Here is a 1131394-nt window from a genome sequence, read left to right as displayed (position 1 = left end):
TGAGAATTTCGCACTTAAACGACCAAACGCTTGTTTTCCTAATTATAAAAATCCAAACAAAGGGTACTTGTTTCTCAAAGTCGGTCGAAACAAGCTCTAAAAATCACTCTGACATATCTAAATATTTTGCGATGTCGAGTGAACAGGCTGGATTATATTACATTTAGGCAATTGGCAAAGGCATTAGGCGAGGTGAGCTGCACTACTTTGAGGATCCAAAAAGACGGAGTGTCTTCAATTCTTCGTCTGCACCACGAATACATCTGTCAGACACGAAAATTTTTACGCCCACGCAGGCAAAGGATAAGAGTATCTTAGTTTTGTAGAGCAACTATTCGTGTCTATAAGATGTTTCCATAGTACAAACGAAGAATTGAAAGAAACTCTATCTTTTTGGATCCTTGCGGTGAAACTCGCTATGGACGTCGCGCCGCGGGTGAAGTGATGAGTGCCGGGACAGTCAAAACGCCTTCTCTTTTGTGCGTATGCAATACGGACATCCATTAAGCCCGAATAGTTGCATCCAGGAGTTAAACTGAGAGTATGATGTTCGTTGCATTAGACACTAACTGAAGGAGCTTTAATTGTTTGCTTGTTGCTCTTACACCGTAACTTAACCAGTGTTGTCTAGTGCCGCTACATTAAACTATTACTGATTTTTATCGCGACATTGTCAATTTTCCGAATAATGTATTGATTGTTTAAATTAACAACGTTGCCGTCCTGAAATAAGGGTTTCCGCTCCTAATTTTTCTGATCTAAGATTTAAGAATGTCGCAAAGTTGTTTCATGGTCACCGCAAGAATACCTTCAGCGCACATCTCAACATATTTGCACTTTTTTTCGCTGAAGAGTTCGAAAAAAAAACCAGTCAGAGATGTAAATCAACCTACGCTTGATTTAGAGCCTGGCGAGGTAAGACAAACAGTTCGTAGAAAGTAAATCTTACGTTGCTGATTGCCTCAGAACATTGGATCGGAGCATCAGTGGACTGAGTCCATAAAAAAAAAATAAAAATAAATAAAGATAAAAAAAAGGCTTCAATGATGAGGTATCTAAAGGAAGCTATTCTAAAGTTCACACATTAAATCTTAGGTAAGACACTGACAAAAATCAAGTAAACGTTCCTTCTCAAGTTTCTCTTTACTTAGGTATTTTTGCTATCAAACAACCCTCACAAACATATTCACTAAAATGATATACAGCCAAGCTTGAAGAATTCCTCACTGGAAAATATAAGATCGGTCGAGAATGTGAGTTACTTATTAAAACCCAAAAGTGTATTTCATGAGGCCTCAAAAATATTGGGAGGCGGCCCGAGAAAATTTTACGACTTCGACGGGAACTGGGGCGGGCGCTATGGGGGTGAATAACCGCGCTAAGCAACAAAGAGAAAACCGGACCACAGCACTGCCGTGCCAAGGAAGAACGCCGTATGAGCCATCAGACGCTGCCATATTTCCTTCAATAAAAACCTAAGTTACAAGGAAAATCGTTAATATTTTTTTTTCAATTTTTTCAGACAGTTTTGTTCGCAATTTCATCTAGAAGGTTTGAAAATTTCAAGAAAAAATACTCACAATTTTCTTTGAAGATACATGTTTTATCTAGGGCAATTTAGCAACTCTCGAATGTTCATACGGTGTTCTTCCTTAGCAGGGCAGAGCACCTATACGTAGATGAAACCCTCCTTATGTTTTGAAAGATTGATGGATTTCAAAGGCTCAAATCTAATCGAATTTTGCAAATCTACAGACGCATCGCTACACTCGAAAAAATACTCATTCAGAGTCGTCCTGCAGTGGCGTGGCGTGAATTGCGATGTATCGATTGTTATGCCATTTAAACCCATGATAAAGAATCGATTATTAAGGTGTTCACTTCGAACACTCTGTTTATCGATCATTTTCCATAGGTTTAAATGGGAGAACAATCGATACATCGCAATTCACGCCACGCCACTGTCGTCCTGCGATAGATCTCCACACCCCACTGGTGAACAATTGATAATTTGTTTTAATGTCTGATCATGTCTTTCTATCTCTCAAAAAAAAAAAATAATAATAAATAAAACAAAACAAGAAAACTAGATACAATACATTAAGGGCCATGAAATATATCTATGGATTTTGCGAGGCATTTTCCTTATTTTTAGATCCTTTCTTCCTCCAAAGGCATCCCTTGACCTTCCTTCCTAAATTATTACATAGGGCTAGCCTCGTAGCCACCCTGGCAATACATTGATTTTGGTGACACTAGCGCAGCATTGATTGACGTCAGTACTATTTGAGGTACATGCAACCCTCGGAAAACTTCTGTGTTTCGATTTCAGTAACCTTTTCATTTTTACACCTTCCCAACGACAAAAAGCCAACTCGATATTAGGTCGTCATTTTACATTGATTATTAACCCATTGATTTTTTCGTCTGTTCACAGGTAAAAACTTCCGTAATATTTATCAACCTTCGTTGTCGTTGATACGTAAGTAAATACATCTTTTAACTGTAAGTAGTACAACTGATACATACGCTCCCCAGAGCCGAGGCGTGAATGATCGATTATCGATATTTCCCCCATCTGAAGCTAAGGTAAATAATCGATTATTAGGGCGTTCGTTGCGAACACCCTGTTTTTCGATCCTTTTCCACAGGTTTATATGGCGGATCAATCAATATATCGCAAAGCACGCCGCGCTATTGACGCTCCCCCTTGTCCCCTCACATAGCGCCTAAATTAATCTTGTACGAGGTTGAAATGTTTCCAAATAAGTATGTCATTGAAACCGAGTCACGTACAAACCATATGTGTCTTTAGTTCGTATATGAGTCTATTCGATGTTCCGTTTATCAAGAGTATGTATCTCAGCATTCTGGCAGAGGTAGCACTAGCAATTGGGCCGTTCATGTATTACGTTAAGCCTCTTAGGAAGAAAAGGGGTCTGAGCTTGGCTTACGGCGGGGTTTTACATGGTTAGAAGGGGGAGAAGTTAGGTCGAATCTTACACAAAGCCCCCACTTTAAAAAGATTATATATTACACTGAAATTGGCCGTATTTCTGCCAAACGGAACCGGAGACAGGTGGGAAAGAAGGAGTGTGCTCGTTAGTCGAAGGGCATAAGAATGAATGGGAATTATAAAGCACCAGTGACGTCAGCAGTGACGGAATCAGGGATAGGTCTCTTTAACTCATGAGCCCTGTCCACAACGCTCTTAATTATCACAGCACGGCCCATGATTCATGAGTGCTGCATTCAGTTGGCACATAGTTTCGTTCGACAGAATGTAAAATCCCGCTTTTCCATTTCTCCAAAGGGGAAACACGCCCGCTTTAACATTGTTTCTTATTTAGCTTTCTAGAGCACACTCCATCTTCCCCACTCATCTAAGTTTCGTTCGGCAGAAATACGTCCAATCATTCTTTCCACCAATTTTACAGGTTTTATTCTGAGTGTTTTTAGACATATTTAGAGTTGAGGGAATGTCAAACCAGGTTCATGTAATTCAAAAGAGGAGGGTGAGGGCTTGACTTACAGGTGACTCATAGGGAGATGGAGGGGGGGGGGAGGACGGTCAAAAAGTCGGCCAAAATGGTTTACGTGATATTTGAGTGGCCCCCAATATGGCAACAACCTCGATTGATTAAGCGGAACCTTATCTTAATGACGCCTTGTGTTTACACCCTCTTTCAAAATGGGTTAAGTTTAACTCTTAATGAATTCCACAGCCAAATTGGGCATCTAATCTCTTCTCCTCCCTTCCCGTCATGAGACTAGCCAGAAGTAAATCTTTTCTCTTTTGCCTTGTCTTTAATCGCTGTTATACGCTTGAGATATCACAGTCGGACTGCGCTCTTTAGCTTGAGCTCCATAACGGCAATGAGACATATATCAATGGCCAAAGTGTGAGACCAAGTATCTCCGTTTGCGACGTTGCAGATATTCTGCTATGCCTTATTTTTTCTCCGGAAAACTATTCAACATAATTTCTTGAAAAACTTCTTTGATTTTTATTCCCTTGTCGCATAAAATTCTGTATAAATTTCAAGCTATAAAGTTGGATTGTTTCTCCTCAAAAAAAAAAAAAAAAAAAAAAAAAAATAGAAGCGGAAATTTTGAAACATCGCATGAGGATACTTGGTTTTGCACTTTGGCCATCAACTTACAAATTTTTGCGAGGCTCAGCAGCTATCTGATATGAGTTAACGGCAGCGCTGAGAATAAAAATCGACGAATCCCAACGCTTGGCTTGATGACCAAAAATTGTTTTAAGATGATGTGAAGTGTAGCCAAGTGCTAGAAATAATGTAACATTTTTCTAAAAAACTTACATTTCATCAATAAAATTTGACCGAAGCTTTTTGAAGCAAGCGCATCATCGTCAGGGTCACAAAGTATAAATAACAAAGGCCGTAACTTAATTTCAGACAAGGTAACAGATTTCAGTGGTAACAGTTCGTAACAAATCAACAGATCGAAACCAAATTTTAAAAAATTTTAATGAGTGAAGACAGAACTTTGAGAGGAGTTATTTGGTATCATCTATTGCGGATTTCATAAATTGATAATCCGATGGAGCAATTTGACAAAATTCATACAATTGTAAAATTGACGTTAGAAATTTCATTTCTGAAAACTCTGTATTATACATTGTGATCGGAGCCCTATTTAAACCTCGCGTTTTGTAGATGGAGTTTTGCTATAGCCGATGTATGTTTGAGGCTAGCAAAAAGTGTATCAAGTGAGGCTTCCTTATCATTATTTGGACGTATTTCTACCAAACAGACCTATGTGGCGATGAGAAATGTGGGGTGTGCTCTAGAAATCTGCATAAGAAGCAATGTAAAAGTGGGCGTGGTTCCTTTTGAAGAATTGGAAAAGCGGGATATTGCATTCTATCAAACAGACCTATGTGCAGCTGAGTGCGGAACTCATGAGCCGCGGGCATAGCAAGAGAGCGTTGTGGACAGGGCTCATGAGTTAAAGCGCCCCGACGACCATCTCCCCCTCGCTCGCGGGCGTCATCATTGCCGCTGACGTCACTGGCGCTTTATTATTCTCATTCACTCTTACGGCCAGAGACTAACGAGCACACCCCATATTTCTCACTTCCACATAGGTCTGTTTGGTAGAACTACGTCCATTTTATTTTCTCTCTCATCATTTTCTACCATGAAGGATGGTTCTCAAATTCACCGCTAAAAGATTAATTTTCTTGAAACAGCAAGACCAGAAATAATCAATTTTTGACAATAACTATACTAGAATTTGATGCTACTAATAGACATTTATTGAACATCCTACTTGAATCGTCCATAAACTCCCAAACCACGTTTTTCGTTTGCTGTGTGTAGAAATATCCACTCCCGGATGAATTTTTTTTACAGGTGAACGAATCAACATCATTACAGACTTGAAGTTTGCACAGAATGTTCTTCGCACAGGGAAGAAAAATCATGGCAGTTTTTATAAATTGCCGTCGATGCAGTTTTCAATTTAAACAATAAAATATGACAGGAAGTCTGCAACGCCATAAACAGAGATACGTGGTTTGGGAGGTTGTCGTCCATATTTAATTTGAAATTTGACTGTGATGAGTGATATTTCAATATAACTGAAATTAAAAACTCGCCAGCTCTATGCTGCCGTGTTAAGGAAGAACGCCGTATGAACATTCGGGAGTTGCCAAATTTCCTTTGATAAAATGTTCATTTATGAGGAAAGTCATGAATATTTTTCCTTAAAATTTTCACATCAAACTACGAACAAAATCCTGTGAAAAATTGACGGAGAAAATCTACAGATTTTCATGAAAATTCGAAATTTGTATAAGGGAAATTTGGCAACGCCTGCTGGTTCATACGGCGTTTTGCCTTAGCAGTGCCGTAAAGTCATCATGCCATGTTTACTCACATGCTCATATACTTCCTTCTTTTCATATATTTCGTTCGTTCGCGAAGAACAAACGCATTTGTTTCAACTACCGACGCCGAACATTGCCTAACGAGAGCCCGTTTCAGATAACGTTTCCTCTTTCGCTGTATGGACGGAATACGAACTCCGCGCATACGCCGGAAAAGGAAAAGTTATCCGAAACGGGATTTAGGAACGAGGCACACGAGGCATGTCCAGTGGCGTGGCGTGAATTACGATATATCGATTGTTATGCCATTTAAACCCATGGAAAAGGATCGATATATAGGGTGTTCGCAGCGAACACCTTAATAATCGATTCTTTACCATAGGTTTAAATGGCATGACAATCGATATATCGCAATTCACGCCACGCCACTGGGCATGTCCGGTTTTCAGTAGCAGCGGCGAGGCGTGAATGATCGATCATCGATATCTTTCCATTTGAAGCTATGGTAAAGAATCGATTATTCAGGTGCTCCTCGCGAACATCCCGTTAATCGATCCTTCTCTATAGGTTTAAATGACAGATCAATCGATATATCGGAAAGCAGCCGCGCGACCCGAAACCCCTACACCGAACCCAGCCCTCCCCCCCCCCCCCCCACCAAAACACGAGGGTCGGCTTTTCTCCCAGCGAGATTTCCCACCTACAAAGTCGGTCATAATGTTTCTCCCGCGGGATACAAGGCCGTTAGTGAATAAACCACCCCATAAAAACCGCGGTCACATAGAACTTCATCATGAGGGTCTGCACGAAGAGCAACTAGTATGACCCAAGGGAACTTCTTGGGCCGGAGCGAATCACTTTTTTTTTTTTTGTTCTGACCGTAATGGCGAAAAACAAGCGTACGGTGTGATCACTGAAAAATATAATATGCTTTTTTAGCACGTAGAATGTCAAAAATGTGTCTGGCGATCCCAAAATGCTACCTCTACGGCCCCGCAGTCAACTTTAGAGCCTGTGAATACAAATTTAACCGCGTGGGAGGCAAGGCAGCATTCTGGGATCCGCAGACACATTTTTGACATCCAGGTGCTACAACATACAATATTTTTCATACGTATAGAAAATTTCAGCCCTCTACGCCATTTCTAACATAAAGTCACTTTTAGGGATGGAAATCAAATTATGTTAATTCCAAAAAATTCAAATCTCAATTCGCAAGGAATTGAACGAGCTGCGGCCTTTTTAGCAAAAATACCAACCGTTTTTACAGAGCATAAATATGTAGGGCACTTGTATTAACATCAGGAAGCTGTTGTGATAGGCGGAGGGGATGGAAGGCTGGCTTACGGGTGGCCTACAAACGGGGAGCGAGGGGAGGGGTCAAAAGGTCGGCCAAAATGGCGCTTACGTAGTTCTTGAATAGTCATAAAGTATTTTCTGAGGAGGATCCAGCAATTTGGCAACACCGGATTCCACCATTTGAACTTATGTTAAATAATCGATTCTTGTCGGAGCACCTGGCCCTACAAGAATCGATATATTTCCATAGGTTTAAATGGAGAAAAACAATGTTGCCAAATTACTGGATCCGCCGATGAGTATTTTCGGAGCTCCTCTCCGACACTAGTCTTGCATACAATGAAAATTCTTTATTTTCAGACAGTTTGAGAGTATATTTCTAAGATTCCTCGGAGCAAGCTCAGTGTATATTCTTTGCTCTCCAAACATTAACTTACGTTGTAGACCTTTCCGCTTGTTTATTTCGTTTTATCGCACCTTCATTTCCTGGAATTTCTACGTCTTTCAAAGTGTCAGTCTGCGAATAAATTTTTAAACATTCGTAAATACAGTGGTGTCAAAATGAGCTGCTAAGATCAAGTGAATAAAATTTATGTAATTTAAAAATGCAAAAAAGTATAGAAGCCATTTCTTTAAATAATAGGAAAACCTACCTCAAAACAGAAAAATATGCATTATGTAAGTTCTGAAAAGAGTGTAAAGAAGCGCAACAGTCATTCGACGGAGAACTCTAGGTTACCGGCACAATTTGGTGCGCTGGGAAGGGAATAATCTAGGTTGCGAGGTGGGTTGCGTATGCCGAGCTGCAGGTTGTAAGTTCATCGTCCCACCGCGTCACCTGTTGCGAAGTTGGGGCAATCGATGCATTCTGACTTTTCATCCCCCTCAACCCCTCCGTGACGCCTCCGTATCCGAGCATCACGATTTGCATACTCACAGCCTCCTCTTTCTTGATGCAACTCGTTGAAAACTGGCGTTTATCATTCCTTCACGAATTCTGTCCGGCCGATTCTCTCAAAATCTAAGTTTCTCATTTACCTACATTATAGTGCTGCTCTTACAAGGATTATATAGCTGCTCTTTTGAAAGAGAACAGCTCTATTCAAGAACACTGGACTGGATCTTGCATTGAAACTCCCTCTTTCATAAGAGCAGCTAGGTACATAATAATTGGATTGCATTTGGATGCATCCATGCTAAAAGGAACTATGTTACACACAAACCCTAAACACATAGTTCCTTTTAGCATAAATACGTCCATTTAGCAAAATGGAACCAGCGCAATTACAGTATATTGTAATAATGTTGCTTCCTCATAACTATCTAAAAAGTATCCAAGAAGAGCAAATAGTTTTTGCTCCCCTCCAAAGAATTGTTAATTTGAAAGGAAAATAATCCGTGAATCCTGTAATCCTGGAAGTTTTTTTTACCGACGTTGTCATGACTGTTCCAAAGCGTCAAATGCTCATGCAAATTGGGCTTTAAGGACAATAATTCAGCGTACTCTTAATTTTATACATATGGTTTTAAATGACATTTTTTCATGGAGAGGCGGTGGGAAACATCTGCGCACTTAAAATGGCTCGAACTTATGAACCGATAAAAACCATTTAGAAACCGCAACATTTTGAGAGAATAATAAGGTCGACAGGAAGTTTTATGGATGGGAAATTTCTTAATCGCGGGGTGAAAAATGAGACCATCTTCCCAAAGCCCCTGGGCGATGGGCATTAGGGAATCTTTCAGTCACATGCTGATTACCCCTATGCTCGATTTTACCTCCCTGACCCGCTCCATATGTTTGCCGATTATCGACGGGTTTTTTGGCGTTTTCGACCACTTCTTGCGGGTTACGCACAAGTTTACAAAATCCACCCGCATGTCAAGCATGAACTCGAGCTAGTTGGAAAATAATGGTTCGGTTACGCTGATCACCAAAACGTGTTATGATGCTTGATTATCGTAGCTTAGCTAAAAATTATTTGATCCGTCCAAACAGCAACATTCTACCTTCAATATTAATTAAGATATCGCGTTTTGAAAAGTTCGGTTATGGACCTCATCAACCACGGGAGTGACACCCTTAATTGGTTTCTTCCACCTTGCTTCATCAGAGTTTTAAATCGAGTAAGCATTGAAAATTTGTATCTCCCTGACTGATGAAAGCATGGTGGAAGAAACCAAGGGTATCACTACCGCGGTGGATGACGTCATAAACCGACTTTTTCAAAGCGTGATATCTCCGGGCCATATTCAACGTAGAAAGTTGCTGTTTGGACGGATCGTATCATTTTTGCTAATCTACATGAATCAAGCATTAAAACACGATTCTGCGACCAGCGCAACTGACCCATGACCTGGCCTCTCTCCCAACTTCCTTCTTAACTTTTAATCAATACAAGTTAAGCCGACATAGGTCTTGGTGACATTCTGTTCGAACCTAAAACTTGCATATTTTCAACAACGATGCTGATACTGTAGGCTTGGTGGTGGCTTACAACACCCGCTTAAAAAAAAATACAAAATGCGCTTTTGCACATATTAGTGGGATATCAAGACGCGAAATTTTCCCTTGTACAATGTCGAAATTTGGAAATCAATGGTATTTGACCCCCCCCTCCCCCCTTGGGGACGGAAGGTAGGGGACAGCATAACTTCGACTGCCTAAGGGCGGTAAATACACCGACCATGGCAAATCTTGTCCAAATAGATAGTTGGAAAGAAAATATTCAAGTTACATTTACCACGAATATGACCATATGTTGTTCATTACTTTATAGGACGTGCGCCATCTTCAAACATCTCATGTTATCGAAATATAAGATGCTTCGGAGAGGAAATCGATTCCTCCTTTATTTCCTTTTTTCGCAGCGATTTTGCACTCGTGGGGCGCTCAAAGCTGTGATAAAAAACTTCCACTTTCTTTCGAGAAGTCAATTGAGGGATTAAACACTAGCTCAAGCTTTCAGGTCCAAGTTTAGTTCCGATACCACCCGGCACCACTGAACCCAGCGTCGGGAACATTTATCACAGTGCAGTTGTCAAAAGCGCGACCTAAGTGATGGGCACCAGAAAGAGATTAATGATGTCTGCCAGTGGTAGTGGCTGCTAATGAACGGCCACAGCTTCAACCCCCAACCCTCCCCTCCCCTCCTCTAAACAAATGAGCTGAATTTGAAAAACCAGCTCCTCGTCCTAGCCCTGAGTGACCAAGCGTGAGAAATACATCGTTTGTTTGCCCGAAAAGTCAGACACAGCTCAGCCTCCTCTTCCCTCTCTTCATAGGCGTATTCAGACAAATTTTATTGCGGAGGCGGGGTGGAGGTACATTTAATCTAAACGGGCGTCTTTTGGTAGTGAGTGGCAACATGCGCGATCACAACTTTCGTTGGGGAGGGCTACCAGCCTCATGAGGGCACCAGCCCCCCCCCCCTCCCTCCGAGAATCCCCTAGCAGCACTCATGCCCTCTCCTTCCACCCCGGCTCCCGTCAAGATGGCGTCGTCGGCCACCTGTTGCTTCTGGACTTAATATCCCTATTTTCGGCTATTTTCAGCCATTATTAGCAATATTTACCTTAAAGTACTCATTTTTTTGGGGTCAAAGTACGTGCGTCTACTTTCCAAGTTTTCATATTCTTCCAATGGAGAATTTGCGAGCACATTCGTTATAGCTTCACCTGAAAGTGCTAAAATAGCGAATTTCGCTGTATTTTTATATATTTTTTCTGATATGGGAAAATGTATAAGAATATACTTAAAAGTGAGAAAATGCGCCGCCTAGTGATGTCATCTCGCGGAATTTCCAATTTAATAAACACAAGTATTTTAGCAGATCGGGTCATTATGTCATATCTCATCCAATAGTTGTTCAATTTGTTAATCAAGGGTATACTCGTGTTTTGTTCACATGGTGGTTTGCACTTAAACATGAGATTCATTTAATTTCACTGCAAATTCTTCATTACCTTCATTGTCAATCAAATTTCATCTTTTGATTTGTGTTTTATTTGTTTCAGGTTGCATGTTCCTTGTTTCTCGGGCTCGTTTCTGCGAGTGATTCCGACTGAGAACTCATAGCCCTAGGATAAAGGTTATGTAAATCGACCCAATATCGTATTGCATGACTCCAAACTTAGCTCTGATAAATATGGTGGAAATCTTCATTGTACTACCGTTGGAATTTGTTTGCAACAGATGCTAAATTGACTCCCAAGATCGAAAACTTAGCCCTCTAAGGAGCCTTAGTCTCTCTAATTTTATTATAAGGAACTTAAATTCTTAAATTCAATTACTTTATGAATAATACCCTGAGATACCGAAATTCTATCTGAAGATACGGGAGGGCCAAGGAGGGATTCTTGTGGTATCTCTTGAATAGATTCCAGTAAATTTGACAACACTGTATCATCTCCTTGATTTATTTGCTATAAGATGCTTTTGGCATCGCAAATAAGATTGCAACACGGTGACGCCTTAATACGGTAGCTTTTTTAGTAAAAATTTATGATTAACAAGTTAAAATGCCTTAAGAAATCTAACAACTAGCTGACAAAAGATTTGTCAGGATTGTTACAATCTGGCCCTGGTAAAAATTGGCAGTAAAATCTGTGTTCCAAAATACCATAGACCTACAGCCGGCTGTTAGATTTCCTTTAGCTTCATAGCCGGCTACACAATTCCTTATAGCCTTTTATAGCCGATGGCGATTAAGCAACAGCCAAGCGATAAAGTGTATGCTAAACGTTACTAATTACGGATGCTAGGACTGAGTGAGTTTTTGGACTACTGCTCTCTTTTTGGACCGTAGTATCTTGATTTATTTTGCGAGAAAAGCTCCGTATTTTTGATGGATGCCTGCCATTCGTAATATATTAGAGCGCCTTCAGTTTCGTATGATACTGTGCAATACCTCTGGTGTGAAATAGTTACTTCAAGCGCCGTGGCACGCTGCGGCGCGGAAGGCGGGCAGCCAGCGCTGAACGCGCATCGGCGCCTACAAACCCAACAGGGATACTTCACGCATAGCGTGGCACGCGCATCGGCGCCTACAAACCTAACAGGGATACTTCACGCGTTGCGCAATGCGTGAAGTATCCCTGTTAGGTTTGTAGGCGCCAGTGCGTCGCCGCTCCGCTTTGTGTTAGGCTCTAATATTTAATCTGGCGGAGTCAGCGTTATTCAACTCATGATTTTGAAAGGTTTGCACATCCTGTATGGATTATTCTCATTTTAATTGATGAAAAAAAAATGTATTATAGGAAAATATAATGTGTGTTTTGTAAATATTAAGGTTGTTCCGTATCAAACTTGATGATTTCCAAAGCACACGAATCTCTACACAATTTCTTAGAGCCTTTTATAATCGATGGCGAAAAAGCAACAGCCAGGCGATAAAGTGTAAAGCCCGGCGATAGGAACTATAGCCCGGCTTCATAATTTGTTATCGCTTCGTATAGCCCGGCCGTATGACTTTCTCCGCATTCTACAGCCAGCTGGATGATTTTCTGTAGCCTTCTTTAGCCGGCTATAAGAATTCCAATGGTATTTTGAAACACAGCTCCTATCGACAATTTTTACCCGGGGGCGATTTGTGAAAAATACCGTTTAATTTAATGCGACTCACAATTAGTGGGTGCTCTACATAACTTTTTAAAACACCTAGACACAGAGGGTAGGGTAAAGATGGAGCTGTGACTGTCCATTACTGATTTTGATTCTTTATATTTGAGAATTGGAATCCTTTCGGCAATTTTGAGTAGATGCGAAAGAACTGCTCATGAGGAAAATGCTGATAACTACACGAAGAGTTCCTAACAGATTATCGAAGCCAATTGTGTTTAGAATAGTAGGGGACGTAATGCTCTAGGGTAGTGAGGAGGGTGGTCAGGGAGAGCGTCATGCCATACAAAATCGTTACAAGGTGGGGGGGGGCGGGTAAAAATCCGGAATTTATCGTCACGTATTTTATGAGCGGCCGACCGCCGACCCCTAAGGTATGCAGACAGCACCATAATTAAGTACTGCGTGAAACTTGTATTCGAGGTCTATTTTTGGTAATGTCACCCAGATATTCTAATATATCTAAAGATATCATGTCTCAAAATAGGAAAATGTTAATTGAAGAAAATACTTTAAAGAAACGTTTTATTTTAAAATATGCTGATCACTAGCAAGAACGAAATGAAACCATTCAAGACTGTATTTTGTATAATTTAAGAAATTATTAAAATTTTACGCATTAAAAGTTTTGTTAATATTTTCCGTTTTCAAAATTAACTTCGCCAATTTTTCCTTAATTCACTTTCTCCACGTGGTTTGAGCGCGTGAGCATGCTGGTCATTCTCCTCAACTGCGTGACGTTGGGCATGTATCAGCCCTGCGTAGACGACGAGTGCGTCACAAACCGCTGTCAAATATTGCAGGTTCGTATTTCACTTAATTTGATTTTTTGAACTTTTCGTTATTTTTCGTTTCCATTTTTTTTACATTTTCTTAAATCAAAGGCGAAGGAAAACCCATACAACGTGGCTTTCATGATGAAGAAATGGCATCATAGGAAAATGGATTTCGACTTGATAAAGTTCGCACTATCATAGCAGAATGAGACTGTTCCCAAAATGCAAATTTTGCTCCCAGTCTTCTCCCATATTTTGGGACCAAAACTTTACTCAGATGTCGTGCTAAATGTACTAGATGCCGGGGCTACATTCTAGCCCCCTTGGATCATTCGGTGGAAGGGGTAGGGGGAGCTAGGTTCCCATTTTGGCAAAACTCTACAAAACTAAAGTAAGATAAGCATATATTCTGCTTGATTCAAGAGGGATTTTTCTCGAGTGGCATCAGTGGCGTGGCGTGCTTTGCGATCTATCGATTGATCTGCCATTTAAACCTGTGGAAAAGGATCGATTATCAGGGTGTTCGCAACGAACACCTTAATAATCGATTCTTTACCATAGCTTCAAATGGGGAAATATCGATATATATCGAAGTGCGCCTACACCACTGAGTGGTATATTTCAATAATACCTCGTTTAACTTAAGTGATACATTTTGCCAGTCGACCTATGCACTTTGCATGGCATGCTATGAATTGGAATTGTTAGACAGTTTAATTGCAGAGTGTTGCAATTCATACGACTCTCCTTTGAGAGTAAATTTAATCCTGACTTCCTGTATCCTACAAAACTTTAGACAGAGTATATACCTACACTTAAATATATTTAAATAAATGATCATAAGATAAAAATGTAACAAACATTAGTAAGTAGAGAGATAGAAGGATATATTCAGAATGACTGATGAGAGGATTATTATCATATCATAATGTATGTAGTTTCAATGCTACTTCTGAGATGTGTAAGCTAAGCTTTAGCTATTGGACTCATATCTCAATTATAAACTTCCTAACTCTCTTATCTAATTAGATATATAACATGTTTAAAATTTACCTTGTATCTAGAATAAGGTTTGTTCAACAAACATGATGAAACATATAACAAACCTTGCTTTCATCTCTATATTCTTTTTCATTCAATTTTAACTATTCACGTTCGATATCATTGCTTTCTGCTTTCTTTACATGATTTCAGCTATTTGATGACTTCATTTTCGCTTTCTTCGCACTAGAAATGGCCATCAAGATGATTGCCATGGGTGTTTATGGCAAAGGCACCTACTTAGCTGATTCTTGGAATCGGCTTGACTTTTTTATAATCCTTGCTGGGTAAGTCGACACTCTTAAGCATGGTGCACTCGCTGAGCATGATATTACAGTAAGCGGAATAGTCAAGGTGTACTGATGAATTTTTGGGGCAAAATAGTATTCAAGCCAATCGCTTTCCTTAAAAATGTCAGAAACACGATTGGGACCAGCACTATACAAAGATCCATTTGTTTAAGAAACTTAACAAATACGCAGAAAAGCAATATTTAGTATTAAGGGAGTATTGGGGGAGAAAATTCGTGGTTTCACTGAAGAAAAGTGCTCTGAAGCGGGAAATGTATGTTATATGGGAACTTCCGACAGCAATTTGTCAATAAGTATGTTCATAATTCATGTGTATTGGGGGGGGGGGGGGGGCTGAATTTCTTTTTGACCTTCACATTGCTCGTTAGGAGCACAAAAACGATCATCTCCAAAATATTTTATCCTAAATCAGGGCTTAGCACGGGAATTTCGACCGAATTGATCTTATTGGCGTAAGTAGTTAGCTCACAAAAGGTAACAACCCCCTTACACTTACCGAAAAACAAACATATTTTCTCTTAATTTGCCATAAAAATAGACAATAGAGGAACTTTATTAAATTGTTGATGTCCGTCGCAATTGCGTTCGTGGCATTTCCAGAGGCACTCGGAGGACAATTTTTTTTTTTTTTTTTTGGGGGGGGGGGAGGAGGTCCCAGAACTACTAATAAATTAGAAATCAGACTTCGGGAGAGAAGGCTCTGAAAAGAAAGCTATGTCTCGCTGGGCACTATAAAATCGGCGAAAGTTCAACGCTAAGAAATCGTATCGAGCCATCTCAGGTATAATTCCTTTGCAATTAGCAATTTTTTCTAATGAACCGTTAGATTTTCTATGACACTTCAAAAGGTTCCGTAAGCATTAGAAAACTTTATCAAAAAACATCCTCAAATTTCAACGGATCAGCGTATTCATTGAAAAGGATCTACGCAAATCGTCTCGTTTATTTTTAAGAGGTTCTCCATCTCATCTGGTGGTTTGTGTTACAGGGCACTCGAGTACTGTCTCAACATTGAGAACGTGAACCTAACAGCGATTCGTACCATTCGGGTGCTTCGGCCACTCCGAGCTATCAACAGGATACCAAGTGAGTTCTTAATTTGCTCCTTTTAAAAACTCTACTCTGGAAAACAGCGATAAAAAGTTATTATTTTTTTACGTTCGAAAATTACGATGTCACTATACAAATCATCAATAATTACTTCATTAGCACAACAGGTAATGGTGAAATTAAGTCAAGTCGTGAGAGCAAGAAGTAAAATGCCCTCTGTTAGTATCGCGTGCAATGAACACTGAACGAAATTCATTATAGCGCCTGGATACAACTATTCGAGCTCTACGGATGTCCGTGTTGCATACGCACGGATTTGAAGGCGTTTTGACACTCCAGGTATCTGTCACTTCATTCTCGCCGCGCCGCAACGCGCGACTGCGGGCATTGCTGCGACACTGCGAGGATCGTAAGTAACGGAGCTCCTTCGATGGGTCACTAAACTTAGTGTCTGTTATTTAGTATTCTGAAAGTACTAGGAGAGTAGATGACGTCGTGATTTACTGCGTATTTTTGGTGCCAAAATCCTGGACAAGCCCGCTTCTAAAACGCTCAAAAATTCGAGGGAATTTCAAACGCGCCGAAATGGCGGAAAAATGATGGAAATAATGTACTACGACAGTCAATGACGACTGAAAACCCCCCTCCCCCTAAGTGAGTTACGTAATACTTGAATGACCCCTTTGCGCTTATAATTCCACCCCGACACTTTGTTTATGCATCGTCCGATAAAATCTATTATCAATGAAAATAGAGATGAATCCACATGTAATCTATAAATGTTTAGTTTCATGCGTTGTTTTATTTGTTTGTCAGGTATGCGAATCTTGGTCATGCTACTTCTAGACACATTGCCGATGCTTGGGAACGTTCTTATCCTCTGTTTTTTTGTATTTTTTATATTTGGTATTATCGGCGTCCAACTGTGGGGAGGAATACTTCGTCAGCGATGTTTCCTCAAGCCAGACCCCAATATCTCTTATCCCAAGTAAGTTCTTCTTGATTGATTGCAACTGTCCTTGTCTCGCGCGCATTGCGATATTCATCTTTTGAACTACAAACTTCAAGTCTGTGAGGTTAATAGAGCGGTGAGATACCAAACCTCGTGTTACAACTATTTCGACTTCTGGGTGGCTAAAATTGCATAACCATTGAATTGAAGGATAACTAAGTTTTCTCACTAGGTTTTCACAATAATTTCGCGTTGCGATATTATATTTTGATCCCTTGAAGTATGCGTGTCATAACGAGGAAATCTGAGTTTATTCCCGGTAATTCTATCCCCTCAGACAAGGCCATGGTATATAAAGAGGTGTAACCAAAAATTTGGTCAGGGGCGACGGGCGATAGATGGGAGCATACATGCAGACATATGAATGGTTGAAGTGGATACATTTTTTAAAATTTAGTCAAAACCGGATCCACACTGAAAAAAATACAATCCCTCGAAATTGCCAGGGTCGTTTTGAGTCAAATGAAATGATTTTCCTCAAGCTAGACCCCAATATCTCCTATCCTAAATAAGTTCAATCAGCTCCGTTGCCAACCGGTTCTGAAAAGTGCCTTTTTAGAAAGATAGAGTTTGGATAAAGTGAGAGAAAAAATACTAAGAAATGGCCCGAACTGTACGTAATAAGGTGGAGAAATGGTGCTAAGTCCACACCATTTCGCGTGGAAGACAAAGCCAAGAAGTTCCAAAAATTATTACTTTATTTTTGACTCTAATCATAATTTTTGGAACTTTTCGGTTTTGTCTTCTTCGCGAAATGGTGTGGACCCAGCACCATTTCTCCGCTTTATTTCGATAAAGTATATCAGAAAACTACTGCAGTGAGAGCGCTTCAGTCGTGAAATATTAAAAGAAAATACGGAAAGAACTTAGGAATGACCTTCTTTCACAATCGCGCGTCACTTTGAGATAGTTTTAGACAGTTCCATTAAGTTTCAGGAACAACCGCGTTATTGCAACTCCAGAAAATCTGAGAAAATCCTGATGAAGAGGACGAGAGGGAGAGGGTTTCTCTCCCGAAGCTGCCGCGCCGCACAATGGAACGAGATAATAGAAGAGGTCGGACATGAAATTGGCAAAAATTTCAAATTTTAATGTTTATTATGACACAAATTCAATTTCATGGGGGTGTGCTTGAAAGAAAATTTCACGAGAAAACCAATGAAACCACTCTTAAACTTTACTGCCTTATAGTTTCGATAATATAACTTTTCAAAGTGTCCAGATTTTTTTCGACTTTTTCTATCGACATGTTCCTCTGTGCGCCGCACGGCTGAGCTGAGCGCAGTTAGTTGTGTCTGCACGGTAGGGATGAGGAGCAAAGCTGTTTAGGGGGATGTGCATCACAACGGGAGCGGAGGGCGGCGTGGGGAGGGGTAGGAAGTTGCCGCAGGGCCGTGATAGGAGGCGTACTGTGCGGTGAAGCATGCGGAGGAGGGAATCAACGGTATGCTAATTTTCAGCCGCGCGACCTTGCAACAAGTTTTCTATTATGATTTATTTCAACTTTCAACGTGCAGTAATGACAGAAAAAATATCCAAAGAAGGGGTATCGATAGGGGTCGTTTTTGAGCCCACCCTCGATTTCGCCCCTGGACGATTTTTTGCTCACTGAAGGTCTATATTTTTCGGAATGCATCATGATTTGTTCATTTTTTATCTGTTTTTGCACTGAAAAAAAATATCTCGGTGTATTTACTAAGAAAAGGGTAAAATTACCAAGAATTTAGGGATCTATTTGATCCCAGTTTTTTCTTGGTAAAATTACCACTTATGCGGAATTGGTAATTTTACCGAGAAATCTCGGTAAAATTATTGAACTTTCTCGGTAATTTGACTGGACCTTGGTAAAAACGCCAATATTTTTTATCGACCGTGGTGGAATTACCGAGATAAAATGGCAAAGTTACCGGGAATTGATTACCAATAAAAGTGGTATTCTTACCTGGAAAAAACAGTAAAAATACCAGTTTTTAGGTAAGCTTACCAGTCTGTCTTGGTAAAATTACCATTAATTGGTAAAAAAAGTGAGATGGCAAAGGTACCAACGGACCTTGGTAAAAACGCCGAGAATTTTTTTTCAGTGTGGGTCCAAAACTGGCAGATTTTGGCGAAAAATGGGAGTATGAGGTTGAATGCCCAAGAAGCCGCAGTTATCGACAAAATCTGCCTACAGACGCATGATTTGATCAGTTTACTGCCGCGCTAAGGAAGAACACCGTATGAACATCCGAAAGTTGCCAAACTTCTCCTCTAAAAACATTAATGTTTGCGGCAAATAATGAAAATTTCTACCTGAAACTCTCTGATACTTTAGATCACATTGCGACGGAAATTTCCTGAAAAATTGGACGGAAAATTTTGACAAGTTTTCCTAAAAATTCGTATTTTACCAAGAGAAATTTGACAATGCAAGAAGATTCGTACGGTGTTCTTCCTCAGCACGGTAGTATAAGACCTACAGAGAGACCGGAAATGATCAAATACTCATGCACTCTGTAAATTCTAGACTTCCAATATGAATACGCAAAAAATCGTAAACTTGAGGAAAAGTAAAAATCGAGCTGCATTCGTTCGTTCGTACTGAAATAGGCCGTGTGCATACAAGTTTTCTCCCGGCAAATGTTTTGTATTGATATCATGGTACATACTCCCTCTATTTTTATACAGCCCTCTTTGGAGAGTTCTCAACTCGACAACGGTGCCATCAAAGCAGTCTCGGTTTGATAACTTGATTCGATTGAGTTCCCAAATTAATGTTCTCGCCTATTTGGCGTCGAGCCATCATCCCCCAGCCCTCCTATCAACCCCCCCCCCCCCTCGTATCAATCGTCTCACCGCACTTCTAGTCCCCCCGTGCCGATTCGTCGCCTTCCGTGGAATATAGAGTTTAAGACTAGCATCATAATCCGCATTCTATTTTTCTAGAATTCTAGAATTAAGACTTAGTCTAGAGCTTTGCCGCTGGCTAAGCTCTCTCAACTTGGTAGGGATTGAAAGTAAAGTAAGTGGTATCGATCCGCTCGGCCGCAACAAGCATTCATATTTTAAGATTTGCGGAAGTTGGAAGTAGCATCACAACAAATGAAACTTCATTGGAGGAGTTTATTCATAGCATAAAAACTTCTCAATCTATATAACAACATAAAACAATCTTTTAAACTGATGCATTTTTTTCACTTGACTGTAGCTGTTTTATTTTAAAGACTAAAAGTAAATAGGCTGTGCGTCATTCAATTTCTTATTAATGCTTAAAATAATGCACTCACCCTTTAAATTGTGCGAGGTACGCAACGATGAGGCAATAGCAAAATATTTAAGTCGGCAAGAATATTCTATACTTAGGTGAGCCTCATTATCGCACTTCAAATTACAATATTGAATTAAACAATTATACGCATAATAAATATTAATAAATTGCCGTTGAGAAACCACTAGGCCCATAGAATCCAAAATTAGTCGTTTGTTACAAAATATTGCGATTGTTTTATTTAATGAAAAAGCTGAAATATGAAAGATCTATTGTTGTCCAAGGTCGCGTTAAATCACTGAGCGCCATTCTCTACCCGGTTCGCACCCCGAAACAATAATGCGGGGGCCTCACTCGGACTGAACCGAGTTTATATTTATGTGGTGTCGCGAAAGTAATGTGGAGGGCTGTGGCTCGGTTGGGCAGGCTCCCGACTCGGGGGCAAATTGTTTAGGGACTAAATCCATGGGCGAACGGTAAATTTTTAATGTCCGTCATTTACATTTTTGAGCGATCATCAATTAAGTATTTTACATGAAATGTTCAATTAGGTTTAATATGTTAATGAACAATTTATTTGTTGTGCCGTACATTTCGTTGTTTTGGAAATTACCCCGAGTTGATTATTCACATTCACCCATTCATCACTATTTCCACGGTGAAACTACCAAACGACGTATCTCGGTTGACGTTCTGATCACAATTTATTTCTTAAATGGAAAACTACTCAACGTCAATTCTCAATAACTTTCGCGACTTTTCTTTTCTGAGCAAGGAAGATTCTGTAAAAACTCCAAGTATCCTTATCCTTCCTAAAAAAAAAATAGGAGCAGAGATTTTAAAACACCGCAAACGAGATACGTGGTTTGGGAGTTTTGCCGTCAATTTGTTCTACAGCCTCGCGTTAGAATCTAAAACTCCAAACTGGACAGCAGAGCATTTCTCCTTATGATTCATTCCTCCTCTTATATTTAATGCAAATTCAAACTCATAACCTTCATACATGAACTAATGACGCTCCTTATCAACACACGGTGTTGAAGTTCACTGCTTGTTTTATGTTCCATTTAAGTATTATATATTCGAAGTTAAACATTTAAATTTAACCAGTATTATATTTGAACGCTTTCAGTCCTCATGAAATATATGTTTTTTCTTATTTTGAATTAGTTTAGCTGTATTAGGTTCCTTCATTATTTGTGTTTATACTCTCCATTTCCGGACAGCGTGTTGGGCACGAATGGGGCACCTTCGCAATTGGTCTCCAGGCGCGATTATCTTGTGCGACCATACCAATAAATCTGAGATGCTGAGGGTAATAATTTCTGTCCTATCTTACGTTCCATGTCAAATATGCAGCAGAAACGATAAAAAATGCATGAGGCCAAGAGTCACGTATCAAAAGCAGTATCTCAGCTTTATGGGTTTAGCCATTAAATAAGAATTACCGGAAGGGTTATAGTCGGCCATGTTAGCTCCGATTTTTGAAATCTCCGCCGCGGCCCCATGTGTTTAAGCCCGTATCCCTCTATCAAATGAACTCATCAAATGCAGGATGGCGGAGATGCGTACTGGTTTTCGCGCAGGTTATTTCCACGGTGAAACTACCAAACGACGTATCTCGGTTGACGTTCTGATCACAATTTATTTCTTAAATGGAAAACTACTCAACGTCAATTCTCAATAACTTTCGCGACTTTTCTTTTCTGAGCAAGGAAGATTCTGTAAAAACTCCAAGTATCCTTATCCTTCCTAAAAAAAAAATAGGAGCAGAGATTTTAAAACACCGCAAACGAGATACGTGGTTTGGGAGTTTTGCCGTCAATTTGTTCTACAGCCTCGCGTTAGAATCTAAAACTCCAAACTGGACAGCAGAGCATTTCTCCTTATGATTCATTCCTCCTCTTATATTTAATGCAAATTCAAACTCATAACCTTCATACATGAACTAATGACGCTCCTTATCAACACACGGTGTTGAAGTTCACTGCTTGTTTTATGTTCCATTTAAGTATTATATATTCGAAGTTAAACATTTAAATTTAACCAGTATTATATTTGAACGCTTTCAGTCCTCATGAAATATATGTTTTTTCTTATTTTGAATTAGTTTAGCTGTATTAGGTTCCTTCATTATTTGTGTTTATACTCTCCATTTCCGGACAGCGTGTTGGGCACGAATGGGGCACCTTCGCAATTGGTCTCCAGGCGCGATTATCTTGTGCGACCATACCAATAAATCTGAGATGCTGAGGGTAATAATTTCTGTCCTATCTTACGTTCCATGTCAAATATGCAGCAGAAACGATAAAAAATGCATGAGGCCAAGAGTCACGTATCAAAAGCAGTATCTCAGCTTTATGGGTTTAGCCATTAAATAAGAATTACCGGAAGGGTTATAGTCGGCCATGTTAGCTCCGATTTTTGAAATCTCCGCCGCGGCCCCATGTGTTTAAGCCCGTATCCCTCTATCAAATGAACTCATCAAATGCAGGATGGCGGAGATGCGTACTGGTTTTCGCGCAGGTCCGCTATCAAAAGTTGGCGGGCCGTCAAATGTTGACGAACAATTGAAAGCGATCCGCCATCTTGCATTTGATAAGTTCATTTGATAGTGAGACACGGGCTTCACCGCCAAAACTGTTTGAAAATAATGGATCGTATTTTATACATCAAACAGCAGGTAAGACTGTATCGATATCGATTGTTTCTACATGTAAACATAGACTCAAGAGTCACTTTAGAGGCCTGAGTTAACGGGATTCTTGTGATATAGGTTTATGATTCTTATGGGTATAACATGGTAGCAAAAGTGAAATTCTTAGGAATTTTCCCATTTTTAGCTTTTCCCACTTAAGTTGATTCGATCAACGCCATATTTTGTGTCAGAGCGACATGCGATGTATCGTATCGATTTGTTACATTTTTTTAGCTACTCGTCATTTTTCTCGAATTTTAAGATCGTACTTCCGTTTTCACGAGACTAAAGAATTCTTGTACCAAATTTGACAAAGAAATTCAACGTAATAAAGGCGTCGTTTTTTAAGGGGAAAAATATCGCATTCGGGCGCAGTTTCGATATCAATATCGAGTAGCTGAAAAAATGGAACTAATAGATACGATATATCGCATGTCGTTCTGACACAAAATCAGGCCCGCCACATCCCATCTCCGGCCCTGGTACCAGTTTTCCTGGCCCGGACCCCTAGCACAGAGAGGGGTCCGGGGGGCCTTCCCCGGGAAATTTTTGAAGTTTTAAATCTATTTGGACGTTTTGAAGCTCTTATGATGGAGATTTTCCATCAATTTCTGTAGAACAATTACGCCTTTTTTTTTACTTTCAGCACCAAATACTTTCGAATTGTTGCATTCAAAACATCTATAAATTTTTTTTGAGGGGGGCAGATGATACTTTTCAATTCTAGGGGGAGCCGGGCCCCCCTGGACTCCCCTTTCGTACGTCTATGGCGAGGGAGTTGAGCCATTGAAGTCGAGGACGCCCAGACAGGAGGCTCTTAGCATCCGACAACGGAAGAAAATGAAACGCAGTTACTAAAAATATCATTCTACATATACTCAAAATCTTGAAAATAGAAAGAAATCTCTAAAAAAGTAAGAAACATTTTATAGTGCCCTAGCGTGTTTTTGAAACTTTATTCACCTTTTGCGGAATTTTTAGGGTAATTTTTTCACTTTTCCCTACGAGACAAGGGTTACACATGTATTCGTAGTGGTTTGTCACCTGCGTCACGGGCCCCTCCAGGACCCGGGCCCCGGTACCAGGGACCCAGTATCCCCCCCCCCCCTTTGTGGCGGGCCTGCACAAAATGTAGCGTCCATCGAATCACCTCAGAACGTTGTAACCACTCGTCAAAATGTCGTCACAATGGAAGCTCAAAGTGAATCAATTTCAAAAATAAGTGGCTTAAAGTCGGGACTTAATGTGATTGATGAGTGTTGCAACTCAATATAGAGCGGCGTGACTCTTTTTTGATCAACAATCTCGAACAGATCGTATTTATCGATTCACTTTGAGCTTCCACGCTATTTTGACACAGGGCTTAAATCAGAGACAAGAGACCCTCCACTCGTATCTCGGCTATTGTGGAAGCTACTCTGGCAGCTATTACTTTCGGGACTTCAGCATTCCACTGTTAACTTACCTACATGGTTGATGTTTAACAACGTGTTGGTAGTTTCGTTTTGCAAACAAGTCGAAAATGGCCGAAGTTTGTGAAACTTGTTTGGCTCATGACGTCACCCGGAGCTCACCGTCGACCATGTAGGTAGGTCAACACCCAAAATTAGGGTGATGACTGATGCTCCCTAATAATTGTCCATTAGGAACTGTTGAATCCCCGAAAGTAAAATCTTCCACCTGTCGCTAGGAGGCCAGTGGAGGGTCTCTTGTCTCTGGCTTAAATACTGAAATTTTGGTTTGAGGTTATTTTGAACCAAACGATACATCGAACTACAATCGAATACGATCTATTTCCGCTTTACCCTGATTGATATGGTTGTTGCAGGGATCTGGCGGCGTACTACGAGTATCCAGATGAGGAGAAGGACTACATCTGCTCACGGCCTGACGACTCGGGTATGCATCTCTGCAGCGATCTCCCCCCGACCAAGCTCGGGAACCTCGTTTGCACTGAGCCAGCACTCCCGTTCTCCAAGAACGCCCCGACCAACACCTCTTGCGTCAACTGGAACCAGTACTACTCCGAGTGCAAACCTCAGGGTCAGAACCCTTTCCAAGGCACCATCTCTTTCGACAATATCGGCCTCGCTTGGGTCACCATTTTTCTGGTCAGTATTCTGCCGGCTGTTTGGTTAGGTTTTTTGACATTGTATATTTTTTAAAAGAAAACAAAAGGAAGGATCTACAACGCGATTGTCGAGAGCATAGTAATCTACGGGTGTGAAGTATGGCCGATGAAACAGCGGACCCGGGAGGTTTTAGAGGCTACAGAGATGGACTTCTGGCGTAGATCCGCTGGTATTTCTAGAAAGGATCGCGTCAGGAATGAGACGGTACGGGAGATCATGGATGCTTGGACGCCATATGATCAAGGATCATATGGCGAGGCATGAATGATCGATTATCGATATTTCCCCATTTGAAGCTATGGTAAAGAATCGAATATTAAGGTGTTCCTTAATCCTTACATCCTGCTTATCAATTTTTTCCATGGGTTTAAATGGCAGATTAATCGATACATCGCAAAGCACGCCATGCCACTGGACAGCGTGTTGTGTTTTGAATACAGTTCGCCCGAGAGCGAGATGGAGAATGAAAATGGAGATTTCAGAAATAAAGATTTTAATTGAGACTTTTTAAAGAGATGGAATTAGAAATGAACTCTCAATTAGTGACGTATTCAGTCACAAAAAAGGATTTTGGTAAAAAGTGAAAAACTCACAATATTACTTAGGGCTTGATACGACTTAATAATTTTTTTTCTCTGTTTTTTCACCCTTTTTCATTATCCCATTTTTTCACGCAGGTCATCAGTCTGGAGGGTTGGACCGACATTATGTACTACGTCCAGGATGCACATTCCTTTTGGGATTGGATATATTTTGTACTACTTATTGTTGTAAGTGCAATGTGTAATTCAAGTATAAGTCTTTTTCTTTTTGTCAGTAAGACTCACCACCGAACCGATAGTCACATTTCACTATCAGGGCTGGAGAATAACAATTTTCAACCGATAGTTTCTCTTACTACACAGCCTGGTCTAAGTTCTAAATTGGGGTCGGTCATACAATGCACGATGCGGTAAACTAGATGTTTTATTTACCCCGTGCCGTCGCAGGGATGCAGAGATGGGAGCAACGGAGCCAGGAGCCGAAGGCGCCAAAATAAAAAATAAAGGGTAGAGGAAGGAATAAAGAGGAAAGGAAATGGGAGAAAAAGGAAAAAAGGGAGGAGGAAAACAGTGAAAGTAATCGAGGGCAAAAGAGAAAAAAGAGGGGAATTAGGGACAGGAAAAATGTAGACGACGATGAAGAGGCATTGATATAGGGGCAACAGGCGCCTCTTCAAATAGATAATCACCCTTCAGAGCTTAATTATGAAACAAGAGGGCGCTCTTATTGGCGCCTCTTCCTAACATGAGGCATAATTAGAGACTCTGCGTGTCCTTAGAGGCCGAATAGTAGCATTAATTAAAATCCCAATTAACAATGAATATAGCACTGTAGCAGTTTAGATTAGCGAGCAATGCGGTTGCCTGATATAATTATTTGGTGAAGAGTGTCGACGCATAGGGAACGCCTTCATTAAGAAACGATACTTCCTAGCATGGCCTCAGAGGCCCAATAGTTGCATCTATTAATATCTCATCAACAACGCAGCACTAATAGCAGCATAGATTGGTAGGTAATGTGATTGTTTGAGATAATTATTTGATGAGGTGTGTCAACGAATAAGTAATGCCTTCATTGTGAAAAGATACTTCCAAATGGCCGTGGCGGCCAAATATTTGAATGAACTAAAAATGCAAAAATTATACAATATCAAACAAGCTCATTTTATAAAAAGACAATTCCAAGGAAGCTGGCATTAGTGCGCAAATGCAATTTTATTTTATTTTAAGAGAACTATTTCTGTCAAGTTGAATAGCGATTATATGAGGGGCTTGGAGGACAAGGCTCACAAGTGCAGTTCTTATCATATTTCAAGAAATACGTCTTTGAAATTTCAAAATTAAACGGATCCTCACGGCGGAGAGTAAGTTTAAACTGACGTTTTGATGCTTAAGTATTGGAATTTGGAGGCGAATTTTTCACAGATTATGCATTAAGACTAGTTTTACTTGAAATCATTAATATCTCAATTTTTCAAAAACTGCACTCATGCGCCTTGTCCTCCAAGCCCCTCATACAAGTTTTTATTCCAAATTGACAGCCAAGAAATTGAATCCGAACATCATGCATGTGGCTTTATCGATGAAGAATGAGCAATATCAAGAACTCTGTCCTTTGTTTCTAGGCATAATTCGAAACCAATACTATAATGTAGATATTTGTTTTTTACCCTCCTCTCTCTTAAATGGCCTATTATTAAATTTGTGTTCATTTTTTCCGATGATTTTGCAGATCGGATCCTTCTTTATGATCAACCTGTGTCTCGTCGTTATTGCCACCCAATTCTCGGAGACGAAAAAGCGTGAGATGGAGCGCATGCGACTGGAACGGGCACGATATCACTCGACCAGCACTTTGGCCTCTTCCACCAACAACTCTGAGCCCACCTCTTGCTATGCTGAGCTCATCAAGTGAGACACAATTTATTTTTTCATCATTACTAGAGTCCTTTTATACTGAGAGTCAAGAGACAACACCCCCTCATGGAGACACAAACGGACGTTTTTCACGTTGTCGCCCTCTAGGGCCCTAAAAGCTACATAAATCGAGTTGTCCATACTCTCCTTATGAAGGTTTCCCAAGTACTATTAGCTCTCTGACCCCCTAAAATTTTATTTTTTGTCGCCTATCGGTGGCTGAAGTGCGAAGCCACGTATCCTCGTTTGCGGCATTGCAGGCGTCCTGTCATACTTTACTTTTTCTTTGGAAAACTAGTGAATGTAATTTCTCAAAAGCGTCCTTGATTTTTCTTATCTGCAGGCAAAATATCCTGGAGATTACCAGACTCATATCACTGTGTACCTCAAATCATAATTAGGGGCTTGGAGAACAAGGGGCATAAGGGCAGTTTGTCTTTTTGAAAAATTTGGGATATTATTTTTTTTTTTTTCTGTAAAAATAGTCTCAATGCATATTCCGTAAAAAATTCGCTACCAAATTTCAATTTTTAAGCATCAAAAATTCAGTTTGAACTTTCTTTCTGCCGCCACAAGGCTCCATGTAATTTCAAAACTTCAAACACATATTTCTCGAAATACTAATAACTGTACCTACTTATGCGCCTTTTCCTCCAAGCCCTTCAATTTTTCCTCTCTATCCGGGCTTAGTACCATAATTTCGAATTTTTCCATACAATCCCTCCCTAATTAAACAACTTAATATATAAATTTAATTGAGTCTTTCCTTTTTTTTTTTTTTTTTTTTTTTTTTTTTTTTTTTTGGTCATTTCCATTGATCTCGCCTCTCTTAGGTGTTAATCACAATGCAATGTTAAGGCACTTGTGAATAAATAGATTAACCATCCAACCAAACTTATCTTCAATGAGTGTTTCGAGTTCCCTCTGTTTTCCTTTATTACTGCATTTTTATACATTTTCTCCTTGTTATTTGCTGATTTTCTTCTTCTTTTCATTGTTTTCTATTCTTCTATTGTTAATTTTTTCGTTTATTTTTTATGTCTGTCTGCTTATTGTCGCCATTGCCTGAGATAATTGCATAAATGCTACAATATCATGTTTTTTGCGAGCAGCACCGCACCGCGCCATATCATCAGCGAAAACCTCGTATAGTACTGAGATGTTGCTTTTTCTCTTGCAGATACCTGGCTCACTTGTACAGGCGGGGAAAACGACGTTTGATTAAGAAGTACCGTCTATTCATGTGCAGACGACAGGAGCAACGCGAGGCGAAGGAACAGAGGCAGCAACTTGAGCGAACACAACAACTTGAGCAACAAAGGCAACTGGAGGCAGCCGCTAACTTGTCTGCTCCTGCCTCTTTCGCTGTAATCACAGAAGCCCCATCGGCGCTCGCGAAAATCTACCCTCGTTCGCATCCCTGCATTTCCGCTGATGGTTTGTACCGTAATCAACAATGGGTCAGTTGCGCTAGTCATAGAATCGTGTTTTGATGCTTGATTCTTGTGGGTCGGCTAAAAATGATAAGATCCGTCCAAACAGCGACTTTCTACGTTCAATATTAACCGAAATCCAAGCCCTTTGAAAAGTCGGGATTTTGACGTCAGCCACCCGCGGTAGTGACAACCTTGGTTTCTTCCACCTCTCTTTCATCCGAGTTTCGCGTTGAGTAACCAGTGCAAATGTGCGTCACACTGACTGATGAAAGCAAGGTGGAAGAAACCAAGGGTATCACTACCGCAGATGATGACTCTTTTATTCTCGTGGAAATTTTTTTCGACGTGGTGTCTCTTTTATTGTGCACCGGACTTTTGGTACATTTAGATCTCATTATCCTCAATTATCCATTAAACCATTGAACTTGTTCAATACACATACACACACTGCTCCCGTTAATTAAAATACAAATGGTGTACGAAAGTATGTGTCTGTAATTTGATGCACTTCATGTTAAAAATGGGAAATGTCGCCAGATGACGCCACTAAGCGATGCATTTTTTCGCTTTTAAATCTATTTTTGTACTGTTTCCCATATCAGAAAAAAATTATTAAAAAAAATACTATGAAATGAGCAGTCTCAGATGAAGTAATAAAAAATTCATTGTGAATTATCCATTCTCTGGGTTTAGTAATCAATCGAAGTTTCCTAAATTTATCGATGCGTAAGTACACGGAAAAACTGGATTTCTGATTTACAATTCAATTATAAAAAACAGAGACTGACATGTTTCAAATGTACATCTAACAATAGTGGAAAGCTAATTTAACCACGGGGATGGTTAAATTAGCATTTTTCAATGTAAAACCTACATTGAAACATGCCGGTCACTTTTTTTAACTACAAAATGGTTAAATCGGCGATTTAATTATTCCCGTATATAGGTACTCAAAGAATGGCTAGGGCAATTTTTTACCTATTTCGAATTTTTTTTCCAGAAAAAGTTTCGAATGTTTCGAGTTTCTGGGGCGCAGACTCCTCCTCGCGGTGCGGATCTCCGGTAGCGTCAGCTGGCGCCGAGCAGCTTGATTCGCGCCAACAGTCGACTGTCGTGCCCGGCATGCTTAAACTCCCCTCCATCAACACGCCCGCCTCATTTTCGCCTAAAAACGAAAAAGAAAGCAGCGAGGTGAGTCCCTTAACTGCCGTACAGTGGATCGAGTCAACCAGAGAGGTCGAACATGACATTTTTGACTAAAACTGCAAATTTTGATGTTTAATTCGTCACAGTCTAAATTTTAAGCGATGCATCTAGAAGCAAATTTAAGTTTTGCAAAAACGGAATTATAAGCGGTTAAAATTTCAAAATTCTGTCCGACCTCTCCTATAGACCCGATTCACTGTGTGCCGTTTGGTTTTTTCCTGGTTCCCGGTATATAATAGCTGTCACGCAAAATTTAAATATATTAAATTCCTGAATAAAAGAATAACAGATATAAGGACAAATGGACCGCGTTTAGTAGAAAGGAACCAAAGCCACACCTACTATTGTCAAATATAATTGTATTATTTAATTGTGTAATATTAATTAATTGTGTAATATTTAATTTTTCACATGAAAACGGTTGTGCGGATTTTTGTGCAAATTGCAGTGAATTTTCTGCAAAGTACGAAAAGAATTCCTTGGAATTTTCAAAGAAATACTCACAAACGTTCTGTTATATAAAGAATAAAATTGCCCCATTAAATTTAGCAATCACGGATGTGGCTTGGTTCCTTTATACTAAACGCGGTCCAAATAGGAACATTCATTTCTCGTTTGCGTTATGTATGTGTTATATATGTGTATATAATAACCTATGTTATTGTTATGTATCCTGCATAATGACATCAGCTATCAGGTGAGTTCACTGAGTGACATGCATTAAGCTTTTCTCGCCAGCTTGCTTGAATTAAAAACAGAGTGTAAGAATTATTATGTTTAAATAATACAAATTACTATGGAGTATTGTCATTGGTTGCAGAGAGCTAGCAATATGCTATCACCCCCGGGAACGAACCACCTGCAGCGGCGACGCAGCTCTGTTATGTTCAGTGACATGGTACTCTTGCACGACACGGGCCGAAACATCTGTTCAAGTGAGAAGATGACACAAACTTCCGGGGGCAACATATGGAATTCTTTGACGTTCCATCAGGTACTTATTTGAACCGGAATCATTAAAATGAGCGCCGTATCCAAGAGTGCAACCCCTAAAATTGAAAAACGCATAGCCACTGGCGGATCTAGCAAATTGGCAACATTGTCTTCACTCAATTGAAACCTATGGAAATGTATTGGTATCCTTGGAGGGATTAGGTGCTCCGACAAGAATCGATTATATAGCATAGGTTTAATTGGAGGAAATCCGGTGTTGCCAAATTGCTGGATCCGCCTCTGCATAGCTCGAAATAAGTGCAACGGAACAGTGTCGACGAGACTCGCCCTCACCCGAAAAGCTCAAATTCCTAAAAAGAAGGAACATTTGAGAATAGACAAATCCATGCATTTAATCAACCCCCTGGTAAAAATTGTCATTAAGAGGTGCGTTTCGAAATACCATAGGAATTTTTATATCTATAGTATTTTGGAACACAGATCCTACTGCCAATTTTTACCAGGGACGCTTTACCTACTATGTTAAGCTAGGAATTTTTGGCCGGATTCCATTCAATACTTCTTCATTGATTCGTTTTTTATATACGCAGTCTGCTGCATGGCGATCAGTTTTAATAGCTCCGGAGCAATAGATGACGTAAGACACTTTATCTGTAAATTTTGGGTCCTGCCTAACCGGGTTCTGAACTGATCGTAGGTTGATGTACATTTCGGACTCGACTTTTTGAACTAGATATTAGACGAAATCAATGATAACGCCTTGATACAACTATTCGAGCTCAACGGATGTCCGTATTGCATACGCACAGATGTGAAGGCGTTTTGATTCTCCACGCACATTTATTACTTCACCAGCGTCAAGCCACCACGCAGCGCGACGGTGGGGACCATTGCGTGGTTCCAAAGTGACGGAGCGTAATCAGTTTACAGAATTTATGATTCATGAAACCTTTTTTTGGGTGTTTTTAAGTAAAATTGAAGATAAGTAAATTTAAGTAGAACATGTTAAAAACTATTAAAAGATTTTGGTGCGGTTTTTTAACAATGTTTTAAAAAAATGTTACAGGGCTTTTATAAAAGTAAACCTTATCGGTAAAAGGTTTTTTCACGAAAATTTAATTTTAAAAAAGCATAAAAAAGTTTTCTTGTTAAACCGTTTTTAACGATTTTGAAGTGCTTTTTGAATGTTATCGCGCAACTTGGATAGCCATCCTCAGGCAAAAATTAATACAATTTGCTATCCAAGGGAAATTTTGAAATTTTGCACTTACGCGTCCATATTGTTTGTGGCTTACTGCAGGGTTTCAAATTATTCTAACTTCATTCAGCATGAAAAATACTTAGAAATTATCAAGAGATTTCAAATGGGCCGTAACTTCTACGCACGACGATGTTGAGGCTTGGTGCCTCGATGTTTTTCAAAATACAGATAATTTTCCTCAATGGCGTAATCTTTTCTTTTAGGATGTAACCTCCGGTCAAACCAGCAAACTTTTTTCTGAGTAAATGCACACTCTGACTAAAAAGAACAGACGTAGATATCTCACATCAGACTTGCGAATACTACAAGTGTTTCACCAGTATTTCCTTGACGTTTTACAGGATACTGAGGTTAATTTGGTGGCAAGCTACAAAAGTATGACCTGCCAGGAGCTGTTGGCGTTGAGTGGAGCTTTAATTGCAACGTTGCCAACGGGTCAAATAGCTCTGGATTCTTTGTACAACGCTCTGAGTAAGACCAACCAGACAACCTGGGTTCCTAGCACTTCCTTTGTAGAGGCCACCAACAAAGACTGGGTCCTGAAAGGTGAGCGGCTACTCATTTCCAAAATAGTTTTCTCGATAACGCTAGACTAATTCGTTCGCATATTCGCCTGTCTGCGGATTTCTTTACGGATCATTTGTCACCTCAAAACATGAGATTACCACTTTTGGCGCGTATACGTAGTATACCGCCTTTGCGATCGTTTCGAACCCTGCTCGATACAATAACCGAGTCCTTAGTTCCTTACCGAAAAGTGACTACCGCGAACTTTTGAGATTTTCCAAAGCGTGTAAAAAGTTTATTTATCCATCAATAATTATGATTTAAAGTTGTTTCTCATTCTGGGGGTCGCTAGTTTATGTGCAGTGAATACCAAGAGTCTACGTTACTTGGTTTTTTAAAAAAAGCCTAAGAATGGGGCGCGCTGATTTAAAATATGCATATATAAGCAGAATCAAGCGAATTGATTCGAGGATGGCTGAGCAGGTCGGCACTCTCGGAATGAGAATCTAACTCCTCCGTTTTGTTCAAAACGTTGCTTTGACAGATCTGTAACCTCGGTTATACTTTCAAAAGTTGGTACCCGTGCTCTGAAAAACCCAAATAAGCCAAGTTCGTGTAACTATGGTGTCATTGCCTCGACGGGCTGTGCTGTGTTGCCAATTGTTGGAGGATAGGTTACTTGCACGGTGGTGGCTACGCCACTCATGATAGTGCAATCTGTGTAAGTGCAATCTGTGATGAGCCTCGAGACTCATTAGACCATTAGCTAAACGTGGCTCATACAGGAATCCACTTACCCCTCTCTTCCCCACGCTCCTGATCACTGCGTCGGCGTCTCGACGAACAATAGCTAATGACGGTCGCCAAGCGAGGCCGGGATCCTCAGCCCTCGCCCAATTACTTACGCTTCATTAACCATTTCACCGTCACGCTAGGATTCGTCCAATTTTCAAAAAAATTGTTTCGCGAGTTTTTTAGCAATTTTTTCCTTCCTCTCCGTTAAAACACGAGTTAAAAGAGGTCTCATTCATAAAAATCGGCCAAATAGAAGAGAAGTTACAGTATTCGAAATCCGAAGAAATCAACAAAACTTCTCCAAACAAAAAATAAAATGAAGGGGGAAAAAAAGAAATGTATAAATTACAATTTAATATGATTGACCTCAGAATGTGACAAGCAATTCAATTATAAAAAGGAGAAAAAATTGAGTGACATTACAAAAAATTAGCCTCTTGCAAGGGGCTTTCTTGTATGAGTTTTGACCTGAAGACAAGTAAATCCCGTTATATTATTAAAACGAAATTGACTCCATAGTTTAATGCCTTAGTTTCTTGAATACGATTATTTTAAGCACTCGAAAATTTTATACCAGCAATTTTACCCATGGGGGTGATTTCCTGAGAGCTGATAATATCACGAATTTCTCATAGAGCCCTTCAAAAATGGCTTGCTTTTTGGGCAGCCGATTCGGCCATCAATCCGGGGTTTAAATGGAAGCTGATAATAACACAAAGCTCTGAGAAAAATTTTGAGATGAGTATAGGAACGGTTTGTAAATTACGAGGAGAGGCGGGCATTCTGTTCAGCATATCGATACATAAGTATTTTCACACGTAGAATTTAATTTTCACGGCAGGGAGTCGACATATTTTGATTTTTTTAATTTTATACGGAAAATTTATGGTTTTTCGGGATTGAAATTACTTACAATTGTTTCATGAAAAATGAATGCACCCAAAATGACTATAGCATTTGACTTTCACATACGTGCACTCACTAAATTGATTGGTAAATTCAAAGAGTGGGTACATCGACCTGGTATATCAAGTTTCTGCGATTTTTTACGGCAAATCGGTAGATTTTCGGGATGTGGATTGCTTACTTTCAATTCATGAATGAATAAAGCATGGACATGGTTGAGCTTCTTTGCATGAAAACGGGATTTATAAACACAATATAAAAACAATATAACGGGATTTATAATACCGGTGATTTGGGTATTTTAGCCCCAAAATACCTTTAAATCGACTTTATCTTCTAGGAGTTCGACAGAATTTTTCCTTTCTTCGCTTAAATTTTTCCGTAGCACTTTTCTTCAAGAATCTGAAAAGATTTTGCTTGAGGCAGATCAAAAAACTTAAATTTGTTCGAATAGCTTTCTAGATTACAATACACGGTCTCGTGAAGGTGCGTCGCTGACCTTGCAGTGTTGGATCGTGAATTCTCTTGTTGTGCTGCTTGCCTTTTTTGAAATCTCTGTAAATGAAAACTAAAGGGGTTGATATGTGCGAGTTAATGACGCGCCTTATCAACACATTGTGTTGGAGTTCACTGCTTGTTTTTCTTTACTTTCAATAATAATTCTGTTTCATAAAGCAGATGTCTGATAGGCTCTGTCGGAAATGTTTGCTTTTTTTTATTCACATTTGTTCTTTGGAGATCCAGAAGGCTGATTGTTGAAATTGGTAGACAAAGCGGTAGACAAAGAAGACAAAAAGGATACAGAGGGATCCTGTTGGTAAGCGTGTGGTTGTAATGGACATCGGATATCGGAAATAGACTAACCAACGGCAACCCACGAGAAACCCGATAATTAATCCATCATTTACCTCCTTAGTCTATGAAAGCCACCCTTTTCAACCAATAGGATCGCTCCATACTCCTTATCGACGGTGAAAGTCGGCAATCACATAACTTGTTTGCGGTGTCTGAAAATCTCCGCCTCTACGTCATTTTTTTAAAGGATAACAAATTGATATTATTTCTTGAAGTATTTGCAGAATTTTCTTCGCATTGAGAAGAAAAATCATGACAGTTTTAAAGAATTGCCGTTGAGTAGTTTTCCATTTAAAAAATAAAGTATGACAGGAAGTCTGCGACGTCGCAAACCGAGTTATGTGATTGCCGACTTTCACCGTCGTTATGTCTTCTATGTCTATTGCTTTGTCTATCAACTTTAATAATCAGCCCGCAGGTGCCTAATGAAGTTTTGTCAGAAGTTAAGTACTCTAAAAGAAGTAGGCGAAAAAGAGACGAAAATAATCTATGGTGCTACAAAAGTATCCAGTACACTGAAATGTTATCTCTTTGCAGGACGCGGCCATAATATTCGCGAAGCTAAAGAAGAGAAAGAACATCACTCCTGCTTTCGTAATGTCATATGTTGCTTCCGCATTGGATGCTCCAACTGCCTATCTAACTCCAGATGCTACATCAAAGTGATCGTCAACCACAAATATTTCAGCCAGGGCATTCTCCTCGCCATCCTCATTAACACCCTTAGTATGGGCATCGAGTACCACAATCAGGTAAATTACATGCTTCTCCTAAAATTAATATAATTACAATAAATAATGCAATTAAAATAAGTTTCGAATTGAGTTTGAAAGCTAGGTATAACCGGTAGTTCTATGTAGAGTACCTATATTGAGAGAGTATGGGCACTGGGCCCCATGGACAGGCTTAGGACCCAAAAATGGCGGTGCTTTGTTTTGGTTTTTGTGGATGGGAGGGGGATCATTGCCAACTTTTGACGGTTTTCATTAACCGCACTTGCCGCCAACCTTACTACATCCAAGATAATTTTTCTCAAAAATTGCACACGATTAGCCTTAAAAATATGTAAAGAAGTCGCAATAAAGCATTTGAGTAAATTTTTCGTTACGATAAGCAAAGAAAACTATACATTCTGAGTCATTTTGCATTTCATTAATTTATGGCGTCCGCCATTTTTGCGTCCTAAGGGCTCCATTCAGCCTAAGATGGCTGAGCCAATCAGAGGTGGTAACACCAGTGGCCATACTCTCTCAATGTAGGTACTCTAGTTCTATGTAAACGAATTGCAATCGACACTTTCCATTACTGAACACTCCTTGCCATAACTGCGGCTGTTTCACTTGCAACTTTATCGATTATTTTTAAGATTGTGTTAACTTGAGCATTGTCTACGAATATCAAAATACGCACTCGTCTCAATAAATTATTTCTTCTTCCATTCCTCATTCATAAATTCAAACATTTACGACCCTTTTAAAATAATTAATAAATAATCACCAACCTTCACGCAGGAACATTGAAATCCGTTCATTGTCCAAATAATATGCCACTGTTTATCGTGATGAAGCCTATGGCACCTGAGAGTGGTTAGTCATACTTTTTTTACATTTTCAGGGAGTATGACTTTAAAGCTTGGAAATTACATTGCATCGGCTCGAGGAACCCGTCGGAGGGGGGGGGGGGGGGTGAATATGTCGCTATAAGATGCTGTAGCCCTTTAATTTGTGTATGGGGCCATCTTGTAAATCTCTAGTATTAATATTATTTTTTCTTATTTTTCAATGATAGCCTCCGGAATTGACAGTGATAGTTGAAATCAGTAATGTGGTTTTTTCTGGGATTTTTGCCGTTGAGATGCTGCTTAAAATCATTGCTGAAGGCCCTTTTGGATACATCTCAAACGGTTTTAACGTTTTCGATGGTATCATCGTTGTTCTCAGGTAAGAGTACCATGCTAATTCAAGCGTCCTGTCACTTACAAGGGTCATCCGTAATATCAGTGAAGTAATACAGAATAACTCACACTTTTTAAGGTCTCACATTTGACGAATGTGTTTTTTCATACCACGGTTATCTCAAGCCAAGCTCATCTTCATGTACTGTCAACGAAACAAAATCTTTTGCGGCATTTGTAAAATTATAACCCAGATTCGAGACCTTAAAAAGTGTAAGTCATTCTCGATCATGAGACCTAGAATTTTTTGCGAGAAACTTTAAGCCAGCCTTCACTAAACACTCTGTCTTTAATTCGTTTTTTATGAGCCTAGTCCACTCTCTTTAGGTAGCGCTTGCGACAAACTCCATATGAGCGCCTGAACTTCATTATAACACCCAGATGCAACTATTCGAGCTCTACGGATGTCCGTATTGCATACGCACGGAGTTGAAGGCGTTTTGACCCTCTGGGCACTCAACGCACTGCTTCACTCGCGGCGCAATGAGCCAGCGCAGCGACGAGTACTGTTATGATCCAAAAAGACAGATAGCAGCATTCTTCGTTTATAGAACAAGAAAATCTCTTAATGCACAAATATTTGCCCTGAAGATTATGCCTAGCAAATTGTGACCTTAAAATTAAGCACAGAAGATACTCACACCTATACTTTCATGTAAAAGCGTTACAAGTTAACAGAATATTTTCTAGTTACAGCAACAGGACTTTCCCAATTGGCATGACTGAAAATAATTTAAGTAGCATGTCCATGTTATTCTAATGGGACGTGCTTTTCATATCAAGTACTGTTACTATAAAACAACAATACGAGTATTTCGTGTTGGAGCAAGGTAAAACAATTCAAAGTGAACATTACGACGGTGTAAGTCGGCAATCACAGAACTCGGTTTGCGACGTCGCAGACTTCCTGTCATACTTTATTTTTTAAACGGAAAACTACTCAACGGCAATTCTTTAAAATACTCTTTTTCATGTCGACGGTGTGAGTCGGCAATCACAGAACTCGGTTTGCGACGTCACAGACGTCTTGTCATACTTTATTTTTGAAACGGAAAACTACTCAACGGAAACGGAAATCCTTTAAAACTGCCGTGATTTTTCTTCTCTGCGCGAAGAAAAGTCTGCAAAAACTTCAAGGAATGATGTCAATTTTTTCTCCTTCAAAATAAAAACATAGATGCGGAGATTTTCAGACACCGCAAACGAGATATTATGTGATTGCGGATTTACGCCGTCGATTATCGTTATATTAAAAGTACCTACTGTTCTTCTCAGTGAGTTGCAAGAAACATAGAAATTGTATTTATATATCGATTGTTTTTCTCTCTCTCCTTCAGTGTTGTTGAGTTGGGTCAGTTTTACTTAGGCAAAGGAGAAGGAAACTCAGGTCTTAGCGTTTTGCGAACTTTCCGTCTTCTCAGAATCCTGAAACTAGTGCGATTTATGCCAAACTTGCGTCGTCAGCTCTTCGTCATGCTTCGAACAATGGACAATGTGGCTGTGTTCTTTTCTCTACTCATCCTCTTCATTTTCATATTCAGGTAGTAGCTCTCAGCTTTTTTCTTTCATTTATTGCTTCCATCACTAAGTTGTCAATGAGCAAAGGCCCAATGGTTAGCCCCTTTTAAATGCATATCCTTGCACTTAGGACGAATCATAAGTTTGGGGAAATATGCGCATTGTATTTTCACCCTATTCCTCATTCCTTTAAATTGACATGCATTCATTAAAATAAGTTGGTGGCTTTAACTGTCGAAGTTCGGCTCTACATCTTTCGCAAATCAAATAAAGAGATGTACCGCATAAGCAATGGTAAAAATTAGAGTCCCTTTATACCCAGAGTTACGACAACTCACTTTTGGTTGGGCCAGGGTTGGGCTGAAAGTGGCCTAAAAAAAAATCCAATTCTGATTGGTTCTCGCTCATGGAGGCCGAAACGAGTGCACCAAGATGGCGGTACCTCGAATGTGAACAAGAATAATGAAAATATTACCTAATTGTGGTTTATCAAGAGTAATTGTTATTTCCATCGGTCCAAAATGAAAATAGATTAAGAAATTATTCACAAACCAATCTCATTTATTTTTAATTGATCAGTTTGTTGATGTTGTTGTTTTTGTGTGACAGACATCGCAGGATTCCTGATCCTTATCCCTCAATATCGTTCGTTTGGGTGCACTCGTTTCGGCCTCCATGGCCAGCCAAGGCCGGCTGTCAGTCAGCTGATAATCGAGTTGTCGTAACTCTGGGTATAAAGGGACTCTAGTAAAAATTGATAACCACTTTATCACCTGCCCCTGCGATTGATATTATGCATCACGAATAGTACATCGAATTTCTAATTTTTGCAAGGGCAAGTAGGTCAACTTGATATTTTTCCCATAATTGCAGTAAATTTCAAAAGACCTTGAGACAAAAGGGGGCAGTTTATTGTGTTTTGTGGTATTTAGCAAGTTCAAAGCGACTAAAACAGCCGTACATTCTATTTCTCTTGAAAAAAGAGACGTAACTTATTATTTCCTTTCATTAAACAACATATTACAGACTTAGGTACTTTTTATAGGATAACTGAGTGTTCTTAAGTTACAGGAGTGTAAATATTTTTTTTTTTTTTGTTTCTCCACGACACAAGTTCAGTGAGTGAGAATTCCGTCGTACAGTGCTGCTGGCTATAGCATTGGAAGTCTCGTACATTTAGGCTCGCCAAGAAAGTTTATTAAGTCTAACTCACTTTCATCCCCTCCCCGCCCCCCTTGCATGAGTTGTATTACATTTCCAACATCATGTGTAGTATTATTGGAATCGAAGAACACCGAAATAAGTTTTCAACATTTATTTTAAAAAACATTCTTTATTTCCAAGACCTTTGAAATAATCTTTAGTGCTGCTCATTTTTTTTTAATTTCGTTAAATTTTATAAAATAACCACAGTTCTGTGGCCAAGCCCTTCGACGAAAATCCTTGCCTTTCCTGGGTCATGTCTTAAAAATTTAAAAACATCGCTTTAAATTTGAGAGTAGCAAAAATCATAGAAATCGGTCCGGTAAATCACTAAAACGAAATATCGGTTTTTTTTTTTTTTTTTTTTTTTTTTTTTTTTTTTAAATCACAATTTCACCACGTAATATTGAAATCTGAGTCATATTTCCAAAATTTAAAGAGAGCGGGCTCATCGGAAGGTTTCAAATCTACATTACTTACATCGATAGATAAGATCATGAAGCATCATCTGCAAAAAGAATAAAGTTTGACGCAGTAGGTCTTTGGAGCGATGACCAAGATGAAAATTTGAGGGGTCAGGAAGCTCATACCTAGAAAATTGCAAAAAACTGAGAAAGGTGATTTTCCAGGCCTACTAAAAGCTCTTTCAGATTACCCATGAGCTCAATGCGACATTCAACTCTGCGAGATCACAAATATCATGAGCCATCTTTCAAAATGTGGACACGATGCCAACTCGGAGGCCGCAGGGGGTGAAAGCCATGAAACATTCAGGATATTCTCTTTCCAATGTCTCCAAGTTGGCCAAGAGCTAGAATGAATTAAAATCTGCTGTGTTTTTTAGTATCTTGGGGATGAACTTATTCGGATGCAAGTTTTGCTCGAAAGAGGACCGTGACTCAGATGACGTTCAGTGCGATAGGAAGAATTTCGATTCATTGCTTTGGGCGTTAGTCACAGTGTTTCAGGTATTCCTCTCTCGACTAGTGGCTAATATCCCTGTTAGTGACTCCATGTCACCACTCCTATTAGCTCTGTGTTTACTAACCCTACGTAGAATAGTCTCTCACGCGGAGAGAAAAAGGATCGTTCTCTTTCAGTCCTCTTGGTGGATCTACACTGAAAAAAAATTCTCGGCGTTTTTACCAAGGTCCGTTGGTACCATTACCATCTCACTTTTTTTACCAATTATTGGCAATTTTATCAAGACAGACTGGTAAGCTTACCTAAAAACTGGTATTTTTACTGTTTTTTTTTTCAGGTAAGAATACCACTTTTATTGGTGATCAATTCCCGGTAACTTTGCCATTTTATCTCGGTAATTCTACCGCAGTCGATAAAAAATATTGGTGTTCTTACCAAGGTCCAGTAAAATTACCGAGAAAGTTCGATAATTTTACCGAGATTCTCGGTAAAATTACCAATTCCATAAATAGTAATTTTATCAAGAAAAAACTGGGATCAAATAGAACCCTGAATTCTTGGTAATTTTACCCTTTTCTTAGTAAATACACCGAGATTTTTTCTTCAGTGTAGTCGTCGTTACAATCTTATCTTGAGGTCCTGCTAACAATGCAGCATAGTTATCGGGGCCGAATTTTTTGTTACCACAAACGTAATATTGTAACTACGACTGGAAAAGTAGACTGGACCTGGGATCCTTTTTGAGCATTGTAAGGGAAACGATTCTTCTATCACCGCTCAGACGCATCCCAGCAAAGCACGTTCATACGTTTCCGGGACTGTTTCGAAGGTTACAGTTTTTGTGGCGCAATTTTGTTATATTTCACGAAATATATTCACCTTTCCAGCTTTTTATGAATTATGGGAAAGTTCGGATGCTTCACATAGTGCTTGCGAGATTAGGTCCATAGCAGCTAGGTTAATGAGCTTTATATGAGTGTGCGTAAGTAATTCAGTATCACTGGAATCTCTGAAAGTTCTGAAAAATAAATTAGAGAGAAACTCTAAACGCTCAAATTCATTTTTCACCTTTTATTTCACCAGATATTGACTTTTTGTAGGGCTTATGGGCTGGGGAAAAAAAAGATGCACCCATATCTGGAGGAAAGCCTAGGTGCATTAAGGATTTCCGTAACAACGTCTTTATAAGTTTAGACTATAGAAAAGACAGGAAAAATTTTGAATTTTTACAAAATAAATATATTAAAATATTATTGAAAAGTACCTCCAATACGCCAGGTCTCAAAGCCACCTAACACTAATTCGGGTATTAGATAAAATTTTGACGAACCTCCAATTTTTTTCTTTTTATTACATAACTCAGTCTATATTTTTATAGATAGAAACTATATAAGTTTAATTATGTTTGTTGCATATAGAGGCAGTTTACGTTTAAGTTGTCCTCTTCATAGAATTGTGATAAATGAAAAAGTTAAGGCATTTAAATATAACATTTTGAATTAGTAAGCTAAATCACAGACAATAGGAAATTTTCACAATGATGTAGAAAATAATTTATGATCGTTTTGATCTAACTGAGTTTGAGCTTTACTTTATTTCCAAGGGTATATTGCAAATTCATCTATGCTGATACTCATGTGACTCCTCATCATGTTGTGTCAGTGCGCTTTGTGTATGTATATATGGTTTAAATGCCTACTTCAAGCCTCATGAGCTATAATTTCAAAGAATGTTGTAAAGTCTTCCTCGGGAATTATTTTTCTATTAAACTTAACTTAGTGACCCTATACAGATTTTCTTAATCTCACAATCAGCTGATTCCAATTTCTTTGTTACCGCGGCCAATCTCGACTTATTGTTTGAACCTTACGTGTTTTAGAACTACTATTGGAAGCCTATATCCCTCTAAAAATTAAATAACGTACCAAAAAAAGTTGATTCGTTCTCATAACAAATGTAAGCATGACGTCAACAAATGTCTCTGCCTTCTTAACCAAAAAGCCATCGAGGACCAGCTACTCTGTTCTATTCCGCAATTTTTTTGTTATTTTCGTCCGTTAGTAGTAAATTCTTCAACTGATGTGGATCCGTATTTGTGCTCAAAGTTTTAAATATCCTCATATCAATTCTATGAATCCGCACGTAATTTATCCAGATGTGAGCTCAGCTTATTTTTAAAGTTCCCGTCTATTCTTCGTATCAATCTATTCTTTTCATTTATACCGGCCCGAGGCCCATATTTTCTCGGCACTTTTTCACAGAAATGCAACATCCATCGATGAGTCCGAACTGCACCACCAGCCAACCGAAGGCACTAGGACGTACTTTAATCCATATGTAATTCGTCTAAAATATATTTGATGCCGGTGGAAGGACCGGACAAATTCGGTCCCGCCCCGCGCTGAGCGAGATCAGCTCAGAGCGGGCCGATTATTGAAACTGATAGACAAAGCGATAGACAAAGAAGACATAGGGAGTATAGAGAAATCCTATTGGTTGACATGGTTGGTTCTTATAGACTAAGGAAGAAAATGATGGACTAACTGTCGGGTCTTTGGTGGGTTGCCGTTAGTTAATCCATTACCTACCTCCTGTGTCCATTGCCACCACCCGCTTCCACCAATAGGATCCTTCAAATCCCTTTTGTCGTCTTTGTCTATAGCTTTGTCTATCAGTTTCAATAATCGGCCTCTGGTAGATCGCAATGGTCAAAAATTGGTATTGATCCGTAACATGGAGCACTACCTAACCAGTGGTAACAAACTCGCTGACGAGGAGCCAAATAATTAGAGTAGGCTACTTACTGCCACACTTTTCTAGGCTTAAGCATTAGGAAAAATTGGTTGTTCCGAAATGCAATTTTACTTAAGCGTGTTGAATAGTTATCGGAAGGACGTTTCCGTTTTCCAAAAAAAGGCCAAAAAAAAATAAACTTGTTCCATTCATCCTCAATAGATCTCTGGGCAAGGTTTGGAAGCAACACTACAGAATATTAAAAAAAAAAAAAAAAAAAAAAAAAAAAAAAAAAAAAAAAAAAAAAAAAAAACGAATCAAACGTCGGAAAGTCTGTTAATCTATTTTTGAACATAATATCAGTATTTATCAACAACATTAGCTGAGTGGTAAAAATACAGATGACGTTTTATATAATATGACATCCATTAGGTCTGCTAAAAATAGTTGTTAATATTTCGTTCAGGAATTAATTTCTGAATTTCCTGTCGCAAAAATCATTTTTTACGTAAAATTTCGAGGAAAAACCATATGCACCAGTTTACTCTAGCTCAAACTTTGTCTATTGGTTCATTGTTTACCCTTGTATTGTTCTTAATAGCCACACCTATTTGTATTTTTGTTTAAAGAAATAAAAATAAAATAAAAGCACTCCAGTGTGTGAGATTGATCAAGTAAGCACATTGAAAATGAAAGAAAGAGGGAAGGAAGGAGGAAAGAGAAAAAAACTAATAACCTGAGAAACTGATCCCTTTGATCCTTTTCTGTCTGTTGCTTTTATCTAAAAATTTGACTTTACGCTATTCCTTGAAAGTATTCTGACCTCTCCGTCTAAAATAAGTCGGCGCAATTTTCCGGTCAGGTACTGTGTAATTAGATTTTTTCTCTTTTTCTTCTTTAATTAATTTTTTACGCCCCTGAACCCTTATTGGCTGGAATTGATGCTTTATACCCAACATCCTAACTATGCATCTCCTAATTGCTATTGTTTTTCCCTTGCTCTTAATTGTTGCTCCAAACGATGTTTCATTAACAATCAATATGACTCTTTTTGATTTTTCCTCGGGTGGATATTTTTAGCGAAGAGATGATAATGCCACCTGGAGTTTAAGCAATGCATGTTGCACATTTTGGTGCCGCAAATCTCACATAGAGTGACGAATTTTTCATTGACCTCACCCAGTTTTAAACGCATCGATGCGAAGGGGGTCTGCCTACCATGTTAGAAAAGACGTCTACGCTGCGATTGTATGCTATAGGTACACAGTGGTGATTTTGCAAGTTGGCAACACTGTTCATCCTTTATCAAGTAAATCCATTAAAAATATCGATTTAAGGTCAGGCAAGCTGCTTCACTAAGAATCGATTGTTTTACATACATTTAAACGGAGGAAAAATAGTGTTACCAACTTTCACAAATCGCCACTGCAGGTGCATATCATAGTCGAGCACACACTCATGTAAGCATTTGGAGCGTGGTAATAGGGCTCAAGTACAGACTATACTTACTGAGGCGGCTACGATGAATATTGAAGATGAAACTAAAAAACTTTGTAGGTATCTCGATTTTTGACGGTTTTGTGTTAATTGCATAAATGAACTGAGGGACTGTCTTCTGTCAATCATAAAATTAATTCACTCGAAAAAAATTGGGGAAGTTGCCGAAAAAATTTAATTAAATTACAAAGTATCTCGGCGCTGATTCCTAGAGCACATTTATAGACTGCAGAATATTCCCAAAAACCTGGATCCACTCGTGATTGGTTCACAGCAATCTTAGGCTTTAAAGAGATCTTAGGACCCCAAAAATGGCGGACGTTGCAAGTAGATGATTCGACAGTGCAAATGATGTGAGGTCGTTCTTGGTTGTATTACGTTGAACTCTACACGCATCAGATATTTAGACGTGTTTACGTAAATTTGAAAACCAGAAGATGAAAAAAAATTAAACTAAGACCTTTAAATTGACAAAGCTGCTGACAAGTGCAGCAAGTGATAACGGTAGTCACTATAGACAGAGCTATACAGAACACTATATACATACAGAACTCTATTGACAGATCTCTAATGCTCATGGGCAACTGCCACCACCATGTTTTGGAAGTCCAACACAGAAGGTTTTCACCAAGCCTCCGTGTCACGCACATGTCTCCATCGTACGAAAGGGTGTTCTAAACGTATTCGTGTATTGGCGCAAACAAACGTAGTCGTCTTTTCTACAAGGATTCATTTGAAGTTCTAAGAAAGAGCCTATTTCCTTAAAGAATTAATTAGATTCTAAGATTGGAGCTTGAAGACATAATCGGAGGAAAAGATGCTTAAACGTGCTGCTGTTAACAGCTGACCGACCGGTAAAAAAACATGGCTTGGGTTAAATGAGTAACATGATTTTTTTATAAACTCCAATACAACAGATTTGTCTCGCGTAATTTTCAAAATTAGAGTTACGTCATTAGGAAACTTATTTTATATTTAAGAGAGTGCAGACACATAACTGGCTCTTCTTTGTACCGGAGTCATGGCTGGTTTCCACAAATGCTTCTTCTTCCACTATAATCTTTCCTCTTTTAATGACATCCGCATTACTGTCAAATATACATTATAGTCTTTAATTTTTGCACGTGCGTCTCTTTTCAGAGCTTCGAATGTAGATAGACCCCTTTCGTTGAAATGCATCCAACTTTTTTCATTCATCGTGTTGGCAAGGTTTACTTTCTTTCACGTTTTCTTCTATTTTGCGCGTTCACCATCTCACACCAGCTTCTCCCCCTAGGTTTACATTTTTGAGCCAATTCATCCCTATTAATATTAACTCGTACGTTTTTGTTACAACCACTGTTGATGAATATCTTCCAGATGCTCGTAAGATTTAAAATAACTTATGTAAGTTAGCTTTAGATTAAATTAGAAATAAACACGTATTATAGAATAGTTCATTTCATTAAAGTTGACACATTAAAAGAGACTATTCATCGAGAGACATTAAAAGGCGAACTTAAATTTGTAGAAAATAGAAACTTGGTATAATAGTAGGTTTAGTATACTTACCTTTACCCTCATTTTACAGAATCGCTTAAATTGTAGGCAAAATAAACTCGTAGGAATTTCATTTCTCCCTTCCCCTCTCCCTCTCCCCCTCCGTGAATTCGGACTTAAACTATTGGAATATCATGAATAATGGAATAATACAACTATTCAAGCTTCCGTGTGTTGTGCAGTATCATTCCCAATTGAAGGCGTTTCCCTTTCCCAGAATAAGTTCCTGACCTCACTCTTTACTCCTTTGCTCCCTCCCCCCTCCCCCTTCCACCCCCTCCCACCCCCTCCCTCTCCCCCTCCCTCCCCCTCCTTCCCTTCCCTCTCTATCCCACTCCCTCCCCCTCCTCCTTACCCTAGCTTTCCTGCAGCAAACTGCACAGACTGTGCACATAGGATGGAGGTAATTGAAGATTCTTTCGGTTCTTCAAAAAATGATCCAAGTATGTGAGCCGGATAATCTGTAGGATTTCATAAGTCATAAAATTGTAAAGGGATCGGAAGACGTCCTAAAAGATTTTGTGAAGCTGCTTTAAGAGTTCAGAATGATTTACACGCTAAACACTTCGAGCACTGAACAGCTCTCTATTTCTTAGCCTTAGAAAGAACCCTATATGGAATTATTCTTGGATTTTACGCAACTCCGATATTGATTATATAATCATCCTGAATACCATGGTTGAAGAACAAAGTTCAAAACTTGCAATAAATAACGACTGTAGTTCTACACCTGGGTGAGTGTCAAAAAAGCCTTATTCGTTCGAAAGTTATTCCAAATTATTCGCTTGGTTATGACAGTCAGAACTGGTCCTGACACACGCCATAAACGAGTCAATAAATTCTAAGAGATCTTTATTGACACTAATGTATAGTTCCCGCGTTAGGAGCCCTTAGAGTGTGGGTTGTAATACTTTAGCTTGATATTGTCGTGCGATCTAGTAACTTATTTTTTCCACCAGACCTTTTTGCACTAGGATCAATAAATGATTTTCTTCGCAGCTGTGTGAAATGCCAGATTTTTTTATGGAACCAATGTGATGTGAATCATCATATGTAACGGAATAAAAAAACTTTGAACGAAAATATTTATACTTCAGTGATGACTGATTGCCGCTACTCTCTTTACCCACACGCGCGTAAGCGGAGGCCCTCCCTTTCTTAACCCTTTCGTTCACACGCTGTGCGAGTGAGTGGCTTATGCTTAAACAGGGCTAAATATTATTGTGTGTGAAATTTAAGACACTTGTAGCGAATCAGAAAAAAAAACTCACGGTTATTCCATCAACCGCGGCTAGAAAGTATCCGTCTCGATGCAAACAGAAAGCTGATTGCATAGCTCACACTCATTCAACTCCCGCGAAACAACTTGCACAACATTGAACCTTCGCTAAAAATTAGGAGGATAAGTAACTGCAGTAAATCAGCAGTGGTCAAGGGATAGACCTGTTAGTAGAGCCCGTTTGCATGTAGAACTTTTATAAACCCTGAGAATTCCCCCCCCCCAGATAGTTTAACGCTTTACACTCTGATGATTATGGAGCCTACAGCCACCAATAGACAAGTTGGGGTACTTAAGGGGTTTTGAAAAGAATATCGATTCCCTACGAATAACGCGAGATAGCTGTAACGACCATTTGCATCTACTCTCAATTTGGGGTAAATTGGATCTAGGATTCAGAGCAGGTCGGAAAAACAGGTGTTACGGGATAAAAAAAGGACCTAGGATTGCGTTGAAAAGAAAGAGTTTGATAGGTGTAAAATAGTAAATTTAGGACGAAAAACTTTAGATTTCCTGAGATTTAAAGACCCATTTAGAGCGAGTATTCACGCGAGACTGAGCTGGAATTTTTCCCTGGGTGAAATTCTTCAGTTTCGTATTTTTCGGCTCATTTAGACACCATTGGAACAAAAAACCCAAAAAATAACTCATGCAGGGGCCTTCTGAATCAATCACCGATACAGTCGACCCATACGGATTTTATTACTTACCTCAAAAACTGGCAGGGTGCATTAGTAGGACTACGCACGGTGGGTGTCTATTTGTCTGCTCTTTTTGTGGGATATTCGATTCCCCTTCCTCCTCGGTTGAATTTTTTGATTACTAATAACTAGGTGAATTATTTTAAATTTTTTTTAAAAAAAGTCTATTGTTTTGTCAGGAAGAAACTTGTCTTATTCCAAAGTTTTGGTGATTAAGAGTTCACCGTGTCGTAATTTTACCCTTACACATTCTTATTCACTCATACGTCTTTGATTATTTGTTTCGCAGAGATTGTTTTTGCCCAGTTGAATTTGAAAAATAGCTCATGTCACAAGTTTTGATTGAGATGTTTCACCCTGTTTTTTTTTTTTATTTTGAAAGTAGAATTAGGTCTGATTTGAAAAACCTTCGGGTAAAGTAGGAAACAGGAACATTTACTTAGCTCGTAAGTACTTAGACATTACTCGATAAAATTATTAAAAAGTATCATTATGATTATAGTCAAATTTTAGCACTACACTTCTGAAAATTTTATCCATCCACCTCTAAATTTTTTCAGCATTACTCCTCAATAATTGAATAATTTTTCACAGTGTATATAAGATGTATGGATTTACTTTTCCGCCCTCTTTCACTTAATTGTTTGCTTCATATTCAGCTTAACCACCTGCAAGCCTGGCTTCTACTTGTACCCCTCTCCTTTGCTTTAAACCAATAACTGTCTGATCGTAATTCCCTTCTCCAAGTGTACCCACTACTTTATAATCCAATCAATTTAAAGGAAAAAATATAAAAGAAACTTGGTAACAAAACGTATAAACCAGGAAATGACCGATGCTCATTTTTTTGGGGAAATTGCGTTATGTAGGAATTTTCTTGCGGTGAACTCGTCAGTTTATGGTTTTTACCAAGTGATTAATGAATCAAGAAACTTCGCGCTATTTTTGGAGATCGTGAGATTTAATTTTTGATTTGTGTGTAATTTTTTCCATTTTTACATTTTCCAACAAGACGTTAATTATTTTTCTTAGAGTTATATTTTCTAAGATTTCGCATTCGATTGGATATCGCAGATGTTTGATATTCTTGAAACTGAACGAAGAGTCATGAAATTCGTACAATTTTGTAAATCCGATGTGTGTGTGTGTTTTTTTTTTCTTTTTTTCTTTTTTTTTTCTTGTATCAAGTTGTCAAAGCACAACTACTCAGACCGCCGACCGCGCAAAACAGAGCGCTAATGTAGAGAGTGTTACCAAGTCTGTACAGAATGAATTAGCATGGTTACTCAATTATATCAAAAGTTTTTCATGAGGATCTGGAGGACCACTATGTGAACAAATCAGATCAAGGAGAATCAATAAGAGATCCGAATTAGGGTGATTTTCCGTTGTTTTTTTCATCAATCGGAAAAATAAAAATTTATCGCATTGTAATTTCTAATAATGCAATTTTCCCAGAATATGTAAACTTGGTCACGGTTTTTCCCTTAAACTCAAATAAAGCATTAAATAGCTCAGTCATTAGAGACAAAAAATCAGTTACTATGGGAAATAAAGAATGCGATAGAATGTTTCATGAGTGATTTCGATGTAAGTTGTAGTCCTGAGTTAGAATATAAACTTATTTCCAAAAACCTCAAGAACGTTCCAATTTTTGCAAAAGAGCGTTTCTTCGGGCTATATTTCACATTTTGCTCTGAAACTCCTTAAAAATGCATTTTTTTTTTACATGCATTTCCATCGATGAACAATTCAAAATCAAAATTTCATACTCTGCAGATTTTCGTATGAGTCACCAAAGCAAACATCAAAATTTGGGCGGAAAAAAACGAAATCTTCATTGGAACAGCAAAGTTCCAGGGGGAAATTTTGGTCGGAGGTTGAAACTTAGAGCTCGGGCCTAAAAATTACATAAGAATAAAGGAACACTGCCGTGCTGCGGAAACGCCGTATGAACATTCGGGAGCTGCCGAATTTCCTTCGATAAATTGTTCATTTTTGAGGAAACAAATGAATATTTTTCCTTGAATATTTCGAAAACTCTCGGTAAAATTACGAACAAAAGTATCCGAGAAATTGATAGAAAAGCATTCATGAGTTTTCTCTGAAATGGACCACTAGACAAGGTATAAATTTAAGCATTGTGATACAAGTTTCCTAACCAGAATTTCACGTTGAACACGATTCGCGTAACGAAAATCACTGAAACCAACCCGTAACGGAAATATTAACATTTTTATTTCACATTAGTTACGAGGAATTTTAACTGCCCCCTCACAATGAAACTCAATGCTCTACGCGAGTCAAATCGTGCACCACCACGGTTTCAGAAAGCTTCTCAATCGAGCAATGTTCATTTCCCACCTTATGTTTTTCAAACTATGAGTAATTTGCTATAGCTAAGCCAAAGCGTCAAGATTGAGGTTGCCAGATTTTTTTTATCGCAGAGACGTTCATGGAAACGTTTAGCGAGCGATGTGAATCACGTAGAGCATTGAGTTTTCATGAGCGGGTGGTTTCAATTCACGCACCAATAATCATTAAATGTCTTCGGAAGGAGTTGATTTCGGTAATTTTCGTTGTGCGCATCCTGTTTTACGTTAAATTTTGGTGAAGAGACATGAATCAGAATGCTGAAATTCGTACCTTGTCTAGTGGTCCATTCGTGTTTTATTAGAAGAAATTTGGCAACGTCTGAAGGTTCATACCACGTTTTTCCTTAGCACGGTAGTATATTTACCTTCTATCGCATGTTTCGCAGAGTAGACCTCCCTAATGACTGAGCTACAGGGTCGTACAATTGAGAGCCAAGTATGAGCGAGGCGTGCTTGTGGCTGAAGGTAAGTGGTGAGCGTTTTGATTACAGCATCCTCGGCATGTACCTTTTCGGCGGTAAGTTCTGCATGTTGGTCGATGGCTCGCGCGAGTGCAACTGCTTCGAGATCGTGAACAAACTCCCGACGTGCAGGTGTGATCGCAAACACTTTAATAATATCCTCTGGGCCACTGTCACCGTTTTCCAAGTAATTCTTTTTCTTTGTCATTTTTACCTCTCGCTCACACCCATTAACGACCAAGTGAAGTCAGTTTTTCAGTTGAAAGTAGTGGTGGACCTAGGGTAGATGCACGGAAAAAAAAATGCTGATTCAACAATTCAATTGCTAAAAACAGTGCGTGCAATGTTTCAACGAATATTTTACAACAAAAAAATGATACTTTAACCACCCCCATGGTTAAATTAGTTTACAATGCGGTTAAAGTAGCATTTTTTTGTTGTAAAATCTGCGTTGAAACATTGCACTCACTGTTTTTTTTCCGTGTGGTGACGTGGCGTGCCCTCCACCCATTTTTCGAAGAAAAGAAGAAATCGAAGAAAAGAAGGGAGAAGAGGAATCAAGCGGAAAGGAGAAACGATCACAGTAGAAAAGCACAATTTATTAGTGTAGCCTACATGGAATAAAAGAGATTGACCACTAAATATTGGTATTTTTATTTTTCTGTAGGCCAAAAACATTGACAGACTAATTTCTACTGTCTTTTAAACGCGTTTTCGCCTTTTCCGCCTCTCCTCCTCTCCAAAACTAACATTCTTGGTATAATCTTATGAAGTTATAAAATTCGTCAATTTTCACGTTAAAATCAAAGTTGAGAACTGAATTTCCATGATTGGCAGTCCGTAAAAGTTAATTCTCTTCAATTAACTGAGGGGAGGGGGGAGGAGCTCCAAACCCTTCCTTTGCCCGGAGGGTGGAGGGGGGGGGGGCTGTCTCAAGTGGCCCCCTTTCTCAAGCATCTATGGATTCGCCACTTAAATTAATTAAATTGTGAATAATATTTTATAACTCAATGCCCTAAACGCTGGGAGGCTAAACATTAGCACTTCAATCATGATTTTCAAGCTGACCAGGAATAGAGAATGAGTTTGACTCCTGTTTTAATGCTCACATTTCTTTTCTTTGAATTTTTCTTGTTCAATGGAAGCTTGATTACACATGCAAGCATACCTACGACTTCACTTGGTTTCTTTTTGGTCTAACCCCTCTCCCCTAGTCGATGTTTATCCCTAGGAGCACCAATTACTGGTGTCTTTTTGTTTCATTCAAGTGATTAATAATATTTCTCAGTAAATGCCAATTTACCGTATAAATGATTTTTATTTTTGCAAGTCTTTCTGTCTAGTTTTTTTTTTATTATTAACTATAGAGACAATCTAGTATAGTATATAGTTTCTGAATCTTAGAAAGGACCCATATGTAAGTAGGTAGTGATAAAAACCAGCACCTAAGTTCACGGGTCCAGCATTGAGAACTGTAATCTAAAAATGTATTCAAATTAAATTTACTCTTTGAAACCGGAGGAGCTTGTACCTCCACAATCTCTCGATGAAAATTTTTTTGTTGATTAATCTTTGAATATTATTTTGCTTTTTTTTTAATATTCAGAGATTACTCTCTGCATATTTATGAAAAATTCCAGATTCGCTGAAAAATATTCAATGACTATTTTCTGAATATTGCTCCACTGTCTGAGGAATAATATGCTACATTTCTGTTTGTAACCGCAAGGTTACAAACTGACACAACACGCATATAATGAAATTTATTTGTGAGGCCTTGCAACTGAAACAAATTTTTTTTCGGTCATGTGATGTGATTGTTGAATTTTTTTGGAAAAAAGTATTATTATTAAGAATTTACTCGTATTGGAGACTTGGACTCAGCTTTAGCCTTAGCCTCAAGCTAAGGTCAAGCGTTATGAGAGAATCAAATTTTAATAAAGCTTCATGGCAGCCCATCCTCAAACAAAAGTGAAACTAAAAGTCTTATTGGATTTTGGGTTTAGGTCATTTTGCAAGCTTTAGAGACTTATTCAACGTCCAATGAAAGTTATAAGAAGCTCTTTTAAGCGCTTATCGTGGTTCAAATTAAAAGTCGGAAATTTGAATGAAAAGTAGTTTTCACATCTATAGAACTGAAATTTATTGAAAAATTAAAGAAAGGATTGAAATTCAAGACTCATATTCTTGCAATTTTGAAAATTATATCATCTTAGTATTACGGAAGCAATGCTTTTTTATTGGTCTTTAACCAACCGAATTCATTTGCAGATTTTGACCCAAGAGGATTGGAACACTGTTCTATTCAACGGGATGGAGAAGACAAGTCATTGGGCTGCGTTGTACTTTGTTGCTCTCATGACCTTCGGGAATTACGTTTTATTCAACCTCTTAGTTGCCATCTTGGTTGAAGGTTTTTCATCAGAGGTAAAGATGTAAATGTATCTTTTAAGGAACCTTCCTCATCTCCGATAAACCCTGAAAAAACCTCGATCCTTTAAAATGAGTGTTTTATTAATTAAAACTCCGCAGTTTTCTTCTCCCAACTATTAAACATCCAAAAGTCACATTACGTTAAATTTATGTTATTAAGAAAAACACATAGAGTGTGGCCCAAACTGTAAATAACAGAATGGTAGAATACTGCTAGGTTAAGTCTACATTATTCCGCGAGGAAATCAAGGCCAAAAAACCCATCAGATTGAAAATTTGATTTTCTGTAATATCGATGGTTGAAGTTCAAAACGACATATCATTATTACGGTGTTTTAAAAATTTTGCTCCTATCTTTTTACGAAAGGAGATACAAGCCAACTTATTAGCTTGAAAAAATGTGTACAAAATATTCTGCTGATAGAAAAGAAAAATCAAAGACGTTTTAAAAAATATACGTTGACAGATTTTCCAATGAAAACATTAAGTTTGACAGAAACTCTGCAACGTCGCAAACGGAGATACGCGGTTTCACACTTTGACCATGGCTATGCTTTTGACACGAAAGTTAAGTAGTAATATATCAACGGTGTAAGTCGGCAATCACATAACTCGGTTTGCGACGTCGCAGACTTCCTGTCATACTTTATTTTTAAAGAGAAAACAACTCAACGGCAATTCTTTAAAATTGTCATGATTTTTTCCAAGAAAATTCTGCATAATCTTCAAGGAATACTTTCAATTTGTTCTCCTTTAAAAAAATAGCACACATGCGGAGCTTTTCAGACACCGCAAACGAGATATGCGATTGCGGACTTACGCCATCGATATAAGTAATATTCATTAGCCAGGCGTGCTTTGCGATATCTAGATTGATCTGCCCTTTAAACGCACATGGAAAAGGATACGTTTGTGTGGAAAGGATGAATCAGTTTGTGTACAAGGAAAAGGATCGATGGACGGGGTGTTTGCAACGAAAATTCTAATAATAATCGGTTCTTTACCACAGCTTCAAATGGGGAGAAATCTATAATCGATCATTGACACCTCGCCTCTGCCACTGGTAATAATGATGTATTAGTGTTTACTGACGTTAATTTTCAACGGTTGTCTTTTTTGTGTTGTTTGCTACATAACTGATTTTTTTTTTTTTTTTTTTTTTTTTTTTTTTTTTTTAACAGCGGCATGAAAGGAGAGAGCGAGAGCAAAGAGAAGCGGCTCGACGAAGAAGGAGGAAGTTCTCACAATGTTACAGTGATGATTTGTGTCGCAGCTCTTGTACAGCTAGCTTAGAAAGCGAAAGTTGTGTTCAAGTAAGTACCTCTCATTAGTAAGGCTATTGGACAGGCAGGAATTGCGACACAACATGGAAATAGGACAAGGAGAACGCGCGTCGACGACGGCGCAGAGATACAACTATTCGTGCATGAGGGATGTCCGTGTCGTATCTGCAAAATTGAAGGCGCGATAGCGTGATCGCTAGGCTGTCAATGTAATGTCGCTCAGATTCGGAAAAAAAGCTTTAAAAAAACCAGGCCTGATTACGTCTCTCAGTTATGGTTGTGTTGACACTCAATTTATTTCCTTTTATTCAATTTGATGCCTGATTCTCTTTTTTAGGATGTATTTGTAGATCTATATCGAAATTTTGTGTATGTACCGCACAATAACTTCCCCGTCAATTTGAGCCGGCTTGGAATTTTTGGGGGTGGTTGCTTCTTTTCCTTCCTTTTCAATTTGACGTATGACTCTTTTTTTACGGTGGATTCGTAGATCTATAATACATAATATATCAGAAACAATTACATTTGACGGAAATATTGAAAGACGAATGTTTGATTACCCTGTTTAATTCAGGAACGATGTGAGTCGGACCGAAAACTCGAGGAAAACGAAGAAACCCGAAGGCATAACAACTGGCGGAGGAGAAATAAATGCAACCTAAAAAAAGGTAATTTTCAACTTTCTCAAAACATTATTTTGTACTCACATTAAATGATGGTTTTTTTCCAACCTTCCCACGACGTAGCATTTGGTATATACCTACACAATTTCAGCCTGCATTTGGGTCCCTACCACTTAAGCCCACTTTACCCTGTAAAGTGGCCTTTGCTGAACGGTCCAATATGTGCAACATCCCAGTTTGCTTTTTACTTTTACTTATTTATTATTTATTTGTTTACTTGTGACCAGCTTCTCTGGAATCGTTGTATTGATAAGTCACTTATGCTTCGGTTTAGCTGTGAAAGAGCATTCTGCAAGAATGACCTCCCCCCCCCCCCTCCAGCCATTTTTTTACAAATTTTGGGTATTGATAACTCATATTTGAGTCTTCCTTTTCCTAAATGGTTCAGAACCGAAAAAAACATTAAGGCAAAACCTTTACGACTCCATATCTTTCGAACAAAAAGGATACCGACGTGATATTGGTGGTATCGTTATATGGTCATGATCAACTAAGAATATCAGAAACATCGAAAAGAATCAATTAATCAATACCATTTGACCATAAATCGGACCTACCATTGTTTACAGCTTTATTAACTCGGTATCAACTTAAGGTGTTGGTTTACTGATTTCACAGATAATGAAATGTTGTGCCCCATCATTACCCACACCGCAGCAACACCGCAGGATTCACCGAACACAACTTTGGACTCCCGTGAATTCAGGGCATTGAACAACCACTTCATGACACAGTCCCCTAGCCTTTCCATAGATTCCTTGAATTGCTCGCTGGTAAGTTTTTATATAAAGGATTTTTTTTTTTAGATAATAAAGGGGAAGCAAATAATATGTAATACAGTAATCTCTTTCTACAGCGAGAACCCAAGGGAACGGCTGATTTCCTCCCTCAGGAGAGGTTCTCACTTTAACAATAGTCGATCAGAAAAAAAACGTACGAGCTTCGACATCAGTGCCTCAATAGACTAAAATACCATTCAGCGGTGCAAATTCTCTACAATCCCGCGATCCTAGAATTGCAGGCTCGGGGTGCATACTGGTTGGAAATAGTGTAGACCGCGATAGGTCCGGCACCGAGATAATACTTTTCAACGATCAACGCGTAATGCGTGAAGTATTCGTTCAGTCTTGTAGGCGCTAATTTATGCGTCTCACGAGCCGACCAGCGAGGCAGCGACCGCACTGTGTTTAGTGCAATGCGTGAAGTATTCCTGCACTCTTGTAGGCGCTAAAATGCTTTCCGCGCCGGCAGGCGGCCGCACAACGTTTGGCGAGATTAGAAACTATGATGCAGCATTAGATTTGAGAGAAACCGTAAAAACAGGGGAGAGATAATGCGTTTGAAGAATGGCCGGGTAAAATTGATGAAAAGGTTCATGCAGCGTGCAGACAAAACTATTTGTAAATAAAGAGTATCAAAAATTAAACGAAAACAAGAACAAGAAGCTGACGCAAGTAAATTTTCACCCGAGAAAAAGAGACTTACATCGGAGGAAAATTTTGACGTAAAAAGACAGCGTTTATTTTTCCAATAAAGAATTGCTCTGAAGAGTTTGAAAAGGAAAAGGCCGATTTCCGCAAACAAGTGAATAAGTAAAGAAGAAAAAATAGGTTAGAATTAAACAGAAATGAACAAATAAAAAAAAAACCCTGGAATAAAAATTATACCAGGAGGTAACCATAAAGTTTTTTTCCCCGCTTTTTTGCATGATGTACTCATTATGGTTCGATATTAATTGACTTCCTCATTTGTTTCAGTCGGTTCCTGGTCTATTGAAACCCCCTCAAATGACAGTGAACAATCTATCCTCTCAGTCCCTCTCCAGAAAAAGTAGTATAAGTTTCAACCAGAGCAATAAAGAAAAAGAACTACAGTTAAGGTCAGTTGTGTCTGTATTCGTTTTAATTAACTTCAATAGGTCTGTTGCACGCAAGAGATACAGCAACTATTGGCGTGGCGTGAATGATCGATTATTGATATCTCGCCATTTAAACCTATGGTAAAGAATCGATTACTTAGGTGTTCGCTGCGAACACCCCAATAATCGATCTTTTTTCATAGGTTTGAGTGGCGTATCAATCGATATATTGCAAAGCACGCCACGCCATTGCTAAATAAACGTACTCATAACGAGTAAAATTGCACGAAAATCACGTCGGGCACGTCAAAAAAGTCTAAATTCTATTCCTCAGCGCGCAATCTGCGATGTTTGTAATACGCTTTTCTAAGTTTCTCGCGTCTGCGGGCAGTTTTTCTCGGTCATCATGTTTGCAGGCAGAGGAGTAAGAAAAACTAATCTGAGTTAACGGAAAGGATTTTTCTAATTTTCCTAATCTACAATCTCAATTGTTTTCAAGCGAGTGTTTCCTTTTTTCCTCTTTATTTTGCACACACAAAAGGTTTGATTCAATTGAAACCTTACGAAAGGCAAGTTTATGGCGGTTCCCGAGATTGTTTGTTTATTAAAGTTATAAATCTCTCTGGGCAAATCTGACTGCCGGCCACCGAAAAATCTGCCCGCACACGCGGTAAATTCGAAAAATCTTATTACAAAATACGTAGATTGCGCGCTAATGAGTGGATTTCAGACTTTTTTGATGTGCCTAACGTGATTTTTGAGCAAATTTACCGACACAAAATGTATTCATTTGGCTGTATCTTATGCGTGCAATAGACCCATTGTAATTTTTGTCTTTGATATGTTTATGCTTTTCAGTATATTTGCTGTGTTTCCTGTTTTGAGTGTTCAATGATGCTTTCGGTGCGTTTCATATGTTTTCTGGGTTTTATGGTTCGTTTTGTTTGATGTTTTCGGTGTGTCCGCTATATTCGTTTCATCCAACTCCAATTTTCTTCGTGTCCTTGTTCTGTGTGTTGTGATTAATGCGTCTAATTTGTTCGTCGCTTTCAATGTTTGATGTGTTTGTCAATAAATGAAAAATGTTCAATTTAAAATGCATATCTTGCTTCAAATTATTGCAGTTCAGCAAGATGAGCTAAATCCGATTTTCTTCTATTTTCATAAATATTTAAATTTTTCAAAAACATTTCCACTATTGATTGATGGCCGCGAAGCGGTTATAGACCCGGTTTATCGGGACGCTGGCGGTCAATTCTGATGATCCCGCAGAGCAATTTTTACATACCTCTGAGGTACCTCAATTTTATCACACTCTCAAAATTTCACCACAACTTTTCTCGGAGAAAGGCGTAAACGCCTCATCGCGCATATTTCATAACCAAACTTCGAGGGGCCACGCTCAAAATTAGACTCCTTTACCTTTTCTGACGTAGACATGTAGAATAAAAACAAGAGACAATTGTATTACGTAATACCAGTATCAAGATGAACTTGAATACCCTTGGCTATACTTGAATACTTCTAGGTGTTTTTTTTAGTACCTATTGTAAACAAATTCGTTTTTCAGGTGTTAATATTTTCATACAATTTGAATACGTTGTCCGAGCTGCCCAGCAAAGCGTACATCTACGTAGTCACCGCCTATGCTTAATACGTCGATAGACAAAGTGCAAAATTACGTATCTCCGTTTGCGAAGTTGTAGACTTCCTGTCACACTCCGTATTTTCTTTGGAAAAGTAGTCAACGCGATTTCCTGCAATCGTCCCCGATTTTTCTTCTCTGTCAGCAGAATACCTTGTAAAAATTTCAAGCTAATTAATTGGCTTGTTTCTCTCCGAAAAAATAGAATAGAAGCGGAAATTTTGAAACACTGTAGAAAGCTTCGCATTTTAGCCATCGAAATGCCACGTCTAGCTTGGCAACTTAGGGACCAATACTGCCGTGCTAAGGAAAAACGCCGTATGAGCCTGCAGGCGTTGCCAAATTTCCTTTGGCAAATCATGAATTTAAGGGAAAATTTGTCATATTTTTCCTCCAATTTTTCAGATAATTTTGTTCGAAATTTTACCTGAAGTTCCTGAAAATTTCAAGGAAAAATATTCCTAGCTCTCCTCAAAAATAAGCATTTTATCGAAGGAAATTTGGCAACTCTCGAATGTACATACGGCGTTTTTCCTCAGCACGGCAGAATGTCTCCAGATACTCTTTGACTGTTTTTGGAAAAATCGGAATGAACAGGGATGGATCCGTATGAAGTTGGAGCCGTCCACTTGTTCTTTTATTCTTATTATTGTTTTTTCTAAATGTTACACTCTCCGCAGGTTCCATGGGGGCCTATCATGGAAACTAAACAGAGCGTCATTGAGGAAAAGGGTCAAAACTGGCATTGGAGATACAGAGGAAGTCAACGGTAAAATTCCACTGAACAATAACAACCACCTGCTTGTCAGCCCATTGTAAGTTGAGCCAAATTTTCTTACAGACGTTACCAATAGTGTGATCAAGCATATATTATTATCAACCAATTATTCTTTGTTTGTTTGCTGCGACTTAATTGAAAAATTTGGTTTTAAATAGTCGAAAAAATACAGCAAGAAAAACTCGAAAATAATTTTGTAGCTGTGAGCCGCAGAATCCCTTCCTATGTTTAGTATGTGTCCCTTCCTAACATATTTCAGCAGTTCTGAACTATTTCAATCGTGTCTTTTTTCAAACTTCCCGCTATGCAGATAAGACGTTTCTCGTTCAAAATGCGTTCATTTGGTAGTATAATGAATTTTGAAATTTGGTTTTACTATATTCTTTCAAGTTGATATTTTTTGTTCATTTTTCAGTCATTCTGGAGATCATATTTCCTGTAACGGCGTTGCAGTTGCAACTAAATGCAACAACACGCGAATCGAAAACATGAGTAATCCTCAGTTCTCTTACAACGATGCTCTCCCAGTGAGTACTTTTAATGAATATTGATTTTCTTTTATTTCGCATAACGAGGGTGTATTTTGAAACAAACTATTAAAAAGAGTAATGTGTAGCCTAAAAAGCAAAAGACCGGTTAGGACTCTGAAACAACCAGTAACGTAAGACATTTTTTCTAAAGGCTCTGGATCCTACCTTACCGGACTCTGAACTGACCAGTGGTGTGGCGTGCTTCGCGATATATCGATTGCTTTTTCATTCAAATCTATGAGAAAGGATCGATAAACAGGGTGTTCGCAGCGAACACCTTAATAATAGATTCTTTACCATAGCTTCAAATGGTGAGATATCGATAATCGATCATTCACGCCACGCCACTGGAACTGACCGCAAGTTGATGTACACTGCTGACTAGACTTTTTTTTAACTCTTGCGGATAACAAATACCGTGTTTGATCGCAATTGGTTTAAATGGAATTCGGTGGTGGACACTTTCATATCAACATTCAGAAGCATATCGAAAGAAAACATGAACTGGTCGCTATTCAGCACTCATTAAATCCATAAAAAGGAAGACTCCTTACACTCTTTTGAAGAGAACTCTAAAATGCATGCGCGGACACCTAAATTGTTTGGCATTTTGAGGAATGGCACTGTTGTATTACATTTAAATGCCAATTCATTTTTCGGAAAAGTAGGTAATAATGTCGCCTTACAAATCAGGAATAGTTTAGTTCAATATCACAATAGACAGTGCTGGAATTAAGTTAAGGCGTGAGAGGAACACGCAAAGTGCCTTTTGTTGTATCGCATGCAACGAGCGTTAAACGAAATTCATTATAACGCACGGATACAACTATTCGAGCTCTACGGATGTCCGTGTTGCCTACGCACGAATTTGAAGGCGTTTTGACACTCCAAACACTCGTCCGTGCGATTTGTATTATTAGTTAAATATTTTTTAGCGAAACGAATAAATAAGAGAAATGGTATGTATACAAATAAAAGTGAGACTGTTTTTCAATTTTAAAACTAAGCTTGCGCAATCAATATCAAAAGACGTGTTAGAGAATTATTTGTGCTGAAAAAATAATAAGATGCGAGGAATATTTTCCAGGCACATGCCATTTTTTAGTAATATCGTCATAACATTTTATGCAAAAAGATACGTTCTTGGCATTAAATTTAACCCTTATTCACATTTTTTGCAGTACTCCTTTGTAACAAGTGCGAGGAGAAGGAATTCAACGTGTGAAGCTAATGATTCTCACACCCTCTACTTAAGGAAGGTAAAAAAAATATATTTGTTGAAATCTTAAAAAACCTTTCAGAATTTTTTTTAATTCATATTTTGAAAGCACTTACGAAATGAGGAAATTTTTATTTTCCCACTTTTCTTTATTATAAAATTTTAGACTGAATAATTGATAACGAAAGAAAAAATCTACGAGTCTCAATGGTATCGATACAGAAGCGGAATTCCAAAGTTCAATGGATTATTTTCTTGAGAAAAGACGCTCTTCCCTACTTCTCTCTTCCCCTCTCCCTATCTCAATTGTTTTCTTGCTATTTTAACATCAGCTAATTCAAGTATAATTTGTTTTTTTCTGTAGATGAATCCATCAAAAATGAGTGCTTTAGCCGTTCCTCCTGAAATGAATCAAGTGAATCGGATCGAATCACCGTTACCCAAAGTGAAACATTTTCCTGAACCAAAAGACGCTTATGATTCTGCGGCGGAAAATGATGGAAATGATTTGCCCCCAGAAATCATAAGAAAAGTTTTCTATTTTTTTGAAGAAACTGGTTGCCTTAAAGATAAAGTTAATTATTCCCTGTATATATTTCCTCCCAAAAACAAGTAAGTTAAACTTTTATAAGTGGTTAAAAACTCTTAGAATAATAGACTTAATTATATAAAACAAGAATGTATGGAAATGTCTGCACCCATCAGCTTTAAGCTATTAACAGTTAATAGCAATGCATGAAATACCATTTTAAAAGAGTGTCAGTCTCAAGTTAACCTTTAAAAAATATCATGACTAGTTTGCGGTTTAGAGTCTTGGCTACCAGCAACGAGATTCCGTTCCTAAGTTTTACCATTATCCTAGCCATGATTATGAGATGATCTCTTCTTGACCTTTTTAATTAAAAGACAAAAGTGTAAATGAACCTCGAAGCGCACATTCCTTTCGCACATATCTTTAGAAAAATTCAATGTATAAGTATTCCCGGACCTCACCTGAATCTAACAGGTATTATTCACCTCGAGGCCTTCAAGCGGTTCTGATGTCATATTTTGACTTCGAGATAATGAGTATGGAACATTTCTACAAGTATTTCAGGGGACATTCAAGTAATACATAAGACCTTTTTGCCAACTTTTTGACCCCCTCCTTTCCCCTTGGAAGGTAACCGTAAGATAACACCTCACCCTTCATTTGTTCATTACGTAGACTGGAAAAACCCCTCCCCCAATTTTTCAGAAAACAACGAAGGAAGCCTGAACAATAGCCAAAAAAATTATTATGATTAGAAATTTTGTTTAATATTTTTTCTAATGTATGAGAAGTTTACGCAAGACTATTCTTGAGACACCTTTATAAGACACAAAGGCAAGCTTAAACTGCTCAATTTTTAAATAGCTAATAATGATATTTGAGAGGCCCTTTTCGTCATTGATCACTGTTACGAATGTGGGGATGAAATCAGCAACAGTGCGCCCTTTTTTATTTTTTTGAAAAATTTCTGAGCGCTGTGATTTTTCTTACTAATGTGTGGTGACGTTAAACAGCAAGAAGATATTTTCAAACTAAGAAAAAGTAGTTATGGCGCCGCAATATGCGAAGACAAGGACATCTCGGACTCTTCAGTCGATCTAAAGCGTCGGGCGAGTCTTTGTCGGATAACTCGTCGCTCCTTGGACCTAAGGGCGTATTTCGATATCCGCATGACCCCCCAAAAACACGAATTTATATGGAAAACAGGGCTCACAAGGAAATTGAGATAGGCGTTTACGTCAGAGGGGTAACAAAATAATTAGCGCAGCCATTCGAATATTTGAGCACTCGTCGTGCCAAATGATACAGGATCAATCCCCCTGATCTGTGGTGTAATGGCTCTAATTTTCCTTCTTTTCCACCTTAAGGGTCCTTCCGCTTGGCTCCCTCTCAAATCCATAGGTGTTTCTTATCCTCTTTGGAGTATGTCTTACCAGCTCATTTATATTTCATGCCCCATTGTCTTTTTATTAAGATGAGTATGTTCTTTGTTACAGATTTAGATTAATGTGTGTAAAATTTGTAAGTCAGAAATGGTTTGACAACCTTGTATTATTTTTCATCGCTCTCAACTGTATAACGCTTGCGATGGAGCGGCCGAACATTCCGCCGGACAGCGTGGAGAGATTTTTTCTGTCGACTGCAAACTACGTGTTTACCGTTGTATTTGGCCTAGAAATGTTCATTAAAGTAAGAAACCTTGGTGCTACTAACATTCTTTCCCCTTGCAAAGTTTTGTTCTACTTTCTAACCTAAAATAAGGATAACAGCCTGCTGCCTAACTTCTAATTTTGCAGTGGGCCTACTTTCTGACGTTTTAAAAACCTAAAAATAGGACAATGGTAGGGGAGGGAATGGAAAATTGAAAATCTATCCGAAAATCCACCTATTTTGAGGCAGGGAGAATCTGAACGAAAAGGCCCGAACTCGGGGAAAAAAAAGATGGCTGGACTTTAGAAAAAAAGTGGAGAAGGCATCGCAATGCAACCCCCTTCCCGTTCTTTGAGAAGGTTCTGAAAAGGTCGATCGGAATCTAGGGCCATCTAAAATCAGACTGTTTAGACATATAAACGCTAGTAGGCCAAAAATGAGGTTGCGAACAGCCTCCAACCATAAAAATTATGTGTTTACCGTTGTATTTGGCCTAAAAATGTTCATTAAAGTAAGGAACCTTGGTGCTACTAACATTCTTTTCCCTTGCAAAACAGAAATACATGATGTGCGAGATGGAAATATAAGAAATAACATATTACAAAAGTGATAGTACTCCAACAATGCAACTCCTTTACACACCTATGAGTTTTCATTATATGGAATATGCGAGTAAAAATTATTTGAAAACGCCAAGTATGGCATTTGTGTTATCAGGTGGTTGGAATACCTGTATTTAAATACATCGGTACATCTCTATCATACATCATCAATAGTACTGAGTATTTTCCGTAATTTTTAAAGTTTCCATTTCCAAAAAATAGAGAATGCACTCAGTGCACGAAAATTCTCTCAAATTTTTTCGAACCATACCAACTCACGAGAAGCGAGTTTAAATTTGTGCAGCTCGAGCTCTCGTTTCAATACGCATCACCGCACAGTGGTTCGAGTCAATTAGAGAGATCGGACATGAAATTTTTGACTTATACTGCAAGTTTTGATGTTTATTTTGTCACGTTTTACATTTCAAGGAGTGCTTTAAGAAGAAAAGTTTACGAGGAAACCAATGAAACCACTTTTAGAACCTCAAAGTTTTGTATGAACGGAGTTATGAGCGTTTAAAGTTTCCAAATCTTGTCCGACCTTTTCTGTTGACTCGATCCACTGTGCGCCGTCGTAACCGCACGTCGATAATGACAACTGCACGGACCATAAACTGCGGCAGAAGTGTAGCGCGGTCAAGTGCACCCTAGGGTACGGCTTAAAATGATGAATTTCAAAATAAACCAAGGCACCCCTCCAAACGTTCCGATCTATGTGTGATGTAAAAACAAGTGTTGGAGAACGAGTTTGCATTCGGTCAATATTTAAACGTTCCGACGGACCGGTTATAGGACATTTTGTCAACGATTTTTTGTCCGCGCACCTGTTTTTCCCAGTGGTTTACGTCCACACGTTTTTTGGGAAGGAGAGTTTCGGTCCACTTACCACTTGAGACCCAAAGTTAATTGGTCCACGTGTAAATACAAACGACAATTGCTTATGACGTTTTTGGATGAAAATGTTTAATGTCTTGGGAGAGTGTAGAGTTGATTTTTTTTTGTTTGCTACAACGGAGAAAAATATATAATTGAGATTTTTGGTAAAAATGAGGGAGCGTCATCTCCATTTCTCCATGAGAGAAAATTCACTAAGACTCTCAACACCTCTTTGGTACAACAGGACTTAATTATCTTTTAAGAAAATCCCATCTTGTTATACCTGAACTGGAAAACCTTTTGATTTGCCTCCGTTAAAGGCTCTTATATTTTTCCTATGTAAGATAACTTCGCGACGGCACCGGCATGCCGCAGCGTTTTGAGCTACTATTTCGCCACGGAGGTGTTGCGCAGTATCATATGAGATTGAAGGCACCCCATCGTATTCATGGCGTCTTGCAAAAGCACGAAGTTCCCTCGCAAATTAAATCGAGTGACGGCAACAAAAAGAGAGCGTTGGTCGAAAAACTTTTTTTCCTAGTTTCTGAATCTAATAACGTTTAGCATGATTTTTTAACTCCATTAGAGAAAAAAGTGACCTGATCCAAAGAGAAATATCCTCAAATTTACCGCCGAGAAGATTTCCTTATGAGTCAATAAAGAAAATAATGCTTTTTAAACGAAAAAAAGATGCTTTTATAAGAAGGAAAGTCACTTACATCAAGCAAAAATCCGCTTTTGTACACCTATTTTATTATTGATCAAAATAAAATCTTCTTGACGGCATACCCAAGAATGTTTCTGTACCTCTTTTATCTCAATTCATTTTGCAAGGTAAGTTCCTTACTCTTAATGGATGCCTGTCATTCTTAATATGTTGGGGCTTCTTCAATTTCATATGATACTGTACAACACCTCTATTGTGAAATAGTGAATCGTAGTGGCACGCTGCGGCGCGGCGCGGCGCGGCACGGCCAGCCAACCAGCACGGAACGCGCATTGGCGCCTACAAACCTAAGGGATACCTCAATCATTGCGCAATGCGTGAAGTATCTGCTTAGGTTTGTAGGTGCCAGTGTGCGTTTCGTCCTGGCAGCACGCCGCGTCACTCCGCTTTATGTTAGGCCCTATTATTGAAACTTGCGGGGTCAGCGTTTTCCAACTCGTGATTTTTGCATGGATTACTCTCATTTAAATGATAAAAAAAAAAAAAAAAAAAAAAAAAAAAAAAAAAATATATGCATGAAAGGAAAATATAATGTATGTTTTGTAAATATTAAGGTAGTTCCTTGTAAAATTTAATGATTTCCAAAGCTTATGAATTATTTCTTTTATTTATTGTGCTTTTACTGTGCTAAATTGTGGTGCACGCCCAACCATAAACGCTTAAAATAGGATGTATTTGACTCTAATAGATCGATGTACAAATGGGCTAAAACCAAAAATTGTGTGCTTCTTGGTTAATTTCCCCTGTTATTCATTTTTTATAGTTTCTTTCAACACAACTACTGCTCATTGACTTTAATATCGATACCAACGCTCGGATTAGGTTGTATAAATATTTGCCACGTTTTAAAAATGTAAATGTTTTTAAAATAAAGTAATATTTTCATTAAAAAAAGTTTATATAAGGTTAACTTTATTACGAAAATTTTAAAGATAGAAAAAAAACCAAGTATTCACCCATGCCCATTTAAAATAATAAATCAGAAGAAGAGAGTAACATTTCATTTAAAAAGCGAGTTACCGCAACAACTCCTCCTTCTCTCTCAATTTTTTCATTTCAATATTGTCAATATAATTTTATATACGCAATAAAATAAAACACTTGGACCAAGTCACTGTTGCTTATTTTACGCGTGGACGTAAACTATTGAAAAAAAACAGGTGTGCGGACAAAAAATCGTTGACGGAATGTCCTGAAACCGATGGACCTACAAATGGCTGAGTTTTACTCCGAAATATCACGTTTTATGATAAGTCGCCTCTGTAGAAAATTATTGATGAGCAGTCTACACGGAGAAAAAAAACACGGTTATTCGACGGTTACCACGGTAAGAATGTCACACTGGATTCCGCGGTAGTGCACGGCGAAGAAATCTTCGTGCATGGGACCCGAAGTTGAGGTCATATGGATCTCTGAAGTTTTCTGATCACGCATCCGAAAACTTGAGGTCGAGCTGCCGAAGTTCGGGTCAGACATCGAGGCACTTCGGTATGTACCGGAGTACCTCAGATGTGTGACCCGAACCCTTCGGTAGACATTGAAGTACTTCAGATGTCTGGCCCAAACTTCGGCAGCTGGACCTCAAGTTTTTAGATACGTGATCCGAAAACTTCAGAGATCCATATGACCTCAACTTCGGGTCCCACCCACGAAATTTTTTTCACCGTGTGGAACTGTGGATTTTGGTAATATCATTGATGAGCACAGTAGCATAACCATGCTCATAATAGTATGTCTGTGCCCACAGTAATATTACAGTGATCACCGTGCTCATCGTTACAAGAATCAAAATCCACGGTTTTACTACCGTGGAATCCCGTGTGACATTACTTCCGTTGTAACGGTAGAATAATTGTGTTTTTTTTCTCGGTTTATAGATGTGTGTCTCATCATATTTCCTGTACGTTTTAGCTAACATTTAAAATTGCTTTTGGTCACAGGTTGTTGCGGCTGGGATGTTTTATGGCACTGAACCCTATTTCTCCTCCGGCTGGAACATCATGGATGGACTCTTAGTCATTATTTCAATTATAGATTTACTCATGTCTTTAATTAGTGATTCTAGTCCGAAAATATTTGGTATTTTAAGGGTGAGTATATTTACTGAGGAGATGTTTTTCTTTTTCGTCCTGCATGTTACACCCTTATCACTTTATCACTGAGAGGGATTATGATCGAACAGAGTATGTAATGTGATCATTAATAAACAACATGGTATTGAGGTATAACAACATTAACGCGGTATTGAGAGTTCTGCGTCATTTAGGTATGACGTAAAGATACGAAACATTCGTGTTGCACAGAAGATTTGAAATTTTTATTTCTGTCAGAAATGTACCGCATTACAGCAAAGAAAGGAACAAAATGATGAAACTTGCTGATTTAACACTTTAATTGTTAAATCAGCAATCCATTTTTTTCCGTGAACGAATGAGACTAATTATTTGTTTTCTTTCCTAGGTTTTTCGTTTGCTGCGATCATTACGCCCGTTGCGGGTGATAAACAGGGCACCGGGATTGAAACTTGTTGTTCAGACGCTTCTCTCCTCACTCCGTCCTATTGGCAACATTGTTTTGATTTGTTGCACATTTTTTATAATTTTTGGCATTCTTGGAGTTCAAGTAAGTGTATAGAATTACGAATCTCTACAATAAAACAACATCTTCTATTTGCGTTGAAAAGGGAGGAGATAGGGTTTGCACAAAAAATGCATTTTTTAAAACTGCGTGTTAAATGTAGTAATAAGGTCAAGTTATGAACCAAAATATGGTAACTTTCTTTAACTGTATCTTCGAACAAAAATCGCACTTTAAATCCCGCTTGGGGGTGCGCGGCATTGTTGCCAGAATGTGTGAAAAACCGTTAATATTTTACATTGAGTTAAATGGGGGAATGTGCTGGATTTCAGCACAATCTGGCACAGTGGTGCGGGGTCATGTCGTCGCGTCGCCGCCTCTGCAGCATACCCATAATTTTTATTCACTTTTCTATAATGGATTCTAAAATATATGCATTGGCTCCGTCTCTATTTGAGATTTTTTCTATTTTTTCTCGTTCTTTTTTATTTCCAATATTTAACGTTTCCCATGTTCTTTGGTCGATTTCAGCTATTCAAGGGGACCTTCTTTTATTGCGAGGGGCCTAATATCAAGCACGTGAGAAATAAAACAGACTGTATAGCGGATCGAAGGAACGTTTGGATCAACCGGAAGTACAATTTTGATGATCTGGGCAAAGCCTTGATGTCTTTATTCGTTCTTTCCTCTCGGGACGGTTGGGTGAACATTATGTACACAGGCCTTGATGCTGTTGGGGTCGACTTACAAGTGAGTCCATTAGGGTAATATTACCTACGTATTTTTATCCAGAACCGGGGTTTTTTTTCGGGGGGGAGGGGGGTAGGAATGGGGGATGGAAGTTGGAACTTTCGTGAGAACATTCTCTGGAATTCCGGGTAAAATTTTACTTACACACTAAACACATTCATTCATACTAGGGGCAATTCAGATCTGTAAAATTAACTTCTGAAGCTCAATTTTGACACTTTTTGGTCTGTAACTCTAAAAAACCCACACGCATAAATACGTAGATTTGCATTGCACCTTATACTCTAAGAGTCGTAAGGATCATCCCCGGGATGTTCTGCCGTGCTAAGGAAAAACGCTGTATGAGTCTTCATGCGTTGCCAAATGTCCTTTGATAAATCACGAACTTCCTGCTAAATAAATGAATATTTTTCTCCTAATTTTTCAGATAATTTTGCTTGTATTTTCAACTAAAGTTCCTGAAAATTTCCAAGAAAAATATTCATAAGTTTCCTAAATATTAAACATTTTATTGAAAGAATTTTGGCAACCTTCGTAATGTTCATACGACATTCTTCCTTAGCACGGCAGTATTGTGATCCGTAAGTAAATATGCAGGATGAGAAAATGAGAAAGACAAAACTTTTCAAAACAACTTTTCCTCGATTATTTTCTGAATGCATTGTAATACAGCCATCATCGTTAGCTAACTTCAGAGCCTCTAATGATTCCATTGCCACCTATTATTTGTCTGCGTTCATTTGCTAACTGTTGTAGTTACTGTTGTTTGTTTGTTTTTTTTTTTTTTTTTAGCCGATTGAAAATTATTCTGAGTGGAGGCTACTTTATTTCATATCATTCATCCTGTTAGTTGGATTCTTTGTCTTAAATATGTTTGTTGGAGTGGTCGTAGAAAATTTTCACCGTTGCCGAGAAGAACAAGAAAAAGAAGAAAGAGTTAGAAGACTCGCCAAGAAAGCGAAGCAAATGGAAAAGAAGAGAAGAAGTAAGTGTACAAATCGAATATAGCTTACGATTCTGACACGATGTCGTAGCATACTAGTGTTTTCCTATGTATTTTTCTCCATCTCGCGGGAAAAGCACTCTTAGATAAAAGAGCGACGGTAGGCTGTACGTGGTTTAAGGTAGTGCAATATTATCATAACAGACAAGTGATTTAACTCAGTCATCCTTCAATTCAGCGGTTATGCAATGCGAGTCACCCAAGAGTTAAAATAGTTGTATCCAGCAATTTAGAACCGCTGTGCTCCATTTAAAGTCGCACTCCTAACAGTCTGTGAATTAATTAGATAATTATTATAATTCGCGTACATTAAAGGGCATATTCAGTCAAGTTAACGCCAACTTGCTAACAACAGGATCACATCATTAAGGAGATATCTGCTCGGCATTAACATGTTATCATGTTGGCCACAAGACCCATTAAGATATTGAAATGTTAACACTCTGATCTGGTATTGTAACAATATAGTTTTTCGGCCACGTTGAAATTATGTGGAGGATAAAAATAAATTGATGCCATAATGGTAACATATTGGTATCATAGTCTGTGAAGAAATTGTATAGTATGTTGGTGGTCGTTCCTAAAAAAATGAGTCGCAGATTTGGATTCAGGAGTATCGATGTTGAATGCACTTCGTGCTCTTACTTTACAGAATTATGTAACTAAAGTCATTTTTCATGCGTATGTCATTGTTTTTTTGTTTATTTTAGAAATGATGGAGCCTCCATATTACAGCGATTACTCGAAATCCCGATTACTTGTACATAGTGTGGTTACGTCCAAGTACTTCGACCTTGCTATAGCTGCTGTCATAGGTTTAAATGTCATCACGATGGCAATGGAATTTTATATGATGCCTAAGGTAACTAAATTTACAGAGAACTAACTCTAGTACTTAAAATGTTGGTTTGATAATAAATAAAAAATAGAAAAAATTAAATCTTGTCTAAAAAGGATCTGAAGATTGGAAATTTTCCCGGAATGGCTATCGTCTAACTAAAGAAATATAGAAAAACCAGGAGATCAGGAAACAGAAAAGGTAACATTTTCAAAGAATTATCCATAACAAACCAACCTTTTTCGGAAACGTTCGTATATAATGCCAAACATGCCTACCTGCATGTTCTATTTAACAGTGACAAAAATTATGATTATACATTGTGTTATTGTGTATATTTGCAATTTGGCCCATCTGAAACTAATTTATCTGTGTTTTTTCCAGAGTCTGGCTTATACGCTTAGAATTTTCAATTACTTTTTTACGGCTGTCTTTATTCTAGAATCAATTATGAAACTAATTGCCTTAGGAATCCAACTTTATCTTAAAGACAAGTAAGTCTTATCTTATGTTTTTATTGATTCCTCATTGAAATGCAACTTGCATTGCAGTTGTTTCCTCGTTTGCAGTTCATCATAAATTAAACAAGAAGGAAAGAACAAAAATAAATAATAGAATAATTTATAAGATTAAAAAAATTAAAATCAAACTCTACATAAAATCACAAATGTAAGATTTTTTATGTCAAAAACATTGCAGAAAAAGTAAGACTGCAAGGGAGAAAATATGTCCAACTAGTTGTTAAAAACTAAATATAGGTTAACAAGCAAGTCAAAGTTGCTTCAAAAACCAAGAAACAAAGTCATATTTAAGCTTAAAAATTCACCGATTGAAAGTTGTACCAATGATTCACTTCAAATTGTTTCCTTATTAATTTTAAATTATTCACATCACCTATCTTCATACTTATAAATCTATCGTATCCAATGTCAACCTGATACATATTCCGTAAAATATTTTGAACGAGCCCCTGTTCAAAAATAAAATAAAAAATATCATCCCTTTGTTATAGCGACAGTGATGTCCTGCCCTATGACCTATTCATCACAGGTTTGGTATTACCACCACAAAGGCCCAGGCTTTTAGACTGAATGAGACAGTCATTTTTAAAGCATTGTAACTGGTCGTCAATGTACTGGAACTCAGCATAATGCAATGCGGTCCAGGCACAACCCGAGTTGAAGTCTGTCCCATTGACCAGGAATCACCATTTCATTCAAACAAATTTTAGGGGGCCTAGTTTTTTAAGGATGACTTATTTCTTTTCGGTGTTTAAGAATACATAACTGAACTTACAATGCACTTACTTTTTCAGGTGGAACCAACTTGATATAGGGATCGTGATTGCTTCTATCGTTGGGATTGCTCTTGAGGAAGTGGAATCAAAAATTATTCCAATCAATCCAACTATAATTCGAGTCATGCGTGTCTTAAGAATCGCTAGAGGTATTTCTATTATCTTTTTCTGGTCTCCTCTTTTTCTCCTCTAAGTTTTTGTTTGTTTCTGGATTATCTGTCATGTATTGCTTTGTTTTCATAACTGTAAAGGAAACAAGTAAAAAGATACGAGAATATCTCAACCAGAAAATGATGTTTTTTTGTTTTTTTTGTTTTGTTTTTTTTTTTTTATCCACGACTATAGTTGATTACGCAAAACTACAAAAATCGTCATTTTTACCATACTTTCAGCTGTAAAACGAGGGATTTTTTTTAAATTCAATTCAAAGGTATAGCCAAGATGTTCAAATTTTTTCGCTCTCATCTCCTCTCGCCGCGAATCAGATTCCTAGAAGTAGTTAAGGCATTACATTGTAATACATTTAAACAAAAATCAATACTTTTTTGGAAAATAAACAGTACCACGATAAAAGTTACTTTATTAGCACAAAAAACATCGCTGGAATTAAGTTAAGTCATGAGAGAAACGAGCTAACTGCCCTCGGCGGGTGCCGCATGCAACGAACGCTTAACGAAATTCATTAAAACGCCTGGATACAAGTGATACAACTATTCGGGCTCCACGGATGGCCGTGTTGCATACACACGGGATTGAAGGCGTTTTGATTCTCCAGGCACTTACCGCTTCACCCGCGCCGTGGCAGCACTAAAGTGGGCACTACTGCAAGGATCCAAAAAGACAAAGCGTCTTCGATTCTTCGTTTGTTCCTCGAAGACATACCTTAGACAAGAAAACTTGAGCTCGGGCATTACGTAGGTATCTTTTGTGCTTCACTTTTGATGTCACAATGTGCTGAGCATAAGTATCTCTGATTGATCAATGTTGTACCTCTTTTCATTTCAGTGCTGAAACTTTTAAAAATGGCAAAAGGGATCCGAGCTTTACTGGATACTGTAATGCAAGCTCTACCTCAAGTCGGAAATCTTGGTTTATTATTTTTTCTACTATTTTTCATATTTGCTGCATTAGGAGTCGAACTCTTCGGCCGCTTAGGTTTGTATTTATTTTTTCTTAAATTTTTAACTTTGTCTAACTTAACATAAGTGTCTAATTACACATATTCAATTTATCGAATGCACTTGCACAAAACTCTTACTGTTTTGGTTTTTTCTCTTCTTTTCATTTGGTGATAAACTAAAAGTTAGCATGTGGTGTGGTTTTTCTTTTTATTATATTTTTCGACAAACTTGATGAACAAATTATAACAATATAGCTAAAATTCAAGGTCTAAGATGTTATTACTCAGGAGCAAAAAAACACGAAACTCGCCGTGGAGGACTCTGAACAAAAACTATCTGTCAGCCAAGCTAAAGGGGGTCAAGCCAAGCTTACGTATTCAAATTGGGGTGAGAGGTTGGCTTACGAGTGGCTTACAGGGAGGGGGATGTCAAGGAGTCCGCCAAAACGGCTTAAGTAATGATTGAACGGCATCTCGTTGCTGGCGTCGCGTCGAGTTGGGTTCGAGATACTGTCTAAGATTGGCTGGTATGGGATAACCTCCCCTCTTAAATCAAGCAAAGGGGATGTTTCGTCGAGTCGATGACTGATACCTGAATGACTGAAAATTGGATCATACATTTGGACATATTTCTACCAAACAGAATTAGAGACAGGTGGAAAAGAAAGGGTGTGCTTGTTAGTCGAGGGTCGTAAGAATGAATGGGAATTATGAAGCGCCAGTGACGTCAGCAGCGAAGAAGCCGTCGCCCTTGTCGCTCCTAAAGTCTCTTTGTACTGAGAGTCAAGACAATAAGAATCCATTTCTGATTGGTTAACCGGATTTTAGGCCTTCACAGTGTCACAAACGGGAATAAAGATTACATTTTCACCAATTGCAAAGATTATAATCTGGAATGGACCGAGGAATTTCGGGTTCGACAAGGAACAAACGGAATGAGAGAAGGAACGGAGAAAGGAATTTAAGAATGAGCCGATCAAAGATTACGAAAAACGTTCAATTTGTGTAATCTTTATTCCCGTTTGTGACTCCATGAGGGGTGTTGTCTTGACTCTCAGTATGAAGGGACTCTAGTCGCTCCCGATCCGCATTAACTCATGAGCTCTGTCTAGGACGCTCTTTTGCCATGCCCACGGCTCATGAGTGCCGTATGCAGTTGGCACATAGTTCTGTTTGATAGAATGTATAATCCTGCTTTTCAATTTCTCCAAAGGGAATCTCGCCCACTTTTACAGTGTTTCTTATCCAGGTCTCTAGAGCACATCTCATCTTTTTCACTCACACATAGTTCTGTTCGGCAGAAATACGTCCATTTTGAATGAGGAACTACTATTTCATGCTCATTTTAGAGACAAGCTATGTTCCAATAGTTTTTCTTTTTTTTAAACAGGAAGATGATATTCCAGTTAAGCCACCTAGGCAGGAATTCATAGTGATTCTCCTCCCCATTGAAAAACGTAGTCCAACCGATGTATCAATAAAAATGTTTATTTCTACGCTGCAGTGAATTGAATTTTCACTTCACCCCATCCACTTTAAAGTATATATAGTGACAAATTTATCTCCACATTTACATAATGAAATAACAAGTACTTGTATAAGTAAAAAACAACAGTGGGAATTTACGGGAAATTACCTTTCAACTCAATAATGCACGAATATCTGTAGTAATGCGATCAGCGTTATGATGGCCCACTATGTTCGGACACGATGGGTGTCAAAATTCTCTGCTCGAAAGTTTTTTTCTATTGATTTAATTTAAAGAAAGGCTTATGTGGGCAGTAAAACGTCTGACCGCTGGGGTAATTTCGGCGCGCCAGATTCTTTTTAATAAAAAAGACGATTCAGTTGTCCAATTTACAAGACAAAATGCATGTTTATAGAATTGCTCTCACTGACTTGTATCCAACCACATTCCGAGTAAGGCTGACTTTATTCTACGGGTGAAAAATTTCATAATCACGATTACTTGTTCACAGAGTGCAGTGATGAAAACAAATGTCAAGGCCTGGGGGAACATGCTCACTTCAGTAACTTCGGAATGGCGTTTTTGACACTCTTCCGCGTGGCAACAGGTGACAACTGGAATGGGATCATGAAAGATACTTTACGCGATAACTGTGACGAGAGTGCTGATTGTGTTCGCAACTGCTGTGTTCACTCGGGCATAGCCCCTATGTTTTTTGTCATTTTTGTTCTTATGGCACAATTTGTACTCGTCAATGTTGTCGTAGCAGTACTTATGAAGCACTTAGAAGAGTCTCATAAACAGGTAATTGGACTTTTCTGGTTTGTATTCTACCAATCCTTACAACAGATTATTCCTATTGCTGGGACCAACATTTTGTTAATATAGGATTGGAAACTTCGGTTTGTAGTTCAAGCATATATAAAGATGAGGTGCAGGATTAAAAACCCACACGGAGACGGAATAAATATATATGAAGGGCTTAGAGGACGAGGCACATAAGTTCAGTTTTGCTATTTATAGAAATACGTGTTTGAACTCTCGAGATTACGTGGATCCTCATGGCGGAGAGGAAGTTCAAACTGACTTTTTGATGCTTAAAAATTGGGGTTTGGGAGCAAATTCTGTCATAGACTATGCATAATTTACTTGAAATTGATGATCTCGAAACTTTGAATACTAGTACACTAGCAGGTTAAAGCTGAAATATGCGTATCTCTACACCAAAGTTTAAAAATCTTGCTAATGTCATTTTTTTCGTATTAAAATCAAATAATACTGAGCTGAATAAAAAAGGCACAAAAACCAAATAGCACGCAATTTTTGGTTTTAACCAATTCGTACATCGATCTTTTAGAGTCAAATACGTTCAATTTTGAGCGTTTGGTTGCGCATACGCACCACGCTGCAGCACAGTCAAAGCACAAAATATAAAATGAAAAATTAAAGTGCGTTGGAAATCATTAAATTTGACACGGAACCACCTTAATATTTACGAAACATATTTACATTTTCCTTTAACACGTATTTTTTCCTTTAATACATATATTTTTTCATCAATTTAAATGAGAATAATCCATGCAGAGTGTGCAAAGATTTTGAAAATATGAGTTGAAAAATGCTGACTCCGCGCGTTTAAATATTAAAGCCAGACTCAGCGCAGCGGCTTGCTGCCAGCACGATACGCGCATTGGCTCCTACAAACCTAACAGGAATACTTCACGCATTGCGCAATGCGTGAAGTATCCACGTTAGGTTTGTAGGTGCCGATGCACGTGTCGCGCTATGCGTGAAGTATCCCTGTTAGGTTCGTAGGCGCCGATGCGCGTGTCGCGCTATGCGTGAAGTATCCCTGTTAGGTTTGTAGGCGCCGATGCGCGCGTCGCCCTCGCCCGCCGCAATGCGCGCCACAGCACTTCAAGCAAGTCTTTCGCGACAGAGGTGTTGCACAGTATCATACGAAATTGAAGGTGCTCCAACGTATCAAGAATGACAGGCATCCTTTAAGAGTGCGGAGCTTCCCTCGCAAAATGAAGGAAGATACTACGGCACAAAAAGAGAGCAGTGGTCCAAAAACTCACCAAGTCCTAGCATCCGTATTTAATAACGTTTAGCATAACTTTTGAATTTCATCAGAGAAAAAATGACTCGATTTAAGCAGAAATATTCTTAAGTGTGCTGTCAAGAAGATCTTATTTTAAATCAAGAATAAATTTGCTGAATAAAAGCGGGTTTCTGCTGGATGTAAGTGACTTTTCTTTGAATAAAATCATCTTTTTTTCTTTAAACAAGCATTGTTTTTTTGATTAATTTAAAAGGAAATCGTCTCTGTTGTAAATCGGATCATATTTTTGCTTGAATCAAGTCACTTTTTCCTCTAATGAAGTTCAAAAATCATGCGAAACATTATTGAATACGGATACTAGGACTTCGTAAGTATTTCCACTACCGCTCTCATTTTTTCGTCGTCACTCGATTTAATTCGCGAGGGAACTTCGTACTTTCGATGGCATCAATCATGATACGTTAGGGTGCCTTCAATCTCGTATGATACTGTGTGTCCCTCCGTGGCGATATAGTATAGCTCGAGGCGCCTTTCTAAATCTAAAAACCTTCAGCTGAGGCAAATCAAAAGATTTATCCGGTTCAGGTATAACACAATGGGATTTTCTTGAAAGGAAATTAAGTCCTGTTGCACCAAAGAGGTGTAGAGAGTTTTAGTGATTTCCCCCTAATGAAATGGACGCTCCTCCATTTTTACCAAAAATATCACTCATATATTTTTCTTCGTTGGACCGAACAAACAAAAAAAACAAGCAAATCCTCATTCTTCCAATACATCATACATTTCATCCAAAAACGTCGTGAGCAATTGTCGTCACATGTGGACCAATTAACTTTGGGTCTTAATTGATAAAATGACCAAAACTCCCCTACCGAAATAACGAGTTGATGGAAACTACCAGAAAAGCAGGGGTCAAAAAATCGTTGACGAAATGATCTATAACTAAGAAAGCGTGAAAAGAGAGATACAAGAGATAAGTTTATGAAAGCGGAATACACCTCTCGTGCGAGGTTGCAAGATTTAGCAGATTCCGCTACGACACAATGGTGCGAACACCACCAGGGCCGCTAAAACCATACGACCGATACACGAACCCTCTTGGAAATAAAAAAAAAAATTGTCCATTTTGAGGAGAGTCTTCTGTTTTGATATATTTGCTGATGGATGTTACCCTCTATCATTTAAAATTTTCCGCATTTTTTTTTCAGATGGAGGAAGAAGCAGACATGGAAGTTGAACTAGAAAGAGAACTAGCTGCAGAAATAGCACTTGAGAAAGGAGAGGAGCAGGCTGAAGACATTTGGTTTCAACACGCCTTGGAGCAAGATGCGGCAATGTCAAATAAGAGACCCTTGGCCAAAGTGCTTTCATTACCAGCCGATTTCACCTTCCACAGTGTATCACAACCAAAAAGTACGGCTCATCTTCAAGTTTAAAATAACTTATCGTTTCCTCTCTTTTTTGACATAGGGACTGTGTTCGTCTATTTTACACCCAGCAAAAGATGGCATGCTGATTTTTACTGATCATCTTGCATCTGATTATGTTATCAGTTTACGATTTTGATGACGTCATGAAATGAATTACTCTTAAAATTGCACTTAAATCATAAACTTTGACATGGATATGATGACCATCCGTAATATATTTTTTTTTTCCTGCATAGGCAATAAACGTCGCAGGAGTTCAGTAAATTCCTGGAGCAAATGGAGTGACGGTTACAAGACCCGGAGGAGAAAAACTATTCAAGATTCCTCCTCTCTGATGCCTCATGTCTACACAACACAGCACGACCAAGCTGTAAGTGTCATGTGTTCAGTTCCATTATCATAGACTTCTGTGAAAAATCTAATCGAATGGAATCGTTGCACCAATTTTATGCAGCGCTTTCATCAATCATTGGTGTCATGAAAGCTTGGATATTCACAGGGAAAAGTCTAGTGAATACACCAAGATGCAGACTTTCAGGTGAAAGTAATCTAAGTCCTGGTAGAATTTACCATGCTCTTGCGTAATAATTAAGGACTCATTTTACAATAGGGAACTCATATTCCGGCTCGCCTACAAAAGCATCTATCTGCATGTTGGAACTACAGTCTCATCTCGTTGTAACGTTTTCGAAGGAGATTCAGGAATGTTGTTTCCGATAGAACATTATTGCGAGAAACGTAACGAGGTACGAATGTAATATACTTGAACATGCGGTGTTTCTGAAAGAAGCCAGAAATGTTTCTTCTCGATTGTAAAATTTAGTCCAGTCAAGTTGTGGTTCAGCAAGGTACCAGTACCAAAACTTACCGCACTGCCCTAAGGTTTACCGGTGCAAAATCAGGTAGACATGTGGTTATACACACCATACGCTTATCATTGATACTCTTTTTCATATCGACGGTGTAAGTCAGCAATCGTAGAACTCGGTTTGCGACGTCGCAGACTTCCTGTCATACTTTATTTTTTAAACGGGAAACTGCTCAACGGCAATTGTTTAAAACTGCCGTGATTTTTCTTCTCTGGGCGAAGAAAATTCTGCAAAAACTTCAAGGAATGGCGTCGATTTGTTCTCCTTTAAAAAAATAACACAGAGGCGGAGATTTTCAGACACCGCAAACGAGATATGTGATTGCGGACTCACGCCGTCGATATACAGTCTGCCACGTGAAGAAAATTCATGAATGGATATTAAACTTGCGTGAAAAATAGGTTTAAAAACTAATGATCAAACGGATATGACTTGAATCGGTCTAACTGCATTTCGCGATGCAATTTTTTGAACATTCTGATACATGTTTCCTGACAAGAATTTCACGTAAAACACGATTCGTACAACGAAAATTACTGAAACCAACTCCTAACGAGGATATGAACGATTTTATTTCACATTGGTTACGAGGAATTTGAACTGCCCGCTCACAAGAAACTCAAAGCTCTAAGTGAGTCAAATCGCGCACTACAAAGGTTTCAGCAAGCTCCTCAATCGAACAATGTTCATTTCCCACCATGTGTTGTTCAAACTATAAGCTATTTGTAATAGCTGAGCCAAAGCGTCTAGATTGAGGTTGCCAGATTTTTATATCGCAGAAACTGTCATGATAACGTTTAGTGCGCGATGTGAGTCACGTAGAGCATTGAGTTTTCATGAGCGGGTAGTTTGAATTCACGCATCAAGAATCATTAAATATCTTCGTAAGGAGTTGATTTCGGTAACTTTCGTTGTGCCATCGTGTTTTACGTGAAATTTTGGTTAAGAAACATGTATCAGAATGTTGAAATTCGTACTTGTCTAGTGGTCCATTATTCGTGAGTAAAGTTTGATTTTGTTGGTCATGCGAGAGAGAGGCAAAGGAAGTGCCCTCAACTAGTATCACGTGCGACGAACACTAAATATAATTCATTATACCGCCTGCATGCAACTATTCGAGCTCAACGGATGTCTGTGTTGCGTACACACGGAGTGAAGGCGTTTTGACTCTTCAGACACTTATTGCTTCACCCGCACCGCGCGATGGTGTACACTAATCGTTGCGTGGCCTCTTTGACGTAAGGGCGTATCTGAATTTCCACGTGAGACTTGCTGTCCATGGTACCCCATATTTTCTGGGGCTCAAGTGAAAATAGAGATACGCCCTTACGTCAGAGGAGCGCGTAATGTGAGGATCCAAAAGGACGGAACGTCTTCAATGGAGATGTTGCATGTGTGAGGGATTTGCGATTTGACTGCTGTTTCTTATGTAAAAGTTCGCAAGAAACACGATGGTGCCACTGGTTTTCTCTGAAATTATCTCCCAAGCTCAAAAAAAGCTCTCAAAGTGAGGCCAAAATGGAGGATATATCCCACCCTACCCTGAGAGTCCACCTCTACATCAAAAGAAACTCTCTAAGCAAAGATAGGGAGCAAATACATTAGCAGGGTTGCCGTGTTTTCAGTTTTGGAGTCCCCAAATAAAGTGGCAGCCCTGTCAATGTATTCGCTCCCTATCTTTGCACGGAGAGATTGTTTTGATGTAGAGGTGGACTCTCAGGGTAGGGTGGGATATCCCCTCCATTTTGGCCTCACTTTGAGAGCTTTTTTGAGCTTGGGAGACGATTTCAGAGAAAACCAGTGGCACCATTGTGTTTCTCGCGAACTTTTATACAAGAATCAACAGTCAAATTGCAAATTCCTCACACATGCAACATCTCCATTCTCCGTTTGTACTGCGAATGCATCTTTTAGACACGAAAATTTGTACGCAGGCATCGGATAGGCAAATTATTCAATTTAGAGAATTTTCATAGGAATCAATCGCTCTGCATCTCTTTCTCGAGACATAAATCGTATTGTTACCAAATCTACAGCTTATACAGAGTCAACAGATGCAGAGCACATCCTAATCGGTTAGACAATTCGTCAAGAAATAGTGTCTCCGAGGATTCGACTTGTAGCTGTATACTATTGTTGATTGCTACACATCAGTGCCCCAGAGCCAAAATGTACACACACATGTTTGAAAAAATCGATTTAGTGTCGTTTTGGAAATCTCCAAAAACGGTTCCGTGTGTGCGGAAAATTTGGTAACCCTATCTTATGCCGGTTATGAGGTACGGAATACCAAAAAATGCGATTTACATTTGAATTAATGGGGCCGTTTTCCCTGATAACTCGGAATTACTAAAATGGAGTGGGCTACCTTTTGACTCTTGGGCACTGACATGTAGTTCCCTCTCTTCCCATGTGCCACTCTTTGTCCCCTTCCGCCGAAGAATTTTAAGTGAAAATTTTGAAAAGCATATTTTGGAAGTCTTGAAAGAAAGTGTCAGTGTGCTCCATACTATACAGACGAATTTCATTATCAAAGTGACGTAATCACGATTCGGTATATCTTCTTGTTATATTTGAATTTTTAGATTTTGTTTCTTTAATTGATGATTTTCTGGAATTTTCAGCTTCTGTCGAAAAAAATAGCGGTCAGAAGAGTTAGGTCAGACTTTAGCGCTTACAAAACAGCACAAAAACCTCCTCTTGAAGATTATCACTGCCATTCTGTAATAGCGGTTCCAAAAGCCTATTTAAGCTCACCTTTCGACACCAAACAGCCGTCTAAATTTCATCCAGCACTCTATTACACGTCACCAGAGGAAGATGTCTCCCCTGAGTGCGTCTCACCGTCTGCACTTCTGGTACCTCCGTCATATCCTGAAGCATCAACGTCCATTCAGTCGTTCAATTTTGAAGAACCACCTTCAGTCAAGCTTTTGTCACAGCAAAGGCTCAACGAAGCGTTGGGAGCGGTAGTTTCAACGCACAGCTTCTCGGACACGGTTTTAATGACCAACGACAAAAAAATCGTCGTGAAAAATTCAAATTGGAAAAAAGACCATGTTTCACGACAAGACTCTCGAGATGTAAATAGTGCGGTCGATGAAAATGAAAGGCTAATTAGCAATCAAAGTCGACACACGAGTCTATGATAATCACCTACCGATTTTCAATCATATCTGACACCTTCTCTGATAAAATTATTTTTTGGGTGCTAATTTTATGATTTCCTATACTCGTGGGTAGAATTTATTCATTCCTGCCTTGTTGTATTTGTTGATTCGAAAATCAAAATATAAAAACAGCCTCGGATTGAATAACTAACGTTTTCATTCGGGAGAAAAAGTTGACGCAAGACAGCAATAAGCAGAAAGTAGGTAAGACTTTTAACGGTCGGCGCGGGGAGTTTCTTGAAGAGTAGGACAAATGGATTCTGCGGATGAAGTATTTTGGTCAATTGCAGTGGCGTGGCGTGCTTTGCGATATATCGATTGATACGCCACTCAAACCTATGAAAAAAGATCGATTATCAGGGTGTTCGCAGCGAACACCTTAGTGATCGATTCTTTACCATAGCTTCAAATGGCGAGATATCGATAGTCGCTCATTCACGCCAAGCCACTGTGTTCATTTCAGCATTAAATGTACACGATCCATTTCACTCTTTCAAAAACGGGGCATAAAAAGGAGAGCAAAGATCTTTTGTTTTTGTTTTTTTAAAAAAAAATATAATTAAGTTGTATTTCATTCTGGTGAATCGTACTTTGAGATTCAACTTCAGCTACCTAAACTAAACCTCGGTTCGTGATGAACACCGGACTTTTTCAGTTCGGATAACAACGGGTTTCAGATATAGGAATTGAATTTTACTCCCTGTGTATATTTACTTCAATTGAAACATTTATTTCAAAAATCACTCTAGGACACTTTTGGCTATGTGTCAGGAATTTCAGAGTCAATGCGCCTTCCCATGGAGTTTTCATTTCCGCTCAAAAATCAATTTTGACCAAAAGTGAAGATATGCCCTTTTCGAAATGATTGTTTCAATTTTCTCAATGAATTAAAAAAGGAGAGAAAAGAAATAGAGAGATAGAGAATAGAGCGCCGCCCCCCCCCCCCATTGGGAGTAGAGGGAGAGTAGTTACTACGTTAAAGAACGAAAAAAAAAATAATAGTAAGGACGGTGAGGATATGCACTTTACAATGAGTTATTTGGTACTTTTTAAACCTTTTTTGTAATGCCTGAAAAATTTAGGGACAATTTCTCTTTACTGAGGGCCCGTGTAATAATGGTTAGGTTCCCACATTTTTGTACTATTTGATTACATTTTACAAACGTGGGATTAGAGAGTACAGACCTGCGAAATAAATTTGAAACATTTTTTTTTTCAATTTCGTAAATCCTACCAACTGTGGAATGGAGCGTGAGCATGGTTAATACTGAGAAATTAACTTTGGTACCTGCGCTGAACATGGATCAGGCAATCTGGTGTGTGTTCATTATTATAGATCTTGCCGCGTCGCACAGTGGATCGAGTCAATAAGGAGAGGTCGGAAAAAATTTGGAAACTTTAGATGCTTATAACTCCGTTTATACCAAACTTTGAGGTTCTCAAAGTGGTTTTATTAGTTTACCCGTGAAATTTTTTTCCAGAAACACCCCTCAAAGTTCTAAATGTGACGAAATAAACATTAAAATTTGCAATTTTAGTCAAAAATTTCATTTCCGACCTCTCTAATTGACTCACTTCACTGTGCGACTCTGTCAATTTTTGCAATAGTAGGAGTAACGCAGGGACCAAGGGACCTTCCTAAGCGTGGCCCTTGTGCGTCTGAAGCTTGTACAAGCTTGGCTGTACTGACAAATCATCCTACGGGAGGTTTCAACTATCTAATTTTTGGTAGGTGATTCTTGTCGTATCACATTCTTTAGTCTCGTTGCTTTAAACCCACTTGAAGTAAGAATAATGCAATTTGCACGAATTTCATATCATGAAACATGTTACGTTTTCCATTATTAAACTAATTTCACAGCTCATTGCGTTTTAATGTGTTCTTATTTAGGGTCTGTGGGCTACTTTCTGCGTAAAAACGGCAATGAGCTTATTTAGGGAGTGAAAAACACTCTGCAGCGGGAACATGCCCCTTGCCTTATTGTTACATTGGTGGTGTGTGTTTGGGGGGGGGGGGGGGCAACCGGTTCCTTGCTTTCTTTCCTCTAATTTTGTACTCTTGCTTGAAATATCAATGACAGTGTTGGTATCCGGTAAAATCCGGTGCTAAGTCTCGTATGAAAGTCTTTTGGATTGTTTGACAAGGAGACATACAAATTTTCCCTATTATTAAGGACTGATCCGAGAATGATAACGAGATTTCTTCCCTTCGGAATCTCAAGAAAAAAGGAGAGATAGTGATATTTTACCACGAAGACAGCAAATCCCTAATTGCGTTCTGTCTAGTTGCGATACTGATATTTCAAAATTTTCCCGAGGAAAGACCCCTGTCTCATTTTTTTAAAAATTCCCCTAACCCAAAAGGTTCAGTCCACACGCCGCCACCGACACCGACTTGTTAAGAAACTGAATCTAGATCTCCGCCTCGGCATATTTAAAGTCGATAACTATTATAAAAAACAAAATTATAAAGAACACATCGACCAAAATAAAGAAAGAGAATGAAAATGGATCATACTATAAGAGAGAAGAGGGAAATAGAAAAACATGAACCGATGTTAACTTTGTATGTCAATTTTCTTCTTCATTTTATTTCCTTTATTTAATTCTTAGGTTCATTTATTTCTTCATTTTTAGATATTTTTTTTGGTAAAATATTTGCCTTGCATTTCTGTCCTACGATACCAAAGTAATCATTAATGTGAAAATGTAAAATGTAGAATTGTATGACGCTATATTTTAAACTATTTAAGATTTCTTCCGTAGATTTCTATGAATTCTCTCCGATGCATATAAACTCTTGTGATTTCTCTAGTTCCTAACATCTGTCAGCAATGATGACCTTCGCAAGATGGCAACAGTAGGTATGTTTGTATATTTAAATTTAAATTAAATAATTGATTTTTATCAATTACATAATTATAATGCAGTAGGTTCATGATGGGTTTAAATCGAGGGAGTTGCCAGTTTGCGTAAATCGTGCCTGGCAGTAATCTGTCAGTCATTTTGATCTGTTGAAACGAAATCATATATTTTACTGCAAGTAGGCATGTATATTGTAGGCATTCAATTATTTTCAACACTAAATGATAGCAAACTGATGGCGTAGTGTAATCTTTTACGCAAACAAAGTTTATAACTGCTCTTCCATTAATTTGCATCAGTAGTCAATTAATTAAATTTTTTATACGCATAGAGTCTTGAATTTTATCATTGTAATACTGTTTTTAAGCAATTTTAGATAAGTTTGCCCAAAATGGAACACATTTTCTGTCGACATCGAAATCCAAATGAGGTCCGTTTGAAAAACAAAAAAACTTGTAGACCAACGGGGTTTACCCCCTGGCCGCTAGGTAGGCAATTTGACCTCCGGAGGGCGGTTTGCAGCCATTTTCAAGAAACCGGGAAATTCACACTTTCAAAGCAATGTTTTTTCCTTCTTTTTTTAAAAAAAAAAAAATCTGAACGATTTTGCGTAATTTCAACCAGGCAAATCATTCACAGAGAGGCACTCATTCTTGAATAGGTAATACAAGAGTTGAAATTATTCGTACTTTATGACTTAGGTCGTTGCATCTCTACATACTTGAATGTATGTAACTTACCTTACCTACATGAATACATGGTAGATCGCGGTAATATTATTGAACGTGTTCATGCTGAAAATAATATTGTGAGAATGAATAAAATCCAAAAGAACTATCATTCACGCAAATCTCATGCACATATAGTTCCCTTTGGCTAATTGATTCCTCACATATTTAGTTCATTTTGGCTTGAAAACGTCCAAATTTTGATCCATAGATGTATTTCCATACCCTTCGCTCCCTCCCTGCGGGCCGGTCTAAAACTAGGCATCCACTCTCAAGCGTTTCTGACACACCTCCATTTGAAGTATCGACCAGAGGCAGCCTAACAACATTCCACGTTGCATAATTTCCTCTCATGTTTCATTTTTTAAAAAGAGATGTAGGTATCATAGTGTCTGAGAACTTTCTGTGGATATATCCTAAATTACAAACAATACCTGTACTCACGAATCAAGTCAGAGTGTTCTTAGCTTCCTGAGGAGGATTATAGCACGAGAAGAAATGAGGCAAATTATGAAGATAGGCTGATTTTAGGTGAATTCGTTCAGATGTTAGGTCCTTCTCGACGCTAATAATTGTAAGTTGTAACCAAACTGAACCAATGTCTTGAACTGCAACTGAACTGACCGTGCTCCGCTGGCCAGTCGCGTGTCCCGCCTATGCCGACGATGATCATAGTTGCCAGATTTTGGCTGATAATTAGGATTGATCCCGTAAGACTCAATGTAAACGAATTTTTCTTTTGCAGCACAATCTGGCAACCATGCCCACTCCTCGATTGCACTTCTCTCGCCGTGCTCGAGAGAGAGCGGAGCATCATAGGTGCTTTAAGTTTTAAACCAAATTTGTTATTTCACTTTGTTACGATATTGTGATAACTCCAGGATGAGTTTGTAGTCCGATAAAAGAAATAATAATGATAAGTAGTATTATTTTTTTTCTCTGTAAATAAGATGTATCTATACGTAGAAATCACGGGAGATTGGTGACTGGAAGCCCACCTATTTGAGGTAGATGCTCTGACTTCATGTCGGTGTAACCTCCTTGCCATTTCCACAAAAATCGTCTGAGTTTCAAAAACTTATGGTATTTGGAAGGCTTAAGATACCCAACAGGTTCGCTTAAACTATAATTTGCTCCTGAATGCGAGGCGTATGTTTACTTGTACAAGTCGCCCATTGAGTGCTCTCTGGCGCTCTGCAACACTCAAACGCCGCGTGTAGCCGAATTCCCAAAGATCTTGGGGCAACTGACATCTCTGAATTTCTTCATTGATACCTTGCCGCCGTTGCATTGAGACGAGCTAGAAATTGTGATGATTTTTACCCTCAATTTTTAAGTAAAGTTATAAACCACGCCAAGCTCGAATAATATGAGGTGTCAATAATGTGGGAAATTCCTGCTTCTATCCTGCCTCATCCACCATATAGAGAAATCAATTGTAAAATGCAACGATTGTTCTCATGGCCTGTAGACTCAACTCTTAATTATTAAAAAAAGGAAGGAAGAAAGAAAGACAGAAAATAAAAGTGTAAGAGTTAAAATTTTAACTCTCAAATTATAACTCTCTTTTGAGCCCAATATCTTCTCAAACTGAATTCTCCTGTGCCTATTGTTCTTCGTAGTTTTTTCAGTCCTTATTCGACTTTTAGAGATTTAGCTTTAGAGTTTTCTTTTGACAATCCTTTTTCGAATTTTTGCCTTTTTTCTATTGCCTTTGACCAAAATAAAAAAATTATACAATAACTTCTTGATTTTTTTCGACCCGTTTTTGTACCCCTCGGATTCTGTTTCGCCATAACATTCTATCAGTGCGTTATTTCAGTCTTCAAATGGCACAACATTTTTAAACACTATTTCGCGCTACTTTATTCACTTTCCACCATTTAAGGAGGAGAGGGGACGAGGAAGTTTTGGTCAGCCTATGCCGTAATTTATGGACGGCCCCATATCTTGAAAACATTTCAATGACAGCCAACATTCTCCCATTAACTCGATCCACCGTGCGCCGCACAGTGGATCGAGTCAATAGGAGAGGTCGGACATAATTTGGAAACTTTAAACGCTTAAAACTCCGTTTATACAAAACTTTGAGGTTTTAAAAGTGGCTCCATTGGTTTTCTCGTGAAATTTTCTTCTCGAAGCACCCCTAAACATTTAAAATATGACGAAAATAACATCAAAATTTGCAGTTTTGGTCAAAAATTTCATGTCCGACCTCTCGAATTGACTCGATCCACTGTGCGCCGCCGCGCCGGGTCGGAAATTATTTCGGAGAGGAATCACTAGAATGTAATTCTGCTGAAATCGGAAAAATGTTCTCGTCGAGGTTTCAGATGCTGAGCACAGCAGCAGCGCAGCGACCCGAGGCTAGATAATGCATCGATAAACAATAAACAACTGCTAACTAGGTCCATCGTGTGTAAACATGGTGTCTCGTGCTGTTCATCACTCAATGTTTTCTCGGGTGTCAGAAATGTCTTGCTCTTGATCTTGATGGAGAAGTGCGTATAGCAGTATCAGTTTTCCTCACTTTGTCCATCGTCTGACGTAAGGGCGTATCGAAATTTCCACATGAGCCCCAGAAAGCATAGAGGTATATGGAAGACGAGGCTCACGTGTAAATTGAGATACGCCCTTACGTCATTTCAAAGGAGCGACGATTTGTCAAGCAATCTCAAAATTGGCATGCAAAATAACTGATCCTTTGCTCGTCTTTGCTAGCGACCCAGAACTATTCCCAGTGAATATATCAATGGAGATGTTGCATGTGTGAGGGATTTGCGATTTGATCATTGATTCTTATGTAAAAGTTCGCAAGAAACACGATGATGCCACTGGTTTTCTCTGAAATCATATCCCAAGCTCAAAAAAGCTCTGAAGTCCAACTCACTCAAAAAGCTCTCAAGTGAGCCAAAATGGAGGGATATCCACCCTACCCTGAGAGTCCACCTCTACATCAAAACAAACTCTCCATACATAGATAGGGAGTAAATACATTAGCAGAGTTGCCACTTTATTTGGGGACTCCAAAACTGAAAACACGGCATCACTGCTAATGTATTTGCTCCCTATCTTTGCATGGAGAGTTTCTTTTGATGTAGAGGTGGACTCTCAGGGTAGGGTGGGATATACCCTCCATTTTTGCCTCACTTTGAGAGCTTTTCTTGAGCTTGGGAGATGATTTCAGAGAAAACCAGTAGCACCATCGTGTTTCTCGCGAACTTCCACATAAGAAACAACAGTCAAATCGCAAATCCCTCACACATGCAACATCTCCATTGAAATTTCATTCTTTCATAGGTACTTAAATACTCCTCCAATGAATCGGTCCTTCTAAAAAATACCTAGCGCTAACAATGGAAATACGAGGAAAGCAGTAAAAACTGATTGAGCGATCCGTTTTAAATTTTAGATTTTATAGTATTGTGATCAATTGATGAATAGCTGTAATATTTTAGCGGTCTGGAATTCAGAACGGGTTATTTAAAACTGTTTTCACTGGTTTTCTCGTATATTCTAAGTACAGGCGCTTAAGTTTTTTGTGAACGACCGAATCAGCTGGAAGTTAATGGTCAAACTTTTTTCATCTGCTTTGATTGAGGGCATCAATTGATGCATCAAAACTTGTTAGTCAATACTGCTATCGAAAGAACGTTTTCCCATGACTTCTTCGACACCCGCCAAAAAATAGAGAGAAATAAATGTATAAAATAAAAAATTGAGGGGATTTCTAAATTTGAAAGTCAGAGGTCAAATTTTTCTCAAATATTTTTAAAAAGGAACCAAACTAAATAAAATTGAAAAAAAAAACTTTAAAAAAGTGATACATAAGGCATTTTGGCAAGAGCTTTGACTCTTCTCTTTCCTCTTAAGAAACACTCGTTAGACAACATCTTAAACCTCTTTTTTTAAATATATGAGACAAGCCCGACCTTTTTTTTATTATTTTCTTTAAATAAAAGAATAATCTCCCCGTTTAAAGGAAGACTCTTTCGTAGGGCTTGACCCCTCTCCTTTTCTTGGAAGAAACCGCAGGGCAAGTTCAGATATCCTTTCCATCGTTATACTTGAACGGCCCTTAATACAAATAACAACCATGATTAAAGAAATTCAAATTCTTCCAAATTTTATCAAGTCTCCTTTGGGCGTAAAGATAAATGAAACACTACGGTCTTTGTAGTAGTTTTGTGATGCGTAACTTTCTAAAATATGTTACGGAATTAAGTCCTCATCCGATATAAAATAAATTCATATGATTATGAATAAAAACACAGACATACATAAATACGCATAAACAAAATTGTATTCACATTGAATGTACAAAATTCAAAACAAAGTATAAATTATAATGTAATGTATAGGTATGTACTTACACACTTGATTTATAAGGCATAAATGTACTTGGTTTTCATTGTGTACTATGAATGTACATTTACAGGGTATAATTTGCAAAAATTGATGCAATATGACGATATGGAGCGTCACAAATTAAAAACTAGTCTTGTTTTCTTCCACCTCGAGGGGAAAAAAAAGTTCTATTTCGAAACTAAATACCGCAATCCGTCAAAAAATGTCGTTTAAATCGAATTGAAGAGAATCGAAATTTCAAATAAAAAGGTTTCTAATCAAAAACATAGCTAAACTTTGTTGAGTTTGGCCGAAAGAGAGAGCATTGGTTCTTTCATTTTAAGTTCTGCCAGCGTCTCATTCACAGGTTTCAGCGGAAAAATCCGGCTTGCGTTCAGTGGTAAGCTCTGAAGTGACGAGAATTTGGTCTTAGCTTCTCCAGAAGTAGTGCCCAATTCTTGCCTCAAGTTTTTCATGACGTTCTTTCGCACCTCCAAATTCGTGCTTATCTTTTCCATCAAAGCAGCTTTGTTCTCCTTCCACTCGCTGACCGGAAGTTGTAGCTGGCGATCGGAGGCTCCTCCAAAAAGACCAGAGGTAGAAAGACCAGCAACTTTCGGTTTTGGTACACCCATCATGCCTGACCTCATTTCGGCCGAAGAAGATTTCTCAACATTGGCTGGTATGGATTTAGGTGCTTCAGTTACAGGAGATTTTTGCGTTTTGGGTTTTGGTTTTTCCGTATTGGTGGTTGTAGCTCCTGGTGTTTCAGCCAAATTGATTGCTTGAGTCTCAACAGATTTGGACTTTTGAGTCTCCGTTGATTTCGTGCTCGAAATTATAGCCGGCTGATTTTTTGGTGTTTCTATAGACTTGGGTTTTGGCGTTCCAACGGGTTTAGATTTTGAAGTTTCAACAGATTTTAACTTTGGTGATTCTGAAAGTCCAGCTTGTTGCGCTTCCGTGGGCAGATTGGTGACATCCTTTCTTAAACTGGAGGACCCAACAGGAAGATTCACTTTTTCAGGTTTCTCATCAACTGGTTTTGTAGATTCCTGATGGGTGAATTCTTGTTCCTGAGCAGTTGCGGCTTCAGTGTTTCTTATTTTTGATTCTAGCCTAGATTTTAATGTAGCTCCAGTGTCTTTCTTGGCAAGATTTTTAATCAAAGATGTATCGAAATCATCGCTATCGACGTCATAAAACGTAAATCTGTCAAAATTCCCAGTGATTTTCTGCAGACCTTCCTCGGCACTTTTTGGTGAAGAACTCTCAGTCAGCGATTCCGGGCCTTTACCTGAATTACTGCCTTCAAAGTTGCTGATAAAATGGTCTAAACTTTCCTCCACCTCCGTCTTCGGCTCTTTGGTAGCTCCATCCTTGACTGTTCCTACGGTCTCGTGTGCACCTGTATACCTGGTTGCGTCATTATTTTTTTCAGGCGTTTTTTGTGGCTCTGCCGCACTATGAGAGATTTCGTCGTTTTTTGAATCTGTGGAGTTACTACTAGACTCCTCTCCACCGGGGGTCCTCACCAACCGATTTTTATTGCACTCGATGTCTTCATAGCACTTGCTTTCATCGGATATCAAGCAGTTCTCCATCTCCAAAAATTTCAGGAAAAAGTTATCAAAAGGATTTTTAAAAGAGGCAGTCGGGACGTTGTTCTGTAAACCCTGTAAATATCCGTACATTGTTCTCGTCAACGGATCTTCGTAAGATTCATTTATCATAGAGTCACTGCTGACGTCACTTGAGTCGTCTGATGAAAATTCGCTGGCATCCATCGGATATCCGTTGAACCCCGGGAATCCGCTCAAGCTCGGGAACTTGGGTGCGTGCCGTTTTTCTTGGGCGAAGGAATTCGATGACTCCTCAGAGCAGCTTTCGTCCAACCAAGAATCAGCACCTAGACCCACATTTTCCTCAGCCGGCGCTTGCATTCCCCGGACATTGTCGCGTTTGGATCGGGAGCTTCCTTTAGACTCGTTGGGGTAGCCATCCCAGCTGGGGTAGCTGAACCCAGAACCGGGTAAAATAAGTGGCGCTGGCTCGTCAATTTGCCCAGATGACTCGGGCATATCCAAGTCGAGAAATCGCCTCCATCTGGGACTCCGTTCTTGCGAATCGATGGAAACGTCTTCAAGCGAATCAGGTCGATAATTCGCCATCGGTTTCAGTACTCGTTCCAGAGGAAACCCGGATTTCATCGGAATGCGTGTTTCTGGTCGGGGTGCCTCAACTTTTGGTGCGTCCAATTTTGGTGCATCCGATTCCTTCCGCCTGTATGAAACACCTACAGCCCTGGGGAGCTGTGGTGGTGCTGGTGTTGTCGTTGCCGATATGCGGTTCATTAAGGACTTCCGCTGCGGTGGAAAGGTCGACCTCTCCTCCTCAGACTCGTTTTTTATCTTCGTCTTCACCTCACTCGTGCTTTCGAGTAAATCACTGATCAGCTTCAGGACTTCAAAATCTTCGGGTTTGAATTCGTCATCGAATACGACACTAGGTTCATGTTTCCTAATGGGTTGTTTGTTCATTTCCCCTTTTTCAAAGGAAAAGTCAAATTCTCGGGAGTCTTTTTCTAAGTTTTTGTCCGAACGTCTGTTCACGTTTAAGTTTTTCTTAAGCTGAGGATGTGATTCCAGGAAATTATGAATGAGATTTTCTCTTCTTGAATCCGCTTTGAGTTTATCAATGTTGAGGGACGCGCCGGTCTGTAGCGCATTCATCAGGTTTGGAAACCGTGATACCATTTTTTCTCTGCCGTTCGGAAACTCCAAGATTTTGTCCATGCTTTTCTCTCTCACTTTTCTATCGTAATCTAGTTCCGGCTCGTTCTTGAACATAAGAGCTTCCAGATCGTGCCCAATTTTTTGGGAGGTCAAGCTTGAGAACTCACCTTTTCTTGAGCTCTGAGAGTGTCTTTCTTGAGGTGAAATTTTGGAATCTCTGGAATATTTTTCTTCAAGAAAACCGTCTTCAGAAGAACTGAAAAGGTTGAAATCGGTGGAGAGTTTTTCTTTCGTGCGTGTCTCTGAAATTCTGTCATAAGGAGCGTATTCGTAGGAATCGTCTCGATGTTCATGGCCCCTTGAATGATTTGTCTTGCCGTCGATTGAGGTTTTCCAAATCTTTCCTCCGCAGGAAAATCTATCGAGCTCTTGAATTTTCTTTCCTGAGGGGCGTAATTTTTGGAGGGCCGATCTTGAGAGGATAGTCGCAGCTGCCTATCTTGAGAGCTGGATGTAGTTCTTGTCTCCTGAGGGGCAGATGCCTGCAGTTTTGACTTTTGCGGAACAGAATTTCGCTGTACCGTCTCTTCTGCTAATTTTGCGTCCAGGTATATTTCCTGTGGTGACTTCAACCGGAACTCCGGCAATTCGTAATCCGGGACATCACTGAGGTGGTTTGGCATTGCTGTGGTCATTTTGAAAGGTCTTCTCATTTCCGGTTGATGTGTGCTGGTTTCTGAGCCTTGTCGATTCGTCTCCTGATTATTCTTGGTCATTCCGAACTGGTTTCCACTCGTTATTCGTTGACTTTTTGCTGCAGGTTGAACATTCCTCGTCTCCTGGTCATATGTCGTTTCAGAATTATGCTTGCTCTTTCCCGATAACCACCCCCAACCTTTATCACCGCTGCTTCTTGTGCCTGAGAAGTCCTCCTCGAACATGTGTTGAGAGGTCCTATGACTTGGGTTGCTGACTACGTCCAGGAAATTGCTGAGCGTTGAGTGCGTCGTTGCAGGGTCGTGTGACCTTAACTGACCAGACGCCTGACCGCTCAACTTCCGTTGCTTTTCAGTGAGCTGCTGGTCGATGATTGCCATCGGGAAGGATAAAATAGATCTCCTCACTCTTTCACCATTTTCAGGACTCTTCAGATCCTGATTAGCTTTAGATTTCAAACTACTTTTTGTGTTCGGGTGAGCCTCTTCATTTTTCTGAGCATACAAGAGGTCATAAACATCTTTAAGGTAGGCGCGTACTTCTGAGTCGGTCCGGAGATCATCGATATCAATATTATCTGCTACCTTATTGGCTACTGGTCCATTTTCATGGGTCGCGTTGATCTTTGTTGCATTTAAGTTTTTGTTCTGAACCGGAGACTCCTGGAGCTTTCCTTCACGCAGAGGAAGCCCAGAGAGGATATCGGAAATCATTTCGAAAAGCTCGGAGTCGTAAGGGATGCTCTTTTTACTTTTGATCTCTTCAACGAGGGTTTTGAGTTCATCGGCCATTTCACTTTTTGCAAGTTTCAACGTGTGCTTGTTAGGTGTGTCTGGAGGTGGGATATTATCAACAGATCGCCCACAGCGTTTTTTGTTGAACGTGTTACCGTTGTACCAGCAACAAAGACGAGGCAGAGCTCCGTAGTATTCTTCATCTGTAATGATCTCCTCTGAAGAGGAATCAGTCTCGTCTGAATCAGTCTGTAAACAGAAATAAATTATTTAGAAAAAAGAAAATAACTGAATCGCAATAACTATATCGCAAGACATTTTTGCTAATTGGCTCGTATTTGAATTTATTGCTGAAATAGGAACCGGTGTGGCTAAGGTAGCATTTCTGTATTGCTAAAGATGAAACTTGCAATTGAAGTGGAAAATTAGTAGAAAAAATTTTGCTAAAAAAGCAAAGTAATAACTTGCGAGAATTGCAAAATGAGATTGCTAACTTCTCTACAATTTTGCGAAAATCGCAAAATGAGATTGATAAATTTCTAAAATTTTGCGATTTTTGCGAGATTGCAATATTTATACATCATTTGGCCAGTAATTACCGATTTTAAACAACCAATAAAATATTCTATAAGTCAGAAAAGTAGGCAATTCACAATGCAAAAAATTGCGACTTCTTTAAATATTTTTGCAATAAATTTCAACGAGAGTAACCCCTTCAATTGATGAATTCATAACTTTTTGATACAATAGCAATAATTTTACCATCGAACTGCAATTTTGAAACCTGCTCTATTTGAGATTTTTTGAAAGAACCCCTTCGAACTTTATATTGTGGATGAAAATTGCCCATAAAAATCGAAAAAAATTTCTGTGATCGATGAGCAATTGAGCACTCTCAAGCGCCAAAAATGCAAGACTTCAAAATTGTTGTGCGTGTATTCATCTCATCAAGACGTTTTTCACTCCGAGCGCACTATCTGACCGAAACGCGTTTTGGAATTGTAACCCAGGAAGGCTTAAGACAGCTTTTCAATAAGGTTGCTTTTTACGTAAATATTAAGCTCATAGTTAGAAAAAAAAACAAAAAAAAACTTTTCTGCGAAATGAACTGCTCTGAGTCATATTTTAAAAATTTGCGAGAAACATGACTTCTGAGCTTTTAGTCCGTAACGCAAATTTGAAGGGTCAGCGAGCTTACTTTCCATACCAAGTGAAGGCTTCTTCACGTTTTTGTCTCATGAAATGACTTTTTTCTTTATGATCTTTTAAAAAGCGTCTGTAAGTTGAAAATTCCGTATTTTTGGAATGATTAGCGGAAAATTCTGTTTGAAGAAACAAAACGTAAAATAGTCTTCACTTGAAATGAGTATAAGGCTTGCTGACTCCTACGACTGATTTACGTAACGTACACCAGAGCTCAAAAATTATCTTTCCCGCTGATTTTTAAATTATCTCAGAATAATTCTTCTCTTAATAAAGATTTCTTTCCACTATGAGCGCATCATTTAACTGAAAAAAAAAACCAGCATTGAAAAAATGTCTTAAGCCCCTCTTGATAACATATTCACTGCTCGTCTAGTATTAGACAATGTGCTCGGTGTGAAACACTTGATGGAATACCGTCAGGTTTGGGTAAAATACGCCCTCAGGCCTAAGTTTAGGCAATACAACCTTTGATTACGTAGCAAGAGTCTTACTGCCAAAATCATGATTATTCTCGTTAATTGCATAGGCTCAGCTCATAGTCCATGCAGTAATTGCCAGATTTCAGAGGGGGTCCAACAACGGCCCTTATCGCTACCCCTGCTGTCAATTGTGTTGTATTTTCAAGAGAACAGAGAATTAATTACCTCATCGCTAGATTTTTCTTTTTTCGTTTTCGGTCTCGGTGTAGTTGTGTGTGGAACATCTAGTTTTAGATTTTGTTTAGTAATTTTTGCTTGTGGATTAACGAGGAATGTCTGGAACACACAGAAAAATATTAAATTAAGACAGCAACTCCATGAAAGTTAACTAGTAACTAATTGCCATGATTTTGAAAAAACCTAAATAGAAATTGCCAAGCTAATTTACGGTGCCTTAAAACAGTTTTGTTCCAATATCAGGAAAAATTGTTGTCGCTGCAGGCAGAGGCAGATCCAGCACTTTGGCAACACCGGATTCCCTCCATTTAAAACGGTTTCAGGGCATTCCGTCAACGATTTTTTGTCCGCACACCTGTTTTGTCCAGTAGTTTACGTCCACGCGTGAAATAGGCAACAGTGAATTGGTCCAAGTGTCATATTTTAGTCCGTATGTAAAATTATATTGACAATAATAAAATGAGAAAATTGAGAGAGACGGAAGAGTTGTTGTGGTAACTCATTTTTAAATGAAATGTTACTTCCTTCTTTTGATCAATCTTTTTAAATTGTCATGGGTGAATATTTGGTTTTATTTCCATCCTTAAAATTTTCGATGAAAAATAAACCTTATAAATACTTTTTTTAATGAAAATATTACTTTATTTTAAAAACATTTACATTTTTAAAACGTGGCAAATATTTGTAAAACCTTTTCCAAGCGATGGCATCGATATTAAAGTCAATGAGCAGTAGTTGTGTCGAAAGAAACTATGCACAAATGAATAAAAGAGGGAAAAACCGAGAAGCACGCAATCTTCGGTTTTAGCCCATTTGTACATCGATCTTTCAGAGTGAAATACGTCCTATTTTGAACGTTTGGTTGCGCTCACACCACGCTGCAGCACAGTAAAAGCACAAAATATAAAACAAAAAATTAATGTGCTTTGAAAATCATTAAATACGACAAGGAAACACCTTAATATTTACAAAACACACATTAAATTTTCCTTTCATATATATATTTTTTTTATCAATTTAAATTAAAGTAATCCATGCAGAGTGTGCAAACATATAAAAATCATGAGTTGAAAAACGCTGACTCCGCGAGTTTAAATAATAGGCCCTAGCATAAAGTGGAGTGATGCGACGCGACGTGCTGCCAGCACGAAACGCGCACTGGCGCCTACAAACCTAAGCAGATACTTCACGCATTGCGCAATGATTGAGGTATCCCTTAGGTTTGTAGGCGCCAATGCGCGTTCCGTGCTGGCTGGCTGGCCGCGCCGCGCCGCAGCGTGCCACGTGCCACGGCGATTCACTATTTCACAATAGAGGTGTTGTACAGTATTATACGAAATTGAAGGCACTCCAACATACCAACAATAAGAATGACAGGCATCCTTTAAGAGTACGGAACTTTCCTTGCAAAATAAGTGGAGATAAGAGAGATAAAGGAACATTCTTGAGTATGCCGTCAAGAAGATTTTATTTTGAATCAAGAATAAAAATTGGTGAACAAAAGCGGGTTTCTGCTTGATGTAAGTGACTTTCCTTTTTATAAAAGCATCTTCTCTTCTTTAAGAAAACATTATTTTCTTTATTAACTCATAAGGAAATCTTCTCGGCGGTAAATTTGAGGATATTTCTCCTTAAATTAGGTCACTTGTTCCTCTAATGAAGTTAAAAATCATACTAAACGTTATTAAATACAGATACTAGGACGGTAAGTTTTTCGACTACCGCTCTCTTTTTGTTGTCGTCACTCGATTTAATTTGCGAGGGAACTTTGTGCTTTTGAAAGGTGCCATCAATCATGATACGTTGGGGTGCCTTCGATCTCATATGATACTGTGCAACACCTCCGTGGCGAAATAGTAGCTCGAAGCGCTGCGGCAAACCAGTGCCGAAGCGAAGTTATCATGCACAGGAAAAATATGAGATCCTTTAGCCGAGACAAATCAAAAGGTTTTCCTATTCAGGTATAAAAATATGGGATTTTCTTGAAAGATAATTAAGTCCTGTTGCACCAAAGAGGTGTAGAGAGTTTTAGTGAATTTTCTCTCATGGAAATGACGCAATAGCAAATAGCACAGCATACACGTCCACGAGTAAGTAGCAATACCCTTAAAATCAACAATCTCAATTTCTGAACACCAAAATGTCATTTTATTTACATTATTCAAAGCGCAACGATTGTAAGCCTCGGTGTACAAGAATCGCTGGGGAAAGCTAATTGTAATCTATTACCTACGTAATTTTTGTGTAGAATCCGAACTTTGTTTTGAATATTTCTCTGCAAAAAGCTGTCAAATAGCGCAAAACTGCCGCAAAGTAAGCTTCCTCGCGCAATTTGACAACTTTGGCTGGGAAAACTTTTCAAAACAAAATGCAAATTCGAATTCCTCGTGACAAACATCTAGCTAACTTCCTTTATAGAGGGTTCTGTAGCCATTGTAAAGGCCCTCATTTCTTTTTTCCTGGATTGGCTGCCGACCGGTCGCGCGCTTTAGAAGTGCTGTAACTCGTGATAAAATCATTTCCCCCAGGTCAAATTAAGTGAGGTAACTGCAGAATTTTGTGCTAAAAACTGTTGCGATCACAGGATAGACACTGGTTCCCCATAAAAATTATAGATGCACGTATTTTTGCCAAACGAAACTATGTTCATTATGACGTGAGCCCTGTTATGCATACATTCTTATGGGTCTCAGGGCTCTAGTCTTCATGCACATAGTTCCGTTTGGCAGAGATACGTCCAGATTCGCAATGGGGCCGGCACTAGTCACGTGTTATGATGAGAGAACTCTTACATGCGCCAGGAATTTTTAATTTAAGTACTGGTGACTATGTAAAATTTTGCGAGAAACACGATGATGCCAGTGATTATCTCTGAAATCAATTTCCAAGCTCAAAAAGCTCTCAAAGTTGAGGCCGTAATGGAGGGAATATCCCGCGCTCTCCTGAGAGTCATCTCTACATCAAGTCAAACTCTTCATGCAAAGATGGTGTACAAATACATTAAAATGGTTGCCTTTTTGTTTGGGGACTCCAAAACTAAAAACTCTGTAAACTTGCCAATGTATTTGCCCCTCCCTATCTTATTTGCATGCGGCGAGTTTGACTTGATCTACAGGTGGACTTTCAGGATAGCGTGCGATATTCTCTCCATCACGGCCTCAACTTTGAGCCCTGAGTTTTGGAGTTCGTTTCAGAGATAACCAGCGGCACCATCCTGTTTCTCGCGAAATTTTACATGTACCAAAATACTTAAATCGCAAATCCCCACACATGAACTCCATTAACGCCGAAGTTCGTGATAGCTGAACTGCGTTTAAGGGAGTTTTTCAGTTTTTTTTTTTCGAATTTAGTATTTTGATGGTAGATGAATCTTAAAACTCATTTATGCGGCCAAATCAAAGTAGTCAAGAATCGAGATATGAGTATTATTTGTTTCGCGGTCATTTTTCAGTGATGCAGTGAAAATAGATTGAAGTTTACCTGGATTGATTCTCCATCCTTAACCGTGAGCACCAAAACATAGCAAATTGTTGTCACACACACTCCGAAAAATTGCGTCCTCATCGTTGGAAGGCACGGATTCTATCTGACTACCTGAGAAACACAATACTACAATTGCACATACTTAATCGACTGTAACTCTTGGCGCCAAAAACTAGTTGCATCGACTCAAAAACGGTTCCGTTTTCGGGCTTCGTAATCAGCCACGGCCGGAATTCTTCGGGTTCCGGAAAACGGTCTCTTTGGGCCAAATTTTTCCATAAAAGCTCTAATTGCCAGGAGATGGAAACGGAAAAATCGAATTATTATGCTGATTTGGCGACTGTCGTCGCTTTTCCGAGGTATATTTGTAAGATAAGGCGATGTTTAGTTTTCCGGACTGAGCGTTGGTCACGGCGCGGCCTCGGCCACTTGAATTATCTGCTTTTTTTTGAATGGTCACATCTCAGACAACTTCCGATTCACATCATTCTTATCAATTGAAGCAGAATTTTCGGGGATTCATTCTTTATTTCTACCAAAATCTTCTCAGAAGCTATGGGAATTCTCAACATTTCTTACGCTACAAACGCTATCTGGCAAATCTACGGCTAAGGTCGGAAAATGTGCGTCTCCGATTCTTGCTCATGCTCTGTTACTTTAAACGTTTCACATATTTTCCTTGAGATTTTCTGAGCATTTTTTCGTCCTTCCTAAAATACATCCACAAAGAATTTGAAGGAGATATTTTGCTATTTTCTTTTAAACAAATACAACATTATTGGGAATTTTCCAATGCTGCTCTAGAGACACATGCATTCTTTTAATTTAGCCATCGAAGTTCACATTTGCGGAGAACATAATATAGAATTTGAGTTGAGACTTGCAAAAAGCAGTATCAGGTCTACCAACTTTTGCAAAAACGTATGCTGTTACCCAACATAGTACAAAGAGAATTATAAATTTCACCTTGTTTTTAAGTTGGGAGTCTCTGTGATAGGATTTTTCGATGGAAAAATAAAAAAGAAATTAAGTAAAATCACAACAAAAAAAAAAAAAAAAAAATTATGACTAGGTCAAAATAGTTTTTTTGTGATTATTCTTCAATGAAGAGAGATTTTACGAAGGTCACGTGAAACTTTCAATACTTTTTAATATTCCTGAATGTTATTGTCTCAAAGTATTGACAGACATGCAAAATATATTGGCGCTACGAATTCCTGATGATTCTTCTTTAATTCATTGAGAGTAAACCTATCAATGGCTAACGACGGAACCGATTGCCTTTCTCATTTAATTTTCCATTAAGGGTTTATTATTTCGATTTTATAATACTTATTTTATTTTTCACTTCACTAATGTCTGTTTGTATGTGTTTTGCAAGCTCAATTGTTGATCAGTTTAGAGGCCAGGGTGCGTTTCCCCTTGTGCGTCCTGTAAACATACTGAAAAAATTCTGAAATTTTGTTTTCAAAAGAGTTTTTCCCTGAAACGTCTTGGAAAAGTAAAAATCAGTTTTGAAGTGACATTTTCTTGGAAAAATTGCTAGTCCGTATTAGGACGTAACAACAATATGTATAACATACCAAGACCGGAGATTTTGGTGGTAATTACCTACTTTCTTCCTCTTTGACGATTGGAAGCATTAAGTTCTATGGAAAAACAGTTGTTGCAAACGGATTTTTCTCCCATAAAAAGAGGGGAAAATGATTTAAATATAATTTTCTTTACATTTATTCTAAAATAAATATATGCACTTAAGGCGTGGGGAAGAAATCAAGTCAAAACGGTAAATATTCCATAAAGTATATTCAATAATAACTAATTAATTCAAAGTATAAAAGTAAAAAATTGAAATTATCAAAACCCATAAGGTGAGAGTACTTTTGCGAGTTTTTTTCTTCGTCTGATGAACTCCCAGTTTTAGCAGGTGCAGAATTTTCATGATCAATCCTATAAATAGACTTAAGTGTTCATAGGGTCATTATCATAGTCGTTCCTGAAACGCTAAAGTCCCTTCAGCCATTGCGACTCCTACGGCTTAAGGAGGGTTTAACATTTCAGGAGCGAGTATGAATACGACCCATACCTTAGGATTTTAGAATGAAGAAATTGCATGCCGTATTGATTGCGATGCGTTTATATTTTCCCATATAATATTTCGTGACAGACACAATGGTGCCACACATTTGTTTCTGAAACGATCCCTCAAGCTCAAAAAAAGCTTGCGAAGTTGAGACCGTATTTGAGGGAATCGCTTACCTTGTGAGAGAGTACCACCTCTGTATCCATGCATAGTTATGGAACGAATACATTAGCAGGTTTGCCATGGTTACAGCCTTCGGGTCGCCTTTCTAAAGCGGCAACCCTTCTCTTGTATTTGCTTCCTATCTGTGCATGGATAGTTTGACTAAATGTAGAAAAGGACTCCTCTCGTAACGGAAGCAATCCGCTTAAATATGGCCTCAACTTTGAAAGCTTTTTTTGAGTTCGGGAGTTCATTTTAAAGAAATCCAATGGCACCATTGGGTTTTTTTTAATGTTGGCTCAAATACATGTCTTAATGCTGCTACCAACATTGCTAAGACGCTCACGAAATTTTACACATGATAAGGTGCTAAAACCTCAAATCCTCGTGGCTTACAAAAGCTCCATCTCCTAAGTTCCCAAACCATTTTTTATAACATACTGGTAGTAGAACTTAATCAACTTGATAGATGGAAATGTAACAAAAGTGCTAAAAAATGTGCAAGAGTTAACTTACATAGAAATAGTTTGATTTAATTGCAATTTTTGGTCGAAGCTTTTCGGCGCTATTGCCATAGTCAGGACCTTCAGAGTCAAAACAAAAAATATTTGAATACTTTCTTCAATTAATAATAACAACTTCGGTACGCACTTCGTTGACTAGGTAGGAGGGTTTGGAAAAAAAGAAAAAAAGTACATTCCTACCTAGTCAACACAGTGTCTACCAAAGTTGTCATTGTTAATTGAAAAATTTATTTAAATATAGTTTTCCGACTCTGAACATCCTGACGATGCAATTGTGCCGAAAAGCTTCGATCAAAAATTGCAATTAAATAAAACAGTTTTTATGTAAGTTTATTCTTGCACATTGTTTAGCCCTTTGCCTACATTCCCGCTTATTAAGTTCCCGAAGGTGGAGGGTGGAAGACGTCTCAGATAACCTCCTACATCATCTCCCTAAAATCCCATCAAATTTGCCTCACCCAAAAATTCTCGTTTAATTCTTCCGGCGAGGGGCGGATAGGCGTGGAGCTCCTATGTAAATTCTTGAAAAAAGTTGCGGGGCTTTCAAGACGCTCTTCCACCTCGGCTCCCGCCATCCCTCGCGGTTTCCTGTCAGGGTGTAACGCCAAGTTAGCGCTCGGTGAATCCACAAGCGGCTTTTTCAAAGAGTAGAATAGGTCCTCTGGGATCGCGTTAGTTTTCAGGCGCTGAAGTTTCTTCCTCGCCTCCAGGCTGCTCCCCGGGATGGCCCGTTGTTTCCGCTGCTGGAATCCCGTTGCCGGTTCGTGACTCCGATGGAAATTCGAGAGGGAGGCCACATCGACGCCGGGATTTTCCAACAAATTCAGGGCCTCGTTCACACTCCTCTTCCCTATCGCAACTTTGACTCCTCTAAAATCATTCTCCCAAACACGATGCTGAAGATCACTTCCTACGCTTCGTCTAGCCCGTTTTACCACCGGGTCATAGACAAGTTCGTTAAAAGGATGATTCCAGGCGTAAAGGAGCTCCCCTGGAGATGCTTCGATGCTTTTCTTGAATCTTTTACCTGGAGTTTCGGCAGGTGTAATGACCCGAAATTGGCTCAACTTTGGTTGCGCTGCGACTTGTCTCCCCACCGCACGCTTATCATGATGATACCTCTGGTATGGTCTTTTTTCGTTCGACTTTTTCACTCTTTTGACTGGTTTTGACTGCGTAGATTTTGAGCCTGCCATTTGGGTGGCGGTGTGTGTTGGTGAGCCTCCAGGGATTGGACTCCTAGGCACGATATTTTTAGAGTTGGTCTTACCATTTAAATTATTTTTTCTCGGACCGGAGAAATATTTGTCGTCACTGGATCGCTTGACTGGGCTTGTCTTTGGCTGTGGAGGTTTTGCAGCTACCGTGCGAGAATTTTGAGGATTTTGAATGATGGCGGCTTTAGTTTGGCCATTTTTGACGGCTGTGTTTTTTATACTCTGTGCATGCGGATTTTGAGCAGCAAGATTGGGTCTTACAGCACTAGAGCTGACAAGATTTTGCGATGCAGCTGCGTTAGGTTTTGCGGCTAATGTTTGTGCGCCACTTCCATCCACTTTTTTACCCTCAGGAGGAGGGGTAATTTTTGAATTTAAAGTTTTTGAAGTGCTTCCATTCGTTAGTCCATGGGATGAAGCAGTTTGCATGGGTGAGGCGGTTTTGGGACTTGTCAAATTCTCCGATTTGTTAGAACTTTGAGCTTGTTTTGGTTTGGAGTTCAAGTTATTTTTGTCGCTCTGATCACCCAAAACATGATTTGTTGGTTTCACTGTTGGTATACTTTTAAAGCCTGTAGAGTTGAATGGTTTCCCTGCTTGTTCGGATTTTTGGGACACATTTTCAATACCAACCAAAGTTTTATTCTTGGGCGGACTTGTTTGCTTAGCTTCGGCGGGCGACTGCAGGACAGCTTTCATTGGTTTGTCTCTTACTGCTGATTGCGTCATCTTTTGAACCGGAGCTTTTGGTGGGACCGATCTTTTGAGATTTTTGCCGCTGGTTTTCGGGGCTTGAAACGATTTACTCGAATGCGGATCTTTTGGGCCAGCCATTTTAGAGGTAGCCACGTCCTTGGAAACTTTGCCAGTCTGTGACTGCTTCGGTGGTGAATTTGCGACATTGGCTTGATTTTGACTGCCTTTCTGCGGTTGTTTCGAGGGAGAACCTTTTGCGTTTGCTGGTTCCGTGTGTTTTTGATTCGCTGTATGCGTAACTTTTGACGGGGCGTTTTTAGAGGCCTCAACGTTTGCCAAGTGTTTTTGATCTGCTTTTTGGCTGTTATTCTGTTGAATTTTTTGACTAGAATTCGCCGAATTGAAATTTGACTCCCTTAAATTTTGAGGATTCTTGCCCCCTTGATGATTGTTATCACTTTTTGTGTGAGGAGAGAAACACAATGTATTGTCGGCAGGGATTGGGGGTTTAATTGGAGGGGGCGGAGGGGTTGAGGGCGCAGTTTTTGCTTTGTCCACGACGGCGCTGCCAACTTGACCACTCTTTAATGCATTTGAAGGCTTGTGATCATGGTGCGTTGACACAATACTAGAGCCCTTTAATGTTGGTTTTTGGGTCGGAATACCAGGTTTCGCCTCCAGATGGTCCTGCAACAAGGTTTAAAAGAAAAAATTAATAAACCGTTGCGTTCTCTTGCCGGATCTTCCCTAACTAAACGTGCATTTATACATAAGAGTCGTCCCTATATTGCGTTGTACAAGACATCGGATTTTCGGACCCTTCTCTCCGTCCAATCATTCACCCGTAGCAGAAACCTATAAACCCTCTAAAAAATAGACGTCACCGGCACACAGCGGATCGAGTCAATAGGAGAGATCGGACAAAATTTGAAACTTTAAAAGCTCATAACTCCCGTTTAAACAAAACTTTGAGGTTCTAATAGTGGTTCCACTGATTACCTCGTGAAATCTTCCACTAGGAGCACCCCTAAAAATTTAAAATATGACAATATGAACATCAAAATTTGCAGTTTTGGTCAAAAATTTCATGCCTGACTTCTGTGATGGACTCGATCCACTGTGCGGCAGTGCAGTGGTGGTGGTGGTTATCTTGGATTGCAGGAGGGCGCAAGGGTCTCTAATTTTTAAAGTAAAAAAGTTGACATTTTTTTAAGAGCGAATTCGTCTCAAACGCAGCTCCGGAAGAAAATAATTTGGTGAACATTTTTCGGGATTTCACTTCACAAAAGTAAGCTAAGAGATATGGATTGTATCCATGAGAAAGACAAGTGGTAAGGAGATATAGGCGTGCTCCATGCCGGAGCGGAGAAAAATTGGATGTATTTCTATCAAACGGAACTATGTGCATTATGACGTGAGCCTTATTATGCACATATTCTTATGGATCTCAGGGCTCATGTCTTAATATACATAGTTCCGGTTGACAGAAATACGTCCAATTGACAAAACTACTGCGCGCAACTATTCGTGCTCCAAAGCCGCGCATATTGCCATCACAGTTATTGAAGGCGAACTCGATAAGATGACATACACGCAGTGAGGGGATTGACGTGTATCCCTTGCCAGATGAAATGACTTAACTACTGCGCGCAACTAGTTTTACTCCCAAATGAAACACCGCGAGCATAATTTCGTAGCATCCACTACAATAAGCCGGGTCGTGCTAGGAGTAGAGGACAATTTAAATCTGAAAATGATGAATTTGTATGGTATTGTAACAGTAAAATATATTCACGATTTTTCGACACAAATCATCTACCAGAACCGATCAATTTTGTTAGTCATTATTAAATAAAGAAAACTTGTATACACTTACTTGATAACACAAAAAAATGTAGAAAACTACAATTGCTTTCATTTTTGTAATATTATTTTTATTTTCCAATAGTATGAGCTGGAGATTTCTTAGGATTTTTCACGATTTATTCACATTAAAGTTATTAAATATCTATGACGTCTCCACAGAACAATGACTTCAAACTTTTAAGCATAATGTCACTAACCACCAAAAGAAAGATTTTTTTAAAACAGAAAATGCATTCACTGAATTAAACTGAACATAAATTCTAAGCGAGGACAACGAAGTCCTGACGGTTGAATTCTCAAACAGGATTTCATCTTTGACTGATTCAGATCAGCTATCTTCCAAGAGAGTGTATATTCACCATGTAAAGTTTATTTGTCTCCGGGGAAATCAAAACAATAATATTGAGGGTGACTAGCCTCATTGGCAATACAATTCCTATTTTCTGTGACACAAAATTTGTTTTAAAATTCCATTATTTGGTTTCAAGTCTTTTCTCTCGTGGTTGTCCTCGTTGCTGTTGTCCAAATTTTGATTTCAAAGCATTTTGATTCGCTCAATGAACTCCTTCTGTGGTAGCGTGGTAGCAAAGCCATCCCTAATGATCTGGGCTGTGTAGGTTCGCACTGTCGTGTCGAAATGACTGTCAAAAATGTGTCCATCATTTTGACGACGCATTCCTTTGTCTAAATCCAAAATGTCAAATGTCTGATGGTTCTGGAATGATCCTGGTTCATAACTGAGCAGTTTATTGGAGGAAAAATTATTTTAATGCATGATTTCAAGTAGAATTAAGTGGTGAAGTAGAAAGGGAAGTTTGTCACCGAAATGGCAAAAGCCCACATTTTCGCACCAACATCCTTCTGAATCCAATATAAGGTAAATAGCTTGCTACAAGTATGAAAATTGAACTCTACTAGGTTTTTCGTTTAGAAAATGTTTGAATCAATCTCGTTTGTAAAACTTCGGAAGAAAACTATAAATAAATATGACAAAAAATAAAAATGGCGACAAAACTTATCTCAACAACTATCTCTTCAGCTGAAAACGACCCTTGAGTGCAGTCATGGCTCGTCTTAAATACACATATTAAAGTACCTACCGGTGGAAGGACCGAGAAAAATTCAGCCCAGGACTTTTAGGAAACCATCATTCCAGGCTACTGATGGTGGCTGACAAGAGCGCTGAAAATGGTTTCGAGTTCCAAAACGCATTTATTATCATAATATTTTCAATCATAATGATACCTACCCAGGTCTGATCCACACCGGGATATCACTGCACACAAAACCAGAGATTGTACCTGGTCAAATTCACGGGTTCACCTTTGTTGGGCATGTTTTCCTGATGATTGTCAATTCCAGTCAACCAGAGCCCGTGTCAGGTAGCTCTGCTCGACGTATCTCATTGATCGCGTTCAAGGCGACGAGTAAACGTCCATAATTCATAAATATGGAGCCCAAAAAGTAAATCATTTCATTTCCGTAATGACCCGAAATATTGTAACGCTAGTTAAGAAAGTAGTGGCAGAGTTCAGTGTTTGGTAGTGCTGAGGAAAGTCAAAGTGCAGCTAGCCCACCCCCCCCCCCTTTTTTTTAATTGGTTGGTGACTATTATGGCCGCAAATGGCGAGCACAGTGGTCACAAGAAATTAAACCCGCAAATTCACTTAAACTGAGTGTTTTTTTTTAATTCGAGGAGTAATTTACCATTTTTTTATATAATACATAATAATAATTAAAAAATATCCATATACAAAAAGAGGAATCAAATTAAGCATTTAAATTTGACGCACATGGCTCTTATAAATATGATTTTTTTGATCAAGGTACATCATCAACGTTGATCAAAACCTAAGAGTTATTAGGGGTATTACTAAGTCAATTTGGTAATTCTTGATAATTGAAAGTTGATGATATAGGAGGCGAAGAGATTTCACCTTCACAAAGAGTTGGATTTCGAATGTTAAAATGATAGAATTTAGACTTGAATCTTATCTCATCAAAACCTGATCAAGGAAACTAAACAGGACTTGTGCTTTCCTGATTGATATTTTCATTTCACTACTGAGTATAATCATCTAAAAAGTTAAGCTTTTCAGCGGTTCGTTCTATAATGATTCTTCGCGGACCCTCCTATCGACTTAATATCTAGAACTTTAAAGGGTAAAACAAGCTACCGAAGATGATCTCTGTCAAACTGAAGTGTGTGTGCCTGATATGGTACATGGGGATAGCTGCAGTAATTCAGGGTCAGGTGAGCAATTTTATACATTTGATTTGTTCTCTATTAACATTCATTCAACTAAAACGCGATTAATTCTTAATTCTTAGTTCTTGACCATTACATTGTCTTTGCGTGGAAAATTAAGTATCTATTATTTATTTTAATTATTCATTTATTTTTAATCAGATTTCCAACGTTACGAGGAAATCGAGAGATTCTTAGTGGGAGTTAGACGACGCTATTACTACCTCACATAAAGCGGAATTCAGCTCCTGATTTTAGCGGCTCTGGTGCTTGCACTAGAGCTGCTATTCCGGACGGTCCCAGCTGGGGAGTATCAACGGACCATGTTACATTGGAGAGACCGCGTGTTGGTTGATGGGAATCGGCGCCATTTTCTGCTGTTTAGGGGGGACTGATTTTATTTTAATTGATATCTTTTTCCTGTGAGCGAATGCTATGTTGTGTAGTGTATTTTTGGAATCATGGTGATACTGTCAATAATTCAAAACGGGTCTGTGCTTTAATCTCGCACTGGAAAAAATGTACTTTACGTTTAAAATTTGAAAATTCAAATCTATAAGTTTTCGCGCTTTTTTCGAAGAATGCCGTGGTTGGAGCTTCCTAGTCATACTACTCGACATCAGCTGATAGCAAACAAAGGTTACCAAGGAAACCGTAAACGCGTAACAACTACCTACCGTCGCCAGAGCCGCTTTCCGACGCGAATGCGTTGGAGCTTTCTGCTTGTTTTCTGATGAAAACAGAGTGATTCAACATTTTAAAACGCCAGGCCAGGCTGTAGGAGCGTGTTCTATTGGTCAAAACAAGACTTTTTTCCATTAATTGGTTTCCAGATGTTGCTTTTTAGAGAGACTACAGCCACCCCCTCCCAGTTTTTTTTAACAAAGTCTTCTTTCCTATATTTTGGGAAAGGTAATGCACCAATTCTCAAAAGAATAGGTAAAATTCCATAATTTGATACGCTGAATTCATTCTTGACTTTAAAAAAATATCGAAATATCAGTTAAAACTGGGGTTTCGGAGGATCGATAAAAAATACTTTAATCTCACTATCATTGTTTACTGCATCCCTCGTAAAAATTGGCAGTAGAATCTGTGTTCCAAAATACCATAGACCTACAGCCGGCTATAAGATTTCCAATAGCTTCTATAGCCGGCTACACAATTTCTTATAGCCTTTTATAGCCAATGACGATTAAGCAACAGCCTGGCGATAAAGTGTATGCTAAACGTTACTAATTACGAATGTCAGGACTTAGTGAGTTTTTGGACTACCGCTCTCTTTTTGGGCCGCAGTATCTTGATTTAATTTGCGAGGAAAGCTCCGTACTTTTGAGGGATGCCTGCCATTCCTAATATGTTGGAGTGCCTTCAATTTTGTATGATACTGTGCAATATGTACCTCTGGTGTGAAATAGTTGCTTCAAGCGCCGCGGTACGCTGCAGCGCGGCGCGGCGGGCGGGCAGCCAGCGCTGAACGCGCATTGGCGCCTACAAACCTAACAGGGATACTTCACGCATTGCGCAATGCGTGAAGTATCCCTGTTAGGTTTGTAGGCGCCAGTGCGCCGCTGCTCCGCTTTGTGTTAGGCTCTAATATTTAATCTCGCTGAGTCAGCGTTTTTCAACTCATGACTTTGAAATGTTTGCACACTCTGTATGGATTATTCTCATTTTAATTGATGAAAAAAAAATATGTAGTAAAGGAAAATATAATGTGCGTTTTGTAGATATTAAGGTGATTCCGTACAAACTTAAGGATTTACAAAGCACAAGAATTTCTACACAATTTCTTATAGCCTTTTATAGCCGATGGCGAAAAAGCAACAGCCAGGCTCCTACGGTATTTTGAAACGCAGCTCCTATCGCCAATTTTTACCGGGGATAATGTAAAATGGTGGAGCTTGGAGGACGAGGCGCATAAGTGCAGTTTTTGCTGTTTCGAGAAATAAGTGTTTGAAGGTTCGAAATTATATGGATCCTTATGGAGGAAAGATAGTCCAAACTGACTTTTTAATGCTTAAACAATTGTAATTTGGAAGCGAATTTTTATAGAATATGCATTAAGACTAGTTTTACTTGAAATTATTAATATCTCACATTTTCAAAAACTGCACGTATGTGCCTTCGCCTGCAAGTTCCGTAATGGAAATTCTCTTCCATACCAAAGGTATAAGATATAATGTCATTTTTATTTTTATTTTTCAGTCAGTATCAGACTTTCCCACGTCAAAAAAGTGTGTCAATCCAAGGGAACACAGTAACGAAGTGAGCTCCTGGCAGTCCTTAAAAAGCTTCGAAAACTCGTTGCGCTCAGAAAATGATCTAATTTCATCCTCCGAATCCTCGAATGCACACAGCCTTATGATCGCCTTAAGTAAGAGGATTCCCTCTCAAGAAAAACCGATTTCGCGGCTTCGGCTTGGAAAATTACCCCACAAAAGACCAAAGACAGCTCAAACATGTAAAACTGCGCTGTCTCTACCACTCAGAACTCAACAACTCATGCTGATCGAGATTCCTGATCAAACAAATCAACATCTCTCCAAAAATACGCACGGAGCTTTTAATGAGCCGATGAAATACGATATTCCTTTGAAAGGTTCCCAAGGCTTTGAATCGGATGATAAGAAAGCTCAGAGATCAGAGAGCTCAAGTACAGGAGCCAACGAGATACCAACCGTTGAAGAGCCTCCAAAACGTTTACACCGAAGATGGGAAGCAACGCCAAAAACCAATTTCGATAGAACCACCGTCGGAAACTACTTCCTCGAACTGTGTTCGGAAAAAAAAGCTGAAGGGGACGTAATTCATACGGTGGTCAACACTCCACACTCTAGAGATGTGGACAGGTCAGAGGTGGGTCCTGAATGTGATTTGAAAGCATGGAATCCAGAAGTACATCCAGATCAAAATTCTTTTAAAATCCCAATTACGAATTATGGCATTTGTCAAACTATCGATCCCCAAAATTCTTATGAAGATGTGCGAAAGTGCGGCACCCCTTTTCAAAACTTACTAAACTCTCAAAAGGAAAATATACCGAGCCACACACCTCTGTCAGATACTGTGGGTCGTGTGTTCGCTCCACGCGATATCGGATGGAAAGTCAGCCTTTTACTTTCAATAAGCAGACCTTTTGCGATTCCATTTTGAAGCTTGAAGGAACTGACCCTCTAGAGGGCCCTACGCTTAAACTTCAGCGCTCCAGCCAGTTTATCCCGATCTGTCCGGAAGTACACAACATCACAGAGATATATTGGGAGCTGTGCAAAGACTGCGTGAGTGACGATGAGTTTTTCGAGGAGCTGAAGAAACAAAACTGGACGGAGGATATTTTGAAGCTACAAGGTTTTTCCCAAAATCCCACTTTCCAATCCCGAGACCCTATCTCAACGAGCAGTCGGGAGCCTCTTTGGCATCGACCATCAGAAGCTGTGAAACCTCTTCCCCATGAGGCGTGGCAACCATCGTCCGTGGTAACTTAACCGGTCGGGAACGAGATTAAACCGTTGTCACATGGATGGAGTCAGCTTCCGACCAGTGTCAGTGCCCAAGATGTAACCGATCTGAATAACTATTTTATTCCACTTGAATCGCGAACCTACCCCCCTGGTTCGTGCGTTCCGGCCAACCCGAACAACATTAACATCAACATAAACAACAACAACAACAACAACAACACAATCCTCGCCAGGAAGTCAAGCCTTTCCCTGTCAGGAGTATGTGCCAGCCAGCAAAAGGGTTTGACCATGCTCGCGGTGACCTCGACAACACCATTAACCGACAACTGGCAACCACTCCAGAAGTTATCATTCCCTCGGCTATTCGTATGCCAAAGATCAAAACTATGACATCGAATTTTTCCCGGATGCCTACACAAGTGAAAAGCAGAATGTGTGCGAAAAACACGAGAAGGGAGGGAAAATAAGCCCAGAGGAGGAACCTGTGATCGGGGTAGAGTTTTTTTCGGCGTTCAACCAGGTGATGAAAACGAAAATCCTTCAGGCGCAGAAAGTCGAGAGGGATGGAGACATCATCTTGCTGCCAAAAACCAGGAGTCAGGAAGGCAAAGGTGGGAAGGAGGAGCTACGAGAAGTGGAGGTGCATGTGACGACTTTTAATTGCACAAAACGGGACACTCCAGAGAACCTGCGGATGGAAAAGGTCAACCTGAAAGAGCTACACAAGGGCGAGACGTGGCCTCACCTCACTTATCTTAAGCTCATACCACTATCAAAGTCCTTTGATCAGGAGCCCCTGCAGCGAGATAAGTCCGAGGAGGTGGCAGAGCTTCTCAAAACCAGTATCACCGCCGACATCAAGCCCATCAATCAGACGGAAGCTGGAGAGTAGTGTAAACTTATAAATATATTAATTTGTTCCAGAAATGCCTCTGGTTTTTGCTCATTTGCCCTCTCCTGAAAATTTGTCTCATCCTAAGGATATGAGGGCACAAGCATGTCAAGACACCCCCGTTCACAGATTTTTATGTTAATCGTAAATGGTAGGCATCCCAAAACTGGATATTTTGGTGATTTTGACACCTTTTACCACACCAACTTCCCTTTAAAGCCCCCAAAACCCTTTTTCGCGCCTATATGGAGTATTTTCAGTTTCTTATCTCATATCATCTGTGATTTAGACAACACTAAACAAAATTAAATAAAAAAGTGTGAGTTTTTTTTTAAAAAAAATATTCTCAGTTATTAGAGACGATTAGGGGTCCAGAATGCACATACATTAGCAGGATTTAAGAAAGGAAATACCTAACTCTCATTCTATAGGACCAAATCAAATGGGTTGCATTTATTACGTTTTGTAAGTATTTCTGGTTCGTGTTTTTAAAATGAGCCAGAAATTTCCGAAGTAAAGTCTCGATTTCACATTTCATATTATATCCAATTACTTACTCAGGATCAGGGCCGGATTAAGGGGTGGCCACATGGGCCGCGGCCCATGGCGGCAAATCTAAGGGGCGGCAAAAATTTGCAATTTTTTGAAGTGTAGGTATAAAAAAAATTCAGATTTATAAAAAAAAAATTACAAACGAGAAAAGGCGACAAAATCTCTCATTTCCTGAGAGTACAGTAATTTCTAATTTTATCGTCTCTTAGTGATACAAGTGACAGCACCCTCAATAAGTCGAGTTACGAAAGAAACCAAACACGCAATTTGGCCTCGAACGGCGCGACTTAGAGAGAAATGATGACGAGGACTTGAGATGAAAGGGATAACGAGGACTTGAGATGAAAAGGAGAAGCCCTCGGCGCGGCGATCGGCATGTAACTCGTATTAGCGCCTACAAGACTGCACGAATACTTCACGCATTGCATCAAACACAGTGCGGCCATTGCGGTCAGCGTGAAACGGATAGCGCCTACAAGAATGCATGAATACTTCACGCATTGCGCCAAACACAGTGCGGTCAGCGTGAAACGCATAGCGCCTACAAGACTGCGTGAATACTTCACGCATTGCGTCCAACGCGGTGCGGCCTGCGTGGCGCGGTGGCGGAAGTTAAAATCATTGAACCACATTTATGTTTGTTCTTTCATAATTTTTTCGTTCATTTCTTATGAATGGAAGGCCTTGTCCACACAGAGATAGGTTTACGGAACTTAACTTTCGCGCAAAGTTTCGTAAACTTTTGCTAGTAGTGTTGACAGGGCTCTTCCAAAAATGTGTTCAACACGAGTAAATGCGTCTTATGCACCCCGCCTCCGCTGGCACGTTCATTTGATGGTTTTTATCGAGTTTCCAAACGAATGAGAAGGGGGCGGCAAAATATAGGCGGCCCATGGGCGGCAAATAGGTGAATCAGGTCCTGCTCAGGATACCGTACTTTCTCTGTTGGCAATAATTATTGATACTCGCGTCAAAAAAAGAACGCAACTTAACAGAGGCCTCCTCTTCAAGGTGTTGAAAACTTTTCACCGCTGCAAATAGATGGATCATATTTCACCAGCGATTAATTGTCCTCTGTCGGTTGATAGAGTGAGAAATAGGTAACGTGCCGTATTTGGCAACAAAATCTGTGCACGAAAAATAAATACAGTTTACTTTTCACGAAAACAAACTTCAAAGAGTGTACCTGCCCAACGCTGCATGTCAAGTTCGTCCAATGTTTACGTCGCGTGCACTAATGCAGCACCATGCAGGAGGTGTTTTAGAAAAGTTAAGGTCAGTAAATCAAGTGCTCCGACTTGCTTCATCTTCCGATAAGTGTGATGTGTCTTTTCGGGAAAAATGTGCGTGCGGTGTTTTATCAGACTGCTGGTCTTAAGTGTTATTATAATCTCCAGGGTAAGTTTTTGTAGATTACTTTAATCATCATAATTGTTGCGATTGATTTTCCAAAAACTGGCAAAAGTGCAACCTCAAACTACTCAAAACTGTCATTACTAAGCAAAAACTCTAACACTGAATATTTTTCATGTTAAATGAAGGAAGTCTTACTTAAAAGCTTCATTTTTACGTCGCAATTCATAATCTTGGGGGCAGCAAATTACTACCGCCACAAGCTTTGCATTTTCCGGGCAAAGGGTTTCACCGGAAGTCGCTTCTGGTATTTTAAAATATCACAAAGTTAGGTGAGGCAACAGGGCAGTGTGTCGAAAAAATCTAAAGGCCGCAACTCGAGGATTTTGATATGATAATTTTTACATTGAAAAAAGATGCTGACGTTAATCTTGAATTTATCCCAGGGATCTTCATTCATTTTATAAGTACACTGGAAAAAAACTGGTTGTAGAAGCCATGCTTACATGCTATATAGACATACCGTCCACGGACCGGACTCAGAGACCGAAAGTTCCGAGTGTAGCACTCAGAGCAGTCGAAGCGACGGCTTCAGCACCCGGAACTTTCGGTTTCTGAGCCCGGAACAGACGGCATGTCTATGAAGCCCGTAAATATTTTTGTTTTTAGTGCGCACGGAAAAAAAAGGTACGGGCTATATAGACATACTGTCCGTTCCGAATTCAGAGGCCAGAAGTTCTGGGTGCTGGAGCCGTAGCTTTGATTGCTCCGGCTGCTCTGCCCGACAATCTTGGGCTCTGAGCCCAGAGCGTGGACAGTATGTCTATACATAGTCCGTAAGTACGGCTTCCACGGCCGGAATTTTTTTCAGTGTACCATTTATAATTGAGCTACAAAATGAACTCTAATTAGTTTAAGTGTAGAGCGGGAAGGGGGGCGGAGACTCTTGTAATCAATACTCATTATATATAAACATACATATAAAATACGATCAATCAAGATACGGAGCAAAATAAGTATCCAAAAACAAATAAAACAAATTGGTCAGGTGGATGACGCGATCAGACACTAGAAACCGGATTTCCGGGTAGATGTCTTGTTCTGATGCCATTTTTAGGGATTCCGGATGCAGCTAGATAGATGTGATGGCCGGACACCCGGAACCGGAAATCGATCTCACAGATGACGCAATCGGATACTAACCGGATATTGTCTAGATTGATGTCGACGTCGGACACAAATTTTAATGAAACCGGAAATCTGCCTTTTCAGAAAGTTTTGGCAAAGGGTAGGCTATCCCAGGAACAGACGCAAGCCTGTCTGGGCCTCGAGCAAAATCTCAATCAACAAAATTATTTTACTTTTGCCGGCAGGAAGGTAATACAAATGGACACTTTTGTGATTCTGGGAGGCCCTACTGGGCCCCTCCAGACCCCGAGCCCCGGGGCTGGAGTCCCGGCAACCCCCCCCCCCCCCCTATGTAGGAGGCCTGATCTACATGCATATCCTGTTTCACTCTTTGGAATAATTCTGCGTCCAGCCGTAGTGTAGATCCGACCAAGATCCGGTTTCCAGTATCTGACCACTGTTACCCGACCGATATTCGGTATCCATCAAATTATGTATTTTCCAGTGGCATCTTTCTAGACAATATCCGGTTTACAGTAACCTATCGCGTCACCGTGAGATCGATTTCCGGCTGCCACATGTATCAAACCAATATCCGGAAACCCAAAAAAATCGACACCAGGCTGCGACATCTATCCAGACAATATCCGGTTCCCGGTGTCTGATCGCGTCATGCATGAGGCCGATTTCCGGTTTTCACTATCCGATCGTCATCAGTAAGACCAATTTCTGATTTATGGAATCCAGCCGCTTTTGAGGCCGGAAATGGCCCCGGTATTTTTTCATTTCATTTCCATTTTCAGGAGCTTGAATTTTCCAAAATACGCGTTTTCAGTTCGGAAAAACCCCTGTTTTGAAAAACTTGATTTTTCGAAGGTGCTGGAAAAAAATGAAGTTCATTAGCTTTGGTTGCAAACATCGGGCAGAAGTTATCCCATTAAACACCTGAGAGAATTTTTTCCCCTTCCTTCTCCGAAGAAAAACATTTAGATGAGCTTTGCATGATGGTTTATCGGCGGAAGGGGTCATTTGACTGGAAAAACTTCGATGTCAGATACAGAGGAGAAAATTCAATAGACATACAATAAAGGATTTCCCATAAATTTTAGCTAATCCATCCAAAAATGTCCTTGCATTTCCTGTATCATGTAAATACATCCCTAAAAAATGAATTTTCTCTGATTTATATGCTTAATTGGACGTATTTCTGCCAAATGGACCTATGTGCATTGAGACATGAGCCCTGAGACCCATAAGAATATATGCATAACAGGGCTCACGTCATATTGCACATAGTTCCGTTTGACAGAAATACGTCCAATTGATAGGGAAAATTTCAATTTATTGGGGTGAAAAAATGCCAATCAGGCTAGTTAAGGTCCGACTGAGTGATTAGCATTGGTGTTTGCTCTCATTTGAACTAATTAGCGAGTCAAGTGCGTCGCAAGACCCTAGACTAAAGTACACGCCGAAAAAAGGGGAAGTTGGTTTAACATTCTTGATGTAAAGAAACTGTGCGAGAACTTATAGCATGCTGAATTACCCACCATAGACGTTAGCTTTACACCTTCGCATTGCTAAAGTAACTGCTGTAGCGGGTAATTCAGCATTTTATAAGTTCTCGCACACGTTTTTTACATCTAGAATGTGAAATCAACTTCACTTTTTTACCGGTGCATTTATAGGGAGTGTAAGGTCAGTGGGTCTCACAAAGACTCTTAGGTTTAAAAAAATGGCGGCCAGTTTAGGCGAGAGTAGGTGGGGGCGGGTGTGAAAGCGTTATTGCCAACCTTTGACGTTCACTACTTGTTACCAACCTTTGAATTATCTACACACGTGTGGATCCTTCAGTTGCCATACTCTGTCTGTAAGGTACTCATAGAGTACATGGAGTCGTAATGTAAATGGGAGAGCTGGCGCCATGTTCTGCTCGACGAATTCCGAGCCCGGTGTGCGCCGAGTTCGGGTCGCTTTTTCGATACATTTTGATCCAAAATGGCGGTGTGGAATACGTGGTAATTCCTATCTCCTTTGTTGTTGTTGTTTTTGTTGTCATCAGATGACCGGGTACCCGTGTATCGCAAACAATCGATTATGTATCGAAAAAGTGACCCGGCGTCACACAGGAGTCTCGGAATTCGGGACATGGAAAATGCTTAAAAGTGGCGCCAGCTCTCTCAATTACATTACGACTCTATGTACTCTATGAAGGTACTTTACCCTAGACGACATGAAAACGCTGTCTGAATGTATGAGGGAGGCATGGGCATGGCACCGAAGAGTAATCCTCGTGCTATCTGCCATCTGCAGCCGCAGCTGAGCAACAGCTAAGATGAAATAAAAAACACAGCCGAAAGATTGGATAATCAAGCAGTCGAAGAGTTAAAAAATAATCTGGATGTAACTACCCGTTTCAAGGAAAACGCTCGAAAAAATTGATTATTGGGCAGTATTGGAGATGTACACTCATCCAGACGCAACTACTCGCGAAAAAGAAAACAGCTGAGAAAAAATTGACTACACAGCAAGTTTTGGTCGCCGAGTATTAGTCACTCATTTACTGAAAAAAATCATGTCTGTAATTGATTAGCTGTAATGGGAAAACTTCTTTCACTGTTTCTTAACTTCACATTTTTTGTCTTGAAAATGAATTTGAGGCCGTTCTCATTTATGGCCGGATTTTTCGCAGCCTATGTCATGAGGTTGCCTCATTTTAATTGCGATTCCCTATGCTCTGTGCGGCCCGTATTATGCACATTAATCAGACAAGTCTCTGCCAAACGGAAGTATGTGCATTATAACGTGAGCCCTGTTATGTTCATATTCTTATGGGTCTCAGGGCTCTTTTCTCCATGCACATAGTTCCGTTTGGCAGAGATGCGTCCAATCACTTTGTTCGTTAAAGCAGACCGATCATTAAAAACTAGTAAGAAAGCTTCGTCTAGTTGTCTTATCGGTTCGACAAAAAGTCAACTAGGCCTTAAATTTGTTGTAAGCGTTAATCTTAAACTTTATTATCAATGAAAAAGCTAATTAAAAATATTTAATAGCAATTATATTTGGACTGCATTTTGCAATTTGGACTTATAAATTCTGGCTCATCTGAATAAACACTTATGTACATAGGGAAACTAATGGCACATACGTTGTTTTTAAACCGGGCCGGAACTTATAGTTCCTAATTGCAAAATGTAGTCCATTTTTCCTTTCAGCAATCGTAGGGGCCAGGGGGCAAAGGAACCTCCCTCGGAAAATTTTTAAATCTTAGCCCCTAAAGACAGCCCATTTTAGCACATGTAATATAAATTGGACGTATTTCTGCCAAACGAAACCATGTGCATTAAGACACGAGCGCTGAGACCCATGAGAGTATATGCCTAGAACAGGGCTCACGTCATAATGCACATAGCTCCGTTTGGCAGAAATACATGCATGTGGACCTATAGTAGAAAGGAATACCATGCCATATTCTCGGAAAATCAGGAGCAATTTGAAATGAGGCTATTTCTGAAGTTAGATTTGTGATGAAACTATGACCCAAAATTGTCAGTACTATTTTAAATTATTCGTCACCTCAAAGAGTCCTGTTCATTTTTCAAACTTCAAGCTTTTCAAAGCTAAATCAAGCTTTAAAAGGTACTAAAAGGCTTTTAGAGATGCGAATATGAGAAAAAATTAGTATATCTTGCGCATCTGTTCATCTGAGTTTATTAAGATTTTAGTCGATTTGAATGAGGTTTGTGGTCATGATGTTCATAGTCGTTTACTGAAACGTTAATACCTACTTACCCTCAGCCGTAAGACTTGCATTGGTTAAGGAAGTCTTGAGGAAAGACTGTGAATACGGCCCTTAAAACCTCCATATTGTAATGGAATTCCTGATTACTGCTCTGGGAGAATTTGGATGTAATACATCTAAAAATGCCAAATTTTGCTTTGAAAGCCTGAGCTGGTGAAGGATATTGATACTTCATTAACTGACTACAGTTTCTCCACATGCACTGATTTTAAAGTAGAGTACACGGACTTTATTTCCACTTTTTTTACGTCCACAGACTTTCCGTCCACAATTTTTACGTCCACAGTTCTAAAGCCCACACTATTGTTAAGTCCATTACTTAAACGTCTACTAAGTTAAGTTCACAAATGTAAAGTCCACTAAAATCAAATTCAAGCGTCATATTTTAGTCCGTGTTCAAAATTATATTGACAATATCGAAATGAGAAAATTAAGAGAGAATGAGGTGTTGTTATCGTAACTCATATTTTAAATGAAATGTTAATTTCTTCTTTTGATTCATCTTTTCAAATTGTCTTTGGTAAATACTTGGTTTCATCCTGTTCTTGAAATTTCCGATATAAAATATGCCGCAAATGTACTTTTTTTTTAAATGAAATTGATTACTTCATTTTAAGACCATTTACATTTTTAAAACGTGGTATATATTTATAAAACCTTTTCCAAGCAATGGCATCGATATGAATCTCAATGAGCCGTTAGTTGTGATGAAAGAAACTATACAAAAATTAATAAAAGAGGAAAAAAACTAAGAAGCACGCAATTTTTTGTTTTTAACTTATTTGTACATCGACCCTCTTGAGTCGAATACGTCCAATTTTGAGCGTTTAGTTGCGCTTACACCACGCTGCAGCACAGTGAAAAGCCCAAAACATAAAAGAATAAATTTGAATGCTTTGGAAATAATTAAATTTGACACGGAGCCACTATTATATTTACAAAAAAACACATTATATTTTCCAGTAGTACATATTTCTTTTGCAGATAGTGCAAACATTTCAAAATCATGAGTTGAAAAACGCTGACTCTGTGAGTTTAAATATTAGAGCCGAACACAGAGCGGAGCGGCGTGATAGCAGCGCAGAACGCGCACTGGCGCCTACAAACCAAACGGGATACTTCACGCGTTGCGCGACGCGGGAAGTATCCCGTTAGGTTTGTAGGCGCCTATGCGCGTGTCACGCTGGTTGCCTGCCGCGCCGCAACGCTTTAAGCAACTATTTCGCGTCAGAGGCGTTGCACGTATCCTACAAGATTGAAGGCGCACGAAATAACTAGTTAAAAAGGACTTTCAATTTTGACTGCATCTGTTACTGAAAAATGTTTAATTTGGCATTGGAGCGTTTCTTAGGCTCCCGCTTTGGTTTTCATCTTATCATATCCGTACAGTGTACACATGAACATATGTTTTTATCTGCTCTTAGAGTCTGTTCTCTTTCATGACTTGATTATTCATGAATGAAATGTTTTTAAGAATGAGGGAACTCTTCACCTCTCTTAATTTAAAAATCTAAATTTTCGTATATACTCCCATTTTCAAAATTCTCTGTAAAGATGTTAATAGCCTGTGACGTTGAACGTCTTAAAATATACTAACTAACTAACTAGTAGTAGTATGCATTTATTTTTGAGGTGTTTCCTGTCATTTAAATGAGAAGAAAAAAATGTGGACATAACATGTCCACAATTTGGACAATTTTGGACGTATTCATGGTTGGACATTAAATCATGTGGACTTAATAAAGACTGGACTTAACGTTTAGTGGACATAAATAGCGGTGGACATTTATTTAATGGACGAAAGGTAGGTGGACATAAAGTCCTAGAAGCTAAAAAAAGGCTTAGAGGATAAGGCGCATAAGTGCATTTTTTGAAGGAATTGAGATATTTTATGATTTCAAGTAAAACTAAGTATCATCATGCATATTTTGTGTGAGATTCGCTACCAAATTCCAATTTTCAAGCATTAAAAATCAGTTTGAACTTTAATTCCGCCATGAGGATCCATGTAATTTTGAAACTTTAAACACGTATTTCTCGAAATAAAAAACTGCACTTATGCACCTTGTACTCCAAGCCCTTCAAATGGGTAAACTAAATTGAAAAAATGCGGTTATGAATTTTTACATACACGGAAAAAAATGTCAGGGGTTATCCCCTAAAATTATGGTACTACCCCAATTTGTTGGATGATATGGACATTTCTAATCAATTGTACTATAGCCGCAACTCAAGTTTGGGTAGTACCGCAACATTTGGGTTAGTTACCTAATTTATCGGGCGGTAAGACTACCATAATTAATTGGGGTACTGGTACTACCATAATTAACTGGGGCACTACCACAATTAATTGGAAATTTCCAAATCATCCAACAACCTCATGCTCTTTTTTTCCGTGTATATTTGGATTATATCTTGCAAAAAGGAACCGAGAACATTCTAATGTTGCTAGGATTGTGCAAATTACATTCGTTGCAGTAAACTTACCAAAATCACGCAACAAATCAAATTCACAAAGGTAATTTTCGTCTTGAATTCATAGTTTATTGGGAGTAAATCTAAAATTGTTTTCGATGACCAGCTTACGTTTGCAAGGGGGAAAAAGTTGCACAATCTTAGCAACATTGGAATGCTCTCGGTTCCTTGTTGAAAAATGCAATCCATTTTAACCTTAGGACGAAACTAATGGTGAAAAAATATTTTTGTTCACAGAATCAAGCATGCAGTCACTGCACATCGAAACATCTCGCTTCAGCGAACCCGAAATACGCTTTGAGTTCCAAGTCGATGCCCGGAAAAGATCTTGGCGTGAGCTATCAGAAGAAGTACGCAGATAATGGAAAGTATCTGACCGGTAGTAAATCACCTTTGACTAAACTCAACAAATTTAACACCGACTTGGATTATGAGCACGACGATTTGCGAGGAATGCGACGAGAAAATGTTGTGGGACGCAAAAGGAGCTCGACTGAGTGGAGTGGATACGGTTCGAACGAGGCTCATTCAGACTCATTTTCCAGTGCGAAAAAATTGCAGAAAAGTCGTTCTAGTGGTGATTCTGGGATTGGTATAGATAAGATTCGTTCCTACCTCCTGGAGCAACAAAAAAATCGTTTGGGGCCCGTGTCCGTTGAAACCAGTCGAGAAAAGACCGGTCCATACGTTGGGGCGGATCGAAATAGAGACCATTCCTACTGGGAAACATCTCGCTCACGCACTGAAGCGAACCCGGACAGGATTGCCTCCAATTTGGAACCGGTTAAGGTTGGTCAAAAAAAGAGTGGATATGGAACCGTCGATCAAATGGGTAGTCGGACACAGATGAGTAAAGACAAGAATTTCAAAATCACATTTGCCGATTCTGAAGAGTACCAGCCTCCTGTAAAAAATAAACAGTATCAAAATGGTTTTGATCAAGAGTTGGGTCAGAAAAAGTATCGAATATCGGAAGGGTCGGATGAGCAGGATGAGAATATATGGCAAACGCTGGGCGAGAAAGAATATAAAGGTTATAGGAAATCGGATGGCATGGAGAAAGCCACTCTTGGTAAGTCATCTCGCCAATATGAATCCAAGCAAAGGCAATTAGAAGCAGAACTCAACAAAGAATTGAATTATAGAAAGAGTTTAGCCGATGAGTCCATTGAGAGGGAGGACACCTTTGAGGATAATATACTAGGAGCGATTCCTAAGAAATCTACGGCTGCACCTCTAGAAGATGTAGATGATTATTTAACCGACTCGGAGGCCGAAAACATTTTAGACAATTTAGAATACGATCCGCACGATGTGAGGAGTCCAAACGAACATTTGCCAGTTCGAGAATCCAAAGGGAGCGGTGAAATAAATTACAGAGACTTTCTGCAGCAAGTCGAGAAAGTTTACAAGATTTTGAGAAATTCAGTCGCACGTGAAGCCAAAAATTCGGACGACCCTGATCCCTACATTTCGAGCCCGGGGAACAGAGTCAACCTCCCCTACTCTAAGGACCAACTTGAAACTCAAAGTCTGCAGAGCTCAGTTTCCAAACGTCCTACCGGTGACAAAAGACGGGGAAATTATTATGATTATGAATTAGAGGAATACTCTGATAAGCCAAAGAAACTAGGATCGGACTGGGAGGCAGGATCAGGATCTGATTTCAGGAAACAAGGCGATATCCGGAATTCTAGGCCCAATCCCGAAAGTTACTATTCGAACCCGGAAATAGACACAGACTTGAGGTACACCAATAGCAACCATCGAAAATCTGAAGTTAGTCGTGAGCCGCCTCTGATCAAAAGCTCAAAGCGCAGACCGGTAGCTCAGGAATACTCAGGGCCCAGGGCAGAATACAGTTCTCAACGGGGTCCTAAGTATAGTACAAGCCCCGAATCCCTACAAGCAACAGGTTTGTCACGCCAAGTTGCCACGGGGAAAGAGTATTCAGAATCGGACTATCCGGAACATACCAGGAGGGGATATCCGCACCAGGACAACCTAGCTTCTCCGAGATGCAAATTTGAGGACTTGAACCCTTCGAAGGAGGCTGTTTCCGACGAGGAGGACCGAAATATTCAGTTCCGGAGTTCTCAGCGGAAGTCTGGCAACAAAGCAGGCACTTATGACCTCGGCGCCACCGGAAACCAAAACATCAACAAGTACGTAAACGCCGCCAGACAAGACCAAAACATTGCTGACGAAGAAAGCTTGAAACCGGCGATGTACGAAGGCCAGCGTAATGAAATGACCGAGCCGACACGCGTGGGCACATCAAAGCAGGACCCAAATTCGCCAGACTCGAATACGAAATCTGAAAATGTGTATGGCATCACAGGCAGCAAATCACCTGTTGATTCTACGAGTAACATACATTCAGAACCTAATGAAAAAATGTCGTATAGTTCAACTGATAAAAAAGCAACGGGGGAAACATTAAATCAAGGGGACTATTCTCAAACTTCGTCAGATAATACCGCGCACCCCCGCATTTCATCGAATCTTCATGATGATTCGAAGTTAACAGAAATTCAAAGCTCTCTCAAAGCGGATTGGGAGGAAATTACGGGTGAAGCTCAGTGCAAAACAGGAACGTGTGCGAAGTCCAAAGCGGTTGTCACCCCTGATCAATTCCAAGACGGAAAAACGGAAAAAAATGATACTGAAGGAGAAAGCGAGACTGGTGCTTCCGATAAAGCAGGATGTGGTGACCTCTTCCGCTGCCTGGCGGAAATGGGTCAGACGTGGATCACGAAGAGCAAACCGGAAACGGAAACGAAAGCGACGGATGAAGTTGGTGCTGTTAAGCGAGTTTTGCAGACAAGCCCAGTCATAGAAACCAAAAATGAAGCCCCGAATAGTCATGGTTTTGCAAGGGATGCTGCCAGCAGTGGGACCAGCGATGTCAGTTTAATCGGAAGTCCAAATGCTGCGAAAGCATCTGCTTCGAACTACGTTCAGGATCATCCGTTTTACGAATTGGTCACCAGCATTATAGACGCAGCACAAGAAGCGACTAAACGACGTCTTGTGGAAGAAAAGCGTGCCAAGTTGACGTATCATCCTGAGAAGACGGTCCAGGCTCCGCATGTCCCGACCGAAAGTCAGAGACCGCCAGAAATTCCGAGTGCGGCTCAAAAAGTTGGCGCAGGGATGAAACTTGCCAGTGCGCCGGGAAATCAAAAATCAGTGGCAAAGTCGATTCCTTCAGTTGGGAATGGGAGGGGGGCTACCTCCGAAAAACGAATGATCGGGAACGGGAAAACGAAAAACATCATCGGAAATCCTAAACTCGGCAAGTCTGGGGCTGTCGGAAATGACTTCTGGAGCAAGCTGAAGATGTCTGTGCCGCAAAAAAGTTCAAACGTGGCACAGGGAAAGAAATCAGTGAAACCGGAAATCACCGGCAAAGCTAAGAGTGTCGGTAGCCCTGGACCGAGTAAGGACACGGGGTCGTCATCGAAAAGCGATAAAAATGTGGGGAAAGTTGGAGCTGTAAGAAAAGTTACTTTTACACCGGTGAGCTTAAAAGCACCGGTTACCCAAGTTGCAGCTGCCCCAACTTCCAGTCCAAAAGTCGAGCAGAAAAGTCAAGCCGATTCTAACGCCCAGAGTCAGAAGAATGACCCTAAAACTGTCGGAGTGCCATCGAAGAGTCGAAGTCCTGTGTCAAAAGTACAAAATGCGTCTCCCACCACGTCATCTTCGGGCTCTAACGTTAAACGATACCCTGCTAGCGGATGAATGCAACAAGCCAATCATCTCAGACGATAGGCGATACAACGAAAAGGTAGGTCATGCATGCCGTAGAGTCTAGATTTTAAAATGCTCAATCTGCTGTACTGCATATTACTGAATTTTTTTAAAAATATTGGAGGAGCTTGGAGTACAGGGCACACAAATGCAGTTTTTAAAAAATCAAGATATTAATCGTTTCAATTAAAAAGTTGAAGAAAAATTCACTCCGAAATTCCAATTTTTAAGCACCGAAAAGTGAGCTTGAACTTTCTTTCCGTCATAATGCTTCATCATAATTTTCGGACTTTAAGCACGTATTTCTTAAAGTAACAAAAACTGCATTCATGCAGCCTGTCCTCCAAACCCCTTAATTGATCGTACTTAAAAAACAATTATAAATCAATGCGTTCGTCTTGATACTCGGAGAGCAACTCAAATCAAATCATAGTTTTAAAAAAAAAATCATATGTAGGTAGTTTTTCTCAAAATAAACGCGTTATTTTTACCTTGGAGTTTCCATAAACTCATTTTTTTTACAATTGATCATTTAATTGCCTCCGTAGTAAGGAGTCGATTAATGTTACCCAGGCAATTTTCAACTGTTGAAACATCCCTCGCCTTCACTCAACTTTACGAAATATTCTTATCCAAAATTGGCAATTTTGAACCTCAGGAACGAATAAGACGGTATTCGGTGCTCGTATCACAGTTTTGGAGTTTCTAATTTTGAAAATGGGACTGTAAATTCGGATTTTCCATTTAAAAATACTTCAGAATGCCAGTTTGCATACAAATCGGTTCGAGATCAAAATAGTGTTTTGGGCCACATCTGTCATTTTGGATTTTCGAATTTTTAAAAGAACCTGTCTGAAAAAAGTTATTCTTGTGCTCTTTTTGGAGAATCAAATTTGTTCAAATGAGTTTTAACAAAACCTCATCGATGGCCAACGTGCGAAGCCACGTACATTCACTGCGGTGTTTCAAAATTCCCGCTCCAATTTTATTATTTCGAGGTGAAACTAGTCAACCTCGTAGCTTAAAATTTTGAACAAAGATTCTGCCAACAGAGAGAAAGAGTCGAGGAAACTTTCTAGAAATGACGTTGGCTAGTCTTTTTTGGAATCAATAAAGCATGACAGGAAGTCTGCAGCGTCTCAAAGAAAGATATACGTTCGGTTTTACACTTTGGTCATCGTTACGATGAGTTAATCCCTCATTGAAATTTTCAAATTTAACAAAAAATTCTTCTTGGCAGTATACAGCATTGCAAATTTTACATTTTTATCATTAAAAAATGGTAAAAATGGTAAAAATTTAAGGTTCATCAGTTGGACTGCATTTTGCAATTTGGAACTAGAAATTCTGGCTTCTCTGAAAAAACACTTATGTGCATAGGGAAACTAATGGCACATACGTTGTTTTTAAACCGGGAATAGAATTTATAGTTCCGAATAGCAAAATGTAGTCCAGTTATAAAAAACAACTTTAATTAATCCCTTCGCATTTTCTAAGGCGAAGTATTAACAGTTGATGTGACTCGGCATTGAGTCTTGTTTTTGAATCAACGATTTAACAAATGATTGCGATTCAGCGTTGCAAAGTTTACACTATGTGTCCCCGACTACTGGTACCAGGTTTTTTTCTCGGTTATTTTTGGTCGGACGAAGTTGGAGGTTGAATGAGGAATTGGCCCCGCAGGATGCTGAAATAACTCAGAAAAAAGCGTAGGATCTGGGGCACCGGACACCCTGCATAAAAACTTTGCAACGCTGCTCCCTGTAACTCACCCATTCTCTTGATCTCTATGTCAATAATGGTCTTCACGTCAAGGAACATTAGCTGATGATACTGTCTCTTAGAAAAAGAAAAGGCATCACTAAAGTGTTTTTTTTTTCCTTCTTTTTTTTACTGAGAAACCTAAAATATAAGTATTTTTCAGTGGTAAAAAAGTAAATTTTGAAACGCTTTTTCGCTCAATCAAAAAATTTTGGTGGATGATTGTCTCATTAAAAGGCTTTGGCTAGGACACCTTTTAATGAAATTCCTAAGGCTCCAAAATAGGCAGCTTTTGGACTGTCGATGTGTTTAGGCGGAGGGAGGATACTATCAAAGTAAGAGAAATTTGGTTCTTGTTTTCATTCTTTTTCACACAGATCCTGCTGCCATGGAGTAAAATGCATGCGGAAAAGACAAATGAAATCCCAAATAAGCTCCGAAAAATTCCAGCATATCCCTACTCTTTCGTGACTACAGCCTTGCCATATTCGTAATGTGAGCGCAATGTAAAGTTGTTTATATTTTTGTTTGCAGTGTGGTCTAGGAACAAGCTGAGCAAGTACCCAGACAAGCATAAGGAGTTTGCATCAATGCACAGACAAGGTTGTTCTTTATCATTTGGAGAAAATATCGTTACTCGCCGCCGTTTTGGTAAATCGGTAAATGTACTTTACAGTAAGTTTGCAACAAGATGTCGAGGCAAGTTTGCAGCAAAGTGGTGTATCAACCTCACTAAATATTGTCGTAAGCTTACTGCACCCTTGCTATAAAATTCTTATTCGAAACTATTCTTTATGTAATGGTAAGCTAGCAGCAAGAATTAATTTGCCTGGGGCAAACCAAAAATTACCTTGTTTTACAGCTGAAAATTGAGCGTAGAAATTCTTTGCATCCAGCTTCAAGCATTATTTGAGTAAAAATTGCATCGATGTCTCATTGGGAGTTTGACGTTGGTTGCTTGTCAAACATAAATCCAACTATCTTGTTGCAAGGTTGCAAGAACAAGGAAAATTTGCCCGCTTTTGGTAAAATTGCAGGAAACTTGCAGGAAACTAACGACTGCAAACTTATTCGCTAAGCTGTTTGAAATATTCTAACAAGATGCATTTTTGTTCAGCAAACTCTCTGCAAGTTTTATGTACCTACCTACGTTGCGTATTTTGTAAGATTGCAAAACACTTCGAGTGAGATTCCAATCTAACCCTAAAAATCGTCTCTCTCCCAATCTTTTTATTCTATTGAGAAATGCAGTTTAATGGTGAGACCTCAATCATACAGGAACCTAGCTGCAAGTCAGTGTGCTAACTAGGTTTCAGCATTGTATCTCACAGTCATGATTAACACAAATTGATAATCACAGTGTATTAGGACGTAGACGTTATCGCTTTCATAGACAGTTATCTAGTGCGAAGTAACGAAATTTTCTAATTTTTATATCAGTACCTACATAAATTTCATTGGACAAAACCATTATTGGGCCTTATTCTCGCTGGTGAAATTATGTATGCCCCGATATGACTTCTGGATGCAATGCAGACCAATCATTGACGCTATTTAGAAAAGCCAAAAACTAAATAATTAGAAACTGTAACTGCGCTCGAGAGGCTTAACCTGCCCCTACCCTCACTTGACTCTGGGACAGTCGGTCGAAAAAACCGATTACCACACCACTTAGTTTATATTATAATTGGATTTTTTTTTTGGATCAGAAATAACAAATAGGACTGAATTAAGTTATTTTGGATCTATTGTCCATATCTTTTCTACTTTTTTATTAATAAATTTTGTAAAAACTTTTCACGATGTTGTTTGTCTTTTTTTGCTGCACCAATTCTATCCAACATAGATATTTATCCATCCCGATCCCAAAATTGAAGCAATGCAAAGTAGATAAGTGTGTAATCTCGGAGAAACACGAAAATTTAAAGTGTATAGTTCCTTGTGATGTAAATACGCTCGATTGTGGTTCTCAATTGCGTGCTCTGTCTGTCTAGTGTTGTATTTTAAAGAAAACCTGATAATATGAAGAAAGATTTTATAATCACATAGAAAAATTATGAATATTACTTTAGACATTGCAAAAATACTAAACAGAATTAACTTCCGAGTCGCTGATTTCCGTTGTTACGAAAAAGTAGTAGTTCCTAAATTCCATTCCCCAAGAAGTATATTGCAAAACGAATATTAAAATAGAGCACCAACTTATTGTAGAGAAAATTTCAATTTCTTACCATAAAATCACGATATTTTTACATAATTTGGTCAATTAATTCCAAATTTAAACGAGCAATAAAATAAGTCCCTCATGCCAGCAAGTGGAAACTTTGCAATGCACAGAACATTTTAGTTATTTCAATTTGATCGTGATAAATATCAATTAGAGGAGCTCCTTCAATTAATAGATACGCAACAAACATAGCATCTCGATGCAATTGTAATAATCTTACGATGTAATCGCAATTTTTCGAAAACTATGCAGCCAGAGGTAAGAGTGCAATACATACCCAGTTCTATTCTGTTAAACTCAATAGCCAAAAGATACTTTGGAATTGAATAGATTCTATGTACTACTACTTTAATAAGTTTAGCAGTGTAAAATTATTTCTACATCATTTAAAAAACAGATCTTACGTCATCTAGGTTAATCAGAGACGGAGTAGAGAATTATTTAAATTTTATTCGGAACTTAACATCTGAACATGCAATGGTAACATGTCTGCGTTTCAGAAAATGTTTGGCTTACCTCTACCTTTCATGGTTATTCTAAATTTGCGTAAAACTCCAGCCACCCTATAGCTACCTACGTACGAGTATTATTCGCTATTTCTGCTGATTTGGTATGATACTTAGATTAATTTTCTATAAGTCGGCATCGACATGAATGAGCTCCAAAAATATTACACCATTGATAACGAATACTCAGAAACTTTCTTAAGTAAAAATTCTAATTACTGTTGGGTCATGCGCAACCGCGAAACATTCAGTGTTTTGTTTGCTTCTCGTTTTTATTTTTCTTATGTATATATTTTTTTTATGAATTTAATTTTTTGACAATGCAAGCGTCGATTGTGAGTTTGTTACGGCATCAAGCAATACAAATTATTCGCAAAACACTACGTTCGATCAACCTTTGGGGGCACCTAAACCTTTAATGAAGAACAACTTCATCAGCCTATTAAAGCACACAATAAAATAACAACTTAATTTATGGAAAGGCTGCACAACAAAACAAAAGATTTGTTGTAAAACGAGTTTTTAAAAAATATCCCGGAACGCTTCTATAAATTTTTGACAATTCCATCTCTGAAGAATCAGGTCAAAGTACATGATTCTGTTAAATTCTATTTTGAACCTTAATTTCATATAAATCTGCAAATAACAGATTTAAAACAGTAATTCTAAAACCATGGATCTCAAAGTTCAGTGTTAACTCTTAATGCTCCCGAGACACGAATTTCGGTCATTTTTCGACCATCTTTCCTGACAGATCAAACATTTGATTTTGGCTGTCATTTATAAAAGATACAGTTTTTTAACGAGGTATCAGCCATTAATTTTTTTAGATGTGGATTTTCTTCTGTACCGATGAAGACAGGCCTGATTTCTTTGCTGATGGTCCCTTTTGAGATGAAAACATTCCCAGAAACATTCCCAAAGTTTTGTTTTTCTCTCTCTAACCGTTCAAAAGTTACCAGAGGGGGTACGGACTTCTGAGACACCCTGTATTAATAGTATCTTGTTAATTACAACGTTGGCTAGACTTTCAAACAAAAACCCGGTTCGAGTCCCGATAGGAGACCTTAATTTCACTGTAAATGCCTTTAGGGATTTGTTTCCTATATAATATCAAGAAAATAATTCAGAATAACATCTTTATTTAAATTAAAATATTAATTATGTGTCTTTTAATGCAGAAAATGTACTAATAGACGTTACTTACATTTCTAAGCAGCGTGAACCTCAATTGTAAAATAAAACAAGGACCTATCACATTCAAATTAATTTAACGCAGCATTTTCTTACACTTAAGATAGAAGAAAAAATTCAGAAGAAATTATCCAGTTATTGAAACCGTTGTAGATCTGTGCCTGGTCAAAGTCAATACTTATTAATCGATTTAAAAACATGGTATATTTCTTGGATCATTTATCAATGACGCACCAAATCACCATATTGTTTTGAAATATACTATACTTATTTCATTTTTATTCCTAACATGGTGATGGAACTTTCAGTGACAATTCTACCATTGACCATGTTTACAAAATTTTTCGTCATCCTTATCTGGCTCATGTCAAGGTGGATTATCAAACTCTACATTACAATTATTTAAGCACTGTATTTACATTATATTACAACGAATCTGTTCATTATTCCAAATGAAAGTAATCACAATATTAAACATTAAATACAAAAATTACATTTTCTTCGAGATCATCAACAACGTTATTTGGAACAATCGGTTGATCTGTATTGTGGTCTTATTGTGAACATTACCAATCGATGACATCATTATCTGAAGCCGACATTTAGGTATTCTAGGGTTTTTGGAACCAACCTCCCAAATGATTTTTAATTAGAAAGATTAGACCTGGATTGCATGAAAAAATTCAGCAAAGTCGATTATGCTCACCGTCTTCAGTGCCTACTCTACCAAAAAATCAAGGAGTCAGTTAAAAGTTGATGGGTGCAGTAAGACAGAATTTTCTTGAAATGTTATTATGACTTAAAGCGTCGTTAATGGAGTTGTTGCATGTGTGAGGGATTTGCGATTTGACTGTTGATTCTTATGTAAAAGTTCGCGAGAAACACGATGTGGCCACTGGTTTTCTCTGAAATTAACTCCCAAGCTCAAAAAAAGCTCTCAAGTTAATGCCAAAATGGAGGTGATATCCCACGCTATTCTGAGAGTCCACCTCTACATCAAGACAAACTCTCCATGCAAAGAAAGGGAGCAAATAAATTGACAAAGCTGCCACTTTATTTAGGGACTCCACAACTGAAAACACGGCAACCCTGCTAATGTATTTGCTCCCTATCTTTGCATGGAGAGTTTGTTTTGATGTAGAGGTGGACTCTCAGAGTGGGTGAGATATCCCCTCCATTTTGGCCTCACTTTGAGAGCTTTTTTTGAGCTTGGGAGTTGATTTCAGAGAAAACCAGTGGTACCATCGTGTGTCTCGCGAACTTTTACGTAAGACTCAATGGTCAAATTGCAAATCCCTCACACATGCAACATCTCCATTGTCGACAAAACTTTTTTTTTTACAGGTAAATCCGTGCGGATTTAAATTAAAGTCAGTGTTTTTTCTTTAGAAACACGTTGCTTTGTTACCGTTAAGTTTAAGTCTAAAAAACTTCTGCAAAATTGAAGTATCGCATATTTGAAGAATTATACAAAGTTTAAAAAAGTAATGCTCATAAAACATGGATATGTAAATCCGCACTGATTTAACAAAAAAAAAAACCTAAATTTTTGTTGATCAGAAACGACACTTTAAGTCAAAATAATATCTCAAGTAAAACAATTTCCGTATATTCTTTGGCGGCGGCAGCGGCGGCGGCGGGGGAGGGGGGATAAACCCACCCATATATGGGCATACCTCAGCCAAAAGCTAAAAACAGTTTTAATCATGGAGTCCACTCAACCATATATCAAATATTCTGTAGATTTGACAAAGACCGCACTTCTCGCAAGGTAACCGAGCACTCTCTCAGACTCATTTACTTTCCATTCAAATGAGCACTACTTCCAGCACTAAATGATACATACGAACATTAGCTTCATGATTGGAGCTCCCATAAGACATGCAAATGATAACTTCACCCACATCGTGTTGTATCTCATAATGACATAAAACGTATCGTAAATTTTGTAATAATGAAGCAAGCATGCATTCGTTTTCGAAACTACCTTTCATTCTTCAAAGAAGGAGACGAAGGAAAGATAGTACGAAACTTTTACTGTATACATTAAAAACTCTCGACATTAGAAGTGTCAATTGCTTGACGAAAGCAATAAATATGGCTGACGTAACAGAGCCCCCGGTTCCCATCCCAATTTCATTAGGAAACTCCAAATATCACACGTTCCTTAATGCATTAATACAGACCTGTTCTTTAGGTGATATTACTTGATATTGTATGCTTTAGTGGTCGTTGCCCCTGTAGTTGTTGCCACCGTCTTTGTTGCCTCGGTGGTGGTTGCCTCGGTGGTGGTTGCTTCAGTGGTGGTTGCCTCGGTCGTGGTTGCCCCGGTTGTGGTTGTCTCTGTCGTTGTTGCCTCGGTGGTGGTTGCCTCAGTGGTTGTTGCCTCAGTGGTGGTTGCCTCGGTAGTGGTTGCCTCTGTCGTAGTTGCCTCGGTGGTGGTTGCCTCGGTAGTGGTTGCCTCAGTCGTAGTTGCCTCGGTCGTGGTTGACTCAGTGGTGGTTGCCTCAGTTGTTGTCGCCTCAGTAGTTGTTGCCTCTGTGGTGGTTGCTTCGGTCGTGGTTGCCTCAGTCGTTGTTGCCTCAGTAGTTGTTGCCTCAGTGGTTGTTGCCTCTGTGGTGGTTGCTTCGGTCGTGGTTGCCTCAGTCGTTGTTGCCTCAGTGGTTGTGGCCTCGGTGGTGGTTGCTTCGGTAGTGGTTGCCTCGGTGGTGGTTGCCTCAGTGGTTGTTGCCTCGGTGGTTGTTGCCTCGGTGGTGGTTGCCTCGGTAGTGGTTGCCTCGGTGGTGGTTGCCTCAGTGGTTGTTGCCTCGGTGGTGGTTGCCTCGGTAGTAGTTGCCTCGGTCGTGGTTGCCTCGGTCGTGGTTGCCTCGGTCGTGGTTGCCTCGGTCGTGGTTGCCTCGGTCGTGGTTGCCTCGGTCGTGGTTGCCTCGGTCGTTGTTGCCTCAGTAGTTGTTGCCTCAGTGGTTGTTGCCTCAGTCGTTGTTGCCTCAGTAGTTGTTGCCTCAGTGGTTGTTGCCTCAGTGGTTGTGGCCTCAGTAGTTGTTGCCTCAGTAGTTGTTGCCTCTGTGGTGGTTGCTTCGGTCGTGGTTGCCTCAGTCGTTGTTGCCTCAGTGGTTGTTGCCTCAGTGGTTGTGGCCTCAGTAGTTGTTGCCTCAGTAGTTGTTGCCTCTGTGGTTGTTGCCTCAGTGGTGGTTGCCTCAGTGGTTGTTGCCTCGGTGGTGGTTGCCTCGGTAGTGGTTGCCTCGGTGGTGTTTACCTCAGTGGTTGTTGCCTCAGTGGTTGTTGCCTCGGTGGTGGTTGCCTCGGTAGTGGTTGCCTCAGTCGTGTTGCTCGGTCGTGGTTGCCTCAGTGGTGTTGCCTCGGTCGTGGTTGCCTCGGTAGTGGTTGCCTCGGTGGTGGTTGCCTCAGTGGTTGTTGCCTCGGTCGTGGTTGCCTCGGTCGTGGTTGCCTCGGTAGTGGTTGCCTCGGTGGTGGTTGCCTCGGTGGTGGTTGCCTCAGTGGTTGTTGCCTCGGTGGTGGTTGCCTCAGTTGTTGTTGCCTCAGTCGTTGTTGCCTCGTTCGTGGTTGCCTCGGTCGTAGATGCCTCGGTCGTGGTTGCCTCAGTTGTTGTCGCCTCAGTAGTTGTTGCCTCTGTGGTGGTTGCTTCGGTCGTGGTTGCCTCAGTCGTTGTTGCCTCAGTGGTTGTGGCCTCAGTAGTTGTGGCCTCAGTAGTTGTTGCCTCAGTAGTTGTTGCCTCTGTGGTTGTTGCCTCAGTGGTGGTTGCCTCAGTGGTTGTTGCCTCGGTGGTTGTTGCCTCGGTGGTGGTTGCCTCGGTAGTGGTTGCCTCGGTGGTGGTTGCCTCAGTGGTTGTTGCCTCGGTGGTGGTTGCCTCGGTAGTGGTTGCCTCACTCGTAGTTGTCTCGGTGGTGGTTGCCTCGGTGGTGGTTGCCTCGGTGGTGGTTGCCTCGGTCGTGGTTGCCTCGGTCGTGGTTGCCTCGGTCGTGGTTGCCACGGTCGTGGTTGCCTCGGTAGTTGTTGCCTCGGTGGTGGTTGCTTTGGTCGTGGTTGCCTCACTCGTAGTTGTCTCGGTGGTGGTTGCCTCGGTGGTGGTTGCCTCGGTAGTGGTTGCCTCGGTCGTAGTTGCCTCGGTCGTGGTTGACTCAATGGTGGTTGCCTCAGTTGTTGTGGCCTCAGTTGTTGTGGCCTCAGTTGTTGTGGCCTCATTGGTTGTTGCCTCAGTAGTTGTGGCCTCAGTTGTTGTGGCCTCAGTTGATGTGGCCTCAGTCGTAGTTGCATCGGTGGTGGTTGCCTCGGTGGTGGTTGACTCGGTGGTGGTTGCCTCAGTCTGGTTGCCTCGGTGGTGGTTGCCTCGGAGGTGGTTGCTTCGGTCGTGGTTGCCTCAGTCGTTGTTGCTTCAGTGGTTGTTGCCTCGGTGGTGGTTGCCTCGGTAGTGGTTGCCTCAGTCGTAGTTGCCTCGGTCGTGGTTGCCTCGGAAGTGGTTGCCTCAGTCGTAGTTGCCTCGGTCGTGGTTGCATCGGTAGTTGTTGCCTCGGTGGTGGTTGCTTCGGTCGTGGTTGCCTCAGTAGTAGTTGCCTCTGTGGTTGTTGCCTCGGTGGTGGTTGCCTCAGTGGTTGTGGCCTCGGTAGTTGTTGCCTCAGTGGTTGATGCCTCGGAGGTGGTTGCCTCGGTAGTGGTTGCCTCGGTGGTGGTTGCCTCAGTGGTTGTTGCTTCGGTCGTGGTTGCCTCAGTCGTGGTTGCCTCGGTGGTGGTTTCCTCGGTAGTTGTTGCCTCAGTTGTTGTGGCCTCAGTTGTTGTGGCCTCAGTGGTTGTTGCCTCAGTAGTTGTTGCCTCAGTAGTTGTTGCCTCAGTGGTTGTTGCCTCGGTGGTAGTTGCCTCAGTCGTGGTTTCCTCGGTAGTTGTTGCCTTAGTTGTTGTTGCCTCAGTTGTTGTTGCCTGAGTAGTTGTTGCCTCCGTCGTTGTTGGCTCGGTGGTGGTTGCCTCAGTCGTGGCTGCCTTGGTGGTGGTTGCCTCGGTAGTTGTTGCCTCAGTTGTTGTGGCCTCAGTTGTTGTGGCCTCAGTAGTTGTTGCCTCAGTAGTTGTTGCCTCTGTGGTTGTTGCCTCGGTGGTGGTTGCCGCAGTCGTGGTTTCCTCGGTGGTGGTTGCCTCGGTAGTTGTTGCCTCAGTGGTTGTAGCCTCAGTAGTTGTTGCCTCAGTAGTAGTTGCCTCTGTGGTGTTGCCTCGTGGTGGTGCCTCGTGTGGCCTGTGTGTTGCCTCAGTGGTTGCCTCGTGGTTGCCTCGGTAGTTGTTGCCTCGTGGTGTGCTTGGTCGTGTTGCCTCGTAGTGTCTCGTGGTGGTTGCCTCGGTGGTGGTTGCCTCGGTAGTGGTTGCCTCGTGTGTTGCCTCGTCGTGTTGCTCAGTGGTTGCCTCAGTTGTTGTGGCCTCAGTTGTTGTGGCCTCAGTTGTTGTGGCCTCAGTGGTTGTTGCCTCAGTGGTGGCCTCAGTGTTGTGGCCTCAGTTGTGTGGCCTCAGTCGTGTTGCATCGGTGTGGTTGCCTCGGTGGTGGTTGCTCGGTGTGGTTGCCTCAGTCGTGGTTGCCTCAGTCGTTGTTGCTTCAGTGGTTGTTGCCTCGGTGTGGTTGCCTCAGTAGTTGTTGCCTCAGTAGTTGTTGCCTCTGTGGTTGTTGCCTCGGTGGTGGTTGCCGCAGTCGTGGTTTCCTCGGTGGTGGTTGCCTCGGTAGTTGTTGCCTCAGTGGTTGTAGCCTCAGTAGTTGTTGCCTCAGTAGTAGTTGCCTCTGTGGTTGTTGCCTCGGTGGTGGTTGCCTCAGTGGTTGTGGCCTTGGTAGTTGTTGCCTCAGTGGTTGATGCCTCGGAGGTGGTTGCCTCGGTAGTGGTTCCCTTGGTGGTGGTTGCCTCAGTGGTTGTTGCTTCGGTCGTGGTTGCCTCAGTCGTGGTTGCCTCGGTGGTGGTTTCCTCGGTAGTTGTTGCCTCAGTTGTTGTGGCCTCAGTTGTTGTGGCCTCAGTAGTCGTTGCCTCAGTAGTTGTTGCCTCTGTGGTTGTTGCCTCGGTAGTGGTTGCCTCAGTCGTATCTGCCTTGGTGGTGGTTGCCTCAGTAGTTGTTGCCTCAGTAGTTGTTCCATTGGTCGTAGTTGCCTGGGTGGGGGTTGCCTCAGAGGTAGTTACGGTAGATGTCGTTGGCCCGGTGGTGGGTACTTCAGAGGTCCTTTCCTCAGTGGTCGTTGCCTCAGTGATCGTTGCATCAGTGCATGGTGGCTCATTTGTTGTTATCCCGGTCGTCGTTGCACTAGTGGTCGTTGCTTCAGTAATACATGTGGTAGTTTGTAAGGAATTAGGCGTCGTAGTGGTGGTAATGCAGGACCATTCGTGTTGATTCTTGCGGCAATCCTGTAACTGTTGCTGAATACAATGAATAGCTTCTTTGGCGTCCAGAAATGTTGACAGTGACACAATACATGTGTCAGGCAATACCACAGTGGTTTCAACGGTCAGACTGCACCCATTTAGCTTGGTTTTATTTAAATACATGTCAAATACCGTAAACGGAACTTCCGTGTTTGCATCCAAGATAACGGTAACGTCTTGCAACTGGGAGAGGCTTGCGTTGATTTTTAGGAACGTTTCGACATCAACTGTACATGTTCGGAGGTTTAGCATCACAGTCTTAGGGTCAATCTTCCGTTTACAGTGATTAGTGTAATCAGAATGGATCATGACTTTTTTGTACGCATCAAAGGGTACAAAAAGATTTTCAAAAACTCTCACTACCGTCAAGTTTTTAAGGGGGGCAAGATACTCTTCAAGGACTGAGTAATAAAGTTCAAAAGGCCCGCAAAGGAGGTTGCTCGTAATCAGATGTACATCATTCAAATTACAAAAACTGGCTTGAAGTATCTTCACTTGCTCTGAAGGCAACATTTCCCCGTCTATCATAACTTTGGTTGAGTTTGAAGGAAAACAAGAATATCCAAAAAAATTTATCACGGCATCAAAGACGCAAAATGAAACGTCAAGGTACGGCCCCAAGACAACTGTCAGTTCCTTGACAGGCATGGATGGGTACCGACATAGCAGCTCCTTGAATTCGCAGTATGGCATTTTATCACCGCAAGTGAACTTGACGTATGCGCAGGCAATGTTCTCAGCGGACCGAATGATCAGCTTCAATTCTGGCACCGGGATTGGTGTACCATCTGGTAGCACGATCGTGTTGAGCTGAGATTCTGTGATCTTCTTCGAGACGTCATTTCCTGCGCACTTTGAAATTACCGAGCTTATTTTACAAGGGTATTGTACAGAGCTTTGACAGATGACATTTTTGTGAGGCGTCAAGGATAGCGCTCCGCTTTGGACTTCTTTGGGTCGGAGTGGAAGTTGCTTGCGGTTCGATGACTTGCACTGAGACTGCGTTCCTCCGATATTTGACTCCAGGAACTGAGGACGGAGAACTCGACGGCTGGGACAATACTCGTAATTTGCATTCGAGGACTGAAATAAAGTCAGAGTTAGGTCAATTAGGTGCAAACGTTGATTCCATTTGGAAGTTTTTGCAAATATCTGAATGAGCCAGATTTTTTTTAATTAAAATAAATGTTAAAAATAGTGGACTGGGGATCACGTTATTGATGGGCATTTGATCATATTGGAAGATCTGAAATCAGTACCCATATTTCAGTCTATTCTACCTGTGAAAATAATAAGTTACAAGTGCAATACAAGTGCTCATCTTAGTATATTACCTCCATAGGTAATAATATACTCGGTAAATTATAACAGCTCCTTTATATTTTAGAAAGTATGGAAATAAGGAGAGCAGTTCTCTGATCAAGGAAAGGGCAAAGCACTAAAATACATTTACAATGTAAGTATCTGTCCAACCGTAGTAAACTGTTCTGATGTATCGCAATAAATAAAATTACCATCATAATGCGCGTGCATCAGTATGTCACCTTAATTTTATTTATTTTGTTTCCCCGTTTTAGATGCGATCATTCAGTCACGCGCACCGCGCCACAAAACCAGCTGTAAAATGGCCCACACGTCTATCCTATTGGTCCGAAGTAGGATTTTCTCGTTCAAAACAGGCACAAAGAGGCTTGCTTTGGAAATGGCTCAAGTTTTTTCATTGATTTCGTTTCTCTTTTTGTCTTTCCTCTTAGTTAAGGTACATTTTCTTGCCGAAAAATGCATCCCCGCTGTTCAAAGAAGATTCCCGTTTCACAAAACCTCTAAAATAGTTAATGCAAGACTTAAAAATGCGAATTATGTATCGATGCTCAAATGGATATATTTCTACCAAACGGAACTATGTGCATCAAGACATGAGCTCTGAGACCCATAAGAATATATACTTAACAGGGCTCACGTCATCATGCACATAGTTCCGTTGGGCAGAAATACGTCCAAATTAGGAACGTCTTGATTTCAACTTGCAATTTTTTAAACTTTTCGCAAATGGAGGCGCTTTCAATGAAGAATGGTACCTATTCAATTATTTTCAATTTGTAAAGCTTTCTTTACGACTTTTGCGCGTTTCGCAACATATCGACGATTCGACGGTAAAATTCTCAAACCACGTATTTCGTTTGCGGTGTGCAAAAATCTCCACTCCTATTATAATTTTTTAGAAGAGAACAAATCAACATTATTCCTTAAAGTTTCCTTAGAATTTGCTTTGCACGGAGAAGAAAAAGCAGGGAAGATTTCAAGAAAAGACGTTGAGTGGTGCTCCACGTAGAAAATAAAGTACTCATGACATGAGTCTGTAACGTCGCGGAGACCGAGGTACACAGTTTAGGAGTTTTACCGTTGATACTCTCTATGAGCTAAGCTTCGTATAAGCTGTAAGCTAAATTGCCACTCCACCCACTTTCCGCGCAAAAAACAAGCGAGATAATTTACTGTGAAATGTGGCAATCGCAAATAGTAATTATTTTGTATCAGCATCGATGTAGAGGCTTGTGAGGTAAAAAATCAAGGCAAATCAAGGGGGCGGCAAATTTTGCAATTTTTAAAAAAAATTGAATTTTGAAAAAAAAATTACGGACGAGAAAAGGCGACAATGTCTCTCATTTCCTGAGAGTATAGTCATTTCTAATTTTGTTGTTTTTTAGTGATAAAAGAGACAGCACCTTTCATTAATCGAGTTAAGAGAGAAACCAAACACGCAATTTAGCCTGGAACGGTGCGACTTAGAGAGAAATGATGACGAGGACTTGAGATGAAAAAGAGACGCCCTCGGCACGGCGGTCGGCATGTAACAGATATTAGCGCCTACAAGACTACACGAATACTTCACGCCTTGCGCCAAACACAGTGCGGTCACTGCGGTCAGCGTGAAACGGATAGCGCCTACAAGAATGCATGAATACTTCACGCATTGCGCCAAAGACAGTGCGGTCAGCGTGAAACGCTTAGCGCCTACAAGACTGCGTGAATACTTCACGAATTGCGTCAAACACAGTGCAGTCTGCGCGGCGCGGCGCGGCGGCGGAAGTTAAAATCATTAAACTACATCTATGTTTGTTCTTTCATAATTTGTTCGTTCATTTCTTATGAATGGAAGGCCTTGTCCACACAGAGATAGGTTTACGGAACTTAACTTTCGCGCAAAGTTCCGTGAAATTTTGCTAGCAGTGTTAACAGGGCTTTCCCAAAAAATATGTCCAACACGAGTAAACGATTCTTATGCACCCTTCCCCCGCTGGCACGCTTACTTGATGGTTTTTATTGGTATTTCAAAATGGACGAGGAGGGGGCGGCAAAATAAAGGCGGCCCATGGGCGGCAAGTAGGTGAATCCGGCCCTGCCATCACGTTAAATTTTGCTATATTTACTCTACAAGATTGATCGACTTTGGACCAGGAAATATTGAAAAATTGCGCTTAGGGGGGGGGGGGGGTCTGATTTTTCAAAGTTTTCCGGACCTCTCTTCTTGCAGGAGTGTAGGGGATATTCTTCTTGCCAGGTGATATATCATATCGGTGCCCCTTAACCAAAAGGCACCTAACATTTTTGAAAAAAAAAATCGAGATAAAGTCGCTTGGGAAATCTCCAAAAACGGCTCCGTGTGTGTGAAAAACTTGGTAGCCTTATTTTACGCCGGTTATGAGATAAAGAATTCAAAAAATTTCGATTTAAATTAAAGTTAATAGGGCCGGCACGCGGTTTTCCTATGATATCTCGGAATGGCTATAGAATGGAGTTAAGCACCTCCTGGCTGTCGGATCCTAAAAGAATCTATAACCACAGAAGTGCGAGCTGCTCCAGCCTTGAAAAGTTTCATTAGGCACCGAACAAAAGGTTAGGGGGGAACATTATTTTAAAATGAGGGAGTTTACTTACCAATAGTAGACTAGCAAAAAAAATTCCAACTAGTATGAGACGTTTGAGCACCATTTTTGATCGTATTAAAAAAAAAGGCCAAGATACTGCAACCTCCGCGGGTTGCTGTATTTTTCTTTGTTTTCGAGTGCAAGAACGTGTATTATAAACAAAATCACAGGAATTCGTCCTCACTTCTGTCCATCGTATTCGCCCATTAAAACTGATTGTAAAGGTTTAATGGTTGTATTTATAACCGTTATGCTTCACAAACCCCTAAACTTATCGCGAGGATGACTGCCAACGATTATAAATTCGCTTGCAATGTGTCTTCTAAGAGGCTCCAGAAGTCACTCATCTCGCATAAAAATTAGCAAAAACTAGCTTCATTGTTTCCAAGGGGGACGATCAACATCAAAAGACAGGTTCGCAGAACTAAAGATCGGGTTGTATTAAATCAATTACTCAGTATCTTATCAATTTGCAAAGCGTGGGATCTCGTTGATCAACAAACATTAATGGAAAAAATTATCAAGCCAGCAGGATGGTGATTCTGGACTGAGCGCCCCGCAAATTTTTACCGTCAGATTCTTTTGGACGGCACGAGGAAAGTTGCAGTTTCGAGTGGTAGTGGATATCACATGCAGCTGTAAAGAAAGACTTTTGTACATCTTAGATATATACGCTGGCGTAGAAAAAATATTTATCGTGAACATGAACTTCGTCGATGCAAGTGTTCCGATCTTGCAACAGCGCAGGTGCACCCGAGGAGGGATGCTGTGGGTGACTGACGTCATTATCAACAAATTGATGGACAAGTGTGAGAACTATCCGTAGATAAGTTAAGGAGATTTGAACGCAAATCAACGGGAGATCAAAACTGCTCCTCTTTATACGTTAAGCAATTTGAAGTAATTTTAGGTCAACTTTAAACGTTGTTGTACGTTTTATGTGTATCTTAAATTCTGATTTATTTTTATCTGCATCTTATTGTCCTGGAGATTATTCTTAAGCACTCGCAACAGCTTAGACATGGATGAAAAAAATTGCAGGTGCATTACAAGTCTGGAGAATAACCACGATGGCATCTTATCTTGAGAGATAATTCCAAAAAACCCTCCGACATCCTATTTTCCCGACCAACCAGACTGTCACGTGCTGACCAAGTCTTAGCTCGCGTCTATGTTTTTGCCACAAATCGACGGTGAAACTCCCAAACCACGTATCTCTTTTGCGGTGTTTAAAAATCTCCGCTCTTATTATTACTTTTTTTCTGGAAGCGAATCAACATCATTTCGTGAAGTTTTCACAGAATTGTCTTCGCACAGAGCAGAAAAACCACAGATATTTTAGAGAGTGTACGTTGAGTGGTACCACCGTGGTGGTGGTGGAGGGGGAGATCAGACGGTGTAATCTGCCCGATGATTTGTGGGAGGATCGATTCCGATGGCGATTTGGAGTCGCAGAGCGCTCTAGTGCGCTGAGGTAGCGGCTTGATATGTATATGTATGTACGTTGAGTGGTTTTTCTCTCAAAGAATAAAGTATGACAGTAAGTCTGCAACGTTGCAAACCGAGATACGTGGTTTGGGAATTTCACCGTCGAAATGCTACATTTCTCTCGAGCATCAATATCTCACCCAGGAACCCCCCCCCCCCTCCTCTCACTTGCCTACCTTTTCCCCCCAAATTTTTCCCACCATTTTCTGACAATTTACAGTACAAGCAAACTAATTTATTTGAGGTAAAAGCAGAATGACTCGTTTTCTTTTATTTTAGGCAAAAGAGAAAATAATTAACTCTTAATTGATACAAAATAATTTTATTTTATAGCAAATCCGAAATGGTGCTAGGTGAGAGCTAGTGATAAATTCAATGGCGGATTGATGAATTTTTATTTAACTATTGCGAGCTTGATTTAAGCGCCCGTCGAAGGTCTTGAGGACTCCCCAAAGCTGAGAGAGGATACCCATAACAGAAAATAGAAAGAGGTAAAAATTACCAACTCAGATTTTGAAAAATCGTAATTTACGAACAAAAAATTGTTTGGATGGGAATTTTGCTATCTAGAGTAATGAGCAATGATGATGCAAGAAGTATTTGAAAAAAAGACTGCTTGCAGACAGAAAAGCTTAGCAAGACGAATTTAATCATTCAGCGTATGTAAGTATGTTCGTTAAGCGCGACACAAAAATTAGAGAATAAAATTGTGGCATAGAAAGATAATGACAAAAAGTACAGCTTGTCATGAAACATGGGGTTAAAACTAAAAAAATAAATTGATCAAACGGAAAAATCACTTAAAAGTTTTCTAACCGAGTAATTGCATACCTACAGCTCTGTTCCATCGAAGCAAATTCAAAACCTTAAGGTGATTCGATGGAGGCCATGTTTTATGTCAGAGCGACGTGCAATATATCGCATCGATTTGTTCCATAATTTCAGCTACTTGTCATTTGTTTCGAATTTTGAGATCGCACTTCTGTTGTCATGAGACTGAAAAATTCATGTACCAAAGACAGAGAAATTCAACGAATTAAATGCGTGGTTTTTTTTAGAGAAAAAATATCGCATTCGAGTGCAGTTTCAATATCAGTTTCGAATGCGATATTTTTCCTCTAAAAAAACCACGCCTTTGTTACGTAGAAACTCTTTGTCAAATTTGGTACATGAGTTCTTCAATCTCATGACAACAGTAGTGCGATCTTGAATTTTGAAACAAACGACAAGTAGCTGAAATTATGGAGCTAATCGATGCGATATATCGCACGTCACTCTGACACAAAAAACGGCCTCCATCGAATCACCTTAGCTGCGAGATAAATGTGTGTTTATCAAATAGATAACTATTCGCGCTCCCTAGTATGTTTCTTGCCTATAGGCAGAATTGAAGGCGAACCGATGTCTATCAATAGGCTCACGAAATCTAGTATTTATTATGGAGGGATCCACCCAATTTTGAGGTTTATGATGGACTTTTCATTCCCTTTATTTGCTCTCTCAGGTAGATTTATTGTTTGTTCATTCAATTTAAATATGAAAGTGGTCAATTACATATTTTTTGAATAGCTCACTTTTCGTATTCTCCTGGGGATTTTCTCTCACGAGGGGATTCAATGAATCCATTCCCTATTCATCCAAACATTTGAACAGGGGCCTGGGGGTATTTTAATGAATAATTTGGAAACCACATTGAATATTACGATGTGCTTACGTTTCCTTTTGAATAATTTCTTTCTAGCTTCCGGCGAAAAAGACCCTAAATTTTGGACCTCTGGGTTCTTTGAATATCTGGTTGAAATTTCAATGTTTTAAAGTATGTTAACTGGGGGTTTATTGGAACGCTAACAAATCAGAGAAGTGGCTTGCCTTATGCAACTTACTAATAAAAAAAATAAAAAAAAAAAATCCTCATGGTTGCTCCCACTTAGCTACGTTCCTGGAAATCCACCTTGCGGAACAAATACGTAAATGGACGTAATTCTATCAAACGGAACTATGTACATTAAGACATGATCCCTGAGACCCATAAGAATACATGCATAACAGGGCTCACGTCATAAAGCACATAGTTCCGTTTGACAGAAATACGTCCAAATAAAAAATGTATTCATGAATGGATCACTAAAGTTCATGTTCAGCTGTAGGAACTTCCGTGAAATAAAGGACTTGAACCAGTAAATTCTTTATAGAATCACTACTAAATTTTGAAATACCTGATTAAGCTATTCAATTTCAAATATCCACTTTTTCCCTCAATAAATTAAGCAATGAAATGAAGATTGCATTGAAGGAGTTGGCGTAATAGGTTCAGATATTCCCCCACCCTCAATTATTTACGGCAGAATTGCGAATACGTGTGATGCAAGCAGCCTGTCCTGCCGTGCTAAGGAAGAACCTCGTACGAACATTCGAGAGTTGCCAAATTTTCTTCGATAAAATGTATATTTTTGAGGAAATTTATGAATATTTTTCCTTGAAATTTTCAGGAACTTCAGGTGAAGTTGCGAACAAAATTATCTACAAAATTGAAGGGAAAATATTTATAAATTCTCCCAAAAGTTCGTGATTTACCAAAGGAAATTTGGCATCGCCTGAAGGTTCATACGACGTTTTCCCTTAGCACGGTAGTGCTGTAGTCTGATTGTCCAGGTAAGTATGTGGATTTTTCTCAATCTGACATGACACATACCGACGACTCATAGTCGTGCTAAATCTTCACAGCAAATGAAGTCAAGTTTAAATTAGTCAAGTGATCTCCATTTGCAAAATGCCTCCATTTTGCAAAACCACGTGATCCGTGCAAATGAGGTGAAAAAATATTGACGAGATAACGTGCCATCTGCTTGTGAGACTGATTATCTAGACTTTGCATCCAGCATTGCAGTTATGCCGCTTAAATTACATAATAATAAGTGAGCCTACTTACGCGAGGATGAATGATCTACAAATGAGCAGTTCTGTCCTAGAAAACCACTTACAAGATATCTTGAAGGGGAAAAAACTTTTGAGCGCACAGCACCGGCTCACAGTGAATCGAGTCAATTAGAGAGGTCGGACATGAAATTTTTTACTAAAACTGCAAATTTTGATGTTTATTTCGTCACAATTTAAATTTCAAGGCATTCTTGCACAGGAAAATTTCACGAGGAAACAAATACAGCCACTTTTAGAACCGCATATTTTGTATAAACGGAGTTATAAGCGTTTTAAGTTTTCCAATTTTGTCCGACCTCTCCTATTGACTCGATCCACTGTGCGGCTGCAGCCGTTTTTCCAAAGTTTCTCTGCCCTCGGATATCACTAAACTTTGAAAGTCTAACGAAATATACCTGGCTCATCATACATATATATCAAATCTTTTTTTACCATGTTGCCTATTTTTTGACAAAGATTAAACACAAAGATGAGAGGCTAACATTGAATCGGTCAGTTACAAAAGGGATCAAACGCCAAAAATGAGAGTTTGAGGAAAATGGAAATAACCGTTTTAATTGGCCCCTTCTAAATCCCATAGCTCTAAAGTATTAAAGCGATGGGTTACTTAGTCACATTATTAATTAATCAGCAATTTAAAACGAGTTGGTTCATACAGTTTCTACCGTTTTTCCGTGTTTTTATATCTGGCGCTTGAGCCGTGTTGTAACTGACCGATTCAATTTCGGGAGCTTCTAAGCCTGCCTGTCCCGAACCGTACGCTATGAAGGGACGTCAGTAACCATCTAGATGAACGTGTATCTATACTTAAAGCTGGGATCTCCCCAAAAACTGGAAAATCTGAAACCAAGGTAATTAAAACTTCTTTGAACGAACTATCAACTTTTTCAACAGATGGGCTGCCTTTGACGGAGACAAACTCGTTCCACATACTCTCATACTGGAGTACACAGATGCTTCCCTGGGAAGAAATCCTGCTTCAAACCTATTGATGAATCGATGTTTCTTAACTTGAACTACATGCCTCTGATGCCACATGCGTTTTTCTCGCTCTCGAGATGACCTACTTTAAGAAGCCAACTGCCCAAATGCCGCATGCCCAAATTTACCTTTACCGCTGAGATATCCTCCCTCCTCAAAAACATGGTCTGTTAGGCGCAATCTTGCCGCACCAGTGGCGAGGCATGAATGATCGATTATCGATATTCCCCCATTTAAGTTATGGTAAAAAATCGATTATTCAGGTGTTCGTTGCAAACACCCTGTTTATCGATCCTTTTCCATAGGTTTAAATGGCAGATTAATCGATGTATCGCAAAGCACTCGACGCTACTGCTTGCCGCTAGTCAAGAACACGGGGAAGGAGAGTGGCTCCTTTTCGTAACGGTCAGTATGCACCTCTCTATCCTGTATTAACTCCTGTTAAGCATGATGTAGTGCAGGGCCAGATTCACCTATTTACCGCCCCCCTCTCATTCGTTTTGAGACTCGATAAAAACCATCAAATGAACGTGCCAGCGGGGGAGGGGTGCATAAGACGCATTTACTCGTGTTGAACTCATGTTTTGGGAAAGCCCTAGCTGTCAACACTACTAGCAAAAGTTCACGAAACTTTGCGCGAAAGTTAAGTTCCGTAAACCTATTTCTGAGTGGACAAGACCCTCCATTCATAAGAAATGAACGAAAAAATTATGAAAGAACAAACATAAATGTGGCTCAATGATTTTAACTTCCGCCGCCGCGCCGCGCAGACCGCATTGTGTTGGACGCAATGCGTGAAGTATTCACACAGTCTTGTAGGCGCTATGCATTTTGTGCTGACCTCATTGTGTTAGACGCAATGCGTGAAGTATTCATGCAGTCTTGTAGGCGCTAATATGTGTTACATGCCGATCGCCGCGCCGAAGGCTTGTCCTTTTCATCTCAAGTCCTCGTTATCATTTCTCTCTAAGTGGCACCGCGCTGTTCTAGGCCAAATTGCGTGTTTGGTATCTTTCGTAACTCGACTTATTGAGGGTGCTGTCTCTTGTATCACTAGGAGACGACAAAATTAGAAATTACTATACTCTCAGGAAATGAGAGATTTTGTCGCCTTTTCTCATTTGTAATTTTTTTTTCAAAATTCAATTTTTTTTATACCTACACTTTAAAAAATTGCAAATTTTTGCCGCCCCTTAGATTTGCCGCCATGGGCCGCGGCCCGTGTGGCCACCCCCTTAATCCGGCCCTGATGTAGTGGCCCGAAATTAAACGTGATAATATGAGTGATTGGCTTCAAGTAAAATTTTATATTTTACCTATATTTTTTAACTTTTTCCAGTCACCCATTTCAAGATTTGTTGGTAAAGCGCTGACTTATGGCTTACTTTCGAAAATCTCGGTTGAGGAGAGTTTGACATCGGTGAAGATTATAATTCATAAGTTTAATTAAAGCTCCGACGTCGAAATGAGGGGCTTGGAGGACAAGGCGCACAAGTGCAGTTTTTCCGATTTCGAGAAATACGTGTTTGAAGTTCCGAAATCACACAGAGCTTTATGGTGGAAAAAAAGTTCAAACTGACTTTTTGATGCTTAAAAATTGGAATTTGGGTACGAATTTGTTACAGAATATGCATTCAGGACTAGTATTACTTGAAATTTTTTATATCTCAATTTTTTCAGAAACTGCACTTATAAATGCCTTGTTCTGGAAGCCCTCAAATACAGTTTGCTAGATCAAACGTGTTTGCACTCAGATGCTTACAGGATTTTTATTTTTGTTTACTGCGAAAGGTTCAACAAGAATTACTTTGGGTAAATTCCCCTGTTGAAGTTTATTTGCATAATACTTATTTTTTCATTCCCGTTATGTTTATGCAAGGAGACGATATTTGCCACATTGGAGGTATTTATATTTATTAATTTCAGTTAGTTTTGGGAATAAAAAAAATAGGTCACTTTTTCTCTTTAAATTACTATGTTTATAGATGTAAATTAAACGTTTTTTCTCCAACATTTTCTCGGTCTTGGGGATTAGGTACCCCGTCCTTGTTCTCGCCATACCAATCGTTTTTTTAAATTGAAGTAAAATTTCGTTTGCTGGAAGAAATTCAAGTTTAATGTCGATTACCATAAAATACTGTATTATCCGCATCAGCAGTTTTCACCGCATATTTCAACGTTCATCATCATCTTCATTATCGTCACCATCATACTTCTGGTGTCGAGCACGATAAGGGCCCTTTTCGCAAAAACCTCGAATTCAGGTATCCGCAGTTATTCTAATGATACCCGCCTACCTTTCAATTGCCTTCATAAAGGAAATTGTCAACGTCATAAATTGGAGTGGCGCCCTCTTGTCGCTATTGACCGTCGAAAAATGTATTAATTTTAAAAATATATAAAATCCTAATTTTACATGTTTAGAATTTTAATTGTTTTTAGACAGCCCCGCTTGGCAAAACTGGAGTGAGTGAGTCTTTGACATGGGTGGCCGGAATCTCAATTTTGAAGTAAGATCAGAGCCAGAGGTCAAAGAATCCAAAGGTTAAAGATAAGCGAGAGGTGATCAACAAGAGTCCATCCTACTTTCATTAACTCGATCATTCAGTCAAAACCCAACGACGCAGCTACCAACTCTGAGTGATCAGTTTCTTTTTTAAATTGTTTAAGTTTCTCATTTTTGTTTATCAATATTAAACTATAAACATGAGTTTCAGCCGGAAACACGTCTCCCTCTTGGTGCTCGCCGCCACCGTTGCTGTTCTTGCCTTGGTAAGTAATCGCTTCTTGTGAAGTACTGTTCTCGAACAAGATGAAGCAAAAAAGAAAGTATTAATGTCATTGTGGAGAGTCCCAGATAAAGTGATTCTATCTCACATTTTTCTCAAAATCAAGAAATGGTAGGGTGGAAAAGCCCTCAGAATTAGCAGGGTACCTACGTGTTATTCCATAAATTGCAGGAGTTGAGGAGTTTGCATTTACCAGTCTATGACAATTGATACAATAGGTCAGTTGCGCTGGTCACAAAATCGTGTTTTGATGCTTAATTCTTGCAGATTACCTAGAAATAATACGATCCGTCCAAACCGATATTTTCTGCGTTCAATATTAACCGAGATACCGCGCTTTGAAAAGAAGGGTTTTTGACGTCATCCATCCGCGGTAGTGACACCCTTGGTTTCTTCCATCAAAAGAAACCGCGTGAAGAAACCGTCATCCACCGCGGTTGAGTACCGCGGTGGATGACGTACCGCGGTGGATGACGTACCGCGGTGGATGACGTACCGCGGTGGATGACGTACCGCGGTGGATGACGTACCGCGGTGGATGACGTACCGCGGTGGATGACGTTATAAACCGAATTTTTCAAAGCGTGATATCTCGGTTAATATTGAACGTAGAAAGTTGCGGTTTGGACGAATATTTTTGGCTAATCTACAAGAATCAAGCATCAATATACGATTTTGTGACCAGGCAACTGACCCATTTACGATAAACATCACATTTTCCCTGATGAAACTTGCCGTTTAATTTGATTAGTATACAATTAGTAATCAAATTAAGTAGCAAGTTTTATCAAGGAAAATGTGATGCATATCGTAAATGGGTCAGTTGCGCTTGCCCTTGACACTTTAAGTTCTGATCATTAACATGAGGCTGGTGTGAATGGACCACATTTTGCAACAAAGAAACACTATTTCTGGCTCATTTTAGAACAACATATATGCCATTGGTTTCCCTATGTAGAAAAGTGATTTTATGGAAGAGCCGGATATAGTGATTCCTTATATTGCAAAATGTAATCCAAATAATACATACTTTGATACTAAAGACCTCTTTTTGATACCGCTCGGGTCCAAAAATCAATGTGAAATTCAATTATTCTTTCAGAATGGGGGGGGGGGGGGCTATTGAAGTTATGGCTTTTAAGGAAACTTGATTATTAACTAGGTATAAGTGAACTTTATTTTGCAACTATAGGAACCACAAATTCTGGCTCAGCCGTAAAACATTTGATGTACATATCAGGAAACTTATGGCACATACCTACGTCGTTTCTCGATTGAGTCAGCGACTGTTCTTCCGAATTGCAAAATGTAGGCCAATTGTCCTCGTGTAGCATGAAAAATTAATTGTTGGTTAAAAGAAAATTGAAAGTTCAGTAACAATTCAGTAGAATATGACTATCAGTATAGCTATTTATTAACGGTTAGCCTACTGGACTGTTTGGTTAATGAACGGTTATTGATTGGCATTGAATCATTAAGGAACGGCGAGTTGACAGTTCGTTGTTTTTCGGTCACGCCTACTGCCGAACAATATTCCATGGTTCTTTACCTTTTAAATAGTTCTTATTCATGACTGAAGTAAAAACATAGAGTACATAGAGTTGTAATGCAAGCGTCGAGAGAGCTGGCGCCATGTTCTGGTCGACGAGTTCCGAGCACGGTGTGCGCCGAGCTTCGGTCACTTTTTCGATACATGCTCGATCCAAAATGGCGGTGTAGAATACGTAGGAATTCCTATCTTCTATTACATCGGATGGCCGGGTCCTCGTGCATCGAAAATAATCGATTATGTATCGAAAAAGTTACCCGGCGTGACACGGGAGTATCGGAATTCGGGACCTGGAATATGCTTAAAAGTGGCGCCAGCTCTCCCACTTACATTACGACTCTATGTACTCTATGAGTAAAAGCAAAAATGCGTGATTTGGATTGCGTATTCACCTATCTACGTACGTGTTTCATCTTTTGAAAGGAAAACTATATTACCAGCAGTCTATTTTGTAAACTGCTGTCTACCATGCAGATTTTCGATTTAGTTTTTATCTCCTTTCCTTCAAAAATATTTGCCGAAAAAATACGAGGGTTCGTTAAGAGGTATATGTTTACTAGGGGGCTACGCCCCCTGGCCGCTACGCGGCCCAACCCCCTGAAGGCGCTCCGCGCCATCAATGGGCCGCTTCGCGGCCCTATTTTTACCCTCCTATCAGTGTTATATAGTTTTATTTTTACCCTAAAAAATTACGATATAAGGTATATTTTAATTTTAAACTTTACTTAAAATTACTTTAAAATTAAAAGGACGCGTTTTGGAATGACTGCTTGATGAAATATTGCAGTAAAACAATGAACAATGGTAAAGTCAAGTAATAATTTAGATTTCATGAGTCGGGGATCGAACCCACACTGAGTTCACAGAGGACGCATTCGACGTCTTAGACGACTCAGCCACCTCTCTACATGAGACCGTAGGTGCGAATCTTGTGTACATAAGTGTAGAGCTGATCCGCAGGCTACACAGCTACCTACTGCGCAACCTCCTTAACCACTGCGCATCCTCCCGCGCATAGCGGTAGCAGTACCAGAGCATTCTGTAAACTCAGTCACTTTTATAACGTGATTTTAAAAAAACCTGGGTCATTTTTCCAAAATCTGATTAAAGCGGGCTCATCTAGGGCCAATTACCTGTCGATTTACGCAAAAATCATGGAAATCGGCCCGGTAGAACGCTCAAACGAACTATGACAAAAAGTATAAATTTACATTGTTTAAATGGGAGAATTCGCAACTTTACCACGAAATATAAAAAAACCTAGGCCATATTTTGAAAATCTGAAAAGAGTTGGCTTATCTAGAGACAATTGTCCGTCGATAGCCGCAAAAATCATGAAAATCGGCCCGGTAGAACGCTGGAACTAAGCGTTACCAGTTTCGCAAAATTAGGAGGTCTTGGAGCTTATAGTATAGATGTGATCCATATCTGATACACTAAACCTACTTAGATACATCAAATCTATATTAGAATCTCAGGCCGTGGTAGCTTGCATCGGGACATGAATGTTTTTTTTTTTTATGAAATGGCAAAAGTACTGGTGCAACCTGCCACGCAAAATTGAGCTTTAAGTTTACCATGGACTGATTTTCAAGTTCCGTAAACAATCATTCTCCTCAAATGTTTTAAAAAACGGCTTTTTGAAAAGTACCAGACTAGGTCAAAGGTTAAAACATAAAATTTAAGAAACTCACTTGTCAGAAAATTTTAACAATCCGACGCGTTTCGACCATGAGGATCGATTAATTATCCTAGCCTTGATTAAACTGAAAGTAAACAGATCAAAGAGAGCAATGCGTTCCATTGCACGATTGCCTATCGCCTGGCTTGTAGGCGCCTCACGCGATTGGCTTTAACTCGTGCCGACCTGGACATGACCTAGTTTGACCGTATCTAAGCAAACAGTCCTGAGCATTGCTGGTTATTTTAGATTAATTTAGGTTAGTTTTTTTCATGAGCACTAACGATCAACAATGAACTGTATGGCTATTTTGTTTAATCATTGATTTGTGATGCCAATCGCTTTGTTGCACTTGAGAGGCACAAACAAATTAATTGCATTTCAGCAGGTAAAACTACCCAAAAATAACGATGAGCTCGTCGAAAATGTCTGAATTCAGTGAATTCCACCCCTGAACCCATAATTTTGGTTTTCTTTACGTAATTCAAAATTTCCTAAGCTTGAGGACACTGTTTTCTACGTCGTTTGCAACAAGATTTGCAAATGTATTGGTGTTCATCTCTCTCACGTGTAATTCCTGCAGTCTTAGTTTGTTTCCTCCTCAACTACAAAATGAGGCAAAATTTTGCGTTAAGGAGTAGATTTTAGAATTTTTGACGTGCTTACTCATATTACATTTTGGACAGTATTACCTCCTGTAAATTAATTCATTTATGTGTGTGCAACGATACTCGTGGACGAAATGATCGATTTCCTTGGCTCAATTGTGGGCAGGACAGCCATAGTTCGATGTCGTCTTTGCGGTTTGCTTCAAAAATTTCCCAGTCTTTTACTGTAATTGCTGAGCCCTTCAAAACCATGAATTTACAAAAAAATTTACTTTCACTTTTCTTTAATTTTTTTTTTTTTTTCATTTGGGTTCTCAGGTCATGCCTCAAGCAGCCGGTGAAGATCAAGTTCATCAAGGCCTGGATAAGCTTGGTGAGGACACGAAGAAATTTTTGGATGGTGTTCAGAAGCAACTTAAAGACGCTTATGATGGACTGAGTCCAGAGACAAAGCAAAATATCGCTAGTGTCCATAAGACCCTCGAGGATACAGCTAAGTCAATCAAGGAGAAGACTACATCTGCCCTTGAGAGCGCTAAGGTCGACGAAAATGTTAAGGCTTTCCAGGCCAAAATAGGTGAACTCTATGAAAATGCCAAGAAAGGTTTGGAGCCACCCAAGAGCAAATAGATTAATCTCCTTAAATAAAAAAATAATACAAATAAGAATACCATTTTTGAGAAAACCACTGTAATCCCTAGTAGCATAACGTCGCAGTTAAAAAGAAAAAAGGAGAGGATGAGAACTTAAAAAACTCGTCAATTTTAAAAACTGAACCTATAAAAAACCGGTAAAGTTTATATTTTAGGAAACCCTCTTGTGGAATTTCTTAAAGTAAACCTTGAGTAAACAAGTGTTGAAAAACAGTTTGAAGATCCTATGTGGCTATTTACCGCTTAAAATATTTTGAAACATGTTAAGAGAAGAAAACGCACAGAGTAGGTAAATGGTGGTATTTTATTCAGATGTGTCTACGCAAATGTTGCCGAGAGGTGAATTTCACTTTGAAAAAATAACAAAAAAGAGTTTCCCGAGAAAAAATTTAGAGCAAATATTTTAAGAGTTTTTGAAAATTGTTTTCTCAATATCATTGCTACTGATGAATTTTCTCTATACATTATCGATCAGCTAAAAAAATAATGATGCTAGTATTAAAATTGTGATAAAGTGAAACAATTTATGCTCATAATTTCTAGACCTCATATTTATTGTACCTTGAACATGTAATAAAAAATGAGTCACTGTTATCATCCGTTGCCTTCTTTTCTACGAATACACTTAAAAGAAACAAATAATAATTTGGCCCGAATACTGTGAGTAATGGGCTGGTAGAATTAGTGTCGGGCATATAAAACGTTATTTTAGCGGAAGACTAAGTCAAAAATTCTTAGATCTTAGTTCGAGACTTAGCCGCAGGTCCGAAGGCCAAAATTCACAAAAATTGGCGTTTTCTAGTGTCTCATACATAAGATTTCATGCTGAGTCCCAAGGTGATGCTTGACCATCTGCACATATTTTATCTCTGATGATCTTAAATAACAGATTCAAAGCTCATGAGCCGTCACACTGAAGCAAAGCATGGAATCTGATTAGGGACACTGGAATACACTAATTTTTGTGAAAGTTGGCCTTTATGTTGCGTGAACTTCTATCAGTTTGCCGGCTTCCAGGACTTTATGCCCACCTACCTTTCGTCCATTAAATAAATGTCCATCGCTATTTATGTCCACTAAGCGTTTAGTCCAGTCTTTATTAAGTCCACATGATTTAATGTCCAACCATGAATAAGTCCAAAATTGTCCAAATTGTGGACATGTTATGTCCACATTTTTTTCCTCTCATTCAAATGACAGGAACCACCTCAAAAATAAATGCATACTACTACTACCTTCTTTCTTAAAAACATTTCACTCATGAATCAAGTCATGAAAGAGAACAGACTCTAAGAGCAGATAAAAGCATATGTTCATGTGTACACTGTGCGGATATGATAAGATGAAAACCAAAGCGGGAGCCAAGGAAACGCCCGAATGACAAATTAAACATTTTTCAGTAACAGATGCAGTCAAAATTGAAAGTCCTCTTTTACTAGTTATTTCGTGCGCCTTCACTCTTGTAGGATACTATGCAACGCCTCTGACGCGAAATAGTTGCTTAAAGCGTTGCGGCGCGGCAGGCAACCAGCGTGACACGCGCATAGGCGCCTACAAACCTAACGGGATACTTCACGCGTCGCGCAACGCGTAAAGTATCCCGTTAGGTTTGTAGGCGCCAGTGCGCGTTCTGCGCTGCTATCACGCCGCTCCGCTCTGTGTTTGGCTCTAATATTTAAACTCACAGAGTCAGCGTTTTTCATCTCATGATTTTGAAATGTTTGCACTATCTGCATTGATTATTCCCTTTTAAACTGATGCAAAAGAAATATGTACTACTGAAAAATATAATGTGATATTTAATATATTAAATATACTACAACTGCACCTGTTACCCCCATGGCGTGACGTGAACAATCGATTATCGATATTTCCCCATTTGAAGCTATAGCAAAGGATCGACTATTAAGGATTTGTCACGAAAACCCTGTTTATCGATTCTTTTCCATAGGTTTAAATGGCAGATCAATCGATGTATCGCAAAGCACGCCACGCCACTGCTGTACCCTATCGCGCGAGCCGTGGGCACTTGGGCAGATCTCAGATTGCGCCCAAAAAATCGAGCATATGCAACCCGACCCATCGCAAGGTTAAAATAGTTGCATGCTAGGTTTGAACCCAACTTCGAAAATTCCTCCATTGTTTCACACTCCGCCGAGTTTATGTTTTGAAAAGGCATTTCAGTCGGTTTATTTTGCTTTAATTTGTTTGTAATGTTTTTATCTATTCACTAATAAAAGTTATACGACATATTCCAAGATAATTCCAATATCAAATGGGGTAATGGAAAATGACAAAATTAATTTTGAGCTGAAACTTGTGTTTTTTAAATTAATTTCTTAATAGGTGGAAAGACTGGGATAATACTTTCCTCGCTTCATTCGAAAATGACAAGAGTCTAAAATATTAGTACCTTATAGGATAATGTAGTCAAATTATTCAACCCTCTCCTTGTAATCATTCCATTATGCTTTCAATTTTTTGCTGAATTGCATACTTACAAGCTCTCTTGATAATTCTTATCAGAATGGCAGTGACACAAATCGCCAGGGGATGGGCCGTGGAGCTGCCAGGGAGGGAGACCCCATAAGTATCTGTTGAAAGTCTGAAAGCAATGACCTTTCAATCGTTCATTAAGAAATATTTTACCTTAAATACGAAGCTTTTAAATTTAGGAGAGGGGCAAAGAAACAAACAAATGATATTCGAGGAAGCAGGCGTGAGAAAATTACCAAAAATAGCAGTTTTACACATGTATTCTCCTTTTAATTACAAATATTGATAAAGAGGACAAAAGCGAGAAAAAGGTACAGTAATGTTTTTGACCGTCCGTAAGAAAAGAGATGCTTCACTACCGAAAACTTAAATCAAACCAAAACCGTGCAGGTTTAAATGACGAGTCATGAGAACGAGAACACGTTTTTGGGAAGAATCATGTTTACTTTCTCGCTACCCTAGGGTAGAGGAAGTATTGTCATCCTGCAAGGGGGGGGGGGGGCGTTGAAATTTCACTGGGAAAAATAAAGTCATTAAGTTGGCTTGTTTCTCCTTGAAAAGATAAAATAGGGGTGGAAATTTTGAAACACCGCAATGGAAATACATGGTTTCGCACTTTGGCCATCGATGTGTAGGAGCTCGGAGTGGTAATGGAATGAACTCCCAGCAGCCTGATTATTGAAATTTATGTCGGCACGACAAGAATCGGACATCGATATATTACACGGCGCAGATAGGGCTATGTCTTGTCTATCTTGCCGACAACTGGTTAAAGTTTCAACAATCCGGCTGCTGATTTTGAACAGTGTTCGTCTCTTCTGTCTAATTTTTTCATCTTTCTTCTTACAAAATGTTCACTCAGAGCGCATTCGGTTCATGGATTCCCATCACATCTCGTCTCATGGAGCGGGTGATTGACGACACTACTTGGTTGACGGTCTCAGTAACTCGGTTCACCACACTCCTCACTGTTTCCATAACGTTCGCAAAAGGTCCATTCGGGTTGTTTGGATCCGGGCTTACCACGTAGGGCACGACCTGAAACAAATCAAATTCGTTCTCCTTTCGTTGGCAGTGCTGTAGAGCCTCAATTATCTTCAGGTTTTTTAGCCCGAGGTAGTGTCAAATACCGCTGATAATAATTTAACAAAATGGATTAAAATATGTAAAGATATGCAATCGAAAAAGTTTATTCACAGCAAAAAAAGGCTGGCGTCGTTGACACAAGACGAGGAGGTCAATTGAGGGGCTTGGAGGACAAGGTGCATAAGTGCAGTTTTTGCTGTTTCGAGAAATACGTGTTTGAAGTTTCGAAATTACATGGATCCTCGTGGTGAAAAGAAAGTTAAAAATGTCTTTCGACACTTAATAGTTGGAATTTGGGAGCGAATTTTTCACAGCATATGAATTAAGACAATAAGTTGTACTTAAAATCATTAATATCTCAACTTTTTCGAAAACTGAAATTATGCGCCTTGTCCTCCAAGCCCCTCAATTAGTGTTACCAAAATTTTTCGCGTCCCGCACCTGTTGTTTTAGGGCCGCATCGTACCCTGTTTGGGTCTCCGCCCTCAACCGTCACGTGTGGGACGCAAAAAAGTTTAGCACCGCGCCGATTGGTCTGCATTTTGGAATCAGGAACTACATACGTTGTTTGTAAACTGATTCAGAATTTATAGTTCCTAACTGCAAAATGTAGTCCAATGGATCTACAGCTGTCTTGTGTCTCCGACGCAAACTACTTTTTTTTTAAAAAAAAATGTTCACCTTTTTGGTAACATACTAGTATTCTTTCAAACCCCCCCCCCCCTCATCCGCCATATTTAACTCTCCCAGAAGAGACAGTCGGGTCGACTTGACCCGGCTTGAAATGGCGCGAGGCGTGAACTCGTAATGCTCCGTTCTATGCTGCCGATGAGGTGTCGCTCAGATTCGGAAGAAAATTTTAAAAAAAAGGGCAGATTATGTCTTTTTTGTCTTCGGCTATATTTTCAAATGGACCGCGTTAAACAGAAAGGAACCAAGCCACATCAGCTATTGCCAAATTTAATTTGGAAATTTAATTTTTTACATGAAAACGTTTGTGCGGATTTTTGTGCAAATTTCAGCGAATTTCCTCCATTGTACGAAGTAAATTCCTAAAAATTTTCAAAGGAATCCACAGAAACGCTCTCTCGTAAAAAATTAAATTGCCCAGTTTTGGCAATAGCCGATGTGGCTTGGTTACTTTCTGTTAAACACGGTCCAAATAGCCTTTGAGGCAGCTCTACAAACGCATGACAAACGGAACGCACGCAACATGGAAATAGAACAAGGGAAAGGACGCTCATTGACGACGGAGCAGAGATACAACTATTCGTGCTTGATGGATGTCCATGTTGCATCTGCCAAATTGAAGGCGCTACGTCGCGAGGCGTGAACTCGTATTGCTTCGCTCTATGCTGTCAATGAGGTGTCACTCAGATTAGAGAGAAAAGTTTAAAAAAACGAGGCTCGAATACGTCTCTCCTATCTTCTGCAATTTTGACACTCGATTTTTTTTTTCTTTTTTTCAATTTCATGTTTGATTCTTCTTTAGGGTGTATTTGTATATCCACACCTGAGGCTTGCATGCACCGGCCCCATAACTCCTCAAGATGAGATACTCAGGTCAATTTGACCCGGCTTGAAATTTTTAGAATTTGTCGTCAAAAAAATGTCCTAACGCTCATTAATTACCAGCGAAAATTTTTTCATTCCGGTGTCGGAGCTTTTTCAGGATTTTTAGGCTATGTACATTTCGTGCTTTTGCCCATCTTCAGGCTGTTGGTTGGGCTATGGGCTAACACTGCTGCGCTGTGCGCGTCAAGTAACTAGAAACAACACTAAAATATTTTCTTGTTACTTGACGCGCAACAATCAGGCTGCTGGTGAAAGACGCATCGCATTCTTAATCATGTTTTGCCACGTGTATGAAGGGTTTACTGCATTCCATCGGTGTTTCACCGTTCGATTATGGCTACTGAAAATCGAAAGTAACTTTTATGCGTTTCGATAGGCTTTTAATGGATTTTTATGAGCGGATAATGGAATTTATCACTTCAGATGAAGCAATAATGTTCTCGACCTTCAAATTTGGCTCAATGAGATCGCGAAGCAACCGAGCAGTTGCAGCTATCCGAAATGAGCTGTGACTAATTTCCGCAAAAATGCCATTCGACAGATGAAATTGCGTAGTTTAAGCCAGGTTGGAAGATTGCTATTTCATCATAATTTAAATGAAAAAGTTTTTTTTTTTTACTTTATACTGAATATAACGTCTAAATTAGGTTAAGACCACGTAAAAATACTTACTTATTCTGTACTTCCTTGTCTGCAGTTTGAGCTTTTTTATTTTCCACCAGAAAATCAGGTGCTTCCTTCACTCTCACTAAACCTAATTTTGTTTATCAGATATTAAATGAGAAAACTATTAAAACCGCGTCTGGCATTGGAAATTTTGATCAAATAAGCTAAGTCGGCACTGCCACTACAGCATTACTGCATCAAGATAACTACGATTCTACCTGATGTAGAAGAGCATCTTCTCATTTTTGTAGGCGTCAATGGTAACTTCTTTCGAACTCGACAATTTCGACTTATTTTAACTGCTAAAAAGTGACTTTCGAGTTTAAAGGAAATCGTCATATTTACAGTGCTTGAGTGAGCTAATGAGCTATATACCAAGTATTGAGAATATAGTTTTGGCTGTAATAAACGCTACGTAAAAGCCTCAAAGATTCGCCAATTTTCTATTAAGGTAAGGAGCAGGGTCGGAATTGCTCGCATCTGAGGGCGTAGACCCTTAGCTGGTTAAAGGGGCGTAATGTGATATTTCCTGATGGGGCATCCCCTTCGTGGAGCGGAGTTCAGAAAATTTTGGCAAAGCAGCACAAGTTTACGCTACTTTCAGGTTCAAAGTTTATTAATCGTACAGAGTAAAAATTGTAAAATTGAACTATTGAAGTGACCGACAGACTTCTGAAATTAAAAAAAAAAAACAAAAAAATTAAAGCCATTAGACGCATCCAAGCACCATTATTTCCATAAGAACCCAGTCAATGCTGCGGTTTACACAAGCTTAAGACGTGGATCTAAAAATCCATCGTAAAAAAGAATCAGACAAGAACCTGGAAAAAGAAGAAAGAACGAGTATCAACACAGCCGACGACAAGAAAGACGTATTCGGGCCTCTTTTTTAACTTTTCTCCCGAATCTGAGCGACACCTCATTGGCAGCATATAGCAGGGCGTTGAGAACTCACGCTTCGCGGCATCGCGCCTTCAATTTTTCAGATGCAGCACGGACGTCCATCAAGTACGAATAGTTGTATCTCTGCGCCGTCGTTAACGCGCATCCTTTCCCTCGCTTTATTTCCATGTTGTGTTTGTTTCCGTTTGTCTTATTTGTAATGTTGCTTTAAACTAGAGCAGAGCATTGCGAGTTCACGACTCACGCCATCGCAACTTACATTTTTCATATGCAATGTGAACATCCATCTTGCGAGAATAGTTGTATCGTGTTTACACTTTAGATGTCTCTAACTTTTGAATTTCGAAATAAATTAAGGTTAAGTTTGCCCGAGATATGCTATGATATGTCCAAATCAATAGTCATTTTGAAAAGGAAGAAATATGTTTAAAGGTCTCTCAAGAGGTCTATAAAGTGTGCGTATGTCTAAAAATCGAACTGGCTATCGCTTCTACGGGAGTTACACATAGAGAATGAAGGAGGGGGATGATAAAGCGCCTGTATGTTAACAAAAAGGTGACAATTTCACAGAAAAGTGTTTACGCTTCAGAAAGTAGTTCTTGGACCTCTGTTCACCACTATGCGTAAAAGCACCTCTCTTCACTCCCAACTTTCTTTTCTTCCGTTCATTTAAGAAATTTTCCGCATATATTCTCGGTCGTAATTTTTTTCTCTTCTTATTTTGCTATCTGTCAGAGGGGCTCGTTTTTGGCGCGCCAAGGGGGCGTATCTGCCAGTGGCAGATTGGCCTTATGGCCAGTCCGAGCCTGGTAATGAGTGAGTTTTAGAATCTCTTGTAAGGGCTAACGCTATCGTAATGTCTTATTGATTTTCTATGGAAGTTTACTTTATAAATCAGTTCTCTTGTAGATACCTTAGCTAAATTTCACCGAAGGCTGATTGGCCTCGCTCAGCTGATGAATAATGCTGGTCTGAGAAAGCCAAAGTTTTCGAGCCTAAAATAATTGCGGTTCGAAACTAATTCGAAGTCATATGACAGCTATAGACTGTTTGTAGCAGGAAATCAATCTGCCATCTGTTAAAAGTTATAAATTTTAGAAGTTTAGTGTTAGAAGTTTGTCGGGGTTAACCAATTTTACGTGAAAAAATAGATTCCTCTGAAATTTTCAGTATCACGAAATATATGTCCCCTCAATTTATACTTTTGGATCACACATACCTACATGTTATTAGGAACAGAGAAGATGAATTTTTTTTTTTTTCATTTTCCGAGATTTTTTTCATACTATCCCACGGTGCACATCAAAAGTTGAGAGTACTTACGCAAGCAAGAAGTATAACTATAGTGAACGTAAAGATGGGTCTACAGAACCAACTCATTGTAGCTGCAGAGGGGATGAAACAACAAAAACAAACAAAAAAATGGAACGAACCCAAATTTTAAATAAAGAGACTGAAGCAAGTACTAAAAACAAAAGCAAAATAAACACTAAAAATTTTTTAGATTTTCTTTTTCTTTAAAAAATAAACCAAAAAACTAAACAACGACGTGATTAGCAGGTTCCAATCTGCCTTTATGGAAACACAGACCGCGATTGGCACGAGGCATTCTAATCACACCTCTACTTGAATTACCGGAGTAAGTTCCCAATTAATGATGATTCCATTCCAGCTGCCCGCGCTGCACAGCGGTGCCTAATTGTGTTTGTAATCATTTAAAAAAAATTGATTGACACGAGAGACCAAAAAAGGTGTGAATAATACTGTCACGGCTTGAAAAGAACAAATACCATGAGCGGGAAGGGGTCAGAGTGAGCTGTCTCGCCGCCCGCCATTTTCATCCACTTCATTTTTTCGACTCCTTGTCAAAATATAATTTCCATCCATTTTTATTATTATTGCTATTTTTTCTGGCAACAGCGCTTTGGGCACTGAGACGTAATTCACAGGTAGCTCATTGGATGGGTGTAATGCTTTTAACAGATTTTTCGGTGCACGAACACACTTCGTCCATGAAGTCAATACGCTGGCAGTGATAATGGAAAAGTTTTAAGTGAACCAAATGACAACGGACACTTTTAAACATTTTCAGACGTTCAACCGGTGACACTCGCAACGTACAGTGTCAAGAGAGAGAAAAATGGCAAAATCCAAAGAACTTGGACGAAGCCTTTAATCAAATGGCCGATCCAAAAACTTGCGTTGATAGAAACACCAACGAACGCAACCGGTGGTAAAACGTAAGAGAGTTTAAGAAAAGAGAGACAAAATGAAAAACTTAATCACTATGATTTATTTTACTTAACATTAAGGATTCGTCTTATTTGAGGTATCATCGGTCACATACAGGAATAAGTCAAGAGGAAAACACTTCGTTGGAGGTCACAAGTGGTAACTTAACTGGGTGACGTCTAGGGGCGATTGTCCACGTGTGCAATGGTAACTTGATGAATGATGATACTGATTGAAATATTTTGGATGAGTTTAAGCTTTGTGGTGCTTTGCGTGGTCTGGATGATTATTGTGGCCGACAGTCTCGTGCACTTGAGTCTGAAAATGAAAATGGAGAAAATGAAAGACTACATAAGTATGAATTCACTGGAACGAGGATTCTGAGAATGCATAGAGGACAGGAGTTTTTTAGGCGCTGTCCAATGACGCCCGAAATGGAAATCTACTTTGAAAACAATCGACGTTTAAAAGAGTGATTTGATACGTTTTAATCAATAACCGGACTAAAAGGACAGGTGCCCATAAAACCTATCCTGGCCTTGAAATTGGTCAAAAATTTTAACTTCGCAATAAATGTTTCTACGTGACAAATTTTCCCTTTTAATGTCATTACTTTATAAGACACCGACTAAGTTTTCAAGTTGTATTGCATGTAATAAGTGTAGGTATATTTTCGTTGAGGTAAAGGTTATATTTGATGTCCAAAGAAGGGTCCTCTCCTGTTTCTCCGCTTAAATAGCTAAAAAAATATAGTATTTTTATGCATTTGCGATAATTTAGAGTCCAAACCAAATCAAACAAGTTTAGGTGCCGGAACAGAATATCCACCATTTTAATTCTTGCATTTACTTTCAAACGTAATTGGAAAATTTGCAAGGGTCTGAAATTTGATGAATTTCGTATTTAAGTGGAATCTACTGAGTGAACTGAACACGAGGATACCCTTGATTCATAAATTGAGCAATTATTAGAGGAGATAGGACAAAATAATTGATTCTGCTAAGATACATGTGTTGAAATGGGAAATGTCGCCAGATAACGCGTCATAAGCCGACACATTTTCTCACTTTCAAATCAATTTTTCTCCAATTACCTACCCATGTCAGAAAAAACACTTTGAAAAATACCGCGAACTCAGCTCATCAGGCACTTTCAGATGAAGCAATAAAATTTTTGTGTGCTAATTCTTGACGTCACATGACCTTCTGTCGCAGTCTAAAGATGCTTAAACTTATTTAGCGTGGACTTTACCTATGAGCAAAAAGTTGCTTGTTTTTTTCCTTTGAATGTGTCATTGAGTACATCATGAGAAATAACAAATTCAAACCAAAGAAGCGGGCAACTCTTTGCTAGTAGCTGATGGCAACTTATTTGAAGAATTAGCTACCATTAGGTGTTTTCGAGGGAAAACATGAGAAAATCAAAATTTAGACACCAAATACTACCCGCAGCAATTGTAGCATGTATACAACTTCAAAACTAAACAGGATTTCATAGTAATGATATTAAAAGGTATTATTCACCGCAAGGAAACTCTTTCTAGGCACTCTGAATTTCAAGGCCAAAAAAGTCCAAAGTGGCAATATTAGTGGTGGGTGGTTATAGGGATAAGCTTAGTTAGACTTGAAATTACACGAGAGGCAACGTACCTTCCTTTTAGGTTTAGCGTCAATACTGAAATTCAGCGCAAAAGGGGAGAGCGGAAACGCGTTCGGGGTTCCCACCCTCAAAGGCCCTCCCCCTCAACCCCTCCTACCCCTAGAAAACTCTATTGTTTGTCAGGGTACAGGATTTTGTAAAATTGCTCTCCCTGAAAACAAAAGACAAATCAGGCGGAACAATTTTAAGTGAAATTTCATCAATTCGACCACGAGACAAGGCACGAAGTTAAGCATTCTGATACGTGTTTCCTGGCCAAAATTTCACGTAGAACACGATTTATGCAACAAAAATTACTGAAATTAACTCCTAACTAGGATATTTGGATTGCATTTTGCAAAAAGGGACCACTAGCATTGCAATGTTGCTAAGATTGTGCAACTTCTTTTGTCTTGGAGAAAAAACCCGATTATCTCTTAATAGTTCCTATTTTACTCGCTAAAAACTGTAAATCTAAGACAAAAATTACCATCTAAACTTCATAGCTTTTCACAATTTCTGCAATTTTATTGCAAAGGATGAAGTTGCAAAATCTTAGCATCATTGCAATGCTAGTGGTTCCTTTTTGCAAAATGCAATCCATTTAACGTTTCATGCGTGAATTCAAACCTCCCGCCCATAAAAACATAATGGTCTACGTGGGTCAAATCGCACACTAAACTTTACCATGACAGTCTCTGCGGTATGGAATCTTGACGCTTTTGCTTAGCAATAGCAAGTTGTTTATATTTGAACAATAAAAAGTGGGACTGGGACAATGCTTGATTGAAAAACCTACCGAAACCGTTGTAGTGCGCGACTGGACTCACGTGTAGTATTGAGTTTCCTGTGAGCGGGCAATTCAAATTTTCCGTTACCAACGACGTAATATAAAAACTTTATTATCTTAATTATTAGTTAATGTCAGTAATTTTTGATGCAAGAATCGTGTTTTACGTGGAATTCTAATTACGAAACATGTATCAGAATGCTTCAATTCGTACCTTGTCCAGTGGTCCATTGGTGCTTGCTGGTGGAATAGATTGATTAACGCCTCCTTCATCAATCAGCAGTGGCAAAAAATAGCTTTTTTTTTTTTTTTTTCATTTTCAGATGCACTTACTTAATGCACATTTTTTTTTATCAGAATCCCCCGACTAAAGCCTCTAAAATACTTAATTCTAGGTTGCTGCCAGGAAATATTTAAAAAGTTATGATTTTCCTTCTGTGTTCTTTGGTTCGTGTTTCGTATGATATTGAGCTTTCTTCCTTAAACCTTGAGAATGTCGCAGGCAAATAGTAAAACCAGGCATTTTGTAAAATGCCTTAGGCGCATAATGAAATATTTTTACTTAGATTGAAATTCTGATTATTTACCTAATTTAAGACAAAACAATTCATTGCTCCTACAAGAAGGAATTATTCTTAAAAATATGCATAATACAATAGCATTTTAAACGATGTTCGGCTCTTGAACGAACACTTATCTTGAAATTTTCAGACTGTCATACAATTCAGAATGTTTTAAAATTTTAACATTTAAATATTTAAGACGCACTCGAAGAGGAACAAAGAAGACAAAATTGTGGGTCTGATGAGTTATTTTTTCAAAAAAGTTGAAAATTCGTGAGATATTCGCCTTAAATTTACGACATTTCGTACATTGTCAAACTTTGACTATCTACCTAGGCATTTGATAAAATGCCTAATTTGACTAATTGCCTGCGACATTAATATAACTATGTAATTTCACTCACAGCGAATGAATTTGCAGCCTTGACAGCGCTGTCAATAATGTTCTGGGCAGCCTTGGTCAAACTTTCTTGCGCATGAGGTGCTTCCTTTTCCAGGGCAGCTCTCAACTTGCTTCCTTCCTCGACGATGCTGCTGAGTGACTTGGTGAAGACCTTCTCGACATCCGCCGACTGAAGTTCTGGCACCTTCTTGGCCAACTCAGTCGCCGTCTTGTTCACTTCGGAATAAAACTTTTGGAAAGCAGCAGCTGCTGCTTTGGCATTTGGATCAACCTGCAAAAGAGCAAAATAGAGGTTAGAAACTTAGTAAATTGCTTTCTAATTTTACAAAACATGGAAAACGGGAAATTTTTCGTGCACTGAGAAAACTCTGGTGGTTTTTAGGGGGAAAAATGGACGGAGAGAAAAAAAATCTGTAGATTAATTTATTTTCCCTCATTTTCGGGAAATCTTACCCGATGGCTGACACGCTCGACAATATACCTCAATTACATCTATTCAACCAAATTTAAAAAACCAGCTCAACGTTACTTGCACAGAACAGATAGAGAAAAATAAATAATGGTTTCCCCGAAAACGACGAGCCCCTCCCCCCCCACCCCCGCCCCAGCCCATGGCGCCATTCTGGAATCCAACCTGAGAATCATATCAGCACCCCAGAGTTTTTGAAAAAATCGAGTCCGTGTCGTTTTGGAATCCTCCAATAACTGTTCCGTGGGTGTGGAAAATTTGGTAGCGCTAGATTTTACACCGGTTGTGCGGTAAGGGCTTTCAAAAATTGCGATTTACGTCGAAATCAAAGAGACTGGAATGTGTCTTTCTCCTAACTCGGAACGTCAAAAATAGAGTTAAGCGCCTTTTGACTTTCGAGTACTGATATCATTACCGGTTCCTATACGCAATAAAGCTTCGTTATCCGTTGTCAATAGCGATTTTGTAAATCGGCAACACTAAATTTCCTCCATTTAAATCCTTAGAAAATATCGATTTTAGGTGAGGCAGGCTGCCTCATCAAGAATCGATTGAATTGCATACATTTAAATGGAAAACGGTGTTGCCAACTATCAAGAATCGCCACTGTCCGTAGTAATCCTTACGGCTAAAAAGCCTTAAGGTTCAAAAAGCTACTATGAATACCGGCCCTCTTATTGGGCGGGTGGGCCCCCGAGACCACCCCCAAGAGGAACCGAAATTTCGGGGATCTAAAGTTTGAGCATGAAAAAGGCAGGTTAATGCGGGTACGATATTCTTTGAATGGGTAGGAGTAGTAGCCAGGATTATTTTTTACTTATCAAAAAATTATCAAAATAAGATATTTATTTAAACAATTTTTTTAGATTTGATTAAATAATATTATCAATTTTTTTATTTTTTTTATTTTATTACATATCGACTTCTTTATACAGAAATATGATACATTGTTATAGCATTAATTAGTAATTAGCTTTTATCGACTAAAAATATTTACAATTGTACAGTATTTTTTCTAAATTGGAATATTATCAAAATAGAGCTTTAAATATCGCCCAATAATAAACTATTGAATTTAAATCAATTTTTTTTTTTTTTTTTTTTTTTTTTTTTTTTTTTTTTTTTTGTGACGAGGGGAAAAATTCGCTACAGTGCCCCCATCATGAGGGTCGCCAAATACCGGGACGGCAACGACCATCAGCTGGTGAAGAGCCGCCGAAGCGACCCCTAACCGATCCGAAATGCTGATAGATTATGGGGTAAAATGTACCATCAGTGGGGTCTCATTCAGAAACAGGGGTTAAAAAACACCGTGCCTTAAGCATCGAAAATAATCCTTTCGGCTTTCCCTACCCATTCAGAAAAAACCTTACCATAGACTTTGTAACTAACGGCCTGAACTATCTCTTTTTGTACGAGATACATAAAAGATAAAATGAAACGACATATTTGAAATAGAGGCTGAAAAAAAATATCCTGGTTGAATCCATCGTTGATTTCCACGCTCTCCTCATGAGCGAGGGCAATGAACTCTCTGATATCATATCCGCACGGAAGCGAAGATTAAAGAACATTCGTACAGATGGATACAATCATAAGATGACGTGACGTAATCTTACCGAACAAATTTATTTAATGCGCAAAACGGGAGGGCATTGCCCTCAGAGCTTGGAACGATTTGTGGGTATGTGAGTGTTCCTATTTTTTTAAAGACGGCTCAAATGGATAATAATGAGCATCATGCATGGAACTACATACGAAAGCTAGTTACTGAGTTAGTAGTCTGTCATGCGGAAGTAAGGAGGAAAAATTGTGGAACCTATCTTTTTTAATAACCAATACAAAGGCTGCGCAGTCTTGCACTATATTAAAGTGGATGAAAAAAAAAAACCCCAAGCAAAAGTATAAGGAAGAAAAAAAGAACCCAGCGTACTTATAGATCCTTAAGTTATAAGTAGCGTATTAGCCGTTTTTTATTGATTTTTGAGTATGCTAAACGTTACGCCCAAGGTGGAAATCCTGAAAAGCAGGCCTTGTCCACACGAGTGCATTTTTAAAGGAATAAGTTCCGCAAACTAGGGATTCAAGGAGCAAGTTATGGGTGCATGAGTTATAACAAGTTCCTGGAACAAGTTCGCCTGTAGTTCCTCTAACCGCGCTCGAGTGGACAAGGAAAAACGCCGTTTTAACATTCGAGGGTTGTAACATTTCCTCCGATAAATTGTTTATTTTTGAGGAAACAAATGAATATTTTTCCTTGAAATTGTCGAGAACTTTCGGTAAAATTAGGTACAAAATTACCCGAAAAATTCAAAGGAAAGCATTCACGAGTTTCCTCTAAAATCCGTGTTTTATCAGAAGAAATTTGGCAGCGTCTGATGGTTCATATACGGCGTTTTTTTCTTGGCGCGGTTGTGCCCGGAGAAGAAAAGAACCGCGCTGAGCACCAACTTTGCTTTGCACTGGGGAAAAAAACACATTGGATCTAGAATCCAGACTCTTAAAAACATTGACAAGAAATAATACTCTTGATTCAATCGGATTTTTGCTTAAATCAAGAACCAAGCCTCTTAATTTGAGCGGATTTCCTTTTGATTTAAGCAAAAATCTGATTGAATCAAGAGTATTTTTTCTTGTCAATGTTTTCAAGAGTCTGGACTCTAGATCCAATGTGTGTTTTTTTTTGTTTTTTTTTCCAGTGTGGCTTCCACCGGATGTGTACAGGAAAATATGTCACCTAGTAGAGGAAGTATGTTTGAAAGCACAGCACAGGAGGAATGTACTGAAGACAGTCGCCGGCTGTGCCCAAGTGCGGATTGGAAGGGTGAAGCAAAATCATCATCCGCCGCATGTGCTGAGGTGCAGATTCTGGTGCTCAGCGCGGTTCTATTTTTCTCCGTGTGTAGAAAACATCCCTCAAGCCTGAAACCCCAGGGGATGCGGACTGAGCCGCGGGCCACGGTCGGGGTTGATTACCTTCTTCCTGAATTCATCGTAGGCCTTGACGCCCTGCTGGACGAGGTTGGCGGTGGTGTTGATAAGCATGTTGCGGAACTGTTTGAGCTCGATCCGCCCGAGGATCTGCTTCTCATACTCGAGCTGCTCCTGGATCTTGGCCACGTAGCCGTCCACGGTGGCCAGGAGGAGCTCTGCCCCGACCGTGGCGTTGTACTTGCTCAGGTCCTTCTTAATGTCCATCATCGACTGCGACAAATTCCGGAAAAGCGACTCGCTCCGCGTAAAGGTCGGCGTCAACGCCTACAAGCACACAAACAAGCCATGAACCGCCATGCACGTGCAAGTCTAGCCCCAGACCGCCCACCAACCCAAACCTGCTCCTTTTTCCTGGGGGGGAGAGGGGGAAGGTTTAGGGGGAGTGTTGAGGGGGAGTGTTGAGGGGGAGTGTTGAGGGGGAGTGTTGAGGGGAGTGTTGAGGGGGAGTGTTGAGGGGGAGTGTTGAGGGGGAGTGTTGAGGGGGAATTTTGAGGAGGAATGTTGAGGGGGAGGGTTGACGGGGAGGGTTGACGGGGCGGGATGGGGATGGGGGTTTGAAGAGAAGGGGGGAGGGGAAGGGGGAGGGAAGGGAAGGGGAGGGGAGGGGGAGGGGAAGGGGAGGGGGAGGGGGGGAGGGGGAGGGGAGGGGAGGGGGAGGGGAAGGGGAGGGGAGGGGAGGGGAAGGGGAGGGGGAAGGGGAGGGGAAGGGGAGGGGAAGGGGGTGTCTTACCCCTGGTGGTATACCCGAATGAAGCTCTTGCATGCGTGACGGACTTGCGATTTAAGTACATCCATTTAAGGTAAAAGCTCGCGAAAGACACGATGGCTTCACTGGTTTCCTCTAAAATCAACCTCAAAGCTCAAAAAAGCTCTTAAAGTTGAAGCCGAAATGGAGGGTATATCCATTGCCACCCTGAGAGTCCACCTCTACATCCAGCCAAACTCTCCATGCAAAGATTGGGAGCAAATACATTCAGGCAGGCTTTCCGGGTTTTCAGTTTTGGAGTCCCCGAATAAAGTGGCAACCCTGTCAATGTATTTGCTCCCTGTCTTTCCATAAGGAGGTGAACTCATTGATGTAGAGGTGGACTCTGAGGGGAGCGTGAGATATCCACCACATTACAGTCTCAAATTTGAGAGCTTTCTTTGAGCTTTGAAGTTGATCTCAAAGCAAACCAGTGGCATCATCGTGTTGCGCGCGAAATTCAACATGGGAATTAGTTCATAAATCGCAAATGTCTGACACATCCAAGAGCTCCACTTGTCGGAGTCTGCAACCCGCCTCACAACGAGGCACAAGAGAAAGCGGGAAAAGGGAGAATAAAGAGAAAGGAAAGAGAGAAAGTTCAGTTTATTCAAGACGAATCTTCAGCGGGTCGTAGTGACATTTTTTTCCGCGCAGGGGACGCCACCGCTGTGTTTTGATGTTTTTGCTCGCTAGAAACTGGGATCAAGTTTTATCCGTTATTGTTCAACTCTCAAAGCTTTTGTTTGTTTTTGAACATTTCAAACTGCATTTCATGCTGCTAGAACTTATACGAATTCAATATTTGTGTTGTGATGTTTAAATAATAATCACTGATTTCGGCGCCAGATTTTAGCTGCGCAATGTGGTGGGTTTTTTTCGGAACTGCAGCTGAAGATTCACCTTATTGATCTTTATGAAACCGAACCTGCTCATGCCACACAAAAAACAAGAAAGCTACATGCTGCAAATGCACATGAATCACACAAAAACATAAAAAAACATAAAAAACATAAAAGGAAAAAGCATCGCAGGCAATTTAGCGGGTCCCACAAAATCCTCATTTTCGATGAGTTGTTTTCGCTCGCAAGTTTCGTAGCTTACCCATATTACTCATACCATTCATGCCTAATCTCAAACTGGCTAAATTCAAAGCAGTGTATTTTATGGAATATAGTCATACTGTATAAAGTGTTTGAAATTATATTTTGAGTTTAAGTAGGCAAAAAACGAACGTTATGGTCCGTTTTTCATGCTGTGAATGTCGGATTTTGCTGGGATATCGATGCCATAATGTACCTATATATACCTATGTCAGAAGGTACAAAAATCCTCAAAATGCGACCATCTCTTTTTTTTATCCATTCCCTGCGCTTCAATGCTTAGGGTCCACCTCTGTATGGAGAACTCCATGCGAAGATAGGAAGCAAACACATTAGTAGGTTAGCCGTGATTGTAGCCTTAGAGCATCAAGGCTGCAACTCTACTGAAGTGTCTTCTCCCTATCCGTGCATAGAGAGTGTAAGTGGATGTGCAGGTGGACCCTCAGTGTATAGCGTTGTCGGAGATATCCTTCCTTATGGCCTTAACTTCGAAAGCTTCCTTTGGGTTTTGAGGTTCGCCGAGAGAAAACCAGTGGCTTCTTGTGTTTCTCACGAGAATTTTAAATCTTCAAGATTATTTAAACCCTGAGGCATGTAGAGCTCCAATCAGTTCAGTTCTAATTTATCAAGGTTTCATAGCGCATCCGCTTGCAAATCACGGTCTTAATCTGGCGTTAAGATGCGCTCAACGGATTGCTACGATGAACACGCGCGCGGATATTGGACTCTTAGCCAGCACGTAGCATGTAACATAATTGCCAATTTGGACCAAATGGACATGCAAACAGATTTCATGCCATAAATTGTCAGCAGTTACGTGTGCGTTAAGCGATGTGCGTTTCCTTAAATTAGCTGCAATTTTCGTTTTCGAGAATGATGTCACGAGGCACACTCTTTCAATTGTTCCAACACAACATATCGACAGTAAAACTGCCGAACCATGTACCTCGATTGTCGTTGTGCCTTGTCGCTCGTGAAAGTTAACATTGAAAAAAGCACGTAGGGTGACTCGATGGACGCCATATCGTCACCTTCCAGGCAAAGTATCACAAGCGCCATGCGACGTTTAAAAATTTCCGCCGACATTTTATTTTTTTACTGAGATTTTGTTGGTTGAATCTGTTCAAAAATTTCACTAAATTTTAACGGCAGCACAAAGAAAATTCGGTGTAATTTTCGGACAGGTTCGTTGAACAATCTCTCTGTAAAAAAATATAATGGCGGCGGAAATTTTTAAACGTCGCATGGCGCTTGTGATACTTTGCCTGGAAGGTGACGATATTGTGTGTCACGACGACATGCGATATATCGCACTGATTGGTTCCATTTTATCAGCCACTCGTCATTTTTCTCGAATTTTGAGATCGTAATTCTATTGTTATGAGACTAAAAAATTCACGCACCAATTTTAACAAAGTTTAAATTGCGTGGTTTTTAAGGGGAGATATCGCATTCGATACTGATTTTGAAACTGCCCTCGAATGCGATATTTTTCCTCTTAAAAACCCTGCTTTTATTATGTTGAAATCGTTCGTCAAATTTAGTACGTGAATTTTTTAGTCCCGTGGCAACAGACATGCAATTTCAAAATTGGAGAAAAATGACAAGTAGCTGAAAACATGCAGCATTGCAGCTAATTGATGCGTCATATCGCACATCGCTCTGACACAAAAAAATGGCTTCCGTCGGATCACCTCAAATCCCTGACGCATGCAAAAGCTCCAATGTGGCCATTTGGATGCCTTAGACATTTTCAAATCTCGCATTTTACTTCAAGAGAAGGAAAAATTATAGAAAGCATTATATTTCGGATTTTTTTTTTTTTTTTTTTTTTTGCCGGTTACTTGGCTTATATTTTATTCGAAACTAGACGTTAGCGCGATAGACACATCCATGCACTAGGCCTTCCAAATTGTCAAGAATCAAGGCCGAGTGGAGTCTGTTTCAGTAGATCCACACGTCAGTTCCGTGAAAATGTGCAGCCACCACCGGGATTCGAAGCCGGAACCTATTGACTTAGAGTCAGATCCGCTGACAACTAGGCCAACCCGGCCGGCTACAATTTATTAGGATCAATAAGCAGAATCCGATAAAAGTATGCGTCGAACATATTCAAAAAGCATCGCACATGCATACTGCGAATCAATCTTTTAAAACCACGGCAATTTTTTTCGATAGCATGTTTTTGAGAGTCAATACGATTTCTGCATGAGCCCTGAGCGCATCGTTGATCTCAAATGGCTGATGGAGAGAACTTGGTGGTTTGGTTTTATAATTGGACCCATTTCTACCAAACGGAACTCTGTGCATAATGACGTGAGCCCTGTTATGCATGTATTCTAATGGGTCTTAGAGCTCATGAGTTAATGCACATAATATCGAACCGCACCGGTGCGATCCAAACAACGCACAGTGGATCGAGTCAATCAAAGAGGTCGGACATGAAATGTTTTACTAAAACTGCAAATTTTTAATTTTTTTTCTCCGCATTTTAAATTTTAAGGGGTACATAGAATAGAAAATTTTACGAGGAAACCAATGGAACCACTTTTAGAACCTCAAAGTTTCGTATAAACGGAGTTACAAGCGTCTAAAGTTTCCAAATTTTGTCCGACCTCTCCTATTGACTCGATCCACAGTGCGTGACGTACTATTGATCCTCTCGGGCATCTTCGGGAAAAAATATTTGACATAAATCGTATTCGATACATCGAACGGGTGAGATTGCATCGATATCGATTGATTCAAAACATAAGCATAGCCTCAAAAGGCAATTGAGTAATGTGACGGAACGGGTTTTTTGCGATAGATTTTTTATTCGTATGAGTATTCATCGATATTTCTCATTTTCAGCTTTTCTGACAAATATCCTACAATTTTGGTTTGAGGTTGTTTCTATTGTTTTGAATCGAACGATACATCGAACCCCTATCGAATACGATCCACTGGATGGGTAATCGGTGAACTCACGTACCTCTGTTTTGACGGTTGTTAGAACGTCGTTGACTTTTTTGGTGAAGTCTACCGATGCGTTTTTCACGACGGCAACAATCTGGTCAACATTCTTGACTTCAGGCATGCCCAGCATATGTTGGATGTGAGAAGTAGCGTCATTGATGGATTTCTGGGCGTTGGCGACAACTTCTGCGAATGTCGGGAAGGCAAAAGGGGCAGGGGTAGTGGTTGGTCCAGCCAGGCAAACCTGTCCCCAAAATAACATATATTAAAAATGCTTCTCATCATGACGTTTCTGGTCAATTTTCAAAATAATTGCTGAGCCTAGAGCAAAAAAAGTGAGCTTGAAACAAGATATTATAACAAAGGGAAAATACAAATTGAAAATGTCACGTCTATGGTGACTTGCAATCTAGACTAGAGGGTCCGCTGTAGTTTTCAATTGAACCTATCTGATTAAATAATCAGTGATGAGGCGTGATTGGTCGATTATCGATATCTTCCCATTTGAAATTGTGGTGAAAAATCACACCGAAAAAAAGAGCTGATTTAACATTCGAGATGTAAAAAAGTGTGTGACAACTCACAAAACGCTTAATTAAACGCTACAACAGTTACTTTCGCGATGTCAAGATGTATAAATAACTGCTGTGGCGGGTTTATCCAGCATTTTGTGAGTTGTCGCATACTTTTTTTACATCTGGAATGTTTAATCAGCATCCTTTTTTTCGGTACAATTATTCAGGTGTTTGTCGCGAACACCCTGTTTATCGATCCTTCCCCTTAGGTTTAAATGGCATGCCAATCTATTCGTCGAAAAGTACGGCACGCCACCGCAAATAATGTAAAAAAACTGAATTTTATGCTCAACTTCCGATACGGTTTTCTACTAGAAGTCAAAGTAACTGAATCACCAGAGCTAAAGTCCAATTTTAATCATACGTGGAAAACTCAAGTATCTTTAGTGAAAGTAGTGGCGAAATTTCTAATGGGATTGCTAAAAATGAACAAGTAAAACCGCCGGTATAAAACTTACATATGCGTTCTGAATAAATTGAGTTTTTAGTATATAATTCAAAATAAGGGAAAAACTAAGATTTTTTTGGTGACAGCTTGTTCTAATTTTTAATAAGTTACGTTTTTGGACTAATTTTTTCAGTTATGTTATTATATTTTAATCATCTGAATTTACGAGTATAACGATAATAATCAAAAATTGCCAACTGAGAATATCTAAGCGTAAATTGCCGTTTAGGTATCACACAGGCCAATTTAGTTGACTTTTTGACCCTCTTCTTTCCTCCTCATGAGGCACCAACCTTAGACAACCTTTCACCCCCCCCCCCCCCGCATCCTTTTTAATTACGGCATAAAGTCCTGATCCCCCGATCTCTCCAATTTTCTAGAAAAACGGGGAAAAATTTGAAATATTTATCATCCCTCAACTTTTTATTAGTGAATAGCAAACGTGAGATCGGACTTGACCATCCCTCCTCTCTTGGAAACCCCCCTAAGACAAACTTAGGACCCCACCCCCCGGTTAAGTAGCTTGCAATATACTCGAACAGCTATAACTAAGTCTAATATTGCACCAAATGAGCTTAAAAAAATTGTAATCCAGTTCACCCCGCGGTATGAATTCAAGAGACTCCTAGACGAGTAACTTTCCATGCCTAGCTATCAATCAATAATTGATAGCAAAGTGCGGGAAATCCATGACTCGGCTGTCAAATTATTCAGCAGTATTCCTCCATTAAAGAGATAACGCTATCAATGACCCTTGTGTCAACTATTTACCTATACATTTCTTTTTGATGAACCATAATGTTCATTCATTTTATTCTGATAAAATTTACAGTCTGCAAGACAAACAAGAAATCCACATCCCTCGTCAGATAGGTTCAAGATGGACAAATAGGTGAATGATGAATCAGCTTGATTGCCGATATCATTTGCAGCATCGTTTTCCTGTGTCAGAGAATGATAATAAAATTCTCTGCAAAAATTATAACCTTTTCGAATGAAATATTTTATTTCCATCTTATTTTCAATCTAATTTCAAGACTTTCCTTCTTTTGCAACATTGATTAAAAATGTTCCAACATTTAATCCGTACAATAATGACATTTACATTTACACTTTTTTCTTGAAACAATTTAAATTCCTTCAATTCTTGTATGGAACAAATAACAAGAAAAGTAACCCCTGGTAAAAATTGGCAGTAGAATGTGTGTTCCAAAATACTATAGACCTAAAGCCGGTTGTAAGATTTCCAATAGCTTCTGTAGCCGGCTGTACAATTTCTTATAGCCTTTTATAGCCGATGGCGATTAAGCAACAGCCAGGCAATAAAATGTATGCTAAACGTCACTAATTACGGGTACTAGGACTAAGTTAGTTTTTGGACTACCTCTCTCTTTTTGTGCCGTAGTATCTTGATTTATTTTGCGAGGAAAGCTCCGTACTTTTGAAGGATGCCTGTCATTCTTAATATGTTGGAGCGCCTTCAATTTCGTATAATACTGTGCAATACCTCTGGTGTGAAATAGTCGCTTCAAGCGCCGTGGTACGCTGCGGCGCGGCGGGCGGGCAGCCAGCGCCTACAAACCTAACAGGGATACTTCACGCATTGCGCAATGCGTGAAGTATCCCTGTTAGGTTTGTAGGCGCCAGTGCGTCGCCGCTCCGCTTTGTGTTAGGCTCTAATATTTAATCTCACGGAGTCAACGTTTTTCAACTCATGATTTTGAAATGTTTGCACACTCTGTATGGACTATTCTCATTTTAATTGATGAAAAAAAAAAATATGTTTTAAAGGAAAATATAACGTGTGTTTTGTAAATATTAAGGTAGTTCCGTATCAAACTTAAGTAATGATTTCCAAAGCACACGAATTTCTACACAATTTCTTTTAGCCTTTTGTAGCCAATGGCGATAAAGTGTAAAGCCCGGCGATAAGAACTATAGCCCGACTGTATACTTTTTTATAGCTTTGTATAGCCCGGCTATATGATTTGCTCCGCTTTATACATGCAGTCAGCTATCAATAGCCTTCTTTAGTCGGCTATAAGAACTTCTATGGTATTTTGAAACGCAGCTCCCATCGCCAATTTTTACCAGGGACTCCGAGAAAAGGAGATAATTTGTTTTGCTCCCTTTCCTCTTTCGTAGTCATAAGTTGGGTCCGTTCATATTATATGTACTGATCTGGGGGGGGGGGGGCGAGGAGAGCGTTACACCCTTTTGCTTCTGCGTGTTTAAAGATAGAAATCTTTGATACAGAAGCGTTACGACTCATTTGACAATGAACTACCAGACACGGAAAGATATACAGCACCACATTACACGTATACATCCTTTTTCATGCATCAAAACTTCACGCAAAATCAGTTGAACATATCACAAATTTCAAAAATTAATGCAGAGAAATTAACGTTCGTAGTTTAGAAGAACATAAAACTGTGGATTTAAATTCCTCCCTCACAAAGAAATATCAATCAATGTATGCGCCTAGGTCAAATCCGCCATTGAAAACAGTCTATGCGTTAGGCAAATAACGCAGTTTCAAACGCATTTCCTGCCTTCTCGTATAGAGAGCACCTCTAATCTGCCCCCCTCCCCCACCCCCGAAAAAAAGTTAGGAGCGCACTCCATCTTTCCAACTCGCACATACTGCCGTGCTAAGGAAAATCGTCGCGCTGTATGAACCTTGAGGCGTTGCCAAATTTCATTTGCTAAAAAACTAAGTTTTTTAGGAAGTTTTAAATCGATACATTTTGCAATAAGGAACCACTATCTCTAACACTTCCATAAAAGCACCATTCTGCATAGGAAAACAGATGCCATATACACGTTGTTTCTAAAGTGAGCCAGAACTAGTGGTTCCTTCTTGCAAAATGTAATCCAAATGTTTTTTCTTCGAATTTCTCTGACGATTTTGTTCGCAGACTTGTTGAATCTATAACGACTGAAAATTTCAAGGAAAAATATGCATAACTTTTTTCTATAATACATGTTTTATCAGGGGAAATTTGACAACTATCGAATGTTCATACGGCGTTCTTCTTTAGGACGGCAGCATGATTGGCAGAAATACGCTACTTTTTTGCGTATTTCATTCATTCATAATTTCATTTCATTCATAATTTCCGACATTCCATCCCCGGACGCCTACCTGGAACCAATTTGAAGATTTTCGAGTGGGAGTCCTCTTCTTAGATACGCCGTTTAAGAGAGAGAGAGAGAGAGAGAGAGAGAAAAAAGAAAACTTTTAGCGCAAACTGGAAGTCTTTTTTGCTCTTCATTCGTGAGATTCGTTCCGTTCATAAGTTCTACACACGGTCAAAGTTCGAAATGAACATGTTTTCAAAAATTAATAGAGGTGACATTCAAAAAGTCAGAGAGGAACTAAAGGGGGGTTTAAATAGCTCATTGTAAAGAATACTTCTAGGGGGGAAACCATTAACTTTTAAATTTATTCAATCTTCAGACGACACTAGAGGCCTCAAAAATGTTGAATTTGAGCCCTAATGGGACAAAAAGCCCTTTCGAAACCTTCAGAAAAAACTCCGGATTGCCGATTCCGATTCGGAGACGAAGCCTGTTTTCTCTCGAGAGAGAGATTCTGGTAAAATTCCACTGTTCTTTGGGAAGAGGAGACTAAAACTTGGAAAATTCTCACTGATTTCTAGCGGTATAAGTGTCAATTATAAGTATGCCTAAATCTAATAACTTCATTAGCAAAGATCGCGTGCGTTGGAATTTTGAGTAGGTTAAATTTTCAAAATTTTCCAGAGAGCCATGCAGACTCCCTTATGCGCTGGATATTATTACAGAAACGGAATAGCCAAGAGGGAGACAATCCCCCGTAACTTTGGGGAAAAGGTCTCCGAATGCCGGATGGACCTCTTTTGGTAAATAAACGGACATTTTTATCCATCGGAATAACAGGAAACATTGTAATATAGAAACTTGAGACTAACGGACTCAATTCGGATACAATTCAGCGTATAATTTCGGTCGGGAATAATGATTGGAATATCGTGCTTAGACGTTGCCTGTGAGAAAAATGTAGCCCGAACAGCAAAATAAAATATTGTTCGGACTTACTCGCCTGGTCTCATTCAGGAGTTTTAGGTCGCGCCAAATCGGACGAGCGTTTCAAGAGATAGAGGAGATTTTTACAAGCCAGAAAATCTAGTGATACTTTCGGGGGGGGGGGGGGGGATTACTGAGCTACGGGACTGTCTAGGGCAGTAGCCCTCCCCAGAAATAAAGTAAAAATCAGCACCTATGCATGACCGCAGAGACAGAGAGGAATTAAGACACATCAGTTATTGCCAAATTTCATCAAACAATTTATTTGTTTACAGGAAAACAGTTGGACAAATTCTTTAGAAAATTTCAGGCAATATGGCTCACTTCATTCAAGGAATCCCCGAAAATTTTCAACAAAAAATCCACACCACCGTTCTTCGTTTAAAAAAAATGTACCGTTCAATGAAATTTGGCAATGACTGATGTCACTTGGTTCCTTAATGCTTAATTGTGCTTAATGCGTCCATTTGTGAGGTTAAGTCATTGAAGTGTTTGGATCAAAAGTGCATAAATCCTTTATGTATTTTGTATAATAGAAAAAAAGTCAGAATCAGAGAAGGCACATATTCATTTTTCTTTTCAGAAAATACTTAAAATGATAGATCGAATATTCCTCTTGAGTTGGTCAGGTCTAATCATACTAGTTCTGAAATTTAATTTAAGCTCAGCTCTAATGTATCATGCTAAAACAGTTAGGTTTTTGCAGACAGTTGAAAGAAGTGACTTTTTACCCTGTTGATCCTACGTGCTCTTTTTTTATGTTCTTTACGTCAAATGATGTAGAAAGATCCCTTCCGAGCTAATTTTATCCCCACCTTAAAGTACACTTTGTCCGACTTCGTCACATAAATTTTCTTTGATTAGAATAGGATCGGCTCAATCTGATTTTGGGATCGATGCATTGAATATATACATCGACGGTGAAACTATGCAAAAATGCGTATCTCGGTTGCGCTGTGTCGAAATATCTGCTCCTATTTTATTTTCTAAAAGGAAAACCGAACCAACAACATGACTTAAAGTTTCCACAGAATATATTTTATAAAAAAAAAAAAAAAAAAAAAAAAAAAAAAAAAAAATCACTGAAATTTTCAAAAAATAGCGTTCAGTAGTTTTTCATGCAGAAAATAAACTACGACTGGAAGTCTGCAAAGCCGCAAACCGAGTTACGTATTTCTGCGGTTTTGCCATCGATATATTCTTTGATTTTCAACCGGGGCACAGTGGATCGAGTCAACAGGAGAGGTCGGAAAAATTGTGGAAACTTCAAACGCTTATAACTCCGTTTATACAAAACTTTCAGGTTCTGAAAAGGGTTTCATTGGGTTCCTCGTGAAATTTTCTTTCATAAGCACCCCTTAAAATTTAAAATGTGACGAAATAAACATCAAAATGTACAGATTTAGTCAAAAAATTAATATCCGACCTCACTAATTGAATCGATCCACTGTGCGGGGACGGGGGGTCACAGAAAGATAAACTCCCTTACACACAAACAGGTACACCCTGGGCTCATAATGATCTACTTTGCAATGGACTATACCTATCACAGAGCTTAGTTTATTAAATTATAATTACATTGATAATTAATGCAATACGCTCAACAATGTTTTATTTCCAATAATCTTCAGAAGTAACTTGCATACCTGGACAGAGACCAAGAGGGTGAGGTACAAGGAGACGTGTTTGAAGGCCATGTCGTTGCTGATCGGAAGCGGGTACTGAAATGATCACTCCTGATTCAAGTTTTGATATCCCGTTGAAAAGCACACACCTCTGTTTACTGATTCCCCCGCGATCGGGGCAACCGCAAAAACACCCTGATCGAAGTCCAGCCCCCCCCCCTTCTTCCCCTTCCTCTCCTCTGACTTTCCCGGACTCCTAGACTCACACCACGCTCCCACCTATCGCTCGCTTGACCACGTCATGACATGTCGTGGGTCAGGTGCGTTTACACGATGTTGAGGTGTGAGTGAGGAGAGTAGCTCATCATTCCATCAGCCGATCAGATGCCATATCGTCACCTTCCGGGCAAAGTATCACAAGCGCCATGCGACGTTTCAAAATTTCCGCCGCCATTTTATTTTTTTACAGAGAAATTTTTGGTTGAAAAATTTCACTGAATTTTATTGGCAGCACAAAGAAAATTCAGTGAAATTTTTGGACAGCTTCGTTGAACAATTTCTCGGTAAAAAAATAAAATGGCGGCGGAAATTTTTAAACATCGCATGGCGCTTGTGATACTTTGCCCGGAAGGTGACGATATTCCGAATGATGGCTTCAATGTAATAGCGCGGGCGTTTAAATCAATGGGGGGGGGGGGGTGCAAAAATGGGAAAGATTTAAAATTGGCGCACTGAGCAGATAAAGGTTACGTTTTCTTAAATAAAGCAGTGTAATTGATACAGCTAATACTTCAGTTTAGCTTGACGACAGCTTTTAGGGAGTAGTTGTTTCCAGTTTTAAAAGTTTTATTCGTAACGTGTAGAGACCAAGAGACCAATAATAAACCTGTAGACGTAATTTTAACAGAGTAAACTTTACGAAAGTAATATTTTAAAAGGATATTCTAAAAAACATTTTTGAAGAATTTTTAAAAAGTGCTTTTACACGGATGTTGTTTCTAAGGTTTGGGTAATTTTGAAGGCAATTCTCCACGAGAATCAATTATATTTGAGCCTTTTATAGATAAAAAACTATGAAATATAACACAAAACAATTACTTTATTAACATGAGCAAGTATAACAATGCTGTTTAACAATTGGTGCCAAAAATTAGGAGCTAGAACAGTTAAAATATTTTTCCTTCATAGGGGTTTTCCCTTTTTCGTAAGCTTTATGTGTTGCAAGCAAGACAGCTTCAACACATTTTTTATATCACCATCTTTTAATCTTCAAAGCTTAGCACCATCCGCATCCTGCAACAAAATGAATGAGGTTAACATGTTTAATTAGTTAGAAAGTACGAAATAAATAAATTCAAATAAAATAGCCAACACCATGTCTAAAATTTTTACGGAATAGTTTTTAAGTGCATAAGGATAAAAATTACCGAAGTTTTCAAAACATGACGCTTAATAGTTTTTCAAACCGGACCGGAGTTTTCGTGGTTCAACTTTAGCAATTCAAAAAAAAAAGTCTTGGGTTGTCAATGGCCGGATTCACCTATTTGCCGCCCATGGGCCGCCTGTATGTTGCCGCCCCCTTCTCATTCGTTTTGAAACATCAATAAAAACCATAAAGTGAACGTGCCGGAGAGGGAGAGGTGCATAAGACGCATTCACTCGTGTCGGACACATTGTTTGCGAAAGTCCTGCCATCACTACCAGCAAAATTTCACGGAACTTTCCGTGAAAGTTAAGTTCCGTAAACCTATCTCTATGTGGACAAGGCCTTCCACTTATGAGAAATGATCGAAAAAATTAGGAAAGAACAAACATAAATGTGGTTTAATAATTTTAACTTCCGCCGCATCGCCGCGCTGACCGGACTGTGTTTGGCGCAATGTTTGAAGTATTCCTGCAGTCTTGTAGGCGCTATGCGTTTCCCGCCGACCGCTGCTGACCGCACTGTGTTTGACGCAATGCGTGAAGTATTCATTCAGTCTTGTAGGTGCTAATATGTGTTACATGCCAACAGCCGCACCGAGGGCTTCTTTAATCATCTGGAGTCCTCGTCAACATTGCTCTCTGCGCCACGCCGCTCCATGCGTGTTTGGTTTCTCTCTCATTTTGACTATATTAAGGTGCTGTCTCTTGTATCACCGAAAGACGGCCAAATTAGAAATTACTGTAACCTCAGGAAATGAGAGCTTTTGTCGCTTTTTCTCGTTTGTAATTTTTTTTCTGAATCCTATTTTTTTATACCTACATTTAAAGAAATTTGCAAAATTTCCCGTCCCCTAAATTTGCCACCATGGGCCGCGGCCCCTGTGGCCACCCCCTAAATCCGGCCCCGAAGAACAATTAAAAGTTCTGATCTGCTTCGTTTGGGATACAAATTGCAGGACTATTCTGCACTTTTACAAGCTCTACCGGCGCAAAAAAATTCACAAAACCTGTCGCAAACATTCTCCAGGCCATTCAAAAAAGTTCTCGGTCGAGATTCTATATCTAATTTTTCCATCTATTTCGATGAGAATTACTATAAACACTGAAAATTTGGCAAACTCCGACTAAGGTCTCTTTCCTTCTTGCGTGTAGTAACAGATATGTATAGATGTAGGTACCCAATGTAAACGTTGAAACAGTACCTCAGGATCAAATCTTGAGTTGAGTATGGACAGTAATTGATCAATTTAAGACACGCCAGACACGAGATTTCTAAAAAGCAGAGGTTGTAATGCATTGCAATTATATGATAACATTATTGCCATTTTGTCGGAGTGTCGTGAATCTTGCGTATTCGTATATTGAAGGGGCTCGCAACCTACTGCAGTAAAACTGAAATAAGTTGCAATTTTTCCTACATCGCGATCTGATCACACATGGGAGTTAAGCATTTATTTAGCAAATTATGTAAAAATATTGCAATTTCGTTGTGAAAAAATTGCAATTTTATTGCATCAAATTGAGAAATTGCTTCAATGCGTTCGTTGCTCCGTGTTACTAGATCGATTGTGAGAAACACCCAGATGCATTCAACCACCCGGAGATATTTATCTGTTTACATTGGAAACATTGCACAACGTTTTAGATTGAAGTACGTAGGAAGCCACTACATCAATCCATACAGCGGGTAGTGCAACGCTGTGGATGAAAGTTCTAGATTCATTACTGACCCATGTTAAATTCCTAGTTCACGGGGTTGAGTTTTTCAGAATCTACTTACAATGAGTATTTTATCCATTGTTGTGTTCTACTTGTCTCCTTTTTCCTGCACGATGAATTTACGGCTATTTTTTTTTTTTAAATTTTAGTATTAGAGAAATTATATTATTCGATGTTGGTATTAGTATTATATTTTAATCAGCGTTTTTAGAGAGTCACTGACAATGAGTGAATTTTTGGGATTTGGTAAAAAGAAACCCCAAACTTAATGTTCAAGAGCTTTTAAAATTTGAAAAATATTTTTTGAAAAATTAGACGAATAAATCATAGATGCAGCCGAAACACTGTATGTTCTGAGGTGACGCAAGACGCAAGGGTGGGCGGTCTAGTGGCACATATATCTATGTAAAATTGCAAAGACATGTGTCCTCGATTCGGTGCGTTTTAAAATCTCCATGTCGATCAAGTTTCCATGTCCACAACTTCCCTCAATTTTGAATTAACCTAAAATAGGTGGCACCAATCAAAGCACCCCCCCCCCCTTCTGGCCCATGAGGTATAACTTTTTTGTGAAAGGGTTCTCTGGAACTGTTTTCTTCAACTTCGGTAGAGGTCTATCTCAAATACTGTGCGTATTTCATACATTTGTTTTTTTTTCCTTTCGTGAGATTTTTTTTTTTTTCATCGTAAGTATCTTATGTATTTTGAGCAAACCAGATTCAGGTTGAGTGAAAAGCAAGAAAATACAAAGGTTGAAGCTAAGATCAACGGAAATGAGCATTGGTATACAGGCATAATCACAATAACATGATTTTTATCTTTCAGAACTAGTGCAGTTTTTCCTCTTTTCTCTCTCGGTACAATAAACAACAATAATGCAATTAAATGATCGCATGAGAATTATTAACTTTCATTTAAGCTTATTTATGCCATTTTAGAATGTATGCAAAGATAAACTCTTTTCTAGTAGGAGGTATTCAGATCAAGGTCTTGATCGTATGCTCATCTGAATGGATCTCACCTTTGCGGTATCAGAACTTAGCACTGTCAAAGACAATCACTGCTCATTGACTTCTGATCATTTATAAAAATCCTCTCGCTTAAAATCAAGAGCATTATGTAATTTTTTCAATCTTCCTTACTCGAGATAAGCTGAATGATTGCAGAAAGTAATTTCGAAACAAGCGTAGGTACCTTCATTCTAAAATCTTGAAGTATTTTCTTGTAATTTTTTTTAATAGAAGGAAACTTAACAGTATTTTAACCTTAAATTTTTGCTGTTCACTACTAACACAGAATCTCGGCAAATTACCTACATGAACAAATATTAGTTAGTTAGTTGTTATGTTTTAGTAACAAATACAGTCGCATGTTGAAAATCGAGAATCACATTTTCAAACTTTTTATTTATTTATTTTTTTTGGTAAATATTGGTAATTCATCCTGAAAGTTCTCATTCAACCCGCTCCTAGCAACACTGAAAATAGAAATTTTAAGATCAAGCTTAACTTATAAAAAAGCTATCGGACTCGTGGTATCGACGGACTGAAAGTATTTACAAAAAACTTTGCCTATTAAATAAAGCTCGAAGAAGTATTCAATTAGAAGGTATTCTCAAACCGCAGGGTCAAAAACCTGAGAAATAGATGAGCATAATTCTATTAGCGCTTAAAGCAGGAAGTGTTTTTTCGTGATGTTACGCATGCATTTGAATATTTCTGAGGAGAAAAAATCGAGAGGAGAAATTGCTGATAACTGAGGTCATGGGTTAAGTTCACTGAAGGTGGGACGGGAAAAACCAGAGAAAAAAACAAACAAAAAAGAGCTGTCAATAGGTATGTAAAAAAAAAGTGAGCGACTGAGAAACGCTAAGTCGCAATGAACTAGCCAACTTTCCTTTTTGGGGGAGAGTTTGGCTTTAAATTTCACGCATGGACTTTACGTACTCACTATCTCGTGCGATTATACACACAACTGGTACCGATCAATGAACTTAAGATCATACAGAAATGGATCAAGGTAGCTGATCAATTCTACCGTGCTGAAGAAAAACAGCGTATGAACATTCGAGAGTTGCCGAATTGCCTTCGATAAAATGTTTATTTATGAGAAAAGTCATTAATATTTTACCTTGAAATTTTCAGGAGCTTTAGGCGAAATTGCCAAAAAAATTTACTGTAAAACTGGAAGAAAAATATTCATAAGCTTACCAAGATATTCTTACTTCATCAAAGAAAATTTAGCAACGCCTGATGGCTCATACGGCGTTCACCCTTAGCATGGCAGAATTCCTACAGAAAAGACACTTAAGACATCGAGAGGGACCATCCCTCAGCCCCCCTCCCCCTTCACATTTAAGATTTCTTACTTTCTAAAATTTCCGCGAGAATCTTTAGAAGGTCAGTATCCACCTTAACCTTTTCCCCTCTCTCCTTTTTTTACCTTTGATTCGTGATTAAATGATTTTTAAGCGTTAATCTGTAGGACTGAGAATCATGAGTCAGAGCGAGATTAAAAAAATTCTTTAAGCAAATATTTCCTCTATTTATGTCTGCAATGCATGCTTCCTGCGGCAGTGCGTGGACTAAAATGATAATTAACCCAGCCATTGGAGCAAAAGAAAGAGAAAAAATGTATGCTGAAGCAAAAAATTACCTTGGTTTTTTTATCATTTACAAAATGTTTAAAAAATCCAGGAAACTCAGCCCAGCGATACTAGCGAATGAAACGGTGTTGAAAAGTGGGAAATACGAATAAAGTAACCTCATCATTATATGAGTAAGCAAACGGGATCCATGACTATGCTCGATTTCGAAGCCCCCCGTACATACCGCGAGACCATGCCGATAGGCAAACACTGCGAGAATAGAGCTGCCACTAGCCAAAATTCCATCTGTTTCTTGCAATTTGCGATACATAAAACGCCCGGAGTACTTCAGTACTTCAGATCAGATTCACAGACTTCTGAAGCATCTGTTTATATTTTCTTCGTGCGTTATTATTTTTCTTCCTCCTTTGAGTACGTTGCGAATGGAAATATCTTTAACTGAAAAATATATCTCTATAACTCTGGCCGTAGAAGCATCAGTTTCGTCACCTCGATTTAATCCTTAGTCTAGTCTACCCTCTTTGTGTTTTCTCAATTCTGTAACCTTTGCATTTCCACTCATTTGTAACTAAATTTGTATTATTAATAATTTGAGAAGCTTGGGGACGAGGCTCATAAGGGTAGTCTTTGAAAAAAAATATGTGCTCAAAAATATTGTACTTTGTACAGTAAATGCTTAATAATATGGATATCTAGGTCCGTTTAAAAAAATGTAGTTTTGGAGAAACACATTTGCCACGAAAATCTCAAACGTAGGCACGTCCTTCCCCGTTAAAAAAAATTTAATTAGATGGACCCCGTTTCCTTAATGCATCCATAAATAAATGACATGTTTGATAGTGCGGCGAGGCGTGAATGATCGAGTATCGATATTTCCCCATTTGAAGCTATGGTAAAGAATCGATTATATTGGTATTCGTTGCGAATACCCTATTCATTAGTAGCGAGGCGTGAATGGTCGATTATCGATATTTCCCCCATTTGAAGCTATGGCAAAGAATCGATTATTAAGGTGATCGTCTCGAACACTCTGTTTATCGATCTTCTTCCATAGGTTTGAATGGCAAATCGATCGATATATCGCAAAACACGCCACATTACTGCTGTTTATCGATCCTTTTCCATAGGTTTAAATCACAGGGCAATCGATTTATCGCAAAGCACGCCACGCCACTGAATTTGATACGCTCGCAATGGTAATCCTACCCGTTTGTCTAGGGTACGGTGTCCAGAGGAAAAACGATGTCCTGCTTAGCCGATTGAGAAGGTGTGCATCCAATACGTTGACGCATATGACTTGGACTTCAAGACGGACGTCACTAAGAGAAACTTAAAAGTAATTGGCTCAATATGTACTGAACTTGAATTCATACCAAGGGTTTCAGAGAGAAAGAAAGAAGAAATAACTCCTTGTAGTGAGGACGGAGGACAAGAAATTCACAGATGTTACTCTAAGGAGGGGGTGGAGAGGGGGTAGAAGAGGGGGATGGAAGAGGGGGTAGGAAGAGGGTGAAGGATTTCTGCATTTAAAGACCTTTGCTTGAGACTGGCGATATCGGTCGAAATCATAAGCAAAGCAACAATCTGCGTGGAATTTGACAAAGTGGTGTCTAGCATGGCCTCCAAGTTGCTGATTTTCAGAAGAACTGCGTATCGTCAAATGATAACTCGCAAAAGCGGAAAGTAGATTATTGAAAAAGGCACGGCTTTAAACCGAAAACTGAGCCGAGAATAAGAATCAATTATTCATAAATGTGCTTTACGTTAAATTTTAGATCCGTTATTTATTTCGTTCTCCAGTGTACCAAATGTTTTCTACTGTCAGCAATACTTGCTTGCCACCGTTGCATGAACACTTGAATTTAGCTTTAACATAGGCATGACTCTAAAATTACGGAAAACCGTCTGTATGAAAAAATATTTTTAAAGGGGGTTATTGTTTACACTGAATTTCCTCAACTCTACTCCTCCTAATGTTTCATTCATTGGTAGTCTATATTTTGCGGAATGCTGCATGTTTTGGTCATTTTTGGTCTCTATCACGGTGAAATATTTGCTTTCAAAGCCGATCTGGCAGTACGTATGGGTTTTGGGGTCAAATGCCGAAAAATGCGGATTTTTCGCCAAGAAAAGAATCGATTATTAAGGTGTTCGTCGCGAACACCCTGTTTATCCTTTTCCCAGAAGTTTAAATGACAGGTCGATAGATGCATCGCAAAGCACGCCACATTAATGCTGTTTATCGATCCTTTTTAATGAGTTTAAATTACAGGGCAATCGATATACCGCATCAGACCCATGTTTAGATCAATAATAAACTCGAAAAGAGACCGGACATGACTAAATCATGGTAAAAGATAGACCCTTAATGCGCAAAATCTTGTTAGGTTTCAGCTAGGTTAGGCTCAAAAACGGCCCTTATCAATACCTCTCCTTTTGGAGTAATCAATAAATTAAAGCCATTTACAAATGAGTATCAACTTGGCCTTATTAAACTTTCCATTTTTGCTGATTGGCTCCTCTAACATTAAGCCTCTCTACAGCAAATAATGAGGAGTGCAGGGCGCTGTTTGAGGAAGGGAGGATTGATGATATCGAGTCAGGGAGGGGGAAGGAGAGTGGAGGTGAGTTATAGGGCAAAGGGGAGTGAAAAGAGCCATTGGAGCCGTTGGAGCCTAGCTTGGAAATTACCTCCCCATCCACCGCAACCGCCGCAACCGCATCCACCCCAGCCATGTCCGTGCCCATGTCCGTGACCATGTCCGTGTCCGTGAGGACATCCCTGAAAAATCAAACGCAAAATTTCCATTTATAAACTGGACGAGCCACTGAAAGGACAAGAAAATAGCATTTTAGAGGCAGCCAGACTAATTGGTCCGTTGCGCTGGTCACAGCGTCGTGTTTTAATAATTGATTCTTGTTGATTAGCTAAAAATAATGAGATGCGTCCAAACCGCGACTTTTTACCTTCTATATTAACCAAGATATCGCGTTTTGAAAAGTCGGGTTTTCGACGTCATCCACCGTGGTAGTGACACCCATGGTTTCTTCCACCTTCCTTTCACCAGTAGTCGGTGTGACGCTTTACACTGGTTATTTAACGTTTGACTCGGATGAAAGCATGGTGGAGGAAACCAAGGGTGTCAATGCCGCGATGGATGACGTCAAAAACCCGACTTTTCAAAGGGCTATATCTCGGTTAATATTGAACGTAGAAAGTTTCGGTTTGAACGGATCATATTATTTTTGGCTAATCTACAAGAATTAAGCATCAAAACACGATTTTGTGACCAGCGCAACTGACCCATTATTTGCAATAACAATTTTAACCAGAGGACGTTGCACAATGCACATCGGTGGCAGTGGCGTGCGTGCTTTGCGATGTATCGATTGATCTGCCATTTAAACCTATGGAACACCTAATACACCTACGAACACCTTAATAATCGATTCTTTACCATAGCTTCAAGTGGGGGAATATCGATAATCGATCATTCACGCCTCACCACTGATCGATGGCCGTAATACTTGGCCATAGTGGCGAGGCGTGAATGATCGATTATCAATATTTTCTCATTTGAGGCTATGGTGAAGAATCGATTATTAAGGTTTTTGTTGCGAACACCCTGTTTATCGATCCTTTTCGGTAGGTTTATGTAACAGATCAATCGATATATCGCAAAGCATACCACACCACCGATTGGGCGGCCTCATAGTGCGTCAAACCTACGAAACCTGTAACACTTCAATCCGAGCTTGATTCCTACTTTTTCGTTTAAAACACTCCATAATCGTCTAAAGAAGTTTCTGGGTCAAAGGAAAAATATATTTTTTCACGCAAGGAATTTTCGCAGTCAGGTATGAAGCGAGTGTTACATCAAAATCATTTTAAGGCATTATCATATTATTTTTTATGGAAAAGCTTAATAACCATGAAGGCTTTCAGAAAATTTCGATACTCAAGGGAATGGTCGTCATTTGACGCTTTAAAAAATTAAGGTAAAAAAATAAATCTCACTTGTGCTAAATCGCTGAAAGCGAAGAAGAGAGACAAGCAAACCATCAAGCACACGACCCAGGATTCCATTTTCTTCTCTTGACAGTGAAACAAGTGAACACTTGAAAACAACGGTGCTGCAAAGAAGGGTGCTCTTTTGATGCTTTTAAAACACCGCAGTCAACTCGCAATAAAACTTTGTCGAGTGACAATTTTACGCAAAAAATTATACTTTCGAATCTGTTGACTCGTTCAACTGGACTATTTTCACACAGAACTTTATTTCTACCGTGACTTTTTCCGTAAGCAGTCCCAGCACTCAAGCCACGGTCTCACACAGTACGAAAAAACACTCGATGCAACGCAAAATCGAAAACTTACGAATTTTCAATGAGGTTTTGCTTTTATAGCGGGTTCAACTTTCCTCACAAAGACGTGCAGATCTCCAAAACACTGCTTATGCGGGTGGTCTTATCTTTTCTGATCACTGATCGCTGATAGCTGATCGCTGATCGCCAATAATCAAAGACTAATGACGCACTTTTCTGATCTATTGTTGATAGAAGAAGCATCATACGTACGTAGGTCCGTTGTAATGACGAATAACGGATGCGGAAAAATTTAATGGAAGATGGCAGGCTCGTCAACATGAACCATCACATGATTTTTAGGATTTTAACAGCGACACAGCACCAGTGGTAGATTCCTCCCCTTCTTGGACCAAAATCAGAGTGACGAAAGAGGAAAGGAAGAAAGAAAGAAATATTATAGCATACCTACAAAAGTACAATGATACTGCGCTACTGCATTTTCCTAGTTTACTACACATTTACGATGAAGTTCCCCAGGACAAATAAGACAAACTTGACCCATACAATATTGACGGTGAAACTACCAAACCACGTATCTCGGTTTGCGACGTCGCAGACTTCCTGTCATACTTCATTTTTTAAATGAAAAACTACTTAACTTCCAGTCTTGAAAATTTCTGTGATTTTTCCTCTTCGTGCGGAGAAAATTCTGTGAAAATTTCGAGGAATGATATTGATTTGGTCTACTTCAAAAAAATATAATGCGAGCGTAGATTTTTAAACACCGCAAACGAGATACGTGGTTTGGTAGTTTCACCGTCGATATGGAAATGAAGCAAGGGAAAGGACGCGCATTGACAACGGCGCAGAGATACAACTATTCGTGTTTGACGGATGTCCTTGTTGCATCTGCAAAACTGAAGGCGCCATGGCGTGAATTCGCTATACTCCGCTCTGTATGCTGCCGATGAGGTGTCGTTCAGATTAGAAAACGAGACCTGAATACGTCTTTCCTATCTTCGGCTGTATTAATACTCGATTTTTTTTTCAATTTGATGTCTGATTTTTTTCAGAGTGTAATTGGACTGCATTTTGCAATTTGAACCTATAAATTCCGGCCCGGTTTAAAAACAACGTATGTGCCATTAGTTTCCCTATGCACATAAGTGATTTTTCAGATGAGCCAGAATTTATAGGTCCAAATTGCAAAATGCAGTCCAATTGTAGATCTATATTTAAAGCTAGTATTTACCGGCACCATGACTCCCCCCGAGTAAAAAGGCGTTTCAATTTGACCCGACTTACGTATCTAAGAGCTGAGCTGTCAAAATTCAGTGAGTCAAGCCTACTCCAAGTGAATGAATACAGGAACGGCATATTTTCATGGCTGATGACAGTCTGTCACATGAAAAGAGAGTAACCCTTTGCCATCAGTGGTGCGTATATGCGTATTTGAAAGTGACTACGGGCGGATTATTGAAATTGATAGACAAAGCTATAGACAAAGAAGACAAAAGGGGTGAAAAGGGATCACCCCGCGTGGAGGCGAGTGGTTGCAATGGATAAAGGAGGTTATTAATAGACTATCTAACGGCACCCCGATAGAGAGACCCTATAGTGATAGTCCATCATTTTCGCCCTTAGTCTACTGGAACCACCCAGCTCAACCAATAGGATCGTTCCATATTCCTTATGTCTTCTTTTCCCATCGCTTTGACTATAAATTTCAATAATCAGCCTGCTGATCACTACGGGGAACCTCGCGGAAGGAGCTTTTGTCAATAATAATACTTTTGAAGGTGCCGGTTTCTTCTTCATTCATTCAATTTTGGGTCAGTGCAGTGCGATCATGAGATGTGAGTTATAGAATAGAGTCTATTAATCCACATTATCCGGAACACATGATGTTCAATCCAACTGTGAGACCAAATGAGGGGCTCGGAGGACAAGGCGCATTAATGCAGCTTTTGCTATTCTGAGAACAACGTGTTTGAAGTTCCAAAATTACATGGATCTGAGGCAGAAAGAAAATTCAAACGACTTTTTGAGGCTTAAAAATTGGATTTTAGGTGCTAATTTTTCACAGAATATGCAGTATGACTAGTTTCACTCGAACTCATTAATATCTCAATTTTTTTCAAAAACTGCACTCGTGTGCCTTGTCCTCCAAGCCCCTCAAATGAACTTTCTGAGAGGCGAATTAGAGTACACGGCCCTGTTAGACTCTACTTTGAGTCTTTGTATAATCAAAAACGGCAATAACAGGTTTGAAACAGTAATTCTCAAACCTCGCCTGCCTCTCGGAATTTAGTATAGGCCTGTAGTTCCAAAAACACATATCTCGGTTTTTCAGCCATTTCTCCTGACAAACGGAGAGATGATTCAAAATTCTGATGGTTTTAAAAAGCACCTTACTCTTGCTATCTTCAAGAATTATTTCCTCTCTACCTCAAAAGATGAGGAAATTAAGACAAAAATTGTTCTCGCTTCCCTGAAAAATCGGGTTTTCCAAGAAACGTGGTTGCGGACTTCCGCGGTCGATATGCTTTGACTGAACAAGTTTCACTGCGTTAGTAACTTTCCAGGGATTTTTCAGTTTGAAAACATTGTCTTGCAATTCAGAAGTAACATACCAAACTACTAAACTGCGATTATTAAGGGTAAATCATTCGTGCTTGAGCCGCTACCCTGGTAAAAAGTGGCGATAAGAGCTACGTTTCAAAATACCATAGGAATTCTTATAGCCGGCTAAAGGAGGGTACAGAAAATCATATAACTGGCTGTAGAATGCGGAGAAAATCATACGGCCGGGCTATACGAAGCGATAAAAAATTATGAAGCCGGGCTGTAGTTCCTATCGCCGGGCTTTAAGCTTTATCGCCTGGCTGTTGCTTTTTCGCTATCGATTATAAAAGGCTATAAGAAATTTTGTAGAAATTCGTGTGCTTTGGAAATCATTAAGTTTGATACGGAACTACCTTAATATTTACAAAACACACATTATATTTTCCTTTACTACATATTTTTTTTTTTCATCAATTACAATGAGAATAATCCATACAGGATGTGCAAACATTTCAAAATCATGAGTTGTATAACGCTGACTCCGCCAGATTAAATATTAGAGCCTAACACAACGTGGAGCGGCGACGCACTAGCGCCTACAAACCTAACAGGGATACTTCACGCATTGCGCAACGCGTGAAGTATCCCTGTTAGGTTTGTAGGCGCCAATGCGTGTTTTGCGCTGGCTGCCCGCCCGCCGCGCCGCAGCGTGCCACGGCGCTTGAAGCAACTATTTCACACCAGAAGTATTACACAGTATCATACAAAACTGTATAGGCGCTCTAATATATTAGGAATGGCAGGCATTCATCAAAAATACGGAGCTTTCCTCGCAAAATAAATCAAGATACTACGGCCCAAAAAGAGAGCAGTAATCCAAAAACTCACTGAGTCCTAGCATCCGTAATTAGAAACGTTTAGCATACACTTTATCGCCTGGCTGTTGCTTAATCCCCATCGGCTATAAAAGGCTATAAGATATTGTGTAGCCGGCTAAAGAAGCTATTAGAAATCTTACAGCTGGCTTTAGGTCTATAGTATTTTGGAACACAGATTCTACTGCCAATTTTTACCAGGGTTTGCTTAGATCAAGAACCAAGCCTCTTAATTTGAGCGGATTTCCTTTTGATTTAAGCTCAAATCTGATTCAATCAAGAGTATTTTTTCTTGTCAATGTTTTCAAGAGTCTGGACTCTATATCCAATGTCTTTTTTCCAGTGTTCCAAGGCATTTCGGATGACATTTTTAAAATAAACATTTTACATTAATCATTTTTTTTTATTTTATCATGAATTTCCCGCTCCAACATGTATGAATCCGAGATTTTTTCACGTGACACATCTTTGGGCCCAGCTTCCGTTCTCACAATCTCTGAACCTCGTGGCTGACGAATTTTCACGCGGACTTCTCGCACAGTTCCAAAAAATAAACAAATCTTCGTGGATGGTCAACAATCTGCGCGCACGGAGCATCGCGTCATCAAGGAATCACCGTGAGATATCCAAGAGTCTCCGTTCGTTTAGTTAGTGGTGCCCTTCACTGTTTTTTCGTCACTTATCACGAATTTTGAGCTTCAGTCCAAGAGCTCTAATCGTTTGTTTTCTTAATTGTGCACGCACTTTATCTGCCTCGCGTTGTGATAGAATATTTCTGGTGCGATGGGAGCTGTTAGCTGCTTTTTATCGTTATTGGTAAGTTAAACAGAGGTAATCTATATTTGCGCCTCTCATTGCATCATTTTTTAAACGATGGATCAAGTACGTTACTCGTTATCGCCATCTATCCGTCAATTCGAACCGTCTGGACACAAAATGTATATTCAACCCCCTGCGCAGGGGGTAAAAATAGGCACCACAACTAGGGGCTGGTTAAAAATGAATCAGCAAGAACAAAAACACACCAACTCAAAAAAATGAAAATAATCAAGACACACGCAAAACTGCACAATAGTTGAAGAGGTTAGCACAAGAAAAAGAGTTTTGGTACCGAAAGACAAGTACTTAAGGACACTTGAAAGGTCCAAGTTTGAACTGATGCATTCACTTCAATGACTTTTGTGAAAATTGACTCTCTTCAATGAAAATTGAGCATTCTTGAGTTACCGAGTTGGTGTGTTTTCGTTCCCACTGATTCAAATGTGCCAGCTACCATACGGTGGTTACGATAACTACCGTAGTGCATGAGAAAACTAACCCGGTAGTCACATTAAACACCATTGTAGTAGCCATATTAAACCGAGAACTACCGTAAGAGTTGATTTGCCCATCGTGGTGCCTGTGTTGTCTATCACGGCAGGTATGCTATCCATACCACATAGTAGCTGGTGCATGTTTAACCAGCCGCTGGTTTGGGCGATCATCATATCCGCGTATAATGAACCACCAGAGGTGGATCTAGCAATTTGGCTACACCGGATTTCCTCCATTTAAACCTATGCTAAGTAAGTATGTATGTAAGTTCTCGTCGGAGCACCTGGCCCCTCCAAGAATCGATACATTTCCATAGGTTTCGATGGAGAAAAGACAATGTTGCCAATTTGCTGGATCCGCCAATGTGAACCATCCAAGCTATTCGAAGCATGACCTGAAGTCTCCGAAAACGTACAATTATCTTATAGCATGAATTTGGCAGGCATGCTTACAGTGGGCCTGTATGCAAGGTGTGGGTACGAGCTGAGAGCTCTTGGATGTGTCAGAAATTTGCGATCGAAGCACTGATTCAGTGATTCCTACGTAAAATTGAATCATTTTGCGAGGAACACGATGGTGTCGCTGGTTTTCTCTGAAACTAACTCCAAAGCTCAAAAAAAGCTCTTAAAAAGGAGGCCGTAATGGAAGGGATATCCTGCGCTACCTTAGGGGTCCACCTCTATATAGCTAGTCAAACTCTCCATGCAAAAAAAAGGGAGCGGATACAATAGCAGGATTGCCGTGTTTTCAGTTTTAGAGTCCCCCAACAAAGTGGCAACCCTGTTAATGTATTTGACCCCTTTCTTTACATAGTGAGTTTGTCTTCATATAGAGGTGGACTCTCAGGGTACCTAGCGTGGGATATCCCCTACATTACGGCCTCAACTTTGAGCGCTTTTTTTGAGCTTCGGAGTTTGTTTCAGAGGGACAGTGGTGTGGTATCGTCGTGTTTCTCACGAAATTTTACATAGGAATCAGTTCTTAAATCAAGCTTTTTAATCTCAGCTTCTTAATTATTAGTTCTTAAGTAAATTTTAAAATAGCCTTAAAAGTCTGGTACCGCAATACGCTCATGAAATCTGAAATTGTTTAGCCTTTCGATTTGCGATCTTCACGAGGGACGTTAATTCAAACTGTGCGTCGCGGGAATATCTTGTGTACAAACACCTGACGCCCAAGAAGCACAGATTGCAACAAGTAGCAATTGCATAGTAAAAATATTGCAATTCCACTAAGTGTTGCGTATGTTGCCTGACTCGTATTTGAAGGGGCCCCATTTATTGAAACTTATTGCAGTAAAATCGAAATAAGTTGCAATTTTTCATTTCATTGCATATTGCCTATCTTTCTGACACATGAAGCTCATTTTGCTGGTTATTGAAGATCGGCATAAATCGATTAAATGATGTAAAAATATTTCAATAATTTTATGATAAAAAATTACAATTTTAGTGAAATCAAATTGCGATTCAATTTCAATATTTTCGTTGCACTGCTCTACTAGGGCGGTCCACAGCGTGATGTGGTGTTCGGAGATTTCGAGGAAATCTCCTAAAATCTAGAAACGTTCGATTGATCGATCGATTATCAAATCGTCCTCCAAAAACTGAAAATCCACCTTAATATAAGAAATGTTTATAATCTTTTGTCATCAGGTATGGAGCCACGGTGTTGATGTTTTGGTGCGTGGCGCGGCCATCGACATAGACACGACCGTCATCTCACACGGCAATGACATTCCGCGCCTCAGAACCCTGGACGAGCTCATCAGTTCGCGGAAGCCACAATCCCATGTCTCCAAAGTTGCCAAAAGTACGTATCATGGTATCCTATCTTTTTTGAGGCGTATATAACGTCTTAGCTTTTAAAAGGCAGGATGGAACCATAAAGTACGTAGAGTCGTAATGTAAGTGGGAGAGCTGGCGCTATTTTTAAGCATTTTCCAGGTCCCGAATTCCGAGACTCCTTGTGTGACGCCGGGTCGCTTTTTCGATACATGATCGATTGTTTCCGATACACGGGTACCCGACCATCCGATGTAAACAAAGAAGAAAGGAATTGCCACGTAAATCACACCGCCATTTTGGATCGAACATGTATCGAAAAAGTGACCGAAGCTCGGCGCACACCGGGCTCGGAAATCGTCGAGCAGAACATGGCGCCATCTCTCCAATTTACATTACGACTCTATGTACTCTATGGAAGGGACTTACCCCCTACTTTAAGTTTGAAATATTTCCTTATGCCCTCCTCCCTCCTAAAAATTTGGAGCTGGGATGAGACTCTTTGATATCCCTGCCACATGACAAAATACGAATATGACGCTAGGAAGCATCGAGCAATTATTATTTTTTTTTTTTTTTTTTTTTTTTTTTGGCCATTCCAAGTTAGGACTATAAGAATAAATCCTATTTTTATTTCCATCTTAAAAAATAATGATGAATAATTATAGGTAACCACGAGTTACTTAGAGCTTGGTTAGTTTTTCCTGCTAAAAATCAAAACTCAAACTAAATTCTCTTCTTATCTCTTGAAGAATTTAAGGCACTACATGGATGAGTTACTCTGCTACAGATTTTCTAGTAAGCAGCCCATCAGAAGGAGGATTGAAGAGGCCAAATCGATGGCCAAAGTGCGACAGTGGCCAAGTGGCCACATATCTCCGTTAGCGACGTTGCATACTTTCTATCATACTTCATTTTTTCTTTGGAAAGCTGATCAACGTAATGGAGATGTTGCATGTGTGAGGGATTTGCAATTTGACCATTGATTCTTATGTAAAAGTTTCGCAAGAAACACGATGGTGCCACTGGTTTTCTCTGAAATCATCTCCCAAGCTCAAAAAAGCCTTTAAAATGAGGCCAAAATGGAGGGGATATCCCATTCTACCCTGAGAGTCCACCTCTACATCAAAACAAACTCTCCATGCAAAGATAGGGAGCGAATACATTAGCAGGGTTGCCGTGTTTTCAGTTTTGGAGTCTCCAAATGAAGTGGCAGCCCTGTCAATGTATTTGCTCCCTATCTTTGCATGGAGAGTTTGTTTTGATGTAAAGGTGGACTCTCAGGGTAGGGCGGGATATCCCCTCTATTTTGGCCGCACTTTGAGAGCTTTTTTTGCGCTCGGGAGTTGATTTCAGAGAAAACCAGTGGCACCATCGTGTTCCTCGCGAACTTTTACAAAAGAAACAGCAGTCAAATCGCAAATCCCTCACACATGCAACATTTCCATTTCCTGATAACTATCGAAATTTTGAAACAACACAATGGAGATACGTGGTTTCGAACTTTAGCCATCGATATGGCTCTTATGGTTTTATGGTTTCTTTCAGATGACCGTATAGATCTGGTTAAATACAAAATCATGCGGCCGGCTATGAGAATCCTTGTAGCTAGATATAAGAAATCTTTTAGCTGGCCGTAAGACAAAATACCGTGCAGCGTACACCTCCAACAGCATTGAAGCTAATTTGAGGGGCTTGGAAGACAAGGCACATAAGTGCGGTTTTTGAAAAATTGAACTGAAACTAGTCTTAAACTATACTCTGTAAAAAATCGTTCCCAAATTCCAATTTTTAAACATCAAGAAGTCAGTTGGAACTTTCTTTTCGCCATAAGGATCCATGTAATGTCGAAATATCAAACACGCATTTCTTGAAATAGTAGAAACTGCACTTGTTCGCCTTTTCCTCCAAGCCCCTCAGTTGTACCAGGGTTATTGGCAAAAAGATGTTAATGATAACTTACCTCATGTTCATCATGCCCTCTTTCTCAGTCACATACGAAGACGAAGACAGGCCGTTGAACGTGGGCTCGGGGTTGAAGGACAACACCCCAAAATGGACCTCAGAGGACAATCGAAACGAGGAAATTGGAAAGGCCATTCAGTTCATGAAATTTATTAGCAACGTAGACAATTTCCTTGCCTCTAAAGCTAAAGAGCTTCTCCGCGGCATGCATAACATGATCAGTGATAAAGGAAACCTCGGCGCTATATTTTCCGGTAAGAATTATACGTTCAGCCAAAGAACTTGAACTCATGGACGAATACTGTGAGGTTTCGAAATCCAACATCTGAGCGGTCTCACGATAACTAGAATAGTTTCGTCGCCGTAACAAACAACACATTTTTCTGTCATATTTTTAGTAGAAATGATAATCACTCGAATTTTTTCGCATTAATCTTCATAGGGTTACGTATTATAACGCTTTCTAATGATTTATTGCTCTACTTCTCAATTAATATTTTGTAAATTCCAAAAATATGCTGTCTATTACGCTGAAAAAAGTCAGCGTAATAGACAGCACATTTTCGGCCATTTATATAAAAGTAAAGCGATAAATCTTTAAAACGTTATAACCCGGAACCCTGGGTACATTAATGCAAAAAAATTCGAGTGATTATCATTACTACGAAAAATATGCCCGAAAAATGTGTTGCTGTTACGCCGACAAAACTATTCCAGTTATCGTAAAACCACCCATCTGCACCTAATACTTTGGCATTTCGTGCAAAACTTCATGAAACCTCAAAATATGAAATTTCCCAGTGAGATCTCATTAAATTTCGTGAAATATTATTCTAATCTCTTCGTTTAACTAACGTTCAGTGAGCAAGTTCCTGAATTATGACCTTGATCGTGTAGGTATGGAGTAGTGAGGCTAACAAGGAAAGGATCACTATCAGACCCTCTTTTGAATATCTTGCAACCTTATTTCGATGGCCAAAGTGCGAATCCACGTACCTCCATTGCGGTGCAGGCCCGCCACAAGGGGGGGGGGGGATACTGGGTCCCTGGTACCGGGGCCCGGGCCCCGGAGGGGGCCCGTGTTACCCGTGAAAAACCACTACGAATTCATATGCAACCCTTGTTTCGTAAGAAAAAGTGAACAATTTACACTAAAAATTTCGCAAAAGGTGAATAGATTTTCAGAAACAAGCTGGGACACTGTAGAATTCTTCTTAAATTTTCAAAAAAGTATACTTCCTGGAAAATTTCTATCTATTTTCAAGATTTTCAGTACAGAGGGATATTTTTAGTAAATGCGTTCAAAAAAACATAATTATTCCGCAAAAATTGATGGAAAAATTATTTATGGAAGCTTCAAAATGCGTCCGATTAGTCGTATAAATTCTAAAATGTCTCGGAGGATGCCCCTCGGACCCCCCCCCCCCTCCGTGCTTGGGACCCGGACCTTAAAACTGGTACCAGGGCCCGAGATGGGATTCGGCAAGCCTGCATGAAGGCTACTTCCATTTAAATCTTCCGTCGCATCTCTAAGGCGCAATGATACAACTATTTGAACTCTCCGGAATGCGTGAGGTATCACGCCGCATTTGAAGGCGTTTTCAAATAAGCCAAGTTCCGATACCCGGATTATCGTTTTGCATAGTTCATATTCTTTTGTTATATTCCGTACCACTCGTTTATTTTTAATCCTCGTAGAAAATCCACCCATTTGCTAAATACAATTCTAGCTGGAGCGCACTTCAGCTATGCATTCGCCACTGCAAAAATGTCAAAGGAAATCGACACGCCAAGCGTGCATGGAGGCTATTTCCATTTAGATCTTCCGTCACATTCTTACGGCGCAATGATACAACTATTTGAACTCTTCGGAATGCGTGAGGTATCACGCCGCATTTGAAGGCGTTATCAAATCAGCCAAGTTCCGATACCCGGATTATCGTTTTGCATAGTTCATATTCTTTTGTTATATTCCGTGCCACTGGTTTATTTTTAATCCTCGTAGAAAAACCACCCATTTGCTAAATACAATTCTAGCTGGAGCGCACTTCAGCCATGCATTTACCTAATTGATTACCTAATTTAGGCTCTAATTGATATTTTAAAATTGATCACCAAACACAGTCACTATGTCACAGTGCGGTCACTGGTCGGCGCGGAGCACATATCAGCGCCTACAAGAGTGCAGGAATACTTCACGCATTGCGCCTTACACAGTGCAGTAACCGGTCGACGCGAGAAACACTGAGCGCCTACAAGACTGAATGAATACTTCACGCATTGCGCCTAACACAGTGCGCCGACCAGCGACTGCTGGTCGGCGTGAAACGCATGCCGATTTGACCGCTAAAAAATTAAAAATTCGACTTGATTATTTTGGTGTAGTATCAGGCCTAGTAATTTAATACGGGTTTTATCACTTTTTTTATCAGGCATCCCCCCCCCTTCTTTTACACACAAAATATCCTATGCGATGTGATGGTCGTGACAAATTTATACAAAAACGGCAAGTATACTCAACAGCAATGCAGCACAATCTCAAAAGTCGGTGGATACGCGTGCAATTGGTATTAAGAACTATGAAGTGGGCACAAAGATTTTTCAGAATACCACTCACTTTAAAAATAAAAATCGTGACGGCCGTGACACATAGAGAGGTTCAATGGAGTAAATTTGCGTTTTAAATCCTTCAAGAATATGCTGAATTATAACAGTGAATGCTATATGATCATATTTTGATGTGAACACTTCCCTCAACGGAATGAAAAATTTCGTAGCTATTTTGACTGCCCCTATAGTGGCCCCTTTGACGTACAAAAACATCTGTGACGTTTGTGCCGTTGAAACTTCATGACAGCATATTTTCGAATTATTTCGGGTGAAAAACGCATTTTTTCTAAAAAATCAAATGCATTTTTCGAATCAACAACAATTATTTTTGATGAAATTCCCCTCAACAAAACACGATTTTTTGAGGACAATAATTGTAAATATTTTCCCATCGATTTTTCAGAGAATTTCTTAGTAGGTAATATGATTTATAGTATCAGAAAAGTTCAAGGGAATATATTCATTACATACTTCACAAATAAATGTTTTCTGAGAGGAAATTTGGCAACATTCGTATGCTCATACTGCATTTTTCCTAGGAATGGCAGAAATGCAGGTAGGGTTGCCGATGCAAGCCATGTCCACAGAAGCAAAGTTCGCGGAACTCTTAGGCAAATTAGTTCAACGAACTGGCGCAGAGGCGGATCCAGCAACTTGGCAGCACCGAATTTTCTTCATTTAAACCCATGCTAAATAATCGGTTCTCGCCGGAGCATCTGGCCTCTCCAAGAATCGATACATTTCCATAGGTTTAAATAGAGAGAAGACAATGTTGCCAATTTTCTGGATCCGCCAATAGTCAACTGGGGTCCACTGGAATAAGTTACAGCTGAATTGAGTTATGATAAGTTCCCGTAACAAGTTCGCAGGGAGTTCCGCAAACGGCGCTTGTGCGGATAAGGGCTTAAGTGCAACCAGGAAGCCAAGTGTGATCGTCTGTATCCCCTAGTAGCAGAACAAATTTTTGTTTTTCCAAAAAAAGTATAAAAAAAACATACCTGTTACCTAAACGGTAGTTTTATATAAATAACGTGTAACGCTTTTATAAAAAAAAAATCAAAGTTCAGACCTGACCATAGTATATGAAAAATGATAAAAAATAGATAAGGAAAGTTTTTAACAGACAATTTTTTTATTTTTTTATATAACAGATGCATACGAAAGTGTTAAAAGTGAACATTTTTATGTAACTATTACATAAAAAAAGGTCATCATTTTCGTGAACTTTTCGAAAATTAGAAGATTAGTCTGTTTGCGAAAAGCTCACGAAAATTATGACTTTTTTTATATAATGGTTACATAAAAAAGTTCACTTTTAACACTTTCGTATGCATGCATTATATAAAACAAATTAACTTTCGTACATAATCTTTTTCTTTTCCTTCTATGGTTCTGCTACTAGGGTCGCCTTTTTTTATTTTTAATTATTGATTGCAGTTGACTCGGAGGATTCGCGCGACCATGGCCGAATGCCGCGACTGCTGATGGAGTCTTGGCCCGGATATGACGAAGACCGACATGGATGGGCGAAACGTGAAATCGGAAAACCGGACCCGGACCTCCAAGCCAAAAGAATCCAGGACCTTGAGAAGGCCAAGAAATTCATGCAAATCGTCGGACAGGTGGACGCATACGTATCCGATCGGGCCAAAACTCTTCTGAAAAGTCTGCACAATATCATCGACCATCGGCAAGGCTCCTCGTCAGGCTTCAGCAATAGGCTATGACCTCCACCTCATTTAATAAGTATTTATTGAAACAAGTATTATTTGAAGTATTTATTGAAACAAATAGAATAAATGACGAAAGCTCACTGTCCTAAAATAAATGCTCCCTTGGAAATTGTTTTTATGACTCCCAGCGCATCCCAACCAGCAACCAATCTATGGCTTGTAAACCAATGGAGATGTTGCATGTGTGAGGAATTTGCAATTTGACTGTTGATTCTGATGTAAAAGTTCGCTAGAAACACGATGGTGCCACTAGTTTTCTCTGAAATCAACTTCCAAGCTCAAAAAAACTCTCAAGTTGAAACCAAAATGGAGGGGATATCCCACCCTACCCTGAGAGTCCACCTCTACATCAAGATAAACACTCCATGCAAAGATAGGGAGCAAATACATTAGCAATGATGCCGTGTTTTCAGTTTTAGAGTCCCCAAATGAAGTGGCAGCCCTGTCAATGTATTTGCTCCCTACCTTTGCACGGAGAGTTTGTCTTGTTGTAGAGGTGGACTCTCAGGGTAGGGTGGGATATCCCCTCCATTTTGGCCTCACTTTGAGAACTTTTTTTGAGCTTGGGAAAGGATTTCAGAGAAAACCAGTGGCACCATCGTGTTTCTCGCGAACTTTTACATAAGAATCAATGGTCAAAACGCAAATCCCTCCCACATGCAACATCTCCATTAGTGATTCATATGGAACACCACTAACAGTAATGAAGGCAACATAATAATAGTACATATACCTTTATTATGGTATATATACCGTAATTATGGTATATATACCATACTATGGTACGAGCTACCACAGTATGATTCACAGACCGATTATCATTATTTCATATCGATGGTGAAACTCCCAAACCAAGTAGGTATCTCGGTTTGCGACGTTGTAAACTTCGTGTTACATTTTTTTTCTTTTGGATTGAGAACTACTCAACTTCAATTCTTGAAAACGTTCCTAATTTTTCCGTGCTGTGCGAAGAAAACTCTGTGAAAACTTCGAAAAATAATACTGATTTGGTGTCCTCCCGGAAGGCGACGGCGTGAACGACCTGTGAAAGGTTGGCGACAAGGGGTGGAGGAGGAGATCAGAAGGTGCCAATTGCCTGATGATCTCTGGGAGGATAGGGGGCAATGGCGATTGGGCGTCGCAGAGCGCGAGGCGGCGCGGCGCTATAAAAGCGACTTTATGTATGTATGTATGGTGTCCTTCAAAAAAAAAAATAAAATGGGAGTGGAGATTTTTAAACATCGTAAAGGAGATACGTGATCTGGCAGTTTCACCGTCGATATACAACTATTAATGGTGTTCCATACGAACCACTAATTGGTTTATAAGCCATAGCTTTTTCCTAGTGCGGGTGTAAATTGGCTGCTAGGCAAGGTCTAAAGTAGAAGAAAACATCGCATGTTTTCTCTTCAAAATCTTACTGAGCAGACAATTCACACAACGGGAGATTTTGAAATCAACCCGGGTAAAAATTGGCGATAAGAGCTGCGTTTCAAAATACCATAGAAATTCTTATATACGGCTAAAGATGGCTACAAAAAATCATAAAGCTGGCTGTAGAATGCGGAGAAAATCATACGGCCGGGCTATACGAAGCAATAAAAAATCATGAAGCCGGGCTGTAGTTCCTATCGCCGGGCTTTACTCTTTATCGCCTGGCTGTTGCTTTTTCGCCATCGATTACAAAAGGCTCTAAGAAATTGTGTAGAAATTCGTGTGCTGTGGAATCATTAAGTTTGAAACGGAACCACCTTAATATTTACAAAACACACATTTTATTTTCCTATTATACATATTTTTTTTTCATCAGTTAAAATAAGAATAATCCATACAGGATGAGCAAACATTTCAAAATCATGAGTTGAACAACGCTGACTCCGCAAGATTAAATATTAGAGCCTAACACTAAGCGGAGCGGCAACGCACTAGCGCCTACAAACCTAACAGGGATACTTCACGCATTGCGCAACTCGTGAAGTATCCCTGTTAGGTTTGTAGGCGCCAATGCGCGTTCCGCGCTAGCTGCCCGCTTGCCGCGCCGCAGCGTGCCACTGCTCTTGAAGTAACTATTTCACACCAGAGGTATTGCACAGTATCATACGAAACTGAAGGCGCTCTAATATATTCGTAATGGCAGGCATCCATCAAAAGTACGGAGCTTTCCCCGCAAAATAAATCAAGATACTACGGCCCAAAAAGAGAGCAGTAATCCAAAAACTCACTAAGTCCTAGCATCCGTAGGTAATTAGTGACGTTTAGCATACACTTTATCGCCTGGCTGTTGCTTAGTCGCCATCGGCTATAAAAGGCTATAAGAAATTGTGTAGCCGACTACAGAAACTATTGGAAATCGTACAGCCGCCTGTAGGTCTATGGTATTTTGGAACACAGATTCTACTGCCGATTTTTACCAGGGACCCCAGAAAGTGATATTAAAGACAGACCAAATGAAAGTTCGATTATACGAATTACGTATTTTGTATTTTTACCATTTAACCAATATTCATAGAAAACACGTATTTCTTCTCCAGGAGTTGATTTTCAGTCTTCTTGTTGTGTGATTCGATTTCCTTGTGGAATTTTGTAGGAAAAAAACAAGCAACATTATATGTTTTAAAATATGCCTTGGCTAGAGGTCCTGAAAAACTGACGGTTTACGGATGGAAACACACATATCTCAGGCACGAATGGTTGCTTTAGTATTCGGGGTTTGAACAAAAAAAGAATTCATTTTCGGAAACAATTCGATGTTTAAAAAATTATCTATCTAGGTACTAAGTCGATTAAAACCGAAGACGATTCCAGACGTTCGGTGTATGTTATCACTGAAACCGAATAAAATAGGCATGTAGAAGTATGCAATTAGGTATCTAAGTTCTTTGAAATGTCGCATTTATACTGTTCCTATAACCATTAGTACATTGCTGAGGCGGCAAATTCAAGATTTATCAGCTCAAATATCAATAGGTATCTCTATCTGTTCTCCCACGTTAGGCGCCGAGTACCTAGAGATGTTTTCATCTAAACTCGGCATGAACCGGTCTAATTCGTTCCCCGATTCGATATTTTTTTTTTTTTTTTTTTTTTTTTTTTTTTTTTTTTTTTTTTTTTTTTTTAAAAGTATACTTTATTGTTAGCTTCCAACAGGGGAAATATAAACAATTTGCTTAAATTACGAGGTAATTGTATAACAAAGCGACAACATGCTAATCGCTTATTAACATAAGATTAAGGGAAAAAAATAATAATTGTCTACATAGTAGAACAATTATATTAGCTTAAGAAACGATTCGATTGTGCAATCAAAAATTGATTTACACATTCAACTGAAATCAATTCGATTTTTCCAATACTTGATCTCAAAAAACTTGATCTGGATAAAAAATCGAGTGAACACAAAGTAGCTCTACAAATCACGAAATCAAAACTGAAGCAGCGACGACTCATCCAACTCCTGTGCGCATTCACGAATATGCTCGTGCCCAGGAGATGTCTGTGTAGTATAGACATAGAATTGAAGGCGTTTCGATGTTTTGGATAATCACTGTACATACAAGCGGGCTAGTTGTTCCTGCGAAAAGTAGTTACCCGTAACCCACCATACGAGGGGGGACCCAAAAAAAACCGGAATTTTGCTGTAACTTGGCAAGGATGGAAAACATTCGGGTTCCACCGCCAGGAGGTGTAACTAGGAGCTATGAAGAGTCTCTAGGCCAAATTTCAACATCGTAGCACATTTTCTTTCCATGTTGGCAAGGCTTGGCTTCAGGGGTGTTTGGCGACTTCGTAGTTTTTTAAGATAGGTGATTTTCATAGGCTATGTGCGGCTAAACTCCGTTAATTTTTGGAGTGAATGTTGCAGGGAGCATGATTTACTTATAACATAAGTGAACAAATGTTTTTCTTCGTTTTAAAGTGTGATTTATTGTTCCAACGTAGGCTGAACGCCAGGCGGCCGTCACCGGCTAGAGCGCCAGAATAGGGGCTCAATTCGGCAACAACGTGTTTTATGCCAATTTTTCACAGCGATGTTCTAAATATTTCTGTATTACATCCAAGTGATATCTGCTAGTAGACGAAACAATATTTAACCATGTTCATTCACAAAAACGAGATTTATTTCATGTTTTCATCTTCTAGCCGATGGCGAAGGCGGTTTAGAGCCGTACAGGAGTTTCGGGCGATACAGACCATTTTGAAACTGAAAAAACCGTACTTACACTGAACTTTTTGATAAGTTTGTCCTTCAGAAGCAGCACTTCAAAAGGTTAACAGAGAAAGCCGTATTTTTATCGAGCAAGAGAGAGAAATTTGAGCTCTAAGTGTTGTTACTGAAATTGACCCATCTTAAAAAACTACGAGGTCGCCAAATACCCTGAAGCCAAGTCTCGCAAAAATGGAAAGAAAATGTGCTACGATGTTGAAATTTGGCCTGGTGACTCTTCATAGCTCCTAGTTAGACCTCCTAGCGGTGGAACCCGAATATTTTCCATTGTTGCCAAGTTACAGCAAAAATTCCGGTTTTTTTTGGGTCCCCCCTCGTACACTACTCCAGTGACCACATAGGATGGTCGTGGTCCAGGCACGCACTCTTCAAGAAAAAAACCTGTCCCTCTTTGATATCCGTTAGTGGCGTGGCGTGAATGATCGATTATCGATATGTCCCTATTGAAGCTATGATAAAGAATCGATTATAAAGGTGTTCGCTGCGAACACCCTGTCTATCGATCCTTTTCTATAGGTTTAAATTGTAGATTAATCGAAATCGATGTATCGTCAAGTACGCCACGCCACTATGATCCGCTGCTTCTCGGCCCGCGTCTCGCATAGCCTCAATTTCTCTTCATTGCAGCTTGCATCGGATCGCGATTGCCCGAAGACTAGGGCTGCACGTCTTAAATATGGAAATAAAGATACATAAAGACATGAGAAGTGCTGGAAAAAAACAATTGAACAACAAACAATTAAAAGAAAAATGAAACAAAACAAAAACATCTTAATAAGTCAGAGCTTAAGTTAGTACAAAAAAATCTTATGACAATAGGAAATAATGGTTTATTATAATAGTCCGATAAATTTTAAGAATTTGAAATTTAAAAAAATATAATTAAAACTGAAAGAGAGTTGCGGTGGGTTTTAAAATGACCTACTTGCATGTAAGTAAAGTATACAAATGTAGTTACATATAAGTTTCATGTACCTAGTAAGTTGCATGTAAATCTTATAGCCGGGCTATACGAAGCTGTATAAAAGTATACAGTCGGGCTATAGTTCCTATCGCCGGGCTGCACACTTTATCGCCATTGGCTATAAAAGGCTATAAGAAATTGTGTAGAAATTCGTGTGCTTTGGAAATCATTAAGTTTGATACGGAACTACCTTAATATTTACAAAACACACATTATATTTTCCTTTAAAACATATTTTTTTTCATCAATTAAAATGATAATAGTCCATACAGAGTGTGCAAACATTTCAAAATCATGAGTTGAAAAACGCTGACCGAGATTAAATATTGGAGCCTAACACAAAGCGGAGCGGCGACGCACTGGCGCCTACAAACCTAACACGGATACTTCACGCATTGCGCATTGCGTGAAGTATCCCTGTTAGGTTTGTAGGCGTCAATGCGCGTTTCGCACTCTCTGCCCGCCGCGCCGTAGCGTACCACGGCGTCTGAACTTCTGAAGCAACAATTTCACACCAGAGGTATTGCACAGTATCATGAGAAATTAAAAGCGCTCCAACTTATTAAGAATGACAGGCATCCTTCAAAAGTACGGAGCTTTCCTCGCAAAATTAATCAAGATACTACGGCACAAAAAGAGAGCGGTAGGTAGTCCAAAAACTAACTAAGTCCTAGTATCCGTATTTTGTAACGTTTAGCATAAACTTTATCGTCTGGCTATTGCTTAATCGCCATCGGCTATAAAAGGCTATAAGAAATTGTACAGCCGGCTACAGAAGCTATTGAAAATCTTACAGCCGGCTTATGGTATTTTGGAACAGAGATTCTACTGCCAATTTTTACCTGGGAAGCTGAACTCCCACAAATCAGCGGTCTAATTTGAATAGGTACTTGAAATGAAAACGTAGGTAAGTTACATAGATTTATTTATCAAAAAAATAAATTAAAAATCGAAAAGTTCCAATGGAATACCTACCTATATGTATTTCAAATTTTTTGAAATTTCTTCGGCCCGTTAAAATTTTTCCTCAGGAGGCTAGCCCACCCCTATCTAAGACATGTTTCGTCGATGCTTACTGACTTACTGCCAATTCGACGAAGAATGTAGGATTACCACGATAAAATGTTACGCTAATTCGCCGCAAGGTCCATTTCATCAAAATAGTGTATTTAAATTTTTTCCTCTCGTCATGACACGAACTTTAAGGAGTATTCTGCTTTCGTGGAGGATGGGGAATAGATGCGGGTGACCTAACTTTCGCATCCTCGTGACGTCATTGGTTACGGCTTTGATTTCAAATATCTCAGAGACAGTTTATGTATTAAAAAAAATTTAGCTGAAGCAAAACAGTTGCTTAAAATTTAATTTTCACATTGCAACTTTGATGAAAGTGATTGTACATGCAATAACTCAGTTAATTTTCAAGTGTACATAGTGACGTCAATGGATACAAATCGTTAACTCGCAATCACCTTCACTTCTTTCTCCACATCCTTGTGTTGTTCTTGCTCTGGTTATTGGTTGGGAGCCTTGGTTTGGTCCCCCAACTCTCCTTATAGTGGTTGATATTGAACATCATTTTGCTTCGCTTCCGGAATCTGCACTTACTTGTGGTAATTCTGAAATACCAGGAAAGTTCTTGAGAGTCAGGGAGGACGGGTCATCCTTGTGTGTGAATTTGTCGTGCGAACATTAATATTTAGTAAATTTATTCTAGTGTAACTGTGCCTGTAAATATTGTTTCGAATGGACTATAACCTATTTTGCCAAAACCAGTTTAGGATTGATTTTGCCCTCTCTTTTGAAATTGCTCTAATTCCGACCGTAATGAAGTGACTATATAGCTCTTCAGATTGCTCCTGTAACGCATTGCACTCTCCCAAAGCATGATGAAGTCACAGATCTCTGTGGTATCATGACAACGTCTCAATGTGTCTCGCCAGGTTGAAAACAGCACTCAGGAAGGAAAACCTGTTGAGATTAAATGTCCAACAAGCACTAGATCGAAAGATGGGAAAGTATGAATACATCAAAATTCTTTCGCAAGTGCTGATCATTTGCCTTATCAGTTCACTAGTTATTTTCTGCTGCGTGATTGCAACGGAGAATGAGAAGCCAACTGCGATGTCAGATGTCGAGCGTGAAAGTTTGAAGTAAGTATGCAACAAACTATCAATTCCTCATGCACCTTTCAGAACTATTAACAGCTTATAATGGACCTTTCAAAAAGATTTGAGTCGATATTTCTTCTCAATATTCCACAGTGTAGACATTGCCATGATTTGTACGCATATTTGAAAACACTTGAAGCAAATAGACCCAAAGAGCACCAAGATACTATTCTTCAGGAATGACCCCATAGCACTCATATTTACTGCGATTTGAGCTGCATCCCAAGATACCATTGACCATAATAAATTCTGAGGGTCAACAGGGTGTATACTCACCGTAATCCTGAAAATATTCTAAAATAAGTTCAGAACCAAATAAATAAATCCTATCAGAGCTCTCTTATCAAACCTTTGATTGGTTTAGAGACAATCTCTGATTCGCTCAAGATCAGCATCACTTGTTCAGGCATTTACTACACCTTCAGATGGCATCATTGATGTGATTAGAGGTTACGAAACTAGACTTGAATGACCTTTTAAATTGGCAGCAAATTATACTTTATAAATGACTGATATAGTCCGCAAACTATTTGATCATGCTTTACCGATGAAATGTCTCATCTGTTAACAGCCCTTTGGCAAATAATGATGTGCAGATAGAAATGAAACATTGGCATAGCCAACGCAAGCAAACTCCACTCGAGCAGGACCGAGTGAGTGTGTGAGAAATTCAATATTTGTGTTGTATAAACAACTGTAAGTGATAAGTTTTTTTTCTTTTCAATTTCAGGGAGGAAGCTAGAGACATGTTTTACCATGCCTACCGAGCGTATATGGTGAGTTGTACCAATTATTCTTTTTAATTTCATTGCTTTATGTAACTAAGAAAGAAAACTTGCACTTATTTATACATTCTCTTTGGAATCAACAATTAACTCATGCCACTTGTTTTGAAACAAGAAAAAGAGGGATGAGATCTGTCATAGCAAATATTGAAAGGTATCCTAATAATAAATGGAAAATATATCAGCCACTATCTCACTTGCCAACTGATATGTCTCGTAATTCCAAATTAGCAGCTTAGGTTTTGAATCATGACCAATGGGTCACTCAACCTTGTGTTTTTTATTTAATATTCTGAAATTACCAAGTAAATATAGATTATGTGATGATTTATCCCATATTTTGCGAGCCAAAATCCTGGAAAGCCCGCTTTCAAAAAGTCCAAAGACTCAAAGGAATTTCAAATGCGCCGGAATGACGGGAAAATGATGGCAGTGAAGTAATGCGGCAGTCTAATCGCTATCTGCTTTCATTTCCACTGATGTTTGTTCAAAGAAAACTAATTTTTATGTGTAATTGTTGCTTGTTTACAACAGATAACATGAATGAGATTTGATTTTTTGATTGTAAAGATATAATTTGGACTTTCTTTTTGTTTTCATATGCCAAAAGTAGAAAGACTTTTGACAGAAGTCGTAGAAACCCCTGCTTGCTTCCGATTGGTGCCGGATGACACAATTTGGTTCAACTCGGAACCGGAGCGTTAATTTTGCAAAAAATTTGCGCTTTTTGAACTGCATGTACAACTCTCTGTAACAACATTTCACAAGGTACTTAAGGGCTGCGGTAGTGCGGTGTGAAAAAAAAGATTCCTATTTTTAGAAGGCTTCCAGGAATTTTGGGAGGTGAAAAAATAGCCTCTTTTGACTTAGAAATACCCTTTAAGTAGGTATCATTTTGATGGCTCAAATAGTGAAAAAATTATAGTATCACAATGTGATCAAAAAGAGAGTTTGTATTGTATGTGTTGTATTTCGGGCCATTGATTTTGCAAGTAGTTCTAGTAAATATGTTTTGTATCACCCATTGAAAACAATGTTCTTCTCTTGCAGGACAATGCTTATCCTGCCGATGAATTAATGCCCTTAAGTTGTCAGGGAAGGTATCGAGGAGTCCAACCTAGCAGAGGAGATATAGATGACACTTTGGGAAAGTAAGTCTTTCACTTAATGATATCTCACACTTTCCATTGAATAATGAAATTGAAACTTTTTTGAGTATTTAGTCTTAAAGAAAAAACTATGGATTATCTTTAATGGACTATGTAACAGCACAGGTCTACCAAAAATAAAGTGTTGAAAATCTCTAAGGCCTGTGAAATCTTACGCATTTGGAACCCCTGAACCCGAAACTGACATGCTTTTTCCATCTTTATTGTATGGACCACTACATTACTCCTCTGGTGGAAGCTCCTATCTTGAAGTTTTGCATGAGTTCCAGAGAGAATGGATTCATATGTAAAACAGGGCTCACATGAGGAATGCAATATGCCTTTATGTCAGACGGGCAATGATTAAACAGAGTAGATAGTAAAATTTCAAAAATTCACTCTCTCTTCCAAATTTCACTCAAAATATGTCACATATATCGGAAATTTAAAAAAATAACTCACAAATGAGAGGTAAACGCTCGTAGTTTACATTATAAACAGTAAATTCTAACTTTCTGTTAGCAAAAAACCACCATCAAGCTTGGCCAAATTAGGCATTGAAATTAATCTTTCAGCTAGGCAAATTACGAGACCTTGGATTCACACACATGTCTGTCCTTTTCTGATATAAGGTACCTTTAATTTTGTCCAAAAAAAAAGTTACCAGGTACAAAGGAAAATTATTTAATCATAAAATATACCGAGATTAGTTTAGGGCTTGATGGAACTCAAGTAGACTGATTTTTTTTGTGAGCAAGAAGTGTGAATTGATGCAGACAAAAATTGTTATTTTCAAACTTAGAAGTTGAATTCGGAAATTTTGAAAAAGAATCATACATTGTCGTACTTAATTTGTTGTCTATTCATTGGGATACTCAATATTTCTCTGATAAATGGATGTTTAAGGAATTTTCGGAGGTTTTGCACCTGTCTCCCTGCACTAAGTGAACCTAAAATTTTTGTGTGATTTAGGTTGGTCCATTTTTACGTATTTTAAGCTGCTAAATCTATCATTCCTGGATTTTTTTTCTTGATGTAAGTTTTATTCCTCAGCTCCCTTCAAAAATCTAGTAAGAAATCAAGTTAAAATATTTCTGTTTTTTTTACAGTTATTCTTTAACATTGATTGATACTTTGGATACCCTTGCTGTATTGGGAGACCTAGAAGAATTTGAACATGCTGTTCAGCTCATCATTCAAGATGTGTCTTTTGACAAGGACATTGTTGTTTCTGTTTTTGAAACAAACATCCGTGTTTTGGGGTTAGTATCGATCATGCTATCTCTCCTGTTGTAACACATAAATGCTGTTATTGTGAGTAAGTGCCACAGTATTTCGTCTGAAAAGGACACCCCCCCCCCCCCCAAAAAAAGGATATTCTTTAATCCTCCCTCTAATCCAAAAAAATTGCTCACATTTTTTACTTCCATCATTGGCCAGTGATACTGTGTGTAATTTTTTATGTTCCTTTGAACATTCTTGCCCTAGATCCTCTTCCCCCCCCCCTTTCCCCTAGCTAAGCTCATGATCCTGTTGGGTGTTGTTGAGTTAAAATCTGCTAATATTATAATAGAGTTTTACATAAATAAGTCAACATTCTAAAGAAATGAACCTTGCAGAAAGTGGTAACATGAGGAGGAAGATCAGAGTAGGGTATCATCGCAGGTTACGGTTACAGATACATACAGGCACAGTCTTGTGGAACATGACATCGGGCACATGCAACTTCAAAGCATCAAGCTTCAAGCATCGGAACTTCAAATAGTGGAGGAATGGAACGCAGCAATTCATTTCAAATATTTTTAAAAATATATGGATAACAACTATGTTTGATAAATATTAATTTGTTTATTTCTATTTTCTTTCCTCCTAGGGGACTTCTCTCAGGTCATGTTCTCTCAGAGTACTTACAACATAAAGCAGGGGTTATGCTGTGGTATAGGGGTGAATTATTGGAAATGGCCAGAGACCTTGGTTACCGACTTCTACCAGCGTTCAATACCACAACAGGCATCCTCATTCCAGGGTAATGAACAGTTGATACATTTGTTACATTTAGATGTATTATTTTTCTAATTCTTATTGAGTACCTAGTATCAATTCTCATTAATGCATCATTCGAAAGTATCAAGGGAGCTCCTGCATTAGTTCCTTTATTTATTTTGATGACAGCTTTTGGGAGTAAAGTTAATGGTAAAAAGCAAAAAATTAGGGTTGCTGCAAAAGCGGTTAGAGTTATATGCTTACGAATCTGACAAGTTGCGTCATGTGAACATAATCAAGGCAGAATCCATAGTAGAAAAATACTTAGTACAATGGCAGCATGTTACTTATTATCATGAGATTTGAGGATAGGTAGTGCAGTTTGAAGCCTAAACTCACCGCAGCCATCTTGCTTACTTGACAAAAATTGCCAGATTCACCAGCCTGCATGGCCGGCTCTGTTCAAACAAGCTGTGGGCGCTCCTGCTTTCATAAGCATAATATCTCCACAGAAACAACTTTTTTAAGGAGTCGTTCAGTGCCAAAACACTGAAACCAAGATATTTTAGTTTTGCGTAAGCATTTCCCAAGTACAAGATTATTAAAATCGAAGGCATAGCCATTGACCTCCTTTGTAAGACTGCACACTGTTAAATCATAACCCAAGAGTTACGACAGTATGGAGTTGAGCATTTGATCCTAAATGAATAGGACAATGTGGTAGCTGTTAATGTTAACGACATCTTAAATTTTGCAAAGTGGAGAATCCATGTTCTTAATAAATCGCTTATAATCATTATTTCATGCAGATCAACCTACGACATGGATTGAAATCAAAACAGCTGGAATGGTCTAAGGAGACATGCACAGCATGTGCGGGAACTATGGTGTTGGAAATGGCTGCACTATCCCGTCTCAGTGGTGATCCAATTTTTGAAGTAAGTTTTTGCTTTGACTTTAGTAAATCCTCTGAAAACAGATCATGATAACCTGTGTTTCTATTACCTGCAGCCTGTAAATTAAGTGCTGCTATTATTGAGCCAGAACACTCTTCAAAATATTGTTAGAGAAAGAAAATAATCTAGAATCAAGAGTTAAACTTCAGCACTACTTGCCGATAAGAAGCTGCGTTAATGAATGTATCAAATTCATTACTTTGACTCGGCACCGATTCTAAAGTAAGGAAAACGGAACAGGGTCCTTGTGCAGCTATGGCAATGAAAATGGAGGACCTCTCAAAAAGAAATACAAAGAAGTGGAGAGAGGAGAAAGATGCCATCGGGGGGGGGGAGCAGATCACTCTTTTACCAAATAAAAAACAAGCGGGAAAGCTCTAATAAGTAGGTATTAGAGAAGTCCTCAGCAGTTTGACAGGATTGAAAGAAAAAGACGCATTTCTATGATAATTGTAACAGAAAGAAAAACAGCTGTGTCATATGGAGGCGAATTTTAACAGGTTCAGAAGAAGTCATCACACCACCAGTGGCAAAAAGTTCAGATGAAAAGTACTCAATACCTGCACTTTCAGACATAATAATAAAATAACTATAAACTTCCCTAGGAATGTTATTTATTTCATCCGCTAATTTATATTTAATTATGTTAAAAGGGGTATTATTAGCTAGTAGGAAGAAAATTCTGAGAATCTCACCGGTCATGTTTTGTTGAGTTGGTGAGCCATTCAATCGCTTGAGCGCTCTACTATAGAAGAACTCTAGTGGCAAAGCGTAAACAAGAAGCGCCTGCCTATTGGCTGAGCGCTTTAAAAAAACCTGTGTAAAACGTAGGTTTTTACTATAAATTTTATAGCCCCTTGAATTTCAACTGTTAGCATAGATCCAGGCATGTTTATTTCAACCACTTGTAATCAGTAACTCTGACATTCTATTACTTTTTTCTCGTAGGAAAAAGCCCACCGAGCAATGGATGAACTTTGGAGACTTCGCCACCGGGGCTCTGATTTAATGGGGACAGTCTTGAATGTCCACTCAGGTGATTGGGTCCGTAGAGACTCTGGTGTTGGTGCTGGTATCGACTCTTACTATGAATATTGCTTGAAGGCATATATTCTCCTTGGAGATGACCGATACCTGAACCGTTTCAATAGGGTAAGTAGAAGAGATAGATAAAACAGAATGTTTTGAGAAGTTCTTATATATTTTCCTTACTTGTCACTTTGAAAAAAAAATAAATAAATAAATAAAAAAAAATTAATTTTATTATGTTAAGGTATATAAGTAAAATTTATACCAAAATTGTGAAACGCTATGGTAGCCCAATGTACACAATGAGAACAGAAACAGAATCTAGAACAGATCCAAACAGATTCCGCCGATCAGCTAATGCTACGCCATTTTTCCTTTAGTCGGTTCTTTGCATTGCTCTTCGCCAATCATCAATCTTGGTTCTGCTCGATTTTCAGACTATTTCTGTTCTCTATTTATATTCTGTCTCTGTGCTTGCTGATGAATAAATATATAGACCCTTTTAGTGCCCACGTCTAGAATGCAATAGAATATGACAGACATTGTCGGTGTCCTACCCGCACCTACCCACCATGTACATGGGGTTTCCCAAAGTAATGGGGAGCCAGTTTCCAAATGCTAATTTCGTTGGACAAGGTTTTCAGTTTCGGATCTAAAGACCATTTTGGCCAAATTTTTTTGCGATTATAAGTTCTTCAAACCCTGAAGTTTACACTTTTGTGTAAAGAAACTTTAATACCTTTCGAATTTTGAAGAGGAAAAATAAAGCAGAATGCTCTATAAACCTTGCCTAGGGGTCCATTTATTTTAATCTGAATTATTTTTGAGTCTTACAATAATTTTTCTAGCACTACTCAGCAGTGATGAAGTACATAAGTCAAGGGCCAATGCTGTTGGACGTTCACATGCACAGACCACACACAAACTCACGTAACTTCATGGATGCACTCCTAGCTTTCTGGCCGGGCTCCAAGTAAGTAACCTCTCAGTTAAAGGAAAATTTTAAGAACCATCTAAATTTTTGAGATTGTACTAGATTACAATTTTTCTGTTTGAAACACATATTTCAGATGCAAGTAGGTAGCTGCTATGCAAACTGATGTACTTAACATCTCGACGGTGTAAGTCGGCAATCACATAACTCGTTTGCGGTGTCTGAAAATCTCCGCCTCTATGTTATTTTTTTGAAGGAGAATAAATTGACATCATTCCTTGAAGTTTTTGCAGGATTTTCTTTGCACAGAGAAGAAAAATCACAGCAGTTTTAAAGAATTGCTGTTGAGTCGTTTTCCGCTTAAAAAATATAGTATGACACAAAGCCTGCAACGTCGCAAACCGAGTTATGCGATTCCCGACTTACACCGTCGATATATTATCTACCATTTGCAATATAATGTGGTAGTATTATATTTTCCTGTAATCTTTTTTCTAAACCAGCTCTTCTAATTGTCCTATTTCTTTTCATATCCAAAGTTTATTGAAACTTTCCTGTCATTAAGAATATTTTCGATAAAGAGAGTATTCCAGTATTTTTTTTTTTTTTATGAGATAATTTATTCTTCTTAACGATTCTCAGGTTTTAAATGGAGACCTGAAACCAGCAATTGAGACCCATGAAATGTTGTATCAGGTCATGCAGAGGCACAATTTCATTCCTGAGGCTTTCACCACAGACTTTCAGGTTGGTATTTTATCCTTATTTCTCAATCAGAAAATTTTAATTTTCTCTTTCATTATATTCTCTCTTTGCTCTCACCCTTCCTGCGGATTTCCTTAAAGGAAAAGTTGAACTAAAAAAATAAATTAACAAAAAAAAAAAATTAACGAATAAACTAAAAAACTATTAAAAATAACTAAAATAAAATTAACGAACTGGGCAAAGATCATCTGGTTTGCTCTGAATGCCCCCTCCTTTAAATAGAGGTTAGTAGCTGGATTTCCTCTTGTTCATTTTTTTCCTTATCCTGATTTGTGGTTGAAACTGCAAGTGTAACATTCAAGTTTCATTTAGTTATTTTCCAGTAATTTCTCTGACTTACGTAAATTATTTTTTATTCACCGCTTATGAATTCAATATTTATTTATCTTATTTTATGTGAAAAAAATGTAGTATTTTATTTTTAACTTTTCATTCAACGTCACAAATTCCAGTGAAAATTTTTGGAAATCTGTTGGATTAAACCCCAGTAGCAAATAATTAAAAACTTTATTTCATCTTAAAAATTTCTAGTTTTAATGTCACGCAAAAACTCGAACAGGATCTCTAATTCGCCCGATTTTCACCCTTTCAATTGATGGGGTCACATCTTTTTGTATAGAAAGGATGTATGCAGTTTCAAATCCTTGTGACTGATTAAGTATGCTTGCCAATTTTTTTATACTGCATTAGTGTGATTATAGCATGGAAACTTTTAAGATGTTATGAGTTGAACCAGTCAATCATCATTACCATACCTATACCTAATCCAATAGAGAGAAATTTGTCCTTACACATATTAATTTAAAATAGTGTATTTCCTTCGGAAAATACACTAATTAATTTGTCAGAGAAATTAATTTCTGTGTTTGTATGTTACAATTTACCACAGATTGTTTATTGTATTTTTTATTGTATTTTTATTTTTCTACATTGAGTAATAGTTGCATTTGATACATTTTTCTATTATTCATAAAAAGGTGCATTGGGGACAGCATCCACTACGACCTGAATTTCTGGAATCAACGTACTTTTTGTATAGAGCCACAGAAGATCCGCACTACCTACAAGTTGGCAAAAGTGTTCTTCAATCGCTTCAAAAGTTTGCCCGAGTACCTTGTGGTTATGCCACTGTCAAAGATGTGAGAACCGGTCTCCATGAAGATGGGTACGCCTATTTCTCAATCTTTACATTCTTTTAACAAGTCTTGACTACACAAGGCATCCTGGGACCTATCGATGATACTTTATTGGGTGATTTTTTTTAATGCCGAATCCAAATTTGCAAGAGAAAGTTGAAGGTGAAGATTTTTTTTCAGGAATCTTGCTGAAAATTGTACGAGACTGCCAACAGTTAAGACATTTTAGGAGGATTTATAGTTTGTAATGTTGAGAAGAGCTCTCACCCTTTGCAGTTGTCCATACGTGTATCTCAGTCTAATATATGTTGACATAAAATGAATAATCTCAGATTGCTAAATTTAAAATATAATGCATTTTTCTCAAAACAGGTAGGGTTTGCTACGGCCAGGAAAACCGAGAAATGTTAGGGAATTTTAAAGTCAGGGAAAACCTGGAAATGTCAGGGAAAATAACCAAAATGTTGGGGAAAAATTGTTTACTGTATAGAATGGGTTTGATGTTTCGTATAACAAATTTTGCCTGAAAACTATTTCTAATCATGTCTGTGGTGTCTTATGTCTGGCACACCGATTGCACCAAAATGTGTCGGGGAATCCATTTTCTAAATTCTGTGGCAACCCTGAACAGGGTACTTGTACAGAGGCTCTTCAAAAGACAAATTCTGTTCAGAGCAACCTTACTTTTCATTGAATCCTCATGAAATTAAAATTCATAGAAAAGTAAGAACACTACGTTCCCAAACTTATCTGTTTTACTTGTACCTAATCGCTCTCCTTTTTTATTTCCCAGGATGGATTCGTTCGTACTGGCAGAAACATTCAAGTACTTGTTCCTCCTCTTTGCCTCTCCAGATGATCTAGTAGTCAACCTCGATGAGTTTATCTTCACAACAGAAGCTCATCTTCTCCCACTTACTCTAGCTCACTCACGCACCAATTTCACCGTTTTTCCCATGCAAGATCAAGAAGATGAAGAGATAGGAGAGCTTGCGCAATCATGCCCTTCTTCTCTCCACCTTTTTCCAGAATCAGTGCGCAAGCCACTCAAGAACATGGTTGATGGAGTATGTCCACGTCATACGACGCAGCGCAAGCTTCTTGCATCTCAGTTTCAGTCAAACAATGTTGAACATATGCGATTGGTCAAGAACATGGGTATAACTGTCACAACACTTGCTGATGGAAGAATTCAACTCATGCACGCTTTTGATAATGTAAGGCAGTTGAAACTTATTTGCTTTCTGACTTAACATTAATTCCAACATTAATGAATAATTCAAACCAAAAATTAAATTTGAGATTATATGAGAATTTGTTAAAATAAGCACAAATAAAAAAAGTTAGAAAACACCGCTCAAATATTCCCAGCCAAACCAACACCTTTGTCAATGAATGACCCTTTCCTTTTGAATATAACATTTATCACACCAATTTTCTCTGAATGCTTTGTTCTTTACACACTCCGCATGTAAAAGTGAAAATAATGAGGGATGAAGTTTCAGTTAAATCCTCTGTACCTTTCAGTGTATTTTCTGTGTACCTCTCACACTTTCCTGGTTATCGGAAGTTTAAGTGTCAGACTGCAATGTTGTTACGATTAGGATGGCTTTGATGTAAATCTAGTTTATCAGTCTCATCAAAATTCCAATGCAAAAATCTATTTCTCTATGTGTTTCAAATTCCAACATCATAGCCAAAGATTTGAAATAAAATACACCCATGAAACAACACGAGTTCACTGTTAATACATCTAATTTGTTTTTAGGCTGTAAGTGTAGCAGAGGCAACAGAAGGCTTACTCTTTCTGCAAGAAATGATGGAACTGTCAAAAAATCAAGCTGCAGAAAATCTTCCTCAATCTGTGTCGTTTACCTCCACAACAGATCCCTCTAAAACTGTTGTTCTAACAGCGGGTCCTGCTCATTTTGGACGACAGTTACGAGGAGATGACAAGGTAGGTTCCCAGTCCTTACTTTGAATCCTCTCTCCCTCCATAATATTTCCCTCACCTCTTTCCTTTTCTAATTATTTCCTTTTATGGAGTGCACAAACACTCCTGTTTGCTTTTAAACCATTTTGACGTATCTGTCAACGTTTTGCCTAAGAAAGGCAACCTGGAGGGTTACCAGGTGAAAGGTTAACTAGTTTCTGCCATTTGCAGGAAAATTCTTTGGAAAGATCTGAAAATTGATAGCTCCGTGCCATTGCACTGCTTGCTAAATCCAGACTCAAGTGAATCGGCTTCTTTCAACTACAGATGAATAATATGATGAATCTAAAAAAAGTTAATACTTGAAATGATGAAATTTCCCATGTTATAAAGTTTGGTCTTGACCATGACGCTGTTAATTTCTTGTTGAGCTCCTAAGAAATTTCATCTGCTGTTTGGCTGCTGACAGGATTAGATCTTTGCTGAAAGTAAGAGAGTGAGATGATTCTTGGTCAACCGATGCGTTCAAAAAGAGTTCAGCAGCAAATTGGAGGTATATTTATTTTACAAAATTTTAATACATAATTATTATAAGAAAATGTAGGTTTAATAAATTAATAAAACTTCTGGTATCTGACTGAGTGTTTCTATCGTGCAGGTGACAGCTCGTTTAGGTGTTGCTTACCCTTTAACAGCGTGTAAGCCACTTCTTAATCCCGATCGGCTCAACGGAGTGATAGCCATTGTTGAACGCGGTGAATGCATGTTTGTCGAGAAAGCAAGACGGCTAGAGGCTGCAGGAGCAGTGGGAGTTATTGTTATAGACAACATGAGTGCAGTAATTTCAAATACTGGAGGCTCTTCTACAATATTCGCTATGTCAGGGGATGGGACAGATGATATCCATATTCCAGCTGTGTTCCTGATTTGGCAAGAGGCCTCAACGTTAATTAAGCATGCCATTAAACACCCATTAATGCAAGTTACCCTTGGGGATCACAAACCAGGTAGGAAATGATCTTTCAACGTTTTTCAATATTTCTGCTTTTATGAGAAGCCTAAATATTTACAGCATCGTTCTTGGCTCATTAACAAGCCAGTTGCATGTCAATTTGTTTGTATCAAAAGAATAGGACTTTTGATGTTACAGGGATTCTAAAGTGTTTTAACCGCCAGCAGCCCACTTAAAAGAAATTTAAAAGTGCCCCAAAATTTAGAATTCTAAAATGGTCACTTTTGGGCAGGAATGAGTGATGAGTTTTCGTGCGTCCCACCACTTGATTGTTTCGGTTTCGTCATCTTGTGCTATGTATTTATCCATGAGAATAAGAGTCGGTTTGCAGATGCAAAAATCGTGATGGATACTCTTTTTTTAGATTCAAATATTATGGCAACCAACAAAGTCTTTCACATGTTTTACCTCGGTGCAAGGAAGATATTGCAGGATAATGTCCTCATAGATGCAAAGAACAATAGGGTTGTTCGGAAAACTAGAATGTTTGAAATATTATGCTCCCCAGTCTTTTTAAATTTCTAAGGGTCCTAATAGACTAGCTTCTAACTTTCAGCCTCTTAGTTAAAGGTAACATGTACTGTACTTATATCTTCCTTTGAAGAGAAATACATTGCTTTATTGCTTTAAGAGGGAAAGTGGGCCTTGAACAAAAAATTCAGTTTTTGCATGTAAAATTCGGTCCAAGAAGCAACCTCCCCCCTTTCAGGTGGAAAAAGCATCATAGAGATTTTTGTAAATAAATGTATACTACATTTTGAAACAAGATATGGGGAGAAAGGGTCATGACATTGCTAACTTGGGGGCTAAAAAGATGGTCGCAACTTTGAAAATTGGGGTTCTTGTCATAATTTTGAAGAATATCAAATTCAAAGAACACATAAAAGTTTGACTGAAATTGATACTATGAAGTTCAAAACTGGTCCATCCCTATCAGAAATATTGACCCCTCAAGTCAGGTGACAGAGCTATTCTTGATAAAATGGTAAATAAGTCATTATATTTATGTAGCCGCGGGGAAAGAAGGTGTTTTAATGAATATTCGACCCCTAAGAAGCCAAATCTTATGGTCCTGAAGCCCATAGAGGCTCATGGATTAGAAAGGGGCCCTAACTTGAAACAATATCGAAAGTGTCCGTAAAGTTGTCATCATTCTGATTCTCTTTTTTTTTCAGAAGAAGCTAAGCAGAGTAATAAGTTAGACTTAAATACACTAGATAAAATTAAAGAAGCTGTTCAAGATTTCTGGTACAAAGACAGAAGTTCGGTGAGTAATCGTCTTTTTTTTCCCCCTCCTAACTTTAAATTTTCTGTTCATTTTATTTTTGCCTTGACATTAAACATAAACAATTGACCTTTTAAAAGAGACCTTTTGCCCCTATATAAATAGCAAGTACCCAGAGAAACTAAGCATTTGTTAGGGGAACATCAACTCAAAAACAAGTTTATCTTAATTGAAAGCCCAAGGTACCTAAGAATAAGCAGTGAAAGTTCCGTCATGTTACTTTGATATGGTCAATCCTAAAGTGAAGCTCATGATGTCATTCAGGAAACCACAATAATACAAGAAACTTAGTGTGAGAATGGTGAATATTTCTCTTATTAAGTTAAAGCAATTTTTAAAGTTTAAAGTATTCTATACACTGAATGAGCTGTGTGAGGATGTGTAATTCTGTGTAATTGTTACAATTGAGTTGGTCTAAACTTTTGTCAACAATACTTAGACCCTTACTACAGCCAGAAAGCTCCTATATTACAATCGAGCAAAATAAAAAAAAATTGCAGCTTTCAGGTTTCCCATACTTAGTTGGTTGGAACGACTCCTAAAAAAATCTGGCATCCAATTTCTGAAAATAAGATCATAATTTTAATAATATCCTAGGAAAACGTATTCGGTGAAATAAAATGATGAAGTAAAATGATGGCATTCACATTAAAGTTAATCTTAGTTCGTGACAGATCAGGCTTACATGGCAAGCTGTAAGTAGGGAGCAACTCAAAGGGAAGGACACACCGTCAATTAGATGCTTTTAATCACTATTCTTTAATGCTTACTTCGGAGTAAAATTCCATCGTCTCAGGATTTTTGCCTGCCTCTAATTCCTCTTTTTGCTTCAACCATTTCAGGAAACTGATGCTGAAACAGCTAAACTCTCGGACCCAAAAAGGAAAGACTCCGCAGAGTCAAGTGATAAAGAGTCAGAATACCCTCTCATGAAGCTGATCTATGAATTCCTAGCCACAAACCAGGCATCGACAAAGCAGCCTGAAGAGAAAATTGATCGATCGCTGAACACAGATGAGCTGATCCAAGTCTTTGAAAGTCCCCACATGGAGACACTTGAAAGAAAGGAGAAAGAGGAAAAAGAAAAAAGTAAAAAGGAGGAAAAAGAGGAAAAAGATGTGAGCACAAGTAGTCGTGCAAGCCTCAAATTTCTCGATGAGTTATAGTGATCTCTGTGAAACGCATCGAAGTCAGTCATGTCAGTCAAATGCAAAATTGTGAGTAGGCAAGTGCCTTTACTAGACTGAAGGCTTAGCAAATCTTTTGTGAGATCCAACATACATAAATGGGTAAGTTCTATGTGGGTCCTTAATGCTGTTAGTAAACTAGGCTGTGAATAGAGCCCAAAGTAGGCTCAAAATTTTTAAATCTATTCGGACCACTCAAAAACTATCTCATTCACTTCTTAGTCAACCTTGTGATTCGACCCTTTTCTCAATAGTTGAAATGCGGAACATTTCAGAAAGACAGCAATATTGGCTCAGCAAAAATTCACTCCAAAAATATTGAAGATAGCTTCTGCCTTTCTAATAATCAAAACTCTTCCTGCTTATTCCATTTTGTAGATATGAACATGATGCATAATCTCAACAGGGGTAAATTTGCATTTTGGCATATTAAATGTCTCTTCAAAGTGTTTTGTCTGTCTGACCCTATAGTTGTAAGATTTTAACCAAAGCTTAGCATTGCCTAAATGATTTCTTATCATTTCGTATGGAATTTCAGTTTTCATCAAGCTTATTCTCAGATCAGTAGAATTGACACTCATTCCCCTGAAAGAGATTTCTGAACGTCAAATGGTGAAGTATTTCAACCTACTCTCATCAACTTGACCTGTTACATGAGTGGTTAAAACGAAAGCTTATGATAATAAATTATATTACTGTCGTAATGTATCGACAAGAGAAATAAGAATGTCGCTGAAAATAAATTGAAGTCAACACAATTATTTGGAATCGGTATCTTGTAATTCGCACTCTTAAAACGTCTAATAGTGTTATTACATAGCTCACATTGGTTTCACATTTTCACATCAATTTCTAGAATAATCTCAAAACTCGCAAGGTCAGACAGAAAGGAGGCCAGGTTCCCTCCTTAAACGTAGAAACACATTTAGTCAGAACAACTCGGCAATCAAATAATTACGTTTTGAGCATTTATCGTTTCAGAGTTTTGTAGAACTCCGAACGCATAATTGTATCAGACCTAAATGTGCTATGCGCGACACTTTTTAATGCAAAGCTTTGTAAGTCACCATAATCATTGCCTTTCCCTTGCTTGAGCTCAAGCCTCTGGACCCTGCCAAAAAAATTTGGGGTCCCAGTCAGGGCTCTAAGCATAAATTGGACAACATTTTGCAATTTGGAACTACAATTTCTGGCTCAGTTAAGAAGCAACGTATGTACCATTAGTTTCCTAATTTACATAAGTGTTTTCAAGGATGAGCCAGAAACTGTAGTTCCTAATTGTGAAAAGAATTGCAATTGATGATAGGGTGCAAGTCTTGGTCCAGGCAATGGGTATAGACGACGGTTTTGGACTTTTTCCAAGAGGAGTTCAATTGGGCAACATTTTGCAATTGAAAACTACAATTTCTGGCTCAATTTCAGAGCGATATATGTACTGTTAGTTTTCCTATGCAGATAAGTGTTTTTACGGATGAACCAGAAATTACAGTCCCTAATTGCAAAATGCAGTCCAGTTGAGAAGTGAAGACGGAAGAGGGCGTCTCACCTGTGATTTCCGGAGAACAGTTCAGCATCACTTTGCAGAAGTAAAATTTTATTTACGTGTTTATTGTTGAGTCTCAGCTGGGTCAGGCGAAGCATTAATCTGAGCGCCTTGACAAATTAAGTTATGCCCACAAAAACTATTGTTTTCTTTGTCAGAGACTAGAGATTCCTTTTAATCACATTCTTGCGGCCCCTATTTGTTTTAAATCTTATTTCCAAAAATGGGAATAGTTTTTGTTTCAAACAAACAAAACTACGTACTGAAAATTCTAGCCAAGATGTTTTATGTATTTTAAAAATACTGCTTTGATATTGGATTTTGTGATGTACTTCCGTGACTTCTCAAAGTATTCTTAAAGTGAGATTGATTGCTCATCATTTGCTATGAGCTTAGTTTTTGAAATTTTCAGATTTTTCCTTCTCTTGATTTTCTTTATTCACGATGTCAACAGTTTCTCACTGTTCCAAAAGCATGTCTGACACTCTTCCTGCCTTTCTTTTCATTTGTCACAAACAATCATAAATTATTATTTTGTTAGAGCATTATCTAATCTGATGAAGAAATCTTGCATTCCATGAAGAAATATATAATGGTTTGTTTTCTGCATATTTATTTATGCCTCTGCTCTAAAAAAAAACCGGGTGTTTGATTCACCAAAAGAAACTTGCATGATTTTCATTCAATTCTACCAAATTCAATCATATTAACTCTTGAAACAAAAACATGTCATAATGCTCCAAGATGGGTTTCAGAAATTTATTATTTATCCTGTGAAGTATCATTCTTTTTTTTTTCTTTTAAAGGAATAGTTTAATGTAATCCTCTTACGTTTTGGAAACGATAATCACCTTTCAAGGCAAAATTATTGTCCGGGTTATTTTTAGCTCGATTTTTGGTCACTTGGACCACATTTTGCAATAGGGAACCACTTTTTCTGGCTCACTAATGGAAACTCCTAACTGCACCTATTGCTGGCCACTAATCTGATCACAATTTCTGGCTCATCGATAAAAGCACCTATCTACAGAGGGAAACTAATGACACAAATGATGTCTTTAGGACGAGCCAGAAATGGTGGCTCCGAATTGCAAAATGAAGTACGATTGTAAATTAGTTAAGTCCTGCCATTTTTCTGTATATCATGAAAAAGTAAAATTTTTCACTGTCCTTCTCACTTGCTCACAAAATGCTCGAAGTGCCGCTGGGTCTTGAAAAACTCAAAAATATAAAGGGGGAAGAAAAGCTGATTTTTTAAAAACTCAATACCTACCACGAATTTCACCTAGAAACTCAGAATTATTAATTCAAACAAAATAAAACATTGAAATTTCCTGGTGCCTTTGACTGAGACAAATGATGTATCACGAATTGGACGTATTTCTGCCAAACGGCTTTATGTGTATCATGATGTGAGCCCTGTTATGCATACATTCTTATGGGTCTCAGGACTCATACTTTAATGCACATGGTTTTGTTTGGCAGAAATACGTCCGGTTAGTATTCCTGTTCCAGTTTATCCAGACTTAAAGCACTTTCCTCTTATACGATAAATGGACTACATTTTGCAATTAGGAACTATAAATTCTGACTCAATATAAAAACAACGTATGAACCACTAGTTTCCTTATGCACGTACGTGTTTTTTCGGATGAGCCAGAATTTATAGTTCCTAATTGCAAAATTAAGTCCAAATGAGACACAGAAGGAAGAAGGGTGGGAGCAGTTTGAAACAATTAACATCAAGCTTAACATTTTCTCAGGATTTCATGCGCTATCATGAATTTTTCATTTATTTATGTCCTTCGAATGTGGCTACACGTGTGCATTCCTTTTACCTCTATCAATCCACTGGCAAACTGTCAAAGTTTTTCTTAAGTCAATCCCCAACGTTTACAAGGTTTAAAATTTTGAAAAACGCCTCGAACAAATGTTTGCAAATTTAAGTCTGATGTTCACCCTAATTTAGTGTCTGAAAAAAAAAATTTGCCATAAATTTTGAAGGCTCTGTATCCCCCCCCCCCCCCCAGCCTACAGAAAAAACTGGGCAAATTTCTGACATGTCCTTTTTAAAATGAACAAGTGAGAAGTTACATTAATTCATAAGCTCAATTGTGATAGATTGTGAATATTTTTCTATTCAATATTTGTACAAATGTATTATATATATTTATCGCATGTTTCTAGAATTGTAAAAAGCAACATTTTCTTGTGATGATTTCATAACCTAAAATGTGAATGATAGTGGGTGCACTCCTATAATTTTATCTCTTCCACTTCTTGGACGCTATTTTATTTTTTTGGGGAAGTATCAGTCAGCAGCAAGAAAGCTGCCCCAAAAATTAAACGTAGTTGGTCGTCAGAAAGAACCTACAGAGTAAGGATTTCAACCCAAGTAACAGTGTTTCATACCTTTTTCATCATTTACTAAAAAAGTTCAACGGTTTCTTTGTGTTGGGTTTTTACTTATTATTTTCTATTTATAGTAAAATTTCTTGAAATTGAATACTTTGTCCCTTGCCATAACCTTTTTCTGTTCTCTTGAGCAACTTTCTGGCAGACATACAGGATGTGTATAACTGTAGAAAATTTCCCTGGCTGTTACTGTTATTGAGTTGTACAACTTTTTTTCTGAGTAACATAAAATCGTTTCTGTTACATTTCTAGGTGAGGTGTTGGCCTTTTAGGCTACACTTCGGAGTCAGTATTAGGAATTGAATTTTTTTTTTTTTTTTTTTTGTGATCCTAAAAAAAGAAAATTTATCTTGAAAAACTGGAGTCATGGTTTTAAAACTCCAGTTTGTCCTTTGGCTTTTAAACTAGGCTCACTTTACATTATCTGATCATCCATCAAATGTTGCTCCTAACTTCTTTTTTGTATTATACAAATGTTGTGGTTTATCTAAGGTTTTGTGCAATTATTCGGCCAGCGGAATTGCCAATTTTCATGAAGGGACATCCTTTTTTGTAATTTGTTGCAAGGAAACATTTTATAATTCTTTTTGAAGGATTGAAACCCCAGCAGCAAGGAGTTCCATGAAGCTCTGTTAATTGTTAGCTTTCGATTAGCTACTAGCCGCCATTCATTCTGTAACTTAATTCCTCCAGTGACAATGCTGACAATTCGGCTTTTATGTTAATATGTTTTTACAAGTCAGAATTTTCACGAAGTCATGCTATCAACGGATTCAATGGAAATGTCTCTTAAAACGCTGCCCACTGTTAACTTGGTCCAATACTGTTTCCCCATCAAAGTCGTTGGATAGTATTAATTTCAAGCTGTCCGCTGAAAATCAGCACTTTTGTGTTCAGCCTCCCATCTCTCTTTTCTATTTTTGTCAGCTACTTGTAGCCAATAAAATCCCGTAACCAATCTATTTTCACGCCTGCCATTCACGTTAAATTAATATTGTCCATTCAAATTTTCACTGTTCATACTTAATCAATAGCCCGAAAAACAATTACTTTGTTTCGCCTGACAAAGGATAATTTGCTGCTTACGTATCAGCTCAATGCTGGTTGAATTGAAATTATTTCTGGACTTTTTCACAGCAGGGAACCTTTAGCAGCTGCGACAGGCTGAAGGATGTACAAGAGAGGGCAGTGCCATGCTTTGGGCACCATGCCTTTTTACTTCATTTCATTTTATTCTTTCTTTCTCCTCGGTTTGAAGACTTTTAGTCAATGGTGAGGGCATATTATCTGTGAGTGAGAGTATTGTTTAAATCATTGATAAAATCTTAATTCCAGGTTAATACCTCATTTTTAAGACAGTAATGAACTTTCACACAGCAAATTTATTGTTATATTTACTATGTAATATCTATACACTTTTTAATATTGACCCACGTGAAGTCAACTTGTTAACAATCTCAATCCTGCATGGTTTGAATGTTACCATTTTGTTCTATTTGCAGAATTTCACTACAAGTAAATTCAAAGTTCATAAATGCAACCATAAGCCTATTGTAAACTGTCGCTGAATGTAAACGTTTGGACTGTTAAAAATCATAAAAAAATTGTTGACTTGTACGAGTTAGTAAAATCTATTTGTGCTTTTCAAGTGAAATTCAGGTGACATGTATGTTGAAAAAAAAAAATGGAAAAAAATTGCCATCATAATTTTAAATACTCATATTGATGCTAAACCCAAACTATACTGCAAAATATGAAACAAAAACTACTATTTTAGGTAAAATTGGGTTAAAATTTACCAATATAAAGAAATGTAAAACTTTAAATGAGCAAGATAGCATTTTTATTCAGAAAAGAACAAGAAGGGTTCCCTTAAATAGGTATTTTAACAGTTTCTGAAGAGATTTCTCTTTAAAATTTACGAGGCTTTTTTATCAATTTTTTTTCAACAGCCAATATTAAGAGGGCAGCTTTAAATTAGCAAAATAATCTTCAAAGTTACATCACAATCAAGATAGTATCTCTGAAGTAATTTTGATACAGCTGTCGCCGAGTCAGATCCTTTTTTACTTCCACTTTTGTATGGTTTTGATTTTATTCCCTGACACTATTTCTCTTCTGTTTTCCTTGTTTCTTGTGACTGTCAGTTTGGTATTTGGTAAGGCTTTTGTTTTAACGTTGTACAGACCTTGATTGTTTTAAGTCATAATCAAGTATTTTAGTTTTAAAAGTTGTTGGTCAGAAATTTTTATGGAAGTTAAAAAATAAAACTGTTTTTACTTAAAATTTCATCTGTATCATTTTGTGTTTACTACATACCCTCACAGATGGCATAGCATTCATGAAAGCTGAGCTGAGGAAGCCGTGGTCCTGCCACCTTCAATGATACAGTGAATGAAAGACAATGTCCTAATAGATAATTGGCATCACTCGTTAGTCGTTGGTACAATACGGACAGCTACATCTTTATTTGTCAGTACCAACCTTTAATTTTTTTCTTTACTTATTTTTTTTTATTTATTTTCCTGGGTGAAGAAGAAGCCATGATTGATCAAAAATTGAAAAATATACTCAGATAATCTGCGAGGAACATTAATGTTCACAATTATTTATAAATGTGATGAAACCGCTCCACTATCTGTGATGCATCCAAGAAAAAAAGGACTCGAGGGGAGAAATAAAAATCAAGATAACTATATTTTGGCTTAAAAGAGTTAATTTTTAATCGTTTGCCACCAACAAAACACTAAAAAATTCCAATAAATAACTATTCTAGAGCATCCACAAGTTTGAGAAGGGAACACCACGATTTCTAGAAAAATGTTGTTTACGTTTTGAGACAATTTTACCCCAAGAGCCCGGGTTTTCAACATCCAGAATTGATTCCTGCTCATGTAATGACCACTATTGTGAAATGAACTTTAATTTTCACTAGGAAGCATTTGTTGCTTACTTGACTTAGATTCCCTTGCAGAATAGTGTGGATCTACCACTATTTCAATATCCTGCTACTGTTTTCAAGCCATATTTTTAGAGATTATCTAATGCTAAGTATTAATAAGTAACATCAGAACAATTGCTATTAACATGGTATTTATTTCTAACATGATTCAAATTTTACAAATATAATAAGAAACTTGAACGTCTGCTCAAGAAAAAAAAGAGTGAAAATTCTTCCCATCAACAATAGCTTTACTTTGGATCGTGCGGAAGTTTAAATCCAACTAAATTGGCAGTCTCTCCGATTGACATTTCTCCTTTGCCTCGATACAGCTCGTGCAACTCATTTTGTTTGCGAATGCTTTTTAGATAACAAGAATAAGTCTGTGCCAAAAATTGCATTTCTTCTTGAGCCTTACAATGCTGCAAATCTGTAATTTGGTACTTTCTGTATTGGCTCATTATGTACTTATAAATCGAAGAGTCTTTTCGCTTGACTTCAGAAGTTGCATGCCTGATTTCAGCTAACAAACTACGTAGCCCAGCTGTGAGTAATATCTTTTCTGCCATAGCTGCAAACGTAGCACCACAGTAGGACCTGATTACTTTTATTGAAGTACAGTTACCAATGAATCACAGGTAACCTTTGGATTCTAGGAATGGTAGTACATTGATCAAAAAGTTACTTGATTAGCTCTTTTTGCAAGTGATTGACGCCTATCTTAAAGCAAAGTTAGTAATGGTAGGCTGACCTCTGTCTGAAGATAGGTCTATGTTCAAATTTAGAAAAAGTTAACTTAAACAGATATTTAAACAAGAGTTTGATAAAACGTTTGAAATTTATTAAACCTAACTTCAAACTGTTGAAAAAATGTGAATTGATAGATCGTTGAATACGTCTTTGAATCGGAAATTGTTTGAAATTCTATATTCAGAATGAAAGTTAAAGGCTTGATAAAGGTGGTAGTAATTCTTCTGTAATATCAAGTCAAGATTATCTTCTCTAATTTTTGAGAAACTGTTGCAAAGGAGGTAACACTTTGACAAATTTCTTTGCCAATTGACTTGAAGAAAGTTCTCAATGAGTTCTTTGGGCACATGTGGAAATATTACCAGAGTTTCAGCATTAACCTCCGGTTTTACATTATTGGGTCCAGCGATGACGTGTAGATCAAATTTATTCAACAATACTTTATCAAGATCAGAAAATATTGGGTCGTAAACAGAAACGTTTGCCTGGAACCTGTGTGAACAAAAAATAAAATTAACACAAAGATTAGTTTCCAATGGAAGTCACTGTGCCAAACGTAATCATTTGTTTTTATTTGAAGAATAGTAGGGAGACTAGAAAAATGGGGTAGGGATGAATATTTACCTCTAGATTTTATTGAAAAATTAAAATCAAAAAACAAAAAGGAAGAAGAAAAACCTGTCTTCAGACTTCTACTCAACTTACCTAAGTAAAATTACTTAGACTCCAAGAATAAAAGTGTATATCGACGGTGAAAGTCGGCAACCACATAACTCGTTTGCGGTGTCTGAAAATTTCCGCCTCTACGTCATTTTTTCAAAGGAGAACAAATTGATATTATTTCTTGAAGTTTTTGCAGAATTTTCTTCGCATTGAGAAGAAAAATCATGACAGTTTTAAAGAACTGCCGTTGAGTAGTTTTCCATTTAAAAAATAAAGTATGACAGGAAGTCTGCGACGTCGCAAACAGAGTTATGTGATTGCCGACTTTCACCGTCGATATGTGTTTCATGATACCTGGGAGTTTTAGGATATAGGATAGGGGAAGAAATAAATAATACTCAACAAACCTCTTTTTTAGAAGTAGTACTAGCGCTAATTGAAACCGGCTTGTGACACTTGCAGCGATACTCCCAATTCCATAACACAGAATAACTTGAATGGTACTACCAACTTCATTTAGGCTCAAATTCAAAGAGTTCAGAAATGAGGAATAAAACACTGAGTGTTCAACCTCCTTTTCCGCTTCAATTACTCTCCTGAAAAAAAAAGGATCGATAAAATGTGTAAGACAGTTTTAGATGAAGCATATTGGAAGATTGGTTTGATAGATAAGACTGATGGGTCATCTGCGCCATTTGGGCAACCAAATTGGACACTTGTCGGGTTCAGTTGGACGTATTTCTGCCAAACGGAACTGTGCGCACTAAGACATGAGCCCTGAGACTCTTAAGAATATAAGCGTAATAGGACTCATGCCATAATGCACATAGTTCCGTTTGACAGAAATACGTCCAGTTGTAAACTGGTTACCAGCCAGCATGGAGGTGCCTTTGGCTGCTGGTCAATTATTCAGCACGATGAGCAGCCTCCCCAGTTACCCAAACAACACGGCTAAACAATCAAATAGCTCCATTTTAAATTAGTTTCATCTTATATACGTAACATTCCAAAATCAGTCTGCAGATAAAGTTTAATTCATCTGATACCTTATACCTAAGTCAATGGGATTCTGAGAGAGTTGTCAGCAAAACTAGGTGAACTAAATGAAACTCACTTTTCTATATAAGCAGCTGAATGCTGATGGGCATCAATTGAACCTTCTCCTGAACAAGAAAATACAGGTGTCTTCCTTCGTTTCCTGTTTTTCGATACAACTTTCAGCCAGACTTCGGCAGCACTGTCACCTTCGAGTGACATTTAGCGACATGCTCGAATTTAAGCGATTCAATGACATAGAACAATATACGATTTGATTGACTTTGATTCCACGTAATGACTACAGGGCGGTTAAACGCTGAAAATTCAGATTTATCCTTTAATCAAATGATGATGAAACTTTTCTTAATTGAATCCGACATCCGACTCAGACAATAACAATAACATAACCTAGAAAAATCATATGACATAACTCAACTGTGGACGGTGGCGCCCCCTGCACGAAGAAATTTTGAGGAAGATCTCGAGTCCGCGCCTCTCTCTGATTGGTTCATCAAAAAGTTTTCCATTGGGCCATGGGCCCTCGCGAGAGAAAAATGAATGCATTATATTTTCACAGTATCAGTGTAATTTTTAGCAGAAATTTCGAATAGTCTGTTTTTATTTCAGAATTTTCGCACAAGAAAAGGCACCAACACATTTTTCCAGACCAGAAAAAAATGGTGTTTTTAGACAAGTGTTTGCGAGATTATGAAATATTAGATACTTTAAACTCGGGAAAAAGGCAAAAAAGCATTTACAGTAATTTACAGGGCACAGGAAGCTTAAATAATTCATTAACGAAAAATATTCTCCGACTTCGCAACTTCTAGAGTCCTTCGAGCGAGCTATGCCATTTTGAAGATTTTAACTTGGCAACGCTGCTATACAAGAGGGGAAAATTTTTCCCGATGATGAACCCTTGAGTAAAAGGTTGGTCACAAGCAAAGGAACGAGATTACGTATACTTTGAGGAGAATCATCAGAGAGTAGATCCAAATCTATGTTTTAAAAGCCCATTTCTTGGGCCATTTCACTTCGTCATTTCGAAATTCGGTGGACTTTAAGAAATGTTTAATGCAACATTCACGTTTGATAGTGAGTAATCAGCAAAATGGGGGGGGGGGGGGGGGGCTTCAAGAATTGGGAATATAAAATATGGACGAGATTGATTACTTAGAAAAGCACAGGGTCGGACTGGCTCGCATCTGAGGGCGTAGACCCTTAGCTGGTTAAAGGGGCGTAATGTGATATTTCCTGATGGGGCATCCCCTTCGTGGAGCGGGGTTCAGAAAATTTTGGCAAAGCAGCACAAGTTTACGCTACTTTCAGGTTCAAGATTTATTAATCGTACAGAGTAAAAATTGTAAAATTGAACTATTGAAGTGACCGACAGACTTCTGAAATTAAAGAAAACAAAAAAAAAATTAAAGCCACTAGACGCATCCAAGCACCATTATTTCCATAAGAACCATGTCAGTGCTGCGGTTTACACGAGCTTAAGACGTGGGTCTAAAATCCATCCTAAAAAAGAATCATACATGAACCTGAAAAAAGAAGGAAGAACGAGTATCAACACAGCCGACGACACGAAAGACGCATTCGGGCCTCTTTTTTAACTTTTCTCCCGAATCTGAGCGACACCTCATCGGCAGCATATAGCAGGGCATTGAGAACTCACGCTTCGCGTCATCGCGCCTTCAATTTTTCAGATGCAGCACGGACGTCCATCAAGTACGAATAGTTGTATCTCTGCGCCGTCGTTAACGCGCATCTTTTTCCTCGCTTTATTTCCATATTGCGTTTTTTTCCGTTTGTCTTATTCGTAATGGTGCTTCAAGCACTACGTGAATAACACAGCCGAAGGAAGGAGAAATGTGTTCGGGCCTCTTTTTTAACTTTTCTCCCGAATCTGAGCGACACCTCATTGGCAGCATACAGCAGGGCGTTGAGAACTCACGCTTCGCGGCATCGCGCCTTCAATTTTTCAGATGCAGCACGGACGTCCATCAGGTACGAATAGTTGTATCTCTGCGCCGTCGTTAACGCGCATCCTTTCCCTCGCTTTATTTCCATGTTGTGTTTGTTTCCGTTTGTCTTATTCGTAATGGTGCTTCTTTTTGAGCTTCGGAGTTGATTTCAGAAGAAACCAGTGGCACCATCGTGTTTCTCGCGAACTTTTACATCAGAATCAATAGTCAAATCGCAAATTCCTCACACATACAACATCTCCATTTCAAAATTTTGACGGGACCTCATCTCTCAAGATCACGACGCCTCTTTTAGATACTTTCTGTGGGGGCCGGGGAAGGGGGCTTCGCTGCCGTGAAAGGATTTCCTGGGGTCGATACCCTATTTTTCCCCGCATAGTCTTCGGCTTTGTCTGGCCCATAAAGGAAGGGAGATAGAAACCTGGTTTCGTGGAATTTCATTAAATTTTCGCGAATAAATTTTATAAAATATAAAATATTCCCTCTCGATCCGGAGCCAAGGCCCAGGCCTAGGCGGTGTCGCGACTTTTCAGATGAATTTGCACTCGAATGGGACAGCGACGAATCTGAGTTTAACGTCGGGGTGACCTTGGGTTCCTTTTGACGCTACGCTTATCTATCTAGCTCACTTGCTTGACCCCTATGCAGGCAGGGGGAACTAGGCTCTAACCGTACCATGTATCATCATCATTCTGTTATTAATTTTCATTCTGACTCGCGGCGGCGTCAGGAGGATCTATTTTATACCAAGATTATATGGCAAATATTGACAACGGCAGCACGTGAACTGAAATTATGCAGGGGAAAACTTTAAAAAAAAAAAAAAAAAAAAAAAAAAAAACCATGATGAGAGGTTCTATCCCTAGTGGAGGGAGATTCAAAAGTCCTTCTCCAGAAAAATGGTGATAAGCAGGCAAACCTAGTATACGGTTTTTGATTGTTTTCAACAATTTCAATGGTAAAATGGATCGAGTTTATATTTCAAAATATTAATTTTTAAATATTACAAAAATATATACAAAATATTTTTAACATAATATTAAACAAATATTTTTAAACTAATATTTCTAAAATATTTTTTGTTAAATATTGCAGCAACATATATATTAAAATATTTTTGAAACATTTTTTTAATATACACATTTAAATATTTTAACAATATTGTAAATTAAATATTTTGTAAACACTGCTAAAATATTCAAACAATATTTTTGCAAAAACATTCTAAAAATGTTGTCAAAAAATGTTTTTCAATTATTGGACAAATATTTAAAGAGTGTTTTTTCAACAATATTGCGACAATATTGTCACGGAACATTGCGAAAATATTGCAGCATTATGTTATGTCGCGCGGGTCAGGAGGTTGGCCTTAGTGAGGTAGAAAATCAGAATACTTCACCAAGAGGAATTCGTGACACTCCTCAAACTCCAAAGGCATGTTCGAGGGATTCATTCGAGTGAGTCCCCTGACTTCCTCCCCCCCCCCCCCCCCCTCCCCTTTGCAGCTGAATGAATCCCTCGAGCATGGAAAATTTTGGAAAATAAAATCCTCTCAGGAGCAATTAATTTTGAACTGTTTTTATCGAAAAATTAATCGCTTTGCAATTTCCAAGATGAAAAATATGACATAAATACCCATCAAAAATCAAGGAAATGAACACGACACTTGATTTTTTTCAGAAACGTCAATTACGACCTTTAAGCAGTAAACTGATTTTAAGCGCTGATTTGGCAACACTGCGCGAGAAGCTGCGCGGCTTCTCTCAAGTTCAAGAGGGCCGGTCGTTCCAGCTCACCGCACTGCTCCTCGCTTTTTATCCGTCAGTCAGCTGCCAGCGGTCGCGTTAGCGCCAGCTTCGCCCATGGATACAGACCTGATGTCGCTGTTTACATTAGTCAGCTGTTGAGCTAGCTCACCCCGTGTTTACAATGAATTTCACGAACACCTAGTTTATTCACGCGTGTTTTGTTTTGTGTGATTACCTTCCTACGCTGTCCCAAGTGTTTTCGTGCGAATCTCTTTCCGTTTGTGTTCTGTATTTCTCATCAATTAGTGTTGTGTTTACCGTCTAACCTCCAAAATGCCATCTGTAGTATCAAAGTATGTTGATGATACCATCCAAAAGTACAGCATCCCTAAAGAAAAGCTGAGCCAAGGTGTCCTTGGGCTGGCAATCCTCTTGTACGGTTGTAAAATAGGGTACCCCTACTTGCAAAAAGCCTGCTCCAGAACAAATACAAAAAAGTCAAAAAAAGTGTATCGGATCAATTCAAATGGGGAGCTGTCAGGGTGCAGCGATTCGGACGAGGAGCGAAGGATGAATAATAACAACAACAAACTAGCTGTACCGAATGGTAATGTGTCAGAATTGCCGAATGGTAAAAAGAACGGGGTACCCAAAGCACCTGTCAAGATAAAAGAGCAAGGCAGTGTACCTGGAGTAAATAAAGAATTTTTGCTGCAGTTGCAAAAGTTAGTGAAAATTATGATTCCAGGGGCCTGGTCAACAGAGGGTGCCCTGCTCGCGATCCATACACTTACCCTCATAACCAGAACTTTCATGTCAATTTACGTGGCTACAATGGAAGGCAAAATGGTCAAGTTTATAGTGCAACGTGATATTAGAAATTTTTCTATTATGTTACTTAAGTGGCTAGGTGTCGCACTTCCGGCAACGTTTCTGAATTCCATGATTCGTTACCTAGAGAACAAATTGGCCTTGCAGTTTCGGTGAGTACTTCTATTATTTATATCTTTAGATAATTTTTGACAGCTAAGTTGATGGACCAGTTCTGCCCTCTTGTTTCTCTCTGACCAGGGTACAATTACTGGGTGTCAGCAATAATGATTTACCGTAATTATTTATGAGTGATGGCTGCTTTTTTTCCTCTTTCTTTAATGTGGGCAGTTATGTACACTATACCTCAAGTACAGTAAATGTTCAAAGTGACACTTTTCCAGAAGGTGGTATCATTACCCCTTTCTTTTTCCATTAGTGAGTAATTGTGCCTAGGGGCAGTTGATTTCCTGTGAATACCAAATTTCATTAAATACGAAAAAATTATTGCAGTACCTAGGTACATGTTTGGACTATTGCAAGTAACAGATTTTCACAAATACACCCTGTATTATGTAAGATAAAACCATGAGCTTTTTCTGGTATATAATCTGGAATAGGTATTTAATCGACTACAGCTCTAAGTGACTCGAGAATTTTTTTTTACAAAATGTCCTACCTATAGGTATACAAGCAATGATCAATACTTTTTCCACACGGAAAAAACAATTTAGGCAAAACAGTGTCAACTACAGGCTGGAGAGCTCAACCCCAAAACATGTAAGGCTCGACCCTTGAACTGTAGGGCTGGACCCGAAAGCTGTAAGACTCAGCTTTACTGCTTGTAGTTTGCGCTATTTCATCTAAAGTGTTTGGGCTCTGCGCTAAGTTGTTTTTTCCCCGCATTTCTAGAAAATCCATGGCAATCATGTCCGTATGATGCGGAAATTTTGACCATAGGTGACAGGAGAAATGATGAAGGAATTTGGAGAATGGACCATACCCACTACGTCAAGGACCTCTGTCCATGATTCTTTAAAGACAAACACCTTCTTGTATTTCTGTGTTAATGCTGTGGATCTGAATTCACCTCTGCCACACGGTAGATCGGGTCAATCAGAGAGGTCGGACATGAAATCTTTAACTAAAACTGTAAATTTTGATGTTAAATTAGTCACAATTTAAATTTTAAGGAGTATGCCTCTCAAAGAAAACACGAGAAAACCAATGGAACCACTTTTCAGACCTCAAAGTTTTGTATGAACAAAGTTTTGAGCTTTGAAAGGTTCCAAATTTTGTCCAACCTCTTACATTGACTCGATCCACTGTGTGCTGCTGTCGGAAATCGTTCACCGCGATCGCGCTTGAGCTCTATCAATTTTTCCGTGCTAAGGAAGAACACCGTATGAACATTCGAGAGTTATCAAATTTCCTTCGATAAAATTTTTATTTTTGAGGAAGATTATGAATATATTTCCTTGAAATTTTCAGACATACTTATGATCGAATTACCAACGAAATTATCTCAGAAATTGGCAGAAAAATATTCAAAAATTTTCCTAAAATTTCGTGGTTTGGCAGAAGAAATTTGGCAACGCCTGAAGGCTCATACGGCGTTTTTCTCTAGCACGGCAGAACAGCACGTACAAGTCACACGTAAGCACAGCGTGTTTATATATACCTCTCTCGCGAATTCTACGCTTCGCGTCAAAAAGCGAACAAAAAATCGTCGAAACCAAGGAAAATTCGAGGTGAGCGAAATGGCCTGGCGTGCTTGTCGAAGGCGACCAAAATGCGAGACCAACTTTCCTCGTCTGAGGAGCTTGACTCTTTTCTCGATTTCTTACTCAGATCTTATTTTTTTTCGTGGATCATGAATCTCCAGTCTCGCATGGGCGGATCCAGCAAACTGGCAAATTGGCAACTTGGCAACATTGTTTTTCTCCGTTTAAACTTATGGACCTGTATCGATTCTTGGAGGGGCCAGGTGCTCCGACAAGAATCGATTATTTAGCATAGGTTTAAATGGTGGAGATCCGGCGTTGCTGAATTGCTGGATCCGCCTCTGCAATCTCGGAGTTTCTCAGCGCCTTCTCAGATGCGACTTTAGACTTCTGGGTAGAGCTGAATAAATCAGTCATATTTACTTTGAGTTTTGAAAAACGACATTTGTGCGTAATTGCTTAGAACTCCCAAATACATAACGAGGACGAAACTGCCTGAAATGTTGGAATTTTTTAATGTAGGAGGACATTTTTCGAAAAAGAAACTTTTTTTTTATTTTTTGAATATTAAAATGCTCTACTTCAAAGGAATTTTAGTCATACAGCATGTGTTTGAACTGAAAAGGCATACTTTTTAGCTTTCCATCTGTATATATTTCACGATGTGCTCGCTGTGGGAACAATAAGTTGTAAAAATCATCAGGATCGCGTACTTCCGAATCAAAGCATGACATTTCTAGGGATTCAGTGCTATGTATGGATGGACTCGATTTAAATGTAGACCTCAAAAATCTATTGGACCCTAGGAAGGACAGAGGTGAAGAGCCCCCAAATTTTGAATTTCATATGATTTTAGAACAGTTACTGTTTTTTTTCTCTTTTTTTTAACTGAACCTAAGGAACCTAAAATTAAGGTGAAGCGCGGAAGAGTGGCGCGGTACTATGTCAAACACCGACAGAATAACCGCTCGATTTTTTTGCGTTGGTTTTTTTGTTTTTCTTATTTCAACTAGGTACGCAAAGTTTCGAGAATTTCAATTTCCTTTTCCCTGCCGCATGCCGACAAACTGTGTCCTCCAAGAATGAACCGTCGTTGTTCGTGACCACTATGTGTGAACAGTGAAAACTCGGCAACAGACAGGGATGGGTTGTGTGGCGGGGTTCAGAATCTGATTTCGCCGATGATTTAATCCATAGACTCGTCAAGTTTTAAAGCATGTGTGTTAACCTGCATGTAATAATAATATTCAGCATCAGTCGAATTGAATTAAATCTCACGCGCAGATGGCTTGCGCTGGGGCAAAATTATAAATCCTCCACGTATAGCTGTTGACCTATAACAAAATCAGTTCAAGGTTGCATCTTTTTTTTCCTTATTTGATGCTGCGTCACCAGGATGATAGCTAATTTTTTTCTTCACACGTTAAATTTCTCTGAAGACGGCCTCTGTATTTTTGACACGCGGAACTCAATTCCGAAGACGATTAAGAATACATACTGAAATAGGAGTACCTCAAGGGCTGTATTGGGGGGAAGTTAGTAGTCGATCCATTGCGTAAACATCAAAATCATATCGTCTTCAGAGCGTCTATACTAAGCAGTCGGGGCTTTGGGAAAATGTGTTGGTATATTTGAACCACGATTTTAATCAAATAAAGTCCAAAAAGAATGGGGGGTCGGTATATTTTTTATTTTGGGGAGGGGCGAGCAGGAGTGGTCATTGATCATGGAAGAATTTTCTATGAATTAAAGTCTTTCATTTTTGCATAATCCTCTTGCAAATTGTTTTTGTTTCGCACAGAGAACCATTTAAATTTGAAAAAAATTGAAAAATTAGGTATTATTTAGGTAATCAATCAATGTACAAAATTATTAGGTTCTTGGCTACTCATGATTGAAAGGAAACAAAGTATTGAGCTTTTAGCCGATTCAGTGGACGTGAAAAGTGTAAATTCAGGCCATGCTCGACAATAGATCAGTGTGCAATTCGGGAATAGGTCGATCAAAGATTACAAAAAACGTCCGATTTGTGTAATCTTTATTCCCGTTTGTGACATCCTTGAGCCGCGTTATCCTAACCAGTGTCCGACACTCACCTTTGAGTTCCAGGAGCCATGTGGCCAATAAAGCTCGATTTTTAGGGGCCAAATTGACGTTTGCCTATATATCAGGGTGCCTTAGTGAAAAGTTAGAATCCGGTGCCCGTGCGTCAAAATTTCAAGAAATCACTCCAGAGAAAAATTAGGATTGTTTGAAAGGGAGGGGGTGGGGGCAATTTTTAGAGGTCACGTTGGCGCAGAGCCTTCATGACCGATTTTTTAGGCGAATTTGGCGCGTTGTCGCCTGTGAATTTCGAAAACTGGTCCTTACTCTCTCTGTCAAGAGACTCTAACCTTAATTGGATTGCATTTTGCAAAAAGGAACAACTAGCATTGCAATGTTGCTAAGATTGTGCAACTTCTTTTGTCTTAGAGGAAAAACCCGATTATCCATTAATAGTTTCTATTTTACTCGCTAAAAACTGTAAATTTAAGACAAAAATTACCATCTAAATTTCATAGTTTTTCACGATTTCCGCAATTTTATTGCAAAAGATGAAGTTGCACAATCTTAGCATCATTGCAATGCTAGTGGTTCCTTTTTGCAAAATGCAATCCAATTATCGGGCTAAGTGCTTTCCTTGGACGTGAAATGATTTCAGTGCCACGAAAGGGAGTGCAATGACCCAGGCGTTGGATCTTGAATCCCGAGTCGCAAACCGCGGATGAAATCTCGTCGGGTCGATCAATTAACCAAAGCGCGCAAGGGCCGGAAGTCGTTAACCGGATTTTTGAGCCGTCGAAACGGCGGCGGCGCACTGTGGATCGAAGGATAGGGCGGCGCGGACATAGGGTTATCGTGTGACTGTCAACCGCCATATGATACACAAATATATGTTTTCTACGGTAATTTTTCACGAGAAAGCTGAATATCATATTGAAAAGGCGTTAAAGTCAGCGGTTTGTAGGAAAAATTGATTTTTTTTTCCTCTTTGAAACCCTTCAAAAAATAGTAAATGCTCTAATAATTATTGCGATTAATTATTCTTTTATTTGTTTCTGCTGAGCTACAAATATTTTGTTTTCTTCTTTTATTTTGCTGTAAACTCAATGTGAATATTTTTAAACAAGCAATGCCCCCCCCCCCCTTCCCCCGCTTCCAAAATTTACTAGCTGGATACGATGCGCGGTTAAGTGAGCTGTTCAGGTACAAAGCAAAACTTAATTAAAATAAAAAAGAGAGTTTATGACTCACAATGAAAACTGAGGGGGCAGAAATATTCCACTTATACAGGGTGCTCCAAGCACTGTTCCTTGACGAGCAGATCCAGAGCTTCCGGTAAAAGGAATTTTGACTTTTTCTTCACCGTAATTTGGGGTCGGAGGCTCGAAATAATAGGATCTGAGGAGACCAACAAAAAATGCATGATGCCTTCATTTGCAGTTTCGAGCAGCTTGCAGCTTTGAGACGTACTATCATCTTGATTCAGTTATCAGTATCGCTGATTGATCGCTTATCGTAGCGAAGTAGGAACAAACGCAAATCTGAGGATATGGTGACCGCTCAAATCGTCGCTCCTCTGACGTAAAGGCGTATCTCAATTTCAACGTGAACCCCGTTTTAGACATAAGTTCATCTTTCTGGGGCTCATGCGGAAATAGAGATACGCCCTCACGTTAGAAGAGCGACGAATTGTAAAAAACTCAAACCAACAATCAAGTCGAACGATTTTTCATGAAAACCAGAGGCATCATTTCTGCAGAATTGTAGGAGGTTGAGAGTAACATTTGTTTAAAAGAATAAAAATTACTGAAAGGGAGGGGAGAGTAAAATTTTATAAAGTCACAAATCCCTAAAATTGATGCATATATTGACCAAAATAGAAATCAAATTGCGCTACGATCAATTGACTTAGTGTTCCCTCCTTTTTTTCGATATAGAAAGAACAAGATTGTGGTGCAAGATGATATTATTGGCGTTGGAAGGGAGAGGGGGGGAGGGCATGACTAATTTATTCCGAAAGCCAATTCGAAACGGTGGTAAGTTATACCAACCCAATGGGAGCCTTCCAGCCTTCCTAGATGCAAAAAACTAGGACTTTTCATTTAAAATTCAAATATTGGTTTTTTCGAGGAGCGAGTTGTCATCACATTTATAGGCCTAACTTCTAAAAAGGCAAAAAAAGGCAAAACTTCTCAATTGATATTGGTTCCTAGGGATATAAGGAACATTCCTCTAGGTCGGTTTTCTTTGAAATGTTCTGAAACAATGTCGAAATCATTCACTGAATTTGGAAAACCGGGTTTTTTAGGGTACCATGTCTGTGCACTGATATTAGTATTAAAAATAAGGATGAAAAATATGGCAACGGGTGTTTCTCTCTCCCCATTGCATCAATAATAGAGGACAACCCCCAAAATTTGATACAAAAATGCAGGATAATTAAAATATAGGAGTAACGTCTAGGCTAAAAATGTACCCGAAATTCACCTCAATGTGGACACGGTGTATCACACGTCCGTTACATCGCTTTAAATTTTTTTTCAGATGTAATATTGGTATTTTATGTTCGGCTAAAGAGTCTACTTTAAGAAAATGCCAAGAAACATTATGTTCCTTCACTTTCATTTTTGGGCCTATGTCCGACCTTTACCATTGGCTCGATCCACTGTGCGGCGGCGCAACGACGAGGCGCCCGATCCCGATTTCACGGTCAAAATCGCGGAGCAGACAGCGCGCGACTCGACCTAAGTACACAATGCGCACCGCGATTCGGTGGCGCGGCGTCGAAGGAAGTCCGGATCCACTCAAAGAAAATGCATAAAGGAACCAAGCCACACCAGCTATTGCCAAATTTAATTGTGCAATTAAATATTTTCTCTGCCGTGATAGCGAAGAGAGCCGTAAGTGCAAAATTTTCGAAATCGAGTTTTCTTCAAAATTCGTTTAAACTCTTTTAGATGAAATTACTGAGACAGCTAAAACAGCAAAATTCATCCCAATTTAATGAAAACGAGACGTATGTAAAAGCCGTAAGTGCACAAAAAATGACACAGTTTTTTTTTCAAGACAGCCGTAGATGCACGAGAGCCAAAGAAAACGGTGCTTTCCAGTAAAGTGCCGCCCTCTTTTGCCAATTTCTAACCTGAAAATGTGTTTGTTGTGCGTCCAAAACGCAACTACGAAAGCATGCAGAAGATAGCACTTACGGCTGTCTTGCCTAACAATAACCTAGCATGAAAATGAAAAATACCCTTTATATGTAATGGAAATAAAATCGGTCGATTTTTAATCATCCATACGATTTCTAGGAGTCTTCCGGACGATTAGTGGCAATTTGACAAAGAACGGAGGCTTCTTTCCATAAAATGTTCTTGTCAGAAGCTTCTGAGCCCGTTTTCTCAAAACTTCATTTTTGCACTTACGGCTCTCTTCGCTATCACGGCAGTTCTGTGTAAACGGTTGTTCGGATTTTCGTGGGAATTTCAGTGAATTTTCGCCATAATGCGAGGCAAATTCCTTAAAATTTTCTAAAGGATCTGCACTAGAGGACCTGTATAATGAAGACTATTGCCATCTCTATTCAGCTCTCTGATCGGTTCATAAGTGTCCGGCTATCATGGAGCTCGAAAGTTGGACCATTGTAAAGAAACCCGACCCAGAGGAACACGTATTATCGGCTGAGAAATGAATGATCATACTCAAAGCTTAATTTTCGGCAAAAATATTCGTCAAAGTTCGATCCGAACTCAAGTCAGTAATTGGACACAAAAAAAATTTCTATCACACCCAAAATCACGTCTAGAACCTTTTTGAATTTTTCCGCTGTCTTGTTTGCTTACATTGGGCCAAACGCGGAGTGGAGGGGCTGGGGTTTGTTTACATTGGTCCAACTTTGGGGCTCCCTGATAGCCGACCAATCAGAGAGTGGCACTCTTTTTCTGTAGTAAAAGGATTGAGATGGCAATACTCTCCCGTATATAGGTACTCCAATCCGCGCAAACGTTCTCTTGTAACAAATTATATTTCCCGGTTAAAGTTGGCAATAACTGATGTGACGTGGTTCCTTTCCGTCGTACGCGGTCCAAGTAGGTCCGGTCCGAACCGTGATGGGGAAGTTGCATTTTGTTTTGTTAATATTTTTTTAATATTTCGGCGGTCGGTTACGCAAGCATTAGAATCAAGTTTTGACGTCCATGTTTCACGTCATCCAACGCAATTGAACATACCATGGTTCATACCGCCCTCTTCCTCTCATAAAGACGTAAGATTGGCCGTAACACCCCCCCCCCCCACACACACACACACACTCTATTCTTCAGAAAATTAAAGAGGAAGCCTGAATAATAGCTGAATAAATGTACTTTCGTCCGGGAGTATTGATTTTTTCTTTAATTGAAGACTCAAAAATCAAAATCCTGGTAAAAATTGACAGTAGAATCTGTGTTCCAAAATACCATAGACCTACAGCCGGCTGTAAGATTTCCAATAGCTTCTATAGCCGGCTACACAATTTCTTATAGCCTTTTATAGCCGATGGCGATTATTACGGATGCTAGGACTTGGTGAGTTTTTGGAATACTGCTCTCTTTTTGGGCCGTAGTATCTTGATTTATTTTGCGAGGAAAGCACCGTACTTTTGATGGATGCCTGCCATTACTAATATATTAGAGCGCCCTCAGTTTCGTATGATACTGTGCAATACCTCTGGTGTGAAATAGTTGCTTCAAGCGCCGTGGCAGACGGCCAGCCAGCGCGAAACACGCATTGGCGCCTACAAACCCAACAGGGATACTTCACGCGTTGCGCAATGCGTGAAGTATCCCTGTTAGGTTTGTAGGCGCCAGTGCGTCGCCGCTCCGCTTTGTGATAGGCTCTAATATTTAATCTGGCGGAGTCAGCGTTATTCAACTTATGATTTTGAAATGTTTGCACATCTTGTATGGATTATTCTCATTTTAATTGATGAAAAAAAATATGTACGAGGTAAAGGAAAATATAATGTGTGTTTTGTAAATATTAAGGTGGTTCCGTATCAAACTTAATGATTTCCAAAGCACACGAATCTCTACAAAATATCTTATAGTCTTTTATAATCGATGGCGAAAAAGCAACAGCCAGGCGATAAAGTGTAAAGCCCGGCGATAGGAACCAAAGCCCGGCTGCATAATTTTTTATCGCTTCGTATAGCCCGACCGTATGATTTTCTCCGCACTCTACAGCCAGCTATATGATTTTCTGTAGTCTTCTTTAGCCGGCTATAAGAATTCCTATGGTATTTTGAAACGCAGCTCTTATCGCCAATTTTTACCAGGGAGCGTTACGTAATGTAGGGACGGCCCTAAAGGCGAAAATTTGTAATATATGGCCGTATTTATGCTAAAAGGAATTATGTACATAGGGTTTGCGGTTAACATAGTTACTTTTAGCATCAATATTGCACAAAAGCTGCAGATCCAAGTTAACTGAGCTGCACAGTCAGTGCACCATGCCGCTGTGCTAAGGAAGAACGCCGTTTGAACATTCGAGAGTTGCCAAATTTCCTTCAATAAAATGTTTATTTTTAGGAAAATCTATGAATATTTTTTCTTCAAATTTTCAGGAACTATAGTTGAAATTGCGAACAAAATTATCTACAAAATTGGAAGGAAAATATTCATAAATTTACCAGGAAATACGTGGTTTATCAAAGGACATCTGGCAACGTCCAAAGGCTCATACGGCGTTGTTCCTTAGAACGGGAGCATGCCCATGGTCATTCGCGATCTCGTTTGAACATGGAGCCGCGTGAGCAATTATTTGTGTCCCTCGGTTGTTGAGTGCTTGTCGCACGTCGCTAGGTCGGTGCAATGGCGCCTCGCCGTCTGGCAGCTCCGAGTGGGCACCTATCGATATCTCCCAATTTGAAGCTATGCTAAAAGATCGATTATATAGGTGTTCGTTGCGAACGCCTTGTCCATCGATCTTTTTCCATAGGTTTAAATAGCAGATCAATCGATATATCGTAAAGCACGCCGCGGCACTTGGAATATAGTTCGATCGGATCGGTGTGATCAACCCGGGGATCACCATCGACAGAAGTAGGTCGCTTCAACCGATCGCTGACTCAGTGACTCGGTTTCTGAAGCTGGTTTCCCCCGGAGAACCGGATCGGCCGTTTTCAAGATTCAGGTGGCAGGAATTTCTCAAGTAAGCCGGTATAAATGGTAATGAGTTGTTACTATGTTAATGGGTCAGTTGCAAATACCCCAGGAATTAGAGCACGTATATGCATGGGGAGAGTACGGTCATCGAGTCTCATGGCGACCCTCAGGACCCAAAAAATGGCGATGACTCATACTGCTGTGCTGAGGGAAAACCTGTGCCGTATGAACGCCATATTGGTCGTTGCTAAATTTCCTTCGATATAAGACGAATTTCTTGTTAAAATATGAATGCTTTCTTCCAATTTTCAGATAATTTTGTTTACAATTTCACATAAAGTTCCTGGAAATTTCATGGAGAAATATTCGTAACTTTCATCAAAAATAAACGTTTAATCGGTTTGGCAACACTCGAATGTTCATACGGCGTTTTTCCTGAGCAACACGGAAAAAATTAAATTGCTGATTTAACAATTTAATCGCTAATTAAAGTGACCGCAATGTTTCAACGTAGATTATACCACAAAAAAATGCTACTCAACCACCCTCGGGTTAAATTAGCTTACAATAGTGGTTAAACTAGCATTTTTTTGTCGTAAAATGACACGCTGCAGTCATTTTTTTTCTAGTAATTGAATTGTTAAATCAGAAATTTAATTTTTTCCGTGAATGCACCATGGTGGGAGCGGGTGAGAACGGATTGTTGCCCATTGACAAGAGACCCTCCACCGGTATCTTGGCAATGGTGGAAGCTTTTACTCTCATGCCTCCAACATTCAACTGTTGACTTACCCACTTGGTAGATGTTGAACTACGTGTTGGGTACTTATTGTTTTGCAAACAAACAGAATTTGATAAACTTGTTTGCCTCATTACGTTACCCGGCGCTCATTATCCCTCTAGTGCATGTCGAACCAATCGATATCAGTGCAATTTCACCGTTTTAATGTATCGAATACGATCCGTATATCGAGCTTTTACCGAATGCGACATCAACAGCAGCATTGTTACGGGTAGAGTAGAGTCCCTTTATACTGAGAGTCAAGACAACACCCCCTCATGGAGTCACAAACGGGAATAAAGATTACAGAAATTGGACGTTTTTCGTAATCTTTGATCGGCCCACTCTCAAATTCCTTTCTCCGTTCCTTCTCTTACTCCGTTTGTTCCTTGCCGAACCCGTAATTCCCAGGTCCATTCCAGATTATAATCTTTGCAATCGGTGAAAATGTAATCTTTATTCCCGTTTGTGACACTGTGAAGGCCTAAAATGCGGGAACCAATCAGAAATGGATTCACATTGTCTTGACTCTCAGTATAAAGGGACTCTAGTTTAATGTATTGAATACGATCCATTTATGGAGCTTTTACCGAATGCAATATCAACAACGGCATTGTTACGGGCGGATTTTTTTTACAAGTTTCATCTCAACGGAGAGCGCAGCGCTGGAGCGTGGAGCCCCGCCTTTTCATAACTCGAGCTTGGCGGACGCAGCAGTCACCTCGACGGTGGCGTGCATCACTCGGTGCACTTACCGTTAGTCAGTAACGCGTCGTGTTACGTGTGACTTACGCAAGCTCAAGTAGATCATCCCACTCCGGCGAGGCCTGTTTCGTTGCGGGCCCGAGGCATCTTTGCCGGCACTCTTCCCGTAAAGATTTAATGATGCTGTGTACACTTGTGTATCCACCGGAGGGAGGTGTAAGCTCTTACTAGTTTCACTGCAGCGAATTTGATGACTCGAGTCTTTTGCGTAAGGATGAGGTCCAGCTTTTAACTTATATTGCTGCCTATCTCCGTTACAGCCGGTTACAACGGAGCTGTCCGTAAATTACGCAACGCTCTCACGGAGAAGAAAACTTCGTGCATAAGAGTCAGGACCCGAAGTGATCGCTCAAGTTTTCGGATCACGCATCCGAAAACTTGAGGTCCAGCTGCCGAAGTTCGAGGCAGACATTTATAGCACTTCGGTATACCGAAGGGCTCGGGTCACACCTGAAGTACTGCGGTACATACCGGAGTACTTTAGATGTCTAACCCGAACTTCGTCAGCTGGACCTCAAGTTTTCGGTTGCGTGATCCGAAAATTTCAGCGATTCATATGACCTCAACTTCGGGTCCCATGCACGAAGTTTCTTTCCATGCACGAAGGACTGGGGACACTTTTTGTCGAGAATAACGAGGCTCAGAGGCGGGTCCAGCAATTTGGCATTATTGTCTTTACTCCATTTAAACCTATGGACATGTATCGATTCTTGGAGGGGTCAGGTGCTCCGACAAGAATCGATTTTTTGGCATAGGTTTAAATGGAGGAAATCCGATGTTGCCAAATTGCTGGATGCGCCTCTGACGAGGAGTGCCTTAAAGAACTGCGGATGAGTCGCAACTGAACTTAAGTCCGTTCTATGGCTTCAGATTAGCCGGCAGTGCAGTTTCAGCTCATCGTCGGATGTTGCACTTCCGTGTTAGAGTGCCGGAGAAAATCGGCCCGAGAATTGAGCTCTTTTTTACCCGCACTGAAAAAAAATTCTCGGCGTTTTTACCACGGTCCGTTGGTACCTTTACCATCTCACTTTTTTTTACCAATTATTGGTAATTTTACCAAGACAGACTCATAAGCTTACCTAAAAACCGGGTTTTCACTGTTTTTTTAAGGTAAGAATACCACTTTTATTGGTAATCAATTCCCGGTAACTTTGCCATTTTATCTCGATAATTCTACCACAGTCGATAAAAAATATTGGCGTTTTTACCAAGGTCCAGTAAAATGACTGAGAAAGTTCAATAATTTTACCAATTCCATAAATGGTAATTTTACCAAGAAAAAACTGGGATCAAATAGAACCCTGAATTCTTGGTAATTTAACCCTTTTCTTAGTAAATACACCGAGATTTTAATTTCAGTGCGTCTATGACATTGTGTTACTCGTTCGACATTATGTTGCACATTTTTATCTATGTTTTCCTTTTTGAGAGAATGATCACCAGAAGTTTACAATTTTGAAGGGCATTCTTCGGACTTATTGTTTTTACAAATGCTACAGCATAGATTCGTGTCCTTCTGAGTCCGAGATTCAAAATTGGTTCATGCCATAGAGGGTGAGGATTACCTCGCGCTCTGACGTTTTTGCCGGCGCGTTTCGACCTTTCTTTCGTGATATATGCCCTCTCTAGATTTGCTACTCACCATTTAATGAGCGAAAATAATAAAAATCATCCCGTGCGCATCAATCAAGCAACTTGGTGGTTTTCTTCCACGAAATGACCGCGGTGCGACACACAGTGGATCGAGTCAATCAGAGAGCTCGGACACCTCTCTACCTCTCTTTGGTTTTAACTAAATTTGTACGAAGACACGAAGGCCTTAATTATTAAGCCGAAATTAATTGTAAATATTTTACTTCTGTACAATTTTAAGATAAAAACTAACTAGTTTATTTTACAATTGCAACTTATATGTTTTGTTAAACTCTTATCCTAAATCATTATATTACCCATTCGAATAACCCTGTTCATCATTCATAAAAAAAACCCTAGGATAATAAATAATATTCGTATGTAAATAATTAGAAATATATTTATCATATTAAATAATTTAAAACAAAATACAAATGGAAGAATTATTATTGTTTTTGACTAAAACTGCAAATTTTGATGTTTATTTCATCATATTTGAAATTATAAGGGGTGTTGCCAGAAGAAAATTTCAAGAGAAAATCAATGGAACCAATTTTGGAACCCCCAAAGTTTGTCTAAACGGAGTTATGAGCGTTTAAAGTTTCCAAATTATGTCCGACCTCTCCTATTGACTCGATCCACTGTGCGGCAGCCCTCCCCCCCCCCCCCTCCGTTGTTTCTCTGCCCCCGCTCGACCTCACTAATGTATTTTATGGTTGTCAAATCTCTCAAGTAATCAAGAGTGAAAATATTGGAATAGAGCTAGACTCATTAGGACGCGGTGCCACTTGTTTGTGCAAGGAAAAAAGTAAGATGAACGGATGTAGTTTTTTAGCAATACGGGCAGTTTATTATTCAGAGCTCTGTGAGGTGTATTTTCATTCTTTCAAACACAAGTTCATCAATCAAAACGACTTCTTATGTACTGAAAAAGAAAAACCTATAAAAAAGACATTTTTTTTTTTTTTTTTTTTTTCATAAATAAAGGAACACTAGACAGGGTACGAATGTAAGCGTTCAGATACGTGTTTTCGTACCAAAATTTCACGCAAAACACGATGCGCGCAATGAAAATCACCGAAATCAACTCCCAACGAAGATAATCAATGTTTCTTGATGCGTGGACTCGAACCTACCGCTCATGAAAACTCAATGCTCTATACGTGAGTCACATCGCGCGCTAAACGTTATCATGACAGTCTCTGCGATATAAAAATCTGGCAACCTCAATATTGACGCTTTGCAGCTATAGTAAATTGTTTATAGTTTGAACAACTCAGGGTGGGAAATTGACATTACTCGATTGAGAAGCTCGCCGAAACCGTTGTAGTGCGCGATTTGAATCACGTAGAGCTTTGAGTTTCTTGTGAGCGGGCAGTTCAAATTTGTTGGGAGTTGATTTTGGTGATTTTTGATGCACAAATCGTCTTCTAGAAGAAATTCTGGCTTAGAAATGTGTATCAGATTGCTCAAATTCGTACCATGTCTAGTACGGTCCATTATATAAATAATAATGATTATGTATTTATTTATCTATTTATTTATTTAAAAATGAAACAAAATTTGATATTTGAACGTGGTTTTCAATCATGTATGTATCTACACGGGTTGCATCCTCCCAAAGAGCGCACAAAATCCTCTCAAAATCAATTTCCTAACAATTCTCCCAGAAAGTACGGAGATTGTTTGTTTTGATCGTATGCGCTTCAACCGCAGGCAGTGTCGGTCTGGCTCGAAAATTCTTGGGTGCTGAAAGGTTTCGGAGTCCCTACTCTCGAGTGGGGCCCCCTGACTAACCCGAAGTTCTCCTTCGTGTGGGGTTTTCAAGTTTTAGGGGGCCTCGTGAGTCGCCCGTCAGAATTTTTGGGGTGCTGAAGCACCCTAGCACCCCTGATCAGACCGCCCCTCCCTGGTAAAATTGATCGCCAAAAAAATAGGCGACATCGCCAAAAAAATAGGCGACATCGCCAAAAAAATAGGCGACATCGCCAAAAAAATTGGCGACATCGCCTAGAAGGTTGGCGACATCGCCTAGAAGGTAGGCGACATCGCCTAGAAGGTTGGCGACATCGCCTAGAAGGTAGGCGACATCGCCTAGAAGGTAGGCGACATCGCCTAGAAGGTAGGCGACATCGCCTAGAAGGTTGGCGACATCGCCTAGAAGGTAGGTGACGTCGCCTAGACGGTAGGTGACGTCGCCTAGAAGGTAGGTGGCATCACCTAGAAGGAATAAGGACCTAAAAAAATAAGGACATCTAAGTGGGCCAAAGAGCTTTGGTTCTCCGAGGACGTATCTAGAAGACTCTATTGCATAGAGTGTAAAAAGTGCTAAAGAAATGGTCCACCAATACTAGAGCTAGAAAAGTTTTTATTCTTCTTTTTTTTATACCTAATGCAATGGTGTCCTTAAATTTGTGGACGGAAAAACTGCTTTGCGCCTGACCAACCTTCCTGCACTCTTATAAAAGCCCTCAGAAAATCCCTCTTAAAATGAAATCATTTTATAAATATGATATTTATATGGTCAAGAATGAAATCAAAATTATGGGGCACAGCAAATTTGCATGTACATTCCAGCAGCTGGTTTACACGGCAAGTTTTTATCATTGAGCGAATTCAGGTTTGGTTCTACCACCTTTTGTCACTCTACGGCCTCTGGTTTAAATTTTTTAAAGCTACATAGTATTTTACCAGAGTCAACAATTTGTTTTTTAAGTAACGAAATGTAATTTTAAGTCACATTAGGATAGGAACTAGGCTGTACTAAAATGGAAGGGGGCAAGTCGTAACCCACCGGGCATTTTTGGATTTTTTTGTAGCTTTATATACTGCGCCCATTTCCCGGAAATAGTTCCGAACTTCGGAACTTTTGAGATTTTCCTGAATTTTTCCCGGAACTTTTGAAACTCCCATAGTGTTCCGGATCGTTTGCATTATCGATATTTCTCCATTTGAAGCTATGAAAGAATCGATTGTTAAGGTGTTCGCTGCGAACACCCTGTTTATCGATCATTTTCCATAGGTTAGAATGACAGATCTATCGATATATCGCAAAGCACGCCACGCCACTGGCTTGCATTTTCCGGAACTTTTAAAAACATCTTTAAAAAACCCCCGAACTTTTGACGGGCATGGAATGGGAGCGCTCCTGACCGCAGGTAGATGAATGTTGTCGTCGAGTGAGCTTCATTAGATCCTAAAATAATATTTTAGTACGATGAGCGATGAGGTGTACTGATGGGGAAAACAACTATTAAAAAATTACGCCACGAGCGACGCGACGGAGAAGCGAGGACTAATAAATCGAAGATTTTCGCGATGCCAACGGTCTCTTCGGGTGCGGTTTGCTTATTAGCATGAGTCATATAACTCGTCTCTGATTAAGCTCGTCCGATTTTTTGATCGCTGGGACTGGCGCACAGTGGATCGAGTCAATGGAAGCAGTCGGACACAATTTGGAAACTTTAAACGCTTATAACCCCGTCTATATAAAACTATAAGATTTTAAAGTGCTTCCATTGGCCTCCCCGTTAAATTTTCCTCTAGAAGCAACCCTTTAAATTTAAAATGTGACCAATTAAACATCAAAATTTGCAGTTTTAGTTAAAAGTTTCATGTCCGATCACTCTGATTGACTCGATCCACAGTGCGGCGACGCGAAGACTAGTCGACACAGTCAAGCAATAACACTGCCGTGCTAAGGAAAAACGCCGTATGAACATTCGATAGTTGCCAAATTTCCCCGGATAAAATATTTATTCTTAAGGAAAGTTATAAATGCTTCCTCTTGAAACTTTCAGTTGATCTAGATCTGGTTGCGAATGAAATTCTCTGAAAAATTCGAAGAAAAATGTTCACAGAATTTCCTGAAAATATATATTTTATCAATGGAAATTAGGCAACGCCTGAAGGTTCATACGGCGTTTTTCCTTATAGCACTGCAGAACAGGAGACGCAACAACAAGTAGTAACAGATGAGCTGAGAGTATCTCTGCCGTGCTAAGGAAGAACGCCGTATGAACATTAGAAAGTTGCCAAATTTCCTTCAATAAAATGTTTATTTTTTAGGAAAGTTATGAATATTTTTCCTTGAAATTTTCAGGAACTTTAGTTGAAATTGCGAAGAAAATTTTTTGAAAAATTGTAGGAAAAATATTTACAAATTTCCCCAAAAGCTCGTGATTTACCAAAGGAAATTTGGCAACGCCTGAAGGTTCATACGGCGTTTTTCCTTAGCACGGCAGATCTGCACACGGTGATCCAGAAGTCCGTCACCATCCCTTTTCAGGTTGATCTTCTTAGAGAGGGTTGAGGGTCCCCTGGTCCCCTTTTGAGAGGTTTCAAAAGGGGTTGTGAGCATTTACGATATTTTAAGTCTCTATCTCAATTTGTTCAAAAGTCACAGGAGTGAAGAAGAAGCATTGGACTACATTTTGCAATTTGGAACTATAAATTCTGGCTCTTCTGGAAAAACACTTATGTGCATAGGGAAACTAATGGCACATACGTTGTTTTTAAAGCGGGCTAGAATTTATAGTTCCAAATTGCAAAATGTAGTCCAATTAATGTGTGTGACTCGCCAGGACCGTGTAGAAATAGCAAAGAACCGCGCGCGAATTTTTTTTGCAAAAATTACACCCAATAGGCTTGGGGTGTATTTTTGCATACTTAGTGCGTTATGCAGGGAAAACTAGCTGTGGAGAAGAATTGAGGGGTAAAAGGACAAGGCGCATTTATTCATGCAGTTTTTGAAATGTTAGAAAATCAATCCCTTTTTTTTAACTCTTCCAAAACGCTAGGTACATTTTATTTGCATCACGTTTTTGACCTCGTGCACGAAATCTATGATCCGAATTGTATTTGTATTTATTCTGTAAATGTTTTGACAGTCCTGTTCGCCAGTCGAGTTTTAATGTCCTGCCAATAAGCAGGAAACACAGAGACTTTACCTTTTTATTTTTACGACTTTTTTCTGTCTCCTCTCTTTTTACTCTGTCTTGCCTTGCCAACGAAACAGGTTCAGTGGCTTTTTCTCTACCTCGACTTGCCCCAATAACACGGTGCCAAGTATAACCGTACTTTTTGAAATTGACTCGCCGAGAAAACATATTTTGAAGACTTACATGCACGTTTACATCACACAATTAACTTCCCATAATGTGAAAGTTTATTCCGAGGATTGATATAATCTGCGTCTATTAATGATTGGTGATAAGCATGTTGAGCGATCCGCCGAAAAAACAAGAATTGATATACTTTCCAGGCGATTTATTCCAACTGTCACTTGTCGATTATGTTTTAGTGGCGGTAGGTAAGTTTCGCACTTAAAAAGGAAGTTTCGATTCTCTGGATGCAAATTTCATAATAATAATACGAATAATTTTTCAATTTGAATTGACTTCTTACGTAGTTTTATTGACCTGAACATATGGAGCTAAAACTTGCTAGAGCATCTTTCTTTTTAACCTAGGCAAAACTTATAATATTAAATATCAAGGGGTATCTCCCCGACCACTACGTGACGGCTGCGATTGGATTGCGCGAATGTCCCCTTTTTTTAACTTAATGGGGTGCTTACGGTTGTGCGAATATCTCGGGTACTGAAAAGTTACATATTGCGCGAATATTAATTATTCATCGAGGAAGCGCTTATCTGGCAACATTGGTAGTTGGTCCCGCTCATGTGGGATGGGATACTGAAGACTGAAGAAGCTCCGTGCTGGAATGTTGACGGTTAGTTTTCCTCCTTTCGAAGAAGTGAATTTTCTTTTGAAATCTTTATATCATCATTGAAGCATTGGCTGATCCAGCAAATTGGCAACATTGTTTTTCCCCCATTTAAATCCATGGAGATGTATCGATTCTTGGCGGGGCCAGGTGCTCCGACAACGATCGATTATTTAGTATAGGTTTAAATTGAGGAAACCCGGTGTTGCCAAATTTCTGCATCCGCCTCTACATGGGAAGCTTACACCAGTGCCAGGCGATGACTGATCACACAACCGAAAGAGCCAAATATGCGTAATAATGAAATAACTGATATATTTTGACATTATTGCCGCGTACTGCCGAACTTTTCTGATGTTGATGTGCTATCGGTGCTTGCCATCAAATCTGCAATGATCGTTCAATTTTACTCCTTGACACGGACCTTCTACACCCACGAGTACCATTCAATCCTTTCACTTCATTTCTCATGAGACGGTGAGAAATCGATGATTTGTCAACAAACTTTACACCATTAAACTTGCGTTAAAATCAAAATTCGTATATTTTCCGACTTCGCGCTGTTTTGCCAAACTTCTGTTTTATATCATGTAAATACAAAAATCGCTCGTTCTTCCAGCGATCTTAATCTTGTCATTCGCGCAACTTGAAATAAAATTCGCTTGGCGGAATAGCTCGGTGACGGGAGCCTCTTCTGGCGGGCGCTTGTTGATTTCAAGTTGACCTTTCCCATGGGCAAGTGGTGAAAAATATCTGGCCGGCAGTTTTCGTGACGTCAGGAGTTGATGAGTTCGTCGTCTCCAGACAAAGGAATACAGCTTTATTCCGAGGTGCGAATTTGACGCAAACAATTCGCATTATTACAAGAATGACAGTGCAAAATCTGTCAAAAATTCTGCAGATTGCTGCATGTAATCAGAAGAAAAATCAGTGCAAATAGCAATTAAAAGCGTTCAACAGTTTCCTAGTGATGGTGCAATTTTCAAAGAATGCTCAAGTGCCGAAAATTACCCGCAGACACGAGAAATTTGTAAATGCGCGAGACTGATGAGGTCCGTAAATAGTGCGTTAGGGTCTAGGTAGTAAATTTTGGACTATTTAAACGTGCCCACTGTAATTTTCAGACATTTCACCATCCTTTTAGCCTGTGAATGTATCTGTTCCTTCTTCTTGATGTGTGCAACAGGCCCATTGAACAAATGCAGAATTCGCGCGAAAATGCTTTATTGCTTCATCTGATAGTACTTAGCCAGCTGAGTTTGCAGTATTTTTCTTATTTTTTTTCTGCTATGGAAAATTATAGAAAAAAAATAGACGTGAAAGTGAGAAAATGCACCGCCCTGTGACGACATCTAGCGGCAATTCCCGCTTAAACACATGTATTTTAGCAGATTAGGTTATTTTGTCGTATTTCCTCCAAACATTTTTCAATTTTGAAACGTGGAATATTTATGTGCTCAGTTCTCATAGTAGTTTCATCTCAAACATGAAATTTACGAAATTTCAGACCCCTGCGCAAATCAGTACCCTTAGATCATCATGTCGTCACCTTCCGGCCAAAGTATCACAAGCGCCATGCGGCGTTTCAAAATTTCTGCCGCCATTTCGTTTTTTTCCAGAGAAATTGTTCAACGAAGCCGTCCGAAAATAACACTGAATTTTCTTTGCGCTACCGATGAAACTCAGTGAAATATCCATACAGTGTCAACATACAATGAAGATGTTGCATGTGTGAGGAATTTGCGATTTGACTATTGATTCTTATGTGAAAGTTGGCGAGAAACACGATGGTCCCACTGGTTTCCTCTGAAATCATCTCCCAAGCTCAAAAAAAGCTCTCAAGTTGAGGCCAAAATGGAGAGGATATCCCACGCTATCCTGAGAGTCCACCTCTACATCAAGACAAACTATCCATGCGAAGATAGGGAGCAAATACATTGACAGGGCTGCCACTTCATTTGGGGACTCTAAAACTGAAAACACGGCAACCTTGCTAATGTATTTGCTACGCTCTATCTTTGCATGGAGAGTTTATCTTCGTGTAGAGGTGGACTCTCAGAATAGCGTGGGATATCCCCTCCATTTTGGCCTAGACTTGAGAGCTTTTTTTGAGCTTGGGAGTTGATTTCAGAGGAAACCAGTGGCACCATCGTGCTTCTTGCGAACTTTTACATAAGAATCAATGGTCAAATCGCAGATTCCTGACACATGCAACAGCTCCATTTCTCAGTAAAAATATAAATTGACGGCGGAAATTTTGAAACGTGGCACAGCGCCTGTGATACTTTCGTCGGAAGGGACAAATTGTGAGCATCGTTCAAGCATCGTTTCGCTCGGGTTGGTAGCGCTCTTCAGGAGTTAAGTATGGCATTTAAGTTTCAACTCCACGAACGGCTCCGTTGTGCTTCTCGTAAAATTTACTGCGGAATCAGCGCGGCGCTTTAATGGCGGATCCCAAGGCTCCGCAAAGTCTCCGTCCAAACGACTGGATACGACGAAATTCCGTGATCCCCGCCGGTGCACCACCACGGACATCCACAGCTCCATTGCCGCACTGAAAAAAAAATCTCGGTGTATTTACTAAGAAAAGGGTAAAATTACCAAGAATTCAGGGTTCTATTTGATCCCAGTTTTTTTTTGGTAAAATTACCATTTATGGAATTGGTAATTTTACCGAGAAATCTCGGTAAAATTACTGAACTTTCTCGGTAATTTTACTGGACCTAGATAAAAACGCCGATATTTTTTATTGACTGTGGTAGAATTACCGAGATAAAATGGCAAAGTTACCGGGAATTGATTACCAATAAAAGTGGTATTCTTACCTGAAAAAACAATAAAAATACCGGTTTTTAGGTAAGCTTACCAGTCTGTCTTGGTAAAATTACCAATGATTGGTAAAAAAAGTGAGATGGTATAGGTACCAACGGACCTGGGTAAAAACGCCGAGAATTTTTTTTCAGTGCAGATCGCGAGCATCCTCGCCGGTTTCTCACCGAAAACTGGTCGCGGCAGTTTCCACTGGGAGCTTTGATGACGTCATCGCGTGAGTCACAGATGAGACCGTGAGATGGTGAGACAATGAATGGAACGATCGGTGATTGCGCTGGCTTCTCGCAGGCTCCTCGCTCAAATAACCCGAATTTTCCCTGTCGAGCTCCTTAACGGTCTGACCATGCCGTCCTCCATCTTCTCGCGGCGGATTGGACTTACGACCACCGTCTCGCCGCGTCGCTAATCGTCGCGCAGTGTGGCGAATCGCCGAATAGGGGACAAACCTGTAGTAGAGATCAGAGTACCTGTATAGCGAGAGTATGGACAGATCGCTTCATGGAGGGCTTAGGGCCCAAAAGTGCAGAACCAACTTTTAACGCACCAAATTTCACTGCCAGTCTGCAGAATCCAATTCTAACCAAGATGGCTAAGGATGTACATAAATGAGCGATCTTTGGCAAAAATGAGTAAATTTATGCAAAAACTAAGTGAAATACGTGCTTTATAAACGATGGTTCTCAACAATTGTATTAATAAATCGCTCTGAATAATTGAAATTCATAGGTTGGCTGCATTTCTGGGCCCTAACTTTATTCGTGGAGGCATTGGTGAAGGCCTGATGGATTTTCGGAGTTTCACATCTGTCTATACTCTCGCTATATAGGTACTCTAGTAGAGATCGGACGTGAAATTTTTTATTGAAACTGCAAATTTTAATGTTTGTTTCCGACATGATGCTTGTATGTTTCGATGTTGGTCACCCGACGACCACTTCTGAATTCCTCGTGGAAAATAATATAGGAAATCGAAACCATGTGTTTTTTGAAAATTCAGTCGATTTTTCGACAAATGTATTTTATCACTTTTGAATTCCCTCTGGAAAATAACATAGGAAATCGAAACTTTACGTGTTTTTTCAAATTCAGTCGATTGTTTGAAAGATATATTTTAAATTTTTAATGGAGCTTTCGGAGCTGACCTCTTGGGGATCTGGCGTTTAGATCGATGTATAATACATCCCTCTTCCTCCAAAAGATACCAAAGATCTATGGGTTCCTTATTTTGTCGTATCCATACTCTCTCTTCTCAGTTTCTCTGTCCGACCTTTTCCATTGACTTGCCCCATTGTGCGCCGCGCCGATCCCGCGGATCAAAAGTCTCTCCATTCCTCGAAGACATTGCACATTATCTTGAATCATGTAAAAGCTAACTGAAAGGTCTGCGCACGACTTTCAGTGGTTACACAGAATCACAACATTGTTGCCAGTCTTCCCAATAAAACCCTCTCATCTCTCAATTATAAATGCCGCGTGAGACCACTATTGACACTGCACTGTTTAGTTTTAATCCCGCTCTACGACAAGGAGTTTACTGTCATTCCTACCAGCCAGGTAGAAACATCTCCTTGCTGTCGAAATAGTCGCATAAACGTTCGATATTAAGTCGAACCATGCATACTTATGTTTCTCGCTTGAAATCCCGTTCAGCGGCGTGAAGCCCAATTCGCCTTCATTTCGACTTGGTAGGCAAAAACACCTCCCACGCGTTAAAATAGTCGCATCCTTAAAGACTGCTACACTGCCGTGCTAAGAAGAACGCCGTATGAACAATCGAGAGTTGCCAAATTTCCTTCCATAAAATGTTTATTTTTGCGGCACGTTATGAATATTTTTCCTTGACATTTTTAGGAACTTCAGGTGAAATTGCGAAACAAATTATCTGAAAAATTGGAAGGAAAATATTCATAAGTTTACCAGGATATTCGTGTTTTATCAAAGGGAATTTGGCGACGCCTGAAGGTTCATGCGGCGTTTTTCCTTTGCACGCAGTGGCGTGGCGTGAATTGCGATTCATCGATTATTATGCCATTTAAACCTATGGAAAAGGATCGATATACAGGGTGCTCGCAGCGAACACCTTAATAATCGATATACTTTACCATAGGTTTAAATGGCATAACAATCGATACATCGCAAAGCACGCCACGCCACTGTTTGCACGGCAGTAAAAACAAGGTAAGTTCTTCAGGTATCGACTGAATTGCATCGCGGAAGAATGAATAACTGTTCTTGTGTCATTCATAAAAGCGCGTATGTCTTTAGAGGAGCCAATATTAAGTACGCTCTTTCTAACATGAGCGAGTATGCCATGTTGAATTGCCAAGGCGCAATACCATCAGCTGATGTAACTCGAGGGTGAAGACTATTGTGAACACAACAATAGAGCGGTTGGTCGTGGTACAGCGTCGCAAGTTTGTATTCGAGAGTTTTGAAAAGTGAAACTTTTTTAAATGATCAATAATGTGACGCTTTGTTGCCAAAACGAACTTCAAACTCATAGGATTACACTTTAATTGGAGGGTTGTCTCATCATCGATGGACGTATTTGAATCAAAAGGAACTACGAGTACATCCATTATGACACGAGCCCAGTCATGCTGATTACTTCGATATTGAGATCCTGATTCCTTTGCTTATGTCAGGCAAAATTATTCATTGATCATGTAAGGAAGAATTCTCCGTAAAAGTGTGCATCATATAGAGTAGTAATTACACGGATTTTAGCTCCCAAACAAACAATTATCTTAAAATTTACAGCATATCACATAACACAGAATTTTTAAAATTTCAACATTTAAATGAATGAGGAGCATTTGAAAAGGAAGGAATAAGAAGAGCTCGCAGCTTTAATGAGTCTTTTTTTTAAAAAAAATATAAAAAACTCGAGAGCTCTTCGTCTTAAAACTAAATATTTTAAACGTTCAAAATTTGATTATCTGCCTAGGAATTTGATACAAAGCAGTGGCGTGGCGTGAATTGCGATGTATCGATTGTTTTGCCATTTAAACCTTTGGTAAATAATCGATTAGTAAAGTGTTCGCTGCGAACACCCTGTTTATCGATCCTTTTCCATTGGTTTAAATGGCAGATCATTCGATAATTCGCTAAGCACGCCACGCCACTGATACAAAGTCTGATTTCACAAATCACCTGCGACTAAGTCAACACTTAGAGCTCAACAGAGGAGCAGGTGTTGAAGGGAACGTTCTCAAAAATGACCAGAGATTCAATGAAAATTCAACTTTCCTGGCTTCTCAATGTCAAGATCGATCGGAAATAGATGGACATGGTAACAATTAGTGAGAACCGTTGCTGCTGTATGGGACGCTACTTATTACTTCGAAGCGACTGGATTGACGTCACGATGACGTACAAACGTCATGTGGACGACGCGACGACTGTTCCCCGCGGCCAAGGTCCACGCGGGGCACGCGCTTCGCAGGCGGAGATCCAACGATGAATGGGGGAGGGGGCAGGAGGGAGCGCAAATACCCACCGATACATTTCATCCTGGTCGCACTTCGCAATGCACACATTAAGAACTCATTCTCACCTCCGAGATGAAGTACCATAACACACATTCCCGCCACTTCTGGAGGTTCCTCTCCGATTGAAAATGGAGACACCCAAGGGCTCAACAGTTGCACCGATGCATCGGTGCAGCTTTTGGCTGTTCTGCCTTGCTTAGGAAGAGCGCCGTATAAGTATTCGAGAGTTGCCAAATTTCCCTCGATAAAACCTGTATTTTTGACAAATCCCTTGAAATTTTCAGATATTTTAGATTAAATTGTGAACGGCATTGTCTGAAAATTTGAGAAAATAATATTCAGGATTTTCCCAGTGAATTGGGTTTTTATCGGAGGAAACTAGGCAACGTCTGAAGGCTCATACGGCGTTCTTCCTTATAGCACGGCAGTGTAGCTTTGCTGAGTGTTTTGGTAGCGTCGTCTATACGAGTGATAGCGGAGAGCCCAGTGGCGTGGCGTGAATTGCGATATATCGATTGTTGTGCATTTTAAACCCATGAAAAAAGATCGATTATCAGGGTGTTCGCAGCGAACACCTTAGTAATCGATTCCTTACCATAGCTTCAAATGGCGAGATATCGATTATCGATTATTCACGCCACGCCACTGGGAGAGCCGTACCTATCATAAGTACAAAATTGAGTTCCCTCCTAAATTCATCAAATCCAGTTCAGATGAAATCTCTGATGCCGCTAAAACAGCGAAATTCGTCTTACCTGTATAGAAACGAGATATACGGACTCTCATTTTGCAGTCAGAAACTACAATTTCTGACTTAGTTTAGAAAACAACGTATGTACCATTAGTTTCCCTGCGCTTTTAATTGTTTTTACGAATGAGCCAGAAATCGTAGCTTCTAATTGCAAGATGAAGTTCATATATGAGAAAGCCGTAAGTGCGCAAAAATTGATGTTTTTTTATTGTCACAGTCGCCAGGGATATTATTTGGCCAGAGAGCCAGTCAGAGCTCTACTCTTAAGTGAAATATCGATTTGTCCCGTTTTATCCCTATCTATCTTGTTTTACCCTGATCTCTACCAAAACCCCTTTTATTAACCCTGGTAAAAATTGGTAGTAGAATCTGTGTTCCAAAATACCATAGACCTAAAGCCGGCTGTAAGATTTTCAATAGCTTCTATAGCCGGCTGCACAATTTCTTATAGCCTTATATAGCCGATGGCGATTGAGCAACAGCCAGGCGGTAAAGTGTATGCTACATGTTACTAATTACGGATGCTAGGACTTGGTGTGTTTTTGGACTACCGCTCTATTTTTGGGGCGTAGTATTTTGATTTATTTTGCGCGGAAAGCTCCGTACTGTTGAAGGATGCCTGCCATTCCTAATATGTTGGAGCGCCTTCAATTTTGTATGATACTGTGCAATACCTCTGGTGTGAAATAGTTGCTTCAAGCGCCGTGGCACGCTGCGGCGCGGCGGGCGGGCACCCAGCGCGAAAAGCGCCTTAGCGCCTACAAACCTAACAGGGATACTTCACGCATTGCGCCATGCGTGAAGTATCCCAGTTAGGTTTGTAGGCGCTGGTGCGCGCTTATCGCTGGCAGCACGCCGCTCCGCTCTGTGTTATGCTCCGCTCCAATACAATCTTGTGGGGTCAGCGTTTTTCAACTCATGATTTTGAAATGTTTGCACATCCTGTATGGATTATTCTCATTTTAATTGATGAAAAAAAATATGTATTAAAGGAAAATATAATGTGTGTTTTGTGAATATTACGTTGGCTCCGTATCAAACTTAATGATTTCCAAAGCACACGAATTTCTACACAATTTCTAATACCCTTTTACAGCCGATGGCGATAAAGTGTAAAGCCCGGCGATATGAACTATAGTCCAGCTGCATACTTTTTTATCGCTTCGTATAGCCCGGCTATATGATTTGCTCCGCTTTCCACAGCCAGCTATATGATTTTCTATTGCCTTCTTTAGCCGGCTATAAGAATTCCTATGGTATTTTGAAACGCAGCTCCTATCGCCAATTTTTACCAGGGAACCCATTACATGCAGATTCATCCCATTTCATCCCGATATACCGCGATACATCCCGATTTACACGAAAACCACGATGACCTGGAAAGAAAGTTATCAGGAAGCCAAAGTTGAGCAAAGGCAGTAACATTTTCTGTTTGGCTAACCGATCGACCAATCAGAATAAAGATAGTGACGCACACACGATAATCAGCTCAGGTTTTTTATACGACAGTAAGACGAGACTACCTGGAAGGTGGGAAATCCTGCGGAGAAAAGCTTAGTTTTTCCTGTGGATCTCTTCATCGGCACGACGAGAAAAATCATAGATAATTATGATAAACAGAGAAGCAATAAGGATCTTGCAATTACTCCAATTAGTCGATCTGTCAAATATTAAGTAACTACTCATTCTCAGCGCTCCGCTCCGCATCAATAGCGGCATCGACCGGAAGTCGTTGGCATATTAATGAGCCCATAGGCACCTTGCGGTTGAGTCACGTTTCTGGGTGCAGCACGCAGCGTCGCGTGATGCACTTCCCGATGCACTTCCCTTTGCTCTCCGCTCGGCGCTCCCGAAGAGCAGTCTTCATCTGCGAGACTCTTTGCATAATTCCCAGCGAGATAGTCGCACGTGAGAACGTAATTGCTACGGGAATACCCAGACCGATTTGTGGCTTCTTATTCTGCCGTCCTGAGGAAAAACGCCGTATGAACCTTCAGGCGTTGCCAAATTTCCTCCGATGTAATGTTTATTCTAGAGAAAAGTTATAAATATTTTTCCGGTAAATTTTCAAGATCCACAGGTAAAATCGCAAACGAAATTATCCGAAAAATTAGAAGAAAAATATTTACACATTTTCCCAGAAATTCGTGATTTGTCGAAGGAAATTTGGCAACGTCTAAAGGCTCATACGACGTTCCTCCTCAGCACGGCGGTATTCCTTCCATGTATTCGAAGGTTATTTCAACTCAAAAATAAAATATAACTTCAATCCTCTAACTCAAGGTGTTTGATTGCAGTGGCGGAGCCCCCCCCCCCCCCCCCCCCCGTCCTCTTTGCCCCTCGGGTCAGGGTTGTCACGGTCAGGAAATACCGGGAAATGCCACAGAATTCTTTAAAGTCAGGGAAAACCTGGAATTGTCGGGGGAAATGACAAAAGTGTCAGGGAAAGATTTTCAAGGCACCTCCGTTTGCTTTCTTTCTAGGATGGGTTCGACCGTTTCCAACAACAGATTTTGCGTGAGAATTATATCGAACTGCATTTTTATACCTCTGACGTATCTTCAATTTGCAGGGGATGTAACTAATAAGTGGCAAAGAATGTATGGGAATTCCAATTTCTAAATTCTGTGTCAACCCTGATTAAGTAAAGAGAGGACGGGAAGGCAGTAGAAGTAGGATACCTCAAAATTGACTACAATTTTTTTTAGAATTTACCTTTGTGGTTTTTTTTTATATTAATTTTGGATTTCGGGGTCAACAAAAGGTCGACATGTTTGAAAATATTCTTAACGCGCCGAAATGGCGGGAACACGATGGAACTGATGGAAGTGATGTCTTACAGCAGTCAAATCGCCATATTCTTCCAGTTTCCTCTGACGCTTGTTAAAATACCACTTATTTCCATGTGGAATTGTTGCTTGTTTACCACAGATAACATGAATTTGATTCGATTCCTCGATTCTGAAGACATATTCTTAACTTTCAATTTTTTTCATTCACGAAAAATAGAAGGTCATCGGACGGAAGTCGTAGTTTCCCGTGCTCGCTTTTGATTCGTGCCGGATGACATCATTCGGTTCGGCGCGAAACCGGGGCGCTTTATACGTTTCCAGAAAAGTTGCGCTTTTTGAACTGCGTATTTCTCGTTTTCTGAGATAGATGTTCTCGTTTCTAATGCACGCATCGTGTCGTACGTGTCTTTTACCTCCAGAAGAATCATTAGCAAGTCAAAATTTGTTTATGGTTTAGTGGCCCATTGTGATAGCAGTAGCTCGAGAGCACGAACAGAGTTGCGCGCAGTAGTTTTGCCGTTTCTGCACGCTGTGCAGTCTCGCCAAGGAACAGGAACATTGTATGATTACCGTGTGTATTTGCATGTGTTTACCGCAAAATTAGATTTTAACCAGGACCGTCCATAAATGTTTTTGAAAAGTCTCTACGTAGAGACTTTCAAACTACTAGACTACATGGAGACTATCTGCGTGTTTCTCAACCAGAATTTCACATAGAACACGATGCCCTCGTCGAAAATTACTGAGATCAACTATTAACTAAGATATTAAAATTTCTATATTACTTTGGTAAGTGGTTACTGGAAATTTGAATTGCCCGGCCACAAGAAGTGCAATGATCGTGGGTCACGTGGGTCAAATCGTGCCTTACAACGGTTTTGGCAGGCTTCTCAATCGAGGATTGTTCCTTTCCCACCCTTTATCGTTCAAAGTGTAATCGATTTGCTTCAACTGAGCCGAAGCGTCAAGATTGAGGTTGCCATATTTTCGTATTGTAGAGACTGCCGCAACCCGGGGGAAAAAGTGTTAGGGGTTACCCCCCAAAAATTGTAGCACTATACCCCAATTTGTTGGATGATATGAACATTTCCAATTAATTGTGTTAGTATCGCAACTCTAGTTAGGGTGGTGCTGCAACATTTGGGTTAGTAACCCAATTTATTTGGGTAGTACCACAATTAATCGGAAATGTCCATATCATCAGACAGTTTTGGGACTTATCCCATACCTCTTCTTTTTTTTTCATACACGGTAACGTTTAGTGTGCGATTTGACTCACGTAGACCATTGCGTTTTCATGAGCGGGAAGTTCGAATTCTCGCGTCAAGGAACATTGAATAGCTTGGTCAGAAGTTTATCTCAGTAATTTTCGTTGCGCACATCGTATTCTACGTAAAATTTCGGATAAGAAACATGTATCAAAATGCTAAACTTTGTACCTTGTCTGGTGGTCCATTATGTTATACAAAAAAAATGTGTGCATTATTCTGCCGTGAGAGCGAAGAGAGCAGCCAGTTGCAGTACGTGCATGCCGGGATGAACCTCGAGACACATGAAAGCACGTGCTAACTATGGCTCATACAAAAATGAATTTACTGCTCTCTTCGCTAACACGGCAGTATAGTGGAACGGTGGGAAGCTAATTAGTATTTTTTTATTGTAAAATCTACATTGAAACATGTCGGACATTTTTTTTCAATTACAAAATTGTTAAATCAGCAATATTATTTTTTTCCGTGTAATTGATGAAATCAGCGGTTAATTGGACGTATTTCTACCAAACAGACCTATGTGGAGGTGAGAAATATGAGGTGTGCTCGTTAGTTTTCTGGCCGTAAGAGTGAATGAGAATAATAACGCGCCAGTGACGTCAGCGGCGACGATGGAGACTCCGAGCCGCGGATCCGCATCTTTAACTCATGAGCCCTGTGCACAAGGCTCTCTTGCCATGCCCGCGGCTCATGAGTTCCGCATTCAGTTGGCACATAGGTCTGTTTGATAGAATGTAAAATCCCGCTTTTCCAATTCTACAAAAGGAATCACGCCCACTTTTACATTGCTTCTTATGCAGCTTTCTAGAGCACACCCCCATATTTCTCACCTCCACATAGGTCTCTTTGGTAGAAATACGTCCAATTAATTGTGTATTGCTTGTTCTGTTGCAGATCTCGGCTAGTAAACCACGCGTACGGGTTGTATTTCAAAGATCAAACGTATTACCGGGTGAGCAACATGGACGGGCGGGTTGAAAACGCGGACCATCGGCTCACCGACGACATCACAGCCTTCACGTCGTCGATAGCGCATCTCTACTCGCACCTCACCAAACCCCTCTTCGACTGCGCCCTCATCGGACTCGCCCTCGCCCACTCCACCAAGAAAATGGGCGCCGCAATCATACCAGGTAACAGAAACCCCGCTTTGCATGTCTTCCAAAAAAATCATCTTAAATCAGCGAATCAGCCAGTCACGAGAGTTACTTACGATCATTCGGGCTTTCACATAGTGCACCGGTAGGTGCATAGAGAAAAAAAGGAGGTGTTTGCATCTTGAGGTTTGTTTACCCTATGACGTAGGTCGGTACAACCTGGCCAGCGGAATCCGAAATTCGAAGTATGAAAAACGGACCATAATGCCCCCTTTTTTTGCTTAAATCAACTCATGATATAATTTCAAGCACTTTTTATAGAATGACTTTTTTCCATAAATTACACCATTTCCAAGAAAATCGACGATAAACGTCGCTGTACCGACCTACGTCATCAAAAAAATTCCAAGATGCCCGAAATGCAAACACCTCCTTTTTACTTTCTCGCTCCCATAGGGTAGAGAGGAAGTATTGTCATCCTCCAAAAAAAAAAAAAAAAAAAAAAGTTGAAATTTCATCATTTCTAGACGTTTTAAGGTCCCAGGAGTAAAAATAACCATACTTGAAAAAATGTGTGTCCGTCCGTGTGGCGTCCCCCAAATCTGTCTACAGCGATATCTCAGAATCTATCTGTTCGATTTCATTCAAAATTGGCACAGGACACCATATCTATGGTCTCCTTATGCACGTTCAACGATTTTGAGGTACGCTAAAATTTGGGGGGGCTACGCTCAATTGTCCATTTTTAGCAAAATCACACGGAAAGCTCATTTTGAAAGACTGTAAATTTTGAAAAATGTCTTTAATTCTTTAACAATGGGCATCAAGCACATCACCTGGGTCATTAATTTAAGTTCCAAAAAGATCTTTGGACTAAACTCAAAATTCAAGAGATACGAGGCCCAAAAGTAGGGCACTTTGCTCCGCGAAACAGCTCATTTTCAAGGACTGTAAATTTGAAAAAAAATAAAATAAAATGCCTTCAATTCTTCGAAAGTTGGCATCAGAGCACCACCTGGTTCATTAATTTAAGTTCCTACGAGGTCTTTGGACTAAACTAAAAATTGAAGGGTTACGCGTCATATAGCGAGGAGAGCACTTCGGTCACACGGAGAGCTCATGGACTGTAGATTTTGAAAAAATGCCTTTAATTCTTTGAAAGTTGGCTCAAAAGCACCATCTGAGTCATTAATTTAAGTTCCTAAAGGATTCATGGACTAATCTCATAATTGCAGAGGGGCCGATAGGAAACGCTCAATTCTCTGATAAATGAGTCGGAGCGCTTCTAGATAATAGCAGCAAACGCTTTGAGTCAGGTGAAACCTAGGAATTCAAATGCATTATATAATGCATCATATACTATTTCCAAAATTACTCCGTAGGTAATCACAAAGCAAAATTAGACAACTAATTAGATACATACTCACATTACAAAGGTACTATGAATCATCAAGCTAACGCCAAGAACTCACACTTAGATCTTTATTAAAAACTAATATGTTTGTTGTTAATGAATTTAGAATCCCGGCAGATTCCATCTTTTGCGGTTCCTTTTTACGAGGTACTAAGCACAAATATAATGTAATAATTCGGCACAAATATGACTGATTTAATGCTTGTTAATGAAGGAGGTTATAATTGTTATAACGTGACGTTTGTTGACTTGTCTCTCGTTGACGTTTGTCGATGGCGCTCTCTATTGTTTTCGCTTTGAGTTACGGGGATACGCGGTAAGGAGATGGCGCTCCTGGCGGGCGTGTCGTGAACCTTCCAGCAGGTAGATTCGCCCGCCAAATTTAAAATTTGGGAGATGCTAAGCGAAAACCGTTTAGTTTTAAGACTATTTGAACATCGAATAGTCATTCTACCCATTCAAGTAGATATTTGATGGCTTTTGACCGTGCTTAAGGAGAGATTATAATATAAAATCGTATCTGAAGTATGATGTCAATGAATCTAATGGATCCTAATGAATCGTAGAAAAGCTAAGATTTTTACGGATCGCCATCTTTGACAGGAGACTTAGTTAATCAATTACATATTTAATTGAAGATGCCTCATAAAATCAACAAGTCGAGTCCGAATATATGAATTCACCACATATCGCGAAGACATTTACAATGAAGTTCAATGGTTTGAATAAAAATTTCATAACTATTATCCTGTGATCAAAATTCCAATCAAACTTTATGATTTTGTAAAATTGGCAGTATTTTTCTAAATATTCCAGTAAAAGTGTCTATGCCGGCGCGAAGCGCCGGCTCGAGCGAGAAAGTCCCGTGCGGTCCCCGCACCAATCCGCTAAGCGGATGGGGGGGCGAAGCCCCCCAAATGCCGGCGCGTAGCGCCGGTACGCGGCGCGAAGCGCCGCGCATAAATTGGCCGGAGGCCAATTTTTTTCTCTATGCGGTAGGTACGGTGCGAGCTCGTAGATAGGCCGATTTTTATTTATTATATTTGTTTCTTTTTAAAAATGTGATACGAACTTTTGAAATATGCCCAATTTCGCGAGGACCATCGGTGGATTTTAATGTCGGCACTGAAGAAGCCCCATATGAGGGGCGAAAAGCGTTCGACATGACTTCCAATAACATAGAAAGCCAAAATGCTCGTAAGTAACTGTATGATTATTATTATTATTATACTGGCGAATTCAACGTTTATTGATAGACAAAGCTATAGGCAAAGATACATAGGGAGTATGGAGCAATCCTACTGGTTGAAATGAGGGGTTCGTATAGAACACCATGTTGTCCCTCATTTTATGGTTATGCGATTTAACTTCACGGCAGTCAAAATAAATGTATCACGTGTTTCGCCCCATCCAACTTTTCTACTCGTGCGTTAAAGTCTCTGAGTCAGCCGAGTAAAGTTCACGTTCTCCTTCATATCGTGGATATGCAATGTAATCGTCGTGGAAGTGGGAATGGTTGTATCAAGCGTCTCGCCCCATCCAACTTCTCTACTCTGCGTTAAAACTCTGTGCCAACGCAAAGGAAACCAAGCTCTTTTTCATTGTTGTAGGTATGCGAGAAAGTTTTTTACCTCATAAATGTGACCGGACTTTTATAAGGGGACCTTATCTACCGGAAGAAAATTTCCAAAACCTAAGACTCGAAGCAAAAAACGATCGCAGGAAGCGCCTGCAAAACTGTGAAGATACTTCAAGCATCGCACAATCTCAACCTGATCCTTAGACTCGCTCTCTACTCTTGAGACTCTTTACCCTCGAATCGCGTAAAGTTCCGAGATGCGCAGGGCAACTCTGTCGTGCTACGGAAAAGCGCCGGGTGAGCATTTGAGAGTTGCCAAATTTCCTTCGATAAAATGTTTATTTTTTATGAAAATTATGAATATTTTTAATCCTTAAAATTTTCGGATGATTTAGATTAAAATGCGGACAAACTTGTCTAAAAAATTGGAAGAACAATATCGGCAACTTTCCTCATAAATTCGTATTTACTATTTAATCAAAGGAAATTTGGCAACGCCTGAAACTTTATACGGCGTTTTTCCTTAGCACGGCAGAGCTCGCGTCAACAATTTTGGAAGGTTTATACGCAAATATTGAGCGCATTTTAATCACAACTTAGTGAATTTTATATAATCCATTATTCAAGGCTTTTGCAATTTTCCCACCTCTACCTAGCTCGCGAACGAACGTTGGTTTGTGAAAATTCTGCACCCCTGCTCAAAAGTAGCGTTATTTTATACGTGCGGTACATATATCGCGCAAGTCTGCAACCGGTCTGTATCAAGTTCCTTCGTTGGGACGCTGAGCCAACGACGCGACGCGACGTCGCGTCGGTCGTCCGTTTGCGCATCGGATTTGCGTGGTACGCTTTTACGGAATGAAATTTCATCTTGCTGAAAATTTCACTTTCCATGAATTTTCAACGATTTTTCCTGGAGATATAATGCATTCCGCAAAAATGTTCTGATAATTTGTTAAAAAACTTCGAAACTTCACCCATGATATTGTTTTTTCTCTCTAAAAATTAAGAGTTTACCGTTTACATGTGTTTTATGGTCCTTATACTGAGTCTATTGCAGTATAGTTTGGATAATGTTCATGAAATTTCATTTTCTGAAGTACATAAAACTTTGCATCTCTGTAGGTACACTGAAAAGAAAAACTTATTGGATCTAGAGTCCTGACTCTTAAAAACATCGACAAGAAAAAGTACTCTTGATTTAATCAGAATCTAGCTTAAATCAAGAACCAAGCCTCTTAATTTATGCGGATTTCGTTTTGATTTAAGCGAAAATCCGATTGAATCAAGAGTATTTTTTCTTGTCAATGTTATCAAGAGTCTGGACTCTAGATCCAATGTGTTTTTTTTTTTTTTCTCAGTGTATGTTCGGCAGATATGTGATAAACCCACTCAACAGAGTAGCCTCTCCCAATAAACTTTCAGTAATTGTAATGAAGAACACCAAAAATAAGGCCCAAGTATTGTAAGTAAGAGGGTGAAGAACAGTGCTAGGCGCTTTATTCTAAGGAAAAATCGAGGCTGGAAAAAGCCAAATATTATAAATTATTGGAGTTACAATGAACTCTAATGAGTCTCCATGCAGGACCGGCGGGGGAGAGGGGCAGTTCCTGGAAGTTGTCCAGCAGCTACAGCGGATGGCGCGAGGATCGCACTTCGGTGCTACGCCGCCATGTTTCGCGTCGTATTCATGATGCGGTGTTTTAATGCTGTCTATAAAATTCTGCAGGAGGCCTAGCTGGGCTCGTATTGAGTGTGACTGACTGACAACTGCAAATGAGAGCCAAACCGGTATTCAGTCTTAATACGACTCCAGCAAATCATCTCCAATGTGACTGCCCGAGCTGAACACTTCCCCCTGCCATGCCCTGAAGCTCATCATTGCTCATTGTAACTCTACTTCTAATTTTCGGGGTTTTTCGGTCTGTGATTCCCTCATGAAGAGTATGGGCCCAGCTTATTTCTACCATCATGATCGTAAACATTGCTTCGAATGATGGTCGCAATTATAACTGCGACAAGACCATAAAATATAAATGAATGTTTGTATACTTCAGTTACAAAGTTGCCGAATGTTTCTAAAAATATAATAACTAACTAACTTGCCGCTGCACATAACAAGTTGATGTATCTCTGATTTGTCAACTCTCTTTGAATTAACCAGGCGTTAGTTTAAAAGTGAATAGTTTGTTTCGAAAAGGACCCGAATCGGAACTAGGGGCGGTCCGCTAGGGGCGCTAGGGTGCTTCAGTACTCCAAAAATCTGACGGGTGGCTGAAGTAGCCCCAGCTGGACTCCTGTGGAGACACCCCAAAACTTGAAAAATCTACAAAAAGAAGGACTTTATGTTAAGTCAAGGAGGGCCTTACCCGAGATGAAGGACCTTCATAACGTATCAGCACCCCAGGAAGTCTCAAGACCGACTGATACTGATCAAAACGAAAAAATTATCTGGTTAACGAAAAAATTGAAGTTAGGTACAAATGTTCGATGAGTAGAAAATGCCGCAAGCACATATGGACGTATTTATGCTAAAAGGAACTATATGCATAGGGTTTGCATGAGACATAATTCCTTTTAGTATAAATAGGTCCATATTATCCAGTTCCCAATACCAAAAGTATGAAACTTATAGGTCCATTAGAGGTGCAGCACAATAACGTTTCAATCATCTTATTAGAGCTGAGTACTTTCCGAAACGAAAAAACATCGTACCCATTGTTTCTCTGTAACATGTAGATTTAAAAAAAGGAAAGAAAGAAAGAAAAGAGAGTGTTACCCTCAAATAACCATCAATTCTTGGCCATAAACTGAAATTTTCATTTTCTCCGAATAAGCTTTCCAACGCGTTCGATACTGAACCAATTGAAATGTCGTGCACTGCGCCTCTCGGTTCGCGGCGCGGACACTTTATTATCAAGGAAAGACTTTTTCTTCCGCTTTCGTAAATGAATTTCGCAAAATTGTTGTCCTCTCCGCCTGAGATCTCACAAAAGCGCGCGTTTTCCCCCTTTTCCTTCCTCGATCGCCTCGGAAGATGCTCGCTCTCTGGAGCCTCTCCCGTGTAAGATGCGCGTCATTGCAGTGGCGCACAGTGGATCGAGTCAATTAGAAGGGTCGGACATTAAATCTTGGACAAAAACTGCGAATTTTTATGTTTATTTCATCACATTTTAAAGTAAAAGAGGTGCTTCTAGATGTAAATTTCACGAGAAAACCAATGGAACCACTTTTAGAACCTCAAAGTTTTGTATAAACGGAACTTCATGCGTTTGAAGTTTTCAAATTTTGTCCGACCTCTCCTAATGACTCGATCCACTGTGTGGCGTGGCGTGCTCTGCGACAAATCGATTGATCTGCCATTTAAACCTATGGAAAAGGATCGATAAACAGGGTTTGCGCAACTAACACCTTAATAATCGCCCTAAAAGCTCCATGATCTAACTTCAAAATGACCGACTTATCCGTACTCTGCTTCTATAGGTACTCTAGTATATGCCTCGGCACCGTAAAAGCTCCATGACCTAACCTCAAAATTACCAACATGTCCGCACTCTGTCTCCATAGGTACTCTAGTATAGACCTCGGCACCGAATTTCACTCCTCGATTTTTCATAGCGTATAGTCAGGGTGTCTCGCATCAGGATTTTCCCGATTCTATCAGGATTTGAGGAATAGTCGGTCGTAAAATCAGGAATTTGAGAAAAGTCGGCCGTCCGATCGGATTTTTTTACCGGGCTATTTTGTGAAGTTTCATTCGTCTAATTTTTCTCGGCAAAATTAAGGATTTGGAAACATTATGAAATCAAGATTTAGCCCTCTTTGGAAACAAAACACATTGGATTTAGAGTCCAGACTCTGAAAAACATCGACAAGAAAAAGTACTCTCGATTCAATCAGAATCTAGCTTAAATCAAGAACCAAGCCTCTTAAGCGGATTTCGTTTTGATTCAAGCAAAAATCGGATTGAATCAAGAGTATTTTTTCTTGTCAATGTTTTCAAGAGTCTGGACTCTAGATCCAATGTGTGTTTTTTTTTTTTTTCCAGTGAACGTCTAGAAGCCCATTATAGTAGAGGAGGTATGAATCTCAGGTCTCTCCTGAATTTGAAAGGTATCTCTGCTTCAGAGTAAACCTTAAGTTCTATACGTATTTGTGAATTTGCTAAGAAAACTATCCATTAACAATCTCTAGATCCAAGAGCTACCTAACGACTCTAGATCCAATGTGTGTTTTTTTTTGTTTTTTTTTGTTTTTTTTTTTTCCAGTGCTCAAAAATCAGGATTTTCCATAATGATAGAAAAAACTAGGGACGCTGGTAGCGCTGCGGCAGATGGCTCCTTGAAATTTTGGGTGAAGTGAGGAGACTGTGAGGAGGCGCTGGAACGGCGCGGGCTCCTGGGTCGGCTTGAAAGTGGAATAATCTCGTCGGCCTCCGGTTTAGAGGTCGATCAGATCCGAGATCCGATCTCACGCGACCCCCCGCGCGGTCGGTCGGCCGCGCCGCGCAGCGGTCGTCATTTAGCCCAAGCCGGGATCCTGGGGTCGGTCGAACGCTGCGCGGCGGAGTCCGTCCGACCGGGCTGCCAGGCCAGCATCATCGGCGTAGATCATGGCCTTTCGTAACGCTGCTTGCGTAACCCCGAGCCCGCGCCGACCCGGCCCCGATCCCTGGCGGCCAGTCCACTCTGCGTCGTCCGCGCCCTCGCCGTCGCACAATGGAACAAATCAATGCGAGAATTCGGACAAAATTTGGAAACTTTGAAAGCTTGTAACTCCGCTTATACGAGACTTTGGTGTTCTGAAAGCGGTTCCATTAGTTTCCTCGTGAAATTTTCTTCTGGAAACACCCCTTGAAATTTAAAATATGACGAAATAAACATCAAAATTTGCAGTTTTAGTCAAACATTTCATATCCGACCTCTCTGATTGACTCGATTCACTGTGCGTCGCACCATTGACCCGCCGCCATCTCCAGCCGGCAAAAATCCACTTTGGTCCAGTCGCAATTTTCAAATGGGGACCTCTCATTAGCCTGTGTTACACTATCTAAATGCCCCTTCAAAATTTCGAGGTCGGGATGCGAGCGCAGCTTCTCAGGGTGTGGACCGCACGCTTTTGGAGAGCTATCGGACTCTGATTGGCTCCTCTATTTCATCGTATTTACGAAGCGAGGGATCAGGTTTGAGGTTAAGAGAGATTAGAGCCGCCAACTTCGAGAAAGCTTGTAACAGTTTTGAAACAAAAAATTAAATCGCCCGATTCAGTTTGGCAACAACTGATGTGGCTTGGATCATTTCTGTCCAACTGTCGCAGACCAGGTCGCAATCAGGTATTTTGTCAAATGTTTTGGCAGATACCTAGTCAAATTTTGACAGTTTACGAAATTTTTTAAATTTTTAGGGAAGAGCTAAAGGATTTTCATTGTTTTGGAAATAGTAACTCATCAAATCTACGAACTCTCCTTGTTCCTTCCTTTTCAAATGCTCCTCATTATATATTTAAATTTTAAATCGTAAAAGTTCTGTGTTCTATGACACGCTGAAATTTCAAGATTAGTGTTCGTTCCGGAGCTTAAAATCGTCGAGAATACAATTGTGTGATGCACATTTTTACAGAGAATTCTTTCGTACAGGAGCAAAATTATTATGTTCAAAATTAAGAAAAGAATCAGAATTTCAATCCAAGTACAAATACTTGACTATAGGCATTTGACAAAATGTTTGATTTTAGTATTTGTCTGCGACATAGTAATCACCAATACACTCTGTGGTAGAGTAGCAAAGACCGTGACTCCGATTGCATTCACCAAAATTATGGTAAATTCTACCGGAAGTCTGGTTATATGTACACTTTTTATTCAGTACTAATATCGATTTTTGGAGATTTTTGAGATGAGTGCGCGCGCTAAATAAAAAAATCACAAAATTTATCCCATTGTTATCAAAGTGCTGTTAAAAATGTCATCACTGAAAATATCACAAATCTTTGTTTTTTACCCATTTTCACTTACCATTATTGTGAGCACAGTTTCTCTCTGATTGACAAAAGGACACACTGTCTGACAGAGCACTTAATATAAATATATAATAACTTTTAAAATTTTTAGAGTGTGTTTCGAAATAAGATTTATACCTTAGGGTGGGCTTAGGACTATGTAAATGAGCACTGATCTCGAGTCGTAGATCACGAATGAACAATTACGCCTTTTATTTTCTGCGAGTTTCTGTCATTGAAAAAAAAAATGTTGTGCTGAATTAACATAGTTTTGTGTCAGCTCGACACAACAGTTATGCTTCTACTTGAATCATAAGTTCATCATGAGAATCCTTGTCTCAAACTTTCGACCTTACCTCGACTTTTCTGCCACTCTTGCGGAAAAACAAGAGGCAATAGCGAAACACAGGACCTTTCGAGGTGGCGCATGGCCCAAAGATAATCGATCAAACTTAAAATTTGGCAAAGTCGGACTAGCGTGAGGCAGCTGTTGGCCGCGCGTTGCAGTGAAGCGCGAGGCGGTCGAGAAGGGGGGGTAGGGGGAGGGAAGAGAGAAAGAGAGCTCACATCGCGGCGTTTGCAGGGGTCATAAAGTCTCTCGTGCCTCATTCCAAAAACGAGACAAGAAATTTAAATAAAAATATGAACAAGGAATGACGGATGGAGTTATGGTCAAATTTATTGGGATGCTACATTGTGCCCCCATTTTAAACATCTGATGAAGTAATGCAAGAACGCGAAAGATCGCGGATAGCTCATACATACTTGCGCCATCACATAAAAGGCAGGATCAGCCAGGACTTGAGTTGATTTCCACACACTGGATTTTTACCAATCGGCACAGCCTAGTTTTGTAAAACAGTACGGTTATGTATTCTTTTGGGGGGCCCGGCCCCGGCCCCCTGGCCGCGCCGCGACCTAACCCTCGCAGATTCGTGTTACCGCCAGCTTGATGAGAATTATTAAGTTCGGAGGAATACAATTTAGCAAAAAACTTAAAAGCACAATATCATGATTATGAGGAGACGCTTGAACAGTATTGGAGTGCATTTTCCGACAAGGAACTAATATCACAGGCTCTTGTCATATCCAATTAAACGAGGATAAGTATTATCCTAGTTTTTCTCTCCTTCAAAAAATTAATTTGAGTAACACGATTTTCAGTTTATAATTAATTTTGTCATATTCTATTACCCCTCTCGGAATCAGAATCATCCAAGTATATCTTGTATAACTTGCTCTATTTAGACTCTTTAGTTAATAGAGGGAAAAAAAACCTTACAAACAAAATTATGCTATACTAGCCGTTCTGGGCGCGCTTCGCGCGCCCGTCGCGCCTAGCCGGGGGCTACGCCCCCTGGACCCCCGGTCACTCGCTACGCGAGTGACATTCGGCTCGCTTCGCGAGCCGATTTTGTAGTAGTTGCAAATTTTTTATCACTATATTTTGAAGATTTCATAGAAAACATTATGAAATTCTCACTCCACAATTAACTTGTAGAATAATAATGGCAGGGCAAGAAATAGACTATATCTTAAAATGGACGGTTCCCACTTAGTAAAAACAGCCAACACCACGTGAAGGTAAGGAACCATCGTTAGCCACTTTTTTTTTTCTTTTTTTTCTTTACTTTTCTGAAAAAAATTTACTGAAATATTAGTTGCGTCCCCTAAAAGGAAACACGGAGAAAAAAATTTGTGCATGGAACCCGAAGCTGAGATCATATGGATCTCTGAAGTTTTCGGATCACGCATCCGAAAAGTTAAGGTCCATCTGCCGAAGTTCGGGTCAGACAATTGAAGTAGTTCGGTATATACCGAAGGTTTCAGGTCACACATCTGAAGTACTCGGTGCATACCGAAGCGCTTCAGATTTCTGACTCAGAGATTTAGGAAAAACACAGTAGAGAACCAAGGAAATCACAGTAGAACAGAGAAAAAAAATACGGTCGAATAAATAAAGAAAACTATTATCGAAGAAATTCTAATTATTAGAAAGTAATTAGCTGGCGTAATCAATGCGTAGCTGCATAGGAGCATGAGCGAGATTTATCAACAACTGACCGCTGGCCGCTAAGTACCTGGGTGGGCGAGCGACGATACGTAAGCGGTGGCATATGGTTCGATTGACAGAGGAGTGGGGAACGGTCAGACGTAGGGGAAAGGTTCAGGCTGAACCGTTCAGCACAGCAGCGCAGCGTCAGTCACCGGGTGGGGAAGAGAGTCCGGGAGGGGACACTTCCCCTCGAGTGAAATAGAAAAAGGCAGAATCCTTCGAAGTTTATATTAATGATAACCCTACTGAGATATTTTTTCGAAAGGTAAAATCGGCATTTGAATAATACGCGGAGCGTAAAGTAACGGAAGAATATTCGAAGTTGGGTTCAATTGGACTTAATTTCCCAATACAGAACTAATATTTTAAACTCATGTCGTGTCCAAGTGAGGCGGAATACAATTATCAATCCGAAAATTAATTTTAGTAACACGATTTTCAGTTGAAAATTAATGTCGGCATTTTCTTTTACCCCTTATCGAATAGGAATCATCCGAGAATATTCCGTACAGCTTTCCATGGATTCCTCAGTTTATATGCAGAGACGAAAAAATTCAAACAAAATAACGCGATATGAACTAATAGATATGCATTTTCGAAAGATAAACTCTACATTTGAATAAAGCGCGGAGCGTAAAACAACGGAAGAATATGGGAAGTTGGGTTCGAACTCCACATGCAACTATTTTAACTCCGCGGTAAGCTAGGTTGCATACGCTCGATTTTGCGGGCGAAATCTGAGGTTTGCCCACGGCTCACGCGGCAGGTCACGGGTGCAGTTAGTGTTTTTCCCGAGCGTGACGTCTATTTCGGTCAAATATTTGGACTCTGCTGCTGCCGCACAGATTTGTAACGCGATATCAACAAACTGAGATGCTTTCCGAAAGACAAACACGGCAGTTTAACAATGCGCTGAGGGTAAAAGGACGGAGGCAGATACGAAGTTGTGTCTGGGAGTTGCGTAGTTTGAACTTGGAAACTTTTTCAACGTTTTTCATTGAGAGATTATCTTGGCTTTAGATTTTAAAGAAGGCTTTTAGCTTTCAGCGAACATCAAAGAGCCTGGTCTTCCCAATATGTATATATCTTTATTGGCCAGAAACCCTCCCTTCGAAGATTGCCTTTATTGCGGTGCTCCAGTTGGATCGCATTTAGCAAAAAGGAACCAGTGCGATTAGTGTTGTAAAAATGGTGCTTCTTCATAATTATCTAAAAAATCTCCCAGTAATAGGAAATAGTTTTTGTTTCCCGACAAAAAATATTTCCTTTTAAGGGAAAATAAATGTGTAAATTTTAACACCGTACATATATTGAGTATTTTTAAAAGATAAGTAGTAGTCGCACGTCTTTGAAAACACTGTAATCGCGTAGGTTCCTTTTTGCGAATTGCGCTCCAGTTCATAGTAGCTCAAATGGATTATGTGTACTTCCCCGAGGCCCAATTTTCTAATTTTCCAGAGTTTCTCCAATGAGAATATGTCTCGAGTGGAAGCTCGAGCTTACCATTCGGAATGCTGAACTCCGGCGATATGATTGCTGAAACAGCCCGCCTCATGCCCTATACCGTCGAACCACTCTCATAGGTCTATTGCCTGTGGCCAGGCGAGAATTGCCTTTCTAACCGAGTTGATCCGAAGGATTCTAAACGTGCAAGTTTGGAGCAAATCCATGCACCAACGTTTTGCTCCACACGTCTCACGCTACAGCGCACAGTAGCCACAGTCCATACCAATTCGAATTTTTTCTGATGGCAGTCAATTGTTTTGAACTTTAAGTTTTTTTGAAGAGGTGTGCAATACTGAGTTTTCTCGTAAAATTTTTAATAATTATTCTGAAAGACTCAAGATTGATCAAGAATAGACGAATTTAACATTACATTTTGATTATCGAAGAAACTTATTCATTTCATATCAGACAGGGCAGCCATATGTGCTGCTTTTTCTATGCTCGCGCAACGTGACAAACTATAGTGAGAAACGAATTTTCTCCAACCAAACTCTCCCCTACCTTACCCTACCTTTTTGTATTTTAGTGTGTTTTTATTGTTCCCTACCTTACTTTACCCAACTTTAACCGTACGTAATCTGCCCTTACCTGTCCTAACCTAACCTAACCTAATCTAATTATACGTGACCCAAACCTCTCCTAGGGACTTAATGTTTTTGTATTACTTTTGAGGAAGATACTTTTCTGTTTGTTGACACTGTCATCTTTGACACCACGCTCAGGGTCCATTTTGACTCTTCATCGCCTGAGGACGACGTCAAAAATCGTTTACTCTCCGATCAGATTTTGGGTTTGTTGACACGATGATCGTTGACATCATGATTGTTGACACCATGATCGTTAACACCATGATCGTTGACACCATGATCGTTGACACCATGATCGTTGACACCATGATCGTTGACACCATGATCGTTGACACCATGATCGTTGACACCATGATCGTTGACACCATGATCGTCGACACCGTGATCGTTGACTTAATGCTCAGGGTCCATTTCGACTTTTTACTTCGTGAGCACGACGTCAACAATCTTTGACTCTATGATCAGATTTTGGGTTTGTTGACACCATGATCGTCGACACCATGATCGTCGACTCCATGCTCAGGGTCCATTTCGACTTTTTACTTCTTGAGCACGACGTCAACAATCGTTGACTCTACGATCAGATCTTGAGTTTTTTGACACCATGATCGTTGACACCATAATCAGGGCCCATTTTTACTTTTTACTTCTTGAGCACGACGTCAACAATCTTTGATTCTATGATCAGATTTTTAGTTTGTTGACAACATGATCGTTGACACCATGATCATTGACACCATGCTCGTCGACACCATGATCGTCGACACCATGATAGTTAACACCATGATCGTTGACCTAATGCTCAGGGTCGTTCTAACTTTTCACTTTCTGAGCGAGACGTCAAGAATCGTTGACTCCACGATCAGATTTTGAGTTTGTTAACAACATGATCGTTGTGACCATGATCGTTGACACCATGATCGTCGACACCAAGATCGTCGACACCATGATCGTCGACACTATGATCGTCGACACCATGATCGTCGACACCATTATCGTTGACACCATGATCGTTGACACCATGATCGTTGACACCACGAACGTTACCCTGCGAAGTTGCCCCGGCGGATTCCGCATCTTATCATTCGCTGTAACTCGAAGGAACTTTCATCGTTTCAAGAGGCTGAGAAAGTGCGCGGGGCTCGCGATGACATTTAACTCGGAACGTAACGGAGACGGATTTCACGGCGATTTGGCGACGATCGCATCGGATCCGATCGTGACCACATCGCATCCCGCATCTCGCGAGCAGCTGCAACGACCATCGATTCGGTTGCGTCACGCCGATTCTCGATCAATGAGCATTATCGCAACCGCGCCGCGGAGCGCGGAGGGCCCCGCCGTCTGCGCCGCGCACCGTCGGAAGCTGCGGCTCCATAGGGAGACCCGGCCTCGCAGATATGGAAAGTGAAACACGTCTCGAAATTCCGCAAGAGGCCGAATCCATGTCACAAAATTTGATTGATCGCACTCAGATATCCTCCTGCTGATGCGGCAGTATACAGGGTGATCCAAGGTTGAACCCCCAGACTGCTTCAGCGTGCTCTACAGAGTTATAGAGACCTTTAACTGAGAGTCAAGACAATGTGAATCCATTTCTGATTGGTTCCTGTATTTTAGGCCTCCACAGTGTCACAAACGGGAATAAAGATTACATTTTCACCGATTGCAAAGATTATAATCTGGAATGGACTGGGGAATTACAGGTTCGGCAAGAAACAAACGGAATGAGAGAAGGAACGGAGAAAGGAATTTGAGAATGGGCCGATCAAAGATTACGAAAAACGTTCAATTTGTGTAATCTTTATTCCCGTTTGTGACTCCATGAGGGGTGTTGTCTTGACTCTCAGTATAAAGGGACTCGCAGATATGGAAAGTGAAACACGTCTTGAAATTCCGCAAGAGGCCGAATCCATGTCACAAAATTTGATTGATCGCACTCAGATATCCTCCTGCTGATGCGGCAGTATACAGGGTGATCCAAGGTTGAACCCCCAGACTGCTTCAGCGTGTTCTACAGAGACATAGAGGCCTTTAACTAAGGCCTCTTGGCGACAAGTGGAAGCTTTTACTTTCGGGGATTCAACAACACTTTCTCATGGACAATTGGATTGCATTTTGCAAAAAGGAACCAGTAGCATTGCAATGATGCTAAAATTGCGCAACTTCATCTTTTGCAATAAAATTGCGGAAATCGCGAAAACATATGAAGTTTAGATGGTAATTTTTGTCTTAAATTTACAGTTTTCAGCGAGTAAAATAGAAACTATTAATGGATAATCGGGTTTTTCCTCCAAGACAAAAGAAGTTGCACAATCTTAGCAACATTGCAATGCTAGTGGTTCCTTTTTGCAAAATGCAATCCAATCATAAGGGAGCAACAGCCATCCCTCTTTTTTCGGCTGTTGACGGATACTTTGAAAACTGAGTCGTCAGAAGTGTGAGGCGAGGAAGGACACACAAAAAAATCAAAATTGAGATACCCCTGTTTTTAGGCGTTTTTCGACTCTCTGAGCACATCGTCAGGACATTCAAAAAATTTCACGCGAATAAATTTCATGAATCCTTTAATCCCTAGACGCGCAACCAGATGGAATGGTTTTAAACCTGCCTCTTGCACCTGATAAGGGAATTTACATCATCAACCAGTAGTGCCGGCAGGCGCCTCTGCCGCACAGTGGAGCAATAAGTCATTAAAAAAGGTTGGACAGGATGTGGAAACTAAAAAACCATCTTCTTTAATACAAAACATGGAGGTTTGAGAGTGGTTTCATAGGGTTTCTCGCTAAATTTCCTCCACGTAGCACCCCTTAAAATGTATCATGTGACGTTATAGCACGTCAAAATTTGTAATTTTAGTCAAGAATATCTCGTCTCGACCCATCCCAATGTAATGACTCGTTCCACTCTGTGCCGCCTTGCATGGCGCACTCCCGGAAGTCTTGTGCCCCATCCCCGGGCAGGGCGAACGGGTGCAGTGTAGGGATAGGATAATCGATTATTTAACCACGCGATTAATCTTAATCGGTATTCCGCCGAGTTCTCTGCCATGCTAAGAGTCCATATTTTGCTACAAACCCACTAATAGAAATATAATTGGGCCCCCTGTAGCAGAAAGGAACCAAGCCTCATCAGATATTGCCAAATTTAACTGGGCTATTCGAGTTTTTACAAGAGAACGATTGTGCGGATCCCTTTCAAAATTTTCCTCGTACCGTCTAGAAAATTTACTGAAAGTACCAAAATCCGCATGAACATTTTTGCGTAAAAAATTGAATTGAGAATTTGCAGGTGTCTGAAATTTGATGAATTCAGTGTTCAAGCGGACGCTACCAAGTGATCTGAGCACGAGGATACCCTTGGTTCATAAATTGAACAATTATTGGAGAAGATTTGACAAAATAATCTAATCTGCTAAAATACATGCATTTAAATGGGAAATGCTGCCATATGACGTCACACTCGGCGGTGCATTTTCTCACTTTTAAATCTATTTTTATACTATTTCCCATTTCAGAAAAAAATTATTAAAAATACTGCTTAATCAGCTCTTTAAGCACTTTCAGATGAAGCAACAAAAAATTTGCGTGCAAATTCTCTATTGCCCAATTTTTGGCAATAGCTGATGTCGCTTGGTTCCTTTCTGGTTAACGCGGTGCAATTTTGCTTGTTTCAAGCATAGGATAAACTTTACAGAAAAGTCAAAATTGATTTTACGCCTATGATTACGGATAAAGTTGTGACCTTTCCATAAAACTTATTATATACAACATACTGCATTTGCGATTTTTTGTAAGTTGGAAATTCTGCCCTTCTGCTGACTGACTTATAGCACGGCAATTTCGGCCATAAATTGAAATTCACCCAAGCGCGCAGCCAATTTCCTATCACGCACTGCCCGTGGAACCGTAACGTAGCTCTATTCATCTGAACCAGCCATAGACTGGAAGGTTTGAAACCTGAAACCTCTTTTCAAAGACAATGATATCGATGCGGTATAGAGTTTTCAATGATATCGAGGATGTTGTTCAGTCGGAACGGTCTGATTCCGTCAGCATGTGATGCATGGACGTGGAATTTTAAAACTTCTAGTTTCAGAATATCTAATCTATAGGTTCATTCACACAATTTCACCTTACTATCTGCACTTCCGAATTATTTGAATGCAACGTCCACCATTTTTTCATCCTAATAACTCCGTGAAGCCTGAGATGGCTGATCCCACCAGAAGTGAATCCTCCAGTTGCCATACTCTCCCTTTAAAAGCATTCAACAATTTTCCAGCTCAGATATGACTTGCCTCTTCTTCGGCAACAATTACGTAAGATACGCAGGAGAACAGAAGGAAAACCCGTCCAAATATAAACCTGGATGGTTTTATGAAGCGTAATTGCTGAAGTGTAATTTTTCAAGTGAAGACACGAAAGATGTTAATTAACATTGAGAGAAATCCGTGTCTTTTACAAATATACTAAGTGTACAACAGTCATTAAACTGCACTGTCATTCTTCGTTTTTTTATTATTTCTTTCTTCTTTTTTCCTTTGTCTACCAAGTAACAAACGTTAATTACATCCAATCATAAATAAATCTCCTTGCAGTCAGCGATCCATTCTTATGGCTTGAATTTTATTTCTGTTCCAGGTAATGTTCGAATACTTTATAATTGATGGAAACTTTTTGCTTTCCTGAACCGCTCAGCTTTGCAAGCGTGTGAAAAATGGTTTTCGTGAGTATTGATTAGGCAAAAAGTAATTCTGACTTCAGTCAATTTGGGTTTGTTCTCACGAGTCAGAGGTAAATCAAACGGTATGTGTTCAGCTTGTCCATTATTTTTAAAATTACTCGTTACTGCTCATTGAAGCCGACATTTTTATTCGAATGCCGTCGGTTGTATTGAGTGCGTTACAATAATCAGCCGCGAAATTAATTAACCCGCATCGGTGTATTTGATGATTAATTTCACAGTTTTTTTCATACAATTCTTGGACCAACACTTCGCGATAACTTGAAATTAATCAGGGTGAATCATGATGTATTCATCAAATCAAATCGTCCTAAGCGCATCGAAAAAGTCTGAACTACACTCCTAACTTCAACACCCCGGTTGATGAAACCCCGTCTCATCACGTGTGTTTTGTCCAGTTGGCGTCGGTCATGTTGAATATTGCATAGCATCCTCGTGTGCAAGGGTTGGATAGCACGATTTTTCTTACGAAAATGTTCACCTGTGCCTTAGTATCGTTTTAGAAGCGGTTAACTTTGAAAAACGCAATTATTGCGCAGATTTTGAAGTTAGGAGTGTATTTCAGACTTTTCCGATGCGCTTACCGTGATTTTTGAGCCATATTCTGTAAGTCACGACTCCCCTTGTTGCGCCAGCTAAAGTTTGCAACAGGCCCATTCAAATAGAATTTATTTTCTTCTCGCGTGCGTGATACCGGCTAGCTCACTCGCGAATGCGGATAAAGAAGTTCGTGACCATAGTTGGGTTTAATTTGGTTAAGCAACAAAACTAACTGTCCGGCGAAGCTGAGAGTATCGCCGAGATTTGAAGGCGCTCCAAGCCGTGATCGCGCTTTTGAAGTTTTTACCAATGAAACTTCTACCAAGTCGATGCGGATTTATGCAATTTCACGAATTAAATCTTATGCCGCTCTTGCCGGCGATTGCTGACTGTCTGCGACATATCGATAAAACCGTAGTTGATCGTTTTCGATGTTCTGTGGCGTCATTTTTATATTTTTGTACAATTGCTCAGTCAGTCAATTATAAAATTATTCTGTGAAAAGGGATGTAGAACCGTGACACATCGATAGTTAGATATATCGTCATCTTCTGGCCAAAGTATCACAACTATCACAAGCGTCATGCGACGTTTAAAAATGTCCGCTGCCATTTTATTTTCAACAGAGAAATTGCTCAACAAAGCTGTCCGAAAATTTCACTGAATTTTCTTTGTGCTGCCTTTCAAATTCAGTGCAATTTTTAAACAGATTCAACCAAAAATTTCTCCTTAAAAAAATAAAATGGCGGCTGAAATTTTTGAACGTCGCATGCCGTTTGTGATCCTTTGCTGACGATATGTGTTAGAGATATGCTGTACACAGCCAATGACATTCTCATAATAATAATGGCTATGGCAGGAGAGCTCTCCGATTTTTCGCAACCGTCTCCCTCGCACGTGAAATTTCAGTTTGGTTGGTTGCTATGCCAACGTAGGAAGTGCGGGCTCTAAAACGCAAATCCACCGATGAGCCAGATGAGGAAACGGGTGATTGACAGCGTGAGTGGGTCAATGTTAACGACTGGTACCGCACGACGCACCATGGTCCTCTGACCGGATTGAACGGAACTCAATGCGGAAAAGCCATGCATCCTTTCAAACTTGTTCTCGTCAATGATTTTTGGGTCGCTCGTTTTGTTTTTCATCTCAGTTCAACAACATTTTTACATCCTGCCCCCGGAAGTAGACATAAATTATGATATTTGAGTGGAATGACACATTCAGAATTGTTTTTCTGACTCCCAGCAACCAGGAACGTGCAAAAGTAAATTGGGAAAGACGTGCATAGGAATAATTAAAGCAGCAAGTGAGATTGATTCATAAAGTGTTTTGAAAGGGGGAAGACTGAGCAAGGGATTGTAAATTATCGTCCTTATCGAAGTGCAAAAAGGCACCACACATTCGTTATGATGAATGTCGTAACATTCTTCGATCTAGGATTTGTAGTTTTGTTTACTATTTATTTTTCATTCAGTTGCGGACGTCATGATTACGTCAATCGTAGACATTTTTGTCGGCGATTTTGATGGATCAACAACGCATTTTATCAAAATATATCACTACATTGAGATGCACTCATGAATTCACGAATAAATCGATTTCAACGAAAGACGACAGTTAAATCTTCCTGGATTTGAACCTAAGGTTATGCAAAACAAAATTCTGTATCTTTCTGAGTTACAACTATCAATAAAAAAAGCGTGAAGACTTTTGAAAGTCATAAACGCGAATCTTTTTTGGGGGGGGGGGGGGCGTATGTCGGCAGCGTTTGAATTCATACAATATTCGGTCCAAAATTATTGTAACTAGGAAGTAAGGACTTTGCTTCCCATCGAATGAATCCATGGTACCCATAAATTCTCGTAGTACAAGCGTAACTAAGTGAAATAGGTAACCTGGTAACTTATGCTGCAGGCCGATTATTGAAAATTAAACAGCCCGATAAGACATCGAATTGCGATATATTGCATGGTTAAGATAGGGCTATGTCTTGTTGTGTTTGGCTGACATAATTTCAATAATGCGGCCGCTTGACGACGGACTCCTCACTCAGCTATGGAGACTTGTCTCGCCGTGTTGTCAAAGCCTACCTCAGTCTTACAAATCATTAGTTGGTGAAAATTCATGATTCGATCCCTGGATGTATTTATGGTTAAATGATAGTGCCATCAAAATTGGAATCAATCAGTGTTGGTACAAAGTAAACATTAAAGAACAGTGCCCTATCTGCAATCTATGCCGTCTGGAAAAACTAGAACATATCCTCTTTGAATGTCCAATGTGCACCAGCGTTAGGAACTTCTATTTTAAAAATGTACCAAGTTCAATGTCAATCCTAAAAAAATCAGCAAAAATTGAGCACATTTCTGCACTATATATGTTTTTGTCATCAGCAATGAAAATTAGATCTTTTATCCTAAACGAGTAGAACTAGTAGACGAGTAGACCCTATATTTTTACACTTTTATACTTTTATACCTGGCTTATGATGCTTTTGTTTTTTTTTCCTTTTTAATGAACCTTATATAATTGTCAAGAACCTCTTTTTATAAACCCGTTATTTTGGGTAAAATAAAATACTATTCTATTCTATTCTATAAATGATAGCGCCAAGTTTTAATTTTCGCACCTTACGTACTTGAAAGTATGACTTAAGATTTAGTAAATTCGATTTGTGGACCAGTGTGCGACGCAAGGCGCAACGATCTAATGAACGAGAGTGACAAAAATCATTTACTCTCTCTCGGATCGACGTTGTAACGTGAAATGTGGTGCGGTATTTTCGTCGTAGAAAATCTTCAGTTTTTCATTCCTTCCAAGAATTTGCATGTAAAATCGTGCCACCAAGTTAAAAATAAGACTTTCACTGAAAAAAAATTCTCGGCGTTTTTACCAAGGTCCGTTGGTACCTTTACCATCTCACTTTTTTACCAATTATTGGTAATTTGACCAAGACAGACTGGTAAGCTTACCTAAAAACCGGTATTTTTACTGTTTTTTCCAAGTAAGAATACCTTTTTTATTGGTAATCAATTCCCGGTAACTTAGCCATTTTATCTCGGTACTTCTACCACAGTCGATAAAAAATATTGGCGTTTTTACCAAGGTCCAGTAAAATTACCGAGAAAGTTCAATAATTTTACCGAGATTCCTCGGTAAAATTACCAATTCCATAAATGGTAATTTTACCAAGAAAAAAGTGGGATCAAATAGAACCCTGAATTCTTGGTAATTTTACCCTTTTCTTAGTAAATACACCGACTTTTTTTTTCGGTGTTCGTTTGCCCTAAAAAAAAGCAATGGACCATTGGACAAGGTAAAAATTTTAGCATTCTGGTACATGTTTCCTCTCCAAAATTTCCCGGACAACACGATTCGTGCCCTGAAAATAAATGATGATACCTCCAAATCCAGGTATTAATATTTTTATTTAGCATTAGTTCCAAAAAAGTTGAATCTTCCGCTTACAAGAAACTTAAGAGTCTACTTGAATGAAACGGCGCACCATAACACTTTTGGCGGGTCTCTCAATCAGCAGCGTTCCTTCCCCACTCTGTCAGGGCCGGATTAAGGGGGTGGCCACATGGGCCGCGGCCCATGGCGGCAAAATGTAGGGGCGGCAAATTTTGCAATCTTTTTGAATGTACTTAAGTATCAAAAAAAGAGAGGAAAAAATCGGATTCAGAAAATAAATTACAAACGAGAAAAGCGAAAAAATCTCTCATTTCCTGAGAGTAAAAGTACAGTAATTTCTAATTTTGTCGTCTTTCGGTGATAAAAGAGACAACACCTTCATATAGTCGAGTTAAGAGAGAAACCAAACACGCAATTTGACCTGGAATGGCGCGGCGCGGCGGTCGGCTTGAAACGCATAGCGCCTACAAGACTGCATGAATACTTCACGCATTGCGTCAAAAACACTGCGGTCAGCAGCAGTCGTCGGCTTGAAACGCATAGCGCCTACAAGACTACATGAATACTTCACGCATTGCGCCAACACATGCGGTCGGCGCGGCGGTGGAAGTTAAAAGTTTTAATCACATTTATGTTTGTTCTTTCATAATTTTTTCGTTCGTTTTTTATAAATGGAAGGCTTTATCCATACAGGGATGGGTTTACGGAACTGAACTTTTGTTTTATGTTTACTGTTACTGAATTTTTATGCTCTCTCTGCTGGTTTTTTTTTGTTTTTTTCGTAAGATTAACCGTGGAGGAGATATTTCCAAAAAACTAATCGTAAGTTTTCTCAATTTTGGAAAATTCAAAATGGCGGCGCCCTGAGTATCAGCCAATTTTCCTGAAATTATTATGGGCATTTTCGGACTTCTATAAATCACCTAGGAATCGAATAAAATTAGTTTGGTTCGAAGGACAAACCAAAACTTGAAATTTGTTGTGCTTTGTTATCAAAGTGTTGGTTGCAAACACCCCGTTCATCGATCCTTTCCCGTAGGTTTAAAAGACAGATCAATCGATATATATCGCAAAGCACGCCACGCCACTGGAAAACTCGTGCAGCACCGAGTGCTCGGAAGTCGGAATAGTGTTTTCGCGTTCGATCCGACAATGACGGCCAATTGGACGTATTTCTGCCAAACCGAACTATGTGCATTAAAACGTGAGCCCTGTTATGCACACATTCTTATGGGTCCCAGGGCTCATGTCTGAATACACATACAGTGGATATCGGATATAACGACATCGGTTATAACGACATATCGGGCATAACGACGTAAACTGGTCGGTCCCGGCTGAAATCCCATTCATTCAATGTATTTATGTATCGGTTATAACGACATCGCATATAACGACATATCGGTCATAGCGACGGAGTTTTCGCGTCCCAACAGATGTGGTGATCGGTTATAACGACCTGAGCGACAGCAACAGAGGCCGAAGAGGAGAGGATCTCGTTTCCAGACGCCCTAGAAGCCATCACAACTGTTCAAAAATTCCTAATTTTGAACTCAGAATGGAACGATTCCACTTTATCACACTTTACGCTCGGCCCATAGAGCGTTACAAAAAGGGTACGCGAACACGATTGTGAAGCAAAAAGAAATCACGGACTATTATTCAAATTAGAAGTTTTATACTTCTTCGGTATTGCGCATATGTATTGCAAACATAATGTAGTGTGCAGTGCATGTATTCTCAATATTATAAAATACCTTGTTTTTACAAATTCAAACAAAGTGTTTTAATTAAAATTAGTCCTAGAATAAAAAAATAAATGAATTAAATAAATATTCAATTCAAATAAAATTAGATAAAGCTAATAAACAAAGGTGTTACTGAAGAGATAATGAATCAGCAGCAAAATTCACCGGGCCCTGGAATCCCACCTACAGCACAGCCTTGTTCTCAGCTCTTTAACCATAGGGTACGTGCGTAAAAATTCCACTATCGGTTATAACGACTATCGGCTATAACGACCGAACATGGCTGGTCCCTTCAAGGTCGTTATATCCGATATCCACTGTAGTTCCGTTTGGCAGAAATACGTCCAATTATCCGTCAACATATTTGTCAGGTCCTCGTCGCGTCAAAGCGAGGATGACCATGTGAAGCAAAAATAATCATCTTATCCTGTCAGGAGGTTTTAGCTTCGTTAAGCCCGCGAATCGAATCGCTGATTCGCGAACCGGCGGTGCCCGGCAAATGCCACGGCCTCCATCTTTCAATTTTCAGGTGTCACCGCTTCTAATGGTGGCAAAGGTCACCGCGGGGAAGCGCGACTGGTTAGCGCAGTGGCGATTTTCCAAGGTGGCATCACTGTTCTACCACCATTTAAATCCATTAAAAATATCGATTTTGGTGAGGTAAGTTGCTTCACTAAGAATCGATTGTTTCACGTATATTTAAATGGAGGAAAAACAGCGTTGCCAACTTTCAAGAATCGCTACTGGTTGGTCATTCGTCATGCTGCGCCCAGACACCGCGCAAGGTTTCTCACAATCATCGCGAGTGGACGCTTGTTGAGACTTATTTGCCTGAGTAATGAACATGAGCAATTATTAATACCACAGCGAAATAATGGTTTTGGGATTTAAATACTTGGTTCTTATTGGCGTTTGGTGATGAATTCTTGCTGTCTTGAGAATCTACAAAGCACAGGAGAGTAGAAAGTCCCTGAACGATGACCGTTCGCCGCGATCCGGCGTTTTTGCCTTACGGCAACAATTTGATTTGCCTCACAGCCAAACGTCCAATTTTACAGCGAACGGTCCACACTGAAAACAAATTCTCGGCGTTTTTACCAAGGTCCGTTGGTGCCTTTACCATCTCACTTTTTTTACCAATTATTGGTAATTTTACCGAGACAGACTGGTAAGCTTACCTAAAAACCGGTATTTTTACTGTTTTTTTTCAGGTAAGAATACCACTTTTATTGGTAATCAATTCCCGGTAACTTTGCCATTTTATCTCGGTAATTTTACCACAGTCGATAAAAAATATTGGCGTTTTTACCAAGGTCCAGTAAAATTACCGAGAAAGTTCAATAATTTTACCGAGATTTCTCGGTAAAATTACCAATTCCATGAATGGTAATTTTACCAAGAAAAAACTGAGATCAAATAGAACCCTGAATTCTTGGTAATTTTACCATTTTCTCAGTAAATACACCAATATTTTTTTCAGTGCGTTCGCCGCGATCCGGCGTTTTTGCCTTACGGCAACAATTTGATTTGCCTCACAGCCAAACGTCCAATTTTACAGCAAAATGCCCATCTCGGTAAAGTGAGCTATTTGTCTCACTTTTTTGAAGCATGGAAGAAATAAAGAAAAAAGAAAGTTAGGCGAACTTTTGAACATTGCCTCACAATAATTAACCACGCATTTGCCTCCGCGATCCTAGGATTGAAGAAGCAGGGAAAAATTCAGAAGTCACACGGAGACAGCTCCACTGCGTTATTGTAGAAAGTGCAGAAATGAAGTTTTGAGAAAATGAACCCAGTGTAGCCTCCGAGGGAAAATGTATTTAATGGTTTTCCCGTTCTATGTAAAATGATTATTTCTTAGTATGGCAACAGAGATTTTGTGGACAAGACAAACAACACGTCAAAGCGTGCGATTTCCAAGTATCCAATCGATTATCGCTCTAATTATTTTAAATCACAATTTTCCTGGTGCCGATCAACTTTAAACAGCGATTTACAAAGGCTGTAATCACTAATGTGATGTCATGCGGGACTCGTTCTCTAACCGTGACGTTGTCGCACACTGGGGCTGATGCCATGCCTCGTTTCGCTCGTCTACACTTCCGAGGCGTGTACAAACTTCTGATCTATATCAGTGGCGTGGCGTGAATTGCGATATATCAATCGTTATGCCATTTAAACCTATGGAAAAGGATCGATAAACAGGGTGTTCGCAGCGAACACCTTAATAATCGATTCTTTACCATAGGTTTAAATGGCATAACAATCGATATATCGCAATTCACGCCACGCCACTGATCAATATCCCCATATGCAATGCATTAGTCTCAAAATAGACACCCCCTCCCCCTCTCCATCAATTTTGTCTGAATTTTGAGTGATGCGTGTTAAATAGAAAGCAGAAGGTGTAAACTATGAAAAGGAAGGCTATTGGCGTGGCTTTACCATTGCCATTTTTTTTAAAAGCCTCTATGTATTTTACTGTATTTTGATATACTACTCATTGGTATTTTTAATATGTTAGTGTAAGCATGTTTTTGCTTCTACATTATTTGCTTTGATTTGTGCAGTAGCACTATATTATCACTATAATGATTGGATTTGCCCGAAAGGTGCCTCTACAATACTAATTTGTTAGTATATATATGTACCATGTAAGGTATGGTCGAACCGATTTTCTTTATTTTCACAAAAGGTTAATGCTAGCCAGTTAAAATAATGAGTAATTGCAGCATGGCATAAAGAGTACATTAGTTTGAAACAATTTTTGAGCCTGTGTTATCACGGTGCAGCTTCTGCAATAACAGTTTGAGAGACGCCAGCTCAGTTCTGCCGTGCTAAGTAAAAGTACGCCGTCTGAACAGTCGAGAGTTGCCAGATTTCCCTTGATAAAACAACATTTATATTTTTGACGACATTCATGCATGTTTTCATTGAAATTTTCAGATATTTTAGATTAAATTGCGCACAAAATTGTCTGATAAGTGATGAGAGAGAGAGAGATGAGACACAATAGCCCGAATGCACACAACAATAAAAACACATTAAAATACAAAAACAAATGGGTTTGCAAGGCTAAGGAGAAATAAAACAAACCAGGACGTTTCGGGCCAATTGTTGATGGGCCCATCTGTCCATCTTTGCTCTGTTCTTCAGTTAGCACTGATTCCTACCTAGATCAGTCGTATGCTCATTTTCTTGTTTTAATTTTTACATTTTTTAGCTTATAATCCAGTTGAGAATGGGCATGTAATTGCCCGAAACGTCCTGGTTTGTTTTATTTCTCCTTAGCCTCGTAAACCCATTTGTTTTTGTATTTTAATGTGTTCTTATTATTGGTGTCTGATAAGTTTGGACAAAAATATTCAAAATTTTCTCTGTAAAGTCGGTTTTCGTCGAAGGAAACTGTGGCAACGCATGTAGGCTCATACGGCGTTTTGCCTCAGCACGGGAGAGTTTGTGTAGACGGCATTCTTCCTTATCACAGCAGGATAAACATATTGAAAAAACGTGTTGGAAGTTTAACGTATTAACTTATTGAATAACAAATTGCGATTAAATGCAGTATAAAAGAAATATGTAAAAATTTGACAAAAATATTCAAAATTTCTCTGTAAAATCGGTTTTTGTCGAGGGAACCTTTGGCAACGCCTGTAGGCTCTTAATGACACTCTTCCTTATCACAGCAGGATGAACATATTGAAATAACGTATTGGACGTTGAACGTATTAACTTATTGAATAACATATTGCGATTAAATGCAGTATAAAAGAAATTTGTAAAAATTTGACAAAAATATTCAAAATTGTCTCTGTAAAGTCGGTTTTCGTCGAAGGAAACTGTGGCAACGCCTGTAGGCTCATACGGCGTTTTGCCTGAGCACGGCAGAGTTTGTGTAGACGGCAAGACGACAGCCCACCGCGGGTCTGTTATTTCAGTTGCATGTATTTCATAAAAAGCTGTCCAAGTGAGGGAGCTACTAAAAGCGTTATCCGTCGTCCTCGGCATCCGAAATCTCTCGACCTGGTCACGCACGGCGCGGCGCGGCGCGAGTCGGATTATTTCTGCTGCGAGTGGGTCGAGCCCGTGTAATTGGCGTTCACGTGGGTCGGCGCGTCGCCGTCACGTCAGTTTCCATGATGGCCGCAGAATTGTAGGGTTTCCAGCCGGTGCACAGTGGCCAGTGGCTCGCTTCTAGCTAGCGTTTTTTTTCCCCCCAGGATTTGGTTAACGTCTGGTTTTCAAGGTCGCTCATTTTGGTTTTCGTGTTTTGCGTCTTATTCCCGAGATGTTTCTTGATTTTGAGGCGTTTCAAGTCTGGAGGGCCTCCTCAGGGGTCGTTCATATATGAAGCGCTGGGTGCAAAAAGCAGGGTTGCCACAGTCGGGCACGGATAAAAAAACTTCGTGCATCGGACCCGAAGTTGAGGTCGTATGGATTTCTGAAGTTCTCGGATCACACATCCGAGAACTTGAGGTCCAACTGCCGAAGTTCGGTTCAGACATCTGAAGTACTTAGGTATGTTCTCTAGCACTTCAATTGCGTGGTCCAATTGTGTCGATTCCGCATCATTGAGAACGAAGTTCATAAAAAATTTCCAAAAACGGAGCTTTCAGCAGCAATTCTAATCTTGACGTCCTTTGGGGTAAATGTGCAATGTCCTTCATATTTACGTTTAAATTTGTGTAACACGAGCTGTTCGGGTAGAGGGATTACACGGGTTCACGGGGCTAAACGGAATTTGAAATAAATTAAAAGGAGATGGCTTGAAATTTATAACAAGCCCCGGTTCATCCTGAGGAAGGAGTTAAAAGCAGAGTTATAAGTTTTTTAAGTTGGCGTTTCATGCGCAATCCTCTCTTTTTCAGCGCGAAACGGTACAAACCTCAGGCGCTCCTCGGACGGTCGGCAGACCCGAACCTTTCAAAAAATTTTCTCCTTTTAATCGAATTAGAAATTAACACGAACTGTAGAGAAGAAATTAATATTATACAGGGCGTCCGGAAGTTAGCGTACTTAAGTTTCCAGATCAATTTTTCAGCTCAAATTATGACTTTAGTGACAAAATGTGAGCCAAAATGCCAAATGTGAGCCAAAAGTGAGATAAAAATACACTATTGTTTTACCTATACACATATGTCCGAAAACGCTTTATATGTGACCTATGGAATCTATGTATGGGGAAAAATTCATATTTTGACCCGAAAAATCGATCCTGAAAGTTAAGCACGTTACCTTCCAGACACTCTGTATACGTCGCGAGGGCCTCTCAGACTTTTTCTCCTTTTATTTTTCAATTCGATTGAATTCAGAAAAATGGTATTTATTTATTTTTGGTTTTTTGGCAAAGACCCAAACTCGAATTCCCCGGTATCGCAATAGATGCAATACAGGTGCATTCAGCTCCATTTGTAAGAGGTGGCTCACTTTCCAAATGCAGGAAGTTAATGGCTGCACGGTGACACGTTGCCCCGGAAAGGACAATACCACGTGTCATAGGTGATAAGAGACTCGGAGAGCACTAATGACCCGTGCCGCACCCCTTATCTCGGACTTGCATGGAAGACGGTAGCGATTTTGAAAGTTGGCAACACTGTTTGTTCTCCCATTTAAAGTCATTGAAAATATCGATTTTAGGTGAGGCACGCTGCCTCACCATGAATCGATTGTTTTACATACATTTCAATGGTGGACAAACAGTGTAGCCAACTTTCAAGAAGCGCCACTGATGGAAGAATATTTGAAACGGTGAGAATGAAAATTCACCAACTCGGAAACTGAAAAATTCCCAAATCTCATGAAAGCCATTGAAAATTGCGCATCCATGTCAACTTGAGCCTCAATGTAAAGTGTCTCAAAATAATTATCATCCTTTGACACAAAAATATTTTTCTCAGACTAACTTCTTTACCTACGGCGCAGTTTTTCTGTGTCTCTTGAACATTTTCATTTTTTCGATTCGGCTTGTTAATGTTCTCACAAATTCTATTTCGGATCGAATATTATAATAATGAGAAATGAATCCACCGCCTGAATCCGGAAATGAGAATAAAGCTCCAAATGATCCCCTCGCATAGGATCATAGCCTTATTCTCCTTCGCCGATTTTTTCCTTGAGAATGTGTAAAATTAGGCCTCGTGTGCATGAAAATGTTTGTTTTGTACATGTTACATGTTGCGCCCTGTTTCTTTGAGCATGGCCTGATTTCACTTATTATTATAGAGAAAATCGGCTAAAAGCTCAACACTGGAAAAAAAAGTTCGGTGTTATGTACCAAAGTTCGGTGTTCCATATCATCCCAACCAATTCGGTTCGTCAAACGGAACTTTCGATTCGTGTAACCGAACTGTTCGGTAGGGTGAACTGACGAATTAAGTTTGGTCATGTATGCCGAACGTTTGATTACACAAACCGAAAGTTCAGTTTGACAAACCGAATATTTGGGAGGATATGGAACTCCGAACCCACACATGACCGATATTTTTTTTCTCAGTGAATATATACGTTGTTGCCTTCATTATTATCAGTACCAACGATTTTATCAAAATTATTATAATTATCAGTTACTCCAGGTCATTCTCAATCGAATCTCATCATTGTTGCCGAATTTCACACCCAAACAGTATTATTTTTTTTGTGATTTGGTTGCTGCTGCCCCATTGTGCGGTTCGGCTCCCAAGGGAGTTGCATCATTTCGTGTTACACAAATCGAAAGTTCAGTTTGACAAACTGATTGTGAATATTCGGGATGATATGGAACACCGAATATTCAGTTCACATGACCGAATTTTTTCCCCGTGAATATACTCTGTTTCTTTCTTTATTATAAGTAGCCGAAAACCCAACAATTTTATCAAAATTATTATCATTATTCACTGGAAAAAAAAGAATCTTTTTGCCGCCAAGAAGTATTTCTTCTTAAATCAAGAATTTTTCTGGTTAATATAAGCTACTTTCTTGCTTAACCCAAGCATTATTTTTCTTGTATCAAGAAAAAGTCAGCTTAAAGCAAGAAAAAAAAAATTTCTTGGCGGCAAATTCAAGAATCATCATGCTTGATCCAAGCTACTTTTTTTTCAGTGTTAGTTACTCCAGGTCATTCTTAATCTAATCTCACCATTGTTGTCGAATTTCACACCCAAAAAGTATTATTTTTCACGTGATTTGGTTGCTGCTGCCCCATTGTGCGGTTCGGTGCCCAAGCTCGTTGCATCATTTCGCGGGGAACTTGTGAACTAGAAAGAAAACCGCTGCGCTCTTGCTCCGGTGCCGGTCATTGGGCTCTGCTCTGGGCTCAGTGTGAACTTTGGTGGACCTAGATTAGGCTATGATCTGATATCGCAACCAGTATTGCCGTTGTTTCTGGTAACATTCAAATTCTATGCCGTCTATCTAAATGTACTTCGTAATACGTAGATTCAAGGTGTAAAATATTCAATTCATGCTGCGGTTTAACTTTCAAATCTATTTCACAATTCCTGTAGTTAGAAGGATGCCTCTTTCTGTACACCTCACGTATCTAACTTCCTCAGCCTACAGCAGTGGCATGGCGTATTTTCAGCCGTATATCGTCACCTTCCAGGCAAAGTATCACAAGCGCCATGCGACGTTTAAAAATTTCCGCCGCCATTTTATTTTTTTACTGAGAAATTGTTGGTTGAATCTGTTTGGAAATTTCACTATATTTTATCGGCAGAACAAAGAAAATTCAGTGAAATTTTCGGACAGCTTCGTTGAACAATTTCTCTGTAAAAAAATAAAATGGCGGCGGAAATTTTTAAACGTCGCATGGCGCTTGTGATACTTTGCCTGGAAGGTGACGATATATCCATTGATATGTCATTTAAATCTATAGAAATGGATCGATGAACAGGATGTTTGCAACGAGCGCCTTAACAATCCATTCACCTTCATCTATATGTATTTCATCGCGAACAATTTTGGCTGCAACTCTTAGCAACCTCATATTTTTACTTTCATGTTTGTAAAATTCAATTTTTTCACTCTCCAACTATGTATATATGTTACTACTGTATAGATTTCGTCATCCTCAACACAAGTTTAAAGGATTTAAAAATTATCTTTACTTTCTTCTCTTTTAGGGCTCTAATTATTATTTTAAATGCTTCAACCTTTTTTTTTAGTCCGACTCGAAAATTTGATTTTTATTGGCTCTCGCATGAACTTTTTGGCTGTGATGGTATTTATTGTTATTCATCGCTTTCCTAAGTCTTTATGGCTTTATTTTTCGCATCTGTACTTCTAGATTTACCACTAGGCTTGATGCTCCTTTTGTATTTGAAGGTGTCATACCGCTCTTCCTTGATTCCTCTTTGGTTCCTCTTTGTGTCCTTGGTTGTCTCTTCTACGTGTTAGTGCTCGCGCCCTTTCCTTTTTCTCACCTCTACCTTCATAAAATTTGTGTTGACGCCTTGATAATATGTCCTATGTGATAAAAAGTATTTTTTAAGAAGAGCCTCTGCCTGCAAGAGGAGCAAAACACTGAAAAGCACAGTGAACATCTACTGCGCAGCAAGAAAAAGTTTATTCAACCTGCAAAATCGCTTTTCATTCCCCTACCCTGATAAAAATTGGCAGTAGAATCTGTGTTCCAAAATACCATAGACCTAAAGCCGGCTGTAAAATTTCCGATAGCTTCTGTAGTCGGCTACACAATTTCTTATAGCCTTTTATAGCCGATGGCGATTAAGCAACAGCCAGACGATAAAGTTTATACTAAACGTTACTAAATATGGATACTAGGACTTAGTTAGTTCTTGGACTACCGCTCTCTTTTTGTGCCGTAGTATCTTGATTTATTTTGCGAGGAAAGCTCCGTACTTTTGAAGGATGACTGTCATTCTTAATATGTTGGAGCGCCTTCAATGATACTGTGCAATACCTCTGGTGTGAAATAGTTGCTTCAGACGCCGTGGCACGCTGCGGCGCGGCGGGCGGGCAGAGAACGCGAAACGCGCATTGGCGCCTACAGACCTAAGAGGGATGGATACTTCACGCATTGCGCAATGCGTGAAGTATCCCTGTTAGGTTTGTAGGCGCCAGTGCGTCGCCGCTCCGCTTTGTGTTAGGCTCTAATATTTAATCTCGCGGAGTCAGCGTTTTTCAACTCATGATTTTGAAATGTTTGCACAGTCTGTAAGGATTATTCTTATTTCAATTGATGAAAAAAAGATGTTTTAAAGGAAAATATAATGTGTCTTTTGTAAATATTAAGGTAGTTCCGTATCAAACTTAATGATTTCAAAAGCACACGAATTTCTACACAATTTCTTAGAGCCTTTTATAGCCAATGGCGATAAAGTGTACAGCCCGGCGATAGGAACTATAGCCCGACTGTATACTTTTTTATAGCTTCGTATAGCCCGGCTATATGATTTGCTCCGCTTTCTACAGCCAGCTATATGATTTTCAATAGCCTTCTTTAGTCGGCTATAAGAACTCCTATGGTATTTTGAAACGCAGCTCCTATCGCCAATTTTTACCTGGGTAGTGCAGAAAGCATTATTGCTGATAACTGATTAGTTGCAAATGAACCCTTTATCCGTGACAGTAGTAACTATTTTACTACAAATCAGTTGACGTACATCAATTACTGCGTGCAGAATGTGGGTCATCTCCACAAAATCTTGGATTCGTGAAGATGCCGGTGGCAATACTAATAAAGTAAATAATTTTATTTTTTTAGAACATTTTATTAACACAATTATGGAAACGGCGAGTATTTGAAGTAGCTGAAATCCGCCCTGCTAAGAAAAAATGCCGTATGAACATTCGAGAACTGCCAAATTTCCCTGAATAAAATATGTGTTTTTGAGGATTGTTGTGCATATACTTAATTGAAATTTTATTCAGTTAGTTTAAATTAGATCGCGAACAAAACTGTCCAAAAAATGGATTGTACTTTGCAAAAAGGAACCAGGAGCATTGCAGTGTTGCTAAGATTGTGCAACTTCACCCATTGCAATATAACGATTTATATCCTGAAAAAATATAAAATTTACATGGTAATTTTTGTCCTAAATTTACAGTTTTTAGCGAGTTGAATAGAAACTGTTTAGAGATGATCAGGTATTCCTTCAAAGACAAAAGGAGCTGCACAATCTTAGCAATATTGTAATGCTCCTGGTTCCTTTTTGCAAAATGCAATCCAATTGTGAAAAAAAACATTAAAATTTCTCCCGGGAAATTCAGTTTTTATTGAAGGAAATAATAATATGGCAGCAGCTGAGGGCTCTTACGGTGTTTTTCCATCGCACGAAAGACTACTTTTATATCCGCCGCGACTCAAATACCGCAGAAAACAAAATTGAGGTTTATCGTTGGAACTTGTGTCTACGTGCATTCAAGTACTCTCCGTTATGTTACAGAGACAAGTAGGTGCCTCCGCGTTATCCGTGCCAAACCTACCAACAAAATAAAGTACTCGTCGCTTTAATATATCGTGCGAACTACCACATTATTTGTCGAAAACTCCATTGAAGGGGGTTTTGAAGCTGTCACTTTTCCTTACAGGAAGAGACTTACATTCGCACACCCTAAATTTCTAGAGGAGCATAAGGAAATACGAAATAATTGGCATATTGCGATGTTGCGAAGAACGGTCCTGCTTCGACCTCAAGGTCAAGCAGCAGTCCTCGCTCAAAAGCGTTGCCGAGCTTCGTCATCGGTCGTGTCTTCGGCGAATTCGCGATTCTTCCCAACTTGGAGGAGTCTACGCCTGAAGATATATCACCCGGCAAAGTTACCAAAAAACCAAATCTCTGCCAAAATTAAACAGATCGACGTCAGAAATTACGCAATTATTTACTTTCAATCAGATTTATTCTTTTTTCCCTTTATTTCTTCTTTAACAGGGAAAAATGCTTCACGTAAAATATTGAGTACATATATAGCGAGAGTATGGACAGATCGCTTCATGGAGGGCTTAGGGCCCAAAAGTGCAGCCACCCTTCTAACCAACTTCTAACGCACTAAATTTTACTGCCAGTCTGCAGATTCCAATTCTAACCAAGATGGCTAAGAATGTACATAAATGAGCGTTCTTCCGCAAAATTGTGTAAATTTATGCAAAAACTAAGTCAAATACGTGCTTTATAAACGATGGTTTGGAACAATTGTATTAGTAAAGCGCTCTAGATAATTGAAATTCATAGGTTGGCTGCATTTCTGGGCCCTAACTTTATTCGCGGAGACATCGGTGAAGACCAGATAGATTTTCGGAGTTTCACATCTGTCTATACTCTCGCTATACACGTACTCTAGTAAAATATAGGGACTCGCGTCGGATGGTCAGGAAGACAGTCCGTGCGCGCTTGCGTGTTGTTGTCACTTTGGTTCACGATATCAAGTCTAAAAGACACAAAATTTCAAATATATACCGACACAAATTACAGAAAACTTTAAAAAAACTTTGAAAAAAATTTAAAAGTTCGTTGCTGTTATTTTTCCTTTTTTTTTGTTCCATCTAATTTTAATCCTTCCAAATTACCATAATAATCTTGTCTGTACACCTCTGCTCTCTCCTGGTCTCCGGAGGATTTCTTTTCCTCAGCCGTGTGCAAAATGAAAAACTTTTTCCGACTATTTTTTGCTCAAGAATTCAAAGGTTCTTAAAGACTTAAATTATTTATAATCTTACCAAATTTCCATTGAAGTCCGCAGTAAAAGCGGGAATTTCGCGAAAAAAAATACGACTTCCTTTTCTTTATGTCATGATTTCGATTGCGTGAAAATTGTATCACCATTTGGCAGGGGTGCTTCGTGCAGAATATTATTTAACAAGACAAGTGACATCGAGATCATGTCTCGACTTTTTCTTACCACTGAAAATTAATTTTCGCATCTAATTACCTCCGACGGGAAGCGGATAGGTCATACCTACACATGTCTTCGTAAAGTCGCTTTAAATAAATTAATTCTTGGTTTTTATTTAATGCTAATGCATTGTTCTAGAAGCTTATATTTACGGCATATGTTGCTCTGTTTGTATAATTTTCCCATACGAGATTGATAGGCACAGGTATTCAAATCAGAACAGATTTGCAGACCAAAGAAACAAATCAAACTGATTGATATGCGAGTTTTAAACTTTCATGGTAGTCCCTCGGCTCCTGGTTTTGGATTGAAGTAAACATAAAAGATGGAGACTGAGTTTTAGTCGCGAGTTCGTGTTTTCAGAGTTTCTAATTTTCAACCTCTAAAATTAGTTTTAAGCTTACTTCGACGGATCTTTTGGGCAGAATTACTCTTTTTCTCGTTCTTTTCTTATTTTTTCATCAGTCATATCTCCCTCGATCGTATGAAGTCCCCTTCATTGGATTTTCTCACATTGCTTCTTAAGAGTAGGTATCACGAAAAGCCTAAAACCGTGAACAAAGCAGAGAGCGGCAGGGCATGGTAGTCCCCTTTCATGTAATGTAAGTACTCCAAATCAACAATGGTTGAGCGGCGCACAAGAGGCTGTGAGGCCAAAAGTCTGGACTTTAAGTCGGAAAATGAGTCATCTATGTATATTGGGTTGCTAAACACAAATAAACACTAATATCTCCGAAATTTTAAAATCCAACATGGCGGCTGCCCAAATCAAGGGGGAGGAGTTCTAGTCCTTTTTCTCCTCTATACACGACATTTTTTGGTTGGTTCTCCTCTCATTTTTAAGTAGCTTGGAATAGGTTATTTGCTAGTAGAACTTATTTAAATCAGAAGAACTATAGCTATTCTGACATGAGCCCTGGGATCTATAAGAATGTTTGCATGACAGGGCTCATGTCATGATGGATATAGTTCCTTTTGATTTAAATGCATCCAATTGTAGGCTTCTTTGGTGCATTATGGCGTAAAAGAATCGGAAAATGGCCCAAACATTGAGTATATTGGTACAACTCTAACATCAATCCTAAACTGAAAAAAAAATGGGCCTGTTGCAAACTTTTGCTGTATCAAAACTAAGATTTGTTTCTTATAGATAATGCCTCAAAAATCACGATGAGCGCATTGGCAAAGTCTGAAATGCACTCATAACTTCACAATCTGCGTAAGAAATTTGCGGTTTTTTGAGCTTCCCGCTTCAAAAACGATACTACGGCACAGGTGAACATTTTGTTAGAGGAGGCGTTCCATCGTCGGCAATATTCATCATGGCCGACGCCAATTCGCCAAAACACGTATGATGAGACGAGCTAACACCTGAGCAGCATTAGACCAGATAACAATCGGCGTGTTTACGTTCATATTTTCCTCGCCCGCCTTGATTGACCCTGAACTCACCTCGAATTACGCGCGGAACTGCGGAAGCGTCGGCCATGATGAACATTGCCGACGATGGAACGACTCCTCTAACAAAATGTTCACCTGTGCCGTAGTATCGTTTTTGAAGCGGGAAGCTCAAAAAAACGCAAATTTCTTACGCAGATTGTGAAGTTATGAGTGCATTTCAGACTTTGCCGATGCGCCCATCGTGATTTTTGAGGCATCATCTGTAGGAAACAACTCTTATATTTGCTCTAGCAAAAGTTTGCAACAGGCCCATTCTTAGGACATTATTTTGACTTTTTTCGTGTCGACAAAGTTTGGTTTTCTTGAGTTAAAGAAATGTTGTTCTGTCATCGTTTTTTAACTTAAACTTAACGATAGCAAAACGACGCTTCTTTAACTCGAATAAACTGATTATCAATTGAATTCGCCCAGACTTAACTTTAAAAAAAAACAAATTTTGTCGACAAGAAACAACTCTTTAAGTCAAAATAATATGCCAATATTTTTTTTTTTTTTTTTTTTTTTTTTTAATATGATCGAAATTATTAGCTCTACAATCCGTAGCACTGCTTACACCATAGCATACATTTACTTACAGTGTCCGCCATTTTGGGGCCCTAGAAGGCTTCATTCAGTCTAAGATGGCTGAGCCAATCAGGGATGATAACCGAAGTGTCCATATTCTCCCCATGGTACTCCATCATCAACCGCTCCACCCTGGAGGTCCATATTTACTTCCCTAGACATAACAAGGAATGATCCTGAGCTTTCGGATTTTCCGACCTTAAAAAAAAAAAATCGACTTTTGGCCAGAATTTTGGGCTCTCAGCCCATAGTGCGGTGAGCGCAGTCCAGTTGTACGAGCATGATCTGTATGTGTATACGCGGAGCGGCGCGCTGGAGCTGGGCTATCTCTGTTCGTATTGACTCGTTGGTTTTCAAGTGCGACCTTGTCAAGGTTTGTGGATTGAGCGTCCATCAGACGTGGCTGACGCCGATGTGTGACGAAGACGTTGTCGGGGCGAGTGCAGTGCCATCGCTGAAGTGCGGTGGTGCGGTCACTGAGGTCTTGGTCGGGGCCGAAGCCGGGGCCCCTCGGGTGAGTCATCGGATTTACTTTTTCTCGAGGAAGAAGCATCAGCCGGAGCAGACACTCACCAATTCGTTTGTTCTTCTATTTTTCACCTCTTGTTTGAGCTTCTGCGGCCCGGCCCCTGTTGCCAGCTCCAGGCTTGGTTTACAGGCGTACCCAGGTCATTTTGCTAGACGGGGCCTAGCCTCCCTACCACCGAGGGGTCTGGGGGGTATGGAATACCCCATAGTCCAGAGGGAGATCCGGAGGGCCTCCCCCGGAAAATTTTGAAATTTTAACTTACTTTATTTGGACGCATTTTGAGGCCTCCTTGACGCAGATTTTCCATCAATGTCTACGGAAAAATTACCTTTATTTTTTACTTTCAACAAAGAATACTTTCGAATTGTTGCATTAAATAGATCAGGAAATTTTTTGAAATTTTAACTCTATTTGGATTCATTTTGAGGCCTCCACGATGAAGTTTTAGAAAATCACGATGTTTTCAATTCAGACTCTACATTAGAGGAGATAATCATCTTCGACGAAGGTCTTTTCCCGCCATCCAGAATTTCTGGGGGGGGGGGGGGGGGGAGGCAGATGATCCTATTTTCTGTTCTAGGTACGCCACTAGCTCGGTTCGGCGCATCCCTTGTACTCAAAGAAAGGGATAATATGGAGTCCCTATGGGGAAAGTTAGGATGTACCTCGGTAATTTTGGATGTTAGGTCCTGGAGCTCTTTGGGCCAAAAAGGGCAGTCAACCCATGAGCTCAAATTATGCAGAACGATTTATTATTACGTTTGAGGGGCTCGGAGGACAAGACGCACAAGAGCAGTTTTTGCTACTTCAAGGAATAGGTGTTGCAAGTTTCAAAATCTAATGGAGCCTCCTGTCGAAGAGGAAGTTTGAATTCACTTTTTGATGCTTTGAAGTTGGATTTTAGTTGTGAATTCTTCACAGAATATACTTTCAAACTAGTTTTAGTTGAGTTCATGAATATCTAAATGTTTTTCAAAAACTGCGCTTATGCGCTTTGTCCACCAAGCCCCTCCATTGTTACAATCCGTTGTGTGTGAAGCACGAATTCGACTCAGCTTTTGCATTTTACTTACTTTTCCGGAGGGACGCCCATTGATAAACAGACTTAGACATTCTGTTTTGTTTTTGGAATCTGAAGATTGGCAGTGGCATTTTTCTAATGTTGTTCGTGTTAGAAGGTTGGCTGCCCTTTTGGGCCCTTAGAGCTCCGTACTTTGACCTGTCCGTATTCTCCTCACCTGAAAACTTTCAAAATCGTAGATCTTCCTCCTCACCGTAAATAAAACTGAATGCTTTTACAAGAATGAAACTTACAGGACTTATTTTGCTTAAAACTAACAATTTTTGGTGGAAAATTATGAAACTGTCCCAACTTCGGGGCGTTTTCCAAAAAATGGGAAAGTTGCACGATTTTGGACAATGGACGTCGATCGTCGATTTTATCTGCGTTGCGCTGTCCGAATAATACTCAATCTTCCTCATTAAATTTGCCAGAACTTTGGGATACAAAATTCTGTCCGGAAAGTTCCCAACTCCCAGAAAAATCATATAATTCCTTTTAAAAAAAATAAACAAATAAAGCATTAAAAATATTGTGTTAAAAATCGTGGACAGTAACAGAAACGAGGAATATTGATTCTCGTAAAATAAAGCGATTCTTATATTGGATAGTCAAGAAGACGGTTTGCGCGCGCTTGCATGTAATCACTTTTGTTAATTATACCAAGTTTAGAAATCGCAAAATTTCAAACGCAACAACAATAATTACAGAGAACTTTCAAAAAATGCCTAAAATTTTGAGGTTTACTCTTCTCCTCTGCTAGGTTTGACTGCAGTATGCAAACATTTGGAATAGGAAGCTGTCCTCTAAAACTTAATAAAGAAATTGCCATGGATGAAAAAAGGTAATTTTTACCCTCTGCTATTGCAGTGCGGTAATCTAAACCGAAGAGATACCTCGATACTTAAGAGATGTGAACATAAATGAAGCAAGACTTCTCGAAAATTTCGGGTTTTTTTTTTTGTCTGTTTGTTTTTTTTTTACGATCCCATCCCTCTATGAAGATAGTAAAATTAATCGTCCAAACATAAATGAAGCATGATTTTTCAAACATTCGTTTTTTTCGTTTGTTTTGTTTTTACGATCCCATCGCTCTGTAAAAATAGTAAAATTAATCATCCGAACATAAATGAAGCATGAATTTTCAAACATCCCGGAGTTTTTTTTTTTTTTTTTTTTTTTTTTTTTTGGGGGGGGGGGGCTTGTTTATTTTTTTATTAATCATCCCCAGAAAGAGTAAGAAGCCGGAAAGATGTGGATAAATCAGAGAGTAGACTCGATACCGTTCCCACTCAGCTCTGGCAATAAATTGGTTATCCGTAATCCATGTCCGATATTTGCTTTGTCACCACCCCAACTACTCGTACTTCCTCCAACAATAATTACAGAAAACTTTCAAAAAATGCCTAAAAGTTTAAGATTTACTCCTCTTTTCTGCTAGTTTTGACTGCAGTATACACACATTTGGAATAGGAAGCTGTCCTCTATAACTTAATAAAGAAATTGCAATGAATGATGGTAATTTTTCCTCTCTGCTACTGTACTGCGGTAATCGATTGTACCTGAGATATGGGGACGTAAATGAAGCATGACTTTGCAAAAATTCCAGTTTTTTTTAACGATCCCATTGCTCTATGAAGATAGTAAAATTACTCATCCTAACATAAATGAAGCATGAGTTTCCAAATATTCTGGTGGTTTTTTTTCGTTTGTTTGTTTTCTACGATCCCATCGCTCTATGAAGACAGTAAAATCAATCATCCGAACATAAATGAAACATGACTTTTCAAACATTCCGGAGTTTTTTTTTTTGTTTTTTTTTTTTGTTTGTTTATTTTTTTACGATCCCATCGCTCTATGAAGATAGTAAAATTAACTATCCCCTCCGAAAGAGTCAGAAGCCGGAAAGATGTGTATAAATCAGAGAGTAGGCTCGACACTGCGCTCAGCTCCGGCAATCAGTTGGTTATCCGTAATCCATGTCCGATATTTGCTTTGTCACCACACCAACTGCTCGTACTTCCTCCGACTGGCTCGTCTCCAATTCTCTTGTAATATTTGTAGAAAACTGCCGAGCTGTGTAGCAATGTGGTAATTAAGTTTCCGCTCGATGCCCACCGTTGCGCCCGTGTGCAAAGAGAAAACTCATTTTCGCTTGCGTAATACCGCCAGCGTTTCAGTCTTTCCTTTAATTACTTTTTTTCATCGCCTTTTCCTCCAGCCTGGCTTACACATCTCCTTGAATCAGTCCAACATACCATAATAAACAGGGCTGCCACATTCGGGGAATATCGGAAAAACCGGGAATGTCAGGGAATTTTAAAAAGTCAGGAAGAATCTAGAAATGTCATGCCGCAATCACACGCTGAATATGGGGGCTGGATGTGGCTTAAATGTGGAAGTCACCGGCCCGATGCCTGAATTTTGCGCGTGTCGCGCAAAATTCAGCAACGATTCTCAGCGACCATCGGATAATTTCGGATTTATCCGAACTATCCGAATAGATTGGATACACATGTGGATGAAAATAACTTGATTTTGCGAATTTTCAGGTGTTGAGCGCTAACTGTTGATTTCCATATTCAGCTGCCAAATTCAGCGTGTGATTGCGGCATCAGGGTAAATTATGAAAATTTCAAGGCCCTCGATCCATGATCAAGTTCCGAACCAATTCTGATCAAAGTAGGCCAGTTGATTACCAATGGTCACCATGCAACAGTCCTCTTTGATAAAAATTGGCCAAGCCGTCAAATTTTGATCAGAATGGAGTGTCACCCTTCATCATTTCCTGCCGCACGAAACATTTCTGCCAAGTTTTTATTTTAAAAATTAAGCAGAGTAACGATTTTAAGACCGATGACCTCCGCCACTCTGATCGTAATTGGTTCGGGAGTTTGATCGTGTATCGAGACCTTCAGGGAAAAATTGATAAGCACCTGTTTTTGTTTTGTAGAATGACTTTGACGTTTCGAACCACAAAGGCCCAAAAACTATTTCTAATTATGTCTTTTTGACCATCTGGCATAATTATCTTCAGCTGTGCGGGGATTTCACCAAAATGTGTCAGGGAAATCAGGGAAATGTCAGGGAATTTCATATTCTAGATTTGGTGGCATCCCTGAATAAAATATCACCTAAAGTAACGTTACAAATATGTTTTATAGAATGTTTTTCGCCATCTACCTGAAATTGGTTTCGTGTGCACTGCAGGCTCTACAATCTACATATACATACTTTAAGCAGATTCGATTGTCTCGGTGGTTTTCCAGATTTTCATCGAAAGAACGCACCTCTGTCACTTTAAAAATTAGCTAAAGAAAAGAAAACTTCCTAATAACTCCCATTAATGAAGTGCAAAAATCTTATTAGCAAGAGTCTGTTCACGGAAAAAAATAGGATAGTCGTCACATGCAGCTGAATATCCTATTCTTTTTCGTGCTGCACAGGCCTTTTACGGCATCTTCGTTCGAGGTGTTTATCACCGGAATAATGCGTTTACAAGTTTTTAGTACAAATACGAGTGTTTATGGAGACCGGAACTTTAATCTTGCCTATTTAATAGCTATCGAAAATACGACCCAAGAGTCATTGGTTTTAAACGCAGATCTCCACATAGTTGTTAATTGATGAATAAATGGACGTATTTCTGCTAAACGGAAGTATGTGCATTAAGACATGAGCTCTGAGCCCCATAAGAATATATGCATAACAGGGCTCACGTCATAATGTACATAGTTCTGTTTGATAGAAATACGTCCAAATTTCTTACTGCGCAGCCGAGGCCGGTGAGATCCATCGATCAGTCGACTGTTGTTTATCACCAAATTGAGAACTAAAAACTAAGCTTGAGTCTGTATGTATAACATTTGCGATGTTACAAAATGCTCTTTCAAGAAGTAACTTCAAAATGTAAGAAAAGTCTTAAAAATACATTGAAATGCTGCGAATGAGCCGTACTTGTATGTTGGAAGATTTCAGTATTCGGTCGTGGAAGTGTCAGAAACATGCACTAAAGAGACCGAATCGTTTTCTTTATATCTAATTCTAGCCCATTTGCAGCCTATGAGACGAAATTTTAAGTGGCTTGAAATTTATGAATGACTTTTATAGAAACTGTGTCTGACGCCGATTACAAATAAAACTACCTCGCTCTGAAAAAAAAAAGTCGCTTGGATCCGGAGTCCAAACCTTAATGACATTGACAAGAAAAATACTCTTGATTCAATCCGATTTTTCTTTGAATCGAAGAGCCGAGTCTCTTGATTTAGGCGAATTTCCTTTTGATTCAAGCAAAAAGTCCGATTGAATGAAGAGTATTTCTTCTTGTCAATGTTTTTAAGAGTCTGGACTCTAAATCCAAGCGAATTCTCTTTCCAGTGTGGTGGTACTGCAAAGCTTCGGAAGTAAGACAGTTCGTTTTGCAGAAAGTGCCACAATGTTTTGGCAGGAGAACTTAGGAACTGCCGAAGGACTCACACTTGTATTAGATCCATGAAACGAGTGGGGTTCTTTTAACTTTTCGTGGAGCAAGTATACTAGGTACTACTCTTCAACTTCTGCGACTCCTCGTTTTAGTGTTTCTTTCTTACCCTTCGTTTAAGTCTCCAAATGAACAAGAGCAATGCCTTCATCAGACCCCGTCATACTCTCACCTTATTTACGTTTTCAGGGCAGCTCTAGTTTTGTTGACTTGTCGATTGGTTTATATGAAAACCCTGGTATCGCAACTTATAATGATACTCCTCTTGGTGTTTTCTTTATTTTTCAATCGGATTGGGTATGGACGTCTTCGAAAAAACGCGTTAAATATTCTTGGAAATCAACGATTTTTAAACATTGAAAGTTTGGTCTACCATGCTATTGCACGCCAGTTTCTAATACATTTCTGTTCCAAGTTGTGGAGCCTCCGTATGATTTTGGGTCCATTCACAACCATAACCAGCCCTATAAACGCATATATACCCCCCTTACCCCCCCCCCCTTATTTATTACCCGCCCTTACGATAAATTCGAGTACTCTCTACGCCGCAGAGAGGCAAGAGGGGTAGGTTATACGTTAAGTTATGCTCAGTCATTCTAGGTCATGCTAAATTAGAGGAAATGCTCGTATTTCGAATAAAATAATGGTATATCAGTTCGTTCATAAAGGTTATATATGTATGAGAGGTTGAAGGACAAGACGCAAAAGTGCAGTTTTTGCTATTTCGAGAGATACGTGTTTGAAGTTTCGAAATTACATGGATCCTTATGGCAGAGAGAAAGTTCAAACTGACTTTCCAAAGCTTAAAAATTGGAATTTGCGAGCAAATTTTTTTACAGAATATGCATTAAGACTAGTCTTGGATTTTGCGGCATGTTAAGTTGGGCTCACTGCCGAGTGTGATCTACTGATGAGGTCTAAAAAGGCCCAAACCGGTATAGATCTCTCGACGTGACTCCAACTTAATATTCCATCGCAAACTGCCTGAGCTGAACACTCTCCCTCCTCAGTTTCGTACTGGTGCGCATTAGAGTTCAAAAAATTATTTTTGACTTTAATTTTAATTTTTGGAACTTCTTGGCTTTGTTTTCCCCACGAAATGGTGTGGACCCAGCACCATTTCTCCACCTTGTTACATACAGGTTTCGGGCCACTTCTTAGTGTTTTTTTCTTCACTAGTCCTACTTGAAATCATTAATATCTCAATTTTTGAAAACATTGAGATACTACTGATATCAAGTATGAATATATGTTGCGGTAACCATTATAACCAAAAATGTAATCAAAAATAATTTTGGCGTGTTGCAGGACCCGTTTTAGCGATAGCAGTGATCTCGTGCACGGCGCAAATCCTGAGAGTGCTGTCTCCCAAGTTCGGAGCTCTAGTCGCTGAGGAGGCGGACAGGAAGGCCTACCTCAGGAGCATTCATTCCCGAGTCATCACCAACGCCGAGGAAATCGCTTTCTACGGCGGCCACAAGGTCAGTTCTGCGTTTCCACCATCAACCTTCCTTTCCAGAGGCCCAATCAATATCGTATCCAGCGGGCTGATTGTGTAACTTGATAGACAAACCGTAGACAAAGGAGACAGAGGGAAAATTAAGCGATCTCATTGATTGAAAAAGTTGGTTTTTAATAAGGTAGAAAATGATGGACTAACCTTAGGGTCTTTCGTGGGTTGCCCGAGGCCTAATCAAAATTATAATATCCAGCGGACTGATTGTTAAAGTTGATAGATAAAGCCGTATACGAAGAAGACGGAGGAAAAATTGAGCGATCTCATTGGTTGAAAAAGTTTGTTTTTAATAAGGTAGAAAATGATGGACTAACCTAAAGGTCTTTCGTGGGTTGCCCGAGACCTGATCAAAATTATAATATCCAGCGGGCTGATTGTTGAACTTGATAGACAAAGTCGTAGACAAAGAAAACAGAGGGAAAATTGAGCCATCTCATTGGTTGAAAAAGTTGGTTTTTAATAAGGTAGAAAATGATGGACTAACTAAAGGGTGTCTCAAGGGTTGCCGTTCGTTAGTCTGTTACTTACCTTTATTGTCATCGCAACTGGCTGTTCCCACCAATAGGATCCCTCTCATTTCTGTTTGTCTTCTTTGTCTATCTTTTTGTCTATCAATCTCAACAATCAGCCCGCACACGGAGAAAAATCTATAGCTTTATAAGCCATTTAGCTTCTCGGAGCGACTGCGTTAGGCGCCATTAGAACACATTGGTAGGAAGCCACCATCTGAAGTTCGCCTTCAGATTTTATACTTAGGCAATACATAGTGCAAAGGGGACTGTATTCGAAAGATAAACATTGAATTTGCTCCATAAACATTGAGGAACTAAAACACCATGCGTTAACTTATTGACAGATATCGTCCATACTTGAGATTCGCCTTCCATTTCGCTGCATAGGCAACAAAAATACCGGGGAGCTCGAATAGTTAATTATTCGAAAAAACATTATCTACAAGAAGTAACCATATGTGTTTCCACAATGGTATGAAAAACAGGGGAAAAAACCAAAGGGAAAAAACCAAAAAGAAGAGAACAAAGATTGTGAACACAAAGTGCTGAGCCCTTAAAATAATTCAGGAAACGAAGTATGAAGGAAACACTAGTTATGAATATATGGATGGATTCTTCCCGACTATCGTCATTTTAAAAAAAAATCCTTGAAGACAAACCTATATGGACCTCTCAACTGTGCGTAAGGAGAGAGACGCATTCTTCGTACGTCAATTAAAAGCTTGGTGATGGTCACGCCCTCAACAAGGATGATTGTTAAAAAAAAAAAATGTACTGCACGCGTGAAACAATTATTCGCCAATGTGGTTTTTGTGCGCTCGCAGTTTTATAGTTCAGATTTTAGTGCCAACGTTTTTATGAACAATGAAGATGTCTGGAGTTAAGCATTAAAAAACTAAAGCACTAACTATCGCAATAAAACGCTATCAAGTTGGATAATTCTATCCCTAATTGTCGAAAAAATCTGTCATTTATTCCTCCCGTCGCTTTTAATTATTGTGCGACGAGGAAGCGCTAGGATCTCTCAGTAAAAATGCAAACGTTTTGTGTAAATTTTAAATGCTACGTTAAAAAAACTTTGACGGGGTCAGGTATATTTTAATACTGCTAATAACCTTGCAATGATCTCTCCTGACAATGACTTTAAGTTTGTAGCGCACATTTTATGTAGTCATTCACACGGCTTCTATCCCCCAGTAGCATTTTTCAACGCATAAATCGCGATATTTAGAAATTAGGTTGCAATTTTTTGGCGAAAAATTGCTATGATCATCAACATGTGAGCGATTATGATTATCCTCAATCCTGTCGCAATTTTATCTCCATAAAATCGAGAGTTTATCTTAGTTTATCGCGCTTTTTTGTTCGATAATATTGCGATAAATCGCCGTGGCTCAAATCGGGATTTTTGCGTTGCAAATTTATGCGATGGAATTGCAATTTTTTATCAAATAATATTGCAATAAATCGATGTCGATAATGTCGCGATACATACTCCGATCATATCGCAACTCATCGCGACTACTGCTACTTGGATCGTCAATTTCATACAATTTTCAGCGTCGAAATACTTCTACATTTTCCTCCCCCAGAATTTGGTACCATATTTGCGATGTTTAAAAATCTTCGCTCTCATTTTACTTTTTCGATGGAGCCCAAATCAACATCATTCATTGAAGTTTTTCGAGAATTTACTTCGCGCAGAGGAGAAAAATCACGAAAGTTTTTTAGCATTGACGTTCGGCAGTCCTCCATTTACAAAAAAAAAAAAAAAAGCATAAGAGGAAGTCAGCAACGTCGCAAACCGATTCACGTGGTTCAGGAGTTTCTCTTTCAAAATGCTCCGGCTCCTCTGATTTTCGTAATCGATAGAAATTTGAACTCCTGCAGCCGTTGCTTTGATTTGGACGAGAAATATCCTTAAAAAACCCGATCAAGGTAAATACCATGAACCAATACGAATCAGCGTCTATGCAATAATGTGCAAATTTATGGTATTGCCATTCGCTGGTCAGTGCACTTGGGTCATTACCGTTCGGTTTCGCAAGGAATGCAGATCCGTGATTAATTTTAAACGGCCGCGAGCATCCTTCAATTTGCTCCACCTCGTGCATCTTTCGAGAAAAATTGTCTCCAAGGACTCGGTCGAGTTTTCGAAATAACCAGTTTCGGACTTGTTGGCGGGACCCTGGCCAAAAGTAACTGAATAACATTAAGCAAACTGCAGTCCTACACTGAAAAAAAATTCTCGGCGTTTTTACCAAGGTCGGTTGGTACCTTTACCATCTCACTTTTTTTTACCATTTATTGGTAATTTTACCAAGACAGACTGGTAAGCTTACCTAAAAACCGGTATTTTTACTGTTTTCTTCAGGTGAAAATACCATTTTTATTGGTAATCAATTCCCGGTAACTTGGCCATTTTATCTCGGTAATCCTACCACAGCAGATAAAAAATATTGGCGTTCTTATCAAGGTCCAGTAAAATTACCGGGAAAGTTCAATAATTTTTCCGAGATTTCTCGGTAAAATTACCAATTCCATAAATGGTAATTTTACCAAGAAAAAACTGGGATCAAATAGAACCCTGAATTCTTGGTAATTTTACCCTTTTTTCAGTGTATATCTACATTAAGGGGTATGGAAAGAGAATTAGGTGTAATAAGTAATACTTAAGCCCTACCAAAAACGAATCCAACGGGGGGGGGGGGGGGCGTACCTCCGGGGAAAAGAGGGAAGAAAGAAAGATAGAAGGAATTTAGAAAAAAGAAGAAAGGACGCTTATGTTTGGTTATTATTTATGACAATCTTAAATGAAACTGCATATCAGGCATTTTAAAATGTCGAATATATTTTAGGGGAAGCCTCATCCTCCCTCCCCTCCATTCGAAATTTTTGGATCCGCTTATGAGCACTCCTAACATACGTCGAACATAGGGATGTACATATGGAGCTGGACGGAGGAGACGAAAAAGATGAAGAGGAGGAAGAAGAGAAAATAGACAAATAGGAGAGGAGATGGCATCATTCCAGCCGAAAGTTAGCAACCAGATTCTAAAATCGAATTTTGCGTCACGTTTTAAAGCGTGGAAAGAGTACCGAGTACCCTTCCTTTTCCATTTTCTGCAATCACAATTTCTCGCGCGCAACACTCGCCCTTGACAGCTACACTGCCGTGCTAAGGAAGAACGACCTATGAACATTCGAGAGTTGCCAAATTTCCTTTGATAAATTGTTTATTTTTGAGGAAAGTTTTTTTTTTTTTTTTTAAAGGTTTTTATTAATGAATAGGCAATATACATGTCACTACTACTAAAAATATTCTCTAGTATCTATTGACATAGTTTAAAATAATTAGAACAAGTTATAAATTCAGTAAACGTACAATAGATATATGTATATCTATTGTAAAGATATATAGTATGTAATACTATAATCATAGTCTTAAGTAAATAATACCAAGAATAAAGTGTACAAAAATAGAAATGTAAATGTAAAAATATAGAGGTTGAATAAGGGTTTGGTTCAGGAAAGTTATGAATATTTTTCTTTTAAATTTTCAGAATCCTTTGGTAAAATTGCGAACTAAATTATCTGAAAAATTTTGAGGGAAATATTCATAAATTTACCAGGAAATTGGCGTTTTATCAAAGGAAATTTGGCAACGCCTGAAGGTCCAAACGGCGTTTTTCCTTAGCACGGCAGTAAAACTGACACCCGTAATTCTTCGACAAGATTAAAATTTAATAATCGCTCTTATCTATAGGCACCTTTCTTCCCCTAACCTTCCGCAACTGATAATTATTATATCACTAATTTTTTTTTTTTTTGAACCGTGACGCTCATTGAAACTTGATGATCTTGCAATGACTTTGGACTGAACCATCTTGTCAAATCGATTTTCAGCATCATATGTTTTTTTTCTCACAACTGTGTTGAAACATACTCATAACTTTAACTATAACTAACATATAAGCTAAGGTACTCTATCCTTATCTGTAGGTGCTATAGTTCGTGCTGTCGTCGAGCCCCTTTGAAGCCTCAAGTTCAGAGGCGGATCTAGCAATTCGGCAACACCGGATTTTCCATTTAAACCTATGCTAAATAATCGATTCCTGTCCGAGCACCTGGTCCTCCAAGAATCGATACATTTCTATAGGTTTTAAAGGACGGAATCTGGTGTTGCAAAATTCCTGGATCCACTAATGCCAAGTTTCATCTCGCAAGGCTGAAAGAAATGAAATACCTATATCAGTTGGACTTTTTGTTTTGCCATTAGAAACTATTTGTTTAGATGATCAGTATACGTTTGCAAGGTAGAAAAAGTTGCCCAATCTTAGCGACATTGGTGCGACTTAGCAAACCTGGTACAGCCTTAAGATGCAACCTTAGCGACTCTTGGTTCCTTTTTGCAAAATGCAATCCAACTGTCTGTAAGGAGATATTGAATCCCCGAAAGTAAAAGCTTCCGTGCGGCCAAGTGAAGCCAGGTTTGGCGCTGGGCGCTTGTGTGAGTGTGTAAATGAGCGCGGGAATCCATGGGCGGGAAACGGAAATTTGATTTGTCCTCTTGATTTTTCCACATTTATTCTTCTAAACGTGTTTTAAATGCCTAAAACGAATATATTTAGAAAGTTGGGTTGGTGACTCGGTATAATACCCCTATTTTAGCTCAGTAACCAGCATAAAGTTAGCTTTTCTTCTGCTCATGGTGTTCCTGCCGGTTCAAACAGGCCGTTACAGTCCTAGATGACCGTTACTCCCTAATGAAATTAATCGGTCAACGACGGACCAAAAATAACCTGAAGTTAAAAAAATATACGTGGGTAAGTGAATTTGGACAAAAATCAACCTAGAATACTTTGTTTCCGCACTTTTATTCAGTTCCCGCCCTACATTTGAATTTCAAACTTGCCGCGATTTAGCCGCCAATCCTCTAGCCAATAGTAGAGGTGGTTGAAAAGTAGCTCATTTTTTGCTATTAGCGTTCCGTCTTTACGTCTTTGCTCTCGTCTCTACTATACAGAGACAAGAGAGCCTCCACTGGCCTCTTGGCGACGGGTGGAAACTTTTACTTTCGGGGATTCAACAGTTCCTCATGGACAATTAGAAGGGAGCAACAGTCATCACTCTTTTTTCGGCTGTTGACCTACCTACATGGTGGATGATGAGCTTCGCGTGACGTCATTAGCCAAACAAGTTTCCCAAACTTCGATTCTTTTGCAAAACGAAACAGCCAACACGTTGTTGAGCATCAACCATGTAGGTAAGTCAACAGTTTAATGCTGAAGTCCCGAAAGTAAAAGCTTCCACCATAGCCAAGATACGAGTGGAGGGTCTTTTGTCTCTGCTACTATAAGAGCTCCATCACCTAACATCAAAATCACCGGCATGTCCGCACTCTCCCTATACTATGCATGTACTCCAATTTGAACTTTCTCTTCTCCGTCCAACTGGATTCAGCGGGTGATCTAATTTGACTACCATCCTCTTCGAAAATGTCGGGACGTTGATCCAAACGAGGAAAAAAAGATGAGAATCGCCGCCAGCGCACGTCTTTCTCACCGTTTCCATTAAACGCGCAATGACGCGATGACTCCTCACGTAACGCGGCTTTGTTCTTGTTTTTATGGCCGCGCATGCGCGCTTTGCACTTGGGTTTACCTCTGAAACGAAACACGGAAGGGCGCGCGCGGGAGAAGAGTATCATAACGGCGCGGCCTTTCCTCTCTTCTTTTACTTCTCCGCTTTTTTTTTGTTTTGGTTTTCGTTTTTATCTCTCACGTGAGCCGAGCTTACGCTCTCCGATCGAAAGCGGAAGTCTCGGGCGATAGACTGAAATTATTGTCGGATGAAAGCGACGCCTCTCCGAATGTAAACAGCCGCGCGGTGTATGACGAAAATCCGAGCTGAGATACAAATAGTAACACGTTTCGAAATGAACGATTTTCCGCCAAACGGAATCATGTGCATTATGACGTAAGCCCGGTTATTCATATATTCTTATGAGTCTCAGGGCTCATCTCAAAATGCACGTAGTTCCGTTTGGCAGAAATACGTCCAAATGTGCGGATATGATACGCGGAGGTGTAGGGTGATATTCGGGCGGAATTGAGAACTGGAGATGGTGCATGCGATCCTCCGAGAAAATATGATCGGGCAGGCGCACGATCGCGTTGCGGAAAAACACCGTACGAACATTCGGATGGTGTTAAACTTCTCTCGACAAAATATTGAGTTTGGAAAAATGTTATCAAAATCACATTTTAAAAATTTCGAATAGTTTAGTTTTCATTGCGAATACAATTTTTTGGAAAATTGACAGAAAAATATGCATGAATTTTTCCAAAATGGTTGATTTTATCGAAGAAAATTTGGCGACGTCTGAAGGTTCATACGGCGTTCTTCCTCAGCAAGGCAGCATAGCTGGAGCCACCTCTCAGTTTGTTGACAATCACCAATCATAGGTGATACCGGTCGTACTGCCGGCCGTAGATACGGATACGTCTCTTACTCTGAAAAATAAGTCGGATTCCTCCTGAATTGCGCGCAAATGACCTCTTGGATGCTGGCGACATTGGTGTTCAATAGGTGCGAATAAGCTTTGTCTGTGGCGCTGAGGTGAACTTTCAGCGACTCGCGTTAAGAAATATTATTCGGGCAGGGAGCCTCATCGCTGTGTCGTCACCTTCCGGCCAAAGTATCACAAGCGCCAAGTGACGTTTCCAAATTTCCACCGCCGTTTTATTATTTTACAGAGAAATCGTTGGTCGAATCTGTTCGAAAATTTCACTAAATTTTATCGGCAGCACAAAGAGAATTCGGTGAAATTTGCGGACAGCTTCATTGAAAAATTTCTCCGAAAAAAAATAAAAAAAAATTTTCGGAAATTTGCATCGCATGATGCTTATGATACTTTGGCCGGGAGGTGATCGATGTAATGATTTTTACATTTATGTTGATAGAGTTACCATGAGTTCACAGCTTAGCTAGAGTCAAATCTTACCATAAAGCCTTGGGTTAACCTGAAAATTAGATAAAATTCGGCAGCGGTAGGTCCAAAATTTATCCAAGTTTTAAGCAAATAGACCCAGTGCGTTCGAGGGGAAAGTTGCATTGGATGAGTCTAGCATTTTTTGTCAATTTTTTTATAATCTTCCAAAAAACTATTCTTAATAGTTTGAATGTTAAAAAAAATTGACTAATTTTACGTTTGACTGCAAAAAAATAGTCATTGCATATCAGGCAAGACAGCCCAACATGCAATATTCTACATGCTTTCTTGGTTACGTTTTTAAGAAATATTAAACAAATTCTAAGGTTAAATGTCGGCAGAAAAGGGTTGCATCATACATGAAACTGCAGTTGCGAAAGCTTTCTCAAGGAATAAAAAGGACTTACTGTTCTTCTGTCAGAAATGACGTCAATTTTTGCACCGCCACTGCTCTCTGGCAGCTCTATTATTCAGAAAATAAGACGAAGTTTATGCTTTTCTAGCGGAATCATTTGGTTAATGTAAATTAGATTGGTTGCGTTTTCTTAAAGGAAATTCTCCCATCCTAAAAAAGGGGAGTTCGTTATCAACCGTGGTCTAGTGCAGACGTGCTCAACGAAGCTCTCTTATCTAGCTCGTTATCAAGTGTTCTGTGGTGCTGCTTGTGTGGAGTGATGTAGGTTTTTTCGGCCTTCCGCTCGGCAGGGCTAAACCCCATGACGCCCTAGACTTGGAAAAATTTTTCCCGTATTTTATGCATTTATGCGCTTATGCGCTTAAAACTTTCTCAGAATGCCGTTTTATTATACCCACGTTGATGAAAAGCATTCTTCGGTATATGCCTACAGGTTCTGGTGCAACCATGCTAGGGCAGTATATTTGTGTGCCCCATGTAACAAGAACATCCTCTCAGCTTTGTGCATCCACGCCATTAACTGGCAAGAATGTATTATGTGCAACAAATGTTTTCAGGTCCGTTCAATGGAGTTTACTGATTTTCTGCCCCTGGAAGGGCCAGTTTTTCCATCAGATCACGTTATCTCAAAAGTTGAATTAGACAATCTCACTTTGTATAAGAATCTCGTAACTGATAAAGTTCCAGAAGTCAATTCCTCATCAGCAGGAGTTTCCGTATCCCCGGCAGCTGCTAGCACACCTTCACCTGTGCCAGTAAAATCTTCAATTGACTCAGAAATTAAGGCCGCTAATGATTGGACAATAGCCACCCGAAAAAACAGCAGAAGAAAGAAAGAGAAAAGGAATGTTCTTTTCTCTCAGTCTCCCAGTGTTTCACAGACCGCTAATTTTAGTGATAAAAATGTTTTTAATGTTTTAAAAGTAGAAAAACCTGTTAAACAGGCTCTTACTCCCCCGCCTCCTCCTCCCTTCTTTGTGTCAGGAGTTGGGAAACCTCTCATCTTTAAAAAGATTGTCATTGATCCTTTAGTTAAGGACGCTAAAATGCAAATCATCAATAGATCTCAGGTTAAAATAGTAGTTCGGAATTCAGACGATTATAACATTCTTTTAAGTCATTTCAAAGCTGAGAAGCTTAGTTTTCATACATTTCAGTATAAGGAAAACAAGACTGTCAAACGGATGATAAGAGGTCTTCCTACCGATTATCCAATCGAAGAAATCAAATCTTCATTAATCTCGCAAGGCCTATCAGTTACATCGGTAACTCAGATTAGGCATCCTATCACTAAGGCTTCATTGCCATTGTTTTTATTTGAAGCCAATGTAACTATTGACGTCACAAGAAGATTAGAAAAGATTATTTCCATTAATAATCTTATAGTAAAGATTGAGTATCCTCAAAGGAAAAATACAATTCCTCAATGTCAAAATTGCCTTTCTTATGGGCACACTAAAAGGTATTGCTATAGATCGCCAAGATGTGTAATCTGTGGCGATCTTCATGCATCCGATCAGTGTGTCCGTAAAAAGGATGTTGAAAATTACATTCCTCTCATTCCTACCTGCGCCCTTTGTAATGGTCAACATTTTGGCAATTACAAGGGCTGCAAGGTACATAAAGATTTAAGAAAGAAACGTCTTGCTAATTTCGTAAATCATAAAACGGTTCCTTCTTCTGAACTTACAAACACTTCCTCTGTTAGAAATAACGTAGGTAGCTACGCTAACGCTGTGAGAAACAATTTACAGAGTCAATCTGATAACCATTTCAATATCAATGTCACCAATTCTTTTAATGAATTTGATAAACGCTTATGTGCTCTAGAGAAGCTTGTCACTTCTCAATCTGAACAGATTTCACATCTTCTCTCTATTGTGAGCTATTTGCAGCAATCAATTAATGCGGGAGTGGTTTAAAAAATTTCTCGGCTATTTTTTGGATTTTATCTCGGGAATGATATTTATTTTTATTTTTCTTTAAACATTGCTCTCTCTCTTGTTAATTCAATCATATTGTTCCCTGTATCTTTTTCGTTCTTCAAGCTCCATTAAACACTTACACTGAAACTTTGCGCGAGCGGGTGGTCTCCTTAATTTTCTCAGTTTAGGTATCTCTTCCATTCCTGGCGTCAGCCGAGGGAAATTTTTAACGTCTCATATGATATGACTACATTCCCTCCCCCCTGCCCTGGGATGGTCTTTTGGGCCTCCTGATAAAGCCCTTCTTGCGCTATATATGTTTCTTATTTCTTATCTCTTACTCTTTATATTATTTGCTTCTACTTTTCTTAATGGGTTTTCGCCGATGGTATGCATAGATGCGGTTCCGGCGTCCTTTTCCCATGTCTTTGCAATTCTTTCTTTTCACACATATTAGTTTATATGATAATTCTCAATTAATTTCTTTTGTTCCATTATTATTAATTCTTTGTAATTTTGTACTAGCCTATTGGGCTATCCTCAATCTGTACTGTTATTTTTTTTCGATAATAAAGGACAGCTTATAAAAAAAAAAAAAAATCCTAAAAAAGGGCTTATTATGTGACGAATCCTTGTTTAAGCAAATCCACAGAAAACATTTTTTTTTTGAACGAATAAATAGAAATTAATAATGAGCATCCATGGTGATTGGTGAGTCACTGAGTCAGTATTCATCTCAAATCACGTGGATTATTAAGTAATCCCAACATAAAAAAATCCATGAGACAGGTACTGTGCTTTTCCTTAGCACATCAGTGCTCCATTTAATAAATGTGTCGTTGCTCCTCACTTGTATAATACGGTAGAATGGTGACGTCAGACTCCGGGTCGTGCAAGGATTTTGACGTGACATTTGACCACGCCTTTAAAATTACATATTCTCTCTCTTACTCGCCTACTAAATCTCCTGATTATTCTCCTGGTTTCATATGTCAGCTGCTCAGCTCGGTCACTTGAACAGCCGTCCAGACGATTTGAAAGTTCCGCTATGGAGTCGCGCAAACCAGGGTATTTTCTGTTTTTCATGATGCATTTTACCGTTAATAGTGAATTACTGAGAATATAATTTACAAACCTTTCACTCGGCGGGCTGATTGTTGAAATTTATTGACAAAGCTTTAGATAAAGGAGACAAAAGGGATATGGAGGGATCCTATTGGTGGAAGTGGGCGGTTGCAATGGACATATTAGGTAGGTAATAGACCAACTAACTAGCGGCAACCCACGAGAGACCCTATACTTACAATTAGTCCATCACTTACCCCATTGGTTTGTAAAAACCACCCATTTCAACTAGTAGGATTGCTCCATACTCCCTATGTCTTCTTTTTCTATTGATTTGTCTATCAATTTCAACGCTCAGCATGCTGGTCAAGTTTTTAGTAAGAATTATTGAGAGAATTGATAGAGTTGATGACTCTTCAATGAAAATAAAATAGCTCTCGAACTTTTGTCAAATTTCAAAATTCTTACGAAAAATCTTTTCACGGAATATAGTAAAGCGCCACAAAGAAATTCATAGCTTCAAAAGTGGACAAAATAGGAGAAATTCTACCTACGATCGACCGCATGGGTGAATAGAAGCTGTAAAAGTCCGAATATGTACTTTCCGATAACTTTGAGCTCCATGCTACTTTGTGTGAGATCAATAAAGAATATCTACAAATAACCTAACGTAATCTCTACTTCCTCCGCCAAAAAAATTAGAATTTTTACGCCAAGGTACAAGAGGAAATTAAATCACAAAAACTTAAAAGGATGTATGTAGGTACCTCTACTTAATTTCGCAAAGTAAGGTTCAATTGCTCATTCCCATATAGCTTATCAGAGTCGCTATGTTCTGGACTACCGATGAAGTCTTTTTTTGAGGTTGTTCTGTCCAGCACTCCTGAGACCAGTGTGCGGCGACTGGCGATACCGTATGTGCGAGTTCTCAGCTCTTGGTTCCCCTCGGGGTGTTTAAGTATTAAATTTATTTCATAAAAACCTGCGAGTTCCGTATATTTTTGCATTTATTATGAGTTTGGTCAACATAATTGGCTCAAATTCGCGAGAAGAATCACATATTTAAATTAATGAATCCCGAAAACACTGGCAGCCCGCGATTTTTTTATACGCCGCCGTTTTAAAAATGCCGCGTGGTTCGCTCTCTTGGCGATCAAGGGCCAGATACGCACTGTTGAAGGATGAACTTCAGAAGCGATTTTCCGGTGCCTAGCATCTCAATTGACCACAAGACAAGGCACAAAGTTAAGCATTCTAATACATGTACCTTAACCCAAATTTCTCGTAGAACACGATTTGCACGACGAAAATTACTGACATTAACTCTTATAGAAGATATTTAATGTTTCTTGACACGTGAATTCAAACCTCCCGCTCATGAAAACTCAATGGTCCTCATGAGTTAAATCGCACACTAAACGTTACCCTAGCAGTCTTTGCGGTGTGAAAATTTGGCAACCTCAATCTTGACACTTTGGCTCAGCTATGGCAAATTGTTTCCACTTTGGACGACGAAGGCTGAGAAACGATCAATGCTCGCCGATTGAGAAGCTTGCCGAAACTGTTGTGAGGCGCGATTTAACTCACGTAGAAAATTGCGTCTTTTGTGACCGGGCAATTAAAAATTCCCGTAACTAATGTGAAATATAAACTTTAAAATCTTAGTTGGACTGCGTTTAACAGAAAGGAACCAAGCCACATCAGCTATTGCCAAATTGAACTGGGCGATTTAATTTATTACGAGAGAACGTTTGTGCTTACCTATTCTTTTGAAAATTTTCAGGAACTCGCTTCGTAGTGGAGGAAAATCACTGAAATTTGTACATAAATCCGCACAACCGTTTTCATGTAAAAAATTAAGTTGCCCAATTAAATTTGGCAATAGCTGATGTAGCTTGGTTCCTTGCTGTTGTTTAACGCAGTCCAGTTAGGAGTTGATTTCGGAAATTTATAATGCAAGAATCGTGTTCTACATGAAATTCTGGTTAAGAAACTTGTATCAGAATGCATAAATTCGTACCTTGTCTAGTGGTTCATTGTACATACTCCGTCGATGGTCTAAGTGCGAAACCACGTATTTTCAAAGCGGTATTTCAAAATTCCCGCTTTCAACAGGACGTAGCTTTTTGAAGGCGCCAACTGTCCTCTGGGATAGCAACCACGGAGGTTCCCTTCGTACCGCAATATCGTGTGTGCATGGCTAAACCACGAGGAAAAAAGACATCTTTGCGGTGGGAATGCCTCAGAAATGGGGAAAATAATGAATTAAACGATGACGAAGAATGACCGCAATGCCACAGGAAAGAGATGGGTGGGGACTTGACATCATTCATCCAAGAACTCGGTGAATCCAACTTGGTGGCTCATGCTCTCCTGCTCATCAAGGTAGCAGGGAAAGAATGTTTCCAGTCATTTTTCAAATTGACTGTCCCTCGAAACATTGGCAAATTTGCAACATTGTCTTTTCTCCATTTAAGGTGATTCGATGGACACCATATTTTGTGCCGAAAACGTGCGATATCTCGCATCGATTGGTTTCATTTTTTCACCCACTCGTCATTTTTCTCGAATTTTGAGATCGCAGTTCTGTTTCAGGGTGTCTACAAGTTCGGAAATAGTGCTGATTTTTTTAGGACGGTCCGAAAGTACTGAAAAATTGCGGAAATTCCACAAAAAAGTCCGGAATTTTGTCATTTTTGTCGCAATTTGAGCGAGAAATTCAAATTTTTTAAATTTTCCGAACTTCGTCAACTAAAGGTACTGAAGAAGTACTGAAATTTTCCGTTGAGGAGGTACTGAATTTCTTGGGAATGTACTGAAAAAATACTGTAAAAGTACTGATTTTTTGCCAGCCTATTTTAGTAGACGCCCTGTGTTGTCAGGAGACTACAGAATTCACCTACCAATTTTGACACAAATTCAACAACAATTTCACCAATTTCACAATTTCACCAACAAATTCAACGTAATATAGGCGTGGTTTTTTCAGGGAGAAAGTATCGTATTCGAGTCCAGTTTCGATATCATGGCAGTATCGAATGCGATATTTTTCGTCTAAAAAAACCACGCCTTATTTTAATTTATTTTCGTGAGTTGGAGTTTTTTAGATTCGGCTATCTTGATTTCTTTAAAAATTTCACGTCAGACCTCTTTTATTGACTCGATCCACTGTGCGGCATCTCATGTGAGACTGTGAGAGACGATGCACTGAAAAAGCGATGAATAAAACAAAGTTTTGCAACAGTCGTTCGTCATTCGCGACAAGCCTGGCAGAGAGAGAGGGGGGGGAGAGAGAGAGAGAAGGGATGTAAATTGCGGTGGGGGTTGGAGAGAGGGATGCGGCGGTTTCGGGGGAGGATGTTAGCCGAGCCAAGGCCTATAATGTATGCAGGCCCTCCGTGCCGCAGTGCTTTATTAGTCCGCTTGAGAGAAAACATTTGCGGAAAAATTCCCGCTCCTCCGGTGTAAGGGCCTATCTCAATTTCCGCATGATCCTTAGAAAGAATGGATTCATATGTAAAATAGGGCTCACGTGGAAATTGAGATACGCTCTTACGTTGGAGGGGTGGAAAAATACCCGGGCGAGGGGGAGGGTGGAGAAGTTCGGGATCTGCACCCTTGCTGACCTCATAAGCAGCCTCTTTCAGAGGGCGAAAAAATACACGCGTCGGTTATCGGTACATATCGAGATTTTCTGTGCATGTAAATTTGTTTTTTGCAAGCTCAGTATCGACGGATCTTCATCTGTGTCACCACACTGAGATCAATTTTGCAGGGTTGCCAAGTCAGGGAATACCGGGAAATGTCAGGGAATTTTGAAATATCAGGTGAGATCTTGAAATGTCAGGGAAAATGACGAAAGTGTCAGTGGAAAATTGTTGAGTAACCTTTAATTATTTTCTGAAATGAGCTTGGTGTTTCCAAAAACAAGATTGCCTAAAAACTATTTCAAATTGTTTCTTTTTAATCATCTGGCATAACTTCAATCGTCAGGAAATTTTACCTTTGTCAGGGATATCAGGGAATTGTCAGAGAAATTCATTCTTCAAATTCGGTGGCAACCCTGATTTTAGGACTATCATAGTAAAATGCTATCAGCATTTGCCTTTTTCAAAATCGAGGAGTGAACTTCGGTCTGTTCGCTGCGAAACGCGTTAATTTAACTGGAACCAAGATCCATCCATATAGGTCAGTCATTCCCGAAACCCAAATGAGAATCTTCTGCGCATGACGTCAGCATTACTGCCGCGAAAACCAGAAATGTCGGAAACAATGCTTTTCTTATGGGAGAGAACAAATTTTTCTTAATGAATCATTTAAATTTCTTACTTTTAAATTCTTTGAAGCTTTCTGAGTGTCGAAAGGAACGTTTAGAAATTAGCGTCAAGGGTTTCAATTCAGCTGAATTTGCGTTTTTATATTTTTAAATGATTTTTGAAGTCAGCGATGTAACAAGCCATCTAGTGGTATAGATTCGCGTGTAAAAATGGCTGATGCAGAGTAAACTGTAAAAATGAAAGAACACAAATTCGGCAAAATCGAAACCCTGAATGCTAATGTCTAAACGTTCTTTTCGACACACAGAAAGTTTCAAAGGATTTAAAAGTAAGAAATTTAAATGATTCATTAAGAAAAATTTGCTCTCTCCCATAAGAAAAGCATTGTTTCCGACTTTTCTGGTTTTCGCGGCAGTAATGCTGACGTCACGAGCCAATGGAAAGGGGCTTACCCCGAGCGGGGAAATCTGCGCAATGACTGACCTATATGGATGGATCTTGACTGGAACGAATTTGTGGTTCCTCGTTGCAAAACGTGAATTTATTCCGATCAGCGAAAAAGAACCACCGAGCATCTCCCAACGAGTCTAAGATCCAAAATGAAAATTCACCCTGCTGACAAATGTTTCATTTTCCATGATATTTTACTGACTATACAGGGACTGCATGTGTGATCCATACAATCATCTCAAGATTCGATTAGAAACCTCGACTCATGATTTTTCCCCCGAAACGAAAGTAAGATTTTACTGTTTCTACGCGTTTTGCGGCGTTCCAAGTTTAATGTCGAACTTCTAAAAAAATTAATTGTTTGAATATTTTTTAAATTTTGCATCGCCGCACGAGTTCTCATGGGCACTTACGCGCCGTTTCCCTAAAATTGCGCTTACTTCGAAGCGAGCAGACCTCTTCTTTTCCAACAAACTTTTGTTCTTCTTTGCATGAAGCCATCGTCTGTTGTTTCTTAAATTATTCAAAACTATCGAATCCTTGCTGCAAAATGTCGTCCATTTCCTTGTCTTCTTCGTCGCATTACGAATCTCATCTATCTGAATTTCAAACGACCTGTTGATTTTTCATTGGAAAATGTTTTGACTTTCATCGGATCGGAAAGCGAACGATGCCCTTCTACTGCAAATGGTGTGGTGAAGAGTTCGGTTTCCGGAAAGTCCAAGCTCGGGAGCTATCCAAACACGGACCGTTACCCAACAGTCAACTTGGAGCGGTCAGTATTTTTAAAATGTTCAACAATGACAGTCAACAACGGGCGTAAGTCATCGAACCTCATCCGCGACACGAAGCCGCCGCCCCCCCCCCCCCCCCGCGTCACGGTACTCGCGGTCTTGGCGCTGCGCGCCGCACGGTGGGACGAACAGGATGTCTACAAGTCCGGAAATAGCACTGATTTTTTAAGGACGGTCCGGAAGTACCGAGAAAGTGCGGAAATTCCGCTAGAAGGTCCGGAATTTTTCATTTTTGTCGTAATTTGAGAGAGAAATTCAAATTTTTTAAATGTTTCGAATTCCGTCAAATGAAGGTACTTAAAAAGTGCTGAATTTTTCTGTTGAGGAGGTCCTGAATTTTTGGGAATGTACTAAAAAAGTACTGATTTTTGGCCAGCCTGTTTTAGTAGACACCCTGGACGAACTACAGAGAGGGGTCAGACAAGAATTTTTTTGTCAAAACTGCAAATTTTGATGTTTATGTCGAAATTTCCTTGATTGAAAAGGGGACCTAACCGAACCGAAAGCGGACGATATCTGCTAATAGAGTTGCGTATTCATAATTGACGCCTATCAGCGTTTACAGAACGAGATGAATTTTTGTCTCATTAGAATTGGTGTAGAATAAGGTGTTCGTTGCGAACACCCTCTTTATCGATCCTTTTCCAAAGGCTTAAATGGCAGATCAATCTATATATTGAAAAGCACGCCACGCCATTGGTTAAAATATTGTTATATGATGGCAATGGCAACGGCGAGAAATCACCTTTCCGAACTTTTTCTCTCCTCTCCAAACGACTTTCACTCCGTAATCGTCGGAGCTACAGAACCGCGCACGCATGACGTGGCTTTGGCGGCTGATCGCTTTCAATAAGTATACTGCCGTGCTAAGGAAGAACGCCCTATGAACATTTGAGAGTTGCCAAATTTTCCCGGATAAAAAGTTAATTTTTGAAGATAATTATGAATTTTTTTCTTTGAAATTTGCAGACGTTTTAGATAAAATTGCGAACAAAATTGTCTAAAACAAATTGAAGAAAGATATCCACAATTTTCCTAGTAAATTGAGTTTTTATTGAAGAAAGTATGGCAACGTCTAAAGGCTAATACGGCGATTTTCCTTAGCACGGCAGTATATTAGTCTCATGCCTCAATAGATGCCGCAATACCTTAAGGCCTCTTTGATGATTCAATGGACCCGCAATCGGACTCCTCATCCTAGTATGCTTGCCTGCGCAACGGATCGGTTCCGCTGGTTACAAAATAGTGTTTTGATATTTAAAGCTTGTACACTGATAAAAAAAAAAAAAAAAAAAAAAAAAAAGTTGAGTTTTTGTGTTACTTTTGGTTATATAGGAAGTGAAACACAAATCAACACAATTTTTTTTAAAAAAAAAAAAAAAAGTTGGGTTTTTGTGTTACTTTTGGTTATATAGGAAGTGAAACACAAATCAACACAATTGTTTTTTAAAAAAAAAAAAAAAAAAGTTGGGTTTTTGTGTTACTTTTGGTTAATACAGGAAGTGAAACACAAGCCAGCACAAATTTTGTGTTGATTTTGGTACAGTTTGCGGTGAATTTAGCACAGAAGAAAATGGAAAGACTAGAAAATTGCATTTCTCAGATTATGACATTGTTATTCACCACTCGTTTTTTTATCTTTCTTCAAGAAAACTAGCTGGCATTTTCTCTTGAAATTTTCAACCGAAGACCGTGGCTATTTTGTGTTTTACTTCCCGTATATTAGCCCCGTAGGGGCGTTTGTCGTCATGGAAATCGCAGTGGATAACGGGTTCGCGGCGAAAGCATAGCGCATTGTCGAGCCGATTTGCCTGTAGGTTCCGGTGACGCCGCGCCGCGTAACCGTATGTAAGCTGGGCACGGAGCTTCCATCAATGATGCCATTCTGCTATCGGATTGAATGAACTGAATAGGTGATAGAGATACGTCGTGGGAGATATTTCAGAATTATGGACAAAGGTAGACAAGGTTTGACCTAGAAATAATCGTCTTTTGTCTTCTCTTCAAAATTTTACGTAAAAAACTACTCACACAACGGGAAGTCCGGAGATCAACTTTTGAATGAGATATTAACAAATCTATGAACAAAGAGCGAAGCCATGTACATCCTTTTGCGACGTTGCAGACTCCTGCCAAACTTTATTTTCTCTTATGAAAACTGCCCAACGTGCTTTATTTTAAGCTATCTTAATTTTTCTTCTCCTTCAACAGAATATTCTGTATATATTTTAAGCTATGAAGTTAGCTGCTTCCTCATTTAAAAAAATGAGTTAACAAAAAGCAGGAAAAAATTTTGAAGGAGCAACGCGCCGCGATTATCCTAACGCGAGTTCGATTAATCGCGCCAAACACAGTGCGGCCAGCGTCAAACGCATATTAGCGCCTGCAAGACTGTTGGAATACTTCACGCATCGCGCCAAACGGTGAGGTCGGCGTTGGACGCATGTCAGCGCCTACAAGACTGCCTGAAAACTTCTCGCATTGCACCAAACGACATGCATTCGGTCCGTTGGCGTGAAACGCATTTTAGTGCCTACAAAACTGTAGGAATATTTCAACAATTTAATATCGGGTGATAAGTATCGGATGATATTTAATTTTAATTAATTACATGAAAAGGAAATAGAACGAACGAAACTATCGCGTCTAAATTTGCGATGCTTTTATTTGAGATCATTTATGAAAAGTCGCGGAAACTTTTCAGAAAAATTGTGTGTAGCTTTTTTAAAACATTCATTGAAAATAAAACATAAATTGTATGCATAACGTTGCAAAGAGATATAAACGCGCTTTCTTTCGCGTGCACCCGTCGACTTTTGAATCCATTCATATCTGAAATAACTTAAACATGATTTTTTACGTGGAGTTTTTTTTTTTCGATGGTTGGCGGCCGAGTTGCGGGCCTTAGAGTTGACGGAGAAACTTGGCGTTTGAACAAAGCTTAATGTTTCATAATAATGTATAAGCTTAAACCATCAAAACACGATTATGTGACTAGCGTGACTGAACCATTATTCTTCCGAAATCTTGAACTCTGTGCTCAGTGCTCAATTTTTCACTTATTTGCTCGTGTATGAGGTGCAATATACTGCCGTGCTAAGAAAGAAGGCCGTATGAGCCTTCAGATTTTGCCATATTTCCTTCAATAAAAACTGAATTTACCGGGAAATTTATTGATGTTTTTCTTCAAATTTTTCAATCAGTCTTGTTCGCAATCTAATTAAAGCGAATTGAAAATTTAAAGGAAGTTTATGCAAAAGTCTCCTCAAAAATACATATTTTATTCAGAGAAATTTGGCAAATCTCGAATGTTTATACGAAGTACGGCATTTTACCTTAGCACGGCAGTAAAGCTCGGAGGGTGTATTTATTTTTAATGTTTATTTACTCTCTTCACTACAGAAAATATTATTTTTCTTTTCTTACCTAATCAAAAACAACCTTACCTGATTGTTCTTTTTCGTCTGTTGTAGGTGGAATTGACACATCTAGAGGCAGCCTACCAGTCATTGGTTTCTCACAAAAATACCATCTTCATGCAGAGGCTATGGTACGTTGTTCTGGAGCAGTTCCTTATGAAGTACGTCTGGAGTGGAACCGGCATGATCATGATCTCTCTTCCCATCATCGCTGGCTCCCGGATGCCGGGTAATATGATCTCTCTCCCCTTTTACTCCTCCACCTCTCGTTGGCAACATTGTTTTTTCTCCGTTGAAATGTATATTAAACAATCGATTCTAGTTGAGCCATCTTGTCTCGCCTAGAATCGTTATATTCAATAGGTTTAAATGCAGTATTGATATTGCTGCCAACTTGCTGGAATCGCCTCTGACCGTTCTGCAATGTTAAGGAAGAACGGCGCATAGACATTTCAATGCACGGCAAAAAAATGGATCGCTGATTTAATAATTCAATTGTTTGAAAAAGTGACTGCAATGTTTCGAATGTACATTTTACAACATTGGAAAGCTAATTTAACCACGGGGTTGGTTTAAATATCATTTTTGTGGTGTTGAAGTAGCATTTTTTGGTCGTAAAATCTACATTGAAACAGTGCAGTCACTTTTTTTTAGCTACAAAACCGTTTAACCAGCAATTCAATTTTTTCCTTGTGTTACTAAAGCTCCCCTGACAAATATTTATTTTATAGAAAATCGAGAATACCTTTCGTTGGAAGTTTTTGTTATTTCAGATCCGGTTGCAAACAAAATTTTCCCAAACATCGAAACATAAATCTAATCAAGTTCCCGAGAAAAACCGAATTGTGTGGTAGGAAACTTGGCAACGCTTGTGGGAATTCACGGCGTTCTCCTTTAGCACGGCAGTATTACAGATGAAGCAAAACTGTAAAAAAGTAAAGTTGGCCTTATTTTTAGGTTTGAAACGAGCTGAAGTGTTTTAAATTAGATCTACTGGTGGCAGAGATATCCAACTTTTTCCGTAGGTAACCATCTCATTTTGCCGCGGGTCCGATGTTTGGGCGTAGTTGAAGCATCCGTAATTCTCGCAACAAAAGTAAATTTAAATTTAAATTTAAATTTATGTCAACTGAAAAAGGCGCCGACTCCGACTTTTCCGCGTACCTTCTCCTTGTATTGAATTTTAATTGAACCAATTTAATCTACGTTGCTGTAGATTTATCTGCAAGGAACAACTTTTAAGTCGATGCTGACGTGGGCGGAACTAAGAACTTCTTGATTAGCACATTATGACTTTACTTACAAAGAAACAAAAATACAAAAGCTGTCGAGATTGTCTCATTATTTCCCTGTCTCGTAATTATGAGTGCGTAAGCTACGCAACTTGCTGAATGGTTTTTTTTCTCTCTCTCTCATCTTCTCTAATTTTCTGTTTCCTCTTCTGCTTATCTCTTAATATTTTTTTTAATTTCAGGTGGTGCGGATAGTGTTAGTGACAGAACTCAGTATTTAACAACTGCAAGAAATCTATTAGTTAATGGTGCAGATGCTGTAGAACGACTGATGTCCTCATATAAGGTTGGTGTCTTTGCCAAAATACTGTAAAATTCTCTCAGTCTTATAGCTGATTTTCACCAGCGGATCGATTTATAAGAAAGGGAGAAACGAAAATGAAACAAGCTGATTTCATATCTGTTGATGCGCATATATACAATATTTTGCGGACATTTTTAAAACACTCGTGATTCCTCGAAAAAATCTGGAAGGTGGCCTGAAATAACCCAAAAAAGCGGCAAATAGCCATAAGTGACAGACAAAGGACAAAAAACTGCCCAAACATTGCTTCCTGATGACATCACATAGGGTGCCCGAAGATTTCATCAACGAGGGCTTCAATGACGTGATCAGACGTAAAAATTCAAAATGGCTGAATACAGCGGGAAGTAGCTCAATATGGCCGATAAATGCCAAAATTATGTGTTCCAGTGGCGTCATCAAAGGATTTGACATTGATGTCATCAGCTGAACACGCCAAAAATGGCAAAATACAGCCAAAAAGAGCTGAATGGAATCTGTATTCAATAAATGATTACCGTCTTCAGGGGTAGGGAGGGGGGATGAAAATAGCGGCTAGAAAAAGAAATTAAAATTCCTTGTTACTATAATGCATTTTCAAGATGAATCTAATCATTTAACCAACTTTTTTCATTTTATTCCATTTAGGAAGTTGTGGAATTAGCTGGCTATACATCAAGGGTAGGAGCAATGTTTGATGTTTTTGAGGAAGTTAGTGAAGGGAAGTATAAGAAGACAACTGTGAACTCAATAAAACAGTGGAGTACGACTCCCTCACTTCAATATGATAGCAATGGTCAACTATTAGTCAAAGGTGAGTAACTTATCTCTTCCAAATAAAGCTGTCATGATCAGAAGCAAGATTTTTATTTGTGAGGAGTAAATTTTTATAAACGTGATGGTTCATGTAAGAAAATGATTTCACGCAGGATGTCCCAGGTTTAAAGGGCTAGACTGCAGGGGCGTCCTTTAGAGGCCTAAATAAGACTTTTTTCCTCTGAAAAGTTTTTCCAAAAGTGCACCCAGTCTTAGCTGCAGCCCCTCCAAATTCTGAGAAAACCATAATATTTTCTTACTTTTGGCAACGATTGTAGACCAAGAGCTGAAGACGCTCCCTGAAAAAAAAGAAAGAAACAAAAAAAACGAGAAAAATGCAATACAATGTCAACAACCATTTTTGAATTATTAAAAAGTATCCATAATTTTTGCACATCCTATCTGAAAGGAGCAGTACCTAGTCAATGAATGTTGTTGAAAAAAGGTTTGTAATAATTTTTTGAAGGAAACACTTTTAATTGTTTACGTATGATTCTGCAGCAAAATTGTTTTCTCCAGAAAAAAAAGAATTTCTCATCTGGCAACATTGCAAAAGTACCACATATATTGAGAAGGATGCTAAGAGTACCTAATGCATTGATGCAGCAGTAGATTTTTGCTATGTCTACGTTCAGTACATTCATGTACAGAAGAACTTAAATAATCAGCAAACTCGTGTTGATCAATTTATTTCTGTGGAAATTACTTTCATGACTTTCAGAAACTTGAAACAAAATATATTCTTTTTAATCGACCTTTTTAGCTGGCACCACTACATTTTAAATGTTTGCCCAATCCATAGAAAATAATTACTTTTATCAACTTGAATCTCATTTAAGTAAGCACTTTTACCCTAAGCAAACAAATTTTGAAATGTTGCAATTTTAAGTGATTGTAGGTATCCACATGTGTAAGATATCTCCATGATTTCAAAAATTTTGCCCAGACTCCTTAAAGTAATCGCTATTGTCCTCCCCAAAAAATTTACTGAAAGTACTTATTTTCTCTCCTATTTATTTCAGGTATTATCCGGAATTCACCAGATGGAAGTATATCTTTAAAGGATGTTCCAATAGTCACACCAAATGGGGATGTGGTGATCCCAAGTCTAACTTTAACAATGAAACCAGGGAACCACCTGCTCATCACTGGTCCCAATGGCTGTGGAAAATCCTCCTTATTCCGTGTTCTTAGTGGCCTGTGGCCAGTTTACGCTGGTGAACTTCAGCGACCCCTTAACTGTTCAATGTTTTATATTCCTCAGAGGTTCGTACTAGAATCATAAATACTCAAAGCTTTTAGACAGAAGATGGACCATATTACAGTGAATTGTCTTATTCTCTCCCTTGTTTTTTCATTGGCTTAAGTCTCTTAAGCTAATTTCAAGCTATAAAACTATGCTATAGATATATCAAGGTCAGGTGTTGTGATTGCCTTATTTGATGACTTGGATCAGAGATGGAAAATTTCATGAAAGGTTTACGCCTGAAATTTCTTGAAATTTTTTTGGAACTTTCGGGGATGCATTCAGGAGGCCAAGAAACTTCTAGAAACAGTGATTCTCGATTTTGACATTTTTCACCCCAAGCCTAAAACATTCACACGTTACAAATGTTTTCGTTCGGTCTGGAGGATAAGTTGGGGCTAAATTCCCCTTTAAACTCCCCTTTATGCCCCTCTTTGTGTACAGCACCTCATTAGGGTACCTTATACTGCCGCATCAGCAGGAAGACCATCTGAAAAGATTTCTGGACTTCCAAAGGTTTAATTAATAATGCCAAAAAAAATTAACAACTTTCAAATTTTGTTAACTTTATTTAAGACTTTTGACATCTCATTTGACCATGATATATTGATAGCAAAGTTTGTTTGCATGACATTACCTTCATCCTCCAAAATGGAAATTAAATCAATTTTTCCCTCCTCCTTTTCTACAAATTATTAAGATTCCAAAATTTATATCACCTGTAGAATTTGTTTTATGGTATTTCAGTTCATGAAAGTGGGCCTAATACTTCCTGTTTTTCTTTTGTGTATCAGCAAATTTTCATCTTAAAAAATTTACTATTAAAATATTTCTATTCTTTTACTGCAAAAAAACATTCTTATGGTGGTCTCTGGAGGCAGTAAAGAAGCATGTATAATGCCCGTTGATAACATCATCAGGGCTGTCGTTGATGATGCCACAGGAAGAACCCATTAACCCTTTTGCCTGGTGATTTGGTGGCGTTATTAGGGCTTTTGTTGAAGTCATTAAAACACCCGTTGGTGACATCATCAAAACACCTGATAACACGTCATTGTGATACCTGTTGATGATGTCATAGGAGTACCTGTCTTGATATCTTGAATATCTTAATCCTCATTTTTAAAATAAAATTTCTGTTAATTACATGCTTTCTTAAACTGATTCTTAATTTCTATTTTTGCACAGACCATACATGACATTAGGTAGTTTACGAGAGCAAGTCATATACCCTGATTCAGTTTCGGATATGAAGAAGAAAGGACTCAGCGATACAGATCTTGAAAAGTGCCTAGCACGTGTTTCGTTAGCGCATCTTGTTACCAGAGAAGGTGGATGGGATGCAGCTGCCGACTGGAAAGATGTCCTCTCAGGAGGCGAAAAACAAAGGATGGCGGTTGCTCGATTATTCTACCACAAGTAAGTCCCATTTTTCTCTTTGATTTTGCTTTTTTGCTGTATTCTTTTGAAAGTAGAAAATAGGTTTGTTTCCCTTTTAATTTTAAAAGCCCTCTTCCAGTCACCCCGTTTTTTAAGACCGTCCTTTTTATGAGCATTTTCAAATATAGTCACAAGCAGCCCCCCCCTCCCCCTTGTCCTAAGTGTGGGACGGGTTTGTTTTAACTGGACGAAGCAAAAGTTCTACTATCTTACTATGGCATGCAGTATTAATCTGAAATTAAGAATGCTGTGGTACCATCTGATGTCATCATCACCAATGTGTTACCTCAATAGTCATGATAGGATGATGATTTTAGCATTTCCTTCGATTTTTGACGAAAAAAATGAACTCAGCAGTTTTGGTAAAAATATAGATGGGGAAAAGAAGATTGTCAATTCATATTACTAGCCAAGGCACCACCAAAGACTTGATGACACTTGTGGCAATTATTAATCGTCAATTTCGCTACCTTAATTTTTTTTACAAGAAGATTAGTACCCAGTGTATCTATTCCCTGTGGCTCTAGGAAAATATAATACGTAAAAATGGTTAGTTTTTAATCATAAATTTTGAATCATTTAAATAATTTTTTATTGTATTGATTTTGAAACCTGTGCATGTACCTATCTCTAAGTTACATGCCTGATGTGGATAGATAGTATGCTATAGACCCACTCTGTACGTTTATTGATTGCCAAGGTGTAAAATCGCGTATTTCCATTTGTGACATTGGTAGACCATCTGTCATACTTAATTTTTTCTTTGAATATTAGTCAGCGTAATTTCTTGAAAATTTTTTTAACTTTTCAACTCTGTCAGCAGAATATTCTGTATACATTTCAAGTTACGAAGTCAGCTTGTTTCTCTTCCAAAAATAAAAATGGAGCAGAAATTTCGAAACATTGCAATGAAGGTACGTGGTTTTACACTTATGCCACCAATATGCAGGTGGCCAGTGGGCATGGCCATAGCCAGTGTTACAGAGTCATGTCACTTTAGATTAATAGAATACTGAATTGTAAAAACTGCATTCATGGATTCATGAACAATCTGAATTGGAGATTATGTGTATACTAATCATTTTTCATTTCCAGGCCTGCTTTTGCTCTGCTGGATGAGTGCACAAGTGCAGTTAGTATAGATGTCGAGAGTAATATGTACCAAGCAGCTAAAGATGCTGGCATCACCTTATTAACTATTACGCATAGACCCTCTCTATGGAAATTCCACACGCAGTTACTCCAATTTGACGGTCAAGGAGGCTGGAAGTTAACAGATTTGACAGATGAGGTAAAATATTCAGCTTTTTTTTAATAGCGTTTCAAATTCCAACTAAACTCAATCGGGCAAATTTCAGTCAAAGAGAATCAAATTTTTTCGTGAACCAAGCAGCTCACTCGTGAATCAATTAATAGCGTTAGGCCTTGTCTCTACGGGCCGTTTCACAGGATTTGTCCCTGGGAAAAATCCCACTTACAAAGTTGGGAAAAATATTGAGTTAATCAATATTTTTCCCAGTACCAAGTATGGTCTTTTTATCCTTAGGACCCACTGAGAGAAGAAGAAGAAGTGTATACGAATTGTGCGAGATTTTGTTGATTACTGTTGTATTGTTCATGTTTGATCAGTTAAAGTAATGTGTCTAATTGTCAATTGAGTGCAATTATTATTTTAATCCCGGTTAAATACTCGACTTTATCTAATTTATCTTCCCACGCAAATTAGTCCCAGGACCGTATGAGCTCCGTCCCGTGGAGACGGTTACTGGGAAAAATCCCAGAAGTTTCATTCCTGCGATTCGAACTTGGGACAAATCCCATGAAAATGTCCCGTGGAGACAAGGCCTTAGCCTTAACACCAATGTTAATCGACGTACTGTGAATCCCTTTTTGAGAGGTGAAATATGCTTTTAATCAATTTTTTAAAAAAAAAACAAAGGTTCACCGGATGGAATTTACTTAATGTTCCTTTCAAGCAACTGTAAGGAACTGTTACAATAAATATTTAAAAATGTGATTTTCTACCCAATTCTTTTTTTTTTTATTTGCAATTTTTATTCATCACACTCAATCAAATTGATTAATACTACTCTCATTCCAAAAGAAAATCTCTGCTTTAGTGAGAGGTGTGCTTGAATGACCCCTCTTGTACCCAACTCTCACCAGCGCAAGGCAGTGTAAGAGGGAAGTTACTATGAGCACTTGGTGATGGACCAGCTTGAGATGTCCCAACTTGGTGGGTTTTCACATACATCACCCCATTTACTGTTCTTACATATTCACTCAGTTAAAGCAGAACCTATTTAATGTTGTAAAATATGACTTTGAACCTTGTAGCAATCTCAACATCCAAGGACAGTTGCTGATCCATAAAATCTTCCGTGCTGTTTACTAAGAAAAATACTGTGTTTTCTTTTCCAGCAAAAAACGAGCGAGTCCCTGTAAACAAGAAATACAAAATGGTATCTCAGCCTAATTGTTCTTGCCACTAGCATAGACCTCAGCGGATATTATGCTAACAATGAATGAATCCAGATGGTGCTGAAAAGTTACTCCTATTCCTTCCAAAATTTCTGCGCAAATTTTATGTTTTATGTTTTAAGCACTCGGAAACTATGCCTGTGAATTGTGAATACTTAGATTAAGTCATCATGTCTGATTCAGTTTGCTTGGAGGAGAGGAAATGCTCAGCCACACCTTTGTATCTCGAAAGCATAGACAACTATCGAATCATTCAAGAAAGTTTTTATATTATTGTTTTTTAGAACATCTGTGTGATTGGAATGCCTTCTCTCCTCCGGTTGCATATACATGATTTTACCAAACCGTACATTTTTTGTCAACCCTTCCCCATACATAAGGGGTCTCTGAATTTTCCTTGGAAAGGAAAGCATATATCGTATAGATCCCTCCAATGATGGATTTTTTTCCCAGTAAGGCTATTAAGGTTGTCCTTATTTTTAACTTTGTTGATATTTAAATAACTGACTTTCTAAAAAATGTCAAATTAGTTAGCTTTGAAGGGGAACAAAAGATTTTTAAAAAAAAAATTCCAATGACCTTACGCGAGGTGTCAAATTGCTAAATATATTTGGCAAATCATGCTTTTCGACAGATCCTCACATTTTTTTGAGCATAATGTGTTTGCTCTAGAAGTGTCTTATACATCTATGAAGAATCATTTCAAAAATGTTTGCCGCGTTCAAAATTCCTAATTTCGGAATTTTTAAGAGTGACAGCTATTACAATACCAAAACAGTTAAAAATGACCCCCTGGTGATGGCACTTTCAACAGCACCGTTTATCCACACAAGTTTTAGAAAGTTCTGTAAGTAATATTTTTCATATTATGGGCATGAAAGAAAAACTCAGATGCAATCACTGTCAAAAATAAGATGGAATAACATATTCTGTTGCAATCAGCTTGCAGAAAGGATTGTTCAAAAATAAATCTAGTCGAAGGGTCTTGCAAAATTTTTCTCCTTAAGATAGAAAAAGAGGAATAAATACTCATAAATTAAGAATAACCAATTTTGAATTTTTCTGAGTTTGATAAAGAGATGTCACATCATTTTGTCTTTTATGGAAAGCTCTAATCTTCAGCAGCACCAAAAAAGATTCAAGTTTTTTTTGTTTCAAAAATGTGTTTTAAAAAAAAAATTAAAATGTTTACTACTGCAAATGCAATTCTATTGTAATCTGTTTTGCAGTGTAGTGAAATGAAAGAAAATTCTCCATGAGGAGCTCTGTTATGTCACAGTATCCACAAGATGCTAATATCACAGTCCCAAAAAATCTGCCCATGCTCACATTTATTCAAATGAAGTTGGATCACCAGAGGTCTTACTGTGAATGAAATGACCTACATTCTTTCTACTGCCTGAAGATACTCCCTGATCTTTCCAGTGACCGTTTTACTTCCAGGTTTTCTGTCATAGCACTGGTTGACTAAAAATATTGTAAGATTTACTGTTTATTTTAAGTCTACAGAAAAGTCTATTTGGATGTTTTCATTCTCTTCCTGAAATATATCAGTTTTTTCCAACAAACTATTTACTTGTAGTATTTATTCAACATCATATTCAAGTTTCAAACACACATATTATCTATTTGTTATTAATCCTTATCAGGAAAATATTTAGAATTTTATCAACATATTCAAATTTAACAATTCATTCAAGTAACGTCGGTTGGATCCTGCTCTTTATACTGATCAGTTTCAAATGAATAGTTATCAAAAAAGGAAGTCGATTTGTTTTTAAATTTAATTTCTTTTTCTGCACAGGAAGTAAAATTTTATACATTTGATTTGTAAATATTTTTAATTATGAGTTGTTTGTTACCTCTTGCAAATGAGTTTTCTTTTGTTCGTATGATCTTTAGATTTTTCCTGAAAGTCTGATTATTTCGAAAGCAATGTTAAATATCTTACTTTTAAGGTTAACAATAAAATTTATGGGAGGCAATTATTATTAGTTAGAAATAAAAATTGGAAAGACCAAAAAAATTATATTGTGGAAATGCATTTCTGCATATACATTAAAATTACAAAAAAAAAAAAAAAAAAAATTCTCAGTAAATATCTCTAATTTCTTGTCTTTCCTTAAACTTTAACCCCACCGGATATGTACACATGAATTGGACTGAGTTAAGCAGAAAGGAACCAACCCACATTTTGGAAAAAATTGAGTTATGAGTGGTTTTGAATTCAACCACTACTCTACTATCTATCGCCAGAAATTCAAAGTTTTTGTCGGAGCAAATTTTGCAGAAACTGAACTTGAAGTTACTTGAAGTTGAACTTTTACATTGAGTCTTATGCAGGAGCCAAACTTTAAACCTCTTTTTCTCGGTTCGATCCCGATGTGGCTTGGTTCCTTTCTGTTTAACTCCGTCCAATTTGCTTTTTATTTCTTTACACTTTTAAATGTAAGCCACTGCAAGGAAAGCCTCAAATGAATTAGATACGAAACAATTTTCAGTGTCTGATAATAACATGGAATTCTTACCCAAAAGAGTCTCCACCTTTGGGTTGGTTAAGAATTGTTCAAATCATTTTTTCAATCGCCTAATCAATTTGCTCAAGTCTCCAAGATCAAATTAAGTGTTAGATCTTTGAAATTATATGAAGATCACTTCAACTGGTTCCTGCCTAAAAAGCAACGATTGCTACAATGAAATACTAAAAAAAAATAGAAAATACAACCATAAAAATTAAAACTATTGAATTAAAACAATGATAAAGTGTACAACCATCAAACCAGTATAAATATTTCTGCAAAGAATAACTTTTGACTTTTTTAATCTACACTACAACTCTTAAAATTTCACACAAACTGTTTAGGAGACACAATGAATTTTAACCTTTTGTAAAAATGGGACCTTTGCCCCTCTGCTCCCTCCTCGTAATTATCTAAAAAGGCTTAAATTTTGCCCAGGCGTTGAGGACATCTACTACAACACTTGCATTTGCGCGAAGTTTGTTCTGAAACTGAGGGATGAGGGGCAACGGCATTGTCACTTTTGGAGAAACCTCTTTGCCCTAGGATGTCAGAAATCACGAATAATCGGCTGAATATTTCTTGGTTCCTCATTCAAAACCGGAATGTTCAGGATCACCTAGTTTTTGTTCAGGCACCAGATCACCAGGTCAGGCCTTTTACCCAGGATGATTTTTTCAGTTTGGTGGCTCTTGTGCTTGATTCTTACCAGTTCCACAATATTTTGCGAAGGATGTAAAATTGACCAATAGTAAATGCAACTGTATGTAAAAGGTGCGTACTTAAGAAAAAAGAGTAAGTTCCATATTTTTAAAAATTGAGAGCCATCCGATAGCTTAATGCCAACGTCATCCCCCCGGGAAACCGATTAGAGGCGGAATTATTGTTTTTACGTGTAAATAGGTTGACACAGTGTGCAAGTACCCGGTAGGTAGGTATGCTGGTTTCAGGACCTTTCGTCAACACTTTTTCGTCCTCGTACCTGTTTTGTCCAGTAGTTTACGTCCATGCGTAAAATAAGCAACAGTGACTTGGTAAAAAGCGTTTTTTTTAAACGTGGCAAATATTTGTAAAACCTTTTCCAAGCGATATTAATCTCAATGAGCCGCAGTTGTGTTAAAAGAAACTGTAAAAATGAATAAAAGAGGATAAAAACCAAGAAGCACGCAATCTTTGGTTTTAACCCATTTGTACATCGATCTTTTAGAGTAAAAAACGTCAAATTTTGAGCGTTTGGTTGCGCGTACACCTCACTGCAGCACAGTAAAACAGTAAAAGCACAAAATGTGAAAGAAAAAATTAAATGTTTTGGAAATCATTAAATTTGACACGGAACCACCAATATTTAAAAAACACACATTATATTCCTTGATATGTATATCCTTTGATACAGATTTTTTTATCAATTTTTAATAGAATAATTCATGCAGAGTACGCAAACATTTCAAAATCACGAGTTAAAAAACGCTAACTCTACGAGTATAAATATTAGAGCCAAACAGAGCGGAGTGGCGTGCTGCCAGCTGCCAGCGTGAGAGGCTCACTGGCGCCTACAAACCTAAGTGGATACTTCAAGCATTCCGCAATGGCGCCTACAAACCTAAGTGGATACCTCACGCATTGCGGAATGCTTGAAGTATCCACTTAGGTTTGTAGGCGCCAATGCGCGTTTCGCGCTGGCTGCCCGCCCGTTTTGCGGCGGCGCCTTACGTAACTATTTCACAACAGAGGTGTTGCACAGTATTATACGAAATTGAACGTATTAAGAATGACATGCATCCTTTGAAAGTACAGATCTTTCCTCGCAAAATAAATCAAGATACTTATCGTACACAGAAAAAATCTAAGAGCCTTCAGCTGAGGCAAATCAAAAGGTTTACCCGGTTAGGTATAACGAGGTAGGAATTTCTTGAAAGATAATTAAGTCCTCTTGCACCAAAGAGGTGTCGAGAGTTTTGGTGAATTTTGTCTCATAGAATAGACGCTCCCCAATTATTACCTAATATCTCAATTATATATTATTCTCCGTTGGACCAAAGGAAAACAAAACATGGAAAAAACAAGCAAACCCTCATTCTTCCAAAATATTTTACATTTTCATCCAAAAATGTCGTGAGCAATAAATTGTCGTTTGTATTTACATGTGGATCTATTAACTTCGGGTCTCAACTGGTATGTGGACCAAAACTCCCGTGCCGAAAAAAACGCGTGAACGTAGGCTAACTGGAAAAACTTGTGCGCGAACAAAAAATCGTTGACGAAATGTCCTATAACCAGGTATGCTATGAGCCCCAAGGTATTTTGTACCCTTGCACCTACACCCGCTGGTCACGAGTTTGGCGTGTTTTCGCTTCTTTTGGTGGTTCGTAAAGAAAATATGACCAAAATATCAGAATCTCTATTGCATAGCAAGACTCGGACGACGCTCGCCACACGCGTCACTTATTAACTTTCAAAAGTCTCGACTCCACCCCAGATTGTTTCCCCTCCACTCGGCAACAGGCAAAATTATCGTTGAAAAGTTACGAGAACAATGCCACAACGTTTATGTTGGTAGTAACGTTAACGATGAAACTTTGAGACCCCTCTTATACCTTGCATATCGACGGTGAAACTACCAAACCACGTATCTCGGTTTGCGACGTCGCAGACTTCCTGTCATACTTTATTTTTTAAATGAAAAACTACTTAACGTCCAGTCTTGAAAATTTCTGTGATTTTTCCTCTTCGTGCGGAGAAAATTCTGTGAAAATTTCAAGGAATGATATTGATTTGGTCTACTTCAAAAAAATAAAATGGGAGCGTAGATTTTTAAACACCGCAAACGAGATACGTGGTTTGGTAGTTTCACCGTCGATATCCAACTTCCCATATCTTGATTTATTGTTCCTTGTGGGTATTGCCGTTGTGAGCGCAAGACGACGAAACCAAGCGCCATAGATAGGTACTACCGCAGGCGCCAAAATGGAAAATAAATTGATGAAGAAAGAAGGAAGAGAAAAGAAAATGGGTAAAAGGGGAGGGGAGGAAGATGGCACAGGGGAAAAAAGAAGGAAATTAGTGGGAATAGACAAAAAAGGGGGCGAAGATAAAATGGCATTGATACCTACGGGGGCACCAATCGTCTCTTGGGACAGAAAATTGGACGTATTTCTGCTAAACGGAACTAAGTGCCATAAGGGAACGCGGGTTTGATTAGCGAGTGTTGGGGACCACGGAGCTCAGTCCGACCTTCACAATGCTTTTCCATGGCGCTTAGTTCCGTTTGATAGAACGCGCTATCCGAGATTCTAAAATCCTCAAAAGAAACTAAAATCTCATTTACTTATTCCATTTGGCAGAAATAAGTCCAACTATCCTCTAGAGCTTAATTTTTAAACAAGGAACACCTTTTGCTGGCGTGGCTTCTCCTGTCTCTCTTCTTAAAAAGTATAAAAAAAGCGCTTACGTTGGCACCGTTCTCCAACAAAAAAGAATAAGCATAATCGAAGGTAATGGCGCGTAGACTCAGGTGCCGAACATTGGCATCATTTCCAACGCTAATCAACAGTGCCGTGAAGCAGCGTAGGTAGATAAGTGAGAAGTGCGGTTGCTTGTGATAAAAAAAGGCGACGCATAAAAAACGCCTTCATTGTGAAACGACACTTCCTAGCGTGGCCTCAGAGGCCGAATAGTTGCATCGTTTGATAACCCGATCAACACTCAACAGTGTAGCAGTGTAGATTTGCGAGTAATATGGTTGCTTGAGATACGTGTTTGATGAAGAGTGTCGACGTAGAAGAAACGCCTTCATTGTGAAACGATACTTCCTAGCGTGGCCTCAGAGGTCGAATAGTTGTATCATTCAAAAACCCAAGCAGCGTGTATTGCGGGCGTGTGAGATAATGGACCACTAGATAAGGTACAAAGTTAAGAATTCTGATACATGGTTCCTAACATAAATTTCACGTAGAAGACGATTTGGGCAACGAAAATTACTGACATTAACTCCTAACTAAGATATTTAGTGTTTATTGACGCGTGAATTAAAACCTCCCCCTCATGAAAACCTTAAGAGTCTGCGTGAGTCAAATAGCACACTAAACTTTACCATGACAATATTTCCGATATAAAAATCTGGCAATCCCAATCTTGACGCTTTGGCTCAGCTGTAGCAAATTTTTTACACTTTGCGCAATGAAGGGTGGGAAAGGAACAATGCTCGATTGAGAAGCCTGCCAAAACTTTAGTGAGGCGCGATTTGACTCACTTAGAGAATTGCGTTTATTCTTGTGTGTGTTGAATTGAATCAGTGAGAACGAAAACGCACCAACTCGGTAACTCGAAAATACTCAATTTCCATTAAAGACAGTTAATTCACATAAAGGTCATTGAAGTTAGCGCGTCTGTTCCAACTTCGACCTTTAAAGTGGCCATAAGTACCTGTCTTTCGGCAGCAAAAATCTTTTTCTTAAACTAACTTCTTCACCTACTGTGCAGTTTTGTGTGTGTCTTAATTATTTTCATTTTTCCGAGTTGGCGTGTTTCCGTTCTCACTGATTCAATTGCTTTCCGGGCAATTCAAAATTCCTGTGACCAATGTAAAATAAAAACGTTATTATCTTGGTTAGGAGTTGATTTTAGTGATTTTCAATTGCTAGAATCGTACTCTGCGTGAAATTCCAATTTTGAAACATGTATCAGAATGCTTAAATTCGTGGGACCTGGTCTAGAGGATCGTTGTTTGATAAAGTTTGTCGACGCATAAGAAACGCCTTCATTGTGAAACGACACTTCCTAGCGTGACCTCAGAGGCCGAATATTTACATCGTTTGGAACCCCGATCACTGTGTGTAGGAGCGTAGTTTAAGGTGATTCGATGGACGCCATATTTTGTGTCAGAACGGCATGCGATATATCGCATCAATTGGTTCCATTTTTTCAGCTACTCGTCACTTTTCTCCAATTTTGAGATCGCAATTCTGTTGTCAGGAGATTAAAGCACTCACTTACCAATTTTAACAAAGGAATTCAACGTAATAAAGGCGTGCTTTTTTCAGAGATAAAATATCGCATTCGAGTGCAGTTCCGATATCAGTATCGAATGCAATGTTTTCTCTCTGAAAAAACCACGCCTTTATTACGTTGAATTTCTTTGTTAAAATTGGTAAGTGAGTGCTTAAGTCTCCTGACAACAGAATTGCGATCTCAAAATTGGAGAAAAATGACGAGTAGCTGAAAAAATGGAACCAATTGATGCGATATATCGCATGCCGTTCTGACACAAAATATGGCGTCCATCGAATCACCTTAATGAGTAAATGCGGCTGCGTCAGAGGTTTAAACATGCCTCCTGGCGTGACGGCAGCTATTTCCCGCAAAATTGCGCTTTCGGTGGTAGCATTTTGTGAGAGGATGACACTGACACAGTAGGAAGGTGTCTGTCTCTGGTTTCATAACGGCAGGTTTTGTACTGTGATTTTATAAAATAGAGAGAGGCTTCCAGAAATTGCTTTTACAGGATCGCACTTTTATTGGAACTAACGAACTCTTGACAACAAAATGCGCTTTGAAATGCGGTCCTGCTACTTAAGACGGTCGCATTTACTTTTGCTCAAAATTCGTGGATGACTGTGACGCGTGAAATGAAAAATTGCAGGATTTAACAACACTGTCACATGATTACGACTTACTATATTTCCTAATAATTGTTGGTTAAAATTGTTCATTGACAAGAGCCTTCACAGCCTCTTTAAAACTACGGCCTTATTTTTTCTAATTTTTCAGAAGAAAACGAACAAAAATATCTCTCTAACATTCTTTGGAATATTTATGAATAAAGCGGACACATTCAAAAACAATTTTAGGAAAATTGTTTTTTCAAGTTTCCCTTTAAAAACATGTTTAAAGTATGCCCAAAATTTTGCGACGCCGCAATCATAGATACGCATTTTTCGACATTAGCCATCGATAAGGTTGTAGAACAGGGGAAGTAAAAATCGGAAATAGAAAAGAAAGTAAAGATCTTTATTGAAGCAGCACAAGTTGTTCAGGAATTATCAAAATATATGAGTACTTGATCTTTTTTCCATTTTTATTTTCTTATTATTTCTTTCACGTTCGTGAAAATGGGCACGCACTTGAGTTCTGAGGAGATCCTCCGCGTTCTAGGTACTCAGTGCAATGAAATATGTTACACTTACGATAGTTGAAGGAAACTTAACCAGATGAAACACAGCCAAATTTTACAAACAATTCAAAATATCATTATGCATTTACTTTACATAAAAGTTGGGGGATTTTAGAAGGAAGCAAACCAAGTTAAATCTTAACTCGCCTGGCATAAACCGCATGCGAAAACGTCGTCACAATGTTATCATGACGTTATCTTCCAAAATAACGCTGAGGCAACGTTTTTGCACACGTCGTATCGCTTGGCGGAAGTTAAAGGTACCTAAAATTTCTTATTGCTCTTGATTATTTTTCAAGATGACTCTTTTATTCAACCAAAATGTTGAAAAAGGGGAAGATGAAGATAAGAAATAACGAAATATTCCAATCGGTATACGATAGTTCATCATTTAAAGAGGTTTAAAAATGCCAAAAAACCTGCACGGGAAAATGAGGAGGGAGGAGTTATGCAGTCTATTAAAAAAAAATTACAAAATTTTTGCCGGACAAATTAAAGGACTTACATTACACTTATGTATAAAAACGAATGCATTCTGTACAATAAATATAGAAAAAAAGAAAACAAATTTGTACACGGTCATAAAAACAAATTTTTACACGTCCGAAAGAAAAAAAAGATATTTAACAAACCCAATATGGGAGGAGAAACGAACATCTTTAGAATTGGTTACGACTACTTATTTACTATAAACTGTAGTCCACGTTTCGAGAAGTAAAACAAGAACGTATGAATTGCTTCTGTGTTTGCTCGGTCTTGGATTTTGGACAGAAAGATCACACCAAGGTCACATTTCTCTGAAAAAAAAACCGAGTGTAAAATAAATACATATAGATTATAGAGAAATATTCACAAAACTAAGTAGTGGTATTAAGCGACAAATGGCGATATGGCCCCCTCCTCTCTGGAGTGAGGAGGGAAGGGGGGGCCTCACTTGCCCAGCTCCTCCTAGCCACGATCATGATGCCAAGGACCAACGAAATTCTAAATTCTAATTGCCGCAATTAAACCTTCATTACAAGAGTATGCTTAAGAAGCAAGCAAGTAACCACCTTCAATTTTGACGTGGTCTCCTATCATTACTGTAAACAACATGCTCATTAACAGTTCAAGCCCAGCTGCTTGAAAGGTGACCGCCGATTTTGGTTTTTTACACCGAGCAGGGCCAGATTTCATCGCTCTAGACGCTGTCTGTGCTCCTGATCGGGGTAACGCAAGGTTCGGAGGCCTTCCCCCAAAAACCATTTTAAATTGGACCGCGTTAAGTAGAAAGAAACCGAGCAACATCAGCTGTCAAATTAAATTGGGCGCTTTAATTTTTCACATGAAAACGGTTCTGCGGATTTTTGTGCAAAATTTTCTGCACAGTACGAAGCAAATCTCTTGAAAATTTCCAAAAAATCCGCACAAACGTTCTCTGGAAATAATTAAATTGCTCAGTTAAATTCGGAATTAGCTGATGGGGCTTGGTTCCTTTCGGCTAAACGGGATCCAATTTATTGTAACCCCTCTTAACCTTTTTATTGCCTCATTAACTTCTCCCATTTACCGCTAGGAACTATCAATTGATAAGGTATCAATGTATTATAATGTGTCGTAAGTCATAACATCGCATATTTTTTGAGAGGGGGGGGGGGGGTAAAATTAGTTGTTTTTGTTTTCTTGAAGGGGGCCAATAAACCGTGGCTGAGTAGGGGCTCCGCAAGCTGATAAGGTTGACAACCGCGCATTGTTACTCTGCATAATACCTGTGGCTGAAATCGCCCTTGAAATTTTAATACTAAGAATTTCTTGAAAAAATCTAACTTTCAATTTTTCGATGATGTTCCATTGAAATTTCACGGGAAAATGTCATGCAATTTTCCATCTCAGCCTGTTCGATTTTGACACTTGTAGCATTTTTTTGTGGGAACATTCTCTTAGAACACTCCTCGATGCAATGCCTCCCATAGTTAAAGGCCCGCTGCACCTGCGAGATACAAGCGCTTGTTGAAAGTGAAACACCAATAGGCAAGGAGGATTTCGATAGCTCGACGTCAAGCGATCGAAATCCTGGTTTCCTATATTGGTGTTTGACTAGGCCTGTCCCCGAACCGATCGATCGATCGATCGATCATTTCGATGATCGTTCGAAGACCTGTTTCGATCGAAACTGCTCGATCGAACTGCTCGATCGAACTGCTCGATCGAAATGTTCGATCGAAATGCTCGATCGAAGTGCTCGATCGGAATGCCCGATCGAAACGTTTGTTTTGAAAGCCGTTTCGATCGAAATGTTATTTTGTAATGTTGAAATAAGATTTACCATGTTTAGCAAATAATTGCAGAAAAACCATATTGTTGTCAAGAATTCCTCTTCCTCTTAATTTTTTTCTTCGTTTCGAATTCGATTGAAATAACAGCATCAGCGTTAAGTACCGTAGCAGTTCTGACCGCAAATTATATTATTACCATGTGTTCTGTATACATAGAATTACCGAAAAGCATTCCATGTGCTTAATCTTCTCCCCTCCCCCCCCCCTCCCACAACAAAACAAATTAATTTAACCACACAAACCATGAAAATACCAGGTCTCGATTCTCGTCTACTTACTAAAGTTACTTTATCAGATCAATTTTTATTCAAAATATATGCGCTTATCGCATTCACTCCATTTTTTACCAACCATTTATTTGTAAAGTATCAGAGATCCGCTCCGCTACCCTACCTCCCGATCTCAATGCTCCTTTAGCTCCTAGCCCAAATGCCCATTACCAATAACAATAATGATCCAATGGACCTTGGTAGTATGGCTCAGCGCTCGCCAGCGCTGCGCGTGCCGCGACAATGATAATGATACTAGCTGCATTTACTTAGACAGTTTTGACCATTTCGTTCGAATTTTGCATCCGCTCAGTATACGTATGTCGGCCCGTACTGCACGCACACACACACACGCCCTCATCATCCTACATCGAATCGTCCTTATCTCTTCCCCGTTCGTTTTCCTCATATCACACAATTACACTCTTCTTCGGTTCGGTATTTGGTTTGACCCCTGGCGCCTGACCTGCTCCAGTGCTCCTCACACCTCGCATAGCTTTTGTTTCATGCACCTCTCCTTTCGGTGACGGCACCGCTGACTATCTCTGTTTCCCCTTGTCGCCCATGACTGTGACTGTGACTCCTTCCTCTTTCAAGATCTCGATCCTAGCTCCCGTTTGACTGAAGCTCTTATCGGTGCCGCTACTGCCCACTCTCTTCCCTTCCTCACCTTTGTCGTTCGCGTGATCCGCGTCTTATTCCTCTTTCACTATCTTTATACATACAGGGTGAGCGAAAAGTCCCCGACCCCCCCTCTAACTTTTGAACGAATTGAGCTAGGGAAATGAAACTTTGGGAATGTTCCTATCTCAAAGGAGACCATCTTTTGGGGGGGTCAAAATTTTGGTCCCCCCCTCAGGGGGGGACGGGGGCCCCCCAACTTTTTTTTTTCAAATGGCAACCCCTATCTTGTGATACCTCATTCGAAAGAGCATAAAAAACTAAGAATTTTGGCGCAAACCGCAGATCAATATCTTAATTTTTGACTGAGTTATGATAGGTCAAAGGTCAAATTTGACCTATTTTCAAAAAATCATAACTCCGGTTCAAATTATCGTAAAGAAAAAAATAAAACGGGAAAATTTACCAAATTGTGTCCGCTTTTAAGTAAAAATTGCAAAAATCACTTGGATTTAATTTTAAGGGGGGGCTCGGACCCCCAAATACGTCAATTCAAAGGTCATTCAATTTTCCCGCGAAATAAGCCAATTTCCCCTGGATTTGCCTCCACATTATCTCAGTAAGGTCAAAATCAGTTCAACATTACGTTGGCAAGTCCCCAAATTTCGGGAAAAGTTAAAAAAAAATGATATTTAAACGGTCAAATTTAATTACCTTAAATTTTGTTTTTTTTAACTTTTCCCGAAATTTGGGGACTTGCCAACGTAATGTTGAACTGATTTTGACCTTACTGAGATAATGTGGAGGCAAATCCAGGGGAAATTGGCTTATTTCGCGGGAAAATTGAATGACCTTTGAATTGACGTATTTGGGGGTCCGAGCCCCCCCTTAAAATTAAATCCAAGTGATTTTTGCAATTTTTACTTAAAAGCGGACACAATTTGGTAAATTTTCCCGTTTTATTTTTTTCTTTACGATAATTTGAACCGGAGTTATGATTTTTTGAAAATAGGTCAAATTTGACCTTTGACCTATCATAACTCAGTCAAAAATTAAGATATTGATCTGCGGTTTGCGCCAAAATTCTTAGTTTTTTATGCTCTTTCGAATGAGGTATCACAAGATAGGGGTTGCCATTTGAAAAAAAAAAGTTGGGGGGCCCCCGTCCCCCCCTGAGGGGGGGACCAAAATTTTGACCCCCCCAAAAGATGGTCTCCTTTGAGATAGGAACATTCCCAAAGTTTCATTTCCCTAGCTCAATTCGTTCAAAAGTTAGAGGGGGGGTCGGGGACTTTTCGCTCACCCTGTATACGCCACCGTTCAACTGAAACTCTTCATCAACTTCTCTTTATAAAATCGAATGGATCGAACTTTTAGGAAGTAACTAGTAACCTAATGCGACTCTCCGTCCTGTCTGTTATCCTTCAGCCCTCGCTTCTTGTCTGGGACGACTTACAATTCATTCGGACTATTGCTCACCTACTCCATCATTTAGCTGCAGTGATGTCAGTAGCCATGTTTACAGACAAGCAACTCATCAAGTTTGAAATGGGGGGAGGGGGGTGTGAAGTTTTTTTTTTCTTTTTTTTTTCTTTTTTTATGGGCAGTTTGCGTAAATCCGCCAAAGTGTCATCTGTTTTCGCTCGGTTATATTCTCCTCCACCCCCGTTTCTTCTATTCTCCCCCCTTTTTCTTTTCTCTCCAATCCTGCATTCTCCCCCCCTCCCACATATTTCCTCTCCCCCCTCCGTTTTTCTGTAAAAAAGTTTCGTTTAATTTGTTAAAAAAAAAAAAAAAAAAAAAAAAAAAAAAAAAAAAAAAAGGATATATTTACCCATAAAACCTAAGCAAGTTTCTGCAGTGGCAAAGGAGACAAAACTGCTGATTATAGCCTCAAATTGCCTCTATAGAACATCAAAGTGTCAAAATAGTTCGGGGGAGGCCCCCGGCCCCCTTCCCTCTCACATCTCCTAGAAGGAGTCCGCACACACCCAATTAATGAAATAGGGGAACCTCGTCAAGTACCTGGGGTGGGGGGGGGGGGGTGTGACACCACTGTTTAGCTGCTGGTCTTGCGTCCCTCTTTTACAATTTATTTACGCATCACTAGAAGGAGCTTATGCGCGATTTTTGATCCCCAGCAGGTGTAAATTGTAATCAGAGGCTGGCACATGCATATCGGCTGTACGTTTATTCACTTAGTACTTGGAAAATTATGCAATTCCATAATTTCAAGTAAAAAGAAAGTATACTAAATTGTTCCTAAGGAATTAGTTATTTCAGAACTTTCCACGGATGTTGGTTGACCTTAATCTTTTGGACACCAAAGAGAAATTATAATCATTCTTCTCCTACTAGCACAAAGACTTAAAATGTACAAAAAAAGAAAAAAATCGTAAAACAAGATGTAAAATAAACCAAAAGTGAAATGCCATTCTCCTTTTCTAAAATTTTATTATGAAATGCATCAATTTTTTTAAGAATGTTTAAAACCAATCTAATAAAGATAAGTTCTTAAAATCTTCTCAGATTTGTAAAAACTCTGGTTTCGAAACAATTTTGTATCCAGTTTTCGGGCTTACTCTTTTTACAAAAAAAATTTAGGGGACATTCGAATTTTTAGCGTATCATTCTAGTAATAAATACTCCAAAGGTATTTCCTATTTAGCCAATTTAGCGAATTTTCAGTACAGATATTCTTCCTCAATTTTTTGGTTTTCGCAATCAAAAATTTTACATATAAAAAATAGATGTTCGAAGAGGTAAAAAAGAAAATCGTGATTTTTTACGTGAAAAAGTCAGAGAAAAAATTCAGAGACGTCAATTTTTTACGTAAAAAATCGTAGTTCAATCTGTCTCCTTTGCATTTCTTTCTGACCTCCTTTTAATGTACGGAAAGTAAGATTTTTCACGTAAAAACTTTGTTCTTCCAAATTTTTTTCGGATTTTTTTGCGCAAAAAATCGCGAATTTTTGACGTCAAGATTTCAATTTAATCCCTCAAGTTTTTTTTACATCTTTAATCAAAATTTTTTTACGTTGAGCTCTCCGACTCTGATTTTTTACGGGATCTTCTACGTGCATCTTGCGCACTCGTAAAATTTACCAATTTTCATTTTTTAATTTTTTTTTAATAAATTAGGGAAGACGTTTCTCAAGTACAAGAAAGTGCACAAAATCAGCGCTTCAGACGATGGCTGAACTACGCACGTGTCACTTGTCGAAATAGGTTAGGTTTTAAAAAAGGGAGCATAAGCTGAAATAGATGCCGCATTTCAGCTGGGTTAGAAAGAGAGGGGAATGATAAGGAAATTAGGGGGGAAAAAATGCGAAAATCGTAGATCGCTAGGTTTCAGGCAGGCTAGGGACGACGATTCCACGCGTGCCCGCGTCGGCCGTCGCCGCGCTGCGCTGCGCGTCCTCCGTCCATTGCGCCAGACGGAGTCCCATATGAGAATCCCATCATCCCCCCCCCCCCCTCCTTCATCGACTTACAGTTTCATTCACGATGTAGATGTAGGTGCCAGACCGCCAGATTGAGTAAAATATAAAATATTTTCACGAAATCAAACACATGATCAAATTACGTGATTCGGGGAAAAGGCCGGTACACACTGTTAAAAATTGAGGAGTGAAATTCGGTGTTGGCGTCTACATAGCGCCCAAAAACCCCGAATGAAATGAATGCGAAGTGACAGTTGCACCATGAAAGCGTATGACAGTCCGCAAAAAAATGTAGGCGTTTGCGTTTCCTAATTCAGTATGTTGGCTCTTTGTTGAAAACCTTTTTCATTTTAAATGCTCATATGCAGAAAAAGTTCCAATGTTGAAACTTTAAAATCCTTTAAAATTTAAAAATGAAAATATATAAATATCAGAAAACTCTTATGTACGTGACTTCGCATGAATTCTCGGCAGACACGTTTAATGCACGCAGATTCATAATTTTTTTCGGGGGGAGGGGGGCTAATCTCTAAAACAATAAGTTTAGAGCGGAGAGGTGTAGTCGCGGCAGAACGAAATGAGGTTTTTCGTTTGTTTGTTTTTTGAACTCAATATTTATAGATTTTTCGTTCTCTAGCATTATTCTGTCTCAATTCTGATATAAATGAATTTTTTGAGTCCATATTTCTTCACCAAAAATAAATTTTAGTCTCTAGAAGAAAGTGCATTGCTGCGTGTATTGAAAACCCGTCCATAAGGTGGGTTGGAGATTGATCTGATTGTTGGAGTCCTTTCTGCGAGACGGCTTTTCAATGATACCATACGGAGGGGGGAGGGGGCTACGGGGTTCCAGACATGATACGCCAATGAAGGATACCCCTCTTGCTGTAGAGAATGTAATATTAAAAAAATGAAAACTAAAGTGCTGAAAAATATTATTAGCAAAGCTTCGGCATCATTGGACGAAATAGCAAAAGCGGGTAAGGTAATCAAAACATGCTGGAGCAGCCAACGCGACGAGTTCATTTGTATGAGAGAGACGGAAGGAATAATGGAAAAAAGTGATAGTGAATAAAAATCTGAGTGGAGACCGGTGAATAGTGTGGCGATGGCAAATTGGCGATCGGCGGACAAAGACAAAGGCGACAGTGAAGACCTAGATAGACAATCGACAACAAGGAAAACCAGGTAAATGAAGAGAGACCGATGAGCGGGGGAGGGGGGCGGATGGGGGCTGAGCGCGCCGTAGAATTCCTTGCCTGAAAAATATGTGTGATGAAAAATAAGGTTTTGGTTGACGCGATAACCAGTTTCAAGCAAATAATAGTCAAAATGTACGCTGGACCGAAAGTGAGGTGAACCCCGAGGAGGGAAGTCAGAGAGAGATAAGAGAGAAGAAACTCGGCCGACGGGCGGCGACCGGTGGCACAGCGCCACGCCAAGCGAAGCAGATAGGCACGTTGCACGTAACGCAGTGGTGGCGATCGACAGGCAAAGGCGACGGCTAAGAAACAGGTGACATTCGATCGAAAAGGTATCCGAGATCGAGGAAAAACAAGAGCAATATGAGGGGGAAAAGTGAGTAAAGAGATGCCGGCGAACGTGGAGGCGTGGAACGGGAGCAGAGCGGCGGATCAGGTGCGAGGGAACGAGCGAGAACGGAGAATGGGTCACAAAATGCCTTGCCCGAAAGATAAGAAGTGAATGAGGCGTCACTTAGGTTTCAGTTGACGCGAGGAGGCTGCTGTTACTCATAATAAGTCATAACACGACCGATTGAAAGTAAACGGTCAAAAAGGTCTAAAATGTGCGCGGGCTGAATGTGAGGCAGCCTCCGGGAAGGGAAGCCAGAGGGAGATGAAAAACGCGGTCGACGGCCGGCGCGAAGCAGCGCAGCGATACGCAACGGAGTACGGTATTGATATGCAATTCAAAGCATCTTACATCCATCGAAAGTACTTTCACCCGATAAGGGATCAAAGATTCCTGAGAAAGTTACAAAACGGGTAGAAGGGTTCCTGTTTTTTTTTCGAGCATTACCCGTTTTGGCTTTTTCAATATACAAGTAAGTAGGTAATCACCGCGTAAAAATATGTGGAACCTGGTCTTGTTCCTTCCAAAAACTTTTTACTGGGAAGACTTTAGCCAGGGATCCCTTATCCCGTGAACTTTCTTCGGAAGACGTTTTAGAGCTTTCATCAGCGGTGCATGAAACTCCCACGGGAATCCTAATGAGATTGCTCGAATCGAAAAAATTTAATTGGTTCAAAATAAAAAAAAAAAAATTAAAAAAAAAATTTATAACATTAGTTTTAAGATTAGCTTTATTCGAACATTAACTCCCCGTAATTAATGCCCCGTAAGGGCCAGTAGTACATTTTTACATAATAAAAATAATAAAAAAAAAAAAAAAAAAAAAAAAAAAAAAAAAAAATCAAAACGGCTTTCGATCGAGCAGATTTCGATCGAGCAGGCTCGATCGAAACAGATTCCGATCGAAACAGGCTTTCGAAACGATTTTTTCGAAGTGAACGATTACGAAATGATCGCTCGATCGTTTCGTACGAACCAACGAGCGATTTCATCGGTTCGGGGACAGGCCTATGTTTGACTTTTAAAAAGCGCGTGTAACTCACAGGTGTGTCTGCCGCTTAAATTAATGTTGCTTTTTTTTTTATTTTTAGACTTTTTGTCTCTCTCACCGCAGACGTGGCAATTTTAGAAAATTTCAGCTTTCTTCGCGCTGATGACGTTTACACTGAAAAAAAATTCTCGGCGTTTTTACCAAGGTCCGTTGGTACCTTTACCATCTCACTTTTTTTACTAATTATTGGTAATTTTACCAAGACAGACTGGTAAGCTTACCTAAACACCGGTATTTTTACTGTTTTTTTCAGGTAAGAATACCACTTTTATTAGTAATCAATCCCCGGTAACTTTGCCATTTTATCTCGGTAATTCTACCACAGTCTATACAAAATATTGGCATTTTTACCAAGGTCCAGTAAAATTATCGAGAAAGTTCAATAATTTTACCGAGATTTCTCGGTAAAATTACCAATTCCATAAATGGTAATTTTACCAAGAAAAAACTGGGATCAAGTAGAACCCTGAATTCTTGGTAATTTTACCCTTTTCTTAGTAAATACACCGAGATTTCTTTTCAGTGCATGAGGAAAATGTATGAGTGTTCGCTTACATGTTAAGTAAATGCTAGGAAATTTGTTTGCTATCGACATGGTTAGAGTTGGGAGCGTTGCCCGTCTCGTCAGCCTTGTTGATACAGGTTCGGACAGCGTTGAGAATGATCTCGACCCGCCGATCCAACGCCGCGAGATGCGCTTCCCACAGGACGGGCGTTACCGGGTCTCGACTCATGGAATCTCGCATTAGGTCACTCAGCTTCTTCTCCCCGTTGTGAAACCTGAAATAAAATAAGACGAATTATAAAGGTGCGCGAAATGAACGCACGGACGTTTTTTCGACTCTACACATTGACAAACAAGTTGGAAAGCTCTGATAAGTTCGCTTATCGCTATTAGAGAATCGCTCAGCTGCTTTCTAGGTAAGCGCGTTTTTAAGATTTCGATCCAAAAATTTTGGATCGAAATCTTAAGGGTCGGATTAAGGGGGTGGCCACATGAACCGCGGCCCATGGCAGCAAATCTAAGGGGCGGCAATCTGCAATTTTTTAAAGTGTGGGTCTATAAAAATATCGGATTTATAAGAACAAAATTACAAACGAGAAAAGGCGACAAAATCTCTCATTTCCTGAGAGTATAGTAATTTCTAATTCTGTCGTCTCTTAGTGATACAAGAGACAGCACCCTTAATAAGTCGAGCTATGAGAGAAACTAAGCACGCAGTTTGGCCTCGCGACTTAGAGAGAAATGATAACGAGGACTTGAGATGAAAAGGAGAAGCCCTCGGCGATCGGCATGTAGCACATATTAGCGCCTACAAGACTGCACGAATACTTCACGCATTGCATCGAATACAGTGCGGTTATTGCGGTCAGCGTGAAACGGATAGCGCCTACAAGACTGCATGAATACTTCACGCATTGCGCCAAACGCAGTGCGGTCAGCGTGAAACGCATAGCGCCTACAAGACTGCGTGAATACTTCACGCATTGCGTCCAACACGGTGCGGTCTGCGCGGCGCGGCGGCGGAAGTTAAAATCATTGAACCACATTTATGTTTGTTCTTTCATAATTTTTTCGTTCATTTCTTATGAATGGAAGGCCTTGTCCACACAGAGATAGGTTTACGGAACTTAACTTCCGCGCAAAGTTTCGTGAACTTTTGCTAGTAGTGTTGACAGGGCTTTCCCAAAAAATGTGTTCAACACGAGTAAATGTGTCTTATGCACCCCTCCCCCGCTGGCAAGTTCATTTGATTGTTTTTATCGAGTTACAAAATGAATGAGAAGGGGGCGGCAAAATATAGGCGGCTCATGGGCGGCAAGTAGGTGAATCCGGACCTGTCCAAAATGGCTACGTAGATATACGTAGCCATTACTTCGTAAATAGAATATGTAGTGATTCCTATCCTCTCCGTTTACAGTAGTTGGCCGAGTCCCCCAGCTCTCTCATTTACATTAGGACTCTATGTACTCTATGCACTCACAGCCCAATACACTAGCCACGCGCGAATCGCGACCTCTGAGTGACAACGAGAAGAACAAGAGTACATTAGCACAGCTGGAAACATTCTTGATCCCCATACGTCTCTAAGAATCCTACAGTTTCAGTCGATTAAACCAAAAATTTGGCCAAACAACGGAATCCTTTTGGCTGATCTGACCGAAAAACAAGTCACTTGAAATAACTCACGGTAACCGGTAACCATGAAGAAACTGTGTACTCCACAGAAACTCATGCGTATCGACGGTGTAAGTCGGCAATCGCATAATTCGTTTGCGGTGTCTGAAAATCTCCGCCTCTATGTTATTTTTTTAAAAGAGAACAAATTGACATCGTTCCTTGAAGTTTTTGCAGAATTTTCTTCGCACAGAGAAGAAAAATCACGGCAGTTTTAAAGCATTGCCATTGAGTGGTTTTTCGATTAAAAAATGAAGTATGACAGGAAGTCTGCGATATGTCGCAAACCGAGTTATGTGATTGCCGACTTACATCGTCGATATGCATTTCACGCCGACCAGCGACCGCACGGTGTTAGGCGCAATGCGGGAGGTATTTGTGCACTCTTGTAGGCGCTACGCGATCCGGCGACCGCACTGTGCGTTAGGCGCAATGCGTGAAGTATTCCTGCAATCTTGTAGGCGCTCATATGCGTTCGGCTCCGACTGGCGATGTAGGACCTACAACGTGCGCAATAGAGGGCGCGGAGCGTCCCCTGGGGTTGGGCGGCATAGCGGCCAGGGACAATGTCTTACCTCCTCCTCTTCTTTCTCCCGGTTCTCGATTAAATTAGGTCTCAGAAAATCGGTGTGCTGAGGCTCTTTCAACAATCTGGATTCATTAAAATTCCTTTTCATTGTTTTCGCCCGCCTATCTTAATTTTTTATACGGTAGCGTCTTCGTGGTCGCTGTCGTCATTTCTGAGTGCCCTGTCTGAACCTCTCCATATTATGGGTAGCATAAATTCATTCTAAATATACTGCGGATGAGGACTAGTTTGAAGTTGCATGCTTCGAGGAGTATTTTGTAAGTCCGACATTTTTCTTTTGAAACAGTGGTATGTATTCAAAGACAGCAAAACATCTCGCTGAAAAATCTCTCTTGGTCTTTTAATGACACTTTGCATTAAAGCTCAAATTTTTTTCTCTAATTGATGGGCTTGGGGCATGCACAAGGCGCAAAAATGCAGTTTTTGCTACCTCGAGAAATACGTGTTGGAAGTTTCAAAATTACATGGATCTTTATGGGCGGTAAGAAAGTTCAAAACAACTTTTTGATGCTTAAAAATTGGCATTTGAGAGCGAATTTTAGGCAGAATACGTATTAAGGCTAGTTTTACTTGAAACCATTAATATCTCAAATTTTTTTAAAAACCGTTCTTATGCGCCTTATACCAAGCCAAGTTGAAATTTTTGAAGTTTTTAGCCTTGCTTCCCCCGCAAAATAGTGAGGACCCAGCACCAGCAGCAGCTATTTTACCACCTCGTTACATCGGGTTCGGGCCACATTTTTTAGCGATTTTTTCTACTTTTATTTCCGTATATTTGCTTGGACTACAATTGAGCGGTTTGGAGCACAATGCGCGTACGTGCAGTTTTTGCTATTTCGAGGAATACGTGATTGAAGTTTAGAAATTGCACGGATATTTAGGGGCGGATGGAAAGTTGGAACTGACTTTTTGATGTTTAAAAGTTAGAATTTAGGAGCTAATTTTTCACAGAATATGCATTAAAACTAGTTGTACTTAAAATAATTAATGTCTCAAATTTTTCAAAAACTGCACTCATGCGCCTTGTCTTCCAAGCCCCTCAATTGTTATGATTTGATATTATTGCGGGAGTAAGTATCGACGAGTTAATCTGGTGGAAATGTGATCTGTGGAGGCCCTCGATAGAAAGGAGAGGAACAAAGAGTAAAGATGCGGATAAAGAGGACGGAAGTGAAAATGTTGGAATAGGAGTATAGACGAAAGGCAGAGGGGAGAATTAACAAAGCTAATAAAATCGTTTTTCTTGTTTTGCTTGCAATCGCAATTTTGGCGCTTACGTGATTTGGAAAATAATCGGTTCAATTGTTATGATTTGATATGATTGTGGGAGTAAGTATCGACGAGTTAATCTAGTGGAAATGCGATCTGAGGAGGCCCTCGATGGAAAGGAGAGGAAAAACAGTAAAGATGCGGATAAAGAAAAACGGAAGTGGTGCATTTGCTTTGATATGATTGTCGGAGTAAGTGTCGAGAAATTAATCTAGTGGAAATGCGATCTGAAGAGGCCCTCGATAGAAAGGAGAGCCAAAGAGTATAAAGAAAGAGACAAAGAAAGAGGGAAGTGAAAATGTTGGAATAGGAGTACAGACGAAAGGCAGAGGGGAGAATCGGAAAATCGACTAGCTAATGTAAGGAAGTGAGTCTAGCGCGAGGTCGGTGGGGTTAAAATTTTAAGAGTTTTAACATGTAACCTTTTGATGAAATATTCACGGGGCTCGGGAGATCGGGGTGCGCCGCGTCTTTCTCGGAGGAATCTATTTAGTCAAGTGCCTGAAAAAGCGCTTTAATAACCGGCGGCAGGTGACGACTGTTGACAGGCGGGGGCCACTCCAGTGGCGTGGCGTGCTTTGCGATATATCGATTGTTATACCATTTAAACCTATGGAAAAGGATCGATAAACAAGGTGTTCGCAGCGAACACCTTAATAATCGATTCTTTACCATGGGTTTAGATGGCAGAACAATCGATACATCGCAATTTACGCCACGCCACTGGGCCACTCCGGGGCGCGGGGCTGGAACGGCCGGAAAAGCGGGGCTCCCGGAGCCCGGGTCCTCGCCCGGGCGCTGAATGGGACTCATCAAATATGGATCGAGCGCGGTTAATGGGTTCCTCCTATTGCGGCCGTCCCACCGTGCGCCTGATCGCATAATACTCGCCGCCCGATTATCCGCGTGTTGACACTTCGGAGCCCCTCTCACCTAACCGCGTATCTACATCTTTACTTGAGCCCTGGAAAGCGTGGATTTGTATGTGAGACAGAGCTCACGTGGAGATTGAGATAGATGCCTACGTTAGACGCGCGACGAGTTGTTGCCCCGCGGGTCCTCTCCGCTGGTGGAGCCAACGTTTTTCTCCTCGGTTTTACTCTGCACCCCTATTTGTACCACCTTAATACTATGCCAGCATTTCATTGAGGAGCCCCGAGTGGATAGTTCCCCTTTGCCATGCTAAGGAAAAACGCGTATGAGCCTTCAGGCGTTGCCAAATTTCTGCTGGCAAACAATTAATTTTCAGGAAAATTTTTGAATATTTTTCAGCCGGTTTCTTAGATAATTTTGTTTGTAATTCGATCATAAGTGTCTGAAAATATCAAGGAAAAGATTGCATTTTGCGAAAAGGAACCACTAGCATTGCAATGGTGCTAAGATTGTGCAACTTCATCTTTTGCAATAAAATTGCGAAAATTGTGAAAAACTATGAAATTTAGATGGTAATTTTTGTCTTAAATTTACAGTTTTTAGCGAGTAAAATAGAAACTATTATGGGATAATCGGGTTTTTCCTCCAAGACAAAAGAAGTTGCACAATCTTAGCAACATTGCAATGCTAGTGGTTCCTTTTTGCAAAATGCAATCCAATTAATTTTCAGGAAACTTTTTCGAATCAGGAAAATCAGCCAGTTTCTTGGATAATTTTGTTTGTAATTCGATCATAAGTGTCTGAAAATATCGAGAAGATTTACTCATAATCTTCCTCAAAAATAAACATTTTATCGAAGGAAATTTGGCAACTCTCAAATGATCATACGGCGTTCTTCCTTAGCACGGCAGTATTACACACACACAACATACTACACCTTCACACACCCTCCGATGTTTCTTTATCCCTTTTATAGCTCGAAGAGCTACATTGAGGGGAAAAAAACTATGGTTAAGATTACCATATTAGTCGTGTTCCCCTGGCCAGACCGAGACCGCTCATGCTGTATGCCTACGTTTTGGGGGATTTTGCCCTGTAATAAAGTTAAAAGGAGTTGGAAGTAAGTTTTGTGAGAAAATTCGTTGGGAAACTGGTAAAAATTGCGCGGAATGGTGAATAGTACACAAAATCGTGAAAATGGTAAAAATAAATTCCACCTGACAGTAAAGAACTGAAAACATCAGAGTTGGCCGATTTTTGAGACAAGTTAACAATTACCGCAATCCTAACCCCAGCATTCACGCAATTATCCATGCACAGAAAAGCAGTGTTAAGGGTCTATTCCCTAAAATTGTGGTACTACTTCAATTTGTTGAATAATAAGAGCATTTCCAATTAATGGGGGTATAGCACCGCAACATTTGGGTTAGTGACCACAATAAATTGGGGTACTATCACAACTAACTGGAAATGCTCATATCATCCAACAACCCCTACCTCTTGTTTCCCGTGCGATAAAAATGTTTTGTTTTATTCTATTGCGTGCAATCCTATGGTAGCCCACGGTTAAGGATTGTGTCCTCTTCCCTCCAACTATTTGTAGGCATTTTTGCCTTTGAATAACGTAAGACGAGCGGGGTTTTACCGGCGAAAAAAACTAAAATTCATAATCATCTGCTGTCCTGCCGAGGGTTCACCGCGAAAACGCGCGGTGTGAAAAAATGCACCATACGAACGACGAGATGAAAAAGGACGCTTCAGTAAAACGGTCGTGAAAATGTTTTGGGTGGATTCTAGAGATGCGTTTGAAATTTGGCATGGTAGAGCATTAAAAGTTACTTCAGCCTCCCTCCGAACAAGAAGTCAATACTTTAAAACTGGCGGCCTCGGTGAAGGTCGTCCAGTTTGCTCCGAGACACAAGCCCCCTTTCCCCTCACTTTTAAATATTGCACGTATGTCTTCTTATTTTGGGCAGATGTCATCTCTGTTACATCACATCGTAAAAGGCGGAAAAAAGGTGTTTATTCGGTGGTCGATTGACCGCTAATTGTGACGTATCTACCTTACTGCTAAGGGCCATTTTTATGCGGAAGTAGGATTTTTTTTTATTATTATTTTTTTTTTCTACGAAGGAGGTAAATGATACTCATTGACAGGAGGCTGGATGAGTGGAGGGTCTGAAGGCCATCTCCGAGAAAATTCGAAAATTCAACAGTCACACGAGAAAGTTACATAGAAGAACGCAACAAGTCCAGTGGCGTGGCATGCTTTGCGTTGAAAGGAGTGGGGATTTTGAAACGCCGCAACCAATATATGGATCGCATTCAGCAATAAGAAGCCAGCGCAATTACAGTGTTGTAAAAATGTTGCTTCTCTATTATTATCTAAAAAGTCTCTCAGAATAGCAAATATTTTTTGCTCCCCACCAAAAAATTGTTATTTTTAAAGGAAAACGATTGTATGAGTTTTAATTTTGCGCATATATTGAGTATTCTTATAAGGGAAGAAGGATTTGCATGATTTCGAATGATTTTGATTGATCTATGTATACATTGTCTCAATTTTACCGTCGATATCGTTGTAATTAAATGATCAGTCGTGCAATTTTGAAGAACACGAAAATTCCTACGCTTTAAAAACTCTTAAACTCCTTAATAATAAAAGGTGAAGGAGTTGAAGAGTTTTTAAAAATCGGTCACTTGTTGACGTAAGACGTGGGTAAAGTGAGAAGGTTACCTGAGGAGCGTTTGAAGGGTGGACTGTCGGATGAGGCAGCACTGCATGATGGGCGCGAGGATGGAGATCTCATCGTGGAAGGCCCTCCCAAAACCGCGCCCGTGGTCCAAGTGGATGGGGAATGTGTTGTTGTCGAAGACTTTGAAAGTCTCGTAGTGGTGCCGGTCCATGTTCCCGATGAGGAAGTCCAGAACGGACATGTCCATTATGTCCAGTAGCCGACGACCCTCATCGTACGGTGGGATCTCCTTCACGATGTTGCAATAATCCGAATCTGCAATTGTACGAAACCAATTGAAGTAATGGATACAGACGACCTCCGCTCGTTAAGTCTAGATTTGCAACCGTGTCGATTTTTCGGTTTTTTTAATATTTGAGTCCTTCAAGAGTGGGGAAAAGGTAATTAATTCGGATTGCATTGCATTTTATGACGAGGAACTACTATATGTGGCTCATTCTTAAAAGCACCTATCTGCGTGGGGAGTTTCAGATGAGCCCTTCAAAGCAATTGAATTATTGTGGCTCTAGGGAAAGTGAAAAAAATCTACGGGTGACTTACCAGTTTCCCACTGAGCCTTCTTGCGCTTATGGTAGGAGCGCCTCCAGGGATGCCTCCAGATTTTCCTTGGGACGGCGTCCTTGTCGGGGAGGAAGGCGGCGAAGGAGCCCTCGACGGTGTCAGGGTTCCCGCAGATGGCGTGGCCGGTATCGCAGTAGTAGGAGCAGCGACCGTGGAAGCAGATGTTGCTCGAGGGCGAGACGAAGAACGTCTTCAGAAGCTCCCCGTCGGCCAGCTCCCACAGCTCCGTCGACATGTTCAGTCTCCGTCCCACCACCGGCATGGCCCGCCTGAATCCCAGCAGCCTGCAACGCGCATCACAACACAAAGCACATTAGCTTCGAATAGAAAGAAATACTATCAAATCATCCAAGCGGGCTGATTATTGGAATTGATACACAAAACTATAAACAAAACTATAGACAAAGCTATTGACAACAGGGATATAGCGGGATCCTATTGGTGGAAGTGGATAGTTCCAGCTGACAAATAAAGGTAGGTACGAGGACTAACTAACGGTAAGCTGGTCCATCATTTTCTTCTTACTCCATAAGAGCCACCCATCTCAGCCAATAGGATCGCTCCATGTTTGCTTTGACTATCGCTTTCTCTACCAACAATACAGCCGGCAGGTCCTTCTTCAGTCTATTTGTTACGGAAGTACCTTAATAGCTAGGGTATGAATAGATCGTCTCAAAATAGTCTTGAAATGAAGTTAGGTTAGGCTTATGTGGCAAAAACGACGAATAGATCCCTCGACATCCAGCCATCATAAGGCAAAAATAGTGGTTACTACTGAGATTATTTGGCCGCTGATTGTAGGATTGATTTTAAATTCTAAAGTTCTCGGGAGAGGATTCCTTTAAATCAAAAGGAATGCCTTTCAGAACGAAGATTAATAATCATGCGGCAGAAAAGTGAATACCTATTTATTAGAATTCCATCAAAATTTGGGGTAAATCCATAATTAGGGTAAAAGTAAACGTCGAAATATCAAACAAGTTTGGCTGAAATACTATTTCCATCTTTAATTATAGGCCAAAAACGACTCATGTAGCTTAGAAGCACATTTTAGCTATTTTTCCCCCAAAAAATTGTTCAAAATTAAATGAAGGCTGAAAGTATCTGATCGCAAAAATAAAACGTCTGATTCAGCAAAGGAATGCGATACTTCCTTCGGATTTTGTCAGTTGTATGTTAGGATTTACAAAGTGTCATTTTTGGGGGAAAAACTGCTGAAATGTGCCTCTAAGCGTATTGGATATTTTGCCAAAGATTTAAAGTGTAACCGGTATTTTGGCAAAATTCGTTACATATCTCGATGTTTGTTTACTTCCTATGAAGATTCACCTCCAAAGAAATTTTTCTTGGAATACACAACACGAGGTTGTCCAGATCCTTGAGCGTGCGGACAGTTTATTGAAATCGTTATGCGAATGTGATTTTTCCGTGTAAACACAGTTTGAAGAACCACGCGCCTGAATAAGTAACAGATCGAGAGTTCAAGACATGAAAACTCACCTGTCTAAATGAAATGAAGCGATTTCGGAATGGTGTCTCTCGAAATCGGTAAAATAAAAGTGATTGGGTAGCGTTTGGTAGTCCCGAGGATACCTAAAACAGAGAAACGGAATTTATATTATAGTTAAACTTTACATGTGCTTTGAGTCGGTTGCATAAGGGTGGTTTCACGATAACTAGAATAGTTTTGTCTCCGTAACAGACAACAAATTTTTCGGTCATATTTTTAGTAGTAATGATATCATTTGAATTTTTTTGCATTAATATGCATAGGGTTACGTGTTATAACGCTTTTCAACGATTTATCGCTGTACTTTTCAATTTTAGTATATATATGGCCGATTATGTGCTGTCTGTTACGCTGACTTTTTACCACGTAACAGACAGCACATTTTCGGAATTTACATAATATTAATTGAGAAGTAGAGAAATTAATCATTAGAAAGCGTTATAATACTTAACCCTTTGAAGATTAATGCGGAAAAATTTGAGTGATTATCATTACTAGTAAAAATATGTTGAAAAAACCGAAAAATGTGTTATCTGTTACGGCGACAAAACTATTCCAGCTATCGTGAAGCCACCCATAACAGCTTGAGAGAAAGATCCTGATTTACTTAATAGTACAAGTCATCCCTCCAAAGGACTGCTCACATCTATTACGAAGGGAATTAACACACCGCGCTTATTCAGTGAATGTGTGTCCGCTTGTGTTAGATCCACGGGTGTCACAGTAGCGCGGGTGGTATTCCTGCCTCTAGAAGGCATTATAACGACCCAAGCGGCCGGCCTCTCGTCTCAGTCGCGTCGCCTTCCTCTCCAGTACGAACATGAACATGAACAATCACCGCACAATCCCCGAGGGATGGACCCGGTTACAACCCAAGTTTCACGAACCACGAGGGTAGCTTTTCACCTTGTGTAAACATGTTTTCGGCTGTTCCTTTTTCAGTCGTGGGTTTTTTGTCGTCGCTCCCTCTCCCCCTCCCTCACCCAAAATCCCATTGGACCGGACGCAGTAATTACATTATCGGAGCATTTGGGGCAATCATCGTCGAGCAATCAACCACTTGTAGCCACTTTCTGCCCGTTTCCCAACGTGACCCTATTTACTCTGGAGATGGGTAGGAAAAATTGGAAAATAATAAGGTAAGTTGTTTGTGAGATGCTGAGAGACGGAAAATTCGACGAGAACAGGGTTGGACGCAGAGTGTATAGCTTGAGTGTTATCCTCGCCTATTGTGAAGGAGGATCTACAGCTTTTGCGAAATTCATTCTGAATACGATGAGTGAATTTCAAAGTTTAACGTAAACGTTGATTATTTTAGGAGAATCGAGATTCAAGTCCTACCGCTTAATCCTTGAGAAATTTTTGTGCCGAAAACCATTTTCTAAGTCTTAAAATTAAGTCAAAAGCACCATTTCAATTATAACTATTGATATTGAGGCATTGAAATCGATTGCATAATGGAAACAGTACTTTTTACTTTACTTGAATATTATGGAGGATGATTTACGCCACGAAGATTCCTCATACTGATAGATCTATGGACTAAAATTTCGAGTATTCTAAAAAACGCCGCCAAAAGTTCAAATTCGGAATACTTCAATCGTATCTAGAATGCGTTTTACTAAAGTTGAAGATTCGCTTTAACCAGTGGCGATTCTTGAAAGTTTTCAACATTGTTTTTCCTCCATTTGAATGTATGCAAAACAATCGATTCTTGGCGGCAGCTCGCCTTAACTAAATTCGATAGTTTTAATGGATTGAAATGGAGAAAAACAGTGTTACCAGCTTGTAAAATCGCCACTAGTCTTAACGGTGATGAAAAAAATTTGCACGATATCAAGCGTGGTGCTTTGTTGTTCAAAAACCTGACTTAGGTATATTAACAATTCCTTAAAATAAGAACAGTAAAAAATCCATCCCACAGCTAGGGGCACGTTTATTCGACAAAACCATGAAAAGATTTAAGAATGCGTGAGTTACCTTGACCGTGGGTTACTTCCGTTGGTACGTATACAGTACATCGGACGCACAACCGGTGGCGCACAAAAGCGACCATTAACGCAACACTCGTGCGTTTTATTCAGAAATTCGATCTTTTCAATGGCCACCTTGAGTCCGCCACTTTATGACCGAATTCCGGCATCGTAATTTTGGACATCGTTTGGCAGAACAAACGCATCTTTACATTCTTTGAGCGACTCTGAAAAGGTAAGCTCTCGCAAATTCAGAGTTCATCTTAAAATACACTTGAAACTCTTCTTGGGGCGTTGGAGACCATTCATTTAAGATTCAATAGGACTTGCTATGGGATTAAATTTGAATCCTTCCGCGAGATTTTGTATACATTTTCCAGAGGCAACAAGGAAACCTGGAGCTTTATGTTGACTGGTGATACAGCATTTTTTGGGTTCATGCGATATCCTCGGTCCAGACTGACGTCATAGTGATACGCACATGCTTATATACGCGAAGAAAACCCCGAAAGTCTTGTCGTCAATTTCCGTATGAGTGAGCGGATGAAACTTCCGAAATTTGGGCTTAAAAATCGTGTGATTAGCTGACAAGATTCTTCAAAAATATATTATTGACGATGACAACATGAAAACAAACCCGATTTGGTTTGTTTTCATTCTTGCGAGCACACTGATTCAATTGCACGTATCATCGAACTTGGAGCTCGACTTCAATTTTGCCTCATAGGCAACAAACATACCGGGAATAAGCTCGAATATTTATCTATTCGGAAAACACACATTTATCTTACTCCATAGACTTTGGTAAAAGCTATAGATAAAAATTTGTTGACCTACTGACAGGTACCGTCCTCTTAAGCTTCGCCTTCAATGGAGGCGTTGGGTGCAGAAAGAGCATTTCTTGGTTACGGTGTTTCAGGATCTCAATAGCTTAATTATAATTTCGAGAGAAAATAATTAGGTGAATTTTCTGAAATTTTTAGTTTGAAGCATTGTGAAATTGTAACAAAAACTCGGTAAAAGTTTTAAAGAATTCTATGCATTTGCTTTAATTATAGTAGATGAGACGTTAACGGAGGTCCTGAGACACTGCAATCAAGAGATGCCTTTTCTGCACCCAGCGCTTCATTTTGCCGCATAGGCGACAAATATACCGGGGAGCTTGAGCAGTTATAAACAGATTCATCTTGTTCCATAACATTGGCAGAAGCTTCAGACCAACATGTTAACCTAGTGGCAGATGTCGTTCACTCGAGGTTCGCCTTCAATTCCGCCGCATAGGCCAAAAAACATACCGCAGCGCTCGAATAGTTATCTCCTCAAAAAACACACATTCATCTCGTGAAATCTGATGAAACCCAAGTGCCGTAACTCCGCTAATAGCTCAAAGTGGACTTCACCTTCCCCTTCCCGTGCATTGAGCACTGACAAGAGCGTTACGCTGAACTGCTCGAGCGGAATTAGCGGGGGTGGCGGCAGGAGGTGAACATGACACATATCTGTCAGCGCCGCTCAGATTTCAGCAATTTTCGCCCGATTATAGCACATCGTCAATTTTCATGCCTCATAACTCCCGAACCGTTTATTTTACTGGAAACTGCAGCATAGACGGATCCAGACACCTCGAACGAGGGGGGCGCCAGTATGGGGGGGGGGGGATCTAAGGGTTTATCCAGAAAATTTTAGATATTTTAAAATCTCTAACACGCAGTTTGATAGTCAATTTTTTCATGGATAAGTACCAAATGAAATCGCCCTTTCTTCTCCTCTCCTCCGTTTCGCCCTTTTTTTCTTTCTTTCCTTTTTCTTTCTCCTTTTTTTCGGGCAAAGGGGGGAAGGGAGTACGCCTCCTACGCCCCCCCCCCCCTCTGAATCCGCTTACGACCTGCAATCACTCGGTGGAAACAAATTTCAACGGATCTAAACAAAATCTAGCTAAGATTCGGACTAAAAACTGAAATTTTCGGGTTCTAATTCAATTGCAAACATTCTCTTTACCCCAAAAAATAATCTTATGTTGCCTAAAAATCAGCCCCGAGAATTTAATGATTCATGATTCTCTAGGTAGGCAATTTTAGATAATTTTTTGTGCAGTCCAGATCTAGATATTTTGCTAGAATTAGCCTCTTGAGCCTAATCCTACCTTCCGTCGGGGCAAAAGATCCCGACTTAGATAGTGTCCTTCATCACGCCCACAAAATGTTTTTGGAATCTACAAATTTTGGAAAAGAAGTCCTCAACTTTGAGTAATTGATGGATAATTGTTGAAGAAAATCTGGGGGAAAATATGTCGTATTGCACCATGATTTTTTATAAACAAAATTTTCTGTCCCCCGAATTTCTTCGTTAAATATCTTAACTGAATCGTTTAATACAATTTGTTTGTGTATATTTTGATTGCATTATCACGGTCGTTTGATGTTTCCTTGAATATTCATTCGATGTCCCTATGGTCTCAACACCAATCTTCGTATGAGGGGAAAAAAAAAGGTAACGAAATGTGGATTGCACGACAAATTAAATTTTTAAAGAAAATCCAAGGTAGAGTGCAAAAAACTGGTGGCGTTTTTTAATCGTGCTCTTTTGATATTTTCACCGGAGATAACGTAATGACGTCAATGCGTGATGTATTTGTGGCGCTTCGCGTGAGATGGATGGTTTCTGTGTGTTTTCTAGCGCTGAGTCAAAATAAAAACTATTTCGCGGAGAAAAAATATCTGTTGCATAAATGGAAATTCCAATTAATAGTTCCCGGGCGATAATTCTCGTTATGAAGCAACAGGAAATCTCCGTGTTTTAAGCGTTATTTCTGTTATTACAAAGAGACATCTTTAAAGAGATTTCTAATTGAATTAACGAAGACTTTCGTGCGGGAATTCTTAATTGGAAAATTTTGCTTGGTTTTTTATTCATTACATCAGGATCTCTCGGAAAATTAACTTATTTCCCGACCGAGGAATTTTTCCTGAAAAATAGATGGATAATATGGGAAATTAAGGCCATCCGAGATCAACTTCTTGAATTAAACAAGTGAGGCTAACCTCATCAGACTCTCAGGGAAAAAGGTTCTATTAGTCGCGAGACGATACCAGAAAGGTTTCACATTGGACTGACCGGATGGGGTTGTTTGATCGAAAGATCTTCCGCATCAGGAAGCCGGAAAACTTCTTGAGCATTGGAATCCAAGGTATTTTTGACCTAGAATTAAATCTGTTTTAAAAGCGCTCAGTAAAGGACCAACGCGTGAAAAAAACGATACATCGTGCCAGTGAACAACTTTAGGGCGTTAAAAAATGTTGAGTAATGGTAATGGGATGAAAAGTTTGATAGGGTTTTTCAAACAAAGTGGAGGAAAAACTGCAATGGCCCTCCTTCACGGGGCAACAGGAGATTGTAGCTCAGAGATACACAACTCATCTCACTTAGAGAATGCTCTCCGGAGACGTGAAAAGGGCACCCAACTCGTCAGTCCATCACAGCTTGGTACCCCACCGATTATATTATTCATCACCATGAAGTGCGTTCATCTGTGCACTCTTCAAACTGTCAAGGCACACTACCTACATACATACACTTTTTTCTAATGATCCATGACTGAACTTGGGATTTTCCATTTCCCTTTTTCACACTTTGGAGTCACATTTCAGGGTGGTTTTTTCACCTTCCTGAAAAATCGGATTTTTCGAGGTATGCGGTTCGAGTTTCACCGTTGAATATTTGATTTAAAAGTCCACAAGCCCAGTAAAATCGCAATTGGACCACATTTTGCAATTAGGAACTGCATTTTTTAGCTTAATGTGGATACAACAAATACGCCACTAGTTTCCCTATGCAGATAGGTGTTTTCATGCGTGAGCCAGGAATTATAGTTTCTCATTGCAAAGTGCAGTTCAATTGGTTTCGTTTAATTACGATTTGTCAAAGACACCACGGTCAAATTCGTAATTTTTGCAACAACTCGGCTCCTGTTCAATCGGATCAGGATGTGATTGGTCAAATTTGACACGTTTGACGATTGTGTGGTGAGGAGGCTTGAGCAGAATGAAAAATTTAGAAGGACAGGTAGAGCCGCACTTCCTTATTTCAAGAGGTGCTGCCTGATGCCATCGTGCATGAATGACAATGGGATTGTAAGCTTTTATTACCTGTTTGATCTAATTTGATTTCATTTTTTTTTTAGCACGGTTACCAAAGATGAGTTAAATCGATATTTATTTTACCATTGTAATAACTTGATTTTTCTTTTAAGAGAAAGTTCGTTGACATCAAATAACTTATATGTTTCTAAACTTAAAAAGTTGTAATCAATAATACAAATGAATTTTAATAACAATATTTGAAATGTATCGATTATTTATTACTGCATTGACACTCGTCGTTGCACTTAGAACTACGCAATACGCACTCACCTCACACGTACCGTAATTTTCTGTTTCCAGCCCCCTTACAAAATATAAAATAAAAATATGAATAAATAAATGAAAAAAGTAAGGTGCAATATGCGTTAAAAATCATACACTTCTTACTTTTAGGTGAGATGTTGTCCCTTCCAAGTAATATTTTCTTCATTATACTTAACGAATGATTGGACTTGGCAATCAACATATGTGTGGTCCGATGGCAAATTGACCAGTCACATCGCGGTCTGACTGGTCAAAAGTTGAATTATTGCAAAACTTTCATGCTTAACAATGAAAAATCTGACGAATCATAAACATCGCATTTGGTCAAGGTTGCGGCTTTTGACTATGACATGATAGAAATTTAAAATATTCATCGCTGAACGTGACTGTTCAAAAAGAAAAAGACAAGGAAAACAATACATTTTGAGAAAATTGGGTGTACAACTCACCTTTGAGGCTTGAATAAGGCTTGTTCGGAATTCTCATAGTCTATGATAAGCTTAATTTGAGTTCCCCCGTCTTTCTGACCTATAAAGAGAGGGAACAAATTGAGAAAAAATGAAATTAAAAATAATTATGAAGAATACAAAGAGCTAACATAAATTGTTTAGAACGAAGCCTACAGAACTATGTAGACAAGGCCATGAGAGGTTAAAGATAAGAAATGAAACTTAGAAAATATGTCTAACTTAAAGAAACTATTTTTTATAGTGGAGAGGAGGGTGAAAGTCAAAATATTCAGGCCCCCAACTTTTTTGTTCAAATAGTAACCACTACTTTGGGATACATCGTGAAATAGTGTTGAGCCAATCTTACTAAATTCGTGGGGGGGGGGGGGTTCTTACGGGCACTTTGCAAGGAATTAGGACAAAAAGTCGGCCGAAATTCCTTACGTAATACTTGGACGGCCCCTAACGGATGTAAATTTCACGATAAAGACAATGATGTAGTGAATAATCCTGCAGCACACTTTTGGAAAGTTATACTTCCAATTGTCGCGACACGGTTGTGTGCTATCGGTTGCAGTCAGATTAATATTATCTTTTTATGTTTACAACTGAAAAGTTACATAGCTTTGGTTGAAGAAGGCTGAAAACGATGATTGTTTGAACATGATATAACGACATGAGTCTTAACAAAATCAATCATGCACAATCCTGGAAAGGATCTCTTGGCAAAAACTCCTCTCTCCCCCACAACATACAAGTGTGCGGGAGCACATAAATGGTGTATAAATGAGTGACAACTGGGTGCAGCAGTAATCATAACAGGTGCAGCACGTAATCATTGATTCGTTCACTTGTTTACAATTCATTTACTACGAAACGCAACCAAACCCGACCAAACAATAAGCAATGCCGGTATAGGATGCATTCATCCTCCTCACTTCATTCCAATTTTTTTTTTCTCTTTCGATATGATGAGTATGCATTTCCAGAGGTCACGTTAAAAAGTGTTCATTACCTTTAAATCGTCTTTCGCCTCTCTCTTTTGATGATACAGATTAACAAATGAACGTATTTCTTGGCCCCCAAACGGCCCCGGCCAAAAGGGCGAAGCCCTTTGCCCTCTTTGGCTAGCTGTGCTAGCTGAGTAATCGATCGTTTATAATAAAATCTGGTGTTTAAATAATAAACAAAATTAATTTATGAAAGTGAAAATTAAAAGGCCTCTGGCTTAAGGAAAACGGAGATGGAAATAACTGTAAAGGCTACTTACTGACGTGGACGATTTTGTTTTTGGCCATATTGTCAAGGAGCCTCTCGACTAAGGGATCGTCCTCTTTGTACATTTCCATCCTAGATATACTTAGTTGAAATTGCTCGAGCACCGTCGCGTTCGGCCTGCAACACAAAAGAAATATCAAATCATTAGACGTTTTGAACTGAATTACTGAGTCGTTGCCAACATTTAAAAATCAACAAAACCTGAATTATGTTCTACTTAGAAAAATGAACCAGCCCATATCATCGTTAGAGATACGTTCACTTCATAAAACTGAATGTCTGATAGGTGGCTCTGAAAAGAGCTAAAGGAATAGAAATGAAATTTGAGACTTGCAAAACTGATGCCAACTCCAGCCAGAGCGAAGATGACCGATCATCGCTCTTACAGAAACGAGGGTATGTGTTGTGATACATTACAAGACTTGATGGGGGTTGGTTCTGATGTCAGATGCCACCCTCCGGTGGGTTAAGCTCCGAAAGTCCCTGAAGAGATAAGCAACTCGCTATACATCCTCAGCAGGTTAACGATACCGGCCAGAAAAGGCACACAGTATTTGAAAAGAACGCAACTTACAATTGTGTTAAGTGCAGAAAAAATTTGCTCATACATGTTTTTCACTCTCTTTTTCTCACAATAATTTTTTTCTAGGTATAATGTCAAAGTTGATAAAAGCGATTAAAATGTTCAAAAATAGTGGATCTCTTGTAATGTTCTATAGGGTGAGTACATTTCTGAAAAATTTGTGAGTATTTATACTACACTGGAAAAAAAACACATTGGATCTAGAGTCCAGACTCTTAAAAACATCGACAAGAAAAAACACTCTTGATTCAATCAGATTTAATCTTAAATCAAGAATTTGGATCAATGGATTTTTGCTTAAATCAAGAACCAAGCCTCTTAGTTTGAGCGGATTTTCTTTTGATTTAAGAAAAAATCTGATTGATTCAAGAGTATTTTTTCTTGTCAATGTTTTCAAGAGTCTGAACTCTAGATCCAATGTGTTTTTTTTTTCCAGCGTATCATTCAAGTTTCTTTAGACACTCATTTTCTCATGCGCGGACTCTAAAAAGCTAATAGCATTATTTACAGAACTTAAAACTGAAACAGTAAGAATAAACAAGAGAAAAATCACAATGGTCACCGGTAAACTCAATGATAAGTCGGAGCAATTCCGCTCTGCATTCTTTCCAATTTCATACGGTTCAACCCTCCGTCCTCTGGTCCACGAGGTCGATTTCAAAGTTGTAAAGTAGCAGCGAATTTTATTGGTGTTTAATGTGCGGACACTTCGGGAAATGTGTTTTCTACGAGGGGATCTGAAAGTCTCTCTCCTTCCCCATCATTTTGGTATCCGACTTAAGGATATCGGGAAATCACTTTCTCGGACGCCCTGCAACCTAGCCGCCTTTTACGATAAAATCCACTTATTTTAAAATGCGTCGGGCGGGAAATGTGCTTTTATTTCATCATGACTTGGAGACAGCGTCGAAAGCGGTCGAGAATTCCCTGGTGGACATTTGAAAGTTTTATCGCTCTGGAAAAGGTCGGAAGTTCTTTTTGGAAAACATGTTGAATCGTTAATACGGAACACCCTTCCTCGTCAGTGTTGCGCATTGCACCGCTCTTTTTGAGAGTGTTTTGTTTTGACCAATAACAGGAAATCAACGAGTAAACTTTTAAGTGCCCCGTGATTCCGGAAATTTTTTCGTTTCCGTAAAAGATCAAGAGAGTTTTTTTAAAGCTCTCATGAAATTGGTGTGAGCCAAAAAAGTAGCAAAAATCTTGTAAATTGTCAAAAGTGAATTGTCTTATATACATGCTTTTTCGCTCGTTCATGTAACTTCCTGTAGTTTAAAAAACAAGGGAATTGTAACGATGCACTTTTCGAGGAGGAGCATGTGACCTGCAATTTGGTCGTCTAGTTGCATGTGACTAAGAAGATACGTGGGTTCTTTGCCGGCACAAAGATAACCGAATATTTTTCAGATTGCGATTTTGCTAGTTTCCAGGATGAAATATCATCTATAAACTTAGAATGGAATTTTGAGAAAAGCACGTGGTGCTGGAAAAAGGTTAGTAAGGCATGACAACAAACCTATAATACTTATAAATTTTTGGCTTAATTATCAATAGGATAATTATCAATAGGTTCAGAAGGTTGTTCCAAGCACATGGAGCTATATGAATGTGTGTTTTTGGGATGGATAACTATTAGCGCTCTCTGGTGTGTTTGTTGCCTATGCAGCGAAAGTGAAGGCGAACTTTATATGGACTATACCTACCAATCGGAAAACAAACTACCCTAGGATCGATACAAATGTGCATATTTCGAATAGATTTAAAGTCAGATGGGCATTTTGAGTTTCCGTACGGTACAAAATTCTGCTTGGGAAAAGACAGCGACCCGAGGCAGATAATTGACCGATAAGATAAAATAAAAACTGCTCACTGTACCGTTAACCAAACACTATTAACTGGTCCTATCGGTCTATTATTGTCCCACTATGATGATGCGTACGCAAATTAAACGTAAGTATCCAAGAGGCCACATAAAATAAGTGAAATGAGTAAACAAACAAAAAAGAAATGAAAATACTTCGACAGTGTGGCGTAATAATGCCCAGCACTGTCAAGTTTTCAGTAGAAAATGATTGAATTCGTCGTGCCGAATAAAGAAGTGAGGCCATTTGACTAAAGTAGTGGTACACACTCATCATCGGAAGAGCGGGATGCACTGAAGAAAAACAACGCATCATTTGGTGCTGGGCAGAGGGCGAGAGGAGGTGTGGGAGCAATGGCACTTTCAAAAACCGCTTAATTCCAATGAAACCCTACGGAGTGTTCGCCGTTTTGGCTTGACACGGCGGAGTGTCAATTGGGCAGTTTTTATGATCAGCGAATCGTGAACGTGGAAACGTAAACAGACAAGTGAATGGACTAAATGGACGATAATGGCCGGCCGGTGATGCAGAGTGCAACCGCTGCTAAGCAGAGAAGCGCGCTGGACCAGGAAGCAGCGTAAGTGGAAGAACAACTTCGCGTATAGACGGACCATTTGATTTATTTGATGTCTCCACCCGAAATAAAAATACCTTCAATTATGAATTGTGGTCGAATTCGATGCGCTGTGCTGGTTTCCTTCGATTTTCTCCCACTTTTTGAACACTGAAAAAAAACTCCGGCCGTGGAAGCCGCACTTACGGGCTATATAGATATATCGTCCGCGTTTCGGGCTCAGAGGCCGAAAGTTCCGGGTGTAGCACCCGGAGCAGTTGAAGTTGAAGCTACGGCTCCAGCATCCGACGTCCTTCAGCATCCATGGTCAAACTTTCCGCCTATGAGCCGGGAGCCCGGAACGGACGGTATGTTTATAGAGCCCGTAACTTTTTTTTCAATGAATCGATAAGGTTAACAGTATGACTGGATCGTACGATAGCTTGATACATTGAATGGTGAAAAGGAGTAAGATCAAATACAAATAGTGGCGAAGCGAGAATGGTCGATTTTCGATATTTTCCTGTCGGGGGCTATGGTAAAGAATTGATTATTAAGGTGTCCATTGAGAGCATCCTGTTCATCGATCCTATTCGACTGGTTTAAAGGGCAGATCAATCGATAAATCGCAAAGCACACCACGCCATTGAATACAGGGACGGAATGGATCCTGAGGGTATGGATTCGATGCGTACATGAATCGATCGAAAACTAAAAACGTGAATCGATCGACATGAACGGATCGACACCGATTTGATCGACAAATTATTTTTAAAAAAAGGTGTCAATTCGATCGACAAAAATTGTTTAAAAAACGACGTCTATTTGATCGACATGAATCGATCGAAAAACAAAAACGTGAACCGATCGACGAGATTTGAATAGCAACCGTGAATTGATCGACAAACCCGTGAATCGATCGAAAAACCCGCGAATCGATCGACGAACCCGTGAATCGATCAAATCACGTCAATCGGTTCGAATCACTGTTTTCATTTGGCTCTCTGGAGGAATAATGCTTCTTACGACTGTTTTAACTGAGACTACGTCGTTTTTTGCACACTTACGGCCTTCCACATGTCACGTTTTCATAAAAATAGGACGAATTTCGTTGTTTTGCTGTTTCAGCAGTTTCATCTAAAAGAGATTAGACGAATTTTGAAGGAAACTCAATCTGGAAAATTTGAATTACAGCTCTTTTCGTTATCACGGCAGCGTTAGTCCATTATTTCCCCCGTCGTTCATGAAAACCACCCATTTCAACTTTTTGAATCGTTCCATTTTTCTTTTGTCTACTATATCTATCAATTTCAATAATCAACCCGCGGATGACGTCATCCGAGGAAGAGCCCCTCAAGTCCCCAATAAGGATGGACAGTAATATTCGACTCGGCCACTGTTTCCGAGTTACGACGCGTGAGAAGGATAAAAGAACATGTTTATGCCAAAAGGAACTACGTCTCACGCAAATCCTATGCACATAGTTCTTTTTAGCATAAATGCGTTCATAAAATGTTTCTTTTCTGGCGACAACGGTGGGGGAGGGTAGGCGTATACGACTCACGAGTGCCCGGAGTTAATAGGCGGGAAATCAGAATGCGCTTGGAATATTAATGAAAGGTGACAATCCTGAAAACAACAAAAATCACGGAGGAAATAAAAATTGAAACAAACTGCGAGGGAAGTGCGGAGGGGTTGCTAAAATTGGAGACTAAATTATAAATTAAATTAGAAAGTTGCCTTAATAACGTCTGGCTCGGGGGTGGAGTTGGCGGGACGTCGCGCGGGTTGCGTCGAGAGCGATTTGCAGGCTCCAAGCTGACCCGGCCGCAACCACCTCTGCTCCGCGTTCTCACCTGTGCCGCGCAGTGGGCTAAAAAAAAACTTCTTCGTCACGTACCTAGAATTTTCAGAGAGTATTTTAAGCTCATATTTATATTATTTAATTCGTAGGCGATCAGTCTGATGTACACCTGTCGGAGTATAGCCCTTTGGTCGCTCGTAAGAATCGAGATTCTGCAGGAGAGTCAAGTGTTGAGGTCGGCAACTGGAAAGTCCTCAGAAATCATATAGGTGGTCAATCACATCTTGAGGATTGTTTACTCCATGACGTAGGTCAGTACAATATGGCGTCGATATTTGAGGAGTATCAGAAATTCGAAATATTTGGAACACGGACTAAAACGTCCGTTTGTTTGTTTGGTTCTTGGCTTAGATCTACTCAAAATTTAATTTCAAGCACTGTTTTGTTAACTTTTTCCATAAATGATATCCTGAAAAAAAATAATCCTAGAAAATCGATGATAAATCCGTCTGTGCCAACCTACGTCATCGACAAAATCCAAGATGCCCGAAATACGACGGCCTCAGTAATCTGGAATCTAGGATCTGTCAGCGATAAAAAAATGGTAGTTGTGTCAAGGATCTGTTCTCAAGTTTAAACCTAGCTCAATCCCAGTGGTGAAAAAAATGCAGTGCTTTATTGCTTGTAGACATAAACATCTTTTTTATGGATGTTTTATCGTAAAATTATACTTTTTTTTCTAAATTTTGAGATGATTCTGATCAGTCTTCTTCGAGGGAGGAGAGAGAAGTTACCCATGCGAAGGAGTGTCGAAAGTCTCGACGTTTTTACAGCCATCGCGCAAAAAAATAGTCGGTACTGATCATGACGTTCTTTGCTGAACCGCATTCCAGCCACAACCCAAGCCACGGCGTTTCCTCGTGTTACTGTGCGAATTCCCGGCCAAGAATAGGAGGTAATTAGTTTGGCGCCGATTAATTTAAGTTAAAAATGGGTTTCCGGTCTCGTCCTTTCTTTATTTTGAAAAGAAGTAAATTAAATTTCATACAAACTACGACCGCAGATGCTAGTCGTAATCTTTCAAATGCCGCGCCGGCTTATACGTTAAAGTCTCCCTCTCGCCTCGCCGAGTGGTTAGCGCAACACGGCGCACAGTGGATCGAGTCAATTAGAGAGGTCGGACATGAAATTTTTGACTAAAACTGCAATTTTTTATGTCTATTTCGTCACATTTAAGACTTTCAGGGGTGCTTCTTGAAGAAAATTTCAGGAGAAAACCGATGGAACCACTTATAGAACTTCGAAGTCTTGTATAAACGGAGTTATAAGCGTTTAAAGTTTCCAAATTTTGTCCGACTTCTGCTATTGACTCGATCCACTGTGCGGCGGAGTAGTGGGGTAGTGGGATAGGGCGCCCACTTAAGTCTTGCTTCTTAAAATTAGTTTGTGTCCGCGTCACGCTCGCACCGCCCCATTATCATAATTAATTAATTTTCAAACTTTTCCCGCCCGTTTCGCTTTATATATTATTATTTGTTTCTAAGCTGTTTACACGTTTCTTACGTGCTTTGAAAACCTAGCAGCTCCACTTGCCCGACTCAATCCTAATTTTTCCCGTAATGAAAGTTTTCGAGAGTTCATTTGAATTTACCATCCTGCATTTCCATTCTGTACACTGGAAAAAAAAAAACACATTGGATCTAGAGTCCAGACTCTTGAAAACATTGACAAGAAAAAATACTCTTGATTCAATCAGATTTAGGAAATCCGCTCAAATTAAGAGGCTTGGTTCTTGATTTAAGCTTAAATCTGATTGAATCAAGAGTATTTTTTCTTGTCGATGTTTTTGAGAGTCTGGACTCTAGATCCAATGTGTGTTTTTTTTTCCAGTGTACTAGGAAAAAAAATACCGGCCTTGGAAGCCGTACTTACGGGCTGAATAGACATACCGTCCGCGTTCCGGACTAGGAGGCCAAAAGTTCCGGGCGCAGCACCCGGAACAATCGAAGCTCCGGCTCCAGCACCCGGAACTTTCGGCCTCTGAGCTCGGAACGGCCGGTATATCTACATAGCCTGTAACTTATTTTCAGTGTAATCGAGGGGTCGGTTACCTGGAACAATGGGACTCACGGGCTTTATAGAATAACCGTCTGCGTTCCGGCCTAGGAGGCCAAAAGTTCCGGGCGTAGCACCCGAAGAAATCGAAGCTACGGCTCCAGCACCTGGAACTTTCGGCCTCTGAGCTAAGAACGGACGGTATGTCTTTAAATCCTGTAACTTTTTTTTCTTCCGGTGTAATCGAGGACTCAGTTATATGGAACAAAAGGAAAGAGGCATAACTGGACAGAGTGATGGTACATTGCAGGGTTTGATTCTCTCATTCGAAAACGTGCGCAGGAAAAAGGAAATGTATTTTCATATCCAAAAGAAACTTTTTCGGATTTGATACTCGAACAGGAGGAAATAATGTGGGACTTGTTAAAATCAAAACTACTCCTGACGCATATTTTTCCAAAACGAGATTTGACTCCGTTCTACTAAATTCAGTACGGAAAGTCAACAGGGTAAAATTTTGCGCACACCGGAAATATTGAACCTTTTCCTGTTTTTCTGAATTTGAAAATCTTGACATCTTCCCAATTTGAGTTGTATGGAGCCGAAAAGTAATGTGTCAAATTTGTGGAGAGAGTTCATATTATCTCCCTGCCGCTGAGGTCATGCATTATGCCCTACGATGTAAATTCTGACTGATTGTTGAGGTTGGAGCTCATAATTGCGGTTTAAAGAAGAGATTTATGGACATGACTGTAAAATCGCGGCTTTAGCTATCTGTGCCATAAAAACAGGTGAATACATTTTTCCTTAGAAGAATCGACACTTCTTAACGAGCAGGGCATCTTCGACCAATGTGAATATCTCTAAAAGTGAACTGTTTAACTGATTTATTGATGAGCTTCTTAAATAATTGCGGGATTTGTCTGGTATTGATACGTGTTGCATTTCAAATGAGAAATTACTCGGTTTTGAAGTTACTTCTAAAGATTTTATGATGATTATCGCCTCATAGACTACAGGGGATTGGAATTTAAGTACTATTTTGAAAGAAAAATTCTTACAACACAAAAAATATCTAATGACCGATCAAGAACCTAATATTACCTGTTGAATGAACCTGTTGCCACTGGTGGATCCAACAAATTGGCAACATAGTTTTTCTCCATTCAAACCTATGGAAATGTGTCGATTCTTGGAGGGGCTGGGTGCTCCGACAATAATCGATTTTTTAACATAGCTTCAAATGGAGGAACCTCTGTTTTACCGAATTGGTGGATCCGCGTCTGTCTGCTGGATCTATAGAGATTCCAATTAATAATTCCCAGACGAGAATCCTTATTGAGTTAACAATGAATCTCCTTGTTCCAAATGAAGTAAGTTTCTTACATCAAAAATATGTCCAGTTACTGTAGAATGAAACCCAGGATAGAGATTTTAAGAGAATTCTTGTCTGGGGATTATTTACTTGAGGATTTTCTTCAATCTTGATGCCGCGAGCAAGACGATCGTTGAAATTCATGGGACTTTAAAGCGCCGGCTACCGCGGAGCCTGGCGATAGAAAGAATGACCAGCGGCCATGACCACACACGTCAAAACAAAAAAGCCACTCTTTAAATTTGGCAGCACTGTTTTTCCTCCATTTAAATGTATGCAAAAGAATCGATTCTTGGTGAGGCAGCATCTCTCACCAAATATCGATATTTTCAATGGATTTAAATTGAGTAAAAACAGTGTTGTCAACCTGGAAAATCGCCACTGATCAAAGCAGAGTGAAGAGTCTTCCGTGAAACCTGATCCAAAGCGCCAAAGCCAAACGAAAACAATAACATCATCACGAACAAAAGGAAAACGAATTCTGTTTCGGTTCCGATCGCAATTCGCCGAAGATTTCCTTTCTTATTCCACCGCGGTTGGCAAACAGATCGGGTAAATTTTAGTTGCAGGCAAATTACTGCATCAAGTGCAACTTACTGATGTACCTGATGCACTCGGACAACTGGCGAGAATTGGACTCTGCCCAAAGTTTGAGGACACTAGTTGGTCGCTGGTGCCGGAGTGAACGCTCTTTAAGACACGGTCACTGACCGCGTCCTCTGTTCGCTCTCGCTGACGTCACAATAGGACCGAGTTCAACCGAAAAGAATCGAGTCCCATGCATCAAGATCGAACGGAGAAAAACAGATTTGAGGGGCTTGGAGGACAAAGCGCATAAGTGCCAGTGGTGAGCCGTGAATGATCGATCATCGATATTTCCCTATTTGAAGCTGTGGTAATGAATCGATTGTTAAGGTGTTCGTTGCGAACACCTTGTTGTTCGATCCTTTCCTATAGGTTTCAATGGCAGATCAATCGATACATCGCAAAGCACGCCACGGCCTGATAGTGCAGTTTTGCTATGTCGAGATATTCCGTGTTTGAAGTGTGCGTAATGACATCGATCATTATGGTGGAAGAAGTCAACTGACTTTGAACACCCTGCTGTTCGATCCTGTTGTAGGTTTCAACGGCAGATCAATCGATATATCGCAAAGCACGCCACGCCACTGATAAGTGCAGTTTTTGCTATCGAGAAATTCGTGTTTGAAGTTGCGAAATGACATGGATCGTTATGATGGAAGAAAGTTCAAACTGACATTTGAACACCAGTGGCGTGGCGTGCTTTGCAATATATCGACTGATCGGCCATTTAAACCTACGGAAAAGGATCGATAAACAGGGTGTTCGCAGCGAACACCTTAATAATCGATTCTTTACCATGGGTTTCAATTGCACAACAATCGATAGATCGCAATTCACGCCTCGCCACTGTTGAACACCCTGTTGTTCGATCCTGCTGTGGTTTTAACGGCAGATCAATCGATATATCGCAAAGCACGCCACGCCACTGATAAGAGCAGTTTTTGCTATATCGAGAAATTCGTGTTTAAAGTTGCGAAATGACATGGATCTTCATGGCGGAGAAAAAGTTCAAACTGACATTTTGATGCTTAAAAATTGGAATTTGGGAGCAAATTGTCCACTATATATGAATTAGGATTAGCGTTGCTTGAAGTAATTAATCAATTTTTTCAAAAACTGCGCTTATGCGCCTTGTCCTCCAAGCCCCTCACTTAACGTTGTATTCGCCCATAAGACTCAAGGGTCAAGAAAAAGTTCAACTCTTACTTTCAAATTCAAAATATTTTTCTAGACTTTGAATTTTCAACGGAAGAAAATTTGCTGCTAGATAAGCTCAAAGCATACTGCATACTTACTTACTCGTTTTATCCCATGATGCGAATTGGTTCCTTCCTATTTAATTCATTCCATCGGGCAATCCATTTCGTAATAGCTCGGTGTGAAATCGTATTACGACAATACAAAAGTAGCAATCTCCTGATTCCTTTGATGTTATAATAATCAGTGCTTTGTTGATTGTTCGTTGTTCGCTTTGCAGCGACTGACATGACGAGGAACGCTTTGCCAAAGGAGCTTTAGATGCAGGCCCGCTCAACGCATGTGCTAGTCCAACCCAAGTTGGATTTTTCAACGGACAAGTCGCGATACTTCAAAATGAAGTTGCGTGTTTGTTTGTTTTGTTTTTTTTAAATCGCTGGGATCATCAACATCAGCGATTATCTCCGATCTTGTCACAAATTTTAATTCGCGGCGGTCAATTTTTAATCATCCAAACGATTTCCAAGAGTCTTTCGGATGATCGGTGGCAAATTGACAAATAACGAAGGCTTCTTTCAATACAATTATCTGGTCAGATACTTCGGAGCCCGTTTTCTCAAAAATTCATTTTTGTCCTTATTGCTCTCTTCTCTATCACGGTAGGACAGTGGCTCCTGCATCAGGTTTGACGCAGTAGAGAGACGGTGGCATGACGTGCTTTGCGATTTATCGATTGATATCCCATTTAAACCTATGGGAAAGGATCAAAGAACATGGATGAACTCATGGTGACCTCCGGGTAAATCATTATAAGAAGTACCTCACACCAACCAAGCTAGAATCCGATCCATGTAGTATTTTCGCCCGACTCGAAGATTCGTTCAAGTTGCTTCTTCGTGAGAAGTAAGAGGAGCCGGAGTCGTGTAGTAATACGGTTAATTGGCCGTTGCCCCGGACAAATTGGATGTTAATTAGTCTCATTGTAAAACGGATCGCTTTCCTCTCAACACGGCGCGGAAGTGATTGCCGCGATTACTTTAGTTGCTCCTTTTGCGGGTGAAGCGCCGGAGCAGGCCGCACACGTCGAACAAGACTTGCTTCAGCCCTCATTTTTGTCACCGTGACTCGTTGATGCAACTTGCAGTTTCCTCCATACGAGGACAATACTATAAGAGTAGGATTCGTCCAATGTCTTTTTAGACGAGACAGCTAATGATGACGAAGAATTAAACTACTCTAATTTATATGCTTCCTCTTCAAAATTTCACGTAGAGCATGATTCGAACATGGTAAATTTAAAATTTTTTTATGCTTTAAACTTCCCAGCGTTTGGAACAAAATTCCATGTTGTTCTCCGATCCTTTTTCCAGCATCTCAAATAGCAGTGATCGCGCTAAGTTGCAATTTGATCAGAGAATGTATCGCGATTTTATTATTGGCTCTCTGGGCGAATAGTGACCCAAACGGCTGTTTTAACTGACACTACGTCATTTTTTGCGTACTTACGGTCTGCCACATGTCACATTTCCATAAAAATAACATTAATTTTGTTGTTTTAGCTATTTCAGTGATTTCATCCATAAGAGATCAGACGAATTTTGAAGGAAACTCGATTTCGAAAATATGACACTTACTTCTCTCTTCCCTATGACGGCGGCGTTAGAGGTGTTACTGTCACAGCCGACCGAGAAAGAGAAACCACGGCGGAGCGACACCGACCATCAAGCCGGGTATTAATGGTGAATGGTGTCCGGAGAGCGACAGACGACAGGAAAAGAGCGGCGAGAAAGAGGAAAAGAAGACATTAACGATTTCCTGGACGAAAGAACCCGCCGACACCGAGGGAAAACAGAGGAAAAATAATAATTCCTCGAGCAAATGATGAGAGCGGGCAAAAGGCTCCCCTCTCTCCGCCTCCGAGAGAAAATGACTTATTTTGATCCAGGCGAGCAAGGCCATAGGTCTTGACTTACGGATTGCCTATTGGCGAATGACTAGTCACGATTGATCGCAGTCGACAAATCTATTTCCCAGTGGCGTGGCGTGCTGTGCGATAAATCGAATGATCTATGCCATTTGAACCTATGGAAAAGGATCGATATACACGAGCTGTTCGCAACGAATACCTTAATAATCGATTTTTTGCAATACAACTCAACGGAAAAACATCGATAATCGATCATTTGCCCCACGCCACTGCATTTTCTGGCTATATATCAAATATGATAGTGCAGTTGCAATGAGGACTGCATAGGGATGAGTAGAATCTGGTCAAGCCTCATGATGTGCAGATAGGTTTCTATTTCGAAAGTCGCGCAGCGTTGGTGAGCAAAGGGTATGGAGGGGCAGTATAATCGAGGTTCCCGTCACAATTTTGAATTATTTAATCGAAATCAGAGAAAAACTAATGCGACTGTTCGAGTATGAACGTGAGCCAATAGCCGCGCTGGGCACGTGGGTGAAAGTAGGTGGGGCGGGCGCGGGCGCGGGAGGGCCACTCTACCCCCCCCCCCTTAGAAATCTACTTGGCTCCTCCCAAGAACTTTGAGAGATGTTGCAAAGGAAGTACGTGATAAAATCATTATCATCTCGGAAATTGAAATTTGATCAATTTTTCGGTGAGAACAACACAGCTCTAAAATGATCTGGAGACGACTTAATTCTTCAAAATTTTCCGGAGGAAATCCACTGAGCCCCCCTTAAGTGCTAGGAAACTTCGCAGACCCCGTCTAGTGGTTTTCGTGCCCCCCAGCCCCCCTTGATGAAGTACCCTTTTGCCATAGAGAAAAAAAAGGAGGTGTTTGCATTTCGGGCATCTTGGATGACGTAGGTCGGTACAACGAGTTTATCATCGATTTTCTTGGAAATGGTGTAATTTATGGAAAAAGTCATTCTACAAAAAGTGCTTGAAATTTTATCATGAGTTGATTAAAGCAAAAAAATCGGACATTATGGTCCGTTTTTCATACTTCGAATTCCGGATTTCGCTGGCCAGGTTGTACCGACCTACGTCACAGGGTAAACAAACCTCAAGATGCAAACACCTCCTTTTTTTCTCTGTGCCCTTTTGCCTCCCCCTTGGAAAGTTTCTGGTTTGGTCCATGGCTGGTTGACGCTAGGAGTGATTAAAAAAATTAAAAAAATTCTCAGACAAGCTAGAGACTAATTGCAGACATCTGCTCGCAAATACAAAACTACGGAGCAAGGACTTGAAGCACTAGAAGCCCGCGATTCGAGACTTCCCAGACAGACTGGGATTGGAAAAAGACCAAAACGATTGGAGTGGCGGATCCAGACACAGGGCGCTAATTGATTCGTGAGACGGAACCGCGAGGCTCGGTCGGGAGTCGCGCCGCGGCGTGCCGGGACTCCCGCTGCTGAAGACGTGGCGCTCCCATGGAGACCGACTCCCGACTCCTCCCGAACGGCGAGGTAGCAGAAGAAAGTGAAGGTGCCCGTTGACAGGCTGACAGCCCGGGATCTTGGCCATGTCCAACCGCGGGTCGGAGTCATCATTCACCGGTGAGTGGTCGACGACGAGCACCGTCCATCGTCCGGTGGCGCAACAGTCCCCGACGCGACAGGACAGGACCATTACCCCGCGATTGCACGCTCCGAAAGAGCGGCACGTTCCCAGGACCCCACTCCTATTGCGGCGATTATTTTAGGGGCTTCGAGGTGTGATGCTCCCAGTGGCGTGGCGTGATTTGCGATATATCGCATATACAGATCGATATACAGGGTGTCCGCACCGAACACCTTAATAATCGATTCTTTAGCACAGTTTCAAATGGGGAAAAATCGATGATCGATTAATCGCGCCTCGCCACTGGATGCTCCCGCTCAGAATCAATTGGATTACATTTTGCAATAAGGGACCATTCTGCTGTGCTGAGGAAAAACGCCGTACGGACATTCGAGAGTTGCCGAAGTTCCGTCGGTAAAATGTTAATTGCTGAGGAAAGTCATGAATGTTTTTCATACAGGGTGTCCGCACCGAACACCTTAATAATCGATTCTTTAGCACAGTTTCAAATGGGGGAAATATCGATAATCGATTAATCGCGCCTCGCCACTGTATGCTCCCGCTCAGAATCAATTGGATTACATTTTTCAGTAAGGGACCATTCTGCCGTGCGGAGGAAAAACGCTGTATGGACATTCGAGAGTTGCCAAATTTTTTTCGATAAAATGTTAATTGCTGAGGAAAGTTATGAATGTTTTCCCTTGGAAATTTTTAAGGGAATTTCGGTAAAATTGGGAACAAAATTATTGGAAAAATTGGAAGAAAAAAATTCATAAATTCACTGGGAAATTCGTGTTTTATCGAGGAAAATTTGGCAACGCCTGATGGCTTATACGGCGTTTTTGCTAGGCATGGCTGCATTTTTCTTCTTTTGTGTGCGGTGTAACAGTGGTACATTATGTTTAGTTCGCCGTATTGGCATTCTGTTGTTCCGGTGTTTGAAGGATCAACTAGCCAAAGGCCAAAGGTATGAAACTTTGACCAATGTATAGGGTACGCCCGATGACTCCAAACAATTTCCAAGATCTTTCCTTGTAGTCCGAGTGTTCGATGCAATCTTCGTAGAGGCTCCTTCAATGTCCCCCAAGGGACCATTATTCTGGTTCATTCTAGAAACGTCATATGTCCTATTTTTAATATTTTCCCTATGCGTGCCGGTACATTCATAGAGGAGCCAGAAATAATGGTTTCTTCTTGCAAAGTGTAGTCAATTTAGATAGGTTAGGAGTGGACCACACTAGGTTGGTTACTGGAGCAAATTCAGCAAAAAGTGGAGCATTGCGAGTTCACGCCTACGCTATCGCGCCTTCAATCTTGCAGATGCAACACGGACATCCATCAAGTACGAATATAGTTGAATCTCTGCGCCGTCATCAACGCGCGTCCTTTCCCTTGCTCTAATACCATGTAATGTTGCGGTTTCGTTTGTCTTATTAGTAGTGATGTTTCAAGGGCTACGATATGAACACAACCGAATATAAGAGACACGTAATCTGGCCTCATTTTTTAACTTTTCTCCCGAATCGGAGCAACACCTCACTAGCAGCATAGACAGGAAAATTGCGTGTCCGCTTCACTTTATCGCGCCTTCAATTTTGCACATGCAACATGGACATCCATTAAACACGAATAGTTGTATTTCTGCGCTGTCGTCAATGAGGTGTCTCTTATTTTTAAATTTGAGAAAATAAGGTTGTGTTAGCTCTCTCAAGTTACTCTTTGGCGTATCAGAGGACCCTCTTTGGGGATGTTAGCGTCCCTCACATACATTTTTTAACCTCCACGGTTGTTACACCATCAAAAATAAGAAACATCTACAGATTTTTTTACCTGCAACAATCTTTTGAAATAACTTGAATGGTGAAGGAAAATTCGAGAAATCGTCGCCCCTCTGACGCGAGGGTGTATCTTAATTTCCACGCGAGCGTGAGCCCTATTTTATACGTAAACCCATGCTTTCTGGGGCTCATGCGAAAATCGAGATACGCCTTTACGCCAGAAGAGCGACGATATCAAAGAGGTTGCAGAGATGATAAAAACTAAATGCAATTACATCTACTGTCACTATAATTTGGACCGCGTTAAACAGAAAGGAACCAAGCCACATCAGCTATTGTTAAATTTAACTGGGCAATTTAATTTTTTACGAAAGGAGGTTTGTGCGGATTCCTTTGAAAATTTCAGGGAATTTGCTTAGTACTATGCAGAAAATTCACTAAAATTTGCACAAAAATTCGCGCAAACTTTTTCGTGGAAAAAATTAAATTGCCCAGTTTAATTTGGCAATAGCTGATGTGGCTTGGTTCCTTTCTGTTAAACTCGGTCCATTTACACCTCTCTTATTCGTTTGTATTATTCAAACGAACCTCGGGAGAGATTTCCAAAATAAAACTGGACACATTTCTGCTGAAAGGAACTATGTTCCACGCAAACCCTATGCACATAGTTCCTTTTAGCATAAATACGTCGAACTGTATTCACATGACGCTTTTAAAATGACAGTTTAGCCTCAGCGTCCCGCGTGAAAGCAGACCGCTTATGGAGCTAACAGTTGAACATGAGATGTCTACGATTGGCTGGAGCGCTTCATCATTTCCTTTCCCTATTCTCTTTCTCGGCGAGGAAAATGACCCAGAAACGGAGGAAGATGGCCTGATGGTTTGAAGATGCGGATTTGTACGGCAACACGACTGACAATGAGCTGCGACGCCAAAGACGCTGACGACCGCGGAGATGAGCATCGGGCAGGGCATCAAGCGAGCGTCGCGGCCGTGTCTGGGCATCCACTTACAATCAGCGTGGGCATCTCGAGTCAGCAAATCGCGAGACGAATCTTTCGGATTAGTTTAGTGCGTGCATTAGTAGCAGATCGCTTCTTGTAGCTCGGTGCGGCCACGTCGAACGAGGAAACCCGAGGAACTATATCCATGTCCAAACTGCATGCCCTGGAAAAAAAAACACATTGGATCTAGAGTCCAGACTCTTGAAAACATTGACAAGAAAAAATACTCTTGATTCAATCGGATTTTTGCTTGAATCAAAACGAAATCCACTTGAATTAAGAGGCTTGGTTTTTGATTTATGTTATGGATTCTGATTGAATCAAGAGTACTTGTTCTTGTTGATGTTTTTAAGAGTCTGGACGCTAGATCCAATGTGTTTTTCTTTTCCAGTGCTCGTGCAATCGTGACATCTGCAGCCGGATTGTTGAAACTTTACCTGGCTAGGTCGGCACGATAAGACAAGACATAGCCCTATCTGCGCCATGTGATATATCGATTTTCGATTCTTGTCGTGCCGACATAAATTTCAACAATCGGGCTGCTGAGAGTGATACTAATATTCGGCCACGAGAGAGGTCGTGTTGCCTACACTGAAAACTGAGGGCCACTCGACAGTGAGGTAAGTCACCGCCCCACGCGTGTCTTTCCTGCATCAGGTTTGACGTAGTAGAGTGGCAATGGCGTGCTTTGCTATTTCTCGTCATTTATCTGCCATTTGAACTTGTGGAAAAGGATCGATAAACAGGTGTAATGGATCCTTTGCCAGAGCTTCAAACGGGGCAATATCGATAATCGATCATTCACGCCGACTGTAGAGTATTCTTATTAAAGAAATGTAGCAGTGCTTTTTTCAACATTCTTGGATTTCCTTCTTCCTCTGGAAAAACATAATATTCCTTTCAATTTTACACAGCACTGGAAAAAAACACATTAGATCTACTGCCGCGATTGGACATTTGGATCATTTGATCTATCACATCTATCTGCCGCGATTATCCTAACGCGAGTGCGAATAATCGCGCCTATAACACAGTGCGGCCAGCGTTAGACGCATATTAGCGCCTGCAAGACTGTTGGAATACTTCACACATTGCGCCAAACGGTGAAGTCGGCGTCGGACGCATGTCAGCGCCTACAAGACTGCCCGAATACTTCTCGCATTACACCAAGCGTCATGCTGTCGGTCAGCCGGCGTGAAACGCACTTTAGCGCCTACAAAACGGTCGGAATATTTCAACAATTTAATATCGGGTGATAAGTATCGGATGATATTTAATTTTTATCGGTTGCATAAAAAGAAAGTATAACGAACGAAAATATAGCGTCAAAATTTTCGATGCTTTTATTCGAGATCATTCAGGAAAAGTCACGGAAACTTTTCAGAAAAACTGTGTGTAGCTTTTTGATAACACTGGGAAAAAAAAACACATTGGATCTAGAGTCCAGACTCTTGAAAACATTGACAAGAAAAAGGACTCTTGATTCAATCAGATTTAAGCTTAGATCAAAGGGAAATCCGCTCAAATTAAGAGGCTTGATTCTTGATTTAAGGTGATTCGATGGACGCCATATTTCGTGTCAGAACGGCATGCGATACATCGCATCATTTGGTTCCATTTTTCCAGCTACTCGTCATTTTTCTCCAATTTTGAGATCGCAATTCTGTTGTCAGGAGACAAAAGCACTCACTTACCAATTTTAACAAAGAAATTCAACGTAATAAAGGCGTGGTTTTTTCAGAAAGAAAACATCGCATTCGAGTGCAGTTTCGATATCAGTATCGAATGCGATATTTTTTCTCTAAAAAAACCACGTCTTTATTACGTTGAATTTCTTTGTTAAAATTGGTAAATGAGTGCTTTAGTCTCCTGACAACAGATTTGCGATCTCAAAATTGGAGGAAAATGAGCCGATTGAATCAAGAGTATTTTTTCTTGTCAATGTTTTTAAGAGCCTGGACTTTAGATCTAATGTGTTTTTTTCCAGTGCGTTAGGGTTTTCTTTTTTCGAGATATCACACCCAGTTCTAAAATTCAGAGCACGAATTGGCATCGACGCAAAGGTAGTGCTAAAAAAGAGCGGTCTCTAATAATTCTCCACACACTGGAAACCACTGAACGGAAACACAATTAGATTCGAATTAAGTCGAGGCTCTTTTAACAGCCCTGGAGATGGCATGTTTACGTGAGCAGAGCCGAGGAAGAAAAACACACAACGCTCTACGCATGCTCACCGCCCGCTACTCCACGGTAGCCTCCGATACCATCAACTCTGGTGTTTGCGCACTCTTGGGTATCGAGTATCGGTGACCGAAACGACGTAAAATCCTCACCGCTGGAGTGACGCATGGCGAGCTCCTCATCAAGAAAAATAATCAAAATCAACGCCAACCACCTTCTCTGACGTGCTAAGGAAAAACGCCGTATGGACATTCGAGAGGAACCAAATGGATGTATTTCTATCAAACAGAACTGTGTGCAGGTGAGAAATATGGGGTGTGCTCGTCAAAGCTGCATAAGAAGCAATGTAAAAGTGAGCATGATTCCTTTTGAAGAATTGGAAAAGCGGGATTTTACATTCTACCGAAGGGAACTAAGTGCCAACTGAGTGCGGCACTCTTGAGCCGCGGGCATGGCACGAGAGCGTTGTCGACAGGGCTCATGAGTTAAAGCAGACCACGAGCGACAACGGAGACGGTTTCTTCGCCGCTGACGTCACTGGCGCCTCATTATTCTCATTCACTCTTACGGCCAGAGAACTGACGAGCACACCCCATATTTCTCACCTCCACATAGGTCTGTTTGGTAGAAAAACGTCCAAATTTCCTTCGATAAAATGTTTATTTTTGAGAAAAGTTATGAATAATATTCCTTGAAATTTTCAGGAACTTTAGGTGAAATTGCGAATAAAGTTATCTGAAAAATTGGAAGAAAAAGATTTACAAATTTTTCGAATAATTCGTGATTTCCTTAAGGAAATTTGGCAAAGCCGGGAGGTTCATACGGCGTTTTTCCTTAGCCTGGCAGTGCTGGGTTCCGAAACCTGGGTAAGAGTAAGTACATGAAACTGAGGAAAAGAGGATACAACTGAAGCAACGCCTATTCAGCACTTTTGGTTTCGTTCGTGCAGATGAAAACTTACGATTCTTGGAAAATCAAATATCAGATGCAACGAGTGTTGACAATTTCCTCACTTATTAATTTAGCTGACACCATAAAGATGATATTATTGAGACTACAGCACGGATGATTTTTAAGTGAAAAGGGTGTAGTATGATGTTTCACGCTGATCAAGCCAACTTAAAAAATTCTACAGTGAGAAAGAACCCCAAAAAATCCCAGATTTTGGGCTCTAGGCTGCCGAGGTCAGGTGCTTTCCGGGGTATCCCAGATCTTTGGAACTTTCCTAGTTCGACATTTAACGATACTTCAAATCGAATAGAATGAATAATGATTTTCATGCATCTAAAATCTATTAGGTACTATGATGTAAAGTTGCCAAGGTACCCCGATTTTGGGCCCCTTTTCCCCTGGGAATGGCCTCCGCAGGATTTCGGTGTATAGTTCTACATTAACCTCTGTTTAGTGTTTACTGCCTTTTCATTGTACTGATGCTGGCTCCTCTCTGATGATTTTAAACTTAGCACCGAAATAAAATAGCCTTGTGCAATCGCACTTGGTGCTTTGTCTTCGGCGATGTACTTGGTTCTGTTTTGCAACATCTGCGTCAAGCCGTGGCGGTCCACTCCTTTGTTTAATTTTCTCGTCAGAGCGAGATGTACACGCCGGCCGCCGCGCCGCCACGACTATCTACGTCATTCCCGCTCAGTGTGCAGGGAGGAAAGGTACCGACATCACTGCAGGTACTAATGAAGCAATGTATTCTGGAAAAAAATTTTCCAATTTTTGCAGTGCTGAGGGAGAACTCCAAATGTTGCCGAATTTCTCCTACCTCCAACCGAGTACTTATCTCTCGGAAAAGTTAGACTTCCGTGCAGTGTTCGAAACTCACAGGCGCCAACGCGCCGAATGCGCCTTAAAAATCGGCCATGGCGCCTAAAAAATGAAGGCTCTGCGCCAACGTGGCCCTAAAAATCCGAATTTTCATAGTAGATTCTTGAAGGGGCTAGGTGCTCCGTCGAGAATCGAGTATTTAACATAGGTTTAAATTGAGGAACTCCTGTGTTGTCAAATTGCTGGATCCGCCCCTGAAGACATTGTTATAACAGCTCATTCCTGTGAGTTGAGCCCCAAGTTTTTTGTTGGCTGATAGACTGTACATCATACGTAAAATGTTCGCGTTTGGACGGATGTCTTTTAATTTTCCCCCCAAATAAAAGATTACACGATTCTATGACATGCCTACACGCCCCACTTTTGACAAGCGAAGAATTTTAAATTTTACGAAACGTGTAGTGCCGAGATAGTTTAGTCTATTTCAATATAGAGAGACGCCTACGCATCAAAGCGAGTTGTTACACTTTGTCGTAGGTTAGAACCTATCACAGCTCAAGGTGACACAGGCGCTGGCAGTAATTCTGGCAAATGACGGAGCTGAAAAATGAGATCACGCAAAAAAATGCTCACGCAATAATGTGGAAAATCACTCGGGAAAAAACTCAAAAAGAAGCTTGTCCGTCCCATCAACTACATCACGTTTCAGCGATCTTTGGAGTGCCTCCCGGAAATCGCCTGTTTTTGAGCAGGTGATTCGGGCAACGAACCAAGTTTTGCGGTGGCATATGTGATGCTATTAAACTAGGGAAACAATTTGAGGACGAGTACAGGAATTGTTTTCGAGTGCAGGGATGGAGAGAGGTTAAAAATCTCGTACCAGTTGCTGTCATTATTTTAAATTGTAAATAAGTTTAATGTCCATGGGGTTTAGATATTGTGAACATCGATACATACGTATTTTTACACGCGAAAATCAATCAAATGGTATATAGTATGGCTAATAAGCCGAGAGCCAAGGCGTGGTAGCATTTTGGTTCAAAAAATAATTGACGATAAAAATCTTGCAGAGCTTGATACTTTGACAACTGCGCTGTTAGAACGGCGGGGGTGAGGGATGGAGGGTAAAACATGTAAAAGTCGCGGTATGACTGTTTTTAGTCCTTTCTTGGTCTCCTGAGTGTCTCTTTTAAAAAAATTGTATGAAATTTCACGCAAGTAAAATTCATGGAATCTGTCTGTTGCACGCCAGAGACAGAGCCGACTGAATTCCCTATACGAGGGTAAATTCGCTCGAAAATCACGCTGGGCACATCAAAAAAATATGAAATTCACTCCTCGTGCAGCACGCTATCTGCGTAGTTTTTTAACACTGCTTTTTCAAATTTACCGCGTGTACGGGCAGTTTTTCTTGGTGGCCGGCAGTCAGGTTTGCCCGGAGTGAAACCTTACTCTACGTAAACAAACAATCTCGCGGACTGTTATAAACTCTCTTTGTGTAGGATTTCAATTGATTCAAAGCGTTTGTTTTTGCAAAGTAAAAAGTGAAAAAGGAAACAAACGCTTGAAAACGAGGGAAATCATACAATAGGAAAAGTTAGTGAAACCATTTGTTTACTCAGGTTGGTTTCTTTTACTGCAAACCTGGTCAGCGGTGACTGAGAAAAACTACGACCCGCAGTCGTATATAGAACGATCTCATTGGTCGCAACTGGTGGTTTTGACAGACTGAGGGGGAAAACGATTGACTGTCCGGTCTCTTGTCGGTTGCCGTTAGTTAGTCTATTACTTAGCTCCTTTGTCCATTGCAACCATCCGTTTCCACCAATAGGATCCCACCATATATTTTTTGTCTTCTTCGTTTATAGCTTTGTCTATCAATTTCAATAATCGGCCCACACTGAAAAAAAAATCTCGGTGTATTTACTAAGAAAAGGGTAAAATTACCAAGAATTCAGGGTTCTATTTGATCCCAGTTTTTTTTTGTAAAATTACCATTTATGGAATTGGTAATTTTACCGAGAAATCTCGGTAAAATTATTGAACTTTCTCGGTAATTTTACTGGATCTTGGTAAAAACGCCAATATTTTTTATCGACTGTGGTAGAATTACCGAGATAAAATGGCAAAGTTACCGGGAATTGATTCCCAATAAAAGTGGTATTCTTACCTGAAAAAACAGTAAAAATACCGGTTTCTAGGTAAGTTTGCCAGTCTGTCTAGGTAAAATTACCAATAATTGGTGAAAAAAGTGAGATGGTAAAGGTACCAACGGACCTAGGTATAAACGCCGAGAATTTTTTTTCAGTGCGCTGTACGAGTAAAATATTGCAGCCCCATCGCGAGGCCCAACGATGGGGATTGCAGCACTGCAATCCTTTAGGTTTTGGTCAGAAAACGGTATTTTTCCGACGGTAGGACAGACTAATAGACGCGGTTACCCCTTTAAATTTCCTACTTATCTTCGACTCGTTCGGCGGGAGCCCTCGGCCGGACACCGGGAGAAACCGCTGGGGACCCTCGAAAAGCACCCTTGAGATAACCCCGAAAGATTTGTGCGACGCGGCCCGGTCGTGGCGACGCCTTCCTCACACCGTGCCAGAAGGGTAAGAATTATCAAAAAGAAGGAGGTTAACTGTCTTGCTAAGAAAAAAACATCGTATGGGCATCCGAGTGTTGCTGAAGTTCCTCTCGAAAATATGTATTTTTTAGGAATATCATGTGTATTTGGGTGAGGTTGGAGGGATGAGATTGAGGTAGAAATGTTAAGATGCTCAATGCCCGAAGGGTTGTGGTTCGACAGAGGGCAGTTGAGGTTAGGTGTCGTAGAGCGCCAGGAAGTATAAAGCAACTTATATGTACACTGGAAAAAAAACACATTGGATCTAGAATCCAGACTCTTAAAAACATCGAAAAGAAAAAGTACTCTTGATTTAATCAGAATCTAGCTTAAATCAAGAACCAAGCCTCTTAATTTATGCGGATTTCGTTTTGATTCAAGCAAAAATTCGATTGAATCAAGAGTATTTTTTCTTTTCAATGTTTTCAAGAGTCTGGACTCTAGATCCAATGTGTTTTTTTTTTCCAGCGTAAGTATGTGTATATGGACTGCAATAAGCAGAGAGGAACCTACATCAGTAATTGTTAATTTTTTTTTTCATTATTGATCTTCATTTGTCTTTTCACTACATACATTACAACATCTCACAATAATTTACAAATTATAAAAAACTGAGAACCTGTAACTTTTATTCTATCCAAGCTATGATTATACAATTTCTTCTCAATCTCCTAAGTGGTTGAGATTGTGATAATTCTAATAAGTTCACAAAATAGGAGTGACACACTTGTCAAATTTAATTGGGAAATTCAATCTTTTACATGAAAACGGTTGTACGGATTTTTTTTTTTTTTTTTTTTTTTTTTTTGTAAATTCAAGTGAATTATCTACATAGTACGAAGCAAATTCCTTGAAAATTTCAAAAAAATCCACACAAACGTCCCCTTGTAAGATATTAATTTGCCCAGTTAAATTTGGCATTAGCTGATGTGGCATGGTTTTATACGGCTAAACTCGGTCCACTTTTTCTTGAGATTAACGGACACTTTAGATCAAACAACGAACGAAATCTTCAGAAAGTTAGGAGAAAAATGTCGACCAATTAATTGTCCTGGAAATTAGTGACGCGTCTAAGGTAATTTGGCAACGTCTGAAGCCTCTTATGACGTTTTTCCATAGCAGAGCGGTTAAGACGTGCATACGCCGCGAAGGGTGACGATAGAGACGGAGGCGGGCGGGAGGGGAGGGTTCGACAGCCCTAGGAGGGAAATTTAAAGAGATAAGGCACGGGGCAGCCCGGCGGGGTGTGCCAGAGGGGTACATTATGCCCCTTCAGCGGAATCTGAGATAAAACAGACATCCACATCTGCGACTAACGCTTAAGAAAAGAGAGAAGAAAAAAACTGGTCTTACACCCTTAGGTTGCGAGACGGTCACTAACAATTGGCAGAGCAATGCCGGATGTGCAAATTCAAACGCCTTGTTGCGCTTCCCGAATGAAGTACACAGTTACACGTCGATGGTTAAAGCGCGAAATCACGTATCTCCGATGCGGTGTTTCAAAATTTCCAATGTACTTTTATTTTATCGGAGAGAATCAAGTTAACTAGGTTGCTTGAAACTACGGAATATTCTGCCAGAAGGAAAGAAAAATCAAAGAATTTTTTAAGACATTAAGCTTGTTTTTGTTCCAACAAGACATTGATTTTCACTATGAAAGCACGTGACATGCTATTCTTTCACCGCAATGTGCTCATACCTCCTCCTCCAATCCAATGATTTGTATTCGAGAAGTCCTGTTCAGAGCTCTCACGCACTCTCTCACACACGTTCAATTGCGTGTGTTGCTCAAGTCACGGATTTTCTGTCACAACCTAAGCTACTATTTTGAATGAAGACCATTAATAGCCTATCCTATCATCCGTAACGTTCGAAGTTTGTGATAAGTATCCGAAACTATCGGACAATGCGTTCGTATGATAATATATTCTCTTGAAAAAAATAGAGATAGGGGCATATTTTAGAAGTACGGCAAATAAAAAAAGATGCCAGTTTTTCTATTCATGCAATAGCCGATATTGAACGAAACGGCTATTTTTGTATCATCTGCCTCCTCAAAGCAGTGTTAATATTCAGTTTTCCAACTGCCTCTGGTTTTTTTTTTGTTGTTTTTTTCCATCATCCATTGCGTCTAGTTGTTGCCTTGAACTTGCAGCACTTTCCCGCTTCCACTTAACCCTCTCTCAGTGCAGACACTCACAAGTCACGCACACCAACAATGCGACGTCGCGCAGAGAGGCATTCGAATGGTTCATGTCGATGGTTAAAGTGGAAAAAAGTGTACACACAGAGAAAACTCGACAACAAATTTCGGTTAATACGGGAAGTAAAACACAAAATAACCCAGGTCCACATGGTTTACACGGAGGTTTCCTAGTCTCTCCATAGCTTTTTCCGCTAAATTCACCGCAAATTGTACCAAAATAACACAGCACTTGGGCAGTTTCACTTCCTATATTTACCAAACATGACACGGAAAAGACAGATATTTCTATCAGTGTAGCTCAAAATTGACCGTTTTGAGATAGCGCATTGCTACGATGGAAAAAAAGTCAAATCTTCTGACGAAATTTTGGCTTGAAACTCACGGATAGTCTGTAAAGTAGGGAATAAAATACATATCTCAGGGGCTTAATGCTAAAAAATCTCGTATCTCGAGGGTCCGAGCCATGTTGCGCCTACTGACCGCCAGAGAGCGCATGTTTCACGGGTCGGCAACCAATGACCGGCACGCAAAAATCAGAAAAAGTATAGGCAGATCCAAGGGGGAAGCGTAGGGGGCCTCTACCCCCGTCTTTTCGAAAAAAATGAGGAGGAAAAGAAAAAGAAGAAAGAAGAAAGGACGGAGAAGAGAAGAAGGAAATACGCCCACATATAGTAATTATTCATGACGAAATTGACTCAAACTGCATAAGTGCATAGAGGTGCTTCAAAAATTCGAAAATTTTCTGGAGGAAGCCCCAGGATCCCCCCTCCTGCCCCCCCCCCCTTCGGACCGATTATTGAAATTGATAGACAGAGCTATAGACAAAAAAGACAAAATGAAAATGGATGGATCTAATCGTTGAAAACGGGTGGTTGCGATGGACAAAGGAGGTAGGTAATAGACTAACTAACGGTAACCTACGAGAGACCCTTTAATTAATAATTAGTCCATCATTTTCTCCCTTAGTCTATAGAAACTACCCATCTCAACCAATAGGATCGTTCCATACTACTTGTGTCTTCTTTGTCTGTCGCTTTGTCTATCAATTTCAATAATCAGCCCGTTGGTGTTTGGATCCACCTATGAGGAACAACAACAAAATATCATCAAGAAGGTGTTTCCTTGACCTCATGAAATTCGAATTTTCGGCTACAAATTCTTACGTACGGCGCATTTTTTCACGAATTCGGACTGATTAGCGATAAATCGTCACATCGTCACGAGATTCCGCCGAAGCAGAATAACCCGAAGTCTAACCGAGCGCCCCAGCAGTAATCGAAGGTAGGAGAGAGGCTGGGAGGCTGTGGCACGAATTGTACAGGCAATCATCGGATTATCGGAAAAGACCAACGCGAATTATTAGACGCGAAACGCGTTACGTTTCCCTTTCGGCTGTGCCTAATTGTGCAAAGAAAACCAGGGAAAATGCCCCGTTGCCAACACCGTATTTTTGCGCTCACAAAACCCACGGCGAACAGTGGATCGAGTCGATGAGAGAAGTCGCACGAAATTTGGAATCTTGAAAAGCTTACAACTCCGTCAAATCGAAACGTTCAGATTTTAAAAACGGTTCCATTGGTTTCCTCGTACAATTTTCTTTCAAAATCACCCCTCGAAATCAGGGCCGGATTTACCTACTTGCCGCCCATGGGCTTCAGTGTGCACTGTGGTTGGCGCTATGCGTGAAGTATTCCGACAGTCTTGTAGGCGCTATGCGTTTCACGCCGACCGCTGTTGAACGCACTGTGTTTGATGCAATGCGTGAAGTATTCGTGCAGTCTTGTAGGCGCTAATATGTATTACATGCCGACCACCGCGCCGAGGGCTTCTCTTTTTCATCTCAGGTCCTCGTCATCATTTCCCTCTAAGTCGCACCGTTCCAGGCCAAATTGCGTGTTTGGTTCCTCTCTTAACTCGACTAATTGAAGGTGCTGTCTCTTGTATCATTGAAAGACGACAAAATTAGAAATTACTATACTCTCAGGAAATGAGAGATTTCGTCGCCTTTTCTCGTTTGTAATTTTTTTTCCAAAATCCGATTTTTTTTTAAAAAAAAAGTGCAAAATTTGCGCCCCTTTGATTTGCCGCCATGGGCCGCGGTCCATGTGGCCACCCCCTTAATCCGTCCCTGTTCGAAATTTAAAATTTGATGAATTAAACATCAAAATTTGCAGTTTCAGTCAAAAATTTCAAGTCCGACCTCTCTGACTGACTCGATCCACTGTGTGGCAGCAGCGGCACATTGTGATTCTGACCTTCCTGACTGCGTGGAGCCATCAAAGTCCGATTTTCCGACTCGTCGATAAAGGTGCTCAATAGGCACCACGCCCATGGCCTCCGCCCGCGGGCACGGGTAACAAAGTATGTTACCAGCGGCTCGATTGTTGAATCGTTATCGAATCACCCCGATCGATAAATCCCTATCTTAGCAATGCTTTCTGTCGATCATGGTCATTCGATATCGATAAATCCCTATCTTAGCAATACTTTCAATCGATATCGATAAATCCCTATCTTAACAATGTTTTTTATCGATCATGGACATTCGATATAGATTCAACAATCGACCCGCTGCCCAGGTTTCTGGCTCAGAAAGTGCAATGGGATCTCCGAACGCGACCTAATCGGTATTTGCATTCATTTGACCGTATTTCTGCTGATGGAACCAGGGACAGGTAGGAAGAAGGGGTGTGCACGTTAGCCGAGGGCTGTAAGAATGAAAGCGCCAATGACGTCAGCGCGCGGTGGCCCCTGGTCGTCATTAACTCATGCGCCCTGTCCGTAACGCTCTTGTCTCACGCCCACGACTCATAAGTGCACACGGAAAAAATTAAATTGCTGATTCAACAATTTAAGTGCTAAAAAAAGTGACTGCAATGTTTCACCGTAGATTTCACCAAAAAAAATTGCTACTTCAACCACCCCTGTGGTTAAATTAGCTTACATTAGTGGTTAAAATAGCATTTTTTTTTTTTTTTTTTTTTTTTTTTTTTTTTTTTTTTTTTTTTTTTTTTTTTGGTAAAATCTACAGTGAAACATTGCAGTCACTTTTTTTAGCACTTAAATTGTTAAATCAGCAGTTTAATTTTTTCCGTGCAGCATACAGTTGGCGTTTAATTCCATTTCCTAGAATATAAAATCCCGCTTTTCCATTTCCCCAAAAGGGAATCACGCCCGCTATTACATCGTTTCTTATGCAGCTCTTTGGAGCACATCCCAACTTGTCTGTATGTTTGTAGTTCCGTTTAGCAGAAATACATCTATTAGTTCTGTATGCTCTAAGTTCGGCGGCAATTGGATTTTTTAAAGCATTAATCATCGTTACTGGATAGTTTTCTTAGCAAATTCACAAACACGTATAGAACTTAAGGTTTACTCTGAAGCAGAGATACCTTTCAAATTCAGGAGAGACCTGAGATTCATACCTTCTCTACTCAATGGGCCTCTAGACGTTCACTGGAAAAAGAAAAACACATTGGATCTAGAGTCCAGACTCTTGAAAACATTTACAAGAAAAAATACTCTTGATTCAATCGGATTTTTGCTTGAATCAAAACGAAATCCGCTTAAATTAAGAGGCTTGGTTCTTGGTTGAAGCTAGATTCTGATTGAATCAAGAGTACTTTATCTTGTCGACGTTTTTAAGAGTCTGGACTCTAGATCCAATGTGTTTTTTTTTTCCAGTGTTATTAATTAAAGCGCAACCCAATATGTTTCCTCTTCAGAATTATACAGGAGGGTATGGATTCGATCGACATGAATCAATTGAAAAGTAAAAAACGTGAACCGATCGATCGGAAAATGAAAACGTGAATCGATCGACACCGATTCGATCGATCGACACCGATTCGATCGATCGACACCGATTCGATCGATCGACACCGATTCGATCGATCGACACCGATTCGATCGACACCGATTCGATCGATTCACGATTTTACTTTTTGATTGATTCATGTCGATCGAATCAACACGGGTTTCCTGATAATTTATCGATCGAACGCTGGAAAAAGAACACATTGGATCTAGAGACCAGACTCTTAAAAACATCGACAAGAAAAAGTACCCTTGATTCAATCAGAATCTAGCTTAAATCAAGAACCAAGCATCTTAATTCGAGCGGATTTCGTTTTAAGTCAAGCAAAAATCCAATTGAATCAAGAGTATTTTTTCTTGTCAATGTTTTCAAGAGTCTGGACTCTAGACCTAGATGTTTCTTTTTTTTTTTTTTTTTCCCAGTGAATCTTTGTCGATCGGTTCACGTCGATCGATTCAAATTTCATTTCTCGATCGATTCGTGTCGATCGAATCCATACCCTCCACATCCACTTTGGACTTCATTGCACGGGAACGCGAGGCGGGACGGCACCACGGCGGGGAAAATTCCGGCGAGACAGTGATTTGGACACTTTTCTCTCCATCAATATATCAAAATAATTTCGCCCGAAAGATTCGTTGGAAAAGAGGAAAGAGGGAACTGCCCGAAATAATTGACGGCACTGATCTACGATCTACGGCCGCGCATCAGGACCAGGACCCGGGCCACCGATTGAGCTGAAAAGAGGAGCCGCCGTAATTTGAGGGAAATGAATTACTTGCGGACGCACAGACTAATCGAACACCTTAATCCGGGTTTCCTTCCTCGAGCTTTTCTTTTGGGGCATTCTGCAAATAACACGCACGAAAAGATGGGCCGATCGGATTGGAGAGAGGAGCCGTAATTTGAGAGAAATGATGAGTTGCGAACGCACAGACTGGCTCGAGCACCTTAATCTGAGTTTTCATTCCGGTCCTTCTTTTCTGCGAACTATTCCGCGATTAACGTGTGAGGCGTATTGAGTCTAAAGGAAAGATATCCAAGTTTTTCAACTTTCGGAAAATCGAAAAAAAACGGCATTTTGTTACTATTTATCGGTCGATTTCCTTCACTGAAAAAAAAAAAACACATTAGATCTAGAGTTCAGACTCTTAAAAACATCGACAAGAAAAAGTACTCTTGATTCAATCAGAATCTAGCTTAAATCAAGAACCAAGCCTCTTCATTTAAGCGGATTCCGTTTTGATTCAAGCAAAAATCCGATTGAATCAAGAGTATTTTTTCTTGTCAATGTTTTCAAGAGTCTGGACTCTAGATCCAATGTGTTTTTTTTTTCCAGTGTTACCAAACAGCGCCTATTAATTGCAGAAATCAGAAATTCCAGAACTGAAAAATGACGGTTTTAAAAATAGGAAACAAAATTGTTTTGGCCTGACTATGATTGGGACGTATTTCTGCTAGAGGGAACTATATACACAGAGTCTGCGAGCAACATAGTTCCTTAGAGCATAAATATGTCCATTAATCGCAGAGTCGTGCGCATATTCTTCGAGTTTTTTCGACTCTTCAGAAGTGAGAAAACCACTGAAGGCAACTATTCGTGCTTCCAAGCAGCTCATATTGCCATCACAGTTGTTGAAGGCGAAATCGACAGGAAGAGAAACACGCAGTAAAGGAAGATTTAAGGAAAATATAGGGGGATTAATAGAACATGATCACACACAGACTTTACATTTTTGACCACATCTTTAAACTTACATTTTCCTACTAAAATCGCAGAAATTTTCTACGAAATTTACAGCCCTGCATAGCCCGAAACTTCTTTTCCAGTGTAAACGTTTCTAGTTCGTCCAGAATTGCCTCATACTGCGTAGAAAGGCTCGAGGAAGACAGCCAATCATAAAAAAATATGAAACCCAAGAGATTTTGAAAGTCACCGCTATATTTGAACGTGGTAAGTTTAATGAGAATACTTGCCACCAGAGGCATGTTTCTTAATGTGATGATAGATACGTCTGATCCATTATTCATTAATTACGTAGATTATAAATTGCTTAGCTTGCTCAATGAGTTGAGTTTGCGATGGCGATTTCGAAGGAAAAGCCACGTGGTTTTAAGATAAGAATAAGACTTTCATTTCATTACTTTTACGTATAGCATTGGGATTATTTTGAAATTACACCCGACACACGTGTTTCTTAAAAGCACTTTAGGGTATAAAACTTATGAAAATTACGGTATGTTAACATGGGTATTGGACATTACACGATAGACATTTTCACGACTGAACAATTTAATCCGGACATTTTCACTGATCGTAAGCACCAACAGTGGACCTACATTTTAGTCATGCCTGCTTGACTCTAGGGCCAGAAGTGCGGACTTCGGTACGCACCCTTGCACTGATCGCCCGACGGATAAAACTGATAAAAAGAAAGTGGAAGAGGATCTCGTATGATTTACCGCCACGTTAGATGACAATCGTAATCGTCATTTAACTCAAAGTATGATTTATCCATCAAAATAAGACGTGGAAAATCTGCGTTTGGAAAAATTGGAAAGGCTTGGAGGACAAGGCGCATAAGCGCAGGTTTTGAAAAAAATTTAGATACCTATTGATGATTTCAAGTAAAAATAGTCTTAATGCCTCTTCTGTGAAAAATTCGCTCCTTGATTCCAATTTTTAAGCACTAACAAGTTAATTTGAACTTTTTTTCCGCCATAACGGCCCTTGTAATTTCGAGACTTCAAACACGTATTTCTCGAAGTAGCAAAAACCCACTTATGCGCCTTGTCCTCCAAACTCCTCAATTATTGACGGCTGCATTCTGATCGGTGACAACGATTAGATAAATCCGTGATAAATGGAAGCAAAGCGTTGAAAAATTTTGCTCACCTGAGATTCTGGTTGAGTAGTTGGCCGATGGTGGCATGATCGTCCTTGGCATCATCTTCTTCAGTCGTTTTGACGACGATCGGCTCGATGCCGGCCGAATCCCCGCGGGTCCCGTCGTTGGGGTTGTTGAACATGTACTCCTCCAGGTCCCGGAACCTATCGTGCACTTTGTTCGTCACGAAGTAAGTCCTTGTACTGCTCCTCACTTTATCCAGCTGCCCGCCTCCCGAATTATTCTGCACGGACGCGTCGCCCCCCGAGTTCCGCTGGAGGAACTTCCGCCCGAAGGAGTTGTAGATGCTCCTCACCGAGTCCACGCCCTGGTCGCCGTACTTGAGTCGGGCGTGGGCCGGCAGGGACTGGAGATGGTGACCGCTCATCCCGATGTCCAGTTGGAGATCGATGACTAGCACTAGGGTGAAGAGCACCGCGGAGATACTCAGCCCGATCACCAATCGCTCTCGTAGTTTCATCTTACGCGGCCCCAGGGCGGTCGGAATTTTACCCCTCGCGTGACCTTGAACGCTCCCTCTCGCGTGACCTCGAGCGCCTCCTACAGGGTGGCCTTGAGCACCGCGCGACCTTGAAAGTTTCGCACTTGGGACCGCAGCCCCGAACCTCGAGTAACCCGCGTGGCTGGGAGCGACGCTGTGGATCGAAGGGTTCCTGCCTGGTTGGAAGGCTAGCAGATGACTGATGGCCTTATCGCTGAGTTTCGGCGGCCGTTTGAAATTCGCGCCGGGCTCAGCGGTTTTCGCCGCGACCTTTGTTTCGCGCGCGTCGCGAGCGCTGGTCTTTTCGCTGAGTCGCTCCGAATGCGTCAACCGTGTTATCGCCTCGTGAGAGCCGCGGCCTTGACTTCCTGGATCACCCTTGCAAAGGCGACTCTTGGACAAACCGATGGAGTACAAGTCGGAGAATCTTCCGAAGAAAGCGCGGTCCGATTCCTTGAGATCCCGCGGTTCCGCGATATTACCGACGCACTCTTTTCTAGAATCGAAAGGTGGGGAATGCAAGTTATTAACGGTATTATCTTCAACACAGTTTCCCAACTCAACAATATTTCTAGAATCCGCACTATCATAAATATAAGTACTGGTGTCACTTTGAAATCCGCCGTGGACGCACTGAATACCGGTTGGAGGTGTGTGGAAGGGAACGCGGATGGAATGCTGCGAGGTGCATCCGTCGAGATTCCCCGTTGAACTTTCGTTGGAAGAGCGTTTTTCCGACGAGTCGCACTCGTTTTCCGACTGCGAACTGTCTCGCGCGGCGAACCACTCCGCGGACACATGCGTCGCCCGGTTGCGACACTCGGATAGTCGGTCGGAATTTTGTTTGAACAAATACAATAACGATTCCGGCTCCCCGCTCGAGTTTCCTCGGCGCAAGGTGTTCTTTGTTGACAGTTCCGTTGACGATCCACCGGTTTCCGTTGTCGCCGGGCCCCGGGCGAGGATCTCCTCCGGGGGTGGCGAGTTTTTCGCTTTGGCGCTGATCGCCCTCGGTGACTCACCGGTGAACGCGCGCTTCACCTTTGCGGCGCATTCTACCAACTTGTTGCGTGACTTGCTGACGGCTCCGTTGAGCGCTTCCGCGTCGTCACCAACGTTGACTCGAGAGCGCGGGTCGAAGGAACACATCCAAATCCACGGACACGACCGCAAGAGGGCGCCACTACCCTGCACACATCAATTTTCCAGGCATAACCACAACAAAGTATAATTTTTCAAACAAAATTATATACTAATCGGTGAGTGTGCGAAGTATTTACTGGTAGGCAATCAAAATACACGATTTTTTTTTAAAAAAATTATCGAAGAGATCACAAATATCACCGCACTTTCGCGCGCACCTAAAACGGTACTTCGAAAACAAAACCGGAGCAGTCTCAAAACATGTTAAGCACTAATTAATTAAAATTAATATGGACTGTTGAGTGTATTAGTGAAGTTGTCGGTGAGCCCCCCCAGCCCCGAACCGGATCGGAGACAGGTTCCACGCGGAGCCGCTGTTCACGACACATGGGAGACCTGGAGTCGAGGACACAATATCTTCCGCTTTTTCGTCCAAAAGTATTTCCGTTTTCGGGTCGTTTTCTTCGAGCTGTAGAAACTGCAGGCTCCCGCACTACTTGCCATCGGTGCTTGCTGACTACGACCGAAACATTGTGAGGTTACCCCCCGCCCCGCCTCAACTTGGGCTGATAACAGAGGTGAAAGGTCACGATGATAACGACACTACTTCACGGTGCAGAAAATGACCGTTTTTAAGCTTCCATTACACGCCGAACTAAGCAGTCGCACTAATGTTGCACTATGAGGGAATTAATCGATTAGACTATGATAAAATTCGCACGGTTGCTCTTTGAAAATTTTCACCACGCACAGTTACGTATCCCATGAAAAATGCACGAAAACCGTCGCGATTCTTACGAAACAACTTGTATGATCGCGCAGGTAAAATACCCAGAGATTTGCATAATTTGAAAAGTGGCTGGTATATTAAATTTTCTTTAAGCTTTTTGCGTAACGCTGGAGACAACAATGATCGTCGGGATAAAAATAATCCTCAAGATAATATATCGCCGAGAATTGTCACTAACAATAAGATGAGTTTAGAATCACACGTTGAGCTCGTGTTGATAACGTTCTGATGCCTCTACCGCGAGGAGAACGGTCTTTCTTCGAGGGAGATGAAAAATCGAAGACATTTCGTCATGTAGATGGCAGATTCCAGAGATCAGTCTAACAGACGCGCATCTGCAACAAAAAGAAGAAATATGGATTTATTAATAGGTGAATAATGAAATTATGAGACGCTCGAGCAATCATGAATTTCGCACATAAGTACTCAGATTGTAATTGTCAGTGATTGATAGCATCACATTATATAAATTTCAAATCATAATCTCTTATATACTGCCGTGCTGAGGAAGAACGCCGTATGAACATTCCAGAGTTGCCAAATTTCCTTAAAATGTTCCCCCATTTCGATAAAATGTTTATTTTTTAGGCAAGTTATGAATATTTTTCCTTGAAATTTTCAGGAGCTTTGGGTGAAATTGCGAACAAAATTATATGAAAAATCGGAAGAAAAATATTCATATCTTAACCAAAAAATTCATGTTTTATTAAAGGATATTTTGCAACGCCTGAAGGTTCATACGGTGTTTTTCCTAAGCACGGCAATACACGTAGTCATGAGAGTAACGCATAACGCATGACGCCTGAGACGCGAAGCGCTTCGAAGGGTTGGACCGCGCATTATAAGACGAATTTGTTGAGAGAAACTGCAAGATTTTTTGTTTTTTATTTACTTAATCTCTTTTGAAACATTCATACAACACAAAACACCGTTCAGTAAGCATTTAAAGTCGCAGGTATTCTGTGACGAGAAAATTCACAGAAATGTATTGATCTTGAAGCCGTATACTGCCGTGCTAAGGAAAAACGTCGTATGAACCTTTAGTTATTGCCAAATTTCAATTGATAAAACACGAATTTCCTGGTACACTTATCGATATTTTGCTTTCAATTTTTCAAATAGTGTTTTTCGCAATTCCTTTTAAAGCTTCTGAAAATTTCAAGGGAAAATATTCGTAACTTTTCTCAAAATTAAACATTTTCTTGAGAGAAATTTGGCAACTCTCAAATGTTCATACGGCGTTCTTCCTCAGCACGGCAGTATAGAAATGTAAGATTTTGAGCAAATGAGAAAACAGGGTTGCCAGATTCCGATTTCTGAGTAGTTTTTAATTCTGTCGAGATGAAGCTCACCGGGCGATTTGGCAAGCTTATGAATATTTAGACGCCAGAACTGGGGAAATACGCTTACATATCTTAGCACAGGAGCAAAACCAGTCAACAAAAACTGACTGCCGAACATCGAATGACCTTCATTTTTGCGCGATGCAGGGACCACGCAAGAAGAGAAAATCGGTATTCATTCCGACGCCTACCTCATCAACTTGCTCATGCCTCCGATAATAAATCGACTCCTGTTCAAAGTATTTCTTGATTTAGCCGTCACACGCGCGGTACTTAAGAGGTCGATGTGTCCCCTCCATTTGAAAAACTATGTCTGGGGTATCAATACTCATCGGACTTGAGACCAGTGGTGATTCTTGAAAGTTGGCAACACTGTATTTCCACCGTTTAAATGTATATAAAACAATCGATTCTTGGTGAGGCAACCTGTCTCGCCTAAAATCGATATTTTCAATGGATTTAAATGGAGGAAAAACAGAGTTGCTAACTTTCAAGAATCACCAGGTCTCAAGTCCGATGAGTATTGATACCCCAGACATAGTTTTTTAAATGGAGGGGACACTGAAAAAGATTCTTGCTGATATGTATCACCGCGTAAAGAGCGGTAGATTGAGCAAAACATTTAAATTAACGCAGTGGTTTAACTTAAGTACTGCAGGGGATCATTCCCATCCAGTCGTTGGAGTATGCAGCATTGCAAACTTTCGCAACTAAGTAGGGAGTCATAAAAAATTGAGACTTTCGGTCAAAGAATTCAAGATATTAATGAGAATTAGAAAATGACAAATTAGGGAGAAAAAAGTACTAATTTGGGGGGAACGTAGCCACGGCGTCTCCTTAGGGGCCTCCGCAATAAATTCTTAGGTTTCGATTGTGACGTCACAGTGCATGACAAACCTGATCTCTTCATCATGTGGCTGCCAATTTCTTACGGAAAAATACATTGTAAACGATGAGGAGACCAGGTTTGTCCTGTACTAAGACGTCACAAAAGTAGTGGATCCGTTCTCGCGTAAAAGTGACCGTTTTGAAAATCCGAATTTTCGTGCGTTTTTAAGCTAATTTTTTGGGGAGTTTCCAGTGGTCATAAAACTCCAAGAATATTCCTGAATCAGGATCCTTAGTTCTTTCGATACAGGCAATAAAATAATTGGGCAACAGGCCCATTTAAAGATGAACAGCGTAAATTTGACGTGGAAACTTAGATGAGACAAAATTTGACGTGAGACTGACCTACACAAACACAGCGAAGTTACTGCAAGTATATGTATCTCTGCGAACAATCAGTTCGACTAATGTCATCGCGAGGGAACCATTACGCTGAAAGGTTCCTGGTGATTAGATGTTCGAGTGCCATCATGAATAATTTTCTAAAAACAAACTCCCACACGACAGCGCCACAAGCGTCGATGCAGGGAACTGAGTCATTATGAGATTGATTAAGAGGCCACAAGCACAACCACTTCAAATCCACTCCTATCTTTCCAACAGGCTCGGTACTACAACTTATTTATTACACAGGATGTCAGATTTTAAATAAAACTAGACGTCGCTCACATGTGCAGACGGAAAGAGAAAAACATAATTTAATTTTCACGAATATGTTTACCAGCCTTTATTGTGTTATAACTTCGCCATTGTAGCAAGGAAATCATGTTCGTGTATTAAGGCTCATGATGCGACAGATTTCGAAACAAAGGACGACTCTTAGAAGTGGGTGAAAGGAATCATGCTCAGATACCTAATTCTTGCGATTTTAAGGGTCGGTAACGTTGTATTACACTAGAAATAATGCATTTCTCGAAAAATTGACCATGCTGCGATAAAAATCAGTAATGGATTACTTCGTCGGCACAGTAGAAAACGTTGAAATTTTAGTTAAAGTGTAAAAAACAATCATTCAGTTAGTGTTGCATACCACGTATACTAGGCGAATTTCATTAATGCAACTATTCGAGCTCCATAGATGTCCGTGTTGCTTACGCACGAAAGTAAAGGCGTTTTGCAAATATTCACCGCCTCTTCGGCGGCGCTCAGTGGAGTGAGTCGATGATAGAAGTCATACTAAATGAGGAAACATTAAGAGCTCATATGATGATATGATGTGTTAAGATGGAACATAGAGGTTTTAGAAGTGGTTTCATTGATTTTCTCGTAAAATTTCCTTCAAGGAGCACCCCATACAATTTACAATGTGAGGAAGTTAACGTCAAAATTTGCAGTTTTCATCAAACATTTCATGATCAACTTTTTTAAAAGGTTCGTCTCGTTGGGTGGAGGGCTTTGAAGCGAGGATCTAAAATGACTAAGTGCCTTCTATTCTTTATTTATACTTAGAAGGCAATTCTTAGGCATGAATAATTGCTCTACGAATCATGTTCAGTACATCGCGATATCAAAACTGAAGCAAAGAAGATACTCTCATCCTACACCTATACGCAACTATTCGTGCCTATGAGATGTCTTCGTAGTATAAACGAAGAATTGAAAGCGCTCTGCCATTTTGGATCCTCGCAGTACCCAAAGCCCGCCATTGGCGCCGCGTCGCGCCGTGGGTCGCTAGTGAAATGGTGAGTGCTTGGACAGTCAAAACGCCTTCACTCACGTGCGTATGCAACACAGACATCCACGGAGCCCGAATAGTTGCATCTGGAGTGTAAAATTAAATTTAAAGAGTATTCGTCGCATTCGACACAAACTGAGAGCGATTTGCTCGTTTCTCTTCCGCCGTAACTTATTTCAAGCGTTGCCTATTTGATAATGTAAACAATTACTGATTGTAGCAAACTTCACTTGAAATTTTGAATTATAAAATGATAAGAACGTGTTTGATGAATTTGAAAGAAAAATTTGAATTCCAGCGACGCGAATAAACTAGGCACTTGGTGCGAAAAGACTGACTATCCTCTTCATGACAACGTTATCGCCGGCGATAACGGCAAAAACGCACACCTGGGATCCGGCGTTTCGAAATCTCCGCTTCTATTTTATTTTTTAAATGGAGACCCAACCAACATCATGGCTTGAAGATTTCACAGAATATTCTTTACGAAGAATAATCACTGAAATTTGCAGGAAAAGACGTTCAGTACTATTTCCATGTAGAAAATAAAATATGACCGGAAGTCTGCAACGACACAAACCGAGATATACATTTCTGCAGTTTTACCATCGATTTGTTGATATCTCGTTCAGGAGTTGATTTCAAAACTTCCCTTTGTGTGAATTTTTTTCTACGTGAGATTTTGAAGAGATAACATGTGACGTTTCGTTCTTCTTCAAACCTAGTCTAGTGTCTCATTCATACAAGTGAATGAACCCGCGACCGCCCGCGAGACGAGAGTTCGCCGGTCAAAAACTTCGGTTTTACGATTTCAGTTTGTTTTGATTTTGCGATCCACGACAGCCGACACAAATTGAAATCTCTCGAATGATACAAAAACTACATACTAACCGGCGACTGTAAGCAGGATGACAAGCTCATCGACACATGTAAAAGAACCGGCGCCGCGGGAACATCGTACACTGAACGCTTAACGAAGTACACTCCTACACTAGACATTTGCCACTGAACAGTCGGGGCTCTGCTACGAGACTGGCTCACAGCTCTGAGCGCCACGCTGCGCCGCATCTACTCATCAGTGTCGAGTGGGCGGCTGGCATCAGCTAGATGGGCTCCACGGTCTTTCCTCTCGAAAATAATGCTCCTGGACTTCATTGGAGGGGAGTCGTGGTGAGCCCTTTGCTTGCCTTTCCTGTACTGCCGTGCTAAGGAAGAACGCCGTATGAACCTTTAGGCGTTGCCAAATTTCTTTTGGTTAATCACGAATTTTCTGGAGAAATTGCTCATATTTTTCCATCATGGGCTCCGCGGTCTTTCCTCTCAAAAATAATGCTCCTGGACTTCGTTGGGGGGGGGGGGGGAGTCGTGGTGAGCCCTTTGCTTGCCTTTCCTGTACTGCCGTGCTAAGGAAGAACGCCGTATGAACCTTCAGGCGTTGCCGAATTTCTTTTGGTTAAACACGAATTTTCTGGAGAATTTGTTAATATTTTTCCTCCAATTTTTCAGATAAATTCGTTCGCGATTTCACCTAAAGATCCTGAAAATTTCAAGGAAAAATATTCATAACTTCTTTCAAAAATAACTATTTTCTGAGAGGAAATTTGGCAACTCTCGAATGTTCTTACGGCGTTTTTCCTTAGCACGGCAGTGTAGCAGGGGAATGCTGCCGTGCTAAGGAAAAACGCCGTATGTACCTTCGAGAGTTGCCAAATTTCCTCCGATAAAACGTTTATTTTTGAAGAGAAATACGAATATTTTCCCTTTAAATTTTCAGTAACTATCGGCGAGATTGCGAACGAAATTATGTGAAAAATTGGGAGAAAAATAATCATGAGTTTACCAAGAAATTCGTGTTTTATCAAAAGACATTTGGCAACGTCTGAAGGTTCATACGGTGTTCTTCCTTAGCACGGCAGAATAGGTCACTAAACCCTGTGTTTTTTATTAATACTTTGAAAGTACCAGGCGAGTGGATTACGAAATGATTTATTGCGTATTTTTCGAGCCAAAATCCTAGACGAATCGGCTTTTAAAAATTCCGAAGTCTCGAAGGAATTTCAAACGCGCCGGTATGGCGGGAAAATAATGGAGGTGATGTACTACGGCAGTCAATACGCAATCTCTACTCATTTTCCATTGGTGTTTGTTAGAATAAAACGTACTTCAATGTGGAATTGTTGCTTGTTTACTACGGATAACACGAGTGAAATTCGATTCGTTGATTCTGGAGTTACGGTTTCGACTTTCCTGATGTTTTCATACACGGGGAGTAGAGAGACATTTGACGGAAGTCGTAGAAACCCGTGCTCCCTTCTGATTGGAGCTAGGTGAAGTAGTGCTATTTGCACTGCGTATTTCTCGGGTTTTGAGTTACCTTTTCGGTATTAATGTGCGTCATTTACCTTCAGAAAAATGTATTGGCAAGTCAAAATTCGTAAATACTTTAGTGACACATTTCCTATGGATCATCCTCTCAGGAGTAAAAGTAAGAGTGATTTTGAGTTGATATGGGTCGTATGAGGATGGCAGGGAAATTCAAGGTTGCGTCTTGGGTCGCGTGCGACTGCCGCATGCCACCGCAACATTTCAACCGAGTCAACGTCCTTCCCACGTTATTGGCGTGTTTCTGCGTTAAGCGTAAATTCTGAACTACTGTCAAGTGTAAGTTTAACTTTCCGACCAGAGGTTGTATCAAAGCAATACGTACGTAAAACCCGAACACTTTCAAAATGGTCACATATGTATTATAAAACTGAGGACAATTAGTATCCCTCGTTAGAGGGCTGTTTAAAAGTACCTTCAAAAAATTCTTACGACCCTGTTAAAAATTATGATTCAGGATTAACTCTTTGCATTTTTGGGGTGAAAATTGTTTTAAAAAAACCACTATTATTGAGAGTTTCTCAACACTTTTTTCAAAATTACCGGTGTTAAACACTTGCAACAGGCCCATTAAGTTCATAGCTTGTTATAAATATTCTCAACAACTCCATACCAAGAATCTTCCAAATAAAGGGGTGCTAAACACGGTCAGTAGTCCTGGTAGTTTTTTTTTTATCGAACTTTTTGAACATTAAGTTAAGTTGTTATGTCTTTATTTTATTGATTTGAAGCATACACAATAACTTGATATAATGGTCCCTGCTTTTAGCTGTTTTCCGCGTTGGAATGTTTCCTACGGAGAATCACGAAAATGAAGAAGAAACTCGAAGCAAATGCATTCCCCCCCCCCTCCCCTGGTGAGAGGACATCTTGCTTATCACGGATGTGATGCTTCTACTGCACACTAAAGGGGACTAAAGAACTGCATTTCGACAGAGAATGGAATTTCCTGAAGGTCGATTTTTCTTATAGCTGCCTCAATTTCAGTGATTTACAGATTCAACTGTCAGTTTCTTGAAAGCAATTTCTACAATTTAGCTCGGATCTTTAGGATGCTGAAAATTGCTGACAATCAATCAGTTGACGATTCAGACAGTGATTTTCCTCGAGTCAATTAATCACGATGTTTAAATAGCGTGAATATTTAGCTCTGATGTCAAAGCGCATTCAGTTAGTAGGTTATGTGCTGTAGACAATTTTCCGAGAAATCAGCCATTAAAGTCATCATCTATTCCACGAACTGTGTTAATGACCCTTGGAGATTTTCCGGATCGAATTTTGATCGGTTCATTTTCCTAAACGACGAAATTATGTACGTCAGTATTCAAAGCGTCTTTTTCTATTGAAAAGTGAGCGTCGGTGACACTTTTATGACAAAACCTACGTAACTGACACTTTCATTTCGAAAAGAGCGTATAAGCGATACGTACATTTCGAAGACAGCGTAAGCGGTACTTGTGCTGTGAAAAGGATGCAATTAAACTGTCATTCTTTTTCTTTGAAGAAAAACATGCATAAATAAGGGTGCATATATTAAAATTCGTCTGCACAACGTACGTGAAGCGATGACTGTAGCTCATTCTCAGTTTGCCTTCAGTGTCTAGTGTAGGCAACACTACCTTCCACGTGATATCATCCTCAAAGGTCACGATCAATCAATGAAAAGGACGGGAATAGGCGAAACCGAGCGTGGAGCTGTGACTTTCGCTCATCGTCAGTTAGCCTTCAGTTTTCAGTGTAGGCAATACGAGCTCCCGCGTGACCGAATAGTGGTATCACCCTCAAAAGTCACGATCAATCGATGAAGATAGTAGGAATAGGTTTAACCTTTAAGTGAGTATTTCTTCATTTTCTTTTCCTTATTTTCATTTGTTTTCTTCTTTGATTGGTTGTCAGGAAACGTTGAGAAGACGAGGCTTTTGATTTCATTATCGTCTAATTTTTTTAATGTTGAACTTTCGGATTGCTTTTGTTGAGCACGTCTAGAAGTGAACTTCTAGAAGTTGGCGATCCTCTTCTCCGTAAAATTCAAGAGAATTCTGTGGTATCCGGTGGTTTAAGCTTCTTAGGCATCTCTGAACCCACTGAAAATACTCCGCCTAACCTCGTCCGTAAATTTCTCTAACTGAGATTTCGATATTTTTGGCGCTATATGAATGTAGTAGGAGAAAAATTATAAGGATATAGTCATTTTTTGGGGGGTTTTGCTTCATACTCATCGCCAAAATGCAAGAGCAACGATCATTTTTCGAAAATTTGAGAAAACCATGGCGCCTACTAAGAGCAATGCTTGGAAAGACGCATTTTTGCAAGAAAAAAGTATATTTTACCACCACCACACGCTTATAGGGTCTAGTTGTTTAGTCTTGGGCTGTAAATAAGACAGCTGGATATACGAGAAATGCGGGCCAATCATATCAAACAAATTCAAAAACAAAATAAAAAACAAACAATTTGGAGAGGAAGAAAAATAGCTTCAAGCGACCGTTTGTTTGACGAAGATATCAAATATTCAAATAGGATTAAGTTGTCGCACGGGGTTGGCCCGAGTCCAGCCGGACGGTTCCAACTACCAGCTCACCTCTCTTTCCTGACCCCCAGAAGCCCAAAAGTTGAGTTGAGACACGATTTAATGGTATAAAGAGCAATGCATCCTGAATACAAAGTAATATGTGTCTTTAAAGAGTCAGGGTCTGCTGTCGCCAAATTTATAACATATTAAAAATAAAGAGTGATGATTTTTCTTACGAAAAAATACAAAAATACATCATACTTTTTAATCTGTACAAAATATTCCAACAGTATAACAAAAAGCGAAATTTGGTGAAATTCAAACCTGCATTAATTTAGGTGAATTTGCGACGCATTTTCAAAGAACTGAACCAAGTTTGAAAGAAAGGTACTGCGTCACAACAAGACCAGAGCGAATAAAGTTCAAAGTAAAAATTAAGCTGAATAATTTTAACGCTCGATCAGATTTTTTCAGGAAAAATTACTCAGTAAATCAATGAAAAGATCAAGATTTTCTCTAGACTCAACCAAAATATTAAAAAAATCTGATAACAACTCAGCACAACTAAACAAGAGCCAAATTATGATTTCTCACCGAAAACTATTCCTGGATCTCAATTTTTGAAAAAAGAAAAAAAAACTGTTAAGATTACAGATCTCCTTCCCGAATGTCTCGCACGATTATCAGTTTTTCGGTGCTTAAACTTCATTTCCTGATTATACCTTCCAATAAAAAATGAATCAGTGCCTATGGATCCCTTACCCTCCCTCAATCATTCTTTACCACTCTCTTGCGGCGCTTACAATATTCGATAAAAACCAGTGGCGTGGCATGCTTTGCGATACATCGATTGATCTGTCATTTAAACCTATGGAAAAGAATCGATAAACAGGATGTTCGTTGCGAACACCCTGCTTATCGATTCTTAACCATAGCTCCAAACGGGGGAACATCGATAGTCAACCGTCTCGCGTCGCCACTGATAGAAACCTCGGCTCGTCTAGTGACTTGACTAAGATAGAGCTGCTTAGTCTTAATTTTATGTACCCTTCTTAAAACTCATGAGCCACGACGGGTTAAGTTAAGAGAGTTATCCGGAGCTCAAAAGTTTCCAGTTATCATGGCATTGAATACAGAACGGCTCAATTCAATCTGAGAAAGACCTCTGAGCCTATCCTATCTTCCGCTCTCATCTACCCCTGCTTGCATCTGTATTTATTCATTCCTCCGGCCGGGCCCCTCCTCCCATGCTGCCGTGTTAAGGAAAAACGTCGTATGAACCTTCAGGCGTTGCCAAATTTCTTTAGATAAAACACGAATTTTCGAGAAAGCTTCTGATTATTTTTCTTCCAATTTTTTAGATAATTTTAGTTCGCAATTTCACTTGAAGTTCCTGAACATTTCAGGAGAAATATTCATAAATCTTCTTTAAAATAAAAATGTTATCGGAGGAAATTTGGCAACTCTCTGATGTTCATACGGCGTTTTTCCTTAGCACGACAGTCACTCTCCTTCCAACGAGACACAACTTACCTGCTTCGTATTCTGGGTGTGTGGTCATACGGACCCCGATATTTAAATATCCGAAAAACAAAAATCCACGCCTGGCGAATACAGAAAATAAAAATGAATCGGAGTGACATTGAAAACAGGGCGAAAAATAAATGCACCATTTCCAGAGAGAGGGGTAGTGGAATTGCGAATTTGATAAAAGCTACGTGACCGCAACTGCCATTCAAACATTTTAAGATGTATGAATGAATGATTTGGTTAACTTTGCTAAGTGAAAAAGTCTGTTTTTTCACAGGCGTAATTAAAGCAATTTTCTGGGGGTGGCCAAGCCCCCACTTTTCCAGGAAAGGTTCGGGGTCTTCAGTCATTGGTAATAAGAGTAAAAGCAAAAAATAAAAATAAAAAATAAAAATAAATTTAAAAAAAAAACTGTTACTGCCTATTTTTGCCGCTAGTACCCGTAAAGCACCGCCACACCAAACCGCGTCGTTGAAAGTTCACGTCAGAATAAAGACGCTAAAAATACCACGCACACAAATACAATACAAACACCAAACACACGAAACTCGTAAACGCATCGCATTTAAAAACAAGCACACCTAATACACCCAACACATAACCACATCAACCACAGGAAACTCATCGGTTGTATCAAATTCATAGTAGACGACAAACACATCAGTGTTATACAACAATGGGCCTGTTGCAAACTTTTGCTAGAGCAAAAATATGAGTTGTTTCTTATAGATAATGCCTCAAAAATCACGATGAGCGCATCGGCAAAGTTTGAAATGCACTCATAACTTCACAGTCTGCGTAAGAAATTTGCGGTTTTTTTGAGCTTCCCGCTTCAAAAACGATACTACGGCACAGGTGAAGATTTTGTAAGAGGAGTCGTTCCGTCGTCGGCAATAATCATCATGGCCGACGCCCATCCGCCAAAACACGTTTGAAGGGACGAGATAACACCTGAACTGGATTAGACCAGATAACAATCGGTGTGTTAACGTTCATATTTGCCACGCCCGAATTGGTTGACCTTGAACTCTCCTCGAATTACGCGCGGAATTGCGCGCAAGCGTCGGCCATGATGAATATCGCCGACGATGGAGCGACTCCTCTAACAAAATGTTCACCTGTGCCGTAGTATCGTTTTTGAAGCGGATTATAGAGCTCGTTTCAGAAAACTTACCCAGTGGCAAGGCGTGAATGATAGATTATCGATACTTCCTCATTTAAAGCTATGGTAAAGAATCGATTATTACGGTGTTCGTTGCGAATACCCTGTACATCAATCCTTTTCCATAGGTTTAAATGGCCGATTGATCAATATATCGAAAAGCACGCCATGCCACTGAACTTACCCCTTTTCGCGGTATGCGCGGTACGGAATACACGTGCATAAAGCGAAAAAGGTAAAGTTATCTGAAGCGGGCTATACCTTTATACACAACCACAGGGTTGCCACCGAATCTAGAAAATGCAATTCCTTGACATTTCCCTGTTTTCCCTGACACATTTTGATGAAATTCCCTGACAATTGAAGACTGTGGGTCAGATGGTTAAAAAGACATAATTAGAGATAGTTCTTAGGCAAAATTTGTTGTTCAAAACGTCAAATCCCATCTAGAAAGCAAAGAAAGGTGACTCAAAAATGTTTCCCTGATATTTTTGCCATTTTCCCTGACATTTCCAGGTTGTCCCTGACTTTTTAAAATTCTCTGACATTATTCCGGGGTTTCCTTGACTGTGGCAAGCCTGAACCGTACAATGAAAACACCCAGATTTTAAATACTTTAACTGAGTTAATGATTTCAAGAGACACCGCCAAAGATGAGAGAGTGAGAGGTTGCAGTTTCCAGATTGACGCCGGGCTCGGAAACTCCGAAGAACTGGAGAGTAATCTCGGAGAGCGGAAAAAGGAAATGCACCGATGAAGCAAATCCGATGACACACCCGGTTCTGCTTTATGCTTTGTTCCTTGTTTCCCTGTCATCCAGTATTGCTTCCTACAAAAATTTGCTCCATTATTCTTGGCCGTAACCAGTTTGAAATTTGTAATTCCTTCTTTATAATGAAGATTTTGCCCAAAAATGTTTTATTTCCCTATCTTAAAGTGCTTAGCGAGCCTAGTCCGCAGTATTTTCCATAATTATTTTCTGAAATAGGAAATTGTAGAAAAATGCATTTAAAGACGAGAAATTGTGCCGCCTTGTGAAGTCATCTGTCGGCATATTCCATTTAAACATATAAATTTTAGCAGATTAGGTTATTTTGTCATATACCCTCTAATAATTTTTCAATTTAGAAACCAAATATACCCTCGTGCTCAGTTTTCTTAGAAGTTTCATTTTCTCCAATAATTTCAGAGAGGAGTGAACGCTTCTTGCAGAGCTCGTTCGACGCTTTGGGAAAATAGACCCTTAGATAATGTTTCAAACGATGAATCTAACCCTCATTGCTCCGCCGTCCACTTTTATCTTTTTTTGTGCTGTTTTTGGCAGGTCAAAGACCTTGCTTAACGGGCACGTTCAGTTAAAATTTGCCTACATTTTGCAACAGGGAACTTCAATTTTTGGCACATTTCACACAAAACGTATAATTCATTAGATTCCCTACATAGAAAAGTGCTATTGTAATCGGGTTAAAATTAAAAGTTCGAAATTGCGAAGTGTAGTTAAAAAATATTAGCGATTCTCATGATTGAACTTTAGAACAGGATTTTAGAATAAAATAAGAATCTTAGTAGGTATAAAATTCTAAGAATTTGCGAGAAAAAAAATGGTGAACTGCCAGGTATAAACATTACCTACATCATATGCGAATTAGAGGAGAGATCTTTTGAAATTAGATATTGATGGTGATTGTATGTGGCCCGGTACTCAGGAAAAATGGATGTCAGAGGGTTGTTTCTCAGCATTACGATGTCCAATCTTGGTGCCAACAGTTGGTGCTAAAATCTCTCAATGAATTCTTCGAGGTTATCGGAGATGGCAGTCGGGAGGAGATGCTTCCAGGGATGCTTGAACGAACCGGGCATCAGTCGGCGAACCATTGAGAAATTAAGTGAGACGTGAGTCTCACTTAATGAACACAAAAACTGTGTATCTGAGCACTTTAGAGATACTTAGTATTATTTAGAAAAAACTTGATACTATCCGAATTGGGGATGTTTTGTTATGTTGATCGAGCAAATCCACAACTTTTAGCAACAATCCGACGACAATGAACTCTCCGCCGGTCCGTGCGCCCGAACTGTGATTCCGGTGATCCAGTGAGCCAATGATGATGGCAGCTGTCTTGAGAAAACTTGTACGTCATCGTCACGACAGTGAACGGTTGTGTTGATGATCGACAGGTGATGATCCTCGGAGTGGCTTAGTTTTTAATCTGAAGAACTGGGGCGGGGACTGGAGACGACGAGGATCCAATGGCTTCCTATCGTTAAAAGCTCAAAATACACAACTTTGGCTAAAATAACACAACTCTGGCTCAAACCATACAAATTTGGCTCAAACCACAAAAATTCGGGTCGAACTGCACACATTTGGCTCAAAATCCACAAATTGGGCTCAAATCACACAACTTTGGCTCTAGCTACACAAATGTGGCTTAAACTACACAACTTCAGCTCAAACTACACAACTTCGGCTTAAAATACACAACTTCGGCTCAAAATACACAACTTTGACTTAAACAACACAAATTTGGCTCAAACTACACAACTTCAGCTCAAACTACACAACTTCAGCTCAAACTACACAACATCGGCTTAAAATACACAACTTCGGCTCAAAATACACAACTTTGACTTAAACAACACAAATTTGGCTCAAACTACACAACTTCAGCTCAAACTACACAACTTCGGCTCAAAATACACAACTTCGGCTCAAACTACACAACTGTGGCTCAAACTACACAACTTCGGCTCAGACTACACAACTTTGGCTCAAACCAAATAACTCTGGCTCAAACTACACAACTTTGGCTCAAAGTACACAACTTTGGCTTAAACTATACAACTTAGGCTCAAGCTACTCAACTTTGGCTCAAACCATACAATTGTGGCTCAAACCACACAATTGTGGATCAAACTACACAATTGTGACTCAAACTACACAACTTTAAATCAAAATACATAACTTTAGCTCAAAATACAAAACTTTAAACTCATTTTAAAGGATAGCATCCTTACAGAAAGTCCGGGAAAGTGCGTGTGAGGAGCCGCGCATGAGAAAAGTGGGTGATTTCACGTTACCAGGAGTAGTCGCGTCGCCGTAGGTTCTGAAGGACCAAGGGCAAAACGCTTAAAAACTGAGTAGATAAACAGAAAATAAAATAATGACCCTACCTAAACTTGCAAAAAAATATGAAAAATTACCATCATATTTAGAGGCGGACTGGCACCGCAGAGTGGCCCGGGAAATTACAACCCAACACCCCCCCCCCCCCCAAAAAAAAAACAGCGCCTCTTTGGCGTTCAGGTCCAAACTAAGTGTGGCACATGAGGAGTGGCTGCAACAGGCGCCATGCAATCACAACAAAGGGTCTGAAATGAGAAGAAAGAAAAAAATACGAGGAAAAAGAGAAGGAAAAAAGGAAAACAACAAAAAGACTTCCTTCATAAACTGTGCTGCTAGAACCTATGAACAGTGCATAAACCTATCGGAAGATATCATCCACTAGACCCTTCAAACTTCACTATCGCCTTCAATTTTGCGACATAGGCAACATATCTACAGGGGAGCGCGAATAGTTACTATCCAAAAACTACACATGGCCTCAACTTTGAGAGCTTTTCTTGAGCTTTGAAGTTGATTTCGGAGAAAACCAGTGTAACTATCGTGTTTCTCGCTAAATTTTACATAGGAACCATAATTACTTCGGTAACTCCTGTCACATGCAAGAACTTCATTTAATCTTGAAAAATTGTTAGGTCCCTGTAAAATATGTGTGGCTTTTTATGTAACTAGTGCGGAGAGGCTTTCCTGAACTTTCCAGCCGAAAGGACGTTAGCGTAACGCTGGAGCTTAGTGAGGACAATCTGGCGTCGATTTTGAATGAGTTAGCGCGCACGCTACGCACGTTGATTAATTTCCTTCATCAATGGCATCACGAAAAGCACGAGAAACACGTGGAAATTCAGAGCGCAAGGACATGCGCGCCAAGACGGACCAAGTGACGAGAATTAGACACTATTCGCTACGGTTTACTTTCTATCCGTCTATGCTCCCTTAAAACCTCATGCCTTGTCCAAGATTTTGCCATATTGACACCTTATCAGCCGTATGAACATTCGAATGTTGCCAAATTTCGTCTTAAAAATATTTATTTTTGAGAAAAGTTGGATTGCGTTTTGCAAAAAGGAACCACTAGCATTGCAATGCTGCTAAGATTGTGCAACTTCTTTTGTCTTGGAGGAAAAACCCGACTATCCATTGATAGTTTCTATTTTACTCGCTAAAAACTGAAAATTTAAGACAAAAATTACCATCTAAATTTCACAGTTTTTCACGATTTCCGCAATTTTATTGCAAAAGATGAAGTTGCACAATCTTAGCATCATGGCAATGCTAGTGGTTCCTTTTTGCAAAATGCAATCCATGTTATAAGTATTATTCCTTTGAATTTTCAGACACTGTAGATCAAATTACGAACGAAATTCTCTGAAAAATTGGAAGAAAATGATCAAAAAATTTTACCGAAGATTCGTGATCTGTCAACGGAAATTTGGCAACGTCCGAAGACTCATGCTGTGTTCTTCGTTGGGTCGGCAGTAGAAAGGCGATCGGAAAAGTCGAGCTTCAGTGGGCCAATTCAATTCGTTGGCATCGACATGAATCGATCGAAAAATAAAAACGCGAATCAATCGATTCACGCGCACTTGCGGTCGATCGATTCACGGGTTTGTAGATAGATTCAAGAAGTTTTCGATCGATTCAAGAGGTTGTCGGTCGATTCACGAATTTGTCGGTCGATTCACAGGTTTTCAGATCGAATCAAGTCAATCGATTCATGTCAATCGATTCAAATCGATCGAGTCGACACCGGTTTTTAAAATAATTTGTCGATCAAATCGGTGTCGATTGGTTCACGTTGATCGATTCACGTGTTTTTCCTCGATCGATTCCTGTCGCTTTGTCGACACACTTTGTCTATCGATTCAAGAGGTTGTCGATCAACGCAAGAATTTGTCGGTCGATTCACAAGTTTGTAGATCGAATCACGTCGCTCGATTCATGTCGATCGAGTCTACACCGGTTTTTTTAACAATTTGTCGGTCAAACCTGTGTCGATCGGTTCACTTTGATCGATTCACTTTTTTTTTAGCTCAACTCATGTCGATCGAATCCCTACCCTCCTTGCTAATGCACTGATTAAAATTTTTAAAACTTTATACGGATTGCTTTTCGGGAGAACCGCAGGCTCCCTTTATCAGGCTGTTTTAGGACTTGGAGGAGTCTATAACTTGAAAAAATAGTTCAAAACGTGTAGTGAGCATAAAAATAGTTCAACCCATGTCCGTCGTGAGATGACTAAGTGCAAAAAGAGTCGTTAAAATCCCATGAAAACGCGACTTCGCTCATCGTGTCACACCAAGTATTCTAAGTGAGGCACCATACATTGTATAAAAACACTTTGAAAGTCAAGCGGAAAACATCGAAGTTACCTATTTTTACCTCGGCTCTTGTTTCTTTGCTGAATGTGATAGTTTTACAATGAATCTGTTGCAAACTTCAATCACGATGATCGCATTGGCACTTCTCACCTTACAACCATTCTTTCGCGTTGAGTTGTGAGACCGGGATGACGCCATCTGTTTCAGGTTACGTCAATATTTTTTTGAGGTAGAGAAATCAAACACGCGCCAATTTCTTAGGAAGATTTAATAAGTAGTGAAGCTCAGAGTTAGTCAATGCGCTTAGTGATTTTCGAGCCATTTTCCTTAGATAACTCTTCATACAATGCGATGTCTGCTACGTGATTGTCTAATAGATGTGATACGCGTATCATTGTGTGAATTTACGTGAACAATAAATGTGAAAATGATGATGAAACGTAAAGCCTGATTTAAAATTGCAAATGATTTGTCCGATTGTACTTCAACGCGGAGGAAAATCGATCGATTTAAATGTTGTGAGAAGTTATCCACAATAATTGTACTTACACGCTTGTCTAAAAATATGAGGGTGGAATCCAGTGGCGTGTCTTGCGATATATCGATTGATCGGTCATTGAAACCTCTGGAAAAGGATCGATTAACAGGGTGTTCGCAGCGAACACTTTAATAATCGATTCTTTACCACGGATTCAAATGGGGAAACATCGATAATCGATCATTCACGCCACGCCACTGATGGAATCCGGAGTGTATTTCACTCCCATACGGCGCCCAAAGAACCTGAAGATCAACCAGAGCGCACTACACACTACAAAAAGACTGGATTCCACTCAGTAAAGTGCCTAAGTCACTCTATGAAAAGAATACATTATGCTCCGAATATATATCACTCGGATTGACGGGCGCTATTTTTTATAGACTCCGGAATGAAATATACTCCGAATTTCACGTCGAGTTTCTTAATAGTGGCTAGGAAAATGTGTGCTGAGCTCGATGATTGTCTTAACAGTAAACAAGAAAAAATAAATCAGTCTAATATTTGCGAACAGAATTTTTTTTTTTTTTATTTCAATAAGTCATTTGATACCCTCTACACGTGCGGAAAATATCTGACCACGGTACCGAATTTTTACTAGTTGCATGCAGAACTGATACCGGATTGGGTTTCTCCTGGGAGGAGACGAAGGGACGCCAGTGGCATGGCGTGCTTCGCGATATATCGATTGATCTGCCATTTAAACCTATGGAAAATATCGATTAACAGGGTGTTCGCAGCGAACGCCTTAATAATCGATTCTTTACCACGGATTCAAATGGGGAAATATCGATAATTGATCTATCAGGCCTCGCCACTGAGGGACGCCAAGTAAAAGGATGACAGCAGGGAGTTTTACAGGAAATTAGGGAAGGCCAAATCTCAGAAAGACTAAGAGGATAGGTTACTGAGGATGCTAGGTGTCGCAGAGCGCCAGAGAGCGCCGTGAAAGCGGCTCTTTTAGCATGTACGCGATAGGGAACCCAAGCTGGCTCCGAGGTTGTTAGGCAAATTATTTTGTTCCCCATTCCCTGAATTTTCCCTGAACTATGTGTGTACACACGCACAAGAGTCAGGTGTGTTGGAAAGCGCGCCAACAGTTTCCATGGAATCGAGAAGAGCGCCACAGCGCCACCGTTTACCGCGATCAGACGTAGTGGTCAGCTGATTTCGCAATCCGAGCCCTGGACCACCTGGTGATACGCCGGGGATGTAGCAATGCCAGGGAGCCGTAAAAACGCGAAAACTAGAGAAATCCGTTCACCAGCCCCAACATTTCCGATATTTTCCGGATGTCCAGGTTGCTAACAACTCAGTGATTCCCGCTGGATCACCGCGTGCCTACAAACGAGTTCTCGCACGCACTTGCGCGTTTCTCGAAACGCACTCGCTTCGAAAAGAGTAGACTGAGTAAACCTCTTCGTTCCCAACACAATCTGGGTCTTCTTCGGAAAATTCCGTCAAAATTTTGCTTCGAAAATGAGCAAAAAACAGTAATTTCTTATGCATAGTACCATACAAATTTTGCTTCAAAAGTTTGCAAAAACCACGAATTCCTCACACAAAACGTGGTCTAATGTTACGACAGAATCTGCCGCTGGAGCGGCAATTGATATATGGCATTATTTAAAAAAAAATGCCATTCAACTTTTGCTTTGAAAATGAGCGAAAACAGTGATTTTTTATTGCAAAATGCAATACAAATTTTGCAATAAAAATTTGCAAAAAACGGCGATTTCCTGGAACAAAACGTGGTCCAATCTTATCGGAGAATCTGACACTGGAGCGGTAGCGCCATGGCATCGCGCGGCCGAAACATTCAATTTGTCCGTCAATGCTGCCAACACGGTCACGCCTCGGAATTAATCTTTCAAATTATCCCGCTCTTCCCGTATTTCTGCCCAAATTTCTCCCCCCCCCCCTCCCTCACTTTTCCATCCGAGTGATTTTCCTCACTTCAGAATGAAAATTCGCCGTTCACAAAGGATACTCGATGGGAGCACGAGAGCCACGGATTACGACAGCCTATTATCGCAGCGAGATCGAATCTCACGGCGGCCATTAAATCACGGCTTCAGCATGACTTTTCCCACGAATTGAGTAAAACGTCAGTGGCGTGGCGTGAAGGATCGATTATCGATATATCGCCATTTGAAGCTATGGTAAAGAATCGATTACTAAGGTGTTCGCTGCGAACGCCCTGATAATCGATCTTTTTCCATAGGTTTAAATGGCAAATCAATCGATATATCGCAAAGCACGCCACGCCACTGAAAACGTCACGACTGGAGATTGATATCCGTAGGTCTGCTCCTACCACGTCTTCACGAAAACTTCACGGCGAAGCAAAAGTTAGAAAAATGTACGCGAGGATTTTACGCGGGAAAAAGAAGACGAGTCGGCACTAGAAATGCGCGTACCGGCGCACGGTGGATCGAGTCAATTATAGAGGTCGGACACGAATTTTCTGACTAAAATTGCAAATTCATACGTTAATTTCGTCACATTTTAAATTTCAAGGGGTGCTTTATAGAGAAAAGTTAACGAGGAAAGCAATGGAACCACTTTTGGAACCTCAAAATTTTGTATAAACGGAGTTATAAGCGTTTAAAGTTGCCAAATTCTGTCCGACCTCTCCTATTGACTCGATCCACTGTGCGGCGTACACGGCCAAGCCCGGAGAATGACGTAGAGGTGGGTGTTTGACGTACCTCCGGTCCGCCAGGGTTGCACCGATGAAATGAAAAATATGAAATGCTGAAAATTTCCGTGAAATGTTTCAGAAAATTTCAGAGTTATGAAAAATATGAAACTTATTATCAGGGGCTAGGTATGCAACACGCACTAAAAAACGCAAAAAAGCAAAAACGAGTCGCCTTTCATTTAATTTTGCATTCGATTTCGAAAAAAAAAAAAAAAAAAAAAAATTCAATATTTTTCATATTTTCTGAAATTTTGTGAAAATGTCTAGATTTTATTTTTTGTGAAAAATTGCAATACTGCCTACGGGTCTTTGTCAAACTCCGCCACTATGATCCCAAAAGCAGATTTGAATAGTATTTGAATCAGGAAATAGTAATGTGTGGTGTCTGGAGGTACTTGGTGTCATTTTAAAATTTTTACTCCCTCGTTTTGAAATATTGGTGTGACAAATTTCAATTTTTTCGTTTAAAATATTTTGGACGAATTCGCTTTTCTCTTCTGAGAAGTGACTGAACCGTGTTGATGTTGCCAGAATACTTTTAAAATATTTTCAGGTTTTAGAAAAAAATGGGTTAGATGCAAAATACTTTAACAGGAATGTAGAAAAATTCCTGAGTCTCTCGTCTTCCGTAGTGACTTTTTCTGAGTCTGTTCTTGAGCCAGAAAAGTCTCCGAGCATAAGCTAGAAATGAGTTTGATCCCAAAAGAAATAAACCAGTGTCTGAGTAAGGGATTCTTCAGGAGGGTGGAAGCATCGACGTTGGATGTGGGAAAATAGAGGAGGAACTGGACCAATTTGACCAAATAAATCACAGAATTTCTCCACCCCCTCTTCCAATCCTCAGAGACTCTGTATATTTCTCCAAGTATCTGAGCGCATTTGGCTCATTTTTCGGATGCATTTGGATGGATTAAATCGCCAAACCTCAAGGAGATTTTAACATTTGACCTTATCTCTGAATGAAAAATCTGTGCATCCAGAGAGAGAAAATTATCTACGGCAATCACTATTTCAATAAACATTGCACCCCCAGTTCTTGGGAGCGATTTTCACACCAAGATTGAATATTTCATTTTGAGAAAAAAGGGACTTCACAAAAATATCACCATCATAGCACTTGGGAAGCAAATGAAAGAACAATATAACATCCAGAGGTTTACGTAGGGGAGTCCGCAATCGTACAGGATGTAAACTACACTGATGGTTTAATTTGAATAGTGATTCCATAAATTATGTAGATAATTGATGCTGAGAAATTGCCACTAAGTAATCCCCAGTCCATTGCTCTTTCTAATACTTAAAACATGTCCACGATGACAGGAGGTAGACAAACTGTGAGTTGAACACATGCAGTTTATGTCAGACTCAGGAATGTTCGGGATAATGAGACCAGTTAGCGCAGATATAGAAGTTCTTAGCTTGTGCTTGCTATGAATTTTTGTTGAGTTCCTATTCATTAAATGCTACACGTAAGATGTATAAGTGCTTACAAAGCTTCGAGCATAGTGTTATAAAGCCTTGAGGGATAAGTATGAATCTTCCACACCTGAGGCATGAAATCAATTCTTCATAAGGTATGATCATCATAGGAAAATCAAACTTTAACCGGCCCTGATAAATACTACTTAATAGAGTAGACTCTGAATTCAACTGAAACTTTCCATTCTTACTTTAAGGCAAGAAGTATTTATTTAAGTAGTGGGAACTTACAGACAGTTTGAGAGCACACCTTCAGGCCTTGACTTGTAAACATTTGTGATCACGGAGATTGAACGCGAGGAACCACCGAATTAAACATTCCTTGGAGAGATGCGATTAAGATAAAAGCTAACCCGCACTAATTAAGAAACAAGAACCTCCAGTAACTTTAAATATTAAAAGGACTTATTCACAACACTCACGAGAATGTGAAGAACCACGTTTGTTTACAACCTGTTATCAAAAAATAACGAAAATGTAAACAAGTCGAACTCGCACTCCCATTGGTTCCCGCCAATTTCAATAGCGCGCGCGGCAAAATATACAAATTGACGCGCGAATTTTCAAATTAGCGGGGAGTACACTGGTTGAGCGCAAACTGAGAATCGTTACCGTACAGGGCCTATTTCTCGGTTTTTTTTGGTCGCACGAAGTCAGAGACCGCGAAAATGGTAGCGAATCGACCCCGAGGAATCCGAATATCATTTTCCTGACCTGCCACCCCCGGGGGGAAGGGGGGGGGGGGGGGGTTAAAGGAAGATTATGATCCTAAAAGTCGGTGTTTCCGACCGCATTGCGATTCAGCTGAATTAATCTTGAAAAGAGGGAACATTTTCTCTTTAAATTTAAGCTTAAAAATCTAAAATCGGGCCACCTAAGACCCAAAAATGACGCCATAAAAAGGGGGGGGGGAGATGCGGTGCTCCCTCCACAAATGTCTTTTTGGTCGCAAAATTGACATAGATACTACGAGAAAAGATGACGCCCTAGGTATTCGACCCCGAGAATTCCGAATTTCATGATCCCGGAACGAAGCCCTCCTAGACCCCCTTAGAGGGTAAACGGGGGGGGGGGGGTATCTAAAAAGTCGGACCTCCCATCTCATCCGAATTGCAAACAGATTGATTCATTCATCGCCCAAAAGTAACCCCCTAAGAGAGGAGGAGAGGGGAAGAGGGTAAGAGGAGGTCAGGTATGGTTTCCCCTTTAAAAATTGTTCTTTGGACGCAAAATTGACATGAATTCACCGATTTATAAGGTAGTATCGTAAGCAACTGACACCACCGAAGTCGAATTTCACAGTCTCCGAGCTCCCTTGACCTCTCATGGGAATTTTAGGGAGAGGGTTGCACCTAAAATTGGGGTTTTCGTGAGGGGGGGGGGCCTCGGCGTTTTGGGTTTTCAGGTTCAAATTCGGTTCCTCGTACTTTAGTACAAATTCAGGAAGAATCTTTCCGTGATTTTTCATTTTGATGATAAATTTTTAAATTTTTAACGGAAATCCCGAATTTAAGGCTAAGTTCGGATTCCCCATTCCACCCCGCGGTCCCTGACTTGGCGCGACCTAAAACAACCGAGAAAGAAACCTGGTACGCATGGTCCAAAACATCCTGTATAAGTGCGAGCTCGCGCTAACTCAGTCAGAAAATGTTGTCAACCGTTACGAGAGCGCTTCCTTGACACTCTGTATTCAAACTCAATTAAAATCGCGACCCGGCAGTTTCTCCGAATGACGAGACTTTAAGCTTCACCTCTGGGTTGATGAACAATTGGAAAGGAATATGGTCACGGCTCGAGTGGAGACCGCCGCTTTCATTATCGTTTATTATCATCGTAAGAATTAATTCGTGAGTCTCGGGCGAAACCTGTGCTTTTCCTGCCATTTCCTCCACATCTTCGGTAAAAGCGATTAGTGGCATTATCCAGAAATCATAAGAATCTGAGGCTTTTGACGTAAAGGATTGAGGGACTCATGAGTTTGCGTTGCGGCAAGTTGCGTGAACAAGGGAAGGAATAGAGATTGGAGCTCATGGAATTATATTTTTATTTTTTTAATTTTTATTTACTTGTATGCTGCGATTTAAACCTATAGAACAGGATGTTAGCAGCGAGCACCTTATTCATAGATTCTTTACCATAGATTCAAATGGAGAAATATCGATAATCGATCATTCACGCTTCACCACTGTTTAGAGAGTGATTGCATTGGTTTTCTCACGGAATTTTCACTCGAAAGCATCCAGTTGCATGACGTGCTTTGCGATCTATAGATTGATCAGCCATTTTATACTACGGAAAAGGGTCGAGAAACAGGGTGTCCGCAACGAACACCTTAATAATTGATATTTTACCATAGATTCAAATGGAGAAATATATCGATAATTGATCATTCACGCTTTGCCACTGTTTAGATAGTGATTCCATTGGATTTCTCGCGAAATTTGGCTTGAGGAGCATCCAGTGGCATGGCGTGATTTGCGATACATCGATCCTTTTCCATAGGTGAATAATCGATCTGCTCATCGAGAAATATCGATAATCGATCATTCACGCCTCACCACTGGATGCATCCCTTCAGACTTAAAACGTAACAAAATAAATGACAAAATTTGCAGTTTTATTCAAAATGTCCTACCCGATTGCTCCTACGGACTCCTACCATCGTGCACAGCGCCGAGTAACTGTCCACGCCGGGATTTTTTAGCGGGAAATCGTTCGCGATGAATTGTTAATTAACCAGAGTTAATATTCGAACGCGCATGTTTAGGCTTAATACCTGTGCAAACAGAAAAGGGAAAAGGACCCGAGGGAGGGTGGGGGGGGGGGGTTATGCGGCCGTCAATGAGTCTTGACAAATTGGTCTGTTGGCGTCCGACCCGGCCGACCGGGCGACTTATGGCAGGAAGACTCGGAATGTGCCATTGACCTACTAACTCGGAACTTGGGCTCCCGCTTGGTACAGTGCTTTTTTCCGCAAATTTCACTGATCGTCATTTTTACGCCGTGCATCGATTCGCGCCTCCGGAAGCTCGATGATCCGAGATGGATTATGCCTTAAAATCTATCGGCGTGAAATTTCATGAATTTTTTTTTAAACTTTTGAGGACCCATTCAAGGGGCTGAGGACATTAGCGGATCCAGCAAATTGGCAACATTGTTTTTTCTCCATTTAAACCAATGGAAATGTATCGATTCTTGGAGGAGCCAGGTGCTCCAACAGGAATCGATTATTTAACATAAGTTTAAATGTGCGAAACCCGGTGTTGCCAAATTGCTAGATCCGCTTCTGGCCAAGAACCGCCCTAAAATAGCAATACCTAGATTTTGAAATTTCCCCCTTCCTCACCATCCTTCGTTTCTTCAGTCATTTCCTTTTTTCTGACAAAGATGTTGCCACAGCATGCTTTTCTGCTTTTCAGCCACAATATATATCATTTCGATACGAAAAGGCGGAAAAATATCGGAGGAAAGAACACACGGTGACACGTGAATCATGAGCCGTTATTCTTGAATTCTTGACGTCCGGATATTTCCGTTCGGCGTGGAAGTTGTGTTGAATGTTTCATTTCTCTATGTCTCTCCACTCTGCCCTCTCTCCTTGTTCGTCTTAAATTTACAAAATTTCGTTCACTATCGAAATTTAACTATCTACCCTGGCATTCGATAAATTGCCTGATTAGAATAATTACCTGTGACGAATACACAAAGTGCCTCCCTTACAAGTGACTCTATTGGAATCGGTTCCGTGGAAAAATCAAACAATCATGTATTCTCATCAAACAAAAATTAATTGAAATCCATTGAAATTTTCCTACAAATAGTTCAGTTCCTTGAGACTTTTTTCAAGTTTTTTTTTCTTAAATAGCTTTTCCTCCTGTGTGAATCCCTCGGTTAACTCTCCTTTGCTAGATTCAGTCGTGAGAAATATAGGAGCTGAGAAAGTGTGTTCGGATAGTCTCAAAAGATCTTCATGAATGACCACCTCATTTATACGTAGCGCAGGTCCCATTAAACTTTTGGCCGAAAATAACTAAAGTTGGGTTGTTAAGACGCAGAGGCGTGGACGTGGAATCGGACAAACATTACATTTATCGTTCGCTCTTGACCGTACTTTCAGGGGTTTCTTTAACGAGTCTCGATATTCAACACTTCGATGCTCAACGCAGATAACTACCGTTTGGAGTCGCCTCCCGAATTCCGTCCCTACACCACCTCAATTCCTGACAATAAAACTTTTACGTTGGGGGTCCCTACGAGCGTACATATGATTTGTTTAGTTTTGGTTTATCTGTTTTGTGAACCCATTTTAAGTGCTTCGCAAAAAGGCAATAAGGAAAATTACAAGATTGTTGCCAATTTTGTTTTTATGTAGATTTGCTATTAGGTCCTCAGCTTTCTGTTGCTCATCTTGATGTGAGGTTATTTCTTTATTACACCATGAGATTTTAGTCAATTTTTTTTTTCAAAATAGTAAAGTAGGTTTTTCACAACCTTTGGTTTACGTCTGACCAAATTCACGAATGATTTTAATTTTCTTGTGTACGTTACCAGGACGGTCCCTTAGCCTCCCGAGCCCATCAGCCCTGAAGTTCATTTTCAACTCTGAGTTTTATGGAAGACAACTTCGATGCATGATGTTTTTCTCTCATTTGACTCATTTCACTCTGTTCTCTCTGCTGCATTAGTCTAGTTCAAGTCACACTCAAACACAGTCACACTCAACAAACAAATATTGGTCGCAAATATGCCTTCAGAAGAAAACTGCGATTCTTCGCTTTGCATAACACCAATTTGGGTTAAATGAGTCGAAATCATAGACTCCTTTTTTTAGAGGACGACCTGTAAAAAATTCCACTCAAACGCGGTGCTGAAGTCCGTTTCTTTGTATCTTAATTTCTTGGACTTACTGCTCTCTTTGAGACACTAAAAAAGTTGCGGGCTATTGAACAATCGTTCGTTCCGGGAGCCGGAACCGTAGCTTCGAAAGCTCCGGGTGCTACACTGGAATTTTCGGCTTCCACGACCGGACTTTTTTTTCGGTGTGACATATAGCAGAATGTTGAGCAACGCATCCATGTTTTCGACATTCCATCAAGTGTTACCGCGTGATTGTAAATAATTACAACCAATTACAACCCAATCCACAACCGACCGGCGGCGCGGCGGTAGTAATAGCAGTTGAATTTTGGAAACGGATAGGACCGCGGCTCGCGGCGGCGCGGATTGGCGAAATTCGAAATCTGGTCGGCTCTCGTCCGCGGGTGCCCCGGCGTCGCGTCGTCGTCGTGCCCCAACTCGGTCCTATTTGTATTCGGCGATCGTCAGGCGTCGTCGTTGTGACGTAGCGCGGTTCGAGAGACCCCCACTTTTGTCACGGCAGAATCCGAGTCTCGTCGCGTCGCGTCGCGTCGCCGTCGCCGCCGTCGTCGTCGTCGCGCTGCCATGCCATGCCAATTCACCGTGTCCATCTCTCCCAACTACGCGCTCGCCACTATCGTCCGCGCCGCGCCGCGTCTCACCAGAACGCGCGCCTTGGAATGCGATTTAAAAATACGCGCCATGACATCCGATCGGCAAGCGGTGTTGCCGGCCATGGGTAAAAAAAATTGGGGGGTGCGCCCCCTGGCCGCTACGCGGCCCAACCGCCAGAGGGCGCAAAGCACCCTCTATAGCCTACTTCGCGGGACACTGTGGGTTACTTCAATACAGCGGGCTTATCTAAGGAGTGTCTACAATTGGTAGCAGCACAAACCGCGAAATTCGGCCCGGTAGATTTTTACATCGAACCGTGACGAAAAATGAACATTTACAGTTCAAATGGGAAAATTTACGATTTTATCACTTAACATGGAAACGCCTGGGTCATATTTCCAAAATCTGAATGGACGGGGCTCATTATTGAATCATCACCTGACGCTAGCAGCAAGAATGATGGGAATCGTTTCAGTAGAGAGGTAACACGAAGTGTGACCAAAAAATGAAAATTTAAGAGGTCAGAGAGTTGATAGTAATGACGATTAACATGGGACGGTCCCTTAGATAATCCTTTTGCGTACTGGTAAGAAGAGGGGGGTATGATAGGTTTGGGACGATGTGTTAATAAGGGGGTGGAGTGGGGTGAGGGATTCGGACACCGCATATTGTCCCGGAAAATCTATGGAAAGCGATTTTTTGAGCATGTGGACTACATATTGTAATTAGGAACTACAATTTCAGGCTCAGTTTAGAAACAACGTACGCACCATTAGTATCCTCATGCAGATAAGTGTTTTTACGGATGAGCCAAAAATTGTAGTTCCTGATTGGAAAATGTAATTCATCTGTCCCCTAGTTTTAGTAAGATTCTCTACACAGAGAATCATATCATAACTCGTTCATACCATCATAGACCTGGCACCGCTTCGCAAAGATCCGTTTGTTTTGGGCCCAGTTCACACTGGCTTGCAACACACGCTACGGTGGCGCGGCGCGCGGCGGTGCGTGGTCACGTTGTCTGCTTTTGTTTTGGCGTCGCGACGCGTCCCCCCTCCCCCCGCCTCAACCCCCTGAGTGCCCCCCCGTCTCCCCTCTCTAACCTCTTCTCACCTCTCGAGCGCCTGTCCCCACCCCGTTGGCAACTTTTAGTCACACACGATCACTAATTATCCCGATCGGTTAAAATCCCGCTCCGGGAGTGCGTATAGCTCGCGGGAGCAGAAGTGGAGGCACGCGCCTGGAAAATAGAAAATAGTGTTTCGGCGGACCGGAGGACGCGAGCTAAACTCTTGCGGATAGTCGCGGATTAAAGGGTTTCCGGATAAGCACGTTCATTGTAATGGAGGCTGACCCCGTTTCCGAGCTGAAAAAAACGGAGGTCTCATGCCGTTGCCTGCCCGCGAACCCAATCCCGATCGGCTTCGCTAATCAGGGCACAATCCATGCACAAACTGACCAATCTGCAGCTTGATTCCAGGGGATGGGCACGATTTTGGTTGCTCAGAGCACCAGGCTAATGATTTCACTGGAAAAAATGGTATGCTGTATTAGCACCTAGGATGTCAAAAATGTGTCTGGTGATCCTACGATGCCACCTTGATTGCTCACTCAGTTGAATTTGCATTCACAGGATGTGAAGTTAACTACGAGGGCAGTGAAGGCAGCATCTTGGGATCACCAGACACCTTTTTGACATCCTAGGTGCTGAAACAGCAGCATATTGTTTTTTTTTCAGTGTTTTTACGCTCTTCTTTACAACGATTCCTTCAGGGGCTCTCGACCCAGAAATGGAGATGTTGCGTGTGTGAGGAATTTGCGATTTGACTATTGATTCTTTTGTAAAAGTTCGCGAGAAACACGATGGTGCCACCGGTTTTCTCTGAAATCAACTTCCAAGCTCAAAAAAAGCTCTCAAGTTGAGGCCAAAATGGAGGGGATATCCCACGCTATCCTGAGAGTCCACCCAAGAACTTTGAGAGATATTGCAAAGAAAGTGCGTGATAAAATCATTATCATCTCGGAAATTGAAATTTGATCAATTTTTCGGTGAGAACAACACAGCTCAAAAATGATCTTGAGACGACTTAATTTTTCAAAATTTTCCGGAGGAAATCCCTTGAGCCCCCCTTAGGAGCTAGGGAACTCCGCAGACCCCGTTTTGGTTTTCATGCCCCCCAGCCCCCCTTGATAAAGTACCCTTTTGCCTCCCTCTTGGAAAGTTTCTGGTTTGGTCCATGGCTGGCTGACGCTAGGAGTGGTTAAAAAAATTAAAAAAATTAAAAAAATTCTCAGACAAGCTAGAGACTAATGGAAATGTTGCATGTGTAAGGAATTTGCGTTTTGATTGTTGATTCTTATGTAAAAGTTCGCGAGAAACACGACGCTGCCACTAGTTTTCTCTGAAATCAACTCCGAAGCTCAAAAAAAGCGCTGAAGTTGAGGCTGTAATGGGGGGGGGGGGATATCCCATGCTATCCTGAGAGTCCACCCCTACATCAAGACAAACTCTCCCTACAAAGATAGGGAGCAAATACATTGACAGGGCTGCCACCTTATTTATGGACTCTAAAACTGAAATCACGGCAACCTTGTCAATGTATTTGCTCCCTATCTTTGCATGGAGAGTTTGTCTTGATGTAGAGGTGGACTCTCAGGATAGCGTGGGATATCCCCTCCATTTTGGCCTCAACTTGAGAGCTTTTTTTAAGATTGGGAGTTGATTTCAGAGAAAACCAGTGGCACCATCGTGTTTCTCGCTAACTTTTACGTAAAAAATCAATAGTCAAATCGCAAATTCCTCACACATGCAACATCTCCATTCTGGAATGTGTGGAAAATGAAGTTGATTAACCCAAAGTCTCATAGATTCCTTGGGAGATAAACCGTGGTCTATTTTCAGGAGCTTCCTATGGGGGATCTTGGGGGGCTCCCAAGGTAAATTTTCACGAGTGGATTTGGCTCAAGTTTTTAACTTACTGTCAACCTCCGTTACAACAAAACGGAACTCTCTCTGGACGACGCGACGGTGCGCCTGCAGCATTTAGTTTTCATGCTGGCAACATTGACGACCAATCCAAAATTCTCGACTCACCTCGGGTCGGGAGATGGGTCGGAAAGTGGATGGATGCAAACGTTGGCCATAATTCATCAAGCTACTGAGTTTAGTTCTTGAGTTCAGCAAAGCGTTCTTCTCCATTGGTTTGTGACCCTGCCAATCTGGTTGAAAAATTCGACCAAATCCACTCGCAAAAATACGCTTTCTAGAGGCGGGGTAGAGGAGCTCTATCAGAGGAGGCTCTAAATATTGTGTGATAACTGATATGATTCGAAACACTTATTGTTCCTCATCCGTCAACTTTGGTAAGCAATTCGACATTGCTCAGGTGCATAACTATAAAATGAGAAATAATTTGTTTAAGTATTGATGGAAACATTACTTATATTCTCAAGTCTTACAGAATTGGCACTAAAATTGCTGTGATGGAATTTGATGCTTTCCGGCCCTCACTGGAAAAAAAAACACATTGGATCTAGAGTCCAGACTCTTGAAAACATTAACAAGAAAAAATACTCTTGATTCAATCGGATTTTTGCTTGAATCAAAAGGAAATCCGCTTAAATTAAGAGGCTTGGTTCTTGCTTTAAGCAAAAATCCGATTGAATCAAGAGTATTTTTTCTTGTCGATGTTTTTAAGAGTCTGGACTGTAGATCCAATGTGTTTTTTTTTCCAGTGCTCTGTGGAGTTGTATGGAGTTCCATGGATCTCCACACAAGTCCCATGGGCCTCCACTCAAATCCCATGGGTCTTCCCGGAAGTCCCACGGTATTCCGTGTGCTACAAAACCAGAATTCTGTATTTACACCGCAGAATTCCGTGTGGTAAGTAAGTACTTCACAAAATATTTAGCAACTTTACTCGATCGGGCACTCAAAGTACTCGACCTATAGAAATCGCGGTTAATAAGCCGAGGGTTGATAGATTAATGATATGTTAAACGAATAGAGAATAAAACTGTAATGGACCACTAGACAAGGTACGAATTTCAGCATTCTGATACATGTTTCTTAATCAGAATTTCACGTAAAACACGATGCGCACAACGAAAATCACCGACATCAACTCCTTCAGAAGATATTTAATGATTCTTGGTGCGTGAATTGAAACCACCCGCTCAAGAAAACTCAATGCTCTACGTGATTCACATCAAGCGCTAAACGTTATCATGACAGTCTCTGCGATAAAAAAATCGGACAACCTCTATCTTGACACTTTGGCTCAGCCATAGCAAATTACTTATAATTTGAAAAACACGTGGTGAGAAATGAGCATTGCTCGATTGAGAAGCTTGCTGAAATCGTTGTAGTGCGCGATCTGACTCACGTAGAGCTTTGAGTTTCTTGTGAGCGGGCAGTTCAAATTCCTCGTAACCAATGTGAAATAAAAATGTTATTATCTCCGTTAGGAGTTGATTCCAGTAATTTTCGTTGCGCGAATCGTGTTCTACGTGAAATTCTGGTTAAGAAACATGTATCAGAATGCTTACATTCGTCCCTTGTCTAGTGGTCCATTGCAGTCGAGGATCTCTCTACTTTCTGGCCTGGATGCAGAATAGGTGACTAATGTTAAGCTGTTCACTTTGTAAATGCCTAATCACGTCGACGTTCAACGGTTCAAAACAGTCATTTCATACTGGGGCGAGCAGTGGCAGTGGTGCGGCGCGGCGCGGCGCGGCGCAGCGCCTGGGATCTCTTAAGCTCGAGCACACTGTTGCTGCACTGCACCTAGATATCAATTAAGCAACAACAAGTGGACAGAGGACTTTTATGGAGAGCGTACTAGCTACTAGCACTAGCCTGTCTGGTTGCACTTCCCGTGCCCCTCACACTATCGTCACCCTAAGACCAAAATATCAAAAGCTCCATGCGATTTTTTTTACAGAGAAATTGTTGGTTGAATCTCTTTGAAAATTTCACTGAATTTTATCGGCAGTATTAAGCAAATTCAGTAAAATTTTCGGACAGCTTTGTTGAAAAATTAAGAAATACAAAAATAAAATGGCGGCGGAAATTTGCTTGTAATACTTTGGCCACAAGGTGACGACTTCATGGCTCGCCAGGGAAAAGGGGTTCGGCCCCTAGGCTCCTACAACCAACTCCGCGAGCAGCATTCGGGCGCTGTTCTATGTAAAAAGGGCTCTCAGCCCACCAAAGGCAAATTTTCGCGAATGAATTTGGTCGAAGTTCTTAACTTACTGCCAAGCTCCGTTACAACAGAACGAAATTTCTTCCGGGCGACGTTGCGCTTACAACCATTGGTTTTCTTGCTAGTAGCAATGAGGTACACATCCGAAAGGGGTGGAAAAGTTGATGGTTGCAAACGTTGGACAAAATTCATAAAGCAGCTGAGTTTAGTTCTTGACTGCGTCCAAGCGTTGTTCTCATTTGGTTTGCAACCCTGCCGATCTGATTGAAAAATTCGCCCAAATCCACTCGCAGAAATTCGCCTCATTTAGACTATTCCAAAATTGCACTTTGATAAAAAAAAAAAAAAAACAAATGTCACAATTAAAGCCCTCCTGTTCAAGATATGTCAATTACAGACAAGATTCGTCGCGAAATACCGCTCCCTTGTATAGAATGATTTAGTGTACTTCAAATGCGTTTTTCTCAACACAGTTTTGGCGTGAGACCTCTTTTTGCATTTTATGTCTCCATTCCTCTGCATATCGATGGCCAAACCACGAAACCACGGCGGGATGGAGAAACCACGTATCTCCGCTCCGTTTGCGACGTTGCAGACTTCCTGCCATGCTCTATTCTTTTGTTTATAAAACTAAAGAGCGTTTTTTCTTAAAAACTGCCTAGATTTTCTTTCTCAAAGCAGAATATATTGTAAAAATTTAAAGCTGTGTACTTGACTTCTTCCTCTTCAAAAAATAAAATAGGAGCACCGATTTTGAAACACCGCTGTGGAGATACGTCGTTTTGCACTTAAGCCATCGATATGCCCCATGAGCATAATTTCTCTGCACAGTGTGGCAGCATTGCCGGGCAATGCAGAGCAGTACCCGACACAAAGATGCACACATCGGTGCTCGGTGGTATGTAAAGCGATGAATGATTATGAGAAGTTAGTTCAATGAGGGGGGACGCCTTAACCTTAACTGCCAAACAGCGCAACGCCCGGCAAAGGTCAGCCCGACCGTAAATTAAACCATTCTTCGTAGAATCGATGTATGAGCTGCGCAATGCTGCTCAGATTGAGCAACTTCCTACCGAATTTTTCACCGAGCGCGGTGCGAGGGCCCAACTCCTGATTCACCCCGAAAAATTTACAGTATTTTTACTCATTTTTCCATAAAAATTGTAAGCACGTGTCATTTTTTAATAAACTAAAAATAAAATACCGGCAAAGTTGCACTATTTGAGCAGCACCGCATGGCTCATACGTTTTTTCTGAGGAATACGTCTCAATTAAAGTGAGCTCTTCCATCCGGTGAATGCTCCCACTTCAAATAGACATATTAATGTCAAAAGGAACTATGTGCATTAAGACATGAGCCATGAGACCCATAAGAATATGTGCTTAATAGGGCTCAAGTCATAATGCACATAGTTCCGTATGGAAGAAATACGTCCAAATAGAGACCGGGTTGTGACCGGGATTTAGGCGGCTCAGCAATCATGGTTGGAAAAAACGCGGTCCTGTTAGACGCTAGTTCCAGTTTCGGCTCCATTCGGGTTGGGAGGAGCTTCTGGGGCATTTCTTAAGACAATATTTACACATGACATCAGCGGAGTGCGCACGGTTTTAGCGCCCATAGGCTCATTTGGCGCCCCTGAAGGTAGATGGGGGAGGGGAGGGATGCTTCGATCACCACCTCCCCCTCCTTTCGATCAGGGTAGATAGGAAAATGGTTCAAATTCACCTTTAAAAAAACACGATTTCAAACGATGAATAATTTGACGCGAGAAAAAAGCTGGTTCTGAAAGTAGGAAGTGACAAAAGACTTAAAAAATTATAAAAATAGTTAGAACTCTCAAAAATTTTGCACCCCTGAGATACAGCCAATGTAAAATGAATTTGGCCCTGATTTTGCATGAAAATATAGCATGCTAACTAAAGGTATTTGCAATTTAGCTACAGGGTTATTCAAAAGTCACGCACCACTGGCCATGAGACCATTGAAACCACCATTTGACCATTTGAAATTTTTAAGTTGCCCCCCGCCCCCCTCCCCCCCCCCCCGAGGAGATCAAAAACTGGAAAGTACCTGAAAAAGTTTCCCCCTCGATATGAGGAAAAACGTCTTAAACCGTAAGTTGATATCATAATTAGGTAGAACTAAAGTTATGGCCAGTGGTGCGTGACTTTTGAATAACCCTGTATAATGTATCGGGAGAAGCACGATGATTTAACTGGTTTTCTCTAAAAGGAACTCCAAGCTCAAAAAAGCTCTTAAATTTGGGGTAGTAATGGAGGAAATCCCCTACGCTGTGAAAAAGCTCACGTCTATATCTTCTTCGACTCAGGAAAAAGGTGGATGTCGCTTGGAACAAGGTCCGGTGAATACCATGGATTAAACAAATTGAATGAGGTTAACAAGTTTTGAGTTACGTGCGTCTCATGAAGCGCACCAGCGTTGTTTTCATGGAAAAGAACTTGACAAGACAAAATGCAGGGACATTCTTGCCCGATCCCTGGCCTAAGTTTTTTTCTAGCTGTAGTATCCTTGCAGTATCGATTTTTTAGTAACTTTCTTTAACAAATACACAGCTTTTAAGGTCAAATATAACCGTTTCCAGCACCGCTTTGGGAATGGCTCACATAGCGCTGTTTACTATGGTATTAGAGCTATCATCCACTTGGCGATCACGCCTTGACGTTGTCCTGCCATTCACCAAACAAACATACCGAGCATGTTTGTATCTACATGTTTGTTTCACCGGGCCACTTTTGATTACATCGCAAAGATGCATTTTAAAGAACGAGCTATCTCTCTTCATACGCATATGGACACGCGGGTGAACGAAGAACAGTGAATGAGGGTCTTCTTTATGTTGCTTTCTGTGACCTCCTTCTAGCTCTTTTTCACGGGAGGAAGAGCCTCTTACATCCTTCGTCACGTCTTCCAAACACGAAATTGCGCCAAAAAGGGGCATAGTGTTGCCAGACGCATCTATTTAATCCAAACTTGGACACAAGTGAGGAGTGCTGTGTAGTTTGCTATATCGACCGAAAAACAGCCCTTTCGGACTTAAAAAACATTCTGACGAGAGGGCACCGCAATCTATGATCAGGGCCGGATTTACCTACTTGCAGCCCATGGGCCGCCTGTATTTTGCCGCCTCCTTCTCATTCGTATTGAAACATCAATAAAAACCATCAAGTGAACGTGCTAGCGGGGGAGGGGTGCATAAGACGCGTTTACTCGTGTTTAACACATGTTTTGGGAATGCCCTGTCAACACTACTAGCAAAAGTTAAGTTTCGTAAACCTATCTCTGTGTGGAGTGTGGACAAGGCCTTTCATTCATAAGAAATGAACAAAAAAATTGTGAAAGAACAAACATGAATGTGGTTTAATGATTTTAACTTCCGCCGCCGCGCCGCGCAGACCGCACCGTGTTTGGCGCAATACGTGAAGTATTCACGCAGTCTTGTAGGCGCAATGCGTTTCGCGCTGACCGCACTGTGTTTGGCGCAATGCGTGAAGTATTCGTACATTCTTGTAAGCGCTATTTGTTTCACGCTGACCGCAATGACCGCACAGTGTTTGATGCAATGCGTGAAGTATTCGTGCAGTCTTGTAGGCGCTAATATGTGTTACATGCCGTCACCGCGCCGAGGGCTTCTCCTTTTCATCTCAAGTCCTCGTCATCATTGCTCTCTGCGCCGCGCCGTTCCAGGCCAAAGTGCGTGTTTGGTTTCTCTCTTAACTCGACTATTTAAAGGTGCTGTCTCTTGTATCACTGAAAGACGACAAAATTAAAAATTACTTTACTCTCAGGAAATGAGAGATTTTGTCGCATTTTCTCGTTTGTAATTTGTTTTTTCTAAATCCGATATGTTTTTATACCTACATTTAAAAAAATTGCAAAATTTGCCGCCCTCTAGATTTGCCGCCATGGGCCGCGGCCCATGTGGCCACCCCCTTAATCCGGCCCTATGATATCTCGGACATGTCACTTGATCTGATGAGGTCACTTTAGTTTGGCGCAAATTAGCGTAGTCGTAACCCGCATTTTTCACCAAAATCGGCCTTCAGATCCAAAAAGAGACCGAAAATGACCAAATTATGATGCATACGGTAAAATTGACGTATTTCTATCAAACGGAACTAAGCGCAATCGGGGGAGGAAGGAGAGGGGGGCTTGGATTGGCGGGTGTTGCGGAATGCGATGCTCGCTCCGTCCTATATACTCTCAATGCTTTTCCATGACGCTCAGTTCCGTTTGACAGAACGCGCTATCCGGGATTCTAAAATCCTCAAAAGGAACTGAATTTGGCGCTTAGTTCCGTTTCATAGAAGTACGTCCAAATATGTACCTTAAGCTTTCAATGAACAAAAAGTCGTAAAGTCGAGGAATCCAGAGAGAGTCGAGGATTATTTTTATAATTTGTTTGTTTGTTTTAATAGCTTAAATTTGTAAAGCATAATACTGAAGTTATTGAGATAATTAAAAAAATTTTGAAACAATTATTGGTTACAAATAATTATTTAGTTTAACAAAAACACAATTTGTTCAATATAGAGATAGGGCTAGATATAGGGGGCTCAAGAATGGTCCTTATCGATACCCCTGCTTTGTAATTAATCGGGATAACTCGCTGTGACTCAGGAAAATTCGAGATGAGCGTAGAGATGAACAAGGAGATGAGTTTGAATTCTTCGGGTTTGATTAGCGTTGTTATGACTTGTCGGATCTGTCCCAGGCAGCGGTAGCGGAAACTCAGAGCGTATGCCGCATACGGCCGATTCTATCTTGATCAACTGGACGTACTTCTGCCAAACAGAACTATGTGTATGAAGACACGAGCCCTGAGACCCATAAGAATGTGTACATAACAGGGCTCTCGTCATACTGCACATAGTTCCGTTTGGCAAAAATACGTCTAACTGGAGGTTCCCGTCCTCTAAAAAACGATTCGACGCTGCGATCGCCTCTCGTTCCGGCGCCGATTTCTCCACCTCCGCATGGAATTCGACACGCTCGCGAACTGCAGATCGCCCGTGGAAAGAGCTCCCGCGATCCCGCGAATTTCCACCGCGGGGGAACCGATTCCCTCTCTCAGACAGCGCTGTCTAGCGGCAAGATTGCTGCAAGATTGAAACATTGCTACGAGACTACTCTCACAATTCCAATTACACTCGAAATTTTTAGGTTCGGATTGGAATCATGCTGCAACTCGGTCGGCCTCCCGTGATGTACCTGGTCGTAGCATGTCCTGGCTCTACGATCAGGACACGGGAACACGGAAAAAAATTAAATGTTGATTTAGCATTTATAATGTTAAAAAAATGTCCGTCAAGTTTCAAATGCTGCTTTTACAATACAAAAATGCTAACATAACATTTTAATTTGTACGTTTTGCAGTGGGCGCAGTTACGTTAGCGTGTGTTAAAATGTAAAATCAGCATTTGAAACTTGTTGGACATCTTTTTAACAGTATAAATGCTAAATCAACATTTAATTTCTTCCCATGAAAAACACTCCGACCGTGGAAGATATATAGAGTTATAGACGAACCGTTCGTGTTCCGGGCTCAGAGGCCGAAAGTTCCGGGCATAGCACCCGGAGCAATCGAAGCTACGGCTCCAGCACCCGGAACTTTTGGCATCTGAGTTCGGAACAGACGGTATGTCTATACTGCCGTGCTAAGGAAGAACGCCGTATGAGCCTTCAGACGTTGCCAAGTTTCCTCCGATTAAAACCGAATTTACTGGGAAAATTGCGAACATAATTTTCAGCCAATTTTGTACGCAATTTAATCTAAAATATCTGAAAATTCCAAGGAAAAATATGCATGAATCTTGTCAGAAATACTTGTTTTATCAATGGAAATCTGGCAACTCTCGAATGTTCATACGGCGTTCTTCCTTGGCACGGCAGTAGATAGCTCGTACTTTTTCTTTCCGGTGGAGGTCCTGGGTTCGTCTCCGCAAGGCAACCTGAGTTTGATGGTCTTGAGAACAAAGATTGCCTTTGATTGGTTGGGCGGTAAGGACTGGGGGAGATGAAGTTTCAACTGAAAGCGCAGGTCTAGCTCTTGTGTCGTATTTGAAGTGTAGTAAAGACAAAAACTCATGTAAATTATGTAACTTTGGACCATACTTGCGGCAAGCTTGGCTGTTAACATTGCAGCAACCATTGATTCATCCTGTGGCGATCTTTCATGCGGCTTGGCAAATAAGTTAGGAATTGTGAGCTGTCAGCAAGCTATTTCTGCCATATGTATTACAAGAAACAAGTGAATTTCCTCGGTTTTTTCAAGCTTGCATCCAGCGATCCAAATCGCAAGATTTTTGCTTCACAAGGAACGAAAGCCAAAGTTGCTAAAGAAGTTAAAACCAATTTTGCATAAATTATTAAAGCTAAAAGCAAGGTCGTAGAAAAGGTTACCGGGAGGACTGGTTTGCGAGCTTACTGTAACGATTTCACAATATTTCAAGAAGTATCTAGGTAGGTATTCGTATTCTGCTTGTGCAACGTTCCTTTGCAACTTGATAAAAATGTCATATTTCCCTCAATGCAACTATAACTGCGAGCCCTGGTAAAAATTGGCAGTAGAATGTGTGTTCCAAAATACTATAGACCTAAAGCCGGCTGTAAGATTTCCAATAGCTTCTGTAGCCGGCTGTACAATTTCTTATAGCCTTTTATAGCCGATGGCGATTAAGCAACAGCCAGACGATAAAGTTTATACTAACCGTTACTAAATACGGATACTAGGACTTAGTTAGTTTTTGGACTACCGCTCTCTTTTTATGCCGTAGTATCTTGATTTATTTTGCGAGGAAAGCTCCGTATTTTTGAAGGATGCCTGTCATTCTTAATATGTTGGAGCGCCTTCAATTTCTTAGATACTGTGCAATGCCTCTGGTGTGAAATAGTTGCTTCAGACGCCGTGGCACACTGCAGCGCGGCGAGCGGGCAGAGAGCGCGAAACGCGCATTGGCGCCTACAAACCTAACAGGGATACTTCACGCATTGCGCGATGCGTGAAGTATCCCTGTTAGGTTTGTAGGCGCCAGTACGTCGCCGCGCTATGCGTGAAGTATCCCTGTTAGGCTTGTAGGCGCCAATGCGTCGCCGCGCGCCGCTCCGCTTAGTGTTAGGCTCTAATATTTAATCTTGCGGAGTCAGCGTTGTTCAACTCATGATTTTGAAATGTTTGCACATCCTGTATGGACTATTCTCATTTTAATTGATGAAAAAAAATATGTAGTAAAGGAAAATATAATGTGTGTTTTGTAAATATTAAGGTGGTTCCGTATCAAACTTAATGATTTCCAAAGCACACAAATTTCTACACAATTTCTTATAGCCTTTTATAGCCAATGGCGATAAAGTGTAAAGCCCGGCGATAGGAACTATAGCCCGACTGTATACTTTTTTATAGCTTCGTATAGCCCGGCTATAAGATTTGCTCCGCTTTCCACAGCCAGCTATATGATTTTCAATAGCCTTTAGTCGGCTATAAGAACTCCTATTGTATTTTGAAACGCAGCTCGTATCGCCAATTTTTACCAAGAAGAGAAAACTTATTGAGCCCGACTTTTCTCAATGAAGTGCATTTTTCATCAGTCACCACCGCAACTACCTACATAAATCTTCACCGTAATCTGAGAATTTCCTGGAAAGCGCATAGGTGCATCAACAGGATCCTGTTTCCCTATCGTAAAAACTGTTAGCACTGGCGCTGCGTTACGTCTTAATTCGTTGACTCATCAGCATGTTTTTCTCCTCTTATTTTGAACTTTCATTATTCTTGGTATGGCACATCGTACACGTCCAAGATTCCGTAAGATAAAGAGACACGGGAAAAAACAGAAATGAGTATAGAATTGATCTAGTTACGTTTATTTTTTCTAATCCTGTTTAGTATGAATCGATCGTTTCAAAACCGGACATAGGCTGGACAAATTTTCCTGCTTTCTTCATGAGTGTAAAGAAGGCTTCTCCACATTTTCAGAACCGGTCCAAATCTCCCAATTTTCTCATGTTCAGATTTTCCTGCTTAAATCCTAAAATTTTTGTCTGAGATTATGTTCTATTGTTTTGAGCCAAACGGTACATCGAACCATTATCGAATACGATCTATTAGATGATCAATTAAATTATTACGTGGGAGCTACAGGAGCTTAAAGTTCGGCTTCTGGGCGGATGAATCGATCAAGCACCAAGTTCCAGTCCAGCAAAGCCACGAGAACATCTCACACGCGCGTTCATAAAGCTGGCTATAGCGTGACTATCCCCCTTTAATAATGGGGGGGGGGAGGGCAGGGGGGCATGGTGAGAGTGGGGAAGGCACGGATGGACTTCACAACGTCACACTGTCAAGGTCGCCCCTCCTCCATCAACTTCCTTCCAAAGTGGAAGACGAGGTAGAGTGGTGTTAGTGTTACGTTGAATCATAAACTTGATGTAAACACCGCACCGGTTTGGTGCATCCCAAGAGAATCGGGTCCCATCCGCGGTGAACTTGACAGAGTTAAAACCCTCTGTTACTGAGAAGAATATATATTCTATAACCTAGTTTTCAAGACTCTCTCGCTTGCAGGACCTTTCGGAGATTACTACAAATGGACTTATTTCTGCCAAACGGAACTATGTGCATTGAGACATGAGCCGGGAGAGCCATAAGAATATATGCATTACAAAGCTCACGTCATAATACATAGTTCTATTTGGCAGAAATTCGTCCAAATGTCTGTAGTACAGTAGTATGTTGGAACGCAGTCTGGCTACAGGATTTGTTATAGCCCGGCCATAGGATATCTGATTTTCTCAAATATTATCTCATTGCTCGTAAAGCTAGGGCTGAAGGGACAGTAAAAATCCGATATAGCTGGGCTATGCGGGCTATAATAAATCCTATGGCCGGGCTATGTTCCAAAATAGGTACCATTGCATGGCCAATTTTCACCAGGGATGCCATGGATTATGAGCAACCAGACGATTGATCGACGGGGAAACAGAAAAATTAGAAGGGAAAAACCGGAGTGTCTTGATGCATTGAATCCTCAAATTGCATTTCGTTCGAGTCAATTTACCCAATGTAAGGCAAATTTTGGGTGTATAGACGCCTTTGGATTCTGTAATTCAGGAAAATTTCTAGACATATGCAGTAAGCACTGAATTCTGACGCGCACATTTTGAAGTCACTCGGGGCAACTTTTTCGGCTACGTGAATAATGCGCCTGCTGCCTGAAGTTCGATGAACTTGAACTATGACGGAGGGAATACTCGTTTCTCCTTGATCTAAAAGCTAAAATTGAAAGTTTACGCCGATGATTAAGCACGAGGGTCTTCCAAATAGTAAGTTTCGTCATTCTTCTACCTATCGCTTATTTTACAGTTGGAATAAAACCGTAACAAGAATTTTAACGGCCATACTTTCAGCTTCGAAGGAAGCCATAGTTTTGCAGCTTGACTTCCTGTCATACTTTATTTCCTAAATAGAAAACTACTTGACATCAGTTTCACGCTTCACTTTCACACGTGAATCGTGCGGACCGTCGGAATATTCAGCTAGACTACACTCGACAGTGTATGCATCCCGAATGAGAAGGAATATAGGTACTGACTTCGGCGTTGCACCGTGGATCGAGCCAATCAGAGAGCTCGGACGTGAAATTTTTGACTAAAACTGCAAATTTTTATGTTTATTTCATCATATTTGAAATTGTAAGGAGTGCTACTAGAAGAAAATTTCATGAGAAAAACAATGGAACAAATTTTGGAACGCTTAAAGTTTGTCTTAACGGAGTTATGAGCGTTTAAAGTTTACAAAAATGGTCCATACAGAGTGTACGTGTGCAAAAAACTTCAAAATCACAAGTTGAAAAACGCTGCGCGCGTTTGAATGATCGTGCTAAACACTGCATTCGGCGCGAAACTTATGTAAGCGCCCGCAAGCCTGCTAGAATACTTCACGCATTGCGAGTACTCCACCGCGCGCTCTGTCAGTGCCTGCAACACTCAGTGGATACTTCACGCATTGCGCGCAGTGTGCCCGCCTCAACAGTCGCGTCCTGTGTAGTTCACCGTGTAAACAACGTGCAATGCAACAGTAGAACTGTTTGATTAGCTGAACTGGTTGTTCAGTAGGTATGCGTTTGACTTAAGTTTTTTCTTATGAGCATGAATAAAATTATGTCCGACCTCTCCTATCGACTCGATCCACTGTGCGTCGGTAAGCATGGGTCGCACGATATAATCGAATCGAGGCTTGCATTGGGATCATGATATGCAATTAACGCTGGGGATTTGAGAAAATTAAGGCATTAGGTAAATTTGTGAAGTGCCAACTTAGGGCGGAGAACAGTTGAGCATTCTCCGTCGTGTGATTGTTGAGACGCACGCAAAGTGTTCGTCAATAAACCCTTGCCTTCTTTAACACTAATGGGGCTGAAAGACAACACGAAGAGTCGAGTTGGAGTTTCAAAGAAATGCCGAAGTTACTTTTTTTATTTTTATTTCTTTTTGTAATCGGTTACTTTTGCTTCTTTACCGTCTTTTACTACTCACGACTGAGCTCCATGTGGACCCCATGAATACGGAGGGATCGCATGATTAATTGGATTACATTTTGCAATGAGGAACCACTATTTCTGGCCCATTTTAGAAACAACATACATGAAATTGGTTTCCCTATGCAGATATGTGCTTTTGTGGGAGAGTCAGAGATAGTAATACCTTATGGCAAAATGTAATCCAATTGAGAGGCTTGGAGGACAAGGCGCATAAGTGCAGTTTTTGCTATTTCGCGAAATACGTGCTTCAGCTTTTGAAATTATATGGATCCTTATGGTGGAAAGAAAGTTCGAACTGACTTTTTGCTGCATGAAAATTAAAATTTAGGAGCGAATTTTTCACAGAATGCGAATTAAGACTAGCCATACTTGAAATCAATAATATCTAAATTTTTTCAAAAATTGCACTTAAGTAGGTACGCGCCTTGTCCTCCTAGCCCCTCAATTACTCTCTACACCCTGTGGGGTAACCACCTTTAATGAAGATAAAAACTATGTGCACAGTTAAAACTGTCCGTGTTTATGGGTACTTTGGATTACTTGGAGTTACTTTTTTCGGTTAGGTCAACCAAAAGGACATGGTCGACCGACCAAATTTTTTGATTAAATCGATCGAAACTGCCGGTTACTCTTAGACATCTGGGGCTGAAGAAAGTGTCTTTCTGAAATATTGTGTTTTTGATTCCTTTCATGTTCCTCAGAGGTTGCTTCTTGCAAGAAGCTAGCGCACTGGACACGCACCTGTCCTATTCAGGTTCTATATATCCCGGTGGCTCGCGTCTGATTTTTAATGAAACTGCAAATTTTCAACCCAAAGAATTGATCAAAATATACCCCGAGGAAAAACTATACAATATTAATCGCACGCTCAGTTTCCTCTATGTTATTCCTTCCAATTTGACACAGTATGTCGGTTACTCATTCTGATACTGCATACCTGTGAACACTCAATATTGTATTGGTAACTTTCCAATGGTTCGTTTCTTCTTCTTTTTCTTTTTCCTCTCTAGACACTGAAGCACGGTAGGTACACTTAAGTAGTTCATAGGGCTGGCTCATCCAATTATACGTCTGCCCTTCGGCCAATTAACGGGGGTCAGGAGTCGCTAGACCCCCCCCCCCCCTCCCACTTAACCTACGACTCCCCACTTCTCGTAAAACGAAATCCAAAAATAAACGCAGCTGATAATAGAATGATAGCGAGAGTGCATAAACAAATAATATGTCGTCAGCTGTGGTCGAGAAAAGCCAATGAGCGGGGGAAAGCTACACCATTTCCCGAGAGGAATAAAGTTGAAAATGTGCGTCAACTCTCGCGGCCTTTATCGGTGGATTTGGAAAACCTCTAGGGCTTTTAATCGTAAAAATCTGATAAGATACTGAAATAAAAAATGTTGTATTTTTTTCTTTCACATGTATCCTCACAACGGAGCCGTAGAATTCAGGTGGACGCAATAAAAATATGCTTCTCTAAACAAGTTCGAGCGAACAGATAATTATTCGTGCTCCCCGCTATACTTGTTGCCTAAACGATGACATTGAAGGCGAACCTAAAGTTGACGATATCTGTCAATATGTTCAATTCTTTATTGGTTTTATCGAATTTTAAGGAGCTTGATGTATGATGTTTTAAGAATAGGTAACTATTCGCGCTTCCCAGTATGTTTGTTGCCTAGATAGTGAAACTGAAGGCGAACTTTCAATGGACAATATCTATCAATAGATTCACATAAAGATTCAATAAATAAATGTCGATAAAATCGCGATACATTCTCCGACCGTATCGTAACTTATCGCGATCACTGTTACTTAGGCAAGGGGTAACCCGCAAACCCTAAAGCAATTGTAAGCTAACTTTGGTGAAATTGTTTCTTCCTGTTAATTCCACTCTCTATTTTGTTCCGATTTATTTTTCTCTGTTCTCATTTTAGCACCCCTGTTATATGACGCCTAGTGCAGGCACTCCTGATACGCCACCCTCAATCCAGCCCTGAATCACTTCTTTCCTTTGCAAATTTAGAGGCATATCCGCACAGATCTTCGAAGTTCCCGACAAAAATTTTTGGCCTAAGATGGCTGAGCCAATCACGAGTGGAGACATCAGTGGTCATACTCAATCTATGACGGTAGGTACCTATTCTGACCTCTAAAACTTGGGACATTATCCGACGCGACGCGACGTGTCTTTCACAACGAGTGATGACTGGAATGGTGTTGTCAATGAAAAACCAATCGCAGCTATCGAAGCAGTCTTGATGTCTTAGGCGCTAATTAAGTTGTACTGGACGCAGCAAATAAGTGGCTGATGGCTTCCACTGCAACTGTAGTGAATAGATCGAGACGTTCTACATGGTTGCATGTTTTTCTACAGCGTACCGAAAAACGCTATTTTACTGTTAATGTTTACTCAATTGGGTTTTTTTATAAATATCGACGGTGAAACTACCAAACCACGTATCTCGTTTGCGGTGTTTAAAAATCTACGCTCGCATTTTATTTTTTTGAAGTAGACCAAATCAATATCATTCCTTGAAATTTTCACAGAATTTTCTCCGCACGAAGAGGAAAAATCACAGAAATTTTCAAGACTAGACATTAAGTAGTTTTTCATTTAAAAAATAAAGTATGACAGGAAGTCTGCGACGTCGCAAACCGAGATACGTGGTTTGGTAGTTTCACCGTCGATATACTTAATACAATTTAAAAACCCATAAAAAAAGCATACAGAATATTAACCGTTCGATTTAGTTCCCATGACAAATGCATCACTTGTTTGGCAAAAGCTCTTAAGTATAATATGGGCCCCGAAATGAAGAAATCAGGCCTTTGCGGGCAGATGTGAGATCTGGGTACATATTTCCTCCGTGTGAATACAAGCCAAACCACCGCACGAATGCCTGCAGATAACATAGTTGGGTGAGAACCTACATAGTTAAATTTTAAGCAATGTCACTCAGATATAAGTTAGGAACTTTTTTTTTACCATTTTAAGAATACAGTTCCATAAGTATACCTAAGTGCCTAGCTTGCCCCTTTTCACTGAAAGGCTACAAAAATAATTAACTTCCATTACGGAGGCTCAGTGAGAAAGAAAAGGCTGCTCTTATAACGACAAAAAGTGTATCAACCGCTGAAAAATAAGAGACAATGCCGACAGAGAGGATTCAGATAATATTTTTGGATTTTCGATCGGGAGAGCAAGCGAAAACAGTCCGAATTGCTTACCTGAATCTCAAGGTAAATCGAACTCCTGTAAAAGGTTCACCCAGGAACAACAATCACCGACGAGTAAATGGGACAAGCAATGATTATTACACACGTGATAAAAAGATAAACAAGGTGATAAGAGCGTCGAGATAAGTCGCTACTGGAGAGCGCCCGCGCGCGAAGCGAGAGACATACTGCGGAAGGGAGACGCAGCAACTGGTCGGCATGGTCGCCACTGCTCCCACCTCCAACACTCTCGCTCCTCCGACGAGGAATACTTAATGGAAAAATCACCGGTTGTCCAAAAAACCGGCAGCCAGCGACTTACCCTACAGAGTTCCTGCAGGACTCCTCGAGGTGCTCTCTCACTGATTTACATGAACGGCCGGTATGCGGCGGATAAAGGGGGAGGGAGAGAGGTAGCATGTCCTTGAAAGTCGGGATTCTTGTCCTGATTTGGATGTATTCCTGTCAAACGGAACTAAGCGCCAATTTGAGTTCCTTTTGAGGAATTTAGAATGCCGGATAGCGCGTTCTGTCAAACGGAACTAACAATAAGCGCCATGGAAAAGCATTGCGAGTATAGGACGGAATGAGCCTGACGCCCGGCTTCGCCGCCAATCCAAGCCCCCCTCTACCTTCCTCCCCCGATGGCGCTTAGTTCCGTTTGACAGAAATACGTCCATTTAGAATTCATATCATCAAAATAAGAGATGCTACCGAAGAAAAAAAAATTACAAATGAGAAAAGGTGACAAAATCTCTTATTTCCCGAGAGTATATCTCTAATTTTGTCGTCTCTCTGTGATATAATAGACAGCACCTTTACTTACTCGAGCTAAGACTGAGAGAGAAATCGAACACGGAATTTGGCTTGGAACGACGCAGCGCAGGGAGCAATGATGATGAGAACTTGAGATGAAAAGGAGAAACCTTCAGCGCGGCGCGGCGGCAGTCGGCATGTAACACATATTAGCGCCTACAAGACTGCATGAATACTTCACGCATTGCGTCAAAGACACCACGGTCGCTGCGGTCAGCAGCGGGCGGCGTGAAACGCATAGCGCCTACAAGACTGCATAAATACTTCACGCATTGCGTCGAAGACAGTGCGGTCAGCAGCGGGCGGCGTGAAACGCATAGCGCCTACAAGACTGCATGAATACTTCACGCATTGCGCCAAGCACAGTGCGGTCAGCGCGGCGCGGCGGCGGAAGTTAAAATTATTGAACCACATTTATGTTTGTTCTTTCAAAATTTTTTATTTCATTTCATATAAATGGAAGGCCTTGTCCGCACAGAGATAGGTTTACGGAACTTAACTTTTGCGCCAAGTTTCGTGAACTTTTGCCAGTAGCGTTGACAGGGCTTTCGCAAAAAATGTGTCCAACACGAGTAAACGCATCTTATGCACCCCTCCTCCTCCAGCACGTTCACTTATGGTTTTTATTGATGCTTCAAAACGAATGAGAAGGGGGCAGCAAAATACAGGCGGCCCATGGGCGGCAAGTAAGTAGATCCGGCCCTGGTTGGGCTCGCTACTTTTTTTGGGTCCGTAAGAACTCATACAATTAAAAAATTTAGTGGTGTTAACGGGGTTCCAAAGGATTCAACGGCGACGAAGAACCCAATTTGCATTTTAAAACGGAAAAATAGCGATATTTTGAAATAAGGTTGCGATTTTTTAACGATTATTTGGCGATTAAATAACTGGGACCGTCAACATCTGAGCGATTATCCTCAATCTTGTCGCAATTTTCTCTAAATAAAATGGCGTTGGATAAAATCGAAACTTGATCTCCATTTATCAAAATTTTTTGTTCGATAATACTGCGATAAATGGCCGTCGATAAAATCGCGCTTTTTTTTCAAATTTATGCCACGACATTGCAATTCATCGCAAGTATTTACCCGATAATACTGCAATAATCGAAATCGATAAAATTGCGATACTATCTCTGATCAAATCGCAATTTATCGCGATGACTGCTACATGGGAAGCCACGAATATCCAAATATAATCGAAACTGTAGTAATTGAATTTATCAACAGGCCCCCAAGGCCTCAAAAGAGGGGAAGAGGGGCCAAACAGTCTTAAAATGAAGAAAATTTAACGGTCCTAAAATAATACTCATGTTACTCCCTGCCTGAGAAAAAAATTGAGCTGACAGAATATTTGTTGCCTAAGCGGTGAGATTGAAGGGGAATCTAAAGTTTATGATATTTACCAATAGGATAGGTTTATGTATTCTTTTATCGCAGTTTGAGGAGCAAGATTTATGGGTTTTTTTTTTTTTTTAAAAAAAAAAGGGGTAGGTAAACTATTCTCGCTCCCCAGCACATGTTTGGCCTGTCAGTGATATGAAATGCGTTCTACAAATTGACTATATCTGTCGACAAGTTTTATAAATGTCTTGTCTATTGGCTCTATAGAAGTTCACAGAGCAAGATTTACATATCGCTGGCCGAAATGTGAAACCATGTACCTCCAGCATGGTGTTTCAGAATTTCAGATCCCATTTGATTTTTTCAAAGAGAAACAAGTCAACTTTATGGACTGAAGGTACAGAGCATTCTGCTGGTGATGATGAAAAATCAAGGAAGGTATCAAAAAATATTGTTGACTCGTTGTCCAAAGAAAAACTTAAGTATGATAGGAAGACTGCAACGTGACGAATGGGGATACAGGGTTTCGCACTGTGGCCATACGTATGTGTTAATTTTAAGCGGATAATCTTTTGTACTCACCAGTATGTTTGTTGTTTATGCGGTGAAATTAAAGGCAAATCTCGAGCTGATTGACGGTATATATATAGCGATAGGTAATAGATTCACGAATTCTTGATTGGCTTAATCGAAGTTTAAGGAACAAGGTATATTCAACGGTGAAACTCCCAAACAATGTATCTCGTTTGCGATGTTTTATAACCTACGTTCCTATTTGATTTTTTTAAAGGCAAATAAATCATCATTCTTTGAAGTTTCCTTTGATTTATTTTCGCACCGAGAAGAAAAATCACGTCAGCTTAAAACTAAAGAATTGCCGCAAGGTAATTTTCAGTTGAAAAATAAAGAATGACAGTTGTTCTGCAACTTCAAAACCGAGATACATGGTTCGGAGTTCTCACCGCTGATATGTGTGTTTTTCAAACAGATTCCTTCAAAAGTTACAGGGGTATCCTACGATTTATGGGTCACCCACTTTACCACCATCTACAACATTAGTATACCATGGTTTTCCCTCAAAGTATCAACTATACATATTTATTCCAAAAAGAACTGCGTGCGTAGGGATTGCGTGCAACATAATTCCTCATAGCATAAATACGTTAAAGAATTGGAAAGTAAAAGAGAGAGCAATTTTTATAATCAATGTATATTTGTTATTCGAAACAATTAAAAATCTTTTTAACTTCCAAAAGCTTATTCAAAAAATAACAATTAAAACAGCTCTAAAAGCCTGATTGTAACAGACATCAGTCAAACCTGTAATTACAACAAAAGTAGTCGAAACGATCATAAGACTGCTTGACTCCAAAAGAAGAGAAAAAGACAAAATGAAGTATAAAGGCATTTACTTGAGGCTATACAAGAAGTGATTGCTTTTTACATTACACACAACAATGAGATTCTTTAAACAATCAAGCCGCAAGTTCTTCCCCTCTTAGTTGAGGAGGTGGAAAACTGTCTATTGATAACTGACCATAATCAAGGCAAACAATTATTTTCTTTTTTTAATGAGTTTCTTAACTTACAGGGTATAAAGATAATTAAATGGAGCTTCTTAAAAACGAGTGGGAACATTTCGCAGGTTTGTAAAAATTGGTTTTATTTAGAAAAAGCATTCCCTGGTAATTTGTAGCTTAGAGTCTAAATGGGGCTTTGGTTTTTCTCCAAAACCTGGCAAAATCTGACAAATCAAGCTTCTTCTGAAAAAAGAACTGATTATGATATTAAATCCATGAACACCTATTATTGGAAACAGCAGGGAGCATATGTTAGGCATGCAATCCATGATTGCCTATGTATCTTTATCTTTGGCTGCTGATTTTGTAAATGACATTTGTTTTCCAGTATTACACACCAATATTCTGGAAAATCTAATTTATTTTTTTCGGTAAAAGTCACTTTCTGTAGATAAGTCTCTACGTTCTGGAAAATTGGTAAGTTTAGGAATAAAGTTGAACTCATTTTCGGACTTACCACTAAGAACTACAAGGGGAAGAGCTATCAGACGTCCAGAATTTTTTCAATTTAGGCTGGTTTTATTACAGAATGTTGTACAGACAGATCAATGAGAGTTGGTTAATTACTATTGGGACAGCCAGATGAGAGGCGTTAATCAAGAAAAGCAATGAGTTCCCACCATCATCAGAGATCCTTCCAAATGGATATCCGTACAAGGATATACATATTCGAGTACAACATAAATCTACTTAGCACCACTGTTAAGAAATTATTCATCATAGGTCGTTTGTAGAGAGATTTCTATTAAACTCGTTCGTGACAGTCGTCTTTCAGAAAATTATTTCTGCCTTCAGATTCTCTAATCAACCAAAAATTAGTGGTCCTAATTGAAAAATCCACAAGTAGAGTAATTTTAACGCTGCAAATGAACTTGAAGTTCAAAAGCCTAAAAAATTACACTGTTAAAGCAAAAGCTCGTCTGAAATGTAAGTCAGAAACCTTGCAGAATGCGATAAGTACATTTTGATCATAAAAAAGCATACACAAAAACCAGTAGAAGTTTCTAAAATATCCAGAGTATAGCATATATCTGAGCAATAAGCATATTTTGCCCATGAACAGTCATAAACAAGTGTTATACTTTTTCAAAAATTGTTTTCCAAAATACATCATCAGCTGAAAAAAAATTGGTTCAGATTATTTTATTGGTTAAATTTGGATAATGGACTGATGAAAAGGAAACAAATGTGAACATACGTCCATAGAAGCACCTGAATGTATAAGAGAATTAAGAGGAGATGCATCATTTTTTAAATGAACCAACAATTTTGGTTCCTTTATGATTAACACTGTCTGATTAGTTTAACACTCTGCTGCTGGATTTTACTAAAAATGTAAAATTCATTTATGAGCAGAGCTGGCCTTGACATTTTTAAGGAATACACACAATGGACAGTGTGATGGTTCATTTGCACTGACAGAAAAATATATATTAAAAATTAATTTCAGACTCCTAATAGACCAACCTGCAATGATCATCACTAATATAGTGAGCCTGGCTTTGGAACTAAGAAAATCGAAATTATTTCAATGCATATAATACTGGAACTTTATATGAATTCAGTATTACTCTGAAAAACACACCAAGAGTAGTATATATCATGTATCGTACTTGAGTGTACCTATTGGACTGTCCCCCTACACAAAATTCTGTATATTTTGTTCAACCAAGCCAAACAGAATGACATAAATTCGAAGTTTTGCATAAAAAAAGGTATACAAGAAAAAATAGCAGTAAGCCACTCCCTCACAAGAATGGGTGCAAAAATCCCACAAATATAATAGAGATAAGTATAAGAAAAAAAGAAAAAAAATGTCTGGAAAAACCAGTAGATTCTTCCAAATTTAAAAAAATTATTTAGTATTGAGCTGAAAAGTTTTGGTTTCTAGGCTTTTGAATGGTGAATTTTGTTTTAACGAATGGACATTGAAATAATTGGACCGCGTTAAGCAGAAAGGAACCAAGCCACATCAGCTATTGCCAAATTTAATCGGCCGATTTAATTTTTTACATAAAAACGGTTGTGCGGATTTTTGTGCAAATTTCAGTGAATTTTCTACATAGTACGAAGCAAACTCCTAAACATTTTCAAAGGAATTTGCACAAACGTTCTCTTGTAAAAAATTAAAATTCCCACATAAATTTGGCAATAGCTCCTAAACATTTTCCAAGGAATCCGTACAAACGTTCTCTTGTAAAAAATTAAATTTCCCACTTAAATTTGGCAATAGCTGATGTGAATTGGTTTCTTTTTGCTAAACCTGGTCCAATTTTATTAGTAGCAATTATTATATGTTCAAAAGATTCCATACAACAATTTCTGACCGAGATGATACTTGACAATCAGAGGTTTCAATTTTAGCTTCCCACAAATGTGACTACGTTAACACATTAAATTTTGACAATTTTACTCTCTTGAGCTTGACAAAATAAAATTTTAAATCCAGTTTCACAGTCCGAATGATATTGCTGACTCTTGTAAGGCATTTTGAACAAACAATCTTGACTGCTGGTTAAAATTTTAACAGATACTCATCGCAGTTTACGAATTTTACCGAGAAGGTAAACCATATTGAGAGGTGTTAAAACCGGGCTTAAGTGAAATAACATTCTTAGCTTCTCAAAATTAAAGTTTTATCCAGAGACACTAATCACAAACTTATTACTTTGAAAATTTGACTTTGTACTCTATATACAAAGAGAAGAATCTAAAAATCATGTTATCCAAGCTGTGAGGCGACTGCATCAGCACCTGAGAAGGTATTAATTTCTGCAAATTTGTTTGGTATTTCATGGAAAAAAGTGGTAGTGGCAATTGGTTTCCACAAATAGACTCAGAAGGCAACATTTTGCAATGTCTACAGTGATCAAATGTTTCTTTTATCATACATGTCATGTATCAAAAAGACATACCTACAGAACAGTTCTGTTCTTATCTATTTAGATTTGTGGTTCTTCTTCATCCTATCCAACCAGATGAGAAACTTAAGTAAATTATAAAAAGTCTCCACTTCAGTAATCCAATCAAAGGATTTCCTTTTCTAAAACTTCGATATCATATTGAACAAAGCACTACTTAAAAATATATAAAAAAATTCCTTTTGCAGAGTTCACAACTACTTGATAAAACCAAATTTACATTACATGAAACTCTCTCAGCCGAGAGATTAAAATATTAAGTATTAAGTAGAATTTAATTACAACTAAAGCTTGAACTTTTGAAGCACTAAAAAAATAATACTGCTAAGTCTGAAAGAAGGCTTTTTGCTTACTTCAGCAATAAAGCCAGGCTCCTTTTTTATTAACATCAAGAATTTCCTGCCTTTAAAATACGTAGGTTTTTGATTAGGAAGTTAAATTAGCAATAGGAACACACATTTTTCCAAAAACTGTAAAAAATGCATTATTACTTTTTTCCAAACGGTTTGAACAGAGGACGAAATTTCGTTTGAGTATAAGCTAATAGCGTAAGATATTTCATTCACTTCGAAACAAAAAAACAGTTCTTTGCAAAGGCCGTTCGACAAAGATAGACTGAGCCTCCTGATAAGTGATACCTGTATCACTGATATGGTGAGTAAGAAGACTCCTATCTCTGATTCGCCGGTCCAAAATGTACAAAATTATAAGTATCAGATCTACTGTGATGGTACTTTATATGTGTAGAGTAAGATTTGGGCCTCTAAATTTTAGTGGTATCGCTGGTACCACATAGAACCCATTGTGAGCTGCTTTTTAAGAGCTTAGATGCATCTAACTTCAGTCAACAGTGATGATACTTTTCTAGTAATCATCATATCGATGGCCAAAATGCGAAACCACATACCTCTATTAGCAACGTTGCAGACTTCCTGTCATACTTTGTGGGTTCTGTGAAAAACTAGTCAACACAATTCATTGAAAATTTCTTTGACTTTTTTGACACAGAATATTCTGTGTAAATTTCAAGCTATTATGTCGGCTTGTTTCCCCCCAAAAAATAAAATAGAAGAGGAAATTTTGAAACACCGTAATGGAGATACGTGGTTTTGCACTTCAGCTCTTGATATCTAGATAAAAAGCTCTATTCTCATGGTGTGCAAAATTTAGATTCGTCTTTTCTTTTGCTTCCAAATTAACTATTTGGGCAACCATCTTGTGTGAACATAGGTCAAGTTATAATGTAAAATTGTATGAGCACTGCTGACAGTTAATAAGCTACTTGTTTGGTAGAAAGAGAGCGATCAATTTCCATAATAACACCTGATTTGCTAATTTCAACCTGTGTGATACTAAGTACTGAGTCTCCAGGATCTTCATGCAATTTTTATTCTCTTGGACTGTTCTGACACTAATAGAATCACCGATAACAAGATTCCTCTGAAAGCTTTCTTGATGACTATAAAGGACAATTTCTTAGACTATCTTCCCTGAACCAACACAACATTTCAAGACAGGTAGCTTCTCACACAATTCTAACATCATAAAATTTAGGAATGAAAATTTTCTTTGACTCTCATACTGTTTAAGTCTGTCTAATATTGATAATTTCAGCAATTTACGTCTATGAGTCGACCAGATGCTTATTACCGTTGTATCAAGGATACAGATACCATCACTTATCATTGAATTAGCAGGGCAGTTTCAGTGTTCGCTGAGAAGTCCTTACACTCCAAAAGGCTGATGGAATTTTTTTTTTCTTCATTTTCTTAATTTCACCTAGATATTTTGTTGGTCAAAAAATATCATGTTTGTAAACCAGTATTCCACAGAGCTTCTCTCTAGCAACTTAACAAGAGTCAAATTCCGTTTGTAATTTCTACTTTCACACGAATATCAATGGAGCAAAGTAGGAGTTGTCTTCGTCTATGAAAAAAAAAATCTATTGATAGATGAGAAGAGCAAAAAAGAGATTTTTTTTTTTTTTTTTTAGAAAAAATTCATTCATCAATTATTCTACTTCAGGTCATTTGTATTAAAGGAAACATGTTTTCATATTTTTATCCAAACGTCCCGATAAGTTGATTACCTACAGTTTAAATTGATCAAAACTGGCCTTTGACAAATCCTTTTTTAAGGCACTGTCTCTCTACTTATTAAAAAAAGCTATTGTGTATTAATGGGCAGCTCAGATACAGGAGCAAGTTCTGACTTATGAAAACTATATAATCAACTGTGAGTCTAAAGCAAGCATTTAGGACTAGGTTCTATTTAAAGTGAATTCATGCCAGATTTTAAAACATGGGCACATGGTATGGGGTACTACTTGTTCAGAAATGCTCACTTATTATTTGGTTATGAGGTGTTTTTTGATATTCCGCTGCAAACTACTTAAATTTTTTATGGTAAATATCCCCAACATTTAACATGAAATAGAACTGTCTGAAAAAGTAAGTACGTACAAAATTAAAACTAGTTCTAACAAATGAGGCTGAAAAGACTTCTTTTGAAGAGTGAATCTTTAGAATTAACGTTACCTAATTTGGATTTTAACATCAATTATCGGTATTCTCTTCAAGAAAAAACCATAGACTAGAAGGCGCACAAATTGCATTATAGGAAATTTTCAATTAAAAACATTTAACGGACTGACCTAAAAAAAAAAAAAAAAAAAAAAAAAATGAGATGGAGCTCTGTTGCATTGTATGTACAGATTTGTTCATAGTCCGATTACATGAGATATTAACTGACATTAAGGGCAACTGTGCTGGCAATTAGAAGTTTGCAGCGTTTTGACCCTATTTTAAAACAAAAGAGTACTAAAAGAAAATTCACAAACACAAGGGACTGAATTCGTAAAGCTCCAATCTAACTTCTACCGCCTGAAGAGAGGAAAAATCACGGCATTTCCTACATTTACAGCAACAAAAAGGATAAAAATAGAAACTATTTTACAATTACAGGTGATTAAAAAGTATAATTAAAAAATAATGATGATAATAAAAATTATGATGAAAAATAAAAAATAAATAATTAACAGTAACCTATTATAAATGACTGTAAAAAATACTGGAGTTTCAGTTGCATTAATATTGTCCACAAATTGATCCTTTACAAGAATCACTTCGACAGTTTGCTTATCACTCTGATTAGTGCTCCATTTTCGTCCTTTAATCTTTGATTCTCGGTCTTCAGGAGCTCCATTTGCTGGAACAACAGATGAAGGATACAATTTAGTGGAATTCAAAGGAAAATGTCACAGTTTTGTGATTTGAAGACAAGGAACCCTGTTAAAATGAGGCATGACTTTAAATATCTCACTTCACAAAATAGACTTACAATATTATTTAGGTGACTTCACTTGCCCAGCGAGAGGAAGGAAATGAAAGTCAATTTTTTTTTTTTGAAGCTATTAACTGATAAAGTAATTCCTTGAAATTGTGTTTACCTCCGAGTAAGAGACTCTATAATATGAAATGATTTTGAGCCACATAACATGTTCAAATTCTCACTGTCATGAGGTGCAGTAAGGAAGGATACGCAAAATTAGTATTAAGGCTCTGAGTCGTTTTTTCGCCTAATTCAATCAAATCAAGAACAGGCAAAGAGCCAGGTAGAGTACAAAGAATAAATTTACTTAGAAGCATCTATTAATCCCGAAAAATCTCTGATTAAGAGGTTGATTCACATTGGTGCAAATGGTGCAAAGACAGCAGTAGAGCTAACTACAGATAACTAGAGGCTAAGTTTGATCACCTTATGAAATATTTTAATGGAACACATAAGACATTTCCTACAGCTCATGGATGCAGCTACCTCAAGTCTAACTCAGAAATTTAGATAGACACTTTGGCACTTTGACCAATGACATGTTAGAAAAGTAATCGGTGGTTAAAATAATAAGAAAATGAAATAGTGAAAAAAAGAGCAAGGTTTTAAAAAGGATAGAGCAGCAAACATCATAAGTTTCCAGATTTGGACAACGCTTTTCAAATAGAACCACTGTAGATGACACTGACAGTTTTTTGAGGACAATTTATAAGCAAGTTTTATGCTACAAAAAGACTGAGAAAAGGTATTGTGGTAATTGATGCTAAGCGGTAAACTGTTTTATACTTGAATAATGTAGGATAAAATAATCGAGGATTGAATTTACAAAGGGAGAGTAGTAAGAAAAAGCCAAAGATAAGTTTTGAAAACAGGCAGTTCTGATAAACTGCTATGTAGAGCCAACTAGCAATATCTTCCTACTTGCCTGGCGTTGGTTAGGAAGCAAGGGCTATGAAAAGACAAAAAACATGCAATGCGGCGAACAAATCATCTCCTTGAACACTTCTTCATATCAATTGATCAAAGCTTACTCGAGTTTACAAAGTCAGTTAAGATATTATTAGGACAACTGAAGCAAAGCAAACGGAGGATAGTCATCCGGTCAAGGTGGTGACCTGAAACCGCACCTCTGATGCATCAAAAGTTTGAGACCAGATTAACCCCACTCAGTTTGTTCATATTTTTATTGGATAGAAAAAGATATGCTAAAATATTTGAATAGGGATAAAATACTTCTTCCTATTGTTTTATCATAAAATCTTTCTCAAATAATAATCCATACGTTGAACAGTTTGAGAATGACCTCTAAAAAAATAGGTTTGTTCACAAAACTGTTAGTGGTGAAGTAAGTATCAAAAATATTTTTTGGCACAAGTATATATAGGTATATGAATGTTAAATTATTGTTTCCAATCCGTAATTTAGCATTTCACACTGGGTGCTGATCGAACCAAACTTTCATGCAAGAATGGCTTTTTCTTCAGCTGACTTAACCCTGTGCACAGATTTCTCGGCATTTTAGTTTGCTCCTTCAACATTTCCGTACAGCCTAGTTATCTAAACAAGTTTTTCTATCCCAAAAGATAAATGAACTGAGAGGCTACTTCCGCTTTCCCAATATAGCAAAATCAACAAAAGGAATTATCAAAATAACTCTGCACAGAGCTGAATCAACTGAAAGAAATGCTAAAATAACAAAACAACTTGCTAACATAGTGATGCAGTTCGGTTCGAACAACGTCAAAACATGAAATGCTAATTTATGTATGCCTTTTATTTTGTTGATTTTACCATAATTTGATTACTGAAACACAAGGTGTCCCAGATCACCTGTACCACGCTTTTGTTCAAGCTATTCTAGGTTCAATGAAGTCAAGGATGGGGGGGGGGGGGTGGTTGATGGTGAGTGATGGAATGATGAAATTCAGATTTCTTGGGATGAATTCCTTATTTTTCCCTAGAACCCTCAACTAAAATAACCGAGAAAAAAGCCTGATGCGGGTGATCTGGGACACTCCGTAAATTCAAAGTTAACTTAGAAAAACATTATTGAATGCAACTTTTCTACAAGGAATATTGAGGAGACTTGCAGGAGAAACAATCCAGTTCGGACCAGTCCACTCGCTTAAAATGGCAGCTTTCTCCCCCAAAACTTGAAAAGTTTCCAGTTTTTACTTTGGAGCTCTACATTTACAGACCGTTCAGTTCAAAGCAAAAACGCCAAACAAACCAGGAAAAAAGGGAAAATTCAAATTGGAAATTTTTGCTGGGTTATTTCACATCACTCTCAACTGCAAAAAACTTTTTTACAGGACAAAAGCAGCCAAGCTCACTCCTTGACAGTTTGGTCAGAGGTTACCTATTTTAGAGCATTTGCAGAGGCTGTCAGTTTAGTCACAACCCGAGTCAATGTTCGGTTTTCTGCTCGCAGTCTCTCATTCTCAGCTTTAAGTTTTTGAAATTGCTGAAAAAAGGTTACAAGTGAGAGGCTTTTGAAAAATTATTGCTACCCTTTTCATAATTTGTCAACCTGACTTAATGATTTTTGTTCCAGACCTCCTGAACCTAATTGCAAGACACGTATGTGGACAGAGCCTAAGACGACATTCTTAATAAAAGGAACATCAATTTAGGGGAGGAAAGAAAAGATGAGAGAGAAAAAAAGTAAAACAGGACTCCTTGCAGCAATTGGACTAGCAAAACTCCAAGAAAGCAAAATAGCGTTTCTTCGATAAGGAAAAAATCAGAGAGCTATGTGTCATTTGTTTCTTTACGGTATGTATTATCTTATCTTTCAGTATCATTAAGGTTAAAGTTTCCTTAAGTACTGTGATAAAAATTTTCCATTTGCGAAACCCAGGAGATTGAATCATAGAATGATTAGCAAAAAGCCTCAATGCTCCATAATAAACAGTAGCGGTAAAACTTGACCTCAATGCTGCTTTTATCTAAATTTTATTCAAATTCCTTTGTAAAATTAATGCTTCTGAATATGAAACTTGCGATTCCTCAATATTCGTCTCCAAGGCCTCAACCTCTCTTTTATTCCTTATGACTTACACAGGACAAGGGAAGTTAGCAACATTCTGCGGGGAAAACAAAACATTCTGCTCCCACTAATATTTAACTGAAACAAAAGAACTGAGAAGCGTCCACAATTTCTCTTGGGATTTCAGTGGGATAAAAAAATGTCATGATGCAATATTCATTCAAAATCAGGCTATAAGAGAAAAGGAGACGATTTCATAAGGGAAAAAAGTTCAAGAAGAAAGTTGAACAAGGAATTGGTTGAGTCAGGACAGTTTCTGCAGAAAACATTTTAGCTTTTGATACAAACAAAAACCAAGATAGGAGGAAAACTTGATAGAAAATTTAAAGCAAAGATACTTTCATCAGTAACTTTAAATTGGTAATCAGATACTCTCATGCACACAAGTCAGTTTAGCTTTTCTTGTGGAATTGATTTTCGTTTTCCCATTTGAACATTCTCCTCTGTTGATTCAAAAGGATGAAAAGATCTTAGTCAAATCACTTGATACAATGGGCTCAACGGTAAAGTATTGTCAATTTTAGGAATGAGACTTTGTCATAATATAAGTCCAAATACAGGAATATGAAATCAATTAGCAAAATTTTAAACTGTTTGGTCATTAACGAAAAATGTTTTTTCAAGGAGCCTATTAGCTTAGTTTAATTTTACTCATTGGTCTTACTTTAAAGTAATCAGTTGGTGTAAGATTAAGAGACCCGTTAAACCTTTCAATACTTACCATTAAAAATCTTTTATGGAATAGAAGGGGAGGAAAATGTTTGAAATGTAATAGGAACTCATAATATAATGCATCGGAGAGGTTAAGAGCTACTTGCTGGCTCACCGGCAATACACCCGCCCAACTTTAAAAATAAGAGAACTGAAAAGTGACATAGACTGGCGCCGATCCAACTGACAGAGAAAAGAGGGTAAAAAATAGGAAAATTCTCACCTTAAGTTCTTCTTCCATTTCTGAAAGTTTTCGTTCCATCGTTCTCCTTTCTCGTTTTTCTAGTTCAGTCATTGTATTCCTTCCAGACGTCTGAAATAGGACAGGGAAAATTTTAAATCACAGTTCAAGTCAGGTCACTGATGAGAGGAGATCACACAGTGTGCCACCTAGGGAAAAATAGAGACCATCCACTGTTTGCTTGGCGACAGATGGAAACTCATACTTTTGGGGATTCAACATTTCCTTATGGACACTATTCTATTAATTTATTAGCTGTTGATCACCACTTAGTTGCTTGATGCGATGAACTAAACTTTACGGAACATCCACTTGTTTGCTGAACCAGTTCCTCCATATCTCATTCAAGTGCCAACTGGAAGGTAGGTTGACAATTGAGAATTGGAATCATGAAAATTCAATCAGGAGTCACCATTGACAAGATACTAGTAGAGGACAGTGATAAAGCTTCCTCCTAAAATTTTAGGAGCCACCTTGGCCAGAAGTCCAATTTTTTGAAAGCCAAATTAACTTCTTGTATACGCACCATCTGCATCTGCTGCTTAACAATTGTGAGTTTGAGCAAAACAACAGGTTGCGTCAACTTTCTTAGGTGCCAAAGTTTGATATTTAGGCACATTTTTCAGCACCCGCAAAAAGGCAAAACACAGGTAAAGTGTCTTTCTTTGTCTCTGATTTCACTTAGATTTCAATCAAAGTATGGCTCCCTGTAAAAGGGGATCCTTCAAAGTCAATTTTTCAACGTCCTCCTGCCAGTAACTACTAGCCTCTTTCAAGAGTAGCCTTTTATTTGAATTATGAATAGAGTGACACGCAAAATACCAAGAGGATTCCAAGATAAGCACTGAAATTTTGAGAGATAAATGGTGGCAGAGATGTGTTCTTGCTATGAAACAATCGATTTTTTAGAAAAAAAGAAGAAAAAAAGTAAAAGCTATGTTAAAATTTTTTTTAAAATTATCAGACACTGTTACCACGACTTTATATCCTGAGGTATTACGACTACCCACTAATTTTTAAATTGAAATACAATTTCTCGACAGGATGGAAGAGGTCGGATCCATTAATTTGCTTTTCTGAGGAAGTATGCGATGAAATTTGTTCTATGGTACTTACACTTTTGTCTGGTTGAGATTTGATTTGATTGAGTTCTTCTTCGGTTTTCCTAAGTTTTTCTCTTAATAACGCATTTTCAGCTTGCGATTCTTCATACAACTAAAAAATATTACAAAACAGCTGATTAGTTGCACATATTTTTACATAAATAGAGGTAAATATCAGGGACAATTGAACATTCTTTCATACGAAATGAAAAGAATCTCCTGTTAGGATTATTCATATCGATGGCCGAAGCGGGAGATCACGAATCTCCATTGCAGTGCTTCAATAATTCCAATCCTATTTTGTTGTTTCAAAGAGAAATAAATCAACTTCATACCTTAAAATTTATACAGAATATTCTGCTGACTGAGGAAGAAAAGTCAAAAAAGTTTTTAGGAAATTAAGTTGACTGGATTTCCAAAGAACAAATAAAGTATGGGAGGAAGTCTACAATGTCTTAAATGAACTTACATGGTTTCGCACTTTAGCCATTGATACCGATCGATCCATTTAGCCTTGATAGTGAAAATCTCTGCAAACATTTCCTACCGAAAATGGATTTTTGGGGGTCTGCAGTTATTTCTCCTTACTTTTATCAACAAATAAATTGATATCACATTGCAGAAAAAAATTAGGGGAAGAAAAAAAATTGAAACAGAAATTAGTTTTGAGGATTTTGCAAATTTGGCAGGACCCCCGACTGATATTGACTTGCATGGGCGTAAATAAAGTTGCAACACTCCAAACAAACAAAAATTACACTTAGCAGTGATACTACAACCTTATGAAGAGTGCATGAGTCAAGACATCTCATAATATTGACGATGTTATTAAATACTTATAGCATAGGTACTTGGTGGTATGTAGCATTGTAGAGTAGGAAGGAAGGAGATGCTTGTGAAACTGGGCTCTTGTTATAAGCCTCACGTTTAGGTTGATTTCAATGCCTAATTTGGCCCACAATGTTTGCATTTTTTTTTTTGTCAATGGGAAGTAGGAATTTACTGTTTACAATGTAAAATACGAAAGTTTCTTTCTCCTTCATGAGTAGGTACATATTGGAAGTTTTCATTGGGTTCAACAGCTAATGTTGCGAGATCAAATCTAGCTGTCAAATGGACAAGGTTACATCCCATCAATACTGTGATTGGCTTACTTGATGATTAGCACCAATCAAAACACATGACTTTGATAAATAGATAGCATGAGGTTTGATTGTGTAGCATGAGCTAACAAGTTCTGCATGAATTATTTTTTTTATTTTTTTTTTTTTAAAAAAAAACAAGCATAGCCTCCATCAGCCTCAAGTAACTATTGTCTGAGACCATTAAACTCAGGTCACTTGGCCAGGAATCGTACCCGGGACCTCTTGGTTATAGGGCCAGCGCTACAACGACTACACCACAGGAGGCCAACAAATTTTAGTGAGAAGTCATGTGCTGCAGGGCTTATTTTTGACTACAATTTGCAATTCGGAATGGCAATATCTGGCTCATCTTAAAAACAACATAAGGAGCATCAGATTCCCCATACACATACGTTGTTTAAAAATGAGCCCGAAATTGTAATTCTGAATTACAAAATGCGGTCCAATTTTTTCACTGTCTATTGGTGTGTTATCTAAGTAATCAGAGATGCCATTCCTGGTCATAATCTTACCTTTTTATAATCTAGTTCACCATTTTCATTAGTGATTTTTGAAGGTGCTGTTGATCTACTCTGCGCTAAGGAGTCTCCACCACCAGATGTCGTGCTATATTGAGATAGTCTTTCACTTCCACTCTGCAAGCAAAAAGATGAGTAACTTGTGATTAATTTAATTTAAAAAGGCACAATGATTTCTGATTGAAAAATGTGTTCCTACATAGTTTTTGACTTCCGAAGATCTGCAAAATCTGTCGGTGCAACTCTTGCTCCCAGTTACTATGGGCGGCAAATAAATAAAAAATAGATTCTCCAAAAATCTGGTAAGCGACGAGAGAGAGCTGAGGTCAGTGTTTCGGAAAAAACAAAAACAAAAAAAATCAAACATTGACTGACATCTTAGAGAATTTTTTGTACCCTTAATGTTGGACGCAAAACAACCAGAAAAACTTGACATGGTGATGAATAGGCGTTGGTGTTGTGATCAGAAAAGTGGTTTTAAACATACAGAGTAAAACAAAGTTTCTGGCATGCAATGGATGGAGTGTAAGGTATTTTCTGCTGCTGAACCAACAACAGATCCTACTTTATTTTTTTGCTAGTCTATTTTTGCCAGTTAAGTACAATTTTTGGGGAAAAATTTTGATAACACAACAATTTCTGAGGGTATGTAAATTCAATGATTTCATTTTTAAACCTGACAAAAAAATACATAAAATCAGTTGAAAAGGTTCAGGTTTGGGCATATATTAGTTGCCAGGGTTCTTCCATTGTTTTTTGTGATCAGATGAAGGTCCCACCGGACTTTCAAACATTGACTAAATGCGAAAATATCCTACCTACAAAGTGTGTTAGTATAATTTAAAGCAAGTTAGTGGGGTCCCTATCAATTTTGAAAAGTCATCAACCAAACACCCTACCAAATTACCTTGGGACTAGATGCACATTGGAAACATATGTGTACTATTTGAGATTGCAAGGTAATGAAATAGGTTCCTATAAAGTAAGGAGTGTTTAAACATGTCTCATAGAGGTGCTATCTCTAATTGCACATGATACAGAGCTGAAAATATTTTTGGTCATGAGAGGCACAGTCTCAGATGACGATCACCATAATTTAATTTAAATTTTGGATAGAGACCACAATCAATATTCAAATAACAAGCAGGAGTACTGCAAATGGCAAAGTTGTCGCATATTAACAAGATGCTGAAGTTTGGATGACTGGTTTTGGTGACAAGGTCAGTGATCAACTCTCTCACGAGCATCTGTCTGACCTGCATATGGACACCTGGACTTGATGAAGGAGAGGTGCATAAAATAGGTGATGATCTAACACTTTAAACTCAAATCCTACTCATTTTTACGGAACCACACGATACTCCTGTGCTGATACTGGTGGAGATTTTTCACTATCTCCATTTTTTACGGAGAGATATGTAAGAGGCAACATTCTATCATGAGAGGAAAAAAAAGACAGATGTTGTTGAAATATCAAGTGTGAATTAATCCATTTTTGACAGGAGCTGAGAATCATAAAAATAATGGAAACAGATTTCATTTTTTTTTAAGGCAAATTCTGAAATACTCACTCTGGCTTTAACTGGCTTGGTAATTCATCATACACAGTAAAGAGAAAAAAATTTCCGAAAAAGTTCAGAGAGTATATTACAAATTGGTGACTTGATTATACCATCTCAATGTCACATATTGTTATCACCGATTGTAATTGACTAATTCTCTGCGAGAGGAGAAATTAACATTGTAATGTTAGAATTAACATTAATTGATGTATTGACAATGTAACATATGTGAGGATTTTTTATTTCAGAGTGCATTTTTTTTGACACATACATAGAATCCTTTTTTGGAGTGATTTTTGCCCTAAGGCAAACTTAGGAAGCCAATTGCAATACTCGAGGCATGAGTCTTTCATTGAAAAAAATTGATTTACGTAGATGATAGATTTCCTCTTCTTAGGAGGGACATTGCAGAAAAGGAAGCTAATCAAAAACTCAAAACTCAATTCAACACAAAAAAACCTTCTAAAAATATCTAGGGGATTCCAGCATAGATGCAATTTTCCACTGTTTCATAAAATTTCTCACAATTCTGAGCTCAGAAGTTAGCGTATGCTCAAAGGGCAAACAGGCCTCTCTTTTACAATTTGTAAACTTTGATTTTTGCCGCAAGCTAACTGATTTTAATAATTAAACTCACTTCTCTTGTACTTCAATCCACATTAGTCAGCCTTGTAAGTGATATTGCAAAATTGAAATACAATAAAACAAAATCATGTCAATGGGTTTACTAAAGCAGTGAGAATCTACGCTCATGTGGTTGCTCTAAAATCTGAAGCCTCATGCGGCAGGTTGGAGAGGAACAACAAATCCAACACAAACAGGGAGTTGTCAACCCAGAACTGGCATGCTGCCAGCCAGTTTGCTAGCCTTCATTAAAGCTTATTTTTAACTCCAATAATGAGCCGAAAATTTTCTATTTCATCTACACACTACAAATCGTTATCCTCAAAGATTGTTAGATTATAAACTCTCCCTTTTAAACTACATGTTGCATACTTTTCCTTTCTTTAGTACTGCATTTTTTACTCAACATCAAACACACCAACACATCAATAGGACTACATTGTATGGAAGGGAACTACTATTTCTAATTTTAGTAACAACACATTGTCATTAGTTTCTTAGTGCTTTGATAGGTGAGCCACAAATATCTTTCTGTATTACAAAATGTACCTGAAATGTATTGCTCTGTACCTACAATTTTTTGACCACCCCAGAATCCTAGGTAATTATATGAAATAACAGTTGCCAAAATTCAGAGAAACTATGATTTTCTAGAGATTGGAGGGGGGGGGGGAGGGCCGGAAAGGAGCAGCAGATCTCTGGAATGTCCTGTGATATAAATCAATAGCAACACATCCTTAAAATTTCCACTTACTCACAATTCTAATGGATGTTGCTCAGGGCAACTAATGTTATGAAAGGGTATAGTGTCATTGTGACAAGAGGGATCATTCAATAGTTTATTCAATACTAATATTCAAAAAATTAAATAAAGGTAGCTTTCAACAATGTTACATAAAAATCCATCTATATCATCCCTCAAATTGGAAAAAAAAACCCCAAAAAACCTTACTGCATAGCCTTCGGATCCATTGAAACTGGAGGCAAGAGATGTTGTAGACCCTGCACGCGACAAATTCGAACTCGATTTGGCACGATTAAAGCTACTTGAACGGCTGACACTTGCTGACTTTTGACCCGAAAGGTCTCTATCGCGATCACGGTCACGATCACGATCGCGATCTTGCAATCTGTTGTATAAGGCCGAGTTCTGAAGGTACGATGATCCACTAGTAGGTAACAAAACTCCGCCGTACCCAGATGCAGTACCACCATAAACCGAATACGGGTATGAACCGGAGCCATAGGCATTGTTGTAAAGGGAACCTGAAGAGTATGCTGATGGGGGGCTAGCGTACGAGGAGTGGGGGTTTGAATAGGTAGAGGGGTAGTTTGCGAAGGTTGAGGGTGAACTTGAATAAGCAGAGGGTGAACTTGAATAAGCGGAGGGTGAACTTGAATAAGCGGAGGGTGAGCTAGGATAAGCAGAGGAGCTGCCCGATGATGGTGAGATATTGTAGCTCGGCGATGAGGGGGAGTAAGATGAGTAGCTTGAGGGGTAGTTTGAGTAAGAATTCGAGGTGGAGGATGGGCTATACAGGGATCGCGGCCGCGGCGCAGAATACCCGCCGAGACGTGAGCGGCGAGACGCGGTGCTGCTTGAGGGATGTTGGTACGACGCCATCGCAACACGAACTAAGTTGATGGAGGTTGGTGGAGTCCAAGCTCACACTCCCGCACTGTCCAAAATCAACAGTTCGTTGCCAAGTTTAGCGAAAATTAATTTCAAATAAAAGATTAAAAAATCATAGTGAGTCTCCCTAATTTTCTAGGGAGCTTACTTTTTTTTGCGCGCGACTGATTGCACACAATATTTCTACCAAAAAAACATCCTCATGCTTCAAAAAAATTACTATTTCTCTCCTGAACAAATACATCTTAGGGAAAAAACAAAATTGGTTTAAAAACTAGATTAGCAGTTTTTTTTCCTTTCTTTCATAACTGAGGATTCCCTAAATTTGAGTAAAATAAAGATCTCGACAGGGACAGATGAAATTGAATAATTTTGAATGATCTAAATTTAAATAACTGTACATCTTGAGCTTCATATTTATGAAATAAAATGTTGAATTCTACTACAGGAAAGAAAAAAACCTGTTGGTGAACATTTTGAGGAGTTCCTTATCTAGAACTACATATGTTTTAGGTTCATTTCAGCCTAAGAGGGCACTGGCTTAAAATTTCTTGTTTACATTAGTCGAGCTGCATGACACCTAATTCATCACTTCTGATATGGAGTGACAACACTGTAGGACTAAATTTAGAAGGCCTTCACTTACTCCCTCCCTCCTTCCAGCTTTAGCTGCAGCAACTAAGACACAGACACACTGACTCAAACACACAGGGGGCAGACCTGGTGCTTGACACAGGCTGGGCAAATACAGGGTGTACCTAGGTGAAAGCACAATGCATGGTTTGATTTTTTGGGGCAAAAAAAAGGCATTCTGGTGGTAAAATCATTTCCCAAAACACGCCTTTCTGAGGGCTATGGTCCCTCTAAAGTTAGAGAGAAAATCGTTCTTTCAACATTCTGGCAATGCATGCAGAACAAATCATATGATAATCAATACTTAGTGGTAATTCCAAGTTCTCTTCTCATTTATAGCCTCACAGTGAAGGAATCTCATTCTACAGAAAAATTCAAGAGGTATACTCAGTCTTTAAGTGTTCAAAATTACTTTTCCAGCTCAAAAAAATTAATTTTAGGAAGTGCAACAGAATTAGAGTTGAAAAATCTTGAGTTGAAGACTTGGTGCATTTAGACTCCATCACATCATTTTTACTTGAAGAGGTACAATATAGAATAAATGCAATGAAATATGGGTATTCATATCTTTTTTAAAAATTGTATTCAGAGCATTCAAAGATATGGCAACCAAAATACTGATTAAAATGCAATAGTAAGCTTGGACTACTTCAAAGATTTTTCAAGAAGTAAAAGGAAAAACTAACATTTTTTAAAAGTCATATGAAAATTCTCTTCAATTATTTGATTTATAGCCAGATTCCTCCTGAACAGAGAAAATCTGGGCTAGCAAATTCAATTCCAAAATAGCAACGTGATTGTTGCACACAATGATACATTAAAGCAATTAAATGATAATTTGATAGACAGTGCAAAAAAAAAAAAAATAATAATAGTGTATGTTAGGGCAAAAGGAGGCAGTGAAATATGTAGAGGAAAAGAGAGAGGAACTTTAGTGGAAGCAAAAGACTCTAATGCTTTGATGAATTACACCAAGTCTAATCGGGATCCAGGTGTGCAAATACTGAAAAAAATCACTCTCACTAGGTTAAAATTGGATTAAAGTCTACTAATGCACATTATTTTTAGCACTGAAGTCATTTCGAGTAAAGTGGGCAGCGGATCAACTTGAACATGACCTATAAACCTATTCTCTTGCCAATTTTTTAATTTTTTCTCAACATTAAGGGAAACCATATTCCTCCATCCTCTAAGTCTGACCATTTGCTACAGCTGTTTTTACACGCCTGTCACAGTTGGACAGCACACTTGTCAAGAGAAAACGAGGCGTGTTATGTTTTTAGCCTTGTTTACTTCAACTATGTACTTCCTGGGGTGTATTCATAAACATATTATTTTTTCCCTGAGCTTTGATAGCAGTATTCCAAATCTACAAGCACCATTGCATGCTCTTAAAAAATTGGCCCTCGTCTCTAAAAAATGGAGACCCAGGCCAAACATGACACCTAATTAAATGCTAAAATCCTATTTTTTCTGATTGATGATTTTTTGTTTATCAGCACGGCAGTGTATTTGTAGAGCAAGTAGTTGCATGCAGTACTACTGATTTTACTACAGATCCAGCAGAACAGGGTGGTGGGGTGAGGAAGATTGCAAGCATATATATACAGGCAAAAATTCAATTTCATTCCTAAAAAATCTGAAATGGCCCCTAAAAATTGAGTTTATTGAGCCAGATGGCTCTTAAAACTCAAACGCAAGTTTATAACACTACTGAGAAACCTTAGAGTTAGGAAACATGAAACACTCAAACACTCGATAACACTTTTTTGCAGAACTTTTCCCTGAAATTGAACTAAATCTTGGTTCTCATTTCTTGCCGGTTAATGCTATTCCTATTTCCGAGACACAACACACTTAGAAAGCAAGTAATTTAAATCTTGGGTGCGTTTAAAGCCAACAGTAAGAAATGTAAGAGTTTACCTCATCATTGGCGTAGTTATCTGAGTCCCCTCCAACACAACCTGCATGCCGATCCTGCCGGTCAGGGTCAATTTCCTGACAAACCATACCAATCTAAGTTAATACCGCACAAAGATCTACTTGATTTAAAGTTGAATCAAACCAACAAAACATTAATTGGTGCATTTTGTCAATTGAAAATAAACGTTTAATCTAGTCAAACCAAGCTAGGATAACACCTCATTACCATAGATAGATGTGAGTAGAGTGGTAAAATTTGTTGAGAGTGGCCTCACCTGCACCATAAAACCGGTGCGGCTCGGTTTACGGCGCTGGTAACTAACAGTTAGATTAAGAAAACATGAATGAAGAGTCATCTAAAAAAAACCTTAGACGTATTCAGTTCCACCAAAGCCAAGTCATCCTCTATAAATTTAGTTAGTCATTTAAACTGATAGTAAAAGAAGCATACTTACATCCATATCTAGTTGCACAACACCCGTTGATCTTCGCTTGGGCCTTCTCCGTCTCTGAATAACGGCTTGCGTAGCTTGGGCATTTCTGCAGTCATTTTCCTTATCTTGTTCTGAAAATGAGGAGGATCATTTCAGTAACAAGTAGAATATTAAATGCATTGTAAGTACAGGGTATTTCAGAATAGGGGAAAAGACTTTAAAGGTATGTAATTTTTTTGGGTTGTAAGGAGACTTTTGTGTAGCATACCATTTTCCCAACATTTTCTTCCCCTTAGAGCTGGGGCCTTGCAAATTCCTGGAAAATCAACTTATTTGCGCAAATTTATTTTGCTCCAAATGAAACTACCTATATGAGGTAGATGAATCTCTCTGATTTTTCAGTAAGTTTCACTTTTCTGGGATTAACGATGAGATTCCAACATTGGGAGGAATGTTTGTGGGTTTTTTATAGAGTTATCCCTACTTTCTCCCAGATTTTTCTTATAAATTGCTTTCAATTTGTGGTAAATTTGCAAGTAAGAAGCCAACAAGAATTGAATATCTTTCCCAAAAATTTCCTCAGATTTTGCACTTCTGAAAGTTCCTTGTTTTCAACAATGATTCTTCGATTTTCCTAGATGTCTTACTTTTCCTCATGAATTTTGGTTATTCCTTTTCTTATCCTGGTCCTAGACACCATGCTTTCTGGTCAGTTTTCTGGAAAAGGTAACTCAAGGGAGTATTTCTTTTTGAAAAATCCTCTTGCACTTTTTCTTTGAGTGCCAAAAGAGAACTTTCCCTTGCCATTTTGCTAAACTTAAGTTATTTGGACTCATCCTGGTGCACATAGCTCAATCTGAGAAAGTTGTTACTGTTATTAAGGCTTGATTCTGTTTTCTCATTGTTTATACCTGGGATTTTAAATTGTAATTCACATTAAAGGGAGTTCTTATTCTAACTTTTATCAAGGAACAAAGAGATAAATATCAATGGCCAAAGTGCGAAACCACGTACTTCCATTACACAGTTTCTAAATGTCCGCTTCTATTTTATCGCTTCGAGGAGAAACAAGCCAACTTTATAGCTTGAACTTTATACAGAATATTCTACTCACAGAAAGGAACAATCAAGGAACTTTTCAAGAAATCACGTTGACTAGTTTTTCAAAGAAAAAAGAAAGTATGACAGGAAGTCTGGAACACCACGAACTTAGATCTATTGTTTCACACTTTAACCACATGAATGGTGAGACAAAATATACATTCTTAACGCTTACGCACCTTTATCTTCTAGAGGTTTGTTAGGTCTTCGGAGAGGCAGTGTGACAGTAGTCTCTGCAGTTGTTTCTGCTGGATTACTAGAGGGTCTTTGATTTGTTGCTTGGTCTGACCGTGCGTCTTCTAACATAAACTGAACAAAATTGAAAAAATAATGAATTGAGAGGGCAAAAAGAAATCACGAGAGGAAGTCATTGCAGAATTTTTCTTCCCATCCAATTAAATCCAGCTAATACAATCATGGATTTGCTGTACATTTTTCAGAGCGTAGGCATCAGGATTGTGGGCCTCTCCTGGTAGAGAGAAAAGGTTCAAAAGAGGTCCGGAGAGATCCAGCAAGTAATCTTGAGAAGTGGCCAGTGACAATTGTTTCAAATACTTAAAGTAATTGTGATGTATGCATTTTCAAAATTTTCGATATTTTAACAATTGACCCCCTAGAAAGTTTAAAGATAGTGAGCAATGAATAGGAAAAAAAGATTTCGTATGAAAAATTTCTTATTGGACTAATAGGCGAATGAAGGCTTGATACACAGAACAACATTGCAATTTATCCTCTGCTGTTAAGCCTCTTCACAATGTGTGAATCTCAAGTGTAACATAGCAACATTTACATCAACAAAAGGGCAAAATACAAGACAGGTCTGCCTTAGTCATGTATGTAGAGAACCTGAAACCTAACAAATCTTGGCTGAAAATGGTAAACATGTGGTTAGTTGAACTAATGCACAACAAAAACTTCCATAATGATGAACCAAATGAGATTCACTGAGGAGTTATTAATAAAGACAAATTAGTATTCTGAATTTTAGACATGGACCCTTTTTGGAACCCATGGACCGATGAACAAATGAAAGTGTTCAGCGATGAAATGAATCGGCACAAAATCAGAGATGAAGACCGACTCACAATTGCAGATTACATGATGACTGGTGATTAAATTCATATTCCGTGGAGTATAACAGAGTAATTTTGAAGAATTTGAGTCATTAGAGAGATTTAACTCAGTATGACTAAGTACAAATTGGCCAATACACTCTTTGCTTTGTGTTTCAGAGAATGTTTCTCATGGAGGTGGGTGTAGTGCGAATGAAAGATGGAATTCATTTCCGAAAGCTCGAAAGGGAAACAAGGGTCCGCTTCACATTCAAATAAAAACTAGCTGAAGAGATATAAAAATTCGAAAGTTGAAAAGAAAAAAAAAATGTTAAGATCAACTTCAGCTCTTATGCAGCTAAAACCAAAAACATTAGTATTTAGTGACATAAATCATACAAGAAGACAAAAATGAGCACCATACGGTTGACAGTTGACAACAAAGTTTTCACGGCAATCAAGTTTGAAGATATGAGTACCAGAAAAATTTCATAGAGTAACGTGCTAGTTTTAGTGGAAAAAATCACTCAGATGCAGACATCGCAAATCAAGCGGAGGTTAAACTGGCAGTGGTTTCCCAGCTGAAGATGAGATTCAGAAAACCAAATTGGACTTCTGACTATCACAACAACGAAGTTAGCTTGAACAAAAGGCAGCAGAAACAGAAACATGAAGCTCAAAGGTGCAAAAAATGCCTAGGATCTGATCATACTTGATCAAATTCCTTTAACCCTTTCATGGACGCTGAAACTAGAAGTTATCCGAAATATGTAACAATTGAAGCCAAACTAGAGCCAATTTTAGGCTGAAAAAAAATATACTCCGAAAGACAAAATCAGAGAGAATGCAGTAGAGCCCAAGAATTACATTTCCGGTGTTTTTTTTTTTTTTTTACTTCAAATATGGAAATAAAAATCCCTCATGATGTTATCTGCACTATTGAAGAGCGCAAAAAACCGTGCAGAAAGCTGGAGTAGTCCTTGAAAGCAGTCTAAACCGTCTAGTAAGCCATGTCAACACAGTAACAATAAGCCATGACAACACAGCAACACACCTTTGAACCATTATCAACTCTGAGTCTCCATGAAGGTCTGCGGTCCGTGGAGCTGGCAACCGTGGGCGAGGCTCCGGTTATGGTTGCCGTCGCACAAACAGTACTGGCTGCTGAGTCTGCATCATTTCCCACTTGCAAAGGCGACTGAATAAAAGACACAACGCACTCTTCAGCAAATGTTAGATCCTAACATCAGCTAAACACGCCGCCTAGTTACATAGCCCCTAAAGCGACCAACTGAATGACTTAAGTCAAAATTTCAAGGGTTGAGGGAGGTCTGAGTAACTGGAAGTGGTGCATACTTTAGATACTATCTCTACTCAATCAATATGTCAATAATATAAACTTCCTAATTCAATATGAAAATTTGTTTCTTTTTCCTTGTTAGATGACGATGGTTCAATTTGTCCATCTTCAGGTCTATTTTTATTAGATTTTGGTTCACTTGTGTGAAGGCGGCTAAATTTAAGATAAAATAAAAATGGTCCTGCAGCTTGATTGTTGAAATTTTGTGTTTGTCAGGTAGACATAGATGACATAGGTTAAAAGGCGGAGCGCGATTGGTCGACTATTTCTTATCACTGCTTTATCGTGCCTTTGTCAGGTGGAATGGACGACATACTGTCAGAAACTTAAGAGGTGCCTTTAGCTTGTCGTGAGTTCCGTCCGACATAGGTACGACAAAGCAGCGATGTGACACAGCCGACAAATTATGCACCACCCTTGAACCTATGTCATCTATGTCTATCCGTCAAACACAAAATTTCAACAATCAGGAAGCTGGTCGCCTAAAAAAATAAAATAATTTTGGATCTGGAGATAGGGATACAAAGGTAATTTCTACTCTATACATTAGACTTGTTCTTTTTGGACCAGGACTGTGGCATTTCTCAATTATTACAAGTACAACCTGATGAGAAGGGGCATCAAACAGAGTTGCTCAGGCAATAAATAACTCAAAAATTGCTAGCTCTAAAACAAAGCAGGGGAACAAAAATTGCGAGATGCTGGTGGGATTTCAAAAACCTTCTCTTTTAGAGCATTGCAGTGTTTTTACAGAACTTTGAAGGAAGAGATATGGTGGCTAAAAAATGAAAAGCGAGAGAAAATTTACAAAGGAAGACAAAACCATGATAGACAAGAAGCAAAGAGAAAGTAGATGTTTATAGCAAGACATGTTTGATGAGATGTATTTTTCCCTCAAGGAGACAATTCAAGTTATCCTGATCATACTACTGTCGCACTACAAAACCTGGCAATAGCGCTAATTAAAATATGTAGCAATTTTGCAGAGCAACGAGCGGAGGAGCATCACGGCACATTTCTTCTATAATCTTTGCACGAGATGATTTGCAAAAACCACTGGTGCAACCCTTTTTCAACATGATTAAGGGGCCACAAAAAGACAAAAAGTATATATGTGTAGTTGGTCATCACTGAGTATGCAGTCGCCTATAAAGTTGGACATCAGAATAAATATAAACAAAAAATTTTGAATCGGGGATTAAATTGAGTGCATCCTTAACAGCTTAATTGACTTCATCCTTAAACAGCTGATTGGATTTGATGACAGTTCATTCAAACATTCATAACATACCTGATCACTATTATTATTAAGTTGTTGCGTTGCCTGATGCAACTGTTGCTGTTGCCGTTTTTTCAGCCTCTGCTCAGCTGATTTGATTTCTTCTAGGGTAACACCTTGCGTTGACCGCCTTGTTTCCCTCACCCTCTTCGCATGCGCCTTCCTTTGAGTCTCAGACTCTTCATCACGAACCGGAGGAACAAAGGACCTACAAAACAAAAATAAAAATAAAATATTAGTCCAAAGAATAAAAAAATAGGAGCATTGATACTGTATACTCAAATTTTAGCATCGGCTTCTTACTGAACCTGGAAGCTTGATATTGAAGAAAACACTGAAAAACTTGGGAAATTTGAATTTAAGCCTTGACTGCAAAGCATTGCATACATTTAAATTAAAGACAGCCTGCAGTTTCAGCACCTAGACGTTAGGACATCCGACTTGCTCGGTGAAAGAACCTGTTGAAGGTCGATAATACAATGTACTACCTTTTTCGAGAGACTCAGTATCAATTTTGCGACCAAATGGTATGTCGTGGAGAGAGGCGCAGTTCATCCACTTGTAAATATCAAATTTTGGAAGAGGATGAGTTGACTTTGAATTTTCTGGTGTTCTAAAATTTAAATATTCTGCACTTTTTTATTTTTGTGGAATCAAATTGAAATACAGTCAGAAATTGGCTTTTGAGCATTCACCCTAACGGGGCAAAAGCGCTTCTGGACTATAAAATGCAGATTCTTAAGGGCTATTCCTGAAGTTCCTAGGGTCGACGACTCCACGACTTCGACCAAGCTGAAATAACCAAGAAAAAAGGTAGCTAAAGGTGGTCTGGCACACCCTGTGTCGTAGAATAATTGATAACAAGTGTCCAGCTTCTGATCTCCAAATTTTTTCAATACAAAGTTTGTATGCTTGTTTTTGTCCAAAGATCCCTTTCAATGACACTCAGCTAAAGAATATTCCACTCAATTTCTCAAAACTTTTGATGGAGATAATTTCTGTTAATGATCCAATTTAAAATGCTATAAATAAACATGTACTCAAAAAATAGACTGTAAATACTTCACACTCAAGACCATGCAGTGTAAAAGAGGAGAACACTTCAAAAACTGAAAGTATTCTACGTAAAAATGAGGGATTTGGGGGGCAATCGATCGCAGAAAATCATCAAGCTAACTACAGAAGTTGCTCCTGAATTCCTATGGTTGGTGCTGAAACTTAAGAACTAACGAAAAGTGATGGTGTGATAGGACCTGTGGACAACCGGGTCACAATGGTTTTTGCTCTGGGTCTCAGGTGGTTAACAAATAACAGTAGAAACCATCAACAGAGGGGACGCCAAATCTTTTTCTTTTGAAGTGTTTTAAATTTTGATTTTAAAAAATAGGCTCACTTTTGTTTAATTTGTATAAAAATGAAACGTCCCTTCAGATCACATCAGGATCAAGTTACCGACTTTGCTACTATTTAAGTTATAGCACCAGTCTCAGGACTGCTAGGATAGCCTTCATAATTGATGAAAGACAGAGCATACGGCTAGTGAGAATAAAAGAGGCAAACTGTAAATTTAAAATAAAATAATAATAAAAAAAAAACCGTAACTGATAAACAAAGAAAGAAAAGACATAGTAGGGAGTGAAGAAAGAAAACTTTTGAGAAGCAAAAGTGGAAATATTCGAAAATAATTTTTCCATGCTCATTCATCAAATCTAGAAAAATCAATGCTGAAGATCAACTTATTTCTACAGAAGGAAAACTTGCACTACAGGAATGAGGAAGAATATGAAATTGAAAAAACAAAAGAGTTGCAAAATGTAGGATAGAGGTAAAAGAAAGGAGAAACAATTTCCATCTAACGAAAAAACTAAGTCAGCGAGCACAAATATAAAATTCTATGCAAAACAACACAGCTGCAGTTGCAGGAAAAGAAAAAAACGTTATTGTTTTCTATTCCACACTGGTAAAAAGATGTTCAAAGGTGCTTTAGCAAAATTAGCACGATATCACTGACAAAATAAGCTTTCAAATTTTTATCCGCTTGAATTTTATAAATTCATTCCTAAATTCATTACTACTTGTGCCAGCATTGCAAACTTAATCACTCGAAGGGATGCAAAAACAAAACTGGAACACAGCAAAATAGCACAGACTCGGCGAGCACTTCAGAAGTATCCTTTTACGCACTTGAAGAAATTTTTGAAGATATTTCCAGGACTCAACTTGGTTCCACCTGGTGTGGTTGGGGTGCTTGGAGCCGTGTACGTGGGAGTAGGAGTAGTCGGAGAAGTGCTACTCGTAATCGTCTTAATTACACTAAAATATTATGAAAAAATGCTCAGTTTAGTCTACACTACATAGACAAATTTTCCACATCTCCAATTGAGATGAGAAATTCTGCTATGTAAAAATTTCAGGGGTAAAAGTATCTCAAAGAGCCTGTCTATAGATATTCATTCGGAGCTTGAACCATTCATGATGAACGATTCTTTTGAGCCCAAAGATGCCATAAATTCCACTGAATTACACAATACTTGACAACTACATTTCTAATAAACTTAAATACCTTTTCATTATAGAAATATGAGGTAGTGAAAATCAGTCAAAAACTCTACAATCCTGATGAGAAATTCATGCTACTTCTGTGTTCCTACAACCATTTACCGCTTCATTCTCAACAAATACAGAGTGAGGTAGAATGGAAAAGGAATAAGAGAAAGAAAAAAAAGGCCTTGCTCAAAATATTGGATTTAGACTCAAAATGACTTAAAAACGTTGGATTAAAAATAAAAACTTGTACCCTGACCATAAGTATTAATTTCATGATTACATTTGCGTTTGGCAGATTGGATAAGAAAACACTCAAGATGTATGTCAGATAACCAGCACCAAAGTTGTTACAGGGGAGAAGTCTTTGGGCCTTTTGAATTTTAGAAATTTTTTTTAAGTTTTTAAAAGTTTGTAATTCTACGTAAAGTTCAAAAAACAAAATTAAAAAAAAAAATTAACATTTTGAATATTGAAGCTTGTTTGTCTTTAGTTCATCTTCAGAGATGAAGGTTAATCCTCTTTTTATCAGACATACATTTTTGACATTCAGGTACTTTCTGTGTTAATTATCAACTAGGGAGAGAATTTTAGATCAAGAGAATTTAGGAGAACAACCTAAACTCCTCACTAAAGCTTTAAAAATTGAAATTTAATTGAATAAACATCAGAGGGTTTCAAAACGTTTGTTATGTTATTTTGTTTATGGATACGGGACTTTTTTAGATTACAGGAGAGTAAAAATAAACTAATAAATAAAAAGAAAAAAACAAATGGAATACCATACATAAATGATGGATGAATTGAGAGATAGTAACTAGAGAGAGAGAATAGAGACAGATACATCAGCTAGACTAAAAATAATGAATAATTTTACAACACCCAAATGGACTGTGCATGAATAACTCAACGAGTGCAAATCAAGTGATGCATCACACTACGTTTTTTTGATGATTTTGATTTCAGAAAGGAACGAATGTCTTGCGAAACTTGATTTCAAACTAATATGACTTGTTAGAAAGGAACAAAAAAAAATAGATATAGAGGGCAAGTGGAATTGAAATAATTGTTTCAATTCATTTCAGAACTTTCATTAATTCAATTTGGTGAGATGGTTTCATGAAAAATATCTCTGATGTACAAAAAAAAGAATACAGAAGGTCGAAGTTAAATATTCAGGGCCAGTTCAACCAATCCTAACTAGAATCAGTAGTTTAAAAAGCAAAACCCTTCCTAATGGATAAAATTAGAAAATAGTACTTGCCTCATTGGCAATAAGACAAAATGAAATGTCTAGGGAAAAAAAAAAGTACATACAATCAATAAACTAAAAGGGTCAAATTATTCCTCCGCAAGTCCCAGGACAGGTTTGGATTGAGAAGTGTGTGAAACAGTTCCAATGAACAAGGAAAGATATTCACTCTTGATCATTGGAGACTGAAGTTAAAGTTTTAGAAAGATGTCCAAAGCTGTGCCAATGAATGAAAATAAAATACATTCTGAGCACCTAGATCCTTAAAGACAAAAATTGGAGCAGGTATAAAAACAAACCATCTCTTTTGCAACAAGCTTTTCATGGGGTGGGGGGCAGTGTCAAAAACTCCAAAGGGCGTTTATGGATTGGCCCTTAAAATCATGCAAGCTATCCGACATACAGGGACACTAAATGAGTTTTTAGAAAATAATTCACTGACAAACATCCTTCTGCTTCTAATGACAAGAAAACCCCATGGAAGTGCTTTTAATGAAACCAGAAGATTGCGCAGTCATAGGAGCCTTGCAAAAGAGATGACTTCTTTTTGAAATGACTGCTTCAAAAAAGGATAAATTAAAAAAAAATTAACTTGGACAAAAAATAGAACATACTTGCGGGGCATGATTGGCTGCGTAGCATGGGATGGACTCGTGTTTACAACAGACGATGGCGTAGTAGGCAGACTTGTTGTGGTAACACTTGAGGGCTGACTACTTGGTATGCGATCTTCCCGATCTGTGCCTCGTCTAAAGGAAAAGAAAAAAAAAAATTAGAAAATAACTGCATTATTAAAAAAAAAAAAAAAAAACAAACAAACAAACAAACAGTAAAATTACCAAAAAAGAGCATCAGCACATGCAATTTGTGGATGATGCATTGCATCAAGCTACAAGACAGTTTTCTTCAACATAGAGGAAGTAAAATTGAACTCATCAAAGCTCTTGCAAAGAATTTAGTGCATTCAGCAAGTCAGGTATTTGATGCTTTCTTATTGAAACAGGACTTTTAAGTGTTTAATGCAGGTCAACGTAAAATAAAAAAAAATGTTTGTTCTCATTGAGTCACATTCTATTTATACATTAAGATTATTAAGAGTGATTTGATCTAATAGCTTGTTATCAATTGTTACCATCAATGAAATATGTTACCTTGTTTGAAATTTAAATTATGGCCTTTGAGATATTGATTTTGTGACCCTGACGATGAAGCGTTCGCTTTGAAAAGTTTCGGTATAAATTTGTTAATAAAATGTAAGTTTTTTAAAGACATTTTACATTATTTCTAGCACTCGGCTACAATCCAAACTCCAAGCTTATTTATTCACGTTCAAGACACAGTTGTAATAGGATGTTATGTATCTTGACTGTACTTGCCATGTCATCACTATTTGAAAGGAATATTTTTGCTATTTTTGTGACACCACATTATTTGCTGACAATGTGAAATCTACAGCGGCTATTTTATGTTGGAATCATGGTGGTTGAAACTATGGGTTGTCGCTTCATGAGGCATCACAAGCCCCAGGCTAATGGAACACTTATTTTGATTCCTATAATTTTAAGCCCTTGGTCTGGTCCAAAAAACTATTTTGAGCTTGTATGGGCTCCAAATGAGTTATTTGCTTTATTTACTCAAGAAACAGAACATTTCTAGGTAATTCCTGGATGACATAACAACCCTCTTAAAGAAAAAAAAAATTATTGTATCGTTGAGAGCAATAGGTGAGTAATGAAAGTTGATGATTTGTGTTACTACGAATTTAGAAGAGTTCCACAGTAAGTAAAATTAGACGGAGTCTTACAAAAAAAAAAAAAATAAATTAGGCCGTCCATGCACTTTAACTTAAAGCATAACTTTCCTAAGTACGCTGAAACATTGTGGGAAGAAGCAGATACTAGAAATATTATTTGGTGAATTAAAAGGTCCGAACACTTCTATAACTTGTTTTGCAACTACCAATGAATTGATCAGAAATTATTTAATGAGCTCCATTTACCTTAGAGAATGTTTTTCCTTAAGGGATGAAGACCTAGCTGTAAGTGAAGAGTTAAGCGTTTGACCGTGGAGCGTCGGACATGAGTTGCCAGCGTTGATTTTTGCTCGGAGCTCGAAATACCGCCTTCGGAAACTGTCAAGCGCAAACGCACGCAAAACAAACAAAAAGTCAGCATGCAGACATATAATAGCCAAAATGTCTCCTGCAAATGATGTACACACTTCAACGAACATTCAGTTCGCATAGCTAAGAATTTGACTCTTTAAATCCATGACTCTTGGAGGAGGTGTACCAAAAACTAAATAATTATGACAGTTTTCAGGGATGCCAACAGATCATGTAACACTTTGTGTAACTTTGTCAGACTTGTATCTTGTACTTCCTGAATTTTAAGCCGTTCTGAGCCCAAAAAAACACAAAGAAATGAAGATGATGAAAACAGAATGCAGTTTCTGCAAGTACAAGAGATATGATACTTAATCTATATTCTCTTAATCTAAATTTCGGGAGATTATCAAAAGTCATAGGTTTTGTCCAAGCTCAAGAAAAACTCTAATTATGAATTTTTGAGGTGGATTATGCATAAAATTACAAACTCTCTGAGCAGTAAGCCTTCTTTCTACTGACTGAATGCATATCTACAAAGGTGACCTCTACTAGACTAGCGTTAAATCACTATTAAATCTTTTCTTTGATGACTTTTTTCAAATCTGAAAGCAGATTGGTACCATCATGTTTTTTTGCAACTTTTTTGTTTACAGATTTACTTACATATTTACATATATTGCAAATCTCTTGCACAAGTAGAAACTCAATCATAGTTTCAGATGAAGCAGTCATTTTGAAATTTCCGATAATATACTTTTTTGTTGACATCCCTGCTTTTTTCATAAAGTTTTTATCTCATAAAATCAGAGGGTCATTTGCAGGGACAGTTATGAAAGCAAATACGAAATTTTAGAGCATGTGCATCCAAAACGAAAAAAATATTAGGATGATATTATCGTGCAAACATGTTGAATGAAAAGCATGCAAGTTTAAAATCAATCGCAAGCTATCACAATTCCAGGTAATAGGGTCATTCATAAAATCCTGAGCGTTCTGCTCTCATTCAAATAATGTCAGACAGGTATAATCCTATTTTATCTGCAAATTGGGCATTCTATCAACTTTAATTGGACAGCGTTAAACAGAAAGGAACCAAGCCACATCAGCTATTGTCAAATTTCCCTGGCAATTTGATTTTTTTACGAGGGAACGCTTGTGCGGATTCCTTTGAAAATTTTATGGAATTTGCTTTGCACGATGTAGAAAATTCACTGAAATTTGCACAAAAATCCGCACAACCGTTTTCATAAAAAGAATTAAATTCTTCGATTAAATTTGGCAATAGCTGATGTGGCTTGGTTCCTTTCTGCTTAACGCAGTCCAATTGATCCCATGCTTATTAAAACTGGAAAAATAGAACCCTTAATTTTCCTGCTCTGCCATCCTATACTTTCTGGCAACTACAGATGCACAATAAGAAAGATAAGCAGACAGCTGCGCAGATTATCAACAGATAATCTGATCCAATTGAAATCCTTATCAACTTCTTCCACCAGATTCATTACTGGTTTACAATACTGTTCATCAGTTAATGGTTATTACAAAAAGAGGTTCCTTTTCAAGATATTTCTTGGGATTCGAGTATTACACCATTTTCTTGGTAGAAATACATAAAAATTGTTACTTTTTTCACACACGTTACTGAGCTTACGGAGGCGGAGAGAGATCCACCGATTGCAGCTTCTAACCACCTTGTTCAACTGAATTTTAAAAGCTTGGGCTAAAATTGAAGCGAATATACCTGATCTGCAGGCAAAGTAGGATTTTCTTATGTTTGATAATTTTTGAATGAGCTCAAAATGCATGGGCCTTCATGAATGACCCTCTCATTAAAATGATAGGTTAATTGAATGCCAATGGATAATGTGACACAGATTAAGGCATTGGTAAGTTTGTGCTCATGTTTTAATTTTTTACAGGAAAACTAATTACCAGTTTCTATTGTAATTTTCTGTGAATTTTCTTTGCTCATTCTAAAAAGTCTCACAGAATTTCAAGGGAGCAATTTAATTAGTTTCCCTTGTAGAAAATAAAACATAATTAAGAGTTTTTAAACATTACCATTGAGAAACGTATTTTTCACATGTGGCCATCAATGTATTATTGGAACTTAAATAGATCGTTTTCATTTTATATTTTGAGTCCGTGACAGCTAGGATGAAGCTCTAACTGTATTTTCTACTCTAATGATTCTTAAAATGATCATTAAAACCAGGTGAACTACATAACACAGGTCTGGAAAATTTTCTTTCTACAAACCGCTGAGAAAATAATGGTTGATTCATGGGTACTTATAAGCACTAAGTAGCGATTGTCTCCATCTTAACTGAATTTCCAGAATATACAAATGCTAAGCATCTCAAAAGTGACAAGGTGGCTCACAGGTCCATTTAAAGTAAACCAATCATATAAATGCGTTTTTTAATTTTGCTGGCAAATTCAACATCTACCTTACAAACATAATTACGGTGCTTTTCATTAGTTTTTGGTAAGACTTCAATGGTTAGGATTAGAAATTGAAAACAAATTGAGAGCAACTAGGCTTTTAAGTCCAGCCTCACTTACTTTTCATCGTTCTCGAAACTCTGAGTTCTCCGCAGTGAGACCTCTTGCGTCCCTTCTAGAGCGTTTCGCTTCTGCCATGAGTCTGTTATAAGCTGAGGCAGTTCTGACTCTCCCACTTCTGAAGAAGAAAATTATCAAGAAAATTAATGAACATTTTTTTTCCTGAATCAAAATTAGAGAACAAAATACACTAAATCTTGTTACATTAAGGATTTGAAGATAGCAGTATTTTAATGATGAAAGCATGTCACGAAAAGAGCTTTCTACAAATTTGATACAATTTTTAGTTCAAGCTAAGCTTTTTGGTGCTTGCTATTTTTTGGTGCATTCTCTTGCGGTGCTGTTGGTTGTATTTTTCTGGTGCTTTTCAGTTTCGGCAGATAATTTGTCCCTGATAATTGAGCAACACCCAATAATTTTTCGATTGATGCCCCCTAGCATTTAAATTGATTTCTTTTTAATTCTTCAAAAATTAACCGACTCTTTGTTTCGGTCAAAATTAATACAAATATAAAGCAATATCTAGGAGCAGAAATGGCTCAGAATGAACCCATGCACTAGTAGTTTTCATTATCTTGCTAAATAATTTTGATTATGAAGTTTATAATCAAATTTTCTCAAAATAGTTTGTAAATTTGTAGATAAAGTCCCCACCTACTTTGCTAATCATCTTCGCTTTTGTAATAAGCCCATAAAAACAACAAGGTTCAACACTGGTGCATTGCATCGAACTTGAAAGTATGCCGTCATGTTATTGTCAGATTTATGGCAAAGTTGGACATAAAACACATGTTCCTTCATACAGAATCAAAATAAAAATGTGTATCAAAGGTGGTTTCAATATTTTCATGGACTCACTTGCTTGAGTGCACATGAATTGTGCAGGTATAATAACTTCAAAAGATACATAAATCCAATGTGGCAACGATTTGAGGGAGGAAGTTTTCAAAAAACAACTACCCATTTTCTCTCGAAAGAAATTCCTAATACAAAGCCAAAATTCTGAGAAAATCTGAGAATCTCAAGAAACTTGATTGTAAAGAAGAGGCGTTGGATTCCTAAGGGTGAGATTTCTTGCACCCCTATGATATTAAGCATTCCAAGAATTAGTTAAAGGAGAGAGAACAATGGATGAATGTGACTCCACCAATGAAGTGAGTCAACAGAGATTAAAATTTTGATCAAAGGCTGAAATGAACTTACTAAGATTAAGATTTCTGTCGCTAACTCTGTTTTTGAAAGATCCAGGTCTCCTCCATGAGGGAATATTTGAGTCATCGTTCTCAATGGAGGGTGGTGAGGTTGGTGCCTATATAACAAACCAAAAGAAAATTTCAGAGATCATAAAATTAAAATGATTGCATTAAGCCCAGAAACGAAATTTGAGATGTGTTTTCCTTTAAAAAAAGGGGATTTGGAAGACTCAGATGGCTTCTGGAATAGTGTGGGCCTTGGCACTATTCTACCACCATGTTATTTACAATATTCAGGCCATATTTTTAGGTGTTCTTTACTTCTTTTAATAGCTTCGTACTTCTTCTCTGAATTGTGAGGACCCAGCAATGTTGTAACATCCTGTAATTTATAAGGCTCCTTGCTGTCTTTCATCCGAGCTCTGGGTGCTTGACATGACTTCATCAATTTGGACTTCACCATTTTTAAACAAGCTATCTTACAGATTGCAATGAGACTGTAGGTGTCTTTTGGATTCCCCATAATAGCTCAAGGAAAATAAGTTTAAAAGTAAATGATTTAATGACAGATCTTTATCTTGATGTAAATTCTAACTTTTTGCATAGCAAAAAAGAGGAAGTAATCGGGGCCTGATTTACTAAGGGTGGCAGTGGCAAATCACGAAAACAAAACAGTAGATTTAAAAAACGGGGCTCTTCTTGTTTTTGTTTTGACTTATCAAGTCTTCAAAGGTTGTCACTTTTGACATTGAGGGTCGGCACAAACGGAAATCCAGCCAAGAAATAAAAAAAATTATTGCTTTGAGAATCGTACTTCATTCAGTCATACTTTGAAAGACGTACAACTTGTAAAAGAATCATGATAAAAAGTAAGATTAGATAAATAAGATAAGACAAGTAAAATTACCGGATTATTAGGAACTGGTTTATTGAGCTCAGGGGAGGATGATTTTCTAGATTTTCGTTCTTTATTAATTTTATTTTTATTTTCTGAAACAGAGAGGAAAAAATCAATACACTGAGAAACAAGAGACATTAGCATCAGAGAGAAAAGTTGGGATAAATTAAGAGTGATATAAAATCCAGAAGCGAAAGATGACACTATTAGTTGAAAGGAGCATCATATTTTTTGTTACTAACAATATGCTTGACATATATAACTTAGGACGGAAAAGTGGCATTATTTTTTGTCAAGGCTGTTTGGTAAGGGTAGAAAACCTTTTTGATTACATCATATTTTACGGTTCCAGCCTCAAACTTTCCTCATGAAAGATTTGGAGAGATTCCCAGATACATCCAGGGGATTAAAGACAGGGATGTATCAAACCAGGCATGTTTGCAACTTAACATTTTTTTTATTATCATTAGTCGTTCTATTCAATCTCCCATAAAGAAAATACTTCATGCTCCTGAAAATGGACAAATTCTTAGAAATCCTATGAATCACCATCGATAATATCTCAAATGAATTATGTAGCCTCCCTTTTTTTCAAAATTGTAAAAAAAGGTTTCAAACTTGTCTCATGGTTTAGTTGCTAAGGGTGGTTGTCAATTCTTTTAAGTTGGAGGCTGACCCTTAAAAATTGATAACTCATCAACCTTAATTCAGAAGCTTTATGAGATTTTGTTGGGAATTTAACAGTAAAAGAAAAACCTAAAAAAATTGAAGAAACCTTCAATTTGCTGCTGAATAAAAGAAACTGTCAAAAAAAAAAAAAAAAAGTAGAAAAAAGGGAAGAGAAAGAGAAAAAAAGTTTTTTTCTGTCAGAAACATTATCCCCTCTTGACTATTGAGTTATCATTTTTCATTTCTCTTGAAACTGTGAAATGGCTCCTCCGGCCCTTTTCATGAGAGAATCTTCAAAAATGAATGACAGCCAAGATAAGCTGGCCACACACATCTGAGAGTAGATATAAGTATCTTAGTGGTAAGGTCACAAGAAAAAACATTATAAAAAGTTGGCAGAACATGACATTAATTGACAATCTGCAGCATACTCAGGTATTCAATGAATCATTAATATATCAATCCATAAAAGGTGCGGAGAGAGGACACTGATCACAACGCCAGATGCATTGATAAAACATGCAAAAAGGGATAGCACAAACTTAAGACAATCCTCTCACATTTCGCAATGATCAAAGTGAGGGGATACCTCATTATGCGCCAAAGTTGAAAATGAAGGACATTCAGGGTTTTTAGCCCACTGTTCATATTAGTGATGAAAATCAAAAATTGGCCACTCTACAACCTTCGGCAATGCCGATATGAGCAATCCTGTTTTAAAAAATGAGAATCAGAGTTTGAAAACAATATCGATGGTTGGGACAGAGTTGTCTCACTCCTAACTTCTTCTTTGTCCTTCTTACATTATTAACCAATCTCTAGCCTAAATTCCAGGCAAAAAGCACAAGCATTGCGCGCTTTGATTCTTTGATGTGATTTTCACAAAGCGTTACCTCTTAACCGAGTTATAACAATGAAATGTGGTAAACTTTCTCAAGATATTAAGTATCTTGGGCTCAGAGGAATAGTGCTGGTAGATAATTTTTTCACTAGGTACTTAGTGATGGCAATAAAAACAAAAAAGTATACAGTGTCAGTGACCATGAATAACCAACTAGACCGATGTGCACTAAACATAAGGATGAGGACCAATTCTATTTTGATTAGATTAAATTTGATTTGAGATATGATTTAGGATCATTATTAACCATATGCTTGGCTACTGGGTACTTTGTAAAGTAACTGTTGTCAACTGTCCACCTCAAATCAAGAGTGTTTAAGGGGTTGGAGAAAGGGTATGTGATTGAAATCTGCAATTTGACTTCTGAATGAAGTAAACCAGTTTAATATTTTTTGTTAAAGTACATCCATCTTTGAAAAATTTGATAGATAATCTCTTTAATCTTGAAACCTATTGTAAAAGTTTGAGCCTTGAACAGCTGCAATCTGAATCAAAATAAAAAGCCAACTATCTTTGTAAGAGATGTGAAATTTGACTTTACAGCTGAAAAATTTATAATTTTGTCGGGGCTAAAGGGTGCGCAGCCTCCTCTACCCACCAGTTATGCGTTCTTCTCAGAAGCAATACCTTATATTAATGTTAGAGATGTCATAAATCTAAAAGAAAGTGTTTCATGAATGTCAGACAGCTCGACACACTGACATTGCAAAATAGCATTTTTAGTAGAATTTTACGAGAGCCTCTGTTTCTCTTTTCATTTACTATTCAACTGTCTCTGTACCAAAAATGCATCACTTAGAAGGGATTGGGGGAAAAAGGTTCTGCTTTCTTTGACTTACTCCCAGATATCTTTTTATTCCAGAGCCTTATTGGGATAGTCAGTGATGAAAAATGGAATAAAAAACAGCCAAAATTTAGCACGAATTAGAAGCTTCAGTCGGTAAAGTTCAAAGTAGTAGAGTAAGAAAGCCAATAGAACTGCTCTTCATACGGATACTTTCTCTGCTAGAATGATTTATAAATGCTGTCATCCAAAAAATTAACAAAGAATTGTTGAACACCTACCAATTCTACTATCTTCACTAGCGGTGCTGCTATCTTCTGGCTCTATCTCCAGCTCAACTTTGGGTACTTTATCAGCGGGTTGCTCCTCTTCAACGGCTGATATGCGCTGGTCAAGAGTCTGTCGCTCCGCACTCAGATCCTTGTCCTTGAGAAGGGACGTCTTGTCGGCAACGGAAAGCCTGCTGATTGAAGACCTAAGTCAGCACCACAGACAGATACACGCAATCACTACCATGCAAACACAGCATGCCAAAGCAGGCGACCAAAGCCACAATAAAAAATAACTCTCTTCTCAGACAGGGGTGCCAAGATAGATTTCAAAGACAAAAATACAAGAAAAATTCCTCAGAAAAAAAAAAGGAAAACAGAAAAAAAAGAGGCAAACATTTATAGACAGAATTGGGAATAGAGACAAACAATGCAAAAATAGTATGGAGACAGACTGAGTCTATCATACAAAGGAGATATAGCCGCTCGGCTAGGTCCAGATTTTCAAGACTCTTGAGGTGATTTGTCAAGCTCAAGTGACGTGGTCGAACTGGCATGCGATATATTGCATCAATTATGTAAAAAATCTCGGCAGATTTTGAATTTTTAGCAAAAAAAAAACTAAAAAACCCCAAAATTGACCCAAAAATTGGCAAAATTCAAATAAATGAAAGCAGAATAGTGTTCAAAAAAAAAAAACTTGCATTCTATTCAGCTATCGATTTCTGTATCAAATGCAAGGTTTTTTTCCTAACATTATTCTGCTTTCATTTCTCTAAAATTTTGCCAATTTCTGGGTATAGAATGATTTTCCAGGCTTAAGCGCAGGGGCAATCGTCCTTTCTTAAGTTAAAAATTCAAAATCTGCCAAGATTTTTGACCTAATTGGTGCGATATATTGCATGCCAGTTCGACCATGTCACTTAAGCTTGACGAATCACCTTGAAATCAATTTTGGATGACTTTAACTGCCATTTGCCCCCCACTCCCCTTTAAATAGGCGAAAAGGGAAGATACAGGAACTTTTGATCAAATAATTGCAAAAGAAGCAAAAAGAAAAGGATGAATTACGCAGTTTAGGAACAAACACACTGCACAAAAGATTGAGCGTGCAAACATTATTTAGACTATTTTTGGAAGCACACAATAAGTTTAAGGTGAGAGAGTAAATAGAATAAAAAAATTGAAAGAAATCGGGGGAAACTTTAAGGAGATATGTAACAATGTGCAAGAAAGAAAATCCAGTGAATCTACAAGGGTCATCCCTTCAGTATTGTGCTCTTCGCCCTCATTGAAACACTTTTAAAGATAGAAAAGATTCAACCAGATCTGTACATTGGGGTAAACTCTTTGCCTTAATTTAAACCTGAGTTGTTCTTTCATAATAAAGCAAATAGGTTGCTTAGGAAGTCAGTTTTCTAGCATCACTCTCAGAGAAATTCTCGCCACTTCTAGGTACACAATGGCTTGGATAAAAAGTTTCAAAACCAATGAAACTTTGCACAAGAAAGATTACTATCAAGCACTAGCATGAAATCAATAATGTTCACACCAACACTGAGCATTTTAGAGTGTTGACTAAAAGAGGTAAAAGTTGGACCACGCTTTTAAAACAAAGCACCAGAGAATCTCACATGGCTTATCTTTTTCCCTGGTGTGAAGCTACACCACTGCCTACGAGAATGGAGAGTCCGAAATTACGTTTCTGTGAAGTCACGCTAGTGGATGAAACTCGGTCACAATTTAACATGTGCTCTCATGGGGGAACGCATGACACCTGTTCCTTTCAAGCCAACATCTTCTCGGGGGTTGATCTACTACAAAAATTCAAAACAACCTTCTCGAAAGAGGATGAAATTTTACTTTAGAAGACTGCTAGGAATGGTACTCCACTCAGATTCAAACACAACTCAAGGATCACAGTTGCTCAGGCAACTTCAGCTGATCAAGGGCCACTCTGATTGCTTGACTACCTCACTTATCGATGCTTTGATGGCTTGGAGATGATTGTTTTCGGTAAATATCCACTAGTTTTACATTAAAAAACTGATTAGTTACGGCCTCTCCGTTCTTGTAGGCAACGGGTATACTTGAAAGAGAGTGATGATTATTGTTGCCCACACGATTACAAGAAAAAAAACACAAGTCAGCACTAGAAAATCACCTTGGTGAAATGACATTCTACCAAATAACTTAAAGGACACTGTCCTTGTTTCATGATCCGCGCCGCTCGGTTCTTCTAATGATCGTATCCCATGAATTTTGACTTAAAATTCTTAGGGTACATTCAACACAATACTTTTAGAGTTCATGTTATTGTTCACCAAATTAGCGTTTTAACTAATGGGTTTATTTAGCACTTCAGGAGTAAATACAGAAATAAAATCAGCACATGATGTGTTAGTGCTGTTCCTGAGAACACTAAACATGAATTCTTCAAATACCATGTTGATGTTGATGAAAGAGGAAGAGAATCAAAGAGGTGGCAAAATTATAGATAGCAAAAACAGTGCAAGAAAAGAATATGCTCAAAACTGACAAAAACTTGCAAGCAACAGAGCTGACACAAGCACAACACTTCATACAACAACTCTATCAGTTTTAATAAAAGATAGTATGTAAAGATTTTAAAGCTTCTTTCGACTGATTCAAAAGATTGTTCTACCAGATTTTAAGGTTGAAAAATATTACATTATTAAACATGAACTATAAGCAATTCATGTTTAATTTCTTTTTTGTTCAATTTTTTAATATTCTAAATGATACCTTTCTTTTCTGTTTTCAGTTTCACCACTCTCAAAAGGGAAAATCTCTTACTCACACACCTCTAAGTTTGATAAAATATTTAAAATACAAGCGAGAGGAAAAAATAATGATCTTGATGGAACACTCAGCTCAATTTCTCATACCTCATCATAAATATATTTTGAAATATTCATTTCTAAGGATTTATTTGAAATAGGAGTTTAATATCTGTGAAACCACATATAAATAAGGGCAGCAGGAACTTACATACTGGTGACGTTTAATAGGGGAGACCCCGTGAGGGATAGTGAAAAAGGTGGGGGGGGGGGGGGGGGTATGTCAAATTTGTGTGACATTTTCGTTTTAACAACATTTTAAAGTGAGGAAATCTAATTTCTTGCAGAGAGAAGATTTTGTTTTTTTTTCTCTCTATAGTCTACCGACAGGGGAGAAGTAATTGTAAAATGTAGCACACGGGGGAAAGCGAAAATATGGGGGAGGCATGTAATTTTCTGCACTCCTATAAGGAAGAATTCTTTCGAAAATTTCTGGTGAGAACTTAGGGAACTATTCAGTATTGATTTGAGAGTAGCAAATAAGATTATTTTTCTTCTTCTCCATTGCAAGCTGGAAATTTGATGAAATGATCATTCTGCTTTGCTAAATAAGTTGCTAAATAATCTGTGTAGAAACTAGCGTGTGTGTAGCGCTTTCTTCAGTTTCTGAACTCTTTGTCCTGAAAGCTTCAACAGCATTCAAGAATTCTCTTTATTATGTGATGATATTCAATCCAGTAAAATTTTGGAAGATGATACCTTCTTTTTGGTGATGTGGCAGAACGCCTGTTGATAAATTTGTTGATGTCTTGTTTATCACGCTGCATCAACAATTGCTTCTTTCTTAATTCTTCTAATAATTTAACAGTTTCAGAGTCAGCTACATCTAAGGCAGTTTGCCCCTGAAAAAAAATTCCATGTAAAGGTATGAGCATATGTATTTTACATTAAAGTTATCCACACTTACTAGAGGTGATAGTTTTCCTTGCCTTCATGGCAACAAATACGAATGAATCACTTGCAAAAGACTTTCTTGCAAATTGATGCTTTGCTTGGAGAACTGTCTGATTTGGAAAAATGGGGGTTCCATTTTATTGCAGGAAAATAGTTTTGAGGGTCATGTGCATTTTTTCATTTTATTACTTACTTCAACACAGAAAAAATAGGCCCGAATTTTGTTAGTTTTTAATTTGTTTTAAAAAATGACAGTATTAAGGTGCGGTTTCCATAGTGATTTTACAAGAAATGTCCTGTTTTTTAGAATTTTCTGACAGCATTTTTGAATAATATGAGATTGCACTGCAGTCACTTTTAGGATTTAAAAATTCATAACTAAATATTAGTCGCAAAGTAAAATTTCTGTCTCTGAATTTCTAACAAGTATCCAGCTGATGTTAAGTTGGCTGGTTGTTTTGTTGTCAGGCTGCGGTTTTTGCACTCATTAGTAGTTTTGTCTGAAACTTGGAAAACGACCAAACACAAATTGAACGTTAAATACTTAACTCAGCTTTAAAATTAGAGCTCAAAGCCATTTAGCTACCTTATGGTAATGCTCCTCAAAAAAGTTCTTTTTATTTCAGAGGGTAGGCTTCTTCTATTTGACATTCTGAAATGCAGAGTTAAAGATAATCCATAAACGGCATTTGTACTTACAACATAATTTTTAAGGTCAATATCACAGAAATATTTCACTAAAAGTTCACAAGCATCATGTTGACACCAATGGGCTGCTGCATGCAGTGGTGTCCAGCCATCAAAGTCTTGAGCATTCACATCAGCACCCCCTCTTAATAGTACTCTGAAACATAAACACATACTTTTTTACTAACACAGAAGAAAGCAGTGAGAATTCTAGGCAAAACACTCTTTTGATTTCCTTGACATGAAATCTTCAAAAACTACAATCATGATAGTCTTCACTACAAATACGTGGTTACAGTCATGGTTACTCTGTCAAATAAAACAATAGCACCATGAGTCAAATTTCCGATAATGCATAGCATGTCAAGGTGCTTTTGCTGAGGAAATCCATATTTTGACAGCACAAAGATTCTTATAAATCTATATTGACGATGTAAGTCGGCAATCACATAACTTGTTTGCAGTGTCAGAAAATCTCCGCCTCTATGTTATTTTTTTAAAGGAGAACAAATTGACATCATTCCTTGAAGTGTATGCAGAATTTTCTTCGCACAGAGAAGAAAAATCACAGCAGTTTTGGAAAATTGCCGTTGAGTAGTTTTCCGTTTAAAAAATAAAGTATGACAGGAAGTCTGCAACGTCGCAAACTGAGTTGTGTGATTGCCAACTTACACCGTCGATATGGGGATCCTGAGGGCACAGAGGTAGTTATGGGTCTCATGGAAAATAACGTTTTTTGAGTAGTATGTCCAATAGCAGGGTCTCTCATGAATTATGAGAAAATGTTTTGGATTGAAGAATTTTGCCACTTTCTATGTAAAGACACTGAGGGCAGAAAAGTATATTGGTTTCAAATGAAAATTAAATTGAAAGCAAGGAAAGTATATGCTTTCTTGTAATGATATTCATCAGATGCATTTGCAATAACTGGTCCTAGGTTAATGCATTTGGTTGCTGATTTGAAATACTTTAAGCCTGCCTGGGCCTACTCTTTTTTTTGTTTCAATACAGAAATTAATCATTATTATGAAAGACCAACCCTTCTAACAGTCACTTCTTTCATTACCTTCATCGGTCATAATTATTAAATTGTTAAAGAACCTTTTTCTTACCGATTTTCCAAATTGTTGATGCTTTTACGCTACGGCCGTTTTGAGCAACCGCTCGTCAGGTGTTCAAGAAAAATTCTAAAAAAACCAGAAACTACTCGCGCTCGCAAAAGCGTATCATAGTTTTAGTTTTTATAGAAATTTTTGTGAACACCTGACGATGAGCAGTTGTTCAAAATAGCCGTAGTGTAAAAGCATCAACAATTTGGAAAATCGGTAAGAAAAAGGCTCTGTAACAATTCTTTTAACAGTGTATAGATGTTCTTGGGAAGTTTACCATGAGTAAAGTGCAAAATTAAAATGATACACTTCAAATTGAAGTAAATAGCTCATAATACTTACACCATGACGTCTAAGTATCCTTTGGCAGCAGCAACATGTAAGGCAGTGGCTCCAGTCTTAGGATGCGGTTCGTCCATAATTTTGCCACTTTTGAGCCATTTTTCGGCATCTGCCAACATTAAATGCCTTTCTTCTGCTCGAGCATCATCTCTATCAATGCCTGTTACAAATTCATTGAGAACATAATTATGATGCAAATCAAACTTGTTTATAAAAATATCCTTCAAGCAGAAATGTTCGGACATTAAATTATCAGAAATAAAGGTGGAGGCAACAAAATAAACGGTTAGACACCTGCAATTTTTCTCAAATTTTATACAATCAGTTACTTTCTTGGACGATAACAATCCAATTATCTTTTGGGGTGTTGATGAAAGGCCACCCTGGCCCAAAAAAAATACAAAATTTTCTACTAGGTCCACGTCTTCTGAATAGTTTTTTCTACTAGCCAGTGGGAACTAAGATATTACCGGCCCGTTAGAACTGTCCAAAAATAATTTAGAAAAATACACTGAAATAAAAACTTGATTTTGAAAAATGATAATACCTTGATCTTCAATGTGCTGTTCAAGAAGTTCTTCCAGTTCGCTAGACTCAGCAATGTCAGATGGTAAATCCCCATCATTATTTACAGCTGCTACATTTGCACCATGTTCAATCAAGTACCTTAAAAATGAAATTTTAAAATGAAATGAGCACTTCTATGTTGATTGAAGAAAGCGTAATTGCAAGTTAGGTATACCAAGAGCTTCAGAAAACTTTGAGAGCTTACGATAAATAAGCTTTATTATTTTCTAGAAAACAATTATGTCTCAATAGTTTCAAGTGAATTTTCTTAACTGTAACTGAAGCACGGGGTGCAGAGCAGGCATTTCTTGGTTGCGGTGTCTCCAAATCTCCACTGACGATTCATTTATTATAATTCAAACAAATTTATGGAATTCGTGGAAACTTTCACTGAATTTTCTTTATGATTTTACAACGCTGAAACCGAAAAATTTCAGAAAATTCACCCAGTAGTTTCCTCTCTAAAATATCAATTAGCAGTGGAGATTCCAGAACACCGCAGCCAAGAAATGCCCTTTTAGCACCCAACGCCTCCGCTGAGAAAAAATATACCCTGCTGTCAGAATGTCTGAATGTGGCAAGAGATGATTTTAGCGTTAGAAACCTAACCCCCCCCCCCCCTTCTAAGAAAAACATTCATTTTTTTTGCAAATTTTGAATGGGGTTCCTTTTAAAATTCTCCAATGAGTCTGTTCTTTGAAAATGGGGGTGGACTTAAAAGTAAGTACGCACCAAATTTTTGCGCCGCACAGTGGATCAAGCCAATTAGAGAGGTCGGACATAAAATTTTTGACTAAGTCTACAAATTTTGATGTTAATTGGACCGAGTTTAACAGAAAGGAACCAAGCCACATCAGCTATTGCCAAGTTTAACTGAGCAATTAATTTTCTTACGAGAGAACGTTTGTTCGGATTTCTTTGAAAATTTTAAGGAATTTGCTTCGCACCATGGAGAATTTTCACTGAAATTTGCACGAAAATCCGCACGACCGTTTTCATGTAAAAAATTAAATTGCCCAATTAAATTTGGCCATAGCTGATGTGGCTTGGTTCCTTTCTGTTTAACGCGGTCCAATTTCGTCACATTTGGAATTTCAAGGGATGCTTTCAGAAGAGAATTTCACGGGGAAACCAATTGAACAACTTTTAGAACCTTGAAGTTTTGTACGAACGGAGCTATAAGCGTTCAAAGTTTCCGAATTTTGTCCGACATCTCCTATTGGCTCGGTCCACTGTGCGGCGCAAGTCCACAGGATGAAAGAAGTAGAAGAGCTTACTTTGCTATACTGATAAAGCCACAGGAGGCGGTGGCGTGGAGGGGGGTCCAGCCCTCGTTGTCGCCTCGGTTGATGTCGGCCCCGTTTTCGACCAGGAACTCCACCATCTCCAAATTGTCATCGATGCACGCCTGAAACACGAAACAACTCATTAATTAACCTGGACGAGTGATAAAAACCCACAAAATCAACTTCAAAAAAAAAAAAAAAAGTTTTAGCGGAAAAGTATATCATTAATTTGAAATGGGAAGCTTACGTAAGCCTGGACCTGATCCGACTCCCCCCCCCCCCCCTCGCAGTAAGACCAGATAAGCGCGAGGTAGCAAATTCGCCTTCAATTTTGCCGGTTAGACAACTTATATACGGGGGAGCACGGAGGAGCGAAAAATACAGGCTGATCCAGGAATAAACGACCAGATTCTGTCATATCAAGTTTTTCCATAAGTGCCCTAGTCGGAGCTACGGCCCCCCAAAATTTCGGAAAGGAAATCGTTTTTCCTGAATTTTGGCAAAGGTCGTGAACCAAATCTCATGAAAGTTTGTTGTGATCATTAAGGTGTTCGTTGCAAACACTCTCACTGAAAAAAAAAAAAAAAAAAAAAAAAAAAAAAAAAAAAAACTCATTGGATCGAGAGTCCAGACTCTTAAAAACATCGACAAGAAAAGTACTCTTGATTCAATCAGGATCTAGCTTAAATCAAGAACCAAGCCTCTTAATTTAAGCGGATTTCGTTCTGAATCAAGCAAAAATCCGATTGAATCAAGAGTATTTTTCCTTGTCAATATTTTCAAGAGTCTGGACTCAAGATCCAATGTGTTTTTTTTTTCCCAGTGCTGTTTATCGGTCCTTTTCTATGGGTTTAAATGGCAGATCAATCGATGCATCGCAAAGCACGCCATGGTCTCCCTGACTTGAGGGTACCTCATTTTTTCTTGCCTTCTCAAAAAATTAACATGTTAGGGCATTTAGTGGCGTCGATTGAAATCCTTAATTTTGAGTGGAGGGCGAAGAACCCAGATGAGTCAGAGCCGGGCGTTGAGTAAAAAAAGAAGGGGGGTGGGCGGGGGTCGGGGAAGTCCGAGCGACGATGACGAAAAATGGCCGGCACGAGGTCGGGGAAGCGCGACGGCCGGCGACCAAGTAATGAGACTACTACAAATCTCGCTAACAGTGAAGAGCATAAACCGCAGCTAAAAACCGCAAGTAGCGGAAGGCCGCCGCCGCGCCGCGGTCGCCAACAGACGTCATCGGGTTATTTCTCATCGCTCCCGCTCCGAGCTCGCCGCCACCGCTCCGCAGAGCTCTCTAGAGCCGTAGTGTAGGGGATTTTCGATCGATTAATCGTGAAAATCGATTTTTTTTCCCCATAAAATCGAAAATTCCGATTTTTGCAACCCGAGTGCGTATTAAATCGGCACGTGAGCCGAATTTTGGACCCGAATCAGAGCCTAGCGTTGGAGATTTTTAATCGGTTTTCCGCGGAAATAGATCGATTTTACTGGGTTCGATTAATCGTGAAAATCGATTTTTTTCCCCTCAAAATCGATATGTCCGATTTTTGCTACCCGAATGTGTTAAATCGGCAGGTGAGCCGAATTTTGGACCCGAAAGTTAGTTAACTTCACGAGAATTTTCATTCGAATTTCTCAGTTTAAAAGTGCGAATTTTGAATCTTCGTAATTTCCGATATTATTTTTAAAATCGATTTGCGGAGAATCGATTGTTTTGTTGCGATTTAAATAGATGAAATCGAATTCTCGAAGAAAATCGATTTGATTCGAGATCGGATTTTCGAAGAAAATTGATTTGATTCGAGATCGGATTCTCGAAGAAAATCGATTTGATTCGAGATCGGATTCTCGAAGAAAATCGATTTGATTCGAGATCGGATTCTCGAAGAAAATCGATTTGATTCGAGATCGGATTCTCGAAGAAAATCGATTTGGTTCGAGATCGGATTCTCGAAGAAAATCAATTCGATTAATGGATTATTTCGAAAAAACTCCCAACACTAGCCGTGTAAATCGATTTGCGGAAAATAGATTATTTTGTCACGATTTAAATGGCTGAAATCGAACTCTCGAAGAAAATAGATTTGATTCGAGATCGGATTCCCGAAGAAAATCGACTCGATTAATGGATTTTTTCGAAAAAATTCCCAACGCTGGCCGTGTACTTAACAGTGCACCACCCAAGCCATTGGAGTATATCTTTCTAACAATTTGACCCCCTTCCCCTGCTGTTTTGTCGCAAACTTGTCCCCCTATCGGTAATCCAGGATTGCGCGAAAGGTCTGAGAAAATATATGAGGATTGCGCAAATAAAAGCCATAACATATGCTGCAGGAATGCGCGAATTTAAAATAAAGTTAATTTAAGGTAGAAGTTCGACAAAACAGCCAACAGTTGGAAGATAAACGCATTTTTATGTTAATACTAAATTAGGTCAGTTTGTTGACAAGTCGTCGATGTCTTACCTCCTGATGATAAATGAAGTGAAAAGATTGAATAACGGTAGTTGGTGTAAAGAATTTTCTTAACTTTTCTCGGAAATATATTTAATCGGGAGAAATAAGGCAACGTTGGGATGCTCATACGGCATCGAAACACAACATATGCCTTTTAAGCTTTATTATTCGATGCCACGATTATTCTAACGCGAGTTCAAATAATCGCACCTAACACGGTGCGTAGCGCCTTCAAGACTTCCGGAATACTTCGCGCATTGCGCTAAACAGTGCGGTCGCCCGGTCGGCGCGAGGCAAGCCCATATTAGCGCCTACAAGACTGCGTGAATACTTCTCGCATTGCGCCAAACGCAGTGCAGACTGTCAGTTGGGGTAAAACGCATTTTAGCGCCTACAAGACAGAAGGAATGCTGTAGGACTGCGTGTTAACATTCTTGACTTTCTGCTCAAGTTTTTACCATGAATAAAGGGAGCATATGTATTCAGTAACTCATGTAACGATTCAGAAACGCGGATGATATTTAAATGTTTTCAGGTTACATTAAAAGAAAATAGAACGAACGAAAATCTCGTGACGAAATTTTCGGTTCTTTTAAGCAATTGAGATCATTTAGGTCAATTCGCAGGAACTTTTCAGAAAAACTGTACGTTGCTTTTTAAACACATATATTAAAAATAAAACATAGAAGTGGTGCATAACGTTGCAATCAGAGATAAATACATGCTTTCTTTCGGGTGCACCCGTCGGATTTTGAATCCATTCATCTCTTATAAACTTGAAAATGGTTCTTCTCCGATTTTATAGGTGTAGTTTTTTTTTTAGGGATTGGCAGCCGCGTAGCGGCCACAGACCCCAGCCCCTAGTTAACTTTTTAAATGTCTATGAAAGCTCTCTGGGCCATTCGTGCTGCGAGGGACATCCATCGAAAAGAGACATCCCCTTAAGTAAGGAGGGAATGACCAGTCTTCCGCGATGTGGTTAACGCCACAAACTACCAAGGTTGCCAGATTTGTGAGTTTTCGGTACCAGAAAAATTCGCGCAATCATATGTACCTCCAAAAAGGTAAAAAAGGGGGTATTCGCGCAATCCTATCGCAGCCCCGCCTGTGTGGGTGACGAAATTTATGGATAGCCTCCTGCCTCCTAGGTTATATTTTTGAGAATCTTCATCAAATCTAGGACGCCGTCGCGATCTAATTTGTTTTTCCCCTCTTTCAAAAACCGGGAATGGAGGTGCTACCACGAAAGCCTGAAATCCGCCGACCAATTCGTGAAAGGATCGAGGTGGCGATACTATCCTCACACAGACACTCTGTTATTTGGGCGCTACGACTGGCAACTCCAATGTATCTCTGGAGAGATGCGAAAAGAGGAAGTACCTTCAATTTTTGAGAATGCAGCACGCACATCTAAGAAACACGAATAGTTGCATCAAAGCGCCGCGACATGCCTGGCTCAGTTAAAAAATAACGTATGCACCACTAGTTTCCCAAGGTGCATAAGTGTTTTTAGCGATGAGCCAGAAATTTTAATTCCAATACTTTCCACAGATCGAAATTGCAAATGAATTATTGGCCGTCTGACTTCGTGTCTCGTGCAGCGATTGGACGGTCCGCGGTGTTGCATTTTTTGAAATATAAACTTTTACATCCGATATGAGGATAAGGTATTGGTAAAATATTGAGAATCTCATGAACTTGACACATTAATTGGTACAGGGCGGTTAATTTGGCAGTAATCATACATTTGACAACGGCTTGAATAGATTGTACTGTTGCCAAGTCGTACAAAGATATATTCATTAAAAGTTAATTTGTATATCTGGCAAGGAGGCCAAACGGGCATTGCTCTTCATCTGATATGGAAAAAAATCGGGATAATGGTTCAAAAGAGATGATTTTGATCCTAATCTTTTTGTGATAAAAAATTTTCGTTCAAGGGCTGGGTGCAAAAAGGGCATTCCTTGGATACAGTGTCTCAAAATCTCTGCTAACGTTTCACCCATCATAATTGAAGCAAATGTGCGGAATTTGTTGTAACTTTAACTGAATTTTCTTCATAATTTAACAGTGCTGAAAATATAAAATTTAAGAAAATTGACCCATGACATTTCCTTGTCACATTTTGATAAAATTCCCTAAAAATTTAAGATGTGCTAGGTGGTTAAAAAGACATAATTTCAAATAGGTTTCAATCAAAATCTATTGTTTCAAACGTCAAACTTATCCTAGAAAGCAAATAATGGTGGCTTGACAATTTTTCCCTGACAATTTCAACATTTTCCCTTACAATTCCAGATTTTCCCTTACTTTTTAAAATTCCGTGGCATTTCCCGGTATTTCCTGACTGTGGCAACCCTGTAATAGAGTCCCTTTATACTGAGAGTCAAGACAACACCCTTCATGGAGTCACAAACGGGAATAAAGATTACAGAAATTGAACGTTTTTCGTAATCTTTGATCGGCCCATTCTCGAATTCCTTTCTTCGTTCCTTCTCTCATTCCGTTTGTTCCTTGCCAAACGCGTAATTCCCCGGTCCATTCCAGATTATAATCTTCGCAATCGGTGAATCTGTAATCTTTATTCCCGTTTGTGACACTGTGAAGGCCTAAAATACGGGAACCAATCAGAAATGGATTCAAATTGTCTTGACTCTCAGTATAAAGGGACTCTACCCTGTAACACATGTGTGATTTTCTCGGACGAGAAAGTTTTATCCGGGACATTCCCCGGGAACGAAGGAGTCCCCACTGCGATCCCTAGGACGTTACTGGGAGCGATTTGTACGCAAAGAACGGCTAAAGCTACCCTCGACGGCGATGCAGGCAGCCAAGACGTGGAGACCTCAACTCCAAGTAGACGGTAGCAGAGGCGGATCCAGCAATTTGACAACACCGGATTCCCCCCGTTTTAACCTATGTTAAATAATCGAATCTTGTCAGAGCACTCGGCCCCTTCAAGAATCGATACATTTCCATAGGTTTAAATGAAGAAAAACAATGTTGCCATTTTGCTGGATCCGCCAATGCTGCCGTGCTAGGGAAAAACGCCGTATGAACCTCCAGGCGTTGCCAAATTTCCTTTCATAATGCACGAATTTTCTGATAAACTTATGAATATTTTCCTTCGAATTTTTCAGATAATTCTGCTCGCAAGTTTATCTAAAGTTTCTGAAAATTTCAGGGAAAAATATCCATAACTTTCCTCAAAAATAAAAATTTTATCTGAGGAAATTTGGCAACTCTGGAATGTCCATACGGCATTCTTTCTTAGCACGGCCGAATGGGTGGCAGATTTCTCGCGGACCCGGTGGCGCGTCTCGATCCGACGCGGCAACAGCTCTTGAGTTCTCCGGCTCCGATTTAGCAATGCTAAGTCTCAGCGAGTAGTGCTCAAAGACCAGGCCTTTTATGGAAAGGTAAGCTTGTTCATACCTTGTCGCTCATATCTTCGCGGCGGCGGCGCCGCTGCGGGCCCCGAATAGAACAATTTAGCCACTCCGTCATTCCGTGCATCCAGCGTCCCCGAACCAAAGGCTCATCTCAAAATCCGACACAACCCCAAAAGAATACCCGAGTTAAAATTCATTTCAGAGCAGTGCTCGAGACTCACCTTTGAGTTTTAGGAGCAGTGTGGCGCATCAAGCCCGATTTTTAGGCGCCATTGAAGATACTTTAGGGGCCAAATTGACTTTTTGCCTATATATTGCGGCGCATTTAGTGAAAAGTTAGACGCAAGATGTTTTCGTAACAGAACTAGTAAGCAGCTGTAACTTGGGGAAGACAAGAGCACTAAGGATGAAATCGTGAAGAATAGAAAAAGCTTTCACTTGTAGTGCTGAAAATTTCGAATAATCACCTTATATGAAAATCCAGATTTTTAAGGGGCAGTTTTTAGAGGCCACGTTAGCGCAAAGCTTTCATTTTTTAGGCGCCGTGGCCGATTTTTTAGGCGCATCTGGCGCGTTGGCGCCTGTGAGTTTCGAACACTGTTTCAGACAAAATCAATTTTCAGTCTTGCACCTCCTTCCCGTTAGAATACGCTTAAAGGGAGAGAATAGTCACTACAGGATCCACTTTTGATTTTTTCAGCCATCTAAAGCTTTGATTACTTGGATCGCACTCAGCAACAAGGAACCAGTGTGATTACAGTGTTTTCAAAATCGTAAAACTTCTTTTTCTCCTTTAAAAGTACTATATATGTACGGTTTTAAAATTTACACAATTATTTCCCAATAAAATTAACAATTTTTTAGTGGGATGCAAAAACTATTTGCTATTTTGGGAGATTTTTATGATGATTTGGAAGGAGTAACATTTTTACAACACTGTAATTGCGCTGGTTCTTTTTTGCTAAATGCGATCCACTTATAAGTACATCAAAATCAGAAAGGACAGAAAATGTAAACCTACATCAAAAAGTCCAAAATCGATCCATCCTTGTCCGAAATACTGACCCCTAAAGGTGGAGAGAAAATAAAAAATCAACCTCTCCCTATCCAAAATACTGACCCTTTAGTGGGGGTGGGGGGCGGGGCTCTCCCCTTCACAAAATACCACGTCGCTAAATTGGCGCAGTCTTGGAAAAAAGATAATGGGTGCCCTAAAATCAGAATTTGCCGGTCTTGAAGCCCCTTCAGGCTTCGATCCAAAAAGGCCAACCAAAAGCCTCCAGCTTTTAGAGCTTTTTGGAGGAGGCTTGGCCAATCAACACAACATAGCTCAACACAACTTACTGGTTTGACATATCCCAACGATTTTTTTCAGTGTGGGACATAAGCACAAGGAGACACTCAACTTGTAATTTGTGAATTCAAAAAGCTCAGGGTCCCTTTAAGAGTCCGCGATCAGTAAAACGTCAAGGGACCATGCAGAAATTCTGGGGACTTTCAACTTCGGATTCCTTGCGTTTTCTCATCAAGAATTTCAAACAGTCTTATTTCCAAGCTCCTACATAAGTTCAGCGACCTAACACTTTGTGGAGGGAGACTTTACCCCCCCCCCCCCCCCCACTTAAGGGGTCCGTATCTCAGATGAAGATGTAAGTAGTGAAAACTAAAAATGTTTTTATCATAGGTAAGAGTTGGTTTCAGCCATTTTCATTAAGCGAATCGGGTTCTACGTGAAATTGTGATCGAGAAGCTAGCATCAGAATGCTTAAATTCGCACCTCGGCTAGTGGTTCATTGTCCTTTGACGGATGGATTTTAGACTTCTTTTTTTTAACGATTGTTCAACCTGATTTTCATGCGATTTTACCATTAAGAATCCCACTCAGTTGGAGACATCTCAACTGTTCAACAAACCCATGGATGTGCGCTGCCGCCCGGGCGCTGCGAAGAGTCATTCGAAGCAAGGGACATTCTCGGCGCGAAAAGGGACATAACTTGCCCGAAATTGGCATGTTAACGCGCCAAGCGTGAGACTAGAGCCACGGCTATGTTGGCGAGAGTGCGATATGAATGTATAATCTATTATCAGTGCTGCCAGGCGAGATAGCCGCAGAATTCGCCACCGGTCACTCGGCGGGAACTCGGCGAAACGGACCATCTGGCAACCCTGTTGATTACAATATCGGCCCGCGTCGCAGTCGCTTGCAGCGTTGTCACCCGGTCGGCCCGGTCGTTGGGTTCGCAGGGGGCCAAAGCAGAGATGCGAAATGAAATTTCACGGAATTGCGTATCGTGACATTTAAATCTGCTGAAAAAATTTCATGAAATTTCATTGTGTAAAGTTCATGAAATTTTGCATCTCTGCGCAAGCGCCGCGCCGGCCCGGCACCTATATATTTCCGGTTATTCAATGGGTCACTAAACCATGAAAAAAGTTTAACTTGCGAATACATTTTTCCGAAAGCGTCGAGCCCTCGCTTCAAACTAGGGGCTTCAAAGAGGCTCATTGATGGAACTGTTGACTGTTGCCTTTCAAAGATCGTCGGGCCGACGATCTTTGAAGGTAACCGATGTGTTTGAGATACATCACAGATCAGATCATGAAATTTTCAAGGATTTCCGTGCAGAAATGGCTGAGAAATAGAAGAATTGATGCCAGTTTGAGAGCCCCAGTTTGTAAGTGAGCTGGACGCTAAAGAGAAATGGTGCGTAGAACACGATGCACACATAAAAAACGCAAAAAGGTGACATAGAACCCAATAAATACGCAGTTCAAAAAGCGCGACTTTTCCGCTTTAAAACGCCCCGGTTGCGCTCCGAACTGAATGATGTCATCCGGCATCGGTCAGAAGCGAGCACGGCTTCGACAACTTCTGTGAAGTGTTTTTCTACTCCTCGTGTATGAAAACAATGGGATATCGAAAATGTTTAAGAATTCTAAAATGTTTTAATAATTTTTTGAGTCTTTTGTCACTTCTTACTTCTCAAAACCAGCTTTCTTTACTGTAAAACTGTTCCGAATCGGGCGCCTTAAAATCGTGTGATCCGGTTTTTTTAAAGTTCATTTGAACTATATTTTCCTATTACCTCCTTCCTTACCTTCCGTCTTCCTACTATTTGCCTACCTTCTCTTTCCTTCCTACCTTCATCCCTACTGTTACCATCCTTCTGGTCGAGGGTGGAACGGGGGAGGGGGGGAAGGGGGGTCCCGGATAGATACACTCCTCTCCATTTTGCCTTCACTAAAAGTTGAAGGCGGGCTGACATGACGTTAAAGTCACCTCTTCCTATGCAGTAAAAAAATATGTTTAGCGTAGTCAAGGTGAGCGTGACATTCACGGTGATACCACTATTCGACCACGTGAGATGTCGTGTTGCCTACACTGAAAATTGTAGGCGAACTGCCGATGCGTTCGAATTATATTTCCGTGTTCGGGAAGAGTATATTTTTTGAAGCGTGACGTTGAGGGTGATACCATTATTCGATCACGTGGGAGCCCATGTTGCCTGTGAAAGTTGAAGTCGAACTGACATACCTAGCGTTAATGCCGTATCTTCATGTCCATTAAAACGCTGTTTTTCGTGTGCATTTCGAGTAGACGTGCCATTTCACGGTGGTAGCACCATTTGACGACGGTGGAGCTCTTGTTGCCTACACCAAAAATTGTAGGCGAACTGCCAGAGCATTAAAATCACCTCTCCAATCATCTCACTTCCTATCTCTGTGTGCAGGGTGTCTATTAAAACAGGCTGGCCAAAAATCAGTGCTTTTACGGTACTTTTTCAGTACATTCCCAAGAAATGCAATACCTCCTCAACAGAAAAATTCAGTATTTTCGCAGTACCTCCATTTGACGAAACCCGAGACATTTCGAAAATTTGAAATTCTCGCTCGAATTGCGACAAAAATGACGTGGCCACAAAATTTCATTGGTGACTTGGAGATTAACTGACTGTACGGGTGCGATCTTGCGGGCAAATACTACTCTAAGAATCAACGTTCAGGGGATTTCATAGTTTTTAGACTTTATTAAAAAAACGTACGGTATGAACTGAAGGAAACAATTCCAGACCTCCTTGCGGAATTGCCGCACTTTTTCACTGCTTCAGACCGCATTTAAAAAACAAATACTACCCATTTCCGTACTTTTTGGCAATTCCAAACAAGTAGACACCCTAAATTTAAACGGTTTCTCTGAAATTTCACTTTCTATCTCTATGGCTTTATTAAACGGACACGCATGGTATGAAGGAAAAAATTCCGGACCTTCTTGCGAAATTGCCGCACTTTTTCAGTACTTTCCGGAAAAATCCGTACTATTTCCATACTTTCCGGAATTTCCAAAATAGTAGACACCCTTATTATATTAAAACGGCCTCTCTGAAATTTCACTTTCTATCTCATGGCTTTATTAAAAAATGATGAAATTTCAAATTTTTTTTTTTTTTTCTTGGAGGATGACAATACTTCCTCTCTACCCTAGGGGAGCGAGAAAGTAAAAACATGCATGGTATGAAGGGAAAAATTCGTGACCTTCTTGCGGAATTGCCGCACTTTTTCAGTGCTTCCGGACCGCCTTTAAAAAACCAGTACTATTTCCATACTTTCCGGTAATTCTGAACTAGTAGACACCCTGAATTCAAAAAGTCTCTCTGAGATTTCACTTTCTATCTCTGTGTGACACCCTGTACATCTCGCAAGATGACCGCACGACGCGGCGCAGGGGCAAGAAAATCGCAGGCGGAGTTAAAAAGCCTCCATTCGATGGTCCGACCGATGCACAAGTCACTCATACAAAAATAGCTCCTGAATTTCGCGATATTTATATTCTGCGTTCGACAGATTGCCTGGCCCGCGTACTATGAATTGAAAGATAGGGCGGTGCGGACAAGGAGTTACAATGTACCTAGCTGTCAGCCCTCTCAGCATGATGTATTTAAATATGATTTGAACAATTCAAACGAAAAAAGCGTTCAAATAGGTTCGACGTGAAATCAATTTATTATTTCCTTAGAAACAAATTTTAAGAGACGTGCTGCTGTAATCGGTGGCGTAGAACTGTATTTTAGCATTCATACACTGATTGTCAGTTTAAAATCAAGTTGAGCTTGGTAACAAGCTCGGTGAACTTGCGTCCCTCGACAATCATGTTTAGTTTGAAGTGCGACGCTTTCCAATACCGCCTCAGTTAGTTTTCACATCAAGCTTTCTTTGGACTCCCTTTTTTTAGGGTTGCCACAAAAATGAAATTCCCTGACATTTCCTTGATTTCCCTGATACATTTTGGTGAAATTCCCTGACAATTGAAGATGTGACGGATGCTTAAGAAGTCATAATCGAAAATAGTTATCAGGCAAAATTTCTTGTTCAAAATCTCACACCCGTTCTAGAAAGCAAATGAAGGTGATTTGACAAATTTTCCCTGACATTTTCGTCATTTTCCTTAACTTTTAACCATTTCCGGTTTTTCCTGACTATGGAAACCCTGACTTTTATTAAAGAAAATGCGATTACTCTTCACTCGATGTTTAAAATTTTAAAAAATTGCCAAGTAAAATTTTGAAGAGCAAATCATGTAAAGCATCATGCTTTAAATCAAATCTAGTCATAACCGTGGTTTCACGGACGAAGGAACGTAACTCCATTCCAAAGTTGCCAAATTAACTCAAAAAATTTAATTTATTACACAAGTAAACATGCACAATTTTTGTGTGAAATTTATCTGATTTTCAGATTAGATCAGAAGAAAAATCAGAGAAATTTTCAGGTGGAATGCCCAAGATCCTCCTGGTAAAAATGCAATTTGCGAGGGGAAAACTGGCAACATTGAAATTAATGTTATTACGTTCTTTCGTCAGGGAAACGTCAATATGTCGTCACCTTCCAGCCAAAGTATCACAAGCGCCATGCGACGTGAAAAAGTTTCCATCGCTATTTTATTTTTTTACAGAGAAATTGTAGGTCGTAGTTCACTGGAAAAAGAACACATTGGATCTAGAGCTCAGACTCTTGAAAACATTGACAAGAAAAAATACTCTTGATTCAATCAGATTTAAGCTTAAATCAAAAGGAAATCCGCTCAAATTAAGAGGTTTGGTTCTTGATTTAAGCAAAAATTCGATTGAATCAAGAGTATTTTTTCTTGTCGATATTTTTAAGAGTCTGGACTCTAAATCCAATGTATTTTTTTTTCCAGTGTTGTCCGAGAATTTCACTAATTTTTTTTTGTGCTGCCCATTAAATTCAGTGAAATTTTCGAACAGATTCAACCAATAATTTCTATGTAAAAAATAAAATGGCGGCGAAAATTTTTAAACGTCGCATGGCACTCCTAATACTTTGGCCGGAAGGTAACGATGTGACCCACCGAGTGGGGTCACATCCCATAATTTCATCGAATTTAATTTGCTGGTCGAAACTGTTTCGGCTTTTTGAGAGGACACCTTGGGCGATAATTGGAGCGCGCAATGGCTGAGCTAAAATCGGACTTTAAGTTCAAAGTCTGCCGTGCAAGAGCAGACGCTGGAGGTCGATGGTTTTTGTGCCAACATCCCAACAAAGCCCCGTCCTTTACGCCGACGGTGGGCGCTGGGCAGTTAAATACTTCAACCGTGGTAGGATTTCGGTCTGTTAATGCTAACAGAAGCTGAATTAATTAAAAATAGAGCCACAGGTTTGTTGCCAAGCAGTCTGTTAAAGTTAAGCTTACAGTTAGACTGTTGGCGTCATTTCCATGCCGTCTGACAGTAACGGATGATTCTGAAACGTCACTAACCTGCCTCAATCCTCTTATAAACTACCGCGTCACGAAAAAAAATGCCGGAAAAGCCATTCCAGCCTCGTTTTTCATGGCGTTCAATGATGGTGTCGTCGCCAATTTTAGTATGACGTCAATGGGTCTGTCGCGGTGTTTGATTTATTTTTTATGTTATTTTCGTTTTAAATCATTTTTTGGGATGTGTAACAATGAGACTGCCTTAATTTTTCGGTTTTTAAATGCATCACCTTAGCCCGGTATATGATTAAATAAATAAATTTAAAACTTTTTGTCGTTATTTTAACTATACTAATTACACACAAATTGCGCACTTCCAGTCGATTCCTGAATTTTGCAACAGCCTTATTACCGTTATTTAAAGTCCCTCTACCGTGTTGTGGAAGAGAACAGTGAGTGAATTTCAGTATAGGCCACGGTTAGCACATTCTCTTGTGTGTATCGAGGCTCGTAACAGACTTCACTCCTAACAGCCGGCTGATTGTTGAAATCGATAGACATAGCGATAGACAAAGAAGACAAAAAGGATATAAATGGATCCTACTGGTGGAAGCGGGTGGTTGCAATGGATAAAGGACGTAGGTAATAGACTAACTAACGGCAACCCACGAGAGACCCGGTAGTTAGTCCCTCATTTAACGGTAAAATGTACCCCTTTAGCTTATAGAACCACCCATTTCAACCATAAGGATCGCCCCATACTCCCTACGTCTCCTTTGTCTATAGCTTTGTCCATCAACTTCAACAATCGGCCCGCTAATCTTTCCCGTAACACGGCAGCCCTGGTTATCCGACCTTTCGTGGTCTATAACTTTGAATTCATAGTAAATTTTGTCGGACAAAATAATCATGTACGGAATACCAACCCTAGTAGTACTAAAGCTATTTCTAAAGATCAAAACCGATCTTCCCCCGACGATGACAGGAATCCGTCAGTTCAATCTCCGCCCAAGAATGGGTCACACGGGTCAAGGTCGATGACCCGATTTTGTCCCACTGGCAAATCAGAGGGCTGGAAAACTGCTGAGGAAAAACGCCGAGCGAACATTCGAGAGTTGCCAAATTTCCTTTTGGAAATTATTACTTTTTGAGGAAAGTTTCGAATATTCGTCCTTGATATTTTCGGACGATTCAGATAAAATTACCTGCGAGCAAAATTCTCTAAAAAAGCAAAAGAAAATAATTTACAAAATTTTCCGGAAATTCGTGATTTGTCGAAGGAAATACGGCGGCGTCTGAAGGCTCATACGGCGTTTTTCTAGCATGGTAGAAAAGGCGTATGGGATGAGAAAGGCCGCATGGGGGGCCCACAGGTGCGAAGTTTCGGAAAAAACCCTCAGTCGCACTACAAGAGCATTTCAGACCTAGTCAAATGCGTCATCTCACAGTGGATAAGAGATGAACAATTTTGGGACCAACTGTTCGTCGAACAATGTGGGTTAGAGGTACAACATTTTTCGTTCCATCCATTCCTTCACTTGAATAATTCTTCACGAGTCCTGTCAACTTTGATCAACGTTCAGTGGTCAACCAAATAACTATGTTAAATGTCGTCAAATTTCCCCTCGCAAATTGCAATTGTACCAGGAGAATTTTGGGAATTTCTTTCCGATAATTTTCGTGATTTTCCCTCCGAAATCATGCAAAATTGTGTTTTCACTGGGAAAAAAAAAACACATTGGATCTAGAGTCCAGACTCTTGAAAACATTGACATGAGAAAATACTCTTGATTCAATCAGATTTTTGCTTAAATCAAAAGGAAATCCGCTCAAATTAAGAGGCTTGGTTCTTGATTTAAGCTAAAATCCGATTGAATCAAGAGTATTTTTTCTTGTCGATGTTTTTAAGAGTCCGGACTCTAGATCCAATGTGTTTTTTTCCAGTGTTGGACAAAAGTTGCACAGGTACATTTTCGAAAAATTTTAACTAATTTCGCAACCTTGGAATGGAGTAGCACTCCTTCGTGCGGAAAACGCCGAAATTTTTTAAAAACGCTTCAAAAAGGCAACAGTTCCTGAACGACAACCGATTTTTCCGATATTTTTCTGATAACATGGAATTTCCGATATTTTTCGGTTTTCTCGAGGTAGACACCCTGGGGATTTTTTATACCTCGAGACTGAATTGACAGGCCGTTTTCGGCGGCGGGGTGGGGTGGGGCGGGGCGATCGGGTTCGCGGTTGTAAACAATGGGGGGGACCCATGGGGCATGAGGGGGGCAAAAGGGTGGTGCGGCTAAATTTAACGCTCCTCTGTCGCCGCTCCGCGCTCCGCTCCGGGACGGACCGCCACTCGCAAACGCGAAACGGGATCGGGAATCGGGAATAGGGAATAGGTTTATTTTCAGAGCTCCCGTGCTCCCGAAGCCCCGAAGCCAGACGGGGCTGGAGCGTTGCCGGATGCAGCCTCGGAAGATTCCAGATTTCGCTCGAGTTTCCAGCATTCGGTCTTCGAAACTCACCTTTAAGTTTCAGGAGCCGTGTGGCCCATCAAGCTAGAATTATAGGGGCCATTGAAGATTTTTAAGGGGCCAAATTGACTTTTGCAGGGTGTCTAGTATTTTTTAATTTTGAAAAATCCTGATATTTTCCTGATTTTTCCTGACATTTTATAAAAAATTCCTGATTTCTTCATTTCGGAATTTCCTGATATGTTCCCGATTTTTCTCCGGAAACAAAGACGGCGCGACGACTCCTGGCACGGTAGGCAAAAAGCAGTAAGACTTCTCCGCTGAGGAGATTGGCGTGAGAAAAATTCCTGATAAAATGTCCGATTTTTCCGATTTCCCTGATATTTTCCTGATCGGCCGAAATTCCTGATATTTCCCGGTTTTTCCTGATGCAAGGCACCCTGTTTTTGCCTAAATACCAAGGCGCATTCAGTGAAAAGTTAGACGCAATATGTTTTAGTTACAGAACTAGTGGCTGTAATTTGTAATTTGCAAAAAATCATCCAGCGGAAAAAATTACTTAGGATTTTTCTTTTTTTTTTGGGGGGGGGGGGGGATTTTTAGGGGCCACGTTGGCGCAGAGCCTTCATTTTTTAAGCGCCATGGCCGATTTCTTAGGCGCATTTGGCGCCTGTGAGTTTCGAACACTGGGCTCGATTCTTGAATCCTTGTCAAATCTGCCATGCTACGTAGAAACGCCACATAGACCTTCAGTCGTTGCCAAATTGCCGTTGGTAAATCACGAATTTTTGGGAAAATTTGTAAATATTTTTCTTCCAATTTTTCAGGTAATTTTGTTCGCAATTTTACCCAAAGTTCTTGAAAATCTCTCGGAAAAATATTCATAACTTTCCTTAAAAATACTTAAACAATTTATCCAAGGAAATTTGACAACTCTCGAATGTTCATACGGCGTTTTTTCTTAGCACGCAGAAATGACCTCTATCGATAAATCTCTATCTTAGCATTGATGAATATCGATCAAGGTCGTGATTCCATGATCAAGGCGCTCGATTCAGAGGGTGTCTATAGCTCTGGCTACAGTGCCGACTCGTCGGTAATTTTGAGGTTAGATGATGGGGCTCTTTGGGCCTGCAAGGGCAGCCCTATCTATGATTTCAAATTATCCGGAGTGATTTATTATCACAACAGGGGTGCGGATGCTTCCAAGCTTCCGCATTCAGGGTGTTAAGCAATTTTTAAAAATAAACTTTCCAGAATTTTTGGGAATTCCCTGACATGCCGAATTTTGCGAATTCCCTGACATGCCGAATTTTTGCGAATTCCCTGATTCCCCAGACACAAAAAAAATTCCCTGACATTTCCCGGTTTCCAAGGTCACTAGACAGGTAGACACCCTTGAAGCACCCACATTTTCACTTGTTTTCCATTCGTTGACTTCCGATTTTAGACCCTTCAGAATTTTCCCCCCTTCCACATTTTTTGAGGGCTTTTCCGCATTTTCACGCGCCCGCACGCGGGCTTCCCACATTTTTCTCGTCGGTTTTCCAGAAAATCTCCCACCGATTAAAAAAAGTTGACCTATTTTCTTCTGATTTCCATTCGTTGACTTCCGACTTAAGACCCTTTAGAATTTTCCCGGCTTCCACATTTTTGGGGGCTTTTCCGCATTTTCACGCGCCCGCACGCGGGCTTTCCACATTTTCCTCACCGGTTTTCCACAAAATCCCCCACCAATTAAAGAAAGTTGACTTTTTTTCTTCAATTTTCCGTTTGTCGACTTTCGACTTTTGATCCTTCTGAATTTTCCCGGCTTCCACATTTTTACGCGCCCGCTTGGGCACGTGATCGAGCATTTTCTGCACCCCTAAATTACAATTGTTACGACCTGTCGTTGAGCTTTTGGGGGATATATTATGATCAGGAGAGGAAACATCTAAAAATAAAGATACTACGATTTTGAAATCGTTCACCCTCCGTCCTGGCCTCTCGTACCTCGACAGCCCTGTCCGAAATGGTTGCATTACTCGCAATTTCTCGATTACGATACAGGGTGATCCAGACCAACCGCACCAGTGGGCCGATTATTGAAATTAATAGACTAAGTTATAGAAAAATGAGACAAAAGGGATATGGAGGGATCCTATTGGTGGAAGCGATTTGTCGCAATGGACAAAGGAGGTAGATAATAGACTAACTATTGGCAACCCACCAGAGACCCTGTAGTTAGTTCATCATTTTCTCACTTAGTATATATGGACCTTGCATTTTAACCAATAGGATCGCTCCACACTCCCTATGTCTTCTTTGTCTATCACTTTCAACAATCAGCCCGCAGGCCACTTTCTTGGTTACATTAGGTGGGACAGAGTTCAAGTTATGGACCACAGGAAATCAGAAATTTTAGAAAATTTTCACCTACATCAACACCTAAATGGCAAGAGTAGATCAGTTGCACTGGTCACAGAATTGTGTTTTGAAAATTGTTTCTTGTAAATTAGCTTAAAATAATAAGATCTGTCCAAACAGCAACTTTCTGCGTTCAATATTGGCCGAGATATCGCCCTTTGAAACCTAGGGTTTTTGACATAATCAACCGTGGTAATGACACACTTGGTTTCTTTCACCTTGCTTTCATCAGTCGGTATGATGGAAGAAACCAAGTGTGTCTCTACTGCGGTGGATGACGTCAAAAACTCGACTTTTCAAAGGGAGATAACTAGGTTAATATTGAACGTAGAGAGTTGCTGCTTGAACTTCTAATAATTTTTGCTAATCCACAACAATCAAGCATCAAAACATGAATCTGTGACCAGCACAACTGACCCAATGAGCCATCAGCTTCCGAGATACTAACTCCTAAAGGTAGGGGCAGAAACTCCCTTGTTCAAGACCATCAAACTCCGGTCACCTGGCCAAGAATCAAACCTGGGACCTCCCTGGCATAGAGCCAGCGCTGCTACAACCAGTGCATCATAGGAGGTCAACAAACGACCCAGGGAAATAAAGTGTGTTAAAGTCGAGGATAGAACATTGCCAAGATAATCGAACAGTCCTTGCAACGAAGAGAGCAGTTTTCGAGAAAATGACATACTTGAGCCAGCTATCAGGAAATTATATGACCTCAAACTGACAATGAAAAATCTTTAAGTAGTATTGTTAGAATGTTACTGAATTGGGAGAATATTCTAAAGCCGCAAATAGAATAAGAGGATAATGTAATCTGATAAATAAGCGGTAAACATTGACTACGATAGAGTTGCAATTTATTGGAACGCCAATAAAGGCAATCCATGAAAGGCCCATTTTCAGCCCTTTGTCCGCCGAAAATGCAAACCAAGTGAGAACCAAATGGCATTTTTTAACACAGAGATTAAGGAGAGAATCGCTGTCTGCAAATGGCTTTCAGGATTTGTTGATTTAATTCAAGAATTATTTTTGCAAATTTTGCAAATTATGTCGACCAAAGTCGTAACAAATTAAAAATTGTGAGAAACTCCCGGTATTTACGAAATAAACTGTATACCTGCATTTTCTGTGCAAAGCCCGGAGCTGGGACCCCATGCATACAGCATCGCAAGTCTCTACGGACTAGTCTCAGCAGTACAGGGCAAAACAGTCTCAAAAAGTGACTTCATCGGCGCTCCAGTACATTGCGACTCTATTACACTCTATGACGGTAAACAAGAGACTAGTCTGAGGACTGTCTTTTTTTATCACTGCCATAGTAGGACATAGTTGGACGTAAAAATTTGAAAAAATCTTGATTCTGATCTCCAGAAAGTCACCGGGCATTCTACTGAAAAGTGTGGAATGTCCTCCTGAGGTGTTCAGGTTTTCGGGGAGTGCTTACATAAAATCCTAACCTCAAATTATTCAAACCCCTTGAAGTATAAATTCAACTTCAGGACACTCCCCAATCTGAATCTCAATTCTAATTGTAACACTGTCAATCTGCTGAAGACTGCGAGTAACCCAGCCCATATCCAACCCTGCTCTGGATTAGACCAAAATTCTCTAGGTCCGACTCCATTAATTTATGCATCAAGGTTGAGGAAGCTTATCAGGCAGAATCTCTGTTAACACTCATGAATCAATCAGAGAAAGCAGACATGCTCACAATCTGATGTACAAATATCCCAAACAAGACAGGGCATCAGAAAAATACCATTACTGTTTGGGCTAAAACTAGAGCCCTGATCTTGATAGCTTGTGCAACCCTCAACAAGTATAGAGATGTTGTGCAGTGCTATAAAGATTTGCGTGTCAAAGGTGGAAGACAACCTAAAAAGGATGATCTTTTATATTCCCTCTGAGTTCCAGAACTATGACGTGATAAGACAAAATGCGGTATGTGGTTGAAGCAAATTAGAATCAACAAATAGTGGCAATGATTACTTGCGCTGGGTGCGAAACCCAACTTTGCGGTGTGCAGTGAAGAGCGAAGAAAAACTTTCAGCCCTAATTAGCAACCAGGGCTTGTGGTCTTAGAAAAGCTTAGTATAAGGGTGTAATTTAAGTAATAATTAACCTGGTGCAAAGCGGACAGTCCGTCGACATTTGCGGTGTCAATGTCAGCGCCGAGTTTGAGTAACCGAAGCACTTCATCCTTGTCGCCTGCTGCACAAGCCGCGAGGAACACACACCCGAGGGAAAATTTTATTTTCTTTGACTTATTGACGGGGGAACTGGGTTCGCGATTTGTTTCTGAGTCGTCCCAGCGTTTAAGTTGTTCAGCCCTTTTAAAAAGGGCCGAACTTGAACGCGTCTCGATCGACATACTTCACAGATGGCCATACGAGATTACTAACGGTGGCTCCGAAGGCCTTTTTTTCCTATGATTTTGCTTCTTCCATCTCTCTCACACAACTGTGAGACTACAGCTGTTCGCACGCTTCTATGCAAGGATAAACATTTTAGAGAGACACACCTCATTGAGGTTAACCAAAATGGCTTCTCAAATTTAGTACTAAAATGAGTCACTAGAGCGCTGTAAGTTGACAATAAAATAACTATTCATCTAAAATCCTAAAATCCATCCACATTATTTATTGTGTGTTTCTCGAGATTAAAAATATTTGCTAATTTTCTTCGACACAATGCAAACTCATATAAAAATAAAAATATCTGTTCAAATGTTCGTTTTGGGTAACCCCTTATGACTATTTTTTTAATTGAGGAAAATTTAACTCTTTGAGAAATTTTTGTTATATCTTCGGAAAAAACTATAACTATTTAAAGAGTCTTTTGAAAATTTCGTTCAAAAATTTTAAAGTTGAAAAGTTACATTTAATAGTATAAGAGTTTTTTTAACGGTGATTTGGCAAGTTCTCTGACGTGGTCGAACTGGCATGCGACATATCGCATCGATTAGGTCTAAAATCTTGGCAGATTTAGAATTTTTAGCCTGAGAGATGACGATAGCCCCTGCGAATGAGCCTAGAGAATCATAATAAACAAAAAAATTTGCAAAATTCAGGGGACTGAAAGCCGAATCCTTCGCCAGAAAAAACCTCGCATTCGATACAGTCATCGATTTCTGTATCGAATGCGAGGTTTTTTCCCAAGAGGGACTCTACTTGCATTTCCCTAAAGTTTGCCAATCAATTGGTTTAGAATGATTCTTTAGGCTCATGCTCAAAGGCTATCGTCCTTCTTTTTGGCTGAAAATTCAAAATCTGCCGAGATTTTAGACCTAATCGATACCATATATCGCATGACAGCTCGACCACGTCAGAAAGCTTGACTACTCACCATAACACTTTATGACTTAGATTTTACCCCACGTTAGTTTTACTTAAAATAATTCCCTAAAATGTTTCCTAAGATGAGCATAGTGACAGTTAAGAGTTTTTTTTCTTCAAAAATTGACAAGTTTTTTTAAAAAAAATTGAACAATCTACGTTGGTTGGTTGCTACTGCGGAGCGTCAATTCAAATTACCCGCTTTCGCTTTTGCAGCTGACGCTTTTGGTGCGAAGACCAATCACATTTCGACAACTGTTTCTAAATTTCCTAACCTGAAACGTGGGCTTTTTCCAGTGACAGTGATTGAGCTTTGAGGATTTCGCGAAATTTTCTAGTCTACGTGAAAGCAGAACTTATCAATCTCGAGCGGTTTCAATCAGTTTTCATCTTCTGTCTACAAATTGTACCCTTTATATTTTTGTCTCATTCAAAGCGAAGTGTTTTGCGTTTAGACCCCTCATCAAAGTTCCGTGATCACTCACGTCCTTATCAGTACCGGTGTATTTTGTCAGTTCAACATGAAATTCGCCTCTTTATCTTACATTTTACTGTACTTCCTTAATTTCTGCACAGACCTTGCTCTGTCAGCAACACCAAGCGATGAATGTGAAGGTATACAATTTTTGTCCTTACTTTATTTGTCATGCACTGATGGAGGCATTGCTGCTTAGATAGTAACTTGCATTTAATTGCATTCCAAGTTTTTCCACACGGAGTGCAAGAACATCTAACTCAGAGGTATGGTCAAGCAAGCTTCAGGAGCATTTGATCCAAAACTTTCAATGGTGCCACGATCAAACTGAAGTTCAATGTGAGAGTATACACTCCTGCAGTTTGGCACTCCTGCGAGTGTTGTTATAATGCAATGAATCGAACTTGACATGTTTTTGCATTACCAAGTGAACTGTACATCTTACTGAAGCTCTTTTAAGGCGCATGGTTCATTTGAAGCAGATTCCTGTCGAAGTTATCATGCTCGGGGCTACTCCTCGGGGGCTTCACAAGCAAAGGATGAATAAGTCATAGAACTGAAGGTAGAGGGATTCATAGACGAACAGTCCTTTAAGGAAATTGTCTCAACTCAGGAGTGATGGACTGAAATTAAATTATTACTAGAATTGATACTTCAGCAGCAGTGCGTCTGCAGTTCATACTTTCAGTAGTTTAAGGTGTATCCGAGGTAAACAATCACCCCTATTGAAACCTTGTTTAATTCATGACTAATCATGTGTTTCACTCGGGTTATTTTATTAAAAATTGGACCCACAGGAGGTGTATTTATGTCTTAATAGTTAATGATATAATATGAAAGTTAATCAGCCCAAATAAATTCAAATGAATGGCGGAAGAAATTTCTGTGATTGGTCATCCTTAAAATTTATGAAATGTTTTCCTCTGTACTTTTGACTAATTAACTTCAAAATTTAATCATGCACTCTTGAGGTACGGGCCTAAGTATTCCCTGTTAAAGTTGAGAAAAATCTTGAGTGGAAGGAGGAGATTATCCTCAAAGATATCTCCCCTTAAATATGGATTGACTCTCCAGTTCATGGGCTTGGAGGACAAGGCGCATTAGTGCAGTTTTTGAAAAAATTGAGGTATCAATTACTTCAAGTAAAATTATTCGAAGTAGATATTTTGTGAAAAATTAATCCCAAATTCCAATTTTTAAGTACCATAAAGGCAGTTTGAACTTTCTTTCCGCCATAAGGATCCATTTAATTTCAATACCCTGAGCACATTTTTCTTGAAATAGCAAAAACTGCACTTATGCGACTTGTCCTTTAAACCCATCCATTACAGGATTTATGTACAATTGTGCATTCATGTGCAGAAATCCAAAAACTCTTCATTATAATGCTACAGTAATTCTCTTTATTTTGTTTCAGTGTGTGTATCGATGGTCAAACGATTTGCAGCCACTTTAGACAATTCAATCAAAGACAACCCCAAGGAAATAGAAAAAGCATTCAAAGTGTTCTGTAAAGGCACTAAAAGTAAAGAAAATCAATTTGTAAGTATCTATGTAAACTATCTAAGCCCCGCATTGCTAAGATCTTGTAATCAGATCTTTTCAAGTTAATGTGCCTAATTGGTACACGTTGGAGATGAATGTCTTGTTAACTGCATCCTGTTGTTACTTAAATTATTCAAGGTGCCTTCATATCCAAAATAAATTTGGAATTTCAATGAACTTTTTGGAAGTAGGAATAAAGTCTAGTTTGGCTTAATGACTTAAACAAATTGTAAAGTCTCCTGTTTCATGCATATTTTCTCAACTCATAATGCAACCTTTACATCTAATCAAAAAGTTGTTTCTGTTCATTCCTGCCAGATTGTGCATTCATCAAAATGCATCCAAATGCAGTGTGGTCATGTATTTTTGAAGGTTTTTAGTTTTTTACTTTTTGACAGTGGCTCACTCTAGAACTATTAAGCCAAGCCGCGACCATTTTCAGGCATGATTAATCTTAATTTTATCAAGCAATGGGCACTGAATGCCTTTTTAACCTCAGTTTTTTCTATAGTCATATCATAAAACAACTTTTTGAGTTTTCCCAAAAGTTTAGGAAGACAGTGAAACAGTAAGTTACTCCATAGGTGCAACCTGTTTTTCTCTAGTTTACATTTCTATCCATAACTACCTACTAGCACATGCTTATTTCTTAGATAAAATTACTGAAATCAATCACAAAATGAGTGTTTAAACATAAAAAAATACCATTTTTTGGATTGAATAAATCAGTCAAAAATTTTGGTGACGTGATGTATGCTCTTGACAAGTGTATCCATTTCAACTTTAATAAAAAGCCCAATTTTTTTTTTTTTTTTTTTTTTTTTTTTTTTGAGGAAAATTGTGTGGTATTGAGGTAAAACAAGAAATATTAAATTCAGAAATTGACTTTTTAAGTTGTTATTGATCAGAGTATTAGGAGAGTGGTTGTGTTATGTTTCTGTGATGGATGAGTTGTAGAGGAAAATTTAAATCGACAAATGTAGAAACCCTGTCTAAGTATTTTATTGACCTGATTAATTTTTATATATTTTACAGTGTTACTATCTTGGTGGCCTTGAAGAATCTGCAACCGGCATTTTGAAAAAGTTATCTGAACCCCTCGCTGTTCCATTGCCCCCTGAAGTAATCTGCCGGAAACTTAAAGCAGTGGACTCACAGATTTGCGAACTTCACTACGGTGAGTACTTTTCAATGATTCAAAATGTGGCTTTATTTGATGCCGTTTGGAAATTTTTAAAATTATCTTAGTGATTTTATCACTGACAATAAGACGAAGCGCACCCAACAGCAATATCATGTGGTTGAGATGAAAGTTTTGAGGAAAATAGTGAGATTACACTTTTGGTTTGGCAGACCTGTAAGTCCATCAGGGAGGCTTGTGGGGTGCAAGATGTTGCAGAGTATCCCAGGGTCAGAAGGAGGGTGTAGTCAGTGCACATTGACGGAAATGGATGAGGGGAGACTTACAAAAATTTGTATGAATGGACAAACATTACGGAAAAAATTACCTGGATAACCGCCCAAGAGATGGGCAAAGAGGTGGCTCTCTTCTCTCAAAGATAGTTAAATATTCCTATTGCTGCTTGTTTTAATTTTTAAGGAATCTCTTGTACTTATTAGTAATCTATGTGTGCTCAGCGCTTAAGAGCTTGACAAACAGGGCTGTGCCCTAGTCGTTAGTAGGAGAAGAAGAGGAGGAATTTAGCAAAAGTAATTATCCTCTCTTAATAAAGGGAGCATTCTTATCACCTGCAAAGAGTGTGAATGTCGCTTCTTTTTTTTATTTGTAGACGTATCAGATTGTTTTCATATTCATAGCAGTAATACTGCAGGGTTGTAGGGTTCGTTTGTGATGTAAGGTTTTGCAGCTGCCTTTTGAATTACCATTAAACCCACCTATGTTTTTTTTTTTTTTTTCTAAGTAATTTTTCACCATATCACCGTGGTACTAATCCCATTTATTCGGTTGTAATTATTTTTGATGGAAATTGATTTTTATTCATGCATCAGGAAGCTTAACTAGTGGCACCATTAAACATCTTTCTTTAAATAATTTTACGTGATAAAGTTGTTATAAGCCATCAATTTTTCCCCTCTGTTTGTTCCAGATAAACAAATTGACTTCAAGACTGTAGACCTCAAGAAACTCAAGGTGAAGGAACTAAAGAAGATCTTGAATACATGGGACGAGACTTGTGATGGGTGCGTTGAGAAAGCTGACATCATTAAGAGGATTGAAGAACTCAAACCAAAATATGTCCGCGATGAATTGTAAAACGTCCGCCGATTTTTGCAGCTTCATCCCTCGTTCAGGTGCTATGCTGCTACTGTTCTTTTTGTGATATCCCTAGTTTATATATTGAGGAGTTTCTGCAAGAAGCGTTTTTCTTGCTTAACTTTATCTCAAATGTCAGGAAAAAGATTTGAAAAAACGTCAATCAAATAACTAAGTCAAAGCTGGCTCTTTCAGCAATTGATTCCCTGCCAGGGATGCAGAAAGTTCTTACCCTTTCCATTTTAAAAACTTCCATTTTCCTGAACTTTTGAAAGTGATGGCTTTTTTTTCTTTTTTCTCACTCCACTCATTGCTTTATTTTTGAGTGGCCTCAATTTTGCAAAAAACGTGCAATTTTCAAGCTCATGATTACTGGTCTCATTACTTACAAGTCCTTTTTTACGTTTTACCCATTTTTGCTCGTGAGCAGCAAGTCTTGTGGTCAAGAATTTTCTGTACCCTTGTCCCTTGTTTGTCCTTCATCAGTTACGAAGCTGTGGACAAAATTGCTGCAAAATATGTCTGGTCTAATTCCTTTTCAAACCAAACTCATGAAGAAGCCCTCAATCTTGCAGTCTCCAAAGACAATTAGGTATTTAATAGGACATTATCAGATTGATTTTACAATCTCTACTCCCTCCAAAAAAAGAGGGCAATATTACCTACGAAGAGGGTCTATAATAAAAAAATAACTGATAAATCATGAACCCAAGAACCCAGACTTTTGAACCTGGCTACGTTTGAGTAATGATGTACTCCTACCCAGAATAAACAAATGTACATACTAAAGAAATTTTACAGTAGAAGTTCTTTGAAGTGTTTTATTATTATTTCTGTTAATTAATCATAACTTTAAAATTTCTCTCTTCAAGATTGTATTTTCCCCTCTATTTGAGGCGATGACCGGAAAAAGGAGCCTCAATGAGGCCATTTTTCCTCTTTATTCAATCGTAATTTATGTCTGATACAGAATATGATCATTTTAAATCATAGTTGCTTACATTTGCTTCGAGACACACCGAGCAATCTATCCGTCAGTTGACATATTGAGTATTTTAATGTTGGAGGAATATTAATTTTAGGGCACAGTTTGCACTTGTAGAATGTTTCAAGTTAAATTATTCAAATTATTATTAGTCAATCGTAGTTAGTCTTGATGCGTTAAGTCAAGATGCAGAAAATGAAGTTAAACTGATCAAAGGTGGATGACACCAGGAAACTCAACCGGTGATTTAAAAGAAACCAATGACTTGGCGTGTTTCAAAGATATTTAAATTTTTTTTTTTTGCTAAAGGTCTCTTGGCAGAAAAAGTGGAAATAGCAAAATTGCCAGTCGAGCTGTTTTTTTTCCTTTTTTGAGTTCTTCAATTTTTGAGGATAGAATAGTATCAGTAGCTAATGCCTGACCACTAAAATCTCCGCCCACCTCCTGATCCAGTTAAGTCCAAATTTGATATATTGTTCCCTGTAATATGAATCGGCAACTCTGAAAGTTTAGAACCTTTCCAAAAAGAATAGCCCTTCTGTATGCAGCATCGCCAAGTTAAGCACCATAAGATGTTGGATCTGCGATAATGGAGATGAGTCTGATAAGAAGAAGGGCTGCTAATGGTACAGACATTGATAGATGTAAATAGTAATTAAGTATTTAAATTATTATAACAATTAAAAGTATCGAAATTATTATAATCGAATGAAGCTCTGAGATCAGTAGACTTCGCTACAGCCTGTCGTTAGTCATACAAACCAAAAAATCTTTGTTTGAAGGTCCCCCTTTACCCATATGATGGATAGGAACCATAACAAGTTGCATACATGTGTAAGAGACACCCATGTATCAGATGCTAGTATTTTTATCATCGGGGCATTGATTACGTGCGAGTGTGCATGCGCACAGGAACAGTGCAAGGCAGGGTCTTGTCAATCAAAGAATCATTTTTTTACCTAGCCATGCTGCATTGGGACATTAGTGGTTTTTTCTCTTCTTGTTCGGTTCACAAACCATAAATTTTTTTCATTGACTAGTTGCTGATGAGCATTGTTGCTATGCTCCTGTCCGCGAGCATGTAATATAATGTGCTGTAAATTGCACTCTCAGAGGTTAATTTCTCAGGTAGTGCATCATGAAGTGGGGTAAAAAGATTTGCCTAGATCTCAGAAATTTTTGAATGATATCTCATCGAAAATTCAACAATTTTAAGTGTGAGAATTTCCATAAGTTTCAATTGCGTTTTCTTTTCTCTTAACTTCGTCGTAGTTAATCAGGAAGCAATTTTCAGAAAAAACATGATTGATTCATACTTGAATAAATTAGTTAAAAATGTTGAATTTTTTCTTGAACTGTGAAATTGATGTTAGTATTTATGAGAGGTTCATTATAGACACTTATACTTCTAAGCCACTGGACTTCCCTGCTTTTTAAAGCGCATTCTCAATGCATTTCAGATATGCATCAAAATAATCAGTCTTGTTTTCTGTTACTATTCTTTTAAAGCACACCTTTGTCAGCTGCCATTTAGGAAGTCAAAAGAAGTAAAGCTCCTAAATAAGCACCTAGATCATAGTATAACGTTTACATGAACTAATAAAGAAAAAGGATACAATTCAAGAAAGATATTTTCTTTTAGTTATCACAACAGTTGTTGGATTTAGTTTCGAAAAGTGGGAAATTGAAAAAACTACATTATACTCATCACATTTTACCTTCTCTTCCTAGATTGACAGTAAATTAATGATCAATATGAAACTTTAGCGGCTCGTCTTTTTTGCAATAGAATAGAACCCAACTTGAAGGGGACTTTCCAAAAGGTATTGCTCAATGATGATGCTTTAGGTAAATATTTGTAATTATTAAGACTCTGTAGCACTGAAGCAGCGCTTTGAAAGCCGTAGTTGGAGCCCAGTATTTATTTTATTTTCCCGGTAAATAGCAGTTTCCTGTGCCGTGCACGAATTCCCTATGTTAAAAATACAGCTTAATTTGATCCATTTGTCAACCTTGCTAAACGAGACAAAAACTGTTGTTGCATGCGTGTTACTGTCCAAGCCTCCATAGTAATTTGCATTTTTGTTTCGTATTGTAAATTTCGATTTTGTACAAATAGCAAAATAAAGGACCTACGTTCTTTTTTTTTTAAAGAAAATATCTATCTTGTTTTATTTTATTTTACTTTCTAAAGGCCAATACACAACTTGGCCGTGGAATATTTGTTTTCAAACTTAGCTTTGATCAACTTTATTTATCCTAACCTTTTGCAGTTAAAACTTTTCCAGTTCGGTTGTAAATTTAACACTTCATAAATGACATGAACTAGAGACCTAATATATTGATGGTTAAAGTGTGAACCCACCTATATTCATTGTGGTGTCTCAAAATTTCTACTACATTCCTTCGAAGAGAAATGAGACGATTTACTGGACTAAAATTTGTATAGAATATTTTGTTAATAGAGCAGATAAATCAAGGAGGTCTGCAACAACGCAGTAGTAATACCTATGTAGTTTCAAACTTCCGCCATCAATATAGGATACTAAAATGACTTTTTGTGGTTAATATATGAGACTTCCTGCACTGGCTATTCACAAGAGGATCTGAGCATATGTCCAGGTGTCTGATGAAAGGTAGGGAGTAGGGATATAGTGAAAAACTCGAAATTTTGAGAGCTGACATCTTGATTGTCTACCAAATTTCCATTTCATTTCTTCTTTATAGATGCCAAGACTCTAATAACAAGGTAATTAGATTTTTAGATGAATTCTAATTAACAGACATTAATTCTAATAATAACAGAAAAAACTTTTAAAAACGGACTTTATTAAAACATTAATTGTGTTGACTTGACGAGTCAATAAGGTCATTTGGGTTCCCGCAAGAATCAAAGTTTTTTGCTTTAACCAATCTATCCTCTATGTGATGGAAAGAGACTGAGGAAATTTAGCAATGCAGTGCAAGTTCTCTCATCAACATTACTCGGAGAATACGATGGCCACATGCCAGAGTCCAAAATTCAACCCTTGAGAAGAAATCAGCATTTCCAATGTGCGTAATTTTGGCTGATTTTAGACAAAACTAGGGGTAGTATCATATTTTCGTGACATTTTAGGAAAGTAGAATAGATTATTCATCAAAAATTCCTGCTTCTTGCAGGAGCTCCATTACACAAACAAGCGATTTTTCACGCAAAAATCAGTTGCAAAATGAAATAAACGTTTAAGTCTAGAACCAAACGAACTTTCACTTGCAAATTTTCACCATAGCGTAAGATGCGATACACATGGCTGTGAAAAACTTAGTCATACTAATTAACAATAAAACTGATAAATTATGCATAAAAAAATATTATCTATGACTACTAATCTAGCAGAGAGAGAAGAAAAACCCGTGTACTACTAATCACACAAACCTGAGGAGAAAAATTCCTGAGAAAAAGGTATACATTGTTATTTTACAGTTAACTTCAATTCTACAGTGATGTGACCATAATAATTAGTGGCCTTTACTACAAAATTGAAGACTATAACCCTTTATAAAATATAAAAACTGCGAATCTGGGTGGTTAATACTGTATTAAACAATCAAAAAAGAAATGGTTGACCTATGGCCAACAATTAAAAGACCCCTAGAAGTAGACGACTGAAGGCTATTTTTGACAGTTAAAAAGTTTTTAAAAGTGGTGAAAAAGCTGCGGAATATTATAAAAAATATTTAATACATTTGGTTGACTAAAAACTAAGAAAAAGAATTACAACTCCTGATATTTTCAATACAAATATGAGAGTGTAATCGGTTGAAAGAAAATTTTTTGTTGAAATTCTTTGATAGCTAAAAATATTAAAATTCTTCATTCTGCGGTGCGTTTCTAAAAACACTTATAAGCTATAAGAAAAGGCAAGCTCTATTATTAAAACTATTTTCACCAAGAATTTTTAGTCTCATTTTATTTCATTCAGATTGAGGATTTTTACCTGCTATAGAAAAATACTCGTAATATGTGCTCAATTTTTAAAATAAATAGATCAATCAATGAAAACTCAAGATCAGCTCAAATGTTATTTGTAATTTGCATTATTAAAAATTAGTGGCCAGAGAAATAAGACGTAAAATTGAAGGTATTTTGGGAGCGTTTCTCATTGGCCTGAGGCTTCTATATGCAGCCATGACCTACAGTTTCAGCCACCATTAATGTAATGTAACATGGTTGCTGAGCATTCTGTATAAGATAGTTTCATCTGATCTTTAGAACTTTCCTGAAAATGTTTACTTCAAACAGCGATTGCATCGCAAATACGGTCTACAATTGCGACCAAAAAGTGATTAAAAAAAAAAAAAAAAAAACATATGAGATTAAAAGGATACACCACAATCAATTCTTCATGTGACATCAGGAAATCTATTGGAGCGATATTTTCCCATTAGCAATTTAGTTGTAATTCCGGCGAATTGGAAAGTAATTATCTCAGCTAAAATTTGAATAAATAATAATAATAAAAATTGGAGAAACTAAGGTATTCTCATTTTTAAATTTACTATTCCATAGTAGTTACATAAAAATTAAGCAACAGCTGTATTGCACGACTAAGATTGACGGACTAGAGCAGAGATTGATTTTTGATCAATCACTCACTCATTTTCAGAGAGAAAATTCACATACACAGCAATATATTAACACAACCATGGTGGCTCATAACATGCTCTTCTATGTTGTTTTGATATGTGCTTTTATACGGACAAAGGGCGCAAGAAAGCAATCCTTCACTTGGATGCATTTTCATATGAGTCTTAAAATCTGAGTACTGCTCAAACTTGACGTAGCAATACTTGCATCGCAGCAGCTGTTTGAAAGCTGGTAATGACACATATTTTTCCATGTAGGAGCTGGAAAGATCAGAAGTCTTTGAACTACTGGAGGAAGGAAGTGGATTTCCACAGGACTTTCCACTGGAAAAATTTGAAGATTTGTACTGCCCATCCTCATACAAAGATTTGGAACAACCTGCTGACTCCAGAACAAATTTTTCATCCTTCTTCAGAGACAAATGTGAATTTTCTGATCCACAAGCAGATGTAGAGTTAAAATGTTGAGATGTATGGCTTCCACATGGAATTTCAAGTGGCTTTCCATCTGTCCCAGGGGTGCATGCTGAGTTTTCTGTACAGCTTATTAAATGCTGCTTCAGGAACTTCTTGCTGCCATAACTTTTAAAATTGCAATGGGCACAAGAATACACAATTTTGGAGAGGTTTGATTGGGTAGATCTTGGATAGTTGCACTGCAGAACGTTTACTTTCCTGTCTGGTCTTCCCTCGTAGGGGACGGATCTTCTTCGCCATTGATGATTCACTTTCAGTGTGCTAGATCCCAATCCCGTCTCTCTTATTCTTTCAGTTATGTTCTGTGAAATGTCGATCTTTCCATGGGCAGGCAATGCTGTTGTCCATAATGAATCATTTTTAGAAAATCCCAAAGCTTCCGAATCAATTAAACGAGTGAAATTTATTGGCGGACTCATAATGTGCGTTTCAGGTTGAATTTTCGCTGAAACCGAACTAGTGTTGGATTTTAGACCTTCCTTTGTAGACTTTTCCTTCCTATCCTGCAAGCTTTTCAGTAAAGCCTTGCTGTCTGCAGTTTTCCTAATCTGATAGCAGGAGTCATCATGACAAGAGCAACAGTTCTCAGCACCGAAAGTTGTAAGCAACTGTTCCAAACCTGATGAAGACTCTTCATTTTTGAGTTTCTGGGTGACTAATGAGCAATGGCCGAAATGATTTTGAAAGTCACCTTGACGCAGTGTCGGACATTGAGCTAAGTGTTTATTCTCGGAGTGCTCAACAGTCTGATTTTCCAGGATAAATTCATCAGCACCCTAGAAAAAAAAATAATTATTATTTTCACCTCAAAAAAAAAAAAAAAATCCTACTGGTATTCTTACCACTCCTGAAAAATAACCTCGCTCAGATGACAACAATGGCTGTTTGTAAAGTTCCTAATGTTCCAATCGTATTCATTGCTAGTAGGGTCGGCAAAATTGACCCTCCACTATAACGTTAAATTAATTGGCATTTTTTTCACCCAATGCTTTTACCCCTCGAGTTATGAGGTACCTACATTGGGACGTATTTCTGCTAAACAAAACTAAGCAATTTGAATTCCTTTTGAGGATTTTAGAATCTCGGATAGCATGTTTTGTCAAGCGGACCTAAGAGCCATGGAAGAGCATTGTGAGCATGGGACGGAATAAGCTTGTCCATAAACTTTACCCACCAATCCAACCCGTATTCCCTTTCTTTCCCCCATACCGCTTTGTTCCGTTTAGCAGAAATACGTCCATTTAAGGCCTGATTCAATCGTCAGGAAGATAAAATAAAAGAGGAGAGAAAAAATAGAATAAAATACTACCTTTGGATTTGAAATATCTGTTCTTGGGTCAGGGGTTGATAATTCCTCAGCAACAGTAAGGAATTTATTTGCGAAGAATTCGGACTGAGATGTGCTGCCTGTAAACCCTCCTTCAGATATACCTAGAAAGAGAAAATAACAAATTTAAAAGTCTTGATAAGTACCAGAGAAGTTGGCGAAAAGGCACAGTTTACAAAACGAATGGTTATGGTGTATGGTTGAGGCCGTAAAAATATTCTTTCCTAAGACGTTGAGGCTATCTGAAACCATAGGAATTATATTGGTTAAGGAGGCCTTAATGTATAGGGAACGACTATGAATGCAACCCTGCCAGCTTTGTAAAAGGACCTCCATGTGCACTAATTTAGGGACAGCTGGAGTATTTTTTTCTTTACACAAGTGATGAGAAATAGGCATGCACTACTTCTCGACATTGTGTATTACTCTAATTTTTGTCATCAGTGTGTTTATTTGGTTCAACCTTTCGAAGACAAAACATAAGGGAGAATATGACCTGGTCAAAGACCTCATGTTCGCTGAAACAAAATGATAAGTAGGAAAACACAGTACGTTGATTTACAATTGTAAAAAAATGTAGAGAAACAATACCTTGTCAGATCGTTACATGGAAATTTATGTGGCAAGGAAATGATTGAGTTCAAGAATGCATGGACTTTGAATTGTAGAGAGCTGACGACATGAAAAGAAGTTAAAGAGCAACTCATTTAAAATGCAGAAATGATACCTAAGCATACTCATACTTCATGGGTGCTTCAGTACTCTGCCAAGTTATGGGCAGATATGGAGTTGAAACCAGGGTAAAATATTTAAAATTAGGACAAACTAAGGAGCTAAGATGATAAGGGCCGAAACTTCAAGGACATTTGTATATACCTGGAGCTTTGATGTCTTGGGACATGACCTAACTCAAATTCTTTCAAAGAGGAAAATACTTCAACGTAGGTGATGAAATGCTTTTCCAGAGAGCGTAAGTAAGAGGGCACCTTGGCTAATTTATTGAGAGCGGATGAAAACACAGAGATTCACTCAACTACTAGTGAAGATTTGCTGAATCATAGCGCAAAATTCCGGTAGTCCGATGATTGCAAATCCGTCCGAAATTCTAATTGCATAATTTGCACAGCACCGAACAAGTTTTGTGTTTACATCACGTGTGTCACGTGGTTGGTCACGTTTGTTGTTGCCAACTTTGGCTGCCAAAATTGGCAAAGCTGGTTCGGCTCTCGAGTCGAATTTTGAAATTATAGCACAAAATTAGGCAAAATATCGGCACAAATTCTGAAATCTGAATGATTATCGCGTTAAATCGGAGGTTTTAAACGGTTAAAATCTTCAATTCGTAATTTAATAAATTCTCGGAAGAAGACCTTTGCAACTTGACCAGGACTTTACTGTCGGTGCAGCCTGATTAATGCGGATGACGTGTTGGCTGATGGCGCTAAATTTAAATCACATCCTGGTAATGGACGAAAATAGAGAATTTGCAGGGGTGTTAAATTTTGTGAAATTCATCTTCAAAATGATACTACTGGGAAAACTAAGCATGAGAATATTGTTGGTTTCTAAATTGAACAATTATAGGAGAAAATATGCAAAAATAACCTAATCTGCTAAAATACATGTGTTTAAATGGGCAAAGCCGCCAGATGACATCATAGGACGGCACATTTTCTCACTTGTAAATCTATTTTTCTCAAATTTCCCACTTCAGAAAAAAATTATGAAAAATACTGCGAACTCAGCTCATTAATCACTCTCAGAAGAGCAATAACATTTTGTGTGCAAATTCTCCATTGGGCATACCGTTACAGAGCAGTAAAATGAGCCTAATATTTTTACCGAGGATTTATGGTTATTAGAAAATTCACACACTTCACGTCAAATTTATAGATTTATAGCCGATTTTATTGTATTCATGCTTTCACTAGAGAGATGCCTCATCTTACAACTTGGGTAGGCTCATCAATTATTATGCCTTAAAGATCCTTCAAGGAGTAACAATGAATAAGTATGGTTCTCAGCACTTGGTGCATATAATAGGAAGAAGGGTACATTACCCAGTTCCCTAATAAAAGTTGACTTTTTGCCTTGTTTCACTCCTGTTAGATTAGTCTACTAAACAATGATTCGTTAGTTTGGTACAACGGAAAAAAATTTTACTCCACCTTTCCAATGCATTCAACCCCATTGTTTTCATTACATATTGGTATGTAATGTTACATAATGTTATGTAATGGTATACATTATAATGGCCGATGGCTAAAGTTCAATTATGCATGACTCAGATAGCGACATTGTAAGTCTCCTTTCATTTTTTATTTTTCTGAGGAAAAATTAACTGATGGTTTCTACTGAAATGCAAATGTTCTAGAAAATTTTTTGAATTTTATGATCAAAATTATACCGTAAAACAGTACTTATATTTTATTGGGTAAATTATACTTGCAATTAGATTTGACAAGGTACAAAAGGGTTGGAGGAATAATAAATACCTACTGCTCTCGTAGGAAATACATCCTGTTTTATTTTTCACCAAAAAAAAAAAAAAAAATAATAAGAAAAAAAGGAGAAAAAAGAAGTATTTAGGAATAAGATAACATTTTAACATGAGAAAAAAATAAATATGATAAAAAAATAATAATTAAAAAAAAATATTGACATAAGTATGATACAAAAATAGTACAAAGCATTGAGAAGCATAACCTTTTGGTTGAGATATTTTCCCTTTTGCTGAGGCTTGGCGGAGAGCAAAAGAACCTAAAAATATCAGTTTTCAAGCCTGAATAGAGTACATAGGACAACAAAATACATAAACTTGGAAAAAAATAATGACTTTGCTCGGTGAATGCTAAAGATTCTTCCTTTACACTTCGTTAATAGCCACTTAAATTTAAATACTTCTGTGTCTCCTACATGTCACTTTCACACAAAAAAGTTGGGGCTTGCAAGTCTGATTATAGGTATCTGATTCAATTGAAATTTTCATACTTCAAGAATTAGTACTACATGCTGAATAGGTTGAAGTTATGAGAGTGCTACCAGAATTAATACAGTTTTTCTTCCTCTTTTTCACTTAGATTTCGCACAGCAGGCTTTAGAGCGGTTGCACAAGACCGACACCCACACAAACAAGAAAAACGACATATTTGATAGCAAGCCCTAGGGTGAACTATTTAAGTAAACTATAGATGCTTGAACAGAGCCCTTGAATCTGTACAATTCTAAAAAAAAAAAAAAAAAAAAGGTGGAGCAGTATTTCAGTCAAATTGGAAAATTTTAAAAGGTCACTTAACAGCCTTGAAGCAGCAAAAATTACCTAATTCCTGAATGAGCTACCATATGCATTGTACAAATTTATGAAAAATTATCGCCCACAGATCAGAGAGATTGAATGATTCGGTAGAGTTTCAAAATAAGAAAAGGAATGTGATACAGTTCTGAGGCAATAAAAAATGCAATTTTTAATCTTCTAGGATTGAATGTGTATTGAAACGAAAGCAATGACACTAAATGCAAAACCAGACAGGCCTAGTCAGTCTAATGGTTTGTATGGAATTTTTACTGTTCCAAAAGGAACTTACCTAATGAAGCTAAAATATTTTTAAAACTTTCTTGAAATATTACGACATTTTGTAAATTTTTGCAAAATATTTTTGGAGCACTCACATATTCACTTCTGATGACACAACACTGAAAAACTCAATTGTAGGTAACTTGTTGATTTGCGACTCAAAGTAGCATTTAATCTGTCTACTTTCATTCCCACCATCCTCCTGTATGTTATGCATTTTTTAAACTGCAATGGTGAACTAGCTTTATATGTGAGAAATTCTTCCAAGAGAGGTTTTTGACAATTCGGAATTTGAACATTTGTATATTTTATTTTTTAATTAATAAATTTTAATCAAATAGGACACAGCTTCTTTCAAATTTGGCCAAAGTTTGATGGAGAAAATAATCTTAAAACTATCTTAGGAAAAAGGCGGCTGTACGTATAAACATGAGCTAAATTTAACTATGCCCTCTAAATATTTGGCAATGTAATAAAAGTAAAAGTTGTACTAAGAAAGGTCAGGAATGAGCCAAGATTGCTCCTGAGCACACTTGCATACTTTTCAGGCTTTTAGGAGACAAAGCATATTTGGAATACTTTTAATAGAATAGAGTTAACCTCTTGACTGATGCTACTTTACGTCTACCTGATTACCGAGGAAAAATTTCAATGTTTCAAAGTTTTGATTTTGAAATTTTATCAGATGAGCGGAAAGTAACATTGCAATTTGTTTCATGAGATAGGGAGCTGATCTTGCAGAAAACCAGCAGCAACTTTGTGTTTCTTGCAAAATTGTAAAAATAAATAATTGATTGAATTGAAAATTCTTGCTGCATGCAAGAACTCCATTTCTCTTGAAATACGGCTCTTTTACAGAGGAGATTATACCAGCATCAACAAGGCAATGATGAGGCTCGGACATTAAGTCAAAAACAGTAAAAATTAATTATAGAATAAAAAGAATGAAGTGTAGGTCAGGAGAAAATAATTATTTTTTTCTGACACCTGGAAACTTTGACCTGGAACAGCTACCATTCCGAAAATGAGTATTTTCACTTTAAAGTGACGAAAGTTCACATTTTGCATAAATCTATGATTAAGGTACTGCACTTAACGAGAACACTTTTATGGAAGTTGTCATTCTATGATATAAACTAGGTTTTTGGAGAAAAAAAAAAGGGGGGGGGGAGAGGTGGTTTTGATACAAAAATCTTTGGATAAGACAGTCATCGTGTTCATGACGGACAAGAAATTCTACAACAGCAACAAGTACTGAAGAAATAGCTCATTGAATTCATATTATCATGATTTCATCAAGTTCCTTCTACAGACACTGAACTCAATTTAAAATTTCTTAAGAAAGATACAACAAAATTTCTTAGGAATGTTTTCTTTCGTATTTTTACAGTAAACACACTTTCTGATGCACCTTCCCTCAATTTTAGTGAATACTATGAATTTTAATTAAACAGTTATAATTTCAAACATACTTATTTAGATGAAACTCTTCTACATAAATCCAGTACCTCAATCAAGAAACTTTAAGGTACGCCTACCGATGTCTGCTACCAAGTTGCTGAGATATTACAGTTAAGTCGCTAACTTACAAACAAAAGTTGTTAATTATTACCATAAATTGCAAGGATGCCAAACAGTTTAACATCAAGAACCACAATTTAGGGGTCTAAAAGACAAATCTGAAGTAAATATCCGCCTGAAATCGTATACTATAACTTTCTCTATTACAAAATTACGAACTATTGATTGACAAATAAGATTTTCTTTACAATCATGGTGAGACTGTCACAACAATGCAGCAACAATTTAATTACCATTTAATTCCTCAGTTGCAAAAAAATTTAATGAGACCACATTAGAACTTGGATTATGTTTTATCACTTAGAATATATTTAATGAAAAAATTAGTTTCTGTAAGGCACGGTCTGGTGACCGTCTAAAAGTATCATGAGTTTGAGGCAAAAAATTGGAAATTTTGATTTTTCAGGTGTGAAAATGTCAATATTTCAGAAAATTTATACTGATTTGGAAAAAGAAGTGTATACTTGTTTTTAATACAACTAAAACTTTCAAAATTTCTTTTCAGTTATAAATGATAAAAAAAAAAGAACGTAGCCACTAAAGGAGAAAAATGCAGGAACATAAGAATGTCCAAAAATGATAAGAGTCAACCATGACAACATCAAGTTAACAATAACTACTTGATTCAAAATATTGAAAAAAAGGAGAAAAAGAAACAAGATTATGCTACATTAAGTTTGAGACTGAGCACTGTATGTACACCAAATAGTTTAACATTAACAAGAAGAGATTTGCAAATTAAGCAGGGGAGTTTTTTTTTTTTTACAAAGAAAGGAAATGGTTCCATTATTATCTTCTTTTTGGTATGATACTGCAATAAAAAATATCAGAGATACCAAGATATCTTTCAACATTAAACAGAAAAGGCAAATCCCTTTCACTGGTTAAAAAAATATTAACGGGAAACTCACAATGAGTCAAAAGATTCTGGTATTTTCCTTAAATTTATAAATCAAAAGTTAAGTTCTAAAAATAAACCATCATTAATCACAGAAAGCTTTAACTTAAACTTAATTATAGGAAAACAGAGCACTAACAACAGACTAACGAGTATGGCAGTGAGCAACAAGCGCCACACATCGTTGCGGAAACATGTTCATCGAGTTCTAAGTTTCAAAGTGTTTGAAAATAGAAGTGACATATGCCATGACTTGGTTCCAATCAGGCCTCTCCTGCTGGATCATGTCAACTATGTTCTGGAAAAAAAACATAAAAATCTTTACAATTGACGAATCTTTCCCGAAAAAATAACAATAGAAAGATCAAAGTTAACAATCCTGAGGACTCTTGTTATTCTTTCCAATAAATATAAATCTAATCTTGCAACATGTGACACTTTTCGCTTGGTGTTTGAAATACTGAGTATAAGTTTAAGTACTGATTTTCTGCTTTTGCTGCAAGATTTTAACATACTTGAATTAAAATTAGATACGCTGTATTAGATTAATTATGATTACGTTGGTTGCAATTTACAAGGTTTCATATCTGTGAAGAGGCAAGTCACCCCATCATGCGTAATTATTACTATCACTCTACTCAAAACCAGAGCTGACTTTTCTTGGAGAAAGAAATCTTCACAGCTACTAGAAAATTAAAAATGAGTCTCAATACTGACAGCTATGATCACAAAATCCAAAAGCCTAAAAAGGCCTACTTAAAAGATCTGTATACCTATATGGACATATGAAAACTCATTTCTCATTGATTTTGTCAAGTTGCGGTTCTTGAGGAAAAAGTGTCTACTATTTTGATGTATCTGTCTGAAGAAAAGGTAAAAAATGGCGCGCGCGGTGGGATATGGGGGCAAATACGCAGAAGTAATACCGATGAAGCACTACACATTCCTTTTTGCCCACATGACAGCTCTTCATCCTTCGTCATTTCGTGCTTTGACTACAGACAATTGTTCAGAAAATATCCATTTTGGAGACCCTGAAAAATTTGAGCCCATCAGCCATCTATCAAGTTACTTAACATAAAATCTTGTTTAGTTGCTTGGTCAAAAGAATGAGGAACAAAAGTAACGAGACTTACAAGAGTGGTGGGAATGCCGACAGACTCAGCTGCAGCAAAGGCTATTGAGAAGTTTCTGCGCTTTTCGTTTGGTGTGAGCGTATGGTAAGGCACCCGGTCTGGTAAGTATGAATGAAGGATGGCACACAGAGCTAGACCGTCATTCCAGGAGGAACTGAAGTTGGTAATATCGATGTTTCCATAACCTGCAGTCTTATTCTGACACCACTTAAGTAGCGCGTTCCTCTTTGATCCACCATTCTTGACTAATACACTCAATGGATCCTTCCTCTCACCTACAACAGACATGTTACAAGTATAGGAAACTAAGAAGGCATTTCAGTTGAGAGTCAGGTTTACAACTAGAAATCATAAGCATGCTTACAGAGGTTTACAAGTCTTAAAGGACATAACAATGCTAAAAAGCCCAGCAAGTTATAATTGGACATATTTATGATAAAAGGAACCAGTTCTCCAGCATTTTGGTAAACATTTCAAGACTTGATCTATTAATTGATAATTTCTGAATTTTAGGACATTTTTTCAAAATCTCCAGATATCACTCTGAAGTCTGTCAGGTACTTGTTCACAAAATCACACCAAGAAAAATTTTAAAATAGCTTAAAAAGTTCGTTCCAAGTGAATATTGCAAATTAGAGGGCAAAGCGATGCACGAATTCACTGATAGAATAATTTCAAAGTATTTCTTTGTCAAATTTTATATCCATTACCTGACGTTTTACAGCATGATGAGATGCTCTGAAATCCTGAGGTATCATCATAGAATTTAGAAATTATCAATCGATCGATCAACAATCAAATCATTCTCCAGAGAGCTGAAAACCCACTTAAAAACCTCACTAGAAGATGATAGCTCTCTTCTGATTCCGAATTTCAAGCTTCAACAGTGTTAGCCTTACTATTCGACTTTAAAAAAATCTTACTGCATTCTGCAGTTCATTTAAGAGTATGTAAAACTATTCGCATCCATGACATGGCGTAGCTGGCTGAGGGTCAAATGAGTTTTTATCCCTTTCATTACCGCAGACGCAGCATCTGCATTCAGCAAAATCAAATCCTTCCTGCAGAATCTCACAATTACTCCGCAACCTTTGTTCTGAAGTATTCACATTTATTGAGGGGGATCTGAAGTACAAGTTTCTACACTTCCTGATGCTCGCTCCCATGTGTTTGCATGACAAACGCAGAATTTAGCCTGCTAATGAAGGGGTTAAGGTTAATGCACGGGCGAATTTTTATGGAAAACATTTTACGTTTTCTCTGATTTACAAGCACCATTCCTAGGCAAAAGGACTTACATCAAAATAGAAAGGGAAAGAAAGGAAAAAAGGAAAATTGACCGATAATACCTAACTCTAATATTATAATACCAACTGAGAACTAAAAGAGTCCTGCACTCTATGAGTAAAATGTATTATTCAAATCCTTCATTCTGATACAAAAATTTTATAATTGAGTACCTCAGTTGATACTCATCTTAAAAACGTGCAGTTGATGGATACTTAAATTAATACTGTGAAGAAATAAAGGAAAGTGAACAGAGAAAAAGGACAGATACATACTCAAATCATTGCAGCTATTTCTGCGAGCAACAAATTCCATGCCACGTGATGCTGCTAGAATTGATGCAGTGGGCGATGCATCTTCAACAGACTTTGCATTCTTTAAAGATTCATGACCATCTAAATCAAACCAAAATAGAATATAACTACTTAAAAAATCCATTCAACATGCAGCAAGACTGATACAAATCAACATAAACTCTACAACCGGTGCTCGGCTCATGACGTCAAGGCTTGAGGATCAGTATTTTTAGTTTAAAAATAACTTTCAATCGTAAACAAGACAAGAATATTCTCTTCTCAGTAAAGAGCTTCCTTTAAAGTGAAGTCAAAACAAATGCACGAAATCATTATTGGGTTTGCCTTCTGACATTGATCCGTCTAATGTGAAATCACAAATTAGAGTGGCGTTCACACAAGAAAATCTACAGCTGGCATGTTATTTTCAAAAACAAATTCGGAGAGAAAGATAAACTGTTCACTGTCCCACAAAAGTGAGAGATGGAAATAGTCAATTGGACTTCAAACACAGGTTATAACTCATGCAAGTAACTACTGAATACATAATATTCAGGGAAGAGAAAAAAGAAAAAAAAAAAAAAGAGATCTATCCTGGTTCATCCAGATGTATGACGATTATTTTCAAATCGGAATGAATATACATAGATCTGAATAAAGCAGGATAAAATGGGATGGATATAGATAAAATGTGATATGTAAATCAGAATAAAACAGGGTTGGTCAACTACTTCAGTTAAATCCAGTTTGTCCTGATCTATCATTTTTCATACCGATTTATACCGGTCTACATCATATGAAGATGTCATAAATGGGTGTTTCAATGACATGTCATCAGTTAGTCTTTGGTGATGTCATGAACAAGAGCTTGTATAAGTAAATTCATGAACGAGTGCTTATGTATGCTCATAATGGTTTCGAGCAGTTATTTCCCCAATTTTTAAGCAATTGATGTGTCTTCTCAATCTACAATAAGTTATCCCTGTTCATACCGATCTACATCATACAGGGACGTCATAGACAGGTGCTTCGATGATGTCATAAACGGGTGATTCAATGAAGTCATCGCTAAGTGCTTCGATGACATCATCAAGAGTTCCTCGTTGATGTCATGAATGAGAGTTCTGGTACATTCAAACTCGAGGTTTTGAGCGGTTATTTCTCCGATTTATTGGTATTAAAGTGCATTCAAGCACATTCATTAAAGAGAAGATGGTATACTTTCTATATTGTTTATTTTTCCAACATGCTCAAAGCACACTTCGAAAGAAGTATTTTGACGGACTTAGAAAAAAAGAAAAAAAAGAGGTAGGTGAAAAGAGTTGCAAAAAAGTTGTGCAAGGACAGGCTAGTAACTCGCTTGATGTTAGACAGTCTAAGGCTCAGAAACTTTGTGTCTAGGCATTCAGGCTCTCTTGTAATCGTTAGACGGGTACAGGAAAGCTTGCTATATAATCTACGAGTGCTTTGAACTGGAGAGAAATTGTACCTGATAAAGCATTGGTGATGACACTTTTGCGGCCAGATGACTGTTTGTTATTCAGCTGAGTGTGATCTCTAAGAGGCGTTTTAGACATAGGTGCTTCAAGAAGAGGCGAAGTTGGAGTAGTTGGCTGACCACCGCCACTTGTCAAACTACTGAGGCTTGATGTTGAACTACTTCTGCTCCCACCTGGTCCTGAAACCGAAGATAGACAAATAGTCTATTTCATGTTCGAATTTTGCATTTACACTAAAAAATACTATTCTTTTCGATAAGAATGTACTTTTATGACACCGACTACGCAGCTTCATGCAGAGGGTGAGAGTAAGGTGAATAGCAATAAGGCAGACGTAACTCCTCAACTAAACCTTTAGCAACACTGCTCTTATCTTCTTTCACTTTCTTGAACTGCCTCATGGCTGAGGTAACTGAAGTTATAAATTTTAAGGCAAATTTATTATGGTTTCTAGCAAATACTAAATTTCTAAACCAATTTTTATTCTGCTTGAAACTCTAGACAAAGTGATGTAAAAAGTGTTTGATTTATCTAGGCCCATCTTCGAAAAAATACTTTGATCGACATTTCATTCGAAATAATCAATCAATCATTTCGAAAATTTTGTCTCGGAAGTCTACTTTGTTTCAAAAACTGTTTCAATTGAAATCTATTTTCACTGGTTACTGCATGAGAATTCCCATAGAAATTCTGTGCACCGTTGGTAAAAGGTTAAAAATTCTCTTCGCAGAAAGCTCACGGGATGACAGGGTCTGTTGCTAAGATTTTTGACAATTGAGTGAAACCTCATGAAGGGTCAAGATATGTAGTATCTTCACAGTGTCACTAGGAATAAATCATAAAAAATTGGAAACCCCTTTAGATTCCGATTAGTCAGGAAGCAAGGGGAGGCCTAGATTTTTTACGGTTAAGAATTGAAAACTTTAGAACCCTGCAAAAGGTGCTACTGGGTTTGTAATGGACATTAGAATGAGAGGTAAGAAGGAAAAATGAAACAATTACCTGTCTTGGCTTGCTTAGTTGCATTCTCTATACTCTCAATGAGAGATTTCACACTTAACCTACTGTCCTGCCGAGAGATTTTGCTCCTTCGACTAATTTCATGATTCATAACTGTTGTTAAAACGCTAGTAGTACTATCAGATCTGAGAGGGAGTGTTGTTGGTTTTTCTACGGCTAAAAACAAAACAAATAAATTCTGTTAGACATAGAAAGGTAACAGCAGTATCTAGAAATGGGTGTGATTGATAGCTTGTAATGACCGGATTAGACTTTCAGAGTTGCAAAATCCAAATGAGAGGCAAATGATCAAGAAATGTAAGAGAAATTCTTTGGATTAGATAGATGTATTTTGTGGTTTAACTGAAGTGTTAACTCAAGACAAGTCCATTTTTAGAAATGCGGAGTACTTAGCAAGATCATTTGGCATTTTTATTCAGGGCAGGAATCCTCCTCTTCTAATAAAGTTTATTACGTACCTGTGTAGACTTGGATTAGTTATTAAATGTCAAAGAACAAAATAAATGACACTGAGTTCGTCGAAAACAAGGTGAAATAAGGATCAAACGATGGTTTACTTAAAAGAACTCCTCAGAAATGATGAACACAATAGAGAGATTGGATAATGGTACGTCGTTAAATTTTAACTTACCTTTGAGCTTATCAACTTGAATGTCTAATTGATGATTCTTATCTCTTAGTTGCTTATTCTCATTGACGAGTCGTTCTAATTCTACTTGGGCTTCAGTCTTCATATCATTGGCGACGCGCACAGTCATCAGAAGGTCTGCTTGAAACTGCTCCCATTCACTGATCTGGAAAAAGAGATAAACAACACATTCATGATGGACTTGAGAATAAAAAAATTCACAGCTTGAACGAGTTTATGAAAGAGCATTTAGTGAGCTTTTCCTCTACTTTCCCCATCAAGTAATGAGGCTATTACAAAAAACTATATTTCCTTTTTTAACCAATTTTAGGATATCACTTGAAAAACTAGGAGAAAGGTTTTTTGCCTGCTTCATATGAATCTAATTGTAGCTGGAAAACTGTTTTTAAAACAGCTAAAAATCCAACCCCGCTTTATATGGAAAAATACTGCACCAACAAATCTGCTGATATCATATTGATGATGATATCACATATATATGAATTTGGCTTAGTTTGACATGAAATATAATTTCGGATACTGAATACAGGATGACTTTTTTCCATACACTACACCATTTTCAAGGAAATCGATGACAAAAAGCGCCTGTACCTGCGTACGTCATTGACAAAATCCAAGATGCCCAAAAAGCGACCACGTTCATTTTTCCCTCTGTGCAAAGGACAGAAACATTTTAGAAATGAAAGAAATCAGACAACTTACTTCGAACTGCCGCAATTTTTTCTCTTCATTTAGTGCTCTCTCCGTTTGGTTTAGTTTATCTTCAAATTCTGAGACCTGCTTTTGCGTCTCGGACAGCATGGCCTTGAGCTGGCGTTTGTCATCCAAGTGGCACTGACACTGCATCTGAAGTTCCGAAAGGTTCTCCTGCAATACCTGCAACTCGTGAGTCAGTTTTTCGTTCTCCGATTTCTCTTTGTCGAATTCGAACTGTAGGTTGCTGAGGGCAGACTTGGCGTTGTTTCGACTCACCTGCAATGCGTACAATGAAGAAAACATGATACTTTGGTTTCAACATAAAATAGTTATTGATTGGGGGTAGGATATTTTGATGTTATTTTTTGGCTGATTTTGATCGCTGTTATTTTTATTTACCCATCTTACTAACAAGCGATTCTACCAAAATTGCTCTCTGAACGTTTTTCATAAACATTTGAATATCTGCTCTAGTGGAAAAAAGGCGTAATTTCCAAGCTACTTCTCCCAACACAGGGTGTTCCCTTATGATAGTAACCATGGCAACATTAAAGTGGCGACTTCAAGTTTACAGACAAGTACTCATCCACATGTTTTATAATAGAAATAAAAAGATTAGTTATAAGATAAAAAATTGATCTTTGATAATAGGATGTTACAATCAATAAGGTCCATGGTTCGTAAAACCCTCCATAATCAGTTGTAAAAACCATGAGTAAGGACACAAACTATGATTTTTAATGTTGTTATTGAACGCTCGTGCTACTTGACTGTCTGAATACTGCTAAAATTGCAGTGTTGAGCGGTTTGTGGAGGAGGTGTAAATTTTATTGTAAAATTTCTTGGACCCTCCTAATGAATGTGACTGTAGTTTTATTATAAATAAAGTAAGTGGTACATTGGGTGATTTTTTTGAACAGAAAAAAGAGGAATGGTCGAAGAAATTTGTTCTTTCACGTTTTCTTGACACTTGACTTTTGGCAGTTTTGTCCTCCTTCAAATAAGCCGTCCCATTCTTGTAACTACATATGATTAAGAGAATAATTGAAAACTAGCTGATGAAATTACCTTCCACTCTTCTTGCAAGTGATTAAGCTGTTCTTTCAGACGATTGACTTCGCACTGACTCCTTGAGAGCTGCTCCTGAAGGGAAGCTGTTTGACTTTCTAGTATGTCTTTTTCCTTCCGAGCGTTATCTAGAAGCTCATCTAGTTCAGATTTATCACCTAACTTATCACGAACTGCCTCCAATTCTTCGATCTATGGACACATACAGGGTATTTGTTACTGATTTTTTTTTTTTTTTGCATTCTCTCAAGCCGTGTTCAAAACTCACTTTCGAGTTTCAGAAGCCATGTGGCCCATCAAGCTCGATTTTTAGGGGCCATTGAAGATTTTTTAGGGGTCAAATGGACTTTTCGCCCATATATTACGGCGCATTAAGTGCAGAGTTAGAGTCCTGTGCTGTAGGTTGAAATTTTAAAAATAACCAAACAGAAAAAGTAGGGTTTTTTCGGGGGGAGGGTGCAATTTTTGGACGTTGCGCAGAGCCTTCAATTTCTAGGCGCCATGGCCGATTTCTTAGGAGCATTTGGTGCCTGTGAGTTTCTAACACTGGAGAGAGATGCTGAAGAAATGACTGGCAAGTAAAACACAAAAAATCATGCATAAATAATATTGACTGCAGCTGAAATTGAATTCTCTAAACTCAAAAAATAAATGCAATCATCTCAGAAGAAATCCAGAGAAATGATGAATTTTGACAAAATAATAAGAGAAACTGTGGTTTTTACTTTAGATTCTACTTAGTAAGGAGCTCATCTCACCTTGGCACGGGCATTGTCAAGTAGTGTTGTCAGTCTGCTGATCTCAATGTGTCTTGAAGAACTTTCTTCTTTGGCTAGAGCGAGCTCTTGGTCAAGCTGCTTGCGTTCAGCATGAGTTGCATCTACTGTTGACTCGAGGAGTCGCACCCGTTCCTCCAGGCGCCCAGATTCTTTTTCTACTAGCTCAGCGTTCCTTCGTAATTCTTTTACCTCGTTGGATAGCTCTCCTTGCTTCACCAGAAGCATTTCTTTCTCTTCTTGGGCACTCTAAACAAAAAATTGAGCATAGGTAAAAAATTGAGACTGCTGGAGAACAAATGTTATTTATTATTGGTTATGTTATACCAAAAGACCGAGTAGCCATCACGCTATGGTTTGTGGTTATGAAATAATTTTTTTGATGTATGCAGAAACAGTACTTTAAGGTGATTCGATGGACGCCATATTTTGTGTCAGAACGGCATGCGATATATCGCATCAATTGGTTCCATATTTTCAGCTACTCGTCATTTTTCTCCTATTTTGAGATCGCAATTCTGTTGTCAGGAGTCTAAAGCACTCACTTACCAATTTTAACAAAGAAATTCAACTTAATAAAGGCGTGGTTTTTTCAGAGAGAGAACATCGCATTCGATACTGATATCGAAACTGCACTCGAATGCGATATTTTCTCTCTGAAAAAACCACGCCTTTCTTACGTTGAATTTCTTTGTTAAAATTGGTAAGTGAGTGCTTTAGACTCCTGACAACAGAATTGCGATCTCAAAATAGGAGAAAAATGACGAGTAGCTGAAAATATGGAACCAATTGATGCGATATATCACATGCCGTTCTCACACAAAATATGGCGTCCATCGAATCACCTTAATTGTTGCTGTGTGAAAAGAATGATAAGCAATGGTGTAGAATTATGTACTTATAAAGTAAATGGATGAAAATTTCATGAGCATTTTTCTCATTATCAGCAAAACTAGAATAGAATAGACTCCTCTCATATTCTTTGATTTATGATAGTTTCAACAATAATCATACTTGGATAGCCAACAATTGATCGGTGAATATTAAATCCAGGTCTTGATGATGATGTGAGAAGTACTCATTAAATGGACATCTAGGCATCTTAGGGAGATTATTTTGCATCATTTATCATTCTTTTCACAAAATAATATTTTGATTGATACTTTATTTTAAAACAGAATTCATGACTGCTTTACAGAGCCAAAATAAAGAAGGCACCTTCTCGAGGAGCTTTCATTGGTAAAATCAAAGACTTTTCAGGGTCTTAGGAGGAGAAGGAAAAAACTTCTAGGGCCTTAAGTAAAGAGGGTCACAAAATTGGAGGATTTCTCTTCCCAGAAAATTAGGAAATTTCCTGAAGATATGCATTAGAAACTGCCTTCTGAGGCGGAGGCTGAAGAGCTAGTTGGAACTAATTTTTTGGCCTTATGATGAATGTGCCCACTGATCCAGCTTGACTTACAAGCTTTGGCAAGAGTACCAACCACATGAGCCTATAGCATAGATTTTAGACATTCTGATTGACATAGTGCAAATCACCGACAATTGTCGAAACAAAAGCTGGCAACACAGGTTCCATCAGTAAAATAAGAGCAAGGACACATGAAACTTCCAATAACACATCTCGTATGCAATGTTTCAAAATTTCTGCACCAATTTTAATTTTAAAAGAGAACAAATTAACATCATTCCTTAAAGTTTTCACAAAATCTTCTTTGCACAGAGAAAAAAAATCACATTAGTTTTAAGGAATTAAAGTTGCGTATTTTTCCTTTTAAAAAAAACATTTTGACAGGAATTCCACAATGTCACAAACCTAGATACGTGGTTTGGGAGTTTCGCCGTCGATATGGGTCATGCTAAAAACAGCTATGTTCAATAAATTTTCAAGGCATCACAAATTTTGATCAAAAGAGAGAGGCTAGCAATGAAATAGCATTTTATGGAAAGTTCAATGCATGTCTTCGTTTTCTTCCAAAAATGAGCTTCTGTTTTTTCAGAGCAGACTCTAATCGACTTGTTACTAATTTAATTAAAGAGGCAAATATTACCTTGAGTAACTGCACAAGCTTTTGCTCTCTGTCGGAAGTGGGAGGTGCATTGTCCAGGAGGAGTCCTTGGAGGGTATCCACTTTAGATCGTGCATCTTCCAGCCGCTCTGTTTGTCGGCAAAGAGACTCCAATAACACACCCTTCTCCTCTCCCAGTCTTTCATTGTCACTTTGAAGCTCTGTCAGCTGAACTTGGAGATCGGCTAACTCTTGCAAGGTTGCTTGAAGTTCTTCATTTGTACTGGAAAATACAAAACATTTATGAAGCAAGGGGAGTTGAACAACACAAAGAAAAACACTCGGTGTACAAGAAACATAGTGAAATGAAACCAAGATAACCAATGACTGTAACTCAACAGCAGTGAACTCTGCCACGATGTGTTGATATGATGCACCATTACTATAAAGTCCAAATGATTATTTTGATTAAATCCTTAAATTATAATCCTTCGAGAGTAAGAATATATTTTAAAGATAACACTGACAAGGACAAGTTGCTAAAATCTTGAAAGCTCTACCTATAATGGGTTTCTTCCATTTGGATGATCCTGTCTTGAAGACATGCCACTGAGACTTCACTGACACTGCTGCTTGAATGTTTGTCCCAATCTCCAGGGTCCAGCATCTCCTGCGGAATAAAATGTATACATGAACTGTCAAATTATGATACTTTGTACCTACATCAAACATGAAGCACGTATCATATAAATAGATAAGTCAAGGTGCTACCTCAAGCACGTTACAGTGCTCGGCGACTCTCAGTCGCCATTAAAATGGATCCTCCCGCAGATCATCAGACAAAAAGCACCGATCATGATACTGGATAAATTTGAAAAATATGTCATGTCAATGGAATTTTGGCAACTTCGGAATGGAGGACTACTTAATTTGACTCTATCGTTTAAGTAAAAAGTGAATATCTTAGTGGCAATCAGTCAATTTTATTGAGATGATTGGATGCTGACCATATTTTCCTGATCAACGCATTATTAGAGCGGAAGCATCGTATGTTGAGACAAAAGTCAAGTATTGTTTAGGTCACCACTCAACGGTGGTGCCATCTGACTGCATGTATTAACCTGTTGAGTGGTGCTGATTTTGAGGTAATTAGAGTTTGACATTTGTCTCAACATACAATGCTTCCGCTCTACATAGCTTCATCAGTGGTAAACCGGGACTGAAAAAGTAACCAGGAATATTGGCCTACTTTATTTGCTTTTATGCCACCTGAAGGAGACAAACTGGTCCAAAATTACCCTGAAGATCAAACGGCACACCAGGATTTTTCTTGGTGTTTCCACCTGCCTATGAGCTTCATTTTTAGTAGTATTAGAGCTCTTGCATGCAGGACGAAAATGATCAGATAATAAAATAATATTCCTTTGAAATGACCTTTGCTAAACGTAAATTTTTTTTTATCTAAAGTAGGTAATACAATATTAAGGTGACCTACTGTGCTCTCGCCGTTTGCTGGTGCAATAGATGCTGGAGCAGAGTTGGCATGTCGATTATTTGGTGTGCATAATAGTAATTCTTCTTTTTCACTATCAGACAGGGGTGATAGATTCACATCATTGAGGCGTGCCAAAAGGCCCTGCTCTGCTTCATGACGTTGTTCCTGAAGAAGAAAAATTCATTTCATATTACAATACAGATAGTGAGAACTAACTTGGGTCCAACTTAATTTAAAGGAGCTATCTTGCCATTTTAGTGAGCAACAAATAGCGCAACATGGCAAGATGGCTTCCTGAAATTAAGGTGGACATTACGTACGTACGTGACCTCACATCATCAGCGTGCTGGAACATACTTATTTGATAAGGGGGAAAATTTTTAGGGTTGCCTCTCAAAACATGTTGCATAAATGAAACCTTCGAATGCCATTTTCTCAAACCTGCCCTTACTGCAATAATGATGTACTTCGAACTAGCAATCCTCCGATCTTGATTATGGTGTTTGAAAATTTGGTTTATACTTATTTTGTCTGAAAAAGGTATTCTCCTTGACATATTAGTGAAAACTTTACAGAAAGTATAGTTGAAGAAATGCTGAAAAATCTAATGAATTGGTTAAAAACATCGGGTCTGTTATGCAAAAGTAGGATGTGACAGGAGAATTGCAACGACATAACCAAGATACATGGTTTGTTATTTTTGCCAATGAAAGTTTGATTAGTCGGGGAGGTCCTCATAAGAGTAATGGTGGTCCGGAGTTCAAGGCATCAGACGAATTATTCTCCAGGAAAACGACATAACAAGGCGTGTAATGCCATTATTCAAAACAATTCTGAGTTACCTACTTACAAACAAGAGAGTATTCAGAGCATGAGACGGTGAGATACACTCAAAAGTAGCAGATAAAGTTGACAACAAACATCAAGAGAAATGATGAGAAGCTGGCATATTTTGGCTTTAGATGGTGAAGCCCTATCTTATGTCATCTCAACTTGGTTCAACCCTCCTCCAGTTCAGGGAACAGGAGCTATCCCACACACAGATGATGAACTGATTTCAGCATTCACTCTAAAATAATATTATACAAGGATTCTTCATCAAAGCTGAATATTCTCTGACAGTAAAAAACCAACTGGGGATGCTCTCCGCACAGGGTTACCACCAAAAAGCGAAGAAAAACAATGAGTGTGGCGTATGATAAGGACTCTATCCCACACAGCTGAGAGTGTGTTGACAACACCCAGGATATACAAGAGTGCTTCGAAGTGATAAGAAACAGTTATTCGAATCTTTTGCGAGTTGAAAAACGTTTTGAGGAGACTCAGTGTGGGGTCGACAGGGTGTGATTGATAAAAAAAGGCCAGGGCTGAAACTAACCTTCAATTTGGAGACTTCCTCCCGGAGAGCGTTGAGTTCCCCGTGACATCTTATCAGCTCCTGAACTTTGTCCTCGAGATCGCTTTTCTCGCGGATCATGTTGGTCAATTCGGTGCGAAGAGCGTCTAACTCCATGCTGGCCGTAGCCGATGTCGACGCATCACTTGAACTCGAAGGGGGACACTCGGGCAAGGGGGCCCACTGTTTACACTGAGAAGCGGGTTGCAGCGACGCGCTAACGGGAACGGTGGGCCCAAGATGGCCTCCGCAGCCGCCGCTTGGAGCCGCGGCCCCTTCCCCCCCGCCCCCCGGCCCTCCCTGACCCGGGTCCCGGGGCCGACTTTTAGCCACCGCGCACGGGCCATTTCGCGCGGAACTCGACCCGTGCCCCCGCCGAAACAGGGACTTGAACTTCATGCCTGAAATCCCTCTCACAGGGACTCGGCATCAGCCTCAAATACCCCACGCACACGAAATAGATTGCTTCCTCAAAAGTAGTGAAATCCTAATACAGCACATTGTCCAACTATAAATTACAAAATTCATTAACACTTGCGAGCGATTCGTCGCTCGCCGAGAAACACCACTACCGAGATCGGTAAAACACTTCTACAAATATTGAAAAAAAGGATAAAAAAAAACACACTTAGAGTAAGTAACGATTTTGTTCGGCGTTTAACCGCACTTAAAAAAATCTAATGGGACTGTCAACCCTACCGACTCATTTGTTTTGGGAAGCACGAGGTTATCGGAGTTGAAAAGATAGGTGTGGAGGAGGACAACTCCTGCGTGTTGTTGCGAATAGTTTGAAGAAAAGGCGCTGAATCTCACTGGCGCAGCGATGTCCAGAGGCTTGCCGAGATCTGCATCAAGTTTCGAGTCCTGTGATCCTTGAGACGGAGTCAAGGTGACTGAAACTACGGTTGCGTTCGGTGTTCTCGGTCCAATCGAGTCGGTTCGTCGAGCCGCCAGAATGCTTCGAATGCAAATCTAAAGTTGTGAAGTGAATCAAGAACCTGAAACAATCAAAAGTTAAGGGTCAATCTTTACGAAATTTGGCAACGCTCGCGTGCTCTTACTCATACGGAGTTTTTCTTAACATTTCATATTCATATCCGAGTATTGGACTATGATAACAGTATAAGGCGCCTTGAAGCAACTATTCGTGCTCCATGGACATCCGTGTTGCGTGCTAAAAATTGAAGGCGCCCGGTCATTCGCCTATGCACGCAGTGACGCGCTATCCAGACTAGGTGTGGCTGTAGGATTAAATTTAATATCCTATGTAAAAATGGTGCGAAAAACAATTTTTTACTGGTGCTCATTGTCTTAGGCGTTGTCTCCACGGGGAATTTTCATTGAATCTGTCCCACGTCGAATCCCAGAATGAAACTTCGGGGATATTTCGCAGTTATCGTCTCCACAAGACGGGGCTCTTTCGTTCCTGCGACAAGCTTGCGGGGGAAAATAAATTCGTAAAAACCGAGTATTTAACCATTAATAACGTAATGATTGAATACAATTAGCAATTGAACAAACACGAACAATCGAGAAAATAACAAAATGTCACACACTTTGCTTTCACTTCCTCCTCTCTCAGTTGTATCTCTGGAAGGACCCTACTAGTGCTGCGATAATTTGATGACTCTGCGTATTTTCCCAAGTTGCAGTGGGCCGATTTAGGGTGCCACATGGCCGCGCCCATGGGGCAATTTAGAATTTTTTTTAATGTACTATAAAGAAAAATCGGATTCAGAGAAAAAATTATCAACAGAAAACGTGCAAAATCTCTCATTTCCCGTGAAGTATAATCTCTAATTTTGTCGTCTTCCTGTGATACAATAGACAGCCCCTTTAATTAGTCGAGTTAAGACAAAAGGAGAAACCGAACACAGAATTTGGCCTGGAACGGCGCGCGGCGGCGCAGAGAGCAATGATGACGAGAACTTGAGAGTGAACAGGAGAACCCTCGCGGCGCGGCGCGCGCGCGGTCGGCATGTAACACATATTAGCGCCTACAAGACTGCATGAATACTTCCCGCACTGCGGCGGTCGCTGCGGTCAGCAGCGGTCGGCGTGAAACGCATAGCGCATACAAGACTGCTATACTTCGAGCATTGCGCCAAACATAGTACGGTCAGCGCGGCGCGGCGGCGGAAGTTAAAATTATTAAAGCACATTTATGTTTGTTCTTTCATTATATTTTCGTTCATTTCATGTAAATGTAAGGCCTTGTCCACACAGAGATAGGTTTACGGAACTTAACTTTCGCGCCAAGTTACGTGAATTTTTGCTAGTAGTGTTGACAGGGCTTTCGCAAAAAATGTGTCCAACACGAGTAAACGCGTCTTATGCACCCCTCCCCCTCCGGCACGTTCACATGATGGTTTTTATTGATGTTTCAAAACGATTGAGAAGGGGCGGCAAAATACAGGCGGCCCAAGGGCGGCAAGCAAGTAAATCCCGGCCCTGGTTCGCAGGTGAGATTTTTCCTTGGGACAAATCCCGTAAAACGTCCCATGGAAACAAAAGTCCTACTTATGTTTTTTATCAGAGAATTTCACTTTGCTACATACTACTGTGACGGCGACGCGCCACACACTGCTGTGCGCTTTGCTGCATGGACAGGATTGGCCAGAGCGAGCGCCTTCTATTTTTTCCAATGCAACACGCGCGACCATAGAGTACGAATAGTTGTATCACGGCAGGCGTTAATTGTTATTAGCAACAGCATTGAATGCGGTGCTCATGTTAACCGAGATATTAGCATGGGGAGCCCTGCCTCGTCTTATTATACCTGAGTGTTGTTTATAAAATTAAATTTAAAAAAAGTGCCCATTTAAGAGTGGTAATGTTTTAAAATTCTTCAATTTAAAAACAAATTTTAATCGATCTTTCTCTATTTTCTAAGGCACAATTTCATCCGTTGATGTTATACTCGGAAATCAAGAATGTAAGTGACTTTTAGCGAGAACTTTTTAGCGAAAAACAGAGGTCGCTAAAAACTAAGCGGTCCAAAATGGTAGCCCGATTATATTGAAATTGACGAGACTTTGATTGGCCACCATTATGAAATGGCGACAGAGACTTGCGATTTGGACGAAAATTCCCATTTTTTTATGCTCTTCCAAATGGTATGGCACAAAAGAGGGCAGGGTTGACATTTGAAAAAAAAATCAGGGTCCATCTGCGGTCCATAACCTCCCCTCAAGATGGTCTCCTCAAATTTTTAGGAGTCCCAAAAGCATTTTCCTTGCAGTTATGTGCACTCCTCAAATTTCAAGTCTGTATCTCAAGTTTTACAAAAGTGGATAGTGCAAGACTTTTGAATCACCCTGTATAAACTTTTGCGGTCTTTTCTAAAACCAGACTCAAGTCATTAAAAGAGCACCGATCTGAGGCCTTGGGGCATGATTATGGTATCTGTTTAGATTCTTCCTCGCCCAACACATCGTCACCTTCCGCCCAAAGTATCACAAGCGCCATGCGACATTCAAAAATTTCCGCCGCCATTTCATGTACTTACATAGAAATTTTTAAACGAAGCTGTCCAAAAATTTCACTGAATTTTTTTCGTGCTGTCGGCAATAAAATTCAGAGAAATTTTCAAACAGATTCAACCAACAATTTCTCGGTAAAAAAATAAAATGGCGGCGGTAATTTTTAAACGTCACATGGCGCTTATGAAACTTTGGCCGGAAGGTGTGAATTTTACTGTACGTATGTATGCATCCATTTTTTTCTGACGGAGACTCGCAAAGCGGACCCTCCAGGGGTCGGGCCCGCGGTTAGCGGCCAGGGGGCGTTGCCCCTAACTGTGTTACGATATCGGACCTCCTCCCCTTCCTTAAGATAGTATTGCAATTTCTGTCGGCTGAGGGTGACTCGCTGATTTGACGCCAGCCGTAGCCGAGCAGAGCTGATTGTGAGTGTTGTCTTTCGTTTTTCTTGAGAAAGTTGACGAATTATGCGCGGCTTTGCTGCTCGCGGTGAAAGCTGATCGGTGCGACGGGGGAGTGGGCAGGGGAGGGGAGGTGGTAAAGTGAGACATAAAGCATGAGGTGTGGGAGGGGGCGGAGGAGAGGCTGGGGGAAACTGATTAACTGATTATTTTCTTGGTGGTTTCGTGCTTTCGTCGCATCGCGGCACTTCATGGCGATGTCCGCGACGACGCACACTGTGGTATTGGACCTGAAAAGCTGGCCAAAACTATTTATCACCAGATATCGCCGAGTTTTAAAAATATTTTACAATCAGTACTTCTTCTTAAGTGATAATATGCACAATTTATCCACCTAACACATCATATGACAATTTGCGGAGAGTTTAAAGAGGATGGAAGAAGCCCTCCAAAAAGCCTTTAAAAGGACGCAAAGTATCTGACTAAAGCGGTGCATTTAGACGAGTTTCTCCTTCACCTGTGGTCCACTTTTCGAAATAAGGACTCTCTATGACCTCATTAATGGTTTTTTTATGAAACAGCGTAAGTCCTTTCAAAATTTTTGACGAAACAGCCGATCTCTCACATTGAGGAGTAAATGTACATTTCTCAAAAAAATTAATATGAATCATTCTAGATATTAGATTTTTGACTGTTTTGAATCAAAATTAGTGCTAGTATGAAAGTGCCGGGACCTCCATATGATGATTTGAGGATAACTTATGGGATGAAAATCAGTTTTATCAAAATAAGAACCATTGTGAGGACAGAAAGCACCTATGAAAAGGATTCATTTTGATGGGTTCCTTCCTAACCCATGATCTACATCTCAAAGTGAGGGCACTCCATTAACTTTGAAATTGCCTTTTTTAATATAAAACAGCGTAAGTCACTGCGAAATTCGTGACAAAACCACATACCTCACTTATCGAGGGCCAATTGTATTTTTTCTTAAAATTTAGGTTGATAATAATGGAAGATTTAGTTCTAATGATGTCCCTTTACAATCTGCTGCCTGAGGAAAAATCGTAAAATTACTTTTACGAGGCTTCAAAATGTGCCTCTCAGCGTAATTTCATGGTGCCAGAGGGCCACTTTCGAAGCCCCACCCCACGGCCGGATGGCCTCAAATTTGTCTGTCAAAGTAAAACATGGCATGAATATGTCTATACTCAAGGATAATGCACGAAGAGATCGTTAAATAACGGATTAAACTCTTTTGCAAGACTTTAAAATGACCCTCCCTTCCGCTTTCAAATTATTTTTTTCATCCCTCTTTCGGGGGCGTAGGGGCCAGAGAAACAGGTTGTGTGACCAAATATCACCCAATTTCGTACTAAATGGGTCAGAGGTATTGGAAAAATACAATTTCAGTCGTTAGTATCGACATAATTTTTCCCATTCATGTTTGTGAAAATCGCTCAAAAGTCCATGTTTGAAGTCAAAAATTTCAATTTCCTCAGTTTTCCTCAGTCTGTCGACCCTGAATCCTGAAAATACCCACTTCGGACTATGACATTCCGCCTGAAACCGCTTGAGAACAGTTGAGAGAAATTTTTAATCGGACTGTGAAATTCGAAAAAAACGTTTACTTTTACATCACTTTTCAACCTCCTGTGAAAATCACTAAAAAAGGAAATTTCGAAAATACTGTGGTTAGTTGTGTAGAATATACCCTTAAGAATGTGTTGCATATCGCCGAACTTCCCTCCTATGGTCGCACAGTTGAAGTAAACTGATCGACGAGTAGCGCGTCAAAACACATCAAAAAAATCGCTGAGAAATAGGTAACTTCGTGGTCTCTTCGCGGGAAATTGAGCCACTCGAAAAATGGCACATACATGGCTACTGGGGTAAAAAACAGTGTAGATTTCGAATATCACATTGGTTTTCCAAAAAAAAAAAAATTTAAAATTGAGGTTTTGGCCAGGTTTTTCGGTCGCGACGGCGGGCGGGCGCGGCGGTGATAGAGATGACGCGACAGGCGACACGAGGTGGCGAGTTGTCTTGAACTACGGTTCCACGAGATGATTTTAAAGCCACCTGTTGTCTTGCCACTGACAAGAGGATTCGCGTCGCGCGCGTCTTATCGACGATTTTAGGTGACTGGTTCGTGTGCCCTCTTCCCGAGCGGTTATGAAGGGCCGTTCATTTGATTACAATCAGGCATTTTCGCCGATTTCTTGACCACCTCCCCCCCCCCCCCCCACCTTGTAAGGCACCCGTGTAAAAGAACCCTTGTAGAATTATTATGACACATTGAAAAAAAAAAATTCCGGCCGTGGAAGCCGTACTTACGGGCTATATAAACATACCGTCCGCGTTCCGGGCTCAGAGGCCGAAAGTTCCGGGCATAGCACCCGGAGCAATCGAAGCTACGGCTCCAGCACCCGGAACTTTCGGCCTCTGAGCCCGGAACGTATGGTATGTCTATATGGTCTGTAACTTTTTTTTCAGTGCAGACTGGCTGACCCCCGATCCCTGATTTTTCGAAAAATAACGGAGGAGGCCTGAAATAGCTGAAACTTTATTTTCATTAGAACATATTATTATAACTTTTTTTTTTTTTCAAAGTAAACGGCTTATGTAAAATTGGGCTTGACCTCCCTCCCCTCCTTACTCTCGTGAGACCTCGTGAGGCAAATTCAGGAACTTCTCCCCCTCCCCCTTAAATGGCTTAATACTTAAACAACCCCATATACGACAAATTCGCGCCAGCCACAGCGCCAACTTCACGCCTGGAGCGTCCTTATGTGGGACCGTGGTGTCTCGCCTGGCACTCGGCATCATAAGACGTGCGCAGCACAAATCGTTTTGTCAGTTGCAATAGCGGAATGATTATTGAAATTGATGGACAAAGCGATAGACAAGAGGAAATGGAGCGATCTCTTCGGTTGAAACGGGTGATTCTTATGGACTAGGGGAAAATGATGGGGTAACTATAGGGTCCCTCGTGAGTTGGCAATAGTTGATCAACTACAATACTAACCTCCTTGTCCATTTCAACCGCCCGTTTCCACCTATAGGATCGCTCCATTTTCTCTTCGATTTCTTTGTCTATAGCTGTGTCTATCAATTTCAATAATCGGCCCGCAGGTGGGTTTAAAATCGTCGGTCCCGGTTGGGCGCTTTTTCCGCACGATTCACTTCGTGTCTGCCGCATCCTGTGGAAGCTGCAGCTCGCCGCGGGAAAAGCTGCATTACTCTTTGTTTGAAAATAACTCTTAAAAAGAGCAATAAACATTAAAACAAGTAATTTTTGCCTTGTTTGTTTTCGTTAAAATGAGCCTCTACGGTAACGCAGTCTTACGATTAGGATGCATTTGGACGTATTTATGCTAAAAAGAACTACGTGCATAGGATTTACGTGTTACATAGTTCCTTTTACCATAAATACGAGCTTTTGTGCAAAGATTAATTTGCATCATGTAGGAGGGCAGGACCGGATTTATCTATAAAAGCACTGGGGTCCGGGTCCTGAAGGTGGGATTAAGGGTGGTGCGTGAGGAGCGGCTGTTGGAGACGCCATGGCACCAAGGGTGCTAATATGCAAGGGGGAAAAAGATGAGGAAAATAAGAAAAAGGAATTAAACAAAAGGTCGATTTGCCCCAAGGTTTTGGTGAAATGGCGCCACTGCAGTCAAATCGCATGATATGAACCTGTACCGGGAGATAATTTGTGTCAACGCAGCCTAAGGGTTGGACTGTGGAGCGGTTAGGGGACACACACCCCTGATGTTTCCATTTATTTATTCATTATAAACTTCTTACACATTACACGTCCATCTCATGAAAAGGAATGTGACACCACGGCACGATCCGAAGCGCCACCAACTGGAAGCGCGAAGCGCGTTCTAGAGTTGGGCCGTGGAACGGTTACGGGGCGCACCCCACGTGATTTCATTTCTTCATTCATTGAAAGACTCTTTACACTTCGCACGCACCTCAAACAGTTTCAAACAGTGCCATAACGCGTGAGTCGCCTGACATATTATGTTGCGCCTTCAATTTCATTTGATACTGTGCAACGCCTCCGAGTCGAAATAGTTGCTCGAAGCGCCGTGAACAAACCAATGCGCAAAGCAAGCTCTGGAGTCGAATAAGGGGCGAAAGCAAAAGGCGTCGCGCCGTCTTGTTAAAAATTAAGCTTCAAAGGGTGATTTTCTACTTAAAAGACGCCTTTTGCCCCCATATTGATGCCTTTTCATCCCCCATTTTCCTGCCCCTTTCTCACCTCTTTTTTCTCTTTTTCCCCTCACTGGAAAAAAACACACATTGGATCTAGAGTCCAGACTCTTAAAAACATCGACAAGAAAAAATACTGATTAAATCAGAATCTAGCTTAAATCAAGAACCAAGCCTCTTAATTTGAGCGGATTTCCTTTTGATTTAAGCTTAAATCTGATTGAATCAAGAGTCCTTTTTCTTGTCCATGTTTTCAAGAGTCTGGACTCTAGATCCAATGTGTTTTTTTTTTCCAGAGCTCGTTTTCTCCCTCTTTTATTCCTCCTACTTTCTGTTCGTTGTGCCTTTTCTCTCTCTTCCTTTTTCTCTCTTCCTTTTTCTTACATTTCCTTTTCTCTATCTTTCTTCCACTCTCCTTTCATTCTCATTTCGGCAGCTTCGACAATTCGTCGCCTGGTTCCGTCTTTACTATCGCTCCACCGTCCACCCTCGTGACGGTTCTGGAATAGGTTTTCCATAACAAAAATTTCTGGTTTCCTTGTACCTGTCATGAGAGTAAAATGAAGTCTTCAAATCATGATCTGAGGTGGATTCTTGGGGGTCCCGCTCAGTGGTGTGGCGTAAATGATCGATCATCGATATTTCCACATTTGAAACTATGGCGAAGAATCTATTACTAAGGCGTTCGCTGCGAACACCCTGTTTATCGATCCTTTTCCATTGTTTAAATGGCATGACAATCGATATATCGCAATTCACGCCACGCCACTGGTCCCGGTCCCCGCTACAGGTTCGCCCTGAGGCACCCACAACTCTAAACCCGGCGCTACTGTGGATGTTTCATGCAATTTTAAATCCATTTTTTTCAAAAATGATGAAGTGAAAATACATGATTACATTACCGAAGTCCCTTTTGAGGATTGGTTAGCAACTGCGCGTGCATCAATTCAGAGGTAAAAAAAAATTAAATATGATTGGGGGGGGGGGGATACGAATATAAAAGAAGTCACAATGCGAGCAATCGGAAACTGGTGACCAAGTTTAAATGAGCTGTCACTGTGTGAGCAAGTAAGTACGTATTTTAGTCCACTAACAGCAGTGTGTCAACCCGGCACTGATAAGGGACTGTCAGATTGTGTTCTTCCGATAAGACCGACACTTACCTCAGCCGATGAACTCGAGTAATGAGAGACATCTCAGAAAGCACTGCATGTATCGGAGATTCGATTTGAATAACAGGCTGAGATAAGATAAGTTGACGATTAACGCTCGGCCCTCGAAATAAAAGCGAATGAGAATACCGTGCCTTCATACGGAGAGTTCGTATTGCCATCTCAATCCGTTCAGCGGTGATTCATTCTGCCGCTCTTTGATTGGTCTGCAAATATTAGGTCTCAGCCAATAGGGCCCAATTTAAACAAACAAAATGGTGACAGAGCTCTGGACGTAATAGAACATCTCTTTTCGCAAACTTTGAAATGAGTGAAAAACGAGCTTTGATGAATACCAACGTTGGGAATTACACTTTTGTGGTAGGTGTTTTTAATTCTCCCTGAAAAATACAATTTCCACACTGTCGGATTTGTTTACATTGGATCCTAGGGGCCCCACGAGAGGCCTGAAGCTGATGAGCCAATCAGAGAGCGGCAAAGAAACGGCAAAACTCTCCTCATCTAGGAATTTTGTAGAATAATCTGTGATTACCCATCCAATGCCGCAATTTAAAAGGTGTTAAGTACTCACACTTAATGACGCTTATACCTGGCTCCTGGCTCAACTACGAATCGCTTCCCTGCGGTCGTTTTAAGTACTACATACTTTCAAAAAATTATTGTCAAGGCAACATTCTTAACGCTATACGGGGGGGGGGGGGGGGGGGGGGGCGTTGTAGGGCATGAATAGTATAATTTAATGATCCGAGTAGCATTTTCGGCTCTTCAGCAGTGTTGGTCTAGCTCGAAAATTCTTGGGGTGCTGATACTTTTTGGGAGCTTCCCCAACCAAACTACAACCCTCTTTTACTGGAGTAAGTAAAGTTTTGGGGGGCCCCAACAGGAGTCATGCCGGGGTCCCCTGAGCCACCCGTCAGAATTTCTGGGATGCTGAAGCACCCTAGCACCCCTAGCCAGACCGCCCTTCCGTGGAGTAAAATACAAACGTGATACATACCAAGTAAGTCCTGCGCTCCTACTGCAGCTGAGGACCCGGTCACTTAAACTTGACAACTAAACAGTAAACAAACTGAACGTAAACAAAACCGCCTGGCCCGAATCGCAACCGACATTTCTCAATTCGTTCACGATCTGCAAAACTGGGCAAAAACACTTAAAGTACTGTATACAGTGTAGGGAAAGAAAGACGAAAGCGACGGATGCTTTGCAAAAAATTGCTAAGATCAGAATACGAAATCAAGAGACAGCTCTTGCCGGCGGAGCAACTATCCTACCGCAACTTCGACGCGCGGTTCATGACTGAAGATGAAGCGCGGAGGACTAGGGTACGCAGCGCTCCTATTGGTCGAGCGCCTTGGCACCGGTCGGAGGGGAGGCTTCTTTGTTGTCAAATATGGCGTCACAACTCCGATATTTCGTGCGTACTTTGCATTTACACAAGGATTTTTATTGAATTTTCGCTATGATTATACGTCTCAAAACCTCATCATACGTATTCGACACAGTACAATTATCGGGCATTTGGTTCATTTACTGACATTTTTTCATTATTTAATTTATTTAGCGATTCATTTAAGTACTTAAGCGAAGACTCGGGGAATTTCGAAAGAGCGGAGGGTCAACAGAGGCGAGACAGCTGCCTCAGCTGGTTTTCCGTTGTTTTGTTTCTCTCTCTGTTCTGCCCCTTTACACCCGTATTTGGTTGTCGCGCGCGCGGTTACCGTTATCAAGTTCACCGCGCTGCCAAGGTTCACGAATTCAATACCCAAAATGCGCAACCTCTGATCATGTCGCAGTGATAACGCAGTTTCCGCACGGACCATTGCGACTAAAGTTAGCGAGGATGACGATGCGGTAATTCGTGTGGGTGTGCGAAGGATTTTCATGGTGGGTTCGAGAAATGAATATTCCCGCCCAAATCTGGCCTCGGCGGATTTTATTCTCGTTAGTCATACAGCGGGGCACGGGGTTAACTACTCAGCAGGTTGAGTCATAAGGATGGCGGCATGGAGGAAATCTCTCGAAGCGTTTCCTCCGCTGGGGATTCCTGGAAGAAAGTGCAATGGTGGATTCATGAATTTTTGTACTTGGTGCGAGATTACTTTAAGCGCCTCGAAGGGTGGGGGGGGGGGCGTCTGTGATTAACATCATAATCGAGGGATCCGTGAGAGGACCCTCGAAGATTTTAAAAAATATAGTGTGTTTAGACGGCTTTTTCAGTTTTGTGCAATACCATTCACTCGTTTGGCTAAATGACTCGCGCACTGGGGGAAAAAAAACACATTGGACCTAGAGTCCAGACTCTTAAAAACATCGACAAGAAAAAATACTCTTGATTCAATCGGATTTAAGCTTGAATCAAGAACCAAGCCTCTTAATTTAAGCTGATTTCGTTTTGATTCAAGCAAAAATCCGATTGAATCAAGAGTAATTTTTCTTGTCAATGTTTTCAAGAACCTGGACTCTAGATCCAATGTGTTTTTTCCTTGAAAATTTCATTGAAATTCCTTGAAAATTTGTCTCTAAGAGACATGGAAGGTGGCCAAAAGCATTTGTGATGAAGGGACTCCCGATGAATCCTGAGAATGGGTTATTTTAAAATTCAGGTACTGTAGAATCCAACTCAAATAATGCCTACGTGTTTAAAAGGTGTGAAATTTCCAAAATTTACCGGGGGAGGGCCCCCGGACCTTCTTAGAGGGCCCCCCGAACGACAGGAGGAGCCCTTACATTTAGGTCTCCTCCTAACTTTTCGACTACCAGTCCGCCCCTGTGTGCCGCTACTGCAGTTTTGACCGTTCAGGCCGTAGTTTAAGGGCGCGAAAGCCAGGATTGTATTTCGCAAAATGATAATTGTTGCAGAATAATTAAAATTAAGAAGCAAGAATAATATTATTAAATAATAAAAGGAACTCAAATCTACAATATAATGCAAAAAAATTTGGAAAATCTCGTCATGAAAATACAGAAGATTCGAAAACGCCTTCAATTGAGGCGTGATACCTCACGCGTTCCGGAGAGTTCCGCGTTCCCTGCGCCTTAGCAAGGCGATGGAAGTTTAATATTGAAGTAGCATCCTCGCGTTGTTTTTCGGTTTTCCTGTGCCGCTACTGTAGTTTCAACCGTTAAGACCGTAGTTTAAGAGCGCTAAAGCCAGGATTGTAATTCGCAAAAAGATAATTTTTGCATAATAATTAAAAATTCAGAAGCAGGAATAATTTAACTAAATTAGAAAAGGAACTCAAATCTACAATAAAATGCAAAAAACTAACGTAGTTTAAGGGCGCTAAATCCAGGGCTGTATTTCGCAAATGGATAGTGTTAGCAGAATAATTAAAAATTAAGGAGCAGGAGTAATTTAACTAAATAATAAAAGGAACTCAAATCTACAATATAATGCAAAACAATTTGGAAAATCTCGTCATGAAAATACAGAAGATTCGAAAACGCCTTCAATTGAGGCGTGATACCTCACGCGTTCCGGAGAGTTCAAATAGTTGTATCCCTGCGCCTTAGCAAGAATTTTTCTCAGAAAGTTTACAAGTTCCATGAATTAGAGATAGTTAAGAAATTCCTAAGAATCCCTCCTAAAAAATAGTTAAAAACCCGGACACTGATTAATTATCTGTTTATTTACCCTTTTGAACTTCGCGAGACTGGCGTAACCCCACCTTACATCCCCAATTTTTCAGGAAATAACGGAGGAAGCCAGAAAATTGTTTTTATTGGTTTATCGGTGGAATTCTATAAATCCATAAATTATATTTTAAATTGTAAAAAGCAACAGCTGAAAAAAAATAGTTGACCATTCCCTCGAAAGTACGTGAATCCCGTCCTCTGATCAATTCCAGCTGTGTTTCAGTCAAAGGGTTACATATATATTTTTTCAAATGCGTAATTTTCTCCACTTTTTTAAGGAACAACCCCACTCACACTGTCTCCAACATCATACATCCATCGTATCGCATCCTTCAACCTATGGATCGTATTCGATAATAGGTCGATGTATCGTTTGGTTCAAAACAATAGAGCATAACCTCAAACCAAAATTTTAAGATTTAAGTAAGAAAAGCTGAAAAGGAGAACACTCCTAAAAATTTCACTTTTTTATTGCCATTTTATATACTCATAAGAATAAAAAATCTTTCACAAGAAACCCGTTCCCTCAGATTACTTAATTGAATTAGTGAGTTCGAAAACACACCAACTCGGTAACCCGAAATTGCTCAATTTTCATTAGAAACGGTCAATTTGTATAAAAGTCATTGAAGTTAGCGCACCTGTTCCAACTTGGACCTTTAAAATGCCCTTAAGTGCTTGTATTTCGGCACCAAAAGGCTCCTTCCTTAGGCTAATTTCTTCATTTACTGTTCGTTTCGTGTGTGTCTTGATTCTTTTCATTTTTCCGAGTTGGTGTGTTTTCGTTCTCACTGATTCAATTGACTTTTGGGGCTATGTTTACAGGTCGAACCAATCGATATCGATACAATCTCACCTGTTTGATGTATCGAATACGATCCATTAGCTCCTAAGCCGTTCGAAGTTCGAGTGACTTGAGCTCGAAGCTGTAACACTTGGTCGCCCTCCTGACATAAAGGCGTAACTACACTTCGTGATGAACCCTGTTGTCCATATAACTTAATGATTTCCCGGGCTCATCTCTAATTGCAGTTACGCCCTTTTACCATGCCAAGCGACGACTTGGTCACGAGCATGGAGCTTCGCAACCCGTTTTGTTGGAAAATCTGCATCTCTTACTGATCGATTCTGAGGTTACATAATCATCCTCCAGAAAGCGTATATTTCATCGGAGCTTTAATTATACTTATGCTGGTTCTCTTAATGGCCGTCCGCAGTGAGGAAATACTCAACATCCACTGCAATCCGATGATTACTCACTTTTTGGCATCCAGATCTCTCTCAATCACCCTGCGCTTTGCATGGTAATGTGCTAGCAGTAGGATAAACTCATAAAAGGCACGTTTCTCTTAGTTTCAATTAATTCCGAGCTGATGGTAATTTCGGGATGTTTAAAATGACAGCGGGCTGATTATTGAAAACGATAGACAGAGCGATAGACAAGGAAGACATAGTAAGGAGTACGGAGTGATCCTATCGGTTGATTAATTTTTCAAAAAGTAGGAAGAAGTTTTTGATGGTGTGGCGCCTCATGTCTCTCTTCTCTAAAAAGACGCTCTTGTTGGTGCCTCTTCCTAACAAGGGGCAAGTTCAGAGACGGCGCGTGGCTTTAGAGGCCGAATAGTTGCATTGCATCATTTCAAAACCAAATCAACAATGTAGCAGCGTAGATTAGCAAGTATTGCGTTTGCTTGGGACAATTCTTTAATGAAGCGTTCTCACTCACAATTAGCGCCTTCATTGTGAAAAGATACTTCTGAGCATGGCCTGGGAGGCCGAATAGTTGTATCACTTCAAATCCCAATAAACAGCATAGCAGCGTCGAAGGCGCCTCAACGGCACTGGGAACTGGGTACTTGCGTAAACATTCCAATAGTTGTTACAACGACACTTGGCTGTACCGACCAAATGAAGCCCCCCTAAAAGGTTGTTATATCCGATTTCCCAAGTATGGTCTATGATAAATAAATAGCAGCGTAGATCAGCTATTGCGTTTGCTTGAGACAATTCTTTGATGAAGCGCACTCACTCACAATTAACGCCTTCATTGTGAAAAGATACTTCTTAGCATGACCTTGGAGGCCGAAAAGTTGCATCATAACAAGACCCAATCAGCAGTGAAGCGGCAAGTATATTCGAGTAAAATTTAGTTGGATCAGATAATATTTTGTTGAAAGGTTTTGAAACATAAGTAACGCCTTCATTGTAAAAATATACCTATTAGCGTGGTCTCAGAGGCCAAATAGTTGTATCACTTCAAACCTTAATAAACAGTGCACCAGCGCCAATGACGCCTCGCGGCCTCGACGGCACTGGGAACTGGATACTAAAAGGTTATCATATCCGATTTCAACCTGTATAGTCTAGGATAAATAAAATTGAAGTTTTCTAAATAAGTTTTTGTAATTTTTATCCAGAGGACATCTGGATTGCATTTTGCAAAAAAGATCCGAGAGCATTCCAATGTCGCTAAAATCGTGCAACTTTTATCTTACAAATAGAAACTGATCAGCCAGACAAGTTTCATCTTTACTCCCAACAACCTACGAATTTGAGACCAAAATTACCTTTGTAAATTTCATTTTCTACATGATTTTGGTAATTTTTTGCAAAGAGTGTAAGTTGGACGATCTTAGCAACATTGGAATGCTCTCGGTTCCTTTTTGCAAAATGCAATCCATATTACATATGTCGCAGGCGAATGGTCAAACCAGGCATTTTGTCAAATTTTGACAGTCAAGATTTATTTTCCTTCAACATGTTTAAAATACTACTGTATGATACACATGTTTACAGAGAATTCTTATTTACGGGAGCAATACTATATCTTGTCTAAAATTAGGAAAAGAACAAAAATTTCAATCTCAGTAAGATTGGTCCCGTTGAGGTGAAATGATCCAGCTAATAGTCTGGTGCTCAAACCAATCATCACAAATTATAACGTTTATCACTCGATTTTAAACTTGATTAAAATTTAACATGTTTCGCTCTCTCTCATACCTCGTCCACCCCGAGAATTGTCTGCTGGAAGCCTGTCCGCCTTTGACATTAGACGCGGAGATTTCTTTCACTTGAATTTACCTGATCAAATAACCGGACGAGACTTTTCCGGAAAGAGCTCAAATGAATGACAAACCATCTATAAGTGAAACGATCGAGACGGAGTCATGATCGAACCAGGAACACAGTCTCAGCGAAACCTGGAGCAATTAGAGCGTAGAGAAAGCAAAAACACGAAAGAAGAAGATCAGTGACTCGGAACGGATTAGGGAAAGCACCGGAGCAGGCATTGTCTGCCGCGGAAAGAAAAAAGGATGAGTGAATACTGAATAGAATGATGACACGAAGAAAACAAAAAACGCCTTCAATGAGCGTAGATGCAACAGTAGATACGTGTTGCACAGTCAAGCCTCTGCTCGCGTGAGCTGCGAATTATCCCCATCAGAAAGGCCTTGAAATAAGATATTATAAGCTCCTGGGATGATTTGCGGTCGAATCTTGACTCAAGCTTGTCACGACCTGTGACGACAAGGAAAACCAGGGTCATCTTTGGCTTTACCATCTAAAAGTACCCAGGAAAACAGATAACGCATGCTTGAAAACTTTTCCTCACTGTGTCTGACGAGGATTTTCTCGGTCCAATGGCATAATCCGCCCGTGTACCACGTACCACACTGCTTGCCTAGTATAAGATTTTTTTTTGGAGGGGGAGGCAGTGCGTCCTATGATGGTATCTTAAAATTACCCAATATAAGTAAATTGATTCATTTTTTTGCGGACAGGGGCATAATTTTACATAGGTGGCTTGTAGAGTTACTATCCCTCTTACGTCTTATTGTTGAGTCTGAGAGCTACCGTAGATCTTGCGTATGAACGTTGGTCACTGATGAAATTGGTTTGCCAGCACCAGCAGAAAATGTCACAAACTTATCTTTCATTTAATTTCGATTCCATATCACTAACATATAATCATCCACTACTCTTACGCGATCGATAACGAGCAAACATGATGGTACCTAATATGGACTACATTTTGCAATTTGGAACTATAAAATCTAGCCCGATAAAAAAACAACGTATGTTCCATTAGTTTCCCTATGCACCTAAGTGTTTTTCCAGAAGAGCCAGAATTTATAGTTCCAAATTGCAAAATGCAGTCCATATAAAGTCACCCTCGGAATAAACTGCCCACTTTTGTCCCTTGCATACATGGATTACATTTGGACTACATTTTGCAATTAGGAACTATAAAGTCCGGCCCGGTTTAAAAACAACGTATGTGCCATTAGTTTCCCTATGCACATTAGTGTTTTTTCAAATGAGCCAGAATTTATAGGTCCAAATTGCAAAATGCAGTCCATTTTGCAATAAGGAGCCACTATCTCTGGCTCTCCCATAAAAGCACATATTTGCATATGAAAACCAATGGCATGTACGTTGTTTCTAAAATGGGCCAGAAATAGTGGTTCCATATTGCAAAATGTAATCCATATAGCTGACCCTCTCAAACCTATATTACATACTGATTGATCTCGGAAAGTTTGGAAAATGTTTGATCGCCAATTTTCACTGCAAAATTTGTAAAATAAAATCAACTTTATAATAGAGCGAAGCAAATCTTAGAGCCTGTTCAGCCATTATACGCTGCGTGAGCTATAAGCTGGAGGCGCAACATTCTGAGGGGCCCGACATTTTTGGGAATTCTATAACGTAAAGTACCTACGCGTCTCTTGTCACATCTTTTTTTCCAAAACCAGCTTTCTTTGAGTCGATCTGTTCGCAACCGAGCACCTCAGAATCGTTTACAATATTTTTTTAATCGCTTCTCAAAGATGAATTTGAATGATTTTCCTACTACCGCCTGACATCTTCTTTCGGCGAGGGGGGTGGGGAGGTTGTGTCTCCGACATCCCTCCCTCCACGATAGTACCAAGTACCTACTTATTGGGGCGCCGAACAAAGTTCAGTCTAGGGGCACGAAAAATGTAAATCCGGCCCCGACAATGCACTTCGTTGTTGACAAGATTGTTTGCAAGACCAAGACAATATCCTGTAGAAGTAATAATATATTCTGCGTCTAAATTATATGGTGCGATTGATTACAGATCATAGTCAAGAATCATCTCTCAGCCTTGACAAGAGTTTCTACCCCCTCCTCCCTTCATGGGGGCAATAGGGATTTAGGGGGCTGGTGGCAGGGGCAGGGGGGAGGGGGCTTTTGGGCACGGTCCATTCCGCACGCGCTGCACCGTAGCATCGTCTATCCATGCGCCAGACATGTTCCTTCCTCCCACCACATTATGGCGCGCGCTGGACCCCCCTTGGAGGAAGGGGGGCGCATGGGCCCACCGACTGGACCTCAGCTGCCGCGGCTTATCGGACAGACCGACTGCGCTCTTCCTGACGTTCGCACTCAACATTTCTCAGGTAAGTCGTACTTAGCCGAAATTTTCCCTCGTGAAACCTGACCCCTTTTTTTACAAAGAGAGAGAATGGGGTGAAGGGGATGCAATATTATTGATGGTTGATACAGCTAACAGGAAATTTATAAAATTGAAAATGCAATTAAATTAATTTTTTTTTTTTTTTGGGGGCCTTTTTGTTTTTATACTATCGATATATTTACCAACTGCTAGTGTTTATGTTCCTTAGGTTTATTTTTCTGTTTTTTGTTCTTCTTTATTGCAAATTATCCTTTTAAAGAAAATTTTACTGACAAAAAAGGGGAATTGAATGATCCTCTTCCATCTAAGGGATATTCGACCGGATGGCTGGTTTTGGACCCGTTTTTCAAAATTGGAAGATCAGAAGTGAAACCCGGTGCTCTCAATCGTCTTGATAAAGGACCTTTTTTCAGATTTTATATATATTATTATTGGAAGGTCTCACAAAGGTAGCTTGACGTCCCCCTCCCCACTACCACGCTTGGCGCATATTCAGCATTGTTTTTTTCCTTAGCACATTTTTCAATGTCGTAAAAGTGCACGATAGTTGCGGATTGCTAGTTCATTCAAAGAAGAGAAAAAAATCAATGCTCCTTGTACATGTGATGCTATTTGTTGGTTTTTACGCGGATATTTTTTTAAAGGGCCCATCGGAGGAGAGCTGATGGGACAAAAATCGCTAAATTTGAAGAAGTGCGATGCTTCAAACCCCCCCCCCCCCCCCCCCCCCGACATCAAGACTGGTAGAGTGATCTTTTATGTTGAAAATGTTTTGCATTTAGTCATTCTGTTTCCTTCCGACCTAACTCTGTAATATGCAATCTTAATTTTCGAGGTTTTTTTGTTTACGTAAAACGTAGTGCATATGCACAGACTGCAAAATTCCAAAATTCTCATTTAGTTTAGACGTCTTGTATTCATAAAGAGAGTTTTACTTTGAATTAAAATAGGGTTTAGTTTGTCGAAATCTTGTGTGGACTGAAGATGAGACTCTAGATTTTCTTTAATATAAATTTAAAGAAATAATAATAATATTACTATGACCAAGAATGACACATTTTAAAATTGTAAGATTTAAGAGTATCCTATCAGACTCAGCAGCTAGAGATTCATGCTTCACAATTCTGAAATATATATGTTTTTTCTCTCAACGAATCCTTTTCTACCCCCCTCCCCCATTTCATGGCCTTTTTCATGTTAGACCTTTTCTAAGGCCAAATGTTTTTTCATAATAACCAAGCAAGTCCATCATAATATATCCATGGGGCATTAATTTGGCTCAGTTCTTTTTGAATAAACTATACATTCGCAACTAAAGAATATCTCTACGATATTTAAAAAAATCTGCTACCAAGAAAATGATCCTAAAACCGTGCCCATAGGGGGAGATGCTCTTTTAGGACGCTCAAATACTAATATTTTCAAAATCTGAAAAAATTCGGTTGGGAACACCGGGTATTCCCACTTTTACTACCGGAAAAACGTCATGACTTACTCTAACGTCCATCAGAGGTACCACCCTATTTTGGAAAAATCAAAGCCAAAAAAGTACGAAAATTGAAAGAGGAATTCAAATTAAATTCGAATGTGAAATGGGAGTTTGGAGTAAAACTAATCGTGCGTTTAAATCCGAACGATATTGGAGTTTTATTTTGAGTCCCTATAATTTTATTTAATTGTGCTTTTTTAAAGTTTTTTTCCCCCTCAGGATAGAGTGGACTGAAAATTCATGTTTAACAGCACTCGTGTCTTTATCATTACTGTAAATTTTGTTGCAGTTACTATGTGTTATGTTTTTTCGGTAAATGAATGCAGTCACAATGAAAACTCAGAATGTTTTAGATATGATGTTGTGAAACGTGATTTTGTACTTTCTTCGATCCCACGTGTTTTTCGTCCGTTACGTTTGAATATGAAAAATAACTCGGTAATTTCGGCACCATTCATAATTTTTAGAAGATACATTTTTTCTCTCAAAAGGTCTTACAGGACGCAGATCTTGTTTCTTTGACGTTAAATCCCATTTTTCAAACCACTAAAGACTGTTTTGGTGCCTTATAGCTATAGCCCGACATCATAACTCTCGTACTTAGTTTCATCGCAAATATCGTCACCCTCTGGCCAAAGTATCACAAGCGCCACGCGACATTTTAAAATTTCCGCTGCCATTTTATTTTTTTACAGAGAAATTGTTGGTTGCATCTGTTCGAAAATTTCACCGAATTTTATCGGGGGCATAAAGAAAATTCAGTGACATTTTCGGACTGCTTCTCGAAAAATTTCTCTGTAAAAAAATAAAATGACTACGAAAATTTTTAAACGTCGCATGGCGCTTGTGATACTTTGGCCGGGGGGTGACGATATGAAGATGAAAGAGCTTCCATCTCACAGGAAAAGTGCGTTCGAACTAAGGTGGCGTGGAGTCTAGGACGGTCGATCGAACGGTATCTGGCAAGTACAAGATTTCCTATGTGCGCGTGAAAGTTACTTAATTTGCATTACTTTTGATGAAACAATCCATGTGCCTCCTTTCAAAGACAACTTTGCCGAGTTGATTTCGTTGTCGTCACGTACGGTTTTTTGTATTTAACGCCGTCGTTCGCCCCAAAAGAATCACCGGTTCGCAAGGCCACCACGCGCTGCGCCGCACAGTGGATCGAGTCAATCAGAGAGCTCGGACATGAAATTTTTGACTAAAACTGCGACTTTTGATGTTTATTTCGTCACATTTTACATTTTAAGGGGTGCTTTCAGAAGAAAATTTCACGAGGGAACCAATGAAACCACTTTTAGAACCTCGAAGTCTTGTATAAAAACGGAGTTATAAACGTTTGAAGTTTCCAAATTTTGTCCGACTTCTCATATTGACTCGATTCAGTGTGCGCCGTCCGTCACATTGCCGCGCCGATGCGAGCGGCGCGTGAAGTAAGAGCCCATTAGTTTGTATTGCGTTACCCCGCAGTTCGCAGTCGTCAAACTCTTATGAAATACTACCGGTTCCCCATATGAATCCATGCTTACTTAAAATCTAGGCTTCGACAGTCAAAACTTGACTATCCGCAGCGCTGCTGAGTATAATATACTGCTGTGCTAAAGAAGAACGCCGTATAAACCATCAGGCACTGCCAAATTTCCATCGAAAAACAACGAATTTTCAGGGAAATTGGTGAATTTTTTTCATCAGATATTTCGGAGAATTTTTTCGAAAGTTGATCTAAAATTCCTGAAAATTTTAATGGAAAATACTCACAACTTTCTTCAAAAATAGATATTTTCTGAGAGGAAATTTGGCAACATTCCAATGCTCATACAGCGTTTTTCCTTAGCACGGTATAGAATAAGGCTCTTGTCACTCGTCTCAGAAAGCAAGTTGACACAACACGTCTCTCGGACGAGGGAGCATGACTCCATTAGGGCTGCTTAATTGACCCAAACAATATAATTTTTCACGAGAATGTACATGTTTTTATGTCCAAAATCGTTTTAATTTTTGCTCGAGATCAGAAGAAAAATCGGTGAAATTTCAGTTAGTACAAAAAAAACCATGTATGTAAGTTCATCAGTAGCCCATACGTCAAAATTAAAAAAAAAAAAAAAAAAAAAAAAAAAAACTTAATAATAGTTTAGTTAATAACACGATACTCGGTACAAAGAGCTGATGAAATACAATGATTTTGAAAAAAAAAAATTCTCGATTTCTCATGATTAATTTCCTCCGAGAAGCACTAAACTGGCGATGTAACGGTGTCTCGCAGCTGCAGCAGGCTTCTGGCTCAGTTGCAGCATCATGCCGGTAGTAGGCTACCAAACGGCTCTTGAAATTATTCGAATTAATGTATCTTGTCGATTTGTTAATGTTGACATTACAACCAATGCCTCTTGATCCTCCTGCGCTGCTACCATGCCTGATCCCTACTTTCACCATCGCCATAACCAGCCCCGGGTTTCTCTCAGTTACGATTGGTCCCTTAAATAAGACGATGACTCAGTGATAATTGCGATAACACCAAGTATTGGAGGAGGGGGTGGGGGTCGATTACAGGTTTAAAATTTTTTAACGATGCCTCAGCATGCGCTCTCAGAATTCAATTTATACGTAGGTCGTGCACTGTTAAAAATAATTTGGGCTCTGAGTGGATTTTGAAATGTTCTATATTGAATCTGAACCTGAGTTAACATATCTTTGGGACCGCTGAGAAGGTTTGCCGTGAAAAATTGTAATTTTACACGTGCGCGTTGGCATGTTCTTTCGCGAATCCATGTCGTTGAATCGTGAGAAAATTTCTCCGCCGCTAAAAAAAAAACTCTGGGCAACTCTCTCAGAGATTGAAGTGGCTCAAAGAAATGTGACCGAAACCGAATCTGAGTGAATTTTTGTTTACAGTGCGACGTTAAGCAGAAAGGAGCCAAAGTCACACACTGAAAAAAAAATATCTCGGTGTATTTACTAAGAAAAGGGTAAAATTACCAAGAACTCAGAGTTCCATTTGATCCCAGTTTTTTCTTGGTAAAATTACCATTTATGGAATTGGTAATTTAACCGAGAAATCTCGGTAAAATTACTGAACTTTCTCGGTAATTTTACTCGACATTGGTGAGAACGCCAATATTTTTTATCGACTGTGGTAGAATTACCGAGATAAAATGGCAAAGTTACCGGGAATTGATTACCAATAAAAGTGGTATCCTCACCTGAAAAAACAGTAAAAATACCGGTTTTTAGGTAAGCTTACCAGTCTGTCTTGGTAAAATGACCAATAATTGGTAAAAAAAAGTGAGATGGTAAAGGTACCAACGGACCTTGGTAAAAACGCCGAGAATTTTTTTTCAGTGCATTAGCCGTTGCCAAATTTCTTCTGATGGTTTATTTATTATTATTTTTTATGGGAAAACGATAGCGAGGATTCTTTAAATATGACATAGCGACAGGGAAACTACCAGACCACGAATCTCGGTTTGCGACGTTTTAGAATTCCTGTCCTAACATATTTTTAAAATGGAAAACCATTCAAAGTCAGCTCTTGAAACCTATCGTGTTTTTTCTTCTCTATGCGAAGAAAACTCTGTGAAAATTTCAAGAAAGGATATTGAGTTGTTCTCCTTCAAAGGAAATTGGGAGCGGAAATTTTTAAACACCGCTAACGAGATACGCGATCTGGTAGTTTCACCATCGATAGGATATCCACTGTGACGTGATGCAAATTCCCTGAAACTTTTAGAAGAAAAATTCTGGATAACCCATATTCGGTGCGTATTGGCAGAGACTTAAACGCAAGACGAACAAAGTAGATGGGTGTGACCTGTGAGTCCTGTGACGTGCATTACTGCATTATGCAAAGGCTGTATTCATAGAATGTGCGGTACTCATTCACTTGCGATTTCGCGAGTGTCCTAGCTGTTACTTTTTGCTCAAGATGAGAAAAACGTCCTTTTGAATTCCCGCAGCATAACAAACAGTACTCTCATTTAACACAAAATTTGTGTTGGTTTTTGTTTCACTTCCTATATTAACCAAAAGTAACACAAGAACACAAATATTTTTATCAGTGCGTGAACTGAATGAACATAATGTTTTCATTAAGACTCGTACATTAAAAGCACTAACGGTTTTTCCCACGACGCGACGAAGGCTTTTCCCACCATCCAAAATTCCTGGGGGGCCAGCTGAAACTATTTTCAGTTCTAAGGGGGCCAGGAAAACCACCCCCCTCTCCCACCGTCCGCCAATGCAAAGATACGTAGTCTGGGAGTTTCACCAATCGATATGCAACGAATCATCCGTCAGCCGAATTGCAAACACCGACTGAGCAGTAGACATGATGGCGTCGGACTTCTCCCACGGTTTATCCGATGGGTCGTGTTAATTGCTGTCCCATATTTAAAATAGACGTTAATAGTTCGTTTGCGAAATCGACGACGACTCTTAGATTGACGAGTGATTGATGAGTCGGCAGTGAATGATACATCTTATTCGATTGTTTTACAGAATGATGACGAAGCTCACTTTGGGTGGCGCACTGCTGATCTGTCTGGTAGCCGTGTGCTCAGCCGCTCCCGCACCGAGACCCCAACACGGCAAAGAGGGCGCGTTCCTGACGAACGAGGCTATCCGACAAGTGCAGAGCACACATCTCATTCCGCAAGGGGCCCAAATCCAGAAAGTCCAAGAGGGCGTTGAGATCGCCGCCTACGAATCCATCCCTGGGGACCAGCGCATCAACCTCGTTGACATCCTTGGCGACCACGTCCCACCAGAGGTAGTCAACAACCTCCAGTCCCAAATCGACCAGGTTGGCAAAGCTAGGTAAAATTCTCAGCCTACACTGCGACGCGTAATGACCTGAGATCATAAGTCATCGAGTATACACCATTTCCTCCAGATTTTTACCCCCCAAGATGGATGAAGCCTCTACAAATCAAGAAAGTTACCGATAAAATCCATCGTCATTTTAGGAAGGATGAAGCTTCTACAAATCAAGAAATTTACCGATAAAATCCATCGTCATTTTAGGGAAGGGGCTCCATCAGAAAGCACCAGTGTATGTACCAAATTGAGTGATCCGTTTTCGGTGACTTATTCATGGACTAAAATATTCAAAGAGAGAGGTTCCGGGGGAACCGGTGTAAAAGTAAAAGAGGAAATCTAGCGTGTCTGGCGTATATCGCCAAAAGAAAACGTTTTCAACTTTTAGATTGATTTAAAAAGTGTAAAATTTAAATTAAAATCGTAAAATATTACGTATACGGCACAATTTTATGAGCTGAGAAAAATTGCTAAGCAAGAGAACGCTAGCTCTATCAAAAACGCAATATTCCCTTCTTTATGTGACAGGCTGGCACATAAAGAAGGGTCCATGCTGGCCCAGCATGGACGAATTTAATTTCGTCCCATTCCCTGTATCAAAAGGCTCTGTAAGATAATTGCATTTCGATACAGAGAATTTCTCGGGTTTTCACAAAAGCAACACACCAGAAATTTTGAGCTTCTCATAAACATTACCTTGAACCTAATATTTTTGGCTCGACTATGGCAAATTGTCAGTAATGCTCACAGATGGGTCAAATTTTTGAGGGGGAAAAAACATTGAATTTTGATGCAGCATTTTGGATGATGTGCACATAGAGCGTTACAAAAGTCTTGTCATAAACTCTCATGTTAGTGAAAAAATGATTTTTAAGCTTGCAGCATTTGCATTCTGCTAGCTTTACTTGCCCATTCATAGCAGGACGCTAGGGACAAGACTTTTAGAACACCCCATGTATATCATCCATCCAAGGGACCGGTTTGGACCAGTCCTACCTTACCATTATGTATTTATCCTCCTAAACTATTTCAGACGGCTATACATTCATGCATTTCAATTTTTGCATAATTGGCGTTTGCCTGCAATGGTTATGATAAAAATCTACATATCAGTATCTTTTTCCCCATGGGTGAATAATTTGTTCCATTAGACCCCTCATTGTTTCTCTTCCTTTTATTGTACATCAAGAAAAATAAATGAATAGGACAATAATGCCTCTGTTCTTGGTACCTAATTTCCTTCGATCATCTAATAATATTGACAAAATCTGGTGCAAGATTACCTAAAACATTTGAATTGTAATTTGTTACCTATAGAAAAACTGAAACTCTCGGGCTTAAATGAAAAATTTTCAACAAAAACTTTTTTTGCGTAAATAATAATACGAGAAAATGTTTTAATCTTGAAACACAAACCTTACGGGTAGACTTCCGCAAATGCCAAAACTAGTGGCGTGGCGTGCTTTGCGATATATCGATTGTTATACCATTTAAACCTATGGAAAAGGATCGATAAACAGGGTGTTCGCAGCAAACACCTTAATAATCGATTCTTTACCATACGTTTAAATGGCAAAACAATCGATAAATCGCAATTCACGCCACGCCACTGGCCAAAACGTCAGTTTCGCAGAAGACACAAAAATTGATATCGGTAGTTAGAAATCTCATTTCGGCTCGAATTTTGGCACATGTGCGCAGAATACGTTTACAAATAATAATTTTTGGAAGGTTTAAGAAAAAAATAAATTTTACAACGAATATTGGCGCTCGTGATACTGTGTTCTAAGAGGATCCCGTGAACACTGTTGCGGATGAAGGATGAAATAGGCATTTTGCATGCGCCTAAATTGGCGCTTGAAATACATAATTTTGCACCCCTTCAAGCTGAACATACGTAACCAAGGAATAAAAAAAACCCGTGAAAATACTTCTCACCATCTTAAAACTTGGCGCTTATGATACTTTCCCAAGACATATTGTTTGTGTTAGATACGTACGTTTCTGAACTATGACAGTTGTTTGAAGCATCAAATTATAATTTTAATTTAACAAAGAACTATGGAGACAATCCTAACCCATTGTCGGTAAGAACGGCACAGTTCGTCGCCCCTCTGACGTAAGGGCGTATCTCGATTTTCGCATGAGTCCCAGAAAGCATGAATTTATATGTAAAACAGGGCTCACGTGGAAATTGAAATACGCCCTTATGTCAGAGGAGCGACGATTTGAGGGGCTTGGAGGGCAAGGCGCATAAGTGGAGTTTTTGCCATTCCGAAAAATACGTGTTTGAAGTTTTGAAAATACGTGGATCCTTATGGCGGAAAGAAAGTTTAAACTGACTTTTTGATGCTTAAAAATTGGAATTTGGGAGCAAAATTTTCACAGAATTTGCATGTAGACTAGTTTTACTTAAAATCATTATATCTCGATTTTTTTTTTAAAATAATGCACTTATGCGCCTTGTCCTCCAAGTCCCTCATTATGTACTTTTCTCGGAGGGGCAAAAGTTGAACGATATGTTAATGTAAGCCCAGAGAGTATTATTCCTATTTCAAGAATATTACATATCGACGGCGTAAGTCCACTTATGGTATCTGAAAATTTCCGCCTCTATTTTATTCACTGGAAAAAAAAAACACATTTGATCAAGAGTCTAGACTCTTAAAAACATCGGTAAGAGAAAATACTCTTGATTCAATCAGATTTGAGCTTAAATCAAGAACCAAGCCTCTTAATTGAGCGGATTTCCTTTTGATTTAAGCTTAAATCTGATCGAATCAAGAGTATTTTTTCTTGTCAATGTTTTCAAGAGTCTGGACTCTAGATCCAATGTGCCCCCCCCCCCCCCCCCCAGTGTTTTTTTAAAAGAGAACAAATTGACATCATTCCTTGAAGTTTCAGCAGAATTTTCTTCGCACAGAGAAGAAAAATCACGGAAGTTTTACAGAATTGCCGTTGAATACTTTTTCGTTTAAAAAATAAAGTATGACAGGAAGTCTGCGACGTCGCAAACCGCGTTATGTGATTGCAGACTTACACCGTCGATATACATATCCTAGCACCCGGCGTAAGAAATGTCAGTGTAAGAGCTGCACTTTAAAGTAAAGTTTAAGCTCTTTTCAAATTCATGGACACGATTTATGGGCGCATTTGCGTTGTTGGCGCGAGCGGGAGGCAGGAACTGATCGCGAGTGAAACGAGTCTGGAGGACTCGGGTGAAGTGGAGGTGCGGCTTCCTCAAAAGAGAAAGTAATAATGCTTTCTCCTTCTTGCCTTGGTCACTCTGACCGGCTCTTTATGTGCTTTACAGCCATTAGACGATGGTCCTGTAACCCCCCTACTGTAACGACTAAGTGAGGAGTTTTACTGATTACGTCATTTTTTTTTCAATGTCTGTCTCGCGGTCAGCTTGAGCCTGACTCTTTAAATAAATTACTCCATCTCCAGAATTCTTGACACTGTGGCATAACTGCTTATCTCACTTTTATGTTAAATGCTATTACGTGGGGAATAGTAGATCTAACACCCCCGCCCCTCCTATTTCTACCCAATGATCTATGGAAGATGTCTTGGTTACTTAAAAAGTGGATTGCTGATTTAACAATTAAATTGTTAAAAAATATGCCCGACATGTTTCAAATATAATGTACATTTTACAATAATGGAAAGTTAATTTAACCACGGGGGTGGTAAAATTAGCATTTTTTTCTATTGTAAAACCTACATTGAAACATGTATTGAAAATTAATTTTCTTAGGGGAATTTTTAGCTAAATTTCCACTTTTTTACCATGGAGCTGGTGGGAATGAGCTGTTACGACAAACCGTTTTATCGCACATACAGACACAAAAGAGGCACGGAGCCTTGGAAGGTTGGTTGGGCCGCAAAGCGAATCAGAGGATGCGCACCCCTCAATAAACGTAAAATGTAAAATTTCAAGAAAATGACTGACATCATCACGGATTCAGTGATCTATAAATACCTATTCCATAAATGTTTTAATAATGTTGCCACATCTCGCCGAGAAAAAGTTAAAGAATGTCTAGCGAATCCTCATTAGATTTCCCATTTAAATGTCTAGGGCTGAATAAAGCCTTGGACGAGATTTTGCAATAAGCTGGTTCAAAAGAAAGAAAGAAGAAGAAGAAAATTAGATACGTTTCCCTCCATATTTTAAAATAAGCCTTCTTATTGCTCAATTTTTTCCGTGTAGTTTTTAAACTCGCTTTACAAACTCAATATTTATAATGAGAAGAATGTATGGTGTGTGGTGATAAGGCGTGTGTAACAGTGCACATAAATAAAATCGACGCATGAACGAACATTTCTGGCCCCGAATTTTTCGTCCGTGAATGTGCAGCATGATGGCCGCAAAAGCAGCAACAGCAGCGATAGCAACATCAGCAGCAACGACAGCAGAAACATCAGCAACAACAGTGGCAACAGCGGTACCTACATCAAGTTGGTAAAGAAACTGTGAGCTTTCTGTCTTACTTTTATCACAAGAGCTTCAAAAATAGTTTTATTCTATGTTGCTCCTGACTCCTCCCCCTCCCTTTTTTTATAAAATTTGGCTCCTCCTTTTAATGATCCATTTTATGTTTCAAAAATGTTGAAATAGCTTTCTCGCAAGAGAGGCTCAAAATTCAAAATTCCCGGAGGAGGCCCCTCTTGCCACAATATATTAAACAATACATACTCGGAGATTTTGGTACACCGCAACCGAAATACGCATGTTTTGCTGTTTCACCGTTGATATACCTGATATCGATGATATGAGTGACGCAACAGTCACTATACTGCCTTGCTAAGGAAGAACGCCGTATGAACATTCGAGAGTTGCCAAATCTCCTTCGATAAAATGGTTATTTTTAAGGAAAATTATGAATATTTTTACCCTGGTAAAAATTGGCAGTAGAAGCTGTGTTCCAAAATACCATAGACCTAAAGCCGGCTGTAAGATTTTCAATAGCTTCTATAGTCAGCTGCACAATTTCTTATAGCCTTTTATAGCCGATGGCGATTGAGCAACAGCCAGGCGATAAAGTGGATGCTAAATGTTACTAATTACGGATGCTAGGACTGTTTATGGATTACCGTTCTATTTTTGGGCCGTACAGTACCTATCTTGATTTATTTTGCGCGGAAAGCTCCGTTCTTTTGAAGGATGCCTGCCATTCCTAACATGTTGGAGCGCCTTCAATTTCGTATGATACTGTGCAATACCTCTGGTGTGAAATAGTTGCTTCAAGCGCCGTGGCACGCTGCGGCGCGGCGAGCGGGCAGCCAGCGCGAAAAGCGCCTTAGCGCCTACAAACCTAACAGGGATACTTCACGCATTGCGCCATGCGTGGAGTATCCCTGTTAGGTTTGTAGGCGCTGGTACGTGTTTATCGCTGGCAGCACGCCGCTCCGCTCTGTGTTTGGCTCCAATATAATCTTGCGGAGTCAGCGTTTTTCAACTCATGATTTTGAAATTTTGCACATCCTGTATGGAATATTCTCATTTTAATTGATGAAAAAAAATATGAATTAAAGGAAAATATAATGTGTGTTTTGTGAATATTATGGTGGTTCCGTATCAAACTTAATGATTTCCAAAGCACACGAATTTCTACACAATTTCTTATAGCCTTTTATAGCCGATGGCGATAAAGTGTAAAGCCCGGCGATAGGAACTATAGCCCGGCTGCACACTTTTTTATCGCTTCGTATAGCCCGGCTATATGATTTGCTCCGCTTTCTACAGCCAGCTATATGATTTTCTATTGCCTTCTTTAGCCGGCTATAAGAATTCCTATGGTATTTTGAAACGCAGCTCCTATCGCCAATTTTTACCAGGGTATTAAAATACATATTTTTATTTAAAGACAGCAGGCTCATCTATACAAGTGGTGAGGCGTTAATGATCGATTATTGATATTCCCCATTTGAAGCTATGAGAAAGAATCGATTATTAGGGTGTTTGTTGCGAACACCTTGTTCATCGATCTTTTTCCGAGGTAGATCAATAGATATGTGGCAAAGCACGCCACGACACTGATTTATCCATTAACACTCATACCAATAGTAGAGAAATCACTGAAATTAGCTCTGTAGATCTCTACCTTCTCGTGCACATACATTATATATATGATTATGACCGAAAATAATGCGAGAAGTGCATCAAGCCCGATTTTCGGAATTACCACCACTAACATACCATTTCAAAATACCGGATTTTTTCTCAATAACCTCATCGTGACGATAAAGTCTCCTCTAAATCTTCATTTTTTGTTACAGCTTTTTATAATAATAATAATATGCCTCGGTCTCGGAATAGCAGCGAATCGACAACTCATTTGTTCGCCTTTCTTCATCCAGTTGTAAATTAAATTGAGATACAGGTGGACGTTTCTAGACAAGCCCGCTTTATTTAGGTTTTATGAATATGACAAAGGTTTTTGTACAGGTATTACGTGCTAAAGTAATGAATTATTCCACTTAACAAGGCAAAGTTCAATTTTTTGTTAAAGTTCGCCCTAAAGATCTATCGGAGCGATTTTCGTGATTTTTGCGGCTATTAATAGAAGATGTTACCTAGATGATACTGATTGTGAGCCTGCTTTATTAAAATTAACTCACGGGGCCCCGCAAAGGGCGCTTCGGAGGGCGCCTCGCGCCCCCTAGGGGCTAGGCCGCGTAGCGGCTTTGGGGCACAGCCTCCTCGTATGACTAACTTCAGAGTGAGGATGCGTGGCCACCTACGCATAATTTACATCATCCGGAAGTTGCGGGATTGAACGAGTTAGACGCAGCTTAAGTCATCGATTTTCAAGGGACTTCCAAGATTTGAGACGCTGGACAAGTTCGGAGAATAAACCGATCGCGGCAGACGCACGGGTCGTCTAGACAGAGAGTTGGAAATGTATAGCCAACGTAGCTACTTTTGCACCAAACAACAGATGTCTTTGAGAAAAATTGTGCTCGAATAAGCTTTTCCTCTCAGTATTGAGATTTTCAGATCACTGAATCGTAACGCACGTAGGCTACATTTCTAACTCCCTGTCTAAGTTTACTGGAAAAAAAACACATTGGATCTAGCGTCCAGACTCTTAAAAACATCGACAAGAAAAAATACTCTTGATTCAATCAGATTTCGACGGTGTAAGTCGGCAATCACATAACTCGTTTGCGGTGTCTGAAAATCTCCGCCTCTATAATATTTTTTTGAAGGAGAACAAATGGACATCATTCCTTGAAGTTTTTGCAGAAATTTCTTCTTACAGAGAAGAAAAATTACGACAGTTTTAAAGAATTGTCGTTGAGTAGTTTTCCGTTTAAAAAATAAAGTACGATAGGAAGTCTGCGACGTCGCAAACCGAGTTATATGTGATTGCCGACTTACACCGTCGATTTAAGCTTAAATCAAGAACCAAGCCTCTTAATTTGAGCGGATTTCCTTTTGATTTAAACTTAAATCTGATGGAATCAAGAGTATTTTTTCTTGTCAATGTTTTCAAGAGTCTGGACTCTAGAGCCAATGTGTTTTTTTTCCAGTGTTCGGAGAGAGATTTTAAAGGTGATTTTGAGTCACCGCGTAAGAAAATTGGGATTCGATGATATTTATTATACTTTTCCGGAAAAAGGTGGGGTGAAACTCGTGACATACTCTCGATTTTCGGATTCGGTTGAAACTGAACAGTTCCCTCATTCGACTCGTAGAGGATCGTCAGTTAAACTCGAACATGTAGAGAGTGTTGCGTTATTCCGTTTTGAAGGAACTTTATTTGTGCTAATCAGCAGTGTGCGGCATCAGCGGCATGTTTCTTGTAACTTGCGATGCGAGTTAGGTCACGCATAATATACTTTTATGTACCGCGGAATCAGACACTCCCAGAAAATACATACAGAAACAGTATAACATGGAAAAAATAGCTTTACCAATAATTCAGCACGGTTTGACCATGTTAAGGGAGAGCTTCATTATTAACCAAAAAATTGATTTTATGTCTTTTAACGATAAACAATTTTAAAATAAAACTATAAAGCTCCGTATTTTTGCACCCCTCAAAAATTCAGCGCTGAAGGTATAAGAATGAGGGGTATGCAAAAGGCCTGTTACCACCCTTTCACTGGGCGCCCCCTTCGTGCAGAAAAAAAAATATACTTTACTTAATTAAAGTACCTAAATACTTCACACTGCAACGTTGTAAATTCTCCGCTCATTATCCTCCGAGAGTCGCTGATCCCAAAGGGTTCCATTTTACAATGTTGCAGCTTTCCTTCCCGGGGTGTTTATCATCTTTGTAGCTTGATTCAGCCTGGGTTAACCAAACCCCCGAGTACTCATAACCCGCAAAGAGAAAAAAAATATCGGGCATACAAACCTCATAGTTCAGTAGACCCTTGTTCAGCTTACAAAACTGAGCCTTTAGTCGAGAGAATTGAGCGCTTCAGTTAACAGAACTGAACTACAGTGCAGTGAACTAGAGGTTCAGTTCACCGGACTGAAAAACTTCCGTTCACATCGAGCATGTTTCGTACCAACCGGAGGGTTCTAAGTTATGTGAGCTGAAGCGGATAGTTCGCTTGACTGAAGGCTCAGCTCAGTCCTTTGTAATGAAAAACGATAAGTCGATTCGTATAGCTGAAGTTTTATTTCCTCGTATAGATGTACTGACCATCCTCCAACTCAATGCTTTTCTGCTGATTTCCTGATATTAGTATTCCTCCGAGTTAGACATCGATGGCCAAAGTGCGAAGCCACGTATCTCTGTTTGCGACGTTGCAGACTTTCTGTCATAATTTAATTTTTCTTTGGATAACTATTTAGCATAATGTTTTGAAAATTCCTTGATTTTTCTTCACTGATAGCAAAATATTTTGTATGAATTCCAAATTATTTAGTTGGCTTGATTCTCTTCGAAAAAATAAAATTGGAGCGAAAATTTTGAAACATTGCGACGGAGGCACGTGGTTTCGCATTTCGGCCATCATCGGTCCACTGACTTCTACATACCATTCCATCCTTTTCTATTAATTTATCTTACCTCGCTGTTTTTATATTTATATTATTTATTATTAATTTATTTTTTTATTCTCTATTTTATATATATCTTGATTTTTTTCTTTTGAAAAAAAAAGAAGAAAAGTTTTACTCACTCCAACAGCGCAAAAAGCGTGCACCCAGTTCATGGAGCAAGCGTGAATTTCTGTGTCAGATTTCTTCAAGCAACCTACATTCTGTGGAACTGAATGCAGGAATTGTGCATTTCTTAAGGGAACTTGGCAACGGTAAGAGTGTGCGGGATGCTGGCCGCTGAGCCCAGCTTATTATGAATCAGACAATAGCTTATTGTTCTCGTGTAAATAATGCCAAAAGTATTAGCCAGATCTACTAAAAAACGCGCGGCCTGGCCCATGAAACATTGGACTATTGGTGTAATTGGCGTCGTTTTCTGCAACACAAGATTCGATTGTGCCGACGATGGGACATTTTCTCCTTTTTTTCCGAAAGGGGAGGGAGGGTGTCAGGCCAAAGCTGATTGGGACCATTGTGCAGAGAAGAAATTTGTAAAAATTATTTTTTTGCAAGGCAAAATGTTTTTGTTATAAATTCAACGTGACTGAGCAAGCTGTATTCATTGTTTTTCGTCGCTCCTTTGATTCTGAAGTCTGCCTTGAAGACACCGTTGTTTTCATTTTTTCTTTTTTTCCCCTCCTTCTGAATTGATGCTGCTTTGGGAACACCGGAACTCAAGTCTTCTCAAAATAATAGAATCTAAATGAGGTGACTCGGCAATAATTGTGATGATAGATAATTTATTGGGCATTAATTAAAATTGATTTTGACGTCAATATTGACGCGAAGTTATTGGCGTACGGTGGGTTCAGAGATGAGGCTATCTGCGACACTCTACAGGGTGGGGGGGGGGGGGGGTGGTGGTGGTGGTGTAAGGCACAACTTTTGTTTCCATGTCTTTCTCTCCGACATCCGCTTTGAGTACATATCTGGACGTACTTAAATCAAAAGAAGAAATCTACTCTTTTTAAGTTACGACTAAAAACAGTAAAAACAGTGATAGCTGTTACTTAAAAATGTTTGACACTAATTTAGAAAAACTCACGCCCACTACTGTTTTTAATTGGACGCGTTTCGGCGGCTGCCTGGGCCACCATCATCAGCTGACTACTTTTTTAAATTTACTATTTAACATCAAAACGTCTGTTACAAAACAATTTACTCATTGAGATTTTAAATTATCAAAATTATAATTACAAGTATCAATTATCAAATTATGAATACAACAGAAAATTGATATCATGCAATGATCACCACGTAATATTTATTTATATTTTATTCATTAAAAGACTCTTCCCACATCACACTTGCATTTAACAATGCAAAAAACTCGAGCCGTCTGACATAAGTTGTTGCGCCTTCAATTTCATTTGATACTGTGCAATACCTCTGCGTTGAAATAGTTGCTTGAAGCGCCGTGAACAAACCAACGCGCAACGCAAGCTCCTATATCGAAGAGAGACGCATGTATATACGTCCAGCAATCGTCTATGTGATGTTCGCCCTCAATTTTGTCGCATATGCAACAAACATACCCGAAAGTTATCTTTTCGAAGAGCGCAGAAATTATACCACTCCATGGACTTTGATTAACGACGATGGAACGACGATGGACGATTGGATAAACGACGTTGTGAACCCCAATCGATGTATATCTTCCTTGGTGTACTGCTTCACTTATTATCTTACTGCTGGCATCATGCGTCTCCTTTGAAGTTTTGTTCTTAATTCGCGTAAGCAATAATAATTCACTCAAACCAACAAAATCGAGATCAGCGCCGCTTGCGTAAATTACGAAATACTAATGTTTAGTTATCACTTTTACTTTGTTTTCTTGGACGAATTTATTCCACTGAATTAGTGGTTCAATTTTTGGTAGCAAGCACAATGAATATTATTTTAAGAACTTTGAAGTGACAATCATTATAAATCGAAAGTTGATGAAATGCGGCCAATAAAATGAGAGAACTTGAGAATTGTCTTACTATTTTGTTTTCTTCAATTTTCCATTTGATTTTTAGTAGATAAACAGAATTTTTCAGTAAGTAATGCTGTTTATACTTAAAATACCGCACAAATAGTGATCTAAAAGTATGAACCTCTGCTAACTTTTTGAACGATTTCAAGTGTAGATATTGTAGCTTTTTATGGCAACCCTATGCATTGTTCAGAGGATAGCAAAACATGGTGAATTATCAGTGAAAATTTCAGTAAGATATATGACAAGTCACCGTCTATAGAAAGATATAGGCCGATTTGTTGACTAGATCATCTATGCCATAAAAAATTCGTATTGGGAGAACTAAAGGGTTTAAATAAGATGATCGAGTCCCCGAGCAATTACAATTTTCAATTCAAACATTTTTTCGTGGGTTCTCCTTAGGACCCCATTTTAGCTTGCCTCTCCTCACAGAACGCTTATATCGATTTCGCGCCAACGGAAAAAAATGCACCAATTCGGCACCCAGCTCGGACGTTGAAAGTATGTGCTTACAATAGCGGATGACGACTTTTAATCGATTTTTTGGCCCAAAAATCGATTAAATCTGATAGATTTTTGTAGGTTGATTTAAGGTCTGAATAGATTTTTCGAGCCGAACTCAAATAATTGAAAAAAAATCGAAATTGCGTACGTTTATGTGTCACACCAGGCCTAACTTCTGTAAAACCGGAGTTTCATTTCAAGTTCAGTTATAGCAGTATTCGTGCTCTTGGCGCCGAACTTGGGTTTTCAATAATTTTAAAATCGATTCCGAAAAAAAAAATGATTTTGTCCGAATTCTAATTTTATCATCCGATTTTAAAATCGCCTCGACTGTCTCGAACGTCGAATCGATTTATTCGAAAAAGTCGTCATCCCTGATTACTGTGCGGAATCAGCCTCCGAGCACAGTTGCACTAGAGGACGGCCAGAGAGCGCTGCGCACGCTCCACATGCGACGGAGAGTCGGAAAATCAACCGCATGCCGCCACCACAATCAGTGTTGAGTGAGCATCGCGCGGCGTCGTTCGTGCCCGTGTGTGATCTCGAACCGAAACGTGTCATCGTGAACATGTAGTGCAATAACGTCATACTCACCCTTAATCTAAGGGTTTTCCATCGATATAAACTACTAAGCAGTGCCATCTAGAATCAGTGTCATCTCATCGTTTAACTCGTAACAATTTTGAAGAATTTTTCGCAGCGATCCTCTCGATGTTCGGCGGCGAGAATTTCGAAGGGCCGTGATTTTCAATTTGTTCTATTGGCTTAGAATGTGTTCATAATGCCACCTCCGGGTGGTAACTCAGTACTAATGGCTCCGTACAAACGAAATAAGTGTAAAAATGTTTCGACCAGAGATTTGAATTTCAACTCGTTGCGTTCCGCGGTGCGGTTGTGCGGGTGTATTAATTCTGCGAGTGTCAAAAAGTGTGTTTTGCTTGTTTTGTGTGTTCTGCAACTAGTCAGCCACATCCAAGGGAGTATCATGGGTGAAGAATGCGATTGGAGCGGAAGGTATTGACACATTTTAATGCATGCACTTCTTATTATCAGATTTAAAGGTGTTGGCGTAGTTAGATCACTTTCCTCGAGTCCCCCGTAGAACATGATCCCCGCAACCCTAACCCCAATCCCGCAACCCCGGAGAGGAGAGGGGGTTTGGGGGGTGTGGAATAGCTCCCAGACATTAGTAGGATTAAGTTGATAGTTTTCTCTGGGTAAGCTTTCTTTTGGCTAAGTGTACCTAATACCTATGAGGGATTTTGGGACAAGGTATGCCAGATCAAGTTTTTCGAATGCAACTATGATTCGGAATTCCACTATTCGCTCTAATATTCACCCAATTCCTTCATCCTCCAGGACAATGAGGATGTTTTTCTGCATGATTTTTCCTACCGATTGCACTACAGCTCGTTTTGAGTTGATCATGCAGTACCGAGTCTCTGTTATCCGCGGCGATCAGGACCAGAGCTGCTGCAGATAACCGAGGATTATCCGAAAATGAGGGACTTGTCCGTGAAAAGTGATGATGGAGGCTGTATTTTGTAAGACTCGCCTTTTAAAACGCTTGCAAAATATCAAACAGAAATGTGTAATTATCGGTTCGAAATGAATACATTTTGCATCAAGGAGGCTATTTATCCGAACTGGCCCTAGTACGAAACCACGTATCTCCATTGCGATGATCGAACATTTCATCTCATATTTTATTGTTTGCAAGAGAGGCAAGCTTAATTTATAGCCCGAACTTAAGAGAATATTCTACTGACAAGAGACAGGCCCGCCACAAAAGGAGAGCGGCCGGGGGAGGGGGGGGGTTAGCAAACGGAGATACGTGGTTTCGCACTTTGGTCATCGATATCTATTCAGGGTGGCAAGATACGCAAGGAAGATATGAAACATCGAAGATATCCGTGAATTATTTCCGAAATATCACGAGCCTGTAAAATTCGTGGAATTTATGACATTTTTGTGGGGCTGGGTATGCAACTCGCACTTGAAAGCAAGAAACCTTGATTTTTGACCCCTTATTCTACATCAATATTTCTCACATTTTTCAATTTCTTGAAATCTTGCAACCCTGTATTTAGAGGACTTTTTTTTACGGAAGTGTGCGCCACAGAATTGTAACGCAACGGTTATGGGTTGCAGTGGTTTCCATGCGTTTAAAGAATTTTTTTTTTGAAGTTGAATAGATTGACCCCCAAATTTCCTTCCAATCCATGATAAAAGTCTGACCGGAAAAAACCGCGAATAATCGAAGCGTGGACATTTTCGCGGGACGCTACCGCACATAGCATACCCACTGAATGTAAAATGAATCCCTGAATCGTCAACTTTAACATGTTTTGGGGGGGGGGGGGGGGGAATGCTCAACGAGAAAAATTGCAGGGACTACTTTAACAACCAGGCATCGGTCCATACAGGGTCGGACTGGCTTGCGTCTGAGGGCGTAGACCCTTGGCTGGTTAAAGGGGCGTAATGTGGGCATTCCCTGCGTGGAGAAGGGTTCAGAAAATTTAGGCAAATCAGCACAAGTTTACGCTATTTTCAGGTTCAAAGTTTATTGATCACACGGAGTAAAAATTGCAAAATTGATCGTGAAGCATAGCATTGAGAGCTCACGGTTCGCGTCATCGCGCCTTCAATTTTTCAGATGCAGCACGGACGTCCATCAAGTACCAATAGTTGTATCTCTGCGCCGTCGTAAACACGCATCCTTTCCCTCCCTCTTTTTCCATATTGTGCTTGTTTCCGTTTGGCTTATTCGTAATGGTGCTTCCAGCACAACGTGAGTAATACAGCCGAAGGTAGGAGAGATGTTTTCAGGCCTTTTTTAAACTTTTCTCCCGAATCAGAGTGACGCTTCATTGACAGCATAAAGCAGAGCATTGAGAGTTCACGGTTCGCGTCATCGCGCCTTCAATTTTTCAGATGCAGCACGGACGCCCATCAAGTACGAATAGTTGTATCTCTGCGCCGTCGTTAACGCGCATCCTTTCCCTCGCTCTATTTCCATATTGTGTTTGTTTGCGTTTGTCTTATTTGTAATGTTGCTTCGAACTAGAGCAGAGCACACGGCATCGCGTCTTACATTTTTATATGTAATGTGGACATCCATCTTGCGCGAATAGTTGCAGCGAATAGCGTTTACATTTTAGATGTCTCTTCTTTTTGAATTTCGAGATAAATTAAGGTTAAGTTTGCCCGAGCTATGCTATATGGTTGGTCCAAATCAATAGTCATTTGAAAAGGAGGAAATATGTTTAAAGGTCTCTTAAGAGGTCTATAAAGGATACGTATGTCTAAAAATCGAACCGACCATCGCTTCTAAGGTAGTTACACATAGCGAATGAAGGAGGGGGATGATAAAGCGCCCGTACGTCAAGAAGAAGGTGAAAATTTCACAGAAAATTGTTTACGCTTCAGAAAGTAGTTCTTGGACCTCTGTTCGCCACTATCATGCGTTAAAGCACCTTTCTTTACTCCTAACTCTCTCTTCTTCCGTTCATTTAAGAATTTTTTTAGATGAACCAGTAATTGTAGTTCCCGATTGCAAAATGCAGTCCAATTGTATTCTACAATATACTGTTGGAGTTGTCACCTGCCGCTCCGAAGATTTCGAGTTTGCCCGTCAAAATACACGGTAATTTGAACCAAGCCTCCCAAAAATTCACCGTGCGAGTCCCTCTCCCTTCTCCCCCCCCCCCCCCCCATTCCATCCTTACAGGCCACTTCCGAGAAAATGAAAAGCCTCAGGGCGAAAGAGAGGCTTACGAGAAGCGGCACACAGTTGCGAATGGTTTGTTCACCGTGTAGGTTTGTCCTGGCCGTTGTTTTTCGTTGGGACGAACATGAGAAGAAAGCGATTGGGCACAGTTCTAGCATTTCACCTTTCAACACCATAGGTAGCCTCCTTTTCACGTTTCAATCAATCGTTTCGGAAGTTGGGCCTTTCTATCTCTCTCGATATCCTCTTTTTTCTGCCCTGCCCCTGTTCATCAGTTGTTCCCCCTGGTTAATTTCACGGGTCTCTGTCTAGTCGTGATCGCCTAACTTAAATTAAATAGGTCACGAATCCTCTTTCAAGGTCGGCAAAGCTATTGTCCCTTAGTTACGTTTTAATCGTCCTGTGACGTGTACCGGGGACAGCATCAGTCAAAACTGGACTACATTCTGCAATTAGGAACTACAATCTCTCGCTCAGTTTAGAAACAACGTATGTACCATTAGCTCCTCTATGTAAATAGGTGTATTTACGGATAAGCCAGGAATCGCAGTTCCTAACTGCAAAATGAAGTCAATATTTTAGCGAGACCGATCAGAAAATCGGACTATCTACGCAATTTAGGAAATACTGAATAATACAATATTTCTGGCTCATTCATGAAAACTCCTGTGTGTGTACAGAAACTAATGGTACGTACATACGTTGTTTCTGATAACTGAGTCAGAGATTGTGGTTCCTAATTTCATAATTGATTCCTATTGACTATCCAGGAAATTCCAGCTTACGCTGCGATCTCAGAATGCATAGTATTATGAGTAGCCCATTTTATATTGGTTCATTGCTTCTCCACGTGAGACGGAAGTGCACATACCTTTAAAATAAAATCCTCTAAAATTTGAAATCATTGCCCTTTTATTTTGGCTTTTAATGTTCACGTCGCCGCGATTTTAGGTTTATTCGCGTTTTTACCGCAGTTTTGCGAACAAATACTAGATTTTCTCTTCAATTTTGCGGATTGCTGACTAATTTTCACGCTAATGCGCGCGCATGCCTGCCGTCCCTTTTTTAGACTATTAAAAAATATATTCTAAGATTATAAGAGCACTATCAGAGAAAAGGTCTTAGCAAGTAGATCGCTCTCTATCTTGAACGCTTAAAAATGAGTCCTCTGAAAACTAAGGTAATTAGGTCCTAAGACCTCTTACCTAATTGTTTTGCATGTAATTTCGATCAGGCATATCGAGTAAATCGGGAAAGATATGGGTTTTTATAACAAACTATATTCTCAAGTGCATCGGCATTGGCTGAAAAATTGTCTCATGAAGTAAAGAAACAATAGAGAATGAAGCATAGGTCATTCTGTTTTGGAAGATGAAGCATGGATAAAGTACCAATTATTTTTGTTAGGTTTGGCAGCACCGGAGAATTAGACCGAGAACGTAGAAATACAGCTTTATCACTATTGGATTGGAGTGTTAAAAGGTATACCTTTCCTTTTCCCGTTAAAACTGAGGTCTTTGTATCGCTTTGACCTGGGCAGAACCGTGGCGGTCAGCAGTGGTCCAATCTCAGAGAGATGTCGGACTACGAGATTTTTTTGCCAAAAATCCAAAATTTGATGCTTATTCTGTCACGTGAAAATTTTAAAGGGTACGTTTCATAAAAGTTTACACGAAGACACCAAGAAAAACCACTTTTAAACCTCACTACGTTCTTCCGTATTAACGAAGATACAAGCGTTTAAGTTTCCACATATTGTCCGTCTTCTCCCATGGACTCTCCCCACTGTGCGGTTGAGAGGCCGGGCCGAACCTCTGACAGTATTTTGATTTCGACGCGCACCATTATTTTGTTGGGGTAGCACAGTCGGGACCTGGCGGGTTCTTTATTAGGGATGATAAAAAAAGAAAGGAAAAAAAATCGAGGAGGGCATTTTTGACCATTTGAGGAAGGCGGGAAACAAATGTGAAATGTTGCCGAGGCTTTATGTCCCGGATTTTTTCAAAGGAAAGTGACGGTATCGTGAAAAAAGAATTCGTGCCGCCTGTTTTGGGAAAGAAATCAGCACCTTTTGTTTGGTTCCTTTTTTCCGGTCGTGTTGTTTATTGCCCGTTTCCAGTTGCATTTTCAATTAATCGATTGTCCTCAATTTTCCGCCTATTTTTAATTCTTGCAATACGGCGCTCTTCGCGAAAAACTCACCTTCTGAGCTACTTTATCGGCGGTTCCTAGCGTGAATGGATACCAAGAACATCAACATTAAATTCAGAGGCGGATCCAGCAATCTGGCATTACCGGATTGCCTCCATTTAAACCTATGCTAAATAATCGATTCTTGTCGGAGCATCTGGCCCCTCCAAGAATCGATACATTTCTATAGGTTTAAATGGAGAAGAGACAATGTTGCCAATTTGCCAGATCCTCCAATAATTATATTTTAAATCCATGCACATATGTCGATTATTGTAACCGTGGCGGCTGGCGACCGAGACGGATTCAGGAAGTTATCAACACTGTTTTCTCTCTATTTAAATCTATGGTTAAGAATCGATTCTTGTAGGAGCACCGGCCCGACTGGCCTCCCAAAAACCGATTCTCTACCGTGGGTTTAAATCGAGAGGATACAGTGTTGATAACTTGCTAGATCCGCTTATGTAAGTAGGAGGGAATAGCTCTAGTATTAAACAGCATAAGCACAAATATTGAAGACTGTACATATTCGTGATTTTTGGTGAGTTTTTGGCTTATTCTGCAATTTCAACGGCAAATACTAAATCATTCTTCATAAATGTTATTGATATCATAGAACCACCTCCGTAAAATTAAAAGCGGCCACGATTGACGGTTCTATGGGGTTATTGTGGAGTGCCGCAGTGCCGGACAACCCGAAAGCAAAAATTTAGTCGGTAGCATTATATGATTCCGGCGACAATCTCAACTTTGATGGTAAACCCGAGATTTCGGGGGGCGTAATGAGTGTTGACATGATGACAAATCTGCGCCTTGTTTGATGTCGTCGAGGGGTATAGCGGGGTACGGCATTACGGGTGGGGAGACGCGGCAGAGGGGCGATTGGACCAAGTGGCAGAGTGAGGATTTCAATTGAAGCCCAAGGCACCATGCGGGTTTCCGAGATATTGGCCGTGTACCGCTCTTATTAGAAGCAGCTCGATCCTTGTCGTAAGCCACGTGCTATCATAGACGAGAAAAACCGCGGAAACTCGTCCCGAAAATTGAGAGTCCATCAGAGGCGGATCCAGCAATTTGGCAACACCGAATTCCTTCATTTAAACCCATGTTAAATAATCGATTCTTGTCGGAGCACCCTGGCCCCTCCAAGAATCGATATATTTCCATAGGTTTAAATGTAGAAAAACAGTGTTGCCAATTTGCTGGATCCACCCACGGAGTCCATCATTCTTCCCGCGAAAACTAATATCGATATTTTGCCATTGAGTAGGTGCAAAAACTTCTCGACCGCACGACCGGGTGGGTGCGAAAATGGGAAGGCCCCGGAAACGTTGTTTTGAAATGGGAAAGCTGGCATAATCGCGATTATTTTGGCAAAACTGCGGTGAAAATCATGTGTTTTTTTGTAAAATCGCTGTACAAAATTCGTGCTTTGCTCACAACAGCGACAATTTATGCTTACCGAACCATATAAATAGTTATCTTTTCGAAATTTTTGAAAAAAGGGTGCTAATTTTGCTAATCAATCAATCATAGGCGGAAAGTAGTGCTGACCTCAGAATTTCAGTTTTGCATCACCTGATTAAAAATTGCTTAGCTGTGTGTGCGGGGTCACAAACAATCGCTACGTCGATGGTCTGTAGACAAATTTTCAAAAGCACGTCATTTTTTAAGAAACTTATGGTCGGTAAACGTCCATAGTCGTCCGCAATCCATACGCCACCAAAAAAAAGACATTGCAAATTAGGTGGCGGTCCCAGGGGGAACTTTCCAGCGGGTCGATTATTGAAATTGATGGACAAAGCTATAGACAAAGGAGACAAAAGAGATGTGGAGAGATCCTATTGGTGGAAGCGGGTGGTTGCAATGGACAAAGGAAGGTAATAGGCTAACTAACGGCAACCCACGAGTGACCCGACAGTTAGTCTATCATTTCCTCCCTTTGTCTATAGGAACTACCCATTTCAACCAATAGGATCGCTCCATACTTTCTATTTCTTCTTTTTCTATAGCTTTGTCCATGAATGTCAATAATCAGTCCGCAGTGGCGCATGACGTGGCGTGGTCGATTATCAATATTTCCCCATTTTCTATGGTAAAAGTTAATTATGAAGGAATTCGTTGCGAGCACCCTGTTTATCGATCATTTTCCATAGGTTTCAACGTCAGATCGATCGATACATCGCAAAGCACGTCACGCCACTGGAACTTTCTCCCACGGCTTATCACGCGGGAACTGAGCCGCCAACTTCCTCATCTGAGTGGTGCTCGGGTCTGGGACGCGGGGGAGTCAAGTGCAACACTCTGTCGCGCGCCATGGTGTAATGAATTATTTGGACCCGGTGGTGAGGGGGGGGGGGAGGAAGGGGACGGGACCAAGCGGAATTCTCACGATCCCATGCTAGTGCGATATTAAAGTCGGGTGTAGGCGGGGTGGGGGAGCGGGGTTAATCCAATTTAGGCTTATCATATCGTCGGTCACATGCGCCTTGTTGCGACGCGCAATGACGCGCAGTGCCCACTGGAATTTTGTTACTTGGATACTGTGCTCGTAAGTAGCCATTGTCTATCTATGACAACCGCATAAGGAGAAAGAGACTACGGTAAAAGCACCTATCAGAATGCATGCGCAGTCATAGTTTTCTCCGAAATACTACCATACACTTTAACTATATGGGTGATTCGGGTTAAACGGCCAGACCGCAGAAGTGTGTTCTATGGGTCAAAATAAGACTTTTTTGTTGTGTAAATGTTTTCCGAAAGTGTTCCCATCGGAGCTAAGCCCCCTCACAAATTTCGGGAAGTAAATCGTTTTTCCTGGATTTTGGCAACAGTTGTGAACCGAATCTTATAAAAATGTGTTTCCCCGTAATTTTATGCCCTGGATTAATAACGATCAATAAAAATAAAATCTAATCCAAAGAAGGGTTTGGGGTGTTTCGGTTCCTGCAGTCAGATCGTTCAACCCTGCGATCACCCTGTACATGCTAACTTTCTCCCGTTCTCGCGTAATTTTGGCAACTCTGTGAAGGTTCAAGCACCTATAGGTCCTAAGGACCAAAACAACTTTCGTACGTTATTTTCCCACCAAGTAAGTAGCTGTAAGACACCATTTGTGCTCTCAACCTCGGAAAACCTGTTTTGCGTTTGATGAGTAGAGTGTCAAAATGCGATCATTTTGCCACGCGCAGCATCACAAAACCAGACGCACCATCCTCCTTCCCCGCCACCGCTTGCGGGCTGAAATTTTAATGTTTTCGTCGAAAATAGGTCCCGGTACTCATTCTGGACTCTTCCAAAATGTTGGAATGTCAAAAAAAAAGTTTAAACTCAATGGGACAACCATGCCCTGTGGCGTAACTTACCAAGCACGGGCCTTCGTGCAAACTGTAATTTTTGGGCATCCTCCTTACCATACCCCTACCCCCCTCGATTTTCCCGAAAGTAGTTCCGAATTTCGGAATTTTTTATATTTTCCTGAATTTTTCCCGGAACTTTTGAAATTCCCGAAATGTTCCGGATACTTTGCATTTTCCGGAACTTTCTCGGAACTTTAAAAAAATCTGAAAAGAATCCCGGAACTTTTGCTGGTCATGGAGTGTGAGCGATTGGAACAAAAAAGTTCCGAATCCCGGAACTTTTGACGGACATGGAGTATGTGAGCGATTGGAACAAAAAAGTTCCGAATCCCGGAACTTTTGACGGACATGGAGTATGTGAGCGATTGGAACAAAAAAGTTCCGAATCCCGGAGCTTTTGACGGACATGGAAATGGGAGCACTGACCGAAGGATTTCTCTGATATCCTCCGAAAAATTCCTACTGTGTCACGAAATCCCGCCTCCCGTTCCAGATGGGCGATCCGATGAATCAAATTCTCGTCCGGGGAGAAAAGAGGGTGTCGGCGAGAGGGGGGAGCGGAATTAATAATAAGCTGTTAATAAACACTTCCTTAATGAAACGTTCATGATATGTTGATAGTGGCTCGTTGTTCTCGACTTCTCACATCGACAACGATGACGAAATATGAAGGGTCGGGAGGAGGCGTCATAATCAGGTCGCTTCCCGTCAGCCTGACCGGGGACCCCGGGGACTCATTCTCATTCTATTAGTCGTGCGTCACGGGTAGCCCTCAGTGGCGTGGCGTGCTTTGCGATCTATCGATTGAGCTGCCATTTAAACCCATGGAAAAGAATCGATAAATAGGGTGTTCACGGCGAACACCTCAATAATCGATTCTTCCTCATGGATTCCAATGGGAAAGTATCGATAATCGGGTTGGCGTGCTTTGCGATTTATCGATTGACCTGCCATTTAAATCCATGGAAAAGAATCGATAGATAGGGTGTTCACGGCGAGCACCTCAATAATCGATTCTTTTACATGGATTCAAATGGAGGAAATATCGATAATCGATAATTCACGCTTCGCCACTGGTAGCCGTAGCCCTCTCCGCTACGGATGAGGTCGTAAGTTCCAAACGATAGGGCATTTGTACTTTGTTTTTTTACATAGACATTTACAAGAATCGCTCAGCTCTCTGGCGTTCTGCGGTACCTAAACGCCACAGTACCCTGTCCTCCTGTAAATGAAGTTAGGGTGTTGGCACTCCCTCTGTGATGTATTCGTTCTGCCAGCATTGCTCGGAATTTTGTCGAGACCTGGAGTGACTAGTGAGGCACCACGCGCTGTGGGCTTCGGCCGGATTTTTTCATTCAACTGGTGTGTGGCGGCACGCTCGAAAGTTTGATCAAACTTAAGAGGGAAAATTTCAACGAAAGTAAAAATTCAGTCTATGGTCAACTTTAGGCTTTTAGCTGAGCTTTGTGGCAGGTTGCACCAGTACTCACGCGGTTTGGACCAACGGTTGAAACCAATTATGTGCAGGTACAATCTGTCCTCTGTGGCGGATTGCATCAGGAAAATGACGACCTGAAATGAGTAGCTTGGAGGACAAGGCGCATAAGTGCAGTTTTTGAAAGATTTGAAGTATTATTGATTTCAAGTAAAACTAGTCTTGAATGCATACCTATTCTGTGAAAATTCGCTCCCCAATTCCAATTTTTAAGCATCAAAAAGTTATTTTGAAGTATCTATCCGCCATGAGGATCCGTGTAATTTGGAAAAGTTTCTCGAAATACCTAGCAAAACCTGCACTTATACGCCTTCTTCACAAGCCCCTCAAATCTGAGGTTTTAAGCCGGAGTGTGGTGTCTCACTCTGTGGTACTATGCCCGGATTTTCGCTAGGGCCCGGAGTGTGGCGCCATGATCTGCGGTCCATTGCACCGTGGCCTCTGCCACTGACGGACGTAAACAAAGGCCGGTTGTTTGCGCGTATTCAAATGCAGTTATGCACACAGAGTCCTCGGGGAAGAGGGGCGGGGGGGACGCCAAGAGCAAGCGCTTAATCAAAGCGACCTGGTGTAAGGCTTAAGGTTGAGCCCAAGAAGTGGCCTTGCTGCGGCTGCGGAGGACTATCATATGCATAGTAATGAAGCTGTTCAAGAGGAATGCGGGTGCGACTCACACTTCACTGCGTTGCCATTCCCGTCAGTCGTTAGCATTTCGCCTCTACAAAATCGGCAGCGTCTGATAAGTCGGAGAAGTTATATTTAGTTCTTCGATCTTCGATTGAGCGATGCCTTTTCAGCGAAAACACCCATTGTATTTTCAACTGATCATTCTGGAGGAAATATGGTTCCGGCAAGAAAACGACGACACAGCTTTTAGAAAATACCGTATGGTACTCTAATTTGACTGCATTTTGCTATTTGGAACTATAAATTCCGGCTCTTCTGGAAAAACACTTATGTGTATAGGGAAACTAATGGTACATACGTTTTTTTTAATGCGGGCTAGAATCTATAGGTCCAAATTGTAAAACGTAGTCCAATTATCGTCGTCTCCCGGACGAAGGAACGTAACTCCATTCCAAGATTGCCAAATTATCTTAAAAAAATTAATTTATTTTAATCAAATGTGCTAATCCAATCTTTATCCACAATTTTTCCGATTTTTGCATGAAATCTGAGGAAAAATTGATGAAATTTTCAGGTAGAAATGCCCAGATTGCCCTGGTTAATCGACCCCGTTAAAATTGAATCATGCCAATGCTCTCTCCCTCCTGAAACGTGGGTTGCGTCTAGTATATGACTAGGAGGCTTCGCCCCCCGGCCGCTTTTTACACCTCTTACTCCCCTTCCTCACCCCGTCCATCGAGCGTCTTAAAAATCATTTTTATAGATTTGTCCCTCTCACAGACTTTGAACTCTAGCCCATCGACCGTCTTACTCCCCCTCTTCACCCCGCTCATCGAGTGTCTCAAAAATGATTTTATTAGAATAGAGAGAATTATTTTTGGTCGGCGAATTATGGTCGTTTACGGTTGCAGCTATCGCTGTATACGGTCGAAGCATGTATGGCGAAGATATTTTAGGTATGAATTAAGAAAAAACCTTGTGAACCCTCCCACTCCTTTTTAAATTTCATAGTGCCCGGTTTTTTGCCGCCATATCTCTAACCTAATAGAAGCGCGGCGACGGCGACGCGGCTTCATTTTCTTATGCCAGCGCTTCGTTTGGGTGTGTTTTTTTACGACCGGTTCGAGAAGTGAGAAGGCGAATCGGGTGGCCCATTAGCACTTATTGTTTTGCCTTTCTCGCTATTCTGCCCTGCGCCCCGAACATCGCAGGAGCCCTCGGACGTTGCCGAATTTCTATAGAAAAAACAATATTTTATGGGGAAAATGTTGGATATTTTCCCTCTAATGTTTAAGATCTTTTCGCGATCAAAGGTAAAGACCTGAAAATTTCCTGCTAATTTCACTTCGCATTCATACCACCGCGGGGATTTATGGGCCTATATACATATACCTATACCTATATAGATACCTATAAACTCCGGTACCGAATTTCATTCCTCGATTTTTAACATTCCATCACTGTTAGACATTTTGAAAGACCTCAGGTCCGCGGAAATGCAACACACACGCATTAAGGAATAAGAAAAGGACATCTAATCCATATTCAAATTAGCAACTGCGAACAGTCTTTGCAAATACCCATAGAATCACTATTTGCAAAGACCGTTTCTAAATATCTTTCTTTTAGGAACCGCTGTGGGGTCATAATTTCGAATAGTTCGGGAATCGCTCTGTGTGAATAATTCTGTCGGCTCTAGAACGTCAGGTGACATAAATTTGATTTACAGCGATGACATTGTCTCGTAGCTCCACGGTAAAAAGCGGTAAGGCGACCAAAGAGACCGCGTCAAACGTACTTTTTGGTGGGATTTTGATGTGTATACCTGTCGTTGCACACGAGCCATTGTCGCGTGTAGAAAAAGGTCAGAAAGATCCAGCGAAAGGTGAATCGCGTGTCTAAGAACCTCTGTTGTTTTGCATGGCTGCCTGGTCGCCTGGCGCCAGCGTCGTATTTTGTATTCATTCACTTTCATCAGGGAATCGTCCCTCTGGGAAACTGGGAAGTCAGGTCATATGTGACAATTTTCGGAACAAGTACATAAATACGTGAGGTCTTTCAAACTGTTTGGTTTTGTAAGAAATTTTGTTCTAGATTTAAACCATGCAGTTGAGTTATGCACCGTTAAAAATTTTGGAGTGAAATTCTGTGTGGGAGTTAAAATAACGCCCAAAAATCGCGGGTGATATGAATGCGGATCGGAATGTATGCTCCTTACGGAGTAACCGCATTTCTACACCTTGTTACGGAGTAACTTACACTATTGCAGAGTGGAATCTACTCTTTTTGCGGAGTGTCATACGCATTTATGGTCCTAATTTCACTTCGCACTCATGTAAACTTGGAGTCTTAGGGTGATGTAATCCGGCATTGAATTTCATTCGTCAATTTTTAATAATGTAAATACCTTGAGCCGATTCAACTCATCGCGAAAAGCTGAAGATACGATAATTGATAATAAAATCTCACTCGTCCATGACCGATGGTATCAGAAGGGTTTTCGATGACTCTTAAGTTTCTTTTGGCGACTTTTTATCACTATTTTTCAGTTGAAAGATAGCACCGAAAGATCTCATTCATAACAGAAAACAAATAAGTAAAATTTTACACTGAGTACTCGCTGCTGAGTAAATGATCGTATGAATGTTTTGTTACATCTCACAAAGAGACTACACTTCAACAGAAATCTACCTCTTGATGGATGGAATATTGTTCGTTGAATGTTACGACTCCGTATTCCGAAGACCAAACGTGGAGATTTGAGTGAACAAGTGGGTCGGGGGATGTGAGCCACCCTTAAAACCTGTCGTATTATTGAAGGACGTAGGAGGGTCGTTGGGTAGTTTTGAAGGGTAGAACGCAAGGTGCACATCAGCAACCCTCGCCAAGCAGCAAAGGTCCTGAGGCAAGCGAGGGGTAATTTGTGGATCATAAGTATCGCTAGGTGTGTATTCCTGCCTTGCCCACACTCTTCTTCGATCATTTCGGCCCGTACAATACCTAAAGGGTGGCGGCTTGGAACTGTGCTTGCTGTACAGGGCCGTTCATACATTCCGTTCAAAATTTAATCATTTTACCTTCATCGATATACTTCTTTCTTTCTTACTGCAAGTAGTCAGCAATCGCCAGCAATTTGCAAGCGGCATGCGTGGCAACCCGTCAAATTTCGATGATTCGCACATACATAGTAAAGGGTTTATCGTTAAAGGACTGCAAAATATTGGAGCGCCTTCAAATTCGAGTGACACTCTCCGCTGTGCCAGGCAGTTAGTTTAGTTGCCTATCCGTACCAAACCAACTTTGGTCGCTGTTCCACTACACGCACTCGCTATACGCATGTGTGCTCGCCGGTACCCTGCATTCAAGAAGAAGAAAAATCTCTGTTCGAATTCCTAGCATAATAATCAGTACTTACTATCTTGCTCCCAGACTTCTAAAGTTTAACATCTTCTCATTCAACACGAGTACGTAGATTGCAATTTGCAGGCAATCTGCAACCACCAATCACTATGTTGATGCCTAAATTGCGAAACCACGTGTCTTCATTGTGGCGTCTCAAAATTTCCGCTTTTATTTTATTTTCGAAGAAAAACCAGCAAACTGTATACCTCGAAACTTACACAGAATATTCTGGTGATAGAGAAGGAAAATTAAGGAAGTTTCCAAGACATTGCGTTGACTAGTCGTTCAGGGAAAAAATGTGGTACGACGGAAAGTCTGCAACGTCGCAAACGGAGTTACTTGGTCTCGCATTTTGGCCATCGATATGCCTCAGCGGATGTAGCGTCTACGTGTTTAAATTTTCGACGGTCTTTATTGCTCCGTAAGCTTTACCTCGTGAAAAAAATAACTGTAGCGTGTTATTGAGTTCAGTTTTAGTAAGAATACTCTGGGATTAGTTTAGCGCCCCGATACTTTGCACGTTATTAGAGAGCGTGTTCGATTATTTAAAAAATCGAATACTCGGTAATCGGTAATCGAAACATGCAGCTAATCGATCATGCGATTAGTCGGCAGCTAAATAATCGATTCTTTTCAAAAAATGCTAACGTTGCCAGTTTAATTAATAAAATCGCTTGAATGCAACATTATTTGGCACTAGAAAACGCTATTTAATATAACTTTAAGATAAATCGAACAATCGAACTAACTAACATTCGATTCGATGATTAATCGGGTGCCTGTTAATTGATTTTAAGGATTCGATTCATCGATCAATCGATTGCTAATCGACAAACGGAACATGCCAAGTCCATTTCGTGCGAATTTCTTATTTCGATCCCTCGGACCCGGGATGCTGACGTATGTGAGGCGTGAGCTCGGAGTCCCAGCGCGCACCCAGATCCAGACATTTGAATCGATGCATGTCAAAAGGGCGCAAGTCCAAAAACTCATAAGCTCTGGCTTTCGTGGATTACGCAGGACGCTAGGGCTCGTGAGCTCTTGACTTACGCCCTTCTTGCAGACACGGACTCTTTTACGTCCGTGCCGTGTCTTGGTTCACATCGTGAGTGCGTGCAGTTTCACCATCATCGCATCGGCCAGCGCAGCGTCGCACAGTGGACCGAGTCAATCAGAGAAGTCGGACATTAAATTTTTGACTAAAACTGCAAATTTAGGTGTTCCTTTCGTCACATTTAACATTTCAAGGGGTGCTCCTAGTAGAAAATTTCACGAGGAAACCTATGAAACCACTTTCACAACCTCAAAATTTTGTATGAACTGAGTTATAAGCGTTTAAAGTTTTCAAATTTTGTCCGGCCTCTCGTATCGACTTGATCCACTGTGCGTCCCGCTGCGCCTGTCCCGGTTTCGCACACGTGTTTGTCAATAACAGTAACCTGACCTGACCTCACCCTCTGCGGCCCTCAGCCCTCAGCCAGTGGTCCTGATGGTCACCCACACTGCCACCGACTCCCCCTCCCCGCCCACCTCCTCGCAGCATCCACCTCCGCCCCTGATCCCGGCCCCTCTGCTCCCCTTCTCCTTGGAGACCCCGGAGATGTTAGTCTCCAGCCAGATTTTCTGCCACCTCAGGCCGCAGCGCCGCGTGCAGCGACATATTGGCGGTCGGTGGCGGATCCAGGAAGTTGGCAAAAAAAATCTTGGGAGTTCTCCAATTTAGGTTGCCGTGTTTTCCTTCGTTATGAGCAAATATTTTGGGCAAGGAGGTTCTCTTCGTATCTAGTTTCGCGCTGGAACCCAGCGTTAAAGCTCAAAAATGAGTTACAGGACAGGATCTACTCAACATAGCCACGAGGTTAGCGCTGTACGACACTTGCTCGCCTCATTTTAATATCTTGAGGTGAATTTTCCAAAGGTTCTTGCCAAACACTGAAAAAAAAAATCTCGGTGTATTTACTGAGGAAGGGGTAAAATTACCAAGAATTCAGGGTTCTATTTGATCCCAGTTTTTCTTGGTAAAATTAACATTTATGGAATTGGTAATTTTACCGAGAAATCTCGGTAAAATTATCGAACTTTCTCGGTAATTTTACTGGATTTTGGTAAAAACTCCAATATTTTTTATCGACTGTGGTAGAGCTACCGAGATAAAATGGCAAAGTTACGGGGAATTGATTACCAATAAAAGTGGTGTTCTTACCTGAAAAAAAAACAGTAAAAATACCGGTTTTTAGGTAAGCTTACCAGTCTGTCTTGGGGAAATTATCAATAATTGGTAAAAAAAAAAGTGAGATGGTAAAGATACCAACGGACCTTGGTAAAAACGCCGAGAATTTTTTTTCAGTGAAGGGCGATCATCTCCTGTGCTTTCCCCCATTATCGTTGCCCCGCAGCCTCAGCGAATGCTTCCACAATTTATACCTTTTACATGAAAAGCGATTGCCGTTTTTCTTTCCTTTTTTTTGGGGTTATCTGCGGAGGAATTCCTTACAACAATTTTTAATAAGCGGCATTCACAATTAATTTGGCAGTCTCCACACACTTCTCGGAAAAAGTGGAAACTGGATGTTAAGCTGTGGAAGGATTCCACAGTTTTTAAATTTAAAGCAACAATTACAATTTTCGCACTTCCTGAAGGAGACAAATTCGAGAGCTCTCCACGAATACGGCGATCCTAGGGCCACGTGATTTTGGACATGATCAACCCTTGGTCTTAGCAGGAAGTCAAGGATTTTAGAATTGTTGAATGTTGTTATTTTTGAAAAATGTTTCGTGCATGTTATGACAACGCACCCTCGGAATCGGCCACGGAGGCCTGAGCTGATGAAATGGGAATCTTTCCAGGGATTCAGACACCTCTTTTATCAAGAAAGGGATTAGCGGTGCCGAGGTTGGTCTCGGACCACGGTCCACTCAAAAACCCTTTCACCGGAGCTTGTCAAAACCTCCTTGGAGGTCCAGCCATGTTTTCCGCTTCTTTCACTCTCTCCGTTTTGAGATGAAAATGTATCCGCTACACCGATCTTCGGACAGTCCTGGCGTCGCCTCCAACATCTTACTTAACCCCTCTTGCTCAGCGGCCCAGAGGTCCGCTCCACCCTTGCCAATTTCTATATTATTCTAATAATTTCTGGAAATATTAATCTCGACCGAGCAACCCCCTTTTTTGAGCAATCGCTCTCTAACACATCAAAGATGAAACTTCAAAGAGCCTCCATCATTTCCCATGTCGAAAAATGTCAAATACTATTTCATAGGCATCTTCGGTGGCAACCGATCAAAATTTCTCCATGAGTATCGGGAAAAATTTTGACGGTGAAACCCCCAAACCACGTATCTCGGTTCGCAGACTTTTTGTCATACTTAAGTTTTTTAAGGGGAAACTACCTACTCAACGGCAATTTGTAAACGCTGTTCCGATTCTTTTTCTCTGTGCAACGCTAATTTTGAAAAGACGTCAAGGAATGCTAATTTTTTTTTCTAGAAAAAATGAAATAGGAGCGGAATTTTTTAACACCACAAACGAGGCCCGTAGTCTGGGAGTTTCACCGTTGATTGGTGTTGAATAAGCGGGAGTCAAAGAGTCTTCGGAAGAGCAATATTATACAATTTTACCAAGAGCTGAAAAATTTTACTTGTCCCACTACTCATTTTTTGTGGACATATTGATCATCCATTATGAATGCCTGCATTTTTCTGCCGTAGACGAAAACGTTGGAAAATGAAAAAAAGTCATGCATATGGACGTATTTATGCTAAAAGGAACTATGTGCATAAGGTTTGCGTGCAACATATAGTTCCTTGTAGCATAAATACGTCCAAATCGGTGACTGTCTCTTTTGATGGATTTCCCATAAAGACAATTAGAAAAAAATAAGCTGGAACGGAAACTCACAGATGCAGGTTTTTTGTTTTTTTTTCCCGACAACGTGACAATTCGGTCTGCTTAATTAGCGCTGCACAGGTTGCACTTTCTGATGAAAGCAAAGGAGACTGCCTCGGCGATTAGCCGTTGAGCGCTTCTCTCCGGTCTCCATGCGGTAAATGGATCGCAACGGGTGGATGAACACTGGAAGGTGAATGGGCAACGAAGTAGAAATTGGGTATTTTCAGCCTTGTCCGGTTTTAAATTTCGACGAGGTCCCCGCTCAAGCGAAGGGAGTGGGATCGGGGAGAGATTCACCCCATCGCTTCAAGTAGTTCTGTTTCTTTTTTATAAAACCATTTAGAAGCTCTTATGAATATTCAACGTATCAGGATTCAAGGATGTCTCAAAAGAAAGGGTTCTCAAGGAACCGAATTTTTCGATCTGTTAATAAGACTGACTCTTCGAATTATGGCGCCGTCCGGTCGAGTGGGGGGGTGGACAATATGGACAAAATGAGCAAAACTGCTAATCTTACTTTATGTACCTGGGCAGGACATGCTGATTTGAAATCAAACACTCAATGATGAACCCATGCCATTCCCTTCAGTGAATATATCATCGTGTACCGAAACCAGACACCAGGAGAAAAATTTCTGAGTGAAGTCTGAAATATTTCAACCTAAAAATGTCAATTCCCTAAACAAGTAATTTTGTCTTGGAAAAATGTAATTTTCATTTGTTTCCAGCGATTTATTGTAAGTACTCCGATCTTCATTTTTCTGAGTTCTTGTATTCTATTATATCAATTTCTTTTTTTCTGTTACAGGTACGTTGAGTTATTCAATATAACTTTTGAATCACACGAATACGAAAATGACATGCGACTCAATAGTGAGTTTTGGTTTTTCTATCAGTTTATTCTATCGAGAGCATCTTATCCACGTATCAAAAAGCAAAATACTCACTGGGAAAAAGAAAACCACATTGGATCTTGAGTCCAGACTCTTGAAAACATTGACAAGGAAAAATACTCTTGATTCAATCAGATTTAAGCTGAAATCAAAAGGAAATCCGCTCAAATTAAGAGGCTTGTTTCTTGATTTAAGCAAAAATCCGATTGAATTAAGAGTGTTTTTTCTTGTTGATGTTTTTAAGAGTCTGGACTCTAGATCCAATGTCTTTTTTTTTCCAATGCTCGGTCAATTTAAACTATATCGACGTGGAGACTTTAACGCATGGTTAAGAAAAACAACGGTGCGAAACGAATACGATTGGTGTGTGCCCCTCTGCCCCTTACGAAACTACAGCTTAACGCCTAACGGATCCAAAAATGCTGGCAGGTCCGGGACGAGAGGCCCCCGTCTGGCGGAGTGTGAGCTGACGCTTAGGAAAGTAGCCGACTCCAACGCCGCGCCGCGCGCCGCCGACGGCAAATTCGGTGTCAAAGGTCAAACGAAACAATTAAAATCCGAATGTGAATGAGGAACGCGATGCGATGCCACATTTCGGCAATCAATCCGCCAACTTTATTCCGACGCATCACTCGCACTCTGTTGTGGCTCATTGTCAGTATTCGGTAACATTGCGTAGCCGTAGCCCTCAATGGTAGCCATCCATCCCCTCCTTCACCTCCCGTCCGAATCGCTACGAGCAGAGAAGTAAATCAACGTTCATCCCGGTTCCCTTCCGCGTCTGGCGGAGAGAACTTTCTCGCCGTTGTATCAGTTGGCAATGGCGTAGATACATGTTCAGGGCCGGGTTTACCATATACGCGTACTCGTCGCACGCCTAGTGGCCTGGACCAAAAGGGCTCCCCCCCTTCCCCCTTAATATAAAATTTTTATTTTATTTTCGACTAAATTATTCTTTGTTTCTGATATGTTCAATTGTACTTCTATGGGGCAGTAGTGGCGTAACTCACCAAGTTCGGGCCCGCCCGGGCTTGCAGACTGTATTTCTCAGCTCCTTTTAACTCTCCCATAGTCTCGATTGAGGTATTAGATTTTTTTTTTTTTTTTTTTTTTTTTTTTTTTTTTTTTTTTTTTTTTTTTAACAAAAATAAGTATATCAATTCCAACAGATGACTGGACCCCTCAGAGCCGTGGGCCAGCTCGCATCGCGGGCCCTACATTTACGCCACTGTATATGTGGGCTCTTTCCTTATTTTTCCCCTCATAATGTGCTAAAAAACGCCTCAAATTGCGTTTTATAGGATTCAAATTTCAGAAAACTTCCCATGGGAAAATTCACCGCTTAACCCTCCATCCCATTAAATCCATCTAGAGTACCTTTATACTGAGAGTAAAGACAATTCTTCGATTGGCAGTTTTAATTCTATACCGTTCTTTCAAAGCGCGGCAAAACTAATCGACTTTCAAACGGGCTAATCAGGTTACGATTATTCTATCGCAATGTATCGAATGGCAAGCCACTAAATCAGTCTGTTGCGACGATTGGCAAGTGAGGTCTGAAAGTGCAAAGTCCAATCGGGACCATTTCCACGAACGTTAAAGAAGGAGAGACAGATGGAGCGATCGGGCCTTGCGACCGGTTTTCACCCGTGTCGTGTCGGGTCGGGTCGGGGTCTCTCCCGTTGTGGACTCGACCGATCCGATCCGATGCCCGAGTCGAGCGATCAACGGTTTCACGATGGCGACGTCCACGTCCGTTGACGTTACAACCCAACTTGGAGTACGTCGCACAAGAGTGCTTGCGGCCTGAGACTTGTATTTTTGGGATCTGGAATAGAAGTCTCCTTGAGTCTCTTTAGGCCTCCACAGTGTCACAAACGGGGATAAAGATTACATTATCATCAATTGCAAAGATTATAAACTGAAATGGACCGGGGAATTAGGGGCGTGGCAAGGAATAAACGGAAATGAGAGAGGGAACGGAGACGCGGAATTCGGGAATGAGTTGATCAAAGATTATAAAGAACGTTCAATTTGCGTAATCTTTAAGAAATCTAAAGAAAATTGACGATTACTTACCACCTATTTTAGCATAATTTTATTTTAGTATATGGACCAGGTTTTCACTTCTGCGGTATTGAGTAAACTTTGGTTGTGTAGTCCTGTCTTGAAACCCTTTCAATAAATTTTTAGGAACACTCTTTTCCTCTTTCTCTTCTTCGCCCTTTCCCGCTTTTTTCCTTCCTCTGGCCCGAGTGTCGTGCCCCCCCCCCCTCCCCCCTTCCCCTGGATCCGCCACTGGTGATCATACTTACTCTATCTTAAGAAGGTACACTGAACACAAAGATACGGGCTAAATAGACTTACTGTCCGTTCCGGGTTCCAAGGCTGGAAGTTCCGGGTGCTGGAGCCGTAGCTTTGACTGCTCCGGGTGCTGGAGTCGTAGCTTTGACTGCTCCGGGTGCTACGCCCGGAACTTTCGGCCTCTGAGCCCGAAACGCGTACGGTATGTCTAAATATCCCGTAAGTGCGGCTTCCACGGCCGGAGGTTTTTTCCCAGGTTACTCTACTTTCGGGCCGAGCTTCTGTTGCACGGTGCGACGACCGACGAGCGATGGGTGTTGCAGAATAGGAATAGGGGATGCGGAGTGTGGACGAGAGGAGGGCACGGTGCGGTTGTGCAACGGGGAGCCGGATCGCCAAGTCGTGAGGTAGTCCCAGTAGGGACCTCGTGACGCTATGGTAACTGCTAACTGGACCGCGTTAAACAGAAAGGAACCAAGCCACATCAGCTATTGCCAAATTTAATCGGGCAATTTAATTTTTTACATGAAAACGGTTGTGCGGATTTTTGTGAAAATTTCAGTGAATTTTCTCCATAATACAAAGCAAATTCCTTAAAATTTTCAAAGGAATCTGCAAAGACGTTCTCTCGTAAAAAATGTAATTTCCCTGTTAAATTTGACAACAGCTGATGTGGCTTGGTTCCTTTCTGTTTAACGCGGTCCAACTGTGAATCCGACTCGGGCCGACGCGACGTCACGAGTCACTCTCTCTCCGCCTCGGCAAAAATAGGCCAACGCTCCCGTGCCAAGGAAGAACGTCGTATGCACGTTCGAGAGTTGCCAAATTTCTCCGGATAAAACATGTATTTTTGAGGAAAGTTATGCATATTTCTCCGTGAAATTTTCGGATTTGTTAGATCAAGTTGCGAATAAAATTATCTGAAAAATTCGAAAAAGAATATTCAAAATTTTTCTAGTAAATTCGTTTTTTAGAAAAGCAAATCTGGCAACGTCTGAAGGCTCATACGACGTTTTCCCTTAGCGCGGTAGAACGCGTCTAGACATGGGACAGAGCAACTCCAGCTTTTAGCCGTAGTCTAAGAAAGAGGCCAATAATATCCAAGGCGACTCGGGCCATTACTAGGAAAATGATTTTTCGTGTCCAAGAACAGTGAAAGGGAGCCTTTTCTTCTTCTCCTTCTTGTTAAAAAACCCTCTAGAGGTATCTTAATCTCAAATTACTCTAAGGGGTATCCGTGATACCTTATCATATTAAAAAATGTAAGCCGATTTTGGTGTGCACGGTGCTCTTTCTCTAATTGGTTGATGAATTAGCCGATCAGAATACGTCACTGGAAGAGCTTAGATGACGCCATCGGAAATCCCGTTGATGCAAAATGGCTTTTCTAATTACTCTCTTTTCAAATTATCGTGATTTTTGTGTGGCGTCATCCTGTCTTTTCTAATGACGTCATCGTCGCTGTTTTCGTTCTAGTTGGTCGATGAATTAACCAATCAGAAAACGTCTTTTTCCTTTTTCCCTTTTTCATGATAAAACCGTAGCAGTTATCCTATACTTGCATTACGAAGGGGCATCCATGACATATGCTCATAGTATTTTATTAAATTTTTAAGGATCGTCGAGTTTTTAGGATTCCTTCAAATTCAACCTTAGCTAAATGAATTATGTACGTACCTTTCAAATCATTATGAGCTAAAATCTGTATCTCATACTGCATACTCCTACACTCCTACACTCTTATACTCCTTTACTCCATAGTAAAATCAGGATTTCTCGTTTTCCTCTATCTCTTCTAAAGCATGGGCCATGTTAGTCAATGCAGTTGTGGAGCCTGCTCCAATCTAAGAAATCAGTGATCTCCATTGGATGAAATCCAAGTTGCCTCCGGCTTTGTAGTCGCGTGCTGTCATGCGAAGTCTAGCCAGCCTTTTCTCGTCCGTCCTCACGACTTGCTCAGGCTACATCTTCCTGTTTTCTGTACCTACTCCTACGCTTCTTGATTCATCCAGCTGCATCTTGAACTTAGCACCCACCTCGCATGGACTCATTGGATCATCTGTTCCGGAAAGCAGCGTAACGCCCGCTCTCTTCCGTAAAATTGTAATTTCTACGGTCCAGAACTGCTGGTTAGTGTACTTCGTATAAGACCGAGTCTTAATAGATTTTAACAAGCATTCAAGTTTACAATCAGCCTTACAATCGTCTCAACTCCGCTCTCTCTAGCCGGTATTGTTGATTTTCAATTTGTTCCAACAATCTACTGGGTAGCTGTGCGCATTTAAAATAGATAACAAGATAATATACCGAGAAAAAGGTAATGATATTGATCGAGGAAATATACCAGCATTCGCAAATATGAACGTTTATCCTTGATACTCTGAACTCCATGGTCTAAAGACCAAAATTATGATGGTCAGTCAGCTTTAAGCAACATTGTATAATGCTAACAGGTTCTATAAAGGACTTTTCGACTAAATGCGAGACAATACGCTTCATGAATGTTCGAAAAGCAGAGGATTCTGCACGGCAACTTATGATACAAATGTTTTAACTCTGGTGTGAGCGGTGAAGTATTTCGCGAAACTGAAGGCGTTTCCGACTGGTGACAACAGTTAGACCACCAAGTTACAATATATTTGAAACAACGTACAGAACAAACATTTTATTTGAAGTGCATTTGCAAAAAACCCGTATTTTATCGGAACCACAATTTGTGGCTGAATCATATGTAAAAATACATGAAAATTTTTTCCAGTATGATTTTTTAAACTTAAAGCACCCCAAAACGCTTAGAAAAGATGAAATTTCGAACGTTTTGGAGGCGGAAAAAAGTCAATACTTCGTCAACTCACAGGAGGAGCGAAAAATTATAAATATTGAGACTTGGAGTGCGGCATTATTTTAGTAAGGTCGTAACAGGCCCGACGAAAGTCGTTCTAACGAGGGCCTTCGATTCGACGATGCGGGGAGTGGGGAGAATTAGAATAAACCAAGTATAAATCATCGGAGGTATGAAAGGTGACTTGTTTTTGATGGCTCGGTTTGTCTACACTCCGTTCGGAAGGAGACAGGGATGCGGATCCAGTGGCGAGGCGATCGATTATCGATATATCCTCATTTAAACCTATTAGAAAGAATCGATTACGAAGGTGTTCGTTGCGAACACCCTGTTTATCGATACTTTCCCATAGGTTTAAATGACAGATCGATCGATATATCGCAAAACACGCCACGCCACTGAGCGGACTGTAGCATGGTTGTCATTTGGGGGCTCGGGAGTGGAGCAGTATTTTCGCTACAGGTGGTCGAAACCGAATTCCACTTAGCTATACCAACACAGGTGAAAAACAGTGTTGCCAGACTTTAATGCGCCATGTATACTCGTGCATGAGTCGCGGTAAAGAAGGTGGTTGTAAAAGGCAACGCAAAATCCCCCTAACTCAACGCGGGACCTTTTTCTTCGGTTCGCCTCGATGGCGCTCACGGCTCACTTCCTCGAATCTGTCAATTTTTTACTAGAGTGCACATCGCGCCTTTCAGTTTTTGACCGCAAGGATAATTTTGGGTTTGGCGAGTAGATTTTTTAATGTATGCTACCGTCATGATCTGTCTCCAGGCAATAGGTTTTATTGCAAGTGTCATGAAATCGTGTTTTGATCTTAATGAATGCAGGACTTAACTTAGAGGCAAAATTTTGCTCTCAGCTTGGAGACTTTAACGCAGTGCAAGAAAAGTAAGCGTAACTGCAAATACAAGTTGCTTGATGCTCGAAGACCACACTATTCAAATATTCTATCAATTCGTTATGCCAAGACAGCAAGCAAAATGGGATAATCACCTCAGAGACTTTAACGCAGCGCAAGAAAAGTAGGCGTATCGGCAAATGTTTGTTTCTTGACGCTCGGAGACCTTATTATACAAAACTTTGGTCATTCTAAACCACGCGAGAGATCGCAAAGACAGCGAAATGGATTAATCACTTCAGAGACTTTAACGCAGCGCTAGAAAAGTAGGCGCACCGACAAAATCGAGTTGCTTGAGACTTGGAGACTTTAAAATTTCAATATTTGATCATGCCGAATCATACAAGAGATTTTTAGATCCACAAAAGCACGCATTCGTTCTTTGCCTGTAACTGCGATCAGCGAAAAACATGATTTGCAATAAGTGCGACTCGTTACAGCTGCGATTATGGCAATTTTTTTAAGGGAATAAAAGGATTTGTAGATATAGTTTTTGAAGGAAAATATGAGCTTATCGCGTGAAATTCCTCCGAGAAGTTTACAATCAATGAACGTCTGAAAGAAATAATCTAAAAAAAATCACGTAAAATTACGCTGAAAGGTGTGTCCGTAGCCCTATCTTCAGATATTTAACGGCGCATTACGGCATTCTCCTCCCACGACGATAAAATATCAGTAAAGTTCTCGAAAAATGCCGTTGAGTGATAATTTTCCATATGAAATGTGAAGTATGACAGGAAGTCATATTGCAAACCGAGATACGAGCCCCTGCAATTTCACCGTCACCGATTAGCAGCTCCTAATCAGCAAACTGTTACATAGTTAAATCATAGATTACGTCCAGTTGGTTTTTCTCATAACCTTGCAATTATGTTCAAGTTTCATCTTATCGTCACTCGCTGCTCAAACGCAAGGGTGAACATATCACCTCTTTCCGTCTTGATTTCGTGTCTCTAGCTTTTACGCGGCGAAAGGCGGAGGTAACACGCCCGCGTCTCATTAGTCCTTGATAATATATTAAAATAAAGAGTATACGTAAGGAGAGGCAAAACATTTTGCAGCCTCAGCGTAATATGATATTTTACTTCCTCGGACATTCCTCCGAAATTTGCACCAGTCAGTTCAATCACCAACAACACGCTTGTGTGCGCCTCGTATCTCTCGCTAAATTATTCATTTAAAAAAGGGTAAGGAAAAAAAATTATCCCAGGTGCACTGAAGAACTCAATGTCGCTGCGTTGAATCGATGGTTTAGGCGAAATTTCATACGTGAGATGAGGATTTTTGGTAAGTCGATACGACAGCCCTCTTTTTATACTATAGTGCAACAGGTGGTGAAAAAAGGGTTTCATCATATTAGCGCAAAAAAGGGGAGACATCACTGGTCAACTTAAAACCGATCGTAAAAAAAGGCCCGGGTAACATGATCAGGTGTCCATCGGAATACGATCATCTAACTTGGTAAACGTGATTTTCCTCGAAAATCATTAATTCATAATTTCCTAAAAATTACACACTTCGACACTGGTGATCATGACCATCGAGCAATGTTACCTACACCGTTGGACTGTGACAATAGCATGGCTGAACAAGAAATGAGAAATATTAATCACACGAATCTATTTACAACCGGAAACACGGGGAGACAGTAACGAAATATACTTAAATGTATCTTTACCCGTGTAATTGTTAGTGGTATGCGCTGAAATCAAAGATCGATTTTTGAAGCTCGTGACGTATAAACTGGTATTAGTTTTCGGATTTTTTATCGCGAAAAAAACTCCACGCTATTACCCTCAAGGGCCAAAAATTGGGACACCAGTCGATAGCGGATATTGGCCAGAGGTGCAACAACTTCTGTACCGCACGCGACCGGCGCACAGTAGATCGAGTCAATGGGAGAGGTCGGACAAAATGTAGAAATTTCAAACACTTATAATTCTGTTTATACAAAACTTTGAGGTTCTTAAAGTGGTTTCAATGGTTTCCTCGTGTCATTTTCTTTCATAGGCACTCCTTGGAATTCAAAATACTGCGAAACAAACATCAAAATTTGCAGTTTTAGTCAACAATCTAATGTTCAACCTCTCTACTAATTGACTCGATCCACTGTGCGGCGCGGCGGGTCACGATCGGTCGCGCGTGCGAAAGAAGGAAAGCTGGCGCTCGTTGCCGCAAAAATCTCGTTTCTTCCGCAAAATCGACATAAAAATCGCGCGAGGTTTGCAGAACTGTAGGGTGAATATTGTGTATTGCTGCAAAAATGTTTCAATTTTCACAGAAAGAGTCGGAAAGGTCGTCGGTTTGAAATTTTGGGGGAGAGGAATGTTTTAAATAGAAAGGCTGAAAACTTTCCGCATCCCTGGCAAGACACATCAGGCAATCGGAGACCTTAAAAGTAATGGTTTCTTCGCACAAAGTTAAAATTTTGGAGTGAAAATCTGTGCCGGAGTTTGAGTAGCGCCCAAAAACGAGTGATATGAACACGGAGTGGGTTATTTTCTCCGTACGGAGTGACACTATTACGGAGCGGAATCCACTCTTTTACGGAGTGCCATACGCTTTTATGGTGCTAATTTTCACTTCGCATTCATATCACTCGGGGTTTTTGGGCGCTCTATAGAAACCGCCACCGAATTTCACTCCTCGACTTTTTAAGGCGTGGCCCATAATCGAATATATTATTTTCGGTTTTCCGGCTGTTTCAGTGGAGGTATACACAATCCAAGATAGCGCGCTGGACTGCAAGCATGGCAGTGACATAGCGGAGTCCGAATTGTCATGTCGTCGCCCTGACTCCAAGGGAGAAGTATCAGTGCGGTGGAGACGGGCCAGGTTGTTAGCTTAGTTGAGCTGGCAGCCAGCGAGCTCTTGCAAAGACCCCAAAGCATAAGTTTTATGGTTATGTTCTCATGCGCGGCGATCGGGAGGGGGGGCAGGGGTTACTCCTATAAATGGGGGCGATGTGCCCGTTCGCGAGCTGCAACCCAACGCTCCGTTGCCAAATCGTTTCTTGCCAACTCGTCCGATCGATCAATTTTGCACATTAATCGTCGGAAAATAATTTCTGCCGATCGAAACATTTTTTTTTTTTTTACAAGAAGAGGGTGCACTGAAAAAAATAGTGTATTTTCTTCGGAAAATACACTAAAAAGTCTCGGGTTATATAGATGTTCCGTCCGTTCCGGCTAGGAGGCCGAAAGTTCTGGGTGCTGGAGCCGTACACTGAAAAAAGGTAGGTAATTTGTTATTTTAGCACATTGGATGTCAAAAATGTGTCTGATGATCCGAAGATGCTGCCTTTACTGCCCTCGCAGTTAATTTTATACCCTGTGAATGCAAATTTAACTGCAATGGCAGTCAAGGCAGCATCTTTGGATCACCGGACACATTTTTGACATCCTAAGTGTTAAAACAGCGTACCATTTTTTTCAGTGTAGCTTCGAATGCTCCGGGTGCTACGCCTGAAACTTCCGACCTTTGAGCCCGGAACGCGGGTATATCTGTAGCCCGTATGTACGGCCCACGGCCCCTACGGCCGGAGTTTTTTTCTCAGTGTGACAATACGTTCTTGGAAAGTCAAGGAAAACCTGGAAAGTCGGAGACTTTCACTGCGGAACCTTGGCATTCTCCCCAGGCCGAAACATGTAATTATTTTATACCGCACCTACAACCGTAAATCATGCATATCATCATCAAGTGCTTTCGCAGTTCCAACACTTCTAAGTACAGTACCTTTATAGGGAGAGTATGGACCACTCGATTTATGCAGCTCTTAGGGCCCAAAAGGGCGACAACGTGAAAATCGAAAATCGCTAGATAAGTGCCGTTGCCAACCTAAACATTTGAAATGTTAATCAACAGGGCATACAGCGCATTGTATACAAGCGTTTTTAAGGATTGAGACTTTGAAACTGAGAAAATTTAAGCGAATTCAAAGTTTTAAACGTGCTTTTATACTTTTAGATCAGTGTTACTCTCGCAGTTTAAGTTAGCACCACTGGATAATTCGAGTTCATGGGTTGGCTACCCTTTTGAGCCCCCAGAGCAGCCCAAGAGCTACACGACCTGATCAAGCCTAACCTCCAAATTTTCGAGTTGTCCACTCTCACCCTATAAAGGCCGGGGCCGGACACGGGAGCTGTCAGCATTAGATTTCGGGTGCACTGCAGATTGCGAAACGACGGGTGGCGCGACTGCGGATTGCACAGGAGTTAGGGCGCTCGTATGATGTAAACAAACTTTGGCCGCGGAATTGAAGAATTGAAAATCTCTAAATTGAATCAGACATCTGAGGAACTAACGAACAGCTTGTGAGCTGTAAAAATTGACGACCTGTAATACAGATGGACAAGATTCTAAAAACTCTCTGACTTTTAAAAAGAGGTGGCGGGGGATTCAAAACAAGTTGATGCTGTACATGCTAAAGAAGGTTTTATATATGAAGCGGAAAATTTATTAAAAATGAGAAATTTAGAAAATATTGACTCATCAAAAACTAATTAGCAATAAATGCGCGCAAAAAATGCGCAATAAAATTCCGGAAAGTTTTGCTTTGAGCGCTTGAGTCTATATACGCAGTATAGCAGCATCTTCTGATCGTGAAGTGGTGGCTCTGCGGTAGCGCGTTCGCCCAGTGATCCGGCGGGCCCGGGTTCGGTTCCCGGGCGCCGCGCCAAATTTTTACGACCGAATTTTATATTCTCACACATTTTCACATCGATTCCCATTTGATACATTAGATCTTAAAACATCAATTAATTTACAACCATCAACGATCAATAACTTCTTCAATTTGAAGTATAATTTTTTTTTTGGGAGGGGGGAGGGGTCACGCGCGCGATATTCTCGCCAATCACTGTACTTTCACATTAGCAGACGACCCGCTCCGCCCCCTCACATCGACATATTTCTCCCGAATGAGTCATGAGTCATGTCGCCCGGTCGTATGAGTCATGATTTTTCCCATCATTATCCAAAAAAAAAAAAATCATTATGAAAAATTGTAGCATTTTTAATTTGAATGTTCGTAGTAATTTTTCATTATAATTTTCTGGATAATGATGGGAAAAATCATGACGCATACGGGTGATCGGGAGAAATATGTTGATGTGAGGGGGCGGAGCGGGTCGTCTGCTAATGTGAAAGTACAGTGATTGGCGAGAATATCGCGCGCGTGACCCCTCCCCCCCTCCCAAAAAAAAATCTATACTTCAAATTGAAGAAGTTATTGATCGTTGATGGTTGTAAATTAATTGATGTTTTAAGATCTAATGTATCAAATGGGAATCGATGTGAAAATGTGTGAGAATATAAAATTCGGTCGTAAAAATTTGGCGCGGCGCCCGGGAATCGAACCCGAGCCCGCCGAATCACTAGACGAGCGCGCTACCGCAGAGCCACCACTTGACGGTAAGAGATGCTGCTATACTGCGTATATAGACTCAAGGGCTCAAAGCAAAACTTTCCGGAATTTTTTTGGGGTGTTTCTGGGGGGCATTGGAAAAAACAAAAAAATACGGGTCAAATAAATTCATCCAAAGAATTCGTACGAATTTTTTCAGCCCGATCGGAGGCGGCAGCTTGGGAAGTTCCCCTTGTTAGGGTGATTAAAATACAAGAGGAGAAAGGTAAGGCCTTGTCGCTCCACGGGACGTTTTCATAGGATTTGTCCCAAGTTCGAATCGCAGGAATAAGAAAGAAAAAAGTAAAAACATTTAGAGCGAAAAGAATCACTCTCAAAAATGGGCAACCACTGTTTGACCAGTTATTCCGATTAATCAGTTCACTGCCCCTTCTTTTATATCGACACAATTCCCCTTTACCTGCACTTCTCTGTAATATACCGTTAAAAAAAGGCAGCGTTCGGCCCGCAGTCCGGACAAGAAAACTTCTAAAAGTCAAAGTTCTAAAATGAGCCACACGCTTCATATAGGTATTGTTCATATATTCTCGCGGAGCGCCCTAACTCCTGTGCAATCCGCAGTCGCGCCACCACCGTCGTTTTGCATTGGTTTTGCAATCTGCACCCGAAATCTATTGCTGACAGCTCCCGTGTCCGGCACCGCTATAAAGGCACTCTACTTCCATTATGAGGCATATGGTTCATGTAGAAATCAAGTAGAGGTGTCGTCAGCTAAGTTGACGGTTGTTTACTTTCTGTTTGCAAGCGTTTTTGCGTCACTACTATCCACATGAAAACATCTGGCTCTCTCAGAAGCAAGAACACAAGCTTAGATAAGTTTTTTAATACTTTCAAACCTTGTAACACTTTAATTTTTAGCCTCACAGAAATCACAACTACAAAAAAGTCGCAAATCATAACTGATATGTAGTTTTTTTACGATACGATCATGAGACTGATGTTTTCAATGTGGATAGTAGCGAACGCCACTTTGTTCAGAGGCCTAAATTCGTCGTTGGCGCTTGCAACCCGAAAGTAAACAACCGTCAACTCAGCTGACGACACCTCTAAAAATCATTCTAAGCAAAAGCAATTTAAATGAAAAAAATGCAACTTTGAGATTCTCGCCGGGGAGAAATGGCAACTAAGGGATGTTGGCTCGAGATCCAACAATAAGTCCGATCAGACTTCCTCAGAGCGAAGAACGACGACAACCGGAGTCCGTGGGTGTGACAGAGAGGAGCAAGGCGAGGGCTCAAGGGCGGGGTACTCATATCAGGACCGGAGATGAAAAATACCACGGAAAACACTCAGCTCTTGGCGTCGCGTCGCGTGACGCCGCGAAATCCGATCCAGTTTATCGTCGTCCACGCAAAATTTCCCCCCTTCTCTCGAGGGTCTCCTTTTCCGCCGCTCAGTGGAGCGAGTCAATAGGTGGTGTGGTCGGACAAAATTTGGAAACTTTAAACTCCGTTCATATAAAACTTTGAGGCTCTCTACTTGGTTTCATTGGTTCCCTTGTGAAATTTTCTTCCATCGGCACCCCTAAACTTTCAAAATGTGACGAAATAAACATCCAAATTTCCAGTTTTAGTCAAAAATTTCATGTCCGACTTCTTTAATTGACTCGATCCACCGTGCGCCGCGCAGTAGATCGAGTCAATGGAGTAGGTCGGACAAAATTTTGAAACTTTAAAAGCTTATTACTCTATTTATACAAAACTTGGAGTTTTTAAAAGTCGTTCCATTGGTTTCCTCGTGAAATTTGCTCCAAGAGGCACCCCATATAATTTAAAATGTGACGAAATAAACATCAACAATTGCTCTTACAGGCAAATATTTCATGTCCGACCTATCTATAATTGACGCGATCCACCGTGCGTCGCGCCTCGAGTATCCATGTAGGAAGAGAATTGCCGTGTCTGCGCCGCTTTCTGATTGGTTCATCAGTTTTAGGTTTCTCGTAGGGCACTAGTGGACTAATCGTCGTTTCCTCTACGAAAAAACGTAACTCGATTTCAAGATTGCAATATTAACCCAAGCGATTTTTGGCCAAAATTTTGCTGATTTCCTCAAGACATCAGAGAGAAATCAGCGAAATTTTCAGTCAGAAATGCCGGAAATTCTCCGATGTCCAAAGTGCGAAACGACGTATCTTCGTCCAGGACGTTGCTGTCATTCTTATTTTTCCTTTCAAAAACTGGTCAACGTAACTGTTTGAAAATCGCCTAGGCATTTGTGGAATACTCTCCATGAATTCGATGCTATAAAGTTGGCTTGTTTTTCCTCGAAAAATAAAACGGGAGCCGAAATTTTGAAACACCGTAATATAGATACGTTGTTTTGCACTAGAGTCCCTTTATACCCAGAGTTAAGACAACTCACTTTTGGTTGGGCTGAAAGTGGCCTAAAAAAAAATCCAATTCTGATTGGTTCTCGCTCATGGAGGCCGAAACGAGTGCACCAAGATGGCGGTACCTCGAATGTGAACAAGAATAATGAAAATATTACCTAATTGTGGTTTTTCAAGAGTAAATTGTTATTTCCATCGATCCAAAATGAAAATAGATTAAGAAATTATTAACAAACCAATTTCATTTTCTTTTTAATTGATCAATTTGTTGATGTTGTTGTTTTTGTTTGACAGACATCGCAGGATTCCTGATCCTTATCCCTCAATATCGTTCGTTTGGGTGCACTCGTTTCGGCCTCCATGGCCAGCCAAGGCCGGCTGCCAGTCAGCTGATAATCGAGTTGAGTTGGTTTTTGTGTTTGACAGACATCGCAGGATTCCTGACCTTATCCCTCAATACGTTCGTTTGGGTGCACTCGTTCGGCCTACCATGGCCAGGCCAAGGCCGGCTGCCATCAGCTGATAATCGAGTTGTCTTAACTCTGGGTATAAAGGGACTCTATTTTGCACTTTGGCTCTTGATATGTTGCCTATAAGGTGAAATTGAAGGCGAACCTCAAGGTTGACAATAACTGCAATTGAATTAGAGGGAATAAAAATGAACGAAACTCGCGGGTTTTTTTAAATTCTTAATCATTTATGCTTTAGAATTGGTCATGGGTAAATGTATATCCACACGCAAAAGGAAATTCCGAAATTGCCATTTGAAGTATTCGAAACAGTGGCACCAAAAAGTTTTTTGTTAAAATAACTTCTCCAACCACCATGGGGTTTTTTGTGTCTCCTGAAAATTTTCATTTTTTTGAGTCGGTATGTTTCCATTCTCTCCGATTCAATTCAGAAGGTGTGTGTACAAGCATTATTTGGACGTTTTTCTATCAAACGGACCTAAGCGCCATAGGGTGAGTAAGGTAGAGGGGGGGGGGGGGGGGGGGGGGCTTGGATTGGCGGCGGAATCGGGCGTCCGGCTTATTCCGACCTATACTCGCAATGCTTTTCCATGGCGCTTAGGTCCGTTTGACAGAACGCGCTATCCGGGACTCTAAATTCCTCAAAAGGAACTCAAATTGGCGCTTAGTTCCGTTTGATAGAAATACGTCCAATTTTGATTCCATTCCAAATGGAAAGCTCAAAAGCTTTTGACATGGAAGTCCTAAAATCCTATGAAAATTGAATCACCCATGCCGAGTGCTTTTATCTACTGAACCTTCGTTGACTTTAATAACACACTTTATCAACGAAGGAGCAACCGCAAGAGCCTAAAACTCGTACTCGGCGACCAATCAGAGAGCAGAAAACTTTTCACTTTTACATTTTCTAAAGGAAGTATTGCATTTTGTGTGGTTATAGATGGCAATACCCACCCGATGTAGGCACTGGTACTCCTTATCGTCTCTCCTTTGACTTAAGGACGTATCTCGATCTCCGAATGAGCCCCAGCAAGCAAGGATTCATATGTAAAACAGGGCTCACGAGATACACCTTTACGTGAGAGGGGCGACGTTGTGTGTTATGACTGACGTCCTCGCGCGTGCGCCTGGCGACAGGGCAGGCCGGAGCCCCGGAGCCAGTTATCTGGATAGTTTATAGCCCTCGAGTCCTGACTGGTTCCAGCATCGCCTCGCCTTTCATAGCCCTCCAGATACAGATTTACACGGACACGTTAAAACGCACTTATACGAGACCAGAAAAGCCCGAGTTTAATCCTATCGCAGCGAGATGGAGTCGCTCGCATCCATTTCCAGCGCCCCCTTCCTACCCCTTCACCCTCGCCCTTTCTTTTTAACCCCCCTCCACCCCTTCGCGTCTTGTCGCGCGTCGTCGGTCGTCGGTCTGTTTATTTTACAGCGAAGCCGTATCACAACTTGTTCAACTTCCTCTCGAGGAAAAATCAGCGCAAGTGTGAATTTCTCGACGAATGCGGTGACTAGAGCGAAGGAACACCGAAAAAAAAGTGGAGTTGATTTAACATTCTGGGTGTAAAAAAAAAGTGTGCGAGAACTCACAAAATGCTGAACTGCCCGCTATAGCTGTTAGTTTTACATCTTGAAATTGCTACATTAACTGCTGTAGCGGTTAATTCAACGGCGTGTGATTTCTCGCACACCCTTTTACACCCAGAATGTGAAATCAGCTTCACTTTTTTTCTGGCTAATCGCATTTCCGATCGATAGTTTTAGTGTAATGGATGAACTATACCAACTGAAAACCTAACAGTAGCAAAAGAAAGACTTTCTTTTTTAGTGTCTTTCTCCTCACACAGGCAATGAAAGTATTTGAGTAAAAAAATTGAGAAGGTAAATGACCCGGTTCCCGGTTAAAACTTGATCCTGGATCTGACCAATACCTATGTGATTGGTGAAGAGGGTATAAAAGAGGACTTGATTTTTCGAGTGAAATAACTAAACTTGAGTTTTTAGCCAATTTTCCATACCACCCCATCTCAGACACTTTCAGGCTTAAAATTAATTACTGAACCCTTCTACCTTTTCGTCCTGAATTTCGGAAAAGTTCCAGCAAGGTTGTAGCAAAAATGGTAGTTCAGAAGTTCTAAACTCCAAACTTCTATCAAAAATTGCCCGTATAAAATATCAATAACTTTCAGGACTTCGTACTTTCAGATCTTCTTTATTTAAAATGTCGGCCGAGACTCCCGCAGAACCTCCAGCCTATTAGCTCCTCGCATAGAAAAAGTCCGTCTCCGCCCCTACGCTCTACGACTTCCCTAAAGGTCCTAATAAAATCCCCAACGACTCCGCCAAGTCCTCCGTTAATCCTTCAATCTCCCGAGGTCAGAAGAAAAAATATCTTTTCCCCCTCTTTTCCAGGCATCAGGGGACGGTGTAGAGCGATCCCTCGAAATCAGGCCGACTGAATTCGCAAGTTGATGGGTTAAGTAGCAATTAATAGAGCCATCAGAACCACCGTTGGCTGTGCGTCCATGCAGAGCCTCTCCACTTGGCCCAGTGGCGTGGCGTGCTTTGCGATGTATCGATTGATCGGCCCTTTGAACCTATGGAAAAGGATCGATAAACAGGGTGTTCGCAGCGAACACCTGAATAATCGATTCTTTACCATGGGTTTAAATGGCATAACAATCGATATATCGCAATTCACGCCACGCCACTGACTCGGCCGCGATCCCCGTCGGGGTAATGCAGCGATTGTGGTCCGGTAATTTGCTAAAAATGCTAATTCGCGCTCTGCGCGACGCCCCGGGGGTCCGGCCCTCCCTTGCCCCTGACCGGGAGTCAAGGAAAACGTTTCAGCCCCCTGTCCAGCGGGGCGACTGTCTTCACGTGCCAATTAGAGTTTCACCGCCCCCCTCCTCCCCCCCCTTCGCTCTGGCCGAGAACGGACGATCGGGTGTAATAATAACGCGGCGTGTTGGGCCATTACAACACTCGAGACGCCGCGACGCGACGCAACGGCTCCTGCCGAGGTGCATGTAAACAAGGTCGTCACTCATCAGTTTTCAACACCCGATGACGTCATGAACGAAATGTTTGTTTTTTTTTTCTTCTCCACTAGAGTCCCTTTATACTGGGAGTCAAGACAATGTGAATCCATTTCTGATTGGTTCCCGTGTTTTAGGCCTTCACAGTGTCACAAACGGGAATAAACATTACATTTTCACCGATTGCAAAGATTATAATCTGGAACGGACCAGGGAATTACGGGTTCGGCAAGGAACAAACGGAATGAGAGAAGGAACGGAGAAAGGAATTTAAGAATGGGCCGATCAATGATTACAAAGAACGTTCAATTTCTGTAATCTTCACTCCCGTTTGTGACTCCATGAGGGGTGTTGTCTTGACTCTCAGTATAAAGGGACTCTATTCTTCACCTCTCCACTATAAGACCACAAACGATGTATCCCAGTGAACCTTCAAAAATGGTCCCGTATTCGTGGAAATACAGAAAAATGATAACATTGTGCGACAGTAAAGTTTTCTCGCTACTCTACTTTACTATCTTAAGCAGAGCTGGATTAGCCCTCAGAGGCCTAGGGTACCGGTGATTAGAGGCCCCAAAGCCGAATATTTAAGGACCCCATGACACTGAAATTTCTAGTTTTTAGGACCTCTTTCAATCCGTCTCTTTGACTCGCATCAGTTTTTGACGAAAGTTTAAGCAAACATTAAAAACCAGCAAAGTGGTGATGTCCGCAACCTCGCATTTTCTTTTATACCTTCATAAACTTTCATTAGTCACAGTTACCACCGTCATCTAACTATCCATCAGAAAGCTCCCCTTCCTCTTATTTTTTGAATTTTTTTACAATAATTAACCGTAAAGCCGAAGTCTGATGATTGTAATACAAAAAAATTGGCGGATCCAGCAAAATGACAACCTTGTTTTTCCTCCATTTAAACCTATGGAAATGTATCGATTCTCGGAGGGGGCAGTCGCTCCGACAAGAATCGATTATTCTTCACAGGTTTAAACGTAAGAAAACCAGCGGTGCCAAATCGCTGGATCCGCTTCTGTACTAAAATCGCTGTTTTATTTTCATAATAAAATCAGCTCAGATATCCGCTCTTGTATTCCTCATGGGGGCGAACATAATCCCAGGGACCCTCAGTCTAAACGCACCACGTATACCCGTGCACAAGCTTAGCTGATTCGCTTCCACGTAAGAAAAGAGCGCTGGAGGACAGTGGCGTGGCGTGCTTTGCGATATATCGATTGTTATGCCATTTAAACCTACGGAAAAGGATCGATAAACAGGGTGTTCGCAGCGAACACCTTAATAATCGATTCTATACCATAGGTTTAAATGGCGTAACAATCGATACATCGCAATTCACGCCACGCCACTGCTGGAGGAAGAAGGCGAGGCGGACCTGGACCTGGACGGCGGGAGAGCGGTGGTTGTGCGAGGTGCGACCATAGATACTGCGGTGGCGGGCAATTGATTTAGGAACGACACTGGGCTTAGCGTGGCCATTAATTCACTCAAATATGGAATAAGGAATCGGGAATAACGAGGAGGAACGGGCGAGAAGAGGCGGGCGCAGGAGAGAAACGCTCGCCAAGAGATCGCCGCGACGTTAGAACGCCTAGCCCCGCGGGACAGTCCAGTCCGGCTCGGGAAGCCAATAACCAGAACACGAGCGAACCGCGATGCCGCTTCTTCAGCTTTTGCAACCCGGAAAGTTCCTCATTTTCACCGTGGCGGAAACGTTGAGGCCCTTCGTGCTCAGTGTCGCGCCAGCCCTGGCCTGCGACCTGATTATTGAAATTGATAGGCGGAGCGATGAACAACGCCACAAACGAAGCTATAGACAACGTCTTAGACAAAGCTACAGACCGAGCTTTTTCATCGCGCGTTTGTGACAACCAGCGGGCTGTTCATCGTATTTCGAGAGACAAAGCTATAGATAAAGAAGATGAAGGAAAATTGGAGCGATTCTGTTGGTTGGAAGAGGTGCGGTAATGCTATCGACAAAGCCGTAGACAAAGCTGAAGACAAAGCTTCAGACAAATCTATAGACCAAGCTTTTTCAGCGCGCGTTTGTGACATCTAGCAGCCCGCTACAGCCCGTAACATCCCGTTCATCGAATTTCGAGAGACAAAGCTATAGATAAAGAAGGCAAAAGAAAATTGAAACGATTCCTTTAGTTGGATATGGGGTGCGATTGCTATGCAGAATCCAAAAGTCCCGCACCGCCAGCACTAGGCATCACCCTCGTAATTTTTGAGCAAATTGAGGTACAAACTTGAAACTTTTTGAGTTCACTGAGGTCAAAGAAAACTATTCTTAAAATGTTTAAAATCCTGTGTAATAACGCTGATCGATTGTCCGCACAAAGAAAAACATTTGACATGAAACTTACTACATCGCAAACCAAGAAACGTTCTTTATCTTATTTCACCATCGATATGCGTACCTCAGGGCCCTAGGAAGAAACAGAGGAAGGGAGAAAAAGTTGAGTGAATGGAATGAAGGAAGAAAACAGTACCAAGTCAAGTTCATTTTAAAATTTTTAATACGCTCCATTCCAATTGCCATACTTTCTGAAGAAAATTGCTTTTCCCTCACTGTTTCCGTAACCAAACGACTTCACTGCACTGAGCTTTCGGTGGTTGCGTCCCGGCTTTCAGTCAACTTTACTTACAACCCAGGAAATGTTACTGTAACAACGTTTCTCTGAAACACCAGCGAAGAATCGAAGATGCCTAGTGGAAGCGGATACAGAATAGACCTCGCACTGCTATTTTCCCTCCAGTGTGAAAGTTAACTTTCGGAAGTCATCGATCAGATTCGCCTCATGTTGACTGGTGAACAAAGTGTTGAACAATTGTTTTAACAAACTTACCCTAATTTGCCAAAATTCGCCTTGCTAAATTCTCATTCATCGGTCATTAATCGGCTAATTTCATTGTCAGCAAGTTGATCATCAGTCATCATTAGGTGAAAATTGTCGTGGACTACCGAACTTAACGTCTGTCTCATCCAATTACAGTGTTCGAGATTGTCATATGGGGTCTCAAAACATGGAGCACATAGAGTCGTCATGTAAGTAGGAGAGCTGGCGCCATGTTCTGCTCGACGAGTTCCGAGCCCGGTGTGCGGGGTCACTTTTTCGATACTTATTCGATCCAAAATGGCGGTGTGGAATATGGCCAGGTCCCCGTGTATCGCAAACAATCGATTATGTATCGAAAAAGGGACCCGGCGCCGCACAGGAATCTCGGAATTCGGGACCTGGAAAATGCTTAAAAGTGGCGCCAGCTCTCTCTTTTCCATCACGACTCTATGTACTCGATGTCTCAAAAATATTTTATCCCCAAGTCGGATGTATAGAAGTTCAAATATTGGAGGTTATGTTTAAACGGTTGAGTTTCACAACAGGGCATGGGCGCGGCGCCTAGCTTGGGCTTAGTTGCACCCCTGGAGGCTCCACAATAGTTGCATCCAAAGCCCAACTAGTGCAGGACTCGTTTTGCCGTACGAGAGCACGCTGCCAGCTAGATTCGCATTATGATAAAATTGTGATGTAACCAAGTGAGCGCGCAATAGCTCCCGGTGATACCCTTAGAACCGCTGCAAAGCGGCGCGGCGCGAGTTGTAAGTCCGGACTCTCAGCTTTTTTTCTACGGGGAAAAAGAAATTGTAGCTTTTACAATGCTCATGTTCGATTTTGGACCTAACCGAAGCTCTAAGTTTTAGTTTTAGTCACGATGTGGCGTCGATGTCTTCGCGATGCAAGATTGTCACTGGAACCGATGTAATTTTTGCCACGAAAGTTCTCTATACGGTGAAATATGCAAAAAGGCATACTCAGGTTGCGGTGTTTCTAAGATCTAGCTACTCTTTTTATTTTGCTAATAGAAGACTGATCATCTAAACACGTTGTTCCGAGTACCTAATTGTCAAATTCGAGACGAAAAATCACCGTTTATCAAGAAATTGCTTTCCATGAGTTTCAGTGAAAATTATTATGACAAGAAGTTTACACACGCCGCAACCAAAGATACGCATTCTGCAGTTTCACATCGACTAGTAATTATACTAGGATTGAGATTCAATTGAGACAGTCATGATCCTCTTAACACTTTTCACCGTCTCTTTTTCGTGCTCTTTTATCCAAGCAGTTTTAATTTTTTCGACCAAAGAGTAGAGTCTAGATAGAGTTTGCCTTCGACCGTTTACTCACCATACGTGTGTAAGCAATAACATACAGGGTCTCTGGAAAGTCCTCGACCCTCTTTCTATCTTCTGATGAAAGTAGTCGTAAAGACTTCAAATTGAGAGCGTTTCTAGATCAAAGGATTACTTGGTGAAGCTCTAAGGGTCTTGCGATCCAACATGACGTATTTCTAGCCTAACGAACTGTGTGCATTATGACGTGAGCCTTATGCATATATCTTTGATCTCAGGGTCATGCTAAACGCACATAGTTCCGCCTGCGAATACGTCAAATATTTTCCAAATGGCAAGGTCTAAGACGATGTATTTGTTCCAAATTAGAGAAACGTGGAAAGTCTGTTACGCGGTTTTAAATCCTCAACTCCGGATCAGTAATAGAATAAACCATCGTTGCATTCTGTAAAGCGACTGATTTGATCGGTTTCACGAGAGGAGGCAACGCTGTCTGAATACTATCGAGGTTTAAACCTTGTCGATCAGCATAGCTTTAAAGTGTGTCTTAATGATCGCGGGCATCGAAAATCGAAGAGAGCAGGAATTGGATTCGAAATTCTTCGGTGGATTGATGCAAAGCCCTTTTGGTATGTGAAGACATCGATGCATCGGTCGTTACAGGCTGGAATTCGTCTCGAATCTTATTGATTTAGGCCCGACCCCCTCCTCCACCCCCCTCCAAATATTGAACTTGCCGGCCCTGGTGGGTCCTAATCGGACGTATTTCTGTCAAACGGAACTATGTGCATTAAAACATGAGCCCTGAGACCCATAAGAATACATGCATAATTGGGCTCACGTCATTATATACATAGTTCCGTTTGACAGAAATTCGTCCAATCGAGAGACGCGATGAGTTCAGCCCTCGATCTCTTAATGCTTGTATCCCTGGTGTTTGTTTTGGGTCGGATTTCATTTAAGAGTGAGTTCAGTTTTCGGTCTTATCTCAAGCGCAATCGACGTAGATATTCTTTTTTTATGACAGCATTAACACAAACTCGGCTGGACCAGCAGTACGTCACGCTTAGCTGAAAGTGCGACCTAAAACCTTTTTTATGAGCTTGATAGAAACGAGTAAAACTTTACAACTACGAAAATAACTATTTTAACGTCAATTCGAACCCCAAATCAATCGTAGTAATGAGCTGCAGAGAAGAACGAAGAGAGCCTCCACTTGGGAGATGGTGGTTGTCAAGCACTAGCAAATTGCCTGCTCAGAAGGGAAAAAAAATAAGAATAGACATTAAAATCACCTGAAAATCTCCTCCAACTTTGAACTTTCGTTCTCTTTTTTTTCTGACTTGCGTTTTTGTAGCACCTGCATATGTTTACAATTAATATTTACCCACTGAAATAACTTTCTCCACAGTACATTGTCGCCTCTAACGGTACCGATTTGCTCCAACCATATTTCTCGCTAAATTCGAAAGAAAAGGGGTTGGGCTAGCCTTACGTAATTTTCTAAGGGATGGGGGTCAAGGAGTGATTTACGAAAAGGGGAATTCTAGGGAGTCTTAAAAAAAAAAAAAAAAAAAAAAAAAAAACTCTACATATTTTATGGAAGACCCTCATTTTTCACCACAAAACTAACACTGTATCTACGACTAGAAAATTAGGTGGAATTGGCATTCCACAATGGGCATTGTAAAAGCAACGATTAATTCCTCTAAGTAATAAACTACCTGCGAGGAAAGTACCTATAGGGAGCGTACGGACATTTCAGTAATTTTGAGGTCAGGTCATGGAGCTATCAGGGCCCAAAAGGGCAGCCAACCTATGAATTCAAATCATCCAGAGTGATTTATTATTAAGCACGTCTTTGACTTAGGTTTTGCATAAATTTACTCATTTTTGCGGAAGAACGCGCATTTATAAACATTCTTGACCGTCTTGGTTTTTTATTGGAATCTGGAGATTGGCAGTGATATTTTTTGTGTAAAGGGCTTGGCTGCCCTGTTTGGCCCCAAGAGATCCATATTTCCACATGTCTGTATACTCTCCCTATATAGATGCTCTACCTGCGAGGCTCATCAGTTTGATGTTTTATTTACACTTTCTCACCGATCGCGTTGACGAAAAGGACATATTTATGCTGAAAGGAACTATGTCGCACGCAAACCCTATGCACATAGTTCCTTTTAGCATAAATACGTCTAAAAGGAACTATGTCGCACGCAAACCCTATGCACATAGTTCCTTTTAGCATATCGCGTTGACGAAAAGGACATATTTATGCTGAAAGGAACTATGTCGCACGCAAACCCTATACACATAGTTCCTTTTAGCATAAATACGTCTAAAAGGTCCGCGCTCTTTGGTGAAGACGAAGGAAACTAAAACTTCGAGTGTGCTGGCTCTACGAGTGTGCGGGAAAGAAGTTGTCGTATCAGCAAGATTCCAATCATTCTGGCGTCAGCACGATTATGGCGCGCGCAGACAGCCACCTGATTCAGGTTTTCAATAGTAGCTAGGCGCGAATGATCCATTATCGATGTTTCCCTATTTGAAGCGATAGTAAAGAATCGATTATTAAGGTGTTCGACGCGAACACCCGTTCATCGATCCTTTTCCATAGGTTTAATGGCAGATCAATCGATATATCGCAACAAACGCGCATTGCTCACCGCTCTCTCAGTGACGCTCTCGTTCGTTTCTTCATGTAAATATACAATACACTCACCACCAATACTGTCATGCTTTTCCCACTGTTCTATCCCATTTTATGGATCGCTTTAATGGATAATCTCTGAGACAACTTATCTAAAGCTTTCGATTCCATAGCTCCTTTAACAGCTTCGGTTGCCCCCCGTAAATGCAAGTATGGCGCTTTTGCTGTATCCCCTGCGGGCCGATTATCGAAATTGATGGACAAAGCTGTAGACAAAGAAGACAAAAGAGATATGGAGGGATCCTATTGGTGGAAGCGGGTGGTTGCAATGGACAAAGGAGGTAGGTAATAGACTAAGTAACGGCAACCCTCGAGGGACCCGGCAGTTAGTCTATCATTTTCTCCCTTAGTCTATAGGAACCACCCATTTTAACCAATAGGATAGCTCCATACTCCCTATGTCTTCTTTGTCTATCGCTTTCAATAATCGGCCCGTTGGTGCTCCCTGGTCCATCCTATACTGCCTTGCTAAGGAAAAACGCCGTATGAGCATTCGGGTGTTGCCAAATTTCTTCTCAGAAAATATCCATTCTCGAAGAAAGTTATGAATATTTTTCCTTAATTGAAATTTTCAGACTTTTTCGATCAAATTTCGAAATAAAAGCCTCCGAAAAATCAGAGGAGAAATATTCACAAATTTCCCTGAAAATTCATTGTTTTTAGAAGGAAATATGGCAACGCCTGATGGCTCATACGGTGTTCCTCCATAGCACGGCAATATAGGCAGATGGCAACTTCGCACAATGGATCGAATCAATGGGAGAGGTCGGACATGCAAAACTGCAAATTTAAGTATTTATTTCGTCAAATTTTAAAGTTTGAGGGGTGATTCTTACAGACAATTTTTCGAGAAAACCGAAAGGACCATTTTCAAGACCTCAAAATTTTGTAAAAACGGAGTTATGAGCTTTTAAAGTTTCTAAATTTTGTCCGACCTCTCCCATTGACTCGATGTATTGTGCGTCGGGGCTTAAGTTTTTGAGCTCGTTGAACGGGCATCAGGATCTGGTCCCTTTCGGTGGTGAGGATAAGATGACCAGACCATTACAATTGACGCTGCGCTGTGGCGGCCCATTTACATGAGCGTTTGGTCATATGAAATGATCAATTTGGAAGGGGTTTTGCACGAACTCGCCAGTGAGCCCGGCTCAAGAGGAAAGCGACTGCCAGAGACGATTATGACCGCATCGGTTTTTATGTTGATCGCTGGGCGCAGCCGTGATGCCGGTTTCGATTTAAATTCGCGATGACAAGAAGGCGAGAGAAAAATCAAGCAGAAGAGTGAGAAGTTTTAAGTATTGGAATTTTAAATTTAGTGATGTCCGATTCCGGCATATACATTTTTTGACTTATGCAACTGGGCTCTAAACTTTCATCAAAGGTCGGTCAACTTGCATGTCTGCGTAGATTAATGATTCGGCACATCCACTGCCGTGATAGCGAAGAGAGAAGTGGGTGCAAAAATGAAGTTTAGAGAAAACAGACTCAGAAGCGTCTCACCGAAAAATTGTATCGAGAGAAGCCTCCGTTCTTTGTCAAATTGCCACCTACTAATCATCCGAAAGACTCCTAGAAATCGTTTGTATGATTAAAAATCGACCGATTTGATTTCAATTACATAAAAAGGGCATTATTTATTTTCATGTTAGACTAGTGTTGGGCAAGACAGCCGGAAGTGCTATCTTCTTCATGCTTTCGTGGTTTCTGCATGCTTTGGTGGTTGCGTTTTGGACACACAACCAACACATTTCAATTACGTCATCCAAAACGACGAAGAACTTGTTCTTAGATATTAGGAAAAACCCAGAAGTTCTCGTCTAAAAGTATTCGTTTTTACGATTATGGAGAATTTGCACGAAAAACTTTTATTGCTTCATCTGAGAGTATTCAATGAGCTGAGCTCGCAGTATTTTTCATGATTTTTTCTGAGATAGGAAATTGCTTTTTTTTTTTTTTTTTTTTGTAGTTCTTCCGGGAGAAAAAGTGGCGAATCTTCTCGAAGATATGACAATTTAAGCTACTTGCTCCGCCGGCTGTGGTAAACCAAAGTCGGGGATTTCGATTCCCATCCGTTTCGCACTACCACCCCAACATGGGGTGGGTTTCGGCCAGATGGTCATCTAGTAGGTTAAACTATCATATGTTGGTTTTGGCTCTGGAATTTAGAAAAAAGCTCTGATCAGGAGCTGGCTAGGGAGAAGAAAATTTTCCGCCTTCTGACGTAATCTGGCGGCATCTCCCATTTAAATGCGTGTATTTTAGTGATTAGGTTTTTTCTGTCATGTTTTCTCCAATAATTTTTCAATTTAGAACCCAAGGATATCTTGGTGCTTAGTCCTCTATGATATTTACATATGAAACATGAAATTCACCAAATTTTCACCTGCAAATTCTCCTTATTAAAATCACGGCGCGCTCTCAACTTGTAATAACACGAGTCGTTCTAAAATCTGAGACATCAACCCGGCACCAGAGCAGATCATATCATCGGGTGACCCGGCTGCTGGCGTAAGCCAACTTCTGCACGCGACTAATCTTCTTATGTCCTCTCCTTCCCCTCTCCTCCGTGCCATTTATGCCTCTCAGGTGGAATTTTACTTTTCCGTCGCGCATTTGAATCCCTTGAGCTCGACCACATTTGGACCGAATCCCGCAATAACGTTTTCAGCCGGAGACCCGAGACTCGCCGACTTGTTTGCGTGACAGAGCTCATGTTGGTGTTCAGATCGGCCTTTGTGCGGAGCTGAGTCCATTCAAGACTCGATTTGTTTGCGAGTTGCCCGAGCTGCAAGATAACCGCCATCATCGGCTTTGCGGTTTGCGAGGTCTTAACTGCCTCGTCGCTATGGCCTCCGGCCGGCCGCACGGTGGATCGAGCCAATCAGAGAGGTCGGACATGAAATTTTTGACTAAAACTGTAAATTTTGGTTACATTTTAAATTTCAAGGGGTGCTTACAGTAGAAAATTTCATGAGGAAATCAATGGAACCACTTTTGCAGCCTTAAAGTTTGTGTATACACAGAGTTATAAGCGTTTAAAGTTTTTAAATTTTTTCCGACCTCTCCTACTGACTCGATCCACTGTGCGGTCGTCCTGGCCTTACCCACCATATCTGAGGTCTTGGAGCAATTTGGAGCTCTGAAACACACGCGATTGAATTCCTGATATTCGCATAATTTTTTGTATTCGAAATTAACTTGATGAAGTCTGTTCGACGTTTGCATAATTTTTTGTAGTCAAAATTATTGACATGATGAAGTCCGTTTGACAGTTCGCACACAAATCGTATACGCGCCAAAAAAGAGGATGGCCTTTTTTTAAAAAAATCGTTCTTTCAAATGGAGCTGCTTTGACCCGCTGGTTGTTCGTGTTGTGATGATGTTTTATTAACAGCGGTCTTTTTTTGAAACATTTACAAGCCAGCAAGTAATCGAATTATGGCATATTTCTGGTTTTTAGCCGTGTAATTACATTATGTTCAAAATTTGCGAGATTTGCGGTGATAAGATTTTTTTGTTGATGGTCTTTCCTGCAAAATTTTTCCTATCACCAGTCTACACTTCGATAGCTTTTCATCGCTTTAACCGAGAACCCTTCAAGCACTATAGAAAACCTGAATCACCCAGTATATTTTGAATAATATGTATTATTCGACCACAAGAAGACCCTCCAGGTCAATACCGTTGCACAGATGCGGTGTTAATCTTCCTACCCATGCGTTCAAGTCTCCCATTGATTGCATACAATCATAACTAAGAACCTGATTTACCTAACAGTTTCTGAATGATGTTAATAATAAAAATATTCGTTCACCATCCAAGTCTAGTCATTCCGTAACCATCTAAGTCTTTGCTGTTTTATTGATGCGAAGTTGATCTTCCTACCCGCGCGTTCAAGTCTCCCGCCGTCTACCGGAAGACTTTTACAGACTTACACTTGTGAGGCCAGCGCTCTCGGTCATTTGCGCTTTTGGACACTTGCCGTATGCTAAAGAACGTATGTTTGTAGGGAGAGTATGACCTCTGAGTCCCATAAAAACCCTGAGGATAAATCAACAAATAAAACGAAATATATTGCGATGACTTCAGGTGGAAGTGGGTTAAAAGGGATTGTGGTTTCTACAAATACCTTTGAGGTTGATCACCCTCTGCACTTGTTACAAACTTTGTTATGGTAGAAGTTCGAGTTGAAATTATTCATTTGCATTCAACTACTGCCATTATCGTTCATCCTGAAAGCTCCTTGAAGTCCAAGATTGCTGAACCAATCAGAAGTGAATCCTCCAGTGATCACACACTCAGCGACGATTCTTGACAGTCGGCATCCCTGTTTTTCTTCCATTTAAATGTATGGAAAACAATCGATTCTCGGTGCACCTAAATCGATATATTCAATGGATTTAAACGGAGGAACGACAGTGTTGCCAACTAGCAAAATCGCCACTGGTCACATTACACTGCCGTGCTAAGCAAGAACGCCGTAAATTCATCAAGAGTTTCCCTCGTTTTTTGGAACTTAACACTTTACAAAATAAAAACTGTTTCACCCATGCACTTCAAATTTTCAGGGTAAGTTCTTGATAGTGTTTGCAAAAGAATTCTGTAAAAACATTGTCCCAATGTATGCAAGTTTTTCTGCTATGATACATTGTTTCCAAAAAATGTAAAATAGCGTTTACGGTGTTTTTGCGTTGCACGGCAGTACACTTCTCTTATACGGGCACTCTACCGAGGGGCATCCTCTTTCTGAAAGAGTGAGGTGAGTGAGCGAGTGCCGCACTCCGGGCTGTCGTGTGCTCGTGTGTCGTGGCTACGATCAAGATAAAACTGCTTTTAGTGTCTCGAATGTGACGTGACGTGCCACTGTCTCTGGGCGTGAGGCACCCCTACTCAAACCCCCCCCCTCCCCCTTTTCCCCCATCCTCCAAACCATAGACCTTTCCAGGAGCACGGAGCCACCTAATACAACCCAGGTAGAAAAATACAAGCTAATTTATTTTTTCTAAAAGCGTTTTACCTGTGGTCCATCACGGCGTTTGCCTTCAGCGCAAATCAAGTTTAGCAGCTCCGTTAAGCTGTTTTCAATAAGGATTTGACAACCGAAATCGTTGGGCGTTTTTTGCGACTGGTGATCAACCGCTTTGGACGTGGACGTTACTGGTCGCTGACGATAACTTCTTGAGTAAAGTTTTAATCAAAATCAGTTGAAATCGCGTGAAGATGTATTATAGTCGAACGTGGCCATCTACAAATAATTGAACCAATATTTTCTAATTCTCGTGAGCGCCAAAATTGCGAATGCAAGAACAAGTAACCCCGTCTGATTCGCTTTGTTTACAATCCTCGAATTCCAAAAAATGTATGTTCGTTTAGAAGGCTATTTTGAAATCAGACATGACTGATTAGACCATAAAAAAACAAAGAAAAAACAACCCCTCTACCACCAAAATAGAGATTGGCGCTTCGATATTTTGGAAAATAATCGGTTCAATTGATATATTTTTCGGCTGATTCATCCCATGATCGAAGCCTCTTACGACACAGAATATCAAACAATTACGATCCATTGGAGACATTGCTGCGAACGCATTAAATCCACATGTAAGGGATTCTTTGCAGATAGGTTTAGATGTATAAATGGGTCCAGTTAGCTCCTGTAATTAAACTCGTGGTCATCCAAAAGGAACGCTCACCGCTCACAAAATTTGGGACGCAAAACGCGCAGACCAACTAATAGCGGCATTAGTATCTATCGTTTATCACTATTAATCATCCAGTATAATTTACTTTTAGCATGTAAACATAAGTTTGCGTACCTAACCCTCAAACCGGTCTCATCGCTTGTTGTGTGTGTTCAACATCAGAATGAAGTATTACGTCATAACTCATCTCAAACATCATCACGGTTTTTTTTTTTAAGGTAACAAAGTAAGGTGGTAAAGTTAGGGTTCCCGCCACTTCAAAAAACGAAGCAAGGCAGGCTGCAGGCCCTTGTCTGATGGTGAGAGTGAGTGCACTCTGTCGAAGGTATTGCCGGTTTTAATCAATAGAAATCGTCTCCTTCAGCCTGTTCATAAATTACGTCATGAATAGGGAGAGTTACGAGATGGAGTGGAGTCAAGACCAGCGTTGCGCAACGATCGAATTTTGGAATATTGTGTAAATTTTTGGGGACATCAAGGCTTTCAGGCCAAATTCTGTCAAAAAATCTATGCAGACAGGGGGGTGTGGGCTTTGTTCGTAGCATGTCACAATATCTGGTTCAATTGGAAAAGGCAGCGTGTTCTCGCAGCTCAATTCTGGGTCCGATTACTTGAACTACATTTTGCACTAGGACTACGATATCTGGCTCAGATTAGAAACACGTATGCACTATACTTTCCCTAGCACAAAGTGTTTTTACGGATCGCAGAAGTGTGTACCTACTCGAAACACATTTCGAAAAACTGCCCTTGTACTCAATAGATCGTATTCGATACATCAAACAGGTGAGGTTGCATCGATATATCGATCGGTTCAACAAGTAAACATAGCCTCCAAGGCAATTGAGTAATCTGAGGGAACGGGTTTTTTGTGATAGATTTTTGATTCATATGAGTACAGAATGGTAATGAAAATTGAACTGTCAGGAATTTTCTCATTTCAGCTTTTCCAACTGAAATCCTAAAATTTATGTTTGAGGTTATGTTCTATTGTTTTGAACCGAACGATACTTCGAACCACTATCAAATACGATCCATACAGCTCCCACAACACGCTGGAAAAAAAAAAAAAAAAAAAAAAAAAAAAAAAAAAAACATTGAATCTAGAGTCCCGACTCTTGAAAACATTGACCAGAAAAAGGACTCTTGATTCAATCAGATTTAAGCTTAAATCAAAAGGAATTCCGCTCAAATTAAGAGGCATGGTTTTTGATTAAAGCTTAACTCTGATTGAATCAAGAGTATTTTTCTGTCGATGTTTTAAGAGTCTGGACTCTAGATCCAATGTGTTTTTTTTCCAGTGCAATTCGAAATAATTGGTTTGTAAAATCCCAGTAAAAACACCGATTTTTAGAGATAAACGGCTACATTGATCGTGTTCGACGTTGTCAGCTGGTAGAAAATTCTCGGCAGTTCCGATTTGAAAAACGGGTGAGCTTTTACTTTTCAAGCGTAGGATTTGACAACGCTGAATGACTATCAAAGACACTGCTCGTGCCCCGCAACACTCGAAGAGAGCCTCTTCGAGTTTTGATAAAGCATCAAAGGAGGGCTGAAGCCGCGGAGCAGGGCACTCAACCACTTGACCTCGGGCTCAGCCTTTGGACCCGTCGCACAGTGAGGCGAATCGATGAGAGAAGTCGGACAAAATGGGGAAACTTTAAAAGCTTCATTTAAACCAAAATTTTGAGGTATCGAAAGTGGTTCCTTTGGTTTTCTCACTAAAATGTTCTTCTACAGTACGCCCTAAAACTTGAAATTTGACGAATTAAACGTCAAAATTTACATTATATTGAAAAAAATCATGATCGACCTCACCCGTCGACTCGGTCCACTGTGCGTCGCACTGTCGGCAGGGTAGGACCAACTTTCTGATAGTGAACAGCGACTTCACCGTACCGCTCATAACGATGAACTGTAGCTTTTATTAAAAACTCACACACGTTCCGTCCATTTTACAAAATCTGCTGGTAAATAAACCACTAAACGGTCCGCACTATCTCTGAATTTTTGATAGAAAGCTTGCATGATTGTAAATACTTTCAAGTTCTTTCATCTGAGACGCACTGGAAAAAGAAAAAAAAACGCATTGAATCTAGAGTCCAGACTCTTGAAAACATTGACAAGAAAAAATACTCTTGATTCAATCAGATTTTTACTTAAATCAACAAGAAATCCGCTCAAATTAAGAAGTTTGGTTCTTGATTTAAGCAAAAATCCGATTGAATCAAGAGTATTTTTTCTTGCCAATGTTTTTAAGAGTCTGGACTCTAGATCCAATGTGTTTTTTTTTTTCCAGTGCACATAAGATTTTTCTTAATTATTATGCACGACAGAAAGCAGGTTTTGAAACCAAGTCCTTTCTATTTGGACTAAATTTTGCAATTAGGAACTACAAATTCTGGCTCATCTTAGAGAGATCGTATGTGCTATAAGTCTCCCTATGCACATAAGTGCTTTCACAGATGAGCCTGCCTCTCACTTTTTGCGACGCCTCTCATTCTGCGAACTCATTGGATATGGGAAGATAATTCTAAAATACAGCAACAGCGTGCCGAATACCCCGATGTCCTTACACGCCTTGCTGCAGCAACAAGGTGAAGAAAGCCCTCAAGTACAGTACTATATTAGACACCCACCTGATCGCGTTTAACCCTTAGTATCGGATTACGATTACCCTCTCCTCTCCCCTTCCCTCCCGCCACCTCTTGCGTCAGCCTTCCCCTTCCTACGCCGCCCTCAATCTTCAATCCACCCTCTACACCGCCGTAACGGGGTACTCCGTGAAACATGACCTCCATCAACTCCTTTAATATAACGCCCCAAAAACCATGTAAAAAAAAACAATAAATAAACCTCCTTCAACAGTCATGTAGATGTGGAGATCCTCATTGAACCAAAAAATATGCCGGAGACCACGGATGCATATGCACGTGTACCTTCAAAATTAGCGGACAACCCCCCCCCCCCCCCCCCCCGTACCACAAACCATGACTAAAAAAAGAAATATTGTTCTTTGTCACTGTGTGAAGATCGATCGATGTCTAATGTATCCTTTCTTTCTGTGTTCTAGGTAAGATTGCAAGGCGACCTCTTTGAATGAATTCTCCTCACGTCAGTTCAGCGTTCTCCCTTGCAGATGTCGTGAGTCAAGCTCTAGTAATTGCGTCATTGTTGTACTGGATCAACATAATTTCCTTTTTAATTTTTTTTTAAAATATTGATCTATTAGTGCAATAACATAACTCAAGGCATGTGAAACAAGGCTACAAAAGAAACACGCTACTTTTTTCTGCCTGTTTCCCGTGATTTGATTTATTTTATCGTCAAGTGTGTAGTATGTCGGTAACAGTCTCGTATCTGTTAACGCATAAAAGACGATCTGTAACTGCGTAACTAGCTATTAACAGCAAGCTGCCTGAAAGATTTGCAAGACGCCAAACATTATCACTAATAGCTTTTCTTGACGTTGATATTATACACCTCAATTTCTGGAAGTCCTCCTTGCCGAAGCGGTGCTGTATATCGCTGTTAATTACTTTGATTTCTTTTTTGCCTTTGCCGACTTTCAAAAATATTACCACGTGTTCATTTCATTGGAAAGGATCGCTAGCAATCTGAATATGCGTTCTCTGCAAAAACTCTATACAGCTCCATACAAAATTAATGCAACTAACCCTTCAATAATAATTACGAACTTCACCCGCATACTATATGTGCTTGAATCCTATGGTGCGAAATTCCATCAAAGTTTAGGATTTCCTCTTTAAAAATGTTACTTTATCCGATTGGTCAAGGTACGGCGCCGTCGCAGCGCACGGGATTTTAAAAAATTGTGTTTTCTCCTCATTTCTTCTACCTGTTATTCTGACCATAGTGCCAACTATTTAGAGCCAGATTTGATGAAACTAAAGGGCCACGCCTCCTGACCGCTTCGCGGCCCAACCTTCCGAAGTGCTTCGCGTTTTGGGTGTAATGCGTTACACGTTACTCTTATGATTTTATATCTGTGTATAATTCGTCCGGATATGAGACTTGAACTGAAGAGAACCGATTTGTATCTACCATCAAATTTTTAGAGGGAGTAATTTGGGAATGTTTTAAGGATCGAATTTGGCAACAGCAGCCGTTTAGCCGGCACCTGAGTAGCATGTGTCGGCCACGGTGACTTGACTTATCTTGAGCTTGAGGTTTAACGGTGGATTGGGATCGTTCTATCAGGACCTTCCCCACTTCCCCCTCCCCCAGTTCCCCTCATCCTTGATCTCTAGCCCCCCCCCCCCCCCACGTGTGGCGAGAGGGTTGTTCATATCGGAGCCGATATATTATAAACCTCTTTCCTAGTTCCATACACACGAAATCACGTCATTTATGTCGATCGTACCCTACAATTCGCTTCACGCGGTGTCAAATTCAACTGTATTGCTGAAATTCCATACATCGATGACCAAAATGCGGAACCATGTATCTCCGTTTGCAATGTATCTGAAATAATATCTGAAAATATAAAGTAAAAATGGACGTATTTCTATCAAACGGACCTAAGCGCCATCGGGGGAGGAAGGTAGAGGGGGGGCTTGGATTGGCGGCGGAATTGATCGTCCGGCTTATTCCGTCCTATACTCGCAATGCTTTTCCATGGCTCTTTGGTTCGTTTGATAGAACGCGCTATCTGGGATTCTAAATTCCTCAAAAGAAACTCAAATTGGCACTTAGTTCCGTTTGATAGAAATACGTCCAAATATGCTTAAATTTCGTCAAAAATACACGTTTTGTCAAGGGAAATTTCGCAACTCTCGAATTTTCATACGCGCGTTCTTAGCGTGGCCATACTTTCTCTCTAAAGGTGCTCTACGTGGGAGCATTGATGACGTCATAGGGTACAAGATTTAAGCTGACCACGACCTCTTTCTCTCCCCCGCGGACCGCAGCGCGCTGGAGCTGCGGCGAAGTGTGCCGATACCGGGTATCATGCCAGGTGTTGGACGTTTTAAAGGCATAAAGAATGAGGAGACGCAGACGGCCTCATTAGCTCGTGCCCAGGTTTGTGTTCGGCTTCGGCCGCTTGGCATTCCAGCGCAGCGCGGAGCTCTCTGCCAGCAGTCGTGATCTGAACACTCGGCTCGGGCACTGCCACTGTGCAGATCCCCCGCGCCCGGTCCAGGGCGTGTTCCCCACCCCATACGTCGGATGCATGACGCAGAATGGTCCAGTCAAATGGAATCAGTCGAGTTTAAGTTCCACGCCGTCATAGGGAAACAGAGACTAAGAGAGACCCTTCACCGGCTTCTTGGCGACAACTTTTACTAGTGGTGCGGATTGGTATAACAATCGTGCATTTCTGGATAAAAGCATGAAACTTTCAGGAAGTCTTCTACACCTATGAAGAAACGAATTTAGCCTGGATGCCCAGTTCTATGGGGTCCCAGGGGGGCAGGGGGCGGGAGGGCCCTAACTCTCCGGGATCTATAACACTTGCGGATCGACGATGGGTCAGTTGCTAGTCTCAGAATCGTGTTTTGATGCTTGATTCCTGTATATCAGCTAAAAAAAAACAAGATCGGTGCAAATAGCACTTTTCTACGTTCAATAATAACCGAGAAATCACGCGCTCAATTCAAAATCACCATTGGGAAAAGGATAGAGGATGGTGAGACACTTATGGAGGAATCTCCAGGACAAGGATAGTCATGTGATTCGCCATCAAAAGCCGAGAATTTATTTCGATTTCCATCCAAGAAAGTTTCGCGAATATCTGCACATTATCCTTCTTTCGTATGCATGCCACTCATGGTGTCTCCTGCTTATGCAAATATGCGTAGAATCTCGAAGCCAAAATAACTACTTACCTACTGTCGTGCTAAGGAAGAACGCCGTATGAACATTCGATAGTTGCAAAATCTCCTCCAATAAAATGTTAAATCTTGAGGAACTTTATGAATATTTCTCGTCGAAGTTATCGGTCACTTTAGATCAAATTACAAACAAAATTATCCGAGAATTTGGAGGAAAAATATGCACTTTTCCTGCAAATTAGTGATTTGTAAAAGAAAATTTGGCAACGCCTGAAGGCTCATACGGCGCTTTTCCTTAGCACCGCAGACTAGCAGTGAGCCAGAACTGCCGTGCTAAGGAAGAAAGCCGTATGAACACTCGAGAGTTGCCAAATTGCCTTCGATAAAATGTTAATTTTGGAGGCAAATTATGACTATTTTTCCCTGAAATTTTCAGGAACTTTAGGTGAAATTGCGAACAAAATCATATGAAAAATCGGTAGAAAAATATTCATATTTTCACCAGGAAACTCGTGTTTTATCCAAGGATATTTGGCAACGCCTGAAGGTTCATATGGCGTTTTTCCTTAGCACGACAGACCAGCAGTGAGCCAAAAGTAGCCGAGGGAATTTTTGTGAGGAAAAGTCAAGCAAAAGATGAGGCACTTAGAAATACAGTCACGGTCAATTAATTTTGAAAATGAAACTGTGGCTGCAGACGCGTGGACTCGGAGATCAACTCTGGAGACCCTCCTGGGCTGGCAGACAGATCCTGTGGTCTGATGAGCCCCCGAGGTGCATTCCATCGATGCACTCTAATGATGGAAGATTAATGGTGCTCTCGGAAGGTAGTCATCCATCGCACTCGGCTCAATCACGGGCGAGAGGGGTGAGGAGCCAAGGGCAGAACGGTCGGAGCAAAGGAGAGCACAAAGAAAAATGAAACACTGAGCCTTAAAAAAATCGATTGATGATTTTTTTGGCTGGCGGCGAGTAATTATGTCTCCTCGCCCCATGCTTGCTTTCTTTCGTGCTTTCTTTGGCCCTTTGTTGGACCAAAATTTGTTTTCTCAATATTTTCCTCTCCTCGCGAGGTCTTTAGGTAGCTTCGCCGCAAAGAAACTTCGAAAATAATGACTGATGAACCCACTTTACCCGCCTTTCAATTTAATCGCTGGTCGGGCCGAGCAGGGCGATCGAAATCCGTAACACTTGGGATCACCGCTTTTGAGTCCTCATAGCTTCATTTGAACGTCTTTATGCTAAAAGGAACTATGTGCATAGGGCTTGCGTCTAACATAGTTCCTTTTAGCATAAATACGTCCATTTGTACCGCCGCACGCTATCCGATATTGGAACGAAACCAAAATTACTAACGGTGGGAGGGATTACGTTGCTAAAACCAAGAAACAAAGATATCTGGTCAAAATCATCTACAAATCCTTTTCCCGTCGCGAGGGTACTTAATGCTGCAATGATGACTTAGGACATTCATTGCGGGAATGTGGTATTATCTACGACTTTCGTCTTGAAACGCGTAGGTTCTAATCTCTCTACCCTCACAACGCAACTTTATGATTTTTTTAAAACAAAAACAGAACATTTTTGCCTTAAAAACACACTCACTTGCGTAAAAATTGTTTTTAAAATAACGGGACGCGTTTCGGGACCTTAGCTCCCATCATCAGCCAAGACTCCGGTATTAAAAGAGAACATTTTTGCCCTCAAATTTTCAACCCTTACTGCTGACGATTGCGTCGCTCTTCTGACGCACAATGGAACGAGTCAATGAGAAAAGTCGGACAAAATTTTAAAACTTTAAAAGCTCCTAACTCCATTATTACAAAACGTGGAGGTATTAAAAGCGATACCATTGGTTTTCTCGTCAAATTTACTACAGGCAGTACCCTTGAAACTTTGAAATCTCACGAAATAAACATCCGAATTTGCAGTTTTAGTAAAAAAATTAATGTTCCATTGACTCAGTCCACTGTGCGATATGTGAGCCCTGTTCTCCGTATAACGCTATGCTTTCCGGAGCTCATCAAGATACGCCCTTACGTTCGAGAGGCGACTCTCTGAAGCGTAGACAGTTGGTTTGATTTATCGAAACGACCCGGACTTGAAGAGAACGGCGAACAGTTTTTAAAAAGCGCCCGCAAGAGTACAAATGGCGGCCTTAAATACCCTAAGGCGTCACAGTGTTAATGATAGAAAACAATGGATTTTAATTAGGTAGCAGCGGCTCTTAATTAATTTGTGGAGCCGTTGCGTTGTGCGTCGCGTCGCTCGGCTGGGACTCGCAGAGAGGATGGTGTTTGACCAAGCATTCATCATTCTCGCGTTATGAAAAGTAACCTCCAGTGAAACGATGCGCTACTGATAAATTGGATTTACCCGTGGCGCAACCTAGCCCAGGAAACTGGCAACGTCTCTGTTTCGTCCTATGAATCAGGGGTGCCCTAGTCAGGGAAAACCGGGAAATTTTAGGGAATTTTCCAATGTCAGGGAAAACCTGGAAATATCAGGGAAAATGACGAAAGTGTAACACCGCAATCACACGCTGAATGTGGGAGCTGAATGTGGCTTGAATGTGGAAGTCATCGGCCCGATGCCTGAATTTTGCGCGTGACGCGCAAAATTCAGCAACGATTCTCAGCAACCATCGGACCAATTTTGAATTTGTCTGAACTATTCGAGTAGATTTGATACACGTCTGGATGAAAATAACTCGAATTTGCTAAATTTCAGCCGTTGGGCGATGACTGTTGACTTCCACATTCAGGTGCTAAATTCAGCGTCTGATTGCGGCATTAGGGTAAAATCGTCAAATCACCTTTATTCCCTTTCTAGAATGGGTTCAACGTTTTGAACAACAAATTTTGCTTGAAATCTATTTCAAATCATGTACTTTTAAGCATCTGGCATATCCTCAATTGCCACGGAATTTCAATTTCTAAATTCTATGGCAACCCTGTCAATGGAGGGGGATTTACAGTTCATGAATCCTTACTGTTAATTAATATGTTACAAAGAATGTAATTGAGCAGCTTTCCTGATATTCCTCATGTAGAGTATTCTATAATCATAAAGAATATTCAGTAAAGTTTCAAGGCATTAGAATCACATAATACTGGCTGCCGTGCTACATTTTCTGTAATATTTTTTGAATAATGTACAAAAATATGCCTAAGTATATGATTTTTAAGGGGTGTGCCTTAAGTTTCTGGAGGAGAACTCTTCCTTCCGGTTGCCCTTTTCCGAGATGGGGGGCCCCAAACCTCTTTTCGACACCCTTCCCTCCAAAATTTTGAGGCAGTGAGCTCTTGCTTCAACTCATTTCAAGATCACTAACGTGATCATCGTCAAAATACTTGAATGAAAGGGTGAAAGAGCACAAAAGAAAACAAATATCGTCGTCTATAATCACCCTGAATCAAAAATGGCTTGAACACAACATAGTTTCTCAAAGGTCAACATTTTTAGAAATATTATCTCCAAATTAAACACCACGAGTTCGCAAGAAACTCCTTTCGAACCATGTCTCTTTTTCCGTTTTAGAAATTGAAAACAAAGGTCTTGAATCATGATAAAATATTTTCACACGGTTTCTTATTCACCTAGCTGTTCCGCAATCTGTGCGTGGATTTTACGTCGAGTCCCTTGGCGTGGGAACCCGAACCTGACAAATGAATGTTCTCGTTATATTGAAACGGAGCTTTTATCAATTGACTCCGTGAACTGTGTCTATGGAAAGGAGAGGGGATGATAAAATTGTCGGGCAGTGTGTGATACGTTGTGACCCATTATGTGAATTCGAAATTGGAGCGCAAGATAATGCAAAGCTATCTTCTCCTCTGTCACTGATTCCTGATGTCCTAAGACATGTTCACTGACTGAGGTATATGATCTCATCGTTGATAAAATAACGGATATGTTTTAAGTGCATACGCAATAGATACGGAAATTAATATCGAGTATAATCTATGAAGGGAGAGAACAGCCGCTTGTGTGCCGCTTCTTCAGTAGTCGCGAAAACAAGACCTTATCCATTTGTACTAAATGAACGTAAAAATTATGCAAGAACAGACATAAATGTGGTTTAATAGTTTTAACTTCCGCCGGCGCGGCGCGGCGCTGCACTGACCGCACTGTGTTTGACGCAACGCGTGAAGTATTTATGAGGTCTAGTAGGCACCATGCGTTTCACGCTGACCGCACTGTTTTTGACGTAATGCGTGAAGTATTCATGCAATCTTGTAGGCGCTATGCGTTTCACGTCGGCCGCTGCTGACCGCACCGTGTTTGACGCAATGCGTGAAGTATTCATACAGTCTCGTAGGTGCTAATATGTTACATGCCGACCGCCGCGCTGAGGGTTTCTCCTTTTCATATCTTGTCCCCGTCATTATTGCTCTCTGCGCCGCACCGCTCCATGTCAAATTGCGTGTTTTGTTTCTGTCTTAACTCGACTAATTAAGAGTGCTGTCTCTTGTCTCACCGAAAGACGACAAATGGGGAAATTACTATACTCTCAGGAAATGAGAGATTTTGCCGCCTTTTCTCGTTTGTAATTTTGTTTTCTGAATCCGATTTTCTTCTTATACCTACATTTAAAAAAATTGCAAAATTTGCCGCCACGGGCCGCGGCCCATGTGGCCACCCCCTTAATTCGGCCCTGATCATGCTAGGAAGTATCTTCTCCCAATGAAGGCGTTTCTCATACGTCAAGACTCTTCGTCAAAAAATCATCTGAAGAAATCTACTTACACGGGATCTTCCGTTCACTTCTTTAACTATCCATCTATATCTATCTATCTATCTATCTATCTATCTATCCAGTTAGTTAGTTTTTATCTATGTATCTATCCATCTAGGCATCTATCTATCCATCTATCTAACTATCTATCTATCCACCTATCTATCTATCTTTCTATCTATGTATCTATGTATCTATCTATCTATGCATCTATCCACCTATCCACCTATCCACCTATCCACCTATCCACCTATCCACCTATCCACCTATCCACCTATCCACCTATCCACCTATCCACCTATCCACCTCTCCACCTACCCACCTATCCACCTACCCATCTATCCATTTATCCATCTATCTATCTATACACTCCTTGGCGCGATATGAAGTTCAATCTGAAGAATTGAGCGCGCGGAATATTCGGAAGGCTGTAAAGAATATCAAATCAAATAAGTGATGATCCTAGGCCTTCAGAATTCTTGGTTTTCCATGCAGAGTCCTTTCACGAAAGATTGACCAGTTTCAGTGGCAATACCCGGGATGTTGCTGAACCTCCATTCGCACGACCCACCAGAGCCAGAGATGCGGAAGCGACAGCGGGCAAAGCTTACCTGAAGTAGAGAAACCAACGCGACCCGTCTCTCCTTTTTAGCGTTTGCTCGACATCGTTGCGACGCACAGTGGAGCTAGTCGGTGGGAAAGAGGGACAAAATATGGAAACTTTCAAAGTTTGTATCTTCGTCGATACAAGAAAACATTTCGTGTTTAAGTATTCGCGGAAACTACTGAGTGAACTGAGCACGAGGATATCTTTGGTTCATGAATTGAACAATTATTGGAGAAGATATTGTGACAAAATTATCTATTCTGCCATAATACGAATGTTTAAATGGGAGATGCCGCCAGATGACGTCACTAGGCGATGCATTTTCTCACTTTTAAATCTATTTTATACTATTTCCCATAACAGAACGATATTATAAAAAATACTGTAAAATCAGCTCTCTAAGCATTTTCAGATGAAGCAATACAAAATGTGCATACCAACTCTCCATTCATCGAATGAAGGCGTTCTGTCTGATGATCACTGGAAAAAAACACATTGGATCCAGAGTCCAGACTCTTGAAAACATAGACAAGAAAAAATACTCTTAATTCAATCAGATTTAAGCTTAAATCAGAGGCAAATCCGCTCAAATTAAGAGGCTCGGTTCTTGATTTAAGCAAAAATCTGATTGAATCGAGAGTATTTTTTCTTGCCAATGTTTTCAAGAGTCTGGACTCTAGATGCAATGTGTTTTTTTTTCCAGTGTGATGTCTTCCAACTTCACCGGGAAAGGTCTCCTGACAGTTCGCGGAGAAATGCATGGCAATAAGTTGGACGTATTTATGCTAAAAGGAGATATGTGCAAGTGGAAAGATGGGGTGTGCTCGTTAGTTGGGTCATAAGAAACAATGTAAAAGTGGATATAGCTCCTTTTGAGAAAATTGAGAAGCGGGATTTGACATTAAATCAAAAGGAGCTAAACGCCAAAATATGCTAACTCATGAGCCGCGGGCATGGCAAGAGAGCCTTGTGCACAGGGCTCACGAGTTACAGCGCCCCGACGACCATCTCCCCGTCGTTAGAGTGCGCACTCATTGCCGCTGACGTCACTGGCGCACAATTATTCCCCATTCATTCTTATGGCCCGACCACTAACGAGCACACCCCATCTTTCCACTTCCACATATCGACGGTGAAACTACCAAACCACGTATCTCGTTTGCGGTGTTTAAAAATCTACGCTCGCATTTTATTTTTTTGAAGTCGACCAAATCAATATCATTCCTTGAAATTTTCACAGAAATTTCTCCGCACAAAGAGGAAAAATCACAGAAATTTTCAAGACTAGACGTTAAGTAGTTTTTCATTTAAAAAATAAAGTATGACAGGAAGTCTGCGACGTCGCAAACCGAGATACGTGGTTTGGTAGTTTCACCGTCGATATCTCCTTTTCGCATAAATAGATACGTCCAGTTTTTCCCTTTTTGAAGTCGACCAAATCAATATCATTCCTTGAAATTTTCACAGAAATTTCTCCGCACAAAGAGGAAAAATCACAGAAATTTTCAAGACTAGACGTTAAGTAGTTTTTCATTTAAAAAATAAAGTATGACAGGAAGTCTGCGACGTCGCAAACCGAGATACGTGGTTTGGTAGTTTCACCGTCGATATCTCCTTTTCGCATAAATACGTCCAGTTTTTCCCAACTCTCATTGAATATTTGTATTTGTCTCTGTTTCAGTGGTCTACCAGGAGGCGGGAAAAGCGGTGGCGGGCGGGGCGTGACGCCGGTCTACCTGCGATGCTCCGAAGGGGCGATCTCGTGGTCCTACCCCCGCGGCGCCCTCCGCGTCCTGCTCCGGCTGGGCTCGACGGGGCGCGACTTCCGCGGGTGCATCAAGGTGGCGCCCTCCTTCGCCGGCGCCCGGCTCTTCCTCGAGGGGGCCCGCTCCCTGACGCCCCTCTTCACCCCCGACGACGGCGCCGACCCCAGGCTCGTCCGCTGCTTCCACTCCTCCCACGCTCAGGCGGCCATCTACGTCGAATCGGAGGTCGGCGAGGGCCCCGTCAAGATGTTCCCGAAACAAATGGCTGCCTTCTCCTATGACCTGGAGCCTCTGTCCAAGCGGCATCCCGGCGGATCCGTCTATGATATTACTGATGGTGAGTTATTTCTCTTGTTTTCAAGTTATTTTTTCAAGACGAACCATAAACACAAAGAAATGGGCAACCTAAGCTGAAAACAAACGAACAAAATGTCCAGGACGTTTCGGATTGGCTCCAACCCCCCACCTCGACCAGGAAAGAAAAATTATAATAAGCAAAATCAAAACAAAATTCAATTTTCAATTCAGGAAACAAAAATCAATATTTTGTTTTCACGAAAAGGGGCATGAGGGTGTTTTGATTTTTTGTATTCTTAAAGTTTTTGTTTCCCGGGCGAGGAGAGGGTTGAAACCACCCAGAAACGTCCCAGGTATTCTGTTTCTTTGTTGTTGGCCTTGACAGCTCGATTCCTAGTTTTTATGTTTCGTTAAATTATTCGGGCTATTTTTGTGTGTTATTTTTGTAGATTTTTTTCTTTCTTTTTTTTTAAAAATAGGTTACACTTTTTTAGCTCTTTTTAAATGGTAACTGTGGTGCTCTATTCCCGAAGGGTTGAAGTACGACAAGGGGCAGCGGTGGCTAAATGGCGTACATGGCCAGGGAATGTCATGGGGCGGAATGCATGTATGTAATAACTGTAAGCAGCCACATGCATCTACACCTACTTGATGGCTATTTCTATTGCATTCTTATGGCTACAGTCAGAAAGTATGTGCTTGTGCCCTTCCAAATGCCCTTACGTAAGATAATGTATCATACCACTTGCGCCATCCCGCCCAACACGAAAATGTTTCCAAAATATTGCAGCAACATTGTTATTATATTTCCGACAACATTGCTGCAATATTGTCACAATATTGTCACAATATTGCAGCAATGTGCTAGGGTCCTACCTAACAATATTGTTGACAACATTGTCGGGAACGTTTTGGCAACATTGTCTGCAATGTTGCCAAAATATTTCGAAAATATTGCACAAATATTGCGATCAGGGTACATATTCCATATCCGTGTGCGCGCTCTCTAGGAGACACCTTTGGTACTAATTTGCTTTCTAATGTACATATGCGTCCAGGTTGTGAATCGTAGAGTTATTACTTACCTTAAAATCCGCGCCGTCCTAGTCGGGATTAGAACCCACGCCTCGGGATGGAGTTGATCTCCGAAATCCAGTACTTTACCACCAGACCAGCCAGGCTTGATGTAGATGGGCCCGTAAATTCAATCTCTTAACTATCGCAGGCCTCTGAGTCCGTAATATGTTTGTTTATTGACGGATTCTTATAATATTTTACCAGAATTTACTATTTATTTATTATTTATTTATTATTTTTTATTTCATCCTGTAATTTATGTTTCAAATTTTTTATTAATTGTACTCAACATATTCCTATTCATGTATTTCAAATTTTCATTTTTTTTTTTTTTTTTTTTAACTCTCTCTCTCTCTCTCTCTCATTTTTTTCTTTACCAAATTACTGTTTTTATAATTGCGTCTTTTTCCAGTTTTAATTATTTGAGCATTTTTCTAGTTTGAATTTATGTCGATGTATTTATGTTATGTTATTTATTTTTTTCCCCTTCTTTTTGTCTTTTCTTTTCTCCCCCCCCCCCTTCTTTTTTCTATTATTATCAGTTGAATTTAATTTTAGGTCCGATCCGGGAGATTAATGTTGTTCTTTATTTTATGTTTTACTTCTTGAATAAAATATCTTATCTTATCTTATAAGAAAAGAACAAAAGTACCAAAAACGGCTCCTAGGGCGCGCGCACACGGTTGTATTTTGCTATTGCGAAAATCGCAAAATGAGATCGCTAACTTAACAATAATTTTGCAAATTCAGCAATTTTAAACAATTTGCTAATTCAGCACAATTAAATTGCACAATCAAATAGCTTTTTGAATTGTTATAATCGCAAAAATGTCACTAAATTCGCAATATATCTTGTGAAAAAAGCAATTTATGAGGTAGGCAAAATCGCAATATTGAGATTGCTAAAATAGCGATTGATTTTAGTAAGTTCCGCAAAATAATTGGTAAACAGAGCAAAACCATACGCTAATTTGGCAAACATTTTGAAAATCTAGCAAAAGTTTTAGCCATAATAGCATAAACTAGTGATGTTAATTTCGCAAAAGTATAGTTTGCCATTTTCGCACAATAAAATTACCACTGTTGCAAATTGTTTTGTCGTTCTTGCCACGAGGGTGGGCATTTTCGCAAAAAAAGCAAATTGCAGAAATCGCAAACCATTTTTTGCCATTTTAGCAAATAATTTTAAATATTACAAAAATATTTATAAAATATTTTTAACATAATATTAAACAAATATTTTTAAACTAATATTTCTAAAATAATTTTAAAATATTTTTTGTTAAATATTGCAGCAACATATATTTTAAAATATTTTTGAAACATTTTTTTACTATACACATCAACATATTTTAACAATATTGTAAATTAAATATTTTGTAAACACTGCTAGAATATTCAAACAATATTTTTGCAAAAACATTCTGAAAATGTTGTCAAAAATGTTTTTAAAATATTGAACAAATATTTAAAGAGTGTTTTTTCAACAATATTGCGACAATATTGTCTTGGAACATTGCGAAAATATTGCAGCAATATTTTGTGTTGGGCGGGATAGTGTTGATTGAGGGCTTTAAGGTTCATATAAAATCAAACACCAATTTTTCGGTCTGATTGGACAATATTAGTATCCTTGAAAAAAAGAAGAGAAAAGAAAGAAACAGCAAATGAATCAAATAAAATTAAAATAATCCGAACACAAGTTTATATCCCCCCTCCTCGTTTACACGTTCACAAATGTTTCCGTAGTGAAAGAGATGGATTCAAAGTTTTTGAATGATAATAGGCCTTTCAAAAGCCTCATTTTACATCTCTGCTGACAGGTGTTCAGACGCCATTCACTGCGTCGCTGCACCAACCTGCGTCCTGCCGTGGTAAGAAAAACGTCACAAGAGCCTTCTTACATTGCCAAATTTCCTCTGATAAAATACAAATTTTCCGGGAAACTTGTGTATACTTTCCTCTCAATTTGTCAGAGAATTCAATGGAGATGTTGCATGTGTGAGGGATTTACGATTTGACCATGGATTCTTATGTAAAAATTCGCGAGAAACACGATGGTGCCACTGGTTTTCTCTCCACTGGAAATCATCTCCCAAGCTCAAAAAAAGCTCTGAAAGTGGGGCCAAAATGGAGGGGATATCTCACCCTACCCTGAGAGTCCACCTCTACATCAAAACAAACTCTCCATGCAAAGATAGGGAGCAAATACATCAGCAGTGATGCCGTGTTTTCAGTTTTGGAGTCCCCAAATAAAGTAGCAACCCTGCTAATGTATTTGCTCCCTTTCTTTGCATGGAGAGTTTGTCTTGATGTAGAGGTGGACTCTCAGGGTAGGGTGGGATATCCCCTCCATTTTGGCCTCACTTTCAGAGCTTTTTTTGAGCTTTGGAGATTGGGAGCTTGGGTTTCTCGCGAACTTTTACATCAGAATCAATGGTCAAATTGCAAATCTCTCACACATGCAACATCTCCATTCCCAATTTGATCTAAATTCTCTGAAAAATTTCAGGGGAAAATATTCATGATTATTCTCGTAAATACCCTTTTTATTGAGGGAGACTTGGCAACATTCGAATGTCGATACGGCGTTCTATCCCTTAGCACCGCAGCGTAACCCCGGTGATGGATGCAAGAGGGCCCCCGAGATCGAGACGGGGCCCTCGGGTCTTGGTCCCCGACGCCTTCACGGAGCATTTTGTTTAACACGGGGGGCGAGAGGGGGGGGGGCAAAGGGGGTGTCCTTTTTTTCTCGTCCCCTCTCCCTCTTTCTCGCGGGGAATCAGAGCGATGGACGCGGAGGCCGGGCAGGACGCGAGGGAAATCGTGGCATGTGTTAAGTGTTGCCTACACAAAGGATATTATGTTCTGCACAAGTATCCAATTGTACGCTGACCGCGGCCGACGCGACGCGACGCGACGTCGCGAGAGGAGTGAGAACCGAGCACGGGCCATGAATTATTCATGGCTCTTGAGCTGAGGTTGTCTCCTGTCCCGGGCCCGAGACTCGCTCCCAGATGTAGGTGCTCCCGCCGACCGCACCAGCATCAAATTTATGTCGATTCCCAATCCAGGATCCAGGATTTTTACTTTGGCGCTCGAGTAGTGATGCCGGCGATCGGTATCGCTCGAAAACATTAGAACAATGAGACCTTTGCTAAAAGGACGCACCAATAAGGGATCGTGGCTCATACAATGGAGAATTTGCAGGTGTCTGAAATCTGGTGAGTTTCGTTGCTGAGTGGAAACAACTGATTGAACTGAATACGAGAATACCCTTGGTTCATAAATTGAGCGATTATTACTGGAGGAGATATGATGAAATTACCGAATATGCGAATATACATGTGTTTAAATGGGAAATGCCGACAAATCGTCGTCTCCCGCACGAAGGAACGTAACTCCAATCCAAGGTTGCCAAATTGACTCCAACAATTAATTTATTTTACAAAAATGTAAGTGTGCAATTTATATCCAAATTTGTCTGATTTTTGCATGAAATCGGAAGAAAAATCAGTGAAATTTTCAGTTAGAAATGCCCAATACTTTTCTGGTTAAAATGCAATTTACGAAAGGAAATTTGGCAACATTGAAATGTAGTTACGTTCTTTCGTGAGGAGAACGACGAAATGATGTCATTAGGCGGTGCATTTTCTAAATTTTAAATCTATTTTTATACTATTTCCAATATCAGAACAAAATTCTGAAAAATACTGCGAAATCACCTCTTTAAGCACTCTATCTCTGTGTGGACAAGGCCTTCCATTGATATGAAATGAACGAAAACATTCTGAAAGAACAAACATAAATGTGGTTTAATAATTTTAACTTCCACCGCCGCGCCGCGCTAACCGCACTGTGTTTGGCGCAATGTGTGAAGTATTCCTACAGTCTTGTAGGCGCTATACGTTTCACGCCGCTCGCTGCTGACCGCAGCGACCGTACTCTTTGACGCAATGCGTGAAGTATCCATGCAGTCTTGTAGGCGCTAATATGTGTTACATGGACCGCCGCGCCGCGCCGAGGGTTTTTCCTTTTCATCTCAAGTTCTCGTCATCATTGCTCTCTGCTGAAATTGCTCGCCACCCTTACATCCACCAAGACTACCACGAGTATCCACTAGGATAGCTACAATTCCTTCTTTTACAATTCTTTCATATTTTTTCCTTTCTTTTTTTTTCATGTAGGGATCGAAAATCTCGGATTTACATGTATCTTTTCATCCAAAAATCTGTCCAACCTGAGAAAAACTCATCATGTCATCTTGTTTGTTTCAGATTGCAAACCTTGCTCCAACGAGGAATTAACTCAAGCTTTTTGCTCAAGTGATTTAGGTAAGTTCTCATACATTTTCAGATTTCTCCTGTAATTGTTCCAGCAATTTTCATATATTCTGCCTCGGATTCTCGCCAATTTTGGAACTTTTTGCAACAAGAAAATTAGCATATATTCCTAACCGTAATATTTTGCTTTTTTGGGGGGCTTAGACCTGACGTAATTGGACTTTGATTTCGACAAAACATTAATATAAGAGTGGTGCGAATAAAAAATTGAGTGATATTTTTGGAAAAATCAAGGCATCGATCATTACCACGAGTTCAAGTTGTTACAACACTGCTGCTCAGCACTGCTAATTTTTTCGTCTTAATGATTTATACAAAATTTTCCATACCTCGCGCGTCAAGAATTATAGCCCTCAAAATATTCTGAAGCTGCGGCGAGGATGAGTCGGGTTGTCTCAGAAGGGGGAGGGAACACCTCGGACGCTTTGAGAGGGAATGGACACCACTGGGAGTAACCCAAATATCATACTCGTAACTGGCCGTTCAACCTCTCGAATTCTCAATTTTCTCCGCATACAGATGATCAAAGTTTTTGTTCATTATTGACTAGTTTTCCCAAGAAAAAATTTAGTATGATGTCGGCCTCCTGTGGTGTAGTTGTTGTAGCGCTTGCTCTATGATCGGGAGGTCACAGGTTTGATTCCCGGTCAGGTGTCCCAAGTTTGATGGTCTCAAACAACGGTTACCTGAGACTGGCTTAATTAGGGGCGGAGGGGGGATGGGGCTCTCGGGACGGTAAAGCGCAGGATTATCCCTCGTAGGATATTTGAAGTGTGGGGGAAAAAAATGATAGGAAGTATGCAACGTCGCCAACAAATACGTGTTTTTGCACTTTGGCCATAGATATGAAGAACCCGCCATGAAGGAATGTCGGTTTGAATGCATTTTGTTGTTTGTTGCAGTTGTGAACGGTTGGATCGGTCTAATCGAGAACAAGTACGAGCTAGAGGTGTCCGAGATGAGCGTGAGGGTGGCGAAGTACCTGCGGCGCTCCATGGTGGACACCGACGAAGGGCACCCCCTGGAGGCGCCCCCTGACGTCACCGAGAGGAACTACCCGGCCCGAAGGGACCACCCCAACTTGATCGACGGAGGAGAAGAGGACGAGAAAGTGCTGATCCAAGTGGCGGCCCACTGTCGGATAAAACCCTCCGACGGTGGCCAGTTCATCTTCATGGCCCGCAAAAGGCTGGGAGACTACAAGCTGGTCTGCGCGCCACGGCTGAGCGAGTGGAAGGCGCTCCTCACCTCCGAGGCCGTCAGGAACGGAGCTCACTGTGTTCTCCGCAGCTGATATCCTCCTCGCCCGATCTCGCGGAATTTGTGATATTGTTGAGTCTTTCTTTTTGTTCTCTCGTTGAAATTTATGTTATGCTTTTAAATGGAATCCCTCTCTCCCGGGGCTGCAATTTTCCACGAAAAGTGAAGACTTTAAATGAACCCCGTTCGACCGGAAGGAATCAAGCCACATCAGCTATTGCCTTCAACTGGGTAATTTAATTTTGTACAAGAGCAGGTTTGTGCGGTTCTTTTGACTATTTTAAGGAATTTGCTTCGTGCTGGACAGAAGATTCACCAAAATTTGCACGAAAGTCCGCACAACCGTTTTTTTTTTTGTAACAAAATAAATTGCCCCGTTAAAGTTGGCAATATGAGTCGATTCCTTTCTGCTTAGCGCGGTTCAAGTTTCATGTGAAATATTTTATGAAATTTCAGAAAAACACGAGATATATTGGAAAATATTTGTCGAAATTAAATCAATGCAAAATTAAATGGAAGGCAAATGGTTTTTACTTCATGGTGTTTTTCAGAGCTTGTTGCAATTGTTGCATACCCATTCCCTGATTTGTCTCATATTTTTTAAAACTTTGTGAAATTTCATGAAATATTTCACGGTAATGTCCAATCTTTTACATTTTTCATTTTATTGTGCATCCCTGTTCTCTCTCTCCCATTTGCTGAATTTTAAACTGTTCTTCATTTAAAGAATAATTCTAAAAAAAAAAAAAAAAATTAAAGGAAAGCAAATCAGTGCTTCTCTTCCGGCCTTATTTCTTGGTAAAAAAAATTTTAAGCAGGTTTTAGAAGGCAGTAGTGCTGTCCTTAATGATTTTTAGTATCTCTTTTCTATCCTCGACGTGTTTTATTATCTCTTTTTCCAATTTAAAGTTTATTTTTCTCTGATTGTGAGTTTATCGTTTTTAAGTCAGAAGCTGTTACTTCTCAAAAGCCAATTTTGTTTTCGACTGCTCGCTTGACTTCATGAATAGCTTGATTGATTTTGCCGATGATCGGAATATCAGATTCGCAAGTAACGGTAACCAATAACTTTGTGCCTCTTCTCATCGGCAATCGGAAGCACCCATCTCTCGAGAATAATCATTAGATTTCAAAACATTTACATCTGAGCTTGTAGCCAGGGATGCAATTTGTTTAACGCTAAACTTATCTTAAATTCTCCCAAAGCTCCTAGTTTTGATTTCATCTATCATTCCATAGATGCATCCATTAATCTTTATTTCTCTCCTGACGCCATTGCTTAGCACTGAGACAGAATCTATAAGCGAACAGATGATTGAAAATTCTTGAAGTTGAGTGTGCAGCTGGTTGAAATTATGTGAATACGTGTAATTTTTTAAATTCGTTATTTTTGTTTTGTTTTAAACAAAGTCAATTCTACTTTCTTTTTTATAAATTTTAAAAATATGTGGTGCGCTCCTCGTTGATGTATTGTCTAGTTCTACATTTGAACAATCCATGAAGTAAAATGTCTATGGAATCGTAGAATTTAGGTAGAACCCAGAAATTCTGCGTAATTATGATTCTCTAAACGGTAAGCGCCCGTTCCGTGTATGCATCAAAGGCAATAAGCAACAGTATCCGGCAATTCGTAAGCATCTACAGCCCATTTGGACTACATTTTGCAATTTAGAACTATAAATTCTGGCTCTTCTGGAAAAACACTTGTGTGCATAGCGAACTAATGGCACATGCGTTGTTTTTAAACCGGGCTAGAATTTATAGTTCCAAATTGCAAAATGTAGTCCATTTCATATTAGGTACTTTGCCTCTTTTGCTGTATGCGCGGTAGAGGGAATTGCACACACCAAAAGAGGAAAAGTAGTCTGCTGCAACGGGCTCTCGTGAACAATTAGAAAAATAAAATTTCTGTAATGAAGGAACAATATTAGGTTACGATTATTTTACCTTTAATGTGAACCGACAACTTTTCCTCTGTAGTAGCTGACTCACTTAGGAGAGCGTGTTGTGAAAACCATGACGTTGTTTGAGTTTGGATCGGGCATGCAACTAAACTAGCTCCGTGACAGAGCGTAGCGTATCACCGAAAATGAAGGCGCTCTAAGTCGCTTGCAAATTGCCGGAGATAGCTAATGGCCTGCAGCATACATGTAGGTACCGCCACACCATAGGCATATAGGTACTTAAGTACTCACCATGAAAGGTAGCATTTCGGAGTCTTTTGTTATTAGTCATGGGGCATGTGTTCGAGAATTAAAACATGTTACGGTTCTGTAAAATATTGTTTTTCTCAGATTTCATGTGATCCTTTAATACTTTGCAGATACAATTTTTTTCGAAGCATGAAAAATCACGGAGAATATTCTCGCATCGTAAAAATATTGGTGGCAAATGTTATGCACGCACTCTTTAAATCTCTAGCGACTTTTATCAGTAGCGACTATATAATCAAACTCGGCATGTGCGTGTAGCTGACAATTCAAAGACTGTAGTCCATTTACTCCTCTACCATGCTAAGGAAGAACGCCGTAAAAAGTTAAGAACATTCGAGAGTTTCCATAGTGTTTCCTTTAAAATTTTTATTTTCAAGAAGAGTTGTGAATATTGCCTCTTGAAATTTTCAGATAATTTAGATCTAATTGCGAATAAAATTCTCTAAATAATTGGAGGAAAAATATTCTCAAATTCCTCCAAAAATTCGTTGCGGCGTTCTTCTTTGGTGCGGCAGTTCTGTACTTTAACTGAAGTTATTGGTGGGTACACATCGGGCATTTCCTCGTAGATATCTCGAAGTATAAGTAGTGGCAATTCCAGCAAGTTGGCATCACTGCCTTTTCTCTATTTGAATACATGTCTTATAATCGATTCCTCTGCCTCGCCTAGAATCGATATATTCCATGGGTTTCAATAGGGTATTAACAGTATTGCCAATTTACTGGTATTAGGGGGGATCATAGAACTGAAAAATACTTTCCTGACTTTCAATGATGACAGTTGAGCATGTACATTTGCCATTAGATCATAGTACCTAATGTTCTACTGATTTTTATTTCTAAGCTGCCATATTTTTTCCTGTTGTATAGTATTTGAACTTTCACCATGTTAAAATTGAACTAATTATGTAGGATAAGATTGTAAATTTGTAAAAAAATTTTAACTTCTAATACTCATTGTGCTAATAATACTAATTCTCATTTTTAGCTCCAGAAAGATCTCATGTTGCTGTTTATAGAGTTTATATGTAATCGAAAGAATTTTAACCCTTTGTAGGTATTTCAATGTGCGCTAAGTCTTAAGACACTCATATTCCCTCTTTCTATCGTTTATCTTTGTGTCGGTATCTTTATGTACGGAACTGAGAGAAGTCTGTGGGGGGTATGTGTCAGGGGATGGAGGGGGATGGCCCCTCCTAGAAATCTACGTGGGCCCCACCAAAAAATGAAAGAGATTTTCTTAGATAAGCGTTTGGCGTATCCATCAATTTTGAATTTGTATTCTAATCAACTTTTCCGTATGAACTGCTCAACATTTCTCTTGAGCTCACTTTTTCTAAATTTTTTCGCGAAGGACCCCCCTGGTGGGGTGTCACGTAAAAATAATGATGACGTTCTTACGCAATACTTCTATTTCGCGAAGGCACTCGCATTCTTACGTTTTTCATACAGCGTCAAAATTTCAAGGGAAGTTGCAAATGCAAACAAACATAAATTACATCTGAAAGTATCATATCAATTTTGTCATAAAACATAAAACGCACTTAATATTCAATCGATAATACAAGCTGTGACCCGAAGAAAGAGACAACTCCGTTAATAGAACATTAATTAAATGTCTCCACGGTGAAGCCCCTTCCTCCCGTATAAAACGAATTTTTCTCAAGAGTAGAGTCAAATACCGTGGTTAAGTAATCATTAAGATAGTTTAAATTATGGAACTTAAGTTCAGACACACTACAAGATTCCTGACGAATGAAAGCTTAACGAGACAACCCACCAGAGACGTTGACGTCCCCGGGTTAATTTTTGGGGCACAGAAATCATGTATGTTAATTACGACATTGCACTCTTCCAATTAATCAGTTTCAGTTTGTGACTTTTCAGTCTGAAATTACTGGAATTCAAAGATGCGAGTGCCACTGATATGCAACTTCGCCTCAGTCTGGGAGTGTGAGAAGTCAGGAAAACTGGAGCTCTCACAAACCGTGTTGCCATTTAGCACTCGCCTACCGGCATGAAGTTTCCCACTACGTAATATATAATTGCAGCTAAGTGCATCATCAGCGACCAAGTGACGTGACGATTGGGAGGAAGTGAGCTCTGCTCCGACTCGCATTGAGATTTGTCGCTTACTGCTGACTGCGTAGCATTTTTTATTCACTTCGCGCTGTTTCGTCGCCTCTCTGGCGTGAGGGGATATCTCCATTTCTCGTGAGCCCTGAATTACATACTAATGCATGTATGCTGGGGCTCATGTGGAAATCCAGATACGCCCTTATGTCAGAGGATGCAGCTGCGTGTCTTGTTTTGCGATGAATCGATTTTTCTGTCATATAAACCTGTAGGAAGGATCGACTATGAGGGCGTTCGCAACAAACACCTCAAAAATCGATTCTATACCATAATTTCAAGTGTGAAGCTATCGATAACCGATAATTCTCACTTCGCTACTGTCCTTGTGTGAAGTAGAGAAGTTCAGGGATAATTAGTTCGCTTGAGGTAGTGCACTTATTGTGGTGCTGATATGTCAAATTATTCTGACTAATTAAGCAAAAATATTCTTGCTCTTAGAAATAAACACAATTTTCCCAGAATATCCTGCGTAGCGGCTAGAAAAATAAGCCAACATTTTGTAAATAATGTTCGTCGATATTCCCTTGAAAATAAAATGTACGAAGACATCCCGCTCTGTCGCAAATCGAGGTACGTATTGTGCATATTTCACCGTCAGTATTGAATAGATCTAGATCCTGTGTATTTTGCAATCTAGCGTTTTAAGTATACTAGCTATTGGAATTTAATTTTACTTGACAAGACCTATCGTATACCTCTTAAATTGACCTGTACCTGAAAGTGCGAAATACGAGCTGGAATCTTTCATTAACTTTCTGATAAAATAACACAAAATTTTGATGCAGAGGGCGGGATACTGTTCTTATAATATTGGAGCCATGTCAAAAATATTCTTATTTACGTGACGGTATATTGATGGTATACTCAGAGGAGTATCCAAAAATTGGAAGGCATAAAATTAAATCTTAATTCATTTAAATTTTTAGGCATCTCATTACATAGTAAGGAAAAATGTGTCAGAACGGGAAGTAGAACACGAAGTAACGCAAACTTTCGGTCGATTTCGTTTAGTTAGGGTCAACAGGACGCTTTTGATCATGAGGTGTCTCGTTGTCTCGAAGTATAACGCAAGATTTCGGTAAATATAACTAAAATTTTGGTTGATCGAACCGCAAGAAATTAAATTAACCCTATTGTAACCAAAAACACAGACATTTTTAAGTGTGTGCCTGATGCCTTATTAGTGTGTAAAAGGAAAAGATACAGTATTTTTCCACGCTTTGACAACGTCGGGAGGTGAAATCCAGGCGTGGGAACACAAATACAGATTAGAGGGAAATTAGGTTCACATCCGAAACTTGGAATTTAGACCTTAGCGGAGAACTCGGGTTGTTAGCGTCCCCAAAAAATTCGAAGAATCGCCTGATGTAATTCGATAAAACGTCATTTGACAAATAGAGACCCCTCCTATAATATCTAGGTGACAAGTAGAAATTTTCGAAGCTCCACTATTCAACCCTTCAATTTTCTCTCTTGTCAGCTGCTGTGCCACGTGATGAGTGACTCGTTTAATAAACTGCAGTTGGGAGTAAACTAATTCGGCACACTACTTATCCCGAAACTCAACAGAAGATGAGGGAGCACGATTATCATTGTCGCCGCTTTTGGGCTAAACGGAACTGTTGAATCCTAACTTTTTTTAGGATACTGGTGGAGGGTCTCTTATTTGTATCCCAGGGAACCGATAATTTTCGACATGGGTGCAAGGCAGAAAGCTAATTATGGGCGCATTCCAACAGCAGTAGCGACTAACATTTCCAGGCGACCCGACCCACGACCCAGCAGCGACCACATAGTTGGGCACTCATAAATGCCTAGTCCTCACGCAAATGAACTCATTATTTCTACCTCCCAGTTATTAGTGCAAGAGACAACTACTATTATAGCGATGTATCGTTCACCCGATCAGTCAGTGCCTGCGCAGTCAAACATTTACGTGTTTTTCATTTCTTTTGGGGTACCTTATGTTACTTTTTTTTAACAGATAAATCAACAGGACATGGTTGATCGATCAATTTTTTAGTCGACCAAAATCATAGGTTTCTTTGAGGCATTTAGGGATGATGAAAGTGTCTTGCTGGACTCATGTACTCTTGTTACTCTCGCTGACACTCAGAGGTTGCAACTTCTTGCGAGTGGCTATCTTATTGGGCCTTCAACCATCTTATCTAAGTACGATCCTGGCGGGACTCGTCTGATTTTTAACGAGGTCGCATATTTCAACCCACGAGTTGGTTAATGAAACTCGAAGAAAATCTAACCAAAAAATATCAACCGTGCGTTTTGGTTACCTTGCGTTCTACCTCCCGCATTATCATAAAATGTTGGTTACATTTACTCAATGTGAAGCGAGTTTCAGACATCAGAGTAAGAAATGAACTTTTAGGTATGGTGGAGTCAGTATAAAAACCTTAATTGAATGGATTAGAGTTATTCATTCTTATCAGGTACCAAGGTGGTAAATTTTATCCCGTTTAAAGTTCCGCTCAATACCGCTACAGGCTACACTCCTGCGAGTAAAAGATGAGATGGTTCCAATGTTTCCCCTCAGGATACAATTTTCAGCTACGCCCATGCAAATAACGCACCCATTTCTGTTGTAACAAATATGCGAATTTTTCCATAGAAACTGACTTGCTCTCTTCATTCACTTTTCAAGCAATGATAAGTAAAATAATTAAGGTGGGTGGTTTGATCTAAGGACTGCTGCTCATTCTTCACTAACCTGTGTGAATTCTTGTGCCAAATAAATTCACACTGTGCTTCCTCAAATCAGGCGTCAGAACTTTTATGAACTCTAATGGGAAGCCTTTTTTTCCATTGTTCGTAGAAGAAAGAGCCGAAAAAAGTCTACTACTTGTTCTGAAAAGTAGTTATTACCAGGGAATTCGTCGATTTTCTGCAAAGAAAACAAAGGCGAGAAAATTTCCCATTAGTTTTATCTCTCGGATTGATTTGCTGTAGTAGAAGCAGGAAGTGCAATGATCTTGTAAATGAAGTGTAAATATCCGAGAATTTGTTTAATTGTTTTGTATTATAAGAGCTCGAATTTGTTTTCTTTATTTATTTTTTTTTTTTTGAAAAGTATATATTGTTTAAATATTTGTCTTCTCGCTTGTTCATTGTGCTAATAGGAATAAAAAGTGACCAAGGGTGCTTTTCCCTCTTGTACATAGTGAAAGTTCTATCATGAAATGTTCTGTTTTAATGTAGAAAACTAGAATTGTTCTAAAGATTTGTTATAGCCTTTTCAATCAGTTTTTATGATCTTCATTCTCAATTCTAAATGAGGAATTAATCATATGCATGATCTGTCCGAGATCCTATCCATGATCTATCAAAACTTGATTCTCTACATCTCATATTTAAAGTGCAAAAGCACTTATTTACTTTCGCCATTTCATCCTCCCAGTAAATCGACAAAGCAATAAATTTTCTGTCAAACATACTTACTTTTTTGTTGGAAAGTTCTTCTACGTGTAATGTAAATAAAGTAAATAAAAGTTTTGTTAAGATACGAGTGTGTTTTTTTTCATACCATGGATCCTTTAACCTGATAAGTAATGAAGCTTTTAAGCGCAAAATTGAAGCTTAAATTATAGTGAGATCATTTTTATATGCTATGCTGATGTCACGTAATGCCTGATTCCACAATTCAAATTGCATTACCCTCTTGGAAATTGAATTAAAATTTATATGAAACTTTCAACAGCTAGTATCATTAACCTCCTGCAATCTTCACCGTCTGACCGATTTTTGACAACACTCCGCGAAATTTTCGATGTGACAAATCCATCAAAATATAAACCCAGACAATTGATAATAATTCCCAGGGTATGTAAATGAATTTTACAATTGATTTGTTTAATTTCGTTTGGAAGTTTAATGCAAATGTAAGTACTCAACTGCCGAACTTTTTCCAAAAGTTGGAAGTAATAAAAACCACGAAAGCATATAATTCGTAAACCAACCAAAAAGCGGCACTATTTTTTTTTATTTATTTATTATTTTTTTTTATTTTTTATTTTTTTTTTTTGGTAGTAAAAAGATTAGGATGGCAATATATTCATTCCCTAAAAACGTACTCAGTCATTCGGGTGCCAAAGCTAACGACAACTCCCTTGCATTTCCGATAATGTGAGAAAAGCGGAAGTGCCTTCAATTTTTGAACATGCAACACCCATATCCGTGGAACACGAATAGTCGCATCAAGGTGCCACAAACAACTTAGTTTAGTCCTCGTAAAAGAGAAACGCTTGCCATCTTTGAATATGCAGCGTGCACTTTCAGTACACTAAAAGTAAATGCAAAAATCAAAATAAAATCGTAAATTTGTATTGAAAAAGTCTTGGGAAAAACTTTAAAACAATTAATTGTTGGAGTTGTTTGTGAACATAACCTGTAAGTCGTCTTCATACTCTCAGGTGTCGTTAAAAATCTCGCACAATATTCGTCAGGAATCAGACTGTGGGGACTTATAGCTGACCAGTCACAGACTGGACAACGGGGGTGGTCAGTCAGCGGACGAGGCAAAAAAGTCAAGGGACTGGACAAAAAAATTAAGGGACTGGGCAGTTTTGCCAACGGGATGTGTGTAACATATTCAATACTTCTACGTCCCTTTGTAAGAATGCTATTCAAAAATTGAAGGGAAAGAATTCTCAAGTTCTCCCGCTTTCTTTAGCCTGCAGTGATCATCGTTTCTACATTCTTACCTACATTTCAATGACCGAATTTGATCAACTTTAAAATAAGTATCACCTCCAAATTTCTAAAATAATATCTATTGTGCTAGTTATTTTCGATTGAATTAAGTAGTTTACTAGGATAAACTTAACCAATGCAACAATAAAACAGAGTACCGGCTCACCTCTATAAATTCGTAATTTTCTAGATTTAGCTTTGCCAGGGGTGCTAGGGTGCTTCAGAACTCCAGAAATTTTTACAGGACACCTGTAGGGCCCCCACAACTTGAAAACACCACATCAAGAAAGACTTTTGCTTACAGAAGGCCCCACTCGAGAGGAGGGGCCCCGAAAACGTATCAACGCCCAAGAATTTTCGAGCCGACACTGTAATTTACGCAATCTTACGAATAATATCGATCATCATGCTCTCTTTCATTTTCTAGATTTGCGATTTTCTATTTCTTGGAGTTAAAATATTCTTATTCAATCTCTTCACCCGTCCAACTTTTTCACTCATGCGTTAAAGTCATTAAGTCAGCCGGAAAGAGTTCGCATCTTCCTTCATTTCGTGATTGTGCAATTTTACCTATCGGAAAGTCGGAATAGTTGCATCACGCGTTTTGCACCATCAAACTGTTTTACTTGGCGTTAAAATCTCTGAGTCAATGAAGGGGAGGGGGGGTCTCTTTAACATCGTTGTGGATATGAGAGTAAGCTTGTTGCTTCATTTCTGTGACCGGATCTCTGAACAGGACCTCATTGTTCAGAAGGAAATTTTCGGAATTGAACTTTGCACACGGAGAAAAAAACCTCGTGCGTGGGACCCGAAGTTTAGGTCATATGGATCTCTGAAGTTTTCAGATTGAGCATCTGAACACTTAAGGTCTAGCTGTCGAGGTTTGGATCACACATCTGAAACTTCAGTTCTTACATCTGAAGTACCTCGGTTTTCACATCCGAAAAACTTCGGTTCTCACACCTGAAGTACTTCAGATGTAAGAGCTGAAGTTTCAGATGTCTGACCTGAACTTCGGCAGCTAGACCTTAAGTGTTCAGATGCTCAATCCGAAAACTTCAGAGATCCATATGACCTAAACTTTGGGTCCCTCGCACGAAGTTTTTTTCTCCGTGCACGAAAAACGATACCGGGAAGCGCCTGCAAAACTGTAATAATACTTCAAGCACTGCCCCCTGTCGAACCACAACCCTGCTTCGAGTGTTTCCTCAACATTTCAGCCTCAATCCCATCCCACCAACCTCTCATTGGGCGCCCTCTGCGCCTTCTCCCAGGAGACGAATGACGGATTTCTTCTCGAGTTGAATCCGGGTTTTAATGGAGCAGCTCCTCTGCGACGAAGCTGCGATGCCGACCTCTGGCACGAGTGCAGGAATGAAGTTCTGCGTGGCGTCGCGTCGCGGGGGGCTCGGGGCTGGGCGCACGGCGAAAATGGTATGGGGTATCGGGCCATTGTTCAATATTCAATAGCTTGCGAGCGCTGCCGCTGCGTCGAGTCACAATCACCCGATCGAGGAGTTGGAGTCGCAAGCGAGTCCCTCTCGTTGTCGAGGAGCTTAAGGCTTAAGGCGCTCACAATCAGTGGTCAATGCTACTTCACTCGCAGCAAGCACTAAGCACACAATCCCGCTTTGTGCCCGGTCGGAGGAGCCAGCGAGAGGCGGACATGCGCAGCGCCTCGATAGCGATAATGGGACAATGCGCAGGCGCAGTCCAGATTCGCCCCAACCCTCACCTTCACCCTCCGTCTCGCGACTTTAGGCCGTATTAAAGCGATGTATTTTATCAGCATGTACAGCGTGTGCCCCAGGAACCTCTAGAGCTTCACTGAAAAAAAATCTTGGTGTATTTACCAAGAAAAGGGGAAAATTACCAAGAATTCAGGGTTCTATTTGATCCCAGTTTTTTCTTGGTAAAATTACCATTTATGGAATTGGTAATTTTACCGAGAATCTCGGTAAAATTATTGACTTTCTCGGTAATTTTACTGGACCCCGGTAAAAACGCTAATATTTTTGATCGACAGTGGTAGAATTACCGAGATAAAATGGCAAAGTTACCGGGAATAGATTACCAATAAAAGTGGTAGGTATTCTTACCTGAAAAAACCAGTAAAAATACCAGTTTTTAGGTAAGCTTACCAGTCTGTCTTGGTAAAATTAAATCACCAATAATTGGTAAAAAAAGTGAGATGGTAAAAGTACCAACGGACCTTGGTAAAAACGCCGAGAATTTGTTTTCAGTGATTCATTGAATCACAAGGCAAGATGCGGTTTGAAGCATTCTGATACAGGTTTCCGTACCAAAATTTCATGTAGAACAGGATTTGCGAAAAAAAATTACTGTAATAAGCTCTTAACTAAGATATTAACCATAGAGAAAAAAAGGAGGTGTTTGCATCTTGAGGTTTGTTTACCCTATGACGTAGGTCGGTGCAACCTGGCCTGCAAAATCCGGAATTCGAAGTATGAAAAACGGACCATAATGTCCCATTTTTTTGCTTAAATTAACTCATGATATAATTTCAAGCACTTTTTATAGAATGACTTTTTTCCATAAATTACACCATTTCCGAGAAAATCGATGATAAACGTCACCGTACCGACCTACGTCATTAAAAAAATTCCAAGATGCCCGAAATGCGAACACCCCCTTTTTTGCTCTATGGATATTAACAAGAAAAGAAAACACTTGGAAACGCGGCCCGAACTATATGTAACAAGGTGGTGAAATAGTGCTGGATCCAAATTTTTGCGGGAAAAACAAGGCAATGGACCACTATATATACAAGGTACGAAATTCAGCATTCTGAAAGCTTCCTGAAGCTTCGTGTTATTCGTGAAATTTTGATTTAGAAACAGTTTCTAAATCAAAATTTCACGAATAACACGACTCTTGCGACGAAAATTACTGAAATCGACTCCTAACCGAGATATTTAATGTTTCTTGACGCGTGAATTCAAACCTCCCGCTCCTGAAACGCAATGGTCCACGGTCCACGGGAGTCAAATCGCCCACTGAACGTTACCATGACAGTCTCTGCGATATGAAAATATGGCAACCAAATTTCCCGTAAAAATGAAGACGTTAATATCTTAGCCAGGAGTTATAATTTCAGTAATTTTGGATGCAAGAATTGTGTTCTATGTGAAATTCTGGTCATTAAACATGTATTGCAATGCTTAAATTCGTATTTTGTCTAGTGGCGGTCCATTAACAACGTAGAATGAAAACATGCCCATCTGCACGGCGCCCTGGTAAAAATTGGCGATAAGAGCTGCGTTTCAAAATACCATAGGAATTCTTATAGCCGGCTAAAGAAGGCTACAGAAAATCATATCGCTGGCTGTAGAATGCGTAGGAAATCATACGGCCGGGCTATACGAAGCGATAAAACATTATGCAGCCGGGCTATAGTTCCTATCGCCGGACTTTACACTTTATCGCCTGGCTGTTGCTTTTTCGCCATCGATTATAAAAGGCTATAAGATATTCTGTAGAAATTCTGTTGGAAATCATTAAGTTTGATACGGAACCACCTTAATATTTACAAAACACACACTATATTTTCCTTTAATACATATTTTTTTCATCAATCAAAATGAGAATAATCCATACAGGATGTGCAAACATTTCAAAATCATGAGTTGAATAACGCTGACTCCGCCAGATTAAATATTAGAGCCTACTGCCTGACACAAAGCGGAGCGGCGACACTCTGGCGCCTACAAACCTAACAGGGATACTTCACGCATTGCGCAACGCGTGAAGTATCCCTGTTAGGTTTGTAGGCGCCAATGCGTGTTTCGCGCTGGCTGCCCGCCTGCCGCGCCGCAGCGAGCCACGGCGCTTGAAGCAACTATTTCACACCAGAGGTATTGCACAGCATCATACGAAACTGAAGGCGCTCTGATATATTAGTAATGGCAGGCATCCATCAAAAGTACGGAGCTTTCCTTGCAAAATAAATCAAGATACTACGGCCCAAAAAGAGAGCAGTATTCTAAAAACTCACCAAGTCCTACCATCCGTAATTAGTAACATTTAGCATTAACTTTATCGCCTGGCTGTTGCTTAATCGCCATCGGCTATAAAAGGCTATAAGAAAGTGTGTAGCCGGCTATAGAAGCTATTGGAAATCTTACAGCCGGCTGTAGGTCTATGGTGTTTTGGAACACAGATTCTACTGCCAATTTTTACCAGGGCGTTCGTGGGTTGTTCCTGAGATTAAAGTCTGACCGAGCAACAGAAAACGTGTGCAAAATCTGTTGGACGTATTTATGCTAAAAGGAACTATGTTGCACGCAAACCCTACACACATAGTTAGTTTTAGCATAAATACGTCCTCTTAGCCATGAGGCACTGAAAAATTAACATATTTTGACAAGTTTTTCCTAAACTCAAACATCTTTAACTTTACCCCATTTTTGAAACTTCCTTAAAGGGCTCAGAGCTTTATACGACGTCGCAACTAATCTTTGGCTGCCGACGCGACATACAGCTCTCTAACGTACGCAAGCCAGCGACGTGGCGTGATTGATCGACTATCTATATTTCTTCATTTGAAGCTATGGTAAACAATTGAATATTAAAGTGTTCATTATCGATCCTTGTCCATAGGTTTTAAATGACAGATCAATCGATATAACGCAAAGCACGCCACGCCACTGACGCAAGTGCAGAATGCTCCAAACCTCCGACCGTATTTTCGATTCATTCTTCGAGGGCGAAATCTGAGGAGGAGAACAAATTTAAAAATGAAGTAGGGGGCGGAGTAACTGGAGTGAAAAGAAAGCTGGGTGAGGAAATTTTTGCGAATGGGAATGGATGGTTCCGCGCTGTCTGCCGAACAGATGGAGTCAGTTTCAACATCTACGATTCGCAAGGATCTCGAATTGGGTGAGAAGATGAACGAAAAAGAGCTTTAAGAAAAAAAGAAGGGGAAAAAAACCTTCGATTTGCAAGGATGTGAATTTGTAGAAGGTCCTGGGGCCCTTTCATCCTTCACAGGGTCGGATACGCCCATGTTTGTGCTGAAAAAATAGCATGAATATGTGGCATTCTCAGCTTTTTAACTTGTTAATTTGAAGTGAAGGACCACTGACTAACGGATTCTAAATTGCTTTTATTGTGTCATAAATATTTTACCCTCTATAGCTCTCTATTGTCTCTATTTGAAGCATCAGGAAATGAGGATTGATGAGGAAGGAGTCAACTTTTTATGCTAAGTGAGAATTTCGGGTATACAATTATTCCAAAAACAACTCACTTGCACTCGAACCCTCCCCCCTCCTCCCCTCTTGTAACCATGCAAAATTATTCATTCTGCCATAAAATCAGGAAATTTTGCGCGGCACGTGTGATTTACGTCTGAAAAAAAGGACCCACCTTGGTTTGTCTGGCAGTTTTTGGACAGAATTGTGCGTTTTGTTTTTTCATTCTCAACTAAGAAAATAGCACATGTTCCTGCATATTTTCCTTACTTTTTCCTAACCAGCCCCAAGCTATGTGTTCTAAGTCCCTTGTTTTGGGGTGTGAGTAGCTCGACTCAGCTCCGCAACACTTACCAGGGTGGTATTAAACGTATGAAAGAACTGAAAGATTGGAAATTTCAGTGAAATATTTCATGAAATTTCACGATGCTGTAAAATATTTCATGAAATTTCACGAGGCTGTGAAAAATTTCATGAAATTTCACGAGGCTGTGAAATATTTCATACTTTTCAGGGGCTGGAGTATGCAACTCGCACTCGAATACACAAAAATAGAAGAAAGTCACAATTTTCACATTTTGCGAATCATGAAAAGGAACCGGTTTTTTCAATATCTTTAATTTTTTTTTTTTTTTTGAAATTTCATGATATATTTCACTTGTAATTTCAAGATTTTATTTTTCATGAAATTTTGCCACCCTGATACATCTCTGAGCGTTTTTAGAATCATGTACATACGCATGAGTTTTACTGAGAGGATCTACTAAAATTTATTCCTCTACTCAGCTAAAACTCAATATATTATCTAAAATTGCGGGACATAATAAAGGAGGGGGAGAAATGGAGAGGAGGGACTGACTTGAAGGGAATCATTCAAAGATGTAGGTGACTACATCCGACATCTACTAGATAGTAGGTGCCCCTCCCACTTCCCTCTCTCCCCTTCCTGCAAAACCTCGATTCAAAATTACATTCCACTCCCTCAAATGCGTCATTGGGTCATAGGATAAGTCTTCATCGCTAATTATTCATTCGTCCCTTTTGCGCTATTTCTTTTTTGGGCGCTTCAACGACCTAATTTGTACACACATGTTGGATTTTTTTGTTTTTGTAGAATGTTTAATGACGGCAAAGAGCCAATGTGCGTATTAGATGTTCCCGTCGCGACCGCGACTGCCCCCCCCCCCCCCCACCTCATGCGGGTTGCGGACGAGAAAATGGGACTCTTCTCACTCTCACAGCTTTACAGCTCCAGTTCCCACGAATTTCCCCTACGCTCGGGACATCGGCAGTATGGGGCCATGGGGCCTCTTCTGACTGCCTAGAGCTGAAATACTTGTGACCAAAATAATAATAATACCGATGATGTGAGAACAAATTCAAACTGACATAAATTATCAAATTGATGAAGGGTGGGCGGGGAATAAGTGTCGCTTATTTCGTAGAGAGCCATTTTCCTCGGACTGAACCATTTCGTTTCGGCAAAAAGTGGTAACTTCAAACCCTTGGGAGTAACTTTTGATAATTGTCCGAACTTATAATTGACTCTGATGATCGTGGGATTTTTTTTCATTTTTTGAAAAAAAAAATGGGGAAGCGCGAATGATTAACTTATGCGCTTACGATTGGTGGGACAAAAGACAACATATTTTCATCCACCGCCATTTTGTACACAAATTATTTATTTTTTCGATGAGAAAAATATCGTGAGCCTCCTTCGTATCAATTATGCGAGAAAGAAACACTTCCTGATAGCTTCATTGTAAATAAGGCACGATTTTTGGACTCGGTTTTTGTCTTTTACTCAGCCATCATTTTGAAAATAACCTCCAGGCAAGACCCTTAACAAGAGCGGAATACATAACACGATTATTAAAGAGTGTAACCATGTATCTCCGTTTACAACGTCGCAGAACTCCTTTCGTACTTTAGTTTTTCTTTGAAAAACAAGTATACGTAATTCTTTTGAAATTTCCTTGATTTTTCTTCTTTATTGGCCGGATATTCTGTTTGAATTTCAGGCTTTATGGCTGGCTTGTTTCTCTTCGAAAATTAAACAGGACCGGAAATTTTGAAACACTGCAACAGAGGTTTTGCATTTTGACTAGCATTACCCTTTGACCTTTATTTTGACATACCCTTATCGATGCTGGACATTAATAATTGTGTTACTAAGTTGTGTTCTGTGTGTGTTGTGTGCACTCAGGCCCGCCACAAGGGGGGGGGGGATACTGGGTCCCTGGTACCGGGGCCCGGGCCCCGGAGGGGGCCCGTGTTACCCGTGAAAAACCACTACGAATTCACATGCAACCCTTGTTTCGTAAGAAAAAGTGAAAAATTTACCCTAAAAATTTCGCAAAAGGTGAATAGATTTTCAGAAACACGCTGGGACACTGTAGAATTCTTCTTAAATATTCAAAGAAGTATACTTCTTGGAAAATGTCTATCTATTTTCAAGATTTTCAGTACAGAGTGATATTTTTAGTAACTGCGTTTCATTTTCTTCCGTCGTCAGATGCTAAGAGTCTCCAGTCTGGGCATCCTCGACTTCAATGGCTCATGGCTCAACTCCCTTACCATAGACAAACGAAGGGAGAGTCCAGGGGGGCCTGGCCCTCTTAGAACTGAAAATAGTATCATATGCCCCCCCCCCCAAAAAAAAAAAAAAATAAAACTTTTCCAGATGTTTTGAATGCAACAATTTGCAAGTATTTTGTGCTGAAAGTATAAAAAAAAAAAAATAATTATTCCGCAGAAATTGATGGAAAAATTCTTTATGGAAGCTTCACAATGCGTCCGATTAGTCGTATAAATTCTAAAATTTCTCGGGGGATGCCCCTCGGACCCCCTCCCCCCCCCCTCCGTGCTTGGGGCCCGGAACTTAAAACTGGCACCAGGGCTCGAGATGGGATGAAGCGAGCCTGCATGGAGGCTATCTCCATTTAAATCTTCCGTCACATTCTTACGGCGCAATGATACAACCATTTGAACTCTCCGGAAAGTTTGATGTATCACGCCGCAATTGAAAGCGTTTTCAAAACAGCCAAGTTCCGTTATCGGAATTATCGTTTTGCATAGTTCATATTATTTTGTTTCCATTTCTAACCACTTGTTTAATTATAATCCTCCTGTAAAAACCACCCATTTGCTAAATACAATTCTAGCTGAAGCGCACTTAAGCGCATTCATGACTGCAAAAATGTTACGGAAATCGAAAAAGCCAGCGTGCATGAAGGCTATATTTCAATTGTAATCTTCCGTCGTATTTCTAAGGCGCAATGATACAACTATTTGAACTCTCCGGAATGCGTGAGGTATCACGCCGCATTTGAAGGCGTTTTCAAAACACCCAAGTTCCGATACCCGGATTATCGTTTTGCATAGTTCATAGTATTTTGTTTTCATTTCTAACCACTTGTTTATTTATAATCCTCCTATAAAAATTACCCATTTGCTATGTACAATTCTAGCTGTAGCGCACTTCAGCAATGCATTCACCACTGCAAAAATGTCAAAGGTAATCGACAAGCCCAGCGTGCATGAATAATTCTGCCGTGCTAAGGAAAAAAGCCGTATGAACCTTCAGGTGTTGCCAAATTTCCTTTGATAAAACACAAATTTCCTGGTAAACTTATGAATATTTGTCTCACAATTTTTCAGATGATTTTGTTTTGCAATTTCACCTGAAGCTCCTGAAAATTTCAAAGAAAAATATTTCCAACTTTCCTTAAAGATAAGCATTTTCTCGAAGGAAATTTGGCAACTCCCGAATGTTCATACGGCGTTCTTCCTTAGAACGGCAGAATAGGCCGCGAATAAACTCGCTGCAGGAAAAATGATCACGAGATCGGACACAACCAATAACAGCACTTAACTTCAATCTAATCTGATCTGAAAAAAAATTTAGGGGTGAATCAATTTGACGCATTTATACAACCCGAATTCGTAATTTCAAAGCAAAGCGCACAGTGTTAATATGCACCTCTTAATATCTCATACCAAAGAATTGACATGTACCGCGCAAGTAGGTACCCATGTATCGACTAATACTCTCTGAACTAGGTATTCCAGTCGTCCTCGTACAACTTTATATTGGCAATACTGCACCAGACTCACCTTAGTAGTGCAATGTGAGTCGAAAGAATGTATGGAAGGAATGCAGGAGTGATCCAAAGCAATATCCAGTCTCGTGCTCTCCTTAACTGTAAGGACAACCTCCCTCTCCCCCATTCCTGCCCCCTAACCCCCCTACATGATCCGCAGGATCAAACGATTGTGACTTTTGGTAAGCTCTCGAGTCTCACAATTAAATTCCACTGACGTCAAATTACCCACTTAATCAGCTCATACACGAGTTCGATTACGAAGAGACAATTCAGGAGCTTCACTAACGTTCCGCGCGCCATTACGGCAACTACGATTTTACGCCATGCCGCAAGATTTGTCTCCAATTAACAGCGACCATACTTCAAATTTCACTGCTTGATTTTACGATTCTCTCGACAACATAGCGTTACATTGTCGGCAACCCTTGATTTTTGAGTTGACTGAAATTTGTCATTTTATTATTATGTAGATTTAATTTCAACTGAAATGTCCATATTTATTAAACTTTTAGAAAGTTTTGCGCTAAAAGAATGGATATCACCTGTGGTCTGGCACTCTACATACAGTGCACGTAAACCCTTAGCCTGAAAACCGCCTTTTGTTAGATTAGCTTCGTTAGCCTCTGCTAGATTTATTTATCATTTTTGTAAATTATGAACAAAAATAAAGAAATTTATGACGGGGCTTTTTCTAGGGTTAAGTCGTATGAAGAGTTATCGTTTGGGGTTCTTACGGATGGGCTTCAAATTGTAGTCCCCAGTTGCAAAATGTAGTCCAATTAGGTAACGGCGTGAGTACTTTCAGACTATCTGAAAGATGGCTCACAAGCTTCAAAAGCTCCAAGCAATTAATATAATCTTGACATTGCTAATACAACAGGCCTCGGTGTTCGACGTAACATCTGTAAATCAATAATTTTTCTCCGCATACTAAAAATATGACCGGAATTTGGCAACCATGCTAACCGAGGTGGGCGAACGTGGTCCGAGCGTTTAATGCAATCGAGCTCCGTTTATGGCGTTTGATGGACGGTGGATCATCGGTGCATCAGTGGCTGTCAGTTCATTTAATGGATCCAATGAATCGGGACGTCTTCGGAATGGTAAAACAACACGGGAGCCAGGCTAGCCAAATCGCTGAAATTCCTCAGGGTTTCTCACCGCACTCGGATAAATATGGACCGATGGTACGCCATATGTTAGTGTAACGTTAACATGGTTTTACTGATGTCATTTCGTCACCATCCGGCCAAAGTATCACAAGCGCCATGCGACGTTTCAAAATTTCCGCTGCAATTTTATTTTTTTTTACAGAGAAATCGTTCAACAAAGCTGTTCGAAAATTTCACTGATTTTTTTTAGTGTGTTCACTAAAATTTAGTGAAATTTTCAAACAGATTAAGCCAAAAATTGCTCTGTAAAAAGTGTGTGTGGCTCTGTGTCTGGACAGTCAGAACGCCTTCACTTTTGTGCATATGCGACACGAACATCCAGGAGGCCCGAATAGTTGCATCCAGGAGTTAAAGTGAAATATGTATAATGTTCGTCGCATCCGACACAAGTTAAGGACGTTTTGCTTGTTTCCCTTGCATCGTGAATTGAGTCCAGCGTTTCCTATTGTGCCAATGAGGTGAACCACTGCCAATTTCTATCGCGATACTACCAATGTTCCGAATAATGCTTTGATTGGCTAAATATAAAACAGTTGCCGTCCTAATAATATTTGGGCTGCGGCACCTACCTCCTCAGCCGGCCGATTATTAAAATTCATAGACAAAGCTATGGACAAAGAAGACAAAAGGGATATGGAGGGATCCTTGGTGGTAGCGGGTGGTTGCGATGGACAAAGGAGGTAGGTAATAGACTAACCAACGGCAACCGACAAGAGACCGACAGTTAGTCTATTATTTTTAGTCTGTGAAGACCACCAGTTTCCACTAATGGGATCGCTCCATACTCCCTATGTCTTCTTTGTCTATAGCTTTGTCTATCAATTTCAATTTTCGGCCCGCTGATCTAAACAAGAATAACGATACGGCAAAGTCGTTTCACAGTCACTTTAGGAAAAATTCGAAAGCGCATTTTCTCGCATTCTTGGGCCTCGAGTTCTATTTCATATTTTTAAGGGTGAAATATCAAGCTGAAAAGATGAAATTTTCACAGTTTGAGCTTGGCTCAATTACCTCTATTTATTTCTAAAAATACACATTAAAACAAAATTGATGAATTGGATAAAACAAGACAAAATCACTGTCATTGATGTAATCGGCTTCAGCGCTACGTGTCGATGAGCCACAGCACCAGAGCGAGCGCAGAATACCTCCCCATCGCACGCTCGCCGGCGCAGACGATCCGTCGCCGCGGCGCACAAAGGGTCGAGTCAATGGAGGAGGTCGGAAAAAATTTGAAAACGTTAAACGCTTTTAACTCCGTTTGTACAAAACTTTGAGGTTCTCAAAGTGGTTCCATTGGTTTTCTCGTAAAATTTTCTTTCAGAATCACCCTTTAAAATTTAAAGTGTGACAAAATTAGCATTAAAATTTTCATGTTTTAATCATAAATGTCATTTTCGGCTTCTCTAATTGACTCGATCCACTGTGCGGCGCAGCGGTGTCGAGCATGATAAGCGTTCTGCCGTGTGCATTTGTTTTAATTCGTTAATTTTTTCGTTTAAAAAAAAGGTAAACTTTAAACAATTTCCGGGGCAAAGATCCCGGTCTCCTCGCTCCCAGCAAAAGTTTCCCTCACCGCAGTCACGTTTCGCACAAGTTTGGAAAAGGTGGAAATTTTTTCCGTCGCCCCCAGCGGCAAACACATAAATCCAAACACGCAATGTATTTACCGTTGGAAAATATTTCGACGCTTTATACTCCTCAGCAGGCAGGGCTTTCCTATGAATTAATTAATTTTTCCTTTCGGCCTCAGTCTCCTCATAAATTGCAGTTCAAAATATAGTAACATTTTTAAACCTCTAGATATTTCTCCAGTTCAAAGTTTACACTGGCTGATCTTGTAAAGATCGAGGCCCAAAGTGAGGATCGATCAGTGGCGCACAGTGGATCGAGTCAATAGGGGAGGTCGGACAAAATTTTGAAACTTTAAAAACTTAACTCCGTTTATACAAAACCTTGAGGTTCTAAAAGTGGTTCCATCAGTTTCCTCGTAAAATTTTCTTATAGAAACACCCTTTCAAATTTAAAATTTGACGAAATAAACATCAACATTTTCAGTTTTAGTAAAATATTTCATGTCCGATCGCTCTAATTGACTCGATCCACCGTGTGGCGTGGGATGAGGGCATGTGCCTCCTGAGTCCTGATCGACCAAAGGTGTAGAGGTCGGAGCCCGGGTTGGTTGGCCCGTGAGAAGTCAGGAGTCTGAGGCAGGAGTGGCAGTCTCTCTCCTCTTCTTGTATTAGCGCCTAAACAAACAATGAGCGACACACTCTCATACACGTGCATAGTTTTGAATGTTCCCCCGGGCTCTGGGTACCTTCAAACCTCTAACAGTGGCGTGCTTTGCGATAAATCGATTGATCTGCCATTTGAACCTATGGAAAATGATCGATAAACAGAGTGTTCGCAACGAATATCTTAAGAGTCGATTCTTTACTATAGCTTCAAATGGGGAAGTATCAATTTATCGACCATTCACGCTCCACTTCTGTCCTCCAAGTCCTCCTGTCAGTGCTCTCCTTCACCACCTAACCTTTTACGATCTTGCAGCATCGTCGGTGCGGTGTTTGATGAATCTATCCTTCTGCCTTCGGTCGGGGACCGAATTTTGAACGTTTGTCGAAAAAAATAACACCGAAAAAAATGTGCTTAGCATGATGCGATTCTTGGATTCGCCGCCAAGAATTTTTTCCGTCTTGATTTGAGCTGAATTTTTCTTGATACAAAAAAAAATATCGCTTGGGCTAAGCAAAAAAGTATTTTATATCAAGCAGTAAAATTTTTGATTCGAGGAAAAATACGTTTATATATTTAAGAAAATGTAATTTTTTTTTTTTTTTTTTTTTTTTTTTTTTTTTTTTTTTTTTTTTTTTAGTGAACGGCAGCACTATAAGGTGGTTTATCAGCTATTCGAGAACGATTCGATAGCAGAATGATCAATTGATAATTTCTGGATTTTAGGAAATTTCTTAAGAAATTCCGATCATCACATCACACTGTAGTAAGTCAGGTATTTGCAACTAAAATTTGACCAAGAAATACTTTGCAATAATACTCTGAAAATACGCGTCGAGTGAGAATCGCAAATCGTTTTGCCTTCTGATTTGCAATATTCACTCGACTTTTGAGGCTGTTTCAAGACGTTCCAGTGTTTTTGAGTACGCAGACCTGACATATTACAGCGTGATCTAATGCTCGGAAATACTTAAGATGTGTCCGAAAACCCATAAATTATCATTCAATCGATTCAATACGGAATCGTTTTCCGGAATGCTGAGGAACCACCTTAATTAAGGGGCTTGGATGGCAAGGCGCAATAGTGTAGTTTTTGCTATTTCAAAGAATATGTGTTTGAAGTTTTGAAGATAATAAATTTTGAGACGTTGTGGCGACAACTTCTAGGGTGGTTTTTGGGTTTCTTTGTCTATTTTTTCATCATATCAATAGCTTTCATCGCCCTTCCCCTCTCTCTCTCTTTCATGGGAAGGATTTTCTCAGCAGCGAATTGTGCGCGACGAAGTATTGTCATGCGGAATCCTCTCATCCTTTCCCTCTCTTTCGCGGTCTCCTATTTTCTTATGCATGCGTTCAAGTCTCCTAGCAATTTAGTCTTTCCTTAAGACAAGGCCGCTGTTAGAATATTGCAAGCCGCGGATGGGGGAAAATATGAAAGATATAGGGGTAGGGGCAAAGTGCACTCCAAAATCGGCTTAGTGAGAGGAAGTTGGCTGATTGCTAAGGACGTTGCGTCTTCACCTAAAGCGTAGTCACCCCGTAGCCATGGCCCTGTCCAGAGACTCCTATGTGTAAAGCTAGAATTCCTAACGATCTTTCTCAATTTACTTTTGAGGTTGGATCTGTACGGAAGTAGCAAAACTAGAGTTTTACCTTGGTAATGATACTCTCTATACAATTTTTTAATGAAAGTAGGTATGTTAAGAACTGAATCGAAGTAATTATTTTCACTGATTTTACCAGGTGTCCCAGTTTTAAGTTTTAACAAGCGGAATTTCAGAGTATGACTGTTCAGCTCAAATGAGATTTAATTAATCCCCTTCAGACACGTGCCCTGAGATTAAACCCCTCAACTTCGTATTTCGCGAAAGTTGAAAAAAGTATATATTTCTTCTTTTTTTCATATTCAGGAGACGATTTTGTCTTAATAAACGTCATGAAGATTTGCACTTCTAGCACTGAATTCAAATTTTAGGTCCAACATAAAATTGGTTCAGTTCATGGGACGTTGTTAGAAGAGCTCGACTAAAATTGGTATTAGATTGGGTTGAGCCCCCCCCCCCCTCCCCCGAAACTGAACAAATATGATTTCTGCGTGACCTAAAATGTAGGTTTGACCCCACAAATTACCACAAACTGACAGTTTTCATAACAACTGACCTAGGACTGTCCCCGCCGGATTTTTAAAAAACGGATACCTATTTTCTTTAAACTTTAAGGCCAATGTTCAAAGGAAAAAAGTATTTTTATGAGCTGAGGAATTTCCCCTGAAATTCAGCTGGTTACACTCGGGACACTTTTTATACAGAACCCACTCAAATGGACACGTATTCTTTACGGAATGATTAAGTGTAGGTTTTTCTTACCGAACTCTGCACCACGCGCTGTCGGGAGGGGGGCGGGGATCTTCTTGGGAGGGGGTCATCAATGAAAATTAATAGGAAAACGTACCGTAGTCGCGTAATTTGGTGAGGCTTCGAGGACAGGGCGGCTGCGGTAGCGGGCGATAACTCCCCGACCGGGGGGGGGGCGGCATGAAAAGAGGCACGTGAGTCGCCTTGACGTGTGCTCGCTGCACCTCACGCTCAACCCCCCCCCCCCTCCCCCTTTCAATGATCAGGTCGGTCGTGTCGCATGAGTGGGCCTCGGGCCCCTGGGCCCCGAGCTGAACCCTTCTCATTTGCGTGCGTGTCAACTCAATTATTCGTCGATGCCACCTTCAGCTCAGGGATTTCTCAAGAAAGCCCGATCATATTTGAGGAGCTTGGAGGACAAGGCGCATAAGTTCAGTTTTTGAAAAAAGTTAGATATTAATTAAATCGGGACGTGCAAAAACCGCTCAAGTCCATTTTACCAGTCTTCGGTTTTTTTGAGTTGATAATACTTTTCGAAGTTGGATCCGACCACAAAAATGGCGTTGATACCCGTCTCCGGGTTATCTTAATTACAAAACAAGTCCTCTCATCACTTTAATGGTTGTATCGACTCTTTAGAAGTATTATCAACTTAAAAAAACTGAAGACTGGAAAAATGGACATTAGCGGTTTTCGCACATCCCGATTTAATTATTTCACGTGGAACTAGTCGCAGTGCATATTCTGTAAAACAATTTGCTCCCAAATTCCAATCTTTAAACATCAAAAAGTCAGTTTGAACTCTCTTCCCGCCAAAAGGATCCATGCATTTTCGAAACTTCAAACACGTATTTCTCGAAATAGTAAAACCCTAATTTATGCGCCTTGTTCTTCAAGCCCCTAATTTTTTCTTACATACAATTTTGTGAAAAACCAAGAAGCTCCTTGAAAAATTAAAAAAACTCATTTTGAAAGGGAGGAGAAACTAATCAAAATCCGGAAATCGACGCAGAGAGCAGGGCCGGATTCAGGGGGTAGCCGCATGGGCTGCGGCCCACGGCGGCAAATTTTACAATTTTTTTTAAATGAAGGTATAAAAAAAAATCGGATCCAGAAAAAAAATACAAACGCGAAAAGGCGACAAAATCTCTCATTTCCTGAGAGTATGGTAATTTCTAATTTTGTTGTCTTTCGGTGATACAAGAGACAGCACCTTTAATTAGTCGAGTTAAGAGAGAAATCAAACACGCAATTTGGCCTGGAACGGCGCGGCGCAGAGAGCAATGATGATGAAGGGTTTGAGATGAAAAGGAGAAGCCCTCGGCGCGGCGGTCGGCATGTAACACATATTAGCGCCTACATAACTGCACGAATACTTCACGAATTGCGTCAAAGACAGTGCGGTCAGCAGCGGTCGGCGTGAGACGCATAGCGCCTACAAGACTGCAGGAATACTTCACGCATTGCGTCGAACACACCAGTGCGGTCAGCGCAACACGGCGTGCGGCGCGGCGCGACGGTGGCGGCGGAAGTTAAGATTATTGAACCACATTTATGTTTGTTCTTTCATATAAATGGAAGGCCTGTTTACACAGAGATAGGTTTACGGAACTTACTTTCGCGCAAAGTTTCGTGAACTTTTGGTAGTACCTATTGTTGACAGGGCTTTCACAAAAAATGTGTCCAACATGAGTAAACACGTCTTATGCACCCCTCCCCCTGTTCGTTTTTATTGATGTTTCAAAACGAATAAGAAGGGAGAGGCAAAATACAGGCGGCCCATGGGCGGCAAGTAGGTAAATCCGTCCCTGGCAGAGAGGCGATGCCAGAAGATGAGTTCAGCCGATTGGCAAACGCCGTTTCCCTCGCTTGTCCCTCGCCAAAAATATTGTTTCAAACGGGTACCGTTTTTGGCATTTCCGTACGTCGATTCAATCAAATGAGATCACAATGATCAAAATAGTTCATTGAATGATGTTGATTTTCTGTTGCATTCATAATTTAATAATTTATATTCGTAATAATTAAGGGACTTGGAGGACAATAGGGATAACTATTCGCGCGCATTATTAACTATTTGTTGCATATGCGGCGAAATGAAAGGCGAACTTCAAAAGGAAGATTTCCGTCCGTGCTCAATGGACGGAGCTATGTTGCACGTTTATTTGTTCACGGCGCTTCAAGCAACTATTTCGACCCAGAAGCGTTGCACAGTATCAAATGAAATTGAAGGCGCAACAGCGTATCTCGGGTGACTCCCGTTTTGTTGGCATTGTTCAACGTGCATGTGATGCTTGAAGAGTCTTTCAATGACGAAGCATGGAAATCACTATGGGGTGCGCCCCCTGGCCACTCCGCGGCCCAACCTCCAAGATGCTCTTCGCGTCGCAGTGCCACACATTCCTTTTCACGAAAAGAATAAAAATGAAGGAAAAAATTAAGACTATTATGTGATAATCATTGAATGCTATTTATTTTTAGTTGTATTTATAATTGGGCACTTGATATAAGTATGAGTTTGATAATTTGAGTTATCAATGCTTAAGTATATTGTCCTGTGAGGAACGTTTTAATACTAATTATTAATATTAAGTGTAGGTTTTTCCTTTTGATTCAAATACGTTCGAATATTCAAAGCGGCGACAAAAGATCGCATTACCGACGAATTAAGGAAACATAGGTTGTAAGCCGTTCTTCCTCAGCACGGCAGAGCACTGCCGCGCTAAGGAAAAACGTCGTATGAGCCTTCAGGTGTTGCCAAATTTCCCCTGATAAATCACTGATTTTCAGGACATTTTTTTAATATTTTCCTGCCAATTTCTTAGATATTTTTGTTTGTAATTTGATACAAAACTTCTGAAAATTTCAAGGAAATATGTTCACAATTTTTCTCCAAAATAAACATTTCATCGAAGGAAATTTGGCAACTCTCGAGTGTTCATACGGCGTTCTTCCTTAGCGCGGCAGAGTAGACACCCGGCATGTTATTCTACCGACCTCACGGATCGGACTTTTCCGGGGACCAAACTGCGGCATTAGGATGACAACGCAACGCGTGCCATCGCGTCCTTCCATCAACTATGAGCGTGATGGTTACGCGATGGGTGCATCGAGGTAGGTGATGTCTACCCCATTATCATGGTTCCCTCAAACAAAAGCTCACCGTTGATCAAACAACACGTCCCGCCGACTAATCCGTCACCCTTGCAGCGCCCCCTCGCGCCCCGCCCGAACTTATTCTTGTTCCAGCACGCTACTCCTAGTTCCTCTGACGTAGAGCGTAACTCAATGCCCACGTGATTCCTGTTCTCCGTTTGACTCCGTGTTTATCGGGGCTCATGTGTGAATAGAGATATGCCCTTAATTAAGAGGGCGACGTATTTAGGTTTAGTGCTTAACGCCCCCTCCCCCCCCCCCCCCCCCCCCCCCACGACGAATTCATCACGGAGAAGCACATTCTTCTACCAAAGGTAAGGTACCCGAGTAGCTCAGATTTCAATAAGTAGCGATTAAATTGTAAAAACCAATTGCAATTCCACCATAGCCGGATTTACCTACTTGCCGCCCATGGGCCGCCTGTATTTTGCCGCCCTCTTCTCATTCATTTTGAAACATCAATAAAAACCATCAAGTGAACGTGCCGGAGGGAGAAGGGTGCATAAGACGCGTTCACTCGTGTTGGACACATTTTTTGCGTAAGCCCTGTCAACACTACTGGCAAAAGTTCACGGAACTTCGCGCGAAAGTTCAGTTCCATAAACCTATCTCTGTGGGGAAAAGGCCTTTCATTTGTAAGAAATGAACTAAAAAATTGAGAAAGAACAAATATAGATGTGGTTTAATAATTTTAACTTCCGCCGCCGTGCCGCGCTGACCACACTGTGTTTGGCGCAATGCGTGAAGTATTCATGTAGTCTTGTAGGCACTGTGCGTTTCACGCCGCCGCGCCGACCGTGCTGTGTTTGACGCAATGCGTGAAGTATTCATGCAGTCTCGTAGGCGCTAATATGTGTTACATATGCCGACCGCCGAGTCGAGGGCTTCTCCTTTTCATCTCAAGTCCTCGTGATCATTTCTCTTTGCGCCGCGCCGCTCCAGGCCGAATTACGTGTTTGGTTTCTCTCTTAACTCAACTAATTAAAGGTGCGCAGTCTTTTGTATCACCGAAATACGACAAAATTAGAAATTAATGAACTCTCAGGAAATGAGGGATTTTGTCACCTTTTCTTGTTTGTAATTTTTTTCTGAATCCGATTTTTTTGTACCTGCATTTAAAAAAATTGCAAAATTTGCCGCCATGGGCCGCGGCCCAGGTGGCCACCCCCTTCATACGGCCCTGAATTCCACTGAGAGTTGAGTATGTTGCCTGGCTCCTATCTAAAGGGGCTCCATTTATTAAACATTATTGCAATAAAATTGAAATTAGATGTAATTTTTCATTGCATTGCATATTACTCATCTTTCTGACACATAGAGCTCATTTTGTTGGTAAATTAAAATCGGTAAAAATCGATTTTGTTGAAATTAGAATTTTATTGAAATTAAAGTGCAATTTTCGTTGCACTGTGCTACTTAAGTAGGTAACTCTGTAAAATGGCCTATACCGTCACTTAAGGAAAGTATGAAGAAACGAAAATGGAAAAAACTCTACACTCTTCGTTGCGTCTCAATATATGTACCTATGATGGAGTTGAAACATTGATGGTTTTCTTTCTTATCTGTTATTCTTTTTCCTTTTTTCTTAATATTTTTTCGTGTATTTTCCGAATGTAAATACACTATTGAGGGCTCCCTTTTTTTTGTAAGGTGCATCTCACCATCTGCACTTCTCCGAATGCTTTCAACAGTTGACGGAACTTTGGGACAAGTCGTCCCTTCCTGCACAAAGCACCGTAACTCCATTCCGAGATTGCAAAATTGACTCAAACTATTAAATTTTTACTAGAATTTACTTACGCGATTTTTCTCAGATTTTGTCTGATTTTTGCACGAGATCAGAAGAAAAATCAGGGAAATTTTCAGGTAGAAATGCCCAAGATTTTCCTCAGAAAAATTCAATTTATGATGGGAAATTTGACAACACGGGAATGTAATTTTTCTTTCGAGAGGGGAACAACGAAGTGTGTAATGTCGGGTGGAGACTACTTCGTAGGAAAGTAACCCCCAAACAACGAAGGACAGTTTTTAGTCTAGAATAATAGAGGTTGGAAACTTAAAGGCGAACATCTAATATTTTAGAGAGTTTTGAGACAACTACAAACGAGGTAAATCTGCAAATAATTCTTTGTAAAAAAAAAACTAAGAATTAGGTGACTTTTAAAATAACGGAAACCGGGTGGAATTAGGTGAATAATTGTATAATCGTGCAAAATACTAGTAAACAATACTTTTTTTAAAAAAACACATGAAAAAAGACATTAAAAAAACTTATCTGTACCTATGCATTTTGCAGAAAAGCAAGCAATGTGGATACAAAAAAAGAGACTGGATTAATGCGAGAATTGAAGGCAATAGTACAAACAATAAAGAAATACGAAATACTGTAAACTCTCCCTGTGGACTACTTTTAAGTGGCAAGGTTAAATAAGTAGTGAAATATTACCCGATTCGAAGATTCCTTTATTATGAAAATCTTATGTAGGTATATTTGTGACCAGATTTATGAAAAGGGGCCTTATCTTTTGCGAGAGAATTTTCCTTAAACCTTGTTTTCTACAACCTACGAATTTTATTCTCAGAACTTCAGGACAAATGCCGCCTTCAATTTTTGAGGTTTTAGGGTCAGACTTGCGCCAAAATTTCCATATTTTCTTCCTATATGCATTTGCAAACAGCTTAGGGGCAGTTTCTCCTTGAAGATAAGGCCCCTTTTTACAGATCTGGTCACATTTTTCTTCCACAAAGCAATACTCATTGAGTGGGGTGGCTGCCACCGGTAGAAAGAGGCATCCGATTAAAGCCAATTTTTAAATACTATAGTGGTGGCTCGGTCATAGATTTTCGATAATTTCTAGAGGATTTTTTTGTCATATAAATGTACTAAAAATTGTCAAAATATTAAAGATATGGTCTCCTATTCATTATCGATGGGCCTGAGAAAGGTAATGATGTTAAATGATCTAAATGCAATGTTAAAAAATAGAGACCATTGCACGGTGAACACTAAGGCATAGTGAACAAATTGAAGCTAGGGCACCAACAGTCAAAACTTGTGTTCTTAAGTGGTGTTAGCCCTCTTTGTACATTTCATCTTGTGATTATCATTCAACCTGTTAAAGAAATGTAATAAAGGACTTTCATAGAGCTTCAGCAATTCTTGTTGGGAGCCCCATTTTACCACCACCGCAAGAAATACCTACAGTTAGAAATTTTTTAACCTGAGATAGATATTTTTCTAAAAGTTCTCTTGATTTGTCTAAATTTTTTTATGATAGGTGGACCATTATAATCTACTGCAATCTTAGGATACTGACATATACGTGCTATTTCTTTGAAGAGTCTCTTATAAGGTAACTTTTTCAGAGATATCCAATAAATTAAAATGAAAAATCAGTGATCACTGTGCTAGGTCCCCCCCCCCCCCAAAAAAAAAAAACCCAAAGAACTCGTTTTGTGTACAAAAAAGATCAGCTGTTCTTTGAAAATAGAAGTTTAGGACGTACTTTTTTTTTGCCAAAGAAGCAAACAAAAACTACTAGAATAACTAATGAGTTAGTTAATTAACATGATATGGATGTAGTTTGCGAATCCTTGATTGCGGCAACTTAATTATAAATTTTTAAGCTTACTCTTTGACTGTAAAATTTAACAGTGCCTTAAAAATCCTCTGGGAAAGGCATTTACTAAATCAGAAATACTGCATAATTTCTAAAAGACTTGACTAAATTAAATACTTGGAGTTAATTTTAAAAATACTTCACAAATGACTACAATAATTGTGATTACTACATTCATTTACAAATCATCTACAAAAGATGGTAACAATTTGACTTGAAACAGAAATTAACATAAAAGTCTTTGGATTGAAAATTGAACTGGTATCAGCTCTGATGGAAATAACAAGAAGAGCCATAGATCTGCTCTTTTTTTCTGAATTTTTCCTAGTTTGATCTACAAACGATCGGTTGATAATTTTTCTTCTTCTTTCATATGTATTTTTATCAACAAAAACAAGTCATAAAAAATCTAAAGGTACTTCATATCATCCATGAAAAAAGGTCAAATTTCAGCAAATTTTTAGAACCAGAGTAAGTCTTTTCATACAAAAAATCTAATCTAAGTTGCGCTTGTAAGCTAATAATCTGATTGGTAAAAGATTAGCATCAGTTGTTCTGAGAAAATTTGCACCAAAAGGAACAAAAGGGCAATACTTGTTTCAGGGACAAACATGTAAAAAACAGATGTTTGAGACATGTATTACAAGATCATCTGAGTTCTTCCACTGGAAGGTTAAATTAAACTTAGCCAGTGAATAAAGTTTTGACGCACACTGTAAATGTACGAATTTACTTTATGATGTGGTAAATTCTCTTTGAATGAGCTGTTTTGAAGGACAAAGTTACAAAAGTGACAGGCTTAACAACAAGCTTATCTGCTAAATTTTAATCCATTTGAACTAAACAGATTAACCTTATGAGCTAAGACAAGGAGAAAAAAATTTACTTCCTTTTGGTATATTCATATAAAATCTTGAATACATATTTTTGTCTTTAATTTTAGCCCCCTATCCTTAATAGAATAAAACCTACCATCATTCAGAGATCAGATTTGAAAATACATGCCTTCAGGTTTAAGAGGTTCAGTGTATACTTCTGAACTTGTATTTTCAAACACATTACAAATTTTGATTAAAAAAGGAAGCAAAGCATACAAGAAAAACGCAAGTTTTAAGGGTAGAATCAAAGTTGCAAACCTTTAGGAGGATTTGATTTGGAAACAGTGAGGGTTAATATTAATAGGAAAGACACTAAAAGGAAAATACAATATAGGAATACAGTTAAAGAGATAAAGCAAAACACATGGAGTATGAACACATTGTTCATCTAATGAGAAAAAAAAGAATTTGGTAAAACTTGGTGGTAATCATTCACTAGAGTTACATAGACATGCATACATAATGGAAAAAATTCGTATTATTAACAAATTACAATATCACAACACACATACACACTATCATTTTTAAACCATTGATGATTCTCTCATACAAGGATAGAGAGTAACGCACTTTCTTCTCAAATATAAAACATCTAACAGTTTTGATAGGTCAAAGAGGTAACAAAAACCAAACTTGGTTTTGAAGAGTGAAAAATATTTAAAACTAATTAATCTTGTATACATAAAAATGGCATTCATGAAAAGACAAGAAAATTTGTGTGGATGGCTCCATACATGGACTTCAGGACAAAGTTGAAAAAAATTACATAAAGACTTCATTTACATGCGAAACAATATTCTCCTCTGATTATGGTGATTTTTGGGTATAATGGACAACTAAAAAGGGTATGAATTCGAGCATTCTAATTCTTGTTCCCCCTTCAAAATGTCCAAAAAATTTCAATTTTTAAGTGTAGAACACAATTTGCGAAACAAAAATTACTTAGATTAACTCCTAGCCATGATATTAACGTTGGTATTTGGCACTGGCGACGAAAAATTTGAATTTTCTGCTCACGAGAAAACCTGAGTAAGTGAATTAAACTACGCACTAACGGTTTCGGCAGGCAACAACATGCAAAAGCTTAGCTGAAGCGTCAATTCGAAGTTGCCAAATTTTCATACTGCATTGACTGTTCGTGTGAACATTTAGTGTGCCATTTAACTCCAGTAGATTATGGTTTTTTTATGAGCGGGACGTTTGAATTATGCATAAAAAAATGTTGATATTTTAGTTAGAGACCGCTTTCAATAATTTTTGCTGCAAAAATTCTGTTCTAAAAGAAATAGCCATCAGTTCCAATTAGGTCATTAATGAGTGGGAGGTCTTTTTCCTTCCACATTGAATCGGTACGAGAGACTCATTGGGCACAAACCCCCCATATGCCACTTGAATTCATAGCAATGTTGAAGCACTTTAAAAAGTACTGCACATAGATAATCAGAGAACATTATGCTCTACACTTGCACAAATAAATGAAGTCTTTTGAAATCAACAAGCTAAGAAAATATCAAGTATCATAAATTTCTTTTGCTTCAGAGAAAAAAAAGACCGACCCTTATCAAGTTGAACCTGAGGAAGAGAAGTTATTATTTTTATACCTCAACGAAATTTAATGGGAGAGATTATTATTTACACCTGTTTTTATGAACTAGATACTTTTCTTCTGACTTTAATTTTTCAGAGTAGAAAATATGACTAGTAGGTGATCTAAAACTACTCTTGACTCTCCGTAATATAACTTCTTTTTAACAGAAATCAGTCACATTATCATACAAAAAGAGGTTATTACGATATCCACTTATAGACTTATGATCAAATGGCAGTTTGGTAATTTTAAGTTTCCTTCGTACTAGGTTTTAAATATCATATAACAAACACCGTATGATTTCATTAACGTAGATGTAGTAAGGTCAGTCATAATTGCGAACCTTAGTTACATCTGTGGGTTCAAAATTAACTCCTAAAATACTGGAATATTATTTCTGTGAAATTGCACCTACAAGAAAAACATAGCTTCTTCGAAACAAGGAGAAACTTTAATGCATCTGTGATGATCAATCAAAGAATAATCAGACAATCAGCATGATGATTGAACGACTAATTCAATCATAACATTTTGTTTGCTGGTTTGAGACCGAAACAAGTAGCAAAAAAAAATAAAACTTACATCATTTAGACTATGTGCGATTCACACACATACATATATGAGGAAAGATCTGTAAAAGGGACAAATGTTGATGTCTGTCATTTTAAATGATTAAGGTTTGTTTGTTTGTTTTTTTAAACATTGAGCCATTGGGAGTGCGTACCCCAAGTTTCCAACTAGGAGCTCAATTGAACATATTTAAATCAAAAGGAACTACATATCTCCATTGTGACAATGGCCCTGTCGTACATGTATTCTTGTACTAGCTTACTTAGGGGACCAAGAGAGCTGATTGTGAGCGTTATTAGAATGCAAAGTTTAGAAAATTTTGGGTGTAATTTTCTCACATTTCTAAACTTAACATCTGTCTCTTTTACAGGTAACCCTTAAAGAGCACTACTAGTAAACAGGATCATGAGTACAAAAAAGTCAAATTGGAATATGTTATTAAATAACTGGTAATGGGCTTTGATGCTAAATGTAGACAGGGCCTGAAAAACCGGTTAAGATTTGCAACTTATTGGTCATAAACTGGCACAATGTACTGTATTTTCGGAGATTTTTGAAGTTAAACAATCTAGAAATTCAGTACCTGAGAAATTCATTTTTCTGGAAGATTTTCAGTGCAGAGAACTGAGACCCATTTTTAGAGGAAATGGTAACAAAGGACCAATTGTCAGAAATATTCTTGGATGCAATCCATTGCTTTTAGCTAGTCCAGTATGGAACCTTTCATAAAATATGTAATGCTACTAGGGGGTGGGGGGGATGGAGAGGAGCGACTGTTTGTTTTTACGTGATGAAGAATCTACATCATGAAAGTGTTACAAGGGGGGTCAAAAAATCTGGAATGAAGCATTACATATTTTATGAATGGTTCTTATTCATAATATTTTGGGAACCTCTTTTACTGTCTTTACTCAATATTTTCTTATTTACAGTAAAATTGTCAGTAAATTACAATTGATTGACAAGATTACCACATGCAAATACATTATTTGGGTCAAGTTGGTTCTTGGTCGCCTTGTACAGACTCACTCCAAGACTGGAAACTTGTCCTGGGTACCATTTGGAGCGAACCTTACCTACGCCATGATGGTGTGAGATAGAGCCACCTGAGCGAATGATCTCATCCCGAGCTAATTCCTCTATGTGCTCATAGAGTTTCACTGGGTCACCGGCTGTCGTCCAGTTGAATCCAAAGTAAAAGTAGATGCAGCAACCAGAGTCATATGTTTGTGTTAACCGACATGAGATCAGAAAGTGCTTGATTCCGTTGGCTGTTAAAAACATGAAACAGAATATGAATATATGAATGTGTATGCAGCTGAATGAGAAAATAAATAAAAAGAAAGAAAGGAGGTAAAATGCAGCAACATACATAAAAGTTACAGGTACAACATAGAAGTTGTTTGAATACATGGAAGTGTCGCAGTCGCATGCTTTTAAAGAGTAACCATTGAAAACCATGGAAATGCGCAAATGATTTCATTGTGGAAGAAAGTGAAAATTGATAGGTGGTTTATGGTTAAAGAGATGCTTGTTGATAATGATGGAGAGAAAAAGGAACAGCCGGACTCAAAATTTGAAAAATGTAAGGACTTTAGATTCATAGTAAAAATACATTAATAAAAAAATAAACAAGAGGCTATCAAAACACTGGATGCTTCAAGCTGGTACATGACCATATGTTTTGCACAATGTTAATAATATTTCAAAACTAAATACATTTTTGACCACCAGATTGCCACTTGTAGACTTTGTGAGAGATGAGTATTATTTCTTATCATATTATCAAAATTTGTACATATTCAAAATACTTTCCACAGAGTGACAAAGAGGGCTATTTTGAGAGCCCAAAAGTCATTATTTTTTAATTAATCCTTCCTCCTCACATTAAAACGGTTGACATTTTTGCAATAAAAGAACTTCAATCAACAAATTCCTTGCATACTGATGTTTAGATTTTTGGAAGGATGCATATTTTGACTTTTAACCCTTTAAAAGGCAAATACTTCATATTTAAGTGGTGTAGAGGACCAGAGTTTTATCCAATTGGCTTTCATCACAGTTGATGCTCTTTTTTTGCTATTAACTAAAAAAAGAGGTATCCTTTAGACCTGCCTTATTGAGCCCCTTGAATAAGCTCAAAAAGCTACTGTAAAGTCCTAGCTGGGCATCAAGTTAGAACAAATTACGCACAGCCCATAATTGTGATAATTGAGAAACTCAAATTGCTCCTTTTAGGAATCTATGCTGACTTATACGACTACTCAACAACGGAGAGAAGATTGAATCTAACCTTCGCATTCGGAGGCAACACATTTTTTAACATTTTCACAGAGAGAATTGGCCTTGTCCCACGGCACAGAGGTTTCAAACGACTCCGCAACAATGCTGTAATCAAGTGCTAGATCACGGATGTAAGCAATGATGAATGTAAGCATGTAGCCACGTTCGCCATTCTGACCACCTCCTGCAAGTCCGCCAAACTCTCGTGCTATTGATGTGATTTTTCTCTCATGAGCTGCCACATCTTTTGGATCACCTGTGAAAACAAAAGCTCATTTTACTATTTATTTTGTTTTTTTAATTATAATTATTTTCATTAAAAATTTGCTGACAAGAAGGATAATACTTTTTAATTTAAAGTAAAAATTGCATTACTTGACACGAGTAGATTCTGAAAAAATGATATACATAACCTTTTGGAACTCCATTTCAAGAGAAATAATTCTGTACTTCTCTTGTGGTCTGCTTTTATCCATTTTCACCTTTTTACTTTTTCCTTTTTACATTAATTTTTTCTTTTTTTTTTTTTTTAAACAGTTCTTGGTTTGATGGTATTTTTTGTTTTCACAAAATTTCATTCAGTTTTTTTTTTCTTCTTTCTTGCAGGTTGTATGTGATTTGAAGTTTGACAGGCTGTAACTCGGAGGGATCCGAAAAACTGACTAATGATGTTCTAATCCATGAAATTTGCATATAAAAAAGATTAAATGATCGCAACGACACCCATTATTTATACCTCTTACCTCCATCAGATATTATTATCATGCATAATTTTGAACATAAAAGATTAAAAGGGAAAAATTAAAAGTATTGTGAGTGAAAGAGAAAGAAAGACCATGATCATCACCTTCAAAGAGGAGGGTTGCTACACACATCTGGTCGATGTCAAAGCCACGAATTTTTGTCACATAAATCCTTTTGAAGTAATCTGCAAAAGAGCGGAAGTATCCAGGCACAGGACGAAGGCTCATTCCGAATTTAAATTGTTCATTATCCATCAATCTTATTGAAACTGGCTGGCACCTCTGTGAGAAATGAAAGGATGATAGGCTATTATTAGAGATTGATAGTAAAATTGATAAAATGGAAAATAATGGGAGAAAAATTCCATGCTGTCCAGTTTCCTTCAATTTCATCAAGACTTTCTTGACACATTTATGAAACAAAGATTAAAAAAACCCCACTTTGTTACCTTAAACCGATCAAAAGTTTGGGGTGCAAACATATTTTGCCTTAAAGTACCGGCCATTTTCCTTTCCAAGGACTAGTTCCAAACCATCGATGAATTTGGACACAAAGAAAGGATAGTTGTTATTGGTATGAATTGGATTGCGTTTAACAGAAAGGAGCCGAGCCACATCAGCTATTGCCAAATTTAACGGAGCAATTTAATTTTTTACGAGAAAACTTTTGTGCGGATTCCTTTGAAAAATTTTAGGAGTTTGCTTCATACAATGGGGAAAATTCACTGAAATTTGCACAAAAATCCGCAGAAGCGTTTTCATGTAAAAATTAAATTGGCCAGTTAAATTCGACAAAAGCTGATGTAGCTTGGTTCCTTTCTGTTTAACACGGTCCAATTTCACTCCTAAAATTGGATCTACATTAATAATTCTGAGATGAGCGAATTCAAATGTCAGAAGACCTCAAAAATTTTCATCATGCCAACTTGAAGATTGCGTATCTCACAGATGAAAAGTTTCCACGGGAAAGACAATGTAACGTTAGATTGTTTACATGAAGGGCTTGCATATTAAGTGGTTTTTGTTTTTTTTCTACTTGCAAATACCATACTGATTTTCATATGTTGACCATGTTTTTAAACCATAAAACAAGAGTCATGTTTTATCAATATCATGGTAAACTAGAACCCTACGATCAGTAAGATGTCGTTTCCAATTCTTCCTGCTCTCTCACGTCATGATTAAGGAAATAAATCGTCATTTTTCCCAGGTTTTAACCACTAAAAAAATAAACTGGATGATGAGCGATATTTTTTTTTTATAGTTAAACTGCGCAACTTGAAAAATTACCATTTAAGAAATTATTTTGTAGGTGGTAATTCTAGCATTTATATGGTAAAAAAGAGAACACTTACAAATAGATATAAAAACTTCACTTACTTGTCTTGCTATTTCCCTTAAACATTTTACACCTGACTCGAAATTTCGAAAAACTAAGGACCCATACTTCTTGCACTTTGGTAAAGGTCTAATTTTCAAGACAACTTCTGTGATGACGCCTAATGTACCTGAAGGCCAAAAAAAGGACGGACTTCAGTAAATTGAATTATGAAACTTAAATTTTTCTGGACGAATTGGAAAAAAGTCATAACTGAGCAGTAACTTTCTTCAGTTAAAGATTCGATCAAAAGTGTCAATACAACAACATTTTGGACACTTGTAATAAGTCAACTGTAAGTACATATTTTACGATCAAAAATATTTTGACTTTAAACTTTTGGAAAAAACCAGTCAATGATTTAAGCATCAAAAAATTGACGGAAAACTTTTGATCATGTTACAGGGATTGAAAGAAAAAATAATGCATACCATATCTGATAACTCAGAATGTACACAAGATGGATCGATATAATTTGCTCCACTTGCATACTTCTACGCAATGTGGCCTGTACGAGAGGTAAGAAGGCAATAACATTTACCTTCTGATCCGAGGACAATATGATTAAAGTCTGGCCCACAGGAAATACGAGGCATCTGACAACTTTTCTCTAAGACACCTTTAGATGTCACCATTTTCACATGGACTAGTAAATCTTCAATATTACCGTAGACGTTTTTCTTCATGCCTGACGCTCGTGTTGCCACCCAGCCACCTAAGCTGGAAATAAAAATGCAAATCAGCATCTTTTTACCAAAAAAAGAAAACTCTGTGCCTTCACTTTGCCTATTTTTGAAGGCTTGTCCACAATAATCTTTGACTGAAATTTCACACTACAGAGCCTTTAACACCCTCATGTCAACTCAAGGAGTGAGACTTTTCTTGTTTATGTTGAAACTTGTGACTCAGTTTAGAGAGGGCGCAAATAGAGACACTTCAGAAGGATCTTGAAAACTATATGATTCCCGGGAAAATTGACAATCTTGTTTTTTTGTTAAAAACTGTACTAAAAACTGTTTGAGGTTCGCTCAGATTTTAGTATCTACTCTTTTCACAACTTTATAGACACTTAAACTTCCAACCAAACAGACCAAGAAGTAGACACAAATAAGACAGAGAGATGGGAGAGGAAGGGGAGGAAGAAAAATATGGAGGGAGAAATTTGCGATAAAACAGGACTCCCGGAGGTGAGTTTTTTAATAATTCTTCAGGTTCTTCTTTAATGATTCAAGATGAAATCCATTACATACAAAAATCGGGTTCTTATGATTAGATATGGTACACTAATACTTTGAATTGAATACTTTGTAGTTAATCAGCACTTGAAGAAATTCTGGGACAGTTCACAGTTCTCAATTTTTTTGGTGTTCCAGATCTGAAGATACCCTGAATTCATAAGGATCGAACTTAAATTACCTTGAAAATTCATAGGAGTCTGGTTCATGGCCTGTAGTGTAACCTTGCTCTTGCAATGTTCTCTCAAGATCCTGACCTATAATACCGGCTTCAAAACAGGCTGTCAAGTTTTCAAAGTCCATCCATAGAACACTATTCTGCAAAACAAATAGGTTAAAGCACTGTTAGATACATATAAATTTTGCCTCAAAGGAAAATTATCTTTTTATTTACCTTCATCAGCCCAGAACATATTGATGGTGAAACTGTAAAAATAGTGTTGGTAAACTTAAAATTAATTTGATACTTTATATTGATAGCAGTTATAAATGAGTAACAGCTTTCTGATTCCTTAGCTGAATCTGCGCCTCACGTTCCCTTCATGTGATGATCTACTCTTAAAATCAGTGTTTACGGTTTCCTGAGAGTACAAACGGAGAGTCTGCATTGTCTTTTTTCACTTCAAGTAAACAAAAATGATGTGACAAAAAAATATTACCATTTGTGATGTATCCAAAGATAGAATTGTTCTAGTTTCATATTCTGGACAGCAGGGAGCGCAAGATACACTTGTTCCTCCACCAAAAGGGATTATTACTACATTAAATTTATTTGCTAGCTCTACTATATTGACAACATCTTGGTGACAACCTGAAAAAAAGAAGGAAGATAATAAGTAAAATGATTTTCATCAACCCATCCTTTGGATGAGTATTTCTCATTGTAAAATTTTTCATCTGTCCTTGAAGATCAGATTTAATTCATGATTGCAGTAGACGAGAGGCTTCCGCCAGAATAGAAATACATGGAACAGATAATATTGAATTGGTTGCTGACTAAATTTTGTATCCAATTAGTTAAGAGAATTTATCTCCTTCATTCATAGCAGCACCTTCGAGTCACTTGAGGAATCTCTTTGAATTGGTTGAAAAAGGAAATACTCTAAAGGAAATGCTCTATCATTTTCCTAGAAAATGTTGCTACACCTCCTTAAAAATACGAGGCGACCTGGACAGTCTTAATTATATAGGGGTTCCCCAAAATCTTTTTATTGTTTGTTATCATTCATTATGTGGCACTCATTAAAATTCGATCTCCAACATTTTCCACTTCCTAAGACTGCTGTGCTAAGGAAAAATGCCGCATGAACATACGGATGTTGCCAAATTTCCCTGCGTAAAATATTCATTCTCGAGGATATTTGTAAATATTTTCCCATGATAATTTCAAAAACTATAGATTGAACTGCAAATTTAATTCTCTGAATAATTGAAAGATAAATATTTTATCAGAAGAAATTTGACAAGGTCTGAAGGCTTATACTGTCTATTTCCTCAGCACAGCAAGAGAGTTTTCCTCAGCTTTTCTGTGTTTTACGACTCCACTGATTCCCTGCTTCCTGCTTCAAGTCTCTCCATTACTTAGGACCTTTTTAAATTCAACACCTACAGAGAATAACTAATTTCGATGCATGTCTCTTAAATGAAAACATTCGGACAAAGCCAGGCAGGCCAAAACTTACCTGGCCAAACAACAACATCAGGTATCCTATGAACTATTCCTTTCCGTATCTGGTAGATATCATGAAGTGTTTGGCCATGAGCTCTGACTAGACGATCCAGCCCATCAATAGAGTGGTCCACATTTAAACTCTTGAGACTTTCGATGAATTCTGAAGGCAGAAAACAATACAAAATTGAAACAAAATGAAGATTGATTTGATAAAATAGAGTTACAAGTAGAAACCGTGAAATCTCTGTACAACAACATTCATCTGATTGGTAAAAGACATTGTTAAATCAAGTTTGTCATTACATGAAAACACCCTTGAGGAAGTAGCTAATGTCATTTAACGTCAACTCTCACAATTTTGTAGGGTTACGCAACCAACGGAGCAGCCATTTTGCAGCTTACTCTTGATTTTGGCGCGTATACGTAGTATACCGCCTTTGCGATCGTTTCGACCCCCCCCCTCGATACAATAACCGAGTCCCCTAGTTCCTTACCGAAAAGTGACTACCGCGAACTTCTGAGATTTTCCAAAGCGTGTAAAAAGTTTACTAATCCGTCAATAATAATGATTAAAATTTGTTTCTCATTCTGGGGCTCGCTAGTTTATGTGTAATGAATACCAAGAGTCTACGTTTCTTGGTTTTTTTTAAAAAAACCTTAGAATGGGGCGCGCTGATTTAAAATATGCATATATAAGCGGAAGCAAGCGAACTGATTCGAGGATGGCTGACCAGTTCGGCACTCCTTGAATGAGAATTTCACTCACTCCGTTTTGTTCACAACGTTGCTTTGACATATCTCCACAACACTGTTATCCTTTTCAAAAGTTGGTACTCCTTGCTCTGATAGCCGGGGCCACCAGGATAGTGGTAAGTGCAATCTGTGATGAGCCTCGAGACTCATTAGACCATTTGCTAAACGTGGCTCATACAGGAGTCCACTAAGCCCTCTCGTCCCCACGCTCCTGATCACTGCGTCGGCGTCACGAAGAACAATGGGCCTTGGGTCCCAACGCGGCCGATACCCGTACCCCAATTACTCACGCTTCATTAACCATTTCACCGTCACGCTAGGATTCATCCAATTTTCAAAAAAAATTGTTTCGCATGTATTTAGCAATTTTTTCCTTACTCTCCGTTAAAACACAAATAAAAAGAGACCTCATTCATAAAAATCGGCCGAATAGAAGAGAAGTTACAGTAATCGAAATCCGAAGAAATCAACAAAACCTCGACTCCTCGATACGAAAAATAAAATGAAGGGGAAAAAAAGAAAGTATAAATTACAATTAAATATAATTGACCTCAAAATTTGACAAACAATTCATTTATATACCTAACGCTGAAAAAACTGGGAGAAATTACAAAAAATTTGCCTCTTGCAAGGGGCTTCTTTGTAAGAATTTTGACCTGAAGACAACGGTCGAATAACAGCAGTACTCCATACAATACACGGTGTGCCTGAACGAGTTAAACATTTTTCATACGTCCAAATCGAAAAATCTTTATATTTTTAACTACAATGTTTCTTGAATCGTTTAAGCAAAAAAAAAAAAAAAAAAAAATTCCGTCGAGATTCTGGAACGCAAAGGCGCTTTAAAAGTATTCTGGGGCTATAATAGCTAAATCACCGGTAGTAAATTCGTTATATTATTAAAAAGAAATTGACTCCATAGTTTAATTCCTTAGTTTCTTGAATACGATTATTTTAAGCACTTAAACATTTATACCACCAATTTTAGCCATGGGGTGATTTCCTGAGAGCCGATAATATCACGAATTTCTCATAGAACCCCTCAACAGTGGCTTGCTTTTTTGGCAGCCGATTCGGCCATCGAACCGGAGTTTAAATGGAAGCTGATAATAACCCAAAGCTCTGAGAAAAATTTTGAGATGAGTATAAGAACGGTTTGTTGTAAGTAGCGAGGAGAGGCGGGCAAAGCGGCTAAAATCCTATCTAATTTTTACAGTTTTTCTGTTGAATTAATGTTGCCGCGGGCTTCTGACTGTCCACACATAGTTCTGTTCAGCATATCGATACATAAGTATTTACATTTTACATACGTAGAATCTAATTTTCACGTCGGGGAGTTGACATATTTTGATTTTTTCGATTTTATACGGAAAATTGATGGTTTTTCGGGATTGAAATTATTATTGTTTCATGAAAAATAAATGCACCCAAAATGACTATAGCATATTGATTCTTACACATTTGCACTCACAAAATTGGTTGGTAAATTCAACGAGTGGGTGCATCGACCTGGTATATCAAGTTTCTGCAATTTTTTACGGCAAATCAGTAGATTTTCGGGATGTAGATTGCTTACTTTCAATTCATGAATGAATAAAGCAACGACATGGTTGAACTTCTTTGCATGGAAAGACGTTTAAAATAACAAAATCAAGACGTATTTAATGCAATTGCATTTATATCGAGTCAATTTCTTTTCAATAATATAACGGGATTTTTACTACCGGTGATTTGGGTATTTTAGCCCCAAAATACCTTTAAATCGACTTTATCTTCTAGGAGTTCGACAGAATTTTTCCTTTCTTCGCTTAAATTATTCCGTAGCACTTTTCTTCAAGAATCTGATAAGATTTTGCTTGAGGCAGATCAAAAAACTTAAATTCGATCGAATAGCTTTCTACTTTCACAATACACGGTCTCGTCAAGGTGCGTCTTTGACCTCGCAGTGTTGGATCGTGAATTCTCTTTTTATGCTGTTTGCCTATTTTGAAATCTCTGTAAATGAAAACTAAAGGGGTTGATATGTGCGAGTTAATGACGCGCCTTATCAACACATTGTGTTGGAGTTCACTGCTTGTTTTTACCTTACATATGCTTCATGAGAAGTTCTTTCAGTGTATTTATTCAGTTTCAATTTGGACAAGAAAGAAAAAAAACTTTCGTCAATTTTTGTGTTTCTTGTGCAATGTAAATACGGTTTCTCCTACCTTGACAAATCAAATCACATGAAAAATTAATACTTTATCCAGGCAAGGCGTGCTTTGCAATATATTGATTGATCTGCCATTTAAATCTATGGAAATGGATCAATAAATTGGGCGTTTGCAACAAACACCTCAATAATCTATTTTTTACCATAGCTTCAAATGTGGAAATATCAATAATCAATAATGCATGTCTCACCTTTGTTGTTCTCGCCTTCTTTCAGTAGAACTTTGGCATGAGGCTTTCCAATCTCTTATCGGTAATTTTCATTCATAAACCTATGCCGCATATTGCAATTTTATTTATTTTCTTCCTTGTTTGCTGATATTTACGAAAAGCATTTGAAAGTAAGACTGCAGCGAGCTGATTATTGAAATCGATAGACAAAGCGATAGACAAAAAGGACATAGGGAGTACGGAGCGATGCTATTGGTTGAAATGTGTGGTTCCTGTAGACTAAGGGAGAAAATGATGGACTAACTGTCAAGTTTCTCGTGGGTTGCCGTTAGTTAGTTTATTAATTACTGCCTTTGTCCATTGCAACCTTCCGCTTCCACCAACAGGATCTCCCCATATCTCTTTTGTCTTCTTTGTCGATAGCTTTGTCTATCAATTTCAATAATCGGCCCGCAGGACCCAGCAGAGGTGGTCACTTCGTGATTAAGTTTCAATGGCAAAATGCACTAGATTAATGAGGTCTTATACGCATGCCACAGTGTTCTGGCACCAAGAACATTTCCCGTTAATTTTTCTCATTTTTATTGCTGAAGGATAATATACCTGCTTTTATGATTGGTTCGGGATATTCTTCTGGCTTGAATTGGTCTTTCGGTAGATTGCGCCTCTTTAGGTCTACATTGAACCTCTCTAAGACCCAGCTTGTAAAATAAGGTAATTTACCTTCTATTGGATACCTGAAAAAATTGAGAGATGAAAATTAATGAAGTATACAAGAGGGAGTAGAGAAAACACCGCCGATTGATATTTTTACGGTTTTGCAGAAGAAATGGTAGGGAGATACACTGCCTAGGGGAAGCTATGGTGAGGTTGCCGAAAAATATTACTGCAATATATTCCAGGCATTTTTGTATTAACTTTGTAAGTTTTACTGCCGCTAAAATGCTTTGATTATTTATGAATTTGAGAAACTTTGGGAAAAAACTCTGAGACTTAAGGGCCCAGATAGCAGAGATTGCTACAAGTTGTGATAGTATCGTAAGATTATTTCAATCGTGAGGCAAAGTGTGCAACTTGCCTATCCTCATACTCCAAGGCGCGAAAATGATCGCGATTTTTCGCAGTATTATAGAAACAAGTTTTCTTCTAATGACCTCAAATTAGAACAAATTCGCAATGGATTGGACTTTTTCATAAACTGAGCTTTACGTATGTAAAATATACAATATTCCGAGATTCGGCAGTATATTAGTTGGCATACTCATTGTGGCAATGTCAAAAGTTTAATAATTTTTGACTGTGACGAAAAATATCTAAATTTTTCGAAAAGTTTCAGTCCGTTCCTCTTCGTACACAGCGCACCAAAGAGAAAAGGAGATAGTCCTTTAACTCGCCGCGGCGAGTTTAACGATAAGAACGAGTAACATTTATCTTTGAGCAACTTATCTTTTTATGTTTCCGCCGGAAGTTTGAAAACCCCCCAAAAACGTGCGTTTGCGTTAAAATATCAAGAAAAGTAAGGTCTGAAAATGAATTCTACGATTAAAATACCACTAGCCTGTAAAGTTTCAACACGAAATGCCCACAGAAACGAGTAAAATTTATCTTTGAGTAACTTATCTTTTCACGTTTCTACTGAAAGTTAGAAAGAACTCCCAAAATTATGTATTTCCGTCAATAAATCAAGTAAAGTAAGGTCAAAAATGCCTGTCCTAATAGGTCAAAAAAGCATGAGACTGGCCAAAAATCAGTACTTTTACAGTACATTCCCGAGAAATTCAGTACCTCCTCAAAGGAAAAATCAGTACTTTTTCAATACCTCCATGTGACGAAATTCAAGAAATCTCAAAATTTTGAATTTCTCTCTCAAATTGCGACAAAAATGAAAAATTCCGGACCTTCTAGCGGAATTTCCGCACTTTTTCAGTACTTCCGGACTGCCCTTAAAAAATCATTAGGTACTATTTCTGGACTTGTAGACACTCTGGCCGTTAATCGCAGCTTCCGAAGAAATTAACGCGATCTAATCTGGCGCGCCTTCATTTCTGCGTGATACCTCTCGCATTACCGTGAAGTTAATTTAGTTGCGTGACCCAATCTAACCTAACTTCAGTCTTCCGCGGCAGTTCCACGCCTTTGCGACAGATTTGAATCGGATCGCAGGATCATTCATAAAGTGAATCAACATCGGCAGTAAACATGAATCAATATCGGCAGTAAACAAGGATCAATATCGGCAGTAAAGAAACATCTAAATACCCAATATATTCGGCTGTATAACCGATTTCTTTTTTCGATTTTCTATCGCGAGCAAAAATATTACGCCTCAAAGCGAAGATCAACCCAATATCACCATAGCGGCTGTGAATCAAGCTCATCGATAGCTAATGTTAGAAAATACGCATCTTCATCGCAACGCAACATCTGCAGATCTCGATTTTCTTTAAGAATTTTGGAGGAGTCGAGAGACTTTAAGTCCCAACATAACTCTTTAATTGAAAGAAAACACCCACGCGTCGTAATTCGTGTGTGACCATGAGTTCCCTTATTGAATAAATTTTTAGCTGTTATGTTCCTAAATCGACTAAAAAGTCGGCAATCACATAATTCGGTTTGCGACGTCGCAGACTTCCTGTCATACTTTATTTTTAAAACAGAAAAGTTCTCAACGGCAATTATTTAAAACTGCATGCCGGGATTTTTCTTCTCTGTGCCAAGAAAATTCTGCATAAACTTCAAGGAATGATGTCAATTTGTTCTTCTTTAAAAAAAGAACATAGAGGCGGAGATTTTCAGACACTGCAAACGAGATATGAGATTGCGGACTTAAACCGTCGAAATGGTAGATATTACAGCTAAATAGCCGACAAGTAGGGCGCAGCGTGGTAATACTTAAGTCCAAAAGTCCAAAAACTAAACTGGCGAAAAAAAGGGGGGGGGAGGGGGAAGGTGGGCACAGTTTCAAAATCAAGGTACCTATCACTGCTTTTAAGGTTTTCTTGGCTCTTGAATGCATCACAAGTGTTTCAAAACATTTCATAAAATTTAACGCGATCAGATTTTATGAAATATTCTATCGCTGAAATCAGCTTGCACTTTTTCAGGAGGCAACTGAAACCGTCGCTCAACCACGCGGCCGCATCGCGACAGGCACGTGGCATGGTGTTTACTGCTTACGCGACGGGTCATTCGAGCCTAATTTTCGTAATCACGGTTCTGAATCTCCAATCCATCAAAGCATTTACTACACCTTTCGATCAAAGCGGGAATATGCATCTGATTATACGGGTCTTTACAATTTGTTCGTCACCAAAAGAGGCGTTCAAGTCATAGTCCATCGAAATTGCTAAACTTTGCAAGTCACCGCCGCACCGAGGCTTCATCTAGGAAGGCAGCTTTATGACCCTGTAATGATTTGTCATGCAGATATCATGCAAATCAATTCGGATACATTAAAAATTGACGGGGACGAATTCTACAGGACGAGGAAATCGTGTGAGCTCACGGTCACAAGTAACATAAAGAGATGTGCTGCTCCCTTCCGTTCATCGCGCAGGACCTCAGTAACTTTCTTATCAAAACAATGAAGGGCGAAAGGATCATATGCAATGGGTCGGCACGATAGACTGCTGGCACTTTTTTCTTCGGGATTAGACAGAGAGTCTGAGGTTCAAAAGGAGAGCTTGTCTCTTGACACAACTGAGTCAGAATTTTAAAAATCAAAAATGGTGATAAAGCTCAGGGCCTTCCATAAAATACTCAGCGTTAAAAATCGGATTATTTTGTCCCCCGCTCCCCCTTCTCGAGCGTAACGCACCCCCGTAACACAGTTCTGCACCCTCTAAAAAGTTATCAACCATTATCAGTGGCAGTTTTCAAGAAATGACGTTCAAGAAGTCTGGAGCGTCGAAAACGAAGATACGCGTTCCTGCAGTTTCACGGTCGATATTTCCTTAAAAATTACTATTTTGCATTTGAGCTCGTATTTTGATTAATGTTTCCAAAAAAAAGTAGACGCTAGCTATTAACACAAATATAATAGGGAAAACTCAACACGTGGACTTACCGCTTTCCGGTAAATTGGATCGTATAGTCCTCAACAATGAATTTGGAGTCTTGATAACCCCAACCGTTCCATTTCAGCAGGTCAGTCCTGAAAAGGTGAAAACACGTGTTATTTTCTCAGCAAGTCATTGAGTAGAACGCTACTTGACACAAACGTTTCGCACACATACGCACATCTACTTTTAATTCTTTACAACCATTTACAAAAAGTAAATAATTGACCATGTTAGAAAAGTTTTTAACTCCGCGAAACCCATGTAGAAATCTGAAATTTCTATGTCCCAGCCGAACTAAGAGGGACATTTTCGATTCCATGAGGACTTGATGGAAAAGACCTGGCTCCCATGTAAACTGCATGGAAGTGTTGCGAGTTCCATGTCGAGCTCAAGGAGGTGTTCAGGGGCGGACTGGCCCGGGTGGGCGGTTGGGGATCCCCAACCATCAATTCTCTAGAAACCTCTCTGGGGCCCCCTCGAGTGCTTAAAAAAAATATACAAAATTTCACTCAATGGAAAAGAAAATTCGGAAGACTTCAAAATGAGCGGTATTGGCGCCTCGAAGGTGACCTTGGGGCCCCAGCCTTTAACTGCAAGGAGTGCAATGGGCCTTGAAATTCGGAAGAGCACCCAGGCCCCGGACTTTCGAATGAAAGTGGCCCTAGTGAAAATCGCAGATCTCCGCACTTGGCTGGAGACCAGTGATGGTTCAGGCTGTTACAAAAGCGCCGGGACCCCTGACCTATGACTCCAAGGGCCCAATTTGAAACGTTCGTTTCTTCAAGGGACCCCAGTGATATCAGGTGGGGGCCCGTATTTTGAAGACTAGTTTTTAGCTTCTTAAGCCGGCTGAGAACTTTAAGGACTCCGATGACTAAAAAATACTATGAAGGATCAAGAAAATCTTTCCAAAAACCACGGATGGATTGAATCAAATTAAGGGATCACTGAAGAATAAAGAAAGAGAAATATGAGGAGGAGGCCGCCCAAATGACTATCCAGAGACTTACAATTAGACAAAATCAGGCTGCGATCGCCAGGCCCGTAGCCGGGGAGGAGAGGCTTCGGGGGCTCAAGCCCCCTCCGAAAGCAAAAAAAAAGGGAGGAAAAGAGAGAAGAACAGAGGAGACAGAAGATGAGAAAGTGCGAGGAAAGAAGTTTGAGGCCGTCGAAGATATTTATCTCTTTTAATGTAGAGTTTTAAATGAAAACACCGTGTTCATTCTTAAAACTTTCGACAGAAAAGCCTCTAAAAGCGTCCAAATAGAGTTGAAATTTCAAAAATTTTCCAGCTTTGCTGAATGTAACAAGTTGAAAATATTTTGTGTTAAAGTAAAATAAAACGTAATTTGTCTGCAGACATTGGTGGAAAATCTGCGTCACGGAAGCCTCAAAATGCGTCCTAATAGAGTTAAAATTTCAAAAATTTCCAGGATCTTTTTGAGTGTATATATGCATTGCTTGCTGAAATTTCCAAAAGAAAACGTAATTTTTCTGCAGACATAGGAAAATCTGCGTCACGAAGCCTCAAAATGTGTCCAAATACCAAAATTTCAAAAATTTTCAGGATCTTTTGAGTGTATATGTGCATTTTTTGCTGAAAGTTTAAAACGGAAACATAATTTTTCTGCAGACATTGATGAAAAATCTGCCTCAAAATGCGACTAACTAGATTAAAAATTTCTAAAATTTGGGGAGGGGGGAGGGGAGAGGAGAGGGGAGGAAAGTTGTTTGTTTGCTACCCTAAAATATTGTTAAGTTTCAGGTTTCATGGCCCTGTCCTCTCATCTTTGTTATAGTATTCCTTAATATGTGCTTCAGTTTCAAAAAAAAGTACAGTAAATAGGTAAAGTACATCACTTTTGAACACTCTAATTTTTCACAAATTTTAAGCTAAGACTGCCTAAAATTTGATCTGGGAGGGGGCTCTGTTTGAAAAATTTTCCGGGGGAGGCCCCCCGGACCCCCCTCTGCACTGGGGGGTGTCCCCCCTGACCCCCCCCCTCCCTTGGGGTCCCTGTGCTAGCTTCGCCCATCCAACGATTTTGTACCCAGTCTGCCCCTGGAGGTGTTTCCATGTTCATGAAGACTTGGACAGAAATGACCTGGTTTCCGTGTGAGTTGCATGGAAGTGATTTGAGTTCTGTTCCATGTCGAGCTCACAGGAAAAAGTTCTCATTTCCGAGACGGTTTGATGGAATTGACCTTAAAAAACATCAAAAGACAAGAAAGTCGGACGATTTCCATGAAGTCATACGGAAATTGGGTAATTTCTACGTGAATCTACATGGGAAATTTTTAGCAGGGATTTCTCAAGGCTCATCGGTTAACAGAGAAAAAAACATTGCAAACGAACAAATAAACCAACTGAAGAGCCTTTCCGAGAGTCACACTTGGTATTAGGATAATGCGCGGAACGTAACACAATGGAAGAATATTCGAGGTTGGGTTCGAACCCAACATACAACTATTTTAGCTCCGCTGTGAGCCCAGTTGCATACGCTCGATTTTGCGGGCGAAATCTGAGATCCGTCCACGGCTTTTGCGTTTTCCTCCTGCGTGACTTCAATTTCGGTCAACTATAAAACGCTCCTGTCGCACAGATTTATAACGCGATTTTAGAAACCAACTAAAGAGCTTTCTGACCGACGAAGTTGGCTTTTGAATAATGCTAGGAATGTAATTAAACCATGGAAAAATAAGTATACAAAGTCCAGTTTGGACACAACATGCCGCAATTTTAACTCCGCGGTGGGCATGGCATCATAGCGCTCGAGGAAAACACCGATCGCACCTGTGCCCTATCGAGGGAGCAATAGATCGCAGGCAGGCATAGGCCGTGGGCAGCTCGCAGATTTCGCCCGCAAAATCTAGCATAAATGCAACACAGCCTACCGCGGAGTTGAATTAGTTGCATGCTGGGTTCGAACCCAACTTCGTAAATTTTCCCGTTGTTTTTCGCGTTCTTTGGAGTTGATAGAGTTTTCCGTAATCTGTAATGTTAAAAAAAAACTCGGATTGTATGGAACAGCTAAGTGCAAACATTTAGTTCATTCACCTGAGCCTTAAAGTGATAGAAGTAGAAGCTTAGGGAATTTTCCAATTTAATCTTTATTCCATTCCAACGCCTTAAATAAAAAATTAGGTATCTTTGATCGGAGCCCCGTAGATTTCTTGTCAATTTTTTCCCCCCCTAATGAATTAGAAATCAGATCCTTATGAACTCTTGAAAATTTATGCAAATTCGATCCTTTTTATTCATGTGTATTAATAAATAATTGTTGCTTCAATTGAATAAATGACAATACAGTAGCTAGATAGGCTATTGATACCACAAACTGGTGCATCAAAAAGATGACCATTGCTTAAATAGACAGAGTTTAAGTAACAGAATTGCATTTAGTCATTTTGGAATAAAATGAATTTGGAGTGGTTTCGAATTCAATAAGTGGAACCTACACACATGCAGGGCCGGATTTACCTACTTGCCGCCCATGGGCCGCCGGTATTTTGCCGCCCCCTTCTCATACGTTTTGAAACATCAATAAAAACCATCAAGTGAACGTGCCGGAGAGGGAGGGGTGCGTAAGACGCGTTTACCTACTCGTGTTGGAGAAATTTTTTGCGAAAGCCTTGTCAACACTACTAACAAAATTTCACGGAACTTTGCGCGAAAATTAAGTTCCGTAAACCTATCTCTGAGTGGACAAGGTCCTCCATTGATATGAAGTGAACCAAAAAATTATGAAAGAACAAACATAAATGTGGTTTAATAATTTTAACTTCCGCCGCTGCGCCGCGCTGATCGCCCTGTGTTTGGCGCAATGCGTGAAGTATTCCTGCAGTCTTGTAGGCGCTATGCGTTTCGCGCCAACCGCTGTTGACCGCACTGTGTTTGGCGCAATGAGTGAAGTATTCATGCAGTATTGTAGGCGCTAATATGTGTTACATGCCGACCGCCGCGCCGAGGGCTTGTCCTTTTCATCTGAAGTCCTCGTCATCATTCCTCTCTGCGCTGAGCTCCAGGCCAAATTGCGTGATAAAGTTCCTCTCTTAACTCGACTAACTAAAGATGCTGTCTCTTGTATCACCGAAAAACGACAAAATTAGAAATTACTACTTATACTCTCAGGAAAGAGAGATTTTGTCCCCTTTTCTCATTGATAATTTTTTTTCTGAATCCGATTTGTTCTTTTTTTACCTGCATTTAAAAAAATTGCAAAATTTGCCACCCCCTAAATTTGCCGCCATGGACCACGGCCCTTGAGGCCACCCCCTTAATCCGGCCCTGCATACATTGTTTCCTTTCAAAAATTCAAACCTGAGAAAAAATAATTTTTAACTTGAAGATTGTCGTTGAAATTTATTTGAACATTGCAGATTTTAAAGCAATAATACTTCAGACCTCTTTTTCTGGCAACTTGCAATCTGATGCTACTTAAAAGTTTCTGTCAATAAACTGAATCAATGCAAAACTAAATTTGCCCATAACCCTTTAACTCCTGAGTTAGATTTTCACCCTGTGCTCTCACAGATTAGGAACGGCAAAAATGACTGTTTTCAGTTTTCTAGCCATTATTTGCCTACTTCTCAAACAAATAGCTTGAAAGTGTGCCTTATCTTTAAGTATGTACAAGTGAAGATCAGTCACCAGAAGTTAATTACTAGCAGCGCCAAATTTTTTAACAAAATAAGAAACAACGAAAATGAAGATTTTTGAGGTTCCAAGACATGAATGCTCGTCCGTGAGGGCTCAGTGCAGTTTTGCAATGAGAAGTATTCTTGTCTGTAGAAGCCAAAGTGTTAATTTCAACAGAAATGGCTATGTAATGATGGCATTAATATTCTAAAAGGCCTACATGCAGATTGTTAATAAATCAAACTACAAGGAAGCTTCCTTAGGGCACCTCTCACTAGGGGTGTTCAAACGAATTCTTGCCGGAACACTATCAATATCGTCTCTTACCGAAACTGGCGGCAGTGCCGACAGTGGCGATGGTATCGTTAACAACCGGACTCATCGGATTTATGAGAGCTCGCACTCAATGCATTGTTGCCCTGTGTGTCAGTTTATCAGATTGCCTGGCGCGGCAGCGCGTAAAATAGATGTACAAATGGCAACAGCTTATTTTCGTCAGCTCCGAAAACTCTGAAAGCTATCGGCAAGAGCGCTCTTATCGTAACTTTTCCTTGACGGAACTGTTTCGGTAGCTTACCGACAACCGAAAGAACAGCCCTACCTCTCACTAGAGGCCATTCTTACTTTTTTTTTTTTTTATTTTACTACTTCAAATAGCCCACAAGGGCTAATTTTAGCGCTTTTAGGCAACGTTTCACTTATATGTAGGTTTATTAGAGGTATTAATGCAAGACAGGTCGAAATCATAAAATTTAATCATTTTACACAAATTTAGATAAGAGGGAACAACCATGTTGTCAACTAGAAAGAATAACCCCTTCCATTTAAACATTTAAGAGCTGCATGTTTACAAAGATGACAACGGTGAAGCTATATCTTATTCAATTCTGTCGATCAGTGCTGTTCCATCTTACTATCCCAGCTCTTTATCAACACTTAGATAAGCTCTTATGAGATAGGTATCAACATTGAAGCACTTCATCTGATGAATGAAATTCATTGCATCAAGAACTGGGCAGAATTCATGTGTACTTCTATTGCAGTGCGTGGTTATACAAGGATGAGTTCTACTTGCAAACTACTCACCTTCGTTTCGGTATCACACTTTTTACAGTCCGTCCTGTCTTGGCTTTGGTGGTTGCATTCGCATCGGCAGCAGTGGCTTCGTCTGTAGTATTCATGGCACTCCTGATTCACAAAAGTCAACACTGGTCCTGACAAACTGAGTAGGAGGTCTTACTGTAAACTACATGAGGTTTATCTAGAATTTGGTAGTTCTGGTTGTTGAAAATAGAAAGACATTGAACAGCACTCTCAAAGCAGATCCTTATAAAGTGTTAATCTTTGAATTACGAAGGCGGGTAAGTGACTGCTGCGGTAGCTCTTCTTTTCGTTGAACAAATCTTTTAGTAACTTACTTTTCACCACGCCTTCCTTATCAACCACTGATACCGATTATCTGATAATGAAATTTTTATAGGTTAGCTCCCCTCCACTACCCTCCACCTCCTCAACCCGCATAGATACACTAGAGACGATCTCTGTATCTGAATCGGATTTCGCCCGGCAACGATCGACCAATCAAATTTTATCAGAGTACCCAGTTGAAATGGAATTGAAGCGCGCGAAATTCAATAGTTCGTATCCGCGAGTGAAGCATTAAAGTGTTCGCCAGCAAGAATTTTCCTACAGAGACCTTGGTAGACTCCAAATTCCTCGATAAGCTACCGATTTAATTCCATTGAAAGATTCTGAAAATCTGTACATAGTTAATCAGAGGAGCGTACTGTCCAATTTTTGCCATTGGCCGAGCGAGTACCCACTTATGGGTTATGGGTTAGCTGGTAAGCTTGACAGGCTGGTGGGTCAGCCCTATCTTTGACTCTATGTTCTGCAGGCCGCATGCTGCTCTTTGGAAAAATCATCTTACCCGCGTTGTTTTGCTTTATCCGGCCTACTTCGAAATCCTGTCGAGGAAAGTGAGTTATTGTTACTCTTTGACATTCTTCTCTTCATTCAGCTCTTGAAATTCACAGGTGATTACTGACGTAAGGAGCATGAGATTTTAAGTACTCTAATTTTTTCAATCATCTTTAAATTTCACTCCGACATGTGGTCGCCCTTGTTGGACAAGTCCAGCCAGGTCTCTTACGGAAACTTTCATGCTGTACCAGCACTTTTTTCCTCATTTTCAGATTAGAATTAAGATCTTTGATTTTTACGAAAAGCTGTACTGGTACCATAATGAATTTTTAGCACCATTACTGACAAATCTTAATTTTATTTTCGCTGTGGGAAGGTTACAAGTCAGTTTCAACCACAAACAGGCAGCATGCTTGGACTTGAAGCAATGTCCCCGCTCAAAAGAAAATTTTACCAAATTTATGAGTAGATTTGCAGCTTCCGCTCCTCGGAAGCATACTGTATTCCCATTTATAAACTTGCAATATGCTGTATAATATCTGAAGTCATGTTAAATGTACTTATCGGCGGATTCCTCCTAGATGTTGTCAACCTATTTAATGTATTTTCTGCCAGAAAATACGGCTGATGATGAAATCATCCGCTAAAGTCTTGTATCTTAAATCATTTCAAATGATCTTGAGTTTTACTATTGAGAGGAAGCATTCGAGTTGGTGGCTAGACAGCCACCTTGTAGTTCAGTACTTAGTGATCTATTAATGTTTACTGCCCTACTCAATGAAAATGAGGTTGCAGCGAGATGTCAAACCTATCTCTTGCCCTCAATCCTTGTTGCAACCTTAACTAAGCTACGGTTAGAGTCTATGCCATTATGCACTCACGAGTTGAAATGATCAGGTGAAAGATAGGCAGATTTCAATGCAAAGAAAAGCTGTAACCGTTGCCTACGAGAATAGAGGGCCGTAACTACGATTCTGTGACGTCACGCTAGTAGATGAAACTCGGCTGCGATTCAACATGTGTTCTTATGGGAGAACGCATGACACATGTTCCTTTTGTGCTAATATCTTTTCAGGGGTTGATCTGATGCAAAAATTCATAAGAACCATTTTGAAAGAAGATAAAATTTCACATCAGAAAACTGCCTAGTTCATGAATTATATTGTCTGATAATTGAGGAAATAAAAGATAAACACGACGAAATACCGAAAATCGTTACCCCTCGAAGATTCAAACGCGCCGCTCATGCAACTTCGGCCAATCGACGGCGGCTGTGATTGGTTAATACGGCGGTTACTCTACTAGTTTGACGTCACGAAACCGAGTAGTTACGGCCTCCCCATTCTCGTAGGCAACGCTGTAACATATTTCAATTCAGCTGGAACGAGGGTCACTATTAGGAGCTCCTTTAATTAATTGATAGGCTGTGTATGATGGCAACACACTTGATATGGTACAGTAGCAATAAGTGTATGTTATACTCGCACTGCATTTCAACCTGTGCCCTTTGAGAAAGGTGCTCTGCGGCCATCAATTCATGTTTCCAATTATTAATGGTATAATGCTGTTTCCATCAGTTTTCAGATGGGTGATTTGGATGAGTGGGGCTGCGAGACTACGCCTCGAGATTACCAAAGTTCCAGTTATAATGACTCCAATGATCGTGGCGGAAGAAGGGATCGTGATGGTTTCAGCAGAGGCAGAGGCGGTGGATCCAGAGGTAGAGGCGATGGGTCCAGAGGCAGAGGTGATGGATTTAGAGGTAGAGGTGACGGATTCAGAGGCAGAGGTCGTGACGGTGACAGAGGTTAGAAGAAACTTATTATTCAATTAAATAATATTGGAACTAAGTGTAACCGGTCGGTAGAATAGTGTTGGGTCCACACTATTCTGCGGGAAAAATAAGGCCTAAAATTTTAACTCTATTGAGTATCAGTGTCTAACTAACTAAAGTCTGAGTCAGTAAAACGAAATAGAAGTGCTGTCAGCTAAGTTGGCACTTGCTTACATTCTGCCTACAAGCGACATGATGCAATTGTCCAATTGCAAACGAGGATAGACCTCGGCCCAATTGTGAGCGCAGTCAATTCTCAACTCCTATCGGACGACAGCGTTGCAGCTGCTCGCAAATGGAAAGTAAACAAGTGCCAACTTAGCTGACCACACCTCTAAGTCAAGTTATGCACCATTTGTTGCCATGTCAAGTGACATAACTAAGATAGGTCCCTAGAAAAGGGATTGGTCGTAAGAGGCACAAACAAAGCTTTAAAAGAATGATTTTTTAATATTCCTTCAAGCTTTTAGCCCTCTGGCAAAGTAAATTTTCTTGAAATAATTTCAGGAGAAAAAGTACTTGAACTGTGAAACCCTGAGGCATGCAAATGCTCAATTGAACCGCGTTTAACAGAAAGGAACCAAGCCACATCGGCCATTGCCAACTTTAACTGGGCAATTTAATTTTTTACATGAAAACGTTGGTGCGGATTTTTGTTCAAATTTCAGTGAATTTTCTCCATTGTATGATGCAAATTCCTTAAAATTGTCAAAAGAATCCGCTCAAACGTTCTTTTGTAAACAATTAAATTGCCCGGTTAAATATGGCAATGGCAGATGTGGCTTGGTTCCTTCCTTTAAAGGCGGTCCAATAATCAGTAATCACCTCATGAAAAACATGAGAAATAATACACAACCTATTAATAATTTATCAATTTAATGGGGGCAAAACGTTTCCAAATTGAGTTCATTTCATTTTAGGACGAGGCATGAATCAAAGACTCCAAGCAGTCTGTGAATGCTATCATCTCGCCCCCATCAGTAGGGAGCAGTTTGGGGTTTACTCAGACCGGGAATTTAATGACAATTATCATTTTCAGGTGGTAGGAATCGCCAACAAGACTCCTCAAATGATGGTGGCTGGCGTCAACAAGCTAATATAAGTAGAAATGATAGGGACAATGGAAATTTCAGTCGGCGTTCGACCGAAAGTGGAGGAGATTACAAGGTGATACCTGTTAGTTCCACCCAGGTTGGGTCAGTCATTGGTCGATCTGGCAGTAAAATTAATGACCTCCAATTTGAATCTGGTGCCCGGATACAGGTTAGTGTTTATTTTGATTTATTTTTTTTCTGTATCAATGTGCACAAAGACGTGATTGATTCAACGAACAAAACTAATTATTATAAGGAGAAAAGGATAAAGCATGATGTCAAAATGACATTCTCCCCGTACTCCTCCTCAAATGTTCCCCAAACTTTCTGTATCAATTACCCATTTCTGAGCCCTTCTTTTCCCAAATTTTTTGACCTAAACAAAGAATTGGGGGGGAGAGGGTTCTAAATTTTTTTCAATTTTTCATCTTATTTCACACTTGATGAGATGTCTTTGGTGCTGAGAAAACCAACAGTTCAGGAGTTATGATGCATCAAAGGTAAGACTTCGCGATAGTCAGATTAAACTAAAGTACAGTAAGATACAAGTGCTGCAGGCAACTTTAAGTGGACTTCCCTCCCCTTCACTCTCTCCCGAGTAGTCAGAGGCCTTGCCGATACTCGCAGTGTGTGGTTGTGGGAGGAGGGGAGGCAGTATCCATTCAGAGCTGTCTGCTGCACTTGCATGTCGACGTTGTAAGTCTGCAACCATGTATCTCGTTTGTGGTGTTTGAAAATCTCCGCTCCTATTTTATTTTTTTAAGAGTATTAATCGACATCATTTCTTGAAGTTCCTGCAGGGTTTTCTTCGTAAGGAGAATAATCATCACGGCAGTTTTTAAGAACTCCTGTCAAGTAGTTTTTCATTTAAAAAATTCTGTATGACAGGAAGCCTGCAACGTCACATACTGAGATACATGGTTGCGGACTTACACCGTCGCTGTGCTTTCATTCTGCTATCTTTTGTGCAACTGTCGCAGTCTCACCTTTTATTCTTTATAAATCCTGAATTATTTGTTTCCTCAGCACCCAAGACCACTTGTCAATTGAAAATTAAGGTGGATATTGCTAAGCTGAACTACGTTTCAGACAAAATCCTGCCGAAGTAAAGAATTCCCTCGTTCCCTGGCTACTGCCGTAAGGCACAATGTAAGAAAAAAAAAAGACTACGATTAATTCCAAAATTTCAAAAGTCACTTAAAACCCCTCAACTCAAATTTTGAAGCTTACTTCATCCTACACGGCAAAGCAGATAAAATGAAGACCCGCTTAAGTCATAATACGTTGGTCCCTTAAAAACTTGACTAAGTGAGATTCAATTGTAATTCTATAAATTCCAAAGCCCCCGAACCTCTTGCCTGGGCACAAAGTTTGAGAACATCCAGGGAGCGAAAAATGTCATTTTTGTATCATGTTCTTTATTTCTTGGATTGCGTACGATGCAGGATCTATTCAGCATAAACTTACAAGCTCTAAAGTTTCTTCTTTTCCTCCATGCATGTGTCAAGTCAAGGAAAATTGATCATGGCATCCCTGTATTGCACATCTTTGCAGCCAGTTAGATGAGAACGGTGATTTTATTTCCTTGTCAAGCTTCTAATATCATTTCAAATTTATGTGCCCTTTCTTAAACATCTTTTATTGGGTCATTGTTGAGATAGATGGATTTCTTCCAGAAAAAATGACGGTTTCGAGAAAATATTAAATTTCAGGATAGGAAATTGTGAGGACTCTTTTCAGGTCAGGTAAAATCTGAAGAAATTTGTATGATTTTTGTTACAGGTCAGTCGAGAACCTAACCCTGACACAACAACAGATGTGACAATACGAGGCACACCTGAACAAGTTGCAAAAGCAACTGAGCTGATAAATTCTTTGCTGGACAGTTTAGATAACCGTACTAATTCCAAGGATATGGTAGACAAAATTCACATGGCTAGCATGCTGACTCAATCAGATGAGGTCATCAACTGGGACAAAATCTATGAAGCAGATGTAAGATCATATCTTTTCTTTCATTATGGTAAAATTTCTATTTGAATTGCTATCAGTGTTGGGCTTTCACTTATCAAATAGTAATCCAATTCTATGGCTTTCAAAGTAATTCCATTACCGAAGTCAAAAAATGCGCACATCCAACTGTGGTATGGTAACTTTTACTCATGTATTAGTATTTTTATTCTCCTCTCCCATATCACCTCTAGAGCTTAGTCTATTATTGATGTTACGCTTTCAATTTGACATTATTTAAGGTGGGGGCTCTGACAGTTCCTCATCCACTAAGGATCCCTAATTTTTGACAGATCGGTTGACTTTTTACTCTATGGTACTGAATCAGGGTGAGTACTTTTGTGCTCTTTGAGTTTCAGTTTTTTGTTTAGAGTCTCTTCACCGCAAAATTATTTATTTAACCTGTTTGCAGTGAGTCCTCATGACATTTGTGCTTTTAGGACATCAGTTTCCTTGCCTGTGAGGGGTTTGTAGGACGTCAATGAGCATCCGTGCGGGTCATCCCCCATTTACGATGAGCTGAGATGTATGGAAAGATACTGAATAAATTATAAAATTTTTCCCATTTTTGACCTGAATTGTAATATTTCCTGGTAATCCCTCTTGAGTTCATTTTACAGGCAAACCTGAGTAAAATTTTAATTATTTTATTTCAATGATACTGTTTCAGGCCATAGCAAAGGAGAAAAAGTTAGCCTCTCTACCCCCTATCAAAAAGAATTTTTACCACGAGCTTCCAAGTGTTACTAATATGTCTCCTGCTGAAGCAGCAAAAATTCGGTAAAATTAAGTTATTTTTCAAAAATTTATGCCACTTGTTTGCTTAGCTTATAGTTTTGTACCTCTCTGAGGAATAATGCTGAAATTTAGATCACAAGACAAGATTAGAATTAGACTTTTAAAAGACGTATTTTTTCATGAAAATTTCATGTAGTATACATTGAACGTATTTTAAACTTTCAAAATCAACTCATATGTGAGAAATTGATGTCTGTATTCTGTATTATAAACACTAAATTCAAACTTTCTAAAACCCACTGTTAATATAGGTCTAGTTAGCCATTCTAAACAATTCACACGCTCACGCTAGGTAAATAACTGAAGCTTGGTTTCATACCCTTAGACTCCTAGCCTTCCCTAGCTCGGTTGATATGATACTTAAAAACCAAAGTCGTATTCATCTTCTAACAGTTTCAATCAAAACTGTAAAAGAGATTCAAACTAATGGAGTTTCCGCAGAAAATAGATGAGCAAATGGTCTATCACAAAACTTTAATCAAGATGACAATATCATAGATTATCAGATTGGGTTTCTCAATCTCGATAGACCCAATCTGACCCAAATTCGATAGAGAACGCAAAATGAGTAGAGCAGAATGGTCGAAGTCCTTTTCCTTCTTCCATATATAGAACCTATAATTCTGCTGAAAAAAGTCACCTCACTGCAGGCATACAGACAATTCTCGCTCAATTTCACCCGTCCGGGCAGACGGTTCCAGATAATATAATTTTATTTCCTCTTGTACGCTAATATAATAAAATTATAGGACCTATTTTATGGTGCATTGTGCCTCTTTGCTTTTTACAATATCTTGTTAATCATAATAGTATTGATCTGTTTTGGGTCACTCCTTAAGATTCAGTAAATTTAGAGTTGAATGAGGACTATGTCTCATTGTAAGATCGTAGGTCTCTCAAAACATGTGGAGATGTCTGGATGTTTCCAGTGACCTCTTTCCAAATGAACATGTTTTCAGTGAAATTATCAAACTGCTATCCTCAAGGTTCAGTGAATAGGCTCAGTTGAGATGGCCTTGATGAAAACCAAGCCATCCATAAATATCTTTGGTAAAAGTAAGAAAAGATGCCTGTTCTTACCAATTCATTTGTTCCTCTTTCTCGTCAGACAACCTTTAATAAAAGTTTTTATTGTCAGTGAAATAGCAGTGGTTTATAATGCAACCCTTGTCATTTCAGGAAGGAGCAAAACGACATCTCAGTTGGTTTTGTTTTTGAAGACACAGGTGAACCGATTCCCAATCCAGTCAGAACTTTTGAAGAGGCGTTCCATGATTTTCCTGAAATTCTAGACGAGATTCACAAGCAAAATTTTACAAAGCCATCGCCAATCCAGTGTCAAGCATGGCCTGTTTTACTTCAAGGAAGAGATTTAATTGGTATCGCTCAAACTGGAACAGGTTTGTATTCTATTTTATTCATTTTTCTATGCATTTTTATTTTTGAAATGATGAGATTTACCCTCTCTTGAAAATTATTTACAATGAATCATAGGGATCGGTGAATATGTATAAGCACTGATGGCTATCAAACTGAAATGCTTTAATGATTAAAGGTATTTTTTTACACTAATTTTTGGTTTAATTCATTATAAAAAATCCTTATTAGTTGAAATTTGATTCAGAAATGTCTGTTGGATGGAAAAATCAAAGAGTACAAAAGAATCATGCCTGTACAAAGAGTCTATTTGGACCACGTTAAACAGAACGGAACCAAGCCACATCAGCTTTTGCCAAATTTAATTGGGCAAGTCAATTTTTTTACATAGGTTGTGCAGATTTTAGTGCAAATTTCAGTGAATTTTCTCCAAAGTACAAAGCAAATTCCTCACAATTTTTAAGGGAGTCGGTATGAACATTCTCGTTAAAAATTGAATTGCCTGGTTAAATTTGGCAACAACTGATATGGCTTGGTTCCTTTCTGTTAAACGCGGTCCATTTTACATTCGGGGAGAGTATAAGGATGGTCACTGAGGACTAATGGTATCTCAGTCTGTATTTTTTTTCATTGTGGGTTGGGCTGATTTTCACATTTTATTCTACAATTTGTAAATTATTGTAATTACTAACATTTTTTTTTTTTTTTTTCAGGCAAAACCTTAGCTTTTCTGTTGCCAGCTTTTATTCACATTGATAATCAACCTGTGCCGAGGGAGGAACGTGTTGGGCCCAGTGCAATTGTCCTAGCTCCAACCAGAGAACTTGCATTACAGATCGATAAAGAAGTGAACAAATACAGCTATAAAGGAATTAGATCGTGAGTATTTTTTCCAAGGGATGTAGGCCATGCTGAAGCATTGTGAATCAAGGTACACTCTACTACAGGTATGGACAAATGGAATCTTAAAAAGTTGTCGAAACGCGTAGATTTGACAGCGTCCAATGGTATGATTGCGATGCTATATTGAAAACTTGTTTACTTTCTGTTCTGAGGGTGGGTCTCATCAATTTCCTGTCATTTTTTTTGTTCTTAGTTAAGTTTTTTGTTATTTTGAGTTTTATCAACTTTTTAAATTCATCTGATAGCTTATTGAAGCTATCAGATCTGCCAAAACCTCTTCAACGGGTCATTTTGAACTGCGTGGCAAAGACAGTACAACTTGCAACATCACTCGATGGCCTATATTCTCAGCGCTGCCACTTCGGCACCTTGTTTGTCCATACCCATAGTAGAGTGTACCTTGATTGTGAATGAAGCATTATTCAATGGAGATTCAACTAGAATATAATCATGAGACACAAGTGCTCAACTGTCTCTACTCTCCTTCCTCATACTTGGTCTTGGTCTTTGGCTGTGCGTTGTGTTTCTCTCAATGAGTTTTTATTTGACTGGCGCCCACTCTGAAAGTGTGTTGAGCATGTTGCCATGCATTTTTTCATGCCTCTGCAAATTTTCCGAACTTATTTGACCAAATGATAGGAAGTCTTCTGTAATATTTATGTAAAGTATCGAATATTTCACAAAATATTTCATTGGTATGCATGCATTTGTGTCAGTGAGACTGTGACATCTTTCTACATAGATTTTCCTTGGAAATTATTTTTTTCTTGCTAAACCTGGTTTTCGATGAACATCTCGATTTTCTAGAAAATTTGTGGGTACAGAAAAAGACTGAGGTCAATTTTGTTCCCAGCCCTATATGTTAAACGGGAATCACTTGTCTAACCCCCAGCGTTTTTCAAACACAAAAAATGGGCAGGTCCGTGCTTTTAGCCCTCTCTCTTCTCATTCTTTTTGTCTCGAAGTTGGAGGGAAGGTAATTCTGGGATAGGATCTGTTGAGCTTCTTCATGTTCTGCTGTTGGAAAGTAACAACTGAATTTAAATCTCACTTTTCTCAGATTTCTAGACATAATTCATGTGTATCCTTGTCTGTTTTCAGTGTGTGTGTATATGGAGGAGGTAGCCGCAAAGATCAAATCAATGTAGTTAACAAGGGTGTAGAAATTGTTATAGCAACACCAGGACGATTAAATGACTTGGCCATGGCTGGTGAGTACCCTGTTTGCTATTAGTGAAAAGGGAGTTAAGAGCAGATTAAATGTTCATTTTGTAAATGCCAATTGAAAGAATTCAAATAATGCACCTGCAATCACTCAGGTCTGCATTTTCTCCATTTCAGGGGGTCTGACCACAGTCTGCAGTCATTTGCTCCTTTTCATGTCTTTTTCTTGACTGTAACTGCTTAAAGTATTTGTAAAAAACTGAGCAACTAGAATTTTTAAAATTAATTTTTATTAAATTATTTTTCACTGACCAAGAATACATTTTGTGCCTTTCCGCAAGAAGTAATTGAGTCCGAATGCTGTTTTCAGGTGTGATTAATTTTAACTCGGTAACGTTCCTAATTCTGGATGAAGCAGATAGGATGCTTGACATGGGTTTTGAACCACAGATCCGGAAGACACTGTTAGATATCCGTCCAGATCGTCAGACTGTGATGACAAGCGCTACTTGGCCAGATGGTGTGCGCCGTCTAGCCAGCTCCTACATGAAGGACCCCGTGCAAGTCAACGTTGGCTCTCTTAACCTTGCAGCTACACACTCCGTAACACAGATAATTGAAATCTGTGACGAATCTGAAAAAGAGGATCTAGTGAGTACATTTTAGATTTGAAATCTTCTATCAACTGCTTTGCCTTAAGTGATATACTAACTCAGAGTAATTAGTCCCCTAGGCTCTTCAAAATCTAAGGCTCTTAAAAACTTCAGGCAGTTGTTTTTCAGTTCACAATCAATATGTACGCTGAAATTTCTTATGTTAATATGATTTTCTATTTGTTGTGATCCATCGCTTCATGGAGCATTCAATCACATTCATAGTATGTCATATTATAGTTGGGAAAAAGTTATTAACAGTAGGTATAACATAATGGCACTCGATTTCAAAACTATTTTTATCATCGTGTCTCCTCTTCAATTGTGATTTTCCATTAATGTTGGACATACATCTACTCAACTTCTTTGCCAAAAATTTCTATAAATTTTTTATACAAGTTAGCATAGGTGAAAATAGTGTTCGTTATGGTGTGGAAACTCCCACATCTTGCAACATAAAACCTAACGCCATTTGCAAAACTTCAAAAGAAACATGGCAACCACACATACCTAAATCCTAAATCTAGAGGTTACAAAGATTCCAAAAATGTGTAATTTTTTAAGATTTGGGATTTTTTTTTTTTTTAAAAAAAAAAAAAATTTCTCAAAATTGTTGTTTTACTTGATACTTGCGGAATTGCCCACGAGCCACTTTACCTCATGGGCCATTAATGCGATCTTTTATATGTGTTCCCTTAGTAGACAATTGTGAGGAAAAATAGGAAATTTTGGTGAAAAATTGGAGAAACTCTAAACCCGAAGATGAAAAAAGTTGTTTCAAAAGTTCGCTTGCAGGACGCGATGTCGGTCACACCAACAATGTCAAATACATGAATTTAGAGTGTACAGTTGCAAAGAAAGAACTAGAGTTTCTCAATTTTCATTATTTGTGTAAATTCTCTGAATGTGTGACAATTTTCCTTTTTAATTGCAGCTCCTTCAGTTTTTGGCTAACATGGGACCAGAAGATAAAGTAATTGTTTTTGTTGGCAAAAAAGCACGGGCTGATGCCATATCAGCTGACATAAGTCTGAAAGGAGTAGACTGCCAATGTATTCATGGGGACCGAGAGCAGGCCGATCGTGAACAAGCGCTGGAAGATCTCAAAACAGGCTATGTTAGGATCCTCATTGCAACAGATGTAGCTAGTCGAGGTCTTGACATCGCTGATATTACGTGAGTCTCCTAAACTCTTTGATTAATTCATTTTTTTTCTATTTTTTTATGAGTCGAGGTCTTGACATTGCTGATATTACGTGAGTCTCCTGAACTCTTTGATTAATTCATTTTTTTTTTTATTTTTTTATGAATGATAATTTTTTCGTCACAAACTTAATAGTTACATTGCCATTAATTTATAGAAAGTTAGCAAAAAATGTTATTCCTTAAGAATATAAAGAGTTACAAATGGAAAGTTAATAGATCATTAATAACTCATAGAAACAATTTAATCTTCCAAACATATGCCTTGATTTTCGAGCAATTAAGGAATTAAGAATGTGTTGTATGCTGTTTTTGTATATGTTGAATGTTCTGGGTATGTTTTAATGTACAAATTCACTGCCTCTGTTAAAAACGAAAGGTGAGCGATGATTAGTCGAAAAGAAAAGTAGTTTGTTCCCCCAATACAAAAGTACTGTACCTAGGGTTTTATTTTGTTTTTCATCTTTTTTAAATGCTTTTCTATAAACACAGAGAGCCTTTCTGATGGAACAGCATGTAGCAGGAAAAGCAGGTTTGTGAAAACTGCAATGAAAGGTTTCTTCCATGCATAGGTAGCAGTGCGTAATGAAAGCTATCCAAATTCCCCCCTTAATTAGATGGTCAATAATTTTCCTCAAATCAGACGGACTCCTCTCGATTTAACTCATTTATCATTTATGAACCCATAAAATAATCTCTCTGAAGTAAAAAGGTTATTTTTGATTATTTAAGTATTTAAGCACTAACTGCCTCCTATTGTAAATGTCAATCTAGCCAACAGTTTATATTTATTATGTACTCCTGTTTCTATAGGCATGTTTTTAACTATGATTTCCCTCGAAATATTGAAGAGTATGTGCACCGAGTAGGGCGAACTGGTCGTGCTGGCAAACGGGGCGAGTCAATCTCTCTTTTCACTCGCAGTGATTGGGCAGTTGCTGAGGAACTCATCGGCATCCTAACTGAAGCTGAACAGGTAAAATAAGTAACATTATTTATGTTTCACCAGTTGAAGTATTTGTTCGTTCTCAGAAGATGAATGAGTGTTGAAGGCATTGTAAAATACCTACTGTTTTATAGGGAGCCTCTTAATCTTAACCATTGGCATTAAATGACAAGTATTCTCATCGGCTTATCAATGAAACAAATGAGAAATAATTCGTCATGAGACCTGGAAACAATTTTTTTATACATTCCATAATTTTTCGACTGAGGGAGTTGCTCATCCACTTTTGCATTAAAAGCATAACTAACACACCACATCTCTGTGCGATATTTTCTCTCTTCCATATGGTAATTAGCTTGCTCAGTAACTTTTAATACTTGCATTTTTAAAAAGTAGAGAGTGCACTCAAAGGAATTCTCCTGGATTTTTTGGGCGATATCAAGCCATGATAAACGAGTTCAAAGTTGTGTGATTTGATCATCCTCTAGAAAGGCAAACAATCCGAAAGGTGAATATCAGCTGAAAAATTGAGTAAATTAAAAATGAATTGATGGAAATCTGTCACTTCAATTTAATCAATTTGGGAATTGATCATCAGTAACTGGGGAGACCTATGAAAAAATGTCTTAAATAATAAATTTACAAAAGGGAAAACTGCAAAAAATTGTAGGAACCCTATTTAATTAAACAGTGTCATGCTTGTGCATGGTGCGTCTTAATGAACTCTAATAATATGGGAATACTTATTAATGGTAATCCAGGACCTGTAGTAGGGTACTTCAACTAATATTCTAGCCAAAATTTATAAAATATTTTATCAAACCTCTGGAGAAGCGAGACCATATAAAGTTTTTTAAGGATCAAATTCAAAAGTGAAAGGAGGAAAACCCTCCGCACCCCTTTCCTTGCTTGGATGGAGTTTAATAGCCACAATTTTAGTCATCTCCATACTATTAGGTCTATTTCACTTCTTCTCAACTGAAAATTGTGAAATGGATCTATGCTTGTACTCCTAATGCCACTAGGATTTAGAAAATGCGTTCTTGGAGAAAAAAGTGTTAACAGCCATCCGTCCTTGCCCCAAAGCATTCATTAAATACACCCTTGGGGAAGCATGTATGTCGCAGTTACTTTTTAGCTACAATTAATCCTTCTGTTTTACAGAATGTACCTGAAGAATTGTACGCCATGTCGGATCGTTTCACAAAGAAGAAAGAACGTGATAGGATTGAAGGTGGCCGAGGTGGAGGTCGCGGCGGAGGTCGTGGTGGTCGCGGAGGTGGAGGTGGCAGAGGCGGCCGGCGAGGTGGCCGCGATCGAGATGGCTGTGATTTTGGATACATGTATTACTAAGCCAACAGCAAAGCTACTCCAGTGGTCATTTTGTTTACGATTAAGCCCGTTCACTGCATTACCGGTGATAAAAGGACAAGTTCTATTGAGTGACCAGGGTGTTTGTAGATCCTTAGAAGAAATCTTATGTGTTATTTATTTTTCTTTTTCAATGATTGATTGAAATCCATCTATCTATCTGTACTTTAACCATCCAGATTTTTTCAACCTGATTATTGACTTTCAAAGGTAGGTCGAGTAGTGTTAGATTTCGATCAAAACTTCCTCATACAAAATTATTTGACCTTTATATTTTAAATTAAAACAAAATAGTTGTTGGATAGAATAAAAATTCTGTGCGAACGTCAGAAACCAAACCTTTTGGCCACCACCTCTTTGGCTAGAGGATAAAACTTTATGCTCCTGAACCATCTCAGGGCTAATACTCTGGAAGTGTGCCTTTGTCAATTTTCTGATAAGACAATATTTGAGCTTCCAAGACCCATTCAAGGGAACGGCAAAATAAGTATCAAATACTTTTGTATGAAAAATTTTTTGACTCTACTCTGATCATAATCTAGATCGAACATTACGTCACCTCCCAGCGTTATCATATTTTTGTAAATACCTGCCATTGATTTTTTCCTGGGTTGAAGCTTAAATGAAGCTTAGAGATTTTTATTTTTTACAACAGCTGCATGCATTTAAAACCCATGGGTAAGGGAGGGGGGGGGGGGTATTGAAAATATAAGTAAACCAAGTAAAATTAGTGTTTTCTGTTTCTGTTGGACATCCTGGTGACTTCTTCCATAACCTATTATAAGGGATTTACCCTCTCTTTTTCATGAACATGTAATATATTTGCCTTCTCTTCCTCTTCTTTTAAAATGTATATCTCCAGTTCCATAAATTTTTTCACTGATCAAATTTTTTAAGGTTTGTTTTCCAGTCCCATTGTTTTGTAAGGTCTAGTTTAGATTCTCGATGAATTGATGTTTCCTCTGATCATAGACTTTTTATGATTGCGAGAGGCTCCATTATTTATTTTCTAAGTTCGATTCCTCAGGCGCTTTTTTTTTTATTTTTCAGTCATTACTGCAATATATATATATTTAAATTTTGGCATAAGAACGATTTCAAATTACTCCAAGATAAGTTTACCGTCATTCTAATGAGATATTTCATAATCAGTGTTACAGAAGTAGGTTTTTTGCTTTCTCATTTTTTTTATTTTTTTTAAAATCAAAATCATAATATAAATCCGCTACTGTCAAATTTGAGAAACGTGTAAGTTTTCTATGACATCAGGATAGAATGTATAGAAATGTCTGTACTTGAACAATTCAGTCCAGAAGTTAAAATTCCTTGTCCAACAGCGGCAGTTTCGTTTTGAATGTTTTGAATACACAGATTGATAAAAAATCGGCTGTGATTGGTTTTGCTTTATTTTTTACTTCAGCAAATAATTCTTTTGAGACTGGGGGAAATTTTTGAGGTAGTATTTAATCTTGTAAAGTTTTCTCCATAGAGACTGTTTTTCAGTCAATTGTTTCTCTCAAAATTTTTCGAAAAAGTTTCAAACAGATTTCTTGCATTTAAGGAAGATTTTTTATTCATTTCCTTAGGTTATTTTAGAATATATTTGTATAATTATAAAGCAAGAAACTTCTTGCAGTTGAGACTCAAGTTGTCACGCTAACTTGATTTGTTCGAGAGTTTCTCTAGATATGTAGTGAAATGCTCCATGCAAAGATAGGGTGGAATAAATGAGCAAAGTTGTCATTCGGTATGGAGAGCCTGCATGTGATGACTGTAATTTTAACAGAGTCAGTGCAACTTTACTAATGAAAATACCTATCTCTTCATGGAGAGTTTAACTGGACTGCATTTTGTAGTAACAAACTTTTATTTTTGGCTCATTTGCAAAAGCATTATCTTCACTGGAAAACTAATGACAGTACGTTGTTTCTACAATGAGCCAGAAGTAGTACTTCCTTATCGCAAAGGGTAGTTCAACTAAACATGGAGGTAGACTCTTTACCGGATCATGTTAGCTCCTTCATGATGGCCTCAACTTTGAGAGCTTCTTATATTTGAGAAAATGCAGGGCCATGTTGGCGAAATCAAATTTAACAAAAATAAAAAATATTACCTAAAATCAAAAATTTTTGCTGCATGCAGATACTCTATTGCAATCTTCACTTTTAGGTAAGGGTGATAATCGAAATGCTGTGGTTCTAGAGATGGACTTTTGCCTTTAACTTTTGACTTACTTTAGCTGTGACCTTACATAAATTTATTTTTCTATTGCATTTGATTTATTTGCCCACCGAGCATTTCTGTCAACAAAAAATTTCTTTTAATTAAAGCCTGTCAGGATTATGTAATCATGCATTTTTCAATTTCGCAGAAGAAACTTAATTGTAAACTTCAATTATTCTGAAGACTAACATGAAGTCATGTTTCAGCCTTGTGAATATTTTCACTGTATCTTTATTTTCAACTAAGATCACAGGCACTCTTATTCCCACTTTACCATTTTTAATCAAATGATTTTTTTAAATTAGTTGTCTTTTGTCTCTGCTGATCTTGTGTCTGGCAAAAATTTGTATATTTGTTATTTTGTTAGCAATTTGTCGTTGATCCTTTTCTTTTGTGCAAATTGTTGAATTTTTCATGCATTTTTGCATTACCTACATTAAACTAAAGTAAATAAAATTCCATATATTTATAATGAAATAAGTGATGTTCTCTTCTTTTTTTGTACTCAGTCTCAGTCATTTTTAAGTTTGATCGTCAAAACTAAGTGAATGGACTCTCTTTTTTGAACTTTTTCAGAGCTCAAAATCCAGAAGGATTAATGTGCCTTCTTAAATAAAGTGGAAAGGAGTCACGAATCTTCAAGTCTGTTCCAAAGCTTCTGTAAAGTCAGCAAGGCAAAATTTTGGCCCTTCTTCCTCAAAACTTATGAGTAACAGGACATTCCAAGAAAAAAAGACATTCTCATAATCATACAATCTGAGCCAAATCATAAAATTAGCGTGAAAAAAAGAAAATTAGTTTTTGAAATTTCTGTTGAATATACCTACATCTGCTTCAGCAGATAAGTTTAGTATCGTCTTGTTTAATTTTTTTTTTAAACTTCGGTAGGTATTTAATAAAACTCAAGAAGTTATAAAACACTTAAATGTGGTGAAAATTGAATTTAAATTTATTACCATTAGCACCGCGCATTGGGGTTCCTTGTCAAATTTCCAATTATTTGTAGCGGGTTGCATAACCAGCTCCCAGAGATTGTATTAAATTTTATGGCGTTTTGCTCTACTTAAGAAAATAATTTTACATCACTAGTTGCAGAACAATCTAGGAAGCCATGCATCTCTATTTCTGTACATTCCATATTTCCTAGCAGTTTTAAGTGTGTGACTGTGTGATCATCTGTCTAGAAAGGAATTCCATGCTGATTCTTTTTTTTACCATTTCAAGAAGTTTTTCTGACAATTTTTAACCGAAATCTCTGAACTTACAATCCTCCTTTATGAAATAACGCAGGGGAGGCCAATTTTACGAAAAATCGAGACATTGTTTTCAGGATTTCTCTTGGGTCTCAGCGCCCAACTCATGAATTATGCGGAAAGAAGACATTTTTTACAGAATTTTTGACCATCCCAACCTCGATTTTTTTCCTCTTTCTTTCTAGAAAGAAACAGGTACTCTGGTGTGCTTAGAATTGACACCAATACCCACGCGCAACTTGTGCGCACTACAGCGTTCTGATTTTAAAAAATTACCGAAACACCCAAAAACTCATGTAAATATTTCTCAGTGGCCACAAACTGCTGAAAATGCCGGAATGCAGCCGATAAACCCCGAAGAGCTAAAACCAGAGAGAGAGGGGGGGAGCTATGGAGAGGCACATAATTTGGAAATGATAATTTTGTTTATTCTATGATATTTTGATACTTTGCATCTCCGTATCCTTTTCTGCCGTACTAAGGAGAAACGTCGAATGGTACATAATTTCCACTCTGAAGATATTTATTTGTGAAAGAAAATATGATTCTTTTTCCTTGAAATTTACCGACATTTCAGATCAAATTATGAAGAAAATTCTCTGAAAAATCGGAGGAAAAATACTCACAAATTTCCTCCTGGATTCATCAGTAGTCAAAGAAAATTTGGCAACACCTCAAGGCTCATACGACGTTTTTCTCTCCTAACATGGTAGCATTGGAGGAGGCAGGAATCGCAGCATGGGTACTTCTCATCAAAGCAGGTTGCAGCACTGCACGGCGTAGCTTGTACCTCACCTGCGCCCACCTTCCACACCTGTAATACAGGTAGGCGAGGAGCAGGCACGGATGTTACGTTACTCAGTCTTTCTCTTTGTTTCCCTGTCAACGTCAACATCAGCGAAAGTCACAACTCACAAAATTCGCGTCAGCCCACGGCGCCATGGGTCTTCGTTCGTGTTAATTTCGCGAGTGATCTGTGTTTTTTCCGTGCCAACGCAATCATTTTACCGTTGTTGAACTCCAGTTCAAAACTTACAGGAATTTGTTTTCGTTTAATTGCGGCTAGTACGCTTTCATTGCGGTGTGTGATGGTACGCGATTTGTTTATTGTCGCCGTCTCGCTTCGTTTACCTTCGTGTTGTGTGTGTGGTTCAGTATGTGGATCAATTTTCACCCTGTAACGGAGGATTACCTTTTTTTGATGATGCCGATATCGAGCCTTTCAACAAAAAAGTGAAGAGGTAAGATTGTCAGTTCGCACTTCATTCAGGGTGCTCCTATCACTTGTTACCTGGAAGCCTGTTGTTATGAAGCAACAGGTTGTTCTTAGGATCTGTGATTACCACCTAGATGCTTTCATCAACAAATTTTCATATGAAACTATTCTAATGAGCTTGTATTCGTACTATTATAATCTCAACTTCTACAGCTCGGACACTTACTGTCCTCAATAGCCCCGTGGATAGTAATAATTATTACTCCCTTACATCTACTTCAGGAAAGGTGGGGTTACCATTACCATGAGTTATTAGGTAGGTATCCCACTTTAGGGTTGCCTACTTCAAATTCCTTTTGTATTTCAAGACATCGATTTTTTGCCACTAACACTTGGAAAATTGCCAAAATCTTTTGCGGTCAACTGTAAATTGGAATTCATTTTCTAAACTGGCGTGCAATCAAAATCAGCGGACATCAATTCCAATACATATATAACAATCCCAAAAATCAATTTTAACGCAATGATCAATGAAATTGATGTTTTCTCGAGCATTACCAATGTTACACCGCCCAGTGAGAAAAACCAAGTACTTGCTGGAATCACTTGATGACAAGATCTGAACCAGATAAAATTTAACATGTTTTCTCTTGGTACGTAGAAGACGATTCATGCGACTGGAAGTTTAAAAACTCTTGAATTAACTGGTCAACTCCGGAACAAAATATTAATTTTTGCCATTTAACCAAAGTTAATTGTAAAAACCGAACATGTTTTGGAGTCAATTCCCTGTTGCATGATTTGTTTTCCCTGCAAAATTTCAAAGAGAGAGTATGATGATTATTTAGCACACATAGTGAGGAGAAAGAAGAAGAGAGAATCACCTATAGACGTAACCATCAGCTCAAATGAGAAACAAAGGAAAATACCAGTTGTCAAAATACCTTGCTTGAAAATAATCAAAAATTTGATGTAGATAGGGGGAAGAGCCATGGAAAAAAATTTTGCGAAGAGATCCCCTAGGCTAATGCATAGTGCCCTCATATGCTTATTCGGCCCTAATAAACAGAGAATCACCTGTGTAGTTAAAGTTATGTAACAAATATTTTATTAAATTGGATTCAATTAAACAAGTAGGGGAACCCTAGAGATCAGAACTACACTGGATAACTTTTAACTAAACTCTAGAGATACCTATAACACAAAACAAAACAGAACATTCTATGGCGAAGAGGACTGATAATACCCTGGCAATCCCAGATCCTGACTGAGTCAGTCGAATTAAAGAACAAGGGAGGAATGCAGAATACAGGTGATTCAGCCCAAGTAGTATTAGCAATCTATCAACCATCAACAGAGAATGTACCTAGGTAGATAGCAGGGCTTCAAATCCTTAAATGGACTGGGTTTGTAATGGCTTACCTACATTCCATGGTGTGAAAATTGGTCCCCAATGAAAAGTAGGTTATCGTGTTAAAACTTCATGAGGAAATGTTGATTTTTGATCGAAAGGAGACCTTTGAAATGTAACCTGTGGCTGAAAGTGCACTTCTTTTGTGACAAAAACGTTTTCTGTCATGTTTCTTTAAGGATTTCAATCAGGGAGACATTCTTTTGCATAATGGGAGAGTTTAAAAAATTGTGTTCTCCTCTTGCCCCTGTAATTCTCCCCTCCGCACAAAATTTGCTCGAGTCCCGGACAGATGTCTTTTTCAAAAATCATCTTCTTAAAATGCACTCCAACAAGAAGGAAAAAGAAAAATGAAACTGCACATTTTTCAAAGAAAAACGTTTAATTACTTTGGATCAAGGTAGGGCCATAGGTTATTTAGATTAGACACTTAGCCTTTTTTAATCAAATGTCGCTGGAAAATGCATACCTCAAAATACAGCCCAAAAAATCCACTGAAAGCTTGAAAGTAAGGAGGACCGCTTCACGTACCTAAGGAATTTTTGTTAAAAAATTGTATGTTAATATTCCAGAAAAAACTTCGAAACGAAATATCCAGACTGTCGGGTATTCTTTATTTTATTCCGTCAGTACATTTTCTTGCCCGCAGTCATTACACCTAGTCTCAATATTGTTCATGTTATGCAAGCAAGAATTCTTACGACGGATCTAAAGGACTTCAGAGGAGGATTTAGTAGTCGATGGATCAATCAACGTGTCATATGAACGTATTTCTATCAAACGGAACTAAGTGCATTATGACGTGAGCCCTGTGATGCACATATGCTTATGGGTCTCAGGGCTCATGTCTTAATGCACATAGTTCCGTTTGACAGAAATACGTCCATATGACATGGAGTCATTAGGGTCTCGATTATCCGCGATGATTGGAACCGGAGCCATCGCGAATAATCGGAATTCGCGAATATTTGAAGCTGAGCGTTTTGCCCAGGGAAAGGAATAAAACACGCTGTCTTTTTAAAGAACATCAAACCAATTGTAAAATACTAGACAGAAATTTAATTTTTGGTTAAAAATGAACAAATTTCACCTCCAAGAAGTTTTTTTGGTTAACATTATTTGAGGGGCTTGGAGGAAAAGTGGGACAAGTGTAGTTTTTGCTATTTTAAAAATTACGTGTTTAAATTTACAAAATTTAAAGAAGCCCCATGGTGGAAAGAAATTTTACACTCGCCTTTTGATGCTTAAAAATTAGATTTTCGCAGTGAATTTTTCTCAGAAAATATTTAAAACTAGTTTTTGTTGAGACCATCAATATTTTAATTTTATTTAAAAAACTGCACTTAAGTATACCACCTTTTCCACTAGCCCCTCATTTCTGGATGGAATTTTTTTCTTTTCTTTTTTTTTTTTACAGACGTTTGCGTCATAAAATTACAGCGTTTTTGGGCCAAAGTCACCGAAAAGAACCGCGAATAAGTCGAATCGCGGTTATTCGAGATTGGACCGTATTTCAAAATATTTCTCGATCCCTTTGTGTGCAAATACTTAACGGACAACAGCATGATGTACCTAATGCTCAAACATTTTTAGGTGATTCGTCACTGTTTCTGGCGCAGTCGAACTGGCGTGCGATATACAGCATCGGTTGTGTAAGAAAATCCGGGCAGATCGTGAATTTTTAGCCAAAAAATGCCGTCATGTCTCTGAATTTTGCCAATTTCTTGGTTCAAAATGATTCTCTAGCCTCTAGCGCAGGGACTATCGGCCATTTTTTGGGCTAAAAATTCAAAATCTGCTGAGACTTTTCACTTAATCGATGCGATACATCGCAAGACATGTCATTGATTACGCCAGAAACCGTGATGAATCACCTCAAGAAAAGTGCAAAAAAACCAGACACTATCGATGGATCAATCAGTCTCCAAACTGCTGAAGAACCCTCGGGCCGATTATTGAAATTGATAGACAAAACTATAGAAAAAGAAGACGAAAGGGATTTGTAGGGGTCCTATTGTTTGAAGCGGGTAGTTACAATGGACAAAATGATAGATTACCTAATGACATCCACGAAAGACCTATAGTTAGTCCATCATTTCTCCCTTAGTCTATACAGGATTGCCACAGTTAGGGAATGCCGGGAAATGTCAGGGAATTTTAAAAAGGCAGGGAAAACCTGGAAATGTCAGGGAAAATTGTCAATTCACCTTCTTTTGCTTTCTCGAGTAGGTTTAACGTTTCAAACAACAAATTTTGCCTGAAAACTATTTTTAACTAGGTATGTCTTTTAACAATCTGGCATTTTTTCAATTGTTGGAGAATTTCACTAAAGTGTGCCACACTGGAAAAAAAAACACATTGGATCTAGAGTCCAGACTCTTAAAAACATCGACAAGAAAAAATACTCTTGATTCAATCAGATTTAAGCTGAAATCAAGAGTCAAGCAAGCCTCTTAATTTGAGCGGATTTCCTTTTGATTTAAGCAAAAATACGATTAAATCAAGAGTATTTTTTCTTGTCAATGTTTTCAAGAGTCTGAACTCTAGATCCAAGCGACTATTTTTTCCAGTGTGTCGTGATGAGCAGTTGATGTATCATAAATCAATCGAATGTCGGCACCCTCATTTATCGGTACGTCTACTTTTCTAGCGCTGCGTTAAAGTCTCTGAGGTGACTCCCGCATTTTCCCGTCTTAGCGATCTCTCGCACGGCAAAGCGTGATAAAAATTTTAAGGCACAGGACCTTAAGGTCTCGACACACGATCAAATTCCCAAACAAATTACCATCCAAGTGTCGGGGGTCATAGTCTCAAAATCATTACTTTGCTTAATTTTAAAATGAAAACTTAGCAGAAATGTTTCGTGCGGCAGGAAATGATGAATGGTGGCACTCTATTCCGATCAAAATCTTACGGCCCGTCCAGTTTTGATTAAAGAGGACCGTTGAAATCAAGAGCCAAGCAAGCCTCTTAATTTGAGCGGATTTCCCTTTGATTTAAGCTTAAATCTGATTGAATCAAGAGTCCTTTTTCTTGTCAATGTTTTCAAGAGTCTGGACTCTAGATCCAATGTGTTTTTTTTTCCAGTGCAGGAAAATCAGGGAAGTACAGCGAATTTAATTTTCCAAATTCTGTGGTAATCCTGTCCACAGGAACCACCCATTTCAACCAGTAGAATTTCTCCCTACTCCCCACGTCTTCTTTGTCTATCGCTTTGTCTATCAACTTCACTAATCAGCCCGCAGCCCAAGTTTTCTGCGTAGCGTCTCCGTCACGCGCCGAGCAACTCGGGGGCCGAACCGCGGAGCGACCGCGGGGCGGACCCTCCCGTCGAAGTGGGCAGACAGTCCCATGTAAATGAGGAGACGAAGACGAGAAGACGCTGCTGCAGGTTCCCAGCGTTCTGCCCGTCGTCGAAAGTTCCTGCTCGCTACGCGGCTACGCGAGCCTCAGAATGAGTACCGAAGCCGAAGCGCGGCGCCCATCCCCGGTCGGATGCCAGAACGGAATGTTGACCCGGTTTGGCGAGTTCCTCTTTTTAGACCCCCCCCCCCTCTCCCTCCGACCCCCCCTACCCTTAGGGACCCCCTTTCACCCCCCCCCCCTCCCCCTGCGGCGATGCGGAGGCCTTGTCCGTGATCATCGATTCGCTTGTTTACGTGTTGATTGGATTGGTCCACCGCCCGGCCGGGCGGCCGTCGCGTCGCCGCTTTTACAGTAGGCCCGTGCCATGGTCCATAGATATTATCTATAGTCGTTGGCTAGAGAGAATAGACAAGCGTAGATCTTCCACTAGTATTCCGGCGCTGCGGGCTGATTATTGGAATTGATAGAAAAAGAAGACGTATAGGGAACATAGACCGATCCTATTGGTTGAAAAGGGTAGTTGTCAAAGATTAAGGGAGAAGATGATGGACTAACTTCAGGGTTTCTCGTGGACTGCCATAAGTTAGTCTATTACCTGTCTCCTCTGTCCATTATTGTGACCACCGTACTAGAATCCCTCCATTTCGCTTTTGTCCTCTTTGTCTATATTTGGACTGAGTTAAGCAGAAAGGAACCAACCCACATTTTGGAAAAAATTGAGTTATGAGTGGTCTTGAACTCAATCACTGCTCTACTATCTATCGCCAAAAATTCAAAGTTTTTGCTGGAGCAAATTTTGCAGAAATTGAACTTGAAGTTTATCTTTTACATTGAGTCTTATGCAGGAGCCAAACTTTAAACCACTCTTTCTCGGTTCGATCTCGATGTGGCTTGGTTCCTTTCTGTTTAACTCCGTCCATTTTTGTCTAACATAGATTTGGGTGGCTGTTAAAGACTAAGAGGGATATGATGGACTGCCTGGACCGCGTTCAGCAGTAAAGGAGCTAAGCTACATCAGTTATTGCCAAATTTTACTGGACAATTCGATTTTTTACACGAGAACGATCGTGCGGACTCCTTTGAAAATTTTAAGGAATTTGCTTCGCACTATGCAGAAAATTCACTGTAATTTGCACCGCACAACCGTTTTCATGAAAAAAATTCAATTGCCCCATTAAATTTGGCATTAGCCGATGTGGCTGGGTCCCTTTCTGCTTTACGCGGTCCAACTACAGGGTCTCTCGTGGGTCTATCACTTACCTCCTTTGTCCATCATAACCACCCGCTTCCACCAATAGGAACCTGTAATTTCAGTTTGTCTTCCTTGTTATCGCTTCGCCTATCGATTTCATAATCAGCCCGCTGGTGCAAACGTTTGCTTTCAGGGACTCCATTACCTTTTACTATAACCTCATGCCGACAGGTGCAAACTTTTACTTTCGGAGATTCAACCACTTCCTTATCGACAGTCATAAGGTAGCAGCAGTATAATCTCGCTTTTTCCGGCTGTTGGCCTACCTGCTTCGGGTGATGTCATGTGCCAAACAGGTTTCACCAAACCTCGGCTTCTTTGCAAAACGACATGTTCAACACGTTGTTAAACATCCACCCAGTAGATAGGTCATGGTCATCGGTTGAATGTTGGAGGCTCAAAAGTAAAAGCTTCCTCCATTGCCAAGATAGGTACTAATGGAGGGTGTCCCTTTGTCTCTGTACTGGACCCCCCACCCCCCTTTCTACTTTGACTGGACAAGGGAGGGTTTCGATAAGGGGCGTCTTTGGGCCCACCGTGAATTTCCTCAACTCTGACGATCTTCTGCTAATTGGATTGCATTTTGCATAAAGGAACCACTAGCATTGCAATGATGCTAAGATTGTGCAACTTCATCTTTTGCAATAAAATTGCGGAAATCGTGAAAAACTATGAAAAGATGGTAATTTTTGTCTTAAATTTACAGTTTTTTAGCGAGTAAAATAAAAACTATTAATGGATAATCGGGGTTTTCCTCCAAGACAAAAGAAGTTGCACAATCTTAGCAGCATTGCAATGCTAGTGGTTCCTTTTTGCAAAATGCAATCCAATTGAAGGTCTATATTGTAGTACGCGAATGCACCATGATTTGGTAATTTTCACCCTCTTTTCGGGTCCAATACTTTAGCTTTAATATTGGTCTAAAAGTCAATTTTGGCGCAAAATGCGGGTGTGCGGCCGAATGCCGAAAAATGCGCATTTTCCGCCGAACTCGGCCTTTAGACCTGTTTTTCGGCCTATAGGTATCAGACGTCAATTGAAATCGAAAATGCCGGAGCATGTTGCATTCCCTGAAATATAGACCTTCATGGAGCCAAAAATCTTAGAGAACACCGGAAAAAACTGCGGCTCTGGAAGCCGTACTCACGGGTTATACTGACATTCCGTCCACATTCCGGGCTCGGAGACAAGAAATTCCGGGCGTAGCACCCGGAGCAATCGAAGCTACGGCTCCAGCCCTCGAACTTTCGGCCTCTGAGCCCGGAACGGACGGTAGATCATACACTGAAAAAAAAATCTCGGTGTATTTACGAAGAAAAGGGTAAAATTACCAAGAATTCTGGGTTCTATTTGATCCCAGTTTTTTCTTGGTAAAATCACCATTTATGGAATTGGTAATTTTACCGAGAAATCTCGGTAAAATTATTGAACTTTCTCGGTAATTTTACTAGACCTTGGTAAAAACGCCAATATTTTTTATCGACTGTGGTAAAATTACCGAGATAAAATGGCAAAGTTACCGGGCATTGATTACCAATAAAAGTGGTATTCTTACCTGAAAAAAACAGTAAAAATACCGGTTTTTAGGTAAGCTTACCAGTCTGTCTTGGTAAAATTACCAATAATTGGTAAACAAAAGTGAGATGTAAAGGTACCAACGGACTTTGGTAAAAACGCCGAGAATTTTTTTTCAGTGTAGATCTATATAGCCCGTAACTTTTTTTCAGTGTGATTTTCAGGATTTTTTTACAATGAGATCCCCTTTAGGAATTTTTAATCTCGGACACCCTTTCCCGCTGGATGAAAAATTTCTGACAAGGCCACCGGGCCATGATACCCCTGGACGGGCCGGGCCGGGATGACGATTGACGGTAGCGAGGTGGAAAATGGACCGGTCGTGGATGCGAGGAGGGAGACAACAACTTTCTCTGCCGTGTTGTCGGCTCCCCGCCCCGCCCCTGGGCCGGGGCCGGGGCTCCTGTCGAGGCACTTGTTCAATGCGCTGGAATCATGAATGAGTGACCGAGTTGGTAATGCGATGCTTGGCGTGGTCGCGTTGCCGCCGTCTGTGGACGCAACGTACGCGCCACGCTACGGCCGCCTCCGTCGGGGCCCACGACCACCGTGGGACTCGCGTCGTGGGACCCCAAACTCCCCGAGTTGCCGAGGTCAAGGTCTCCGGAGACCGGGCACCAGGAGAGGGTCACGCGGGTCTTTCAAAAAACATTTCTAACGCCATTTGTGCAGGCCCAAACTGATCACCAGTTATCATTCGAGTATTGATAGAGTATGGACTGAAAAAAAAGTTACGGGCTATGTAGATATTGTAGACATACCGTCCGAGGCTCTGAGGTCGAAAGCTTCGGGTGCTAGAGCCGTAGCTTCGACTGCTCCGGGTGCAACGCTCGGAGCTTTCGGCCTCTGAGCCCGGAACGCGGGAGGTATGTCTATTTAGCCCGTAAGTACAGCTGCCACGGCCGGAGTTTTTTTTCATGGCCGAATTGCTAAAATTAGTTCATTTATGGGTTACCAGTTTAGACATTTTCTTCAGGTAGAGAAGACTTTTTTTTTAGAAATTCATCATACAAACCCATTACGCAGGGTTGCCACAGTTAGGGAAAACCGGGAAATGTCAGGGAAAATTTGTTAAATCCCCTTCATTTGCTTTCTAGAATGGGTTTGAGGTTTTGAACAACAAATTGTGCCTGAAAACTATTTTCCAATTATGCCTTCTTAACTTAACCATCCGTCACTTCTTCAATTGCCCAGGAATTTCACCAAAATGAGTCTGGGAAATCGCAGGGAAACAAGGAATTTCATTTTCTACATTCTGTGGCATACATTACGATTACCATTACTATTTTGCCCCTGCGGGAACATTAAGCTGAACTGGGCGCGTGTGCCGCTTCGTTTTGTTTTGTATTCAGGACGACACGCGCCGTCGCGTTGGCAGCCTCAATCTGCACTGCCATCAATATTTTCACTGGCAATCGGTAAGTGCGCAAGTTCAAGTCCAATGACTCTTCGCTCCTCACTGTCAGCGACTGCGCTGCCGAGTGCCGTCGTGTGCCATCTGGCTTTGCAGGTCAAATTTTTGTGCCGTCGCCGTCTCGAATGCCAATGAGCCGCCTCAGCTCATTGCCGGTAGCTCGCCTATTATTCATATGAATACGTTGGTTAAAGTCAACGGAGTAGAAACCCTCAGCGAAAGCACTCGTTTGAATAGTATAAGCAAGGTGGTCACAGTCAGGGAAAACCGGGAAACGTCAAGGAATTTTAAAAAATCAGAGAGAACCCGGATATGTCAGGGAAAAATTGGATTGCATTTTGCAAAAAGGAACCACTAGCATTGCAATGTTGCTAAGATTGTGCAACTTCTTTTGTCTTGGAGGAAAAACCCGATTACCCCTTAGTAGTTTCTATTTTACTCGCTAAAAACTGTAAATTTAAGACGAAAATTACCATCTAAATTTCATAGTTTTTCACAATTTCCGCAATTGTATTGCAAAGAATGAAGTTGCACAATCTTAGCATCATTGCAATGCTAGTGGTTCCTTTTTGCAAAATGCAATCCAATTGTCAGGTCACCTTTATTTCCTCCTTGAATGAATCAGACGTTTCAAACAACAAATTTTGCCAGAAAACTGTTTCAAATCTTGTCTTTTTAAGCATCTGGCATATCCTCGATTAGCAGGGAATTTCGGCAGACAAGGAATTTCATTTTCTAAATTCTGGGGCAACCCTGTATAGGTAAATCGATTTGATCGGTTTATCGGCCTTACAGATTTAATATCAAAATAATATCTTGATATCTTGAAAGTTTCCAGCGTTCTAATTCCAGACCTCAAGGTGGCAGAGGTCCGTGGCTCTCAGCACTTGTACGAGTATTTGCATGTAACCATTACTGACGATTGAATTTTTCCTATTCTTTCATTGAAGTCTCCAGTGGAGGCTGCAAATGTTCAAGTCGATTTTCCTAACCTTTCGTTAAAGTCTCCTTCGGAGGCTGCAAATGTTCGGGTTGATTTTCCTAACCTTTCGTTGAAGTCTCCAGTGGAGGCTGCAAAATATTGTCGTGGTTGCTTTTCCTAACATTTCGTTGAAGTCTCCAGCGAAGGCTGCAAAATAATGTCGTGGTTGTTGTTCCTAACCTTTCGTTAAAGTCTTCAGTAAAGACCGCAAAAAGAGCACTAGACGAATGAAAAAATTCCTCCTCAAAAATGGGGAAACCATGCATAGGATACATTAGCCGCTATGTTATAAAGTTAATATCATATTGATCAAGTATGAACGTGGGAACCGTCAGCGGGCTGATTATTGACATCGGTAGAAAAGAGACAGAGAGAAAATGGAGTGGTCCAATCGGTTGAAGAGGGTGATTGCAATGGACATCGGAAGAGTTTAGGGCTGGAACCTGCGCGGAAGGTCCCAGCCCTAACCGGGTATGTAAAATTGCTTTTTCTCATACCCCATAGGGGCAGGCCCGGCGCGGCGTACCTACCTACTTCAGGGTTCAGCCCTACTTGATAAGGGCTGGACCCTGTTCACACGGAGAAAAAAACTTCGTGCGTGGGACCCGAAGTTTAGGTCATATGGATCTCTGAAGTTTTCGGATTGAGTATCTGAACACTTTAGGTGCAGCTGCTGAGGTTTGGATCACACATCTGAAACTTCAGTTCTTACATCTGAAGTACTTCGGTTTTCACATCTGAAAAACTTCGGTTCTCACTTCAGATGTAAGAACTGAAGTTTCAGATGTGTGATCCGAACCTCGACAGCTAGACCTAAAGTGTCCAGATGCTCAATCCGAAAACTTCAGAGATCCATATGACCTAAACTTCGGATCCCACGCACGAGTTTTTTTTCTCCGTGCAGTTAGGGCTGGTCCGGGCCCTACCCGCGCAGGGCCTGCTCGTGTGGGGTATGAGGTGAAGCAACTCTAGGGCCCATATCTCATTTTTTCCGTGTAATTTTTCTTGAAAGTAACTCGTTTTCCCGTTTTCCTTTCACGGTATGTCTTGAAATGTGTGAGTGTCGTTTTGTCTTGACGGCGTGGCGCGGGCGCCGCTCCGCGCCGTGCTTTCTACAACAACGTGGCACGCTTCGCGGCGCGGCCAGTCACCAGTCAGTGGGCCGCAGCCGTGTCGCGCCTCGCCTTCCCACTTTCTAATAATCGATGCCGCGCCGCGCGTAGCGCGTCGGTCGTTAGCTCGCTCGGGCCGCGCTGCGTCAGAATATCGTCTGCAAGGTTCACAGATTTGTATCGAACCGATCAGGGTGTCTACAAGTCCGGAATTTTGGAAAGTCCGGAAATACACTGAAAAAAAATCTCGTTGTATTTACTAAGAAAAGGGTAAAATTACCAAGAATTCAGGGTTCTATTTGATCCCAGGTTTTTCTTGGTAAAATTACCATTTATGGAATTGGTAATTTTACTGAGAAATCTCGGTAAAATTATTGAGCTTTTTCGGTAATTTTACTGGACCTTGGTGAAAACGCCAATATTTTTTATCGCCTGTGGTAGAATTACCGAGATAAAATGGCAAAGTTACCGGGAATTGATTACCAATAAAAGTGATATTCTTACCTGGAAAAAACAGTAAAAATACCGGTTTTTAGGTAAGCTTACCAGTCTGTCTTGGTATAACTACCAATAATTGGTAAAAAACGTGAGATGGTAAAGGTACCAACGGACCTTGGTAAAAACGCCGAGAATTTTTTTTCAGTGTAGTACTGATTTTTTAAGGGCGGTCCGGAAGTACCGAACAAGGGAGGAAATTCCGCACTTCAGCATCTGCTGATTCTACTCGGCTCCAATCCCTGAAAATTTGAAAAGCCTGGAGCATGGCCTAAAATCCTTCGATGTCTACGGACAATGAACATAGTCTAAAGTTGGCTGAAGGTGCCAGACACGAAGCCATAAAACCAGCAGGAAAAAAGAAGAAAAAAAGAAAGAAAAAAACAACAACTCAGTTTTAAACACATTTTATGGCCCACATTTGGGGAGGGGGGATCAATTTGAACCTTTAGGTATCATAAAAAACTTGGTAACAGGTGCAGAAGGTGATAAACGGCAATGGATTGCAGCCACTGCATCTTCTTTTGATCAGCTCGCACTTAGAATCACCGCTTTTCTTTTTTTGTATATCCTAAGGGTCTTTATGAGACTCAGAGGCCATTCTTTTCCACTCTACCGTACGCAGGTACCCAAAATCGCAAATCTCTAAGAGCGCTAGCCTCACAAACGCTAGTCTCTACATGCCTTCGGGTACCTGCCGGGAGACTTGAACGCGCGGGTAGGATGATCAACTTGAACCTCTCATATGAAAAAGATGGTAACAGGTGCAGCAGATGATAAATCGACGTCAAAAGTTAGCAACAACCCCCTCCCACCCGCTTTCACCCAGAGTCGCCTCCATTTTTTATTCTAATTAAACGTGTCTTCGTGATCTCGAGATCCATTGGTCATACTCTCTTGTTAAAGCCACCTCAAGTCCAACCTCTGTCTGGCTAAACTTTGATAAATTTTAACAGTCGGTCAACACTTTCAAGTCCCAAACTGTCTCACTGGAGTCTTTCGTCGTGTAGAAAGAAGAGAAGAATCCAAGAATCGATACATTTCTATAGGTTTAAATGGAGAAAAGACAATGTTGCCAATTTGCTGGATCCGCCAGTCAAGAGGTAGAAGTGACCGAATTTTGGAACAGCCTCACGTCCAATCCCATTCAGAATTCCGATTCGTGCTTTACGATAAATCGATTAATCTACCATGTAAACCAATGTGAAAAGGTCGATAGTTAAGAAGTCCGCAACGAACACCTTACTAATCGATTCTTTACCACTGTTTCAAATGGGAAAATATCGATAGTCGATTATTCACGCTGCGCCACTGGAAGAAATCGCCCAGTAGAAAGCTGCACCAGAGCAGACAGACCATGTCATCACTGGAAATGAGCTTGCGGAGGATATCAAGGATACCCATAATTGGAAATGTCCAGGCGGCAATAATATAAAAAAACTTCTGGTATATCGAGAGCTTTCTTGCGTATTGCATTTGCACCTCGCGCAGAATGTGAACAGAATCACTCTGTATCCCGAGTTTCCATCGGAATATTTAACGGCAGGAAGCAGTGGCGAGGAGTGAATGATCGATTATCGATATTTCCCCATTTGAAGCTATGGTAAAGAATCGATTATTAAGGTGTTCGTCGCGAACACTCTGTCTATCGATCTATTCCCATAGGTTTAAACAGGGCCGGATTTACCTACTTGCCGCCCATGGGCCGCCTGTATTTTGCCGCCCCCTTCTCATTCGTTTTGAAACATCAATAAAAACCATCAAATGAACGTGCCGGAGGGAGAGGGGGTGGGCTGCATGAGACGCGTTTACTCGTGTTGGACACATTTTTTTCGAAAGCCCTGATAACACAATTAGCGAAAGTTCATGGAACTTGGCGCAAAAGTCAAGTTCCGTAAACCTATCTCTGTGATTTACATTTACATGAAATGAACGAAAATATTATGAAAGAACAAACATAAATGTGCTTTAATAATTTTAACTTCCACTGCCGCGTCGCTCTGGCCGTACTGTGTTTGGCGCAATGCGTGAAGTATTCCTACAGTCTTCCAGGCGCTATGCGTTTCACGTCGACCGCTGCTGACCGCACTATATTTGACGCAATGCGTGAAGTATTAACGCAGTCTTGCAGGTGCTAATGCGTGTTACATGCCGACCGCCGCGCTGAGGGCTTCTCCTTTTCATCTCAAGTCATCATCATCATTGATAGCTCTCTGCGCCGCGTCGCTCCATGCCAAATTGCGTGTTTGATTTCTCTCTTAACTCGACTGATTAAAGGTGCTGTCTCTTGTGTCACCGAAAGACGCTTTCCTCATTTGTAATTTTTTTTTCTGAATCCGATTCTTTTATACCTATACTTAAAAAAATTGCAAAATTTGCCGCCATATGGGTCGCGGCCCATGTGGCCATCTCCTTGATCCAGCCGTGGGTTTAAATGACAGATCAATCGATATATCGCAAGCACGCCACGCTCCTGCCGGGAAGTATACTATCGTCCAATCGGAAGACGAAGACGCGAAAAACCCCGGAAAGTATCTTTCTATCACCTGCCTACACGCAGTACTCGCTCAGGGTGTCTACTGGTCCAGTGGCGATCCGGAAGTACTGAGAAATTACGAGATTCCGCAAGATAGTCCGGAATTTTTCGCTCAGCACCATGCGCGTTTTCTCTGGACTAAAAGTTCTTGCGCATTGTTTCTTAATGCGGAATTTGCCCCCTAGATCGCGATAGTGCAGTCTATATCCTTAGACTCCCAAAAAGCTGTGAATTTCCGGGCTACGTCATTTTATTGTTTCCCTTACGAAAGAACTTTACTTCTCTCTAAAGTTGTAAAATTGACTTAAACAACTTAATTTTTCGGCGGAAAAATCTGAATAATTTTCGTTGAATATTTAATTGATTTTTGCATGAGATCAGGAGAAAAATTAGTGAAGTAGTCAGTGAGAAATTCTTTGAATTCTCCCAGAAAATGCGATTTACAATCAATAAATGCAATCAATAAAAACCATCAAGTGAACGAGTCGGAGGGAGAGGGGTGCATGAGACGTGTTTACTCGTGTTAGACACATTTTTTGCGGAAGCCCTGTCAACACTACTAGCAAGAGTTCACGGAACTTGGCGCAAAAGTTAAGTTCCGTAAACCTATCTCTGTCTGGACAAGGCCTTCCATTTATAAGAAATGATCGAAAAAATTATGAGAGAACAATCATAAATGTGGTTTAATAATTTTAACTCCCACCTCCACCGCCGCGCTGATCGCACTGTTTGGCGCAATGCGTGAAGTATTCCTACAGTCTTGTAGGCGCTATGCGTTTCACGTCGACCGCTGCTAAACGCCTTGTGTTTGACGCAATGCGTGAAGCATTCATAAAGTCTTGTGGGCGCTATGCGCCACACGTCGACCGCCTTACCGCTGCCGCGTTGTGTTTGATGCTATGCGTGAAGTATTCATGCAGTCTTGTAGGCGCTAATATGTGTTCCTACAGTACCTACTAATTTTTTGCCAGCTAGTATTTGAATTCATTTTGGCTCCACCGTCGTTCATAAGAAAATTGCAGCGACTTTTCGTTGGAAAATCGATCAGCACTTGACGCATTTTCGTGTCTCCGTCTTCCAATTAGACGATGATATATCTTCCTACTAGTGGCGTGGCGTGCTATGCGATGTATCGATTAATTTGCCTCTTAAACCTGTGGACAAAGATCGATAGATCGAGTGTTTGCAACGAACACCTTAATAATCGATTCTTTACCATTAGCTTCAAATGGGGGAATGCTGATAATCGATCACTCACGCCTCGCCACTGCACCAAACCTATTTTATCTCCAAAATGCGACTTTGATGCGTTTCTGTCAGACTTGGAACAGGATGGGTGTTGATTAAGGCCGTTTTTGAGTCCACCCTGAATTGCCTCAACTCCACGATGTTTTGCCCTATCGACGGTGAAACTACCAAACCACGTATCTCGTTTGCGGTGTTTAAAAATCTACGCTCCCATTTTATTTTTTTGAAGTCGACCAAATCAATATCATTCCTTGAAATGTTCACAGAATTTTCTCCGCACAAAGAGGAAAAATCACAGAAATTTTCAAGACTAGACGTTAAGTAGTTTTTCATTTAAAAAATAAAGTATGACTGGAAGTCTGCGACGTCGCAAACCGAGATACGTGGTTTGGTAGTTTCACCGTGGCTATGTCTATTTTTTACGGAATGCATCATGATTTTCTCATTGCTGGCCGCTTTGGGTCTAATACTGGCCTTGACATGAGTCTGAGGGCTGATTTTGGCGAATCATGCGAATCTTTCGGCACTCTACCCGTAAAAACCGCGTTTTTCGCCAAAATCGGCCTTTACCCCCACGTATAGGTCAGAATCAATCCCGGACGAGGCCGGAAATGACGATTTCATGATGCATCAATCAAAATATAGACCCTCTATGTGCTAAATATCATCGAGTTTAAGAAAGTCAGGGTGGGCTAAAAAAACGGCCCGTTCCAATATCCCCTTATCGGTTTTAAACCCCGGTTTTTTCCAGTCCTCTTTTTCTTTTCGATCATTTTTTTCCAATCCCGAGCGAGACACCTCTCGATACACGACATTCAATTACATCGGTGAATGCACCACGCCACGAAAGCGAGGAACAGAGGATATAAGCTCGGTGGCTTCCATCGCATCAGCCCGGGAGGCCGTCTGTGTGACGTGGACGGCTAGCGGGGGGGGGGGGGGGGGGGGCAGAGGACAAGGACCCCGAGTATACCGAAGCCCTCAAGCTCCAAAGCCCGGTCGAATGACGGACGGCCTTGCTGGCACGCGGCTAATGCGCCGACACCCCCCCCCCCCCCTCCCTTTCTACCTTCCAGCGTTACTAATTCGAAACTCATCCTCGCAGCTCAAGTGTTTTTGCTTATACTCAATCCGCCGTTACTCAAGTCGGCTTAAACTGACGAGCATGCATTTTTAAATCGCTGGGATTCGCAGATTTCACGTTCAGGTTGAAGTAACAAAAAATACGTGGTAAGGACAACTAAACCTAATCCTTTAAAGTCGAAAGGAACTCCCACAAAACGCGCCTCTGCGGGTTGGTCGTTGAAATTGATAGACAAAGTGATAGACGAAGAAAACGTACGGAGTATTAGGAGTATGGAGCGATCCTATTTGTTAATTTGGGTGGTTCTCATAGACCCAGGGAGAAAATGATGGACTAACTAAAGGGTCTCTCGTGGGTTACTGTTAGTTAGTGTATTACCTTACCGCCTTGTCCATTGCAAGACTGGAAGAAAACACATTGGATCTAGAGTCCAGACTCTTAAAAACATCGACAAGAAAAAATACTCTTGATTCAATCGGATTTTTGCTTAAATCAAGAACCAAGTCTCTTAATTTGAGCGGATTTCCTTTTGATTTAAACAAAAATCTGATTGAATCAAGTTCAAGAGTATTTTTTCTTGTCAATGTTTTCAAGAGTCAGGACTCTAGATCCAATGTGGTTTTTTTTCCCAGTGAACCACCCGCTCCCACCAATAGGATCCCTCCGTATCCATTTTATCTATCGCGTTGTCTACCCATGATTTCAACAATCAGCCCTCTGATCTCCTCTGCACTGACCTCGGGCGCCAACGGGCTGATAAATGAAATTGATAGACAAAGCGATCGATAAAGAAGACATAAGAAGTATGAAGTAATTCTACATCGCTTGAAAGGGGTGGTTCCTACAGACTTAGGAAGAAAATGACAAACTTAAGAGTCTCTCGTGGTTTTCCATTATTTAGTCTATTACCTACCTCGACCTTGTCCATTGCAACCACCCGTTTCCACCAATAGGATCCCTTTATATCCATTTTGCCTTGTTTGTCTATAGATTTGCTTATCAATTTCAATAATCGGTCCGCAGGCATACTCAGAGCGTACAACAAGTAAAATATATATCCTGAAATTTCAATGGAATATTTTACTAAGAGAGAATTGAAATCATGGAAATTTTCAAGAAAGGTAACAAGTTTTTTAAAGAAAAAATGAAGTATGACCGGGAGTCTGCAACGTCGCAAACAGAGATACGTGCATGGTTACGCACTTTAGACATGGATGTATAGGATATCTTGCTTGGTTATAGGATGTTCATATTCATTCTATACCTTAATTATATAATTTATAATACATAATTAGGATTTGCCAGTTTTCACTACTTTTGAAATTCGCTCCCAGTAAGCGGAAAAACTGCTGCTATGATTAAGCTGAAGGGCATGCTAATTCTTCAAGGTTCAGGGAAACGCCCTTTCGGTAACTGATGTTTCGAAACTAGTCCATATCGCGTGGAAATGATGGAGCGTTTACTGAAGCTGATATCACTAAATTTTTCGCGACAAGTCATCTCTCATATCTTGAACTTGCCGGCATAATTTTATATGCAAACGTTTTCGGCAGGATTATTCCTGGTACCATAAATTCAGCCACTTTGAGGCGAAGTTGGAAGAGGAACAAATATCATAAAAGAACATCGTGTCGACACGGATGTTTACGAAAAACATTGCGTCTGCCTGCAGACTGATAGTGCTAGCTTTCGCGTGTCGGTTACTGTTGATACTTAGTTTCGAAAAAAAGGGAGAAAAAACTCGGAAAAAGTGCGGTTTAATGGAAGAGCCGCTTCAAAACGACCGAGCCTGAAAACCGAAAGCCTGATTCGGCGGCGCCGGAAGTCCTTACTATTCAATATAATGCTATTATAACCTCCTTAGCACGGTGAGCTTATCTTTAACTTCGTTTGTGCCATCTTCGTGAAATTCGGGACTAATAAGTGAATTTTCCGGCTTTTTAACACGACATTTTTTTTTTTTTATTCATGGAGGCGTTGGGCTATCGTTAGGTGTGTGTCATTACGCCGTTATTTTATTTGGAGGAATTAGACTTATTTTTTGGCTGTTTTATCTTCCTGGTCAGCGACGAAACAATTAGATGTTATTACATTTAGTGTTTACCAGATGATGCGTGTGAAAATGCTGACAAATTTACACTTGCCCCGCTTTTCTCGAAATTGGCCGGGGCTGAATTCATCCCATTCGATGGCGCTCTCATAGCCCTAGGAGCGCACTTCACAGAGTTCCCTTTCCTTTCCCTTCAACATGAACTTTTTAATTTTTTACAACTCTAATATTTTCCATTGAGACTAAAAGCTTATACTCAAGTATCTCGGGGGCCCTCTCCTCTCTTTTTCTTTTCCCTCACAACTTGTTCCAAGAGGCGCCTCTTTGCCGCCAAATTCTTGGGCGCCAACATTGTTGTCAGATTATGCTGAAAAATCAGCGTTTTCCCATTTGACCCCAGTAAAATATCCACTTTAATGGCAAACCTGGCAACCTAGGGTGCCAAAGAAAGTTTGCCGCGATGCGGCGGAAAAACGCCGTTTGAAGATCCATAGACGTTGCCAATTTTCTTCTGATCAAACATTTTATTGGAGGAAAGTTAGGAGTATATATTCCCTCGACATTTTCAGAACCAGCATAAATTAAATTGCGCAGGAAAGTCCCGAAAACTTTAAAAATAGTTTATAAGGAGATTTGGAAATGCTCAAGTGTCTATACGATGTTTCCCCTCGACAGTTTATTATTGGTAACCGAACTAAAAGCAATGATATCGGCACTAACGCATTGATGCAACTATTCGTGCTCTATGGGCGTCCGCGTTGCATCCTAAAAATTGAAGGCGCTCCGGTCACTCTAGCCCACGAAGCAGTGCTCGCAGCGACAAATTGCGCTGCCACGACTCGGTGTGGCGGTGAGATGTAATATTCTGATTTGTGAAAATGGTGCGAAAATATCCATTCCCCTCAGTTTTTATCCGTGAATTTAATATTGCTGTGTGCCAGTTTTTATCCGAGAATTTCATATTGCCGTGTACGCCTGCTGCGTGCACTACTTCATGGGCCAGAGTAACCAAAGCGCCTTCCATTTCTTCATATCCAACACGCGAGTCCATAGAGTACGAATACTTGTATCAAGGCGTTATTATCAACATCAGTTGGTTTATGTTGACAGAGGTATCAGCATGATAAGGTCCGCCTCGTCTTATTCTACCAGCGGGCTGATTATTGGAAGTGATAGACAAAACGATGGACAAAGATAACTAACTGAGAATAAAGCGATCCTATTGGTGGAAGCGGGTGGTTGCAATGGACAAAGGAGGTAAATGATAGATTACCTAACGCCAATCCACGAGGACCCTACAGTTAGTCCATCATTTTTCCCCTTAGTCTGTAACGACCACCCATTTCAACTAATAGGATCGCTCCATACTCCCCATGGCTTCTTTGTCAATAGGTTTGTCTATCAACTCCAACAATCAGCCCGCTGGACTTCTTGAAGTAAGTTAATGGAATCTTCTCCATTGTCGTAAGAGTTTCCAGACATCTTCTATTGCTCTAAGTATCGTTCTCTCTTCTCTTACGAAGCGCATATGTATTTTTCTTGTTTTGTTTTTTGTGGTAATATTTTCCCTAGCGAATGAATGTATCTCTGTATTGATGCGTTCGATGATTGTTGCAGGTGTTTGTCAACGGAGAGTGAAACCGGGAGACCGACAGGATGCCGTCTCTACAGAACGAGGACGTTCGACTCCCGTTGACTATGACATCCACCCTCGCCCTCTCCGATCTCACCAAGGTAAACACCCTGCGTCTTTTCTTTCTTACCTGCTTGCATAACTCAGTGCTTTCATTTCATGACCGGCAAAAGTTCCGGAATTCGGAACTCTTTTGTTCCGATTTCTCCCACTCCATGACCGTCAAAACTTCCAGGATTTTTTTAAAAGTTTTTCAAAAGTTCCGAACAAAGTCCAGAAAGTGCAAAAATCCGAAACATTTCCATAGAAATGTAACAGAGGGCTGAAAACTCCCTAAGTCATGTCTTGCAGAAAACGAAAACTTTTATTCATGGATTCTTCCGGGCGGGAACAGATATCGGTTCTAACCGCATTCCGGGTTTGTCGTGGCTCCCTCTTTTGGTGTGGCGTGCTTTGCGATTTATCGATTGATTGGGAAAGTATCGATAAACAGGGTGTTCGCAACAAACATCTTAATAATCGATTCTTTACTAAAGCTTCAAATGGGGAAACATCGATAATCGATCACTCACGCCTCGCCACTGTTTAGTAGCCATGTCGGCGCCAGCAGGTCCAGTTTTTTATCTTATATGTACATGTTGTTCAAAAAGTCTGGACATTACCACCACCAACACCCCCTCCCCCCGGGTTAACTTTTAAACGGTCGCTCTCAAAGATTTAAAATTTTGGGTTTATTCTCATATGAATGAAAGCTATTCTTTACCGTAATCATAATATTAGTGGGGGAGGTCTCTGTTAGAGTTCTCCAAAAACAATTTTAAAATTGCGACTACCTTCTATGATACTTAGACTTAGTATTTTAATTCTTGAAATAGATAGATTCGTCAACATGGGAAGATGAGTATTGTATGAGTTAATTATAATTACTCGAGAGGAAGTAGAGTGTGTTTTGTTACACTTTGTGCCCACCCTTCTCTGGTCTCCATTTCTCCCATTCCCGCATCCACACCCAACCATCCCACAAATCCTATGATTCCCACTTCAGTCCACTCCGGTCGCTCGCCAATTTTCCTCGACGCCCACGCCTCCCACACATCGCTTTATTCGAAAGTCCATCGGAAAACATCGGAAATCCATCGGAATCTAAGTTCACGTCCAAAAGCCCTCCTGCCTCGGATTTTTTGTGTCTGCTCTTCATGTTGTGGGCATCTCCTTATCGGATAGTTGTGCCAAAGTGTGTTCCATCATGACTTGAGCTTTTCATTCTTTTTGAGGGTGTATCGTGTTCAATGTTACAAGTTTCCGGCAGTGTTTCTGCTAATCGCGCGATTTCAATCAAACCGTGGGAAGTGATACACTCAGTTATTTTTCTTCCAGTTTTCAAAGTATAACTGTCCGTTCTGATCGAATTTGGTCTTTTATCTGATTGGTGTTCAAGTAAGGAGCTTTCACGACCGCTAAGTGCAAGTGCATTGACCTGATTTATATCATACCCTGTGCGTTTGATTCCCAATTTCTCGGGTGTCCTAACGAAGTCATTCAAAAGATGGTTTTTTGTTCGAAGGATTTTAGATAGCAACCGTTTTCTCCAAATTCGTGATCTTCGTTCCTCGTGAAAAATGCAATCACTTAAATCGTTTTTTCACATATTCTTGTGCATGTACCCCGGAACACATTTATTCGAGTTCAACCAGTTCACTCTGTTGAATAGCCGCATTCGCTTCGTGGAATCCAAAATTGAGCTGTAGGCGAACTTGTAGCCGAGCATTAGTCAAAAGCCGAAGAAATCTGACCATTTACATATTGTGAAAAGTTGGAACCGCAAAACTGGAAACTGGTCAGCAAAACAATGATATAACTCATTCTGGCCCTAGAACAAACTTGGAAGTAAAAGAGCATCAGAAACCCTCTCAGACCAGGATGCACAAAAGAAGAACTTGACCCATAGCTCGAATTTTGTCTATGTGGGCGAGAACTAACCGAGGAAACGCAAGTTGCAGTGTTTTGGTCGAAAGCATCGGGAACAGGTTGCCGTGCAGTTCGGTGACCTCTGTCTGGCTCTGAGGAATCAACAGCAAACAGACGAGTGATAATTCAGACTAATTAAATGCTGTTATTAATTTCATGGGTTTTCGACAGAATTACACGCATTTAAGAGGAAGCATTATTGCTTATTTATCGCGTTATTGCGTTATTGCTCGCTCTGCAACTTCCGGTGGCTTTTAATTCGAGTCAAATATTTGTCTTACTATTGCAGCGACTCTGTACTGTTGATGCCGATTCCTGGTGGTGTGTGTGGTCGGTTTCCAGGCGACAATTTTACGAAGAATATTGTAATTTGCTATTTTCTTTCACCAAAGTTACAGTCCTTGGATATGGACTTGAAGGAATTTTCGACCGTGGACGTTATTTGTGTATAGAACTCTCGAACCAAGTTTTCGAAAAGAAGAGACCAAAGTTGGTCCTTAATCTTTAACTAACGGACGCGGAGTGTTCATGGATCGCTTGGATCGTTGCCTCAGAAAAATGAGAAAGACTTTAATTAAAAGATGTGAACGTCACGTCTAGAATTTGAAATCTGAACAGTTTTCGGTCAATGTCGGGCTGTGTTTTAGGGTGCAAAACCAAAAACAATCTCGTTAGTGGGGCTCAAAGTGTCAAATTATGGCGAAGGAAAGTAAAAGAATGATGGATACTCCAAGGCCTTGTGCTTCCAGGACGTTCTCCCACGATCTGTCGCAGCGAGGAGTCACATTCTTGAAGTGGCAAAAAATATTGACTTACTCACAATCAGTATCAATCTCTGTTTCAAGAGCAGCTCCCAACTCATGATTCCAACTGTGTTGCTTTATCATAGAGCAACTGACAGCAGAAGGAGAAGCGGTAGCAAATTGAGTGTCATTTTGTTTGTTCTTATCTACATTTGGTCGGCTTTGCGAATCATTTTATTTTGCCCTGTCTGCTGTCGAATTTTAAAATAATTAGTTTGATTGCAAAGTGTGGTTAGTTGCAAGAACGGAAGAGCCGTGTCTTGTGTAGGCGGTAACCGCAAAAAATCGCCGAAGTTCCTTTCGCACAAACGATCTCTTGAAAACCACCCGTGGAGACGCAGTTTGTGACTTGGACAATCATGTGCCGGAAATCCGAGTGAAATTGAAGGCGGACGATGCCGCGAATCGGCAGCCAAGAGCCTTTGCGGCGGAAACATGCGGTAGCTCTCCAAGCTCCAAGTCCCGGGGAGATGTCGCACTTCTGGGCCCCGTCCTGCCACACGCTGGAGGGCCCGAAAGCGCACGCGCCGCGCTTCGGCCTGGTGAAACTCCGCCGCCACTGGAGCGAGCTGGAGCTGGTCAAGCTCACGAACCGCGGCTCCTACCACGTGGCCGACTCCGCCGACGCAGACGCCCCGACGACGGCCATCCCGGACGACTCCCCCAAGTCCACCTCTTGCGGGGCCGGCGGCGCCCGCTTCGTCTCCTGGTGCACCGGCCGCCGCCGCTCCGCCACCTACTCCGCCGCCGGGCTCCGACCTTCCTCAACCTTCGGCGGCAACTTCTCCTTCCGCACCTCGTCCTCGACGACGGCTACCACCCCCAAGACCTCCGGGCTTACCTTCAGTCGGCGAGGACTCAAGGCGCTCGCCAGGAGAGTCAAGAATGAACCTGGATCCGAGCCTCCAGGTGCTGAAGAGGTGCTGGACGGTGTTGACTTCAGCGACGACGAGAAGGATCGCTCTGCAACGATGGTTCAGTGCCGTCCGGAGGACCGCTCATTGCGCTGGTGCTACTTGTTCGACGAGACCAACGGATTTGGGGCTTATGACGTAGCACGGCGACCACCGAAGCGGACCAGGAGCTGTTCTGTCGTCCTCAATGGCAGGAGGCGATACCGGAAGGTTAGTTGGGACTTCAGATTCCTTGGTTTCATTGGGGGAAAAAACATTGGATCTAGAGTCCAGACTCTTGAAAACATTTACAAGAAAAAGGACTCTTGATTCAAACAGATTTAAGCTTAAATCAAAAGGAAATCCGCTCAAATTAAGAGGCTTGGTTCTTGATTTAAGCTTAAATCTGATTGAATCAAGAGTATTTTTGCTTGTCGATGTTTTTAAGAGTCTGGACTCTAGATCCAATGGGTTTTTTTTTTCCAGTGTTTGATTTTTTCACTGCTCCGGCGGTGACACCTCCAAGGAAACAGTGGAGTCACTTTATAGAGAGAGTTAAAGACAACGCGGCTCATGGATGTCACAAACAGGAACGAAGATTACAAATCGGAGGAAGTTCTGTTAGAATGGAAGAGTCATAAGTTCTAGCTTGAAAATATTTCTCGTTTTTCACACTCAAAAAGATGAGGAAGGTAATCTTTGAAGCTTCAAAGTTATACTAGAGAATAGTATAGGGTTAAGCTGAATGACTTATTGTTAGATGCGATCAATCACGAGTAATTACAATCAGCAGTTGCGGATATCCCCCTTCCACCGTTAACAATCTCTCTCGCTCTTACAGGCATCCCACAAGAGACACTAGGATCAAGTTCAAGCCTTATTACTGAACTTCCAAAGCTCGTTTTCAGTTTAAAATATTCTACACATTTGCTGAAAGAACTTCTGATTCTCGGAATTAAATATATCTGTTGTGTTATTTGCGCAATTTTGATGAATTTCGTGTTCAATGGAAACTGCTGAGTGAACTGAACACGAGGATAAAATTCATAAATAAAATTGAACAATTATCGGAGGAGACATGAAAACATGATGAAGTCTGCTAAAATAGGTGCGTTTAAACGGAAAATGCCGCCAGATTACGCCACTATGCGATTAATTTTCTCACTTTTAAACAGATTATTATAAGCTGTTTCCCATATCAGAAAATAATTACAAAAAATACTGCGCGATCAGCTCTTTAAGCACTCTCAGATGAGGCAATAAAAAATTTGCCTGCTCTTATTCCATCACTAGTTTCGTATGGCCTGGTACACGCTCAAATTTCCGTCAAATTCCGGTCAAAAAGATGACCAAGATGGCGGTCAAGAGTTATCTAGATTGATGAGTAAAATTAATTAAAACAGCGCGTTGATTTGAATAAGCATGAAATAAGCACGGTTGTGTGGAAATCAGATGAAGGATGAGCCCCACAGCTCCATCATCTACCATCAAATTTTTGCAGGCCGTAGAAATTTGATGGTAGATGGTGCTCACCAGTCACCATTTGATCGGAAATTGATGGAAATTTGAGCGTGTAACCATAGCATAAGAGCCAGATTTTAGCAGCGTGACGTGGTTTTCTTCGGTGACTAACGCCAAAGATTCACCTACAGAGTGCGCCGAGCGTAGTTTTTTCTGGCGGTATTTCAAGTGTGCGACCGTACGTTTTCTCATAGATAGTATAGGTTACTCTGACCGGAACTCCGATGGGAACTTGATGGGAGCCATAAGGCCGGCCTGACGAGGGGGTCGCGGTGGCAGCGATGAGTCTGCGACCTTTGCGGCGAGACACAGACGGCCGCACAGTGGATCGAGTCGATTAGAGAAGTCGGACATGAAATTTTTAACTTAAACCGCAAATATTGATGTTTAATTCGTTACATTTTGTATTGTGCGGGGTACTTTACGATGAAAATTTCACGAGAAAGCCAATGGAGCCACTTTTGAAACCTCAAAGTTTTGTATGAACGGAGTTATGAGCTTTTACAGTGTCCAAATTTTGTCAGACTCCCCCATTGCGACTCGATCCATTGTGCGGCTCGGCCAGGGCGAGGCTCTTCTCGCTCTGCGCCCACTTTCTCTGAGCTTGCGCATCTCTCCGAGCCAGTCGCACAGTGGATTGAGTCAGTTAGAGAGGTCGGACGTGAAATTTTTGACTATAACTGCTAATTTTGATGTTTATTTCGTCACATTTTAAATTTCAAAGGGTGCCGCTTGTAGAAAATTTCACGAGGAAACCAATGGAACCACTTTTAGAACCTCGAAGTTTCGTATGAACAGAGTTTCCAAATTTTGTCCGACTTCTCCTATCGACTCGATCCACTGTGCGTCGCAACCTGGGTTCAGTTCGTTTTCCACCGATCGAAAATCATTCCGACCCGTTTCAGTGTTGATAGAGCTTTTATACTTATTGAATCATTAGGGGTGAAGGAAGTTCCAAAACAGCGACCACTTGCCACGATGCGGCGTTTTTGCCCAGGAATGTCTGTTTAGGGAGAGTGCGGACATGTTGGTAATTTTAAGGTTAGGTCATGGAGCTTTTAAGGCCCTAAAGAGCAGCCACCTTTTGAATTCAAATTATCCTGAGTGATTATAATTATTATACTCGTTGTACAATCCGTCGTTTTTGAAGCACGTATTTGACTTAGTTTCTGCAAAAATTTACGTATTTCTGCGGAAGAACGTTCATTCATGAAGATTCTTCTTGATTTAATATTGGAATCTGAAGATTGGGAGTTAGAAGGTTAACTGCCCTCTCAGGCCCGATAAGACTCAATATTTCGGCGTGTCCGCACTGCCCGATTTAGGTACTCTATTCTGCCCAACAGTCATATTTTCGATTTGTATTTCACTTCCTATATTAACCAACAGTATAACACAGGAACACAAATATTTCAATCAGTGCATCCAAAGGACCGCAGCTCCGTTAGAATTTTGTTCTGCGTTTCCGTTTTCGGTTTACCCTATGTTCCGTATGACTCCACTCCAGGAACTTGGCGGAGCGTGCTGGGTGCAGTACCTTTAAGGTCACCAGTAACTTTGGTGACCGAATATTGCTCTGAATGAAGGTTAGGTTAGGTTCACATATAGTCCTGACGAAGTATCGTATGGGGCCGGCCCAATAGCGGCACTGCGTTCCATGACGCAAAACCGTTCGCGCATGCGATCCTACGTTACCTTTTCGGATTTCCATGTGAGACATCCAGAGGACTGCACTTGCGTTCATTGACGCAAAACCGCTGAAATGCGGTTCTGCGTTTCAGTTTTTCGGTTATGTTCCGCATGTCCGTTCTTTAGAATTTGTGTGGTGCGTGCTTGGTGCAGTTCATTGGAAGTCTGCGTTACGCCGCGTCAGCGACACAAGATGGGGGAGGGGGGGGGGGGATCAGTGTCAGCGTCACGTGGATGTATTTATGCTAAAAGGAACCACAGACGTGAGGGAAAGTGGGGTGAGCTCGTGCAAGCTGGATAAGAAACAATGTAAAAGTGGGCGTGATTCCTTTCGGCAAAGTGGGTTTTGACATTAAATCAAAAGGAAGTAAGCGCCAAGATACAGAGTGTCCCAAGATTCACTCTGGGCGATATAATAATATTGAAGGAGTCGATTCTTTGGGTCAAGCAAAGACTTTTTTTTGTGGTTTAAATTTTTTTTCGAAAACGCTTTCCCCAGAGGCCACGGCCCCCCAAAGTTGAAAACAATCGTCTTTTTAACACAAATATGTTATTTATCAACCAATATTAATGAAAATCGGTAACTGGTAGTAATTTTTAGCGTTCTTTTCATTTTTGACCTCCAATAAAGGGAAAATTCATTTTGAGTGAGGATTTACGGGGGTATCGAACCTAAAAGTGGCAAAAAGTAATGTTTTTAGCGACGAAAATTGATTTTTGACGGCATTGCACTAGATTCAGCGTTGAAAAGTTTCGGGAAAATGCACCTTGCATTTCTTCGCTATGACTCATCGTTTTCGAGATAAAAGAGACTACTAGAGAAAAATAGGGGGGGCAATGGAGCCCCCCGGGAAAGCTTTTTTGGAAGAAAAGCTATGCCACAAAAACGTCTTTTTTGACCCAAAGAATCGACTCCTTCAATATTCGCACTTAACCCTGGGTCACCCTGCACGGAGAAAAAAACTTCGTGCGTGGGACCCGAAGTTGAGATCATATGGATCTCTGAAGTTTTCGGATCACGTATCTAAAAACTTGAAGTCCAGCTGCCGAAGTTCGGGTCAGACATCTGAAGTACTTCGATATATACCGAAGGGTTCGGGTGACACATCTGAAGTACTCCGGTACATACCGAAGTGCCTCGATGTCTGACCCGAACTTCGGCAGCTGGGCTTCAAGTTTTTAGATACGTGATCCGAAAACTTCAGAGATCCATATGATTTCAACTTCGGGTCCCACGCACAAAGTTTTTTTCTCCGTGCAGGGTGACTCAGGTTTAAGTACGAATATTGAAGGAGTCGATTCTTTGGGTCAAAAAACACGTTTTTGTGGTATAACTTTTCCTCCAAAAAAGCTTTCCCTGGGGCTCCATTGTCCCCCTATTATCCCCTAATTTTCTCTATTAGTCTCTATTATCTCGAAAACGATGAGTCATAGCGAGAAAATGCAAGATACGTTTTCCCAAAACTTTTCAACGCTGAATCTAGTTCAGAAAACTTCAGAGATCCATGTGACCCCAACTTCGGGTCTCATGCACGATGTCTTTTTCTCCGTGTGTACATTCATTAAACGGTTTTCCACTGGTTTCGGGAGCTGAAGGCGCGGTGGCCTTGACTCCTCGTGAACGGGGCGTTAAAGGTGTGAAACGGAGGAAAAGCGATTAAAAGGTGGAACCGGGTGCCGATACCGAGCGAGGAGCATAAACGATCGGAGCCGCTGGGCAAGTGGGTTGCGCCAAGTGCGGCGTACGTGTGTGGGTAATAAGGCATTAATGCATTAACGATCGCTCTTGATGCGTAATCGTAATTAAACACGGGTGCAATTCAACTCGTTAATTCGCCGCGCCGCGTCTTCCTGGCTCAGCAGCCGTCAACCTGGATCCGATCCCGCGCCCACGCCGCACAGTGCATCTAGTCAATCGGAGAGGTCGCACAAAATTGGGAAACTTCAAACGCTTATAACTCCGTCTACACAAAAATTGGAGGTTCTAAAAGTGGGTCTATCGGTTTCCTCGTGACATTTCCTGCTCGAAGCACCCTTTGAAATGTGACGAAATATACATCGAAATTCGCAATGGACCACTAGACAAGGTATACGAATTCAAGCAATCTGATACATGTTTCTTAACCAGAATTTCACGTAAAACACGATTCACACAACGAAAATCACTGAAACCAACTCCTAACGAAGATATTAACGTTTTTATTTCATATTGGTTACGAGGAATTCGAACTGCCCGCTCACAAGAAACTCAAAGCTCTACGTGAGTCGAATCGCGCACTACAACGGTTTCAGCAAGCTTTTCAATCGAGCAATGTTCATTTCCCACCATGTGTTGTTCAAACTATTAGTAATTTGCTACAGCTGAACCAAAGCGTCAAGATTGAGGTTGCCAGATTTTTATATCGCAGAGACTGTCATGATAACGTTTAGCGCGCGATGTGAATCACGTAGGGCATCGAGTTTCCATGACCGGGTGGTTTCAATTCACGCATCAAGAATCATTAAATATCTTCGTAAGGAGTTAATTGCGCTAATTTTTGTTGTGCGAATCGTGTTCTATGTGAAATTTTAGTCTCGAAACATGTATCAGAATGCTTAAATTCGTACCTTGTCTAGTGGTCCATTTTAATCAATATCCAACCTCTCTAATTGACTTGATCCACTGTGCGGCGTCACGGCCGTTAAGCACAGGCCCAGAAACGCCGTATGAGCATCCGGATGTTGCCAAATTTCCTCTCAAAAAGCGTCCATTTTTGAAGAAAGTTTTGAATATTTTTCCTTGAAATTTTCAGAATTTTTAGATCATGTTTCGAACAAAATCTTCCGAAAAATCGGAGGAGAAATGTTCACAGATTTTCCTGGAGGATGCATTGTTTTTCGAAGGAAATTTGGCAACGCCTGATGGTTCATACGGTGTTCTTCCTCAGCAGAGCCCAGAGCTGACACCGCTTCGGGACCTCGCTCCAGCTCTGCGCGCGCGCGATATGGCGTTGCTAGGGGTTGCCAAAAACCACGATTTCATCCTTGAGACGAGATACTCGCGATACAATTTTGTCGGACCTTGCTCTGGTTACCCTAGTAATACGCAGTAAGAAAAAGTTAACAGAATGGAGATGTTGCGTGTGTAAGGGATTTGCGATTTGACCATTGATTCTTATGTAAAAGTTCGCGAGAAACACAATGGTGCCACTGGTTTTCTCTTAAATCAACTCCCAAACTCAAAAGAAGCTCTCATAGTGAGGTCAAAATGGAGGGGATATCCCAATTTACCCTGAGAGTCCACCTCTACATCAAAGAAACTCTCCATGCAAAGATAGGGAGCCAATACATTAGCGGAGTTACCACTTTATTTGGGGACTCCAAAACTGAAAACACGGCATCACTGCTAATGTATTTGCTCCCTATCTTTGCATGGAGAGTTTGTCTTGATGTAGACGTGGATTCTCAGGGTAGGGTGGGATATCCCCTCCATTTCGGCCTCCTTTTGAGAGCTTTTTTTGAGCTCGGGAGATGATTTCAGAGAAAACCAGTGACACCATCGTGTCTTTCGCGAACTTTTACACAAGTATGATACGCCAATATCGAACCTGGATCTCATTGGTGGAAATTCGATGCGCTAGCCACTCGCAAGTCGCAATCTCTGAGTATGGGGATGAAAAGCAGAGCACATCCCACGATTCCGATTTTACGACTATATAGTGGACACATTTTGTCGTTCTTTTAGACTTACGGAGCCCGAGGGGCATGCGTTGAATAAGTCTTTCCATTTCCTTGCCATTCCGACGGAACCTATGATTTTCAGGAAGCTTTCGGTAAAACTAATACATTTCCATAAACCGCATCTCAACTTTCCCGCCTTTGCGCATGAATGCGAGGTACTTAAATAAACAATGCATGCAGGATTACCCGCCGAAAGTTAGCGATATTTTTCTATTCTGTTTTTATCTTTGCCCCGAGTGCAAATTTGCGGTTTTCGGATTGTAGTAGGAGTCACCGTTTCCGAACGAAGGAAAGCTCCATTCTAAGGTTGCAGAATTGACGCAATCAGTTCAATTTTTTACGAGACTGTACTTGCTCAATTTCTGCTGAAAATTTTTCTGATTTTCGTATGAGAGCAAAACGAAAATCAGTGAAATTTTCACACTGGAAAAAAACTCCGGCCGTGGAAGCCGTACTTACGGGTTATGTAGACTTACCTTCCGCGTTCGGGCTCAGAGGCCGAAAGTTCCGAGCGTGTAGCACCTGGAGCAGTCGCAGTTACAGCCGCAGAACCCGGAACTTTCGGCCTCTGAGCCCGGAACGGACGGCATGTCTACGTAGCCCGTAACTTCTTCAGTTCACACTGGAAAAAAAAACACATTGTATCTATAGTCCAGACTCTTGAAAACATTGACAAGAAAAAATACTCTTGATTCAATCGGATTTTTGCTTGAATCAAAACGAAATCCGCTTTAATTAAGAGGCTTGGTTCTTGATTTAAGCCAGATTCTGATTAAATCAAGAGTACTTTTTCTTGTCGATATTTTCAAGAGTCTGGACTCTAGATCCAATGTGTTTTTTTTTCCAGTTTTTGTTGCAGTGGGAAATTCCCAAGATTCTCTCAGTTAAAATGCAATTCTCACGGGGGAAATTTGGCAACATCGAAATGTAGTCATGTTCTTACGTGAGGGAAATGACGAAGTTTCATCTTGTGCATTTGTTTTATTCCATTTGTCTACCCGGTAGTTTCCTAATTACTTGCTCTCCTGGATTGGGAGCTAATTGCAGCAGTTGAGCAGTCGTTGAATACTCGTGCAAATCAATTATCGGCGTGAGAAAGCCACTGTTTAATTGAATCGTTTTGTGTTTTCCAGGGGGAGCTGGTATGGTTCGACCCCGGAGTCGGGCACGTGTTGCCCGGAGAGGTCCTCGAGTACCACAGACCGGCCCAGGTTCTCACCGTTCAGGCCGTCATCGCTGGAAAAGTAAGTTATTCCTGAAAGTATTTAGTCAAGCTCACAATTGAATCGTTCATTTTCAAAACGACTCAAGCGTCAGAAATGGATCTACGAGGAAAGCGGTAATCCATATCTTAATTGACCCATTCTGAATCTTAGAGCTATAAAAATTAAAGCAATGAATTAATTAATCTACAATTCAAAACGGATCATTTGAATACGCAGTTTCTACTGTTTTTTTTTTTTTTTTGTATATTCATATTTGGAGCTTAGGTAAGTCTTTTTAAGAATAACCGATTCTATTAGCGAGTACAAAGTCAAGACGATCAAATAACAGATTTTTTATGCGACATCTAATATTAATGGTCTAGGTGCGAAACCACGTATCTCAGTTAGCAACGTTTTAGCCTTCTTATCATAACTTTATTTTTTCTTTGGAAAACTAACTATCGTAATTTTTTGAAAATTTCTTTGATTTCTCTTCTCGGTGAGAAGAATCTTCTGTAAAAATTTCAAGCTGAAAAGTTGGCTTGTCCCTCTTCGAAGAAATAAAATATACTTAGGAGCGGAACTTCTGAAACACAGCAATGGAGACACGTAGTTTCGTTCTTTGACTGTCGATATATTGTTGTGCACAATGTTTTATCTGGTTAGTTTCTGCGTGGTTAGCCTACTTTTTTCATTTGTAATATTGTAGTTGCCTAATTAAGCACTCTAATCTCTATCCCTCATAATTCTGGGAGTTCATAGTGACCTTTATGTTCGCTTAATTATTTTCAATGTCCATTTTTTTTAAAATAAAACTATAAAATCATAAAATGTTCAGTTGAAATCTTAAGTGCCAGAAAATATGTTTTGCGTGGCTGAGTACCGATTACATCACTGAGAATTGTTAACAAGGCATCAACCACCGAATGCAAATTCGAGGTATCCGACGACATTTTGAAAGATGTTGTTTTTTACTCCGTCACCGAGGAAAGATTTGTCAGACACTTACGTATAATTTATATAAATCGGAAGTTTTGTGGTTTTTGTGTAACTAGAGGCTTATAAATATCAACAATTTCGGTTGTAAATTATGATCCAAAAGGTGACAGGCGGAATCGAAAATCCGAATTCAGTCCAGGTTCAACGTATGAACAGCTCGCAGCAATCTCAGTTTCGGATACATCGGTGTTCAGCAGATAAAAAATCAGTGAACTTTCTTTTCGAACGACCATCGTAGTTGATCGGCAACTATTCCACACACCCGCGAGCAATCATGATCACAGCAGTGCCGTGTTGTGCTTCGCGACGAATCGATCGATCTGCTCGTTAAACCCTTGGAAAAGGATCGATCATTACAGTGTCTGAATAATCGATCCTTTTGCATGGATTCAAATGGGATAGGATCGATTATTACAGTGTTCGAATAATCGATATTTTTGCCTGGATTCAAATGGGATAGGATCGATTATTACAGTGTTTGAATAATCGATCCTTTTGCCTGGATTCAAATGGGATAGGATCGATTATTACAGTGTCTGAATAATCGATCCTTTTGCATGGATTCAAATGGGATAGGATCGATTATTACAGTGTTTGAATAATCGATCCTTTTGCCTGGATTCAAATGGGATAGGATCGATTATTACAGTGTCTGAATAATCGATCCTTTTGCATGGATTCAAATGGGATAGGATCGATTATTACAGTGTTCGAATAATCGATATTTTTGCCTGGATTCAAATGGGATAGGATCGATTATTACAGTGTTTGAATAATCGATCCTTTTGCATGGATTCAAATGGGATAGGATCGATTTTTACAGTGTTTGAATAATCGATCCTTTAGCATGGATTCAAATGGGATAGGATCGATAGTCATCGATTCGCGCTTCGGCGCTAGATCCTAGTTTCTCTCCCGCTTGCTCCACTCCGCAAGTGCGCGACTCCACGCTCCTCTGATCGTGAGTCTCACTGACCTAAAGAGCTTCCTGCGCATGCGCAGAGCCCCCCGAGACCCCCCCCCCTCCCGATACATTGCCTCCTTGCAGTACAGTCTCCCTCTTGCCCGCCGCTGCTGTCTGCAGATTCGATTTATCTCACCATCGCCGCTGAGGATCGTAGAGAAGGTGGAGGCCGTTCTTCGAACGCTCGTACGCTGTCTGTCACGTCATCGCCGCCGTGTGAAACCTCACATTCCAAGGAATGCTGTTGCAATTTTGGACCACGTACAGCGTGAAATGACCTCAAAGCCCCTCCGTGCAGCTCTCGTCCTTATTGGTCGGTCCTAGAGTACTCTCACGGGGAGAGATCATTGGCAGATCCAGCAATTTGGGATTTCCTCCATTTAAATCTATGGAAATATATCGATTCTTGGAGGGGTCAGATGCTTCGATAAGAATCGATTATTTAGTATAGGTTTAAATAGAGAAAATCCGGTGTTGCCAAAGTGCTGGATCCGCCTCTGGGAGAGATGGCCATTGGAGGATCATTTTCTGATTAGGCCACCTATCTTAGGCTTTCTGGCAATCCTAGGACCAAAAAAAAAGGTAGACAGTGAATTTCAGCGGCGTGGCGTGCTTTGCGATATATCGATTGTTATGCCATTTAAACCTATGGAAAAGGATCGATAAACAGGGTGTTCGCAGCGAACACCTTGATAATCGATCCTCTACCATACGTTTGAATGGCAAAACAATCGATACATCGCAATTCGCGCCACGCCACTGGTGAATTTGGATGATTCAAAAGTTCAGGAAATGAGGTTTTGTTTGCTTGTATCGCCGTTGTCGAAAAGTGGTGATTGAAATTGACGTGTATTGTGCCGCTAATTGGACTGCATTTTGCAATTGGAAACATATTTGGCATGTATTAATTCTGGCTCGTTTTAAAAACGACGTATGTGCCATTAGTATCCCTATTTAGGAAAGTGTTTTTTTGTTTGAGTCAGGAATTATAGTTCTTTGCTGCAAAATAAAATAAAATTTCAAATGGATGATCAGTGTCTACTAGTCCGGAATTTCTGGAAGTCCGAAAAGAGTACTGATTTTTTAAGGGCGGTTCGGAAGTACTGAAAAAGTTCGGCAATTTCGAAGGGTAGTCCGGAATTTTTTATTTCATTTACATTGTGCGTGTTTTCCAATAAAGCCTGGAAAGTATGCAATCTCCTGCGCATTGATTCTTAGAGTAGTATTTGCCTGCAAGATCGCGATTGTGTCAGGTGCATCCAGTACTGTTTAAATTTTGTGTCCTCGTCAATTTTGTCGCAATTCGAGCGGAAATTTCAAATTTTCGAAATTTTTCGAATTTCGTCAAATGGAGGTACTGAAATACTGAAATACTGAGGTACTGAATTTTTCTGTCGAGGAGGTACCGAATTTCTTGGGAATGTACTGAAAAAGTATTGTACAAATGCTAATTTTTGGCCAGCCTTTTTCAGTAGACACTCTGACGACGAATTATCAATAATTATGTTGAACAAGGAATCACACACTGAATAACTCCATTTGGCAATCTTTTTAACCTTTAGAAGTTAGCTCCGGCACATATTAGTTTAAGCACTTGTCACATCACGACGAAGCTCTGTTGAACGGCACGGAGCACATTCTTTCAAATGACACGAGTTGTCATTTTTACGGAATTGTTACCACCAAATTATCGTTGATTAGGTAATACTGACCTACAAATATTACAATACTGGTCATATACGACGTTCCAGAGCATTACGGCCGTGCTAAGGAAGAACGCCGTATGAACATTCGAAAGTTGCCAAATTTCCCTGGATAAAGCCTGTACTTTTAAGGAAAGTTATGCACATTTCCCCTTGAAATTTTCATTTATTTTAGATTAAATTGCAAACAAAATTCTAAAAATTTCGAGGAAAAAAATTCACGATTTTCCCCTTTGTATTTGCTTTTTATTGAAGGAAATATGGCAACGTTTAAAAGCTCATACGGCGTCCTTCGGTAGCACGACAGATTAGATCAGTCATATGCCAACATTAAACTCATTTTTAACAGGGATCTTCGGTCATCGACGATCCACTTTTTTTATGTTCTCCGACACGTGGTCAAAGCTCAAAGAATGTTTCGAGTCAAGTTGGAGTCACAAAATACCGACTAGGCTTGAGGTAAGAACTAGTTATGTAACTTACGACGCAAACAAACGGTGTTATATGCACAGGCGTGGTCGTATATACGCCCGCCGTTCCTTTCTTCGACTCCGGAGCAGCGCTGCGCTGCGCCGTTTGGATGCTCATTGATTCAAATCAGAACTGCATAGCGATTGTCCGCACTGATTGCGAGAGTAAAAACCCTCTATGCTCATTTTCTGTCCGGCTCTGGTGTGTGGACACAACCTTGAAGCTCCGAGCTTTTCTAGTATAGGCCTACATTCTCGGCCTCATTATAGTGTGCCAAATCGGTTCAAATCCCCAGATTCCACGATGAGTTTCGAGACCAAGAAAAGTAGTCGGACTAAATTTTGTGACCCGGAACTACAATTTGTGGCTCAGTTTAGGAACGACGTATGTACAGGGTGTCTACTGTGCGGAAAAAGTACGGATCCACTGAAAAAGCACGGATCTCGGATGGGAGGTTGGTACGGAGGCACAGAAAAGGTGCGGATTTTCTGTGAAAAGGTACGGATTTTCTGCGATATAAGGTACGGAAATTCGAGATTTTCGTGATAAAGTGTAAAGTAGCCTAAGGGGTGTGTAATTTCCGAACATAATCCGTTTATCAAGTGTCTGGTTAGATTCCTCGTATTTTTCGGTTATTCCTGTGTCATTCCATCATTCCATTCTCCCAATCCGAAGATAGGAAAAAATGGGGGTGAGGGGCGAGAGTGCTCAGCTCAGGCAGATGTATGGACTCAACTTTTTTTACTCTAATTGAAAAATTGTGGAACTTTTTGGCTTTGCTTTCCCCGCAAAATATATAGCGTGAATCCAGCACTGTTTTACCACCTTGTTTACGGTAAAACGTATCTCCTTTTTTACGCCCATCGGTAGAGAGAATGAGGGCATTTTTTCCATCCTGGCGAGGGAAAATGTTAAAAAGTCAACGAATTTCTTCCTCTGACAAACCATAGGCACCGTGATACTATTCCAAGGTCAGGTTAGGTTTTGCATTACGGGCTTCATCTAGAGTACTCAGTTGCAACATTTATTCCGCAAGCTCTCGGGTTTCATTTCACGTGCGAGTTTCACGCAGGAATCCGTGGTATACAGCCCTGAGATGGAGGGTTTAAACGCGGCAACAGAGCCGTGTTGTTGGCATTACAGCCACGATTCGCTGGTCCCCTCCCATTCGCCGCATGCCGCATGCCGCATGTCACATGCCAAACTCAACGGAGAAAGAGGGAAAGCAAAGCACAGTTTAGCTCAGCGCATGCAGACTCCGAGTCGCTAGCAGCCGTCGCACAGTGAAACGATTCAACGGAAGATGAAAGTTTTGACAGAAACTCCTTATTTTGATAATTATATCGTCAAACTTCAATGGACCACTAGACAAGGTACGAATTTAAGCAATCTGATACATGTTTCTTAACCAGAATTTCACGTAGAACACGATTCACGCTACGAAAATTACCGAAATCAACTTCTAACGAAGATATTAACGTTTTTATTTCACATTGGTTACGAGGAATTTGAACTGTCCGCTCACAAGAAACTCAAAGCTCTACGTGAGTCAAATCGCGCACTACGACGGTTTCAGCAAGCTTCTCAATCGAGCAATGTTCATTTTCCACCATGTGTTGTTCAAACTATTGGTAATTTGCTTTAGCTGAGCCAAAGTGTCAAGATTGAAGTTGAAGATTTTTACATCGCAGTGACTGTCATGATAAACATTTAGCGCGCGATGTGAATCACGTAGAGCATTGAGTTTTCATGAGCGGGTGGTTTGAATTCACGCATCAAGAATCATTAAATATCTTCGTCAGGAGTTGATTTTGGTAATTTTCGTTGTGCGTATCGTGTTCTACGTGAAATTTTGGTTGAGAAACATGTATCAGAATGCTGAAATTCGTACCTTGTCTAGTGGTCCATTGTCAGGGGTGTTTCTGAAAGAAAATTTTACGAGACAACCAATGGAACCGCTTACAAAAACTCAACGTTTTGTGTAATCGGAGTTTACAGTTTCCACATTCTGTCCGACCTCTTCTATTGATTCGATCCACTGTGCGCCGCGGCGCTCGGAGACTTGAACGCGCGGATAGAAAGATCTGCGGTCCTGGATATCACCTCTATCCTCGGTCTCGAATGCCTTTAGGCTCAAGGCATCCCATGCCGGGGCCTAGGGTGGGGCTAGACGTGACTTCGTAGTTTCTTGAGTGTTTTTACCACCGCGTTTCTCCGCAATCATCCTACCGTAATTCACTTTTCCGTACTTCTCGATGCATCATCGTCAATTTGCATGATCAATGGTTCACAGGCCCGAACCACCGCACCGCTAGACCGTCTAGTCGCTGAAGGTTTTTCTTTCAGCTGAAATTCTCAGTAACTTTCGAACCTCCCATGACTGAATGGGCGATTCCCAAAGCCTCACATATCCATCCGGCCTATTTTTTCAGGAGGGGAAAAAAATCGATATAATTTGAAGGGAATTAAGCATAAACCAAGAAGGGAATTGAGTTTTTTTCCTTACGCTTTAGTGTCGCAAACAGCGGGACACACACAGGAGTTTTTGTTCAAAACAATCAAACATTTTTTTTTCACTGAACATTCTTCAAAGTTCTACTTTATTTACGTAAATTCTTATTTCTTTCTTTAGTTACGCTGCGATAGGGAAGCAAGTAAGTGTTGGAGTAATTTTAATGGGACTCTCTTGAGGTCAGTGCATTTTGCAATGGAGCCAACCCATGTTTCTGCGAACTTTTGAAACCCATGGATGTTTCCAGTCGAGTTGTAGATCCCAAGACTTCGAATAAGCTCTCTTTCAACTTGCTCGTTTGTCTGCGGACGGGCCTGAGACAGACCGCGAGTTGCAAATTAATTTCGGAGCTTCTTGGTGCCGTGAGCCGAGACTAGACGATATGGAGCGTGGCAGGTTTCGGGCGGGCCGGGAGCCAATATTGGATTGGATTGCGTGTAGTTTTGACGGCCGCGCATGCCGAGCCGCCATGCCGCTCAATGGTCGGCCCGCAATGGATCGAATTTGATTGTGGTTCGATTTATCGTTTGCTTCAAAACAATAGAACATACCCTCAAATAATAATTTTAGGATGTAGGTTAGAAAAGCTGAAAGAGACAGGGTTGCCACAGTCAGGAAATACTAGGAAAACTGGGAAATTTCAGGGAAAATGACGAAAATGTCAGGAAAACCCGGAAATGTGAGGGAACTGACGAAAATTTCAGGGTTAACTGGGAAACGTCAGGGAAAATGTGTTAATATAATGGTGTTAAATGATTTTTTCCCCTCCTATAATTATGAATATAATTCGTACCTAAATTTTCGGTGAAACTTCGTCTCGTCCTCCCCCGCCTTTTCGTGACAAAATCACTTCCAAAAGGTGGGGAGAAAGTAACCAGGGAAATGTCACAAAAATGAATTATGAAAGCTTTGAAGGTAACAAAACGAATGTCTACATCAAGAACAACTTCATTATGGTAGCTTCTGAGCATTTTTTCACGATACTCTCGTTATACTCAGGGCATATGAATTTCAAATATATCTGAAAAATATGGTATTTTTAAGAGTTCGTATTGAGTTAAGTACTTGATTCCATAGTTATGCAACTTTTTAATGAAGTTTTGTATTTCTTTTGCCTGTGCAGCCGCAAATTTTCTCTCTGACGAGTTCAAACGGTGTTCAAAGGAGAGAAGACCTAGGTCAAAATGGAATTGAGGATATGATCCAACTCTCGTAAGTCCTAACTCTCTTTTCTTCAGTTCATTTTTTATTTTGTTATCAGTTTTTCATGTACATGTCTGTTTTAGTTATGAAGAGAAGGTACCTGCAAATGAATTGCTTGATTTAAACAGTAATGAATCTAAAATAATTGAAGGACTCTCTCATGTAAAGGAGTAAGATTTTTTTTTGCAAAAGAATGCTTCATCATCAGGAGTCTTCAGAAAGAACTTATATACCCTGGTAAAAATTGGCGATACGAGCTGCGTTTCAAAATACCATAGGAGTTCTTATAGCCGATTAAAGAAGGCTATTGAAAATCATATAGCTGGCTGTAGAAAGCGGAGCAAATCATATAGCCGGGCTATACGAAGCTATAAAAAAGTATACAGTCGGGCTGTAGTTCCTATCGCCAGGCTTTACACTTTATCGCCATTGACTATAAAAGGCTATGAGAAATTGTGTATAAATTCGTGTGCTTTGGAAATCTTTAAGTTTGATATGGAACTACCTTAATATTTACAAAACACGCATTATAATTTCCTTTAAAACATTTTTTTTTTTCATCAATTAAAATGAGAATAGTCCATACAGAGTGTGCAAACATTTCAAAATCATGAGTTGAAAAACGCTGACTCCCGCACGAGATTAAATATTAGCGGCTAACACAAAGCGGAGCGGCGGCGCATTGGCGCCTACAACACGCTTCAACTGGCCTCACCTACAGGGATACTTCACGCATTGCGCAATGCGTGAAGTATCCATGTTAGGTTTGTAGCGCATGCCGTTTCGCGCTCTCTGCCCACCCGCCGCGCCTCAGCGTGCCACGGCGTCTGAAACAACTATTTCACACCAGAGGTATTGCACAGTATCATAAGAAATTGAAGGCACTCCAACATATTAAGAATGACAGGCATCCTTCAAAAGTACGGAGCTTTCCTCGCAAAATAAATCAAGATACTACGGCACAAGAAGAGAGCGGTAGGCCAAAAACTAACTAAGTCCTAGTATGCGCATTTAGATACGTTTAGCATAAACTTTATCGTCTGGCTGTTGCTTAAAGTTATTTCACTCTCAAAATTTGCCCCACTTGAACTTCAAAACTGTAGAGGTAAAAGCAATTGTAAGCTGCTGGTGAAATTCTTCGATTATTCGAAGATACTTCTATTATTTGTAGCTTGCAAATTATTGGTTTATTTCTTATTCTATGTTTCTATGTAATTTCTGTTTCAGAGATCTGAACGAAGCATCACTTTTATGGAATCTCAAAATTCGTTACGATAAAGAACTGATTTATGTGAGTATACCTTTGCTGGTTCAGTTCGTTTCTGTGTTCTTTTTAGTCTTTTCAGTTTTAGGTTTTTTTTTAGCTGTTGCAGAAATGCCACTTTATTTATAGCTATGAGTCTGAAGGCATTGCTTTTCAGCCACCCGTCGTGCTTAATTTTGATGAGAATTTGTTTATTCAACACTTTGACTACAGGCAGGCGGGAAAACCGGTAAAAATCCTGATGAGCTGGTCAATTTTGACGTGGCACTAAAATAACTGAAACGGGTCGATCTAAGCACTGATGGGAAATTATTTGGAAACTCAAGCCACAAACATTCCAGTTTCATGTCTTTCGAAATCATTATGACAACCAATAGCATAATTTTCAGGAAGAAAGAGAGGTCATACCTAGTTTCGTTGTTTTTACTTCTTAAGTACTTATTCAGTAGGTGCCTAAAATTGAATTGCTCAAAATTTAACTGAAAATCGTTGTTTATTTGTTTCAACTTTTTGATTTTTCCCTTTATTTTTCAGACATATGTTGGTAGCATTTTAGTAGCCGTCAATCCGTATAGAATGTATGATATGTACGGGCTGGATATGGTGAAAAAGTATGAAAGCCAAATTTTGGGAACATTACCTCCGTAAGTATTATTTTTTCTGAGTGAACTTTTTTTTGTACTTAACTATTTTTATGTAACCAATGCTGAAAAAAACCGTTTTAATTTCTTGGTGGGGACTGAAATTCAGCAATTTTGGTCGCCCAACTTGGGTTCTACCTGAATTTCTTAGAGAAAACCTATTTCAGAATGCTTAATTTTGTACCTTGTCTAGATCCATCGCAAGAGAGCTCATACGTAATAGGTAGGGGTGATGAGTTCTCTCATCTTTCATTGATGCCCCTGCTCTCAAAACAATTTTAAAAACATTACTAATGGACTGTTTAGAAATTAGGTACTCGTACTTTTCTTCAAATGAATTAAATAAAATCATGCAGGTTACCGACCTGATTGATCCTTGGTTCTTGCCAGCAGTGTGTATAATGTTGCTTTAATCCTCTTACTTGATGCAGACATGTTTTGTCTCTAGTTTTCTCATTTTTCTAAAATGAATTATTAACCTTTTCTTGCAGGCACTTATTTGCAATAGGCTGTGCTGCCTACAACTCATTACCCCGTAGCAACCAAGTGGTAGTAATCTCGGGTGAATCTGGTAGTGGTAAGACTGAGTCAACAAAATTAGTAATGCAATATCTAGCAGCTGTCAACAAAGCCCCGTCAAATCTCATCACGGAACAAATTTTAGAAGCTTCACCACTCTTGGAAAGTTTTGGTAACGCCAAAACTGTACGGAATGACAATTCCTCCCGTTTTGGAAAATTCTTAGAAGTCCACTTCAAAGAGTAAGTTACACTGCCTTATTTTGTTCATCAAAAACGCACAGGGGACAAATAAAGGATGAAATTTGGAGGAGGAAAGTAGAAACCATTGCCCTGAGCATTCTGCGAGTAGCTCCTTTGTAAAGGAAGATTTACATATTATACATACTTAATAAAGTAAAAATGGGGGAAAAAAGGATGAGGAACACCTATGATTTCAAAGTGCAGTAAAAGTGATAACACCAGTCAAGTAAAATCTAGTGAAAACAGGGCTGTTAGCAACTTGTAAAACCAGGACAATTTCGGGGGAGAAAGCAACTGGGAAAAGTCTGAAAAATTTCAATGCTATTAAGGGATATTTCTGATTTTTTGTATTTTCACGGCTGGACAATGTATCTGCAACCACATTGCATTGGGTGGTACCGGATTCGGATTGCGGAACCAGCTGACAACTGCATCCAATTGCAGATAATGGTGACGCTCTCCCTTTACTTCCCCGGAAACTGCTGGTGTGCTTTCCAACCATCTGACCTGCTAGTAAAAAAAGGTCGCTGCTTCCAAAAATATTTGCTGCGGCTTTTCAAAGCCATACTTTTGATAAAAGACATTTTTTTTCAATATATTTGCTCCAGTGAACTGGAAGGAAATTGTATGTCTTTAAAAAGGGTCTTAGTTCCTACAAAATCAAACACTTACAAGATATTTGTGGAAAACCAACTAGTTTTAATTCTGATCCAGCTGGAAGTTGAGCCTCAATCCTCCTCCCTACACCCCCCCTCCCCCGCCCCCTTCCGCTGCACAGCCTATCATAGAGTGACTGAGAAAAGACTCACCTTGTGCAGACAAGGCAAAATAGGGAAATGCATGTTGCGATTACCACAGCAGCAACTTATCCAACAAATAGAGGGAGAGAAAGAAATGGAGCTATTTCAATTTTTCCTATTTTTAAATATTCCCTCCTCTTGCCACATTCTTTACCAAGTTCATAGAATGAATTATTTATTGTATCTCTAATTCTTTAATTTTTTTATTGCATTGCAGAGGTGTAATTTTAGGTGCTAAAGTAACAGAATATTTATTAGAGAAATCACGGATTGTCACGCAAGCACCAGATGAGCGTAACTACCATGTCTTCTATGAACTCTTAGCAGGATTATCAGATGAAAATAAACTCAAGTATGGTTTACTGTCAGCGGATAAATATTTTTATCTAAATCAGGTAATAAATAAATCTTAAGAGATAACAAAGGACTTTGATAAAAACACTGTTCCTTAAGGACTTGTGAAAAGTTCTTATTCCATGCATGAAATCAGTTTTTTTTTGAAGAGGCCTGTCTTTTAAGCCCAATACAAATGTAAAAAAAAAACCATCTTCAGGCATGGGCCTTTTGAATCAGTTGAAACTTGGCACATGGACTTTCTGGGTCAAGTGGACTAAGTTTATGGAGTAAGGCCATAAAAATTCTACTACAACTTCTCATGTTTAATTTGGTCCCAGAAAAATTTTCTTCTGCGTTTTCTACAGAACGTCTGTAAGACTTTTTCTATCCCATTTGTTGTAGTTGTTTCATTTTTTAAGTTTATTAAAAATCATATCAACGGATATTAGTTTTTTAGTATGTTAATTAACCTTTATTTTTTTTCTTTCTTCAGGGTGGAAATTGTGAAATTGATGGCAAATATGACGGTGAAGATTTTCAGTCACTGATGTCTGCCATGCAGGTTTTAGGATTCACTTCAGATGAGCAAGACACCATTTTTAGAATTTTAGCCTCAGGTAACGATTTGCTGCTTGTCCATTTCCTCTGCTTATCTCTTCAAATAATTTTTTAAAAGAGTCCCCTGGTCAAAAGAAGGCCTTTCAGCTTCCTAAGGAGGATTATGCAAATGTAGATAGAAAATGACTCAGTGGTTTCGAATGAATGGTTTTTGAGAAAGGAGATAAAGATCGGGATCTGGATTTGGAGAGTGAATTTTAGCTCTATCAGTGTCTCAGTTTTATTTTCTGTCTGATTCTGCTTACCTCAATAATTTTTTGCGTTCTGTCTGTTTTGTGCCATGAGAATTAAGAAAAGACAGTTTAATGCGGAAGTCAAGAGTTTTCTTAACGGTTTTCAAATCACTCGGCAAACCGTTTCGTAGGTAAAAATAGAATGAATCACTGTGTAAGTAACAGGATGAACAAATTATCATAATAATTAAAATCGAAGTAGGAGATGCAGCCTCCTAACACGTTTTATTCCTCAAAGTTAACGAGATTGTTTTGTTTGTTTTTGTCGACAGTTCTGCATTTGGGAAACATCTATTTTCACCGAAAACAATTAAAATATGGGCAAGAAGGTGTGGAAATTGGTTCAGATGCAGAAATTCGCTGGGCAGGTCATCTGCTGAAACTGGACGTAGATGGGATCAAACAGGCTCTAACAACTAAAACAACGGAAGCAAGAAATGAACGCCTTTTTACGGCGCTCACGATAGACCAAGCACTTGATGCCCGGGATGCCTTTGCCAAAGCACTGTATAGTTCACTCTTTACATGGCTTGTTGCACGCATCAACCACATTGTATACAAAGGAACCAAACGCACTTCAGCTATTTCGATTCTTGACATTTTTGGGTTCGAGGACTTCAAAGAAAATAGTTTTGAACAGCTGTGCATCAATTATGCAAATGAGCATCTTCAGTCGTATTTCAACAAGCATATATTTAAGTTGGAACAGCAAGAATATGCTAAAGAGAAAATTCAATGGCAGAACATAACCTACGCTGTGAGTTTCTTTTTATTTTTGGGTTCAGGATGTACCTGACCACCCCTACTGGGCATTTTCCCCAGTTATTTTAGTTTGGACAAAGTTATTACTTTCGCAAGAGTAAATTATTACCTTGTGCAATTTGTAAACTAATCCTAAGTCGATTTTATCATACCTCTGTAGAAGGCTTTTAGACAAAGTATAAGTTGTAACACAACGCAAAATGTTTTCTTTTCAAAATTTCAGTAGGAAAACAAATCACGTAACAGGAAGTCTGGTAATCTACTCCTAAAAAAGATGTGTCTATTATAGTTGGGATTAAATGCAAATTACATCATTTAAATAATCGGATTTCTATTTGGTCTGTGTTAAAAATTCTTATTAATATCTAATGCAAAAGCTGATTTCAGAATTTCAAGCTGGGTATTTTGTTTTCCATGTAAAATTTTGCACAGAAATCGTGTTACATTTCTTCCAATTCAGACCTTTTATAGTGGCCAATTGTGACAGGTCACAGAAAAAGGGCCGTCTATCTCAGTACAAACAAGAGCCTCAACCCCTTACCATTGCTGGTGGTTTTCCTCTTTTGTTAAACTTTGTCAATTTACCAGCATGACAATGAATCGTATTTTATCAACTTGCCCAAATATGAACGGGGTGGCACATTGTTCAACAGTGCCAATACCCAAAAAGGAACCTCATTAAGTAAGGTCATCAAGTTTTTTTATTCTTTTACTCTCCTAAATAAAAAATTAATCGTTTTTTTGTATTTTGTAGGATAATCAGCCTGTCATACATCTCCTCTCCAAGAAACCTGTTGGAATCCTGCACTTATTGGATGATGAATCAAACTTCCCCAAAGCCACAGATCTTTCATTTTTAGAAAAATGCCACTACAATCACGCCCTGAATGAGTTGTACTCTCGGCCGCGGTTAAATGGTCCAGAATTTGGAGTACGACATTTTGCAGGCCCTGTGTGGTACAATGTTGAAGGCTTCCTAGACAAAAACAGAGACACTCTCAGGCCAGACGTTGTTGATCTACTTATCTCTAGTTCTTTACCGGTAATGTATTTCATCAAAATTCATACTGCTCTGCTTTTGAAGCGCTCATGACTTCCCTAAAGTTGTTAATGTCAGAATTAGTCACTCACTTTATGACTGACATTTGGACTACATTTTGCAATTAGGAGCTATAAGTTCTGGCCTGGTTTAAAAACAGCGTAGGTGCCATTATTTTCCCTATGCACATAAGTGTTATTGCTGATGAGCCGGCATTTATAGCTCCAAATTGCAAAATGCAGTCCATTTATGACTCACTTTGAACACTATTTGCCGTTTTGTATTTTTTCCTTTACCGTCTCACAAGTAGTCTACTAATATCACTTCATTGTAACAATGCTGTTTAGTAGCCATTCGATTGGCTATTTCTTGTAAATACTCCAAGATAATTATTATCAGTGCCACCTTTCAAAAATTTACAGCTGTATATGTCTTCAGGAAACCTCTGGCAAAATTAAGTGATCATAGAGTGATAAGACCCTTGAAACGGATGCTCAAACCATGCATAAGATAACCATTTACTGGAATATACATAGTCTCATTTTTTAATCAATTTTTCTTTGTTTTTTCACAGATGCTGAGTAAAATGTTTATTGCAATGCGCAACACTCATGAAGCTTCTAAAACGCTGAACAAAGCAAATGGACGCTTTGTTACTATGAAACCTCGGACACCAACCGTTGCAGCTAGATTTCATGACTCTTTACAGCATCTTCTTGATTCCATGTCTAAGTAAGTCTCGTGTACAAGTTGGAGTCACCTTTTGCTCTCTCACATATTGATAACTGAACTAAGAAGTCTTTCAGATCAGCTGCAATGTTTCAAAAGAAGTTGTTCCAAAAATGATGATTTAGGACGTATCTGTAGTTGCTCAGAAAACTTTTATTTGCTGTACATATGTACTTAGTGTTACAAAGAATGTGTCAGTTGCATCAAGAGATGCTAAATCCTCATCAAGATTAATGGTCTGATTTCTCTTCTTCTTTTTTTTCTACTTTCTGGACTAGTTGCTTGGTTTTCTCATTTTTTTTAATTAGGTATTTACTTTCTTTCTAAGTGGCAAAACAAAATTCACTCATTGATTTCATTTTTTTTTGCATAGGTGCCATCCATGGTTTGTCAGATGCCTGAAACCAAACAACGACAAATCTGCCATGAAATTTGATATGCCCATCGTCTTAGAACAACTCCGTTATTCAGGAATGTTGGAAACAATCCGCATTCGTAAACTTGGATATCCGATCCGTCTCAAGTTTGCTGAATTTGTAGAACGTTACAGTTACTTGCTTCCCATGCAAACTGTTGTACCTCGAGGTATGCCCTCTCGCGAAATTTGCAACATCATTCTCCAGAAACATTCTGGACAGTACCAGCTGGGCATAACTCGTGTTTTCTTACGAGAAAATCTTGAAAGAACCCTGGAGAGGGAGCGAGCTTCAATTTTACAATCAGCTGCTACAACTATACAAAAGAATGTCCGCGGGTTCCTGGCCCGAAAGAAATTTGTAACTACTAAAAAAAGTGCAGTGAGGATTCAAGCTGCTGTACGAGGATGGAAAGAAAGGAAAAAATACGTTGTTCTACGCAAAGGAGTTGTAAAAGCTCAGGCGCAGTTCAGGGGCAAACGCCAACGTAAGAAGTATGCAGAGTTGAAAGAGGAGTTAAAACGTAGAGCAGAATTAGCTCGAGAACGACAAAAGATGAGAGCTCATAAAGAAGAACAAGATCGCACATCTAGGGCAGTTGCAGGTGTAAATCACTTAGATATTCCTGCAGAATTAGCGTTTATTTTCAATAAAATTGAAGACTGGCAACCGACTCATGTTGAGCAGAATTTAGTCAAAGTTGTAGGACCAATTTTAGAGAGCTCAAATAAGTGCTCACTTCCTTCAGATATTGATCAATATGTATTCTCTAAATTTTCAAATATATATTTCAAATCGCATGTGTGGGGAATGAAGCGTGAACCAATCAAAACGCCATTCCTGAATAAGTCCAAAGATGCGGATTACTCAGACTCTCTCGCTCTTTTCAAGCTCATCTTACGTTTTATGAATGATGAGACTCTTTCTGGAAAGAAAGAGCAAGTTTTGGGCGACTACATTGCATACAAAGGTATCTCTAATGAGAAGCTGCGCGATGAAATCTTGTGTCAATTAGTAAATCAGACATGGTGCAATGATGTTCCCGCCAACAATGAGAGGGGATGGCTGCTCATGGCCAACTGTCTGTCCGTTTTTCCTCCGTCTCATGCACTCTACAAATTTTTACTGAAATATGTCTCAGATAATGGTTTCAATGAATATAAAGCGATTTGTCAGAACAAGCTTCTAATGTCTCACAATCAGTGGGCACGAACGTACCCACCCTGCTTGCTTGAATGGCGTGCCAATCGCAAAAAAACTAATATGGCTGTGCAGGTTCACTTGGCAAACGGAGAAGCTGTTACCGCTGCTGTGGATTCTTGGACTCGTTGTGAGACTATATGTGAAAACATACTGATGGAAAAGGGTGCAGCTGAATGCCATGGTTGGACACTCATGCTGGATAATGATGAAGATGAGAAAAATGGGTTAGACTATGTTTTGGATGTCATTTCTGAACTGGAGCTGCCACCTGCATTCCCAATTCAGAAACAACAGACTTTGATCAACCCTAAAAATGAGCCAATGGCACGGCGCCCTACTGTTCCGCCCCCACAGCCTCCAACTGGCCCAATCCATTCGAAAGTCCGATCAATTTCGAGAGATCACTCAGTAGAGATGGGGTTGTCTCGGCAGTCCGCCCTCAATGACCGATACTTCGACAAACCAGGCCGATCAAGAAGTCTTGACAATTTATTATCACCAATTACTTTAACCAACGGACCATCCAAACTAGAGACCCTTGGACTGTCAAACAGTCGCCTCAATGAACGCTACCACTCAATGGAACGGATTCAAGAAACAGTTGCCGATGTTGAACTTTCCAAAACAGACGATGAAAATATTGAAAATATGGAGTCTGTCAGTCAGCGTGGAGAGAACAGAAAATATTCCCTAACGGGAGCGTCCTCTGATGTCGGACAGTCTAATAATTTAGATTTTGACTTCCCAGATATGAGCGCACGAAGTGAAGATGATAAAGGTAGTGATTTGCGTGGCCATCCACGTTTCATCAAGTCGCAGTATGCTGGGAAAAGAGCCATGCCGGGAAGTCACTCCTCACGGGCGCAAATTGAAACACGGCTCTCTGATAAAGATGGTGGAGTGAAAAGTTCGGCCATGTCAGATACATCAGAAGCTCCATCGCTAGCATCGCATGTTCGTCGAGTCCGAGTGCCATCACAAGCATCTGATGTCGATCAATTTCTTGATGATCTGTTCAGTCCTGTTTTGGATCAGTTATCTGATGCTCGCTCACTCGCTGCGTCAATTAAAGGTGGTCAGTCGGATGTACTGGAGCACATATTTGATCCTCTGTTTCCAAATATAGACTTCAAGCCTGGTGAATTGTCTGCTTCAATTAAAGGTAAACATTATTTCTAACGATATCTAATGATAGCTTTTGATCATAATATCTAATTCAGCAGCTGCATGGAAGGTCACTCAGACCCTCCTTCCTTTCGTGCACCAAAAAGTTTTAAAAGTTGTTTTTGACGTAAGAAGGAAAATTTTAAACAGCTTCAAATTCAATAACAGCAAAAAAAAATTTCTGAATATGTTGCGTTAGAACTGCTGGAAGAATTTTGTCAAATTCTGAATAAGAGATGCAATATCCTCTCCTCATACCCCTTTGACAAATTCTTATCCATGTGAGAACATTTCGTTAGTACCTACCAAACGTAACTTACGGAGATTTCCGGTCAAACCATATTATGATTATGTGCACAATGGGCTCAACCTTAAGATTTAGTTGACGCAAAAATATAAAAACCCTAAATAATCGCAACTTATAAATGATAAAACATTGGAAGTTCGAAAAAAATACATGTATCCCATTATTTCCTTTTCTTCCTCCATGCCAAATCCAATCAAATTTGAGAAGGACAATTAGTAACCTACGTATACAAAATGAACCAATGTTTTCTTCAGATGTTTAGAAAATCAAATACAGGTCATTTACAAGAATGTCTGTTTTCAGGTGGTGGTCGCACTGTGGGAGGGGTGCAACAATCGCAAAACCAATCGGGGGCATTCAATTTTTCACCAATTGGTAGCCCACCTATGTCTGGTCTCATCTCCCCTCCTCCACTACTCGTACCAACCATGCCAATGTACAACCAAAACAGTGGAAACACAAGTCTAGGGTACCAGATGGATGGTTCTCAGACATCTGGCTTTGTGCCTGTACCTATTTATAATATGCAAGGTTAGTATCTTATGTAATTTTAAGTATCTAGAAGATGGGTAGGTATCCCTGTCAAGTGGGAGAAAAAAATAAGAGGCAAGAACAATTTACAACGTAAGGAATTCGGGCTGTAAGAACAGCAAATTTTGATAACGAGGCAAATAATCAAGTGAATGGTTTGATTATATGCATGTAGGAACACAAATAGGATGATGAACATGAATAATCTAAATTTATGCAACTATTTTTGTGAATAGATAAAAAATTAACGTACATTTTGAACAAGACTGATAGTACAAGTATGTATTTTCAAATTTTTACCATTCGTTTGTGTAGCTTTGCATCTGCCACACAAATTCACACGTAAGTCTTCTCCAAGGTATTGAAGAATGCGCAGTAAAACCAGTTGTCAAACAAAAGATGAATTTGTCGTAAACTAGAATTCCCTCCTTGATCTTTGGCAGAAATATATTTCTATTATTTTTTAATTTCTCACAATGTTGATGTAGGAATGTCATTACCAAGTCAGAACGGGGGAGGAAGTGTCGAGCAGAATGTAATAGCATATCAGGCATCAGTGCAACAGGCATTCTTGCAATCAGCCATGGCACAGAACATTCAAATTCAGCAGCAACTTCTCGCCCAGAATCAGGCGCTCCAACAGTTACTGCAGCAAAGAGTTTCGACAACCGAGCCACCGCAGTGGGGCAACTCCCCGCCCAAGGCCCGCTCCACCTCTACCCCTACCAGAGCACAGGTTTGATGACTCTCCCTCCATTATTTGTTTATTTGTGATTTTTTTACTTTGTAGAAGAAAATGATGGAGAATTTGCAAGTGTTTGAAATTTGATGTATTTCGTGTTTAAGTGAAAATTGCTGAGTGAACTGAACACAAGGATAGCCTCGGTTCATAATTTGAACAATTGGATGTATTTCTGCCTAACGGAACTATGTGCATTATGACCCAAGCCCTGTCATACTCTTATGGGTCTTAGGGCTCATGTCTTGATGCACATAGTTCGGTTTGGCAGAAATACGTCCAATTAGTGGAAGAGATATGACAAAATGATTGATCTGCTTTAATCCATGTATTCAAATGGGAAATGCCACCAGATGACATCACTAGGGCACTAGGTGTATTTTCTCCTTTTTAACTTTATTTTTGTACTATTTCACTTATCAGAAAAGAAATCACAAAACATATTGTGAAATCGCACCCTCAGATGAAGCAATTAAAAATGTGCATGCAAACTCTCCATTTTCGGCATCATTGAATGGATTTTGTTCTGTGTTACACGAAAACTTTAATTGTTGTTGAGATCAATGTTAATCTTCAGGTAGTATTGTTTCTATTGTTATTTAATGTGCCCCTAAGGCATTGTCATCAATACCGATGTACTCACAACTAGACATTGCCTATAACATAAGTACATAAGGATGTATTGATACTTATTTAGTCTGTAATTTACATTTTCATATATATTTTTTTTCTCTTTTCAAGCCTCATCAAAATGGAACCCCTCAGTCTGCTTTCACCAGTGTCTTGAGTGAACTCAAAAGCCGAAAATCATCAACAGACTCAACTGCCAAGGTAATTAATTTCAAAATCCTCTAACAAAATTACTGTTATGAATAGCAGAATCTTGTTTGTTATTACGTATTTTTACAAAAGTGTAAAAATAACAGTGGAGCCAAGTCTATCGGTCGTATTCACAGTCACTCCTTAAACGTTGAGGCTGAATGCAATTCTTATGGCTTTAGGAGGCCTTAATGTATTACCTAAATGACCTATACCTTTGGTCTCTCAAAACTGACTCTCTTCAAAAGTTCTTCAAAGGCAAGAATTGTGTAAGATTGTTGTAAACAGTGCTGTAAAGTAACATGGGTTTTTTGCAACAAAAAAATTATTCTTTTTTCTTTTTGCTTTAATTTTTGTATCCTATGAAAGGAACCGTTCAATAATTATTACTTACATTTTCTTCCATGCAATCCATCCCTATAAGATCATTCACATTGTTTGCTCTCAATTTCCGTAGCTCAAAATCATTGAACACAAACCTAAGCAGTTTTTAGTCACTTGAAACAATTTTTCAAACCCTGCAGTGGAAAAAAAGTACATTGACATTCAGTGAAAATACAAAAAAAAGTTTTCACTATAGTGAGAGCTTTTGTAGAAAGGGTAGAATGAAGAAGACAGACTGTAAATGGTATCAAAGATTATAAGATTAAATATCAAAAATTTGTTTGAGAGCTCAATAGAAACTTTACAGATTGTAAATTCAAAAGATTTACTCTGTTCTATTTTATTTTTTTTTCAGAGTGTCGTCCCACCACCTCCTCCCATGCCGCCGCCACCAGAATTAGGTGACCCCAGTGAAACAAGACCGTTCATGGATCCCTATGGTCGTGCAAAAACAGTTAGGATTGGAAAGTGGAGGTGGCCTCCCCCAAAAGATGATAATTCTGATACGTCTTTCTTACAGTTCAAAATGAAGCAGCGTAGGAAACATTCACAGGTGAGACTCCAATTCATGTATTTCTATTCTTAAAGGTTTTTCCTGCTTCAAAAACGGAACCCTTGCGTTGAAAGAATAATGATGATTTTAAGAATCTAGTCTAGAATTCAAATCATACAGGGTGTCTAGCATCAGGATTTTATCCATTTTCCCGATTCTATCAGAATTTCAAGTCAATCAGGATTTAATCCCAATTTCATGAGGATTTGAGGAAAAATCGGTCGTAAAATCTGGATTTGAGAAAAGTTGGCCGTCCGATCGATCGGATTTTTTTATCAAGCTAGTTCTGCTTTCGCATACGCAAAAATCAGGATTTTGAAAAATTATGAAATAAGGATTTAGTAGTCATTAATCAGGAAAAATCAGGATTTCCCAAAATGGAAAAAACTAGAAACCCTGTTATAGCGCTGAAATCTTACGTTTGCTTGAAACCAAGATTCATCATCTGTCACCTAATGCATAGGATAAAAATGTTTCTTAGGGCTATTTCTGAAGGATTTTTGGAGGCTAGAGTAATTGAGTTTAGATTTCATTTTTTCTCATTATGAAGTTTATTTATTTATTTATTTTTATTTTATTTTTTTTCCTCTTTTGTTTGAGTCAATATAAAGTTGAAATATCAATACCATTTACAAAGTAATGATTGGATAAATATCCACTAGCTTTTATTATAAATAGTAATCATGATATTTGTTTAAAAATATCAATATGAGGTTTTTCCTTCAATATTTTCCGTGCTTTGTCGGGAAAAAGAAGTTTTCCGAATACATAGTAATTTGTATTTTTTTTCTTTTTTTAGGAGCACAGTAGTGATTTACAAGATGGAATAGAATGGGAAGAGTTTGACCTGGCTTCAGAACAAAGTTCCATCCCAGCTGTTCCACCCAAGTCGCCGGAAAATCAACAAATACAATACAAGTAAGTTGATAGTCTTTTACTTAGGTACTCAAAGTTGAATGAATGTTCGTATTCCAAATGTCATAAGCACATTCAAAAGTTATTCTAATAGATGGTGTACAATTCTTAGGGTAATAAGGAATTTTAAGCACACAAAAGAACTGAAGAAGTTAGAGGGTTTATAGTCTCTAGAGTGAGCATTTTTGCTAGATGAAAATTTGGTCACAAAGACCACAAATTAATTGCTATGAATACAAAATCATGTTCGCAAATACAAATTTCTTTTGCTTAGGATGTCTGTAGGTCCGAAAAGGATGCAAAACCTTAGAATTTTCCAAGTAGATCTCAAAGCACTGAAAGAGAATGGAAAGTGTTTAAACAGTCTAGACTTTTTAAATGACATACATTGCCCTATTAATTAAAGTGGTTGTCCCGAGAGTTTAGCTACAAGTAGTGTTGGAAATGTGTGATTGATTACCTTAATAAACCCTTTTTTAACAGCAAAATTGATCCAATGGCATTAATTTTCTTTGTCAGATTAATCACACCAATAATATTTTTTTTCTTTGTGTGAAAACAGATTAAAGTCCGGTACTTACAACAATCAATCAGCTAATATACCTGCGACAGTAGTAATTCACTAATTTTCAAAAAAAATATTTCTTGATAAGCATTAAAAAAGTCCTAAATGTTTTTCTAATTAGGGGTCCGTAATTTTTCTCATAGTTTGGAAAAGTACTTGAATCCATATGAAGGGTCCCAGTAAACATCCTGCTTGTAGAAGTTTCAACACTAAATTTTATTAGCAACTTCGTTATTTTAAACTGATGCCTAAAAAAATGTGTTGTGCTCCTAAAATATTCTCACAAACCAGCAAATTTATTTTTCCTGCAGATCACTCGACACAACTCTGACGAAACCAACTGCTGCAGGAAGTATTGGCAAGCTTCGTATTAGCAATGAAATGAAGCATAAATTGGAGTTAGTGACGGCTAATCATAGCTTGCGCTCAACAAACAAAACCACCAGCCGACCGTCAGCAAATAAACTAGACTCTGATCGCCGGCTTCTACTTCAGCAACAATTAGGTAAAGTTCTTAATCCTTTCTTTATTTATACTTTCTAGTGTTTAATATTGTTACTTGGAACATCTCAAAAAAAAAAAATTGAGAAGCTTACCTATAAAACAATTTTTATTGGCAGTTTTTCGTCGCAATTCACAGTGGTGCTTAGATGGAAGAATGATGTAAGTATGAAAATTATAAATAAGAAACAATGAAGGAAAATATTAAAGAAATGTTAGTTTCAGGATACTTTAAATGGATTTTCTATAAATTTTTGTAATGTTGTCAAACTGTTCCTTTTTTATGCAAATGAATTTGTTTAAGTTCACGCTGAAAGAACAATTGATCACTAAACTGATAATTTATTTACAGCTGGCCGATGGGGCAGTGTAGATAGTGTGGATGCTCGAAATGGAGTCAAAGAAGAGCATCCAAGTATCGTAAGGAGTCAAGTGGAGAAGATGGAGAAAACGAGTCCAGGCCAAGGCTGGCAAAAACCACCTCCACCTGTCATTCCACAAAACCAACAAATGCACTCACCTCATACGCATGCACCATCTCGTTCAAGTAGTTTTTACTCACACAAGTAAGTATAGTCCATTTGTATTCCACCTACTTAGAGAATCAATTTTGATAATAATCTGATGAAAAGAGAATGGATTTTTCTTATTGATGAAATCACTTCTTATGTGAGTTATGTCAGCTTGCCAGAATCCCTCAAAATTGCGGAAATCTAACGAGAAGTCATCTAAAGTAATAATGTTTCTACTTATTTATCATCAAATCATCATAGCCAGTGCCTCCGCTGACACCCTGAAAACTTTCTAACCATGGATACTAGGAACTATGTAAGGATACGCTTTATTATATCAGTAGTAACAATAATGCTAGTTTTTGCTCAACAGGCAAACTTGACGATTAGTGTTGTACAATATCAATCTACCTGCATATTATGTAGTTGCTCAGTTAAGATGCTGTGATCATTGTTGTTTAAAATTTTTTTTTGTTTTTTATCAGTAACCCTGTGCCACCGACTCCAATCCAGCCAGTCACTCGAGACTACACAGACCAAAATATGTTCAGTCCAGTTCCCTCAACACACCATTCTGACCACGTCGAAATGGAGGAATTTTCAGAGTTCCCAGGCGCTGTAGATCCCTTACCTTCGTTTCACCATTTACCAGAAGCTCAAGTTTCCACCAAACATCATCAACTCTCCACCAATACACATTTGACGTACAACCGCGTTGCCTGGAAATTGAATATTCGTAAAGAGGTACAGCCTTACTTTTGTCGAGAACTTTTAAATTAAAATGAGAGTGAAAAGTAAGTTTACTTGTTTAAAAGACTCTCATAAGCGCTTTGTCAAATCCTAGATAGAAATGTAGTTATTAGTTCAAAATTAAGACATTTTTCCCTAATAGAAGTTATTTTGGCAGGTATCATCTGTGGAAAAAAATTATCATAGAAGTTTGCTCTATAGATTTGCTACCTTTTTGGGCTAATTATGAACGAAATAAAGGCTTTTTCTTACAGTTAGTATGCAATTAGTTACAGTTAGTACTGAGTAGATTACGCAAACATTTTTTTTCACTATGTTACTTAAAAAAAAGTTACTGAAAAAAGAGGGCGAACAATTCGAATTGCGGGTAATCAAAGCGGGGATAATCGAGACTCTACCCTGTGAATATTTTTCTCACATCTTTTGTAAATTTTTTCAGGTATTCTCACCAAAGGAATCAGTTTCAAGTCCTCTTGTTCTCCACCTCATCTTTTGTCAGATTGTCCAAGATGTATTAGTGCGACCCATAGCCCGAATCAGTTCTGAAGAACGTATGGACATGGTTCAGTTGCTGGATCAATATGGCGTGACACCTTCCAATATGTATTCCAACCAACATAAAGCCAACACAAAACGAGCTGTCCTTGACTTGGCGAGACATTGGGCTACGTATTTTGCCCGAATATTTTACATTTCCGGAGGCTATCAACTACCTGAGGTAATCATAATAAATAAATTCCTGTTGAGTCTCAATCGTTTTCATGTGGCTGAAAACAAACTTTCAGATTTTTTGTCAGGGGCTCTTTTTGGGAACTGAGTTACAAGCTTGAAGAATATTTTCCACTCACCGAAAATTTTTTGGCTGAGTTTAGTATTTTTTTTTTTTTCCTCTTTCAGAGAGGGCCAAGTTTTGAAACAAGACATTCAAGGATGGCCTTGAATGAAAGGTATAAAACATACCTTAAGGCATGCTAATTTTCTGTGTGAGCTGTTGTTCTGTTCCATGCCTTCAATATTGCAATCAAAACTAATCACTTGCTCATTAAAGATAATTCCATGTCACTAATGTAAAATCGTCTCTTTTTCCAGGTTTCACTCTTGGCAATTGCGCACTCTGGCATTCGGTTAGGTCGACAGACCAATAACCAAATCCAAGTGGTTCATTCAATTGCACTTGATGAAATAACTGAAATCAATGTTGGGAAAGGTGGTAGCTCCATTATTCTTGGTCTGCAATCAGGTGAGAAGTACCCTATTTACTCCAACCGCTCACGGCAGATCTTAGCCATGGTGAATGCTTTCCTGAGAGAGGCCATGCCTCAGAACCGTGTTCGAGAAGAGCGCCTACGCTCCGTTGAGAAGAAAGGATGGCTTGCAGATGCTAGGCTTACAACACCCTCTCCCAATACCCAGCAACAGGTGAGCATCTCATCAAAATTACTCACAATAAATGAAAAAAGATGAGGTATGGATAGATAGATAGATATGGTTGAATAGCATAATATACCCTAAACATTTTTTCTTTTTCTTGCATTTTTTTTGCGAGGTTAAGAAGAAACACTAAATATCGGCATGGTGAAGTCTTATTTTGCCACACACAAAAGATGGAAATAACAAGGAATAATTGGGTGACATACTTTTATTTTAGATTTAAGGAGATTCTAGAGTGATGATTATAATGCAAAATGTATCAGACTATCTCAGTTTCAATTTTCTTTTCAATTGTTACAAAATAGGCGGTCCAAGATGATGGAAAGCACTCTCTACTTCAGTTCGCTATTCTGCACTTCCGACAGAGTCCTGAAAAGTTTGAAATGCTGAAGACACCTAATGGAGAAATTGATGGGTCACTGAAGTTAGTCAACCACAAAAAGGGATCTGACTGGACCTGGAAGGAACAGGTTGACCTTGTCAAATACTCACCAACACCCATCCAGGAATCATTGCTCAAGTTGGATCCGGAACTTAATCAACTTGCTGTGGAGTGCTTTGAATGTTCCATGAGGTAAATCCTTTTATGCTCCTCGTCGTATTTTGGGTAGGAGGTTGCATCAAAATTTTATCTTCTTTTCAAAATCACCTCTACAATCCCAAATCTCGTGAACACATGTTACTAGATACTCAATAATAACTAGTCGTCCCTTGCGGATCAGAGACCTGCCATTTTGAAGGCATACTTTCTGTTCTTTGTTGTCCTCGTTTTTTTTTGTTGAATGGTTATTAAGATGTATTTTAGTTGAGATTCATTGCATCTACATATTTTTCACGTCATCATTTGTCAAAACCAGTAAAATTTGGCATGAATTTGTAAAACCGGCAACCAAGATCTCGAAGAAGCGGGTCCAAGGCATTGAAATCTTCCTCGGTTTATATTTCTATGACATGGAGGAAGCAGAAACCTACACATCTTGTATAAAATGAGCTTTAACTATTAGTACTTGAGTCCTCAAAGTAATGTCAAACGCTTATATAAGTTGAGGCTAGCAGTATTTCTCTGATAACTTCGTATTTTTTGTTGTCTATGTTTTTGTGATAAATGCAACCTGCAATAAACACTTATTTTGACCTTTTCAGATACATGGGTGATCTCCCTACAACACCAGAAATGACAGAAGTTAAGTGTGTGTATACGATTTTAATGCATTGCCACAAATATGATGCACTACGTGACGAAGTCTATTGTCAGCTTATGAAACAGACAACAAATAACAAAAGCGACAGTTGCCAGCGTGGATGGCGGCTCCTAAGTATTATTGCAGCCTATTTTACCTGTTCTGAGACTCTACGACCATTCCTACTGAAGTACCTTGAGTCAGCTGCCTACGATAAACGTCGGGCTTTCCATGGTTAGTTGATGTAATTTTACTATTTTCTCTCTCTGCCTCCTAAATCTGATTCTTCTACTAGGAGTAGAAAGAAAATCAGGGGAGGAGGGAGGTGCTCTTAAGGAGGCTATCGCAACATATTTTATCTGCAAGAAATACTGAACCTCTTAAAATAATTTTTCTATTGGATTTTGGGTTATTAACATGTATTGTTTTGAAACAAGAAAAATCTAATTAAAAAATAGAGCAACTTTGACCATCCAAATGTTTGCAAACATCATTTTATGTCATCTCGGCAAAATTTAGCCGACGTTTAAGGAGAAATGTCTTGATTCCTTCTTAGCATCTTCCTGTATTTTTAATGCAGACATAATCCTGTACAAATGCCTTCTTATGTCATTTTATGGATGTAAACTCTAAAATTTTCTTTTGACTGACAGGTACAGCGAACGTATGCCTACAGAACCTGCGGAAAACGCTGCGGTATGGTGGACGTAAGAACGTGCCAAGCGTGGAAGAAGTGACTGCAGTGAGTGCTGGACGAAACTCAAAACGGCAGTTGTATCGGCTGCCTGGTGGGAGTGAAACAGTTGTGAACACCAAATCAACAACAGTTGTTGAGGATGTCATCATCGAGATGTGCGCTTTAATCAATGTTACTAATCCTCTTGAGATGGAAGAGTTCTCTCTTTACTGCATTGTGGAAGGGGATGCGTTTACCATGCCCCTGGCACGGGAAGAGTACATTCTTGATGTCACAACGGAGTTGCACAAAAACCAGCAGGTAAGATTTGGAGAAAATGATGATCAAAGTATTTCTAAATTTAGAAAAGTAACATGACTAACTTTCTGAAAGTGAAGGTGAATCAGTGTGGTTTTTCACTTAGAAATGAGCAAAAAGCACCGAATAGTTTTGTTTTAGAACAGGGATTTGAGCCTTTTCAAATAAAGGGTAGGCCAAGGTCCAGATGGAATTGTCAAAGCAAGGTTTGGGTGCTAGATTTTTGATCGGACACAATCCGGAGTTCTGACCCTCTTGAAAAATATATAGACTTATTTCAATGTTCAAAATGGACAAATTTCTATTGAATCAGGAAACGATTGTGTACCTTTATACTCACCAAAAGCAGAAATCAGTCCTCAAAGGGTTGAGTCTTTGGGCACTGAGACAGTTTGGGTTTAGGATGTACTTTAAATTGGAAAATAACCTAACTCAGTTAAGATAATCAGTTTGTGTACACAAATATGGGTCGTTGTGCCCTGTATTCCTCCAAATATTATCCATTTAAGTATGATAGTATCTAAATATTATCTCCCAATAATTTCTCCACATGTATTGCGTGTACTCGGAGAACATCATTATTTAGCTTCAAGGCATCACTGCTGCTTGGTTCCCCGGATGCCAAAACCAGAGCATCTTTCCACTGTGAATACAGTTCCAGCTCACTTGTCCTTTTATAGTCTTAAATGCATTCCTTTCATATACTTCATCAATGTTAAATATGTTTACTGTTAGTAAATTCAAATTCGTAAGTATAAAATTGGGTATTTGTAAACAAGTACACGGAGTTCGGACTGGAACAGAAGGGTCCAGGTTCAGGCTTGAGTTGGTAGGCATTCTCTAAAAAGGCTGTGAGTCAGGATCAGGGGTCCGAGACTCCAAGTCGGAAAATTTTGAATAGCTGTACATTATTTTCATCACGTTTCTTCATCATTATTATGCAAACCTTGCTTTTCTCTGTCTTGCAAAATTGTAATAAAATATCTTTTTAAGCTGTTTATCATTCACTTATGTTTTTAATTAATCTTGATTTTCATAAATTATATTTGCAATTTTGACAGGTGTTTTACCTGATCTTCTGCCGCTCCGTATGGCATTTTCCACTGAGACTTGATTGTCAACTGTATGTTCAAGTCCTTTTTAACCAAATCGCTCCTGATTATCTGGAAGGTCTTTTGCTTGTCCTCCCCAATGAGCAGTTACCACAAGATATCATTGTAAGTATTTAAATAGTCTTCCTGCTCCTTTCTTTTGTTTCTATCAATCTCCATTTAATCAGGGTCTTCATCTAATTTTATCCTCACACTTTGTTTAGATCTAGCTGAGAGAGAAAACAAAATAGGGAAGGTAAAGCAGTCAATTCTTTTTGTGTTATTTTTATTTTTTCCACTATAATGCTAGACAGCTCCTTGGTTTTTACCGACTTATTTTCTGCTCTTGGAAATTACAGAACTCATTGACAACACTGAAAAAATATAGTAGCTAATTCTTTCAAAGAAATCTAAAATTTTTGGGGTAACTCAAATGTTCATACCTGTCTGTGTGAGGTTGATAACTGTCATGTTTTGTTTCTCAGTACGATGTTGCGAAGTTGGCAGCATTACTTCATCGAGCAGCTGACATGAGCCACCCTCCAACAATGAAAGAGACAAAATTTTTGTTACCAAAACCAGCCTTAACCCAACGAGACATCAAGCCTGCGCAATGGGTTCAGATGGTCCAAGCTAATTGGAGTCAGATACAGTCATTGCTCAGCATCCAAGCCAAAGCCCAACTTTTAGGTAAATATCTCAGCCTCCTAGTGGAATGACTTATTTTTTTCATTTTTGGCAAACGGAGTACGGACTTTTGTCAATTGGCTTTGTTTTTGGTGATTAATTGTCCAACTCTACAATGGAATAAAAACTGTAGCTGCATGAAAAGCCTATATGGTAGGTATGGTACACATCATGTTAGAAAAGCATAAGTTTCAGTTCATCACCAGCTTGAAGAGGCTAATTCTTTAGCATCTAGTCTTAAAAATGAGAGAAATGGCTTAGAGAAGTCAAAATTCAAGCCTTTCTATTTTTATTGCAGCAGAAGTGAGTTTACCGTAAGATGCCTGGTAATTCGTCAGGTTTCCAAAAAAAGTTGGCATACTCTGAGCAGATAAAAACGTCCTAATCATAAGGATCTCTTCCAAACCAGAGAAGAATTTGCAATTTTTCATCTTTTAGTGTATTTTTTGAAGGAGAAACACTCTTGCGTTTTTATTCTTCCTATCTCACTGTCTGAATTAAGGCAGGTTCTCAATACTCCTCTCGCCAAAGCATGTCCATCAGTAATACCACTTTGTTTCTTTCATTACAGCATTCAAAATTAAAACATTCTCTCCCGTTTTTTGCTATTTATTAAGCAGTACATGTTCAGGGTCCTCTCAATTCTGACAAGTTTAAATCCCTAAAATTTCGAATATTCTCTCAGTACTAAAATTCAAGAAAACAGTGCCTCAAAAATACCAAAAATGTGTTTACTGGCTTGAACCATAAACCATACCATACTTAGTGTTTTATACTTTCTCTCTGATTTTTACAGAATTACTGAGCAAGTGGCCTCTTTTCGGATCCAGTTTCTTTGCAATTAAACGCGGTGGTGACCAGCAGATTCTTGCTTTAAATCGGAATGGAGTCCATTTCCTGCATCTTATCACTCATGTATGTTTCCAAGTGTTCACCCTATTAAAATTAGCTGTAATGCCCTGGAAATGGATTCATATACAGTCTGTAATGATGCATTTTCCTTGAAAAACTAACAATTTTAATTGGAAATTCTCTCTTCTGCCCTCTAACTCCTTGCATTGCCAAATTATGCAAAGGACTATGCAACCTGTAGTATGGATCAGTGAATCCCTTGCTGTTAGACTACATTTTTTATGTGTTTTAATGTATACCGTCCTCAGGGTGGGGTTTATCTTCAAATTTAAAGAAATCTCACAAAGCAGGGTGTTTAAAAGTGTGCATTTGGGCACAAAAAATACTTCTTAGAAGACTTTTGAAGGAAGCAAATTTCAGCCTGTGCTTAAACGCCATTAAAAGGCTCCAGTCCAAATTTCATCGTCAGAAGACTAAAATATTTCATCTCCTGTAAATATCGTCGAGCTAAATTTCTTAAGTTCAAAAATTTTGTTTGTTTTGATGCTTGTCAGATGTTTTGACCTCCATAAAGAGCACTTATGTAGACCCAGCTTTAAGGTGAAATCATAATTTAAGGTTACCACTATTTTCTCTTTTTCTTTCTTTCTATTTGCCTCGTATGTAACTACGTTTTATCTTGTGTAGGAAACTTTGTCTAATGTGCCGTATAATGAGGTCATTTCAACACGAAAAGTACGAGCCGAGTCAGGAACGCTTTATCTGGAGCTGAAGTGTGGAAACTTATTCCAACAACGAGTTGCCCGTCTTCAGACAGATCAAGCACATGAGATTGCCCGGCTCATACGACAATACATGAGTCTCTACCGACGTAAGTTTGCAGAAAAACACATTTATATTCCTCGTATATGTACATGGTATCCACTTACACTTTGAAGAACCATCAGGGGCTCTCTCATTCCCAACACTTGGCTTTTCACGAAAAGATACAAATAATGGGTGGAGGACATAAACTTTTTCCTGAAAATCGAAAAGCAATACGAGTGTTTTTGTCAAGTTGGGTTAGGCTAAAAAATTGTAAATTTTAAAAATCTGTAATTACAGCCATTTAATTTTTTTTTTACTTCAGTTTCAATGGCATATTCCGAATTTGCATGAAAAATTGGATAAGACACAGTTATTCAAGAATTCGTAAATTGATATTGATTGCCATCACAGCAAGTCAAAAGGAGGAAAATATAGAAAGTGAAAACTGGCTGAGTTGGTCTTTCAAATATTGTCAAGATTCCTTATAGATCGATATCCAGGGAACTGAGCATTGAAATGGAAAACTCTTTGTATTTGTCTCTTATACAATGAAAAGACCCTGTATACAAGATGAGATATGAAACAATCAAAGGTGGTCTGGTGCCAGACTTGACCGTTTTAACTCTATTAATTATCCTCAGACTTTTTTTTTGTAACGGGTAAGTCTTGAAAGATGACCACTGTTCCCACTTTCAAGTTTCTGTTGTTTTAACGGTAGATTGTACTTACTATTTATGTAGCCAGCCCTCTCTGTTTAACAGTATTTTAATTTATGTTTTCTCTCATTTTTTACAGAAAAAGTCGGCATGATCAACAAATAGTTCTGCAAAAGAAGGACCCAGTTTTTATGAACAGTATTAGCTTTTTTATACTCAAGTGTGCTCAAATCTTCAAATGATTCCGTCCACCTCCACAGTCTCAAGTGGGATCAACATTCCTAATTTATTAATTACCATTTAGACTGAATTTAACAGAAAAGCATCAAGCTGCAGCAAGTTTAAACCGAGGAAAAGAGGTTTAAAGTTCTATTCTTCCATAAAATTCAATGTTCGTAACAAAACTTAACGGCCATTTTTACCCTCAAAATATTTTTTCTTGGCTTTTAATTTTTGACAGAAGAAATTTACAACTGGTTACATTTACATCGTTTTCAACTCATTTTATTCAAAATGCGTCTCGGTGCGTTTCTGTTAAAAGCAGTACATTTGAACCCATGTACCATGATAACTTTCCCCTCTAAAAATTGAGGTATTAATGAGGGATATCTTCTTTAGTGCCTTAATAATAACTGAATTGTGAGGAAATCATGTGGCACTCTTTGATATCCCATTACTATTGTTTTTTTTTAAAAAAAAAACATATGATACTCATTTTCAACCCTCATTTTTTCCCCCGAAGAATCCTTTTTTCTGCATTGTATAGCCAATTATTCAGGGGGCTCATGGTATGTGGGTAGATACAGTTCACCCTTCTCTTAATATGCATGCTTTCGTATCTATTTTTACATTTTTTTGTGATCTGAGTCTATCAGTATTTTTCCCCAAAGCAGTATTATTTATCATACTTTGTTCGCCCAAATCTAATGCCATTCATGAATAATTATATTCCTTATTTACAAGAGAAATTAAAATGTCCCTTTTAGGTACGCCTGCAATTTTACTCTCATGATGATGTATTTTTATCATTTTTGATGGTATGAACCAGTCAGCAATGTCTTAAGATTGAAAGTGTGTAATAATTATTAGGTGCTCTTTTATGTAAATTTATTCAGATCAATATGTTGCAAATCGATGTCTTCCTGTTTTTTTTTTTAAACAAACTCTAATAGTTCATAATTGGAGAGCAGCAAAATGTCTTTTTAATTCTAAACGTTCTTCTCTTTCTCATCATGGGTCAATTCAATATCTCTTGATCTCGAAAAGAGAAAATTTTTAAATTAAATTTGGAATTTTTACATAATTTTTGAATTCAGTCTCGAATGTCAAACAACACATCACATTTATTATAAACCCAAGCTCACGTGTTCTGTGATTTGAAATTATTCTTTAAGATGAGCCTTAATGAGAAAGATCCAATCAACGGTGACAAGGAAATCTTGACATTTTGTTTTCCGTTATTCTGTATTAGTTAGTATGAATATGTGCAGCTTTATGAGGTAAACTCACGTACAGAACCATGCCTTAACTTCATTGTGAGTAAATCTCTTTGATAATGTATCCCAGGGTCTTCCATTAATACGTACTCGTCTAATTTTTTAGCCCTAGCAATTAAGTCGTGCTTTGATTTTTGATTAATTTTCCCTTCTATTGTGAAATTTCAAGCAAACATTCTAATGAGAAAAGTAAAATGTACCTGTAAATAGTCGTTAATCTTTCATCAAAATTGAAGTTTATGTTTATCATCCTGTGCATTGAGATTTCATGTGGCTGATTAATTTGTGGTCCAAAATCCTCTTTTAAGGATTAATTTATAACCTTTAAGTTAAAAGTAAGGAAACGTCAGAGTTTCTTAAAAGTTCATAGATTCTTTTGTGGGGTTAGTCCCAAATCAAGATTGTGTTAGTATACGGTAGAGAAAAATAAAAATGAAAAAGTTGAATTCATCAGGGTCTTTCATAGTGAAATATTTCCGTCCATTCACGGCATCCAGGTCATCCTTACTTATTTAGCTGTCTACTTTTTCCTAGCCTTGAGATTTGCATAATTCATACATCATCAATATTTTAAAGCTGCCTTTTTTTTTTCTTTTTTTTTTGTGCGTTTTTGTATGTGTGTGTGCCAAATATTTGTATGCCATCAGTGCACCCCTCATAAATTGGTCTTAATGCAATACGGTTTACATTTTGCCTCAAAAAACATCATGACTATCTGGGAAGAAAATTCCCCTCATAGGTAGTCCAGTGAATTTGACTTTTTCAGGGAACCTGAAAGCCGTTATTAAGTAGTTTGCTTGAGTGGAAAGTGAGAGTTTGACACAAAACAAATATTATTTTTTTATTTACTGGTTGAAAAAGAAAAAAAAAGAGGTAAACTTACTCATTAAAGGACCTTTGTATTTCTAGGTTCTGAATAGTACAAAAAAGCATTCAGGCAAGCTTTGTAAGAGAAGAAAAAAAATATCCACTCGATCACTGGTTGTTTTGTTGATATATTTGTAGTTATTTATTCATGCATTTTTTATTAACATAATTCTACATAATTGTCAATTTTTTATTTTTATTCAGTAGATACAGATTGCATAAATATTTTATCAAGAGTTGTGATTACCAGTTTTAATCTAATTTGCAATCCGTTCTATCGTGTCGCTATTAGTAGTAACTCTGTTATTTTTTTGTATTTTGTGAAAAATTAAAGATATTTTAACGAATTCCTGATTTATTATTATTTTTAAGGATTTAAAGTTATTAAAAAAGAATTATTGATAACGATTCTCTTTGATGGTTTCAGCTTTTCCACATCCTCTCTACAGTCAAATTTAGCACTTGTCTTTTTCTAAAATAACGTATTTTTTCAGTAGTTACTTAAAGGCAGCATCAGATTTTATTTTGAAGATCTTTTTTACTTAGGCATACTTTAATTCTAACAAGTTCAAAATTATAAACTTCCCAGTTGCATGCTGCAGAGGAATCATGTTGGTCTGAACACTAAGCCGTCTCCTTGGCAACTGTCAACTGTTTTGCCATGTTCTCACATGTTGCAAAGCTTGGTGAGGCAAGATCCTCCTCTCCTTTTACATGTATGGATCAGTATATTTTTTAATATCTCGAAGTCAAACGGAAAAATCGAACTTCTTTTGCTTCATAAAAACTAAAATAATTCAATTTAATGTTCAATGTGTGAAGTTGGACTCCAGTCTACACCCCCACTATACAACTTAGTCTCTAAAAAATGTAGTGGACACTATTTTAAAAAAATATCGATAATTTTAGTGAAGTTGGGCTCTAAGTATCTGAATTTGATCAGTAATGGATAGTGATGTCAAACTAGTCGATCGCTTTGGGGAGAGTCGGATATCAGCAGAATGTCGCGAACTTGTGAAAAAATTAAAAGCCAAAAAGCGCATCATGTCGCCAAGAAAGCACCTGAGAACACTTCCTAGCATAGATAATGTTCCAAGAAAACCGCTCAAATCAAAAGAAACGAAAACACACCCTGACAGAGAAGACTTTTGTTCTGAAAACACTAAGCTCTTGCCATACAACCAATTGCAAAAGGATAGTCGCAAAAAATTCAGGTCTCAGCCTTACTGGGCCAAAGATACTTACCGTTCAGCTTTAACGCGTGATTTGCCACTTCGAACCCATGTTATAAGCATGATTACTAAAAAGGAACTCCAAGAGATTCAAGATGTCGACTCAGAGTTCTTCGCGTCCATCAAATACAAAATCCCCCGTAACAAGGTTGATGTGAGAAGTTATGTGCAGATTATTCGCTCAATTTTAAGTACACAAGTTTGCACAGGTTATCTCTTTGATGAGGCGACACTCATTAAAGAAAATTTTTTGGAAGAGAAAAGCATCCTAAATGCTTACACCAAAAAATTTCAAGTATATGCAGGGAAATTAGAAAATCATATGGCAGCAAAGCATGCTGAGTCCATGAAACTGTTGCGGCTTTCAGTAATCGCAACAAATGAAACTGAGAAGAAGCATGAAGAAGTTGCTCACCTGAAGACAGAATTAAATAGGATAAAATTGCTGCTGATTGAGTTGGAGGATGTCTGGAAAAAGTTCCGAATGTATCAGGATTTCCTAATGCAGATATCGCCAATTATGTGGAGGAAAGAGAATGACAAGCACTATAATGCACTAGCAACAAACCCATTTCTTGACACACCGTCACGTCAAATGCAGACAGGTGTGGATAAATATGACCTTCTAATGAATGGCAGCATCGAATGTCTAGAGGAACTCATGATTTTATTTCTGAGGGATTTTCAAGATATTAATAAACCGATCTTGTATTTCAAAAAGCCAGAGCAAATTAAGGTACCCTTCAACTTAATCCATGTTTTCATTATCAGCCAAAGCTGGGATCAAGTGATCACTATAAGGCCTTATCTGTAAAAACAGCAGATGTTGCATTTTTAAGTTTTGAAAAAATCGCTTTCAAAGTTTTCAAAGCTGTGCATTTCGATGTCTGTGCATCAAAGAGAATTCGGTGAAGGAATTTATAATTAAACGAATCCTCCTCTAAGAAATGAGCTTCAGTTTTTTTAAATGTGAAGCAAATGTCAACGGGATATAGTGATTTTAAAAAATGACCACATCCGCTGTTTTTAAGGAGAACTATTTTTTTAGGCATGAAATGAACCACCTAGTTAGATACCTATGCGGGAAAAATTAAGAAAGAGTGTCATCTCCCAAAGACCTATTTACAACTTACTAACTTAACTTTTATTACTATTGTGATGTGCTCGTATACACGATCCGTAAAGAGATTATTGAGCTTTAGCGAATTATTTAGCTCTAAACTTATTATTTCAACGAATTCTGACATCCGCTAATTTTAGATATGACACGGTTTTTTATTCATATCTAAATGAAAAATTATGCCACAAGTCTGAAATCTGGTACCTAAAACTCTTGAAGGTTTGCAGATTCGATAAAAGCATTATCCCCAAAAATTACGGATGTTTGATATCCGCTATTCTTACAGATATGGTTTCATATCTGCTTAAACATGTTCTGCTTGCACAGTTTTAAAATTTTGAACAGATAATTTGACCTTCATCAATTAGTGTATTGTATCAAATCGAGACTTCTAGAATTTTCATGATTAAGAGCTAATTTTATATTTTGTACGGATGCTTAGCCAAATTACATGAGATTTCCGGTTGTATCAACATGATTTTGTTCCCAAAATGATATTGGACTTCTTGCTTCAAAAACAATTGAAAACAGTCTGCCACCAACTTTTTCCTTACTTTTCAAAATTTCAGCAAAAAGAGAACTTAATAAAATATTTCAAAAAGAACAGCATTCTTTAGAAAATCTTTTTAGTTAAAAATACTACGAAAAGGCAATATAAAATAAGTACTCATAGATGTATTAAATCCTAAAAACTAAAAAGTCCTTATTTTGCCTGGATAAGGTGCTTGAAATTTTGCTGAGTAACCTATGAAAACCCCAAAGATTTCCGTTGATCATTTTTCAAAATGGCAACAAAAAAGGGGAAGAAGAGTGATTGATGATAGTCCTCGATAGTTTCTGAATCAGGGAGATCTAGTGATCATTATAGTACATCATGCTGATAACCGAAAGGCTCAAACAGCAATTCTTTAACTAAGCAACTGCGATATTTTTAAATCGAAGGAGATCTTCCATGAATTGGAGTTGAAAAACCTCAATTCATTGCTGCACTTGCGAGAGTTACAAGAGCCAGAGCAGATCATGAAGACGGGACTAGAAATATCAAGCAAATACTACTCCAGAGAATCACAGAATATTGCCAACAGACTTGCAGCTCTGGAGCAGGAAGTGCAAGAGGAACATCAACGAAAGGAAAAGCTTAAACGCAAAGTTGAAACACTGCTTGAAGGAGTGCTGCGCAGGTTGCTTGCCTCTAAAGAAATTCTGTGCCTCCAGGTATGAATATCTGAGTGATACACTAAAAGTTACAGACCAAAACTGCCGTGCTAAGGAAAAACGCCGTATGAACATTGGAGAGTTCCCAAATTTCCCCTGAATGAAACATGTATTTTTGAGGAAAGTTATGCACATTGTCCCTTGAAATTTTCAGATGTTTTAGATTGAATCGTGAACAAAATTGACCGAAAATTTTGAGGATAAATATTCACTGTTTTCTCAGTAAATTCGGTTTTTCTTGAAAGAAATCTGACAACGTTTAAAGGTTCATACGTTGTTTTTCCTTAGCACGGCAGAGAAGGACAGGGACTATACCACGGATGTAAAAGATCGTCTCACTCTAATTCTTTAATCCATCAGCTAAGAGGGAAGATCGAAATGTAATCTATTACTTTGAGGTGATAATGACTTGAAATATACCTTGTGTTGTGATGAACGATAAAAAAAATAAAAAAAATCAAAATGGCACTTATAACTTAAGCAAACAAACTGCTACCCTGCGTTTGCTTGCCACATGGAAAATTAAGACGGATTTAATTCTGCAGCATCAACTATATAATGAGACTGAACTGATCTGCAGCCTAGTGGTTGAAATTTTGCATTTGTTGACTGGATAAAGCAAGGCTGAGGAGGGATGGAGCTGTGCGATTGGTCGGCTATACTAGTCGTCCTCTTTGTTGTGCTTATGTTTAGTGGAATTGATGAGAAGCTAAAGTCTTCTCTTCAGTTACCAATGCTTTGCTATCAAATACACTCAACACAGGCAAAATAAACTGAAAAAATCGAAGAGGTTAACATTACTGGGTATTGGTATTTCTCGTGATAAGTGATAGATGTTTCTTCGATCAGCTAACAAAGGCAAATTATATCACACTCTGTGTTAGAGAATGTAAAAAGTCCTTTCCCTACAGCTGGTCATGTATGAAAAGGTTACGAATAAAAGACAAAGTGTTCCTTTGCCAAAAAAATGCGAATAAACTTGAACTCTATTACTTCCTTTACAAGTGTTGTAAATGAAGTTTGGTTAAAAAAGAATATAAAAAAATAATTGAAAATTATTCAAATTTGAAATTAAAATTTCAATCACTGAAAGTCAGCATTAAAGTTCTGAATAATAGAACTAGATAGAGTACGAAATTAAGCACCCAGGTTAATACATGTTTGCTCATCAAATTTTTTGGTCCATGGAGATTCTTGCTTCTTCTGCCTTATTCTAAGGGTCCGTTTAAATTTTTAATTTGCAGGTGTTCATTGAGGATGTGTACACAACATGTGTCGGACCGGTTGACTGGCGTATGTCAGTGCTAAATATGATGCAAACAATTGAGCACCATATTCAGCGTCAATGCATGCTGCTTGATTCATATCCGCCAAAAATTGTGAGTGATGCAACCAAACAGGAGCAAAAGGCAACAGAACAGGCACGGCGCATAGCGTTGGAGGCTCGTCGTAAAGTTTTAGACTTGGACTCCCTTCTGAAGGCTATGAAACGGCTGTTAAAGCGAGTTACTGTTAGACCAAGTCGCATGATCAAGTTTCGGTCACACCTCCCACAGAAGATGCGAAAAGCGGCCCCCGTGCAATCGAAAGAGACAAAGCAGCAGGATGAGGACAAGTATTTTTTTACTCAAGTTGAAGGGGAAGCGCTGCACTATAACTCTCTCTCGAGAACAACTATGTAGGCATAAACGAGCTGGTAGCATTTATATGCAAACGAATCAGACTTGTGTTCGTAGTGCAAAAAAGTTTGATGTTTTATCAGCCGATTTCCTTTACCCTGCTATTTGGTTTTCTTTCAAAAACAATTTTTTGCTTTGTGCTATTTTGATATTATGCTGAAAACAGTTTATGACCATTGTCAAATTTTTAATAAATGAAAAGCTCATTTGATTGTATACTGAGTGATCTGAATCTTTTTCTTTTCACTTTTATTGCCATGAAAAAAGCGTCACAAAAATAGGAGGTTTTCTGGTTCACCCGGTAACAGAGGTCATCCAATTTAGCTTTAAATAAGAGCTCTTAATGAGAATGAGACAAGACTTGAGTTGAAAATTTTCGATGAAAGCATGAACCTTTTTCGGTCCTTGCAAGGACACAAAGTTGGTGGTTTTGGTTGTTGACCTTAATTTCAGCACTATTTATAAAACAGATGTTCAGATTAGGTGATGTAAATCAAGGACTTTGAACCATATTTTTATTTTCTTAAGTTTTCTATGAGTCCACTATTATCTGGAGAAGCCAGGGGTCATTCGCTTGAAAGACATGCTATAGAAGTAAATTCTGCTGATATGTTGAGAAAATTAATATTTAATAATTGTTTGATAAAAAAAAGAAAAGAAAACAAGGTATGGAGATTAAATTTACAGAAATATAAAATGTTGCCTTAAATTACTTAGTACCTAGGATGGAATCACTCTCACAGAATACCCAGTTTATGTTCCATGACTGCATGAGGCATAGCCATTCTTTCAGACATTTCTGGTGGGTGAAGGATGTCGGTAAAATCAATGCGGTCATCTTCTCCACGAAGAACTTCTCTGTGTAAGTTGGAGCTGGGGAGGAATGGGAGACGACCAACATTCTCAAATGCTTTCAGCTCCATGGCAAGTCTCAGTGGTGCATGGAGGCCTTGTGTGTTCTTAAGCATAGCCATGTTCATATTGTCCAGATTAGCGACATACTGCAACACAGAAAAATGTTGGATTCAATCGACTGCTAAACAGGGTACGAAATTAAGAAACACATTATTTGATTCTCTATCGAAATTTTACCTAAGATACAATGAACGGATTGAAATGTTCAAATTGAACTCATAAGTAGGAGAATGACAGTTTTTGTCTACGTTACTTTACCTTTCATGCTAACAGAAAAACCAGAATCTACTTTGAGTCAAATCAAGCACTAATGCTTGGATGGAAGACTTTTCCTGGTTACCAGCTTCTTTCTGACTTTAAAGATACCTTCATCAGGAAAAATTTCGAAGTCCTTGATGTTTTCACACTGATTGATACATAGAAGATGGTTAGATAAGACTGTTATTACAGAGATCAGTCGATACGATCGCTAAATCAAAGATCAACTAATATACATAAATAATAATATACTTTAAAGATCAATCTATTTCATTGATATATCAAATACTGATCCGTGTTTGGAATACTTGTTTTCGATTGCATGTCTCATTTTTGCCGAACAATAGCAATAGACTTACATGCATTATTCATACCTACATAAATAATTAAATTTACTCCTGAAAAGAATAATAGTCAGTTTGGAGAAAGATTTTTAAAACATTAGTAAAATAAAGGATATTGATCGGAAAAGAATTGGAGGGGCAGAGAAAGTTTCCAAACATAGCTTTGAAGTAGAGGAAAGCCAGAGAGAATCAGAGTATTTCTGTACCAAACAATTTCACCTAGAGGATAAAACTCTTCTCTTAGATCCATTTTCAAAAAGAATGTCAAAAACTGTGTTACAGATGAGTCAACTGAGCTTATAACCATTCAATAACCAGGTATCTTGATTTGAAGACTGGCAGGCTCAAAAAAATTAAAATTCTTTATTGAGGGAAAATGATTATAAGGATGACAAGCATATTTCATTTTTGTCATTTTAGATTGAAAAGATACGGGCAAGGATTTTTTATCATGAAATAAACGCACAACATCAAGTTTTAGGGACGTTCATAACACACCACAGAAGACCAAAAAGTTTCATATCTTTGGCTACGGTGCTCCATTGGGAACTGTTTAACAAACGCCAAAAGACCAATTCCAATTCTTGAACATCCACTGAATCTAAACTCTTTCATTTTCCGGAATTTTTTCTATTTAGCGTGTAGAGCACTTTTTGAAACAAGCGATTCAATTTTTCTGAGTTCAACTGAATCTGCCTAAAAACTTGGCTACCTTATTAATCTATCAAAATTCTGCTTGGTTTTACAAATATTGAGATGTAATCATACTTGAAATGTTAAATGAAAAGACTAGGCTATGGAGGAGCTGAGTAAGCTATACTCACATTCTTTTCGGTTTGTTCCAATGGATGGCAGAATCCAATGTTGTCTCGAACTGAATTGAGGCTGTAAACATTTAAGTAATGAGTAGCAATACATTAAAAAAGTAGAGGGCACTGAAATCCACCGTTAAATTTGTGGGCAGAAATTTTGTCTAATGTTTCCTTGAGTGTAGGATCTAAACTTATTTCCAAAGGACAAAATGATCATTTTCATACCTTCAGGTAAAAGAAGTTCATCGATATTACTGTATCTAAGTAATACTTTGATAAGTACCCAAAGAAAATTTTAGATCTTCCTCAGAGTCTGGATGGATATTTAAAAAGAACCCATTTCTGTACTTCTAGACTGTTTTTGGAAAAGTTCCCTGAGTTTTTGATGGGGATTCTTCAGTCAAAGTACTGAAGTTAAACGCAGTTGTCTGCACCACAGCTGGATGTAGGTTTTTTCACATTACTCATTATTTTATTTAAATTATTCTTTGAAAAGAGAACAACAAAAATAAAGCCACGAGTGTTAAATTTTTAATGGCCCATTAAATCCATAATTTTGTACAATCTACTCCAAGAAAAGTAAAATGCGTGTGGAGTTCCATTTTTAAATTCTGATTTCTAATTTTGAGAATTTCCAACTCGTTGTCAGACTAGACTCTATTGTGTGAGACCAGTGTTGCTGCATATGCCTGTGTCACACTATCAAAGCGTTTCATCAAAATGTCAAGGTCAGCGCTCTGCGCATGTCTGTTTCTGAGACGAAGAAATAGAGGAACCAATCAGAGTTCACTAACTCTTCAAAAGCGTGCGGCCACACACTTTGAAGAAGCTGATGCGTGCACATTCGGACTTCGACATTTGGATGGAAGTGTGTTGATAGTGTGACACAGGCAACATTAAAGTTAGACTCAAGTCTGGCGACTCTTGAAACTTTTCTTCCTCCATCTACACTGCAAAGTTTACATAAGCGCAATAAATAGGTGGTACTGTTTTTAAAAGAGGAAGAAGCAAAATACATACCCATCAGTCATTGGATCAGGGATTCCAAAAGCTGTCATCTTCTTGGCCTGAGTTGTGCAACCTGCAGGTTCAGTCTTGGATACATCTTGGAAACCAAAACTCTGGAACATACGATAGGAAGAAATGTATAACCAAGTAATACGATTTACGAGGAGAAGGAGAGTGGCTAAATTCCCTCAGAGTTGTCATCAGCTAGGTAGGCACTTGTTTACATTCCATTTGCAAGTCGTAACAAGTAATCGCAATGCAGTCATCCTTTAGGACAAGCGTTCACTAAGCTCATGATCAGGCCACGGTCAATCCTCGATCGATTTCGGAAGCTTACATTGCGATTACTTGCATTATCTGCTGTCTTGTATTCACACACACAATGATCTTTAAACCTAATTTTACACAAGCAATACACGATTCGGTGGCTTACAACATGTTGTTGTACCTCTTTCGCTCAGAGTTCTGAACTACTTCCTGGCCATGCTTAATCAATCGACGTAATACGAAAGGACAAGTCAGAGGATAAAAGATTTATTGCCACACGATGAAAAGGTGTCAATGATGGTGAATTTCATGAATCAAAAAGCTACTATACTCAAGTTGAATACCCCACAACTGATCAAAAATAAGTTGGGATAAGGCTCGTAACGGTAACATCCTGACTGGACCGACGTGCAAAAGCAGCTGATTTTAAGAGAGCATCAAAATTGACTCACCATTTTTATTCCTTTTAATTGAAGACACTAGTAAAGTAGTATGTAGTTGAGGGCAAGCTTGGAGCTCTCTTCTTCTATCAGTTCTATCACTTCTATCCAAGACTAATTCTGGCAACTCATTCCACACTTGTACACATAACCTAACTCGTACTTGTAAACATTAAATATCGAATTGGATCCAAACAGAGAAACAAGAGCGATGACATAACCTCTCTCAACGCTAATAATGAGAAAAAATCGATATATATCGCTTTTTCGTGAGGTGACACTTGCTACATCATTCTATTCATCACAGTAGAAAGTATGGTAATAATTTTCCCCAGTAATAATAATTGCGTGCAATAACAGCTTTGTTATGTGCTATGTATGTTCTAATTTTTTTCCGTGTACCATCTTCTCTCATCTCTATCTCTGTATATCCTGGAAAATTATCTGAATTCCTCTATGTCTTGTGATGAAAAATGCAAGAACCAAAGTGATGATCGAATCATGTTCATCCAAATACATGCTCATCATAATCGTGATCTTCGGAGGGTGAGTGTGATTCAGCTCTTTCTATGATACATATAAATAAATATTTCCACTACATTTGAGAGCAATACAATAGTGAAATTGCACGAACGGGTGTCGCACTTGCAGCGTCTCAAAATCTTCGCCCCCATTTGATCTTATCAATGGAGAACAAACCAACGCTATTGCTCAAAATTTTCATGTATCACTTATTCTTCACACGGAGAAAAAGAAATCAGGAAGCTTTTAAGGATGTTGTTGGGTGATTTTACCTTCAAGATACTAACTATGACAAGATGTCCGCAACTTTGCAAACCAATATGTGATGTGCGTTCTTGCAATCATACCATTACATATCGGTAACTAAACTTGTGAACGACATGCCTCAAAAATTGGAGATTTAAATTACATGTCATGAAGTATAAGTTATCAAGTACTTTTTTACAACATATCAGAAGTCAAAATGTATAAAAAACAGGACTATAAGGAAGTGATTAAATCATATAAATCAGAGACTTTGAATGGCAGAACACCATTTTGGGGCGTCTTGACCATTTACTCAGTAAGGTGTACAATTTGCATAATTTCATCAAAATATCTCGCTTGTTGGTTCTCCTGTTTGAAATCATTGCAGATGCTTCATCTCGATCATCTGTAGGTAGTGATGAAAGTAATGATATTTATTACCTAACGAAATACCCTAAAGGAAAATGCAAAATCAAAATAACAACTACCACTAATACTACTTTCATATCTAATATTTTTAACCATCAACAACCAATCAATTTTCTATTTTAAATTGGTCCAAAAGATTATTTTTTAATGGTTTCCTCCAATCAATTTATGCTAAAATTTGGGAAGACAGGCCAAACATTCCAAATATTTTTATTTAATGTATTCACATCTTTACATTTAATTCTGTGAAAAGCAGCTGTCAAGATAATAGTATGATGCATAAGTAAAGAACATCATGCAAGAATTATTATGTTAGACAAGAAACATATGTTACTTAAAACAAGAGAATCTCAGTAGGAGAGTCAAATTCGAGAACATAGAAAATCTCTATACAAGTAACATGACACGGTCGATTTTACTCTCTGTAATCAATTATGGTTTAAATCTTTCCAGGATCATGTATCTGACACTAATTTACGAAAGCGAGTGGACCTCAAATCACCAGATAGGACCAGAACTTCCTGAAAAAAACTTATCTACACCAGTTGAGTTTTGTTGGCGCAATGAAGAGTATAAAATTGTGGAGCCATGCAAGCCCTGCACAGGTATGATGTGATAATCCAGCTTGACTTTTCAGTACTATTTGATTGGAGAAGAAAAACCAAATAATTCACTCATCTAAGTGAGTGGAAAATTTGTATACAAAAAATGTATTGCTTCATCTAAGAGTGCTCAAGGAGCTGAGTTTCCAATGCTTATCCTCGTCCTCAGTTCACTTGATTGTCTTCACTTAAACATGAAATTAGGTAATCAAATTTAAAAAACCAGCTAAATCTGTACTGAAGAATTTTCTGTCTTTGGTGTAATGTTTTAATATGCCTCTAGTAAAGCAGAAGTTTTTTCAAGTATCAACGGACATTTTGAAATTAAGAATTACCATGTCTGACTCATCCATAAAAGCACCTGTCTGCATTGCGAAACTAATGGCACGTACCTTGTTTCTAGGAAGAGTCAGAAATAAGCGTTCCCTATTGCAAAATATGGTCCAGTTAACTGAGTTATTGAATTAACATTGAAGTCATGTTCTGTTAAAAACCTTTATTCCATCATAACTATTATCATAAGAGAAAGCACGCACATCTATCTGAAAACCAGCCAAACCTATGGCATATAATTTTGGCTGGAACAAATGATAAATAAATCATTTAATAAATCAAAATGTTCAATGTTTCTTTATTAATTTTTATTTTTCCCATCTAGATTTTGAAATGAGGAGCCATAGTGTTCCAGCATGTGATCAGACTCTCTACAGGGAAGTTGTCAAATGCCTCGTGTCCAAGCATGAAGTTTACCGCAGGTAATCTAGTTCTCTTTGGTTTTTTTCTCCTTAAAATTACATTAGTCATTGAAAAACTGATATTCAGACTTTGGAAAAAACTGACAGCTCTAGAGCCCTGATCATACGTAATTGACAAATAGTACCATCCTAATTAAGTTATGCAGTTGTGTTTGTAGACAGTAGGTGATGCTGGAAATCTCCATTGATGCTAGTGTCACCAGAAAATCTAGAAACTTTACAGTCACACATTTTTCTCAAGCATCTTTATCTTAATAGGTACTTTAAGACCAGATTTTATTGTGATTATCAATTGGAATGGTAGTGCATTCATTTGATAAATGTTGAAAATCAAATAAGGATTGCATAGTGAGCCTTGCTCCTCTACCTAAAGGAAAGTGATTCTGAAATTTCCTGCAAAATGTCGCTTGGACTGGTCATTCATGGATTTCAATCACTTTCATGCCTCAGTTTTGCTGGTGCTCATCAAAGTTTTATAAATGAGACAACAGAAGAGTTTCAAGTTAATAGATGGCTTAACTTAGAAAATTATTTCTGTGGTTTTTATACTTAAATTGCTAAATTTCCATTGCACCAAATTTTTAATGAATTTAACACACGCAACAGAATTCTATTCTGATGGCAGCAGTCATAGAGCAGCAAAAAATAGTGATGTTTTTCCAACACACGTTTCTATGGCCAATACCAATAGATCTCCTCGAAACTTTCTGTATATTTCTCATGGCTTTTACAGAATATATTCTTAAAATTTTAAGTCAGAATTTTATAATTACTTTTCTCTCGGGAAGAAGAGAGAGAAAAATAGGGAATAAGATTATGTTTAATGTTGTTACACTGATTCCACTGAATTCTTTCTAATTCTGAAAGGAAATTAAACTTGAGCTATATTATTTTTAAAGGTAAGCCATGGAAGTGTAATATAGAAGTTTAGAAATATTTTTTGCTGCTCTAATTGTAACATCAACTAATTGTAAGACTATAATTTATTGGTTCTTTATCCTGTCAGGCCTGCATTGTTTGCATTTTGGTTTGACAATTTTTTCCCCTTTTCAATTTCAGTTGCGGGAATGAGAAATGGCTGAAAGAAGCACAATTTTGGAAGTTCGAAGTCTGGATGTTACTGATGAGTATCGTTTCCTCAATTTTTGTATTTCTCAGGCAAAAATTTTTAGATCGGCAGATGATACAAAAAATTCAGAGACAACTAGCATGTAATGTATAGAGGAGACTCCTGATTTTGGAAGGATTCTTATCAAATAACGTTTTTCTCACAAAGTTTTGTGACAGTGCTCAAGTACAATGACTCATTAAAGTCACTCACAAGATTAATCTTTTCCAGAAGAAAATCAAACAAAATAGAATAGATCAGGACTGCCTGTAAATGCTAAAATCTCATTCAACAATGAGGAGTGGTTTTGCACAGCAAATCAAACAGAAAAGCTTGGTTACATCAAATCTTACTCTACAATTTGACGTCCAATATTTGAGTAATATTTGGAACATCTACCGTAATCAGGATATTTGGATAGATTTACGTGTGAATGTAAACTCAATGAGGAAGGCTTTAAAATAATCAAAATTCCAAGATCAATACAAATAGAGTTTGATAAGGCAGACAGCAGCTACTCACAATGGACCACACGTCATGTGATATTCACATGACCAGCAGCATAAAATTGGTCTATGTATCTTGCAGCCAAAGTTCATGCAGGAAATGCTACATAAAAATTAGGAACGAATACTAGTGCTTTCTTTGCAGGACTTTCGTCGAAAAGACTTGTGTCATTTTTTGTAATTTAACAGAATTTGTTGATTTTAAATTTTTTAGAGTTAAGTTTTTTCTATTTTAATTTATTTTTGTTAATTTAAATATATTTGTTTCAAATTTTTTAAAAAGACGTGATCAGTTCTTCCTTAACAAAAGCTGAGAAAAGGGTTAGTAGACTTAATGTCCAACCAACAAGTTTTGCCCTCCCTTGAAGGGATTTTTCTTTCTGCTCTCCTAAAGTAACAAAAACACATATGAAGGAAGATAAGATCACCCATATGTTTCTCTCCTTCAAAGCCACATAGGTATAATGTATTGTAGTGCTTGTAATTATTATGATCTGTAGAAAATGTTCCAGAAAATTTTAGATTTTTAAGTATTTATGTTTTGTAAGATTGTCTTAATTTATTTCTTGTTGATCCTCGCAATATTTATTTCTTTTGATATAAGTAAGAGGTTTTTTTGTTTAAAAAAAGTAAACTCATCTTTTTCCCCTTTTCAATTTGGACTTTAATAAAAAAAAATCCAAAAAAAATGAGTGTTATTTGTTTTTCATTTCCCAAAAACGGGACAGCAGGGAAAAAAAAACACCTAATCACCCCCCTCCCCCGTTTTTACTGAAGTTTTATTGACTTGAGTGAATTAAATCCAATGTAAATTTTTTAATCTTGCTTCGATTTGAGTCGTTCAGTTTTTTTAAAATGAAACACAAGGACGGAGGTGGTGAAGGTATTTCACACACTGGGTTTAGAGAGAGAGCGAAAAAAAATCTGCATAAATGTTTTATTTTTAAAATGATTTTATTGAAATCTAAAGGAACTGCATATCATAATTTGCTTAAGATTGACTTCAGGGGACCCATCTACAAAGGAGGGGGGGGGGGTTGCCCTTCGATAAAATTGTTGGGAGCCCCCAAAAAATTTTTTAGTATGGTGACAATTAGCCCTTTTTGTCGGTAGAATATCTCCAAAATTGTAAATCTCCAACTTAATTTGGATTTACGGATCTGGGTGTTTTCTTCTAAATTTTAAAACCACCTAGTGCGACACACACACACTCAAAAACAAAACTTAATTTGGAGCAGTCTGTGTGGGGAAAGAGGAATGCAACCCGCCAAGCGTATGCATGGGTGAAGGGGGATGGTTAAAGTTCCCAGCTCTTAAGTCCACTTTTCTGGAATATTTCCCTTTAGTAATGGCCAAAATTGTAATATTTCACATGTTCAGAATCAGAAGGTGCACACTCAGCTCTTAGATTCTTGAATTAAACGCATTTGAGAAAAAAAACAAATCATAGTTTTATGTTTTGCTCATAAAACAACTGTGAGCAACCGCAGGGTACACTACTACACTCTCACGAATCACGAATTTCCCTGGTGTGGTAGCAGTCGGTATTGTGTGGTATTGTTATTGTTTTGATTTTGTGGTTTTTCCGTTATCACTTATCACCTTCATGTCATGCCTCAGCGGCAAAGAATGTGCTCATGATGCCGATGTCGATTAAAAGTGTTTTAAAACTCTCAAAATTCCAAATTCGTGTTATAGATAATTTGTCTGTGCCTTTGCTTCGAGCATTAAGTTTGAAAAGTGGTGTTGGAAATCATTGCAAACATGAGCAGAGGGCGAATGAATTCTCATCTGCTGGTAACAGAAGAAATAAAATCCTACTCTGTGTACTGGGAATATCTGGTGGACTGGGTTTGTTACATTACGTGAATAAGTACAGTAATATTTCAATCGTCCCTTCAGTTGAAGCTGCCAAAGTGATAGATGGCGGAGAAGGTAATTTTAGAAGTAAATTTAACTTTATTGCTGATGTTGTTGAGGATGTTGCATCATCGGTAGTGCTGATTGAAATTAAAGATGCACAGTAAGTATGAGCTTAATTATCCTGTTTTAATTTCTACAATACATTCCTTTTCAGTTGTTGAATACATTTTGCCTTAGATACTACTGCCTACATAAGTACCTAATTTTGAAAATTGTGATCACTACTACTAAGGCTGAACTTAACACAGGGACGCCATCTAAGGGGGGGCAGGCCAGATGTGTGCTCTTTCCTGCATTATGGACTTGGGCCAGGTGAAACCTCTTACCGCACCAATGAGTAAAAGAAGGGAGGTGGAAAGACCTTTGAAAGTGCCTAAGAACCTGCGTTAGGTTAGCAATGATTTCCCCCGAACACATGACTGTCGCAACTCGCTGCTACACTGAAAAAAAGATAAGCAAGGAGGGGGGAAACCCAACACTTTTTGCCTGGCCACACAAACTCTGAAATAGTGCCCCTGGCTGCGCATCACAGAACGTCAAAATCGGCATTCAATTTTCATATCGAACATTGCGTTTTATTGATCGTTCAGTTATATTAGTCTGAATCGGAGCTAGATTTACAATTTTGCCTCATAAAATTAGCAAATATTTGCTGCTGCTAGACTTCCATAATTAGGTATGACGTATAAACCACAGTGTTAATTATATGTATTGATTTGATTTTTTTTTCAGCCGCCGTGATTACTTCACAGGAGCTCCGGCTACACTTTCAAATGGATCTGGATTTATTGTTCAAGAAGATGGCTTAATCTTGACGAACGCACATGTTGTAATGAACAGACCCAATACTCCTGTAATTGTGAGTCATCCCATTTATTTTGTCTCCAAGAAACTACCCATAGTATCAAAGTTTTATTATCAGTAAAACCTAATGTACTTATTTAAGATGATTTGATGGACGCCATATATTGTGTCAGAACGACATACGATATATTGCATCAATCTGTTCCATTATTTCAGCTACTCGTCATTTTTGTCAAATTTCGAGATCTCAATTTTGTTGTCAGGCGACTAAAGAATTCACAAGCTAATTTTGACAAACAAATTCATAGTAATAAAGGCAAGGTTTTTTTAGAGGGAAAATATCGCATTCGATACTGATATCGAAACTGCACGCGAATGCGATTTTTTTCCTCCAAAAAAACCACACCTTTATTACGTTGAATTTGTTTTTCATAATTGGTGAGTAAATTCTTTTGTCTCCTGACAACAAAATCGCGATCTCAAAATTTGACAAAAATTATGATTAGCCAAAAAAATGGAACCAATCGATGCGATAAATAGCATGTCTCTCTGACACAAAATATAGCATCCATTGAATCACCTAGGTACTTCTAATTTCAAAATAGTACAGATTTTTCATGTTATATAGGTAGTATGAAAAATTGCCTGATAATATATATATTATTCTACCTCTCCTTCTCTATTGCTAATAACTGTTAAATATCTTCTTTTCATCTATTAATTTAATATAATCTGTAGAAGGATAGGGTTCAATGGCAATTGGGTTTTGCATTTCCAAATTTTTAAGGTCCAAATTCCATAAAGGTTGCCTTTTGGTAAGTACAGAATGGGGGAAAAAAGTAGAGAGATGAATTTAACGGTGCCGCACAGGCACCAAATTTGGGACACAAAAAAGCAAGATTTCTGCAAATAAAGGTTTTTTATGTTTCAGCGCCTCACTCGAGGCATAATGGAATTAACCTAAATTTATGTAACTGTAGTTTATTCCCACAACCTTTGACGTAGGCACCTACCTCTGTGTGGATGTAACAAAAATCTTGGTTCTTTGTTATATATTTTCTGGAATTCTTAGGACAGTAACTATTTCCTCCCAAAAATCAGCAGAAATCACTGCCTGGGCATAGAATCACACATTCTGTTACTCTCGCACTTAAACTTGAGTTTTAAATCTTGCCTCATTTTCAGGTCAAAATGCATGATGGCTCCTGTGTTACTGGCATTGTTGAGCTTGTAGATGTGAGATCAGACCTAGCCACTATTAGAATTAATGCTTCGGTAAGGATATGTATTTCTCTAATTCTTTGTAGAGATACCTTTCATTATTTACATTCTGTTAATTTAACCATACAGCTCAGAAAGTGCTAGATTCTAAATTTTTTTTTTTCAAGGCCTTGGTGGTGCTTGATTTTTTGGAAGATGCTTGGAAAGTGCTTTAATTTTACTCTTCCTTACTTCTCAGCAAAATATGCTTGTTGTGAAGAAATCAGAGAGCATTTGATGTTAAATGGTCAGGTAGGATGGATCAAATCATGATCTACCCTCTGTGCGGACCAAAATTCACTGACTCAGATTTAAAGCCCCCACAACGACTGTGGCAGCGATGCCGCACTTTCGCATTGCTCAACTGTTTGAAGAACAAAAACAAGGAAACTGACGAAATTCTCATCATTAAAAGTCGCAATACAGGGAGGACTCTTGCAAAAAAATTGCGGAAAAGGTCTTGAAAATTGCTTGATACATCCTCAAAAAGCTCTCAATTGTTTATCTTTGCGACTGCACAAACCATGTGTATTTTTCCTATGCAGATAGGTTCTGTTATAGATGAGTCAGAGATAGTAGTCATGTACCTACTTATTGCAAAATGCAGTCACATTGTGCAAAATCAATATTGATAGCCGTACTAGCGGTTACTAGCCGTTGCCGCTCAGAACCTTTGCAAAATGTATTGCTCAGCTTAATACAATTCATTTTCTTTTCTAGAGCCACTTTTCTGTAGCTCGAACTTCAAGAATATAACAGTTTCAATTTTTGATCTAATTCTGGAATTCCTGATTATTGTAAGTGGAAACTCATTACATAATTCGGTCATAATGTCTGCATGATTACTTTGATTACCTCTGGATCCATTTCAGAAAAAACTGCCTGTCATGAAATTAGGAACATCATCAAATTTGAGACCTGGTGAATTTGTTGTAGCAATTGGGTCTCCCCTGAATCTCTCCAATACTATCACAACTGGCGTGATAAGCACAGTCAATCGTTCTGGGGATGAACTAGGGTTAAAGAATAAGAACATGGATTACATCCAGACTGACGCAGCCATCACAGTGAGTATAAAATCGCCAAAAAACCAGTTCTTATCATGTACCAACATTGCTTCAATGTTTGTGATCAACCATCCAGCTAGAATATTGGACTCGCTGCCAAAGATCTGCATCTGCATTGCAAAGTCACCTTTCTAAACCGTGGCAGTGCAGTACAGGAATGTTGATTTAAAATCTAAAGATTTATTAAATATTTAATTGCATGGAAAAATAACATGAGATTAATTTGTATCAGTGGCGTGAGTAATCTATTATCGATATTTCCCCATTTAAAGCTATGGTAAAGAATCGATTATTAAGGTGTTCGTTGCAAACACCCTGTTTATCGATCCTTTTCCATAGGTTTAAATGGTGGATCACTCGATACATTGCAAAGCAGGCCACACCACTGATTTATATATGAGTTGGTTTGTACCTTGATTGAGGTGACATTATCATTGAATAAAAATTATAGAAGTTTATGATAAACACTTCTCTTTGGCATAAGTGATTAGAGTAAAAGTTACCCATGATTGAAACAAATGCATATAAGTTTTTAGGGTACAGCGAAACTTGGACAGCCAAAGCTGATGAGAAGCGATGAAAATTTGAGTTACTGAGGCTTCAACTTTTATGTTATTGAGGTCAGCAGATGAAAAATTCGGGTCACGGAGGCTGATGTGGGATAGGACATTGGCATATTATGAAAATAATAGAAAAATATTAGAAAATATTAAGAAAAAATTAAGCCCCAATCATCTAAGTTAAATACGTAATTCTCCGCTACCTTCGAGGTACAAAGGTAACTCCTTGAGATGCGGAAGAATACTTGGAGCTACAAAGGTAATTCGCTAATTTCTTCAAGTTAATGAGGTCAAAGTGAGCCAAAAATTTCTTTGAGTTAATGGACAAATCAAGATTTTTAGCTTTCAGTGGAAGAGAATGGCCATTTTCTTATCAACTTTTTGAGCCAATCGTTAGTGATCAAGGTTCTAATTATTAAGGTTCAACTGTTTTAGGATCAAGTTTTGCTCGATTCTTTGCCCTTCAGGATCAAAAGTTTCTTTCTCTCCAACAAGTAACACCATTGCTTTCTCAAACAAAGACTCAGTGTCAGAGCTGCAGAAGTATTTCACAAAATGTAACCGTCCAGAATTTTATAGCAATTATTGCATGTCAATAGCTGAATTTTTCTTCCTCACTTGCTTTTTGGAATTTTTTTTTTTTTGCTCTTTCATCCGAAAGGAAAACTGCTGACCATTGAATTTTTTTGATGAACTCCAATAATTCACACTGGATATTACTTTCAGTTCGGTAACTCTGGAGGTCCTCTAGTAAATTTAGATGGTGAAGCCATCGGTATCAATGCTATGAAAGTAACAGCTGGTATTTCATTTGCTATTCCTATTGACTACGCCAAAGAATTCCTTGCTCGTGCTACAGAGAGGAAAAAAGGTTTGTCATAATTTTACTTTATTGTAAAGAAAACGCAATCTACCCTCCTTTATAAATACTCTTATTCGTATAACATCATTTCAGCGGACCAGTGGACGGGAGGTTCTCTTCAAAACTTCATCTTGGACACGATTTGTACAACAAATTATGAAGACAACTCCCAACCAAGATATAAACCATATTTTGATGCATAAATTCAAACTTCCCGCTCTCAAAAAAACCATTATCTACCAAAGTTAAATCGCACACTGAAAATAACCAAAAATGTCTCTCTAGTGTTAAAATGTGACAACCTCAATCTCTATGCCTCAGCTCAGCTATTGCAAATTATGTATTTACACCTCAAACAACATAGGGTGGGGAGTAACATTGTGTATTGAAAAGCCTGCCAAAGCTCCTGCAGTGTGCAATTTGATTCAAGTAGGCTCTGGTTTTTCTTGTGAACGGGAGGTTCAATTGTTTCTATGAAATTTTTGATGCTGAAAATTGCATCCGCAACTCCTTTTTCAGCTTCTCCATACAACACGTTAACATGAAATAAGCATAATGAATCAAGCGTAATTATAGTGCGGTCTAATTCTAGTTTTGCAATGATCAGTCTAAAGAAAATTTTGGTTTTTGCATGATTCTGCAATAAAGTGTGTTAGATTGTGAAAGAAGAATTTGCTTACAGCTTATGTCTCTCTTTCCATTCAGTAAATCTACTTTTGAATATTATCTATTATCTACTATGAAGATTTTCACTTTTCAGCATTATCTCTCAGCAAATTATTTTTCATCCTTGTTAATTTTACTAATTCCATTTTTAACATTTTCCCACAGATGTAAAAACTGACAGTGTTCCTCCACGGCGTTACATGGGTATCACAATGATAACACTAACTCCGTCTATTTTACATGAGCTTAAAGATAGAAAACATTCTATACCAAACGATATTGAATTTGGAATTTTAGTTTGGAAAGTCATTATAGGATCTCCAGCTCACAGGTAAGTTCCTATAGCGCCTCACTTTGTTGCACCGAGTTTCCACACCACTCTGCTTGTTTTGAAATAATTTTTATTTTTTTATATTTTAAAGAAAGCAATTTATATAATCTTAAAAAAACAAAGGTTTTTGAACACTCCGCGCATAACGAGAAAAGTGCATGAACAGATGAGCTTTGTGGAAAAATGCTATGAATCGACAATATTTTTGGACGAGTTAAGTAACTGCCAAAAACAAATGTTTTTTAGCCATTGGTGAGAGTTCATCAAATGTGCATTTTTCGCCGATCGCGCGAACCAGCAGACTAGTAGAGCTTTTTGCCTCGGTTTGAGGGTGATCTTTTAAAGGATTTCAAAACTGTGATATGTCTTTTGATAAGTAGGAAAATTTTGTCTCCTAAAGCTAATTCCACAGAGAATCTAAGATTTTCCAATTCCACCAAATAAGATCCATCTGAGCTCCTAAGATCAGAAATTCAGTGATAGGATCCGAATTTGTGGTGTGAAGCCAAAAGTCTCAGAGGTCCATCTCCGATAAACCTACATGATTCCTGAAAATTTTGATCAGAAATTCTATGCAATCATTTATAATGAAAAATGGGACTATCTATTTTTAGTCATATGTTCTTTTCCTCATTAAAAGATAGTATTCTTTTTTTTTTTTCAATATTTCTTTTTCTTCAAGTTTAAATAATGATTTCGGTTTAAAATGATACCTTCCTCTAGATAAATGGAAATTTCCGTCATCTGAATCTTATCAAAATTTGAAAAGAGCATTCGTTGGCTTCTGGAATTATTATGTTCTTACGTCCCTGTCAATTTATAATAATTGTAAAAACGAGTAACCAAGTATGTCTCTTTATTTTAAGCGGTCAGCTGATAGGGAGTGCTTCTTGATTTCTATCTGCCTCGGGAATTCTAGTTTATCGGTGACAATGCGTTTAAATGGCGCACCAGCTCAAGAAAAAGATGGTGGAGAGGGGCCTGACATCTTTAGAATAAATTGATCTGTGATACCTTTATTTAAACTTCAGATGTCAAAGTATGGAGGACGATATATCAGGTTTTCTACACATTATTTTTTTAGCAGTAGTGTAGTTTTCTCTAAACTGACAGTCAAAATTTTAGTGAGCGAATTCTCTCATCTCAACGGTGCTCATCTCCTTCGGGGAATTTAAAAACGTGCCTTCATAGAAAACAGCTGAGCGCTTCTCTAATACGAACATATTAGAACTTCCCTGCTTGTTTAAGTTATTTTCCAGATTTTCCTTCCATAAAATTTCCTTTTTTTCTTCTTTCTAATAGGAGTGGACTCAGGCCGGGCGATATTGTCACTCATATCAATGGTCAGCCAGTTCAAAACGCCAACAGTGTTTATGAATTTTCGGAGTCCAGCCCAACATTAAAGATGACAATTGTCCGAGATCACAGGCGATATGAAGTGGTTATTACTCCAGAAGTTTATCCAGGATAAGTTAAGTCAAGTGAATAATTAAAAATCATTTTTTGTGCATCCTTTGAAGAACATGAGGCATTCTTTGGAAAATGAGGTATGGAGATGTATCCTTGGTTAGCATACTACACATTTGCAAATCTGCCAGGATACCTTTCTGCCAATTCATGGCTTGTCACATACGAGAGAGAAATTGAGCCAGCTGATCAGTATTTTTATGAAAAAAGGGCAGGGAAAGGGAGGAGTAGCTTTGTGTTGCACTTCAACATAATATTTTGACACGCATGCACTTCGACTTGTGATAGTGCAGTGAATGTCCCAATACCATGGAATGTAGCAAAATATGTCAAAAGTCTCTTGAAGAAAGAGACAAAAGTTTTAGAGATACAGCTCTTTTCATTCTTAAATGAACCTTAAAAGCACAAGTACTGTCATTTCTCCCACTTGGCAAAGAATCTTTCTAGTATGATTTAATTCATTAATTTTTTTATAAAGTCATCAGAGCAGTAATAGACGATTTCTATGTACATATGCATATAGCTTTCTTTTCTTTGAGCTTATTATAGATTATCTACCTCCTTTTATTCTCAATCTCTGTCAGTTCATTGATCATTATTACGAAGTAATAATAAGTGAGGGAGCAGTCACTTGGTTACACAGAGAAAAAATGATCATTATAAGTAAGTTCTACTTCAGGACTTATTTTTAGAAAATGTTTCGGTAGTAATACAAAGAAAAAAACAGTGGGTAGAAATGCAATTTTTCTTTATTTTTACATTTTTTTAAAATTATTTACCTCAAATTACAGAAACTTAGATTAAACTCAGTGACAAAAAAAATTGACAACTGGCATGCATTTCCGAAGAAATCAGAGCAGCCAATAACTTCATTTTTAAATGCAGTTCAGTTCCATATCAGAGGGGCTGACCTAGAGATTTTAAGAGGTGTCCGATAAAAATATGAAAAAACATATTTTGGGAGTATATGAAAGTAATGAAAAACAGTTCAACGAAAAGAATAAAAATAAAAAGAATAAATGGAAATAGACAAGGAGTGATGAAACAGTCTTGCTTAAGGATTAAACTCACTAAACTGCCTGCATTTGACATAAAAGAGAAAAAAAATGAGCCGTCATACCACGCTGTGAAGTTGGAAGTTAACCATTTATTATGAAGGTACAGTTTCCTCTCATTGAATCCATTTTGGATGTGTATCATGTCATGTCTATCATTGGTTTCTTAAATTTTAATCCTATATGTAAAGGACAAAGTTTTTCAGATCACTTCATTTTAACTAAGCAATGCTGTCACACTTGTTGTTTAGATAGCAATGATTGTGGCTGGATGAAATGGTCATAAGAATAAAAATTTGGATCTTAAAGTAAGTGAAGCCACAAGCGAGTTTCTTTTTATTTCACTTTCCTCCCTTTACATTGATTTTGCAATTTGATCATGGTGAACATCTTGATAAAATCGGAACGTGCTTAAAAATTGCAAAAATTTTAATTTTTGAATTTGTTTATTAATGAAAATACATGCATAAAAAAACAAGGAGAAAATTGGAAATGTCTTTAAATTCGATAGTTCTGACTCATTTATGAGTAAATCTAATTATGTGGTGGTCCAAATAGGAATAAAGCTCTACACTGGAAGTGCAGCAAAAAAAAGGGGGGAGGAGGAATCGAAAAGGTCCTTATCTTGAAACATTCAATTGTAACGTTTGTGAGGCTTATTATATATTTTGGAGTAAGTATGTATGAGTGTAGTGGTACATACTCATAAGATTAAAGTTCTACAAATAGCAAAAGGAATGATCAACATTTGATCAAAATTCTTCGAAAATCACAAAAATGTAAACAAACAATGAACAAAGGATAAGTGGCCTCATTTAGAAGTTGTAGAGTTGTAGATGACATGGTAAAATATGTAATAAATTCAAAATAACCTAACATGTCACTTACTGTACCTCACAATGAAAGTGATGCTGTTTTTTTAAACATTTTTTCATATTACATCGTGTGAAGCACAAATCATACTGAGTTTTCATTAATTTCTAAACAAGAGGATTAAAATTCTTAATTTTGATACTCAATTTAGATTAACTACCTTGCCGGCTGGTAAAGGCCTGCAGTGACTGGTCCCATAAGGCTTATTGAAACTGGCGAAAGAAGCGGCAAGTTGACACATGCAGGAAACCGGCAAAAAATGTAGAAATCAGGATAGAGCAAGAGTGGTTCACTAAAAAAGACTTAGAAAGAGACCAAAAAGCTTTGGTGGTTGACGTTTTGAATTAAAAAAAAAAATCCATTGGCTATTCGCTTAATACACATAATTGATGAAAAGATGAAGTCCAGCTAAAGTTACTGAAGACCAATGCCAAAGTTTTATGACTGTAAAAATTACTTTCAAACCAAAGAGAAAACACAATTAATGAATGAAATAGTGTAGTAAAGACAGCTCTGACTCATCATTGATCACATATCTAATTTATGAAGCTTCGGTAAATAAAGAGACTGAATTTGTCTCTAAAACGGCAGTGTGTAGGAAAGAGAGACTAATTTGTTATTAAAGTCTTTATGTATCGAAACTTTACCCAATGTCACGATAGGGGTGGGATCACTGCAAGGAAATTAAAATTAGGAATAAGGCAATGAAATCTTCAATTAACATAACATGTGAATTTCCATAAATAATTTAGCAAAGGAAAGAAAATCCGTTTTAACTATAAAGTGGATAACATCCAGAAATTAAACGAATAAGATTGTCAGTGAACGCAGAGATATAGACCAACAATGGTTTTTTCAATCATGATGATTGGTAGGAGATTCAAAAAATTTTATGCTAACTCTGGGTCACTCAGTTTCTAAAACACAACTTTTCAAGCCTAAAATGTAAGTAAAATCAGATCTACAATCTACAAAACACCCACTAATTTTCCATGCTCTGGTCATGATCTGTTACATTGTTGTACAATGCTCCACCATCATTTTCAGAGTACAAATGAATAGGTAAATAAACATAAAAAATGAAAGAGAGACAGTTTAAAACACTACGAGTAACAAACTTCTTCATTGATTGTTTTAACAAAGTATTAAAAAAGAACAAAATTGAAGCACCGTTGCCACAAACTAAACCAAAATAAATTCGTAACGCAAATTTTAAAATTCAAGAGGACACGTTGCTTTAGGAATAAACCGCAGCCCCAAAATACATCAATATATTTTTCTCTCGACTTTTTGTCTAATCATTGTTTAACTCTCTCGACTATACACAAATGTATGTACAAAACATAAACGCTATGTATAAATTCAATCTACAAAAACAAAAGCTCAGAATAGATAACAAACTAAAAAATTTACAAAACATTTTATACAAAAAAATATATTTATTGTTTGACATTATAATTTTAGTGCAAATCTATCTTCAATGAGTATTTTGATTTTCAAATGTTCGCTTCCAGACATTGTTCATTAATTCTCAACAACTAAATTGTTGTATACATCTTGAAAGTGCTTACTAAAAGTTTGATGAATAGAGAAGATTGTGATAGTGTAAATTTGTCCCTTTGCAGAAATCATCAAGTTGGTAGAATCAGTATTGGTAATAATGTGATGACTGAATTGATAATTTCCTATTTTGTTTTATTTTAACGAGTGATGAGCAATGATGAAATCTGCCTTCTGAATATGTTAGTTTGAGATCATTCCAGGGCTGATGCAACTTTTACAAGTGGAATGCTGAGGAAAGCTCAAAGGAAATGTTTGACTGGTTAAGGGCTCAAATGATATAACATTGAGTCAACTAACCTTCTGGAGCACTTAAGCATGAATTTATTTATAATATGCGTAAAGGCAAAAATTGATGTAATTTAATTCTATCATTGCCTTTGGCAATAACAAATTCTCTCAGCACAGTTTTGTTTCACAGAGATATCGTTCTTTGGTTTATTAAGAGCAAAGATATATATTTCACTCGTCAAGTCCAAGCCTTACAATAAACAGATAGAAATCGACAACTGAGCAAGTAAATTAAGGGAGTAGTATACTGTTTCCTAACACAGCAGGAGCTCTGTCTCATCAGCAAGCACAAATTTAAAGCGCTCAAAAAAGCCGAAAGTACATGGTCACTTTCAAAAAATCTACATCAAAATAAAATTATAAAATGTTGATTGGTCTGAAGAATTTATAATGGTTGAGTCGTTAAGACTTGTTTGATTCAACTGCGCAAAAATTGTAGTGAATTCCATTTCTCATCTTCTTCAAGAGGTCAAATTAAAAAAGTTCTCTTGAAATTGAACACATCTCAAAAAAGAAACAGATAAAAGAGATTAGATTTCCATGCCCTCATTTATTATGGCAATCTCTCATTGAAGCAGACTTAACAACTATTACGTAGCAAAGAAAATTTGAAACTGAATAAAAAAGGTCAAAGTTTTAACAAGAAACTAGCCTTCAGAGTTATTGAAAAACCACAATAGTCTGAAGTTATCCTTTTTAAACAACTTATGCATGAAACATGGCTAAATTAAAGCCAAGGACCCAACTCCCTCTCCAAATGACTGGCAGCATCGTTGCGACCCATTATGCGGAAGATATTCAGGAGGTCGGTCACTGCACTTGGCTCACGATGTCTTGCTTCCCACAAGTCTAAAATATGCTCTGTCGGACTTGGTTTTGTAGCAAAATAATTGATATACCTGAAAAATTCAAAGAAGATTAAGGAAATGGCAATGCAACCGTTTCTTAAAGGCTAGAAACATGAGTATCTCTTTCATTCAGTATTTCACAGCTATCTTCATTCTATCAGGTTTGAAACAAGTAATATTCAAAAGAAATTCGTATTTTGAATATATTCCACTAAAAAATATTTGCAGTTGAAGTTCTGTATACATCACATATTTTTGAAATCTTTGAGTAGTATTTTACTCTTGAAGCTGTTCTCACAAACTTCTTTCATTACACTTACCTTCAAATCTCATCAAGTAAAAAAAGCTTATTCTTGCATCTGAATTTTCTTTTTTCATCTTTTCTCGTCATAAAAGCTTGAAAAAAAAATTACAAATTAATAATTCTAGAAGAGCACTCTACCCTCGAGCAGTTTGTAAGTTGCAGCTTTTAATTTAAATACCTAAGCTCAGATGCTTAAATAATAATGCAAGATCCCTGCAGTTTCATCTTTTATACTCTTGAGTGCTCCAAAATATGATATGGAGGAGGAAACTTATGACCCCTTGCTCACATGAGCAAACACAACAAAACTACATACCTGTCCACATTCAATTTTTGAGCTAACATTCGCCAATCATTCGATCTTGAGTTTGGCGGGTCAAGGCACTGGCACAGTTGTTTTCGCAGCGATCGACTGAACCTAAAACAGTGTATCAAATTAAAAAAATTAGAGGTACGGAAAGCAGAAAAAAAGAAAATAAAGCTTTCTGTAGTCTTAAGTGTGTGAATTCATTTGAAATTTTAAGGTCACTCTGGGATAGCTTCGAAGTTTGATTAGAGGTTCTGTCTAGTCTATCAATCAATCCGCAATAATTTTTGTTATTACGATACTTTCTGTGTGGCATTATTGCTCTTCTTCCATTTAATTTCCTTGTCTCATGAATCAATTTTACGCACAACTAAAATGGGATGAACAGCTACAATAATTCTTGACAGTCAGATGTTCGATGTAATAACCAAACCTGAGTTAAAAGACAAGAGCAAGAGTTTTCACTCTGTATCTTGCATTATTTCTAATCAGAGGGTAACTTCCCCTCCCTCTCCCTTCTCTCAGATTTTACCAATCAGATAATATCCTGAAAAGTTTCTCAATACTTTGTCTTGTTCAGAATTATCTTGAGTCATTTTTCATTAAACATTTTATTACTTTAAATTCAACATCCAGGTTTCAACAAAATTTATGCTATTTTAATTTCAAGTCAATAATTTTCTGCTTTAAGGCAAAAAGTCTTTTTGTATTCTTTTTAGTAATATATAATGATGTACCTAAAAGGTTGCATATCACAGGTGGTGACACTGGACCCACAACCGCTACTAGAGGTTACCGTTCGGCTAGGTCGGTTCACAATTGGACTACTAGAAACCTGAAAATAAAAGCACATGGTTAGTTTTAGAAAACCGACGTTACTATACAGGAACCTCACATTGGAAAATGATTCATTACTCTGGGATTAGGATCCATTTTTAACGATAGGGGCTCACTAATTTAAAACTGCAGAGCCTCAAGATTTCATTTCTCCAAACAGTTCTAAGAAGTATGACATATTCCATTTAAAACCATAAAACAAGAGCTTTCAATGTCGAATATTTCAGTTATCTGTTTTAAATATCATGGTATTTTCAGGGCACAAGGTACTCTTACTTGGAATTTTATAGGCTTAAAATGTAAAATCAAACTTTGAGAGCAACACCCTTCAACTGAGAGTTTTATTTTAAATTTTTTTATCCTATTTTAATTTTTGGTCGTAGGTCTTTATTTTCTTTCACTTTTCTAACAATATAAGAGGTAGATATAAAAGCTTCACTCACAACAGAAGAGGCGGAAGAGTCATTCCTGAACTCTAGGCTGACACGGAACATTTGCTTGTGAACTTGCGAGCCTTTTTGACTGGCAATAACTCGGAAAGACACAGAGGTTGCCATCCTATCCGTGCACTCGAGTGTGAAAGAGCAGTGTAGGTTTGTTTGCGTGCAGTTCCACACATGGTGGAAAGGAATTTCTTGGTACTCCGCTTGTGGTTTACTTCGCCATCCTGGACCTATGTCTTCTAAACTCAGGCATAAACTAGCACCCCCATCTTGAAAAACTAAGGATTTTGGTTTATCCAGGAGGCATCCTCCTAGTTTACGTTCTAGTCGTACCACTCCCTGTAATGGACAAAGAAAATCTTCATTAAAACGATATCAAAGATTGCCAAATTCCTGTCTATATTTTGTACCTTATCATCAACTATCACATTTATGTCCCTTCTTTTATTCAAATTTCCATCTTTTAAGTCATTAATGCACCTTCATTCCATATTTGATCACTACCCTTACATTTTCATGTTAGAGACAGGTTGTCCATCACCTCTGGGAAAGAAAACTCATTTTTCGATAATGATACTAGAAGTCCGATGCCTTGGTCAGCTCCACTGATACCTGTGCAAGGTTCTGTCTCAAGCTTATGATTACTAGCAGGGTTTCTAGCAGTAAGGAAAACCTGGAAAGTCAGGGAATACATGCCGACTTGGAAAAGTCAGGGACTTTTGCAAGTAAAACATTAGCTCAGGAGCTTCAGCTGAAGCCAAAGGCTTTTTTCATGACAAGGAGAAGTTTACAAAAAAATCATGGCGTTGGCACAAATTTTAGTGGGGAGGAGGGCTGTAAGAGCTGACTCCAGATATTATCGATATTCACCTTTTATTTTGAAAACCATGCTGGATGATAATTACCTCAAGAGCTGCAAGAGTATCTTCTAAAGTGTAAACTCGTATACTGTAGTCCATAGGTGGTGAAGATACTGCAGGAGAAGGCGCAAAAACAGCTAAACGTAACAATTTTACCGGTGGACTCAATGGACTAATTGCTTCTCCTACCAAAACAAACCTTGACAAGTGGTCTGTGATGAGAAAAGCTTGATTTGCATCTATCTGTATAAATACAGGTGTGTTGATAGTTTCCTCTCCAATGGCTACAACTTTCTGTAATGACAAAAAGATCAGACCAATAAATAAATAGTACTATGAATTGAATTTGTGGTTACAGATAAGTTGCATTAGAGAAAGGCGAGTAGAGAGTACTGATACGCTAAGTTGTGAGCACTTATTCTTATGGTTCCGAATCTACATCGTGATACCACTGACCCTTTTCTCCAAAGGATTTTGTATTTTGTTCAAGATGTAAGTAATACAATTTGGCAGTGACTTGTGGCACATCCCTAAGTTTTATCAATAATTGATAGTGCTGTGGGGCAAAAGAAACCACTGCAATTATGGAACTCAATATAGGACAACGGACGTTTTTTCACTAAAATAAAACATGTGATGCTCCATCCTCTATACTTTGAATTTTCGAATATACTTTAAAGACAATTGAAATTTTCTTCACATTTTTAAAGTCAACTTCAAAATTCAGAGTAAAACTGTTGATTTGACAATCATGAACATACCTGCCAAATGGATGAAGACGAGGTATCTTGTGGTGAGTTGCTCGAGAGCAAGGTAACCGCCCAAGGGCCATGTTTCAAACTTGCGCAGTGGTGAACATTTAAAACTACGGGCTTCTTGAATACAAGGTCTGCTGGGCCACACATAACAACAGGACTTAGCTGCGTTTGCCGATCTACGAACAAAAAATAGTTAGTCACTAAAGAATAAAGGCAAGCATTGCAAACTTTGGTTCTAGGGAAAAGAGGCTCAGGATCATGCAGCCAAGGCCAATAAATTGGCCTCCCGAGTAATTCGACCCTGCCCGGCACTCTGAGTTGGGTGGCCTTAACTGTGGGATTCTTTCTTCTACCAAAAATATTTATTTTTATTATACTTAGTATTTTTCATAATGAAGACCTGCTGGAACCAACTAATTTTTGAGCTGCACAGCTACAAAACCCACCTTTCTAATGAAACTTTGCACTAGGGCAACCTTTGAATTCATTCATACTGCCCCCCCCCCCCCCTCCCCGATAGGGTCAGAAGGATATATGGGGGCCAGACCGCTCCTCAATCTTCATCGCTACGTGGGTGTAAAAACTTCCCGAGTGCGAGATCATGATCGTGTGAAAAAATAGAAAGGCCACACACATGCACAAAAAAAGAAATCGTACTAGCGTTAAAATTGCGTTGTTCCTGGAAAATCGCAGTGAAAGACGTAGGTTTTAGCATCCCTGCCAGTGTTTCCAGGCGTGCACAGGAATGAAATGCTTGGAGGGAAAATTATGAAGAGATCATATTGCTCCTCCAAGCATCCAGCTTATGACTTTAACCAAGTAAATATTAAAAGAAAAATAATTCTCATCTGAGACCGCCCGATCCGTAGATCGTAGATGGACTGTGTGGATTCGCTGCCGCCGCGTATTCGAATTATTGCGGGTCAGAAAAGGCGCGCCCGTCCGCACACACAATACACAGCGCCTTCGACACCGTAGAAATACTTCCAACGCTACACCGTTATACACACGTCCCGACGCGCAAATTGCCTATACTGCGCCTGCCGGAGTGAGCACCACTGCGTGACGGTGTAGCGTTGGAAGTATTCCCAGGATGTCGAAGGCACTGTGCATAGTGTGCGCGAGCGGGCGTGCCTTTTTCAGCCCGAAACAATTCGAATGCACGGCGTCAGCGAATTGAAATCATCACAACATTGAGCTTGAACCGTAGTCAACCGTACGAACATTCGAGAGTTGCCAAATTTCCCACGATGAAATGTTCATTTTTGAGGGAAGTTATGAATATTTTCCTTTAAATTTTCGGGCACTTTAGGTGAAATTGCGAACAATATTATCGGAAAAATTAGAAGTAGGTAAAATATTCATAAGTTTACCAAGAAAGTTGTGTTTCATTAAAGGCTCTTTGGCAAACTTCATGCGTTGCCAAATTTCCTCTTGCAAATCACTAATTTTCAGGAAAATGTTTGAATATTTTTTTGCCAATTTCTCAGGTTATTTTGTTCGTAATTTGATCTAAAAAGTCTGAAAATCCCAAGGAAAAATATTCTTAATTTTTTTCAAAAATAAACATTTTATCGAAGAAAAGTTGGTAACTCGCGATTGTTATATGCTTCTTCCTAGCACGGCAGTAGGGTGCACGATTAAAGTGATTAAACCATGGTGTCTAGTTTTCTTGGCAAAGCTCATTCCCTGATTTTTCCCTGATTTTCAGGAGCTCATTCCCTGATGAGAAACCGAAGTTTTCTCCCACTTCCCCGGGATTTTCTTCAGGAAAAAAAATAAAATTTTCTAGAGTTTTAGATGCGAATATCGATTTAAATTAATCTTACAGCCATTTCTTTGGCGCACATCAGATTAGATCGCCAAATTTGAAAACGAAATTATCCTTAGGTGGTTGGAGAAGAGATTAACGGTTTCTGGAACAGATTCCCTGATTTTTCCCTGATTTTCCCGGTAAATTTTCATTCCCTGATGAATCCCGGTGTTGCCCGGTTTTTAAAAACTAGACACCATGGATTAAACGCAATGAGGCTAATACTAACCTGCCAGCTTGGGTCTGTGCTTGTCGTCCTTGAGAACGCAGAGGAAAATCTCTTCTTTCTGGCCCCTGGCGAGGGCGCCCTCAGGGATGGTCAGCGAGACTCCGAGGTCGTTGAGGGTGAGACGGGCCCCGCGTGCGTCACGGTGGCCACCACGATGCAGTCGGCGTCCACGCCGCGGATCACCGACTTGTTTGACGTCGACGTCAGATCGTACGTCGAGTCTTGCCGCGATTGCGCTGCAACAAATTGACATTGATATAAATTGGCACCACGTCAATCCGATTGACGCGAGCGATTGACTCAATCGCTCATATGAAGGGCTCATATCGTCACCTTCCAGGCAAAGTATCACAAGCGCCATGCGACGTTTAAAAATTTCCGCCGCCATTTTATTTTTTTACTGAGAAATTGTTGGTTGAATCTGTTTGGAAATTTCACTAAATTTTATCGGCAGCACAAAGAAAATTCAGTGAAATTTTCGGACAGCTTCGTTGAACAATTTCTCTGTAAAAAAATAAAATGGCGGCGGAAATTTTTAAACGTCGCATGGCGCTTATGATACTTTGCCTGGAAGGTGACGATATGCAGTTAGTCCATCATTTGGACCGCGTTAAACAGAAAGGAACCAAGCCACATCAGCTATTGCCAAATTTAATGGAGCAATTTAATCTTTTACATAAAAACGGTTGTCCGGATCTTTGTTTAAATTTCAGTGAAAATTCTCCATGTTTAAAGCAAATTTCCTTAAAATTTTAAAGGAATCCGCACAAAAGTCTCTCGTTAAAAATGTAATTGCCAAATTAAATTTGGCAATAGCTAATGTGGCTTGGTTCCTTTCTGTTAAACTAGGTCCATTTGGATGTGGATGATTGCATAGACAAAGGAGGTAAGTTACAGATTAACATTTAAATGCCAAATTTGGCTAGCTGAGCTGCATAGAACATGGTAATCGATTAAAAAATCGAGCTACAAGCCAAAAATAAATTAAACAAGTAATATTTCAAGCTACATGTAGATGAGAAATAATATTAGTTCTTGTAAGTTTTATATTATTTCTCATCTACAAGTAGTTTGAAATATTACTTGTTTTATTTATTTTTGGCTTGTAACTCGATTTTATAATCAAGTACCATGTTCTATGCAGACTACTGATGGCAATCCACGCCTACGACAGTTTGTCCATCTATAACGACCACCCGTTTCAACCGATCTGATCGCTCCATTTTTACATAATCTTCTGTCTATAGCTTTGTCCCATCATCAATTCCAATATCAGCCCACAGGGCTGTAAAGAGTGGGAAGAAGACTGATTTGCTCTGGTCTGGATTATATAGGACTTAAAACATGACAGGTCTTTACTGGTAATGGGGAACGATTAGTAAAACAGGTTATTTGCCAAAACTATTAATTTTTTCAAAAAATATATGTGCGGGGAAAAGTGGCCCAAGTAGCATTTTGCAACATAAAAATCGTGATTTTTAGAAATTAAGTTGCCATTTTTACGATTTTTTGGCAATGAAATCGCAGGATCACCAACATCTAAGCGATTATCCTTAATCTTGTAACGATTTTATCTCTATAAAATCACATTTAATAAAATCGACAATTTTATCTCAATTCATCACGTTTTTTTGTTCGAAAATATTGCAATAAAGCGTCCGTCGATAAAATCGCGATTTCATTGCAACTTTATCGCGATGAAATCGCAATTTTGTATCAAAAAGTATTGCAATAAATCGACGTCGATAAAATCGCGATACATTCTCCGATTAAATCGCAACTTATTGCGATCACTGCTGCTTGGCGTGAATACTTACAGGAGCAGGTGAAGCTGCTAAGGCTGTCCGCGTTGGAGGCTGAGTTCTGGGGGGACGATTGAGGGAGGTGGGGGACGTCATAGTGGTGTTCGCTGCCCGAGCGAGGGATCCCTGTGTATTTTCCCGTGGGCACGGCCCCGAAGGGACACTCGTAGCAAGGGATCACGACGGTCCGTGTCAGGTCCGGCGGGTGACCCGCGTGTCCGTTCTGCGGGTAGTTCTTCTTGTCCTCCTCGCCGAAGTACTCCGGCTGGAAATCTGGAACACACAAAATCAATCATTTTATTATTCTAATTTTACCTCGTTAATCAAAGTTACTTGCCTGAATCTGAAGCATTTTTTCGTCAATTTACCGATTTTCTCAGAGAAAAAGCTCGCAATTATAAGCTAAAAAAATCGTGGAATTGAGTTTTAGGCTTGGAAAACAAAGCTAAGTCAGGGTTTCCGTAACTTACCGCGATAGCGCACGACGTAAAAATTACAAAATAAAATACTCAGAAAAACTTGTAAGAAATAGTAAAATAGACCAAAGATAAAATGACTAAGTAGTATTTTTACAAGAAAATACGTTAAAATACAGATTACCAGTCTTTACCTCTTCGATCAAAATCTTTTACGTAAAATGCTTAAACTCTGACTATTTACGACTTCTTTACAAGCTTTTCATGTACAACTAACAAACTTAGAGAAAATAGCAGTTTTCCATTTTTTGGAGTTATTTTACAAGTTGTGCTACTATGGTATTCATTTCCCAAATCCCTGACTCCGAAATTTCGAATTCTCTAACCTCCGAAGAAAGCTTCCACTTCGATTTTTTCCTATTACCTAATGGTGCTGAATTTTGCTGATGCCACATATGGAATTCTCTGACTTGTCTCATAAATTCCCTGATTTTCAGGTCACCGTAACATTTCTGACTTTCCAAGTTTTTCAGAGGGCCAGAAATCCTCCACAATTTCACTGCCGCTAAAAGAAGGGGTTGGACCGTCGCGTCGTTGCAATTACAGCTCTTCTTGCTTCTTAGGAAAAATTATGAATAGATCATGCACCTCCGAGCATCCAGCTTATGAGTTTAACCGAGTAAATATTACCTAAAAGAAAAATAATTCTCGTCTGAAATTTGCTTTCACTAGGCGTACAGAGTGCGCTCGACCGCCCGATCCGTAGATCATAGGTGGACTGTGGTATTGGACTGTGCGGATTCGCTGCCGCCGCGTATTCGAATTATTGCGGGTCAAAAAAGGCGCGCCCGTCCGCGCACACAATACACAGCGCCTTCGACACCGTAGAAATACTTCCAACGCTACACCGTTACACATACGTCCCGATGCGCAAATTGCCTATACTGCGCCTGCCGGAGTGTGCACCACTACGTGACGGTGTAGCGTTGGAAGTATTCCCAGGATGTCGAAGGCGCTGTGCATAGTGTGCGCGGGCGGGCGTGCCTTTTCAGCCCGAAACAATTCGAATGCGCGGCGTCAGCGAATTGAAATTATCACAGCACTGAGCATGAACCGTAGTCAACCGTACGAACATTCGAGAGTTGCCAAATTTCCCTCGATAGAATGTTTTTTTTTTTGAGGGAAGTTATGAATGTTTTTCCTTTAAATTTTCAGGAACTACAGGTGAAATTGCGAACAAAATTATCTGAAAAATTAGAGGTAAAATGGTGCTGAATTTTGCTGATGCCACATATGGAATTCTCTGACTTGTCCCATAAATTCCCTGATTTTCAGGTTACCGTAACATTTCTGACTTTCCAAGTTTTTCAGAGGGCCAGAAATCCTCCATAATTTCACTGCCGCTAAAAGCAGGGATTGGACCCGTCGTTGAAATTACAGCTCTTCTTGCTTCTTAGGAAAAATCAACGGGCAACGTTTGTAGAAAAAGCACGCCTATTTTTCCCGACAAGCCGCCAACTGAGCCAGGGTGGCGCGGGGTGGGGGTGGTTTGTATTAATATTGCAACCGTGCTTTGTGCTGCGAATCGCATCCGCATTTTGGAAACGGCCGGGAGGGGGGATTCGCCCCCCCCCCCCCCCCCCCCCTCCCCCCCCCCCCCCCCCCCCCCCCCCCCCCCCCCCCCCCCCCCCCCCCCCCCACACCAGTGGCAGAAATATTGATGATTTACGCGTGAGACCGGGACGCAAGGAAGGGAGGGCATGCTGGAAAAAGGCAGCGACACAAATAAATAATAAGATTAGCATCGTGCCGCTTAAATCATAGGTGTTTTGTGTAGCGTTTGAATCGGCGCGCGGTGGGACACGCCACGCGTCGCCTCGGTAATTTTGTTAGGAATGTTCTTACTATCGATTAAAAATCGATTAATCGGTGCCTTTCGATTACAGAATCACTTCGTCCCTCGATTAATCGTACAGATCTTACTCTTTGATATAAAATCTTATGAGTAACGCTGCCATGCTAAGGAAGACAGGGTTACCACAGTCAGGGAATATCGGGAAATGTCAGGGAAAATGACGAAAATGTCAGGAAAAAATTATCAAGTCACCTTCATTTGCTTTATAGTATGGGTTTGACGTTTCGATCGACAAATTTTGACTGAAATCTATTTCTAAACCATCTGGCACACTTTCAATTATCAGGGAATTTCACCAAAATGTGTCAGGGAAATCAGGGAAATGTCAGGGAATTTCATTTTCTATATTCTGTGGCGACCCTGGAAGGACGCCGTATAAACATTCGAGAGTTGCCGAATTTCCCTTGATAAAACATGTATTTTTGACAACATTCATTCAAACTTTGCCTGGAAATTTTCAGATATTTTAGATTAAATTGCGTATAAAATTGTCTGAAAATTTTGGAAAATAATATTCGCAATTTTCCCAGTAAATCCGGTTTTTATCGGAGGAAACTTGGCAACGTCTGAAGGCTCATACGGCGTTCTTCCTTAGCACGGCAGACGCGTAACACGACGTCTGAGGCGCGAAGCGCTTCGGGGGGTTGGACCTCGAGGAGTTCAGGCGCCTACTCCTTAGTAAAAGAGTAAAATTAAAAATATTATTCTTACATGAAGCATAAAATTGAGACCGCCTTGAAAATATAAAACAAATTTTTCACTTGGTGCTAATATCTTAAGCTGGCCGTGTCAAAGCTAAATTGAAATCGACCAGACACCAAGAGGCTTAACTTAAAGCGGCCTGTTTTTACAGAGGCACGAAACAAAAAATTCAAGGCATGCTATTGATGGCGACGTCATCTATTACTTTTATTGGTTTCCTTGATAAGATGAATAGCTTCGCACCCCCGAGGAGTATTAGATGCATCCATTTCCACTCGATTTTTCCTCTCTCCCCCATGAGATTTTATTGTTTCTGAAAATTTTCATTCCTTCTCCTAGACTGAAGATTAGCTTTCACTTGAGCGCGTTTCATTTTTATAAAAGCCGCTTTTACAGCGCGCCCGGGTGCTCTGCGGCACCTGATCACGGCTCTTGTCTATCAAACAGGTTATCTAACGAATCATTTTAACGCCTTCCATTTTTTATTTTGAGCGTTCGTTTCCGTAATTTTTGTCCTTTTATTGCCGATGCTTAAACGAGTACTTTCACAACATTGCTTGGGTATTTCGGGTATTGAGGAGCCACTCCGATGACTCAACCCCCAACTTGAAGGAAAATGGCTTGATTTTCTACTCTCTTACAGTCAGTCTTCAGTTCAAAATAGGTTAATGCACAGTCTATTCGTACAGCAAAAATGGAAGAGATTAACGTGTGTTTTTCGAACAGATAACTATTCGTGCTCTCCGGTATATTTGTTGCCTATGCAGAATACTGAAGGCGAAATTCAGATGGAAGGACATCCTGTTGGGTTAACAGCATCGTTTATAGGTTCAGTCAAAGTCTATGGAACGAAATACTTAGGTGTTTTTTGAGTAGATAACTGATTCGCGCTCCCCGGTATGTTTCTTGTCTATGTGGCGAAATTGAAGGCGAAATTCAAGAAGACAATATCATACCAACATAATCGGGATTCGTTCATTGGTTCGGTCAAATCATGCGCTGAGGTGGCTAAGTCTTCGGATAGTTAGCTAATCGTGCCCCAAAGTAAATTCTACTATCATCAATCCTCTTATTTCCTCTCCTCTGTTTTTCCTTATTTTCTTCGTTCCTTTCATTTTAGCGCTTTTTTGCGATGGCGCCAGGTGCAGTCACTCCTCATTCGTCACCCACCCCTAATCCGGTTCTGCTCGCATAAAACGTGTAATACGATGCTTGCAGTGGCGCGGCGGTTCTTGAAAGTTGGCAACGTTGTTTTTCCTCATTTAAATGTATAAAAAACAATCGATTCTTGACGAGGCAGCTTGCTTCACCTAAATCGATCTTTTTAATGGATTTAAATGGAGGAAAATCAGTGTTGTCAACTTGCAAAATCGCTACTGGATGCTTGATCTAATGACTCTTTCTGAAGGTCCGTTTCAGATTTTTTTGGATCTCGCCATAAGTATTGAAAAAAAATTAGAAAAAAAATTAGTAGAGCCTCTTCGGGAAATAGACATTTCGAACACTTAAAACCCACAATTACGGCAGATAACTGGGGGAAAACTGCGCCGTAGGCTGGATCTCACTCCAGTGCGAAGAAATGCCGAAAGGGGGGGGGGGGGGGTGCGAGATTGCGCTTTTTATTCGCGTTTTGATTTTCATTCACTGCAGAATCGGTTTCGGAATGCGATTTGAGTTTGAATGAGCCGCAATCAGAGAGGGATGGGGTGGGGTGGGGTAAGGCACCGGGCCGGTCTCCTGGGCCCTCATACATTTTCTCGCCGCTGCTCTCGTGGAACACGGCTGTTCCGAAGGCGCGACGCCGCGCCCCTGCCAGACCGGCTGAGGATTTAGATTCGTTTTCGGGAATGGAGAATTCGCACGCAAATTTTTTAATGCTTCATCTGAAAGTGCTTAGAGAGCTGAGTTCACAGTATTTTTAAAATTTTCTTCTGACATGGGAAATTCTTGAAAGTTAGATTTAAAAGTGAGAAAATGCACAATTGCACAGCCTAGTAACGTCATCTGGCGGCATTTCCCATTTAAACACACGTATTTCAGCAGATTAGATTATTTTGTCATATCTCCTCTACTAATTGTTCAATTTATGAATGAAGGGTATCTCCGTGTTCAGTTCTTTCAGTAGATTCCACTTAAACACGAAATTCATCAAATTTCAGACCCTTGTAAATTCTCCATTCGCGATTTATCTATAAGACAAAGCTGGTTAGGCTGTCTGAGTGATATCTTAAGGGGATGGAAAGGAATATCCCGGAACGGGCGCTTAACTTGGACGGATTTCTTACACTCTGTGCTTTGCCAATTGGACATATTTCTGCCAAACAGAACTAAGTGCACTAAGAAATGAGCCCTGAGTCCCATAAGAATATATGCATAACAGGGCTCACGTTATGATACACACAGTTCCGTTTGGCAGAAATACTTCCAATTGTTTGTTGAAAAATTCAAAATTTTACCAGAATCGCACTGGATGCTGAACAGAGTTCAGTGTAATTCAGACGAGAAAATTTGCTTGCAGTGTACTAAATTTTACTGGAAAACTTTACCAGCACACAGTGCGCTTTCCAGAGGGCGTTGCGGGGAGGGGCTTCATTTTAGATCACAGTGTTTCGTTTGTTCAACATTTGAGGTCTGAGGTGATAATCGACGGCTTGATTCAAGAAAATACACTTTAAATTTAAATACAAATAGTTACGCCGCCAGGAGTCACTGAAGTGAAGGCGTCAAGGGGTGTCATTAAAGAGCCTCCGGACTGAAATTAAGTACGCTTTTAATAGGGCTTAATTAATGCCTACCCCCTTCCTCCTTTCCCCACCGTGAATCGGGCTTTGAACGAGTGAGTTGCGAGATCGAAGCGCTTAAACAGTCAATTGTCAAAATTTCAAGGCGTAATGCGCATCGTAAACCGCGCTTGCGCTAACTCGTCGGACAAGGGTGAGAATTTCAATTATTTTCAACTAAAAGACAATAGACATAGTGCCGAAAACTTTCCAGATCATGAAATCGTGATATGTTCCAGTCGATTGATAGAATTCACCTGATATTTCTATTTTGAAATTTTGAACACTGTTCGCCCTCAACGTGGAAGAAATTAGCTACAAGAGGATCTTCATAATAAAATGTACGTAAACTGAAAATCCTAATTATTCTCACTTTTTTATCTATTTCCCTCGCGTAATATCGTATTTTTTAAATTTTTTATGTGATCCCCATTTCTGATATTTGACCTGATCCGTGACTAATAATTTCCCTGCTTAGCACGAACAATTCACAGAGAACTTCTACCGGATAAGCTACGCCCATGGCTAAACTGTAGGAGAAAAGTCTCCAAAAATAGGGATTATTGGAGGGCAGATCAGAAAAGTGATACGTATTAGCTTCTGACAATCTCTGAAAGAAGGAGGGAAAAAATATTAATTTTGCGCTGCCCAAAGATTCACATTTTTTCCAGTTGTCTGAACCATCTCTCTCATGAGTTCTCCCTTTGGATGGGTGCTTCCTCTGGAAATTGTCACCAAATCTGACAGTTCCATTTCTGATGGGTCGTTTTTCGGGCTGGGAAAAACTGCTTAGCACATCAGTTCTCGAGGGTTGAGCACGACAAGTCGACAAGGGCAAAAAGGAGAGAATAAGACTCGGGTGATTATTTTGCCATGTTCCTTGACTTCGAACTTCTAGGGGTATCAACGCGCCGGAACGCAACATCAGCAATTGCGTCACTCATCTGCCAACCAATTAAAATCCAGACTGCAATGCAAAATTGATCTCATTCTTTTTTACGTAATTCCCTCTATGTGGTAAAATTAAAATAAAAAACGGTATGGTACCAACTTATGTTACCAATGATTTTAGACTTTTATCTCTGGACTAGTCGGACGACCTTTAGCAGAATCTATCGTAACACGGAAGATCCGATCAATAAACGTCTTAAAATCCATTATATTTCGTATTCCATACGTTTTGTTTCGAAACTATTTGGAAATAGATCTTTCCTGCTTGCAATGAAAATTAAATCTCTGAATGACGAAACCATCTTTTCTCTCAAATCTGAGCGACACTTCAATGGGAGCAAAGAGCGGAGAATTGCGAGTTCACGCGTCGCGCCATGGCGCCTTCAATTTTGCAGATACAACATGGACATCCATCAAGTACGAATAGTTGTATCTCTGCGCCGTCATCAACGTCTGTCCTTTCCCTTGTTCTATTTCCATTGTGTTTGTTTCGATTAACCCTCCGAAGCGCTACGCGGCTCAGGCGTTACACGCGTTACTCTTATAATTGATTAATATATTGTAAGATGTTTGATTGAATACAAGGAATGTTTGATTCAGTAGCGAGGCGTGAATGATCGATTATCAATAATTCCCCATTTGCAGCTATGGTAAAAAATCGATTATTAAGGTGACCCTGTTCATTGATTCTTTTCCATAGGTTTAAAGGACAGGCATAGATCAATCGATCTATCGCGAAGCACGCCACGCCACTGGTTTAATTTAGGGTCAAAATTTGACGTACCTGAGTTGGCCATATTGTACATTGAGTGATCTCTGCCTTTCCTCCTGAGAAGCCTCAGAACGAAAGCAACGACGAACCCGAAGACTGTGAACGCCACCGCCAGTCCAACGTAAAGGGCCACGTTACCCGCGTCATTCTGTTGCGCCCGCGTTGCTGGAACAGAGCAAAAAGAAAACACACAAATTAGACCACAAATGTCACAATTTTTTTTAAAAAAAAAAAAAAAAAAAAAAAAATCCTGGTTTCAAACTCAGTTACAACCCAGTATCAGTATCAACAGTATCTCTCCCTTGAAGCCGTCTTAACTGATAGTGAGTCGATTCTCATGGATCGTATTTGATACATCAAGCAGGTGAGATTGTATCGATATCTATTGGTTCAACATGTAAACAAAGCCTCAAAAGTCAAATGAGCAATACTTAGGAGCTGGACAAAGAAAGCTGTGCCCTTATTGTTGATAGGAAATTAGATGATATATATGTAGGTGAAGAGAGAAACATGTCCACATTGAGACGCTGAATGTCTTAAAATTATACTAACTAACTAACTAACTAACCCATCTTTGTTTGTAATGTGATAACATCAGATGTTTTTTTCAAGATGGAGAAAGGACAATAGGAGAAATGAGGAATAGGAGGATGCGGCAACGTGGCTACAACAGCAGTAGTCGAAAATGTCACCGGAGTCGCTACTCCACCCCCGCTCGATGGTAGGGCCGCAGCCCCAAATGCAGAGAGGATGCGACTCCAAGTACCACAGTGCTATCAATTCTCGCCGCAAAGGCTCCTTAATTTACGTAGAATCCTGTAAAAAATTATATTTTCCGCGTAAGTCCGGCAATTTCGCACCCGTGACTCCGCTATCATCCCCTGCTCTTTAATAAATAGATCATAACCGACCAGAAATTTATATTGCTACGTCTTCGCACCACCGACGTTGCCAATTAATTCGTGAAAATCGTACATTTTTTACATCCGTGATGAATTCACCGATACTATGCTTGGTAACAGAGTGAGTACGGTCAAACAACTACACGCAACTATTACTGCTCCTGAGCAGCCCAAAATGCCTACCTTAAATTATTGAAGGCTAACTTTTAGGACTGAGCTCGAACCCCTAGAAGTATGGGTTCAGAGAGTTATTATCAGCTGATTTCGCGGTTTAATCGAAGAAGAAAATAAATCGGTAAATTAAACTACCAGGAAGAAAAGGGCACTAATAAAATATCCAATGTTCGATCTAAATCAATGGTACTTTCTTTTAAAAAAATCTTAATTAAACCCATCAAAGGAGTTAGTTTAAGCAATGGAATCAATCCAATTTGTGTGATACCTTGGAAAAAGAACACGTGGTAAAGTCCAAAGGGCCCCTTAAGTATTCGTATTGTTCAGTCGAGCTTAGTGCAACTTAATATCTTTATTGTCATGGTGTTTTTTGTGCTCTATTAACTTATTTGTTCGAGATTTATATAGAAAAACTCAGCGTCACGGAGGGAGCGTACGGAAATTTCGGAAATTTTGAGGTTAAGTCATAGCACCATTGGCGCTGAGGGGCCTGAAGGACAAGGCGCATGAGAGCAGTATTTGAAAAAATTGAGATATTCATGAAATCAACTAAACTAGTTTGAAAGTATAATCTATGAAAAATTCACACCTAAAATCGAACTTTGAAGCATCAGAAAGTGAGTTTAAACTCGCCATAAGCGATGTAATTTTGAAACTTTAAACACGTATTACTTGGAATAGCAAAACTTGTACTTATGCGCCTTGTCTTCTAGGTCCCTCAATTTTAGTGTGCTTTTAAAGCGAGAAATTAAGAGCAACTGGCAACGTGGCTGAAGTTACTCGCGGCACCCTTACGCGTAGGAGCGTGGGGGGGGGGGGGGGATGCACCGCTTGTTTTTGTCGCGAGGGTAGAGAGGGATGGTCAGAATGCAACCGAGTGGAAGTTTAAGACGTTCCCTTCCACCCCCGCCCCCGGCTCCCGGCTCAGCTTTTAACGACTTTGTAGCCATCAACGGATTTTTCCGCTATCCACTCGCGCACCCCTGCGTAGACCTCCTTAAACGTTGACATTTTTATCCCCGCTAAGTCCACCCCCCAGCACACCCTTGTCGAAGGCTCCCCGAGAACTACCTGCTCAAGGGCGGGTCGAATTCCTCATCTGGATTTTATTCAAGGAGAAAGTTTGATTTATTTTTTAATTATTTTCTCCCGGTCTACCTTTCGGCGAGCGCCCTCCTGTTCGCTTTAATTGTGCCGTAATTTACGGGTTTACGGCCGGTAAAACTTGCGAGTCCTCCTTAGAGGAGCCACTTATTCGTACCGGCGAACAGTGAGGCCGTTTATTCGTCGTTTCCCGGACGAAGGAACATAACTCCATTCAAGGTTGCAAAAAAATTGACTCAAACAAATCAATTTTTTACAAAAATGTACCAGAATTTTTGTCCAAAATTCTTCTGATTTTTGCATGAGATCAGAAAAACAATCGGTGAAATTTTGAGTTAAAAATGACAAAGATTCTTCTGCTAAATGAGCAAGGTATGAGGTAAATTTGGCAGCATTGAAAAGATGTGGTTACGTTCTTTCATTGGGGACCAACATTTTGGGGGAAAACGGGGCGGGAGCTTCCTGCGTGATTAGTTTACATTGGTCTGCCGCCGGCCGAGGATAGGGTTACACTGAGGAAAATGTTAGGTCATGTGAACTATAAGAGCGGTGTCCTATATTAGCCGTGCGTGCTATTCGGTTCCTGTAACTGTACTCTCGGTTCATGCGACCGAACTTTCAATGGAACTATAGAAAAAGCTCAGTTGCATGAAAGATACGACTCCCTAAACCAAAATAGTAATGCCGGTAAAGAGGACTCCACTTATATTACGGTTCATACGACCGGACTTTTTTTGCAGTGAACTCTGTCAACAATATTTTCCTCTCGTTCTTGCGTTCAGCAAGAAGCTAAAGCTCAACAAGAAGGAATGGTTCTTATTTCCGTAACAGAAAAGTGTTTTTCCGTGAACTGTGACGACAGTGTATGTTGAAAGTTTGACGAGCATGGCCCCGCGAAACTTTTTCCACTTACTCGAGGTGCGTGAAAGCATGTTGCTAGTCAAGGCGTTGCTCTCGGGTAAGATATGAACGTTCCTGTCGAAACTTTTCCATGTCAAACGGTGGAAGTTCGAAAATCTGGTTGAATGTCTGAGGGTGGCGAGTTTTTGACGACGGAAAGATAAGCATCGGTAACCGAAATGAAAAATTCTTGCAGATAGCTGATAGTTAGAAAACACGGATCACTAGGATCTAATCTCCAGTCGCCTCATAGCTAGGAAATGACGAAGGACAGAGAGGACTACGTAAAAGCTTAAAAATTACGGGCGAATCATGATGAGTCTATATTTAAAATTGTAACCTCATCTCTAAAGAGGGTCCCTGAGTAATCATCCTCGCATACACCACATGATCGTTGAACAATTCGGGGAAAAAAAAGGTTCCCCTCCAAAATTTTGATACTACCCTAATTTAAAGTCTCGGTTTTTACATTTTTACCTACCCTAATTTGTTAAATGATAATGGACATTTTCCAGTCATTACTTGGGTTAGTAACCTAATTTATTGGGGTACTACTTTATTTAATTAGAATAATCCATACCACCTAACAACCCCGTGCTCTTTTTTCACGTGCCCACCTTGGTTTCATCACTAACTATCTCCTCCTCAATCAATAGACTGTATCCTTGTCACTAATAATTCCTAAACTTAGCATACAGCAGAGATGAGGCCATTCGCACTCCGAGTTTACCGAATCCAGGTTCCCTCTCTGACCTGGACGTGTAGCCCGGCTCTAATGGCAAGTGGGCAGGGGTTTCCGCTTTCCGTTCCTCTAACCCCCCCTCCTTCCTGTTCTCTAGAACGAGCGGACATCGAACAACTCCAAATTACATCGTAGGGATCGTTTAATTCGCTCGTAGCATGGAGATGTTAACCACGAGGCAATTGCATCTTTCCGAATTCAGCCTCGACAAATCGAGTGAACAAAGTCTGTTTAAATGGGTGTTCTTCCTTGATAATGCGTGCGATCTGGCAACATCTGATCGGATGCGCGAAAAATAGCCCATAAATCCCACTGCGCCGATTCCGTCTGCACTGTTTGATTCCACGCCATGCTGCCAGATGGAGCCTAAGAATTATACAATTTCCTCTGAGGAGAATATCACGCTGGCCGGCCGATGGCTGCTATTTTATCAATATAAGAAAAGACAGAGCACTGTCTGTACCGTGCAATACATCGAATTTTGATATCTTGTCATGCTGACATGAGTTTTTTTGATTAGTTCGCGGCAAAATGATATACTAAACTAGAATTTTGGGGAAGTTTGAGCTGTCAGCAATCTTGAGAAATTAAACAACGGTTTCGTGGGTGTGAAAAGTTCGATAGCTCTACCGTGTAGTATGAAAAACGAAATTATATGGTCTTGACAACATGGAAAAATCGGAATATACCGAGATTTGCCGGGAATGCAATATTTCGCAAAAAATCGGAGAATTTGTCATGGAATTGGAGGGAAAAAGAAAAAAAGTAGGATCCTGAAAATAAATTTCATGCAAAAACGAACTGTTCATTTTTCCTATTCGGGCAATTTCTCCCAGACGAAGGAGAGAAATGGGATGGGGAGGGGGGCGAAATGTAGAAAAACGAGATGAGGAAGAAAGGGAAGTTTCCCCAACCGAGGGAGGTTCAAGGGTCCTCCCCTAGGAAAATGTTGACCTCCTATAACGCAATTTTCGCTTTTTTTCATCGTGGAGAATCGCCATTTAAAAGAAAACAAAATTTCGGAAAAATGTGGGGGGGGGGGACAGCCCCCCTTCGCCCCGCACATGCACCGCAACTACAGTTTCAGAGGCGAAGCATTCGTCAATTTCATCAGGGACTTTTATGTTCGTCGTTAATCAGATCAATACCCCGTTCCTTGCGTGAAAACAATAAACGTGCGTGGATTTTTATATAATTTGTAAATAAAATATATATCTGATCGGAACGCGGCGTGGCAAGAGCGCTTCGCGTGGCGAAAAAATACCTGAGGCCGGGGCAGAAACACTTACAACTCTTAAACGCGCTGGGTCGTTCCTAACTCGAGGATTGAAAAGTGAAGATGTAGATGTGAACAGGAATAACAGGGGGATCGCGTGAGATGTGAGCTACAGTTGATCGCTCAGAAGTGTTTCCGCGTGTTCCGGCTTGTCGCTGTATGCGTGATCCTCCACGCTCGCTCGTGTGAACGAGCCCGTGTTTTTCTCGTCGCGTCTTCTAAAAAGCCAATGTGATCTTGATCCGACGATTCCATAGAGAAAAAAAAGGAGGTGTTTGCATCTTGGGATTTGTTTACCCTGTGACTGGTCGTCACAACCTAGCCAGCGAAATCCGGAGTTCGAAGTATAAAAAACGGACCATAATGTCCCATTTTTCTGCTTAAATAAACTCATGATATAATTTCAAGCACTTTTTATAGAATGACTTTTTTCCATAAATTACACCATTTCCAAGAAAATCGATGATAAAAGTCGCTGTACCGACCTACGTCATCAAAAAAATCCAAGATGCCCGAAATGCAAACACCTCCTTTTTTTTCTCTATGCGACGATCCTGCCAAGATAGCGGAGAGAGCAGCAAGTGCAAGAATGAAGTTTTGACCGCAGAAGCGTCAGACCAATAAATTTTATTGAAAGAAGCCTCCGTCCTTTGTCAAGATGCCACTAATCTTCTTAAAGACTCTTAGAAATCGTTTGGATGCTTAAAAATCGACTGATTTATCAGCTATCAATTACATAAAAAGGGTATTTTTCATTTTCATGCCAGGCTATTGGTAGGCAAGACAGCCGTAAGTGCTATCTTCTGCATGCTTTCGTGGTTGCGTTTTGGACCCACAACAAACACATTTTTAGGTTAGAAATTGGCAGGAGAAGGCGGCACTTTACTTAAAAGCACTGTTATTATTGGCTCTCGGGAGGAATAATGTCACTTACTGCTGTCTTGCCTGAAACTACGTCATTTTTTAGCGCACGTATGGCTTTCTCATATGATATGTCTCGTTTTTGTACAATTAAGAAGAATTTTGCCGTTTTATTTCAGTGATCTCATCTTAAAGAGATTGGACGCGCATTTTGAAGGAAACTCGATTTCGAAAATTTGACACTTATTGCTCTCTTTGCTATCACGGCAAAATTCCGACCGCAGGATGCGGCAGTCGTCGATACGATCGATGCACAGCCAATGTTTCCCCGTAACGGAGAAACGCTAACGCAGTCGGCGAATGCCTCGTTGGCGCTATATTGACTCGCCGGCCGCTCCGCGATTGTCAATGAAACACAGGCCGCATGCCATCCATCAAGCGCCTGGCGAGTGGGCAACCCGCCGGACATGCGGATTATGCAAACGACTGTCGCACAATCGCCGCCATTACGCGCAGGCATCCCGAGACCCAGATTCCTCATTTGCTTCATTACGCCAGGGCCGGGGGTGGGGGCAATTCACAACAATGTTGCTAAATTCCCGATACAAATACATACGATTCGTACTGATAACGGGAGGGGGTTTGCAAAATTTGAAAAAAAAACTTGGCAACATATGGACATCCCTTACATACCGTGGCTGTCCACCCTCTTCCGCGCACTTGCTTCGAAATGATGCTGCACATGAAGTGATCGCACACCCCTGGCTGACTCCACCTATAACTAAGTGCTGTTCCAGTCTGCACAACATTTCCAATCACGAGAAAGTACATTATGTCTAGTTAATTTAGACGAGGGCACACCGCAGTGGCGATTCCAGCTAATTGGCAACACTGTAATTACTCAATTTAAATACATTGAATATATCGATTCTAGCCGAGACAAACTGCTTCACCTCGAATCGATTGTTTAACATGAATTTGAATGAAGAACAAACAGGGTTGACGACTTGAAAGAATTGCCACTGATACACGATTCAGTTGTGCTCTTTAGCCGGGTGACGAGTATTGTTACAGGCAACCTGAACTTTTCAAGATGTACTTATTCAGTCTCAGTGTCATGGTGCATTGTTTTTTACAACCAAGTCTTTTTGGGTACCTAAAAAAGGTAACTTATCTCTCTCTGTTCTCATTTGCTTCCGTGTGCTGTGCACGGGGGAAACAAGTTCAGCTTATATTGAACACCGAAGTTTCTCGGTTCAGGTCAGTGGCGATTTTGCAAGTTGGTAACAGTGTTTTTCTTCATTAAAATCCATTAAAAATATCGATATCAGGCGAGGCAAGCTGCCTTATCGATAATCGATTGTTTTACATACATTTATATGGAGTAAAAGCAGTGTTGCCGACTTTGAAGAATCGCCACTGGTTCAGGTAACCGAGAAATAAGTAAATAAAACGGTAATTGGAGTCGGAGAGTCGAGGAACTATTCGCCGATCGGTCTCGTCAAAACATGACCGACGCAAGGACGAAAATGGAGTCGGCGATAATGAAACGTCTGAAAACTTCAGCGACGGGTGCCAACCCATCGCGGTAGTCAATCAGCCGCTGAGCCCGAAAATGACGGCGAGGTTTGCAACATTGAGCGGGAAATTTTGTTCGCCCGAAAGGCATCAAGCGGAAAATTTCGAATTTCCGAACGAATTCGCCGAGTACGAAAAGTCGTCGTCGAAACGTAATGAGCCCGCCGAAAGCGCGCACCAAATCGAGCTAAAATCCACCGATTGCGATATGGGGGCGTGGATGCCCCCGGTGCACTCCGGCAAAGCTGCGCCCCAAGTTCCAGGCCCGTGCGAAAAGTTTTCAACTCATCGAGCGTGTAATTAAAGTAACGCCTTTCGTGTGTAAGATTATGTCGATGATATAACGGCTTGGTGGGGCTTTTAGAGAGGAGTACTTCAACAGGATGAGAATACCTACAAGAGAGAAATATGAGAGAAAGTAACACGAATCAACACTGAAAAAAAATTTCTCGGCGTTTTTACCAAGGTCCGTTGGTACCTTTACCATCTCACTTTTTTTACCAATTATTGGTAATTTTACCAAGACAGACTGGTAAGCTTACCTAAAAACCGGTATTTTTACTGTTTTTTACAGGTAAGAATACCACTTTTATTGGTAATCAATTCCCGGTAACTTTGCCATTTTATCTCGGTAATTCTACCACAGTCGATAAAAAATATTGGCGTTTTTACCGAGGCCCAGTAAAATTACCGAGAAAGTTCAATAATTTTACCGAGATTTCTTGGTAAAATTACCAATTCCATAAATGGTAATTTTACCAAGAAAAAACTGGGATCAAATAGAACCCTGAATTCTCGGTAATTTTACCCTTTTCCTAGAAAATATACCGAGATTTTTTTTTCAGTGAATGAATTTAAATAAAATCAAGGAAGAAAGAAAATTGAACGCAGTTATCGAACCCAAACAACTCGATTCCTTGCGATGAAATATCGTCACCTTCCGACCAAAGTATCACAAGTGCCATGCGACGTTTCGAAATTTCCGTCGCCATTTTATTTTTTTACAAAGAAAATGTTGGTTGAATCTGTTTGAAAATTTCACTGAATTTTATCGGCAGCACTAAGAAAATTGAGTGAAATTTTCGGACAGCTCCGTTGAACAGTTTCTCTGTAAAAAAATGAAACAGCGGCGGAAATTATTAAACGTCGCATGGCGCTTGTGATACTTTGGCCGGAAGGTGACGATATATTGACGATGAAACTACCAGACCACGTATCTCGTTTGCAGCGTTTGAAAATCTCCGCTCGCATTTATTTTTTTTAAAGGAAATCAGTAAAAAAAAATCAGTATCATTCCTTGAAGTATTGACAGAGTTTTCTTCGCACAGAGGAGACAAATCACCGAGGTTTTTAAGAATTGACGTTGAGTGGTTCTCTGATTAAAAAATGCAGTATGACAGGAAGTCTGCGAAATTGCAAACCGAAATACGTAGTCTGGTAGTTATTCACTGTGGATATGTGAACCAGCACGTGAAAGAAAAACGCGGGAAAAATATTAAAATTAAACACTGAAAGTAAATCCGTGTGTACATTTTAGTAAGGCTGATTTTTGTCAAAGATTAGTCCGGCCATTCAGCGCGGCGCGGCGCCTTCAAGTTATTTAACAGAGACGTAGCTTTCTTCCAAGCGGCAACTATACTAACTCTAGTGCGGTGATATTGTATCACACCTCGGCTGAAGGCGTTTTGAGAAATCGCGTCGCAACGCTTCTGGTGTTCAGCCGCAGCCGCTGCACTACATCGCCACTGAGGTTCAATTACAGCGATACCCTTTCTAAAATTCCAAAGACCACGACCAAAATTTTTAAATTCGGATCCGCTGAGATTTAAAAAATAAAAAAAAAAAAAAAAAAAAAACTCTTTGAAACCCGCTGTAGCCGACTGTGAAATTACACAAGGGTGCGCTCACACGCTCGAACCAAATTACTGCATCTGTTTTATTTCCAAGAGGCATTGTTTTTAGAGCCACTCGAAATCTCAATTACTAGTTCTTCACCGCTCGACGAGACGTTGGATGGTTCCTAAAACCACCAAACGCTGAAATAAAACAGATGTAGTGATTTTAAGTTGAGTTTGTTCCAAGTGATATCAACTTTTTTCGTGTACCTCTACAGAGAAAACGTCGGCTCAAATGACTGTAAAAGATAAGTTTTTCTCCCTTTTTACAATTCCGATGGATTTAAAACAATGAGGCTACGCTGTCAAAAAGTTCTATTCGATGTTATAAAACCCGTAGAATAAGTTGTAATTTCTTGTATTAATTACTGTAAATGCTTGGATACTTTGAATTGATAGTCGTAACTGACTAACCTCATGTTTCTCACATGCTACCGACTAGGAACGATGGCCCCTGCGAAAGCAGACAAGCAACACGCATCACCCGGCGGAAATGAGCGCAAATAAGTTACGCTATGATTTCCTGTTGAGGAGCTTAAGCTACAGCGTTGTCGAACGGGATGCAATGACAAATTGCGAGTGAGTTACCGACGAGATAGTGATATTCGAGTTAAGTCTTTAGTTTCATTTGAGGCGGATGGGTCGCTAAACAAATAAACCTAACTCCACTTCAACGCTATCGAAATTCTCAATGCCAGATTGTACTTTCACTAGGGACCGGCAGAAATTTCTGACTAAAAATTTCACCGATTTTCTTTCAGATTTCTCTTCAGAATCAGCAAAATTTTGGATATAGAAATTGCGAATTCATTTTCTCCATAAAAACATTGAATCCCTCCCCCCCCCCTCATTGAATCGGGGCATTCACTGGAAAAAAACACATTGGATCAAGAGTCCAGACTCTTGAAAACATTGACAAGAAAAAGGATTCTTGATTCAATCAGATTGTTGCTTGAATCAAAAAGAAATCCGCTCAAATTAAGAGGCTTGGTTCTTGATTTAGGCTTAAAATCTGATTGAATCAAGAGTATTTTTTCTTGTCGATGTTTTTAAGAGTCTGAACTCTAGATCCAATGTGTTTTTTTTCCAGTGAGCAGCAATATTTCTTTCTAAACTCAAAACTTCGGTCTGCTTGAAATATTTCCTCTGATTTTAAGGGGGAGGGGGATGATGATAAGTAACAAAGTGGCAACGGTGTTTCCTTGGAAACAGCCGATCCGTAAGATAAATAAGCGATGACTGCGAATTATTAAGGAAGCGTTTCCCGAGCTGAAAAAGCGGAGATGTAGGGCGAAAACCGAGACTCGCAGCAAATTTTTTGAAGCGGCAAGCAACTTTCCTTCCCCCTTTTTTTATTTTTCAAAATAATTAAACGGCTCCGCTCGGAGACAATTGGGAGTTATTTACATTATTAAATGAGGAAAATAATTGTGCGATAAAGGAAAGAATAAGTCAGAGTGAAAGTAAACGGACAACTTTTTCACGAAGAAAACGACCCTGCAGACGGGAACATTTGTATTCCACCCCGTTAACCCCGCGCCGGACCCGCGGGAAGCCAGCGAAGTCAGATTTCAACATGATAACTCCACGCTGTCGAATTTGAGATCAAAATACAGAATTTCAACCCCAAAAGTCACACTGGAAAAGAAAACTCCGGCCATGGAAGCCGTACTTCACTGAAAAAAAAAACATTGGATCTAGAGTCCAGACTCTTGAAAACATTGACAAGAAAAAACACTCTTGATTCAATCAGATTTAAGCTTAAATCAATAGGAAATCCGCTCAAATTAAGAGGCTTGGTTCTTGATTTAAGCGAAAATCCGATTGAATCAAGAGTATTTTTTCTTGTCGATGTTTTTAAGAGTCTGGACTCTAGATCCAATGTGTTTTTTTCCAGTGTTTCGCGCTAGTATAGACATACCGTCCGTGTTCCGGGCGTAGCACCCGTAACTTTCGGCCTCTGAGCCCGGGATGAACGTTATACCTATGTAGCCCGTAACTTTTTTTCAGTACCTTATATTTTGTTTCTAATCAACCTGCTATTTGGGTCTGGAGCCTTGCGATTTCCTCTTGTTTCCGAACACAAACATGAAAATGAATCAGGTTTGGGGTTTTACAAAATACAAAACCGTAAAAAAAATTCGAGAGGAATGTGTTCAGTCGTTTTCTGAAATCACTGCATCATTTAAAAGGAGCAGTATTTTGAAGGCAATAAAATATCTAAAAAGAAAGACTTAAGTTGGGTCTGACTGATCCCTGAGATTGGCATATGTTTTTAGAATACGTCCATTTTTTCTCTCCAAAAATAATGGATGGAAATGTAATTGGTAAACCTTCATTGTCAATCTTTCAGCCTCCCAAAAAGTCTCCGTTTTATAAATTTGGTGCACTGGTTGCAAAGGAAGCCAAATTTTCAGCGTCTACAGCCTGTCACTGCGTGTCAAAAATATTGAAAGATATGGTCAGGTGTAAAAACTCTCAAAACTACAGAGCGATGCACAGCATAGAAAACGCGAAACGAGACAGCTTGTGGCATTTATTCTAGTGATTCTAAGCATGGACTATTATCCATGCAAAAGGGGTTAATTCAACAAAATTTTAACATTCATCAGCCCAAAACGTAGCCACATTTCCCCACGGCGAGTACAAAAGGTAAGAACGGTGTTTTAACAATACGGAGCCCAAAAACGACGCTCACTATTAAATTTGACAACAGAGCCCGTTTAAGCGTAAAACCAGTGTCGGACATCGACTTCACGCCTACAGAACGTGACGTCACTCGTCGAAATAATTCGCAAATCCAACGCTCATGATGAGTTATCGCTCAACTTTAGTCAAAAACCACGCAAGCTCTGTGATTTCAATGCGTACTTGCTCTGTGTCGGTTTCCACATTTTTCCGGGACGCTAGCCTGCGCAAAATAGCGAACTGGACGAGTCATAACCGTCGCGAGAATACCGGCACGTGCTGTTTTATTACGCGATAAACGGTTTTCAAAAGGTCGGTTTTCGCCCCCCCCCCTTTTTGTCCCCCTCGCGTAGTCCAAAGGGGCACAGGAGCTAATTGATGGACGTTATAAATCAAAGGCCAGACAAGAGCGGACAATGAGTTGAAGCTACCGTTGCCAACCTTTGCGGAAAACACTGGATTTTTAGGTGGTGTTCTGTTCTGTTGTTGACGTAGGTATTTGTTCAGAAAAAAGTATAAGCAGGGCAAGTGCACCCCTCCGAGAGCTCAATTTTAAAAATTTAGTCCGGTCTTGTATTGTAGCCAATGTGTGCTACTCTGTTTCTAAAGTGGCTAGAGACAAATTTTATCGATCAGAATTCACAGGACATCGTTTTTGAAGTATCATCCGCAACATGATTTTTTTTTTTTTTTTTTTTTTTTTTTTTTTTAAATTAAAAGTTAAACAAATTTCTGTCGAGTTTATACTTCGAAGATTTTTAGGACATAGCTGTATCGATACTTCTAAGGAGAAATTATTTAAAATTGTAATCACTCAGCATCAGACACAATACTTAATTTTTAACACAACTCCCAAACTAGAGAAAAAAGTCTCAGCTGTCTCGTTATGATTATGCTCCGCAAAAAACACTTTGAGCGGCACAATTAGAGTTAAAAAGATTTAATTCTAGCTATCTGGCCTGGGAAGTTTAAATGTTTCGTCATAATTACACCTACTGATGTGCTGGCAAGATTTTCGGGTTTTTTCTCGGATCCCGCAAGTATCTCTTGATGATTTCTCAGTTTTTAAATTCAGATCCGGGTATTGGAGAAAAAAATGCGAGTGGCAGGGGAGAAAGAAATATAATACGAAGAAGAAAGAGACAGAAAAGAGAGAGGAGAAGAGTAGAATAAAGATTTCGTTTTTTTGGTGGTTATTTTCCTTGTTTCCTTTCTTCTTCATATTCTCTCCTTCTCTCGTCTTTGTTAACCCTAGTCTGACAGACTTGGGTCTGAAAACGTCATTAGCAATGACCGGTGCGACGTGCCCAATTTGGCAACCCTGCGGCTGAACAGAGGCAAGGGCTTTTGAACTTGAAGCTTAACAGTAGCCGGGAGGATTTGCATATCAAGTTATATAGCACCCCCTCCTTCCACCTGTGCTGCTCTGTCCGGCGTTATTTTCGTTTTAAATGCTAGCTAAGTCCCCGCCGGCCATCCGGTTGCCTACCCATCAAGGAGCCGGGCTTAAGTTAAGTGTCTTCTCTTCGCGGGCGAAACTGTCTGCACGGATTTAGTTTTGACTGCTCGTCGAATGCTCTTTCGGGAGGCCAGATTGAGCAAACGAAAGCTCTTCGAAACAAAACAAAAAGAGCGGGGGCGATTTATTCGGACTGTAATGCCTTATCAAATGACACACCGAGAGAAAGAACACGGTTATTCTACAGTTACGTGGTTTTAATGGCACACGGCTCTACTACCGTGGACTTTGGTAAGATTACTGATGAGCATAGTAGCAGTAGAATTATTGTGCTCACAGTAATATCACGGTAGACACAGTAGCATCACCGTGCTCATCATTACAATCATCAAAACCCACGGCTCTGCTACCATGGAATCCTGCGGATTTCCCGGTTTCTGAGTTAATTTTCCGCATTTTTAATGTGTGCTCATCGAGTTCTACACGTCATTAACCTTCGAAAAATGTATTCGCGAGTCAAAATTCGTTCATGGTCTAGTGACGCATTGACGCAAAAGAGTCCAGTATTGAATTCCAAGTGGACAAAGCGCCACAAAAAATCATGAAATGGTTGTTTACTTTGAAAAAACTCACCACTTTCACTTTTTATATTTTACTCTCGACGCGTTTACATACAAAAAGCGTTAAAATATAAAAAGTGAAATTGGTGAGTTTTTACAAAAGTAAATGACCATTTGTATAAAGTACTTCCACTGTTTGTTTAAAACTGTTTGAAGACAAAAAATCATTGTCGATGGAAGATTTTTCAACGCAAAGGGTAAGCGAACAAATAACTTTGAGTAACGCGTTACTGAATTCGACTTAAAGTTTTTCTCATTAACCAAGCTGCATTGTGAGGAAGAGACCATCGGTCGAGTCGCACCGCTGAATAAATGCACTCCCCGCCCGGCGCCCAAGCATCTCCAGAACGCCCTAAAGTTGAAATCCCGTAGGAACATAACAATGAAAGCTCATAATGAATACCATAGGAGAGTAAACAAATGAACTCGGCATCTTGAATCTCATTATCAGAGGTTAATGGCTGCCCTCGTCCAGGATCGCGCTCTGTTTTGTTTGCGGAACCTTTTTCCCGCCGAAGATAAGCCCCGACCGCAATCACGCCGCCGAGTTTCATTGTGACTTACCGCAAGAATTACGATTGTTCTTTAAAGCTTGCCCCCGCCCGGGTTGCCACTTGAAAATTACCACGGCAGTTCGCCCATTATATTCAGATATCTCATAACCTCGTAGGCTTCATCAGGTGTTGCTAATGCCCAGCATCTGTTACCTACTCTTCCTCAACAGGAATATAGTGACTTCGGAAGAAAAGCAATGACCAACAGCTTGTCTGGTATGGTCGTGTTCATCGAGTGGCGGATGACCGATTGCCTAAGAAGGTACTAAATTGGGTTCCTCCTGCGGGCTGATTGTTGAGATTGATAGACAAAGCCATAGACAAAGAAGACAACATAGATATGAAGGGATCCTATTGGTGAAAGCGGGTGGTTGCAATGGATAAAGAAGGTAGCTGATAAACTAACTAACGGCATATCCCACCAGAGACCCTAAGGTTAGTCCATCATTTTTCCGCTTAGTCTATAGGAGCCAACTATTTCAACCAATAGGAACTCTAGGTACTCCCTATGTATTCTTTATCTAATCACTTAGTCTATCAATTTTAAAAATCAACCCACTGGAAGGAAATGGTAGGGACGCCTTGCGAAATCTTGAAGAGGTGAATTCGAAATTTACGATTTCTTGACAGGATTTTCAGGTTACGAAAAGTACTACCCTGAAGGGGAACCTATATCAATGACTCGTAAGCCACAAGTGGATCTTGTGGATCGTTCAGAACCGAGCGTCCAAATCCACCCACCACCAAGAATTCAATTACGTCCTCCCTTCCGACTGCCAAAGAAAATGATGTCATGTCGTCAAAAATGTTGAGATTTTACTTTACTCCCTTGATGCTTCAATCTTAACCTGACAAACTTGAGCACTCGACTCCTAACATAAATCCGATGCATCAGAAAAGGAAGAAAAGGAGAAGAAGCAGAAGAAAAGATAGAGGGAGAAGAGGAAGTAAAATGAGAAAAAGAGAAAGAAGAGAAACTTCAAAGGTATATTTATTTTCTGGTGTAAAGTCTATCGGCGGTAGAGAAAAACACGAAAATTAATGAAAGCTGTACTTATAATGAAAAATACAAGATCATTGTCTTGACATTCCTCCTTTTCCAATAAGACTCTTTAAAAAAAAATCTTCTTTCAGAGGCATTGAAATGTATCGAAATTAAATTTTTGGATAGTCCAAAGTGAGACCTAAAATTATTCTATCAGAATGAACTACGTTAGAATCAATAACTCTTCAGTTTGGTAAAGACCGTGTTGATACTTGTTATGTAGCAACTTCAGTGCAAAACTAAATAGAAAACTTCGGTTTTGTTTCTTTTTCATTTTGATTTCCTAATAAATATTATTGGCACTTCGCAGGTGAACCTGTCTATAAAAAAAACTTAAAAAGTAAATTGCCATCATGCAAAGTGGTGGAAAAGGCCGTATTCGGCTGCTGGGTTCGAGATAATTGAGATATGTGGGTGGTGGGAGAATTTTTGCCTTCCAATTTGGCAACAGTGCTACAGTCAAAGTTCCGATTCCTTCCGGGTTGCCCTCACATATTTCCACGATTTTCACGCGTCTCCTTCAAATTCGCACTGATTTCCTTTCATCCCTTTTTTATTAAAGTCATACCTGGAACCGCATCCCATTGCTTCGCACCCCTTTGCTCCCCCCACTCTTCGATCCACATCTTTCCTGCGATTTCGTCTGCGCCCGAACAGGATGATCACCCGTTAAGAATTTTGCTCTGCAAGCAATGCTTTTGACACTTGATCCCTTGGTGACTTCCAACATGTTTTGTTGATTTTATGAAAAACATGATTCGCTAGCAAAGGAAAAATTACCTTAAACTACTAAAAACTCAACTTTATTTCCTTTTTTGACGTAAAACTATGTTTTTTCCATTTCTAAGACGGTTTTTTTTTATTTTTTGAAGTGACGGATGACAAGGACAGACAACAGCGACAGAAATACCAGCAACTGATAACAGCCAATAACCTTCTCTTTCGGTTTTCAAAATATGATTTCCTCTACCCGAAAAGAGAGTACCTTCAGAAAAAAGAGGGCAGAGGGTGTGGGTAGTGGGTCCCACTGGCAATCGAGATTCCAGCAAGTTGGCAACACTGTAAGTACTCCATTTAAATCAATTAAAGATATCGACTCTAGGCGAGACAGGCTACCTTACCTAGTTACCTATAATCGATTGTTTAACATACATTTAAATGAAATAATAACAGTGCTTCCAAATTGCAAGAATGGCCTCTGCCCGGCTGCGATTTTGGATGGAAAGAGGCTGTTGCCAACGTTTGACCGTCCGCGATGAAGAAAAAAAGCGTTCAGTATGAGCGAGCTTCAGGCGCGAAGCCACGGTTTAAAGAAAAAAAAAGAGTGATGGTTCCTGATTTTTTAGGTTACTTTTGATATCTCAACGCACGTGTTAAGTCGCGGAAATGGGAGGGTTTGGCAACAGCTCCGCGCATTTTTATTGGCCGCGTGAAGCCATATTTTACGCATTCGTCTACATGCAAATGAATTATGGGTCCTCGTTCGGACCGTCTGTCATTTTCGGGACTGGAGAGTGCAACGTCCGCTATTTTTGCAAGCAGGAATTACTATTTCTGGCTCATTTTAGAAATAACACAAGTGCCACCTGATTCCCCGTGCAGGTGGGTGCTTTCATAAGTGGATTACGTTTTGCAATAAGGAACCACTATCTCTCAGTCCTCCGTAAAAACACCTTCCTGCATAGAGAAACCAATGGCATATACATCATTTCTAAAATGAGCCGGAAATAGTGGTTCCTTATTGCAAAATGTGGTCCAAATGAGGAACGACTAGTGGAACAATAGTTCTCCATTGCAAATTGATTACATTTTGCAGTAAGGAGCCACAATCTCTCGCTCTTCCATGAAAGCACCTTTCTGCATAGGAAAACCATTGGCATATGTGTCGTTTCTAAAATGAGCCAGAAATAGTGGTTCCTCTCCCGTAAAAAAATTGTCAGTCGAGAAAAGATACTTCGAACTTGAAAGTATAGTTGTTAAACTTCGTCCTTAACATCGGATCTATACGGATAAACATCTATTCTTCTGTTCTAACTTCTAACCTAACCTAACCAGTGGTGTGGTGTGCTTTGTGATGCATCGACTGATCTGCCGTTTAAACCTACAAAAAATAATCGATAAACAGGGTGTTCGCGACGAACACCTTAGTAATCGATCTTCTATGGAAAAGAGTCAAAGTATGTTTGCTAGTTGTCTGCTGACAACGGTTTGACGAACTTTAGCTAACAGAACTAAATAGTTAAATCTCACCGGATTCCTTGTTCACTCTTGCAACTAAGAGTTACCCCTCCTCCCGCAATTCCTGAATAAACTTCGGTGGCACCTTCTCTAACCCTTTAAAGAATGACAGTCGAACAGGATTTACATAACAACTTAAGCGAAGCGAGTAGTTTTTTCACTCAACTTCTCTTTGGGATGGGGGCGAACACTCCCTCCCCTCTCTCTTTTGATCCCCTCTTAATCCTGGTTCCCGTTGAGGCTTTTAAACTTCCTAAAAGGAGTGGCGTGGAAAACTGGACAGAAAAGGGTTAGCAGAGGCGTGGAAAACTGGACAGAAAAGGGTTAGCAGAAAGCGCTTTCAAATTCCTCCCGATGGAAAGTTCTAATTCCGACCTTTTTTTCCATGTTATGAGGTCCCTTGAAAAGTTTTAGACGCATGATATAAATAAAGAAAAGTGCCTATTTTGAAAATCAAAGAATTTTTTGTCGCCTTTGAAATTTTAATAATAGAAAATGAGTGGCCAGGCCTCTCGTTTTCCGGAAAATTATCCAAAATCGGGAGATTTCTCTCTTTCTGGATACTCTACCGGAGGATTTGCAAATCGAGAATTTTCCGGAAGATTTTCAGATCGGGAATTATTCCGGAAGATTGCAAATCGAGAATTTTCTGGGAGATTTGTTTGAGTTTTTCCGGAAGGTTTTGAAGATATTCCGGAAGATTTCGCACATTTCCCCGGATAATTTAGTTTTGACTTGCGGGAGGCCTGGTGCCTAGAATTTTTTCCAAAATATGACTGCCATTTCAGTCCGTATTCTGAGCCTGCCTGATGATTCGTTTCGAGGAGACCAACTACATAGCAACCCTGGAAGAGGGCGGATAATGGGGTGAAAAAGAAATGGAACGCGAGGAGCTCGGAAGATATAGACAAAGCGGGGCGTAATCGGGACTGACAGACAAGTAAGATATGAAAAGTATGAAAGCGAATCGAAAAAAAGCTGCAAAACCAAAGCCGATAACATGTTTTTGCTCCGCTCAAACAACAACGGCCCGGCCATTTCGCTTATCTCCGCTTTCATCCCGACCGACGAACCGAACGGTTCCTCGCGCTGAATTAAGCCGCGGTTCCATCGGTAGCGCGCGACGCGCGACGCGACCGGGAGCGATGATTTGGACCGCATTTCGCAATTAGGAACTAAAATACCTGACTCAGCTCAGAAACAACGTATGCATCATTGGTTTCTCTACGCACATACGTGTTTTTACAGATGAGCGAGAAGTTGTAGTTCCTACTTCCACAATGAAATCCATTTGGAACCGGCCGGTTGCCAATGAAAAGGCGATTCTCACCGCCGTAGCGAAGTTTTTGGCAACAAACATTCAAAGCCCAATCGTGTGATTCGTCGCTTGGCTGACAAAAGGGCGTAACTGCAATTGAGATGAGCCCGGGAAAGCATTAGATTATATGGACGGCAGGGCTCATCGCGAAGTGTACTTACGCCTTTTTGTCAGGACTCAGAATCGTCCGACCAGAGTCGGACAGACCGCGCGGCAGACCGCGCGATCATAGAGCTGCATCAGCATTAAAATCTGAAACGTTTCCAATAGTTTAGCGTTATTCTAGAAGATAAGACGAATTACAAATTTCATGAATTTTATTCGGCCTTTCGTGTTATTTCAAGAAAAATTTTATTTTCCGTTTCTCGTAGTGGTTGGCTTCGCGCGGCCAACCTAGCGTCACGCGCTGCCTATGGAACCGTAGCTTAACGGAGGAAATGCAAGGATTATTCCCCTGGAATTCTCCCTGTTTTTCAGTTTTTTCCTGCTATACTGTTTTGTTTTCAACTTAGTCGCTCGAACTAACTGTATCCTTTGTGCGCGCGAGAGAAATCTATTTCAACGGCATGGGTGTAGCTATTCAAGAATAAATGAAACAAAAACGGAGAGGAATTTCAGGGGAAAAATTGAAAAAATTATGTATCCACCAGTGGAAAATTATGAACATGAAAATATAGTCAATAGATGAGAAAAAGGAGCAATGTAATTTACTGTGTTTACTAATGTGATATGCTTTGTTTCACCGTTCACTGAGAAAATTTTCAAGTTGATAATGTCCGGACGGGAATTCTTGTTGAGTCAATAGAATATTGTTTAGAATTTATAGATGTTTCTTCGGAATTCTACCGTTTGAAACAAGGAGATTTCCCACTGAATAAATGTGAAAATTAAAGCAATTTTTGCTATTATATACGCAACTTTTAAATTTTTCAAAATATTTTTTTAAACGAATCGAATTGTACGGCAAACACGAATGTGCCACTTTCACAGATAATAAATGTACAGCATCCAAATCTGTAAAAATGCTAAAAAAAACACATGAAAATGGTTAACCAGAGACTAAAAAAAAAGAGAGACTGTGACGTTTTGGGGTGGTTTCAACCCCCACCTCGACCAGAACAAAATAAATATGTATAAAAATCGTGATGAAAAAAAAATGGCTGGGCTCTGTGAAAAGATTTGCATAGTTTTCAATAGGTGTTTTGGATGATAATGTTTCTTCCCCATAATCGAAATTAATTGAGGGAACTTTTGAAAATTGAAGAACTTCGGTAGAAAGCTCCTTGGTTAAAAAAAACAGCGTAGGTTTTTTAGGTTGGATGTTCAGGTTTGGTTGGCTTCATTATGAGCATGAAACGGACTGAGACTAAAGCACACTCGATCTTCCTTGTTAAACCGCCTCCTCAAATAATCGACCTACTTACTCACAACCGACACGAGAGGGCGCTGCCTCCCAACTTTAAACCCGAATGAATGCGCGACGAAAAATCAGCGCTCGACAGTCATCGCTTTCGTTTCATTAGATCATCACATAAAGGCCGCGATGGTGGTGGCTCGGCGCACAGTGAAAAGAGCGGTTGAGAGAAATCGGAAGAATTTTGTTTTACTAAAACTGCAAATTTTGGTGTTTCTTTTTTTCACATTGCAAATTTTAAGGAGTGTTTCTTTAAGAAAATTGTACAAGGAAACCAATGAAACCACTTTCAAGCGTCTAGGTTTCATAGTTAAAAGGATATAAACTTTTAAAGTTTCCTGATAAAGTTCGGCGTTTTATACCACTGTGTGGCAGCACGTCGCTCGCACACATCCCACTGGACAGGGATTAATGCGCATATATTATTAACAGGAGAACACGTGAAATTGGGCATGCAATCCCGAAGACGGGGTAGTGAGGGGGAGGGGGTGAAAAGAAAACTCGAGTTCGATGATTGATGGAGCGGCAAAGGGTAAAAATGTTGGAGGCCCCATCAAGACGACCCCCTTTCGAGGTCGGGAAGGAGGGGGCTGCTTTTCGATGGGGGTTTTGGCTCGGTAAATAAATGCCTCTTCCGCGAGACGAGTCTTTGTGACGACAGACGGCTCCTCAACGTTGCCTATTTTTTAGACAGGAATGGATTGAGAGGTTTCAAAAAATCTCAAAGGTTTCAAAAGATCTGTTATGAGTAATTCAATACTGTTTCGTATTTTATGATGCCCAATAAAAGGATTAATATGATAATTAAATGACTTTGTATTACTTCTATGATATATGAGCTGTAAAACTTGTATTTCAATAATAAATTATTTAATTCTCTTCTCTGGTCAGTTATTGATAAAAAAAAGTGCGAAACCATTATCTCCACAGCGATTTTTCAAAATTTCCATCAAATGGATGAAGAAGTGGTTCAAAACGACCAATTTGACATGAGTTGTTTTTGGTTTTTTCGCGAGCGGGGGATTCGAATTTACGAATTACTGTTTCTAGAGTAAATCATACATGTTAATTCAAAAAGTTATGCTGGAGATGTTAAAGCACCAGGAATTATTTTTAAAGGATCTTTATACAGTCAATTATCCCCAGCACTTTCTTGGTCTTAGTGGGATACCTCGCCGTTACTCAGATTACCCTGATTGTTACTTAATGCCGAATAAAATTTAATTATTCTGCATGAAAGTCTGATGGGAAAATATGTTCTGTTTCTGTAGGAGTGTAAAGCATTACCTCGAGTGTCCGACAAGCAGTAGGTATCGAGAAAACAAAAAAATTACGCAACCCTGGATGCCCAAACGATTTTGCAGCGCCAGAAAAAGGCCCACGAAAAGCTTGTCGCGGGGAAAGTTTTATTTGATTTGGTTATTTGTTGATCTAACCCCCGACTAGCACACGATGCTAATGGGAACATCCATACGTCTTTCCGCTGTCCGGCTGATTGTCGATTCTAACTGTAAATCAACTGATGTACTGAAAATCACTCTGCAATGAGGGATTTTAACGTGCGATTAGACAACTTGGTTCCAAGCTATGTTGCAACGTAGCTGGATAAAATTCACCACTTTCACATGCGAGGTCGGGCGTTCGCTTTAAAAAATGCAGCGCTGGTCTTCTCCCCAACGACTCATCGGGTCTTGACAACCTCGTTCAGGGCCGAAGCCGCTGGATATGAGACAAGACTTCGAGAAAGGGTAGAGGGATGTTCGAGGCCTTTTCATGTTTGTGACTCTGAGCTTCACAAATGATAAGTCACCGCAAATTGCTTGTGATCAAAAACAGAATTTGCGTGTCATTAGGTCCCTGAGTGCGTCCGTTTAATGTATCATGAGAAATATCTGTGGTATGATGTTGCGGCGAATTATTCAGAGGGAGGACAAATCAATTTGAGGATATGATTTTCTAGGTGCAGTCCAACCTAGCAGATCGAGTAACGAAACACAGATCTTGAGAATTTGTGAATAAATTAATTTGTAAGTAAATCGAACGGAAACTACCAGAGAAATCTTCTTGATAAAAGAAAAAGGTTTTTGAAAATTGAAGAAAAGTAGACATCCTCATCGAAAAAACACACTTGTGGGCCAATTGTTGGAAGTTTCAAGCAGCACGATAAGACATCGAAATGGGATATATTGCACGGTTAAGATAGAAATATGTCATGTCTTATCGTATCATTATAAATTCAATGCTGGTTGACTGTGTCTGCAATAATTTGAAATTGTGTTCTAGAGAAGAAAATTATAAAAGCAATATTTTTTCAGTTTGGATGGAGAATGAATTTTGTTGTTCCACCCGGGCCAAATTGACCCAAGGTTTAAAAAAAAACACGTGCTTCTCGGGTTTTATGGGACCGATACATACGAGTTTCAGATATAGGTCTACAAATACATCTAAGTTCACGCTTCATGCCTACGCGCCTTCAATTTTGCAGATACATCACGGACATCCATCAAGCACGAATAGTTGTATCTCTTCGCCGTTATCGACGCACGTCCTTTCCCTTGTTTTGCGTTATCGTAACGCAGTCTGAAGTATTAATGTATCGACTTCTGACTGTATCCCGGTAGAAATAGCAAGCTACCCCTCCTACATATCTGCCTCCCATCCATGAGACTCCTTTCCTACAGGCTCCCGGACCTTTTTTGGCAAGAGCAAACACACGACTACCTTCCACAACGAGAATAGCTCATTGAAACTCCCCCAATCCGAATTTCCACCTTCAAATCAAAGCCTCATTCGTCGGCGCAGACCCCCTCTCGCCCTGATTCACGATTGTTCCCGGCCCTTATCCCCGGGGACTCCGTTCCTCAAGTATCCACCACGCTGCCACATCTCTCAAAAACTCCGCCTCGAACGTTCACGATTAAACGCGACATCGGTCGCTTTGGCAACGATGCAGAGCTTTGTGCAAGTTCCTCGTGTTGACAAAGTAACGCCGGGTTGCTCCATCATCGGAGTTACCGTGATTTCGAAGCGCATCGGCGGCAGGATATCAAACAGCCCCGGAAATTCACATTTTCTCCATGAGGGATATTCGATTTTAGGGCGCGTTTTGGCGACCGTTGAGGGGTGGGTTTGTATCGAAACCGACGACTCGTTTCGGGTCTATTGTAAGGTGAGCGATTGCCGAAAGTTGGTCGTTATAGGCCGATTAGAGCTCCATTGAAGTTTTGCGGAGGATTCACGAGTTGTCACGTCGTAAGTCGGTTGCTCAGCGTCCTGGTTATTGTGCGATTCGGAGCTCTTCGAGTTTGTTTGTGACAATGGATGGAATTATACGCCTTGCGCTGAGGGGCTCGAGTAGAGTTGGGCTCAGACTTTGGAGGAACTGGGCGAGAAAGGGTAGAACTTAAAATTGTAGTGAATTAATTGAATTTGAGGTCGATGATAGTGCGATGAATTATGAAATCATTGGATTTCTTACCTTCTTCAGCGAGATGAGAACTGTCGATATTCGTTCCGTCTGAAACAAAAAAATGAATGAGGTCATCAGTTGGAACCCAAGGGGTAAAACATAGCTGTTCTGCCGTGCTACGGAGAAACGCCTTATAAACATTTGTGCGTTGCCAAATTCTTTTTGGTAAAATACGAATTTACAGGAAAACTTGTAAAAATGTTCCGTCAATTTTTCTACAGAATTTTCCTCGCAATGTGATTTAAAGGATCAGAGAATTTCAAGTAGGAATATTAGTAGTAGTATCATAGTGGTAGTATTATTATTCGTCTCAAAAACTAATATTTTAAGAGGGGAAATTTGGCATCCCTCGGACGTTTATATGGTGTTTTACCTTAGCACGGCAGTGTTGGGTTCCTGCATTTCAATTTCTTATCATTTTACTTACATAAACTGCGCGCAATAGTAAAAACAATTTTTTTTTATTTATTTTTAGGTGATAGTCCCATGTGCGAAAAATATTTTTGCTCTTCATATCACTTTCGAGGGACAATTTTGAAAATACCTATCAATTTTCGTCACTTTTCTGAAAAAAGGGCGTAACATATTTCCACATGAGACCTGGAAAATTTGGAATTAAACGGAGCACAGAGCTCACGTGAAAATCGAGATGTGCCCTAACGTGAGAGAAGTGACGTTCTGACAAAAAACTATTAGTTCCTCATCACTTGGCACATGATTCATTTTTAAAAGGAAACGGATTAAAATGACCACCGCTGTTTGAAAGAAATTAACTGCAATTAACGAGAGCATGGAGCGCTGGCAAAAATTAGACTAGGGTCAAAGTTCAACCCGTTTGCGATTCAAAATAAAAGAGTGATTTACCTATAGCAGAATGCTTACTCCAAGAGGAAAAGGGAAAGGCCTCCACTACCATGCTAAAAAAGAACGCCGTATGGGCATGTGAAAGTTGCCGAATTTCCCTGGATAAAGCACGAATTTCCTAGAAAATTCTGCATATTTTTTACTAGAATTTTCAGATATTTTAGATTAAATAGCAAACAGAGTTATCTAAAAAATTGGAAGAGAATTGTTCAAAATTTTTCAAGTGAATTCAATTTTTATTGAAGGAAATTTGGCAACGTCCGAAGGCTCATACGGCGTTTGTCCTTAACGCAGTAGTAAACGGGACGACCGTCAGAGCTGCATCGGACGGGAGTCGGAAGAGGGAGGGGGCACGGTATGTGAGAAGGAAGGAGGGGAGGAGGGAGGAAGCGATAAATTATTAGCGGGTCCGGAGCCAAAATCAGGGAGCTCCTGAAATTTCAGCGTTATTGATACCCGCGCGAGCTGAGCTCCTTCAAATCGCGATTTAATTTGTTGGCTCTGTGCGCGGCGCCAACTCGCGAGGCCATCCATACCGCCCTGGTGGCCTGATCGGAACGGTGTAAGTGTGCGATGAAGTACTGGGTTACCGCCGCTCAGCCAGAGTTGCCAAGAAAATCAAGGACAAAATCCTTACTCCGACTGTATTCTGGGGTCTTGTAACACCGGTCGACTAAAATGTTTAATTTAACTATGAAACTAGAGGATAAACCAACCCCTTAAACCGCGTTACGGTGCACAGAGAAAAAAAAAAAACACATTGGATCTAGAGTCCAGACTCTTAAAAACATCGACAAGAAAAAATACTCTTGACTACTCAATCAGATTTAAGCTTAAATCAAGAACCAAGCCTCTTAATTTGAGCGGATTTCCTTTTGATTTAAGCTTAAGTCTGATTGAATCAAGAGTCCGTTTTCTTGTCAATGTTTTCAAAGAGTCTGGACTCTAGATCCAATGTGTTTTTTTTCCAGGGTGAAAAAAGAAAAAAAATTCTTGACTTTGCCACAAAAAAGAATTTTCTGGAATCAAGAATGACGCTGCTTAAAATTAGTTAGTTAAAACTACTTGCTATGCCTAACCCAAGCATTTTTTTCTTGTCCTTAAAAAAATTCAGCTTTATTAAGATGAAAAAAAGTCCCAAATTTTGATTTTTAGTCATGGTTCGATCAAGAAATCTACTCGCCCCATGTTTCTTTTTAAAATTAGGCTACATTTTGCAACTAGGAATTACTACCCTCCCTCATCCGTAAAAGCACTTATCTACATGGAAAATCAAAATGCACAAAAGTTTTTTTTTTTTTTTTTTTTGGAACTGAGCCGGAAATAGTAATTTCTCGTTGAAAAATGTAGTCCAATAATAGAATAGCATTATTATCACTGTCGCATAAATTCAAGAGCGGGTTGAATTTTGGCTCAAGTTTGCAACAAAGCATGCGGGGGACCGCGGCAACGTGAGAGGGGGGGGGGGGGGTCACGCGGGGGGACCCGAGGCGTGAGTTACGTGAAAGATAAGCGCGCGCGCGCAAATTTAATGAAGTGTTTACGTTGGCTATGATTAGTCGACTTGGTTTTGGATAAATTATGAGTTCCCTCATTACGCCCGTGGTGCAGTCTTGCCGCTCTCCATTGACGATTTTTACAACGCTCGGAAAACCGAGAGCGTCGGGGGCGTCGCTCGTAATTAAACCGCTGCATTTCTTGGCACACGGATCCAGATCCTCTCCCGAATAAACTGAATAATTGTGATTTTCCTGTCTACTATGTACATACAGACAACGGCAAATGAAGAGAATCTCATCTATTATAGGAATATTTTTCATCCCTACCCGACAGACTCAGGTTTAAAAATTGGGATATCAAGACGGAGAAGAAGAATAAAAGTACGAAAAAGAAGAAGACGAAGAAGAAAAGAAGAAGACAGAACAGGGAAAACGTGAGGAGAGAGAAATGGAGAAGGCGGCAGAAAAAGTATTTCTTTTCTCTTTTTACTCTGCTCTTCACTCTTCTCAATCTTCTTCATATTTCTCTTCTCCTTCTTTCTCTCTTCTCTCTCTCCTTCTCTCTTCTCCTTCTATCATTTCTCCTGGTTATCCTCCTCACTTCCTTCTTCTTCCTCCTGTTCTCATTTTCTTTCTTCTTTCTCACCTCTTTTTGCCTCCTCCTTTTCTTTCTCCTCGTAATCCCCCTGTCCTTCTGTTTCTTCTTCTTCATCGTCTTCTTCATCTTCTTCTTCATCTCCATCTTCTTCTTCTTCTTCTCCTTCTTCTTATTTTTCTTCTTTGCTTCCTATTCTTTTGATTCCTGATGCACCCTCAGCTGACATATCGACGGTGAAAATGCAGAAATGCGTGTCTTGATTCGCGGCGTTGCTGACTTCCTGTCATACTTCATTTCTTACATGAAAGACCACTTAACGTCATTTCTAGAGAACTTCCATGACGTTTCTTCTCTACGCGAACAATATTCTGTGAAAATTTCAAGCCGTGGTGTTGGTTCGGTCTCTTTTCTAAAAAATAATATAGGATTGGATATTTTGAAACACTGCAACCGAGATACGCATTTTTGCAGTTTCACCATCGAAATACTGCCACCGCCACCCTTCAGTTCGATCGAAGTGCGTGGACGAAGAATCAGTGAGGATGAAACTGTTTGGAAATGGGAAGAAATGGAAAGGATACTTACATGGACACATGTCCCCGGTGCAGTTTGCGGACATGTAGTCTTTGCCGACACAATCTCGGCCATCAGCGCTAGGGGGTGGATTGTCACAGGTTCGACGCTTGTGATGCCGGCAGTCAGGTCCGCAGGAGGACCAACTCGACCAAGCTGACCATCTTCCGTCAACTCCTGAAAAAATAAAAAACCGTCAAATCAAAATCATTTCCGTGAAAATTCACAAGTCCACAATTTAAACACATTCTGGACCTATGATTATTTTGGGGAACAGTTTTTTGTGGACTCATTACTGAAGCGTCTACAAATACGTCTGAGGATAATGATATCATCGTAAGATGAATGATAAATCTGGATGCAACTATTCGTGGCCGACGGATGCCCGTGTTGCATACTCCCTAAGTTGAAGGCGCGCTTACTTTCCTCATGCTAGAGCTCGAAGGTGGCGACAACGAATCCAAGTTGCTGGGCTCGCAAGATACGGCCTCTTGTTGTTATTTGTTGATATTAAAGTTTTTTTTTAAGATTTGAATCTTTACCTAATCGATATGTTTAACACAATTAAGTTTTAGAATCTATCTGGACTTTTGTACCATGAATTATGCTAGTATTTTTAGCTTATCAATGCGAAACAACGTATCTCCATTGCGATGTTTCAAAATCTCTACTCCTATTTTATTTATTCCAAGAGGAAACAAGCCAAATTTATACCTCGAAATGTATGCTGGATATTCTACTGATAGAGAAGAAATCAAGGCAGTTTTCAAAAAATTACGTTGAGTAGAAAATAAGGTATGACAGGAAGGCTACAACGTTGCAAACGGAAATACGTGGTTTCGTACTTTGGCAATCGTAATACTCCCGTTTGAATGTTCAGTCCGTCGACGAGTGCACTAACACACTGCCTGACACAATAAATGGTGACCTGAAAACTGTTAAAACGGCCTTTATAGTTGCATTTTATTTGATCCGAAATCGGAGCTAACCGGCGATGACCGAAACAGGAGCATTTGATCGGATCTACTCTGCCTTGCTGAGGAAAAACGGCGCATGTGCATTCGGGAGTTGCCAAATTTCCTCCCATGAAAATGTTTATTCTTGAGGAGAGTTACGGATATTTCCTCTTGAAATGCTCAGATAATTGAGATCAGGTCGCGCGAATAAAATTCTCTGGAAGATTGTCTGAAAATATTCGCTGATTTTCCTGGAAATTCATATTTATCGAAAGGAAATTTGGCAACGTCTGAAGGCTTATACGACGTTCTTCCTTTAGCGCGGCGGTGCTGTCGATCGGATCAGATCGGCGGGGACAGTCGGATGGGTCGCGCGGAAATCAGAGCGGGAGCCATGATATCGAGAGGAGAGGGAATGGGGCGTAATTGAGAGGAATTAATTGGAGGGAATAATTAGGTGTGCATAATTGATTGGTTCCCGCCGAGGAACGCGGAAGAGGTTGATGGGGTGCTACGGGGCCGGAGGGGGGGGGGCACACACAGTTGCCAGATTTTAAATGGAGGTTGGATGGATACTCGAAAATTTCAATTTTCTTTGCCATTGAAAAATCATTATTTGTTCATTTTCGTCATTTACTGTGGTACCTCTTCACTCAGGTGCATGAGAGTCACCGAGTAGCTTGCAAAGGGGTGAATTTTTTCTCAGGACATTAGAACCTTCCGAGAGTTGAGAGAGCAAGAGACGCCTCTGAGAAGGGCTCGGATGCCGTCAAAGCAGTGGCGTGGCGTGAATTGCGATATATCGATTGTTATGCCATTTAAACCTGTCGAAAGGATCGATAAACAGGGTGTTCGCAGCGAACACCTTAATAATCGATTCCTTACCATAGGTTTAAATGTCAGAACAATCGATACATCGCAATGCACGCCACGCCACTGCGTCAAAGTTGAAGCGATTTAAATTGCGGAGGAATTGTTTAAGCATCGTAATTGTTTCTCGTTGCGTATCCTCTTCCGCCGATGCACGAGCTCTCCTGTTTAACTCGTCATCTTCCCTTTTCGCCATTGTTTGCAGAATTTGTAAAGACGCCAAATTTACGAGCATGTGAGGGAAGATTGAAGGGTCTCTTAAGTTACGATCGTCGATGAAAGATTGGCGGCATATGTTTCATTACTGTTCCCTTTTTGACACAAATACTCAAGTGTTAAAGAAGTATTAATACTGAATTGCTCAACTAATTTTATACATAGCCGTGAGTTTCCGACTTCAATAACCTCTTTCCGAGATAAATTTTCCAAAATAATTTCACTGAAAATGTTCAATTTTTATTATTCTGCATCCGAACCTTTCACGTCACGGGCCGTGCAATGTTTAAATTCCATTTCTTCCTGTACATTTATGATATGCGGCCAAATAAGGACCGAAATTTTCAGTGTTACGCAGACACCGCTTATACAGGGTTATTCAAAAGTCACGAACCACTGGCTATAACTTTAAGTTCTAATTATGATATCGACTTGCGGTTTAAGACGTTTTTCCTCATATTAAGGGGGAAACTTTTCAAGGTACATTCCACTATTTGATTCCCTCGGGGGAAGGAGCGTGGGGGGCAACTTAAAAATTTTAAATGGCCACCCTCCTCATGGCCAGTGGGGCATGACTTTTGAGTAACCCTGTATTTATCAAGTATCAGGGCAATGATGAATACAGGCATAACAACGAGTTTTATCTTTACTCCCACCAAACTTTGATTTCAAGACGAAAGTTACCTTTGAAAATTAAAATTTTTGCATGATTTCAGTAAATTTTTTGCCAAGAATGTAAGTTACACAATTCTGAGCAACATTGAAATGCTCTTGGTTCCTTTTTGCAAAATGCAATCCACATACACCCACTAAAAGGAATATCGGGGATGTAAATTGTATGACGTCATCTAGCGACGCTGCACATAGAGCCGAGCTCCTCTGGACTCAACAAGTGCCGGGCCCCTCTTTTCCCTGTCGAACCGATTCGCCACCTATTCCTCACGCTTATTTAACTTTGAAGCCGTTCCTCGAGTGGATCGCGGAATTCCGCGCTAAAATAAGGAGTTGGAGGACCCTCGTCTGCGCGCCCGCTCGACAAACCGTTCTTGGCAAACCAGCAATGCAGAAAACACCGCTGCCAATCTCTATGTCTCTTCTGACGCTCAGCTCCCCGACATTCTTCGAAGTTTCGACTCAAAACTTCAGCATTCAATGACAAATTCGGTGTTGGAAATTTTCGTTGCTTTACAGTTGCTTCCGCCAATAATATTCAATATTGAAGTTGCGGAACAGCAAACGTAAGAATAAATCGTGGTTATTAAAACTTTAAAATATTTGAAAAAACTCACGCTTACACTAAGAAAGTGTTCGCGCTTTTCACCCTTTAAATTTTTCGCCCATTTTTCCTCGGCCTTTCTTGTCCATGACTTCGTCCATCAATAATCAGTCCTCCGACTTCTTCAATCGAAAAATCGAAGGCCGCTACGAAAACATGCGGATCCAGACACCTCGAACGGGGGGCGTAAGGGGGGTCCGGGAGCCTCCCCCAGAATATTTTTGAATTTTTGAAGAATCCGATCTGCAATTTGAGTAAATTTCTCACGAATAATTGCCAATTGTAAGCGTCTTTCCTTCTTCTTTCCTCCGTTCCCTCTTTCACCTTCCTTCTCTTTTTATTCCTACTTTTTCGGAAAAATGGAGGGGGGGGGAGCCCTTACGACCCAGAGTGGATCAAGTCAATTACAGAAATCGGATATGAAATTTTTGACAAAAACTGCAAGGTTTGATATTTATTTCGTCACTTTTTAAAGTTCAAGGGCTGCTTCAAGAAGAAAATTTCACGAGGAAACCAATGGAGCCACTTTCTGAACCTCAAAATTTTGTTTACAGTGTTATGAGCTCTTAAAGTTGCTAAATTTTATCCCCCCCCCCCCATCATACGCGTATGCACAGAAAGCCTTGCCACGAGTTGGAAAACGAAAAAATCTCGACATCCTCGGAATATTCGTTGCGTGCGCAGGAAAGCTACCCCACCTCGAGCGTGAAGCATCATCCCGGTGCCGGATCCAGGGGTAAAAAACAAGTGGCAGTCACCTGATTAATAAACTCTGATCCCGGTAAAAATTGTCACCCTCGGTGCGCGGCGTCTCCCGGCGGAATTTAGTGCTCTTCAGCGGGGCGCTGGGGCTGCCGCGAGGGGGCGAGAATGGAGAATTAATTCAATGAAGACTTTTTTTTAAAGCCCGATCATGGGCGGAACAATGGGCGACGGGGCGAGGGGCGAGGTGTGTTTTATTTAAGAGGTGTTTTAATGCCGAGGGGCGCCGCCGCCGGGTTTGTGTCCTCCTTGGGGATGGGTTATTAGTGGTGATTCAACCTGTTTTGCGGTTAACTGCGCCCCTGTTTTACCGTGTTTTACTTTGTTTAGGAACCATAAATTACCGCGCAACGACCGCGCGATCCGGCCAAATAAAAAAAGCGCCGCTTCCGCCTTCTTCGTGAGCGGGTGGATCTCCGGCTTTGCTTTTAATTTCATCCTCTGATCCGGATCTTAGACAGGGTGTCTATTATTTTTTAATTTTAAAAAATCCTGATATTTACAAAAATTCCTGAATTTTCATTTTGAAAATTCCTGATATTTTCCTGATTTTTCTCGACTCCTGGCACGGCAGGCAAAAAGCAGTAAGACTTTCTCCGCTGAGGAGATTCGCGTAAGAAAAATTCCTGATAAAACGTCCGATTTTTCCGATTTTCCTGATTTTTTCCTGATCGGCCAAAATTCCTGATATTTTCCGGTTTTTCCTCATGCTAGACACGTTATCAGAGCAAAACAATCATTCTCACTTTTACCCTCTGCGCTCGAAATCAAGCGACTTCCATTGCGTTTGGTTGGTACTCATTACATCGCGGTATCTCGCCGCTACATCACAATATCTCCTCACTATATCGTATATCATGATTTCTCGGTAGTTGCGTCGAAAACAACAGGGCTCGTGCTATACAAAACAAAACACAGATCGAGGCGATTACCGCCGCACGGTGGATCGAGTCAGTGGGAACTCGGACAAAAAATAGAAACTAAAGGCTCGTAACTCCATTATTACAAAATACGTAGGACTTAAAAATGGTCTCACTGGTTTTCTCGTAAAATTTACTGGGAGAGTACCCCTTAAACTTCAAAATATCATAAAATAAACATTTACATTTGCAGTTTTTGTCAAAAATGCCATGTCTGACCTCTCGCCTTAACTCGGTCCTTTGTGCGCCGTTGGAACAAAAGATAGCGCCGCACGCCGAAGCCACAAACGGATTCACTGCGCTGGTGGCAAATCGAACCAGCTTTTGAAAGTTTTGAGCATTTACATTCACACGAGAAATTTATTTAAATTAATAAGATGTCTCTCTACCTCTTTTTGTGTCCTTTGTGCGTTGTTCGACAAAAAAGAAGAGATGATGGACATTAGATCCTATATTAGTACTCTTTTGGAAATGATGAAATGTCCCCTAACGTCTCTGAAAGAGCTCATAAACATGAAGTCGTAAGATAATAAGGGTGATTCGCTTATGCGTTTTTTGAAAGCGATTATTAAGAACGGAGAAATGAACGATTTCGTGGATCGTAACACGCGTAATTGACTCATCGCGAGGAAACTGAACATAAAATAAAGAACATTTTGCTCCGAAGAAATCTTGTTCATCCTCGGCTTCTTCAGTTTTCGACACTTCACGAACTGGACACACTCAAGCGAAAGAGATACATTTACGTCGGAAGCTTTGAGTAAGAATCCATCTGCTCAAGGGATGGATCGGATTTCATGATCAAAATTCATAAGCTGGTTTTGTCTTAATTTTCTGCTCGAACGAATACTATAAACAGAGAACGAAGTGAACAGAGAAGACATAACTCATTTTGAAGTGTATGGAGACCTTTTCCCCAATTTCTCAGAGGAATTTACAGGTTTCGAATAGTGCCACTGGAATTACATTACGCGCAAGAGACCTATCTTCAGGAGAGTTAAAAACCTGCAACTACCTCCGGGTTTTTTCCGGAGCCTTAGGTGGTTTTTGCGGGAAAGTTGAGACTGTCCGCGCGTAGTTTCCAATTTCGCATGCATCTCAATGAATTTTGTAACATATATCAGCAGTTATGGACAATTCCACACTGGAAAAAAACACATCGGATCTAGAGTCCAGACTCTTCAAAACATTGACAAGAAAAAATACTCTTGATTCAATCAGATTTTTGCTTGAATCAAAACGAGATCCACTGAAATTAAGAGGCTTGGTTCTGGATTTAAGCTAGATTCTGATTGAATCAAGAGTATAGATGTTGTCGATGTTTTTAAGAGTCTGGACTCTAGATCCAATGTGTTTTTTTCCAGTGCACTTATGTATTTCTCTATGTAGATAGCCTTCTTTCGCTGGAATGCATCCGATTTCCTTACATCTTACTCTCCCTGAGGAAAGGATTTTCAGGGAAAATATTAATAATTTTTCAAGTTGAATTCGCGCGAACTTTTTGTAAATATTCAAAAAAAATGAGACTCCGGCCCTGAGGGAAATTCTCAACCGGAAAACATACTCGGCAACGATGTGATCGGGAAGCCAATGTCAACTTCGGTCGCTGTTGAACGGTGTAAAGTCGTCATAAAACAATTACACACATCAAATTCAGTTGACCAATAACCCCACAAGAACAATAACGCGCCACCCTCCGCTGCGAATCCGGAAAGGCCGGAATAATACCGCTACCACCCCAAACAACACCGACTAGCAAAACCACCCCGTGCCCGATAAATCAACTACCCCTTCTTTTTCGCCGCTGCGCCCTGCCGCCGCCGCCCTAAAAGAAAAAAACCACGACACGCAAATATAACACTACCGAAACCGCGTATGTCCATCAGAATCCTCAGCCGGATACGTCGTTTTGTACTAGAGGGCGGCAGAGGAACAGCCACACTCCTCCGATCCTGGCGAATGCTAAACGCAAGATTTTATCTAGCTGCTTTTAATTATGAACGCCCGGGGCCCGGGGGAACTCTTAGCGCTGCGCATATGAATCGGCGGATGTTAAAAGCAAATACGTCCATCATCTACTGATCCTTGGAATAAACGCATTCTTATGGAGTCCAGGGCTCAGGAGACGATCGGCTTGTTCGGTTTCAACAGGAGGCGATTCACATGTGGTCAAAGGACGCGCAACTGGAAACACGATTACAGACACAGCTCAAAACACAATTACAGGGCTCACACCCCGACCGGGGCACTAAATTACGCGCCTTAATCGGGGGCTTAATCAATTGTACTGCTTAGGCGAATTCGTAGGAGTATAATTCCATTCCCGGTTCATATTCTTCAACGGAAAGATTTCCAGCGTTTATTTACGAGCTGCATTTTGTGGCTATCTCGCACCGGGCTATAGTAATTGGTCTTGCGGAGGGTTAGGATCTAATCTTCTCTGCCGTCTTGTTTCCGCCGATTTATTTTTCCGCTTCCGACTTCTCGGCCGTTACATTTTTTCCGTTCATACGCAACATTTTCCTCTGTCGTTTGCTTTGTGCGAGGCGATTTTGTGAGGCTTTTATTACATGTATTTGTTTATTTATTTGGATCGCATTTGGCATAAGGGAACCAGCACGATTGCAGTATTTATAAAATCGTGCGATTTCTCCTCCTCGTTTAAAAATACGTAAAATATGTACATAATTAACATGTACACAATTACTTTCCTTTGAAATTAACAATTTGCCAGAACTATTTGCTATTCTGGAAGATTTTTTAGATAATTATGCACTGGAAAAAAAAACACATTGGATCTAGAGTCCAGACTCTTGGAAACATTGACAAGAAAAAATATTCTTGATTCAATCGGATATTTGCTTGAATCAAAACGAAATCCGCTTGAATTAAGAGGCTTGGTTCTTGATTTAAGCTAGATTCTGATTGAATCAAGAGTAATTTTTCTTGTCGATATTTTTAAGATTCTAGACTCTAGATCCAAAGCGTTTTTTTCCAGTGTGAAGAAGCGAAATTTTAACTGTATTCAAGTTGGTTTCTTTTTGCTATGTGCGATCCATTTATTGTTATTTGCACAAACTTTTCAAACATTCTTTTCCATTTTTGACCTTTTGAGTTGTAAGTGTACATTTCTAGGTCATCGTGTGAAAAAAGCTCTGGATTTGTGTCTTCATCTAAACATTAACACTCCATACTCTGCTTAAATAATGACAGGTATGATTTCCAAAACTCACATAAAAACAACTTCCTTCACTTGAAAAGTGTCTTCCATTTCCTATACTTTCTTGAAGAGGAGCGCGAAGCCAATATTTCTTTTTCAGAACTTTTAAACGGATGTTGACCCGTCCTTTGAAAACTCTAGAACATTTTTAGTCATCCTACTCAATCAAACAATCATTTTTTTGCCTATCCAGTAAAAGGTTGTGTGGACATACGCTCTTTTACCATAAACTGATTCGTCTATGGATTTGGTGAAACAATTGGAAACTTTACCAAACATTGCGTCGATTTTCGTCATCTCGTCCAGATGGCGAGCGCCCGAGAGCACACACGCTGATGAGATCGTAAGAGGGCGACGAAGAAGATGTATCTTCAGCGGGTTTGGAGTGAGTAAGGAAGAGGAATTAATGCGACAGAATCGGGAGAACTGAACCCTCACTATTATAGAGCACTTGCTCCGCTTGAAACCTAACCTATATTTGCATAAAACATCTTCCAAGGACCTCACCTCATCGGTAAACGAGTTTTCGGCACTGTGCGAGGTTGCTGTATAGTGCAAAAGATTCCATATTTTCGTCTTTCCGTCTTTATACAGTGTTATCAGTAAATTTCTGGTGGCACATGAATAATAATTGTACTCAAGAATGAGTTTTTGCGCATCCTACGAGTTGGTGGTATTTTGCTATTCGAAGAGCAATAATCGCCCACGAAATGGGCATAGAGCTGGCTCTCATCACTAAAAAATTTATCAATTTTTGACGACTCTTTGACGACTGGTCGGTAGCTTAAACTACAAGTTAGATGAAGTTTTATTGATTTTATCCTAATACTTGATAGGATATTGGCTGAACAAACAGGAATTTTGCCCTGATCAAAGGTATAGCGCGAGAAGAAATAATCCAGGAATGACAAATTTGGATTCGCTGCCCGATTTTTCTTTTTGATATTTAGCAATAAAGCATAAAAATGAAAATATAATCGACCAGATATTGTTTGTGAGTCGTCGTCCATTAATTGGCCACCCTTGAAATTTCCAAATCTAAAGAGTCGACTCAGAGATGAAATATTACGTTTCGTGGACATTATATTAAATTCGTTATCATATTTGTACTTGAGTGCAGACTACATAGTCAGCCCGTAAAAATAAATACAAAAGTTTTCAAATATTTCACGGGCTCGTAAGATTTCAAAAAACGTTTCACTGAAATTTCACGAAGTTCAAATTTGAAATACTTCAGAAACAACATTGCTCACGCTCAGTCGCCTGCAACCATGCCACGGCTAATAATATCGAGAGTGAATGCAACTCAATCATACTCGCAGTTCGCCAGTCCTTCCTCTCGCCGCAGGCTTCAATTTTCGTCGCTCCTCTGACGTAAGGGCGTATCTAGATTTCCACATGAGCCCTGTTTTCCGAATAACTCCATGCATTCTGGGGCTCATGTTAAAATTGAGATACGCCCTTACGTCAGAGGAGCGACGTTTTGACCCAAGTTCAACGCGCTTCCGACTTTAAAATCCATCCACGCGCGACTCGAGGCTGCAATTAACGCAAACGCTCAAGAGTTGGAGGATATTGTGCGTACCAAGAATTTCGAACCGAAATTCAATTCCTCACGATCCACGAAAGTTCTGAACTGCCCTCCTCCGCGAAGGGTGATTGAAGGAGACCCTAAGTGTTGATAACTGCCCAGGGGTCGGAGATGCGGGCAGGGGCGGGGGTTTCGGGTGCACCTTGTTTCGGGAATAATGGCCTCGGTAACTTTTTATGGCGTTGCCGCGTGTTTTGGGCCCGCAATTAAGGCCCTTGAATCGGGGGGGGGGGGGGGTGTCTTCAGGGAGGCGAATAATTTTAAACGATTGCTCTGCACTATTCGTGATGGGCTCTGACGGGTACGACGAATAAACAAACTAAATGCTCCTGTCTTTCACTGCAACATGCTGCCATGCTATGGAAGAACGCCGTATAAGCCTTCAGACGTTGCCAAATTTCCTTTGACAAATCACGAATTTTAGGGAATTATTTGATTAAGTACCTTACTTTTGATTTTCAGAGAATTTTTTTCGTAATTTGATCTAAAGTGTCTAGAAATTTCAAGAAAAAAACGAGGGGCTTGAAGGACAAGACGCATGCGTTCAGTTTTTGCTACCTCGAGAAATGTGTGTTTGAACTTTCGAAATTAAATGGATCTTCATGGTGGAGAGAAAAGTTCGAGCTGGCGTCTATTCTTCAAAATTGGAATTTAGGAGCTGATTTTTCACGGAATATGCATCAAGACTAGTGTTACTTGAAACTGTTGAAACCTCAATTTTTTCAAAAACTGCATTTATGCGCCTTGTTCTCTAAGTTCCTCAAACATTCATAACTTATTTCAAAAATAAATACTTTCTCGGAGGAAATTTGGCAACATTCGAATGCCGATACGGCGTTCTTCCTTGGCACGGCAGCATGGTGCCATATTACCTTCAGGACCGGTCTGAACACATACGGCAGAAAAAATGCGGAAAACAGAATACAAATCTACATGCTCCTAAGTCGAGAAATTGCCTATCCACGCACAGTGAAGGCGAACATATGACCACAGTGAGCAGGTCACGCCCTGCGCCTTTGTCTTTTGCGCTATCTATATATACAGTGTAAGGTACGGGAAAACAGGATGCAATAGGAGGGTAACAGATAGAAAGACATAAAAATTCCTCAAATATTAAAATATTAAAGAAACAAAAAATTTGACGCCCCTTTCGACGGGCCTAATAGAAATTGCACTGGTATAAAACAACGGCTAGCTTTGCCGAATAAAAGCAATTCCTTTTCAAGAGAACGTTATTAGATTCACTTGGAAAAAACACATTGGATCTTGAGTCCAGAACTTCACTAAATCGACAGAAAAAATACTCTTGATTCAATCGATTTTAGCTTAAATCAAGATCAAGCCTCTTAAATTTGAGCGGATGTTCCTTTTGATTTAAGCACAAATCTGATGAATCAACGAGTATTTTTCTTGTCAAGTTTCAAGAGTCTGACCTCTTAGATCCGATGTGTTTTTTTCCAGTGTTCCTTAAAAAGCAGGAAAAACAGTGCTACTAACTATCGAGGATTTTTTTCAGAGGACTCAGACGCTCGATTTTGGAGGAAGCCGTGGAGACGAGGAACTAAAAAAAAGATGTACACCAACCCGCGATGAAGAGCGAGCTGGGTGTTGGGCTATAAATTGAGGGTTGTTATAAAGTTGGGGTCATTACAAAGAGCTCTTACTACGGAACAAGTTCAAACTCTACTCGAGTGAGAGTGTCGCTCGCGTCTGGCTATTGAGAGCGAAAGTTTCGGACAAACTGCAGTTCTTGCGAACTAAACGGGAGATAAGTAATAACGCTAATGAAAACGAAACTGTTAGTACAAGGCATGCCTGGCGAGAGAAAACTTTTCAATTTTTTTTAACGCTTTCGAAGGTGTTGTTGAGTGCGATATTACGGCGACGGTCATCATTAGGTCTAGCCGTTAACGCTGAAACTTTACTTGTTATTCAGCCATCGATTATAAGAAGAGTGAAGGATTTCAGCGAGAGATACGAGATATTTATCATTAAAATCTCTTACATACTCGACAGAATAATCATTGAACATTAATATTATCTAATGATACTCTGTAAATTTAATGCAATTCGTTTAGTTTTAATTTTAAATCATGTGGATAGATACAAGGAAATACTTGTAGGAAATAAAATTCCTTGTAAAAAAGAAGAAGAAAAAAACTCGACAGATTGTCGTGTTATATAGCGTGGAAAGTACGTGTGAATATACGTGCTGTAACCAGAGATAGAAAATTTCAGGAAATGTGATGAAATTTTGTGGAGCTTTTGGGGGTGCTTACGGGTGGCCAATGAACGACTAGAAACCGTGATTTTCGATTTTGACGTTTTTCACCCAAGCCTAGGGTGATCACGTGTTGCAAATGAATATTCATTTGGTTCAGAGGTTAGGTTGGGGCTAAATTTCTCTCTAAACTCCCTGTCGTGCCCCCTTCATGTATGGCACCTCAATGCGGTGGCATGATTCTGCCGAATCAATAGGAAGACCATCTGAAACGTTGTCCGGACTTCCGAAGGTTTAATTAATAATGCCGATAAAAATTAATACATTTCAGATTTGTCAATTATTCGAGCCTTTTGAAATTTCACTTTCCATCTCTGACTGTGAACTTAAATACTGCGCAGTAATTACGCGTGCATACGAACTGCATAACTGTAGCCATGCATGAGTTTACCTCAAAGGTCAAAAAATCTGAAAAATCTGGTAAACTTGTCTTCCGACGGACGTTGATAAGACCCCTCGGCAATTTCGAGCGTAAAAAGAGGGAACTCATCTTGATTTCAAACTCCGAAATGAGCTCTCTCCGCAAACGATGATGAGAGCAATTAATCATTTTTCCCGTGCAAATGAAACTTAATTTCGAGCGGAGCTTATTCAAATTAATTATCCGGGGCGCAAACATCCTCAGTGCCAGTTCAACCAAAGGTCAGAGTCGATCATGATGGGCACATGGATACCGGGGGGCGGGGGGGGGGGGGGTCGTCACCACTGACGCCAAATGTCGAGAAAAACGTCATCCCTGAGAGTTTGATACAACAGGGACGGGTGATAAGCAGAATCACCCTTGTTGATAACTACAATGTCAATATTTTGTCAACATAGGATCAACATGGTAGCAGCTTGGTCAAAGAGACCAATATAAAACAGTCCTCTGCCATGGTGATCCTATCGTGGTAACATACTGATCTCAACATGGCACCGTGAATCGCGATATTTGCCTCAACATATTACCATGTGGACGTATTTCTGCCAAACGGAACTATGTGCATTAAGTCATGAGCCCTGAGACCCGTAAGGATACATGCATAACAGGGCTCACGTCATAATGCACACAGTTCCGTTTGACAGAAATACGTCCCTGTTTCACTCATTCAGCACCGTTGTCGTTTTTAGCCGGAACTTGCTCACCACCAATCGTAAAATTCGTCGCTCCTCTGACGTAAGGGCGTATCTCGATTTCCAGATGAGCCTAAGAAAGCATTGGTTTATATGTCAAATAGGACTCACTTGGAAATTGGGATACGGCTTTACATCAGAGGGGCGATGAATTATCGGAGGAAAGGCAATACGGGACGGTAAAAAAGTCGCCTGCATCGAAAGGTCAAATATTAGTCCTTGTTGACCTCTTCAGAGAATCTTTTTATTGATGTGCTGCGCTTGCCTCAATGAATTTCAAAACTCCCGGCCGTGTACACCTCGCGTATTATGTAGAGGGGGTGACAATATTCTGTCAAAAATTTGATGGAGTGCGTGATGAGTTTGGATTGATTAGCGATGAGTAGCTAAAAATATTGCCACCGTAACGTTTAAGCAGAAGAGCCTAGATATTAGGTTTAATTTAAAGACAAAAAACTTCATTTTTTGAGCCAATAATTAATAGCAGTTCCTTGAAAAACAAGGGGAGGGGGAAAAATGAAAACTTAACACGAGCTGAAAACTAAAGCAAATTCATGTAAAAAATTATAACAGAGATCATAAGCATAAGCAGTTCTTGGAATACAATAAATTGAGAATAATATGCCAATAATATCGTGGAAGGATAGCAAATGGTAGGCACAGTAACAGGAAAGAGAGATGAGAGGAGATAATTCCTGAGAAAATATCACAACACAATGAACAACAGAGAAAACATACAACTACTAAAACTATCATTACTAAGACTATCATTCCTAAGACTAGTAAGACTGTCATTCACAAAAACAATGAGAAAAGTAAATGAAGGAGAGGGAGAGAAAAAAGAAACTTTAGAGAGAAAAAAACTTGGCAAACGACACGAATAATGATGTTTATAAAACTCACCGCCACTCATGAGCATAATTTCATTTTCATCCTCATTTTCATCCTCTCCGTCTGTGTGGGTAAGCGTTAGGAAAAAAAACAGGTCCCAGATTAGAGGACAAGAAGCAGTTGAGACAAATACGATAGACAGTCGACAAGGAAACAATTGGTTAGTAGGTAACATGAAAACAACAACAGGGTTACAACGTATTTATAGAAGGAGAGTTGTTAATTCTAAAGGCAGCGCTAGCTTAGAAAGTGTTAGTCCCATTTTCTACACAGAGCGAAGTTTCAACAAAAAAATTTGGTTAGTACGGGAAATGAACCTTTATAGCGCTTAGCGCCTTAGACGTTATGCGTTAGGCGTTACTCTAATGATTTTGTACGTGTAAAGTAGGATTTGCTGGATGAGTAATGAGAAAAGCTAGCATTAGAGGTACCTGCATCGGCCCCCTTGAATTGAATGGCCTCCATAGATGAGAGTACCTACTTGAAAAAGTCGAAGTGAAAGGCAAGGAATATGCAACAGGAGCAGTGGCATGGCGTCGTTGAGGGGAATTACACTCAGCTTTTGATCTGGCTCCTTCGGGATCGGCAGCTCGGAGCCGGAAAGTCGATGGAAACCCAATTTAAGAGCCCGCAAGATTTCACACTCGAGATACCCTCAGAGAGGCCCAAGCCGATTCCTCCCACAAAGAAATTGGCAAAGAGGCTTAGCAGAAAACTCCCTCCCGACACAAAGTGATCGGTTACCAAGCCCTCCGAACGAGCCGTTCGGAAATTATGAGTGTTCCTCATCTTCCAGGAGCTTCTACGGAGTGTTGCGCATAATTTCAAATGCGAATTTCCCTCTACACTGGAAAAAAACACATTGGATCTAGAGTCCAGACTCTTAAAAGACTCATCAACAAGAAAAATACTCTTGATTCAATCTGATTTAGCTTAAATCAAGAACCAAGCCTCTTAATTTGAGCGAATTTCCTTTTGATTTAAGCTTAAATCTGATTGAATCAAGAGTCCATTTTCTTGTCAATGTTTTCAAGAGTCTAGACTCTAGATCCAATGTGGTTTTTTTTCCAAGTTATGATATCGACGGCGCACGATGGATCGAGTCAACCAAGAGGTCGAACATAAAATTTTTGACTAAAATGCATATTTTGATGTTTATTTCGTCACATTGTACATTCTAAGGAGTATTTCTGGGAGAAAATTTCACGAGGATACCAATAAAACCACCTTTAGAACCTCACAGTTTTGTATAAACAGAGTTATAGGCTTTTAAAGTTTCCAAATTTTGTCCGACCTTTCCTATTGACTCGATCCAATGTACGTCGGTGGTCTAAAACTACACTGTTAAAAATTTTGGAGAGAAATTCTCCTAAAAATTTCTTCAGAAAAGACGAAATTGAAGCGGGAAGCATCCAAAAGCGAAGATTTACCGTTCTCTACGATAAGGCGAATGTGATAATTCGCCGTATTTCGTTCGGATTATTTCCAATAGTGATTTTTTTGGAGTAGTTGCTATGCGTTTCCAGGCGCAATCGTTACATTTATGAATGAGAATTAAAAGTAAAACCAGTATTTTCGGCAGCTCGTATCTCAATGTACGTTGGCCTCGAGAGTAAACTCTCCTTCACTCTTTCTTGACATTTTATAATCAAGAAAAACAAATCATTATTGATTCGCAAAATTTTAAGTATAGGTTATTTATTACTTAAGAATCCCTTGAAAAAGAGAGAGAGTAGGGTGATTTAGCTCCTTCCAAGTAAATGAAATAACGCTATTTTGAGAGGTCACAATCAGGATGGTTTTGCTTTTGCAATGATAAGAGTCGTCGTTTACGGAAAAATTCATTTCTCTCTATACCATTGGACGGTAAGAATTTCCATTCCAGAGTCTAAACGAATTGATAAAGCGTGAGTATGACCAAAGAAGAAGACACGAAAATGGAGAAGGTATTGACACTTTCAACTTTCGTGCGCGCAGATGAAGGACTACAACTGCTCGTTCAAGCACCCTGTATATTCATCGAAAAGTCTTTTAATACATAGCGACATGATTCCCAAGTATGAAAGGAGGCAAAAAGCCTCTTTACACGGTCCCTCTTTATCTGAAAACTTCCTTTTTTCCTCTTGCCGTGGCAGGAACAAATTCCTTGATAACTCGAGACCGACCGCCGAAGAGAATAGGAAGTTGCCACGTAAGAAATATGGTGACACGTGAATGATCGATTATCGATATTTTCCCGTTTGAAGCTATGGCAAAGAATCGATTATTGAGGTGTTCGTTGCGAACACCTTGTTTATCGATCCTCCTCCATAGGTTTAAATGACAAATCAATCGATATATGACGGAAAGCATGCCATGCCACTGATTAGAAACTACATCCGAACGCTACACAATATACACATAAGTTCTGATTTAATCAGAGGGATCCGAGTCCATTGTCATGATTACTTTTTAGCGTGCCCCACAAGAATGTACCACGCTAAAATGTCAATATGTGAGCACGCTTATGATTTCAGTCTCATTGATATACATTCTAAAACCGGCCCTGTTTTCTATAATTTTCAATCGATGACATGCCACAGCAAACCGAACAAGTGCAGAGGTGACATTTTTAGTTGAAAATAGTTTAGTGTGATTTTTAGTTGAAACTGCTTTAAATACTTCAAAGAACAGTCTATCTGGATCACACAAGCAATACATCTCGAGAGGATAAATTAATGTCAATCCAAAAATTGTAGTTTTCCTTTGGTTACATGTATAATACACAACAATCATGTTTTTGAATGAAAAATTGTACGTTGATAAAGTGCTAAGAAAAAAGCTTGCAATGATAATGTCCCGTCATAATTGTACAAGGGTGGACCTGGGGCGTAATTTTCAAACTGTATGAAGCGTGATGAATCATCAGAAAGTAATAAGGGCCCTTTTTTTGAGTACTCAAGGCGTCTCCTTTGTGCTGTGAGCAAGGAGGTCGTTAATTTATCCAAGTTTCGAAAATTATTAAGGACGCGTCACAGCGCCATAAAATTACGGAACGGTGAAAAAAAATTAAGATTTACGATTATTCCAGGGGAAACTCGCTATGATTTAGGGATCCAATATTTGCGGAGAAATGAACACGAGTATTTGCCTTTAAAGTTTCTGGACCATTTGATAAAACGCGCGAATCGGAATCAAACGACATAAGAAAGGATAGGATCCCCATGATTTATGTTCAAAACGAACGCTAAGTTTATTACGACGATTCCTCTGTTGTTTAATGTTTCAAATGATTCATAAAGCGATTAAGACTGGAGTAAAACTGAAGGCCGAATACCTTTTCGGTAGGAATTAACTCTAAAAATGCTCTTTAGAGACATTTCTATGAGGCAACGATAAAACAATGCGCGATCAGGTATGAAGCGAAGTAGTTAAATATTGCATTTCTGGGTATTACAGTTTTCGGAGTAATTAATAGCTTAATGGCTCCAAGAATCTCGCTAGGAAGTTGAGTGCCAGGATGACTGGACAAATAAACAAAGGTGAAAAATTAGGAATTTCACCTACCAGATGAAAGCAACCCGATAGACGAGACTCCCACATGACATTGAGAATGCTTTACTATGTGCAACGCAAATCAGAGTTGAAAAACTTTTTAAAAGGAAAAATGAACAATCACTGCGGATAGGGCTGGAAAATTTTAAGAAAGCTATTTGTCGTTCCCTTGACGTGAGGGCGTGTCTATATATCCATATGAGTCCCGGAAAACGTTAAGTTATTCGGATAAAACGGGGGAGGGGGGGAGGGTGGTAAGCCCCCGCGTAATAATAAATGGTGGTTGACTGATTCTAATGTTGACGCTACTTTCATGCTCATGAGTGGATTCTGAATCGTTTAAACATGTCCTATGTATTTCAAAAGAAATTTTGACGAAAAAAGTTTATTGCAGTTTTTAATTGCTAACCCACAAACACCTATTCCTAACAATCCCTATAACAACACTGGAAAAAAACCACATTGGATCTAGAGTCCAGACTCTTAAAAACATCGACAAGAAAAAATACTCTTGATTCAATCATTTTGCTTGAATCAAGAACCAAGGCTCTTAATTTGAGCGGATTTCCTTTTGATTTAAGCAAAAATCTGATTGAATCAAGAGTATTTATTCTTGTCAATGTTTTCAAGAGTTTGGACTCTAGATCCAATGTGTTCTTTTTTTCCAGTGAACCTATTCTCGAAATGTGCAGGAGGGTAATACTTATCACAAATGCAATGAGGTAGAGGGCTGTTTTCGTTGTTGTCCTTTGAAACTTAAGACGACATTGGCTTTCCCTTGCGCAAGTCTTCCGTGCGGCTTAATTAGGCAGCGAGTCTACCCTCAGCTAGGGATGACTATAATACAGCCCTTTTTGCTTCTTTCATCGCCCTTTTAAACCTAAACTTTCCATCCACTCACAATCGTCCTTCACACTGCAAAAAAGAAACACCCTTTTAGCTTGAGAGCGCTTCTTTTTGATTGTGGTTTAGTCCCCTAGGCACTGAGTGTCGCACAATGGGAGGATTTCAAAACTTGGGGATCAAAAGTAAATGGATCTTACATTATGAGGTATTCATCGAAATGCCCTCATTATTTTATAGACAACCTAAAACGAAACATTTACTTGGGCTCCACAACTGACAAGAATTAATAAATCGACGGCTAAAGTCACAAAATACGTGTCCGTATTGCGATACTTCAAAATCTCATACTACGTTTTATTTTTCTAAGAGAAAACCAATCAGAATATTTCCTTAGAATTTCCTGTGAATATTTTTGAATGAGCAAAGAAAATTCACAGATTTTTCAAGAAAAGCTGTTGGTGAATTTACCTTAAAAAAATAAAACTTGAGTGGGAATTCATAACGTCGCAATGGGAGGATGCGTACCTATTCGACTATAGTCATCCATTTAATTTATAAAAACCGGACGCTTCACGACGGGCAGGAGCATTAAAAGCTGGATTCGAAAAATATCATCGACTGAACAACCCTGTCAGCTGCTAGTCTGCCGTGCTAAGTAAAAACGCCGTATAAACGTTAGAATGCTGTTATATATTCTGTCAGAAAATATTCATTTTGGGAGAAAATTATGAATATTTTTCTTTGAAATTTTCAGACTTTTACGATCAAATTAGTAACAAAATCTTCTCAAAAACCGGGAGAGAAATATTCACAAAATTTCCTCAAAATTCGTGATTTGTCAAAGGCAATTTGGCAACGGCTGATGGCTCATGCGGCGTTCTTCCTTCGCACGGCAGTAGTGGTCTGTATATTCTCCTCTACTTTCAGAAGCTTCGGAGTTACACAATCTTTGGTCGGAGAGGTCCTCATCTGTGAGGGTGAGTGGTCGGTCTGAGCCTGTCATGATGCAAATAAAATCAAGGTTCATAAAACCTTGCATCTCTGGTCATACTGGTAATATCTACGGGATTTCTCGGCCTTTTTCCACTAAAGCTCACTTTACCGCCAACTGTGAGCTATTTTCGAAAGCTCTTTCCGGGGTGTCGACAGCGAAAACATTTCTGGGCGGAGGATAAACAAATGAATGTCAACTGCGTCATCACGGCGGTCGTCCCTTGCCAATCAATTACCGCCCTAATTTCTCGAATCAAAGCCACGAGGGGCGCATTGATTGTTCGATCCCTTCTCCCTCCGATTCTCAACTCTCCGCTAAAAGGCTGGAATTAAGACGTTGCTACAGAAGGGTGAGCTCAGCCTATTCCCGGCCGTGCCCCTTTGGTCATTGGGACACTGATTCAGCTTTGACAAATTCGGTTTATGCCGTCATCCACCACAGTAGTGACCATCACCATCACCACACCATCATCCTTGGTTTCTTCCACCTTACTCTCATCGCTGGGTAACCAGTAACCAAATTTGCGCCACATCAACTGATGAAAGTAAGCTGGAAGAAACCAAGGTTGTCCGCACTACCGCGGTGGATGACGTTAAAAACCCGAATTTTCAAAGGGCAATATCTCGGATAATATTGAAGGAGAAAGTTGCTGTTTGGACACATCTTATTATTTTTAACTGATCTACTAGAATAAGCATCAAAACACAACTTTGTGACTCGCGCAACTGACTTATTCTGCCGTGCTAAGGAAGAACGCCGAATGAACATTCGAGAGTTGCCAAATTTCCTCCGATAAAAGTATCATTTTTTAGGAAAGTTATGAATAGTTTCTCTTGAATTTGCAGATGATTCAGGTCTGGCTGCGAATGAAATCATATGAAAAATTGGAGGAAAATTATTCACTAATTTCCCTGTGAATTCATACTTTGTCAAAGGAACTTTGGCAACGCCTGAAGGTTCATACGGCGTTTTTCCGCAGCATGGAAGCATTCAAGAGTTACATCGTTCGCACAGATGGAGATCACCGTACAGGATCAAAACTTTTCCGTTTTCATTCGACTCCTTTCCAGCATAGAGAAAAAAAAGGAGGTGTTTGCATTTCGGGCACCTTGGAATTTTTTGATGACTTGATGACGTAGGTGGGTACAGCGACGTTTTTATCCTTGTCGATTTTCTTGGAAATGGTGTAATTTAAGGAAAAAAGTCATTCTATAAAAAGTGCTTGAAATTATATGATGAGTTGATTTAAGTAAAAAAATCGGACATTATGGTCCGTTTTTCATATCTAGCTGAACGTCGCTGTACCCACCTACGTCATCAAGTCATCAAAAAATTCCAAGATGCCCGAAATGCAAACACCTCTGTTTTTTTCCTCTCTATGCCTTTCCAGAACCTACGTCTCCCTGAAAGCGACAACCGCGTCGAGGGTTCCCCAAGCCGCTCGGCGGAGGCGGCGACCCTGGCGGAAAAGATTGAAACTGAAAGATCGGCGGAAATTGAAGGCGGAAAGGGTACAGAGCCGATTCCTTCACGCTTCCTGCGCATTCCTCCTCGCGCGATAGGCCCCGCGCCCCGAGCGAGGACTAATGGAGAAAATTCCCGTCAGGAGGCGGAGGAAGGAGGCGGGATCGTCCCGAGCCCGGGTGACGCAACGGAAAGAAAGTATGTCTTTCGAGTGCGAAGAGTCCGCTTATCGGGGGCGGCCGGATCGTGAAAAATGTGCTTTGCAAATGAATCCCGACACGCTACAACGACGTAAGTCCGAAAGCTCACGAGCCCTCGTATCCGGTGCTGGCCATGTCGGGTATTGTTCATAGGTTTTCCACCTCCGCCCTTTCGCCGATTCTCGGTTCCGATAGGTTCCCCCCATGCGGGGGTGGGGATGAATTGAATTGATCAGGCAACGAGTCAGCGAAGGCTAGGAATGCTCGTTGAATCATTTTCCGCGAGGCGACGTCCTTGCCATGTTGTCTGGGAACTTCACGGAAACTTCCGGGGACATGGGAAGATAAGAATTAAGGGGCTTAGAAGACATGGCGCATAAGTGCGGTTTTTGATATTTCGAGAAATACGTGTTTGAAGTTTCGAAATTACACAGGGTGTAAAGTTTTTTTTTTTCGTTTTGAGAAATCCTGATTTTTGACTGCTAAATCCTGATTTCATAATTTTTTCAAATCCTGATCAAAACCTGAATTTTTGCGGCGAAAAATTAAGATGCCATCACATCACGCGGGGCGAATGTAACTTCACAAAAACAGCTCGATAAAAAAATCCGATCGGACGGCCGACTTTTCCAAATCCTGATTGACCTCAAATCCTTATAGAATCTGGAAAATCCTGATGCTAGACACCCTGTATATATGGATCCATAAGGCGGATAGTAAGTTCAATCTGAATTTTTGATGCTTAGAAATTTGAATTTGGGAGCGAATTTTTCACAGAATATGTATTAAGACTAGTTCTATTTGAAATCAGTAAAAACTCAATTTGTTCGAAAAATCCACTTACGCGCCTTGTCTTTCAAACCTCTCAACTGTTGTTCTTACAATGTGCATCGTAAAACTGGAGGAAAAGACTTTAACGCCATATCAGTTTGCCTTCAATTTTTGGTGTAGGCAACACACGCTCCCACGTGGTCAAATAGTGGTATCGCCCTCAATATACAGCAATGCGTGAAGTATCCCTGTTAGGTTTGTAGGCGCCGATGCGCGTGTCGCGCTATGCGTGAAGTATCCCTGTTAGGTTTGTAGGCGCCAATGCGCGTGTCGCGCTGGTCGCCCTCGCCCGCCGCCGCGCCGGTGGTGTAGCTATACTAAAGCAGTCTCCGTGGGTGCTGTTGGCCGTTTTTAACTACTTATTTCCACTTTTTATTCTCAGTGAACCCTTATTTGAAAAAACTTGACTCCAAAATTGAAGCGCTTTGTTCGAAAAGATGCCAACTCCGAAAAAGAATTCAGAAGACAACACAAACAACACAGGAGGCGGAAAATGGTTACCTACTTTTCCGTCAGAAACTCGATTTCGAAAAAAAAAAAACAAAAAACCAAACGTACCACCTTTTCGAAATAAGCGTCTCCTTCCACGATCTTCCTCATCTCTTTACTAAAAGGAGAGGTGGCTGATTATTATTGATTCCTTAAGGTTTTCACTCCATAATTTTTTTCTTTACGCGTTATCTGCCGCAATAAAAGTTCATCAACAAATTTTGGTATGATCCCTGTGGAAAAATTAACGTCGAATTCAAGTGCTTTTACACGTCGTTTCTAAATACCATTTGATTTTAAAGTTTGTCACGTGGCTGAGTTTTTAAGAGAAATACGATGCAAGCTCAATATGAATGAAGGAAACAGCAAATGCCAAGGAAGTTGGATCGTCAAATTTTGCTCGATATGTACCGCAAAGCTCTTCTTGTTCTGGACTCGACCCTTGGATTACTGGTTTGATATGACAGTGCATTCCCCAGAGGGCTCAAAATATCAATATATATTTCAAGAGGGACGATTCTACCTACTTCTAAATCGTGACATTTCGGCAACCGCGTAAACTCTAATGTCAATTATTTGCATATCGAGAGGTTGAAGGCGTTCTGAATAGCCGACATTTTCAGTTTAAATGACTGCAATTATTATTTACTGCTCTACTCCTGCATCTTAATTTATTTCGTCTCCCGGCTCAAAAAGGGCGTATATAATTATTGGGATGAGCCCGGAAAAACATTGAATTGTACGGACGACGGGGTTCTTTTCAGATTGCAGGTATTTCTTCCTGTCAAAGGGGTGAACGATTTCTTCACCCAAGTGCAAAAATCCTGACTCGCCGCGTCTCCTCGCTGGAGGCTTGGATTGTTCGTGCCGACAACGTTCGAAGCGCACTCTGGCGGAAATTTGAGCGCTCATTGGAATGTAGGTCGCAAATTGAGTTATTGTGCCCGCCTCGACTTAATTTTCCACTTTGAAGCCCGTGAAAACGTTTTCGCAAATGAGTCTATGAAAGGAGCGAAGATCCACCCAAGAATCCTCTTAGAAACGAAACTGGCGGAGCACTCGGAGAAAACTATGAGTCCGATGGTAATAATTGGTAAGTTGCATTTATTGCCAGAGACGAATAATTATCATCTGATTGCGGTGAAATTACTTCATTGTCTGGGAATGCGCGTTTCGTACCTGTCTGATGAGCGTTTTCTCTCTAATAACCTCGTTGGGAGGCGCAGACAAAAGCACGATTTTCCTAATTTCTTCATTTTCCTAAGTTCCTGATTTTTTTAGCTTTCCCCCGACTCTTAAAATTTCCGAATACCCTGATTTTCCCAAGCCTTCGATCAAAACTTCCACTGATATTTGTATTCATAACCAGCCCTTAAACGTTGAGGCTTCCTTGAGGCGTAAGAATCTTTTTCGTTAAGGAGGCAGGGCAAATGGACAGCGTTAAGCTGAAAGGAACCAAGCCACATCAGCTATTATCAAATTTAATTACGCAACTTGATTCTTTCCTAGAAAACGGTTGTGCGGATTTTTTTTTTCGGTAAAGTTCAGTAAATTTTCTGCGTAGTACCAAGCAAATTCTTTGAATTTGTTTTAAAAAAACTCGCCCAAACGTTCTATTGTAAAAAATGAAATTGCTCAGTTAAATTTGGCAATATCTGATGTAGCTTGGTTCATTTCTGCTGAACGCTGTCGAAAAATGAGATGAATTCTACTGGATAGAATGAAGATGAAACCCACCATAAATAAGTGAAACTGGGGTTGAGGGGGGGGGGGGGGGGGCAATTTGAACGGTTAAAATCAAGTGCGAAGACTGAAACAACGAAACAAAAATAGAAAAAAAAAAACCCTAGCGATTATATAACAGAGAAACATTGTCGAGATGAAGTTAATTACTACCGATACAACTGCAAACTTTACGGTTATGGCTTTGTTTCATAGGATGATAGTTATCAAACGGAGCCGTCACACTAAATTAGTCTGCTAGAAGGAAAGCGCTTGCACCAGCTGAAGATGTTAGAGTTGACAGGACAAGAGGTTGAATCACTTCTGGCAGATAGCCCGTGCCGATAACCGCGGAGGGATGCGCCTAACGCGCGCCCTATCTCTGCCCTCCTCCCCACCCCCCGATTTCGGGGCGGGAAGTTTAATGACTCGGATATAAATATGAAAAACTGCGCGGGAAAAGCATGCATCGGACATCTCTTCCCTTTTACGGGTCATCCCTGCGCCGGGATGTCAGCTCGTTTAAAAATAAACATATAAATAAAATAAATAAATTAATAAATGATAATAGTCTGCTGGAGGGGTAGTTGGATCGACTGCCGCAGACAGAAACCATGTTTTCGGGACAATTTTGGAGAAGTTTTTGGGGTTGTTTTGGTTGCATTATCAGTCTCATTAAAAAACGATAGGTGTCTACATTACAAAAGCATTACGAGGGGAAGGAGGGGGGTTAAATAATCCTAAACTTAGCGTTACACGTAGAAAAATCTATAGCTTTATAGACCAGTCGGTGGTTCATATGGAACACCACTAATAGTAAATAAACTAATGATTCTTGGTCTATGAACCATACTAAGGTATCTCGTATCACACTAGGGTATCTCGTACCATCCTAAGGTATCTTGTACCAACCTAAGGTATATGTGCTATTATTCTATATTACCTTTGCTACTATTAGTGGTGTCCCATATGAACCACTGATTGGTTTACGAGCCATAGCTTTTTTTCAGTGTGCGTATTTCATGAACGAAAGGACATTGGGCAGAACTACTCAACCACCGACAAAAAATGATGATTAACAGTTGCTTTCTCCTGCAACTTGACAACAGCGCCCCCAGCTCGTTTGATCCGATTCCAATTTTCACCCTTACTCCGTTTCACTTTTTGGAGAAAAAAAAAGTCTCGCAACCCCCATTTAAGAGTCATACTCGACGAAGCGTAAAGTGTTACCTATTGCAACTTTGAAAGCGAGCACCGGTTAAGATTAATTGGCGCAATCTACCGGCGTAACGTCAGAAAAATGCTTGGGCATCCCCCACCCCCTCCCCCTCCCCTTCCCCCACCCCCGCGTGGGATTCGCACTTCGCGGTCATTGTTTATGGGAACGCGTGCTCGAGTACCCTCCGTGGATTCAAGAGCCAATTTTTATCAGGAGTGTGCTGTTAGTCTCCTCCAGCCAGTTTGGCGGCGACACCGGAAAAAATTGCGCTGCGACGATTCAATTATAAAGTGTGCTGCGTCAGAGGTTATCCCGTGTTATAGGAGTAGAACCCACTTATGAGGTGCTGCATTCTCAACAGGGAACTTAGAATTAATGGCTGAGCGTAGAATACCTATATGGGGAGAGTACGGACCAGCCGGTAATTTTTCAGGTTAGGTCATGGATCTCACAGGGCCCGAAATAGACTGATTTAGTGGCTACATCATTTAATATAATATCGGACCCTTGGTTCAAATGTAAACAAACGCAGAACCATGTTTCTGATTCGCGTTCTTTGCGCCATGGTAGTACAGTGCATCCAAGTGTTTCTTACAATCGAAATGTCTCCTGTTAAAGGAGTCTTTATGACCGGTCAATGACTAAATTTGAATAAATCAACACAATTGACTCATGGAGAATTCGTACAAAAGTTATGTTAGTTTGTAATGGTTTGAACCAGAGACAAGAGACCCTCCACTAGTATCTTGCATAAGGAACTGTTGAATCCCCGAAAATAAAAGCTTCAACCTGTCGCCAAGAGGCCAGTGGAGGGTCTCTTGTCTCTGGTTCGAACCAAGAGTTCGATATTATATCAAATGACGTAGTCACTAAATCAGTCTATGTCAGCTAACCTATGAGCTCAAATTACCAATAATCATTTATGATTACAATGGAACTCTCGCATATACCAGGAGTTCGCAAATTAAGTACTGATTCCTATGTAAAATTTCATGAGAAACACGACGGTGCCACCGATTTTCTCTGAGATCAACTCCAAAACTCGAAAAGTTTCATCGTAATTTGATTTTAGTGTAAGAGTAAATTTTAGGGGTAAAAAATGACGAAAAATTGCGTCACGTAATTTTTGAACGCTCCTATACCCGGACGGATAGGATCGAACCCTTTCGAATCACGGACGATAGCCCCACACAAGTCAAAACCGTTTAACGCATTCTGTGTACAATTGTGATGAGGAAACAAATCTTGAAGAGCTTCAGTTCTCATACTATGTGGTGGTGCAGTTGTACCCTACACCCTCCGATCTATAGAGAGTAAAGAAATTTTACTTTCAATTTTAGACCGTGTTGATCGGATACGAAACCTCAGTGCCTCCAATTAGGCCGCGAAAACAACTCGGCGTTTTTCCGCGCGCAGAAAAACCGCCTCCATTAATGCGGCATCGAGGAGGAACGGGGGGCGGAGTGCATCCCTGCTAAGATTTAGTACTTGCATAATTCTTGCGCTCGATTAATTAAAAGCTGACGGGAGGTGACATCCGCCCTGCAGCGTTGCCGAACGGCATCAAGAATATAATAGTTTCCATGGTGGATCGGCGAAATGGCGTACGGGGCGGCAACGCGCGGTGCGCTCTCACGGACTTACTCCGGAGCTCCGGAGGAAGACAAATATTTCCGGAAGTTACAACGCGGGTTCTACGAGGCCCCGGCTGATTAAAACAAATTTATTCCCGCCGAGACATTGTTATTTTCATTCGGGTTAGCTCCGCGCTGAGTTCTCACGGCGGTGCGCCCGGATTTAAATACTTGGGCGGTGCAACGGCGAATTGGGTGTTTTCAGGGATTCCGCTCCCGACAATTTTACGTTGGCCCTCTCCTTACGCCCCCCCCCTCCACCCACGAAATCAAACGGATCGCATTTCGCGAAAAGGAACCAGAGGGGTTACGATGTTTTCAAAATTGTGCGACTTCTTCTTTTTCTCTAAAAATACTTACGTATACGTGGAGAAAAACACTTCGTGCATGGGACCCAAAGTTGAGGTCATATGGATCTCTGAAGTTTTCTGATCACGCATCAGAAAACTTGAGGGAGAGCTGCCGAAGTTCGAGTCAGACATAAAGGCACCTCGGTATGTACCAGATTACTTCAGATGTGTGACCCGAACTTCGGCAGCTCTACGTCAAGTTTTTAGATACGTGATCCGAAAACTTCAGAGATCCATATGATCTCAATTTCGGGTCCCACGCACGACGTTTTTTTCTCCGTGCAGAATTACAGTGTACAAAATTATTTTCCTTTAAAATTAACAATTTTTTGGTGGGAAGCAAGAATTATTTGCTATTCTAGGAGATATTTAGATAATTATGAAGAGGCAACATTTTTACAACACTGTATTTGCGTTGTTTCCTTTTTCTACGTGGGATTCAAATGGACTACATTTTGCAATGGGCCGGTTGAAAACTTCAGCGAGAGCAAAAAGAAGAGTTAATTCGTACAGAAAATTGGGAAAGTCAAAGACGGACAGAAAGGAAGAGGAAGGAAAACGGTTATTAAAGCCAAAGTTGACAGAGAGAGCGACTCGCTATGAGTAGGGCAACATTGGCAACATGTGTCCCTTGCCGAGACTGAGCAAAGGGGACACAACTACTACGCGCAACTATTCGTACTCCCAAGCCGCTCAAATTGCCATCACAATTATTGAAGGCGAAGTCGACAGCATGTGACGAGCAGTAAATAGAGTGACACGTGTTTCTTGCAGCCAGGAAGGACGGAAAGTGACCGAACTACTGCGCGCAACTATTTGCTCTCCCAAGCCACTCATATTGCCGTCACGGTTATTGAAGGCGCACTCGATAGCATGAGAGTCACGTAATGAGCGGTGGAATTTACATGTGTTGTGTGCCGGAACTGTGGAGAGATGGCGAAACTTCTACGCGCGACCACGTTGTTTTTACAATAATCAAAGTTTACACAGTTTAACGAATCTTAAATTATTTATGATTTGTTGAAGAAAAACCGTAAAAAAACTAACGTAATAAACACTTCACAGCATTTAGACTTGAGAATAGGTTCTATTGCCTCAGATGGAACTATCGAAAATTGATACGTCGAGAATGAAGTAGCCACTAAATCAGTCTATTATTAAACCCTAGAATGCATCGAACTAATAGAATGATCGAGCGATCATGCACCCAGCATGATATACATCGATCGACTAGCTGACGATCTCTAAACAGATCAGCTTGCGAGGTTGTCAAATTTCCAGGCATTCCATTTCCTTTGCTGGGAAATCAATCGGGATCGGTTGGATTTGACAAAGCTACGCTCATTAATTCCGCCACGAGGATCGATCCGCATAAATTTCCGACATTGATCAATTTGTTTATATTGGGCCAAGATACGACACGAGTTGTTAGTGGCGTTCACTCTCATTTCAAGAACAATGCTCAGCCCCCCCCCCCCCAAGCAGCCCCTTCCTCCCGCGCAAGCCCGGTGGGTGGCCCGAGCCCCCACTGCAATGCGGCTGGGATAATCCCTCTGATGCTATTATCATCAAATCGTTTCTCTCTCTCGCCATGTGCCAACACTGGCCACGCGCATCTGCAACTGGATTAATTTGAATAGTATACTGCAGTTGCTCCTTACATTAATGTAAAATCATACAATTCGCAAAATCGATTGATTTTGGGAAAAAAACGGTAGCTTATGTAAAGGAGGGGTGTCGATAAGGGCCATTTTTGGGCCCGCCCTGAGTTTCCTCAACTCTAGGATTTCTTGCTCACTGCGGGTCTATATTTTACGGAATGCATCATGATCTGGTTTTCTCCGGTCTCTTTATGGCTCTAACACTGACCTGAACAGGAGTCTGAAGACCAATTTTGGCTAAAAATACGGTGTTTGCAGGTTTGCGGTTAAACGCCGAAAAATCCACAATTTTAATCAAAATCGATCCCCGGGCCCATGCTTAGACCAGCATCAGACCCGAGAAGAGATCGACAATGACCAAATGGACTGTATTTTGCAATTTCGAACTATAAATTCTGGCTCTTCTGAAAAAACACTTCTGTGCATAGGGAAACCAATGGCACATACGTTGTTTTTAAATCGGGCTAGAATTTATAGTTCCAAATTGCAAAATGTAGTCCAAATCATGATGTATTCCGTAAAATACGGACCTTCAGTGAGCGGAAAATCCCTGAGATGAGGAAATTCAGGGTGGGCTTAAAATCGGCCTTTACCGATACCTCTCCTTTAAACGGCCCCGAAATTGATTCCTCTGACCAAAAATAATGCATTGAAAACCAGAAAAATCTCCGGATCCACCTCGATTTAAACTCTAGTCTCGTCTCAAAACAATGCGGCAACCCTCGAAAAAAAAGAAGAAGATTGCTCGGAAGGCCGAGAGAGTAGCTGGAAAAGTAGGAGCTACACATAAACCAAATTACAAACCAAACCAAACCAAACCAAACCAACCAATTACAATGACCAAATTATGATGCATTCCGTAAAATACGGACCTTTAGTGAGCGAAAAATCCGTGAGTTGAGGAAATTCAGGGTTGGCTCAAAATCGGCCTTTATCGATACCTCTCCTTTAAACGGCCCCAAAGTTGAGTCCACTGACAAAATATAATGTATTGAAAACCAAAGAGATCTCCCGATCCACCTCGATTTAAAATCTAGTGTGTCTCAAAATAATGCGGCAACTCTCGAAAAAAAAGGAAGAAGATTGCTAGGAAGGCCGAGAGAGTAGCAGAAAAAGTAGGAGCTACACATAAACCAAATTAGAAACCGAACCAAACCAACCAATTACAATGACCAAATTATGATGCATTCCGTAAAATATGGACCTTTAGTGAGCGAAAAATGGAATGGAAAAATGTTGAAGAAATTTATGGTGGCCTCAAAATCGACCTTTATTGAGTACCTCTCCTTTAAACAGCCCCGAAATCGATTCCTCTGACAAAAAATAATGCATCGAAAACCAGAGAAATCTCCGGTTCCACCTCGATTTAAACTTTAGTCTGTCTCAAAATAATGCGGCAACTCTCGAAAAAAAAGAAGAAGATTGCTCGGAAGGCCGAGAGAGTAGCTGGAAAAGTAGGAGCTACACATAAACACAAGTCTCCACTCGTGTCCTCGCGTAGGGGGTCGGGGGCCGGGCGACGTGCGGAGGGCCGAAAGCACGCACAACTTCATCGAAAAGGGACGAGCAGCGCCCATAAATTCTGTCGCATGATTTATACAATAATCTAGGCGTAATTCTACCGTCTTGGGAGCAGTCTTGCCGCTTCCAGTTGAAATCATTCGAATTCCGACACAAGAGCATTAGGATATTTTTAACTGCTTTCGGTGCATCAGTCGGGGCGATTATACTGCCGTCCGAATAAGTAAAAACGACGTATCTCCATTCAACACTTTTTCAATTTTTGTCTCACAAAATATTGTTTTACAAAAAACTTAATAAATATTCATCCTTCATTTTTTTGATACACTATCCGCCATACTATTTCGGAACTCATCCGCTTTGTCGACAATCTACGAATTCCAAAAATTGTATGTTCTTTCAGTAGGCTATTTTGAAATCAGGCATGATTGATTACACCACAGGAAACAAAGAAAATACAACCCCTCTACCACCAAAATACAATTGGCGCTTACGTGATTTTGAAAATAATTGGTTCAATGATTGCAAAATGTATAGTTCAATGGAGATGTTGCATGTGTGAGGAATTTGCGATTTGACTACTGATTCTTATGTAAAAGTTCGCGAGAAACACGATGGTGCCATTGGTTTTCTCTGAAATCAACTCCCAAGCTCAAAAAAAGCTCTCAAGTTGAGGCCAAAATGGAGGGGATATCCCACCCTACCCTGAAAGTCCACCTCTAGATCAAAACAAACTCTCCATGCAAAGATAGGGAGCAAATACATTAGCAGGGTTGCCGTGTTTTTAGTTGTGGAGTCCCCAAATAAAGTGGCAGCCCTGTCAATGTATTTACTTCCTATCTTCGCATAGAGAATTTGTCTTGATGTAGAGGTGGACTCTCAGGGTAGGGTGGGATATCCCCTCCATTTTGGCCTCAACTTGAGAGCTTTTTTTAAGCTTGGAAGTTGATTTCAGAGAAAACCAGTGACACCATCGTGTTTCTCGCGAACTTTTACCTAAGAATCAATAGTCAAATCGCAAATTCCTCACACATGCAACATCTCCATTGGGAATAAATCATTCGTGATGGAAGTATCGACCGAGTTTTCTCTAGCGCCTCAAATTACCCAGTGCTAAATGTATGAGGAAGGGCGTCCGTTGGACTGGTCAACATTAGCAGAGCAAATAATCAGAGGGTAGCGCGGCTGGCACACGGATAATCCCCGGCCTTCTGCATGAGGTCCCCGTCCTATCCCGCCCGTCCGTCCCTCCTCGAACACAAAACCTTAAACTTTCATAATTTGATACACTTTCATAATTTAATACACTTTCGTCCTCTTTCGCGGTCTTTTGTTTCTGACGGGCCCTGTTTGTTTTAGGCTCGAATCATCAATTTTCTTTTTAATTACTCGATGATTCAACCGTCCATTATGCCTCACCCCATGCACTTTCTCCACTGTTGCCATAATTACTTGGGAGGTAGAATTTGCATCCATCCTACGATTGACGTTTTAAGTCGGGCATGAATTGTTTTTCCCATACAAAATTCTGCGTGAACATTCTGCCATAACCTGATATTGTTCTCAAATCGTTATGTACACCCCATTTTCTTCCCACCTCTACTCAACACCCCGAACTCATTATCGAGTTTTTCCGGAAATACGTTATTATTGATATGCTGTGATAATGGTGTATAACTTACGGACCCCTTCAATGAGTGAATAGACAACTTTATTATGTTCCATACCTGAAACAGAAAGACAAAATATTCTATTAATCACAAATTAGATTAGAGTATAGTGTTGAAAATAGGACGCAGTTAGTAGTGGGTATAAGAAATAACTATCAATAAAGACACGTGAATATTGAGCTACGTTTTCGATAGTTCAGTTTTGATATCCATTCACAAAAACTGAAAAATCGAGAGAAAAAAGAAAAATTGAAAAAAAAGTGAAAAAGAGAACGAAGAAAGGAATAGAACCTGGGGATATCAGGGGAATGAGAAAAAAGAGTTTGAAGAATAAAAATAAAAATAATAAATTACTTGATAAATCGCCAAAAAATCTAAAAATGGCATAAAACAGTAACAAATGTTGGCTAAAAAGTTTTGAACATTCTCTTTAGCCCTAGATGAAGAACAGTTTTGGGCGTTTGCCACTTAACAAAAAAAAAAAACAAAAAGAAAACTGAAGATTAGATTAAAAGATCAAATTAAAAGATCATGGAAGAATGGACGGCACGGTGCAATGGAAACGGCGCGCAAAATTACATCATAACCTCAAAAATGCCGGGCACTCGGGGTCGATTAATCAGCCCCGCACCTCGTTCTGACACCCACCTCCCTGGCCGGACAAAAGGGAGGCGGTATTAGTGGAGTGTAGTACAAATTAATACAATTACATTAATGAACCCGGCATTGTCTTATATTTAATGGACTATCACGTGGTCATGTCATCGCCCCTGTCCAGTCCGATGCTGCGTCGCGGAGAAGGGATGGTGCCGAATGCGGGGGTGGTGGAAGAGCCCCCCCCCCCCCCCCGGATCGGAGCTGCCAGCACCCTCGTTGAGCTGTCGTTGACTGGCTCCAGCTGAGACGGCCACCCGATACCCGTGGGTAAAACAGCCCCTACTCAACCTGTCGTCTTCGCGCTATGTTGCCAATTTTTACAGGATTGGAGATGTTACCTCCGTCGTCACCTCTCATTGTCATGAGCTTGTCAAGTCCTTATCGTGGAATTCATACTTGGGAGGTTTGCCAAGAGCTGCGTTGAAAAGAATGCTCAATTTTTTTCGTAAAAATTAACCACGAAATTGCATGCAGCCGTGGATTCGACGTGAAATTTTTGATGCTCCATAAAAAGAAAAGAACCTATCATTTGTTTTATATTTTTAAACATATTTCTTTAAAAAATTCTAGAGCGGCATTCGAAAATTGGAGCGAGAATGATGTCTAGATTTTCTGTAGTTTTTCGAAAAAAAGTATCCTAAGGACTTTCTCGTAGTTACCCCCTCAATTTTAAGAATGCTGTGAAAACGATTATGAAACTCCGTTAGGAAGTTTTTTCACATTGTCCAAATAGAGCAAAAAAATTACTGTGGAACTCTTTTGCAACCATCATCCTTAAAACTTGTCGCTTACTTACAAAGGCTTCATTCAATATTTTACTATGTCCATACTTTTTCTTAAATTCGTTCACTAAAGACCTCGCTCATCCGTTTGTATATTCTCGTTGCCCTCCCACACAAACGTCCTCTCTCCCGGCTTTCTCTTTCCGCAAGAAAAGGCAACCATGCATTTAAAGAGGCTTTCTTCCCGGTGTGTTCATCGGATTTTTATCTCGGATTTCATTCGTTTTATATCGAAGCATTCCAAAACTTACCCTTCCAAGAGAATGTCTCCATGTTGTCATGCTTGACACCGAGGAAGTTCATCAAGTAGCTGAAGCTGAATGTGAAAAGGTGTGGTACACACAAGTTCAATGTTCGAAATGTATGAAACTCGTAGCATATTTTGGCCACAATTTCATTCCAACAATGACTATCCGAGTTTCACGTCAAGTAACAGTGGACATGTGTTTCTCCCTTACTGATGAAACTAAGGTGGAAGAAACCAAGGGTTCCACCTTCGTGGTGGCTGACGTCATAAACCGAATTTTTCAAAGCGCGATATCTCGGTTAATATTAAACGTAGAAAGTTGCCGTTTGGACAGATCTTATTATTTTTAGCTGATCCACAAGAATCAAACACCAAAACACGATTCTGTGACCAGCGCAACTGACCAATTCTTAAATGATACCTTGATCACTCTACTACTTCCCTCTTACCTATGGCTCCTCTTCAACATGAATTATCCTTGAGTGGGGCTGATAGTAGTACGAAACAGGTTGTTGTGAGGCTCAAAAAGACAGAGCAAAAAATTGCATTACCGCGCTTTTCCATCATAAATACGCGGGAGCGAAGATCGGGAGTTACAGAAGACGGACGAAGAAGGGGGAAATACTCGTTATTTTCTTAAGACAACGTTCCAGACATACCTACCGCACGACACCTATTAGAATCGAGCGAAGAGACAAGAAAGGGCGAGGAGGAAAAAACCGAAGTTTCGAGGGACGATCCAAGCTCATTCGACGGAATTAAAATCCTATTAAGAGAGCGATTTCGATAGATAAAACATCCCGGAGATGCCTATCTAAGCTAATTCGGCCCCGACAACTTCTGTCCGGGAATGGGCTGCCAACCCAATAAAACCGATGATATTATTCCTCGTAAAACCTCGCCCACCCTGGCAGTGGCCAAGCGTGAATGATCGATTATCGATTTTTCCTCGGTTGAGGCTGTGGTGAAGAATCGATTATTAAGGTATTCGTCGCAAACACCCTGTTAATCGATCATTTTCCATAGGTTTGAATGTGAGATCAATCGATATATCGCAACGCACGCCACGCCACTGTACCCTGGTTTCCCGGGCGCTTCGTGTTGATGCACTGTCTTCGCGATGTTGCCACGCTGTCAACAACTTTCTTTCTTCCACTCATCGATGAATTTTCTAATCGACAGACTCACTAATTCATCATGCAGACTAGGTAGAATACAGTTAAGCTATTGGCAGTACATTGAAAATGACCTGCGAATTCATACGGATATCCCGGAGAGGTTATCCTAACGTCATATTAGTTCGCCTTCAATTTCTGGTGTAGGCAATGCGTGCTCCCACGTGGTCAAATATTGGTATCATCGTGAAATGACACGCTCACTAGGGACGTACAAATAAAAGTTTTTTTATCAAACGGGAGAGGGTTCATTCAACGTCTTATCAGCTCGCCCTCAATTTCTAGTGTATGCAATACGAGCTCTCACTTGGTCGAATAGGTATACGGTTTATATTAACGAATTCATTTCAGACATTATAACATTAGAAAAAGATGAAAAAATAAAAAAAAAATATAAAAGAAAGGAAGGGAAAAGAGGATTATCCGCGACTTTGCAATTTATTTTTCAAGAACTTTGCGGAAGCAACTCACAGAACAAAACGAATACTTTCAGTTGCTTGTTACTCATTAAAAGATTATGTAAAAACTGAACCATGGGAGGTTGCTTTTACAACCCTTTGACCAACGAACATTACCAGAGAGACGGCATTCTTAGGGCCGAGCTTAGCTAACAAATTAAGAACCAAAATTCAGATCGTGTTTGAAGGGTTAGAAATAGCTGAAAAACACCAAGAATCAAATAATTTTAAAACGTTCTGAAAAATTCTACGAAGACTCGGGTTTGCTAAATTATCGTTCATTTTATTCCAAAATAACCTCAACTTCTTTCAACTAAAAAAAAGTAGAAAAAACACGATGAACTTACGATTTGGCAAAAAAACCACATTGAAAGGTACAGGAGACACGACTGAGGGTACAGTGTACAATCTACATAAAACATAAACAAAAGCGTGCCTATACACATAATTATGCAAGGTATGCTGGTAGCATGGTTCATTTACGATCACAACGAATGATTAGATGTCTGCTTTTCATTACCTTCTGTCCCCTTCGCAATTAGCTTCAGACCATGTTTTGTACACAAATTTAAAATCGAGTCATTCGTCAATAAAATAAAAAAGAATACTTCGATGGGTATGGGTAAACGCGGAAAAAAACTTGTATTCCCTCTTCATTATAGCACTTGACTTGCCGTCAATTTCAGATTTCAATTCCGTTTTAGCGTTTAATATTTTACGAATGAATAATGTTAAATCTAACTTCGTACGGACATTCTTAGTTAATTCAAAACAAAGGAGAGATGGAAAAGACTTTACAGCCTACCTATCGACTTGTTTAACCGCTAGTGGTTTATGGACCACGGATATATGCAGGACGCTAATCCTTCTTTTCTGAGTCGACCAAATCCCAATCATCAATTTACGAAATGCTATTCAACGACCAACCATGATTTTAATCAGGATCGGGATTTGAATAGACTTTAACAAATTGTTCCTAATTATGGCCTATTTACGTAAACGAACCAATGTGATGCTCAAAAATAGCTCTCCGTTTAGAAACATCCTCGCTTGATCTCTCTTTTTTCCAATAGAGTATTCCTCGTTTCAAAAACCTTTACGGGTGATTCCAAAGAAGTTTGACTGAGCGACTCGTCGGGTCAAAAATTCAAATCAGATAAAGCAAAACGCGTTGAGAAATTTTGATTGAAGCCTTCGACTTTAAAACTCATCTCGTAAATCGTCAGTTCGGTTTACATAATATTGTATGAGGAACATTTTCTCGGGCTCAAAGAAAATTACCGAGATTTTGATGCTGCTGTCTATGATGCACCGTTTCACATCCATATCACAAGTAGGTAACTATCCGGAATCGCTAATGTCACTGACATTTGTAAGGTTAAAAAATGCAGTTCGAAAGTAAGAACATCGTGTCTAGCCTACAATTAAAGGAATTCGAGAACCTTGCTGCCATGAGGAGGAAGAGCGCTTATGCGCCTTCAGACGTTTCAAAATTTCCTTAGATAAAATATGAATATCCAAGGAAATCGGCGAAAATTTTTCAGACAATTTTCCAGGGAATTTAATTTGCAACCTGATCTAAATTATCAGAGAATTTCAAGAGAATATATTCGTAACTGTCCACAAAAATAAACATTTTAGCGGAGGAAATAAGGCCACTCTCAAATGCAAATAAGGCGTTTCTCCGTAGCATAGCAGTATCTAAACCAAACTTGGAAAACACGGGGATTATGCGAAGTGGATTTTTTTTATGTGTAAGGATATAAAACTGACGATGAGACCGTCAACATTGTGAAACTGACGACCCTCTCGTATTCTATCGTGCTAAGGAAAAACGCCGTATGAACCTTCAGCCATTGCCAAATTTCCCTTGATTGAACACGAATTTCCTGGTAAATTTATGGATATCTTCCTTTCGATTTTTCAGATGATTATTTACGCAATTTCACCTACAGTTCCTGAAAATTTCAAGGGAAAATTTTCATAACTTTCCTCAAAAATAAACATTTTAGCGAAGGATATGTGACTACTCTCGAATGTTCATACGGCGTTCTTCCTCAGCACGGCAGTATTAGTTGTTGTTACTATGTCAGGCTGATGTGACGCGAAGGCGATGTGACCAGACAGCTCTATCGGGGATCTGGAGCCAGCGATGGTTCGGATACCGTGAAAAGTCACTTCAATCGGCGAGTAATGGTCGCTGATCATGCAGGCAGGAGCCCGGCTACCCTCGCCAAAACTCAACTAAACATGCCGTAATGAAGACGTACGGTCACGGCTATCGACTTCCAATCGCCCGCTCCTCCAAGGATCGCGCAGTTGCACGATTGGATAGATAAAGCACCCGCTGTAAAGTCTCGGTACACTGGAAAAAAAAAACGAATTGGATCTAGAGTCCAGACTCTTGAAAACATTGACAAGAAAAAATACTCTTGATTCAATCGGATTTTTGCTTGAATCAAAAGAAAATCCGCTCAAATTCAGAGGCTTGGTCCTTCATTTAAGTAGAGTCCCTTTATACTGAGAGTCAAGACAATTCGGCTCATGGATGTCACAAACGGGAATAAAGATTACAGAAATTGAACGTTTTTCGTAATCTTTGATCGGCCTATTCTCAAATGCCTTTCTCCGTTCCTCCTCTCATTCCGTTTGTTCCTTGCCGAACCCGTAATTCCCTGGTCCATTTCAGATTATAATCTTTGCAATTGGTGAAAATGTAATCTTTATTCCCGTTTGTGACACTGTGGAGGCCTAAAATACGGGAACCAATCAGAAATGGATTCAAATTGTCTTGACTCTCAGTATAAAGGGACTCTAGATTTAAGCAAACATCCGATTGAATCAAGAGTATTTTTTCTTGTCGATGTTTTTAAGAGTCTGGACTCTAGATCCAATGCGTTTTTTTTCTGTTTTTTTTTTTCCAGTGTAATTTTTCCAGGGGGAGAAAAACAGATGAGATACTTTTATTTGCCCCCGTTTACCCAATCGTAAAAATCGGTACCCCAGATTTACCCTGACCCAAAAATTATAAAAGGCGTATTTTCTTGGTTATTTTGGTTCATTTCAGGGGCCGAATTTTGTAGGTACTTTCACCGGTACTTGAATATACTTAGTGTTGGTCTTAAGTGCACTTAATCGGGCCTCTAATTGGCCGATGGTGCGAGTTGGACTCATAGACGGATATTTCGTAGCTACGTGAAAGTGCCGAGAAAATTCGACCCTAAATCTCATTCTAATGGCTGAGGTTTTCACATCAGTTGCGTCTTACTCATTTTATGGAAGACATCAATTGGAGAAAGATCAGCCTGAAACATTCGAAATTTGAAACGTAAAAGGGGTTTTCCTAGATTCGCATCTAGATTCTAATCATCGGTGATCGAGGGAATTGGAGGAAAAGGCGCATAAGTGCACTTTTTGTTTCTTAAAAAAAAATTGAATTACTACTGATTTCAAGTAAAACTAGTTTTAGTGCAAATTCTGAGAAAAATTCGCTCCCAAATTTCAATTATTGAGCATCAAAAAGTCACTTTGAACTTTATTACTGTCATAAGGTTCCATAAGATTTCGAAACTTCAAACACGTATTTCTCGAAATGGCAAAGACTGCACTTAAGCGCCTTGTCCTCAAAGTCCCTCAGTTACACTTCCGCGTGGAGATTCTATTTCCTTTCTTCTTTTTGAACCTTTTTTGTCTGTGCATATACTGTAATACTATTTGGCATATGAGGACAACGTGTTGGGTCGAGTTAGACGCCCCTTCCTCAAGTCAGTCCTCCAGATTCGATCTCAAGTCGTGACCATTTTTTCCGATCATTCCTCGATCCCTCGCTAAAACCCTCTATGCTTTATCGACGCAAAAAATCGATCCTGATCGTCTCGACTTGTTATTGAGCCTTAATTACTTATTCCACGATATTGGCCAAGTTACAAAATATCGCTCGGTGAAGTTACGGGCGCAGTTCCGGCACGATTCCTCCCCTCCCGCGGGAGCTAATAAAGTTGACCGATGATACCCGATTTAACTCCTAGCTTGATTTACCTCCGGTGTCGAACAACTTTTTTTGGAGATCTCTTTTTTGTGTCCTCGCAAACCTGTGTTTAACATCCGCTGTCCAGGTGATTTATTCTATCGGGAAGTAATTAGGGGGAAAAAATTCTGAAAACCATAGTTTTTACATTCGCAGCATTACCTATGTACTTATAGCTTGCCTCATAATCGCCAGTTGCCACGGGAGATAGTGTTTCTTTTGTTCGATTGGGCAATGGGGCAAAGGCGTGGCTTGAATAATCGATTATCGATAACTCGCCATTTGAAGCTATGGTAAAGAATCGATTACTAAGGTGTTCGCACCCCTGGTGCTGCGAACACCCTGTTTATCGATCCTTTTCCATAGGTTTAAATGGCGTATAGAACGCCACGCCACTGCAATGGGGTCGGTGTGATTTCAACATCTGCCCGCGCCTGTTAATTTAGCAAATATACGTGACACATCCGTCGAAGAGCCACTTTTTGTACGCGTGCACCCCCGATTGTGACGCGGTCTCACGTGCGTTTGCCAGATTTTGCGATAAAATTCCATTTTCATTTTCGTCCCGGTTTTTCCCGAGGGTTCCGAACTTGCTTGGAAATTACCTCTCATGACGGCACGCACGGCATGACGTGCTTTGCGATACGTCGATTGATCTGCCGTTTAAGTGTATGGAAATGGATCGATGAAGAAAATGGTCGCAACGAGAACCGTAATAATCGATTCTTTACCATAGCTTCAAATGGGGGAATCTCGATAATCGATCATTCACGCCTCGCCACCGAACGCGTCTTTGTCTCCGGCACGGAATTGGACGCTGCCTCCAAGTTGAATGAAGATGTAGATAGTGATTGGTGCGTTGGTCCTTCGTGTGCTGAGGGCGACCCCCGCAGCATAGAACGTGCCAAAACCCCACCGAATACGCGGATCCGGACATGTGACGCGTCCCTTGTTTCCAGTTCATGCCCCTTCTACTCGAGGGAAAAAACTCTCGTCCAACTCGATGTCTTTGTTAGGCACGTTCGCGCATTCTCATAAAGTCTTCGGTATCTGTCAGAGACCGGGTATCCTCTTGCCAGGGCTGCACGACTCTGAGGAGAAATTAAAGTCAATACATAGAAAAATTTGAGTTCAGTCGAAAATTTTCGGTAAATGGACTTTTCTTTAGCTTATGTTGTTCAGCTTCCAAAAAGAGCCCCGCATCCGAAAATATGACACTTTACGGTCCGGAAAATTTCGAGAATTTCAAAAGTTCCGGGAAAAAGTCAGGAAAACCTCAAAATTTTCAAAATTTGGTACTAGTTCCGGGAAATAGGAACACTGGGGCGCAACATGAACGTCTTTAATGCTTTAGCGCTTTCTGTTCCAAACAAGAATTTGTGCCAAAGGCAAGCGTGAACCCCTGAAAACAACTTTTCTGGGATAAAATGGAATTTCCGATTTGATAGCCACTGCCGTCCGGTTAATACCGATAACCGGAAAATCCTGCTATAGGGATCTTTTTTAATGAACGAAAGTGGTGAATAGTTTCCCTCCCGCAGCTCAGAGCCATCCTGCAAACGAAGGCTCCGTTCCTGCGGTTGAAAAAACGAGCTAACGAACCCATTAAGGCGCTGGTTTCAATTAACGCAAGAACGGAACCGATATCGGGAAAGCATTAAGACCGAATTTCAGAGGAGGATAAATTTCTCGACCCCCGGCCGAGTACTTGGGGATGACAGTTAACCTGTAAGTGGTGGGAACGGGCGAGAGGCTTTTAATTAGCACCGGCTCATTGAATCATTAGCCAGGAAAGGGGGCCAGCGAAAAAGGAACCGGGTGGGGGTGGATTTCTGAACCGACAGCGGGGATGAGGGAGTGCCGTCTTCTGGTATTGCAGAACTTAGCTTTTTGAATTTCCGGAATTTTTTCCGGAACTTTTGAAGTTCTAGAAATTTTCCGGATCTGTTGCATTTTCCGGAACTTTTGAAAAAAATTCAAAAGAAACCCGGAACTTTCGACAGACATGGAATGGGAGCACTGAAAAGACCGTAAAGTTTAAAAACAGAACTCGTCCCCTTCCGGCCAAAGCATCACAAGAGCCATGCAACGTCTTAAAATTTCCGCCGCCATTTTATTTTTTTACAGAGAAATTGTTCAACATAGCTGTCCAAAAATTTCACTGAATTTTCTTTGTGCTACCGATAAAATTCAGTGAAATTTTCAAACAGATTCAACCAACAATTTCTCTACGAGAAAATGAAATGACGGCGGAAATTTTGAAACGTCGCATTGCGCTTGGGATACTTTGGCCGGAAGGTGACGAAATCTATACAGGGTGGTGGTAAAATATCCTGTTGAAGTCGATCAGCATACTATAATGATGTGGATTGGCATTCTCTTATGTCAATGGAAAATAGGTGCTTAATTTAAGGCTGATAATTCTTGAGTTTTCTATATCTTAATTCAAGCTACATTTTTCTGAGGACAAAAAAAGAATGATTGAGTTGAGCAAGCAAGTAACTAAATTTAAGCACCAACATTTTTTTTAAGGCAAATTTAAGATTTTTTTTCAGTGCTGATATCTACTGATATCATAAATGGTATTCCCTGCCTGCATATTGGCATTCTGATATCATGTTCAGGAGGAGCAGTGTAAATGGCAGAAAAGTTTATCTGACTGCGGAGTTTTGGTATGGTTACTATTATTCGTGCAAAAATACGTAAGTTTTGGTAAAACTTCCCGCAGAACCGCCTGATACTGAAAATAAGCGACAAATACTGACCTTCGCGAATCCGTAATAATATCCCGAGTGTTTCGGCAACCCTTCCGACAAAATCATAAACAAAAAGGGGCCTTATAACCCCTGAGTGTGATTGGAAATAAAGGGGTGAGTCTTAATGGCCTGGGGATTTTTATAATGTGGACCTGCCACTACAAGCTTCCCCGGCTAGGATGCGGATATTTGCGATAAAAGTTGGAAAAATTTCGAGATTGGGAATGAAAACCCGGGATTTATAACGCCACGAAAATGACCGACCAGCTGCGCCTCCAAGTGGCAGAACAAAGCACTAATTCATTCACCAACTCTAAGTGCGCGGTTGTCAAAGTTGAGAATTTGGTTCACGGACGCCAAATGAAGAATGAGCTTCCTTTCCAAGCTTTCCGACTGCCGTTTTTGAGATGAAATAGACTTCTAGCATTCATGAGGAAAGGACTATTTACAACAAAAATCCTCCAAATTATTTATTTGTGAGTTATACACGTAGAAGATCAGCCTCGAGTTATTGCACATTTTTGACACAAGGAAAATCATTCCAATGAAAGTACTTCTGCCGAAAGCAGTGAAAACGAATAATAGCACAAAACTGGAACACCCCTCCTCCCTCCGAGAATCTTTAAATCCCGAACTGCAACTTGACTTAAAATTTCTGTTCGATACCCATTAGGTGGCTGTGCACGATGTGTTGTGCGAACATTTAATTTGGTTTGGAAAAACGAAAAAGAAATCACTATACTGCGGGTTTAAAACAAAATACCTTATTCGTCAGTTCGCAAAAATACTCGTATTTTCAAACCTGTTGGATAACGTTGGCGAGTTTCACTCCAGTGTAGCCAAAAACTTATCATGGAGGGTTGAAAGGGTTAACAATTCCGGAAAATCACGAAATATTAAGTTTTTTTGCGAATATTTGCCGATCAAGGGGGAGTCCAAGAAGTCTACACCCCTAATCCTTCCAGCTAAATCACTGATTTGTCTTCTCAGATTGCTCTATTCTTACTCCAATATCCGTTTTTTGCTCGTTTATTAATCATGGACAAAAGAATATAATTAATTTAATTAATTTAGGAATATCCGTCTCCGCCCCACTTTTTCTGTCTATTACGGCTCCCACAGCTCATGTCTTATTGAGGGCAAATTAAGGGGGTACGAGTGTCACCGAGAGGTATGAAAATCAGACAACCGCCGGGAAAATTCGAAAACAGACGGCAACCCCTCTTCGGACCCCTATTGTGTGTGAAAGAATAAAAAGGTTCCTGATATGCGCTCTTTTCTTTCTGATAGCACGAACGCTGTAAATGGAACGCAGCGGTTCCGAGGGAAAGGGGGTTGCTAAAAGCGGACTGAAAAGCAGGAAAAATAAATAGCACCGGCAAAATATAACTTTTCTGCGTCAGGTTTCTGGAAGCGGGCGTATTTGCGAGGAATTTTCTCGAAAGGTCGCTGATGATATCATCTAAATTTTTTAAAGAGTTGCATTTTTCAAATTTATTAGAAATTAGTGGTAAAAAAAACCCTTTTATTGATTATGGATACCTTTTATTGAGAGTTCAAAAAACACCGCAAAATTGAGAATCACAACCAATCATATTCCTCCTTCAAAATAAGTAAAAAAAGGAAAAAATATTAGGAATCCAACACATGAAGATCAGCTTTGACGGGAGCGATGCACTGGAAAGAAACACATCGGATCTAGAGTTCAGACTCTTGAAAACATTGACAAGAAAAAGGACTCTTGATTCGATCAGATTTAAGCTTAAATCAAAAGGAATTCCGCTCAAATTAAGAGGCTTGGTTCTTGATTTAAGCTTAAATCTGATTGAATCAAGAGTATTTTTTCTTGTCGATGTTTTCAAGAGTCTGGACTCTAGATCCAATGTGTTTTTTTCCAGTGTGACAAACATCTTGTTCAAGTCGTCAAAGAGACGGAACTCGGAAAGAACGTCTCCAGTGACATGGCGTGCTTCGCGATATATCGATTGATCTGCCATTTAAACCTATGGAAAAGGATCGATAAACAGGGTGTTCGCAACAAACACTTCAATAATCGATTCTTTACCCTGGCTTCAAATGGGGAAAATCGATAATCGATCATTCACGCCTCGTCACCGAATGTCTCCGGCGAGGCGCCGGTCGGAGCTTCAAAGTTTTCGCACAAACAAAGCAGGTAATTTCGCATTTGTCTCGGTACCGCGTGTTGCCGCGGAAAGAGTCATCAAAAAAATACTCAAATCCTGGCGACTGAGGATCGGGACGCGTGTAAACTAGCATCATGAAATATTTATGAATACCCTGTCCGGAAGCTCCGACGGGGGGAGCGACTTTTGATGGACCTATAAAACCGACGCTGCCGCCCAATTCCGACCATCCAGCGACGCTACAGTGGCTCAAGTTGCTGTAATGTTGGCAAAAGGAAATCAATCAGAAATCTCGTTGGCGCCCTCTAAAGGTGCAGAGGATGCTGCTTCCTTAAAGTTTCCTATCGAGTTGTTGTTGTTGTTGTAGTGGTTTTTTTTTTTTTTTTTTTAAATAAACTTAGAGTACCTTTACGGAGAAAGTGCAGACAAATCGGTAATATCGAGGTTAGGTTACGTAGCTTTGTCAGCCCAAAACACTGGAAGTAAGTCGTTTGGATCTAGAATTCAGACTCATGAAAAAATTTACAAGAAATTAAACTCTTGAATCAACCTGATTTCCGCTTAAATCGAGCAGAGCCAAGCCTCACGCGTGAAGCAGATTGTTTTCGATTCAAACAAAACCCCGATTAAATCAAGAATATCTTCTCTTGTCAAATATTTTTAAAGGTACTCTAGGTCCAAACGACTTTTTCTGCCAGTAGAGGGCAGCCAACCTGTGAAATCAAAATATCCAGAATTGATACACGCCATCGCCATGAGGGTTTCATTTTCATTTGAGCTTCAATTTTTTTTTTTTTTTTTTTTTTTTTTTTTTTTTTTTTTTTTTTTTTTATTGGGGCGTACAGATATATTTTATCCGGTGGAAAGCCGTGCACCTTACAGACCAGTGAAAGAAGACACATGAAAAAAAATAGATATACATAAATAAAAATCCGCTGAGTTTCACAATTCGATTTTAGAAAACTGCATCTTTAGCTGCGAGTAATCCAACATTAGCCGGATGTGCGACGCGACACGAAACAGCACGGCTCGCCGCGCCAAAATTCCGCGAGGGATGTCGCGAATCCCAGGCTGTGTTTTTTGGAGCGTATTACGCACATAATAACAATTAAAACCATCCCTTCTGAGCTTTCACGCACAGCTTTCCGCCCCTCGTTCCGCTTCCTCCCCTCGACTGGTTCCTCATCCCCCCTCCCCTCGCCGCCCCCATGGATCGTTACCCGCCCCACAGCGCAGGGATGGATAGGCCACGCGCCAACCGGCCGTTCCGTGTGGATCCGATGACGTCACATCATGCATGCAACGACCGCAGTGTACAAATTAAAGTTTGTAACGAAAGCCAAGGTTGCCATATGCGAGTATTTTCTAGAGTCCCTTTATACTGAGAGTCAAGACAATGTGAATGCATTTCTGATTGGTTCCCGGGAACAAACGGGAATCAAGATTCCATTTTCACCGATTGCAAAGATTATAATCTGGAATGGACCAGGGAATTACGGGTTCGGCAAGGAACAAACGGAATGAGAGAAGGGACAAAGAAAGGAATTTGAGAATGAGCCGATCAAAGATTATAAAAAAAACGTTCAATTTGTGTAATCTTTATTCCCGTTTGTGACTCCATGCGGAGGTGTTGTCTTGACTCTCAGTATAAAGGGACTCTAGTATTTTCTACCGTGCTACGTAAAAACGCCGCGTAGGAATTCGAATTTTGCCAAATTTCTTCTTGGAAAATATTTATTTTTGAAGAAGGTTATGAATATTTTTTCTTGAAATTTTCAGACTATCAGATTGCTGATGAGATCCTGTGAAAAATCGGACGAGAAATATTCATAAGCTTTCCTGAAAATTCCTGATTTTTCGAAGAAATTTCAGCTACACTTGGCGGCGCATACGACGTTCTTACTTGGCACGGCAGTCGGAGAAACTTGAAAATGTGCGATATGGAGCTAATCTTGGACATTCATTTGCTCATCGTGGCTGTCGTGCGATTTTAACTTTTAAAATTCCATTCGATAATCGGTATCTGTGGTGCACAACAGACCTATTGATCTATGTATATTAATAATAAACGGAGGTTCTTTCCTTTTTTCCCTTTTTTTTTATTTTTTTTTAATAATTAGTTTTCTTATTGGACTTAAGATAAAAATTTAAAAAAGCCAAAATTGCCCACAAAAATGAATATTTCAATACTTCTTTTCTTCGTGTTAAGATTTCAAGCTAACCCATTATTGCTCAAATTATGAAATCCTTGTTGGATTTTGATGAAACTTGGAGGCTTTAACCTTTTGGTCAGTCTCATGGCCCCAGAAAAATTTCCAACGAATATCATAATTAGGGGGGAGGGGGACTAGCAACCTAAGTTGCCACGGGGCATTTGGGGTAGCAGCATAGTTCGCAATGGAAAATCGCGGAATTTTGAACTTTTGTAATTTTTTAAAGCAAGTTTGACCGAGCAAATATTTGTACTTAACTCTTTTGCATTCTTAAATTACTTGCTGGCACGACACGAGTTGTTTCTTTTTGTCCCTTCTCCTACTTGACACCCTGTAGCAGGAAATCGGTACCTCAAAGGGGCTCTCGAGTTGAGGGGCGCTTTGCACCACAATTGTCACCGCACGCTTTTGCATTGAGCATTCAGCTCACGATGTTTCGCCTAATTAAATCGTAATTTATTTGCAGTTGCCAGCCCTCAACACCCCTCCGACCGCACGGTAACCTGATCCCTTTGATTGAAAGTAAATCTAATTTCAGCGTACGTGGGGTCTGGGTCCCCCGTCCGAATTGGAACGACTTCCCATGTCTTACGATTCTCCTTCGAGGCATACGTTGCGCGCATATCTATCAGGGAATTTATCGAATGCCGCGATATAGAATTAAGCTTCCGATCGGAAAAAGTGAGAAAATAATATTGGAAAATGAAAAACAAGAACGATAAGTATATATCGATGGCTATCTGATCGGTTTCCCTCCTTTTAAAGCTGTTATAAAAATCGATTGTGGTGGATGAGGTAGCCTGCCTAGACTAGAATCGCAGGGTGTCTACTGGTGCACTGTCATTCAAATTCTTTGATTTTTCACTAACTTATCCTTGCTTTTTCCTTACTTTCCCGAAAATTCCTTTATTGGCGATTCTCAAAAATCCTTGCTTTTTCCTTACCTCACACGCATTTGTAACTTTATTCGGATTGGAAAAGTGGAATGCTAGAATGACGAGGGAATAAACCGGAAAACTCGAGGAATCGAACCGGAATGTTGATAAATTGATTATGTTAGGAAATCACATACGGCCAAGGCTACTTTCTATAATTTTTCAAAAAAATCTCGAATTTCTGCACCTATTTACCGAAAATTCGAACCTTTTCCGTACTTCCGTATCGACCTTCCAAAATCCGTGCTTTTTTCGTGGATCCGTACTTTTTCCGTGCAGTACATAGCAGATACCCTGAATCGATTGCTTCACGTACTTACTTAAATGGAGGAAAAGCAAGGTTGCCAAATGCCCGTTTGCAAGAAGGGCGATTTAACGACGCGTCGTTACCCCGGAATTAAAAATCGATAAGCTACCAAGAAAAGGATACTCTTCTGAAGGAACGACTCCTTGTTTATGGGCTTGTCCTTTTCCACGAGTGAAGCATTCATCATTTTTAAGTAGGAAACGGCGATGAGACGGGGTCGGAGATAAACTTTCCTCGTATCTCCTGCGAGGGTCGAAGGGATACGGCTCCGTCGCCCTGCAGGAACAATGCTTAATCGCGATGTAAGCAGTAATGATCCTGCTATAATGGGAGGGTGGATTGTTTTCGTATTAGAGGGTCGATGAGAAGGTTACTCCAATAATGTTCTATCTTCCGTCTGACCCATCACTTCGGAGGAGCTGCCGTTACCGTATAGATTTGCCGCGGTTTATGGTTTTCTTTTAAAGGCCTGGATACACGCTCAAATTTCCGTCAAATTCTGATCAAAATGATGACAAAAATGGCGGTCAAATTTTTGCAGGCCGCAAAAATTTGATGGTAGATGGTGCACGCCAGTCACCATTTGATTGGAAATTGATGGAAATTTGAGCGTGTACCTAGGCCTTTCAACATTGATTTTTTTTTTTTTTTCATGTATGTGTCATAGGAAAATCAGGCATTTCATCAAATTCTTCGGCATATGATCAAATTTTGCCGGCTTTCGAACTTTTATGATATAAGGCAAAGAGATCGCGAGTTTTCAATGTTTCGGAAAAAATGGCAATTCAAATCTACAAACTCTCCTCGTTCCTTCCTCTTCTGCAATTTTGGTAAAAATTAGTTACCGACTTTTTCGCCCTCTACAGTATAAAATAAGCAAGCTGATGATTTTAGCTTTTCTTTTTAATTATGTAAGGGAGCTCTGTATGAGGGTGTGATGCGATGCATGAAAAAATTTCAAATCCAACCTCCAAATTACAGAAATGGCGAAGTTTTCTTTTCGTCTAGCAAAATTGCCAGTTTGCAGATAGATCGTATTGTTCCTTAGCCATCGATACGTCTATTTAGGTTATAAAATCATCCTGCTGTGGTTCCTTTAGTATATGCAGACTTCAGTAATCGAGGAAATCCTTTCTATTAGCTCTCTAAGTGGTTTTCACTTTGAAAGAGAAAATTGACGGAAGTTATGATCATGTACATAAGCTAAGATGACGTCATTGAAAACTTAGCTTTCACACGAAAACTCTCCATTGCGATACATTTAGACTTTTCTTTTTCACCAGGCGAAAGGTTTAAAAGGAAAGCTCGAGACCATCACGCCAATTCACTAGTGAAAACTATTTCTTTCGAAGTGTCATCGGCCAAACATCAAACACAATGAGACTCCATCAAAACAGGAACAGCTCGTGCCTGCACCACCGATACAGAAGAGATCCGTCAATATTTGACGAGGAATATGGGGGTGGGGGCGGGGATGGGGTTGCGGAAACATCGGAAGTGGCATCAGTAAAGGTTTCCGAAAGCTTGATGTTCTCTTGAGTGGAGTGTCAACAAGTCACGCTACAAAGGTAGCTTCGAGTGCAGTGCCGATGTTGCCATATTGTTTAAAAAAACAAATTTTTCTGTTTTGAAATCCCGATAAGGAGAGATGAAAAAGCGGGTTTGCGGACATTCTGGCAGCGGGTTCGAGTGCATACAGGCCTGGAGAGTTTTTTTTTTTTCATTTTTGAGGTTGTGAATCGAGAACCACTCTGCTAAAGCGGTCGAGCGGTCGCAGAGGTGATATCCATCTTGACACGAGACTCAAAATATCACTTATAATATAGCTGATTATTAAATATGGTGTTTCGCGATTCACAACTGGAGACTACGATCAGGTCCACTCTAAGGTTCCCTATGCGCAATTTGTCAAACGTTTATGAATGCTTAAGATACTAGTTTTATACTGTTAATTAGTGTCTCAAAAAAGTTGCACTATATATTCTGCCGGGCTGAGGAAGAATGCCGTATGAAAATTCGACCGCCCGATCCGTAGATCGTAGGTGGACTGTGGTATTGGACTGTGGATTTGCTGCCGCCGCGTATTCGAATTATTGCGGGTCAAAAAAGGAGCGCCCGCCCGCGCACACAATACACAGCGCCTTCGACACCGTAGAAATACTTCCAACGCTACACCGTTACGCATACGTCCCGATGCGCGAATTGCCTAAACTGCGCCTGCCGGAGTGTGCACCACTGCGTGACGGCGTAGCGTTTGAAGTATTCCCAGGATGTCGAAGGCGCTGTGTATGGTGTGCGCGAGCGGGCGTGCCTTTTTCAGCCCGAAACAATTCGAATGCACGGCGTCAGCGAATTGAAATTATCACAACATTGAGCATGAACCGTAGTCAACCGTACGAACATTCGAGAGTTGCCAACTTTCCTTCGATAAAACGTTAATTTTAAGGGAAAAAATGAATATTTTTCCTTGACTTTTTCAGAATCTTTCGGTGAAATTACGAACAAAATCATCCGAAAAATTCGAGGAAAAATATTCATAAGCTTACTAGGAAATTCATGTTTTATCAAATGAAATTCGACAACGCCTGAAGGTTCATTTGGCGTTTTTCTTTGACAGGGCAGTATTTGGGAAAGGATCCCTAAGGTCCCATTTTACCTGACGGTTAATGGTCATTACTATATCGCGTGGTTTACTTTTCTATATCATTGATTTTGTTGTAAGTTTTGTCAGCTAAGTTGGCATTTGTTTACTTTTGATTGTTACGCACAGAGGACTAATTTACGTCATTACGTATGATGGCGGTGTTACTCGCGCTGCTGGCAATTCCTGCTTTTCATCTCTAACATCGACGCCTTGATACCACTATTCGTGGTCCATGGATGAGCGTGTTGCGTGACAAAAATTGAAGGCGTTTCCCATAACGACGCCTTGATACAACTACCACCATTGACTGAAAACATTGGATTGATAAAATTGGATATTTTCACTCAGCACTGAGAATGATGAGTCCTCACGCATAAAACAAACTTGAGAGTTGGGCGAAAGGTGAAGGGTGCGTGTTGTGTTGAACTACCGATGATGTGTTCATTCATGTCCCGATTAAGATAAAACACCTCAGTGAGGGTAGGTTGCATGTTCCGGTCAAGACTCCGCGCTCCAAGCAGAGGGTAGCATGAATGCAGCGTTGCGTAACGGGGGGAAATATGTTTCTTTAAGGGGGGAAAACAGTCATACCATTAGTGCAGGGCACCAAATTTTGGCGCGTATACGTAGTATACCGCCTTTGCGATCGTTTCGACCCCCCCCCTCGATACAATAACCGAGTCCCCTAGTTCCTTACCGAAAAGTGACTACCGCGAACTTCTGAGATTTTCCAAAGCGTGTAAAAAGTTTACTAATCCGTCAATAATAATGATTAAAATTTGTTTCTCATTCTGGGGCTCGCTAGTTTATGTGTAATGAATACCAAGAGTCTACGTTTCTTGGTTTTTTTTAAAAAAACCTTAGAATGGGGCGCGCTGATTTAAAATATGCATATATAAGCGGAAGCAAGCGAACTGATTCGAGGATGGCTGACCAGTTCGGCACTCCTTGAATGAGAATTTCACTCACTCCGTTTTGTTCACAACGTTGCTTTGACATATCTCCACAACACTGTTATCCTTTTCAAAAGTTGGTACTCCTTGCTCTGATAGCCGGGGCCACCAGGATAGTGGTAAGTGCAATCTGTGATGAGCCTCGAGACTCATTAGACCATTTGCTAAACGTGGCTCATACAGGAGTCCACTAAGCCCTCTCGTCCCCACGCTCCTGATCACTGCGTCGGCGTCACGAAGAACAATGGGCCTTGGGTCCCAACGCGGCCGATACCCGTACCCCAATTACTCACGCTTCATTAACCATTTCACCGTCACGCTAGGATTCATCCAATTTTCAAAAAAAATTGTTTCGCATGTATTTAGCAATTTTTTCCTTACTCTCCGTTAAAACACAAATAAAAAGAGACCTCATTCATAAAAATCGGCCGAATAGAAGAGAAGTTACAGTAATCGAAATCCGAAGAAATCAACAAAACCTCGACTCCTCGATACGAAAAATAAAATGAAGGGGAAAAAAAGAAAGTATAAATTACAATTAAATATAATTGACCTCAAAATTTGACAAACAATTCATTTATATACCTAACGCTGAAAAAACTGGGAGAAATTACAAAAAATTTGCCTCTTGCAAGGGGCTTCTTTGTAAGAATTTTGACCTGAAGACAACGGTCGAATAACAGCAGTACTCCATACAATACACGGTGTGCCTGAACGAGTTAAACATTTTTCATACGTCCAAATCGAAAAATCTTTATATTTTTAACTACAATGTTTCTTGAATCGTTTAAGCAAAAAAAAAAAAAAAAAAATTCCGTCGAGATTCTGGAACGCAAAGGCGCTTTAAAAGTATTCTGGGGCTATAATAGCTAAATCACCGGTAGTAAATTCGTTATATTATTAAAAAGAAATTGACTCCATAGTTTAATTCCTTAGTTTCTTGAATACGATTATTTGAAGCACTTAAACATTTATACCACCAATTTTAGCCATGGGGTGATTTCCTGAGAGCCGATAATATCACGAATTTCTCATAGAACCCCTCAACAGTGGCTTGCTTTTTTGGCAGCCGATTCGGCCATCGAACCGGAGTTTAAATGGAAGCTGATAATAACCCAAAGCTCTGAGAAAAATTTTGAGATGAGTATAAGAACGGTTTGTTGTAAGTAGCGAGGAGAGGCGGGCAAAGCGGCTAAAATCCTATCTAATTTTTACAGTTTTTTCTGTTGAATTAATGTTGCCGCGGGCTTCTGACTGTCCACACATAGTTCTGTTCAGCATATCGATACATAAGTATTTACATTTTACATACGTAGAATCTAATTTTCACGTCGGGGAGTTGACATATTTTGATTTTTTCGATTTTATACGGAAAATTGATGGTTTTTCGGGATTGAAATTATTATTGTTTCATGAAAAATAAATGCACCCAAAATGACTATAGCATATTGATTCTTACACATTTGCACTCACAAAATTGGTTGGTAAATTCAACGAGTGGGTGCATCGACCTGGTATATCAAGTTTCTGCAATTTTTTACGGCAAATCAGTAGATTTTCGGGATGTAGATTGCTTACTTTCAATTCATGAATGAATAAAGCAACGACATGGTTGAACTTCTTTGCATGGAAAGACGTTTAAAATAACAAAATCAAGACGTATTTAATGCAATTGCATTTATATCGAGTCAATTTCTTTTCAATAATATAACGGGATTTTTACTACCGGTGATTTGGGTATTTTAGCCCCAAAATACCTTTAAATCGACTTTATCTTCTAGGAGTTCGACAGAATTTTTCCTTTCTTCGCTTAAATTATTCCGTAGCACTTTTCTTCAAGAATCTGATAAGATTTTGCTTGAGGCAGATCAAAAAACTTAAATTCGATCGAATAGCTTTCTACTTTCACAATACACGGTCTCGTCAAGGTGCGTCTTTGACCTCGCAGTGTTGGATCGTGAATTCTCTTTTTATGCTGTTTGCCTATTTTGAAATCTCTGTAAATGAAAACTAAAGGGGTTGATATGTGCGAGTTAATGACGCGCCTTATCAACACATTGTGTTGGAGTTCACTGCTTGTTTTCCGGTGAATTCAACATACTTTTAAAATATGATTACGAGACATCACGTATAATGATCTCATGGTACTCTTAACTGTTGAGCCTCATCATTTACAGCCTTCATCAGAGGATACAATTACGTTAATAGATACAACTTACGATATAATTTTAATACTCCATTTGAAGTTGCACATTATGATCTGGATCTACAGTATTTTTTTAATAATTTTTGTTCTGGTATGGTAAATCTGGGAAAATGTATTTAAAAAAGAACAAATTGACCGCCTTGTGACATCGTAAAGCGGCATTTCCCATCGAAACATACGCATTTCAACGTACTAAATCATTCGTTCCTGACTCCTTTAATATTTATTCAATTTAGAAACCAAGGATATTATTCTCGCGCTCAGTTCACTTCGAACTTCCCGCATATCAGTGTGATTTATCAGATGAAGAGGGAAAATCGGACGTATTTATGTTAAAAGGAACTATGTTAAACGCAAACCCTATGCACATGGTTCCTTTTAGCATACATGCGTCCAATTTAAAATCTGGTAAGCGCCATCAAGTGTTGCTGAGATCATACATGGTGTTCTTCACGTAAAAACATCTTTAATGTCTCCGCCTAGGGGAATTTTCATCGGGACATTTTCAAATTTTGGTCGTAATTTCATTAAAAAATTGCTCTTCTTAGGCCACTGTGACTCCTTTAAATGAGAGATACAGTTGCATGATTTTGGCAACATCTGATGGCGCTTACCAGGTTTACCAGGTTTCACTCCTCAAATATTCAACACTTGCAAACTCTCCATTCCTGAGATGCAGCAAAACCGCAGAGGACGTTCAAATGACTAGATCGTGGCAACCATGAGTAGGTTATGGAATGAATTTGCCAGATTAAGCGACAAAATATGGATACTTTACATAGGTTTCAATGGGGGAAAGTGCTGAGCACCATCTGACAACTATGTTATGGAGTCGACGGAGGCGGGGGCGGAAGAGATTCGGCCGGAGGCTCTATTCATCACCTGGGCCGGTAAATCAAAGCACCCCTGCGCCAATCCCAGCAACCTCAACTTTCAACCCCAACCCCACTCACCCACGCCTCTCCCTGGGGAGGATACGACTCATGTCCAAGTCTGCCGGCTGCCCGCTCGAGATCTCTAACTATTCCATGTTCGTGCGGAGCGCAGGGAAATTATGACTGTATGAACGGTCGGAGGGGATGTTTATCCTATTAGAATAAACAACGATGCGTAGTCATTCGGGTGCGGCTCGCCTCAATAGATTTCAATGAAAAGTCGAATTTCAAAATTAATAGAGCACTTTCACAGAACTTTCCGAATTATATAAAAACAAATGTTATAGAAGATTTTTGTTAGTAGTAAAAATTTAAAAGTATTTTGTAACTCCTCCGGGAAAAATCTCGGAAAACCCTCCGTTTTTCGAAAAAATTTTCTTTCCAAAACGATTATTAAAGGTTTTGCTCAAGTTTCTCATGTCTTCACATGTATTTTGGTGATTTCAAATTATAATAGGCTTTCTTGCATCTTTCAATCTCTCGACTTTTTTTATGCATTTTCAGTGGTCTTTTTTTGTGACAATTTCTCATAAAAACGTCATTCACCAAATGAGTTTGGCATGAAGTTTCTTGAAATTGAAAAAATTAAAAAAACAAATTCTGATTCTACTTGTCATCGATAGAGTGTGGGTTACGGCAGGAAATAGTTATACATTATTCAGCTACAAGAAAAAATGTCAAATGGCTCCTCAACAAAATTCCCTGGCTATTCCTTCCCTACAGATTCTACGCAACGCAATTTGAATCCAATTCATTTTGATGAAAAACTGCACTCTTAAATAATCAAACGGCGATAGCTAACATTATTCAGAGCGCTGTACCGCCTGAAATCTCTCAATTTTCCAACTGTTTTTCCGACTCGAAGGCGAGAGAAACTTGGGCTATTTTGGATTCCGCTCACTGTCCGCCGGGACACTTGATGAAAACGCCTGATCTGGACGTTCATAGACCATAGACGCCGATAGGTAGACCGGTGCAGTTCATTGTCATTGGTGGCCGGTGCAGCTCATTGTCATCGGTGGCCGGTGACACGCCGCGGACCACCGACCAACAAAAGCATCGGTTTCCACTTCAAAATGCCCGTCGGTGTGATTCACCACCCTCTTCCTTCCCTCGAGTACTCATTTCCAATGCTACGTGGAGCGGGGATGAGGGAGGAATCGGTGCGGGGGCGGACACCCCCCCCCCCCCATTCCCCGGGATTTATCTTGCACGTACGAATGGACGCGGACGCGGCAAAAATTAAATTTATAAAAAAGTCAACGAGAGGTGCACACCGTTGCCATATTCATAATTTACATTCTCCAAAATTGTACTTATAATTGTATATCTCTTTGTACTTACTCATTTGTAATGATATACTGGCAGGAATATTGAATACTAGTTGCGGTATTCTTACCTGAAACCAAAAAAAAAATCGCAGATGTAAATAGAGCAGACATTTACAGTTAAACGTGGTGTAATAAATGAAAAAATGCACTTACGAGCAGTTTTTTCAAATACCAGGTAGATTATTTACTAAATTTTTCAGCTTTCGAATCAGGAGGCTGGGCTGCACTTGTGATGGGTCCAATTAGACCTGCAACACGTCTGCTGTTACCTTCCTGATTGGTCGCAACTAGCTGCTTCGAACAGCATAACACTCGTGATGGGAAAGTGCCCCTAACTTTTTCTCTCTATGATGAGACATCAGTTTTAGACTAGATTTGAACGCATGGAGGCAAAATCACCAACATTTCGTTTATTCTTATCACTTTGATCTGAACGAGTCTCGATTATTTCCTGTTAAACTGGGCATCGGACTAAATTTTGCAATAAGGAACAACTATTTTTGGCGGAATTTAGTAAAATATGTGCCTTCAATTTCCGTATGCGGATAGATGCTTTTAGGATGAGTCGAAAATAGTGGTTCTTCATTGCAAAAAGAAGTCCAACTTTAATCAATACTTAGCCTCACCATTAGAGCAAAAAGGGCGATTTTTTTCTCAATAAGTTCTATTATCCGAAATTCCAATTCGGGGAAGCAGGTTCGACTGGATTGCTGAGGACAATTGGCAAGAGAGCTTCAACGTTGGACGGTGAGCAACGGTAGGTAGAGGCATGTTTCACGAGAGCCGAAACCGAAAACGGTGTTGCACAGAGGCACAACAGCACAAAACTAGCCGAGACAAGCGATTGTTTGACTGGTGAATTGATTTATACTGCCTTTGTCATGGTTTCAGAGCAAAAGCGTGTTCCGTCATGGGGCTAGCCGCTAGCCGCGCAGAGCGCTCCGCTGAGGAAAACGCTGAATGAAACGTCAAAGCTCGTCGGGTGATGAAATATTAAAACGTTTCTGTCGCTCTCCATCATCGGGGTAAAAACTAAATTACGATTTTCTGCTCGAATGACTGCCTAAAAATAATCTCCATGTATCGTGTTGTAATTGTTATTTGGGACCAGTGGCGTGGTGTGCTTTGCGATCCATCGATTGATCTGCCCTATAAATCTATTAAAAAGGATCGATAAGCAGGGTGTTCGCAACGAACACCTCAATAATCGATTCTTCACCGTAGCATCAAAACGAGGAAATGTTGATTATCGATCCATCGATTGATCTGCCCTTTAAATCTATGGAAAAGGATCGATAAGCAGGTTGTTCGCAACAAGCACCTTAATAATCGATTCTTCACCGTAGCATCAAATGGGAGAAATTTCGATAATCGATCATTCACGCCTCGTCATCGTTTGTGACGGGCAACAAGGAAAGGGACCACGCATTCCGTGCGGTGACCAAATTTTCGGTAGATCAGTAATTATCGCGATAAAATTCGAAAACCTGTTTACGGGATATCGACAGAAAGTTCTCTCTAATTTTCCAGGGTTTTCTTGACGTTTATTACCTTATGTACAAGCTCATCGTGCTCAGAGAACCGTGAGGAGCATCATATCAAATGAGAGGCTTGGAGGACGAGGCGCATAAGTGCATTATTTTTTTTTTAAAAAATGATATAATAATGATTTCAAGTAAAATTAGTCTTAATGCACATTCTGTGAAAAATTCGCTGCCCAATTCCAATTTTTAAGCATCATAAAGTCAGTTTGAACTATCCGCCATTACACTGAAAAAAAAAGTTCGGTAAATCCGAACTAGTTAGGATCATATGGAACCAGGTTTTGTTCGGTACACACAACCGAATTGTTCGGTTTGTGCGACCGAACCATAATAAATTCTTACAGTTCGGCTGAGCAGACCGAATAATTCGGTCGTGTGTATCGAACAAAATCGTGGTTCCATATGATCCTAACTAGTTCGGATTTACCGAACATTTTTTTTTCAGTGTAGGATCCATGTAATTTCGAAGCTTCAAACATGCATTTCTAGAAATAGCAAAAACTGCAGTTATGCGCCTTCTCCTCCAAGGCCCCCCTCAAACAACATCGAAAACCCGGCGCCGAAATTCTATGTAATCCGTGCACAGTTTTTTAGAGAAGAAAGATGCTGATTTATTCATTAACTCATTTTTAAAATCGCTATATCCCGAGTTCATCGATCGATAAATCAGAGCTGGTTAATTTGCGCGGTAGCGTCGCCGGGAGAGGTTGTGGAGATGCACTTGACCCAAAGCACCGGCCGCGAGCGCAGATGTCATACTGCCTTGCATAATTTAGGACGGTGAATGGGGAAAAGTTCGATTGTGGACGGCCACAGTTTGACAAGGATGGCTGTTAGGACTCCTCCAGACAAAAGGACCGAACTCGGCCGGTGGCCCGATGCCTGACGAGAGGTCAATTAGATCTGCTCGGGATAAGCATTTAATATTCCTCTTAACGACGGTTGATGCCAGATCGCGGATTAATTGGGACATCGATTAATTTAATTATAATACACGTTTGAATGCACTAAAGAAAAAAAGACGAATGCAGCAGTAGTACTTTGTCCTCACTGGAAAAAAAAAACATATTGGATCTAGAGTCCAGACTCTTAAAAACATCGACAAGAAAAAGTACTCATGATTCAATCAGAAACTAGCTTAAATCAAGAACCAAGCCTCTTAATTTAAGCGGATTTCGTTTTGATTCGAGCAAAAATCCGATTGAATCAAGAGTATTTTTTCTTGTCAATGTTTTCAAGAGTCTGGACTCTAGATCCAATGTGTTTTTTTTCTCAGTGCTCGAATTGATATAGGAAATGTTGACCCTAAACTACACTAATTTTTTCAATGCATTAATTCAAAGTTCCCTTGCTTCAAAGAAAAATCTACTTGAGTTGAACTGCGCACTAAACGTTACCCTGACGTTCTCTGTGGTATGAAAATAGTGAAACCTCAATCTCGACACTTCGGCTCAGCTGCTGCACGTTGCTTACACTTTAAATAACTCAGACCGGGAGGGGAACACTTCTCGAATAATGCGAAAAAAAATTGTCGGTGCTCATGACAGCACCCTCTGTTCACAGGGCTCCTACACTCTCTTTGTTATACTTATAGAACTTTTCTGTTGTGAGAATAGAATATCGATTACGAGCGCAGAGTACTCTGTTCTCATAATGGAAACCTCTGAGGCTGTAACAAACAATGTGCAGGAGCCCTATGAATAGAACAATTTTTTTCTAGTGAGCCAGTTGCAGCCTGCCGAAATCGTTATAATTGCCCGATTTGATTCCGTGTGCTTACCCGGGGTTTTCTCGCCAGTGAAAAATTCAAATTTTTCGTAACCAGTGCTATATAAAAATGTAAATATCTTAGACAGGAGTTAAGGCCAGTTACTTTCGTGGTGGAAATCGTGTTTTTTCAAAAAAATTTGATGGGAAAACCAGTGATGCCATTTTCCGGAATCAATTCCGAATTTCGGGACTTCTCAAATAATCGAAACTTTTTCCGTAATTTTAAGCTTTTCAAGAATTGTCCCGGAATTTTCGGGGTTTCCGTCAGATTGACAGATTTATTCATCAAATTTGAAGAGTTTCTATCAAAGACGATCTGCGGTACTAAATCAGGGCGTATTCCGGATTTTTTTTCTCAAATATCGGAATTTTTCTCGAAACTTTGGGAAATCAGATTTTTTTCCGAGAACCTCGTAATTTTTGATAGTATAAAACGGCAGCACTGGAGAAAACAAACCAGAATGCTTAATTTCTTATCTTGACCAGTGGTCCAGGTCCACTGCCCGAGTCCCTGGAAAATTCCCGGAGGAGACGTGGCAAGCGTGTCGCCAGGGACGACGACCGGGGCCGGGGACCGAACGGCGGACTATTTATCATCGAGTCGGGACCGAGCATAAATTATATCGGGCCAATTATCATAACAGAACGTCGATACGAGTAATCGATGAGCCCGGAAATTCAGCATCCATCGACCCTTCGACATCGGTTCCTTGCATCTCCCGATTAAGCGGTGTCGTTTGCATAGATCCGGAGATCGGGAATCTTCCTGAGAACGAACAATCGGACTGTGTACCATACTGCCGTGCTAAGGAAAAACGTCATATGACCATTCAAGAGTTAACAAATTTTCTCCAATAGAATGTTTATTTTTGAGGACAGTTATGAATATTTTCTCTTGAAGTTTGCAGACGATATAGATGTAATGGAGAATTTGCACGCAAGTTTTTTATTGCTTCATCTGAAAGAGCTTAAAGAGCTGATTTCACAGTATTTTTTATGAGTTTTTTCTGATATGGTAAATAGTATAAAAATAGATTTGAAAGTGAGAAAATTCACCGCCTAGTGACGTCATCTGGCGGCAATTCCCATTTAAAACACACGTATTTTAGCAGATTAGATCATTTTGTCATATCTTCTCCAATAATTGTTCAATTCATGAACCGAGGGTATCCTCGTGTTCAGTTCACTCAGTAGTTTCCACTTAAACACTTTAAATTTCAGACACCTGCAAATTCTCTATTACGAAGGAAATTCTCTGATTTCTCGGATGGAAAAGATTCACAAATTTTCCTGAAAATTCGTAGTTGATCAAAGGAAATTTGGCAACTAACGAAGGTTCAAACAGCGTTATTCCTTAGCACGTCAGTATACTACCGAGTTAGGGTAAAACGTCGTAAGAACCATTGTCAGTATTTTTAGTCTCCCATTAAAAACGCGTCTCAGGAAATATTGTTTTTTTCAAGAAAATGGCTGATGGCAGAAAAAAACTAGAGTCATTTCCAGCTTTGTAACCCGCACAAGTATGTAGGAATATTCTCCTCTTCTGCTTTTCCCCAGCTCTACTTCTTCATCTTCTGATACCTGATGTATCCTCATGTGACATAATATGTTCGCAGTCCTACGATCTGAGCCTATAAGACTGGGATTAAGCTTGCGAGCTTGCGTCATAATGTAAGAGAGAAGGAGTGAGATGTTCACTATCTAACAAGTTGGATAGACAATGAAACATGGCCAGGGCTCATTTCCGAAACGTAGTTGGTGCTAATTTGCAGGAATTGCAGGCACAAGCGGTCATAAGCCGGGCACTCCGGGCAGTTACGGAGAGGACAGGAACCCTGCTCGAGAGGGTCTATTAGGCCATCAGTGCGAACGACAGATGATAATGACACTCTGTCTCGGGAGCGTAGATCAATAAGGTTATGTTCCAACACAATCCATAAACTCCAGTCAACTCGTTCCGACCCAATCGGGCTGAGTATACAACACGCGTTGCCACTTTCCATGACGGACTCAGTCTGGAGGAATGGAATTCGCCGTAGGAACTTCGCATTGATTGCGCAGCTAGAGAAATATTCCCCGATCTACACTTACAAAAAAGGGCCGTATTCCCCCTATTTTTTCTTAAAATTGTTAACTAAAGCTCACGAATGCCGACCACGTTTGGAAAATGCATGGAGACGGAGCGACTTTCTGAATTCATTAAAAAAAAAAAAAAAAAAAAAAAAAAAAAAAATGAATGAATACAGAGACGTTGTATCAACGATCCGAAAATTTCGACATTAGCCAAAATATCACAATGAAAAAGTTGGAATTCTTTTTTATTTATTTATTTTTTTGAAACGCAAACACTGAACGTACCTCTTTCGGTTTCGTTCATAGGAAAAAGAGACACGCTACCAAATATGATTAACTAAATCGAAACATCGATTGTGATGATCGATTTCATTGTATCGGGGCCGTGGAATTTTTTCATAATTAATTGGATTGCATTTTGCAAAAAGGAACCAGAGGAATTGCGATGATGCTAAGATTGTGCATTTTCATCCTTTGCAATAATATTACTGAAACCATGAAAAAAATGTGAAATTTACATTGTACTTTTGTCATAAATTTATAGTTTTTAGCGAGTAAAATAGAAACTGTTAACTGATAATCAGGTTTTTCTTCCAAGACAAAAGAAGTTGCACAATTATAGCAACATTGCAATGCTCCTGGTTCCTTTTTGCAAAATGCAATCCAATTGGACCTAGAAATTGTTCGTTTTTCGACTGATATTTTTTTGGACTTAGGGTGTATTGTGAAATAGTCCTCACAGTTACTTTATTTTCTACAGTAGCGCAAGCGATGATAGTTTCCGATTAACCAAAAAACCAACTATGATCGAACCAATCAGGGAGCGGCACAGACATGGCAATACTCTCCTTATACGTACAGGATACTCTCAGGCTCATCGTGGAGCACCGCAAACAACTTATTTGCTCGGGGAATACTTTCGCATTCGTTTGTGTCGAACACACGCCATTTTTTATGTCGATGTAGAACAGCTATTACCCGGGCGCACTGACACCGACCCCTCCCTCCTCCCCGCAGCCTCGTCTGAATCTCATTGATTTAGTGGCGCATGCTAATTTATATCGGGAGGTTTTGCCAGGCGTACTTAAAGACGTGCTCCTTAATAAGCGACCCGCGATACACATGCGTGGCGATGCGTGATTTTCATTTAGCATTTTGCATTTCACGCTTATCACCTGCCCCCCTGCCCCCTCTCCGAAACTGTGACCCCGGACTTCGGATGAAGACATAAACCCTACTTTTGATCGCGGCTCCTCCCGGCCAATCAGTGAGTCTCCTCCTCTATCGAAGCGTCTCTATTGGTCACTTTCCCCGGCTCTGGACCTCTCAGTGATTCAAAAACTCTAGTTCTTGGTCCAGTCCAGAGACCGCATTATTCTCTTCATTTGCTACGACAAATGGGCGCATTTCTGCCAAATAGAACTATGTGCATTAAGACATGAGCCCTGAGATCCATAAGGATATATGCATAACAGGGCTCACAGGTGCTCATAATGCACATAGTTCCGTTTGGCGGAGATACGTTCAAATGATAACTAGATAAGGTAAAAATTTAAGCAACAGAAAATTAGGTTTGCTCATTAAAGTTCAGGCAAAACACACTGGTCATATTGAAAATTTTAAAACCGATTCGTACATAAGATGCCAGCGTTTATTGTTAATACATGCAGAATAAGTAACTTTAAAATTCCCGCTCGGTTGATAATCAAAATCAACGCAACGTGGACCTAATCGGCCATTGAGCGAACTTTTCGTAGAACAAACCGTCATTTTTTCCATCGACTGAACTTAGAAACTACAAATCACGATGCATCATTTGCAAAAGTATTTTGATTATATTTCTGTTGCGCATCTCTAACTGAATTTTCATCGATTTTTTTTTACTTACTGCACGCAAAAAAAGATCAAAAATTTTGACGGGAATTGCGCAGTCAAATTCTTGTAAAGAAAATGTATTGGTTGAATTAAATTTACAACTTTGGAATAGAGTTACGTTCATTTCGCTGGAAAGTGAGACGCGTCGAAAATAGAGCTAAAATTTGGTTTCACAAAAGATTCATCCTTCTCTTGTCTCTATCCTTCTATTAGAGCGAGACGTTGCAGGTTTGGCTTGATCCCCCCCCCCCCTTCTTTCCGTCATCGTCACGTATACATGTCAGGTCTCTTCAGGGCTCCGTTCCCCTATAATATCTGACATAATTTGAGAACGGTCCTTAATGTCCCGCATGAAAACACTTTACAGGAAGTTATACCGAAGTCGTGGCTTTACTCACTCGGAGAAAAAGCGGCTGAGAACCACTGTTCCAAGCTCTTGAAAAAACCATCAAATCAATTTCAATTCACTTCTCCCAGCATCGTGCAGCAGCATTAGGGGAGATAAGGTCTAACTTTGAGATATTTGCACGACTAGTAGCAATAAATTGATTTTTTCCCACTTACCGCGTTCTCCCTGTCTTTCCGGCTCTCATGTCGTCCCGTCTTCGGTGTTACGGCCTCGATCTTGCCAACTATGCACCGAACCCATCATGCATTCAAAGACCCCTTCGAAGTGTCTGTCTCCGCCAGTACTTGCTCCATCAAAGAGCGCAATCAGACACGTGTTCTTTGCCAAATGGAATCATTCATGTCCGACACACAATTCCTCGGAAACGGCGCGTTAAAGTGAGGTTTCGGCGTGGAGGAAGAGTCATCCAATGTATTTTACTGATCACCTTGCTAAATCCAGTTAGCACCGTATAAGTTATCAGTGAGATCAGTAGCGTGGCGTGAATTGCGATATATCGATTGTTCTGCCATTAAACTTATGGTAAAGAACGATTATCAAGGTGTTCGCTGCGAACACCCTGATTATCGATCCTTTTCCATAGGTTTAAATGGCATGACAATCGATACATCGCAAAGCACGCCACGCCACTGAGTGAGATCCCTTTCGTGTCGAGGATGCTTATCCTTTTATCCTGACAGAAAACGCGATTGCTTTCCAATCTACGCGCTGGAATCTTGTACTACAAGATGAAAATGGACCACTGGACAAGGTGCGAAATTGAGAGCCACGATGCTGTCTCGTCTTTGAAATTTTACGGAGAATACGAAGGGATACCTTATGACATTCCAAACGGTTTTTTTTTTGCCAACCGGAGGTTTTTGAGCATATCGAGGGCTAACGAAAAATACCGCTTAACTGACAATTTTGGCAAAAAAGAATTAGCGACGAAAGCTGATGATTTCATTTTTTTCCAATTCTGTAGAGGAGCGTTTCAATGTCAATGTATGACAATATTGCAAATCTAACCTTAAAATTACAAAAATGGCGAAGTTTTCTCTTCGCTCTGCAAAATTGTCAGTATGCAGATTGACAGTATTGTTCGTTCGCCATTTATATGTATATGACTGCAAACGTCAATTTTTCACTTACTAGTTATTTTATAAACTTTTCAAAATATTCAACGGGCTCAGCGTGAGATTTTGATGAGGAAACAGGTTTTTTAGTGGTCCAATTTTTACCTTGTCCTGTGGTCCATTTGAAAACGGGATAAACTAGCGGATATTACGCCTAGGATCGGCACGAAGATACTTTATGAGCAGTAAAACGTGCTTGATTTACCCTCGGAGGAAATAAAGGGGGGGGAGTGGGGTTCAAAGGCCCGTTCCTTGCGCGGAACACGCAACAGGTGTTTGCGAGGCACGGAGGAACGTGAGTCGGCGAGAGTGGAAAAGAGGTTGAGCGGCCTCAACATCTCACCTTGAACCCGAACAGCCCTTTAGCCCTAATTTCGTTTCCTATTTTTATCGAATAACCGTTGCGCCCCGCTTTACCCTCCCCCTTTGAGCCTCCACCCCTTTCCCCCGAGATTCACCGAAGGGCGAAATTTCGAAGGCAAAAGAGAGCGCATTCCGCGAGTCATTTCCACCAGATTTACGGGCAGTGACTGAGACTTTTTGGCCTCTAAAAGGGGGGCTATCGTCTTAAGATTGCTTGTAATCGAATAAATTGATACTTTATCCAGTGGCGTGGCGCACTTTGCGATATACTAAACTATACAGGGTGTCCCAGAGCGCCCGTACCAGGCCTTTTCTCGGTTGATTTAGGTCGGACGAAGTCAGCGACCGCGGGATGAATAGGGAATCGACCCCAAGGATTTCGAATTTCATGGTCTCGAAACTCCCCAAAAAACAAAATTTCACATGAAATTTTTCGTACTTTTCAATTCTAATGAAATCGGACCCCGACTTTTAGGATCGTGACCCCCCTTTACCCCTCAAGGGAGCCTGGGGGAGTTTCGAGACCATGAAATTCGAATTCCTTGTGGTCGAAGCCCTATTCATCCGCGCGGTCGCTGACTTCGTCCGACCTAAATCAACCGAGAAAAAGGCCTGGTACGGGCGTTCTGGGACACCCTGTAAAATATTACTAAACCACACCATGCGTCCTCATCTTCTACGATACAGCATGGACATCCATTCAGCACGATAAGTTGCGTCTAGGCGTTACAATTAGCGCTGCCGCTCAGACCGCAGAGGCAGCGACTGGAGAACGCCTTCATTTTTTTGCGATGCAACACGGACATCCATGAAGCACGAATAGTTGTATCCGAGGTTATACTTATGAGATCGCGTCGCAGAACGTTGGTTCTGCACTTTTAGTTTGACAAAACCCAAAACCCAAGAAAATTAGTAGGACGATAATTCAATAAAGACGTATAAACTTATTAATTCATTTTAATCGCATATTAAAACCAGTTTTAATGCATGCTCTTTCGGAGAAAACCGCAGAAAAAGAGTGGAATAGCAGGCGTTTCCCACCAGTTACAATGAGTCTTCACTGGTATTCCGATCGCGGTCCAGATTCACAGTTGGAAGAGGCATACCTCCCCAGAACGATGTTTAATTTACATGCATCAATTGCACCGTGCACCGTTTTCGCGACGCGCCGTCCTCCACAGAAATCGGTAAATTATTTCCGGACGCTCACCAAAACCCAGAACTTGGTCCACTTGAACAGTCTAAGTTGGCCGAAATTTCTTCCACATTCAAGATAGAAGTTGCCGGATGGTGATGGAAAATGCATTAATTTATGTTGTTTCCATGAGGAGGAAATGTGCGATCTGGTCGCTGGGGCGATTACGCCGCTTTTGCCACCGCGTGACTTGTCTGTAAACTCGCTGAATCGACGAGAGGTGATAAACGTGGACAAAGTTACCTCCATCCCCTTCAACCCACCTAAAGTGATCTCCATAAATGCCCACCTTTGGACTCCCAAAGTTTACGTTTGACGATATTTCGTGGTTCATAATTGAAACTTTCAACGGCTCTTCTTTCCCCATTCGATGCGTCATTGTCGGATCGGTCGGTTATAGGACATGTCGTCAACGATTTTTTGTCCGCGCACCTATTTTTTCCAGTAATCTACGTCCACGCGGTTTTTGGGCACGGGAGTTTTGGTCCACGTGCCAGTTGAGACCCAAAGTTAATTGGCCCACATGTAAATACAAACGACAATTGCTCACGACGTTTTTGGATGAAAATATATAATGTCTTGGAAGAATGAGGGTTTGCTTATTTTTTTGTTTTGTCTGTTTGGTCCAACGGAGAATATTATATAGTTGAGAGTTTTTATAAAAATGGGGGAGCGTCAATTCCATGAGAAAAAATTCACTAAAACTCTCTACACCTCTCTGGTGTAACAGGACTTAATTATCTTTCAAGAAATTCCCATCTTGTTATACCTGAACCGGATAAACCTCTACATTTGCCTCAGCTAAAGGCTCGTAGATTTTTCCTGTGCACGATAAGTATCTTGATTTATTCTGCTAGGAAAGATCTGTACTTTTAAAGGACGCCTGTCATTCTTAATACGTTCAATTTCGTATATAATACTGTGCAACACCTCTGTTGTGAAATAGTTGCTTCAGGCGCCGCCACACGGAGAACGGGCGGCCAGCGCGAAACGCGCATTGGTGCCTACAAACCTAAGTGACAATTCGTGAGACAAAATTCACTAAAACTCTCTACACCTCTTTGTTGTAACAGGACTTAATTATCTTTCAAGAAATTCCATCTTGTTATACCTGAACCGGATAAACCTCTATTTGCCTCAGCTAAAGGCTCGTAGATTTTTTCCTGTGCACGATAAGTATCTTGATTTATTCTGCGAGGAAAGATCTGTACTTTTAAAGGACGCCTGTCATTCTTAATACGTTCAATTTCGTATATAATACTGTGCAACACCTCTGTTGTGAAATAGTTGTTTCAGGCGCCGCCACACGGAGGACGGGCGGCCAGCGCGAAACGCGCATTGGCGCCTACAAACCTAAGTGGATACTTCAAGCATTGTGCAATGCGTGAAGTATCCACTTAGGTTTGTAGGCGCCAGTGAGCCTCTCGCGCTGGCAGCACGCCGCGCCGCTCCGCTCTGTTTGGCTTTAATATTTATACTCGCATAGTCAGCGTTTTTTAACTCATGATTTTGAAATGTTAGCACACTCTGCATTGATTATACTCATTTAAATTGATGGGGAAAAATATATATGAATGTATCAAGGGAGAATAATAATATAAGGTGTGTTTTTTAAATATTGGTGGTTCCGTGTCATCCGATGAGAATTTCGCACCTTCGCCAGGAATTTTTCATAATTTCTTCGAATTTGAAAAACAAATTAATAATACATAATCTTCCAAAATTTTAATTCAAATGCACCAAAAATCTGAGAGAAATGCCAATGTATACTGTTTTATTGATTGAGCATTCTGATTCTAGATGGAAGGTATACATAAATTTGAAATCATAAAATATTCTTTTTTCCTTTCTCTCTTTTTTATTATTATTTGCGTGATTGCATTCACAATAACCTGAAACTCTAGGATCTGCTCACTTCCAAGAAAAACGAGATGTTACTAACTCCTGGAGACTTGGCGTCTTTGCCACTTTCTTGCGCCATCCTTGCCCCGTTAGTGTTATTTTATGCACATTATTCACATAAATTCCACTCGCGTTCCCCAGATTCCGGTCCAAGTCTCAAGATGTTTGGTTCTGTTTCCAGATTCCTTTCTCTACGGAGTTAGACCGAGACAATCCCATCCCGTCAACTTCTAATTCAATTTCATACTCAGCTTCCAACATGTGAAATTCAACGCTCAGTATCCGCTGGGAACATTTTACGTGCCTTGCGGCTTACACAAAAAACAAGAAGTGATTTTTCGTACCACGTGTTTAATGAAGTAGAGAGAATTTTAGAATTTTCCGATTCGTTCGACCCAAGCGATATGTCTGCCATAATAGCGGATGGATTTTAAGAATCTGCACAACAGGTTGGCAACGAAATCTCAATTTCCAATAAAAATGTTTTATTTTGACCCATAGAGCACGCACTTGCAGTTTGGCCGTTTAACGCTGGATCATCCTGTATATGTACTCTACTCAAGTCTATCGTAGAGTCCCTTTATACTGAGAGTTAAGACACCCCCCCCCCCCCCTCATGGAGTCACAAACGGGAATAAACATTACATAAATTGATAGTTTTTCGTAATCTTTGATCGGCTCATTCTCAAATTCCTTTATCCGTTCCTTCTCTCATTCTGTTTGGTCCTTGCCGAACCCGTAATTCCCCGGCCCATTCCAGTTTATAATATTTGCAATTGGTAGAGAATGTAATCTTTATACCCGTTTGTGACACTGGGAAGGCCTAAAATACGGGAACCAGTCAGAAATGGATTCGCATTGTCTTAACTCTCAGTGGAGAGGGACTCTAATCAGGGTGTCTACCAGAACAGACTGGTCAAAAATAAGTACTTTTAAAGTACTTTTTCAGTACATTCTCGAGAAAGTCAGTACCTCCTCCAACAGACAAATTCCGTACTTTTTCAGTACCTCCATTGGACGAAATTAGAAAAATTTCAAAAATTTGAAACTGCGAAAAAAATTACAAAAAATTTGAAAAAATTCAGGACCCTTTTTGCAGGATTTCCGCACTTTTTCAGTACTTCCGGACCGCCCTTAAAAAATCAGTACTATTTCCGGACTTACCGGAGTTCCGGAAATTCGCACTTGTAGACACCCTGCTCTGCCGTACTAAGGAAGAACGCCGTATGAACATTCGAGAGTTGCCAAATTTCCGCGGATAAATGTTCATTTTAGAGGAAACTTGTGAATATTTTTCTTGGAATTTTCAGACACTTTAGATCAAATTAATTAAAAAATTATCTGAGATTGACAGATGAATATTCACAATTTTCCTGAAAATCAGTGATTGGTCAGAGGAAATTTGGCAACGCCTGAAGGCTCTTACGGCGTTTTTCCTTAGCACGGCAGTTCTAATCTATAGAAGTCTTATGAAGCGATGTAAGGAGAAACGAGGGAGGAGACTTTACCTTGGCAGGAGCCGGTGCAGCGCTGTTCCTCGGTGGCGGGTCCGGGGCAGAGGGCGCCACCGTTCTGCGGGGCGGGGTTGTTGCAGACGCGCGTTCGCCTCTGAGTCCCGCGACCGCAGCGCGACGAGCACTCGGACCACGGCGACCACGTCGACCAGCCGCCCTTCACTGCAACACAAAACCACACGCACATCGTTACATTTCACCACACACTCAAGCGTAAACCTACTCTGCTGCCATGTTACCGCCAAGCAACATGCATAAATATATTTGTCAGAAACTTGGAGCACAGGGCGTGAAAATTTAATAAAATAATGTCACCACGGTGACAAAACAACTCATTTGGTATGGTCATGTCCAGAGAATGGCAGGAGACAGGTTGCCGAAGAAGGTCCTTGATTGGGTTCCTCCTGGGAGAAGACGCAGAGGGCGCCCCATGAAAGGTTGGAGGGAGGGGATTGAAGCGGAAATGTTAAGGTGCTCAATGCCCCAAGATTTGTGGTTTGAAAGAGAGCACTGGAGGTTAGGAGTCGTAGAGTGCGAGGGAGTGCTGTAAAGCGACTTATATGTATATGTATGTATGTCACCATGGTAAAAGTGTCAGGGATTGTCCCCTTGTGGCAGTACCCCGATTTGTTAGACGATACAGGCATTTACAATTAATTTTGGAAGTGGCGCAACATTTGGGGTAGGAACCTGACTCACTGAGGTGCTACCACAGTTAATTGGAAATGCCCTAGTTCGGACATAACCTCCGCCTCTTTTTTTCCGTGACAGAAAAAAAAAACAGTGCTTGGTTCACGTAATGATTTTTGGATTCGCCGCCACGAGCTTTTTGAAGGGTAGGGATTCGATCAATACGAATTGATCGAAAAATAAAAATGTGAACCGATCAACGTGATTCGATCGATTCACAACTTTGTCGATCGATTCACGGATTTTATCGATCTACAAACGGATAAAAAAAGAAGAAGAAAAAAAAATGAAGGAGAGAGAAAAAATGAATGCAACATTTCTATAGTTTGGGACCGCCTTTAAAAATTAGGGGCTTCCGTGGAACAACATGTGGCGAAACCTTCCTGGTCGAGAAATTTTACCTTTTTTTACGAGACTCAAATCAGTCAAGTTTAAAACTGAAGTTTGATGATTCGGTAGTTGTCTATTTTCTTCTTCCTCATTCCTTCGAGTCTTCTATAAAAGCAAGATTAGTCAGAGCACCAACTCGGCAACAAAGTCGGGTGACTGGACCGCATGAGCATTGGCGCCAATGCACAATTGCACCACTGCAGCTCCTAATTGCTAATTTGAGGCGATGCTAACTGCTCCGCACGATATTAATTGATGCATAAATGGGCTTCGCTCGCGAAAGTAAAACGACGACAGACCTGCGCCGCCGCTATATTTACATGCTCTCGCCCCGAAATTGCGACACTAACCTGGGTTAACAGCTCGTATTTCGTTAAGTCCTTGATACTGAAAGCTAAACGCCTTTCTACTGAAACCTCATGCACGCAGAGTCGATGGACTACTCTGTCAAGCTAAGAAAAAACGTCGTAAGCCAATTTGGACGTTACCAAAGTAAATTCAATAAAATATTTAGCTTCGACAGAGTGTCTAGTTTTGTTTTCCATTTTGGGAAATCCTAATGAAATCCTGATTTTTACTGATTTTTGACTGCTAAATCCTGATTTCATAATTTTTCAAAATCCTGATTTTTTGCGGAGAACAATTAGGCGAATGTAACTTCACAAAACTAGGTCGAAAAAAAAACCGATCGGACGGCCCGAATTTTCTCAAATCCTGATTTTACGACCGATTTCTCCTCAAACCCTGATTGACCTTAAATCCTTATAGAATCGGGAAAATTCTGATGCTAGACACCCTGTTCGAGGCCGATTACGAATATTTTTCAGGGACTATTGGGAAGTTATCTCGCCAAAACCGAATCATTGTCTTTATTAAAGATATTCTGATGCTAGACACTCTGTTCGAGGCCGATTACGAATATTTTTCAGGGACTATTGGGAAGCTATCTCGCCAAAACCGAATCATTGTCTTTATTAAAGATACTAGGGGGCTACGCCCCCTGAAGGCGCTCCGCGCCATCAATGGGCCGCTTCGCGGCCCTATTTTTAACCCTCCTATCAGTGTTAGTTTTATTTTTCCCCTAAAAAATTACGATATGAGATATACTTTAATTTTAAACTTTACCTAAAATTACTTTAAAATTAAAAGGACGCGTTTCGGAATGACTGCTTGATGAATTATTGCAGTAAAACAATGAACGATGATAGACAGGTAATAATCAAGTTCTCCATGAGTCGGGAATCGAACCCACACCGATATCATAGTGGTTGCATTTGACGTCTTAGACGACTCGGACACCGCTCGACGTGAGGTTGGGCGCGTGAATCTTGTGTAGATAAGTGTAGAGCTGATTCGCAGGCTACACAGCTACTGCGCAATCTCCTTGACCACTGCGCATCCTCCCGCGCATAGCGGTAGCAGTGCCGGAGCATTCTGTAAACTCACTCACTTTTATAACGTGATTTTAAAAAAACCTGGGTCCTTTTTCCAAAATCTGATTACAGCGGGCTCATCTAGGGCCTATTATCCGTCGATTTACGCAAAAATCATGGAAATCGGCCCGGTAGAACGCTCAAACGAACTATGACAAAAAGTATAAATTTACATTGTTTAAATGGGAGAATTCGCAACTTTACCACGTAATATAAAAAAACCTGGGCCACATTTTGAAAATCTGAAAAGAGTTGGCTTATCTAGACACAATTGCCCGTCGATAGCCGAAAAATCATGAAAATCGGCCCGGTAGAACGCTGGAACTAAGCGTCACCAGTTTCGCAAAATTAGGAGGTCTTGGAGCTTATAGTATAGATAGATAGATAGCAAAGTAAAATCGAGCGTATCGAAGGTGGTGCTAGCATAAGAGAAAACCCTCCTCTAGCTCTTTTTCTTTCATTTTCTGCTATAAATATCCTCATACTGCAGTATTGATCCGCTAGCGGCTAGACCTATTAAGTATATGATTTCGAGGTTGTCATATATCTTTAGAAACTCCGTTTTATTCAATAAAAAAGTCAAAAATTGATGCGATCGTTCGTACCGCGTGGCAACAACGCAAGAAAATTGCAAACTTGGAGTAAATTAATATCGACACCCCTGATCGGCCCCGGGATGAGGGGAGGGGAGGGGGTTAAAGGGGTCGGTCGACGAAACTAAAAAAGTGAACATTAATCATTCTTTCATGAAATTTTAAAATCGGGAAGGAGGTGGAAATTCCGTGGCTTCGTTCGTTTGACCCTCAATGATTAATAGTTTTCGCCCAGGTGAAAACACCCCTTCTCCCCCCCTCTCCTTGCAAGCCCCAAGGAACATTATTCAAACGAGGCTCCTTCTGTTTGTAATTTATTTACTTTCTTTTCTTCCGCCTGAATAGTTCGTCAGGGAGTTATGGACTTGCTCGCGAAGTTTGCTTATACCTTCGATCGAACTATGATTATTGTGGGATGAATTTTTCAGGGAGTCAATAGGGACTTCAATGAAAGCAACTTATACTGAGGAAAAAGGTACTATTACTGTGGCCTTGCATATTGCAGCTCCACGTAGTAACTCTAGTCTTACGCACGCAGATCGTAGGACGTACTTCAGATAGAGATGCATTGGATATCTGGAGAGGATAAGAGGAAAATACAAGGAAAAGAAGGAAGGAATGAAGGAGGACGATTATGAAGAGGAATCATAAAAAGGCAACGAGGAGAAAAATAAGAAAAAGAGAGAAATGAACAGAAAGAAAAAGAAAACGAATAAAAAGAAAAAGAGGAACGAGAATAATTTCTTCATCTTCGTCTGTTCTATCTTTTTCCCCCCTTCTTCTATTTCTCTTCCTTTTCTTCTTCTTCAACTTCTTCTTTTTCCCATTCTCTTTCATTTCCGAACCCCTCCTCTTTCTTCTTCCTCTACTTCTACTTCTACGTCTACTTCATCGCCTTCATCTCCCTCTTTTTCTGCTTCTACTTCGTAAACTACTTGTCATTACTCGAAAAATACTTCGTAATTCATGGAATAAAATGAGACTTTTTCTTCCACGAATAATTTCATCCATTAGGGTCTCCACTCCTCAGAGCTACAGTCCCCCCCCCCCCCCCCAACATTTTTGGTAAACCGATTACTTACCTCTTGTTCTTTTGGCTCCGAGTTTGTGGCGCTCAGTTTTTCTGAATCTAAGCTCCATTTTTGAAATATTTGTTTAGCAAACCATAAAAATCCCAAGCAAACAGTTTTATCAAAGTTACCGCAACTCCCTCAAGGTAGCGTCGGGGGCTTGCTTCTATCCCGATCTGCAAAAACCTCAAACTGTTTTCCTCTGTAGCAGCCCTTTCTTTGAGTGAGCCACCATTTACTTGCCAGTGGCGTGGCGTGAACGATCGATTATCGATATTTCCCCATTGTAATCCTGGAAAGAATCGATTATAAGGTGTTCGCTGCGAACACCCTTTTAATCGATTCTTTTTCCATAGGTTTAAATGGCAGATCAATCGATATATCGCAAAGCACGCCACGCCACTGGTACTTGCTCCGGCTGAAATTCCTCCGCGGTTTCCATTTTCCTCCAGCTCCTCCCTCGATGCTGTGCTGAGTCGTGTTTCTTTTCATCCGTTAACTCAAAACAAGACGCATTCCGCAAATTTCGAATCAGATGATTTACTTTTGGGAGGGAGGATGCGGGATGCGCTGATGATAGCTGAAAGGGGGTGGTGGAGGCGTGAAATGGAATAAATTAGGGTGAAAATAAGGACGCGGAAACACTCAGCAGGAATTATGCTGGGCGATGTTGCCGGTTTGAACTTTCACTCAAAATGTTCAACCGAACCGAGTGAAAACTTCAAATATAAATAAAATACATTCATGATTCCTCCACAATGTTACGATAAGAAGTTCTTTTTTACCTAAGTTTCAAGGGGCTTCAGTAACATAGAAGCTGCTTCCTCAGACGTCATCATGGAAAATTGTATCAAAAATTCTCATAGATTGAATGGGGTTTGCCAGAAATTTGAATGCGGGAGCTTCAGCATTTTTGTAAATGTATTTCATAGATAAAATCTACGAATTTCAGCCACTATTTAAGCTCACAAAGTGTATATCTTTTAAGGTGAATACATTGGCTTAAAAGTTAAAATAGGTTTATTTTCCGTTTAATACTTTCAGCAACGACAAAAAATTAATTTTTCTGTGGAGCTAGGGCAAACCTGAGCCTGTCAAAGATTTTACTCAACCGTGAAAAGAGCCAAGATGAGGGCTGAATTTTGAATCCAACCATGAAATTGTTTCGTCTCGCAGAAATGAAGCCTCAATCACTTCATTTCCATTTCTATCCGAAGAAAATAGCTCCCATAATTCCTCTCAACAAACATTCCCATGGTCACCAGCCGCGGAAAGCCAAGAAAGATTCTAAGAATCTAGAGAGCCAGAGAAACTTTTCCAAACTTTCCTGGCCTTGAAGCTATCCGGCGCTTTAAACTTTTAAGGGAAATTCTCATTTTCTTTAGTCCCTTGTTATCAAGCACGAACCGGCAACACGAAAACCTGCCGCCACGGTGTAAAGGACGAAACATGCAAGGGACTTTTAGGTTGAGGGTGGTTTGGCTGGAACACAAAAGCAACGGCATTGTTTTCGCCACTTACCGGAAGGTATAAAATTGGGGCTGCTGTACCAATGGCAGGGGACAGGGGGACGAAGGATGGTGGGGGGGGGGGGGGGCTATATCATTGCAACAATAGATTCGCAAGGAGAAGGAGCAAAGGAAAGCGGTGCCTCTGAACCTCCCCTCTCTCCTGAAACGCGCATGGCACCTAATGGGAGGGGGCAGGGGCCGGAAAGCTTTCTAAGGGTTAGTTCCCCCTTTCGGATATCACTCCTTGCGGCTTTCTCTGTGGCCCAGTGATACATCTGTGACAGTGTGGGCGAGCTCCTATACGAAAACTGCCCCCCTTGAATGACGAAGTTTTCGAACCATGACTTTATCAGATAAGTAGAAGTTGGTTGAGTGAAAACCAAGCTTTCAGTTCCATTATTCAATCCTTCGATCATCATTCAGAGTTCAATAAGAGTTAACATCATTCAGTCCGACGCCAACATTTTTCATTAGCGACTTCAAAGTGTCGAGGAAAAAATATTTCGACATTAAAATTTCGACCCGAGAAATGTACGGCGCTTACCGGTTTTAAATAGACCTGAAGGAGTAAACGCTCGGTGGCGATACAGAGAGAAGCAAGTACCTCAGTTTGCGCCGCACCAGGGTGTCTACTAAAACAGGCTGGTCAAAAATAAGTACTTTTACAGTACTTTTTCAGTACATTCTCGAGAAATTCAGTACCTCCTCCAACAGAAAAATTCCGTACTTTTTCAGTACCTCCATTTGACGAAATTAGAAAAATTTCAAAAATTTGAAATTGCGACAAAAATGACAAAAAATTAAAAAAATTCCGGACCTTTTTGCGGAATTTCCGCACTTTTTCAGTACTTCCGGACCGCCCTTAAAAAATCAGTATTATTTCCTGACTTTCCGGAAATTCCGGACTTGCAGACACCCTGCGCCGCACCAAACTACTCGTAAAAGTCCGAGTCGGAAACAAACATCAAAATGTCGCGAACGTTTCAGAGTGGCATAAGAGCCTTAAACCAAGAAAGACAAAAGTAAAAATGAAAGAATCCTGATTGCTTGTTCGTTAACACAGAACGATGAAGGGCTAGTTTTCCCTATTTGTGATAACAGATGAGAGGATGGTTTAAAGCTATTTCGCTGCTTCAGCTGAATCGGTTCATGTAAATTGATGGGTCGAATTTTTGAAGGAAATTCGATTTCGAAAATTCGGACGTAACTGCTCTTGTCGGTAACGCAGCCGAGTTGGTAAGGCTTAACGATAACGGCATCGAGGCTACGACGCGAAGGATGTGCTCCTTGAGAGTTGTGCAGTTTGCATAGCAAGTGCGGCGCCTAGGCGCTGCGCTGCCGGTTGCTTGCGATCGCGGCGCTGTGGGATTTTCATCGCCGCTGCCGTCAAGTTGCGCAAAGTATCCTCTGATGAGCAGTCTGTCAAGAAATTCCAGTCCGAAAAAATGGCAACTCCGCGGGGAGTTTGCCCGGCCACAAATTGCGGTGCATTAATGCGCGTATATGAGCGGTGGAGTTTACATTTAAACGACCCACCTTAGCTCCTTCCGCGGTTGCCAATGTCGTTTCATGAGGTTTCCCTCAGGTCCGAAAATTTGCGGGAAATTCGGGGAGCAATAGCAAGGATTTTGCGGACGTAGAGTCAGGGCGAAATTCTTGTACACCCATGTGCGACAAAGAGAATAAACGTAAAATATTTAAAAATAAGAGGAGGAAACAGATAGAGAGAAAGAAAAAATCTCACTTTCTAAGAAAAAAATTCATGCTCCCTCCTGGTTTTCATATGGAATGGATTAATAAAGTGGTCACCGCGACCAGCTGAAGTACTGGGAAAAAATCTGCCCAAAAGATTGCGATATTAAATTAATTGCGTAAGTATGCACCGTGACTAGAGGAAACTTGAAAAAAAATGACCATAAATATTGCAATATTGAATGGTGAGGAAATAGAAGGGGAAATTTTATGGCGCAGATTATAACTACTGAAAGAAACGACGCATTCCTCTAAATATTTTTACTCATGTAACTTGGATAATTTTCACAGTTTTGATTGGCCCAACAAATTTTCAAAAAGTTGGTTACAAAACAGAAAGTTACCGAGATGTCCCTCAGTTATGATGAAAGTTGCTTAGAAACATGCTTAACTACAGCGAAAAAGGAATCAACAGAATATTACTTTCTCACCACATCTCTTCTTTGACAAAAAAAAAAAAAAAAAAAAAAAAAAAAAATTCAACCGGAAAATTTGGTAGAATTTCAACACAGATCCGGATTTTGTAGGCTGTTTTCACGAAGTTTTGATGTAAAGAAACTTGTAATTCGTCATGGGTCTTGAAAAAAGGAAAAACTTTGGGGTTTTTATGGCAACGTCGAGAGGTGTTCCAATTTCGCAGCGGGGGTCTCGACGCCTGATTCAATATGTTTAGAGTTTTGGCGCGGATTTGCGAGTGCGTTGCGGTGAGAATACCTGGGCGGCGTTACTCCTCCAAAGAATCGATTATCGAATGACCATAATCGATAAATCTCTATGATAGCGGTGCTTACTATCGATTGACTTACGATAGATTCTTACGATCGATAGCGATTCAACGATCCAGGCGCGGTTCCGCATTTACAACGATCCCAGACCCGGCTCTGATCTCGGGAGGAATTCTCAGTCCGTGCCCGGCAACGAATTATTATGCTCGGCTTCGTTCCTAACCTCCAATTTCGCTTTAAGATACGATGTGCACGATAGTTATCACGCGGGTTTCCACCTTCCCCGCGCTGTTCTAGGCGTGTTTGGTCTCATCAAATCCTTCTTATCTTGCTATTTCTTTCGATGACAGACATTGGCGGATCCAGCAAATTGGCAACATTGTTTTCCCCCATTTAAACCTACGGGAATGAATCGATTCTTGTATGGCCAGGTCAGGTGCTCCGACGAGAATCGATTATTTAACATAGGTTTAAATGGAGGAAATCCGGTGTTGCTGAATTCCGCCTCTGTTACTGAACCATTGTCAATCTACGACTTGAAGAGATTTTGACTGAGGTACTCGTTCGGAACGGCACTGGCCCAGGAACAGTGAAAAACAAGTTAAGTCTGGGGAAAATTGTTTGTTCAGCGGGCTGAGTATTGAAATTGATAGAGAAAGTGATAGACAAAGGTGACAAAAGGAAAATGGAACGATGCTGCACTGAAACATTTTTCTTTGGAAATATTTTTTTGACTTAAAACGTCGTTTCTTGTCGACAAAATTTTTCAGTTGAACCCGGGCGGATTTCAGTTTACGTCAGTTTTTTGGAGTTAAAGAAACGCTGTTTTGCTATAGATAAGTTTAAGTTAAAAATAACGATACCAAAACTACGTTTCTTTACCTTAAAAAAACTGATTTTGAGTTAAATCTGCACAGATTTAACTAGAAAAAATTTTTTCGACAAGACACGACGATTTAAGTAAAACAAATACCTCCTGAGTACAATTCTTCAGTGTGTTGATTGGAACGCGTGGCTGCTTTAGACCAGGGGGAATTATGGACTAGCTATTAGGGTCTCACGTTGGTTGCCGTTAGCTAGTCTGTGATTTACGTACTTCGTCCGTCATTGCAGCCATCCGCTTCGACCAATTTTGTCCATTTATCTTCTTTGTCTACCGTTTTAAACATCAGAATGAACAATTAGTCCACTGAGAGCAATGAAAAGCCTCATATCATAGTAGGAGGTCTCAGTTTCACTGTTTAGTGGAATTGAGATAGGGGGTACGGTACATCTTCTCACAAGTCAAGCATCTCTCAACATCGATTTGTACGACCCGCTGAACTGCGAAAAGATCGGAGGCGAGTCTTTCAACTAGCGTCCTTACAACGCTCGAGCCATCATAGCCGTCGAAAAACGCGCCAAAAGTAAAGTGGAAAAATCTACAAGACCAAAAGAAATCTGCTCAGAGGATGAAAGTCTGGAGTGTGGAAGGGGTGAATGAAGGCGGAACGGGGTGCCTTTGTGTTCCACTTAGCCTTTGCAAACTTACTCTAATTTCTTCTTCCTTTGACGAGGGTGTGAGGCATTACAAAAAGGACGCAATTTTAAAAAACGGAGATCTCGATCGCTGTTGCCGGTTGAAAATATCAAATTGACTCGACGGGTGTGACTCGGAAGGTTCCGTCCTGCAAACCCTTAGAAAGCTTATTTTCTCGGTGAAAAACGTTAGACCAAAGCTCACATTCCATGTCAATCAAAAGTTCCGGGACTCGGAACTTTTTTGTTCCGATTTCTCCCACCCCATGACCGTCAAAAGTGCCGGGATTCCTCTCGGATTTTTTCATAAGTTCTGAGAAAGTTCCGGAAAATGCAAAAGATCCGGAACATTCCGGAATTTTTAAAGTTCCGAAAAAATTCGGGAAAATTTCAAAAGTTCCGGAATTTGAAATGGGAGCACTGCGGTTAGACTATGGATCCGCTATTTTTCAGGTGATTCGGCAAAATAATGTGCCACGGTTGAAATAGCCGCCACCCATAAAATTAAACTGCATTCTTCAAAAGGCAAGTAAAGACACCCCCCCCCCCCCACCTGCCACTTCTGACTTTCTACTCTTGAGGCTCATTACAATGTATTTTGTTGAGCATTTAATTTAAGATAGTTCCTCAGCAAATTGGGGAACGATCAATGGTTGAGCGATCAATCTGATATTTCCGGATTTTAGGACATTCTCTGAGAATTTCCGAGAATCACGTCACGCTGTAGGATGTCAGGTGTTGGTATAGAAAACCTGACTGAGAAACACTTTGAAATAGCTTTAGAGGCACGGCTCGAAGAAAAATCGCGAATCGTTTTTTTCTTCTGATTTTCGATATTAACTTAAACATGATTTTAAGCTAATGTCACACGGTCAAACCAAGCTATCAAAAAATCAGGTGTTGTGATTGCGACCTGGGCCAATCACGCTGGGCCAATCACAGCTCTTGACCTTGATAAGGTGATGGCACGGTTTGATCGTGTGATATAAACCTTGAGGCTATTTTAGAATTTTTCTTGCTTAAATTGTACGTATAAATACCTGACGTACTACAACGGAACTAGTTACTTAGAAATTCGCGCGAAACCCCTTAAAATCCAGAAATTACTGATTGATGAAATATTTCTCCTATATGCTGAAGAACTGCATAAAAAGAAGCGCACCATTTTCCGATTTTATCTCCCTTTTGCGGTAATGTATGACGTATGGTCTGGCACCAACGGCCCTACGACACGCTGCAGACAAGAGCAAATTGTCTTTCTTCCACCTTTGAGGAGTTTATTTTCGCCTCTCAAAAACGTACGCTCGCAATTTACCGAGTGTCCGAGCGCGGCTGAAACGATAGAGGGGGCGCGGGGCGGGGACCAGGGGGACTGGGGGGGGGGGGGGTTCAGGCGTGTTTACGGGGTTATACCCTGGGTTCGGAGTAAATTTCATAGCCGGTGTTGGGTCGCCTTTGATGCCGCCCAGTCTAGCAGCTCGAAGACCCCAACACACCCACGCAACGCGACAAAAAAGGGAAACGCAAGGAGACGGCCCGAGTGGAGGTGGTGAGAAAAAAGAGCGGGTCCCAAGTTCTTTCACTCAGCTTGGCCGGGTAGCATACTAGCTGGCTTAAAGTTCGAGTATTAATTCACCGAGTCGTCCTGGAAACGACGCGATTGGTAACATAGGTTATTCCGCCTTTAGAACGTATTGAGTTTTTTTTCCACTTTTTTTGGCGTTTACATTTTTACCAACTTGAAAGCGGAAATTTCGTAACCTTTCAAAATTTACCCGACTACAAAATGGGCAAAATTATATCGCAAAACCTACCGCTTCCTGTCCGCTTTAGGATGAAGCTTATTATTTCTAATAATCAAGGATGGTCCTTATTCTGATTCAGTCACTACCCACAGTAAGAAAAAGTAACCAAACTTTTGTGTTAATATGGGAAGTTTAAAACGATGTAACACAAGCTGTTGGTTGATTTTTTGTGTGTTAGTTTCTCCTGACCTCACTGAAAAAAAAGTTCGGTCGTATGAACCACAGTTCGGTGGTCCATATCATCCCAACTAATCGATTCGTCAAACTGAACTTTCGGTTCGTGTAACCGAACTTGTGTGGTAAAGTGAGCTAGCGAACAAAGTTCGGTCACATATCGAACGTTCGGTCACGCGAATCGAAAGTTTCAGTTTGACAACCCTAAAGTTCAGTTTGACAAACCAAAAGTTCAGTTTGACAAACCGAAAGTTCAGTTTGACAAACCGAAAGTTCAGTTTGACAAACCGAACGTTCAGTTTGACGCGCCGAAAATTGAATATGACAAACCGAGCGTTCAATTTGAAAAACCGAATAATTGGGATGATATGGAACATCGAAAGTTCGGTTCGCACGACCGAATTTTTTTCAGTGCGAGAAAATGTTATGAGCTAGCTATTTTTCGGCGAAAGAATCGTCTCGAAAACGAACCAGGGCCAAAGCTGACCGCACGAGGTCCGAAAGTTCCGACCACGTGGCTGAGGCCGCTCCGCACTCGGTCTTGATGAAACTTCAAACGTCGTCGATGACGCGCGCGGATGAACTCGAGCGCGGAGGAGCCGTCTTTGATGTCGGAAGCGATGCCACCGCAACCACTTGCCCGGCTACCGACGGAGACAGTTTAGTATGCAGCGTGGGTCAGCCGTTAGACGCGGGGCCTTAATTCGCGCCGTGTTCAGTTTAGTAAGTTTCATCTCGGTGTCAGCAAACAAATTGTTGCATGTTTCGCTAATTATTCAAGCCCCCGCTCCCCCCGTCGCTCCGTCTTCCCCTCCCCGTGTCGCCAACTCCGATGCAGGGCTTCTTCGGGATGTCAAAGACCGATTGGCTTCCATTACTCCGCCGCTTCCTTCTTATTTTCCCTCACCCCTCCCTCCCTTCCTTCTTTTTTCTGCTGGGATCAGCCGATGCAAGTCATTCATCATCTGATCCCTCTCTCTCCTGTATTCTCTTCTATTTTGATGTCTTGTTGCAGCGTGGAGTTGCGCTCCTGCGCTTCGCCTACTCCACCGTGCTGAGGAAAAACGCCGTATGAGCCTTTAGACGTTGCCAGATTTCCTCTACTAAAAAAAGCGAATTTACCGGAAAATTTTTGAATATTACTTCGAATTTTTCAAAAAATTTTGTTCGCAGCTTGATCTGACATATCTAACAATTTCACGAAAAAATATGCATAACTTTCCTCAAAAATGAATGTTTTAACCGGAGAAATTTGGCAACTCTCAAATGCTCTTACGGCGTTTCTCCTTAGCGCGGCAGCACTCAAGTTTAAGTCGTGGTTGGGAACTGTTGAAGTGGAGGCTAATAAGGTAGATCTGTCAAGCACCCTTCCTAGTGCTGATCAAGTTATTCGGAGAATGCGGGAGGTGACGGAAAAAACGATTGTTCTCGCACTAATGGCTTTAAACCTTTTTTTTTAGGATTTCCGAGGTTTCAGTTTTAACGCATATGTAAACAGTGTGACAAGTGACCTAAAAAAACCTGCGGGCTGATTGTTGAAATTGATAGACAAAGCGATAGATAAAGAAGACAAAAGAGATGTGGAGGGATCCTACTGGTGGAAGCGGGTGGTTGCAATAGACAAAGGAGGTAAGAAATTAACTGACTAACGGCAACCCACGAGAGCCCTATTAGTTAGTCCATCATTTTCCCCCTTAGTCTATAAGGACCGTCCATTTCAACCAGTGGGATCGCTCCATACTCGTAATGTCTTCTTTGTCTATCGCTTTGTCTATCAATACCAACAATCAGCCCGCAGCAGTTTCTGAGAATGGATCACTGAAGATTCCATATCGTGTGATCGTAAATCGATATGACCAATGCATGTAGATCGCCCCCACTTGCCACAAAAAAAATAGTTATTTTCACTCTGAAGAGTTTTCTGGTACCGGAGAGGGCGGAAACATTCCCGGGGGGGATTAGAGGGGGGGGGGGGGGTCGCAACCTTTTAGTCACGTTGCTCACGCGAGCGGCAAAATGCGAAATCAATTATGTGAAAACTACCACCCCGACAACGAGTAAGAGATTTTATCGGGCGAAAATCATAGGTCTAAGTGCCTCGTTCCTCACCCGTCAATTTCCTAACCTATAAATTCGGTGCGGAGGCTTCCACGCGTCGTCCACGATGGGTGCGAGAAAAACTGAATCGATCGACCCGGGACCAAACAAGAGGATTTCCGGATGGACTCTCAGCTCCATAAACATGCCTGTATTCTGGGGGTCATCGAATTATGGACTTGCTCGGTTTTGACATCGACCGTTCCAACTGGCCGTGAGCTCGTGATAACGAGGTGGGCTTGACGGACGATTTTCTGCTGGGGTAACGGGATAATCAGGGGTTGAGAAACCCCCGAGACTAGTGGTTTCTCTTTCACTTCCCTCGTTATTAAGTCGGGAATTTCCAGGGATTTATTGAGCTTTGAGAGATCAAATTGCTGGAGCAGATCCATGATTACGGGTACGATCTCTCATCGGTGGTGATGTTAGATATAGCACCTCTTGGCTTTAAGAATAGTGCTGTGCGGGTTTAGTATCAAGAGTCCTGCCCAGGTGCTAAATCTTTGAGTGGAAGCGAGGAACTTTTCGGATAGTGAGCGTGCGCGGCGTGTTTTGTGATATATCGATCGATCTGCTATTTAAACCTATAAAAAGGATCGATAAACAGGAAGCATTCCTGTGGGGAATATCGATAATCGATCAGTAGCGCCTCGCTAAGAGGACCATAATTCGCATAGTTTTTGTGGATAACACTATCAGCTGTGATACGAATAATACATTGATTAGTATTTAAAAAAACTATTCTATAAAATTATTTATCATGAAAAGAGGGCCCATCGAAAAGCAATACAATTAACTTCGCATTTAAGAACAGACTTGGAATCAATCACAATTACCTCCAACTTCAGACTCAACTTTCTTAACATCAAGGCCCTGGTTAAGGTTATAAATGATGATGTAAGCATAATTCATCGAAGATAAAGCAAAGAATAATTCGTTTTGACAAAAATCATAAAAAAGGTGTAGAGACTTTAAATTTTTTGAGGTACGTCATCGATTTGGATGCTGAAATCCTTCAGGGCTTACTTAGAGACTTACGTGTTTTCAGATCTATCTTGGAAGTTGTGTAGTAATGACGTCCAGCACTTCTCCCGATGTTTCAACCCTCGCCTCTCCCTCCTCGACAGGTTCCCTCTCCCCAGAAGCGGATCCAGCGATTTGGCACCACCGCTCCACTGCCTTTCTCCATTCAAACCTGTGATAATAATCGATTCTTGTCGGAGCATCTGCCCCTCCGAGAATCGATACATTTCCATAGATTTAAATGGAGAAAAAACAATTTTGCCAATTTGCTGGATCCGCCAATGCCTCTACCCACCCCTTACTCTCCTCCAAAAGAGTTTGTCAAGTGGTGCTACACCCTCACGCCCTCCTAAGTACATGACGTCACTTACAAACGGCCCCTTACAAAAAAAGATATGAGCTTTAGACTAGACATGGTTATCCAGATATCCCTCAAGACATGCATACAGCGCCCGTATCTCTCATTCTAGAGAATGAAGTCTGGGAGCTTTCTGCGAGCGACTCCACCCAAGAATCTCAAGAAGCTTCTGGTCGGAAGCTCGACCGACCCGCGCGGCGTCCAGGTGGGAGGCGGTGGACAAGGAGATCGAAGCTATTAGAGCTCGATGGGTTGTAGGGCCGCGCTGCGCTCCGTCTTGTGCCCGTATTGTGTGCTCGTAAACAAGACAGCAACTTTGACGCACAAAGGCGAAGGGCCAGGATTGCCGCATTTCACCAACATTTCCTTGTTGCACCCAATTTTTTTCATTTGTTCGTTAATAAATTGTTGGTAGAGAACCATAGGTGCAACGACTTCTCGACCACGCGACCGGACGGGTCGCGATCGGTCTCGTGTGGAAGTGGAAGGCCCCGAAAATAGTGTTTTTATAAACGAAAGCTCGCAAAATCGTGTATTTCTTGCACACTGAAAAAAAAGATCGGTCATATGAACCGAACGTTTGGTGTTCCATATCATCCCAACTATTCGGTTTGTCAAACTGAGCTTTCGGTACGTGTAACCGAACCTTCGGTTCATATGACCGAACTTTGTTCTTCAGTTCACTTTACCGTTGAAGTTCGGTTATACGAACCGATAGTTCGGTTTGAGGAACCAAAATTTAGTTTGACAAACCGAATTAGTTAGGATGATATGGAACACCGAACTTCGGTTCATACGGCCGAACTTTTTTTTCAGTGCAGATCAGCGGTAAAAATCACGTGTTTTTCGTAAAATCGCTTAATAAATCACATGTATTTTTTTTTTGCAAAATTGTAGCATTTTATGCGTATGGAGCCATTGAGCTTTGGAGCTTTGGAGCCATGGATAAATAGAACCAAGGTGTTGTGGATATAACTTCTCAGAAAGTTTTCGGTTTGAAGCGAGTTTTGAGGTTAGGTTTCTGTTGAGATATTCGAAGTAGCTTCCGGTTGGACTTGCATCAACCCCGTTTGTCCGGGGCCCCAGCATGAGCGTGGGACATGCCGCCAGCATCCGTATCAATGGGCATGTTGGAGGATCGAAATCGCATTCCCTCGTTAGAGTAATCGATAGACTAATCGAAATCCGATCGGTAGGCCGGGGAGTCGGGAACTGAGGAGTAGTTGGACTCGGAAGTTTTATGGAGCAAGCTTACGGGCAGATAAGTATAAATTGCAACCACAACAGATGTAGAGTCCCGATAAGCTCCGCTCGAGATTTGCGGACTTCTTCCATGCTTAGGCGTTGCTGCCAGACTCCACTGAAATACGTCATTACTTCACGCATGATGCTGTCGATGTGGGGAGAGTGAGGACATGTCGGTAATTTGGAGGTTAGGTCGTGGAGCTCTCAGGACCCAAAAGGGTAGCCAATCTACGACCTTACATTGTCCGGAATGATTAATCATTAAAATTGTTACGAACCGTTGTTTGTACAGTACGCACTACTTTACGTGTATATTTACTCATTTTCGCGCAAAAACGCTCATTTATAAACATTCTTGGACATTTTTCTTTGATATTGGAATATAAAGATTGGGAACGGCATTTTTCTAGTGTTTTTCGTGTTGAAGATTGGCTGCCCTCTTGGACCCTAAGAGTTCCATTATTTCGACATCTCAGTACTTCCCTCACATGCGTATGCTCTGATACTGTACTTGGTGATACATCTAAAAATACCTTCAGTTTGGTAATAAATGTCTTCTTTCATAACAGCCTACTCGTATAAATGATAAATCAATTACACTGTAGAGGGATTGTTTTAAGGATCGTAAAAATCTTCTACCATCTCCTTCCAATTTTTTTTTTTTTATTTAACGTGGAATAAAGCAGTGAAGAGGGATCCGGAAAAATGTCGCTTGAAGATGCATTTCGTGTGAACCTTTCATGCATGCATTTCATTTTACTTAATCACAATAACGTCGCATGGCGCTTGCGATACTTTGGCCGGAAGGTGACGATGATTACTAGTTGGAGATTTTGTTGTTTTAACATTTTGAACCCGAGACTCACAATTAAGAAAAATGCGTTTTTTTTCCTCAACAGACGGCATCAGCGTTGTATGCATAATGCAAAGAGTGAACCCGTCTGGCCTCTGCGCGCGCCCCTTTCTCGGGGGACCGTGCCCCCCTCCACGGGCCCCCGGTTTCGAATGCACAAATCATAGGGGAACATTATCTTCTGACGGTTCGACCGCCACCGCGCGATCGGAATGAGCTACTGTGCGCCCCCGCCACCGATCTATAATCGAAAATCGATACATATGTCGATCGAATATCGACCCTCGTATCCAGACTTTTCCGCGCCGGCGCCGGTCGAACGCGTGTAATTCGATGGCTCGAATGAGGATGAATGAATCGTATTGAACATACATCAAACAGCAGTTCGATATTTGAATGGATATCGAATGACCTTGATCGATATAAAGCATTGGTTGGATAGGAATTTATCGATCAAGTTCATTCGATATGGATTTAACGATCGAATCGCTGGTGAGATTGTATCGATATCAATCGGTTCAACGTGTAAACATAGCCTCAAAGGTCAATCGAGTAATCCGTGAGAACGGACTTTTTAAATATATTTTTGATTCTAATGAGTACCACATGGCGATGAAAAGTGAAATTGCCAGGAATTTTTTTCTTTTTCAGCTTTTCTAATTTAAATCCTAAAATGTTTGTTTGAGGTTATGTTCTCTTGTTTTGAACCACACGATTCATCGAACCACTATCGAATACGATCCATAGTCGGGGCCAGTCCCAAGCCCTCAGGCCGAATTTTATTGATTTTAGCCACCGCGTAGTGGTCATATCGAGGGGTCACTGGAGGTCATGGTGCCGACCGCTCCGATAGAGTGATCCGACCTGTGCGAAAAGAATTTTTGTTTAGAATGTTATTTCATTAAAAAAAAAAAAATAATAATAATAAATAAATAAAAAACACTTTGCAACAGATTAGAGATTTAAGTAAAGTGAGCTGATTTTGTCACGCAGCGGGCATTTGAAGTTTAAAGGACGCTAATTAAAATGCATTTTCTAGAGTGAACGATTTTATACTTGTCATAAGGACAGGCCATCCTCGCTAGATAGCTGTTAATGTCTCTAAATGTATCTTGCTCCGTGGTAAATATATCATTGAGTGACAGGATAGTGCATAGTACAATGAGGCAGGGTCTACATTAGTCTGCGGGGAAATCAAAACCGAAAAAGTCCAAATATTATAATTATTAGAGTCACAAAATTAGCTACAATAAATTTCAATGCAAGACAGAGGGCGGAAGAGTTTTCAGCTCATAAATATCATCCTATACAGGTCTGAACTCATTTACTTAGTTGTCACTGAGCTTAGAATCTGATACATAAATCTATGATTGTATCTCTTTTCGGAAAAATTAACAGGTCAAAAGGCTCATAGTACATTCAAAATTACGTTTTCAGATCTTCTTCTTTCGATGTTGTTTTCCACTCTTTCACTTTAACTTTCTACTAAGTCTTGTTGAGTCGAACTGGTGCATTTGAATGTATGCAGGAGCTAACGATCACGTGATTGATTAGATATCCAACTTCTGTTTCTGTTTTTTTTTTTAGATGCGATTTCTCTGGCAGAATCCGAAGGAAAGCGGGAGAAATGGAGGCAGTTACTGAACGCTATCGCAGATAGCTCGAGCAAACACGGCAAAATCAAGTTAGAAACGGTGGATAGATCAACTTGATACGGCCCTCAAATAGATTCAAAGCTCTGCCGGAGGCTCTATAAGCTGGGATTCTGCGGCCTTAATGACCGTATCACGCGCGCTGAACTAATGTATGAATCAATTATCAATTGAAAAATAATTAACCCCGGTATGAAACTATCGTAAAACAAAATAATATCCCACGACTTCCAAACAAGGTTGCAAAACTATACAATAAAAATTCGATTTATTCTCGCACTGGAAAAAAAAAACAAGCAGGAAGCTCCAACGCATTCGCGTCGGAGAGCGGCTCTGGCGACAGTAGTTGTAGTCAAGAATGAGGGCCTAGACACATTTTGTCACTGATGTACAATCCGACAACTGTCGATTCATGTTTTGTAACTTAGCAGATTTACGTAGCCGGTGTATAAATGTGTATTGGCCCTTGATATGCAGAATGCATGGCACTATCACTTGTTGTATACTTTTAATTTTGAAGGCTCTTTGGAGGTCCGCATCCTAAAAAATTTCTCCCACAGTATTTTTTTTAACTTGTCGTTGTGATTGGGCGCCAATTTCTTTCAATTGAGTGATCATCTTCTTTTTTTGTCAAATAACTAGTTTGTGCAACAATAAGACTGAAACTGACTGTAACTGAAATTTTGTCTTTTTAGATATTTGGTTATTTTGTATTTATTAGATTGTATATTTTCACAGCCCTGTGATAAGAAACTTTGGAATGCATGGTTGATAAGTCGTTTAGCGAGGCTGCAAAAAATTTGCATTTTTATATCTGAAATTGTAGGTAATGGTTTTGAATATCGAATTGCGATATATTACACGGTTAAGATAGGGCTATATGTCTTGTCGTAAGCGGCGACATAGAGTCGATGTCATTTCAATAATCGCCCCGATGGCCACGGTAGTTGTGTGCCGTCTGCCCACGTAGCAAATGGGAGGCGAAAATGGAAGTCATCAGTGCATCGGTGAGTGTTGAACGTGAAAATTGCGCGGGCCGCGCAAATTTCGCGATCATCGATGTGTCGGGGCTGAGCATCCATCATTTTCTATCTTGTTTTGAAGCTATGTGAGTTGTGATAAAGTACATAATTTTTTTGTATTATATTACTGTATAAATAGTGTAAAATTTGTACAGAACTTTGTACAAAATAGTTTCTTGTAAAAAGTGTGGACTACTGCCACGTCGTTTCCATACAAACTCCCAATACGCCGCAAGTACCACAAATGCCCATGTTAACCAAATCACCTCATCATCCATTTTTTAAGGACACAATTTTTAATTCAAATCAACTTACTTTATCAAAACTCCAATCGTTTATCAAATAACATATATCGAGTCATTTTAACAAAATCAAAGACGGCATAATATCATTTATCACACAGCCAAAAACCTAACCTAGAAACCACGATTTTACAAACTCAAATTGGAGAACACTCATTGGTCCAATAATAAAAATTGATTTGCCGCCTTTTTTCTTTGCAAGCAAAACGTGTGAACATGTCTGAAAATGGGATCGGGCGTCAACACTCAACGATGCACTGATGACTTCCATTTTCGCCTCCCATTTGCTACGTGGGCAGACGGCATTAGACGTTTACGGTTTCCTTGGTAACCTTTGTTTGCTATCAGCTGATATCGAGTAATATGACTAGGAAGCTCCAACCCAGTGGTTGGAGCTTCCTTAACCGCGAAAACTTTAAAATTCAAATTTTCAAATTTTGAACGTAAAGTACATTTTTTCCATCACGAGATTAAAGCACAGACAAGTTTTGAATTATTGACTGTATCACCATGATTCCAAAAATACACTACACAACATAGCATTGGCTAACAATAAAACAATATGCAATAAAATAAAGTCATGACAAGGAACATAGCCGAAAATGGCGCCGATTCCCATTAACCAACGCGCGGTCTCTCCAATGTAACATGGTCCAATGATACTCCCCAGCTGGGACCGTCCGGAATAGCAGCTCTAGTGCAAGCACCAGAGCCGCTAAAACACATTGTATCTAGAGTCCAGACTCTTGACAACATTGACAAGAAAAAGGACTCTTGAATCAATCGGATTTAAGCTTAAATCACGAACCCAGCCTCTTAATTTGAGCGGATTTCCTTTTGATTTAAGCTTAAATCTGATTGAATCAAGAGTATTTTTTCTTGTCAATGTTTTCAAGAGTCTGGACTCTAGATCCAATGTGTTTTTTTTTCCAGTGTTCGATTCGTATTTTTATCGAGGAAAATGTTAATACCTTGAGTTCTTTTATTTTCTTGCCGATCACTTCATCGTTCTTAGAGGGTAACTAGTTTTCGATGATGGTAGATTTCCAAATGAAATTGTCCTTTTTCCTAGAAAACTTAAAGGCACATTTAACTGAATTTCACAGATCTTTCCTTTGACCGCACGCAAAAAGCAGCAAACTTTTCGGATGGAAACGATATAATTTTTTGGATAAGTGTGAATTGTTTATGTTAATTTTGCAACCTTATAGGGCAGTTACGTTCCTTTGTCTCGGGGAAAAACGGCTCAAGTAAAAAATGTATTTTTTTTAGATTAGTCCTCTCAATCTTATATCAGACCACTCACTTTGATATTTAGTATATCGATGGTGAAACTGCAGAAATGCGTGATGATTTGCGGCATTGAAGACTTCCTGTCATACTTTATTTTCTACAAAGAAAACTACGGAACGTTATTTTTTTAAAATGTCACTGATATGTCTTCTCTTTGTGAGGAATATTCTGTAAAAACTTCAAGACATAATGTCGATTCGGTCTCCGTTGAACAAAGAAAATAGCTGAAATTTCAAAACATTCCAACCGCAATACGCATTTTTACAGTTTCATTGTTGATATGGATGCGTTTCACGCCGACCAGCGACCGCGCTGTTTGGCGCAATGCTTGAAGTATTCCTGCAGTCTTGTAGGCGCTCACGCTTCTCGCGCCGACCGTCGACCTCACTGTGTTTGGCGCAATGCTTGAAGTATTCCTACAGTCTTGTAGGCGCTAACGCTTATCGCGCCGACCGGCGACCGCGCCGTGTTTGGCGCAATGCGTGAAGTATTCTGCAGTTCAAAGTCCTCAAGTTCCTTCAAAATCTGCGAGAGTTCAAAACGACCGAAGTAATCAGAACCAGTATAACTACATCAACTGTTGCCTAATTTCTTACTCTCATTGTTAATTTCTTTACCAGGAAAGTGAGCAATATTCTGACTGGATATTATGTTAATACTAGAGGGCCAGTGACCATATCCCCTTGCCACTACGCGAAAAAAACACTCAGCGAGCTCTTTGCGCCCTTTACGGCTCCTCGCAGACCCTCGTGAGTTAGGTACCTAATGTAAAGAGCAAGCTTATCTAGGGAATACCTCCTATCGATAGTCGCAACAATCATGAACACCGGCCTGGGAGATCTTGGAGCAGTAAAAAAAAAAACGCATTGTTTTGCATTGTTCAAATGGGAGAATTCACAATTGTATCACGTAAAAAACCCCGTCCTATTTACCTACCATACTTTATTTTCTACGCGGGAAACTACTGAACGTCCTTCTTTAAAATTTTCAGTGATTTTTTTTTCTTTTTTTCAGGAATATTCTGGGCAAATTTCAACCCATGACGTTGCTCCGGTCTCCTTTTAAGAAATAAAATAAGAAGAGAAATCGAAACACCGCAACCAAGCTACGCATTTTTGCAGTTTCACCGTCGGGGTAAAAATACGGCGTGAGCCACCGAAACATTCGGAACGGTATCGATTCCGCCTATAACCGACCAACATGAATTTCGCAAAAACAAGTTATCGGGATCTACAACATTTTTCAAGTTGGCACCCGTAGCCGTAACGGTCACGTAGTGAGTTGTAGAGGCCGCCAAGGATGGAGGAGAGAGGAGCGCTGCCTGGTTCATGAAAAACGCCGTATGAACCTTCAGGCGTTGCCAAGTTTCCTCCGATAAAAACCGAATTTACTTGAAAAATTGTGCATATTATTTTCCAAAATTTCCAGATATTTATGTGAGCGAGTCAATCTAAAATATCTGAAAATATCAGGTAAATATATGCATGGATGTTGTCAAAAATACACGTTTTATCAAGAGAAATTTGGCAACTCTCGAATGTTCATACGGCGTTCTTCCTTAGCACGGGAGAGCGGGGGAAAAAATTCGCAATTAAAAGAGAGAAAGAGAGGGGAGACGAGAGACGGGAGCTGCGAATGAATGATGTGCGCGCGAAGCCCCACAGGATTTAAACTCAAGTCTGTTTTATTAGTCCTATAAATCAGGAATGCTCACCAGAAGTGGTTAAACCTGCCCGCCGCGCGCCGTCCACGCATTGTGATCCCCGATTAAAGCCAACTTTCAGGGGCTCCGTGGAAAAAGCTTACAAGGTGTGAATTTCCTTCATTACGAATTCATGCCCGTAGTCCCGGAAAAACTCTCAAAAATAAAAAAAATACTTTCGAACTCAAATTTCTTAACATTGGCATGTTTTATTCGACAAGAGAGAGAATGGCTCCTCGATTTTCCGGCGATACGAAGATCGAACTATTACTTATGTGAAAAATTAGGGAACTGATTTCAACGAACGTTCTATTTTTCCGCAGGAGGGTGTCTACTAGAACGGGCGATAATCAGTACTTTTTCAGTACACCCCCAAAACATTCAGTACCTCCTCATCAGAAAAATTCGGTACTTTTTCAGTACCTCCATTTGACGAAATTCGAAAAATTTTAAAATTTTTAATTTCTTGCTCAAATTGCGACAAAATTGAAAGTTTCCCGATCTTCTTGAGGAAGTTCCGTACTTTTTCAGTACTTCCGGACCGCCCTTAAAAAGTCAGTACTATTTCCGGAAATTCCGGACTTGTGGACACCCTGCTTAGGCTTCCTTTCTTGAAATGGAATGTCGTGGCGTCCTTTGCAATGAATCGATTGATATGCAATGTAAACCTATGAGAAAGGGTCAATAAACTGGGTGTTTGCGACGAACACCTTAATGATCTACTTTTTATCTCTATGACTGGACAGTGCACAAATTGCCATGCACGTACAATGAAAGACACCCTAGGTCTGAAGCGTTATACGCAAAATTTTCCTTCGGAAATTTTCCGAATTCCCTTTCAGCCAGACAACCCTGCTGCTACGGTCAATTATTGGAACTCGGGAAGTCCGAATGAAGTGAGACAACCGAGGGAAAATTAGACGGAACCCATGGTATCCTTCTTGTCTGGGTCGATTTTATCAATCGCAGAAAATTAATCACTGAAAGCGGGGGCATAATTCCGATATGCTCGGGTGTTTGTCGGTTCCAGTGCGAGTACCTGCGTCTGCCCACCTGGAAACGGGATTGAAAAGTAATTAAAAAGAACATAATTATTGAGGAGGTAATTCCGGGCCGTCGAATAATAGTTTCGTAAATTGGAATTGAACAGAAGAGGCCGTCGTATTCAAATAATCCCGGGAAAATTGATTGAATCGCTGTAAACGGAATGAGAGACGATCGGTAGGCTGGAATCAAAGAAATTTTGTCAAATTAAAACGCGATTCGAATTATTACTCGTTGCTGATGAGGGTAAAATCAGCGTTGCCAGATTCCAGAAAAATGTATATTGCGGAGAAAAATGTCGTGTCTTTGCAAACAATGCCACGGTGACAAGTTCCTTTGAATTTCAAAATTCCCTGGCTTAAATGCTTGAGTTTCAGGTATTCGCAATTTCTCGTTCTGAAACTTCAACTTGCCCTCAAAAGATCATATTTGGTCATTTATCGTGATCTTTGCACCAGATGATGTAGAATCGACTCTTCTGCGCTATAAAATAGCTATCTCATTTATTTGTTTCACTGGAAAAAACAAATTGGATCTAGAGTCGAGACTCTTAGAAACATCGACAAGAAAAAATACTCTTGATTAAATCAGACTTAAGCTAGAAATCAAGAACCAAGTCTCTTAATTTGAGCGGATTTCCTTTTGATTTAAGTTTGAATCTAATTGAATCGAGAGTCCTTTTGCTTGCCAATGTTTTCAAGAGTCTGGACTCTAGATCCAATGTGTTTTTTTCCCAGTGTTCCACCTTTAAGGCCCTTTTTTCGGGCTTTATCACGTGTGTAGCGGTTTAAATGAACAAAATTTAGGAACATCCTTAATAAAAATTCGTTCAGAAATTTGACAACATTGCCCACAAAAACATGTAGTAATAGAATAATGCTTGCTTTGTAGATGGGAGGATTAAGTTCTTGGGCGTGGACGCAAGGTGTAATAATTTATCGGGGGAGGATCAAGATCACGCTGCAATCGGAGATCGATTTGTCGATTGGAAAACGCAGTGTTTTTTATTACTGAGCAAGAGCATAATACAATCAATTACATGCATCGGCTTTTTTGAAATTAAATTGTGCTTCTACATCACTTCCAGTAAAAAAATATAGTTTCCAGTCTGTATGAAAATCCAAGTGAAGCCAAAAAAAAAAAATAAAAACAAATAAGTTAAGTTAAAGAAACAATTACTTGAACAAGATAGTATTTTCTTATCCTCTCACTGAATCTGCATCCTTTCCCCGATGCACATCAACCCATAAACAAATTAAAAAAGCCTATTCTCTCTTTTGGTTACTTCCCGCGCGCTAAAGGATAGGATTTATTTGATTACGAGCGAAATGAAGAGAAGAATTGAGATAAAGAATTAAAAATCTTGAGTTAGAAGGTAACGTCTATACCTGGCTATGTGAGGGAACACACACTTAAATTGTAGTGTTTTTACGTAAATCGCACAAGAAAAATAAAAATAAGGGGCTACAGACGACACCCGTCGCGACGACGCGACGTTAAATAAATACAAGAAACAAAAAAGAGACACATGCCTAAAGCATCAGATAATCTCGTTTAAACGCCCGAGACATCCGAAAAGGGGGAAAATGATCGAACTTCACTCTTTACAATTGAATCGAGGTATGCGAAAACGTCCGATGTCCATTTTTTTGGATTTTGAGTTTTTTGGCTTAACGTCATCTTCGAGGGTAGGCGCATCTATGTGTAGACGGATTTGACCTGTTTTTTTGGTTTTCCGCCCCCATTTAGGGGGTTGAACCTCAAAAGTATGCGAAAACGTCCGATGTCCATTTACGAGGGTCATCCAATGTGGTTCCCTACCTCTTATCTTCCAAACGGAAAGAGATAAATCAAATCGGTAAAAAAGCTCTTATAAGGCATACTCTAAGCTTTAAAAGAAGCTCAAGTTTTTGAAAATTGGTCGAGGGGTTCGCGAGGAAACTTAATTTTACTGCGACAACTTCCTGTCGCCGCGCGCCCACCTTCGGAGTCTGGATGCGCGGAGAGTCGATTATTTCAGACTTGGGTTTTCGCCGCTGAGCATCATATCAAAAAGAAATTTGAAGGTTTTTATTGAGTAGACCTTACCTTACTTTTTGACGTAGTCTCCGCCTCTGTTTTGACATTTCTGGTGTCAATATTGCAGCTTCTTGATGCCTTCCGCGTAGAGGCTGGCTCTTGTCTTGGCACCGGAATCCGTCATTGACAGCGCTCTGTACTTCCGAATCATTCGGATTCCGCTTTCCACCGAGGAAGTTTTTCAGCTCAGTGAACAGACGAAAGTCACATGAGGCTGAATCGTAAGAGTACGGAAGATGGAGGGAAATTTTCTTATGCAAAGCAACTGATTCGGAAGTGTAGAGGGCTTGTCAATGACTGGTTTCGGTCCCAAGACAAGAGCCAGCTTCTACGCGGAGGGCATCATGAAGCTGCAATATTGATACCAGAAATGTCAAAACAGAGGCAGGGACTTCGTCAAAAAGTAAGGTAAGGTCTACTTAATAAAAACCTTCAAATTTCTTTTTGATATGATGCTTAGCGGCGAAAACCCAAGTCTGAAATAATCGACTCTCCGCGCATCCAAACTCCGAAGGTGGGCGCGCGGCGACAGGAAGTTGTCGCAGTAAAATTAAGTTTCCTCGCGAACCCCTCGACCAATTTTCAAAAACTTGAGCTTCTTTTAAAGCTTAGAGTATGCCTTATAAGAGCTTTTTTACCGATTTGATTTATCTCTTTCCGTTTGGAAGATAAGAGGTAGGGAACCTCATTGGATGACCCTTTAAATTCTGCGAAAACGGTACATGATAGCCCATGATTTTTGTTTAACAACCTGTATAAGTAATCGAAACTTTCCCAATCTTTTTTCAATTTTTAACTTGTTTAAGACGCATTTCAAAACCATTTTACTGACTGTAATTTTTTTATAGATGGAAAGTCATGATTAATGCTAAAGTTTCCGTCCGGTAAATGTATTACTCCAGTATTTGTCTTGTTCTTTCTCCTTAGCATGAGTTTTCCTGTTAAAAAGTTCACACTTTATTTTGTTTAACATCGATTCACCCTTCTTTATATAATTACACTCGATTTTATGCATTCTAGGCAATCCTAGAGTAGAGCAAAAGAGTGGAGTGGTTGCGCGGACTGCACCGCCCCGGAAAATCCATTTTGAGACGGTAACTTTTGCAACGCTGGGGTGCCGTCTCGTTACGCTCTAAGGACAAGCTTGATACACGAATTTGTAGCATTTTGAATCTACTTTCATTTGAAAGGATCTACTTACTTTAAAGAATAGCTGAACAACAGTTACAAGCAAAAAACCATTAAAAAACGAAATTTTGACAATTTTGGGCTATCTATGAGAACCCTGTAATGACCGCAATTTTCATCAGAAAAATTTCAAAACCGGGTTAAATAAGACCGAATTTTTATCTGCTTTCATGTGAGATCCACAAACTCTGTCTTAAAATCAACGGCTTTGGCGATAATAGCCGTAAAACGAGAGAATAACCTATTTTTGACCGTTTTTTATCGGGGGGGGGGGGGGGGGGCTTAGAGGGGTCCCCATGATTGTTCGAGGGGGCAATTTTGGATTCTCGTTAAGGTCCCGCTATAGATGAGAAATTAAATGAGAAAAAAAGTTCTGCTCCCAAAACATGCGATGGTAGCCGAAAAACGAGAGAAAATAACCGATTTTTGACAGTTGTTTCGATTATGGAGGGGTTTTCGGGGGGGTCCCCATGATTGGTCGAGAGGTCAAATTTGGATTCTCGTTAAGAACTCCCTATAGATGAGAAATTATATGAGAAAAAAATTTCTGCTCTCAAAACGTGCTCTAGTAGCAGAACAACGAGAGAAAATAACCAATTTATGACTGTTTTTTTGATGTTGGGGGTTTTCGGGGGGGGGGGGGGGTTCCCATGATTTGTCGAGGGGGTAAATTTGGATTCTCGTTCAGGACCCTCTGAAGATGAATAATTTCACCCTACTTTATATAATTCTAATCGATTTCATGCATTCTAGGCAATCCTGAACACATATCTTGAGGGGCAATCTCAAAGTATGCGAAAACGTCCGATGTCCATTAATTTTCTTCTTCCGCCGTCACGTAACTTTCACTGAAGCCTCGAAGAAAAGAGAAATATTTTTTTTTGTGTTACTGGAGGTCTGACATTATGTTTTACTCTAGTTTAAAGGTTTTTGGAGAGGTCAAAAATAATGGTTTTTGGGCAGATTTTTGCAATGTATGCGAAAACGTCCGATGTCCAAAGCCCTTTTTTTAAAATTACTCAGCACTGATTGGGAGTTGGAATGGGACACAGTTGTGTGCCTTTTCTACAACCCTTTACTAAGAAACACATGCCTTGATTTTCTTCAAAACGCCGATTCTAAAGGCCTCCACAGTTTTTTGCGGTTTACCAAAAGTTGATTTTTTGGACATCGGACGTTTTCGCATACCTCGATTCAATTGAAGGTGGTACTGCAGAGCACACTTGAAACGAATTGAAGTATTAAGGAACAAGGTGAAGAAGAATAAAAAGGATGTAAATAGTTTTAAGAAAATCGTCTTTTGAATCTGGCGCGCGCCCGTACACCGAGGCAAACTCTTCGATTTAAAGGAGAATTTTAAGTGGATTCTAGCTATCCCAACCAGAATTTCTGGTCGGGATATCAAAATGCGTGGGGTTGACGCACGCATATGCACTGGTTGGGGTTGCCTTGAATAGTTAGTTGAGGTTGGCGAGATGTTGGTCATTACAGTCTAGTGTTGATGCTTCATGATGGTGAATCATTGTAATTTCGTGCGAGGATCCGACTTCAAAGTTAAAATGTCAATTTTCTTTTCGTGTTACGTGAAAATTGTCCTTGTGAATGATGCCTCTGAAAGACGTCCTTAAACCTCTCATAATCAGAATGTAAACGTTCAGGGTCTGCCTTAGAAAAGGAGTTGTTTTGGGAACTACACTATGAATACGATGATTAATGCAGTAGAGTAGGTAACTTGAGTAGAGAAAAACTAACAATAAGCGAGAAATTAGAATTGGTTTAGAGCTCGGCTGCTTGCACATTTCCTGCTATTCTTAAAAAGTTCAAGTTAACGAAAAATACTTTGTACATGAAAATAAGGGCCCAAAATTATCTACAGCATTGAGTCTTCAAAAAAAAAATGAAACTTAGCTTGTTTTTCTCAATTTAAACTTAACGAGTCGATAAAGCTCGATTCCTTCCTGCAGAATTCTGTCTACGTAGTGTTAGATTAAAGTATAAATGTAGAAAAGTCAATTGTGGCCAACAAGAGGTGACTTTTGAGACACTGTGCAGCGAGGAGGTGGGGTCCCCAAAACCAGGCGCATCATACCGGAGGAAGAACACATCTCGCGAAAGCGACAGCGAGACGCTGGGTCGCTTCAGGTTAAATCCACGGTTAGGGGAAGAAATGTTTCTTCTTGTGCCATGATAATAAAAAAAGGTGGCGCTTAAAAACAGGCTGTCTGTCACAGGTTTCCCCTCTAAATAAAAAAGACGTGTTATAAGAGAGCCGTAGGGTGCGGGAGCGATTCGATTGCTACAAAAATTACTGCCTCTATTTGATCAGACAAAATGCTCGAACTTGGAAATTCGGCAGACGGACTTGCTCTTATGCCGTTGACAGGAATTACGCAGGGATGTGAAAACAGGACAGCTTAAATATTCTCAAAATAGTCAAGAGGGTTCCGTTCGTAATCAATTCTGAGAGAAAAAGCACACGAGAGGTTATTTCCTAAGTTTTTTCAATCTTCTCACCCAAATTTACTACGAGCGCTTGAATATCAACGACGAAGTTTTTATACTCATGGTAGCTAAAAGTTGAAATTCATTTTATGTTCTTTTACATTCACCTCCGATAATAACGATCATACTGGTTTCTGTATGACATGACAAATAAGATCATGGTCTTCTTGATTATTCATTGCTAAGTTCTTTCATTGGAACAGTGATAATTTTCGTTATGCTAAATGTACATTGTCGAACCGATTTGTTTTTGTTTTTTTTGTTTTTTTTTCTGCATACATACATTGAAAAATTGATCAAATGACGATATAAAAATAAAATAAAGCAAAAAATTTCTTTGGGTAAGGAAGCAAGAAAATGGTGATTGAAATAATCGATATGGAACCAGCTGGATAATTTTTCATGGAAATTTCCCCACAGGGGGAATCATCTATACAATTTAATTGTATAGTAATTACGATGTCCCGCGTCCTATAGATTAGATTGTATACGAGTTTAGTTGCCAAAAAACATTTTCCCTACATTCATAGGGAACAGTAATGAAATCTCATCTTAAGAAGAACTTTCACGAGACAGAAAAAAACGCACGAATAAAAGATACGAACGATCAACAAAAGCGCCCTCCCTCCCTCAGAAATGAACTTGAGACACCCTCCCATCGGCGGACGACAAAAACACCGACGTGTTTTCATAGAAAATAGTCCGTGTCAGCCGCGAAACGATCACGTTTTGTCACGAGTGTGTGAGTGGGTGACAGTGGCGAGGCGCGAACGATCGATTATCGATATATCCCATTTTAAGCTATGGTGAAGAATCGATTATTAAGGCGTTCGTTGCGAACGCCCGGTTTATCGATGATTTTCCATAGGTTTAAATGGCAGATCAATCGATGTATCGTAAAGCACGCCACGCCACTGGTGGGTGAGCGCGATGCAAGCCGATAATCGGTGACGTATTGGACGAGGGGAGTCGGTAAGGAGCTCAACACTGCGAAGGTGTCACACGTCCCATTTGTCCGGCCGTGGGAGATGGACGTGATGGATATCTGCGATACAACTTCACTCAAGATATAATATGTGCGTCACAAGTTGGAGCCTCCTTCAGAAAGCGGACAGTATACAGCGAGAAGCTGAGAGGGAGCCATTCGGGACCATAACCCCCTGCCAAAGCGGTGAAGGGGTTGAAAAATTTGGAAGAAAAGGCCGCTTCAGATTAAAACACTCAATGTGTCGGTGAAAACCGACGAATTTCTCTCATTTCACTGAAATTTTGAGAGACCATTGTATCGGGTGACAGAGAAGCGAAAAAAGGCAATCACTCATGAAAAGTAAAAGGGGTGAAGAATATGCACGACAAAATTGTATTGCTTCTTCTAATCGTGCACTGTGAAAAAAAAACACATTGGATCTAGAGTCCAGACTCTTAAAACATTGACAAGAAAAAATACTCTGATTCAATCAGATTTAAGCTTAAATCAAAGGAAATCCGCTCAAATTAAGAGCCTTCGTTCTCGATTAAGCAAAAATCCGATTGTATCAAGAATATCTTTTCTTGTCGATGTTTTTAAGAGTCTGGACTCTAGATCCAATGTGTTTTTTTCCCAGTGTGCTTAAATTTAAGTGAAAAGATGTTCCGTAAATTTGAAGAACCATGATAATTAGAATAATTATCTTAAGAGAAACGTTTCTGCGTCCATTTTGTCCAGGCTAATCTCTGACGGGCTGACATCGACGACCTTATGATGTTGCACTATATAGTAACATCATAGAAAGGAGCTTTGTCAATCGAGGTCACTCGCGATGAGGGAGGGGTGCGCTTGCATCCACCCACCAGCTTGACAAACAAGGCAACACCGAGGCACCCTTAAAGTATCAACCTGTTCAATTAATTTCCACCCTTCCTTTGACGACCTCTGAAGAATCGAGGATCTCTCTATCGATTTTAATAATCAAAGCGACAATTACGCGCGGCAGTTTTGCGCTGGTGATTCGGTTCTTGATTAGAAAGAAATGAGAAGGGATCAACGATGGAGAGGGGGGTGAGAGCCGAAGGTGGGGGAGGGCGAGGGGGGCGTGAAGTGAAGTTGGACCATGAAGCGGCATTTTCAGAGAATTTAAACAACGTTAAGAAGATGCCCTGCCAACTTTTAATTTGAGGGTTTGCTGCCAGATTTTAATGAATAACGTTTTTTTTCCTGCTCTTTTTGAGGCATGAAGTACTGATAGGAACAAAGACGGAGGGTTGAGCAAGAATTTCTCTTTTCTTCATCTCTTGATTTTACCAACGCCGTTTGAAGCATAGGAATGAAAGGGCACAAGGACACTTTTTTTCAGGAAGCCGGGGCAATTAAATCGATAAATAGTATTTTTTAAGCCGGATCCAAGAAAAATAAAGACATGGGCAAACATTACATTTTGGAGGTCTGGGGGAAAGTTTACCCCTGAAAACGATGATATGACTACTGTTTAAATTAGACAACACCAGACGATTATAAAAACGGAGAGATAATTCTAACCGGAACAAATCGAGGCGTCCCTCTCCTCCACCCCCCCCCCACATCCCCGCCAAAGTTTGTTTCGCGTGTAGTCGTAGCTTGAAAAACTTGAAAAATCCAGCGGGAAAAAACATGGAAATTATTTCGGACTGGAATTCGGAGGGAAAGTCGCGGATTGTAGAGACGAGTTCGCGAGCAGGGGTAGGCGCTGCTATGCTGTCTCGGTAATAAGTCCCCGGTGAACTCTTTTTTTTTACGAGTCTCATCCTTTATGCGTGTCCGTGTATCCGTGCATCCATGCATCAACGAACGCGACGGAAATTCTCCTGTCTACGTTTTCGTTTAGGGAAAAGAATACTCCGATGTTTCCTCGTCGTTGCGCAATGCACATGCACCAACATACCAAACATAGCGAACAACTGAAAACACCGAACACAGCGCGATGGATTTATCGCATATAGGAGATAGGGCAAACTGAGCCGGTCTTCCGAGGTGAAATCGCACAAGTATCAAGACGAGCGTAAATGCAGGGGTATACTAGTTCCAAATTTTCCAGAGGACGGATCCTAATGAAAAAGGGTTGGTGACCCCTTCGCCTCTCCTGATAAATGTGGGGAAAAGCTTTCAAAGATACGGTACCAAAGGGCTCGATTAGATTTCTTAAAATACGCCGGATTTCGAGGGCACCAGCTACACGGAGAAAAAAACTTCGTGCGTGGGACCCGAATTTTAGGTCATATGGATATCTGAAGTTTTCGGATTGAGCATCTGAACACTTAGGGTCTAGCTGCCGAAGTTCAGGTCTGACATCTGAAACTTCAGTTCTTACATCTGAAGTACTTCGGTTTTCACATCCGAAAAACTTCGGTTCTCACATCTGAAGTACTTCAGATGTGTGTGTACTACATTAATTTTCGATACACTCATCATTCGAATATTTTCGTCTGCATTCTGCATGAACCGTTCCATTAATTTTACCCAGCCATTCTACAAAATTATTATTTATTCTCTGTTTCTACAGTTTCTTTCAAATCTAATGTTGTATCATCGTTTCTGATCGCGCCAAACATAGTGCGGCCGCCGCGCCGCGCGCCAGCTGGAGCAGAACGCACATGAGCGCCTACAAGACTGCAGGAATACTTCAAGCATTGCGCAAAACTCAGTTGCGGTCGCTGCGCTGCTTGCTGGTCGGCGCAAATTAGCGCCTACAAGAGTGCAGGAATACTTCAAGCATTGCGCCAAACACAGTGCGCTCGCTTGTCAGCCGATTCCGGTAAACTTTTGTCACGGACCTATGTTGCTGTATTTTTTTCTCCGTGTAGATGTATATTTGATCCAAGCACACTTCCAGGTGACTTAACCATACCTTCTGGTCGTGCAGCTACTCTAATACCTGGCGCCAAAATCAGCTAGGAGTATAGTTGGGATTGTGATATTTTTTTCCGTGTGGTATATCGATGCCAAAATGCAAAACCACGTATCTCCATTGTGAAGTTTCAACATTTTCGATCCTATTTCAATTTCCCGAGGAAGAGCAAGGCAACTTTATGGCTTGAAATTTATGCAGAATATTTTATTAACACAGAAGAAAAATCAAGAAAGTTTCCACGAAATTACATTGACAAGTTTCCAGGTTTTCCAAAGAAAATATAACGTATGACACGAAGTCTGAAGCGTCGCAAACAGAGATGCGTGGTTTCGCATTCGGATCATCTATATGATGAATACTATAAGTTTAAGAGATGATCCATACAGAACAAATTTGCCTGAAACCGCTTTGCTAGCTTTAAAGTAACAAAGTAACATGCAGATAACATGATGGTACCTCAAGGAGGGATCCATCGATCGACCGAGCTTGCAAGAATCGTGACTTGTCCTAGAGTCGGTCGACAGGCAATACCCACCACGTGAATCGAGTGGGGTTAACATGGATCCATCGATGACTTTTCGATGACTAGAGCTTTCAAGACGAAGTAGAAGATAAGGGTTCATCGGTGTACCGCGCTGCCAAATATTGCATTGGCGAATCGTGAATAATCGACTATCTATATTTTCCCATTGAAGCTATGGTGAAGAATCGGTTATTAAGGTGTCGTTGTGAACACCCTGTTTTTCGATCCTTTTCCATAGGTTTAAAAAATGTCAGACCAATCGCAAAGTACGCCACACTGTTGAATCATAGCGTGTAGTTCTGCGTAAAGAGCCGTAAATGCGAAAATGAAGTTTTGAAGAAATGTGCCCAGTAGCATCTAAGCGGAAAATATTGAAAGATGCCTCTGTTCTTTGTCTAATTGCCACCATTTATACGGCAGACTCTCAGAAACCGTTTGGATGGTTAAAAATCGATGAATAAAATTTTTTACTGTATAAAAAGAGTCCTCGCCAATTTCATGTTAAGCAAGTAACCGCGATTGCTATCCTCTACTCTATACATGCCTTTGTGGTTAAATTTTGGATAGGCAGCAATCAAAAAGGTCAGAAATGTGTAGAAAATGGCGCCAGTTTACTGAAAAATACAGCTCGCATTGCCTCTCTGGCGGACCAATACATCTTACTGCTGTTTTGTCGGAAACAACGACAATTTTTCGCACTTTTGTCTTTGTCCTAGGTCTAGTTTTGGTGAAAGTAAGACGAATGAAACTGACTTAGCTGCATCAGTGATTTCTCTAACATTAGACTCGACGAATTTTGAAGGGAATTAGATTCCGAAATATTTAAGAGTTGAGTTCGGCTCCCTTTGCTACCGCAGCAAAGTTGTCTGCTCACATCGCAGTTCCTGCTACAATGAAACTACTAAAATTTTCATGCTCCCCTCTTACCTTACGTGATTTCCTCCTGGCCCAATTTTCAACTTCGGTAATTTGTAAATTGGCAATCCGAGAGGAACGGGGAAACATCAGAGAGCATCGTCGGCTCGTAAATAAATATTTATGTAAATTATTGACAGTTGAAGATTGTAAATAGCGAGTGGGGCGGGCGGACTTGGGTCTCGGCCCGCCCACCGCACTAGCATCAGAATCATGCGGATCGACAAAAGAGCTTAAGACCAAGCCGCCGCCGCGCCGCACAATGGAAGGAGTCAGTGAGAGAAAGTGGATAAAATTTTAGAAACTTTAAGTGCTTATAACTCCGTTATTACAAAACTTTAGGGTTTTAAAAGTGGTTCCGATGGTTTTCTCTTAAAATTTTCTCCAAAGAGCATCCCTTGAAGTTGAAAATTTGACAATATTAACATCAAAATCTGCAGTTATAATTAAAAAAAATCATGTCCGTCCTCCCCCGATGACTCGATCCACTGCGCCGATGTGTTCCGAGTAATTTAACTTCCCCTATCATTCATTTACCTTGCACAAATCAGCGCATTACGGCACTTGCCTTTCTCCTTTTCTTTTTTTTCATTTTTTTTCAAGCGCACCTTCCATGTTCATGAACAAGCACGTTTTTTATTTCGTTTTGTGTAGATTATACAACGATTTGTTTGTGTTCAGTGTTCCTAATACTATTCAATGGTTTTGTTGCCAGATCGTAAATCGATCGTGTTTTTCCTTATTTAAAAAAAGACTGGTTTATTTTCGAATGAAATCAGTAATAACTCAGGAAATTCGAGTCTTGCTAGACTTTTTTTTGAACTTTTTAATAATATCATTCTTGGCGGTTCTGAGTAATTATTAACTCTTAAAACACTATCTAATCTTTGATCTTCAGGCATCGTGTGTACAACAAAGCTAACAGAAATCGTATGACTTTAATAAGAGAGATGATACCACTATTCGACCACGTGGGAATTTTTGTTGCCTACACGAAAAATTGAAGGCAAACTGAGATGACGCTAAATGAACCTCTTCCCGTTCGGCACAAAGCTCTTATTCGTGCGTGTCCCGAATGAGCGTGTCATTATACGATGATACCACTATTCGACCACGTAAGCACTCGTATTGCCTACACTAAAAATTGAAGGAAAACTTATCTGGCGATAAAGTAAGCTATTTCCGTTCTCCCTCAAAGAGATACAAAGCAGGGAAATTTTAAGATTCAGCTCTGGCCTCAGGTGGCACGAAAAGAATGTCGTGCTTAAAAAAATTAAATTGAAGAAAACCAATCTCAGACGATATACTTTTTAATCCACTTAAAGCAACACTGAAAATAAGCGCAGGCGATACATCAACTCAATTAAAGCGAGGACAATAAATCTGCGTAAGGATCGTGTAAATTTTTTCTTCCTTCCTTTCACGAACGGATAGAGTCAGTGGCTACGACGAGGCATAAATTATACTGTTAACAGGGGTGAGATTCTGTTGTCTCATTTTTTTTCGCCTTTCCGACCCCAACCCTTCGCACCTCTTAAATAAAATCCCGCGATGAAAACCAATATATTCTCGGTGCGGGGGAACGCTGCGAGCGAAAGGGTTGCGCCTTCCGATGATTCACGTTCTTAAAGAGGGGTCTCGCTTTTGGATAAAACTCTGTGCGCAAAATTGCCTTTGAGGTGAAAATTCTGAACATGCATTTAACTGGGGGACGTGAATACAGGGTGATCCAGGGTCAAACGGCGATACTGCAGGGGCGTGTTCTTTGAGTCAAAATAAGACTTTTTAGTTATATGAAGTTTTTTCCATAAGTGTCCCCAGTCGGAGGTACCCCCCCCCCCCCCCAAAAAAAAAAATCTGAAAGTATAGTTTTTCATGAATTTTGGTAACGGTTGTCAACCGAATCTCATGGAAATGTGTACTCCCCTGTACTTTTATGCCCCGAATTCATGAATGATCTATAAGAAAATCGAAATTTCAATTTAAAGAGGGGGTTTGGGGGTGTTCGGCTCCTGCGGTCTGGCCGTTTCACCCTGGATCACCCTGTATAAACCGAGGAATTTCGTGTGATTACAGCTGCTTGGCTTCCGACCGTCTTTCTGTGTGTTTCCCCTTCGAAATTCGACCAAATCCCGATGAAATGGACGCATTATGATAAAAAGAACTATGTTTCATGAAAATACTAAGCAAATAGTTCCATTTAGCGTAAATATGTCCAAATGCAACAATTTTTTGAACTCATATGGGAGGACCAATGTAATTTTAAAGGAGTTTCATTTTAAACCGAGATAAATTCGCTACAAGTATTTCTCAGGAAATGCATGCATATCTCGTGAGATAATTTAAGAAAATATGAAAATCCAAAAAGTAAAATTTTGCAAAGTAACCCGATGACGCTTGAAAATTGATAAAAGAGAGAGATTGATAGTGCGCGGAGCATAATAAGTAAACATAAATGAAAAATAAAGGAGCATTTTAAATCTTATCTCCGTCTTTAAAAAGAAGGGAGAAACAATGAGGAATTAATTTATCCAGGAATCTGGAGATGATGTCTTCTGCACACTAATACACCCCTTGCCCCCCTCCCCCTTCCCTTCAACGCCTGCCACCCTAATCTGGATAGATAGACGATAAATCACTCTTTCAGAAACACCGGACTGGATAGCGGAATATGCTTAGTCATCTAAAAGCTGTGTTTTATCGACCCCGCAAGACAATGCGGTTGGCTAAACCACTGATAAGCCTGATGCCAAATCGGCATATTCGTTTTCTAAAAACAGTTGGACGATAGCCCCAAGAGAATCAAAGGAGTTTCATCCCAATTTGGGGGAAAATGAGGACTAAAATGAAATTAACGAAAATAGATAGACAACCAGATACTTCTACTACGAGAAGGGAAAAATACGAGGATACTAGTGAGCGATTTAGTGTTTAAAAGTTAGCTAACTGGAAACGTAAGTATTTTATTTAAACATTAATTAATTAATGACGCTGTTACTATTCAAAGTTGATATTATTAAAAAAAAATAAAATTAAAGTTAATATTTCAACTCGCGTAGACACTCGAACTGATTTTTTAATGGTTTTAAGTCTTGTGTGCTAAGTGTTCTGTGTGAACTGCTGAAGATGTCCCCCATGTGGGACGAAACGTCACAGTAACCACTGAAAAACCATTTGCTGAAAGCTTGTAACAAGGTAACGATAAAAAGTTCAAAGTTAAATGTACCATATTTCAAGAGCCGTATTCTCCATAAGACTCACAATCGGTTGAGTGCAACTAACAAATCATCAAACTAGGTTCTGAAATTCAGAATTAATGGCGGGAAATGGCAGCGCTGACAAGGGTAGTGTCCCGCTGAGAAGGCATTTACGAAAGGTAAACGGAACTGCCAACATCGAAATTTAAAACAAATATTTTGGGACTGATACAAGCTTCGGCGTCATCGGGCCGACCTACCGGAGTTTGGATTGCTGCCTGCTGTTTTCATCCAGACAGTTCCCCTCACCACAAATCCTCGTCCGACCGTTTACTCATAACACGGAATTGTGCTCAACTTACAGACTTACCATAAAATATACATGTAGTCAGTTTAGTCAAACTAAATGCATCAAAAAAATTGGATATCTAATGAATGTATCATTCTATTACTTTAGACCAAAAATAAAGAAATTACCGTATTCTTGGCATAAAACTGGATTTCTTTGTTTCTTTTTCAGCTTTTTGTTTTGGTTGTGAGCAAGAAGATTCCAGGGACCCCTTGATCGCCCCCTCCCCTCCTCTTTGACCAAAAAATTTTCCCTGAGGAAGGTCTTCTGTGCTATATTCAGAAATACTTAATTGCTACTCTGAAATTAAACTCTGAAATCAAACCAAGGCATTGTAATAAAAATGAATAAGTTTTTGTTGGATGAAACTCTTGAATTTTTCACCGCCATATGCTCACTATTTTCTTATTTTGCCAAGAGGGACAGATTTTTACTCACCGACGATCATTTGAATGGAGCTGTTCAAAAGAGCATGGAATATTTTCTTACCTGAAACAAAAGAGAAAAAAGAATATGAAACACTGAAATGGTAACTTTTCACAACTCTCGATAGTAAGACACAAATTAGTAAGTAACACAAGAACACAAATTTTTTACTCAGTGTAGCACCACCACCAACAATTTCTGAAGGCCTAGCGGACGGCGCAAGAAACCGACTTCAAGGGAAACAATTTCAGTCTGTGGATTGCAAAAGCCAAGCTTTTTTCGCCGATTTCCCGATTCAACTCTTCCTATCTCCTGACGTTGGACAGGGTTGCCACATAATTTATAAAACGAATTTTCCTGGCGTATTTTTCTAAAATTCCCCGACAATTGAGGTCAAACCAGCTCATTTAAGAGACATGATTAGAAATAGTTTTCAGGCAAAATTCGTTGTTCGAAACGTTATGCCCTTTCTAGAAACCAAATGAAGGCGACCAAACACTTTGTCCCTTTCCAATTTCGCCATACTCCCTGTCATTTTCAAGTTTTCCCGGACTTTTCAAAATTCCTTAACATTTCTCGCTTTTCCCGATATTTCCAAGGCGACCAAACAATTTTTCCCTGGTAATTTTGTCATTTTCCCTGACATTTCCAGGTTTCCCCTAACTTTTCAAAATTCTTAGACATTCCCCAGTTTTCTCGGTATTCCCAAGGCGACCAAAAAATTTTCCTCTGGCAATTTCATAATTTTCCCTAAAATTTCCAGGTTTTCCTTGACTATTTAAAATTCCCTGACATTGCCGGGTTTCCCTAACTGTGGCAACCCTGAAAAATTTTTCCTTGACAATTTCGCCATTTTTCCTGACATTTCCAAGTTTTCCCTGACTTTTTAAAATTCCCTGACATTTCCCGGTTTTCCCAGACTGTGGCAACCCTGATCGGAGACTTTTCCGGATTTTCTTTGGAAATTTTCGATTCTGAGTACCAAGTGGCAATGGAGGAGATGTTATCGGAGCAGAATTTAATGGAGCTCGGCCAACATGCTTACCCGGCTCATAAGCTGGGGTGCACTGGATTATGGGACTGTCGCAGCCGAGCCCGACGTCACTTGGACATGTCGAGCTTTCCAAAGACCGGCCCACTTCCAGCGTCTAGTCTATTCGGAAAGGTCGCCGGCAACGACCAAAGCACCGCCCCGTCCCGTTACAAAATTGTCACCGGTCTTTTTACTCTTGAGCTTTCCATCCAAACGCTCCGTTTCCATTCGATATTCTCTCACAACAACACACGCGCTCAAAACGATAAAGAGCATGAGGGATCTGCAAGGAATGTCGGTCAAATAGATTTAATTTTAAGGCTCTTACGCGCTATTTTTATTACTGCTGCGGGCTAATTGTTGATATTGATAGACAAAGCTATAGGCAAAAAAGACATAAGGAGTATGGAGCGATCCTATTGATTGAAATGTATGGTTCCTATAGACTAAGGGAAAAAATGATGGACTACACTGGGAAAAAAAAAACACATTGGATCTAGAGTCCAGACTCTTAAAACCGTCGACAAGAAAAAATACTCTTGTTTCAATCGGATTTTTTCTTGAATCAAGAACCAAGCCTCTTAATTTGAGCGGATTCCTTTTTGATTCAAGCTTAAATCTGATTGAATCAAGAGTCCTTTTTCTTGTCAATGTTTTCAAGAGTCTCGACTCTAGATCCAATGTGTTTTCTTCCAGTGTAATTTTAAGGTCTCTCGTGGAATGCCTTTAGTTAGTTAATTACTTACTTCCTTTGTCCATTATTGCAACCACCCGCTTTCACCAATAGGATCCCTGCCTGCCCCCGACCTACCTGTGCCTGTGGTTTTACATTTGGACGTATTTCTACCAAACAGACCTATTTGGAGGTGAGAAATATGGGGTGTGCTCTAGAAAGCTGCATAAGAAACAATGTAAAAGAGGGCGTGATTCCTTTTGAAGAATTGGAAAAGCGGGATTTTACATTCTATCAAAGAGACCTATGTGCCAACTGAATGCGGGAGTCATGAGCCGCGGGCATGACAAGAGAGCGTTGTGCACAGGGCTCATGAGTTAAAGACTCCCTCTAACGATCTCCCCCTCGCTCGAGTGCGCACTATCATTGCCGCTGACGTCACTGGCGCTTTATAATTCCCATTCACTCTTACGCAAAGAGAACTAACGAGCACACTCCACATTTCTCACCTCCACACAGATCTGTTTGGTAGAAATACGTCCATTTGACATACTTCGTAAAATCAAACTGATCAACTTGCTAAAATATCAACGATACGCCGCACCGTATCATCCCAATATTAGAGTTTACTCCTTGTCTAATTGATAGATAAATATTTTTTAGTAAGCTGGAGTATATCGACGGTGAAACTACCAAACCACGTATCTCGTTTGCGGTGTTTAAAAATCTACGCTCACATTTTATTTTTTTGAAGTAGACCAAATCAATATCATTCCTTGAAAGAGCCTTGTTAAAAATGGGTCGAAATTTGCCCCTTTTTAGGCCCTCGATTTTGCAAACGGGACTTGCGCCAAATTGTTGCATATGATGCCCCAAGTCTCAGGTAAAAATTTCAGCTTGAGTTAAAAAGCGGTTTCGGAGATACAGGGGGGTGAAGTGGGGGAGTCCCATTACATGTTTTCTTATGCAATTTTTTGCGTACTTTCCATTTCTGACCTTAAAAATTACTTACAACCACTTTTGAAGGCGCTACGGGGTGGGCGCTACGGGGGGCGCGGGGGGGATGAGGGTTGAACGGCTGGCGGCGCGCTCTTTCCGCGGCTGTTCCTCGCCAAATCCTCGATTTGATGTCATCCATTACATGTTTTCTTATGTAATTTTCCACGTACTTTCCATTTCTGACCTCAAAAATTACTTAAAACCACTTTTTAAGGGGCTACGGGTTTTTTCACAGTTTTTTTTTTTTTTTTTTTTTTTTTTTAGTTCTTTCAATTTATTTCGTATTATTCCTTAAGATCTATTGTTGCCGTATATTTTCAAGGTTTTCAGTGTACCTCACACGCCTTACGAGAAAATACATACGCATGATTTCATCCGAACATAAATATTTACACGCAAAAATGATATGGCAAATATGAGAACAAATCTGAGATATGTCTCGCGTAGTATATTAATCTGATAAATAAAAATGCTGTCCTTTAGTTCGTAATTTATTAGTTTGAAACCATCCCTCACCCAAGCACCCCCCCTCACCCCCAAATTGAAAGAACCCCCCCCCCCCCAAAAAAAAAAAAAAACTGTGAAAAAATCCGCAGCCCCTTAAAAAGTGGTTTTAAGTAATTTTTGAGGTCAGAAATGGAAAGTACGTGGAAAATTACATAAGAAAACATGTAATGGATGACATCAAATCGAGGATTTGGCGAGGAACAGCCGCGGAAAGAGCGCGCCGCCAGCCGTTCAACCCTCATCTTCACCCCGTAGCGCCTTCAAAAGTGGTTGTAAGTAATTTTTAAGGTCAGAAATGAAAAGTACGCGGAAAATTACATAGAAAAACATGTAATGGGTGACAACTAAACGATGATTAGGCGAGGAACAGCCGCGGAAGAGCGCGCCGCCAGCCGTTCAACCCCTATTTTCACCCCCTAGCGCCTTGAAAAGTGGTTGTAAGTAATTTTTAAGGTCAGAAATGGAAAGTACGCAAAAAATTGCATAAGAAAACATGTAATGGGTGACATCAAAACGAAGATTTGGCGAGGAACAGCCGCGGAAAGAGCGCACGCCAGCCGCTCAACTCCCCCACTTCACCCCCCTGTATCTCCGAAACCGCTTTTTAACTCAAGCTGAAATTTTTACCTGAGACTTGGGGCATCATATGCAACAATTTGGCGCAAGTCCCGTTTGCAAAATCGAGGGCCTAAAAAGGGGCGAATTTTGACCCATTTTTAACAAGGCTCTTTTCACGGAATTTTCTCCGCACAAAGAGGAAAAATCACAGAAATTTTCAAGACTGGATGTTAAGTAGTTTTTCATTTAAAAAATAAAGTATGACAGGAAGTCTGCGACGTCGCAAACCGAGATACGTGGTTTGGTAGTTTCACCGTCGATATGCTCCCACGGTTCAAAATTCACCGAGGCCGAGGAGGGCCCTCATGGATTCGAAGCAGCGGATCGAATTCAATCGGAAACGTCCGAAACCCTAAAAATAAGATGCTTGCGTGCCAGGGTTGATTATGAAAAGAAATTAAATTGACTGCAGACAGCCGAAATTAACGAATAATAAATTATGACGTGCACAGCACACGGCTATCCCCACGGAGGCGGAGGCCGGGAAATTAAGCATTTTAAATACGGGTGATACCCGATCCCGATACGGGTCGCACCGAGCCCTCGCACTTGCCGCAACCCCCCTTCCCCCTCTCATCTCGCGGCCAGTCAAAAAAGAACCAACGCAATGCTGCCAAAGCAAAGTTGCCCGGCACCAAAAAAAAAAAAAAATAAAATAAAAAACAATAAAATAAAGATGAAGAAAATTAATTTGAAAAAAAAAAAAATTAGATCAGGGTGTCTATTAAAACAGGCTCGCCAAAAATCAGTGCTTTTAAGTACAGTACTTTTTCAGTGCATTCCCGAGAAATTCAGTACCTCCTCAACGGAAAAATTTATTACTCTTTCAGTACTCTTTTAGTACTCTTTCAGTAACTCAATTTGAAAAAATTTCAAATATTTGAATTTCTTTCTCAAATTGCGACAAAAATGGAAAATTCCGGACCTTTTAACGGAATTTCCGCACTTTATCAGTACTTCCGGACCGCCCTTAAAAAATCAATACTATTTCCGAACTTTCTGGAAATTTCGGACTTAAAGATACCTTGTAGATGGACGTGTATGAATTTGGAGAAACCGCACTGCAATCTTCTCAAAAACGGGTTATTTCCGATGGTTAATGGTCCGATTCACCTGCGGACTGATTGTAGAAATTGATAGACAATGCGATAGACAAGGAAGACATAGGGAGTATGGAGCGATACTATTCCTTGAAATGGTTGATTTTTATAGACTAAAGGAGAAAATGATGGATTAACTATAGAGTCTCTCGTGGGTTGCCGTTAGTTAGTCTATTATCTACCTTCTTTGTCCATCGCAGCCACCCGCGCTTCCACCAATAGGGTCCCTGCATATACCTTTTGTCTCCTTTATCTATCGCTTTGTCTATCAATTTCAAAGATTAGCCCGCTGATGATGACTGAAATTGACAATCAAAGAGTTGAGCAAGTGGTTTAACAAAACCTGACCTGATTTCCAAAAAAAAAGCTCGCGTTAGCTGTAGCAAAGTTCTCATCGTGATAATACTCAGTTATCAATTGGCAAACTTAATGTTCAACAAGTACCTTCTCAATCATTATTAAGCGAGAACAGAGATAGGCAATATACTATTTGCCCAGATTCCGGTGGAAAACCAAAGACCAACCAGGCTTTGGGACCTTAGGGCTTGTAGGGACCATAGGGCAAGAGCGGTTGCCTAAAGTGACAACGCTGTGACTCAATCTTGGACCTCGGGCACTCTAAAGCCGTGTAAGTATTTAATATCGAGTTTCAAGACATTATCACTCAATTCTGGCCTCCCCACGAAACCAATTCTTTTTTATTAATTTAAAGGAGAGGGCCTCGCCTCCTTCGATTTACCTAATTGTCTGTTTTTAGGCAAAACGACTCGACTCGACTTCACACCACGAATATTCTCGGCTCCACTCATGCGGGAACTTGAAGACTGGCTGTAATATTAAATCATTCAGACAGCAAAGGCTTGGATGGTTGTTCGCCTCTTTATACTAGATGATACGTATATTTTTTCGGCTTGTCTTTAAAGGACAACGTTCCGTAAGAGCCTATTTTGGTACCAAAAACGGTAATAATTTGAATGCACGCCAACAATTCTACGTGGCAAATAGTCTGTTAATTTCACTGAGATTTTGACTCAGTTTTCAATTGTAGTTTCATGATAAGGGTAGTATTTGGAGTCCAAAATTGAGTTTTTCCGTTTTTTTCTGCGAAAATAGTTATAAAAAAACTAATTTATTTCTGCTTTAGCTACAGTTCAAGTATGATTGGAACGGTGACTGTTTATCCCCTTTCAAAATGTTAAAGTACACTCTAATTCTTGATACATCCAAACTGGAAAAATACATGCAACTTTCCGTTCAATTATTGAATTATTTCAGATGCATCGAAAGCTATTTGCGGGTATTTTCGGGGCAAAACCAAAGACCTCAACTTTAGACTTTCCCTCGTGCCATCGTGCAATTTAATTCCAAAACAGAGCCACGATCGTAAAGTATTGACATTAAAAAATTATTTGCAACGTAGAAACATTTTTTGCGCACTTAGAATTTATGGCTGACTTAAGGGTCAAAAAGGCCCTTATAGACACGCTTTCTTATCATTGTTCCTCCTCTTACTTCTCGCGGGACATGGAATTGGCAATAATTTCCCAATTTTCTCGGTTTTATCGCTCGCAAAAATCCCTGAATAATTCCCTTCCATGCACCATTTCATGCTTAGCGCTCATTGCCCAACGGCCAGTCTTGGGAAAATAGAATCGACTTCATCGGACTGAGTCCGTGCTATACAGGTGACTCGAATTTATGAAATGCATTACCTACGGAGTCACGAAGGGAAAGGCGGGAAAGTAAAATCGCAAACGCCATGAAAACACTGCGCTATGTGATAAAATGATGCTTCACGTCCTGAGAACACATCCAACTAATCATGCAACTATCTCGATGAGAGGGCTCTCCTAGGTGCGTCGTTAATCTACCAGAATTTTGAAGGATGTCTTTCACCGTGACTCGTGAGAAGGTCACACACTCGAACCAGTCGCGAGGCGTGAATGATCGATTATCGATATTTCTCCATTTGAAGCTATGGTAAAGAATCGATTGTTAAGGTGTTCGTTGCGAACACCCTGTCTATCGATCCTTTTCCATGGTTTAAATGGCAGATCAATCGATACATCGCAAAGCACGCCACGCCACTGATTCGAACGCGAATGATTCCAAGTTATGATAGGACTGACTGCAGGGGCGCTCTGTGAGTGAGAGGAACTTTCATAACTTCCCGCTATTTACCAGCCTTTTTACCCGTTTCAGCAAAAAACTTGAGTGCGACATTGCCAAGCCAAATATGATGCCTTCATCCTTGGTCTATCTACATCGGTCGATTTTAGGAAGAACCAATATGTTTCTGGTATGGATCGCGCTTTTGGATTGAAGTTTGCGTGCCGGTCCAGGGCTTATCCACTGCTTCTATACAAGAGACTTAATTCTGCTTAATTTTTCTGCCTGAACTCTCGCATGGCCTGCCCTCAAAGTTATCTTTTTAGATTCATTTAAAAAGTCTCATATTTCCATACCTATCTACGAAAAATCCGAAAATTTTCCGTACTTCCGCGCCGACCTGATAAAATCCTTGCTTTCTATCTTCATTTCATCCATGCGGCACACACCATGAATTGAATCGATTATTTTCCAACTCACGTAGCCGCCAATCTCTATATCGGTGGTGGACGGGTTGTTTTATCTTCGTTTTCTCCGGCATAATCAATCATGTCTGATCTCAATAAAGCTTTCTAAAGAACATCCATTTTTTGAATCCGTACACGGAGAAAAAACTTCGTGCATGGAACCGAAGTTGAGGTCATATGGATCTCTGAAGTTTTCTGATAACGCATCCGAAAACTTGAGGTCGAGCTGTCGAAGTTTAGGTCAGACATCGAGGCACTTCGCTATGTACCGGAGTACTTCAGATGTATGACCCGAACCTTTCGGTATATATCGAAGTACTTCAAATGTCTGACCCGAACTTCGGCAGCTGGACCTCAAGTTTTTAGATACGTGATCCGAAAACTTCAGAGATCCATATGGCCTCAACTTCGGGTCCTACGCACGAAGTTTTTTTCTCCGTGTGGAATTGTCAACTAAAAGAAAAAAAAAGGGTTTTTGTGTTTTCCTCGCAATCCACAATTTTGGCTCTTACGTGATTTGGAGAATAATCGGTTCCAATTACCCCTCCTCCAAACATTGAGTGTGTAAGTTAGTTCCTAGGACATGAGGTTAAGGAAAATCGAAAGGTATTTTGCATGAAAAGGCATCGTCGAGGGCAGGGATTGGAGCGGGCCGGTGCGGTCCGGTTGGACCGGGTCGGTGTCACCGGCGAAAAGGTCAGTGATAAAGTTTCTCTACGTTTCGCAACGGACAGAACGGACACTGCACTTGTTTAATGTCCAGTGTTTACTCTTGCGTGGCATACGTTTGCGTCCGTTTCCTCCTTTGTTATGACCACAACATTTTCTGTTCTTCACCTTTTCTCCCATTTTTCTACTCCGAGTCCTCCGTTGCCGATTGGCCGCTGATCGCATCACAGCGGGCCGATTATTGAAATCGATAGACAAAGCTATAGACATAGAGGGCAAAAGGGGTAGGGAGGGCCCTATTGGTAGGAGCGGGTGGTTGCAATGGACAGGGTGGGTTGATACATTTTTCTACTACGTGTCCTCTGTTGCCGATTGGCCGCTGATCGCATCCCAGCGGTCCGATTATTGAAATTGATGGACAAGGCTATAGACAAAGAAGACAAAAAGGGTATGGAGGGATCCTATTGGTGGAAACGGGTGGTTGCAATGGATGGTGAAGGTAGGTAATTGACTAACTAACGGCAACTCACGAGAGACCCTATAGTTAGTCCATCGTTTTACTCCCTTGGTCTATAGGAACCACACGTTTCAGCAAATAGGATCGCTCCATACTCCTTATGTCTTCTTTTTCTATCGCTTTGATGCACTTTCTTTTAATCACCGATTTCACTTTGTTCGACAGTTTTTTTTTTTCTTTTTTCCCGCGAGTGGCAGGTTTGAACTCTTATGAGAACAAATAAAGTTGTATCGCTCTAATATGTCGATTTTGGATATTTTCAGCATGTTTGCAAGTTCTGCATGACATTTTAATGAGGACATGTGTTCTCTGGGGCTGAAATTCCTGCCCCGTCCAGTGGTTTATTCGTTAGAAATACAAACTTTCCTCAATCAATGGAGAGTTCGGTTTGGAGTATGGCTGACGGTCCGAGTCCACAGGCTGGTCCAAAAAAGGGCCGTAATAAAACAGTGCACCTCTTTAAATGATTTACAACCCTCACAGTTTGCCTTAGTTGGTAAAGTCTTTTCAAAATTCCTTTTTCTTCCATCTTTTTACGATTGGCTCGAAATTTATTATCTTGTTCGGTCGTGCACTTACCATACCCGACAAGCGCAGATTTGATTCTGATTAACTGCGCGGCTACCATGCCGAATACGCGTGAATTTGGGTAGCTTTACTGTTTTATCGCTTTGAGGTTACCTACTTTCGAAGATTTCTTAATGTCTCTTCAGATTGCAAGATGCTCTGGTATTTATCGATAAAAAAAAAAAAAAAAAAAAAAAAATATCTTGCAGTTGAAGATTTTCAAGAAATAGTCAGGGGTTCTGGGAACCACCGGACTCTGTCTTCCTAGGGTATGTCCGTACCGCCCCCAGCCCCTGTATAACGTTTTTCTTTTCAGATTTCAATTTTCAATTTATTTTTTTCTAAAGAAAAATCTAGTCTTTTTTATAAAGTTCCTTTCCCCGATCTGATGGAATTCCCTGACAATACTCGGTTTTCCTGACCTGTAGACACCCCCTGTTTGGCCATGTTAGGACGTTTCGGACTTCTGAAGCAAAACCTCTCGACTGGAGGATCTACGGATAAAGTTTGACAACGATGGTTGGTGGATGATCATTCAGCGTTGAGCTGAGTGACCCGAGATGGAAACAGCGTGCCTGAATTCCCAAGTCGGATCTGATCTCGAAGAGGGTCGATTCCGGGCGGACCTCCACTCAACTCACGACTACCCTCGCTGTGCTGCCACGATCAGGTCATCCGTCGAGATCGCCATTTCAGCGTCCCAAATCATAGTAAATAAATTGCAAGCAGGAAACGTTCTCCAAATGTTGTAAACCTATAAAGGCGCGAGAAGAAAAGAGAGATTTGAACATCCCGCTCGCGGTGAAAGCCAAAATCGAGGAAGTCAAATCTGTCATGGAAAACAAACGTATCATCGTTTCACGAATAATCAGAGCAGAGATGCCGTGCACAAGCTTTTCCCCCTTTAAATACATTTAGGCCAAAGACGCATTAAAAAAAAAAAAAAAAAAAAAAAAAAAAAAAAAAAAAACAAAAAACCGTCGTAAAACAAAAATGGGTTGAGAGCCTGATTCAATGTTTCGACAATTTGGAAATGTTCGAAGTATCTACCGATGTAAATCAAAATGCAATTCTGATTTAAATTTATCGACGATGACAAAATTGCATTCTCTTTCATCGTGAAAAAAATTAAACTAAAAAAACAATGAATTTTACTGAAAAAAAAAACAAGTTCTTCTTATATATTAAAACAAGTGGACCATAGTATTCCTTTCAAACCTAAGTCTTTTTCCCTGAAACTGAAAATTTTGTTTTTTTTTTTTCAAAATTTATCTTGGTGTTGCTTCAATGGCGGGATTTTGCGGATATTCGTCAGGAGCGACAACCTGGTTCGGGCTGAAAATGGGATAGGGTCGGAGGGTCGGTTTGCGGGGGTTGTCATCGGCCGGTCACGAGTCGGGGTCCCAGCGCGGCCGGCGCAGCTCGGAGATGATGCGATCGGAGACGGAAACTCCAATGGTGACTCGCTCACTTTTCAGTTGCCAACAAATTGCGGTTCCCACGATTTGCATCGGCACGACCTCATCGATGATGACTCGGTCCATCCCGTCCACCTCGATGTGGATTGTGGCTCTCAGAGGAGCTCTCGAGCGCTCTTTTTCACTGTCAAATTCACGACGAATTCCTGTCGAAATAGCCAACACTTCGTCACCTTCCAGGCAAAGTATCACAAGCGCCATGCGACGTTTGAAAATGTCCCATTCCATTTTATTTTTTTAAAGAGAAAGTTTTGGTTGAATCTGTTTGAAAATTTCACAGAATTCTATCGGCAGCACAAAGAAAATTCAATGAAATTTTCAGACAGCTTCGTTGAATAATTTCTCTGTAAAAAAATAAAATGGCGAGGGAAATTTTTAAACATCGCATGGCGCTTGTGATACTTTGCCCGGAAGGTGACGACTTCGTCACCTCCCGGCCAAGGTATTACAAGCGCCATGTAACGTTTAAAAATTTCCGCCGCGATTTTATTTTTTTACAGAGAAATTTTTCAACGAAGCTGTCGTAAAATTAATTTACTGAATTTCCTTTGCGCTGCCGGTAAAATTCAGTGATATTTTCAAAACGATTCAACCAACAATTTCTCTGTAAAAAAATAAAATAGCGGAGGAAATTTTGAAACGTCGCGTCGCATGGCGCTTGTGATACTTTGGCCAGAAGGTAACGGATTGTCATCTTACGAATTCTTTGTCTCTTCGGCTTATTTGGTAGTTTCTTTGGTGCATCATTATTTCACTCTATAATAGTATTTCAGTAGTAGGGGTTGTTTCACACCACTGAAAAAAGTTCGGTCGTAAGAACTGAACGTTCCTCGTTCTATGTCATACCGACTATTCGGATTGTCGATCAAAACTTTCAGCTCGTGTAATCGAACATAATATGTGGAAAAGTGAACTGAAATAATAAGGTAAGTAAGATCGGTTACACGAATAACTGAAAGTTCAATTTGACAAACCGAATAGTTGGGATGATATGGAACATTGAATATTTGTATCATACGACTAAATTTTAGTCTTTCAGTGAAACAGATATACTGATATTATTTAGATTTTTGGGACGTTTTGTCACTTTCCATTTTACTTTGAAAGCTAAAATTCAACACGGAAAAATAGCGACATATTTTACCTTGTGTGATTTGATGAGGAAATAAATAAGCATCGTCAATCGATGACATAAACTTAGAAGTAATTTAAAGCAAACCACTTCAGCTCCCTATGCTAGTTTGTTCAGCTAGCAGGGCACAAAGAGCTCCCCCCCCCCCAAATGTCCCTCGTTTTGCGAGCCTCATCTGTAACTCGTGTCCATTAGGCACCAATTATAATCCGCCAAAATAAAAGTGTGAAATAGGACTGTCCAGTGTCCATGTGGATACTCCGAACTGATCCTGACCTAACCTAACCTACCCCTTATAACTTTCGTGGCGCATTGGCTAAGGGCTGCCTTAGCTTACATCGTCCAGCTATATTACCGAGTTCCAAAGGCTCGATTTCAGTTGCATGGACACTCAAATATGGTCCTGAAACCACATAGAGGCCCCACAACCGGGGGGCAAAAGCGTGTTCGATGGCCCCACAAGTGGTGTCATACGAGTGCACGTCCACATACACACGAACACTTACACATGTGCCCCACGAGTAGGGGACGACTCAAACCTTATCATAATCTCCTCTCCACCCGCTGCGTTGCCAGCTCACCGCTAACGCCCTCCTCCCGTCCGGCCGGCGGGAATTTTTCATTTCCCACCGAAATCACCAGCGCGGCCGGGCGAGTCGAAACCCGCAAAACGTGGAATTATTTCAATCACGTTCCGGAATTTAATTAAACATAAACGAAACGGTTGTGCGCTGCGCGAATACTATAACCAATAGCCGGGCTTAATTTGCATAACAGCTGCAATTACAAGTGGCCCCCCTCCCCCCGCGCGGGCTGCCCCACGCATCGCGAGGTACCCACAGTCCTGCCGACGACTCCCAAGGCACCACTTAAGACCGTCCTCACCCTGCGCGGGGAAACTATCGAGGATCGATTAATCGAAAATCGAGTCGAATCAGATCGCAGCACGACATTGAGAAACGAAAAAAAATGAACGTGTGGTCCCAAAAGAGAATGTTGACTCTGTACATATATGACGCATCTCCGGATATATTTCCTCTGTCACTTTGATACGGTGAAATGCGGTAGAACCATCCCTGAGATTCAATACGATGAGTTTCAGGTATCGAAATTCGATTAATCGATTTGAGAATCGGGGCGGTGGGACGACTCCCCGGACACCACTTATGGGCCCGGCATTTTCGTCGCCCCCCTGACGTAAGAACGTATCTCAGTTTCCATGTGAGTCCTGTTCTTCATATAAATCCATGTTCTCCACGGCTCGTGTAGGAATAGAGATACGCCCTTACGTCAAAGGGTCGACGTTTTGTCCGGCCAGGGTTCCTTCCTGGAGTCCATCTCGGTTATTTCCCTCTCTTCTTTCCATGTTCCCCTCCCTTTAGGAGGATATCCTGCCTTCGATTTATTTATGCAAAAGTTAGCCCCATCTAACATAGCATGAAGTCGGCGAAGAGAGGAAGAAATTTGCGCGTTATTGCCGGGTTTTTCGTTTGACCTGCAAAGTTATGGGAAAGCTCCAGAGATTTTGGATGTAGAAAAGTATCGTGGTTAGGAAGGTTGAGGATATGTTTATTGGTTAGGGGAGTGCCTTACCGTACCATTCAGTAAATCCTGTCCATCCATGCGAGCATTGAAATGGTTATTATTAATCATTCGAACCATTTATAGTAGTGATCAGCTTTGGGGACATTTACTGACCATTACACGGAATACAAAGTTATGGGCTATATAGACATACCGTCCGTTTCGAGCTCTGAGGCCGAAAGTTCCAGGTGCTGGAACCGTGGTTTAGACTGTTCTGGGTGCTATACCCGGAACTTTCGACCTCTGAGGCCGGAACGGAACGGTATGTCTTTACCGAATCCACGAGAAATAAGAAAAGGAGGAAGAAAAATCAAAGGAAGAGAAAGAAGAAGAGCGACAACGAAAAATAATACTTCTTGCTTCTTCCCCTTTTCCCCCCCTTCCTTCCTTTGTTTTCCAACTTTACTATCTCTTCACCTCTAATATCCCTGCTTTTCTCTTCTTTTTTTCGAATCGTGAGACGCAGACTCGGACCCAATTTTCCCATTCTGGGGAAAATTGGGACATGAGACATTCTCCAGGAATATTTTAAGGCAAGAGCTGACACCGATGGATGGCTCCTCCCGCGAAGTGGGTAAATTGAACCCGGACGGGACCGACGCGGCGCGATGCGAAAACGCACCCACTGCGCCGGCGACTGCGCATTCTTCCAGATACGCATCTGAGCTCATTCAGTCCTCGCCTCCCTGCAAATCAGAGCAGGGAAACGCCCGACCTGCCACCAGAGAGCGCTCACATTGCTGTCCCAAACGCATCTCAACACGCAATCGCTCCGCAAGTAAACATTCACCGTCGCATCTGTCACATGTTACGGTGTTGCCTCAGTGCATCTGGCTTTACTTAGAACGTTAGCGACTCAAGAACTCGGCATAAGTGAATAATAAAGTTATGCTGCAAAATTTCATGACCTTTGAAATCGTGACGTGAATTATTTCCCAAAATTAATGTAAAAATGATGTTTCAAAAATTTCAAGTATAACACACAGTAAAGAATTATAAGAACGCTGCTGTTTGGAAGCATCGATTACTATAATCTGAAAAATTTACTAAAATTTTAATCACCCTCATCTTACAGGTGAGAGGAAGAACTAAAATTCAGAGATAAATGATAAAAATAGGGATTTTGAGGTATCCCATAGTGCGAAATGTTTACTCCGCCCCTAAATTAATGAGTGTTCTGTATCATTCTCTAAAATACAAAATCATATGAGTGACGCGCAGGGCATCACACCTCTGCCTCAATGCGTTTCGGGGGTACAACCGCGAAGTGACCTGGAGGTGCGCCCCCTAGTTTTTCATAAATTTCACCGCCTTGTACAGTTTCATGAAATATTCCGAGGAAATTTTCAATTTCTTATACGTCTCTTTTGTTTTATGCCACTCTACAGACAAGGCGTTATTTCTTTCTTTCAAGAAAAGCTATATTCGGTTGCACCATCTGGCAAGTGCGCAAGTTGGGCAGTTTAAGCCAAAAGCTCGAGCTCCGGGGGTTCTGTTACTGATGAGCCATTCCGATTAAACGGTGTAAAGTCGCATTTAAACTGTAATACGATCCCATAAACTGATTGAAAACTGGTTTCCGTTCATTAAAAACCAATTCAACCAGGTTGACGTCTCCTTCCTATACTAGGATACTACTCAGCGGATGTGTCTTTGTACGGCTTGACACTTGAGGGGGAGTTAACGCCTTCGAGGAAGCCAGTTCCTACGGTTTTTCACGGCGGAGGTTCGACGCAGGCGCCATTTTCTACATTATGCAAAACGGAATCAAGTCAGGATCAAGTGCGCTCTTGCACTAGATCACAGGTACTTTTTGAAAAAACTTCCAAGTCCAGCTGTATTTTGCGATTGTCGAGCTGCGAACCTTCCTGTGCCATTACCCTAGAATGGTGTCTAGAATTCTTGGCTATGCTCAACGGAAAAAGAAGAGCAAGGGGTTTTCTGGATGATATGGACATTTCTAATTAATTGTGGTAGTGCCCCGAATAAATTTTCTCTCTACCCCTAATGTTACGATGCTACGACCATTAATTGGAAATGTCCGTATCATCCAACAAATTGGGATTAACAAATTTTATAGAACAATATAATGTTAATGGAACAAATTTTAAAGGATAACACTTAAACTTTTTTTCTGTTTCATTCCCTGATTTTCAGGTGCTCATTCCCTGATGAGGCATCGAGGTTTCCTCCCACTTTGCCGGTATTCTACAGCAAAGTTTGGGTTAGTAACCTAATTTATTGAGGTATACCGTTCAACATCCCCCCCCCCTTCTTTTTTCCGTGGAGGAACAGAGGGAACAGAGAGGGGAAGGAGAAGTGCGAGTAGAAGGTAAAAAGAAAGAATACTAGAAAGGAGGAAATAAGAGAAGAACATTGAAAACGAAAGAATAGGCAAATAAAAATAAGAAGAGGGAAAAAAGGATGGAGAGAATCCCTTTTCCCTCGTATTCTACTTCTTCTATTCATCCTCCTGTTGAAGAATTGAGTCTATCAGATTACGGCTTTACGAAAGTTTCGTCGAGTGGGACGCTCATGGACACCCAGGGGGACGCGCCAGGGGGTTGGACCGCGAAGTGTCTGGGGGTGCTCGCCCCGTCGCTCTACAGACACTATACAGTATCTGCAGTGTAATTAACAGGGCACGGATGGAACGAAGCGACACGCATCGGCACAAGTGTCGGGTCGGAGACCGTTGATTAACTCCGGTCGCCGGTTCCCTGGCCACGGATGCCCAGTAGCCGAGTCCCTGAATAAATATCAATCACGGCGCCGCGCTGCGCCACCAAAATAATATTCAATCCGATAACAACTTCCTTCCTCCGCCTGCATCGGGGTTTATCCATGCAATTCATCAATATTCATCAATTTCCACCCACTCGTCCCCTCCTAGTCCCTATGCGCCCGATTTACCGTATGAGCCCCGCGCATACAGACACGCCATCCTCGGAATTTTACTTTTGTAGAGAGCCACCGAACGCTGGATCGGGATCCTACCAAGACCCCCTAGGAGACAGGGTGTGGATTCCATCGACTTGAACCATCGACTTCGATCGAAAAACCCGTGAATCGACTCGACCAAATCCGTGAATGGATCAAAAAAAAACCCTGAATGGATCGACAAATCCGCGTGAGTCTATCGACAAAGCCCCGTGAGTCTATCGACAAATCGCGTGAGTATATCGACAAACCCGTTGAGTCTGATCGACAAATCGCATGAGTCTATCGACAAACCCCGAGTATCGACAAACTCCGTGAGTCGATCAACAAACCCTGTGAGTCATCGACAAACCCCGTGAGTCTGTCGAATCACGTCAATCGGTTCGCGTTTTTATTTTTCGATCGACATGAGTGATTTGACTCACAGTGATCAATGCAACATGACGTTTCACGCGTACTATATCATCAATTTTCAAAAAGCGCCTATTTCAGTCTCATGAGCATTTTCCACGGAGGAATGAGTATTCCAGGCCTTCTGAATTATTACTTGCGTTGCAGCTCTAGCGAGGCGGTGCGAACTTCAGTGTTCGCTGCAAACCCTGCTCAAGAGCCATGGCATGGCGGTAGTTTATTCGGAGGAAAAGTTTTCCGATCTTGACTGAGTACGTGTGAACAGGTGCACAAAGATTTTCCGGAAATTGCCCCCATGCTCCCCCCCCCCCCTGACCCTCATCGCGGAACATGTCGCGTCGTAGTCGGCGCACAGTGGAAGGAGTCGTCGGAAGAGGTCGGACATGACATTAATGACTAAAATTTAAATTTTTTTTGGGTTTAAATCGTCACATTATAGTTCTTCAGGAATACTTCTGAGGGAAAATTCAACAAGGGAACCAATATTGTAAAATTATACACGTCGTATGGACGAAGATAAAAGTTTCCACACTTTGGAAAAAAAAAGACTCTTGAAAACATTGACAAGAAAAAGGACTCTTGATTCAATCAGATTTAAGCTTAAATCAAAAGGTAATCCGCTCAAATTAAGAGGCTTGGTTCTTGATTTGAGCTTAAATCTAATTGAATCAAGAGTATTTTTTCTTGTCGATTTTTTAAAGAGTCTGGACTCTAGATCCAATGTATTTTTTTCCCAGTGCATAATTTTCGACTTCTTTCGATGACTCGCTTCACTGTGCGGTGGATGGTTTGTCGGAGTCGGAGTGAAGTTCAGGAAAACGGGAAGGACGCGTTCTCAATACGCTCTTTCTTCGAAGTCGCTCGAATCCGAATCCTGTCCGGGTCCCCGATCGAAAATGAGCGCGTTTTTAGATTCCCATTGTCGAGTGTGGCTGATTTTGACAGCTAGAAACTTGCCCTGTTTGCTCCGGGGCTCAGACATTGTTGTCAACGTGGTATGTGTATATATAAATTCATAAGGTTAAAAAGAGAAAAATTGAACTTTATAGGGGAAAAGAAGCGGGAAATCGGAACTCCTGGCTATTGTTTCCCTTGTGTTATGAGCTACTACACCAAATCAGAAGTTCTTCTTTCGGAGGGAGAGGAGGTATACCGAGAAAATGAAAAAAAAAAGAACTGAATTCAGCTGAAATTCTTGGCGAAAGGAAAATGCTTGAAACTCATATTATTCAGTTTCCCCAAAAAGCCCGAGGTAAAAAATATGAGACTTTTCGATCCTTCAATGGTGCAATATGAATGTTCTTGCACGTTTGAATTTACAAAAAGAGGAGTTCGCATTTTGATAAATAAAAAATGCGTATCAATAAACGAGAAGCTTTGCGAAGCTTAATCTGGTAAACACTGGAAGAATAGCCTCTTTGATCTAAAGTCCAGACTCTTGAAAAATTGTCGAGGAAAAGTACGATTGATTCAATCGGATTCTTGCATGGATCTATAGTCAAGCCTCATAATTTAGGCGAGTTTTCTTTTTTAGTCAATCAAAAATCCGATTGGATCAATAGTATTTTTTCCTGTCAAATTTTCTAAGAGGTTAGACTAGGGATCCAAGAGACTTTTTCCTGGGAAATTTTACAAAACTTAATTAAGGTCATTTAAATCTCTCATTTCGAGTGATCAACTCGGGTTTCTTACAATATTCATTTCTTTACTTAAAAACACTCCTTTTCTGGCTGTTACACAGTTTTTCTAGCCTTCTGAGAAAGATCATTTTTCCGAGATGGGTCGTCTTCGAAATCGAACTGAGAGATTCATTTAACTCAATGGACCACTAGACAAGGTACGAATTGCAGCATTCTGATACATGTTTCTTAGCTAAAATTTCACGTAGAATACGACGCGCACAACGAAAATTACTGAAATCAACTCCTTCCAAAGATGTTTAACGATTCTTGATGCCTGAATTCAAACCATCCGCTCATGAAAACACAATGCTATGCGTAATTCACATCGTGCGCTAAACGTTATCATGAAAGTTTCTGCGATATGAAAATCTGGAAACCTCAATTTTGACGCTTTGGCTCAGCTGTAGCAAATTGCTTATAGTTTGAACAACACATGGTGGGAAATGAACATTACTCGATTGAGAAGTTTGTTGAAACCGTTGTAGTGCGCGATTTGACTCACGTAGAGCTTTGAGTTTCTTGTCAGCGGGCAGTTCAAATTCCTCGTAACCAATGTGAAATAAAAACGTTAATATCTTCGTTTGGAGTTTGTTTCATTGAAATTCGTTGCGCGAATCATGCTCTACGTGAAATTCTGGTTGAGGATGGCCCATTACTGAACATCATTACAAGAAATCTCTTTGTGCAGAGAAATAAACAGAGAATAGAAAGAATAAAATTAAGGATCCAAATACAAACAAAAAATTGACGATGCATGCGACGTTGAGCGCGTAGTAGCGTTGCATCTCTGATGCTGGATCGGCAAGTCGGGAAGTCGATCCGTCAGGTGAACGGCTAACGAGGGTTGAGTGGAGTTACGGGGGTTGTCGGTCTCCGGATCCCGACTTTTCAGGCCACCCTCATTTTTTATTGAAAACTAAGTAATGCCGCCGCGCCGCGACCGAATCCAAACCGCATCCCAACCGAGCATAATCAATTTAAATATTTATCATCTGCGGGTCCGGGAAATGAGGCGTGAGGATTTCGTTACAGTTGAGGAATCCCATTCCGAGAAAAATAAACTCGCGAATCGATGATTTATCGCCTCCAGGCCTCACGAGCCTACTTTGATTGGATCTTTCGTGGCAATGAAATGGGGAAGAAGAAGACATTTTGGTGATGCAACTTTCGTCTGTCATGCTCTTCCACAGACAAGAAGAGACCCGCCACTGATTACTTAAATTGGTAGACAAAGAAGAAAAAGATATAATAAAGCGATCATGAGGTTGAAATGAGTGGTTTTTATCAACTGACTATAGGGCAGTAACGTCATTTCAAAAAAAAAAGGGGGGGGGGAAGTGACCTGACATGTCCCTCCGGAGTCACGAATGCATTTTGAACCTCCCTTCTGTTGAAAGAAGACCTGTCCTCTAAGACCCCGGCTCACATTATATCGCTAAATTAATCAAGCTCTATTCTATCATTTCCCTCTTTCTCTTAGTCGCATTCTTTCACTTTTATTTCATTGTAAGAAAACAAATCATTGTACCCCTAATATGGCACAAATTAAAAAAAAGGACCCTGACATGTCCCCTAATTATTTAGTTTAACAAAAACACTATTTTTTCAATAAGTAACAATTTAATAATTTTAAATACTAAAAACTTTTCAAAACATAGTTTCTAACTATGTAAAAGTAAGATCTTTATTTATTTAGTCCAAGTAAGGAACCCAAGTAAGGAAAAAAATAAAGTTTTCAGCAATTCGACCAATTTTTCTTGATTATGTAGGCCTTTGGAAACGCGTGAGGGGGGGGGGGGGGAGGACAATTGCTCCCACCAAATGACACCACTGCTACCTCCCTTGGGGTGCCGCTCTGTGAATACACATAAAGTTGATCATATATTGCGATTTATTAATTATGTTGCCGCGGAGAATCGTTCCTTTTCCAAGAATTTCATTTAGAGGTCTGCGTTCCAATAAGGAAAAGGATCGCAGAAAAAACGACCAACTTGTGTAAAACTTTAAATTAAAGTCAAAACGGAAGAACTCGTCAAAGGCCGGCACACTATGGGGTTAACTTCAACCCTCCGAATACCCGCCCGCCTTTTTACGAGTGTCCAGTGAGGTATGTTAGCTATCCAAGTTGTCAAAGGACATGGTCAACGCAAGTTTGAAACGTTTTCGATGCTCGTTTCCGGACTTCCAGGAATTTTAAAATGTACTTCGTTGCTGCCAGCTTTGCTTCTTTTGCTTACGTCACTAAGAGACGAGCAAAACAGTTACGCGTCGAATGCAGATAGATTCAATACTAAACGGATTAAACGAGAATAAAAAACAAAACCATGAATTTCATTTACTCAAGGCGCTTAACAAGTGCACTGGTTAACGTGCAATCCGATGGGTCAGTTGCGCTGATCATATATTTATGATTTACTGGTCCGAGCTTATAGATGAGCTAAAAGTATGAAGATCCGTGCAAACTTTAGTTTTCAACGTCTAATATTAACGGAGATATTGTTCATCGGAAAACACTGTTAATGACGTAATCCACCACGGTAGTGCATACCATGGTCTCTTCCACCTGAGATTTATCCAGGATGCATGAAGAAGTATACGCAGTGTTTTTCGATGTGCGATATCCTCGTTAAAATTGACCGTAGAAACTTGGCGTTTGAGCAGATTTTATTATTTTTCCGATCTACAAGCTTATACCATCAAAACACAATTCAGACAAGCGCAACTGACCCATTTTTCATTCTTGTTTGCACCCGAATAATTTTTAATTTTCAATTTCAGTCCACTTATTGGGATTCTAAGTTAAAAGGAATGTCTCGGCAAGATGACAACAATGGAGAGGCGTGAATGATCGAGTATCGATATTTCCCAATTTAAAGCTATGTTAAAGAATCGATTATTAAAGTGGACGTTACGAACACCCTGTTCATCGTGATCGATCCTTTTCTATAGAATAAATGGCAGATCAATCGATATATCGCAAAGCACGCTACACTGCGCCACTGGAGGCAACCACTCCAACCGCTTGCGAAAATTCCGCAGAGAGCGCCAAGGAACGGTAAGGACAGAGCTTTCTATCTTACGATTTGTTTTATCCATCTTAGGAAGTAAACAAACGAATACGGAATCTGAACTCTCGTTCCGGTCAAAAGCCTCGACTAAAGCAGCGACATTGGTGCAAATACAGGCTGTTCCGTAAATCAGGAGCAGGCTCATTAAGCTGAGCCGATAGTTTAAGTCCAGGATTTTTGCCGGAAACGAACACAGATTAGAGGCTTGGAAGACAAGTTGCATAGGTGCAGTTTTTGAAAAAAATGAGATGTTAATGATTTCATGTAAATCTAGTCTTAATGCATGTTCTCGAGAGGATTCGCTTCCGAATTCCAATTTTTAAGCATCAAGAAGTCAGTTTGAACTTTCTTTCCACCGCAGGGATCCATGTAATTTCGAAAATTTAAACACGTACTTCTCGAAATAGCAAAAATAGCACTTATGCACCTTGTCCGCTCCGTAAAAGCTGACCTCTGACAAATTGTTTATCTCATCACAGTAGAATTCCTATGCATATACTGGATTGTATTCTATCAAAATGACATTGAAACATTTAATAATATTTCTCAAAATTAATTTCTTTCAATGAGTGAAAAATAATCTCAGGATCCATTTCATTAATTGTACTCCGAGATTGTGATACGAAGTATTAATGAAACATTAACCATTTTTTCCATTTAGTAAAATATAGTCCATGACCTCTCCTAATCGCCTTAAACCTAACTACAAAAAGACATCTGTCCCCAAGGTAAAATATACCCTATAAAAGCAACCATACAAAAAAAAAAAAAAATCGCATCAAAACTTGCTTTCTCGATCTGCGATAAGAAACCGTAAACCAAAATATTATTAATATAAATAATAATTAATCAGGTTCATACATATACCTCCTTCACCTACCCTGCAAATCACTTTTTCTAAACAGCTATTAAATCCGCTTTCTTTTGAGGACGAATACAAAAGTGTCTTCGTGGACTTCTTGAGAGAACTCTGCATGTACTATATTACGTAAGTAAAAACAATTATGAGCATCAAGGTTCCTGTTTTAATCCGTATTTCATTACTTCTTGAGAGCGTCAGAAAAAGTGCAAAAAACATTTTAGCGCGACCACCTCACGCAACGAAATAATGCTCGTTCATTTCTGGGACTCCCTGTACTCCTCCTCCGGCCATCGATCTATCGTTCTATCTTGGTCGTCTTAACTCGCCGTTAAGCCCTTATTTCTAATTAAATCAGACCGAGGTGACCTCCTCCCCCTCCCCTCAACCCCGCCCTGCCCCTATGCGCGCTGCAACATCCAACATTGCCTGTATCTGTCGTGGCCCGGATTCCTGGAAAAAATACAACCGCGATACCATTTGATTCTACGCGATTACTACTGTGTCTGCGTGCGTACTTTCCTTGTACAGGGTCATCCTGAAAAAAGCTCTCAAACAATTTACTTCTGTGGAAAGTTTAATGAAAGGCTGGATATTTAAGGGCACACTGAAAAAAAGTTCGGCCGTATGTACCGAAACTTATGTACCCAACTAAAGCGCTGTCTCCACTTGTCAAAATGGCATCAAAATGGAAGCTCAAAGTGAATCAATTTCAACTTTAAGTGGCTCAAAGTCGGGGCTTGATGCGATTGATGAGTGTTGCAACTCAAAATAGAGCGGCGTGACTCTTTTTTGATCAACAATCGCGAACAGTTCACTTTGAGCTTCCATTTTGACGCCATTTTGACGAGTGGACACAGGGCTTAATTCGGTTCGTCAAACTAAATTTTTCGGTTCGTGTAACCGAGCTCCTGCGGTAAAGTGAACTGACGAACTAAGTTTGGTCATATATGCCGGACGTTTGGTTTCACGAACCGAAAGTTCAGTTTGACAAACCAAATATTTGGGATGATATGGAACACCAAACAATCGGTTCACATGACCGATTTTTTTTTTTCAGTGTGTGCGCATTAAATCACTGGATAAATCCCGTGGTTTTTTCTCAAAAAAACCACGCGAACCACTATAGAACAAATAACATTTTTTTTTGCGATTTTTCGTTTTTAATTATTTTCTTAATTTTGGTGTTTGTTGTGTATATAATGGTTTATTTGACATTTGAGTCTTTAATTAAATGTTTTGATTTAGATAATCAAACTAATAAATCAAACCGCTCTCAAGCGGTTGACTTTCTTGAACTATATATTTGAGGATGGCAAAAATAATTTATTTCCATTTTTTTCCCCGTTTTTGAACCTCAAGAACTGTAACAGCGGACGACGGCATTATCTCCTTCTTTTGGGGCCCGGGCTTCTTAGAGTATGAATCACGATGGATAACAGCTACCATCAGTATTCCCGTGTTGCATTTGATGATGTCGTCATTTTCGTTTATACATTTTTCGACTTTTAGGACAAATAGAGAACTTTTTCGGTAAAAGGGCTTATGTGCGATGCTGCTGAGATTGTGCAATTTTTATAGCGTTTGCGGCAGATGAAATTCATTCTCAGTCGACTTGCACCCTTACAGTAGTGAGGAAAAAATCGGAGCAGATTCAGGGAAAAATTCATAGCAGAACTGTTAGATAAGTTACTGACAACTGGAGAACCACGTAGCACAATCTTAGTAGCATTGAAAGTTTCATACGCCCTTTTACCGAAAAATGCCTCAATTTTCAGCTTTGAAAATCTGTGCATATCTGTGCTGTGCACCCGTAGTATAAGGAGAGGACTTCATCTACACGGAAAAAAAAGAAATTTCGGTTCAGGTGCCTGAAATTTGATTTCGAGGACCGAAAACTTCAGTTGCCTGAACCTGAACCGAGGAACTCCGGTGTTCAACATAAATCGAAATTCCGTTTCTCAGCGGGCGCCCTGTATACACGTTTCGTTGCGTGTGTGCCTTGGAGTTGTACAAGGTCCGCGCCAGCTTTTTCGCATTTCTCGACTTTTTATGTGCCACCCTGCTTCGCGATCCGACTCGGACCCGCGCCGAACATTCCCCGTTGAAATTGCAAGAATTCGCCCGATAACTCCGCGAAGGAAATGCCCCTTTTCTTCGGACAACGATTGAAAGGCGCTGTCCCCTCACTAACACGGCATTACAGGGAGAAAGAAAAAGGAAATAAATCCCAAGGTAGGGACAAAACATCGGATTCAGATGCTGCGCTTATAAAGGGAGTCGCCAAGAAGGAATTCACTCGATTTTTTCTCCATTCATAGCTCAACGAGCCATTTCGATCCATCGATTTTCGATCAGTCGATTATTTTCATATTTTAAGGTGATCCCTCTTAGGAAGTAAAGAAACATCGATATATCGCACAAATTTTGATAAAATCAGAGGTTTTCTTTCTTTCTCCGTAAAAACAGAGAAACAAGAGTGTAGAGGCGTACTTCAGCAGTCTATTGGTGAAAAATCTCTTCCGAAAACTCTAAATTAAAGCCATATAAGACTTAGCGCGAGAAATTCCAGTTAGAGTGGGCTAATCGAATGCAAAATTGTGCGTTTAGTTTCATTTGGCTTTAATTTTTAATTTTTTGAAGATATTTTTCACCAGTAGACTACTGATGTAAGCATACTCCAACACGGTTGCTTCTCTGTTTTTACAAAGAAAGAAAAGCAAAACTCGTAATTTAGCAAAATTTGTTCGATTTATCGATGTTCGTTTACTTAGGAGGGATGACCTTAAGATGCGATTTCAATGCTGAAAGAAAAGCAAGTTTCAGCTTACAGGGCATACTTTACACTAAAATTCTCTGCTCACCCCGAAATTTTTCGTTCCCAAAATTCGTAATTTTCTTTTATGGGTCCTAAACACGAGGGTCCAATATTCACGCCAATTCTGACTCTCGTGAAAAATTTGCACTGGTCTACCGTGCTAAGAAAGAACGCCGTATGAACCATCAAGCGCTGCCAAATTTCCTTCGAAAAACAACGCATTTTCAGGAAAATTTGTGAATATTTCTCCTCCGATTTTTTGGAAGGTTTTTGTTCGAAATTTAATCTGAAAAATCTGAAACCTATAATGAAAAATATTCATAACTTTCTTCGAAAATTCTATATTTTCTGAGAGGAAATTTGGCAACATTCGAATGCTCATACGACGTTTTTCCTTAGCACGGCAGTAGTGCTGACGTCGATGTCTTAATAAATAGTCCGATTCTCAATTGGACTACATTTTGCAATTCGGAACTATAAATTTCTGGCTTAGTTTAGAAACAGCGTATGTGCCATTAGTTTCCCTATGCACATAAGTGTTTTTTCAATGAGCGCCAGAATTTACAGTTCCAAATTGCAAAATGCAGTCCAATTAGTCAGCTGTTCACTTCTAGTATGCCCAGGGCAGCAATAACGGGCAAAGTTCGATCCTACTTTCAAAGTCGAACCGAAGCTTGCGGAAGCTTTCGGAAAGTTCCGAGTTGGTTTTCTCGGGATTCATTGGAGTGCCCATTCAAACAAGCCCTTTCACCGCCGGTGCAACCATCTGCCAGCTTATTTGGTAGGAATTACGTAATATTAAGGTTGCCGAATTGAGAAAGGCCACTGAACTTTCGCAACTTTCGCAGCACATCATTCGCTGTAAGAAAGTGAAAGATTCAAAATGAAAAGAAAAAAAAAACTAGCGATGATGTCGGATACATTTTTCTCAATATTGTCACAACGAAAGTAATGGAGTCAAATGAAAATAAATGTATTAGAAATATTTTAAAGGTCTTTGCATGTACATTCGTTCTTGACTAATGCTGTAGAAAAAGCAAGTGAGCATTCCTATAGAATTCGGTTCTTCTGAAAGGGACTTCAAAGGCAACTACGATGGACGAGGGGAAAAGGGAGGCGAGTGAAAAGCTGGAAGGAAACCGCAGATAGAGGACGGAGTCGATGACATCCGCTTTTCATTTACATTTGGACCTTTTTCTGTCGAACGGAACTATGTGCATTATGATGAGAGCCCTGTTATGTATCCTTATGGGACTTGGGGCTCATGTCTAACTGCACATAGTTCCGTTTGACAGAAATACGTCCATTTGCGACCGTCCAGAGTGCAGTTGCCAAAAGTTGCGGACTCCAAGTTTTACCTACGATTATTTTACAATCATAGCCTCTGACATCAGTGGCAATATCGGAAACTGAGGTATAGAAACGGGACATCCCCCGGTAAGGAGGCGTGAATTATCGAAGATCGATATTTACCCATTTGAGGCTATGGTATAGAATCGATTAGTGAAGAGTTCGATGCGAACACCCTGTTTATCGATACTTTTCCGTAGGTTTAAATGGCAGATTAATCGATTTCTTGCAGAGCATGCCACGCCGCGCCACTGCACCCCATCGAGAGAAAAATAAAGGGAGAAGGAGCTGCATAAAATAAGCTATTCGGGAAATCCATTGAATATGGGGTGCTCCCCTTTAAAACCTCCCCTCCGATTCTTTTGGGATGAAACTTTATTGCTTCACGACAAGGATCTACTTATCTGCCGTACTAAGGAAAAACACCGTATGAGCTCTAGAATGTTGCTAAATTTTCTCTTAGAAAAGATTTATTTTTCGAGGAAATTATAGGTATTTTTCCTTGGTTTTTCAGAAACTTTGAATCAAAATAAGAACAGAAATCTCTAGATAATCGGAATGAGAATATTTACAAATTTCCACGAAAACTCGTAGTTTTTCAAATTAAATTTGGCAACATCTGAAGGTTCATACAGGATTCTTCCATAACGCGACAGTAATCCTGACTGCGTCATTCCACAACTTAATCCCCCCAACGAACGTAGTAAACTTTATATAAGTCAAATTCGTGTTGATACTCAGAGAGATCGATTGCCGTTTTTCGAAGAATTATTAGCTTCCTGTAATTATTGAGACACTTCTGTGGACGATAGACACATAGCATAGGGAGCATTTTTTCATTAATCTCGGCTTAGTTTCATGATTTAACTTTGGCGTTTGATACGCAGTAATATGGACATGAGGAAATAATCAATACTGGAGGGGTATCTGAAGAGTTTAACATCATGAAATTTTGTAGAATCAGGAAAATCTCGAATTTTAAGCTACAAAACCGCGCAAAATGTATATTTTCCAAAGCAAAAAAATTGCGAAGTTAGATATAATTATTTCTCTCGTTTAGGTAGAATGATACAACAATTTCGACACATTATGGCTCTCCTGCATACTTTACACAATGGAGGCGAATATTGTGGATAACAAGAGGACAAAATCAGGTGTCAACAACATAGAATTCGTTTCGATTATTGATTTCAATAGAATCCATCAAATCAAAGAATTTTCTGTCCCGATTCTGTAGTATATAAGATAATGTACAGGCGCCTGGAGTCGAGTTGCGATGTTTCTACATACACACACCCTAATTCGATAACACACCATAGTTGTTTGTTTGTCCACTTATCTAATCTGCAGTAAGAACTTCAAACCCTTAAGTTGGCATCCCTGTTTCGGAGAAAGACAAAAAGGAATAAAACTAATCCGAGATCTTGGTCGAAAAGTCTCAGGATCTAACAGTGCCAGTGCAAAACTTTCAAGACTGTTTGCCCACGTCGGGCTACGGGCAGTTGCTGAACTATCAAGCATGGTGGACTAATCTCTGCCGAAATATCTGAATTCCGCATGTAACTAAATTAATTTGAGGGCACTATTTGGCAACGATGGGCAGGGACGATCCGGGCCATTTGTTGGGCGGCCAGGCGCCGCGAACTTCCACGGTTCCGACTCGAAGTTGGAGGATTAGTAGCCGCGACCGACCCGACTTGACCCGAAAACGGTGGCAAAAGCATTCCAAAGTTGGGAAACTTGCTCGCAACTTCAAGTGCCTCGAGTTTCTGACCGACCATCGGTTGACATTCACCTGTGGCGTTGCCGACAAGAAGATCACGGGACCTTTTGAATGCACTTTAAAAAATAAAAAAAATTCCATCTGCATTATGAGTTTTCATGAAGCATGAGGTAAATAATTAAGGGCTGCTAACACAGGGTGTCGTGAAACGTAAGAAAAAAATGAAAGATTGGGAATTTCAGTGAAATATTTCATGAAATTTCACGAGGCGATGAAATATTTCATACTTTACGGGGGCTAGATTATGCAACCCGCAATCAAACACAAATAAATAGAAGAAGGTCACACTTATTACATTTTGCGAAACATGAGAAGGAATCTGTATTTTTCAATATCGTTCAAAAGTTCCTAAAGTTTCATGGAATATTTCACGTGTAATTTCAAGATTTCATTTTTCGTGAAATTTTGCCACCCTGTGCTAACATGTGGGGATGTGCATATAAAATTAGGAGAGACACGGAAGAATAACTTGCACGGTTACCTTTGAGCTCGAGCAGGGAGTATGGATACAACTATTCGTGTTCCAGTGCTGTGCGTGTTGCAAAGATAAGGATTTGAAGGCGCACCTGTTTTCGATGCGTCCAGGGCTCAATTGAGAATCATTATAACTAAAACTCATAGACAAAACAATGAACAAAGGATCGATAAACAGTCTATTCGCAACGAACACCTTAATAATCGATTCTTTGTCATAGCTTTAAATGGAGAAATATCGATAATCGATCATTCACGCCTCGCCACTGATTCAATCTCTTTCTTCGTGCAAATGGCTAGGAGCATCCAATTTCCTATTGACGTTGTCATTTGGTTACTGCGCGTACCCCACGATTTAACGCTGAAGAAGAGCAAACCTCAAAATGAGCGGGCAGGGTTGCCCGCTCACACGCTGACACGCTAACACGTACAGGGTTGTACGTGTACATTCCAAAGAGGTTATCAATTAGTTTTGAAAATTAGCGAGCAATAAAATTGCACTTTGGAGCTTTCGACCCATCCCCAAATTGTCGACCAGCGCAGGTTGAAGAAGTTCAGAGAGCTTACCATCCTTTTCTTTCACTTTCACAAGTCACGAATCTTCCTCACAGCCGTCCCGTCTCCCTCTAGTTTCATCGCAGAAAGGATAAGAACATTTGTGAGTGAATGATTTAAATGATGTGCGTGTTGAGTTAACATAACCCCACTTACAGGAAAGGGATAGTGTTCTTGCTTATTTTCATTTCGCACCAAAATTGCGTCTTGTACTTTTCACGCGCGAAGGAATATGATCTCGAGAAGGATGGATTTACGAATACAGGTATCTTTAAGCTAGTACTCAGTGCGCTAATGTTTTCCCGGATCTTTGTGCTCACGCCAGTGGCGATTCTTAAAAGTTGGAAACACTCTTTTACCTCCATTTAAAAATATGCTAAACAATCGATTCTTCGTGAGGCGGCTTGCCTCACCTAATTTCAATATTTTTAATGTGTTTAAATGGAAGAAGAACAGTGTTGCCAACTTTCCAAATCGCAACTGGCTCACGCGGAGATGGTGCAGATCAATTTCAGCAATAAAATTACATACGCGGCTAATTTATCACTTTTTCGCCGGTGTTCATCGTTACGTATTCCACAAGTGCATACTTGTACAAAAAAGTCAATTTATCGGTTAATTTTGCAACCTTGGAATGGAGTTGCTTCCTTAGTGTAGGAAAGGACGATTTATATCAACCTATAAATCAATGTAGAACGTCTGACTTACCACGTATGAACGAAAAGCATAGGTACGTCAGAATTACACTCACCTGCGGAAAAAAAGAAAGAAAAGAGCTGTTAGTTCAACGATAATTGGTAAAAACAGATAGAAACATTATCCGCAAAAAGGTAACGGAATATAGTAAGGACATTATTCGCAGAGTAGTAAACTGACATGAAAAATACCTTGATACGAGTGACTTCAACTGAGAAAAATGTTTGTGCTCTTGTAATACTTTCGATTCGTATAGGAAGTAAAACACACGTAAAATTAACAACGTAAACTTTGCGTAGAATTCGGAACGGTTTGGATTGCATTTGTCACCGAAAATTTTGGAAAAGACGGGAAACCTATGAATTAATCGATCACATCAAGTAAAAGGGGACCGACATATAATATTATGAAGTATAAAAATTGGAGCACAAAGTGCGAAACGTGAGATTATTGTTTTTGGTTGGTTTTTCTTTTGGTTACATTGACGAAATCTCCAGGTTGAAAAGTCGCGACAATTCGCAAGACGCAACCTCTGAGAGACAGTTAGAGAAACAAGAGTACAGTAGTTTAGCCAACATTTTTCTTCATCCCGAGATGTCTCAGAGTGACCAATAGTTTCGGTTAATTTATACAAAAATTAGGTTGATCAACCAAGTCCTTTGGATTGATCTGACCAAAAAAATGTGCCTCAAAGTGGCACGAAGTGATTATAAACTTGGAAATGTTAAACTGTGAGGGCTGCAGATACCAAGTGTTCCACTTCATATATTAACCGTACGTCACGTTAATTTTTCTATCAGCGTGCATTTACTAGCGATATGTGACTTCCGAAAAACCGAAAAATAAGTCAAACATAATTATTATGTTACTGTTTCTATCAATGTGCGTCTGCTACGCGATAATGTGACTTTTGAAAAACAGACAAATAAGTGAAACATATATTCCAATTATTCTGCTCAAGAAATCGGCAACAGAGGCGTGAGTATTAAGTTACGGCGTTGGCTGGGCGATTGGATCTGTAATTGGCATTTCATTAAACATGTAACATGATGTCGAGCCCAAACAACCTTAAAACAGAGCCCTGCTAATGCGGAAAATGCATAAAAGCAGGAGCCTCACGGCTTGCCCGTTCATAAGATGTCACGGAGTGCAATCACGAGAAATTGATCTTAATGTCTCATCCGCACACACTACTTGCCTGATTGCGCCATTAATTGAGCACTGCTGCCAATTTCTCCACGAGGTATTTACACCGAATAAGAAAGACCAATCAGCACGCGATTGATATGGCTCAATAATGTCTCCAGCGAGCCGAATTGATAGACAAAGCTATAGACAAAGAAGACAAAAGGGGTTTGCTGTAGACTGATTATTAAAAATGGTAGACAAAGCTATAGAGTAAGAAGACAAAAAAGCTATGGAGAGGTCTTATTGGTGGAAGCGAGTGGTTTTAATGGACAAAGGAAGTAGGTAATAGACTAACTAACGGCAACCCACGAGAGACCCGACAGTTTGTCTATCATTCCCACCCTTTGTCTATAGGAACCACCCATTTCAACCAATAGGATCGCTCCATACTCCCTATGTCTCCTTTGTCTACAGCTTTGTCTATCAATTTCAACAATCGGACCGCAGGGATCCAATTGGTAGAAGTGGGTGATTGCGATGGACAAAGGAGGTAAGTAATAGACTAATACAATAGACCCTATTCTTGGTGCATCATTTTCTCCCTTAATCTATAGGAACCACACATTTCAACCAATAGGATCGCTCCATATTCCCCATGCTTTCTTTGTCGATCGCTTTGTCGATCGATTTCAATTATCAGCCCGCAGCTCCTCAAAAAGTCTGATGTTAGAGTCACATTCGGCGTTCAATGGCTTATTATAATTTTAGAACTTACATTACTTTTTACGAGAGACATACTGGGGACGGGAATCAATTTTCTAGAAAGGGGTAACATTTTCGGAGCTTTAGAAATTAATCAACTATTCAGATGAAGCCTGGCAACAGAGTGCTTAATGAGGGCGCGATATTTTGCTCGTGTTCGATTTACGAAGTAAAGGCTCCTTGCTCCACGGCCGAGTCATAAAAAATAAACGTTTCGGTGGCCAGAGGGATGGGAGGTGGCGGGGGGGGGGGGGGGGGACCGATCCCGCCTCGGAAAATTGAGACGTTTGGAAAGCAATAAAGGATAGGCTTTACGTGATCGAAGGCAAATCTTATTGATGTAATAATATATCGGCTGGTATCAGATAGGAGCTAAGAAACGGTGATGCCAAACTTCGTGCGAAAATTTTTATTTCAAGTGGTAAATTCAACATTTGGTAGCCCTGCTAGGCTACTCAGCAAAGGCATACGACTACAGCTTACGCTCATACTTTAAGTTCCATAAGTGCTTCGAGAGGGAATCTTCTGAACCAATAATCAATTAAACTAAAGTCGCGGTAGGAAGGAAATTAAATATTATTTTCAGAGACGAGAGACGGATTGCTCGGTCTCGAATCATACGAAATTCCTAAAAAAATTGTTCCTTCAGATGCATACTCTGACTGATCGCAGAATAGAAGTATTCCGGGACAAAAAGCAGCCACGCAATGGTTGCCCATCCCTTTGAGGTGTTCTTGGGATGGATAACCTTCTACTGAAACGGAAATTGTTAAACTGTGGATAAAATGAAACATTACCAACGCGCACCATTAGTGAAACTCCAGGAGGCCCTGGAAAACTCAAAATTTTAATTTTTCGAGGGGATTTTTAACCCCTAGCACCTTTTTTCCCCGGGAGAAATCATGATCTCGCAGTAAAAAAGTTTTTTGATTTCCCCATTTTCAGAGTTTTTCAGATCTGTACCGACTTTGCACTGAAAAAAAAACTCCGGCCGTGGGAGCCGTACTTACGGGTTACGTAGACATACCGTCCGTGTTCCGGGCTCAGAGCCCGAAAGTTTCGAGCGTAACAACCGGAGCGGTCGAAGCTACAGCTCCGGCACCCGGAACTTTCGGCTTCTGAGCCCGGAACGAACGGTGCGTCTACATAGCCCGTAACTTTTGTTTCAGTGTGATTTTTATTCTCATTCCCTTCAGGCCCCTTAGTCTGATATCGCAAAAAGCGACAACACCACCTTAACGCTACAATGCGGCGAAAAACCGACGCTGCCAACTTGTGCGATTCTGTGCTCCGTTCGGGGAGCTTAAAAAACGAAAAACTCGAGAACTGTGGCGGCCACGGGCGGAGCATTAAAAATTAACAAGGATGCTCGGCGCTCGTCTGGGCGGCTCGTAAAAGACGGGAGTTTTTAAGCCGCGCAATTAACCATTGATTGGCCCATTGTTTGTTTCTGCCCGAATAATTGACCGTAACTCCCGAAGTCCCAATCGGGGGGATTCGCACCCGTGCCCACTTCCCCCCCCCCCCCCCCCCCACGAGCGCACCTTTTAGCGGCTCCAGGCGACGCGACGTAGCGCGAGCGCTTTTAATTGAGCCGTTAAGGACACGCCTTCGCGCTTCCAACGGCGAAGTGTCGAGTGTTGTGCTTTGCGATATATCGATTGATCTGCTGTTTGAACTTATGAGAAAGGATCGATAAACAGGGTGGTCGTAACGAAAACCTTAATAATCGATTCTTAACCGTAGCTTCAAATGGGAAAATATCGATAGTCGATATCCACGCTTCGCCCCTGGCTTCCAACCGAACCGGGTTTTTAATTTAACGAGCTGAATGTTGCAGTCGACTACACTGTGCTTCCGGTTGCGTCGAAAAATTGTAAGGCGCCTGTGGGTCTTCGAACGAAAAGCAAGAGATTCGAGTTTTGGTCACCGAACACCGTATGCCGTATGCCGGCTTTTAATGCTACCAGGCCACATAAGATGTTGCAGGGTACTTAACTACACTTTCTGTTTATATGCAGCTTGCTGCTATGTTAACAAATAAGCGGAAACATAATAAGCCAATCAGCGGAACCCTAGGCAAAGAATTTCAATGTGCCTGCCTTTGCGAGACACTCTACCAGTGCACTGTTAAAATCGAGTGAAATTCTGCGCTGAAGTCTATACAGCGCCCTAAAATTCCGAGTGATAAGAATACGGATCAAAATCTATTCTATTTGCGGAATGATGTGCACTATTAAAAAGCAGAATCTGCTCTGTTTCCTGAGTGTCATACGCTTTAAGGGTGCTATTTTTTTAATTTTTGTAAAAATCCCTAATAATTGAAGGTATACTAGATGGTTGAAACGACATAATTTTAAATAGTTTTCAGGCAAAATTTGTTTTTCACAATGTCATACCCATTCTGGAAAGCGATGAAAGGTGACTTGACAAATTTCTGACACTTTCGTCACTCAAAATAGTATGAACTTGTGTGTGCGTGTGTTCTTCTCAAATACGTATCTTCTGTATGCAACAGACCCGTTTCGAATCGACACGATTATCCGGAATGTTAGAACGATTGGTTCTTTTCGATGGTGCTTTCCGGCGGGAAGCCCTTATCGCGAGAGTGCGAAGCTGCACGGTAGAAATTGGCTGAAGCTGAAGATTATAATGTCGTTGGGGCGATTACCGGAACGAGCCCTCACAGCCCCCCATTTGAGTGTCCCCGGTAAGACCAGTGTGCCTTTAACCGACTAGGCGACTCCATTACCAGTCACCGTCGGCGTCGTCTCAGGGGCCATTCCGCCGGTCGTCAGCAACAAGTCGCCCCTTTTTAACCTGATGCGTTGCAGAATTTACCGAAAAACCTTCGGAAGTCAGGGAGCCTCCCAGGGATTTCGATGCAGATTTGACGAGGGTGTCGCGCCCGCAATGAGCGTGGAAATTGCGCGGTCGACCGTTGCTAGCTCGCTGTTATGACCCCGTGTCCCGTGTCTCGATCGCCGATCAGGTCGTTTTTGTCACCCGCCGACAGTGATGCCAGAATGAGCTGGATTTGCTTTTATTTTCCTGTCGACTTCCGGGTCAACTATTGTGTTTTTCCGTTAAGTCAATCCCCGCCCAAAGGTCCGCAGCACGGTGGAACTAGAGTCCTTTTATACTGAGAGTCAAGACATCACCCCCTCATGGAGTCACAAACGGGAATAAAAATTACAGAAATTGAACATTTTTCGTAATTTTTGATCGGCCCATTCTCAAATTCCTTTCTCCGTTCCTTCTCTCATTCCGTTTGTTCCTTGCCGAACCTGTAATTCGCTGGTCCATTCCAGATTATAATCTTTGCAATCGGTGAAAAAGTAATCTCCATTCCCGTTTGTGACACAGTGAAGGCTTAAAATACGGGAACCAATCAGAAATGGATTCACATTGTCTTGACTCTCAGTTTAAAGGGACTCTAGGTGGAACGAGCCTTTCAGAGAGTTCGGACGTGAAATTTTCGACTGAAATTGCAAATTTTGATGTTCATTTTGTCATATTTTAAAAATGGGGTACTTCTTGAGGTAAATTTTACGTAGAATCAATGAAACTATTTTTAAAACTTCTATGCTTCGCATTAACACCAAGATTTTTTCAATTTTCACATTTCGTACGACTTCTCCCATCAATTCGTTTCCTAGCGCGCAGTTTAGTTGGCTGGAATTTTTTTTAAAAATAATATGAATGGTTAACCAAAAAAAGCCATTCTGGATAAGGAACTATCATTCTTGGCCTATTTTAGAGACAACATACATGCCATTGGTTTCCTTATGCAGGTACGTGATTTTATAGGAGATCCAGAGATAGTGGTTCCTTATTGCAAAATGTAATCCAATTTAAGTAGCCTAATTTCTTCTCACGTTTAACTTTCTTAAAATTTTGAAGATATGGCAACTTTCATCCTAATAGCTTGACTTTATTTCTCTTTACCGAGAACTTAGAACACCCAGCGAGAGGAGACTATTTTCGATTCAGCTGATGAGTTTTCCTTCAGTCGCTCGGTCGAGCTCTTTGCTGCGATGAACAAAGTACATCAGTGGCCGAGAAATAATCGGAATCACGTATCCCAGATCGTAACATAACTCAGGATCTGTTGCGGATTAGGTGCAAAACGGCTATTGGCTACTTCGGAAGTGGTGGTCTGCCAAAGCCCCACCGCCGCAACCGTTGAACGTCTCGTCCGTACGATCGGTGCCTCACAGGAATGATCTTCTCTGTTTCCACTCGAAATCTGCACCTCGAGGCGCAGGCAAAGCATATTCTTATTCACCCAATTTGAAATCAGTTGAGTACAAATATAGCTAAAAATATTATTTAAAGTCTTCATTATAAAAATTGTACAAGCTCGGTTAAAAATTTCCGTGTCTGGTGATACTCAGTGTTACTTCTCTTGTGTCAGATCAACCCAAATGACTCGTTTTTCCGCCATTATCGATGCAAATTTCAGGAAAATAGGCTCTTCAAGTTAATTTCAGCCAAACGCATGGATTAACTCGACCCCTCCTTCCCCTCTCTCATGATCAGGCACGCATTATAGGGTTCTTTCAGAAATTCTACTTTACCCTCCATATCTGACATTATTACGGACCATAGCATAAGAAAACTAGCGGCGTGGCGTGGCGTATGGCGTGGAGTGGCGTATGGCGTGGAGTTTGGCGTGGAGTATGGCGTGGCGTGGCGTATGGCGTGGCGTAGCGTATGGCGTGGCGTGGCGTATGGCGTGGCGTATGGCGTGGCGTGGCGTATGGCGTGGAGTATGGCGAGGCATGGCGTATGGGGTGGCGTGGCGTATGGCGTGACGTGGTGTAGCGTATGGCGTGGCGTGGCGTATGGCGTGGCGTAGCGTATGGCGTGGCGTGGCGTATAGCGTGGCGTATGGCGTGGTGTGGCGTATGGCGTGGCGTGGCGTATGGCGTGGCGTATGGCGTGGAGTATGGCGTGGCATGGCGTATGGGGTGGCGTGGCGTATGGCGTGACGTGGTGTAGCGTATGGCGTGGCGTAGCGTATGGCGTGGTGTGGAGTATGGCGTTGAGTATGGCGTATGGCGTGACGTATGACGTGGCGTATGGCGTGGCGTATGACGTGGCGTATGACGTGGCGTATGGCGTGGCGTATGGCGTGGCGTGGCGTATGGCGTGGCGTGGCGTATGGCGTATGGCGTATGGCGTGGCGTGGCGTGGTGTATGGCGTGGCGTATGGCGTGGCGTAGCGTATGGCGTGGTGTGGCGTATGGCGTATGGGTGGCGTATGGCGTGGAGTATGGCGTGGCGTGGCGTGGTGTGGAGTATGGCGTTGAGTATGGCGTATGGCGTGGCGTATGGCGTGGCGTATGGCGTGGCGTATGACGTGGCGTATGGCGTGGCGTATGGCGTGGCGTGGCGTATGGCGTGGCGTGGCGTATGGCGTATGGCGTGGCGTGGTGTATGGCGTGGCGTATGGCGTGGCGTAGCGTATGGCGTGGTGTGGCGTATGGGGTGGCGTATGGCGCGGCGTATGGCGTGGAGTATGGCGTGGCGTGGCGTGGCGTGGCGTATGGCGTGGCGTGGCATATGACGTGGCGTGGCGTATGGCGTTGCTTGGCGTGGCGTATGGCGTGGCGTGGCGTATGGCGTGGCGTGGCGTACGACGTGGCGTGGCATATGGCGTTGCTTGGCGTGGCGTATGGCGTGGCGTGGCGTATGGCGTGGAGTTTGGCGTGGAGTATGGCGTGGCGTGGCGTATGGCGTGGCGTGGCGTATGGCGTGGCGTAGCGTATGGCGTGGTGTGGTGTATGGCGTTGAGTATGGCGTGGCGTGGCGTGGCGTGCAGCACGCCACATCACGCCACGCCAAAGCACGCCGCGTGCTTTGCGATCTATCGAATGATCTGCCATTTGAACTTAAAGAAAAAGATCGATAAACAGGGTATTCGCAACGAACACCTTCATAATCGATTCTTTACAGTAGCTTCAAACGAAAAAATATCGATAGTCGATCATTCACGCCTCGCCACTGAAAAGAAGGTACGAAAGAAGAAAAATGAGACGAAAAATAAGCATTTCTTTTCCTTCTAATTTATCTCCTTTTTAAGGGTTAAAAAAATTACACATGAAGGCAAGTCAAAAGTTAGTGTTTGAGAAAAAATGTTCTTGATGAGCACGGCGCAGGTCGCACACGGATACTGATGAGGGAGGAGTCGGCGAAACGCGATCGCGGCAAACCCTTCTGATCGGACTCCCCTAGAGCGCCGAGAATTTCCACATTAGCATCCAAATGTCCTAATTGATAACCACTTCGCGACCAACTTCGAGCGAGGAAAGTGGGCGCACATGGGAAATGGCGAAGGTGGAAAACAAAATCCATGCAAAATTCACGACTGCCCAGTACATTATCGTGCGAAATATTAGAGCAAGTGCATGAATATCAAAGTCTTCGGTGAAATATGAGAAAAATATGCGTCAATATTGCACAGCTTGGGCTATCACTCCCATGAGACCCCGTTGTCAGATTCGGAGATTAAATTCGGTTTTGTAAACGTTTCAACCTTGCTGAGCCGGACGAATTGAGCCACATTTATGTGGATGCAGTAAACAGAGTCTACACATGGACGAGGAAAGGAAAAGGAAACTTTGAATACCACCAGAGTATTAGAGAGATTTTTAGTTCAATTCATAAAATCATCTCGCCTTGTAATTCGATTCCAATTTTGGGTGCTGACGAAAACCCTTACCCCCTCCCCCGGAAAATTATTTCTTTTTACAATATCTGACAACAGCGCCATCTGAAATCCATTACGCAAAACGATGCGTCCCGGCCCGGTAAATCCACCATGATACCCCCTCTCCCCCAGGAGCGAAGCCTGAATACTCGACTATTTTTCCATTCGAAGATATAGTAAAGAATCGATTATTAAAGTATACCCCAATAATCAATTCTTTTCCATGGGATTAAATGACATATTAATCGATTCATCGCAAACCGCACGGCACGCCACAGCACTATACCCCCATGTGAGAGCATAGATTTGTTTCTTCATCTCGCAGTCCACTCTTCCCTCAGGAATGACTCTGAGGTCCGATCCACTCCTCGGCGGGAGGGAGGGGGTGCGACGGGGCGGTGTCAAAGAGAGAGGTACCCGCCGCCATGTGCCACCCCTTCACGATCTCGCGGGTGGCGCTGGGTTTGATCGGAACGATTAGCACGCGATGTTCGTCCAGAACTTTTCGATCTTTATCGATCGAGGTTCGGCGAGGAAGCGTGGGAGGGGGTGTTAATTAATCTATACGTGATTACAGCACATTAAAACTTTGTTTCTTTGATTTACATCCTCTAAGCCGCCCCCCTCCCCATCGCCAACCCGCCCTCAGCGCAACTCTACAGCAGATAAGCGCCTGGAAGTCTTGGGATAGAGAGGCAGTCAAGAGAGTAAATATCATCTCGATATGGGCGATCATAAACAGAGAGTCTTAGTTTATCGCTCGGGGATGTTTTTCGACTAATTAGAGTAACCTCTGCTACAAGGAACTTTTATAAAATACGTGTGTGCGCTGGATTATTCTCCATGCGAATAGGTGTTTTTTGTAGATGAGCCAATTATTCGTGAAGACATTGACGCAAACTGCATATAAGACTTTGAAATTTTGAATATTTTCTGCGGAAAGCCCCCCGCACTCATATTTTGCCCCCATCCTTTGAAGTGCCTGAATCCGCCTGTTTTTAAGTGTCCGGAAATAATTGTTGTTTAGCACCAAAAGCTTCATTGTGGACCAATTTCATCATCTACCGTGCACTATTTTGTGTCTCTTGAATATTTTCATTTTCTCGAGTTAGCGAGTTGGTCCGTTTTCGTACTCATTGATTTAATTATCGATCCGATAATTTCTAGCCTAATTTTTTACTTCCCTCGCTACACTGAAAAAAAAATTCGGTCTCATGAACCGGACGTTCGATGTTCCATAACATCTCGGCTATTCGGTTTGTCCAACTAAATTTCCGGTTCATGTAACAAAACATTCAATTCACACGACCAAACTTTTTCGTGAGTTCACTTTATTGTTGAAGTTCGCTTACACGAACCGAAATCTCGGTATGACGAGCCAAGAATTCGGTTGGACGAGCCAAAAATTCGGTTTGACGAGCCAAAAATTCGGTTTGACGAGCCAAAAATTCGGTTTGACAAACAAAAAATTTGGTTTGACGAATCGAAAAGTTGGTTTGACGAACCAAAAATTTGTTTTGACAAACCGAATTAGTTGGGATATGAAACACCGACCTTTTGAGTCACACAACCGAACATTTTTTTGATCGGTTTGTTTTTTTGCCCTCCGTTTTTTCGAGCATCTCGCCTAAATGTAAGACTGCCGCCCGTAAAAACCTGGCGGCAATTGAAGAGAGGTTGCTCCATCTGGGCGGGAAGCTGGCTAATTCCCGACTTATCATTTGCTCTCGGCTGGAGGTTCTCCTAATGGATGCTATAACGTCCCTCTTCGGCGTCTGCGTCCCCAAAGACGGCCCGTCTCACCGACTCAAGTTCCATTACCGGCTAGTTTTTCTTTGTCGCCGCGGACCAGGCCTCTCCGGTTTACATTATCTTTTCTGATTGTCCGATTAATTTGAAACCAAGTGCTTCAATTTTCCTCGCTCTGATGCCGCGTCGTACCCAACATTTTGTAAAAAGAGGTTTTATCCTGATTTACCCCGATTCATCCCTCGGGGCTCGTGACAGCTTTTCAGAGCCGAAACTATACGGAAAAAAGAGTTCGGTCGTATGAACCGAAGCTCGGTGTTCCATTTCATCCCAACTAATTCGGTTCGTCAAACTGAACTTTCGGTTCGTTAAACCGAACTTGTGCGGTGAAGTGAACTGACAAACAAAGTTCGGTCATACGAACTGACAATTCAGTTTGACAAACTGAACAGTTGGGATGATATGGCACCGGACGTTCTGTTCGTATGGCCGAATTTTTTTCATTCCAGTGAGGCACTTCCAAGTTCCGAGGAATGTTTAAAGAATTCTCATTGGTAAAGTCGAGGACATCCGAGGTGAAGATTGATGCTGTCATCACAAGCAGCGGACAAATACAAAAAAAAAAGAAGAAGATAAAACTGCTGGAAAATTGATGTGAATCAATGAACAACCCCCAGCGCCAAACGTAAGACATTTTCATACCGAAACCCGAAGAAAAATGGATTGCTGATTTAACATCGAAATCGTTAAAAAATATGTCCGACATGTTTCAAATGTATATTTTACAATAGTGGAAAGCTAATTAAACCACAAGTGTGATTAAATTTCATTTTTTTTTTGGTAAAATCTACATTGAAACAACATTGATAAATCTGCAACTTCATTTTTTCCGTGTAAAATAAGAATCCTTTCAAAATGTTTCGAGGTTACTTCGCAAATGTTCGTCACTTGCAGTTATTTAACCGAGTGGCTTTGAAAATGTTTGGTAAAGCTTTTCGGGACAAAGAACGTATTGTCATAGGCGAATTTGATCGCAATGGAATGCCAAGAGAAAATAACTGCGCGGCGCGTGTATCACGGAAAGACAGGGCTCCTTCATTTTTTTGCTTATGCAACTCGGCTACCTTCAGAGTAGGTATAGTTGTATCCAGGAGATTACCGTAGGTATTCGTACTTCGCGCCGTCTTGTGTTTGTCGAAGGAGCAGCAAAGCAACCGAAAACTATGAGACTATGAAAGTAACAATTAGCAAAAATAGAAATACGCTATTTTCTTACCTATGAGTTGAATTTTGGAAAAGTTCACGGGCCTATCGTTTAATACGAGCAACTTTAATGCGGAAATATAAATATTGATACTTAATTTGCCTAGCCTGTACATTGGTTCATTTTAAGATGGGTTGCGAAAATAGGATGGTTCCATTGGCAACACTGCTCGGGGAGGCTGAGTAAGACAGACCTGCCGCCGCTCATGATTGCAGTTGTTACTAACTTTGAGACTTGGAGTCTCCACGAACAGCGCGGCATGGAATTTGAAGGGCGCCGGCTTCTCTTTGAGATAACCTCGTAAAACACTCAAATGAATTTGATGCATTAACCGCGAGACCCCTAATGGCCGTATAAAAGCGTCCGGCAACTTTCAACCCCATTGTCAAACCACGCGCATTGCGTACCGGCCCGCGCTGGAAAATTCAACTGTTTCTGGCTCCATTCGGCGCCTCGGTTCGCAACTTCAGACCGCACGGAGAGAACTCACCGGATGACGCTACATGACCGGAAAATCAACTACAGGTATGATAATTTTCACTTATTTCCATTATATTTATCATTTTCCTCCTTTTTCACTTGTTGGAATATTTTCTCCCACAGGTTAGTTTGCTCATTCTTTCACTTATTTTAAATTTATTGAATTAACTTTTTACGAAAGAACAATTTACGAATCAATGAGATATTTCAAATAAAATAACAATGTTAGGTGAATTTCTTCAATATATTACGTAGATTGAGCGACGCCTGGTGAAAATGGCAAGACAATGCGCGAGTTTCATTTGCTGCAAAAAAGAGGACACTTTAAAGAACTTAAATACGTTGTCATGAATGTTGACATATAACCTTTGAAATTTTGTTGCCGACGTTAATTCACCTTCCAGAAAGGCATTGGTTTGAATTTCGGCATTGATTCTGGGATGCCCAAATCTTTATGATCCAATCAACTTCATGATTGGACCGCAATGAGCAGAAAGGAACCAAACCACATCAGCTACTGCCAAAAATTGGGCGATTTAATTTTTTACATGAAAACGGTAGTGCGGATTTTTGAGCAAAATTTCCAAGAATTTTCTTAATAGCACGGAGAAAATTCCTTAAAATTTTCAAAGCATCTGAAAAAACGCTCTCTTTTAAAAAATGAAAATACCCCGTTAAAGTTGGCAATAGCTGATGTGGTTCGGCTCCTTTCTGCTAAAAGCGGACCAATTCTGCTTCAATTGAATCGATTATTTTCCAAATCACATTTCTCTATTTTGGTGGTAAAGGATTTGTTACTTCTTGGTTTTCTTTGGTATAATCAACCAAGTCTGCTTTTAGAATAGCCTTCTAAAAGCACATACATTTTTGGAATTCGAAGATTGTCAACAAAGCGAATAAAACGGTTTCTCTTGTTTTTCTCGCATTCGCAATTTTGGCGCTTACGTGATATGGTAAATAATTGGTCCAATTATAACTCTACTTTATAGTGCATGGGTTTTTCTATGGGAAATGCGTGGTTTAACCTCACGAAGCGGCAATGCATCCTGTCAAAGTTATTAAAAGCGAGACTCCAGTGTTCGGGAGGGATGAGGATAGGACCGGGACCGGAGTCGAGCACACTGGAGGAAATACGATTACGTTCCCTCTGCGGCTCCAGAAATTCAGTTCCGCATTCAGTTCCAGTTCGGTGCGAGGGAATTTCGATGGCGCGCGGAAAAAGTTGGCGCTTGTCGATGGAAGCTCATAAGTTTTGATGGAGACAACCCGATCAAGCTCGTCGCCCGTCCAACGACCGCTGACTGATCCGCTGTCGAATCGCTTTTCCCCCGCCGACGTCACCGAATCGTGCAGACAATTTCACTACGATCATGAAACAGGGGTCAATAATATTTTCAGGAAACTAAATCACATGGGCACAGAGCTGCCTTTCATCCCCAGAGAATTAGCCCCCTCTCATCGCCATCATATTTTATTTGTCATATTTATGTACTAATTTAGAGGCTAGACAAACAGGGTCACGACCCTAGTCAGAGGGTAGAAGAAGAAGAAGAAAAAGAAACTAAATCCAGCTCCACTGACGAAGGGGGCCTAATCCACAGCTATGAAATGTGAGAAAAGATCAATTCCTTATACCTTCCGTCCAAAGTATCACAAGCGCCATGCGGCGTTACGAAATTTCCGCCGCCATTTTATTTTTTATAGAGAAATTGTTCCACAAAGTTGTCCGAAAATTTCACTGAATTTTTTCTGTGCTGCCGATAAAATTCAGTAAAATTTCCCAATAGAGCCAACCGCAACAATTTTTCTGTAAAAAAATAAAATAGCGGCGGAATTTTCGAGACGTCGCATGGCGCTTGTGCTACTTGGGCCGAAAGAGGAAAAATTGAGAACAGAAAAAGAAATGCACACCACTGAAACAAATTTCAGGTCGATAACTTCTGGGAGAAGATTTTTGTTAAGCCTATTGGAAATCTCTTTACAAAGACAGGGAGTCTTCTTAAAATAACAGAAATATCGTTTGAAACCAAGAGATTGCCTGGTGACTTAACAAGAATTCTTGTGCGGCACACAAGAAAAAACGTCTCCTGGATCCAGAGTCCAGACTCCCAGACTCTTAAAAATTTGGCACGAAAAAATACTCTCCATTCAATCAGATTTTTGCTTGAATCAAAAGGAAATCCGCTTAAATTAAGAGACTTGGGTCTCGATTTAAGTAAATATCCGATTGAAACAAGAGTACTTTTCTTCGTCGAATTTTTGTAAGAGTCTGGACTCTGAATCCACGAGACTTTTTTTCCAGTCAAGTCAATGATCCATCAAAATTAAATTTCTCGCCTTTAAAGGTAGAAAAAAGGCAGGGCTCGTCACCTTCCGGCCAATTTATCACAAACGCCATGCGACGTTTCAAAATTTCCGCCCCGACATTCTATTTTTTTAAAGAGAAATAGTTGGCCAAATCTTTTTGAAAATTTCACCGAATTTCATCAGGAGCACAAAGAAAAATCAGTGAATTTTTCGGACAGCTTCGTCGAACAATTTTTCTGTGAGAAAAAAAATGGCGGCGGAAATTTTGAAACGTTCCATGGCGCTTGTGATACTTTAGCCGGAAGGTGACGAGCTATTAAATAGAAGCAAACGGTGAAACGTTGGAGAGGCAACAAGGCGAGATCGTCTCATGAGAATCTCCGAGAGGAACAAAGTTGAATTTTCGTTCCGCTATGAGACAACCACACGAAGGCCTGAGAGGAGACTCGTCTGGGGCATTAGGTTGTCATTTCAGAGCCGTAAAAGGTCGAAACATTGTAACGTAATAGCTCGACAATGAATAAATTGCCCCGGCTGCCCGGCCCGGCTCTTGCGTTGGACAGCTCCTCCGCGCGCCACTCCGATTCCCGGATTCGAGGACAGGACCAATCGTCAGCACTGCCATGTGCGTTGCGTGGGTGGCATGGAGCGGCAGAGGATGCAACAAGCGCGTCCTTTTCATCCGAAATGCGGGAAAGCATTTAACAGCGATGCCAACGGTGGCGTCTCTTGAAGGAAGGAGAGTGAGCCAGTTGCGCTGGTTGCACGTTTTGATGATTTGGCCGTATTTCTGCTAAAAGCTTATGGTTACTTACGTATGATTACTAGAGTGTTACGTGATAACAGCTGGGGTCAGGTCGCCACTCATTTTTTACTTGTTTTTGTGTTTTTGCGGCTGAAAATGAGCTGGTAGCAGCTCGAAACGTCCTGCCTTTTAGTGTTTCAATACTTTTAGCCTTTTTTACCATATTTTAATTAAACTCCTTCTTTATTCGTATGATTACTTAGAGTTACTTTTTTTCGGTCAGATCAGTCAGAACTCGGTTGATCGACCAAATTTTTGGTGGAATCGACCTCTGGCGCAAACTCTACGACATCTGCGGATGAATAGAGGGTCCTGCTGAACTGATGTGCCCTTCTTCCTCTCGATGTCATTCAGAGGTTGCGACTTGCAAGTGGCTGGCGCAAAGTTGATCGAGTCAATGTATAAGGCTGGACAAAATTTGAAAACCTTAAAAGCTCATAACTTCGTTAATACAAGCTTTGAGGTTCTGGAAGTGGTTTCATTGGTTTCCTCGTTAAATTTTCTGCCAGCAGCACCCTTTTAATTTAAAATGTACAAAATAAACATCAAAATTTGTGTTTTAGTCACAAATATCAACAATGCGATTCGGATCTGGACTGACGGCTCGCACCTGATTTTATCGAGGTTGTAAATTTTGAACTGATGTTTTGTCTTGTGACTCAAAGAAAAACAAACCAAAAATGTTAACGCACGTTTAGCATACTCGTGTTTACTTCCTACATCAGCTCAACATGTCGGTAAATTTTTCTAACTGTGTAGTTCCTACGTCCAATATTAAGAGGATAACGCCCTTTCAAAAACACTATGTGTAACGTTTTTTCCGTATGGTATGGTGGTATGGCAATGATTTCTTCTACATATGATTATCAATTCAAGATGCATATATTTGTACTGTTCCTCCGCTTAAAACATAATGAAACCGGATGGAAGAGATAATAATTGTATGCACCAATTGCACCACCACCACGGTGGATGACATCATACTCAGAGTGTTTTGAAGGGTCACATATTCGTTACTGTGTGACATAGAGAGTTAGTGTTTGTAAATATTTTATTTCTTTTCTGGTCATCTATAAACGGAAATCATCAAAACTTGATTTGTGACTGGCACAACTGAGCAAGGAGAAATGACGACTTTCAAAGCTCCTTAGGACAAACAACGTACGAAAATTCGAACGTTGCCAGTTCTCTAATGATAAAAACAGCATTTCCTTACGGGGTCACCACAAAATATATTTGAAAGATGAAATTCCCTGACATTTTCCTGATTTCCCTGACACATTTTGGTGGGTTTCCCTGAGATGTTGCATGTGTGAGGAATTTACGATTTGACTGTAGATTCTAATGTAAAAGTTCGCGAGAAACACGATGGTGCCACTGGTTTTCTCTGAAATCAACTCCCAAGCCCAAAAGAAGCTCTCAAGTTGAGGCCAAAATGGAGAGGATATCCCACGTTATACTGAGAGTCCACCTCTACATCAAGACGAACTCTCCATGCAAAGATAGGGAGCAAATACATTAGCAGGGTTGCCGTGTTTTCAGTTTTGGAGTCCCCAAATAAAGTGGCAGCCCTGGCAATGTATTTGCTCCCTTTCTTTGCATGGAGAGTTTGTCTTGATGTAGACGTGGACTCTCAGGGCAGGGTGAGATATCCCCTCCATTTTGGCCTCAACTTGAGAGCTTTTTTTGAGCTTGGAGTTGATTACAGAGAAAACCAGTAGCACCATCGTGTTTCTCGCGAACTTTAACGTAAGAATCAATAGTCAAATCGCAAATTCCTCACACATGCAACATCTCCACTCTCTAAAATAAATATTTTTGGGTAAAATTTGTCAACGTCCGAGAGTTCATACGACGTTTCTTCCTTAGCAGAGCAGGCTTGGCGTCCGACTTCGAGTCGAGTCTGGTCGAGTCGAGTCGTCACCGTGAAATAAATGCTCTACAGTGTAACGAGCGGAGAAGCGAACAAGCCCGCGCAAAGGCTCGCCCATGCAGCCGTGGCTTCCGATTCCATCCTGTGTTTATGACCGTGGCCTAACCCCGAGGAGCCCAAGCGGGATACTAAATATGTGCATTCTTTATTTTTTACGATTGGAGCCAATTGAATTAGGTATGCGCTTCCCGGGGACGGCACCGAGCCGCGCATTTTGCGATAAATCGATTCATCTGCCATTCAAACCTATGGGAAAGGATCGATTTCCACGAAGACCTTGATAATCGATTCTGTATCGTAGGTTTAATGGGCAAATATCGACAGTCGATTATTTACGGCTCGCCACTGCGCATGTCATGACTTCTGCTCCTACTTCGCACAATGTCCAGGATGCCAAATTTACAACTAGACTTGTGAGAAATTAGACTACATTCAGCAGTTAGGAACTACAATTTCTGGCTCGTTAGAAGCAACACATGTGCCATTAGTTTTCATATGCATGTAGGTGTTTTTATGTATGAACCAAAAATTGTATTTTCTTATAAATAATGATAAAACAAGGCCAAAAAAACAAGGAAAGTTCATTTAATTAAGACTGTGATCGCTAAAATTTGAAGTACGTACGGACAAGGTAACAATGAGAGTAAGGATAATATACGGACAAAATAAAGGACGTAAGGAAAGTTTGAGTTGTCTAATTTTAGCGATTCCAGTCTTAATTGTAGTTCCTTATTGAAAAATGCTCTGCAATTAAACAGCGCAGCACACGATCTATCATCAAAATTCCATGCGCATGTAGTTCCGTTTGACAGAATGTGAAATTCCGCTTTCCCACTCGCACATAGTTCTGTTCGGCAGAAATACGTCCGAACATACCGAGGACGAGTCTCGACTGTGCTTATGGCCGTACTTTTGATATGGTCGGTGGTGCGGTTTGGACTCATCGATGTATGTTGCACCTCCATGTGAAAAGCCCTGCATAGACGAACAAATTCCGAACCAATTCCGATCGTTCAAAGTAAGATCAGAACGGAGTTGCCACCATTCATAATTCCCTGCACACAGGAAACATTTCTGTCAATGTTTTCATTTTAAAATTAAGCAAATTAATGAGTGTTAAGACTGATAACTCCCGTACACTTTGATGTGTTACTTGGTCTCGGGAATGTTGATCGTCCATCGAGACCTTAGGGCCCCAAGCCAATATTGAAGCAAGAAAACTGCAGAACGGAGACTCACCATTGACGACGAGAAGAGCCGTTTCGCTGAGCCTCCGGTTGGCGATGTTCTCGGCGACGCAGGTGTAGTTGCCCGCGTCCTGGAGGTGCACCTGGGTGATGGTGAGGCGGCCCTCGTCGGCGGTGACGCTTACGCCGTCCGCCTCCAGGGGGAGGTTGTTCTTGAGCCACGTCACCTGTGGAGCCGGCACTCCGTCCGGTGCCTGGCATATCATCGTCACCGTCCGCCCGGCCTCCACCGTCTGCGAGATCGGCGACTCCTCAAAGTGCTTCTTCAGATCTGCAACAAAAACCGAGACGAACGTCAAAAAAACATCCATGAAACTTCAAGAATGGAAAAAAAGAAGCGCGTCTGACTCTAGGTCAATAGATCCCGGGTTCGAATCCCGGTAGTGGCGTCACGAACTGACGAGTGGATCCACTGAAATAGATGCACCTGGAACGAGGGCCTACACTGCCGTGCTAAGGAAGAAGGCTGTCGAGAGTTGCCAAATTTCCCCGAGAAAAAGACGTAGTTTTTGAAGAAAGTTATGCATATTCTCCGTGGAAATTTACAGATATTTTAGATTAAATTACGAGCGAAATCTCCTGAAAAATTTGAGGAGATATGATTCACAAATTTTCCTGAAAATTGTGATTTTTCGAAGGAAATTTGGCAACGCCTGATGGCTCATACGGCGTTCTTCCTTAGCACGGCAGTACAACCCCCGGAATACGTGACGCTCCCCTTGAGCCTCCTCCAAAGGAAGAAAAATCACCCATAAACCTGAGTTTTTCCCCTCATTTTTTCATTTATGGAAAAAATCAAATAGAGACGAAAATGAAGGAAGAGAAAAAACAAGTGATCCGTACGTTTTTTTACATAATAAAATTCAAAGATAAGAGAAGAAGAATGAAACAAAAGAGAAAGTACCAAAAACTATACAATGAAATGGCACGGGAAAGTAAACAATTAAAAAAAATCAATTTAAAAAAAATAATAAAAAATACAGCTTCAAGCGTTAAGTAAGTAACGCTACTCTAGACCCTCGCCCTCTCCCGTAATACAACCGTAACGCACGGTTAGACCTCCCTCCTGAGCGTTACGTATTTTACTAACGGCCTCTTTTGGGGGTTAGGTGTTAGCCGAGAATGAGCGAAAAACTCCCGGAAGAATCCGTTTAAATCCTAGGGGCTTTTCCTGACTCCTTGCGAGTTCACAAACTATCACGACTGAAATGTTTTTGCATAGCGGCCCGGGAGCCGGGAGCCTTTAGATGATATCGCTTGAATTAAGTGACTGTGACTATCGTCTCTTTTTAAAAAAGCAAGGAAAAAGGAATCTCCCAGGCTCCCCACGATTTATTCCCATCGATGTTGCCAAGTCTCAATGAAAATTCAAATCTACATTGGGGTTTCCGAAGCTTAAAGAAGACATTTTTCTTTTATAAGGTGGTCCTAGAAAAATTGAGGCACTGGACGCGAAAAGGGCACTTCTCGATTGCAGTATTTCAGAATCTCTGTTGCCAATTAATGCCTTGGAGAAGACTATAATGGGTGATTTTTCCAGAATTCTCTCCATAGAAAATTGTGGAACCATAAGGAATATTCAGTAGAATTTTTAGTGAAATGGAAATTAAATAAATTAGTGAACTTTTTAGTGGAATTTAGGGAATGGAAATGTGTCACTTTCCTTACAATGAATGAAATATTACAGGAGACTCTGAAACACTGCTACCAAGAAGTGCCCTTTTCGGATCCAGTACCTCAATTGGAACGCGTTTAGTAGAAAGGAACCAAGCCACATCAGCTATTGCCAAATTTAAGTGGGCAATTTAATTGTTTACGAAAAAAGGTTTGTGCGGATTCCTTTGAAAATTGTAGGAGACTTGCTATGTACTACTCAGAAAATTCATTAAAATTTGCACAAAAATCCGCAGAACCGATTTTATGTTAACAAATTAAATTGCCCGAATAAACTTGGCAACAGCTGATGTGGCTTGGTTTCTTTCTACTTAACGCGGTACAATTACTGCCCGGGAAATGACTCTGAATATTCAGTATTGAATTTTTAACTTATTCAGACTTTCTTTTACGGCTGAAATAATATTTAAGCTGAACTATAAAACTATGGAGCACCTTTTTTTTTAAAAAAAAATTTGGCAATACACTCATGACTTCCCTCCCCTCCTCTCCTTAAATCCCATTCATGCCGCCGTAATGCACTTACCTGGGGTCGTTTCCGCCGTGAAATGTGAGCGGCTCGGAAATGAAGATTTTCTCCTTGCCGATTCTTTCTAATTCCCGTGCATTTTCCGCAAGAATCACCGCGTCGGCCCCCTCTTCCCTTCTTCGTTCACCTCATGGATTTTTCTGATACTTCTTCTTCCTCTTAATTTATGTGCGCTCAAAACGCCAAATACCCCTCCTCCTAGAGATAACGCACACCCCCCCCCCCCTTTCATCCCATGTTCGATACCGGCATTTCAACATTTGATGTGGATCGGCTCGTAAAATATTTACTTCGTTGCATGGAATTATAGGCCGGAGTGTAAAAGCTCGGAAACCATTCTCCACCGGGAGAAACGTGTGATTATACTTCGAGATGAGCCCTATCGCGAGTATTTTCCAGTGGTGCTCCAGGCTCTAATAAAAATGGAATGACGCCGTTTTTTGAGCAGAACTAGGAAATGCTACACATCACGTCTGGTAATAGTGACGGGACGTTAAAGTTTTTAGGTTAATGCCGAAGACACTTGTTTTATCTCTCCCATTTGGAATCCTGGTCTGGGCGCTGTGCTTACACCTTATCGGAGCTTTAATCTGGGCGCGCGTACGGCTTTTAGAGAAGTGTCCTTACGGATCGGGTTTTTATCCCTGCTTCAGCTCAGTTTCATCAAAGCAACTTTGTAGATGGTGTATTCTGCATTCGGACCTTTTCTCGACTGCCAGTGTTCACCACGAATTATGAACTGTAGCAATTGGAGATATTTACACAGAAAAAAATGGATGGTGCTGACGACAGAACCTTTTGTTCTCAGGGCTCCTGCAGTTTCTTTATTACACTTACAGAACTTCGGTCGTGGGAACAGAGTACTCTGTTCTCAAAACAGAAAAGTTCTGTAAGTGTAACAAAGAATCTGCAGGAGCCCTGTGAACAGAAGGTTCTGTCGTCAGCAACATCCATTTTTTTCTGTTTATGCTAAACGGAACCAGAGACAGGTGAGAAAGAAGGGGTGTGCTCGTTAGTTGAGGGTCGTAAGAATATATGAGAATTACAATCCGCCAATTTTCAATCCTTAGAGAATATCTTAGAAAGCTGAAAATCGATTTTCAAATAGCAGTCATAAAATTACAAGAAAAAGTGGAATGAAACAAAGAGAGTTTAAGTCCCTCAACTATTCCCGGCGACTGGTGCAAGAGTAACATGAGTTGATATGAGACGCCCGCTAGTACATAATAACATAATTTGAGAGATCAACGCCAAAATGGGGATGTTAAGAGGCGATAAACAGGTTCTCACGGCGTGATATTTGGACATAAAAGATGAAATTATCCCCCTGGATCGGTGGAAGGATGTTGAGGGGAGGTGGCTTGGAGATTTACCTTCTATTAATTATCTACCGCCGGAACGCCCCGCGAAATGGTGCAGACCTATCATAAACTCGTGAAACGTTTAGGGAAAAGCGAGAGGCACAAAAACAAAGGTTGAAGTTTATTTGACCCCATCATAGCCGCGATTATTTTGGTTTCGCGAGTGCTGAGAATAAAACTTACTCTATGGATGGGCGAAACTCGCCACAAAATTATCTCAACGATAACCACTATTGGCCGTCGAAAGGCATAAAAAGAACTCCTTAGTTCGCTGAAGTTTAAAGTGCAGCAATAAAACATGTAGAATTTTAAAGTGGTAGTCTCTCCAAACAGCAACTTTCTACGTTCAATATTAGCCGAGATACCGCGCTTTGAAAAATTCGGTTTATGACTTCATCTATCGCAGTGGTGACACCCTTAAATTCTTCCACCATGCTGTCTTCCGAGTTTCACGCTGAGTAATCAGTTAAAATGTGTGTCTCCAAGGCCAGATCAAGGGGGTGGCCACATGGGCCGCAGCCTGTGGCGGCAAATTTTGCAATTTTTTTAAATGTAAGTGGGTATAAAAAAAATTCGGATTCAGAAAAAAAATTATGAATGAGAATAGGGGACAAAATCTCTCTTTCCTGAGATTATAGTAATTTCTAATTTTGTCGTTTTTCGGTGATACAAGAGAAAGGACTAATTAGTCGAGTTAAGAGGGGAACTAAAGACGCAATTTGGCCTGGAGCTCAGCGCAGAGAGGAATGATGACTAGGACTTGAGATGAAAAGGACGCAAGCCCTCGGCACGGCGGTCGACATGTAACACATATTAGCGCCTACAAGACCGCATGAATACTTCACCCATTGTGTTAAACACAGTGTGCGGTCAGGAGCGGTTGGCGTGAAACGCATGGCGCCTACAAGACTGCAGGAATACTTCACGCATTGCGCCAAACACAGTGCGATCAGCCCGGCGCAGCGGCGGAAATTAAAATTGTTAAACCACTTTTATGTTTGTTCTTTCATAATTTTTTGGTTCATTTCTTCTAAATGGAGGGCCTTGTCCACACAGAGATATGTATACGGAAATTACCTTTCGCGCAAAGTTCCGTGAAATTTTGCAAGTTGTGTTGACAGGGCTTTCGCTAAAAATGTATCTAATACGAGTAAAAGCGTCTTATGCACTCCTCCCCCTCCGGCACGTTTACTTAACGGTTGTTATGTATACGATGTTTCGAAACGAATGAGAAGCAGGCACAGCAGGGCAGTATACAGGTGGCCCATGGGCGGCAAGTAGGTAAATCCGGCCCTGTGTGTCTCCCTGTCAAATAAAAGCAAGGTGGAAGAAACCAAGCATGCCACTACTGCGGCGGTGGACGGTGTCATTAAAAGAATTTTTCAAAGCGCGATATCGTAGAGTTGCTGTTCGGACGGATCTTATTGTTTTTAGCCGATTCGCAAGAATCAAGCATCAAAACATATTTCTGTGACCAGCGCAACTGACCCACTGTTCATTCGTAAAAAATAATAACGATTTCATTGAGAGAGAAAGACAGAAAAGAACAACAACATCACTCACGTTACAGCTGAACCGACTCCCAGGCGTGCTGCAGAAAAACCCTGCAGTTTAGATATTTTGATCATCGACACAAATAAGCCCATAATGTGAAATCAAAGTGAATTACTGCGAATTCGGGCGTCGCATTGGGCAGTTTGCGCAGCGGCCTCCGCAATCGGAGCGTGCTTCGCCCTAATATAATATGACCACACCGCGGGTTCAAAGGGAGAGGAGTGCCCGATAATTAGAGGCTCTACGTGCGGGGGGTACAAACAAAACTTTATTAAAATTGATTGAACCCATCCATAACGGACATAATAACACCTTAATTGGGTCTGCCGCTTCTCCGCTGCAATTTTTCCCCCGCTGAAATTGGAGTGTTTGCAGCGGGCGCATTATTAAGGCCCCTTCTTGTCTGCCTCTTCACAACCCCTTCCCGGCGCTTTGTCGTTTTCGACTTTTGTTCCGACCTGGAGCTGTTTGAATTCCAGCCGCTTCACGAGAAAGATTGTTTAATTTTTAACTTAATCATTGAATATCAGGCGAAGGGAAAATGCACGAGCTCCACAACTTTCAATCATTTCAGGGAATTAATATGTGAAAATTACTTTTCAATATACTGCCGTGCCGAGGAAAAACGCCGTACGAGCCTTCACGTGTTGCCAAATTTTCGTTGGGAATCACGGATTTTCGCGAAAATTCGTGAATATTTTTCTTCCAATTTTTCAGGTAATTTTGCTCGCAATTGTACCTGGAGTTCTTAAAAATTTCTCGGAAAAAGATTCACGACTTTCCTAAAAAATAAACATTTAATCGAAGGAAATTTGGCAACTCTCGAATGTTCATACGGCGTTCTTCCTTAGCCGTATATAGCATTGAACTTTCAATTGATAATTTGCGAGCTTGTCCGAGGCAGTGATATCATAGGGGAGTGCTTTCCCTCGTGAGTCCGTGGTTCGTTTCAGATCGTAGTGGCGAGGCGTGAACGATCGATTATCGATACCTCCCCATTTGAAACTATGGCAAAGAGTCGATTATTAGGGTGTTCGTTGCGAACATAATGTTTATCGATATTTTTCCATAGGTCTAAATGACTGATCAATTGACCTCTCAGTCTTTTCCTACATATTTTAAAAGCCTGAGGCAGTGATCATATGAAACAACTAAATACAGCGATATCAAAACTTAACAAGTTAATTTTCCATGAGAACCTCTATTCTGAGGTGTGACAGATCATGAAAATTTTCGTTTTTGACACAGACCGATTAAACTGCATAAACTTTTACGCGAAATAATCTGCCACGTTGCCTCTGATGCAGGGTTGTCGCAGAATTTCTCGAATGAAATTCCCTGACATTTCCCTGATTTTCCTGTAAAATTTTGGTGCAATTCCTTGACTATTGAGGGTATGCCAGATGTTTAAAAAGACATAATTTGAAATAGTTTTCAGGCCAAATTTGTTGTTTGACACGTCAAACCCTCTAGAAAGGAATTCAAGGGGACTTGACAATTTTTTCCTGACATTTTCGCCATTTTCCCTGACGTTTCGAGATTTTTTCCTGACTTTTAAAATTCCCCGACATTTCCTGCTTTATCCGGTATTCTCTGACTGTGGCAACCCTACTGATACTGTCTTGAGTGTATTTTTTTTTTTCTCTCTTCCTTCAAAAATTAAGATAAAAATTCTGTTGAAAAAAAAATGCTGGAATTTCTTTGTTGGTGCACAACATTGCTCGAAAAGATGGCCGGCAACAACGGAAGGAACTCTCGACCAACACCGGGAACAAACTTTTTACCACGAGGAACCCCGTCGAAAATTGCAGGTTACGTTTTAAGCGCTCGACTCGCTTTTTAATTGTTTCATATTTTATGGAATTTCGATTCTTTCACCGCTTCTCGAGCCCTCCAACTTCTAATGGGAGGGGGGCAAGGAACGAGCGATTTGAACGAATCGATTAGAGAAGTCTTTCTCAGTTTAAACTTTTCGTTGGGGCCTCAGAGTTGCGACTTTTATTTACTTATTTCACAATTAATGCACATGAGCGAAAAGAATTACTTACAGTATACACTCCAAAACTTAAACGCTCATTTTTGAATTTTTGTGGAGGGCTCAAAAGCTCACAAATGGACGCATTGAAAAAAAAAAAACAATTCTATTTGATTAAGGAGAATTTGAAAAGGCAAATGCAGAAGGGTTTAAAACTGCTGTGTCAAAAAGGACACATTCGAAATTAGAAGAAGTGTCTGGGACGGAAAGCCCTTGCAAAAAGCACCCAAGGCTCCATTAAAAACTATGAAATGTAGGGGATTTTAACTCCCCTATACTTACACAGCTTGTGCTTGATGTAATTCCCACTTAGAGCAGCACTAAGCGAAACAAACCTATTCACATAAGAACTTTGGAAGAATGATGGAAGCGCTGCAATCTAAGACATGTTTTTCCACCGCATTTATGGTGACCCTTGAGCAGAAAATTAACCCTAAATTAGCTTCTAAACATCGATCTGTGCCTCTCAGAGATGTATTCTCCAGAATTTTCGATATGGATAAAAGTCTTCGGCGTAAAATTGTTCAAGCAAGAGCCTCCCTGGAAGTTTTTAAAAGCCCAAGCTGGAAAATGTGACAACGTCGGAATCGCCTCTCGCCGCCGCTGCAAAGCACTCAAACTCCTGGTTCGCTATAACTCGGGAAAGTACGTAATTACAAGATGCACTTATTTGAATAGGTTTTTTGTTTATACCTTTTCATCGATCGTTGATTGGACTCTATAATTTGAGCTCTTTTCGCCCTTACGCTGGCTGTGCGGAAACTTAGCGTAGCGTGACCTGGCCGCCCGGTGCCCGGAACACCGCCCTGGTTTTCCTCATCCTCCGGCCTGTTTTGTTGCGCGGGGTCAATTATTATTTACACTCTTCGTGCCTGTCTAGTGTCTGTCGGTCTACACAATTTCCGATCGATGAAATTGGAGTTATCTGAGAACCCAACTCCGCCGGAACGCACCAATGGGACCGTCTTTGTACACCGCGCAGCGCCGCATAAACTGATTTAGCAGCAGCAGCTCAAACAGGGTGTCCATTAAGACAAGCTGGCCAAAAACAGTGTTTCTACAGTACTTTTTCAGTACATTCCCGAGAAATTCAGTACTTTTTCAAGACCTCCAATTGACGAATTTCGAAAAATTTAAATTTATCGCTCCAACTGCGACAAAAATGACAAAAAATGAAAAAAATTCTGAACTTCTTGCGGAATTTTCAGTACTTCCGGAGCACCCTCAACAAATCAGGACTATTTCCGGAAGGCACCCTGTCAAAGGATTCCCGACCAATGCCGATTTTGCAAGTTGGCATCACTGTTAATACTCCATTTAAATCCATTGAAAATATCGATATTATGCAGCTTGCCTCACCAAGAATCGATTGTTTTTTTAAGTTTGAATGGAGGAAAAACACTGTTGCCAACTTACGAGGGTTGACACTGGTCCAGACGTGCTCGAAAAACCTGTTGGCCAATTTTCATAAATGTTGCGGCTTTCGGTAAGTAATCACCTCTAGATGAGCCATCTATCCTTATATTTATAAAATATGGACCGAGTTTAACAGAAAGGAACCAAGCCACATCAGCTATTGCCAAGTTTAACGGGGCAATTAAATTTTTTACGAGAGAACGTTTGTTCGGATTTCTTTGAAAATTTTAAGGAATTTGCTTCGGACCATGAAGAATTTTCACCGAAATTTTCACGAAAACCCGCACAACCGTTTTCATGTAAAATATTAAATTGCCCAATTAAATTTGGCACTAGCTGATGTGGCTTCGTCCCTCTCTGTTTAACGTGGTCCATATGACCTGGAAAGTGGTTCTTTGGTTACGCGAAGCGCCCCCTGAGAGTTGGACTGCGGAGTGGCCAAGGGGCGCACCTCCTGGGTAAGGCTGGAATTTTACCAGGAACTCGCACATTTTTGCTTTTCTGCACACCGCGTAGAAGATTACGACTTGTTCCTGGCAGAAGTTGAAGGCTTATTTTCTCTGGATTTTATTCAGCGAGCTCCACTTTTATACATCCCCTCCCCGTGAAGCTACCTAGGAGATAAGTGAAAATGTCAAAAGCGTGACCATCAACATCAACTCGCGTCCTCGTACCTATTACTCCCGTCCGGGGTGTCCCGTTCATTCATTTTCAAGTTGTTTATTTTTCTCCGACCCGACTAACGTCGTACCCTCGCCACGGTTGCCAGATCGCCGACTGATGCGACACGGAAAAAAAATTGCTGATTCAACATTTCAATTGCTAAAAACAGTGAGTGCAATGTTTCAACGCAGATTTTACAACAAAAAAATGCTACTTTAACCACCCCCGTGGTTAAATTAGTTTACAATGCGGTTAAAGTAGCATTTTTTTGTGGCAAAATCTGCGTTGAAACATTGCACTCACTGTTTTTAGCAATTGAATTGTTGAATCAGCAATTTTTTTTCCGTGTACATAAAAATTCAACAAAACAACCCAAAAAAGCGAAGGGTAGAATAAGGGTTAGGTCTGAGGAGATCTTGAGTTCATACCGTTCACTTGGCAGAAAAAACTATTATGACACTTTTTTATACACACGTGAGAGTCGCTTTTACAGCGCTCTCTGGCGCTCTGCGACGGTCTGTTTCCGGTTCAGAGGGTTGTGCTTCGGTTGACAGAACTGAACATAAGTTCAATATCATGAGAAACAAAAATCATAAAATTGAGGGGCTTGAAGGATTATGTGTAAAAGTGCAGTTTTTGGGAAATTGCTATATTAATGATTTTAAGTAAAAACACAGTCTTACTACATATTCTGTGAAGAATTCGCTTACAAATTCCCATGTTTAAACATCAAAAAGTCAGTTCGAACTTTCTTTCCGCCATGAGGATCCGTGTAATGTGGAAACTTCAAAACGTATTACTCAAAATAGCAAAAACTGCACTTATGAGCCTTCTCCTCCAAGCCCCTCAATTGAACCTTCCACTCATCAAATTAAGCTCAGTTCTTTCAACTATAGCGGTTGGTTCTCTGCACACTGGGAGTTTAGCTCTCCGAACCAAAAAGCACCAACTGAACTATTTGGTTCGGATTACCGAGATTTGGACTACATTTTGCAATTAGGAACTATAAATTCCGGCCCGGTTTAAAAACAACGTATATGCCATTAGTTTCCCTATGCTCATAAGTGTTTTTTCAGATGAGCCAGAATTTATAGCTCCAAATTGCAAAATGCAGTCAATTTGATCTCCGCACAGATCCGCTGCGAGGACGCCAGATTTGGCAACAGGGTGGTCCCGCCATGAGTGACGATTCGGGTCGTCTGTTTGCCCAGCGCGACCGCCTCGGTGTAATCCATCCGGGGTCGAGGCAGGGACAGGGACAGGGACAGGGATGCGTCGCGGTGGACAAGACACGAGGGCACCCGGACACGGGGACAGGGAGTTCGAGTGGCCGGATCGATTTCCACAGCGGCGTAGGGCCACGCACTGTTTGCTCAAGGGTTAGGAGGTGAGTAATCCCGTCCCTTCACTGTCCCTTCACTGTCATGCCTCATTTTGGGATCCCTCGATTGGCTCGGGAGCCCTGGGCATGGAGTGACGCAGTTATGGGTGGCAATTAGATAGGGAGAGTCGGTAATTTTAGAGAAAGGTCATGGAGCTTTTAGGGCCAAAAAGGGCAGTCAACCTGTGGCCTCCCAATTATCCAAAATTGTTTATTATTACAGTGAACTCTCGATAATTCGAAATTGAAGGGAATCGGCTTTTTCTTCGAATTAGCGAGGTTTCGAAATAAAGAGAGTTTGAATTAAAGAGATTCATGCTGAGAAATTTCGAATTAGAGAGGTTCGAATGTAGAGAGGCAAATGGACGGATTTACGTCAAAAGGAACCAAAAATATCAGTTTATTTCTTTACGGAGGTAAAAATTACACTAAGTCATTATTAAGTATTAATTATTTATATTTAATTTTAAAATTATCAATTACATGTTTACATTTTGACAATCCTATCAGCTCTTTCAGACACCCAGGTACATAAACAGTTGACTTCGAATTGTAGAGGGAATGTACCGTCTTATTTCGAATTATAGAGGGAGGACCATATTTACTTCCCAAAATTCGAATTACAGAGAGAATTTACGTTGCAATTTCGAATTATAGAGGGCCGCGCCAGCTTAAAAATTTCGAAATAACGAGGGGAGAAAAATACATTGATTTTTTTCGAATTATCGAGAGATTTTCACATTGTACGATTTTTGAGACCTGTCGTTTGTAAAACATGTATTTGGCTTAGTTTCTGAATGAATTTTTGCGGAAGGAGGCTGATTTATGAAATTGCTCGGCCATATAGGTTTAATTGACATCGAAATCTGAAGATTGACATCGGCATTTTCCTGGTTTTTTTCGTGTTAGAAGTCTGGCTGCCGTTTTGGGTCTAAAAGCTCCATATTTCGACATGTCCGTCCTATCCCCATATGGTTAATCCGATGGCAATTAGACAGGATGGTGAAAAATATGGTCTAACCATCGTTTAAAAGCGCATAGTGTGGTCAAAAATGTTTCGTGGGTGGGGGGGTGGGTCTAAGATCGAAAATTTCTTTTTCCTTCGAAGGATGAAGAAAGTCTACTGCCGAACGAATCTACTCGTGTTTCTCTAAATGACACTCACTCAGGTGTTTACGACTTGTCAATCGCTAGCAATGAGACCCAGATTCGATCCTAGCGTCTCGCGCCTGATTTTTAAGGAGGTGCAAATTTTCAACTCAAAGATTTGGTCTATTAACTCAACGAAGAGCCGATCAAAAATAATTACCGAATGTTTACATTATGCTCTACCTCCCATATTAACACAAAATGTCGGTTACTTTTTCTTGTTGTGTGAGAGTGAGATTATAACCTGTACAAGCTGAGCTCCCTTAAATAATCATTGGCGATTGGTACAATAATCTCACAAGATTACCATTTTTTTTTACTAGTGTAACGTTATCTAGTAAATATAAAAAAAAAACACGCTTTTAGACGAGATATTTCAGTAAGTGGTGTCGTGCTGACGACTGACAGTCAAGTTACGGGCACTTTAAACCCCCAATTTATTAAATTCCCCCTTCTCCGAAGAGAGAATGGGTAGATGAATTTAAATCCTTTCATGAACTCCCCCGGAAACCGGCTCTAATTAGAAGGATCAACCGGAATGTCGCCGTCAATCTCAAGAACTGGTTATTGTCTGGGCTTTCAACGTGAATTAACTCCTACAATAGCTCCTTTCCCCCTCTTTCGCTCTCTGTGCCTTTGCAATTGTTAAGTAAGCTTGCGTACCGTCTGAGAATGATTTGGACGTATTTCTGCCAAACGGAACTGTGTGCATTAAGACATGAGCCCCGAGATCCATGAGGACATATGCATAACAGGGCTCACGTCATAGTGCACATAGTTCCGTTTGGCAGAAATACGTTCATTTTAAACATAACTCTCGAAGGGAAGACGTACGGCCGGCACATAGCAGGAAAAACTAGGAGCCAAAGACGTGAAAAAGTAAACATTGAAGTTCACGTTATTACAGATTGGAAATGGAAGTCTGTGAAACATCTTTCTGTTAACTCGACTTGCAAATGTTTTTAGTTCTTTTGAATGAGGAGGGGAGCGGGCAGGTAAGATTAACTAATGTTCCGGGTAATCTGAACGAACAAGTGAGTGCAGAGGTGCTCAGATATGGAATAGGTCGCTTTCAATTGAGAATTTTCATAAGACAGGCCATTTTTTCGTGATTCTAAGCGAGAATTTAAATTTAAACCTCCCTCTACCCGTGAAAAATGTCTGGCTACATCACTGACGACATACGCTGATTTTTTACTTTTGTAAATATTCATGCCCGCGTGAAGTAGATGACTTGGAGTACTTCAACTGCTGCCCTGTTTTGTACGTCGAATAAAAGGTTGGCTCTTACGGAACGCTGAGGTTTTCAGCTTTGGGAACCGAACTTCAATAATTCTGGAGACAGAGTTATTCATTTAAAGTCGCATTAAATATGCGGCAGATTTCAGGCATCTAAACTGCAGCTCGGTACTCGGAACTGAAAATTTCGGTTGGTTATATGGACCGAAAATTTCAGCTTTCTATAAAAGCTGAAGTTCAACCCTTCATACCGATCTGTTATCTTCGTACACGACTAGTCTGATGGCATGGCGCGCCCCGGGTAGCATTTCATTTGCGACCTGTGTCGCATTCTGTCACATGCACCTGTGTCTTCGGATCAGCGATAAGTGAAAGGAGGTCGCGATAAGTATCTCGGCCGAAGTGCAACACATTTTCCTCCAAGCTCCTTTTTCGAAACGGCTCAAGAGCGACCTCCTGCCGGTCCGAACCGGGGAAGGGACCCGACGTCATATCTCGTCCCCCGTTGGTTTCCGAGCACGCATCGAATTTAAAACACACGACAAAATGAGCGGAATTATAGAAAAATTATCATTCGAGCATTCGCAGTAACTAGCCGACGCGGAACGAGCAGTTACTTCTCTCGAATTAACGACGCTGACCGATTCCAACAGCCGCATGTTCCCTTCGGCGCTCGGTTGGCCCTGATTTCGATATCGGCCACGTCCGAGTTAGATCCTTGAAAAATTAGCGGTCTGAATACGCAGAGAAACCAGTAACCTCTTCAGAGTAACCACCAACTTAGAAAATGAATTTCCCTGACGCATTTCGCTAAAATTCCTCGCGACTATTGAGGTTATACCAAGTGGTTTAAAGGACATAATTTTAAATAGTTTTCAGGCAAAAATTTGTTGTTCGAAATGTCAAGCCCATCCTAGAGTGCAGATAAAAACTTAACAATTTTTCCCTGACACTTTTGTCATCATTTTCCCTAACATTTCCGGGTTTTCCCTGAATTTTTAAAATTCTCTGAAATTTCCCGGCAAATTTCATCGGTACACGTGGGAAAGATTTGCTCGTGTCAAAGTTGTTACTTTTTGGCCATACTAAATGGTCTCATGGACCACTGTGCGTAGCGCTTTTCACTCTTCAGAATGTATTCTAATTAAATTGTACAAGTGGAAGTAATATTGAAACACCTTGAGTCAAACAGAACTACTCTTTCCAATCCTGTTGCAGGACTTACTGCGCGTATTTATTATTGCTGGCTGGTTTCACTTCAGATATTAGAAACTAGAGATAAAATCTACTATAATTAAATGTATCAAGCTGAAGAGGAAAGGAGAAATAAACCTTTCAAGCGCAGTTTGCACGATGAGAGTGCCTAGGCGAAGAGATACTTCTTCGTACCTAACTGGCATCGCCGCTTTCAGTAGATTTAAGGCAGTTGGACATATCAAAAATGATCTTTTATAGAAATTTTCGCATTTTACAATAACTGATTAGCATATTAAAAATGTAATTAATCTAGTTTGATCTGGCAACTGGACCGAGTTTCAGAGAAAACTGTAAAGTCAAATCTCGATCAAACCAAGAAAAATGAGTTTGAAGTTACAGTCCTGCATGATATGCTATGTAGAGATAAAATTTAACGCTTATTTTAACACTCGAGACATTTTTACTCGACTTTGAACTTTGGCCCGGAGAAATTTTGCGACTGATTAAGTTCAGAATTACTTCTAACTAATTTTTCCTTTACAAAATGAAACTTGATTCCACTGTTTTTTATTCAGTCTCGCTGTTTAACTAATAGAGAGAGGTGTAGCATTAGAAGATGGTGTCCTCAAAATGGTGCTTTGACGTGTGCCGGTCGGATGGAGTTCTTTCCTGAATTTGGGGCTGAATAATCCAGGCTGTGGACGGCCTTCCTCTATACCTGAATCCTACATCGACTGCTCGCGAAAAGAACTTTCGTTGATGGATATACTGATAAAAATTGCTTATTTATGGACAAGCGTTGGTTCAAAATTTGCTGAAACCACTAATATCTCCAAGAGCTTCAAGTCATCCGTAACGATGGGTGCCCTGAACCCTAAAGACACGCAGGAAAATATGCAAGAGGCTATTTATGACACGGGATATTTGGAGCATGCACTAGAGGTGACTTTCGAGGATGATGATGTGCCAACTCCACCGAAACCGCACCTCTTGGAGGCACAAGACTGTCGTATGATTTCTATGAAATATTGCCACGTGCGCGGGTAACGGCACCATAAATATGGATAAGACATTAGACAGCTATTAGGTCCGCGACATGGCGACAAGATTTTTGTCTCCCCGTCCTCTCCGCGAATCCTTCCCTCTCAACCCATGGCCCCTCTTAACCTCCATAAATCTCGTCAGGACGCTAATTGACTTGTAAGACACTCTGACGGGTGGCGAGGCGTTACGTTTCGCGGCTGCCGCGTCGAACTTATAAAAAAAATCCTTTCGGATCGAGGGACTGGAGAGGGGTTGCCAAAATCATACTCGAGACAATACGCTTTACAGATCTTGGACTAGACCCCGCACTGCTAAATTCCCTGCGGACTGATTGTTGAAATTGATAGGCAAAGCCAAAGACGAAACAGACAAAAGAGGTATGGAGGGATCCTTTTGGTGGAAGCGGGTGGTTGCAATCGACAAAGAAAGGAAGGTAATAGACTGACCAAAGCAGTCAGTCCATCATTATCTCCCTTATTCTATTATAGGAACCAACCATTTCAATCAATAGGATCGATCCATATTCCTCCGTGGCGTGAATTGCGATGTATCGATTGTTATGCCATTTAAACCTATGGAAAAAGATCGATGAACAGGGTGTTCGCAGCGAAGCCCTTAATAATAGGAAACAGATCATAACATGTTGAGGACCTAATAACGATTCCATAGATTTAAATGGCATAACAATAGATATACCGCAATTCACGCCACGCCACTGTATTCCTCATGTCTTCGTTCTCTATCGCTCTGTCTATCAATTTCAACAATCAGCCCGAGTTACAGTAAGGGTAAATTAAATTCGGAACACAACGCTAGATTTGTCTAATGATATAAGTGATGATTAAAGAGTTGAGCGATGAATTAGTTCGGTAATCCTAACCTAATTTGCAAAAACTCGCCTAGCAACGCGACTTCCATCAGTCCTATTCGGGCGAATTTTACTTGACTGCTTGTTCAACAAGTTGCCCATCGAAAATCATCGGGCAAAAAGTAGCGTTTACAGGGCGCCTAGTATTTTTTAATTTTGAAAAATCCTGACATTTTACTGATTTTTCCTGATATTTTATAAAAAATTCCTGATTTTTTCATTCGAAAATTCCTGATATTTTCCTGATTTTCCTCGACTCCTGGCACGGTAGGCAAAAAGCAGTAAGACTTTCTCCGCTGAGGAGATTCGCGTTAGAAAATTCCTGATAAAACGTCCAATTTTTCCGATTTTCCTGATTTTTTCCTGATCGACCAAAATTCCTGATATTTTCCCGTTTTTCCTGATGCTAGACACCCTGGTTTACTTCCACAATCCACATTTGACCTCACTTTACTACATTGCTTGTACTGTTCGTACTGAATCTGTAAAATATACGTGATTGATATACATCTGGGGCGGCAACAATGTTCGGTGATACTTGAATGGTTTGTTGATCATCTCTTAAAATACAGACGTCATAAATTAATCAACGCTAACAGTAATCTTTTGCGACAAGCAGATCGGAGAAGGATTAAATCGCCGGGAGATTACGCGGCACGGATGCGGAGCACGATGGCTGCGAAAAAAGCCTGCAAATTGTGTTTGGGACCAATATATATTCTTTCTTCTTCCTTTGCATTCGTTTTAAGCGTCTTATTTATAGGCGACTTGATCGAAAGCCTCGAGAGGTGCCTTCGCAGAGCTATCAAGCCCATGAAAGTGTCGGCGTTTCACTAACACTTTCAGACCATTCTAAAATGTTTAAGCTTGAGCCAAAACCCATTTTTTGGGGTCTCATTCAAAGTATTCAAATCGCTTGACGGTAAGAAGAATTAATCGACATTTCGTGTTAATATGGGAAAGAGCATGAAGTTACCTTAACGTGCATGGGGTTAATATTTTTTGGGTATATTTCTCTGGGTTACACACTGAAAAAAATGAGTTAGGGTCAGATGACTAAAAATGGTTTCTATACACTAACTCATATTGTGTGATTTGGACACACATGAATTTTGGTTTCTGTACACTAACCACTATTAGTGCTGGGAACTAATTCGCTACTCTAATTCGCATTCGGTAGGGTTGGGTCAACCTAACCTCAAAACTGAGAGAGGAGAAAACGGCTTAGCGAATGATAACTGGACAATACTTTCAGGAAAAAGAAGATTTCTTAAATGATGAGAGGTAAAAATCAACTGACCGGTTCCAAATGAACGACAGAGGAAAGGAATATCCCATAGGTATGTGCAAGTAGACAGAATTATCCTTTAGAGAGACACACACTCGCACATGAAACGGTAGCGAATGTTCACACTGAATAAACATATCTCGTCCGAACACTTGAGATATTCTTTTGAAATTACGGGAGAACACGAACTATAGAAGTAAGCAGTAACGTGTATCAGGAATTATCGAATATCGAAAGTGAAAAGCTGTCGCAATTAATACAGAAGATGACGACTCAACGAATATCATGCTTGTTTACGTTTTGAATCGAACAGACGATTTCTAACCTTAACAGGTTTATTTATGTTGCTTTCGAACGTTTTCAAGAAAGAGAGGACACTATAAATCATACCGGGAGTATTTACATTGTCAAACGAGCCCGAAATTTCACATTTTAATTGATTTTCACGAGCTGACGCGATTGAGGCTGTTGTACCGACGCCACTTTTTCGAAACTAAATAAATGTAACGGACAATGTGGCAGTTAGTGTTGAGGGCGAATTAGTTTGACCCGAAGGTGAATTTGTCTTACCACAGCGCTAATTTTACAGCTAGTGCTGTTTTCCAATTCTGGTTCGCGCTCTAGTAAAGTCAAGTCAGCGTATGAAGCGAATTGATTGGTGCTTCAGTACAATAAATTAGTTCTGAAGCCTAATTTTGATTCTACTTGGCGAGAACTTACCAAATTAGTTCTCAACGCTAACTACTTTTTTTTCAGTGCATACATTGACCAAATCTTTGGGTTGAAAATTTGAAAAACAGGTACGATCTATAGAGAGAAATTTCGTAAATATCTCAAAACGAAATTTGTCAATTCCTTGACACAGAGCACACATAGCTCTACTAGAACATTGATTCTACGAACTGAGGACCTTTCGTTCGTGGACGGTCGAAAAATATGGTTTACAGCATAAACATGTATGGGAATTATGAATTCGAAGTGAAAAGGTAAAACTTTTTAACTACGTTTGGTAGTCTCCTAAAATCTCTCATCTCCTTCAATTTTTACGACAGGATTTACTCCTCATTTTCCTTGCACGGGAAAAAAACTCCGGCCGTGGAAGCCGTACTTACGGGCTATAGATATACCGTCCGTGTTCTGGGCTCAGAGGTCGAAAGTTCCCGGAGCAATCGAAGTTACGGCTCCAGCACCCGTAAGTTTCGGCCTCCGAGCCCGGAACGGACAGTGCGTCATACAGTCCGTATTTTTGGTTTTTCAGTGTGGAAATCTCACTGAACGTATTGAGTAAAAACGGGCAATTTGGGAACGAAAATGTTTCTCTGAATGGAAAAATAAGTAGACAAGGAAGGAGGTATAATTAAGGGTTCATTATTAACCGATTTCACACCTAATTTCCATGCCACAGGCCTCCTTTTACAAATGGTAAGATGTCTTTCAACACACTGAAAAAAATTCTCGGCGTTTTTACCAAGGTCCGTTGGTACCTTTACCATCTCACTTTTTTTACTAATTATTGGTAATTTTACCAAGGCAGGCTGGTAAGCTTACCTGAAAACCGGTATTTTTACTGTTTTTTTCAGGTAAGAATACCACTTTTATTGGTAATCAATTCCCGGTAACTTTCTCTATCCGGTACTTCTACCACAGTCGATAAAAAATATTGGCGTTTTTACCAAAGTCCAGTAAAATTACCGAGAAAGTTCAATAATTTTACCGAGATTTCTCGGTCAAATTACCAATTCTATAAATGATAATTTTACCAAGAAAAAACTGGGATCAAATAGAACCCTGAATTCTTGGTAATTTTACACTTTTCTTAGTAAATACACCGAGATTTTTTTTTTCATTGAGACAACGTTGCTCGGCATTCGAATCCGAAATGTTTAACGAGCAGCGAACTTGTTTCCGTCCGTCTGCTCCGTGTGATTTTCGATTCGGCGAGGCGCGAGTTCCCGATGTTCTCGGCGTTATTTACGCAGAAACGTCTCATTCCGCACCGCGAGGTGTATTTCGCGAGCCTACGGCTAAAACAAACGTTTTTTTTTCCGATTTCCCTGCCGTCTCCTCCGTTTTTTCTTCTCTAGATCCCGTTTCTGCGAGAGAGAGGGGAGACCTCAGACGGCAGATCGCACCGCGTTTGTTGACGGCCATTGAATAATGGACCGCGGGATATTTTCCAAGTTGTCCTGCTAATTTTCTGAGTAGTTAATAAATCACAGGGCTAAAAGCCTACACCACTTTTGTGTCTTTATTTTTCTTCTCGCGCGGTGGCGAAGCGCGAATCGTCAGGTATCGATATTTCCCTATATGAAGCTATGCTCAAGAATCGATTATTGAGGTACATCCTGATAATCGATCCAGTGGCCTGGCGTACTTTGCGATATATCGATGTTCTGCCATTTAAACCAATGGTAAAGAATCGATTATTAAGGTGCTCGCTGCGAACACCCTGATTATCGATCCTTTTCCATGGGTTTAAATGGCATATCAATCGATATATCGCGAAGCACGCCACGCCACTGAATCGATCCTTTTCCATAGGTTTAAATGGCGGATCAATCGATTCATCGCACAGCACGTCTGAATCAACGCCACTCGGCCCTGTTCCCGTCTCCTACGTTCGAGCAGGTCCTCAAGGGGGCCACTCAAACATTCCTCCGACAAAACAAAGTGGCTAAACGCAAAATTAGATCGCTGTGGGACAGATATTTTCTCCGAATACGTGAGGCCTATGACCCCAACCTGAAGTCGTGTTATCAAGGGAAGGAAATAATTCAGTCAAAATGTGTATCGTTGCCTGTAGACCACAAGACGAGGCACAAAGTTACGCATTCTGATACATATTTCTTGAAAAAAAAAAAAAAAACTCACATACACTGGAAAAAAACACATTGGATCTAGAGTCCAGACTCTTGAAAACATTGACAGGAAAAAATACTCTTGATTCATTCGGATTTTTGCTTTGATCAAAACGAATCGCTTAAATTTGTGCTTAAAATCCGCTTCGAAGGCTTGGGTCTTGATTTTAGCTAGATTTGATTGAATCAGAGTACTTTTTCTTTTCGATGTTTTGAAGAGTCTGGACTCTAGATCCAATGTGTTTTTTTCCAGTGTAGAACACGATTCGCGCAACAAAAATCACTGAAATGAACTCATAACCAAGATATATACTGTTTCTGATTCACCCGTGAATTCAAACTTCCCGCTCATGAAACGCAATGTTCTACGTGAGTCAAATCCCACACTGAGCGATGCCGTGGTAGTCTCTGCGGTGTGAAAATATGGCAACCTCAATCTTAACGCTTTAGTAATTTTTTTACACTGTCAACAATAAATGACCAATAAAGGGTGAAAAATGAGCAATTCTCGATTGAGAAGCCTACCAAAACCGTTGTAAGGAGCGATTTCACTCACGTGGAGTATTGCGTTTCTTGTAAGCGAGTCATTCACATTTACTGTAACCACTGTACAAAAAAAAAAAAAAAAAAAAAAAAAAAAAAAAAAAAAAAAAAAAAAAATGTTGATACCTTGTCATGGCATTCTATCAGTAATTTTTGACGGGATGTACTTGTAATGTACGTAAAAAAATCGATACTTGGTGAGGCAGCGTGCCACACCTAAATCGATTTTTTTAATGGATTTAAATGGAATTAAACAAAGTTGCCAACTTGCAAAATTGCCTTTGCTTTCACCTCTGACCTGTCACCTAGCACCGTTCTGCGGGCCATTGGAAACTACGGTTGAAAGACGAATGAAGTGTTATACTTCTATTGCTACGTATAATCTCCAAAACTTCGAAAGAATTCGATGCGCATAAACTCTATAAAATCGCACAGTTGTGCACTAAAGTTCGCAAACATAGTTGAAAACAGAACGGATGCAACGATTAGTGCGGCAATAATTTTTCGCAACTTCGGTGATTATTCACCATCGGTCCAAAACCGCAGGATTGAGAATCCAGCGCCGCGAGACAATAGTTCCACGGAACCCGCCGGAACAAACTTTTGGCCAGGGCTTTCAATTGTCAAAACGAAGGTTTTGCGATGAATGACTTTTTAAACAACCATTTAAAAGCGAATTAAGCGTTACGCTGCCAAATCTACAAAAAAGTCTGTTGGTCTAAGTACATGGTACTCGTTGTACTGAGAACTCTCTCACTTCCCTAATTACTCTCGTAAACAAAATCCTCCTTCAGTCACCGAAGACGTCAATTACAACAGAAAACACTTCTTTTCAGCAATGCGTACCTTCAAGGACGCTCCTGAGTTTAAGGGATTTAGAAATACAAAGAACGAGAGGGATTTTACAGAGTAAGTTTCACAAATCACTGATATTTCTGAGATTGTGTTTCAATCAATTTTTCAACTAAAATTATTCGATTTGACTCCTTGCTTCGAGTTTCAAAATTTTCCTGCGGAGTCATAACACCTCCTTTTGGAGCTGGAAGTGTCCCCCCAGACCTTATCAAAGGGATGTCGTCCTGGACCCTATAGACCCTCCCCTAGTGGGCCTAGTGGATGTCATCCTGTGCCCATCACACACATTCCTAGTTCCGGCGACGGAAATGCCTCGATTTGTCGGCAAAACGCGGCAACAATGGACAGACTCCGGGAAAACTTGGCCGTCAACTATTTTCCCGGAGCCGTTATTCAAAATTTATGCGGAACCCACGGCGGGGCCCTGTTAGTCCCGAAGTTGGAAACTCAGCTCGAGATGGTGCCGGGGTCGCCCGTAAAGCACAGGCCAACCCTCCTAGGCCCCTGTCATTGGTGCTAAATCCGGCGGCGCGGCCCAGATTTGTAATAAGGGTACTTCCGCCCGTTCGCATTGCAACTCAACCGCACCATCCCTCCTCCACGGGCAAATCAAAATACACGCAATTTTAAATGGACGTAAAAATGCTGAAAGGAACTATGTGCGTAGGATTTGCATGTGACATGGTTCCTTTTAGCATAAGTACGTCCAAATAACCTGTGCTCCCATTTCCCGGAACTAGTTGCGAATTCCGGAACTTTCGAGATTTCCCTAAATTTTACCCGGAACTTTTAAAATGCCCGAAATGTTCCGGATCTTTTGCATTTTCCGGAGCTTTCTCAGAACTTGTCAAAAATGTAAAAGGAATCCCGGAAATTTTGACGGTCATAAAGTGGGAGAAATTGGAACAAAAAAATTCCGAATCCCGGAATTAAAAGAAACCTTAGAGAAACCGAAAATTAGAAGAAATTTTATGAAACAACAGCATGAAATAGATGACATTTTGCAATAAGGAACCACTATCTCTGGCTCTTCCATAAAAACACTTTTCTGCACTGGGAAACCGATGTCATACATGTTGTTTCTAAAACGAGCCAGAAATAATGGTTCCTCATTGCAAAATGTAAATCTAATAAACCTATCATTCTGCACATCTAAGGTTAAGCAAGATGAGCGTCAGCCACTCACTTCCGAGAGAACCATGGAAAAATGGACACACAAAAGTCCAGAGACCTAAAAAAGAAGAAAAAAAAGTAATGAAGAGAGTAAAAAGTTTGGATCCCTCGGTCGGATTTAATTCGAAGAAAGCTCAGCTCTTGAAAGCCTATCAAGCCGCTTTTTATCCCGAGAAAAAAAAGAGGAATCTTAGATTCGAGAGCCTTGCTTGTGTGGAAAAATGGGAGAAGATGATTGGGCGGGAGAGCGGACGAGAAAACAGGGACAAGAGTGAAAAGATACGACGGGATCAGAGAATAACTCGATTATAACTTCATAATGAGCATAAAGGAGTTAATTTTAATCCGGGCTAATCTACTAATTGAATCATCACGGCGCTGCGCTCTGTCTGTCTCGGAGAAAAATGACTTTTAATAGCTCCTATTAATTAATCTTTCTAATTTTTCTCCTGTTTTATTTATCTTTTCATCCGTCCGTCGTCGCTGCGCTGTGCGTGCTCTCAAGTTCAATTGAGACGGGCTTGAATGCGCCTCGAATAAAAGCACAGAGCCAGCGCGGAAGAACTTCATTAGGGAAATTACGGCTCTGATAATGAACCCAAGTTGCCATTTTCACCTAAGGCCCCCCCAGAGAGAATATACAAAATAAATGTGGTTTCATGTCAAAATTGGCAACAATGTATCAAGGCAAGGGGCTCGGCCAGCCAGCGCTACAATCTAACATCCCATGATCAAATGGACCACATTTTGCAATAAGGAGTCACTATTTCTGGCTCATTTTGGTGAACAACATACATGCTATTGGTTTCCCTATGCAGATATGTGCTTTTAGGGGAAAACCAGAGATAGTGGTTCCATTTTGCAAAATGTAATCTATATAGACTGCACTAATCGGAGAGGAAGCAAGTCATACTTCTGAATACGAAATAGTAAGGAGTATTTCTAAGATTGACGAACCGTACATTTTCTCCTATCTAAAATTCTGATGAACAAATAAGTTGAATGTAAACATGTGCACTGAACTTTATCTCTGACATCGAGTCTTGCAGAAAGATAAAACTTGAAATATTTTTCTGCAGTGTGCCAAAAAGCTCTGACTGACAATTCCCATGCATCTCTGATGAGGTGAAAAAAGCAGGAGCGCCTTCAATTTTTGAATATGCAACACGCACATCCTTGGAACACGAATAGTTGTATCAAGCGCCAATATCGACTCAGTGACTCACAGCTCGCAGTATAGTCTTTGTAAAGCGGGAGCACCTTGAATTTTTGAATATTCAACACGCACATTCAAGTTACTAGAAAGAAAATAAAAAACGAAAAAGAAAAATGAATTGCAAAATGTATTTACGTAAAATGTTTTTGTACTGGTCCGAGTTGTCGTTTTGATAATAAATTATAACTTTCGTTAAAATTTCGCGAAATATCCTTACAAATCGGCCAATCCCCGGACTAGGCAATTTCGCCATCAACGAATAGTGACATCTGTAAGCCTTTCTTACATACGAAAAATGTTTGATCTCAGTTTCTGATCCCCTCCTTAGCTAAGCTATGCCGATTCATATTCTGCATAAATGTTGAATTTTGACCATGTAGATGCGAATGATCGAAAAACGGCAGTTGCATAATCTTCAAAACCCATGTTTTTCAAACTTCCTTCCTTGATTCTACAAACTGACGTTCAATTGTTCTTAAAAATTTCGGGACCTTGAACATCCTCACAGCAACGTAATAAACTCGATCCAATCAAGGCGAGTGCAGAATCGGCGACGGTACTGCTCGTCAGACTTTACCTCTGCAGTTCGATTATTGAATCGATATCAGAGGTGTGGCATGCTTTACGATACATCGCTTGATCTGCTATTTAAACGTATGGAAAAGGATCGATAAACAGGGTGTTCGCAACGAACACCTACATAATCGACTCTTTACCACAGCTTCATATATAGGGAAATATCGCTAATCGATCATTCACGCCAGGCCACTGATCGATATCGAATGACCTTGATCGATAAAAAACATTGTAAAGATAAAGACCTACCGATCAGGATCATTCGAAATATCGATTCAACAATCGACCTGCTGGCCTCAAATGAGGAAAGCCAAGAGAAAAACGGGAACTTTTCATCCTGGTCGACCCCGTGAGTTCGTCGAATGTTTGCGCGTGATGCGAGATCGCCGGGGGCGACTTCGAATTAGCTCCACCGCGCCGCGCCGTCAAACACTATCATCCGTTGTTTTCCTCAAGAACGACGTAAATTCAATTCAATGTTGCCAAATTGCACACCGCAAATTGCAATTTTACCAGGAAAATTTTGGAAATTTCCAATTGAAAATTTCACTGATTTTTCTCCTGATCAAACGCAAAAATCAGAAAAATTTTGAGCAGAATTCGCACAGGTATACTCCTGTGAAAAATTAAATCGTTTGAGGCGATTTTGCAACCTTGGAATGGAGTTACGTCCCTTCGTCTGGGAAACGATGCATTGTCAAACTCGACCGGGAACATTGAATCGGCGTTGGAAACGCGGTGGAAATGGGAAGCTTCCTTCCGCACTTGGAGGGGGGCTTGAAGCCCTGCAGCACAGCTCACACGGTTTGATCGAGAAAGGGATCGAATTAAATGAAGGAGCTCGTTGCTGTACCCTCTTGTAAACGGGTGAGAGAGGATTTACGAGACAGCAATCTTTGGTCTAGGGCTGGAGCGTCTTCAACAGAGGGTTAGTTGCGCATGTCGCAGGATCTATTCTATATAGTGGATTGCATTTTGCAAAAAGGAACCAAGAGTATTTCGATGTTGCTAGGATCGTGCAACTTACATACTTTGAAATAAAATTACTGAAGTCGCTCCAAAAATTTAATTAACGGAAGTAATTTTTGTCTTGAATTTATAGTTTATTGGGCGTAAAGTTATATAACTTGTTTAGATGATCAGTTTATGTTTGCAAGAAAGTTGCAAAATTTTAGTGACATTGGAATTATCTTTCTTCTCTGCAAAATACAATCTATGTTTCGACGGGAATCCATGCAATCTTAACGTTTTTTGCTCATCGTTCGTCAACATATGGTTCTGGGACCATAGCGCGACTGACCAATATTGCACTAGATCGTCGTTAACTAAAACTAACTAACTAGATCGTACAGAACAGAGATTATACATACATTCGATTGGTGAAGTATGTGCAAACGTTCATGTTGCATGGCTCTCTAAAACCTATTCAGATGCAATGCAGTAATGATGATGCCAAGAAAAAAATGTTTCATGAGAACAATTTTTCCATGACTTTCCCAACCAACGGCAACCCTGATTTAGCTCCCACACGCAGGCAACAATGGTGCGAGTCCTTTCCCGCGGACCAATGAGCGAGGAGCTCCGGTTTATTTTTTGTTGCTTTTTGGGCGGCAATCGATGCTCCAGTGTAATGAATAATAGATGGAGGGAGAAAATAAGAAGGCAGCGTATGTTTTTCTTGGTTTATCGACGCTCTTGCAGCCCGGGCACCGGGCGAGGCGGGGAGGCGCGGCGGGTTGCATCTATTCTTAATGCAGGCGTCGCCGGTGCATTATCCACCACGGGAGAGCCGACCGAGCCAAAAACTTATTTTATCGCCCCACTACGCTGTTTTTATTTCCTTCATTCTACCTCCGGACACTCATATTCCACGGGAAAAGAGCCCCCAGCAGAGGAGTTGAGCTCTTTTGAGCGCGCGCGGGGGGCGAGAGGGGGGAGCGGGGGGCCACCGGCTGATACTGCAATAATAACTTGTATCCGACGAAACAAGAACAACACGAAACAATGAGCTCACATTTAAAGGAAAGGAAAACATCCGACCCTTGACAGTTCTAACTAAAAATATAACATTTAAAAATATGAAAATAAAATAAAAATAGAAATATATAAAATACAAAAAATATATAATATAACAATGAAACTCGTCGTATTTGTACTTTCTACCAAAATTCCAGTCGATTTTTATCCCTGTCCGTTTTAAACAGTACTGGAAAAAAAAAACACATTGGATCCAGAGTCCAGACTCTTGAAGACATTGACAAGAAAAAATACTTTTGATTCAATCAAATTTTTGCTTAAATCAAAAGGAAATCCGCTTAAATTATGAGGCTTGGTTCTTGATTTAAGCTAGAATCCGATTGAATCAAGAGTATTTTTTCTTGTCGATGTTTTTAAGAGTCCGGACTCTAAGTCCGATGTGTTTTTTTTTTCCAGTGAGTGACAACAATCGAACAAACTCAGGGAAAAATTACCGCTGACTATTTTAAAAATTTTCTCGGTTTATCACCAGCACGATTTCTACTGAAATTTCATTTCGGAGTTTCCTGTAATTTGAAATGAAACCTGATGTTTTGCGCCATTAAATCGATACTCGTTTGATTTTGATTTTAACTGAATCAAACGTCTCATTCATGCGTGTGTTAACTACATGTTGTTGAAAAATGTTTCATGCACTCGGAAATTCCTGATTCATGACCGGTCAACTGGAGTCAAAATTGGTATCGATCCGGTTGCCACGGAGAGACGAACTATTCCTTTTCGTCGGGAGGAAAACAGGGACGTTTCGAGGAACGATCTGCGGATCACGAGGCTTGGTTCCGGTGAATGCGATCAAAGTTAATCCGGGCTTTTCTAATTGTTTAACTTGGGCTCAAGCGAGAGTGGCCCGTCTTCAAACGTTCCCTTGATGCGCGGTCCTTTGCCGACGCCGGACCGGAAGTTGCCCGCCGAGGAAGCTGACCGTCCGGCGGGAGCAATGCAATTGGCGACAAAAAGGACCTTTCAGCCCCCGCCCATTAATCCTATCATCGGATTACCGCGTTGCCAAGTTGGGACCAATTTTACCGATTCCGGGAGAAAGAGGGGTGTAGTTCCTAGCCGGAGTTCACCTCATCCTAGATTAATGTGACTCAAGAATTTTCTAATGGTAGAGTTTCAGTTTTAAGAACAAAAATAATTGGTTTCAACCTGCACATTCTGCAAAATATGCTCTGCGAATCGCATTTAAGTTGACTCACCAAACATGCAAAACGAGCGTGACAGTAACTCATTTCCAGTTGAAACTAGGAACTTACCTGAAACAGAAAAGAGAAACGTACTATTAGAGCGAACATTTTAAACAAATTCCTTAGGTTACAGAAAAAAAAAATTACTGAGTTTTGGAGTTCATTTCGGGGACAACCAGTGGCACCATCGAGTTTCTCGCGAAATACGCATGAAAAAATACTTAAATCGCAAATCCCCCACTTACGCAAGAGCTCTATTGAAGAAATCCTAACTGACGACCTGTAACTTTGTAAAAGCTTACAGTTGAAACGAGTATCCTTGAGTTAGCAGTTCCCACAGATCGTCATATGGGAGTATTCTGTCATGCTAAGGAAGAACGCCGTATGAAAATTCGAGAGTTGCCAAATTTCCATCGATAAAAATGTCCTTTTTTTAGGAAAGTTATGAATATTTTCCCCTGAAATTTTTAGGACTTTCCGGTGAAATCGCGAGCAAAATGATCTGAATAATTGAAAGAAAAATACAGTTTTATCGAAGGAAATTGTGCAACGCTTGAAGGTTCATACGGCGTTCTTCTTTAAGCACGGCGTTTCTCTCGTCTCCCACACGCGCGTCACTCCTTCGGGAAACCCACACGATTTCCCGGCCGCCGAAACCGCACTATCCACTCCGCGAACTATACCCACCGATCGCTGGAGCACCAACATGGAGAGGGGGTGCGAATTCGGGGTAAACCAATAACCACGAAATTAAACCAGCTCCAGATTAGCGCCGGATTAAGTAAACGCAAGACGGGGGGTGAGGGGGGTGGTGGCCCCTGCTCCGTCCCCCGTCGCCACTTGGGCCGGACCGATTTTAATTAAATGAAACTGCCGGGACTCGAGACTTCAGGTGGGTCCAGGTTCTCGATTAGCTTCATTCTCGGCTCGCAGCTCGCTCGATCGCGAATTCAACGCCGCTCGGACTTTTAATGAATCGCTTTTGATTGTCGAGGCGTCTCGCTTCTAACACTTGGCGCACTTAGCCAAATCCCTTTGCTCGCCCAGGCCGCTTATCTAGGTTGCCAACTTAGACCAGTCAAAGCACCGTCATCCCTTTCGGAGGGACTCGTTTTTATTTTCATGGATCTATGAGGGTGATACATTTAATTTTATCCCCAGAAAAAATATCAAATTAAAAAAGCGACTGCACGAAAAAAATATGATAGTTGTCACGACCAGTGGCTCGCTAAAAATAGTTAAAACTATCGCGATAGTTATCGTAACTAACGCTATAGTCATCGTAACTACCGCGATAGCTATATTAACTACCGCGCGGTAGCTGGAACATTTTTAACCACCCGCTGGTTATAACGACCATCCTTTCCGATAGTCCATTCTTATAGTCCATTCCAGTTGCCCTCAACATATCTTGCGTTCGCTTCGTCAAAGGCCACACTTCACTACCATAGAGCACAATACTTTTAGACGCTCAAATTCTGGAACCAATTCTCTCTCAAAAGTCGGGAGTCATCAGTCCTAAAATTGTCGTTTGCATTATTTTCAGTTGAAAACTTAGCAGAAATGTCCCTTGTTGTACACAAGTGCTCCCATTTCCCGGAACTAGTTCCTAATTCCGGAACTTTTGAGATTTTCCTGAATTTTCCCGGAACTTTTGAGATTCCCAAAATGTTCGGAATCTTTTGAATTTTCCGGAACTTTTCCGTAACTTTTTTGGAACTTTCGAAAAAATCTAGTAGGTGTCCCGAAACTTTTGACGGTCGTGAAGTGGGAGAAATTGCAACCAAAAAGTTCCAAATTCCGGAACTTTTGACCTCTGGAGGAGGCGAGCACTCTCAGGTGTCCTCTGGGAGCACTGTTATTTTGATCGGAATAGGCTCGGCCATCGAGGCCTTAGCGAAGCAGATCGCCACATACTGCGGCAGGAATTGCGGAACAGGAACTCTTGGACTAATTTTGACCTTGGCTACGGTTCCACAGCAAGTAGCACGCTAGGAGGAGTTGTGAAAGGAGAGAGAACTCGGAGAGCAGGACGCGACGGGGACAGGCCAAAGGGCACCAGACATGTTCGGGGCGTGAGGGACCGCGCGGGGGCACAAGGGGGTAGGAGGATGAGGGTTTACAATGTGACTTGTAAGCTTGCAACTTAATTAAACTCGGCTCCGATTTTCTTCCGATTCCTTGCCTTCCAAGTCACCATACACGCTCATTTCCTGCGCGACGAGTCGAGATAACCCGCCCGCGTTGCCCGACATAAAAGCAAAATCCCGTCTCCGAAGAATGGGAATCGATCCGAAAATAGACTACGTGATTCGATATAATATCGGACTCACTGGGAAAAAAAACACATTTGATCTAGATTCCAGACTCTTAAAAACATCCACAAGAAAAAGTACTCTTGATTCAATCAGAATCTAGCTTAAATCAAGAACCAAGCCTCATAATTTAAGCGGATTTCATTTTGATTCAAGCAAAAATCCGATTGAATCAAGAGTATTTTTTCTTGTCAATGTTTTCAAGAGTCTGGACTCTAGATCCAATGTGTTTTTTTTTTCCAGTGCTCAGTGGTTCAAACCGAAACTAATAGCATAACCTCATTTACAAATTGGATTGCAAATTGGGATAAGGAACCACTATCTCTGGCGCTCACATAAAAGAGCTTTCCTGCATAGGGAACCCCAGTGGCATAAATTCTGTTTCTAAAATGAGCCAGAAATAGTGGTTCTTATTGCAAGATGTGGTCCAATTCTGTGTGAGTTAGTTGTGCTAATTCATAACAATTTAGTCATTTATAGGTGATGAATCGATTGGATTACATTTTGCAGTAAGGAACCACTGTCTCTGGCTCTCCTGTAAAAGCACATACCTGCATGGGGAAACCAATGGCACATATGTTGTTTTTAAAATCGAGATATTCATGATTTCAAGTAAATCTAGTCTTAAAGCATATTTTGTGAAAAATTCACTCCCAAATTCCAATTTTTAAGCATCAAAAAGTCAGTTTGAACTTACTTCCGCCATAAGGCTCCATTTAATTTAGAAACTTCAAACACGTATTTCTCGAGATAGCAAAAACTGCACGTATGCGCTTTGTCCCCCAAGTCCCTCAATTCATATTTTATCAAAATCGGGAAGTTTCAATTTGCAGATTTTTGCATCAATGTCTCATTTTAAAAAAAAATTGGACGTTATACTGCTTGCTCAAAGAAATTAGCGTGACATTTCAGCCGAAGAAACATGCGTGGTAGGCGACACTTCAATTTTAAGCTCGTTTAGTGGTCCATTCGGAAACAAGGCAGAGGTGGCGCCTTGTGTGGTTTCGCCGTACCACTTGTAAGGATTCGCTACGACCCGAACCCCTTCGCAACGGCAACATGAAAGTGTGCGTCTCGGCTAAGAAAACTTCTTGTCATTCTGAGTAAAAAAACTGCCCCTGACCCCTACAGGGTCCAACCCCCGTGCTTATGCATATGTTGTTCTCGATGATGACTATTGGACACAGAGTGTTGGTGTATGGGCTTCATACGGAATTTATTCGTTCCATTGCTCCAATTAATATCTAGCGTCATCGGCTTTATTATCACAAGTTGAGTCGTCTCATTTTTATTTCTCGTATAAGCGTGCGTATTCATTTTGTATAAATAAACAGTCCAATATAATTTTGATGTTAAAATTTCTTGTTTGCTCCCTTTTTTTGTATTTTTTGTAGTGAAGTTGACTTGCATATATTGAAAGGTGTGATGCGCGATCGGTATAAATAATGTACCGTCGCTCAGAGGTAGAAAATGAGATTACCTGATAAATTTTGGTATAATTTTCTGCGATATTTGACGAAATGCAGTATGGTTTTAAAGACATAATTCGAAATAATTTTCGAGGAAAATTTGTTGTTTGAAACGTCAAACCCACTCATAAACGCATATAGAGGTGATTAAAAAAAAAAAAAAAAAAAAAAAAATTCCCAGACATTTCCGTCATTTTCCTGGCATGTTTAAATTTTTCCTAACATTTTAAAGCTCAATGACAACTCGCCGTTTGCTCTGACTAAGTAAACCCTGTATGTGCGGAGGGTAAACACATTAAAAACGCACCAAACACAAAAACAGACCCACCACGTCAATAATACCAAGAAACAAGCGGCAAATCAAACGAATCAGGCACAAATACCCGAAGCACCAAACGCATCAAGAGAAGCAAGAGTTTCACCCCCCCCCCCCCCCCATTAAAAATGAATGTTATATTATTTTGCGACATTGGAAGGCGGGAAAATGCGGCAACTACATGGAGCTCACGGATCGTGATGCCGCCGCTCCTCAGACGTAAGGGAGTACCTTGTTTTTCACATGAGCCCTATTCTTCATATAACTTAATGGTTTCCAGGGCTAATGATGAAATAGAGATACGCCCTTACGTCAGGGGAGCGACGATGAGACGTGCGGGTTGCGTTCCGCGCGCCGTGGCAGTGGTGGCACGTATCGCAGTCGCGGCGGAGAAATTGATTTGTGCACCAATTTCACCAGACAAATAGTTTCTTTGAAACCCAGATGCGACCGCCGCGCCAGCCGCGCTGCGGAACCGCGAGTCTTCGTTGCTTACAACGTCCAATCTGTGCATAGCTTCTGCTTACTTCCAACTTGGTTAATCATAGTACCAGCATACGTGATATTCAATGAATTTTTTGTTCGCTTGGTTTTGAGTCGAAAAAAAAATATGTTTTAAGAACTCACATTACTATGAATGCTTGAATTCGTACCTTGACTTGTCAATGTATCCCGACAAAAAAGTTTGGTCCATGAACCGACCGTTCGACGTTCCATATCATTAACTATTCGATTTATCAAACAAAACTTCGCGACAGGGAAGTGTACTCATGAACAAAGTTCGGTCATATGAACCAACTTTCGGTTGAAAGAAAGGACGGTTGAAAGTTCAGTTTGACGATCAAAGTTCAGCTTGACGAACAAGAGTTCAGCTTGACGAACAAAAGTTCAGTTTGACAAACAAAAGTTCAGTTTGACAAACAAAATTCAGTTTGACAAACAAAATTCAGTTTGACAAACAAAAGTTCAGTTTGACAAACAAAAGTTCAGTTCAACAAACCAAAATTTCAGGTTGACAAACCGAATAGTTGGGATTACATGGATCACCGGACGTCGGGCGTTCGGTTCGTAGAACTAAACTTTTTTTCTGATGTGTTAGGTCTATCCTTAGAAATTTCAATTTTTTTTCTCTTCGGTAAGACGGGGACGGCAGATGCGTTTGACGACCTGCCGCCAGAACGGCGCGGCGCACGAGACGTCCGTTTTTTGCCGACGACAATGAACTGCCGCCACGCGACGCGACCCGGCGCGACAAGGACGGACGCACGCTTGCCTTTGCGCGACAATTAGTGCGCGACGAGCGTGCGTCCGGCTCCGCGTGACGCGCATACATCATCGACAACCTCCCGCGACATCCCGTCCGACGGGATGTAGCTATTACCACACGGGCGAATAATGTTGGTCTTGTAAACGCTGAACATCCCCCGCCCCATCTCCTTAACTATTCAGAGGATGCGATTCTTAAAATTTGAGCAGGGAAAATAATCTGAAGATAGAAATGAAATGTAGTGACCGAAGACAGGTATCGCTGAAAAAAAAAGTTCGGTCACATGTACCGAAGTTCGGTGTTCCATGTCATCCCACTAATTCGGTTCGTCAAACGAACTTTCGGTTCGTGAAACCGAACTTGTGCGGTAAAGTGAACTGACGAGCAAAGTTTGCTCATATATGCGGAAATTTCGGTTACACGAACCGAAAGTTCAGTTTGACAAACCGAATCTTTGGGATGATATGTGGAATACTGAACACTGGAAAAAAAAAACACATTGGATCTGGAGTCCAGACTCTTAGAAACATCGACAAGAAAAAATACTCTTGATTCAATCAGATTTTTGCTTAAATTAAGAACCAAGCCTCTTAATTTGAACGGATTTCCTTTTGATTTACCCAAAAATCTGATTGAATCAAGAGTATTTTTTCTTGTCAATGTTTTCAAGAGTCTGGACTCTAGATACAATGTGTTTTTTTTTTTCCAGTGAACGTTCGGTTCACACGACGAAATTTTTTTTTTAGTATTTTAGAGACGTATTTATGATAAAAGATGGGAAAAAAACTATAAGGAAATAGATAAAATTACAATTTGTAGATGCACTGGTGTAACCGTTTTCCTCACGCGTAAAACTAGCAAAAACCTCAGTTAAAACAGGCGCGCATACGCAAAGTTGATAGCAACGCACGGATGCAACATGAGAGCAGATACGGAGGGACCGCAAGACTCTCCAAAGGTATACCCCCCTCCCCCAATAATATACTCCCCTTTTCGATGAATAATAAATAAATAAACAAATCAATCAATCGAAAGATCTAGCGCCACTCGAGGGTAAACATGCAGTTATATTGCCATCGGGCAACAGTGGTTTGGAGCTTGGAGCTTCCCGCGGCAGTACGAGTCGGACTGACAGCACAAGAAGGAGAGGGGAAAAAATCCAAGCGCCCCCGTTTCTGGCGTGAAGATAAGTTGTTTCTCCCGAGAGACATGGAATTGCGGTGGCGGTTGGGGCAAGTGTAGGAGGCCTCGAACGGTGGACGTCGAACGGAGGATGGTAGAATGGCAGATCTAGCGCACGCTCATCGGAGCTTCGATGAGGATCGAACCCCGGATGGCACGATAAATTATTTCAGTCTTGTTAAAATGCCATTGTCTGACTCTGACTTCACTCGATGTTGCCGGAATAGCTGGTTCCTCGACCAGTGCGGTCACAATATTCCGACTCGAGAACGCTTAACTTTCTGTAACGCACGCTGGAATCGCGATTTCGATAGTATTTTTACAGATATCCCTATGATAAATACCACCACTTTGTTAATATAAGGGCTATTCGTTACTTGGATTGCATTTTGCAAAAAGGAACCACTAGCATTGCAATGATGGTAAGATTGTGCAACTTCATCCTTTGCAATAAAATTGCGGAAATTGTGAAAAACTATGAAATTTAGATGGTAATTTTTGTCTTAAATTTACAGTTTTTAGCGAGTAAAATAGAAACTATTAAGGGATAATCGGGTTTTTCTTCCAAGACAAAAGAAGTTGCACAATCTTCGCAACATTGCAATGCTAGTGGTTCCTCTTTGCAAAATGCAATCCACTTGATCTCTTCGCTGAAAAAAAAAGTCTCTCAGATCTAGAGTTCAGCGGGCCGTTTATTGAAATTGATAGACAAAGCTATATATTTGTAGACAACGAAGACAAAAGGGGTATGGAGGGATCTTATTGGTGGAAGGCTTCTTTCGACAAAATTGTCCGGTCAGAATCTTCTGAGCCCATTTTCTCAATACTGCTCTCTTCACTATCACAGCAGCATACAGATACAGCGCCTTCGACATCGTTGAAATACTTCAAGCGTTGCACCGTTTCACATGCGTGTGCAAATTGCCTATGCAGCGCCTGCCGGAGTGCACACCGTCCATCCGCGTTCAACGGAATCGAGCGATCGAGCCCATTCCCCACGCCTGCGAGCTGATTATTGAAATTGATAGACAAAGCTATAGACAAAGAAGACAAAAGGGATATGATAGGATCCTATTGGTGGAAACAGGAGGTTGTAATGAACAAAGTAGGTAGATAATGGACTGACTAACGGCAATCCACGAGGGACCCTATAGTCAGTCCATCATTTTCTCCCTTCGTCTGTTGGAACCACCCACTTTAACCAGTTGGATTGCACCATTGTCTTTTTGCCTATCGCTTTGTCCATAAATTTCAATAATCAGCCCGCAGACTCTGGAAAAAGTTGACGAGAAATACCCCTGATTCAATCGAATTCTGCTAAATCAAAATTAAATCCGCTGAAATTAAGAGGCTTGGATCTCGAAACAAGCAAAAATCCGATTGAATGAAGAGAATTTTTTCTTGTTAAATTTTGTGAGAGTCTAGAATCTAGATCCGAGAGACTTTCTTCCCACGAAAGAGGGACGTGGCATTTCTGACTGAAACTTAGGAGAAGGCGAGTTGGCGTAGAATTCAGAGATGGCTGCATGGGCTGAAATTTAGGGCGAGGGGATGTAAAATTTGGAAAAACGAAAAGGGGTTCAGGGGGTTCCTCTTGGCCGAGGGCGTCCTTTGTGAGAAAAATCTTTAAAAAAAATAGTCACCCCTGGAACGCAATTTCTGTTTTTTCATAATAAAATTGCCTTTTTTTAAGAGCTGCCTTTCGTGTTACTGATTTCTGGAAAATTCAAACGAACGCATCATCTTTAGACTCGACCACAAACCCTGCTTTCTTAATTTTAAGCCATACTGAGGAAACGAAGGAATTTAATTAAGCACGCAGCTTTCTCCTCGTGCTCCAAAAAGAGTGAAGAGATAGTAAAAAAGCAATGCGAGGAAAAAAAAACTATCCATTAAGTAAAAAGCGAAGAGTTAACTTGGCTGTGACTTGTGTGCGGGGAATATGGGGGGGGGGGGGGGGGCATCGAAGGATAAAAACCAGATATTGACTTAAAAGCATTAACATTAAGACAGTAGCCGATGGTATCACGGGGTACGCTCGAAATTTTTACATTAGCCTCGGCGATTAATCATTAACACTTATGTGAATACATTGATCTGACAGAGACTGATAACTAAAAGCAGACCGAAAAAAGCACTTAAAACAGAATTACAGGGGAGAATAGTCCATTCATTCCCCACAGAGGCAGCTGAATGGCGATTCACGCTTTGCTAATTTTCCTTAATCATTTATTTATTTGATTTTAATGGTTCGGACCAATTAGCGGAGATTATCGCAGGCCACGCGAGTGTTTCCATTTCGAAACACGGCCGCAAAAAAATCAAATAATCCTCGATTCTTTGGAACGGATTGAGGGCGGCGGCGCGGCGGTTTTTTGCGGTTCGCGTCAGTTGAAAGTGGACGTTTTTAAATCAAAAGGAACGAAATCAATTCTGACATGATTCCTGAAATCTATTAGAATACATGCATGATAGGGCTCAGGTCAAAATGGATATTGTTCTTTTTTATTTCAATACGTTCAAATGGTCGTAAACATCAATTTTCCATTATTGAATTTTGACACGCTAAGATTATGCGTATTTATTTTAAGTGCAGGGAGGTATTTTAGCAAACAAACATGAGAAAAAAATAGCTTCTAGAGGTGCAACACGAAAATGTAAAGGTCTAAAAGACAGAGTTTCGGGCATGTTTCTGAAGGGAGTATTTGAAGGTAATACCATAAAAAGTTCCCTTCATGTGAGAGGACAAAAAAAGAGAAAAACAATTGCTGTCCATAATTAATACCACCATACCATTCCGTACCTCACTTGAAGACGTTTAATTTTTTACAGGAGATAATATGCGACTCGCTGAACTCAAAACTACCCTAAACTCATTTTAATTTTCCAAAATATACCTTGGTATGTTTCTTTCAGCCTCGGTCTTTCTCATGATTATAATTTATCTAATTGAAAAAAAGTTCATGCGAAAGAGAGAAAAGGGCATGAAAAAAAATTAACAAATAAAAAGGAAAACAAAGAGGGTGTTAAAAGAGGGCGGCAAGCTGTATAAAAAGAAAAATAACGGACCAACTCATTATTTTATAAAAAAAGTTCTTGAAAAAGGAGATAACAAATAAGTTCATTGAATTAGCCGTCCCTCTAAGTGACGGTGCTTCATAGGGGGGGGGGGGGGGGGACCATAAATTATGTAAATTTTAAACAAAGCAGAAACCAGGAGATAAAATCAAGGCAAAGTCCAAGATTCGTTAATATCTTTCCTCGATGGTGCGTGAACGAGAGGCTCGTGCCGCCGATGACATGTGGACGAATCGCTTCTGAAAATGGATTATGTCAATTTTTAGATGAGCCCTGAAACATTAGGAATACCATGCGGTCCGCGGCTCATCTGAAAATGAGGATTTTTCCTTTCAGCGACAACTTTTGCATGTTTCATTCTTCTCGGTCGTCAAACGGGATTACCTCAAATTAGAAAGACAGGCATCCGGTGAAAAATTCGCGGTAGAATGCGATTATAATATTTTTGCAGGTTCTTGGGTCGCGAAAACGGTGCCCCAAGTAGTGATTGCCGAATCGGGATTATTGAGCGTCCAATAAATTGGGCGACGATGAGAAGACCACGCATGCGATGTGCATAACTGAAATTCTTGAAATAAGCGAAAGGCAACGTAAGAGTTTCGAAATTTCCTCTTTGGTTCAAATAGCACTTAGGGGAAATAGCAAAATACGAAAAAATAAAGGAATTTGAGGGTAAAGGTACAATACCACCTAACTAACAATTTTGGTAAAAATGAGTTGGAGACTTTGCCGCATTCTAAAATATAAAATAGGCAAGATTTTGAGGTTAAGTTAAGGTAAAAACTCGTCGTGGTTGTTCGTGTTTTATCGTTTAACGTGCGTAATAGTCGTGATATGCATCGAATGTGTCTACACTCTTTGAAAACTAAAAATATTCGGCACGTCATTTTCGGGAGAGATTTTTACGTCCAAAATCGGTCAAAAAATGTCATTATTACAAGCAGATGATGACATCATTACCAACCTGCTGTTTTGAGACTACCCTCTTTAAAAAATGGTCCTACACTATCTATCCTGTCTGAAAATCCCTCATACATTTTAATAAGACTTGCAGACCGGACAGCTGTGGTAGCCGGCCAGACATCCACATAGGTCGTGCCAATTTTCGTGCAGGGCCTGGCGGTCATCCGTAATTACCGCTCGATTACCATATTCGATTCGTAGGGGCATTGCTCAGGATTGCCAACTCGCCAAAAGCCATTCCCGAGCACGAGTTCTCTCCGTTCGTTTGGCAGAACTGTCTCCATTGCGCCAGCCAGACTAACACCATACTGACTAAACCGTTCACTGCCAAAAAGTAAGCTGGAAGGTTACGATTTTGAGGTAAAATTAGCAGCTTTTACTTGTAATGGTCAAACTGACGTGAAATCCGAGTTATTTTCTGGAAATAGTCAGTGCGTGCTTCAGTAAGTGATTGTCTGTAATGTGAGTCTTTAAGTAAATAAAGTTACCAAGTCTAAATCGATGTCAGAGTTAGTCACTTGGTCTAGCCTCTAGTAGATTGCAGTTTTATTATTTTACGCAGGCATAATTCTTTTAAAGCTTTCATTATCAAGTATGTGTCTTTCATCCAAGTTGAGTCAAAATTTTTACACGTAGTGGCGATTTTTCAGGTTGGCAACGTTGTTTTTCCTCCATTTGAATCCATTAAATATTTCTATACGTGGGATGTAGCCCCGCGAACTTTAACTATTTATTATTACTTCCCGCGACCCTTTTTCCCAGTTGCCAAATGTCATACGACTTCTGTCTCGTCAATTCGGTGACGCGTTTACACCGGAAAAGAAAATACATTGGATCCAGAGTCCAGACTCTTGAAAACATTGACAAGAAAAAGGACTCTTGATTCAAGCAGATTGAAGCTTAAATCAAATAGAAATCCGCTCAAATTAAGAGGCTTGGTTCTTGATTTAAGCTTGAATCTGATTGAATCAAGAGTGCTTTTTCTTGTCGGTGTTTTTAAGAGTCTGGACTCTAGATCCAATGTGTTTTTTTTTCCAGTGTACGTTTGAGGAACATCGACGCAAATCTCCAAGCTTTCCTCGCGTTAAGCATAGGGTTTCCACAACTTCATTTCCAAACCTTACATTCCTTGACAAGTCTTAATTTTTCTTGATACCAAAATTACAAAATCCCCCTTATTTTTAGGCTTACTTAACATGAAATTCATTTAACGAACTTTTACTGTATCTTTGCTTCATTTGTAAACCTATCATCATCACCATCGTCAAAATTTGTCTCACAGCTCTGGTCTTCCGTCCCAGTTTTCTCTCTTGTTCTTCAATCAAATTCTGAAAATTTTCATCGAGCCGTATAAATAATTGAAAAAACATAGATGTGATTTTTGATGTTCCATAGGGATATCATGAGATGAAGTTCAATATCTGGCGACAGAGTAATAGTTGTTTGATATTTTTTCTGCATGAGAACATGTCCTTTCAATTTTATGCAGAGACATAAATGACCAGCCTAAAAAAAGGGGAGAGAATGTAACGGTTATTTTTACCAAAAATCTACTCCCTTAATGTACAATCAACTGAATAAAATCAATGAATTACAATAGAAATCAGAGCAAACTTTAAAAGTTATAATTACATACATACATATTACATATAAGTCGCTTTACAGCACTCCCTCGCGCTCTACGACTCCTAACCTCCACTGCTCTCTTTCAAACCACAAATCTTGGGGTCACAATAATTACAAATTAAAAAAAAATTATGGAATACTTCAATGTTGCATTCAAGAGATCTGATTACTAAAATAAGTACCTAGCTTTGGAGGAAATCGAGACGTTGGGAAATTTTGTTAACATCTACTTAAATTCGAGCTCAAATTAAATTGTGCGATCTTTAATTCCTGTGCTAACTCGGAATCCTAACCGACAACCCTGTACAACCCTGTGCTTAACGGCTTCCTCCCTCCACGGAGCCTGTTTTTCCGAGCCAGGGATATTCTTTCGCAGTTTCCCGACCCCAAGAAGGGAGGAAGCGTTCGGTATAGAAGCCCCCCCCCCCCACCACACACACATACACAAATAGCCAAGATAAACGGACATCCTTCGTTGGCGGTATACGATTGTTTCCAAGGTCGCGGAAAGGTTTAATTGCAGCGCATCCTGGCGTACCAACTTAGAAATGCGCCGCGGAGAACTCTGTTTCCTCGAAAATTGCTCATGAGGCGAGGAGAAATGCGAGGGCTGATGCTTTCCCGGAAGGAACCGTGGTTTTCTCCGAGGAACATCATCCAGCACCGCCGTTTCTTTTCCTGTTGCCGCTCCCCCTTCCCTTAGACTTAGAGAGACCATCCATTTAACTACTTTCCGTAGTAGAAACCAGTTACGTGGCGAGCTTCGCGATAAATCGATTTGTCTGCCATTTGAAGCTGTGGAAAAGGATCGATTGGGATCGATAGACAGAGTGTTCGCAGGGACCGGGACCTCCTTCATAATCGATTCTTTTCCATAGCTTCAAATGGGGTGATATCGATAATCGATCATTCACGCCTCGCTACTGATAGAAACGCGAGGACTTTGCAAGGGACTTGTAAAACTAAAAGTGCAACACCCTGGAGAAATGAAGGCAAATAAGTAAATATGCATTAATTGCAAGTATTTTCTACAGTTGATGATAGAAATCATTAATCTGATGCAAAAATGCTGTTCAAAAATTGAGTTAAAAAATAGAAAACCACACTGAGAAAAAACTTTGGTCATATGAACGAACCGAATACGGCCGATATTGAACACTGAACATTCGGTTGACATGGCCGAACTTTCTTTCTCAGTGCAAAGGAGAGAAAAAGGGGAAAAATGAGAGAAAAAGGAATGAATAGATATGAATTCGCAGGCAAAAACATGTAATCCTAGAACGGTCTTAATTTTGGAAACTTTTGGGGGTGGAGGTTGCGCTTACTGAAAAGTACTGAAATCAGCAGGAACCGAAAGGCAAAAGATACCCCTGAAGTGAGTCAGTGAGTATCTGTGTGTTTGCTGTCATTCTTGGGATAGATATTCCTGTACCTCGGAGGGAATCGCAACAGATTTGAGGAGCACTTCAAAAAGATGAAGCGATTCCCATTGCCAAAAATTAGAATTGCAGGCGAACTATTGAAGCGTTACTGCCACTTCTTCGCGTCTGCATGTATTCTAAGTGAGCGAGGCATATCACGATGATACTACTATTAAACCACGTGGGAGCCCGTGTCGCCTACACCAAAAATTGAAGGCGAACCACACCGTTAGAGTCACCTTTTCTCGTCTCGTAAAAATATATGTTTTGTGCGTATTTTGAATAGGCGTACCATTTCACAATGATACCACTATTCGACCACGGAGAGCTCGTATTACCTAATAAATTACAAATTGTAGGCGAACTGCCAATGCATTAGAATCACTTCTTCCGCAGGTAATCGGTGCTGTGTACAAATTTATTTGTACTCCAGTATTGTAAAACGACTTATTAGATTTGTACTCGACTTATTGTTAAACTAATTACAGCGGCTGAAATCAGTTTGAACACGACTCTATAAGGTGCCAATAGTTGATGCACATCACCAACGTAGTTCACCAGTGAGGGGTCATCCAATCCTTTTTTAATCAGTGAGTACTTTGGAAGTACAATGTCTTGAATATATTTCAGCGTTCGCAGAAAGGAACGGCTCGGGGAGGGTTAGAAAGACAGCACGAACTGGCCACCTGTGGATCAACCCGATTGCAAAATTCCTAAATTCCAACTTCCCCGCCGTGGCGATGATCACCAGGAAAATGAAAAATCCACGGCGGGAGTTTCCAGGAGATCAGAGTTCACGGATCCAAAACCGGCACCGGTGGTGGCTCATAAAAACCATCACATTATCAAATGCGCCTGTATTGTTTCACGCACTCGCATAAAAGCAAATATGTTTTACGGCCCCCTTAGCGCACAGTGGATCGAGTCAATCGGAGAGGTAGAACATTAACAGGGTGTCTAGTTTCTTTTTCATTTTTGGAAATCCGGGTTTTTGACAGCTAAATTCTCATTGCATATAATTTTTCCACATCCTGATTTTTTGCGGAGAAAAATTACGGAGAAAAACTTTACGCAAGGCGAATGTAACTTCACAAAAACAGCTCAGTAAATAAATCTGATCAGACCGCCGACTTTCCTCAAATCCTGATTTTTGACTGCTAAATCCTGATTTCATAATATTTCCAAATCCTGATTTTTTGTGGAGAAAAATTCCGGAGAAAAACTTCACGCAAGGCGAATGTAACTTCACAAAAACAGCTCAATAAATAAATCTGATCAGACCGCCGACTTTCCTCAAATTCTGATTGATCCTGATTTTTGACTGCTAAATCCTAATTTCATAATTTTTCCAAATCCTGATTTTTCGCGGAGAAAAATTAAGAAGAAAAACTTCACGCAAGGCGAATGTAACTTCACGAAAATAGCTTGATAAAAAAATCTGATCAGACGGCCGACTTTCCTCAAATCCTGATGAAATCGGAATTACAGATAGAATTGGGAAAATCGGTAAAATCCTGATGCTAGACACTCTGTGAAATTTTTAACCAAAACGGCAACTTTTTATGTGTTTAATTCGTCACATTTTAAATTTGAAAGGATGCTAGAGGATAAAAATTTCAAGAGATAACCAACGGAACCACTGTTAGAACCTCAAAGTTTTGTATAAACGGAGTTAAAATTCTCAGTATTTGTGGAAAATTCAGGGATTATTCTAGACACCATGGCCGGCTTTTAAAGTCTCAAAATTTTGTCCGACCTATCCCATTGACTAGATCCACTGTGTGGCGTCGGGCTTTTTTTCAATCGGGCCTTATTTACTCGGCCGGGAAATGACCATTAACGCGGCGGGACAATGAGCAATTAAACATGAGAAGCAGCGAGGCACCGCCGATTTCCCAGTAAAATAAGCAGTGACCGGCGACCGTAACGCGCTCGCCAACTGCGCGCCCAGATGCCGCACATATCCTTACCGTAGTCTCGTCCTTGCGTCCGTCTAGACACACGACAGTAAATATAGTGTGGCAAGCTTTCTGGAACTTCGAAAGTCCCTGAATTTTCCACGAATACTGAGAATTTTTGGCCATCATTGTGTTAAGGATAATCCTTGAATTTTCCACTAATACTGAGCATTTTTGGCCATGGTGTCTAGAATAATCCCTGAATTTTCCATTAACACGGAGAATTCTAGGTCATGGTGTCTAGAATAATCCCTAAATTTTTCACAAATACTGAGAATTTTTGGGCATGGTGCCTAGAATTCTTGACTGTGCCAAATTCCATAATTTTTCCCTGATTCTCACGAGCTCATTCCCTGATGAGAAACCGGATATGTATCCATTTTCCCTGGCATTTTCCGGGGGAAAAACGAAATGTATAATGTTCCAGTGTTCTAGAGATGAGCATCAATTTTTTCCCCATCGTTCAGCCGATTCTTCGTATTTGATTATTTTTTTTTTTTTGCAATTAGGGCTCAAAAAAGAGACTTCTTCGCACAACACAATTATTGACTGATCATAATTGTATCTAACAGTCTCTTTTCATCGACAGCCGCGGCACAACGAAACTAATGAGGCCCCCCAGTCCCCCCCCCCCCCCCTTAAGCATGAAACAGCCGCCGAGGAACTTTCCACCGATTCAGCATCATCGACGAAATTTTAAACTTCAGCACCATCCTAAATAAAATAAAATAAAATAAAACTTCTCGGAGAAGAGAAAGATCGGCGTTCGGAAACATTCATAAATCCCTGACCTCAGCAGAAAGCTGAATTGCGTGGCTCAAAGACTGCGAAAAGTTGTGCGCGCTACCCGGATTCCCCTTTCCTTTGGTTTCTTTCTTTTTCCCCACACATTTCCACTGTAATTCAGGGATCTGCCTTTTCCTGCATTCAGTATCTCCTCTTCCTCCCAATGGACTACTTCACAGAGCACGGGTTCCTAAATTTTACTTGAAAATAACACCCTACGGATGTTGATCATCCTGGCTATAAGTATTAGTTACTCAATGATGACCCTTAATGAAATTATGATAAAAAATAACTACGGCACAAACAAAATGCATAATTGTAAGATTAGCCTCAAACTGAGTTACTTTCGACTGAAACTTGACTGACGTAAAAAAAAAAAAAAAAAAAAAAAAAAAAAAAACCATTATTTTTAACAATTCTGCAGAACTACGGAATCTTCTGGGCCTACTGCACCCAAAAAGTGACCCTTAATATTACAATTTTTTACAATAAGGGTTCGAGGTTAATTTTTTTCTATTTTACTTACTCTTAATTTACAATAATTTACAATTAAGTTGTTTTAAAGTATTCTAAAACAAATATTTATTTATTTATTTTCACGAATTGATATGCATTTTAATTCATTGCATGCAATCAACTATTTCTGGTTCTTTTCAGTGCAGTTCGGTTAGGGATGGGGGCGGGCATTTTTGGTGATTTTCAGGAATTTTTATGCTGAGAATCTCTTTATTAGAATATTTTGACCTTCCACGACCCCCCCCCCCCTTCCCCTGAGGATTTTAGACATTCTCCGAAGTCGTCTGACATGCATCCATACTACACCGTACTAAAAAAAAAACGCCGTATATGAACATTCGAGAGTTGCCAAATTTCCTCCAATTAAATGTTCATTTGTGAGGAGACAAATATGCATTTTCACTTGGAATTGTCAGATAATTTAGATCGAATTACGAAGAAAAGCATCTGTAAAATTGAAAGGAAAATATTCCCGAGTTTTCTTGAAAATCAGTATGTAATCAAAGGAAATTCAACAACTGACGAAGGTTCTTACATTTAGCCTCAGCACGGCAGTATAAGCGTCCACATTTTCAGAACCCCTGAATAAGGAAATCTTCAGACACTATTCAGCCTCAAAAGCACACTGGTTAATAAAAGACATCAAGGTAGGAGCGGAAGGCGGGGGGTTTAAACCTTAGCTGCCGAGTTCTTCCCATCTCTCTTCGATCCGCGAGTTTTAAGTCTGCGAAAAGCGAGCAGCGATACGTGCACCTATCTCTCTCTCGGTAAACACGAGTACAGAGAGGGTCTTTAAACGAAGAATCGTTAGACTGTAAGCGGAGATTACGGGGACTGTGATTGAAGAGAAACGCTCGTGAGAGTGAATGAGAAAATCAGGGGGGACCGGGAGGGAGGCGGGGGGATAAATCTGTAAAGTTTGAAGGAGGAAACGAAATTAATGAAACTGTTGGTGCTAAGCGATGAATCCCCCGTGGGAGAAAGGGGGCGACGGGGGGGAGGAAGGGGGGGGGGGGCGCCGTGAAATCGATTGGAAAGATTTCGCGAATCCGAGCCAACTTATTACTCGGGTTCAATCAAAGGCCCTCGTTCCACCTTTCTCTTTCGATACCCCCTCCCATATTCTTTGGCTCTTACTCGATTTTTTGTAAAAGCGACTCGCTAGCAGCAACGATCAACCTTTTGACACGGCCGAAATGAGCCAGAGAACAGCAAGTTTCGGCGCTGCCGTCGACTTTTGTTCCGCGAACTCAAACAAAGGCTTGATTAATAGGATTAAAAGCCAATGAGCTGGGGGTTTCTCGGAGAGAGAGATCGGTGTTTGAGTGGTTGGATCGATAAGAATTCCCGAAAGTTGTGTGTGCTGCCCGAGAAAACCAATGCTCCGGTTCGATAATTTTTTTTACAGACGCGATGAAGACTTTCGGAGATGTCTTCCTCTTATGCCTCTTTGTCGTTATCTTTACTTCTTTCGGCCTTAAAAAATTCGGAAAACTTCGAAAAAAGAGCTTGCTCGAGATCTGACCTGGTCGAAAAGCAAAGTAGAGCTTATCAACAAAAAAAAAAAAGGACGCTGAGAAACTCACCATCTCTGAAGAATGTACTGATAAAAAGTAATTGGTATGTCAGGAACTTACCTGAAACAAAATGAAAAACAAGATTAATAAAACATAAAACAAAGGATAGAGAAGAGATCAATTTGGTATTAACAGGTCACGTTCAGTAAGCGTGCTTAACCAGCAAACATGCTGTAACAAGCTGATAAAAAATTCGCTTTAAAAAAGTTGACGCGGGGGTATAACAAGGTTTAAAAATCCGATTTTACTCCATTTTTCTATTTTACTCATTTATTTTTTTACTATTTTTGTGTCTCCTTTGGCGGAGGTCAACGGTGCACAAGAGAGTTGTGCAAATTTAGCTTAGGAGAATCTCCCAAATCATCACTTAAAAACAAACTACTCGTATCAGTCTCTCGCCACGCCCTTTTTGGTGTAATTATCTGGATATGTATTTTTCCGATAAGTTATTTTAAGTACCCCTAACATACATAAACGCCGCATTCACAGCGCTCTCTGGCGCTCTGCGACACCAAGCCGCCACAATACCCGTTCTTTCTGGAAGTTGGCATTTCTTGAGTCCCTGCTCATTTTGTGTAAAACCTCCTTCCACGCCACCATCCTTCTACTCGATATCCTCCTCGTTTCCTCTAAGGAGGCATCCGATCAAACATTTTCTTTGCCAATCCATCTTCTCGCGATTGGTCTGTCAATCTGTCATCCTCTTGACGTACCCATCTCAGACCAGCTGTTTGGTCATGACGTCGAATACGACATCCTTTGACCTGTGCTGATAGTATTGAGTATTAATTAATACCTATTTAAAAAGCCGTGGCTTGTAATCTCACTTAATTGAGTGAATACGCCAAATATTTCATTTACAAATTGTTAATGGCGCACTAGAAAAAACAACATATTGGATCTGGAGTCCAGACTCTTGAAAACATTGACAAGAAAAAGGACTCTTGATTCAATCAGATTTGAGCTTAAATCAAGAACCAAGCCTCTTAATTTGAGCGGATTTCCTCTTGATTTAAGCTTAAATCTGATTGAATCAAGAGTCCTTTTTCTTGTCAATGTTTTCAGGAGTCTGGACTCTAGATACAATGTGTTTCTTTTTCCAGAGCAGCTTTCTTTTCGCTGGGCGAATTTTAGACCTCAAGTCTTTCATAGTGATGGGCGACGTAAGTAAACTTTCAAAAAATTAAAAAAAAAAAAAAGGGAGAACGGGGCACTACGACTCACGGCCAGTAGTAAGGTCCTCTTGATTTCTGACGAAGAGATACCTAGCGGAAGCCGAGGAACAGAAGAAGGAGGCGAGGCGTTGAGGTTAGGTTGCCGACGAGTAGCCATGAAATCGGATACGAAATACCAAGTGCACGGAGCCGCTGGAGCGAAGGGAATGGGCAAAGGGGGCACACTACCGTCACAATGCAGGTTCCATGAACGGGGGGCATTGGAGGGGGTTTAATGAGCGTATAAATAAATGTAAGGACATCCATCAATCGAAAATAAGCCGCACGGCGGCCGGCCGACCTGTCTGCAATCAATTCTCAAAGTGAGAGGCGGAGGACTTCGCCAGCATACCGCTACTACCGTTGGCCACTGATCCTAGCCCCGCTTGCGCCCCCCCCCCCCCCATCTCCCCTTGAAATAGGTAAGGGCTACCTAATCCGTGATTTTAGACGCTAGTGGAAAAAAGCGGAGCGTTAAGGTATAAAAAGCCATCTTTTGGAAATACCTGAGGAAAAAGGAGGTTTCAAAGTGCATCCCTGTAGTTACGTGAGGCATTCCCGTCAAATTTTTGACTTTCTAAGATTTTCAACTTCCCAATCGTGTAAACGTTACTTGTAAATAAAATTAATGCTCGGATTCGACCGATGACATACAAGTTGAGAGATTGGTTTAGTGAACTTAACCTAATTTGAAAAAAACACTCCCCTAGCACGGTACTTATCACGACATTCTTCAGTCTTCATTTGGCGAATTTATAGGCGAATATAATGCTCAACGAAGCTGCTCATCAATCTACGGGAACAAGTAGCGTTAACCTCCGAACTTAACTTCTGTCTCACTCGATTACATTGTTTAGATTGTTAATGCGGAATATCTAAAATATACAGGGTGATCCAAAAGTCTTGCACCATCCCTGTGACTCCTAGGGCTCTTGCAGCAAGAGCCCTGGGAGTCACAGGGGTCAGGACGGTCCCTTTAAGTTTCCAAAAGTGCGGTTTATTTTGACCTCGGAGCTCTCACAATATTGTAAGTATCTATCTTGATTTGTGCAAAAATTACAGGGGCGATAGTTGGTGCTGGTGTGCTGGGAATTTTGAATCACCTTGTATCGTCTCTAAGATGAACGGCAATTTCGAAGCGAAGATCTCGGCCCCTGACCTCCACCCACGTTGCTGGAACTCAGAGCTGGCGACCGGTGAGCAACGAATTCCATCATAAATCAGAAAGTTCCATGCTGTCGTCCGGGGAAGACACTCGCCGAGGACAATAGGCACACATACGGATGCTGACCCTTCCCCGGCTGACAGTGCGCTTTTCCACGGGAATTCCTGATTGCAGGAGCTACAAATGCTCAACGGTCGAGCTTTCGCGCGACGGGAGGCCATCTTTCGTTCATCGAGAACTCGCGCCGAGCTTCCAAGCACAAAAATACAGTCGGAGGGTATCGATTCGATCGACAAAAATCGATCAAAAAACAAAAGCGTGAACCAATCGACGTGATTCGATTCGATCGATTTACGGAGTTGTCGATCAATTATTCAAGAGTTTGCCGATAGACTTGCAGAGGTTTATTGATAGACTCAAGGGTTTTTTTCATCGATTCACGGATTTGTCGATAGACTCGAAGGGGGCTATCGATCGTCGCACGGGGTTTGTCGATAGACTCACGGCGTTTGTCGATAGGCTCAGGGGGTTTGTCGATTGACTCACGGGGTTTGCGGATACACTCACGGGGTTTGCGGATACACTCACGGGGTTTGCGGATACACTCACGGGGTTTGCGGATACACTCACAGGATTTCTCGATAGACTCACAGAGTTTGTCGATTGATTGGCGGATTTTGTCGATCGACTTGAGAATTTGTTGATCTATTCACGTTTTTATTTTCCGATCGGTACATGTCGATCAAATACACACCTCCCATAAACGTATCCGACTGTTTTTACTATCAGGAGTATAAAGGTGAGCTCAGCTCTTATGGCTTACTAATATGATGGAAAATCATGCTTAAAATATTCGTGGGTGCAATGGGTTTTAACGGCTATGATTTCGTGGGCTTTTTTCAGGAGACATACCGGTGCGTATGCAGGTATTCGCATATTGGTGGATTTCCGTTGAAAAATGCGGAACAAGGCGAGTGTCAGGCGTGTATTTGCATAATTAATAGGCGAGGATCATAGATGCCGTGTAAAAAATCGCCAACGAATCCGGTGCCAAGACAATGGGCCGCAGGGCGCGGACACCGAGAGGCGTTGGCGACCTAACGTCTCACGCTCTCACTCCCGCGCTATGGAAAAACGCCGTATAAACATTTACAAGCTGCCAGATTTCCCCCGATAAAAAGGCTAACTTTGAGAAAAGTTATGAAAATTATTCCTCCGAATAAACAGACACTTTTCATTGAAATACAAGCAAAATTATCGGAAAAATTGGAAGGAACATATTTATAAGTAACTGAGGAAATTCATATTTTATGAGAGAAAGTTTGGCAACGTCCGAAGGTTCACACGGCATTCTTCCTTAGTATGACAGCGTAGCGTAGATAACATTCGAGATGGATACGCTGTTGTGAAACAATCGGCTGTCAGATAGAATTAGAAATTATCCCCCGAATTACATGATTTCTCATTAAAATTTCACACAAAATACGGTGAGCAAATAGGAAATGTGCTAATGTATCTCAAAAAGAAACATACTGTCTGATATAATGGTCAAACTCCTCGGTAGCCAAAAATCATGGGTCAAATCAGTCATGAAATTAGGTCCAATTAGTTTTGCGATTAAAAAAATCTCATCAGCTATAGCATATTTTTTTGGACATTTTTAAAAAATCGTCGCGACTTGGCTCGAAAAAAGTATTACCTCACAATAATAATACTAAGAAATATTTCAATGATATTATCACCAATAACAATACAGCTGATATTGATTCGGTGATCGGAAAGAGTTTCCTAGTGAAAATGTGAATTGTAAGTGGACATTTTGCAAAGTTGGAAAATGGTTACATTCATTCGTCGGCAAAATGAAAAAAATTCTAGAGCTCCTCGCAAAACACTCAATTTACTTATTTTGCATCACGTATTTTCAAATTTGCCACAAAGGCGGCACTTTTTTTCTTGGACGCAGGTAATCAAGTCCATTTCGAGATGGACGTGAAAAAACGTAACCTATGTGTAAACCAGTGTAAACAAATGGTTGTTAGTTCTTCTCACGAATGATTCTAAGCGTTTAAGAAGATTTTTTTTTCTTCTCAAATACATTTCGTGAGATTTATCTGTGGATCTAAAGACGAAACATGTTGAAAAAAATTCGTATTGCGAATCTTCGCGGATCATTTGAGGATTTCTGTGCGACTCCGCAACGCGCGGCGCCGCGCGAGCCCAGGCCAAAAGTGACAGACAGTGTTTAAACAAGCAAACACAAACGAACGTAAATAAACACGAGCAGACATGTGTAAATCATCGTCGTTGTTGGACGGTGAGTTTCGTTGACGTTCCGGTAGAGCACCGTTGCCGTTGTGCGGAAGACACCGCTTTTATAAGCTCACTTTTTACCCAAAAGACGTCACTGGAAAAAAAAGTCACTTGAATCTAGAGTCCAGACTCTTAAAACATTGAGAAGAAAATATACTCTTGATTCAATCAGATTTTTGCTTAAATCAAAAGGAAATCCGCTCAAATTAAGAGGCTTGGTTCTTGATTTAAGCAAAAATCCAATTGAATCAAGGGTCTTTTTTTCTTGTCGATGTTTTTAAGAGTCTGGACTCCAGATCCAATGTGTTTTATTTCCAGTGAATGTTAATAAGAGTCTGGACTCTAGATCCAAGCGACTTTTTTTCCAAGTGCTTACTTTTTAAAGCTTCCTGACATTTCGCGGGTTTCTCTGACGATGGAAACCCTGTATGTATGGAGGGTATGTTAACACATTAAAAACGCTACAAAAACTTGACTGACCACTTTCAATCTTAAAAATAATGGATCAACCAAAAACCATCGCGCCATTTTCGTTGCGAATAAGAAAGTGAATTTGAAGAACGACTTGGCATCATTGGGCGAGCACGCCTGGGGGACTCATCGCGCATGCGCGAGTGCCATTGTGGCGTGTAACGGGTACATAATAGCCAAATTTTCCATGAAGTTGGTTCCTCTTACACGGTTTGAATGGGAAAAGTTCATTTTACCGCCGTCATGAGACAAGTAGGCTCTGATAACGGCTTCAAGACCGCGGGGTGCTGTAACCCCTGGGTCAGGCGAACCCCCCCTGATTTTGGCGCAGTGAGGAGCCTAGGTGAGAATAATGGAAAATGTTATTGTATGCGCGATAATTTTTGCTCGTGCCGCACTTCGCGCGTTAGTTCAACGTCCGTGAGGTTCATGGGAATACGTAATTCATCGTGGGCGCGAAAGCAAAGAATTGTCGACTGAATGCACGTCCCTTCAAACGATGTGTCTAGATTTCTTCATTTCATCATTCTCTGATAATTCCCTGGATCTCGAAAAAAAATTCCCCGATTCACAGGGAGAAAATATCCTAATTTCCGTGTAATTTTTGATAACTCCCTGAAACTTGAAACAAAATTCCCTCATTTCTGGGGAGTTTCTGATAACTCCCTGAATCTCAAAAAAAATTCCCTGATTCACGGGGAGACAATACCCTAATTTCCGGGGAATTTCTGATAACTACCCGAAACTCGAAAAAAATTCCCTGATTTTCGGGGAGTTTTTGATAACTCCCTAAATCTCGAAAAAAAAAATTCCCTGATTCACGGGGATTTCCAATAGACTCCCTCGGGTTCGACATCTGGTCGGAAGTCGATTCGGCAGACCACAGATCAAATACTTCAATACTTACTAACTACAAATGGGCGTATCTCTGCCAAACGGAACCAGATACAGGTGGGAAAGAAGGGCCGGCTTGTTGGTCGAGGGCCGTAAGAATGAATGGGAATTATAAAGCGCCAGTGACAAGTCCTGGATAAAACATGTTTTTTGTGGGAAAGTTATTCATATTTTCCCTTGAAATTTTCGGATATTTTAGATCAAAATGCGAACGAAATTATCCGAAAAATTGGGCGAAAAAAATTCAAAATTTTCCCTGTGAATTTGGATATTACAGAAGAGTTTCTGGCAATGTCTGAACGCTCATACGGCGTTTATCCTTATCAAGGCAGTATTACCCACTACTAACCCACTTTCGTTACGCACCGTGTTGTTTACACTACGTCAGTGTTTACACCATTAAAACGGCAAGTCTGATAGTGTTTAATAAGAAAAGAGAAAATGAGGGGCTTGGAGGGTAAGGCGCATGAGGGCAGTTTTTGAAGAAATGAAGATAGTAATGAATTCAACTAAAATTAGTTTGAAAGGGTATACTAATTTCGATTTTTAAGCATCAAAAAGTAATTTTAAACTTCCGTTCCGCCGTAAGGCTCTTTGTAATTTTTAAACTCAAAACACGTATTTCTGGAAACATCAAAAACTGCACTTATGCGCTTCGTCCTCCCAGCCCCTCGAATGAATGGAGAATCACGGAGTCTCAGCGCATGATGACCCACCCACGAATGAAAGAGCTCATAACGTCGCTCCCCTGACGTAAGAGCGTATCCCAATCTCCACATGAGCCCCGGAAAGTATAGAGCTATACGGAGAGCGAGGCTCACCTAGAGATCGAGATACGCCCTTATGTCAGAGGGGCGACGATGATTTCCCTCGTTTCGGATGGATTTCGATGGCACGCCCCCTAGGCTCCTCCCCGCGGATAAATCAGCTGGGATCTTGTTCCGGACCGCGGTGGAGTTGGGAGGGTTTCCCAGGCTCCAATTTGGGAGGCCGCGCGGCCGCGACGGTGACGGCGTCTATGGGAGGCCATCGAGGGCCATAAATCATCTCGCAACGATGACTGCCAGACGGCCCGAAAACGGAGCGGACCCCCTTCACCTGAAACCGATTCGCCCACATCCACATTTCACTCTCAATGATGCCACATCGTCACCTTCTGGCTGAAGTATCACAAGCGCCATGCGACGTTTCAAAATTTCCGCAGTCATTTTATTTTTTTTTACGGATAATTAGTGTTTGAAAATGTCACTGAATTTTATCGGCAGTACTAAGAAAATTTAGTGAAAGTTCCGGACAGTTTCGTGGGAAAATGTCTCTGTAATAAAATAAAATGACTAGGAAAATTTTTAAACGTCGCATGGCGCTTGTGATAATTAGGACGGAAGGTGACGTATAGTCAACGTAGCTCTTCCCAGGGTTGTCGCAAAATTCAGAGAATGGAATCCTCATTTCCCTCAAACATTCTCATTGCATTCCAAAAAATGCATGTTCTTTTAGAAGTCTAATTTGAAAGCACGCGGGATTAATTATACCAGAGAAAGCAAAGAAAAAACAACCCATCCACCACCAAAAAAGAGATCGGCGCCCACGTAGTCTGGAAATAATCTGTTCAAATATTTCTAATTTTCCTCAGTGCAAAATGTGGATCACCATGTTCAATTACCAATTAACTTGTTTTAAATAAAAAAAAAAAAATAAATAAAAAAAAGCTTGGAGTTCGAAGATTGTCGACAAACCGAATAAAACGATTTTTCTGGTTTTTCTCGCATTCTCAATTTTGATACTTACGTGATTTGGAAAATAATCGGTTCATTTTGGGTATCTTTACCATGGGACTCATTTTTGAAATTGATAGGCAAAGCGATAGACAAAGAAGGCATTAGGGAAAATGTGGCAATCCTAATGGTGGAAGTAGGTGGTTGCAGTGACCAAAGGAGGTGAGTGATAGACCAACAACTGAAGGCAACTGATCATTTACACCTTCCAACAACCCGCATTAACCAATAGGATTGTTCCATTCCAGGGTGTCTAACAATTTCCAAAAAAAAAACAGAAAAAAATAAAAATCCCTGACATTTCCCTATTTCCCTGACAAAAAAGGAAATATTCCTAATTTTTTGACACGGTTGAACTGAGGGCATGTTGGTAAATACAGCGAAATATATGGTGCCAAAACTTATGCGAGATATTCCTGCCTATTATTTAAAACTTAAAAGACATTAGCGGAGATTCTGGTAGAAATCTCCGTGAGAGTATAAAATTCGGGAAACATTCCCATAAAATCTAAGTTTTTCGGTTTCCCTGGTACGAAAATCGCTTGCAAGATAAAATTCCCTGACATGCCGAATTTTTGCAGATTCCCTTATGTTTTCCCTAATTTCCCTGACACAAAAAATTCCCTGACATTTCCCGGTCGCTAGACACTGCATTTTCCCTTCGTATTCTGTGTCTATAGGTATGTCTATAAATTTCAATAATCACCCGCAAAGGCAATATCGGCATCGACGAGAGCAAATTCGACAACGGTGGCGGGTGTGGAAAATTGATTCCAGCCTGGGGAACTGGGATGACCCACTACCCGCCCCCCGCCCGGCCTAATGAGGGGCTGAGTGCCCTGGTGAGGTTTTGAATTACCTTTAACGAGCCTCCATCGGGGGCGGCGAAATGGATACCATGTGAAGCCGAAGCGGCTGCTGCTACTCTATGCTGCACCCGCGATGCGTTCCTCTAATAATTAATAAAATACAGAACGCCTCTAATAAGCTAGTTGCACATAAAATACGTGGTCGACCTATTTTAGGGGATGAACATTTGGGGCCGTTCAAGTGTTGCGTAACGCACGTTTTACGACTTTTTGTCCCCCCCCCTCCCCTGATAACGCACCCGTGGCGCAGCCCTTCACCCCCTTTGTGAATTACGTAACGCTGGTCTGACTCCTCTCCCCCAATTATCCAAAAAGGGGCGGAATTTTCAATTTTTTGTACGTTTTTTTCAAACTTATTTCGTTCCCCCGCTCGGATTTGTTGCGTAACGCATGGCTTGACCCTCCCTCCCTTGTAACGCACCGTAACACAGCCCTACACCCCTTTTTAGAAATACGTAAGGCTGGCCTGACTCCCCCTCCAAATTCTTAAAAAAAGGCAGGATTTTCAATTTGTTTTGGTTTTTTTTCAAAGTTTTCCTTGTCCTCCGGCTCGAATTTGCTACGTAACGCTTAACTTGCCTTTCCCCTTGTAATGCTCCGAAACGCTGGCTCAGACACCCCCTTCCGCCCCCCCCTCCCCAAGGGCGTTACGCCAAACTTGGACTTCACACTTTTTTTTTCCGTGGTTGAGGTGTTCTTTTCTCCCCCGGTATAAAATTTACATTCAAATAGCGAAAAAATCCGATCGCGAAAATATCGGTTCTCGATTCTTGTCTTACCGACTTAAATTTCAACAATTAGGCTGCTGGCCCCTTCCGATCGATACATTTCTATTGGTTTAAATGGTGAAAAACAATGTGCTGGATCCGCCTACGGATCTTCTCACGAGTCGCCTCGGATGGAGCCGGCCCAAAACTAAGTCCGTTTCCCTCGTTCCTCATCTCTCCCTCGGATCCAAAATTGACGGGACCTCTCTGGCTCGTGCAAAGCGAGCCCCACGTGTTTTCCACATTTCCGTGCGTTCGTGTAATCTCGCTCCTTGGCCGAGCGAGCGTGCTGGCCCATGTGCCATGATTTATGGACTCTAATGGATCCGAACCTGGCACCTCCTCCTCCTCCCCCGGGGGGCTCCAAAGTCGGACCGCGATACCATCTATCGGAGCTCGTCTCCCCCCCCCCCCCGCCCCCGTCTCTCCAGGGCACTATTATGACTTCATAATTACACTCGTCTGGTTTCTGTCATATTTTAATCATCTTATTTGAACCATGTGCCGGCTATTTACGGTTTCTTCTTCTTTTTCGGTCGCGAGAGTATTTGTTCTGCCGTGCCGTTGCCGCCGCTAAGCGGTCGAGGGGGCCGGGGGGGGGGGGGGCGCTTCGAGGGGAGTTGCCGAGCTCTGCTTTGACATGCCTCGCCTTGCGATACATATTCGAACTGACAGATTTGATATTTAATTGAAATCACGAAGCCCTCGATTCCGCCGTTGCCAACTCGTGGATTTTTTTATAAATGACGTAACGCTCTAGGGTGGGGAGGGGGGAGGGTGTCTGGTATTTTTTAATTTTGAAAAATCCTGATACTTTCCTGATTTTTCCTAATATTTTATGAAAAAATTCCTGATTTTTTCATTTTGAAAATTCCTGATATTTTCCTGATTTTCCTTTGAGAAATTATCGGAAACAAAGACGGCGCGACGACTCCTGGCACGGTAGGTAAAAAGCAGAAAGACTTCTCCGCTGAGGAAATTCGCGTAGGAAAAATTCCTGATAAAACGTCCGATTTTTCCAATTTTCCTGATATTTTCCTGATCGGCCAAAATTCCTGATATTTTCCGGGTTTTCCTGATGCTAGACACCCTGAGGAGTGTTACAGGAGAAGCGGCAAAATCAGCGGAAATGTTTTTTCGGCTGTACTTTGTGCCCAGAAAGAAAAACACTTTATCATTTAAGGGAAGTGATGATTCTTGAAATTTGGCGACATATTTTTTCCTCCATTTAAATGCATGCAAAACAATCGATTCTGGGGAGGCAGCTTACCTCACCCAAAATCGATATTTTTAATGGATTTAAATGAAAGAAAATTAGTGTTGCCAACATGCGATATCGCCACTGCCTAAGGGAGGCATCTGGCAGCCTATTATGTAAGGGCACTTCGTTGTAACCGCTATTGCGCCAGTATCCTATCCTGATTACGCGTTTTCTTGTGTTGACTTTCCAGGTCGCTGGACACCCTGATTCCACACGCGATGCTGCGGAAAAATGTACAATAAGATCAATCTGACCTGATCAATCAATCATTCAATTTATTGATTATTTTAGTGAGATCAATGGGTGGCAACTACTTCGGCTTGATTGCTCAAAATCAAATCGTGCATAAATAACTTGGATCCTTGCAGTCCCATAGCCTGCATTCAAAAAAAGAAAGGAAGAAGAATGATAGAAGGGAAAAAGGGGGGGGGGGAAGCAAGTGTGATGTGTTGGCTCAGATGTGAATGAACGTATATTTCCCCGTTAAAAATGAATTAATTATACTGGAATGACGATGTAAAAAACTAATTATGATATTATTCAATCGATAAATTAATGTTAGATTTAAGAAAGAAGATGTGAATTTCAAACGGTTAAAGTACCATTTTAACACACCAGACTATATAAAATAAGAAAGAAAAAACTCAAAATTCTGCAACATAAACATCGACATCTTTGTGAAAACAGACTTCATCAGAATGTATTGCCTATATAAGCAAAGATTGAATTTAAATTACACGATTGGAAATAAAGGAAAAGAAGATAATAAATAGGTAAAAGAGAGCCAATGGACGATTTAAGGGACAACACAGCGCAAAGCGTATTTGTCATGCATATGATTTGCGAGGCGAGGCCCCAATCTATTTGTTCCACAAATACGCGCGGTGACTTGAACGAAGGAATAGGAAAGTAAATTTGGAACATTTTCACAAGATATTGTTGGATGTGTGCTCATTAAGAAATAATGTATTTGTTGCAGTCAAAACCAGGTGCTAATATTTCTTCGAGGATTGATTTCACATCGAAAAACATTCACAGAGAGAAATTAGTTTTTGATAATTTCCTAGGAAAAGATGCCGTTTCTTCACCCGTTAGGACGAAACAGCCGATGGCGCTGTTGGCAGGAGTTCTGACGTGGAGAACGAAAGCCCAAAGTTCGTCGACTGCGGTGTGACAGGAGGCGGGTCAATCGGTGCCAAATTCGTGGCATGGAAACATCGACAAAGCGTCTCGTCATTGACAAACTGGTAGCGTTGCCAGCCTTGGCGATTAAAGCTATTACGTAAGAAAAAATGTCAATTACTTTACCGTTCATTTCAGTTGAAAAATTTGCTTACATAAAGCGAAATGCACGGACTGGGAGAAAAATAACGACAATTTAAATGATCGGACTGATTCCTTTCGAAAATGAGCTAAAACATGAAAGTTTGGGGAGGCAGAGGGCTTCATGTTATGATAATGGTTTCAAATTGAACTACATAATTTCCTTGGCCTAAAAACAAAAGTCACGCTTACGCTGACTTATGCATCTCTAAATAAAAGTTCAACTTCCAGGGATTCGAATTATGCAAATAAGTCCAGTATACTCTCCCTATACATTATATACATAGGTCCTCCAGTTTTTGGGAAAAATTGTAAAGGAGATGGTAATAAGGGCCGTTTTTCGGCCCACCTTGAGCTTCCTCAACTTTACAATTTTTGCGCATTAAAGGTCCATATTTTACGAAATTCATCCTGATTTGGTTACTTCTGGTCTCTTTTCGGGTCCAATGCTGACCTTAACACGGGTCTGAAGGTCGATTTTGGCGAAAAATGCAAGATTTGCGAATTTGTGGTCGAATGTCAAAATATCTGCATATCACCAAAATCGGCCTTCAGACCCTTGTTTAGGTCAGCATTAGATCAAAAAGAAACCAGTGGGTCGAATATTGAAATTGATAGATAAAGCTTTAGACAGAGAGGATAAAAGAGATATAAAGGGATCCTATTGGTGGAAGCGGGTGGTTGCAATGGACAAACGAGATGGGCAGTAGACTAACTAAAGGCAACCCACGAGAGACTCGATATTTAGCCCATCATTTTATCCCTTAGTCTATAGGAACCACCCACTTCAACCAATAGGATCGCTTCATAAACCCTATGTCTTCTTCGTCTATCGCTTATTCTATCAACTTCAACACTGGAAAAAAAAACACATTGGATCTAGAGTCCAGACTCTGAAAAACATCGACAAGGAAAAATACTCTTGATTCAATCAGATTTAAGCTTAAATCAAGAACCAAGCCTCTTAATTTGAGCGGATTTCCTTTTGATTTAAGCTTAAATCTGATTGAATCAAGAGTCCTTTTTCCTGTCAATGTTTTCAAGAGTCTGGACTCTAGATCCAATGTGTTTTTTTTTTCCAGTGCACAACCCTCTTGACACACATGCCCACGGCATGCAAAATTCAAGATTTCCGAATTCGTGTTCAAGCGTCAAAAAATCTGCAAATCGCAAAAATCGGCCTTCAGACCCTCGTTTAGGCCAGAAAATGAGCCAGAAATGACCGGATGCATTCCGTAAAGTACGGATAGACAATCAACGAGCGAAAAATTGTAAAGGTGAGAAAATTCAGCTGGGGTGGGCCCAATAACGGCCCTTATCGATACTCCTCCATTGGAGACCTTAAATTTTGCTGAAAATTTTTTTCGGTGACTTGGCCTCGCGGGTTGGAGCTGGAGCCAGGGCGATGGGAATAATTACAAGCGCTCGGGAACACGGGGAGCACCGGGGAAGGAGCAGGGGCTAGATATTTGCGGTGAGGCGAGCAGGCGAAATTGTTCGGCCGCAATTAACATACCGGGAGCGGGGCCCGGGCGGCTGGACTGCACGCCACTGCACTGCGCCGCCCGATGGCCGATGCGTTCTTGCGTGGCGGATCTTGGCCCCGCGACCACAGCAACGCCACGACCGCGCGTCAACCCGAGCGCCGACAGGTATTTCGCCCTTTCGCGCCCAACCGGGCCCCGTCCCGGGCTGGAATCCCTCGCTGGCCCTGCTGTTGCCTATGTGAATGCACCACACTGGAAAAAAACACATTGGATCGAGAGTCCGGACTCTTAAAAACATCGACAAGAAAACGTACTCTTGATTCAATCGGAATCTAGCTTAAATCAAGAACCAAGCCTCTTAATTTAAGCGGACTTCGTTTTGATTCAAGCAAAAATCCGATTGAATCAAGAGTATTTTTTCTTGTCAATGTTTTCAAGAGTCTAGACTCTAGATCCAATGTGTTTTTTTTCCCCAGTGCAGCGACTTAGGGACAAAACTAAGTCCAATATTTCACTGGAATAAAAAAGTCGCTTGGATCTGGAGTCCTGACTCTTGAAAAGAATGACAAGGAAAAATACTCTTGATTCAATCGGATTTTGCTTCAATCGAAGACCAAACCTCTCAATTTAAGCGGATACGCTTTTGGGATTTACCCCCAGACTGAAGCTTTAGTTTCAACGAGTGGAACGCGTTTTTAACAGTGTATCGAAGCAACACTGAAAGAAAAAGTCGCTTGGATTTAGAGTCCTGACTCTTGAAAACAATGACAAGAAAAAATACTCTTGATTCAATCGGATTTTGCTTAAATCGAGGAACCAAGCCTTTCAATTCAATTTAAGCGGATTTCCTTTTGATTCAAGCAAAAATCCGATTGAATCGAGAGTTTCTTTTCTTGTCATTGTTTTCAAGAGTCTGGGCACTCCAAGCGACTTTTTCTTCCAGTGGTGCTTCGATACACTGTTAAAAGCGCGTTCCACTTGTTGAAACTAAGGGTTTAGTCTGGGGGCAGCGATTCGGGTGATGACTGTTGAGCACTTACTAAAAACAGTGAAAACGGTAAAATTTACAAATATTGGACCTAAAAACGAGAGCAAACCTAATGTTTCGTTGAGAGTTGGTCCAAAATTTTCGTTCAAAGGTCATGAGCCCATGGACCTTTGAACCTCAACAGTTAACACCCGTATTTTGAACGGATCGAGTCTATCAGAGAGGAACCAACCCACATTTTCGAAAAAATCGAGTTGAGAATGTTTTTGAGTTTCACTAGCCGTATATTTTCTCATGCTAAAAAGTGACAGTCTAAAAACCAATTTTTGTGTGAAAAGAGGGGTTAAAGATTATTTTGTGCATTAAGCCTTACGCAGCAATCAAACTTCACACCTCTGTTCCTCAGTTTCAACTTAATGTGGGTTGGTTCCTTTCTGATGAACTCGGTCCAAACCTCTGTCCGAACCTGCGACCTCTTCCACGCGATCTGCGACTAAAACGACGTTTTTTTCTTTAAAGATAGAAGACATTTACACTGGAAAAAAACCACATTGGATCTAGAGTCCAGACTCTTGAAAACATTGACAAGAAAAAATTCTCTTGATTCAATCAGGTTTTTGCTTAAATCAAAAGGAAATCCGCTCAAATTAAGAGGCTTGGTTCTTGATTTAAACAAAAATCCGATTGAATCAAGAGTATTTTTTCTTGTCGATGTTTTTAAGAGTCTGGACTCTAGATCCACTGTGTTTTTTTTCCAATGTAAGGCTTCTTGGAGGGGACTGCAATGGGCCTATCGATCTCGGGAATAAAATCCACTCCACCCGAAGTGAATAATTAACTACAATGGTTTCGGCATCACTGTATCAATTCCTGGATCGCTCGTTGTGCGTACGAGAGCGCGCGGTAAAGCCAATTTTAGAAGTTAAAATTTAAACAATCCCAAAAATCCCTGACTCGCGGGAGCAACGCCAGGGACAGGCACGGCCGGGAATTCGGGTCGGAGTCCCGTGTCCCTGTCGGATTGCGTACCGTTGTCGCTCCCAAGAAAAATTTGTCATCGAACTAACCTCGAACCCTAGAGGCAGTACCATCGTTGCCACGAGTGGCGATAATGCTCAAGAAGAATACTTAATGCCAAACTTACTGCGACTTTGATTCGTTAGGAATATCAGTTGCTGCGCGCGGCGGTCACGTTAACCAGGGTTGCCACGGAAGTTAGAAAATGAAATTCCCTGACATTTCCCTGTTTTCCTTGAAAAATGTTGGTGAAATTCCCTGACAACTGAAGATATGACAAGTGGTTCAGAGGACATGATTGAAAATAGTTTTTAGGCAAAATTTGTAATTCGAAACCTCGAACCCATTCAAATTGGTTGGCTATCATGGAACCCCCAAGTTGGACCAATGTAAATAAACCCCAGCCCTTCCGCTCCTGGTTTGGCCCATTGTAAACAAACAATATGGCGGAAAAGTTCTATGAAGTTCTAGATGTGATATTGGGTGTGATAGAAATTTTTTTATATCCAACTTCTGAATTGAGTTGGGATCGAACTTTGATCAATATTTTTGCCGAAAAGTTAAGCTTAGTGTGACTATCATTCATTTCTCAGCCGATATTAAGTATTCCTCTGGGTTGGGTTTGTTAACATTGGTCCAACTTTGGAGCACAATGATAGTCTAAAACTCATGAACCAATCAGAGAGCGGCACAGATATGGCAATTCTCTTCTGTATACAGGTACTCTGATAGCAACTGAATGAATGCGCAGCATTATCACTTGTGTGGTATTTGAAGTGGGAGGGGGGGAATCTTATGACTGCAGTTAATGCCGTTTGAGATGAGTGTGAACTAGCAGGTTTTGACCCTCCTCCCCGACCCTCGCCTCCAAAAATAGTGTGAACGCCGCGCGATATTAGGTATCTCCTCCTACGTTTCCGCCGTGGACGAGACGGAGATAGGCGGGGAAAAGTAATCTAAGAGATCTTTTTCGAATTACATCGCAAATGCATACGCGGAGAGGAGTGGAATTGAAGTGAAGCCGGGCCTGGGTGCCTCGCGAGCGTCAGAATGCATCTCCAACAGACGAGAATAGAAGCCGACGCGCACCTTGCACGCGATAATAAAATTATCCGGGCGGGAATTGTTTCAAAATTATTTTTTGCGCCACTCTCCGTCCCCCACCTTCCTCCCGGAGACGTTCCGGCGACTTCGCCTGCGACATCTGCGAGGCCCTTCGAGTTGTGCTCCTGTCCCTTCCGCACATGCTTGCCAAGTTGTGCACCGACATCAATTCGGAAAAAGAAACAAATACGCGCACTGAAAACAAAAAATTACGGCTATATGGACATAACGTTCATTCCGGAATCAGACGCCAAAGTTCCGGTACTGGAGCCGTAGCTTCGATTGCTCTGGGTGCTTCGCCCGAACTTTCGGCCACTGAGCCCAGAACCCGGACGGTATGTCTGTACATATAGACCGTGAGTACGGCGCTCATGGCCGGAGTTTTTTTTTCCAGTGCGAGCACACGGAGAAAGAAACTCCACGGAAAAGTTCGGGTCTATGAAGATCTCTGAAGTATTTGGATCATACATCCGAAGTCTTGAGGTCCAGCTGCCAAAATTCGAGTCAAACATCTTACGGACTTCGTTACTTCGATTGCCCCATGGTAGTTTCAGTTGAAGTACCAAAGCACTCCAGACGAGTGACTCGAAATTCGGCAGCTGGACCTCAAGTTTTCGGATAAACGATCCGAAAGTTTTTGGGGTCTGCATGACCTGAACTTCAGGTCCCATGCACGAAGTTTTTTTTCCGTATGAAACTTATAAAAGAGCAAAAGCAAAATTTGTAAAACACAAACTATACAATTTTCCATTCCTTTTTTTCTGCTTCGTCATTTTCAAAGTATATTTGAAAATGTACGAGTGCATTCAATGTAATTGAAATTTATTGAATAAATGTGGAAAATAATTTTTCAGTTCCCGGACTAGAATTTTTTGTCAAGTCGACTGGAAACCTCTTCAAAGTGATAGGACGTCTTTTTGAAATAACAGAAATGGATTATTAAAATCGAAAAGAACATTATGAGCACGGGAACATTGTGTACATAGTTTCTCTTGTTTTTTAATACGTGCATATACCGTGTGAATCAAGGAGATTTCCCGTTGACTCAACGGGAACATGTACTCGTCCGGGCATTACTAATTGGAAATTCTATTGTTCCAACAGACAGTGTCTCTCCGCACGGATATATTTAATATATCTTTTGACGTAGAGTATCAGGATATAGAGTAACAGAATTTTCGCAACAACGTTTTTAAATAAAATAAGGGTGGGAGTTAGGACCAGAACGTCAAGACCAAGGAGGGAGGGGGGGAAGAAGGGGGGCTCATAAACAATAACGAAGACAAGTTTCGCGTATTGCGCTTGGCGGAAGGAGCTTTTTAATGCCTCTGTTACGTTCGCACTCTGCTTGTCCCTTCTCGTAATTGTCAACTCCCCGTGCTAGCAGCACGCATTTTCAAGGAATCTGACTTAAATCATTAGCAAAGTTCTCAGATCGTCCGTTCCTCTTCATAAACCTCGTTCACGACAGATAAACGGCATCGTTTCGCATTCTGCTCTTTGAAAAAACCTCGCAATGTTGACCTCATTGTTTTGAATCAAACGATACATCGAACCACTGTCGAATACGATCTATACCATGAGGCTCTTTCATCTGACGAAAAAAACTACGAAAGTTACGACGTGGAGTGGGATGCGGGGGTGGAGTTTTATTTCGGAGATAATTAAGAGCGAACTCAAAATTGAAAACTTCTGGCGAGCTGCCCCCCTGGGAAAAAAACATGAGAGGGGAGGGAGGGGGCGCAGTCTGCTGTTCCAACGACGTATCTCACTAAGATTACATAGATAAATGATCGAGTTACGGAAGGAGGACTTGACAAAAAACAAGGTCCCCGTTTTTCAGCATGATTGCAGAGCCCGAATAACTGTTAATTGGTGGTTGCAGCGCTCCTAATCGGCTCATCCCTAATTAGCCCCCTCCCCACCCCATCCCCGCACACCCCCTCGCCAGGAGTTTCGGATTATCGCTCGTCCTGTCGGGTTCGGGTCTCCAAGTCTTGGCTCTGCACGTGTTAATGCTTCGAAACTTCGTTCTAAATTCACGATCAGTCAGCAGCTGTGAACCCCCGAAAGCTCTTGTTACGCCATCACGCTTTGGCTGAGCACGAATCGTCATCGAAAGGAGACGCTTTCTTGTGCTGACTCTCATCGATACCGCCATACAGGGTGCCCTGGGGTTAAAACTTTTTTCAGCTTTAAAATTTCTCGAAAAATGCGCCTGGTCGAAATGACGGACCTCCGAATTTTTAGGAAAATCAAGCTTTTTCTAAATTTTTGTGACGGGTATGAAGCAAAACTGTTAAGTATCGGCTAACCTTCTATCATTTTACAGCGCTCGGTTCATTCCATCAGAAAAATTTCAAATTTTTGGGCAATTTCGGAAGCTTAAGGGGATCTTGGATCTTAAAGAGAAACTTACTCTTTGAACCCTCGAAATCCTCCTTCAAATTTAAATTTCGATATTTTAAAGAACAAAAATTAGCGTCAGAAGTATGGGGAAAGGTCGTCATTTCCACGATTTTTGATCAATGAACATCGTCAGAATGCAGGTATAAAATAATATTTTTCCGAAGCAATTTGAGGAGGTCGTACCTCCGACGGGGAAGGGGGGCATTTCTAATGGGGAGAGGGGACGTTTAAAGAGCGTAAAAGTTTTCTTTGACCCTGAGAGCACACTCCGGGCATTTTCGCCCGGAGCCGAAGTTTTAAAATATTGGGCAACAAAAAAAAGGGCAACAATTGAAAGCCGAATGAGAAAATAAGGTAAATAAAACATCGAATTATTTTCAACTAAGGTATGGTATCCCCCAACTCAAACACACTGGCATGTAGCGGTATCTCGATTACCATCGATGGCACTACTCATGGCACACATGGCACTACTCGAGGTATGTCATTCTTGCCTCTCCTAGAACATGCCCCCGCCATGAACACACGGAGCCAGGTATGTAATCTGAAGACCGTACTCCACAACGAGGCAACATTCGTACAAATTTGAGTCGTTTCCGCAGTCATGTAGTCGTTAATATCAGTCTAGAAGACCGTGTTAACGACGCAAGCGAAGCTACGATTCCTTTCTTAGCGTCGTTGCTAGGTTGCCGACACAAACTGCCATAGTTTTTTGATAATAATAATATAGATTTAGCATACGTGTATCTTCAAATATTTGATTTAAGGGAATTTTCAATCATAAGGACATAGCGCAGTACTCGCTTGGATCTGTGCTGTTGAGAGCAACAGGGCTCTGTTTCTTTTAGTTGAAACACTGGAAAAAACTACATTTGATCTAGAGTTCAGTCCAGCCTCTTAGAAACATCGACAAGAAAAAATACTCTTAATTCAATCAGATTTAAGCTTAAATCAAGAACCAAGTCTCTTCATTTGAGCGGATTTCCTTTTGATTTAAGCTTAAATCTGATTGAATCAAGAGTATTTTTTCTTTTCAATGTTTCAAGAGTCTGACTCTAGATCCAATGTGTTTTTTTTTCCAGTGAATTATCTCAAAAAGACTGCACATTTTGGCGGCGGAGGTTAACGACTAGACGGGCCGCTTTGACGTAAAAACAAATAGTAGGAAACGGTTCGGGTGACACACGCATCCTCAGTCGAACTAATCGGCTACAGGATGAACAACGCACTTGCACCGATTGGTGGAATGGTGGGTGTCGATGGAGTGGTTTTTTGGTTGGGTCCCGTTCTTAAGATTGAACATCGTACTGATGCCGATTTTCACTGCACCATCATACTATGTAACTGAAACACGATGTTGTCTACATAAAATTAAAATATGTTTTAAAAGCATCGTCCGTATCACTTATTTTCATGCAAAATGAGCTCGCTCGGTGAAATATAGCAGGCTTCCTAAGTAATCAACGTTTACGTTAAAGTTTTCTTTCGGAGTTCAACGTATCAAAAATTAAATGGGCAGCATTAGCTAGGTACTAGGAAGAGACTTCATTCATTTGATTGAAATCGGAAAGAAAAAGCTTTTATTCTCGTGAGGACTACTTTTATCCATTGAATTTTAAGTCTATTGTTTTATATAGTTTTTTCGGCTTGGATTTGATAGACAAAGTCATAGACAAAAAAGACAAAAGGGACATACAGGGATCCTATTGGTGGTTGCAAAGGATAAAGGAGTAGGCAATAGACTAACTAACACGCTAACCTACGAGGACCCATATTTGTCCATACTGTCTCCCTTAGTCTATATGAAACCACCCAATTCAACAAGAGGATTGCTCCATACTCCCTATGTCCTTCTTTGTCTGTCACTTTGTCTATGAATTTCAATAATCAGCCTGCTGTTATATCAACCAAATTTTTCTTAGTGCACCCTAGACACCCTCATTATCCCCATTATCTGACGTCAAATGGAAGAGGAAGTCGGCTGCATCTGGTCTCCCGAATTCCCAACCCCAGATTTATAGACATGAACTCACCCCCGCGACACGCATGTCTCAAGCCCTCGGATTCCAGCGTGACGCTTCTACGTATCGTCGCCTCTCTGACGTAAGAGCGTATCTTGATTGCCCACGTGGGCCCTGTTCTCCGTTAAAATCAATGCTATCGGGGGTTCATTTGGAGATTGGAAATACGCCCTTACGTCAAAGGAGCGATGGTGTGTGCGTACGCGTGAAAGTGGCGTGTGGTGTCCCGGCGACGACTGAACAAGCACCGGAGTTAACGTGATTTATACGCCTTAGCCGAGCCGTGAACTCACGTCTCCAAATAACCGAACGATCCTCTCGGATCTGGAGTTATGACGAACCTCGCGTGCTCCGGATTTGCGGTGGAAACCCGGCTTACACATGGTCAAAATCAGGTGTCGAACACAGATTTCCTCGGTGAGAGCGTCTACTAAGGTACACTCACTGGAAAAACCATTGAATTTCAGATCGAGATTTACGACATGCAGTCAAACACGTACTCGTTTGAAGTCGCAATTCCTGCGCATCTTTTTTTCTTGGAAAACTAATGGAAAAAAATACATGGGACTAGAGTCAGACTCTAAAACATTGACAAGAAAAATACTCTTGATTCAATCAGATTTAAGCTTAAATCAAAAGGAAATCCGCTCAAATTAAGAGGCTTGGTTCTTGATTTAAGCTTAAATCTGATTGAATCAGGAGTATTTTTTCTTGTCGATGTTTTTAAGAGTCTGGACTCTAGATCCAATGTGTTTTTTTTTCCAGTGTAATCAAAGTAATTTCCTGAAAACTTGCTTGATTTTCTTCGCTGTAGCAGAACTATTCTGTATACATTTCAAGCCACAAAGGTTGCTCGTTCCTCTTCGAAAAAAGAAAATAGGAGCGACATTTTGAAACACCGTAATGGAGATACGCAATTTGGCCATTGAAATATTGTTGGACCTAGAAAAAAGAGAAGGAAGCCGTGCGTCCAGCACGGGGCCGTATATGGGTATTTTTGTCCCTTTTTTCATATCTGGGAGGACATCTAAACGCTGGCAAGCTCAGGATATATCCTCGAATCAAAAAACGATTACATGGAATTAGCATGAGAAAAAGAAACCGTCAGAGCTGCGCTTGATTTATCTGAGAGGAGTGACAATTATTTCGAGCCGAAAGAATGGCATGCACTTGAATCATGCATTTAAAGTATCTAATGAATGCAAAATCGTCGTATATCGCCGAAGATATTACCGTATTGATGCTCGCAACGGTCGGTTTCCCCTTGATTTTTGTGCGAAATCACGTTTGTCAAAGGTTATGCCTCTTTTTGCTCGATCATTTGGACGTATTTCTACCAAACGGAACTATGTGCAGTTAGACATGAGCCCCAAAACCTATAAGAATATATGCATAACAGGACTCACGTCATAATGCACATAGTACCGTTTGGCAGAAATACGTCCATTTCAGGAATCGCGAGGATTGTGGGCGTGGAAGACCGCGTAATGGACATAGTTCCACGGCGACATCAGACTGGTTATAAGCGTTCAGATTCTGATCTCTGCTCTGATATTTCAGCGAATGGCTTCCAAGTATACGGCCAGTTTTGGGAATTTCGCCACACAATGAGTGCCCGATCCCTATCAGATTTTAGTGAAATCTGGAGCACTGTTCGCAGGAAGGAACTAATTGTTTCAGGAAACATGCTTGTTCATTTATTCTGCCGTGCTAAGGAAAAACGTCGTATGAGCCTTCAAACGTTGCCAAATTTCCTTCAATACACTGGAAAAAACACATTGGATCTAGAGTCCAGACTCTTGAAAACATTGACAAGAAAAAATACTCTTGATTCAATGGGACTTTTGCTTAAATCAAAAGGAAGTCCGCTCAAATTAAGAGGCTTGGTTCTTGATTTAAGCTTAAATCTGATTGAATCAAGAGTATTTTTTCTTGTCGATGTTTTTAAGAGTCTGGACTCTAGATCCAATGTGTTTTTTTTTCCAGTGAACGTATGATAGGAATTCATGACCGTCGCTAATTCATGATGGAGGGTCTGTCCAAAAATAACAAAATCAGACTCACCATTTTCCGGAAATAGGAGATTCTGAGACACTTACCTGAAACAAACAAGAAATTTATTAGGAGATAGAATTTATAAAAATTTTCAAAGGACAAATATTTAAAGGGCAAAATCCGTGGGTGAGAAAGTAAGCGTTTTTTTTCCAGTGTAAAAACCGATTTTACTGGGAAATTTGTGAATATTTTTTTTCAACATTTTCAGAAAATTTGGTACGCAATTTCATTCTAAAATATCTGAAAATTTCAAGGAAAAATGTGCATGAATGTCATCAAAAACGCATGTTTTATCACATTTGGCAACTCTCAAATGTTCATACGACGTTCTTCTTTAGCACGGCAGTATTGGCAAAACTTTCTACAAGAAGCAGTGTAAAATCGATGTTTGCTTGGTTCTTTTTTTTTTTGTGAATGAGGTTTCTCCCTCGAAAAAAAACTAAAGAGGAAACCACAATTATCGCTACATTGATTTGGTGTTCCTTTATTTGCGTGTAGGACTGCCTAACTAACCCCATTAAAGGAGGGTGCTGACGAGGGCACGCATTTAAGAGTGCGCAAATCGGGACCAATGCGATACACTTGACTTGGTATCCCGATTTACGGACAGAAGGAAGATCGCGGCGCGCTGATCCGGTCCGTAAATCCGATTGGTCGGACCACCCGTTCGGTCGTGGTTTTACGGAGCCGTTCGCACACGGCGCGTAGCCGTAGCGTCTTGTCGTGTCGCCTCCATTCGATTTAGCGCCGCAATTAAACGCATATCCCCCGCGACATAGGAAACTGAGCAAAAGACCCCTCTAATTAGGATAATTAAACGGATAAATTGCAATCTTTCCGGGGCCAATTCCAATTCCCGGTTTCACTGCTATCCTCAGAGACTGACGCACATGACTACATGTTAACACAAAATTTCGGATACTTTTTCTTACCAGCGGACCGTTATTGAAATTGATAGAAAAAGCTATAGACAAAGAAGACATAGGGTTATGGAGCTATCCTATTGGTTGAAATGGGTGGTTCCTATAGACTGAGAGAGAAAATGATGGACTAACTATCAGGTCTCTCGTGGGTTGCTGTTAGTTAGTCTAGTAATTACCTCGTTTGTCCATTACAACGGCCCGCTTCCACCAATAGGATCCCTCCATATCTCTTTCGTCTTCTTTGTCTATAGCTTTGTCTATCAGTTTCGATAAACGGCCTGCAGTGCTCCTATTCCATGACCGTCAAAAGTTTCGGGAAACGGAACTTTTTTGTTTTGATCTCTCTCATTCCAAGACCTTCAGAAGTTCCGCGATTCTTTTTAGATTTTTCGAAAAATTCCGAGAAAGTTCCGAAAAATGCTAAAAGATCCGGAACATTTCAGGAATTCCAAAGTTCGGGGAAAAATTCAGGAAAATCTCAAGAGTTCCGAAATCTGTAACTAGTTCCGGGAAAAGAGAGCAGTGTTTCTTATTGTGTGAGAGCTCTGAACTTCAAATCTTGAACTATACAGATATTTGAAGTTCAGCTGCTTATTTACTTACTTGTGAAACGACACGAATTAGAGACTTTTTCAGAAGAAAAAAGATGGTCGACCGGCCAATAAAAATTTCGGATGATTAAAAACTCCGGAAAGCTCCAATAGCGCCGGAAAAAAGGTCAAACTGATTCACATTTTCTGGGGCAGAAAAATATAATTTGTGGGAGTCGCTGATGTCATAACTCGTCGGTACCGAGAAGATACCCCGGTCAAAGGATTCGATGAAATACTGTAATTACCCGCGAAAATCGGACTTGGAAAAAAAAAGTCTACCTCTCTACGCCCCGACTCTCATTTTTGTCATCAATTAAAGAGGGACTGATATCGAACGAGGTCGGTTGAGTTAACGTCGCATCGCGGCTTTGAATAAAGATCAGAGACATCGGGGCAGGATATAATTACAGAGCAAGAGAGGAGCGGCTCGGGTCTTTCATCGTTGTCAAACGTGAAAAAGAGCCTGGTTTCATTCAGCTTTCTACATAAAAAAAATAAAAATAATGATAATAATGTATAGAATTAATCGTTAATACAAAGATGGTTGAAAATTTTCGGAAGGGAGCTTGATAGTAACTGAAGGATTTTGCCCGTACATAAAAAAGCTATAAATCATATTAAAATGCACAGAGAAAACTTTGTCTCCAAGTTTTTTGTAAGAGAGAATTTTATGCTGTTTTATATAGTTTTTCCTGATGTATGCAATGAAACCATACTCGAAATTTTGGTTAGTTGCGAGGAAATCAATTTTCCAGTTTATCTCCTTATTGAAAGTTTGATAGTCACCAACAGTTTTTGAAATTTTCCGATATTTTTCGGCCTCATGTAAGTGACGTCGGTCAACCATTTATAAAAATTATGTGTGTGCATAACACATACTTAAAGCTTAGGTTCATCAATAATTTTATGGGGCCTTCCTAATAGCAGGGAATATTCACTGGAAAAAGTAAATGATGATTAGTGACACTCCGTCCAAATCATATTAGTTTTGATTGAGGAAACGAATATTCCTAAAAGGCTTGCATCAATAATACAATCACGAGGGTCCTTTTTAGATCAAATGGACTAAATTGTGCAATTCGGAGCTACAAAAAACACTCATGTGCATATGGTAACTGACGGTCCATGCGTTGTTTCTAAACTGAGACAGAAGTTGTTCTCCTAATCGCAAAATGCAGTCCAAATTATGCTTCACGTTTCTGCCTAACAAGGCTCGCTATCTTGACTTAAATGTTGATCATTTTGAAATCAAATCCCCTCCTCGCCGAATAGGAAACTTTGCATTGACTAGACAAAAACACATAATATGATTTTTATTTCGTCACCGTGAAGTTTTTTATTTCTTCTTCTTTTTCTTTTTGATATTCTCGCAACCTTTCCACACTTGGCAACACCGTTCGCTCCCAACGCGCTACAATTTATGGACAGAATATTGTTAATTATGGAAATGCATTTATAGATGAGGAATAATGCACTAATTATTATTCCATGAGTGTATCACTCATCCTTCCTTTCCATTTCGTTCCCTTTGCTCGCCGCGTCCCGGTGTGAGCTGCGACTTCCTCCAATCTCTTTGGGGTCGCGCGCGCCGCCTGGCATACCTTTGGCCCACACGTTTAGCGGATATCCAGCACGTTGGCAACATTGTTTTCTCTCCATTTAAACCAGCGTTGAAAAATCGATTCTTGTGAGAACACGCAGCTCCTTCAAAAATCGATGTATTGTCCATTTAAAAGTAGGCAACTTTTCCCACGCAAATCATATACTATCCAAGCACGGAAAAGAGAATTAGGTAGCATTTACCATTTATGGTTCATAAACGCCACAACCAGAGAGTATGGTATAATTTCATCAAAATTATCGTGAAAGTAACAAGATTTTTCCTTATTGTGACAATAATGTTGGTGGAAGTTACCATCCTGTTTGGTTGTGCCATTTTTTAACTACGGTATGGTAAAATCTTCCCAACTTTTTTTTCGTGAGAATCTTGGGCATTTTCAACTGAAAATTTCATCGATATTTTCCTCAGATCTCATGCAAAAATAAGAAAAGTTTTGGATATAGATCCAAATTGCGCAGGTACATTGCGCAGGTACATTTTTGTAAAAAAAAAACATGGATTGTTTGAGTCAATTTGGCAACCTTGGAATGGAGTTACGTTACTTCATCCGGGAAACAACGAAATAATCAGGAGTCGCGAGGCGTGAATCATCGGGTATTGATATTTCCCCGTTTGCAGCAATAGTAAAGAATCGATTATTAAAGGGTTCGTTGCAAGCACCCTAATAATGGACTGAGGCGAATCCAGCAATTTAGCAGCACCGGATTTCCTCCATTTAAACCTATGTTAAATAATCGATTCTTGTCGGAGCACCTGGGCCCTCCAAGAATCGATACATTTCCATATGTTTAGACGGAAAAAAGACAATATTGCCAATTTGCTGGATCCGCCAATGATAATCGATCCTTTTCCATGGGTTTAAACGGCAGATGAACCGATTCATCTTAAACCACGACACGGCACAGAAATGAATGAATGAATTACACGGATGTACCAGCTTTTAATTCATGTTTCCGAGGCGGGCTGCGACTCCGGCAAGAAATATGAGCTGCCAACGAGGCGAAATTCACGGGGGGCACGCCGAAGTCACCCGCGGATCGCGGGGCGGAGCCCTCGACCGGCCGTGGGAACTTGCGAAAAACATCGCACGCAAAGCTCGCAAGAACTTTACATACGCGCGGTATCGTCGAGCTTTGAACTTTGGTCTTCGGGTCGACGTCGTTCCGGAAGACAACGACTGGTCGGCTACTGTATGTCACGCCCTTTGTTAGAGCCCCGGCGCGACGCAAGTATACAACGTAACTCACAACCTGAGCTTTCGCTTTCTCCGAGCGACAAAAGCTGACCGACTGCTCAAAGTTCAGAGCGAATTAAGCCATCTGAAACTCAAGTTCACTCGTAGAGTGATAGACTCATTCATAAAGTTTTCAATCACTGTCAACATCCTGTCCTCGAAGGAATGAGTTTACGCATGTCGTCACCTTCCGGCCGAAGTATCACAAGCGCCATGCGACGTTTAAAAATTTCCGCTGTACTTTTTTTCACAGAGAAATCGTTGGTTTAATCCGTCCGAAAATTTCACTGAAATTTCTTTATACTGCTGATAAAATTTAGTGGAATTTTTCAAACATATCCGACGATTTCTCTGTAAAGAAATAAATTGGAAATTTTTAAACGTCGCTTGGCGCTTGTGATACTTTGGCCGGAAGGTGATGATATATCGATCACGGGAAGAAAAAACTCATTGGATCTAGAGTCCAGACTCTTAAAACATCGACAAGAAAAAGTACCCTTGATTCAATCAGATTTAAGCTTAAATCAAGAACCAAGCCTCTTAATTTCAGCGGATTTCCTTTAGATTTAAGCTTAAATCTGATTGAATCAAGAGTATTTTTCTTGTCAATGTTTTCAAAAGTCTGGACTTTAGATCCAATGTGTTTTTTTTTTCCAGTGATGGCCAGGGAGAGGATTTTACAGGGCGCTTCTCTGGGGTTAGGCCGCGTAGTGGCCTGGAGGGTTCCTCCTAGTGAACCTTTTAACTGAAGATGATAGGAAAAAATAAAGTTTTGAGTATGGTATCAACGGATGCTCCTAACTTTCATAAAATATTCGCGACGAGATGACAAACTTCGTGGGGAAACCTGCCGTGGGATTTAACAAATCAAGCCCCACGGAATAGAAACAGTAAACAGAATAAAAATCGATCAACACCTCATTAAAAACACACTCCGCCCCCTTCCCCAATTTGTGTTAACATTTGAAAATCGGCATGAGAGCGTGGAGGGTCTTTTCACGCATTGCACCACAATTACGGAACTATGTGGCCCTTGCTGTCAGGAACTGCTCGAGAGGGTCCCTGATAATCGGTTGTTTTCATTTAGCTAAGCGCGCGATCGCGGAGGGGAGAAAAAACAGCGGAACAAAACAGTTACGCGGCGAGGAACACTCGGAGAGGGAGGAGTCCATTTTTCTTTATTTAAAGACATGCTGATACCCTCGCATCGTGTAAAATCAAATTCCGATAATCATAAACAAATCGGCCCGCTCGAAGGGTCGTGACCGCGGTGTTACCTATTTTGGCGAAGAAATTTACCATTTTAATGCGTGTATTCATGTCCGATGTTCGAATGCTTGTTAAATAGAGCAAATGGGCTTGTTGGAATCAGTGTTCGAAACTCACAGGCGCCAACGCGCCAAATGCACCTAAAAAATCGGTCATGGCACCTAAAAAATTAAGGCTCTGCGCCAACATGGCCCCTACAAAGTGCCCCCTAAAAATCTGGATTTTCATAGGAAGTCACATAAAGAAAGAAATACGAATCTATTTGAATGAAACTCAGAAATTTCCGCACTCCAAGTGAAAGCTTCCTCTATTCTTCACGATTTCATTCTTAGTGCTTTTGTCTTCCCTAAGTTACAGCTACTTACTAGTTCTGTTACGAAAACACCTTGCGTCTAATTTTTCACTAAATGCGCCGTAACATATAGGCAAAAAGTCAATTTGACCCCTAAAAAATCTTCAATGGCGCCTAAAAATTGGGCTTGATGCGTCACATGGCTCCGAAAACTCAAAGGTGAGTTTCGAACACTGGTTGGAATTATTCCTGCCGTAAAATTTGGAAAAGGATCCGAGTGCTGTATCAAAGCACATTTCAAAAGAATGCTTCGTAAAAAAAATATTTTGACTCAAGTGATCCCTAGAGTGCGGTTTTTACGCAATTTAACATTATGACAGTATGAAATCAGTCAATAACGTAAGTCACTGGATAAAAATTTTTATTGAAAAAGTGTGCCCCCCCCCCCCCCCCAAAAAAAAAACCCCCTTTTCTTTTTTTAGCCCCGGCAGAAATTTGTAACAGGCCCATTTCACCGGTACGTATTCGACCCTCTCGCAAGTTGGCAACAGCGGATGACCTCGCGGGGTTGTTGGGATTGGGGTGTGTCGCGGTCTGACAAGGGGGTGAGGGGAGGGGCGGTGGGTCGACGGAGCGTCGCTCCCCTGACGTAAGGGCGCATCTTTTTTTCCACATGAACCGTGGAAAATATGGAGTTATACGGACATCAGGGTTCACGCGGAAATCCAGATACGCCTGACGTCAGAGGGTCGACAAAAGGGTGTGCCGAGCCGAGATTAAGATTAATAAGCTCTTCATTTAGCGCGCGCACCGCATTATTAAAATTATGTCAATATTTCACGGCTATTGTGTCGGACTTATCGGATTGGGTATAGGGAGTCCAATTCTCGGCGCGGTATCGAATCAACTGCAAAGGAGTCAAAACGCTTGTAAAAACTGGTTCGGGTCACCATTACTTGTCCACTTCCGAAGGTATTTTTCTGAAAAGAATCCACGAAAAGAACCGGATCGGTTTTTTAAAGCTCCAGACTCGGTTTCCCAGATGGAGATCAGGGTGGCACGAATCGACAGAATATTGTGAAAGATTGGATAATTTCGGGAAATCTACTGAGGCAGTGGCATTTTTGAAAAAAGAAATGAAACACTCCTATCAGGGGCAGGGTATGCAATCCGCACTAACGAATACCTAAAGAAGGTAAAATCATTTTTTTCCACTAAACTAAGGATTTGTATCCTTTCTCTCAACTTAAACGTGCAACACGAGGGAAGAAAATAAGTATAATGATGCTTCTGGATAATATCTTGGTGACTGTCCAGATGTATTTTGATCAGTATTTAACAAGGGCAAACTCCACACTTTTCCGGACTACAGAGACATTTTCCTCATAGCTGTCTTTCTTGCGGACTAAAACTGAAAATGCGTAGATTTTTGCTGAATCTGAATAATCCATTACTCGGTCAATAATTAAGAAACATGATGAGTGTTTCATTGGAGGGGCCCTCTCCCAACGGACTATTTCGTCTGGATTTCATTTGAAATTTGATTGCTACATTGGTGGGTAATGACGGATTTTAAAATGCTAACGATCACTTAAGCCGACTGTAAAAATCTCAAAGAGGAGAGTACTCATTTCTTCATCCACAGCTGTTGCCAATAGTCAAAAGCTCCAGTTTCGAGCTTGAGGAGGATTCAACTTCCCTAAATGAATATCTATCAGTGATCCGATTCTCTTGAAAATGAATCATTGCCGTAAGTTTCGAAACCACCCCCCCCCCCCCCCCCATTGACGTCGTGATACTAAATTCTAGTTTGAAATCATACACGAGGGAATGCATAGATTTTCTTTTATATGCTTCTGAAAAAGCAATTCATTATGTCGATACAAATTACGAGTGACAGGATTATTAACTTAATCATTCGTCGATAAAGTCACCATAAAAGGAGTGATATTCAGCTATCAACGCTTGATTAAAGAATAATTATACAGAAATGTTTTATTTCTTTCTCTTTTCAGGGATGGGGTGAAAATTTTAAATTTTACGATGTTTCTAAAATAACCTACGAGGCACACGTGCCCTGTAGATTTTTTGAAAACATATCACCATCTGACTAGCTGGTCGGCCAGTTCATTGAATTGACCCAGTTTCGAATACCAATCTGCCGAACCGTTTTTAAATAAATCCATCCTAGGCTGTTAAAGTGACGAAGACCGAACGCTGACTTCTCCCTCATGAATAATCAAAGGGAATTATTAGAGGACCATCATAACTTGAATAATCTTCCACTCCGCTGATTCGCAGTCAAAGCGATTCGTTTCCTAGCTTTGATCAATGACTGAATTTTTCAACTCCGCAATTTTATCTTCGGACCTCCGCCCTCCCACCCCGCGACTCTGTCACCGATGGAGGCAGAGTCATCGGTTTGATTTCTCCATCGATTCGACCCATCCAACTCCCAGCGGGCGCACAGTGGATCGAGTCAATCAGAGAGGTCGGACTTAAAATTTTCAACCAAAACTTCAAATTTTGATGTTTATTTCGTCACGTTTTAGATTTCAAAGGGTACCTACCAGAAGATAATTGCACGAGGAAAGCAATGGAGCCAATTTTAGAATCTGAACATTTTGTATAGACTGAGTTATAAGCGTTTGAAGTTTCCGAATTTTATCATACCTCTCCTATTGGCTCGAACCACTGTGGGACGTTCATTGAAAAAACACTTGCCCTGAATTTTAATCCTGTGCGGCGACATGAATAAACATATTTTCGAGGCGCGCAATTAATTGAAGAAGCTGATGCCGGATGGCGCTCGGAGTTGCACATTTTACAGACACGCGCTTGTAAAGTGCGCTGCCATTCGGCAACCTCTTTGCACCCTTCCGCGGGGAAATCGAAGAGGGACGAGGGGAAATTTATACAGTTTGGAGAATAATGTCCATCGGATTGTCATATTTTATGAGGAGAAAGAGTGTCTCGACCTCGGTAGCGCCACATTTCACGGACGGATCAGTCGATATTTAAAAATCGAATATGCAAAATCCCGAAATGAACCCTGAGCTCCATTGGAATGCATATATCCTAGGACTCTTCATAAGATGGGGTTTCGGAGGCGAGCGCGGAGACTTTACTCTCGGAGACATGGCAATGAAATTGCACAGCTACTGCAAAATGTTTCCACCGCACCCAGCCGAAGATTTAAGACCCTTTTAGTGGTGGCTACACACCCTACTCAAGGTGCTAAACGTGCGGAGATTCCAGACACGGTATTTTCGCTGTTGATTGCTGGTTTGTTCGCTGGAAATGAAGGGCTGACGATCTCAAGTGCCCCTCGATTGTAGCGTGGGTGGGTGCGTCTGCCGCGACATACACTCCATAAACGGATTTGGAGATACTTATAGCGGCTCAACGGTTGGCTGTATCGCTTCTGACTCTGACTTTCATGTCACCCGCTCTCGTTGCACATGAAGATGTTGCGGAATGGACCGTTACCCACGGTGAGAGAAAAAGCACCACACCGGAAAAAAAGTCGCTTGAATCTAGAGTCCAGACTCTTGGTAACATTGACAAGAAAAAATGCTCTTGATTCAATCCGATTTTTCCCTGAATCGAAGAGCCAAGCCTCATGATTTAGGCGGATTTTCTTATTTATTCAAGCAAAAAGTCTGATTGAATCAAGAGTATTTTTTCTTGTCAATGTTCTTAAGATTCTGGACTCAAGATCCAAGCGACTTTTTTCCAGTGCACGATACAACGTTACCTCTTCAAAATTCTGAGTAGAATACGGTTGAAACTGACAGTTTCCAACTTCAGCCCATGAGTAAGAAAATTACGGTTTTCGGGTTCCCTGGCGAATACAAAACCTCTCCTCTATTATTAAAACTGCAGTTTATGATAGTCTAATTAAGCGTTATTAAGTTAAGAATATTTTAGACTTGAGAGATTTTGTCTGTGGGCTAAATTATCTACAAACGTTTACAAATAAAGAATTTGCACGCAATTTTTTTAGTTACTTTATCTGAAAGTGCTTAGCGAGCTGATTTTGCGGTATTTTTCAAAAAATTTCTGACACGGTGAATATTATAAAAATAGATTCAGAAGTGAGAAAATGCACTGCCTTTCAGGGCTCACGTGGAAATAGAGATACGCCCTTACGTCAGAGGAGCGACGAAAGGAGAGAGGAAGACCGAAGTAACAAACGAGCGGTCATCTTGATGTCACCTTCCATACTCATCCCACAGCTATGCTGCAAGTCGCGACACGTGGACGCCGAAAGGATCGAAGCTAATCAAAGTCTCATTGTTCGATTCAAACGAAAAAGCAGCGACGCGAGTGGAAAAACGCGGGAAAATTAAAGACCCTACACGTATGCACGGGAGCCAGGATAAACCCTCGCAGAAGGGTTGTTCCGTGGGAGTCCTGGCCTGGTCGCGTGGGGGTGAGAGCCAAAGGGCTCCCCGAATTACGAGGTCACCCCTGATGCCGACGAGGATGATGCCGCGATGCGCTAACGAGTGAGTGAGTGACCTCTAACAAAGCGGACTTAATGGAATCAAAGGGCCACTTGCCGGAAAAAAGACCCCAGTGTCATCATTACCAGTGCAATTATTGGCTCCGCCCTCCGTCCAATGCTACGTTGCCAGCGTTCATAAGGTAATTTCAACAACATTTCTTTCTCAGAGTAGAAATTGGACTGCTTAAGGCGATTCGGCACCACTGATTCCGCAATCCGGGAGGCTTTCATCACCCCGAGTGGCGGCATTCTCGACGCGACGCGACCCCTCGCGACATTTTTCTTCAACGCGCCATCGCACGCGCGGGCGGAAGGGAAAATCCAGCCATGAAAGGGTGGACTAGAGGGGGTGCTCGTGAGGGTTGCCGGCCCATGAGGAACTAACCAAATAAGCGTCTGCCTCAAATTGGACTACGTTTTCCGATTATGGAACTACTATTTCTGGCCCATTTTAGAAACAACAGACTTGCCATTACTTTCTAATCTCGATGTTACTTTCGAATTGTTTTCTGCGGGGAGAATCGAGTGAAAGTTACTGGACATTTCGCCGATAGGCTCCTGCAACTCATCTCAATGTCAATAGCGAAATATTTTTCTAGTGGGAGAATCGAGTAAAGGTATTACTAGACGTTCGGCTCCGATGGTGATTAAAAACACGAAGATTACAACGATATTCACTCGTCCTTGAACATCACAAGAAATTCAAATGCGTGATACAACTATTTCAACTCCTGAACCGCTCAAATTGCATCCATCAAGTTGAAGGCGAACTGGATTTCTAACTCCAGTTCCCAGTTATTTCAGACGTGAGGTCGAGAGCAGTGTTCAATTGTCACATTTGCAAGTTATCTTAATGTCGATATTCAATGCCTTTCAGGCCTATTGCCTTTGTTCCCACAATTGCTCTCGGTCTAGTTGACTTTTGAATGTTTTCTTCGACCAAGACAACCTTGCTCCTGCAACCATGTTCGAAGGTGGCCCAGTGGCGATTCTTGCAAGTTGACAACACTGTTTTTCCTCCATTTAAATCCATTGAAAATATCGATTTTAGGTGAGGCAAGCTGACTCATCAAGAATCGATTGTTTTACATACGTTTAAATAAAGGAAAACCATGTTTCCAACTTGCAAGAATCGCTACTGGTCTTACCGAAGAGGCAACGGCGCGCGGCGCGGCGCTACAACTCGAGTATCAAGGGACGAAGTTTCGCCGAGTAAGATTTGTAAATAAGGGTGGTAATTAGATTAGCACCCGTTTTGTCGCGCAAGAAATGTGCCGCGCCCGGAGCCCATTTTCGTGATGAGTAATCTTAAAGTTCCTTTGCTCGTGTCCGCTTTATTTGCGGATGCGACGCGGGAAAAAGAAGTCGCCTACTGCGAGGAGGTATACTGCCGTGCAAAGGAAGAACGCCGTATGAACCCTTGTGAATTGCCAAATTCCTTTGGTAAGACACGGAATTTCAGGAAAACTTGTGAAAATGTTCCGTCCGATTTTCCAGAGAATTTTCTTCGCAATGTAATCTAAAGTATCAGCGATTTTCAAGTAGAACTAGTCATTATTTGTTTCAAAAATTAATATTTGAAGAGGGAAATTTGGCAATTCTCAGATATTCATAAGGTGTTTTTTCCTTAGCACGGCAGTATACCATCCATACTTCATAGAATTTAGTGGCACAATCAGGTGGTTCCGATTCTCCATTGAAAACAAACTTAATATTAGGCAAATACGGGCCTTGGTTTCACACACATTTCTTTTCTCCTCTGATTATACCAGGAATCTACATGTTAGCAATCATTGTATAAACTAAAAACTTTTGATGTGCTTAAAAAGTCACTTGTTTCTGGCTTTTGCGTTGAAATGGTTTATGATGCATCTATCGTACTCTACGTCACATTTAGATAAACAAACATATTTTGATCCTTAATTTATTTTAGTAATTCTGCCTGGTGGCCCATTTCCGCAATAAGTTGTCAAACTTAAAAAAATACGTCGAACTGAACCGAAAACTTCCCATTTCCACCCAACTTGTCATTGCAGCGTCCAAGTGTGACGACTTCCGGCGGAAGTGATGGAAGAAAATGCTAATGACACCCCAAGCGAAGGGGTGAGATTTTAAGCCTCGTTGATTTTCGCCGTCTTGCTCTCGTGCTCTGTTACGCAATGTTCCGAGAAAAATAAATAAATAATTAATTTTGAATTGTTGAAAATGGGGATTAGTGTTGAAATGGCAACCTGGTGGCTTATTATACCCCCACGGTGGTTTTTTGTCTCATTTTTTATCGCTCAATTTTCCATTGTCGACGTCGTTATGGCCGGTCGTTTTTCCCTCGAAAGTCTTTTTAATTAAAATATTATTTCTTGATGACTGCGATGGTTGTCATCCGTCCGGTCTGGTCTGGTCGCCATCAGCGTTTTATTTTTATTGTTCCTACGGAGCCGGGAATAGATCACTTGTCACTGTTTTGCGGTTGCGGAAAAAGTGGAACGGAAGTCGACGATACTCCCGGTAAACGCTGGGTTGACGGGTCGCGAGAAATTATTCAAATAAGGAAAAATAAAAATGGGAGTAGCTTTAAAAAAATCAATGTATCTGGATTTCAACTTTGTAAAAAAAAAAAAAAAAAAAAAAAAAAAACAAAAAAACAATAAAATATGCTACCCAAAAGAAAAGAAAAAATTATCTCTTGTAAAAAAAAGACTTCACCGTTTCCAATAATTACATCAACGGTAAGACTCAAGTAAATGAAAGATTGGAATTCATGATCGAGGGGTCTGTCCAAAAATGTCACAATCAGACTCACCATTTTCCGGAAATAGGAGATTTCTGAGGCACTTACCTGAAACAAAAAAGAAATTTATTAGAAGATAGAATTTATAAAAATGTTAAAGGAAAATTAGTTAAAGGGCAAACTTGGTGAGAAAGTAACGGGGGAGGGGAGACCGAAAGAGTTCAAATACTTTCCAAGGAATAATAGCTGCTGTCAGGGTTGCCACAGAATCTGAAAATTAAATCCCCTGATATTTCCGTGACACATTTTGGTGAAGTTCCCTGACAATTGATCGAATGCCAGATTTTAAAAAAGACATAGTTAGAAATAGTGTTCGAGCACTTGGTTGTTCGAAACGTCAAACCCACTCGAGAACTCAATAGAAGGTTATTTGACGATTTTTTCCTAACATTTTCGTCATTTTTTTCTAACATTTACAAACCTCCCAGGTTTTCCCTGGCTTTTTACAATTCCTACATTTCCCTGACTGTGGCAACCCTGAACAAACTACTGCCAATAAACGGCAATACGAAAATGATAACACAATTTACGGACGTTGAGAATTCGACGGGACGGAGAATAGTTTCATCAGTACGTTTTCTTTCGGCCCTGATCATCAATCTCGAACTCTTTTCACCTTTGATGACGCATCCAACCATACCTACGAACTTATTCCTGCGTATGAAATTAACATTAGAACTCACGAAAACACCACGCGATGAGTCACGTGACCACATTCGCGGGTGAAATAAGTGCATCCATCTCGTGCTGTTACTGTGTATCAGACGCGAGCAGAAATATGACACTTCCATTTCAACATTTTTATGATCCCCCTTAATTACCAGTGTATCCAGCCCCCCTCTCGATCGTCCCGGCACCCGCGCACCCGGCCCCCTGATAATCATTTTATTATTTCAGAAGTGGGGTTTAATTTCCCGAACTAATTAACAACAGACGGACACCGGACCAGCGCCGGGATACCCGACTTTTTATTGCGAAACTTTTCCCCCCGGTTTTTTTTACAATTATAAGGTACTTTGCGCGCAGTTTACTCTCCTGTTTTTACTGTCTTGTTCCCATAATTTATAACTCTGTATCTCTGTTTAATTGCCTCGCATTTCTTCGTGTCTCTTTCGCTGCCGCTCTGGAAACGATTTTTTTACGGCTTAATACATTTCGACATCAATCATACAGGAACATGCGGATGGATTATTTCAGCGTAGCGCAGAGTGATCTTTCGGACGCGAGGTGCAATAAATTACACGATGCTCCTCATCTGAGTCACCGGGTTAAATCTGATTTGGCCGCATTCGTGCTAAAAAGAACTGTGTGAAAATTAATTTAATCAAAAGGGCATATGTGTGTAAGGTTTGCATGCTACATAGTTCCTTTTGATTTAATTCATTTGCTCACAGTTCCTTTTACCGTGAAACGTCCATTTCAGCTTTGGATTTAGAGAGGCGTTCGTTGGGGCTGCTTTGGATGCCAAATGTCACGAGGATTTCATGTCAGTTTGATGGAATGACTGACGAATTTTGCTAATTTGGTAAACCGAGGATCATTAAAAATAAAAAAAAAAAAAAAAAAAAAAAAGTGCATAAATAAATAATAAAAGAGAGGCATAAATAGATGAACAATAAATTAAAGGAAAGATAAAAATCTTAAGCTGAGAAGCAAACAATGTAAGACCCATGGCTTAAGATTTTCATCAGGGTGATCGTTGGTAACGTTTGTGGTCATTTTGCGCGGCATTCTTACAACCCGTACCACGTCATAATAGGCACAAGGACAAGGTATAAACTAGAACAAATTTGCGAATGTTTTCTCTTTAAAATTTCACGAGGAAAACTAGCTACACGGAGGGAAAGTCTGGAAAAAAAACCTGAACGAAGTATTGACAAATATCTTAATATGGATCAAATGGAATTCAGATTTTACAAGAAACGTAATTAGTATTTTTGCCTTTAAACCAATGTCGATTGTGAATACTTATGTCTTTTTCCGATGTTGATTTCCAGTTTTTCCGTTATGTAAATACAGGATGTCTACTAGTACCCTGCCTATCATTCAAATTCCTTGCTATTCCCTTACTTTTTCCTTACTTTTTTCCGTACCTTACACGCATTTTTAATTTAACTCAGATTGGGAAAGTGGAATGATGGAATCACAAAGGCAGATAACCGAAAAACACGAGGAATTGAATCGAACTTGAGCCGGGAATTTTTCGAAATCCGTACCAATTTTCCAAAATCCGTGCTTTTTCAGTGTATCCGTACTTTTTCCGTACACTAGACACCCTTAAAAGAATTGATACGCAAGATTTGGAACACTGGAAAAAAAAAACACATTGGATCTAGAGTCCAGACTCTTGAAAACATTGACAAGAAACAGGGCTCTTGATTCAATCAGATTTAGGCTTAAATCAAAAGGAACTCCGCTCAAATTGAGACGCTTGGTTCTTGATTTAAGCTTAAATCTGATTGAATCAAGAGTATTTTTTTTGTCGGTGTTTTTAAGAGTCTGGACTCTATATCCAATGTGTTTCTTTTCTAGTGCACCCCAGGATATGTACTTCTTTGAGTTTATCGCGAAAATCTCGAATTCCCGTACCTTTTCACGGAAAATCCGTACCGACCTTCCAAAATCCGTGCTATTTCAGTGCACCCGTCCGTTTCCGTACAGTAGACAACCTGAAATAAATTGATACGTAAGATTTGGAAGATAAACATTGTTTGAGTGAATTTTGCAACCTCGAAATTGAGTTAGGTTCCTTCCTCTCACTGGAAAAAAAAAACACATGGATCTAGAGTCCAGACTCTTGAAAACATTGACAAGAAAAAGGACTCTTGATTCAATCAGATTAAGCTTAAATCAGAACCAAGCCTCTTAATTTGAGCGGATTTTCTTTTGATTTAAGCTTAAATCTGATTGAAACGAAAGTTTTTTTCTTGTCAATGTTTTCAAGAGTCTGGATCTAGATCCAATGTGTTTTTTTTTCCCAGTGTACCTTCAAAACTTCGTGCTTTTTCTGTGTAGGTATCCGTGCTTTTCCGCACAGTCGACACCCTGTTGTTTAAGCGAATTTTGCAACCTTGAAATTGAGTTAGGTTCCTTCCTGTGGAAACGATAGATCGGCGATTGGCGCCGTGTTCGCGGGCCGTTCGCGGCGAAATCCATCTTTTCCGATTTTCGAGCGGAAGACCGCGACCGCGCCACGACCGAAGGAGTTATTCCTCGGCGATAAATAGCGGGAGCCCTGCTGCGTATAATGAAGCCGTCTTGGAAAGGAAAGGCACAGGATGCAAGGTGCATGGCGCACGGTCCGCTCTATGCATTGCTCCCCCAGCGTAAGAGCGCATCTCGATTTCCGCATGAGCCCCAGAAAGCATGGGTTTACAAGTAAAACAGGGCTCACGAGGAATTTGAGATACACCCTTACGTCGAGAGAGGCGACGTATTAGGGTCACCCGTGATTTAAGGCCATCGCGCGCGAATCCATCAATTTATCCGCGGGGACCATCCGTTTACTCATCGTCAAAATACAACGCGCTGCGCTGCTGCCTGATTGGAGACGAATACGGAAAATTACCGCCACTTGGTATGATTATGATACGATTTTTGAATTGGTGAATGATCATCGATACCGATTTTTTGATAAACCTTTCGATCAAACGAAGTCGAGAAATTGGGAAAACAATCAGCTGGGATTGCACTTTTCGGTAGCGGCGCTGACCGCTCTGTCCAGCCGATGTCCTTCTCGGATGTGTTTTTCGAGTAAGTAACTATTCGTGCTGTCCGGTGGGTTTGTTGCCTATACGGCAATATTGAAGGCAAAGTTACAAGCCCTGTTCAGTCAGTGTTCTTCGCGGCTGTGTGTCTTACGAGTAGACAACTATTCGTGCTCTCCGGTGTGTTTGTTGCCAATACGGTAAAATTTAAGGCGAACCTACAAGCCCCGTGCAGTCAATGTCCTTCACGGATACGTGGTTTTCGAGTAGGTAATGAGGGATGCAGAAAGTTCTAAGGCTTCCCATTTTTCAAATTAGCCTCCCCACTTTCAAAAATCCCCTTTTCCTCAGAAATTTCAAGAAAATTGACTTATGGCAAAATTGAAGGCGCACCTGCACGGTGACTCGACGGCCCAGCGACGAAAATTGCGACTGATTATGCGTGATGAAAATGAAGCCAACCGCGGGATGGATCTGGCGAATTCGTCGAGAAATGACTGAGGCGTCAGAGCGGATCCGTTTTAAACGGGGGGCAGGGCGAAATGGCCCGGGTCCCCGCCCGCCGATCGTGGCCGACCAACTCCGGCGCTTTTTAAAATAGATCGCACGCAGTGACCGCACCGCATCTCCGCTCGAGCCATCCACTCATGACCACCACCGCACAGTGGAAAAAAAAACACATTGGATCTAGAGTCCAGACTCTTAAAAACGTCGACAAGAAAAAGTACTCTTGATTCAATCAGAATCTAGCTTAAATCAAGAACCAAGCCTCTTAATTTAAGCGGATTCGTTTGGATTCAAGCAAAAATCCATTGAATCAAGAGTTTTTTTCTGGTCAATGTTTTCAGAGTCTGGACTCTAGATCCAATGTGGTTTTTCTTCCAGTGGAGGTCAGAAGTCATGATTTAAAAACTTTAAAAGCGTACATCTTTATCACTATGAAATGTAGAAGATTTAAGAGTAGTTTCATTAGTTTTTTCGTAAGATTTTCTATTAAAAGCACCGGTTAAAATTAAAACTGTGACGAGATAAACGTAAAATTTTACAATTTTTGTCGAAAATTTCATGTCCAACTTCCTCCAAAGACTCACTCCACTGTGCGGTTTAGGGCAGCGGCGGAGAAGGGAGGGGGATGGTCTTCGTTTCGTGATCGAGGCTTATGCGAGAGGTTGTTGGATGTCTGTTTCTCGCCAGTTTACTTGCATGACTCGCCACAATTTTAACTCATGAGAAAGTGAGGAAATTTTCAATAGCTCCCGGCGTCTTCTACATGTTGCCAAAATTAATCAAGTTGTGATTGTCTTGACTCGATCAAACAGGAAAAAATGGACCGCGATAAGGAGAAAGGAACCAAAAGGACCATCCTCCAAAATAACCCCGTATTGGATTTTCTAAGGATGAGACACAACGTCTCCTTCATTCGTGATGCTCGTAAAAAATGCTACAAGATAAGGGAAACTCGCAAAAATCGACACAGTAAACGCCCAGGAATCAAATAATCGGACGTATTTCTGCCAAATGGAACTATGAGCTTTCGAGACCATGAGCCCTGAGACCCATAAAAATATGTGCATAACAGGGCTCACGTCTTAATGCACATAGTTCCGTTTAGTAGAAATACGTCCAATTGAGAGGCTTGGAGTTCAAGGCACATAAATGTAGTTTTGAAAACATTGAGATAATACTGATTTCAAGTAAAACTAGTCTTGATGCACATTCTGTAAAAAATTCGCTCCCAAATTCCAATTTTTAATCATCAAGGTCAATTTGAACTTTCTTTCCACCATGAGGATCCATGTAATTTCGAAACTTCACACACGTATTTCTCGAAATTCAGCAAAAACTGCACTTATGCGCCTTGTCCTCCAAGCCCCTCAATCCTTCCCGTGGGAGCTAATAGTCCATCAGAGCGACTCTAGGCCTCGCGAATTTACTGAGCAACTTGACAAAGTCGCGACGAGATCACGCCCATGGTCAGCCGGTGTGAACCCGAATTACAGGCAGGATTGACATGCACCCTGCCTGAAGGCTCCGACGTTACAGAGATGACGGAGGCGGGGGAGGAAGAGCCCCCCCCCCCCCCCCCCTCAGCCCCCGACGTCTCCGGAGACCGATCGTCTGGTGTGAAGTGAAGTATACGTCCATTGTTGATTTAAGCTAATTGAGCTTGGACAAACTCTGCCATTACCTGACGTCTGACATGACGCAGACACCGTTTTTTTTAGCACACCCTTCATCGTTTCGGTGCTATTTCATTGATTACCCGGCGAAACATTACCAAGCTCCCTTCGATAGAGAGAGGGAGGAGAGGGGAGCTGAGAGAGATTGGAATTACCTCGTCTATCTGGAAAATAGAAAAAAGGTTTAGATTTGGGACCTGGGGGGTTTTCTGAGATGCATCCACCCACATTACTTTGAGTCTCCAACCCGAAAAGATTAAGTACGTCAATTGGACGTATTTCTGCTGGACGGAACTGTGGACGGGAGAGATGGGGTGTGCTCTAGAAAGCTGCATAAGAAACAATGTAAAAGTGGGATTTTACATTCTACCGAACGGAACTAAGTGCCAACTAAATGCGGCACTCACTGGAGGTGAAAAAAAAACACATTGGAATCCAGAGTCCAGACTCTTGAAAACATTGACAAGAAAAAGTACTCTTGATTCAATCAGATTTAAGCTTAAATCAATAGGAATCCTCTCAAATTAAGAGGCTTGGTTCTTGATTTAAGCTAAAATCTGATTGAATCAAGAGTATTTTTTCTTGGTCGTATGTTTTTAAGAGTCTGGAACTCTAGATTCCAATGTGTATTTTTTTTTTTTTCCAGTGCTCATGAGCCGTGGGCATGTCAAAAGAGCCTTGTAAACAGGGCTCATGAGTTGAAGCGGACGACGAAGAGGCTTCGTCGCCGCTGACGTCGCAGTGCTTTACGATTCCCATTCATTCTTACGACCAGCGCTCGTTTGCAAAATCAGCTCTTAGCCACTTCAGATAAAGCAAAAAAAAATTTTCAAGCAAATTTTCTATTAGCTATCAACAGAGGTTGACAATGAATAATGGTTACCAGCTCATTTAAAAAGAAATACAGCAAAAAAAAAACAAAAAAATAACCGAGAAAGAAAAAGAAACCCGGTAGGCAGTTCAAGAAGTCTTAATCGATTTTTAAATGTCACGAAACATGAAATTACTTGTTCCAATAGGCATTCAGGGTATGTGAACTAACGAACGGCCCGGCGAAAAATTGCGTTCGGCGGCTCCCCTCGACTCCGGAAGGAAAAACTTCCCGTCAAAAGCTAAAACTTATTGGAGGGCGACGGACGCGAAGGAGGAGAGGTGTAACTACCTTGCAACTGTAATTGCATACCTGTCTCAAGCAAACATGGAAACTGTCAAACACCGTGTGGGAACTCGTTCTATCATTCATTGCGGCCACCTTTTTTCACGTTCCTGTGGTCCCGCCCACACTCTCGCCTAAACCCTTTATCCTCTTTGCGTTCCCGCAGTGCGTCGAGTTCGAACCGGAAGTCCCTTTGCGCATGGTACCGTGAGCCCTTCATTTCCTTTCCGCGATGAGCCTGTTGCCGCACATCGGATGTAATCCGTGACGCGAAACTAGGCGAATTAGAGGTACATAAAATACTAAAAAAATCAATTTTTTGAAAAAAAGTGTTGCTTCTGAGACAACACGGTTTGGACCATTCATTCGACTTGTTTAAAAACGGCTCACAACGGGATGTCTGCTAGAACCCTGTCATTCAAATTCCTTGCTTTTTCAGTGCCTCTTACTTGCTTTTACCCAACTTTCCCAAAAATTCATTTTTGGGCGATTCTCAAAAATCCTTACATTTTCTGTTCTCACACGCATTTTGAACTATACTCAGATTCAAAGGGGAATGATGGAATGACGAGGAATCGAAACCGGGAAGTTGATAAATAGGTGATGTTCGGAAATCGCATACCCTCAAGGCTACTCTCTAGAGTTCGTCACAAAAATCTTGAATTTCCGTAATTTTTTCTGCACGGTAGACACCCTGGCATGGAATACTTTCCCGGGGGTTTGAAACGACAGAGGTTATTGAATTCAAAAAATTTAAAAAGGGCATCTCCACTTTTAAGAATAATGCAAAATATTGGAGGGTTTCGTTAGGATGTAAGCGTAGAGTTATCGGGATTCTGGGAGCCAATGCAAATGGGTGCCTCACCGCGCAACTGACCCATTGTTTAAGGAACGACTAAGAATATGACCCATGGGACTTGGTCTAGTGACCCACCGAGATCATTCCACCTTCCTTATCGGCGAGGCGTGTGTCACACTCGTGGTATTCGCCTCGCGTGAAGGGAACACTTAAACACTTGAGGGTGGCTCCAATTCAATCCGAAAGAGCCGCTTCTCGAACTAGACCGTAATTTCCTGCGTGTTATCCCTTATCAACTCGCTTGCCGCCGCCCTGTTCCCATCGATTCATCGCGAACGAGAATCATGTCACCGTTGGAAACAAACGGGGGGCCAACACGAAACGTCGCACAGTGGACCGATTCAATAGAAGAAGTCGGACAAAATTTGGAAACTTTGAAAGCTTATTTTCGAAAACATGAGACAAAAAAGTTTAAAGTGGTTTCATTGGTTTTTTCGTAAAATTTCCTTTCAGGGATGCCACAGAATGAAGAAAATGAAATACCCTAACATTTTCTTGTCACATTTTGGTGAAATTTCCTGACAATTGAGGATACGCCAGACTGTTAAAAAGACTTAAATTCAAATAGTTTTTACGCAAAATCTACTGATGGAAATGTCAAACCTAGTCTAGAAAGCTATTAAAGTTGGCTTGACAATTTTTCCCTGTTATTTTCGACATTTCCGTCATTTTCCCTGACTTTTTAAAATTCCAGGACATTTCCCGATTTTCCAGGTATTCCCTGACTTTGCCAATTTGGTCCTTTCAGAGACGCCCATTGAAATTGAGTTTTTGACGAAATAAACATGAAAATTTGAAATTTTAACCAACAATTTCTTGCCCGAACTCTCCTATTGGTTCGTTCCACCGTGCGCCGTCCGAGCCACACGTCACCCGCGAAAAGACTCGAACGATACCCGACGACGCGGCTGCGAAGATGTAGTTTGTTGAGCGGGGAAATCCATCAAATTCGAAAGCCGCCCCCGCTCCACCCCCGAGCGGGGGCGCTTCCGGGTCTCGCATGAAGGGGCCATTAACACAATTACAACCCCCCACCCCCGTCCCCCCGCGGCCCCTCAATACAGCCCTCTTGACGCTGTGATTGTTTTGTTTTGTTATGCGTTAACAAGTTCGCGTTTTATCAGCGCGTTACAAACCCTCGTCGGGCAGCGATGCCAAGCCAAAGGGAATTTGAACACCATTCGATGGCCTTCCATAAATACACCCCGAACACGGAACATAAAAACCATTATTTAAGTTTGATATGCATATTGCACCGTGTAATACAATTCAATAAAATAGTAATATGCCAAAGGTGCTTACTTTACTGGTACACATCAAATTAAGCACCTTTGGCATATTATTATTTTATTGAAAAACTATTACTGCATGGTTCGTTAAATTAAAAGTGAATATTACTGAATACAATTTAGTCAACCGGAAATCTTTGTGCAGTGGCAGAAAGTCTCTTTGAAAAAATAAAAGAAAAACTACTTGAAACGCGGAGATTGCCTATTGATTCAAGAATAATTTTCGTCCGGGAATTAGTAAATTTTTCCCTCTTTGATTTGGTTTATTTGTCACTGAAATTTACATCAGTACAAGAGAATCAAGTTCAAAAAGCATATTGCACAACACTGAGAAAAAACTATGGTTTATAAACATATAAAGTTTGTGTCGGTAAATATGTGAACACCTATAATAGTCGTAAATAATCTAATGATATCTCGGTCTGTGAACCATACTAGCGTCTCTGTACCTAATTAAGGTACCACCGTACCATACTAATGTATATTGCTATTATTATATGTAGAGGTACTACTGATGAGTGGTGTTTCCATATTTAACCTCTAATAGGTTTAATAAGCCATAAGTTTTTTTCTCAGTGAAAGGAAAGAGAGATATAGAGGGAAAACGCAAGAAATACAGTATGGTACTTCAAGCGGAAGTAAGGGAGCTATTTGAGAGGAAACTAATAAAAATTAGGCCAAGAGGAAAACTCAAGACACGTTAGTGACTCCGGAATTTGCCTGTTGGCATACATTGAGGGAATTATTGACTGTAATTTCTGATGATCCGTAACAGACAATTTTTCTCCTAGTGGACGTAGTACAACTTAAAATAAGGCAACGATGTGCCATGACGTCACTGATGCAGCAATGGACTATGCTCGGCGGATAAATCTGCGGCCTCGATTAATTCCGCGACCCCTTTTCATGCCCCCCCCCCCCCCCCCCTGTCGGCCCCGCTCGTCCATCCCCGAATAAGCCCTGATTCGGTAGCGCCGATTTCGGTAATTGATTCGCTTCCCCCTCCCTCTCACACGGATCCTAATCTTATTTAAATCTAATTTTTTTGTGTCCGGTTCAAGTGTCAGAGTAACATGATATGTTACTCCGTTCCATCACTCCGGAAAATGGGGCCTTTTTCGGGGCTGAAACGGGCTGAATTTCGGCTGAAACTACGCTCGGGTGCCCGTCACGTTGGGCGCAAACAAACCGGACGTGACCGATGCTTCATCGTCAAATGATAATTTATCTTCCGTCCTGAAATTTCCGATTCGTTTCTAATGTTCTGGAAGCGCTGAAGGGCGTGTAGCTTGACATATTCAACGGGACAAGGCTGTCCATACCGTCCAATATATTCAATTGATAATAAATAAATAAAGTAAAAAGTTATCTGGATAATGCAGTATCTGGAAGTGGATTGAAATAGGAAGGAGATGGTGGAATTATTTCAGAAATTTTTCCGTTACGGGATGCTCGAATGAGTGATAAATCCAAGACTCGGAAAATGAAAACTTCGTTTAATTACTGTAAAATGTTTTAGGATCAAAGGCATCTTTTCATTTCTTCCTCAACCCCCTCCTCCTTATTTTAAAATGAAAACATGCACACAAATTCGATTTTTCGAAAAATACCCATCTAAAAAGTTTAAGAGCGTTCCACGTGCCCCCCCCCCCCTTCTTATTTTAAAATGAAAACATAGACACAAATCCATTCGTTTCGAAAAATACCCATCTAAAAAGTTTAAAAGTGTTCCTAGTACCATTGAAAGATCAAAAAGTTTAATAATAGCTAGGCTAAGGGATTCTTTTTGGGAATTTATTAACATGCGCCAAAAAAGTTTTCCATCCACTGATGAATTTCAGCGTAATTCGGTTCTTTTCGATTCTGACAGCCCCCCCCCCTCCTCCCCCCACCAAACTTGTTTTTCAATTATTCCCAGTAACGGGACAAAAAAGGAGAAGGACTATGAAAAAGAAAGGAACGTATAATGATGAAATATTTTCCTTAGAAATCATCTTATTCGAGTATTACATCTTTTCTAGGGATTTCTCGCTCTTATTGAACACTCTGAAAAGCGAGAGCGAAGACTTTTCGGGAAAAATGGACAGCTCCATTCCTAGTCCTACGAATTCTAACAGAGCACGTTTCAAAATGCGCTGATACCTTTCAGCGATACGATTAATTCATGAGCGATATAGCGACGAAAAGAATGAAGGAAGTTCCTAACTTGGCACCTAAGGTCACATCCTTGTAATGTGAGAGGGCGCCCTCCAAATGTATAATAAATGACATGGACATCCCCCTCCCCCCCTCTCCGAGGGTCCATCTCAAAGCTCTTTCGGGCAACCCCTTCGACTCGTCTTCGCGACCACTTTTCTTCATTTTCTCGGACATTACACCGATGGACGGATCCGGACGTTTGTCAGACCAATTTGCCTTTTTCCGCCGGCTCTTATGCTTGACGTTTACGCTTTTCACTCGCGGCGTTGCCGTCACGCACGAACGAAATCCGGATCTTCTTGTTCCAGACAACATTATTGTAATCAGAGTACTTACATAGGGAGAGTGCGGAGTAGAGACAAGAGACCCTCCACTGGTATCTTGGCAATGGTGGAGGCTTTTACTTTCGGGACTTCAACATTCAACTATTGACCTGGTAGGGTGTCTACTAAAACATGCAGGCCAAAAATTAGTACTTTTAAAGTACTTCTCCAGTACATTCCCAAAGAATTCAGTACCTCCTCAACAGAAAAATTTAGTACTTTTTCAGTACATCCAATTGACGAAATTCGAAAAATCTCAAAAATTTGAATTTCTCACGCAAATTGTGACAAAAATGACAAAGATTTCGGACCTCCTTCCGGAATTTTCGCACTTTTTCAGTACTTCCGGACCGCCTTTCAAAAATCAGTACTATTCCTGGACTTTCCGGAAATTCCGGACTTGTAGACACCCTGGTGACCTACCCACTTGGTTGATGATTAACACCGAGTTGGAAGTTATGTTTTGCAAACAAACGAAAGTTGGAAAAACTTAATTGGCTCATGACGTCACCCAATACTCATCATCCACCCAGTGGGTAGGTCAAAAGTCGAAAAAAGGGTGATGACTGTTGCCTCCTTAAAATTGTCCATAAGGAAATGTTGAATCCCCAAAAGTAAAAGCTTCCATACATTTTGCAATATTGGGAACTAAAAGCTCTGGCTTACTTTAGAAACAATATATATGCTATTGGGTTTTTATGCGAACACGTGTTTCTATGTATGAACCAGAAATTGTAGATCCTTATTGCAAAATGAAGTTAAAATTCATACCGTATATATTTGTTCTCTGATTACGATAATCCTGCTGGTTTTCAGCGTGCCGTAACATCATTTTCTGAGAATAACGTGAAAGTAAGATTAAAACGGCATGGCAGCGCGGCCTATTACACGGTTTCAGGTTGAGGAAAGCCGTCGCGCTTGGAGTTAACCTTTTTCCTCCTTTAACGACGGGAGAGTCAGAAAAGGGAAAATGCTCTGGAAAAATCACAAAATGGCGATGGTAGCACTCGGTGTCCGCTTGTTTAATGAGGCAGCGATGAGGAGGAATCTCGGCGAACGATGGACGAGGAGTATTCCGATGCCCTGCGCTCAGAAATGCTCAGATTTCCTCACGGGAGCATCGTGAAAGGGTTTCATCCAGTGGCGTGGTGCCTTCCTATAGCGAAAACCGCGAGCGGATCTCAGATATCGCCTTCAAAATCGAGCGTATGCAACCCGGGCCACAGCAGAGTTAAAATAGTTGCATGTCGGACCCGAACCCAACTTCGAATATTCTTTGGTTATTTTCTTCACGCACCGCGCATTGATCAAAAGCCGAGTTCATCTTTTGGAAAGACATATCGGATGGTTTAAATGTCGAAGGCAAATAGTAAAATATTCTTACTTAGATTGATATTTTGATTTTTTACCCTGACTTTAGACAAAATGATTCGTTGCTCCTGTAAAAAGAATTCTCTGTAAAAATATGCAGCATACAATAGTATTTTAAACGATTTCAAGATCCTGAATGCACATTTATCATGAAATTTTCAGCTCATTATGAAACGTAGAATTTTTAAACTTTTAACATTTAAATATACTAACGGCATGTAAAAAGGAAGGAGGATCAAGGAGAATTCGCGGATTTGAAGAGTTATTCTTCCCAAAATGTTGAGAACCCGTGAACTCCTCGCCATAAATTTACAGAATTCCGTTAACTGTCAAATTTGGACTACCGGCCTAGGCATTTAATAAAACATCTGATTTGACTAATTGCCTTCGACATATACATATGACGTTATTTTGTTTGTAATGTTTTTCCTCCGTTGACTCAGAAACCTAGAGGAAGTTGTGGGATGATCTCGGATGATTCCAATTCCAAAGGGGGTGAGAGAAAATTACGAGATGAATTTTAAACAGAAACTCATGTTTCCTTGAATTAGTTTCTTTATGGAGAGAAAAACTGGGGACTAGCTTTCAATGTTCTTTCCTGGATTGTGTTTTTTCAAGCTTTCTGGATAATTCTCATTAGGCTGGCAGCGGTAGAAATCTCAAGGGGTCGAGCCTTGGAGCGGCCAGGGGGTGGACCCTCTAGTTTATTTTGAAAACTTAAAGACGATCTGAAAGAGAAGAAGGCTGGAAATGATTGGCCCGACTCTCCTCTAATGCAGCTCATTCATTTACTAAATTCTGTGCCTTTTCGTTTTATACCTCGTCGCATTGCATGGAAAAACGCTCGAAAGCAAAGCACGGCCAAAGAGACAATCCATCTAAAAGCCCTCATTAAACCCATGTAGCACCCTGCGTCCCTGCACCGCGGCACAATAAAAAATAATGTTTGTCGAAAGAGTCGATACTCCGTCGAAAAATGAAGTCGTTAAGATTAAGGACGAACAACCCATGCACATTAAAAGTTTACGATTTTTGTCAGTCGCTGTCTGATGAAGGGGGTGGAGCGTGACTAACACCGAGACCCTGTTGCTATCCCGCCGGGAATTTCTGAGCATTCCCTGATAATGTTCCTTAAAAAATGTTTCTTAAATGAAGTTTGTCAACGTTGCGAAGAAGTAAATAGCAACCCCACTGCTGGGATGCATCAGTACGATACAATTTCTCTCATAAGTGGGAGGTCTCTAGACGTTCTTCCAACAGAACATTCAATCCAAAGAGAAACGTTTTGAGATCCTGTAAAATCTAGAAGTTGTTCAAGATGCTGTTTTAAGAGCATTACAAAATCGTTTTACCATTTTCTTCCCTTTTAAGGCCATCAAAACGAACAACGTTATTTCAATTGGACGTAGTAATGCTAAAAGAGAGCAGGTGAAAACATGTTTTTCGCTTGAAATCAAGAACCAAGCCTCTTAATTTAAGCGGATTTCGTTTTGAGTCAAGC

At 40.1% G+C, this 1131394-nt stretch overlaps 29 protein-coding genes across 41 annotated transcripts in view; 16 read left to right on the top strand and 13 right to left on the bottom strand.

Moving 5' to 3' along the window:
* The window catches only part of LOC109043598 (Ca[2+]-channel protein alpha[[1]] subunit T), a 370781-nt gene extending 282433 nt beyond the window's left edge, over positions 1 to 88348 (top strand). The window contains exons 3-39 of one of the 2 annotated variants that reach the window (XM_072296890.1): positions 13471 to 13582; positions 14750 to 14883; positions 15896 to 15993; positions 16774 to 16945; positions 24743 to 25025; positions 25724 to 25816; positions 27321 to 27499; positions 28686 to 28942; positions 29942 to 30132; positions 30968 to 31141; positions 32704 to 32908; positions 35963 to 36177; positions 37214 to 37365; positions 38717 to 38920; positions 51640 to 51796; positions 53881 to 54036; positions 55224 to 55355; positions 55900 to 55993; positions 56627 to 56781; positions 57766 to 57887; positions 60192 to 60326; positions 60705 to 60816; positions 62001 to 62078; positions 62403 to 62650; positions 64067 to 64259; positions 68366 to 68515; positions 68886 to 69047; positions 69534 to 69752; positions 70545 to 70737; positions 71466 to 71617; positions 71978 to 72087; positions 72909 to 73039; positions 73896 to 74045; positions 75990 to 76282; positions 78752 to 78956; positions 79210 to 79343; positions 82467 to 88348. In XM_072296890.1, coding sequence (XP_072152991.1) covers positions 13471 to 13582; positions 14750 to 14883; positions 15896 to 15993; positions 16774 to 16945; positions 24743 to 25025; positions 25724 to 25816; positions 27321 to 27499; positions 28686 to 28942; positions 29942 to 30132; positions 30968 to 31141; positions 32704 to 32908; positions 35963 to 36177; positions 37214 to 37365; positions 38717 to 38920; positions 51640 to 51796; positions 53881 to 54036; positions 55224 to 55355; positions 55900 to 55993; positions 56627 to 56781; positions 57766 to 57887; positions 60192 to 60326; positions 60705 to 60816; positions 62001 to 62078; positions 62403 to 62650; positions 64067 to 64259; positions 68366 to 68515; positions 68886 to 69047; positions 69534 to 69752; positions 70545 to 70737; positions 71466 to 71617; positions 71978 to 72087; positions 72909 to 73039; positions 73896 to 74045; positions 75990 to 76282; positions 78752 to 78956; positions 79210 to 79343; positions 82467 to 82991 — 6475 coding nt within the window. In that variant the 3' untranslated portion in view covers positions 82992 to 88348. Of the gene's footprint in view, positions 1 to 13470; positions 13583 to 14749; positions 14884 to 15895; positions 15994 to 16773; positions 16946 to 24742; positions 25026 to 25723; positions 25817 to 27320; positions 27500 to 28685; positions 28943 to 29941; positions 30133 to 30967; positions 31142 to 32703; positions 32909 to 35962; positions 36178 to 37213; positions 37366 to 38716; positions 38921 to 40944; positions 41069 to 51639; positions 51797 to 53880; positions 54037 to 55223; positions 55356 to 55899; positions 55994 to 56626; positions 56782 to 57765; positions 57888 to 60191; positions 60327 to 60704; positions 60817 to 62000; positions 62079 to 62402; positions 62651 to 64066; positions 64260 to 68365; positions 68516 to 68885; positions 69048 to 69533; positions 69753 to 70544; positions 70738 to 71465; positions 71618 to 71977; positions 72088 to 72908; positions 73040 to 73895; positions 74046 to 75989; positions 76283 to 78751; positions 78957 to 79209; positions 79344 to 82466 lie in introns of both variants that reach the window. The other variant, XM_072296891.1, reaches the window with a different exon arrangement.
* Positions 88349 to 93836: 5488 nt separating this feature from the next.
* Positions 93837 to 100707, bottom strand: LOC109043597 (uncharacterized). Its single transcript, XM_019060857.2, has 3 exons — positions 100481 to 100707; positions 96989 to 97099; positions 93837 to 95387 (listed from the first exon to the last, which is right to left on the bottom strand). The coding sequence occupies exons 1-3, from the start codon at positions 100562 to 100564 to the stop codon at positions 93837 to 93839; spliced, it is 1746 nt and encodes a 581-aa protein (XP_018916402.2). The 5' UTR covers positions 100565 to 100707.
* Positions 100708 to 102270: 1563 nt separating this feature from the next.
* Positions 102271 to 107371, bottom strand: LOC109043596 (uncharacterized). Its single transcript, XM_072296878.1, has 2 exons — positions 107042 to 107371; positions 102271 to 105852 (listed from the first exon to the last, which is right to left on the bottom strand). The coding sequence occupies exons 1-2, from the start codon at positions 107081 to 107083 to the stop codon at positions 103696 to 103698; spliced, it is 2199 nt and encodes a 732-aa protein (XP_072152979.1). The 5' UTR covers positions 107084 to 107371; the 3' UTR covers positions 102271 to 103695.
* Positions 107372 to 108510: 1139 nt separating this feature from the next.
* LOC109043520 (uncharacterized) lies at positions 108511 to 113853 on the top strand. Its single transcript, XM_019060722.2, has 2 exons — positions 108511 to 109285; positions 111488 to 113853. The coding sequence occupies exons 1-2, from the start codon at positions 109214 to 109216 to the stop codon at positions 112433 to 112435; spliced, it is 1020 nt and encodes a 339-aa protein (XP_018916267.2). The 5' UTR covers positions 108511 to 109213; the 3' UTR covers positions 112436 to 113853.
* Positions 113854 to 115335: 1482 nt separating this feature from the next.
* On the top strand, positions 115336 to 130257 carry LOC109043667 (uncharacterized). The gene is made up of 3 exons (XM_019060959.2): positions 115336 to 115585; positions 123180 to 126735; positions 128994 to 130257. The coding sequence occupies exons 1-2, from the start codon at positions 115529 to 115531 to the stop codon at positions 126687 to 126689; spliced, it is 3567 nt and encodes a 1188-aa protein (XP_018916504.2). The 5' UTR covers positions 115336 to 115528; the 3' UTR covers positions 126690 to 126735; positions 128994 to 130257.
* Positions 130258 to 132317: 2060 nt separating this feature from the next.
* Positions 132318 to 143895, bottom strand: LOC109043703 (uncharacterized). Its single transcript, XM_072296110.1, is given in 4 exon segments — positions 132318 to 136698; positions 136701 to 137834; positions 137918 to 139867; positions 142724 to 143895. Coding segments are annotated over 4 exon segments (5247 nt in total). The 5' UTR covers positions 142778 to 143895; the 3' UTR covers positions 132318 to 134589.
* Positions 143896 to 150663: 6768 nt separating this feature from the next.
* Positions 150664 to 155996, top strand: LOC109043687 (uncharacterized). The gene is made up of 2 exons (XM_019060980.2): positions 150664 to 150891; positions 155065 to 155996. Exons 1-2 carry the CDS (start codon positions 150826 to 150828, stop codon positions 155374 to 155376), a joined length of 378 nt encoding a protein of 125 aa, XP_018916525.2. The 5' UTR covers positions 150664 to 150825; the 3' UTR covers positions 155377 to 155996.
* Positions 155997 to 164395: 8399 nt separating this feature from the next.
* LOC109043666 (uncharacterized) lies at positions 164396 to 182990 on the bottom strand. The gene is made up of 6 exons (XM_072296877.1): positions 182761 to 182990; positions 176037 to 176264; positions 171197 to 171478; positions 167753 to 168022; positions 166007 to 166167; positions 164396 to 164675 (listed from the first exon to the last, which is right to left on the bottom strand). Exons 1-5 carry the CDS (start codon positions 182809 to 182811, stop codon positions 166126 to 166128), a joined length of 873 nt encoding a protein of 290 aa, XP_072152978.1. The 5' UTR covers positions 182812 to 182990; the 3' UTR covers positions 164396 to 164675; positions 166007 to 166125.
* A 13858-nt stretch (positions 182991 to 196848) lies between these two features.
* On the top strand, positions 196849 to 205686 carry LOC109043714 (uncharacterized). Its single transcript, XM_019061009.2, has 4 exons — positions 196849 to 197055; positions 199209 to 199365; positions 201329 to 201556; positions 205350 to 205686. The coding sequence occupies exons 1-4, from the start codon at positions 197023 to 197025 to the stop codon at positions 205637 to 205639; spliced, it is 708 nt and encodes a 235-aa protein (XP_018916554.2). The 5' UTR covers positions 196849 to 197022; the 3' UTR covers positions 205640 to 205686.
* Positions 205687 to 212336: 6650 nt separating this feature from the next.
* On the top strand, positions 212337 to 233402 carry LOC109043580 (ER degradation enhancer, mannosidase alpha-like 2). Its single transcript, XM_072296875.1, is given in 16 exon segments — positions 212337 to 212987; positions 213736 to 213781; positions 214841 to 214941; positions 216048 to 216200; positions 216812 to 216948; positions 216951 to 216964; positions 217731 to 217859; positions 218826 to 219029; positions 219755 to 219883; positions 220483 to 220587; positions 221583 to 221770; positions 222535 to 222958; positions 223510 to 223698; positions 224333 to 224681; positions 225862 to 225953; positions 226814 to 233402. Coding segments are annotated over 16 exon segments (2808 nt in total). The 5' UTR covers positions 212337 to 212763; the 3' UTR covers positions 227138 to 233402.
* Positions 233403 to 234192: 790 nt separating this feature from the next.
* Positions 234193 to 234632, bottom strand: LOC140224017 (protein FMC1 homolog). The gene has a single exon (XM_072296874.1). The coding sequence runs from the start codon at positions 234624 to 234626 to the stop codon at positions 234309 to 234311; it is 318 nt and encodes a 105-aa protein (XP_072152975.1). The 5' UTR covers positions 234627 to 234632; the 3' UTR covers positions 234193 to 234308.
* A 121-nt stretch (positions 234633 to 234753) lies between these two features.
* Positions 234754 to 236920, bottom strand: LOC109043579 (SRR1-like protein). Its single transcript, XM_019060824.2, has 3 exons — positions 236585 to 236920; positions 235878 to 236066; positions 234754 to 235299 (listed from the first exon to the last, which is right to left on the bottom strand). Exons 1-3 carry the CDS (start codon positions 236725 to 236727, stop codon positions 234912 to 234914), a joined length of 720 nt encoding a protein of 239 aa, XP_018916369.2. The 5' UTR covers positions 236728 to 236920; the 3' UTR covers positions 234754 to 234911.
* A 3382-nt stretch (positions 236921 to 240302) lies between these two features.
* Abcd1 (ATP binding cassette subfamily D) lies at positions 240303 to 346111 on the top strand. Its single transcript, XM_019060823.2, has 10 exons — positions 240303 to 241227; positions 271897 to 272135; positions 316924 to 317096; positions 337037 to 337211; positions 338457 to 338560; positions 339206 to 339371; positions 340396 to 340639; positions 341808 to 342038; positions 343155 to 343350; positions 344481 to 346111. The coding sequence occupies exons 1-10, from the start codon at positions 240578 to 240580 to the stop codon at positions 344502 to 344504; spliced, it is 2202 nt and encodes a 733-aa protein (XP_018916368.2). The 5' UTR covers positions 240303 to 240577; the 3' UTR covers positions 344505 to 346111.
* Positions 325217 to 327564, top strand: LOC140223940 (uncharacterized). The gene has a single exon (XM_072296465.1). It carries the CDS (start codon positions 325430 to 325432, stop codon positions 326972 to 326974), a length of 1545 nt encoding a protein of 514 aa, XP_072152566.1. The 5' UTR covers positions 325217 to 325429; the 3' UTR covers positions 326975 to 327564.
* A 6933-nt stretch (positions 346112 to 353044) lies between the features above and the next one.
* LOC109042735 (extracellular serine/threonine protein CG31145) lies at positions 353045 to 460886 on the bottom strand. 2 transcript variants are annotated; one of them, XM_072296871.1, is made up of 9 exons: positions 460719 to 460886; positions 412176 to 414937; positions 380353 to 380477; positions 379083 to 379161; positions 372248 to 372340; positions 370727 to 371031; positions 370168 to 370441; positions 363076 to 363300; positions 353045 to 354025 (listed from the first exon to the last, which is right to left on the bottom strand). In XM_072296871.1, the coding sequence occupies exons 2-8, from the start codon at positions 413816 to 413818 to the stop codon at positions 363090 to 363092; spliced, it is 2730 nt and encodes a 909-aa protein (XP_072152972.1). In that variant the 5' UTR covers positions 413819 to 414937; positions 460719 to 460886; the 3' UTR covers positions 353045 to 354025; positions 363076 to 363089. The 2 variants fall into 2 exon arrangements, with proteins under 2 accessions (XP_072152972.1, XP_072152974.1); XM_072296873.1 differs by lacking the exon at positions 460719 to 460886 and adding an exon at positions 419400 to 419545.
* Positions 460887 to 464057: 3171 nt separating this feature from the next.
* On the bottom strand, positions 464058 to 529909 carry LOC109042734 (protein phosphatase 1 regulatory subunit 12B). 7 transcript variants are annotated; one of them, XM_019059651.2, is made up of 22 exons: positions 529561 to 529908; positions 509984 to 510114; positions 508687 to 508805; positions 508140 to 508299; positions 506701 to 506845; positions 505807 to 505949; positions 502259 to 502452; positions 499633 to 499715; positions 498736 to 498841; positions 497533 to 497650; positions 494860 to 494991; positions 493475 to 493609; positions 491249 to 491377; positions 489077 to 489272; positions 485553 to 485682; positions 484294 to 484403; positions 483839 to 483913; positions 477458 to 477580; positions 475814 to 475912; positions 474680 to 474769; positions 473056 to 473160; positions 464058 to 470573 (listed from the first exon to the last, which is right to left on the bottom strand). In XM_019059651.2, the coding sequence occupies exons 1-21, from the start codon at positions 529807 to 529809 to the stop codon at positions 473056 to 473058; spliced, it is 2772 nt and encodes a 923-aa protein (XP_018915196.2). In that variant the 5' UTR covers positions 529810 to 529908; the 3' UTR covers positions 464058 to 470573. The 7 variants fall into 7 exon arrangements, with proteins under 7 accessions (XP_018915196.2, XP_072152967.1, XP_072152968.1 ...); XM_072296866.1 differs by having other exon boundaries at positions 502259 to 502440; XM_072296867.1 differs by having other exon boundaries at positions 502259 to 502437.
* A 1134-nt stretch (positions 529910 to 531043) lies between these two features.
* On the top strand, positions 531044 to 538211 carry Manf (mesencephalic astrocyte-derived neurotrophic factor). The gene is made up of 4 exons (XM_019059664.2): positions 531044 to 531388; positions 532666 to 532790; positions 533829 to 533970; positions 534902 to 538211. Exons 1-4 carry the CDS (start codon positions 531295 to 531297, stop codon positions 535066 to 535068), a joined length of 528 nt encoding a protein of 175 aa, XP_018915209.1. The 5' UTR covers positions 531044 to 531294; the 3' UTR covers positions 535069 to 538211.
* A 651-nt stretch (positions 538212 to 538862) lies between these two features.
* Positions 538863 to 545550, bottom strand: LOC109042745 (uncharacterized). The gene is made up of 3 exons (XM_019059663.2): positions 543363 to 545550; positions 542469 to 542590; positions 538863 to 541935 (listed from the first exon to the last, which is right to left on the bottom strand). Exons 1-3 carry the CDS (start codon positions 543385 to 543387, stop codon positions 540712 to 540714), a joined length of 1371 nt encoding a protein of 456 aa, XP_018915208.2. The 5' UTR covers positions 543388 to 545550; the 3' UTR covers positions 538863 to 540711.
* Positions 545551 to 545693: 143 nt separating this feature from the next.
* On the bottom strand, positions 545694 to 572455 carry LOC109042747 (cytospin-A). 2 transcript variants are annotated; one of them, XM_019059665.2, is made up of 14 exons: positions 572140 to 572454; positions 561846 to 562861; positions 560468 to 560632; positions 559533 to 559642; positions 559015 to 559255; positions 556946 to 557212; positions 556188 to 556379; positions 555126 to 555395; positions 554406 to 554568; positions 553757 to 553930; positions 552745 to 552933; positions 551238 to 551357; positions 549676 to 549950; positions 545694 to 548837 (listed from the first exon to the last, which is right to left on the bottom strand). In XM_019059665.2, the coding sequence occupies exons 2-14, from the start codon at positions 562260 to 562262 to the stop codon at positions 548748 to 548750; spliced, it is 2673 nt and encodes an 890-aa protein (XP_018915210.1). In that variant the 5' UTR covers positions 562263 to 562861; positions 572140 to 572454; the 3' UTR covers positions 545694 to 548747. The 2 variants fall into 2 exon arrangements, with proteins under 2 accessions (XP_018915210.1, XP_018915212.1); XM_019059667.2 differs by lacking the exon at positions 551238 to 551357 and having other exon boundaries at positions 572140 to 572455.
* A 7595-nt stretch (positions 572456 to 580050) lies between these two features.
* Positions 580051 to 587742, top strand: LOC109042752 (uncharacterized). Its single transcript, XM_019059673.2, has 2 exons — positions 580051 to 580208; positions 586212 to 587742. The coding sequence occupies exon 2, from the start codon at positions 586213 to 586215 to the stop codon at positions 586531 to 586533; it is 321 nt and encodes a 106-aa protein (XP_018915218.1). The 5' UTR covers positions 580051 to 580208; position 586212; the 3' UTR covers positions 586534 to 587742.
* Positions 587743 to 598558: 10816 nt separating this feature from the next.
* Positions 598559 to 675304, top strand: LOC109042748 (meteorin-like protein). The gene is made up of 4 exons (XM_072296863.1): positions 598559 to 599095; positions 660377 to 660798; positions 666113 to 666169; positions 667081 to 675304. The coding sequence occupies exons 1-4, from the start codon at positions 598863 to 598865 to the stop codon at positions 667470 to 667472; spliced, it is 1104 nt and encodes a 367-aa protein (XP_072152964.1). The 5' UTR covers positions 598559 to 598862; the 3' UTR covers positions 667473 to 675304.
* Positions 675305 to 696915: 21611 nt separating this feature from the next.
* Positions 696916 to 721758, bottom strand: Agps (alkyldihydroxyacetonephosphate synthase). Its single transcript, XM_019059662.2, has 11 exons — positions 721619 to 721758; positions 715899 to 715985; positions 712436 to 712569; positions 708708 to 708857; positions 707685 to 707836; positions 707207 to 707343; positions 706332 to 706510; positions 705793 to 705920; positions 704517 to 704694; positions 703680 to 703925; positions 696916 to 702657 (listed from the first exon to the last, which is right to left on the bottom strand). The coding sequence occupies exons 1-11, from the start codon at positions 721711 to 721713 to the stop codon at positions 702335 to 702337; spliced, it is 1809 nt and encodes a 602-aa protein (XP_018915207.2). The 5' UTR covers positions 721714 to 721758; the 3' UTR covers positions 696916 to 702334.
* Positions 721754 to 738511, top strand: LOC109042743 (probable ATP-dependent RNA helicase DDX43). Of its 4 annotated transcripts, none has more exons than XM_072296862.1 (12): positions 721754 to 721893; positions 724033 to 724262; positions 725329 to 725552; positions 727166 to 727378; positions 728064 to 728173; positions 729371 to 729591; positions 730282 to 730447; positions 731573 to 731682; positions 732006 to 732286; positions 733223 to 733464; positions 734305 to 734467; positions 735602 to 738511. In XM_072296862.1, exons 2-12 carry the CDS (start codon positions 724040 to 724042, stop codon positions 735788 to 735790), a joined length of 2142 nt encoding a protein of 713 aa, XP_072152963.1. In that variant the 5' UTR covers positions 721754 to 721893; positions 724033 to 724039; the 3' UTR covers positions 735791 to 738511. The 4 variants fall into 4 exon arrangements, with proteins under 4 accessions (XP_072152963.1, XP_072152960.1, XP_072152961.1 ...); XM_072296859.1 differs by lacking the exon at positions 721754 to 721893 and adding an exon at positions 722359 to 722511; XM_072296860.1 differs by lacking the exon at positions 721754 to 721893 and adding an exon at positions 722417 to 722568.
* Positions 738512 to 740147: 1636 nt separating this feature from the next.
* Positions 740148 to 807260, top strand: Myo10A (unconventional myosin 10A). Its single transcript, XM_019059654.2, has 31 exons — positions 740148 to 740525; positions 760643 to 760759; positions 772386 to 772496; positions 780230 to 780318; positions 781537 to 781600; positions 782108 to 782217; positions 782706 to 782975; positions 783993 to 784170; positions 784605 to 784728; positions 785235 to 785719; positions 786479 to 786766; positions 787338 to 787495; positions 787866 to 790273; positions 790886 to 791113; positions 791602 to 791849; positions 792594 to 792683; positions 793411 to 793608; positions 794408 to 794526; positions 795400 to 795593; positions 795942 to 796155; positions 796587 to 796845; positions 797291 to 797569; positions 797941 to 798270; positions 798588 to 798856; positions 799426 to 799697; positions 800117 to 800460; positions 801519 to 801674; positions 802034 to 802238; positions 803032 to 803150; positions 803775 to 803958; positions 804690 to 807260. Exons 2-31 carry the CDS (start codon positions 760682 to 760684, stop codon positions 804713 to 804715), a joined length of 8097 nt encoding a protein of 2698 aa, XP_018915199.2. The 5' UTR covers positions 740148 to 740525; positions 760643 to 760681; the 3' UTR covers positions 804716 to 807260.
* Positions 807261 to 807383: 123 nt separating this feature from the next.
* Positions 807384 to 812666, top strand: LOC109042738 (cilia- and flagella-associated protein 100). Its single transcript, XM_019059655.2, has 3 exons — positions 807384 to 808881; positions 810208 to 810480; positions 811725 to 812666. The coding sequence occupies exons 1-3, from the start codon at positions 807859 to 807861 to the stop codon at positions 812160 to 812162; spliced, it is 1734 nt and encodes a 577-aa protein (XP_018915200.2). The 5' UTR covers positions 807384 to 807858; the 3' UTR covers positions 812163 to 812666.
* Positions 812667 to 812769: 103 nt separating this feature from the next.
* On the bottom strand, positions 812770 to 816374 carry Pomp (proteasome maturation protein). Its single transcript, XM_019059657.2, has 4 exons — positions 816216 to 816374; positions 815509 to 815609; positions 814501 to 814561; positions 812770 to 813160 (listed from the first exon to the last, which is right to left on the bottom strand). The coding sequence occupies exons 1-4, from the start codon at positions 816216 to 816218 to the stop codon at positions 812897 to 812899; spliced, it is 429 nt and encodes a 142-aa protein (XP_018915202.2). The 5' UTR covers positions 816219 to 816374; the 3' UTR covers positions 812770 to 812896.
* A 128-nt stretch (positions 816375 to 816502) lies between these two features.
* Positions 816503 to 820348, top strand: LOC109042741 (protein JTB). Its single transcript, XM_072296857.1, has 4 exons — positions 816503 to 816749; positions 817854 to 818005; positions 818661 to 818757; positions 819817 to 820348. The coding sequence occupies exons 1-4, from the start codon at positions 816670 to 816672 to the stop codon at positions 819977 to 819979; spliced, it is 492 nt and encodes a 163-aa protein (XP_072152958.1). The 5' UTR covers positions 816503 to 816669; the 3' UTR covers positions 819980 to 820348.
* Positions 820349 to 821954: 1606 nt separating this feature from the next.
* HtrA2 (HTRA2-related serine protease) lies at positions 821955 to 833231 on the top strand. The gene is made up of 7 exons (XM_019059671.2): positions 821955 to 822394; positions 823027 to 823153; positions 824284 to 824373; positions 825231 to 825425; positions 826712 to 826856; positions 827679 to 827844; positions 829147 to 833231. Exons 1-7 carry the CDS (start codon positions 822009 to 822011, stop codon positions 829313 to 829315), a joined length of 1278 nt encoding a protein of 425 aa, XP_018915216.2. The 5' UTR covers positions 821955 to 822008; the 3' UTR covers positions 829316 to 833231.
* Positions 830043 to 1034400, bottom strand: unc-5. The gene is given in 15 exon segments (XM_072296078.1): positions 830043 to 833989; positions 834559 to 834660; positions 835287 to 835384; positions 835830 to 836168; positions 836735 to 836983; positions 837451 to 837623; positions 839490 to 839627; positions 839630 to 839725; positions 841307 to 841564; positions 848840 to 848992; positions 873074 to 873112; positions 876611 to 876775; positions 890707 to 890757; positions 946354 to 946521; positions 1034125 to 1034400. Coding segments are annotated over 15 exon segments (2415 nt in total). The 5' UTR covers positions 1034339 to 1034400; the 3' UTR covers positions 830043 to 833817.
* Positions 1034401 to 1131394: the final 96994 nt, after the last annotated feature.

This window comes from Bemisia tabaci, chromosome 2 (assembly GCF_918797505.1).
Source record: "Bemisia tabaci chromosome 2, PGI_BMITA_v3".
Classification (NCBI taxonomy): domain Eukaryota; kingdom Metazoa; phylum Arthropoda; class Insecta; order Hemiptera; family Aleyrodidae; genus Bemisia; species Bemisia tabaci.
Note: the sequence above shows the minus strand (reverse complement) of the source record. Positions and strands in the feature narration are given on the sequence as shown.

What these genes read in the sequence shown, in the direction of transcription:
- LOC109043597 (XM_019060857.2), bottom strand. Translation starts at nt 100,564, where the DNA reads ATGAGGACGCAATTTTTCGGAGTGTGTGTGACAACAATTTGCTATGTT. An exon ending in AGGATGGAGAATCAATCCAG is followed by an intron (nt 97,100 to 100,480) that starts GTAAACTTCAAT and finishes TGTGTGTTCCAG; the next exon opens with ACATTCCTCGTTAATCCACA. An exon ending in AAGAAAAATCTAGCGATGAG is followed by an intron (nt 95,388 to 96,988) that starts GTAATTAATTCT and finishes TTCTGTTTACAG; the next exon opens with ACTGATTCAGACGAGACTGA.
- LOC109043596 (XM_072296878.1), bottom strand. Translation starts at nt 107,083, where the DNA reads ATGAAAGCAATTGTAGTTTTCTACATTTTTTTGTGTTATCAA. An exon ending in ACATTTTTTTGTGTTATCAA is followed by an intron (nt 105,853 to 107,041) that starts GTAAGTGTATAC and finishes ACCTTGTTGCAG; the next exon opens with GACCATCTGGAGGCGAAACC.
- LOC109043520 (XM_019060722.2), top strand. Translation starts at nt 109,214, where the DNA reads ATGATCTCTGTCAAACTGAAGTGTGTGTGCCTGATATGGTACATGGGG. An exon ending in CTGCAGTAATTCAGGGTCAG is followed by an intron (nt 109,286 to 111,487) that starts GTGAGCAATTTT and finishes TTTATTTTTCAG; the next exon opens with TCAGTATCAGACTTTCCCAC.
- LOC109043667 (XM_019060959.2), top strand. Translation starts at nt 115,529, where the DNA reads ATGTGCGTGCGGTGTTTTATCAGACTGCTGGTCTTAAGTGTTATTATA. An exon ending in GTGTTATTATAATCTCCAGG is followed by an intron (nt 115,586 to 123,179) that starts GTAAGTTTTTGT and finishes TTTTGTTCACAG; the next exon opens with AATCAAGCATGCAGTCACTG.
- LOC109043687 (XM_019060980.2), top strand. Translation starts at nt 150,826, where the DNA reads ATGAGTTTCAGCCGGAAACACGTCTCCCTCTTGGTGCTCGCCGCCACC. An exon ending in CCGTTGCTGTTCTTGCCTTG is followed by an intron (nt 150,892 to 155,064) that starts GTAAGTAATCGC and finishes TTGGGTTCTCAG; the next exon opens with GTCATGCCTCAAGCAGCCGG.
- LOC109043666 (XM_072296877.1), bottom strand. Translation starts at nt 182,811, where the DNA reads ATGGCCTTCAAACACGTCTCCTTGTACCTCACCCTCTTGGTCTCTGTC. An exon ending in ACGATGAATTCAGGAAGAAG is followed by an intron (nt 168,023 to 171,196) that starts GTAATCAACCCC and finishes GCTCTTTTGCAG; the next exon opens with GTTGATCCAAATGCCAAAGC. An exon ending in AGGCTGCAAATTCATTCGCT is followed by an intron (nt 166,168 to 167,752) that starts GTGAGTGAAATT and finishes TTTTGTTTTCAG; the next exon opens with GGAGAGCAATTTTACAAAAT.
- LOC109043714 (XM_019061009.2), top strand. Translation starts at nt 197,023, where the DNA reads ATGGGAGCTGTTAGCTGCTTTTTATCGTTATTG. An exon ending in GCTGCTTTTTATCGTTATTG is followed by an intron (nt 197,056 to 199,208) that starts GTAAGTTAAACA and finishes TTTTGTCATCAG; the next exon opens with GTATGGAGCCACGGTGTTGA. An exon ending in TGTCTCCAAAGTTGCCAAAA is followed by an intron (nt 199,366 to 201,328) that starts GTACGTATCATG and finishes CCTCTTTCTCAG; the next exon opens with TCACATACGAAGACGAAGAC.
- LOC140224017 (XM_072296874.1), bottom strand. Translation starts at nt 234,626, where the DNA reads ATGGCAGAAAAGATATTACTCACAGCTGGGCTACGTAGTTTGTTAGCT.
- LOC109043579 (XM_019060824.2), bottom strand. Translation starts at nt 236,727, where the DNA reads ATGTCACTCGAAGGTGACAGTGCTGCCGAAGTCTGGCTGAAAGTTGTA. An exon ending in TCAGCTGCTTATATAGAAAA is followed by an intron (nt 236,067 to 236,584) that starts GTGAGTTTCATT and finishes TTTTTTTTTCAG; the next exon opens with GAGAGTAATTGAAGCGGAAA. An exon ending in GTACTACTTCTAAAAAAGAG is followed by an intron (nt 235,300 to 235,877) that starts GTTTGTTGAGTA and finishes TTGTTCACACAG; the next exon opens with GTTCCAGGCAAACGTTTCTG.
- Abcd1 (XM_019060823.2), top strand. Translation starts at nt 240,578, where the DNA reads ATGCCATCTGTAGTATCAAAGTATGTTGATGATACCATCCAAAAGTAC. An exon ending in GGGCGCCGCAATCATACCAG is followed by an intron (nt 272,136 to 316,923) that starts GTAACAGAAACC and finishes GGCGTGTTGCAG; the next exon opens with GACCCGTTTTAGCGATAGCA. An exon ending in GACTGATGTCCTCATATAAG is followed by an intron (nt 338,561 to 339,205) that starts GTTGGTGTCTTT and finishes TATTCCATTTAG; the next exon opens with GAAGTTGTGGAATTAGCTGG.
- LOC140223940 (XM_072296465.1), top strand. Translation starts at nt 325,430, where the DNA reads ATGCCGTTTTATTATACCCACGTTGATGAAAAGCATTCTTCGGTATAT.
- LOC109042735 (XM_072296871.1), bottom strand. Translation starts at nt 413,818, where the DNA reads ATGTGTTCCTTCGACCCGCGCTCTCGAGTCAACGTTGGTGACGACGCG. An exon ending in AAACAAAATCGTCCACGTCA is followed by an intron (nt 379,162 to 380,352) that starts GTAAGTAGCCTT and finishes CTCTCTTTATAG; the next exon opens with GTCAGAAAGACGGGGGAACT. An exon ending in GCCTTATTCAAGCCTCAAAG is followed by an intron (nt 372,341 to 379,082) that starts GTGAGTTGTACA and finishes TCTCTGTTTTAG; the next exon opens with GTATCCTCGGGACTACCAAA.
- LOC109042734 (XM_019059651.2), bottom strand. Translation starts at nt 529,809, where the DNA reads ATGTCGATCGAGACGCGTTCAAGTTCGGCCCTTTTTAAAAGGGCTGAA. An exon ending in CAGCCAATCATGCCCCGCAA is followed by an intron (nt 491,378 to 493,474) that starts GTATGTTCTATT and finishes ATAATATTTTAG; the next exon opens with TGTAATTAAGACGATTACGA. An exon ending in ATCTTCAAAAATTTCTTCAA is followed by an intron (nt 489,273 to 491,248) that starts GTGCGTAAAAGG and finishes TTTGTTTTGTAG; the next exon opens with GTCCTTTGTTCCTCCGGTTC.
- Manf (XM_019059664.2), top strand. Translation starts at nt 531,295, where the DNA reads ATGAAATTCGCCTCTTTATCTTACATTTTACTGTACTTCCTTAATTTC. An exon ending in AAAGTAAAGAAAATCAATTT is followed by an intron (nt 532,791 to 533,828) that starts GTAAGTATCTAT and finishes TATATTTTACAG; the next exon opens with TGTTACTATCTTGGTGGCCT. An exon ending in GATTTGCGAACTTCACTACG is followed by an intron (nt 533,971 to 534,901) that starts GTGAGTACTTTT and finishes TGTTTGTTCCAG; the next exon opens with ATAAACAAATTGACTTCAAG.
- LOC109042745 (XM_019059663.2), bottom strand. Translation starts at nt 543,387, where the DNA reads ATGTCCCAAGACATCAAAGCTCCAG. An exon ending in CCAAGACATCAAAGCTCCAG is followed by an intron (nt 542,591 to 543,362) that starts GTATATACAAAT and finishes TTCTCTTTCTAG; the next exon opens with GTATATCTGAAGGAGGGTTT. An exon ending in CAGATATTTCAAATCCAAAG is followed by an intron (nt 541,936 to 542,468) that starts GTAGTATTTTAT and finishes TTTTTTTTCTAG; the next exon opens with GGTGCTGATGAATTTATCCT.
- LOC109042747 (XM_019059665.2), bottom strand. Translation starts at nt 562,262, where the DNA reads ATGAAGTTCAAGTCCCTGTTTCGGCGGGGGCACGGGTCGAGTTCCGCG. An exon ending in AGGAAGTCTCCAAATTGAAG is followed by an intron (nt 560,633 to 561,845) that starts GTTAGTTTCAGC and finishes TTTCTTCTTCAG; the next exon opens with GAACAACGTCATGAAGCAGA. An exon ending in AACTAAGCAAGCCAAGACAG is followed by an intron (nt 552,934 to 553,756) that starts GTAATTGTTTCA and finishes CTTCGGTTTCAG; the next exon opens with GACCAGGTGGGAGCAGAAGT.
- LOC109042752 (XM_019059673.2), top strand. Translation starts at nt 586,213, where the DNA reads ATGATGACGAAGCTCACTTTGGGTGGCGCACTGCTGATCTGTCTGGTA.
- LOC109042748 (XM_072296863.1), top strand. Translation starts at nt 598,863, where the DNA reads ATGCCACCTCCGGGTGGTAACTCAGTACTAATGGCTCCGTACAAACGA. An exon ending in GAATGCGATTGGAGCGGAAG is followed by an intron (nt 599,096 to 660,376) that starts GTATTGACACAT and finishes TCTCTGTTTCAG; the next exon opens with TGGTCTACCAGGAGGCGGGA. An exon ending in CGTCTATGATATTACTGATG is followed by an intron (nt 660,799 to 666,112) that starts GTGAGTTATTTC and finishes TGTTTGTTTCAG; the next exon opens with ATTGCAAACCTTGCTCCAAC.
- Agps (XM_019059662.2), bottom strand. Translation starts at nt 721,713, where the DNA reads ATGAATACTACAGACGAAGCCACTGCTGCCGATGCGAATGCAACCACC. An exon ending in CTTTGGATACATCACAAATG is followed by an intron (nt 707,344 to 707,684) that starts GTAATATTTTTT and finishes TTTGTTTTGCAG; the next exon opens with AATAGTGTTCTATGGATGGA. An exon ending in AGCAACCCTCCTCTTTGAAG is followed by an intron (nt 703,926 to 704,516) that starts GTGATGATCATG and finishes TTGTTTTCACAG; the next exon opens with GTGATCCAAAAGATGTGGCA.
- LOC109042743 (XM_072296859.1), top strand. Translation starts at nt 722,435, where the DNA reads ATGCTGCTCTTTGGAAAAATCATCTTACCCGCGTTGTTTTGCTTTATC. An exon ending in TCGAAATCCTGTCGAGGAAA is followed by an intron (nt 722,512 to 724,032) that starts GTGAGTTATTGT and finishes TGTTTCCATCAG; the next exon opens with TTTTCAGATGGGTGATTTGG. An exon ending in AGCTATAAAGGAATTAGATC is followed by an intron (nt 730,448 to 731,572) that starts GTGAGTATTTTT and finishes GTCTGTTTTCAG; the next exon opens with TGTGTGTGTATATGGAGGAG.
- Myo10A (XM_019059654.2), top strand. Translation starts at nt 760,682, where the DNA reads ATGCCGTCTCTACAGAACGAGGACGTTCGACTCCCGTTGACTATGACA. An exon ending in AGCGTAGGAAACATTCACAG is followed by an intron (nt 793,609 to 794,407) that starts GTGAGACTCCAA and finishes TTCTTTTTTTAG; the next exon opens with GAGCACAGTAGTGATTTACA. An exon ending in AGCCAAAGCCCAACTTTTAG is followed by an intron (nt 802,239 to 803,031) that starts GTAAATATCTCA and finishes TGATTTTTACAG; the next exon opens with AATTACTGAGCAAGTGGCCT.
- LOC109042738 (XM_019059655.2), top strand. Translation starts at nt 807,859, where the DNA reads ATGGATAGTGATGTCAAACTAGTCGATCGCTTTGGGGAGAGTCGGATA. An exon ending in AAAAGCCAGAGCAAATTAAG is followed by an intron (nt 808,882 to 810,207) that starts GTACCCTTCAAC and finishes TTTAAATCGAAG; the next exon opens with GAGATCTTCCATGAATTGGA. An exon ending in AAGAAATTCTGTGCCTCCAG is followed by an intron (nt 810,481 to 811,724) that starts GTATGAATATCT and finishes TTTAATTTGCAG; the next exon opens with GTGTTCATTGAGGATGTGTA.
- Pomp (XM_019059657.2), bottom strand. An exon ending in CCTGATCCAATGACTGATGG is followed by an intron (nt 814,562 to 815,508) that starts GTATGTATTTTG and finishes AAATGTTTACAG; the next exon opens with CCTCAATTCAGTTCGAGACA. An exon ending in TGGAACAAACCGAAAAGAAT is followed by an intron (nt 813,161 to 814,500) that starts GTGAGTATAGCT and finishes TCTGTGTTGCAG; the next exon opens with TATGTCGCTAATCTGGACAA.
- LOC109042741 (XM_072296857.1), top strand. Translation starts at nt 816,670, where the DNA reads ATGAAAAATGCAAGAACCAAAGTGATGATCGAATCATGTTCATCCAAA. An exon ending in ATAATCGTGATCTTCGGAGG is followed by an intron (nt 816,750 to 817,853) that starts GTGAGTGTGATT and finishes AAATCTTTCCAG; the next exon opens with GATCATGTATCTGACACTAA. An exon ending in AAGCATGAAGTTTACCGCAG is followed by an intron (nt 818,758 to 819,816) that starts GTAATCTAGTTC and finishes TTTCAATTTCAG; the next exon opens with TTGCGGGAATGAGAAATGGC.
- HtrA2 (XM_019059671.2), top strand. Translation starts at nt 822,009, where the DNA reads ATGATGCCGATGTCGATTAAAAGTGTTTTAAAACTCTCAAAATTCCAA. An exon ending in AGACTGACGCAGCCATCACA is followed by an intron (nt 825,426 to 826,711) that starts GTGAGTATAAAA and finishes TATTACTTTCAG; the next exon opens with TTCGGTAACTCTGGAGGTCC. An exon ending in TGCTACAGAGAGGAAAAAAG is followed by an intron (nt 826,857 to 827,678) that starts GTTTGTCATAAT and finishes ATTTTCCCACAG; the next exon opens with ATGTAAAAACTGACAGTGTT.